At 36.7% G+C, this 1,142,717-nt stretch overlaps 1 protein-coding gene across 14 annotated transcripts; it reads left to right on the top strand.

The window, feature by feature from the left end:
- The first annotated feature begins 196,521 nt into the window (after positions 1-196,521).
- Positions 196,522-1,126,307, top strand: SOX5 (SRY-box transcription factor 5). Of its 14 annotated transcripts, XM_053661996.1 has the most exons (21): positions 196,522-196,877; positions 259,290-259,416; positions 306,779-306,857; positions 341,672-341,753; positions 372,701-372,777; positions 456,665-456,761; positions 511,242-511,308; positions 799,290-799,521; positions 843,040-843,250; positions 918,490-918,576; positions 926,930-927,102; positions 931,124-931,192; positions 998,338-998,461; positions 1,021,225-1,021,310; positions 1,048,326-1,048,472; positions 1,080,666-1,080,843; positions 1,092,094-1,092,239; positions 1,110,688-1,110,796; positions 1,113,507-1,113,680; positions 1,119,529-1,119,745; positions 1,121,362-1,126,307. In XM_053661996.1, exons 8-21 carry the CDS (start codon positions 799,291-799,293, stop codon positions 1,121,663-1,121,665), a joined length of 2,256 nt encoding a protein of 751 aa, XP_053517971.1. In that variant the 5' UTR covers positions 196,522-196,877; positions 259,290-259,416; positions 306,779-306,857; positions 341,672-341,753; positions 372,701-372,777; positions 456,665-456,761; positions 511,242-511,308; position 799,290; the 3' UTR covers positions 1,121,666-1,126,307. The 14 variants fall into 14 exon arrangements, with proteins under 14 accessions (XP_053517971.1, XP_053517972.1, XP_037000709.2 ...); XM_053661997.1 differs by lacking the exon at positions 259,290-259,416 and having other exon boundaries at positions 196,522-196,872; XM_037144814.2 differs by lacking the exon at positions 259,290-259,416.
- Positions 1,126,308-1,142,717: the final 16,410 nt, after the last annotated feature.

Here is a 1,142,717-nt window from a genome sequence, read left to right as displayed (position 1 = left end):
CCTCGTTAGCCTCTCCGAGCTCTCTGCTTCGCTCACCCTTCACACTCTGGGCCTGGACAATGAGATTTAGCAACATTCTGGTCCATGGAGAGGACATAGCCTTTTTAAGTGGTATTTCTTTTGTACTTCCTGATATGATGCTCACCTTCTGATTGACACCTTCTGATTGATCAATCACAGTGATTTCTTCAGTGCCTTTTTCTTTTCAGCCATGGTGGCTGTCCCCACTTCCCCTTGCCATCCCTAGTTAATGTACTTTCTCTGGTTTGCCGACAAATAATCATCCTGAGGTTTCCTTCTAACTCTGGGTGTTCCTTTTGTCACCCAAATGAAATGTGGTGTGACCAGTGACTAAACAAAAAGGAAGCTCAAGAAAGCTGTGCTGTAATGCTGAGTGACAGGCTGAAGTCAGGAGCTCTGGATTTGTGACTCTGAGTCCTACCTCCTCCCCCAGCTCTGCCACTCACTGCACGACCTTGAACAGAGTGCTTCCTCGGAAAAGAAGGGCTTCACTTGGTGGAGTCCCGAGGTCCCTTCTCATTCTAGGCTTCCTCAATTCTGAGGAATCAGTCATTAAGGGACTCAGGGTTTCCCATGATCCTTTCCATCTCACCTGTTTGGGATGGAAATTTTCCTGTTTTCGGAGTTAATTTGCTTAAAAATTACTCAGGAGAGAATCTGAAAGCAATACTCTACTTTAAAAAAGACACTATTAAGAAATTTATATAATCTAAAACATTATAAAGATCAATATACCTTCAGCATCTATGCATCCACCTCACAAGTTTAATCAAGTATTAACATAAAGTTTAATCCTCTGACTGTTCTCTCATTAGCTGCAATTTCCTCCATATCCTTAGGAGTTAAACTCTCCAGAATAGTCACTTAATTTTGATACAAATTGATGTCATAGTGTTGTTACCCCTGCAAGGGATATCGTAGTCAAGCCTAATCGCTAATAAGAAAACACATTGCATGAGTCTTTAAGAGAATGTTTGACAAATGGAAAAGATATGGAGAGCAAAGTGGTGAGAGCTGTGTCTGAGAGTTGTAATATACTTATATTTGTCCCAAGCATATTAACAAACCAATTTTCCCTGTCACGGGTGCTTTAATTTACATAGTAGGGTTCTAGCCACTTATAATTCTCACTTTTCCATTTTGTTTTTGTATTTGCTTAACTTCTTTTCATTATTAGCTTTCTCTTTGGGAATGAGATATTAAAGACTATGGGAACAATAATGATATATACAGCAGAGAGACGAAGGATAGCAACTTTAGTTTCCATTGGGTTAACAATGAATTTCTTTACTTTAAGACAAACATCAGTACTCAGGTCAGTCCTAGCTGACACTGACCTATAACAACAGTTGGAATTCCGAGGCTGGGGCTCTGCCCACGGTGTTTTCAATATCTTCTTTTGCCCCTTCCTTGTTGACCAGCTGTCAGCCACGCTGGCCAACTGCCAGGTTCTCGGATACTGCAGCTCTACCTCCCTCCAAGTCCTTTAGCACATGCTGTTCCTTCTGCTTGGAATACTCCTCTCCTTCTCTTTACGACACAAGCCATTTCTTCTCGTTCTCCTCCAGCAACCACTTTGTCTAGAGTGGCTCTCCACTGCCATAATTCTCATCAAAGCACTCTCAGTTTCCTCAGAGCAGGTATCGCTATTGCAGTTATACTGCCTCTTCCATTAAAATATAAGCACTTAGTGGGCAGACACTTCTCCAGTGTTATTTACCAATTACCTACTATAGTCCTTCGCAAGGACTAGAGGAGGGATTTAATAGTATCTTTTAAAAGAAAATAAGGAAGGAAGGAAGGAAGGGAGATATTGACTGTGGAATCACATTGACTAGGTTCCAAGTCTGTACCAAAATGATTTCTATTGCATGGTGAATTGGACATTTCTTCATTGAATTACTGGTTTGAAAGGGAATTCGGCATTTTCAAGTGTTATTTATCAAGTCTTTTAAAAAGACTTGAAGCGCTAGCAGTCAACACTCTTTAGGGGCTAGTGTAGGTTTTTTAAATTTAAATTGTAGGTGAAACAATTTTTTTTTTTTACTTTGGGATAATTACAGATTTACATGCACTTGTAAGAAACAATTCACAGAAATCCCGTACATCCTAAACTCAGTTTCTCGCAGTGGTAACATTTTGCGTTACTCTAGTACATCGTAACCAGGAAAACTATTGTTTTTAACAAAATGACAGGTTTGTCTTTCAACTCAAATTCTTCATTCATTCTCTATCTCTTTCACAAAAGGCTTGAAGTAGTTTATAAAAAGGATAAATAGAATATTATTTTAAACTTAATTACAAAGTAGAAAATGAGGTTAAAATCATATAAGAAAATATATTAATTCTTGGGGCTATTTCAAAGTTTATAACCTGGTTCTCATTGTTTGTAAGGGAAAACAACCAGCCCTTCAGAGGGAGACAAAGCCTCTTAGTACCTAAAACAATCAAAAGTTCTTATAAGGGACAACTAATTATGCTTGTAAGAGATACAGTTTTTATCACCTTTCTTAAATTACAATAAATGTGGAAACAAGTAAAAAACCACAAAACTCACTCATTAGCTAAACAGTTACCTCCCACCTGACATTAGACTTGATCGTAGACTTTCCTGGTCACTCACATGTAGCTGAAATACTCAGTGCTAAATTCTCAAACTTCACCAAACTGCCCTGAATTATTAATCTCCTGTGGGTCAATCACAGGGAATAGGCAGTATGGTAATAATTAGACCTATTCACAAATATTCTGGTTTTCTTCTTGTGGAGGCCCTGCTAAGGTTGCAATTTCCTGACCCCTTGAAGTTAAACTTGGCCAATGACTTGCTTCGGCCAATAAAATGTGAGTGGAAGTGACATGTGTCACTTCCTTGTGGAAGCATTTAATTGGTGGTGGTCACTGCAAACTTCCTTTTTCCTGCTTCAGTGATCATGGAATCATAAGTTAGCATGAGCCCTCTGTCATCCTGGGTCCCTGAGAGACTATATTAAGCCAAGGCCCCTGCTGACCCGTGGTGGACATGTTGCATGACTGAGAAATAAACCTGAATGGAGTCATTGAGATTTGAGGGTTAATTTATTACCATATGTTTATTTATAACCTAGCTCATCTTGGTTGTTATATATTTTTAAAAACCCTGTATTTGTTTTATTGTTCCATCAAGTTAAGTTCTACTTCTTGAGCGGAGATATGCCCATTCCCTTCCATTCCTGAGTGTGGTAAAAGCTGGTAAATATCTGTAAATCTCACCACCAATTTAGCCATGTTTGATTTACCCCTTGTTTTGCTGTAAAAATGATTCACCCATGAGACTCTCCATGAAAATGACTCTAACAACACACTATAACTTTGGAAAGATCCCATAACTGGCGCCATGAGAACTAGTTAACTGGTTGAAGGGGAATAACAATCATGAAACCCAACTCTAGTGAATTTAAAGATGGAAGGAGGTTGGCTGTGTTTGCCTTTGACATGCTCGGCATCCGTCAACGATGTGGACTGCTTTTTGCACTTGTTCCTTACAGGCATTGCTCACTCTTTGGTGATAAAAGGAAGGGGGAAAAGATACTCATACGGAGCATTTTTAATTATCTGTTAATTGGATGAGATGGCAATTAAAGTGCCTAAAGGCCATATGCATATTCATAGATTGTCTTCAAAGGGTACAATTACGAAAGTCAATGAAAAAGATTATGAGTTAATATTGGATTGTGATTTGGGGCAGAGGAGGGTGAGGCATGCTCAGTTATCTTCCTCTGAATAGCCGTTGAGAGTGATTTGTCTTTCTGGTGTTGTGTGGTGATGTGTGGTGTTGTGTGGTGATGTGTGGTGTTGTGTGGTGATGTGTGGTGGGACAACGTGCCTGGGAGCACAGCATGTTTGTCAAAGGACAAGTTCCGCAGCGAGCGGTCATTGGCAATTTTTCTAGGTGTGCAATACACTTTAGGTGCAGGGTGAAATTCTTAAGCAGTATGAAAGTTTAGATAATATTTTCCATGATATTCATGTCTAATAGCATTTCCATTAGAAATAAGTATTTCTGCTTGTGGTAATGGTTAAATATAATATTCCCACTGTGAATTTCCACAAGAACGTGAAAACAGTATTTTTGAAGCAGTAGCAGAATTTTCTTTCAGAGCTTCCAAAAAGTATGGAAAAGAGATTTTCAGATATCATGTTGATGCTTCTGCCTTGAAGAATATTTTGACATTGAAGATTTAGCGTGCAAGTGACAATGCAGCAAGATTAAGTTCAAATTCCACAGGGCCCAGGAATGGATGGGAATCACAGACTCTTCGCTCTGTTTGCCCTCATTCTGCTCAGCTGCTGAGGTCAGTGTGAGGGAAGCTGTGGAAGGGAAAAAGCCACATACATTCCCCAGGGCACCCTCTAAGTGCCTGAGTTTTTGTCACTATTTTCTTGCCACTTCAGATAATGCAAGGCAGCTGGTGAAGTACAAATGCTCGGTGACCACAGTTGGGAGATTTCCAAAGATTCAAATCTTTTCAGTTACTTTGTTAGCTGGGTCCATCTGAAAGACTCATTGACTTAAATTTTTTTATATCGATATACTTTATTTTTTAGAGCTGTTTTACATTCCTTCTCCCATCCCTCAATTATCAACATATTGCAGTGATGTGGTACATTTGTTATAATCGATGAGCCAATACTGATACACTATTATTAACTAATACCCATATTTAGGGTTCACTTTCTGTGTTGTACAGTTATATGGATTTTCACAAATGTATAATGTCATGTACCTATGATGATAGTATCATACAGGATAATTTCACTGTCCTAAAAATCCTGTACAGGAGACAAGGACTTTGTAGGTCTGTTAGGAATGTGGTCCCAGCTTCACCCGCCTCAGGACACAGCCTGGCTCTGGCTTCACAAGGCTGTGTGTTACATGCCGAGAGGTACTCTGAAATAATGAGAGACAAGTGACATGGCAGTTAAGTGAACTGGCCTTGCTTTGCCATTGCCAAGTCATTTAACCTCTCTCATCTGTAAAATGGGGGAAGAATAGCACTTAACACAGGTATTAAATGACATAATACATGTAAAAAACTTCATGCCAGGCAGATAGTAGATATTCCATATATTTTAGCTGAAATTATTACTAAAAATTAGCATAGAAATAGAACTAAATGCACACATATACATGTAAGTACAAGTTAATCTAGGAAAATCAGTGGATCATATCACTGTCAAAATCCTGGTTGTGACAGAATCCTGCGATGTGGTACATTATTACTCGTATCTGGGGAAACTGGGTAAAGTGCACCCAGGATCTCTCTGTAATCTTTCTTCCACGAAGCCTGTGGATCTACAATCATCTTAATAATACTTTCAATTTAAAATAATGAAAGCAAAGGTGGGGATAATGTTACAGGGGTTGCTTGGATTTATAAGGCCGTTGCAGACGGAGCAAAGCAGCAATGTGGGATCATAGATCACGCCCTGGCTTGGAACCCAAATTGGTTGTCAAGGCCTTTGGGAAAAATTGAAAACAAAATTGGATATGGAATGAGAATTAAATGTTCTTAGAGAACTTTCTTTCTCTAGTTTATTTAGGAGTGATCCAGATATTGTGGTTATATAAAAAAAAACATAAATAAATGTGCTGCCTCAACTCTTCATGGTTTAAAGCTTCAAGTCTGTGACAAGCTGATTATTAGGAAACCTACTTACATAATTCTTCACTTTAGGGTTATAACCACCATTATATTCTCCATGTCTGCTCAAAATTTCTAGAAGAGAGATTTCAATAAGCCACAGCAGGCCATTATTTTGCCCGAGTCCTAAGCCTTCAGATACAGCAAACAAAGAAGTCTTTTTATAAGGGGGTCGCCAGCTCTACAGGACACATTCTCAACAAGGGGTTGTTAATCATACCTATGTGCAGTCTCTCTCCCCAAAATGAACTACCCAGATATAAAATGGAGCAACAGGCTCTACTGAGGATTTGGCCTCCTTGAATTTTAATGCCACAGATGTATTTCCAGCAAGAAAATTGAGTAATGATTGCTTCACACAGTGATGACCTGTATGTTTTAAACTGCTTCCTTTTGAGTTGACTTCTGCGGAGGCATTGCAGGGCCTGTTTGTAAAACACTTTGTTCACATAAACAGCTGCATCTTGGGAATTTCCTGGTTGTCCAGCTTTCTAGTTCTCACAAGTGATGAGTGCATTTCCAAACCTGAAAGGTTGGGGAATGCCTTTTCACCTATTGAAGATATTCACATTGCTTAGAAGTTTGAGCTTCAAAGGATTGAAATAACATATGCATTTTTTTTCCTTCTAAAGGGCTTTTGTTAACCAGGCTCCTCTCTCCTTGATCATTTCTGACAGAAAGTTACCAGCACCAACATGCTTGTGGTATTCCTGGAACAGTTATGTTAAACCAAAATTCTGAAAGTATTTTGAATTCAAATGTGAGAATAAGCTCCTATGGGGAATTTTTACTGAGTTCAAATACATACACACACACATACATACATACATACATACATATATATGTATATACATATTTTAGCTGAAAATAAAATTATAAATTGTGTTTTTATTTAAATTATTTTTTATATTTTATTTAATTTTAGAGAGGGTAAGGGAGGGAGAAAGAGAGGGAGAGGTATATCAATGTGTAGTTGCCTCTCATAAGCCCCCTGCTGGGGACCTGGCTCACAACCCAGGCATGTGCCCCAACTGGGAACCAAACCAGCCACCCTTTGGTTCGCAGGCCCGTGCACTCAATCCACTGAGCCACACCAGCCAGGGCAAATTGTGTTTATAAATGTATGCTTTACTGATTAGGTATTTATGATAGGTACTATCTGTACTTTCCCATGGTAGTAGCTCTGAACATTTGTCGAGTATTTTTAATAAACTAATTAGGACATTAAATCATATGCAAGTAACCCAAGCCATTGAATTTAGTTTTTCTCCTGGTCAGTATTGTTTCTTTCAGCAGCCTTAGCCATATATTCTGGATTATAACTCATTCGTTCTCAGTGAAAATATTGTCTCTTGCTTTGCAGTTTTTCTGGTGTCTGGTTTTTAGTTGTTTTTTTTTTTTTCCTGAGAATTGTCCCAAATTCCCCTCTTGGGGAAAAAAAAAGGAGGCTTTAACAAGTAATCTGTGGGTCCTCATCATGTTCCATATTCTATGAATCAACTCACATTAGCCCAGAAGAATACTCAGAAAACTGTTGGCCTCTGATATCTCTTTAAATAAGATCATTTCTATCCTCCAAACTACCCTTCAACTTGAAATGTCCCAGTCGGTTTAGTTTTTCTTCTGGCACATATTTAAAGCTATTTTGGTAAATTTTAGTTTACTTTGCCTTAAAACCCACTGAAGCTTAAAGGAAGTTATTTTCAGATAAGTAAAATGACCATTTTTCTTATGAGTAAATGGACTTAAAACTTTACTCTGAGAGAGGAAAGAGGTGAAATGTATAACTATATTAGGTCCAAAACATTTCTGATAAATTGTCAAGCAATAGTACCAGCATTAGTTAGGCTAAGAAAAATGAGGTCCTTTTAAGTAAATCTCCTATTTTTAGAAGTTGAAAGTTAGGGGTAATTATTCTATAGTTTTCTCTTAGATCTTCTCATTTAGGGCATTACATCTGAATGCCTTCCCTTCGCATAGATACACCTACATACACACCTTCTTTAGTATTATGTATTAATTAAATAAGTACTTTTATTAAAATGCAGAGATAGACAATGATAGATGATAGATAGATAGATAGATAGATAGATAGATAGATAGATAGATAGAGATAGAACTTAGTATAGTGTCATTTCTAGTTCTAACAATATGGACCAATTTTCCTCTTTGGGTTTAATACTGACCCTCTTATGGCTTTAGTTGAATGACTTGCTCTCATTCACCCTTTGTTACAGCTCTATAACACTTATACCTGTGGATTATTAGGTGGTGTTTTTTTCCATTGTCATTCTTAACAGATTAGTTTGGTTTGGTTTTGGATGTTACATTCCTATGGTACTAAAAAGTACTATGTTTAGAATACTTGAGCTTATCTCACAGTTTGATATTTTAGGCTCTTTAAAGGTAAAAGGGTAATTTTATTCTCTTCAAAGAGCAAAATCTGTACTCATAAAAATCAATCTTCTTGTAGGGGAATCTTCAATCTTTAATGTGCGGAAGATGATGAACACTTTTATAGATTATAGTTTCTGTACCTTACTCCTTAAAAGTTTAAATTAATGTTTTATTCTGCAGCCTTTCCAGGCAACCCATTACTTTCACTTTCATCTTCTCGTTATTTTGGCCTTCTAAAATAATCTAATTTTCATTGCTTGAGTGACTTGAGCATACATTTCCTGATAAAATGCACTTTTCAACTCTTACTCATTTCACTTAACGTTTTAAACTTGTCTCCAGTGATTAGAGAGGTCCTCATTGATTCTGGCTGCCAGAAACACTCGGTGTTATTCTTTACATCAGACTCCGCATAGGTTTTGTTTTGTTGAGATAAACGCGATTAATTTTTCACTTTCAAAAAGCCAGGTAGGCCTCCTCTTCCTGTCTTAAATTAGGTTTGAGGTCTGATTTGTTTCTACTCAACACAAAGAAATACTGCTCCTCTTGTCTCTTTTCACTCCTGCTAATCAGTGGCCTGTTTGTATCTTTACATTCTAGTTTTTGACAGTAAGTGCCTGAGAATTCTTACGGTCTAGTAAACAGAAAATTATGTCCTTTTCTCAAGACACTTATGAATGTATATGAGGGAGAATGGTAGGGGAAAGTCAAATATTACCTGCGCTTGTTAAGAATGGGTAGAATTAGCCCTGGCTGGCATAGCTCAGTGGATTGAGCACTGGCCTACAAAACAAAGAATCGTGGTTTGATTCCCAGTCAGGGCACATGCCTGGGTTGCAGGCCAGTTCCCAGCAGGGGACGTACAAGAGACAACCATACATTGATATTTCTTTGCCTTTCTCCTTCCCTTCCGCTCTAAAGATAAATAAATAAAATCTTAAAAAAAAAAAGGATGGGTCAGATTAATTTGGGAATGCTTCTTGGACTATACGAATTTACAGATAGAGTTTAGAAGTAAAGCTGGATAGATAAGTTCCTAGAGATTCTTCACTTCCTCAGAATATTAGAAGACTTGTTCAGCCTATTTCTTATATGTATCAATATTGACTTTGCAACCTTAATAGAAAACTGAAGGTAAACTGATATGAGTATAGTTTTGTAGGTTAGATATAGGGATCTTCTGGTTACATGTATATGCATGTATACTTTTTTGTCCTTTGGTAAATACAGAAGAGCTTGGAAGATCTAGTTTTATTAATGTGCTTTTATGTTAGATGAATCATCTTGTCTAACTCCCTTCATTCTAGAGTTGAGTGAGAAGTGATTAAGACAAACAAGAACTGACCATCTGAGCAGCAGATGGTTCTCATGAAGTTGCCAGCAGCAGACCAAGGAACACATGAAGGTGCCACACACAACACACGTGGGTGATGTGAAAGAAGAAAAGGATGGCAGAGCAGGCAGAGGAGAGGTGAAGCGGGGGCAGTGACGAGGTAGAGCCAAGTGTGGGAAAAGGGTGTTTCAAAAAGGGGTTTGATACATTTTGAAGAGAAGGTACTGTTCTTTTTTCTTAGTTTAGGCATTAACCTAATTACTATTTACTTCCATGCAAAATGAGTGGGTAAGTTCTTGAACAGAATGTTTGGCTAATGTCCATTAATAACAAGTTTTATGGATAAATATTTTCAAAAGTATTAGCTCTAATGGGTTGAGAGAGTGGTTGAGATATTAAGAGTCAACTTATAGAAAATAAAATATTCTCTCCTCAACATTCTTCTTTCTATGCAACTCTCTTTTCTTGACTCACTTTTGTGTACCTTTTGCAAAGCAGATATTGAACTAGTCTGAAGCTTATTAATGTACGACCTCTGTCCTCAGACTGTCTTAATTTTACCTTAAACTTTTTAAATTGAGTAGTTGACTTACAAAAGAATTTTAGAACTATTTCAACTAAAAGCCAGGAGCATTGATTCATTTCTGGAAGTGGATAAACAGGACCCATTTGACTATTGTTGAGGAATGATTAAGGATTTCTTTTAGTCTCCCCCAGAAATGTTCATTTTGTTCATTGTAGTCTAATAGCCATCCTCCCAATTGACATAGAAAAAAGCAGGAATTACATAAAATTGAAATATTATGTTATATAAGTAATTTTACTTACAAGACTCAATAGTTGATTTTTTTAGCTCAAGTTTAATTATATATATATATATACACTAATTTGTGTAATATCACTACACATGTAGAAAAAGAAGGAAAAATGCAGATTTAGAAGAATGTGATTTACTTCTCAAGTGTTTTAATAATGTTAATCTTTGGGATGGAAACAAAGACAACTTAACCAAAGAAAATGTCATCACTAATTTTTCTGAAGCAAACAGTGATTAAATGCAAGGGAACAGTATTTCTTGAGTTTGACTAAAGAATACTGCCATTTTTCTTGTTCTAAGAATTTAAACATTTAAAAGTTAACATATACTTTCTATTATTCACAAATAAGAATGATATCTTCTGAATCCTCCCCTCACTAACCAGTTTTTAAGATGGGTGTGACCCCGGCCAGTGTGGCTCAGTGGGTTGGAGTATGGTTCAGTGACCAAAGGGTTGTGGGTCTGATTCCTAGGCAGAGCATATACCTAGGTTGTAGGTTCGATTCCCAGTTCAGGTGTGTATATTCCCTGGTCATGTTCAGGAGGCAATAAATTAATGTTTCTATCTCACATCCATGTTTCTCTCTCCGCCTTCTTCTTTCTCTAAAAGCCATGAGAAAATTGTTCTCAGGTGAGAGTTCAAAAAAAGATAGGTGCATTCTCTTTTATTATTTCTTTATGCAGTATTTAAGTCATTTAAAAAAGTAATTATTAAATGTTCTTAATTAGATGTAGCAATTTAAAAAATCTCATGATATTAAACATTTTTGGTAGTTTTAGTGCCCAGGCTTTGTGTGTATATATGTCTCTAGAAATGCCTTCTATTTTTTTAATATTTAGCAAAAAAAATTAGAAAAAATATATCTCGGAAGTTTTTTATATAAACTTATATAAAATGTTATATAAACATTTTGTGCATTTAGGTTCCTAGTTATATTTTATTCTGTTTCTAATACTGACGTGTTCTGGTTAATCCTTTCTTATGGTTTATTTTTAGTCTATACTCTAATCTTCAGGGAATTTTTTATTTCCTCAGAGGACTTAATTGCCAACTAACTACCTAAGTAGGAATTTAACATGGGTTTGTGAGTTCCTGGATACAGTCTAAAATATAGTACTGTATGTCAGTAAGTGCATCAATCTTCTTTCAAAAGGGATGGGATGTCAACTTAATTCTATTGTAGAATATGGCCCTAGGGACACATAAGTGTCAGGGGGGCTGCGCCCAAGGCCCACCCCCTACCTCCAGCCACCAGGAATGCGGATAAGTCTACCAAGATAGGATCTGCTTAGGGAGGAAAGGTGGCCAATCTCTCAAAAGAGAAGGCCTAAGAACCTTTTCCTCAATGGGCTTTTATTGGGTTCATTTAGCACAGGAATACAGGTAAAGCTCATTAATCATTGTCAGGCAGTAAGGATCAAACAATAGATAGCATACAAAGAACTCTGAGGGCTTATTCTGAGTCAGGGTCTGTTAGCTAAAGGGCTACAAAACTTTGGTAAACAAACTCATTTCCTGCTTGGGTCCTTATCATTTAATTGAGAGCATTATTAGCAAAGCAGGTTTCACAGGATTTTATATATTTTTTCTTAGGCCTGATCATCCGGAGAACTTGTCCCTTGTGGCTGCACCGCCCTCTGTCATTATTTCAGGTTTAAGTCGGGCAGGGGACATAAGATAGCTAAGAGATTAGGAGACTTCTTGCAGACAGAATGAGGTCTCAGGATATGTCAAAGCCAAGGGGCAAGGGTCCATCACCCTCTTTTGCTATAGCCCCACAGGGAAGGGGCTTCCCCGTGATCGTGCCTGTCTTAGGTCATTCCTCCCTTGAGGAATCTTACCCATCATTGGCTAACCAATCATGCATTGGGGGCCAGACAGCGTAGAGTAAAAGGGGCAGAGGCAGCATCTCTGCCAGAGAGATAAGCTTTGTCTCCTTAGTGGCTTATAGTCCCAAGGTCACTCACTCAGCCTTAGCCATGGGGGGGTTACAGCTTCTGAAATCAGGCAGGGAAGTTCCCAACAGATAAGGATCTGGACTTTCTTTTAAAAATCTTATGGCATAATAATTCTCTCATTTCCAAACATGACCATTTCAGTGTGTATTTGCACAATGCTGGGGCAGAGAGGGAAGGACATAGAGTAGTAAGTTAAGTAGTACCAATTACACATGGTCAAGGAACCATCAACTAATACTTCAAGTGGCCTAAGGCAGTGTTGCTGTAACAATTTCTTAAAAAGGACTTCTCTTTGCCTGAGAAGGGTAGAAGTAAATAATGTCAGTCAGCTGAGGAAATTACTATTGTGCCCATGAACCCTGAGAGAAATCAAGTTATCCTCACAGAAGTCACATAGTAAGCCCTTATAAAAGTTAATATGGTATTTCTTGCTTTTCAATTCTTGCCAGACTTCTGAGGCATTCATATTTGTGGTAGGCTGTGGCCAACATCTGGCTGTGGCAAATTCTGGACTCTTAACAGCCTGGCTAGTTTCAGGAGCAGGGAAGAACATAGTGGGAGAGTGAGCAGAGTCAGAAGGCACTGAAACATGGGAGACAGACATGGAGATACCACAATGTCTGTTAGCACTGTAGGTGCTTCATCCACGTTGCCTTCTACATTCTTCTTTTGCAAAGGGGAACTCCAGAAATATAATTCTCAGAATCCCTTTCCAATATGTTTCCAGGTTAAATTCTGCTAAATGGCAGACATTTATATAAGGTTTTGAAAGTACAGAAAGGGAGAGCCATTCTTCTCTCGAGGTAGCTGAGATCATCCAGGGGGGTTTTCTTTACTTCTGGGGTCTTCCTGGGAGTTGGCCACTGTCTGCTGCAGGTGGATGAAGATCACCAGTGGAAGCTTTCTGTGATCCCTGAACTTGCCTGTGTCCTGATTAAATAACTCGGTTGAGGTCAAAGAGCTAAGTGGAAAGAGCAAAATTCTTGCTCAAAAATCGAATGCCGAAGTCCATGCAGTTTAGCCACTTGTAACAACTGCTGTATAGCAGAGAAGAGCTGGTACTTGGTTCTCTTTGGGTGCACTTGTATTTTCTTTTCATTTTTTGCCAAATCCTCAGGCCAAGCTTTGGTTATCCTTTAAATATATAACTTTAATGATTTCCATTGTCTTCATTGCTTGGTTGAGGCTAAATATAGAGCATCAAATCTATTTTTTTGTCAGCCACGTTATCTTACAACATGGCTTTACTTTGTGAAATACCTGAATAGATACATTGTTTGTAGGATTTATTCAATGGCCTCAGCTACAAGAACTTTATCAGCACTTCCCAAACTTCATCGTACATCACAATCACTAGTAGGGTATTTCAGTAATAAATATTCCCGCATCAGACTTACTGAATCAGAATTTCCAGGTTTGGGACCTGGACATTTGCATCTTTAACAAGCATCCCCAGGTGATTATCGTGTGTTCAGGTAGGTACTCATCTCCAAACTGTAATGTCAAGAGACACGGGTTACAACAGAGGAAAGATTTATTAGAAGATGCTCTAAATATCCTGCTTCAATAGAGCAACTCCATTTGAGCTTGTTTGTACATTGGGGTTCCACTGGATTTTATTTGCTGAGTGTTCCATTGCTTTTATTTGTTCACCACTACTGCTCTCTAATCAAATAATTCCCCTCAGCTTCACATAACTTCCTCTCCAATTCCTCAGCAGCCGCACAAAGTCTCAAACGATTTTCTTCTGCAGCTCACCAGGACACTTCTTTCCCTTTGGCATTCCATCTCTTCCTGATTCTCCCGGACAACTGGAGTTGAGCTGTAAATAACCCCAGTTAGACAGGCACTCCTTAACTTTTCTCTCAATGCTGAAATCATTGCATGCATATAAGTACAACACAGAAACACTCAAGGAAAACTCCTCAGTTTTTCTTTGAACAGATTAACATAAATCTATGAGACCTTCTTTATATTTGTCATTTATATGGATACGTTCTGAAACCAAAAGGAGTGTTTAATTTTTTTGATATCATATTCAGAACCTGAGTCAAGCATACTTGAAAGCTGAAATTACTATCCTAAATAATGATTTCTGCCATTTAATGAAACTATTAGGTTTGCCCCCCTCAGTGTTTAGTAATTACAAACCGTATCCCTAAAATTCTAGGTTGTTACTTTAAGAAATTAACTGAGGAATGTATAGGAAAAAAGAGTGGTCAATACCAAACACAAATTCTGATGATGCGGAGAGGTATATTTCAAAAAGAACAAGCAATAACATCATGTATGGACATGATGTTATACAAAGCACAGGGTATCTCAGAATTTCTGCCTTGTGAGAATGACTTGAAGTAAAGTACATGCAACTTTAAAACTATATTATGCATTTATATCAGTTTCATATCTATTGATATGTCTCTGAGAAAATGGCAGACACCCTGAAGTGTTTTCATTTCTTGACTGATACAACTATTGCCATCCTCCTCCTCCTCTTTGTGCAGCAAACTCCACTCTCTGGTAAACATGGTATGAGGAACTTTGTGGGCATTATCTCCATCCACCCCCAGTAGAACTACAGGTTGTGCTATCATACACTTTCCCATTGTACGGATAAGGAGTCTGAGGCCTCAGGATGTCAGGGAACTTCCCCAAGGTGACCCTGCTAGGAAGCAGAAGTTGTATGTAAATCCCAGTGGTCTCACTCTAGAAGCTACGTGCCTACTGGGAAGCTATTTTTTTCTAGTCCTCCAGGGAAACAAATGTCAAACGTAATCTCACCAATCATTAACCAAAACTTTTTTTATCCTCTGCCACTTCCTATTTTCTTCTTCTAAGGTTCAGGAGGGGTAAGCACTGCATCTATCACTTTGACAGATATGTAAACTTGGCAGATATGTGAATTATTTCAACTTGAGAAGTTTTGGGTCTTCTGAACAATGGGCACACCAACCCTACAGGGTTGTTGCGAAGACTAAGTGAAATAATATGTACAGAAGGCTTACTATTCCCAGGACCTGGTCAATAGAACATTCAATAAATGCTAGCTTATCTTCTTGCCTGTGTTCATCTTTTTATCTTTGCTATTGGCTCTGCAAAAACAGACACAGAAACACTAAGCTGCTTTGTTTTTATGTTCAATGAGTACCCATAATTGGAGGTGTTCAAGGAAAAGAATGTTGTGGCTGGAATTCAAATTATCTGAGTCATTGGCTTAACCAACCCTTAATTCATCCTAATTTTCCAGTTACATGATTCTGTGGCAAATCACTGGTCAGAATGTGTCATATAATTTTTAAAGGCTTTAGTTACAGGTGACTTTTGAAGCGGGGGTGTGGAGGTGGACTACCTCTTACTGTGTCAAAAACAACCCCAACTCAGCCACACAAAGATGATTGTGGTCAAGTGAATAGTAGTGCATTAATTTAATTGCCTCGTATTAGAATTGATCATAATAAAACAGAATGGAAGTGCATGCTTTTATATATATTCTGGTTTGGCTACTGCCCAGACTGCAATCAATAAGCCATCCACAGAAAGCCTATGTTGCAAGAAATTCACTTAAGCTTCTTTGACTAATATCTCTATTCCCAAATACCTAAAGTTTGTATTAGGGTCAACTTTAACTGCTATACCCTAAAATCTCAGTGTCTTCATCCAGTAAAAGTTTCTCACTTCCTCACATTATGTGTACATAGTCTGCATGTTCCTGGTCAGGGATGTTCTCCACATGGTTGTTCCAGGAAGGACCCAGGTTCCTTCCCCTAGTAGTTTTATCCTCATTTAGAGCTTTGAGTTTCATCACTGAATTTTTGTATCTCACCAACATCAGGACATGAGAGAATGGATGACCCCTCAGGAGGTATCATGGACTAAAACTTAAAGCTTTTTGTGTCACTTCTGCTCACATTCCATCACCCAGAATGCAGTCTTATAATCATCTCCACCAGCAGAAGATGCTGGGAAATGTAATACAGCTGTGTGTCCAGGAGGCGGGCGGGGTTGGGGGAGGAACAGCTTCTGCAATCTAGCAGTTTCTGCCATAGGTTATTTCCAATTTATTGCTATCATAAACAACTTGGAGATGCGCGACACTTTATTTTGATCTTTATTCCCATTCTTAAGCTTTTCCCTAGAATACATAATTCGTAGTGGATGTTTTGGGTCAAAGACTTTAACACACATTTTAACATTTTGATGTAGTCAACTGCCCTTCTGAAAAGTTGGATCCATTTGCTGCATATCAGAATTGCCTAGGGAGCTTTTTAAAAATTCTGATGCCCGGGTTACACTGTGGGACAATCAAATAAGAATTTCTGGGGTGGGAGTTGGAAACCACTGCCTGGGGGATTCCAGAGCAGAACATGGAAGGAGCCCATGTCGCTGCCAGCCCAGCAGTCCAGGACTGCCTACAACAGCACCATCACTTGTCAGAGAAATACAATCTAGCTTGTATAGTAAGTCTACTATTTGGAGTTTTTTGTTATACCCACTAAATGTAACTAAGAAAAGTGGGTCACTGTCATCAAAACTGACTGATTATATTTCATAGAGGGAAAATAAGAGTCTTCTCCCAAAACTATTATATAATAGTGATCCTTTCTTCATATCCTTGTGAACAAGTATGCCTTTTTAGAATTCTAGTCAATTAGGCATGAGCATTAGTTTCTTTGACTGTAAAACGATTTCTGTCTTAAAGGGCTGGTGTCGTTACCTAGTTAGATGGTTGTGAATATGGTGTATAGATCATAATCTCTCTCTACATTCTAGTTATTTTGTGAATGATATTCTGATAGACCTTGAGAACTTACATTAATTTTTAAGTTCTTTCAAAAGTTCAGTGCCTTTATTTTATTACCAAATTTGAGAAATCTTAAAAAGATACTATTTTCTACATCATCCATGGTTCCCATCCTGAAGTGAGAAGCATCAGTCAGACACATCTCAATGTGATCATGGCCAGAGCAAACTCTTTGTCAGGTAGTCCCTCCACCAGAGACCTTGGAGTGGTGGGTACCAGTTCTGAATTGGTGAGGACTCTGAACAATGTTGTCGGCCCAAAGCTGCCTTCTCTTTCCAGGTGCCACCAGTGCCTCCTGATCAGAGAAGGAATGCACAAGTATGTGGAACATCCCTCTAGCACTGCCCTTTGCCTGTTCTTCTAGATTAGTGATGAAATGCCAGCAGTATCCCGAAAGTCCAGTAGCTGACACGTCTGCTCTACTGTTAAAAATACAATAACACTGAATGCCGAGTACTGACTATCAAGGCTGTCTATCACTAACATATCAATAACATTACTATGGGAAATGAATAGGAAGAATCACAAGTGGCATTTCAGTGTTGGAAGGTGGGTGGAAAAGTCGTCTATACAGTAGTCACCCCTTACCTGCGGTTTCCCTTTCTGTGGTTTCAGTAACACGTAGTAAAAAATAGTCTGAAAATATTAACTAGAAAATTCCAGAAAGGGACAATTCACAAGTTTGAAATCGCACACCATTCTGACTAGCATGATGAAGTCCCATGATATCCACTCCTTGCTGGACGTGTCCACACTGCACACACTCCATGCCCTTTGGTTACTCAGTAGCCATCACATCGGTTATCACATTGACTGTCTCGGTACTGCAGTGCTCGTGTGCAAGTCACCCGTATTTTACTTCATAATGGCCCCAACACACAACAGTGGTGATGCTGGCCATTTGGATATGCCATGGAGAAGCTGGAAATGATTTCCTATAAGAAAAGGTGAGTAGAATGAAATACAGTATTTGAGAGAGAGAGGGGGAGACCACCCTCACATAACTTTTATTACATTACATTGTTATGAATGTTTTTCATTTTATTATTAGTTTTACATGATTTACAAATGAAACTTTATCATAGGTATGTGTGTAAAGGAAAAAACAGTGAATGGTTTCAGGGTCTTGGATCATATCATCCTTGGACAAGGAGGGCTCACTGTATGTTACAGAAAAGACATTCAAAGCACAGCCTGTTAGTAGAATAGAAATTAAACATTAGAAAGTGACATTTGTTGAATATGTTAATATTTGTAGATGTGTCTACACCTCTACAAGATGTAGCATTCACATTGGTGACCAGGTTGAAGGGTAGGATGGCGCAAAGGAAATAGTTTGGGTGTTGAAAGATAAGAAATAAGGACGGACACTTCCTCTAAGGAATATTAAATTTAGAAGGGTCTTAAGAGATGGCAATTTTAAGAAACACTTACCTACTCTGTATTAGTAAGAGACAGTGAACAATTGTAGCCTGAACTCATAAGACCTAAAATGATAAAAATGACAAATGTTGCAGCCTTCCTCTTCGGTGCCTCCAGCTTAAATGACAATATACCAGTGATTCCATAAAAAAATCAAGGACTTAGAGTTTGGGTATTTGCACAAGATTTTTAATTAATGCTTTGACTCTCAGACCCTGTGGTAGGTAGAATAATGACTCCACAAAGATGTGTGGGTTCTAATCCTCGGAACCTGTGACGTGGTTACTTTACCTGGGGAAAGGGAATTTGCAGATGTCATTAATTATCTTGAGATGAGAAGATTATTTAGCTTAGGTGGATGAGTCCTTAAGAGCAGAGAGCCCTTTGCTATTGAGGTCAGAATCAGAGGGAGATGAGGCTGTGAAGGAGTGGTTGTACCAATGCAGTGTGGCTGGCTTTGTGGGTGGCGGAAGGGGGCCACAAGCCAAGGAAAGTGGATGGCCTCGGAAAGCTGTGTCCTCTCCAAGCTATTAAAAAAGGTAAGGAAACAGCTTCTCCTCTAGGAAGGAATGCTGTCCCACTGACACCTTGCTGTGAGCCCGGTGAGACTTGTTCCTGACTTCTAATTTACAGAACTTAAAGATAAGTGTGTGTGTTGTTTTGACCCGATTAAGTTTGTGGTAGGTAGTTATACTGTCAGTAGAAAGCTGATACAAACTCTCTCTTTAAACGTGCTACTTCAAAAGTGACTTTCCCCTTTATTTACAGTTGTTTTGTTCTTGAACAATAGATGGTGCTAAGCATCCATGTTTCTAGTGTTGTCAGCCAGATCCTCCCATTTAAAATAACTAGGGTCATACAACAGTTGAAGCAGTTACTTCTGAAAGTCTACAGATCGCATTGTTCCAGATTCAGAAAACCTGCATCAGAGTTGTGGTGAACGCCAGGATGTTGGAGATTGGGTTGTTATAATTCAAGAGTAACTGCTTATAAAAAGCCAAACAATAATGGAACATATCTTCTATTTGCTATGTTGAATTGCCTACATCCCCTTATAAATATTAAAACATGAACTCCAACCCCTCTTCAAAAACACTGAATACCCTCAGGCCACGCTATATATGAAAGTGAATTGGAGATCAGAAACACAGGGAAAAGATGCCTGTGAAGTAAGTTACACCACAGTTGTGTGTTTTTTCACATGTGCAGTAGTGCAACAATTAAGGGGAGGCAGTGACAGATGCCATTCGTGATTTTTCTTGCAAATTGTTCCACCCTGTATGTCTTATTAGTGCTGACTTTGAACAAATGCAACATTACTTATATTTAGCTCCTAGAGGACATTTTATTTGTTCAACTATTTTAATAGTATAAAGTATGTGTATATGTGGATTTCTGATATTTGATATTTGATTATTCTAATTTTAAAGAACGTGATCTATGCTATGATGCTAATATTTCTACAATAGTTTTATACTCAGTTCTCTTCACTTTAATTTAATAAAATGGGTGGTTGACACCTTGGATTTGATGACTAGTGATGTATAATGTAGCATTTTGGTACTTAATTAAACTCATTATGATAAGAGGGAAAGGCGGTGGATTTGGAGGTGTTCAAGGAGCTGTGTGTTTGGAAAGATTTAGGCGACTCAACGATCTCAGCATCAATACAATGATTGCTTGCACTCCTTTCCTTTTGTAAACAGTAAATTAAATATACTCATCTTCTGAGTGAAAGCAAACATGGCCCTGAAGGATGAATGACTGTCTTTCAACTGAGAGTGAAGGCAGCCAATACACATCCACTCAGAAAAGCCATAAACTCATGGGAAATGAACGTGGAATGCTCTGAAATTCTGAGACCGTTGACTAGAAACATAGATAATGACACAAAAGTCAAGGGCACAACATCTAATGTCAAGGAGACATCTCATTTCTGTTTAGGTAAATAACTTCTTAATTTCTTCTAAGGAAAATTCAAGACTTTATCTGCTTGAAAACCTCCTCATTGCTCAAGGGCCAGTCCCAGGGAGACTTCACTCCTATGTAGGTGAAAATAAGGAGCCAAGGGAAAGACAGTACGTTTGCACAGTGTTTACCCCAAGTCACTGCTTATTCTGAGTGAAATTGTTCTCTGCTTGGGATCTTGAATTAGTGAAATGAACGTTTAGAAGAAATCCATCAGGTGGCTGAAAAGAAATGCAAGTCATGTAGGGCCATGCACATGAAGAAAGATCTTCTTTAAACATTCAAATTAGTTTCTACATTATATTTAAGTAAGGAAAAAGCCAGAGCTGTGATTTCTAATTGAGGAACCAGGGACCTGGAAATAGCTTCAACTTTTAGCAGTGTCGTAAAATGTGAGAGTATTTTATTGCGAATCCAATGTCATGGGCAAAATGTTCTCACAACCCAGCGTTAGGAATTTGTAGAAAATATGTGCATTGTATTTATCTATAATTTCATAGGAACAAGGTAAGGAATTGTGTGTGGCAAGGAGGAGGGGTGGCATAGGCTGGCTGGAGGTGGGGGTACAGAGATAACAGGGCAGATGGAAAGGCTGGTAGGTAAGAGAGATTATGAGAAATGTCTCACTTAAAACTGATTAACTGACCCCCAGAGGGACTCCAAAATTCACTCACTGATACAGTACTTCAGGCAAGAAATGTTTTAGAAGGCTTAGATTTATCCATACCCCATGCTAACTAGGTAAAATACTGATAAAATACAGCAAGAGGTATTAGCCAGAGGAAAAAACTCAGATGCTTAGAACTGAGAGCTTTCGAGTCCATCAGGGAGGATAGAAAAAGAACCTAATAACTGATAGGAGAGATTTGTTCAATAGCTGAGTTTCCCCGTTGTTCCCTGCTAATGATTTAAGACACTATTAGGCAGGCACTGTTTTATTTCACTAGATTTTCAGTGTCTCTCTCTGTTCTGCCAGAAGGTGTTGCTATAATATTGCTGGGCTTGGAAGACAAAGTCATGTGGCATGAAATGTGGTCAGACTGGATAAAAATGTAAACCATATAAGTATATAGAATTCAGGCACAAAGCTATCCATTATATGGGGAAAAGAGGGCTTTACAGTAGTGAGAGTCACCACTATAAATAGTTCAGCAAAATCTAAACATGAAATATTTCCCCAGTGATATTTGTAGCCATATAAACAGTAGCCCTACTTTTCATTAACTCTCATTTCTTAATAAAGGGATTTCTGTGGGGTGAAATTTGGACAAAAATAGCAATGATCTGTAATTTTTTTATAACAGGGTATACATGGAATAAAAACTGGAATTTAAAACCAGAAGATTTTTTTTTACAAACACAGCTTTGCTTTCATGTATAAAGTCCCATATGTTATAGAAACAAGCACTGTGGGTACATGAAGGAACTCAAACTCACAAAGGACTGAAGAAACTGTAATGCAGTCCTTTTTTAAAAAAATAGGATTTCTTACAATATTGGTAAACAAAACTCAAACTGAATACTTCTTTTAAAAATTTCTACAGTCAGTCAAAATTTTAAAGCAGATTATTAAAGTGAATGACTTTTTTACTGAGTTAGAGATGTATTTTTCCTCAGACTTAATCCAGAATATATTAATTTTACTCTCAAAATGCAGATGAAGGCAACTAATTTTTTATGAAAAAAACGTATACAAGGGGAAGAAAAACAAATCAAGCATTTTCAACAAGGTCCTACTTTTAACTCCAAGTGGGTCCAACGAAGGTGAATGATCCAAAAATAAAGTAAAACAGAAATCCAAGCCTCCTTTAAAATACTAGATTTTAACCTTCTTCCTGTCTAAATTAGGAAAAATGGATCAATGGAGTTTGTAAGCACCCTTTCCACCTGGTTTTGCCCAGTTTCCATTTCACTTGTATTGAAAATTTGGTCCCTGCGTGATTTTGTCCAGAGAGTGTTCTTGAATCCCAGAGCTAGGTGAGCACACCTCGTTTGTATCACCGAGCTCCCTACAGCCATTTCCACATGGAAATGTACTTACTGTTTCTGAAAGTAGGGTCGTGCGTTATTGGTCTAATGGTTAGCACTGGGCCGGCATGCCAGATACACGTCTGACTGTAGCACCGAACTGAGCTGAGCTGAGTTAAATTAAGACGAGGTAATCCAAAATCCTCCCTTGGCAATCAGTTTTGGGTTTCCTTCAGTCCTCAATGGTAATGACCTCTTCAGACCTTTGTTGGAAAATGAGAATCTTGTTTCTTAAAACAAAGCAAAGCAAACCCTGCAGGATCAGGCCCGGCAGAGGAGGTCTGAAACCGGAAGTGCTTGAGCACTGTGCTGTGCATCGAACCCTACAGAAAAGCTCCTGATGACGTCAGTAGGATGTGCCTAGGGTTTGACATTTCCTTACTGATTTCTTCTTTGAGAGAATGAAAACGGTGTGGGGAAGTATCAAGACTTCAAATAACCAGATTTCAAAGTTCTGAGAACCCCAAGAAGAACTTTGGAAGAGTATAAAATACATTCTCAGAATAAATTTATTTGTTTTTAATTTTAGATATGTGAGTGACAGGAGATATAGGGAAGCACTCATATTATGAACTAGATTCAAGAATGTTAAGCAGAAAAAAACACCTTATAAAATTGCTGTTACAGTTTCTGGTTTTAGAGTTAAAAAAGTAATTATGAGGCTTCAGTATAATAATTTTTTCAAATTAAGCCAGAGATGTAACTGATCGTTTTAAATGTTTTACTTTACCCATTTTTTAATCTACATTATGTATCCTGTCATATGTTTATATACTTTGTTTTAAACTAAGGTAGCAGCCAATAGAACAGCTTTTTCATAATTGGGTACTCTGGCTATATTTGAGCACATTTGTTTTTTAAAACAAATTGAGATGTAATTGATATGTAACATTATATTAGTTTCAGATGTAAAGCATAATGATTCTAGTTATGTATATACTGTGAAATAATCACCACAACAATTTGAACACCCTCATTTTTATCATCATCTCTGATGTGCATGGAAAGATTCTTGATTAATCCTGAGAAAGTTCTAGTTCAATTACTAAATCACAAATTGTTTTAAAGGGAAATATTTGTTTTGTTTCTCTTTCATAAGTAACCATTTTCAATTTTCTATGCACAACTTAAAAGCTATTATATATTCTCACAGCAACTTTCACTGATCCCAGAAGAAACTCAATAGTAGATCTGATTCTGTTTGGGAAGAAAAAAATTGCTTATTTTAAGGTTATTTTCTATCTTTTTCTAGGCCCTTAAGTAGTCATGAACCAATAATCTGAACAATAAGAAGCAATATTTCCCTTAATGTGGAGATCAGATCCTGGAACTGAGGCAGCAGCCAATGAAACAGCTTTTTGATATATGAAAGATATTAATAAATGGCTAACTTTGTGTAAAATGTAGTGAGCTGGAGTTTTATACCTTGTAGTTTTATTTCTTTAAGAGAGAACTGTATTCAGTAACTAACATTGTGGCATGATTTGACAGAATTCTAGATACCAATTAGATTAATGGAAAACTGGGCAAATCTACACCTAACTTTATGATAGGTAGGCATGGACTATTTATTCAACAGATATATGTTAACTATAGACTATGTGGCAGGCACTGTTCCTGGCCCTTGGGATGCATGAGTGAACAACATAGAAAAAGATCCCTGACTCTGTGGAGCTCATATGCTGGCAGAGGGGTCAGGGGATACAAGTCCATGTGGCAAGAGCTAGGTGAGCCGCCAAGAGGAGGAAAGTAGGAAGTAAGGTCAAAGGGGTTTGGCAGCCAGACCATGCGGGCCTCACAGGTCATTGTAAGGACTTAGATTTAACTCTTAGCAAGATGAGAGACACTGGGCAGTTGTGAGCCAAGGAGTGGTATGATTTGACTTCATTTTGAAAAGGATCCTTTTGGCTGCTGCACTAGGCATAGACTGTAGCAGCAGGCCTGTGAGGAGACTGTCAGTAATCCAGGTGAGAGATGATGATGGGTTGGACCCGGCTTAGAATGGTGGACATGGTAAAAAGTGGTTAGATTCTGGATAGATGTTGAAGGTAGAAACAATAGAATTTGCTCTCAGATTAGCTAAGGACTGTGGGAGAGTTAAGGTTTTCATTCTGATCAGCTAGACTATGGAGAATATGGCAAATAGGAAGAAAAGGGTCGGTAACAATAAATATGAAGAAAGTTTGGGGGCCAGTATATGTAAAGAGAGGAGACAAGAAATGGTATACTAATCTCAAGAGAAATGGAGTAAGGAGAACATTGTTTTAGGGGGGAGAAATAATCACCTATTAATAGGCTGATGGGGATGGTCTAGTAGAGAAAGAAAGTTTAATGATGCAAGAGAGAGGGGAGGGTTTCTGCAGTGATGGCTAGGGCATCTTAGTGGGCTAGGGCATCTAGGATCCAGGCTACAAGTGAGGGTTTGGCTTTAACAGACAAGTTGATGGTCCATCTCCGGTGACTGGCAGGAAGGTGGCATATGTAACTGAGGCCACTGAAACTCAAATGAAGTTCTATTGGACTCAGAATTTAAGCATTATCCATTTCCCACATGAAAGGAAGAAAAAAATGGAGCTAATCTTAGCATTAAACCACCTGCTCAGATGATTTATGTAATCTTTATAATCACTGAAACACAGGAAATATCATGATATGTTAGGAAGCAAAGGCATCATAAGACCTCACCTGATTCTTTGGGTGTGTGACTTGTGCTTTGAAGGTGAGAATAATATTACCTACACTCTGAAATAAGTAGGACCAAATGAAACAATATAGGTAAAAGTGTTCCAAGATCCTTTGCACTTCTTGTACCCTCTGCCTGGAATACTTCTGCCCTAGCTCTCTGCACATGTCCTTACATTTGGTCATTCTTGTCTCAGCTCCAAGAGGTCTTGTGTGACCACACGAAAATGGCTCCATACTTTACACTGAGTCAGTCGTTCTCTGTCCCATCTTTAGACTTTATTATCTTCCTAGCACTTACATGTATTTGAAATCATCTTCTATAATTATTTGTCTATACATTGAGTCTCTTCTCTGCTGAAATATAGACTCCATATAGGAGAGCAATTTTCTTAATTCACTGGGGAAACATTGCTTAATAACATATAATTTTCACGTGTACAACCTTACAATTCAACATCTGTATACTCATGTGCTCACCACCTGAAGTCTAATTTCTTTCTGTTACCTGGTTTCTCCCTCCCTGCTCACCTCTTCCCTTTGGATGACTACAGTTAGGTTGCCTGTACCTATGAACTTATTTTTGTTTGTTTTCTTGTTTCTGTTTGTTACTTTTTCTTTTGTATTCCATGTATGAATGAGTGGAAGACAGTCTTGTTCACCATTTTCTCCCCAGAGTCTAGAATAGTGACTTGTACATAGTGGGTCTTCGATGATAAATATCTATTGAATAAATAATTCAATGTCATTAATACCCTAACTAGAGAGAACTTTTCAAATAAAATACCAATTTAAAAAAGATGCTGAAAAGTTGTTACCATTTGAAGTGTTATTACTTAACTGCACAGAGATATTTAGTTTAAACTTCCAAAGTTGTTTCCTGACAATTCTCCTCTTCTGTTAAGTGAATAATCTTAACAGATCTTCACTTCCTTCCAAATGAATAATCTTATCTGATATGATTAATGACGGTATTAATTTATCATGATGACAAACATGAAAGAGTTGTAGCAAATTGCATGTCTTAGGAATCATTCAATAAATATCAAGCAAAGGAAGGAGGCCTGCGTCTGATTTTAAGAGTGAGAATCTCCCTTCTTAGAGTGGTCAGTGCCTATTTATTTATTTATTTATGGCTTGATTACAATAAGAAATGCTATGAGCCAAAAGAATGTCTAAGGAGGGAGTTTGGGCCCAAGACGCAAAGTGCTGTTTTCCCTTCTAAAAGGGATTTCAGAGATAATCTTTGAACCTCCTTAATCCTTACCAAGTGTTTATGTGATTGTGTATTATTTCAATTACATGCTGTGGTCATTAGACATTTGCTTCCAAAGACCCGGTTATTTTCCAGTTGGGGCCAGTGTGCTCCATACAACAAAACTGGTCACAGAAAAATTAACACACAGATTTTGCTAATGGGTAGACAGCAGGGAAGGTGAGAACTGATCCAGCACATTTAATAATAGATGACTCCCAGCCCAGTAATAAAGTTGATATCCAGAAGGACTGTAGGATAGCTTGTATTTCCCAACATTTCTTTAGTCCCTGTGTTAATTGATGTTGTGTGACTTATGGTTATATTTTTTTGTAGCAGAAGAAAACATTTCTCTTAATCCAAATACTATAGCTGTGTTGCGTGTTTGTATTCCTTCCTGTCTCTACCCTTTCTTTTTCCTCCCTTTCTTTATTCCCTTCCCTTTTTTCCTCCCTTCGAGTCTTTCTCCAATGCTTTTCCTGCATAATGAGGTCTTTTCAAGAAACCTATAATCCATCCTTCTTAGAACTTGCCAAAAAAAAAAAAAAAGGAGAATAAATCTAAAGTAATAGCAAGCTCATCTCACCTACATTTCTGGTAGAAAGAGATTTCCATCATCTGTTTGCTGCCCCGAGTGAGCATTCAGAGGCCTGTGTGCAGCTGCTGAGATAAGAACTGTGAGTTATGCTTCAGAGTTGACTCTGACCATGATGATGGCCCATCAAGCAGCAATGTGAGCAAAAATCAATCACTTACCTCTCCTTCTCTACACTAGGGTATTGGAGTCTCAAAAGGTTGAAATTTTTATTGAATTCTCTTAATTTACCAAGAAGACATTTCCAAGGAAGGCCATGTGGATTTGAAGCAATGAAAATCAAGTTCATTTTTTCATGGAGCTGTAAAATACAACTGCCTCTTCATCTTTCATCCATCTTTCTAGCCTTCTGTACAACCTATGTTATACCTTGTGTCTCTGATTGTAACTGTTTACTCACCCCCCTCCCTAGACTATTTTAGTTACCTTTGAAGTCCCAGGGAATGCATAGTGTGGATCATATAATAGGTGCCAAGTAAATATTTGAGTAACACATGAGTTACATTAGAACATACTTATTATTGAAATCTGTGCTAAATTCTCTGTTTTTAATCATGTAATCTGTCACTATGCCCCAGGACTGCATACCCCAACTGCTCCCTCAGTGGCTTGACCTAGAAAACAGTGCTTTTTTTTTTTAACAAAGATGGTAATATATACATGGTACAAGCTACAGACTAATTCACATCAAGTAGGCTTGCAAAAAAACTTTAATGTGTAACCACCAACAGGCAGTGAAAAGTTCCAGACACAAAATTACAAGGACATTTACATGGAACATTACCATTTTCAAACCACCTTCACTCACAAAGAAAAGGCTTTATATTCAGGTGTATATCAATGTGAATGACATCTTGCATAAACACAAAAGCTTCTGATATCTTCTCTTTCATTTTAAAGAAAACAAGTAAAGTCAAAGTGACATGTAATTCTTTCTGCACCAGTGAGTTATAGTTGATGCCATGGACACATGGTTTCTGGTGTTGGAATCAAACTAGTAGAACACTGTGTAAGTGTGATTTGATACTGTTTTACCATGTCACCAATTCTATTCCATCGTCTAGGTTTTGGAAGGGTCACTACTTACACAGTGCATGAAATCAGGGCATGCTGGAAGAAAATGATGAGTGGAAGTGAGTGGAAGTTAGTATGGCTGTGCTTTTATTATCATCAAAAGCAAGATTTGGGTCCCTGTATTTTAAAAGATGAGAGGGCAAAAACACTCCTGTACTAGTATACAACAAACTCACAGAACACATACAATAGGTTCATAACTGGACCATTAATTTGTTGCCTGATCCTGGTAACTATTGGCCAATTTGATTTTACTATTAAGTCTTCCACATTCAAAGAATGCAGGGGTGGACACGTCACTGGCCACATAAGGAATTAAAGTAATTATGTTAAAATTTTAAAAGGGAATATAATTGTAAACTGTGATTTCCTCATTGCTTTTGATAGAGAGTTTTGTTTATTTGTCACCCCTCTTCAAAGAAAACAAAATCCAAGCCAGTGAGGATGAGGATGGAAATCTTGTACAAACAGTACAGCTTTGCTTGAACTTTAATGGGGCAGAAGCAAGCTAGGTCTCTCTGCCAAAGTTAGTACTTACATGTCTCTCGTAAAACTTTGAGAAGACCCTTACTTATGCAATGCAGATTATAATGTCAATAGAAAAATGCTTAATCAGAGACTCAGGAATAGGGCCTCCTGAATATTAGCTTAATGAGTATAACTTAAAATTCAATCTCATACTAAAACTTAAAAATCAGCCACTGATTTCCTTCCATTCACCTCCTTTCTTACCATTCCCAAAGACAAATGATCAGTAAGGGAGAAAGTGTCTAAGATAAATAAGATATATTTATCCAGTTGGAATGCGGTGAATATTCTTTTATGTTTAAGAAGAGCCTTGATCATCCTGGTAGTTTTCAAAGCAATGGTTTCTGAAATTCTTCAGAGCACAGCAACATACCAAGTATATATATTGTAGCTTTTTGACCAGATTTGCAGGGAAGTAAATTCTATGTTCACGTGACCCCTGTAGCCACATTTATCCAGCCTTCCACTTTCTTTTGCCTGAGAAGTAGGGCAGACTCTTCTTATAACATGGCTCCCCTTGAGTCTCGTAGTGAGTAAGGTAACTAAGTGAACTAAACACTTGAACATCCCAAGTCCCACCTGCCGAACAGCAGTTTTGTAGACGTTGGCAGTGGCATTCAGTCATACTCAACTCTTGAGCGTAAAAACTCTTGATGAGTAAAAAATATTGATGATTAAGATTGGAATTATTATTCCGTTTTCCACTCAAGATCCCCAGTTGGAGAAAAGAATAGGTTCAAGTTTAGAGCATGGTCTATAGTAGCTACTATTAGAGAGAATTTTTTTGACATCTTTGCTTTTCTTAGTACATGAGAATTATGCTTTTGAGTCTATGTCAAATATCTGTTGGCAATTCAATGTTTTTAAACAGACTATTGGATTGCTTTAGTTTAATTTAGTTTAGTTTAAGGGCTGAGCAAATGCAGCTCATGTCCATTCTTCCAATGAAATGTCTTCCCTTAAGCCCCAAAACAGCCTGAGACAAGGACTTGGATACATGTAGTTTGTTGGGAAGGTGAGAGTAGGCAGATGAGAAAGGCAGGAAGGAGAAAAGCCAGTACAGGATGCATCACTGAGCTGCTGACTTCTTGCAGGCATCTGGAGCTCAACCCTCTGTGGAACCATGTGTACATCTCCTTGGAACTGTTCTTCTGAAGGATGGGAACTGGGGCACTTATTCCTCATTAGTTGTGGATCTTTCCTAGAGGTGTTAACCATGCCACATTTGTGGGTCTTCCCTACTTGCAGCTTGATCAAGTTTCTGGAGCTTGGGGAAAGGGCTTGAGACAGAAAATTGAGAGGCCCATTGGGCACTCAGGCTGCAATGCTGTTAGTTTGCATGAGAACTGCCCTTTTCTGCTGCAGGAGACATCTGAGGTGAGTGAGGAGGACACACTGCCAACCACTGGAAGCATGTACTTCATCTTCCTGCATAGAACTATTGAGCCACAGCTGAATAAATTTTATTGTAACATAATTTCTCAATGAACAGCCTAGTAACATTAATGCATGTCTATCCTTGGGTGTTGAGTAGTGCTGGCACACCCATCTAGAAGCCCAAATGAATGCTAATTGGAAATTATGGAGGGAGATATGCAGCTTGCCTAGGAGTTCTTCAGCATGGTGGGGACAGGCAGCACTCAGTGGTGCTAAAAGGCAGCTTCAAACTTGTTTTGCATCTTTTCCCTTAGCTTTTCCAAATTGTATCAATTTCTCTCCTTTAACTCCTACTGTAGAACAGTCATTCCATTTTCTTTTATGTAGTTATTGATGAGAATATCCAGGTGCTTGGGACATGAATATGGATCACACATCTCATCGAAGACCAAAAACTTGGTTCAGGATCTCTCTAATTCGAAGCCCAGTGGGCTTTCTGTGAACAAGGACAACCTCAAGTAAACAAAAATCAGGCAAAAGGTGGAAAACCTGTGTCCAGATGAATTTGGTCAAACAAGTGTGACACACATGGCAATGTGCTCACAGTCTGGGGGGCTGTGTCAAGGAGGAAGAACCCAGGGATGAGTCTGAAGAAGGGGGTTTGGGTCTGATCTCTAACGCTTAACAGCAGAGAGGAAAGTACTTGTTAAGTACTCATTCTAAGGAAGGAATGTGCCAAAGCCTCTTATATACACTTGATCCCTGTTATTTGTGGTGGTTGCATTTTATAAAGTTGCCATTAACACTGAATTAGTAAATACTAAACAATTGCTCCTATGACAAATACCAGGTTAGGTTCCTACAAGCCCCTGGTCACAACATTTTTGCAAACTTATCAATACATAACCTTGTTTAATGTGTTTCTATATAAAAACATTTCATCTATATAGTATTGATTTGTTAACATTGAATTCATGGTCAATAATACTATAATTCACACCTGAACAAACATTATCTAATACATACATTTTCTCTGAAAGGTGCATTATATCCTTCTTGTGCTTGGGAACACTACACAGCACTTCAGCCATGTGCTTGGGGGGGCATATAAATAGTGAAATCATCAACAAAAACACAAAAATATAAAAACATGGCATTTGATATGCCATGAAAAAGACACTGGTTTACAGTATGCGTGCTGACAAAAGAAGGCAGAGTGTCACCTTGTTGGATCTCAGCTGGGAAACACACGTCAGGTGACTCAACTGTTTGGCTGCTCTGTGATTGTCTGTAAATGATCACAAGAACCCCGAAGGATGGATTTTTGGGTTACAAATAAATTTTAGCAAGGATGAAATTCACAAATAATGAGGATTGATTGTACATATGTATCTTATTTAATCTTCTCCAAAATTATGGGCAATATATTGTATTCCTCTAAATTTATAGAAGAAAGTGAGATAAATGGCCCTAAAACACAAAACTAATACATAAACAATGGGAATCTTGTATCTATTGTGTTTTTTTTCCAATTCAGTTACAAATAATTCAGCATGTGTCTTAAAGGTAATGTCTCTTTTTAAAAAAAAAGCATAAACACAATACCACTGTCATACCTATGGTAATTATCAGTTCCTTAATATACAAAAAAGTCACTGTTAAAATTTATCCATTTATTTCATAAATCCTTTTTTTTCTTTTTACAATGGGTTTGTTTGGGCCAGAATTCAAATGTTGTGTTTGGATATCTCCTAATTCTGTTTTAACCTATGAAAGGTTCTTCCTCTTTCTTTGTTCCCTCCCTTGGAATTTATTCACTAAAAAACCATCGTTTTTCTCCTATGTTTCCATTTTTTCTCCTAATAGCCACAAAGCTTATAAAAGATTGAGGCTCAACTTCAGTATTTATGGAAGACTTTTGTTAACATCATTAGCATACATACCTGTGTTCTATTTGCTGTTCTCATCTTTCCGTTCTATTACAGTTTTCCTTTCATAAGTGTTTTTCAATCCATTTATATTTTTCATCTTATTGTACTGAATATTTTATTTCAAATTACCTTAAATTTTTTTGTATGTACAAAGATATTTCTATAGACATACATATATGGAAACAAACCTTCGCAGGCTTGTTTCAAAAGCCTAAGTTTTCCTTCAAAAGCCTAAGAAGGAAGACTTAGGCTTTTGAAACAAGCCTGCGAAGGTTTGTTCCCATATATGCTTCCACATGCTTCCACTTCTGAGCTTTATTTTTCCCTACAAACTCATCTGGTAAACAAGTATGTTAATAACATTTACTCTTTTCTCAGAGTTGCACTGGGGAGAAAGAAGGTAAAATATGGGTGCGACACACATCATTAAATAATAAATGCTTGCTGAATGAATGACTAAACAAATGATTCAATGGAAAAGCTTTTTAAACCATAAAAACATTATATAAATGTTGCTAAAAGTGTAAGTGACTGGATGAAACAGTCTAAGTGGAGACAAAAGAATTCTCTGTCAAGCTAAGATTTTTATTGCTCACTTGGAAAGCTAACTTTATTAATGAAGTGGATTATTTAAGGCTTTGGGTTCCTCCCTTTCTACTAGCTCTCTGGCCGTTTCCTTGCCCATAATACCAACAGAAGAAGATGGGCAGAGAAAGGAGGTAAAAGGTCAGCTTGCCTTTCCATTTGAGGATAAGGAAGGAAGTTTTGTCAGGGTAAAAGTACACATTTACTGAGATTGTTATTATTCTCTTTGAATTTCAATTTATTTTTCTGTTCTTCACATAAAAATGTAAACACTACGAGGGCAGGAGTATTTACCATTTTGCTTACTGCTCTATTTTCTTGCCTAAAATAGTGCCTAATTAATAGGTGCTATTCAATAGCACCTGAAATCAAGAAGTGTTTATTGAATGAATTTCTACATATCACTGATACATTGATTAGAGTTAGATTTTGTTCATGAATGCTGTCTTAGTCAGTTTGTGCTGTTATAACAGATTACCATAGACTGGGGGGCTTAAACAACACGCCGTATTTCTAACAGTTCTGGAGTCAATGAAGTACAAGATCAAGGTGCCAGCAGGTGCAGTGTCTAGGGAGGTATTACTTTCTTTTTTTTTTTTTTTTTTTTTACATTTCACAGTTAATTTTTTTTAATTTATTTTTTTAATTGATTATGCTGTTACAGTTGTTCTATTCCCCCCTTCATTCCCCTCCACCCTGCCCCCCCATCCCCACCATTACCCCCCTTTAGTTTATGTCCATGTGTCTCAAGTCCTTTAGGTTCTATATTTCCCATGCTATTCTTGCCCCCCCCATCTATTTTCTATCTACTGTCTATGCTACTTATTTTCTGTACCTTCTCCCCCCATCTCCTCCTCCCAGTCCCCTGTTGCTAACCCTCCTTGAGATCTTCATTTCTATGTTTCCACTCCTTATCTAACTGTTCTTTTAGTTTGCTTTCGTTTTAGGTATGGTTGTTAATAACTGTGAGCTTGTTGTTCTTTCACTGTTCATGTTTCTTTAACTTCTTTTTCTTAGATAAGTCCCTTTAACATTTCATATAATAAGGGCTTGGTGATGATGAACTCCTTGAATTTGGTCTTATCTGAGAAGCACCTTATCTGTCCTTCCATTCTAAATGAAAGTTTTGCTGGATAGGGCAATCTTGGTTGTAGGTCTTTAGATTTCATGACTTGGAATACCTCTTTCCAGCCCCTTCTTGCCTGTAAGGTCTCTTTTGAGAAATCTGCTGACAGTCTGATGGGGACTCCTTTGTAGGTGATTGTCCCCTTAGCTCTTGCTGCTTCTAGGATTCTCTCCTTCATTTTAATTTTGGCTAATGTAATTATGATATGCCTTGGTGTGTTTCTTCTTGAGTCCAACTTTTTTGGTACTCTCTGAGCTTCCTGGATTTCTTGGAAGTCTATTTCCTTTGCCAGATTGGGGAAATTTTCTTTTATTATTTGTTCAAATAATTTTTCCACTGGTGGTTGTGTCTTTCCCCCTTCTGGTACCCCTATAATTCGGATATTGGAGCGTTTAAAGATGTCCTGGAGGTTCCTAAGACTCTCCTCATTTCTTTGAATTCTTGCTCCTTGACTCTTTCTGTTTGGCCATTATTTGGTTTCTTCTGGTCCACTCCATTGATTTGAGTCCCAGTTTCCTTTTCATCGCTATGGGTTTCCTGTGGAATTCCATTAATTTCCCTTAGTTTAGCCTTCATATGTTTCTCTAATTTGTGGCTATAATCAACCAGATCTGTTAGGATCCTGATGACCAGTGTTTTAAACTGTGCGTCTGAGAGTTTTGCTATTTCTTCGTCGCTTAGATTTATCTCTGGGGCTTTGAGGTCTTCCTGCGACATTTTTGGTCTGTTCTGGCCCTTTAAATGTGAGAAGCGGTGCCTTGGACTCCCAGGTCGCTGGGTTGTGATGCTGTATGTGGGGGCGTGGTCAGAGCGGGGAAATGGCGGCACCCTCTAGTGCCGCAAGCCACGGGGACCGCCGACCCCGGTCCAACCGCCCACTCCCTCGCCTGTCCGCTCGCCCGCAGATAGGCAACCGCAGTCAACACGCAGCACCGCCTCCCCACTGTCTCCTCAGCAGTCGCTCACCCGGTGGGTTGCTCGGTTGCTCACTAGGTCCAATCCTGGGTTTGGAACCCCTGCGTCTGGATTCCGCGCCTGGGTCCGTCAGACCGGAGCCCTCCTGTGCAACCCCTCACGAGACGCTGGTTTCGCCCCTTACCGGTCGGGCTGAAGCATTTGTTGTTAACGGACTTCCGAAAAGTTCAATTTTCCGTGTTCTGGTTGTGTTTTCTGATGCTAATATTTAGTTGTCCCTAAACTTGGTTGTGTGAGAAGGTACGGCACATCCACCTATACCTCCATCTTGGCGGAAGTCCTTCACAGTTAATTTTTAGATAGCTGTGCCTTGATCCACATCATACTCTGCAATTCTGAGGCAAAGCTTGAAGACTTCCCTATATTTCTTCCACTACTCGAAGTGGCAGCAGACATTGGGCTGGCTGCAGTATTATTCATCTCTGCTTTAAGAACACGTGTAGGCACTGCTGCGCGTCCCGCGTGGAGAATGTGGGGGTAGAGATGGTGCGGTTTCTGCTGCTGCGGCCCGGGACATGCTTGGATAGGGGCGGGGTGGGAGTGGGCTGAGAGTGTAGAGAGAGAAAAAGTGTTTCGGCTGGAGCGGGGTTCGCGGGGGTGGGGGAAAGATGGCGTGAGCCCGACTCTCACTGTGGAGCGTGGGTTACGAAGACCAGGGAAGCAGCGCTACCGACGCCCCCCGAGGTATTACTTTCTAGTTTGCAGATAGTTGTCCTCTCATTGTATCCTTTCAAGGCAGAGAGCAAAGAGAGGAGCGAGCTCTCACGTCTCCTTTCCTAAGGACACTAGTCCCATTCGTGACAGTTCCACACTCACAACCTAATTACCACCTCCAAGGGCCTCATCTTCTGATACCATCACATTGGGGATTGCTATTGTAATATATGAATTTCAGGGGGGGACACAAACATCGAGTCCATAACAAATACAGTGCACAGGCTAGTCACATTGACAGCCAAGTCCATGTTCCCCTCCAAGAAAAATCATCACACCCATAGTTCTCTCTACTAAGAAAGATGTTTTGAGCTTTTTCTTAAGCAGGGTAGCCATAGTTTATACCTTAGATCTCCTCCATCTAAAGAGATTAGACAGACCAAAGTCAGGCATCTGATCCAAAGTTAACCAAATCCATAGTATTGCCTGGGGTATATGACATGATGGTCTGGCAAAAAAAAAATTGCCTAAAGAAGACCAATGGGGGTGTACCATGCAGGACCAAGAGAAAACTAATATGATGAGTAAACCAAAGCTATGTGTGTACAGAAGCTATCAAAAATAGGAGCCATGAGATAGAAAAGAAATGACATTTGTTCTAGGGTGACACTTTTGGCTGGTAATGGCAAGAAGAAAGGAAGCAAAAACAAAGAAGGGTTGAGTCACTTACTGGAAGGCTTTGATAAACTTCTGTGCCTTAGGACCAGTCTTACTTAGGTCAGGTTCCCTCAAAACAGACTTTGAGATGGAGATTTGTGTGTAGGAGGTTTAGTGGGGACTGTTTTCTGGGAAATTGGGTGTGGGGAGGAATAAAAGCATTGGTATGCAGAGGGAGAGACTGAACTCAGATGCAGTGGCAACAGGGTCTCATCTGATCCAATGGGAACTCTGGAACTGAGGGGGCCCATCAAAGTTGTGCCTCAGTGACGCAAGAGGCAGAGCCCTTGAACCCTAACATAGACCAGCCTTTGTTTGAAGTCTGTTTCCTGGCAGGGTGTATAACTCCGAGCAAGATGGCTCCCTTTTACCAAGCGCACTTCCTGCAGAGAGACTCAACTGTGCATTGTCAGCAGTCAACCCATGGGAGTGAGGTGAAGTGGGAGGGTGGGGTTGAGAGACTCAGCCCTATAGGGAGAGTTTGGACAGTGAACACTTGTATCCACAATACAGAGTGACAAAGTAACTCAATTTCTAGAACTGTCTTTGATTCTTCTTGTTTTGTAAATTATGCTTTCATTTCTGCGAAGCTCAGTTACATGACTGTTCTTGGATCCCCTCAAGATGCAGCTGTTTTGGGTTTTTTTGGTAGGTATCCATATAAGGGCCTTTAATCCCATTTCTTGAGGCACCTTGTGTCTCGGTACCTAACAGGAGGAGAGAATGCCTTCTATTGAGCACTAAGGGGAAGAGCATGAACATGGAAGGATCAGTGCTGAAAGAAGACAATCATTTTTAATATTAATAAGCCCAAGAACACGAAATCAATATTAAGCCTTTCTATTTATGAATGAATTCACTGAAATCTATTAATTATGTGCCTGCATAATGGGTACTGGATCTTTCTTTATGAGAATTTCAGAGTGTGGAAATATCCATGAGGGCAAGGTTTAAATTAACTTTGATGACTAAAAGAGATTATTTTAAGAAAGTTGCCAAATCTCTGAAGATATTTAGACTGAATCAGTCAAATAATTTTAAGGGAAGTCGGTCAGCATGGCCTATTAGCACAAAGATGACCTTTGGATTTAGGAGGGCCCGGATGTGACTTCTGGCTCTGTCACCGTGTTACCTTGAGCAAGCCCCTAAAGCCCTCTGCGTCTCCAGTCTTGGTTTCTAAAACCAAATCACAATGCATTGCTCGAAGAGCTATGATGAGAACAAAATGAAATAATAGATGTCTTCTCTGATAGTATTTGCTATACAGAAACTAGTCTGTATATGGTAGCCATCCCTTTATGTTTCTATTGTCAGTCCTTACTTAGCCCACAATCCTGATTCATCTTGTTAGCAATTGCATGTAATTAATACTTGTGGAATTGATTTTTCTTCATCCTGCTGCCAAATTCCAGGGGCTGTAGAGCTCTTTGGGGAGTATGTAGTGTTGGGGGGCGGGTGGGGGAGAGACTAGAATTCTTACTTTAGCTGTAGCCTTCCTATAAATCAAACCCAGCTGAGGAATTTCTTTGGCACAATCTCCTGAAAGTGGATCCATGTGAAGGCCTCTGCCAATGGCTCAACTCTAGAAGGATTTGGTTAATTAAGCCTCACTTATGGCTTACTGTAGGTGCTCAGTACATACTGAGTCTCCTTTCCCTCCTTTGGTCCAGCATATCTCTTGAACTCTTCAGAACCCCAGGAAGATTCCTGGGATCTTACTAATCTCACAGGGAATTCCTGAAAGCAATATTCCGATGATGGATGCAAATTCCATAAATTGTCAGTGTCTAGTTTCCCTGCCGGGCTCTCCAGGTGCTAAATTATTATGTCTCATGGTCAGAGTTGGGTCTCAAGGAGTGGAAACTTCTGTCACAAGTGCTGCTCCAGGGAATAATATATCTGGGTTTTGGTCAGTCCTATAACAAAAACTATAAACCCCCCAGCAGAGTGTGAGGCAAACACCAGCACCCCGGGGGGCCATTCTGAGAGCCTGCATTCAAGTCTGTAGTCTCCAAGCACAGAAAATAATCCTGAATTAGATGTGTTCTTATAATCTAGGGAAGGCCTTTTAAAAATGTTGGAACAAATAGTGTCCCAAATTGGTTCCGTAATTAAGGTATGCAGAGCTCGGCTGCAAAGATCCCTTACGTCTGTTTTAAGGGATGCTGTTAGTGAGCAGATAATTGTATAGAGTAGCTGTAGAGCCATTAGAAGAGCTTAATCTGTACAGAAAGCTTTGGATATTAGCTGCTTCTGGGACATTGCTTCTACAGTAATGTCTCATCTGCAGATATTACCTCAAATGTGTACTTTTCTCCATTATATTATATTTTTTAAAGCCAGAGAGTTTGCATTTGGGTACAGTTTTGTAACAGGATGAATAGGTACCCAAAAGATATTTTGATTGCTATGAAAGGTAAAAACATAATGAGAAAACTAATAAAGATTGTGAGGATACAATTCTCATGACCTGTTAAACTTGTGTAGGGGGTGGAGAAGCAGTCCCACTGTGGTCCTAGAGAGAGAAAGTTATATTTTGTTTAGAGTCAACCATGTGCCAGACACGTTTTAGGCACTTTATCTTATCCTCAGGAAGTTGGGACAACAAGGAGGTATGAAATTCAAAATGAGTCTGGGAGTTTGGTTTTTCCTCAGGGTTTTGGCAGAGAAAAGATTAAACATGGGAGTATGGCTGAGAGAAAAATATTGAGGACAAATATTCCTTCTGGACAGTCAGCTTCCAGCTTGTTTCACCCCCCCCCCAATTCTCCCTGATTTATAATAAATGTGTAATAATTCTCAAACAACTAAAGAATAAAAGCAACACACCTCTAGCAGTGACAGGGCTAATGAGAAAAAAGAATTCAAATTCTTCACTCAGTCCCTTAAGTAGTGTAGGAACTATCATTTTTATTAATTTTTTAATGTCTAACTCATGTTCATGACCTCCAGCACACCAGCTCCACCCCGCACACACCCTACACACACACACACACACACACACACACACACACACACACACACACACACTTTTAACCTTTATGGTCTAATCTCTTGCAGAATGGACTACATACAAAGATTTGGTTAAAAAAAAAAACCCACAAAACTCCTCCCTGCTTATTGCAATATTTATAAAGCCCTTGCTTTTTAATACACTGTGAGAAGGGCTTAGTAAAACAAAGGGCAGCATAATTTATTGTTTTAGGATTATTGATTCAATAAATTAACAATAATTTCCATGAAGGTTTGGAACCCAGGTACCATAAATGTTTATTTATTTCCCCTTTAACTAGCATTGATTAGAGTATTCAAATTGTCCCAGTGCCTCTGTAATCACTCTTTATAGGTGAAATGCCCTCCGCTGTGCAGGAGACAGTAAAATAAACATTCAACTAGAAGTGACAATGGCTCCTTTAAAAACCAGAAACACTAGATTTCTTTTTCAGGAGGGAAGGAGTAGTTCAGATAGTGCTTTTAATATGTGCTGTGTGTATGTTGGACCCTGCTCTCTGATATATTGCAAGAACATGGTTTTAAGAGGCTCTTGGAATTGTTAGCAAACAGGTAGGCTCTATATGGTGATATTTATATGCCATACCTTAGATAAAGAGATTTTGTTGTTGTTGCTTGGGTTTAAAGTACCATTGTATATTGTGTTCAAGAATGAGGTGGGTTTTTTCCTTTTAACGCGACTATTGTTTCAGTGCTTTTTGTGCCTCAAGTGCTTACTAAACCTTCAAGGTGACTAGGTGAGGGCATTGTAAAACTGTTAATAACTGAGAACAAACAGGTACTGCTTTTTATTCCATAGCCACAGGGCGGAAGAGATGAGAACAATGGGTAAGCTAGCTCATTAGGCAGCATGGGCCTGCGCTTGGGTCTCTCTGGTCCTCTGGGTCAGTTCTCCTTTATAGCATAGCAATACGATAGTGTAATGTTTCGCTTTCCTGTATTCACCCATTCTGTCTCCTCCTCTTTGACATCTGGATAACATGTCTTATTTCTGAGCCTTAATGCTATATTTTGCAATGTGATTTCTTCTCTTTTTCACCAGCAAGAAATCTCCCTGCTGAAATATGATTTAGATCCAGGCATTTGCAGTAATTAATAAAAATGAAATGAAATAAAATACAATAAACCTCTTAGTAACCAAAGGCTTATGATTTACATAGGCTTTAAATGATTGTTGGTGTTAAATTGTTTCTCAGAATGCAACTCAGGAATTTGAAGTTGTCAGATTAACTGCTGTATTTATTGGTCTGTTTGATTAGGTGAGCATAGTTTATATTCCCTCTTGGAGACCTAAATAGCAACCATTTCCTACCAAAACAGCACTGAGAACAAAAGCCCCATTCACAGGGCAGCGGGCACTGCTCTGTGGGCCTTTGTGTCTGAAACAACATGGTTACTAAGCACCTCGAAAGGAAAAGGTGCAACTAATTTTTTAAATGTACACGTAACAGGCAGAAAGGAATCACATAGCATACCAAACAAATATATTCTATCAAAAAATGAATAGAGCATTTTTTGTGCTGCTGGCCTTTTTTCCAAGGCTGTAGTAAAAGTTACTGTAGTCGTTTTTGAAGGACATCAGACAACAGAAGGAACATTGACACTGATAATCTGCTCTCATCATTTTAGCCACTCACAAACACCCTCAGGATTGATTAATATTCTTTTAGTCAATAACCCTGTTTTTGAGAACCTTCCATAGGCCAGGCTCAGTACTAAGCACTGGAGGCATAAATGCTAATAAGCTGCTAGGTCCTACAGCTTGGACCTCCTAGAGCTTGGACAATATTGTGACACTGATTATTTCAGTGACTAAGATGAAATACTTAGGAGGCGTGGCTTCTTGGAGACAATGACCCCTAAGCTAAGTCCTAAAAGCAAGTCTGGGGCGGCATCTCCAGGCAGAGGTGATTGCACCAGCAAAGGTTAGAAAACACCAGGATCTGTACAGGAAGCTTTAAGAGGTTCCTGATGCTTGATCATCAAGTATCACTTAGGACTGAAAAGAAAAACATGAGAAAGGATAAAGCTGGATCCACAGAGCACTCCCTGTGCCACGCTACATAGTTTGGACGTGATCCTGTAGGAAGGAGACTTGTGAGCCTTTTAAGGATGTTGAAGGTCTGAAGGGTAGGGAGGCAGATAAAGCCGGCTAGTCTGCAGTTCCAGCTCCAAAGTGATTAATTGGCTAGTTACACATTTAGGGTCCCAAAGCAAATCTCATCTCACTAGTAATATATGTTTTCTTAACCTGCCTTTCCTCACTTTATTGGCTACACTGTTTGAATTCACCAGCTAGCCACTCAGTATATCACTTTTCTGGGAAAGTTAATGCATTATTTATTGAGAGAAATCATTTGTCACCCACAAAGACACACACCAATCATTTTATGGAAAGACTTTTGAATGGATGACTATGTGATAACCCAGCTTAACATCTGCAGAGTGGTAGCCTTGAAGAGTTTAAAGGAAACTCAGAAGCGCCCCCCAGTGTCATGGCAGGTAGTATAAATTGCATCATGAAATTTTTCAATGAGTGGATAAGCACAGCCTGGTCTTCCCCAGCTCGACTGCCATATTCTAGAGTTCTTTTCCCTTTAAAATTCTTTCAGATGAAGGAGGTATCTCAGTGAAGCACATACTCTTAAATATCTTGAAAAAAAGTGCATATTTTAAAATATATCTGCTATACCATTCAGATATAAAGTATTTAACATTCGATTCTCAAACTGATCACTTCAGCTAGTCCAGAGACTTGGTGAAGGTGCTGCGTGCATTCGCCCAGACTTACTCTCGAGCTGGACCATCATTCAACAATCGGAGAAATACATACATGGGGCAGAATGGGAAATCAGGATTTTAATCAAGGATGGACTCTATGTACCTCTATTTTATACTTATCACCTCTTATCTGAGGATAAGAATTATCCTGGGTGCTTTCTTACGTTTGCAGATGATTCGATGCGCCCTCTGTGAATGTTGGTTCAGTGGGTGGAGCCTGGGAATGTGTTTTTGTCAAGTGCTCCAGGTGTTCCTGATCTTCAGGGAACTTTGGGGAACATGGCAAAAATGATTAAGTAAATTGAGTAAAACAGCATTTTTCAACTCACCATATATTATTAAGCTTTAAGAGGAACACTGTAATACAGGGCCTTACCAAACATCAAAATAATGAGGAAATAGTTGGGGTTGCACATTCTATAATTTTCAAGCCACTTTAGTAGAAGGAATGACGGCAGTATAAAAAGCACTGTGCCAAATTTTTTATTGGGTCTCCAGATTACTAAAGTAAGTACTGCCAATTAGGTTGGGATAAAAAAAACTGTGGGTCGGACTATATTTTCCTTTCATTACAACGTGAAATAAATTTGCTACTAGTGCTATAGTTAAGAAAAATAAATCCTTTGTTTCTTTCAAATACACTTTATTACATGCTTGTGACAATGAAGGTTGTCTTTTGGGTCTCCAGTACCTGCCATGTAATCCTCTGCATCTATTCCATTTTTCCATACAAGCCATCAAAAATGAAACTCACTTAAGGCAGAGAAAGACATGTTTTTGAGCAATGGTTTTCAAACTGTTTTTCTAGCACTGCAGTTCCCGCCCCCCAAGCTCCAGTATATAAGTGAGTAAAAGCAGCTTTACTTTCAGTAGGGGCTACAGTAGTGGGAGGGGTGGGCAGGAAGGTATCTACAGGGCCTTCTCAGCTCTAAACCAACACCTTCAGAATGGACCAGCCGCCTTGTGATAGGAGAGGGGTATTCAAGGCATTAGGATACTGATAAGTTGATGTTATATGAAAAATGTTGTTTTAGTAACTCCTAAAACACCCCACAGACAGTGCAGGGCAGAGTTTGAAAAACTTGGCTAGAGTTTCTCCCCAAGGATAATACCTTTGGTTCATTCAGTGCCTACCCCATGCCAGGTCCTACAGAAAGTTTTATTACAGGGCATTTTTATGATATGCTATGATAGAAACTTTCAGTTTATATCCTTTCACAAAGAATGATTATGATTTTATTAAGGCACATAGGATCTGTGACTAGAATGGCAGAGAATGATTGATAAAGTATGCAAGCACTTTCAGAATAAGGCCCCACCAGTGGTGGTGATACCCTAACTTTTTGTGTGGGCAGCCTCTGGTGTGCAGCAAGGTGGACTGAAATTCCAAGGCATGACTGTTGCTGTAGCTGGCTTTGCACCGTACTGCGTATAGGTGGGCATGCAAGAAAATGGCTAGTGTAGCATCCAATTTACTGCTATGATGACTGGTTGTGATCAGTCATCATATCAGTAAATTGTTCACCTTATACAAAGTGAACACAACTTCAACATTGGCTTCTCCTGATAGATGTACAATTCATATAAATTATTGGAACTATATTCAGTACGCACTGTCATTTCATTTGCAATGCCACTCATAGTGGAAAAAATATGCCACACTTTTTTAAGCAAACAGGCTTCTTTTCACAGTGGACAGAGAATACTGTTAAACAGAGGAAATACAATATCCCTTTTCATAGCAAGAGATCAAATTTCTGAAGAAGAGTTTAATTTATACTTCCCCAAGTGCTGGAGCTCAGACTGAGACATAGCAGCATTTCAGTCCTTTCAATCAGGTCACAGTTTCCACCCTGGATGACTTCATCCCTTTTAAAATAGAATAAATGGAATTCCACATTATACTATGGGTAGGGATTATAGGAAATTAAAAGACGTATAGTGCTCAACACACTAAATAATTATGACATTGAGCTGGGGAAATAACACTTATGCAACAAGTTCTTCTCGGGTGTCATTTGTTAAAGAGATTTTGCTCTAGCTTTCCAGGAGAGCAGAAGAGAAGTGTTGCATTGTGGGCCAGGAAGTAAATTCTATGCTGTGCTTACTCAGTTTTCCCTTGTAAAAGTATATGTAAGCATTAGGTTAGATCAGAAATCTGACTTGATTTCATTGTTCACCAGCCCTGCATCCTGACTCTCTTTGGATTTAGTTCTCTGGCTTTAGTGTGTTGGCGATGGGGCATACACTGAGTGAAGTCCAGCAGCTTGCAGCTCGGGTTGGATGCAATTAGAGAAGTTGGGAGGAATCCCATTCAGCCAAAAGAAGGCTCTCAAGTTAAAATATGATCATGCACACTATAAAAGCCCTGAAATGTCATCATCCTATATGAGCTGTGCTGTTATTATAGAAACTAAAGTTTGCTTGTTCATATAAAAATTACCTAGAAGAGAAAGTATGAGGGCTGAAAGTAAGAGGGAGGCAGATTCCGCCCTGGAGGACCTTCTCTTCACAACATATATTTTGGCTGACTTTTGACCTTATTTATCATGGTTTTGTAAGTGAAGTAATTTGATATGTTTCCCGAACAAATGAATATACACACTAGACCTGCCTGCAGCGGGGATATTACACATAAGCCCTCTGTTGATAAGTGACAAAAATACAATATTTTCATTCTGTTGTGCTCTTTAGAATCACATTTGTGGCATTAAATGGTTGCAGTGTTGAGATCTGCCTGCCTTTTAAAAAGAGCCCAATGAGCAGGCCTTTCCTTTGGGAAGATTACTGCAGGAAAAATGAGGGTTCTGAGAGGGAGTGAGTACAAATCCATTGCAGGTGAGCCAGCACAATTTAATCACATAATATATTTATAATATATCCCAAGAAATTCATGTTTGCTTTGAATCTGCCTACCAGATAGGCCACAAGGAGATAGAAATGACTTGCAGTGGTTTCTAGTGCCTAGAGCTGAGTGTACGCTGTGTTTCTGTTCACACATAATCAACAAACAAAGCAGGAGGCGGCAGCTGCTCCAAAGAGTTCTGGGGAGGGAGATGTACAGGTGGGAGTTTTTAAATCTTGACATACTGATAAGATTTCAGCGTGGCTTCAAAGCCTGTTAAAAAAAATGACCTACATTGCCAGTATTTCTTTGAAATCCTAATCTGTTGCTAAAATAGAGCAAACCAAGTTCTCTTTTGTGAACTTGAGTAAACACATTCTTCATCACCATCAAAGATTGTGGCAAGAAGAGGGAAGGACCTGCCTTTATGATTCAAGAGTCCTCATCAAGTATTCTGTGCATATTTGTGGGTACAGTCATATCGTTGAAAGCACAACCCAAGTCAAATACTTCTGGCAATCTCCAGGCTTTCAGTGTGTGACAAAGCAGGGTGATGGGTTCAGGCATGTAATTTGGAGCCTTTCTGTGAGTGGAGTACCAGATCAATAACCACACTTGCTCTTCTGGGGCACCTGCTTATGGAAGGAGTTCAGAATATTGAAGAAATAAGCATTACACAAGCAGATGGGGAAACTAAAGCAATGAAAAGCTCTTGACCTGACCGAAGTCCGATATGATTGGTCAATAGAGGAGCGGAGGGCAGAGAACTTGCATTGTTGAGCTCTCTGTTATGATATCATTTACAGAATCTGATGCCTTTGAGTTCATGAAAAGGGGGATCAGGGTGAGTCTTGAGGCCATAGAGACTAACGTGCTTTGCCTCAGAAAACAGTTTTTCTCCATTTGCCTAAATTACAGTTATTGTTCCTCTTTGTAAAAGTTCAAAAACAGAAAAAATGAGCCCGAGTCTCATTAGTAGCTTCTGTGGTATTCTTAAAAATGGGACGCAAATTGAAAATGGCTTGGTGATAAAGATGGTGTTAGGGTTCTCCCAAGAAGCAGAACCAATGGTGTGTGCATATGTGTGTATAGAGACAGAAAGGGAGAGAAGAGAGAGATTTTAGAAATTGGTTCATGTGACCGTGGAGGCCAGCAAGTCCAAAATCTGCAGTGTGGGCCAGCAAGCTGGTGTCCAGGGTAGAGAGGATGTTGTAGTTTGAGTTCACAGGGAATGTGCTGTCAGAATTTCCTCTTCTTTGGGGAAGGTCAGGCCTTTTCTATTAAGGCCTTCTATTTAACTCATTGTTTGAGGCCCATCCACATTATGATTGTATGGCTAATCTTCTTTACTCAAAGTCTACTGATTTAAATGCTATTTCATCTTCAAAAACTTCTAAAGAAACATCTAGAATAATGTGCAACCACATACCTGGGTGCCATGACCCAGCCAAATTGACTTATAACATTAACAATCTCAGAAACCAAGCAGGATAATTATTCAAATGGGAGACTCCCAGGAATGCTGTGAACTAGAGGCCTTGCCGCAGTTACGGCATCCTGATCTGGTCACAGAGGTCATAGGCAAATACATTCTTAGGTGGACACTTTTCTTTTTTATTGATTATGAGATGGAAGTCTTCTGAAGTCATTTAGAGTAAATTTTATACTTCAAAGAAAGCAATGTCTTGGGGAGAAGGAATGTTGAAAAATTATCATCTTAGAATCATTATACACTCTCACATAGCATGCAAACACATGTATAACCCCAACAAAAATTGGCCCTAAATTTGAAGTAAGTAAGCCATATCCAAAGGAAACCAGACAAGTGAAAAAATAAAATTCAAATAAATATTCAAAATGTAAAAATCCACAAACAAATATATAATTGAGCTCCTACTATATCATGTGACTTGTTATCCTGGTCAATCATTCCCTTTGGTGAACACTTAAACACATTTTTTGTACTCTACCTAGAAAGATGAACTTCAGATATTACCATTTTAACAAATCCTGTAGGTAGTTAAGTGAGAATTTTACTACCTATGGTGTGTCTATATTACCTTTACATCAAAAGGTACGTAGGTCATAGGCACCATCTCTTTGACTATGGGTATGTATGCTTCCACAGATATGTACTCTTTGCTTTCTCCCCTACACACACACACACATACACACACACACACACACACACACACACACACACACACATGAGTATGCCTTGATTTCTATTGTGATAGTACTAATCAATCAACAGATATTTTCTGAGTACCCTGTGCTAATCTCCAAGAATATAATAAGGAACTTAATGGTCATATTTTATCTTATGTACAAAGTGGAGATTATATTCTGGTGAAGGAGACAGATAAAAAAAGTAAACAGACAGATATGTAAAATAGTTACAATTAGTGTTTAAGTTGAAGAAAATGAGGGAAAAGGGTTTAAGATGGAAGTTGAGACCTACATTAAATAGAGAGGTCAAATCTCTGAGAAGGTGATTTTTAGCTTGAAGTCTACAATGAGAGCATTCCAGGCAGAGAAAACAGTTATTTGAGGCATTTCAGGATGAAGGAATTGGTACATTAACAAGGAAGCCCAAACCTGGGATATTAGTGATGGAAGCATGCTGAGGAACAATAGGGACAGTATGAGTTGAGACTGAGGAGGTAAATCGAACTGCGTAGGCCATGAGAAGGGTTTTAAAATTTATAGCAAGAACTATAGGAGATAGGAAAGCAGTGGATTGACATCAGACCAAATTTATATTTTCAGAAAATGATTATTGCTGCTGTATTGAGCATGGCTTGGTGATGGGTTAGAATGAAAGAGGTGAGATCAATTGAACTTAAAATGGTCCATGCAATGAGATGATGCTGAATTTTCTGGGGTCAGGGGCAGAAGAGGTGTAGAAAAACAAATTGATTAAGATGTGTTTTGGGAATGGGTTTCACAAAACATGCAAATGCATGGATGTGGGGTATAAAGAAAAGGAAAAATCAATGATGACCCTTATATTTCCCACTTGAGCAACTGAGTGATTAGTGGTGCTGTCTACTGAGAAGAAGATTGGAGCTTATGATGGGAAAAGGGGTCTTGAGGAGGAAATCAAGAGTTCCATTTTGGATTTGTTAACTTTGAAATGTGTGTAAGATATCCTATGTTAAAAAACAATGTTCAATGTGACTATGGAGCTCAGAAGTGAGGCAATATTTTGGAGTCATCGGAATGAAAATGGTACTTAAAGCCATGGGAAAAGTAAGATTTCTAAGTAGATTATTTAGAGAAGGTAAAAGGCTTCCTATCTGATCCTAGATTTCCATTTAGAGACTAGTTATAGGAGAATAATCCAGCAAAAGAGAAAGGGAAGGAATAGCCATGAAAGCAAAAGGAAAATTATAAAACATTGTATTTCAAATGCCAAGGAAAGAGATCATTTCAAGACAGGAGCAGCATTTACTTGCAAAAATACTGCTGCAAAATTGCATAAATTAGGAATAGCAAAGAGTCCATTGAATTGGGATTCGAGGGGTCATGCCGCTCCTTTGAAAGTGCCTGGAGCAGATATCAGGTTTTAGAAAATTAAAGTATAAACAGAGGTGAGGAAGTAGAGAGCAATGTGCATAGATCATCCCTTTGAGAGATTCATATATGAAGGTGGGCAGAGAAATGGGGTAATTTCAGGAAAGAGATGTGATTTTATTCATGGTAGGAGCCAGGTATATGTGTTTTCTGATAGCATTGACTTGTGATGAGTAAGGAAGTACAGCTGCAGGAAGCAAGAAGTAACACTTGGAACTGAAGAAGAGAAAGAACCAGGGGTGCACATGGATGAATTCAATGGCAGTTTGTAATAGGACTTATCTGGAAAGAACCTATAATAAACATTCTAATGTACTTTTCCCTTTCTAACTCAAAGCCACCCTTAAACAGGTTGTTCAAGGTTTAAGAGAATAACTCAACCAATGAAATGGTTTGATGTCACTGTAGTGTAACCTTCCAGGAAAACAGAGATCATCATAGAGAAAGTAATTCCACTATAGTATTTCTTAGAAAATGTAAACATATCTTCAATTTCCTGATTCTTCCCTTCTGACTCTGGAATGCCCAATTGATCTGCCTCAAGAAGCATATGGTAGAAAAATCTCTCTCCACTCTCTATAAAAACCAGCCCACTGTAACTGTGACATTCAGGTTTCCAAGCTCTCATGATTTCATGTGCTGATTTTAAAGTAACCCTTTATCCAAAAAGATTTTTGGAGACAAAATTTTCATCTCCAAATTTAGTACTCAATTAATGTAACTTTCTTTACTGGTTTAAAACTTGCCGTCATTTGGACACAGGGTGAGAAACTTACTCTCAGTCAAATCAGGTCTCCTCCATTTGCCTTGGGATTGTTTTATAAGATCTGGAGGGACTGTGCAGTGCCAAGATGTGGGAACAGAAGTGGAAAAGTGCTCCTCTTCTTTGCAATTCATCCATGTTATCGTCCGCCAAGGTGCAGTTATTGCTGTCTGGTATGTGGCCATTAGTCCACACAGACTACTGCTATGAACTCCTTGTCCCTTGCAGTCCCCAGTGTTTTTTTCAATGTCTGAGCCTCTCTAGGACACTGGGGGACATTCCACTGACACAGAGCTCTGCACTGCAGCAAACTCAGTGAAGCTGTCTCATTGCCAAGTGTCTGGACACCTCTACAGGTCTCTCTGCTCTAAAATCTTGGGCTACAAAGAAAGCAAAAAGTGGATTTCTCTCTGTTCTCATGTTCTTCAGATCTGTCTGGGAATTTCTACTGACTTCCTCCTCAGAGTTGACCTGTGGCTAGGGAGGTGGATAACCCAGGAGGCCCCTTTCTCTAGCAGTACACATTATAAATTCTGTACTTGGACTTGTCTCTCTCCCTTGCTCTCTCCTGAGTCAGAAAATATTTATTTAGTTCAATTGCATGGTAGCCTGGTTCATTGTCTTTTTCCAAATCTATGGTTTATGGCCTAATCTAAACTTTATAACTTTTTACAAAATAACTTTATTGAGATATATTTTTGAGAACATACAACTCATTCCTTTTCAGTGTACAATTTAACTATGTTTAGTATATTTGTAGGGTTATACAACCACCACCACCACAATTTCCAACAGAAACTTTTGAAAGCCAAGGGTTTGATTTTCTTTTCTTTTTCTCGCATTGCATTTCGTGAGGCATTGGAAGAGTACTTCAAGAAAAAAATAAGAAAATGTGCCTGGGGAAATCTTAATTAATACATCAAAACATTAGCCTACCACAATGCATGGGTCTCAGTTTTCCATAGCCAGACCTTGTATGGTTCATCAGAGTGGTAGGACTGCCTTACCATTGGGTACAACAGGGATGCAGGATGCAGCATTAAGCACAGTTTGGCGTGTGTGCAAAAGACCTTCATCTTTCTTTACTTTTGCTCATTCCATCTTAAAGTTTATATATTTTTTTGACATGGATTATCTCAATTCAGAGAATGAATTTGCATGATGACACTATCTCTTAGGTCATTTATTCCCTCCACATGTCTGTCTAATATCAACCTCAGTTTCATCTCATATAGCCTTTGGTCCAAATTAAAATTCTAACTGCATTTTCTGGTACATTCAGGTGTAGAACCATCTTAAGAGAAAAGTTTGTCTTGGGGCAAGTTTCACCTCTGTGACAAGGACTTGTGGGGTCACCACTGGTTTGAAGCACAGTATGATTTCAGGAGCCCACAAGCCATGAACTCACCCCATGTGTTGAAGGTTATGCTGGGAAATGCAGGATGGTGTATTTCAGCTAAGCAATTTCATGCCGTGGTCCAGTCAAGGAACCCAAACAGGAAATTTGAATTCTACCTCTACAACTTGTTAATTTGCATAGATACAGGAAAATCTGCATATTGATTATAATTATCTAGGTTTATTGATATAAAACTAAAGAACCTCAACCTTGTCACAACATCTTGCTTACCAGGTTTCCCACAAATACGCAGCTAAAAAAGAAGAAAGGAGAAAACAACTTTCCCTTTATGGAAATCTGGCACTTATACTTCTTCAATTACTTGAGAATGGGAGATGGAGAAAGAAGTGAAAAAAAATATTGGAAAAACTGCCAGACTAGCCATTAGCATTTTCTTGGATCCTAAGAAGACGTCTGGCCACATTCAGCTTTTTGTTTTTGTTTTGCTTTTGTCAGAGGTGAAGGCCAGCAGTGCAGGTAAAACATTTTACTCTTTGTCTTGCCAATATTTATTCCTTATGCCTGTTGAGCCTCTCCGTCATATCACAGGATGGAAATTCCCTTATGAACAGCATGATTAGAAATGCAATGAGGACTATTAAATGCATTTGAATACAGACAGCGAAATTACTATGCAGCCCGTCTCAGGAGACCGTCTAAAAGTATTGTGTGTGCACACGAATGAATCCTGCTGATACACAGTCCCTTCATCTGGTCCCCTATTTTGTCCTTCCTTTCATAACAGATACCTTCACTGTAAGTTTAGCCTCTTAGTCCTCCAGGAACCTGACTTGTAAACTTTCTCCACCATCAGGAACAAGCCCAGATGAGGAAATAGAAGGGGTGAGAGCGAGGAATAGAGAAGACCAAAGGAACAAAATGAGCAATGAAGGGAAAGCTGAGGTTTGGAAAGCGCCTTTCCTGTGGTCTTTTTGGAGACAGGCCTCCGACACACAGAACTACTCTGTCCCAGTGGCTCTGAAACTGAGGGTTCAACTTTCACCAATGAAAAGAATATCCAGCGTACCTGTGGTTATTTGAAGATTATATGTGATATTTGGCGACTTTCTAACATGGCCAGCCAGGGTTCCATTTTTTATAAGCCCCACGCAATGGAAAAATCCAGATTTTAAGCTGCAAACTTCTCAAGAGCAGTAATCTAATAGTAACAACAGCTCATATCATTAAGTGCTTACTGTGCTGTGCCCCAGAAATAATGACGTGCTGATTTTAGTATTGTTTTATTCAGTTCTTACAACAATCATATGAGGAATTCTCTATTATTATCCTCGTTTCACAGCTAAGAAGCTCAGGCTCCTGGAATTTCTTTAAAAAGCTCTGAGTGGGGGAAGCATTCCTCTCTATTAAAGCCTGACAGAATGAGCAGTACAAAGTTTTGGAATGAAATCTTTTTAAAAGTTCCCAATTAATTTTCCATGTACCAGACACTTGAGTGCCTGATGCATGGAAACCCAATAGCATGACCAATGCCAGTCTCGCGTTGGGAGAGCCAGGGGAGGCGTCGTCCCACCTCTACCTGCCTGCCAGTCCCTCAGAGCACAGCACGGATCCCATGGCAGCCTGCAGGAAGCCAAGGACAGCCCTTCTGAAATCAGAGCACTCTTCCCTGCCTATATATGAGCATATTAGCTGTTAACACATCATAGCTTCATTAGTTATTTAAAAAAGTCCCAGACTTCAGTGGATTTTGGGCAGCAGAACAACTGAGTCTGTGTCTCTAAAGATATCATAAAAATGTGGGTGATTGGGCTGGAAGTGTGCATGCGTGCACGCCCATACTTGGCCTTATGAAAGTAATCTCTTATGAGTGTCTAATGGTTGCTGTCCAAGAGAAACAAAAATGAGGGGGTATCCAGAACAGATAAAACTGAGCTGATTAAAATGGAAACGTTTACATAAATTTATTGAAAAATGCTCGGACCACCTCAGTTACATTTTTTTCTTTTTATTAAAGTATGATGTAAATGCAAAAAACTGCATAGGTCATGAACATACAGCCTGGCACATTTTCACGAAGGGAACACACCAATGTAACCAGTGCCCAGGTTAAGAAAGAAAACTACTGGGGCTCCAGAAACCTCTGTTTCCCTCTCCCAGTCACTGGCGACTCCAAGGTAATCACTGTCTTATCTTCTAACCCATAGATGAGTTGTGTCCATTTCTTAACTACATTCATAGAATTAAACAGTGTGTACTTTTTGTGTGACTGCCTTTTGTGGCCCAAGTGTACATATTTCATTTTGTCCACATGCTTCACCTTATTCATCTCTTCTGCTGTTGGTAGACCCTTTGATAGTTTCCAGTTTTAGGTTATTATGAATAGGGCTGCTATAAATGTTCTCATACCTGTCTTTCGGTAAACATATGTTTCTACTTCTGCTGGGATAGCTATAAATGTTAAAAACAGACTTTTACCTGTTTTATACTATCTTCTAGAAGATACTTATCCCATGCATTTCTGACTCTCTTATTAAAACAATACGGTTGTATTTTTTTCTTTTTAATTTTGCCTCCTTCTGGACTTTGCTTTCCTTCTTCCTGAACTTTCTTTCTCCCTAAAACAAAACTGACCTCAGGCACTGGGAAAATCTAAAATCCATAGCTCCAAGCTCATCATCTGAGGCTGTAATAATGAGTGTGTTGTTTTAAATTACTTTTCATCGTGGTCCATGCTGCTCTCAAAGGTCAGGTCTTCATCCCTTGTGTGTTCCGTGGGAGTACGATGCATGTGACCGAAAGTGGAGAAGTTTCAACACACTTCCAAAACGATTTCTGGTCTTTTCAAAAAAGTTTCTGGGTTTTTTTGTTGTTGTTGTTGAGGTAAAAGAATCTACATTTGAGTCTCTGAATCTAGCTCATTTTAATATGAGCCATTTTTGTATGCAAAAGACTGCTGACACCAGCAAGTTTTATAGTCCCGATTACTATGGAAACATTTATCTATAAATATAAAATCCTTTAAAGCTTAGCCTTTTATCTTTATAGAAAAAGGCCTGTTTATGTCACTTCGAAGACTCCAGCTTTAATGTAGACATGAGCTATTCTAATGCCAAACAAGATAACCTCAGTGTTGGAACTGGCAAGCTTTGAAAAGTGGAATTTGTACTAAAACTATTTTGTGATAAAATATTAATAATAAAATAAAAATATTTAATGATGCTCACTTAAGTCTATAGCTCTGGTTGAATCCCTTTTATTGAATTTATTGTTGTGACTATGTCTCACATATTTTTCTCTTCCAATTCACTGTTCTACTCCATTCTTTGAGCAAGTATACATGGGTTTGTGTGTGTGTTTGTTGAGATGGCCAGCTTTGTTCTTTGGCACACTTTTGGATTTTTTTTCTCCTTGGAGTTCATGTAAAATCAGATGTGATGTTGTAATATCTGTGTTTCATCACATCTTTTCTTTTTCCTCTTTTAATGAAACAACAAAATACATGATTGTAAAGCTTTCAAACAGTGCCTTATCAATGCAATTTCATAGAACCCTAGACATGACAGACATAAAGAGGGGAGAGAAGCCAAGGTACAAGAGAAAGGCGTGTTCTGCAATTTCGTGTGCCCACTGGTTACCACTGAAGAGTTAAGTAGTGCATGGCACACTCTAGGGGAGCTCTTCTCATCATGGCTGCATGGATGGGAATGAGATGGCGAAACAAGTGTGCCTGTCACGACCGACCGACTTAACTTTTGAATTGCCAAATTCATACTTACTTGTCTTGGTGGTAAACAAGTAGAGGTTGAAAAAAGGATCTTTAGACATCATCAGTTTAGGCATTTGGGATGTTGTCCCGACCCACTTCAGTTGCTAGGTCACTCATTAGTCTGAAGGAAGTAAGGAGCCCATTGACAGAACATAGAATTGTAGAATCACAGGGCTAGAATTCTGACCACCCATGTCTTAACCAGAATTTTTTTAAACACAGAAAGAAAAAACATTTAATCGATGGTAAACAATAAGGGTCACAGAGTCAAGTCTCTTTTTAGCATTCTCCTTTGATCTGCTATTTTCTCATCCCTTGGAGCACCAGGGAATGGGATTCAACTCTGGGATATTTGTCTAATGCTGCAGAGAGTGGCAACACATGTGGGCTCTGCAGTGCTATTGAGTGGCAGAGACAGGGCTGACTCTGAGGGGACTATTCCATAAGAAATGCTCATTGGCACACTCCTACTTGCACTATATCTTTTTGACATTTTTCTCCACACTCCTTGCCTTCCCCCCTTTCCTACTCTACACCAAGATGTCCCTTACCCCTAAGATTAATTCAGCCTTGGTTTTTTAACCTATAACACAGAAATAAAAATTTTATGCATTTCACAGGATTGAGAATATTACCAGAAATAATGTCTATGATGTCTTTAGTCCCATAACCAGCGCAGGTTAAGGCCTCAGCAATTGATAGCTTTTATTATTTCTGCTAACTGCTAAAGATGCAACCCATGTAAGGGCATTTAGAATGTAAAATAGGATTTAAAGATGGGAAAGACAATTAATGGATGGGATAGACATTTGCAAACAGAGTGTCCTATCCAACAATCATTTGGGAGGCATCTTCTATGGGCCAAACCCTCTGCTTCAGGATAGAAATAAAAGAATAAAATAAATTCATTTTTTCTTAACTTTCAGGAGCAAACAGTCTAATGAAGGAAGCCAACAATAAGCAATAACTACACAAATATTTGTATAATTACACTTGTAATAAAGGCAATGAAGGAACAAAATAAAGGAAAACATGAGCACACATAATATGGGGATCTAATTTCAAAAGTGTAGATCAGGGAAATCTGTCTAAGAAATGTCATTTAAGTTGAGTTAGGAAACAAAAAGGTAGTAAGATGGGAGAAGATTTTATGGAAGCAGAAATAGGTATGTTTCTTGGTAGACTGGCCTTGGACAAAGTGGGAGAAATTGTCAAGAGAAGAAATTGAGGTTCTGGCCACAGGGAAGACATAGGCAGAAATGCTTCAATTCCTCACAAAACCAAAAGAAGAATAACAACCAATTTAAAAACAAAGAACAACCAGAACTGCCAGAAAATCTTTTGCGTGGAAGTCCAACAACCAAGTAGTTAAAGAAATATTCATCCAGACTGTTAGGAGGGGCAGAGATGGGCAGCCAGGATTGAGAGGATACATGGCAAGACAGCACCAAAACGCAGCAAAGAGACTTTTCCCATCCTGGCCATGCAAGGCTCTGCCCCTCCCATAACAGGTAGACCAAGACAAAGGAATATGGCCCAAATAAAAGAACAGACCAAAACTCCAGAAAAAGAATGAAGCAAGGAGGAGATCAACAACCTATCTGATGCAGAGTTCAAAACACTGGTAATCAGGATGCTCACAGAATTGATTGAGCTCTGTTGCAAAATGAAGGAAGAAATGAAGGCTACACGAAGTGAAATAAAGAAAAATGTACAGGGAACCAACAGTGACAGAAAGGAAACTGGGACTCAGATCAAGGATTTGGAACAAAAGGAAGAAATAAACATCCAACTTAAAAAGAATGAAGAAACAAGAATTCAAAAAAAAAATGAGGAGAGGCTTAGGAACCTTCAAATGCTCCAATATCCAAATCATAACAGTGCCAGACAAAGAGGAAGAGCTTTCAAAATTGAAGAGTTTCCAAAATTGAAAACTTATTTAAACAAATAATGAAGAAAAATATCCCCAACCTGGTAAAGAAAATAGACTTCCAGGAAGTTCAGGAAGCCCAGAGAGTCCCCCAAAAATTGGATCCAAGGAGGAACGCACTGTTACTCAAGATTACAGATAAGGATAAAATCTTAAAAGCAGCAAGAGGAAAGGAGAGTTACCTAAAAAGGAGTTCCCATAAGCCTATCAGCTGATTTCTCAAAAGAAACCTTACAGGCAAGAAGGGGCTGGAAAGAAGTATTCCAAGTCAGGAAAGGCAAGGACCTATATCCAAGATTGCTCTATCCAGCAAAGCTGTCATTTAGAATGGAAGGGCAGATAAAGTGCTTCTCAGATAACAATAAGTTATAGGAATTCACCATCAACAAACCCTTATTATAAGAAATATTAAAGGGAATTATCTAAGAAATAGAAGACCAAAAACTATGAACAGTAAAATGACAACAAACTTACACTATCAACAACTGAACCTAAAAACCAAAAACTAAGCAAACAATAGAACAAGAACAGAATCACAGACGTGGAAATCACATGGGGGGTTCTCAATGAGGAGGGAGGGAGAAGAATGAGAGAAAAGGTACAGGGAATAAGAAGCATAATAGGTAGGTACAAAATAGACAGGGGGGTGGTTAAGAATGGTATGAGAAATGGAGAAGCTAGAGAATTTTTATGTACAACCCATGGACATGAATTAAGGGGGGGGGAATTCTGGAGGGTTGGGGGGTGCAAGGAGGAGGGGGATAAAAGGGAGAAAAAATTTGGACAAGTGTAATAACATAATCAATAAGCTATACTTTAAAAAAAGACAGAGAAGAAATTGGCCTATGTGGGGACACTCACCATCTTTCCTCCCTTCCTCTACCCAACCCCCACCAGCTACTGGTTCACCTTGCAGAAGCTCAATTTTACACTACAGTGACTTCTGAGGTTGAAATGAAGAGGGCTGGGGAGCTTTTTCCTTCTCACAAAGCAGATCACCACTCCCCTTTTCACCCCTTGCTTAAGAGCCACCGCATAACACTCAGCTTGCTGTCTCTTAGCATGTGCCCACCCTGATGAGACTTCCAGGCCCCTGGGGTCAAGATTTGACCTTAATACACCTTTCAATCCCACACCACAAGAAACTGCAAAATTTGTTAAACCTGATAGGAAACTGGCTTTATTGTTATTTTTTAACTGAACTGTGACCTGAGCTTAATCCATTTCAAAGAAAACCGAGGGAACTTGTTTGAATCAGGCCTAAGCTCATGTTTTGTTTTAAACTCATAAATTAGAACTAACTCAGAACATTTTAATATTTTACTACCTGAACTTAAACAATTTGTCACTTAATTTGATCACCCATCCTGAAGAAAGACTGTTAATTATGGGGCAGCTGAACCATTTTTATGTTTGAGTTAGTTGCCATCAGAATCATGCTACTAGATATTTGATAAATTTCAGTATTAGTTTTCATTTTTTGTGAGGAAATTTTTGGCAAGAAATATATATTTCTTGTCAGTCTAGGAATTCCATGTCTCCCACTGGAATCTTCAAGTAGTAACTCCAATCTCTGCAAGAACCCCTAAATCAAGATTTATGTGAAAGTTAAGTAAAAATTAAAAGTTTAATTTCTTCTTGGAGCTCCCTCATCCCATAACAATTGTGTTTCAACTTAGATCTGGTGAGGATTTGGGGGTGTTTTCTTTCTAGTCAAAAGATTTTTTATGTGAGGAGACTTGGAGAAACCAAATGAGATGGGGCGGCATAGTGATATGCAAAAGAGTTTTTTTTAATTGTAACTGGAAACATGAATCTATTTGAGACAGTGGTGACTGACAGTGACAGGCATTCTGGGTCTAGCTACTACACTGAGTAGCATCTTCTCCCTTCAGTGACAGCAAAAGCTAGCTCTCGGGGTCAGTGATTTCTGCTTAATGCTTCATTGCTTGAGAGGTGTTTCATAACTTGGCTTTGGGTTTTAGAGATGAGTCCTGACTAAAAGCGCACAATTCCTCCTTCATTTGAGCTCCAGCTGAACTGAGGCGTACTGTTTAATGATAACCTCTCAATCAGTAATGCTAACAAAGAAAACTTCAAGTTGAGGTAGTTTGTATTTCTAATGATCTAAACTAGTTTTTGAGTTTCGAACTAAGCAGAGTTATGTGTGGGGTATTTCACAGATAAATTTGGATTTAATTGCAAACAAAAAACCAGTTATATACACACAGCCCTTCCAAACACCCACTTACCCCCACGCTATACCTGCTACTGCCCCCATAGAAACATGTCTTATTTTTAAGGGAAAAGAACATTTTTGAGTTCATAAAGTCCCCAAACTGTTGTATTTTACCATTTTATTCTCATAATAATACTGGGACATGTGCTTTATTATCCTAATTTTTCAGATAAGGAAACTGAACTTGGAATATAATAACTCCATATCATAAGGCTAATAGGGAACAGAACCAAAATTTGGCTTTTTTTTTTTTACTTCACGGTATATTTTACATGATGCCATGCACACAAATAACAGTGGTCCCAAACAGAAAGCATTCAAAGCCTTTTGTCAGGGGTACACCACCACCATGACCGGGTCCTGCATCGGTACAATGTGGCAGCCCCATGGCACATTGTGTCACATTGGTAGGGGGTGCCCGGAGGTTGCCCGTAGATTTCCTCTCTCCTTGTCTTTTGTGCTAGAAAAGACCAGATTGGTGAGAAATTGTTGCAAAAGAAAAATTCCGGGGACTTCCGCCAAGATGGAGGTTTAGCTGGATGTGCCTGCCTCCTCACACAACCAAGTTTAGGGACAACTAAATATTAGCATCACAAAACACAACCAGAACACGGAAAACTGAACTTTTCGGAAGTCCGCTAACAACAAATTCTTCAGCCTGACCGGTAAGGGGCGAAACCAGCGTCGGGTGAGGAGTTACAAAGGAGGGCTCGGTCGGACCGGGCGCGGAATCCAGGAGCGCGAATCCAGTCGCGCGGGTTCCAAACCCATGATTGGACCTGGTGAGCCGCCGAGCAGCCCACCGGGGGAGCGACACAGTGGGGAGGCGGTGGCAACGAGTTGACTGTGGTTGCCTGGTTGCGTGCGAGTGAGGGAGTGAGCGGTTGGACCGGCCCAGCGGCGGCGCGCCATTTCCCGCTCTGACCACGGCGCCGCTTGTCCCACTTAAAGGGCCAGAACAGACCAAAAATGTCGCAGGCAGAACTCAAAGCCCCAGAGATAAATCTAAATGACGAAGAAATAGCAAAACTCTCAGACGCACAGTTTAAAACACTGGTCATCACCTTCCTCACAGATTTGGTGGATTACAGCCACAAATTAGAGAAACATATGGAGGCTAAATCAAGGGAAATGAATGGAATTCCACAGGAATCCCATAGAGATGAAAAGGAAACTGGGACTCAAATCAATGCAGTGGACCAGAAGAAAGCAAATAATCGACAAACAGAAAAGAGTCAAGGAGCAAGAATTCAAAGAAATGAGGAGAGTCTTAGGAACCTCCAGGACATCTTTAAACGCTCCAATATCCGAATTATAGGGGTACCAGAAGGGGGAAAAGACACAACCACCAGTGGAAAAACTATTTGAACAAATAATAAAAGAAAATGTCCCCAATCTGGCAAAGGAAATAGACTTCCAAGAAATCCAAGAAGCCCAGAGAGTACCAAAAAAAGTTGGACTCAAGAAGAAACACACCAAGGCATATTATAATTACATTAGCCAAAATTAAAATGAAGGAAAGAATCCTGGAAGCAGCAAGAGCTAAGGGGACAATCACCTACAAAGGAGTCCCCATCAGGCTGTCAGCAGATTTCTCAAAAGAGACCTTACAGGCAAGAAGGGGCTGGAAAGAAATATTCCAAGTCATGAAATCTAAAGACCTACAACCAAGATTGCTCTACCCAGCAAAACTTTCATTTAGAACGGAAGGACAGATAAGGTGCTTCTCAGATAAGACCAAATTCAAGGAGTTCATCATCACCAAGCCCTTATTATATGAAATGTTAAAGGGACTTATCTAAGAAAAAGAAGATAAAGAAACATGAACAGTGAAAGGACAACAAACTCACAGTTATTAACAACCACACCTAAAACGAAAGCAAACTAAAAGGACAGCTAGAACAGGAGTGGAAACATAGAAATGAAGATCTCAAGGAGGGTTAGCAACAGGGGAATGGGAGGAGGAGATGGGGGGAGAAGGTACAGAAAACAGGTAGCATAGACAGTAGATAGAAAATAGATGGGGGGGGGCGAGAATAGTTTGGGAAATATAGAACCTAAAGGACTTGAGACACATGGACATAAACTAAAAGGGGGTAATGGTGGGGTTGGGGGGGCAGGGTGGAGGGGAATGGAGGGGGGAATAGAACAACTATAACAGCATAATCAATTCAAAAAAATAAATAAATTTAATTTTTAAAAAAAAGGGGAAAAAAAAAAAAAGAAAAATTCCTCCTTTCCACCTGACTCCAGTTTGAACCCTTGAGCTTGCGGCAATTACACAAGGGGTAAACACCTGGATGGGGATAGCAGTGTCCTGGACAGTGAGCTCTGAGGCTTCTCTCTCTTTGTTCTCAAGCATCTCTGAACTCCACTTGTTGTTGGACCTGATGAGCCACCACTTTCTGGTTCTCTTTTTCTCCGTCTCTTAAATGAGGGCCATACTTTCTAGGTCTTCTTATATGTCTGTGGTATGGTAAGCTTTAATTAGCCATATCTACACAGTCTTTGTACATCTTTGAGGAGACAGAGTGCTGAACAATTCTAACACTTGATTTAAAAAGACAATATTTCTTTAGGGAGTTAACTAGTTAAATGCAAAATTCTAATGCAATATCCTCCTGGCAATCTTTGCTCACCTGCATTAATGAGTCAAACATTTATATAGATGATTAACATCAATTTTGCAAATTCTGAACTAAAAGACATTTGATATTTGCATAGTTGGTCTTTGTTGTTTATGTTTATAAACCCTAAGTTATACTGATTGGAATGGAAAGTTATCAGCTTTAGTAATGTTTTGGTTAAAACTTTCTTCACACACTTTAAAGTTACCACCTCTTTAAGATGAGTTGAAGTTGGAAGATAACATATACTTTTGCTAGTATAAAGGTGGGGATATTTACATAATCCAGTTTGAAGGATTGTCCTGCATCCATTAATGTGAAGTGATTGTTATTTCTCTCTTTAAATCATTTAGATGTAGATTTTGAACCATAGAGCTGAGGAAATCAAAAGAATGGGCCACCCCACTGCCACCAGCTGCACACCCGTACACACATATTAATCCCAAGGGAATATTGAAGAGATAAGGGCTTATTAACTCAGAAAAATGTAATGTAATATAAGTAATAGCATTGCCTTTCACTTGGTGTTGCCAGATACTTTTCCAACATCATATCCCCATTAGGAACTAGTCAGTCAAGAAGGTACAAGGAGCCCTGGCTGGTGTAGCTCAGTGTTCAGTGGATTGAGCATGCGGGCTGGAAAAAAAAAGAGTGGTCAGTTCAATTCCAAATCAGGACACGTGTGTGGGTTGCAAGTCAGGTCCCCAGCAGGGGGCATGCAAGAGGCAATCACACATTGATATTTCTCTCCCCCTCTTCTTATTCCCTTCCCCTCTCTCTAAAAATAAATAAATAAATAAAATTTTTGTAAAAAGTACAAAGAATTTAGTTTTTAAGGGACAAATACAATCCTGAACTCTAATTTACACAATCTGTCACCTCCCATTCAACTAACTTTTAAACTTCAGAGATACATGGTAATGAGATAGAAAAATAAAAATGATAGTGCCTTATATGTATCACATACTCAATAAAAGTTTGTTGAGTTAAATTAAATTGAATTAAACAGGGACCAAACTAATCCAGATTAAGACATTCCATCCTTTAGCAGTTTCATTTTTGTTGTTGATTTTGGACTCACTTCAGAGAAAAAGAACAAAGTATCCCTGTAGGAGCTTATTTTTTACGGTCCACTTTGGTTTATTTTAAATCAAGTGTGGAACCTAGAGGAGTTTGAAATTATATTTCTAGTGCCTTCAGCTCAACAAATGATAAATCACCTGATGAGAAATTTATCAAAATCTCCAAAAAAAATGCACTATCTTTGTCAGATTTTCTCTTTCTACATCTTTCTCTCCCACTGCAAAATTTCATTTCCAGTCTTTATGGAAAAGGCTTCTTTCTTTTGAAGTAGGTTTGGTAGTTTTGGCTACTGTCTTAAGTAGTAGAAACATAAAGCTCTTCATGTTTTCTAAGACAATTATCTTAAAAGACAAAAATGTAGAGGCCAGCATCACCAGAACTGGTGCTGGCACCTTGAGTCTCAGTTTCCTCATCTGTAAAATGAAGGAGTTCAGCCAAAGTCTGTACACGCCTTAACATTTAGTCAAATTAACTCAAGATTGTGAAATCCCATGAGGCTGAAGTTCAAAGGCCTCCCCAGGGGAAAAGTATCCAGAGGAAATGCCTCTTGGTGTTCACAGCGGCTGCATTCTAAGAGGGCATTTGTTGAGGTATTGTTCGTTATTGAAAAGAAGATTGTGGGACTTGAGAGCTCTCAGAAAGTTCTTACATCATATCTACACATAGTTTTTTTTTTAAGTGCAGAATCAGGTTTTTTGTTAGTAGTGTTTTTTGCAGTGCCATTGATTTATTGTGCCTGCCTAATTAAGATTTACTTTACACAAACAACTTCTCATTTACCCTTCTCTATCATGGGAGACTTTTAGACTATAGAAGTTGGAATGTGCCTTAGGGTTTTAGTCCACTCCCACCATTTTCTAGTTGAGGAAACTGTCAAGAAAAAAAAGCAGAACTTAGACTTTCTTTTAGATCAGATATATACTTGACGTTGTAGGTGACGACAGCAACATGTCTTAGGTTCATGTGACTGTAATAGTGAGAATTCTTATATCCACAAAACCATCATGTTAGAAAAAAAAGGTCTTTGCCTTTGAAAATTAAATTCTCCATAGTGAGATGTTTTGATTGAAACTTTCTGATATTATCACTGGTGGGTTTTTATGCACTAGAACTAGAAAAACTTTAAATTTAACTCTTAAGAGAGAGCTGCATTTTACTGTCACTTTCCCCTCGCCATTTTACTAATCTTCATGAGATCTTTCCTCTCTTGTTTTTTCTAAACAACAGAAGAAAAATAAAGCACGCATCTATGCAAATTCCCAAATCCTCACAGAAGGTCGTAAAGTTGTCAGGTGTTAAGACTGTGAAGCATCTATGGGTTTACTTTCCAATGAGGCTAACAAATTACCCCTCTATTGTCCAGGGGTGTTGGTCAAAGACACAAAGCTCCTGGGTCAGTGACACAAGACAGTTAATACTCATGGAAACAACAGAAGCCAGAGCATCAGCAATCTTTTTTTTTTAATTTAATTTTATTTTTTTAAATTTATTTAGTTATTTTTCAAGTACAGTTTTTTTTGTCAATTTCTCCCATCCCAGCCCCCCCTCTGCCCCGTCTCCCCACCTCCCTCCCATTCCCCCCACACACACAGTCCTCATCCCTGTGTCTTTCATACTTGTTCTTCAAAATCCCTCCCCGTTTTTCCCCTTAAATTCCCTCCCCTCTCCCCTCTGGTCACTGCCCATTTGTTCTCTATTTTAGTGTCTTTGTTTTTATTCTATTTGCTTGTTTATTTTGTTATTTAGCTTCCTGTTAAAGGTGAGATCATATGGTATTTGTCCTTCAATGCCTGGCTTATTTCACTCAGCATAATGCCTTCCAGTTCCATCCATGCTGTTGCAAAGGGTAGGAGCTCCTTCTTTCTCTCTGCTGCATAGAATTCCATGGTGTATATGTACCACAATTTTTTGATCCACTCATTTACTGACGGGCACCTAGGTTGCTTCCAGCTCTTGGCTATTGTGAATTGTGCTGCTATCAACATTGTGGTGCATAGGTTCTTTGAAATTGATGTTTTGGGGTTCTTAGGATATAATCCTAGCAGTGGAATTGCTGGATCAAAAGGCAGGTTAATTTTTATTTTTCTGAGAAAATTCCATACTGTTTTCCATAATGGTTGTACCAGTCTGCAATCCCACCAACAGTGAACTAAGGACCCCTTTTCCCCATAACCTCTCCAACATTTGTTGTTTGTTGCTTTGTTTATGATAGCCATCCTGACTGGTGTAAAGTGGTATCTCATTGTGGTTTTAATCTGCATCTCTCTGATAGCTAACGATATTGAGCAGGTCCCTGAATCCCAGTTCCCACCCAGGAAGTCAGAGGGGGTCGGATAATACCTTCGTGTCTGCATGTTGTGTTATAGGAGAGGAGCTTGCACATAAAGAACTTGGTTCTTTTATAATAAAATAAGAAGTAAATATTTATACTCTTTTTTTTCTGGAGGAAGGCATTATCTTTATTATACTGAATTCACAACTCCACCAAACAAATTTGTCATATTGGCTGATACACTAAAAGCCCCATGTCAAGTGGTAAGGCTATTATTACTAGTACCTTCTATTTCAAATTTGAGGACCTCTTGGCCCTGCAACCACAGACATACTGCTCTCCAGCTGGGGCTCCAGGGTTTGTGTACTGTGGGTGATTTAGGATTGGCTTGCACAGCATCAACCTTCCTTAAGGATTCATTTTACTCTGGAGAAACTACTGGCTGTTACCAAGAAAACATCTTAAATTCTTGTCTAGGTTCACGTAAGAGCTAGGGGAATTTCCCTGGGCAACAATACTGACTACGAGAGAATTTACGTAGATTTCTCTGAGTCAGTTTTTCACTTTCCCTTGTTCAACTTCAAAAGCATTGTAAAGCCAACCAGGGAAAGAAAGAACAAAACTCTCCTGGGAGTCTGCCTTGGGGGAGATCTTCCTGAAAAAGTCAGAGGCCCCTTTTATCAGCCAGGAACTATCACAAAAAAACTCTGAGAACTTTACTTTTTTCTCCAAATGTGTTTAAGGTTGGCATGATAACAGCGTTAGTCATCAGATGGGCCAATTGCTGCCATTCTTCTTTGACGAGTATTATGTCTCCTGTCCCCTTGTATTCTAAGCTACCAGGCCAAGTTTTAATGGTGTGCCTGGTTTCTACCTATACAGTCAGAAATTTCCTCCTTTGATACTCAATGTGGGCGTGTGCCTCAGTGGGTCTTGTTTGAAAGGCAGGTACACTGGGGTGCATCTCACTGCTATTTGTATGATGTGGGGGGCCTGAGAATGATTGCCAGATTGAACAGGAAGTTGTCTGCCCACCCCCAACCCTACCTACCTAGAGTAGAATCAGCAACAGCCAGAGTAGTGTGTTGGCAGCTGTCTTTGAACTATTTCCTATATTCGACCTTCAGTTATTTTCCAAATGCCTCCTCATTAACAGGCCATACAAAGGAGGAACACTTATTGCCTGGTACACAATGCACTTTGGCCAACATTGTCACTGCTGACTGCACAGCCTGTGAGACCTCCCACCCTGCCCTGAAGCCACATCTCAGTCAGCATCCATCCTCAGCTCTAAAACTGCCAAACACGGTGAAGGAACTGAGAATTTATCCCCCTTGCAAATGAACAAGTTATCCTGCCACAGTATCATAGATGCTGGTAGGAGACACAAGCCTCCTGGATTAGAGACAAAGAACAGTTTGTAACTCACAGCAACAGAAGTAGTCAGAGTATTAGCATTTTTTGTGCAACTTCCTTTAACTCCAACTTGCACAGGTTGGTGCACAGAAGGCCCAGTGACACCTGCACGCACAGTGGGTTATGTTACAGGAGAGGGATGCTGAGCTTAGGAAGCTGAAATCTTACATAATGGTCCGGAGTCATACCTGCTTTTTGTCTCAGAGGGAGACACTATTTCCACCTTCCAAAGCTGTTAAGCAAACCTGCCCTTTGCTCTGAAGAGAGACACTGTCTCTATATTCAAAGCCTGTTTGTGATACAAACTTCCTTGAAAAGATAGTCTGGAACAAAGGTCAGTCAATACTTCTCTTTCAAGAGGAGCAGAAATACAATAGACCCATAGAGAATTGTTCCCCTGCACTCGGAAGGAAGGGGAAACAGTACAATTACAAGAAGCCCTTGTTTCAAGATTATAAAGACTCACTCAAAACCATAGCAGAGGAAAACAAGCTTTGGAAATATTAATGATTGTTTTGTTAGCTGAAAAGCGCATTTCAATGAACAATATATTTAGTAGTTTACCAAGTGTTATATTAATATTACAGGATTGTAAAAGATATGCATTGAGCTTTCTTCTGAAAGTTCTCATATGATACATTCTCATGAACTACTATTCTCCCTAATGAGGGAGACAAAATAACAGCATTTTAGTAAATAGGCCTGGATGCAACTTATTTCAGTGAATTCCTTAGATTGCAAAGAGCCATTAAACCTCACAACCAAAGTGAAACCTACAGATGTTTTGCATTGGAAATATTGAGTTGGGCAGTTATAGCAATTTGTTCTATTTTCTTCTTAAGAAACATGATAGGTCACATTTCTTTTGTCAAGTACACGTTAATCAAGCTAAAGAAAAAATAAATAGGATAGGATTTTGTCTTACTAATAAAAAGGAGCAATACCTTTTTCCTCACGCTGAGACCTCCAACATATACGTGTTTCTGTTCAGAGGGGTCTTTTCAATAGCTGAAAATGTTGCTCAAGATATGGATAATGGCTAAGTGTGGAGCAATCATTTGTTTGCTGTGTAGGTAGATTTTTATGCTCACCTTACTTGCTTTGAGTATAGGGAATTTCCATTGCTGGGTTAAATTGAGTTAGTCTTATAATAATAACTGGATTTAGGGCTTTCAAATTTTGACACTGCTAGTTACTGTATAAACTTGAGCAGGTTAGGTAATCCCTGAGACTTTGAGAGGTTTTTTTGCTTGTTTTGTTTTGTTTTGTTTTCCCCTCTGTGAAAACAGAAGATAGAAAACTCACTTATGAGAAAGCTTACGAGGTCTCCTGAGACAAAATTAGATAAAGTATCTAAAAAAAGAAAAAAAAACCCTTGTACAGTGCATGGAATATAATCAGTGATCAATAAAAGTCTGTCCCCCCTTTTCCTATGTGATTTGACTACAAAGGGATAGAAAAAAGTCCTCATTCTTCACTGTCATTTTATTAATTGATTTACAGATTCCTCATTCATCCAAGAATGGAAATTAATCTTTCCTGAGATATTGCCTTCTCCTACCAGAGAACAAACTTACTCTCTGCTCACTTACTTGATATTCTACTGTTAACCATGACCTCCAGGATTGCATCCACTTTGAATAATAAAGATTCACTATATAGACATCAGATAGGTCCTTGGACTGATTCCATGTGAGAGTCCCTAGCAGAGGGGAGTATGTTAAAAAGCTCAAGAACAGATTTGAAAAGCTTAAAATCCTTAGAATCTCAGCTTCAGATCCTGGCAGGATTGAATTAGCTTTTTTTCCTCTGGAGTAGTTAAACTTAGTTTCATGTGTTTTGTCTGAGTACTGCATGTGGGAGTGGGAATCCATATCATTCAGATGGAAGCTTTCATCTGTTTCAAGCCTGTATGTATATTAAAACAGCCATGAAATTTTATATGTGCTCAAAGCCTAAAAATATCAGCACAGACCTTAAGAGAACTAGACAGTGGGCTGAAGAAAGATTTAATATTCAGTACTTCTCCTTTCTATTTCTTTTTTACATTATGTTTTATAAAAAGTCGGCTTGACAGGAGCTCTAAAAATGTACTGTGAAAACTGAGAAATTGTCCACTTAATGCATTCTATTAAGGTGACAATTATGAATACTTTAAAATGAAACAAAACCACAACCTTTTCCTCAATAGCTGAGTTTTAGGGCTCAATTTGTCCAGATGAGAGCTTATGTCTCTTTCTTATTTAACTTCTAAGTGTTGCCAATGTACTCTTGAGTTCCTTTAGCCTATACGCACAAGTAACAAAAGGAGGAAGTAAGGATGCCTCAGAGGGACAAATGCTATCCATGGGTGGTAGTCTAGCCTGAAGATGGGTGCTTTGGGGTCTTCCCTTGAGGTCTCATCGCTTGGAAGCATTGGAACACTGAAGAGCCACTTTTCTTCCCACCCAAGTCCTCCTGGAACCATCTGAATATGAGTTTTGGTCTCCTAGGCCCATGCCTCAATGGCCAAGGAACTGTAGATAGGTCATGGAACTCATTCATTCCTTGCTTCACGACCTTGACAAAAACATGCCTTTGCTGCATTCAACCCCGCAACCCCCACATCTCCCCTTTTATCAACTCCACATGAAAGTAAGAGCTACAGCATACGAATACCTATTTTTGGTAAATGTCATGGTTTTTCACATCACTGAGTAAGCATGAAAATTTCTCTCTAAATATTTGAATCACTTCATTTATAGTCAAGGACACTTTCTCAAAATGAACATTTTGAAGCCAACAATTTGACTATTACATCTGGGTTTAAGCTCAAGAGAGTCAGAAACACTATAGTTAATCAAACTAATTTGTATTGCTATTCTTATCTAGTGGTCTCACTTTGAGGAAACCACAAAGATGTCATTTTGGGAAGTGGCAGTGTTAGGGGTGGGGCTGAGTTGGAGGTGTTGGATCTTTTGGTGGTCACTGATTGTATAAGACAACATAAAATTGTGGAAAAGGTTTTCAGTGCTCTTTTTTCTTAACATCTTGTTTTCAGAACAGTAGTTTTGAATGATGACAATCTGGAAAGAATGTACGCAGTGTCATATCATGCAAAGAACAAATCTCTGAATTTAGGCATTAGGATAAGCTGAGACCTGGTCCTGTCTGCCATTTTTTTTTATTTTTGTTGTGTTGGGAAAAATCACATATCAATATGATATCAACTTCTCTATAAAATAAGGAATTGGCTCAGATCACAGTTCTCAAAATTTGTACTTTAGACTTGTGAAATTGTTTGCAAGAATAAAATTGTAAAATACACTAAAATAAGTTGGGAAATGCTGCATACCATGTTCTCCAAATTTACATTAGGATATTATGAGCTGTGATAGGTTCTATAGTTAAAGACCCTAGCTTAGCTTTAGTACAGTCTTTTCCAAAAAAATTTTTTAGTGATGCATCTTGATATCTTTTGGAGTATAGGCATGTGTCAGGGATAGTGTTGGATTGGTTCCAGACCACCGCACTTGAAATAGCAACATAAAACAAATTACACAAGTTTTTTAGTTTAGTGGTGCATATAAACATTATATTTGCACTATACTGTAGTTTATTAAGTGTGCAATAACATTATGTTGAAAAATCAGTGTATGTGCTTTAATTAAAAATAATTTATTGCCAAAAAAAAGCTAAACATCATCTGAATCTTCATCAAGTCAGTCTTTTGAGGGTCTTGCCTCAATGCTGATACTGATCAGGGTGGCAGTTGCTGCAGGTTGGGGTAGATATGGTAATTTCTTAAAATGAAACAAGAATAAAGTCTTCTTACAGTGATTGACTATTTCTTTTGCAAACAATTTCTCTATAGCATGAGATGCTCTTTGACGGAATTACCCAAAGTAGAACTTCTTTCAAAATTGGAGTAATTTCTCTCAAACCTTGCTGCTGCTTCATCAACTGAGTTTATGTAATATTCTGAATCTTTTTTTTCTTTTTTAAGTTGTTTTTCAAGTGCAGCTGTCTTCATTTTCTTCACACCACTCCCTCCCTCCCCACTCATCTCCACCACCCATCCTCGATTCTTGTTGTCATTTCAATAATCTTTCACCAGGAGTAGACTCTACCCCAAGTAACCACTTTCTTTGCTCATCTGTAAAAAGTGACTCCTCATTAATTAAAGTTTTATCATGAAATTGCAGCAATTTAGTCACATGTTCAGGGACGACTCTAATTTTAATTCTTATTCTTTTGTTATTTCTACCACGTCTACAGTTACTTCCTCTACTGAAATCCTGAATTTCTCAAAGTCATTCATGAGGTTTAGAATTAACTTTTTTCAAACTCTTGTTAATGTTGATATTTTGACCTCTTCCCATGAATTATGAATACTCTTTTTAAAAAATATTTTATTGTTGTTCAAGTACAGTTGTCTGCATTTACTTCCCACTCCCCCTCCCATGAATGTTCTTAATACCATGTAGAATTGTGAATTCTTTCTAGAAGGTTTACAGTTTACTTTGCTCAGATCCAACAGAAGAATTACCATTTAAGGCAGCTATAGACTTGCAAAATGTATTTCATAAATAATAAGACTTGAAAGTCAAAGTTACTTCTTGATCCATTGTCTGGGGAATGAATATTGTGTTAGCAAGCAGGGAAACAAACATGAATCTTATTATATATCTCCATCAGAAGTCTTGGGTAACCAGGTGTATTGTCAACAAGTAGTAATATTTTGAAAAGAATCTTTTTTTTCTGAACAGTAGGTCTCAAAAGTAGACTTAAAATATTCAATAAGTCATATTGTTAAACAGATATACTTTTATTCAGGTTTTGCTGTTCCATTTATAGAGCATAGATAGAGTACTTTTAGCATAGTTCTTAAGAGTTCTAGAATTTCTGGAATGTTAAATGAGCATTGACTTCAACTTAAAATCACCAGCTGCATTAGCCCCTACCAAGTGAGTCAGCCTATCCATTGAAGCTTTGAAGCCAGGTTTTGACTTCTCCTCCCTAGCTATAATAGTCCTAGGTGGCATCTTCTTCCAATATAAGGCTGTTTCATCTATACTGACAATCTGTTTTTTAGTGTAACCACCTTAAATAATTAGATTTGGATAACTTGCTGCAGCTTCTACATCAGTACTCACTGCTTCACCTTGCACTGCTAATGTTATGAAGATGATTCCCTTTCTTAAACTTCATGAAGCAACCTCTGCCAGCATCTGACTTTTCTTCTGTAGCTTCCTCACCTTTCTCACCTACCATAGAATTAATGAGAGTTAGGGCCTTGCTCTACATTAGGCTTTAACTTAAGGGAATGTTTTGGGTGGTTTGATCTTTCTCCAGACAACTAAAATTTTTTCCATGTAAGCAATAAGGCTGTTTGGCTTCCTTATCATTGTGTGTTCACTGAAGTAGCACTTTTAACTTCCTTCAAGAAATTTCTCTTTAATTCAAAACTTGGGTAACTAGTGCAAAACACCTAGTTTTCGACCTATCTCATCTTTCAACATGACTTCCTTGCTAAGCTTAATCATTCTAGCTTTTGATTTAAAGTGAGAGACGTACTACTCTCTCTTTCACTTGAATGCTTTGAGGCCTTTATAAGGTTATTAATTAGCCCAATTTCAATATGTTGTATCTCAGGAAATAGAAAGGCCCCAAGGACAGAGAGAGAGAGAGATAAAGAAACAGTCAGTCAGTGAAGAAGTGAGAACATGCACAACATTTATTGATCAAGTTCACCGTCTTATATGGGCACAGTTTCTAGTGCCTCAAAGCATTAAAATGGTGACTTTCAAGGTCACTGATCACATATCACCATTAAAATGTAACAATAAAAAGCTTAAAATATTGTAATGCTTACCAAAATGTGACACAGAAACGCAAAGGGAGCAAAAGTTGTTGGAAAAATAGCACTGATAAACTTGCTCGACACAGCGTTGCCAAATATCTTCAAATAGTAAAAATAAAATAAAATAAAATATGCAATATCTGTGAAGTGTGATAAAGTGAAAAGCAATAAAATGAGGTATGCCTGTATAACAAATATCTTTTGGAAGCTCTGGATTCAATCATCTCTAAGACCCTTTCCAGCTAGCATTCAATGATACTATTTACTCTGCTGTAGTTTTTATATTTCACCAATAAGAGAGTTTTCCTTTGTGGATTTATGGTATTTCTAAGGTAAAGATTCATTAGATGTGAGATAGGATTCATTAGAGTGAGTCACTGGTCCATCTACCAAATCATTACCTATCTCTTTGCTGAATTTCTCACTGAAATCATTGAGCCTCTTTAACTAGTGTTTTAAACTCTGCATCTGGCAGATTGCTCATTTCCATTTTGTTTAGCTCTTTTTACAGAGTTTTGTTCTGTTCTTTTATTTGGGCCATGTTCCTTTGTCTCTTCATTTTGGCTGCTTCCCTGTGTTTGTTTCTATGTATTAGGTACAGCTGTTATATTCCTGATCTAGATAGAGTAAATTATTGTAGTGGGTGCCCTGTGGGTCTCAGTGGTATAGTATCCCTGGTCACCTGAGCCAGGTGCTCCAGATGTGTCTCGTGTGAGTTTTGTGTGCCCTTCTGTTATATTTGATTGCTGTTGGCACAAGCACATGAAGGACTGACCCTCAAGCTGATTGGTTGTGAGGACTGGCCATGACTACAGTGGAGAAGCTTTTGTGCAGGGGCTGGCACTGTGGAGCCAGATTCACTCTTACAGGACTCTAGTGCTTACAGAGTCTTTGAGTGTGTCATTTGTGCAGTTGGTTGGGTGGTGCTCTGGCATGGTCTGAAGTTAGACAACCAGTGTGTTAGTTTTGGGATCTCTTGGGAAGTGCTGGCCAAGGTCAGCCAGTGCTTGTGTTCTGTCCAGAGCCATCTGTTGTAAGCTACAACATGATCTTCAGATAGTTGCCACTAGTGCTGGCCTTGGAAGTGTCTAGGCGAGGCTACTCTGTGAACTAAGGCTGGCTGCCACTAGTGCCAGTGCCAGACTAGTCTAAGCAGATTTTGGTCCATTGAGCAAAAGGAAGGGACATGCCCAAGCCACATGGTGTTCACTTGGGGCTTGCGAACCTTTGAGAGATTTTAGAAAAGTTCATAAACTAAGGTCATTTGTCAGAATAGCCCCTGGAAGCTTCTTGGGTGGGCCTGAAAGTTGGGTGGGGCAGGGTCTGGGGGAATCTCCAGGGTGAAGTAAACAGTGTTAGCTAGGTTGATGGAGACTCAGATACAATGTCTTTCTGGGCCTTCAAGGGAAGGGCTCAGCAAAGAAACAATGACTGTTGCCAACACTTGTGTCTGGGAGAAAGCTGTCCCTCCAGTCCTTTCCCTAAAGCCAGACAATTCAGAGCTTCTCCATATGTCCCTCGTGCCTTTTGGGCTGCCTCTCCAGTACTGGAGCTCAGAGTAAGTGAGTCTATCAGAGTGTAAATTCTTGTGTGGGCCCTGTAAGAGGAATGCCTAGGACTCCAAAAGACCTTTGCTCACTCAGCCACAATCCCCCCTGGTTTTTACAGCCAGAAGTTTTGAGGACTTCTCTTCTTGGCACTGGGGAACCTGGTGTGAAGCTGGGACTGCTCATTCCTCAGGCAGAACTTCTGCTGCCAAGATATCCTTCTCAATTTTTAACCACCACAAACCGGTATGGGACCAGCCCCTTCCACGTCTCCATCCCTTCTACCGGTCTTGATGTAGCTTTTTCTGTATAGCCTTAGTTATAGGAGTTCAGGCAGTTCTAAATGATGGTTATTCTGTAGTTCAATTGAATTTTTGAGGTGGTTGTGGGAGGAGGCGAGGTTAGCATTTACCTATGCTGCCGTCTTGACTAGAACTTCTGCATCTTTAAATAGATGTTCAAGTTCATTTGTAAAGAAGATAATCTTTCCTTCAAAATGTTATATTCTCATCACCTACAGTTTATTTCTTTCATCAAAACGATTTAAGATGCATTGTATTTTGGTAGAAAAATACTTCAAAAGTTTTAGCATCAAATAGTAAATACCATGTGTTTTATTTAACATAAACGATTGTTGAAATTTTTTTCAGTTACTCCCCCTGTAATTGGTCACTCTCCATTTAGACATCTAGGCTGGTAAAATACTCCCAGTACCCACAAGGTGGCATGGCCTTCATGTGTAATTCAGTCACATTTGGTTTATTTCTGCTTTAGCTGCTGCTCTATTCTTTTTATTAAAGTTTTGAATTTCACTTTATGATTTAATTTTTCTTCACTTGCGGCTATGTACAATGCTTGAATTTTAGAGTGAGACTTTTTTTAACAAACAGGTATTCAAGTAAAATTCTTCAAGCTTTTCTGTTGTTTCAGTCTACTGTGAAGCTGAAAAAAGTATCTAAATACTCAGTATTATCAGAATAAATTTATGGAAATTTTTTTATCATTCTGCTTGCTGGTTTAAGAAAGTCTCCACTATCCAGGGAATACTGTTATTTTATGGTATTACAAAATGTGTTATAAATTAGAGTAAAATTTTCATTTTATGTAAATTGTAAGAAGGGCATGGTTAATTCAGTTTATCCATTTACTATTTTCTAAAAAAAATTATGCATGCTCTAGCTATACCCAGCACTATAGTTCAGGGTTAAAGAATATGCAGGAATGAGTAGAAAAGTAGAAAAGCGGGTAGGTATTTAATGGCAGTGGTGTAATATTCACACATTCATTCATTTGTCAAATATTTCTTGAGGGTTTACTGTATGCCAGAGGTTGTGGATGGTGAATAGAGAATAAAATGGTAAGAATCTCACCATTAGAGTGAGGGAAACACTTGATAAACTGCATAAATAAACAAGATGTATGAAATACATGGTACGTTCCATAATGACATATACTGAAGAGGAAAAATAAAGTGGAGAAAAGGCCAGCAGTGGGACTGAGAGTAGTTATACTTCTGAGTAGTTAAAGACCTCTCTAAGCAGGTAGGCTTTGCAAAAATACTTGAAGAAGGTACAGAGTGAGCTATATGGTTGTCTAGGGAAGAATATTTTGGGCAGCAAACATTTCAGGACAGACACTACAAAGTCTGTAAAGTAGGAATGAGTCACTACTATAGTCTGTCCTACTACAGTCTTATGTAAAATGAGATGAGAGCAAAGGGGAGAAAGGGGCTCCTAGGGGGGAAGCTAAAAAGGATTTGACAGCAGAAGGCAAGTTTGCCCAGGACCAAGTGAAGAGAACGGCACTCCTGGTATAAAGAGCAGGAGCAAGGCCATAGACATATGAAAGATAAAATGTGTTTACGTGCGAAGCAAGAAAACGAGACTGTAAATGGGACCAAGATGCAATAGTCTTGTATGCACAACTCTATTTTATATCTACTTCTGAGGAAAAACAGTAATTTTACCAGGCTAATTTTGAGAAAAAAAATCTGAGTTTTAGTAGAGGCAAATCTTGAAAAAGAAATTAACTATCTGTGCAAGGTAATCTTAACTGATACTTTGGATCTGTTTTTCTTTCCTGAGAAATATGTTTCCTGTCATTGGGATTAGGAAGCTTTGAGTTCAGAAGGCCTAACAGGACAGAGAACAGAAGTTTTGAGTACCTTATATTTTATAAATGTCGGTTCTGCTTTTGAGATAAGGCCTCCGGTATGCAGTATCTACCTTGGAATGCACTAAATTTTAGATACCTGTGACCTCTACAATGACTAGTCTCTTTTATGAGAGTTTTCACCAGAGGGAGAGCTCAAGTGATTATATCTGGCTTTTTCTAGGTTTTAAACCTTCAGGAGGGGTCAGATAAGGAGATGGAAAAATATCTTTGATTGTTTTGGAGAGTCAGAGCCTGACACATTCAACTGGAATACCACAGCTTAAGTGAATGTATACATCTGCCACTGCAGTTGTGTTTCCTTACTTGATGTTTAAAAACAGATAAAATAGTCTTTTTAAATCTCAGGTGTACAAGCTACCATTTATGTCTCTAAAATTCAGCTAACTTCTACTTTCAAACAACATTCAAACAGAAAAGTTTTTCTGCCATGCCTTTGGGACTTCTGCTGGGAACTTTCCTGGCTGAAGTTCTGGTATAAGTCTTTGAAGGCCATGATGAAGTTCAGGGCGCTTTGTGGGGTGGGATCTGCTTCACACAGACTGCAACAGAGGCACTACCAACCGCCTGTTTATATGGCACCTCCACGCCTGTGGATAGCCTGCTAGCTCTATGACACCTTTTGAAGCTAGAACTTGCTGCCAGCTCCCTGGCATGGTAAGGCCATGAGAATCCTTGCTAAGCCATCCCTTGTACCCCATGTCTGAATTCTAGCTTCCTGCCCAGGTTCGTGTTATTATTTCTCCTGGGCTCTGCCCTAGGTGTTCTCAGCCAATATCCTCTTAGGACTAACTTGTCTCATTTGCCTTGTCTCCTCACAATCTAGCAGAAACTGTTTTAAAGTCTAGAAGGAAAATCTTTATGCCTTTGTGTTTTCTTCAGTAGTTGGCCTATACCTCAAATTATCAACATTCTCTTAAGAGTTGGGCTCTTGGAAACCAGGCATATAAAGAGCAGAGTATTGAGTTGGCCAAAGAGTCTGTTTAGTTTTTTTTTCTGTAAAATAAAAGATATATTTTTCATTTTCATCAATAACTTTATTGATGTGGGTATTTTGAGTATGTCAGCTATCTCCTGCTCTTGGCTTCTAGTGGGTAGAGACTGGGAGTTCTGCTAAACATATTCCAATGCATAAGACAGCCCCACAGCAAAGAATTATTTGATCAAAATGTCACTAGTACTAAGAAACTTCAGAAATCACTTTTGACACTTTCAATCTGTCACACACCTTCTCCATACAATGCACAAATCTTTTTTTTGAGTTTCACTTGTGTTTTTACCTTTTCTTAAATTAATAAAGTCTAATATGCCAAAAATGTTGCGTGTTTTCTTCCATCTTCAATATTGAAATGGCTGCCCCAAACTCACCAATTTTGATAATTTTTTTTGAAGCGCATGCTGATAGGACAGCTGTCACAATACAATTTAATAACACTGTTTCAAATGAAGTTAAAGACAACTAAGCACTACTAGAGTTTTTGTACAGAAAAAAAACGAAATATTTTGGCCAACCCAGTATGGGCTCTTCTGACCCAGTAGCTGAAGAGAAATGCAGAGGAGGAAAGAAGTTATTATTTCAAAAAGATTTACATAATTTCACATATGTAAAAGCTGTATTCATAGTCAGATTGTTTATTCATATGCATGTATGTGTGTTCTGGGTGAGAAGACAGGGTGACTCTTCTCTACCGGGAGTTTCTCCTCTCCACTGGGCAGTTTGGGGCAACTTTGCTAACATCTTAGAGCACGAGGTTCCTAAGAGAGAAACAGGGGCCACTGAGCCTGCAGTTTCTTCCTGGAATATTGCTGGGGGCATTAAATGAGGCAATCGTATGGATGTGGTTCATCATTATACATGTATACACATAAATGTAGCACCAAAAAGACATTTCTGTTTTTAGTTCAAAATTCTGTGTTTTGCACTTCAAGTGACCTATGTTCTCAAAAGTAGTAAACTAGTGATGAGACAAAATTATAAGACTTATTAGATAAAATAATAGTTTTGCCCTGGCTGGTGTGGCTCAGTGGATTGGGTACTGGCCTGTGAACCAAAGTGTCACTGGTTCGATTCTCGGTCAGGGCACATGCCTGGGCTGCAGGCCGCGTCCCCAGTGGGCGGCATGCAAGAGGCAACCACACACTGATGTTTCTCTCCCTCTCTCTCTTTCCTTTCCCCTCTCTCTAAAAATAAATAAATAAAAATTTAAAATAGTAGTTTTTATTCTCTTTCCTAGGAAAGGTGGGAAATCTCATTGTTATAGATCCTCTTTTTGCCCACAGCATAAATAGCTTCCATTCTGCCCATTTTCTTCTTAACATAAGTAGCAGCTTCAGACAGGCGTTATTTTGTCCATGTCTCTGAGAATGTTGTAGCATATTCAATGCCGCAGGATGGGCTGATATGTGAAGGTGTTTGTGCCAACCTCGGTTGAGCAGAGAAGATGCAGCTGGAAGCTTGCACCTGCCTTGGGATTTAGCACAGCCCTGAGCACAGGCCAGCTTCCACATTACCGTTCCTCAAATGACAGGACTCTGGAAGGTGAGGTCCAGGACATCTGAGCAATTGCCCACAGAAAGGGGCAGCAGGAGGTGGACAGCAATAGAGGGTCTGGCATCCCAGGCATGCCAGCTGTTGCTCTCTTTTCTGGCCCTTTCCCTGTCTCTTCTTCACCTGCCCACAACAGATACACATACACACACATAAGGAATCCTATGACCTAGGACAAAGAGATGGGCATTTTTAGACACTCTTAACCCCCACGCTTATGAGGGTGGTACATTTCAATTCTGGTCCCGCTTTGTTTTCTTCTGATGCTACTTATTTCTCCCTTACATCATTTCTCTGAGACAGATGTCAGGTTGAGGGTTTTTTTTTTTATTGTACCTAAAAAAATAACAACAGCTATCATAAATCAAGCACTTATTATTTGCCCAGCATTGTGCTAAGCTCTTTATATTTATTATGTCAATTGATTCCTACAACAAACCTTTGGGGTAAAAATTATTTCCTTACTTGCTTACAGATGAGGAAACTGAAACTTAGTGAAATTAGGTGGATTGACCTGAGGTCACGCAGTGTGCGGCAAAATTAGCACTTTGAACCCAGGTGGTTGGACTCTAGAGCTCAAATACCAGATCCCATTGCCCTGGTCTCTCTGCAAGATTTCCCTGATCAAGGGCCTCTGCTCTTCCTGCTTACTGTCTGGGAGGGGTGGCTCCACAAGACTTGACATTTGGGGGGGACACTTTTTAAAATACACAATTATAAATGCAAAGTTGGAAATATTTACTTATTTAGAAAGATGTCCAGCCACAACCCAGCCTTACCTTTGTCATATCTGAGAAACACCCGCGGTCACACCAGCACCATCTGAATGGAGAAAAGTGGGGTGGAATATCGGAGTGGAATGGGACAGCTACCTTAACCAAAATGTCTTTGGTTCATATCTATTTTTTCAAATTTTATAGAAACTCATGACCAGGTGAGCACAGTTCCAGCGCCTCTCCAAGAGCCTTGGTTGTTAGCTGTGTGAGAGAAGGGGCCTGATGCTGACATCTCATTAGCCTTGTTGGGCAAAGGAAAGCTTCCCATCCATCATGATGTCTCTCTCTCTTTTTTTTTTTTTTTGCATGTGTAAAACACTTGAAGGTACTTTCCTTTTGTTTTGTATTTAATTATCAATGTGTCAAACTCCTCTGCAACAAAAGCTTTGACTGCTCAAGATTTATTTACACTTAGTGTAGCATTATCCTAGAGGTCTCTTTTACATGTCTTGAGGTTATGAACATAGATAGCTTCATGAGATTATGGATCACAAGACATTTAAGATTCTCAATTTATTTCTCTGACCCTAGGTTTTTAAGTAAAGCAAAGGCAGAGTTAGAACTTGGCAAGCAGACAACCACAGTTACGATTATAATGCAATTTAATTATGACATAAAAATTCAATGAGTCACAGTGGGACACCAACCTAACTTATTAAAAAGTGTAAAAAATTTTAACCAGTTGTTTTGTTTTCCCATACAAACAACTGGTTTAATTTTCACATTGGATAAATCCATAACTTTTCTCATCTGTAAATGAACATAATTCTATTTCCTCCTAGATTGTAAACTTAATGGAACAGAAACCGTGTCTATTTAGCTTACTCTTATATTCTAACTTTTCAGAGTGTGAGCAAACATGTAGTAAACACAGAAATATTTGGTAAATGACTGAAATTAAAGGATATTAATTATTCCACTTCTGCTTTGGCACATACTAATACAATGTCCTATTGCTATGGTAACAAATTACCACAAAGTCAGTGGCTTAAAACAACACAAATTTATAATTTTACAATTCTGAAAGTTTGGTTTGAGATGAGTCTTATGAGGGCAAAATCAAGGTGTCAGTAAGGTTGCATTTCTTCTGGAGGCTCCAGAGGAGAATCATTACCTTTTCCAGCTTTCAGAGGCTTCCGGCTTGCCTTGGTTCGTGGTCCCTTCCTCCTCACCAAAGCACATTGCTCCAGCCTCTAATTCTCTTGTCCCATCTCCTTTTTCTGATACTGATTCTGTTGCCTCACTATCATAAGGATTCCTGTGAAGTCATTCAGCCAACTGAGATACTTTAAGATGATCTTCCCATCTCAAGATTCTTAATCCCATCTGCAAAATTCCTTTTGCCATTTATGGTAAAATGTTTACAGGTTTTGGTGTTAGGGTGTAAATATGGGGGCCATTATTCTATCACAAAAAATAAAAAACAATCATTCCCAGAATAATTGTTTTCGGAGCTGTTACTGAAATTCATAGAGCGTTGACCTTCTGATTTATGGGCTACTGTTTTTGTTTTCTTTTTGTTTTCACTAAAACAATACTTGTACTAGAGAATAAATTTTTAAAAAAGCATTTTATGATTCAGAAACATTTACTGGACACAATGACCATAAAAAAAAAGGTCTATATTCATATTAAGAAGTAATACAGATGTTGAGAAAATTAGCTCTGAGGGATGGCTCTCTTTGTTTTAGCAACTTATAATCTGGATGAGTAGATGTATCTTAAGTATTTGATTCTTATCGCCCCATTCTATCAATTCTTTATTGCTTATTAAATTCTAGGAAACATTCAATATGCTCTATTTGTAAAGACTTACTCCCTTTTCTCCATTGTTTCTCTTCTTCTCTCTATGAGTTACACAGAAAAACCTGACTCAGGTGACAAGATTAAGATATTTCTTTAATGATGCTTTTCAGAGAGCTAATAACAACTTAATTAAAAAGGACATATGGTAATAACGGAAACATTTCAGAAGAATATAGGTTGCAGAGTGCCTTAATATGAACTAATAATCAGAAGAAATTCTGACATATTCTAGGTGCTCAATAAATATCTTTGAATTAATTACACATTTATAGATAAGACTAGTAGGGGGATCACTTCAATTCCATAGAGTAGCTAACTTTATATAGATATCCTGGCTGGGACTTAACAATGATTCTGAAGACACAAATTCCATGGTTAAATAATGAAAAGGTAAAAGCAAGAAGGAGGTGGTACCAGGATCTGGTGAGCATCTTGTGGACAATGGGCATAGAAAAACTTTTTTGAAACTGGGTCCACATTGAAACATCACAGTATCAGTTCTCAAGTCTGACTCAACAAAGTGCCACTATTGAGTCATCTGACCACTTCCTGGGTTTTCCCCGTCAAAGTCTTCACACCCAGGGTCTGCTTGTACCCCACCCTGGCGGGTAATGATCTCAACAGGGTTCAGTAACCAAAGCCTTGACAGAGCCAGCTTATGTAATTGTCCCTGTGGAGACCAGGATCCCATCTCTGGAGACTGACATTGAAGAGGGTTTAAACAACAGCAATTAGTTGGAAATATTCTCTCACATGTCCTCTGTGAGAACCATCTGACCTCACAAGCAGGACTCTCTGTGGTAAGAGGGTGGTATATGCCTTACAGAAAATGCAGAAATGACTTCAGGGCGTTACATACATAATTACCCGGAAGGTAATGTGTAGTACTGGAGTCTTGCTTCATGTCTGGAGCATAGAAAGATAACTGGGGAGAGGGACAGAACAGAAGTCACTGGTGAAGGCCGGGGTTGATGGCACAGTCTAAGGCAAACGGAGCTCTTGGCCTTGCAGGGTGTTCGTCAGACACACACTGAGAACTTGTGGCGGGCCGGGCCTCTGCTCTGCTCTTTCCTCCTCCTCACCCCTATGTTCTCCTGTTGCCAGTTCTCTTTTTGTTGTTCCCAATTTGAATATTTTTCATACTCGGAGCTGTATAAACTCTTCATCACCAGGTTCTTTGATCTATGAACAATAGCAGCTCTTTGAATAATAGAATAGAAATATTTGTTTTATAATTTTACTTTTTCTAGAGACTTTGAATATAACCATGTTGGGAAAATTTAAAGTTAAAGGGTTCCTATGATTGGGCCACACCCTGACCTCTTTTTGGTTCTCTTATTTCCTTTTCATAGTGTTTTTATTTTTTACCCAGTTTGGTCACACTCTTTTGAGGCTAATTATATACTGGCCTTACAATCTTCACAAGATTTGCACATGACAAGTTCTGATTTGCTTGTTAGTTGGTGAAGGCAATCTTCAAAATGAAGCTTCATAAATAACCAAAAGGAAGATTTTATGCTCAACAGTAAAGCTAATTTATACTTACAAGGATTTTTTTCCATGATGCATTATACAGTGTTAGGCATAATATTTTAATCTCCTACACTTTAACACACATTTCAGCCATCCTGACTTTGATTGACCTATGGCATCTGGATGCTTCATAATGTACCACGAGACATATAGCACTCCACCATATTATTATGGGCTGTAATGTGTTATTATGCAATTGCTCTGGACCCTCCCTCTCTTTCTTGCATACATACATGTGGAAATACACATGTGTGCACAGATACACTTTGATGCTTATAGTCAATGGTCCACAAAGTTAAGTGATATTTCTTCCTATTCTACCATCTATTAGTTATTCTGTTAGTGGGACAAAAGCAATTCAGTTCATTTCTGAGAGAATCTAAAGATGTGTTTATATAGATAAGCAACATATGCCAGCAACCTAAATATAGAATAATTTTTCCTAGGGCACTCATCATCAAGTACCACAAGTGACCTGACCAATAAATAACCTATTAGGAATAAGATGTGCTGTGGCAAACCACATGCAGAGAGACTTGGGTTCTAGAAATAGTTCAACCACTAATTAGTATTGTGACTTTCATAAAACCGTTTAATCTTTCTAAACCTCTTAGACTAGTACCTAACCTACCAACTTCCTGGATTATGAGGACACAGTAGAGTAAGGTGTGTGAAAGCCGGTTGAACAATTTAATCTTTTAGAGGCAGCCTTTCAAGTCAACTATATGTAAGTTTGTAGAGTTGTAGAATGAAAACTGCTTCTTTAGTGTTTATCAGTTGTGAAACCGTTTTAAAAATGGGGATGGACTGACTTTTGAGCCAATCAACCTCACTTATTAAAAGAAACTATAGGAGCCACTACAAAATCCTTTTGTTTACATTCCAAGATTGAGATCGAGGCCCCTTGTACAACACTCAGAACTGCTCGTCTTTACACCTAATCAGACTTGACCATTTAACAAAATACTGACAACTGGAGACAACGGTAAGTATAGCCACCTTCAAAACTCCAGGTGGGCCCAGACTTAGCGTTTTATCTGATTTCCTGCATACACCACCAATTAAGAGATTAAAAGGACATACCAGTTATAAAATGAGTTATTTACTGACACTGCAAGTGTGTTGGCACTGTGTTTTGACTACACCGACAGGAACATATTTATAGGGAAGAATTCTACCTTGATTCTTTTGTTCAGCTCATTACAATTGATTTGTTACTGGTATAAACTCAGGGTTATTATAATAATTAGCACAGACATTAATGTAACAAAACAGTGTTTTCCAGTTAAAGTCATGTCCAAACACAAGCCTGGTTTGCCTCAACAGTTAAGTGAAGGCCTTTTAACACTCATACCAAGGAGATTCTTCATGCTTCTTACTTAGCTGAGGTTCCTTTATTTTTTATTGTTTGATTTTCTTGTTGAACCTTTCCAGGTCACAATTACACCTAACTGGTATCATTCAATGCCAATGAAGTGACAAACACTTTCACGTAAGTCAAAGGCAGGATTTGAAGAGTGCAGGTGTTCAGAAGATTACACACCACACAATGTTTGACTGTGGGGTTCATTATGGCTTCGGGGAAGACAGCAGCACTTGAAGGACTCAGATGACAGAAACACATTTGCAGCTTGCTGCCAAGTCATACAGATGCGTAGGGAATGTTTAAATTCACCTAACAGAGACAGGTTCAAGACCACCCGAGCCCCCTCTGTGGCTCTTATCCCTGGTTTGTTAGAGCCACAGGCTTACACACCTGCCAAGAAGTGTGAACACCCCTCTAGGTCTTTGTAAAATGCATCTGTGTGCAACTTGGATAGCTTTTACAAAACATGCAATTACTGTTCAGAGTAAGTTCCCTTCAACTGCTTCCTAGTCAAGAGAAGTAGGGGTAAACATTTCTCAGTGGGCTGCAGTTAGAAATGCCACTTGGATCCTGGGCTTCAGGCCTTTTGATATTGTATGTGCGTGTATTCCAGGCATGTTCCTGCTGAGAAATATAGGGTGTGAAGGACATGGAGCCTGGGAAAAAAACACAGGCTCGTGTTAAAAATTCACCTTTGAAATAATTTTGTGAAGGTTGATTGGAAGTAAGCAATAACAAGTCATTTGGTGGTGGCAAACAAAATGTGGCAATATGCTTTGATATTCTTATTTAGCAATATCAATTGCCTTCTTATGCATAAAACTCATGAATATGGAGATTTGGGGGGAACTGGAAGGATATGCTGAATTGCAAACTCATGAAGACTTGCCTTTTGAAATGGAAGAAAATGGTGTTGAAGAGGTTGCAGCAGTCTTCGGGATGGAGAGAATGCACAAGGCTTAACACAGACTCTTTCTCCTCTTGCCTGAGACCTAAGGCCCTGCAGGGCCAATACCGTTATCCAGGGCAGTGTCCTGCCTGGCTGATGCCGGAGCCGAGGGACTCCAAGGCTTCCAAAGCACCAGAGGCTTTGGAGCCGCAAATCAAATCCTTCACATTTACCCATATCAGAAACATCCATCATCTTTGCAAAGTGGAACAAGAATGGTGGTGACTATTTTACATGAATTTATTTTGGTCTGTGGCTAATCAATTCTCTGCCAGCCTTCCTTAACATTGGAGTCTTTTGGTGCCATATCTTCTTCTCCTGTTGCATAAACCCTCTTTTCCCTCCACCTTCCAGCTTTGGCAATACCTTGTGGGCCCTCTCCTCCTACAGGAACTGCCCTGTGGTGGCACTAGGATTCTATTTGCACTCAGGCTAGAGGACGAGAAGTTCTTTCTTAAGAATATGGCTTTGCTTTTTCTCCTCTCTCACTCCTCCTGGGAAGTCAGAACTTGCGATCCCTCTCAGTGTAGTTTTCACAAACACAACTACTAGAGATGGTAAAGAATAATGAAAGGACGAATTAGACGTAGTAAGTGGTCACAAATAAAAAAGTGCTTAGAGAATCCAGCTCAGGCAATAACTTGACTTAGAGATGCTATTTTCCCCTTCCTTCTTTCGAAAATGTCTATTAAGTTACTTCTATGTTCTGATATGCCAGAAGAAAAATAATACATTTAATTGAAGTGATTTGCATCAAGTTCAATAAAGGGCAAATTTGCAAAGTTGTGGGCTGGGGTAAGGACACTAACAAGGTGTAGTGCAAAACTGGGTCACAGTAACAGTGGGGAGACTTTACCACCCCCTAAGCCCAAATGGGCAATTGTCCAAAGAGGTTACTACAACCCAGAAGGGAAAGCTGCGTGGAGAGGGCCTCCTGAGAGGAACTCTGGTTTTAAAGAGAGAGACACAGCCAATTCACAGCAACTTGGTTTATTTTCAGACCTTATTCTCTTTTTACCTTTCAGTTTTTAGCAGGGGCCTCCCACAGGCCTACCAACTGATAGCCAAATACCAAAGAGCCTGCAATTCGGCCTTCCAAGACACTCAAGTGGGAGATGGGTAAAAAGTGAATGTGAGGGGACAAGCCGAGGACATGCAGCCCAGCTGGTCACTGAGGTGCACCTGGTGATATCAACAGGACAAAAGTAAAGCTTGCTGCTCACTGTGAGGGAATTTTACAGCCTTGGGGGGGGGCGGGCAATAGAAAACATAATGAAGGATTATAATGTGGGTACATATAAGAGGAGGACATTTAATCCTAATTGAAAACTGCTGAGACAGGGACAGAGATGAAAAGGTTGGGGAGCATTGTCATCAGAAGCTTCTCAGAGGAGGCATGGCCTTGGCTGAGTCTTTAATAGGATGTAGATAGATGGATGGCAGAGCATTAAGGAAGATGGAGCAGTATGTGTGAATGCCAAAAAGTGACAGATGGATTGTATGTTGCAAATACTGGACCATATAATGGAAGAATCCAAATAGCAGCACCTGGCAAACCTGAGGGGCACAGTAGTAGAAGGATGTATCACAAAGAGAGAATTGCTAGGAGGGTAAAGGAAAATTACAACAGTTATACGGGGCATGCATTTTGGAATGTGATGGCTTATCTAATCTATGGTTATGCTTATGCTAATCCTGTAGGGTTGATGGGGTAAGTGTAATTTTTATTCCCATTTTATAGGTAGGTTCACTGATGTTCAAAGCAGTTTTTCATTCAACAGACATTTACTCGTTTTTACTAGATGCCAAGGACTATGCTAGTTCAGCACCTTTTCCAATGCCACTCAGCAGAGCTGGATTCTGACCCCTCATCTATCTGGAGTCAAAAGACTGATCTTGTCACTACAAAATTTTTCTTTTTTCTAATTCACTTGGTTGTAGCTTTGGAATAACATTTCTTTCATTTTATTATATTAGCATAACAGTAACTTTTCAGAACACTGTGTTGCTACAGTATTTTCAGACATATAGGGTTCAGGTAGCATTTAATCTAAACCTCCCAGCATTTTAATGCCTCCCCCCACACACACATACTAAAGCTATACACAATCTATTCCATCCTTGTGTGCAGTTCTCTATGTGGGCCAAACGCATATGTGAAGACTTTCAGTGGGAGAGATTTAATCCTCAACACTTCTCGTTACATTAATAGTGGGATGTTAATATGTCTTCAGTTTTGATAGGGAGGTTATAAAATGCATTTTATTTTTTAGTCTTTGCAATCTGCTAATATTTTATTTTTATTATATTCTACATTTTTAAAAGTATATTTTATTGATTATGTTATTACATTTGTACCAGTTTTTCCTCCTTGTCCTCTGTCTGTCTGGTACTCCCATTCCCTTGAGAAAATACCCCCTTGGTTCATGTCCATGGGTTGTGTAAGTAAGTTCTTGGGCTTCTGCATTTCCTATACTATTCTTAAAATATCCCTGTTCGTTTTGTACCTACTAATTATGCTTCTTAAGCCCTACACCTTTTCTCCCATTCTACCCCTTCCCCCTCCCAGCTGATAATCCTCAAAATGATCTCCATTATCTATTATTTTGTTTCTGTTCTTTTATTTGCTTAGCTTTTTGTTTTTCAATTCAATTGTTGATAGCTGTGAATATGTTGCCTTTTTAATGTTTATGGTTTTGTTCTTCTTCTGTTTCTTAAATAAGTCCCTTTAACATTTCATGTAATGACTTAGTGATGATGAACTCCTTCAGCTTTACCTTGTCTGGGAAGCACTTTACATGCCCTTCCATTCTAAATGATAGCTTTGCTGGACAAAGTAATCTTGGTTGTAGGTTCTTGGTTTTCATCACTTTGAATACTTCTTGCCAGTCCCTTCTTGCCTGCAAAGTTTCTTTTGAGAAATCAGCTGATAGTCTTACGGGCATTCCTTTGTACGTAACTCTCTATTTTTCACTTATTGCTTTTAAGTTTCTCTCTTTATCTTTAACCTTTGGCATTTTAATTATGATGTATGTTGGTGTGGTCCTCTTTGGGTTCAACTTGTTTGGGACTCTCTGTGCTTCCTGGACTTGTCTATTTCCTTTGCCAGATTAAAAACGTTTACCTTAATTACTTTTTTCAAATAAGTTTTCAATTTCTTGCTTTTCTTTTTCTGTCACCCTATGATTTGGATGTTGGTACATTGTCCTAGACATTCTTAAGCCTATTCTTGTTTTTTTTGGGGGGGAGGGGATTCTTTTTCTTCTTTCTGTTCTGGTTGAATAATTATTTCTTCCTTATGTTCCAAATTACTGATTTTAATTCCAGATTCATTCCCTTCACTTATGGTTCCCTATAGATTTTCTTTATTTCACTTAGTGTAACCTTCATTTTTTCCTTCATGTTGTTGCCATACTCAGTGAGTTATCTGAGCGTCCTGATCACCAGTGTTTTGAACTGTGCATCTGGCAGGTTGGCTATCTTTGTTTCATTTAGTTCTTTTTCTGGGGTTTTGTTCTGCTCTTTCATTTTGACCATATTTCTTTGCCTTCTCAATTTGGCAGCCTCCCTGTGTTTGTTTTTGTGTATTAGGTAGAGCATCTTTGGCTCCCTGTCTTAGTAGGATGGCATATGTAGAAAAGGCACCTGTAAATTGTGTGAGATGGAGTCTTAGGTTATTGCCAGGGTCAGGTTAGGGCACCTTTCTTCACCACTTTGTGGCTCTGTGTAGGGGAAGGACTTGGATAGGGGATTGTGCCACTGCCTGGATTCTGGGGATGTGCCTAGCATTAACACCATTTCCAGTCACTTTACCCACTTTCTGTATGCAACTGGTGGTTTTCCAGCTGCTGCCCTGGGGTTTACATATGTTCTAAGTCCATGTGGGCCCTTTAAGTGGTGAAAATCTGGCAGTTTCTTCTGCTGTCTCAACACCCACTGCTTTTTACAGCTAGAGGTAATGGGGGTTTATCTTCTCAGTGCTTGGACCCTGGGTTGTGAAGTCTGGACTGGGGCTGGGATTGCTTGCTCCCAAGGTATCCCTCCCATTTTCTTATCTATCACAAATGGGACCACCTGTTCCATCACTGCTGCCACCACCGCCACCTCTCCATGCCATACCACCTCTCTGCCCTGTCTCTACAACTCTACCCTTCTTACCTGTCTGGATAAATGTGGCTTCTTTAAATCCTTGGTTTTCTGAATTCTATATAGCTCAATTTTCTGATGGTTTTAGGTGTTAATTGCTTTTGAGATCTGGTTGTAATTCTTTCTATGGTTGTGCAAGGAGGCAAAGCATGTCTACCTATAGGCTTCCATTTTGACTGTAAGACTATAGTTTCATTAGTCATTGCTGTGAAACAGCCACTTGTAAAAGGGAAGGTTGGCATTAGTTCAGTTTGAAGGAGAGCAAGGTTTTGCTTCTTTTTCCCTTACTTTCCAACATGATATTTTATCTTAGTCAGAATGTTACTTATTCTGAAACATATCTTTAAATTTGCACATTTTCAATGGAGATAACTTGACAACAAATCTAATTATAAAAATAAGAGCTTCTTTATTTTTGAGTACTTACTATGTGGTAGACAGTATGCTAAGCAATTGGCATGCATCATCACATGTAGTCCAACGACAATCTTTATACTACACTAAATCCAGCCATTCATTCATTTACTCAACGAGTTATTCAAACAATATTACCTGAGTGTCTAGTCTCTGGGAGGTAGTAGTCTAGGTCCTGAGAATATGGTGTTTAATAGGACAGTGGTCTGATTGAGTTTAAGGTCCAGACAAAGAAGTAGGTAACAAATAAGAGGATAAGTTGATTTTAGATAGTAATAAGTAACATAAGGAAAATAAAATAGAATGGTGTATTAAAGATGTATATTAAATAGATTAATGAGGGAAGACTTCTTTCAGGCAGCAATTTTTTTATTCCCACTGGAGGATATGTTTATTGATTTTAAGGTGCAGGAGAGAAAGAGAGACATTGATTGGATGGCTCTCATACACACCCTAACCAGGGATCAAACCCACAATCTAGGTATGTGCCATGACTGGGAATTGAACTCACAACATTTCGATGCACAGGATGTGCTCCAACAAGCTGAGTCACCTGGCCAGGGTTAGGCAGTGATCTTAAGTTTAAATCTAAAGGATGAAAAAGTTATAATGTTTTCTTAGAACATTCTAGAAAAAAGGAACAGCATGTGTATATGCTCTGGAAATGTAACTAAACTAAGAGAAATAGGAAAAAGGCTAATATGAGCAAAGGGGAGAGCATTGGATCAGGGAGTGAGATCATAACTGGGTGCCAGCACCTATAAAGCTCTACAGGCGATGGGATGAAGTTTAGATTATATAAATAAGGTCAGAATAGGAGTATGTCATGGTCTGATTTATAATTTAAAAGATCACCATATAGAATAGATCATAGAGTTCCAAAATTATAAACAGAGACTTGTTACAGGCCTATTTAATAGTCCAGAAGAAAGATGATCGTGGCTTAAATGCCAGTTAGATAAATGCCACTGAGATAAATGACTCAGTATCCAGGGCAAATGCAAGAGAACTTTGGGAGGTAAAGGTATTAAGTAATAGGATGAATGTGGGTGAGGGTTATGGGAAGAGAGATAAAGAATGACTCACAGTTTTTAGCTTGAGCAGTTAGATTGCATCATAACTAAGATAGGGATGAGTTGGGAGAAGAGTGGGTTTTTGTGGGGTTTTTTCCTTGCTGGGGATTGAAATGAGGGAAATCCCAAGTTTTGCTTGGCATGTCTTTTAGGCATCCTCTAAAGAAGCCAAGTTGGATATGAGTCTAACACCCAAGAGAGATGTCAGAGTTGGACATATAAATTTAGGACTTATTAGTGTTTTAAAGATGGCTTCTAAATTCTTGGGACTGAATGAGATATCCTTCAATGCAGGAAAAGAGAGAGAGAGAGTTCAAACCTGATTTCTAAGTCAGTCCAAAATTTAAAGATTAGGTAGAAAGAGAGAATCCAACAAAGGAAATTGCAAGGGAGAGGCCAGTGAAGTAGGTAGGAAATTAGGTGTGAGTGGAGTCACAGGAAGCCAGCAAGAGGAAGTGTTTCAAGAAGGCCAGTGTGATCTCCTCTGTTTGTTGGTGCTGAAGGGTTAATAAGATAACAACAGAGCATGACCATAGAGTGACATGGAAGCTGAAGAGACTAAAGCTTGATGAGAGACAAATGGGAAGTGAGGAAGTGGAAATAGCCAGAAAATCAATGCTTAGATAGAGTAACTTGTTCAGGGTTTTAACTTCAAACTTTGAACCTCCCAAGGAACTTGACTTCAAAGCTAGACTCAGAGCTTAGCTCTGTGTCAAGGAAAAGGGTAAAGGCAATACTTAGTCATCCATTCCTCTTCTTTTCTGAGTAACCAGTGCTCAGTGACCTTAGGAAGTCAATGATGTGTGGGTGTTTTCTGATCCAGAGAAGGGCTGCAACACTGGCCATGTGGACAGTGTGGAGAGAAAGCATGCCAGGAAAGGCAGTGTGAGGGGAAATACTTTAAGAGAGCATAGGCATAGTTTTTTACATTTCACAAAGCATTATATTATACAGTCTCTCATTTGATTTCCACAGCAACTCAATAAATTAGAAATAGTTCTAATGTGTCGAGAAGATCTATCTGAATGGCAATTCATGAGGCAGGCAGGGCAAGGATTATAATCACAAGTCATTTGAGAGATTAAATAATTTATTTTGTTTTCAGTTAGCATAGCTATTTGACCTCTCTCCATATGAATGATTGAAATTCCTGTGTTACATCATGCATTAGTATATTCATTCTTCCATGTATTCATCCATCCACTATTCATCAAAATGGTACCACACACTTGGCTTTAGGATTGTTACAGGATCTTCATCACCAAATTAGGGGACTTATTCTTAAGAAGCTTATGTTGGGATGGAAAAGTCATGAAATGCACAAGGGCAAGATTTGCTATGATGAACATGCACAAGTCCAGGGGCAGGTAAAAGCACATTTGCAGTTGTTCATACAGAAAATAATACAATGTTCAATCAATAATAATACAAGAATAAACTCTGTGTTTTGTGTACTCACGGTCGTAAGTCTGCTCTTGCCCAACCCTGTATATTATGTCTTGCAGTACTAGGGTCAATACCTATTGGAATTCTCTTCTCAGAAGAAGTGTCATAGACCAAAAGAAGGGATTGGTTAATTTTCTCTGGATGAGGTAAAATGGCTTCACTGAAGTCTTGTCAGATTGACTTGGTGGATTCTAAAGTGCAAGGGTAGGAAAAGAGGTGGGGGAGGCTGCGAGACATTTAGGACAGGGTTTCCAGACAGAAAGAGTGATATGAGTAAGGGCATGGAGGGGTGAAGCAACACTGGTATGCTCATGAAACTGCAATTAGCTTAGCGTGGCTGAGCACAGTTTGGAAATAGAGGGGGTAAAGTGAGAAATTAGGTGAGCCAGGTATTAGTAACAGCTAATTATTATATACAAACATTATTTATTTGAAGTTTCAGGTTGGTATACATACCATTATTATCACAGCTGGCAGATGTTAACATTGAAGCCTTGAGCTTTTAAAAATTCGCTCTAGATCACAAAGCTGGTAGGTGGCTGAATTCAGATAGAATCTGGGCAATCTGGCTCTGAGTTCTACTCCTTCAATGCCACATTGAGGGTCCAAACTTCTAGGAAGTTTGGCTTTTAATCTATAGAAAACCTGGTGAAACTTCTTATGCCACCATTTCCATGGAATTTCATGGTTCCTGGGGGAGAAGTCAGACATTTCCTGATTAGAAATCAGGGGATCTATGCATTTGCATGGAAAAACATTACATCTTTATTTACACAATAAAGATGTCTAGCTGTACTGTAACATTTCCTAAAATTATAAATTTAGGTAACAAACCCCAGTAGTACCTGCGGCTGGGATATTTTCACATCATATCACATTTGTTGCAGATATCTTGAAAAATCATTTACACTCACTGCTATTCAAAATTCCAATAGTTGTTAGACCTGCTGCTAGATCTTATATTTAGCACATTAATAAAGATACACATTTGTTACAGTGCACATTTATTTTTAAAATATTGATAGCTGTCTCTCAATATCATTGGTCTCCTTTGTAGTCCTATACATTTAAAATCATTTTTAGGAGAAGGCTGCCACAGGCCTCTTCAGACTGCCAAAGGAGTCAAGGTGTGAGCATGAACAACAGCAAAGCAGAGACTCTCACCTCTCCCACCTTCCCATGTAACAGAAAAACCCCTTGGTTTCATTACTCAGAGGCAATTGTGTAGAATTTGTCTAATATTAAAGATGGGAGAGTTTAATATTCTATAAATAAATACTTTTTGTTTCTTAAAGCTCAAAAATTTCAAAAAATATCTTTTTTTATATTGAAAGTAATAACTACATAGACTTTCTCCTCTCTCTTTTTACAACTAGTTTTTCCTCTTGAGCAATAGTCCTTTAAAAATATGAATAATTTCTGTCTGGTTTTGTTGAATTCTGTTTTCCTGAAGGCCAGGGTACCCTTTCAACTCTTCCCAGATTTCCCACCCCTCACTCTTACAAATGTCCAAAACATGGGGGGAGGGATGGTAATTGTCTCACAGGTTTCCTGTCACTGATACATCACCATCTAGGCCTTCCCTGAAATTCATAATTCAGTTGAGTTGCAGTTCTCTTTATTGCTTCCTCAACCATGTGAGACATGAAACTATTAGTAACACAAGTGAGGAATCTATCAGATACATGCTTTTAGCAAAATGAGGCTGAGCAGCTGTCTAGATGAAGCCCCCACCTTACCCCCATGACTTCTGGGTCTTGTTTCCTTGTCAGGGTTACTGGCTGCATCCAGAAAACACCATGCATCTCCTGTCTCTGGCAATTTAGTGTAAAATTTACTTCACAACAATACCAATTCTGTTTCTCTCTCCTTTTATCATCTTTGGCCTCCACCGTTCTTACACACTTTGCTTCATGAATTTTCACACAGGTGCATGCCTTCCTGACAAGTTAGATCTATGTCTTTTGTAACTGCGTATCTTTCCACTGCCATCTTCCAGTTGGCAATCATCTCCTTCCTTCCATCAAGTGACAATAATTTCTGTTTTCCTTGGCGGCCACTGTAAATTTGCAGAAAGGAAAGAATGTTCAGTTCCTAGGGACAATCTATGCTGAGCTGGGTGGAACCACAGAGTTAGAAAAGACTGCTACAGGCGCCACGCAAAGGAAACTTGGCAAAAAAAATCCACTTCCCATCCTCTTACCACAGCTGTGAATGCCATTGTCAAGCAATTTATATTGAACTTTAAAAAAGTGTTTAAAGACAGAAAACTGTAGTGGGAATTGGTACAGGCAGTGCTGTTTTTACACTTCTCATTTGTTCTTTGGTGTCTGAGATATAAGTTCACTTAAGAAAAAAATTTTAAGAACCAGTTTCACTCCAAATGCCAAAAGAACAGCACTCGGCTATTTTCTGACTATGAAGGACAAGAATATGAAATGAAAGGAATTTACCAATTCTACTTTTTTCTCTTCCCCAAATGTTTTGTTTTTATTTTTAAGTCTAGGATAAAAATCTTCCAGGAAAAATATAAGAAAAGTGAAGGGTAAAAAATGCAAAGTACTCAGGTTTGGAGACTTGGACCCTCAGTATATATGCTTTTTTTCACAATATTAATAGTATTTCATAATAATTTTGAAGTTATACTTCTAGAGAACAAGTCCACTCATAACATAATACCTTTGGGTCATCCTTTTTTGTAGAAACTGGGATAAAACCAATATAGTTTTAAGAAGGTAGGAGCCCGAAACAAGAAGAGACCCTATGGCTGAGAACTTCTACATGGCTGGACGTTGAGGAGAGAAGGTGAGTAGACATGCTGCAATGCTTACTGTTACTACTGGGTAACATTTTGTTGTAACCTATTTGAAAGATATATGGAGTAGAAGCCCAGTAATAACCATAGAGTAAATGTTGAGTAAGCTATTTACTCTGGTATAGTGAAAGGCATACACATTTAAGTTCAAAGATTTAGGGATCTTAGAAATCTTCTCCAACATGTGCCAAGGATTAATGCTATCAGGCTATAGAACCAGACAGTTATGAAGTGAGAGAAGTTAGGGCACAAGGCTCCTAAGGGCCAGTCTCTTGCTCAACCTACTTCCTTGAAGGAAATGCTAAATTCACAGTGTTAATTGTTCTCCTGTTCTTTAGCTTCTATAGCACCTTTGTTTCTTTGGTTTCCTCTTTTCTCCCCTGTAAATCTCAGTCATTATTTCTTCAACCAGATGCTCCTGCTCCTTAAATGTTCAAATTGCCCAGGTTTCCACCTCTGTGTTCCTTCTTTTCTAAACTGACATGCTCCTAGTGGGCACACTTGTCTACTGCCAACGCTTCAATTACTAAGAGAGATAGGGAAAGTGAGCAAGTGTCAAATGCAGCAGAGAGATTCACTAAAAATGGGAAATACCCAAAGAGCTTGTAGAAAAGGAGTCATGACCAAATTTCAGTATGAAAATGTTTTTTTATAGATGTGTCCATAGTTGCTCATAATGGGAAAGTATATTTGGTCTCAGGACCAGCAAAAGAAGTCACAGTTCATGACATTTTTGAAGAAGCTATTTTGACATAGGTCTTTGAACATGATAAAATAGTAAATCAACAAAATTATAGATTGTTGTCATTACTTAAAAATTACCAACAGCATGGGCCTGTGAACCAGAGGATCACAGTTTGATTCCCAGTCAGGGCACATGCCTGGGCTGCAGGCCAGTTCCCAGTAGGGGACGCATGAGAGGCAACCATACATTGATATCTCTCTCCCTCTCTCCTTCCCTTCCCCTCTAAAGATAAATAAATAAAATCTTTAAAAATAAATAAATAAATAAATATTAAAAAATTACCAACAGGAAGAAACAGATATCTTCTCCTCACCCTGATCACCTTCCTATTATATCCCTTAATGCTGAAAAGAAATATACCAATGACTGAAAAATTGGGGTGAGGATCAGAGAGAGTGTGAACAGTGGAGTAGAGTTGAAGCAACACCTCTTTGATGAACCAAATTTAACCAAAAGTTATATCTTTGCCAGTTTTGCTCATTTAAGAAAGGGTCATCAATCTCTCTAAGCTTTTTTTTAAAAATTGAAATATAATGAACATATCATAAAATTTACCTTTGTGAAGAGCACAATTCAGTGGTTTTTAGTGTGTGCACAAAGTTGTCCTACCATCACTACTGTACAGCTACAGAGCATGTCATCACTGACAAAGAAAACCTCATAGCCATTAGTAGCTGTACTCCACTCCCCCCTGCTCTCAGCTCCTGGAAACTTCCAATCTACTTTGTATCTCTATGAATTTGTCTTTTCTGAGCTCTACAGACAAACGGAATTATACAATATGTGGGTTTTTGTGTATAAATTATTTTATTTTATCATGTCTTCCATGATGAGTTCCATCTATGTTGTAGCAGGTATCGGCATCTGAAAAAATATTGCACTATATGGTTATACCCAGTTTTTATTCATTAATTACCATTTGAATTGTTTTCACTTTTAAAATTTATTTTGAATACTGTTTCTATAAACCTCAATGTACAATTTTCTGTGTAGACAGATGTTCTAACTTTTCTTAAGAGTGAAGTTATTAAGTTATATGGTAACTCTTTGTTTAACTATTTGAAGAACCACACTGTCTCATTTCCACAAGCACTTGCTGGTGTCTGTGTTACTAGTTATAGCCATCCTAGTGTGTAGAAAGTGGCATCTCAGTGAAACTCTGATTCACAGTTCACTAATGACTAACAATGTTGGACATCTTTTCATTTCTATATCTTCTTTGGGGAAACATACACTTAAATTTATTTTTAATGAGGTAATTTCTCTTTTTATTAGTGAGTGGTTAGAATATTTTATATATTCTATATGCTAGTTACTTATCACATGGAGAATTTGGAAATAGTTTCACATATTCCATGTGTTGTCATTTCATTTTCTTGGCGGTGTCCTTTCAAGACCAAAAGGTTTAAAATTTGAAGTTCAGTTTTTTTCTTTGTTGCTCATGTGTTTGTGTCATATTTAAGAATCCATTGCCCAGTCCAAGGTAATGGAGAATTATGCCTATGTTTTCTTGTAAGAATTTTACACTTTTAGCTACATTTTGGTCTTTGATCAATGTTGAGTTACATTTTATATATGATGTGGGATATTCTGAACTTGAATGTTCTATACTGCTGTAAGTATTTTGAATGGTCTACCTCTTAAATACACTGATTTATCTCATAAAGTTAGAGATATGATATTGCCTTACTTTTAGTTAATATATCTGTGAAATAAATTTTATTATACTCTCTCTTTTTAAATATAAATAACAGATAACTATATTTTTAAGCATTCTCTTTTAGGCATTTTTTGGATACATACTAAATAGTAGATATGGCCATATATATTTCTTAGTCTTAGTTATAGAAATTCCTTAGTCAAATTTTAAATAGCTCTTCTAGTATTCTATTGGAAGACAGACATGATAATAGTTTTAGAACCTTGCTCTAGAAGACTGTCACACATATTTTTTTTTCTGGATATAAAGGTTATTTTTATACCTATAGGAGCCAAATAACTAAAGTGGAAACTCCAAACCTGCTAATCAGGATAGATGTTAAGGAAGAACAGGGTCATTGGTGTCTGTTTTAAGCATTACTTGGAGATTTTTAAAAGCGAATTATTTTAAATTTGCTGCTTTACATCAAAAGGGCTTTTGGGAAATATCCTTCACTAGCAATAAGACTTTCCTCAAATATTTTTTATGAAGAGCATTTTAAATGATTTTAGTATATATTTCATCAAATGGATACTTCATCCTATTGTTAATTTCCTTTTTATTTTAAAATTCTTTGCTTTAGGTGAGTTGTAAGCTGATCTGTTTTATCCTGTATTTGGGTTGGTTCTCGCCCAGTTCATTGGCTAGAGAATTATAATAGTGTGTTCTCTCTCTCATCCTCTCTCTATTTCATCTCCATCTCTATCTCTATTTCTATCTCTCTCTCTTCATCACCATCTCTCTCTCTCTCTCTTCATCACCATCTTTATCTATCTCCATCTCTCTTGGTGAGTTTGTAATGCTCTTTGTAATAAGTAACTATTTTGTACACAGAGGATTTTTGGATGTATTAAAAGAGACATTTATAAAACTTGTTATTTTTCTAAATGTGAATCTCTATAAGGTTTTATTTAATACTTTGTAATTTTACTTTCCAAAATGAGTGAACCAAATAAAAAATTTATAAAAAATGGAACTTTTAGCCCCAAAAGAAAAACAAAAAATTTATTTGTGTACTTGGCAAAGGGACATAGAGATACTGTTTCAGAGATATCTGGATGAGGAAGCAACCAGTGGATGTAAAATAATGATTTTTTAAAAAACTTCACCAACATGTCATTTATCATTGTCCTATGCTTTCTGGCAGCCTCTCCTGTGACATTGACCTTCATAGTGGTCTTTGGTCCACAGTGCAAATCATAGGCCCTGGGACAGACCACACTGTGAAACAATTCCAATAGAATGAAAGCAATGTAAATGCCTAATACATGGAAAGGAAAGAGTGAAGAAATGCTTAAGTGCTAAATTTAAAACGTGCAGAACATTTGCTTATTCGCTTTGTCAACATAAGAGAATTTCACAGGATATTAGCTGAGGTCGAGAGGCTGTAAAAGGCCCAAGTGAGATATTAAAATCAGTTAACATTTAAGACTCATTAAGAGTCCTTTTCTCTATTTTTCAAGGCATATGCTAATCATCAGCTAGAATCAAATATTTCCTCTCATGGAGCATTATTCCATAGTTAAGTAAAAGATAGGATTTCCTTTGAAGTATATGATCACTGCTCATTATAGGGGAACTGACAAGACAGGGCGTTAATCTTTTTTTTTTTTTTTACTGTATAGAAACTTGATTTAATGGTTCACAAGGATGACATTTATTTTAAGCTATTGTATTGAATGTAATATTTCCCTAGGACTGTATTTGCACTGACTCTTGGTATATTATCCATTATTCAACTCTTTTATTTAACTGAAATTCTCTCATTCACTCAATAAATTTGCTCAGTTAGCATTTATTGAGTAGTAAGTAGCACCAGACACTGGGGTCCCTATTACTTTCTGAGACAGAGGCCCTTGAGTTATTTGGGGGCTTAACAAGAGATTTAATAAAGGTATAATCAGCCACTGTATCAAAACAGAATTGTGTGAATTCCTTGAGGCAGGGACTGTACTGCATCTGTGTCTCTCCAGTTATATTGAAGGCACTCAATTACATTTTTGTAAAATTGAATCAAATAGAATCCTAAAGTGTTAGACTTGGAAATGTAATGTCTAAGAGGCTCACAGAGGTGCCCAGAGAATGCCAGAAGGTAAGGTGATGAGGCAGACCTCTGGGAGTTCCTTACTTGTATTTCAACTAGAGTAGCCTCCCTTTTATCTATTGGGCTTTTAGATAAGCTTTCATTTTTGTAAAAATGTGTTTATTGCTAAGAAAACATTTGAAAGTCATTGATAATCCAATTGCCTCAATTACAAATGAGGTAAATCTTTTTTTTTTTTAGCAATCTGCACCAGTTACAATCTATTTAATCTTTCTAAATAACAAGAGTTTATATCAAGTCCCTTGCTTTTCTTTTGTTCTATCTCACCTCCATTTTTATCTCTAGTTCTATCTATCTCTATTTCTCTCTCTTCATCAGTTGTTTTAATAAGAATGAGGTGGAGTGGGGGGTGGGGCAGTGGCACAACAGCCTAAAAATAATTTTCTCAGGAAATGATGAAGCAATAAAGTACAAAAGCCTTTGAAGATCTCTCGCAAGTTATACCAGTGTCTGTAATGTGAAACCGCTTGAGGTCTCTTCAATGCTGTGTGCCCTCACACTGTGAATGAATTCATTAAAACAATGCAGAATTCATCTGGGGCACGGAAATAAGGAAACTAATTTTTAAATGGCTAAGAACTGAGGAAAAGATTTGCTCTTAATTTCCCCGGCCTAATGGAGAGCACACATATGCCGTCAGCTCATCTCTATCATTAAAAATAAGTTAGAACTGAGAACATGCACAATCACATCAAGGCTTGTCAATGAAGAACAAACCCAGGAAAGACGTTTTGGAGGTTATCATGACTGAGTAATCTGTTTTGAGATTACTGTCCCCTACAAAAATGAGAGGGGATTGGGAGAAAAACATTGGTTAATGTCGAGATCTTCGTTACAAAGCAAAGCAGAACTGCCTCCTTGAGATAATTTGGCATAATCTGCCTTAAGAAAACACTTCCAGATGATCAATCTGATTATGCGTCCTGCACTTGAACTTGGGTACTCTAGGGTAGGTCACAGGACTGGTTCAGAAATATGAGGGCTAAATGTCATGAGAGGTGGGTCTCTCCCTTCTGAAGCATGAAATTATGAAAAACACTCCAATAATCATTTTCCTACAACTGAGATTGTGGATTTTTTTTTAAGTTCGAAGGATGGAATGCAACTCTCTGATGAACTTCCGTCTTCAAATTTCAAAACTTTTCTATAAACTGCAAATTTCAAAGGCCTGGTTGAAAAATAAATATTATTTATAAATTCTAGAAGCCTGTTAACCCTCTTTTATTAAAAAATGATCATATTGAAGCCAACTGAACATTTTGAGCTCTTGTGTCTATCAAAAAATGGAGATAAAATAAATTTCTACGAAGCCAACAGAGGCCACATGATTGATTGTTTAGAAACACAACACGAGGGTAATGAAGGCAGTTGTGATGATAATTTGTGAAAAGACAGGCCACTCCTGTCATTTTAGTATTAAAATGTCAGGATGATAAGGGAAAAATGTTGGGTGTCTTATCTGAACAGAAGAGGTAGCGGCCAAGAACAAATTATCATCAGTCTTGTATAGACATAAAGAGGATTGCTCCAATAGTGGCAAGGAAGGGGTAAAACAGACAGTGCAGGCAGGAACAGCTTGTTGCAGAAGCAGAGCTAGAGAGTTGTTGAGGCAGGGAGGAGAGAGATGGGAAGTGTGAAGAAGGGGTGCCTGGCCAGGGAAGTTCCATTGTGAAATAAGGGATCAGAATATATGAAACAAAGCGTTTATTTAGATGGAATTGAGTAACTCAACAGGTAATGGAGAAAGGAGATGAGCTGGCATAGACTCTCTCCCTTTATTGCATTCTATGAAATAATTGTTTTTTTTTACAATGAAAAAGAACAACCCCTTATGCAAAGAATTTGTTTGCTATGGGTCTAAAATGTATGCTGCACATGTCTTGGTGAGAGAGAATAACTTGTCCTTGTCTCTTAAATCCATTATCTTTCTAATTGTATTTACTGCATAACTATCCCCTAAAGGGCAATGCACGTTTGGTTACAGAACCATAACCTTTGAATTTCTTGTTAAGATTTGTCTGTTTTATTTTGTATCCTCCTTTATAGTGATCATTTTACAAAAAATATATTTTAATAATTTAAAAAGTCTCATAGACTTATAACAAAGTTTAAAACAAAATAAAACAAAACAATGTGTACTATACTTTTTCAAACTCTACTTTTTACAGAAGCAACCTCTTTCAACAGAATATAGCCCTGCATTTCCAAATACTGTACCATGCTATGCACTTCTGTTAAACACATGTGTGTGCACACACACACACCCTTGCCTGGAATAGAATAGACAGTTTTCCTCATACAGACTATAGATGGGCCCTTAGAGATTTCTCTAGGTGATGTTCTGCTGAACAGCCTGAAAGAACACGTCCGCATTTCTTTATGAGTTCTCATGGTATCTGGCTCTGGCCCAAATGGATCCAAAAGTCAGTTTGAGAATACAATGTTCAGAAACCTGAACCTTAGACACAGTCTCCAGCTTTTCTGAGAGAAATTTTAGATACTACTTGCTAATTTGGATGGTGTTATTGTTATTCAGAGTTCATCCTCCTAATTTGAGTCACATCTGTGACTGCTTAGCTGAACTGGGAGCCTCAGCATTAAGCTCTATCTTCATTTGCTCAGGGGACACATGGTGTGTGTAGGAGCCATCATGCTTTGTTTTTACAAATCAAACTCTTAATTAATTACTGAACATACTGCAATTCACTAATCAAGCCGTATTTTTTGAGACATTTCTGACTGATAAATATCTAGTCATCTGTCTTTGCAATATATCCTCTTGTCTTCGCTTTAGACAAAAATGGTGGGAGTCACTGGAAATTTTTTAATTTGTGACTTGTTCTTCATCAGGCATGAACTTGGAAGAAGATAGTTTCCCATAGAATATTGTCTGCATTTTTCTGGCCTACAGTGAAAGGCAACGTTTGCATGTCAGAGGGGTTACGAAATGCAAAATCATAAGTCTTGGGTTAAAAATCTGGCGGATTGAAATAGAAATCTCAGTTTCTTATTTGTAAATTTTTTTGAAAATTAAATGAGAAAAGCCACATAAAGCACCTGCTGCTGTGCTTGGCATGTAGTGAGCAAGGAAGTTTCTGATCACCCGCTCATTGACTCCCACAAATGGAGTGTATATAGTTTCCTGGGCTCTTTGGCATGGAGGGAATAGTGGTGAGTAAGACAGATGTAGCACCACTTCCTAGGAAGCTTACACTCTGGGGAGGAGGGTTCATAATAAACCAGACACAAGTGAAGTGGTTGCACATGTGTTATAATAGTTCTCTATTTGCTTTTTTGATATCTGCATACGTATCTCATTTTCCATTGGATAGAAAGCTTTGTAAGAAGAGTACCTTATACCCTTTTCTGGTTCAAGATCACTATTACACATATTAGAGAACGTATTTGTTGAATAAAGAAATGAGCAAATGTAAGAAAATCTCTGACATGTCTATATTTAGAATGGCTTATTGTTTTATAGTATTATTTTAGTAAGCATATTGGTTACAAAATTAAAATTATTCCCGAGGTTCTTAAAGAGGCAATATAGTGCAAAGGCCAAGAACAATAAATGTTCTGCACCCAGACTTTCTGGGTTCAAATCATAGTGCCAGTTAGGGGCTGTGTGACTGAACCTCTTTGTGCCTCAGTTTCCCCATAGGAAAAGATGGATAACAAATACCTATATAATATAGCTGTCATGCATATTCAAAGGGTTAATTCATGCAGAGCATTTGGGAGCAATGCTGCATGGACTTTTGTGGGAGTGGTGTGGCTCTGTGAGAAAAGGCAGAAGCACCTAAATCTGGAGGTGTTGGGTTGATGAGGGATCACAATGTTATTGCTCCTTCACTGAACGGGAAGCCTAAGAAGGAGGCCAAGAAGCAGTAGAAAGGAGACCCGAGGAGCTACCTGGGTGGGTGGGGGCAGCCCTCTTGGGACTCAACATCTTATTCCCCAGCTCTATCCCAGGCTCAGGGTCTGAGTTGGCTGGGACAACCTATGATCAGAGAGATCAGGACAATCATGAAATTCCCAAGCCCCAGAGGGGCAGACTACTACTTCCTCTTCCTTCTGCTACTGTGATGCTTTAGACACAAGAGGACTGAAACACCTTGTGACCAGAGACTGTCTTAGGAGATTTATCCAGAAGTTGGGTCAGCTCACAGTTACATTTACTTACTTAGTCACCCTGTCCAGCCTTTAGTCACCTGCCTTGGAGATTTACATGACATTTTAAAGTCATTATCTAATGCTGAGAAATACTGCCTTCTCCCATTATTTGTGCACCACAGACCTCCTTCTAATCAGCCACCTTTGTCTCTGCTTGTGTAGATGGAGCCTAGCCAGGCCTCACCTGTTTGTTTAGGTCAAAATGCCATGGCCTGTGCAACGTTAGTGGTCCTAGTAGTACAACAGCCAGATCTGAAAGATGCCTGGCAAGAGACCCAGCAGAAGACTCAGGCCAAGGTAATTCCTGGTTCTCCTCCAGCAGATAGAAGGAATTTGGTTGAAAGAGGGACTATTTCTTGGGCTGAAACTTTCTGAGCCTCCGAAATGAGGGGCTTGTCAATCCTTGACCTACCTCTTTTCACTCCATTATAGTACATTCAAGGTATGCCTTTTGGCTTCTACCTAGACAATTACATGGCCTCCCAAACCCTGCTGCCAATTCTTTCACCCTCTGACCAGGGAGGAAGAGTTTTGAGGGGAAGTAAATTTCTCCACATGCTAGGTTAAAAAATAGTAATGACAATGGCACATAGCATGCAGTCAATAAATGTTATCTATTTTTCTTTAACTAGAGAGCTATCTGTCAAACCAGTTTCTGTAAACACATGGGAGTTCTTGGAAATATACTCAGGAGTCTTTCTATTTTGTATAAGAATTTTAGATTTTTGTATTTTCACTTTGTGAAAAATTTCAAAATATTAAAGTCAGCCTATTTTAGAATATCTACCAAACAACTTCAGCACCCATATTTGTACGTACTCTTAAAGTTGCTTTGAGTGATCACCTGACATGATGATGTTTAACTTTTAGTTTCTCAAACTGAGATTCTGTATATTCTTGGGTGTTTAAAATTTTTCAAGATAAAAAAATACTATTTTAAAGCATCAAGCATACTTGTGCCATAGACCATAATATAAATGTCCATGATGCAAAAAATCATCTATCATTCAACACATATATATTTTAGCCATCACTCATGATGTCTCCCAGTTCCTTGGGGTTCTCTGTGTTCAGGGTACATAATAGAAACTTAGTTCTTGGCCTTGTTTGTATTTGCATGGTAAGGGGATCTATGGCTAGTTTTGGCCAATGAGTGGTGAGCATAATTGACATGCATTCCTTCTGCACCAGAGTGTTTAATTGCTGGTGCAAGACTGTCCAGAACCCACTTTTCAAGTTTTAGCTGTTCATTGGCTGCAATTCTGAGCTTCCCTGCCAACTTATGTTGGGCATGTTCGCATGCATGGAAAATAACATATTTGTTGATTTAAGCTATTAAGATTTGTGTGTGGCTTTACACCATTGCATCCTAACTAGCACGTACTCTTGATGCATCTATTGTGTGTAGGACATCATGATAGTTGTCAATGTCCTACTGCAGCCTTTTCCTCTAAGTTTATACTGATATATCCTGAGGTAATATAAGTCTTCTATTATCTTAGACTTGAACTCAACTTGTAATTTCATCAAGTTCATATTCTTTCCTTTTATCAATGGGGAAATAATAAGAAAACTACAATCTCCAAGCTTCTCACCAAGTGCTAAATAAACAGTAAGGATTTACATTTTATTCCCCCAAGAGAAATGAAAAGCTGACACCAAAAAAAATATTACTTGGCAAGATGGTCTTTCTCAGCCTGATGTGCACTACTCCTGGCCTGGATCTGTGCAGTTGGCTAGTAGTGGTTCTTATGGGCAGCTTGAGGCAGGTCCAGAGACCTGTATTTTCTGTTAATAGTGGTTTCTTAATGCTCCATTTTCTGTCATGGTTCTCAGCAAAGGCTTAGAGATCTTTCAGAAGTCACATTTACCTATGTTATTCTTAGTCACAAGACCCACTGAGTCCATTGGAGTTAATTGGATGTTTTTTAAAATAACAGATCTTTTAAAGAATTGCTTATAGCATTGCTCTGGCTGCAGGCTTAAGTCTAGTGATCTAGTGGGAAAAGCAAATGGTCTTCTTGCTTTTATTACTATGCAGCCTAATAACATCTCTGCTTTGTCACAAAATTAAACGTGGGCCCAATGTCCTACAGGCTCTTCCTTATGTCCAAGCTCATTTTCCAAATTCTTCAGAGATGTTTTTCTAAGAAGTTGGATTTTATATTCCAGTATTTTCTTGTAAAAGGACCTGAACTCAAAGAAAGAGACTTGATCACAAGAAGAAAAATCTATTTCATGGACTACCCCTCCCATATGTTTAGTCCAAAACTTCTTCCCAAGACATAAAAAAGTTCTAGCTTATATTTAAAAGTCTAAACCATAAACTTTGATGTGAGATACTCTTTTTAGCAACATTTAGACCTTATGCCACATTGAATAATACATTCAAGAATTTTTTTCTGAAACACCAGTATATGCATGTAAGACACCATATTGCATAAAAGGTGGGGTGGGGAACATGTTTTATGGAAACATGATCATGAAGGATTTGTAAGACATGTCAAAAAGTATCAGCAAACAGATATGCCAGGAGACTGTGGTAACACAGAGTCTCAGGAAGAGATGTATCAAAAACTAAGGTTGTTAAAAGCTTACATATATTAGGGGCCAGAAACTCTTTAATGAACTTAGTAACTAGAAGGTTTCTGTTGGAGCAAGCAGCATCAACAAACCATGGTAGAAAAAATTAATTTTTGAAAGGTCGATGAGTAAATGAAAAGAAGCGAAGAGAATAAATATTTATAGCTCTTTCAAGAAACATGGTTTTGAAAGAAAGGGAAGAGGAGACTCAAGGAAAATTTCTTTTGTTTTACTGCATAGATGGAGAAATTTAGACATTAGGGACAATATTTCTTCCATTGTAACTGGCGACAAACAGAAAGAATGGCTGTGGAAACAGGTAAATTTCTAGATTTGGTATCATGCAGTTAAGGAGGGCTCACCTCTTGGCTATCTTCATTTTGGAGCTGGAGGTGAGAACATCTATTGAGATTGAGTGGGGAGGCTGAGGCTGGAAGTTTGGGCAGTGCATGGAGATTCTTTGAAATGACTGTGGTAAAGAATTGAGAGAGATGATTATGGAAATAGGAAAGATTTCCTGTTCAATATGAGAACGATTAAACCTTGCTTACAATGGAAGGTGAAATGATATAAGGAAAGTTGTATGTGATTGGTAAGAAATAACTTAATAAATAGTAGCTATTATTATTATCAACACCATTGTTTTTCTTCTTTTTTTTGTACAAACAACACTAATTCTAGCTTTTATTTGTAGCTCTACCTCTTCCTTTAAGTTCGATCTGTTTGATTTCTCTTAGTTTGCTCCTTCACCCCACTTCCAGGCTCTTGCTTTCATTTCCTCACTTTCATCTCTTTCAACTCTTTCCACTTAGTGATTTTACCAATGCCTTCTTATTATGGTCACTTCTAAGATGTGTGGCCCCCAGTATATTTCCTTCTGATTCTTTCCTTCCAGGTCAATTCCTCTTTCTTGAGCTCCTCAAGGAAAGCCAAACAATGCCATGTCCAGAAAAATCCATGAGCATTCTGTAGTTTGCCATAGCTTATTTGCAAGTGGCATCCTAATAATGATCCTGAGTTCCAACAGTATGCTTTTATGAAAATAATCAAATGGATTAAAGGATCAGACTTAACATTTATAATGCAATAAAGCTGGAAGTCTTAGAGATGTTTATGGTCCAAGCATGCAAAATGAAGTTGTTATTTTGTCTTCTATATATTTGCAATGGCTAAACCATATGTTAGGTCAATCTGTTTTTAGAAACTTATGTGTAACAAAACACAACTGGTATTCTCAGTTCTCTCTCTTTCACTGTTAAGCTCTTATCGCAGAAACTTCTGCCTATTTGTCTAGTGCTTTTGTCTTGAACAGAGCTCTTAACAGTAGCTCATGACCTTCTCTCCATGTTCCATATCTGGAATTCTGGGTTCTTGCCTCTATATATAGTGTGTAATTTGAGTACATGGAGCAACCATCCTGCCTGTCTCAACTGCTTCTCAATTTTATCATGGCTAAGCTCTTCCCATTTTCTATCTCCAGGGCCTGGTTCTTCACCTATTGACATAACCAAGTGAAGAACATGAAACTGAACACTTTATAAGTGAGTGAGTGTACAAATGGCTACAACAGATGGCTACTGAACACAATGGAGAAACTAATCTCCCCCTTCAAGAAAAGATCAGCTCTTTTACTGACTAGTGGTCATCCAAAACAATATTTTTGAGGTTGTGCATATGTCAAACTCTAAAACTCTTGCTTTGACTGCAATTTCAGGGGTATCCAGTATCTATTTCAATTTGATTATTAAGGTAGTGCAGCTTCATTGCTGCTCATTGCACAGAAAATCCTATGGAAAGTCTGCTATAACTTTATAAGTATGCAAGGCATGCACTTTTGAGGCCTGGCTGAGGGCATGTGTAGACACACCAGAACATCATCAGCTTCTTTTCCCAGTGAAGTTTGTTTGAAAGAAACTGATGATGCAGGTACCAAATGGCAGAGTAATTTTTTTTTCTGACCAACAGAGCTGCTCATTAGCAACTTGAAAGGACGCCTAGATCCAAAATAGTATTAAACAAGTGTTTCTTCAATATGAGATCATTATGTTTCTCTTCTAAATCCAAATACTAATTGCAACCTTGCTGTGAGCATACAATATTAAGGCCATCATAGCCATGGCAACAGAATGCAACATGAAGTGGAATCCTATCATCTGCACAGCATTGCTAGTGGTTTGGGTGGCAGACAAGCACTTTCTCCCAGTATCTCTAATGTTCAGCTCTAAAGAGGGGATTGCATTGCATACCTTTAGGCAGTTTTGCCCTACAGATTCTGTTATCTTTGAGTGTTTTGTATATCTCTGTAATTAATTTCAATACAGGATGGCTTGTTAATCCATAGACAAAAATAAAAGCACAAATTAAAATTTCAACAAGCACTGTACAATGGCCATTTACATTTCAAAATTAAACCCATAATAAAAACTTTTGTGTACTTATAATTGGACTGATTTTTAACACCCAATGATAAACATCTATGTAAATAGCCTCCCAAAGATTTTACACTTAAGAAAAAAGCACTTTAAATGAGCTGCTTAAAGTCACCTTCTCTGCTTTGCATGATAATTGTAATGCAAAATAATAAACAGCACAGAGCAGGAGTATAACACTTCTAAGATGATAGGGTGCCATTTATATGAAGATAATTAGGCATTTAAAACCTACCAATACCAATTGTAAAATCTACCAATTAAAAAAAAACCAGTGTGCTTACAGTAAATTCATTGAAATAAATTTTCATTTCCCTTTGCTGTGCTTTCATTATGAAAATGTCCACAGCTTGTGCAGCCCCAAGACTCTGTTTTTGTGTGTAGGAACTGAGGTGCAGATTAAGAGTTCATAGCCCAGCCTATCTTTCTTGAAAAACAGAAGAAATATTTCGTAGAGACTTGCTGGAAACACATGCACCATATGCCATTGTTAAAAAGAAAGGAAACAAGTAGTGTTGGTGGAAAAATTTGTTTCTATTAGGAAGAATGAAGGAAGCACAGGACTCCATACACATTTTCTCCTAATGATGCTGGGAAGAGCAAGGGAGACGATGGGATCTGCCATCAACAGTTGGAGGCAAATGTATTGGTCTTGACTTTCATAGTTAATGAAACAAAATCACCTTCTCAAAAATGTACCTAGAAATGAACCATTAAGTTCATGTGAAAGCCACATAGAAGTCATGTAGTTTTTCCAAATATGTAAACCATGGCATGTCATCTAGACTGCAAGAAGATTTTAACACTTGAATAATGTTCAAGCGTTAAAAGATAAAGCACGTGTTTATTGGAGAATGAAGAGAATGAAATAGGCAGAGAAATCTGGGAGGGGCTTTAGAAACTGGAGACACTGACCCATTGGATTTTGGATCCTGCAGGTAGTTATGTCTGGAATGTAGGGGTTCATCTATTTACATTTTTATTTTGTCTTATTTCTTCAATCTGGTCTACAAAGACTTTCATACTAGTTTATGGGGTAAAAGATTTGATTTAATAAATTTAAAACTCAGGAGAATTATTTCAGGCATGGCTGGATTTAAGTGATTAGAATAATCTATCTCTATCTCTTGAATTTGCTTTCCTCAGGGTTGATTCCATTCTCAAAGTTACACTCCATGTACAAGCTTAGCAAACCCACCAGAAATGTAAATTTTTATAGGGATGGTTTTTTCCAAAGAAAAAACTAGGACATTGTCTCTGAAGTGTTCATGAATTTCCTAGAACCATTTATTGAATAATCAAAGTTGTTTTATATGTACCAAAACTTGAAACAGGCATTGTTCTTAACTATGATATTTGGTTGAATTCATGAACTAATTAATTCAATTATCATCTATTAGATGCTTACTGTGTGTCAGGCACTGTTTAAGTAATTTGTGTATACATACTTGACACATCATTATTTTAAAAAAATATTTGCAATTTATTTTATTGTCTGTTGAGTCAGTATTTCACAAGATGTAGATAGAGCATATATTTCTGAGGATACTGAGGTTATTTTAGACCCAGAAAAGAAAGGTGTTGAATCAAGCAGTGTGAAATTTTTCCCCTTTCAGTTCTCTTTTGATCCTTCTAATTATATCAGCAGAAAGTCTGTCTAGTACCTGGAACACCCTTCTTAACAAAGAGGTTCTGGTAGGCTCGATGCTAGCCAAAATTTAGTGACAGTGTTTTATTTAATTCAAAAAGCTTTTAACCAAACTTTTGTGTACTTTTAAAATGTAATTAGTTTATAAACATTTTTATATAAAAATAACTTATTTTTATTTATATAACTTTATTCTACTTAAGACAAGGTGGCTGACTTTATATTTTATCACTGGGATGAAGTTCCTTCTTAAGTTAAGTTAACGAAGTAACACATGCAAACTGTATACAAATATTTGAAATAATTAATTTTATCAGTGATGCATAAATAGGGTAAAAACTGTGAGGGCAATGTGTAAGCAACGGAAATTTGGGCTATTCTGTCATGGGGAAGGATGCCCCTGTCATTGGAAAATTTTTCTTATATTTGTATGAGTATGTGTTCATTTGTTCATATGATCTTTATAATAACTTTGTCGAATTCTGAGAAACCTCACTGACATCTTTGTACTTAACTTATAGCTATAAATTAATATATAAATGAAAAGTTCCTTTGTTATATTCATTCTTCTTTTCTAGGAACATGGCAAAGTCCTTTATGTAAAAATTATTCATGCATCTTGCTAAGATTCTATCCTTTTCTTCATGAAGTTGCACATATTTCCTTTTAAACTTATATTCAGGTATTTTTATAATTTTGTTGTTGTTAAAGACAGTTTTTAAAATACATTTTTAATCTAATTATTCTTACCTATGATATAGCTCTTGCTTTTGCAAACATTTGTTACCAGCCATCCTTCTAAATTATTCTGTTAGTTGGAACAGTGTTTTGTTTTATTTTCACTTTGTTTCTGGGCAGGCAATCTTATAATTTACAAATAACGATTGCTTTTTTTCTTTCTAATAGTCACAAAACTTTTTTTCTTTTTCATGTAATATTATCTAGACTTCTCAAATAAGTTTACATTTGGCAATAGTGATAACAGGTTCTTATTTATGCTTAATTTTAATGGAAATGCATCTTCTCTTTCACCATTGGTTCCACATTGCATATAGGTTTCTGGGTGTTTGTTTGTTGCCATTCAAGAAAATATCCTTCCATTTCTAGCTAGCTGAGAATTATGGAAGCACAATTTTCTATTTTTATAATACAACTATAAGTTTAGTCTTTAAAATGTAAAGTATTGTGTTTGCACTTAACACTGGACAGGACCGAACCTCTGTATTTATTTATTTTTTCATTTTTTAATTTATATTTTCAATTATAGTTCACATTCAATTTTATTTTGCACTGGTTTCAGGTGCACAACACAGTGGTTAGACAATCCTATGCTGTACCAAGTGTTCACCCCCCACTGTTACCAGTCCCCTCCTGGCACCGTACAGTTATTACAATATTACTGACCACATTCCCTATGCTGTACTATACAACCCCACGACTATTTTGTAGCTGCCAATTTGTACTTATTAATGTCTTCACCTCTTCTACCCTGTTTCTAGTCCCCTCTCTGGGTCCATGAATCGAAGGCTCTGAAGTTAAATTGTTGGTAGAAAGTTTGTTTTCAAAATAGCCAATTTGATTACATTTAATTGTCTCCTTCACACTAAACTAGACTTGATTTGTGGCAAAACCAAACTTAACAAATGTTTCATTTTGTTTCCTCCCAATATTTTATTGTGAAAGTGCTTACAAACTGACAAGTACAATAATTATCATCTAGATTTAATTATAGTTAACATTTCACCATTCATATGTGTATATATACATATATATTCTTTTTTTAATTGACAAATATTAATGAAATAAAATTTTTGCAAAACAGCCACTCTGAAAGACTATATACAAGAAGGTAAAAGTTCTTCATTTCTGAAAAAATCAGAATTTTCAAAACTAGATGAGAATTTACAGATTATTGAACTAAAACACTTATATTTTACAGATAATCAGTAGAATTCTATAGAGTTTAAGTGACTTTGAGCAATGTTGTGGACTGTGACTTATGTTTAATAGCCATTTGTATGTCATTATTTATTTATTTGTATTAGTCTATTAGTATTTGTTAAAGAAGGGCAAAATTCTTATTCTTTATTATTTTCAAATTAGCTTATTAAGTTCAATTAGTCTATATGCTTCCTAATTTTTCTTTTACTGTACAGTTATTAATAGTTGATGAAATAAACCAAATAGGTTTCTTTGTTATACTGGCTCTGAGGTGTTTGTAGACTATTGGGTTAGAGATAACATGAGTTTTTCAGAAGCTCATGCACTTTAAGGAGAGAATTTGGAGTTTGGAAGAATCTGTGGGAAACAGAAGGAATAAAAAAGAGGAAAAATTCTCTTAAAATGAAGGGAAGATGGAAAACAGCCTCAATGTATCTATCGGCATCAAATTAATGGTTAAATTTAACCTAAAAATTAAAAAATTTTAAAGCATAGGAAAACGAAAAGTTCATTACAAAGAGAAAAATTATAATTTATTTTCTTCCTTTTAAAGAATATACGAAGATGTAGACCTTTAATTTACAGTGTAAAATGAAACCACTGGCAGGCATGAAGGTGAGAGAAATTGACTTTTCTTTCACTGTGCATCTCGGTGCCACATGATTTCCTTGGCCTTTTTTGTTGTTGTTATCTTCAAAACTAATGCTCACTGAATAATAAATAATAGATCAGATAAACAGAGAAATAAATCTTGACATACCAAAAACACCCCCAAACTATTTCTGCTCACCAATACATTGGATATTAATAATGCTTTAAATATTAAATTAGCAGGTGATAATAGATTGATTCTATCGCGATTTACTTAAATTAATTTTATATATCTTCATAATTTTACTCTAAAAGAGGCAAATATAGGATAAATGAAAAGCAGTAGGTTTTATTAAGTGTAAATAATAGTTCATATTTAATTGAGATCACATCTTTTATCTTTTTCCTACCAATGGCTCATTTTTATTCTTATTATCTTGTTTTCAGTACAGCATTATCACCCACTGTTTTCAATTACAGAGATGCCCATATTGATTCCACTCTTGATTTTAACTCACAACTGAAAAATTACTCATTTAGTCCTGTAAAGCTGTATTCTGTAGCTAGTTTAAGCTCTTTTTAAAAATTATGTGGATTCAAAATACAGAAAGATAAAACTCATAAACAGAACTGTTCAGTTATATGAAGCTATTGGGAAACAGACTTTAAATTATTTTAACTCAAATCACTATTAAAATGTAAGAAGACAAATAGTAATCAAAAATGTCATCACCATATGGAGAAAAACTTGATGTCAGTCACAGCATTTATAAAGAACAGGTGGCGCTTAAGCAATCAAAAGCCCCTTATGGGATTATACAAATGTAACCTAAATTCCATAGATCTGTAGTAAAGTGATGTACATAAATTAGACAAAAGATCTTTCATTAACACATACATTTTAAGTTGTTTGACTATAATTTCCAAAGTTTCCAAGGGAATGAAAATATTCTCTTGAATATCACATTGTTTACTGCTACAATTTCTAAAGAAGTAATTGCATCTTTTGTTTCCTGTCAAAGCCTGTGTGTTATTTTTTTTTAGTAGGGATCCATGTCTCTGAAACCACCCTGGGTGTTTTACTGCCCTCTGTCTCCAGGGTCTGGCACAGGGACGGAGGAAGAGGCAGGTAACCAGGGTCAGACTGATCATGGAGGCTATCAGTCGGGCCATTTAGAGCCTGGCTAGTCGACAAGGTTACCCAGCCACAGGGTCTGCTGTCCAGAGAAACTATTCTGAATCCCCTCAGTCTGAGACAGTGCTGAGCGTGTCAGTCTTAAACCAGAACCAATTTTTCTGAACTCAAATATTGCACGATTTATAGGAAGTATTCGGGGGATAAAGAAAGCTATTTGGCGCAAGTGCAAATGTTGAAACTAAACAAAACTTCAAAATGTTTTTTTTTTTAAGTCAAACACTGAATTTATTATGGAATGTTTTGAGGAAGAGCAGACTGGTATTTTGACCTGTGCTTTTGTAGTATTCTCATAAGAAACCCTTTATATTTTGGCATTTCCAAATAATATTGATGGTTATGCCCATTGATAATTGAAATAAAACCCTCATTTTGAAAAAAAAAAACACCCTGGGGCTATATTTCATTTGAGGTCACTTATCTGACTTGAGGAGAGCAATTAGTTGCTGCAGATTTTCTACTGTTAATAGGTGAGCCTTGTAATTACCTACGAAAGGAAATTCCCCTTTCTGAGTTCTTCAACATTAATCTAATTTCTGGAATCAACTGAGTAGTGCGAAATCCCAGATGGCGGACTAGAGTGCTACTGACTCAGTTTGTTTCACATTTTTATTCAGAATTCACATAAATGTCAACTTTCCACTGATTTTTTTAACATGAAAAGAAAACTCAAGGTTAAGTCTTTTGAAAAATATAAATTGAAAAAAAATTTTTTTTCTGCCCAGATATACTAAGAACTCAGGTATAAAGATCAGAACTGAGCTGCTTCCATTTTTTATGCTTTTTATTGCTTTTATGCCCACTTTGTTTAGACTATGTTAAAAATATACCAGTTGCATTTGGATTACCTAATTTTTTGTTACCTTCTCTCTGATTAAATTGTTATAGCCAACCATATAGATTCATGAGATGGTTGATACAAGTAAAAGATGCAGATTCAAAGTCATTTCTCACATACAAAATTACTATTCATATGGAATAATTATTATTAACATTTCCACATACTGATTTTTGTAGCACTTCTTCTTTACTTCTCCTTGGGTGCTTGCCACTTTCTATCTGGCTCAGTGTACATTGTAAGAGCTCCAACTGAACCTCTGCGAGTCCCATGAGGAAAGGATCAGGACCTAGCTTATGTCTCTATTTGTATGCTGTCTCACAGCACCTGGCATGAAATAAACCCAGTAAATATCTATTGAATAAATACAAGAAAGAATGAAAGGAAGTCTGTTACATTAGCCTCCTAATATTTAAAAATTTATCAAGTCAGATACAACTATTTCTTCAGCAGTGAATGGATTTGTTATTCTGCTTCTGATTTGGGGATAACATTGGGTATCAGTGTTTAGGATATAAATTCCTACATCAGAAATTTATTTATTCATGTTTCTAGATTTGTTTAGGTAGATTCAGCTCTAACATAATTTTTTAATCTGTACTGAGTATGCTACTTCCCACCTAATATATTCATACTAAGTGGAGGAGATCAGGGCTCTTCATAAATTATATCAAGCATCTTTTAAAACCATTTATGGTGAAGGAAAGAATTGTTTTCCTTTTTTTTTTCCTGTTTCAAAATTTCTAGGGCACACTGAGTTGCTAAAATATAAGTAAACAAATACAAAAAAGTTAGTATAAATTATATAAAACTAAAACAGGGAAGATTGAGGACAATACTATGAATTCTCCCTTTGAAATATAAAATCACAAAAACAATAATTGTTGCTATTTATCTAGAGTTTACAATGATTTAGAATGCACTGTGCTAAGTGCTTTATATGTCATTTCCAACTTAATCCCAACAATCATCCTATGCTATGAGTACTATTATTATCCCTTTTTTCCAGATAAAAACCCTGAAGTTTACAGAGATGAAATAATAAGTTCAAGGGTGACAGGTAATAAGCAGCAGGGGTAAAGCTTCAAACCCAGATATATCTGCCCCCACGCCCTCATTCTTTACTTTGCTATACGGTCCCTATATTGGTGTGTGAGGTTGCTGAAAACACAGTAGCCTGACCAATGGGGGAGTGTCATGTCCAATTAAAGATACCAATATTTATTTCCCATGTTAAATCTTCTCCTTGGTTCACCCCAAAACATAAGGGAGTCAATGCCATTTGATTGCCAGTCAAATTTCAGATAAAATCTCTTTCTGGAAATGTACATTGAGGTAAGGGATTTGAATGTCCCCCTTCACCCAGAGGGTATAGATCTGGTACTCTTGTCTAAGAAGAAGAAATTTTTTTTCTTAATTTTTTTATTGACTGATTTGAGAGAGAAAAGGAGAAGAGAGAGAAAGTTGACCCTTGTATGTGCTCTGACTGGAGATCGAACCCACAACCTTGGTATATCTGGATGAAGATCTAACCAACTGAGCTTCCCAACCAGGGCAGAAAAAGTAAGAATTTAAATCTGTCTGCAAAATAAACTTTTTCTGGTAATCAGGGATCTTCCCCTACTGGGTACAAAGGGCTTCCCTCTCCTTTGTTGTGCTATTTCTAAAGCATTGTGCAATACATAAAGAAAAGACCAAGAACATATCATTGCCTTGGAAACTGCTATGGAATTTGACAGACTGTAGGTTGTTCAGAGCAAATGTTCTGTTGCTGCACAGAGTCCATGCAGTAGCAGTGACTGGCAAAGTGGCTGAATGCTCATCTGCTAATCTTGATGTCAACTTAACTTGTCATCCCTGCCCTAAGGATAGGGTGGGAAGTTTGTCTTGTTTTGCTTTCTTTAAATAAAGACATTTGAATTATTTCTTTCCCAACTGTCAGTGATGAAGTGCAAAGATAAAGGCTAAAGGGTGGACATCAAGTTTCTGGGGTAATTATCCATTTGGAGATGAGAATTTGCAACCTCTATTTTTAATAAATGAATGATAACAATACAGTCTTGGGAAACTATATTGCTTTTTTTTACAACATAATTGTGCCTCTTATGCTGCATTTATAATAATGAAAGGTAAGGGGGAAAAACCTTCTGGATTCAGAGAATGTCACTCATTGTGGTCCTTTAATGAATGTCTGGGAAAATAAATAAAACTCTATGTAAAATAGAAAAAAAATTAAGTAAGAGATGAAAGTAAGGAGTCAGTCCTTTGGAGCTGTTTCCCAAAAAGCAAATGCTACACTCTGGCTAGTTATAGCCTTTTATTTATTTGTTTGTTAGTGAGGCTACTGGGAATAAAAATAAAAATGATCCCTTTGTGATCCTGTTTGGCCGTGACAGATTCCTTCAGCATTGCCATAGTAACTGAAAGAATTGCATTTATGAATAGACTTAGATTTCTAAGGCTTGAGTTTCCTGTCAAGAAGCAAACAGGGGGTGGAGAAAACAGGGGAAAGTCAAGGCAAAGGGAAAGAAAACAGATTGAGGTGTTGATTTCCCAGCTCTCTCATTTGGAGAGTGCAGGCAAAACGTTATTTTCACCTTCTTGCGCCTCCTGTTATTTTCAGGTGTGGAAATTAGTCTTCTTTCAGCAGAATAAGTTTAAGCAACTTCTTCCACACCTTTTGAGGTCAAGAAGGGGAAAACAATACTCTGGATCATCAAAATGTATGCATAAAAGGAAGGAGGTAACCTCAGATATGGTTAGGTAAAACATGGAATGGAGATGACAATTGCAATAGCTTAAATGCTTGTCAGCAAGTAACTCTTAGAAGTGAAATGATCCTGATTAAAGAAAAGTCACCAAGCCACTTTGTCCCACTTCAGGTGTCCTCAGAAATACGTTTAATCTAATAACAATAAAACAAAGGCTAACAGAGAGGTCATAAATAGTGATCGACATGAGTTCTGTCAGAGAGAACGAAGTGGTGGGGACAACTTGGAGAGCACAGGCCGAGGAGAAGCAGCCACCATGTGATTCCAGCTAGTTTCTGGCAAGAAGGAATGTGAGCTCAGGGTTTCCAGGTCTTCCTATTGTTCAAGAGAACCTGGAAGTCGGGAATTTACATGAAACCTTCTGATATTTTAGTTATGCTAAAAAAATTTAAATTAAACCACACAAATTATGCCTAGAAATTACATTTAGCTCATAGATGAACAGTTTGTAACTCCCAGAGTCTGAGACCAAACTGTTAGTCATGTCCCTAGAGCATGAGCCAGTGGTAACAAGGAAGTGGCCAGAGATGAGAGAGATTCAGAAGATGGAAATAGGCAGAGGGGATGATGTCATAAGGAGCCCAGAACAACCAGATTGAAAGACAGATACTACTAATCTCTAGGGCTTGGGATAGAGAGCATATGCTTTGGGTTTCACATTTTAATACTCAGTATTTGTGGAGTGCTTGCTCAGTGTCAGAGAGGGTGCTAACCAGGAAACATCCCATGCTGCTTGGTTTGCCAGTTTGATTTTTTTATTTGTGATATAATTTTTAGAAGAAATAATAAACACATATAGGATTAGACATATTCACACATACAGGACTATATGAAGCATATACATAATTTTTTTCATTTTTTAAAATATATTTTATTGATTATGTCATTACAGTTGTCCCATTTCCGCCCTTCATTCCCCTCTACCCTGCACACCCCCTCCTCCACCATTCCCCCCCTTTAGTTTATGCCCACGTGTCTCAAATTCTTTAGATTCTATATTTCCCATACTATTCTTGCCCTCCTGCCTATTTTCTATGTACCATCTATGCTACTTATTTTCTGTACCTTCTTCCCCCTTCTCCTCCCACTCCCCTGTTGCTAACCCTCCATGTGATCTTCATTTCTATGGTTCTGCTCCTGATCTAGCTGTCCTCATAGTTTGCTTTTGTTTTAGGTGTGGTTCTTAGTAACTGTGAGTTTGCTGTCCTTTCATTGTTCATCTTTTTTATCTTCTTTTTCTTAGGTAAGTCCCTTTAACATTTCATATAATAAGGGCTTGGTGATGATGAACTCCTTGAGTTTGGTCTTATCTGAGAAGCACTTTATCTGCCCTTCCATTCTAAATGAAAGCTTTGCTGGATAGATCAGTCTTGGATGTAGTAGGTCTTTGGATTTCATGACTTGGAATACTTCTTTCCAGCCCCTTCTTGCCTGTAACGTCTCTTTTGAGAAATCTGCTGACAGTCTGATGGGAACTCCTTTGTAAGTGACTGTCCCCTTATCTCTTGCTGCTTCTAGAATTCTCTCCTTCATTTTAATCTTGGTTAATGTAATTATGATGTGCTTTGGTGTGTTCCTTCTTGGGTCCAACTTCTTTGGGACTCTCTGAACTTCCTGGATTTCCTGGAAATCTGTTGCCTTTGCCAGATTGGGGAAGTTCTTCTTTTATTATTTGTTCAAATAAGTGTTCCACTAGTGGCTGTTCCTCTTCCCCTTCTGGTACCCCTATAATTCGAATGTTGGAATGTTTAAAGATGTCCTGAAGGTTCCTAAGCCTCTCCTCATTTTTTTGAATTCTTGTTTCTTCATCCTTTTCTGTTTGGTCATTTTTTTTCCTCTTTCTGGTCCACTCCTTTGATTTGAGTCCCAGTTTCCTTTCCATTACTATTGGTTTCCTGTGCATTTCCATTCATTTCAATTAGTTTAGCCTTCATATGCTCCTCTAATTTGTGACTAAAATCAACCAGTTCTGTGAGCATCCTGATCACCAGTGTTTTGAACTATGCATCTGAAAGTTTGGCTATTTCTTCATCACTTAGATTTATCAGCTCTGGGGCTCTGAGTTGTTCTTGAGCCATGTTTTGATCTGTTTGTGCCTGTTACATTTGAGGAGCGGAGCCTTAGGTGTTCACCAGGGTGGGGCCACCCAGATTGCTGGTTTGTGATGCTGTATGTGGGGGCGGGATCAGAGAGGGACAATGGCAGTCCCTTCTGCCACTTCCCGCCCCTGGGGCCTGCATGGTCTGTCTCACTGCTCACTCCTTCACCGGTTTACCTGCGCAAGAATGTGTGACCGCTGTCAGCCCTCAGTGGGTCCACCAGCTACTCCACACCTGGGGTCTGCCCACAGCTGCCAACACCTGGGTCGTGCCCGGTTGTGCCCAGGTCGCGCCCAGGTTGGTCAGGTGGATCTTTTCTGCCTCACCATGTTCTTCTGCTGGCTCTGCCCCTCTTACTGGTTTGGATGAAGAGTTTGTTGTTGTCAGACTTCCGTATAGTTCAATTTTCTGTGATTTGGCTATGTTTTTGTTGCTAAAACTTTATTGTTTTTAAACTTGGTTGTGCGAGAAGGTACAGTGCTTCCACCTACACCTCCATCTTGGTGGAAGTCCTCCAAAGCATATACATAAAATTTAAGGAGTAATAAAATTAGCATCTATCTATCCACTTCCCAGTTTATGAAAGAAGTCATTATAAGAATTTTTGAGGATCTTTGTATGCTAATCCCCAATCTTTGTCCTACCCAGATATAATAGCTATCTTAAATTTTGTAAAAATAGCTCCTGGGTACTTTTTACTTTTAGCTTTCATAGTCTTGTGTGGATGTTTATACTTGTTTCTATATGGTTACTTCAACTTTGTTGTTTATAGCATAAGGTACTTATATGTCATATCATATACCACATGTCACACATTATATATTATATATTATATGCAAATATCATATACTAAACTATATGAAGATGGTATATTTGTTTATGGTTGTTTTTAATAAGCATTTGGTTTTTCCCATATATGAATTCTATATAGAGTCATATTCTGTACATTTTTCTAACTTGCTTTTTAAAAAATTAAAGTACAGTTGACATACAATAGCATATCAGTTTCAGGTGTATAACATAGTGATTTTACATTTATATTATTTATAATGTGACCATCACACTAAGTCTAGTTACCATCTGTCATCATGCCAAGTTCTTATAATATTATTGACTATATTTCCTGTGCTGTACACCTCCTCTCCATGGCTTATTTATCTTACAACTGAAAGTCTGTGCCTCTTATTTCCCTTCATCTTTTCACCCATCTCCCCACCTTTTCTGACAACCATTGGTTTTTATTCTGTTTCTATGAATCTCTTTTAATTTTTTGTTTGTTCATTTATTTTGTCTTTTAGATTCCACATATAAGTGAAATCATATGGTAGTTAACTTTGTCTGTCTGACTTATTTCACTTAGCATAATGCCCTCTAGGTCCATCCACATTGCAAATGATAAGATTTCATTCTTTTTTATTGCTGAGTAATATCCATTCTATGTATATACTATATCTTCTTTAGTCATTCATCTATTGATGGACACTTAAGTAGCTTCCATATTTTAGCTATTGTAAACAGTGCTGCAAACAACATAGAGGTACATGTATATTTTCAAATAAGTGTTTTTTATTTTTATTTTTTAATAAATACCTAGAAGTGTATGTCATACACTGTTTTTCACAGTATGGAAAACTGCTCTAATTTTCAATCCCACAAGGGCCCCAAAGTTCCCTTTTCTTGTTATTTGTTGACTTTTTAATGATAGCCATTTGACAGGTACAAGTTCATATCTCATTGTGCTTTTGATTCGCATTACTCTGATGATTAGTGATGTTGATCATTTTTTCACATGTTTGTTGGCCATCTGCATATCTTCTTTGGAGGAATGTCTATTCATGTCCTCTGCCCATTTTTAATTGGATTTTTTTGATGTTGAGTTGTATGAGTTCCTTATATATTTTACATATTAACCCTTTACTGAATACATCATTTGTAAATATCTTCTTTTTGTTTTACTAATGGTTTCCTTTACAGTGAAGATTTTTAGTTTAATGTAGTCATACTTGTATACTTTTGCTTTCATTTCTCCTGCCTGAGGAGACATGTCCAAAAAGATATTGCCAAGACCAATGTCAAAGAGATTACTACCTATGTTTTCTTCTAAGAGTTTTACAGTTTTAGGTCTTACATTTAAGTCTTTAATCCACTTTGTGTTTGTTTGTACATGCTATAAGAGAGTGGTCTGGATTTATTTTTTCCCAACACCACTTATTGAAGAGATGGTCATTTTTCTATTGTTCATTCTTGCCTCCTTTGTCATAAGATTTAATTGACCAGATAAATGAGTGTTTATTTCTGGGCTCTCTACTTTGTTCTATTGATCTATGTTTCTGTTTTTATGCCAGTACCATAGTGTTTTGATTGTTATAGCTTTTGTAGTACAGTTTGAAATCAGAGGGCATGATACCCTCAACTTTGTTCTTTTCAAGATTGCTGTAGTTATTTAAAATCTTTTGTAGTTCTACATAAATTTTCGAATGATCTGTTCTCGTCCTAGGAAGAATGCCCTTGGTATTTTGATAGAAATTGCATTGCATCTATAGATTGCTTTGGACGGTACAGAAATTTTGACAATATTAATTTTTCCAGTTCATGAGCACAGCATATACTTTCATTGATTTGTCCTCTTCAGTTTTTTTTCTTTAATGTCTTACAGTTTTCATAGTACAGGCCTTTGACGTCCTTGGTCAAATTTATTTTTAAGCATTTTTTATTCTTGTTTTTTTCTATTAAGTTGCCCCAATTTTTCCTCCTTTGCTTTCCTCCATCCCACTCTATCCCCTGCTTCCACATTCTTGCTGCAGTTGTAAATGGGGCTGTTTTCTTAATCTTCCCTTCTGATCATTTGTTACTAGTGTATAGAAATGCAATGAATTTTTATACACTAGTTTCGTAGCCTACAAATTTCCTGACTCTATTTATTAGTTCTAATAATTTTTTTGGTAGCGTCTTTAGGGTTTTATATTTACAGTATTATATCACCTGCAAATAATGAGAGTTTTATTTCTTTCTTTCCAATTTGGATGCCTATTATTTCTTTTTTTTCGCCTGAACTGTGGCTAGGACTTCTAATACTATAAAGAGTGAGCATCCTTGTCTTGTTTTTCCATATTTGCATTCTATATAAATTGAATAATAGTCTATATTTTTCTACCTTGATCTTCTTTGGTTCAACAGTATTCCCAAATTAACTTACACTGATGTTTACAGTTATATTTATTATTTCTCATCACCATTTCTTTATTCCATTGTACCATATTTTGGAATGTGTGTGTCTTTTCTACTGTTAAGAGAGATTTGCGGCATTTCTGGTTTTTTGCTGTCATAAACTATGTTGTAATGAACATTTTCACCTGTTTCCTGTATTAGAGTTCTCCAGAGCAACAGAACCAACAGGAGAGAGAGAGAGGGAGAATAAAGAGACTATAAGAAATTGACTCATGCAAATATGGAGGGTTACAAGTTCCAAGAGCTGCAGACAGCAAGTGGGAAACCCAAGGCTGTAGATACGCAGTTTTAGTCTGAAACCTGACACTCATAAGACCCAAGAAGAGCTGCTGATGTTTCAGTTCATCTCTAAAGGCCTGCAATAACCAATGTCTTTTGGATTGGTGTTTCAGGGTTCTTAGGATATAATCCTAGCAATTAAAATAAAAAAGAATTAAAAAGACCAATGTCTTAGCTCCAGCAGTCTTGCAGGAGGAGTAGTACCCTTCTACTTGTGAGAGGGCCAGCCACTTTGTTCTGTTCGGGCCTCTGACTGATTGGATGAGGCTTACTCACATTGCGGGGAGCAATCAGCTCCGCTCAGTTTACCAATTCAGATGCTATTTTCATTCAAAAACACCCTCATAGAGATACCTAGACTAATGTTTGACCAAATATTGGGCACCCTGTGGCCCAGTCAAATTGACACCTAGAATTAACCATTATACTTTCTAATCTACTTGTGCAAAAATATTCTAGAAAATATATACAGGAATACAATTTTGGAATTACTGAGTATGCGCGTATTAAACTTCAATTTGTTTCTCAAAATGGTTGTATCAAGGTACATCTACAAGAAATCTCTGAGAGTTGCCATTGTGACCACAAGCTTGCCAATTTTTTATCAGCCTTTTTTGACAATGTGGTGGATGTGAAGTGGAATCTGACTGTGGTTTTGATAAGTGTAAGCTAAGCATCCCACAAAAAAGTAGAATAACAAAAGCAGCATACGCCCAAAGAAAATAAAATTAAGGAAATAGTAAAACAGGTGCAGAAATCAATGCAGTACTTAAAAAGGAAAACAATAGAAAGGAAATAAAGCCAAAAGTTGATTCTTTGTAAAGCTGTTCAAAACATCTTCTAGCCAACATCATACCAGAGTTCCTGACCAGCAGCTAAGGCAAGAAAAAAAACCCCTCATATTATCAAGGAAAATAACTGATATTATTTACAGTTGATTTGAATGTCTGTATAGAAAACCTAAAAGACTCCATGGAGAGTTTATTACAATAAATAAGAGAGTTTGGAAAATTTTCTAGGTGTGAAATTAACATATAAAAGGCAACTGTCTATAAATTATATAAAAGTACTTAGAAAATATAATAGAATATGAAACTACTTAAAATAATAATAAAATTGCATACTATAAAGGAATAAATATAACAAAAATGTTCAAGAATTTTAAGTAATCAAAGTTTAAAGTTTCTTTAAAGACAATAAAGAAGATATGAATAATGCAGAGACACATCTTGCTCTTGGCTAGAAAGACTTAATATTCATTATATAGATTAAATAGTATTTTAATCAGTATCTTAACAGTTTTTACAATTTAGTAAACTGATTCTAATATATATGAACAAAGAGTCAAGAATAGATAAACATGTTTAAAATGATGTTATCCAGAAATCAAAACTTATTTCTATGGAATGACTAGCATATTCTCTACTCTGGCTGGTCAAAATTTGAATGTCTCCTAGATGTATTTAAGCTCCAGCAATACTTAGGTTGAAACTCCCCAGTATTTATTCTTTTGCTGGCTTCTTAGAATCTCACCCAATGCATATGCAGTTTAATATTCAATCATAAACTCAAAGAGACCTCTAAGCGTATTTCTGGAGTTCTTTGTCTACTTAGCTGCTGTCTGGTACTGTATTCATCAAATTCCAGCATTTTCTCATCTACCTAAGCTTCAATCTCTGTCTTTTAAACTCAGAGAGACTACTGTGCTCTTCTTAGTCTCTTTTTGTGGTGCTTCTAGATCGAAAGTTTAAGAGGCTCACCTTGCTTGTATCTCTCCTCTCAAGGATTCAGTCCTGTGTTGCCTGCTGTCCGGCGTCTGAAAAAAACTATATTGCAATGTTTTCAGCTATTTATAGAGGAGTTTTAGTATGGGATAAGTTAGTCCATCACAACCACACTTTCATGACTCCTTCTGAAGACTTTTTTTTTCTAGCTGGTATGACAAGATGTCACAGATAAATCTTACACAAAACTGTGGCAGCAGACCTGACGTCAGGGTTTTTTTTTTTTTCTCTAAGAAGACCTCATTTCTTTTATGGGCAATGGTATTTGAAGACCACAGTGCAGATGCTAGAGGAATTCATGCTGCTGAATTAATTATGTTTCTAGATCCTTTAAGTTGACAGAGCAAGGATTTATCTAGATCTGTATCTGCATCAATAGCTGCATCCAGATACACAATAAATTTGTACAATTCTTTCTTGAACGACTCCACCAGACTTTTACTTATCTCTACACCAACACTTCTATTATTTGAATCACCAGTGGCCTTCCATTGAGTAAATCTCATAGACATCCCTCAGTCTTTTATCATTGTCAACATATCAGCAGCTTTTGACACAGGTGATCCTTCCCCCTCCTGTTTGAAATACATTATCCTTATCTTCCAGGACACATCATTTTCTCCTCTTGGATAGCCTCATATTTAACATGTCCAAACTGAGACTCATGATTTCCCTTCTGAAATTTGCTCCTTTTGTAATCCTCTTTATCTCAGTGAATAAGAACTCTACTCTTCCAGTTTCTCAGGTCAAGAATCATTCCAATGAGTCTATTCCAATGTTCTATTTTGTTGGCTCCATCTTCAAAATATATCTAGGCTCTGACCACCTCTCATCATTTCCATCACCACAATCCTGGTACAAGTCACCATTAATTCTCAACTGGTTTATTGCTATAGTCTTCCAATTTGTCTTCCTGAATCCACACTTACCCACTAGAACCTAAGTAAGAATAGACCATTAAAATGTAACTCACTTTACATGGTATAACTCTAAGCTCTTCAACATCTTTATATCTTTGCAGACTAAAAGGGCAAAGTTATTAAAATGGCCTTCAAAATTCTGCATCTATCACCTATTCTGATTTTTACTTACTGTCCCCTCACTCACTCTGCACCAGCCACACTGTCACTCTTGCTATTTCTTAAGCAGGCCAAGGATGCTCCTTTATTAGAAGTCTGTACTTGCTGTTCCCACCATCTGGAGTATGCTTGTCCCAGGCATTTCATAGCTTATGTCCCTCCTCCATCACATTTGTCACTTTCTATGATCACATATATTTTACTTATTTATTGGTTTGTTTTGTATTAGTGTCACTAGAATTTAAGTTTTATGAGGGCAAGAAGATCGAATAGACTACTGCAAGAATTTAACAAACATTTTTAAGGAATGAATAAGCACTTATTTACTGAGCAGCAGTTATATGTCAGGGGCTGTGCCATTTGCTAGTACATGTATGTAACATATAATCCCTTCCCTCAAGAGAAGTGGTAGGCAAATGGTCAATTTCCTTATAAAGCCTCTGACACTAGTCTTATACCTCCATGAATATGGTCTATAGTTGTTCCCACACATTTTCCAAAGTTTTATATGTAAGTACCTTTGATACATTATAGCCCTTTGACCTTTGAGAAAAACATGCTGTAAAAATAGTCCAGAGGACCAGCTCTGAGGAAGCCAAATTGGAAACTGATGCCACCTTTTTTGTGGCTTTGGGCAATTCCAAGAACCTTTCCGCTTCTGTTTCCCCAGCTGTAAAATAGGATTAATAGTTCCTGCTTCACGGGAGCCTTTTGAGGATTCTTTCATTCATGTAGTAATATTTATTGAAAATGGTAAGTGCTAAGTAGTATTATGCCTAATTAATTAGGTCCTCATCTCCCTGGTGTGGGTTATGGTGTCTGGCTGGTCATTAATAAAATATGCTGGAAGCTTTGCAGATTTTCCTTGCAGAGCTCTCCTGATAGCTGCATAAGCAGTGCACGCATTGGGCATCCAACCTTGTAGTTAAATACATACAGCTGTTTGAGTTCTACTGTGCTCACATTTATTTAGTTCTCAGACAATACAAAATTGGAAGGTGCTGAAAACACCAATTAAGAGAAAGAAATACTACAAAGGATCCTAGAGTGGTTAGTAATAAAGCCAGGAAGTAAAACTAAGACTCAGTGTGGATCTGCCAGATAATGCCAATGGGAATCCCAAGACCTCCTCTGAAAAATTTGAGTAGTAGTGAGATGATAGTGAAATAATAAACAATATTGTAACTAGGTGCCACGGATGGCATTATAGAGGAAATTATATAAGGATGTAAGATGATATCACTAATGGATGATATTTAATATATAATTGTTATATCACATAACAAAAGCATATTTTTGAGAATATACTTATAATAAAACTGTTATCATCTGAGTTCCCCAGAAAGCAGAGTCTAAGTGCTCTTAATTTAAAATCAAATATAATCCCAGAAGGCAGAAGTGAGACATGAGCAAAGTGAAGCACAGGAGGAGAGAAAAGCAATTCCAGAATATGTTACTGACCTGACCATTGCTACATGCAGTTGATGGCACAGTGCATGGAATGACCCCCTTCTGGACCTTCTAAGGAAACATAGTATGGGTATGGTCTCAGAACTTACCAGGTATATGTATTCAAATATTCCCTCCCCTCCTTGAGCTTTCTAACCTTTCCTTTCATACTATGCCAAGGAAGAACTGTTGTCTTGACTTCATTCATTCTTGGTCATCACTGCAGCCAAGTGTCAAGGGACCATTCTAACAGACTGTTAGGACTGATTCTAGAAATCATTACAGAATATTGAGTTCTGAGTGTCTCTCATCAATAGAATTTCTCCTGTCCAGCCTGATACCCAGCCTCTTCTCATCCCTTGCTCTCCTCCTGCATCAGAACATACTATCTGAGAGTTGGAAGGATGGACTGAAAAGATAGTTTAATGCAATCTCTTGCCTAATAGAAGAATTTTTCTCAAAATACTGTTTAATGGCAGTCACTGAGTCACTGTTCACATAATTCAGAAACAAGGTGTTCATCTCATAAGAAAACCTGTTTCCCTTTGTACTGACCCTGTTAGACAATCCTTTATATTGAGCAAAAAATCAATCCAACTGTATTCTCACTTTTATCTTTTCAATTCTTAGTTTATTTGACCTCCCTTCAGCTTTAGGCATATGTCTGAAACTTTTCTTAGAAGTCAATCTACCCTCAGCCTCTCTGATACCCATTTGTTCTTTTATATCTATGTCTCCTCTTACCAAATCTACTTTCTCAGTTCCCCTCCTTCAACTCATCACTTGAGTGACCATATTTCCCAGGCTCCTTCTTTGGTTCTCTAATTTTACCCTTCTATACATAAGTATTGTGTATCCTCATATAAATCTTTGACTTCAACTACCAGCTTCCCATCCTCCATCTCTAACCCAAAACACCAACGGAGCTCCAGCTCTGTAATTTCAATTCTCTGCTAAGTATCTCTAGTGGCACTTGTCCCAAACAGAACTCATCTTCTTTTCCTTCCCAATTCCCTCTTCCTGCTGTTCCCTTATCTTGGTACGTGGGACTATCAAGCAGCCATTTCTCCAAACCAGAGATCTAGAAACATAACCTAGATGCTTTCTTTTTTCATTAGTCTCCCCTCTATGAAAACCCCCAAGGGGTTCTAAATGCTTCAAAATCTTTGTACTCAATTAAGTCAGTGCCTGCCCTTCACAAACAGATATTTTAGGAATAAATTCATTATGCTTCAAAACCTTTATTTCAAGTCCATGCCCAACATGTAGGTATCCCTGGCCATTGGTCACCTGTCTTATCATCACCCCCACATTGCTTTATACTTTGGTGAGCTAACCTGGACCTCCACTTACTCCTGTCTTCTAAATTGTCCACAATGTCCTCTGGGACCAAGTGCCACAAAGAGCCCATTTCAAGATATCACCAAGCTCTCCTGGAAGTATCTTCCACACATTCATTGCCATACCTGATATCTACCTCTTACTAAAGAATACACTTTTTTTCTGCCATTCTTCACCTGCCCTTAAATTCTCCATCCTCCCCTATATTTCTCAAGGTTGAGAGAATCCACCATGTTCTTGGCTCTTAGCACTAAACTTTGTACCTAGTAAAAACAAAGTAAATATTTGGAATAAATGGACCTACCCCTTCACTTATTTCTACTGTTGCTGCCTTAATTTGGGTGTTCACCAGTTATAACTTAGATAACTAAGAGCCGTTGATCCTCATAATTTATAGATTCTACATCTGAAAATTCTCCTACTTGCTAAAGTTTATTTACCCACCCCAGTCAGTATTTTCAGGCTTTCACTGTCAGACATGCTCAGAGTGACAAAAATTTTGAGTCACCCAGTGAGCATGTTCAGAGCTGAAGAAGGGGATGCTCTGCTTTCTTGTTTCAGCTCTCATACTATTAAAAAAAAGTATCCTTTTGGTGATTTGTATAGGGCTACTTCTTTAAAGATTTTTGTGCTCTTTTCGGTGATTCTGTTGTTTAAAATGACCACCAAGTGTGTTTCTGAAGTGCTGTATAGTGTTCCGAAGTGCAAGAAGGCTATTAAGTACCTAATGGAGAAAATGTGTGTTAGATAAGCATTGTTCAATCATGAGTTACAATGCTGTTTTCACGTCAATGAATCAGCAGCAGGGTAGATCAGAAAAAGGAAGATGAAATTTGTTGATCTGTACATGCAGTGCTCAGAAAGTGGCAGAGTAGCACCCATTGTGCATGATGAAACTGTGGACAAGATAGAAGGTGGCTAAATTTTGGATTCATGAGATGCTAACCCTGAACTTTCCCCAGAGGCAATGACTCAGTATTTGCTAATTTATTGTTTGCCATAACTTTATAGAGCATAACTACTGCAAATAATGAGTTCAACTAAACCTCCTAACTAGTCCTAATGCCTTCAGCCCCACCCCATTCTTGCTTGAAGGATCTTTCAAAAACTACAATCTAGTCATATCACTGCCCAGTTTTCAGTGCTTCAAGGCTCCACATGGCTTCCAGGATGAGCCTCAAATTCCTTAGTTTAGAGTACAAGTCAGGCCTTATTTCCTACCAATGGCCCCCACACAGGTCCTTTCTTCCAATGACCAGAAATGGTGTTTTCACCAATTCCTTTATATTCTTTTGATTTTTCCCATATATTCACACATGCTCTTCTGTCCGCTTGCAATGTCCTTATTTCCTCCCCCTGTTTGGTCCAGTCAGTGCCTATTTATCTTTCTAATTTTATCTCAAGTACACTTTTCTCTGACCCCTTCACTAACCCCACAGTCTGATCGGATACCTTTTCTCTGTGCCCTGGGAATACCTCGAGTTTAGCACATACTGCGATGCTTGACTCCTTTGTCTTTCTCACTAGACTAAAAAGTCTTTCACAGCAGGAATCAAGTCTTTTATTTTTAATTAATTTATTTATCTTTTAAAGATTCTATTTATTTATTTTTAGAGAAAGGGAAAGGAATAGAGAAAGAGAAGGAGAGAAACATTGACGTGAAAGAGAAATATTGATGAGTTGTCTCTTGTACGCACCCTGACTGGGAACTGAACCTGCAACCAGGCATGTAGGTTTAGAAGAAATCTGCATTCTTAGCCATCTCTACCTCTATTACCTGACAACTCTGGCAAATTACTTAACCTCTCTGAGCCTAATCTGTGACTTGTAAATATTGTACCAATGCTGGGTTTTTGTAAGTTTCAGAGGTAATGAACATGAAATACCTACCACAATGTGTAGTATATAGTTTATAAATGGCTGAAATGAGAGAATTGTTGAATGTCTTTCTGAAATCTAGATATCTACACCATCATATTGAACTTCAATTGATAAGTTTATCAAAAAATAGGAAGGAAGGAAGGAAGGAAGGAAGGAAGGAAGGAAGGAAGGAAGGAAGGAAGGAAGGAAACCTAAAAGAGTTTAGCATTCAACCTGTGTGACCTTAACAGAAACTTGGCTACTGATAACTTCTTGCTACCTCAAGGAGTGCGAAGAATCCTTTTAGCATAAAAATGGTAGGTTGTGATAATTTACTGCTCTGGTCCAAATGATTATTGTTTAATTTTGCCCAAAAGTGGTCCAGAGAAAAATGTAAACTTTGTCCTACATTATTAACACATGATAATAAAGGATGGTGTACATATACTAATCTATTTTTCTGAATTACTGATCAATACTTATACCCACTCTGCTTCCAGTAGAACATTAGCATATGTTTGCTCATTTTAACATTTCCTACTAGCACTCCCCCAGTCTTTTTCCTTTCTAATACTCCAGCTGGCTGCTTTCTTTGCAGTTTTTTTCCAGCTCATCCCAATTTTACCATTAGCAGAGATATATACAACCTAGAGGCAAGTACTGATTTCATCTTGTTTCTTTGCCCCCCTTCACCTCTTTTTCTATTTCTTTTTTTACTTTGCTTTTTAGATCATTTTTAATTCAACTCTCTTCTTTCATCTTGTTTCTAACAAGATCCAAGAGGTACCGGGGTGTGTTCTGGTCTTAGACAATCTGTACTGATTCCAAAAGGTTGCCACATTCTTCTCAACATACTTTTAAAACAGCTTTTTAAATGAAATTCCGTGACACTTTCCCAGGGATTATTGATGATCGCAGCATCCCCTTGTGTTTGGAGTATACCATCTTCTACTTGTAGGACATCAGGGCCTTTACTGATATCCAGTGTCCAGCCATCACAACCCTTCTCCGGAAAGACTCAATGGCTGCCACTGCCGGTGTCTCTGAAATCACACCTGCAAATTCCTCTACTTCCTTAGGAATAATTTTCCTGAATCTGAGGACTTGAATTTATTCAAAACAGTGAGGAGCTCTCTCATCATCTCTTCACTTAATTTGGCCATTATTTTCCTCTTAACCATGTTTGTCCTTTTTTTAACTTGAAGATCATTTTTCCTGATAGAAAAAATAGAAGTAAATTAGGAAATGAGTTGTTTTTTTCTTGCTGTAATCTGTTAGCATAATAAGATGAAAATCAAATGCTGAGCCATTTTTACCTTGTTCCTTTTTCACTCTAACATAGCTTTGAAAATATTTTCCCCCCAGTCGTGGGCTATTTTACATACTCAAACTTATTTTGTTGTTTGGTTTTCTTGGTAGAATTCTCTTCCTTGTTTTTTGTTTTTATTTTTAGTTATGTGTTCTCTAACTCTTTTTATGTATTCCTTTAAAACATGAACCAATAGCTTAAGTAGTGTTCAATCTCTACCTTCTTTTCATTATGTTTATATAATTTAAAATTAAAGTTGATATTTTTATATACAAGTGTGTTCCTACCCCACCAGCCTGAGCCATAGAAGCAGACTGGTCTGCGGTGGAGCCCCCATGCCGAGCGTAAGCTGCCACTAGAACAAGTCTTGTAAACCAGTGCAGCAAGCCTGCCAGACGTCTACGGAGTGAGAGACTCAGGAGTTTTGAGGCAGAGAAATCCTGTGAGGAGACAGAGACAGACATGTCAGCTTGGCCCAGGAACAAAGCCTCTGATAAAATAGACGCTGTTCAAGAAAGAAAGAGTGATTTTTATATGATGTAGGGTGGTGGCTGCCACTTAAATTCACCCTTGTCTTTAGTTCTCAGGGAGAGAGAGTTCTTAGCTCATGCCATCAGATACATAAACTCGGCTCACACTCCCAATTCCAAGACATTGGAAAATCCAAATCCCTTTTTTGATTTCTGCAAATTCCTAGAATCAGGTCATTTTCTGAATACTCCAAGAAGTGTGTATAAGTGTGTGTGTGCGTGTGTGTGTGTGTGTGTGTTGGGGGAAAGTTGTAGGGTTTGAAATCTGCCAGCAGCTTAGAAGCGAGACTTAAGGAAATATGAGTTGTCATTAATGTGATACCTTTGAATTCACAGCATAGTGAAGCTGGGGCAGGGGAGGGAAGTTCTGTTTCTTTCCTTGACTTTTTGGAGAGTCTTCAAGGACAAAGATTCTCTCTACACACACATATATGCACACACACACACATATGCTGGTGAATAAGCAAATATAGCACATAGTAGGTACTTGGTCAGTATTTCTGATTTAATACAATCACTTCAATCCAGGACATAAATGTAAATATGGGTAGTATTACTTTATTTGGGTGTTATGAGAATGAAAATGACATAGTTCTTTTCTCTCAAATTCCATATGATGCCCTCTTGAACAAATACTCTCTTCGTACTCACAATTAATTTTTTTGAACCCACAGAGATACAGTTCCTTCTGTTACTACCTCTTCTTACTGTGAAATGACACAGCCAGCAGGCAAGTCGAGAAATTACCAGACATTCCACTTTGAGCAGAATGATTTTCCTAGCAGCTCCCTTGATAATTGACGTCTCTCGATACCACTACATTTGATCTCCTTGCCGGTTATATCAAGTGGGTTAGAATTACATTCAGAATCACATAAATGAATATGGCATGTTGAAATTAGATACATTTTTATTCATCCCTGATTTTGTTACTCCTATTATGTTCAAAATATCTTTGCATCATCATTTTTTTTGTATGTAACCCTGTAACAATTTAGCTGTTCCAAAGAAAACATCCAGTTCTCTATCCTCTATATTTCTGATACATTCTTAACCAGGGAGTCAGCTTTGTATTGGAAGAAATGCATTATCTTCAAGGGCTTTTATTGGCCTTTCTAATTTACTCAAGACCAAAGATATATAAATGAAAGTTTGTGCTTCATCACTATCCTGTCTCACCTGCCTGACAAACTTAAGACCCTTCAGACCGTAAGTGGCAATATGTCCTTGTCAAATTCTTCCTTTTATGTTCTCTGAACTAGTACTCATACTTGTATATATACGTATTTCTATTATAAGACCTTCATATTACTTCATGATGACTTTGTGTTAGGCAAAAAATAGCATGTGAATGAATCTGGCCTTTCTTCCATTCCTGGCAGCTAGAGATCATTGGCCCAGCCAGACCCAGACCTATTTCTTCCCTTACTCCTAAGATTCTCTCGGGGAAGTTTAAAACAGAATCAATAGATGAAAATATTTCGAACAAAATTTCATGGGAGTTATGAAATTGGGGAGAGGGAGATAAGGAAATAGTCTGGGAAGTTGGGAAAAAAGCAGAAGTAGCTGCAACAAGGATCAGATGGATTAGAACGGGATTTTTAAAAGATAGGTTATACTGCACTTTTTAGAGTTGGAGATTCACAAGTTGACTTATTTCAAAAGCCCTTTTTGGTTGTCTGACTGCTTCTATTACTGCTCCGAGACTGTACCACATGAGATCATGATTTCCATAAGGTTACATTTTGAATAGTCATCTTTCCGATCTTTTCTGTAAGTTCCTTTCAGACAAAGGCTCATTAATTTCTATATCCCCAGCTGTCAGTCCTTAATAGGTATTTAGTAAATATTTGCTGATGGAAAACTAGAAATGTTTTATTTAACAAAAAGAGAAGTCAGGAGGTCCCCTAAATCTGTACGGCAAGCCTGAAGTGTTTTAATACTATCAACACTTAATTTAAAATTTCTCCTTAACTAATGCCACTTTGTTGCTGCTAATTTTAGCAGAAAATAAATCAGGAGATCATCTAATGAGATCAAACATTATGCCACAATGAGCAATTATAATAAGAAATTTAGGGGAAGATATATGTGACCTGATCCTAGGGCTAGTTAAATATAACTGTGAAACATTTCTGTCCTGTGGCACACTGCTCCCTCTGTCCAAAAAGTAGCTTGTTGTCTAAATAGTGTTTGTGGTCCATGCATTTGAAGTCTTATGCCCTAAAATGTTTGAGGTACCTCTCTGTCCAGAAATAGAATCAATGATTCTTAAAAACACTACACTAGATAATGAAAGGGATAATAACCAAGTTCTGATTTTTCCTGTGGTATATATTTGAATTTTTTAAAACTATCATTTATAGAAATCTTTCATGATTTTTTTTCTTATCTTTTTGAACCAGCTCTGCTAGGACTCTCTCTATGGATGCACGTTTTTTTTTCAAAACTCAAGATAACAAAGTGTTTGTCAAATACCTAACTTTCTGATATCCTCTTACTATTAAAGGAATGGTGAACATCTGAAGTGTTGGGAAACATATACATTTGAGTTTTGGGGACTTAAACAACTTTTCAGGCAAGGAATTTGAAGTCCATAGAGCCCAAGACAAGCTTTTGTCAAATGTCATTGATTATGTGTTCAGAAAAACAATACAGACGTTTTGACTCCCATTCTAGTATTCTTGCAGCCATGCCTGATATTCTAATACAATTCAAATTTTTCCAGAGCAAAAATGTAATAAAAAGCCTTCTTATGCTTTTTTGATGTTTCCCCTTATATATAGTGTAAAGAGAAAACATTATTCATTCAAGTGTTTATTGACTTTATGACTCTATATTGAGAATCATACGGGGTCATGAAATATGCAAAAAAGAAAAAGTAAAGTTTCATCCTCATCAGCTCTGAATTTAATGCACTGTTGCTATTGATTATAGAAAAAACTGTGCTTGCTTAGAGGGTATAAGTGATAATTATGCTACTGATAATTAATTTTAATAATCATAAACCAAACTCTCATTTGTATCCTACTTTAGAGTTTACAAAAATATAATCTCAAATCATCTCAAGGTGGCAGAATCTGAGTGACAACGGGAAACAGACTAATCTATTCTTATTGTACTATAAAGCCAGTGTGAGGAAAATTGTTTAAAAAATGAGTATTATTGTAGGAAGTTAGACATGGAAAATCTTATAGTAACTTAATATTGAAAGGTTGTAATGGACAATAAAGTTGAATGTGAGTAGATATGCAGTATTAAAATGATAGAGTATGCATCTAAAAGATGAAACCCTCATTGCATTTTTAAGCAACTTTTTTGTAGTGATGAGATACAATAAATTATATGTATTTAACATGATGAGAAATGCTAACTAGGGTTATAATGTATTATTTTACAATATATACAAGTATTGAATTATGTTGTACATCCGAAATTCACATATGTCAATTATACCTCAATGAAAAAATAAAATGTATGATTTGATAGTTTTGACACATATTATATGTGTGTGTGCGTGTGTGTGTGTATAATCTGTAAAACTATCACTGCAATCAAGAGAATGAATACATCCATCATCCCCCCAAGGTTTCTTCCTGCTCCTTCCTGGTCTTTTCCTTCTGCCTCTTCCCATCCCATCCCTCTTTTCCTAGGCAACCACTGATTGGTGTTCTGTTTTATAGATTATTTTGCTTTTTTATAATTTCATATCAGTACATAATTATGCACTATGTGTTCTTTCTCTAGCTCATTTTACTCAGCATAATGAACTTGAGACTTACCCATGTTGTGGCATGCATCATGTTCATGCTTTTTTATTGTTGAGTAGTGTTTTGTAGGATGGATATAAGTTTGTTTATCCACTCACTTGTTGATGAACGTTTGGGCAGTTTTCAGATTTCGGTGCTGTTTGAGCATTTGCATTTGTCTTAAAAGGGACATATGCTTTCGTTTCTCTTGGGTAAACATCTAGGGATGAAATGGTTGGACTAACTTTGTAAGACAGTGCCGATATGTTTTCCAAAGGGATAGTACCATATCACATTTCACCACCATTACATGAGAGTATCAGTTCCTTAATATCCTCACCACCTTGGTATGGTCAGTTGTTTTCATTTTAGCCATTGTGATAAGTATATAATAGTATCTCACTGGGATTTTAATTTGTGTTTCTCTAAGAGCTAATTTCATGAGTGTTTTTTTCTTTTGTTTATTTGCCACCTGTGGATCTTTGGTGAAGTGTATGTTCATTTTTTGGTCTAATTTTATTGTTTTTTCTTATCATTGATATCAGTTCTTTACATATCTTGATACAAGTTTTTTATTAGATAAAATATTTGAAAATACTTTCTACCCGTCCCTCCTTCATATTTTTATTCTTTATACAATATCTTTCAAAGAACAAATATTTTAAATTTTGATATAGTACAATTTATCAATTTTTTCTTTTATTGATTGTGCTTTCAGTGTCATATCCAAGAAATATGTGCCTAACCCACGAATGCAAAGGTTTTCTTCTATGTTTCCTTCTAGGTGTCTAATACTTGTAGATTTTACAGTTATGTACATAATCCATTGAGTTAATTATTGTATATTGTACAGAAAGTCTCACTTTAATATCAGATAACTTTTCCAATTCAGGATAGTCTGCCAAGAAGAGTTGTGGAAACTGTTCTGTTGGAGTAATTTTCAATAAAATTGTGGAAGGCATTAAGAAATTTGACTGAAGAAACAGCACCACGTGCTCAGAAAATGGTACCAACTGGTATGCTTTCTATTATGCCATTTGCCTACTTTCTGATTCTTTGCTTGCTTTTCTGAGATAGTTTTGATCTATCAAAGGAAACTGAAGTCCCTAAAATTCACAAGTTGATTACTTTCACATAATTTGAGGCTGCTAGATATTGTTTTCACACATGTTCCAACTGCTGCTCATTTTATTCCTTTGAAAATACAAGAAGCAAGGTTTCTCCCCAATCCTCTAAAAAATTCCCAGCATTTCCTTTGAGTAGCCTATCTCTTCTATTTTTGTGACAGTCTAATTGATATCTGGGGTGATATATAAGAGACTTCTTTGAATTCATTTACTTCATTTCACAAGGAGATGATTCTCTTGAGTACTAGCCTTTATATTGGGTTTTAGCTGGGAGATGGTATCTTTTCAAAAAATGATAACTTACTGTCGTATCCATTGTTCCACATAGATTTCTTCTTTGTGGTTTAATCTTTATAATTAAAAATTTAACTAGGTGAAAGATAAGCTACCAAAGTTCGATTTAGAATAATGACTAATGTCGCCTTATTCAAAATTGGGGTCCTAACCCCTAGGAAGTTCTAGAGAGATTTTGGGAGATATGGAAATTTCCAGAAACATAAGTTCTGTGGAGCGTTTGGCTACCTTGCATGTAACCACAGAGTTGTGCGCACTCAGGACAAAGACAGTCCTCCCATCCCCAGAGTCTTTCCCTGCCCTTTACCACTCTCCACCTTGGACATATCTAGAAATACAGGTATTCATCTTGGACTTGAGGCATTCAGTTTTATTCTCATTAATACTTATACTTGCAAAATGAATTGTTTGATTTTTTTGTGTAAGAAAGATGACATAATATGAAATTTGAGTTAGAGGAGATTTTAGGGCAGAAAAGGCAAATATTTATGTGTAAAAATTATTTACGTACACTCAGGATTAACTAATGAGCATCAAGTAATTATTCATTCAATCAAATAAATTTGCCAAATTAAAATTTGCTTAATTTTGGTAGAGGTTCTGCAGACAAACCCAGTGTACCTCCTGTTCATTACAACTTTTTGTTCCATCACTTCAGGGATAATACAAAGACAGAAAGTTCACCTTGGCTGCTATTTCTTCATAACTTTTTCAGAGCGGCCAATATATACTTTTGGCCAGTATATACTTCAATATATACTTTGAAGGGTTTTCCGGATTCACTGTCCCCAGGGTAATGTAGCAGAATGGTAAGTTGGTAGTAATTAGAGTCTAACTACAACAGTCTTCATGTCTATATCGAGGGGTGAAAGGAGTTTTTCCTAATTAATTAAGTCTTCATACTAAAATTTAGAGAAAACAATGACACTAATTATTCACAACCTAAGAGACTTACTGAGGTTAATTCATATTTCATGGAAAATGAAGCCAAATTGGATGGAGATTTTCCTATCCAATATGATATATCTTTTTTTAATATGCTATTCTGACTTCCAGTCAAGGTGGAGGTATAGTTAAACATGGCTTGCCTCCTTGAACAAGCACAGAAAAAATTATAACTAAATCACAAAACAAATATCATCCAGAATCAACAGAAAATTGAGCTGTATGGTAGTCTGACAGCCAAGGAATTAAGGAAGCCTCATTCGCCCAGATGGGTAGGAGGAGCAGGGATGTGGAGATGTGTAGAGAGGCTCAGAGACCCAGAGACACAGAATGGGCAGTTTCACACTCACATGTGGTAGATAAAAATTGGGAGGAATACCTCAGGAGTGAGATAGCCCAGCCTCATCCTAGGCCACACAGCACCAGAAAGATAAGTTCCCATAACTTTTGGCTATAAAAAACAGTGGGTTTGAGATTAACAGAATAAACTGCAGGATTCCCAGGAATCTCCTCTTAAAGGGCCCACAGTGAACTTAGGACTCACACAGATTCACTCCCCCTGGGCTACAGCATTAGGGCAACAGTTGGAAGGGCATCAGTGGCATACAGGGAAAATTGAAGTGTCTGGCATCAGGGCCTGTGCCAGGAGACAGCTTACTCCCAGACACAACTCCGGAGGCCAGGCAGTGGCATTGTCCTCTCTCTGAGTGCTTCCCAACGCAGAGCCTCAGAGCAGTGACATGGGTTTCCCATTCTCGGTGATTAGCTAAAGCTCTGTCCCATCCAAATTACTGGTGCACTTTTCTATAATAGGCCACAGTCCTAAGACAGAACTTCAAAGCAGCTCTACCTAATACAAAGAAACAGACACAGAAAGGCTGCCAAAATGAGAAGACAAAAAATATGGCCCAAATGAAAGAACAGAGCAAAACTCCAGAAAAAGAAAAAAATGAAATGGAGATAACCAATCTATCAGATACAGAGTTCAAAAACACTGGTTGTTAGAATGCTAAAGGAACTCATTGGGTACTTCAACAGCATAAAAAAGACCCAGGCAGGAATGAAGGTTACACTAAGTGAAATAAAGAAAAATCAGCACAGCAGGAAGAAAAAAGAATCCAAAAAAATGAGGATAGGCTAAGAAGCCTTTTGTACATCTTCAATCATACCAACATTCAAATTATAGGGGTACCAGAAGAAGAGAAAGAGCAACAAATTGAAAACTTATATGAAGAAATAAAGAAAACTTCCCTAATTTGGGGGAGGAAATAGACAAACAGGTCCAGGAAGCACAGAGAATCCCGAGAAGATAGACCTAGGGAGGACCACACCGAGACCCATCATAATTAAAATGCCAAAGGCTAAATATATAGAGAGAATCTTTGTTAAAAGATTTTGTTTATCTTTAGAGGAGAAGGGAAGGAGAAAAGGAGAGAAGGAGAGAAATATTAATGTATGGTTGTCTCTCATGGGTCCCCTGCTGGGAACTGGCCTGCAACCCAGGCATGTGCCCTGACTGGGAATCAAACCACAATCCTTTGGTTTGCAGACCTGCGCTCAATCCACTGAGCTACACCAGCCAAGGCTAAAGAGAAAATCTTAAAAGAAGCAAGAGAAAAGCAGAGAGTTACCTCCAAAGAGTTCCCATAAGACTGTCAGCTGATTTCTCAAAAGAAACCTTACAGTCAAAAAGGGACTGGCAAGAACTATTCAAAATGATGAAAAGCAAGGTCCTACAACCTAGACTGGTCTATCCAACAAAGCTATCATTTAGAATCAGGGGGCTGATAAAGTGCTTCCCAGACAAGGTAAAGCTAAAGGAGTTCATCACAACAAATCATTATTATATGAAATGTTAAAGGAACTTATTTAAGAAAAAGATTAAAACTATGAATGTTAAAATGGCAATAAATTCACAGCTATCAACAATCGAATCTAAAAAACAAACTAAGCGAACAAGCAGAACAGAAACAGAATCATAGGCATGGAGATCATTGGAGGGTTATCAGTTGGGACGGGGAAGGGGAAGAATGGGGGGAAGAGTGCAGGGACTAAGAAGTACAAATTGGTAGGTACAAAATAGAGAGGGAGATGTTAACAGCAGTATAAACAATGGAGTAGCCAAAGAACTTATATGTATGACCCATGGACATGAGCTAAGGGTAAGGATTGTGGTAAGTAATGAGGGGTGCCAGATAGAAGGAGACAAAAGGGGAGAAACTGGGACAACTGTTATAGCATCATCAATAAAATATATTTAAACATGTGCTGCTCTTCTGGAAAGAAGGTTTTCATAGATTTTAGCAACAGTTAAGACAGAAGGAATGGCTCTTGTGTAGTTACCAGCATGTGAAGCATAGCATGACATACTGTTTTTCTCACCAAATATTGGGTTGACCCAAAAGTTCATTTCATTTTTTTTTGTAAGATGACTTTAGTAGTGCTTAGTTGTCTTTAATTTCACTCAAAACATTTTTGTCAGGTTATATTGTGACAGCTTTCATATCAGTGTGCATTTAAAAAAACATCAAAATTGCTGAAATTTTGTATAGCCATTTTAGTATTGAAAATGGAAGTAAATACACAACACTTTCAGCAATATTATGCTTTATTATTTCAAGAAAAGTAAAAATGCAACAGAAATGCAAACAAAGATTTCTGAAGTGTATGGAGAAGGTGTTATGATTGATCAAACATGTCAAAAGTGTTTTTTCAAGTTTCATGTTGGAGATTTCTTCCTGGATGATGCTCCACATTTGGGTAGACCAGTTGAAGTTGATAGTAATCAAAGCAAGACATAAACTGAGAACAATCAACATTATATCATACGGGAGATGACCAACATATCCAAAATATCCAAATCAATAAAGTTATTGATGAAAATGAAAAATGTGTCTTTTATTTTATGCAAAAAACATACAGATTTTGCCCAACCTAATATCTCATACTTTATTAATTCTACTACTTTTTCCTTAAAGCTTTTATTTTTCAACTACTTGCTCATTATTTTTCAATAAAAGCATCAAACTGGGAGTTTTGTTTTCTGATTTTTCTATTGCTCTTATATGATTCTCAAGAAGTAAGTTAAATTCCCAGTGCCTCATTTTACATTTATCTAGTGTGTACATAGGAAGAACTACTTTATGATTGTAATACAACTGACTATTATGATCTACAATAACAAACTTTTAAACTCTTAGTGAAATGCACAATAAACTGCAAAACATACTTGATCGGAACAGCTTCAAAATCACAAACTTTAATTTGTTTCAGGAATAGCAAGCGAGGCTTCTATATTGTACATTAAAGTCTATTATTTAAGAGACATATGAAGTAGCTCTTGTGTGAGGTGAGTCGATTTTTGTCTTACCACACAAAAAGGCAGCTGGATAAAGACGATGACCTTTGTTAAAAGGAAAAAAATCTTCAATACCTTCAATACCTGGTGTTCCCTGCCAGTGGGAGTTCTGGTATTGCTTCTTAAAAAGAAGCAGGAATCTTATTGTCATTTCTTCTAGCTTTAATGATGAAATTTACTTTCAAGTTTATGTTTAGTCTCAGGCTATAAAAGTTCAGTACCTCCCCAGCACTTGATTCTGGGTCATTTCTTGGACACCCTTACTATACTCTGAGACAAAATAAGGGGCTGTGGATTAAAAAAATAAGTAGCTATAGATAAAGAAAAAAATCCTCCAAGCTTCAGCACTGAGTTGCTCAGTGCTCTAACTGGTGCCAGGGCAAGGCTGTTAATAGCGACTAATAGCAACCAAATTGAATTTGAACTTCAGGAGATTTGCCTCCACCCTGACTCTCAAGGCTTTGCCGTGACTTAGTTTAAAGCTCTTTCTGTTTAAATACACAGAAGGTATACTGTTTGTTATAGAGGAGGAGAGAGCAATAAATTATGAATTACGAAAGCACAAATAGGCATGCAAAAGCAATCAGGGACTTTGATGGAATAGTGTAATTTATAAACCATCCTGAGATGTTAAGTCTACATTATTCTTAAAAATTTTAGTAAGAGATTACAGTTGGGTTGACCCAGTTTATTAGTACTTAAAGGCAAATAAATATCCTTAGTCTGACAAAACATTCATGACTCTGGATGACTCTATTTCAGAAAAGAGAATAGATTGTTTACTTTGCAAAATTTTGTCCATGAAAGACATAAATGTTCTGGAACTGTCAGAATAAATAGCTATGAGATTTTTCATAAGACCTTTAGGAAATCACATATGCCTTACCAGGAAAGCATTGGCAAACACGGTTTGGTGTGCTGTGCCTTTTCTCTTAGGCCCTCTTCGGTCCCTTTGGAAAATTGTGGAATAAAATAGCAACAATTGACTCAACTACTTTGTGAGAGTCCAGGATGTATTGCTTTATTCATGTGTTCATTCATTCATTTAAATGGATTATTTCTTATTCATGTAATTAAAGCAATACACATGGCAGGAGATAAATATTAAAGTAAAATCTCTTCCCTAAAGGGGCCTCCAGTCTGTTGAATATAGGCCAAGTTTTCTAACTCGCCTATTCCAGAAGTCCCCCAAAAGGTTAGTGATGCTTCTAGTTTATCTTTCAACTATGCAGATCTGGAATTAATACTCAGACTGCTTCCTGTACTGTGGGGAGTAGCTTTTGGCTAACTTCACTCATCTCACTTTGAAGGCAGTCTAGCTGAGAGGAAAGAGGCCCTTCTCTTTCCTTTATCTCCACCCTCATCCCTAATGCCACTACCTTTAACACATGGAGTTTGGATACTTGTGCTAGTTCTCATAAGGATTTAGAAAATGAAAAATGGCTTTTCTTCAGGATAGGATGAGACTCCCTGTTATAGATACTACTTTCTCTTACCCCTCCTCACTCTTTTCTTTTTTAAATGAATGTTGGCAAATGAACTATATATAGTAGGGAGAAATTACAATGATTAAATCTCAAACAATAAAGACAATTTAAAGTTATTAAGTGAAGGCAGGTAAAGAGAGCTCATTAAAATCCTAACTATTGTATTTGTTATAAGAAGTGAAAGACAGTTTTGAGTCAATCAATGTAATAATTCTTAATATTTATGACATAATACTACATCTCGTCTAAAGCTAGAAAATAACTTTAGGCATCGTTTCTTTTTAAAAATATTTTTCCATTGTTCAAGTATAGTTGTTTCCATTTTCCCCCCACCACAACCCCCTAGCCCAGCAATCGCCACCTCCCACTCGATCCTACCCCACTTTGGCTTTGACCATGTGTCCTTTATACATGTCCCTGACAACCCTTCCTCCTTCCCCCCCATTATCCCCTCCCGCCTCCCCTCTAGTTACTCTCAGTTTGTTCTTAATTTTAATGTTTCTGATTATGTTTTGCTTACTCGTTTGTTTTGTCAATTAGGTTCTACTTATAGGCGAAGTCATATGGTATTTGTCTTTCACTGCCTGGCATATTTCACTTAGCATAATGCTCTCCAGATCTATCCATGCTGTTGCAAAGGGCAGAAGCTCCTTCTTTCTTTCTGCTGCATAGTATTCCATTGTGTAAATGTACCATAGCTTTTTTCAAATATTTTAATTGTTGTTCAAGTACAATTGTCTCCATTTCCCTCTTCACTCCCCCTAACCCCAGTCACCCCCACTTCCCTTGATCCTACCCCCCTTTGGTTTTTGTTCATGTGTCCTTTATACATGTTCCCCAAAACCCTTCCCCCTTTCCCTCCATTATTCCCTCCCACACCCCCTCTGGTTACTGTCAGTTCTTAATTTTAATGTGTTTTGCTTACGTTTTTCGATCCACTCATTTACTTAAGTTGCTTTCAGCATTTGGCTATTGTAAATTGTGCTGCTTATGAACATTGGGATACATAGTTTCTTATGGATTGGTGTTTCAGGATTCTTAGGGTATAATCCCAGCAGTGGAGTTGCTGGGTCAAAAGGCAGTTCCATTTTTAGTTTTCTGAGGAAATTCCATACTGTTTTCCCCAGTGGCTACACCAGTCTGCATTCCCACTAACAGTGCACTAGGGTGCCCTTTTCTCTACTTTTTCACCAGCACTTGTCTGTTAATTTTGGCCGTTCTGACTAGTGTGATATGGTTTCTCACTGTGGTTTTAATTTGCATCTCTCTGATGCCTAGTGATGCTGAGCATCTTTTCCTATGTCTTTGGGTCCTCAATATGTCCTCCTTGGAGAAGTGTCTGCTCAGGTCCTTTGCCCACTTTCTAATTGAGTTGTTTGTCTTACTAGAGTAGAGTCTTGTGAGTTACTTTATATATTTTGGAGATCAAACCCTTGTCCAAAGTATTATTTGCAAATATATTTTCCTGTACTGTTGGTACTCTTTTCATTTTGTGGATTACATTGTTTCCATTGTAATTTCAAGATTTGGTCATGATAACAAAGTAAGACTTTAAGTGCTCTAGAAGTTGTATGCCTAAATGACAACTTGGGAAATCTTTGGGGTATTTAGTTAAACTTCAATGTAAGCATTACTGTCCTAGTAAAGGTTGGAACATAAGTAATTGGTAAAACATGACAATGATAAGACTGTTAAACAGATTTTAGATTTTGGCCAAAAAATATATTATTTTACATTTAAATAACTAATGAAAAACACATACATGTTACAAAAAATTAAAATACACAGAAGTATTGGGATTAAAAATCAAAGACCTCCATGACTCCCATTCCATATTATCCCATTCTCCACCCTCCTGGCCATTTCTCAGTTCCTTTCCCAAGAGGGAATTGCTAGGGAATATAATTTTTATAGCATTTATATAAATATATAAGTAAGTAATGATTGCTTTTCTCATAAATGAGATTATATCATTCTACAGTTTAATTTTTTCACTTATTAATATGTCTATCAGATTGCAAATGACAGAACACATACTGAGGTCTGTCTGAAAAAAGTTCAGCCATTGTTAATATAATGAGAGTAGTTTGCTGGACACCGATGTAACCTGGCAGCCAAGGAGAGTGGATTGGAATGCACATGTGTGAACAATGACAATTTCATTGTACTAGTTACTGGGGGTGGTAGATGCCAATGAGTGAGCATGTGTACTGTGTGGCCATCACATTCAAAATGACTGAGCAAGTAGAGCAACAAATCTGCTTCAAATTTTGCGTTAAGCTTCAACATTCCTCTAAGGAAACTAGTGGGATGATTCAGAAGGCCGCAGCTATGGACAACTGCTGACTGGTAGCTTCATCACAACAACGCATCCACTCATGCTTTGCATCTTATGCAGAATTTGTTTGTGAAACATCAAATCACCCTGGTGACTCAGCACCCCTATTGTCCAGATTTGGCATCCTGTAACTTCTGGCTTTTCCCAAAACTAAAATCACCTTTGAAAGGGAAGTGATTTCAGATCTTCAGTGAGATTCAGGAAAATACAACAGGGCAACTGATAGAGAGTGGGAGAACTGTGTGAGGTCCCAAAATGTCTACTTTAAAGGGACTGAGGTATCACTGTCCTATGCATCATGTTTCTTATATCTTGTACTTTCTTCAATTAATGTGTCTCTTTTTCATAGTACCTGGCTGGATACCTTCTGGACATATTTCAGACATTGTCATTATTGCTAAGAAATGCATTTTATTCAGCACTGTAAATACACCACAATCTACTTAATCATTCTTATTAATGTAAATTTTGTGTGGTTTGCTGTTTTTCACTATTATCAGCAAATGCTGAAATAAACACCTTTGCACATTCATATCTGAGGGCATATTAATGTAGTTTTATAAGGTAAATTTTAAAATAGAATACTTAGATTAATTTCACTAAAAATCTACCCAAAATTCCATGCCAATTTACCTATAATGTATATATGTTATTGTTCAATTGTATTTTTATCAAAGCTAGTTAGTAAAATCTTAAATCTAACACTACATATTATATATATATATTTGTTCTAATTGAATCTTTATAATTGCTAATTATGGTTTATTTTTATATTATACAAATATGTGTTTTTATCTTTATATACATACATATGTTGTGATTTGTTTACATGTGTTCCATTCCCATCTTTCTACTACACTGTCTTTTTAACTGGTTGTGGATTTTAACCCTTTGTGAGTTATATAATTTGATCATGTTTTCTTACTCTGTCACATCTCTGTTTTCTTGAATTATGGTATTAGGGAAAAAGAAAATTTTAACAATTTTACATAACTAAATGTGTGATTATTTTATGGCCTCTGAAATTGGGCTTTGTCTTATGAAGCTTTCTGTACAATAAGATGATAAAACATTTTCTCCTCCACCTTCTTCTAATAATCTCATTAATTACTATTTTCTTTGTTAAATTTTCTTGTAATTTATTTTTAGATGTTTTGTTATGCAGAATTCTAACTTAATTCTTTACTTAAATTTTTAATTTCTACATACTATCAATGCTAGGATAACTCTTTCTCATCCCTAATGCAGCCATTTCTGAATGTCTGTATATGTGCATCTCTTTCTGACCTCTCTATTCCATCAAATAGATAAGTGTTCATCTCTCTGCCCAAACCACAATACTTAAATTTCTATATTTTATAACTTGGTGTGGTATATAATAGGTAAAATTCCCAGTATTGATTCTTTTTCTTTCTTTAAAAGATCTTTGGCAATTCTTGGACATTGCCTCTTCTTTGTGAATTTTAGAGTCAGTTTGTCAAGCACTATAACAAATTCTGTTATGCTTTTTGTATTCTTTATTAATCGATGTTAGTAATGATCACAGAAATGTCAATTGCAATATTAAAATATTTTTTAAAAATAATTTATACCTTAAAATGTTGATGGAGAAACTAATGATTTCTATGAACTCTTAATGAACAGTTTTCTAATAAGGTCAAGAAAAACATATGTTAGTTTCTCAAGATCACTTAAAACACTAGAAATATTTTCAGTGGTTAAGCAGAAGTCACTTTTAAAAGCATAGCATAATCATCTTTAAATATTTCCTCCACTTGGGGATTTTTAAATACCCTGAGAAATGGTATCACCAATATATTGTTTCAAATATTATAGTGTCTCAAGTCAGTGGGAATGTCTAAATTTAATCCTAAGTGATTTAAATTCATTTAGATAACAATAAAACAATAAATCATTTAACAATAAGTCAGTTGTGTGTTTGACCGATGTATTTTTCTTGAAGTTGAATAGGAGGTTATATACTCCTACATGAAGCCATTAAACGATATATAGTCTTCTTTTTAACTATAAGCAATACGATAACTTAATAAGGTAGCACAGGGAAGGTAGTACATAGAAGTGTCTACCAAATCGTAATGGAATGTTTAAATAAATTATGGTACATCCATATAGTATGACTTTATTATGCTTTAAAAAAATGAGGATACTCTATATCCGGACATGGTAATATTTCTAAGATGTATCATTAAATTTAAAAAGCAAGTTGCAGGACAAAGTATACAGGGTGCCTTCTTTGTGTAATGGAGCATATTTTGATTAATGGAGCATGAATGAGCATATTTGTGTAAGGGAACTCAAATACTCACAAGAAACTATGAAGTTTTTGCCTTTGGACAGGAAGAGTAGGGAGGCTGGCAGTAGAGAGTGGACAGTGTGGGAGCAAAGCTTTTCACGGAACGCATTACTGAAAACACATTGAGTTTTCAGTCACATGAATTTAATACCTATTTAAAAGGCTTGCCTGAGGTATCATTGGCAAATATGTTTTCCCATACAGTTGGTTGTCTTGCTAACTTAATACTGTTTTCTTTAGCCACGCAGAAGCTTTTTATTTTGATGAGATCCCATTTGTTTATTCTTTCCTTTATATTCCTTGCTCTAGGGGACATATCAGTAAAAAAGTTGCTGTGTGGAATATCTGAGATTTTCTTGCCGATGTTCTTCTCTAGGACTTTAATGGTGACATGGCTTATATTTACGTCTTTTATCCATCTTGAATTTATTTTGGTATATGGTGTAAGTTGGTGCTCAAGTTTCATTTTTTTGCACGTAGCTGTCTGCTGAGTAAAATAGGCCAGGTGTTGAAAGACAAATACCATATGATCTCACCTTTAACAGGAAGCTAAACAACAAAACAAACAAGCAAGCAGAAAAAAAAAAACAAAGACACTGAAATAGAGAACAAGGGGACAGTGACCAGAGGGGAGAGGGAAGGGAAGTTAAGGGGAAAAGGGGGGAGGGATTTGGAGGAACAAATAGGAAGGACACAGGGATGAGAATTAAGGGGGGTGGAAATGGGAGGGAGGTGGGGAGCATGGGGGGGGGCTGGGATGGGAGAAATAGGCAAAAAACTGTACTCGAAAAGTAACCAAATAATATTTTAAAAAAAAGAAAAGGTTTGCAACAGATACAAAATTAAAAAAAAAAAAAACCAGACAAACCCCAGGCATGAGAGCAAGTCCAGTGTGGCAACTGGGGACTGAGGCTTGACATTGGGCAGACCTGTGTTTAATTCCATGCCTCCCCTTACCAGTTTTTGGAGTTTAGGAAAATCATGGATTCCCTGAGTCACAATTTCCTCCTTTATAATCTGGAAGTGACAATCCTCAAAATAACCTTTTGAGTGAATATTAAGTGTAATAATGTTTGTAATGTGATTAACACAGTGCTTTATATAAAATTAGCATTTGGTATTATATATATTTATATATAAACACATATAAATCCATACATATAAATTGATGTGTATCATTAACACATACACCTGTGTACATATCTATAATGTATATGATTAATGTAGCATACTAATACTATCAAATGATCTGTTTGCGTCTTTATCTCTCTGCCATCCAGTCTCACTACCCCCTTCCCCAGACCATAGGTAGCTATAATTTATTCATATTTATTCATATTCATTTTATTCTAGTTAACAACTAGAGTTGTTAACTCTAGTACAACACATTGTAGTTGCTCAACAAATATTAGTTAATGTGATGAACTAAACACAGCCAGGTCTTAAGACCCTCTGAACAGAGGGGGAAAACCAGCAGGAACATCCTGAAAATATATGGTTTTAATGCTTGCACATTCTGCCAACACTTGGCACCCCAATGCTTCTTTACACTGTGCTTTAAAAGGCAATGGAGAGGGAGAAAATTCCAAGATGACTTGTTCCATCTTATCATTTTAAATTACACTTATGGGTTAAGGTAATAATTACAATGCTTTTGGCCCCATGTGTCCCTACATAGCCTAATAACTACACACTCTATCCCCACTGCAATCCGCACACACATACATATTTTTAAATAGACAAAACTTTGCAGATGGACATATACATATATGCATATATCAACACACAAATATATGCTTTGCCACATGCACGCACATACATTGGGAAGAGTAGAGCCAACAAACAAAATAAACAAGGAACAATAAAATTAAAAGATGAAGATACATACAGAAAGCATTGAGAAAGAGACCATGGGTTCAGAGTGGAGGAGAACACGGAGGAGGATGGATGCTCACGGGAAAGGTGGGGAGTGGTGGCAAGGAAACAGCAGCAGTGGAACCACTGAATGCAAAATGCAGCCGCATCGGCAAGTGTGGCGTCTGGCCTCGGTTGCCTTAACCTTCTCACCTTCCAAAGTGAAATGCCGAGAGAGGCTTCGAGAAGGTCCTTGTAGTTTTCTAAAACTGCATCTGGAATGAGCTTAATGGGGTTATGAGAATTTCCTCATTTGGCTAAGAATGGATTCACATGTTTGTTCTAAGTATGTATACGTACCAAAGAAGAAATAGAGTTGTTTTAGAACATCATTCCATGTATATGTGCCAGCAGAGAAACAATAATACATCTCCTGGGAAGGGAGCATAATGTACTGCATCTAATGTCAGAAAATCATATCTAAATTTTCTCACTTCCAAATGATTTTTCTTAGAGAAAAAGTGGCTTTTATTAAATTTGTATATAATGTGCCCTGGTTGGTGTGGCTCAGTGGGTTGAGTGCTGGCCTGTGAACCAAAGGGTTGCTGGCTCTATTGCCAGTAAGGGCACGTGCCTGGGTTGCGGGCCAGGGCCCCAGTAAGGGGCATGTGAGAGACAATCACACGTTGATGTTTTCCTCTACTTCTCCCTCTCTTTCCCTCTATCCAAAAATAAATAAATAAAATCTTTAAAAAAAAATGTGAGCCCTGGCTGGTGTAGCTCAGTGGATTGAGCGTGGGCCTGCAAACCAGACAATTGTGGTTCGATTCCCAGTCAGGGCACATACCAGGGTTGCAGGCCGGTTCCCTGCAGGCCAGTTCCCAGCAGGGGACGCACAAAAGGCAACCATACATTGATGTTTCTCTCCCTCTCTCCTTCCATTCCCCTCTAAAGATAAATAAATAAAATTTTAAAAAAAATGTGTATAACATGAAAAGGGAAATACTGACATTACTTGCATAATATCATGTTTAGCTCACTTTGATCTATATCCTAGAACCTCATTTTGGATACCTATGAATAGAGTATTTTTCTGAGTGAATGAAGTCAGATCTGTACAGTCATTCTGGAGGGTACTGTGATTCCGGGATAACATGCTCTGGTTAATGAGCCTCCTGATATATTGATTGCAGGTTAAGCATCACACAGATGAGCCATCCTATTCAAGTGGCAGCCTTTGGCTGAACACCAACTTTTATCTCCCTAAAAAGAATTTTTATTCATATGGAAACTTGCATGAGAACTTAATGAAGTGATGAATGGTAATCATAAGGCTGTCCTTTCATAACTAGTGTAGATGTGGTGAAAATATATATTTCTGACAGATGTGATCAATAGAACCAAGAACATAAAGCTCAGCAACAGCTCCTGGAGGGTGAAAGGATACATGATGTTCTCAGGCACAGTTGTCCATCCCACAGGGAAACAGTGCCATTGGTGGCCATTGGTGAATGTTGACTGCCTTATGGTAAAATACAATCTAGTCTAGGTCATTCTGTTGAGAGCAAAGGTGATATGACCAAATATGTGGTCATCGGTTGCTAATATTAAACTCAGAAACTCTTAGAATTACTAAATTTTGGGAGTGACTTGAGACATTGTTCCTCAAACAAATATTCCTAAAACAATTTCTCCCACCAAGGTTTTTGACAGGCACTGGGTATAACTGTTATTCTCTATATCAAGAAACTGAAATACTGGTACCCTAATTGCTTTGGGACAGCAAATAAGCAGGTAATAAAATCATATTCTGTTATTAAAGTCAGAAAGTATAACAAGATTTATTCTTGCCTAAGTAAAAAATACCTCACTCAAACATGTAGCTAATAAAATGATTTTCTTTGGGAATTATTCACCAGAGACCATGGTGCTCCATTTGGGAACACACGGCCAGCATTACTGAGCTCGAGAAATGTTGAGCATGTAAGTGGTCCCAGGTATCCTGTCTCCCTAAGCCATATGATATCCTCAGTAACCCTTGAAAGAGTTCTATGTAACATGGGTCCCAGCTATGTCATCAGACAATAATTGTAGACAGTAAGCCTACATCACTAAATAAATTAATCTGGTGCATGGAGTCTTGTATATTTACTTTCAGTGGGTTGGAGACTTACTGCCAACAAGGTGTTTCTCAGGTACTTGTTATAACCCTTCCTCTTGATAATAAGTACATATTAGACTTATTTATTTCTCTTTCAGTAACATTTCTGGTTCATTCTCCACCTAAAAATGGACATTCATGCTATGTACTATGGCAAGTATCCAGTTCAAATAAAACCCATTAATACAGAAAGAAAAATAAAGGAGGTTAAAGTGCATTTTTGGAGACTTCACACTTTGATTCATATACTCCTCCAACTTCTTGTTTCTTGCCCTCCGTGGCATCTCACATCACTCTGCTCTTCGGCTCTCCTGCCTGGCTTTTCTACCTGTGCTCTGGAATCGAAGTGGCTCTGGTTCCTCATGTACCCGCAACATTTCATTTCCACACTACGGATGGCATCAGTTAGTTCTAACAGATTAGGTCTTTAAATTCAAGTTAAGTTAAAACGTCTGATAGAACTAACTCTCCAGAGGGATACTTGCACTTAAAAAGAGGTATTTATTAAGTCAAATTGGTCACTAATTACAAAGTGCTTGGGGAATGCACTATTTTGAGCAGTCAAGCATGAAATCAGAAGGATATCTAGAAACATACTTTTGAAAGGTTGGCATCACACATGGAGAAGGTACAGTTAACTGTGGTCTTCCTCATGCCAGTGAGTCACAGCCAATACAAAACGTGTTCCATTCATGCACTGCACCGTGAATTGAGAAAGTATATCTGCGAGTGTTTCAAGCTAACAGTTTAAGATAATCTGTTTAGTCACCTATGGTAAAATAATCATGTTCACAATGACGTGAAGGTAAAAAGGGAAAGTACAATTTCATTTAGACATTTGGGTAAGGTTAAAAACCCAAATCCATAATTTTGAAAGGTTTTATCTAGGAAATTAGAACTGTCCTGCCAAAATACATACAATTCATGAGTAGGTTAAGTTTAAACAAGCATTTATAGCCCTGGCTTGTGTGGCTCAGTGGATTGAGTGTCAGCCTGTGAACCCAAGCGTCTTGAGTTTGAGTCCCAGTCAGGGCATATGCCTGGGCTGTGGGCCAGGTCTCTGGTGCGGGGCATGCAAGAGGCAACCATACACTGATGTTTCTCTCCCTCTCTCTCTTCCCCCCTTCCCATCTGTCTAAAAATAGATAAATAAAATCTTAAAAAGTAAAATTAAAAATAAAACAAAAGCATTTATATAGCATTCAGGCTGCTTTACAAGTGTTAAATAATAACCTCAATTGAAAAACCAGATTGAAAGCAAGATTCCTAAAGATAACATGGTTTATTTTGAGATGGTTTTATATCATTAGTTTTCGCCTTTTCCCCGCAAGACCTAGACTTATTTTTACAACTGTGTGCTAAATCTCTTATGTATTCTCACCTCTTTCTTGACTCTCATATCCACCCGTTTCAAACCCTTATAAATTTCTGATTACATAAGATTATTTGAATCACCTGTTTCTTTTGATGACATCTTATTCAGACCACTTTTATGTTTCTCTGAGGCTGTTCTAAGAGCTTTCAAACTAGGCACTTCCAGCCCCAGTCTGGACCATTCTTCACACAGTAAATAATGGCTCTCCACACAATTGCTCAAAATGGAGGCTCCAGATGACCTACCAAGTTAAGACAAATTCCATGGATTGAGCTTCAAAGACAGATTTGGCCCCATACTATTTTTACAAATTTTTGTACATTTTCCTCCATTTTTTATCATTCTATAATTTGATTGCACTCTACTCTTGTTCTTTTCCTACCCATACCCCCTCTGTTAGCTTTGCAAGTTGAAAATATGCATTCTTTAAATTAATTCTCAGTTCCGAAAGCGTTTTTGATATCCCAATATTCTATCCTTTTATTCTTAAATACTTTGTATCTATTCCTGTAAAGTTAATATTGGTATTTTTAGCAATTGTGTACTTCTAGGGACATTGTAAGCTCTATTACAATGAATAGAATTATGTTTTGCATGCCTTTTTACTAATAATACTTTCTATGAAGTAAAACCTCAGTAAATATTATAATTGAAGTGAATTAAAGTTGACAATTTTTTTATTTGGCTTTCATTTAGACTTAACCTTGTTGAGTTCCATGGGATATCCTGAGAAATAGCATTTCCATCATACAAATTTAAACACAAATATAAATTTTGACATTTCCCTCCTTTCTCTCTCCCAGTGATTATATATTTTCAAAGATTTGTATTACTGTGAGGGCAAAACTTTGATGGTGTCTTAGAAGCCCAAGTTTTTTAAAAGATGTTCCAAACACACAATTCTTTCTTTGCTATTGGAAGTGTATTTGAGGCTCAGGAGGATAGTGTCTCTACTTTAAAAAAAATGATATATTTGAAATAAAATATTTGTTAGAATAGTTGAATGCAAAAATACTTATTTTTTTCTTTCTGCACAGCCATCATGTATGACATTCTTCTTTTTTTTTTTAATATTTTATTTATTTATCTTTAGAGGGGAAGGGAAGGAGAGAGGGAGAGGGGGGGCGATTCTTCTATTTTTTGATAAATTACGAAGTTTCTGCTTTTGAATTTAAAGAATATGTCCTAATATACATCATTTCTTTCTCTTGGAGCAAGAGATTGTATTTGACTAATGTTTTAAGCAAGAGTTCTGTGTATTTGGCCTTATTGTGGAGTAAGTTGAAAACTGCTACTTACATACACTGCTATTATCTTTAAAAAGAAAAGAAACAAACCTTTGTTTTAAAATTTGCTTAGACTGGAGTGCATTTCCTGAAGTGTTAGAGTGATAGAGACCGCTACATAAATAATAAAAGGTTCTATAAAACTTGCGTCCATTAATACTCCCTTGATATTAAACAAGGGAAGTTTTGTCTTTAAAATACTAACCCGTTTATTCTTATAACATTCGATCTCTTCTAGGAATTTCAACTGCTTTTGAACTTATAGATTGTTTCGGATTATTCACAGTGAGTGGCCTATTTCTCCCCGAGTTTCTTTGAATTGAGAAGTCCCCAGGGAGGCCAGAGGAGAAGAGAAAGGAAACAAACCTGCCTCACCGTCGTCCAGTTAGTCTACAGTTGAAAGTGAGTAATGGAGCTACATGACCAGCTGTGTGACCTTCCACCAGTAAGAGCTCCTCATGGACTTGCAACTCAGAGCCTTTTAATTCAGGCTCTAGTCCTGTCCAGTATAAGGCTTAATTAATCCTTCTATCGTTTTTGCAGCCTAACTTGTAACAATAATACTAACAACTGGAGGTGGTATGTCGAATTAATTAATCTATGGTCTGCTAAAATTTATACATTAATGTTAACTGATTGCCCTGTTTTGGGGGTGGTAAGTGTACACACACACACACACACACACACACACGGTATTATTGCTCATCTATTGTGGTATTATTGTCCATCTATCATGACATTATCACTGAAATGGTTTTAGTCTTAATTTTAAAAGACAAAGTGCTGAAGAGTTTAGAATAATGTTATTTCCCCCATGTTCATAATAAAAGTAATGTGAAAGAAGGGATATAATCTTACTTTAAATAATTATATTGGCTAAGGGCCAGTTAGCTAAAAAATATTAAATCCCAATCACTCAAATGGCAAGAATTTCCCCTTCACTCTGCTGCAGAGGCTGATATGCACTTGTGCTAGAAGGGCTGTTGTATTAGGATCATGTTTTAGGGGCATCCCCTAATTTTACACAGAACTACCTGTATGTAAGCAATTCTGCTAGAAAGATAGAATTATAATACTGTATGAATATCAAAGCTTTGGGAATAGTTATTCTCCATTTTTCCCCAAACCGAGTCACAATCTATGTTTTTGACCTGGATACTGCAAGGGAGAGAGATTAGGTGGGTAATATTTATTGAACACGTTCAAAATGCGTGGAAATGTCAGTCAGGGGAGAAAATAAGAGAACGTGATCCCTGTGTTCAAGTGTCTCTATTAAAAAGAGACGTACGTGATCTCTGAGGCTGCTCCAGGCACCTCTACTGAATATGATACTGTTCCCAGAGAGAGATACGTTAATTTACAGTTCTGCACACTGAATCAGGTTTCCTTATTTGTCAAATGTAATATTCATACCTGCTTTACCTAGGATTCTGTCCGTCTGTCTAAGTAGATTCTCTAAAGTTTGATAATCCAGTGATTAAAAAAATCATTTCAAGGTATGCAGAACAACTACTTCCATCAAGGTTCTCCCAGTTCTTCGAGGTGTAATGAGCTGGAGAGGAAACCATGGGAGTCACCCGTCTCACATTCCTCAAAACTAGTGTTTGCTCAGTTTGCTCTCATGACATTAGACACGGGGCCCCTCCATGGGTATGCTGTTGGTAAGCCCTGGATGAGTTATTCCCTGCCGACTTTTATATGGTTGCTTCTTCTTTCATGCTCCAAGAGAAACTGCTCAGGCTATAGGAACCAAAGCTGGAACAAAAGTGAAGTTATAACCACTTTCTCCATGATGAGTTCATGGATTCCTCCTTAAGTTAGAAAACATATTATAAACTATAAGAAGACGAGTGTATGTGGAAGGATGTGGCACTATCCCCTTCTCACCATCTCAGTGAAGTGCCAGCTCTCTCTTCCTACTTGTGGTAAGAAAGATACAGCTGCATACTGCAAAATACCTGGGTCTCACTTAGTGCTTCTCCCACTTCTTCTGGTTTAGTTCCTCACTAAGCAGCTATATCCGTAACTGATGCTGAATAACATCAAGGAGACAAGGACTCACGTGATTCCCCAGAGATTCACCTGTCGTGAATGAGGCTTAAGTCAGAGCATCTCTGAGAGTGTCTTCTATTTGAGATAACAGCATTTCCCCTGAGTGGAAGAAGAACACATTTTAAAATACTCTTTGGGCTCCAGCCAACTTTACTAAAAAGACCATCATCCTATGAGATTTTTTAAAACTGGAGTCTTGCTGGATGGATTTTCACATAATGGAATTGGCTTGGTACCTTCACTAAGCTCTGTCACAGGCAGGAGTTGGTCAGAAAACAAACATTTAAATGTGAAGAGGAGTTTTGAAAGAAAGACAAACTTTTTGAAGGGGCGATATTTTGATGATTTGCAGAAACCACCTAGTGCAGACTTCAGAAATTTGGATGTAAAATATATGGGACTTGGAAGTGGCATAACCAGAGAAAGAGACTGACCCGAGAAGTAGAGGAAGCAGGTGACAAAACTGGCAAAGTCTTCGGAGTTGAAGACTGAAGACGAAGTCAAACTCACATATAGAAGTTAACTCAAAGTGAAGTACAGGCATAAATGTAAAACCTAAGACTACAAAAACCCTAGAAAAATACGTAGGAGAATGATTTCGTGACCTCGAGTTTAGGCAAATATTTTTTTAGGTAGGGCACAAAAATCACAAATGTTAAAAGAAAATTTGATTAAAAGGATTTCATAAAAATTAAGATATTTTGTCCTTTGAAAGACATTGTTAAGAAAATGAGCCCTGGCTGGTGTAGCTCAGTGGATTGAGTACAGGCCTGCGAACCAAAGGATTGCAGTTCGATTCCCAGTCAGGGCACATGCCTGGGTTGCAGGCCAGTTCCTGGCAGGGGACACATGAGAGGCAACCATACATTGATATTTCTCTCCCTCTCTCCTTCCCTTCCCCTCTAAAGATAAATAAATAAAATCTAAACAAAAAGGCAAGCTGGGAGACAATTATGAAACATCATATATTAGATAAAAATATAAATCCAGAATACACAAAGAATTCTTAAATCTTGATGATAAAAAGGCAAACAACACAAGTTTTTTAGTGGGCAAAAAATTTGAATGAACATTTCCCCAAAGAAAATATGCAGATGGAAAAGAACACATAAAAAGATGCTCAGAATTTTTATTCATTGGGGAAATTAAAAACACAGTTGGATACTACTACGTACCAATTAGAATGACAAAATTGATAATGACTGACCACACCAAGGTGTTGGCAAGAGTGCAGAACATGTAGAACTCTCAGACACAGCTGATGGGAATGTGAAATGGTACAAGCAGCTGGAAAAGTAACGAGGTAGATTGATTTAAAGGTAAGTATACACTTAATATAAAATCCAGTTTCTATTTTATAAGCTTTTACTGAAGAGCATTAAAAGCATATGACCACACGTGGCCTTGTACATGAACATTTACAGCAGCTTTATTTCTAATGGCCAGAAACTGGGAACAACCACACTCATCAACTGGTGACTAGAGAAGCAAATTATGGTGTATTTATAAAATAAGCTCTTAATAATAAAAAGAACAAACTGTGGATGTATACAACATGTGTGAAAAAAGCCAGACATATAAAACTACATGCTCTAAGATACATGCTAATGAAATTTGAGAAAAGACAAAACTATAGTGAGATAGAAAATTGAGTACTAGAGTCAGGGGACAGAGAAAAGGGCATTGGGGGGGACTTTTTGGAGTGATTTCAGTTACGGTGGTGGTTACACTGTTGTATCCATTGGTCAGAACTTATGAAAGTTTACAACTGGTGAATTTTGTAGCACGAAAATTATACTTAAATAAACCTAATTTTTTAAATGGATTCGAAGTGACTGATTTTGGAAATGGAACCAGTGAGGGAAGGGATTGAAGAGAACAGTAGAGACATTGTCACGCTCTAAGTTGAGAGAGAGAGAGAACAAGCAGGAGAGAAAATGCCATCTCACTCACTCAATGGCACTCCTGCACAAATGCCCTAACCTCTCTGATCCTGCTTCCTCAGACTGAAACCGAGGAGTGTGAAAAAAATGCCCTTTCTTTACCGCTCTGAAATTGACAAAAGGTTGATGTGTTTTTGTGTCAAAGACAGCCAATTTTGAGGAACGTTTAATCAAGAATTTGGGTTCCATTTTATCAGACTATATTGATAAAATTGGAAAAAGGAACGCAGATGTATGTAGTTTGACAGTATTTCAAAACAAGTTGAAAAGGAAAGGTTGAATAAGCAAATACAGGAAAGAAAGTGGCTCCCTAAATAAAGCTTTCATTAAAAAAATTCCTCAGATGTACCTCTCTTTGTACAGAAGGCTTTAACAGTTCTGAGGATTAGTTACTATCAACACAGAGCAGTGGAGTTCGGGGTATCAAAAACACATGGGTTATTAAGTGGTAGACTTGAAAATATCCATTGGTGCTTGTCATTAAGAAAAAAAAGAAACAATAGATGAAGTGTTAAAATGGTGGAAATGTAACAGGGAAACCTTGTGTTTTAAGAGCCACAATACTGAAATAACTTCAAGGGATTGGCTTACACTCAAACAGGAAATTGACCAAATCAGCATTTGGCTTGAGATAATGAAGTGATAAAAGGAGCAGTGGGGGGAGCACAACTGTGAGTGAGAAGGAGGCAATGGATGTTCTGTGTTAACCTATGTGGCTGTTTCTGAAAAGTGTTTTTAATTAAACCTCTCCATCCAGTGCTCGTGAAACCTAAATACAATACTGAATTAGTGCCTTTGGGAACAGGTATAATATAAAGAAAAAAAACTTCAGAAACAAATTGGACCAGCAAAAGCATTTCCATCTTGTCCAGTCCAAATGCTACACCATTTTTCTTTATGGATGGTCCTATTTCAGTTACAAACAAGGCAATTAAGAAAACAAACCCATTGTGAAAGCAGATGAAGAAGGGACTAGATTGCACAGAAATGCCTAAAAATGAGTGCTGTGTCCCTGAGTTCCCCCCTCCTTGTCTCTGACTGGGACTGGAGCCCCGTTCAGCTTCAGGATCTGGTAGTGGGAACTGGGTTAGGACGCAAGGCCTGGCAGCAGGACCCAGGACCAAACTTGACCTGAAAAAGTAGACCAATGTTAAACCAACTGCCTCAGAGTCCAAAACAGAGTTAGTAAGTGGGCACAAAGGGCCTGGGATTGAACTATTAGGGACTTTAGAAGTTGCAGCAATATACTTAAAAAGATCTCTCCCTCTCCCATTCTCTCTTTCTCACTCCCCGCTCTCGAACCTTCCCCCCCTCCCTTCCACTCCCTGCAATTGTCTATTTTCTTATCCAACTCTGAAACTAGATTGCTACAAATCAGAGTTGTCACAGGACTCTAAATGGCATAGGGTATTTTAGTTTGTACGCTGGGAAGTCTTTGAAGTGATAAATAATGATAATGGCTAACTTCCATAGAATACTTTCTATATGCTGGGCACTGTCAGCATTTTACAGAACAAGACACAACAAAAATTTTATGAGATATGTACTGGTATCACCACCATTTTACAATGATCTATAATGTTTAAGTGACTTGCCAAAGGTTACAGAGCTTGAGAATAACAGAGCAGGAATTAAAGCCCAAGAAAACTATTTAACTGAGAGCCAGTGGGACAGCCTGGAAAGGACCCAGATCAAGAAAACCCAGATTAGGCTGGAGCTAATCTCTGGAAGAACAGACTGAAATGCAGGTGCAGGGAGGAACTCTGGTCCTGTGGGCAGAGCATGGTGTCCAAAGGGTGTGGCAAATTTTAGCAGGTGGTGGTACAGTCCAGCAGTCAGACCCAACGAGGTTCAACCTGGGGTCAGAGAGCTCCAACAGGTCAAGCAAGAGCATTGAGAGGAGATTCAGGCAGGCAGTCATCAGGAGAGCCCTGGGCAACCCATTCAGGGTGGCCCCTATTCTAGAACTAGAAATACTAGAAATGACACTCAAATAGAACTTAAGCAAAGAAAATGAGAATGGAATCTAGTTACCTCTATTGTTGAGATTGAGGTCATCGCCTTAAGTCTCAATGCCCCACCCCATCCACCCCCCGCCCCACCCCAACTATTTCCAGCTAATGACTGATTTTGGTGGGGATATCAAGGCAGATCACGTCCTGGGAGGTGCAGCACCCCTTGGACAGGAAGCTTCGGCTCAAAAAGCCTTGTCAAATGTTTCTTAAGTGGCATAGTAAGCTTCCACAGAACACTCCTTTCCCCTCTCCTTCACTCAGCATCTATGGCCATCTGACAGCTCTCCCAGCACCCCCAGACGTGCTCCCCATTCTTCCGCCTTTCCTCTGACATCCCCTAAAAAGCATCCTTCTGCCTTTAATTTTATCTGGGCTTCTGCTACTTGGAATACCGAGATTTTTAAAGCATCTTATATTTGCTTGTGTTTTACAGTTTATAAAGCACTTTTACATATAGTTACTATTTTGAGCTTATGAGCTCTGAGACATAAACCCAATTTACAGGTTTAGAAATGGGAGCTCCAAGAGTTCAAGTGCCAAGTCTATGATAGGCAACCTTGAAGGTGACTTGACAATCTCTGCCTCCTGGTCCTCAATCCTTGTTTATTCTTTATCCACAACCCCTTTGAGTGTGGGCTGCACTTATTGAATAAGTTCTAATGAATAGAATATGACAGAACTAATGAATTGTCACCTTAGAGATTAGATTATAAAAGACTGCAGCTTCATCTTGAGTACTCTGTCTTCTCTCTCTTGGGTCATTTACCCTGAGAGAAAACACCTGCCATGTTGTAAGGCAGCCCCGTGGAGAAATCCATGCATCAAGAGACCACGGTCTGCCAACAACATGCGAGTGAGTTTGGGAACGAGTCTCCCCCTTCCCTCTGCATTAAGCCTACAGAGGAGACCTCAGCTCTGGCTGACAGCAGTCTCATGAGCTGAGCCACACTGAGCCAGAGACACCCAGCCAAGCCACACCAGGATTCCTGATCCACAGGAACTGTGACATAATGAGTGTTTATCATTTTAAATTATTTTAAGTGGGGGGATTAATTTTTTAAAAGCAATAGGAAACTAATACAGTACCCAATGTTCAGAGTGAGTAAGTGGCATAAGACACCTTTGAAACTTACCCCGAAGCTTTGTCTACCTGCAGTTTATTCTCATTTCTGCCCCAATTTTCAGTACTACCTTTCTCTATTTCTTTTACAAATAAACTTGAACCACTTGTTTTTTTTATGGTTAGCCTATTAAACATTTTTGCTGTGACAACAAACATCCCCCAAATCTCAGTGGCCTTCAGCACTGAACATTTAGTTTTGGTTCACAGGTCTGTCAGTTGGCTACGGCTCTGCTAGGCTCCTCTCAGGTCTGTTCAGTTTTGCTCTATATAAGATCTAGAGCAAATACAGAAGGAATATTCCTTCTATACAGAAGGAATCTAGCCATGTAACAGGAAAAATAGAGACATTTACTGAGGACGATATGAGAAAGATTGCACAAAGGATAATGACATTATAGTCACCTACAAAGCAGGCACCATGGGACCTCACACAGTGCTCCCAATTGCCATCAGCTGCCCTGTCATATTTTCCAGAATCTCATTGAAAATTTGAAATTTTTTCCTTTTCAAAGGTGAGTTTAATTTTGGGAAAAGTCAGAAGTTTCAGGGAGCCAAATCTGGGCTATAGAGGGGCCGAGTCACCTGGGTAATTTGATATTTCACAAAAAAGCTCTGCACATGACATGATGCATGAGCGGGAGCATTGTCATGATGAAGCTGCTAATCACCAGTGGCCCATAGCTGTGGCCTTCTGAATGATCTGAATATTTTCTGTGGAGGAATTTTTAAGCTTAATACAAAATGTGATGCAGATTTGTTGCTCTACTGGCTCAGTCATTTTGAATGTGACGGCCACACAGGACACATGCTCACTCAGTGGCATCTACTGCCCCCACTGACTAGTACAGTGAAGTCGTCGCTGTTCACACATGCGCATTTCAGTTCACTCTCCTTGGCTGCCAGGTTATATTGATGTCTCTCAAACAGTTTTCATTATATTAATAATGGCTGGACTCTTTCTGGACAGACTTCATATATCCTCATATACTAGGCTAAAGGACTTGGGCTAAAGGACCTGTCTTTTTCTAGAAATGCTGTTCTCATGGCAGAGGCAGGAATGCAGATCAAACCGAACCATCCAAATACTCAGAAGTTGCATACATCATGTATATTAACATTCCATTGGCCAAAGCCAATCATTTAGCCAACCCAGCAATGTGACAGAATAGTATATGCTGCTTGGAAAAGCATTACAAGGCAAAGTGCATGGATTTATAATACATGGAAACTATAGTAAGAAAGAACAATATAACCTACCACATTTAATACTGAGAGGTTATGAATTTAGATCATATCAATAATAGAAAAATTAATTCTTAGATATTTAAAAATTAAAGCATGAAGTGTAACAAATTAGTCTCTTTAGAGTACATTATGAAAGTACCGATGCTCACTGAAACCACTGAGCAGAAAGGTAGAAAATACAAGACTGTCATTTGGAAGAGGAATTGGCAGAACAGCCATATCCAAAGTGAGTTACCATGGTTTAGTCATGATATCATTGCAGTCATAACTTTTAGAGATAGAAAATTGGTTCCTTTCAATGCCACACTCATTTAAGAGGTATTTTTCTACTCTGTTTTTGAAATGAGCATGAAGTCCCATGGAAAAAGAAACTGTTAGATCCCTTGCTTAACCTATGAAATGGTGACCACAGCCTGGCAACTCTGAATTGGCCTTGGCCAGGAACATTATTAGAATTTCTGAAAAGTTGTTAGCACTATCCCTTAAAGGAAAAAAGAAAAAAAAAGATGCAAATTTTTTTTTTAAACAACCAAATGTTCCGGTAATGATTTTCCACTCTTTGCCTATCTTGATGCTTTAAATAGATTCTATGCTAAAAATATCTGCTACAATAAAATAAGAAATGGTCAGCTAACAAATTAGGAAGTAGTCAAAGATAAATCAAAATTCTGAAGACTATTAAAGGTACAGTCCTACTCTATTTTTTTTTAAATAGAAATGTCAGTGTGTCAGCCTTTTCTAGACAGTATTTCACAGCTGATTTTGAGGTTAACTTCAGTGGCACCATCACACTTTTAAACAAAAATATCACAGCCGCTATATGTGTTGATGTTTGGCAGTCCTGCTTGAGCTATAACTGCATTTTAGGCACATCCCCTGTACTTGCTGACAGCCCTATAAAGAATGTACTCTTGTAAGTTGAGTGACCACAGAGGAGAAGTTTGGGGTTTGAGGAACCAATGGTACACCTACACTTACTGTACAACACAAAATTACTCAGCTTCAGAGGGACAGCAATGGGAAAGAAGATGCACACACACACAGATATGGTCAAGCTTCCTCTCCTTTCACTACCTGAAGCTGAGAGAGACCAACATTTTGAGGTTTGTAGGAGCTTAATTTTTAACTTCCATGTCGAAGGTCAGACCATTCTTCTTTTTTTGTTTTTAGTGGTAAGAGAAATAGGGAACTTCAGTTCTGTGAGCTACTTCTACTACCCTCCAGTTCGTTCAGAGCTAGTTCATCTTGAATGAAAAAAAAAAAGATTACTCAGGTGTAACTTACCTGTTTATACCCAAAGGTGTAAAATCAAAACATAGTCTTTGAGTCCTATAACAACATCCTAAAACATGACAGTGACTATTATTCCCTGAAAGTGTGAGTTGTTCACTCCCCCTTCTCTTCTCTCGGTCCCCGCCCCAGTCACTCACTGGATCTCTGGCTTCTCTTCCATCCCCCCATTTTTACTTTCCAAATACATTTATTTTTGTATGTCTCTCACACTTAACTAACCATAAAACTAAAAAGCATTTTTATGTGTTATGAAGCACTTCGGGCTCTCTTTTTTAGTAATTTTGTAATACAGATCCCCAAATTTTCTCTTCAAATACACTCTTTTTCCTCATGCGCCTTATTTTTCTATTGTCATAAGAGACCTGATTAGTAAATGTCAACATAAAAAAAACCCTCTACTATTTCTGTAACACAATGGGACTGAACACTGGAATGCTGACTTTAGGACCTCTAGCAGATGTCACTATGAATAGCACTTAAACATTGAACTTCTTAGTAGGTGAGTCTCATGTAGAGTGAGATTAATATGTTCTGCTGAGTATTTGATTCCATAAGGAGCTACGTAGCTTGCTAATGCTTTAAAAATAATTGATACATAAATAAAAAATTAAAACTAGTTCTAAATAGATAAATCCACATGGTGGTTTTGAGTCTCTTAATATATTTAAATTGGGATCCACAAACTGTAGGCCTTAGTTTCCTTGTAAGACAAGATGAGTGACTTAAACAAATTTCGAGTTCTATTAATTTATTTTATTTATATATTTTCTGAAAGTCATCAGGCCATCTTTGCAAGTCACATAAACTTCAGTCACTCCTTCAAGATTTTTCAGAGGGAAGATTATAAGTCCTCCCTTTGATCTTAAAAACACTCATATATTAAGTAAAACAGCGTACATTTTTTAAAAGGAATCTGAAGTGCATTGAAAATTGTAATCTAATATTCATGGTTGTAATTGTATGAATTAATGTTTTGTCATACTTGAAAATACAAAAGTATAATTTACCCAGTTATATTAAACATACTTAAATACAAATAAATATAAATAAATGTGGTGCTGCTGTACAGTTCTGTGAAGGATGAGGCCCACATGTTTATGTTCGTACTTTTACATGTACTTGTTTTAGACTAGAAAATATAAACTCATACATCTTTGAATGCTAATATTACATGTATAGACTTTGAAAAATACACAAACTTGTTATTTTAACCAAGAATATTAGTAATAACCAGAAAGTCACCCAGGGAATGCATTACAATCTAGCATAACTACTAGCAACATTTCATTCAAATTCTTCAGTGACTCAGAACACTTGGTGAGAGCTCTTTCTGTCCCCTGACAGCGCTTCCTGTTCTTGGCCAGATGCTGAGCCATGTGCCGAAGCACCGGCCACTCTCAGAAAAGCCATTGTTGAAAAGGGCTGGAGCCATTCTCCCAAGACTTCTGGTTACAAATTCAGAATTAGAGGGATTCAGAGACACCAAAGTCCCTGGCTATGCATTAGAACTGTGCTTCCAAATATTTAATATGCCATTATCCATACTGATTATAAAAATCATTACTAAAATGTTCATATGAAAGCAATAAAAATCAGTGACCATAAACATTATAATTTGTTACTGTGTAGCACTTTGTTACTACCAGCACTTTGGCTCCATTTGTAGTCAAGGCCCTCTCCTCAGTGACTAATTGAAGCAGCTAAAGCCCAAATAAATGGTCATATTGACCATCCCTGGCTATGTAACTTGACAACTCTGATGAGGGTAGCCTCCTGGCATACTGTATAAAGACAAAACCGGCATTCACCTTCAACCTGATCCTCAAGCTGCCTGTTGTACAATAAAAGCTTTTGGGAGTAAGGCTATAGCTTAGGCCCAGACAGTGATGCTGAATGAATGCTGCTCATTATACAGAATTTTCTTTTCATGTAATATAAATTTGTTTCACCAACAGTTGCCAAATAGTGGGTAACAACCAAAATGAGGACTACTGTCAAGAGGAGCCAATCTTGTGTGCGGATGACTGCCCTTATCATATGATTTCAAGTTGTAACCGGAGACCCTTGCTCTCAAATTTCAGTCTCTGCTGTTTTCTTCAATCTATCTGTGATAATTCCTTCACTGGAGTACAGTGGATTATACTTCTCCAGATGCCTGTCTCTCAATGTGGATAATTTGGGGAAGGATGTCCAAGTTAAATACCCAAAACCTAGAGCGAACAGATTTTTCAGATATTTTATTCATTCACTTTCTCATTCATTCACTCATTTTATTGAGTCCTAGAGCTGAAATGTATACAGTGACTTTTATAAGCTTAGCCCTCTTCTAGGTAACAAAAACCTTGAGGAGAGCCCTTGAGTAGCTCACTGCCCATTGGCAGCAGGACACTGAGCTAATGAGAATACCCAAAGGAGGGAAAGAGGCACAGAAAAGGGAAAAGAGTTTGGCCGAATCCGATTTGCTACTTCACAGTTTTGCCTAAAGCCGGCACTGGTGGTGCCCACAGGTGTCCGGCCTCAGCCACAACTGGCGAAGCATGCAAAAACTGCCTTGAAAAGAGGAAGTTGACTTCGGAAATACAGGATTCCCTAGAGTCCATGATTTCATTGATTAAGAATAAGTTTTCCTCAGCATTAAAAAAAATGCTACAATAAATGCTTTAGTGTCAGAATGTAATTAGTCTCTCAAAGAAGCTGCTCTACCTGTTAAGATGCATATGTTCAGCAAATGTAAAATTGAAAGTTTTACGTTCCCGATTGAGCCAAATGCACTATTTTTGCATAGGGTATGAGAGCACAAGACTTGAAATGACAAAATCACCTTTGACTATACGTTTTAATTCTTTGTCACCTCATTTGCACTTTTGAACATGTTCTATTCATTGTTTTTTGCATTCTCCCTTCTTTTGCACGTTCCACCTCAATCTAACCTAATGTGTCAACAGCTTCTCATTTCCCTGACTGCAGTAGTTCCTTCCCTCTATCCATCCTGAAAGCTGCCACAGTAACATTATTTTGACTATGTTGTTTATTATTTATTATTGCCTTCAGTGTCATCAATATGAAGTCTCCTAAAATTTAGCTTCAGGACTTCATTGTACCTCAATCACAATTTGTGCTACAAAAGAGCTTTAACCCACTGAGCTTCAGATAAAATCTGAACTCCTTAGCTTGGTATAAAATTTGTACCCAACTGGTCTTTACCATCTTATGTATAAGTATTCATTTTAAGGCTCCTACTTCAGTACAAATGGTTTACTCACCACTCCTTAACCACTCTTCATTTTCCCATCATTTCCAATGATTTACTTACAATGGTTTTACAGAAAGAGGGGGAGAGACAGAGAGAGAGGCAGAGAGAGAGAGAAACTATGGTTTTAAGCTTTGTGCTGCTTCTAACCATTAATGGAACTTCTCTGAGTTTGATTTTCAACTGTAAAATCAAGTTTTGCAATGTTTTTCCTCTCCTGTGGTCTTCAGGAGGACCAAAGGAATTAATATTTATTGACCCCTTATTACGTGCCAAACAGACTTTGCTACTTTTTGCAAGGCAACATGTAATCTTATTAAAATCTTCAGATGATTCCGTGATATTAGTAGTGTGGGGGCAACTTTGCCTGCAAGTGCCCCCAGCTGCCACAGGTGAAAATGAAACTACCAAGACATGAACTGCTTGGGGAGGAGAGGTGGTCAGTCTCTCACAGGAGAAGGACCAAGAGCCCGTTCTTCAAGGACTTTTATTAGGTTAGGTTCATAATACACAGGAATACAGGTAAAGCTCATCAATCAATGTCAGGTGGCAAGGATCAAACAGTAGATAACATTTCAAAGAATTCTGAGGGCTTAGTCTGAGTCAGTGTCTGTCAGGCAGGGGGATCGCAAAACCTTTGGGAGACATACTAATTTTCTGCTCGGACCCTTATCATATGAATAAAAGCACTCTTAGCAAAGCAGGCTTCACCGGACTTTGTGAATTCTTTCTTATGCCCTATTACCCCAGAACCCGCTCTAGCTGGCAAAGGGCTGCACTGCCCTCCCAGTCATAGGTTTTTAGGCTTAAGTGGATCAGAGCCAGGAAGCACTTCTCCCAGATGGAAATGGGGACTCAGGCTATGTCAGAATAGTCGGGGGCGTGGTTCCATCACCCCCTCTTTGCTGAAGCCCCCCACCAAGTGATTGTGTCTGGCTTAGGTTGCCCCCCCTCTGAGGGGTAGTACCCATCGTTGACTAACGGACCAAGTGTTGGGGGCCAGAGATGGATGAAGCAGAAGCAGTGCTCCTGCCAGGGAGATAAGCTTTGACTCCTTAGTGGCTCACAGTCCAAAGGTCGCTCACTCAGCCTTATCCCTGGGGGGAGGTTACAATTCCTGAAACCAGGCAGAGCGCTTCCCAACAAGGTAGGTCTTCTTTTCATTTTGCAGATAAGAAAACTGAGGCAATAACTTGTGTGCAAATATTTTGTGAACTGAGAAAAAAACTATAAAAATGTGTAGTTTTATCTGTTTTTCATCTCCTATTAAATCTTCTATTTTATGCAATATTGGTGTTTTCTCCAGTTAAATTTTAAGTTATCTTAAGGTGTAAATAATTTTATGTATTTCTTTATATATACCCTCTCATAATAATTGCTATAGTTATTCATTGCTTTGAAAATATTTTCAAATTCATTTTGATACACAGCTTCTGTGATAGTCTATTGACGATTTCACTTTTCCATCAGAGCAGCTTAAAATTGTCTTTCCTCTAGTTTGTCTCTTAGGTGGCAGCCATATTCCTGATAATAAAGAGGCTATGGAAGAGTTACCATAAAAAAGATATGAGTCTCACTTACGTGGCCATTCTCAGGGTATATGTACATAAGTATAAATAAGAGTTGTTCTGTTTGCAAATATCTCATTATGTATTTAAATAAGTCACTCAAACTTGACCTAATGGAGGTGAAAATATTAAGAGTAATTCAAATGGTTTGAAGCAGTTTTTAAAAAATCTCTTAGTGATGAGGCAGATGAGGATAAATTCACTTCACTAGTGAATAATGCAATAGACGAGATAATGACAGACACCACACACTAACTTTGAGATTGGCTTTGATGTTTACGTAGAGAAAGTAAAGCTAGTTTATATTTTAGTGGGTATTTGTTTATTCTATTTATCTGAAGTTAAAGCCAACCATCTTACTAGGTTGAATGCCCATAAGTCCCCATATTTGAGCAGAACTTAATGGACCATTATGGTAGTAGATGAATTCCAGAAAATAAACCAGCTCCCAAATTTGCATGTGTGTACACTGTGTATTATGCTACTCCACTCCAAAAACAAATGTTCCTCTTATAGAAAAATTTTAATGATCAGTTCTAAACAACTCTCTTTTTAAATTAAGAACCTATGCCTTTGCTGGTGTGGCTTGGTGGATTGAGTGCTGGCCTGCAAACCAAAGAGGTGCTTGTTCAATTCCCAGTTAGGGCATATGCCTGGGTTGCAGGTCAGGTCCCCAGTAGGGGGCACATGAGAGACAACCACACATTGATGTTTCTCTCTTTCTCTTTTTCCTTCCCATCTCCTCGCTCTAAAAATAAATAAAATCTTTTAAAAGAAAAGAAAGAAAGAAAGAAGCTAACGTAAAAAAGCTGACTCATTTAATTTTTAAAAATATACTTAGATATACCTAATGATTAAAAGTTCCTGGTTAAAAAAAGTATGTTAGATTTCTGCTATTTTTTCTCTGATTATAAAGAACTTGTTTTTATGGTGCTTTGCTCACTAGAAGTAAACATTTTAGGATGACATCCTCTAAGTCCATTCTTTTCAATATGAAACAGGATGCCTGGCATGAACTTAATTTCCTTTATTGCACTGTGTTAAGTTCCAAACACTGGTATACATCTTAATATAAAAAATATATGTGACAAAGTACCTTTCACAAGACAATATGCTTGAAGTAAAGTATGAATTAGGGAAATTAATTCAGCAACCTATTAGATGATGACAAGTTAAGGGAACCAAATATATCTTTTCCAACCATTAAGGCCATGTGTTTTGCCTTTATCCACTAGAGGGGGTAATGTTCTTCCATCTAAAAGAACATGGAGTTATCCCAACAAAATTTAAACGTACAAGTGACCTTATTTCTTTTGAAACCAGGTTAATTAAATGTTGTTATATGATAGATGCCAAAATTGTCAATGAAAGTTTGCTTCAAAAGCATTTGTGATACAAAGATTAGAAATAGTTATTGTTCTTGTCCATCCTAAAATTTTGCAAAATCCATGGGTAAATTTGTAAACATGGGTAAATTTGTTTTAGCTGAGAGAAAATTTACATAAACTAATGCTTTCTATCACCATTTCAAAAATACTGTGCATATTTCATGCAATAATTTCAACATATTAGAGTTGATAATCAAATTGTTTTGTTCAGCATGGAGGCAAATCACCTATTTATTTTTTAAGGATCTATTTAATAAAGAATGGGGGAATTAAATAGATTTATAAAAGTTCATTATAAATATAAATACACAAATTAGACATGGTTTAACATGGTTAAATAATGACTCAAGGTTTGGAAACTTACAGTTCGGTAACACATATACAGAACTTTTTTTTTTTTTAAAGATTCAGGTATGATTGTCACTGTTTATCACAGTAACAATTTTCCTTGAATAAATTTCAAGTCAGTAAGACAAGAATGTTATTTTCCTTTAAGTCTACAGTTTGAATCTCAGTACGGCCAATCGTATTTGGTCGTTAAAATATAATCAAAATAATTGGTTGGAAATAACCAGTTGCCAAATTGATGAGATGTCATAATTATAATTAACTGTGCTATTAGGTCAGTTGTTTAGTTATTTCTATGAATAAGAAAAAAGCCTAATCAAAATGCAGACTAATTAATTCAGTTGAAGAGATATAATTTGTGAAAAGCAAGTATGTTACATCAACCATACTTTGTGTAATTCTAATCATTTTCTAAAATAAAACATATTTCTAGTTCCTGAAGATTATTCCCCTTGAGTAATAGCTGTCATAGTGGTTTCAAACGGTGGGTGAATACCAGACGCACCATTCAGATTTTTGAAAATATCCTGCCGAGAGCCCCTCTGCGGAAATGCTGATTCTGCATCTGGGGTGGGATCTCCACAAGGGGACTTTTAAAAACTCTCCGTATACTAACGTCGTCCTAGTTGAGCATCGCTGAACTGCACAAGGAGCTCATGATACCTGGCCTTTTTGACTCTTAATAGGTATAGTATTAGAAAGTCTTTAAAGGCAAAAGAAGAAAATCGTAGTGAATTATTATAATGTTTTACAGGAAAATCTCCTATTGTTTGAGTGAGAGTAAAGGCCTCAAAATACCTACGTGTGACAGTGAATTCCCCACAATCGTGCAAATAAACATGCTTTTGAAGTCCTGCATTGTTTCTCAGTAATTTGTACTGCCTGGAGATCTTCCAAACACAGCGAACAAAGGCTTGTAGAAAGGACTTACGGCATCATGGAAAAATTTTTGCTCTAGATGAGAAAAAATATTTACAAACAAAAATTCCAAACAGACCAGAAACCCATTAATAACTACTGTGTTCTTGTAAATACATTACCATAAAAACACAGTGATTTAAAAAAGTGAACAATATGTTTATCTACTATATACATTAAAACAAATTATAGTGAGGTCGCTGGGAAGTTAAATTACATGCATCTCAAACAAAGTGGCCTGGCCCTGACCACTGTGGCTCCGTGGGTTGGATGTCCTCCTGCGAACCAGAGGGTGGCTGGTTCACTTCCCAGTCAGGACACATGTCTGGGTTGCGGGCCAGGTACCCAGTTGGGAGCCTGTGAGAGGAACCGATTGATGTTTCTTGTACCAATGTCTCTCTCCCTCTCCATATCCCTCCCTTCCCCTCTCTCTAAAAATAAAATAAGAATCTTTAAAACAAATTGGCCTGTTTCATGATGAAATGTGTCATTTGTAACTTCTTTTACTATAAATAGGGTTTTCTACATGTATTTTCAGTAGCTGTTACTAACTTATAGTGCATGATTTACTTTAATCAATACAGGAGTTAACTTACTGTAAAACAGAAAAAGATCCCTTTTTTTCCTCTTAGAGAGTCTTTTCCACCCATTTTCGAATACACTGAGAAAGCACTGTGGCCACAAAGAGCAAAAGGGCGTAAGTCAGAGCCCATTGGGAGGAATTAATTCGTATTCAAATAATTGTAATGTAGTAGCTCATTTTGCATGTATTATAGATACTGGGAGTGATGGGTACCCGGAAGAAGTGTCCAGCTCTTCCTGTAAGAAGTCCAGAGGTAGTGATGGTGGTAACTGTGGATAATCACTAAAGAGTCAGAAATGGTCCCGGAATTCATAATTCATTCATTTTATCAAAGTTTGTAGAGTATTTACTCTGCACAGTCACCACATTTTTATTCAAAAAGCAAATAATACCTAAGAGATACCCCAAAAGTAGTTAGAACAACAATGCAGAGTATAACAAATTCCATGTGGAAAATCCTATAGACTCTTTAACAAAGGCTTCTCCAAGAGGTATGTGGGATTGAAAGCGCCCTGAAGTCCGGGTAGGACTGTGTCTGGAGAAAGGAGTGGAATCCGATGGCACAGGCAGAAAAGCCTGCGGGAGACCGGGAACGCTTGTCTCTCCAGTTTGCCAGGAGGGTGTATTTCATCCCTCTAACCCAGATCGCATCCTCCACACTCAGAATAATTCCTGAGCTGGTCCCCTCGGATCAGCACCTGAATGTGTGCTAGCTTATAACTGGAACCAGTTAAACATTTAGTCATATGCTATTTTACACTGTTTATAAATTGTTTATTATATTTTTAACTTCTTTTTTAAAAAACCATTTTATTTATTTATTTTTAGAGAGAGAGGAAGGGCAGGAGAAAGAGAGGGAGAGAAACATCAACGTGTGGTTGCTTCTCACTGGGGACCTGGTACACAACCCCAGCATGTGCCCTGACTGGGAATCGAACCAGTGATCCTTTGGTTTGCAGCCCGCGCTCAATTCACTGATCCACACCAACCAGGGCTATTTTTAACTTCTTAACCCTTTACACTGAACTCTTTGATGGCAAGGGTTGATTTTGTATGCCTGTAATGTGTTTCATATCATCTACTCTGCTAGTCAGACACAGTTTAGATTTAGTATGTGTTTATGAACTAACAATACGACAATGTAACCATAGTGATACAGGGTGCAGACAGGGGGGCCCCCCAAAAAGATTTAGAAAAGTGTCCAGAATTCAAAGTGTATAGAAATATTGGAGAGACATATAAGATGTCCTCACCGCCCCCCCCCCAGGGGGAAGGGATGAATGGAGCCAGGCCATTGAGAGCTGTTTTGCATAGCAACAGTTTTGCAGCTAACCTCTGGAGGAATGGTTATTTAACATATCTATAACCTTTAACTGGTTTCATAGATATGTTAAATAGCAGTGGCCAAGTTTGGAGCCAGGGACTGAGGATGGAAGGAGGAGGACTCAAGATGGAAACTAGGGGCTGCGCTCCTGAGTGAGGAGTAGCTGGGACTCAAGATGGAAACTAAGAGCTGCACTCCTGAGTGAGAAGGGCTTGGACTCGGAATGAAACTAGGGTCTGGGCTCCGGAGTGAGAAGGCCTGTGTGAGAGCTTGGAAAAGACTGGCTCCGAGACATGAAGGGTCCCCGCTTGGCCAGATGAAGGGAGAGCCACGCGGTTTCAGCAGAGTGAGGACCCCCTCTTGGTGAGGTGAAAGAGGGAGCAGTGGTTTGGCAGGGTGCGGACCCCCCTCTTTCCCAGGTGAAAGGGAAAAACCACGCAGCTTTGCCAGAATGGAGATCCCTGCAGCCAGGTGAAGAAGACAGCCACATGCTTTTGGTGGAGTGCGGACTCCTGCAGCTTTGGTAGAAGAGGCCCACGCGGCTTTGGGGTGCCCCCTTTGGCTGCGTGGCCTGAAAAAGCAAGAGAGACTTTGACTGGAACTGGGTACAAAGGACTCTTACCAGTGGGCCATGAGAGGGTACCACGGTACTTTGGATTAACTCGAGATCCTGCTGCACGGTGACACAGCTGATGGCACCAGCGGCCTGCAACACAGACGTGTGCTCTTTTCCTGATTTACGGTACCCAGAGTTGGGACAGTGGGAGAAGGGAGCGCTGTGTGGGTGTAGGTGTATACCCTAAAGGACTTTGATATTTTAGTGGTGGCATTAGGCTTGAATAGCATTAAATAAACATTTTGTTTCCTTTTCACAAATCTCTGGCATTAAGAGATGTCTTTCCAATTGGCGGCGGACAGAAGGGGCCCAGTAGATTTTAGTATTTTGTTTTTGGGAGGGGCCCCTGTTGTACAGCAGTTTTGGGCATCCCTAGGTGGGCCAAATATTGTATTGCCCCTCCCTCGGACCTCTTCTTGTTCGGTAACAATAGTGGGATTGCCAGGTGAAATATAGAAAACACGTTTACATTTTAATTACAGATAGACAACAAAAAAGTCTTCCATAAAAATATTGATGGGACTTACAGATACTTAAAAAAAAAGAAAAATTCCCCCTAAGTCTGGCAGCTCCAGGTAGTGGTGTATTTTTTATGGCATTGTCAAAAGTTCCAATGTATTGACTATCAACTTCTGACCTTTCATTCCAGAAGAAACTCACTTATTTTGTTGTTTGGAGACTAGCTCTTCCCTGAGCAAATGAACTGCATAAAACAAGACCGAAAGAAAATAAAAAGACACTGTTGAACCAAAGACCAGTGCCTGAAGAGGAATGAATGAACAAAATGGAGTCATTGAATCAGAACGGGTGAACACGAGGGCCCAGACTGCACAGAAGACAGGGTGTGATACAGATTAAAGGAGAAACTTGTCTGAAGATACAGACAGGCAAGTAAGATGGGAATTAAGAAAGAAAAAACAGGAAGAGATTGGAGGGGCAAGGTTTCTTTTAAAAAAATCAAATGAAAGGAAGAGAATGAAAAGAGAAAAAGGGTGAGAATGAAAAGTTGATAAAAACAGAATAGAAAAACAGCAGGAGATAAAGAGCGAGAGCAAGAATTGAGGAAGTGTAAGGAGCTACAGAGACCTTTCTCCTCCCACCTCTCTCATCTGTGATCCAGGAGAGTGACCCGTTGCTGCTACTGGTGCTGGTATTGTCGGCGCTCATCCGGGGACACAGCGAGAAGTTTTCACGTCACTCCTCTCAGTGTGGACCAGGTGGAGAAGCTGTCCATCAGGTCCATAGAAAGGGGAGTCAGGTGGAGTGAGAAGCAGACAGGGATGCAGAGGGGACAGCAGGGACACACACACACACACACACACACACACACGAGGGAAAAATGCCATTATTGGGATGGTGTGACAAAGATAAGTTCTTGGGCAGGAACATGGGCTAGGAATATAAGCCCTTAAATACCTTAATATTTTATACAATGGATTATTATTCAACCCTAAAGAAAAGAAAATTCAGCAACATGTGAAAACGTGGATGAAACTTGAAGACGTTATGCTACGTGAAATAGCCAGTCAAATACTGCAGGATTCTGCTAATATGAGGTATCTGAAGTAACCAAATTCATAGGCCTGGAGGCTGGGGGCAGGCAGAAGAGGGGGTGACTAATCAACCGGCAGGAGGTTTTAGCCAAGCAAGGTAAGTTGTAGAGCTCTGCTGACCAGCCTGGTGCCTGCAGGTAATGACACTGCACTGTGCACGTCCATATGGTAGATTCCTTCCCATGACAAAACAAAATAATAAAGTGAAATATCATGTGTTATGAAAATGGTAGGCTGGGAGGACACTTTTTCAAGCTGGTGACCAATCATGTGTATTTGTGTGGTAGCTCTTTCCAGATGACAGCTTCTTTCTTTCCCAACCACGGTACATAGGCAAGGATCTAGAATTCCAAATGCCATGTTACTGGCTTTTTGTGGATCAGGAGACTTGTTTTTCTTTCGCACTGGAAGCATTGAGGCATTAGCCAGACATGAAACAGGCATAGATAAGCTAACACTTTTAAAAACTGTATTCAATTACAGCTTACTTTCAATATTATTTTGCATTAGTTCCAGGTGTGCAGCACAGTGGTTAGAAAGTCATCTGCTTTACAGAGTAGTCCCTCTGATATTTCAAGTGCCCACCTGGCACCGTACATAGTTATTACAGTATTATTGACTGTATTCCCTGTGCTGTGTTTTACATTCCCGGGACTATTTTCTGACTATCCATCTGTACTTCTCAATCCCCCCACCTTTTGCATCCTGTCCCCCACCTCTGTTGCAGCCATCCGCCGGATTTGTGTGTGTGTGTGTGTGTGTGTGTTGGTTTCTACTTTGTTTGTTTACGTTGCTCTTCCGATTCCACATATAAGTGAAAGCATAGATATTGGTCTCTGCCTGACAATAAGTAACACTTTTAGTTCACCTACTTCAAACTCCTGTAACTTGTACCTAGAATCTGACATGACAGCTGGACATGAAGTTTTATAAGCCGAGTAGTCTCTTCTCCCCCTAGGACTCTGCTGAGCTCAAGGCTTCTTGGTCACACCACACTGATAAATAAGATGACATTTTTAAAAATCAGAAGATAATGAAAAGAATTTATACTTGTAACTCTAATCCTTAACATGTACTCTGTGCGTGTGTGGGAGGGATGAGGGAAAGAGGTCACTGAAAAATTGTATTGTTTTGTTGCCAAGACTAATGAACAACAAAGCAAATCTTCCCTGATGGCCCAAGTTTGTTTTCAGTTCAACTTTAAAGAGAGAAAACCTGCTTTTCTAGGGAACTGCAGGAGGGCCGCTCAACTGTCCTGCTTTGAAAACCTGTCTCCCACATAAATCAGCCGTCTTGACAGACAGTACTTCCCTGTAAGAAACCACCATTTCTTCCTGTGTCTCCTGCTTATCTTTCCTGCGTGGCACTTATCAAACCTAGCTAGGATGAAGAATTATGGGCTACATGCTCTTGTGATGTCACACATTATTGCTTGTATGCCCCAAACTAAAACTAAAGTTTTTATGCCAATTTAGAGGGTGGTCTCTAGAGGTAAGCCTGAGCTCTCTAGCTTGTCCAGTTCACCTTTTTTTTTTTTTGGTCAGAGACTTAGATGAAAATATGTAAGAATGCTTATCAAATATGCATTGAAGTGTCATTTTGGGAGTTGAGAGAATTTCATGTATGATGGAGTTAAGATACACACAAAAATAGAAACACAAACACATGCAAAGAGGGGTCAAATCTAAGGACATGAAATGTAATATGAGTGAATTTGGAGCTTAACACTTGGGACTTTTTCTTTCTCTCTCTCTCTCTCACACACACAGAGCTGCATTCTTATAGGCTGAAGGGAGCACAGCTTATTGGCCTTTGTATAACAAAGATGCGTAAATTTATATAAATAAAAGCCAGCCCTGCCACGCGGCTGCTAGAAGGCTAATGCACCTTTTGAGTGTGGTCAAAGACCTATGAGGTTTGAATGGGGGCAGCGATGGTCCTGCTGCAGGAGCTGGTCGGAATAGTCCTGGTGTGTGTCATTCAGGTCTGAGGATCTAGGCAACGTGGACAGATTAGATGATATTCAAAGGGGAATAATCCTTGGGTGAGAAAGTCAGGAATTTTCTGCGAGTTTCATCTGAAGGACCTGGAAAGATTAGCCTAGAGGAGTGAAGATTCTTGAGCAGTGATAGTTAACTTCAAATTAATCTTCAGAGATCTGAAAGGGTTTTTAATGGAAAAGAAATCAGACATGTTCTCACAAATGGCAGAGCTAAAGCTACCGTAATAAGTTGTTGCTGCAAGGAGATAGATATTGGCACAATATTAAAGAAAGCCTGGCTGTCTGAACTCAGGGCGGGTTGTCTCAGAGGAGTTCCCCAGTTGGGGAAATTCAAGAATAGTGTGGAATCCACTGGTGGGGATGTCAGATAATTCAACATCAGAAAGATAAGCATATTCAATAATATTTAAGGCCTGGGAGACAGAATATGATAGCCAGTAAAGTTACTTCTTCAAAGTCACACAGATGAGACCCAACATTTCTAGTCTATGTGACACTGACAAAATATATAACTTCTTTGTTGCCCAGTTTCTTCATCTATAAAATAAAACCAATAGAAATTAACTCAGATGTTGAGAAGGTTTCAGAATGCATGTACTGGGATAAGTACAGAGTAATTACTTAATAAACGATGTTTTATTTTAAGATTTAGGTCTATTCCAACTCTGTCAGGTGGAAAGAGTGTGCAAAAAAAATTATGTTTGATCTGGACAATCTTAGAACTGAGTTTTCTCTCAGTATTCTCTATGGCTACCATAATTACCTACCTTTTATCTATCTACCCATCATCTATCTATCTTACTACTACTACATCTATGCTACTTAGCATGATACAGAAACTCTGAAGAAAGCCTAGGACTCCTTCACGTTCTGATGGCTGGGACTGTAGTGTAGTCATAGCCTATTAAGTGCCTAGAAAGTTTTTATTTCCTGTGAGTAGCAGTGTTACCTTGGGAAAATGCAGGTCTTGATTTCAACCTTGTGATAAACTGCTCACATGTAATTTGCACCCCATTAATTAACCTAGAGTGATTTTATCATTGCTTCTGAAGTGGCCTATTAAAACATGAAGAGAACTATATGGATGATCTTGAACTCTCAAAAGTTGAGGTGAAGGCAATGGAAAGAAGTGTTCTGATGAGAAGAGCAGGACAGGTGATGTACCCAGGCTACCGGGCACACTGCTCATTCGTTCTTGCTGTGTCCTGGGTTGTGATTTGCCTGAATTCTTTTGTGCCATGTGATTGGATTGTCTTAGCATTCAAGTACGGAAACACGTGTTTGTAGTGTCAGCTTTACTTTTCCCCCTAAAGATATAATCCTTGCATTCAAGAAAAAATAAGATATGTACACATGTGTGTGTATACTGCAGGGGTGTCAAACTTATTTTCACCGGGGGCCACAATGGCCTCACCTTTGCCATCAAAGGGTCATATGTAACTACAGGATTGTAGCAATGTAACTACTCCTTAACAGTCAAGTGAGAGCTCAGCGCTGCCGTTGGGTAGAAACAAGGTGCTGGGCTGGATAAAACAAGTTGGAGGCCGAATTCAGCCTGGGAGACTTGTGTTTGCCACCTGTGGCCATATTGTGTGCCTGTGTGTACGTGTATAGAACCAGCATCAGGAATACGCTACCTGTATGCTTGTATATAAGCCCTAAGTATGTAAGGGCACCATACTCAGAAGAATTCTGCACTTGGTTTAATGTTCTGTGGTTGAATATTCAAATTCATAATAGTTTTTGAACTGGAGCACACATTTTTATTCTGGGTTCCACCAGTTGCGTATATACGTGTGCGTGTGTAATCTTAGAAGTAAAGCACCTTACCATTTGTCTAATTGAACACGTCTTCCCATCCCCATTTCTTCCACTCCATGGTTCTCTGTAACATGTGTTTCTCCTTATTTACTGTTTTTGCTTTTATTTTTCATCTTAAAAATAACACTAGCAGTGAATACTTGAAGAACATCTTTCTGGTTATTTTTCATTAAATATCCATGAACACGTATTATTACTTTTTTACATATGTGAGGTCATACAATACATATTCAGCCTTGTTTCTCTCGAGGACATGCATTAGAGATCTTTTAAAAAACTTTGTTGTTGACACTATTATAGATGTCCCTCATTTTACTCTCGTCCTTCCCCTTCCACTATGCTCTGCCCTCACCCCAGCCTTCACCACGTTGTCGTCTGTGTCTATGGAAGAGACCTTAACACATATGCACATATCAGGTGTCACGGTTTCTGAAGATCACTAGTAGTAGTTCAGCAAGCTGTTCCTTACTTCTTGCAGTGCCTTGGTCTGTGATTTATCTGGACTGTAAGATCTGTATTCTTGCAATGCAATAGGCACTGTCTTGTTATTTCTGCATATTTGGGACTTTGGCTGTTTTTTGGGCTATATTTACCATATTGTTTCTTGTTTGAAGAATACTTTTTTAAAATAAAAAGTTGGAAACAATAGAGAAATGACGCCATTCCTCCCCCACCCTCTCATCTATTGAACTATATTATCTTGAGCAAAAGATGTAATTCTTCCTTTATTATTTTTCTCTTAAGTAGCTAAAAATACTATTTGGTTGGCTTCAAGATTTGTTCCTTTTTCAATAATCTCAGTTTATTCAGGGCTTTCAATTTTTCTGACACTTTTAAAAAATTTATGTCATTCTTTTGTATTTCTTGTTATCTCACCTCCTTTGTAATTTATGCTTATCTTCCTCAAATCTGAGCTCATCAGCCAGTTTCCTAGGTTACATTATATACTTCCTCTGATTTATCCTTATTGAAATAATTAATACTAATTAAGGTACTACTTTTAGAGAATCCTCTTCCCCAAGCAATCCCAAATATTTTGTTTGTTAGCCTCTTTGATAATTAAGTACAACTTTATTTCCTTTGATCGTTAAGAGATGTGTTTGGATTCTTCACTCACATACCCCAAATAAGCATAAATGAGATTTTGAGATGTTTGTAGTCCAGGCCTGTGTTAAAGGACTGCACATGTCTAGCTCATAGCAGGTCATAAGTGGTCTTGTATTGGAAATAGTATTAGTGCAACGAATGAATACATGAATTTAAGACCAGGGCCATATAATATTTGCTCCTTTAGGAAAATATGTAATTAGCTGAACTTTGTAGTTTTTACTGTAGATTTGCTTTTTTATATTGTTTCCCCTCTGACATTTCAACCTTGGTCAATTTATGGAGTAAAATACTAACTTAAATGTGAAATTCTTACACTTATTGAAAGGATATCATTCTTTTAGTACATCGTTGAATTCAGTCTCCCAATAGTTGGCTGAGGATTTTTGCAGCCATGTTCATGAGATGTGTGGTCTGGTTTCTTTTCCTGTAATGTCTTTATTTGGTTTTAGAATTAGATTAAGGCTGGCTTCAAAGACTAACTTGGAAAGTATCCCTCTACTCCTTGTTAGTTTGTTTGTTCATTTATTTGCTTTTGCAATTGTAGAGAATTGTTCTTATATTTTTCTTTAACATTTAGTAGAGGTCACCAATGAAACCATTTGGACCAGGTGTTTTTTTTTAGGAAGGTAATTACTGACCAATTTCTTTGGTAGATATAGAATGATTCTGGTTATCTGTTTTCCTTTGTGTGTGTTTTGATAATTTGTGTCTTTCATGGAATGGTTTGTTTCATCTAAGTTACATGATTTATAAGCATGTAGTTGTTTAAAGTATTTCATTATTATACTTTCACTGTCCATGAGACCAGTAGTGATTATCCCTCTTTCATTTTTTATACTGATAACTTGTATCTTCTTTCTTTAATTCTTGGTTAGGTGGGGCAGGTCAATAATATTAATCATTTAAAAGAATCAGCTTTTGGCTTTTGCTGAATTTTTATATTGTTCTCTGTTTTCAATTTCATTTATTTCTGCTCTAATCTTTATTATTTCTTTTTTCTCTTTAGGCTTAGCTTTTCTCTTTCTAATTTTCTAAGGCTATAAATTTCCCTCCAAGAACTTTGTTTGCTACATCCCACAAATTTTGGTAAGTTGTAATTTCAGTTTCATTTAGTTCAAAATGTTAAAAAATTTCTCTTGAAACTTCCTCTTTAACTTATGGGTTATTTAGAAGTGCACTAATATTTCCAAATACTTAGGGATTTTCCACCTATCTTTCTTCTTACTGATAATTTACTTTAAAATGTGGTCTGAGAACATACTTTATCTAATTTGTATACTTTTAAATTTGTTGATGTGTGTTTTATGGTCAAAATGTGGTTCATTTTGGTAAATGTTCTATATAGAATGTATATTCACAGGGTTGTCAGATGGAGCACTTTATTAATATTAATTAGATCACATTGATTGATAGTGCTGTTCAGTCATCTATAGCCTTGCTGAATTCCTGCCTGCTGGAATAATTCAGTACTGACAGGGAGGTGGTGAAGTCTGCAGTCGTAACAGTAGATTTTCCTAGTTCTTTCAGTTGCATTGGTTTTTGCCTCAGGTGTTATGACACTCAGTTGTGAGGTGCTTACACATTTAAGATAGTTATTATTTTTTGGATATTGATCTCATTATCATTATGTGGTACCCTTCTTTATTCCTGGTATCTTGCTTGGTTTGATGTTGGCTTTGCTTGAAATTAATACAGGTGCTCTAGTTTTCTCTGGATTAGTTTAGCCTGGTGTATCTTTCTCTTAGCCCGGGTCATTATATTTAAACTGATTTCTTGCAGATAACATGTAGTTGTGTCTTCTTGTTCACTCACTCCGACAATATATGTCTATCTTGTCATTGACATATTTCAACCATTCACATTTAAGGGATTATTGATACAATTAGATTAATAGCTATCATATCTGTCACTGTTTTCTTTTTGTTAGATTTGCCTTTTGATTCTTTTCCTCCCCTTCTCCCCTGAATGCTTTGGTTTAATTGAACGTTGTATATAGTTGCATTTTGTCTTTTCTTTTAGCATATCAATTACACTGCTTTTTTAATTTAATGATTTTCCCCGAGTTTAAGATATATGTTTTAAACTAGTCTAAGACCACATTCAGATAACACCATGCTGCTCCCCGTATAGTACAAAGTTAGACCAGAAGATTTCCAGTTCCCTCCTGTCCTTTGTGACATTGCTCGTTTCATTCATCCATTTGTTCTACTCACCCAATACATTGTTACTATTATTACTTTATACTAATATTTTTAGATAATTTAAGAATAAGAAAAATAAAAGACTTTATTTTACTTTCACTTACTTACTTTAAAGTCAGCAATGAATGCTGTTTCCACTAGACCCCTTGATATACTTATCATAGTTATATTACTTTTTGTCTGATAATGCCAAATGAATTTCTCTAATATCCAAGTCTGATTATGATGATTGTTTTCTCCCTTCAGACTGCGTTGTTTCTTGCCTTTTGGCAAGATTTGTATTTTTTTGTTGTTGTTGAAAGCTGGGCATGTTATATCACATATTAGAAACTGGGGTAAATAGGGCTTTATGGTGAGAATTTCTACTAATATAGCTAGGAGTCATGTTGTGTTTATGTTTGCTGTCGTAGTAGGTACCAGATGATTCAAAGATGATTCATATTCTTCTAGTGTCCCAGTTTGAGCTCCATTTCTGGCTTTGGGCTTCCCTGAGAACTCCTCCTTGGAGAAAGTCTGTCTGACAGTTCTTTCAGCTGGGATCACTGTTATATTGAAGCGCTGCCATGGTGATGGTATGGTGTGGGGAGGGGACACATTCTGTCATCTGACTCAATCTCTGTTTTTTAGGGAGCCTGTGTCTTGGGGCTGAGCTGTGATCTTCACAAGTGTTTCTCTTCTGGCTGTAGGGATGCCCTTGAAGTCCTCTTGACTCTGTTTTCTTCCTCTTGGGTGAGGCCAGTGAGACAGGAAGACTGGAGGGGCTGAGTGGGGAAAAGGCCCTTCCTCCAGCTAAAATAAAGCTCTGGCAAAGTCTTCTCCCCTAGAGAGTAGACTTCTGCTGTGGAGAAAGCTCTGGGTGTGTCATTTCATTATTACCTATCTCCTCCCTTTGCCAGAGTCATGTGGCAATGCATCTTCCTAATGAGAACCTGTTGGGGTTCCTGGAAGGAAATTGCACCAAAGCAGGGAGGAGGCTACTGATGGGAGTTTCTCACTTTCTCGCCACTTTAGAGCCACCAGAAATTCATCAAAATCACCGCATACGTGTTTCTAGAAGTCTGTGGCTCCAGCATCTTCTGATCCAGGTAAACAGACTTTGACTGTGAGTTTTAGAATGTGCCTGTCCCTCCGATTTTGGACAGTTTTCCCTGTGATCTCAGTTCTCTGATGGGTCCGAGGAGAATCACTGAATTTTAGTTTTTCCACCATGTCCTTTTCTTAAGGATACAAGGTTGGTCAAAAGTACATTTACAGTTGTGAGTACATGAAGTAGTTTATTCTGATGTTATTTATTAATTATTATACTATTTTCATACAAACACCTAATTTTGCCCCACCCTGCATTTGAAGTGAAAAATCCCAAGCTCCTTACACATCAGAGCTAAAAGCAGAGACCGTTTGGAATATATTTAGTAATTTTTCCTAGTCTAAATATTTTTGCTTATTTATAATAGTACATTTAAATATCTTTAAAATATAAAGTGAGAATTAAAAAGTTTCTCACATATTTGATTCCATTTGCCATCAATTCATACCACAGCGGGTTGTTGTTTTTGCATTTCTATTAGGCAGATATTAGCTGGGTGACCTCGGGAAAGTGCCTATCGTCTTGGTGCCCCAGTTCCCTCATTTAAGATACAATGTGAATAGCACTTGTCTTGTAGATTATTATGGAGGCTAAATGAGATCACGTATATATGAAGGCTTAACACAGTAAATATCTGGCATAAAACATGTTCTCAATACTGTTAACTTCCTATTAATCCTTTTGTTGTCAACGCCATTCTCCAGATAGAGAAAATGAAGCTTCAAAAAAAAAAATCAACCACAATTCTCACTTCTGGATTTTTTTGTTTTGTTTTGTTTTGTTTTAGAATTTTCTGCACTTTGACCTGCAGCTGGTGGGGGAGATGTGGGAGCTACGGACTTGACCACACTGGACCTGGGCCAGATGAAGCGCCGTCCTCCCGATGGTGTGCTAGGGCCGCAGTTCCCTGAATTGGTTCCTTGAACCCCCCGGCCCTTCCTCATGCTGACAGCATAATGCAGCACAAACAATAGCTTCATGTCAATCCAACAGGAAAATGGCGCTGGAGAAAGGCATGAAGTAGTCTTCCTGGCTAGTCTCTTATAAAATTTTGAAGTTACAAAGGAAGGTTTTTAGTTTTCAATGACAGAAATACTATATTTTAAGAGATTCCAACTGGTGTAATTCTATTTTTCTAGGAAGTCATCCTCTCTCGATTTTGCTAGTATTGTATTGTATGTACTGAGGGATTGGTGATGGAGGGAAGATGGGGTTAGCAATTTCAAAGACGGTCTTACATGATTCAGAGCTGCATAATCGTAAGCTCTTTTCTAAAACTCCATTTACAGCAGGGGCCAAGGCTGGGAGAGCTGACAATGCCCGAGGGGGGCGTTCTCCTGGAAAACTGTGGCGTTGAATGATGATGAACACCAGTGCAAATGAGGGCACATTTAAAGAAATTCAACTTTAAAGGATGCCTGAATCTTGAAAAGGCTTTATGTAAACTTTTAATAGGCAGATTTTCTTCATTGATATGTAGAAGGCAGAAGAAATCTAGATTTTATGTCTGAATTTCTTTCATTTTTTGTTACATTCAATTCTTAGAGTCTGTTCCACTTTTTGAATACAGCTATCATATCCTGTCTCCTGAAATTAAGGTTTATGTTTACACACAGAGAAATGTTTTAATGTTTAATGCTTTCTGTGATTAGTGGGGCACTGGATGAGGCAGGAAAAACTTGTCTAGTCCAGCTCTGAGTGTGCTCCAATCTAAGAGTTTATCAAAGACTGAAGGTTTTCTAGGCTTTCCTTTAAAATGAACAGGAATGGAAATGTATAACCTCTTCATTGTTTTTGATGAGTGTGTATATAGCCTGTTTAATTTTGACAGATCATTATGCAACAGCACTTGATATAGTCATCTCTGAAGGTCACAAAATGCATTTGTTGCCATCATCTTATTTGATTTTTATATTACACAGGACCACGGAGGACAAGCAGCTGTTGCCAGAATTCTGATATAACCAAATGTGCTTGCTTGTCCAGAATTGTGGGATATCAGAGAGGCGTCTAGGAATACTTTTTACATAAGGATCTGACATTTTCTGGTGAGATGCACAGAGGATTTTGCATTCTATGTCTCAAGGATTCTCTTGCCCAACAAAGAAAAAATTTGCCCCTAATCTCCAGTATTCAGCATGAATAAGGATGGCTGGATGTAGAATCTTCTGGAAAGCAAAGAACTCACCCCAACGAAGAGAAAAATAACGTTAATCACAGTTTTAGGGAGGTCTTTCTTAATTTGAAGTTATTCCTTGTCCAACATAGTTCCCTCAGGCAATCACTATCATTGTGTATCCTTTTATTTTTCTTTAAAGCACCCACTGTTCTGTGATATTTTTAGTTGTTACTTACTTCCTTAGCATTTGTCTTGCTCTTATAGAGTGTGTGATTTTGTAGAGCAAGGACCTGATCTTTTTGGTTATCAGTGAATACACGGGACCTAGAATAACCCCCGATAAACAGCAGGAGCTCCATAAATACCTCTCCCTGTGATATTAGTCCCAGGGCCGATAGGAATATGCTTAAGGGTAGTGTCTCTTAAATGAGCCCATGCTGGTTATTTGAGTGTCTAAGCCATTTGGGCTGCTATAATGAAAATACTGAGGGCTGAGTGCCTAAAACAATGAACGTTTATTTATCACAGTTCTGGGGGTTTGGAAGTCCATGATGAAGGTGCCAGCAGATTTCATATCTAGTGAAGAACTGTTTCATGGTTCATAGACAGTGGTCTTATTGTATTCTCACATGGTGGAAACAGTGAGAGAGATCCCTGGGGTTGCGTTTATAAGGAGCTGAATCTTATTCATGAGGGCTTTATTCTCATGACCTAATCGCCTCCCCAAAACCCACATCCTAATATTGTCACATTGGAGGTTAGGGTTTCAACATATGAATTTCGAGAGGACACAAGCATTCAGCCTATTACAGGGAGTTTGCTTTAATTCCTGTATCCGTTGCTATGCTTTTGAAGATGACAGAAACTGATCTTGAACCCATTAAAGCAAAATAAAACTTATGAAATCTATTGGAATGATACTAGAGTAGATCAAAATTAGAACTATAAATGCGAGTAGAAACTAGGGTGGCTTGGATGGCATTTCCCTGTGGAATAATAGCCTCATTTGCCCTCAGAACCTCCTCCCATCTCTTTCTGTGTGTCTGACTTATTTTCTCAGGTTGGCTGCCATTGAAAACTTGGATCCACAGCTGAAAGCAGCTCCTGGGCTTAAAGTCTCACAGATGAGGCCTGAGTTAAAAAAAAAAAAGGGCCATTCCTCCTAGCTACCCCTGTCTCCAAGGGGGTGGAACGTGAAAGAACAGGACACTCTAATGAAAGTAGTGGGAAGACCTCACACAGAGGATGGAGAGCAGTTTCCAGAGGAAGAGAAGGATGCTGGACGCTCCCAAAAAGGTTTCTCTCATAACTGTACTCAGTTTCAAGGAACAGGAAACAGCAAAATTATGGCTTACAAATGACAGTAATATTTGCCTCCCATAATGAAAACCCAGAGGCAGGCAGTTGAATAGTCTTGGGAAATTTCCCCATCACTTCTAGAGCCTAAATCACTTCCTTATTCCTTCTCAACCATCCTTAATACTTTTACTTGTCAGTCTTGGTCAGACGACTTTAATGTCATGCCAGTGTTCCAAGTCATTCAGCATGGCTGTGCTATGACACTTGATTTGGGTCACCAGTACATTATTTTGTTTCGGCCACATGCAGGGTCACCAAATAGTTGTGCCTTGATGGTATGCGTGACATGCCCCAGGGAAGTGAGGGCATCAGGAGGAGAATATGGATTTGTGTCAGTCAGAATGCAATAAGGCTGTGTCACTGTTTACGTGTGTACATATTTGAGAGGAGAGGTGTCACATTTGACACCGCTTTTGATGGCATCGGGTAGAGAAGAGTTTGGGGACAGCCCAGGTCCACGTGAGTTTTTCTGTTTTCATGGCCTATGGATGGGGGTGATGCACCAGCGGCAGGTCAAACTGCTGGCTGACATTGCTGCTTCTTGCCAGACTGCGTTGCTGGATCTCGGTGGTAGGAGTCGTATCCTACGTTGCCCTTAGCACCTCTCCAGATCTGAGGTGTTCCCTCCGCGAGTGCTGCAATTGTTATCCTTCTGTAGCTATGACATTAGTGTGTCCACCCACATAGCTATGACTCCACCTTTCTTCAGTCAGCTCTGACTTGGACCTAGACAGTTTGTCTAAAAGTTGCATGTGAGACAAGACATTTTTACAAAACTTACGGAGACCCATTATGCCCTCCATTTTGGCTTATGTGGGCTGGATAGAGGATCTCACTAAGCCACGTACTAAACCAAGACTCATCAACATTATAATCTAGGAGTTTGTAACTCCCAAGAGACATCCTGGGTGGCCAAACCAGAATTAAGTTTGAATTCCCCACCCCCACTTTTGTCTGGGCTGCCATCCAAGGAGACGGCCAAGCAGAACAGCCCAGGGTTGCTGTTAGAAAAAGAAAGACCTAACGTGCCTAGGAATGGTCAGGGTTACGTGCTCTTCACGCAGTGGTTTTACATGGCAGATGAGGAGCACTGAGCTTGGAGAATCCACTGCTTTTATAACAATCAGTAAAATCCTACTTTTTGTTTTGGATGGAAACATTATCTCATCTCTCAAAGTCAGCTCATTGCCAACATTACCTTGAGAAATGGCCGGTTTAAAGGTCAGGGAATTGCATTCTTGGTCTGCAGTGCATGGCTTGGAGGAACGTGAGAGACCATATAAGTGTGTGTCTCCCAACAGAACTGTGAGAAACCATCCTATGAAATTCACTGCTGTCTTGGTCAATAAAAAGTATGCCTTAACATGACTCAATGTTTTTGAGAAGGAGATCCCCACCCCAGGAAAATTTTCTATTGGTCTTGATGTCAGGAAATACTGGGCTTCTCCCTATCAATTGCAAATATGAAAATGGACCCTTTTTCTTCTTTCTTGAATGCCTCAAAGGTTGGAATTAAATATGCACAGTCTCTGGCAAACGGAAGTCTTCAGTAAATAATGTCAATGATGGACACAGAACTGTGAAGTGGGATGCGCATTTGGTAGTAAACTTGTGGCTGCACTTCATTTTCTTATTCCTTGCTCTTTTATACCTGCACCTCCTTTTTCTTTCATTTAAAACTGTATCAAAGATCCGTACCTTTTATTTTTAATAAGCTGGAATTCAAATCCAGGCCTTCTGATGCCAGCACTCTGCATTATGTCTAGTTCTATTCTCTTTGAAGTTGGAGAACAGCTGGTCCATATTTTTATCTTTAAAAATTTGTGAGGAAAGTTATTCAATCAGCCGTCATCTGTCTCCTCCTCTGTCACTATGCTGTTGGTTCTGTTTTCAATGGGTTAGTCAGTTTTGTCATTTCTCTCTGTACTCTGGGCTCTCTTATGTTTCCTGCACTCAGACCCAGACCCTCTGATGTTAATTTGAAGATTTTCTTCTCATCTTTTTTTTTGTCCTCAAGCCAATTCAACACTCTCAGACCTTTTAGCTATGTATGTTACTGGGTAACCATCTCAAAACTATTTTTTTTCCTACAAACAATACCACACTCAGTTATGTCCATTGACCTTCATTCTGTTTTGGGCAAATCATCTCACTATTTCTTTCATTTCTTTCTGGACTGAAAAATCTATGAGACTTTATAGTTGTAATTTTCTGCTGTAGGAAGGCAGAAGAAGCACAGTGTGAGCCCCAGCTATGTCCAGATAAACATTCAACATTTGGTAACTACCTCCATGAATAAAAATTTTTATTGTATACATTTATTGTCAGGTTCTTGTTTATGCAACCAAAATTAAGAGTGGCTGAAAAATTAATGGGTGTATTGCACCATCAAAGGAATAGTTAAGCTAATTGTATAGGTATGACCAAATATGACCAGTGGCGTAGTGATCCAATTAGTTACTCTGTCCTGGAGCAAAGTTACCTGAGAAGCAACAATTCCGAGCATGCAGCACAGTTTTATTTAGGATGTAATAACGTAGTATATTCTTCTTTAAAATCAACCTCTTTTTAAAGATTAAATTCTAAATTTGTTTAAGGCTGTCAGCCCCAATGAGAAGATGAGGATGGGGGAAAAGTCCCAGATATCTCAAGACTGTAATTTTACTTACTCTCTTCGAATAATTTACTGGGATTCAAATATGTACCTTTTTCAGTGACTTTTTATACTCACGGTCTTCATGCTATTTTTGACCTTTCATTCATCCGTTTTTTCACTGACCCACCATATTTCACATATTATGTGATGCAATTGGTAATTCAGTACCAAAAATCTGAACAAAGCAACAGAAACAGGAGTTATCGTGAACTCTTAGACCCAAATACCTCCACTTCACTGGTACCCAAGCTCAAAATAGTATTGCTTTGCTTGGCAATTAGTTCTGACACCAATTCTAAATCATCGAAATATATAAGGGAAATTTTTCCTTACAAATAAAATCAGTGTATTGCACTACATGCAAACCTTTATATGTATATTTATGATGCAAATTTATTACCAATAGAGGCCACAGAATATATTGTGAAAGCTAACTCCAAAAGAAATCCACATATAAAAAATGATTTTTACTGTTAACACTAAAATGAAACAAACTCACAACTATCAACAACTGTACCTAAAAAAAAACCAAGACAAAAACGAAAACAAACTATGCAAACAACTAGAACAGGAACAGAGTCACAGAAATGGAGATCCCATGGGGGGTTACACACACACACAGTGGGGAGGGGGAGGGGGAAATGAAGGAAAGGTACAGGGAATAAGAAGCATAAATGGTGGTTACAAAATAGACAGGGGGAGGTTAAGAATAGTATAGGAAATAGAGAAGCCAAAGAACTTATATGTACAACTCATAGACATGAACAAAGGTGGGGGATTGTGGGTGGGAGGGAGTGTGCAGGGCAGAGGGGAATAAAGGGGAGAAAAAAATGGTACAGCTGTAATAGCATAATCAATAAAATATACTTAAAAATGATTTTTACATGTTTAAATCCTCCCCACATTGTACATTCATTATTTAAAATTAAAGGACAGAAGTCAAGTTGAAAACTGCAAATTAAGAGACAAGATGTGGGGGCTACAAGTTGTTTCACTTGAATAGAACCAATCTTGTTCTTTCTGGGTTTTCTCCCAGGAAAGGAAAATTTAATAATCAGAATAATAAACACACGTAACTAATAAGAGCAATACACTTGTGGTTTTGGTTGTATAAAATATATACATTATTTCTTTTCAAAACTGCGGCTGAAATTTTTAAAGTTCATCCTAAATATTTAGCAAAATGAGAAAGTTTAAAAAAATTAGAATTCACTGTTAAATTAATGTGCCACTGTGCTTTTCACTCACCTTCAGCAAGAAAACCAGCCCTGGCAGTTTTACCAACTGTTGTTAACCTGTTCAGTTCGGTCTGGCTGTCAGTGGTGAATTCGGCACTGCCAGCCCTTAACTCGTCCAACCACAGGGGAATGCTTAAATAAAAGAACACTTGATTTCATAGCAGTTTTTAAATGAAAACATGTGTATCTGTAATAGGTCTCTAAACGCTTTTTTTCAGTAACAACTTAATGTGTGGCATCTGTTAGGGATAGGGTGTCTTTTTCAGTTTTTCGAAGGGGTACATTAAGCCCAGTAAAATTAATAGTGAAGAGGTCGGAATCTCAGGAGTCATCAGGACGAAGAGCACATAAGAAATGAAGATAGTTGTCAGTTTTCCATCCATCGATAATTCTGTACATTTTATTTAGAGAGAAAAAAGGAGAAAGAAAAAAAGGATCTCAAAGTAGTTTCTCAACACTGTATTTGGAGACGTTCACCCCAAAACTTGATATGCGTATTGTGTTGGGTGAGACAGGTCAAAATAGACTTGGTAAGTACCCATGCACCTGGGATTCTTAATCAAATATTTTAAGGTTCTTTTGAGCAGTAGCAGTGCTTGAGTCCACAATTATTAACCTGAAATCACCAGCTTATAATACACGCCTGTTAATGAAGGGTTGACAATTACCCTAATTTTAAAAAAACAGATAAGTCATAACCTTTCAGATGACATGACATAGTTTGTCTCTTGCGTTACCTGAATTTCCCTCCACTTCTCAGTGGCTGGCAGATTCCATTATGCATATTATTATCCCAAGCTACGGTCTTCAGAATTCTTAAGAGCCTTGTCTCTGCTATGTTTAATATATATAACCAAATAAATTCGAAATAAACTTTGTGTAAATTGGCTAGGGTCAAATATTATACACCTTTAATATTTACTAGCACATATCCAAATATTTGGGGGGGGGATTGAGGTTGCCTCAAATATTTTTAGAAGAGTCTTGAATGTTAAGCCGTCTCCTATCAACATGTCTTGTTGCGTCAGGATGCAGTTAGAACATGGGGTGGCAGACTGATACAAATCTCAGTTGATGCACCTTTCTTCTTTCCCTGTGTTTTGAGAGCTACATGTAATACGTATGTATCTGTCCCTGAATACAGATATGTATATTGCAAATACATCAGGGCATGTGTATGCATTGAAATGAAGCATAGGGATTAAGAGTTTTGAAGCTAGATAACTTTGGTTTGAGTCTGGGCTCCATCACCTGCTAATGGTATAATCTTGGACAAGTTGTATAGCCTCTCTGTGCCTCAGTTTCCTTGTGTGTAAAACATAATAAAATTATGTAGCTTGTGGGACAGTTGTGAGAATTAAATGAGTTCATACAAATAAAGCACTTAGAACAATGCCTGTTAAAGTTACAGGGATTCAAAAACTTTAGTAACTGTTACTATTATATATATAGCATTAATATATACAGGGTGAGGCAAAAGTAGGTTTGCAATAATGTAATTAATTACATAAAATAATGTAATTAATAAGTAATAATGGAAGAATAAACTGTTTTTCATAGTCACAAATATAAACCTACTTTTGCTCCATACTGTACATGTGCATATATATTATATCATTGCTTAGCCTACAAAATAAGACAATTTCATACATATTGCTAAATAGCTTTTATGCTTTATGTGTAGCATGTATGAATGCTCCATGTACAGCACATGTAAAATGTCTTGGCACTTTCAGTTATCGAATGAGCACTGTGAGTGAAAATACCCACATAGCTCGTGACTAAACTGGATGGAGCATAAATTCAGTATTTTTAATCTACCCACTTAAAAATAATATTTGTCACTGGGTAGTGGACCCAACATATAGTGTAAGCGGCATCAAGATGAAGGAAAAAAGCAGAGGCTTACAGCCAGGGCCATCTGGATTCCTGTCCGGACACTGCTACTTCGTGTGCTGTGTGACTGCTAGCTGTGTGACTTGGGGCAGGTCATTTAACCTTTCTGAGCATCTAGTTTGCACAACAAGGATGCAACTATTTCTTGCAAATTTATGGTAAGAAGTGGAGATGACATACATTTAAAAAAAAGCGCCTGACGTTACAGGCAAGAAGGGGCTGGAAAGAGGTATTCCAAGTCATGAAAACCAAAGACCTACAACCAAGATTGCTCTATCCAGCAAAGCTTTCATTTAGAATGGAAGGACAGATAAAGTGCTTCTCAGATAAGACCAAATTCAAGGAGTTCATCATCACCAAGCCCTTATTATATGAAATGTTAAAGGGACTTACCTAAGAAAGAGAAGATAAAAAGATGAACAGTGAAAGGACAGCAAACTCACAGTTATCAGCAACCACACCTAAAGTAAAAGCAAATTAAGAGGACAGCTAGATCAGGAGCAGAACCATAGAAATGAAGATCACGTGGAGGATCACAGGGGAGTGGGAGAAGGAGAAGGGGGGAGAAGGTACAGAAAATAAGTAGCATAGACAGTAGATAGAAAATAGATAGGGGGGAGGGTAAGAATAGTAGGGGAAATACAGAATCTAAAGAACTTGAGACACATGTTCATGAACTAAAGGGGGGGAATGGTGGAGGAGGGGTGTGCAGGATGGAGGGGAACGGGGGAGGGGGATAGAACAAATGTAATGGCATAATCAATTAAAAAAATGTTTAAAAAAAAAAGCGCCTGAGCCAGAGCCTGGCACATAGTGAATGCTTGATAAATAGATGGCTGATTTTCAATATGTCACCCCACTTCAAAGGTGGGTGTTTTGTTGTTTTTTTTTTAAGTCCAACACAAACAAACATCCCCCTGGAAGTTTTTGATCAGTTATGCTGTTTCTATATAATGATCATGAGTTAATCTTAAGGGCATGTGGTTTCAATAACCATAATGGCATGAAGTTTCGCTGCCTGCAGGAGCAAAAAGGAAGAGGTTGTTGGTATAATTCAATGTTTACCCGCATCTCACCAGGCAGTTTGCAGCTTTGCCTTCTCTCCCTCTGCCCGGCCTCCCCTCTCCTGCCAAGAGAAAGCCTGCTCGCCCCAAAAGCTGTTACACTGAAGAAGCAATAGATGCTGAAACCCTGAGGAGGTGGCACCTCTTTGGTGAGGTTAGGTCAAGTAGGCACCTTTGTCCCCCTTGGCCAGAGACCCAGGGGAAAAGGACTTCCTCTGTCTCCTTATCTTCATTGAATATGTCCTGAGAGAAATGGATTAAAATCTAGGGGAAATTCACTGTAAATGACTATCTCTTTTCAAATATTATATCTATTGTCACATAGTGTGTAGTGAGAGGACATTTATTTCCTTGCAGTTGGGCCTGATTTGCCTCTTTCACTTTATATAAGGATCTGGACCTGACATAGTAATTGGTAATAAGCAGCTACATATGTATTATGAGAACAAATCACTTAAGGCATGCTGGGAACTCTGTAAAATAAAAATAGCACTTAAATTCAAGCTACAGTACAATTACTGATGAACTCTTTCGTCACTGTTAAACTAGTGTCTCTGACTTGAAGCCGGGATGATATTGGAAATGTGAGAAATAACAAGCAGGAAAGGTGTTTCCTATACATACAGAGAATTTTTTTTCACACGGTTGTTGATGCCACATTGATCCAGCCATTTAAATATTATTATCCATGGTCTTGCTCATTAAATACTTAAGACAGGAGGAAAATCGTTGAAGGATACACATTTAGAATCCATATCCAGAGAGAGCTACATCCAAGCGGCAAAATGGTTACCCTGCTTGTAAATTCTGGATGGATGATAATTTAGAGTGCCCACGAAAGCCCTGAGTTTATTTGATTGCTCTCCTAATTACTGGGCTCTGTGCGATCAAATATTTGTGGAAGAGGAAGCTTTTCTTTGTGGGAGTGGATAATAACTGTGCTTACACTTTGAAATTTTTGCCTTGAGTTATTAAGATTTGCATTTCTCACTTTTGTTGGGAGGAAAGGTGTGTAGCCTGTTTTAGAAAGCAGGTACCAAATAATCAATCATCAAACACCCCAGAAAGTTTCCACTCTAGACAAGTGCAAAATCTTAGGTATTAGCAATCCACCCCCAGAGACAAACCTACAAAAGGTGGAAAAGGGGGAGAAAGGAGGTATCACTTTTCTAAGTGAATACATTGTGATTGGTAGGTGTTGCATGCATTAAGAAACTATATTTGCTTACTAGCTGCCATTTAGAAACCAGCCAGAAGTCTGAGATCGCACAGACAGGTAAGCCCCAAGCTCCCCTCCCAGGCTGCTCCAGTGCCCTGCTCCTCGGGGCGCGTGAAGAACAAACAGACTGTGGTCATTGATCCCCTGGTGGTGGTGTTGCACTCTGGGAAATGCTGGGGGTGCCCAGGGACGCGGCTCACTTAATAGATGCGCGCCTGAAAAAAAAAAAAAAAGCACCGAGAGGAGGAAAGAGAACATGCAAATCGGTGAAAAAAGGCTACAGAGGAGGAAGGGAACGGAGAGAGCGAGAAACGTGTTGCTCGTATTGTTTTAGACCCCTTCTCCATCGCCCTCCTCCAGACCCGCTGCCTCCCTCGCGACACCTCCCTCCTCGCCCCTTTCCAGACACCAGACACCGGTTCTGGGAAGATCAATCAGGACCCTCCCTCCCCCCCACCCAGGTTTGAGATTTAATTGGATACCCCCACCCCCCACCCCCCGGCAAACCGGCAGCTGTTTTAAGTCAATGAAAGTAAGACCGGCAGAGATAAGCGCCGGAGCAGCCCGGGAGCTGTCAGAGCACACTTAAATCAGTCCTCGGCTTCTGCTGGGGCATTACCCACGGAGTTTCCTCCGAGGCTGCTGAACTCGGGGTCTCCGCGCCGCCTTCCCGCGCCAACTCGGGCGGAGCGGAGGAGTCGTAGTCCGGCGCGGAGCCTTTTTCTCCCTAAATATCATTCCCTGGTTCTTGGCCATTGGGCTTTCGGCTTCACCCACTCAAAACAAAACCAGTTCGACCACCCCGGAGGCAGCGATGAGAGCGCCTTAAAACTTTTCTCCCTCCCCCCCCCACCAGGAGTAGGTGGGTGCAAAGTGCGGGCGGCGCGGACTCGCGGGCGCCGAGCCGGGCCGGGGGAGGCAGGGGTCGCTTTAAACCCGGACCTATCGCGGCTCCGGCCGCCGCGCTGGGCAGTCGCGGCTGCCTCCGAGAAGGTTCTGCGGGCATCTGCAAACCCCACGTGTGCCTTCGGGACGAGCTTTCCTGTGTGCAGCCGGGGTGGGGGCGAGAAGGGTCCCAGGTCACGGCCACAGGGCAGCGGGTGCGGTTCCAGCGCAGGGAAGAAGTTGACAAAGGGGACTTGGCTAAACGTGAACGCGTCTTTACCGACGCGAGCTCCATCGAGATCCAGAGAGAGCTCACTCTGCCTGCTCCTTCCGCCCATTCCTGCCATTTCATTTTATCGCTCCTTTAAGTGGAGGGCAGAATTATTTTTTAAAAAAAAACATTCCTGCATGGTGTGGGTAATCACCGCGTTATTTACAATCTAGTTACTCTGCAGCAGACCGGGAAGCAAACTCTGGGGCTCGTTCCTTTCGGATGGACAGAGAGGGCGGCCGGGAGGCGAGCCGCAGGGAGGAGGTCAGGGTGGGTTTGCGGGAGCTCGGGGGCGACCTGGAGGGAGCGCGAGCCCCCGGCGCCGCCCCCGCCCCCGCCCCCGCCGCCGCCGCCGCACCTCCCGGGGCCGGCGCCCGGCCGTGGTGACCGCCGGCTGGTGCGCTGCCCTCGCCTCTCCCCATTGTTCCTACTGTCTTTTTGCCTTTTGTTATTTGCACTCGCATTGTGTTGTTTGTCTCTGAAGCCGCCTCATGACCAGCAAAGGGATTTCACCTCGTCCTTGAGAGCTACACGGGGATCGCGAGCGAGCGAGAGACCGGGGAGAGGGACGCGCGCGCGCACACACTCACACACACTCACACACACAGACACACACACACACAGAGTGAGAAAGGCGAGCCACCAAACCCATCTCCACTCTCCTCCCGGGGGCCCCCAGCCTGCCACTGTGCCACTTTGCATCCCACGCCAGAGGAGACATTGAGGAGACCCGGTAAGGTGCGTGAATCGCAGCGTTTTAACTTTGTTGTTCGTCCCGATGTTGTGGGCAGACCTCCAAGGCGCAGAGCGCCCCTCTGCCGCTCGCCGTGCCCGCCACTCAGCACTCGTTCCCGGCTCCAGCTGGAGAGCCGGCTGGGGAGGGAGGGGGCCGCCACCGGAGTTTCCTCAAGTACCGAGGGAGGGGGGCTGGAACGGGGGCGCGGGGAGGCGGGGGGCGGCTCGAGACTGGAAGTGGCCCTGTCATCCTCGGGGGGCGCCTGTTCGGGGGTGAGGGAAACCCTGGGGTGTGCGCTCGAACCCAGACCAGGAAATGGGAAACTTTGTGTTTTTGGTGGGGAGCCTGCGTGCTGTCGCCGGTATTGTTTTCTAAGCGGTGACGGTGGAGGTGGTGATGAGCGCGGAGGGCAGGAGCGCAGGGAAAATCCTAGGCTAGACTGTGCACCTCCGTTAACGCCGAACGACAGACCCTAAAAGTTGGACAGAGCTCCTTCCCCTTCCTAGAATACACGCTCGACCCCCAGCCCACCCTACGACCTGAATGTTCCCCCTTTTCGTCTTTTTGTTTCGCTTTCTGCAATCCCTCTCCCACTACTCCCCCTCCCTCCCGCCCGGAATTTCGGAAACAAGTCCCATCCTTCAGGATTCTAGGGATTTCAGAGGCCGGAAGCTTTATTAATTGCAACTACTTACCCCCCCCCCCCCCCCCCCACTCTGCAAACGAAGTGGAGACCTCTCACGTGTTGTCACTTTAAGCGCGGGTTTGGGAAATCTCGCTTGCACTTTGGGGCTACAGTAATAAGCAAGGAAAAGAGGTTATACAAGTTGAAATCAAATTGGATTTGGAAATGTTTCCATTTGATAGCAGTTTCTTGCATGTTGATCTGCTGGCATCGGATGCACACGAAGCATTATTTACATATTTTAACAGTAATTTTCCTCACACACTTTGCAAAACGAAGACATTAATAAGTAGTTTGACCCTGGTGAATGTCGGAAGACGTTGGCCTCTGTGCGAAAATTCAGAGCGTGGTGAATGTGAATTCATTTCACTGTCTTTCCGTCTCAACTCAGCAGGTCAAAATGAGGAATTCTGTGAATATGCAGGGTGAGATTCTCAGTGTCAGCCAACGCAGGCACTCTGGGTGGCAGTCAACTGTAACTTCTTTAGAAAAGTTTAGGAATCTCTGCTATCCCAGTTGGATCCTCACAATATCCAGATATCCAAAGCAGTTTGCCAGAAAGGCATCAGGCGATTTCCCCAGAGGCTGCCTTCAGGCCCAGCATAGTCCTTAGTCAAGGGCAAGACCAAGGGAGATCTGTGGGATTTTGGGTAATAAGTGTGGGAATCTGCAAAGGGACTAGACAGAGTGATTTGTTTCCTTGATGCTCATAAATAAAGTCTCCTAGTACCCTTTAAAAAACACACACACACAAACAAAACAGGCCAATGCTGTAGGCCCGTAGGAGATTCACAGGGAATGGACATTTCAATCAGAAAAACCAGAGCACAGTTTTTGATCAGGATTACAGGAGTCAGGCTCGATTGCCAAGAGTTATTAGGTTAAGGACCAGATGGTTTTAAAGTATACGGAAATGTTTTTTAAGTTTGACTTTTACAGAATCTAAAAGGACAGCAGTTTCTTAGGGTCTTTACAGAACTGCTGCATTTCGATCTAGTTTTGAGGGAACTCAGCTGTATCGTGAACTGCTGTTCACTGTGACAGGGAAGGGATCTGGTTTCATGGGCTACATGGGACACAGTTCCTGAGGGTGCTCCTTCCTGATTTAAATATAGCTTCGAGGCTGAAGCCTAGATAAATTCAGCCACGATGATTTAAAATCATAAGCACTTACACTGAAAGTTCTGTCAGGCATTGTGCAAAGTTCTGCTGCTAATTATGTCATTAACTGTTTACTCCTTAGAACTACGTGAGATAAAAATCATAAGCATCGCTCCAAACTGATGCAATGCAGCCTGAACCCCTTACACTGGGAGGGATCACTTTTATTTGCCTAAAAGGTAGATCTTTCATCAGATGAGTTGTTTAAAAACATTCACTTGTGGGGGTGGGAAAGGATGCGCATAATTATTTAGTTATTTGTGTTAATTATATACCAGCATACTTGCTTGAAATTCTTTCTTTTTTTTCCTTTTCTTTCCAGTGGTCTTCTAACAACCTTATACATGGAGAATTGACAGAGTGTTTTTTTTTTTATTCGCTTGTGGGTTTTAAAAAAATCTTTTTGTAGCCATTTCAAATGGGCAAGAATGAACCAATCCGATGTAGACTTGAAAGAGTAAACACTTGATATATGAAAAAAAGAGCCTCAACTCTGTACAGAAACCCTGTACTAGTTTCGTTGTTGAGCTTAAACAGTTCTGGTTGAATGGCATGTTACACACAGGATTCAACACTCTCAGAGGTATTTGGTAAATAACCAGGCATTGGAGATCCAGTGGTTATTTCAAGTTAACTTAGGCCTGCACATGTCAATGCACATCCTGTTTAGACTGACACATGGTTTAGTGAAAGGAAAAAAATGGAATATGTGCCCATAAAGATGTTATCTATGGAGTACATGGAAGTCAAGAGTAAAGAATAAAAAAAGTGACTTTTATATTCAGGTGTCATGGCTTCCTTATTTGCCCTTGTTAGGGGTGCAGCATGAGCTATAGGAGAGGTTAAATTTTCATTCTCCAGCTAAAAGAATGAACTTGAAAGTTTGGACAATTTTTTTCTTATAAAGCAAATGAAAAAGTGTGGCACAGGGATGAAAAGAATGGACTGTCTTCTTGAAACAGCTCTATGCTTTTACTGAGTGGTAGGCAGGCATTAGGGCAGTATAAAACTTGTCTTTAATAATCTAAAATACACCAGATTTCAAATAATTTAGAGTTCCAATGTTGAACACTTTAGATTTTTAGAGGGAAGACTGTTGGGTATGCCTGCTCTGCATCACCTGGGCGAATTGCCCCACGGTGGAGAATGGTATAATCTGAGTTTTGAGAGTGACCTGGAAAACTTATTGGCCTGGGCCTGAAGTCAGTGCACTCCTATACACACTCGTTACAGTGTTTTAGCCTGCAAAATGTGGATTTATTTTAAAGGTGAAAAAAAAGTGCTTGGCTGTTTGATATAAACTATATCCTGAACTTAGATTTGTAGATAGTTAAATAAAATAAAAGTCCAATTTTGTTGCAAACAGTGTTTTAAAACACCCATTTGTAAGTTGTCCACATTTGGTTTTCATATGTTAATGATCTGGGATCTGAAACTTCTTTCAGAAAGACATTTTGGTTTATCTTTAAAAACACTACACAAAACTGTCTAAACAACTCTGTAAATAAGTGGTTCCAAATGCCTCAATTTGATGAATGAATTAAAGAATTATAGTTCTTAATCCAATTATGATCAGTCTAGTCTTGTTATTACAATTCCCCTTGGGGGAGTGTGGGGAGTGGGAATGGTAAATGATTCTCAAATGTGAGTGGGGTCTTTGCTGTTTTTCTTCTGTGTGTGATGTAGCAGAAATAATTACTCACGCCTAACATTTAGGAGAAGGGTTGTAGAGGTAGATAGTTATTTAGTGATCTCCATTAAACCAAGAGTTTATTTGCATGAAAAGTTGTTCTTCATAAAAGAGTAAGATGAAAATTTTAAGACTATGAAGCCAGGGTCTAATATTTTGCCTAAAAATACTGGATTTTTCTATTTAAAGGGGAAGGAGTGGAGCACTTGGGGCTCAGGAGTAGGGCACTCAGTCACTTTCAGGCACTTCCCATTGGGCCATATGGGGGCATTGGGTGGTATATTTGATAAGCTATACTGTATTCAATCTCCTTGTCCTTAAAATTAATGGGGACTATGCTTTTGGGGTTGTTTTCTACACACCTCTCCCCAGGTAGCTGCCTACCTGGGTGCTTTTGAATGCCCTTCTGACCACTGGCCTGAATTTTAGGATGGGCCCTTGCTAACTGCCCAGTTTGCTGGAATGGACCTTTCTAAATTTCTGCCCCATTTTAACCTCTGGCTCAGACATTAATTAATTCAAAGATGTCAATAGTTTATTATGGTTTAATTCTCTAGGTGTTATTATTATTATTAGTTTTGCAGTTTATTATGACCATCTAATTACTTAGGAAAGATCGGTGGGGATTACAAGTATCAAGTGAAGCTGCCAAGAAGAAATATTTATAGACATAGGAATTTTTTTTTTAGTACCACTCAAATCATACCTGATAGGCAAGTAATTACCCTGCTTACAGGTGAGAATGTCATTCAGTAGGGGCATGTTGATGAAGCTGGAGGAAAAAATGAGTGTGTTTGAAGAGTGCATTGAATAACCTCCCTTTAAAAACTGAGCCTTAAAATGTAAAATACTGCCCCCCAAAAAAGGTGGTTTTGGGAGTGGTTGTGGTGGTGTTATTGATTTCTACAGGTATAGGTCCATTCGTTCTTTATTAAAGTTTATTGGAAGTTACAAAAATTCACCTTCGCTACCCAGTTACTCCTCACTCAATGGCTCTTCATGATTGTGTGGGATCTCATGTCCGACAGTATGGTAGGGCTCTGGTTTGACCTCTAGTTGACGTTCCCTGGAAGCTCGGGTATTGAATTGTCACTAATGCACCAATTAAGTCTTGGAGGCAGGGAATTCAGGAAAGAACCAGGATGTGGAAGAGTTGATCCCACTAGTTTTTGGAGCATTTCAGTTTAGGTCTATTTGAAATTCTTCCATGACTTGGAGTCCTGAACATTCAGCGCTCTGCCCCTTTTACCTCTAAAGCTGGGGATAATAGTGCTTTTCTTAGAGGGACATACAGGAGTGACTCTGGGTACATGTCAAATTCCAGGAATAGGGTCTGGCATGAACTAGGTACTCAGTAAGTGACAGTTGTACTCTCCTCTTTCTCCAATCAAGTTTTTATGATCATTAATAATGTTTTAAGCTTCATTTTGTACTTACTTTGAACTCATTTGAGTCCAAGGAGAAAAATATATCACTTCCTTGAGGCTGAGATCAACACTTTAAAATAGAGATTCAGTTAACATCTATACATGATCTCTGACAATGTGGTTATATTAAGATGCTGTATCTGGTGCAAGTGTGATTTCTATCTTTAATTCATATAAATCTGCCTTTAGTAATTTTATCCTCGTAATAGGTAAAGGCAAACAAAAACTTTAGGACCTAATGTAGATCTCTTGTTATTCTTTTTGATTTCCTATTATGGATATAAACTAGTGAGATCTTTTTTGTAATTTTATCCATTGATAATTATCTGCCACTTATAATACATGTAGATAGAGAGAAATCCTACTTGGAGAAGAAATAAATCTGGCTTTGCAATAGTTTGCTCTATGGAGTCAGCAGTTCCTTCAAGGAAAATCTCATAGGTTTGTTTGTTTAAATTGGTTGCAAGGAGAAAGGAACAATAAATATACCATTGCCTGTTTGAAGAGGTGACGTATAATACAAACATGGAGAAATTAGTGGTTATTTTCTCTTCCCAATGAAAGAGGAAATTTCTGTATATGTACAACTGACTCAAGATAAAGGAAAAACTTTTTTAAAAGCAAAGAAATGACTCTGTTCTTGAATTAATTTTGGTCTCTTAATAAGCAGATGCCAAGATGGAGTTAAACATGTAAGAAGCTTATTGGGGGAGGGAGCAGGAGAAGCCTGGGACGGCCTTTTGCCAGTGACCCAGGTTTGGCATTTATGTCAGGAGAGATGGAAGGAGGGACAGAGGGCTGAGGAGGAAGAAGCTGAGATTAGGCTAGGCAGGGGACAGACAGCCACTGGAAGAGAGTCCACGGTTCCCAAGGAAGGGCCTGCATTCGCACCCCCGCTGTGCTCAGTCATTGGCTAGGAGTAGTCCCCTGAAGCATGGCCTTGGTGCACAAACGATGCTAGAGACATAGGGGCAGCTGGTGCGGACACCGAGTCCATTATATTCTTGCAACAGGAGACCTCAGTGGTACGGTTATGATTTGGCTGTATTGCCCAGGGGTTAATAGCAGTCACTCTGGTCAGGTGGACCTGCCACTAAAAAAGACATGGCATTTGTTTTTAGCTCTTTTATGCTTTACTGGCCTTCACTGTAAATGAGTATAATGATAGTGTCACCTCACAGAGTCCTAGATTAAATGAGGTTATGTGGGATTATATGTAAATCTGTAGTACTGTGCATGGCATAGAGGAAATACTCAACATGTACTGCACTCTTTTTAATGTACTCATAAAATGCAACCGAGAGGTATAGCTGAATTGTATCATGGGGTCATAAATTTATTTAAGCAATTTCTATGTCATGTCATTAGAAGGCATTGTTTATGTAAGCAAACATCCCTAATGTTTGCCGTTTAAAAACAGTACAGTTCATTTCTCATGCTTTAATCCTTAGTTTTACCATCTTATAAACTGTACAACACATAGACCAACTGACCTTGACCATCTTCAGGTAAATTGCCTTAAAGTAATAGGTAGACAGAACGTTCCCTTAATTTCCTTAGCCCTCCAGGCTTCCTTTCAGTGGAGAAGGAACTTGCACTGTGTAAGTCTGCATTTCATCTCAAGCCTCAAACACCTTGCCAGTCTTTGCTTCCCTGTGTTACTGTTCCTACACCAACTTGCTGCAGCACAAAGCACTGAACTCAAGTGGCCCTCAGCGCGAGCGCCTGCTGTGATGAGTCACAGAGCCACCAGCACTTTGTGGCGTTGGATTTGATCACTGCCATGAGCAGTCCTCCGCTTGTCAGCTAAGAGACCCTTCAGGGAGTTGTCCCTTAATAGAAAGTCTCTTTTCTTCCCTCCTGTTGTAACTTTAAATTAAAAGAAACCGTAGAGGAGCTGGTGGCATAGCGGCAGTTCATTCTTCTACCCACTGGGAGAACAACATCTGAGAAAAGACGTTATTGGACTGAGAATTGAGTTGCTGCTATTTTTGGGGGGCCGGCATGGGGGGTTACCGTGCAGGAAGAAGACTATGCCTTTTAGACTCTGTCGGGCCGATTCTCAGTAATGTAACGGAGAGCAATTCTGGTGTGTCGGCAAGGGAGCATTTTATTTTGGATGTAATACATTGCCTTAGCATGTCAGTTTCAAGGGGGATGCATGAGACCATTGGTATTTTGCCTCCATTTTTTAGGTGGCTCTGTGTATTGTCCTGTGTGGGAAACTGGCTCTGGGACAACTTCAGAATCCAAGGAGGATGAGAGGCAGGAAAAGGGAGCTAATTTTTGACACATTCCTCAGACAAGTGACCCCTCTGGGGACTCTGTGCCCAGGATAAAGACAGCTGACTGTGAGGCTTCTGGCACAGTTTTCCCCAAACAGTGAGTGCTGGTTATTTCAATGTCTCTGGTTCAAAAGGCTGATGAACTTCATACTTGTGAAAAAAAAAATTAGAACATTTGATGGCATGTTTCCTAGATGCTCTTTCTCCCCAAACGTCTGATTTAATTCTTTGCTGACCTAGGCTTTATATCCTCTGGACAGTAGTTGCTGATCCATTCCAATTCTGGGTAGGGCCTGCCCTCAAATCTGATGTCCGCTAAGATTTTCTGGTGTAATTTGTGGCTACTGAAAGCTGAAGTTTGATGTGTGGTACCAGCAGCCGACTGAGGGCTGCATGTACGTTCTTGTGATGCCTGGTGTTACTATGCAGTATTGGCAGTCTCTCATCTGCGTCTGGCATAATGGGTCTCATTTACTCTTGCACTGGGCACTGCTTTTGAACAAGTGCATGCCACTTCTTAGAATTTGGTCCTGACTTTTCTCACCCCCTCTCTCAGCCTCATCTCCATCGTACCTTCACGGCTCGGAGAATAGTAGTGTCCTTTCTGCATTAAATCAGGAAATAAAGTGATCATTTTAATGCACACTAAACAAACAACTAACTAAATCTGTCAGTATATTAAGACACTTAATGGGCCCATTATTTATTTCTAGGGACTTTCTCAGCCCCCCCAAATGCCCTTCTCTCCCTTCTTCCTTTTCCCTGTCACTGCTTGTTGTGCCTTATGAAACCTTCCTCTCACCATGAGGTCTTATTCTCATGGCACCACTGACCGCTTTGCACTGCGCTGTCTCACTGGATGAAGTGAGAACTGGAAGGTTTGCTAAATGCGTTGCTGCGTATTTGAAAGGGGTAACTGCAGCATGACGAGACATGTAGAAGGTAAGCTCGCTGAGGACACTGTGTTGTATCACAGCACAATCATGACGTCTGGAACAGGGCGGCAACAGAATAATTGATCGCTGAGCCAACGTATCTTGCAAATCAAGCTTCATTTTGGTTCAGAGCAGCCCTGCATGATGGGAAAGTGGTCCTACTAACAGCAGTTGAGCCTTTGACTATATTCCAGTGTAAACTTCATAGCCCACCAACTAGGTAGGTATTTTCCCCTTTTCACAGATGGGTCAGGTGCTTGCTCATTTTCCTTAGCTAATGAGCAGGGGAATCAATGCCTGGATTTCCATCCTCTTTGACTCCACCATTTGTAATTTTTCACTGTGCTGCGGCCAAGATACTGGTGTGGATTCCTACCACAAGATGGGAGCACTAACTGTACCTGCCTTTCTACCACAGGGGACAGGAACAGGTGTGTGAGAAGACATCTGCCACTGAAAATGATGCCTGAGCAGCACAGTGATTTCTAAATGTTATTATCAAGTGCCCTCTCTCCATTTATTAACCAAAAAGTATTCATAGAACCCACAGAGGCATGTTGCTTACACTTTACTTAAAGAAGTCCCTTTTCACTTGAAGTGGAGATTCTGGATACATACCAAGTGACATCACAGGAAGTTAAAGAACAGGGTTTCTCAAAAGGGATTAACGAACACCTAGTTGAAAAACACTGGGGATAGTTTTTTAAAAATCTACCTCTCTGACCCCTGTGCAAAGGGAACCTGAATCTTTGTGGTGGAAGCCCCATAGCCTGCATTTTTAACAAGCACAACAGGCGATTCTTTTGCACACAACAGTTTGAGAACCAGTACAGTAATAAAAAATTGTATTGATTTACTTTGGTAGTAAGTTACATATGGGGTGTATGGAATGAAAAGTAAGGTCCTCAAAGAAGCACAGCAGTGCCAAAACTAAAGCACAACATGAGTTGTGGGTTGGGTTCCAGGGAAGGGTGGCCAAGCCTTTTAGGCTTGGACAGGACTTTCTAACAGGACACACCTAAGGTGGCTGAGTACACTGAAGACCAGAAGTTGATTTATGTCTTCAGTTCTGTATCCCAAATACTTAGAGCAGTACCTGGAACATAGTAGGTGCTTAAAAATCTTTGTTTAATGAATGAGTAAAAACAGAGGAAGTATAATATGTGGGACATAATTAGCATAGTTTGCTTATGATTATTGTGGAAAAAGAAATCAAGGTGGGATATACCGAGAAGGAATCCCAGTGAGAAGACAAAAACAAGGTCTGAATTAGACTAATAGGGTGCCCACCGGAAAGTGCCTTCGTACACACACACAAACGATGCAAACACAAATCCAGGGCTTCTGTGGGATCAGGTCGTCAGGACTCTGTATTGTCTGGGAGCCGCCATCACTACATGAAGACAGGGACAGAGTCAGTTTCATTCCCCGTATGATCACAGGACTGGATAAATATTCGACAGGGTGTTCACCTGGACTGGAAAAGACAGGCTTCTTAAGGCACAAAAATGTCCTGTGAAAAGAGAAAAAATCTGTACCAGTGCTGACTGACTGGTGATTGTGAAAATGACAAAACTTCATAGAACTGTACTTTCTTGGTTTATTTAGAGTTTAGTGATGTTTCCATCAGACTGCTTGCCGGTCACCAAGCAGTGCTTTGCTTCTGGTGACACTTTCATTTTACTGTTTTGAAAATCCACCATGGTGCTTAGCACCGTGCCTTGCCAATACCAGCTATTTAATAAGCATTTGCTGGATAGTTCAATCGGGAATAAACAGTATTGACTTGGGCCTGTGGGTGGGGGGTAGGTGGGAAATTGGAAGCAGACCTAGAGAGTTGCACTCCTTTACTTCAGATTCCCAGAGTGACGGGCGACTCAGTGATTTTTAAGTAGGCAAACTTCCCATATTCGTTCGGGGCCTGGTTATTGGAATCGTGTGGGGAAGGATGTTTTGCTAAGGTAATGACTACAAAGGTAGGATTCAGCATTGTTAGACGAGGCAACCATTCATTGGATCTGGAAAGTCAGGCTGGAAAATGTATTGGAGGAAAAAGGTAAAAAGTAATTCTAAACTTAACAGGAGTTTCAGTAGAAAAATGGCTCTAATTCAAGCAGTGTAATGTTAACATCAATGCGAGTCTCATGGCTCAAGCCCCGCATACCGCTTTGGAAATAAAAGGAGATTGTGTAAAGAATTAGCAATACAAGGCATTTTTAAGTGCTTTATTGCAGAGGCCCGTGATACTCTGTGAAATCTATGCTGCCTCTTTCTTCCTGCTGTGCTTAATTTCAGAATCTGATGCTATTACCTATCCTTGGAGAGAAAAAAAAAATCACTCTCTGTTAACTCTTAAACACCGAGTTTAACATTGCATTTGCTTTCAACATAATCTTTCTGACATTTCTTGGAAAGACAGGGGTGGTGTATTTAGCCACAGAGGGTTTGTCTCCAAGTTTAGTATGTGGGAGAGCTTCAGGAGGGGGGGCGGTTTTACAGGAAGGGGGGGCGACTGGTAATAAATTTCAAAAGCGTAAGTTTAAAAATGGTTTCAGCAGCTTGAAGAATAAGGTCTCTGAAAGAGTTAGAAGTGATTGTGTTTGGCATGAATCCAGATCAGAAGCCAGAACAGGAGTTAACCCTTTACAACAGGTGACCAAAAATGTTTCCTGGCATGCTTTCTCTCTGTTCTTCTCCTGTCTAGCTTGAAAGAACAGTCGGTGTTAACTGATAGTTTACTCTTGCCGGGGACTGTGCAGTATATTTTTAATGCTTCTTTCTAGCAACTCCCTGAGGTAGATACAAATGTTGCCCTGTTATATAGCTATGGAAACTGAACTTGCCCAAAGTAGCACACTCGTGCCAAGTGCGCTTGGTAAGTGGTCGAACTGAGACTTGAACCCAGATGCGTATGATTTTGAAGACTGGGTGGGCTCTTAACCATTGTAATGTAGGAAGTATGTTTGAGTCCTATTGAGTCAGTCCTCACAAGGACACTGTATTTTCCCTTCTCTTTATATACGCACTTCTATCCCTCTGGAACAGTCTCTTCTCAGCTTATTTCTGAGCTGTTGAAAAGTTCCCCACTCTAGGATCTCTCTTTACAGTCTGCTGCATTCACCACTGTCAGGTCAATCTTCCTGACATGCTGTTTAGATCATGCTGGCCCTTTCTCAAAAATCCCAAGTGCCTGAGTACTGCACATGGAGGGGACTGAGACCCTTAAGCCTATTTTAAGGGCCTTACAATTTACCTCCAAATCCATCTCTTTAGGTTCATATTTGAAGCTTCCCCTTAGAGAACAATTTGCTTCTGATCCGGGTTTGAGCTGAACACAGTTTTCCAGATAACTCTCCAGTGACAGTAACACACCAACCTTATCATCTGTTCTCAGAATGTTCAAGCCAGAGACCATGGACGTTGCACCTACAACCCCCTGCTCACACCTGAACCCTCTATCACTCAGGCAGTTCTGCTAGACTGGCTTCTCCCCTCTACTGCAAACCTCCTCACCCACTGGTTTATCTTGGTTCCCATTCCTTCTGACTCCGTATTTTGGCTTTTTGTTTTATCTCTTCGTTCATTTAATAATTGACAGACATTCATGGGCACCTACTATGAACCGGGTACCATGGTGCCCACTGAAGACTCAGTGATGTGTGGAGCAGGCACACGCCTTGTACACAAGGATTTAAAGTTTATTGGGGAAGATAAACTGTAATCAGGTAATCAGCAGCCTGCATGATTGCAGAATCAGGAACTTCCACAGAAGTGCATACAACATACAGGAAACGCCTAAGATATATTGGGGAGGGCAGTCAGAGGAGGCTGCCTGGAAAAAGTCACATTTGAAGGGCAGTTAATGAGGTAAACAAAGACAAGAGGAAAAAAAACCTTTTGAGACCTAGGGAGTAGCATGTGCAATGGTTCCACAGAGAGGGGAGGAGGGTATCTTTTTGAAATCAGAAGGCCAGCAGGGCTGGAGCAGAGTGACTGGGAGACGGGTTAGACTGTAGAGGTAGGTGGGAATCACAGCATTAAGCCACCTTAGAGAGCTGAGTCTTCCTAACAAGGGTGAAAAGAAACTGGTTGAATAATTCGTGGCTATAGCATGTAGATCAAACTTAAGAGAGGCAGGCATGAATTTGGGCAAGCTAATAAGGAAGCTATTGCAGTGACCGGGTGAGAGACAGATGGCGGTTTGGACTTTGGACCGTGGCGGTAGCGTTGGAGATGCACACGAGAGGATTTCAGAAGCAAACACGGCGGGGAAATCCTCCGGTTTCAGGTGATTGGTAGCAATACTCCTCCCCCCATATTCTAACTCCACCAACCTAATGGGATAACCCCTCTGGTAATTACCCATTGTTTCCACATTCCATTGGTTCAGAGAAGAGATGCCTAAATCCTCGCGTCTCCCAGGGACGCTGCTGCCAGCTCTGTACCTGCTCGAGCCCTTGCTCATTCCGGCAGGTAGGTGTGCCACAGAAAGTGTCGTGCCTCCTGTTTACATGTATATGTTAGCCTTCGCATTTTTATGTCTGGCTTTATATATTATCCCTTCATATAGATTTCCCGAAACACTACCCATCCTTTAATTTCCAAATTAAATTTTAGTTTTTCACAGCATCCTCACAAAATACACTGACCAAAGATTTCTTCTAATTTTATATTTACATCTATAGCAGCTTTTATGGCTTTAACTCTATATTGTAAGCATGTTGCAGACATATTTCTTGAGAGATGTGAGTTTGTGCCTAGGAACGTGGAGTTGTAGTTCAATGTTATACTGTTCTCTGGGGCCATTATTTCCCTTTCTCGCTGGGCAATTTATGTAACCTTGTCAGTCTGTGATTCCCTGTCTGCAGAATGAGGATGATTATGTTTACCTCATACAGCAGTTGTAAGGAATCAAGAGAGAATGAATACAAACTATTTTTAAAATCCTTTGATATAATAAACTCTGATGTGATGATATTTTATGGTCATAACTCAGGAACCTGTATCTTATTCTTACTTTTGTCTATTTGAAGCTCAGTAAGTATTTATTGAATTCAGACTTGAATTTAAGTATCTTTTCTTCCAGAGGATACGAATATAAACAAGTCATAGTTGTTGTCTGTATGAACCAGGATTTGATAGAGAAGCTAGTAACACACACTGGTAATTATAGTATATCAGTGTGATGGGTAGAGTATTTTGAGATCACAGAAGAAAGGTTGGGGAAGGTTTTCTAAATGAATTGTATGAGCTGAGTATTTTATTAACCTGTTAAATGCATATTAAAATAAAGAGTGTGCATGTCACATAAAACTCAAAGCTATATAGTAAAGTATCACTCAATCTTCTGATCATGTCTACCTCATTCCTACTACTTTCAGCTCTGTATTTCTAAATAAAATATTTACCCCTTATGTTTCTTATTTTTATTTTTTAATCCTTACCCAAGGATATGTTTATTGATTTTCAACCAAAAGGGGGAGAGGGAAGAGAGAGAGAGAGAGAAAGGGAAAGAGAAACATCAATTGGTTGCCTCTGGTATGCACTCTGACTGGGGATTGAACCCACAGCCTAGGTATATGCCCTGAATAAGGATCAACCCCACAACCTTTCTGTGTACAGGGCGACCCTCCAACCAACTGCACCACCCAGGCAGTGCATGATTTTTATTTTTTTAAAAATGTGTGTTTTCGATCAACTTCCTAGTGCCTGGCTTTGTTATATAATACATTTCCTGACCCCTACTTCCTAATACCACACATATTCCTTTTCCTAGTGTCCTAATATAATTTCATCCTTTTTGGGGGAGAGTTAAATAACTTCATTTACTTGGACTATGTGAATGTTGTTTATTGCTGAGATTATTATATATTGATTATTTTACTTTGTGTACAACTTGTTTGGTTTTCCTGGAGTTAATAATAGCCTTTGTTCAAACCCACAAGTTTTATTAGAAGTGCTCAATGTTCTGGAATTTCTGAGTTAAGAGTTAAAATGGGTGAATGGCGTATTCAGGGAGGCCAGGGCGGTGAGTCAGACCTAATGGGAGGACTGTTGTATTACAGTGTAATTTAGAATTGTTGGAGCCAGATGATAGTCAGAAGCCCGTTGACTTCTAGTCAGTTACCTTATGCTTGTTAAGATTTCTGCTACATTGTGGCCCTTTATTGCCTCATGTGGGCACACTGCTGCCATGGCCCTGCCCTTGGTAAGGCTCTGAGTTAAGCTAAGTAGGGCCGCGGGTGGTGCTCTGAGAACGCAGACAGGACAACATGAGTTAAGAGGCATGGAGATGAGAAATAGCATCAGTATTTTCAAAATTATAGAGAGTTTGGTGTCTGTAGAAGATAAAGCACACGATAGGGAGCAGTAGAGATGTGGCTGTAATGTCTGGTAGGGGTCAGATCAAGGTGATCTCTTTATCTCAGACTCATACTCCAGATTCTGTCTTCTAGGACATGGGGAACCTTATAGTGGTAAGTAACATGGTCTGCTTTGTTTGTGAATGAAGTAATGACACATTAGTCAAAAAAGAAAGAAAGAAAACTGACTTCATAAATATGCAGCTAAAATGCTATCTTTGCACGTTTGGTGACATATTAATACTTTAGGGATCCCTGTCAGTGAAATTTTTAGATTCCACAGTCCTCCAGAACATGTGTGTGCATGTACATGCATAGACACCTATGAGGTCTATCTGGAAGAAGTCTAGCCATTTTTAATGTAGTAAGAATGGGGTGTATGACATTGATGTAACCAGGCACCAAGGAGAGTAGACTGAAATGCGCATGTGTGAACAATGATGACTTCACTGTACTACTAGTCAGTGGGGGTGGTAGACGCCATTGAGTGAGCTTGTGTACTGTGTAGCCATTGCATTCAAAATGACTGAGCCATAGAGCAATCAATCTCCATCAAATTTTGTGTTAAGCTTGAACATTCCTCCACAGAAACAATTTGGATGATTCAGAAGGCTGCAGTTCTGGGCAACTAGTGATTGGCAGCTTCATCGCGACAATGTGCCCACTCATGCATCATGTCTTGTGCAGAGAGTTTTGCAAAACATCAGGTCACCCAAGTGATTTAGCCTCCCTGCTATGGCCCAGATTTGGTGCCCTGTGACTTCTGACTTTTCCCAAAACTAAAATCACCTTTGAAAGGGAAGAGATTTCAGACTGTCGATGAGATTCAAGAAAGTATCATGGGGTAGCTGATGGTGATTGGGAGAACAGTGTGAGGTCACAAGGTGCCTACTTTGAAGGTGACTGAGGTGTCATTGTCCTGTGTACAATGTTTCTTATACCTTGTATCTTCTATAAATGTCTCTATTTTTCATAATACATGGCTGGATACCTTCTGGACGGATTTCAAATGTTAATTCATATACGTGTGTTGCACTGTAGTTATTATCCAGGGCACAATAAGACTTAGAGCATGGTTTATGCTAAATGATAGTTGAAGTAATATCACAGTTCCCTGGAGACCAACTCTGACAGCCGGATTTGCATGCAGTGGGTCTGGTTGATCGGAGGGCCCTTGGAAACAACACTGCCAAGGGCTGAGAGATGCAGGTTGGGCTGAAGGTGAAGGTGACTGTGGTGCAGCTGAGGCCTCAGCTCACCTATGGGGAGCCCGGAACTGCATGGCTCCTCCGAGCCTTCCTGAACTGAGGCAAGGGCAGCAGACGTTTGTAACCCACACTGGTGTTGGATGTTTGCCACCTCTGTCTTGGGGTACAGCTTTGGATGAGGCCGACCCTTGGGAAGGGCCTTCGGTGTGAGTGTTCGTTCAGCAGTTCTCCTGGCAACTGAGATGTGAGTGCCCTAGGTAGCACACCACTGCATCCACTAAACACGAACTTCCTGAGACTTTCCCCTTATATATTTTTGAATTTTCATAGACTTTTTTTGAAATATGTCTGACAAAGAGCAGTAGATCTAAAAGATACAGTTCTGTCATTTTCCCGTGTTCACTTACATTTGCATTGTAATAACTTGAAAACCTGTAGATTTTTTTGTTTTCTTTTCAAGGAAAAATTTTAAGACCACCTGTTAACTTTATAAGGGTTAAGTTAGCTAAAAACTACACGATATAATCCATGACCACTTCCTTAAGCATATGAAAACTATAATGGGAGACAAGATGAGGAAAGAGAAGAGCAGAGCAGAGCAGTACCCATAGATTTCTTCCTGTTGTGATATGAGGACCCTGTGCCCCTTGGGACAGCCTTTCAGTAGATTAGAAAAGAAAACCATGTGGATCATCTTGAACTTCCAGCTTTGTAGAAATTGTTTTTGCAATTGAGTGAGACCATGGGAACACTGTAATTGGAGGTAGGACAGCAGATGGATGCAGACGTGTGGGGGTTTTTCAGGGTCCCGGATGGGCACCTAAGTCAGTGCCCATCCGGTTGTTTTTGGATCCTGTATGTACACCTTGACTAAAACAGCATGACTTTCCTAAGGGTAAACACAAAGGTAGAGATTAAAAAGGGGATAAAGAATATCTATAGGTAAGAAATGTAAATAGAAGTTGGGGCGTTTTCTTCTGCGTTGCAGGGGATCCTCGTTTTCCCCGTCCATCTCGAGGACTTCAGAGCTAAATCTCTAGAACTGGAGTTATGTTCTAAATTGGGGGGAAGTGTACTAATGACAGATTTTGGCACTTTTATGAATTTGACTTCTGCCACTATTTAAAGGAGATAGTATGAACTCCAAGTATAAAAAATAAATAAGGTTCTAGATTATAGTTTTGAGGTTTTAAAATATTTTACAAATCACGGAGGGAGCCTGCGGGCCTGTGTGTGCAGCTGTCTGTCCTCTGTGAGCACGTGTGCTGGCCTGGGTCGTCCGGCTATGGCCCTTCCTCCTGGTTAGCAAGTCCTCGCTGTTCCCCAGAAGGCCGGGGCCCCCCTCTGTGTGCCGGGCTTCGGTTGAAGAGCCTTCAATTCCAGAACACTTTTGAATGTTTCCTTGATGCTTTTTTTCCATCTGACTCACAACTTTATAAATCAGTTACATGCAGTAATTAAAGGATATCTTTATTTGTGTTGTCTCAGCAATAGAGAACTTGAAAAGACAAAAACCTTTCATAAATGTGGTAAGTTCCTTCATGTCCTATTGGGATTCTTAAATATTTATAAGGATTTTTCTGGGAAAACTCATCCTGGCTTAAAAGAATTATCCCAGATTTCATCTTGTGCCTGAACTTCAGATAGCTTAGCTTACTTGTTAATATCTTTTAGTTTGCTAATAAAAGTTCATTTTAGCTGTGTTCTCATTTTTATATTTAACAGGGCCTGCTCAAAAATGTTTATTGCTTTGAATACTGGAAGGAAGGGGATAAGACGTTTCAAGTAGCATCATTATTACTTTTCATTACAGATAAAATGAAAAGGTAGTGGGTTTGGAACCAGCATATAGAAATCTTAATAAGGATATGGTTTTCAATGTTGGGTTCTTAAGAAAACCTAGTCACACAGTCTTAAATATGGCTCCTAAGTTAAAAGGTAGAAACCTTATTATGCTACAGTGCTTTTAACAATAATGAAAACTTAACATTCCTTTTATACATGTATAAATGATCTTTCCATTACTGAGTAAAAGATGTATATTGTCTAAAAAAACCCAAACAAACCTGTGCCTTGATAGCTTCAGGTGATTCCATCCATACTTGTACTCAATCTTTTTGTAATTATCTGCGTATTGATCTTCATAGTAATTTAAAATAAACACTGTTGTTTTTGACAAATCTCAGCTATTATTCACTTATTTAAAATATTTCTTACTGTGAGTCAGTTCTTTGTCACATATGACCAATATTGAGTAACAGGGCTACAGTGGTAAGCAAAAGAGATTTGGGCCCTGCCCATATAGAGCTTTCAATCAATGAGAAAGATGGGGATTGATCAGCTTATTGTTCCAACAAGTAGAGAGCACAGAGAAATATTCTTTTCTCCAGTGTGACAGGTAGCAGGACTGCTATTTTTTACTTGCTAAAACATAGAATCTTAACGAAATGATATGTACCTTAAATATTTTATGATTTTAAACATAATGTATTTTATCAACGTTTCATTGTTTATCACTGTTTTGCAATTAGCCAACTAACTAATGAACAGTCAAGGCTGTTGCTTATGGGTCTGCTGCGTGGTGATCCTGGTCATCTGCTTTTGGAAGTCAAACCCATAATAATATATTTTACTGTTTTTACTTTTATTTACTAAAAATGTCGGGAGAGCTTAAAGGCACTTGGCAAGCAATCTAAATGCAGAATTTGTCAAGGTTTTAAAAACTGTATTTCCCCGTTTTATTGAACTGTTTGACACCAAGCATTCAATCTCATATCACTAAAAATATTCTTCTTTGCCCCCATATTTCATTTTAAAAAGATTTATTTATTTATTTTTAGAGAGAAGGGAAAGGAGGGAGAAAGAGAGAGAGAGAAATACGGATGCATGAGAGAAACATCTATCCGTTGCCTTTCTCACACCCCCAGCTGGGGACCAGGCATGTGTCCTGATAGGGAATTGAAGTGGCAGCCTTTCAGTTTGCAGGCCGGTGCTCAATCCACTGAGCCACACCATATTTCATTAGTTACCTAATATTTCATGAACTTGCCCAAATATGATAACAAATACAAAGGACACAAACAGACTTGGGATCAGGCAGACAAAGTGGTCAGAGTAGAAGTGTGCGGATGTGCTAGAGTAGCCTGTTTGCTGTGTGGGTGCTGTTGCCGATAGTATATTTGACAGAGGCAATGCAGCATAGCTGTTTCTCTGGTGCCTGCAGGCTAATTAGGAAAGTTAGATAGTGCTGGTGATAAGCGCTGTGGAGGAAGAATTCAGGGATCTTTGAATTTGTAAGGTAGCCTGATTTAGTCTGGAAGTCACAGGAGGCTTCCAAGAAGGGACCTTTGGGTTGGGATAATGAGGAAAAATAAGGACTAACGGGTGAAGAAAGTGTGGGTGAGTACGGAGTAGAGAACGGCGTAAGCAAAGCTCTGAAGTGTTAAAGCTTAGAATACTGAGAAAATAAAAGGGACCGGAGGGGTTGGGGCACAGAAAAGAAGGGCAAAACTTGTGAAGAATGAGGCTGGAGGAGGAAGCGGGAGTCATCTCATGCAAGGGGTTGGAGGCGATGCTAAGGTTTTCAGTTTTTACCATAAAAGCAATGGCAAGTCACGAAAGGGTTCAGATTTGCATTTTACACAGATCTTTCTGGATGTTTGGAAAGTGGGATGGTGGGCTGTCCGTTATGAAGTTATTAGAGTAGTCTAAATAAGAAAGGTGATTGTTCGGAAAACTATATGTTCTACAATTTTCCAGGGCCTCATTCTGCTCCATGACCAAATGGGTCCTCAAAATACCCGAGTAAAAGCAGAACCTAAATGTATTTCAAGTGTAGATCTTTTCTGTACCTAGGAAGACCTGGAAAGGTGTTTTTAGAGTGCACTTTTGATTACCATTTTCTCCTTTTATTTTTGTATTCCTATTCATGATTTCAGCACCACGTGCGTTTAAGACAGTAGAAAAAAAACAAGTCATTCTTTGAAGCTTGAACATGCTATTGACTTTTTTGAAAGGACAGCAAGTGTGTTTATTTTATTACTGTGGGTCTAAAAATTAACCATGAAGCATCATTCCCTACTTCTAAATGATGTGTAGCAAAGACATGCTTTATCGCAACTTCATCAATAATTCAAATTGAACTTAAAAGAAAGTAGAGCATCGTAAGGGAAAAAAGCACACTTGTTTCAAAATTGAGTCGATTAAATAGTATTGAGTCCTATTGTCATATTCACATTGATTAAACAACTTCTATAACTACGAAGAGCTTAATAAGAAATAGACCCCACGGAACTGTGAGGCAATGCCATAGACATTTTCATTTTTTTGTATTGTAAAATACAAATAGTGAAATCAACCTTGTGCTAGTGTGCAATAATGAAGGAACAGCTTTTGAAAGGTGCTCTTACTGGGCTTTAGTGCTTTTCAAGGATGTGCAGTAATAGCCCAGGCTATTTTGGAACTGTGCATACATTAGTGTTCTGGTGCAGCATGATACAATAATGTGTGAAAAAGTATACGATCGCACCTTGTTTAAATTTGCAGTCTTGTGCATAATCCCACAGCAAGCTCTTGTCAGGTTTTTTACTTTACATAGGAGAAAAAAGTTTATAAAAGCCTATAGGGGCTGGATGTAGATATCTGACTATGAAAATAAGGCTTTTTATTGTACTTTTTGAAAGATCATAACAATTAAGTTTATATTACATATAATATTTTGCAAACTGACCTATGGTTAGTCTCATGCAGTGGGAACTGCAGAATGCACATCTATAAATACTGAAATGAAAATGTATGTCTGCTGTATTTCATATTTTAAGAGTATAAATGAAAAGTACAGAGTTTGAGTTTTAAAAACAGTGTTTGCACTATAATTTATGCCTTCATGTGAATGTTTTTTTCCAAATTGTCACCCAGAAAAGCAATGATTCCAACGATGCCCTTGTTCAAAACATTTTGGAAAACTTCCTCTTAGAATTGTCTTTTGAATCATTTGAAAGCCTCACTAAAACATCCATCTCATTACTTTCCATTCGCATTTTATACCAAGATTCATCATCCTTTTTTGTTCACCAGAGTTGGCTATAAATGTCTCTCTGAAATGATGAAAATGGCTAAAATTGACTTTCAAATTATGAAATTTGTCACCATTGAGGATATTTAGAAGCACACATGCATGTGTGTGTGTTGCAGACTTAGAAAGCAGTTTCTAAACGAGGTGGAATCAGTAAGGCTGATGTTTGGAGTGTGTGGTTGTTCTTAGGTGGCTACTGTTTGGATGACATGGTATGTTTGTTTAAAAACCAGTCACATTACTTTTTAATGACACTGTATATTAGTTTTTACAATGTATACTAAGAAAAATGCAAATACGTCTTTTGGAATGCAAGGCTGAAGTACTTCACACAATTAGTAGCATATTTTATTATTAAGACAATTAGAGCATTGAGCAACTATAATGCTAATCCTATGTTGGCAGATTCTTCAGATAATGTTCCTCCTGTGGGAATGTCTCTGTAAAATTTTATCTTATTTGAATACTGCCACTTACTGTGTGATTTATAAGTATGTGTATTTCAATTAGAACCTTACATAATTCGTATTATTTTTCATGTTATTTGAAGGTACTCTTTGGTAGCATTTGAGATTTTCATTTCAGTTGACCTCTTTATATAAGTTATTGACCTAGTTTTCAAAACTATTACTGCTTGTTTTCTTAATCATCAATTAAGAACCCTAACAGTTACATGTGCCTGAAATGTACAATAATCTGTGACCATTTAGTACAACTCATACAATGTGTTGAATGATTTATGAGTAAAATAAAAATGAAGTCATAATGTACATATCCAGAACATTTGCCATTTACTGCCACTTCGAACGTCTTTTTTAGTGTGTTCTTTTTTTGGTGGGTGGGAAATGAAAGAAATGATTGCCAGAGAGACTCAGTTGAGTAGTTTTTATTTCCTGAGTATTAGGATTGGAGTTAGTGCTGTCTGATACGAGGGAGCAAGCAATTCACATGTATTTTTTGCTGTGATCAGTTTTTGTGACCCTGTGCCCTGTAGCTCCTGATTTCCAGCTGAGGGCATGAACAGTAGGGATCAAACGCTCTTGGAAAATTGATAGACTGATGTGTGAGCCAGTGTTTATCTACTTTTACCCCACTTTTCAGTGTGGCCAACTTGCCCTTTTGAGACAATCAAGATGTTTTGTTTAACATGCCAGTGCGATTTGTGTGGACGGGTTTGTGTCCTACTGAAACTTTTATAGTGGTTAACTAGCTGTGTTCACATTCTTTTCTTTCAGGTCTCATAGAACTAAATGCTGTTTCTTTTTGTGAGTGCCTTTGTCCTTGACTATTCTAAAAATTTTAAAGCACAGAGTTTATGCAGGATTCATTCTAGATTAATGGTTACTTCCTTATTATTAAACACCTTAGTTTGTATTAATGATATTGGGTGCTGTTTCATTTTTGCCAAAAATTTGTTTACCTAAAAGCGGAAAGAGTTTTGAAGCTAAACAGGTACTACACCCTTAGTTCTCAGGTGACTTTATTTTTCCTATTAACTGTCATGGATTTTTGACAACAGATGTTATGCTTGAAATTCCATTGAAGAAAAGTGTAACATTGGGATAATGTTCATTTGCAATATAATTATTCATTGGCAATTTCTAAAATCTGTAATACATTAGAAAATAAAACCCCCACAGTGTTTTTGTTCCCCATTAGGAAAAGGAGGTTCAGAAAGCATTTGTAATGCAAGCTTTCTGTAGTATAGTACTTACCAAATGTTGGGAGTTTTATTCTTGTAGCAGTTAGGCTACTAAGTAATGTTTATATAATCTTGATAAACATTTCTCCATGACTGAATTTTGAGTGGAAAACTTTGTTTCTTAAAAGGCTCTAAGTGGAAAAACAAGCGTGTCCTTTTATTGTGTGCAGTGTGCATGTGAGCGTGTGCATGTGTGTACACAGGTGCATGTGTGAGTGTGCACACACACATGTGAATGTGTACATGTGAGTTTGTGCACATGCACACATGTGAGGGCACATACACACATACATTCGCACATGAACAGATGTGGGGATGCACACGCACGTGCACATGCGCGCACACATGTCTGTAAACACGAATGTGCCTGTGCACACATGCACACATGGTGGTGACCGCACACATGTGCCCGTGAGCATGCACACATGTGTGAGCACGCACACACGTGTGCATGTGGGTGTGTGCACATGTGCATGTGTGTCTATGTGTTTAGGTTCAGCTTAATACCAACTAGTGCCAACATCTGGCAAAGAGATGGAGATCTGGGAATTTGTTGCTTGAAACCCCGGGACAAAGTGTTCTGATCCAACTAGCAAACATAGCTGTGGACTTGAACTGGAATCTTCAGGGGCAGAAACATCTTAAGTGTCTGGAAAATTGGCCTGTTGAGTCACCATGAAGGCACTAAAACAAAACTAATTTTAAGCAGGTCAAAGTTCAGTGATTCCCTCTGGAATTCAAACTTTTTTTAAGAGTCTCATGTTTAAGTGAAAAGGGTCAAAGTTGATGCACTGTTACAATGTTTTGAATGCTTTCCCTTAAGAACAGCCACCCAGGCTGGGATTAGCATGAGGAACTGCAAGGCTGGCACTTCAGCGTCTGGGTTAAAAATATTTTAAAGCAGTAAAGCCAGTCAGTACAGAGTGATCCCTGGGAGCCTTTCTATTCAAAAATGTGTGAGCTCAGGGCAGTGACTGCAATGTCATTTAGGGTAGTCTGCTTCATGGCTTTGGAGAGTATAGCTTCCTGCAAATGGTCCATCAGAGGATGGTGGGAAGGTAATAATTTTAGAGGGTGGTGTTCCTGGTTGCCTTACATTGAAAACTTCTAAGTAAATAAAAGGACATATCAACTGTGCAGGAAATGTAACTATGGAAAAGTGCTAATGAATCTAAATTTGAACCTAACAGATACAAAATCAGCATGGATGTAGGAATATTTTTGAGGTGGGGGCTCTGGTAAAAGCAACTCCCCAGGGAATGGACCTGTGCAGGTATGTGCAGTACAGGACAGGTAGTCTGCAGAAACTCAAGGAAGTACGTTGTCAACAGCCAGGTGCCTTAACTATGACCAGATGTGATGCTGTTCAATATTTTTGAACTGAAGAATGATTTTAGAAAGAAGATACATAGGAGGTTTAATTTCAGTAGCGGACATTCAGGGGATAGCTAGATGTCATGAGCACACCAAGTACTTAGCTCGTCAGAATTCCTTGAGTGGTATTGTACTGGGGTCGTGCATTTGTCTCTCCCTGAAGTGTGTGATTCCAGTGCTTTTGATGTTTAAATATTATATACCGCAGCTTAATGCCATTGACTAGGTATTTTCTCAGTCTGAAGATCTTGTTGCTGACCAGAATGAGACCTAAACAACATTCTTAGACATTAAAAAAGAGCCTGTCATTTTATGGGTTGTACCTAGGAGAGGGGAGAGGGGTGTTCATCCTGTCTTCAAATTTAAAGATGAAGCTAAAAAGTCCATATAGTTTTGAAATTTGGCTGATATCCATAGTCTGCTCAACTCCCTGTAAAACTTTGGTTGTTCTTATGAGCAGTTTTATTTTCTATGATACCAGTTGCAGACTAATCCTGTTGCTCTTCATCATCATCAACCTATGATCCTCACTTTGAAGAAGCTTTAATTATGTAGTTATTTATTCAATAGATATGTTATCCCAATTTCAGAAAATACATTTTGCATTGTGTTTACTGTGTCTCAAGAGAAATGAACTTAGTCATGTCTGTTAATAATATTTTAACGAGGTAAGCCAGACACACATGATAATTTTTTTTACCAAAACAGAATAAAAATGCATAAGGAAGAAGGAAAAGCCAAATTATTGTTATATGAGATATTCTTATAGGCCAATATATTGTATAATGACTCTTTCTTGTACAACTTTTAATCCAAAAATGACCTGATTTGAGCTGAAAGGTGAGAAGATGTCATACATACTCAATGTGTTTTCTTTGCTAATATTGGTTATTAGAAAGTGGTCTTTTATTTGGATTCTTCGATTCAGTTATGTTAATAATTGTTAGTATTATGAATGCTGCTTATTTTAAGGTAGTGATGAAGGAGAAGAGTAAGAGAGAATCAAATAGGTTAAATTTTACAAGGTAACAAATGTTTTTAAGAACTGGTGCTAGAATTATAATACAGAAGTTGTTTTAGGGTAAATTTTTAGATTTCACTGACTCTTAATTATGGGCCAGAAGTTTACATTTTTGAGCAGGAAATTTCAAAAACACAGTTTATTTACCATTTGAATGATATGAACAAATGTTTAGAAACACCAATATATTCTATATTCTACTAATTTATGAGTTCAGCACGACTAGTTAATGGTTTTATCCACAAGTGACCTTGAAAAAAATAGTTGTTGCTCTGAATTTCAGCTCCTCTCCGTCTCTTTGCAGAAAGAGCGTTTGAAGAGCACAGTCCAATGTGTGTGATAGTCAAATGCCCTGATCCGTTTTCATTTCCCCACATCTCTGTCAGCGGTGAAGTGTGTGCTGGCTGACTGCCGGCTCCGCACGCTGTGCTGGTCCTTTTGTTTAACTGGCAGCGCCCTTAGCTCCCCCACTTAAACTAGCTCTCAGAACCCTGTAGGTCAGCCGGGCGGTGCGCCTCATCACAAACTCCCCCGAAACACCTTTGGAGGTAGGACCTATGATTTCGCGACAAATCGTCACCTCAGTGGGGAGCTGCAGAGCTCACCTCTATCTTCCAAGGGTTAACAGTAACCTGTAATAATAATTTGGTGACACAGAAATGCTTCTTTTTATGCATTACCTATTTTCAGAGGCCTAATTTAGGTTTGTATCGGAATGGATATCACAAACAGTGCAGTTTCCTGCTGAGAAGCAAAGTGCTGCTGAGAGACTTTCTGTGATTCTTTCCGTGGCATCTGGGAGGGGTGACAGAACATGGGGGGGCGGGGGAAAGCAATTGCCAGTCGCTTATCATGTGGCTGGGACAAGCTGTGGTGGAGAATGATTGTCAGAGGGAGAATAGCTTTACGGAATTGTCGTATCAAGAACCAAACTTTGTTCTCTTGTACTTGGTACGAGGCAAATTTTAGAATAAGGGAAACAGCAGAAGTGGTTTCAGGAGATGCCTTATTTTCTTCCATGCGATTTTCATACTTCATGCTCCAGCGGCAGCGGCAGCACCTACCTGGGTGTAAATACAAACATAATGGTACAGTGCCGAGAAAACCTTGAACTTTAAGAGTCTGTTGAAAGTCTCAATTTCTCATCACAGAATCCCCGGCTGTGCCAGAATCAGTGCAATCAGAAAAGCCCCCAGAGTTAATCTGCCGGTGTGCCCCATCTTTAACCTTTCCCCCCTAGTTTTGAATTGCCAGCACCTACCCTGAGTGTGCCAGGCTCCTGTATTGTCCCAGTTCTTTTCGCAAAAGAAAGCACATGCAAATTATCATAACTTTTCTTACTTAACTGTACCCAAGAGTATTTGTGCTTTAAATAGAAGTGTATCAAGGGTTGTTTTTCATAAATGTTTAGAGTTAGAATTTCTGGCTATGATGGTGGTGAGGGATGGGAAAATAAGGCAGTGTGATTTCACAGAAGGGGTCTTCCAGTTCCCACTGTATGGGCTAAATTACCATTAACAATGAAGCCTGCAGTTGATTTTAGCACAAATATGGGACGGTGAATGACCTTCATTTTAGAATTCAGTGATGGAGGTATTTATGCATTTCGATGGTTTAAACTCTATGGCAGCTTCCAGCTCCGGCCTTTGCCTAGACCGTGTCAGGTGGTTACACCTGGTAAAGGGACAAGAAAACCTCAGGACCTGGGCAAATTGTCAAGAACTCCATCCCAGAACTTTTTAACTCTGGCTCCCACTTCAACATTTCGCTCTTGCATGTTTTCTGAGAGAGCAGCGTTTTTCTTGGCCTGCTGCTTCCCCAAGTGGCCAGCCCTCGCCTCTCATGCCTCTTGGCCGCGGTACTCTAGGGATGTGTTCTCAGAATGCCCATTTCCCACTGCCCCCAGGAGCACCGCGAAGGAGCCGCTGGCCTGGCTTTCCCAGCCCCGTTCCAAGGGCAAGCTCGGTTGCACAGACTTCTGTCACATACTTACCGTGTGCATCTCAAGCACGGCTTGCTCAGTTCTGCACTCTTGGCTCAGTGACCATGTTGAACATACTCATATAGGGGCTCATTTTGGGGTTATACTCACCAAGGGGTAATAGATATGGTTTCTTATTTCAAGGACCCAGTTTTTTTTTAATTTTTAAAAATTCTCATCAGGGGATATGTTTTAGGGAGAGACAAAAGGGAGGGAGGGGTAGAGAGAGAGAGAAATATTGATGTGAGGGACTCATTGATCAGTTTCCTCACTTATGTGTCCCGACTGGGCAACCCGGCTGGGGATCAACCCACAACATAGGTATGGGCCCTGACCGAGACTTGAGCCTGCAACCTTTTGGTGTATGGTATGTTGCTCCAACCACCTGAGCCACGTGGCCAGGGCTCAAGGACTCAGTTTTTAATGACTATTAGAAACATATTGATTTTTTAAAAAGTGGGCTACGAGTAGCATGCTCATGGCGTTCCTTTTGATTCTGCAAAAGGCTGTGTAGAAACTAGAATTTTAAGGCGTTTCTACCACAAAGACTGCTTTCAGACGTTACATCTATTTCCTTTTTTAATTGACTACAGTTCTTTTTGTAATTGTTACCATTCGAAAGCAGAAAGACTTTCTACCTCCATGGTCTAAGAGTGTGGTCACTTTTTGTAGGGATTGCTCAGATCTTCCTTGTAATAGCAGCTCCCTGAAGAAAACCAGAGAAAAGGAATAACATCAAACCTTCAACTGCAGCTTTTGTCCCATTTAAATTGCAAGGGATAGTTTTGAAAAACTGTACATGGAGTGATGATGTAAGATAGACTTTTAGCTCTCTTTTCAAAGTTCCTTGCAATTTTTGTGCTTATTTCAAAACCTTTACCTAGAATGAGAGTGCATTTGTCATTTAATGTCCTTTGTTTACATGGCCTTGCTTTCCGTAATGATTGGTGGGTAGAAATGTACCGGGGCCATGCTTTGGGATCTGAGCCTCCTTTGGACCCCATAGGATGTCAATGGACTCATTAGGATTTAGCCAAGTTTTATGCATTATTCATAATATACATTCACAGCATGCACACTAACGACCGTCTCCTGTGTCTGCTTAGTCAGAACCATTTGCATGCTGTATTATGGAACCATAATACAGAATGCATTTTCTGTATTATCCTTAATACATATTGTCATCATATTCCATTATGGGGTATGTGGTGAATGTGTTTAAACAATAGCATGCACTTGTGCATTATGATTTCATAAAAAGAAATGTATAATAAAACTCTTGATGGAAGTAATTATTGCATATGTGCAATAATAGTTTCTAAAAAAGGCTTCATATTATTTCTAGTTTGCTTTTATTGTTTGATTATCCAGTTATTTGTTTTATGTTGTTTTATGCCTGCTGGACTGATGTCCTGAAAATGTTAATTTTGAAAACAACATACCTTCTTTATCCCTCTCATATCTCACCTCATTAGTTTCCCTAAATGAGTAGTTAAAAATGTAATATTTAAGAGACCCAATGATTGGAAAAAGCATGTTTCCTAACTACCAATTAAAGATCTGTAGGGTATTTGTTATAAAGAGCCTGTGTTCCATGCAGCAACAAGAACTGTGTTGTATATATGAGAAATTAACATCAAATCATAACCATCAAATTATCTTCCAAATCTAAGAGAGGTTGTGAGTTCTAAAGTCAACAGCGACTTTGATTCAGTTAAGGACTTAGCACTTTTTTAAAAAAAATCTGGGACACTTGCTTGCAAAATGGAAATGGCCACTATTTAATTGCAATAGGATATCAGATTCATTTTCTTTTTCGTTTTTTTTAAATACTAATTTGGAAGAGAACGAAAAAATAGAAATGCGCCTCTGTGTCACGGCTGTGAAGAAAACAAAGAATTTATTAAAACTTCACATGATAATTTGTTGAAAAGTTATGCTACAATGAAAATCTTAGTAATATCATACAGAATACAGTAAAAGTAGTCATTGAAATGATAAGTCTTCTTTTCAAAGGATTGCTGGTGGATTTTCCATAGTTTGAAGTCATGTGGCTTTTGGTTAGCTACCAGTACACTCATTTTAGAAAGTTCACTTTGAAAACTCTACAAAGTATGTAGTGTCCTCAAAATCTAGTGCTTTTCCACGTAACCACTTTTTATTTCATTATGAAAGCTTTTAGGAACAGATTTTGAGTTAGGAGCATATAAAAATTGGTAGTCTCAGTTTGAAGGACCATTTAGTCTTTTTATTGATGATGCTACTTTAAAAACTTTATTAGGGTGACGTTGGTTCATATAATTATGTAGGGTTCAGGTGTACAATTCTATGACACATCATCTATATATTGTAGTATATGTTCACATCCCAAGTAAAGTCTCCTTCCATCACTGTTTATCCCCCTTTATGCTCTTCTGCTTCTCCCTCCCCCTCCCCTTGTGATAATCACCACATTATTGTCTGTGTCTGTCAATTTATTTGTTGCTTAATCCCTTCACCTTTTTCACCCAGTCCTCCAGTCTCCCTCCCCTCTAACAACTGTCAGTGTGTTCTCTATGAGTCTCTTTCTATTTTGCTTGTTAATTTATTTTGATCATTAGATTCTGTGTACAAGTGAAATCATATGGTATTTCTCTTTCTCTGAGTGGTCTACTTCACTTAACATAAGGCTCTCCACGTCTACCCATGCTTTTGGCAGGGGTAAGATTTTCTTCTTTTTATGGCCGAGTAGTATTTTATCATGTAAATGTACCACAGCTTTTTACCCACTCATCTACTAATGGTACTGGGTTGTCTCCAAGTCTTGGCTGTTGTAAATGACGCTGCAATGAACATAGGGGTGCGTATATTGTTTTGAATTAGTCTTTTGTGTTTTTTTTAGATATATTCCCAGAAATGGAATTACTTGGTTATAAGGCAGTTCCATTTTTAATTCTGGACAATTTTTAAAAATTTAATCTTCAGGCCCTGGCTGGCGTAGCTCAGTGGATTGAGCGCAGGCCTGTGAACCACATGATCTCAATTCGATTCCCAGTCAGGGCACATGCCTGGGTTGCAGGCCAGTCCCCAACAGGGGACACACGAGAGGCAACCATACATCGATATTTCTCTCCCTCTCTCCTTCCCTTCCCCTCTAAAGACAAATAAATAAAAATCTTTAAAAATAAAATAAATAAAATTTAATCTTCATTGTATTTTTCCCTTTACCCTTTAGTCCCCTTATATCCCCCTACCCCAGCAGTTCCCACACTGTTGTCCATGTCCATGAGTCCTTTTTCCTTTTTGCTCAGTCCCTCTACCCCCAACCTCCCCCACTCCCACTAGCTGTCATCTGTCTCTGTTTTGCTTGTTAGTGCAGTTTGTTCATTAGATTCCATGTATGAGTGAAGTTATATGGCATTTTTTTTCTCTGTACATTTCTTGTAGCAATGTTGTTTTCTGATATATGTGCTTGGGCAAGGGAAACAAAAGAAGAAATAAATTGGACTACATCAAAATAAAAAGTTTTGTACAGCAAAGGAAATCATCAACAAAATGAAAAGACAACTCCTGAATGTGAGAATGTATTCACCAATGATACATTTGATAAGGGTTTAATATCCAAAATTTATCAAGGACTTATAAAACTCAACACCCCCCCCCAAAAACCCCACCCAAACAATTCAATTAAAAATGGGCAGAGGACCTGAATAGATACTTCTCTAAAAAGGACATACAGATGGCCAATAGATGTATGAAAAGATGCTCAATGTCCCTAATCATAGAGAGATGCAAATTAAAACCACAGTGAGATGCTATCACCTCACACCTGTGTGAATGGCATCATCAATGAATCAACAAACAGCAAGTGCTGGTGAGGATGTGGAGAGAGGGGAACCCTCCTACCGCTGGTGGGAATGCAGACTGGGGCAGCCACCGTGGAAAACAGCATAGGAAGGGTCAAAAGACAATGATGCTTTCACCAGTAACCTGTTTTACTTGCAACCAGTCTTATGAAATTTATGTTTTTTGGAGATTATTAGTGAATTTGATTCAGATAAATATTACTGAAAATTTGAGTTGTACCCTCTTGGTAATACTGTAAATGATCTTTTATCATCTCTTTTCAGCAAGTTTGATAATATGCATCTGGATAAAATGGCACTGTTACTAGTATCCATATTCTTTGGGACATGGGGGAAATATCAGTCCAATGCAGGATCTGACTGTTATTTTTTTCTGTCTACCTCAGTGTGTTATTGTCTCTTTCCCCACTGACTTTCATGTTGTTGTGGGGGTCATGTCTGTGTATGGGGAAGGCAGGACATTAAAATCTTTCTGGTCCTACATATAGTTCCAAATGGGGTGGATTGAATTCCAGGTAGCCAGACCCCAAAATAGGGCAGGTTAAGGATATGGAAGTCAGCAAAACCTAGATATTTTAGTTGTCTGGAGCAATATGAGTTTGTTAGAGAAAGAGAGATAAATTGGGTATCAGCAAAGTAGATAAAAGGGTCCAACCGCTTAAATGGATGCTTTTCTGAAACACAGGGAGGAAAAGTATCTCGTTGGCTTCTGTGTAACAAGTTTTCTTCCTTCTACTTTCATTTGATAATTCTGCCCAGTAGGCAAACTTCACAAAGTTCATCACTTTGCCTAACTTTTACTATCAATTTAAGTAGCTTCTCTGCACAAAAACATCCTCATGTTAATTTTTTTTCAGTTTAATAAAAAGGCCATGATTCTCAATGTATTTGTCTGAGTGAAATGAAATGCCTAAAAATATTTCATTTATATTGTTACTTACTAAGATGTATTTGTAAGTCAGATGACCAGAAACTAAAAAATAAACTTTTAAAAAAATAAAGAGTTTTTTTTTAAAGATTTTATTTATTTATCTTTAGAGGGGAAGGGAAGGAGAGAGGGAGAGAAACATCAATGTATGGTTGCCTTTCGTGTGTCCCCTGCTGGGAACTGGCCTGCAGGGAACCTGCCTGCAACCCTGGCATGTGCCCTGACTGGGAATCGAACCGCAATTGTCTGGTTCGCAGGCCCGTGCTCAATCCACTGAGCTACACCAGCCAGGGCAAAATAAAGAGTTTTTAGTGTACTTTAGTATAATCGCTTTCAAGGTCTTTCAGATATTTCCGGACTGCCTCTTTTGGAGCTGCCGCGTGGGGCCCGAGGCTTAATCTTTTGATAACCTCAGTGGCCGCAGGTTCTAATTTTGAAGAAAGGCTTTATATTCGAAGAGTCAGAGATACACCTGAACCACATCTGTTGAATAAAACAGGCAGGTAGTCAGAAAGACAGTGTGAGTCGATCGAGGACAGCATGGATTGTCAAACCTTGGGTCATAGATTGGAGGGTTTCGAAGCTGGGGCTCCAGAAGTGTTTCAAGCAACAGTAGCAACAGGGAGATAAGTTATAGTTTCTTAAGTTGGTTTCTTTAAAGGAGCACTTATTCATATGGGAAGGTTTAAAATATGGTTACAAGCAGATTTAAAATCTGTTACATTACTTTACAGTCATACCTTATATAATTGCAATAGATTTCATCTTTTTGTGTTCATGTGTTATAACTGAAATGCAAAAAATGTGTCCATTTTTAGATCGGTGTACATGCTTTTTTTGAATATTATGAAAAAAATGCATAGGTTTTTCAAAACCATTAATTCTGAGCTAAGATAAGTTGTTTAAATGGAGACATAATGTTTTTTGTTTTTCAGATAATTAAGTACTTTCAGAGTCTAACCGTCTTAAATGTAGATTTTTTTCTGTGTAAGATTGGTCAGAGGTTGCTCCAATTTTCATAATAATAAACTTTATTTTCAGGCAGTTTCTTCATCCGAGTTTATTTGTTGGCTCAGGACCAGCACCGTCACTTGGAGGCTGCTGCGGTTGCCTGCAGATAGATCATTTCCATAGATAAACAGTAAGAGACACACACAGTTGTATACACACAGAGATTCATGACTAATGTCGATAGTAATGAATTTTAAAAGACCAAAATTTTGCAGATTTATTTAAAACTGAAGCATATATTCACAAGGTCATATGATTTTCATTCTGTTGTGGATCTCAGATATGACCATGTTCAAATCCTCCAGTTCGATAGTCCCCAAAGTGGAGACAATTGTGCTTGAACAACAATAAAAAAATAAACAATATACAATAAATTAAAGGAAAGATTCAACAAGGAAGTTGGGTTATGAGAAAAGAGTTGATTATATTTAATTTTATTGAAGATAATTTGAAAACTCAAATTACTTAGGGAATTGCCACTTTTTGAGGAGGGTTGTGAAATGGAGCACTTTTCCTAGTGAGTTGATTCAGGGGAAAATTCAAATGAATACTAAAAATAAGGCTTGGATTTATTTGGATGAGTTTTTTTTTTTTTAATTTAAGTGAAGGTAGATTAGGCATTGTGAATTTTTGTTACATCCATACTAATGCAGTGAATTACCGTAGTAGATAAACTAGTATCACAGAATTCTGGCAGTTTTAATAGACTTTAAACAGTTTTATCTTAATAGTTCTATCTCAATTTCAATGACATATTTTTTGTTTGACTTAAAACCTCACCCTTTACTCTGTTCAATTGCCTGTTGCTGTCACGCTGTCCAGTCCAGGGAAGAGAGTGTACTCACTCAGCTAAGTTAGGAAATTTCTCCTCCATTTCTCTTTCCCTGTGTCCTTCCTCTGTCCCTCTCTGTTTTTCTCTAAATCCCTATGTGAGCTCTTACTGCATATTGAATAAATACTGGCTTTAATAAATATAGGCTTTCTAGGAAATTTCTAAATATTTTCATTAGAAGACTTTTCCTAGTTCTTAGTGGCTTAACTATACATGTACCCACTGGTTCCGTAATAACCCCCACCCACCCAGTTCTGTGTTGTTACATCGGAAACCGTACGGTGGGGTTAGGATCTGAAGCCATGACCTGGGTTTCTGAACTTAGGCCACTGAACTTCTCTGACTTCCCGAACCTTTCTTCACCTGGAAGATTGGGCGTAACCGATAGGATTTTTGTGAGAATGGAAAACCTCGGTGCTAGGAGCATGTTTTGTAAACTGCAACAATCCGAGAGATGTTGGGTGTTCATTCCTTGATTTGGTGAAAAAGTGCTCCAGCTGGAGTTGCAGTTTTTGGTTAATGGTTTTTATGATGCTCTTTATCACATACATTTTGGTGAAGCTCAGCCTTGATCACTTTGCAGTGGAATGACACTGGGCCTGCAAGTTATAATCCCTGAAAAAACACAAGGTCTGCTTTTGGGTGATGTTCATGGCCGTCCTTCCAGAGATTGGAATGAGATTTCTGATGGCACCGCTGAGTGCTGACAGCGTCCACCCTGACCTTTCTCCTCGAACTCTCCTAAGACTCTCCTTCTTGTTTTCTTTTCCTTTTTCTTGAGTAATGGGGACATACATTTTAGTTTAGATCTGGGGGATGATGTATATATTTTCTCTTTGTTACTAGGTATGTGTTGTAAAAATTGAGTATTTATATCTCATTATTTTGATAACATGCTGCAAAGATCCCAGTAGCTCTGTTTAATATTTGTTTTAGGAAATTTGCCACTGCTGACAAATTTACTTTAGTTTGACTTCTCTGAAGAATGGTGAATTAAATGGTTGGGGGAACCCCCCCCCAATGTGGTAATATGATATATTATTTGAGTTTGTGGGAAACATTTGTAATCTTGTCTCAGAGGTTTTTTTCTTCCTCTCCATATTAACTGCTTGTTTCTATTTTCTGTGTAGCAATCGACCTCTAGATGTGGGCTTGTGCTGATAAGTTATGGTTCCAAGTGCAGTGATAGAGGCAGATAATTCTGGGTGTTGGTTGTGACACCTTCATTCTGACGTTAGGCAAATCACTTCATCTTTTTTCTTCTTTCTTCTTCTTTCTTTCTTAGCTTGTCCAAGAAATAGTTGTAACATAGTTCCCAAGACTGCTTGGAAGAATGAAGGAGAAAAATAAAAGCTCAAATATTCTACAATTGAAAAGTGGCATATTAGTTATCAAAATACTGAGCATTTGCCTGTTAAAAAAGACAGACTATAATGAGCTGGCATTTAGGTGCATTTTGCAAAATTTTCTTTAAGATTTTTAATTGGCTAGTGGAAATCGAATTTTAGAACTGGGACACGTTCTATAGTCTATTAGCCTTCCTCCAAAGCCTCTGAGGGGGACTGAGGTCCAAGGGGTGCTAGATGAGACTTTTAAAGTCACACAGGTATGAAGGAGAGTTGATCGTGGAACCAGGTCTCCTGGCTCCAGTGCCGGGCTGTATTCTGCACTCTCGAACGTGACCTGGTCTACCATTTGGCCTCCTTTGGCATTAAGAAGTCTTTCAAGTGAAAGTGATGTAATGTCAATAGCATTTACCCTTCTCTCAGAAATGAAGGACTCCAGAGAGGAATTTTCCTTTTGCTTTCTTTTTCCCCTGGTGGTTATTGACAAAGCTCCGGGTCATGTCGAAACTTGTTGCAACCACCAGGAAACTCTTTCAACTTTTAATAGTTATCACCCTGCTACTAATTAACAAGTAGCAAGCATGATTATATAAGTAGTAAGTTGGAAAGACTTGTCAGACTTTAATATTTAGATGAGGAAAAGACCTCCAGCCATGAAAAAAAAAATCCCTGTTGCTATTTTCCATAAAAGGGGATGTTCAGTTCAAAACCAGCAGAGCCGACTCTGCCACTCTGTGTAAATGAGATCCTGAGAAATGGCTATGAAGAGAGCATTTAGTCACGGCTTACATTAACACACAGAGTCCCTAGAATTTGTTGGCTTTCTTCTCATGAAAATGCTGCATAATAAGCCATGAAGAGGTTATTCTTTCCCTGTGTTTTGCACTGAAATAAAACAAAAATAATGAAAAATTATTAAACTTGCCTCTGTGGAAGTAAGTGATAACGATAGCTTTTTGTAAATGAATGTTTTGCTAGTTTAAATCAAATAAGTAATATGCCTCAAAGGAAAAGTAACTTTTAAAAATCATGTAAACTTAATTAACCATTTGTAAATTATTGGATGTTTACATGTATTACAACTCGTGGTTTGTTATTCTCTCTCAAGGGATAAAATAGGTGTTTTTTTTTTTTCATAAGAAATCGGTAAGACATTCGGTTTCTCTGAGAAACTAGTTGGTTAAGTGCTCATGTCTGTATGTACCCCCCAGCTGCTCCAAGGTGAAGCATGGGACCTAGGTCACTGATTTCCAACTCCTGTGCTGCAAGAATTTTTAAAACATGCAGAACCTGACTATTGGGTCGTCACACTGACCTCTGTTCCCTTAGATCGTCAAATAAAAACGGTGACAACAGTCAACCTGAAAATAGACGTCCCATATGAATAAATCAAAATTATACCTATTTTTTTGTCAGATTGGCAAAAAATATAGTGTATCTTTTGGTGCGCTGCAGATTTTAGTAATTAGTTTAGGCGTGCCGTGAGGTGAAACGGTTGAAAATCGTTGACCTAGATAGTCGAACGTGATGCTGGGAAAGGTGACTCGAGCTTCTTGTGGAATGTCAAAAACCTCCCTTCATTTTCTGTAGATTATATTTGGCAACGTTTAAAGAGATAAACAAAGTCCACAACAGAGGAAATGAAAAGGAATGTAGAAGCAGAGTCCCCACTACCAATCATGTGTTTTCATCGGACTTTGAAAAGGGAATTGTTGTGTTGGTGTTTTATCTCGAGGGGAGTCCCGGCCATGTCGCAGACCAGGTCGTAACTCGATTTCTTGGTCTTGTCGCTAGTCTCGGCAAGGACGTGGGTGCAGCCTGTTCTAACTTCAAGGGTTCAAGTGATAATAGTAACAAAAATACAACTAGATTTACTTTCTCACCTCTCTCTTTTTCAGATTCTCTATTATGTGGATTCCATGCATGTGGAATCCCAACAGGGGAGAAAGTTCTCTAAGCAGGTGTCCCATGTAGGCAGCGTGTCTCTGGGGAAGTGAAAGCCACCCCGGCTGTAGCTCAGGGGGAGGCGAATTGAGTACCTACTGTGTGCCATGTGTTCTTTTTGGCATTGGGGATAAAGCAGTGGACAAAATAGTCCTTACCCTCATGGAGATTAAAATCTAGTGAGCATGATGAAAAAGAAACTACACGTAAAGAAATAGTTCTTTGTTGCTTCCCATGAAGAAGAATAAATGTCATCATAGGAGAGGGAGTGTTCTCAGGATCTGCATTGTTTGGGGGGTTTGGGAAGAAGAGGGCATGACAGAGGGGAACTAAAGGATGACAAGGAAGGGTCTGTGTGACTGTCCAGGATGACAGATTTCCCAGGAAAGGTAGTAACATGCCGATGCCCAGTGATGGGGGAAAGCATGGCTTGTTCTGGGGCAGAGAACCCACTTGTCTCCTCTCTTCTCACACTTGTTACATGTGTCACCTCTCCGCTCCCATCCGCACTCTCAGTTCATGATCTTGCTTCCTGTGTCTTCTAGAAAATTAAAAATAGGAAGAGGACCTCTTGACAGTGGTCACCATAGCCACTCACCTCCCTGCGTGTGCTCTGTCTTCTCCTGTTCCCCTGTCCAAACCGTTGGCGGCCCAGGAGAGGCTGACCGCCACTGGTGCACGAGGTCCTGCTGTTCGTTGCCCCTGGCGGGCTCACATGATACTCTGCCCATCTTCCTCTCTCCTGCATCATCAGATTTTCCCTCTCTACCAGATCTTTCCCATCAAACCATCCACTTGTTATTCCCTCCATTTTAAGAGGAAAAACACTTTTTGGGTGCCACCCCTCTTCAGCTACTCCACATTTGTCTCCATCTGTTTAAAGAATTCCTTGAAAAATTTTATGAATGTTCTCCAGTTTTTCGTTTGAAACCACTCCAGAGAGATACTTGCTTTTATTGTGCCACCGGAACTGCTCCTTATTTAATCAACAGTGGCCCCCATGGTGCTCTGTCGGGATCACTGGACAGATCTCGTCTTGCTCTGCGTCAGCGGCCTTGCAGACTGTCATTTACTCTCGATGCCTCGCAACACGCTTTTCATTGCTTTCCACTTTTGATTTCCCTTCCGCCAGCTGGCTGCTGTTGTTCTTTTTTAGGGCCCTGTTTGTCACTGTAATCTCTGAAACACTGGTGTGTCCCAGGGCTGAGTTCTTGAATTGCATCTCTTCTCTATCAAAACAAGTCTTCATCTAGTCGGATGGCTCTAAATGCCACACATATATGTTGATGCCTTCCAAATATGTAGCTAGAGCCCAGAGCTCCTTCCCGAACTTCAAACTCATATATCCACTGCCTGTTTGACATCTCTCCCTGAGTGTCTCATTGTCAATGCAATATAATAGCTACAAAAATGAGCTCCTGGTCTCCTTCCACCTTATACCCCTGACCCCGCTACAGTCTTCCTCACCTTCGTTTTCGCAGCTCCTTTCTTTTAGTGACACAGGCCAAATCCTCAGTCATCCTTAAGCAACTCTTTAGTATTCTAGTCTCCTATCTTCTATACCTTCGAAGTATACCTAAATTCTGATTGCTTCTTATCACTTTCTTAGCCGCTATCGTAGTTCAAGCTGTTGTCTCTCATTTGGGTTGCTTCAGTCGCCTCCTAACTGGCATGTCTGCTGCCGCCATGGCCCATCTCTAGCCAATTTTTAGCACACAGTCAAAATGCCAAGGTTAAAATGTAGGCAGATCACATTACTCTTACATTCAAAGCCTCCAAAGGTTTCAGTGCTCTTGTGGATCAATAGCCATGTTATTACAATGGCCTACAAGGCTTAACAATTTGTAATTGCCTTATGTCTCTGTCCTTGTAGCCAAATACTGTCCCTTTTGCTAATGGCCCCGTCTACACTTCCTGTTCCTGAAACCCTCTTGGTACCCTCCCAGAGAGCGTTGGCGCTAGTTGCTCTTTCTGCAGGTATCTGCATGCTCGCTGTCTCTCCTTTATGTGTTTGTTCAGATGTATTGCTTAGTGAGTTCTTTCCTAGCCACCCCATCACTGTCCTTTCTACCCCTCTCCACGAACATGCATTCGCACCCTCTTCCCCTTTGCTGCTTCTTGCTTTGTTTTTCTCCTGAGCTCTTACTGCCTTTTTGAGTTTACTATATATTTTCTGACTTCTCTTGCCTCCTTCAACCAGCATGTAGGCTTCTCCAAGGAGAGAAGTGTGTATTTGTATGTTCTGTTTGTTGCTGTATACTCAGACCTTAGAAGACTTCTCAGTAAATATTTTTAAATGAATGAATGAATGATTGAGTATGAAAACATTCTCTGAACCAGCAAAAAATTAAAGTTAGCAAACATTGTACAATGATTTAATGAGATTGAATTTCATTTCTAGCGTTCCAGGATGCTATGCCATGTTCAATATTCCAGCTCAGCCGTGTTTCCTGGGCATAAAACCAGTTTAACTTTAAAAGAATAAATATTTTCTTTAAAAAAGAATAAAGATTTTTACATTGTCTCTTGGAAGTATCATCATGGAAATCCTACATCCTTATACCTTATTTTAAGAAGTTAGACATACATAAAGGAACTGTAGAAGATTGCTTATAAGCTGCAGAAACTTTGTTTCCTAAATATTAATACAAATGTCATGTTAAGGAAGTAAAACAATTTAATGTTGCTGTTTTTTTTTAAACTTTCAGGTGTAAAAGAGAAGCATATGGTTGAAAGGGGATTGCTAATGAAATTGAAGATGATTAACATTCATTAAAACTTTAATTAACACCTTGGAAAATTCCATAAAATGATACTCCATGTAAATGACTATGTGTGATATCTTGTAGCATTCTTTTACCTGTTTTCCAGAGGGAAGAAAAGTGGATCACAAAACTGCTTGTGATAATGATGTTCCCTGGCTCTGGGTTTGTTCCTGGTGTGACTTACCAGTGTCAATCAATGGCAGTTTGAGATGCCAATATTCTAAGTATATTTGGCTGAGATATGAGTGATTCTCTGTATTTTCTGGAGAAAGGAAAAACTTCCTTTTAGTTTCTTCTTTCTTTTTTTCTACATTTTCTTGCTTTAGTAACTATGGGAGAAGTTGAGCTTTAATGTGAAGTATTTCTAAGCAGATTTAAAATCAGTTTTGTTCAAAAGCTGATTAATAATAGTTGTGATCCATAAGTCAGGTGTAAAATAAAATAACACTGGAAGTTGTGAGAAACTCATTTTGTGACAGGTTCAAAACACTGGCTTGCACTTTCTTCTGTATGTGGTGACTCCGTTTTCTGTTTATTGAGGTGAATTCAGTGGTTTTCTACTTGAAAATATGGTAGTTGGTATAAATAAAATTTCAGTACTTTCGTAGAGGTACCATTACTATACAATTCTTATTATTAATTTTTGAGTCCTGATAAAAGACAGCTGTTTAATGTTTGGCTAAGAGAGGTGTGGTACAAATATAAGTTTACCTCCCTGTTGCTGATTTCTAAACCTGGGCTTGAGAATGGTAAAAGACATAGAAATATGCTTTCTTTGATGCAAATGCAGTTTAGTTGTTATTAGATAACATGTTTGGTCAGGGTTAGACATCCATTTGTGGTCCAGGGTCATCAGTAAGGGCATGGATTATTTCCCCAAGTTTAAAATCCTCAGGGACTACTGCAAAAAGTATATGATCCCTTTTTCCTCCTATCTGCTTACAGTTATTGCATTTAACTTCCGCTGCTTCTCTCTTTTGCTACATCCTCCCCCTCCCACCTCTTCTATCTCATCTCCCCTCTGCCTTTTCTCCAGTGAGTTCTCCACGCTTCTGGGCTTCGTGCCTATGCGCTGGGTCACAGCCACACCCAGTGAGTGACAGCCCTCCTCTCGCTGGGCTGTGTGGTTAGTTGAGTTATGAATGATTTAAGGTATTCTTGGAGATTTCCATCTTGAAAATCTGTTCAGATTTATTAAGTTGCTGCTCTCAAGGTGTTTCCTCTGTGGTGAAATGGCAGCAGGACAGGAGGGAATGGAACTGGATGTTGCTGCTGTTGCAGATGACTGAGGTTTGCTGAACACGCACTACATAAAGGAAGTATTATTATTGAAATTACTAAAGTATTATTTTAAAGGATCAGTTCTAATATGCCTGCTTTTGAAAACTAATGTGCATTTTAGGTACAGTATTTAAGGTCCTCGGAATACTTTTTTATTCTCTTGTTTATTGCTTAGTAAGTATTACGATTTTAAATTATTCTACAGATTAATTTAAGGAGTTAAAGCATTGGAACAAAAATATAAAAGCTTTAAAGACACAAAAAAGAACAAATTTATATTATTATTTTTATCTTTTCTGGTGTTAGGAGCCTGAGTGTTTTGAAGCTGAAGAATAAAGCATTGGAGGAAGAAACAAAAAATTACACTGAAAATACCAATTATGCATGAATGTTGCCTGATTTATAATTCCATGTACAGAGATTATAAAGAAGAAATATAGCTCATGAAGGATGAGATGCTCTAAAATTATAATTCTGACTATATAATTGAGAATTATCCTACTGTGAAGGAAAAGGAGTTAAATAAAAGTGTAACTATATCAGGAGCTCTCTGATAAGTTCAGCGTTTAAAGGAGTAAGTATCCAAGATAGAAAAAGGGGTCCAAAGCTAGGGCTTGTGGAGAAAGGCAGGGACTTTAGGAGAGTTCATGATCACGGACATTTATTCACACGTTCGCACTCAACACGCATTTGTGGGGAGCTTCTTCTGTGCCAGGTTTTCTTGTTTTCACTGTGGGTCCTAAATGGTAAGAGGTTTTTGCTCTCAAAAATTTCCTATGATAACACTGGACTAGGATATTAACAGTTGACATAGCAAAGGAAGGACTTCCCCACCCCTGTTTTGTTTAAAAAATAGAAAGTGGAGCTGTAGTATACCTAGGTGGAAGTGTGAGCCTAGGCTGGGATAAAGAATGGCATGAGAACTTCTTAAAATGAATTCAAGCTTCCAATCTCAGGCAGAAGTATATTTGAACTTACAAAAGAACTTGCCTATTTTTTTTTGTGAGAAAAAATGTGAGGTAAATAATAGCATGAGTTGTTTAGGTAGATTGTTGGCAGGTAGAACAACTGAACTCATAGGTAATTGATTCATGGATCAGTGTTAATGGAATGTGGACTCTGACTTTGCCCTTGTCTTTGAGTATTCATCAACAACCTCAGTAAAAGGGAGCTTACTAGATCTTTCTTTTTTAAAATTACATTTTATTGATTAAGCTATTACAGTTGTCCCAGTTTTCCCCCTCTTACCTCCCACCCCTTCCAGCACCCACAGCTCCCAGAGGCATCCCTCAGACCATTGTTCATGTCCATGGGTCATGCGTATAAGTTCTTGGCTACTATATTCCTGTGCTGCCCTTTACATCCCTGTGGCTATTCTGTGACTACCTATTTCTATTTCTTAATACCCCCACCTCTTCACCCATTCTCCCACAACCCCTCCCATCTGGTAGCCATCAAAACGTTCTTGTTCTCCATATCCATGATTCTGTCTCTGTTCTTGTTGGCTTAGTTTGTTTTTTAGATTCAGTTGTTGATTGGTATGTGCTTATTGCCATTTTACTGTTCATAGTTTTGGTCTTCTTTTTCTAAAATAAGTCCCTTTAACACTTCATATACTAACTGACTGCTGTTGTCTGGTCAATGGGAGAGATTTAGCCACACCAGTCAGCAGTAGGGACTGGCCATGACCACTGACCACCAGCCTCTGCCCTCCACGAGGATGAGCTGTGCAGGGACAGGGTAGTGATGTTCCAATGGCATCTCTAGCTGTCCACTGAATGTGCGGGCTCTGGGGTTTCCTGGGTGGCGCAGGCCAAGGTCAGCCACCACCTGTGTTCTGCCCAGGACCACCCTGCAGGAGCTACAAAGCAATCTGCAGGTGGCTGCTACTTGTGCTGGGCTTGGAGATTCCCAGGTGAAGCCAAACTGTGATTCAAAGCTGGCTGCTACTAGTGCCCAGCCTGGGGCTGCTTAGCTAGAGGTATGGGGGCTGGGGCTCACTGAGGTTGCTTGTTGCTTATTTGAGAGGATTTCGACACATGTGAAGCCTGAGCTGAAACCAGCCTTTCCTGTGGAAAAGCCCCTGTTAACAGCTTGGGTGGACCGTAAGTTGGGTGGGACAGTGCCTCAGGGAATCTCCAGGGTGGGGCAAATAGTGTTAGCTAGGTTGATACAGCCTCAGATATGGCTCTTGTTTGCTGTTTCTGTGGTTCTGTGTGGGAGGGTTCAGAAAAGAAACAGTGGCTGCTGCCCACCTTTCTGTCTGGGAGAAAGCTGTCTCCCAGCTCTTACCCTGTTGCCAGACACTTCAGGTCCTCCCTGTGTGCCATGGGCACCTTTGTAGCTGCTACCCTGGTGTTGGAGCTCAGTGGGTGAGTCTGAGTAAGTCTGTGGGTGGCACCTTTAAGAATTACTTATCCAGTAGTTCCTTTTACCAATACATACCTCGCTGGTTTTGTAACCAAAAGTTATGGGGACTTTGCTTCTGGAACCCTGGGCTGGGAGGCCTTGTGTGGGGCCAGGAGACAAGCTGTGCTTACCTACACCTCCATCTTCACCAGCAGTCACCCAAGACTTCCAGCTTACTAGATCTGTAGAGAGCAAATCTCTTGGATGGATAGCTTATATATCCAATCAAAATGATCAGGATTATATTTAGATAAATGTAAAATAGTATATAAGACTAATATAGTAGAGGGTCTCCTGAGGTAGTTCCTTGGGGGGAAAAAAGGAATGTGAAGTTTAAGTGGTTAATGAGCCAGTGGTCTGATGGTGTTATTAAAAAAAGAAACAATGGGTTAATTGCTGCAAGGCCCAGCTGAAAAATTTGAGTTGGTCCAAAGGCCCAACTTAGGGACATCACAACTGTCTTCAAATGTTTAAAGATCTTGCATGTGGAAGAGACAGTACACTTATGCTGCTTTCAAAGAACTGCCGGAAAGATAGATGAAGGTCATCTTAGTGCTGTGAAATGGAAAACCTCCCCCAAATGGAGCTGCCCAATAAGGTGAGGGCCCCAGGGTAAAGCTGTGAACATTTTGTTACAGAGGAAAGGGTGGGTCGTTTACGTTAGGACAGGAATCGTCTTAGAAAATCGTTAAGGTTTCCTTAAGGTTTCACGTCTTTCCACATCTTTGAAATTGTATAGTTCTGTCATTCATTTCACAAACTTGTCATGACAATTTGAGAAGATAAGAGGAATTAGTTTCAGGGGAAATAATATGCACATGAGCAGGGCATTAAAAAAAAACAAAACTGATCAAACTCCCTGGCAATACAGAAGACTGTAACTGAAGTCCGAATGGGGTATGGCTACAGCCTTTCTCCTGTGAACACTCTTGTTTTCTCCCCAGATGAACACAGAAGTGCGGAATGATACACAGTGGGCCCAGTCTGAGCCCTAGTATGTTGGAGAGGTAAAATGCAGACATTTATTGGAGGTCCTTTGAATTATCCCCTAGTTTTTTGCTGCTTCTTTGATTAGAAGAAATACTTGTCAGGCTATAAACAACAGGTTTCATTTGGGAAACCAACAATTCTCGCCTTTGTATTGAGGTAAATATGGACGTTTCATTTGTAAAAAGAAACCATGTCGGGTTTCTAAATACCTTAAACCACATCAACCGTTGCTCAAATTAACCTCATTAGGCTTACCTGATACGTATATATTTCTGTCAAGAAAGCACAAAAGACTCTGGGTGGGTATAGTCTTTGGTTGAACAGATCCTACTTGAATATAGAGATGACTCTATACATTGGGGTGCAGAATTTGGGAAAGACCTGAAAGATAAATTAAAATGAAATTCTTATTTTTCAGGTGCACAATTGAGTTTTAGAGTTACTGAATGACTTATGGAAGGCAACTTTGCCAAGTTACGTGGTAACACCATTTCTAGTTAGAAACAACGTTAAGATTAGAACCCAGCTCTTATGACTTCTTCCAGAGAATCCGTATCACTTTCTATTGCACCACACTGTATACTGTTTTGAACTATGCTGGAGGTATGTATTGTGTCAAAACACAGAAGGAAAAAAGAAGCATATATGAACAATGTTTCCACTTAATTAAAGGTGTTATATTTGTCTTAAGTTGTTCAGTTTTAGTAAACTTTGATCTCTGGAAATTAAATGAGTCAGTTGTTCAACTTCTGGTGGAAACAAACAGGATGGAGGTAGGATCCTGTGGTTAATTTCCAAAAGAATTTAGAGTCTATGACAGTTTAGCAACTTTCCTAAACTATGAGATTACTACTCCGGTAGGAGGTAGATCAAGTATTCATGTTTTAGGATAGCTTTCAAGCTGGGCAAGTGTAAGACATCTGAACAGAACGTCACTTTGCCTAGGTTGATTTAAGCTTCTGAACTTCCAGCGGAGAGGAAGGTCAGCATGCTTGAATATTTTGCTGCAAAGTCTTTGAGTTAATTTTTTTCCTTATGATTGTTTTGTTTATTCTGCCCTGTTATTGGAATGTAAATTTAAATAGTGGTTCTCATTGTTTCCACAATAATTGACTCATATTGGATTTAATCACAATAATGAATTGTCAGTTAAAATGTATTGCAGTGATAATTTGAATGTGTTTTTTATTGAGCAAACTTCAAAATGAGTATCTAACTCACTAAAATTTATGATGAAAACCAGAGGTGCTCAGATTGGTATCTACACAGACCACTGTGTGTTGTTTATCAGGGGGTAAGTGAAATGGGGCGTGGAGGTGGGCATAGGTGAGATAAAGGGTGATGGGCGGAGACTTGACATAGGGTGATGAACATACAACACAATATACAAATGCTGTGTTATAGAATTGTACCCCTGAAACTTACATAATTTTGTTAACCAGTGTCACCCCGATACATTCAGTGAAAAGGAAAGAATGCCAAATTTTTAGTTGCAACATAGTCACCGGAAGTAAGGACAGCATAGAAAACATAGTCAATAATGCTGTGATAACTGTGTGTGGTTCTGGTTGGGGCACTGGGAGTACAGAGGGGACACTGTGTAAAAGTATGGCACTGTCTAACCAGTAAGCCATACACCCGAAACCAATACAAGGCAAAATTGAAAAATAAAGAAGATATTTTCCTAAGGATCTATTTTTAATTTTTTTGTAGAAATAACCCCAAATACCACACACATCTGTTCTATCAACTATAATTTATGTATACTTCAAAGTGTAGACCTCTTTAAAGAGTATCTGTACACCAGTTTCATGGGAATCAATTACAGTACAATGGTATTGCATATGAAAAAAATCAGAGCTGCTCAGTAAATATTATTTCCGTTAAGATTTTGAAAAGTGAACTTACTCCTAAAATTATCTTTAGAAATAATCAAATGGATGCAATTTAATATTTTTGGACTATTTCTGATCAGTAGTAATTGCTATGTTCATGCCATGTAAAAATTAAGAGATTTAACATAATCACAGGACCTTGGGTATTATGGGGAAAGAGGTGTGAATAAGTTAAATGAAACATGAATAGATTATCAAATTAATGTTAATTTAGAAAATTAAAAATCATGAATTTAAAAAGAAATGAGGGTTATTGAAACCGAAAGTCAAAGGAGAAAAAAATTTTCTGGTTCATGTGACTTAGGGGAGGAGGACGGCAAAGGCAGGAGGAGTGGCTTGCAGGTTTGCTTGGAACCAAGTGGGTACAGTAATTCATTGCATGTCTTCTGTGTGCCCAGCCCATTCTTGAGAAGTGTAAGTCACATTCCCCAGTCCTGTGAAATGTGCTTTCTTTGGGAGTGGAGACAGAGGGAGATGCTCATACCTGAAGCAGCTGGTTATAACTGCCTACGATTTGTGTGATTGTGAAAAAGTGGAATGCCCCCTAAAGATGGTCCCTCATTCTTCCTTGCAGCTGGACACACCTGTTGTTCACTACGAATGCCCATGTCCTGGAACCAGCTCTTGATTGGGATTCATGATACAGGAAATGTTTGTTGGGGCCAGGTCATCACCTCAGTGTTCTGGTAGTGACTTCTGTGTGTCCCTTCTCTTTGGATCTTCTGCCTTGGGCCTGAGACCCCTTGACTTTAGTCCTGGCTGGTTATCAGAATTATCTGTGGAGTTTTAGAATTCAGACACTATCAGAATTTCTGGGGCTGTGGCCCTGACAAGGGTATTTTCTAAAAAAAGACATGTGCAGTGTTTTGGATACCTTTGTCCAATTTCTGGTACCAGTGCTCTGCATCCCACTTGCTTATCTTCCTGGTCCTTGCTTTCTGCCTGGTTATTCTCTTCATGCCACTATAATGAGCCTTCCTTTAGGTGTTTAATTTGATTTGTCTTAATCAACATTTGGGGGCACATTCTTTTAGGATCATTGAACATCTAAAAGTTGGAACCAGTTGATTGAGTTATAGAGAAGTAGAACTCAGTCAAATTCCCTGCCATGTGTAAAGCATCCATTCAGGTCAGTGGACATGTGTTTATTCCCTCCACTGTCACTGTGTGGAATATCCACCTTTTTGTATCTTTAGTCTGTGTTCGGTAATTGCTTCCAGAACACCCGTGCTTGCCAGTGGGTTGATTATAGACAGTAAGATGAACACATGTCTATTTTGAATATGAAATGCACTTGTTTCTTTCAGATTGTGAGGTTAATTTGGAAAAAGTGATTTGAGTCTTTTTAGATAATTTTTTGGATGTAGTAAAGATAAAACTTCTTAATCAGATGAGTTTCTTATTTATTCTTAAAATGGTTTGTGAAGCCATTAATACCAATTAAGTGAAAGGAAATCAGGAAATTTTTAAACTGAACTTTGTGTTTGATATTCTCAATGTTTGTCAGTGAAAGTGAGATTGGGAATGTCAAATGCATTGTCTGGTCTTTCTGACCGTAAATGGATTTCTGGTTCTAACATTAAAGTACTGCCATTCTGACATGATTTACATACATAGTGTAGATAAGACCTACGTTAACAGATTTCCTGGAGCAACATGAACTAATTTTTTTAGTTATTTGCATTTAGTTATTTGCAAGAGCATGACAACATACTTAAGTGCAGAGCAAATCCAAGTGAGGGCCTTTTTATGGATTGCTGACGAGGTCAGCTCATTGTACGTCGTACATCTCTCTGACCTCCCATAGCTCAGGAGAGTTGGTACTCGACACTTTCATGATTACTTGCTGGCTTCATGGCATTTTGGCTAACATTATTAATTACTCTTTATTCCCAAAGAATATTTTAGGACTTTATTTATTACTCTTTCTTGCATTGGTGAACTACTGGCATAAGTAAATGCTGGGCCTGACATATTCCTTCACCTGTCATCTTTTGTTCGTTGGCATAAATGTCCTGGTTATCTTTCTCTTCATGAGGTCCATCACTTTCACCCTGAAGCAAGTTAGAGACAACTTATAGAAAAAAAAATAAAGGTGGGAGAGAAAATGGGGATGAAGCAAAGGAGAGAGAGTGAGTAGAGCAGACATCTGGTATAACATGTAATGGATCTCAAAGTGGGCACTTGGCTCTTACTATCTTCAGGCCATTTTAAGCCCAAGGATTTGCTCTTATAGATTTTTAGAATTGGATGTAACCTTAGAGATGCTATAGATACAGGCTTTATTCCAAAAGGGTAAACGACATGCTCACGGTCACACAGGTAGTGGCATTGTGTGTCTGCTGACTGGTCATCGTGCTGCTACTCATCTTTATTTTCAGGGTGACCAGAGTAGCTCATTTGCCTCAGAGATTCAGAAAGTCTAGGATGTTCAGATACCTCGGTTTTTCCCAGCGAATGGGGCCTTTTCCAAACCTGGTACATCCTTTCTGGAAATTCTTTATTCTTTCTGTCTCTGTGGCTGTGTTGTGTCTGTCTTTCCTCTAGTCTGAACTTCATTGTTTACTGCCTTCAAGGGACCTCCTTATGCTTTCACACCTTAACATTTGTGCCTCCAGAGTTCTGCCCATAGTCCATTGTTCTTTGCCCTTTTTGAGTTCTCTTTGGGCAATCTCATTTATCATTTATTTAGTTCTTAGCATAGAGAGCGCCCTACCATGCTATATACCATGCTGGATATCAGAGAATGGCAGATACAACCGTTGGGCCATTTAGTGAGTGATCTTTGCCCCTCCTGGGGCTTCAGCTGCTGCCCAGGTTCTCAGCAGTCTTGAATTCATAGGTCTGGTTGTGATTGATGCCCTGAGGTGTATGTGTATAACTAGCTCAGAGGATCCACCGAAACATCAAATTTAATGTGCTTATCATGGACTTTATCCCTTCCCTTTTCTTCTCACCCCCTTTTCCCCAAAATACACTTTTCCTTTTGAGTTGCATGTCTCAGTGTCAAAGTCACTTGTCCATTCCTTCAGAAAATTGAAAGTCAGCCTTGATTCTTATTTTCTTTCCCTTCCAATGGCTATTTCCTGGTCCCTCTGTTATACTCCTACTGTGTTTTACTCCTTTGTTGTCCATTGCTTTCAGTTTTGTAGTAGGCTCCTAACTGGACTTCATTTTTCCTGGCTTGATCCTCTTTCTACCACCTTCATGAAGTCCACTCTGCACAGGGTGCTGGAGTGATGGTCTAGACTAGACTATAATCTAACCATGTAATTCTCTGCTTAAAACCCTTGCTAGGTCTCCCATACTCTCCAGTAGAAAGCCCAGGCTCCTTAGCTCGGCACTCAAGGTTGTTGTGACCTGGCCTTCCTGTGCTCCTTACCCTTTATACCCAATTGCTTTCGGCTCTCTGATGATGTCATGCTCTCTCTTGAGTCAGAGTTCCTGCTTATGCCATATTCTCCACCCAGCACATGAGACCCTAGCTCATGTCTCCCTACTCTGTATCATTTGACTGAACTTAAAAAATTATGATGAAAATTTTCAAATAATTGCAAAAGGAAAAATACAAAGAATTCCCGCATTCAACATTAAGATTTTGATACCCTGGTTTTTTTATCCCCCCTCTTTTTGTACAAGTATTTCAAAGCAAATCTAAGATATCACAAAATAGCACCCCTACTTAAATATGCATCTGCACAAATGTGGACAATTTCATATATAACAACAGAGTCATTATCAAACTTACCAAAGTTGACAATAATCCCTTGGGATTATTGAATTCCCCAAACATACTGAAAATTTCCGTTGTTGCAAAAGAATCTTTTAATTGTTTGAATCATGATTCAAATAATTATCACATATAAATTTGGTTAAGTTTCTAATTTTCTCATAAGAAAACCAGTTCCACAACCCTTTTTTATTAATGCTGCTTTCTTGTTGCAAAAACAAGGTCATTCATCCCGTAGAATGTTCCATACTCTGTATTTATTTATGTCTTCTTGTGTGTTACTTAACTTGTTTCTATATATACTGTACTTCTATGAATACCAGTTAGCTCTAAGAATTTTATTAGATTAAGTTTCCATTCCCTCTCTCCCTCCTTCTTTCCTTCCTTCCTTCCTTCCTTCCTTCCTTCCTTCCTTCCTTCCTTCCTTCCTTCCTTCCTTCCTTCCTCTCTTTTAGGGTGTTAAGAGTGACCAGTGGGTTTAAGTGCAGACAGCCTCATCCCTCCCTTATAAAATTCACCATCAATCATTGTGCAACTAATGGCTTAATCCTTTGGTGATTACTGATTAAATCAATTATTTTATTAAGGGTTGCAAAACACTAATTGTATAATTTTATAATTTCTTTCATATTTACCAGATGGAACTTTTCTATAAAGCAGAATTTTTACCTCATCAACTAAGAAAATTTGGTTACTCTGAAATACAGATTGGAAATACAAGACAGGACAGAAAAAAAAAAAAGCTTGTCTTTTTTTTTTTTTTTGATTACCTAGCTAAATCTTAGCCATCCTTCACTCTGCCCAGGGGATTTCTCTTGTAGGAAGACATTGTTAATCCTGCAGCCAAAAGAAGTGTTACTTTCTCTTTTCATGAAATGCCATACTTATGTCTGCCATTAGCTATTTCACGATATATGGAAAGTATCATATTTGTTAAGTGGAAATTCATTTCACTGTAGATGATTTGGTCTAATACAATGCTACTGAAAGAAACTTGGTAGAATACAAACTACCCAGATAATTTGTTCAAAATTATCATTGCATCTCCTTTTCCTGTGGGGTACTTTTATAAATTTGTATATATCTTGGAACATTTTTGGCTATTTTCAGATTCAATTAAAAAATTTAATTAGTTGTCAGCCAGCTATGCTTACTTAGTATTTCTGTAATATTTGAAGCTTGAAAACAATATAAATGTTTCAAAATGGGACATTGCTTAAGAAAATGATAGTATACCAAGTAGTGGAATAATATACAGCTATTGAAAATAATATTATAAAAATATAACTATTGTTAAGTAAAGATTTCTGTTCTAATATGAAGTGATAGAAGATTACAAAAAATACACTATGGTCCCATTAATCTTTATATCACATATAGAAATGTTGCCTTATTGTTATTGGTATTACTCTTAATACCATGAGGAATAGTTTAAAATTTGATTTACAAAGCAAAAAAGTATGGCATCAAATTATTCTCAACATTCCCATAAATAAATATGAAAATGCAGGATGATCACACTTGGAGGAGCCCTCAGGAAGCGGCACTGATTGGTGAAGGGCTAAGCTCATATCTTCCTATGGCCACCATAGCTCAGGTTCAGGAGTCCTGTGGTTGGGTAGCAGGGGGAGGAGGTGCAGCATCCTGCTGCTGCTCTTTCGCTTGTGTGTAAAAGATCTGAAGGACACATACTAGCGTGCTAAGTGTTTCCCTAAGCGGGCTGGACTCTTGGCCCTAAATGGAAGGCAGCGTAAGTTGTCTATATGACAAGTTATAAATGGTTGTGGTCTAAAAGGTATTAAAAGACTAGATTTGAGGATTTATCTTGATGAAATTATTATTAATGACAATTATATCTGTGAAGAATTGTGGTCCATGTTAAATTGAAAAACTGGGATATACAAATGAACTTTGTAAATGCTATTCTTTCAGGATGTATGGTTTTCCTGCTATTTATGCCTCAAACAGGGGTTCTTAAACTAGAGTCCAGGGTTGGCTTCCAGGGTCTATGGCTTCCATGAAATTGTGTGTAAAATTTTCAGTATATGTCCTGTGTGTGTGTGTGTGTGTGTGTGTGTGTAGACACCATGACCTTTATCAGATTATCAAAGGTGTCCATTTTTTATAATAAGTTTCTTAGTTTTCATGCCTAGAACTAAAATACAACAGGTTTCTGTCCATATGGAATTTTGGAAACATCTGCCTGACCTGAAATTTGGTCAGTAAGTCAGCCTCATACACATAATGAGATAAATTCTGATTTTTCATAACTTCCATTTCTGGTGTGAGTCCGAAGTGTTTACTGTGAGAATCTTACCCCAGCAAACCCCCATTTTACCTTCTTTCATTTGCACATGCAATGTGACCTACACATTTAAAAAATATATTTTATGTGTTTGCTCCTTGAAGTAATTGCACTATTTCAATTAATATTCTGACTTTTTTTTTACTAGTTCTGAGCTTTTCTTTTTTTATTGTTGTTCAAGCACAGTTGTCTCCATTTTCCCACCACTTTCCCCCATGCCCCCACCCCCATCCTCAATCCTTCCTCTGTTTAAACTAGCTCCTTATTTTCTTATGTAAGTTATATTACTTTAATCATCCATAGATACTAAACAGATGGGGTAAGAAAAATACCACACTAGCTCAGGGATCTAAGGAGTTACAAATGGGGAATTCTGTCCTCCGGAAGTGGAGCAGAAGAGGCAGGGACTCGGCTGACCAGAAGCGGCAGTGAGTCAAAGGCTCAGATCTCAGAGGTGTAGGCACTGCAGTGGATTTTTGTTTTATTTTATAATGAAGAAATGGGAAGGGCTGTTAGCGCTTTAAAGGCGTGTTAAGTTAAATGAGTCATGTGTTGGTACCATTCATTTACTCCAAAAGATAACATTTAGAAATTCCCCATACTACTAAAGAGATTGTAGAGACTTAATATCAGATATGACACCGAAATCCCCACATTCAATCCCAGCTTGATGATTTACCTTGGATGGCTTGCTTAACTCTTCTATATCTCAATTTCCTCATTTGTAGTCATTTAACTTACTTCATAATGTTCTTCTGAGAATTAAAATTAGTAAATATATATGAAGTGCTAGAACAAAATGCCAGAGCTGTGTGCTTCAGCTGCCCTGGAAAGAGCTGTGGGAAGAGGTCCAGAAACATGGAGGGCAGAAAATGCCTGCGGAAATAATGGTGTATGTTTGTGGGAGAAAGTACCCACCCTCTGCTTGCTGACCCTTACCACCATATGCAACACACTGAGACCCGCAGCCCTGTATCTTCCAGGTATGGGAGTGGTAAGATCTTAATCTTCATGACATAGGCTATTACAACAGTGTTTGACATTAAAACTGATGTACTCTTTGAGAAGTTGTATAATAGTTGCCTGTAAAATAAAGAAAAAAAATGCTTTTTGATTCACTTGGCTGGTTGGTTGCCTCAGGTGTGGAGGAACTTAGCTCTGTAGCAGTGGTATGATGCTGTGAATAGGTTTTTGTTATTGGAGCACCTGTTTTTCTCTGGGTGTTTACAAAGATCTTATGGTTAGGTCTTATTTACCTTATAGCTAAATATTGACATATTCAAAAGAAGCTCCATGCTAAAAGCATGACACATACTGACTCTTCTTAATTTTTTTCATTTGTTACATAATTCAATAACAGCTCAAGAAACCACCACCTTTTTCTTATTTTTAATTTTCATAACATCTGTTTGTGTATATTGATCGTATTCCTTGGACGACTTTTTACTTCACTGTCTCTCTTGTTTCTGTGGCTTCTTTCTTTATTCCAGATATAACTCAAGGATTTCTACATTGCAAGCTGTCATTTCAAAGCCCAGTACTGATATTAACAGGTATTGATCTAATTTAGCAGTTTGAGTCATTGTTTCTGAAGCTTATAAAATAAATCAACAGCAAACAGGGCACAATGGGGCTTTCTCATCTTTTCCATATTTAGGTATCAGGTTACGATGTGGTCAGATCTCAAATATTTTACTAGTGCTACAATTAAATCTTAAAGTCGCCTGCAAAGATTCTGCTTTTTAGTCTCTCCTTATTGGTATTTCTTTCTCTGCAGAAGTTGCCAGCCCTAGGATTGAGAGGCAATACTTGAAATAGTTTTGATTTTTTTCTCTCATCTACACCTCATCTTATCTTAGATGCAGCATGAAAAAAAAGTGACAGCAGTCAGAGTGGCTGGAAATATTGTAATTGCACCTTTTTGGATTAGCTCTAGGCTCAGCTTGCAAGGCTTTTTAATCCACTCACTCATCAAGGTAGATATGAACTCAAAGCAGATCAGGTTTTGTGTAAAGAAGGAAAAAAAAACTAGAGTTAGAGTTCATATCATTACCCATTGTGAGCAAAAAGAAATGAGTAGATTCTACTTGAATGTTTATGTATACAATTTATTTATATAGTTCTCCACTATTTTTGCACTTGTCATTAGTTTTGAAAACATGGTGGATATTTTGAAAATAATGTACACGTGCTTTAAATTTTAGGTGTGTGATGAAAGAGGTTGTGGCATGCTTGTATTTTTGTGTAATATTGTTAGTTCTTAAAATAGCTCTATTGACATATTTTGTTGATAACTATTTTTACTCTTAAAAATATATCTATGACAGGTATAGTTTTAAGCAAAAAGGCTTTTAGTGACCTGTAATTTTATATATTTTTAAAAATTTTATATTTTATAGTATGTTTAGGACCCTAAAGTTTGTTCTGGGCTCATGTTTAGAAGAGTGATCATCTGGTCCTGTAAGAATAAGCACAGTGCAACCGTTGAGAGTCTGGTGTTCAGTTTAAAGATGTAATTGTTGAACATCTTATGTGCAGTAACGATTGAACTAGTTCTGTGTAAGAAATTAGATTATAAGTTAGCCAATTTATCTCAACTAGCTATTAATTATATTTTAAAAGACTGCTGTGAAGCAAAGCCACAGGAAAATCGCTCTAGAGTTAAAGAAAGTAAAACATTTCTTGTATGTTCTCCTATAATTTGGCTGGAAAAAGCTTTGAATTTTTAATCTGAGAAACAAAAAAATGTAAAGCATTCACTCTGGGTTTTGACTGTTTGTTTCGATTGGTGATTCTACAATGAGTTTTAGCAGCTTCATTGTAGAATTTCTGATGCTATCTTCTCTTCCTTTGGACCTATGGTTTAAAAAAATGATTTAATTTTAAAATAATTTTAGACTTACAGAAAAGTTACAAAATAATATAGAGTTTACTTATAGCCTTCATTCAGCCTCTGCTAATGTTAACAATTAATATAACCATAGTACAGTAATCAAAGACTGGAAATTAACATTTATACAATATATTTTCTAAATACATACCTTATTCTAATTTCACTTAGTTGTCTCCTAATGTTATTTTTCTGATTTAAGTCCTAATCTTGAATCATGCATTGCATTTAGTTGTTGTATCTTCTTAGTCTCCTTTTGTCTGTGACATTTCTTTAGCCATGACCTTGTCTTTCATGATCTTGACAACTTTAATAATTACTGGTCAGTTATTTTGTTGACGATCTCTCAGTTTAGGTTTGATTTTTCCATGATCAGATTGAGGGCATGCATTTTTTATCAGAATACTCCAAAAGTTATGTGTTTTTCTCAGGGTATCATGTAAGGGGGCATACTATACTTTATGATACTAGTTTATGTTAATCTTGATAACTTGGTTGATACCTGCTGCATTTCTTCATTTTAAATTTACTAGTTTTCCCCATTGAATTAATAAATGTCTTTGGAGGAGGAAATACAAGAGATTATGCAAATATCTTGTTTGTTTTGAACTTTTGCCCACTGAACGTAGCACCTGTCAGTAAATCCTGCTTGCAACAATTATTATAGTAGTGTTCTAATGGTAATGTTGCATTTCTTTCATTTATTTGGAATTTTTCTGTAAGGAAGAGCTGTTCCTTTTCCCCAATGTATTTGTTTATATATTCAATGATTAATTTGCATCATCTATAAATCACATAAATCCTACAGTGTAGACTAGTGGATATTTACTTTTATTTTGTGGTTTGCAGTCTACTAATACCTGTATTATTTTGTTGCTCAACTTCTTTATTTTTTTGGCGTTTGGGAAACTGTTCAGGTTGATTTCCTGTCTTCTTTTAAGAGGTTCCTGTGTTATTTATTTATTTATTGCTCTAGCACTTTCTTATTTTCTGGTACCAAAAGATGTTACAGGCTTATCTTGTACTTTCCCTGACTTATCAACGGAATCAGCTACTTCCAAGAGTCCCCTTCTATCTAGCTACATAACTCTGAAGAATGGTGTTTAGAGACTAAGATCTTGTCCTATGAATTTTTAAAAAACATCTGTGTCTTTAAGAGCATGTTAAAAAGAAAGAAATATTAAATACATAAATCAGAATATTTAGAGGTGTGTGGCCTCAGTCAGGAAGGTGCTTTCCAAGTAGTAGGTCTAGGCAGCCAGTACAAGGTGGAGTGTTCTCTTCAGGCTGTGAAGACATTGGAGAGCGTTGCAAGTGGGTCTTTTCCCAAGATGACCTAGAAACACTTGTAAGGATCTCTACTTTTTACACACAATCCATTTTCATTTTTTCCTGCTTAGGATGTCAGCTAAGAATTATACTGTACTAGTGAGGAAATGTATTTGGTTTTGCTACTACTTGAAAGTTTGGGACCTGTAACAAAAGCAAAAGCATAATGTGACCCATTAATATAAACCGTTAGGTTAAAAATTTTGTATGTGCCTGTTTGGGTTGTTGGAGTATAGAACATGTCTGTTATTTTTCCCTGCATTAGGTCCTCTCAGTTGCCATCGTACACAAAGGCATATATATCTACATATATGTATATATCTACATATACTTATATATGTAGATATATATGTAGATACACACACACATTGCCCCTATCTTGGCCTCTCATCCCTGACAACAAAGTGGGCATCTTCATGGAAAATAATGCAGACTCAACAAGATCACAACCTTAGTGCTAAAACTGCTCTTAATGAGGTGCTGTGTATGAATTAATTAAATTAGCTTGCCACTCATGTGGCAAGCTGTGTTTAGTGTTTGTCTGGTTGACTAATTTATGAGGATAAAATTGTGGTAGTCTCTGCCTTGCTTGTTTTCATCAAAGCGATGGGCTAATTTGTAATGAAACTTTATCAATCAGAGCATGCAGTGGGTTCACCCTCCCAGCTCTGACTAATGAAGTCAAGCTGTTTTTCTTTCATACACTGCATATCCTGTTGCCCCTGACGAGGGGCGGGGTAAAGGTGCATTGGCTGTTGGTCAGTTCTAACATGGATTGCTTCTTGTCTAGCAAAGTGATAACCACCTTTCCTGTTTTCTGTTTCTTGGTATGTTTATGGATTTATGGTTATCTTTTTTATGCAGGGTATGAATTTAAAGTGGAAAGTATATAAAAATGCTGGTTTCTATTTGTCAGGAGAGACCAACGATTGTAAAGCGGCAGCTAAGAACTCTCAACAATGGGGAAAGGAATAACAGTACAACCGGCACAGAAATGGAGAGTTTTGAAAGGCAGTGTTCTTTAACGTTGGGAAAGTGATGGAAGGTCAAAATGAAGCTCAATAGAAAAGCCATTATAAAAGGAAGGGGGAGAATTGGCTTTTATGTTGCTGTCAGGATTTTGGATTTGTTTTCTTTTTATTCTGACAGAATGCTTTTGGGGTGTGTTTTTTTCTCTTCAATTTCAAACAGTTTATACAAGTGTTATTTTAAACTTCCTTGTGTTTACATCATCATGTCTTTTAAAAAGACACTTTTTTCAATTTCGTTATCTGGGAAATTTTAAGGGCCGAGCCACTGCTTGTGGGGCACACATACACAGACGTGTGTTAATGTGCGTATTTCTACTTTCACTGCCTGATACAGGAAAAAACTGCAGTACAGGACAGTGTCAGAATACTTCGTAAGAGACTTCATTGAAAGGCTTTCCACACATTTTGGTGTATTAGGGTGATTACCAGCCACTGCTCAGTTAATATAGGAAACATTCGCCACATAAAGATTTTACAGATAGAAAAATGACGCGAAACTCCTCGTCAGACAGCAAGTCGGTGGCAGAAGCGGATTTAGGATTTTGAGTTCCAACTTCTGTCTCGTCATCAGGCTACTAATCTGCTAGACTTTCCAGAGGAATTTGAGGCCTGAGGGAAGAAGATGCCAGAGACGTACTTCCAAAGAGATGAGTCACTTTGGGTGGTTTGATATAATAAATCTGTGTTTATTTTGCAAAAGGCTTTTGAACAGATATTAGAGAAACAAATTTCATCATTATGTTCAACTTTATACTTCATAACATTGTACTTTCTGTTCCAGTAGTTAACAGTTTAAGCACATAGTTCTTTTCTTCCTGTTTAGAGAGTTTTCTATTTTAAAAAAGGCAGAGATTTCTAGTTTTTTATCACAATGATTTAAAATGTCACTGGTGTCTTTTGCCTGGACTATTAATTCAGCCTCTAACGTTTCTAATGCTATGCTATGCTTTGCCTGTGCTACTTCCTTGCGGTGAAACATTCTGTGGATCCCTATTACCCGCCGAATTCTTCCTCTTGACCCTGGAGACTCTCACTGTTGTTAACTCAGTCCGCTTCTGCTATGTTCGGATGTACACCTCCCAAAGTAAACTACCCTATCCTTCCTGAACATGCTCCAGACATCTCTCCCCTGCTCACCTTATTCTCTTTCCTTGCAGGGCCCGTAGCACTCAGCTTTGCCACGTCTCTTTGAAACCACATTTCTTATACAGTTAACTTAGTGCACATTTTCTCGTCCAGGAGGTGCAAGAGCAAGGCTCCTCGTCTTATGGGCCTTGCCCTCTGGTGGAGGATGGGGTTGCAGACCATGAACAAGTAAATACAGTGTAAAAATTCTCAATTTCTCATAGTAATACATACTATGACTACATTAGATAATTATGATGGAATTATACTTGGGGTTGTGGGGAAGAGAGTGTAGGCCAGATTAGATTGAGTTGTTCAGGGCAGGTCATTTCAAGAAGGTGGTATTAGGCTGTGACTTGAATGCAAAGGAGGAGACAGCCCTGAGAAGATCTAGGAGAAGAGGGAGAAGGCACAAAGGTCTTGAGACAGGAGAAATCTTGGTGAGTTCCAAGAATAAGAGGAAGGTCAAGTGTCTGCAGCACACTGAGCCAAGGGGTTAGTAGTAAGATTCCCCAAGACAGCTGGGGAGAGGCTGGTTCATGTAGGGATTTGGGAACCAGCACAAAGGGTGTCGATTTTAAGATCTTGGTAAAGAGTTAGGCACAAGGGCTTAATGATCTGGTCTTTGCATGCCATCTCATTTGTTTTAATTATTTGTATAGTCCTTTTAAAGTAATGGATTATGAGCTTTTTGGGGGTAGGAATGATACATTTAGTCAGTTTTGTTCATAGATAAGAGGCAATCAGTAAATATTTGTGGAATTGCTGAGGGATTAAATCAGGCAATTCTGAGAAATTATTGTCATAGGGGTTTGAAATTAATATTTAAGAGGAGCAGAAAGACTCACGATCATACTTGGCTCTTTACCGGTGGCCATGGTCATGATCCTCTGAGGCAGAAAGATGTGGAAGAGCATAAGCTCATATGATAGGTGCAGTCCAGCAAAGTGATGAAGTGTGGATTTGAGAGTCAGGCTGTCAGAGTAGAAACCACAGTCTGTCTCTGATCTGCTGGGTCTTTGCACAGTTGCTTAATCTCTCTTAGCCTTTATTTCTACACCAGTCAGATGGTGGCAATGATATTATTTACCTTATTAGCCTGTCATGAGTCTTCACTGAGATCAGCCATGTTAGACACAGAATGATGCCTGGCACATGACAAAGACCCAATAAGTAAATCCCCAAAACATTAGAACAAAGGCCCTCCACAGGGTCACTGTTGTGAGGCCCTTGTTGAAGTTCTTTCAGGCTCTCAGACCAATCCTTGACCTCCTTGCCCCTTTTATCTGGGATTTTAGGATGATTCTATTGTCATTTGAAATGGAGTGACTTAGTCTTTAAAAAATAAACAGACTCAAACAAAAACTTCTCCTTTTTATTTCTTGTGTGGCATCGGAGAAATTTATCTTTCGCAAATTATATATTTGGAGAGAGGGATACAGCCATTTGGTAGAAGTCATAATCTAAATACATCTTATTAATTTTCTTTCATAATTGATTCAACTATAAAATTATATGAGAAACTACAACCTGGCTTTAGCCCAGATGATACCAAGTTCTAGAACTTCTGTCATGATATATATTAGCACTGTCTGTAGCGTGTTTGTCGAAGGACTGTGTTTGTTATGGGTGTAATGATTTTCCAACAGCCTCCTGTGTATGAAGTCCCAGGCAGCTCTGGGTTGGAATAAATTTCATGCTTTATGGCACTTGTAGAAACCACACGTGGGGGAGAGATGAGCATTTTCACCTTGGGAAGAAGCCAGTAGAACTTGTATCTGCATAAGGAACAAGGTGTTAAGTGATGAATTCAGTGTATGTTCTTTGATTAAATTATGTTTTAGAAGTTTTATTTCAGGCCAGCTCATATGACATCAGCACCAGTTTGGGGGTGCTCTTTCCTTTTCATCTCATTAATAGACTGAAATTTTAGATTGGAAAACATGGTGTAAACTAATGGTGGAATTCAGACTGGAGCTCTTAGAGGGTGTGGTTTATCATTCCCTTTCCAACTCTTAAATAATTCTGAAACATTTTAACCAGCCAAAAAGAAAAATCCCTCAAGGCTTTTTGTACAGTTGTTTTGTTTGTCTTCTGCTACTCCCAGTAATATTACATAAGTTACCTGGAAATTGTGAAGCTTGGGGATACGGAGCCAGAGGGTCAAAATTTCTGGAATTCTTACTTCCTTAAATATAAGAGTGGAGTTAGATAATTTTTGGGAGAAATGTTCAAAGTGAATGATACTTTCTGCAATTATTGTTCTTTTCCATATAGGCAAAGCCAAAAAAGGACAGGGACAAACTATGTCTGCAGGGATTTGTAGCTCAATTTGACTTTTTCAATACGTTTGGGTAAAATTTAAATAACTTCTCAATATTTAGGCATTACTCTTCTTTATAGGTATTTTTTGCTGGTGTAGGAGTTGCTTGAAAATGAGCAGAATTTGAAGTTGTTAAGTTCAAAAACCCATACTTTCTGGATCAAAGAGTAGGGATATTACTGTTCCTCAGTTTTAAATCTCTTTGGTTATGAGATTAGGTTATTTTAAGTTTGTTCTCCTTTCAACAATTTAGAGCATTTTGGCATATTCAACTGAATTGATTGCCATGGAATAAAGTTATGGGATTTGCTTCGTGTTTATTCTCAAACATAGTTTAAAAACCTAGAGTCATTTACTCTATTAATTTATAATACAAATTATCCAGGGTCAGATCCCAGTTCTGTCTTTGACTTTGCTGGAAAAGGAATCTCTTGCAGCCCTACTATAGTTGTGGGTCTGGAGACTTTGCCCTACTACACCCTCCCCAGTGCTATGGTTCTTTTGACTTATTCTAAATCTACACCTTTTCCATTCATAAATGAATCCAATCTCAGGTGTTAGTGTTTGATGGGATACACTTCACAACCTAAAATGCATTCCTTAATCAGACCCTTGAACCTAACCCAGAAATGACTTGTACCTTTTTGATGCTGTTATTCTGGAAGTGGACCTCAGAGTAGCCATTGTTCTCAAATGTGCACTCAAACTGAAAAGAAACCAACACCCAGACTCATGATTGGTTCATGTTCTTTAATGAAGCCAGGTTAAATGATCTGGAGTGACATCCATGAGGAGCATTTTGCACATTATCTTTCCCAACGTACTTTCCTAGTATTTTACTTTTTGCGCTTATTTGGAGTTCTAAGCAGAGGAAGGAAAAAGAACATGAGGAATATTAGAATATTATTCCCTTCAAGTCTTCTGGTTCTGACCTAATTATACTGGCTTCCCTTGGGAAGACTGAAGTTTCCAGTACACGGGGGCTGTACTTTGTTCACATTAGGTCCATATTGTGGTGCATTGTGCATGGAGGACATCCAGCAGATAGTCAGCGAATGACTGAGTCATGTTGATACTTTTTTCAGTTATAGCTGAATTGAAGAACTACATTTTAGTTTCTTGAGTAAGTGCCAGGTTATAACTACATATTCTTAATTTGATAATGGTTCATTGGAAACAAGATGGACTTTAAATCTTCTGTCAGCATCTCTGTAACAAAAGTGGCTCTCAGTGGCAAATCAGCAAGTGAATGTGCTGAGTGGCCAGGCTATCGTGGTATCAGGTAAAACTGCTTTTTTAAGGTAAAGATGATACAGCACGCACTAGTCAGATCCAGCATTCATGCCACTCTAGTCATAATATTTAGGGATGAATCTGTGGAATTCTGTGACCAATTCTGAGCTTAATTTTGTAGCAACACTCTTTTTCAGTATTTCTTTCTGGTACACTGATATTGAGGGAAAGAACGATCAACTTTTTGTCTTACACTATCCTGGCCTTTTCACTCTGTTTATCATTAATGTTTTACAGGAAATTGTGGTACATTGGAACCGCCTCACCATAGACTTCTGTTATGCTTAGAATGGTGTGTGCACCGGACTATGAAACACAATGTTAAGATAAGAAAATTCTTTTCATGAAAGCACATTATTCCCAGGTATGAGTTAAGGTGGGAGGTGGAGGTTTAGAGTTAGATTCTTACTTGAACTTACTTGTGATACGACTTTAGGTCCATTTTATAACCTTTTCATATCTTTGTTTTCTCCACCAATTATGATAATAACCATGATCATCTATGCTGTCTGTTTCATACATCTGCAAGGATAAAATGAAATAATAAATGTGAAGCACCTTAACACTTCCAAAGGTATTATTATTAACTATCATTTTCATTGGAAGGCCTGGCTTAGAAGACATTTCTTGCCTTGGCAACTGATCTTCAGGTAGCAATAAACCCATCAGGCCTCATGGTGATCTTGCCTGTGTATCCTGTACAAGTGCAAGCAGAGCTATGCAGTGACTTTCATTTTCCTGCGAAGTTCTATGTGCTGTAGGGGTCAGAGAAAGGGGCGGAGTTCTCCACGTGTATGTTCCACAAGTTGGTATGATTTACTCAGATATTTGCCTTCTTTTTAAAGCATGAAATCCTTGATGTCATTTTCACGGTGGGCAGGAAATCTCCATAGATATTGTTCATAAAGAGCCTGGGTCAATTTTTTCAATTCTTTCACATCACCCAATACATTCTACAATTGACAAAGTTATCAAATAATATGAGTACTTCTAAAGAGAGTTGCATTATTACTGGCACAGACGTTTTAAAATATACTTTTTATAGTAGAGGAGTGTTAGATTTATGGAAAAGCAGCACTACAAATAGTTTCCATATAACCCCTATGCTGTTTTACCTATTATTAATATCTTACATTAGGATGACACATTAACTTTATAATTAAGGCACCAGTATTGATGCATTATTATTAACTATAGTCTATACTTTGTTACTTAATATCCTTTTTTATTCTGTTCTAGGACTGTACTAGGGTAGCACATTACATTTAATAATAAGTCTTCTTAGGCTTCTCTTGACTGTGACTGTTTCTTAGATTTTTCCTGTTTTTAATGATCTTGACAAGTCTGAGTACTGCTGACACTGACTTTTAACCAGGGATTTCAAGCCTTCTCATTAAAAGAAAGTGATAATAGACCTCCCCCACCACTATACACAAGTAAAACTCGTAGTGTGAAGAAGGGTGTCATTTATTAGAAGCTGTAGACTAGGCAAGGCTCAGAGTGTCCAAGCAAGGAACTCTCACAAGAGATGGGATTCCTTTAGGACACCATGCCTGTCTGGAAAATCAATTTGTAAAGTGGAAAAGGGATTAACAATGGGAAAGACCACGTTATTTTATCAGTTTTGCTCATGACAGTAAAAATATTTTACTTAGTGAAGTAGAAAGAGGGAAAGAAGTCATCAAAATGCTGGAATAGTACTCATATATATTTGAATTTATTTCAGTGTATTCTTTCTTAAAACAATTTTTAAAATGCATGTGAAACTTCATATCTTAAACCTAACTTCTGAGACCTTCTGTAGGGCAACACATGTAAACTATTTTATAGCCTATTCTTTCATAAAAGACCAATTCTTATCAGAAGTATCAAGAACGAAATCTGTAAGTGTTCCTTGTAGACTCCGGAAAGCAGTCAGTTATGGTGACATTGTTTAGCATCACTTGCCAGTGACAAGATGGCCTTAAGTGTTTATTATAACTCTGACTCCCATTTCTACTCATACTTGAGGGGACTGAATCACTGACTTTTCAAAGCAACTTCACCGAAGACTGTAAAATGATGACTTTTCCTCATTTCAGGAATGTTACTGATCTTGTACCCTGTGGCCTACAACCTGTGCTTCACGTTTTTGCAGGTGTTCAGTTTTACTGAAACTTCCTGAGATAGATGTACCGTGGTATACATGTTATTTTACTTTAGGCAAGGTATTTCCTTTTGGGGGAAATGTTATCTTTGCTTCACACCAAAGGAGGCGGAACTTTTCAGGGACTTTTAAATCGGGAGGATGAGGCTAAGCAATCAATCAGAAGGCATTTATTTCCTTTATTACCTGACGTTCAGCTCCCAGCATTCAGAGCTCCCTCGGTGGCTAAGTTTCATTGACACCTCACATGCAGGTTGCACTGTGGAGCCCCTTACCCAGCCTGATGCTGTGAAGCTCACACACTAACATGAAGGGGAGACAGATGGCAGTTCTTGTTTTCCTCTTTCGATTAGTTTGAGTGTAAGGATTTCATGATGACTCCAAATTAAGTAACTGTGTGTATCTGCTTGTAGTCCTTGCTTTAACCAAGGTTGTCTATACTTTATCACCTCAAAGGAACTAATTGGAGTGAAGATGTTGGGTTCCTAATTTGGCAAATGTATTCTGAACGTGTAGTGACTTGCTAGCTCATAGTTTACCTTAAAAAATTTCTACATGGAGTGTGAAAGAGCAAATCCCTAAAATGGTGTAAGGCAAAGCATTTCCTCATGCCACAAGGAAAAACAGTGCAAGGAAGGTAGACGGAGTTCTGCTGCATACATTTAGAGTGAGTGCTAATTGCAGTGGACAGCTTTGGATTTGAAATGTGATTCCAGTGTTCATGAGAGATCCATGTACCCATTCCTTTGTCTCTTCACTATTCCTTCACCCCTTTGTTCTTCTTTGTGGTTACTGTATTGGTCAATTTAATGTGCTTTGGTTACTACTTTGCTTCAAAAGCCTTCTGCACATCTTCACTTTTTGATTCAGATATTATTTCTGCCATTCAGAACCAAACCCTCATCAATTTGCATTGCCTGAAAATCCTTTTGAACCATACACTAGCATGTGACTGTAGTGAGCATTGCCTTGGGGATGGGTGTGGGAGGGCTGTTCAGGACAATTATGAGTAGTGCAATAAAGTCCTCTGGCAAAGGCTATGGTATGAAGAGTAGGTTCTTGCGCCCTTCCCAGAAAGCCTGTTTAGGTGCTGCCACAGGCTGGAAAAATTTCCATGTAAGGGCTCGATTCAAGTCAGGGTTACAGATCAGTTGCCTTGGGTTTTACCACAAATGTAAACATGAAACCCACCATACAGAGTCATCTGTAATTTCCCCATTAACTAGCCTCTTTACTCCAAGTGAAGGCAAGCCAGAATGAATGGCTACCACCCAGGTAGCACCCTTGGCACAAAGAGAGAAAGAGAGAGAGAGAAAGTGAGAGAGAGAAAAAGAGAGAGAGAGAGAGCAAGATGTTAGGTTTATTGCTTGCTGGTTTGTTTATCTACGTTGGTTGGCTTTGGGTTGAAAAGAATAGGGGTAAGCTCATCTTACCTCTTATTTTAAATGTAGCAGCTCTTTTGGTGTTTTGTTGTTTTTAAATACTTGTTTGAGGGGGATGATAGCATTTTCAGCCATGAATTTTAGAAACCTGGTGCCAATAATGGTTAAGTTAAAATGTGCATAAAGGAATATTAGAGTATTAAGCTACCAGTATGTTAGTCAATGAGCAATAGACAATGAAAAAGGAAATGAGTGAGTTTCTCTGTGCCCATTTTGGATATTTATATGGATGTTGGAGCTGTTCATGTGCCTCCAACCCACCCACACGACACCATTAAAAAATATGGTGTGTGTATCAAATGCAGCCTGAATTTCCATGAAAGCATTCCAAAAGAAACTGTGAGTTGCCCATGTAACCAATTTTTCCCTGAATTTTCCTGTGTAAGTGGAAAAAAATAGCTGTTCTGGTTTGAGCCATACTGGGACATACTGGCTTCATACCTGTTTCAAAATTTTGCTTGTGTAGTACTACCAATCCTCTTTAAAGAAAGTGCCTCGTAAAAAAGTTCAACAGGGTAATTTACTTTGTAGTAAGTAAAGGGAAAATGATATTACAAGTGCTATAAAAGCAATCTATCTTTTCTTTTTTTTTTTTTTCCTCCTCGTTGTTGATCGCCCATATTGAGAACAGTCTTGGGAAACCACAGGGCAAAATTCCAGGGGAACAAATTGGGACAACTGTAATAGCGTAAACAATAACATATTTTTTAAAAAGGACTCCACACAAGTGCAACCCCAAATCTGAATCTCTCCTAGGTGCCCTGGGTGCTTTTCTTGTCCTGAATGTTGATAGAATAGGTAAGCTGAAGAAAACCCTGCTATAGAGAAAATGGGCCCTGCTGTTCGTGGTGGTGTTTGTGCCATGGTTTTGCCCCCGAATGTGACCAGGCAGCTTGCTGAATGTGTGAGGTCTGCCAGAACCTGCAGGAGGGCCTCGACCCCAGGGAGGTTTGCTGTAAGGCCTTCCACATCAATTTTGCCTTTGTCTCTGTGAGCAGTATGGAGTGAACTCGAATTTAGGGGTCTTTATGGATCACATTGAAAGTTAAAAAAGGTTTTAGGTGCAGGAGTGGGTTTTTCTGCTTCCCCATAGGCAGAAACCCTGATGTGTGGTTAGTAAAGCCTGAGGGGAAAAAAATAAGCCCAGCTGATCTGGAAGAGCAAATGAAAACACACATCCCTCTCTCTCCACGAGGGCCTTGTTTGCTGTTAAGAGATGTCCTGGTGCCCCTCTTTGGGACAGCAAGGAATGTGGCCAAGTTGTCCCCTGAATATGGGTAAATGTTAATTGGACAGATTTTTTTTTTTTTACCACTTGACGATTCTGAGTTTTACTGAAAGATTTGGAAGCAAGAATGCCTTAGAGCCCCCAGGTAATTTGGGAGCCTGAAGGTTTTTTTTTTGTGAAGTAGCCTGCAACCATAATTGTAGGCCTCATCTCCTTTTCTCTTTATTCGTCTTCCCTTAGTCTCTGAGGAGACTTGGTTGAGTTTCTGCCAGGCCTTGTGTTGGGTGACTGCACGGCCTCCCCGAAGCCCACTCAGGCCTCTGGGGAGTGAAGCACCCCCTGCTCACAAACACATTTTACCACATGCCTCTCTGTGCAGCAATTTCCCTCTCATTTGACAGGTACAGGTTGGGAACGTGCCCCTCTTCAGTCCGACATTCCACTTTGATGCCTGGGTGTGATAGTTCTTCAAATACACTGAGATCTACAAGCAGGAAAAGATTCTAATTTCTCCATCAGAGACATTTAGAAGAAGGGAGTTAAGTAACCGGAAATCAGAGTGCAAACATCACTGCTCTGCTCTTTAAGAGATTTGGACATCTGTGTTGGCGTACAAAGGTCATTTTAGGCCTCAGGAGTTTCACATTGTTCCTTTAAGTCAGACCTTCAATGTAAACTATTTTCAACACTTGCCATGGAGAACAAATGACCTTTAGTTACTTGCCCAGAAGACAAATGGTACATAAACACAATAAATTGAGTTTGCTGGGATCTTATCCCATCTTGGCTTTAACTTTCTATTCGAATATTTTAAAACTACAGGATCCTTGAAATCCTTCATGGATTAAAATTAATTTGTGATATTTTCCTTTTGGAATTCTGGAGAGATTTTATGATGATGCCTGTAAGTGGAAATGACCTTGTGTCAACTCGGTGCTTCAGAGCACGTTCTGGACTCCGGATGATTTAGAGTAGATGCACTTAACAGGGGTCTGGATAAGAACTGGGCTGGGGATGCAGGAGGATTTTTAAGTATTAACTATCCTTACTTAGGGTAAAATAACAGTGAACATCTTTAAAATGAAGTGCAACATTCTCCGGTCAGATTTAACTGCAGATGGGCTGATATCGTAGATCTTTTTGAAACACATTGAGCAGGAATGTGTAGTATCTGGGACCTCGGCAACTCCTAACAGATAAAGAATAGGACATGACCTATATAGTAAGTGGCTGAGGAATTTTTTTAACCTTAAGTAAAAGCAAACATTTTAAGTCACCATTGAATGGATCTATGATGAATTATGCAATTATCTGCATTTTTTCCTCTTTGTAAGATCTGCTCCTTTGACAGTTTGACAATCTAAATATTTTAGTTTTGCTGTAGGGAGGTAATACTCATTTAGTTTTCCTCTGCTGGGTTGTGAGTGGGAGAGAAATGTGTTCCCTGATCCTGCTATGGGAGATGGACAAGAGCCAAACTCCTGGTATCCTCTCTGCTCCAGATATGGAGTGTGCCTAGTATCACCCAGACTCTAAAACTCTATTGAATGTCTATTGAAAGACACTGGCTGCTATGACCCTGACTGATAGAGGTGTGTGTTCATCTCCTGGCCACTGCTTCTTTAGCAAAGCACACATTAGAATTTGTGATGATGACAACCTATTTGAATGGGATCCTGAACTAAATATTTATTGTCTTTCCTTGGGAGAAATATCTCTAAAAGTAAAATGTTGGTAATTACAGAGATAAGTTTTGCTGCTCTGGAGTAACTTCCTGTCTTAAGTGGAATGTTAAAGAAGATTGCCTTTTTTTTTTTTTAAATGAAGAAATAGGGCCCTGACTAGTGTGTTTTAGTGGATTAAGCCCTGGCCTGCAAACCAAAAGGTCACTGGTTGGATTCCCAGTCACAGCATGTGCCTGGGTTGTGGACCAGTTCCCCGGTAGGGGGTGGATGGAAAGGCAACCACACCTTGATGTTTCTCCCCCTCTCTTTCTCCCTCCCTTCCTCTTTTTACAAATGAATAAATAAGACTTTTTTTAAGTCTATGTAAAATATGCAAAGAAATAGTAGGGAAATGTTTGGCTTTTTCTTGTAAATACAGTCTTTTCATGTACCTGTTTTGTGTCCCTTTTTTGGTATATTTTATTGATTATGCTATTATAGTTGTTCCATTTTTTCCTCTTTTTTATCCCCCTCTGCTCTGCACCTCCCCTCACTCTAGCATCCCCCTTAGTTCATGTCTGTGGGTCGTGCATATAAGTTCTTTGGGTTCTTCACTTCCCATACTATTCTCAACTCCCCCTGTCTATTTTGTGCTTACTAATTATGCTTCTTATCCTCCGTACCTTTTCTTCCATTCACTCCCCTCCCTCTCCTCACTGATAACTCTCCATGTGATTTCCAGTTCTGTGATTCTGTTCCTGTTCTAGTTTTTTGTTTAGTTTTCTTTTGTTTTTGATTTGGTTTTCTTAAGTTCAGTTGTTGAGAATTGTGAGTTTATTGTCATTTTACTGTTCATAGTTTTGATCTTCTTTTTATTAGGTAAGTCCCTTTAACATTTTATATAATAAGGGTTTGGTGATGATGAACTGCTTTAACTTGACCTTATCTGGGAAGCACTTTATCTGCCCTCCCATTCTAAGTGACAGCTTTGCTGGATAGAGTAATCTTGTATGTAGGTCCTTGCCTTTCTTGACTTTGAATACTTCTTTCTAGGCCTGTTTTGCCTGTAATGTTTCTTTTGAGAAATCAGCTGATAGTCTTATGGAAACTCCTTTGTAAGTAACTGTCTCCTTTTCTCTTGCTGCTTTTAAGACTTTGTCCTTATCTTTAATCTTGAGTAATTTAATTATGATATGTCTTGGTGTGTTCCTCCTTGGGTCCAAATTCTTTGGGACTCTTTGAGCTTCCTGGGCTTGCATGTCTATTCCTTCACGAGATTGGGGAAGATTGCCCTTCATTATTTTTTCAAATAAGTTTTTGATTTCTTGCTCTTTCTTTTCTCTTTCTGGCATCCCTATGATTCGGATGTTGGAACATTTAAAGTTGTCCCAGAGGTTCCTAAGTCTCTCCTCATTTTTATTTTTTTTTAATTTTTAAAAAGATTTTATTTATTTATCTTTAGAGGGGAAGGAAAGGAGAGAGGGAGAGAAATATCAATGTATGGTTGCCTCTCGTGAGTCCCCTGCTGGGAACTGGCCTGCAACCGAGGCATGTGCCCTGACTGGGAATCGAACCACGATCATCTGGTTCGAAGGCCCGCGCTCAATCCACTGAGCTACACCAACCAGGGCCTCTCCTCATTTTTAAAAAAATTCTTGTTTCTTCATTTTGTTGTGGTCGAATGTTTCTTTCTTCTGTTTCATATCATTGAATTGAGTCACGGTTTCCATTTCTTCACTGTTGGTTCCCTGTATATTTGTCTTTATTTAACTTTGTATAGCCTTCACTTCTTCCATTATTTTGCAATTGTACACAATAACTTCTGTGAACATCCTGACTAGCAGTAGTTTGAACTCTGCATCTGATAGGTTGTCTATCTCATGGTGGCTCAGTTCTTTTTCTGGAGTTTTGATCTGTTCTTTCATTTGGTCTGTATTCTTTGTTGTGGCACATCAGTCTGGATGAATGTTTCTTATTCAACTCCTTGGTTGTCAGACTTCCATACAGTTTGATTTTCTAGCAGGTTTTTTTTTTTTTTGCTTTTAAATTGGTTTTTGTTCTTCTTTTGGTTGTGTGAGGATGCAAAACATATCTACCTACACTGTCATCTTGGCTGGAAGTGGAGACACAGTCAGTATTTCTTACTCATAGTTTTTTCACCAGAATTAGTGTCAAATTGGTGTGAACGAGGGAATCTGTGGATACAGAGATGAGGGTCGTCACCTTGGATGGATGGTGAGCTGCATGAATGAGGTGTTCAGGAGGTAGAGAAGCAGGGACATTTCAGGGGAAGAAGAAGAATCAGGTTTCAGCCTTTCGGGAGTGGGGAAGAATTCCCCCTCAACTTCCTTGTAACTAGACAGTGGAACAGGGCAGAGCCCCTCCACTCAGATCTCTCGTCTGTTTTTTGTCCCTTTAATGAAGAGTTGAAAAATGCTCTGGGTTGTTCAGACTTACAGTCCATAGTATTACCCCTTAGATTTTTGTAAAAGAAACATTGATTATGTTTAGAGAATGCAGCTTGGCTTTTAAAAATTTAAAAAGCGTTTAAATAAGCATTCATATAAAATATATAAAACTATAAAGTATATAAATATAAAGAAAGATTTTTTTCTAAAAATATTTTACATTTAAATTTTGGTTTCAGATCAATGAAGCAAAGCATAAATCATCTTTTGGTTCTAATTCTAGATTTGTTGGAATAATTTATGGTTTCTCTTACTGGTGGAGAATGGGGAGCTGGGCTGGTCAATGATAAAATTTGATCAACTTTTTTTGATCAACTTCTAATTTTAACAAATGCCTGTGGCACAATAGTTTGTTTTTTGTTTTTTTTTTTTCCTAGGTGGCATCCAGGCAGCTATAACCATTTTTTAAAATTTACTTTCTATGGAAACCAAAGCATCATAGAAGATGCTTTATGTTTCTTTTCTTAATTAAAAAAAAAAAGACATGGTTGTTGAAGGGAATACAGTGACTATAGTGTATTTAGATATAAGCAAGGAATTTGTTAATGACATTGAAAACTATAGCATTGGAGCTAAAGAATTGCGATTACGTTAATCCATATAATAGTGAAAACTTCTAGTGTCTTGCCAGAGAGCTGTGTCTCTCGTCATGGTGTATAATTCACTCTGTCCATGAGTGCCCTGCTGGCTGGCTCATCAAATTTGAGAGTTGTCAGGACTGAAATAAATGAGCAGTATGTTGGTTGATAGTATCAGGGTTCAAAGTCATCTCAGCAGGATGGAATAGGTCTACTGGGATCAACATAAAGTCCCTACACTCAAGGAGATAGTAAAGAAGTGATTTCCTTGTATTGCAAGGGAAAAGGTTAATGGCTTTAGGGGGACTCAGTATGGGTTAACATTGTGATATTATTAACGTTGTTTGGGCTGCTCCCCAAAGTGGTGTGATGTTCGGTTGCAGTAACAGAAGTTGAGCTTCTGTTCAAGAGCTGTAATACTGATATGGAACTGAAACTACTCTGTAACATTGCAGGAGTCTTGTTTTTTAAAGTAATTTTAAGTCATATGTTAAAAAACAATTATAGAAGAGTGGGCATCCTTGTCTTGTTCCTGATCTTATTGGGAAAGCTCTAAGTTTTTGTCCATTGAGTATGATGTTGGCTCTAGGTCTCTCATATATGGCCTTTATTATGTTGAGGAATGTTCCTTCTAGTCCCACTTTGCTGAGTGTTTTTATCATAAATGGGTGCTGTACCTTATCAAATGCTTTTTCTGCCTCTATTGATATGATCATGTGATTTTTTTCTTTTGTTTTGTTTATGTGGCGTATTACATTTATTGATTTGCAAATATTGTACCATCCTTGTATCCCTGGGATGAATCCCACTGGGTCATGGTGTATGATCTTTTTAACATATTGCTGGATGTGGTTTGCCAGTATTTTGTTGACAATTTTAGTGTCTATGTTCATCAGCAATATTCACCTGAAGTTTTCTTTCTTTGTCATGTCTTTATCTGGTTTTGGTATTAGGAGATAGCAACCAGAATGAGGGGACTTGGGGAAGAGACAGGGAAGGGAGGCTCTCAGATCCAAAAGGCCTGTGGACAGGAGTGTACTAGCCAGGTGTGGGCTCAGTCAAAAGAAAAGCCTTTTGCAAAACTGCTTCAGATTGGAATGGGCTTTCTTTAGATGTAGTGGATGTCCTGGACATATTCCGCAAAAGTTGTATTAATTTTGTTAGGATGTTAGAGATGAAACTCATACATTTGGTGATGGTTGGGCCAGGTCACTTGCAAGTCTCCTGTAGGTCCTGAAATTCTTGAGTTTCACATTATTGATTTAAAGGGATATGGTTAATTAGTTAATCAAACTATTGTATTTGTTGCATCTCAAAACATAGTTACAAAAATTGAAAGGGCTTTTAGGGAAAAATGATCAGGAGGCATGTGGTGGATGTGTATAAAATGTGGTGGATTATGTATGAACGTAATATAGGTCTGTTTGAAAGACTCGTGTTTTTGAGAGGCAGAGGGGGGAGGACTGGCATTTCAGGGTTGAGGGCAGGGGTGATAACATTTAACCATGTCATACAAAGAAGCCTTAGTGTGGGACAGTATTTAATATTAATAGTTACCGATTATTTATATCTGTTATATGTGAGACATTTTTAATAGGTGCTTTGAGACACATTTTTTTCTAGTACTAACCAGAAGTGGGAGGGGCACTTGTTATCTACATTTTACAGATGAAAAAACCAAGTGTGGAATGGTAGGCACACAGAGAGCCAGTGGCAGAGTCACAGTGAAGTCTTTCGGCGGGTCGGTTATTTCTGCTACACCACTGTAAGTCCTGCTAACAGTTTGTTCTGACAATTCTGTGCTTTTAATGCCAGTTCTGAACTACTTATATCCCAATCTGAACTACTGGGGAAGTTATTTTTAATAACGTCCAAGATTGGAGTTTTGATTATGAGGGCTGGAAAAACCTTGGAAACTGTGGATACAATTCGAAGCCAAGAACCGCACAAATGTTACTTATTTATTGGGTCTATGTTCTCATTATTATTTGTTGGGATTTGGTGTATACATTTTGCCGTTTTCATTCTGTGGTGATATATTATTGGTATTTTGTTAAATAACATGTTTCTACTTCCTTCTACTATTTTACTTAAACCTGACTCTATTTTTCTTTTTAGGCCATTTCCCCGATACCTAGACACTCTTATTCCTTCCTCCATCTGTCAGAATCTTGTGAATCCTCCTTTGAATCCCAATTTCTGAATCTGCTTTAATTTCTTTTTATCCCTCAGAGTTTTCCACCCTTCTGAATACAAAAGAATTTTTTTCCTCCATGGGGTTTTTAAGTTATTTTCAGTAAAGGGCTTATATTTAATTTTAGCATTTGCTTATTTTTTCTACCTCCTGATTTAATTTTTTTAATTCAATCTTATACAAAGCAATGGGTCAAAAAGAATACATGTTAATTATGCTGATAGTTACTGCATGGACAGAATGCCATCCAATAATATATATCTACTTGGAAAAAAGATCCGGAATCTTCATTAGAAATGAAATTCAGAAATCCTGTGACACAAATAATGTTTTAAAGCAGAACAAGGATTGCTTGTTATGATGAATGTACAATGTTAATTGCTGCTGGGACAGTGTAGTTCGATTCCTTTAAGAGGATTATTGTGTCACAAGTCATTCAGTGGTGGTAGTAAGCCAACACACACACACACACACACACACACACACACACACCCTGCACTTGTGTGCACAAGTGCACACACAACTCCTCTATAGTCTGAAGATGCCCTGCTGTGATTCATTCTTTCCTAGAAGGAAGTAAGAAATGGAGTGCTGCTAATTAATATGATTTAAAACCTTGTCAGCTAGAAAAAGGCAAGGTGATGCAACTATCTCCTAGGAGGCATCTTATTTCTGTAACTAATTTTTAAGTCCAGAAAACATAGTTCTTGTTCTTTATAATTCTTTGACTTGAAATTAAGAAGAGGGGGAAGCTTTTTTTGTAAAATGCTACTATCTTAGTAAAGCAAATGGACACAGCCACAATCAAGGAGCAAGAAAGATTAATGAGTTCAAGAGATTGACTTATGAGAAAAGATTAGAAGAACTAAATATGTATAGCTTGACTAAGTGAGTATTATGGTAGGAGACATGATAAACAGCGAAATTCACTCCTGTGTAAGGCTGTTGAGACCAAAGACTCTTCATACAGGCAAGATGATGTTTATCAACACTGTGAAAGTCATACATTTCTTGCAGCTCTTTTATGTCAGCAGCATATACAAACTTGACATGTAATGGACAATACAAATAGAATTAATCTCTGCTTTTGTGACATGCATATCTGATTCAGCATACTTTTCTTACATAAAAATGAATTTTTTTTAAATGTAGGCAAAGCACTTTAAGGATTTCATGTGTTATGTTGAGACAGAACATTAATGAAGAAAATGCAAAAGATTGATTGTAAAATGAGTTTTGTGTGAGTTTAAAAATGAGTAAAATGAGTTTAAAATGTGAAAAAGACTTAGAAAATCAATTTGTCACCAAGTTCGGCTCATTGTGGTCAGTATTTTCAATCACTCGGTAGCTAAATGAGCATGTGGATGATTTGGATGTTGATCCATGAGGCTCCTACATGGTAGGAAAGTGTCCTGTGTGGGCAGATGTCTTCGTTACAAGAGGCTGAGAGACTGTAGATGATCATTCATGCATCCTTGAAACAAAGGTCCCTTTACCTCAGCAAGCTTCAATGATGGTAAAATATACAAGTACTCATCTTCTTTTCAGTTTTGACTCAGAAGAGTGCTCTCATGATTAGCACTGCATCTGTGAGGAAAACTTATTGTGCATTTAAAGTAACTAAATTAAAGTGACAAAGAATGGGGATGCCCAAAACAAGGTTTGGTTTCTGTGGTGAGTGAGTCAGAACTTTCACTGAAAGAGAAAAATTGCTGTAGAGCTAAGTTAATTCACCTGATGTTTTCATGGCCCACGAAAATTCTACATGTTGTTATTCTCCTTTGTTTTGTTTTACTTTGTATAAAAGAAAAAGAAGCATCATCTTCTAGAAGCAGTTTTATTTTTGAAGCTTAGAAAAGCCTGATGTTTTTTTAAAGGAAAAATGAGGAATCTATCTAAAATGTCTCTCATTGGTCTATAAACTGAGGAAATAAGTATCATTGTAACTGAATCTGAGTTGCCCTAAACAATGTTTTAACTGCATTTTCACTGTGGTTCTCTGCCGTTTCATCCAGCTACAACACTGGTGTGGAGATGGTGGGTAAATATATTTATTTATATGTTTATTTATATATATATGTCTGTATATTTATATATTTACATACGTACACATTAAGTAACAAGGAAATCAAAATTGGTTTTCCACTAAAGAACAATATGGACAGAAGTAACATTGTATCAATGTGATCATTTAGACCAACCTTTTATTTATGGTATTCTTACTGTAAATTTTCAAGTGTGCATACATAATGTATCAGTAACCTGCATTCCCTTGGTTCCTCTCTTCTCTGTGGTCTTTTAAAGATACATTTTGCACACATTTATAAGTAGTATCATAAAATGAAATCATAGGAATGAAAAATTATTCTGAAACATGAACAGAAGGAAAACATTAGAATGTCTACTTCTTGGATAAACTTGTTCATAAATATACTATTTGTAGAAGGGTAATACATGCTGAAATTGAATTTCAGTGAAAAAAGTGTGAAGATTTTTATTTCTTAGGCGATGTGTCATTCCGCATGGGTAGAGGATTACTTCACATCTTTACTCTGGTGTATATTGATATGTATAATAGTAATAGTGGGGAGAATGTCATTTCTGGTAAACATTTCAAAGACTGAAAAATCTATGCGTAAAATTGTTCTTAATATGCTACCATTGCCAAACGAAAGCTGTCCTGATTTCCCCATTCTCTCCTCTGGGGAGTTATACTTATCTTTCATTCTGTGTCAGGAGAAACTGTCACTTAAGGACAATTTCTGTTCCTGCGCTGGCATATTTCTTTTGTTTATGTTCTTTCTTTTCCCATATGGGAATCTTTCTCAGCGTGTGAGCGTGCAGTTTATCCATGCATAAACTGCCGTGCTCGCTGCTGCTTCTTGTCTTAGGAGTTGTTGCTGTGGAGAAGCGCTGGGTAGGATGGATACTGAGGGGAATGGCAATTTTCTTCTAATGTCTGAAGTTAAAGATAGTTCTTCTGTTCACGTACTTTGTGATTTTACTTAAAATCTCTCAACCTATAAGGCTTTTGATAACTATATTAACTACCATGATTACAAATAATTTAGAGTTCTCCTAGTTTGCATTAGACAGGTTTACCAAAAGGTATTTTAAAGAATTCATTGAAAAATATTTCTGAATTTAGGTAAATCATCTCATACTAGCAAATAATCCAGAAGGTACTGAGGTCCTTCCAGGCAGATGGAAGCCCAGTGTTGAGACGGCAGTGGCGCAGCACTGTGGCTTAGCATGCGGTGTCTGGGGCCAGACCGCCTCAGTCCGGATTCTTCCTCTGATCCCAGCTAGCTGTGGGAACTTGGGAAAATTAGCTAGTTTGTTTTGTCTTTGTACCTCAATCATATGCTTCTAAAAATAGAAATGGGCCCTGGCTGGTGTAGCTCACTGGATTGAGTGTGGGCCTGTGAACCACAATATCGCGGTTCAATTCCCAGTCAGGGCACATGCCTGGGTTGCAGGCCGGTTCCCAGCAGGGGACTCATGAGAGGCAACCATACATTGATATTTCTCTCCTTCCCTTCCTCTCTAAAGATAAATAAATAAATTAAAAAAAAAAGAGTTTAAATACCCATGAGAATAAATAAAGATGGTATTACAACCCTGTGATAAGGGGCAAAAAAATAAAAATAAAAATAGAAATGGTTTCTCTCTCAGAATTAAGAGTTAATATTGGTTGAGTTCTTAGAATTCTGCCTATGGTAGGTATTCAGTAAGTTATTAGTTATTATATTTCTTCACAAATTCTTTAACACCTATCTCATATTAGGTAATCTCATGAAAAGCAAATATACACAATATTGAATAAATATCTGGATATTCCTTAGATACTTTCCAATGTAAAATTTTTATAGAGTTTTCTTTTCATTTAATATATCTTTAATTTTCCTTACTCTCATGTGAGACTTTTTTTTTATTGCTTTCAAAGAGCAAGGGAGGAAAGGGTGAGAGAGCAAGAGAGAGAGACAGAGAGGGAGATTGTGAGAGAGAGAGGAAGATACATTGATGCGAGAGATAAACAATGATTGATTGCCTTCTTCTATGCACCCCAAATGAGGATGGAACCCGCAGCCAAGCTATGTGCCCTGATGGGAAATTGAACACATGACCCTTTGGTCTCTGGGGCAGTGTTCCCACCAACTGAGCCGCACCGGTCAGGGTGTCATTTAATATATCTTTAATTGAAATCACAATATGTGCAAATACTGTCATAAGCACTTCAGAGTTGGAGATATATTACATAGTAGCTCATTTTTCTCAACTGTAAAAGGGTGATTACAAAGAGTAAATGATTATATATTTCTGGGCAGGGGAATATATATATATATATGCAAAGTACTTAGCTAGTGAGTGGCATAGTAAACACTTATTAGATGTTAGCATATATTCTAGCCTGGGAGCTAAAAATGTATGAAACAAATATGTAGGGTAGAAAGTGATACAATTTAAAGAGATTAATGTGTGGTGCATATTTCCAAGGGGCAGCAGTGGGCGATGGGGAAGATGATCAAGGAAAGTTAGGAGGAGTTGGCATTTGGCTTGCACATTGAAGAATGCACAGAATTTAGATGGTCTCTGTGCAGAGAAATGGCATTGCAGGTACAGGGAGTAGCAGAAATGAAGGCTCAGAGTTAAAACATCAGGTGCTTAATGGAAACAGTGAGAAGTGCAGCTTGGATAGATTAAAGGAGACATCCATTTATACCGTCAGTGGGGAAAATAGTCAGAAACAGAGTTGGAAAGGTAGATTGGAACTAGATAATAAAAGTTCTTGAATAAGCTGGGTGTTATTTCCCAGACATTTGAAAGATTTTTAAGATTTCTGGCAGGGGAGTGACATGATTGGGACTTTCCCGAAGAATTTAGGAAAATTTCATTTGGCATTTATAAGTAGGGTGTTGTAGAGATGAAAAACTTGGAAACAAAGGCATTGAACAGTAAGATGGAATAGAGAAGGAGTTGGGTACTGGTTCAAGTAAGAGATAATAAAGTCCTGAGCCAGTAGAGTATGTGAGAATGTAGTGAAAGGAACTGACTGAGAAAGATTTCAGTGGAAGAATTGTCATGACTTGGCACCTGGATGTGAAAAAAAAAAAGCAAGACAATGGACAGATTATACTCTAAAACTTTTAGTTTCAGGTAACTAAGAAGATGATGCTGTGACTAACAAGAAGAAGGGAACACAGGACAGGAAGCAGGCGGAACAGGAATAGAAACAATAATGAACTGCATTTAGAGTTAATTGAGCTTGAGATATTGACCTCCATCTGGGTCATTTGGGTGGAGAGGTCTTTCTTTAAGTAGGTGGGAAGGAATACAGTTCCTCTTATAAACTATGAAACTTGTGGACAGAAGATGGATATTGCAGTGTTCTGATAAAGCTATTGAGTTATAGTGTAATAGAAGAGCACCTTTGTTTCTTTCAAGAAAATAAAATGAGAAAAGTACAAAGAGGAAGATGTAGATATGTTCTTCCATTATCTTGATGGGCAGATGGAAATCTGATCCTTTATGAACTTGGGACTTTAATATCAAATACAATAAACTATGTTTAAATAGTGGTAAGGTTTTATGATAAGACAGGTAAAAAAGGAAAAAAATTGAGATTATTTTTAGCATTTCAGTAGTAATTTTAAAAGCTCTTTTAACATATTACCAGGCACATTATTTGGGGTATAACAAAAGAAATTGTACTTAATTCTGGATTTCCTAGGTATTGGACAAATTTAAAAAAAATGTTTGATCATATTTACTTTCAGAATTTTGTGTTTCTCTTTGGGAAGTTCTGCTGTTTACTTTTTTATCTACGAATAAATCAATTTAAGTTAATAAAGTAAGTGATCCTTAGGCAAGGTATTTTATTAACTTGTGGCTTCCATTAAAGGTAACTTTATTTAGCTTTTTTGGTTTGTTTATATTATAGGCTTCAAGAAAAAGACAACTGTACTGACCAATTAGAATTTAAATTATTAATATTTACATATAAATATAAGTAGTGTAAATAAAAATATATAATAATAAATAATATTTAGCAAGCTCTTTAATTTACAGTAGTATTGATACAAATTATGACAATATTTTTTATTACTCCAAAGAGAATCTGAAACCCAGAGAACTGAAGGAATTTGTCTATTTCTTTTAAAGTAGTTCCTTATAATTAAACTGAGACTGTCATTCACATACAGTGGTGAAGAATTTATCTTTTCAATGTGTCCTTCATACCCAGTATATTAAAACTTCTAAAAACTGATGGACAGTGGTTATTTTCAACATTAAATTGGTGAAATTTTGATTGTATGTGATGTATAAAATTCTTTCACTAAATCTAATATGTAGCAATATGTAAAAATGTTTAAATTTTCACCCTAGAACTTAAGTATGAATATGTAAATAGAAATGCTATGGGAGGCTGTTAACTATTTAATTTTGAAATAGTTACCTTTATTTTTGTAATGTGTCAGGAAATTTCCTTCAGATTAGAATTCTAATTCTTATCAATCCCAGAATCCCAGAATCCCAGAGTAGGTAGACGCCAATATCATTGTATTTGATTTGATGTCAGTAAACTTTTATTTATTTTTTTCAGTAAACTTTCTGAGCCTCCATTGTTTTTAGAGACCAAAGATGAATAAAACATGTCCCTGCCCTCAAGGTGGTCCCAGACTGATGGGGGAGGCTAGTCCCCAGAGAGGCCTGTGTCCCAGTCTGATGGGGGAGGCTAGTCCCCAGAGAGGCCTGTGTCCCAGTCTGAGGGGGGAGGCTAGTCCCCAGAGAGGCCTGTGTCCCAGTCTGAGGGGGGAGGCTAGTCCCCAGAGAGGCCTGTGTCCCAGTCTGAGGGGGGAGGCTAGTCCCCAGAGAGGCCTGTGTCCCAGTCTGATGGGCGAGGCTAGTCCGCAGAGAGGCCTGTAGTGCAGTGTGATAACTGAGAAAGGGCAGCAGAGACTATACCAGCCCATGATGGAGGAGGGGCCACTTCCTCTTTCATTTTTCCACCTTCCTCTTGATCTATTACAACAATGGTCAGTTCAGTACTTTCTAGGTCAGCCATGTCTAACTATTGGTTAGTTTTCATTGTTAAAAATATCTTTTGTTTCATGTTGTCCAGCTTTGATGGTTGACCCCAAATTGACCACCTTAAGGATATGTATGTATGGGTGCCACTTGAATTCTTCAGAATTGCACTGCCATCCATATTGGTGCCTTGCAAACTACTTGTAATGAGGACCAGCTTTTTATTTTATTTTATTTTTAAATTTCTAATCTGTCTTGAACAGATGCTATTAAAGAAAAACACAGTAAGAATGGATTTGAAAAATGGGGAAAAGAAAACCAAAGATATACAAAATCTAAACTGTGGTTTTTCACTGCTAGATTCAACAGACATAACAGGGCTCTGTCAGATTGTGGTTTCTGCTGTACTTTTGCATGCTGTACCCCTCTCTGCACACCACAACAAGCAGTTCGTGAAGGGACTGTGGGCTTCAGCCTACACAGGTAGTGCTGCTCGGCACACATTAGGCTGCCTTTCCAGGGAGGGAGCTGTAAAATTCTCCCTTCTGCTTCCACTTAGTGCTTAGAATTAACCTGTTGACTCTAATAAAGATCCATTCTTTTTGTCCTTTCTGAAATGTAGCGTGTCTCCTGCCAGGTACTCATTGTTCCAGTGCACTGATAACACACAGGGTGGCCAGAGCCAAGAAAGCAAGGAGAGGTGACAGCACCGGTCCTCTGATCCCTTCCCAGTCTCTCATTCCTTCCCAGGTCACACTCATCACTCCCACCTTCAGCTCTGCTCACATTCGGGTCTGCTCACTTCCTGCAACATGACTGCAGCCTGCGGGGATGGGAAGACAGGCAGCGCCCAGGCCCTACCCTCATAGCAGCCCTTTCATTCCTATGGGAGGCTCTGACCAAAATTCTGTTTTCCTGTACCTTTAAAAATATACTACATTTTAATATACTATCACATGAATGATCTGAACATTATTAACTTACTAATTTTTTGAATTTTACTATTTTGTATTTCAAATTAATTGTAGAATTTTTTTTAAAAAGTGTAGCTATAAAGCACATGGAAATATAAGTAGTCCATACAGAATTATTATTGCCCTGGCTGGTATAGCTCAGTGGATTGAGTGTGGGCCTGTGAACCAAACAACCGCAATGCGATTCCCAGTCAGGGCACATGTCTGGGTTGCAGGCCAGTTCCCAGCAAGGGACACACGAGAGGCAACCATACATTGATATTTTTCTCTCTCTCTCCTTCCCTTCCCCTCTAAAGATAAATAAATAAAATCTTTAAAAAAAGAATTATTATTAATTTCCATAATTAACTTATCTATAATTACTTAAATTATGATATAGTCGTCCTCTAAATTTTCTTAAGATCAAATTTCCCCATGATAGACATCAAGACTTAAAATGCCATTACAATAGGTGTGTCATCCAGATAGAGTTATTCAAATATGATTTTAAGGCACCAAATATAGGCAACAGATTTTCTTGGTTTGTAAGTCAAGTTATTTTTGTTGGAGAAACCATTTTAGAAGGGTCCTGTTTAATCAATCTCATTAAATCAAACATTTATCTAAGCCAAAATTAAATATATTTATGTAGTATTATTTATGTTATAAAATACATATAAAATGTATAAAACCTCATTGTTTTATTTCAAGTAAAAATGATTCTTCAGATCTGATCACTTCTTACATCTGCTGATGTCTTCTAGTCATTTCGTCCCTTAGATGACAATAATTTATAGCATTCTTTATACAAATAAGACATGTCTGTGTGTTTCTTCAGAAGTTTAGTATGCTGTAAAGTGGCCACTTTTATAAGACACATTATTAACCAAGATTTTTATCACACGAATAATTTTCTAGTTTTCTGAGCATTGTTTGCTTTTCATATTTTATATATCCACCAACAGCAGCGAGATATGCAAAATAACTTGATCAACTAACACCATAATCACTGAATTTCCTTTTAGGTTACAAATCTGCCCTTAAATCTCAGATACGGGGAAATACATTGGGATAGTCAGGAAGGACCGGAGGGTTAGCCTTTTGCAGATCCTTTTTGACTGAGGCCAACTCTAACCGTTCCTGGGAGGCTGTCTCACATCTATACTCACTCCCTACCCAGGTTTTGTGCCATCTGAAGACAACAGATGTAAATATTTTAAATTGAAATCGTGGAGTTTCACAGACATAGATCATGGGAAATACCAGAGTCAGCTTCAGCCCTCTTTGGGGGCCTTGCTGCTGTATTTCCAAAGGGTTTCTAGACCAACTAGTGGTGTGACCACGCTGGCCCCCACAGGCCGGCCTGTGGGAGCCCCAGTCGTGTCCTTCCCAGCTCTCTGTGCACTGACTCTGTGGTGGTGGTGGTGGGGGGGTGCTTGAGATTGGCCATCAGGGGTATTTCACCATGAAATTCAGAAACGCTACCAGTCAGGGCTTTTTTTGTTTCTCTTTTTATTTCCCCTTCTGGAGAGTCTATTGTTAAACATCAGCACAGCATTGGTTTAGCTTTAATCATATTATGAATGCAGGCAATAGTGTGTGCTGATTATATTTACTTAGTTTTAAAAGTGGTTCTCCAGACACTTTAGAAAGATCCCCCTCTGTATGGTGGTACTATTCTAGAATAGGAAATGTAAAGATAAATAGGAAGATGACTATTTTTTGAGTTGTCAATATTCTGTGAGTAACCAAAGGGGAAATAGTCTTTGCAGAGGTTAAAATCATATATAAAGACTTACAAATTATTTTTATATACTCATTGGTATTACATACTGCAGGATGAATGATAAACCTATTGTACTGGTTATGCATTAAAATGGCTCACTACAAGTGACACAGTCGGCATTGTTTTAAAATTATGTTTATTTTGTTCATGGCATATATCACATATGGCATTATATACGTGTGCATATAATAATACTTAATTAGCATATTGTTTCTTAATTAAAGTAAGGCAGTGTATCTGATAATGTTCCTGTTGTTGGCTCTGGCACCTGAAGCCCTCTGAATGTCTCTAGGAATTACTTTTCTAGGCCAGGGAGGTGAAAATTCAACACGCACACAAACCTATGTGTTGGTGTGCAAATCAAAATATATTCCAAGTACAATCTTTACATTAATGACCATTTGGAGGCCACAGAAAACACAGGCCACTCACTGAGGATCTCATTTGTTTGAACATAACATTTAATGAAAACATCTGGAATTTCCTGAACCAGTCCACAACTGATCTTTGAACTTGTTTCATTTTTTTAGAAAGATTTTAAATTTTATTTTCAGAAAGACAGGAAGAGAGGGAGGAAAACATCAATGTGTGCTCCCCAACCAGGTACCTGGCCCGCAACCCAGGCAAGTTGCCCTGACTAGGAATGAACCTGGACATCTGCAGAGCGATGCCCAGCTCACTGAGCCACACCAGTCAGGGCTGGTCTTTGAACTTGAAGTCGCAACCAGGTCCTCTTCTGGCAGCATGCGCTAGGGTAGAAGGAATCATTTGTCCGTAATCAGAGGTTCTCTCCTAATTAGGATTATCAGGCTTGTTACAGCTTACCGCATTCTAAACTAAGGTGCAGTCTTTTGTGAGCGGAAAGATGAAACGATGGGTAGTTTCGGGTCCTGCGCCTCTCAAGTCCCTTTGACCTTTGAGAGACTAATTCTCTTTGCTCCACTGCGCTGTCAATCCAAAGAACAGCCCCGACTTCCTCTGGGTTCCTTTCACACACACTTTGCTGATCTGTCTGAGTGGTGTTTGTCTGATCTTTTCTTTTGCATGTTTTTACTTTTAAGATCTTCTCTTTCTTATGTAAAAAAGGCAATTAGACTCGTATCTGTTTATTTTAAACAAAATGGCTGTTAATTAGTGTGATCAAAAACCTTGCCATTGTAGACTATGGGTTCCACTTTGTAGTTGCACTAAATTGAGTATGGTTTGGTGCCGGTTGACATGATAACAACTCAAAGTCTGGCTTTTTAAAAATTAATGAACAAACACATTTATGAGGCTTTGTTTTGTCTGGTTTAGATCTATAGGCTCTGAATGCATCAGAGTCCTTGTTTTTCACTGATTAATGCTGTTGCTTATTAAAAGTGCATAAACTTATTGAAAAACTTTTTTTGATAACTTAATATAACTGATGTGTGAAAGTTGGAACGCTACACCATTTTAATCTAATTGGTTTGTTTATGATTTTATAAGCAGGAGTACAAAGTATGCTTATTTATGCCATTAGTAACACATACTAACATGCCTTTTTATTAAGTTACAACTTATCAGAACTCTAGAAACATCTTAAATTGGCAGCCTCCTGTGTACCACACCCCCAACCCCATTTAACATTTAGAAGAAACAAGCAGATTCCAGGTTTTTGTTTATTATAAAACAATTTCAGGAACATGGGTTGATAGGAAATAGCTCAATCTCATCTTTAACATCCTCAGCACTTTACCTTGATAATTAACATTCAGAATAATGATGATGGGTGTATTGTAAGAGTCTCTCTTAAAGATGAAAATATGTTCATGATATACTACTTCTAAGGCAGAAAGCCATAATGATGTGCGCTAATATAATTTTTTATATTGAGGATTTCTAGTTAGGTAGTCAGAAACAGCAAATAAAAGTAAAAGGTAATTGACCAGAATAACCCAGCTCTCTTTTACATTTTGGTTAGCTGAAGTTTAAAATTCATAATTTATTTTTCACATTAAAGAGCAAAGAAGAGTCTGACAAGGGTGTCAGGGAACAAAAGACCCAGCTCTCTGGGTGTGTGCAGACTCTGTGAATTGCATTAAAATAGGAGCACCTACTTCATTTAACCTGACTTCGATGGATGTCTCAGAAGTCAGGGTTTAAAACACATGCCCCAGGTCATTTGTAAAACAGCTATGAAACTTGAATTTTGATTGACTGCTTTGAAGAAAAAAATACACACATTTGTACATGATCATGGATCAAAATGCCTCATTAATGTTATTTAGATTAGAGTTAAAAATCTAATAATAACACTTACCATTTATTTAATGTTAACAGCATTCCAGGCAGTATTCTGAACTCAGTAAGTAATTAACACTTAGATTCGTTTATATATTACCATGTTTAAACTGCAGTCACTCTGTAAACTAGGCTGTGTTACATTCCTTTGCAGTTGTGGAAACGGAGGCTTGGTACGTTCCAATGTCTTGCTGGAGTTTATCCACTCAGTCAGTGACAGGTGAGATTTGACTTCGGATCACTGTGACTTCGGGTGCTTTCCACGACACGGTTTCCTAATTCTTGTCACAGTAATTTATTTTGAAAAAGCACATTTTCCTATTTTTTTTTGAGGAAACCACATCATCAACCTATTTCTTTATGTTTAATTTTTCCAAGAGAATAAGTGTTTTCCCATTTCTAGCCCTCTCGCTGTTGGAACTCTTTTATCAAGCACGCCTTTGAGTGAAAAGCTGTTCTAAATGGACGTGAGCGTGCCCGTGAACTTCATCACTCATCTTGGAAGGTTCCTGCTGAATCCGTCCTCACTGTTGAACATTCTTTCTTGGTATTTAGCCTAAATTTACTTCTCGTGATTATACTCATTACTCCTAGTCACCTCCCTTATTGTGGATGTGTCAGTAATAATCTATCTTTAGCCAACTGGCCTTTGTTTACCGTCCTTCCCACAAGATTGAGGCTGATGTTTTAATGATGCTTAGAGATGATATAATATAGATGTGGGTAATTGGGCAATCAAATTCAAAGAAGAGCCTAAACCTAGAATTAGTAGGAAAGTAATAAATGGCGCTCGGTGCTGGTCTCTACATCCTCTGTACTTTGGTTTACATTTAAAGACATCTGTATTCGATGCTTTAAGCTTATTTACATACAGTTATTTTGCAAGGCTTATAATATTAGTGTATAGCAGCCTAATTAATAGTTGAAATGTTTATTGTATCTATGATTTGATATGACACCGATCTTTTATTTTTTTTATTATTTTGCACTAAATCAACATCTCATACAAAATAACCTTTCATCATATTTGCTTACAGCTTCCTGCCCTCAAGTCCTTGATTTCCATTTCCTTTTCAGTAGTAATGAGACAAATTATCAAACAAGCTCATTTGAGGAAACTCCAATTGTAATCAGTTAGCTTGATGGAGAAAAAAGATTTTAGGTATGCATCATTCATCTCCCCTGTGGATACCCAGGACTGTAATTTAAAGCTCAGTATAGTGGGTTGAGCCTCCATAAAGCGAGCTTTACAAAGTAAAACCAGATTTCTTCATCCCACTGAGAATAGATATCTATTCATAAGCTGCTTGGGCCTGGGGATTTTTGTTTTGTTTTAGTTTGTTTGTTTAACATTTTCATAATGCGCTAACTTGGGGCGTCAGGGAAAGTGGTTCTTTCTGTGTTTTTGTACACAACCGAAGCTCTAAAGGCATGAGTTAAATAAAAAGCATCACAAAGTTGTGAACCCAGAACTTGAGTGCCCAAAGAGGAGAAGCTGAACCTGGAAATAACAAGCCACAAGAAGGGAGAAGCCAAGGGGAGAACCCTGACATGTGCATCAGGAACCAAAGCAGAAATAAAGGGAAAAAGTTGAGGTTACAAAATTTAGGGCAGCAGTCTGTCTGGCTTCAAGGCCAGGTACTTGAAGCTCAATAGAGACACAATTCATCTTTTTTGAAAACATCCTTAAAATCCCCGAAGACCAAGAAAATGGAAGTATATAGAGAGAGATACAGATATTTAAAGATAAAACAGCTAAAGCTACAGATGATAGACAAGAAAAACATAAAGACTTTAAGCATTGAGAGGCTGGGCATATAAAAGTAATAAAAAAAACTGTAACAGTGGCAATAGGAGTGAACATGCATTTACTTTCTGTGTGTGGAAAAACCAGCACTGTGGCTCTATCACACTGCACATCAGATTACCCAGGGGAGCTTTAAAAATCCTACATTTCTTGGCCTTCATCCTCAAAGGTTTAATCAGTTTTGTGTGGGGGCCTTCACATTGAATTTTTTTAGAAGCATCATGGGTAATTTTGATGCCCAGTTAGGACTGGGAGCGTGTCTTTGAGTTGGGGGCAGGGAGTGAAGCATTTGCTGTTTGGTACAACAGGAAGCACCTAGAATATAATGTCGGGTGTTGGAAGCCTTTGGCCATATGGGACCATGGAGACCACTAGTCCGTGCCCTTTGATCAGCAGGCTAGTCGGTGGCTCTCTGTACCTCTGGTAGAAACCAACCAATGTCTGATCTGCAGAGTTGTGCCTATGCCAAGATCCTTGGAGGACCAAGAGCACTTCCTAATAAATGAAAATTTCAAGAAGGAAGGGTAATTCCAAAAGGCTTATTTAAAAGATTTTGGAGTAAGAAGTCTACTCCAAGATCTCTTATTTACTGACTGGATCCTCCTGCCTCTCCTCCCTCTCAGTGTATAGAAAATGTACAGAAAAAATATCCAAAACTTAAAAAACAAACAAACAAACAAACAAACACATTCTTTGCCTGGACTATGGTATGATTACAATAGTCTTATTAGAGTAAATGCTATTATGGTATCACAATAATATTGGTATACAGAAGTGGTAGGATGCAACGTAAGGGGACATTGTCCATCTATAGGGCAGTGCTATGACACATCCTCTCTGTCCCCAGTACCTTTTTTTTTTGTTTTGGAGACTCTCCTGGAAGGCCTCTAAAGTTTCTGTGGGGTTGGGATGATGGACCAGGAATGATTTACAGTCAACAATTATCTGTTTCACTAGAATTTTAGGTGCTGTTTGCCAAATGGGTCTGTATCTTAAATTTATTTTATCCCTATCTGATATTTCATTTTGCAGTTGAATTGTTTGCCTGTCTTTTCCTGCCCTTGTGTGGGTATGATAACAGCTGTGTAGAAAAGACACAAGATCAGCAGTCTGTCTGGCTTCACATCTGAGATGTACCAGTTACCTGTTTTGTGACTTGTGCAAATTATCTGTGTTCTCTGGCCTCAGTTTTCCATTGGACTGTGCACATAAGAAGGCCAGAAACAAGTGCATTTTTTCTCATTATTGTATTTTTAGCAATCAAAATAGAATGTGGACTGCTTGATGTGCTCAATAAAATTGGTTGATTGACTGAATAAACAAACACCTAAAATTGGAAAATAATTGCTGTGGCTGGTAGCTCAGTTGGTTGGAGCATCGATAAACCAAAGGTTGTGGGTTCGATCCCTGGTCAGGGCACATGCAAGAGTCAACCAGTAAATGAGTGAATGGGTGAAGCAACAAATTGATGTTTCTCCTCTCTCTCTAAAATCAATCAAAAATTTAAAAAATAGGAATATAATTTAACTTAGAAAGTAAAATAACATGTAAAGGTACTGAGAACAGTGTCCAGTGCCTAAGTGCCTAGTATATGTTAGCAATTATTATTCATTTGAAGGCAAGACACTGTAACCATTAGGAGTAAGGGTGCCAGAGGTAGAGAGTTCTTGTTTAGTTCTGGCTCTATCATTTATTAGTTGAGTGACTTTCGGTCAGTTACTTATCCTATCTTAGCTTCAGTTTTCCCATCAAGGAGAGAAGGATGAAGATATTATCTACCTCGCAGAGTTTCTGAGCATTAAATAAGACATAAAACACAATTAAAGCAGCACAGGGTCCTCATTCAGTAGTGGATAGATACCTTTTGTACATGACTGTTAAGTAGCTACTCCCTATTTGTCAACACACTTCTAAACTTATGAAATTTGAGATTAGTTTTTAAAATTTTATTTTTCTTTAGAAGTCAATGAAGCTAATTTAAAGAGAACTACTCAATTTCTGTGGAGTGAATGAGGAGAGAAAGGTTTGTGTTTCTAGTCATGTAAGAAAAAAATAGCTGAAGAGTATAGTGTTCTTTCACTGTTCCAAAAAAAAAGATGCCTGACCAAGATTGGAAGCTTCAGATCAAAAGGGCAATTTTAGAAAATTGTGGTGAGTGAATGAGAGCACTAGTTTATTGAAGAAATCAATTTGCCATCTTAACCAATGGCACCAATGCCATCCCTATAATCTCTGAAAATAGACACTTTGCAGTTTACCAATTCGATTGCATCTGCTTCCTTACACCTGGCAAGCTCACACACCCTTTTCAAATAAGATAGTATCACAGGAGCTTTGTGGGTTTATAAAGCCACAAGTTTATTAGTTAGATAAAATCTCTAAGCGTTGAGAAGTTAAAACTGTGCTGTCAAACCATATTTCAGTTATAATGGCAATTTTCAAAGTAAATATGACATGGTAACTTTTAAATCTTGTCATTCTGTTTCCTTAAGAGTGTGTGATTTGCGATAATCTATGGCAGGGCTTCCTGTCTTTGTTTTCAAATTCAGTGGTACATAGAGCATAGCCATCGACATACTGGAAACTTAGAATCCATAATTGATGAAATGTCTCCAATTGCCCCAGATGCTTCTTTGGATAAAGTGGGGCAAAAAATTTAAATGGAAAAATATGGCTTTATTTTCTTAATATAGATATAGTTGACATTAGACATTTGTTTCCGGTGTATAACATATTGATTCAATATTTGTATATATTGGGAAATCATCAGTATAATAAGTCTAATTAACATCCATCACCATACATTAAAATTTGTTGTTGTTGTTGTGATGGAATCACTTAAGATCTGTTGCCTTAGTGAGTTTGAAATATGCAATGCAGTATTGTGACTGTATTCACTGTTCTATACCTTATATTCCAGGGCTTATTTATTTAAAGCTGAAAATGTGTACTTTTTAACCCTCTTCACCCGTTCCCTTACCCACCTATCATTACCCTCTGCCTCTGGCAACCACTAACCTCTTTTCTATATCCATGAGCTCAGTTTTTTGTGTGTATGTTTTTTGTTTCTTTGTTTGTTTACATTCCACATATAGTAAACTTGTATGGTAATTATCTTATTCTGTCTAATTTATTTCACTTAGCATAATGTCCTCAAGGTCCATCTTTGTTTTCACAAATGGCAAGATTTTATTGTTTACAGCTGAATACTGTTCCATTGAACATAACATGTACACCACATTTTCTTTATCCATTCACTCATTGATGGATACTTAGGTTGCTTCCATATCCTGGCTATTATGAATACTGCTGCAATGAGCATGGTGTGCATATACTTTTTAAAAAAAATTTTATTTAGTTATTTTTCAAGTACAGTTTTTTTGTCTATTTCTTCCATCCCAGCCTCCCCCACCCCATGCTCCCCACCTCCCTCCCATTTCTGCCCCCCTTAGTTCTCGTCCCTGTGTCCTTCCTATTTGTTCCTCCAAATCCCTCCCCCTTTTTCCCCTTAACTTCCTTTCCCTCTCCCCTCTGGTTGCTGTCCCCTTGTTCTCTATTTCAGTGTCTTTGTTTTTTTTTTCTGCTTGCTTGTTTGTTTTGTTGTTTAGCTTCCTGTTAAAGGTGAGATCATATGGTATTTGTCTTTCAACACCTGGCCTATTTCACTCAGCATAATGCTTTCCAGTTCCATTCATGTTGTTGCAAAGGGTAGTAGCTCCTTCTTTCTCTCTGCTGCATAGAATTCCATTGCATATGCTTTTTTGAGTTAGTGTTTTTGTTTTCTTCAGGTAAATACCCAGTGATGGGATTGCTGGATCATACGGTAGTTCCAGTTTTGATTCGTGGAAAAACCTCTCTACTGTTTTCCTTAGTGGCTGCACCAGTTTGTATCTCTACCAACAGTCTGTGAGGGTTCCATTTTTCTCCACATTCTCACCAACACTTGTTAGTTCTTCACTTTTTGATAATAGCTGTTCTAACAGGTGTAAGATGACATGTCTTTATGGTGTTGATTTCTCTCTCCCTGATGGTTGGTGATGCTGAGCACTTTTTCATGTAGCCATCGGCCACCTCTATGTTTTCTCTGGAAAAATGCACATTTGGCTTTAAATGCATAATGCAGTGTCCAAGGAGCAAACAATCTGGGGCAGGGTGGAGTTTGTCTCCTTCAAATAATCAAAAAATTCCACAAAAGAAACTTGTTAGAACTCAGTGTTCAAAGGCCTAAATAAGCCTTTTCTTCTTTTCTTTTAACATTTGACTTTAGGAGTAGAAGCAAATCCTAAAGAAAGAAGCTGATAAGCAGGTAATGACTTTGGAAAAGCTAACTGCAGGATGTTTATTTAGGTTATGATATATTCAATCAATTCTTATATACAGAATTGCCAAATTAAAATTAATTTTCCCCAGGAATTATAGGTGTAGAGTTAGAAAAGTGAAGTTTTTCAATTGATCCCAGGCTCCTTATATTACCAAAATATAATTATGAATATTTAGCTATATTTTTATATTAGTAGACGGTCTCTGTGAAAGAGTAACAATAACATGAAGATACACATCTTGTATATTATTGGATACTCTCAAGAGCTCTGCCATATATATTATCTCATTGCATCCTCAGGTAATCCTGTGAAGGAAGAAGGGCCAGGAGAATAAACTTCATTTTGCAGTTGAGAATATTGTCAAGAGAGAGGAAAATGATGTAACCCCAAATGCTATTAATTAATAACTGAGCTGGAATTAAAGTTTCTAAGAACTGAGAATGTTCCATTAAATTAAACTCAAGTATAATACAAGGTCCTGCAAAAATAACACCCCTGTTTTACTATAGAACTTTTATTATAAAATCATAAGTACGTAATTCTGTAACATAATAATATCACACTCAAGCACACCATATGCCATTTTAGGTGAAATGTTTAAATTAAAACTATAAATTATTACACCCATATTATTATCCTACCAACTGCACTCAGGTAGGTGTTACTTCTGCTGGATCCTACATCATGGAGATGCTTGTATGAAACACAGTTGTTTTGTGGTTTATTATAAACCTTAAAACATGGGTGCCACATGGGAAAAAGGTGTCTCAGGGAACATCAGGCTTTTATGTTGCTTGGCTATCATAACTGGCAAAGTATTCAATGGAGGTTAGGTCTGTTATTATATAGATTTTGATAAATTACTAGATGTATCATCCCAGCCAAAGTAAATTAGTGCTACTTTAAAAAGATGATAATTTCTTATATATTTATGGTAAAGAACTACTATTAAGTTAGCCACGTTGTTGCTGCTTTTACCACCATTCAGAAAGCAGGAATTTCTCGCTAGGGATTCATTACTTAATGTGAATAGCTATTTCAATGGGGATATAGAATGTGATGACCCATGATTTTATGCATTTGAGCAAAAACTGTCATGTACTTCATATCAAATTGTCTTCCTCCCATTTCTCTTATCTAAGATACAAGTCTGTTGGTATCTTTCATATTGCGTACCATTATGCAATATGCTAGTTTCTAGCATCACTAGAAACTAGCATCTTTCATACTGTATAGCATTATGCAATATGTCTAGTTTCTAGCATTACTAGACACTTCAGATTCAGTGTGTTCAGAGCAAGAATCATTATGGCCACTTTGTGACTTCATTAAGTGATAGTTCAGAGCATGCCAAGCTAGTGCAATGAATCCGCCTTTATTTTATTTTTTTAAACAATTAAATATTTTATTTATTTATCTTTAAGGGGGAAGGGAAGGAGAGAGGGAGAGAAACATCAATGTATGGTTGCCTTTCGTGGGTCCCCTGCTGGGAACTGGCCTGCAGGGAACTGGTCTGCAACCCAGGCATGTGCCCTGACTGGGAATCGAACCGCAATTGTCTGGTTCACAGGCCCGCGCTCAATCCACTGAGCTACACCAGCCAGGGCCCTGAATCCGCCTTTAAAATAATGCTTCTCGTTGTGTGGCTTGGACAATGAATTCAGTATGCATCACTAGGTGGACCTGGTATACTTAGACATGTATTCTGATTCTTCCTTCTGTAAATGTATCATCATTTAGTAGAGGATATTGAAATCTAAAGCCAAACCGACATATATACTTGAGAATTCATGTTCTCAGGAGAGCAAGACTAATGGTTATTCAATTATAGGGAATATCAGTTTGGTAATATCAATTTACTTTCTCCAACAAAATAGGGTATAAGAGGAAACCAATTCCAAGTTACCCAGTTTGGATTCGCCATGTGGTACATAAAAATACCTAGGGGCACAGGAGTGAGTTGAAATCTTCTGGAAGAGTCTATGTGGAGGAAGCTACACTAAAGAAATTTTACCACTGCTGTTCTTTTGCTAGTACAACTACAGTGCTGTTTTCTCACAAACCTAAAATCCATCCTCTAAAAGAGAGGAAATGCATTTCTATGGGGAATACACAAGAAAAGGAAAATGGAATGGTCAGATGTATCCCCATTCAAATTGTTCCCCATGATGTAACGCTGCTTTTACAAGGACCAGAGAGATTTCCAGGCTGAATAAGTCCAAGTGAAAACAATTCTGGAAAACATTGTTGGAAAACATTGTTGTTTGAAGCCAATCCACTTAACTTGGTCTGTCTTGAAGTTGCTCACTTCCTTAGAAGTTCATTCTTTGCATTGCGTCTCTCTGCCATTGAGGAGTGGTCAGATTAAGTGTGCTGTCTGGTTTACTTGCTGGCTGAAGTCCTTTTTGTTACTTCTAATGTAAGCTTTTAGAAGGCTACAAAGTACAGTGACAGACACTATCATATTCAATTGGGCATGCATTTTGCAGATTTGTTAAGGATTTACTCTACACATTTGTAGCATTTAGTTGCCATGGAGATGACCTCACTGGTGAGAGGAACAGCCTTTAGGTTGGACCTCAGATTTTCCTTTTATTTCCATTTAATTTGATTTGACTGCAAAATGTCACTTCCACTGCATTGATTAAGCTTCATTCCTGCTACCAGCCCTGTGAGAAAGGTAAGGGAGCAGACCAGGGGCTGTCATTTTGCACCCCTACCCTTTTCTGGTATCAATGCAGACAGGCTTTGCAGATGAGAAACTCCTTCACTACATTGATGCAGACACACTTTCTCTTGCTCAATTCATGAAATATAGTAAAACTAAAATTATGCTCAGAAATCTTTATTCACCCAGAAGCATACTCTATGTAACCTCAGTTTTTCTCTGTTTCAGATTCATGCTCCTGTGAGATATAATATATAATGTATGGAAAATAAAAGTTACTGTGTCTTAGGTTCTCTTCAAGATTTTTGGCAAAATAACTCAGCAGTTGGCCATTTGAAAGAATTCTTTTATAGTTCAGTGAGTTATAAATACATTACAACACAAAATTATACAAATATGAAGCATTAATTCTTGCTCATATGGATTGGAAATGTCAACCTTAGGTAATCAAGGTGGGTTGGAAGCTCAGCTGCCTCCCGTACATGTCCCCTACTAGGGACCTAACCTGCAACCTAGGCATATGCCCTGACTGGGAATCGAACTTGTGACTGTTTGGTTTTGGGGGCAGTGCTCCGGATAACTGAGCCACACCAGCCACAGTGAGGAGAGGATGTTACTTAACACAAGAAACTTACTGCTAATAGAACTGCGGTTCTAAGTGTGGGAAGACAATTTGACAGGAAGTATTCCAACACTTTTCAAAACATAGCACCTAGGTTTCAGCCTTAAAGTGCATGCTTAGTTCTTCTGTGTTTAGGAGGTTAATTCATTAGCCTTCTTAAATAGTACCATTATTTGGAAAAAAAAAAAAAAGCTCTCAGTTGCTTGCTGGGAAATATATAGGAAACCTGTGAATTCATGGCTGGAAAACATCCATGTCATTGATCACTAAAGACATACCACCACTTTGGGGGCAAAGCGCTGTGACAGGGGGATAGTAACTTCATATTTCTATAAGAAAGGTAATTTTATTGACTAGGATTGATATTAGTGGGGGAAAAGAAGCAGTGATTCCTATTTAAATACCGCTTTCTTGGTCTGTAGGGTCATGGCCAGGATGAGGTATGCTGTCCTTTGGGAACTGATATTTGCATGTCAGGGTAGAATAAGAATACTTCATATGATTTCCGCTGGAAGTCTAAAGTTATGTGCATTGAGAGAATACTGAAGATTTCCTTTTTGGTCTCTGATACAGTAATTGCACTTAAATAGACAAGTTTTACTACCTTGGGATGTTCTAGAATTCCAGTTAATAGTATAGTGAAAGTCATAAGCGAGACTCCATTTAATTGTTATCTCTAAATCACATAGTGTTTGTCAAACTCTAATGTGCTTGTGAATCATCTGATATCTCGTTAAAATGCAGGGTCTGATTCAAAAGGTCTGGGGTGTGTCCTGTGATTCTGTGATTCTAACATGTTGCCAAGTGAGGCTGATGTTGCTGGTTCCCAGACTGCACTTGCTAGACCAGGGACTTAGGGCAGGTTCTCAGTCTTGGTTGCTCAGTCAAATCGCCTGGGAAGATTTAAAACATGTACACCTGGGCCCTGTCCTCGCCTCAGTGGTTAGTATTTAACTGCATAGCGTGTGGCTAGGTAACTGGAGTCTTAGAAGCTCTCTAGGTGATTTTGATGTTCAGCCAAAGTTGAACATCGCTGATTAGGTAACAACCCGTGACAGTGGTGAAGATTACCCAGAGATGATAATGGCATAAATAATGTTTTCAAAACCCGCCTCAGGGTTTTTATTTTTGCTGTTAATCTGGAGTTGTTAGAGAAGACACTGAACAAAATACATAAATGAAAACCAATTCATCATTCCATTTATTAACTGCAAACATTAGGCTACAAATAAACATTTAACATTATTATCTTTAGCAATTTCTTTTCTCTAAAAAAACGAGTTAGGATAGGCTGCCAGGGTTAGCAAACAGAAACACCGACTTCGAGGCACCATCGCAGAGCTGCTGAGTCAGAACCTGCATTTTATCAAGATCTTCAGGTGACACACATGCGTGATGCAAATATTGCATGGGACACGCTTAGAAATTTGTTTATCTGAGATTTACATTTACTTGGGCGTCTTGTATTTTTTCTCACAACTCTACTTCAGGAAGGAATCAACATCTGTTTAGTATTTAGAGTTTACAGAACATGTTTAATGTCTTACCTCTGGTTTTACTTCCTCTTCATGTGTCTGTAATACCTCCAGATTTGTAAGCCTAACATAAAATAAAACCAGCTCACGGACCTCACGGTGTCATCCTGTGTGTGTGAAACAAATAAAGACACATTATTCCTTGCATCCAAAAATAGAAGGCAGCTGTCTCACTTTTAGGGCAATAATTAGTTTACATTAAAAAATAGTTCACATTTTCAAGTTTAGTTATTTAAAAATTGTCACAGCATTTACAGTCCTTTTGTTTATGGGATTCAGAAGTCACCTTGTAGTACTACTGAGTAACAATTGGTTGTGCTTATAAAAAGTACAAATAGCTAGATCAGGAGCAGAACCATAGAAATGAAGATCACATGGAGGGTTAGCAACAGGGGAGTGGGAGGAGGAGAAGGGGGGAGAAGGTACAGAAAATAAGTAGCATAGACAGTAGATAGAAAATAGATGGGGGGAGGGGCAAGAATAGTATGGGAAATATAGAATCTAAAGAACTTAAGACACGTGGTCATAAACTAAAGGGGGATGGTGGGGGAGGGGTGTGCAGGATGGAGGGGAATGAAGGGGGAAATAGAACAACTGTAATGGCATAATTAATAAAATATATTTTTAAAAAAGAAAAAAAAGTACAAATACCAAAACTCCCCAGAAAGCATTACCCAAAGGCTTATTGTCTGACCATGAAAACATAGTCCAGCAAGGTTAAAATGTTGGGTCTGTAGGTACAAATACTAAATGCTAGTCTTTTACAAAGTCACTTAGATTCACTAACAGGTTGAAGTCTGGCATGGTGACATGTGACATTTCTTGTTGTGAACTTGCGCTTAACCTAGGCTAGTCGTCTCCTATGAGTCGCAGACACTGAAAAAACAGGCTATAAAGTTTAGTTGTAAAAACTCATGTTCAGGTTAAGGTAAAAATACATTATTGATATCATTACATTTTTCTTTTCACTGTCTGCCTGTCTGGAGTCCTTGTCACACATCTGGTTCTCTATTAAGGGAGCAGACATTTCTGTGCTGGTACTGCATGCAGTGATTTGCGCTTTAAAATGTAGTGTTGAGAACTCTATTTGGAATGTGTTGCTGTATATAACAGTGAGCTTTAATAGTGTTATGTTTCCATTTATAAATAACTTTTGCATCCTATCTGACATTTAAACAATGTATGGTATTTGGCAAAAAGTAAACTGCCAAAGGATTTCTTAAGTGCCTAGTTAAGGGATGTCTTTGTAAATTTTTGACAGTGGTGAAAAACCAGTAAAAATGTGTCTTAGCTTTACAGATCCTTCAAATTAGATGATTTACTTTTTGCCACTATAAAGTCATAGATGTTAACCAACATTCTGAAAGGTGTGACATTGATTTATATTTGTAGTGAGTTGGGTGAACAGGTGTATTAAGCAGTGAAGCTGTACTTAATTAGTGAGAATCTGGAGGACAAATGATAACTGGCACTTGCAAACACAGGAAATCAAGGTAGGATAGTGAGTGTTTCATCCAGGTGAGTCCTTGCAGTGAATAGACACATCAGTATCTTCGTAGTCAAATCTCACGTGACCAAACTGGACCTCAGTCCTTTCATCTGTAAAGAGAGAAGAGGACTGTTCCTTCCTTGAATTGTTGTGAAGATTAAGATAACTGGTAAAGCTCTTTGCTCGGTTCCAATAGATAATTCAGAAAAAAAGTTAGTTTTCACCTCAGCCATCCTGATGTCCTAAATTCCTCCAACCCACTGAGACCATTGACCATCCTCCTGCCCTGGTAGAGTTTTTAGAAGTAGACTATGGCATGTAGGATACTGAAACGGGATAAACTGTTGATTGTTATCTGGTCAGATTTAATCTGCGCACCAAAGGGTCACCAGCTCAGTTCCCTGTCAGGGCACATGCCTGGGTTGTGGGCCAGGTCCTTGGTTGGTGGGCATGTGAGATGCAGCCAGTCAATATTTCTTTCTCACATCCATGTTTCTCTCCCTCTCTTTCTCCTTCCCTTCCCCTCCACAGATAAATAAATAAAATCTCCCCCCAAATGTAATTTTGTTAGGTAAAGTCCAGTTGAAGTCCATTAAGGGAACTGATTTCAGTAAAGGAAAGAACAGTCACATAGAGGTCAAAGATAGAGGCTTTGCTCCTGGGACTAACTAGATATTTGATTCCATGCATATCATATCATTGTTCTTCGCTGAGGTTTCTTTATGTTTACAAAGAGTAGAACTGCGATGTCTCCTCTGTTGCCCTCCAGCTCCTCTCATAGTAACATGTCCTGGGCTGGGTTCACTGAGGTGCTGAGATGGGGATGCTCTTGGGATCAACACCTGTTAGGGAGTTCAGACGGTCAGGAGCTGGCCTGAGGTGCAGCTACAACTCAGGCCTCAGCTGATCCCACTGGGATCCAAACGATGCATGGCCCTCCAGAGTTTTGTCAGCAGTTGAGGCAAGAGCTCTGGGCCTCTGTCGCCCCAGACCCTTTTTAGGGGCCTAACTTCAAGCAACACGGCTCACTCCTCCTGGGGGTAGGTCCTGAGGAGGAATCGGTTGGAAGTTAGTGGCCGCCAGGCCTCCTGGCAGCTAGAATGAGTCAGGAGGAGGATCTGACCCAGCCTCCATGGTGGGAGGTAAGCTTCCCAGCGCCTCAGGGTCTTGCACTCATTCTCAGCAGGATACCAGTCTCAGTGGGAGTACAGTCTTTTTCAGAGAGGTTTTGGGGAAATGCTAAGCTTTAGAATCTCTGGGTGGACTCGGGAGTGTTATTTTGAGCACAGTCTCCACTTAGGCTTTTTCTGAAGTGAAATTAGTCAAAATATGTACTTTGATGTGAAACGTTTGCTGAATTTTGCAGGACAGACTAGTTCTAAGGGATCTCTTTCACAAAAGTCTCTCTGAAGGCACCGTGAAAAACTGTCTTGGCTTTTAGAGTCTCATTTGTAGCTATGACCAAAACAAAAAGTGTCCAAGCATAGTACCGGACTTAAAAAAAAATGATAGTAGTCATACAAGTCACAGGGAAAATCAGCCTACTTTGGAACCTTAAAATAAGATTCTGTTCTGGTTTTGAATAGGGGAATTTTTGTCTCAATACTGTTCACCCATCTTTAATTAGCTGACCATTTTTCAACTTTTGGACAGAATGTTTCATCGGTGATGTGCTGTGGACTAGCCCTCTAAACTGGACCAAGAAGTGAAGGAATTTTTATGTTAGTTGAAACAGGGGACTGAATGGATAAGAACATCAAAAAGATAAAGCTAACTTTATCTATTATCTGAAGAAGTTCAGTATTCAAATATCAGTGTATTCTTTTAGTGGTCTTATTTGGTGGAATAGTGTGTGAACTTCTATATTCTCTTAGTTGGCCTGAAAATGGAATGACAAACAGCATATAATCATCTTTCTTGTTTAAAAAAAGAAAGTGAGAGAAAGCAACTTCTATTTGTGTCAGATTTTAGATGTCTTAATATTTTTCCCATCTAATTTTGCAGAAAGTGATAATAGAGTCCCTGTCAAATTAGAGGCTGCAGACTTTTAACCTATGTCATGAGAAAAACATTAGTTATTATTACTGTAAACATATTTCAAATAAAAATTTAGTTTTAATACCATTATGCTGAAGGGTGAAATCTAAGCATATAATTTTGCTCATTAAAAACATTAAAAATTCAGAATGACAGTGTATTAGAGAACAAATTAAAAAAAACACAGAAAACTTTTTGAATTAAGTCTCCTGCTTCCAAAGATGGAAGTTCAATGTAAATTTGTAACTGGAAAAATTAGAAATAAAATGATTTCCATAAAGAACCATTCATCTGTATTACTCATGCAACTCAAAATTATTTTCTAAAATACTGTAACCTTACAGTATCTGTAAGGCAGAGGGCTGCAGTGAATAGTGCCGAGAGTGAGGGTAAATATGAGATAAGAAAGATGCAAGTGGAAAAGTCACACTATGTCCAACATCATGGAAACATCTACAAGCAGGTGGTATTTCTGATCTTCGATGGACCAATAATTGAACCTGTTCTAGTAGTCAGCTCAGAATTACTTGCTTGAGTGGGACTGCTAAATGTGAAAATGATGCTGCATCGATTTTTAGAATTCTTTCAGACCTCTCTTGAAACTCATGACAATTTTGACCTTATTTATTACATTTTTCCAAATGCCGGTAGACAGAGCATACTGTTACAGTCGTTTAAGCATATGCAGGGAATATCTAAGTAGGTGAATTTTGGGTGGGGAAGGGTATTTTCTCAGCCAAATTAAAACAAGAGAATGAATAAAAGACAAAGAGCATAAATCAAGAGAAGACGTCTGTTCGAACATTGCTTTTAGCAGTAGTATCAAAATGGGTCACAGATAATTGGATTGATTTGAGTACCCTACGGTTTTGTGTGGAGAAATGTAATGTAGCAACTCTCCTTGTCCTTGGATGTCTATAGGGTACAAGCAAATGGAAACACTTGGCTTTCAAAACTGAGAGTGCTATTATGTCATGCTTAATCAGAGAGATGTAGACACTGATAGAGTATCAGCACCTGAAGCCATTATAGTAAAGCAAGCTTCTGTGTTACATGCAAAAGTCACAGAACGTTGTCTCATATTTCACCTCCTAAGCTTGCTCCTAGTTAGTTTATCACGTTTATTTACCAGACATGGGCTCTGCTTTCTAACTGCTAAATGTCCAAGTGATTTACTTGTAGACTGTGCTCAGGATTACAGTTGTAAGAATATCGTTTCAAACTCAGTTTTCTTAGAAAAACTACTAACCAGGCGTATCTGAGTATGCATACTGCAAAAGAATTACCAAACCTAGCAGCTGAGATGCATTTCAGAGTCTGATTTTTCTTAAAGACAGTATTGGAATAGACGGGCCTTGAAAGGCTCTGGGTGGGCTCTGGTCTATAAGATATTATTAAGGACAATTTAAGTATAGAATCAAAGGAATTGAAAAATAAATAGTACAGCACAATGTATTTTACCTAATATGTGGATAGCTTTTAAACCGACTTCTTAATGCCATTCTGATTAGAATGCTTTCATGTTTAGGGCATAACCACTTAAGCATGTACTTTTGCTCAACTTATTAAGAAGTCAGTTTGGCTTTTTTTTCTTATTTGAAATCATAGTGGGTTTTTTTTTTGGAAGAAAATTCTAGCATTTAACTTTGCTTTTCTGAACTAACGAGCATTTCTGGCTATCTAATTACTTTAACCACCTATTTCCTGAATTGTGCTTGTCCACTAGTAGTTTTCACTGCAAGTACAGATGTTCGCCATTCTGCTCTTACAGGTTTTTTGAATTAGGTCCATTCCCATCCTCAAGGAGATGGTTAATGTAAATCTAGAATAAATATTTTAAAAATATAAGAAGTGGGTACTTTAAGTGTAAAGGAAAATAAATGTAACAATCTTCTGAAACAAGTCTAGTAAGGATTTTAAGTTTTTGAGACTTTCTATTTAATTACTTTGCAGTGAAGCCAGCTGGTTTGGTAACTTTCATGACCTTATATTCCCTGAATGTTCTCATGAATCAAAGGAAGAATATGCTCAATTCTAACATTAGTCCTGGGGAAAATTCCATATTTGAAAACAAAAGAAAGAAAGGTAGAATCAAGGTTGCCTTGGGAATTTTGAGGTCCTTTGTAAGGTTAATTGGGAGGGCATAAATTCCTTTATCCTCAGATTTTCCTTTTCCTTTCTCTTCTCTCCCCCCTAAGCTTGTCTGCCCTCTAACCCATTGATTTCTCTTGCAGCTTGAGCCTTCACACTTCAATATTGAACCTGGAAATATAAAAGTAGTATAACAGGCAAGGGGATGGCCTTGATGATCTAAAGTTCTTGTTAGTGCTCTATTTTAAATTCCAATGATTTCATAGAGACTCAAGGGTGAAATGGACCTCTGGAGGTCATCAGAGCACAGCTCCCTCATTGTATGAATGCCTCCCACCTTCCAGGAGTCAGCCTTACCAGGTAATCCCAAGGGGCCACTTTTTCTGCATTGCTTCAGCACTGTGCACCAAGAGGGGAAAGGAGGTACACACTGGAGAATTTTTTAAACTATAGATTTTACCTTCTTCTTAACTTAGATTTTAAATGTATAAATCCTTGCCTTAGTGAGCCAACCTTTTGAAAGAGATCGATGTTAAATGTCTAGGTATTGTTTTGAAGGGGAGTGGGGCTCTGGTGGATGACAATTTTAGGACGTCAGAATCCATTGAGAGGAAGTGATTCAATAAACAGTAATTGATGAGTCTCGTCATCAATTAGTAGACTTGAATGCCTTAGAGAACAAGACTGATAACATAAATCTATGAATTGAGTCCTACCTATATAGGAATGCAACAGGAATAGTGTGAGGCCTGAAATGTTTAAGACTTTGTGCTAGCCAATCAAAACATGTGTTTGGGCCATATTCTTCTGGAAGTGTTCAGTTTGCAAACTTTTAAGTCTCTTTGCGTGATATTTGCTAGATCTTGTGGCAGATTCATAAATGAACACCTAAGATTTGAGTTCACTCAGGGACAGCAGTAATTAAAGTTATTATTATTCTAATGCAGCTACCATTTATAGAGTAGTGGTTGCTAAGTCCCAGGCACCATGCCAATATTATTCATCGTCATACTAATCCTTTGTGGCAGTCATCCTGAATTCCATTTAAAGATGGGGATGTGGAGACTTAGAAAGGATCAGTTACTTGCTTATGATCACTCCTCTCTCTAATAACTGTTGGAGCTCAGGTTAAAATTGAAGTCCTCTCACTCGCTAACTTCTAAACCCCATGTTCTTAGCCACCTAGTCAGGAATATCTCAAGCTGTCTTCTGTGAGATGTTAATAGCTATGTTTTTTTCTTAAAGACAATGGATGATTCCATAGTTAGATAATACAACCCAAAATTTGAGTTACAGAAAGTTAAGCCCCATACATTACTTACTGTGGAACTTTTTCAGATTCTTTAGTATGATTGCATGTTATGAATCCCCCAAAGAAGTATGTATATATTTTGCAGTGTTTCCCAAGCTAATATGAATTTTACAAATTATCTCAAGTTCTACCATTCTAAGAAACTTATGTAACAATACCAGCCCCCTTACTGAGATAAGTGTTGTCATTAAGAAGCAAAGTAGTCACAGTACATGCAAAATAGACGTTAATTTTACAATCAGAGAAGGCCTCAAAGGGAAGGTAGTGTTTGGGATTAGTTCTTAAAAATGGATAATATTTTCACAGATGATAAAATTTACATAGATAATGGGGATTAGAGAACATTGCAGGAGAATTTATTTCAGTCAGAGGAACAGTATAAACATATGTTCATAAAGATAGGAAAGTGTAGGAGTGAATTTGGGTAACATAGAACAAGATTGGTAGGTAAGTGTCATTGAGTGTTTATTATTAATCTAAATGTTAATAATATTTTAAAAGATGGGTCTTATTTCTTTATATATTAGAAAAACTCACTTTAAGAATATTTTAAGCCAGATGGTAAAAGATATCATCTTTCTTTGCATGATTAAAATGATTAATTCTATGAACAAATATTTATTGACTGCTTATAATATTCTATGCCCTGTTTGGGTCTGAGACTATAGCCATAAATAAGGTGCGTGAGATTTCTATTCTCAGATGACTCACAGACAAATGCAACACAAACATAAAGAAGATAAGAAAATGTCCACTAGTGATAAGTCCAAGGCAGAGAGATAAAATAGGCTGATGTGATGAAGAATGCCTTCATGGCTATTTCAGATTAACAAGAAGGAAGCAGACATTTGAAGATCATGAGGAAAACATGTTAGGCAGATAGAGCTGCTGGTGCAGTATCCCTAAGGGAGGAACCAACTTGAGGCTACTGAGGAACAGAGGCAAGGCTGATGTAGCTGGAGCACTGGCAAGGAGGGCACTGATAAGAAGAGTTCTGGGAGATCGAAAGAAGCAGATCACAGAGTCAGGAGGTAGAATTTTTTCCTAAGTGTGATGGTTGACTATTAGACATATGTTAAAAGGGGCTTGACCAAGTATTTGTACGTGTGTGTATGTGTGCAATCTCTCTCTCTGGCTGCTTTGTGGAGAGTAACCCATAAAGGGAAAGAAAAGAAGCAGGGGCCAGTTAGGAAGTGAAGGTGATAGTCTAGGAAGGACTAGTCTGGATGAGCGGTGGTGCTCATGATGTAGAGAGTAGGCAACTGAACACAGAGGTTGTAAGGATGTGCTAATGAAATGGAGGTGGGGGTGGATGGAAGGAATTCGATGTAGGTTGGTGGTATTTGCTGATAAGGAAGACTGTCGGAATTGCAGGTTTGGTTGAAAAATCAGAAGTTTTGCTCTGAGGAAATTAAGTTGGGAATGCCTATTAGTCATTCAAGTGGAGAGGTCAACTAGGCAATTGCGCAGGTGAGTGTTAAATTAAAGCATGTAGTCTGGGCTGGAGATCCAGGAATATATTACTTCACTTTTTATTAATAGAGCCAAGAAAGTCTATCACAGTTAAAATATATTTTACAAAGAAAAATAAAAAATGAGTGCATGGAGAAATGTTAATAAATTAAAAATGAATGCAGGATACAAATTACTATAGCATAGTATGAATTTTTTTGCTCACACAGTGTTCTTATTATTTAGTAAGTGCTGATGGAGAAGCAGGAAAACATTAAACTGCAGTATCTTATGTGTGGGAAGTGTCCTGGAGTTCAAACGTCTGTCTCCTCTACCGTGCCTGGGCAATGCCTTCCAGCAGAGGTCTGCACGCTCGGTGTTGGAAGGGCACGTTGTTTCCCCTAGGGCAGGTGATGCTAGGTTTACAGTAAGTTCTTCCTTTTCTTCAGTAGCTGTTTTCTCACTCATCATCGTCCCTCCATTTTTACCAAACCCTATCACTTAAGACTTAGAAGAAGGCCAAATTCTCACTTTTTACAATAACTTCTCATATAACTGATGAGATTGTTGTGTCCTTGATGTAGTTGTTGTCTCCTTCATGTTTTCTCAATTAAGCTCACCCAGTACTTTTAGTGGCTCCCCATATGACAAAACTTTAAGCCCTCTGCCTGTTATGGTTACTCTTATTTCCAGTGTATTTTTTCTACACCCCTCTCCAAGCCTGGCACCTGGCATTTCTGCGTTTCCCACAGCACTATGGCTATGTTTCTATAAGACAGTGGAGTTGGATTCGACTTCCAATCTGTAGATGCCATGCTTCTGTTAATGGGAACCAACCCAAGGCCCAATGCCTTTTCTTCTTTCTTTCTTTTCTTTTCTTTTCTTTTCTTTTCTTTTCTTTTCTTTTCTTTTCTTTTCTTTTCTTTTCTTTTCTTTTCTTTTCTTTTCTTTCTTTCTTTCTTTCTTTCTTTCTTTCTTTCTTTCTTTCTTTCTTTCTCTCTCTTTCTTTCTTTCTTTCTTTCTTTCTTTCTTTCTTTCTTTCTTTCTTTCTTTCTTTCTTTCTTTCTTTCTTTCTTTTATAAATAAAATAAACCTTCAATTGCATAATAGTTTTAGATCATAACATTGAAGTATGGTACAGAGAGTTCTCATATACTCTCCAAGCAGTTTCCCTTATTGTTAACATTTTATAGTACTGTGATATGTTTGTCACAAATAATGAACCAACATTACTACATTGCTATTTAACTAAACTCTATACTTTATTTGAATTCCTTAGTTTTTCTGTCCCTGAATCCCATCCAAGATATACATTACTTTCAGTTGTCATGTTTCATTAGTTTCCTTTGACTGGAGCAGTGTCTCAATTTCCTTTCTATCACCTAGACACCCAGGTATTTTGTAGACTATCCCTCAATTTGTGCTTGTCGGAAGTTTTTCTCATGGTTGGACTTAGGTTATGGGTTCGGAGGAGGACGATCACAAAGGTGGAGTACCGTTCCCATCTCATCATTTCAAGAGTACTTGCTGTCAATTTGGCTTATTACTGATGACGCTAACCACGGTCAGCTGGCTGAAGCTTCCCGTTGTAAATATACTGTTTTCTCCCTTTCCACACTGTTCTCTTTGGAAGAGCAGACCATTCTCAAGAGGCAGGGAATTAAACATACATTACTTACACAAATTACTTGGAATTCTGTATGGGTGATTTCTTTCTTTCCCCTATTTATTTTTCTCTGCAGTCATTTATTGGTATCAGTATGGGACTCATGGATATTTATTTGATACTTCGGATTGCAGTCCAATAGTGCAGTCTTTATTTGTTGCTCATACTGCTCCACTCTGAGCATTGGTGGCTTTTTCAGGTTGGTTCTCATGTCCCTTTGGCATAGCCCATTATTTTGTTTACCCTGTGTTTTTAAGATGTGTGGTACTGCTAACTCCTGTCTTATACCTGGGTGTTATTTGGGGAGAAGTATGGGTATCAAAACAGGTTTTATGATGACCCTCACTAAATTTTATCTTCTTATAGTTAACCATCATGGTCATTGCTCAATGACTGCGGTAATAGCCTCCTACCTGGTCTCTGAACAACCATTCTAACCACTCCCACCTGCATTGTATTCAGTTCTTTAAATAGCAGCCAGGGTGATCGATCTCTGATCTCTGTAAACAAATCAGCGATGCCACTCTTCCCTGTATCAGTGCATAACACTTTGCATAACCCGACTCTTGCTTATTTCTCTGATCTCAACCCTTAACTTTTATATCTTTCAGTCAGTATATTTTAGCCACACAACTCTCCTTTTTGTTCTTTAGAGCTAATGCCAAGCTTCTATGCATGAGGCTTTTCTAACATTGGGTGTTTCTGCCAGGAATGTTCTTCCCACATTCCTTCAAATGGCTGTTTTCCTTGCTATTCAGATCTTAGCTCAGATGACACCGTGTCAGGGAGAACTTTTCATGCATTCAAGCTAGGGTAGCCTCACTCTGTCCCTATAATATAGCCATGTTTTATTTCCTTTATAGAAATCATCTTAATGGAATATTTTCTTAATAATTTGTTAGCCATTTATTATCATTCTGGATGTCCGACCGTTAGAATGTGACAAGGTCTTGTACCTTTTGTTCATAGCTGCATCACCAGTGCAGAAAGCAATTCTTGGAACACAGGAGGAGCTCAGTAAATAGGTATTAAATGTTGGTTATTAAAGACTCAGTTATTTCTTTTTTATGTTGTTCATGCTATTATAGTTGTCCCACATTTCCTTCCTTCCCTCCCCCAATCAACCCACTCCCAACTTCCATAATCAGTCCCTTCACTGCTGTCCATGCCCGTGGGTCCTATATCTGTGTTCTCTGACTCACCCCTTCACCTTCTTTCAATCAGTCCCCACCTCCCACTTCTCCCCTTACAGATGCCTGTGTTTCCCATGTTTCCATGCCTTTAGTTGTATTTTGCTCATGAGTTTATTTTGTTTATTAGGTTCATCTTTTAAGTGAGATCTTATGGTATTGTCTTTCACCAACTGGCTTGTTTCACTTAGCTGAATAGTCTCCAGTTCCATCTATGGTGTTGCAAAAGGTGGTAATTCTTTCTTTCTGTTGCAGAGTATTCCACTGTGTAGATGTACCACAGTTTTTTTTAAATCCATTTATCTACTGATGAGAACGTGAGCTGGTTTCAAATCTTGGCTATTGTAAATAGCACTGCTTAGAACAGGTGGCTGCATACATTCTTTTGAATTGGTGTTTCAGGGTTCTTTGGATATAGTCTCAGCAGTAGAATTGGTGGGTCAAAAGGCAGTTCCATTTTTAGTTATTTTGAGGAAATTCTGTACCGTTTTCCACAGTGGGTGCACCAGTCTGCATTCCCACCAACAGTACACTAGGGTCCCCTTTTCTCCACATCCTTGCCAGCTCTTGTTGTTTGTTGATTTATTAATGATGGCCATTTTGGCAGGTGTAAGGTTACATCTCATTGTGGTTTTAATTTGCATTTTTTGATGGCTAGTGACATTGAGCATTTTTTCATATGTCTATTGGTCATTTGAATATCCTCTTTGGAGGAGTGTTTATTCATGTTCTTTGCCTATTTTTTAATTGGATTATTTTTCTTCCTGGTGTTGAGTCATGTAAGCTCTTCACATATTTTGGAGATTAATCCCTTGTCCAATGTATCATTGGCACATATATTCTCCCATATAGTCAGTTCCCTTTTCATTCTGATGATGGTTTCTTTAGCTGTGCAGAAGCTCTTTAATTTGATGTGATCCCATTTGTTTACTTTTTCGTTTATTTTCCTTGTCCTAGGAGATACATCAGCAAAAATTTTTCTATGCAAGGTATCTGAAATTTTACTGTGTATATTTTCCTCTGGGATTTTAATGGTATCATGACTTATATTTAAATCTTTTATCCATTTTTGAGTTTATAATGGTATGTGGTGTAAATTGGTAGTCTAATTTCATTTTTTGTGTGTAGTGGTCTCCCAGCACCATTTTTTGAAGAGACTGTCTTTACTCCATTGTATGCCCTTTCCTACTCTGTCAAATATTAATTGACCATAAAGACATGGGTTTATTTCTGGGCTCTCTGTTCTGTTCCATTGATCTATGTGTTTGTTCTTAAGGCAGTACCAGACTTTTTAGATTACAGTAACCTTGTAGTATAGTTTGATATCAGGTATTGTGATCCCTCCAACTTTGTTCTTTTCTCTCAGGATTGTTGAGGCTATTCAGGGTCTTTTTGTGGGTTTCATATACATTTCTGGAATATTTCTCTTGGACTGTGAAAAATGCCATTGGTATCTTAATAGGAATTACATTGAATCTATGGATTACTTTGGGTAGTATGGACATTTTAATGGTGTTAATTTTTCCACAAGTTATTTCTTCTAGCACTTATCTCTGGGACCTCTATAATCTGTTAGCCCCTGTGTTGTGATACTTTGTTACTTCGTGTTACTATCTTTTATAGGATTGCCTTGTACAATTCGGATTAAGATTATACAATAATTTATTAGAGAACATGTTGTGCCTGTCATAGTGGATTTTCTTTTTAGAAAATAAAGCTAACCTTGTTCCCATAAACATCTGCTTCTAGCCTGACCACGCCCTCCCTATGGTTCCTTTGCAGATCACCAGGCCAAGATCAGAGAGCTAGAGGAAGACCTTGGAGCCACTGACATTTTCTCTTTTGATTCATATCAAATAAGGTAGTTCTCTCTGGATATGGTTGTTCAACATTTTATACCCTTGGTTATTTATATTATCCATCATCTATCTCTGTCTGAACCTTGACAAAATCGGCATGAGGTCAGTAACTTAACTGCAGCCAGATATGGAACACTGGATCCATTTTTTGTGTTATCACCGTAATGCACTCTGACTCCTAGGATGTCTGTTTCGTGATTTTAATGCTCAAAAGCCATCACTTTGATAATCCATTTCGGACTCTCTCTTTGGAGCTAGATGGAAATCAATAGTCCATCGCTATAAAATTTACTTTCTCCTTTTACCATTTTTTATTCTCCTTGAACTCATATGCATTTACTTAATTCTAAAAAAATTTACAAGCTTCTCAAGCTAGTGTACTCTTTTACCATGTTAAAGCGCATGCAGATAATTAGACATATCTGATACTATGCAGGTTTGACCACCGTGTAGCCTAAATGAGCTGTATAGCACTTCATAGTCAATATAAAATCACTCATCAATAATTCCTCACTCAATCCAATGATTTGTTATTGTTTCAACTAACTTAAAGATAAGCTCTTCATAACTGTGCTACTTGTGCTTTGTTTCCAGTTATAATGGGAATTTCATTAGAAACTAATGTTAGCCCATGGCAGTACCCAGTAGAATCAGTTACTACATTTTAATTTCCGTTTTTTCAAAAGGTTTGAAAATAGTATTTATTCTTGCTGTGGTGTTGTCTTCGGTCAGTTTCCTTTGGAAATACACTTTGGGCTTCTGACATGGCATTGTGCGGTTTATTGTTGTGCAGTCTTGGGAACAATACCTATGAAGGGTAAGGGATGCAAGATGGGTAGATGGAGAGACTGAATTGAGATGCATTTGCGACAGAGGGTTCAATCAATGCTATGGGAGTTCTGGAGCTGTGATAGTCCTTCAGAGCTGTCCTGAATTGAGGTAAGGGGCTAGCCTTTGTACTTCCTCATTTAGCAGTCATTAGACATTTAATGCCCCTGGAAAGGAGTGTAGCCTCTGCCTAGTCAGCTCCCTTCAGCCAGGTAATGCCAAGAGAGGGACTTAGCTGTGAGCTGTTAGCTTTGGTTTACTCTTTTCCTTTTTCTACAGCGAGTATGGTCCAAGATCTCCTTGGATTTTTCAGACATCCAAATGGATGTCTGAAACTGTGGATAGTACCCAACCCTACATATGCGATGCTTTTTCCTATATGTGCATGTGTATTATAGGATTTAATTTATAAATTGGGCTCAGTGAGAGATTAACAGCAATAACTGACATGAATAGAACAATTCTAACAATATACTGCACTAAAACTTAGATGAATGTAACTCTCTCCTTCTGAAGACATCTTATGGTACAGTACTCACCCTTCTTATATCATGTGATACAGTGCCTGTGTGATGAATGAAGTGAAGTGAATACTGCAGCCAAAGTGACAGAGCCTCAGACCACTACTGACATTCTGAGGGAGGATCTTGGGCCATGAAGATGTCATGTCTTCCACAAATTTTTCAGTGTATTTTATTGATTATGCTATTACAGTTGTCCTATTTTTTCTCCTTTATTCCCCTCTGGCCTGCACCTCACCTCCCTCCAGCATTCCCCCCTTAGTTCATGTCCATGGGTTGTACATGTAAGTTCCTTGACTTCTCCATTTCCAGTACTATTCTTAATCTCACCCTGTTTTGTACCTACAAATTATGCTTCTTATTCCCTGTACCTTTCCCCTATTTTCTCCTCTCCCTCTCCTCACTGATAGCCCTCCATGTGATCTCCATTTGTATGATTCTGTTCCTGTTCTAGTTGTTTGCTTAGTTTGCTTTTTTTTAGGTTCAGTTGTTCAGAGTTGTGAGTTTGTTGTCATTTTACTGATCATAGTTTTGATCTTCCTTCTTTTTCTTAGATAAGTCCCATTAACATTTCATATAATAAGGGCTTGGTGAGGATGAACTGCTTTAACTTGACCTTATCTGGGAAGCACTTTATCTGCCCTTTTATTCTAAATGATAGCTTTGCTGGATAGAGTAATCTTGGATGTAGGTTCTTGCCTTTCATGACTTGGAATACTTCTTTCCAGGCCCTTCTTGCCTGCAATGTTTCCTTTGAGAAATCAGCTGATAGTCTTGTTGGAACTCCTTTTTAGGTAACTCTGTCCTTTCTTCTTGCTGCTTTTAAGAGTCTCTCTTTATCTTTAATCTTGAGTAATTTAATTATGATGTGTCTTGGTGTGTTCCTCCTTGGATCCAACTTCTTTAAGACTCTCTTGAGCTTCCTGGACTTCCCAGAAGTCTATTTCCTTTGCTACGCTGGGGAAATTGTCCTTCATTATGTTTTCAAATAAATTTTCAATTTCTTGCTCTTCCTTCTCTCCTTCTGGCACCTCTATGATATGAATCTTGGAATATTTAAAGTTGTCCCAGAGGTTCCTAAGCCACTCCTCCTTTTTTAAAAATCCCTATTTCTTTATTCTTTTGTTCCAGCTGAATGTTTATTTCTTCCTTTTGTTGCATATTGTTGAATTGAGTCCCAGTTTCCTTCCCTTCACTGTTGGTTGCCTGTATATTCCTCTTTATTTAAGTTTGTATAGACTTCACTTCTTTCTTTATTTTGTGTCCATACTCAGTCATTTCTGTGAGCAACCTGACTACCAGTGTTTTGAACTCTGCATCTGATAGGTTGGCTGTCTTTTGATTGCTTAGTTCTCTTTCTGGGGTTTTGATCTGTTCTTTCATTTCTTTTTCTCAGCACACCTGTTATGTTGTAAGGAGCGGAGCCTTAGGTATTTGCCAGGGTGGGGCAACCCACTTTGCTGCATCATGGAGTTGTCTGGATGAATGTTTCTTCTTTAACTCCTTAGTTGTTGGACTTCCATACCGTTCGATTTTCAGGCTGTTCTGCTTGTTTTAATTTTCAAATTGGTTGTTGTCCTTCTTTTGTTTGTGTGGGAAAGCAAAGCATATCTTCCTATGTCTCTATCTTGGCTGGAAGTCCTACCCTCCAAGACCCATTTCGGACTGCCGTGGTAAAGAACTGGCCTTTGCCATTGGGCCAACATGAATAGGTCCTCCATAATGTAATGCCTTTTTCATCTTAACTAAGTAGTTATCATACACTGTTATTATAACTTTTGCAGTTTGAGGTGCACTAGTATAACTAGCATGAGTTTCTTTTTCCTCCATCACAATTTCACGGGTAGAAGATTCACTCTTACCATAGGTCTTAGGAGCCTCAGCATTAAAAAAATTTTTTCTTATTAAATTGAGAACTTTCACCTTTTCACTTAAGGCATGGACATTCAGTTCCTCCTTGGCATATTCAAATTGCCAATATCTTTGCTCTTGTGCTTTGGGGTCATTATAAAGTAAAATAAAGGTTACTCGAATACAAATGCAGGGATATATCCATCTAATAACTGACGACTACTGAGAGGCTAAAGGTGAAGAGTGCATACTGCATGGACACGATGGACAAAGGGATGATCCATCCCCCCCTAATATATATGGGCGGATGCAGTGGGTTGTGTGAGATTTCATCATCATGCTACTCCAAATGGTGCACCACTTGAAACTTGTAAGTCGTTTATTCCTGGAATAAATATTTTCCATTTAATATTTTTGGATGGGGTTCACTGGGGGTTACTGAAACCATGGAAAGCAAAACTACAGGTGAGGAAAAACTACTCTGCTGCCGGCAGCTGGGCAGTGAACGTGTCCATACTGAAGGGAAGATTTAGGTTGTGTGGTTAGTACAGCATCTCCTACAGGAGACTTCAAATAGAGTTCATGTCTCAGTCCTGACTTCCTACTTCTGCATTCATTCCTCAAATTAGGACACTCCTGTACTTGCTGAAGGGTCTGTATCTACCCTGAATGTCTCCTCCTTCAGTTTTCTTATGTAGAGTGGGGATAATGATACACACATGCACATAAATACAGAGGCTTAGCACATACTTGAATGCTTAATAGATGTTATTTTTTTATTTTATTAAGACCTTGGAATGCATCTTTAACTAATGGTTAAAACCCTAAGAATTAGCTTTCACAGACCCCTATTCCTCCCTTTGAAATAGAGTAGTTTCTTCATCTTGGATCCTGTGTACATTTCAAGAATGATGCAGCATTGAAATATAAAATATGTTTGGAGAACCTTAAAAATTAGTAATTCACTATCCAGAACTAGCTCGATCCCCCCCTCCTCCATTTTTAACTCTTTCTTAAACACTAGTTTAAAAACTGCAGGTTTCTGGAAGTTTCTTAAACTTCTGAGTATTGGCATTTAATGAGTAATAATCTAAGAATTTACTGACCCATCCTTTGCTCACAGCTGACAAGAAAGCAGTGCTTTTTTTTTTGCAGCTGTTATATAGCACTATACTAGAATGCATGTTGAAAAAGCTGCTCTTCCTTGTTCTTCCAAAATATTTTTCCCACAGAGGAAACTTAGTCTCAACCTGTTACATTGATAATGCACAATAACATCTGATTTGAGTCAATACTGATTATTGTGCAGCTTGGCCTGCTGGGAGATATTATCTTTCCTGCAGTGAGGCATTCTCAGTGATTCTTTCTCAAATGCGTGCATCTAAAACTGGGACAACTTATCTGGTTCTAGCATCTTACATGTGCTGAACAAAACAAACAGACATTTGACTGATGTCAACAATGCCTGGCCCTTTCTTCGTGGCAGGAATCTAGTTTATATAAAGAAGTAAATTGTCCCTTTAAGATGTGACAGAATCAAATTGGTTTGGAAAGCCGAACGGTTGCATTATTGGCTGGTACCACAAATTCAATCAGTGATTTTCAACAGGGCTTGATGGAAATTGCTGAATTCCTGTAGCATTTTAGCTGTTCAGTGAAGGAAAGTGAAGTCATAGTAACCATGGTAAATATTTCAGTCTACTTGGGCTATCTTATCATTTTAGGGTTGGAGGTCTAAAAGATCTTTTAAAAGTATTCCCTGAACTTAAAGGTTGTAAAAAGGTACGTGTCACTTTGTAGACTGCTCCTGTGGCTTCCCATCTCCCTCAGAACAGTAACTAACACTTTTACACTGCCTGTGATGCTCCGGACGCTTTGGTTCTCCGATTACTTCTGAACTCCGCAGGAGCCATCTCACCTCACGCTCAGTTCCCACCAGCCTCATGGTCTAACCCCCGGGACAGCTCCCACTCCAGGCCCTTTGACTTGCTTCCCTACCTTCTTCAACTCTGAGCAAATGTGACCAAACTTCTCATTAATATTTCCTCTCAACTTCATGTATATGTGTTTGTTTATTGTTTATCGTCTTCTCTGTTAGCTAGAATATATTGTTCAAGGGTGCAGGGAGTTTTGCATGTTCTATTCACTCATGTATCCTTATATGTAAAATAATTTCTGAAACTAAATAAATTTTTGTTGAATGAATGCAAGGATACAAGTAAAAAGACATAATATGTATTGAAATGGATAAAACAAGACACCGATTATAGACTGAACGGTGATTGATATCAGATTGCATTCTAACAATATAAACATTTTGCCTTTTATAACTCTCATTACTCAACTTGTTCTTTAGAGGTACCTTTAGAAAATTTATCTGTAACGTATTTACTTTTCTCTGTTAACTGCTTCTCTTTTACTTCTTGCTTGGCTGTTGCTGCGTGTAGTCCAGTTTTTCACACCTTGTTTGGACTTATGTGTTTACTGTAACTCCACTGTTTTAAGTTTCCTACCTCCTTAAATCCACAAAGCACTTTAAAAAAGGATTTCCATGTATTATATTTTGTTCAGAAAGCCTTATCTCAGGCAGGCATATTTGCCTATTTTCTTTTTTATTTAAAAACGTTTTATAATCATTATACATGCAGAATGCTGTTCCAACAGACTGGGTTAGTATCTTTCCATGAAACCCCATACAATAAAACAGTTTCCTCACGAAAAGTTAACAATGCATAAAATGCTGATACAGTACTTCAGAACACTTAATTATTTCTTTTCCCCTCATTGTTTATCATTGTTTTGTCAACTTTCCATATCACTACCCACAATGCTTTGGGGTCGGTTTTCTTTGAACATTCCTTTCCTCTGAACTTACCATGAACTTGGGCCTGTAGCATTCCGCCACAGAATGCCACAGCCACATTATACAGGGAAAAAAATTTCAACTTTTGTTGTAGAAGGTGCTAAAAGCAAGCTCAGATAATATAAAATAGTAGACGCACTTTGTCCAGTTGCTGTTTTAGGCTGATACATGATGCTTGCTTTCAGAGAAGGTTAGTGGACTAGTTTGAATATACTTCAGGAGGATCAGGAATGAAACTTGTGGAGGGAGGAGGAAGAGAGAAAAGAATTATGTTCATGAGATTAGGTGGACTGTAGGAGGAGAAGTGTTGCATAAATACCAAACATGATACAAGAGAGGATGGAACTCCTTATCACACATGCAGTGGAGGATGATACGGAGGATTATTTGTTTTATACAGAAGGACAGGAGGAGGATTTTTTTGCATTTCTGATTATTTCTCTGCTTACAGGGGTATGTTAGAAAATTATTATTCCTCCTGTCAAAGTGTTATAGAGGGGCTGCGTATTGGGAATTAAATCCTGGGCTGTCATCCCAGTGCTACCAGCGGATAAAAGTGAATGGGAATGGACTACAATAAGAGTTCTTGCCTGACTGACAACCTCAGGTGATTACTTTGTAAAAGGACCACTCCAGTCATAGCAAAGTCATGGTTTTCCATAACGTCCCCTATATAACAGGTTGTAGCATTTGACGTACTATGTTGTTTCGGAGCTGCAGCAGGACTCTTAAGGACCAAGAATAATGTGGGTCAAGCTACCTACTCAGGATTTGCCAGGAGACTGAGAAATCTCATTTGTTGTTTGTTTTACTATTTGCATCTCACTCACCTGAAGAGGGTGTGTGAGGGGAGGAGAAAGAAGACTATAACAAAATTGGTGAAGAATGTGGTGATAAGAATTCCTGTGGAGAGAATGAAACTGAGGTCTTTTATTCTGCTCTCATCCTTTTCCCCCACCCCACGAAAGTGCATGTGAATGGGAAGTCTGGGAACCATTCGGGGAGTTGGAGGTGTGTAGCCTGGCCTATGGGGGCACTGGTTCTGGTTTCTGATGTTAGCAAAGGTCAGAAGAGAGTGATAGCAAAGAGATGGGTATGCAGTGGGAATAAGCCCTGTGTCCACAGTTCTTTAGGAGAAGATGTGGTTTCTCAGAGGTTGTACGTGGATCCTGTAGGGGGGGAGTCCATTATGACCTCTTCCTCCACGACCTCCCTCTCTGCCCACCAGCCACACAACTGAAGATGTTCCCATAGGGAGGAAGACAGTCTCAGCAGAAAGAGGCTACAGTTTGGTGATCTGATTCTGAAGTTGAGGTGGTTCTTTAGTCAGCATTTGTGGCATGACCGGTGTCCAAGAACCACATTCTGATGACCTCAGCAAGGTGAATCTCTGAGGAACCCATAAAAACACAAACTACAAGAAATAGCCCACAATGGGACATTGGCCAATGGCAGAATATGAGTGTCCCGGACAAGGAAGACTTTCTCTATCTCTTAATTCTTCCCTTCTCCTCACCCTCTATGCAGACAGCAGTCAAAAATCAACTCAGATGTTTACAGACTAAAATTTTAAACTGTTTTCAACTAAGTTGTTCTCTTATTTAGTAAATATTTATTGGGGAAGTAGTACGTGGAAGCACCATACTAGCGTATGCATTTTATCACCTCAAAGAATACGTCTAGTGATGAGTTTTTCTTTTATCTTGTTCTTAGTGCAATTTTGGTCCTCTCCAAAAAAAAAATTGGGGTTTGCATGGATAATTTCCAGATCCATGGACATAGTTTATAATATGAACATCCCACTTCCACTTGAGTGAACAAGGGAAGAAGGCAATTGAGCTGAGAAGACTGGGCAAAAATAACCATGCCAAGGACAGTCTCTTGAGATACATGGTGAAATTGAACAGCAGACCAGATAACCTGTGTGTTTTTTCATTGTGACCTCACTGCTGAGTTGTCTGATTTTAGCTCTTGATGTTATGAGGCAAAAGAGTCTCTTTTGCTCATTTGCTTCTTTGGTAAGTATTTATTAAACAGGTACTATGCATAAGGCATTGTAGGAGACATACATCTTTCCTGCCCTCAAGAAAGATATAATCTAGTGGAGTAGAGAGATTGAATTAGTACAGGTTATTGCAGTATTCAGAAGCATACGATTAGTGATATATAAATTGTGTTAGGTATCTTTTATTAAAAATGACAATGACCCAGTTTGAAATAACAGCCAAGGGAGAGATTTATTGGCTCTAATAACTAGAGAGTGCAGGGAACGATACCTATTTCAGGCACAACTAGTATCATCGAAATAGGGCGTACTTCCCTCTTCCCATTACTGTGCTCTGCTCATTTCTGTGTTAGCTTCATGCACAGGTAGTTTTCTTCTTACAGAAGCAGCTCTGGGCTGTGCCACTCTTTTAACTAGTCCATCCAGAGAAAAGCATGCATGTTTTGTTTTTCTGATAGGCCCAGGAGGTTTCTTAAGACTGGCACCCTTTGGGTTCTCTGCCCTTTCTGAACCACTCACTATGCTCGGGGAGATGGAGTGCTCCCATTGAGCTGCCCTTGCTTAAATACCTCCCTCTTTGAGAGCAGAAGTAGGGGGTTCCAGACAAAATTACTCGGAATGTGTCCTCCAGAAGAAGAGTGTTCTTTCAACAGAAGAGAGCAGTAATAAAGAGAGCAAGCAAAAACCTATCTCTACTGGCTGATGGAGGGACAGAGCTAAGAAGGGAGATTTCTGGTGATGGCAGAAAGCATACAAGAAGTAGCGACAGTAATAGCTGAGTATTTGAGATTTCAATAGAGAGTTTGGTGGGACACACAGGAAGGCTTCCCCCTTAGGCAGAGGAGCCAATCCATGACGTTTGCAAAACTCAGAAAATTCAGACAGCGTCCTGTGGCTGTCTCTGTAGGTCCTCGTATCTTGAAGGTTATCTATTCTCTCTAATATTTTTTTATCAGTTTCTCCCTCCCCTCCCCACTGTGATCAACATTTCATTCATACTGACATTTCTACTGCCCTGAAAAAGGTCACCGATCACTTCCTAATCTGCAAATCCTGTTGCCCCTTTACATCCCTGTCTGACTTGATGTGTTCTGAGTGTTTGACACTATGATTCACATCTTCAGGAAATTTTCACCTCTCTTCTTCTGAGACATTGCTCTCTCCTGGTACTTTTCTGTTCACTTGTGTATTCTTGGTGAGTCACTGCTGCTGGCCCCTTTATTTCTCATCTCTCCTTAATGTCTCCTTTCCCCAGAGTTCAAGCTCAGTTCTCTTCCCATGTGCATGTTCTTTTCTGCTCTATCCCATTTATTCTCATGTCATCTGTGATCACCTCTATGCTCATATGTACCAGTAGCCGTGCTGGAGTTCTGATCCCTCACTGTGTATCCCAAATTCCATGACCCATAAAGATCACAAATTGAATATTTTCCTTATGATGTTTTTTATCTCTTCTGTTCTTACCATTCTCACTGCTGTCACTCTGAACTTTAGTTTATAATTTATATCTTGCCAACAGTCAAGAAGGATTTAATGTTGCTCCAACCCCTATTTAGACCTCAGTCCTCTATTCTAACTGGTATCCCTGAAAAACTTCATATAATCACTGACTTTGGATGTGGTAGACTAAGCCCTCCTTCACATTTAAAGGGTAAAAGCCAGTATTTCAGGTTTAGTTCGAGTTTTAGATAGAAAACAACACAGATTTATAATGAAAAAAGTTAAGTGTGGGGAGAAATATAGAGAGAGACCAGGCAGACAGCCTGGTCTTTTCTTCACAAAAAAGGCCTAATGCAGGCAGAACTATGGAGAGGTCACTGTGTGTCAAGAAAATGAGGACAAGTGCTAGGTTTTCAAGCCTATTTCTACTAAATGGACTTTTGTTTCCAGTGCTATGATTTCCCCCCTCAGTGTTCTCTGCATGATTCTCCTTGTAGTTAAAGCATCAGAGAATTCCATATTGGTTATCACATTGCTACCTTTAAGTAAATGTCTATCCTTGGCACTTTATAAGGAGTAAATTAAGGCAAATAAGTTTGCTTTTAGTCAAGTGGGTGTTTTTACCAAGTTCACTTCCACTGTTTTCATCTGAAAGAATATCACTGGTTGACTGCATCAAGAAGCATGTTTCACAGGTCCATATATCACAGGTCCATATATCAGACAGGTCCATAGTCTGAGAAGAATTTTAGTAATTTTTCCAATTCATTTTGTAGAAACGTCACATTTCACTGTGGTCAATGTTTTTGAATACATAATAAGTCATATTACAAGCCAAAAGTATATTTTGGTGCTAAAAGATGTTTGTAATATTACATCCATGTGAAGATTGTTGAAAATGAATGATTGTTGAGTATTAAACATTATAGATTTGTCCAGGATTTTAAAAATATTTACTGTTAGTGTTGTTTGATCATCTGTGTTGCTTTACACAAAGGCATCATTTTAACCATCTGAGACAATCACCTTGATTTTTAGCCCTCCTTTTTAGACAGTAAGTTATAACATTGTATCATGGCATCGACTTCTGGTATTTTACCACCTAATATTCTGCATTTATATAGGTGGGTTTTAATTTTATTTCAACTTTTGAAGCATGAGTATAATTCTTATTTTAAGAAAAGTAAAAAATGAAATATTTATTGCAAAATACATGGGTATTGTAGGAAATTTAGGAAACACTATTGAGCGAGAAAGAATCAAATGAAATTTTATTCACAGTGACCACTGTTAAATGCGTATAGAGCTTCTAAGCTTAAATTTTGAAATAGAACTCTTTTGTTATTTTAAGAAACAGTAGTCAGACCAGACATTTTGTGTGTGTATTTTCTCCTTTTAACGAAAATATCATGCATACCCTGGATTTTACTCAAGTGAAACTTTTACCCACCACCTCAGAAAGTGGCTGCTATGAATAGTATCCTACCATCAGGGTTTCAGTTAAAATGCAAGTTCTAATATTCTATGGCTTTTTGGTAGTAATGACAGCCATTTTTGTCTTTTTTAATTTAAATTTTATTTTTAATAACATTTTACATTCAATATTATTTTGTATTAGTTTCAGGGGTGTAACACCTAACTTTTATTGAGGGCTTCTCACGTGACAGGTATGGTGCTCGCTGTTTTACATACAGTATTTAACTCCTCACTATAGTCCCATAAGGTACCTAGCATTGTCCAACTTTCATGGACAAGAACCTGAAGCACAGAGATATTTATTATTTTGCCCAAACTTACAGCACTAGTAATTGGCAGAACCAAAATTCAAATTCAGATTTTTGGTCTCCAGTCTGTGCTGAAATCTACAGCATGATATGGTGAGGGCATTTAGAATAATTATAGTAAGATGTCACATTGAGTATGATCACTCTCTTGGTTTCCTCAATCTGCCAATTTTTAAGATTCCTAAGGTGGGGTAACACTATGACAAGGCTGTGAGGAAACCCTAAGTGAAGTGGTAAGCTTGGAGTGATTTTCCACCGGTAATTCAGAGAGTGATCCTGAAGTCCTATTACAGAAGCCCTGTAAAGAGCATTGTTCTGTCTCTTCTCTCTGCTTCAACACTGTCACCAAAGCCCATATACCTCTCTAATTTGGAAGAGGTACCATTATCATCAATAAGTGTATTATTAACTACCAAGTTACTTACCTTAATTCCTGCCTTTGTAGCCAGCCATAAACAGCTTGCATTGAATACTTGAATTTTACTTCCCTGTTAAAGATAAAAACTTTGGGGGGGGGTACCAAACAATGGATCGAACTTGCATGAGAAAAATAAAGAGTGAGGAAGACTTTACCACTGGTGGACTGTTTAATAGATTTAGCAATAGAGTTGCCTCTCCATTATCATGGTTCTTAATGAACTTATTGCTGATATAAAAAGTATATAGTCTTTAGAGTCAGAAAGGTCTGGGTTCTATCTTCAGTTTTAGCACTTACTAGCTCTCTGGTCAATTGAATATTGAATAATTTCTCTGAGCCTCTCTTATCATCTGAGATATAGATTTATAGATAGAGCCAGATAGATGTACACTGTCTGGTCTGCAGTGACCAGTGAATATGAAATCTTACTTAAAAAATACTAAGGCAGCCTTTGGATTTGGATTTGTTCTTCAATAGGATGGGGAGCACATTTTGAGCATCTCTTCTGCAGTAAAGTTGAATTTTGGTTAGATCTCTCTTTGGAAAAGTATAACTTAATTATAAAAATTTCAGACATAAGACACCTCATATTAATCCAGTTCAGCACTGCTTGTAAAGATGAGTAGATTTGAGGCTCAGAACTTGAAAATAAGCTGATTAATGGCAGACTCCATCATCTTGTCCTATATGTTGGTATGATTATTGAAGTTACTGCTGATGGCTGACAATGGAAAAGAAATAAACTTTAAGAAGCTTTATTATGTGAATCCTCCTTGAAAATAAATTATATGGAAGATTGGCTTCTGTAATCCAAATGAAAATTCAAGTCTTGGAAATGTAGTTACTAATACATCAATAAGCAGACTACAATAAAGTCAGAAATGATCACTTAATTCTCAGGACTGGGATCTTTGTAAGGAAGCACAGTTGTTGTCCTCAGCAAAATATCATGACTACCTATGTGTGTATGTGGTATTTTAATGCTTTATCTCATAGAGCAAATATTTGTTGTAATTTTATTGATAATCTTAAATGTAATGAATTTTATATATTAAATATATACATATACATATAAGCATGCATTTAGAATTTTCTTAAGTATATTTTATTGTGGTTAAATTTTTATACTACTTTTTGAAAATATACCTTCTTGTCTTCGTGGTAATAAAACTGTGGATTTACCACTTTTTATAACAGTATTTTGAAAGCTTTATAGCCCTTTAGAGAAAGACTCACTAGAAGCCTTTCCAGTCAGCAAACACCCAAGATTAATAATGTGAGTAATTTGATGACTTTGGCATATTGCAAAAATTATGCATTAGGTTTTCTTTAAACAGGCATAACATGTATTTTCCACTTTCAGTTCTCCAACTTTTAGCTCATGTTTCAAACAGACTCTTGGTGTGTACTTAAATTGCCCCTCCAAGATTTATAAAAATGATTTGATGAATGATGATAATGTAAATTCTAGAGTAAAACACATAGTAAAAAAAACCCCAAAACCTTGTGTTAGTGGGTTTGGCTTTTTGGAATAACACTGATTTTTCTTTTAGAAATTTGAATTTCATATTAGGGAATATTTTATGACTAGTAATTTCAGTTCTACTTGACCTAACTTGTAGAATAGGTTAGAATACCAATGGCAGATACTGTGTATGAGTGTCTCATTATGATACTTGTCTGCTTTTTTTGAGTTGCTTTTTTGAAACTGAAAAAAAAAATATATGTAACCTGTTGCCTGGATGTTATTCTGATGACCTTTGAGATTTTTTTGTTTGTTTAATAAAATAAAAATAATTTAGAGGTTAACTGATAAAAAATTTTGTGTATTTACTAATCTCAGACATTGTAAAGAACATGTTGGATGACCTAAAAAATTGCGTCTTTTTAATGACTTTAATTTTGAAATGGAGGGCTATATACCTGTACACATGTACTTATATGGCTATTGGGTATGGGCATGTATATGTATGTACACATGATTGTTTCAAGAAAATAGCCAGGCAAGGAAGCAGCAACTAGTGAATAAATTCTTGTAATTTTTTTCTGTCATATATTTGCTTTATTTAAAAAATGTAAGGTAGCCCTGGCTGGTGTAGCTCAGTGGATTGAGCGCGGGCCTGCGAACCACAGGATCCCGGTTCGATTCCCAGTCAGGGCACATGCCTGGGTTGCAGGCCGGTTCCCTGCAGGCCAGTTCCCAGCAGGAACGCACAAAAGGCAACCATACATTGATGTTTCTCTCCCTCTCTCCTTCCCCCCTTCCCCTCTAAAGATAAATAAATAATAAAATATTAAAAAAAAATGTAAGGTAGCAGGAAAACATCAAAGAAAATATTTTTGTGAGGTTTTAGTTAGTGAATTTTTAAAAAAATTTATTTAGTTATTTTTCAAGTACAGTTTTTTTTGTCTATTTCTCCCATCCCAGCCCCCTGCCCCGTCTCCCCACCTCCCTCCCATTCCCCCCCACAGTCCTCATCCCTGTGTCTTTCATACTTGTTCTTCAAAATCCCTCCCTGAAATTCTTGTAATTTTTTTAATAGAAATTCTTCTTTTGTGTATTTTCCCCACAAAACTCTGACCTCATTTGAAAAATACTGACACCAATGAATTTGTTTTTAGTGTTGGGCATTCAGTAAATGTTGGGTTATTCTAATAATAAAAATAAGTAGTGTCTTTCTCACTATGTGGCACATACTATTCCAACAACTTTATACTCACTGACTCAATGATTCCTCAAAGCCATATGAATAAGGTACAGAAGGTTATTTATCTTGTCTAACCTCACACACCGAGGAAATGGTAGCACTGGTATTTGAACCCAGGCAGTCTGGTTCCCCCTCCCCCCACACTATCTAACCGACCAGTTCACTGCACTGTTTGCAAGTTGCAAAATATTTTTTAGAGTGATCACTTCCTTATTTACTTGTAGGGACAATAATATAATGAGCAAATGGTATTCTTAAAGGAAGGGGTTAATTGGATTTTCAGTTTTTTCCAAGTCTAGTTGATCCTCACCAACAGAGAAAGAGCTACTCCATTGTCCTCTCATGTCTAGTTGCCACACTGATTTTGAAAATGGAGTGAAGCTTGAGTAAGACAGACAGTGTGTGTCTTTGAAGTTTTGAGTAGAAGAGCAACTAAAAGAGTGTAAACTTCCCCAGGTTGTCCAGATTGGTCAGGGTGGTCAGTACTATATATGCTTGTGTAAAATTAGGTTTTGCTTCTTCTTTGGGAGTAGGTGTCAGTGAAGTCGACAGAGGATTTGTGTTAAGATGTTTAATATGGAGAGTTAAATAAATAATCAGGGGGTAATAGCATTTTCCCCTCTCATAATAACTGAAAGATTGATTTTAACTTTGTCCACAAAATAATCAGGCATATAATATATTATTATTTGGAAGGTTTATCAAGTGTACATGTCTGCTGTTTGTTTATTAGTCTATGCTCACAATCTCTTTATTTGGCAACACAGCCCTGAAAAGTCAATATTTAGGCTCTTAGACTCCTGATAGGGGTATAGAGGCAGGGTTTTTTACCTTTTTAATTTGCCCCCTGATATTTTCTAGTTTCCTTGTCCTAGCTTTTCTTGGGATAGGAAAACGAGGAAAATTTTATCAACCCTCAGTGGGTAATTTCACCATTGTGGATTTCTGCCTGTTAGTCTTTTACTGTTACACACATTTACACCTCACATATTTTGCTCTAAAAGCAGAACATCTGAGATGATTCTGTGGTTGAAAAGATCTCAAAGAGATGGAAGATGGATTTAATGTTGCCATTTTTAGATAATGCTGTAAATAGAATGGCAGCTGTCTTCAGATGCATAGCAGATATACGGTACATATGCTGAATAGAAACAGATAAACGATTGCACTCAATTAATCCTCTTGAAAAGTAACATTTTAGCTATGGACTCAGTCATCAAGTTTTTAACTACAGTGCACTTTTTTGAAAGTGGCTTAAGAAGGGAGAATTTTACTATTATCCTCAACTAGGTTTAAAGCAATCTGTAAGGTTTTAGTTATCCCTCCCCCTTTTTGTAAATCCTGTCAGCAATTCAAATCACCAAACGTTTCTAGAACACCTGGTATGTTTAAGGCACTCTTCTTGGTGTGGTGAGGGGAACAAGAAACGAGCTGTTTCTTATACAGAAAAGGCATAAGCAGAAATTTACCATGCAAGGTAGACTGTGAAAATTACTGTAAGTGAATTCTGAGAGATACGTTTAATTCAATGGCTGTTGAACATTTGGAAACAGCGCCTCTGCTTCAGGTATATTGCAAACAGTTACTGTGGATAGCAAGATGAATTAAGCCCAGTCCTCTAGAAGCTTTCTTCAGGGGAGATAATATGTAAAGTAATAATTATATTCAATAATTGAATATGTAGTTTAAACATTCAGAAGGAACAGAGGAAGGGAGGGTGAACTCTGCCGGAAGGTGTCCGGTAGGGCAACGTTTCACAGAATAGGTAATGAGAGACCGGGATTTCTGAGGCATGAGTGAAAGTTCAGTAAGTAAAGATGGGAAATAAAGGCAGTAGAAGAATGTGAGGGCATTACAGTAAAAGAGAGTATTACGTCTAAAGGGAAGGTGGCCTGCGACTGCGTGGTTAACTGAGACTCTGAATTGCTTGTGCTCGCCCTCATCCAGTACAAGCTCCTGCACTGTGGGAGGATGCCTGGAGTGTGCAGCAAAGACAGAGGTTAGGAGAGTCAGGCCTAAATCGATGTAAATTGCATGTGAAATCTTTGTTTTTATGTCGGCAACTTGTATGCTTTCTCTTTAAGACAGACTTAGTTTTGAATCCTGACTCTGGAACTTGCTCTGTGATCTTGAGCAGTTTTCTAAAACCTCATAGAATTCAGCTTTTCAACAGTAAATGGGGGTTCTGATATTTAGTATGAAACAATACATTGATATCTAGTGTACAAATGATGACTTTAATTGTTACTCTTTTTGTTTGTTTGGTAATCTTTTGGTAATGTTCCTCACTGAGTGGTAAAAATATAACTGCACTCCATCACCGTAGTGTAATCTGGAATTCAGGTGTGTGGGAGAGGAAATAGGAAGAGTTCTGGAATGGGAGTTTAGAGGGCCCGAACTCTAGGTCTACCTTAACCACAAACTGAGACTGGTGAACTTGACTCAGTGTGTGCCCTGTGAGTTTACTCTTCATGAAGGGGGATGAGGGTTGTACTGAATGTCTGACTCACATCCTTGTTGCTAAGAGTAGTTACTGAAGAGCAGCCCAGTGACTTGAAAGAGATAAACCATGCAACTTAATTCCAGTAAAGGCTTACTAAATCAGAAATTTGCTAATACATTTTCTGGTTGGGGGAAAAACTGTCTACAGCCACTAAACGCATTTTAAAGAATGGTGGTTTCCCCATTGTTATAAAAAAGGACAAAATATGGATATTCATTAAACCTGCAGAAGGGTGATGGGCCAGCCTTGGTACTTCCCTCAAAGGTCAAGGATGGGAGTTGTGGAGGTGTAGCTAGCTTGATGTCTGGGTGACCGATAGACAGAGAGTGTGGTCAGGGGGCTGTCAAGAGCATCTGATATCTGTTGAAATTCTGTGAATCAAAAACTTGTAAAAAAATCATGTTAATGATCGATGAAGTTTACATCTTGAGAATGTGTGAATCATGTTAATGATCGATGAAGTTTACATCTTGAGAATGTGTAGTTGGTGTTGACTAAGGAACACAGTGCTTTTTTCTATAAATTGTTATCTTCACAAATACAACAAGTACAGAGAAATTAACATCCTGAAGTGTATGCAGTAGGTAGGCTGCAGTCAAGGAGTGTTAACTCCTGATTCCAAAGTACAGCCCTTTGCTATTACTTCCTCTCATGACAAAATCTAAGTGCTGTTTTCACTGTACATTAATTTTGATATTGTTCTGAAGTAATAGCCTGTATGGCTCTGTATTCTTTTAACACCCAAAGTCTGATCTCTTTTCCCTATACTTTCCTTATTTCCACTGTTAATCTGGTAACCAGCCACTGATTCTACTGATTACCTGGTCATCGTAACTCTAAAATCCATGGCAGATAAACCTATGGCAGGCAGATGGTCTTCCCTACAATTCAGCTGTCTCAGAGGTGGGATGTGGGCTTTCTTGTTGTTGTTAATACAATGAAGTGTGGGCGGAAAACAAACAAACAAACAAACAAAGCCCCGATTATGACTTGGAATTTAACAGAATGTATTTACCGACACTTTCAAAGTTGCCTGAGACCCAAATTCATCATGGAAGCATCTTTGTGGGGCATGAAGTGAGACAGAGGGAAAGGAGTGTTGGGAAGAGTCTGGAAGTTGTTACATTTCAGTAGCAGTGCTTTTGGGCTTTTGTGGACTTAATCTCAGAGCCAGAGGACGGCAGAAATGCCCTCAAGCTACTGGGTGTTTCTGCTTTTGCTCAAAGCAGCCTGAGGGGAAAAGTACTTGTTTAAATACTAATATATTCCAAAAAACCAACAATTATGGCAAGCTTTTTTAAAAAAGAAAATTACATTAAAGATGAATGAAGGTATATTGAAATAATTATGTTTAAGGTGGGTAACATTAAAAGATATTCAATAGAATATTGACTGTTTTGTGGAAATAGCAATAATGAGATTCCAGTCACCTAATCTTACAATAATTGGGTTATTACTATGCAAATGAAGGTATTACTTTTAAAAAGTAAGAAAACAAGACAGATCCTTGAGGCAGTTCTTTATCTGTTCTTAAAGCTATGCTGTCAATTCTTCTTGGGCTGAAGATCCTTTTCTAAATAATTTGGACATGCTCATTTCAATACCTGCCCTAAAGTTCCACTATAATATTTTCCTGCTGCCACAGGTAGCAGATTGGTGGCTGGTGATTTTATATATTTTTAGCTCTTTGTGGAACCCAAAGGAATAATTAAACTGTATAGTTATTGCCCACTGTCTTTTTTTAAAAAATGAAATGTTGTGGATTTCCCTGCCAAAAATGCATGCTGAAGCTCTTATCTCCACTTTCCATGCAGCTCCATCATTATTGTGTAGTGTTAGATGGTACCTGCACATCTCAAAAGCCACCAGGTCATTTTGGGTTAGCAGACCTCCTAGGACACCTTTGTGGCTGAGCGAGATATTTCATTAGTCCTCAGTCATACTCAAATCAATAGTCCATGCATTGCCATCTCCAGCATGTCTATTTAAGCTCCTATGGCACCCATCAAATGAATAGAAATATTTGGTTCAATTGCCATTTTAGTTCATGACCCAGTCAAACACCTGTGTGTTCAGCAGGCAGTGGTATTTCGGATTATTGATTGCTGAGGCTTTGGGTAAAAGGGATTATATTTCCTGGGAATACTGTGTGATTTTTTACACACTGCTCACTATATGAAATGCTCCCTGTATGAGGAAAGATACAGAGTTTCACTTTTAAAGTTTCCTTGTATTTCTACATAGAGAAGGCATCAAACAAAAGTCTAGGAATTTGTCTTATTGAAATCTCACAATGAGCTTTTTATCATTTCAGTACTCTTTGATACCACATAGTAGATTAATCAGAGCAAGTAGATTTGAAGAAGTCAGGAAAGACAAATTTCATTTGCTAAGTCTTTTTGGTTCCAAGGATTAGGAGGTCAAGAAAATATAAGCCTTATCAGCTTTTTTCAGAATCAGTTGAGACTGAAGAGATTTTATAAATGTCATCAACAACTGCCTTTTAACTTAGGTCTTTCCATAGTTCTTAAGGTAGAACTAGGCTCAGAGTGGCTATCTCACATTATATTCATACCATTCTTGTTCAGTAGAGAAATCTGAGAATGAATTTCTATTTATATGTGTACAGATTTGTTGTTTTATTATTATTAGGCATGCTTTATCAAATATAGTTGACATCTTCATATAATTCACAGTCCTGCAAATATTAATTCTAATTTCTTACATTTTTGTAATCCAAATAATTGGGTTGACCTCAGTAAATCAATATTTTGGGGTAGTTTTATTAGATCTTTCTGGAAAGTGTTTTTGAAAAAGTGCAGAACTTACGTACTTGCGCACATCACTTGGGTTAGAATAAGTTATGCTGCTGTTGTAAACAATCCAAAAATCTCATTTACGAGTTTAAGTGATTCAGTGGCTGTCTTCCATGGGCTGGTGTAACTTCCCAGACTTTGAATTCACAGTATGTCCATATAATTCTGCTTCCTACCGGGGAGAGAGAGCTGGAGAGTTGAGCACTAGCAACTAAATACTTTATTATAGGAGCAAGAAACATTCCTTCTATTTTCTTGCTAGGACTAATCACATGGTCACTCCTAATTTCCTCAGGATATAAAATAAATAGGAGAACCAGATGTTAATTGGTATTAGTAATATTGGTTTTATCCAGTATTGATTTATTTCACTTATTCAGGACATCCTTGGAATATAAAACTCCACTCATGAATATGTGGTGAAATTATAGCAAGGGTTGTAGTGAATGATTGTTATTAAAACAATAAGATTTTCTTTCTATTCATTGCTGCACCCATTTGCCTAGACATCCACGGACCTTGCCAACCTTGGGTTTTATGGAGCAGATTTTACCTTGGCTAAGGTCACCATGCAGTCATCCCTCACAAATGGGATTATAGTGAGCTTTTAAATTATAGCTGTGACCAAGTTGCATTAATGATAAACACTGCAGAAGAACATCCTTTGTCAGTTTAATAAGGGCTGGTGACATTAAGTGTAGCTAACAGTTTCTCAGGTTGGAAAGGAGGTTATTCCATTTGCAAAACATTAGAATCAGTACATTCTTTTACTTACTCTGATAGGATCTACAAAGAAAAGAGAACACACTTTTAGTGTAATGAATGCCCCATTATCTTTCTAAACAAAGAAAAATATTTGGAGCTAATAGGTGTTTATCCAGTGACAAAAGTTTGTATCTTATTTAACATTTTTGCATAGCGAGCAAGAGGAAAACAGGAACATGTTTTGACATGGAAGGGGGAGGTGGTTTTTAACACTTAGGTGCAACAGCTTCCTGTCATTTTCAGAAGCAAACCAAGTGATTTCTTTTCAATAGAATCATGAAATCATGAATTTAAATATATTTGATGGGTTTGATCTATTACAATTCTTATCCCTTTTTATCAAATTGTCTCATGTTTGACTAAGGGAACCTGTTCAGGTGGTCATCTGTGGCAGCTTTGCCGGTATCTAGTATGTTATGATGTTCCAGGTGCATTTTGTACATATCCTGCCCGCACCTGCATATCCAAGAAGCCGTGTTTTCTGAACACTAGTTATGTTCATTGATCGTGGCTGAGTCACTATTTATAGGCTTAAATAGTGTTATTTTATGTGCTTAGAAATTTCACCTCCAGTATTCAATTATTATTTTTGAAATACCAAATTTCATCTCAAAACAAAAGCATTTAAAAATGTCCTAATGATAGGAGATGTATCAGAAATTTCATCAATATTTTTAAAGAATCACATTTCAGCTATGGAAGAATGTCATCTTCTAGCTATCAACATAATGTATACAATTAAAATGTTTCTGATCTCAGTATTTTTGGGGCTAAATAATGTGGACAAAGCTTTTTTTCACAGTATAATTCACAGTTGTTTCTCTTTTGACTAGTGATAATCAAATATGTTACAAATTACTATCTCAAAAGTGTTCTACAATACTTTTATTTTTAGCATGATTGTTTTATCCTGATCACCATGTATACCCGATGTAGTGATTTCTTCAGAAGTTATCATATATATTATATTACTTATATATACTTGTAGTCAAACACTTAAAAATTAGTTTTTTTTAAATGAGGGAGTAAACACCAGCAGATTTATCATCATTTTACCTAACTAATATAGCCCATATTTTTGTTGCCTTAAATGGTCAATTGCACTCCTATAGATTATATCCCAACTCATCATTTGTCAATGAAACAGGAAGTCACAGTCAATAATATTTGCTTGTTCAGAAAACCTTTTTCAAGCTGAGCCTCATCAGTAAAGAACTCTTTAAACTAGTATGTCCCCAGAATAAAATGCCCCTACTCAGAGCAGCTAGGAAGGAGAAAAGATGTGTGGAGTTGTGGGATCCAAAGTTTTATGTTTATTAGAACCTTGGTTAAGTATAATTTTGGAGTGCTCTCATTTGACAAGAATGCCTGGACCAGTCTGTGTAACTTTGACAACTAACTACTTCATCTTTTCAGAAAAGGCTGTTTACTTCTCTGAAGTGGATCAGCTGGACTGGTGCTTTCAAATACATATGGATCACTCATTCCATGTGTTTACCTACCTTGATTCCCACTTTTTGGAGTCTTCTGGAGGCTCTAAGACTTGCCCAGAGGGCTATGAGATTAGACATATTATTGGATCACAGCCATTTGCAAATGATACAAAAATAGTGGGTCATTAGAGTATTTTAATAAGAAATTAAGGTAGTTTTTGGAAAAAAGGTCTAACCAGCCCTGGCCAGATGGCTCAGTTGGTTGGAGTGTCATCCATTACATGTGAAGGTTGAGGGTTTGCTCCCTAGTCAGGGCACATGTGCAGGGGGCAACTGATGCATATCTGTCATCTGTCTGTCTGTCCGTCTCTCCTTTCCTCTTTCTCTCTCTCTCTCTCCATATATATATATGGATATATATATATATATATATATATATATATATATATATATATGAAAATGTACCCTTGAATGAAGAAAAGAAAAATGTCCAACTGGATTTACTCATAAAGATGGTATCTCAAATAGCCAAATGTTAAAGGTAGGGTGGATTATTGGGTTGGCTTTGTCCAGTCTTTCAGCGTCTTCTCTGCAGTTCCTTAAGCTCCGCCCTTCACAACTCTGTGTGTCCGCTGTATTCTGTAGTTTAAGCAGATGGCATCTGTAGTTCCAGGTCTGATAACCATAGCATTTGAGGAAGAGATCATCTCTTTTGGAAGCTTTCTCTTAACAGTGAGAAAATGTTTTCCTAGAAGCAAACCTCGTGCATGTTTTATTGGCCCACACGGTGTCATGTTTCTGGATCCAAACTGTGCTTCCAGGGGAATGCTGTTTATAGACTGGTGTAGGCCTGGGCTCACTAATCAATCACTGGCAACGAGGAATGGATTACCTTGGTTGCCTTAAATTTAACATGCCCCTTCCTACCTCCCAGAGGTTGGGTTCACTCCCTCAAACTGCATAGCTCTTACTCGCTGAGGAGGAGATATTTAGGAGAAAACCCCAATATCTACTCCATTATGCCTTAGAGCTTATTTATACATGTATATTCAGTTGTTTGGCTTTAGAACATGAGTAAAACATGAGCAATTACAATTGGAGTAAGAAAATTGAAAAAAACAATATAATATATCCAAAGATATATAATTTGGTTACAAAAACCTTTCAAATAATTTCTCTGCTTTTTATTATTTTTAAATTTTGACTGAGTATGGATGACATGAGCAACCTAACATCATGTCTTTGTGCCTCTGGATGAGCTCAGTGAAAACCAGCTTCTGTGAAATGTGATTTAACTTGCCCTGAAAAGCTGCCGTCAGCCTTGAGCTGTTTGTGCCAGTCATTTTCCCGTGGCTTCTCCTCATGAACCCTGTTGCAGGTCAGGGAGTGTCCTCACTCCAGTGCCACCTCTCAGATTCTTCTAGACCCACTCCTGGAATACTGTCTGCTCTTCCCTCCAACTTCCCAGATCTTTCCTGTTCCTCAGCACCCAGTTCATATATTATGTCTATGAAGCCTTTTGGCGACAAACCAGGCCTTAGGCTGTTTTCTCTCTCTGCTCTGATGACTTTAAGTATTATTTTTTATTCATTTCCTTTATTAGTCAGATCATCTGCTGCCTTTTGAGACTTTTTCTATTTTATGTCTTTGAGCTATTATTAACATCTTCTACTATTAATTATGACCTTCTTGAAAATAAAAATCCTGATATCTTAATGAGTCCCATGGGAGAAAAAAATTCATGTAGTCCTCTTGGAAAGGGAAGTTTAAAGAATCTCTCATTCTGGATATAAAAACAGCTCACATTTATTAAGCACTTGCTATATGACCAAAGTGATAACAAATACTTTATGGGCAGCATCTTATTTTTCCTCACATACACAAGAAACCTCCGTGTAGTAGGTTAAACAAAAACCCTTCTCAAAAGAGTTGCAGCCAGAAAGGGAATATAGTGGTACTCTAACAGAAAATAACCTTTAAGATCACAGGGTATCGCAGGCATCTGTTTCCTACTCTGTTGTCCTGTGTCTTAGCTTTGCTTTCCTCTTAGTTGTCTTTTTTAGGTTTGAACGATCTTCAGTAACCTCAGTCACAGAGAGAGATGAAGGATGGAGGGAGGGAGGGGCAGAGAAAGAGAGAGAGAGAGAGAGACAGACACACAGAGGGAGACAGAGAGATCTTTCCAGCAATTGTTGTGGTCAGGGGGACCCCCACACGGCTTCCCAGAACTGGTCCCAGATTACTCAGGCCTAGGCAGTCATGCCTAAAGTGCAAGTGGGGGTGTGGGCCAACCCTCGCTGAACCATGAAGTCTGAGAATAGGGGCAGCATGGTTTTTTCAATAAGATGCTGAATAACAATTACTCTGCTAAGTATTATTTCTAATTTATAGATAATACTCAGGTTTCGAGATCAAGTAACTTGCCCCAATCATCCAGATAGAAAGCTTCATCCCAACATAAACTCCAGAGTTTATGCTAGTAGCCACTTTGCTATCATTGTAGTATTTTAAGTAAACTAGTTGGATGCCAGTGTTCAAAATAAAAGTAACCTGTATACTGTATGGACCTTATTTACGTATCATCAGTAGCAGTCCTCTTCAGATACTCAGTGCTTCTACTTTCTCATATAATCTCATCTTTTTAACCAAATCAGAAAGTGAATGCTTATCTGAAATTATTACTTGGTAGTTGAGTGACTGAACTTGCTTTCTTAAGGCTGTGTTTCAGTCACAATGTTACCTTATTCAGATCTTTTCATTTAAATACTTTCATAACTTTTTGTGGTCCCGAAGACGCTATACTCAAAGAGATTTCAGATTTTTTCAGTGGGGAGACATTTGTAGAGAAAAAGCAGGTTGGCTACTGACATCTTCCTTGATTGCCCGGGGAAGGGGTAGGGTGTAAGGTGGAGATTCATGAGTATTTTACATGCACTAGTCTAATCTCTCAGTAGAAATACACTTGGCCAACACTGAGGGAAAAAAAAAAAGCAGGACAGGGTGAGCTGTGGATTCTGAAGCCCCGATTCTTAGAGCTCCTGAGATGAAAGTGTATGGGACCTGTTATCTCTGGCTCCTTCTGAAATGAGCTCGCCCTGCTCTGGCTTGCGCCTGCCCGCAGGCCGTTCTTCAGGTTCTTCCTGCTTTCTCATTGCCTCCAGGAGACCACCCACTGGTCCGCCGCAACTCCAAATCTTCTTTCCCTTCCTCTCCTGACCCACCCAAGAATCCCAGATATCTAAGATGAATTTTCTGTTATTTTTGACAGTATTGTATTTTAGGTGGCATGTAATTTTTTTATATATAAATACACAAGCATATGTTGTGTGGCAACAGCCCCTTTCCTAACATTCTGGAATGCATTCCTCATTTTACTTCTTTCTCTGCTAATGACTTTTCCAACTTTGAAGTAGTTAGATCACAGCTTCTTTATTAATAAGTTTTAATGACTTTGTTTTTTCCACATCATCTAACAAAGTACTTTACAGACAGTGTTCAACAATATATTTAATTTGACTTAGTACTGAGAAATAGGTTGAAGTTTCTATGACACTAATATGAGGACCAGGAATTTCATTCTATTTGAAGAGGTGGGCTGAATACTGTTTCACTCTGCGCTTTCAGCTCAGGCTAAGAGCTGTAGGGTGAAACCCACTGATTGGTATGTAGTTCTTACCGTCTTTATCCATTCAGTCTTTAATGTGTCAGCTGAGGGGTTAATTTGGAATCAGTTTTTGTTTTTAGAATATAGAATTGGGTGTTTCCCTATGATTTTTGCTTGTAACCAGGAGTACTGGCTTTGTGTTGTAAAAAGCATTAAAATATTGTATGCTATCTTATCCAAGCTAGATGTCAGTTATCTTAGTTTATATCTAACCTATGATGGTGCTATGGCTGGTAAGGGGAATGATACTTTTTATGTCAAAAGGTGGCTATAAGTGATGAAAAATGGATTTATAGTTTATCATCCCATTCACAGCTCATGGTGTATGATGAAGGTATTTGGTCTACTCATCTACTGATTTTTAACTGATAAAGTATAATTTCAACTTTGGTACATAAACGTGAGTAAACGGGTATATCTAATTTGCTTTTCAATAAGCTAAATGACAAAGTATCTTCTAAATTAGCAATGGGCACTAACATAGCAAACTGGGGAACAATGTCATAGCATACATTAGCTGTTTTGGTTTTAGCTGTCACTTTGGAACTTTTACACTTCTTTTCCTTTCCCATCCCGTCTTCAGGAGGCAAACAAAGACATATAATTTGCATCAGCTACATGCATGCCTCTGAGATCACCGCTTTCAGTGTGCTGGGGATTTGGAGTAGAGATCCTGAGAGCAAGGAAAAGGCCAGGGTGTATGCTCTGTTGACAGGGGAGTTTCATAGCTATGTGGCGAGAACACAACATAGGGCATGTGAATACAGATTCTGCAGCCTTCTTCTCTTGTAAAAAAGAGGAAGTTAGGAGTGTGGAAATTCTGTCTGGTTAAAGAGTTGGACACAGTGACAGCTGTACAGCTCAGTTTTTCCTTTTTCAGGCAGATAGTAATTCCTGTTGGAAGGTTTAGCACCTTCCCTCCTTCTTGCCCTGCCCCTCACCACATATGGCATCACTGGTTGAGAGGCAGGTAGATGGATCTCTCTATACATGATGTTGAATGGTGTTCTGTCTTCAGGCAGCCTGCTAAGCTGGAATGGAAGGGCATTGGAATTCTCACTTTGGTGTAGAATCCCACACATTTACTCTCTTCTAGCATCAGGTCAAGGAACCCAAGTTAGCTCCTGAACCGAATTTTTTTTCTAGAGTAAACATAGTATATGGACTTGGTCAGGAGGTTAGCTGTTAAAAGATGATTTTTTTTCCAGAAAGATCAGATATTTGTTTAAATGTAGAAAGCATCCAAGTAGAGGTGATTTAGGCATATAATCAAAGCAAAATTTATGCTAAAAAGGATAGGGAGACCTCATTATAGTTTCACAAATCTGCATATTCGTGTGCTCAAGGATAATAATAATACTGGGATACATTTCAGAGAAAAGATATGAGTATAAATAAGAAAAAAAAATAATGGCTTTGAGCCCAAGTAAATGAAACTCTATTATTTAATTATAGTATCTGACTGTGAATATAAATGGGAGATATAGAGCAAGAATTTTTTCTGCAGTTTGGATCATAGAAGATGCATAACTAAAAGGAGAAGTCTGTCACTCAGGGCAACAAGCTAGAGGTTTGATCTTTTATAAAAGGAATCAGGGAGTATAAAATATATTTTGGGAACTGAGGACAGTTCCTTTTGCACACACTCAAGTGTTTTTTACATTTAAAGTAAGTAAAAATTTCATAATGTGGAAAACAAGCCAGTGTCCTTCCAACTTGCCATTCTGCGGTAACCTGAAAAGATGGGAAAACTCATAGATACATAGTGTAAAAGAACATGCTAACACTCAAAATTTCATTTTTGGAACCTCCTGTGGGTCAGTGTCTACAATCATATCCATGGTTGGGCCATTTATTTGTTATCAATTGATACTTTTGGCAAGTGGGTAAGTTTAAACCCTGGTGTCCTGGTTAGATTCCAGTGTGGATGAGTGATGATATTCCATCTGCCATGTTTTTATTTTCCCTTCTTTAAGGAAATGAAACTCTGCATTTTCATGCAGATCATTGGTACTTTAGATGAAAAATTAATATTTTTTTATTCCTCATTGTGCAGTTCAGTAACATCAGACCTTGGTTCTAGGCTCACCGCTGTTACTTACTTGCCTGGGACCTTGTATAAGTTAACTTCATCTCTCTAAAATGTATTTTCCTAAATAGTGAACAATAGCCTAGGTCATTGTTGAGCCTATTCTTAATTTTAACAGATTATGAATTGTCGATAGTACATATCCTTGATAAAATAAAGGGGACATTTTGTCCAGACTTCAAAGACTTTAAAGATTTCTACTTACTTTAATGCATTAAAAAAGACATGTTTTAGACATTATCTTTAAAGTTGTCTATCCAATATAGTGTACATTAAATGACAGAAATCTTGATGTTTCAAATCAGTCAGGTTTCCCCCCTCACTTATCTCAGTTAATTTCTCAGTTATCTTTTTAGTGGAGATATAACTGCATGCTTTAGATAGGGGAAAACAGGAGAGTTTGGGGGAAAACAGAAAGAACATCTCACATAGCTACATTTATTCTGATGTTTACACTTTTGGTTTACTCATCTCACCAATTTGCAGAAATATTCAATAGGGCATGATTCATGACAACTTCACTCAAACTAATAAACTGATGACACCAGCAGACCATGATAATTCATATATATATATATAATGTGTTTCCCAAAGCAACCACTAAAAAAGCTATTCAAAGAATCACTCAAAAACACTGTAATAAACCAAGATTGAATTACAAAAAAATATTATGTGTAGTTAGGAAACAGAAATCAGAAATGAAAAATAGAAGACACAAGCAAATTGCAGATTTAAGCCCTAAAATATCACTAATTACATTAAATGTAAGTGGTCTAAATACAACAATTAAAAGATGTTGTTAGAGTATATTAAAAAGTAGGATCCAAGTATAGTCTATCTATAAGAAACTCTCTTCAATTATAATGATGCAGATACATTGAGAGTACAAGGATAGATAAAGATGTATTGTCCAAACATTAATAAAAAGAAGGAAGGAATTGCTATATTAATATCAGGCACATTAGATTTTGAAGTAAATAAAATCACAGTGACAGAGCAGAATATTATATATGGTCAAAGAATGGCTCCATCAAAAAGGATGGAGATTCTAAGTGTCTATGCACTAAATTACTGAGCAGCAAAATACATGAGGCAAAAAAAATGACAGATGTAAAAAGAGAAATAGAGAAGTTCATAAATATAGCTGAAAATTTCAACACCCCTATTCATCAATGGATAGAAAACTAGATGCGAACTCTGCAAAGATATGGAAAATTCAACATCTGTAACCAACAGACTCTAATTGACACTTCATCTAATAGCAGCAGGATGTATATTCCTTTCATGTGGCATTGAACTTGTACTAAGACAGACTCTGTGTGGGACCAGAAAACACATATCAACAAACATGGAAGGATTAAAGCCATATGGAATGTATTTTTTGATCACCATGAAATCAAATTAGAAATCAATAACAGAAGGATAATGGGAAAATCTCTGAACACTTGGAAACTAAGCAGCACATACTATAAATAATCCATGGGTCAAAAGGAAGCCTCGAGGGATGTAAAAATGCACTGCATTGAGTGAAAATAAAAATACGACATCCAAGTTTGAGGATCACAGATAAAGAAATGCTTGAAGGGAAGTTTATAGCATTAAAAGAATACATTTTAAAAAGTCTCAAATCGATCATGTAAGCTTCCATTTCAAGAACCCAGAGAAAATACAGCTGAATATACCCAAAGGCAGCAGAAGGAAGGGAATAAGAAGAACAAAAGCCAATACCATTGAAAAGAGAAAAACAATTGATTTGTTAAATTTAATTATTTGCAAAGATTTATAAAATTGACAAATCTTTAGCAAGATGTCAAAAAAAGAGAAAAGATACAAATTACTGATATTAGGAATGAGAAAGTATTTATCACTGCAGACCCTGCAGACATGAAAAGGGTATTGTGGGAATGCTTTAAACAACTGCACATGCATGTATTCAACAGTTTAGATGAGTTGGACTAACTCCTCAAAAGGCACAAAGTACCACAACTCACTCAATATTAAATAGGTAATTTGAATAGCCTTATGACTATTAAGGAAATTGAATCTGTAATTTAAAAACTTCCAAAATATAAATACCCAATCCCGGGTGGTTTCACTAGAGAATTCCAACAAACATTTAAAGAAGTAATGCCACTTCTATACAACATAATCTAGAAAATCATCTATTTTATGAAAGTAGTATTACCTAGATATCACAACCAAAGACAGAACAAAAAAAAAACCCCAACAAAACTGAAGACTAATATCCTTCATAAATACAGACACAAAAGTCCTTAGCAAGATATTAGCAAATAGAATTCATAACATATAAAAAATTATACACCAGAACCAGTTGGGGGTCATTCCAGGGTTCAACTCATAAAAATCCTATCACTGTGAATCCCCAAGTTAACAGGCTAAAAGAGAAACAGCACATGATCCTACTCATTCATGCGGAAAAAATGACAAAGTTTAACACCCATTTATGACAAAAACCCTCAGAAAAATAGGAACAGAGAACTTCCTCAACTTGACATAGATCATCTATAAAAAACACATAAAAACTACAACTAACATTAATTTTAATGATGTAAGACTGAATTCTTTCCTCTCAGATCAGAAACAAGGTCAAGAATGTCTGCCCTCAGCACTGTTACTCAGTGTAGTCTAGCCAGTGCAAAGATAAGAAAAATTGGTTAAAAACAGAGAGATAAGAAAGGAAGCAATGAAACTTTTCCTCTTTGCAGGTTACATGATTACTTATATAGAAAATCCCAAGGAACTTAAAAAAATTGCCAAACTTATTAGTTTTTCACTTATTAGTGAATTCAGCAAGTAGTAGGATATAAGGTAAATATGCAAAAATTAATTATATTCATGTATATTAGCAATAAATAGCTGGACACCAAAATTGAAAATATAGTACCATTTATAGTCACTTAAAAAATCAAAGACTTAAGTATAAATTTAATAATATATATATATATATATGACTAGTATGATGAAAGCCACATAATACTGATGGAGACCTAAATAAATAAATATGTCATTTTCATGGATTGGAAGGTTTAGCATAGCAAAGATTGTACTTCTCCCCAAACTGATATACAGGTTTAGTACAATTGCTATCAAGATTCCAGTGAGATGTTTTTTTTTGTAGATATAGGCAAGATTATTCTAAATGTATATGGGAAGGCAGAAAGATAAAGTGGGAGAAATTAATCTACCCAGCTTCAAGATTTATTGTACAGCTACATTCATCAAGACTGTGTGACGCAGGCAGAGGCATAGACACGTATGTCAATGGGATAGAACAAAGAACCCCAAGCTGACTATGTACCTGACTGATTTTTGTCAAAGATGCAAAACTAATTCAAAGGACGAAATGTGGCCTTTTCAACACATGATATTGGAGCAATTAGACACCCATCAGCAAAAACCAGGCTTGACTACAATTTTACTTCTTATACAACAATGAACTCAAAATATGTCCTGAACCTAACTGTAAAACTTAAAGCTCTAAAACTTTTATGAATAAAATAGAAATCTTTAAGATCTTGGGGTAAGCAAAACATTTTTGTCATTGTACCAAAAACATTACCCATGAAAGGAAAAATGATTAAAAAGATTTTTTAATCTTTTTCAATGATTAAAAAATTAATTATTTTTTAATGATTAATTTACCAAAATTGAAAACTTTATCAAATTAAAAAACGTTGTAAAAATTAAACACTTTTTAGGAGGTTGAGAAGACAAGTTACAGACTGGAAGTAAATATGTGCAAACCATGTATTTGACAGAAGACTAGTATTAAGAATATAAACTGTCTTTAAATGGAACCTAATCAACAAAACAAACAAACAAACAAACAAACAAACAAACAAACTATAACCAGAGAGACTGAAATGAACAATCTGACAGTAACCGAAGGGGAGGTGGAAGGGGACAACAGGGAGAGAGGGGGGGGAAAAGATTTCAGGAACAACTATAAAGGGCGCATGGACAAAACCAAGTGGGGGTGGGATTAGGGGAGGGAGGTGAGGAGGCTGGAGTGGGGAGGAGTGGTGGGGAGTAAATGCAGACAACTGTACTTGAACAACAATAAAATAATTTAAACAATAAAAAGTGAGAAAACTGAACCGAGAAAAAAAGAATATAAACTTTAAAAAACTCTATAGTAAAACAATAAATCTAATAGAAAATAGACAAAAAGCATGAAGTAATATATCCTCAGAAAGGATACCAGAGATATGAAATAAGTACATGAGAAGAAATTTGGCATCTATTCATTATTATAGAACAGCAGAATGGCTAAAATGAGACATAGTGGTACCACCAACCTGCGGCAAGGATGTGCAGAAACTGGCTCACTTAAGCCTTGCTGGGGAGAGGGGATGTAAAATGGTACAGCCATGCTGCAAGACAGTTAGGCAGGTTTTTAAAGAAAATGTAACATACTACTACCACGCAACCCAGAAATTGTACTCCTTGGCATTTATCCCAGAGAAAGGAAAACTTATACTTTTATACAAAAAACTGTATATGAATGTCTGTAACAGTTTTGTTCATCATAACCCCAAAATGGAAATCTCGAAGTGTCCATCAGTGAGTGGCTGGTTAAACAATTCATACCGTAAAACATGACTCAGCAGTAAAAATGAGTGAACTATCAATACACTCACCAACCTGGAGGAATATCAAGATCCTTAGGTTGAATGTATTATTTCATTTATATAATCTTGAAATGACAGTTATAGAAATTGTTAATAGATTAATGGCTTCCAGGTTTTCTTAAATTTTATTGTTCAATTTCAGTTTACATTGAATATTATTTTGTGTTAGTTTTGGGTATACAGCATGGTAGTTAAACAATTATATACTTTACAAAACGTCCAGTGAATATTTCCAAGTACACGCTTGGCACCGTACATAGTTAGCACAGTATTATTGGACTATACTCACTACACTGTACTTTATATCCCCTTGACTGTTTTATAACTACCAGTTTGTACTTCTTTGTCCCTTCACCTTTTTCACCCAGTCCTCCAGTAAAGAAGAGGTGGGTAAGAGAGAATTGGGCATGGCTATAAAAAGGCAACATGAAGGATAATTATGGTGATGGAAATGTTCTGTGTCTTGACTCTATCCATGTCATTGTCTTGGTTTTGATCTGGTACTATAGCTTTGCAAGATATTACATCTTGGGGAAAGTGGATAAAGATACACAGGCTCTCTCTGTATTAATATCTCATAACTGCATATGAATCTACAGTGCTCTCAAACAAAAATGCTTAGTTGGAATAGAACCCTCTATTAGGCTTTAGATTAAAGTCCAAAGCCTTCCTGTGGCCCTTTCCAACCATGTTCATTCCCTACTCTTCCCTCACATGCATCGTGCTGTCTGCAGCCACGGGGGTCTCTTACTGTTCATGGACATTCTTGGCAAGCTCTCACTGCAGAGCCTTGACACAGCAGTTCTCCCTTATCCACAGGGGTGCATTCCAACCCCCCATGTGGAAGCCTGCAACCAAACCCTATACATGCTATGTTTTTCCATGTATAAAGTTTTATTTATTAATTAAGCACAGTAGGAGAGTAACAACAAAAATGAATGACAAAAATAGAACAGTTCTAACAGTATACTCTACCAAAAGTTATGTGACTATTCTAGCTCTCTCTCAAAACATCTTATTGTACTTTACTTGTCCTTCTGATGATGATGTGAGATGATACAGTGCCTGCATGATGAAATAAAGTGAGGTACTCAGGACAGCATGCAATTTAAAACTGATGAATTATTTCTGAAAATTTTTATTAAATATTTTTGGACTGCAGGTAACTGAGACCATGGGTAATGAAACCTCGGATAAGGGGGCACTGCTGTCCTTGCCATCCCCTCTGCCAGGAAAGCTCCTCCCTCTGACTCTGCCTAATTGCCCCGATCCTGCTTAAATGTCACCTCGAATGCGCTTTCGAGAGTAGCACCCCTTGACAGTCTATGCCCTCACCTGGATTTATTTTTCTTCTTTCACTAGAAATGGATTTAATGCTTTTTATAATTCCAAATTTCTAGGAACCTTGAATTTCCTATTGTGCCTCTTCCTTTCTATGTGTTCTGTGATTTGGAGCATTTGATTTCAAAAGCAACATGGTGTTACCTCAAAGCATGAAAAGATGGAACTGCCTTATGACCCAGTGATTCCACCTCTGGGAATATATCTGAAAAATTCCAAAACACTAATTCAGAAGAATACATGCATCCCTATGTTCATTGCAGCATTATTTGCAATAGCCAAGATTTGTGAGCAGCTGAAGTACCCATCAGTAGATGAGTGAATATGAAAGCCGTGGTACATTTACACAGTGGAAAATTACTCACTGTAAAAAAGAAGGACATCTTATTCTTGACAACAGCCTGGATAGACCTAGGGAGTATTATTGTAAGTGAAATAAGCCAGTCAGAGAAACACAAGTGCCACATGATTTCACTTATATGTGGAATCTAATGAACAAAATAAACTAACAAGCAAATAGAGACAGACTCATAGACACTGAGAACAGACTATCAGCTGTCAGAGGGGATAGGGGTTGGGGGCCTGGGTGGAAAAGGGAACGGGATTAAGCAGAAACAAAACAAAACAAAACAAAACAAAACAAAACAAAACAAAACAAAACAAAACTCTGTCATAGACACAATAGTATGGTGATTACCAGAGGAAAGGAGGGTTGGGGGAGGTAAAAGAGGGTAAAAGGGGGATAAATGGTGATGGAAGGAGACTGGACTTTGGGTGATGAACACACAATACCATATACAGATAGTGTATTATAAAATTGTACACCTTAAACCATGTCATTTTGTTAACCAATGTTGCCTCAATATATGCATTAAAAAGAAAAAAAAACAATTAAATAAAAAAGAGACCTTAAGAAAAATTCATTCTGTTTTCTTTTTTTCTACTCTTGGCTTTTTACCTGTCGAGGTAGAATTTAAGGATTTTGTAGTACTGCAGATGTGCCATATTCTACTGTGTTCAGCTTATCACCATCTACGGGTATTTCCCCAAGTAACTAAATTTTAAAAAGAGTTAGCCTGGACTCCACATGCCAGGAATCTGCCTCTAAATGACTTATCTCTCCATTCTCTTACAGGTTTTTTAATCAGTCTACAGACTAAAGACATATTTCAAGAGGATCCTTAGAAGTCCTGGACAAGCCTCCCCACATGTGGCAGGTATGTCTTTGTTTAAACATTGAGTGTGCAAGAAATGTAACTTTATTCTTCTGTAGATAAATATAAATTATATTTACATTCTCCATATTTAGATTCTCCCTTTAACCATGTGGCGACATTGTGAGATTGCTAACTTCTAATTGTATGTATGGGGTACCAAGCTTTTGAGGGATGCTATACCTGTTTCTTGGCTAAAAGAAAGAAGCACAATTCAAGGAAATGAAATAAAATACTGCAAATGTCATATTTCTTTATGGCTAAAAAATATTGCCTGTCCTCTTTTGAGTACCTACCATGTGATTTTTAATTTTTATAATAGTCCTGAATCTTTTATGTTGAGAATTTGACATATGAGGAAACCAGACGTCTTTGCTAGAACTGCCATAAACAGGGTGTCTTAAACAACAGACATTTATTGTCTTGCAGTCCTGGAGAACAGACATCTGAAATCGGGGGGTCAAAGGGCTGGTTCCTTCTGAGGGCTGTGAGAACTTGTCCCAGCCCTTCTTTTTGGCTTGTCGATGACATTTTCTCTGAGTCTTTACATCATCTTCTTCTGTGAGTGTCTGTCTCCATCTCCAAATTTCTTTTTTCTTTTTTTTTTTAAGAAGGATGCCATATTGGATTAGGTCTCGCATCGATGGTCTCTTCTTAGCTAATTGTATATGCAATGACCCTATTTTAAAATATTCATTCTGAGATATTGACACTTCAAAAATATGAATTTTGGGAGGATACCTTTCAAATGATAACACCAGGGTTGAAAGAAGCTCACTGGCTTCATTGTCACATAGACCTTGAAATACCATTGCTGGGATTCTGGAGCATAACTGGGTGACTCTTAGGGGCTTGTGTTCTTTCTGCACCACTCACTTCATCTCAGGCAACTTTTGAATGCAATGAAAGGAATGCTGTGTTTCCTTTAAACAACAAGCCAGGCTGGGTGAGGCATGGGTCAGCTTAGGAAAGGAACTCTGACTCAGTTATAGATTGTGCCATTGCATCAGCTCAGACTAACTCTCCTGACACAAAGGAGAAATAGGAACTTGTTTGGGGACAGCTCCAATCTAATACCATTGTGCACCATTAACCCCTCCGCTAGAACTAGTGGTATAGATTATACCAGGAAACACACAGGTCAGAAACTACTAAAATGGTGTCAACTTGAGTTTGGTGGTGTTATTTCTATGTCCTGTGGTTTGCATTTTTGATGCTCTTGACTTGTAGTCATATCTGCATATGCCATATGTATGTGGTCTGCTTCACGTATGGCGTATTTAAACAGTGTGTTGTAAAACAACATTTTTAAATCATGCAAAAGAAAAAGGGGAAATTCTCTGCTATAAAGTTTCTGCAAGCATTTACTGGATAATGATAATGATAGCTCTACTAAAAAAAAAGAATAATATATATTCAACTTCCATGAGGATTGTGTTTAGGAGAATTATCAGATTATTTTGGATATTTTCCCTTTTAAAACAATTTTTATTGCATCCTAGTGGGAGATCAAAATTACAAGTGATTCAGAAAAGTGGATTTGTGTACATGAACATAATTTGAGTCTTATGGTATTCATCTGTTTTATTCCAGATGGCAAAAAAATTATTATTTTTTCAGTTAGTGCCTGAAATATATACCTACAGAAATAAGTCCATTACAAGATTGTTTTTTTGCCAAAATTCTAATAGATGCACACTTACCAAGAAATATGTATACTGAGAAATATTTAAGAAAAATACACTTTAATGAAGCTGCACTAATGATATTTATTTACCTAATTGTGTACAGGGATCTAAACATAATACCAAGTACTGTAGACTGTTGGCAATGTAAATAAGCCTAGCACAGGTGTGCAGAGTTTTGAGAATTAGATACCAGATCTAATGAAAATCAGAGTAAGCCTCAAAGAAATATTTTATTGTAAATTAGATTTCCCATTATAAACAAATATAGCCACATAACAAAAAATGTTTTTAAACAAGAGTAAAAAGTTGCTAACAAAACCAACAAGTAAAAGCAGTAAAACTAACCTTTTGGTATGTTTTTCTCTCCTCCTTTTTTATTCATTTGTTCAGTTGAGGATTTCTGAGCACTTACTTATTGCAGACACTTGGGAAATAAGGAGGGCTAGGACAAGGTTTCTGCCCTGAAGGAACTTTTAAACGATCGGGGAGATAGACAGTGAATGAGTTCCTGTAATAGGTGATGAGTGCAGTACCAGAGGCCTGTGAGCCAAAGAGCTTGCTGTCAACTCTCATTAGGTCTGGGAAAGCTTTATTAGGTAAGTTGAGATAGAAATACGTGAAGAAATCTGTTAGGCAGAAAAGAGAAGAAAATACATTTTAGTTTGAGGAGAGAACATCTGCTAAGGTATGGGAGGATTGAAATAGCATCATATGGGAACTGTAAATAATGTAACATGTCTGTGAGGACAGAAAATGAGGTTGGAGTAGTAGGTGGAGGTGATATCATGGAAGGATTAGTGCCAATTATCCTACTGGCAAGAAAGTTTTCAAGTAGGGAAGGAATATGTTTAGAATTTTATTTTGGAAAAATTAATCTTAAGCAATATGATTGGCTGGATGGCTTAGAAATTAGAGACTTTAGGAACTAAGGTTTCTTTTGGTAAGGAGACAGATAGATGATTGATAGATAGATAGATAGATAGATAGATAGATATCTGGTTATCTATCTCTAATATATATGTACCAAGAAGCTATAATAAAGGTTAAATAAATGATGCTTGGCTTGCATCAGCCTCTAACAGTATTTGATAGGGACTCTAAAATGTGTTCTCATGGTCATTTGCTTTTATAAAATTTGAAAAAAGTGTAAGTCATTAACTGCAATCAGCTGTGAGTACCTTTTCTTTCTATACTACTATCTCTCTGTTATGTTTCTCTCAATGTTGGCAATGGTGACAAATTTTGGATTTGCGGTTTTATATTCTTTTTCTTTGAAAGGACCCCTAAGTTGCATTAGCTTAGGCCTCACTTTGCAGATCCATCCCCAAGATGATATTGTGACAATCCAGAAGAGAAATGACAAGTTCTTAAACCAAGATAGTAACTGTAGAGCTGAAAAAAAATGTGGAAGACTAAGGGGGAGGAATTATTGGCTGTGCTGTTGTGAGGGGAAGGATAGTTCCAAGATTTCTTGTTCCGACAGCTTGGTGAATGGAGGGCTAATAACAGAAAAAAAAGTGGCAGGGGCAGGTCACTATTGTAACTAACAGTTTATTGAACATCTTTGTGTGTATGTTTCATATTTTTGAATTTACAAAAGTGGATTTACTGTATCACAGTGTATACGTATTTTAATGGATTTTGCTATCTGTAACCAAATTGCTTTCCAGGTAGATTATGCCATAAAACACTGCTACAGGAGGGCATACAGAAGATCCAGAGACACATGAAGAGATGCTCAATATCACTAGCTATCAGAGAGATGCAAATCAAAACCATAATGAGATACCACTTTATAGCAGTCAGAATGGCTATCATAAACAAAACAGCCAACAACAAATGTTGGACAGGTTGTGGGGAAAAGGGGACCTTAGTTCACTGTTGGTGGGATTGCAGACTGGTACAACCATTATGGAAAACAGTATGGAATTTTCTCAGAAAAATAAAAATTAACCTGCCTTTTGATCCAGCAATTCCACTGCCAGGATTATATCCTAAGAACCCCAAAACATCAATTTCAAAGAACCTATGCACCACAATGTTGATAGCAGCACAGTTCACAATAGCCAAGAGCTGGAAGCAACCTAGGTGCCCGTCAGTAAATGAGTGGATCAAAAAATTGTGGTACATATACACAATGGAATTCTATGCAGCAGAGAGAAAGAAGGAGCTACTACCCTTTGCAACAGCATGGATAGAACTGGAAGGCATTATGCTGAGTGAAATAAGCCAGGTGGTGAAAGACAAATACCATATGATCTCACCTTTAACAGGAAGCCAAACAACAAAACAGACAAGCAAGCAAAATAAAAACAAAGACACTGAAACAGAGAACAAGGGGACAGCGACCAGAGGGGAGGGGGAGGGAATTTAAGGGGAAAAATGGGAGGGATTTAGAGAAACAAGTATAAAGGACACATGGACAACAACTAAGGGGGGTGGAAATGGGAGGGAGGTGGGGTGCATGGGGCAGGGTGGGCTGGGATGGGAGAAATAAACAGAAAACTGTACTTGAAAAATAACTAAATAAAAATTTAAAAAAACACTGCTACAATTAATTTATAAATGAGTTCTCTTGTCTACTTCCACTAGCATTGGGCATTATAATTTTTAAACTAAATTATTGGGCAAAACCGGTACCTCCTTTTCATTTTATTACTCTCGTGGTAATGATTGAGGAAGCATTAGAAGATAGTTGTAAATCTTTTTTGTAAGTAGTTATGTCATGCAGTCCAAATGTATGCATATATACATATATTATAAAAGCTAGAAATAGGTGGAGCTAAGACCATTTTTTAGATTAGATAGTTTTAGGCCAAGTATTAGCAATTTTGGTTCTGATAAAGACCAGATATAAATATTCAGGCTTTCAAGGCTAGGAGATAAAACTGAGGCTTTGTGTAAAATTACTTTAAGAGAGAAAATTTTTTTCCACAAAATTTTTATTGACATAGTTCAAAATGTAATACTAATAATTGAGTAAATTTGTCATTTGTCATAATAGAAGTCTAATAATGAGAAACATTGAATTCTTTTTGTGGGGGAGACATTTCACTTAATTGTAGTTCAAAGTTAATGTTCTGTGTCCTCAAAGTGATTGTAAATGTTAATTCATTAAGCCGTTCCTATTTCACAAGCCATGAGCTGGATCTGGATTACAGGACATACTGTGCCAACCTGTGTTTTTGACAATGACATTTAAAAGTCATTTTTTTCATTAGGCTTTGTTAAGTGTTTTATTGGATAATAAGTTTCAGTTCTCCTGTATACTTTATTTTAACCCCTGGTAGTTACAGCAAAATGCATGTGCCCGTGTGTGTGGTGTGTGTGGGGTTCATGGGTGGCTTTACTTTCCATTGCCAATGGTATTTTGGGATAGAGCTGGGGTAACAACACTATTGCAATAAAGCATTTTGTCTATTTGAATTAATAGACCAGAGAAGTGAAACAGGAAACTAGACTTGGCAGGTCCAAATTTGGTCTGTTGGGGTACGTATTGGAATGACTTTGAATATTCCCTGTTGTTGACTTTGAGTTGGCTATAATTGGTTCTGTTCATTAACATCTGTTTCTACAAACTTTGGGAGGTTTGTGCTTTGGTTATAGCTTTGCTGTTGCTCAGCAACACTTCAAAATGTCTTAATTCTTCCTTAACCTTCCCTCTCAAACTTACAAACTCTATTTTATAATAATTCACATTTCATTTGCAAGGCCACCCAGTTCCTATGGTTTCCAGAAAGAAGAGAAGGAGGAACAGGGAAAATAAACAAAATGGAAAGATATGGACATTTAAAAAGCTAATAAACATGGCATGTCACCTGCTTGGGAGACTGGGCCATATGTGTTGGAAGTTTCAACTGGAATTTGATTCCTAAATCCAAGACCAATTTTTTCTTTACACTCTTACTGAATGATTTGGGAAGTCTATTATAACTTGGATAAATTCAGCTACTTTCATGAGTATGCTGAATTATGGGTTAGGTTTCTTTTTTTTAATGCTTATTCCATCTTTAATATAAAATTGTAAACATCTATTCGCACAAAGCACGTGCGTATAACAACAGTCCCAGCATGCTTTTGTGTCATGGCCGGATTTCCTGAGAGCTGACAGTTCGATGGAAAGTTTTTAGTCAGTATGGCACAAAGAATTGGTGTCTTTCTAATGCATAATCAAATGCAATTCAAATGAATACACTAAATATAAAACCTTACTTCAAAAATATAAAAAATTTCTTACATTACTGGTATGTAGAATATTTGACTTAATATTTTGTTTAGTTGACAAATAGGCTATACCTATGTATACAACAAACATAGCTATATGTCATTTTTAGAGATAATGTGCTATGAGATTGTGATTTCTGGCTGAGAGATGTCACAGGAGAAAATTCCCTCAAAAATAACTTTGGAATTCCTTTCTTCTCTCATTTATTTCCGTGGGTCTTTGGAAAATGCACACTTCCATAGTTCTTCTGCCAGTGGCTAACTCAGACTGCCCTTTTCAACCATTATCTTGGCTTTATTTAGCTGCTAAAATGTATGGCAATTAAAAAAATGTTTAATTTTACCTGTTGTTTATACTTCAGATACTGAAGTTCTGTTTTTTCCTTTTTAGAAAATTAGTACTAACAGTTTTCTAATTTCAAGACCAGAGTTTGCTCCAAACATCATTCTTTTTTCTTTTTCACTGAATTCTTCAATTATTGTGAATTACCATTTGGAATCACTGTATCTTAAAAGAAATTATTTTAATAGATACTGATAAGCATGATTATTGACAAATATCTGATATTTGTTATTAAAAATTCTTCAACTAGCAAAGTAGTAAATCATTTCATCCGAGGTAAAAGGAAGTTTTAGGACCCTTCTCTCTTTCCCAGGTTTGGGGAGAAGCTGTAGGTAATATATTCAATTGATCACATACTTTGTAAAATTTGCAAAGTGAGCTATTTAAAAAAAATTAATTGCAATCATGTATGACCACTGCCTCTACCTCAACCTTTCCCCATTCCTTTTCTGTTTTGCGCTGGCTTTGGAGAAGCTATAGGTTTGTTTTGGTGTGTATGGGGGAGATATTCTACCAAAGGGGGAATCAAACTGGGGATATGGTGATTTTAAATTAAGTGGGTGATATAGTTGTGTTGCTTGCAGACACTCGTATGTATAGCAATCTATTGATGGCTTTGCACTTTGCCAGTTCACTAGAGCACTGTGACACATGGGTGGGGAACCAGAGGCCATAATGTCCTATGGACACATTCGCCAGATACCTGATACCTGTAGAGAGGTGTGATCGGAGAGCTAATTAATATGAACAGTATGCTTTTCCTCAGATTTTGTGATGTTTGTGATATATCACAGAGTTTTAAAGTAGTAATTTATTGGATTTTTTCCCTGTGAGTAAATATTTACTTTCATGTTAAATTAGAAATGTTTTTATTCTAATAGTACATAAGCTTTGGGTTTCCACAAAATCTGGACCCACAGAAGTAATACTTATTAAATATTTAGATATTTTTCAAGGTAAAAGTCATTGTTAACTTAGCATAGAGCCTCATATATAATTGTCACTTGTTATGTGTTTGGAATTGAATGCATTTCCATAACAATATTTGTATGGACATTAATAATATTTGTAAGCTGTAGCTAAGAAGAGTTACCACCTTCTCAGGGTCTTGAGGTGATGAAATCATTTATTCTACGAAGCATTTTCTTATGGGTGAAAAGCTGCTAAAAGTCCTTCATTTAACCATAGATTTGATATATGGAACTATTATTCGCTTTATCATTTACCTGAACTACCTATTCTGGTTTAACTTGTCCAAGTGGGGGGTGAAAAAGGAAGGAAGAAGGAAGAAGACAGGGAGGGGGAGGAGGAAGGGAGGGAAAGAGAAAGCCTCGTAAGTCAGAACAACTTCTGGTCAAAATGGACTCGAATGTTGCAGTGGTAGAGGACAGTCTGCGCAGGTGCCTCCAGTTCTGAAACATGGTCAGGACGCAGCGAGTCATTGGCACCCCTAGGAAGGTAATTGCAAAGTCTTGTTAAGGTTCTCTTCTCTGTACATAAGTCCTTTCAAGTGGAAATTTTCAAACAAAATTTGGTGTAACTAGTATATTTGCTTTAGTGTGTACCTACCTGTGTTTTAAATAACTCATCACAGGGCAGCACTTACAATGCTTCAAGGAATGAAGCCCAACATCTTCCTTCGGTAAATACATTTTACATTTCACATTTTAACTACCAGGACAAAAACACTCTGTTGCAAGCATCTCTGTGCTTACCTATCTTCCACTTGAACCTGGAGATTTAAACCTAATTTGCATACATGCAGACAAACCCTTTTTAAATGATCTGTTTAGGCTTACAAATGAACAGGAGTTCACAAAGATGCATTCAGGGATGACCGTTCCTACAGCGTTCACCTGATTGCTTTGAGGAGTGTGGATGGATGACTTGGAAAATGTTAGCTGGAGGAAGCCTGAGTGTAGATGTGTGACTGAGTGGGGGCTGCTGCTGGGCCGGCACCAGCAGGGTTAACCAGCCTTGCCAGCATGAACAATGGAAACAGGGCAGCTCTAAATGAAATGAGCTGAATATTTCATTCGGCCACTCAGCTGCCTGCTCCAATTGCCTCTTTTACTAAAATAAGAGCTTAATCTAAAGTGACAACAACATCAGTTTCTGTGTGCTCCAGTCACACTGAACATGATTTCCTTAACATAAACACTATTTACATGGACCGTCTGGATATAGCAGGGAATCAGGAGCGTGCCCAGCTAAGACACAGGGTACAATGAAGGACGGGGAGCAGGCAGCTGAGAATTAACATCAGCAAATGAAAGCCTGACCCTCAGAGGGCATGTTCCTGATACGTTTTAAAATGAGAGAGCATTGCACCAGTAACCTTAGCCTTTGTAAAGACTATGCCATTTAAAATAAAATAGCACCTTTTCAGTTTAGACACTTAACCAAATGCATTATGTCTGACCCATTTTCTAACTTACATGACACAAGAGGATGGATCCCTAGCTGCAATTATTAGAATCTTTCAAACGATTGCAACCAATAACCTGCCTCTCCAGACTTCTTCTCATAGCAGTCTGCACTTCTTTGAGATAAAGAGGGCATTTCGTTCAGTGTGGCAGGCCAGACAGAGACATCAGGGGAGTGGGAGAGAAGATGTGACACTTGAACTGAAGGCTTTGATGTCAGTGCTTGTGGTACCCAGGAAATCCCTGTTTGAAAGCCGTTTTCAGCTTGAGAGTTCTGGAAGATTAGAAGCAGAAGTGTGTCAAGGCATCAGCCTGTCAGAGTCCACAAAATGACAAAAGTTACTTATTTTCAGTGCCCCAGAATAGTTAATGAGGGAGATAGCAATCCTAAATATGCATGATTGATGGTTTATTTGCACAAGGAGGATGCTATAGTATTATTTTCAGTATGCTAATCACCTGCTGTGGACTTTCAGGGTCATGAAATGCAGAAATATTGAACTTAATCCTATTAGAATTATTGAAAGTTAATGGGGTTTAGTGGTTTTTTCCCCCCAGTAGCTTCATAGTTAAGGAAAGTAAGGCACAGAGAAGTTGCTCAGACATCTTGAAGTCACGCAGCAAATCAGGGAGCAATGGGAAAAGATTTTTTTGCCAATTATTTCTACTTTCTTCAAGTCACCATTAATTATCTCATTTCTGAAATGGCTCTTCTGTTAAAATTTCCCTTGATCGAGCTTTTAGAGAGTCAATACCCAGCACTGATTTGTGGCTTCTAGGCTCCGAAGGCCGGCGGCTGCTGACAAAATGGTAGCTCTTTTTAAAATTTAGCTCTGTGTTATGTGGTCTCTTCTTCCAGGCTCTGGGCCTGAGCGAATGCCCCTGCAGTTCCCCCTGCCCATCCCCCGTGTTGGTACATCTTAGATAAAGCTCTTGTTCACTGAAGGAGAAAGAGACTGAACTTTTAAAATCAGCTTCTTCTTTTAAAAAAGGTATAATGAGTGACAGGGGAAAAATGAGAGAATCATCAATATTTAGCTGCTGTTAATAGAATAATCATTAATCAACAGGCTTTTATTGAGAATCTATGAGATCATCAAGCATTATGTTAGGGAAGAGAAAATTATTTCTGACCTCTTACAGCCCACCATCTTGTGAAATGGTTTATCATAATCTAAAAAAATGTGTAGATTTCTGCAGAAAGCCAATAAGGATATTATAATTGTGAAAAATTAAAATACTTTTATTGTTTGAATTAATGTCCTTCTACTCTTTTCATGTTTATTTTTTTAAGATTTCATTTATTTATTTTCAGAGAGAGGGGAAGAAAGGGAGAAAGGGAGAGAAACATCAGTGTGTGGTTGCCTCTCGCTAGCTCCCTGCTGGGGACCTGGCCCACAACCCAGGCATGTGCCCTGCCTGGGAATCAAACTGATGACCCTTTAGTTCTCAGACCCATGCTCAATCCACTGAGCTACACCAGCCAGGGCTCATCTTCATTTTTAACTTAAGGGAAATAAATGAACAAAAGAACACCCTACTGCTCACCACTTACGAAGCATTGATCAGCTCTTTCAAGAATTATTCTAGAGATGCACCCCAAAAGAATTATACCTGTTTTCTCATAATCTAATGGGAATGCAGACAATTGTACAAATATTAATTGTACAACTTGGTGAGTGCCTTAATAAGACACGAACCAAGTGCTTGAGAGCAGAGGAGAGGTGAGAATAACCACACCTGCTCTGTGAGACCTCTTCAGAGGACAAGGACCTTGACATCTACCCCCAATAGCAGCAGGCTTTTCAGCTTGGTCTGGACAACCAACAAATGTCAGCCTGGAATGTTCCCTGGAAAGGGGACCTTACATATTAGTGTTGGGAGTCAGCCTCTGCACAGATATTGAAATAGTAAAATTTGTTGAAGGCACATGGGAGGTTAATCTGTGACTGACACTTCTCTGTCTTATGTTTTGGCTTCCCTCAGCTATGATAAGGTTCATGATTTACCTTCTCATTTTATTTGTTGGGTGAGTATAGGCTGGCCTTCTCTTGGGATGCCTCTACTGCTTTGTTGGCTCTTAGCACGAAGAGGCATGAATAGCCAGAGAGAGATGCAGGATTGATCTCGGTGGAAGTGATACAGTCCACTTTGAAGAAATTCAGGGCTCTAATGAGAAAATGCCTGACGTAGACCCAGGTAGTTTACAGTGCCTTCCATTTTCTTTCAGTCACCTTTCCCCTGATTAATTAATAGTGGTCAGATTTTCAGTTCTGAGATACTCTTGTGTATCATTAACTTAGCCGCTCACAGTTTTATGTGTCCCCAATGTAGGATGCTGTAAGAACATTTTGCCATCCTTATCTTCATGTGGGTGCACATAGGCCATTCCTGTAAAATTATTCATAAAACCCTTTCTTTCCTCCGTAAATGTTTTCATTTTAAACTTTTAAAGAAAGATGTATTTGTTATGTCATATATGTAGTATTTGGTCTTTGTCTCCGAAGCATGAAATTTCTTTTGCACTAAAATAGAAGACAGTCTATTGTGTCATATTTTTAATGAATAGAAGGGTCTTGCCATTTTTTTAATATAATTTCCACACTGAGTACTAGTTTTCATAAAAAGGACCATATTTTAAAGTATAATCCTGATATAAGATTATATGTCATTAAGTTTCTGCTTAGTAAGTTAATGTTTTATTTGAAGTTTTACATAGTTATATGTGCACAAGAATTAACGTTTCACATCTCATCATTCAAACATCTAGTTGTTGGGGGAGGAATGAGGGTGAGAGGTAGACTCGTATCGGGTGGCCCTTAAGCTGTTTATCCCCCAAGTCCTTTTATTGTCTCCCACCCTGATTGGCCTGTAACTGCATGCCATCCAAAAGCCCAAAGCCCATAAAGTCAGTGTCGTGGTTTTGTAGCAGCTATTGCTGCAGAAGGTGAATGCCTTGCCGATATTGATGAGCTTGCTAATTTGTTTAGTAGACAGAATTTAGAATGGGGAACAGGATTTGTCTGCTAGCTGTCATCATCCATCAGCCCCAGGCTACCCCAGGCACTGGGTTTGCTTTTGGCCAGATTCTAATTTTGCTTTATTTCCCTTTAGTTTCAGTCCACTTTATTCATTTATTATAATTTGGAAAATGGTGGTTGAGATAGGGAAAAAATGCCATTGCCTCACACTTGAGATTGAGGGCTCTCGTATACTTCTGTCTGGATGTCGGAGGATTCGGGCTAGACGTGTTGGTCTGTTGATTGCCGTGGTTAGTGAATGAAGACTGTGCTCTCACATACGGGGCCTAAAGCACAGTGTGACCAGAGAAGACTTGCCACAGTTGCTCCCAGTCCTACATGTTTCTCTCTGTCTCCACCAAGGTCAGAATTTATATTATTAGACCTATTCCTTTGGGGAATCACATTCAGTTCACTTAAAATTATTTTTTAAGCATTTGCTTTGTGTTATTTATCATAGATGCTGGAAATATATTGGTGAACAAGACAGAGAAAGCTGGTTCTCTGAAAATGCTTCGATTTTAAGGGTGAAGATAGAAATAAGAAAATATTCCATACTTCATGGCAGTGATAAATCAAATGAAGGAAATAAGGTAGAGTTAAGGGGTAGAGTTGGAAGTTCTATTTTGGATAAAGAGGCCAGGGAAAGTTCCCTGAGGAGATGACCTCTGAGACATGAGTGATGACAAGTCCTGTGAAAATCTATGAGGAGACTTGAGGGAGAAGAAATGGTAAAGGCAGTGGCCCAGAAGAGGCAATGAGTGTGTTAAGTTCCAGGAACATCAAAAAAGCCAGTGAAGTTAAAGCAGGTGTTGGGGGTAAGGGTGGGAAGGATCATTAAGAAGATGAAATTGGACAGGAAGGCAGGGTTGGGTCATTGGATTTTATCCTAAGGATGATGGGTAGCTGGTTGTTTTTGCATCAGATGAACATTTTTTAAATGATCAGATGAACATTTTGGAAAGCTTGCTTTGGCTACTCCGTGGAGAGTAGACTGTAGGGAAAAAAGTGGAAGCGGGGATGTCAGTGGGGAGACCATTACAGTTATTCAGTGACAGGTGATTCTGGCTTGTTCTAGAGTGACAATAGTGAAATGGAAAGAAGTAGTGAAAGTTTCATGAAATTATGAAAAGCTGTAGTTGATGGTTTGAACATGGACAGGTATGGAAAGGAGAACAATCAAGGGTGATATTTAGATGTTTTGATTTTGACTACTGATGGTCAAAATGCCCATAATTAACCTGTAAACTTGGGGAAGGATATAGGGTGGAGTACGGTGGTTCCTAACTAGATGTTTTTGAAGACTCCTTGTTGGTAAAATTGAAACAGCATGTAGAAGAAGTAAAATGCCAGAAGACTCAAGATAAGCAGAATGTTACCCTGAATTTAAAATGGGAGAAAAGCTTATATTTTAAAAATGCTATGTGTTAGGGTTTTGGTAAAATCCCAGGTTCCACTATTATATAGTTTGTTTCTGAGCACTTAGAAGGATAACAATGTTCATCAGAGGCCAGTATGAGTTCTCTGAGGTCCAGTAGAGTTACCCTTTTATCAGATATCATTTATAAAGTATAGTTTTATGTCATGAAGTTCTGAGCAGTTAAGAAGGAAATTGGTTTGTTTGACAGTGTGGTTATATAGACTAACAGCTGAAGAACCATGTCTAAAGGGTATAGATTAGTATATGGTTATCAACCTGAAAAGAGGTCTGTAGTCAGGTGCCATCTGTTCTGTTCACTGTTTTTTTTTCTCTGTATTGTTTTTATTAAGAGTTTTGATGAAGGAAGAAAGAAAGAAAGGAAATTAACACTGTTCTGGCAAGGATATAATTGGTACTTTAATCCATTTTATCCCATTTGGTGCTCAGGAAGTCAGTAATAGGTTCGATGTTGGCCAAAACTTAATGAGATGTAACTTAATATTGTTAAAGTAATTCTATCTGTCTATTACAGGTAGGGGATATCTGAATTGATAGTCCATTGTCAAGATAGTGTGGTTGATTTTATGTTTCATGTAAGCCAACAGTAGGATATAACTGCTTAAACAAAGGGTAGTTGCCTTTAATAGCATTAGTAGAAGAAATGTAGTATCTATAACCAATGGCATAATTGCCTGGTAAAATATACATTTGTCAGTTTACAATGTCACTTATGGGTAAAATAATTTGAAGGAAATTGATAATTTAGTGTTTAAGGCTATTGAACTAGAGGAGTAAACAATCTAAAAATGAACAGTTCATAAAAGAAGAATTATTTAGTCTGAAAAGAGAAATGTGGGGAGATTTTCAAAACAATCTTCAAGAATATGAATGAGTATTAGCCTTCGAGTCAGTCAGGGTCTGGTGAGAAACAGTTGATGGACTTAAGTGAAATGATGGAGAAGACTACATTGTAGGGAGTAGTTTTAAGTATATTAACAGGGCTAAAAATACCAAGACCACAGTAAGTTATCACTTTACAATCACTAGAATGCCTACAATAAAAAGGCGTAATAACAAGTGTTGGTGAGAATATGGAGAAATTAGAACCCTGGTATTCTATTACTGGGAATGGAAAATGGGCTACTGTCTGGGAAAAAGTCTGGCAGGGCCTCAGAATGTTAAACCACAAGTTACTGTGTGACCAGCAACTCCATTGCTAGCTTTATTCCAGAGAAATGAAAATATATGCCCACACAAACACTTGTGCACAGTGTTCATAGCAGAATTATCCATAATAGCCAAATAGTAGGCAAACCTAAATATCTATCATCTGATGAATAGATAAATAAAATATGGCATATACATACAATAGAATGTAATTTGGCAGTGAGAAGAAATGGAGTATTGATATACAGTGCAATGCTAATAACATAGATGGGCCTTGAAAAATTATTTAAAGTGACAAAAGCCAGTCACAAGAGTGCAGATATTGTATAATTCCATTTATATGAAATGTTTGGGTAGGTGACCCCACAAAGACAGAAAGTGGATTAGTGGCTGCCTAGTGCTGAGGGTTTGCTGATGGGATGGGGTTTCTTTTCATAGTGATGAAAATGTTCCAAAATTGAGCATAGTGATGGTTGTACAACTTTATGAATATATTGAAAACCAATTGATATTACACTTTAAATGGTTGATTGTATGGTTTGTGAATTATATCTCATTAAAGCTGTTATCAAAGAGAACCATCAAGAGTGGGTATGGTACTCTGGGGATAATAATCGTTGGGAGTTGTCATTATGCTTAAGCCTGAAGGGACTGGGAGGGAGCTGTACAGAACATTCTACTTATCTGGAGAGACACTGCCCGACTCATATTCGTCTGCAAGGAGGGGGCTGCAGAAATAGGTATCTTGACCTCACTCTTCTCTTTCTCTCCAATATTCTGCTGATGCCTCCTATTTAAAGACCCAATCATGAGCTTGGGAGCTAGGGAGTCTCTTAATCTGATTCATAGAAGTCAGCATCCTGGGGCACAGAGAGAGGCAAAAGGTGGAGCCTGCACCTGGTTGTGAAAATGCAAATGATTCTGTGCATATCCAGAACTGAGACCAGTAAAGGAAAATTAAAATGGAATGCATTGCCTCAAAGTGAAGTAAAACTTGGTCACTGGAAATAGAGTTGTACTGAATCTAAGATGATGCTAGTGAAATTATATAGAGGATTCCAGTTTGAAGTGAAATATTAAATTAATTACCTCTGAAATTTCCCTTTGTAACTCCGAGTTTTTACCTCTAAGCGTGGGCATATTGGCACCAGCAATATTATCATTTGGCCAGCTGTAATGTTGGAAGTTCAAGGTTTGGCCATTGGCTAATAGAACATAGAGTAGATACATTTTGATGAGAGTGAGAAATCAAAGGGAATAATGTAAGTATGGGGTAGTCACGTTAAGTTCAACTCCACTGAACAAATACATTGGATTCTAATGTGGCCAGAGACAGTTTGCGGAGAGAACTGGCAGAAGAAAAATAGAGAAACTTGTCATTGTAGAAGATGTAGGATTTGGAGAAGTAAAATTGCCTACTTAAGAATTTTACTGATTATGTATATTAGCCCCACTTTCCTTTTTAGATTTAAATGACAGTGATGAGATGATACTTCTATATTCCCCATAAGAAAATTATAGTTGGCTTTTTTGATGCATATAAGATGTCAAGGAAGCGTGAGTGTCTTCTCTTCTGCAGGACCCCTTCTGGATTTGTAGGGGGAGGGATAGATCCTCCGTGGAACCCACCTCTGATTCTCTGCTACACCCAGAATGGGTGCTATATGTCACTCTTCACCTCATTGTGAAGTCATTGTCTACAGGGTTGGGTTGAATGCGTGAGAAGAGAGTGGAAGGTCACTTAAGTGATCATGTTAATGGAGATGCTGTATTCAGCAACCACATCATTTGCAGGCTACTTATGTTGATGACTTTAGAGAAGTTATTTGATGCATTTTATGGTTTTCTAAAATTGGTGCTTTTACTTTGTGCCATGTTTTATATCTACTACATTAAATATATAGCAGTATAATCATTTACATGGTCCACTGCCAAAAATACAGAAATGAAGATGCTCATTTACAACTGTGGACAATATCCAAATAAACCACCGATATGCCCTGCCAACTTAAATAGATGTAGGATTTGGAAGAATTAGTCAAGATTGTGGAAGTATGTTTTTCTATTTATTTCATTTCTGGACATCCTTATATAGCTTATAGATACTTGGTTAGATATTTTTGTGTTTTTAGAAATTACATTGTTTTTTATCTCCCTACAGTATTTTATACAGTAAATTTTACTATTTACTAAAGGCCAATAGTTTTAGATTACTTTTATTTGTACAAGTACTCTTTTAACTTTTATCAAATTGCAACTCCGACTATTGTCAATTCACTGTAATGAATGGCATTTCACTTGTATAGGACATTATATTTGGTATACATTATTTGATATAGGATTATTGTCCAGATACGCATTTCCTAGTTACATGACAAGTACCCATGAGTGCCTCCCATTCTATGTGTTTACATATGTTACTCTACTCTTCACTGTTGTTTTTTGGTTTCACGACAAGAAAAAATTTCTCTATTTACAAGTGTTTTACACGAGACATCTAACTATAGTGTAAGAAATGTTTATGAATAAATTAGGGTTAATATTAGAATTAAGTGATTTAATACATATAGAATAATACACAGGGCTTGGTATGTAGTATCACAGATGTCATACAGAAGGCTTAACACACTGTAGGGCTTAATAAAAAGAGTTGTGGTGATTGTCATGATGGTTTGATGACTGTAAAGTGGTCTACAATTACCAAAGTCAATTTTATAGGATGATTTGGGGGAATGTCAGGTAATTTAGTGGAAATTTTAAAACATTTAATCTTTTAAATTTATTTTTAAAGTCCCACATAAATCTTAAAGATAAAACATGAAAATTAACATGAGGTCTCATCAATAGACTCTCGGAAGCACGAGTGGAAGTCTCCTTGCCATTCCTAGAAAGATGGGAGACATGCATATCCAGGGATGGTGCTTCATGCTTGCTCTGCTGGATTGTCTAAACTCTACTTATATATCAAGGCAGACCACAGAACCTAGGCTATTACTTTAACATGTATTACATGCATTGACAGCATGAATTTTGCTGCCTATGATTTATCAGTATATGATGAGCTTTAAGAAATTGTCTCTATTAAAACCAAATGGCTGCACATCAAGGAATGCTCAATGTCACTAATCATTAGAGAAGTGCAAATTAAACCACAATGAGATATCATCTCACACTTGTCAGATTGGCTATCTTCAATAAATCAACCAACAACAAGTGCTGGAAAGGATGTGGAGAAAGGGGAGCTCAATTTCACTGTTGGTGGGAATGCAGACTGGTGCAGCCACTGTGGAAAGCAGTATGGAGATACCTCAAAAAATTAAAAATGAAATCTGCCTTTTAATCCAGCTACACCACTTCTGGGAATGTAACTAAAGAAATCCAAAACACTAATTTGAAAGAACATAAGCATCCCTATGTTCATTGCAGCATTATTTGCAATCTCCAAGATATGGAAGCAGCCCAAGTGTCCATCAGTAGATGGGTGGATAAGATGACTATGAGACATTTATACAATGGAATACTACTTGGATGTAAAAAAGAAGAAAATTTTACCCTTTGCAACATCATGGATAACTCTTGACAGTATTATGCTAAGTGAAGTAAACCAGTTAGAGGAAGACAAATATCATATGATTTACTCATATATGGAATCTAATGAACAAATTGAACTAACAAGGGAAAGGGGGGCAGTCTCATAGATGGAGAACAGGCTGACAGCCCGGAGTGGGGGTGAGGTTAAGGGGTGGAAGGATTGAGCAAAAAGGAAGAGGGACTCATGGACAACAGTGTGGTGATTGCTAGGGGAGGGAAGTATAAGGAGACTAAATGATAATGGTAAAAAATACATTAAAGATTAAAAAAATACCAAATTGCCATATAAAGATTTATGTACTTTTTACAAGACAGTCATTGAAGACTCTGACAATTCTCTCATGTCTTTTAAATAAAAATTCATTTGAAAACAATTGCTAGTAAGAACTAGGACAAATTTTGAGAACATAAATTTCTTTTGCATTGTAACCACTCTCCTGAACTCCATACACAGAAACCTAAATGGCTATTTGGCAGCTCCACTTAGTGCATATAAGTGAGCTGTGCATGTGCCCCTCACACCTGCCCCTCTGGAAGGGGCAGCTCTTAAAGGAAACTCCATTCTTTAAACTCCCATTGCTCATACCCCAAACCTTTCATCCTAGACTTCTGCTTTCATTTTTACTCTGCAAAACTCTGTCAAGACTACCTTCAGATAATATTTCCAGGATCTAACCACCTGTCCTCATGCCCACTTTTTGTAGTCTGGTGGAAGCTGCTGTCATTTCTGCTTGTGGTGTAGGCTCCTACCTTTGTTCCTCTTCAGTCTGCTTCATATGGCAGCCAGAGAAGCCTTGAAAGTAAACTGGTCAGATTGTCTTTCTCTGTCCTGGACTCTCCATTGGCTTCCTCCCTCAAGGGAGCATTGGTACTATGACCAACAATGCCCTCTCTGACTTCACCTACTACTTCTCTTCCTGTAACTCTGCGTTAATCATACCGCCCATGGCGCTTTCTCTAACATGGTGGACGCTGCCCCTCTTAGGGCCTCTGTACTTTTGCAAGGTCCTGTCCACCTGCAGGGCTCTTGCTCAGACTCTGCTCATTCCTGCACTGCTTCAGGTCTTGACTTGAATGGTCCTTCTCAGTGAAGTCCTTTCTTCTACTCTAATTGCTTCCAGCCCTCCCACAAGCATTTCCTATCATCCTTTGCTTTATTTTTTTCTCCGTAGCACTTTCCTAAGAGAGTATGCCCATTAATTTATCTTTTTTTTCTTTCCTGGTCTCCCTGAGTAGAATATTAGCTGCATGAGGGCAAACAGCTTTGTCTGGTTTGTTTATAGCTCTCTCTCTAGAGCCATAAATAAGCCCTGGCAATAATTCAAAGTTGATTTTGGATGGTGATTTGTATTTATGGCCAAATAGGGCTTAAATAATGTGTATTCTTTTCTTCTTGAATTCCACGTAGGCAGCTTTGGGTTTAAAGTCAAATTCTTATTAAATTATTCTCTCATTCTTATTCTCTCTCAAGCATTTGTCTGCTATGATAACATCTATCACATCCCTATTAATTAATTATAAGTCTTTCGAATTTACTTTTTCAACTTTTAGTTAGACAAAACTAGCAAGTAATCTATAAAGAGGGGCTGTTTTCAAATATGAGACAGATGTTTAAATGCAGACTCTTATACCCAAATGAGATTTTTCAGAAAAATATGCTGTCATTCTATCCACTAGCTTGTAAGTTGGAGTACAAAACTTGAGTATTTAGGAAAAGATTTTGCAGGTGAATCCACACAACCACCCATTAAGAACCGTTGATTTTACAGTCATGTGTATACACACAGTACTTCCAGAAAAGCACGCCTTACACCTCATCCCCTGTCGTATACATTCTCATAGTAATTGCAAGTTCCCTAACTTACAGAAACATCCCAAATGTTTCATTATTAATGCAGGTAACAACCTGCATTAATATTAAAAATAAACATACCTGTTTAATTTTACTTGTTTCCTCTTTATGAAACAAGATGTTTTGGTTACTCGTTTGTTTTAATTTTTTTAGTTTGTTATTGAGTAAAAGTCACCACTTGGTCTCCAGCAGTGCCTGACTTTTTGGTTGTTTGATATGTGCAGACTGACCTCTTGCCATTGGTAGCTGAGTGGGTATCTGTGTACTTGACCCAACAGGTTGTCCCCCAGTGATGCATGCCTTCCATAGGATGCACTGCTCTTGTTGCTTCTGTCGGTGATTTTCTCCTCAGGTGAAAATACGCTAGTGTTAAGGCTGAAGACTGTATTCTCAATGTGTTGCATACCATCCTATAGATGCCCCCTCCCTGCCCTTAGAAGTTTTACTTGTTTCAGACTTTGAGGGAAATGGCGGGGACTTTTCTTTCTGAGTAGCTGCCTATTACTGAAAAACTTAGAAATACAAAACGCTTATCCACGTTTATCTTTACATGGGGGTAAACCATGCAGTTAGTAAACAATTTGATATCATTTTGACCTTAGTCATCAAATTCTTTGATTTTCTTTTGTTTACTCTCTTATGCATCCTGTTTTCCATTTAAAAAAATATGTCGAGAGCATGGGACAATTGAAAACACTTGCCCTTCTTGATAAAAGTTCGGTGAGTCTCAGTTTGGGAATGGGGTTCATCTCTCCCCTCTGTGAGCCAGATGCGTGATAATTTACCAGCGCTGGGATCCAGTGGGTTGAAAATCCTTGTTTTCCCACCAGATGGGTTATTTTAAAATATCACAAAACTTCTGAGGTTATTTACATTACAAATGTGCTTCTTCACACACATCAAGAATTGAGGACCGTGTTTGTGTTTTGACAGTAACTCCTTTATGAAATTATATGTTTCGCAAGCGGGGTAAAATTCGTCATTCTCAAGGGAGCAGGCTTATGAATCTGGATGAGGTCACACCTCTTTAAAGATGCAGTTTGATAATCCGACATCAAAACAAAGGAATTCTGTTAATCCTCTCACAAAAGTGCAAATTGCTAATCAGATCCCTGGGCTGGGCTGGCAGCTCCGTAAACAATGAGCTTGGCAGAAGAGCAACTTTGGGTGAGAAGCTTGGGATACCAACTTTGCCCCTGTGTTAGCCCAGTTGGGTCTGTTGTTTCGAAACAATTACGTGTGTCAAAGGAGGTGGTTCTTGCAGCTATTGTGTTCTCGTGCTTTTCTCCTTCCATGTTAATGACGATGCAAATCAATCTTCCTCTCTTTCATTTCGCTTCGCTGGTGTATAGGCTACTATGCCCCTATATTCTTTTCACTTGGATGCATGTGTCTTTTGAATTTTCATTACACATTCCCCTACAAGCCCAGAGGGTTTTCCTTCCTTCCCATAAATAGTGTGGTGATATTTGAAAAGGAAAGACTAAATCCTAACCCAAGTGAAAAAAGAAGCCTTTTCTGGAAGGTGTAATAGTTAGGATTCTTTTTTTGTAAGTGGTAGAAATCAATTTGAGGCAGTGTGAGAAAAAGCATCTGGAATTTGTTGGGTAAAGGAGTATGGGAAAGGCAAAAAAACCAAACTGGGGAGAGGCAGGAATGTGGATGGATTTCGGGAACAGTTGGACCCTGGGAGCCGTCCTTGGTCAGGGCTTCATGCCTTTCTCTTGTCTCCGTGGCACTTCGGATGTCGATTTGAGTCTTTCTTGCTGTGATAGAGATATATGTCCACGTGGGAGGAAGTAATGCCATTGATGGTAGCACTGAAATGTCACACTCCATGGCTCTTTCCATTCTGCTTAAATAAAACATCTCAGGAAGGACTCAGTGGGCTCCTCTTAGATCAGGTGCTTGTCCTGGACTAACCAATCCTGTGTACATGCATATAACTTCATTTTTGTCAGAGTGTAGAAAGTGCTTGTTTGCCTTACTCTGTCTTCTTAGGATTCAATGGAACATGTAACCAGCCTGGAAAATCCTAAAACCTCATGACTGTGTTAGTATGTAGAATCGTTTTGCATATCTCAACACAGCTCCTCTAACTCTCACTGTGTTTGGCCCTCTTGCCATTTCCAACTTGCACCCCAACATGTCTAAGAGTTCATTTAAAAGTGAAAAATACAACTGCTTTATTCTAACAGGGGTGTTCATTAAGAGAGTGCACTATTTAGAATACTCCCAGCTAGTTGCATCTTGCCTGTTAAGAAAGCACTTGTAAACTTCTTGGGTGCAGTGTGCATGTGTTGAGAAGGAGTGAAAACTGTAGTCTTGGTGGTGAGCCATCTTCCAATAGGTAGGAGCAGTGTGCTGGAGCACAGAAGAGGCTGTGGTTGGCCTATTGGTTTCAGTTAGAGGCATGATATGGAGCACTACAAATCTACATCTGAAAGAGGAGAAACCTGTCAAATGTGGAGGTCTCGGGTAGAGGCTGCCCCAGTGGGGCCGTGCTACCCACAGCCAAAGTTTTCTGAATAAGAGCACTGTCTTTTTAAAAGCAATAGGGGGTGAAGATTGAGGGAGTGCTCACAGCGGTAAGTATAACACAGCTGTGCTCTGTTTATGCTTCGGCTACAATAAAAAAGCTATAAAATGTGAGATGTCATAGCTCCACTTTGCTTTATTTATACTATTTCCTCTGAGCTCTGTCGCACTGCACATTCATCTGCTAAGTTGCAGCAAGAATGGAGATTAAAATATCACAGCTCAAAATAGGAGTCAAGCGGAAGGAGATTCATCATAGCCCTATTAAAAATATGTAAATATGGGAATGAAGTCATTTTAAAGCTATACAGCGCTTCTCCTTTATGAGTTAAGATCCCTTGAGCAAGTGGTGGGCTATGCAAGGGACAGAGCTGGAGGACTGGGTCCCCATTCATTCCACTCTTCGAAATCCTTTTAAGATTAAAGACTCTTTGAATTGCAAATTATACATGTTTTCCTATAATTATGCCTAAATTAATAGTGGCAGGAAATCTGATGCAAAACAAAAACAAAAGATTTGGTAATTAAAGGTTATACATTGTTCACTTGGTTAGCATTATTAAAATTAATATATGAAATCTCCCTTTTGACCTCAGCTATTAATGAAGTTTGAGAGCCTCCAAGGGTATCTGTACACATAGGAAAGTTCTAAGAAGGAAACTGAGATTTGGAGATGTGCTTTGGCGTTTCAAAATTTGGTGACTAATGATAAAACTAAGATCAGAAAGAAGCTAGGACTCCTCCCTAAATCCTTGCAAGTTCATTGCTTCCTTTAGCATTTCCGATCTCCATGGTCCTGACAAAAATGTTCTCTCTGCTGTCTCTGTGGTGTGCTGAGGAGGGTAAGGAACATAGTCTTAGATGGACAGTGTGGAGTATCTCAAATGGTATTAGCAAGCCTCTTATGCTCTTCTTTTGTCCACTGCTGAGTGGTTCTTCATGGTTTGGCCTCCTTATTTTCTAAATGTGCTATTGTGGTAATAGTCAAGGCTAACATTTATTAAGTAAGTACTTTTACTGGAAGCAGTTCTATGCATTTTATGTGTATTATTATTACTTTTAAAGATTTGACTTCTCGTTGTTGCCTGTTTGTCGCTGGTGGTGGTTGTCCCGGGTGGGTGAGGGCTTTTTTTTTTTTTCTTTTTAAAGATTTTATGTTTTTTTAGAGAGAGTCGAAGGGAGGGAGAAAGAAAGGGAGAAAAACATCAATGTGTGGTTCCTCTTGTGTGCCTACTACTGGGGACCTGGCCAGCCACCCAGGCATGTGCCCTGATTGGGAATTGAACCAGCATCCCTGTGGTGGGCAGGTCAGCTCTCAATCCACTGAGCCACACCAGCCAGGGCTGTATTAATTATTTTAATTTTCACAAGAAATGTATGTAGTAGGCACCATTACTTAGACTTTATGCATGTGGAAACTGAGGCATAAGATCACGTAGCTAGCGAGTGAGAATGGAAATTCAAACCGAGCGGTGCAGCTTTACAGCCTGCGCTCTCAACCACTGCTGCCTTTACCGAAGATTAGAAAAACACTGGGAAAAACACTGGGCTGAAAAAGGAGACCTGCATTCCAGGCACTGACCTGCCATTACCCTGCTCAACTAATTCTCCTCACCTGTGGAATGAAGCGAAGAAATCATTATGTCCTGTCTGATGCCGGAAGCATGTATGTACTACTACTTCATGGAAGTAAAGTCTTTGAGCAGTAAGTTTCTACTGTGTTCTCATTTAGCTTCCATTCCAGAAATGGTTGTTAAACATTTCTAAAATCCAGTGATTCTAGAACTTCTTTTAATTCTCTATTGTGTCCTTTTCACTGCATCTCAGTTGGATTCTTTTGGTTGCAATTGATAGGAGTATTGTAGTTAGCTACAGGCTTTCTAGCACTGTGATCTTGAGCACAGTGCTTAATCTCTCCTGCCAGTTTTCTCATCTGTAAAATGGGTGTAATAGAAGTGCTATCCCATAAAGTTGTTGTAAGCCAGATATCACATGCAAAGCACTTAGGATAATGCCTACTCATAGTTACTACTATAAAATACCAAAGTGTTTGATTATGATTACTATTGATCACCTCAGTCTCAGCTAACATCTTTTTCCTGCTCCTTGTGCTGCCAATTCTCCTATGATTAGCGTATGGGGTGACTTGTATTATGCCTGCGTTCATGCATTAGAAAGGCTACAGTACTCTCTGAGTTACTATCTAATTGAGGTAGACATATTAGATCAGGGCAGAATTTCAGAAATTGTGTGGGCTAGCCTTTAATGTGCTGACTACAATATGCTGAAAGGTCAGGGGACTCTTCCAAGAACCTTCAGCTAACTGAACAACACAGAGGTAAAGCCACAGATCGTAACTACGGTTTCCAGTGTAATACTCCTCCCTATGGTGTTACTAAGTAAAACGTGAAAATTGTTGAAATTTGTGAAAGGAACCACAAAGTACATCATAAGGGTTTGAATTAGGCAAATTGCTGTAGTGTCTCAGATTTATAGCAATTTAAGGTTTTAGGTCATGTGTCTTGTTGGAGGATGTCATGAGAGAACTTCACTAGGAGATGGGCTTCAGGCTGGCCAGGGAGGACAAGTGTTCCTCTGTCTTATTGAGTCTTAAGAGATTGATGTTCTTGGTTCCTTTTGTATTAGAGTGAGGTAACACAATTTTCAATAGTATGGGACAAAGTACTTAGAGAAGAAATAAAGGTATAAAGAAGAAAAGGATTTTTTTATAGAAAGTAAGTAGGGAAATAATGTGGTTAAAACCTTGTAAGAATTTTTGAGACACATCAATTGGGTCAGAATTTATCCACTTCTACTCTTATATACAAAGAAAATGGAGTTATTTCCTTAATGTGTCCCTGCTCCTGAGTTCGTACTCTATTGGCACACTGAAAGGTAATAAAAAGTTACCTGGTGAGAGACGTCTCCTTACATTTTGCTCCCCTGTAGGTACACACAAACCTCACTTTTGTGCTGGCCCTGCCTGTGTCCCCACTAACAAGTTGAAGTTTGAGGGGTTTGTGTATCACTGTAGCTGGCGGGGGCGTGTGGAACATCACATCTGTGCGTGTCCTTGAGGTTGTCCTCTGTATCCATCCTGGTTTATGCCCTATGATAGTGTCTCTTGTCCTTGGGGCCCGGATTTTGGATTTTGAGACAGAGCAGCTGCTGCTGACTTACCATTGCTTCGACCTTGAGGTCCTGCTTTCTTTTCCTGCCCCAGGGTTTCCCAGTCTTCCTCTGTGTCCTGCTGACATGCACGTGTGTGTACGTGTGTGTGTTGGGGATAAAGAGGATGGAACAGAACAAAAAAATTCTCAGATTCCTTGCACGTGCACACAACCTGTGAGGAGTAACCAATTTTAAGTCAATCTATCTGGGCATTTTACTTTACTATCTGGGCGTTTTGTTTGTTTGTTTTTTCTTTCTCACAGGTTAGATTGATCAAGACTTTTAACAGTGTTCCCTGAGAGGCCTGAGACTTCTCCCATTCCCTCCCCAATAAGTAATGTCCATGAAACAGGACTTTCAGCCCAAAGATCTCTTTTATCCACCTGGTTTAATCTTGCCCCACCTCCTTATAGGTTAAATACCAAGATATGGAAAAAGCCTGGCCCTGACCTTATACTCTACCTCTCTCTTTGCCCTGGACATCCCTCCCTTTCCCCCTTAGGGACATGAGAGTCATCATCCTGGCTCTGTTTATGATTCACTTTTTGCTTTTGCTTTTTCATGGTGAATGTTTTGGACATGTTTAATCTGCATTTTACTTTCAAAATCCATCATTCAAGTTTATTTTCTTACTAAGTAAGCTCATTAATGGCCCCTTTGTTCTGGATAGTAGCTGACCTCCAGGTCAAATACTGGAGTGTCTACTCGGGTCCAGACATTCAGGACTCAGAGTTGAAACAGAAGGTGTGAAGGTAAGGAGAAACTATCATCACAGCACACCTCAAGGCGTGTGGGTAGCAGAGGCACTTATTTCATGGGCTCTCATTCCTTTCCTCCTAGCCTAGCTCCTACTCTTAACTTGGAATACTCCCCATTCATTCTGGATCTGTCCTGTATATCCAACCCTACAGCAGGGGTTAGGTCCAGGTTCAGCTTCTCCCAAGAGAAACTACTCATTCATAACTTCTTATTTACTATAAGAATTTTGGGGTGTGCACACTTCCTGAATTTTCCTCTCCATTATATTCTGCTTATGGAAGATGCAGACCTGTAATCTCATGCAATACAATGTGATACATTTTATTACATGGTTAGGTACAGTATTTTATACAAACACAGAGAAAGGGTGTCTTGTTTTGCTTCAGAGGGTCAAAGGGAGATTCCCGGAGGAGTGAAGCCCCAGTTAGGGATTAAAGATAATCAGAGTCTTCTGATGAAGAACAAGATGAACAAGATGAAAAGTATATTTTTCAAAGAGAACATTTCAGTGAAAAGCAGGACCTTGTCTGTCATAATTGCCATTGTATCCTTATCACCTAGCACAGAACTTAGCATACTGTACTCACTTAATTATTTATTGCATCAGTGAATGAGTGATTTTATCTTGAAGGTCATCAAAATTTATCATTTTGAGTAGGAGTACAACATGATAAGATTTGTGTTTCAAAAAAGATAATATGGCAACATTGTAGTAGATGAATAAAGGGAATGAAACAGGGAGCAAATGTGGTAGCACAGTCTAGGAAGACACCTGGAAGAGATTCCTTTCACGTGACCCCTAATCTTACTCCAGAATTCTGTACTCTGCATTGAACATATGATAGTTTCCCACATGTGCCTCAAGAAGGCACAACTCCCCATGTTAAAAAGGTCCATGAAAACTTGGAGATAATTTATAGCATATTTAAGAGTTATCATTCAACATCTTCTATATAGGACATAGAGTTGAGTTTTCCAAATGATCTGTTGCATAAGTGATAAACACGTTCATGTCTTACTACATAAGGGTTGCTATAACAAAATACCATAAACTGGGTGGTTTATAAAAAACAGAAATTACTTTTCACAGTTCTAGAGGCTAGGAAGCCTGCATTCATGGCACCAGCACATTCGGTGATGGATGAGAACCTACTCCTAGATGGCCGTTGTTATGCTGTAACCCTACGTGGGAGAAGGGGCCAGGGATCTCTGTGGGGTCTCTTTTACAAGTGCACTAATCCCATTCCCGAAGGCTCCATCCCCGTGAATTAAGCACCTCCCACATGTCCTGCCTCCTAATACTATCTCATTGGACATTAGGTTTCAATATACAAATTTTGGGCAGACACAAATATTCAGTATATTACATAGGGCTTATAGCACAGTACCATTCTTTTGGTATTCTTCATTCAGAGATGGTCTGTGCATTTTCAGTTCTGGCACTGGTAATCTGAAGTCTATTTGGTTAATGAAACCTAGCATGTAAGTAAATGAAACTTGTTTTTAGAGTGAAAGACTGAAGAGAGGTCAATAAAATACGTGCAGAATCCTTAGTTCCTGTCTGTATAAGTTCTGTATTGGTACGTATAAAATTGTCAGAACCTCAGTGGCTTAAAACAATGGCCAATTATTAGCTCAAAGTTTGTGCATGTCCATCGTGGTTTGGCTGGATTCTTTGCTCAGGGAATCACAAGGCTGAAATCAAGGTTGGCCAAGTTGAGCTTTAGGCTTTGGGAAAAATCCACTTACAAATTTATCCTTGGTGACATTCAGCTCTTTGTGGTTGTAAGACTGAGGTCTTGGTTTCCTTGCTGGTTGTCAGCTGGGGGTTGCCTACACTTCCAGGAGGCTCTGTATATTCCTTACCATGTGGCTCCCTCTATCCTAAAGCCAGCAGTGGTGTGTCAGATACTTCTAATGCCTGAAATCTCAGTCTTTTTCTGTCTGTCATCTCTAGACCAAGATTTAAAGGTATATGTGATTTCTTTAGATTCACCCAGGCAATCTTTCTGTTTTAAAATCAACTATGATATATAACATACCCTGTCATGGGGGAAAACCCATCATATTCACAAGTCTGGGCATTATGAGAATATGTTTACCAATAGGGGGTATTTTGAAAGCCATCTGAAAAGTCTACCTACCAAATCATTATTTGTAAAAATTATTTTTTTCAAGCTATCAGCAGTCTTTTGCATACTGCACTCTAAGCAATTAGGCGAAGCTCATGTATCTCCCCCGCTTTCTTAAAGTTTGGGTTATGCCACTTTGCTTTTACGAAAGACTTATATTAGTAGAGTAATGGTTTGTAAAAGTAAAAATCTTCTTTGGATTTCTTTCAGTTAGCAAAACAGGTACTTTACACTGTTTCAGCTTATGAAAAGTTTCATAAGAACATTCTACTTTTGAATGGTGGGGGCAAAAAAGAAACCCTGCATAGATTAAATCAATACTTTGATTGAAAAGCAGTATATCTGTTAATGAAGTTAATTTTCTAACATCTGACCTTGACAGACCTGCTGTAACCTACCTTTAAAAAGTTTGCTTGTACATGACTCTTTACTTTGCCCAAAACAAAACATTTCTATATTTATTATGAGGGAGTGGTTCTTATTGTTTGTGCAGGGAAAAATAAAATGATGACATGCAACCTACACATAAACACCATCACTTCAAAGTGATTTTTAACATGAAAGCGTTGTTAAGGTCTCTTGACTACTAAAGTAAGATATCTTTCTTAGCTTTTGAGCTCTATAGATTTAAAGAAGGAAGGTGTGAGAGTTTCACCAACTGTAAAGTTAATGGGTTGGCCAAAAAGTTTTAGTTTTTTCTGTATGACGGCTCTAGTAGCTCTTAGTTGTCTTTAACTTCATCTGAAGCAATTTTGTTAGATTGTATTGTGACAGCTTTCATATCAGTGTGCATTAAAAAAACTTATCAAAATTGGTGAATTTTTGAATAGCCATTTTAATACTGGAGATGAAAGGAAATGCACATTTTCAGTGTCTTATGCTTTATTATTTCAAGCAAGGTAAAAACGTAACTGAAACACACATAAGAAAAGATTTGTGCAGTGTGTGGGGAGGGTGCTGTGACTGATTGAAAGTATCAAAAGTGGTTTGTGAAGTTTCTTGGTATTATTGACATTTTAGCCAAATAATCCTTTGCTGCAGGGCGTTCTTATGCATCAGAACATGTATAGCAGCACCCCTGGCCTCTACCCACCAGAAGCCAATACCAGAAGACAGCTCACAGACTAAAAATATCCTAATCAATCAAGATATTGGTGAAAATGAAAAATGTGTCTTTTATTTTACAGAAAAAACTAAACGGACTTTTTGGCCAACCTAGTACTTAAATTACAAAGTTCGAGGGAGCCAGTTCTCCACACAAGACCACCCTCAATTCTAACACTAATTGCTAGTTTGAGGGGTTTCCAAAACCACTCTCAGGTTTGACAGTTTGCTTGAAGTACTCACAGAACTCAATGAAAGCTGTTATACTCATAGTCAAAGTTTATTACAGGGAAAGGAACAGATTAAAACCAGCCAAGGGAAGAAGTGTATAAGGCTGAGCCTGAAGCTCAAGAGCAATCAACAGCAGCTTTCATTGTCCTGCCCCTGGGGAGTCAGGACATGTAATTTTACCAGCATTGATGTGTGACAATACACATGAAGCATTGCCAACCGGGAAAGCTCAACTAAGCCTTTGGTGTCCAGGATTTTTAATGGGACTTGATCATATACTACCCACATTGCTGACCTTTAGTCTCCAGCCCCTCGTCGATGTCAGTGTTGGACTGATCTCTAGCTCCTTCTGGAGGCAAAATTGATGTGCATGGCCCAAAGCCCCATGCCTCCATCATCAATCACACTGTAGACTATCCCCTGACCACAGCTTTCAGGCAAACAAAGACACTCCTATCAGGAATGACGTTTGGGAGGCCTAGAGATCATAGAGATCACCTCCAGGCAGCTGAATGCAAAAAAAGCAAGCCCTCTCCTTGGTTAAGGTTCACTCTCCACTGGGAAGACGGGAGGCAGTGCACATTGTAGTTACTTATTGAGGGTGTACTGTGTGTCAGGCAGTGTGCTATGCCCTGTTTCCTAGAATCCTTTGAACATTACTAGAAACATCCTATAATCATCTTTACTTTAAAGACAAGATGAAATTTAAGGCGATTAAGTGACCTGCAAGTAGTAAATGGTGAAAGGGGGATTTGGACCTGTGTCAGACTAATTCCAAAGTTCTTTTCTTTTTAAGATTTTATTTATTTGTTTATTTTTTACAGGGGAAGGGAAGGAGAGAGGGAGAGAAACATCATTGTATGGTTGGCTCTCGAGCATCCCCTGCTGGGAACTGGCCTGCAACCCAGGCATGTGCCCTGACTGGGAATCGAACTGCGGTTATTTGGTTTGCAGGCCCGTGCTCAATCCACTGAGCTATACCAGCCAGGGCTTAATCTCAAATACTTCACTGCATTCCTCCCAACCAAACCAAGACAATAAGAATATACAATGTAATAAGCACTTAGAAGCAGTTATTCTTGAGAATCGAGTTTTCAGTCTAAAATTGTCATTCAAATGTATAAGAATGTACACTGCTATTTCAACAATGTAGGATATATAGAGAGAGTGTTGATATATGGAATGGTTATTTCATTGAGTTTATACCCTCCAAATGGATTCCAAAACCCACTGCATTCATCTAATTAATTCAAACACATTTATTGGATGTATATTTTATCCCAGGTGCTGTGCTGGCCAGTGGTGACCCAAAGATGATGATAAATATGTTCCTGCCCACAAGGAGCTAGCAATCTACTGGGGTATGTAAACTGTTCGTTTCATTATTTTAATATTAATTTATTTTAAGCAAAAGAGAGAATTCAATATGTAAAAAATATTGGGCTGGCCAGAAAGTTCATTTGTTTTTTTTTCCTGTAAGATGCTTCTAGTGGTGCTTAGTTGTCTTTAACTTCATTCAAAGCAACTTTGTTAGCTTATATTGTGACCGCTGTCTTATCAATGTGCATTTACAAAAACTTATCAAACTTGGTGAATTTTTAAATGTATCATCTTTAAGATATTGTTTCCATTACCATTTAGTTCCCTTATACCCCTCTCCCCCCAGCAATCACTACTATAATATTGAAGTTGGAAGAAAACATTTTTGGCATATTACGCTTTATCATTTCAAAAAAAGATAGAAGTGCAGCTGAAACACACACACAAAAAGATGTGTGCAGTGTATGGAGAAGGTGCTGTGACTAAGTGTGTCAAAAAGTGATTTGCAAAGTTTCATGCTGGAGATTTCTCTCTGGATGATGCTCCACAGTCAGGTAGACTAGTTGAAGTTGATGGCGATCAAATTGAGACATTAATTGAGAACAATCAATGTCATGCCACACAGGAGATAACCAACATATCCCAAATATCCAAATTAAGTTATTGGTAAAAATAAAAAAATGTGTCTTTTATTTTATGGAAAAAACTAAACAAATTTTTTGGCCAGCCCAATGTTTTGTCTACAAATTTTGCAAGCTTTGGGACAATTTTTTTCCTCCACTAGATGAGTTTATGCTAAAGAGTTGACAACTTGGGGATTGTTGTTCATATAACCAAATCAAGTAATTAAACCCACTTTCAGTCTTCTGATAATTCTGTAATAATAGGGTAGATTTAAAAAAAGTAAGACTACTCTAGGAAAAAAACACAAAAAAACTAAAAAAACCCAAAGCTCTGAGATTTGTGTATATTTCTCATTTAAAGTGGTAAATGACCACAAGTGAAGGGAGAATAGAAATGCCAGAACACATCACGGATAGCAACAAAGTACAGTTCTTCACACTTAATAACAGTGACTATTCTGATTTTTATTGGTTACTTTAGTAGTAATTGTTATCCTTCATCTTCTACTTCACCAGCTTCTCCAATTGAGCAAAGTGTGTACTGGGATAAGTAGGACTCCTTGTTTAGTTTGACTCTGTGCTAATATGTATTTTATTTGAGTAATTTTGTTTAAATTATAGTTTATAATAGTCTATGCTTGCAATAAACCATACGGTATTCTGGGAGTAGTCCTGAAGAATTAAATACAGTAAATGCAGTAAATGTAAGGAAAATTGTATCTTAAGATTCTTTATATATTTATAGCTTAATATAGAGGAATAAAGTTAGAAAATAAAATATTAGATTTAAATGAACTTGATGTCTAGTAGTCCACACTGATGCTGTACAACCCTACCAACAATTTTTTTGAACACATTTAATAACTATATTAATATGCTATCTACATTATCTAGTATAACTGCCGAAAGTGCAGTTCTGATCAATTTAAACATGTGAGCAAACCAGGAAAGAACATGTCCTTTTTCTTGGCAATATGATTTTAATTTTTTAAAGCATTTAATTTTCTAAACCATTTCCATCATCTTTGCATAGATATATGTTGTGGCAATTTTTGAATGAACCTCTTGGTTCCCTAAAGAAATTATGGATACACTATAAATTTGCAAATGAAAGGCCATTCATCAGAGTTATAAATATAAGTGGTTGCTGTGCTGATGCCCATGTAAACTTAAAGTGGTTTAATATCTATCGGCTTTTTATGCATAGTTAGTATGGCAAAAGAATATAGATATTGTGAGACTTACATGGTGTGATAACATTGGCAAAGTGGTGAGAAAAACATGCAATATTTTTTGAATAGCTTGGCATTTCCTTGAATTACTGCTGGCAATAGAACATAAATCAACCTTTATGATGGATATTCCAAAGATGTTTATTAATCTATTCATTTAATCTAAATACTCACTCTTGTCATTTATAGAGCTAGTTCAAAGGAAGTGGCAAGTGCTTCTAAACCTCAACAGTTACTTTTAAGGGCTTCATAATTATGTCAGCTAAGGCTGGTTGTAATCAAGATAAAAATGCATAAAAATCTTTTCCTCCTAGTCCATGGTAAAGATATTTGCTTAACTGTAATGGATTCTCTGAGTCTAACCAGAATACCAATTTGTTTGACCATTGATGAAACTTACCACATGACTTTCTATTTGAATCTTCAGTTTTTAACACCTGGTCCACTCCCTCCCTTCCTCCTTTTCTCCTTTCTTCCTTCCTTCCTTACTCCCTCAACAGGACAATAATTCTGCATTGTATAAACTTTGACTGAAAAGGATTGGGAAAATGACCAGATTTCTGTGTACTAAATTAAGAAACAGCACATGGAGTATGATTTTGACAATAGGTAATGAGATTAACGACAGGTGGGATGGACTAGGCTGGACATAAGTAAAGAGTAAAGAGGTCTCATATCAGATAGGAAAGCCTGTACCAGTTAAGCTGAAGGAGTCAGCTATGCAGAACTGTGGAGTAAGATGCCAGGAATGCACATGGGAGTGAATTATTTGCTTATTAAAATATGGAAAGGCAAGGCAAAGAGCTACATTGTGGGTTAAAATAATGTGATCAAGAATCAATTTCCCTTCATCTCTCAGCTTCCACTAGTAAAGCTTCAGTCTGTGGCTTCATTTGGGAGCAAGATGGTGGCAGTAACATTTCTTCAACTGTAACATCCTCTTAGGCTTCAGGTCTAACAGGAAAAAGAGTATTTTCCCAGAGGCCCTATCCAAAGTCTTTTCACATTAATTGGATTTGATTAGATCACAGGCTCACCCAAATACACCCCTGTTGGAGCAGGGATGGAGTCAGCTTTGTAATTTTCCATGGACTAAGGATAGAATCACAGAGGTAAATGGTGGGTACCAGTGACTGAAAGAGGGCACATGGATGCTAGGTAGCAAAACAGAATGATTTGCTGCCAGAAAAATCCCAATGGGAATATACATAGGAAATTTGGCATATAATTTCAGAAACTTATAGATTTCCCAGCAATCCATGGATTCTAGTTTTAAAAAGTCTAAAAGTAACATTGAATCGATGCCTCCTGGAACAAACAGAACACAACATGGATATGTTTAGCCATCCAAAAAAAAAAGGAATTGTTATTGGCATTGTTTCTTGAATAAAAGAGTCAAAACAACTATAATCTATAACTAGTTGTTTAAATGATAGTATAAGAGTAAGAATGGAAAAGAAGTTATATTTTCTTGTTAGCTGAGGTAGAAAGTGTGGTTCAGCCTGAAGGTATTTCTTTCCTGTCCTTTTGCATAAGGAAATGAGGCAAAATCTTTTTATGATAGGTCAGAACTTAATAACACTAGAAGACTCTCGTTAAAAAAGAGAGAAGGTTTTCAGTGATGATTCCACAACATCCGTTGCCATGGGAGTCTCCACCTCTGTGCATCCTAACCCTTCCATTTAGTCAGTGCAGTTACAAAAAGTAATGAGCAGGTCCATGAAAGCAATGTGTAAAGGAAGTCTTTTTTAGTAACTGGCCTGCACTACTTGTTGATTTCCTGACTTGAAACAAATTTTGAAGTGTGCTTTATTTTGGATCATGTTGGCGAAGTCATTACCTTCTTAAAAATTATGTTTACTTTAGGAATATAGAAAGAATTGGTAGGAAGTATAGATTAATCATAGGAACATACAGATTCTTTAAAAATGTCTACATAGTGATTGTGTAGTTTTCATTAATCTTGGGGGAAAAGGAGTCTTCACAAGGTGGAGGACGGAGCAGCCGCCGCTGAGGGAGCAGTCATAATGGCACTTCATTTTTACATAGAGTTCTCAGTTTATTGGTAAGGAGAAGGCTTTTGGTCTGGGATTTGAAGTTGCCTCACTGAGCACAAAACGTTATCTTTTTAAGTGAATCAAAATGCCACTCAAAAATGGGAAAGAATTCCGTGATAACCAGATAAATTTAAAAAATAAAACGTGTTAAATGAATAAAGGTTCAGTATGTCATCTTGTCTCTCTTCACACAAACAAAAACCTTCTGAGGTTACCTCTGTTCCTTACTCTTGAATGATTTAGCTTTTTCACCAAAATCTTCTATTTATAGTGAAAGTGAGTTGTCACTGCTTCTTAAGTTTAATACTCTCAGTTGTGAAAAGTTACATCTTATTTTTCCTACCAACTAATGCAACTGAAATTCAGTGAAGCTGGAGGATGCCCAGTTTTCAGAACATTTCTCCAAAAGCCATTGTGTATCTGACTTTCCAGATTAACATGTTAGTTTTAAAAATCTTCTCTGGAAAACCTCTGCTTACCACCAGTTCTCATGTCAGTTGGTGAGTATGTGACTCTATTCTTACTCTGTTCATGAGGGTTTTTGTTTTGTTTTGCTTTCTAGATTACAACATACCTTTACACAGTGTCAATTAACTTTGACTGAGAAACAGCAGGTTGTTCATTCAGTGAAAGCTGGTTTACAGATTTTCCTGCTATACATTTATTTCTTTTTGTTTTTCAGATTCAGTTTTAATTTATATCAAGATAGGGAGTTGCTTCTCTCTGTGGTAAAACTAGTCGTCAGTAGAATTTGGAGAAGTGAGGTTTTTAAAGAAAAAATATTTTTACATATAAAAAATGGTATTTTTCCATTTCGGCTAAAAGAAATCAATGGGTATTTTTAAGGCTGTGAGTTAAGGCAGGAGAAACATTTTGCTCCTGTGTCCTTTCTAAAGACAGAAGATAGAGGGCCAAAATACTGTAAGAGAAATTCAAAATGTATTTTTCTTATATGATGTCCAATTCAGCTATGTACATATGAGTTTCAGATAAGATTAAATGCTCTTACACAAAAAATGCTCTTGTAGATGTGGACTGTCAAAACATTCCCTATTATTAATTTTAAGGGTTTTTTTAGGGAGAAGGAATGGGTTTAATTCAAGACCCCAAAGCATAGATTTCTAAAGACAGCTGCCTTGCTGAATAGGGAAGAGCTAGGGAATGAACAGAGAAAATCCACATACATACTTGAGTTTTACTTTGGAGTTTTGATAGCTGTGGTCAGTGACTGGGACTTTTCTCTCACTAGGAGTCAAAGATGCAAGCCCATAATCTGCATAATCTTTCCCAGGTTTTCTAACAGTGCCTGTACAGAAAACATGTCAGGCAACTGGTCAAATAGGGCCTTGAGGTAATTCTGTGTTTGTTTGTTTTAAATCCATTCTTTACTGAGAAGAAATGAAAGAAAGCCTGAGGTTGATGACAGGCTTGGGTTCTTGCCACATTCCCAGCTCACTCTGCGGATGGCTTTCGACTTCAGAGAAAGTTAATATTTTCCAGAGATGTTCCATAGGTGTTCTAAATCATGCCCCCGACACCTGCTCCTTTATATGGGAATGTTATCCACGTAGGATGAATCAGAGTTGATTTCTTTAGTGTGCTTTCCGCCCCCCCAAAAACCTCATTAATCTCAGTGTGCAGAATTTAGCAGGAAAGTTGTGTTTTGCCAGTTGACACTGTTTAATGTAAATGATTTATGATTATTCTTTATGTATACACAATAGGCACTTTATAAATTGGATTGTTCTAGGAGTAACATGATACATAAATGTTATTGCTATAAATTCTGAAGTTGGCTATATATTTTTGTATCACACAACCCATTGACTTACAAATGCTGGCTATTCCAACCCACACTTTCCACTCAATATTGTAAATGGTAACCTAGGTAAAGCCTAGCCGAGAGGTACACAGAGGCACTCAGACTGCTCACAAGCAGGGCACCTTGGCACTTCTCCAGTGTGGCTTATGGCTGCCTTCCAGGGGCGATGGCAGAAAAAGGAAGAGTGAGAGGGGAAAATGAAACTGTATGTAGCAAAAAAAAATGAACCTAAATTGTTATTATTATTCTTTGCCCAAAAAGTCAGGAGCCAAGAGAGAGAGAAAGGGGAGAAAAGCAGAGCAAATAGGAGTAAAGCATTAGTAAAACCACTTCAGCAAAACTTAGTTAAATGACATTTCACATGCAAATTTTTTATTATTTAAATAATTAAAAATGAAGATAATGGTAAATAACACAATAATAGCTTTGTATTTACATGCATTTTTGTATCAGTAAGTATATAATATATTCACTATGTAATAGAAATAATGATATTTAATTACTTTTTTTGTGTATTTCTGAATGAAGTGTTTGAGGAATAGAGTTTTCCAAATCACAAGGTGCATCTGGACATTTTATCCTGTGTATAATGCTCTTCCATGGATACACACCTCGTTTTCTAACATGGTATCTTAGCTTACTGTGAGTTTCTTTTTGCAATCTTAAGGAATTGGAAACAAAAAATTGAATGATTGGTTGTTTTAGATCCAAGTAATTATTAAATAAAAAAAGAATAACACCCCTCTAACTGAGCAGCCAGATTAACAGAAAGTTTTTACGGTTCCTGGTGTTTACTCTTTACCTGACCACACAGTCCTGGCTTCAGGGCTGATTTCAATTGTTCATTGCACTAATTTGTGTAAAGAAGAACTGGACTGTGACGAAATTTTATTGTGTTCTTAGAGTCTATTCTGATAGTGATTTTATTGTTCATTTCACAGGCTGCTTTAGTTGATTCTGTTCCTTCATTTCCTCTTAAGTATTAATGTCTATACAATTGATCTGGTTGCCCATGAAATCAGTCCAAATCAGCTGTTACAGTGGCTGAAAATATAAGATCAGTAATTCTAAAACCTAAAGGTTCCTGTTCTGCACAAAAGGACTAACTGTCATCAGGCAATCCCCAAATGAAAAGATGATGATATTGAAACCACTATGTGTGTGTGTGTGTGCGTGTGTGTGTGACTTGTAATAAACATTATTTATCTGGCTTTTACATTGAGGAGAATTCCCAGTGTGCTCCTTTATAACATCTGTAATGTACTTCTACTTGTCATACTTTCTGGAGCTGTCCTGTGGCACGCATGGGAAAGAATATGCATATGCACACATCTCTATATTTGTAGGCACTATAGTCAAAGCAACTTATTTGCCTAGCTGGCTTAGCTGCAAAGCTGACTTACCCACCCACCACCAAACTCCCTAGAGGAAGTAGGGCAAAAAGATCAAACAGAAGCAATAAAGCCAATGATCTTTCAACAACAAAAAAGTCACTTACAAAGTTCTCAGTGGCAGTGTTGATCTGCTGGAGGGGACATCACTCCATTTTCTGCCCATTCCTGTGTCATCAGCAGTAGCTTTGGATTCATTATAGCAGAAGAAAGCCCATTTCTACATTGCAGCTGATCACATACTCAGGTAAGCCCAGACTGAAATTCTTGAAAGACTGCTATACCAGACTAGACTCTGGGAAGATTCTGGTGCTGACAGAGGGCTTTACAATTCTCAGTTCACTTATCCTGTAGAATTTTTAACCACATTTTAAAATTCTGCTTTCTCTTACAGGAGGTTAAATTTAAATGCAAGACCTCCAGATTTAAATATATAAATATAAAATCAGAAAAAAAGCTCCAATATTTTTATGTTCACTACAGAATACTTCTATCATTTACTGAGGACTTTTTTTTTCCAGGTATTGTTCTTGCTTTGCCTGTAGTATCTAATTTAAGCTTCCTAAGTACCTCGTGAAGTAGGTACTATTATCGTACCCATTTTTTCAGCTGAGGGAATTGAGGGAGAAATTGAGTAATTGGCCATGACTCAACAACTAGAAAGAGGTGGAGCCAGGATTCAAACCCAGGCAGAGTGAGCCTTGGGCTGAAGTACACATTCTATGCTAGGTTGGTTGGTAAGCAATATGTCATACTATGTGAAAAGACTTTGGTGGAGCCATCGTTCAGTAGGAATTGGAATTTGAGCTCTTTTCCTTGTATGAATGAATGGCCACCGTATGTCTCTCTCATCCTGTTGTGACTGATGGCAAACATTCTGTTGAGACAGCCAGAAAAACTGAGTGAATAGTCTGTGGCTGTAGAAGAGAAAGGATTGCATCTGTTCATGCACGCATCTGACCCTAAGACCGCGCTCTCTCTGTTACCACAGTAAACAAGTGAGCTGATGAACCATAGATGTTAGGGTGTCATCAGGGTTTTGCAGTTTTGTCATTGGGGTAGCCACCATCAAGCAGGACACAGTGCCCTCTATGAATATGTATTTACTACAAGATACAGCAATTTATTCTCTTAAAGAGCACTTTATTATTTTGTTTTTGATAAGTGTACACGCAATAATCAGTAGTTAGTAGTTTCAGGCTAAAATGGATGCTGTTATTTAACAATTGGCGTGTGATTTAACAGTTTGGCGTGTGAATTCCTCTCGCGTCACCAAGACTGGGTCGTGCCACCCAGAGCTGTGTGTGTTGCATTTTTAGGAGAGCCTCTCTTGTGCTACAAATCCTCTAGTTCTCAGAACAATAGTAATCACGAATCTCCAAACTCTGGATATGTAAAATAAAGCCCTCACACAAAAAACCTTAGAGGCTGCATGGGTCAGAACATTTGTTTCAACTAATATAGAATTAGTTTTTTCATTTCCAGCCATTAGCCTTGCTGATAGGTTCTACTTATTCTTGTGTAGTTAGCCAGTATCATGGTCCCTTTTCTTTTTGGATTTTTTATTCTGATTTGGACAAAATTTCTAATTTGCATACTACACTTCTATAATGATAATAAAACTGAAAGACTGTTTAATAAATAAGGATTGTGATAACAATTAAACTTCACCCAAGATGGGAAAAAAATAGCATCTCACAGTGCAAAATTCTGATACATTTTGAAATTTGGTCCTGACTGATATTTTCTCTGCCTGAAACATGTGTGCTAGTTGTATTTATATAAGGGAATAGTGACATCCTGTGTGTAGCTAGACTAATTGCCTCTGTGATTAACCTATTTGAGAAGGAAGTTACATAGAAGAAAATGTCCTTGAGTACTGAAAGAGGCAACTTTGTCTTCAAGCAAACCTCTAGCTTTACAAAAGGGAGTGGACAAAATAGAAAGATTCAGCTCCTTCTCTTCTTTGTTTTTCAGCGTCTTCCTCCCTCCCTCTTTCCCTTTCACTCTTTTTTCTTCTTTTTCTTGTCTCCATGTAATTCTACTAGTCCTTTACATCCATTTTTTATCTTTACTCCCTTTGTTTTTCATATTACAAGGTAATGATCTGGTGTTATTTTATGTGGATATTCTATTTTTAAAATAGAATTGCAAAAAGACGAATTCAGTAAAAGGAGATAGTTTCAGTCCTATTGGATGTATTTTTGGGTAAAGGATAGGATTTACATACAATCATGTAGGTATATGTGTGTAGGTATATGTGTGACTTGGGTGTCTTACAAACTGAGGAAAGAATAGCATTTTTCCTCTCCCTTGATTAAATGCATGTTAATTACATTTAGAGAAAGGTCCAGGAGCATGGCTGAAGCAGAGTTTCTCTTGACTTCTTAAATCCAGAAGAAACTACTTGGAGGCAATATATCATGGTAGAAAAAGTGCAGTTTGGGGTATCAGAATTATTCTTATCTCACCCCAAATATAAGGCTGGGGGAAACTAGAAGAGCATTTCCCCCCAAAGTGCCTTTTCAACATTTTTAAAGGCACCATGTTGGCAAGACATTTGAGAACACATTGGGAGAAAGCAAGAGCAAGAGGCATCGAGGCGACATTAGTCAAAAGTATCCTGCTGTTTATGTCCTGATTTACCCACCAATCCCCAGCAAGAGCAACTTGTAGGCCTTCCTCCCCCAGCCCTGGCCTTGGTCGTAATCCTCTACCCCACCATCAAAATGGTGTTTTCACTCAGATCACTTGTTTAAGAATTTTTTCATGAGATAAGAAATGTCATGTTGTAATTGACATATTTTTTTAAGTCAGGACATAAGTTTGTATTTTGCATGCTACACTGACTTTATTTTATTATTATTTTTAAAAATTTTATTTAGTTATTTTTCAAGTACAGTTTTTTGTCTATTTCTCCCATCCCAGTCCCGCCCCCCACCCCGGCCCCGGGCTCCCCACCTCCCTCCCATTTCCACCCCCCTTAGTTCTCCTCCCTGTGTCCTTCCTGTTTGTTCCTCCAAATCCCTCCCCTTTTTTCCCCTTAAATTCCCTTCCCTCTCCCCTCTGGTCACTGTCCCCTTGTTCTCTATTTCAGTGTCTTTGTTTTTATTCTACTTGCTTGTTTGTTTTGTTGTTTAGCTTCCTGTTAAAGGTGAGATCATATGGTATTTGTCTTTCAACCCCTGGCCTATTTCACTCAGCATAATGCTTTCCAGTTCCATCCATGTTGTTGCAAATGGTAGTAGCTCCTTCTTTCTCTCTGCAGCATAGAATTCCATTGTGTATATGTACCACAATTTTTTGATCCATTCATTTACTGACAGGCACCTAGGTTGCTTCTAGCTCTTGGCTATTGTGAATTGTGCTGCTATCAACATTGTGGTGCATAGGTTCTTTGAAATTGATGTTTTGGGGTTCTTAGGATATAATCCTAGCAGTGGAATTGCTGGGTCAAAAGGCAGGTTGATTTTTATTTTTCTGAGAAAATTCCATACTGTTTTCCATAATGGTTGTACCAATCTGCAATCCCACCAACAGTGAACTAAGGACCCCTTTTCCCTACAACCTCTCCTACATGGTTGCTTTGTTTATGATAGCCATCCTGACTGGTGTAAAGTGGTATCTCATTGTGGTTTTAATTTGCATCTCTCTGATAGCTAACAATATTGAGCATTTCTTCATGTGTCTCTGGATGTTCTGTATGTCCTCCTTGGAGAAGTGTCTGTTCAAGTTCCTTTCCCATTTTTTAATTGGGTTGGTTGTCTTCTTAGAGTGGAGTCGTGTAAATTCTTTGTATATTTTGGAGATTAAACCTTTGTTCGAGGTCTCATTGGCATATATGTTTTCCCATACAGTTGGTTGTCTTTTTAATTTAATACTGTTTTCTTTAGCCACACAGAAGCTTTTTATTTAAGAGCTTAGTTTAAAAGTTATGACCATTACTAAGGAGAATTTCCTTGTGAAATATTTGAGAATTATAAGCCAAAGTAAATGTAATCAGTGAACTATCTATTCTAGTGATTGCTGAATGTCAAATAGTTGGAAAGGAAATGGTTTGGGGCATCAGAATGCAGTGAACTCGGATTCCTTACCTTCTGGGGTAATCTTTCCCTGCCTCAGTTTCTTTATCTGTGATGTGGGGCTAAACATTCCTTTTTTTGTAAAGGAATCATGGGACTTTAGTGAAGAAACATTCTTGTAACAGGATGCCTAGTGCCTGCAGGTAAATGCTTAATAAATAGCAGCTTTATTATTTCAGATAATATTTGATAAAGCCAAATGATTTGGATATAAATAGCTTATTGTAAAAGTATTTAATCTTATCTGGGTGAGCTGTTCTTCAAATGGATTTCATTAATGACCTATCTTTGCATTTATTGTTTTATAATCTTTTCTGTAGCAACCTTTCACATCTATTGATAATTTATATTGGCAATAACTAGATTATCATTCTTGGAAGATGGTAGAAGGACATTTTTAGAAGGTATTAATCTTTGGAGAAAATCTGAAGCACAGGAGGAGCAGGCCACACAGCAGAGAGCCTTCCTGCATGTCACCTTTGTGATTCATCTTGGAGTCGTTAATGGTTATCAGGTTGCAAAAGAGCCTCCTTATGAGTAAAGACAATCCTCAGCTTTACGAAAACAGTCATTTGGTTATGGCTAGGTTTTAGCAATTGTGCTAATTAAATATAGTATCTCAGATCATCGAAGTATCCAGAAGTTTTACAGAAGTCTCTCATCTCTTTTATTGGTGGTCTTCCATGAGACAGGGAATTGCATGAATAAAAACTCAGAAAACTATCCTCAGGAGATTTAGATTCAGTCACTGTTTTTCATGATAAGATAATTCACTCATCTGTTGGACAAATATTCATTGGGTGCACACTGCATGCCACCCCTGTGTCGGTCTTGAAAATGTTGTCCTGAACAAAGTGGACAAAGCAAAGGGCCTCACAGATTCCATGGCTTAATAGAAAAGTTACATAATGTAAAACAAGTAATGATAATAAAACATGTAAGTCTTATCAGAGAGGAAATTTTTTGATCTTTCAATCAAACCGAGATGTGAATTCCTACTTGTAGGCAGGGGTAGGGGTATTCCTTACTCCTTTGAATTCCCATTGCATTTTATCTGTATCCGCATTTAGAAATGCATTCAACCTTGCCTTCTAGTTCCTTATGGTTGCAGCATCTCCCCCAGACTGAAAGTGCCTGAGGAGCCAGGCAGGATACACGTGGGATTCACCTTAGCATCTTTCAGAGAACATAGAGTTTTGCATTATATATAGTAGACTCTAAATAAATGCTTCTGAGAGACTGAGTAGACTCAAAGAAAAGGTCTTAGAGCTTTACTTCCATTGTCTTTTGTCTTAAATTCTTAAATATTTCACTTTCAAATGTTTCTTTCTTCATGTTAATAGTGGTCAGAAGGAGGTAACCATTTGAAAGTCATTTTCCCTTCCTCTCACCTGCTATTTTCTCAAAATTTAATCCACATCAATCTCCTCTGGAAAAAGTTAAATATTACTTGTAAGAAAAATCTTGTACAAGATTTTCTGTACAGAAGTTTGACTTCCGTTGCCACGTGAAAATAATAATGGGAGAAACATCTATCATTTGTGGTCTGGCACATTTTTTGGATGTCACGATCAACCGATTTTCTTTCTATCCCTGGACCTGTTAGGAGAATCAGTGTTAGATTAATTAGTACCAGCTTTTAAAAAGTCAAACTCTTCATTGGTTATGAGAAAAATAAAACATTTAACCAGCCCTTTGGTTTTTCATTTGTCATTGTTCGAGTAAATCACGCTACCATAGAAACTCTAGAAAGTTAAACTGAATTCTGACAGTCTTTAAAAGGTGGAAAAATAATCAGCTTTTATACAGAAATCCAGTCCATAACTTCAGAAAATTTAGTATTAAAAAAAGATAAAGGAAGGCTGTCTGCAAGTGGAACGAAGCCCTTGCGTATTCGGGAAGGACCGGAGCTGTGCCGAGATTGAGAGACCTGCGTTGTGTAGCCTGGGAGTGGGGGTGTAATTTAGTGAGCTGACAGCAGGAGTGAAGTATCTCCTCAATATCTGTGTTTGGCAGAGGAGATGAATGCATACATCAGGAAACAATGTTTAAGTGTTTTATTTCCTTATTTCAGCCTGTCAAACTGTCAGTATAGTTAATGGCCACCAAGAGAGAAAGAGGGAGAGAAGGAGGAGGAGGAACTGAGAGAAACAAAGGTGCTATGGAATCTGCAAAGAAAGGAACCAGGAAAGCATTTGCATGTTTCTGTGACATAATGGTCAGTCAGACAAAAATAACTCACTGTATTCATCTCCGCACTAAAGCCAGATGTGCCTGTTCCCTACCTGGAATCCCTGCACCCCTTTCGTGCCTCCTCCGTTCATGTGCTTGGGAACTGCTTCGCTTAACTTTGATCTCTGCCACTCTGACTGACGTCTAGATCGATTATCAATCCTGAAGGTATCATTTTGTGTTATATTGGTTATAACTCAATTTTCTTGGTTTTCACGTTTACATTTTTGTTTGCGTTGTTTGTAAAAATTGGCATTTATGCTGTTTATACAAAAATGTTCAGTTTTGTATATAAAACTCCTTTTTATCATTTTGAGTGTTTTGTAGTCTGAATAGAGTAAATTGAGTTGGGTTTTGACTTATAATATCTTTCTTTTTTTAAGAAAAGTATTTAAAGTCAAATGCCTAAATTAAACATTTACTCTTAAGACTACAAAGCTACTTTAAATTTCCAGAAGAATCTTACCCCAACCAAGGGACTTTTATTTTATTAAAGGGAAGCATTTAAATTGCATTATTTTTTTTGTACTAGAAATAACTTGTTTTTCACAGAAATGGAAACACCTTTTCTCATTTACATCTATGTCAAACTTAATTTTAAACTTTTGAATTCACTGTAGTGATGAATACTTTTCATAATGAAAAATTTTAGTTGCCTTATACACTGAAAGCATTCAATTAGGAAAAATGACTTTTAAATATAATACAAATTTTAATTGTGTAAAATGATCTAAGGAAAGTTACCATGGGGTATTCAATGCAGTGGATTCTAAATCTGGCCAATCATCAAATCATCTGGAAGGCATTTAAAAGCATACTCTCAGCCCCACTGCAGACTGCCCGGAAGAGCATCTCAGGGATGCCGGCCCAGCATGTGGACAAGGGCCATGCCCCAGTCCTTAACCCCACCTCCAGTTGATGGGGGCTATCAGCCAGCCTAGGAATCACACTGTTCATGTCATGGAAACAGCACTCCTCTGCTTATCAGTAGAATTCTGGCTGATTTCTAACCTCATCCTTCACTCACTGAGTAACCTTGGGGCTAATCACAAGCTCTGGGGGAGCACATTTGTTAAAACTTACTATAATTTGTATGATTTTTTTCCAGCTTGAGAATCTTGTGAATTGGTTGTATTAATGAGGTTTAAAATGTTTTAAACTTAAAAACTGAGTTAAAATAAGCATGTACGGTTTCTTATTAGTTTTTTTTTTAGTTTGAGTTAATAGAGGTAAGGAAACCATGATAAAAAGTGAGAGAATCTTCCCTCTCATCCTCAGTTTGGTTTAAGAGTGCTTGATTGGAACTCTCTTTTCATGAAAATTGGCCACTACTGTCTTTTAGACCTTCAGATGCACAACTGAAGTTGTCTCCACCCACCCAAATATGACTTCATCAATGCTCCTATCTTAACAAATGACACCACCAAGAGTCTTGTTGTGTTAGCCAGAAACCAAGGATCACCTTCCCTCTTACTTATCTTGATATTCTAGGCTGATTTTACCCCCTAAAGGACTGTTCATCTGTCAACTTCTTTTTGTCTCTACCACCATCCACCCTGGGCCAAGGTGCCATCATTCCTGGATTCTGCCATAAACTCCTAGTTGAGAGATTTTTCTAATACCATTCTTGCCACCCTGTGCTTTAGCAGATGCTCAGTAATGCAAAGGGATTCTTTAAAATGCAGATCTGCTCATAGGTCTTCTCTAAAGCAAACTTATCAATGGCTTTCCATGGTGCTTAGAATAAAGACCAAAATCTATGTGATGGCATTCAAGGCTCTGCATGATCTCCTTGTCCCCCTCACTTTCTGCACTCCAGGTACACTGGCCATCGTTCAGTTTCTGGTGCATTCCTCCCCCATCTTAGGGCCATTCGGTTCCTTTTCCTTCTGTTTAGAAAACTCTTTACCTACAACTCGTAATTTTCAGATTAGCTGAAATGACATTTCCTCATTGAACCTTTTCTGAAGCCCCAGGTATGATTGAATAAACCCATTCTCTGCTTTTATAGGATGCCTTGCATTTTCCTACTGAATATTTTTCACAGTTTGTCATTTTATATTAGTATTGATATAATGGTTTGGTTAACTTTAATGTAGTCTATACGATTATAAGCTTGGTAAGAGTAGGGACCTTGACTATTTTGTTCACCACTGATTTCTTAATTCTTTAGTATATAGTGTATAGAAGGTTATTAAAAAATATTTGTCGAGTAAGAAAATAAATGAATCAATTGGAGAAAAATTCTCACACATGCAGGAGACTCTTCCTGATTCTCACATACACTCTTTACAGTCCTATTGCAGTACGCAAAGCATCATCATTTCTTTTTACTCTGTTCCTTTTTACAGCAAGGAATAGTTGTCTGTCAACCTGCCTGCCCCCTACTTTGCACTCTCTGTCCTGGCAGCTTCTGAACACCTGGCTTCAATCCTTTTCTGTTCTTCTCTGAGATGCAGAAGTGTAAAAGCAGTTGCTCTGGGCTTGTTGCTGTACTCTTGAGATGAGATAAAAAAATTGTGCATTGGTCCATACAAGAAAGGGAGATAGGGTAGAAGGCCCTCCAAAGTTTCCTTACAGGAAACAAAGCCTTCCATTTTCTGAACTTCCCCATTTGCTCATAGAAGATACACAAATCTCAGATTTGACCTGGCGAATCAGTGTCAGATTCCTGCCTTAACACAACACATTGACACAGGTTATTGGCAAGAAGGACGCTTTTGGAGATGGAGAAGATTTGAGATATGGAGTTAGTTAAGGTACTTTATTGATGTCTGCTTTTCAAGGAGATTATATTATTCATAACATATAATGATCAGGGAACTGGAAGCCCTGCCCTGCACCTCATATATTGGCAAGTCCTCACCCTCGCTGTCTTCTAGTTATGCCCCTCAACCCAGGGTGGGTGAGAAATCCCCTAGGCCCTATTCTAGACATGCTCCAGAGGTTGTATACCTTGTAATTGCCTGTCCAAAGACCTCTTACCTGTCCGTGAGGGCTGTGTAAGCTTCTACGACACTCAGTCCTTTGAAGGTCATACTCCGCCACTGGAGTGGTGTTCCCATAATTAAGAGAAAGAATTAACAATATAAGTAGAAAGTTAACAGCATAGTTAGAATTAACTGTCATGAAAACACCTGCTCATTCATTGCTGTCCTAAGTGAACAAAATCTCAGTGAAATTGAGAAGGAAAAAAGTGTGGGACTTCTTAGCTTTAAGATGATTAAATAGTTTCATTCAATAGGCAACTCTTTTCCCTTAAGCCATCAGCTTTCTCTTGTATTGAACCTTCAGAATATTTTTGCAAAGTTGGAAGAGCTGTAATTTTAATCTAACTATTATATTTAAGACATTAATGACCTAGATCACCGAAAATAACCATGGTAACAGGTGAGAAATCAAAGATAGTTAATTTAATTGCCACAGAAAGAAAATAAGTGCAAATAATCTATAATTCTTCATTCCAAATATGTACACGTTATTTTCTTCCTGCATTAATTATCCAGTAGTTAGACAGAAATTATCTAGTTCTTGCTTTGTGACTCCCTGTTGCATTCATGTAATGGTTTTCACTCTAATAACTAACCATTATAATTTCTTACCTCAGCAGTTTAGGTGGATGGGAACTGGGTAACATGTACATTGAGTTGACATTAACAATTTTTAATAACAATAAAAATGATATTTTAAGTATAATAGAAAGGAATTAAGAAATTCTTTCAACCTAGTTACCTAAAGGCCACTCTGATTCACTGCCTCTCTACAAACTACTGGTGATCTGGGACTGCTTCTTAGAACAATATCAAAATTCTTCTCAATTCCTTCACTTTTTGGGGGGAGTATGGCTGAAATATTCCCACAGAACCCTGCTCAGAGTGAGGAGCAAGTTGCAGAATCCAATAACTAGGGACTGATTTAGAGTCATTGCCAGGACTAGTAAACACTTTGTGTGTCAGGTGGTTTGCTAGGCCTGGGGATGCAAGGGCGAATGGCCAGGGGTAAAGGTACAGATGATGAAATAGGAAATCATGATTAATGAGGAAGTTCATATATCTTTAAATTTCATTTCATTAAATACACTATAAAAGACATTAAATAGGTGGTATTTAAATTTCATGATTGTGCAAGAATCTTGTCTATAACAACATAGGGGATAATTAGTTGTATAATGAATATATCTACCACTTATTGAGAGCTTCCTGTGTCCAAGATATGGTCATTTAATTCTCTTACAGACATACATCCCACCCTTGTAAATGAAGTAATTTACTCCATTTTCACATCAGGAAACTAAGGTTAAATAGCTGACGAAAGGCCATCTGAGGAAATAAGTTGGAGATCCTAGTTCAAGCTGAGCTCTACTAGGTTCCAAAGTTTTCATAGAAAGAATAGTCAAGAGCCTTTTCAGCTGTGGCACTCACAGCCGGTGCTATGGAGTGAGAGATTTAATTGTAACTGATTCTGTTTTCCACATTATTTCCAGGCTACACCAAAACCATTTCAGAAAGTGTCTATCGCATCTTTTAGATTAGTCTCAATATCCTTTGGCAATCCTATTTCAAAAACTGTATCAGTAAGAAACTTTTAAAAAGTGAATAAATGAATGAAGGTAGACGCCTAAAAAGGCAATATAGAACCACTTCACAATTATTAGGAAAACTGTGATCAAAGACAAGTACCATATGATTTTACTCATATATGGAATCTAATGAACAAATCTAACTAACAAACAAAAAAGAGACAGACTCATAGAGAGCAAACTGACAGTTCTGGGGGTGAGGAATGTTAGGTGGTAGAGGGATCAGATGAAAAATAAAAATAACTCATACTGTGTTCATGGATAGGAAGAATTAGCATCATTAAAATATCCATGCTACCCAAAGCAATCTACAGAGTCATCAGCATTCCTATCAAGATTCCAATGATATATTTCCTGAAACTAGAACAAATATTTAAAAAATTTATCTGAAACCACAAAAGGCCCCGCATGGCAACAATGCTCCTGAGAAAGAAGAACAAAGTTGGAGGTATCACAGTACCTAATATCAAACCATACTATAAGGCCATAGTAATCAAATCAGTATGATATTGACATAAAAATAGACATATAGATCATGACAACATGATGGAGAACTCATAATTAAACACAAACCTTTATAGTCAGTCCAATTAAAAAAATAGTCAAGGGACCTGAACAGATACTTCTCCAAAGAAGATATACAAATGACTGATAGACATATGAAAAAATGCTCAATCATCACTAATCATCAGAGAATTACAAATTTAAATACAAATTAAAATGACAATGAGATATCATCTCAAACCTGTCAGAGTGGCTATCATTGATCAAGCAACAAACAAGTGCTGGCAAGGATCTGGAAAAAGGGGAGCCCTTTTGCGCTGTTGGAGGGAATGCAGATTGGTGCAGCCACTGTGGAAAGCAGTGTGGGGACACCTCAGAAAACTAAAAACGGATCTGCCTTTTGACCCAGCTATCCCACTTCTGGGAATATATCTAAATAAATCCAAAGCACTAATTTGAAAGAGCACAAGCACTCCTATGTTCACTGCAGTGTTATTTACAATTGCCAAGATATGGAAGCAGCTCAAGTGTCCATCAATACACCAGTGAATAAAACAACTATGGGACATTTACACAATGGAATGCCCTCAGCCATAAAATAGAAAAAAAAATCCTTTGCAACAGCATAGATGGACCTGGAGAACATCATGGTAAATAGGCCAGGCAGAGAAAGACAAATACCATATGATTTCACTTATATATAGAATCTAGTGACGAACTGAACTAACAAGAAAAATAAAGACAGACTCACAGATGGAGAGCAGGGTGACAGCTGTGGTGGGGGGAGTTTAGGAGATGGAGGCATTAAGCAAAAAAAAGGAAGAAGAACTCATGGACATAGACAGCGTGGTCATTGTGGAGGGGGAGAATGGGAGTATAATAGGTCTAAATGGCAATGAAAATGTACAATACAATATAATATGATACAATAAAAAAATAACTCATGGACACAGACAACAGTGTAGTGATTGCAGGGGGGGGAGGGTGATGGGTGGAGGTAGAAGCAGGTGAAAGGGGGATAAATGGTAATGGAAAAAACACAATAAGTAATAAACTATTTTTAAAAACTCAGAAAATAACAAGTGTCTATGAGGATATGGAGAAATTGGAACCTTTCTGATTATTGGTAGAAATATTAAATGGTGTAGGTACTTTGGGAAACAGTATGGCAGTTCCTAAAAAATGAATGTGATTTACCATTTCACTTTGTGTTTATCTCTGAAAGAATTCAAAATAGAGTCTCAAAAGATATTTGTACACTCATGTTTGTAACTGCATTATTCCCAATAGGCAATGATGGGAGCAACCCAAGTGCCCATCACTGAATGAATGGATAAAAAATATTATATGTGTGTGTGTGTATGTGTACTTGTGTGCATGTGCTCTTTGCACCTTAGGAGATCCAAAATTTTAGAGTACCCATTTTGTTTCAAAAAGCATCTTTTATTACACAATTTTAAAAAGATTTGGAAGCAGTATGTTAACTTGGTAGGGTTTTATTTTTATTTATTCACTATATTATTTCTTAAGTGAGTACAACCTGAAAAAAATTTCCCTTTATATCTGCCTTGGTAAAGTACCTGTGAAACATGACCTAAAACACTGCATTCATTTTGTAGTGCAAAGTGCTTCAGCGCATCTCTGGAAGTTTTCTGGGGCCTGCTCAGTTCATCAATTCTCACTACCGTGATTTCAGAGCCACTGCAGGCCCTAATTTAAGCAATTAGTATTGCTGACTTTGCTGAAAACTGTCTAGGGCTGCATTTAATGGTGCCCATGCATTGCAGATGGTTTAATACTGTACCACATCCTAGAGTTGTTAACATACAGAATTTAAAAGTTTATCAAAATGGGAACTTTCTTCATTAAAATACATTTTTTAAAGTATATTACTATTGTTAAATACCCTACTATATATTGATTTTCTTTGATGGAAAAGCCATTACTTAAAGTATTAATAATCTTGAAAAACACGCCCACGTAGAATAATACTTTGGTGCTATATTCTGCATATATTTTTTTCTACTTCAAATGTGTTGAATACTTTGATCCAACTTTGCGATATTTTTGTACTATTCAAGGTTTAAAATAGCACAGTAGTTCTAAAAATTTTCATTGGACCTTTCTCACCTAGCATTTGTCTCAGTTTATCAGTAACCTGGAAAGATTCCGGGAAAAATTTCCCTTAATGTATCGGTGCTGTTCATTCCCCCACATTTCAGTAGAAGGTCCTGAATCTGGAAGATTTGAAGTCTGGCTTTGAAGAAAAGCAGAAATATGTTAATAATGAGTTGACACATCAGTGAAAATTTAAAGCTGCTGAATGGTGTGTTTGGATCAGTCAGCCTCCGTACAGGGCAGTATGAGTAATTTATGGAATGGGATGAGAAGGCCATCTTATGGGCTGTCTTGTTTATACCAACCACAGTGGCAGAGCAGAAGGAATAGGCATGCTTCCAGAACAGGACAAGCATTCAGCTAGTGTGAACAAGCCCATGTAAAGCCAGCACATTCTTCTTTGTGACAATTCTATTAATGCCATCTGTGAAGTAAGGATAACTTTGTAGTTTATCTATGTGCAATTTAAAAATTTAAGTGTTTCAAAAAATAATGGGGATGAGAATACTTCATATTTAAAAAAAGATTATTTATTTATTTATTTTTAGAGAGAGGGGAAGGAAGGTGTAAGAGAGGGAGAAAAATATCTATGTGTGTTTGCCTCTGGCATGCCCCCAACCGGGGACCTGGCCTGCAACCTAGGCATGTACCCTGACTGGGAATTGAACTAGCAATCTTTCGGTTCACAGGACAGCGCTCAACCACTGAGCCATATCAAACAGGGGAAAACTATCTCATATTTTTAAAATACTTTTAGATCCTGGGACAAAGGTTAAGTGCAATATCCATGTCATCATTCTTTTAGAATTATCAATATTAATTGTGTACTTTTTATTTGGGGTATTAATATTTATAGTCTTACTATTAAAATGATTTCTGGCAATAATTCATATAGTCAATAACAAGTATAGGGATATAAAGATCATGACCCTGTTTTTTATGAGATTCCTAATGGTTGGGAAGATCCAACTGCAACATGAAATAGTAGAGCGAGAAAGTGGTTTTTGGGTATCTGAGCAGTGAAAAAGTAGCCAAGAAAAAGGGCATGGGCCGGAGCCCCTGGAGAGGGTTCAGAGACTTCTGAACCCTGTCCCACAACATAGCTGTGTTCATGCTAAAATAATGTTTCCATTACACTTAATGACTTAATTTGGTTTTCTATGCCCGATATACCGGGAGGTGGCGGCTCTTTTCACCCCAGCACACCACGCACATCCTCAGGAGTTGGTCTGGAATCCCAGTTCCAGAAGCACAGGCACGCAGGATCGCAGTGCACTTAAACACAAGAGCATTTCTCACCATTAACATGTCATCGGACTGACTAAATAACAGCTTCTTTAGTCATTAGAAAGCTCTTATGCCACATGGTACATGTACATGTACTTTTGCACAAATTTGATGAGCTTTATGAGAAGCCCAGGTTTTTTCTTATATGTATAACTAGGGCACAAATGGTTCCATTCTCTGATAAAAGTATATTTTCAATAATATGCTGTATGATTGGGTAGAAAATCAATATTGTGCAAGTTTTGCTTTTAAAGGACAAGCCTTTGTTTTGTATTTCCACCTGAAGCCTTTTGACCTCCACCAAAAATATTTTTCAGTTTTTCAGAGCACATTGGTACGCTCTAAAAAAGGCTACCCGGGCATGTCCCTTTCAATTGGTAAATTCTGCTTAGAATGAGAAGTACAGAAGAGTTCTGTAAGTGATGAGAACTGCAGTTTCACTTGAATGTTTGAAGAAGGTCAAGACTCTTGTCACCTCACAGAGGTGGCGGTCTCTCTGGCTCTGTGTCATCAGGCTAAGTGGCATGACACTGGTCTTCTGCATTCATCTCAAGTTTGGAAACTTGGCCCAGAGGTACTCAAAGGGAGCAGCGGCCCTTTCTGCTGTCTGAACCACTCCCCGCATTGTTTCTGTCGGTATCAAAGACCAAATCCCCTGTGACCAAATAGCAGTGAGAGTGCACTGTGGACAGGATAAGCAACATAAAAGGGATTTTTAAGGCATCATTGGTGTGGTATGTGATTTCTGTTCCTCTGATGAATGAGCATGACAACTTACTCTCAGGTACCTGAGTCCTTAAATCCTCCAAAGTCACACAGTATTACTAAAACCCTTATGCCAACAACCCCCAAGTTAACAATTTATACAACTTACAGTTGGATTTCTGGCCACACTGTTGCTTCTCCCGTCCCCACCAAACGCCCCCCTTCTGCCTTGCATCCTTCCCCTCAAAGAAGCATCTCCAACTTCTTACCTGTCACTCAACCAGAGTAGCTCATTTTTTGTCAGGAATGTTCATTGAATTATTTTTGAGTATTTGTTAAGTATTTTTTTCTTTCATTTATTTATTTTTAGAGAGAGGAGAAGGGAGGGAAAAGACAGGGAGAGAAACATCAATGTGTGAGAGAAACACTGACTGGCTGTCTCTTGCACAAGACCCAACCAGGGACCTGGCTCACAACCCAGGCATGTGCCCTGACTGGGAATAGAACTAACAACCTCTCAGTTTGCAGGACGATGCCCAACCAACTGAGCTGTGCAAGCCAGGGTAGTGAAGTATTTATGTGTCTATACTGTTCTTAGAATTGGCAGTAGAACCACAAATAAGACAAAATCTACTAAATGTGAAGCTGAGAACAATTAAAAACATAGACTAAGTATTATACTGTATCTCAGCTCTAAATATGGATATATATCTTTTCTATTATCTGTATCTATCTATCTATCATCTATCTATCTATCTATCTATCTATCTATCTATCTATCTATCTATCTATTTATCATATGTATCAGTATAATACCATTTGTGTCCTCATTTTATCTTTTGCTAATAGAAAAGGTAATGCGTTGGGGCTGGGGGGAAGTAAAGAGGAGCAAGCTGATTTATCCTAAATGTCTTTTCTTTATGTTACCATGACTTTCATTCAAAGACTTTATGACAGAGGGGAGAAATTGTAAAGGGAAGAACAAGTAGAAAAATGATGTCGGCAGACCTAACGCAGACAGTAGAATAAGATGAGAAGGTGAGGAAAAGCCAGTTTGGGTCTCCAGGAGACTACATAAGCTATTGGCCTGGCACTTATTTCAGATGATGCTTTAGATCCACAATGTGAATCCCTCACTTTCCTACATTTTCTTTGGGACATGAAAGGAGACGGCTAAACTTGCTTCCCAGAATAAGTGAGTTACTAGTTTTAAAAGGTGGGTGTGGGCATTCCCAGCCGCAGGCGCAAATGATGTTAATCAGGTATGAAGGGAACACAGGGTGAGACAAGTTCCCTGTGGCCAGAGGGAAGTGTCAGTGTGGGGAAGTGATTAGGAAGGAGTCACACTGAGAAGGCTTTTATTTATCACACAGTACTGTATGTTCTAGGCAAAAAGGATTTAAAAACAAATCTCAGGGCAATGGGCGACAGTAGATCAGGACCTGTTTTTAAAGTCATTTTGTATTGTCTATGTGTCAGTTTGTGGCAAGATAGGAAAACAGGGCTTGTGTTCAATTATTCTATAGGAGAAATTTAAATGACCACAGGGAATGAGTTGAGATGAGATTATCAATAACGGGAAGTAACCACTACCTTTGCAGTTGGAGGAACCAAGCTGGGAGGCAGCGTTTACCAGAAATTAGGAGCCACGGCTGCCCAGCCAGAGCTGGACCCAGAGGGCCTGCTTCCCTCAGAGGGAGCGGCTGTCTGTCTCCTGGGAGCTAGACCTCCCAGTCAAATACAGCTGTTGGTAGAGATGCTTCCGGAAGCAGAGAAAGGTGGCTTCTCTTTCTCCCCACTCACTTCTACTAATTCCTCTCATTGCAAGAATCTGACTTATTGCTTGTTAGCAGCAGATCCTGGAGAAAGGTGTGGGCGATTTCCCCTCCCGTGGTGTAGGGCAGGGTGCAGGTTAGTCTGGTCTGAGAACAAACAGTGGGCAGCCATCTCTCCAAACAGACTTGAAAAAATAAAGTTATGGTTATAAAAGTAGAATCAATTAGACATGACATTTGATTTTATATTATCATTAGGTGCTTCTGCTCCCACTGACCTCATCGAACTGAAACTCTATTACAAGTAGATTACTAACCATCTTTTAAAACGACCTCACAATGTGAGGACTTTTATACTGTGACATTTCTATAAGACTGCTTTTCCCTAGCTTAGTAGGGCTTAAGAACCAAAAAATGCAAAAAAAAGTTATTTGGTTGCCCACATGGCTATTAGAGCTAGAACCACTGAATACTCTAAATTTATACATTGGATCAGTGTTCTTGCTGAGTCTCCTCCCCAGATTCAGCTGCCTCAGTGGGGATGTGCACTTCCTAAAAATGAACTAATAAAAGATCCTTCTGACAATTAGACTTCCCATGCTGGGCTTAAAATAAGGGAGCGTGTAGCTCTGTATTAAAAGGTGTGCTCTTGATATAGTCTATTTTTGAGGTTCTCAATCAAAAGGCTCTGCTTTTTAGTGAGACCTTTAAACAGCATCAGCCTTTCCCTCAAAAGAGAAAGGCTAAAAAGAGTGCCAGACTCAATTGAACTTAACAGAAAATCTATTGGTGACCAATGAAGCAGAAAGGCTGTGCTCAAATCACGGGGTTGAACGCTCTGTTGTATAGATCAGACAAACCCATTTAGTGTCTACTGGTTCACACCAGAGTCAGATACTTGTTCGCCAGCTTTAGCTCCCAGATGTTTTAATGGAAGTGTTTACAAGTTTTAGTGGGAAACCAATGAACAAAAAATCTGTAGGTGGATTAACTGGGTCAAGCTAGTCTCTTGCTTGGATTTTAATTTCCTGGGTAGTGAATTGGGTGCCAAAGCTTTGCTGTAATATTGTCATGTTGAGTAGCAATTTATTTTGTTCAGTCTAATACCAGATCTATGATAATCTCTAAGTATACATTCTTAAGTACCATATACTATCTTTCAGAGGAGCATATTAATGAGTGAGTGTGAAATAATATATATGATGATTTAAAAACAGGTAAGCAAGCAGAGAACACTCTGCTGTCTCAGGCTGGACTCCCTAGGAAAAGACAGTGGGAGAGTATGTATAGGCAGTTTATGGAAGAAGGCTCTCAGGGCCGTCTGTCTATAAGGGCGGAGGCAAGCAAGACTAGAGAGAGGCCAGTGGTGATCTAAAAGGTGTGTCGTTGGTGGTTATCCCTAATGCAGGCCAGTGGGCTAAGCCACTGCTCCACCCGCCCTCCCCCTCACATGTAGACACTGGGCATAGGCTACTGCCGTGGAGGATGTTTCCTTGGAGAAAGCGATTCCTTTAGCTGAGGGGAATTTTCATTTTCCAGAAGTAACTCAGTTGTGAGCTCTCTGCAGCTACTATTCTGCTGAGCTGGGGAAATGACTGTCTGGATCCTGAAGGGGGACCTTTGTGCCACACCCCAGGTCCCCTGCATCTGACTACTACCTTGTCCCAAGTGTCCACTCGTCATACCCCCCACTGTAATTCCAGTGTGAGTTACTAGCATCTTTTGGCCACATTGACAGAGTTGCCACATGATGGTGTCTTTCTTGCAATCATTTTTTGTGTTCTATTTTCCTCATTTAATCCAGTGATCGGAAAATGCAAATCTGATTCTATCACTCCACTAAAGTACCCATTCAGTACTTCTCAGTGCACTTAGCATAAAGACCCAACTCCCTGACAAGACTTACAGTTGTCTACTCTGGCTGTGTCTGTGGCTTTATTTCTTTCCATTTCCATTTTTTTACCCTTTGCGTTATAACCACCCTGCCCTTCTCACCGAAGGTCTTTGTAAACATTGTACCCTCTGCTGGGAATGTTCCAGAACCCTCTGCCACTCCCTGGCACACTCACCCCCCATTATCTCCTTTTCTCTTAGCCCGAAGGTCCCTGCCATGGATCCTATCCTGACTTTCCAGAGGTGGTCCAGATCTTGTCACATATTCTACACATTTCACTGTACTGTATTCTGTAATTTCCCTCAGTAACTCTGTGTGTGTGTGTGTGTGTGTGTGTGTGCGAGCACCACACCCTGCGTACTGCCAGTCACATTGTGTGTGATCAGTTAATATTTGTGACATAAATAAGGTTGAATAATCAACCCAAAAACAAGGTTTAGAAATGACTCTTGTCTCCCTAAGAAGTACAATATGATAAACAACTGCAATTTTAAGCATTAAACACCAGCTTTTATTTTCTAATTATAGGTCCAAAAATAATATGTTTCTTTCACTTTTCTATATTTCACTATATTTCTGGTCTTCCTTGTTATCTTTAGACATATACATACATACATACACACAAGCACATATATATCCCATATGCATAACATGGGGTGAGTTTTATGTGAAGACCAGAGCACACACTCATCTGGGATGGTCGTGTTTTATAGGTATCTCACCTTTTAGCATTTTAACACATCCTAACATATATACCCATTAAGGATTTCAAATAACTTATTTGAGGTATAGAAAATAATTGAAATATTTAAGTAAGTCACCAATAAAGTAGTCAATAAAACATTTATAAGAGCTATAAAATAAAATATCTTATAAGTGTGAAAGATCTTTGACATTCCCTAAGTGAATGATTTCAGTGTTTTACTCCTTTAATTATACATTTAAAAACAAGGAGTGTGCCCTGGCTGGTGTAGCTCAGTGGATTGAGCATGGACCTGCAAACCAGAGGATCGTGGTTCCATTCCCAGTCAGGGCACATGCCTGGGTTGCAGGCCAGTTCCCCAGTAGGGGACACACGAAAGGCAACCATACATTGATATTTATCTCCTTCTCTCCTTCTTCTTCCCCTCTAAAGATAAATAAATAAAATCTTAAAAAAAACAAGGAATGCACCTCAATCTGGGTAAAACAACTAGTTTTTATCCACATTTTTCATTGAGTCACCTTTTGATTACATATGATTCAAAAAAGTTCTTGCCTTGTTTCTTCATACCAAACAAATCTACATAGAGTTTATATATCATGACTATTGTGACCTCTTTACCTTTCATCTGATAAAAATCATATTGAGCCCTGCCTGGTGTGGCTCAGTAGATTGAGCACTGGTCTGCAAACCAAGACTTGCTGGTTCTATTCCCCGTCAGGGTGCACGTCTGGGTCGCAGACCAGGTCCCTAGTCAGGGCACATGCCTGGGGTACGCAAGAGGCAACTAGAAACATCGATGTTTCTCTCCTCTTCTCTCTCTCTTTCCCTCTCCCAATAAGTAAATAAATAAAATCTTGAAAATAATATTGAAAATGTTTCAGTGCTTTAAAAGTTTACCCATTAGCAAAAATTTCTTTTCCTGCCTTAGTGGCAGTGTCACTTTTAAGGCTCACTATTTTTTACAGTGTCATTTCTAAGAACACACGTAATACATATCTACCAAACAAAAAAGAGACACTATAGGAATCTCATCTTTCAACAGCTTGATGCAAAAATATAAAGCCCTGGTGTTAATACAGTTGAAATATGAGGTTTGTCAGGAAAAAGTCTGACCATTGTTAACATAAAGAGAACGGTTTGTGTGACATGGATGTACCCTGGCAGCCAAGGAGATTGGACTGGAATGCGCATGTGTTAACAAGGATGACTTCACTGTACTAGTCAGTGGGGGCTGTAGTTGCTGTTGAGTGAGCATGCGTACTGTGTGGCTGTCACATTCAAAATGACTGAGGGAATAGAGCAACAAATCTGCATTGAATTTTGTGTTAAGCTTGAATATTGCTCTTCAGAAGCTATTCAGATGATTCACAAGGCCCCAGCTATTGGCAACTGGTGATTGGCAGCTTCATCATGACAATACACCTGCTCATGCATCACGTCTCTTGCAGAGTTTTTTGGTGAAACATCAGATCACCCAGGTGACTCAGTCCCTCTACAGGCCAGATTTGGTGCCCTGTGACTTCTGGCTTTTCCCAAAACTAAAATCATCTTTGAAAGGGAACAGATTTCAGACCTTCAATGAGATTCAGGAAAATACAATGGGGCAGCTGATGGCAATTGGGAGAAGTGTGTGAGGTCCCAGGGTGCCTACTTTGAAGGGGACTGAGGCATCACTGTCCTTTGTACAATGTTTCTTGTATCTTGTATCTTCTTCAATAAATGTCTCTATTGTTCATATTACATGGCTGGATGCTTTCTGGACAGACCTTGTACATCTGAGAATTGTGAACTTGAAGCAATGTCTGATTAAAGGACCTGTAGGAAGTAAAGGGAATGTTGTTCATGTGTTCAGGTGGTGACAGCCATGTAGACAAAAGAAACTCAGCTAATATGCTCTCTGGAGACATTACTCCCTTTGATTCTGCACCCCCCCCAAACACTAAGTGGTGATTGTTGTGTGGGCTCTGGTTAAGCTTTGTTAAGGGGATGATGCCCATGTCATTGAAATCATTAACTGCATCAGAGAGTTCTAAGATCTCCGAAGCATACAAGAGTGGCTTAACTGAACCTTATATTGCTTGAGTTTGGTGGGCATGTCCGCAAAAGTTTTATTTTGGCTCATACAGATCCTGTTACAAAGTGTATTTGCTTGAAAAATGCCCGTAGGATTACATTTGACTGTGAAATGTCTGGACCATATCCTCATTCTGTGCTCAACTTGGTTTCTTGTTAATAAAAGAGGATTGTATTCAATGCTCTGTAGTAAGGCACATGCCTTCATGTGTCCTCTCTCCTCCTCGCCTGCACTTATATTTTAGTTTTATTCTTATGACTTATGCCTCTAAGAGAGAGGGGGGATTTTCTTCCTTCCTTCCTTCCTTCCTTCCTTCCTTCCTTCCTTCCTTCCTTCCTTCCTTCCTTCCTTCCTTCCTTCCTTCCTTCCTTCCTTCCACAAACTTTATTTAGGTAGTAAAGCAAAATGGTTTATATAATACAAGCAGGAATGATTACTGTATGAGAATTTCTAAAGTGTTTTATATTATATTCGGTTGCACCTGAATGATGTGTTTGAATTGTTATGCAAAAAAATTTCTCATTGATTTTCTTGCCTCTCAATGGATGCTGTAAATTGGAGTTCTTCAGTGGCTAGGATCATGTCTTATTGCCCCCTACTACCCCATTGCAACAATCCCTCTACAGCTTTGAATGGTTGTCTGAATGTTATTCTGAACTTTGACATAAACAACATATTTCCATACTTTATTTTAGTTTGAATTTAAAATATTTGTAGTCAATTGCACATTTGTGCCACAAAAACTTTAATTTTGTGAATGCATAACAGGTAATATTCCTAGCCTAGTCTGAAACCAGCAACTCTTGAAAATATTCTTCATAACATATTTTGATTCCTAAAGCTTGAAATATATTGGAAATTTGGCTAATGAAAGCAGAGAGTTGTAAATAGAATCTACAGAGGATGTGCCTAGGTTGAACTGATTTTGTATGTGGTGTTAAAGACAGTGATAAAACAATGAGATTTATATTCAATATTACCAATTAAGTATTCTGTACATTTTTCAGTGTTACTTGCCTGTCCTTCAAAATGCCAGCCTTTCCTTCCCAGCCAGAATCTGCCCCTAAAAGGGATAAGCCTCTCATAGCTTAATGCGAAATTGGGTAAATTTTTCAATTCTTCCCAGGAGATATTTATAACCGCATAGTAGTTAGAAGGGTGGGCCATGGGACCAGGCTGCCTGGGTTTGACTCACACTGTCTTACTCCCTCTCTGAGTGACCTCAAACAAGTGACTGACCCTTTTCTATCTTGTTAGCTCAGCTTTAAAATGGGAATAATAATTGTTGGGAGGGTCAAATAAGTTAATATATGTAATGCATTTATAACAGTGCCTAGTGCATGCAAAATACTCAGTAAAGGCTATTATTGTGACATAATCAAATGAAAATGAAAAAAACAATGCCCTCTCTTAGGGAGATTTCTGAAATCTGTGGTGGATGGAGACTCATTTATGAAGGAGGAAGGATTTCTTTTTTTCCCTAGTTGCTTGACAACTTATAATCTTCCTCTCTTATTCTTTACTGTTTGGGTTTGTAACTTTTTAAAAATGTTTTATTCATTTCAGTGGAAGTTTGAGAAAGAGATGGATCAATTGAAATGACTGTGCGTAGTAGGTCTCTTAACATGATGTATAGACACATACATTTATTTAATTTATTTATTTCTATATTTGGAGAGAGGGGAAGGGAGGGAGAAAGAGAGGGAGAGAAACACCAATTTGTGAGAGAAGCATCTATCAGTTGCCTTTCACATGCCCCCAACTGGGATCCCAGCCCGCAACCCAGGCATGCGCCCTGGGCTGGAATGGAACCGGGAACCCTTGGTTTGCAGGCTGGTACTCACTCCACTGAGCTACACTAGCCAGGGCTCATTTATTTTTTAATTCACTCATTCAAAACATATGCTTGTCATGCCTGCCATGTGACAAGGTGTTCCAAAGACAGAGCCTCCAATTGAACTTACACTTATCCCTGCCGTCATGAAGCTTGTAGAGAATGAGGACACTTGCTGTATAGTGAAGCTGAGACAAAATGTACATAGTGGCCTCACCATTATTAATTCCAGGCAAGACGGATCCCAGGGAAGTCAAGGTCCTGACCATGCTCCAATACGCAGCTTGAACAGACTCAGACTCACTCTCTCCCTGTCGCCGTCTGAAATGGCAGCCTCCTTCCCGCCCCCAGGCCCTGATCATCCCCCTCCACCGGCATGTTCTGACCCTTTTACTTTTCATCTGGAACATTCTTTTAGGTCTACTTCTTATGGAAACATAGTGTGAAATTCATTTCTTAAGCCAATATGATTTTTTTCCCAGAGGTAATTTAATGTTTTTATTTGCTGTTACGATTGATATGTTAATCTTAGTTTGTCAGAACTTCTTTCAGAACTACATTTTCAATTTTTAATGCTACGTTTTTGTCATTTGTGCCATAGAGTATGGTTTCCCTGTTTTGTTCAGAGATTTAGGAGTTATACGTTCTATTTAAAATTCTACTAGTGGTTGTTAAATATGTATTTGAAATACTCTATTCTCATGTTAAAAATTAAGAACACACCACCGATGTTTGAATTCTACCTTTGTAAAATTAGTAATTTACATTTTTTATCTCCCCATGACCTATTTCTAAACCTTTGTCACTTTAGACTTAGATGCTATATTTATTTTTAATTTATTAATTTAAACCATGCTAAATAACTAGATTAGAATGAGTGGGAAAATTCCTGTTTTATTATAGTGAAGTAATGTGATTTCCTTTGCAGTATGTAATTCTTGGTAGAATATATAAGGATATGGCAATATCCGGGTTTATTGCTCTGTTAAAAGTGAAAGAAACCTTAAGAGTTAAGTACAAATTTTTGGAAATAAAATGTATTATCAATAGAATTATATTTGTGTAATTTCTAAACATGCTTCTATATTAATGCTGAGTCAAATATTATTAGCATTTACAGAAAAACATTCCAAAAAGAAAATTAACTTGAAAATTTGGTTTTTAAACCAAGTGAAGGGGGCTTTAAAGACAAATCGTTATATTAAAGCAACAGATAAATCATAGTTAAATAGCTTTAGACAAAATGAATTTGTAATAATAAAGGTAGTTTGCATCTCCCTCACTTTGGAAACTTCTTTTGCTCACTGCTACTGTTTCTTTAAAATTAGTTTTAATTAAGCCTTTTCCGTATTCTGACAAAGGTGAAAGAGTTAAATAATTTTCCTTGCTACCCACTTTTTTGTGTGTTTATCTGAATAGCAGCTCCACTACGGGGAGATGTGTGGAGGTAGAGAAATATCAAACTAAGCTTTTGCTCTCTGTGGATAATAAAAATTACCCACTTTCTCACAGATGTCAAATCTGGCAGATTTCCATAGAAAATTTGGATTGAATGTCAACTACCCAAATTATTTTAGTGTCTGCTGAAGTGTGCGCTTGGCAGAGATTTCAGCAGGAAAATAGGAAGTGGGTTTGAAAACATTAATAATATCTGAATACAACTTTTTAAGCTGATTGTTCCATAGATAAACCAAAGCATACATTGTCCAGGCAAAGCAGAGCCCTCCAAGAAGTCCAGGTGGACACATTGTTAATGTTTCAAATATGGAAGTTGAGACAAGAGCTTATTTAGGAAACAGGATTTGCTGTCATGATAGATCTTTGCCATCTCCTTGAATAGTTTAGATTGGATAATTAACAACTAAACTTAGTCTAAGTGACACAGTACCATGTAGGCAATGAAGATACAGTGTTACTAGCTATAAATCATTTGTAGAAAGAGAGAGTTGTTCAAAATTGTACTGAGGTTTGGTTAGAAGAGCTGAGTTCCAATTCTGACACTAACATCGGTTGTCTTCATCTTTCTAGACCTCAATTCTCTCATCTGTAAGTCAAAGGAGATCCATTGTATCATCTTTAGGGATGCTTTCAGCATGTCTTTCATCTGTGCTGATAAGGAATAATTGAGATAACTCAATACTGGATAAATCTAGTTAGTTTGTTTCTCAGGAGAAGAAACACGCTTTCTTGCTTGAGGAAGAAATTGAAACTGTAGTAGTAGATCAAGTAACAAAATGAATTCTGAGCAGATATACATTATCAAGAGGTTAGCTTAATCATCATATACATTTGAATTACTGTAAATGTTAACCGTCATTATTTATCAAAAATACTCACCCTTTCCTCTAACAAATGCTACGTCATTGTGAAATTCATTCATTTAACATAGATTGAGTGCCTACTATGCCCCAGGCATTGTGTTAAGTGATAGGTAGTGAAGAAAAAAAAAGACAAAAACTCCACCCTGCCTTTGTGAAGTTTACACTCTAATGGGGGAAGGCAGATGACCAACAAGTACGAATGGTGTGCACTATGTCAGAGAGCCGTCAGTGGTGGGAAAGGGCATGCATCATGTATGTGAGCACACATACATTTTAAACAGGGTGGTTGGAGCCCTGGCTGGCATAGCTCAGTGGATTGAGCATGGGCTGCAAATCAAAAGGTCGTCAGTTTGATTCTCAGTCAGGGCACAGGCCTGGGACATGGACCAGGTCCCCAGTATTGGGCGTGGGCGAGGCAGCTGAGGCAACTGCACATTGATATTTCTCTCCTTTTCATCCCCTCTCTCTAAAAATGAATAAATAAAATTATTTTAAAAATTATAATTATCAATAGGGTGGCTGGAGAAGGCTGCATTGAGCAACTGAAATTTGAGAAGCTACTTTTGAGAAGATACTTAAGTAGGTGAGGGAGGGAGTCAAGCCAATGTCTGATCTGATAGAGGAGCTTTCCAGGCAGAGGACACAGCACACACAAAACCCCGAGGTGAGACCGTGCTGGTGGAAATGGTGCCGCACTGATTCTCTGCCTCCTTCAAAAACATTGTGCACCAAGTTCCTGCCAAGGTGGAGACCCTTCGCTTCCTTGCACAACCAAAAGGAGGATAACGACCAATCTAAAACCAATAAATGACCAGAAGCACCAGAAAAATCAAACTGCATGGAACTCCGACAACCAAGGAATTAAAGAAAAAAATCAACCGGAACAACCAGACCCATAAGGCGTGAAGGCAGGGGGGAGGGGGATGCTGAGAGGCGGGGCTGACTGTGAAGCTCGGCAGAGCTATGCGGGAGGGACTTAAGGGGAAACTGAGACTCAGAGCTGATTGTGGGCTAAGGCAGGGTTTGCCCTGGTGAGAGATACATCCAGTCTCACACAAGAGTCTGTTAGAAAGTGCACTAGAGACAAGCATTGCTCCTTCTCTGGCCCCTCCCCCACGGGCAGCGCAGCTTAGAGGGTTGCCCCATCCTGGTGAATACCTAAGGCCCCGCCCCCTTACAACCTATCAGCTGCGCCAAAACAAAGAAGTATGGCCCAAATGAAAGAACACAGCAGAACCTCAGAAAGAGAACTAAGTGATGAGGAGACTGCCAACTTAACTGATGGAGAATTTAAAGCCCTGGTAATCAAATTGCTCACAGAACTGACTGAGCTTGGTTGAAAAATGAAAGAACAAGTGAAAGATACCCAAAATGAAATAAAGCAGAACGTTCAGGGAACCAACAGTGACAGGAAGGAAACCAGGACTCAAAGCAACGATTTGGAATAAAAGGAAGAAATAAACATCCAACTGGATCAGAATGAAGGAACAAGAATCCAAAAACATGAAGAGAGGCTGAGGACTCTCTGGGACAACCTGAAACGTTCCAATATCCGAATTATAGGGGTGTCAGAAGGAGAAGAACAACAGCAAGAAATTAAAAACTTATTTGAACAAATGATGAATAAAAACTTCCTCAATCTGGCTAAGGAAATAGATTTCCAGGAAGCCCAGAGAGTCCCAAAGAAGTTGGAGCCAAAGAGGAACACACCAAGGCACATCATCATTAAGTTGCCCAGCATTAAATATAAAGAGAGAATCCTAAAAGCAGAAAGAAAAAGAGACAACTACCTACACAGGTGTTCCCATAAGGCTATCAGCTGTTTTCTCAAAAGGAACCTTATAGGCAAGAAGGGGCTGGAAAGAATATTTGAAGTCATGAAAGGCAAGGACCTACATCCAAGATTACTCTGTCCAGCAAAGCTTTCATTTAGAATGGAAAGGCAGATAAAGAGCTTCCCAGATAAGGTCAAAATAAAGGAATTCATCATCACTAAGCCCTTATTATATGAAACATTAAAGGGACTTATCTAAGAAAAAGAAGACAAAAATATGAACAGTAAAATGACAACGAGCACACAACTATTAACAAATGAACCTAAAAGAAAAGAAAAACAATGAAAACAAAAACTAAGCAAACAGCTAGAACAGGACCAAAATCAGAGAAATGGACATCACTCAGAGAGAGTTCAGTAGGGAGGGGGAAGGGAGGAATGAGGGGGTGTAAAGGTACAGGGAATAAGCAGAATAATTAGTAGATGTTAAATAGATGGGGAAAGATGAAAAGTAGTATAGGAAACAGAGGACTCAAAGAACTTATATGTACAATCCATGCACATGAACTAATGGGGCGGGGAAAGTTAGAGGGTTGGGGGGACATGGCGGAAGGTGATAAAGGGGGAAAATTGGGAAAACTCTAATAGCATAATCAATAAAAATACCTAAAATATCATGCAGCAACTGTATGCCATGTGTTCTTTATTTCCTCATGAAGTTTACCACCATCTGGTAGAGAAGGAAAACATATAAATAAGAATAATGGGATAAAAATGTGTAGGAGCCCTGAGAGTTTGTTGAGGGTACAGCGAGCCCTCAAGGAGGAAGTAGTCAGTTCTCCATGGGAGGTCAAGAGAGAGTTCATACCAAGTCTGTTCCTGATTTAAATTGCATCCGAGATTCCTCCTAATTCTTTTTATTTTTGCAGATGCTCAGGTTAAGGAGAACTAGAGTATGGCTGTAAATACAGGGGTGGACAGAAGTGTGCACAGAAGTAAGTTTACAGTTGCTTGTATGGAAAAAGGCGTGCAGGTTATGATTATTACAACAGCTCTATTAACTCAGTGTTTCAGGTACTCACAAGTGTAAACCTACTTTCGCCCATGCCTGTATATAAGGAATAGTATGAATGTAGTAGAGGATTATACTTTAGGTTCGGTGGAGGGAAGTAAGTAAAGGAAGCTTTACTAGGTGCCAGGCGCTGTTCTACGCACTGTGTATGTGTGGTCTTACTTTGTTCTCACCAGAGTGCACCTGAGTCTCCTGGTCCTTGTTTTAGAGATGGTGAAACTTCTGCTCTAAGAAAGGAGCTTGTCCTCAACTACAGAGCGAATCAATTGTTGAGCCAAGATTCAAAGTGAGGTCTTCTTCCTACCTCTCATTGTGTAAATCCATATCTTCACACATCCATGGTTACATCGTTGAGTGGGATATTGTAGGATAAAGGTAAAGGTGGAGGTAACACATACAATTAGAGACTATATTGGGACTGGCATTGCCCATGATAAGGTTTCCACCTAAACGTGGGAGGCTTGACTTTGAATTTTTGGCAAGTCTTAATGATAACAAATAGCTAATGCCAAGTACAGAGCACCACACGGAACATACACACACACTCCTTCTGCAGTGGATGCTGTTATTCTCTTTCTACAATAAAATGTTCTCCTATGTATTCTCATGACAAATCTGTGAGGACTTTATTGTATTCAGTTGGGAAACAGTTTACCCATCTCATTCTGTCCTTTTTAATATCATATCTAAAACACTTCTCCGCTGTCATGAAAATACACGGTCTTCTTTCTCTGCAGATATAGGGTAGGTTTATTCTTTACCATTCTTTATATATTAGTATATGCATCTAGGTGGCTAGATTCTTCACTGAGGGAGAGGCACTGAGATTTTATTGGCATTGTCCTATCTTTCTCTAAGTCAGGACTCATTACATGTCCTCCTATCTTGGTCTTCCTGTTGCCTTTCTCAGTGAACCTTCCCTTTCTGATTTCTTTGTATGATTATCTAAGATGTCTCTGAAACAGCACATCTGAGCTATGATAAATATTAATTTCCTTAAAAATGTAGGCATTTAAATCTATCACAAATAAATAATAAAATATTGTAATTATATTGAATGTCTTTGGATATATAACTCTAAAGTCTTTCATAGTGTAAGCCCAGCAGAAAGCCCACCTTTTTATCTTCACAGTCAATAATTTCCATGTGTATAAAGTTTATTACGTTTGATTAATATGCTCGTTTTTAAGGGTTTATTTTGTTCAACTTCACTTTTACGAATAATTATTTAAACTGATGAAATTAAATAACTTTTCTAAGGTGATACAATTACATGACCGCTAGAACTGGGATTATCTTGACTTTCAATCAGGAAAAGTATATCTACAGTTAACTATTTGCCCTGTCAGTATCTCAGATGTTTCTTAATTTGTGGTTTGTATTTTAAGTAGGAAGGAAGAAATGAATATTTGCATTGTCATGTGTAAGAAACATTAAGCTTTAAAAAGATTAAATAACTTTTCCCCATATAAAAAATACTAATGGAAGCCATAAGTAGCCTTTATTGAATATTTCTCAGGAGCTGGGAATTGTATTAAATGTCTTTGATGTATTAATTCATTGAATTTTTACAATAGCTTTATAAGCTAGGTTTTATTAATATTTTCATTTTACACCAATGAAACTGAGGCACAGAGAAGTTTAGGTAACATGCCCAAAGACAGATAAGTACTAAAGGTAGAAAAAGATTATCTAGGTAATCTGGCTTTGCCATCTGGGCTTCTAACTGCTAATGCTGTATGCTGCTATTTGTCACAATAAGAGAGTTTTTAAATAATAATTTTAAAAAGAGGTACAATTGAAGAATAGCTAATATGTAATACAGAATCACAAAAACTTTTCTTTTTTAAAAAATGAATAAATAGCCCTGACCAGGTGTCTGTGTCAGCTGTAGCATCCTTCCATGTGCCAAGAAATTGTGGGTTTGAATCCCGGTCAGGACACATACCTAGGTTGCTGGTTTGATCCCCTGCATATAGGAGTGCACATATGGTATGTATAGGAAGCAACCAAATGATGTTTATCTCTCACATCAATGTTTCTCTCTCCCCCCTTTTCTTCTCTTTCTAAAATCAATAAACATATCCTCAGGTGAGGATTAAAAAATGAATAAATGTCACAACTACCTATTGAGCTGCCCGTGCAAAATAGTCCCTCCTTGTACTTAGTTATGAATAGGAAAACTATTCATAGGGCATACATCGTTATTAAAAAAGAATTTAAGGATCAAATAAGAGATAGAGATAGTCTGACAGAACTCTAATAACAGAAGATAGCTTATCTTGGAATCAATTTGTTTATCCATCTTCTCAACCAAAGTCAGTTTATGGAAATGTTTGAACCTTGATTTTCGCATCCAGAAAAATAGAAAACTGTGAATATGACTAGTATTTTTTCAAACAAAATATTTAGTACATTAATACTATAAATAATACTTAATTACTGATTGTTACATTTTTTAAAAATATATTTTATTTATTTTTAGAGAGAGGGGATGGAAGAAGAGTGGGAGGGAAACATCAGTGTGTGGTTGCCTCTCATGTCTCTCCTACTGGGGACCTGGCCTGCAACCCAGGCATGTGCCCTGACTGAGAATCGAACCAGTGACCCTTTGCTTCACAGGCTCATGCTCAATCCACTGAGCCACACCAGCCAGGGCTTAATTGTTACATTTTTGAGGCCAACTTCAAGCGAAATGTCCCTTGGAGGAAATGCTGAAGAACTGTAAGACACAAGAACAGATGTATTGCTTCCGTTCCATCTAAAGTGTGGAATTTGAGCAACTGACAGCCAAGGACTCTCCAGTCTGTTTCTCTTTCACCTGAGTCCCCCTAGTCTAAGGGTCTTCATCCTTCTTTGTAAAGGTAAAGATCTGTAATGCACTTAATTCATGGTAGCTGTTTTTATACCTAGCAATTTATTATGTTTATTTAATAACTAAGGCATGTTTCTCCATTAATTGAATATTTCCTCATGGTCATTTTACCATCTTTATAAAAAAATATCAAGTTATTCTCCAGGAACTTAGCTAAGGAAAGAAAGTGAAACTCACTGTCCTTTTAATTTTTTACTTTTCCTCTCGTCTGAAGTAGAAATATACTAACTTCCCCCTCTTCCCAAACAACCCCTTTACTATCACTTCCCAATACTGGGAAGCAGCTGTATCTGAATGTTAAAGAGCGAGTATACCTTTTAGCTACTCTTTAATATTTCAAGAACCCATTTACATTTTTTCCAGTATTTAAAACTATAATAAAGTACCTCAAACCTGATAGCAATTAGAAGGAACATTGTTTTCTTAGGAACATTTAAAATATAGCAGTGAGTTTTAATTATTAACATTTAAAACTTATTTAAAAAGAAATAAATTAATATTATGAAAATATATTAACATTTAAAACATGTTAGAAATTAATATTATGAAAAATCTACTGCATTATCTTAATTATGTTTCACCTTAAAGAAAGGGTATGTTTTAATGTGTATGCATCAGAAAGCTGGTATGATTTGTATCCAGAGTTTTGAACTTCACTTCTGTCACTACTCAGTCATTAAGTAATTTAATAATGTATGTGTCTCCATCCTAAAATTATATATCCTTAACTGTTTGTTTTATTCTACAACCTCACTAAACTGTTTTGAGAATGAATAATTCATATTATAAAAATCATTACTTATTATAATGGTGCATAATTATTGGAGGGCTTATTAAAACAGATTGGTGGGCCGACCCCTGCTGATTCAGATCGGTAGGTTTGTGTGGAGCCTGTGAATGTGCATATCCCACAGGTCCTCAGATGATACTGAGGCTATTGGGCCCAAGATCACGCTTTGAGAAGCGCTACCTTATAAAACTGCATGAGATTCAGGAGAAAAGCCAAACAACCCTGACTGGTGTGGCTCAGTTGGTTGGAGGGTTGTCCCGTAAACTGAAACATCAGGGGTTTGATTCCTGGTCAGGGCACATGCCTAACTTGTGGGTTTGGTTCCCAGTCACAGCACATACAATAGAGACCACCATGTTTCTCTCTCTCCTTGATGTTTCCCTCCCTCTCTCACTCCCTCCATCTCTCTAAAAGCAATAAGCATGTTCTCAGGTGAAAATTAAGAAAAAAAAGAAAAGAAAGAAGGAAGGAAGGAAGGAAGGAAGGAAGGAAGGAAGGAAGGAAGGAAGGAAGGAAGGAAAAGAAAGAATAAAAGAAAGAAAGAAAGAAAGAAAGAAGAGAAAGAAAGAAAGAGAAAGAAGGAAAGAAAAAAGAAAGAAGGAAAGAAAGAAAAAAAATACACACAACTTAGCAACACAGGAGCAACCATGCTTTGTTTGCATGGGGGAGTAAATTTGATTTTGAATTTACTTGAATTTTTGGAGGTAATAATGACTATGAAGTATGACAGAAACAACGTTTGGAGATTGGGGCACACACCATTGCTCTACACGGCCACTTCGTCTGTTTCCAAGAACAGTCATGGTTCCTCCCCCAGGCAGCACGTTGCCTGTGCAGTGCAGGATTCCATTTGCTGGGGTTTCTTGCTTTTAGGTAGTGTTTTCTTCTTCTTCCACTTCTAACTTGTTATCAAGGTGTAACTGAGAGAAAATGTGAGACAATTAAGTATAATCACTGTGAAAAATGCCAGCTCACTGAGACACCAACAGAACAGTTTCAGATTTTTGAGAGGATAAAAAATTTAGGTCAGCCTTAAAAATGAATCCATACAAGAATGGATAATCGGACACACACACACACATGTGCAAGCATACCCATCCTTTATCTTTCAGAAATGCCGTTATTTCCATTACCTCCATTCATGATATCAATACCTCTCATTATTGTAAACATTGTTCATTGACAATAGTAGTTAGCACAGACTCTGCTACCTTGTTTAGTTCTTATGCTTCCTACTCTCCCTATCTGGGGAAGGTGATGTTTTTAACTTGTCATAAGTCACATCCAAAAACAGTGCCTTAAGCAAGTTCTTAAATACATGTTACTTGCTAGTAATGATGACATGTGACAGCTAACGAGAAACAAACTGATGTACACCTAGTTTAAGTTTACCACAACTGTGACAGAGGCTACTGTCTTGATTTTTTCATCTTATGAATGGGATTCCTAAAAGGCCATGATCAAGTGTATAACTAATAAACAGCCTTCGAAATTGAATGATAAATTTGATCTCACTGCTGTTCAGTTGACAGATGGGAATCAAACTGACATAAACTCTGTACTTCCAATTTATTGCTGGGAAGGGAAATTGTGTGCCTAAAATGCCATAAGACAGGTTGTTCTTCCAGCATTTATAGTCTGGTAGGAAGGAGAAAATAAAGGTTCTGTAATCTTTCAAAAAAAGACAGTTTTAAGCCATTTTCAACATAATATTTCAGACTTACAGTTGGATAAGTATGTGAGTATATCAGGGCCAACTTCTGAACCTTTTGAGGTTCATTCACATAATAAAACTTTTTTTTTCAATTTCTGTTTTCATTCAAGGTTAAATTAAATGAAAAATTCTTACCCAATCTACTGCAGATGTGCAGTAAATATTCTACTTACAGTAACCCTAAAGGCGCTTCCTTGAAATGTTAGGATTTGTTTTATTACAATAGTATATATTTTGGTTTTTCTTGTATTTTAGGTAGATGGTCCAAGTGATTAATTGTTCAGATATGTTGAGTCAACACTCTAATGCCAAGATAGTCTCTAGTATGGTATGAATATGAAATAAGCATGTGATATTCATGGACCTAAAATTAAAAAAAATACATGTAGAGGCTCATTATCCACATTGACTGTATTGTATTCTTTAGCTCTAATGCGGTAGGCCTTTCAACACTTTAATGTGAAAAAATTGGGATGTTCACCTTTTACAAAGTTCCCAATACTATATTTCATATATCTCTTTAATTGAAATTATCTAATGTTTTAATCTTCAAATTTCATGCATATATAGTTAGAATCCCATCAGTATGATTACCCACTTGCAATTTTTCCTGCTCAAACATGAATTAGAGCAGCAGAATCTTAAGCACATGGAATTTTATTAATTAATGAAGAAATTTATTGATTCACAAATAGCAGTTCCTCACCTATCATGAATGAATATTAGAACTGGGTTTTTAGATGTTTTAAATCCTTAGATCAATCCTAGCTTTACAAGAAGCGAAGCTGTCTGACATTCTGGCTCTGGTATCAACTCTGGCCAATATGCTCACACAAGCAGGCCTGCTAACGAGGGGGCAGAGGAAGGGAGTATGGATGACTTAGTTCAACATCGATAGGAAGAAAGTAAAAAGGCAAAGCTCACATCCTGTAGATGGTGAACTGAGTGGGAGTGTGAAGAATGTTTTTGTATTAGATTAGTCCTAGAAAAAAGTTTCATGACTTTATAATGAATTGGTTCCATTGTTCAGTTAAATTATGCCAAAGTTTGTGCAAGAGGAGAAAATAGGTATTTCACAAATATAGGTAGGGTATGAAGAAGGCTTAAACAAAGAAAACAGCATCAGGGCAGAGCAAGAAGGAAAACTTTTTAAGATTTTTAAGGGGTAAAATGAACATACAATGATTAATTGGTTGTGGGGCATAAAGGAGAAAATGACTCTTGGCTTTTTGGCTTGGGGAAATAGGTGATTGGTTGTTAATGAGAAACACAGGAATGGATTTAGAAACAAAAATAATTTATAACTTTATTAATCAGGGTTTAGAATGCAGAAGGATTGGCAAGATGTGGGGATGGGACAGGCTTGTGGGGTATTCATGAATAATTATGCTTATTATTAGTAGAATCTGGAGCATATTTATTGACAAGGGGGAAATGAGTTGATAGAAAAGCAAAAGTTGAATCTACAAGGAAGAGTTGAAATAAGAAAGGAGGAGCATGGGCACTAAGAGCCAGCCAGAAAGATTATCCCTGAACAGAGGAACACCCTAGGAAAGGTAGAAGACAGACAGGCAGCATGAGTGAGAAGACAGAGGTGGCTAGAGGCAAGTCACTCTATGTGGAGGGAGTGGATACTTGTTGGCCTCGGTTTTGTAGTATAGGTGTCATCTGGCAAGATGAAGCCTGGCTAATAGGGGAAAACCCTTGAGGAGGGTGCTCGTGTGCAGAATAATAGCTGAAGGAAATGGGTTAGGGAATTACTAAAGGGAAGGAGAGAATGTCATTACCACTGACGGGTCAATAGTAGTACCATTGCTTGTAGCTTTGCAGATTTCCCCAGCAACAGAGTTGTACCTGGATAGTGCTAATTATTATACCCAGCATTTTTGAATGTTTATTTTGTATCAGGCATGATTAAATTCTTACTATTTAGAACAAGTTCATGAGTTAGGATCATTCTTACTCTCATTTTACACAAGAGGAAAACTGAGGCATTGAGAAGTTTAAACGTGGAGAAGGCAGATTGTTGGCTTAATTAGTTCAGCTTGGGTTTGTCTTCCAGTAGGAGGACAAGCCAAAGTAGCAGAGCAAAACAAATCAAAGTTTCTTTTTTCGTAAAAGTGTCTTCAGTCCAGAGCTAGTATGATCCTCTATGGTCTCAGGTACAGGAGCTGTTCTCCATCACTGCTGTGACGTTTCCAAGCAACCTCATGATACAATAGGGTTGCCAGTGCCCCAGTCATACTTTACACATTGAGAAAAAAAGAAGATAAGAAAGTCATGTGTCTTCACTTTCATTTATTGTCTAATCCCAGAAATTACACACCCTGCCTTCACTTACATTCGTAGAAGTTTCCTTGCATGGCTACATCTAACTACAAAAAAGGCTGTAAAATATTTTTATGTAGAATACATAAAATTTAAAATAAAGGAAGAACCAAATAGTCAGTAGGACTCCTACCTTTGTTTGATTGATCTAGGTTTAGATCATTTCAAGGTATATTGGATGAAAAGGGAAAAGAATAAAGAATTGAGAGTACAAAGAAAGAGTCTACTTAAATGATGAATTACAATGAAGAAATGAAGTCAAGAAGGAAAAAAAGAAGGGAATAACCTGTAAAGGTCAAAGAGGTATTCTCAGCATTACTTCATGGGGAGTTCCTTGAGAGATTTTGTGAGGAGCAGAGTGTGAGAGTTGAAGATTTTGGAGATGGGGACATCATCCCGCAGCAATGGAATGAATGCTCTTTGTATTTTGCTGGTATCGTGTGAAGGTACTTAGCGGCCAGGTGGTTAGAGAATGGAAACGAATATCTTAAATGACTGGTCCAAGAATGCTTCGATGATTATCCTTCAACATATATCAAAATAGTATTGATAAGGATTTAGAACACTTTTTTTTATTACTGGGATAATGTTTATACTGTTTCATTTTTGATAAATACTTAATCAAAATTCAAGTTGGCTTTATATAGATGACACTTATATTCAAAATCACTCATCTTTAAAATCAATGATGTTTCAGATAACTGAAGCTTTTCATTCAATGCAAACCATTTAGATGGAAAAGTTTCTAACGTGTTACACATTGCTTTCTTAAAATAAGACCCAGAATATATTTTATGGTTGACATATATGTTAAATCCAGTTGTGAGTTATTGTCCTGGAGTGCGAGGAAAGACTCTCGGCTCTTCTCCATCTCTTCTTTCATCATGGGAGTTCCTCCCTGATGCGCCGAAGTCCTATGACTTTAGAAAGTCAGCTTCCTCATGGTCATTTTAATAGTTCGATTGCTCCCTGACAGCACAGAATTAGAGATTGTGAGATGCCGACCCCGGGGTTAAGGTTGCTATATATTTTTTAAAGTTAAATTTATTTTTTAAAAACTTTTCCATTTAAAAAATGTTTTAAGATCAAATTATTTCATGCTACCACCAGTTTCTTGCTTTGACACTAGAAGGTATTTGTATAAATAGAAAACTATTTTGCTTTCAGAAAAATAAAATTTAAATAAAGATTATCCTACCTAATAAAGAATACTTTTTTAGAGCAAGCCTTTATGTTTAACTTAAAATTTTTAAATTTCTCCCTAAATATATTCTGAAATGACATGTGGCATTTCAGTATAGTTGATTGGGTTCTATTATATTATTCCTATATAAATGTTAAGAGACATTGAAGCTTGTGCACCAGTTTGTATTTCTGCAGATTTTCTGCTTCCTTCCTCCTTCCACACCCAGAGTAAGAAGACCAGAATAGGGAAATGCAGTCACTCAGGGCGAGTGTATAGAGGGTGCAGAAAATTTTGCCTTTTGTATGGGAAATTAGCAATCCGAAAAAAATGCTGTCTTGGCAGATCAGTAAGATAGATTATGCAATGTCAAATCTGTTGTTAATGTTCAGAAAGAGGTGATTGAATGGATGCTTTTCCTCTGGGTGGGAGAGGTGGTGATTTCTCCGGACCTGTGATTGGTAGATATGAATGGGTGCCCAGATGGACACCCCACCCCTCCCACTACATCCCACCCCTACACCGCTTACACCAAAGATGTAGCAAAAGATTCAATTAGTCATTTTAAAGCTATCTTGAGAGAATTCGGCTTCCTGGCGCATCCTTCACTTGTTAGGGCTCTGCTGATGTTCCTTCCCTAATGACGACCTAGAGAAACCGCACGTTACCCAGGTGACTGTGCCTGGCAGGGCCACGCCTGCAGCGGCTGCAAAGGTTTTTGAGGCCACACAGGCAGCTTTGTGGTTGTCTGATCACCAGTGGGCCCCAAGTCATGGGAAAGGGAAGCCTGTGGCTGAAGACCTTTAGCTTTGAAGGCAGGTTCAGAAAGAGTCACATGCCTCCCTTTCTGAGGGCTGAGTTAGATGAACAGGTATTTGGCACTTTCGAGGTTTCTTTGTGGGGCTTCAAGTTGTAACTTTCATTTGCTCTCAAGGCTTTCAGAGTAAAGTAGACCACATGCTGGAAAGGTGCGGGGAGGATGGTTCTTATGTGACTGGTTTCCCCTTTGTATTTGAAACTAGAGGGGATTAGCAAAGCTTTCTCAATGATTTACTGAATGAGAATTGTTTGAGAAAGAGACGTCTATATTTTATTTTGATTTTTCTACTCTCCATCCTGGTAACGAAAGTCATAATGAAGCCAGTAAGGGATGGAAAGAAATCAAGTTGGTCATAACCTATATATGTGTTCATTTGAAATTAGAAGAAGATGTTTCTTTATACATACACTTTTACACAATAATGGAAATTGTTATTAAGTGCAAACACTTTCTAAGTATGGTAAACTCATGGTTTCTTAAACTACTAATACTCAAAAAATTGAAGTGAGGATTCTGTAACTTTTTTGCCTTATAATGTCTTAATCTTTTAAAATTACATTATTCTGACTAACTAGCAAGTAATATATTTTAATTGCAAAGAGTTTAAAATTTAATAAATGTGTGTAAACAAGGAGAGAAAATAGGAAAAAACAGTCTTACTTGAATTCTGCTATTTTTGTAGCTGTTTCTCTATAAACAGCTAGAGATGGAACTATAACGTAACTAGATCTACTTAGAATATTAATTAAAATAAAATGAAGATTGAAGAAACCTTTGTGGAAATGAGGAGAGAAGACATATACCAAGTGGCAGAGGAGGGAGGGTCAGTGGGTAACCCGTTTGATTTCAAGGTGGTTGCATTATGTTAAACCTTTGTTTTTTGCTAAAGTGTTTTATTATTTCACTAACTCCACTAATTTGTTGATTAGCTACTGTTTATTGAATGTTAATTATGGACCAGGGACTGTTCTTGACACTAAGAATATATTAATAACCAAGACAAAGAGCTTACATAGAAGGATGCAGTCATGTTAGCATCCAACAATAAATACTGCATACCTACTATGTTCCAGGCACAGTTCTAGCTACTGAAGATATAGTAATGAGCAAAGCAACTAAAAAAAATTCCCTGACTTCATGGGGAAATTGTGAACATAATAAAACAAAACTGCAAATGGGAATATATTGGTAGTGCTTAAGGAAGAGCAAGCCAACGTGTCCGCATTGGCTGGAGCAGAGTGCATGAAGAAGTGACGAGCAGGACACTAGGTCAGGAAACAATCGGGGGTTATTTAGACATCATAGGACTTTGCCAAGACTTTGGCTTTGACTCTGAATGACGTGAGAAGTCTTGATAGTGTTTTGTGCAGAGAAAATTGAACCCTAATTTCAGAGGGTTATTCTAGCTGTGGGGAGAGACACAGGTTTTGGTAATGGTTAGAAACAGAGAGGCCTGCGGGGAGGCTCTCCCAGTTAGAAGTGCTCAGAACCTCGCTTTAGGATAGTTTAAAGATTTAGTCAACAAGATTGGTTGACTCCCGTGACCATGGGGTATGCGGAAAAGAGAAAGCACAGGTAACTTGAGGATTTGGGCTTGAGTACCAGGGAAGTGGCCATTTTTCCTTCCGAGATTTAGGGAAGAGAAGAACAGATCTGAGGGTAAAGAATAGATAGATCAGTTTGCTGAGTGAAATAAGCCAGGTGGTGAAAGACAAATACCATGTGATCTCACCTTTAACAGGAACCTAAACAACAAAACAAACAAGCAAGCAAAATATAACCAAAGACACTGAAATACAGAACAGGCAGACAGGGACCAGGGAGGAGAGGGGAGGGAATTTCAGGGGAAAAGGGGAAGGATTCACAGGAACTAGTATAAAGGACACATGGACAAAACTAACAGGGGGGAAATGGGGAGTGGATGGGCTGGGATGGGAGTAAAAGACAGAAAACTGTACTTGAACAATAATTAAATAAATGGAAAAAATAAAATAAAAATATACAAAAAAATCGATCATTTTGTACATAAGTGTTGCAGTTCCTATTAAATATCTAAGTAGTGATATTGAACAGAATTGCGGGGTGGAAATATTAATGTAAGAATCACAAGTAGCAACACTGAACAGAATTGTGGAGTAGAAATATAAATGTGAGAATCATTAGCAAGAAATCTTCAAATCCCCTACTCTCATCACACAATCTCCATCTCAAGGAACTATCGATGACATTCTCACATTCAGTAACGCTGACAATGCCCCTTTGAAATCACCAAGTCATTCAGGCTTTTCCAGCCTCCTTTTTCTTCTTGACTTCACTTGTTCGTTGCAATTCATCACCAGACTTACTCTTTCTAAGCATCCTCAACACTTTATTTTTTCATTTTCATCCAATATAAGCTGACATTGTCCAAACTGGACAAAATGGAAAGAGAAAGAGAGAACGTGAGCATAGATACAAAGACTAAATCCTGATGCCCAAATAAATGTAATAAACTGTCATATAATGGAAATCCATGCAGAGTAGAGGTCCTCCAGGATATGCCAACCTGGGGAATGAGCGTTAGACTTTATTGCAAGTATTATGGGAAACTCTTGAGACACGTTGGAGAGTGAGGGATGTGTGATCATAAAGCCTTAAAGAAGGAAAAGTTGAGATAAAAAATTTAGCAATTAGTTATATCCTTTACTTTGTGATTTCAGTCCAATTCCCATATATCCAGAATCAGTGGGATTTGAAAAAGAATTAGTTATGATCTCAAAAGTCAAAAAGAAGTCATTTTTATTGTCTTTATTAAATAAACCAAGGTCCTTCATTTCTTTTCTTTAGCACAAATCTCTTTGAGCAGTTAAGCTCAATTCCACAGATTTTTAATTAATTGTTTTAAAGACAACTTCATAAAATTCTTTAAGTTCTGTGTACTTCTGGGAGGTATAGTTTTTTTATCTTCAGACCCTGTGAAATACTTACCTGGGACCAAACGTATTTATGTTGTCATTGTTTTATATACTGCAAAAAAGTCCTCTCAGGTATCACACTCCTAACTACAGCTTTAATCATTATAAAACAGAAGGAAGGCACAGAGTTGTGGATTTCCTAAGAGGCCAGTGTCTAACAGGTACCTCCTCAGCATTTAGACAGAATTGAATGATATCAAGAATTAAAACTGTGGTCTCCCATCTTCAAAATTTACACTGACAGCGTGGCCTAAAAATAATTCCAACCAATTTACATAAAGTGGCTTAAATTATTCCCTGGTGATAATTGACTTAATTATATTTATTTTGCCCAGAGATATCATATTTGAGCTAAAACAGGAAATTTGTGTAATATTATGTTCAGTCCTACTCCTAAAATATCCCACATGCAAACTCTGATTATTTTTTAAATTAGTTCAACAAACTTGGCACATAGTAGTTGATAAAAAGTTCAAGAAATTTAATAGTGGATGTCTGCTGTTCCAGAATGATTTTAAACTTTGCAGTATGTTCTTTTAAAGTGAAAATGGGGGGGGGGAACCAAAAGAAAACAAAAACGCTGAATATCCTTTGTAGCTCAGATGTTTAATTTGAACTATTAATGAATGTTGTATGTTTCCCAGACATAATTATCAGGATTGAGTTATTTGCACATAGAATTAACCCCTTGCTTTGGTAAAACTCACCTCTTCATTACTCCACTAATTCTCTGTATCCAGTGACTTCTCCTCTGGTTACCATGGTATCATTTTTCTCTGATTCCCCCCAAATGGATGTAGTCTGACCAGTATCACACATTGTCAATAAAAGAAATGTGTAACAGTAGTAGGATGCATTAAAAAAATGGGTTCATGTACAATGTGTGTGTGTGTGAGAGAGAGACACACACACAAATCCAAGGATGTAGGCCGAATTGAGGAAGTTGATTCACAGGTTAAAGAACAACTTGGGTCTTAATACTTTAAAAAAAGCTTTTAAATATAATGTAAAAGTATATCACTAAGCGGATGTTTTTTTGGAGCGATGACATGGATGTTTAGAAGTGAGGACACGAGAAGCCATTTTTAAAGCAGTGTAAATGGCCTTTAAACATTCTCATTTGTATCTAACAGGAGGCAATCACTTATCTTTTTAAATACCACATAATATTTGATTTAGTATTTTATATCTAGCCATCAGAGAGGGAAAATGTTGTGGATTAAAAATACCTGCTTTGACAAGCATATCAAAAAGATCCTATCATTCTGCCTCAAGTACTGGATCTGGTACTGATAAGGGCATGTTAAAAACGTCTAGTAGTCCAGGTTACTGCTTGTAAACATAAGTGTAAGGAATAATATTTATCTGATTTGTATCACTTTTCTTAACGTTTTCTTTTCTTTTTTTACAACTTGTGTATGTCCATGTTTTCTGTTACTTTGTAAAATGGACATTGGTTTCTAGTTCTTATATTTTTTATGCTGTATATGGGCCAGAAGAAAGGAAAGGAATATTTTCAAATCATCTTATTCAAGGTAGAATTCAAAAGTCTCCTTGTGAAATTTTGCCTTAATTGATTTGTAATTTTGTCATGACTATCAACAAGTATTCTTTTAAAACAACATTTTGTCTAGAAGTGTTTTTTTTCTAAAGAAAAAGCAGTTTCAATAACCGCTTAACTAGTTTTTATAAAATCAACTTTATAATCTAAGGTGTAGTCAAGTAGAGGAAAATAGAGAATAATAACATACTTTTTAGCAAACCACATTTCTCTGGAAAGTTTTTATAACATTTATTAACATACAGAATTAGTCTTAACCTGCTGAAAAGAAGAGAAAATGCAACACCTTTCAAAGATGCAAATTGACAATTAACAAAACAATAGAATTCTAGGCCTTCCTTTGCCAGAGGTGCAAATTGATAATCAGGCTCTGCTGAAAAGCTGGTTGTTTCTATTTAAAGGTTATTTTGAGATGAAGCCCCCCCCAGGAAGAAGAAAATGTGAATTTGACCATCTTTGTTAAGTAGAACATACAATTGACAGTGATATTATTATTCTACGGCTCTCTGCAATTTATAAAAATCACAGCCAGAAGGGAGGGGAATGTGTGAACTCAGTTGCTCTATGTATTTAACAGCACTGCTTTTCTCATTGGTTGCTGATTTCATTATCTTTTTTAACCTTTTCTTTTGGGTATTAAAGGTATGAGGCCTACATGTGAAGAAATGGTATTCCATGAAGCCATTTATCTGTATCTCTGTAGGGCTATACAGGGGTGGGTCAACGTAGATTCATACCACTTGTAAACCGACTTTTGCCCACCCTAGTATTGTGCTAGGTGTGAGTTGTTGTCACGGTAGTTTGTCTGTACACTCAATATTCAGTTTTCCACTGGTAGAAACTTTAGTTTCCCTGATTTTCTGTTTAACTTGATCTTTATCAGCTTCTCTGTGGTCTTAAACCTGAGCATTGACTTGGGTTTACTTTGCCATTGGAAGTGTCTGGCTGTATTGAAAATTTTTTTTAATTTGGTATTTCAGTAGTTAATCCCACAGTTAATCTTCAGTTACTGAGTGCTGTTACTGTTACCGAACAAGAGGAGGTCCAAGGGAGGGGCAATATAATATTTGGCCCACCTAGGGATGCCCAAAACTGCTATACAACAGGGGCCCCTCCCAAAAACCAAAATACTAAAATCTACTGGGCCCTTCTGTCCGCCGCCAATTGGAAAGACATCTCTTAATGCCAGAGATTTGTGAAAAGGAAACAAAATGTTTATTTAATGCTATTCAGGCCTAATGCCACCACTAAAATATCAAAGTCCTTTAGGGTATACACCTACACCCACACAGCGCTCCCTTCTCCCACTGTCCCAACTCCGGGTACCGTAAATCAGGAAAAGAGCACACGTCTGTGTTGCAGGCCGCTGGCACCGTCAGCTCTGTCACTGTGTAGGATCTCGAGTTAATCCAAAGTACTATGGTACCCTCTCATGGTCCACTGGCAAGAGTCCTTTGTACCCAGTTCCAGTCAAAGTCTCTGTTGCTTTTCAGGCCCCGCAGCCAAAGGGGGCACCCCAAAGCCGAGTGGGCCTCTTCTACCAAAGCTGCAGGAGTCAGCACTCCACCAAAAGCATGTGGCTGTCTTCTTCACCTGGCTGCAGGGATCTCCATTCTGGCCAAACTGCGTGGTTTTTCCCTTTCACCTGGGAAAGAGGGGGTCCACACTCCGCCAAAACCACGTGGCTCCCTCTTTCACCTCACCAAGAGGGGGTCCTCACTCTGCTGAAACCACGTGGCTCCCCCTCAATGGCTGCCATGCCTGGCTCTTAAATCCCAGCACCCATCTTCCTCTGTACCCCTATTTCCGACTCCTCCCAAGATCAGTTACACCTGCCAGTATTCTGTATTAATACAAGTTTACTGGGCTGCCATCGTTAGTCTGGGCAGTAATCATCCCATGTCCTTGAGCCAATCTTCTCCAAGCCCCTACGCAGGCGCTGTAACTTGGGGGACCTGCCCCCAGTTACATCTTGGGGGGAAGTGACTTCATCCCCCTAGCTCCAAGCCTGGCCACAGCCATTTAACATATCCAAGTGACCGCCAGAGGCTATAGATATGTTAAAAGACAATGCCATGGATTAGCTGCAAGGCTGTGGCTGTACAAAACTGTCCCTTCCCCCCAACTCACACCTGTGGGGGGGGGGATGAGGACATCTTATATGTCTCTCCATTATTCCCATACACTTTGAATTCTGGACACCATTCCAAATCTTTTTTTGGGGGGCCCCCCTTGGCTGCACCCTGTATCATTACTAGGTGTCATGTATTGTGCTAGATGTTGCAAATACAAAGATGATAAGAGTTGGTCTAGCAGAGCTCTAGCTCAAAAGAGAGAGGCTTGAAGAGAACTCCTTCTTTACTCCTTTCTCCCTTCCTTCCAACATTTATTGAACATCTAGCTATACCGTGGTAAACAAGAAAGACCTCTTTCCTGCCAGTGCCTACTTCCTGTATTTGGTTTATTTATTTATTATTCAACATTGGCTAAGGCACTTGTTATATAAGTATAAAAATACATGGAAATATATAAATGAAAAAAAAAACATGGTCTGTATGTTTAAGGAGTATGATCTTTTGGCTAAATACCTGAATGTTTTTTAGCTTCATTTTTCTCACTGGTAAATAAGAAAAGTGATACCACACCTGAGGACCCTGAGGGATAATGGTGGAGGTGACATATGTGAAAGTTCTTACACAGTTTGTACCTAAGAAGTTAATTGAATTCTGTTTCAGTTGAGTTGTGTACCATGAATACTATAATTTTAGAAAGAGGGTAGCTTGTCAAGGAAGAGATTAGTTATATCATACAATAGATATTCTATTTTATTAACATTCATATTTTTACTTTTCCCATAGCTTCTGGAGCTCTGTGATGTAGTAATTTGTAATTTTACTGAGGCAGATATTTGAAATGTGCATTGACGGTCTTAGAGGAAGTAACTCCTGGGGAAGTGACATAGCATGGTGGGCATAGATCTGGGCTTTGGAATTAGAAAGTCCTGCGATTTGAGTTTTTTACTACACAGTTAGGCAGTCTCTTTTAACTCCAGCTTTTTAAAAAAGATTGTATTCATTTATTTTTAGACAGAGTGGGAGGGGGAAAAAGAGGGGGAGAAACATCAATGTGTGGTTGCTTCTTGTGCACCCCCTACTGGGAACTTGGCCTGCAACCCAGGCATGTGCCCTGATTGGGAATCAAACTAGCAACCCTTTGGTTTGCAGGCCAGTGCTCAATCCACTGAGCCATACTAGCCAAAGTGAAGCTACAGCTTTTTAATGTGAAATGGGGATGGTAAAATCTATGTCAGAAAGTTGGTTGTCACAATTGCTGTAACATAAATAGAAAAGACATAAAGATAATTTGTAAAGTGTCTGGAACATGGTGAGCTGAGGGCTCTAATTTAATACTAATCTACAATTAGTATTAATTTAATTACTAGCCAGAGAAGGTTCCTGACTTCCCAGCATTTGCATCCCGTCAAGCAAGGCCTTATTATTCTGCCATCACTGTCCGTCTGTGTGGCCATCAAGTGAGAAATCAAACGTCAGTGAAAGCTGGATTGTGAACTTGTGGTGTGAAATGAAACTCAGGCAATACAAGCTTCTCAATAGAATTGTGATTCATGAACAATTAGCTCTTGCACACATATATCTATATTTGCACATTTGCAACTTGTAGAAGAACTCAGGACCTCATCCCATAGGCTTATTAAAGGTCCACTATATATTTGCAAAGTGAAGCTGGGAGCAAAGAAATGAAATTCAGGTTTGTGGTTGGAGACAGGCAATGAGAAAGCAGCTGTTTAGCTCTTTGTTATTTGTTTGTTTATTCATTTACTCATTTGAGTTACTGTGGATCTTCAGAAAAATCACAGTTGCTTATATGAGTATATAAATACACTATTATGCTTCAAAATTACTTTAAATTGTTTTGGCGATTGTCTTCTCATTGACAAATATATGACTATATTTATGTTTGTCTTTGAAGACAAACATCACAAGTCTCGTGTTTCCTCTGTAAATAGATAGAGCAGGTACTTGGTGAACAGAACATACATTTTAATAAATATTGATTGACAGTCAAAATTCTTTTGCATGGAGTGCTGCAGGATGCTTGCTACCCTGTGGCGTCTATACTCAGAAGAGGAGTTCTTGCTAACCAAGAATTTCTGAGTGTGGCAATTCCCCTAGCAGTGGTCTTACCACAGCTGATTCATAAGGACATTTGACACCCCCTTTTGCCCATTGTTGTCGTTTTTAACCAATCCTAAAATCTTTAAAAGGTGAACCCTGGCCTTTGGCAGAAGATGGAAGGCGTAATTTGGTGGTGGTAACACAGGCTTCCCAGTATATGCAGTTCTGTTCACTTCCATCTCAGAGTCTTTGTCTTTCCCTAAGTCTGGGCACTGAGCTGAAAAATGGGTAGTTTTCTGACATTGCTCACATTGCAAGGTCAGAGAGGAAGGTTAGCTGTCATTCCCAGCCCACCTTCCCATCCAGGATCTGTCTCCAAAAGGATATTCCCCCCTTTCTCTTCCATCCTTTGATTTCTGCTATCCAGATAGTGAGGGGAAAATGGCCTGCTCGCTGACCCCCTGAAGTTTCCAAAGTATTGCCCCTTCAAGCATTATCTAGTTTTCCCAATGCTGGCCAGGGGTTATCTTCATGGGCTCTGTCTAGGTGCGACAGACATCTGTCTTCTTCACAAGCAAAGCCAGAAGAGTGATTGCACTTTCTTCTGGTTACAAGGCAGTCTGGAAATTTTCCTTCTCCGAGGCTCACTAGGACTCTCTCTGCTCTCCTTGTGGGGTATGATCTTATACTCCAAATAGCATTCTTTGGATAATCCCAGGCCACAACTTCAGTGGAAGAATTGTAGGTTAAGGACCAATGGCTCCTTGTCCTTTGGCAGTCACTTTGCTGCTACTGGCATTCTAAAATTACCACCAGAAGCTTAGAATTGCTGTGCCAAGCCTCATCTTCTTATCTCCAGGATCTGAGGTGGGGGTGCGGCCATCGCGCAGGCTGCGCCTGGCTCCCTGGCTCCTCCGTGGTGAGTAGCAAATGCCAACTTTCCCCACCCTCCCCATTTTTTGCCAGCCCTGAATTCCAGGTACAGGAGAATTCTGATGGGTGTGGGACTCTGTCTGACAGTGCCTTAAGCAGATCATGGTACTCAGTTTACACCTGCCAAAACCTGTTCTAAATAGGTCAGATCTATACTTTCTGATTCTTAAGTTACTTGGGGAAAACCCACCCATTTCCAGGAAGAGTTCCAGATTTTGTTTTTATTTCTGCAATTCCTAAGGGAATTGCAGAAAGGATTAATCTCTTTAGCCAGATCTAACAAGGCTGCCTCACTGCTTCACTTCTACCAGTCACCCTGTATCTGCTTATGGAATTTTCAGCAGAACTCATTTTCATCACAAGTCACTGATATTTCAGAAATGATATGTGATCCCCTCATTTCTGTACCCTGTGTACAGAATGATAATCAGTGTCACGAAGCATATTGGGTTCAGTTCTAAGGATTGACATCTCTTTTTATTACAGTTATGCCGACTCCAGGATTTTAAGCAGTCCCTGGAGAGGGCACCATATAGACTGTGGATAAACATCAGAACACAATCTCATGTTTTTGAGCAATATCATTTCCTTTATTCTATATTATTCAACATAATTACTGACATGATTATCTTATGATAACATAGTTAGTCATAATTACATAATTGTTCATTCTCACGCCACCATTTTACTAGAGTGGTGAAAAATCTAACATCAGTTATTCTTAAGGCTTCTGAACTCATCCCCTTGATTTGATTGTCACAATTCTTCCAGTGTCTTCCTCAGGACTAAGTCAGTGGTTAGGGTAGAAGGTGCCCCCAGGTTTTTCATTTAGCTTTATGTTGTGGTAGCAAGACTTCTGAGGGACATAGGCGGGGAGGTTGGCAATGGACGAGGCAGACCAGCAGTCAGGGATGGTGCTGGGCAGAGGAAGAGTGAGGGTCTAAATGGCCCCGTCTCTTGTCTTGGGATGCAATCAGCAATAGTACTGATTGATGACAAATAGAAGGTGCATGAGAGGAGAGCAGAGCTGAGAGGAAAGGTGGTAAGTAAATTGGGAGACATGCCAAGTTTGCTGTGCTTATTAACATTTGAATGGACATATTGGAAATGTGGACCAGGAGAGAAATTTGAGCTAAAAATAGAGAGCAAGTAGAGAACCTGGCCAAACGGAGAAGTCTGCAAACACCAATGCTGTAGAATGAGCTCTCCTTTCTATCCCCAGCAGCTACAAACCTCTTTCAGACCATGTTCCTGCCAAACTGCTTACTCTTCCTCTGGGAGTCTGGAACCAAGGTCATCTTATGGCTGCCAAACATTTACACGTAACCTTTGAATAACATGCAGGTCAGGGGTGCTGACCCTGTGCAGTCAAAAATCTGCTTATAACTTTTGACTCTCCAAAAAATGTACCTACTGTGGGCCTTTTGCACCTATGGATTCAACCAACTGTGGATTGAAAACACGATTTTGATCCCTGGATCTGTGGTTGGGAAACTGTGTTTGTTAATGTAAAAATACTGTTTTTTGATCTGACCTGTGATTGGTTGAATCTGTGGCTATTGAAGCCTACAGATGTGGAACCTGATGCTCCATACAAAGAGCCAATTGAATTTAATGGAAAAAAGTCTGCACAGTTCAAACTTGTGCTGTTCAAGGGTCAACTGTAGTTCTGAATAGGACCTCTCCAGGTACTCTTCCTTTACTTAGAAATCTTCTGTGGCTCCTCTTTGTTTAACCCAATCTCTTTGGTTTGGATTTCATGCTCCTCTCTAACCCAGTTTTCCATTTCCGCTCCATTTTCCATTCTTCTTCTACCGGACATATCCTTAGCCTGAAACAAAGACCATTTTCATTTTCTTGAACAAGACCATGTACTTCCTCACCTCTACACTTTCCATCTCTGTTCATGTTGTCCCTTTCACATGGAATTCTCTTTACTCCAAAATATACCTGACAAAAACCTTATTCCTTTACTTTTTCTTGTATATGTTACTTTTCTCTTTTGAGGTCCTGCCCTTAATGACTTTTTAAAGTCATGTATTAACTTCTGACATTTTCTTTTGGTCTGGAATAAGCCATAGATTTATACATTCTCTGTACATTAGGATTGGAAAGAACTTCAAAGCTCCATTGATTCATAATCTCCACATTATATTTTAACAGAATGTGCATATGACTTTTCCCAATTAAAAAAAAATGAATCAATAGAATTTTCTGAGTGTTCGTTTTACCTCTTGGGGTAGGCAGCCTTTAAGATGGCTCCTTCTATGATCCCCACTTCTGGGCATTCAAACCTTTGTGTAATCCCCTGCCCTTGATTGTGGGCTGGACTGATTGACTTGCTTATATCACCTATAATAGAGCAGAAGAGATAGGATGTCCCTCATTTACTTACAAAGGATGTTAGCAGCACTGAAAACACCATTTATTATTTAAATATTTAGAGAAATGTTTCAAACTTTCTTACACTATTGGAATGATATATTGAATATTTGTGGTGTAATACTTCTGCATAGAAAATTTGCAGCATTTAAAGGAAAGCTAGCCTAACTATGACCTTCTATTTTTTTAGACACTATGATATATAAATAAAATCCCTAACCCCAGTGATTAAGAAGACTTTTGCTCATATAAGCGACAGAATATGTTTTACTTGACATTCTTCAAGAGTTAACAGATATATGCTTTTTGACTCTCCATGAGCATTACATCTAAGTATCCCTATGCTCTATATTATTAGAGTATGAGGTATGTCTACAAGGTATCCAGCCATATAATATGAAAATAGAGACATTTATTGAAGAAGATACAAGAAACAAGAAACATTGTACATAGGACAATGATGCCTCAGTACCCTTCAAAGTAGACACATTGGAACCTCACACATTTCTCCCAGTCACCATCAGCTACCCTATTGTATTTTCCTGAATCTCATTGATAATCTGGAATCTTCCCCTTTTCAAAGGTGAATTTAGTTTTGGGAAAAGCCAGAAGTCACAGGGCGCCAAATCTAGGCTGTAGGGGGACTGAGTCACCAGGGTGATTTCATGTTTCTCCAAATATGAGATGTGATTTCATGAGTAGGTGTGTTGTGGTGATGAAGCTATCAATCACCAGTTGACCGTAGCTACGGACTTCTGAATTGTCCAAATAGTTTAAGTGGAAGAATGTTGAAGGTTAATGTAAAATTTGATGCATTTTTGTTGCTCTTCTTAGTCATTTTCAATGCAACAGCCACATAGCACACATGCTCACTCAATGGCATCTACTGCCCCCACTGACTAGTACAGTGAAGTCATCATTGTTCACATGTGCATTCCAGCCCACTCTTCTTGGCTGCAGCATTACACTGATGTTGTGCAAACTATTCTTGTTATTTTAACAATGGCTGGACTTTCTCTGGACATACTTGCATACTACAGTAGATATTATTATTAACTTTCAGGTAAGACAAATGAGTCACTTCAAAGAAAATCTGAATTACACAGGGGTAGACAAAAGTAGATTTGTATGGAAAATACAATGAATAAATAATAATAGAAATTAATAAATGATAATGCAAGTATAAACTCTGTGTTTCATGTACTCACAACTATAATCCTGCTCCTGCCCACCCCTGTATTGGATGTGTATAGATTCCATCTTTTAGTGATCAAAAAAAATTGTGTGTGGCTACAAGTTCACCTGGAAATTATACTTTAAACCCTTCCTTTCCTTCAGTACATATTTCTGTTGTGATCAGTGCTTTTTTGGTGGCCTTTCTCTAATAACATTAGGTATAAAACTGCCTTTGTAAGTTTTGACTTATTATTACATGTGTTTTTTCATTGGGCCCCTCTGGGTCACAATGAATCTTGGTGTACTTTTCAGTCTGGTACAATTTATTGAGTGTGTATTGTTTTTAGAAAATCAGGTTTTTGTTGTTATTACTGTTGTAGTTTTCCCCCCATAACTAATGTGAAGTCGGCAATTTCATTTTCCTCACTCTGAGCACTGTTGTCATCAGCCGTCCCTGTATAATGGCTTTTGATATGTCCCATTGTGGCACATTGGACCCTGTCCCTCATTAATCACTCATTTCAGGAGACTGATTCTGGGTAACAATGCCTATATTCTCTCTTCGCGTTCAGTGTTAAAATCCTTGGCAGTTCATTTTTCTCCACCATTTTCTCTGGGCTGCAACTTCTACACCCAGCCGCATTACAATTCTCAACAGAATTATCAAGGCCTCTTTTCTGATTGCCCAAAGAGAATTGTCTTAACTACTGCAGGGGCCTGGGACCTTGTGATGCTTAGAGGAATTTTCAGGTTCCACTTGACCCATCCCTATGCAAACTAGTTTAGAAACTGCTTGTCCCATGTTTTGTAAGAAAAGAAGCAGCATCTTGAAGCTCTTTGAAAACATGCTTGAAGTCCTTACTTGCAAAGTGCTTCTAGTGTACATTGTAGTGAAAACTTCTTCTATAAAACTATTCCCTCTGGGCCTTTGCAGGTATATTCGGTGATCTAAGGAATCAAGATATTCATGAATCTAAATGATCCTAAAGTTACATAAGCATAGACATTATTATTTTGTTATATCTTCTTTTAATCAAAGAATGCCTTATAGAGATACATTTATAACAGTATGTGCATGAGAGAGAAAGAAAGAGCTGGGGGAGAGAGAAAGAGAGGGAGGGGAGGAAGAGATAGAGGTGGGAGAGATGAGAAAGGTACACACACACACAGCCCATAAAGACCTTAGGGGCTACCTGTTGATATCTCTGAATCCTCTTGCATCTGGATGAAACTATGTTGAAAAGATAAGAACTTTCTACCAGTTGGATTTTAATGTTTTAGTTTTGGGCTGAAATATCAAAGGAAAACTACAGGAAAAAACTATTTTGCTAGTCATTAAGATTTTATAAAGACCATATAATGAATATTTATATATGTGAGTATAAATAATTGTAAGTATACAATTTGTAGCAAAACTTACTCTTGCTTCTTATTTTACCAAAAGTGATCCAATTGGTATATATTGCCCAAAGAATAGAACTGAGGAAAAACATTTTTGCTGTGTTAAAATAAGCTTTGATCACAGTAATTTTATCCTTGATATCTGTTTTGCTTATTGACTTCTGTAGCCAGAGACAGGAAAAATGCATTTTTCTCCATCCTTTACCCAGTACAGCGAAAGTGTACGTGTGGTCACTCACACTGGTTTAAAAAATAACAGAAATAACAAACTGACAGTAACCAGAGGGGAAGTGGGAGGGGGTAATAGAGGCAAAGGGGGGAGGGTCATCAAGAATATGTATAAAGGACACATGGACAAAGCCAAAGGCAGGTAGGATGGAGGGTGGGAGGTGGGGATGGCTGGGGTGGGGGGAGTGGTGAGGGGAAAATAGAGACAACTCTGCTTAAACAACAATAAAAAGAGGGAAAAAAACAGAAAAAGAATAAGTTCAGAAATAAATGTGTTTTGGTCAGAACCATAAATTGTTAGAAACTCTAATCAGGGACTGAAGAATTTGGAATATTTATCTTGTTTCATAACAATATTTTATTAACTAACTAATTGTACTTTTGCTGGAAACTGTCTACAAAGTTACATTTTGGCCCCTGCTTTTTTACTTAATCATGGAGATGGGGAATGTACATAATTCATGGTTATCATAATATATCATTAGATATATTCACACAATTTATCATATGTGTATAGTTATCATAAGATATATTCACTGAGATGGGTACTTTCCATGAATAATCTAGACACATAAGACAAGGCTTTTGGGGTGACATTTTGAGACAGCTGTCATGGCACTTCGGTTCAAAGTGGAATAGGTCTCAGAGCATTAAATTGCCAGGAGAAGTGGAATACTTTTTTTCTCAATAGCTAGTATTGACATTCCATGTCAGGATAAACAGTGACTTCCCGTATTCAGTTGGGGCAAATAGGGAAGCAGAGCTTGCGGTTTTCTTGTGCCTGGGTCTTCCCTGTGGCAGAGGATGAGGGCAGCTGTTGGCTGTCGGCTGGACGTTCTGAGACAACCATAGGTGAGGGCACAGGGTCTGGAGACCCTGCAGTTTCCTTACACTTGTAGTGGTGGAAGAGGAACATTCTTTGCAAATTTCACTTCCTTTATACATATATAAAATATACACAGAGACAAGATGGTATGACAAAGAGAAAATTTAAAAATGTGCCTGATTTCCCCAGCATTAAAATTCTAAAGTTGGGTTCTTACAGCTTGTGACCTGTAGACTATCAGTTACCCAGGGATGGAGGGTTCTCTGAATAGGCAGTAGATTGCCTGTTTTTTAAGATGCAAAGTATGAAAGCTGAATAGAGGTTATAATTTTGGAAGAACAATTACTGGATGTCTTCCTGGAAGAAAGAAGTTGTGAGGAGAGATTAACAGAAGGAGTAAGAAGACTCTTGGTCCACAGACTGAAAGCCATTATGATACAGGCTCTTTACCACAATTTCAGTGGTCTGTTTCACTGCTCAGTGGATACGTTGCTTACTTTTGTTGCAAGGGTAATGTCCTATTTGAGTCCAAAATAGCTCACACATCTCTCTTGTGTTTAGTAATAAATTGCCACTAACCATCAGGTAAAAGTTCATTTTACAAGATTCCAGATGGTGCATTTAACACCATTTTTAAGGCTTCCTGTAGCTAACATGTATAGTTAATGCAGATATATCTGCATTGCAGTATACTTTAATTTGTGTTTGTAGAGTTGTCCTTTCATCTTTCTTCAGGTTTTTTCCCTTGTTCTGGCATGGTTTTCTAATTTTCTGAACCCAGAAATTACCACTGGCAGGATTTCAGTCTCAGTTTTTTGTTAATCTTTAAAGATACAGTATTATGGCTTTCGAAAAGTTATTTTAAAATAAGTTTTAAATGGAAGACAGCAGTGGTTTATTTGGTTTTGGGATATTCTCTAAATTCCAGTGTTGTTTCTTCTTCATTTAAAGTTTGTCAGGAAAAGTTTGTATGCGCTTATTCCTTTAGGAAAATGCCTCCAGAATTTTATCTACTTTTGAGATGGTCTTGGGAAAATGAAGGGTTGTTATGTCCTCTTCAGCCTTAGCAAATTAAATTCCATGTGGCACTCAGGATAAGGGTTCCTAATATCAGGGATAGACAATATTGCTAACTATAAAATCAGAGGACATAAATCGTTGTCACTGAAAATAAACTTTTGATTGATATAGTACTTTGGGAGCGCTTAGTTGACATGGTAGGAAACAGTGAGATTCACTAGGGATAATTTAGGGGTTTTTTTCCTTTCCAAAATTTACTTATTAAGTGAATTCATGTCTGCAATCCAGAGGGAAAGCATATCAGGACAATTGAAAGTGCTACCACATAAACTGTCTAATATTCGTTTATTCTGTATTTGTGTGGACTCTTTTCTCTGGAGATTGGAAGATGCTCTGCAGAAAATTTTAAATCTTGTAAACAATAGACAATAAGTTGTAAAATGTAAACTCCTATACTCTTGGAGACTATAATCTTTATAATAGCCCCAGATATAAGCACTAGCAGTTAAAAAGGAAAAATACTTAATGTATGAGATCCTCACCTGTCTGCACACCAAGAACTTTGTATAAACTTTTCTCCTTTCAGACTTAGGTCTATTTTTTCCACTTATACTGCTTCTGAAGTTAGGGGTTTAACCTCAAATACGAAACATTTTGTAAGTTACTAAATACTCCGTCATATCATAGAGGAGTTGAAAACTACATAGAGGAATATCAAAACTGCACAGGACAATCATTGAAAGGTGATTTAGTCCAGGACCAGTGGGAAGAAAATATTGCAAGTAGCGCAAGAGGCTAAGACTCCCCAGAAACACAGTCGTTGACATCGTAGCTCTTTGAGTGGGGTGATAAAGTGTGGGTGAATCAAAGTACTTCCCTCATAGGATTTTTCCGAGCTTTATATGAAAAAAGTATATGTTGAATACTTGCAATAGTGTGTAACATATGGTGACTGCTCTCCTAATATTGTCAACATTACTACTGTGAGTGCAACTATAGAGCATTTGAATACAAAATTTCTACATGTCGATTTTTTACTTCTCACTTGCATGGAGTAAAGATATCACTTTCTTCACTATCGGGAGAGCATACACATTTTAATAGAGTTAAAATGGGACAGACCTTTGATAGTATTTTGCAAGATCTTTGCAAATCCATTTCTTTTAACTTAATAATTGCACTGTAGAAAAAGTATTTTGCAAGTAGCAGTACTGTTTGTTGAGGGGGGGTTTAATGACTTTTCATTGACAGTCAACAGGCACGTACATTCAAATCTGTCATCCAAAGTCCCTGTGGAGGTGAGAAGTGGAAGCAAGTAGAGCAGACAGGGGAGGGGGCAGTAGAGGCTGGCTGTGGAGCGCCTCTGTGCTGCTCCCAGAAGCAGTGCTGTTCCCCCACCCAGCAGACTGCCGGTAATGAGCGAGCAGCTGGAACACACTGCTTACGCCCTGGTGCGGTTCTTCACTTGGGAAAACGTTCTGAGCAGTCGGTCACGCACAGTTCCAGCCCCACAGGCACGATGTTTCCTCAGTGCGCAGTTTCTGAAGTTCTTCCCTGACCTGAAGCACTGGGGATGCAGTGAGCATATAAAAGAAAGGTCTTAAAAGGGATTAATACCTTCTTGGCTTGTTGAGTCATTTGCCTGCTATGATGGATCTGTTCATTATTTAAAGCAATTCTGTAGCTTTAGCAATATTTAAGGGAGAGTGTAGTGATTTTACCTGTTTTGGCTAATGGATTTAGCCTGTGGGTCACTTGTAATAGTTAATGAAATCCCTTTTTCAGATACCCATGCGGCAGTCTTGGGCTGCTTTTTAGCTGGTGATAAGTGGATAAAGGAGAGAACAGCTTGTTTTATTGGAAAGAAAGCAAAAAGCCTTTTGAGAACAGGGAAGCTGCGACAGAGCAAGCTCAGCACTGATTATTTTGCCCAGAAAGACCCAGTCATTGCAAAACCATAAATGCTGTCCTCTGAAATGGACATCATGTTAGATTAGCCTCCTTGTAATAAGCCACTGGTCGCCACCATTCAAAACTTTGGCCGAATTATAGGTTGGAGCTACAATTGTAATTACAAGGAAGAGACTTGAGCATATGAATAAGAAAGAATCTATATTTTAGTTTCATTTAAGTTAAAACTATAAACTACTTTGTATAACCACCTTTGTGGCTGTGATTGTGAAATATTTTTAAAACTCATTAATTCAGGTAACTGCCCGGCAGTTCACGTGATGAGTTGGTTAGCACAAAGAGCCGGCCATGTCATGTGTGTGTCCCCGTCTGTCTCTGTAGGCCTGTGTGCAGGTGTGGGTGTCCAGGTGGGAGAAATTAGACTGTCTAAGAAATAAACAGGTTTAGTGGTTTTTTTTTCAAAGTACTCTTTCTGGTCACAGCATCTGATTTGTACAGATTTACCTTTTAGAACTGGGAAGTGGTAATGCCTTAGGGAAGAAATCTAGAGAACATGGGGGTTGCCTTGGTGATAGAGTTCCTATTGCTCTTACTGTCCCCCCATTTTCACATGGTTCCTACCGTCAGAAAGCTGCATATCAAAAATCACAATGAGGATGCCACAGTGGTTGCTTTTCTGCTCTTCAGAAGATATTTTCCTTACTTATTCATAAGTTTGACATTATACTTACATCTCCAGGTCATGCTTATAGCAGACAATTGTGTCAAAGGTGAAGGGAGAAATTCGCATCAAAAGTCCAGGTCTAGGACCTCATCGCTGTAAACAGCAGTGATGTCTATTCAGAATTCCCTTGTCCTGACCGAGGACACAAAGCTTTGAAGAGGGGCCCTGGCAAAAGGGCATCGTGGATTCACTGTAAAAGAGTCTTCAATGTTTGTGGCTTCCCTTACATGTCAGTGAGGCAGCCTCACAATAATGTGATAACAGAATTACTTTTCACATGAACTTATTATTGCTGCTGAAAAATTCATGGGGAAAAATGAGGCAGGTGAGTTTTGGTGATTATGTCTTAAAAAATAAAGTCAGCTTATAAAAAGATACTTCTGCTAATTCAGAAGCGAAACGTCGTGTGAGAGAGTCTCAGATGAATTTTTGCTTGGTGTTCTAGTAAAAGATATTATGAAGTTTTCCAGCACCATCTTAGGATATGTTATTCCTCAGGTTTAATTTTCCTTTATTCTTTTTACGAGTGGCTCAGATTTCAAAGAAGCGAAGTATCCCACAATTATACACTGGGTAAAAGGAGGTTTGTAGTTAATGTTCATTAACAAAATGAGTCTGCTTGATATCATCACATGCAAGCGCAAGTCCTGATTCACATAGTCTAAAGGCAGCATATTAAATGCACCAAATGAAAAGTAGCATGTACAAACAGTGTGAGTTTCATGGAGCAAAACATCCAGTAGTGAGCACAAATGATGCAGAGCAAGGATTTGTGTGTTCACGCAATTCCCTTCAAATTCCCCAGGCTTGATATACCATGCATGCAGTTTTGAATTTCAGGATTAAAGTATTTTTATCTGTCTGTGTCTGAAACAGCCAGTATACGCATTGTTCCCCCGCTCAATTTTCTATGTTGCAATAAAGATTTTTGAACTGATAGGTGTGCTGAAGCAAGAGGGAATTGGAGGGAAAGTGTTAGCTTGTTGTAGAAGAGAGTAATAATGTCCTCCAGCAATAAAGAGAGTAATTAGCTAAGGACAATATTTGCTGCCAATAAAAGAAACTTCAAACGTGTATGTGAAATATAATTCCTACCATTTATAATTCCATGCATCCATATGTATAAATGCATATGCATATGTGATTAGATCTATTTGTGCTAAAAGTTTGGAGGAGATTTATCATTACTAACTGTAAAATCCTGCAAACTTGGAATTCCATATCTTATACCTGATGAGTTTTTTGAACAGGAAAGAACATAGAAAATGCAGTCATGGGCCAGTTGCAAGCCCAACAGCAATGGACCCCTCAGTGTGTATGGATTAGATTTCCCAAACTTGACCTTCACCTGCTTCATCTCTCTGTTGGGTCAGAGCTACTTTGTGTGCAGCAAGTTCACTTTATTTTCATGGGAACTTGGTTGCCTTCAGTGAGAGGCAGTCACTGAAAACATCTGCAGATACGGCTTAAACAAGTGTAGTGTTGTTTTCCTCTTGGAGATGTTTTTAGAGGTGACAACAATGTACACTGTTTAAAATTCTTGGATTCTGTGCATTTGGGTGACTACATTTCGTGGGCCACCTGTGAGAGGTGGAGAGTGTGAGAGGAACTCTGCTTCTTGGAGTGTGAGCACGGGCTAGACGGTGTTCACTTTGGCTAATGAAATAGTCCCCTTGGGGTCAAGAGGCAGAAATGAGGAACCAAAGGGCTTTCTTGAAGCATTTCTATGTTTCCAGGAAGAGTGAACTACACTGGATGTTAATAGTAGTTACTGAGGCAGAAATCAAGTAGAAGGAGGAGAAATAGAGAAATGGCTTTTTTCCTAGTGCTTTTTCCTCAGGATGCTCTTTCTGAGTGTTTAGGAAGAAAATCCCATGAGTTACCGATGAGGCAGCTGTAAGCAGAGGAAATAGCCGATGTAACAAAAGTGTCTGGGCCTGTCCTAGAAGAGGTCCCAGCACTGGTTGAATAAGCATTATTTACACAAAGGTTAACAGATGGATACATGGGATCAAATTCTATGGGGCCCTTATATCGGACTTCTGTTTAGCATTTTGAATCTATAGTTACAAACGCATGTCTTTCTGATGCTTTTACATAAGCCAGTGCTAAACCTTAGTTTTTGCAGGATCTAAGGTTGTCAGTATAATATTAAAAATGGCATTTTACTCTTTAATGCAGCTGTTCTAGTATTTTACTATTTATGTTTGTGTCATGGTGATTTATTTCACTAGACACAGTATAGGATGATCAAGAGAGATAAACTAGATTTGATAATTTACTCCATTTGGGGAGGAGACATGCTTAAACACCCCGGTTTTAATAGTAAAGTAGAAATGTGTGATTTAATTTTCAGTCTTCTGTGTCAGCAGGGTCATGGGAATACTCCCCTGGCTTAAAAAATATAGGACGAAAGTGGAAAATCAGTCAAGCATCATAGTTCATCATGCTGATGTTGGTATCCAAATGTGCACCTTCTGGAATATTCATGTATGTCTCTAAATGACATAATCCATGACTCCCTCTCCCCTAATTTTCTTGTTCTTAATTGTTTTTATTTTGTTTTTGCCACTTAGAAGTCCTTGGTATGACCATACCCTTCTTCTATCTCTGAGGTTGTGGAAAGAGGTATTCGTACATCATGCTGAGTATTCCTTTTGTAGGTGCAGCCATAGCCTTGTAAGTTCTAAAAGGATTATTATAATAGATTCATAGGATGTAATATTTATAGTGAGTGATTTAACTGATGGCCAGTGCAACCACCTAAAGGTTAAGGTCATCAAAACTAAAAATCTTTGAGTAGTTCCAGAGGGTGGTTTACCTTGAAGTGAGTGAAGCTGAAGTCCATTCCATGGCCCCGGTGGAATCCTAGTAATGTGATAACGTAGTCATATGTCTTAGTCGAAGCGGATGAGGATATAGCTGTGCAGCTCCAGTTGGATGGGAAAGGCCTCAGTCCTAGTGGTTGAAATAGGAGGGCAGGAGCTGCCCTGTACCGGCCGGCTCAGATGGCAGAAACCCAGTGCAGGCAGGCAGCTCGGTGTGGAGGCAGGTGGCCCAGTGCAGGCCCTCAGAAGGGCAGTTTTTGTGGGAGGTCCCTGTGTAGACATGACTATTATGTCTTGTGAACCTGTTTTCTAAATTTGAGCCCAGTAGCCATCAGGAGCCCTTCTTAGTAGGTGTCTTCTTTCTCAGGGTCTACAAGTCAGAAGCTAGTCTGTGGTTAAGGTTTTCAAGTCTTATGAGACATAAGAAACTTGATTAAGATTTTCTCAAATTTGATACAGTCTGAAAATTGTACATGACCTTACCAAAAAATAAGTCGTAATGAAAGAATCTTTTTTACAACTATCAGTAACACCAAGGATAACAACAAAATTCTATCAGCTATACCTTTGGAAAGATTAAATCATCTTTCTCTTGTATCTCTAAGTGTGTCTATGAAACCCTCTCTGTGAATTTCCATTCTATACATAAAATTTCCTCGGTGAAATTATGGTTGATATGAAAAGGTCATACTTTTATATCCCTTTAAAGACCAGACTCCAAAGTATGTAGGCTTCAGGTCTCACAACACTGGTATCCTCCTCTGATAAGGACATGCTCTGCGACAGTTGCAAAATGCCTCATGTCTAATGACCCTTTTGTTGGTTTAACACTGTGGTAATGGACAATATCTGCAGATCTTCTTTAAATACTGAAAAACATTTGCCACATAACTATGGATTGGTTTAAGTTGACAGACTGTCCTAAGTTTGATTCTAAGCTTTTGTGTGTGTGTGTTTTTTTAAAAGATTTTACTGATTTATTTTTAGACAGAGGGGAAGGGAGGGAGAAAGAGGGAGAGAAGCATCAGTGTGTGGTTGTCTTTCACACGCCCCCTACTGGTGACCTGGCTCCCCAACCCAGGCATGTGCCCTGACTGGGAATCTAACCAGTGACTCTTTGGTTCACAGGCAGGCGCTCAATCCACTGAGCTGCACCAGCCAGGGTTGATTCTAAGTATTTTTTTTTAATCCCAGTCAAAATTTTATTATACAACTTTGTTTATACTTGAGTAGTTAAACCTCAAGTATTCTTTCCTTTTTAGTCAAATTCTGCTGAACAATATTCAATGTTTTTTTAACCCCTAAATAATCCCTCAATTTGATTTGATTGAATATTGTTGATGATATTAATGTGGTTCTGATCTTAGGCTGTCGTTGATCTTGGTATCCTGTCCCCATTGCTCACTTCTGGCTCAGGTAAGAACTGTAAATCATTGAACTTGAAAGGCCAGAAGCCTTTAGCACCTTTTCCTACCCATAGCTCCAGTCTTCACTTACACCTCACTTAGATTTCTTTAGTTGTCAGCCTACCATTGTGAATTGCTCAGACAGGTCCTCACCAAATATTTGTTGGGTGAATTACGGCAGCTATTTTATTTAGCTCTGTATTACTGTGACCTATTCCTCCACTGGCAACTATAGGACATATGCATAGCATATTCATCTCCATTTTTCCTGGCAACCATTGAAGTGTCTTTTATGTAGCGACACTAAATACAACATGTGGTAGTGACGATACTTTTGTCCTAAAAAAAATCAGTCTGGCCACCTAGGAGTATTGCGATAATATTTTGCTGCTTGATAAATATACTCTTTGGTACCTCACTTCCCAAATTTGCGTACTGCCTACCAAACCATACTGACTCTCTGTGAAACCGGTATGAACGTACTCATGCATTCAGAAGTGTTGCAGCTGGACTCGAGTCTTTTTACTAGGCATGATTTCCTTGGATGTTTTTGCTTTTGTTTTCTGTTCCTTTATGAGCACTTTATGTGAATAAGATGCACATTAGCAGATTTATCTACATCTCTTCATTTCTATTCTACAGCAATATCTCCTTAGAGTAATATATGAAGTTATAGTAATTTTCTTCATATCAGAGAGTTTCTAACTATGTTAATGGAAGTTAGACTGTTGCAGAAACATTCGTGAGAGCCACCTATGCTGTAACATTTAAACAATTTACTTGATCTCTCTTTAGCTTACCTGCTCATGCCTTTGAAACATTGATGTTGACCTTGTTGGAACTTTGTCTATAATCATGATAAGTCCTTCAATAAAATCTAACAGAAAATGACATTTAAATTTCCAGTGATTTGTTAACTCTTTGCATACTGTGTGCTATGCCCATCTTAGCAGAGAGATACTCTTATGACATTGTATCCTCCTGTATTATTTCCTTGAATGTCTAATAGCTAATCATTTAAAAAACAATATAAGAGAAATACCGACTATATAAACACTAGAAAATTCTGAGCATTGCCTATTGCCTGATAAAAATGAGGAATCATTTTTGAGGGCAGCAAGGAATAGGAGAAGTTGAGCAACCAAAACTACAACCTTTTTTTGTTTAAAGCAGCTATGTAGCCTTGTGTCTCTGAGCCTTCGTTTCTTCATGTGTAAAATCAGAAAATGCACCACCCTTACTTCTTTACCTAGTCTACTCCTAATCATCCTTCAAGATTCATCTCAGCCATCCTTCAGTTTGGGAAGCCATTGCTTCCCGAAGGGGATGCTGTGTCCATTTTTGTGCCTACTGCATCGAAGCCCTCATAGCGTGCCGCTGAAGTTGTCTAGCAGTGTCTTCCTCTCTCTTTAGAGCACGAGCCTCTCAGGGACAGGGGCCACACCATCGTTGCACCAGTGTGTCGCTCACAGGGGGCAGCAGAAAAGAAAGGTGATAAGAACATACGCTGAGTCACATCCCAACTCTGAACTTGGGTCTTGGCTCCAACATTGACAATTATGTAGCATTGACTAAGTTACTTAATTCACATAGGTCTCTGTTTTCCCCTGTGGAATCATGATAATAAGGGCTGCTTCATTAGTGCTATTGTCAGAATAAACTGAAATAATACCTGTTCAGCTTCCAATAGAGTGCCTGGCATATAGAAAGCACTCAATCAATGCTATTACTATAACTATTATTATTATTATTATTAGCTAAATGAATTTTTGTTGAAATAAACTTAACATAGTATTTTTTGTTCAGATATTCAAGTCTATGGTCATTCCACTCTATTCACTAAGAAATAAATATTAATACCTTTAACCTTCTGAATTTGTGTATGGGGACAAAAATGGCCATCTGTTAAAATGTTAATGTTAGTGTTGTTTGTATGCATTCATCAGCCTGTCACTATTCCATGGATGCTGGTAGAAGTCCCTAGAATCCTGGATCAAAGACAAATGAGAATTTATCACTCACAGCAATAGTAGTAGCCAGAGTAATAGCATTCGTACCATTCCCTCAGCCCCAGTTCCCACATGGTGCATTGAAGAGAGCCTGGCGATGCCTACACTTCAGGGAGAGAAAACGGTCTTAGGGAACCCAACTCTTCTATACTAAGCAATAAAGCATGACTAACCTTTTTTACTAAGTGAGACGTTATCCTTGTTATGCTGGATGGTAAACAAACCTGCCTTTTGCTCTGGGGGGAGACACTATCTCTGTCTTCTTTGGCTTTCTCTACCCAAATGTGCTAGAAAGAGTGGTCCTAAAGAGAGGCAGTTGGTGCCTTCACTCACAGGAATTACAGAAACATGAAACCCACACAAAAGGGTCTGTCAACATGGGAACTTTCTTTTCTGTAGAGTGGGTTTGGAGCGTTCCTCAGATTCTTAAAGGGATATGTGAACTAAAAGTTTGTCTCTAAATCTCTAATGTATTACTCAGGTGCCAACATATCTGAGGACACCAAAGGGCAAACGACAAGGAAGCAAAAAATCCATGAGGCATCTTTATGACGGAGGCAACTTGCTGTCCCAGAATCAGGGCTTTTATGTGGCTCATAATAAAACTGGAACTCAGTTCAGGGATGGCTCCCTGGTCCCCGTGCATGGGAGACAGAGCCGAGAGCCCTGGCTTCAGTGAAAATTGTTAACAGGGTGAGGGCAGAGAGGGAGGGCTTTCTCTTTGAAAAGGATATTGCTAATTATTATAATGCTTACTGAAATGATTTAGTGCATAAAAATATAAAATCATTTTTAAGATTGGATGTACATTGTTATGCAGTTCTGATGTAAGCCATATATAACACTGAAGTCCGAGGTTATTTCCTTAACTCACGTTTTTATTTTTCTTTTCTTATTATCAAAAGGTATACTTCTGACTTTCCCCACTTGCGTTGCCTTATTTTCAACATTCTTATAAGCAAAGTGTTATACACACCCTGGTAAATTGTTTTATGATCCATTTGTCTGAGCAGTGGTGACCTCTGTCACTGGAACCACTGTTCAATGTATTGTCAAGCAGTCAAGATTAAAGCATAGGTCATTTGTGGAATTAGCGACTACCCAAAAGCTGATAACCTTATGCCAAACCAGTCATTAGCACCCAGCAAATGTTACATTCTGAAAGCATTATTGTGATTATGTAACAAAAATAAAAGAAAAACAGATGGCTTAAATAAAAATACTGCTAATCCAGGGTTTTCAACCTCCGCACTATTTCCATTTTGGACCGGATAATTCTTTGTTGTGGGGATGTTTAGAAACATCCTTGGCCTCTGCCCTCTAGATGCCAGTATTGTTATCCTCCCCTTTCCCAAACCCCAGTCACAATACAAAGTGTCTGTCGATATCGCCAAATGTCCCATGGGGGCAAAGTCGCCCTCCCTTGAGAACCACTCTGCTCTTCCTGTTTTTAAAAGTGGGAACGTTTGGAACATGCTATCCATGAATGAGAAAGTAAATAGAGAGTGCAGCATAATCCTGATAAACATTCCTAATTCCCTCAGTGAATGAATGCTTTTATAGTTTGAGGGACTTGAAAATGACCTCGCTGTCAGTTTGTAGTGTAGTGTGTGTGATCGGCGTCAGAGCATGTGGGCAGGAAAGAAGACTGGACTTGGGTCTTGCCTTTTTTCTACTGCTTTGTGGTCTTGCCATTTGGGGTCAAGTCATAATTTTCCAGAGTTCTTTTTTTTTTTTTAATTTGCAGGAACGGGTTCATTCCCTGTCATACCTGCCTTTGAGAACTGCTGTGTAAATCAAATCAGAGAGTTGCTAAGTGAAAATACTTTGAAAACTCTAAAGAGCTTTATAATTGTTAAAATGAGAAAAAGTAAAATGGTTTTGTTGTAAGAAGTCCTTGAAAACTTTAGAGTATTCCTCAAAGTCACCAGGGGAACCTCCAGGGCATCACAAAAGGACTTGAGAGTCACTTCTTCAGAAGATGCTCTGTAGCCCTGCTTAGCACACTCTCCCCGGCTCCCGCTGCCACGTGCTGTGTGGCTGGGGCAGAGGTGCTACTGGGGCGGGGGGGGGGGGGGGCTTGGCTCACAGCACAAGGAAGCAGCATCAGTGTTCAAAAAGCAGAAGGATTTAGTTCATGTTTCCTTGGTATCCAAGGGTATCTATTGATTGTGTAACTAGAGACTTCAAAAAGGACAAAAAATAAAGTTGATATTGTAAATTTAAAAAAATTGATGGCTATGGCCAGGTAGCTCAGTTGTTTAAAGCATTGTCCCAATATGCAAAGGTTGTGAGTTCAATCCCTGATTAGAGCACATACAAGAATCAACCAATGAATGCCTAAATAAGTGGAATAATAGATCAGTGTTTCTCTCTTTCTGTCTCTCTCTCCTTTCTCTCTCTAAAATCAATTGAAAAAAGTGGATATTGCTGATTTAAGTAATTACATATCTGGCTTTATGATGTTATGTATCTTTTATTAACAAAAAACACTTTGCGTTTTACTTAATAGCTTTGTTCTAAAAAATAAATATCTTTTCCCTATGTGATGCTAAAATGATTTTAATAATGCAGAACTGCTGCAAATTTTTCTCCTTTTTAAATATTTAGTGCTAGCTCTCCTTGCCTTAAATTATATGAAAATATATGCCTCAACTTTAAGAAATAGAATAATTTAGTCTCAGATTAGAATGGATCTGAACAGCTAGATGATCCAATATACCATTCAATTCAGAAATCCTGCCCTCAGACCTCCAACAGGTCACCCTGCGGTTTCTGTTTGATCTCCTACCTTTCCTCCATAGAGACTGCATTTGGGAGATTTTGCAGATGAGAAAACGGAGGCATAGACTGGTTATGTGAGTGTATACAATGTCCCTTGGTAGCAGGTAGTGAGGCCAGAAAATGGTCCAGTATGTCTGAATTCAGAGGCCTTGCTTAAACTTTAAATCCTTTGGTTTGCTCCAAACAATCCTATTGCTGGATAATCCATGTATGAAGGACCCATGGACAACAATGTGCGAGGGGGGGGGCATTGAAGGTGGAAGGTGGGGAGTGGGTAGGAAGAGGGAAAGTAATGGACAGAAATGGGGACCGCTATAACTGAACAACAATAAAAGACAAGAAAAGAAAGTTATTTTCACAGTGCACTGAAATCTCCCTTTTGATAACCCTGCCATCAAAACACGAGCAAAAATAAAACAAAACCTTGTTCTTTCATGTGGAGCAAGACACAATATATCTAGTCTACACTTTTGTAAATTGCAACTCTTAAAATATCTGAGTCTACTCAATGATCGCCCCCTCCCCTACTCCTAAGTTTGACCTTTTATCAGACGAACGTATCTTAGCTTCTTCACTGGACTTGATTTAGCACAGTTGTGCTTGGCCTTTTCTGGGTGTTGATACTTACCCAATTTCCCACCTGTAAGAAACCAGTTCAGGAAAGTGTTTGAAATGGTGTCTTAACACTGGGCATAGGTTTCATCTGACTTTGATTTGAACACTCTGCAATTGTGAACTATATTTTCTTTTATCACTGCCATCACTGGTTCCTTTAAAATATATATTATATATGAAGATTTTATTTAGTTAGTCAATTAGTTATTTTTTAGAGAGAGGGGAATGAAGGGAGAATGGGAGGGAGAGAAATATCAATGTGAGAGAGAAATACCAATTGGTTGCCTCTTGCATGTGCTCCAACCATGGCCCAGGCCCACAATTCCGGCATGTGCCCTGACTGGGAATTGAACCAACAACCCTTTGCCTTACAAGGTGGTGCTCAACCAACTGAGCCATGTTGTCCGGGGCTCTGGTTCTTTTCTTTTTTTTCCTTTTAAAAAAATTATGTTACTGTTGTTCAACTACAGTTGTCTGCATATACGCCCCCCTACCATTCCCCCCTTCAAACCCCAGCTGTCCCCACCTCTCTCTGGTTCTTTTCTTGCATTATGATTGTTGACATTAAAGATTACAAAATCTTGTGAACTTCCCTTAAAGCAAATGTTTTCATTTAGATATATTTGCAAAAAGACTTCATATTAAAGTAACTTAAAGTTTCAGCTCCATCATTTCAATTTTAAGACCTTTTCATATTTTAGAATTCCTCACAGATTACAGTTCAAATTTGATAAGTCTGTATTCATTTAGCATGATGATTGCTGCATAATTATTCAAGTGTTTTAGATAAGATAAAATCATAAATACTATTTGTATCCTTTCCCATTAATTATTAAGCACATGTCTCTTTCGGGAAATTTAATCTATATGGCTGATTCATAGTCCCATAATTTTTCAAAATGTAATTTTGTAAGAGCTATCGAACATAAGTCATTTTTATGGTGTGTTTGTATGTGTTTGTGAGTGTTCATTTCTGACATCAAAAGGTCATGTTTTTTAATGAAAAACAAATGCTTACATGTTAAACATGTCTTATCTAGGACATAAACTTGGTTAACTAGTCCCTGTCATTTAGCACTGGGAAAACATATTTTCACTACAGATTGAGCTCCTTGGAGCAGACACGCAGATTCCCGTGACACCAGGCACTGGGGTGTGATTTCTTGAAGTGGTAGGTAGGTCTCTGTGCTCCTTCAACAGCCCATAGATTAAGAAAAGTAAATAAAATAACAGGGCATCAATCAACAACCAACAAGAGAGACAGAATAAGAATAGATCATCTAGTCCATGAATATATTATGAATACTATATATAAAGGGACATAACATGGCAAATATTAGACCAACGTGCTTGAATTCATAGTAATGAAAGGATCCTATACTTTAGGTTACCTTGGCTTTTGTCAAGGAAGCTATGAATAGAGGATAAAGGTTCTGCAATAGTTGATAAAAAGTAAAATAAAAATATGCACTCTATATGGTGCTCACATACTTATATTCAGGGACAGGCAGGAAGAGAGAAGCCATTGAGATTATTTGAAAAGGGGGCGTGTACTGTTGTAAAATTTTTAGACATTGACAATAACAAATTTTAAAGCAGCAACCTAGAATTCTGGAACATCGGCAAGTTACTACCACCCATATGCTGAGAGCCAAAGGGAGGAGGCAAGGTTTTTAGGGTCACTGGGTGGAAGCTAGAACAATGGCGACCTGTCTGGCAGGAGAGGGAGCCAGGTAGAGATGGAACTGCTACCAGAGACACCCAGAAAAGTAGAGAAAGAGGAGCAGAAGGTTGGCAGATGTTGATGCTTTTGGAGAGTCTTGATGGGGTTTGTTTTTCCTGGTGTCTCTTTTGTTTCAAAAAGTATATGAGAGAGAGAGAGAGACAGACAGAGAGAGAGAGAGAGAGAGTGCCTGGGTGTACAAGCACGCTCTCAGGCAGGCACACATGCATTCATGTGTGCACATGAGTGCACCTTGAATCCTCCCTGCCCCTGCACCCCATTGAAATCACCTGGAAGCCAAATGCCAGAGAAGCCCGGGAAACTTGATCTGCAGGGGCCAGAGAGTCTGGCTGACCCTCTGCCAGGACAAATGAGGCAGTGACTCCTCTCCTGCCATCTGTACACACAAAGTGCTAGCCAGACATTTCTGTTGCTCTCTATATATAACTTTCCGAACCCCTCAGTGGTACCGTGTATCTAAACCCTGTTGTGTTGCTATGAAAAAGGGGTTGAGCATATACAACGTGATCACTTGACTATTACATGCATTCTACACAGTAGACTATACAAGTACTTACACATTCTGGACAAACTCCAGATCAGTTGGAATATTCATAGTTTCAGTTTGAAATTCCTACTTTGCATAGGCAGTGAGGAGTTGAGCAAGGAATGATGATAATTAAAACTTTGGCTTCTTACATAGTATTGGTGTTTGGCATACACTTATTGCATTTAGTTGATCATAAGAAAACACTATACTTAGGTTTTTACATGTTCAGCCATGAGTAGCGAGAATTAAAACAAAACATAGCAAAATGGGAGTATGCTAGCTATGTAATTATTTGAATTAACATATAAGGTATTACTATCATATTTGGAATTCATCTATACTAATAAGTGGTCATTTGGACCTCAAAAATCTTTAGCTCTAAAGAAGGTAAAGCTTAGTACTAGAAATAACCCTCTCCTAAATAAGAAAACGATAACGTCTCTTTCAGCACCATCCTGCATGTTGGTGCAGGTAACACATTTTCTGAATGACCCACCTAAGGGCGCATCTTTCGCTTATTCACACAAAGCTGATTTTTGTGCTGGCAACAGCCCCAATTTCCCAACACTGATATTATTGGGGAAATATTGCCAAGAGAAGTTTCTTGGCCTTCTTGAAAGGAGTTTGACCTTTCGTACCCACATCAGGGTTCTCAGAGGTCCCCTCGCAGACCATCTCGGCTCTCAGAAGGGCTCTGAGCTACACTCAGGTTTTAGATATTCAGGTTTGCCTACTAACGTTTAAAGCCAAGCATACTTTATTTATCCTTAGTACTTTCTTGCTAATCCTTTGTGGAATAGTAAAACTTTTAATTATAGTAAGATCAAGATGGGGATCAAAAATGTGTTTTTTGTTCTCAAATGATTGCACTAAGACAATGCATGTTCTCAGTGCACATGCACGAATGCCTGTTTGGGCTGACATGCAAATTCATATTGGTGTATTTTTACAGAAACTAAAGTATTGTAACAACTTGGTTAAAGAAACTGGCATAGGGCCTGATGATTTAAATTTTTAGAGTAGATGTGACTTCTTTTTTTTAAATTTAATTATTTTTCAACTACAGTATTCGGTCTTTTACTTCCATCCCAGCCCCCCCCCCCCCGTGCCCCCCACCTCCCTCCCATTTCCACCACCCTTAGTTGTTGTCCATGTGTCCTTTATACTCGTTCCTGTAAATCCTTCCTCTTTTTCCCCCTGAAATTTCCTCCCCTCTCCCCTCTGGTCACTGTCCCCTTGTTCTCTATTTCAGTGTCTTTGTTTTTATTCTGCTTGCTTGTTTATTTTGTTGTTTAGCTTCCTGTTAAAGGTGAGATCATATGGTATTTGTCTTTCACCACCTGGCTTATTTCACTCAGCACAATGCTTTCCAGTTCCATCCAAGAAGGGTGGGAGCTCCTTCTTTCTTTCTGCTGCATAGAATTCCATTGTGTAAATATACCATAATTTTTTGATCCATTCATTTACTGATGGGCACCTAGGTTGCTTCCAGCTCTTGGCTATTGTAACTTGTGCTGCTATGAACATTGGGGTGCATAGGTTCTTTTGGATTGGTGTTTTAGAGTTCTTAGGAAATGCAAAAAGACTAGAGCTGGACCCAAAGAAGAGGCTTCCCAGTAGAGTCAGAGAGACAATGTGACTTCTTTATCCAAAGACAAAGAAAGAGATATTTTCATTTGGGTCGAAATGGTTCGATTGTAAGGACTTGGATGGCAGTGTTCGGTTGCAGCGAAGCTTGCAGCTGAGGCCTCAGACTGGGTCAAGGCCCAGATCCGGCACAGCCTTAAGGAATTGATCGAGTTCCCCAACCTCCCTGTGCCTGTGTGTGATGACATAGATCAAGTGTCATAGATCTAAGTGTAAAGCCTTTAGAAAGGTATATTGTAGATGGCACTAAAAAATCTCTCATCAAAGTTTATTTTTGATTAAAAACAGCAACTTTCCTTGAATTATTTTTGTTTTCATGTTCAAATTAAGCAACACTTTTTTCCCCAGGTTTTCTTAACTCCCCTGACTCTTTCCTTATTAGCCTCTTATCTCTCTGTGATTCTGCCCTCTTACCATTCATGACTTGCTCTGAGATAATGGGTTTTTGATCCCAAACATCTGGGTGTGGAGATGTTTCCCTGAGATGCTTTTTATTTTTTATTGTCTACTCCTTATTTACTCCTTTTCCCCACGTTCCTAAAAATACTGCACTTATTGATCATGTATGTTCCTTTTGTCTGAGGAAGATGATATTGAAAAATAACATAGCAAAGTTCAGCGCAGTTCAGATTTGGTTGTGTGTCTCTGTAGCTCCTCCCAATTTCAAAATTATTTGAATCTCTGAAATTGCAAGGTCTCTAATTTGGTAGGTGATATGATTGGAATTACAAAGGAACACCGTTTTTCCCATACCCTCTTTGTGTGTGTGTGTGTTTACTCAACATGTGTATATTTTCTACTTTCCCATCTGGCATCTGCTTGAGCACCAGCCTCACTAGCTGTTCTATGTCAAGAGTACTTTAGCCTTTTCATTATGAAAGAGAAAGCAGTGAAACAATATTAAAAAAAAATACCTCCACTGTCCTCCCCAACCTCACTTTTTTCTTTGCTGTTTCTAAGCAAGTTTCTGGCTATTTACCTTTGCATTTGCATTGCTTATTGATTGGCAATTTTAAAATTGTTTATTGTGCTCTTTTGTTTCCCTGTTGAAGAGCTAAAACAAAAGCTACCAGGCCCTTCGAGGTAGGCATTTGCATGCGGTAAGCGTTGCCCGAGGAAAAAGTAATTGCTAATGCATATTTATGTGGCACAAATTTGCCATTTGTTTATGCATAAAATTATCAATAGTGCAGGGCAGCCCAGCCATAGAAAATGGTGACCTTTTTAGCTTAATAAATAGAAATCAGCTGTTATTGTGAAGAGATCAGCCATTTATTCTGTGTTGAGGGACATTGCCGGGAAAATGCAGATTGGGGATGGCGATATCATTAAATGGAAGGCCAGCGACCCTTTCGGTAGAGTCTATTATACTTTATCTAATAGGGGATAAATGACTCTGGTTGGCAAATGGAATGAAGAATAACAGTTTTTTTCTTTTTTCTTTTGAAAATGGACAACTCTATGAATTTTCAGCCAGTAAAACTAAATAAGAAATCTCATGCTGACCTGTTGCTAAAATTCTCTCAAAGAGTATATTTTAAAGTTGCTTTTTCTACTCACTATTCCTGACTATTTTGATTTGTACTTGTTGAGACAAAGTAAGTCAAATGATATTTTTTCCGGGGAAGTAGGTCTTCTTTTAATTTTTAGCTTTCTTTGGATTTTTTAAGCATGCTTTTTCTTTTTCTTTTTTGATCCTCACCCAAGGACATTTTTTATTCCTTTTAGAGAGAGAGGAAGTGGGGAGGGGAAAGAGAGGGAGAGACAATTTCTCAGTGTGACTGAGAAACTTTGATTGGTTGCCTTCTGTGCACCATGACCAGGGATTGAACCTGCAGCCTGGGCATGTGACCTGACCAGGAATCAAACCCACAACCTTTTAGTGTATGGGATGACCCTCCAACAAACTGAGCCACACCGGCCGGGGCCCATACTTTTTTTCCTTTGCCTTGCAAGTATCTTTGCATTTTACAGGGTGGCTCCATATTTGATATCTGACAAATATTAAAGGTAGAGGAAGAGTTAATCTATAAAATAAAGTTCCCAATCGATTGTAAACTGAAGTTGCTGTTGTTGGTGGTGGTGATCCTGGTGATGTTGTTGGACAAAGCATAATACTTCCTAAGTGATAAAAGTGGCTTTTGAAGTAAGTATGTGTGTCCTTTGGATTAAATAATATTCTGTAAATTAAAACCCTTATCAGCATATTTTCTTAATATGTGAAAAACTAACAGATCATCACTGTATCTTTTTGGGTTGTTTCACTCATGGCTCTGATAGGTGAAATGCCCTCAGTCTCCCCAGAGTTCACCTGTGTCTGTGGTTTAATGTGTGATCTCACCTTACGCTTCTGTGGCTAATATCTCTTTGGTATCTTAGTGAACATTTCTACCTTTAAGGATTTTTAAGTCTTTTCACTTGTTATAGAATTTACTGTTAAATGGAAGTCCTGTGTGTTTCTTTTTATTCAATGTTATCGGGCAATGTTTGATGCACTCAAAATTTTAAGTAAGATGTGAAAAAAGATAAGGGAGCAGATGCAAATGCAACTTAGAACATGGCAAAGCTGTTTGAAGTTCCCTGCGTGGCCCTCTGACTAACACAGTGCAAGGCACTGGCCTCAAACTCTCCCTGGTGGAGTTCTCTCCCTGGGGCTGCTCTTGAGCCCCGCAGTGCGTCCTGCAGCAGGTCCCTGGAGTGACCGAATGACCTCTTACTGCAGAAAGGGGTCTGTCGTCCCTTTTCAAAGAAGAGGGTGTAAATAGGGTTCAGACACTAGGATACATTAGTCCGTCAAATGAATATATTTTTAATGTCATTTATAAGGTATTGGTTTTAGAACTATTAGATGCACATTCCCTAGTGGGAAAAAACAAGCAATGATTTCAAGAGTAGGTTGGAATTCCAGAGGAAGAGTAGCCGTGATTAACCCCTTTTTCCTCAACTCCCTGCCTCCGTGATGTGAGGTCTTCAAGGAGCTGAGAAGAGGACTCCCAGCTAAAGGGGCAGTTTATTGCCTGTTTTCCCTGCACTTGATGAGGGAGCACAAAACAAATTTCAGCTGGATTACTACTGTGTCTCTAAATGTGATAGAACAGGTTCTTCTGGGTTGGTAAGAGCTGCCAGAATGATTTTTAAGGTGGTTTTTAAGTTAGCCAATACATTTTATTTTTAGAAAACCAGAGTGTATTTATTTAGTTTTATTAATTTAAGGGGTTGTTTATGGAGATTATTTAATGTGAATGAATCAAGTTTAGATTTCGTTATAAAGAACAAAGATCTTTTTCCCAACTTGCAGGAAGCCCATCCTGGTGTGGGGACAACTCTGTCCTTTCTGAGGCAAGTTTTCTCTGATGGTGTGAGAATGGCCGTCACCATAAGTTTTAAAATAGGCTGTTTCCTGCTCCATAAACACATAAAAATCATTGTTTTAGCCTCTTCTGTGATAAGAGGATGATAGAAATATCATTTTACTTCTGTGTCATTAAACTCAGGTTCAGAGAACTCATAATAATTCTAGTCAATTTTACCCAATTAATGTTGCTGCCACCTACAATGAATTTTCTCTTAGGCTGCTATGGCTGTTATGTCTTTCTTCTTATATATCTGGAAAGAAAACTAATTATAATATAGGTAGGAAATTTTTTAAAACTCTAATTATGTATTTCATCTTCTGATACGCTGATATGTTATAGTTGAGGAAAAATATGCCAACTGAAATCTGACTGTCTGGAAACTTGACCTGACATAAAGATTATGGTGTCAGACATGTTTTTTTTAGAATTTTATATTTTAACTCAAGTTTTTTGAGTTCCATGACTAAGATATAAAAATACAGGCTTCCTCTTGTGGGTACAATCACCCCCTTTGTTATTTCTGTTGCCTGCATATAGGCTATGGCACAGTGTCTTGGTTTCACTTTTGAGAAAAGTCTTCTGTGATAGTCAGATGTGACATTTCACTTGCCTGAAAAAAAAGTAAAGTTTGGGATGCATTTTTGAAGCAATATTTTTGATGAAAATAAGTACTTTTTTAAATTGGCAGACAACTTCTATTGCAGCAGCATAAGTTCTGATGCTCAAAATTTTTAATAACTTTTGTCATTTTGGATATTCTGTAATGGAGTCATTAGTGAACAGATGAAATAATGTGCTGTCTTTGCCTTGTCTACGTAGGGACCTTTGGATTTCTGTGCGTGTTGTCAAGAGTTCTGATGTTGGAATGAAGTACAATTCCTTCCTACCAGTTGTTCTCCAGAGGGATACTCTATGGCAGTGGTTTGCAAACGATGTGCCGCAAGAATTTTTAAAATTCGCAGTACCTGACTGTTCAGTCAGGGACACTGATCTCTCTTCCTTGAGACTGTCAAATTAAAAAAATGACAACAGCCGACAAACAATAGCTGTCTGGTGTGCATGAGCCAAAATTATTACACCTATTTTTTGTCAGATTGGCAAGAATATATTTCTTGATGTGCCACATAATTTTAGTAATCCGTTTGTGCCATGAGATGAAAAAGATCAAAAATCACAGCTCTATGGTAATCAAGCATCTCAACTACCATAAACCTGGTGATCAAAAACGAATAGTTGGTGGCGTAATAGAATGAGCACTGAAGCGTTACTCAGTTCTCCATGAACTGAGCTGATAGCAAAGAGACCGAGCTGGAGCCGGTGCTGTGGCTGCCGCCAAACCGGGTTTCCTGCTTTCAGGAGTCTGAGGCTTGGGAATTTCAGCTGATTAGCGGATGCCATTTCCGTCCACCTGGGGAAACTGGTAATAAAGCCAGAGTTTTAGTTACCTGTGAAAGTGTCAAAAGCAGTGTTTCTCGGGATGAGCCAGGCAATCACAGAGATACCTAGAGGAAGGAATGGGAATGTGGAGGTCGCTCGCTAGGGGACTCCCGCTATACAATTACGAGTTGACCATTGCTGTCATATAGTTGAATGGAATCTAGTAAGGGACCTATGATGACACCTGAAGATCTCTCATAAATCATTTCCAGAAATAAAAATCTTTCCATCCTGAAGTATCTGTGGATGTTTACATGGACATTAGACAAAATGAACAACTTCAAAGGGGATTAATATATCTGTATACTTTCATAAAACTAATTTACATGCCTATGCATTTTTAGATGAACTCTGGTGGCATTACAATATCAAAGTAATGCCTTTTTTCCCATAAATGATGACTTTATTATATTTATTTATATATAAATTTATTTTGAAAAGCTTAGATATCTTCTGCTTCTAAAAGTTGTATGCTGATATACTAAGACAGAAATATGCACCATTCATGGTCTAACTTTCTTTTTTCTAGCATTCCTTTTGCTGATGACACGATTCCTGTTTGCATCTGTTTACAAGATTCTGAAAGCTAAACAGAGAATTTGGGCGCTGCACTGGACAGGGAAAAGGTATATTCACAAAAACATAATACACACCTTTGAAAAATTGATTACTACATTTGCTCCTTCCTCCAATGGAAGTTTATATGCCTTCTCTTATTTTTAATTTATAAGTAAAATTTATGACTTATGCATATAAGACTATAGCACATAGATTTTTATATTCAGATGACAACTGGATACGCAAATACAATTCTGAATCTCCTTATAAAGGTAATGTCTGTGAACTGAAAGGGGATGGCAACATTATTTTCATTTTCTTAATGAGAGACACTGTTTCCTGAAGTTGCAAAAAGCTTTTTATTTCTGTTGAAAACTACATTTTAGAACCTTTGTTGCTGCTTTTTTGTTGTTGCTGCAAAAGAAACATTTTGGGTCACAACAGGTAGGTCACTTATTTTACAACGATTTCCATAGGCTATTAAGTATTCCAGGGTACGCTTTTATACACACACACACAAAAGCGCAATTTTGCAGAGGCCAGATACATTCCAATTCCCTTGACAGAAAAATGTATGGGTATCTATCTGTGTATGAAATGCTTGTTTGTTTTTTCAAAGAAGTTATACTCTTGGGAACAGGAACTGAAAGTTTGACCACGGACTCAAGTTGAAAATCCTTTTATAATCCCATGACTGACTAATGGTCACGCGGGGCAGCAGGAACGTTTGGAGGTGAGGGATCCTGTTGTTTGGAGTCGTTTGTCCCTAGGAACATGGGAAAGGCATGCTCTTTCAATGCCTGAAGAGAATAATGGAGCAGTGGTCTTTCTGCAAAGTGAACTAAAACTCGTTTGTTCACTAATCTACTCTTAAAGTCTTATGACTGCTTCTAGAACTTCAAGATACACATTTATTTGTGAAAACATTTAGGACAACAGTGGTTTTTTAACTTAAAAAATTAGATTCATAAATTGTTATCAATCTACATAATGTTAAAATGTCTTATTTGTAAATAAGACTTCATGTAGTCACAGACAAATGAAATATAATCTGCAGGAAGGCATAGTGAGTAATGAAATTTATGCTAATAGAAGTGGAATTGAGTCACAAATAAATATAGCAAATATGAAACTTCTGTAATTTTACAAGTAAAACCACCAGTGTAAGTAAAAGGCAAAGAACAAACTGGGCCACTTATAATAAATGGAACAAACATTACATGTAAAAAGCTGTCATTATAAGGAAGACTCTCACATTTAATTTAAAACATAAGACAAGAACAGATTATTAATGAGGAATGTAATTCTGATACAAAAAGCAGACAGAATGCAGTTACTATCTATCTAGTTAAAAGTTACTATCACTCACTGTATAACTAGTAGAAGGCATTTTGGAATGACAGGATTGTAGCCAGAATGTGGGGAGATGGGTGCTTTCAGTAATGTTGGAAAAAGAATAACACTGTACTTGTTCAGCTTTCCGGGAGGTGATTTGGCTATCTCTGTTAAGAGCCTTCAATGTTTCCAAAGCATTCTCTGCAGTATTTCTACTCTATTCTTTTGGGGAACATTTGATTGCAAGTAATCCAAATACTTGTAAAAGATTGAACTTTATGTGTCTTTGATGTGAAGTCTGTACTGGCCACCCAGAGCTGGTTGGTTGGTTCCACAGGCATCAGGGACTCAGATCCTTCATCTTTTGCCGTGTTACTCTGAACACATGACTTTTACCGTGGCATGTCTAATATTGGCATGCCAGCAAACATGTTCATATTCCAATAACAGAGAGAAAATATTTCCAGAAGATCACCTTTTCTCCCTTTAAGGACATCTTCTGAAAGGTGTCCATACCCCTTCCATTTACATTCCCTTGGCTAGAACACAGTCACATGAACATGCCACAGGGCAAAAGAGTCTGGAAAATGTAGCTTTTATTTTGGAATATAAATGTGGGCGAATTATTACAGTGGAATAACAAGAGAACAGATATTAAGGCCCATTAACAACATCTGGCAATTTCATTTCTAAGAAACCAACTTAATGAAATAATTAAAGAAGATGAAAACTTATTAATGGAAATATGTTAATTTCATATATTTATAATGGGAAGAATTTGAGATTGAACTAAACTGTCCAACAACAGAGTAGTGGTTAGATAAATTTGAGTACTTTTATGTGATATAATAGCGAATTTTTGGATTAAGAATTTTATAAAAGTATTTTTAGAGTCTTCTGTTACTTTAGAATATCACAGTTAGGTCGAAACCTGTGAGAAATTCTTTGCAGATTTTATACTAAAATCTGCAAAGCATTCCTCTCTACCCTGCCCCGAACCTAAGCTGACTTTAAGTCTTTGGAACGTGTAAAGAAAGTGTAATGTCAGGGAGCACAGGTGTCGGAGACACTGTTTCAGCTCTTAACTGGGTCCCTTATGCCTGTCTGTTGTTGGGTTCACTCCTTGACCACTGGCTCCCCATGTATAAAACTGAAATTATAATAGAATCCACTATTATGCCAACCATACCTCATGCCAGTACTTCCCATGGGAACACTGGTGTAGCGACTCAAATGTCAAACAAAATTGACTTTAAAGCCCAAATCATTTACTGAAGATACTTACTTTTTAAACTATTAAAATTTCAGTTCAGTGGGAAGATCAAGTTATTTTAGACTTAAATGCCCCTACTAGCAAAATTTAAAAATTATTAAGGAAACATTGACATAATAGTGAGGTGAAATAAAGAAATCCACAATAGCAGTGGTTATTATTTCATCTCTCTCAGCAATGGGGAGAGTAAAATAGACAGAAAACATCAGTAAGTCAGTAGAATTAAAAGACAAGATTGAGAAATGACCTGATAGACATATACAGAACCTTGCATACTTTTACAAAAGTCCCGTTATTTGGAGGAATACATGGACTGGTTACAAAACTGAGTAGTGCACTAAGTCATAAATTAGTTCTCAACCATTTCAAAGTTTTGGAATCATAATGAAACTAAGCTGCAAGTGAATAACAAAAATATAGGTAGAAAAGTTTCAAGGTTAAAAGATCATCATAGAAATTGTAAATACGTTAATATGTTACACTAAACAAAAGTGAACATTCTACAGATAAGATATAATGTCTGTAAGACGTATTTCCTGGGAAAATTATGTCTTAAATCAATGTATTAGAAAAAAGAAAGGAAAATTAGTAGGCCAAGAATTAATTTCAAAAAGACCAACAAAGTAAACTTATAACAGAAGGAAGACATTAATTAAAGTAAATGCAAAATTAATGAAGTGAAAAAGGAGACAAAGAAAGTGAAAGATTGATTGTTGCAAATAATGAATGAGTTTTCCATACCTGTGATGAGACTGAGCAAGAGAGCAAGTGACAAAGGGGCACATAACTATTATCAGGAACGACAAAGGTGACATCGCAACAGCCAGTGGAGTAAAACGAGATAAATAAATAAAGTTATTAGGATTGAAAAAGAAACTGTTATCACTATTAGCAGATGATATGAGCCAATAAGAGCATTTAGTAGGGTTGATGCATACAATACAATGCACTGAAATCAAGTGTTTTTCAGTATATTGGTATCTATTTTTATCTAATATACAGTGATAATAGATGTGCAGTGCTTCTGTGCAGAAAATTATGAAACTGTTCAGAAATATTTTGAAGGCTGAAATAAATGATGAGCTAAATCATGTTTATGATGGAAAGATCCAATACTTATACCCAAATTGATTAAGTATAATGTAATCACTATCAAAATGCCAACTGGTTGTTTTGTGTTTGTTTCTTTGTTATTTGTTTAGCTAGTAGTGTGTGTGTGTGTGTGTGTGTGTGTGTGTGTGTGATGTGACAAATTCTGAAATGCAAAAAGCAAAGAACAGTCAAGATACTCTTGGAAAAAAAAAGAAAGTATGGGTAGAAGTGCTTGCCCTTCTGCATTATAAAGCTCCCAGAAAGTGGCATTACTGTGGGTGTAGACAAGTAGACAAATAACAGACAACATAGAGCTCAGTGACCTCGTGGATATGTGTACATTTTATTTATAATAAGAATGACACTTAAAAGCAGTGTAGAAATAACAGTCTTTTAAATACATGGTACTGGGAAATTTGATTATTAATTGAAAAAACAAATTGAGTCTCGAGCTCATACCACACAAAAATATCAACTTCAGTTGGTCAAAAACTAGGTGTAAGAGGCAAAATGATAAGGAAATCTCCTATCAGAGGGTCATCCATATTCTCATATGAGAGAATCTAAGAACATTTTATGACTTGGGAGTAGAGAAGGATTTCTTGAAACAAAAACACATATATTCTACATTATTTTTTTGTAGACAATTATTCAGATCCACTTTTGGTTCATAGCACCACTAGCAAAACGTAGAGATTTCCCATATACTACCCACCTGCTCTCCACACACACGCCCTCCCCTAGTATTACCTCCCACCCTAGTGATACATTTTTTGAGTTCAGGATTGATGCATCATTATCACCCAGAGTTCATCATTTACACTAGAGGCCACATTAATTTCTTTTACTTTGTTTATAAGAAGCACCATAACAAGAGAGAAAAGATAAGACATGGAGTAATAGAAAAAAATCACAAAATATCATTGACACAAGTGGTATCAATATCAAGAATAGATTTTGTAAACCTACAAATCCATATAAAAATCAACTCAATCCAATAAAAAACAAGAAATCAAAATGTCCATTATTATACCAAAATGCCCAAATATAACATATTGAAAAAGAGCTTAGCCTCAGTATTAGTTAAGGAAATACAAGTTAACTCTTAATAAAAGCCCACCGCGAATGCTTCAGAATTGGAAAACAAAATGGTGAGCAGGTCAAAGCACTGACAAGCATGAGAGCAGCAGTGACATTCAGAGTGTTCATTGGGATACTAATTGGAACAACCACTTTCCAACATAGTACCTAGTGAAGCTAAAATTCATGGCCCTGCTCAAGCATCTCAGTGCTAGATAATACTTCTGATAGAAATATGTGCCTATGTGTATCAGGAGACGTGGACAAGAATGTTCACAGGAGAAATATTTGTATCTGTCCAAATTTGGAGACCATGCAGTTGCCATCAACCAGATGGAAAATGTAGGATAGTCGTTCAATAAAATATGAAGTGATGAAAATGGACACATTGTAGTGATCTAATTGGAAAAGTGGAAAAAAGCAAAGACATAAGAATATATACAGGATGATCTCAGGCAAATAATTATATTGTTCAGAGATGCACTATAGACAGTAAAACAGTAAAAAAATAACCCAATAAAACACCACCGAAAGAGCCAGGAAGTGCTGGTCCCCGGGAGTGAAGACGGGCTGAGCTGGGGAGGGAGATTTGGTTCTGAGCCTTTCACACTCACGGGTGGGCGAGTGGCGATGTACCCTGTGTGGTGGGTACCTGGTACAGTGCGTGCTTTCCTTCCGCTTGTTAAGTTGTATGTAATATAAATATGGAGTTCTTAATAAATAAGTGTTACAATAAAACAGCAAGTAGTTATGACAAATTTTATTTCTTTAGTAATGTGTTATGTTTTATGAGGGAGAAACATGGTTATAAATAGTATATATAAAATCGATACCTTTCATAATTAGGTAAAATAATTTGAGATGTTTGTAAAGAGTTTCCCACACTAGAAATTAAGAATAATAAGATATTAAAATAAACATTTATTTTTTTTCACTCTTCTTTTTCTAAGAAGTCTAACAGGCTATCAAGTGTTGCCAACATGTTTTCAGAACTGTAACATTATCAATATTTTGTTTGTGTACATAGTGAAGTTGATCACTGTGTTAAAACACCCTTTGCATATATGAAGAAGATGCTACAAAAGGAATTGGTTGAATATCAGATTTTATACTGCCTTGAAGTAAAACAACACAACAAAAATAGTGCTTCACATAGGTGTTATAAATCTAAGATTTTGCCGAGGGAAATTGAGGATATTGGTTACTTATAACATTGGTGGCAGTTATTTTTGTTTTGCTTATCTCTTTTTGTGATAACATTCTTTTAAAACGTCACTGCATTTATAGCCAGCTAGCCAGTTAATAATTTGTGATCCTAAGTGGTTTTTTAATACATACCTATTGGTCGCCTTTCTCTTTTACTTGTAAAAAAGCAAGCTCTTTGCTTTAACCGTTTATCAAACCAAATCACTTTTTTTTCCTCTATCACCTTAAACCTAGAAAGCAAAACTCTTTTATTGCTTGAAAAAGAAAAAAATAATCCCAATGTGTTGAAAATTGTCGAGTGAATTCTTTATAATTAAAGATTACTCTGTAATATACAATTTTTAAGGCATTTATCTCGACAGGGTTCACTGGCCTTTGAGAATGAGCCACTTTGTGGACAAATCTATCATCTAAATTGTGCAACATTAATGAGAACTCCGAGTAGCACACGCTCACATTTTAATGTGGGTGGCAGTTGAAGGGGGCAAAATACCACCAAAACAAAATACTGAATATGATGGAAGCTGATTTTAAAAAAGGTCTGCCACCTGTAGATAAAAGGCCATGGAAAATCCAATGGCCCTCTGAAATGAAAATCTTGGTTATTAAAAAACAAAAACAAAACAAATGAATAAAAGCAGAAAAAAAGAAGGTACCAATTTACACAGTTATACAGATATATATAAAGATACAGGGATTGTGATGCTTTATATCTGGGAACTAACCATGCGTGCTCTATCCCTTAATCCACAGTTCTTTAGAACAGATGGTAGAACTGATACGTGAAAGTACAGTCTTTGATTTGAATACCTTGTTTCTTCATTACTAACTCATTATGTGATCATATGTTTCCTTATAAACCATTGGAAATCATCTCTTATTGCTACACTCAATCTTTTGAATAGACACCTTTTTCTGATATACCTTCAGCTTAGTTTCCTCAAGTTAATGAAATATTATAAGCAAAAGAGCACTGTGAAAAGCATGCTAAAGAAATGTTTAAATCTAATGGCATTATACTGTTATTTTTTTTAACTCAAAACTATTTATTTAAATGCCTCGTCATGCTTGCTTTCAGGCTCGACCTACAAATATCGAATATCCATCTGAATAGTTTAGCACAAAGTGAGAAGCTTATTTTCCTGGGTGTTTCAATGTGTGTACATATTCACTGGGGGAATTTTATTAGCATGATTTGAATTGCAGAGTTCATTTCCAAATGTAACTTAAGTAATATAATGCAATTAAGTAGAGATGCTTCATTGTACTGGTCTTGGAACGAGATTTTCTTACTTGAGTAGCCAATGCTAATCCACTTGATTCGGCCCTAAAACACAAGCCTGGCAGAAAATAATGGTCTAGGCAGAATTCCTTTGACTTTCAGCTTCTTGATTGATAAGGAATAATGAGTGAGAATCATTCAAAAGCTATAGGAAAATTAGACTTGTATTATTTTGTAAAAGTCAGATAATAATGTCTTAATAATTTAATCACAACTGCTTGAGTATTGTTTTTCTTATTCATCAATTATAATTAAGAGGAGTTTTTCTTCTAAATAAAATTATGCATGAGCCGCTGACCACAAGTCTTTAGAATAATGTATGTGAACAAACAATTGTTTAATTTTGCATCTTTATTTAGAATACTAAGCAACAAAAAACGGTTCTAACAATAATAATTTAATTTGAGAAAAAACCTTGAATGCAAAGTGTCTCCATAAAACTTTTTGCATAATTAGGTTATACGTATTCTCAATGGAATAAGTCTCGCCTGTGGTCACATTCTGTAAATGAAAATACATTTTGTGTAAATTAGTAAAGTTGAACTGCTGAGATTCATCATAAAAATTACACATAAAGTGTAATAAATATTTACTAATTTTTAAAGCAGCGATTTTCAACCAGCGTGCTGCAAGAATTTTTAAAACATGCAGTACTTGCCTATTCAGGGCCACTGACTTCTTTTCTCTTAGATTGTCAAATAAAAAAATAAATGACAACACCAAGACAATAGTACCTTAGAGATGAAAAATGTTGAAAATCACTGCTTTAAAGTTATTATGAACTATGATACTTTTATGTTTTTTAAGATTATATGTATATGTATGTATGCATCTTTTAGTAGAGAAGTTTTCAAAAATCTTGTATGTAATATACTATAAACATGATATTAGGCCTGTAATTAGACAATTTTTTTAAGTACACCCTAGGGGATTTTTAAAAACATTTTATTTATTTATCTTTAGAGGGAAAGGGAAGGAGAGAGGGAGAGAAATATCAATGTATGGTTGCCTTTCGTGTGTCCCCTGCTGGGACCTGGCCTGCAACCTGGGCATGTGCCCTGATTCGAACCTCGATCCTCTGGTTCACAGGCCCATGCTCAATCCACTGAGCTACACCAGCCAGGGCTTAGAGAATTTGATTCCCTCTTAATGTGAGAAAGCTATTTTATACAAGTGTAATTTCAGAAATTTCAAATCTGTGTGAAAGAAGTGGTTGTAGGACAATTTTCTGAGTGTTTTGAAACAAGTTAAGTTTCTATACTATTGTCAGTATAAATTCTAGGAGAATTAAGATTTAACTTCTTAAAAAATTATAAAGATATTGAGATATAGGGTTGGTATATATTAATATAAGTTGGGGAGGGTTGGAAATTATTTTTAAGCATTATATCAGAGGCAAATCACAAAAGAAAAATTTATGCTAGATTTGATCACATAAATGTAAAAGCTTTTTTGTATCTTAAATGATGACAAACAAATGAAGAATAGAGACATAATTTGTAATATATTAGATTTAACTATATACATTTCCACTTTGGTGAAAATGTCAGATGATTAGCTATTTCATATGTTCAAGTTATGAAACTGAAATACAATTTAAACTGCTTACAAAATAACAGAGAAGAGAGAAATAATTTGAATATTCAGTTAATAGGAAGAAATCAAATGAGGAATAAACAAAATATTTGATTTATAAGAATTCAAGAAATGTAATTCAATTGTGAGATCTTAGTTCGCTTAGCAAGTGGACAAAGATTTAAAATGCCACAGGAACTAACACTGATGAGATCACGTTGGGGTGAGGCCTCTGATTCACTGTGACCAGTGCTATCAGTTGTGTTACTGCATCAGAGTAAACTTTATTTCACACAATGCACATTAATACCTGTTAATGTTGACCTTGGGCCTTTTGGAAATTACCTAGTATTTTACATATGTGTTTGTAGTAATACAAAATTGAAAACAACTTATATACTAAAAAAATGGGCTCTGAGTTAAAACATTGTTGCTTCTATGTATTATGAAATATTAATTTAATTTTAAAATGATGTTTGAATGACACAGAAAGCAGAACTGGGGCCATCGTAAGCATGCGAGGAATACATATACATGTGCATGTGCACACATGAGCACATAAGTGTGTATAATGCATAGAACAAAAGTACTGGGGAAATACATAAAAGTGCTAAAAGACTATATACCTAGACTGCAGGGTTATGGTTGATTAAAATTTGGTTTTGCCTTTTTGGCGTATGTATTAGTTACCTTTCTTAATGAGCATATATTACCATATTTTGACATGTATAATGTACACTTTTTGGCCCCAGTGTTTTTTAGGGAAAAATAAGGATGTGCATTATACATGGGTAGTACTAATTCCATATCTATATAAATGTTTTTAATTTTTTCATTTATGCTTATGTGTTAGAAGTGTAACTCTAGAAAGCAATAATGATATTCATATGCAAAATAATACTCTTCGGAATATAAAAAAACAAGTATCTAAATATAAATAAAATTTAAAAATTGAATTAAAACAAAATATTTTCTTTCCTGTAAGTTTGGGCCAAAAATATGGGTGTGCATTGTACACAGCAAAATATGGTACTTTAATTTTAAGAAAAAGTGCACGTTAATTTTTAACTCTAACCATATAGTGATTCATACATTTAGGAGCTTCCCCTCTATCTTTTCTTCTAGAGATTATGCTTCCACTCTTATGCTTATCTCTAGTTTACTTTGAGTTAATTTCTGTGGCTGGTATAAAATAGGGGTCCAATTTAATTCTTCCACATGTAGTTATTCACTTTTCACAGCACTGTTTGGTGAAGAGATCCAACTTTAGGCGTTGAGTATAGTTTACTCCTTTGTCAAGTTTTATTTGACCATATTATGTAAGTATTTTTCTGGATTCTCAACTCTGTTCCATTGGTCTATGTGTCTGTTTTTTATGCCAGAACCTTACTGTTTTAATTATTATAGTTTTGTAGTATTTTTGAAACCAGGAAGTATGATGTCTTCTACTTTGTTCTTTTTTCCTCAGGATTGTCCTGGTATTTGGAATCTTTTGTGGTTCCATGCAGGTTTTAGAATCATTTTTTTCTTTTTCTGTAAGAAATGCCATTGGAATTTTGGTAAAGATTGCATTAGTAATCCATACATTTTTTCTAATGTTAGCATTTTCTATATACATAGATTGCTATATAAGCATAACTAAATTCTTGGTTCTGATTTTTAATTAGAAAAAAATTAAGTAAAACGAAATATTTGGAGGTACTTTCAACACATTAAACTGAAGTCTACATGGCTAGATAATATGCTGTGACACTGGCAACAAGTTTATCCAGCATATACTCAGAAAATTCCTGTGGTAGAGTTGGGGTCCTACAGCTTCGGAGCTGATCACACTCAGGAAATCCACGTGTTAGGCTGACTTTGCCTTCATTGGAATTCCAGTCAGTCCCACTGTCACTGAGCATAATGCTCCAGAAATAGGATTTTTAGAATACTTTGAAAATAAATTCTGGATCCTGTCTAATGGGCAATAGATAATCATTCCTCATTAGTATACTCACCCTTTGACAACCCTCATTAAATTCTTCTGTTCTAGTGTTCCTTTAGTCACTTTTAAAAAGATAAAATTATCTCCCTGTTGTAAGCATGATCACATCCATAAATTTACAGAAGTAGGTATGGTTGGATTTTTAAAAAGTTCTACTGCATTTTGTCCTTTTTTATCCTTTTTATAATAACCAAACACCTCAATAAATAGTGATTATTCCAATAAAATGATCCGGGGGTGAAACACTTTATTAAAGTTAAATATGTTTCATAGATTTGTTCAAATAAATTTATCTTTTTAGATTTAAAGAAACTCTTACAAAATGAATAGTATATTCTTTATTAACCAGGATATTTCATATGGTCACTTAGATGAGTGGATTCAGGTACATGATCATTTAATCTATTTTTAAACTTTATCTGTAGTGGTACTAGAAAGCATAAACAAATATTTTAATTTTAGGAATAAGAATGATTCTTCAACAGTAAACAATATGTTTTTAAAAGGAAATTTATACATTAAGACTAGAGATTTCAGAAAGAAGTGACACAGAGACTTAATAGAACTCAAGATCTTGATAGATCCTTAAGTAGCAAATATGAAAGTATCTAATGCCACTGAAATACAGAAGAGTAGCATGAACTGAAGAGAAAAGGAAGGTCAAGGAAACTTTAACCTCTGTATTTATTGACAAACCATTGCATTTATTACCTTTATGTATCCTTTCCTCCCTTTTGTTTTGAGAGTATTGTTGCTTAGAAGCAAAAGCTACTCATGGCAGTATACCCACATTACATTAGAAATTAGACCCCAATATTATCTGTGAGTCAGAAGAAATCCAACAATTATTTCTGCTATAAAACATTTTTTTTGAATAGCATCATTTCCCCAGAAGCTTTTTTCCAACCTAATAACTCTTGGAATTATGATCTAAAATTTCAAGAGGATTAAGGCTGCGTAACTCCTGAAAGTACAAGTATGCAAGGATATGACCAGCAGTGAAATCTGATTAAACGTTTCTTTCTGGAAGCTCTAGTTTGAAACAGTACTCCTGAGCAAGCAGAAACACTACTTAGGTAATATGTCTCAGCAAGCTTGTCTTAGTTCAACATATACTAGGTACTTGCATAGCAACCTGTAAGACATTCATTAAGTAGGATTTTAATCTGTTTTCTTGATTTTAACCTTTTGCTTCAGTACTCCTTGGACAAAATAACTCAAAACAGAAAAAAAACAAGGTTCAACAGTTTCTATATTTGTCTTCTTTTTAGCAATTTCTTCACGAGATATTTTGGAGGCCATATGTGATGCACACCCAGTCTTTGACAGCAACCCCATTTTGGGTGTGCCCACCACCTATCTGCTCCAAGTATTTAGTTAGAGTTGTATTGATTTTGATGGAAAAAAGGAAGCAGGAGCATCTCTGTGTAACACAGTTATACTGTTAACATGCCGAGCACAATGCTGGTTGTTGGAGAAAAAACAACAATAAGTAAAATGGGATCCTTGGCCTCAAAATTGTTAGAAAGTCCTGGGGTCTAAGTGGGGACAAGGGTGGCAAAAGTACACCAGTCCTCTGGTGACAGGCAGAATGCAAATGTTAATAGCTCGTCTCTGGGTCATTTGCATCCAGCGGCTCAATTGCCTAGGCATGCCAGTGTTCTCAAGATGGGGTCAGTTGGCTACTGGTTTAATCGTGTGCATTTTATGTAATGTTGAACTCCATAGAATACATGAACTCCACTTCTTTTAGAGACAAAAACTTCATATTTGTTACCACACAACTTCTAGGAGATACCCAATGATGACAAACAATATTAAGGGAACATCATTTGAAGGATATGTAGTTCTTTTGAGATGGTCTGAAACCCATTTCTGAACTAATCCAGAGATGCCTCGAGGTGTGTCCCTGAAAGCCTTCTTTTTTTAAAATTATATTTTCCATTGGCATTTATTCCCTTTATACTCTCCTCCCCCTGCAATCACTGAACTGTTGGCCATGTCCGTGAGTCTTTTTTCTTTTTTGCACGACCCATCCACTTCCTAACCCTCTCCCTGATAGCTGTCATCCTGCTCTCTATCTAGGAACCTGTCTCTGTTTTGCTTGTTAGTTCAGTTTGTTCATTAGATTCCACATATGAGTGAGATCATATGGTATTTGTCTTTCTCTGACTGGCTTATTTCATTTAGCATAATGTTCTCCAGGTCCATCCATGCCGTCACAAAGGGCAATCTTCTTTTTTTTTTATTACAGCTGAGTAGTATTCCATTGTGTAAATGTTCTGTAGTTGTTTTATCCACTCATCTACTGATGGATGCTTGGACTGCCTCCATGTCTTGGTGGTATAAATAACACTGCAATGAACATAGGGATACTTATGTTCTTTTGAATTAGTGGTTTGGGTTCCTTCAGATATATTCTCAGAAGTGGGATTGCTGGGTCAAAGGGCAGTTCCATTTTTATTTTTTGAGGTCTGTCCATATTGCTTTCCACAATGGCTAAACCAATTTGCATTCCCATCAACAGTGCAAAAGGGCTCCACTTTCTCTATATCCTCACCATCAGTGTTATTTGTTGATTTATTGATAGCCATTCTAACCAGTGTGAGGTGATGTTTCAGTGCGTTTTACTTTGCATTTCTCTGATGATTAGTGATGTTGAACATCTTTACATATGTCTATTGGCCATCTGTGTGTCCTCTTTGGAGAAGTATCTACTCAAATCCCTTGCCCATGTTTTAATTGCATTGTGGTTTGTTTGTTTATTTTTGGTATTGATTTTTATAAGTTCTTTATAAATTTTGGATGTTAACACTTTATCAGATGTATCCATGAATATGTTCTCCCATTTCATGGGTTGACTTTTTATTTTCTTGATGGCTTCCTTTGCTGGTTCCATAGAAATATGTGTTCTAGTTCTGTGAGATATGTTATTAGAGCCTTGATAGGAATTGCACTGAATCTACAGATTGCTTTGGGTAGCCTGGACATTTTAATGATGTTAATTCTTTCTATCTGTGAACACGGTAGGTGCTCCTACAAATTACCCCAAGTAAGTGGCTTTTATGATCTGTGCTTAAGTGTGGTATCATTGGCCCTGACCAAGGACTTCTGTAAAGAAAAGCCCCATAAAACAAAATTTTCCCACCAAGACTTGTGTTCCAGACCCATTGCCCTGCGACCCACAGTTTACACTCTAGGGTTCTACGTGGCGACATTACCGACTCCTCTTGTATGCTGCTTCCGATGAGTGGGTCTGCTGATGCCTGCCTGTCAGTCGTGTGGCTGACCATCACCCCTTTGTCATTCACTATGGAAAAGCTGAGGGCCACGTTTAGTCTTCGTAGCCAAAGGAATAACATTTACAGGATATACTTACCATAATTATGCCCCACCTTTTGCTTTCATTTCCACTATCTCATATACTTTTAATCGATGTTCTCTGTACAGTTCATGTATCAGAGAAGGAAGACATTTCACAGCAGGGGATGGAAGCAGGGACATCTTCCATGGGGAGTCTGTGGTGTAGAAGTGGAAATTCAAAATGGGATAGCTAAGACAATGTATTCTGATCGGCCTTGAAGGTGGAAAGGAAGAGAGTGTTGAAGAGACTTGGGCAAAGGTGCAAGACTGAAAAACTGGGTGGTTCAGTTTGGCTCAGAAATATTAAGGCCCAAGTAGTAGCATATCGGTCTGTCAATTTCAGGTCCTTAAATTCAACCTAAAAAGCCATGCGTAGTCCTGTATAATTTGATAGTTGGATGGTATAGGTATATTATTTTTCCCATAGAGAAAATGTCGATATTTAGCCTGCTGTTATCCACCGCCACAAAGATTCCTCTGTTTTGTAGTGCAGTATGTAGTTTGTGTGTGTGTGGGGGGTGCTGATATTGAAATTCAGGAGACCTAAAGTAAAATGTAATATAACTTTCCCAAAAGAAACTGTAAAAAGGCATTTAATAGAGTGAGTGTTGGTAGCCGTGGTAAATCCAAGTGATACAAACTCAGTTAGTTGATATTTTACTACAGAGCCCTTTATGGCTTAGATACTCCTTAAGTGTTCAGCTGAGTCCGTCAGTTCACTTTTCTGCTATAAATTTTAGTCACATTGATTTAAGGATTAAAAGGGGTGAATGGAAAAATAGAAAAGAAAGTTAAAAAGTGTATCCTCACCTTGATATACAACAGCTAATTATTTGCCTAAAATTTAGAATTTCCTAGTTTTTCACATTCCACATTTTAAATCTCAGTGGCAAGGATATAAGTAACATAGATTGAATGCTCATAAATATGTACTTCATAAGCACTTTACATTTTAAAAGTCACTCAGCCCTTAGAAAAACCCTATGAGATTGGGTGAATTGTCTTGGTTCTACATTTGGAGAAACTGAGGCATGGGGCAATTAAAAAGTCTTGCCCAAGCTTACACAGAGAAATTAAATGACTGTGCTTGGATTTGTGATGTAGTCTTGCTCTAGAATTTATACTCTTAATAGTGTACTACTGCAAAACCCAAAGGTGAAGAAAATACTTACCTAAATTTTATTTTTCTCCAAAGACTAAAAAATATGAATTCCTTAATAATGCTAAATTTACTGTTAATCAGAACTTCAGCATTTTAGAATAAAAAAGGGGCTAAGAGACATGGGTTCCAATTTCCCATTTATTGCAGAAAACTTCACAAGATTATGATAGATAATATTCCCTTCTTATCATAAATAGTTTAATAAAAATAAAAATTTACTTCTTCCCAAGGTGGTCCATTTCACTTTGGGGAGCTTCTTGTTAGAAAAGTATACCAACTAAATCATCTCTCCTCACATTCACCATAAATTTCATACCAACTAGACATACATTATAATGCACTAGTTAGCAATAATACGACAATATTAATAACAGCTAACATTTATTGAGTGTTCATTATGTGCTGGCACTTTGTCTAGATGATATGCATGGATTCACTCTTTTACCCTCATTCACAATCTAGTAAGATGAGGTAGAAGGAGTTCAAGTACTTTGCCTAAGGTCACAGTTAGCAGTGAGAAATCAGATTTGTAGCCCCAAAGAACTCAGAACCAAACTTCAGCTCTCTCCTGATTCACTTTTTCTCCATTATGCCCTTTGTCCTCCATCAACCCATCTCTTCCAACTGAATCAATGAGAAACCCTCCCGATCCTGCTTTCGGGGAGTTTGCCTCTTTTTTTTTTTTTTGCTGAGACAGCTTTTTTATTGTTACTTTCAAACCACTCACCCTCACACCATCCTTAGCAACCCTGCTGCCCCAAGTTCAAGTTAGTCTTTGTGTCAGGTCTTTTTAACATGATCTTTCTTTCTCTATTTCTACCTTTTTATCTTTGCATTTGTAATTCTTTTTGGATTTTTTTTACTCACCACATTTTAATCTCCAATTAATCTTTCAAAGTCAAATTTAATATCACATTTCTTCAAGATGATTTATTTGTAAAGAACAAGCAAAGTATGAGTTCCCTGCCTTGAGAATAATGTATTTCATGGGACTGTGGAATCTAGGATGCAAGATGACACTCGGCCGTCCGGTTCCACCTCAGAGGCACTGCAGAAGTTCCTGTGTATCATTCTTTACAGAGGGCCACCCAACTTGAATGACTTCAGTGATGGGTATTTATTACTTATCAAACCAGCCAGGTTCATTGTTAGCTACCTCTGATACTTAGAATGTTCTTTCTTTTAATAAGTCACATTTTCCCTCCCTGTAATGGCTTGCCATTGATCTTAGCACTTTCGTTTAATCTGCAATACATTTCATTGATTGTATTCCATTTAGCACTTTGTAGTGTGTTAATTGTATGTTTCTCAAAATTCTTTCTCTTCGGTAAGTCTGAAAAGCCCTTTTAGTTGGGAATTACACTTTGTACTTCTCAAGGATAGCTGGTGTAATCGTCAACATTTGCGAGACCTTTTTTCTCTCTCTCTGCACACACACACAATTTCACTTTAAATGTACAGATTAAATGTATTAAATGCCAAGTTCCAAAGATGCCCAGCACATATGATAAGTTTTTCAGTTATGCTAATCTATTTTGCTCTTTTGGAAACACTCCTAGAAATCTAGGTCCATTGCCTATCGAATGGAAACTTCATTAGGGTAGTAGCTAGTCCCTGGAGAGGTGGTCTAGGAGCGTGGTTAAGAGCAGAAATTTGGGACTCACCAGTCCTTGGCTGCCATTGACTAGCTGTGCAGCTCCAGACGACTGTCTTACCTACTTGTTGCCAGTTTGTCCACCTCTGAAATTGAGATAATTGTACCTGTTTTATAGAGATTTGAGCATTCAATAAATTGATGGATATAAAATACATAAAGCACATATAAAGACTTAGATAAATGTTATTATTGCTAAAAGCACTCATCTCATATCTGAAAAAAATTGTAGCTCAGGAAGAGTTGGAAATATCTCTAATGATCTCTAGTGACCCAACTCACTTCGATTTATTTTCCATAACTTCATAGACCTTATTATTTTTCAAGACAAATTCCTATGATTTTTCTTCTCAGTGGAACAGCTCTTTTGAGAAGCTTTACAGTATGACTCTTTTAAAGGAATCATAGATAGTTATGATAATATTATTACTAAGCATTATTATTAGAAAATGGCTAAATTCTTCTTATTCTTTTTAATTTTTTTGCACTGATTGTACCTTTATTAGTTGACCTCTTTCAGTAATGGTTCCCGCGATGTGAGGTTACCACAGACAGAGAATGTCCGTGTTGTAGGCCTAAGGCGATGCTGTAGAGGAGTCAGAAATAGTACAAATACAAGAACTGTGTTTGTATTCTGTATACCCAATCTCCAAACATCAGATAATAGTTACATAGTTAAACATGAAAATGAAGATCTGAAGTTAATAATGTACATCGTTGCTAATGAGCTCAACTCTTCTAATGTATTTCTAATTGCTGAAGAATTTAAATCTGCAAATAAATATGACAGTATCAGAGAAATTAGTTTTATATGCCAATAGTGATAAAAATACTAATATGACATCGTATAGCACTTTACAGTTTTAAAGTGCTTTCTTATGTGTTATGTTACTTTAAATGAGAACATAGTAATTCTCATTTAGAGTTACTACTGATACATAGATCACATGGCCCATTTTTCCTTTCACCAGCTGAGACTGGCTAAGTTCAAGGAACTTTTAAGAGCCCCTGGGCTAAATGCCAATTATGTCTTAGTTGTCAGGGTAGGAGTTTTAAATTAAAATTCAAAAATGTATTCAGAGCCACCAGTTCTACAAGCCAAAGTATTGTCAACTGATTCCTTACGTGGGAGTCTGGTGGAAGGACTAAGGAAAAACTGGAGCTTCCATCTGTCAATCTAAAATTCAGACTCTAAGTTGTGATTTAGGGAAGTCAGCAGTCTCCTGGAAAAACTGCACATAATTAATATATACACACAAATGTGTACATGCATATAATAAGTGTGTGGAAATATTACTTCTGGAAAATGTGGCTTCTCCAATACACAGAGCATAAGATCACATGAAAAAAATTGGTCAAAAAAATCAGTGATGCTAACTTGGAAATTTTGTTTTTCTTAAGGACTTTCTCTGACTTTTCAATTAAGTTCAACAGCCCTTCTCTGCAGGAAAGAAACATTTGAAATATGGTCCCATGTGTAAGGTAGCTGACCATGACTTTAAGTGCCCGCCAAGCAAAGCAGGCCACACAGACCTGTGAAAGCACTTTCCTTTTTATTCACACTTCCAAAGGGTTAACTGAGAAGTGCTCTATTGTATTCCTGATGGTTTTCTCAGCAGAAAGCCCAGTGGGCTCTTTCAAGGGACTCTAAACAATGAGCTCAGTGAGGCTGTTCTGTCTAATTACTCAAAGACAGGGATGCTAAAGAGGAATTAATGACAGTTGACAAGTGCAATTAATAATGATAGCAAAGCCGGGAGTCATGCGGCAGGCAGATGACGATAAGGGGTTAGCTGTCCATGGCAGCTTTGGTTGGTGTGCACTCTGCGTGTCTGTTTAAAGTGAGAGGCTTTGTGTGGGACGGGCCACATGTCCTGCTGATGGAGTGGAAGGTGAGATGCAGCAACTCCACTGGGTAGAGTCCGTCATGTGCTTTTTCACTTTCTCTCTCTCTGTCTTTTTGCTTTTACTCCCCCTCTCCTGCGTTCCCACTCGCTCCTTGCTTTTCGCAGTTCCGATTTGGTGAAAGAAACATAGTGTAACTTAAAACAAAACTTAGCAGGAGAGAGCTACACTTAGCTTTCGCTATCAGCTGGTGACAAAGCTACTTAAAATTCCTGTTGGGCAACTGGAAGAAGGGGCCGGGAAAAGGCGGTCGCAGAAGTGGGATTTCCATATCAAAGGGCAAGCCTTTGGCTCTGAATGGTAATTAAAGTACCCTGATTTCATCTTCGTGGTCTAGTCATGAAAGGGGGAGGAAATTAGAGAGAAGAATTTTTCACTCCTTTTAAACTTACAAGGAGGGGAGCTGTAAATTAAATGAAAGTTGAGCTAAAAGGTATCTAACACTTCCATCTTTATATCTGCTAGACGTTATGATATTTCTCAAGCACTTATTTAGTTCACATCTTCATTCTGCCCTGATTATGAAGGATATGATGCCTGCTTACGTTTATTGGGTACACATCTCCGGCTTCCCCGGTTTGCAAAGATGTCCGTTTTCATTACACTGCCCTGGCAGCCCCATCATTGGGGAAGGGTTTGTACACTTTGAGCAAAAGCAACCTGTTTTAAGAGTTACTTCTTTAGGTAATCAAGAAAGAAAAGAACAAACAAGGAAAACAGACTTGTTCAATTTTAGATAAAAGTTGATGTAACTTAACAAGAGCTTATATTTCAAAATGCTGCAGATTTGACTCTTATTTGCTATAAATTGTGCCTCTTCTTTCATTGATTGCTGGAACTATTTTTCTGTCTCTTCTCCAACACTCCCATTTCCAAGATCATTGATTTATGAAATAATTATTTCCAATAAAAATATGAGACTTATAAGCAGTTTCTAATTTGTTAAAGAAGAATGCCACTTAGGTTCCGGGAAAGAAGAACTTAGAAATCTTCTTCTTTTTTTTTTTTTTTGGATGAGATGTTAAACTTGGACCTACCTCTCTATTCATTAAAGATCACAGAGCATTTGTTTTTTCCAAAAGAGCCCAGAAGCCTGGCCACACTCCAATGTAGATAATTACATTCCACCTACCTAATTCCCTAGCTGTTTTAATTGGAAACAATTCCATTTTACTGTCCATCCCCTTTTTCTTGTCCATAAACTGCCTTGTAGCTTCTTGGGCATGTTTCACAAGCTACCATGTATCTCCCATCTGCAAACTTACTGTTCTAGATTTGGGGTAAGATAAATTATACTGCCATGAACTGATTCTTAGAAATTTACTCAAAACAAAACACAAACACACAACTATTGCTGAATTTCGACTGACCTTTTGGAGATATGGTGGGTCCAATGTGCTGAGCAGAAAACTGTTTTCCTAACAAGAATTAGTTCCTGTGCCCTCAAAAACTGAGCTTGCTATTTACTTAAAGGGGCAAAAGTGGGTTCTTAGGCAACAAAGGGTTTACCTTTTTTAATGCAAAAAGCACAGATCCAAATTGAGTATATACAATATATCTGTTGTGTTAAAATCTCATGGGGGGGTATTAGGGAAGATTTTATAAAGAGGTTCATTGGGGATGATGGTAGTGAAGAAAATATCCAGATACTTCGATTCAGGCTTATGTCTACCCTTTTTTATCGATGGTACAAGAGAGAAACCATGGCACAGTTCAGGAGGACTCCACACCATTCTTTTTGCCTTGATTCCTTTTCCTGTCCGTCTTCATGTATTATCGATGCCCGTGGTCCAGATGAAGAACCAGCGTGATCCACTCTATTTCTTACTCACCCTTTAGAAGTAAAATGGATGGACCAATGGGATGCCATAGCGATTGACTCAGGAGTTATAAGTATACATTAATCCAAGCACTTAAAAGAATGAAGAGTAATCAAATTAAAGCCTAAAGAGAAAGATCATAAATGACATTAAGACTATATTGAACAATGACTTAGAATTATCATTGGAGAGAGAGTAGGGGATATTTATTTAATATATATTTATAGAGGAAAAAAGGGCACACACTGTCTTCTAGACTTTAGTAGTTAAATAAAAAAATTTAAAAAATACTAATGGGTTGGATAAAGGGATGCATTTCCCAACCCGCTTTACTAAAAGAGTATACTGAAGAGTATACTGAATTTGGGATATCATAAAACAGTTGAGAACATTTAAAAATTTTGTCGGGTATCATGCAGTGACTGGAACATGATGTTATGAATGTGTTATGAATACAGTGTTACCTTATGTTGTTATGAGTGTATTATTATCAATACATTGTTACCCCATAGGCCAGTTAGAATATGTTAACACCCAAACAAGTAAATGTGTGCTGAAAAGCAATGGACGATGATGATAGCGATGATGTTGATGATATTGATGGTGGTGATGACGATGATAATGCTGACACTTATGTGACACTAACTCTGGGTTAGAAACTGTTCTAAGCACTTTTTTTTTAATACAAATTTAATTCTCTCAGCAGCCCTGAGTTAGTTACTATTACCATCACCCCTATTTTTATAGATTAGGAAATGAAGGCATAGATAGTTGAGTAACTTGCCCAAGAATTTATTTGGAGTGTAAAGATTACAATAGCACATCATCTGGAAAGCCTTATTAAGACTTTACAATTCTTTCATTTTTATTTCCATTACCTTAAGAGGAGTTAAACGCCATGGCAAACAACAGAAAATGTAATACTATCCCTTCAAGGGAAATTTGGGATTTCAAGGTTTTATGAAGTAGTCTATTCTCTTTTCCCTTCAAAAGACAACATGTCTTAAAAATTTCACTCAAAAAACATATGTTACATTCCTTTGAGGCGATAACCTATTCATTTATTTTGGGACTTATAAAATCAACCTTAAATAATACTTGCATGGGAGTTTCCCATTCCTCTTATACATAGCCACTGTGCTCTTAGTTCCCCTTTGTTTTGCCCTTTCCATCTTTGCCTGAAAGGCAACAAAAAATGTAAATGACATGAAGGGACTTCAGGAGATGAATGAAGACTGACGGTGTCTCTTCGGTCATTTCTAGTTCTGGATTTGTATTCCTGGATGTATTTTCATGTGTGAACCTATGTTGATATAAATAATCAATCAAAGGGAAGTAAGATCTTAGATCCTTTTCAAATTATCTGCAACCTTACGGAGTAAAGAAGTAAACAAGGACGTACATATGTCTCTCTCGTCATATCTTTGAGAAGCTAGGTAGGAATACAAATAGTCATCTAACCCTCAAACAAAAGTTTGCGACTGAACTTCATGGTAGGGACACTCTTGCCTCCTGTCTCTTGGCTCTTTGTTCCTTTTCCCTTCCTTTTTTCTTTTTCTTTTTTGTCTTTCTTTTCTTACCTTAAAGTCTCTATGTATCTTTCTTGTTTCCTAGCTCAAGTGCATCATTTTCTGCTATTGTGCTTAAAAAACTTGGCTACAGGGGCTCCGAAATGAATAAAAATGCAATCCTCACTGTGCCTATTGTGTGCTCTCATTTGTTTTTGCTGTATCGATTTATCAGCAGAGGGAAATTACTTGCTGGAAGAGAGGATGCCAGTCAGAATGACATTTATTTCATAGTACAAGGAGGCTCTCCAGCGTGTTTCCATGTAACCCAGATATTGGAGCTGTAAAAGGGCTTGTAACAAGGTTTAGTGCTATGATTAGATCGTGTGGAGCACCTTGCTTTCATAACAACAGGCTCTCTGCAGGAGCTAGGGCCTCAGGTTATGGTCAACCTCTTTTATTTTTTTTAAACATAGATACAGAATTCAACAATTCCCTCCCCATCTAAACTCTCTCTATTCCAAAAGCCAAATCTTGCAGACTTAGAAGAATAAAAGAGATATATTTTTAGATGCCTAAAGCTTTTATAACATCAAATTAAATGCAAAAAAAAAGTAGATGAAATGCTTACCTATTAATCCCCTTAACTTTTTTTTGCCCTTTCCCCTTTATTTTGGAGAAATCGTTCCATTTTAATTCACCAAAGCAAATCTTTTCATTCAGTGATTGTAAGTTACATGTGCTCAAGGCTACCAATTACCTGTGAAACCAAACACATTCTCTATGTAAAAACTAAGGCCAGTGTAGCAAATTGTAACAGCAACTGTGTTTGGCTTAGATACTAGAGGTAAATTTTCATAGGTCTTTGCTATTATTCTTATAAGACTAGTATTTAGGACATTAACTTGTTTTATTTTCTTCCTAATTTTCCATAGGGGTGATACATTTGGAATGTTTGTCAAAGGCCTTTTTTTCATCTATGGAATGTGAGAAATGAGTGTATTTCATTTCTAGGGACTGTGTTCATTTTTATGAGTACATAGATATTGTCTTTTCTTTCCCCCCTTTCCTCATGGCTGGGCCGGCATTTGTTCATTTTGTAAGGCTGGTCATGCAAAAATGATTGAGATCTGTAGAACAAAACACACATACTAAACCTACGTTGAAAAATAAAACAAATTCTGCACTTCTTTTTAGCAGTCCTTCTTTGAATAACTGGGTTTGCGATATTGAAGTCTATTGGGCTATGATAGAATCTTATAGTTCCATAAGGACTGGAATGTTCCTTAAAGAAGACTGAAACTTTCAATCAAATGTAGATTTATGGTGTAACATAGACCAGAAGAGACAAGGAGATAAGTGGTCATTATTTTACTATATTTTATTCAATACAGAAAATATTTGTATGTTGGAATTCAAGAATGTCGTCTAAATACTAAGCAAGGCACTAGAACTTCCTGCCATGCTAAATTCCTGACATATATATTAAGACCACCATTCAACTTAGCATGCTTTTGGCAGTTAATTAATTAGATAAACATTAAAGTTTCATCAGTTCTATTAAAAAATTGGGATAAGAATGAACCAAGTGAATTTCCTAAATATCAGGTTTATAAGAATAACAGCTAAGACTTGCTTTTTATTTTGAAGAAATACACACAGTATGTTTTCATTGTATAAATCTAGTTGAAGTTTTTGTGTTAGTCTCAGCGGACTCACTCAACCTGTTGCTGGTACTAGACACTGTGCAGTTCTCCCTTGAGTATTTCAGTGCAGAATAATACAGCAGCCAACTGCAGGAACTTTAGTCCTGGGTGTTGGTCTTTACTGTAATGTTTAGAGGGTAAGTTTAGCTAGAAAAAAGACTGTAGGAAGTATAAAGGACAAGTGATTGAGGATCTGATTTTTCATATTCTGAATGGGAAAGATCTTCAGTACAGGAGCCAGTATATAATACTCAAAATTGTGGACCTGTGTCTGTTAAGTGCCTTTCAACTTATTGGCACTTTGAAATTATTGGAAACGCCCAGGGGAGAGGTAGGGTGTTTACATTAAACTTATTATACCCTGGCATATATCCTCTGGACTGGAAATCTCTTTGAGTAGTTTTAGTGAAAATTCTTTTAAAAATATTTTATTTGTTCTTTCATTTTTCTTTTTAATTTTATTTTTCAATTAAAGTTTATAATCAATATTATTTTATATTACTTTCAGATGAATAGCGTAGTGCTTAGACAACCATATACTTTACAAAGTGGACCCCCCTGATATTTCCAGTACCTACCTGGCATCACATGTAGTTATTACAGTATTATTCACTGGATTCCCTATTCTGTACTTGACATACCCATGACTATTTTGTGACTACCAATTTATAGTTCTTAATACCAATTTTTAATGATCTTACTTTGTACTTTTCAGTGAATTGACACCCTAAATATCTTGACATAATATTTTAAAAGCTAAACTAAAATGGAGTTTTGAAAAACCCAATTATCCACATTATCCACATTATTCTTTGTTGAGCTTTTTGAATTCCAAGATGTTTCAGAACTTCAAAGAGACACGTTGCAGCCTTTAGTGTTTTAACAAAACCCTACGGTGGCTGAACCTTTCGGCAAATCTGTCAGCTTCTCTGTTCCAAGGAGAACTGCTGTTTCCTTTATGGCTCTTGCTGGTATTAATGGGAAACCAACCTTCTGACATGTTCAGGCTGTGTCTCAAGAGTTCTCTGCCTCTTGCTGGGGTAGTACAGGTAAGAAATCACTGGCTGCAGTTGGTTGGCATATTGGCTGGGATCCTTTCCATCAGACCTGATTGGAATTGTTATGCATAAATACTGCAGTGATGATGTAACATGTGCTAAGCAAGCAAATTGTATTGAGGAAGATGCTTCTCATAAATTTTCTCTTATTTGCTATATGTGTATGCCATATACTGTCTGTATAACAAAACTTAGCATCACAGACTTTCCACTTTCCATTAGTGGTGATAGTCCCAAGTTTATTCTGCCATACTTCAAACTAGAGGTGGTTTTGAAAATCACGTGTATTTTCAAATAGAGTCAAATAGTTCAGATAGATTTCTGAAGTCTTATATCTTTGTGATTTAACATTTGTTTAACTCCTATGATACTTCATTTACTGCACTTAAAAACAATGTTTGGTTATGCTCAAAGTGGAGATATGCCTACTTCTCTGTCTTAAGGAGAAGGGTTTCCTTATGGTCTAGATATCACAATACCATTTCCTTTTCATGTGTAGGAAATCAACTTGAATGGAAAGGGGAGAAAAGCACGAGTATCAGAAGTGCGTGCCAGAACAAAAGTGCTCTCAGAGTATTGAGTGAAATAAAAGACCATTTAATTAGAATGTGGTAGTAGCTTTGTAATGGCGAGATGCTGTGGTTAAATGCACGAGTGTGGGATCTGTTCTATTTCAGTGAGGTGGCTTCCAGCTGCAGTGGTTCCTTCCAGGCTGATCAAGGGCGTGTTGGCCTCATATCTCACCCCAGCCTTTGCGATGCCATGTGATTGTGAAGCAACGTATGTGAACTTGCCTGGTTGACAGCTGTCAACTGTAAATGGCCATATGTAATGATGAGTAAAGTTGTTGTCAACTGTCAATAGGCCATATGTAATGATGAGTAAAGTTACAGGCTGTTGTCTGATTAGTCGTAAGATCAGTAAAAAGAAAATGCACTGAAACCTGTCCCTGAAAGGTCTAAAACAGGTATTTTTGAAAAGGGTCTTGGGTTATGTACCATTTTATGTACCCATGTTTCTGTCTTTACCCTATTTCTCTGTAGATATATAAAATGAATCCAGATTCATCAATACTTACCCAGTGGAATGGGAAAAGTCATCAGCCGTACAAAACAAAGGCTAGAACCTGTTCCCCCTTATTGCCCAGGGGGATGTTCAAATGGGAGAGAATTTGTTTTGTAGGGCAACACAAGCCTGGGAAAGACCTCTTTACATTCACTCTCTCCTCCCCAGTACACAGAAAACATTTCATGTAAGACTAAGCATTTACTAAGCGGTATTCTACGCAGGGTAACACGATGGGCAAGTGTCAAATTATTCCTTTAGGATAAATATTATTGTCAATTCAGAGAGCTGATCAATGGCATAGGCACAATAGGTCGATACAACCAAGCAGTCATTCTCTGGCATCTTGGCCACTCTCAGCACGTGTTTTCAACCACCAGTTCCCAGAATGATCATTACTGTGTGATTTCCAAGCCTATTTCTAGGCACCACAATTCTTTCATCCTTTTTAATGAAAAGATCCTCTTCATTATTTTCTTTGTTACTGTCCTGCATCCACCTAGAATGAAACATTCTGAAAAACACGAGTAACCTAAACCAAGTTAGAAAGAAAGGCACCGTGCAGAGAAAGAGCGTGCAACAAAGACAGCGCGCAGTCAAAAGAAGACAATGAAGGAGAGAGGCTGAGAAAATGGGCCTAAAAAGGCTAAACAAAAGAAAATAGAAGAAAGGAAAGGAACTTCCCGTCTCTTCCTTCTTATGGAACAAAAATTGGGTTCCCACTTTCTGCATCAAACCTCCCTGAAGGCTACAACCCACCTCAGAAAGACTGGCTCTCTGAGCCTGGGGTTTAAAAAATCCACTCCAAAAGCAAATCACCACATGCCAAATTCAAGCTCTTTCATAGGCCTCCCATTCAAGTCCCTCAAAATGTGCTTCCAGGAAATTGTTTTCATTGTTTCTCCTGCTCTGAAAAGGGAGGCTCAACACAATTCTTTCTTTATTATGTATTTTGTGACAAGTTCAGTAAAACTTCATCTCGAACGAAAAACCCCAGAGAGATTCTCCTAGACTCTCTAAAAGTCTGTATGAGAAATGATCTTATAGAAAATGTTTCACCCTGACGGTGCAGCTCCGTTGGTTGCATGTGGTCCAACAAAGTGAAAAGTTGCTGGTTCGATTCTCAGTCAGGGGAACCTGCATGGGTTGCAGGTTCTGTCTCTAGCTGAGCACGCTTGAGAGGCAACCAATGGATGCTTCTCCTTTGCACTGATGTTTCTCACCCTCTCTTTCTCCTGCCCTTCCCCTCTCTCTAAAAATAAACAAATCGAATATTTGAAAAATCATTAAAAAATAAATATCTCTGGCTTCTTTGTTAGTTTTTTAAATTGCCATCAACAGCTCTGCATTGCTTTAGGGTAAAAACTTAATATGCCCACAAGGCTCTGCTTCTCTGGCCCCTGTAGAACTTCCTCGGCCTTATCTTACTGTGCTCTCTGCTTCAACCACTCTGGTCTTTCCTTCTTGTCCTCAAAACCCCCAGTTCTCCCCTGCCTCTACCTTGGCACAAACGTTTCCCTTTCCCTCTAGAATGTTTTCTAACCAACCTCATCCTTTTCTGAGTGAACTCTTAATCACTGAGTAGATTGCATTTCCAGCCTGACTTTTTCCTGCAATCTCCCCTCAATCTGTAGTCTAGGTGTGGATCCTTATTGTCCACCCTTTTATTACATTCCTTTCCACCGTAACTATCTCTGCCAGAAATTACATACTAATGTTTGTGTGATTGGTTGATGGTTGCCCATGTCCCTTTCTAAACCACGAGCTCTAAGCAGACACCAGCCTTTCTATCTTCCCTGGGTGTCCTTACCTCCCAGAACAGTATCTAGCACCTAAGAGACAGTAAATATACAGGGTCTGGCACAAATAACATCCCATTTTTATTACAAAATCTTTTATTACAAAAATTACAAGCTTGTAATTCTGTAACATAACAAAATCACTCTCAAGTACACCATATAGCATTTCAGGTGAAATGTTCAAATTAGAACTATAAATTATTACATCAATTTTATTAGTCTACCAGCCACACTCAGGCAGGCTTTACTTCTGCTGGACCCTGTATATATGTATGAATGTACGAATGCCCCCCTGTGACATCTCCAAAAATGAATCACTCATGTAGTTGAGGGCCGCTACATTTCTCTTTTCTTGAGGAACAAGTATGCTTTTGTTTATTAGTTTTTAATGTAATCTTTATATGCCATCACATTTTTCCTTTGAATATGGTTTTTAAAAACCACATAGAAAGTCTGTCTGGAAAAAGTCCAACCATTGTTAATATATTAAGAATGGTTTGAGCAACATCGGTATAACCTGGTAGCCAAGGAGCATGGACTGGTATGCTCATGCGTGAACAATGACGACTTCACTGTACTACTGGTCAGTGGAGACAGGAGACACCAGTGAGTGAGCATGTGTACTGTGTGGCTGTCACATTCAAATGACTGAGTGAGTAGAGCACAATTGGAATATGTATCAAATTTTGCATAAAGCTTGAATACTCCCCCCAAAGAAACTATTTGGATGACTCGGTAGGCCACAGCTATGGTCAACTACTGATTGACAACTTTATTATGGCAACATGGCAACTTCATTATGGCATCACATCTCATGTAGTGTTTTTTGACAAAACATTAAATTACCCAGGTGATTCAGTATGTCTGCAGCCCAGATTTGGCACTCTGTGACTTCAGGCTTTTCCCCAAAACTAAAATTACCTTTGAAAAGGAAGAGATTTCAGACCATCAGTGAGATTTAGGAAAATATGACAGGGCAGCTGATGGCAATTGGGAGAACTATGTGTGGTCCCAAGGTGCCTGCTCTGAAGGGGACTGAGGTGTCATTGTCCTACATACAATGTTTCTTGTATTTTGTATCTTCTTTGATAAATGTCTCTATTTTTCATATTATATGGCTGGATACCTCTGGACAGACCATATATTTATAAACATGTGTTTTATATATAAAATATAAAATTAAAATATAAAATATATTTTATTACTAAATAAATAAATATGTGCGTGTGTATCCCGGCTAGAGCATCTCTTAGTTCTCTATATGACTATTGAATAAATCCTATTTTCTTTATCATCTAACTCTGGTCTTTTTACTTTATATTTTATTATAAGCTGTCTTAGAGCTTTCTGGAAGTATTGGGGAAGGTATACAGTAATAAATGAGATAAATCAACCCCAGCTGAGCCCATTTCCATTATAACGATGTTGGAATAATTTATCCTTGTATAAACATGGCTAAAGAAGGATTTAGTGATTTTCCCCCTCAATTTGGGGGAACATTTAAAAAATTTCTCTTACTTTGCACCTGTACACCACTTCTCTTCCAAGAATATTTAAGCTTGAAGCACTTTCCAATCATTACTTGATTAGCTGCCAACATGTCAGTGTTTAGAGTAGGGAGGAACTGAGGCAAAAAGAGCCAACATTTCAGAATTATAAAAAAAAGAAAGTTGATAGCATGAGAATGTATTCCTGGCTCTTAGTCTCCTGCAGTTTCACTCAGGTGGTGCAGTGCTAGGTCGGTAGTCCTGGTAGACAGTGCGTGGGGTTATTATTTGGAACTTTTTTTTAAGCGTTGAGTTTTCTATGACTGACAGTAACTGTCATAAAATATTTCAAACACCCTTTTAAAAATTAGTTTGATAAATTATATAAATCTATTATCTGTATAAAACCAAATAACCAGAAAATCAACAGGAAAAACAATATCAAAAAATTGAAATAAGCAATTTTTTAAATAGTCGATGGGATGTCACACCTATATAGGCATTTTATGAAAAAATATTAAAATATAAGGCTCAACAGGACTAAAACTAAAAGTTTAAATACATGCACACCAGTTGTGTAATGTCGAAGGTGTTGATTTATTTCATGGCCAAAGACCGAACTTGGCTGAAATCTGATATGGTCACTTGACATGAGCCATTGGTATTAGCACTTAACAGGTGAGATAATAAACACAAAGTAGTTGGTGCTTATTCAATTCTACATTGAAACCATTTTTTCTTTCAGGTAAGTAGAATGTAGAATTTTCCACAGGTTAAGACAAAAATATGTAAAATGGGTACTTTCTTTTCTCTTTCACTGAGGAGTTTTTTACCTCCTCATTTATTAAATTTGAATTGTATATTCCCATATATCTTTTTTAGACTCTCTGTATTATATCTGTGTGATAGCTTTCGTTTATGTAACGACTTAGTAAAGTTTTATTGTTGTTGTTATTGTTTGGATTTTAATTCTTGTTAAACATTAGCCAAGTATCATATCTATCAGTGCTAGATGTGCACCAAAAGAATGCATACACACACGTGCAGACACGCACAGTCCTTCCTCCAAACCCCAACTAGTTTAAGGCCCCAACTCAAGTCGTAATGAATGAAACGAGCTGCCCTATCTGCCCACCTGTGTTAAGGTGTCCAGGATAGAGAGCAAAATCTAAGATCAAGTTATGGGCCGATCGAATTAGCTTTTCCAGCTCAATTGCAGGTACTGTGTTTTTCAGACTATAAGACGCACCTCCCATATTTGGGAGGAAAAGGAGGGTGCATCTTATAATCCGAATGTAGCTTACCTGGCTCCCTGTAAGGGGGGGGCAGCGGTGGAGCAGGGTCATAGGTTATTAAATATTTTACCACATGTTTTGCTTCAAAATTTTTTTTCTATTTTTCTCCCCTGAAACCTAGGTGTGTCTTATGGTCCAGTGTGTCTTATAGTCCTAAAAATATAGTACATTGTTTTGTTTGCAAATTTCTTAAGTGCGCTGCCTATGTTTCTTTCTTTAAAAAAGTTGCTTCTTCTTTCCTATTTTCTGTATTCATTAACTAATACATGAACTCGTTCACTAATATTTATTGGAATCCTGTATTTGAGGATCTGTTTTCTCCCAGATGTAAGCACTCGGGATGATCTTTTAAAACTGTATGCATTGGATAGAAATGTGATATCTCATTGCACTTTTAATTTGCCTTACTTCGATTATTACTGTATATTTATGTTTGGAAAACATATCGCATAAGAAGAAGAAACGAACCATCTTTGTATTGCTCAGTGAAATGAAGATCAGTTTGGCATATGTACAATGGAAGGTTGAAAATGGGTCTCGCACATGAGCCTAATGCATATCTTCCAGTGTTTTCAAAATGCCCTCATTTTTGTAAAAACAGTTTGCACGTCTTGACACATAGAACCGTCCACTTCAGTGGAGGAATGAGCAGAACTGTAGCAAAACCTTATTTCTCACAAAATTATTTTAATACCTTTCAGGCAAGAAATTAGTTTCATCAAGAAAATTGATTTAATTTGGAGAAGGTGCAGTATTGATAGCCATAACCAGGTTAAACAGTTTTTTCCACTCCTGTATCAGAAAATAGCTTCTAACCAGTATATAGCTCCAAATCAATTAGTTCAGTTTAAGGTTTTCAATTTTTATTACTATTCCTCCCATCTTTAGGACATTTGTTTTTCTGTGCAAATCTCTGAAGTTCTTTACAGAACTTTACAAAACAGACAAAATAACTTTATATGGCCAGCTGGCTGTCCCAAAGAAAAAAGTGCCATAGATGATGTTGAATTATTTTGGTTTGTAGAGTGGATAGTGACAAATGATTTTAATGAACTCTTCTGGACTACTTAATATTAATTTTTTTCTGTTTTCCATTGCCTGAATTCACTGAAAAATTAAAACTATATACAGTAAGAAAACTTACTTTCTCCCCAATGGCTTTGAAAACAGAAAATTTAGTAGTGGATTAATTTTTTTGAAACATCCAAAACTTACTGCATTTTAGAAACATAAATGGAAGAGAAATCCAGAATATTGATAATCCTACAAATACCAACTTTGCTGTTTGTCAGATCTGCACACTGTAGATTAGCGGCACGGTCTCTGACTGGCAGCCTAATGAGCTAGGCTGTTCCACTGAGACCGAAAGAGCAGTGGGTGCTTCTCATTGTCTTCCCCAGAGGTGCCTGTGGACATCTCACGCTGCAGCCTAGGAGGAAACCGTGAAGGCAGAGGATGGCTTTGATTTTTCAGTGAATGTCATTTTAGATGGTCTCCCGATGTGCCCCTTAGTTCTGATGTAAGAGCTCATCCTGCCGTAATCACGACCAGTCACAGAGAGATGGATTGCTTTTAATTGTCCTGTTTTTTTCCCCTGTTTTAAAAAAGTATTCTGTGCTTTAAATGTTCTTTGAAAGAAATTTTAAATCATAAGATAGGAACAAAGAAGCTTTTGGAATCAAAGCAGGGGAAAGCTGCTTGTGTATTTAAAATCTGTCTACGGTGAAATTATTTAAAGTTGTTCTCAGATCCGCATTCCTTTAACTAGTAGGAAATATCTTGCTTTAGATGTATTGATATATCCTCGTATTGCATTATACTTGTAAAATAATACAGCTTAGTTATAAATAAGGGAAACTTTGACAATGAACCTTAAATTCTTCCAGTAACGTCCAGGTGTGCTTAGGTATTCTCTACTGTTACAGATTTTAAAAAAACCAAGGGAGGGAATTCAGAGTACATCTAATCGATCTTTCCCTTTCATGGCACCGCACATAACCCATTACACTGAAGCAAAACTCTAGCCATAGAAAAGAGATTTAGCAACCTATTCTCAGTGAATACGGTACTTGAGTTACACATTTTTTAAAAATCATGTCATTAAGAAAAATCTGTGTAGTGATGAGTATCTCAACTTAAAAATTTATATTACAGTTAATTTTAATGAAAAAATAGAAAACTATGAAAAACAGTATCATCACCATGAATGTTGTTTAACAGTAAAAACCACTTGGTGGAATCACCTCATTTCACATATAAATTTCCTCTACTCGCCCACCCAGGGGAGGGTTTTCTGAAGTGAAATTCAGCTGCCAGTCTCGACGATCTTGTGATTTCAGAGTTATATATTAGTTTGGGATAAAAGTTAATTTTTTCCCTAATTTTATTGGAAGGAAGAAAAGGCAGATGACTTATTGCCTAAACAGGAATTTGGCCAATAAATCAGTAAAGCGTAAGATATGGAATTTGAATATTTGCACACTTAAGGATTTAATTTTATCATCTGGAAATCTTTGCTTTTGACTTCAAGACACAGCATAGCCAAATCACCATACATTGCATCTTTGTGCAGAAAACTTTTGTTCTTTTGGAAAATGTGGGTTTATAGAATATGTTACAAGCTGATAAAAATGAACTTTCAGCATCAAAATTTACAAATGAAGAACAGGAAGCATCCCAGCAAGAGCGGTACTATAGCAGACATAGTGGTGAGACCCCACTTTGGAGCCTGCCATCAGCTTCTTTGATTTGCCATGAAATAAACTGTACTGAAATCAGAATTTTAAGATTAGGATTATGATTTGCCTATTCTTTCAAGTTAAAAAAAAGAAAACCTTTAGATAAACTAAAATGAATTTTCGAGACAATTTAATATGAATACAACTGCTCTGTGGAATTTTTATTTTTAAAAATGGGTAGTCAGGCAGTAAATAGGATTTCAGTATGTCACATTTAAGGAGCTCTTTATATAGTGCCATAATTTTATGTATATAAAAAGATACATACATTTTGCTAAAATTAGCATAAGACCTCATATCTGGAGCTGTGTATTCCCTCTGTGGCAGTGTGGTTTTATTCTTTTCGTCTTCTATACCCTCATCCAACATATATGCTAGAGACATTTGCTTGAAAGGCAATGGTCAGGTTAAATCGCCTTTTTAAGTACAAGTTTAAAAATGGCATAAGATAAATTGCAGAAATGTCTTTAGTCGTTTAGAACCATATACTCTAAGATGAGACTTTTCCTGATAGAAAACTTTGTGTTCTTCTCTTTAACCACTGAACCCCACTTTCTCTTCTCAGTGTAAATGGGCAGATTAGACATTTCCAAAGTCTCGTTCAGTGTGAAGTTTTTCAGGTGATTTCAGTTTAATGTAGCCAGATAATTGTAGCTTCAGGGCTTAGTGAGGTTGTAAAGCTGCTAATCCAGACAACATTACCCAGTCACATGGCGTGCTAGGAGACACTTCTGCCTTTAATGGTCTCTCCCCATGCTGGCGATTCCTAGTTTCAGAAGTCCTATAAAAATGAGGCACACCAGGCCAAGATTACATCTGGAAAAAAGTCAGAATTTGCACTTTGGGGCAAACTCTGTGAAACATGATATCTTCTGCCAAAGGTACAATTTGATATTTTTGTGGCATTAGGTTCTATATTATTCCTTATCATCTCTAAGAAAAGTTACCATTGAATTGGAAAACTGTGTCTTTTGTTGTTGTCGTCGTCTAATGAGCGGCTGCCAAAGCAGCCATACTCTAAGCATTTATGAATAGTTTAACCAATTAGCGCAGTTATTATTTGGTAGGACTCTCTCTTTTAGTGGAGTGCAGTAATTCACTTTACATATTCAGTCCACTCAGAACCTCTTCTGAACGGCAATTGTAATGAGATATTGAATAATGATAGTGTTGGGGTTTTGAAGGTTGTTGCCTTTTTCTCTTACCCTGACCAAAATCTGATATTTCTATTGTAGTTAATATATAAACAGAGGCTTATAAATAAAAGGCAGATCTCTTCATTTGTCAAACCTTTGTTAGTGCCCGTGGCTCACACACTCATGAACAATTGGGAAATAAAACAGCACTGGGGAGAGGTAGCTCCCATGTGTTTAAGTTGCTTTGTTCGGCATTGAATGTCGGAGGTGGGCGGAAGTCTTCCCTGATGGTACACTTAAATGTGGCACGAACCGATGAGAATTCGGGTTCGAGTGTGTCTACGGGTAGGTTCAGGATTTGGACAGTGTGAAATGTGCGGGCTCTAAGAGTACAGAAGTGAAGGTGGGAATTGAGAGTTCAGGCATTGGGGGCCGTGGAGCCCAACAAGTCACCTTATGGCAGTAAGACTACTCCTTTAAGTGCCTAACAGAGCATAGTTCCCTATAGAGGCACCCTTTATTTCTGCCTTGCTCGTCCTTTTCTTTCTCCCTTCTCTTTCTTGCTGTGCCTCTCTACTATCAACCATGAGGGAAGGCGGTATATTTTACCCTTAGGAGGTCATCATCTATTATCCTTTCTTTCAGTAACTTTATGTTGTCCAAAATTTAATGTGTTGGGATCGTGATTATAAATTATACTCATTTCACTTTGTTATCCTAGAAGGAGTCTAACAATAAGAAAATGGAGCGTTTCCACTTGTATTTTTTCTTGGTCCCTTGGGTTACAGGGAGAGTGGTTCCTCTCTGGCTAAGGTTGTCGACTCCGGGAGTGTTGTTTTGCTTCTTAGTTATTATGGCCCAACAAGGGCCTCTCTGGGCTGTGAAGAGGAAGGACCAGGGATGCCTAAGGGCTGGCCTGGGAATGTTGACCTCTCCCCTACCCTGGTCACGCTCCTTCACAGTCTGAAAAGCCACACCGTTCTCAGCAGTGCAAATGTAGAAGGACCTATGCACCTGTGTGCACCTGTGGCAGCACTGTGCTGAAAGAGGCAGGCCTAGGGGGCACAGTGATGGGCAGGGGAGGTTCAGGGGGAAAGGAAGGAACGAAGAGGGAATCCTTCCTTCATTACAAACATGGGGGGATATTCCATGTTTCATTTAAAAATATGTAACTGTATCAGTTTTGTCATTCTAAATGACAATTAGGATGGAGTTATTTTGAATATAGTCTGGTAGCCATTAGATTCTTTTCATAAAAATGCCAAAAAAATTTAAACTTGCTTAAAACAACATCACTTTGATCTAATTGTATGTTAGAGTTGACCATCACTCATGCTTGATGCTCCGGAGAACTGAAAATAGCAGGCATGCCCCGAATGACGTATGTGAGCTAGCTGTGTAAGCAGGATTTTTACATAGGAAATGATAATTAAATGAGATAGTAAATGAATTGTAAATGCATTATTCGTGTGTCAAAAAGTGCAACCTGATTATTTCAAATACTTAGTGATTATTACTTTTTTCTTAATGGTTTATTTGCTTATTTCAAAAAAAAATGTCTAAGAGAGATTTCCAGGTTTAGAATTTAGATTATTCAACTTTTAAGTTAATTTGAAGGAAATGGCAATATAAACTTGGACTTCTAATTGTTAGAATGTTTTATTTTTAGTATTCAGTACCACATACTCACTTTATTGATGATTTTGGTATTTACTACTTGGAGTTCAATTAATCATTTAAGGTTCATTTGTTTCCACATCTCAGTGACTTAGCTAGCTTTTTTAGAATTGTAGAACATTGGAGTATCATAGTGCCCCAAATCTCAGATAGGAAGGATCTAGGGCAGCTCTGGCGACTCTGTCTCTGGAAGCTGAACACCCTTCTACCCCCCGCTACCCCCCACTTCCCTGGGGCTGCTACTGAAGGGATTCAGCTACTGTGACTTCCAGGGGAGGCCTGATATTGAAACATTTATTTGGACCAAATAACATGCTACATTCAGAATATCCATAAGCAGCCAGCACTTATACTCTATAGTCATGGCACCAATTTCTACAGAAAAGCAACAATTTGCACCTGTAATGATCAGGAGACTTTGGCACGGCTCCTTGCTCTTTTTCCCAAGTGGTGCCTTGTTTTGAGTTTCTAGAGGATGCACTGAGCAAACCAGATCCACATTGTATTTCTGAGTTGTAGATCCCAACCTGTTTTGGGGGGGCAGAGTACGACCTTTCACTGAACTCCCCAATGTGTTTATTACTTTCACCTGCTTTAATGCCCTCGTGACATGCTACCTGAATAACTACAAAAACACAGGCTATGTACGGCCATCATGGCTAAAGGCTGAACACTTCCACACAAGAAATAGTATCTGGTAAATGCCTCTTATTGCCAATCAACTGCTTTGCAAACTTCCTCCACTCTGCCGCTTGCTCCCGTTCATCCCCTAGTTTCCACTACTGAATTCCAGATCCTTCTAATTAGAAGATAATAAAACTATAACCAATAGCCCGGTGCTCGTCAGTCAGGCAAAGACTCACTGAAGTAGTCGCAGCTGCAGTGAATCAGAATTGAGGTCTTTGTGCTCCTGGCCCCATTTCTTCCCTGCTAGCCTGCAACAATCTGGAATTTTAAATAGTTTCCTACAGATATTCTAAATTTCATCTTCATTTCTGAAATTTCCAGATGGTAACACTTTTATCATTAAGTTAATGAATTTTATGTGTTCTCTGATTGATTAATGTATTGAGTTATATCACCAAGCATTGCTCCTTAGCACTGGATATACAGATTAACAGAGTATGAGAAGAAAAGAACAAGCCCTATCATCTGATTAGAGTTACTTCTTTATTACTTCCAGAATGACTATTACAGTTTCATAATTTTTCACTAAACAAAGTCTGATATATAAGTAACCTTATTTTAAATTCAGTTGTGTTACTCTCGAATACCTTAAATAGCTAACTTTGTGCCATTACCGTATAAAATTAGGAGCCTAAATCTCAAGTTATAATTAAGTATATAAAAAATTTAACACATATAATAAAGGGTACTTTCTTAAAAAGATAAACATTCTACCCTTCCTCTTCCAAGGGTTGTTTATCAGATTCATTTTGCTACAATAGTTCTATTACTCAGAGCAGAAGGCACATTTTAGCTCAGTATTTTGAAGATATTAATGTGTTATTAGTAGATTAATATACAGTGTTTGTTCTTGTTCTTTGGTTTCGTGTGTTTTTCAGTTAGTTGTTGGTTCTTTAGTTTTGAATAAACCACAGCAATACTTCACATATTTGAAGTCCGATGATCTCTAGCAATAAGAACATGAATCAAAATAAGCTTAGAAAATTTAAAATTATTTCATTAATCTGTGCCTCAAAACTACCCAGATTTACCGCTAAGGTAGATTTAAAGCCTTCTTTCATAATGTATATGGTTGTCCAGTAATAAGCTTAAGAGAATGTTTCCTAAACCCACAGCAGAATAATGTAGCAAATCGGAATGATGAAGGGCCAGTCTGAAGGCCTCACAGAGCGAGGCAGTGCAGGGAAGGAACAAAAATAACACAAAACAAAACAAAACAAAACATAAAAATCAGTGCAAGTAGTGCAGTTGTAATGGGTTGCTCCCCCATAGGGTTTCTTGTCTGCAGTGCTGTTGACATTTTGGGCAGGATAATTCTTTCTGCAGGGAGGATGTGGGTGGAAAGAGCAGTAGTTCTGTGCGTTTTAGGACTTTTAGCAGCAATCTTGGCTTCCATCCACTAGATGCCAGTAGTACCTCCCCCACTTCACTCAGTGTCCACACAAACAAAACTGTCTCCAGACTTTGACAAAGGTCCCTTGGGGGACAAAATCAGCCCCTGCTGAGGACCACTGATGTAGCATTTAACCTTGATAATCCTTCAAAATATAATTGTGCTGTTTCTTATACTAAGTCTTGCCATCAAAATGTTTATCTTCAGCTCTCTGTCTTTAAGATGACAGGTGAATACATGGTATATGTTAGAAATCTCTATATTCTAGTAATTAGAATTTTTAAAAAACTGGTGTCGCTTATACAATAAATGTCAGTGCTTCAGGAATCCAGGTACAATCCTCCATATTCCTGTGACACTGGAAAAATAAATTAGTGAATATCATTTTTTTGCAAAATTTTGCTCCCACAGTTACGCAGTCAAATATTATAGGCCCTCTGGAGGGGCCCCTTAAGCTGATACTAAAATTACCCTCAGTTTCCTGTGCACACAGTATAGGCAGTGGGTGGAAACAGCTGTGGCACAATGGGAAGTATGAGGGAGTTGGCCTTGGGCTCCATGTTTAGATCTGGACAGCCAAAACTGGATGTGAGTCAAAAGCTCACGAAACAAAGAAAGTTTCCCTAAAGATTGTTCTTGATAGTTTGGAAAGGAAGTTGTACCTTTCCTTTATTCTTTTGAGCACATTTTCCTGCATAAAAATCAGGACACATGCTCCTGTCTTTGATCTGTTCATAATTGAGCATGTTGGAAAAGACTGCTTGTATCCCCCCGCTTGTTCTTTCTATGGCTCTATGTTAAAAATCTCTCTGGTTATTTAATCCCAAATATGCATACGGGCCTTGCTTGTGCTGGCTACTACTCCTATATCCAACTGGGGTCAAGTGGCGCAGTTGAAAGTTCCATCTATTACATTCTTCTTTTTAACACCTTAAATTCAGAGAGTTCTCAAACCTTACCCACTAGGTAATCCCTTCAAGAAATCCCTTCAAGAAAAGGTGTAGAAGGAAACCTCTGTGGGAGATTGGCTGCCTGTCCGCAGCTACCTTACGTTAAAATTATCTGATGAAATGGGGGGGAAACTCCAAAAAAACAAAGCTTTGGATTTTGCATTGCCAACTTAAATTCAACTTTTTTCTTTAACATATTTTCAATATTATTTTTTGATCCCCAGTTTTGTAACTTGTACCTATATCCTCTTACCATAATTTTAATTTATGATCCTAATGTATTGTTTTTGTGCTATACTTTTTTGTGTATTAATGTTTTATCATTTCTTGTGTCTTCATAATGGTATATACTCATCATTTTTATTCCTGGTTACATTTTTGCTGTTTTATGCATTTCCATTGTAATTCATATATAGTTTAGAATGTTCTATAATTTTGTATACTCATCCCATTTCCTTTGCATTGATGAGTGTTAGAAGAGTTGTTCATTTACTGATTTCTTTTGTATGACTTGTATTATCTTGTATTTTTCTATTGATTTTCATATTTGTGTCTTTTATAAAAAGGTGATGTGTAAGAGGAACAACTATAATATCTATGTTCTGAAAAAAGTCTCTGAATATTTCATCCCTCCAACCCCCTAAAACCTACTCTAAAATCTCAAGTGTCAGAAAGTCAACCTGCTGTGGGAGCCCCACAGAGCTAGTGAGGACTGTGACGAACCCAAGAATGTGCATCTGTCACACGGGCAGCTTCCGCTTGGTGTCGGTCGATTGCTGGCATGTGCAGGGGTGGACGTGGCATTGCCAGATCTTCCAAGTTTTCCAAAGGTGTTAGAAATACGGATTTTCTCAATTTTTAAAAAACTGATTTTGATTTTTTTTTAGATTTTATTTATTTACCGTTAGAGGGGAAGGGAAGGAGAGAGGGAGAGAAATATCAATGTACGGTTGCCTCTCACGTGTCCCCTGCTGGGAACTGGCCTGCAACCCAGGCATGTACCCTGACTGGGAATTGAACCACAATCTTTTGATTTGCAGACCTGTGCTCAATCCACTGAGCTACACCAGCCAAGGCTTTCAATTTTTAGATATTGGAAAATGCTTTTTAAAAGTGTTGGTACTATACAGGTCGAACAGAACACAAGACAGTGGTATTCAATTACTTCTCAAAGCTGTTGGAGGGGCCATTAGGCTTGGGTGTATTGGCTGGCTGAATAATAATTAATTAAACTAGAAGATCACTCTTATCAATTAGTAATGTTTGATAATAGGGTCATGGATTAGTAATATTTGCCCTATTTTTTTCTGTCCTTGGACTTTTCTCTAACAATTATAATCTTAATGGTCAGGGTCTTTTCCTTTTTTAGAAATAGATTTATTTTTCTAGTATTTGGATCTTAAACATATTAAATATCAGTTGATTTCTCTTTGTGTTATTGCTCTTATATCTTTATAGTTAGCATGTAAAGTCCTGTCCTATTATTGTTATTTTGATTTTAATACTACCTATAGAACTCTTATTAAATATAATGGGATATGTCTCAAGTTTTCCTCAAATTATTATAAGGACAGAAATGTTAGAAAAATATAGTAAGAATTTTAGAGACTTACATAAATAGGATATTGCATGAATGAAGAAATAAAAACTGTTGAGTGGAGCGAAACTTAGAGTAACCATTGCTATTTTTGAAGAAATAATGTAATCTTGCTTGTAAGATATCATGGTGAACAGATGAAAAAAATACAAGCAGAATAAAAGGCAAGATGAAGTTAACTGGGATGGATTAGAGAAAGTGATTATTCGTAGACTGATTTCTTTCTTTTTTCTTTTTTAAAAGATTTTATATTTATTTATTTATTTATTTATTTATTTTTAGAGAGAGTGGGAGGGAGAAAGAGAGAGAGGAGCATCAACATGTGAGGGAGACATCAATGGGTTACCCCTTGGCCCGCAGCCCAGGCCTGTGCCCTGACTGGGAATCAACCAGCAACCCTTTGGTTCCCAGGCTGGTGCTCAATCTACTGAGCCACATCAGCCAGGGCCCTAGACTGATTTGTAAACCTGTTCAGAAAGTTTGAAGAGTTATGAAATTCCAAAGGAATGAATAAACCTATTGTAGTTTTTTAGATCCTAAATACCTTGTAGTCTGGACCCAGTGCAGTTCTAGGAACCTAGAGGACCATCAAACTGAAAGTAAATTGATGGTTTTTTGAAAACTTTGACATATATAACATCATTTGACACTTAAAACAACCCTGTGGAATAATCAGGGTATTGAGGAGAATAAATCTTTCCTAAAACACACAGTTCTTAGATGAAATATAACTTCAGGCTCCTTCTTTCCTAGTCTATCATTCTGTTGTGCCATCCTGCCATATGGTCACTGGTAAATGGTACAGCCATATCAATCACGAAATGTAGCTGGGAATCCTTACTCATTGTGGGTTTATGTGTGGAGACACTAGGTAAGGTTCTAAATAATTTATGATGTTTCTTTCACTTCAAGGTGGAGTTTTTGTTTGTTTGTTTATTTTTATACTGGTTTGAATGTACAAGCAGCTAATGGGTAAACCTCTAACAATCACTCCCTTTTGATTATGTAGTATTTTCATTTGGTTGAACTATACGCTTAAGCATTTTCTCCCTGTAGTTGAGTTTATGGTTGAGCCTGTTAATTCCAAACCCTTCCTACTGAAGAAGCGAGAAGTGAGGGAAGTAGTCCCAAAACAGTTCTAGGGGATTTTCTTGTTTCATCCATAGGCAGAGTTTACACTGATCATTCTAAACATGAATTTGAAAACACAGGGATAAATAAGGCTTGTCACTGAGCTTTACAGATAAAATGATTCTAGTGTGGCCACATCAACTAACATTTAAGAGAGGAAGCAGAACCATCGGGCCCTCTAAGTGATGGCTCTCGTCCTCCTACTGATCCATCTCAAAGTAAGAGCTTCAACATGAAGAAGAGAGAGCCAAGCCTTCCTTTCTATGAGCCTTATTGGTGTTCTTATTTGTTCTCTTAGTCTTGTTGAAGCCTGGCACTTTAGATATATGGAAAAGCTCCTGATTTGAATTCTGCAAAAATGCAGAATGCAGAATGAGATGAGGGCCTTCAGTAGTCAGGTTTTGTAACTCAACAGTTTGCTCAGTTTTCAGTATACTGTTTCATATTTGTGTCTTGTCAAGAAACAGGAAAGCATAAGCCAATATAACTGTGTGCTTCTGACACTGAATTTTACTCTATATGGAAGGTATTAGAAAACTTCTGACAATTGCACAAGTTGAGCTTGTGTCAAGGCACAGTGGCTGGTTTTTACTGTGATAAAAAACCTGATCTAAATTGATTTATTACTCGCAGGACAGTGTTGCTTTTTTTTGTTTTGTTTTCATCATCTGCCAGTTTGAACCTTGATCCTAAGAGTGAAAATTCACTCCAACAATAGGTCCTTTTTCATTGATTTCATCCTGTTCTCTCTCTCCTTCCTCAGGACCCCCCTCCCCCTCCTGGTGCACTTTTCCTGGGAGTAAACAGTAGATGGCACAGATATTAACACTGTGCTCCGGTACAGTGTGTTTGGGTGAGCTCTGTGCAATTTCCTGGCAGTCATAAATTAATTAAAAGTAGACAGGAACCACAGAAAAGGAAAGTTCTCCCTTTTTCTCCCCCTCCCCTGCTTTCTTTCTTTTTTCTGCGGGTAAATAGCTAGTTCCTTTGTCCCTGGCTGCACTATTTCATTTCTGCCATCATTGTCCTCATTGTTCTCTGAAACAGGAGGGGTCTGGGCCAGGAGCAGCAAGGTCTCAGCTAATGACGGGAAGTCTTTAAAGTTTGCGCTGCATTTCATCTTCTCTGTGGGAGTTTTAGGACGTATCCAGTGTTTGATCCCCACCGCGCAACTTTGCTTCTAGTTAATTAACAGATCCCCCATTACACACTCTCATCTAGAAGCACATGGGACGCCTATTGGGAGGTAATTCAAGGCCAATCTGAGTGATGGCAGGAATTAGAGAAATCAGTTGTTTTAGGGCTAATGTTGAAGAAATAAAGATGTCCCATTTTACTGATCTCATTTGAAATTTTTTTTTATTTTTATTCTATTGAAAAAAGAAGATAAGGGTGTTATTTCATCCATGTAACTTTACCCTGACTATTCAGGGTAGTTTGAACTTAGAACTCTTTATAACTGCCTGAAAGAAAAATAAAAAAGGAATAAAAATAAAGACAGACAATGTGATGAGATGTAGCAATGCTACCCAGAATCTTGGTCTCCTTCTGATTGCTAGCAGTCTCTCTCCTGCCCAGCCTGTTAGCCAGGTCACAACTGTCCATGGCAACTTCGCCAGGGCACACGAGGCAGAGTAGCTGGTGGGGGTATCTCAGGACTCGTTTATATTATCCAAGGCGAAATCATACGCTCTTCTAAGGTTGTTGCTTTTGTTCCAAGCGTGTCAAAGTGATTTACCCCCCCCAAAATAATAGCTGCAGTATTAGGATCACTTCTTCGTCTAGCCTCTTTCCGGGCGAATGTGGCAAGATAAAGCAAACCTGCCCAAAGTTAGACATTTGCATGTGAGTGCCAGGCAGAGAGCCCTTGTGTCTAGGGACTCTGCTGTCCCAGATCACAGAGAGCCCAGCTTTTCATGGCGTTTGAAAGGTCAATGCCCTGTACAATTTCTTACCCTGCTACAATTTCTCCAGCCCTATGAGCAATGACCCCCTTTATCTAATGAATTAGGAGCCACTCCTGCCTTGCAATTCTCAGTTCGACACTTGGCAATGAGAATCAAACCGGGGCTATTTAGTGCAGCAGTAAATGGCCCGCCACATTAGCCCCCTGGCATGCTAAGCTATTAGGTTGTTTTACTGTTGTTAAAGTTACATTTGTTAGGTGGAGTTGCTGCCCCTCCACACAAACTCAGCAGTGTCTAATACCAGAGGAGGCAGCACGCGTACTAAACGTGTGCCATCCAGGACCCAGACGGTCAGGCCGTGTGGCTGTGCCGCAGATCAGAAGCATTCTTCTGTCTGAAAAAGCGGGGCATGTGTTATTATGGCTGGAAAAAAAAAGGAAGCAAGGAAAGCAGATCAGTGGACAATCCTGGCTTTTGCACTTTGCTGTGACTAAACTAATTACATGGGCTTGATTAACCATTTATTTATAAGGGTTCTTTAGCATACGGCTAATTGTCATAGTGCCGTACAGAAGGAAGGCCAGGGGTGAGAGGCCCTGAGTCAGCTGGGGTGGCACATCACAAACCAGCAGCCTGGGCTGCAGACACATGGGAACTGGGTGGAATCCTGCAGAATCAAAAGATAAGCATGGAAATGAAGGAGAAATATTCAGAATGTTTCAATGGGGTTGTGTGTGCATACGTGTGTGTGTGTGTGTGTGTGTGTGTGAGGGAGAGAGAGAGAAAGAGAGAGAGGGAGAATGAGACTATTTCTGCAAAGAAAGGAAAATGCCAGGACTATATAGCTCCATGCAGCCAGCTTGCAGGGTTGAGTTGGCATTTGGTAACTTGGTAGCGGCTGCCAGTGTGTGTGTGGTGGGAGAAGAGGGAATAGACAACAAGAAAAACACATAGAGCTTAAAAAAAGATGTAAAATGATTCACTTCATGCCATATGGACTAAAATGTTGTCACAAAAATAAGGCCAAAAAATAGTGCCAGGTTAGACTTTTAGTTCAAAAATATATGTATAATCATCCCCATGAACATGAATTTTAATTAGTATTTTGATAGAGAGAAACCAGATATTTTTTTAACCTGCTCTGTTCTTGTTTTCTGTTCCTCTCCCAGTTTTAGCCTCCATTAAACATTCATATACTGTATGTTTTGTGTCTGTATGAGGAAAATGCCTTATCCCTGGATCGGTGGGAATGCAAACATCTTGGTTTTCTGTGGCATACAAAATATCTTCCCAGGGAAGCTTGCACGCAGAAGCGAGTCACTGGGAAATCTAGAGCTCTCTCTGAGCCCCAGGAAGGAAGGAGGCCATATGCCTTTTTCCTTTGTCAGTGGGGCATCTGCACCCGTTTGGTTCCCCAGATCCACTCGTCACACCCATCCACATCTCATCCCTCTGGGATGCCTTTTACAAGTGAAATACGTTTAGTTAGTTATACATACATAATGCTCTGTGACAGGGCAGTTTTAGAGATAACTTAATAAGACTGTGACCACAGAAACTTAAAAAAAATAGACCCTGTAACTTCTGGGTAAATAAACTTAAAGGCCCACATTTTACTTATTAGTTACACTCTACCTACTTCTAAAAAGGATTCGAGATGACATGGCACATCGGAAGGTGCGGCGCTGAACGATCGTCCCTTCACAAAGCTCTTTCCCACTTTAAATGAGGTGCTTCGATTAATGCCCTGAATGTGATAATGAAATGGTGATACAGTGAAATGCTTATATTAGCAGTGATTTTGTTGCTTAGGCAGCCGTCCACACCCCATTTTCCTCTCTGAAGCAATTCAGATGAATTCAATATTTGAATTAAAAATGATACAAGTGAATGAAAACCTGGTATTAAAAATCAATCGAATCTTGGTGGGAAAGCATTAACCTGTGTTATATTCTCTCTTAAAATCCCTGAGCTTCCTCAGAGCATTAGCTGTACTTCATTCAGTCTGCTCCAAGGGCAAAGGTAGAATCAACACTAGTCTTAGGTAAGGTACATTTTACCTCCCTTTGGAGGGTTCTCAAGGATTTCCCAGTCTTTTTCTTATATTTCGGCAAGCTCTAACACAACCATTCTTTTTTTTCCTCTTACCTTTCTCCCCTGAGGAACCCTGCTCCATTAAGCAAGAGAGAGATGCCTCACAGGAACGTGTTGAGTAAAACCCACTTGGTCCTGGCAGTTTTCTCTTTGCTTGTTGTCTAACCTCTACTTTCCCCCCAAACCATTAGTCATGCTTCCTCTAACAGTTATGGCAATACAAAGGAATGTGTTACTGGACACACAATGACCTTAAGCCATGAAATGAGATCCATGTCCATCCATTACACTGGGACTGCAGTAGAGATTGTCTTGGCGTTATGTTTGGCTGCCTCATTTTTGGAAGAGTGGAAAAAAGTTAATCGCATCTTCCTGCCTTCAGAGTTCTAACTCGGACAGATTTCCTGGAAGTTATTGCCATGCTTTTGCATCGGATTTCTATTGGATCCAGCAGATCCATTCATCCATTCACTCAATCTGTCACTATTATCAAGCCCTAAATACATGAGTTCTCCACTTAAGGAAATTTAAGGGTTGTTCCTTGCTACAAAGATGTTTACACATAGGAGAATATTTCCTGTCTCATGCTTTTAGGACTTCTTGTGAGTTTAGATTAGTTTAGGGTCTCAAAGTCCTGTGAAATGAAGAAAAATTTAGAAAAGTTCTAAAATGTGTTTCTTGCTCTTAATACCAACCAAGACTATTTCATATTTACTCACAGAGATCTATATTCAAGAGTAGGAGTAAAATTGAACTCTACTGAAAGCATCAAAAGTGATTTGGGATGACCAAATTTACTCTTCTCTCACAGGAGAAATGGGGAGGCAGCTGATGCCAGCTCAAGTAGATAGAGTAAGGCAACTTTCTTTTCTGAGTATCTTACGAAGATTTGAAAGAATGCTGAACAGTTATTAATTGTAACAGTATTTGCAATTGTCAGGTATTGGAAATAATGTAAATTTCCATCCATAAAAGAGCTTTTGAAAAAATGGACGTATGCCCAGTTGTGAAAAATAATGAGGAAGGTCTCTGTGTACTAGTGTGGAGATATTTTCAGGATACATTGTTAGTTGAAAATTTTTAAAAACTTAAAAGAGTATAGACAGTATGCTATCTTTTGCATAAGAAAGAATAACAAATAAGCAATAAGTATGTGCTTATTTTTACAAAAAGAAATACAAAAGGATAAGCCAGAATTAATGAAAATAATTACATATAATGTGTGGATGGGATTGAATAAAAGGGAGATGAGTGGAAGTAAGCCTCCTCAGAATTATCTTTTTATATACCTTTTTTTTTAAACTTTTGAACCATGTGAATATCATATGCATATGTTCAAAATTAAAGTTTAATCGACTGGGATGGAAAAATATCTGTGATGTTAGATGCTAACATTAGTAGAAAGCTGAATGGTATAATCATTGTCGAGGGTACTTCTGACCAATACTTTACTAGAGAACAAAGAGGAAGTGAGGGAAGAGCATTTAAGAGATGTATATCTATCAAAATGTATGTACAACTACATATTACTAGAACTTGCCCATTAAACTCAATTCTGAAATTTTAATTTTTAAAAAATCCTACAACTAAGAAACCCCCCTTTTTCTTGTCTCATGTACCCCTTTAAGAAGAGAAGAGAATAAGTGAAACTATTAGCAGTTTTCTGTACTTTGGCAATAATTTGAGTCAGTGATGTGATTTCACATCATATACTCCGGGGCACAGGGGACAGAATCAGTGCATTTGCTATGCCAGATCCTAAAGTCATTATGATCATGAAAAATATTATACATTACAGGGAGTATTACTTGCTTCCTGAGGCTTATTTTTTTTCTATTTAATTTTTACTTACCATACAAACAATGGCAATAATGTACCATTTTCTGCTAATGTGTACCAGCTCCCTGAGAGTGTTATATGCTTTTGGAGTTCACTCTTTTGGAACTAAGAAAGTAATTATTAAAACTATGTTAAGAAAACAAAATATTATATTGGAAAAAATTAGAAAAAAAGGCCTGAGAATTGTTAATGTATTCACCTAATGGGTTTCCAGCAGCCCAGAGTGTTCAAGTTGTAAATGTTGTCCTAGCTTCTGCCATACACAACTCTGACTCACCATGTTCACATAGTTCTTTCATGAAACAGAGTTGTGAAGATGTGTATTATTTAAAAGTTGACTTGTCTTGGGACTACTTTTTAACAAAAATAACAAAGAAAACCTGACTTTGATGATGGTAAAGGACAGCTCCACTTTTAGTCATGATGTTGCCGTTCACCTGAGAGAAGCAAAGGAAGCTGGTGGATGTAACCATGAAGTTCCCCTTCTTTATAGGTGTAGAATTTGTGTTCAATCTCACAAAAATTTATTGGCAGCTCCTGTGTGTCTTACACTTTAGTAATAATTCCTTTTACCCATTGACCTTCTAATTAAATAAGCAAAATTTTATAGAATGTCACGCAGTGCAAGGCAGTCTTAGAATTAAACCCACTGCGTTGAGAGAAAGCAAGATGACCCGCGTAAGATACAGGGTGAGAACATGGTATGCTTCTAAGGAGAACGGAGGGAATTCAATCGCCTCTGCTAGGGCAAGGTTTTATTTACCACGTGGGTCAGTGATCACAATCTTAAAGAAAATTGTATCATTGTCCATATCAGTGCTTTTCATCATGCAGTGACATAAGAAAAATTAATGAAGTAGAAACGTCAGTTCTCCATATGAAAAGCTGTGAAATATATGTCCTTCCAGCCAAAGGAGGCAAGATCTGGACTTTTTTTTTGAAACGTGGATGTATAGAATAAATATGCAACCCTCCTGATAATGTTGGCTGATGACATGAGATTCACCAACTGTAATTCTGGCACAGAGAGGCCCACACAGAGAGGCACACACGGAGCCTGCAGACAAGTGCACGCGCACAGACCCCCGGCACGTCCTTCATCATTTGCTATCTTATTTACATTTCATTTGCTACAGTGTATTCTATCATTTGAACTTTTAAAAATATATTTCAGTGTTACTTAGGGAGAAATAGGAAATAATGTGATTGGCTTTCAAATAGCTTATTACCATTCAAATACTCTCAAGATAAATTATATTAGGGAAAAAACACACACACACCCTGTTTTAGCTTCTGAAGCATTTTAAATGGAGACTTAGCTCTAAGTAATCAGAATGGCTTTAGTTGTGCGGAGCAGCATTAAAAGCCATGTCCACTAATTGAGTGAAGTGGCATTACTGCAGCAGCCCCGTCCCCTCATTAGATGATCGTGCAGACACTGTTTCCTCCTCCTGGTTCCCGGGTTCAATCTAGCAGTACGGCTGGCTCGGATGAATAGCAATTCATTATGACACACGATGTCCTTCCAGTGAGACAACAGTGTGGAGCCCATGGGGCATCTGTCTGTCACTGGTACTTCTTGATCACATTTCTTCTACTTTAGCTCAGGCACCACCTTTGCATGAACCTTCTCACGCCTTTAGCTAAGTGGTGATTTCAGGTACACCTTGAAGAATGGCATTTGCTTGCCTTCCGTTAATTTTTATAGAGAGGAAGAACGTACCTAACAGTAGACCAGATCAGTCTGAATGAAGCCTGATGCCATGTTCTAATCGAAAGGAAGTACAGTGCGTTCTAGTGTACATGCGTGCAAGGACTTCTTTTGAAATGCAAATTACCTCACCTGTGTCTATTCATAGAGAATATTCATAGAAAACATAGAAATAGAATTTCCATAAGGTTACTCAATGTATTTTGGGGGATGTCAGGTGCGTATGATGAGCATGGCTTTCCTACTCTAAGGAGCAGGCAGAATGCTGCCAAAGGGGGGAAGAGTCCAGCAGGCGTGCAAGTGGATACTTCCTCCTAGCAACTCTAAATTGTATGTTTGTATCGATCAGTGCATTGTGCTGATTCAGATAATTTCTTTTGTGTATGGATGAGTGACTGAAGACTATCCATAAAGGGTGTCTAAGTAATATCTGGAAGTAGCACTTTCTCTGCAATCCTTAAATTGATCATGAATGTAGAAAAGGTTGTGTCTATTGACCAATTGACTCCATGATGTTGGAAGTGGTGGTGTTTAGTCAGTATGAGGTACAGACCAGTTGGGGCACCCACTGTTTTCCCAGGACTGAGTTTAATCTCACTGTGGGAAGTCTGCTCCAAGTGATGTGGGCCTGGTGGGACTTTAACAGCTTTAAAAGCCTGCCTACCCACATAGCATTTAGTGCTTGAAATTCCACTATTGTACTTATTTTTGCAGTTCTTTTAAGACAAAACAACAAAAAAAACTTTTTATGACATAATCTAATTGCTTAAAATAGCTAATAGAGTACCATTAGTTATGAGTAATCATTTATTCACTTATTCACGTAATATTTCTTTCTGTTAACCCTATTGTTCCATGAAATGCACTCTAACAAATTCATCAGTTCAGAACTGGTGCCCGTTACCTCATTTTACAGAATTCTTGGATGACATAGGCACGTCTACTTTTACATAGTAGTTTTCAATGTGTCTTGACTGAGTGCCTGCTTTCTTTACTGAATCTGCTCCATCCAAATTCAGTCTTCACAACTGCAGTGAAGAGCAACAGCATCCTTTCAGTTGCTCATTCCAAATACCTGAGTCATCCTTGATTTCTAGCCTTCACTCATACACTCATTTTGACTGGAAAGTCCTATCTGAATTCATTGCTGCCACTCTGGCTCAAGACAGCAGCAAACTATATTGCTCTGGCTGGTGTGGATCAGTGCATTGAGTGTGGACCTGCGAACCAAAAGGTCAGCAGTTCAATTCCCAGTCAGGGCACATGCCTGGGTCGTGGGCCAGGTCCCCGGTAAGGGGTGTGTGAGAGGCAACCACACATTGATGTTTCTCTTCCTGTCTTTCTCTCTCCCTTCTCCTCTCTCTAAAAACAAATAAATAAAATCTTTTAAAGACAGATAACAAACTATAACCTGGAATGTTAACATAGACTGTACCTTTATATCCAACCTCAGTCTATTCTTCACATGCATCTGGAAATAAAAGGGGGGCGCTGTGGTTGTTAGAGGCCTGGAACTGCTGCTGTTACTCAGTGGGCTCGATTCAGAGCTGCTGAGTGACCTGCCATGTGCTCAATGGTCGAGGCAGAGAGGAGTTGCCAACCCGACAAGCCAACAGCACCCCTGCTGAGAGAGAAAGACCTACGAGTCCCATCGTATACCACTTCTGCTTAAACCCTTCCAGTGGCTCCTTATTTTTCTGTGAACAAAAGCCATATTCCATAGCGGTTACAAGAGAAGAGCCTCCAGCATCTCACCCAATCTGCCTTTGCCCCCTCCCTCACTTACCTGATTTCGGTTTCTGTTACTCTCTTTTCCTCACCTCCATCCAGCCACTCTGAAAATATAGTCACATTAGCTTGTAATTCTCACTGTGAGTAGTTCTTTATATCCAACATGCATGTGTCTCAATCTCTCAGCTCCTTTCTCAGATGTCCCTTTTCCCATTACCTGCCTTAAAATTATAGACACTCCTTTTTGATTCCTACTTGCAAGCTATTTGGTCTCCAAAATAGTTGTGACCATCTAACTTATTGTCACTCTATATTCTTATCTTTCTTCATTCATCAGATTATAAACGTAGTAAGATTTTATGTTTTGTTCCCTGTGTAATGACATTGCTTAGAACAATATCTGGCACATAATAGGTGCTTAATAAATAGTATTTGAGTGAATTAGGTTAAAGTCATTCGTCACCATTGCATTAAGGAAATGGAGATATAAAAACTGAAAAGGCAGTCAATTTGTGGACACACAACTAGTAAAGAGAAGAATTTACACATGTCCTCATGAATATATTTATTCATTCACCTACCAAGTGTGTATTAAAATACCAAGTGTGTATTAAAATTCAATTTAAGTCAGGCACTGTTCTAGGTGCTAGAGATAAAGCAATGAATACAACAGGCAAGTTCATGCAACAAACAGGTTTTAAGCAGCATGCATGAAATAAAAGGAAAAAAAGGAACAGTGACAGGTAGTGGGAGGAGCCTTCCAGTTCTTGTATTTTTCCTCACTGTAGCCTGACTAGCTCATTTCCATATTAGTATCACTTACCACAATAGCTACAAATGCCTTGAACCAGGTCCTCTGGCCAGCCCGGATCTGCTTTTCTACCTGCATGGTCTTCAAAACCTCATCCTTGAGGGATGCCCTCTGGAAAAAGACAATGATCTCAGACTTCTTGATGCGTAGGCAGAAGAGATAGATCTCCTTCAAGGAGCTGATCTTCATGTGCTTGACCAGGCAGCCCAGCTTGGTGACAGCGGTCCACTCCTTGTCCTGGGCCTTGCCTCCTTGACCACTACAGCCTCCCACCTGCCTGATGCAGCCGTGACCTTGGTCCTGAATGCTGCTGCTGAATTCTCTGTGGAAGCTCTGGCCTCTCATTCTCAAGCTCCATGGCCTCTGTAGCACCTACATCATCTGCCATTTGCTGGTTTTTTTGAAGGAGAAGCTAGTTTTTTAATGTTGTTCCTGTTTTCAATGTACTAGCAGTTTTCTACATCTATTATTAAATTTATACTTAAATACTTTATTCTTTTTCATGGTGTTGTAAATTAAATTGTCTTTTTAATGTTACAAGTACTTGTAGAATATCAATTGGTAGAAATTCCATTGATTTTTGTATATTGGATAAGTATTCTGCAACTTTATTTAACTTGTTTTAAGTTTTAATATTTTTTAGTGAATTCCTTAGCATTTTAAAAATAACGTTATATACAAGTAGAGATAGTTTTATTTATTTCTTCTCTTGTGATATGGCGATGTTTTATTTCTTTTTCTTTCCTGATGACCCTGGCTCTAACCTCCAGGACAGTGTCAAAGAGGAGTGGACATCCTTGTCTTATTCCTGATCTTAGGAGAAGAGCACTCGGTCTTCCGCCCTTCAGTGTAGTAATTGTGGATGTTTTTTATAAATGCTTTTTATCAGGTTGAGGAAGTTTCCACCTGTTAGTAGTTCGTCAGTGTTTTTGTCATGAAAGGGTATTGGATTTTTCTCAAGTGATTTTCAGCATCTGTTGAGGTGATTATATGGTTTTGGCTTTTATTTTATTAGTATGGTATGTTACATTATTTGATATTTAGATGTTAAACCAACTTTGCATTCCTAGGGTAAATCCCACTTGGTCTTGGTATATGATTCCTTTTACTATTTTATATACTTTAAAAGAATTTAGGCACTTCAGAGATCACCCAAAATTAACTGAGGCCTTTAAAAATGAAGATAAAAAGTCTTATGTAAACTTGTAATCAAAAGCTATACAAGTGACCTTGTCCTAGGTTGCCTGTAAATCACTGTCTCCAGTATGTTAGACCAGTGTCCCAGAAGTGGGACATTAGCCTGAAAGAGTCATTCTGAAGTCATGCTTGAAATACTGATCACACAAACAGCTTGGTGATACCAGCAACTCTACCATCCCAGAGCAGAAGATTTATAAAATTTATATTTTTCCAATTTTCATAATTCTGTTGTAAACAAGACCACAGAAATCATTAATAAATGTTTAAACATTATAAAACCATAGAACTTAATCATTTTGGAAGCCAGAGCTTAAAAAGCTGAGAATAGCTGATGAGCTTTCCCTTACAAAAACTATTCTGTATTCACAAATGAATAATAAAATCAGGATATTGAATAAAATAGTTTATGTATTATACTTCTTTCATTTTTAAGTTCATGTCAGGACTATGAAATCATTTGTGGATCGGTAAAATAAGCTTTCTAGAGGTTACATTTCCAAAGACCTATAGCTCTTCTGTCGTGGGACCAATGAGTCAATCCCAGTCTCAGTGACCCGAGGGTCAGTCTCTGGTAAAGTGACTGAGTGTAAATAGGGTGCTTCTGTTTTTATTCTACTGTCTTTGTTGTTGTTTTAACCTAGAAAGTATCCAGTGAGTTTGTAAACCTCATATTTTTGTACAACTTAGTGTCCTAGTATAATGTAGCACTGTGCTTTGATAAGTGCTAGTCTGTATTTAATAACTTTTAGTGCCCATTAGCATGTTTTCCATAAAGTACTGTAGCTGTAAGTAATGTTGTATTACAGGTATATTTCAGGTTAACCATCTTGGACTATAAAGAGGGTTAAAATTGTTTCTCTCAATAAAACTGGGCCTAGAGCTACCTGCACACATATGTGCTTATGTGATGAAGAATAATATAAAGATTTATAAGAAGTGAGTTAATTGGTATAGCTCCAAAATAAGTGGTGTGGTATGTGTATAATTATGTGTGTATGTATATATATGGCTCATATTTTTATATTCAAACTGTCATTTTATCTTGACCATCATTTATAAAAATTTGTTTTTCAACTGTTTATTATTCATTCATCAACCATTAACTGGCATAGTCCATGAGTCTGACTATGAAACTGGTCTTTCAAAAGTTATTACAAGGAAAATTACACAGTACTTCTTACGCAGTTTAGTTGTAGGAATCTTGTTTAACTCTATGCTGTTTATTTTTTTCACCTGAGTGTATTGAAATTACTTTGACTTCTTGCTAAATACTTCTCTTTTTTATATTTTTTAGCATTGCAAGCTATAGATACTATCGAGGACATCGGGAGTAGGAGAGATTGGACTGGGAGACTCAACAGGTCAGGACAGTTCATTATCATTTGCTGATCATTCTTTTGCCATCAGTTCTAGAGCTCTCATGCCTCTTGCCACTTGTTCTTGTATGTACTTGGTATGTTCTTAGTTTTGCAAATCAAGACTAACACCTTTATATAGAAATGTATATAAACATTTGGGTGTCCTCTTTTTTAGGATTTAAAGATGAAAAAATAATTTAAAGAAATTTTCAAGATGAGAAGTACATATCTGAGCTAATAAGATATATAGATAGCTACCCTGGTTTCTATTATTGTTTATGGTATATAAATTGTATTGAAGTGAAGGTTTCCTGATAACATTTCTGGATTCAAAACCTTAGGACATATAAAAAATGTGATTAGTTATGTCACTGTAATAGGAGAGTGCTTGGCTCAGAAACCAAGTTTCCTTTTTTCTCTGCTCTGCTCCTGGGTTGGGGCATACCTCTACAAGCTCTTGACACTCTTCAGAACAACCCATTTGCTAACATTAATTTTATGTGCTGCATGTTGACTACCATGTGTAAAATAAAGGTTAATCAGAACAGACAATTTCTATGTAAATAGGAAGATTGAGACAGTCAGAGGGTCTACTCTGAGCATTTGTCAGCCATTATGGAAGGTTTGGTGGCGGGCACACTCCTCAGTGAGCTGGAACCATGCTGACTGACACTTGCAGTCCCATTGCCCTGGGTGTCCCTGTGAGTGACTGATGGCTTTATGTTCACCAGCTTCAGAGACGCCTCCCACTTGCTTTAAACAGTGATTACAACTCTCACTACTATTGCTTAGTTGTTGATAGAACGTGGGGATCCTTTGCCTCTCTGTTACCCTTCCGGCGTTACTGTGTCCACAGCTCCTGTGGAGTTTGACTCAGCTCCTCCACATCCAGGTCTCCTGTTGATCAGCTGCCAGTGGGTTTTTAGCTTTCATCACACAGAGGCAATTGCCTTGGTCCTTCATTCTGAGCACATCTCTTTAAGTAAAAACAGCTTATTCAGAAAGGAGCTGAGCTTAAAGTTCTCCCTGAATGTTTCAAAGATTCAGTGATATCCTAGCATTAGTATTAGGGGACTATACAGATTACCATTGTTATATATCTTGAGAGAACGCTACCCTCCATCTTAAAGGAAAATAATTTCAAGTAGATCTTACTGTGGTGCAAATGCTAATGTCTCTGCTTTTAGCTAAATATGGAGAATCTTGAAAAAAAAAAGATGTATTTAGAATGGTATGCCTAACTACTTGTGTTGAAAGTATGTCTGTATGGATTCTTGTGGAGTTGAGAACCACTTTAGGGTGATACTTATTAAGAGCTTTCTGCTAGTCAATACCCCAAATTTTAAGTTTATGAATATCCTTGAACTAAACATTAAAAAATAACTTGAAGCCCAAAGTGGTTTTTTTTCTTGGCACCCAGCTATTATTGTAAATATTAACATTCAATTGAATCTAGTACTTATTTTGGTTTTGTGTGCTTGGCAGAAAAATCAAGAAGGTAGAGACAAATACCCAGGCTATCCCTAGTCTTGAGAGACATAAAGAACTTCAGTGCAGTCTGCCTATTGTACAAACCTAAGTTGCCACCCAGTGGCACATGAACTATCACTAACAGAGTTCAATCTGTGTTTCTTGACATGATGCAGGCCTGCTGCATTATCCTGCCTTCCAGCTTGTGGAATACAAGTAATTCTGCACACAGTATTGTGCACACATCCAGAAAAACCACCAGCATATGCTAGCTGTACTAATTTATAATTTGATACAGAATACAATTGGTATGGATACTTTGGGTATTTGGAGAAATCAAGTAAGATTCTTGTGTTCTCTTGCTTGTTTGTTTTACTATTCTTTCTCTGGAGAAGTTTCCTGTTCCACTATGTAGAATGAAAAGATACTTATTCATCCATTTACTCATTCATTCATACAACAAAAGTTCTTTAGTCTCCTGGAGATTCAATCTAGTGGAGGAAAACATGAACTGAAGAGTATGCGGTTTGTGGGGATAAGTACTATGAAGACAACAAGATGGAGTAAAAAACAGAGGGAGGCTGTATCAGATAATGTGTCTAAGAAAGGCCCTTCTAATAAGGAGAGAAGGGAGCATAGGCCTGAATGGAGTGAGAGTGGGAACCATTTGGATATATGGGTGATGAGAGAAACATTCAGTGGTGAGAACAGGTGTAAGGGGTGTGCTTGGTGTGTTGAAGAAGTTTAAAGAAGGGCAGCATGGCAGGAGGAGAGGAAGAAGTGGACAAGAGAGGGGAATGGGGAGGGTGCTGGGGATGGAGTCCATCATAGAGGGCCTTGGCTATTATTCTCTCCCATGTTTTAAGCATCACTCAGACTTACAGGTTGTCTAAAGCATTTTAAAAATTACACTTAATCCACAGAATATAAATTATGAATGAAAATAAACTTAAATTTACAATGATCCAGGCAATTTTGTCTGATCAAGATATTATCTGATGATTGTGTTCAAGGAAGTAATGATAAGTAGTACAGCTATTATTTTTCTTTCATATTTCTAAATTGCAAAATTCACTTGAATTTAATTCTGTTCTTTGACTTTGTGTAACAACTCATTGTTTTATGATTGAGACTAATGACAATGACATGCAATCATTAGAAATGATGTGCATTCCGTTAGTTCCTTGGCATAGTTGAATTTCCCAATTGTTTAGCATTTAAAATTTAACCCAGACTACATAGCTTTGTACAAATACACAAAGAAGTGATGAATTTCATCTTCTATTTGCCAAGGAAGATATTCGAAAATTTTGTTACGGCTTTATTTTACTTATGACGTTACTGAAAATAATATTTTTAGGAGAAATATAGAGTAGTTTTAAAAAACTAGGAATTAAAAGGTATGATTTTTAGAACCAACTCTGAAACTTACCAGCCTGATGACTTGGAGTCTTTAACCAGTGTCTGCCTCTAAATGACCAGCACTGTGCTCCCTGAAAAAATCACACTGTTGTCATCTTTGCAGTTCCTTTACATTTGTGAAGCCTGTGTACCCATAACAGGTGGTAAATAAAAACTACTCAAATTAAGAGTCACCTCTACTAGAAGTGATCATTTATAATATAAATGACAAAGTAAGGTGTATTATTTCATATAAGTAACAGATAAATGTCCATATTTATTTTTAGAAAAATTATCAGGTAAGGAATATATAACTGATACTTAGCAGAAAGGGTTATTTCTAAAGTTATTATTACTATTATTTCAAAGAATAGAGTGACTATTAAAGATGAAAATTTGAAAGGTGGAGGTACCTTCTATTAATGGTCTTATTAGCAGCAGTTACTAATGTCCAAATAACTTTATTTTATTAAAAATACTTTAAACTTAAACCAATACATTAAAAATGATTTTAAACAATAATTAGGTGTCTAAAGCTTAGATTCCCATGATGGGGCCACCAGAATATTCATACAACAAATAGATGAAACCTGTTTTTTTATGCATATTTAATATAATTTTCTTGAAGATTCTTGTTTGTTCTAAAGTGTTTTAAATCGTAAGAAAAGTATCAGTTTTATGATTAAGCAGAGAAAGAAGGAAATTATTCTTTTATGTTATTGTTTGAAGGAGAATGCACGCCTGCCTACCTCACCTTTACATACACACTACAACTGTTGTTGAATCTGGGCTGACTCACATCCCTTTGCGGGTGAAGGAGGTTCTCTTTTCCCGCTGAGCGTCTGGGGTTTTCACCTGTACTGACACCCCATCTCCTCTGGCAGTTTCAGAAATGTTGATTTCTCACTCTAGTGCCTTGAACTTCTTTACTGAAACCTTTAATATTTAAACATGCTCAGGTTTCCCATCTTAACATAGATAAACAAACAAAAATTTCCCTTTGATCCTTCTTCTTTTTCCAGCTACCTCTCCTTTCATTTTCTTTCTTGCCTTTTTATCTATGTAATTGGTTCATCTTTTTCATATATGGAATCACGTCTTCCACATCTCAGACTGAGTTTCCTGATCTGCAAGTTGGTCGGGGTAGCTGTAAAAGGAAGCGATGGAACCCTGACCAGCATGGCTCAGTGGGTTGGGCATGGTTCTGCAGAGTGCAGGGTCACTGGTTTGATTCCTGGTCAGGGCACATGCCTGGGTTGTGGGTGAGGTCCCTGGTTCTGAGAGGCAACGGACTGGTGTTTCTCTCCCTCTCTCTAAAAATAAATAAATAAAATCCTTAAAAAAGAAAGTGGTAGAGAATGTTGTTTTTACTTTCATAATAATGAGATACATTCATTTTGCTGATTGCCTTTAGACATAGGAAAATATTTAACTCAAGTTAGTTGAGTCATCCTCTTTAAAGGTAGTTAGACATGCTGATGTTATAGAGATCTCACACACATAACTACTATCATATGACTAGTGAAAAGTTTTTGGGCAGAAGTGCCAGCTAGTTGAAGGGAGCCCCATCTCTGAATGCCGAATGAGCACTTGCCTGGGGTGTCCCCAGGAACAGGAGCTGACACAGGTGTTCAGCACAGTTGCTTACTATTTCCCATCAAGAAGGATAGGGGTTCTCAGCGCTGCTGGTTCGTGGCACTCAGCATTTTTGGCAGGCAGTCAGCCCTGGCTGTGGATTTCCCTGGGGAAAATAAAAGCCACAGGGAAGTCATCAGTGTGACCTTCTGCTGGGTAGCTGGCACACGGTGGCTCCACAGGAAGGCTTTCAGTTGTCATTTTCTGAGCGGGTAAGATATCAGGTGTTGATGGAGGCTCCCCCTTCAAGGTGGGAAAAGGAGAAGGAAAATAACTGTATCGAACAGAATCTTACCAGATAACTCCCAGTCAGGAAACTTACCACCAGCCAATCTTCTGATAAAGGGATATTTTTTTTGGGGGGTAGGGGAAAGAGTTTGTTTGGTTTTGTAAGCACAATTATAAGCTTTCCTATTTAAGTCTGACCCATCATACCGAAATGCTGTCACTAGTATCATTAGCAAGGAAAGTGTTGATAACATAGTCAAATGCACAGCAGAGTTCTGGCTCTTAAGTGTCTGGACTAACTCCCAATATTAGGAATAGGAGTCAAACTGCCATCACTTTCCTGTGCTAACAGACGCCCTGCCATTAGCAGTCTGAAGGCAATTTTAATAAAAGTACACAGCCCTGCTGAGTTGGTCTCAGAAGATAAATAAGCAACGCAGAAAAGAAGCTTTTGTTTAAAAGTAATTATTTAAACTGTGCGTTATAGGTAATTTTATTTTACCAGTAAGGCAAATGCTATCAGAATTTCAACCATGATTTAGTGGCGCTCGTCTAAGTAATGTGATTTTGTCATTTGTGAGAGTTAAAGCATCGCTTTATTTTCACTTATATACAAAATGAGGGGGAATTGGATCCAGGTATCATGTGCATGTGTTTTACAGTTTATATTACATTTTTTGGGGGGTGAACAGTGTTGTATTCTTGGACAGAATTATGAAAATGTAACAAGCTGGTGATAGAGTTCTGGGAATTGCTGACTTGACTTCTAAACACAGATTAGAACAGGAGGGCAAAGAACACCTTTTTATTTTCCTTTGCTGTCAGAAAGGAAATCGCATTTCAGCTTTTAAAAAACTTTAATAGGATGCTTGTACGCAAACCGAGTTGCAGGGGGTGAGAAACGTGAGTACGCATCAGAGGAGCCAGCGCTCTGCTTGCCAAAAGGTGAAAATCTCAAGCAGCTTTTTAAAGAGTCTATTTGGAAACCATTAAAACCCCCACCTTTCCTTCTGTCCTTAAGAGCGACACAATGGCCTGATGTCCCTTACCTAGAATTAGCTCTGGCATCACAGTAGGAAGAGAAGGAACCTGCCTACACAGTTACCAGGTGAGTGGTGTCAGGAATCAGGAAGTGAAGCAGCATGAGCTTGGGAATGAGACAGACCTCAGTGCAAATTCCCTGTCAAATCCCAACTCTATTTTCTTCACAGTATATCACTTCAAGCGAGTTATTTGTCCTCCCTGAGCCTTTGTTTTCTCACTTATAAAATGGGGGTAATAATAAAACCAGCCTCTGTGTGATTGTTATGGGAATGAAATGGGACAATGCATGTAAAGCATTTAGGATGGTGTGTGGAGCAGAGTAAGCACCCAGGAAATGTTTGTTTTTATTTTAAAATTTGTATCAGGAAAATACTGTCATTAAAATTTTAATGCAAAAATTTGTATGTCGAGCATAGCGTTAGGAGTTGAGATACATATGTTGATCAATGCATGCTCTTGACTTTAAAACTAAGAGTGTAATGCTAGACAGGCATTTAAGTTGATAACTCAAGTACTGTGTGCAGCTTGCTGTAACATTGGTATGGGTCATGGAGACATAAAGGAGAGAGGGCGTCATCTTGACCATGGGAAGAGTTACCGTAGAGTCTCGGTTTTTAAGCTTTTAAAGAGAAGACTCTAAGCTCTACCCTCATCTGTTGTGATTAAAGCCAACTATTTTTTTCCAAAGAAGGATATTTCCCAGCTCTTATTCTTTCTGTTCCTCTTCTTTTACTGTTATATAAATCTTTGCTTTGATTGTTAGCATTATGGTTAGATGATATCTGTAGTCAGAGAGAAGAGGTAAGTATAAATAAATCAACCACTCAAATGCTGCTGAGAACCCCTGCTAAAATGATTTGGGGGAAATATAGGCTTTATTATCATAGGTTACTGATGGTTAGGGAAATTAGTACAAGCCTTTTACATAGAAATTAGGCAATATCTAACAAATCTACATATATGCGCCATTTGACCCCACAATCTCATTTCTAGGAATTTGTCCCGAAGACATGCCTTCGACAATATGAAAATCACATGCATGAGATTATTCATTGTGGCATTGTTTATAATTGTAAAATATTAAAAACTACCTAAGTGATCATTCATAGGAGAGTAGTTGAATTTACAGAGGCAACACTACACAGTGGGGTGCCATTCAACTATGAAGTAATGAATGGCTATAGAGTGATTTCCAGGCTATACTGCCAAGTAAAAATAGTTCAGGGAGGGCCAACAAGCAATAATACTTCAAAAGTGATGAGCACACCAACTACCTAGAGCTTAGTTTCTGAATACCATTATTTAATAAAAGAAAACAAAAATTCGCGTAGAAATGATTGATTCTAGGGCTAGAACAAGAAAAGTATGTGTATAAGGAGATAACAGAAAATCTTGTGTGGTGCAAGAAAGGAAGAAAGAACTAAAAACAGGATTAAAACATGTCGAAAGGACATGTGGGGCCATCCTGAAGTAGCTCCCAGTGGTCACATCTGGAACATCTGAGCAAGAACATAATGGTAGCAATAGATTATACTCATATAGTTCATGATGTTATAAAATGTATTGAATAAATGGGGGGTAAGCTCTTTTACAGCAGTAATTACCAGTAATAACTGGAGAAGTCATTGGGAAAGTATAAGATCACCATTTGGTAAACACCACAGCAATAAGTTTTTCAGGCAATAATAAACTCTGGATGTTAATTACTGGTGAAAGACGATCGTAAGTAAGGTACTTATGCAGCATCAAAATATCTTCTCTCAAAATGTTTATTAATTATAAAAAGGGAAAGCAGTAACTTTATAGCGGAAAAACCTGGCAGGCACCACCTAAAACAAGCGATCGAAGTCAACATCACCAGTAATGAGACATATCGGCATCATGTACCACTCCAATTCACTGAGAAAGGCCCCCCAAAATCGTGTCCGCAGTGTACTTGCCAAAATGCACAATATGACTTTTATTATGAAGAAGTATCAGACAACTCGAATTGAGGGACGTACTACAGAAATGACCAGGCAGTGCTCTTAAAACGTGTCAAGGTCATGAAAAACCAAAAGAGACTGATGACTTCCCCACATGGGAAAATATTAAGAGAACAACACTACTAAATATTGGCTCCTGGTCCCAGAAAAGGACATTAGTGGGGCAGTTGTTGAAATTTGAATAAGCTCTGTAGTTCTGCCAGCTGTATGAATACTATCAATGTTAATTACCGGGTTTTGGTCATTATACTGTGGTTTTATTAGATGTTAATATGCAAGGAAACCAGGAACTCTGTACTATTTTTGTCATTTTTGTAGGTTTGAAATAATTTCAATATGAAATGTTAATGAAAGAATATAGAGTTAAAATGCACGCTTCAAATCAAATGTATGTATGTACTATCTATCTTTTTTATTATAAAGGAAAGAATTTGTGATATAAAAGGTTAATATCACTAGGAAGAAAGGGACAACTGTAATAGAGTGATAAGTGCGTAGCATTGTAAATTGGGTTTGATTCTCGTCACTGGCTCTGTCATACACTGTGTAAGCCTTCAGGGTTCTCAAGGCTCTGCATTTTCTAGTCTGTTTGCCAATAGAATAAGGATAATGATCTTAGCAATATGGTTTCTAATTATTCACACCAATGGAGGAGAGCAGAGATGTCGAGTATGGAGCCCGGCAACAATAACTTTAAGAAGCACTCACGTGAAGATTAAGATTTAATGCCAGTGAAGGAGCAACTGTATTTTGGTAGGTGTCAAACTCCAGGTTATAAAGACATTTCAAGAGAGAAAAAGACAGAGCAAGCATAGTTCAACAGATGTGCATACAAAGATCAATAGTCACACAAATGCTAGATAGTACAGGTACAATGCACAGTGAGCCAGCCAGTCAGTCTCTGAGGGTTCAGAGGCTTAAGAAACAGGGTCTGGTGACTCACACCACCCCAAGGTTGGTGGTGCCAGTGGGGCGGGGGTAGGACTCAAGCTTTGTGACAACATTGAAGGACTAGGGTCCTAATTTGATAGCAACTTAGAATAGTAGCAACTTAGAGTTGCACAGAGTTCTGTGTACCTCCATCTGGTTTCCACATACACTCCTATTAGACACATTCCATGATCAACATGGTTATAAGATGTAGGCAGAGAGATTGATTTCATTACTGATGTTTTTGTAGGTGAGGAGACTCAGAGGCAGCATGTTCAAAGTCATGTAGCTAATAAGTACAGAAAGGATTTGAATTCTAGACCAGGATGTTCACTTGAGTTTATGATCCTCCTTCCAGTATCAGAGAACCCCTTAAGTTTGCATGAAAATTTGTGTATAAGATTATTCGGGTGACTTTTTTTCTGAGGAAAGGATGCAGGTCAGTTGATTCTATCAGATTTCTCAAATGGGTCTGTAATGTTATAGAGGGTAAAATACAGATTTTTCTTTCCACATCAGTGCACAATATGGAGTGGAGATATTTTTGCCAAACGGGAATATGGAAGTCTCAGAGTGCACATACTAAAGAAGCATCATTATCAATAGTATTTCACAGAAAAATTGTAGGACTTGGCCCAGAATCCCAAGAGTTAATGCCAGAAATAAAACCAGAACTCAAGGTGTTGGCAGTCAGGGCAGCGATTATCCTATTGACCACGTTGTGAATTGTTTTCAGTGCAGATAGTTCGCTGATGCTCTAGTGTCAACCAGCGAGAATGGAAGTCTGCTTTCCTGGCCAGATATTGCATTAGTCCCTGGAGAAGGCTAGGCCCAAAGGAGCCTTGAACAACAGCCCGAGTTCATGGTCTATGGAGACATTAATTAGCATTTTGAGCATTAGGATGATTTGAATAAAATTCTGTAGATGGCTTGTGAATTCTAGGAGGAGAGTTATGGGCAATAATACAATTACACAATTGTCTTGCCTATGTAGAGTGAAAATCAGTTTAAATCTGACAGAGCCCTTGGGGTGAGTATTCTGAGTGTATTGTCTCATTTAGCACCTGAAATTCTCCCTAGAGGTAGCTTCCTGAATGACTCTGGGGCACTGGAGAAGTTCTTTCTGTCTAGTGGCCTTATCCTCTCTTCTTTGAAGGCATCTTTGATGTTAGTTACTTTGTACAGCTTTGACATTTGCCAAAAAGGTTAAAGTATCTACCAAGAGACACAAATATTGTCCCTATCTATAAATGTGTGTATTGCCATGTCAGAGTATATAAAATAAAAAAAACACTAATTCTTTATCACTAGAATTAGAGTCCCCTGTCTGTTATACATATTTGATTTCTAAATCCAGGATTAATGAAAGACATAATATCAAGATGTGTTATAAAGACCTTACAATATTTAAAATGTAATCTGATCACTAATGACTTCTATATAATGCTTAACTAAATCACTGATTCAGTGGACAAGAAAATGAGGCTCAGAGAGGTTAAATTTTGCATCATTTTACACAGTTAGTGAGTGACAGAGCCAGAAAAAGAACCCAGATTTCCTGATTCCTGGCCCAGTTTCCACTCTGACATGGTGCCTCGTGACACGTATGAGATTAGAGAGTAATTACGATTGTTGAAATGCGTGAACAGTGTTGTGGGTCTTTTGATAATGTTTTGTGGAGGCAATGAGGTCGTTCTCTCCTTGATTTTTTTTTTAGTTTTATGCTAAAATTAATAAATGGATACCCTTTATCCACCTGAAATTATTAAGGTTCTACTAATTTTTTCTTTTCACAACCTATCGTTTTGAAAAATACCTTCTTGTTTTGGAATAAATGCATGCATACCTCTGAACTGCTAGCACTTGAGTTGCTAGCCCATTAAATTACTAATCTAAGAAATCACCTCCCTCATTAGGTGCACTGGATTGCAAATGTCTTTTGATAGTACTGCAGTGGTAGTGTAGGGATTTGCAACTGGCAGGCAGGAATTGAATTGCCATCATTTGGCTTTAGCAGGAGTTAGAGTCTTGTCTCCAACATAAGCATGAGCCAAGGTACTGTCTCCTTTTTTCTAATTTTAGTTGGAACCATTGGCACTGATCTTACCTAGACAGACTAGTGTTATTTCTACCCAGCACAATCTGCTGGCATGGGCCCTATTCCAAGCCATGCAGTTGAACTTCTCCCCCTGGTTTACCAAACAGAGATACGATGGGATGTAAAGGATAAGATCTTTCACCTTTTTTTTTATCAGAAGGCATCCTTTCAGGCACAGAGATTCTTAGTTTAATTGGTTCAATGAATGACTCAGAGAGAATTGCTGTTAGGACTGGAAACTGCGCTCTGTTCTTATTGTGGGTCAGGAAAGAATTGCTCTGATGTTTTGGTTCCGGGACTTGCCTATTGATACGTTTAACTGCTCGAGAGTGAGCTGGAAGGTGAGAAGTGATGTCTGCTTTCAGGCCCTCACCAAATTTTTACTGGTGCGGGTGAGGTTGTGCCACTGTCCTGTCACAGTCTCTGGTCACGGACATTCATCCCTGCTGGCATCTTTCACAACCCCAGTCGTGCGGGCCGTGCTGTGGCTCCCATCCGCATCCCTTTATCACAACCCTCAGTGAGACCCCTTCAGACTGTCGTTGCTCTCTCTCAGCCAACTCCCATACCATGGAGAGTCGGGAGGGGACATCAGGGCCTCTCGACCCTTGACCTTCTCTGCAGCCATACCTGTGTCCTCCTTTGGTTTGTCCTGGGTACCTGCAAGGCTGCTGCCTCACAAACAGCCATTGCCGAAGTTGGTCGCAGCCCTTTTTTTTGCTGAGAGCCTAAACATTAAAGGTTTTCGACTGTTCCCATCTCATCCCAACCTCTATGTTGGACTTGCCCTGCAGGAGTAGGGCTGCCCAGCCCTCCCCTTAGCAGCCGAAGTCTCTTTTCCCTGGTAACTCTTTTTTTTTTCTCTGTGAGTGAAAAGTTCCCACGACACTCTAAATCTTTTGCTATTATCCATATACAGTGATCTTTCCATATGGAAGAACAGAGGATTTTTTTCCTGATTCCTTGTGACCCAAATGAGGAAGACTGTACATGGAAAGGGGGGCGTTGGCACATCAGGGTGCTATTCCCTGCAGGGGACTCGGTAGTAAATAGAAAAGACAGACCCTGTCCTTATGGGGGTCACAGTGAGTTCACATGGACTTTGTTTTTGTTGTTCTTCAAAACAATAGATATAAACACATCCACAAATAGAAAGATTTTGATAAACAACAAGAGATTTTGTTTAAATTTTATAAAAAGGAGGCCTTTGAAGTAGACATCACATCCTGAGGACATGGTTGAAAAACAGCAAATCATCGTCCAAGTGGAAAAGAACACCACAAATTTAAACCACTCCTCTCACTCCTTTCCTTGCTCTCTTCCTCCTTCCCTCCTCTTACATTTTCCTGTCCCCCTTGTTTTGCATAATGGTTCTGGTAGAAGGTCCGCGTTCCCTGCTTGCTACATTCTGGTGATAATTTTTGCCTAGTCTTGAGCCAGGATAAGCTCCTCTCATAGTGGCCCAAAAAGATCAGTGATAATGAATAATAATCAATAAACACTTAGACCTTAGTTTATGTGTGTTAGATGGATTATGCCATTTAATGATCTGAGTAGACCTTTGGGGAAAAGTATCACTGTTATCCTTATTTTACAGATGAGCAAACTGATGCCAAGAGAGAGCAGTAAATCTAAGAGTACATGATAAGTTAGCAGACCACGATTTTATCTGACACCAAATTCTGAGTCGCTTTCACTTAGAAATTGCATTCGCATTCAAATAACAGAACCCAAGTGACAGTGGTTTGAATACGGTAGGAGTGTTTTTCTTCCATAGTACAAGATGATCACGTGCAGTCCAAGCCGGCTGTTCCAGCATGCTACGTGGAATCCAGGTTCCTTCCAGCATTCTCTTCCCCCGCACTTAGGGTGCATCCTTGTTTTAATGCTTACAAGAGGGCTGGTCGGGTTTCAGCAGTCTAGCTCTAGCTCATGGTAAGGCAGGAAGTAGGAGAAGCACCAGGAAAAAAAAAAGCAAAAGAACCAAAGCAGTCAGAGCTATTCCCTTCTGAAGGAATTGCACCAAATCTCCCACCAAGTTCCATTTATATTCCAGTGGTATTAGCAGGGTTCTATTTACAAAGGACTGTCCAGATGGTATCCAGCCATGTAATACAAAAAATAGAGACATTTATCGAAGAAGGTACAAGATGCAAGAAACATTGTATGTAGGACAATGATGCCTCAGTCCACTTCAAAGTAGTTACCTTGTGGCCTTACACAGTTTTCTCAAAACTGCAAAAATAGCGAAAAACTGCCTCATCATAGTTTCCTGAATTTCATCAATGTTCTGAAATCTCTTCCATTTTCAAAGGTGATTTTAGTTTTGGGAGAAGCCAGAGGTTGCAGGACACCAAATATGGGCTGTAGAGGGGCAGAGTAACCTGGGTGATTTGATGTTTTGCCAAAAAACTCTTCAGGAAATGTGATGCATGAGCTGGTGTGTTGTGATGAAGCTGCCAATGACCAGCTGCCCAAAGCTGTAGCCTTGTGTATCATCCAAACAGTTTCTGTAGAGGAATGTTCAAACTTAATGCAAAATTTGGTGCAGATTCAAATTTTGCTCTACTTGCTTAGTCATTTGAGTGAGACAGCCACACAGTACACATGCTCATTCCAGTCACCTCTTCTTGGCTGCCAGGTTATATCCATGTCGCTCAAACCATTCTCATTATATTAACAATGGTTGTACTTTTTTCGGCCAGACCTCATGTATGTTTAATTGCTTTATTTTAGTGAGAGGGTATTAGGTAGCCTGTTATTACTCTCTGAAACAGCTTTTAATGCTCTGTCATACCATCTTTTCTTGTCCTGCTATAAGAATAGCAGATTTATAAAAGTTAGTTAAAATTAGCCATACATTTTCCTTTGTCTAGGATTTCCTTCAGTTATACTTATTAAAATACACACACACACACAAATAAATGCACATAAATGTATCTCTCTTGAATGAAAAGATATCCATGTTCTGCTGGAATATTTTCTATAGAATCTTCCACAAATATTTAGAGCAAAGTTACTTATCAGGGGTTATTAAGTTAATCTGGAAATAAGGAACTGAGGCATTACCCAAATCTAGAGAAACTGTCAACAGATTAAACCCCACGTCCAAGTCCCAGAATGCTAATTGACAAATAGTTATTGGAAAAAAATGTTTTCTTATAGGTTAGGCCATTTTTTGTTTGTTTTTTGTTTTGTTTGTTTGTTTTTTGTGTTCTGTTTTCCTTATAGCCATTTTGAATTGTATGTTTTTCTCCTCCAGCCTGGTGAAACAAAAATTACTAATCAGAAAATTATCTGTAGGCAGCAGAATGTTTTCAACTGCAAGAGACCAAAATTCCATGAATTTATTTATTCCTTTGTATCCCACTATTTGAACAAAAACAAGAGATTTACACTTCAGCAGTGAGAGTGTATTGGTTGAAGATCGCTGTAAATTATAGTATGTAGAGATCCTTTAACCGATCACCTTTGTTTGACAAAAAAATTTTTTGGCTCTCTGTTACCTCAGTTTCTCCATTTGGAAACATTTGCAAAAGTACAGAGCTTGTTCATGGAGTTGATTTCAGAAAAATGTATTACAGTAAAATGACAATTCACAAGAATTCTGAGTAGTTTAATGCTAACTCAGTGCTCTTCTTTTTATCCATGTCTATAGCACATGTTGTTTTACCATGTCATTGTGAGTGGGTTTGGTATGTAATACTGTTTTGATAACAAGTTGACCGTTAATTGCTTCATATATAGGAACCATGTGCTTAATGCAGAGAGTACAAAGCTGGACCAAACCAAATATATATATTTTAATGACTTTATAGATGAAACATATATAAACAGTTATGTAGACTGTACCCACTTCAGGATATTTTAAGTTTATTCTTAACAAATCCCTAATATCAGTGTATTTTCTAATTGATTAAAAATGTTGGCTAGTTGAATATTTTGTAAGCAAGAATATATAGACCCTTAACATTGAAATCAGTTCTATACATTCTTGTCAATTTTGACTGACCTCCATAAGGGGAAATTAGGGCAACTGGAGAATATAGGCTAGAGAGATAAGCAGTTTTGATCATTTAGGTTCATAACTTTCTCTCTTATTCAGTAACTGTTTTGAATTTTAGTTAGGTATATTGAGTTCTCCTTCCCCTTTTAATAGTAAAGTTGCCAAAGTTTGTTATATGCTCAAAGTACATATGTATAAAAAGATAATTATATACATTTTTTTGTTCTAGTCATTTGACTATTTATGTGAATGTATTAAATAGACTCAGATTAGTTGAATAATTGTCTCAGTTCCCTCTTGGTTGGTATGTTGAAATCATGGTCTTTGAGCATTACCAAGAATTTTTCAGCCACAGGAAATGACTAGATTTAAGTCGGTGATTATGAACAACTTGGCGACTTCTAGAAATCTGAATTTACTTGTTTCAAAAGATGACTAATTTTGTATAAAATTTTATGGGATAATGTTTTTCATCAATATTTTCATCATGTTATGATCATATAAAACTTTTTCTGCTGTCGTTTACCATCAACAATTTATTTTAGATTGCAACCAGTAGATAATTGATTTGAATTTTAAAGATAAGCATCACCTAACATTTATAATCCCCCAAAACATAAATATAAAGACTACACCGTACCCCTTTCTGATGCTAGCCCTTCAGTACAACTGAATCTTGCCATCAAGCCTATATCTAAGGAAACTCAATCTTCCTTTCTATTCCACGAACTACTTAGTTGACAAAGGGATTTCTAAAAAGATAATTGTATTGATTAACTCAATTTCTGGGTAGAACATAGAGTTGTAAATTGGAGATCACTTATAGAAATTGAATATAAGGGAAAATCTTTTTTGAGTCTTTGTGTGTGTGTGTGTATTGAATGATTTATGCTGAACTCCTAAAAGCTTTCCAACCTCACAGAGCTTCAATAAACTTCTAATGGAGTCCTGAATGCCAGCTCTATTTTTGTTGCTTGTACAGTAGGTGGTTGCTTTAACTAATAGGGTGAGTCTTTGTTTTCATTCGTATTGAAAAACCCAGGGACTAACATGTAGGGACTACTAAAATTTTAGTAAAACATATTCTGGTGTAACCTAATGTACATATACTTATACAAATGTAAATATATATTGATACACTGTTACTGACATATGAGCATAGTTTTGTATGAATATATTTAACCAAACCCAGTTTTTATGCATATATATATACAAATATCTCCACATGTGCATTTGTAATGTCTATATTTATTGTATGTTAGCTCATTGAGTGTTTCATCAGATAATAATGTTATCTAATACAGAAACGATTTTATCCACATTCCATCACACCCAACAGAGTATAATACAGTGTCTTTTACACAGTGGATGCTCAAGTAATGGTCGTAGTGAATGGTAACCCAAAGAATACACATTTATTCAGAGAAAAATATGCCATTTGCTTTTGATACAGGTACATGGGAAAGATGTCATTTAAAGCAAGTCCCCTTCATTGTCAATTAGAACTGTTTTATTCTTATCTACTTAGATGGGAGCTAAGCTCTGCCACTTTTATATAGTTTTATTTATAATTGTAAACATGTAGAACCACATGAGGCCATCAATCAGTAGAAGCAATGAGGGCCCAACAGAATTATTTCTGTAGGTGGCCAATTTTTTTCAATCAAGGACAGCTGAAAGGTCATGATTAAAACAGTGATTTTCCTGAAATTGTAAGTAACTGTTAGTGACTGTTTTGCACAAAAATGTCAAAGCTACTTTTTTCTCTAAAAAAGAAAATTATAAGCTCTAAAAGGTTGGCAGTTTTCCAAATTTCACTTTCACTACTATAATGTATTTTAATTACTGCACTTGAGTCAGTTTCTTAAAAAAAATGAGGCAGAAATAAGTTAGTGTGATAGTAAGCATATAAAGATTAAATAATAGGCATCTTAATGCCTCACTGATAGGTGCATCCTCATTATTCAATATTAGCCAAGGAACAGAATTTAACAATTTTTACTCAAGGAGTATGCATATCATTAATTCATAATTCTATATAGAGATAAGAAATCATACCACTATGTACTTCTATTAAGATGTGGGAGTGATTATTTAAGTAACTTGCTTCATGTAGACCAGTTAGCAAAGGCATTCAAGGATAGCAACTATTGCCAGTGAATTCTGTAGGTGGCCCTTTATTTTCCAAGTTAGAATTGACTTCAACCCCTGGTTAGGGGCATGGAGGAGTAACTGCTGGTTGTCATGATCTTTCAGATGAGGTGTAGACAGGAAGTCCTGACCATTTGTAGTCATTAAAGACTCCTCAGAATGCTTGCAGCAAGGAGGGTCTAACCATAGTGTCCTGGTCAGTTTCCAAATCGGGTAATTACATTCTGCCTTCTAATGTCTTCCTGCAGCTTCTCTTTTTATTTGTTTTTTTTGGAGGTTTATTGTTGTCATTGCTTGGCTATATGGAAGTGGTAGCTTTGGTGGTACATCTCTCCTTGGTTATAAGCTGTTGTGTGCTGTAGGCTGTATTAGACTTCTCTTTAGGCTGTATTAGAAGAGAACTGAAGAGTTTTGTCAGGTGCATGTGTTTTAGCAGGTGTTCCATTCTTTACACTCTCCTTTGGTTTATTTTTTTAAGAGGTGCATATAAAAGAACAAATGAACATAAATCATGGCAGGAGGAGCAGAGATTTGGTGACAGACATGAGACGTGGTCCAAGTACAACTGCTCCCCTTTACCTTGGAGGAAGACACTGGAAAGCACAGAACATAAGTAACACTGGGGGAGAGATCACAAGAGAATGTGCAATGGGAGTTCCCTTAGAATTAAAAACAGGTTAAGTTCCATTTGAGCCCCAGTCTGACGTCTCCATGTTATGTCATTCTTTTTTCCCATTGATGAGCATGTGAAATGTGGATCTGTAAGGCAGAAGGATATGTATCTGATTTTAAGAGCAATATTTTGATCTGTCATAATTTTGATGGCCGTGTTTTGAATTAGATATTTCATTCATGATTATTTTTTGTAATCTACAAGATGATAATTTTCTATCAAATTAACATTTACTGGATGCCAACCATGTTAAAAACTGCATTTGCTGTATTACTCTTGAAGATACCTTATTTGGTCAAAAAAACACACTATACCAACTATTTGTCCTATTATATTTCTACTGGAGTGAAAGTGACTTTTTTTTTAGTTTTGCTGTTATTTTATTTATTCAATAAGAAAGATGGCAAAGCAAAATTAAAAGTAATTTAGACCTAACCCAACCATAAATGTCATCCGTTAATTTTAAAACCTAACCTGCCAACAGCACCATGTAGTAGGAGAAGCATAAGCCCATGTGTCAAAAGAGCTGTTTCTTAAATGCTGGCTCTTACAAACTCATTCATTTCCAAATGGGAAGATGCTTAGCCTCCCTCTCCTAGTTATTTCATTATGAACAGAAGTGATTCTAATATTTTTACCTACCCACATGATAGAAAATAACTTCCCTCAAAAGTAAACTCTAAACTATAGTATTTTTCTCACTAATACTTTATCTTTTATTCTACTAGTTTACATATAATCCTAAATTAGAAATTACTCTTCATAGATTTTCTGAAATTTTAACTTGAGACTAACCCTGTTCTGGGTTCTGTGTGATGGAGCTTTTCTCTTCCCCAATGTCACAGCCTCTGAAATGTTTCCTTCCCAATATCAAAGAATTCTGCCTTTCTCTAATTTATCTTTCTCCACATCTAGAATCCATGAGATAAAACTAAAAGCCTTTAATCTTCCTCTGCCATGCCTAGTTAATCTGAAAATATCCACACCTGACAGAATCAGGGCTCAGTTGTCATGAGGACTACAGAGGGCTGAAAACTGAGTATTGGAGGAAATAACCAATAAGGAATAGCTATTGGAGCAGATCTTAGCAATATGAGGAAGTTCATACATTCCAAGCAGCAGTTGATCTCGTAATAGGAAATCATCTTGTAAGACAGGTGTTGAATGTGTGTCTGTGGGCAGTGGGGTGTATTCCAGGGAATAAGGGTGGAGTGCCATGACTGGAAACTTCACCAACAGATAGCAAGAAGCAGTCAAAAAGATGAAATGGCCTTGAGCAACAGGGCAGGTTGGCAGAGGCAGCAGAGACTAACTTTTCATCCAAGATTTAAAAACCTGATGGCAGAATACCTGAGGTTAAACAAACAAACAAACATATATGAATGGAAAGTAAATGTAGACTCAGTAATGGAGCAAAACACAAAAATAAGTTACTGAAATTGCTGAAAAGCAGGATCCAGGCTGCTAGAACGATTAGGTCTGTCTGGCTTTGGGGGGCAATACTGAAGCAACATGTCAATATTAATCTCCTTGGCTGTTTTGCTTTAAGTTCTAATGGCTACCTACTTTCTCACTCCCAATTCACACAAGTCAGGAGAAGGGGTAAAATTTATATACCTTCAGAGAACATGATCCTCATTATTTTCTCTCTTCTCGTCACTTTTATGTCAACCAAAGGAAGGTTATTTCTTACCTTATTTGATTATGTTTTCTCTCAAACATCATTAGCTTGCTCTGCTTTGGGGTTTCTGTAATCTGGCTACCAAATGACACCAAAATTCATTATTTTAAGACACATATTAGCACATTTTAACATATGAGATTGAGATACAACATAAATCAAAGTTGTGCCATAATTTAATTGCCAGAGTATTTTTTTCTTGGTGATGCATAAAATAAGGGGTTGCCCTCAAATAAGTGGCATATTGAATGAAATACAGAGCTTATCTAAAAGTTTATTGCTGCCAACAATGGTTTCATACAGATCTGATTTATAAAGACCCAAAAGTATTTTTAGTGTCACATGATGTCACTGACATTGACCGTCAGTAGGATTTCATAGAGCCCTGGTAGTTTGTAAACTCCCCAAGTATCTAAAATACCTCTTCCCCAACTTGACACATTCTCATTATAGAGGAAAAGAGCAACCATAGAGGGCTGTTGAAAAGAGGAGACTCCTGTACAGGTTTTTAAGAACTATTTTGTGTCTTTATACAAAAGACACAAAATAGTTCTTATTATTATAAGAACTATTATTATAAGAACTTATTATTATAATGCACTTATTGCATCACACATCTCCTTTCTCCTAATAGAATTTTTTTGAATCAGAGTTCAGACAGCTCCATCTCCATTTATATGCATTTATGCATATGTCCAAAAGTGGCATCCACACATTTGGGAATGAATGCAGGTTCCCCTTACTTTAGTGGAGCCCATCCCAGTCAGGAACCTGGTACATATACTCTTGAGTTCCCACAACATTCTCAGTTTTTTGAAACTGAGGTTTAACTTTATGTTTCAGTATTGACTTCTTTGGTAACAATATTTCCCCAAAAGTCTTATCTTTGTCTAAAAGGAGCACAAATTTGTGACTGGAACATTTGAATAACACATGGAACTTATATATTTTTTCTAATTGCTTATCTGAAAGGAAATAGATATTTACAAGATAACTTACATCATTGTTTAAATTTCTTTTGAGTTACTGTATATTTTGCTCCATCATAAATGGAAGCCCTTCTCCTTTTTCTTCTACTTTAAGAGCTACAGATATCACCCATTGGTAAGCTTGGTATTTGGAATGCATCCCAATATTGGACCTTAACATTTGGGTGATGCCTTGATTCCACGATTGTATCAAGCATATATACATTAAAATTTTCACATAAAGTTTTCATAGGAAGAAATAGTGTATAGGGCCAATGAGAAAGAATGGGCAATACAACAGTATTTGAAAAAAATGATATGAAAGGATTGTGGGTAAGAAGTAGAATCTATAGACTAAGAGAGAACAACTATTTATAATAAGGAATTGTATACTGCTTTCCTTAGAGACGAGGACCTCCTTTGAAGATGATATTCAGTTCCCATTGAGATGTTTGTAAGAGACCGCCTAGGTGAGAAGTGAGAACACTCTTACTTACCTGGGATCCTTGCTTGGAAATTACACACTCATTTAGCACTGCATTCATAGTCCATGAAGTGTTTCAGATGCTATTGAAGTCACCCGTCAACAGCACCAGGAGGTAGAAGGAAGAGTAATGAGTCCTGAATATCTCTGATTTTAGGGATGTGAGAACTGCTTTCTTCAAGTTTCAAACTTACAAATTGAAAAGACTAATCAGAGGGTTTTTTAAAAATGTGGATGCATCATTGGCTTTTAGGCCTTTAAAGTATTAGAGAACAGGAAGGTTCCTGTTTCTTATGCTGTCCTGATACCCTTCACCAGTTAGATGTCCCAGGGAGAGACTTTGGTGGCTGAATGTCTGTGCTATAATGAAAGTTCAAGTTCTAACAGTTTTGACTATCTCAAAGCTTTGACTACTGAAAAAGTTTCCAATAATTGCTGGTGAGTAAGTAGAAGCTTTGAGATACATGTAGGGAAAAGTTATCATAGCAAAAATGAAAGTAATATGGAAGTTGACTTGGGTAAGCATTTGGTTTAGGATTTTTATTCTTGTAGGTAATGTTTTCTGATGGAATATATCTCAAACAACATTATTAAAATAAAGCAATATCACTTTCAAAAAATCATTTTTTGGAAATTGATTTTCTATAACTACACATCTCCTTCTTTGTAAGAAAATATGTGAGTCATTGCCACTTCCTACTTGCACCATTTTGTTAAACTCTTGGCTGGTTTCTCCACCTCCAAGCTCTTTCTATGATAATCTGTTGTGCACACTACAAATGATTAGTCTTCCTCAGTCACAACTCTGGTCCTGTTACTCTTCTGCTAAGACATGGTAATGACTTCCTAAATGACCAGCTGAATGACATCTCACTTTATTAGCCTGGTGATATTCAAGACCCTATGTGCTTGGTCCCTGTCCTTGATGCTATAGCTAACTATGGGCCACTCTTTGATGCCTAGTTCGAATACCTTCCTCTTTGTAAAATCTTCACACATTGTTTTGGAAACAGTATATTTTTCACTTTTAAGTCAAATCCTCATGTGTCTCCATGCAGTCTGTACATAATAGATGCATTTGCTACAAAGAAGGAAATACATTGGATAAGTTAACGAAGTTTCAGTATAAATATCTCAAAGTACTAATTATCAGAGAGCTCTTTGTGACTCGTGAATTTTCCCAAACTTTTTGCCTTATCTTCATGCTACCTAACTCAAGCTTTTGCCTTATACATTTAAATTCTAACTTAGGAATTACACAGGTAGAAAAGAAGCATTCAAATCACTTGAAAAGAAAAGGGATGCATTCAGCTTTTGTTCTCTCCTGGCTTTTGATCATAACTATAATTCTCTGTAAACTATGCAATAAAAACTTGTTATTGAGTTGCAGTAGTGTTTCCTTTGAGCTCAAATTTACAGGCTACCATCAGCAGATGAAAAATCCTTTAAAATCTATAAGAACAGCAGAAGCTACATATTCCTTTTCCTGTAGTAAAGATTTTCTAAAAGATTTTACATTAAAACTCTGCTGCTAAATAGTGATATTAATAGGGCATTTTACAGTCAAACTTCACTTGTCCTTAAGGCATGGAAGACTGCACAGGAGTAGTTTCCCATATTCCATGAGATTGCATTTTGGACAGATGATTGAGATGCAGTGAATTTTTTTTTAATGTCAGAAAGACAATGCTAGATTCCATTAACAAACAGCAGACAACCTCAAGGATAAGTGGTAATAAGGAGGATAGTTGGCAAGGAACATGCTAGGAAGGGGTGATAATAGATTCAGAAAAAAATAGTTGTCCTGTAAATAGCAAGAAAAATAAAACTGAAGAAAAGGTGAGAGGTCAAGGATAGTAATATAAATTTAAACTAATACATAGGTTAACAGTAACCAAAAAATTTCACAATGCCCAATTTTGTGAAAAACACTCAAGCACAGAACAGATATAATGAAAATGTATTTGCATCTTTTCAAATTGATGCCTTCCTTTGAATGTAATGCTGTATACTCTTTGCTATAAATTAACATGCTCATAGTATCTTAGTGTCTGTTCATATATTTAAGAATGATATAATTTTAATGTTGAGATGTCACATTTATAGTTTAGAAGGCAGCATGACTTCAGTGGGTGAGAATACTGTGTTTCTCTGTTTTCCCAGTTGATTTGCCATCACACGGTTTTAGATCAATCAATTACACTAAGAATACATCATTAAGTATTTCCTCTAGAGTTGTCTCTGTACTGGATGTGATGCCTGAACTCTCAGCCACTCAAAGTAGAAGTTCTGCATATAATATGCTTGGGTGGAATTTCTTATTTATTTATTTTACATTTTTAAGCCAGAATTTACTCCTATTCAAAATCTTTAAAATGTCCAAGGCCCCAAGGATATGTGAGTTTAATATGAGATTATAGTCAGGTTGAGACCGTCGGTTCCTCATTGCTAAAGACTGAGGATACAGGACAATTTTATAACTTGAAATTTTTTCTTGTGTAAAAACTGATGTCTGGTTTGCTTCGTAAAAATATATCAATCCAGCGATGAAGAAACAAACAGTGCTGGTAATGGTCATTGTCTTTGCAAGGGAGAAAGGTGTACAATTAGAGAACAAAGCCATTAAACACTGCTGAGTAGTAGTACTGTTCTTGCGGAATAGGACAGACTAATGATGCTCCTGTGTTTTTCCCATCTCAGTGACATTTAGATCAAATTACAATCGTCATTCTTCCTCTTCTTCTCCCCGATGTTCTCATTTAATTGTTTCAAAGTTTGATGATTCTATTTCCCAGAGCTTCTGTTGGAATTTTCCCCTACTTTTACTTTTTTTTTCATTATGTTATATTATGTTGTTCTTTTCTATAAAGCATTCCATGTTTGTTGGAGAAACACTAGGTGGGAAAAGATAAAATAATAAAAAATATTTAAACTACTACCATAATTCTGCTGCTAAAAGAAGATGACTTGTAAGATTTTTGGCAAACAGTCTTCAATTTAAAAATGTGAATTTGTATAATAGATAAAATAAGTTTATATTAACAGCATTTATGTTTTTATACAAACTGATTCATGTTGTAATGTTTTTGGAGCCTACTTTTTAATTTAATGATATGAACATACTTTCATGTAGTTAAATTTTATGTCTCATTTTAATGACTGCATAGTATTTTATATTCTTCTATATGAATATACCAAGGTTAATGCATCAAACTGTTTTGGGTCAATTAGTTTTGATTTCTCTTGTTTTGGGGTCAATTTGCTTTCTCCTTCCTACTTTGTATTCCCATTGCCACTCCTGGGGTCAAAGAACTTTTTATACCTTGCTTGGACAATATTAGTATCAGTTCAAATGATTGCTTGTGTTCAGTGAACTATGTAATCCTTGCAAAATAAGTTAAACAAACAAATAAACAACTCAAAAGATCATGGTTTGAAAAAAGGCTCTGATGACTTTCAATTTTATTCTTGATGACTTTCAAGAACAAAGTTTGCATTTCTTAGCGTTTATGTGGGTTCTTCTCTAATTTAATTACGACCTATGTTTTTGAGTTGACCTACATTCACTCACCTCATACTACATATGACTCCCTAAATACTTTACTACGATAATACCTTTGCCCGTGTTCTTTTTTCCCCAAGAATGCCTTTTCCTTTTCTTTGTACTCTGTGATGCCCCACCCTTCTCTAAAGGTAAGCTCAAATGCTAGGCCCCTAAAGCATTTTGTTGTTGCCTCTGCTCTGTAATCTAGTGAGAGGACATGATATGATTTCCCCACATCAGTTTCATCTTTCATTCATTCAACACATGTTATTAAATATCTCCTGGGTGCCCAGCCTAATGTAGAACTCTGGGATACAACAAGAAAGTACTATTAATAATGGGCAGTATTTTTTGTGGAATGCCTGTGTGTGAACTCATTTGATCTTCATAGCAAGTTCTGTTACTAGCTCCTTTTTATGAATGAAGTAATTCTGGCATCAGCCAGATAAATGCTGGTGAAGGTCACATAGCCCGTAAGTAGCAAAACAGGGTGATGTGATTCCAGAATCTGTTGTTATAGTCAATAAGTTTTATTGCTTCCTAAAACAAAGAAAATTAGACACAGACTGCCTTTGTGGAACTTCCAAGTTAGTTACATACATCAAATAAATAGCAGGCAAACAAATACAAAATTACAGTATGGCAAGAGCTATGAAGAGGACATGCATAGTGTTATGAGAAACAATATTATATTTTACATATTTATTGAAGTTATGTTTCTTCCTTTTTCCCTAACATTGTGGCATTTGAGCCTAGATATGAAGGAAAAGTAGAAGTGGGCCAGGTAAGGAAAAGAGGGAAGTGTGCCGCATGTGCAGGAAGGAGTGTGTGCAGGAGGAGCTGTGTGGCTGGAGTGCAAATACCCAAGAACCAGCAGTGTGACTAGAGAGAGACTGAGACTGCAGACAGTTAGGGCCCAGAATCCTCTGGGCAGCATTAAGCCTTATCTCTTCAAGGGGCAATGGCAAGTGGTTAAATGTTTTTAAGGAGGCTACTTCATGAGCATATTTTTATTTTGTAAAGATCCCTGTGACTGCCATATAGAGGATTTTTTAGGACAGATGATAATACCTGTTAAGGGAAGTGAGATGATGTATTTGAAGGTATCTATCACAGTGTTAAGCTTGCATGAACACTTACCAAATGCCAGTGTCCTTCATTTGTTATTTTACTTACCATATCTAGTAAACGGCGCTGCAAAAAGTAGCAAAAAATAAATGCCTGTTGACTGACAATAATCCTTCTAGTGATTTTCCTTGAAGATTTTCAGAAACAGGGACTTTGTGATTCACCAGGCAGTCCATTAAACCGGGGGTCCCCAACCTCCGGGCCATGGACCAGTACCGCAGGAGGTGAGCTTGAATGTAATGCGCTTGAATCTTCCTGAAACCATCCTCCCCTCCCTGGTCTGTGGAAAAATTGTCTTCCTCGAAACCAGTCTCTGTTACCAAAAATATTGGGGACAGACGGCAGATTAAACAACTTTGTATGAGTGTGTATTTTCTTACTTTGACCCAAAAAGATGATTTCCTATAATTCTATTTAATTTGCCTTTGAACCTATGTAGCATATGTATAAATCCTCCTCTAGGATAATCCCCCAAATAATCAGTTGTTTGAAACATTTCCATTCCAGATCCTTTAGTCACAGGACGTACCAAACAGACCCTGCTCCCCCCGAGAGCCTTTCTTCCTTCAGCTGTAGAGTCCGTAACCAAACAGTCCATGCACTCTGTCTGGTACAGAAACAGTGAGCTATTAGCATCTTTACTGGGGGTGACCATTCTAACTCATACAGCTGAGAATGACAGTAACTACTTTGAAAGGAATGAGACATGTTAACTCACGTTGAATGCCAGACTACCGAATGCCTTCCTGCGGAAACCATTTCTTTTATCCCATACTTGTGCCATGGATCCTGTGAGCTTATCTTGGCAGCTTTACATTTCTCAGTATTGAATGCAAATGTAATCATTTTGGTTGAAATCTTTTTGACTAGTGACTCCATCCTCTAGTGTAATAGTTATTTCTCTAATATTTTGTTTTGTACATATTTGCATAAACTTTTTTAAAAACTTACCTTTGTTGTTGGTTATCCTGTTGAATACGAGCAAGTCCTGCTAAAAATCAGAATCGAATTATTTTGCTGATGGCTTGCTTTTGAACAGCGTCAGTACAGACAGTATGAAATTATGTATCGTCAGTGAGTAGTACCAACAGGCACCTACTCTTCTGAGTACTATCATACATTAACTCAATGAATGTTCACACCAAAAAACAATGACATGAGTACCATTGATAGGCACATTTGACAGATGACTCAAACCATGTCGATTCAGGGATTATCACTTTTTAAGTGCTATAGGAAACCAAAATCAAAACAGTGAAACTGTGTGGCACTTTCAGTAAGAATTATTTGGAAACTTTGGTAATTTTGGAATTTTTTCTAATATTTCATATACTTAGGACTTCACACTGTGTTGCTTTAATTCTAAAATATTTCATACACTATTTGTTGGAACTGACTTACTAGGTATCCACTGTCTAGTGAGAACATAGGTGAGGAAACCCTGACTCAGGTAAATGACCCACAGAGATAGCTTCATTCTGTTCCTTACGGTGCACTGGCAGCATAATAGCGAATGCAGAATGCACTTAGCTGTGGGGAAACACAGGGAGACCTTTGCAGTCATTCACTGCGTGCAAGAGAACACATACATACGGTTTTCAGTATGTTTTTTAAATTGTGGCAATATCAGCTGTTTGCGAAATGGAAAGAAAATGAGGATTCAAAATACTTTTCCGGTAATAGAGTAGTATACAGTTTTATTGGAACTTAAAAAAATAGCCTAATATGGTCCAAAAGGAATACATTGTCTATTAGAAAATGAATACTAATGGCAAATATGTATATGCTTTTATTGTATTTTGGTGGCTGACTATGGTTCTTAGTTCTTTGTGGGAGAAATCTCACAATTGATACAAATTATAGTGCTGGTAAATGTGGCACTATCTCAATAAAATTTAACCATACAAAATTCCATGTTTTTTTTTCAGTCATATGGTTAGGAGTTTTCCATTGAATTATAGCTATATCAATATTCTTTCATTAAGATGTATTGAATACAGTTTTACTTTCACAAAAAGTATCTTGTAGGTAAAAAGAAGAAAATCTTAATAACACATTTTTCTTTTTGGCTCCATCAACAACAACAAAATCCTAATTTGGACAACTAATATGCTTAAGTAGGCTCTGAAAAGAGCTGTAATATATTCCAACTGTTTAGTTGCTCCCACATATCATGTTGCTTTACAGCTTTGATATTGAAATATGTAGACTGATGTCTGATTTATGCTCTTGGTCCTTCTTGTAGATAGTTAGGTGTTCTTGCATAATATTATTAAATAAGCTCAGAGCTGCAAATGGCTCTCCTTGACTCAGGGCATTTGAAAAAGACCTTTCCCTTGGACTATATACCTTGTCCTTTCGGTTGCTGTACTTTTGCTGGGGTCCATTAATGCCTTTTTGTCCTTTAGGAGAGTAGTTGTTCACTGTAATTTTCGCTTGTCATCTCCAGAAATCCCTTTATCTTGATTTATAGCTATTATCTCTAAAAATTTGGGGGGAAATATTCAAAGAAGGTTATTTGACTGCAAAATCTATTGTGCTTTGTAACCTATTGTCTTGTAACTTAATTCTACATAGAAGGTATTGCACAGAAAATAAATCTGGCACCACAAAAAAATCGAAAGTTGGATTTGTTTACATTGTATATACATGGAGCTGAAAGCTGAGAAGGTTGCAATGGTACCTGCTTGAAAACTCTAGGCCACATTTTAAGAAGGCATATGTAGAAAGCTATTTTTTAATTATGATTTTTTATTTTATTTTTCCCCACTGAACTTTCAGCTGCCCAAAGGTAAGATCTTATCCATTTTTTTGGCTCCAGAACCTAGAACAGTATTCAGTATATTTTAAAAGTAGAATAACAAGAATAATAATATCTGATGTATTTTATTGTTTGCTGTGTGCCAGGCACTAGCCTAGGTTCTTCCCATAAGTTATTTCATTCAGTTGTCACCGTAGCTCTGCCAGGCAGGCCATGTTATGACCCTCATTTGCATAAGAGGAAACCGAGGTATGGGGAGTTTAAGTATGTCGTTTTATGACCACATAGTAAGTAGAGATGTACATGCTAAAGTGATGTAAATAGGTAAAAAGAACAGGATCCGCGTATGTTATTGCTGCATTTACTAGTTAGCTATATTTTACTACTCAGTTATTAATTTAGATATGTTCGTTTCCCTCTGGTTTTCACCAAGACAGGACTGGTTGTCAGCAACTGGCAAAGATGGTCAAACCTGCAAGAGTAGAGATGAGAGTGGAACTCTGTTCAACTTGGCACTATCTAATTTGCATTTTGGTGGAGTCGACCCCAAATAGGGTAGTCAGGTCAAGAGTCCACGTGTCAGATGAATGTCTGGTATTATGAACTCTTGAAAAACTCTAGTAATTCCTCAGTAAGGAGAAATACAGTGAGTTTTTACTACAGCATTGAAACATTCTGCCACCTCTTCGGGTGAGAGGCAAGGGGAAGTAGACAGCTTGTGCTGAGAGCCACGTGATATGAAAAATACTTCTCTTTACACATTATATTCATCCTAATGGTGATATGCTCACACCATGATGGACACAGGAGACCTGAGACCCCAAAAATGCAGACTCACCTCTCCTGCTTCTTGCTTACTCTGAGCAGGACTGTGGTAGAATTATATCACTTACGTTACTAACTAAACTTTTCCCTGTTTCTGTTTGATGACAGTAGTTGAAATTCTCATAAGAAAATACATGTATACATTCTATTGAAGTATAATGTATAATCATGCAGGAATTTTATACTTTATAACATAAGCAGTGCTTTAACTTCTCTACAGTGTAAATTTATTCTCCACAACATTTTGGATGGGGGGGCAAGGATGAAGAAGAAAACTGACAGAATGTTGACTGAGAGAACAGATGAGAGAGCAGCAGGGTAATGGTGGCGATGAAAGGGCCTTCCGTGCATGTCCCGTTATTGTTAAGTGATCACAACATCCCAGACAGGGCCAAATGGGACATCGAATGTTTCCTACAGTCACTGCAGGTCCTTAGACTTACAATTTAGAAACCTCTTTGCAGTAGCTCTTCTAGGAGTAATCAGATCCCTGGAATCAATTTGTGTTAACCAACATGGCTTTGAACTGCGCAAGTCCACTTAGGCATGGATTTTCTTTTTCCAAGGGATACGTGCAGTACTATAGATGTATTTTCTCTTTCTCATGATTTTCTTTAATAAAGTTTTCTCTAGCTAACTTTAAGAATAGAGCATGTAATAAATATAACATAGAAAATGTATGTTAGTTGGCTATTAATATTACTGGAAAAGCTTGCAGTCAACAGTAGACTATTACTAAAGTTTTGTAGAGTCAAAAGTAACTAGTGGATTTTCTATTGAGTGGGAGGTTGGTGCCCCTAACCCTGTATTGTTCAAGGGTCTACTGTATAACTTAAGACATTTAATTACCAACATAACTAGAAATCTTATTGGTAGAGAAGTGTCCCCGAGTCACTTGTTAATATATTTCTGAAGACTGTTTGTTCAACATCGAGGGAGGATGGGGCAGTAAGATGGTTTCAACCGAAGTCGCTGGTCCCTGAGGCCTCAGATACCCTCTGCAAACTCGTTCCCTTCCTGGGCCGACCAGAACACTCAGCCAGCCAGTGAGGTAACTTATCAGAGCACCTTCTCCATGGAAGTGTCAAAAAATAAACAGCTTTCCCTGTGCTTTCATTGCTTGTGGGTTTTCTAGATACCATTCACTTAGATAAAGAGAACTGTATAATGTTAAATAATTATTTAACTCATCATTTGAATACCTTCCATTAGTTATATTTTAGCTTTCTTGATAACATTTGAGATATTTAATTAGATTTAAGAAACACTCTGATATCATTTATATGTTGACAAACCATTTTATCCAGCCATTTTTTTTCAGATGGTAAAGCTTGTCCATTTTACATTGATTTTTCCTAAATATCATTGCAGAGGGTTATATGCTCTGAGATTGTCCTCCAATTCTGTTCCTCCTGGAGCCTGTCAAAGATAGGATTGGTGGGAAAAGCACGGGCTTTGAAGTGAGGCGGATCCAGATGACGGCACTGGATGAGTGATCTTAGGAATATTACTTGATCTCATAGTTTGCCCACTTGTAAAATAGAAATAATTAAACCTGTTTTAAAGGGTGGCATGGAGTACCTTAACTGTTACTTAGTAGGTTCTAAATAACTTAGCTTTACTTTCTATATTAAAAATTTTTAGAAGGAAAACAAGATGAAATAAAATCCCATAGGTATTATTCACAAGTTTTTTTGTTGCATTGTTTTGTTTTGTTTTTACCAAAGAACAATATCTGGCCTACACAGTTTTTTAAGATTTACTTTTGAAATAACAGCCAACTCTAAACATCGGTAACTGGGATATAAGAATCTGCATTTCTAACTTCTTTTTTAAAAAGTGTCTCCTGGGCCACAGTGCCCCTGTTTCTGTGCAGAACAGCAGGCGCAAGCTGAGCGCCAGCAGACCCTTTGCACGGGGTGTTTGCTGAACAGCTCACAGCAGAGCCCCTGCCCACTTGTCATTCAGATGACCCACTAGGCCTTTGCACTTGGGACTCCTTCACTGCGTTACCCTGTTCCTAATAGCCCTTCATTTCGTGATATTTTGACCAAAGAAGAACAGACATATGTGAGTAGATATAGGGGTTTGCAGTGCTTAAATGAAAAAAAAAATCAAGCTCTTGTTCTGGAGCAGTCTAAGGGGATCATACTGTCCAAACTGAAAACTGGCCTAACTTATGATCTGCAGTTGATACTGAGTATTTGAAACGCTGCCATAAGTAAGTAAACTGTGTCCCTGTGCTCTGAACCACGTGGACACCTAATTAATGACACTGAGTGATTACTGTGTATTTTCTAGGTAGTATTCATGGTTTTATTGCCGTCGTCTGGACTTCCCTAGTCTGTTGGCAACAACATGCCATTTATAAAATTAAACTGCTATGTTCATCTTTGAAACAAATGGCATAGCTACTTAGGGCTGGTTTTAATCTGATATTCTGGAAAAGATCCCATTGGGACACACAAATTAAAACATCGCCCTGGTTTGGTTACAGCAGTGAATCTTTTGAATGGGAAAGACTCAGTGACTGGTGATCCCATTGAATGTTATTAATTTTATTGTCCCGAGAGAATGGCGAAAATAAACCTATTGTGTTTGCCCTCAGGCTAAAATTGTACACCATTACCTATATAAACGATATCTGAAATATCTCCCCAGAATATACTAAGGGAGTTGGAGGTGAGCACAAATATTCCTTTAATATAGAAATGACCATTAGATATGGAATATCATGACTGTAAATCTAAAGTGTAGAATATATAGAAGAGAAAATTCTGGAGATAAATCTTGGGCTCAATTTCTGGATTATTCTGACACTAATTGTCCCCATGTAGGCAATGATCTTCTATGTAGGCAATAATCATAAAGTATCACAGTGAATTTGACAAAATAATACACTTGCATTGTTCTAAGATCCTTATCATGATTTTTCTGAGTGTATCCTCTTGATGAGACACAACAGTGCAATGGTTAGAAGAGGTCTTTGGAATTAAGTTGCCCATATTTGATGTTGGGTGCCAACATTTATTAACCAGTATGGGAGCTTAACCAGGTTGTCCCACCTCAAGACTGCCTCAGTTTTCTCAGCGAAAAAGTGGGGTAATAACAGCACTTTCCTAATAATGTTAGTGAGAAGAATTAATGATAAAAGCTCTTAGCCCACAGAAAGGCCTGAGAAATGCTAGTTTTTATTGTTGCTTACCTTGGTTTAAGATGCACTTTAAACACAACCCCATTTTTGATAAAGAAGTATTTTCTGATTATTTTATGTAGTCACCAACTCTAAACCAAATTGACGAAAACAAGCCTCTGCTGGGCTGATCCAAATGTAGTGTGAAATACTGTAAATTACTATTTCCTGAAGCAACGCTTGGTCTGTTAGTGGACAAGTAATCATCAGAAATTAGCTATTTGTCTGTAGCCTGAAGATGCCAGTCTAGGTACCAGGGAAAAGATACTTTTCAGAATGTTTGGAGGAGTTGAAAATATGAGAAACCTAGGATATTTAAGTCCACTCTTACCTTGGACTTCTGCTTTTATAATCAATCCCTGGCCCGGTTCAGTATTTATAGTAATGCAAGGGAACAGGAAGAAACCTCTCACTGCCGTGATGATCTTGAATTTAGCAGTGGGCCTTTATTTAAACTCCAACCCTCGGTAGTCTGGGCTGTACACCATTGACTCACAGGTACTAGGTCTCCAATTCCCTTGGTGGGAAACGTGCTTATTTCAGCCGGCCCCTCAAACCACAGCAGGCAGTGTGTGGCATGGATACCTGGCCAGAGATTTAGCTCACAGTGAACCACTATATGTTTAAATAATATTTAAAACATATTGTTAATGATTTTTCTCCACTCATCTTTAAAGATTTAATCATGTGTGCTTTGCACAGTCAATTTACTCCTTCTGCTTTTCTTAGCTTTTTTTTTAAGCCCAATTTCTGACTAAGGAGTCTCTATGGGATTGTTTATCGTGAGACCTGGCAGGCCTTGTTTTTGCAAGAGATGCCAGCTAGCTTTCTGATAGAGGGGCCATTGCCTAAGACAGGTTGCCCATGATGAGAAGCCAGAGGTGCGTAGTAACAAGGTCTGTGACATCAGGGAAGCTCTTCTAGTAAAAATCCTTTTTTTTTTTCTTTCTGTATAGTTGGTAGATAATGTTAGTGCCCACCCCCATTTCTGATTTATTTGATATTGCTTACCATTCATTCACATTATGATTGAAGGTCAGTGCTCCTTCTCACATTGGCTCCAGGGACTTGTGCCATCTCACAGGACCCACTAGGAATGAACAGAGAGGGAATGTGACGACTCTGTGTGCACGTATAGTCTATACCTGCAAAAAACTGTGCACCTCTGCTTCTGGCGAGCATATGTCGTGCTTCCTGCACTGTGCTTTCAGTGCAGGAAACTGATAGTCTACCCACCACTTCGGAAGCAAAGCTGCTCAGAGTGGAGTACTGCTTTTAAAGAAATGCTGTCACCCCAAATCACCTCTGTACTTTTTTGGTATGTCCTAGTTTTAATTTGGTTTGAGATTGTATTACCCCTTTGAGGGGTTCCCCATTTAGACATCACCCAATCACTCAAATTTAACTGAAAATATGACTTGGAAAACTGCTGTAAAAGTGTTACTATTATAGGAAAAAATGCTAGAGAACTGAACAAAGCGATGCCAAGACGACAAACTATGAGATAAAAGGGAGGAGTGTTTAAGTGCCATGTAAAACATAAAGTGTGATTCTAAATATAATCAGCAAAAGTTGAGGATATTTGCATCCTTCCTTTAGTTTTAGGACAACTGTGGACTACGTCAGGGGCTTTAGGTAGGGTCTGCCAAGGAATGCTTCACAAAGAAGCAGCTCTTAGTCCCTGCACCAGCACTTCCCAAGTATGACTAGTCAAAAAAAGAGCTGGCTGCAATGGCTTCCTGTAGCATTTCTGTACTTTTCTTTCTGCAAGTCTATAATCATTCACAGGTTGCTGAGTGATTGTTTTCTCCACTAAGTTGTCCTCTTTTAAGGTAGGAAACTTATTTCTTCCTTGTATTTGTTTTGAGTGCCTCCCGCCCCCATTCTTCCTCTCGCTGATATCTGGAATAGTAATTTGGCAAGGCCCTAAGGGGTGTCCCGCAGGCCTCTTCCAACTCCCCAAGTGGTGTGGTGTCTGCTAAGATGGACATAGAAAACAAAGCAGCTAATTGTTGTCCTTGCAGAACGGTTTTCAAAAGTTTAGAGAATCTACAATTTATCTAAGAAGCCTGTCAAAAGTCAGGCATTTGGCTCCCACTTTGCAAGATTCTGATTTAACAGGCCTTGGCAGTTTCTGAGGATCTGTAGTTCAGCATGCTTCCCTAGTGGAACGTTGCTTGTAGATCAGTCATTCCTGGTGTAAATTGGGAGTACGTTCCTGATACCTTCTTAATCTTAACTATGACTGAACATTGCAATTTATAGTGGCTGTTGAGAAAAGCACCTGGGCCTCACACCCAGAAATTCTGATTTATCGGGGTTGGTTTACAGCCCAATCATTTATATTAAAATACCACCCGCTCCCTGCCCCTTTCCCCAACAAAACTCCACAGGTGACTTTTTTTGGTGCAGCCAAGATTGATAACCACTGCCTTAGCCCTTAACCTCACCATGTCCTTATTTGAATACTCCTCAATGATTACCAGGTAGAAAGCTGGAAAAGGTTGCTTTCCTTGTGAATAACTAATGCAGGGCAGAAAAGGCCAGGTGATCAGCTGTCCCTCATTTATACATTGATTAGGTCTCAAAATATGACAAGCTAGACTTAATTGTTAGGGGGAAAGTAAAGGAGACCAGTAGATAGCTGGAAAATAGAGACCTCTTAGTCTGCTCCCTAAGTGTCACATCAATCTGCTCAGTTAAGTGATTAAAGCAGAGGCTCGAAGCTGCGCAGGGAACCAGTCCCTGATTTGTTCAGGGTCATGAGCAATGGCTCGAAACCATCTTGTTTGCAGATACTCCTTTCATGTTATTAGGCTGTCAGTTGACAGACTTTGCAAGATTTATGGCTCAAAACTCAAGTGTCCACATGTGTGTCAGAGGGTGGGATGGTGGGATGGGTTAGATGAGGTGAAAGGAGAGGAAAGACAGACAGCCTCTGAGCATTTCTGAGAATACTGTGCACCAGTCCTGGGGATTCAACCTCGCAATCCCTCGCTTTGTGTCTCTCTCTCCCTGTCTCCCCTTTGCTTTCTCTTTTTGTTCCTCCCGTCCCTGTAAACCTTATTTTTAGTTTCTGGAGTTTCTGCTATAGCAAATTAAAAAATAGAAAGAGAGACTTCAAAGGAATGCACCTAATTTTTATGAAAAGATTCCTAGGGTGCTTTTAAGCACATCCTATTGAAGATATCATAATGAAGATGTAGGATCTTGTGCCCAGCAATTGATGGCATTTCTCATTCTCTGGAGAAAACTTTTTTCCATAGCAAAACAAACTATATTTTATTGGACCTGTTTGCTTCTTTCTGACTAATTTGAATGGAAATTTCTGATATTTAAAATCTCACATTCTCTTCATAGTAGGGACAGTAAACTCCTGCCTCTTTCTCCTTTTCCCTCAGATATTTTTCTCTTTCCTGTAAAAAGGAGACCTGCTGTTCATTTCTGTGAACTACAGTTTTTACTGCTTCCCTCTTTCAGGCCCCCCATTCTAACCTGGAACTTTCTAAAGGAAATATCCGCATGTCACTCACCTGTGTGAAATCCTTTGGTGACTCTCCAGGGTGTTTTAAATCCAATCTAAGGGCAGCACGCAGGGCACATTTGGAGCCTAGAATTTGTTCATAGCCTTGACCTCCAAGCCACACACAACATACCCTGCAAAGTTCCTCCAATGAATGATTGCCATTCCCCAGAATGTCATATTCCCGTATACTCTCATCTCTATCCACATTCTCTCAATTTCGCTTAGATTTATCCTTCTCTCTAGAAGACCTTAAACACTCTCACCCTAACTTCAAGATGTAACTTAAATTCCTCTTTCTGTATAAAAGTGGAGACTTTTCTCTTCACTCAGTGTCCGGGGTCTCCTCTTTATATGTTTCTATAACGCAGTGTGCACTCCACCCTGATCAAACTCTGTTATCATTGTATTCTATGGTTTGTGTCCCTCAGAGACAGTATTCAAAAGTAGGTTCTGTGTCTCACTTAATTTTTTTCCATTGCCTCATAAAGTGCTGAGCAACTAATAATAAAACCTTAGAAAATATCTATTAGCTGATAAAATAAAAGGAAAAGAAAGAATTAAAATCAGTCCTCGGTATTTCCCAATAAATATGTTTGGGGTAAAGAGGAAAGGGCTTACAGGTAAAATGTATGGGGAATAAATCATCAAGTTTCAATTTTTACTATTTCTAGGGCACACGAATTCAGCAACCGAACTTACCAAGGTCCTCTGTGTTCTGGAACCCCACTGGACCAAGCAGAGCTGGAAGTAGTGGTCCAGCAGAACAGCTATTTGCCAAGCCACATTTCTTCCTTATGGTGGTTTAACGGGAGGGGTGGTTATTCCCAAACCCTGTGAATCCATAACGACGCTGTAGATGAAGTAGTGTAGGTGCCGTGACTTGGCAGACGCTTGTCATTAGTGGCTTCCCAATATGCTGTGTCCTCTGAATCCAGAGCATCACTTTGGCTAATAGATTAGCTCTGTGATTGAAAGCCAAATTTATCTTTTTTTGATAATTGGAAGAGTATTTTGTGCATATTTATTACTAATGTACTTGGTAATTTATTTATTAAAAAACCCATGCAGCTATTTTGTTTAAATGCAAATTAACTAATATAAGTCTTCATCGATTTTCAAGTTCCCTCTCTCATATTCAGATATGTACATGTGTAGGGAAATGGGCTTTGCAGTGGGTGGAAAAACGACTCCAGAAAACCTTCACCTGACAGAGGTCCCAAGGGCACATTGTAAGTCTACATCTCTCATTGCTGTGGATGTCTGAAGGTGCAATCAGGTTTTTCTTACTCAGGAAAAGCACAGTAACTCTCGCCCTCTCACCTGGCTTCTTCCCACCTGAGACGGCCTCACGGGTGCTTGCAGCACCGTGTCCGGACTGTCATCTGGTGTTTATTGTGCTTTGTCTCTCTTGTTCTAATGAATGCAGAGATGTCACCTGCTGCCTTACGGTCCCTTTGCAATGCAGCACCAGTTCCCTGCCATCACACTGCTGCTGCTGCTATTTCATGGGCTGCACAGGAGAGCTAGTGGCCTTGTGTTTTTAGTGCTTCCCATGAATTTTGTGAAATACCTCTTTTATTTCATTGTTGCCTTTTTCGTTCCCCAGGATTCTGACACAAGCCCCTGAGAGAAATTGTGGGGTCAGGAACCAATCTTAAACCATAAAACCTGCTGTACTTAAAAGCGCCACTCTCCTCTGAAGCTAACTCATTGTCCATAGACTCCATTTATGAGCCTCTGTTATTGTTTTCGCCCGGGATACCCTCTGGGTCAGGCAAATACACACCCTAAGGGCATATTCCTCCAGCCCTCTGGAGAGCTGGATATATGTGACGTTGGGCAGCTTTGGCACTGTGGGGATGAGGCTGGCATATCGCAGCCTAGGTCAGCTAGATTTATCGCTCCTATATATCTGTATGGACTGAGGGCTAGAACATCCCCAAAATCCTTGAGGGAAATAATTTGCCCAAGGCTACAGTTATGCTATGTCTCATTTAACACTACAGTCTAGGTCTAACTCAAGACTTCTACAGTTTTAATACTTCTCATTTCTGGTCTAACTTTCTATCATCAGCCTGGTGCACAACATGCGGCAGGTGTAACATAAATGGTGAATGAACAAATGAATGCTCTGTTTATATCAGCATCAGACGCGTTCTTTGGCTAGTTGCTACTGCTGTGGAATTTATTTCAACACTGTGAAATAAGTCTATTGTGTATAATGTGTTTTTAAAAAATATCCCTTGTTAGGAACTACTTCTGAGGAACTGATTTAGAACAGGAATTTATGTAAGAACTTCACTTTTAAGACATAACCCGAAGTTTTTATGGTCCATTGTGGAGTTGATAGAGAAGACTGACGGTAATTATTTGATGTGAATTTTTTCCTAGACCTTAAACAAACTCCTTATGAAGTTTTCTATAAGATGTCTTTTTTAAGAGTCTAGACGTTTAAATAATACATTTTATAAGTCCAGTACCTTAATTTTTAAAGAGAGAATATAACAAAGGGTAGTTGCCTTTGTTATATCACAATAAAAGTGACTTTATTAGCTTGAGAAGGCCTTTTCAATCCTGTGGGATTCTTAATCTTTATTTGGTTATTACTATTCATTACAAGAATCCTTTCATTCTCCTTTAAAATTCAGCTTTATTTTTTTGAAAGCAGTTTTTGTCAACACGGCAAATGTTACATTCAAGAGAATGTCTTTCTCTCCTTCATGGTCACTTGGGTTGTCATAATAATGTTTATTTTTTGTTATTCACAATGGCGATGGCATACTTTGCTCTACATAGAATAACATACATGGGCACATCTGCATCCATGTACATAAATGGACACGCAGGTATGAGTCCCCAGTACCTGCAGGCAAATGCCTGCCTGCCCATCTTTTCATAGATGTATAAGGTATGCCTCCTACCCTGGGAGCTGGATTTACATGATGATGGGACTTGTTTTATACCTGCTAATTCTGTTCTCCATTATATTCCAAAAGCCATCACATCATCTGCCTTGTCCGATTTACTTCTGTGTCTCATTAGAGTGGCCTGCTGTAAAGCTGATTTTTCTTGCTCATTTTACTGATATTTTGGGGAGAGTAAGATATTTTCCAAGCCATTCCTGCTTTGGGATAGGATTGCAGTAGTTGTCAAAAGAAGACTTTAAAAACCTATAAAGTATATTAAAATAAAGCAGCTTAATTTAGTATCTCTATTGAAATATAAATTACAGATCATTGACATTTTCCCCTTACTTCCTTGCAATTATTTTAACTGAAAAAATTTTTAAGTGAGACAATATATTTTTTTAAAAAGTAACCAAACATCAATGATAAGAATAATGCCCGATGTGTTTGTAAATGGCCAAACCAGACATTTAATAGAAGAAAAAAATGAGAAAAGAAATCCTAGCTTCGTTGTTACTTATGACAAGAGAAAACTAAGTGTGACAGTGAGGGAGCTCAGTTCCAAGTTCATTCAGTCTCACTCTGCAGGGACATTTTCATTATAAAAGTTTAGACTCAGTTATTCTTGTCAGGTCAGCTACTTTAGTTACATCTATATTTACTTACATGCCTCTTTATATATATAAATATAGGAATAATGTCTAATATATATGCATTGCATATACATGGGTAATGCATATGTATAATAAAATATAAATACAGACATATAAAGTATATATGTGTGCACATTGGAATGCTTATTTTTATAGAATGTATATGTGCATAATAATATAATATATATTTTCAGTCATGTGTTACAAAACCAAAAAAACAGGTAGAGATGATGGCAATGCAAACAATGCCCTTTTCTCCTAAGAGATGGCAGGCATGTGCTTTGCCTATGGGAGGTGGATGGCAGGTGAGAACATGAACGGGAAATGCCTGCCCTTTAACCCTGGCTCGGCTGCTTCCCTTCATCTCTCTGAGCCTCAACTTGGCCTTCTACAAACTAGGGATACTTGGAGTACCTCTTTTTATAGAGTCTTTTGAGGGCTTCATTGAATTTATATTGGTAAAGCACTTCGAAAATAGTACCTGACACATCGTAAGTGTTATATTATGTTTGTTAAATAAAGATCTTGGTAGCTGGAGCAGATCAGAAACAAAATAAGTATTGTTTAGAATAAGAAGTTGCTGTTTTTAGTGAACAGAGAAAAAGGTGTATGTTCTACGTTTCCACCAAGGATTTAGCATTTTAAGACAGAAGAAATTGTCTTCCTTTGCAGTAGTAAATCTTTGACTAGAAGTCCCAGAGTGGCAGAGGGGCGAGGAAATTGTGGGAGGGAAAGTCAACATCCTATTATGAGGAGCAAGTTCAGAGGGCCTGCAGAAATCCCAGTGCTGTGTGTGGCTTTATCAGCTCACCAGTGAGCACTGAGTTAAGCTTATCTCTTCTGACTTGCCCCACGGGCCACTAGTTTTATAAATCGTTAATAGATGTGAACTTCTTCAGGTTCCTAAGTGAAATAAGTTTGCCGAACACTGAGTTAAACAAGCTTGAATAACAAGCTTTAGAGTTTTTAGAAGATTTAATACACATTTCAATACTACAAGAAATGTATACAATGCACAGGATTCCAAATTTATTTCACCACAATTTCTTTTTTTAAAAAAATCATACTATTATGGCTATCTTCTACAGCTAGAAGATAGGACATCATTAGGAAATAAGTTATTTTTTATCCATTTTATATGATTATACAGAGAACTGAACAAAATGAAGCTAGCTTTGAAAAGAGAAACAAATGTTAATAGCTAGCAACTGAATAACATTTTATAGCCTAAATGTATATATATATTATTTTCTTTAGTAACATGCATTCCTCATTTTTACTCACTAACCCTCTTTCTTGTTTCCCATCTCCTGAAATGGTAAGGATGGGCACCTATTCAATTATGTTTTAGGAGAAAACCCCAGAGATGGTAGTATTGAGCTACTATATAGCTCAAATACTGGGCTAAAATATTGGGCTAAAATATAGTCATATTTTAGTGATATATATCAATAAATTTTAGTTTTCTTATGGGGAAAAGGGGGATGTGAGCACATTCCACTTCCAACTAAATATCTCTTTATAAAACTCACTGCTTATCTCAGTTAAAGGACATTGATTGCATTGCTGTTTTTTAGGATCAAAAAAGTGGAAATCATGTAGTGTTTACCAGAGGTGGAATGGATAAACAAAGTTCATGCAGACAATACACGTTAGTTAAAATGGAGGAACTAGCTCTATGTATAACAGTATGGATAATTATTAAAGCATAGTTTCAGGTGAAAATAAAATATTTCAGGAGCAAAGATACGGGTGAATGTTTTAAATCATTGACAAGTAATAACTAGAAAGAAGAATTAATAAAGGTAATGGTGACCCGAGTATAGTGAGCTAACTGCTCATCAAAATGTAGGTAATCTGATCATTGAAGTATGAGGCTTAAGAAACTAGGAGAGTGCAGTTGCATGAATGCTCTCTCCTTCACTGTTTCTTTTGTTGCTCTGTATTTACTGTGACTCGCATTCATCTTCAAGATTTCATATATTAACCTGTATGGTAATGCATGGCATGGGAATTTGTCTTTCTGCTTCCCACTTCTGCCCTGAACAGTAGGCCTGTGTGTCTGTGGGCCTGCTGGACATCTCCACTTGGCCATCTCACGGATGGCTCAAATGTGAAAAGTCCCAAACAGTTCAGTATTACACACCCCCTTTTCCTCTTCCACAAAGAAATAACAATGCCTCCACTTTTTGTAGTTTCCTCTTACTTACAAATGATACCCAACCTAAAACCTGGCCGACATGGCCAGCTCATCACCCTTCCCTGAGTCCTGTCATTTCTTCCTCCTAAATTCACATTCAGGCCAGCCAGTCCTCTTCATCTCTTTCCTCACTGCCTCGGTCCATTTACTCTAGAGATTCCTTCGGGGTTATTATAATATCTCCTTAAACATTTCTCTGCCTCTAGTCTTCCTGTTTTCTAAAAACATCCTCTACATGTTTGTCAGATCTTCCCAAACTCCAAGGAAGACACCTCTGCTTTCCATAAAACCCTATGATGGCTTTCTTTAACTTGTACATGGACTCTAAACTTCTTAGTGTGGCTTCAAAGTCTTCCTTAAACACTGCTTACCCCTTTAACTCTTCTAAGTACCCCGCTCTTCTCTTTTTTCTCTTCCTCATCCTGCCTTCTCCCAGACTTTAGTCCAATCAACCTACACATCTTTTCCTGTGGGTCTCCATCTTCCTGGAATGCCCTTCCCAACCCTGGGTGTTGCTCTATTTCCTTTGTTATTAAGAAATACAACTACCTTATATTTCTTCATAAATCAAAACCTATGAAAAGGAGTGACATATACATTTCTACATACAGCTGTTTTGGTCCATTAGAACAAAAGCAGTGAAAATGAGTGCACTGGGTCTTTAAGAACAATGTAAGAGTCCATTGCTCTAATAAATCTAAACAGAGTAGTATATGATTGGATGATAATTTCAGAGAAAATGAGGAATTTTTATGACATGAGATATTTGTGGGATTTTTAAATTCAAATAAGTTATCCTTTCTGCTTTAAGCTGTTTGAAGACAGAAACTGTGTTTATTGTGTGACTTTCATAACCCATAATTCCACATGTTATATATACTAAGCACTGAACACGTGTTTGCTATATTGAGGGGAAAAGGTGAAGTGTGAGAACATGTGATAACATAGCATTTTATAATACGTAGTATTTTGTCTCACAGAAATAATGCAAATGTTAACTGAGTATACCCAAAAGGTCTTTAAAATATCATATGAAAGTGTGAACGTTGTTATACTTACATACTTGTAAATAAATGGTGACAGAAAGTGGTATTTGCAAAATATCTGGAAATACTGTATTCAGTTTCCTCTAGACTAAAAGGTGGTCTATTAAAAACACTTCATTTTCTACAGCTTAGTTATACTCTGGATTTAAATACATATGATTTTCAAAAATGCCCTTATACTTGTAAAATAATTAGAACAAATTGCCGTCAGTGCCTTTCAATATTAACAATAAAATTACATCATAGAAAATGATTTTTTTGAAGCCAGTTGGCCAAATGTTATAGGAACTGGCTTTTACTAATGATTTCTACCATCTTAAAGCAGAAAATAGGGAAATGAAGAAGTAATATTTTGAGGTAGGAAGCATTCTGGTAACACAGGTGAAAAGTTACCTTTAAATGTTCTCCCATCTATTTCCCCAGTTTTCAATTTCTTTCATATTTACTTAGAGACCCACAAAGGAAAGGGTAGCCTGCAAGTCAGCACACTGATGGTAATTCAGTGTAAACTGACTACTTGTTTTCATTCATAGACACCCGGAATAATTAACATGTGGGAGAGGTGAATTTAATTTCCATTTTACATTTTAACAGAGTTTCATAGGGCATGTACTTAAATACTAGACAGCATTATTATTTTTTCTTGGTAAATAAGTTAAACGATCATTTTGGTTTCAAAAGCAAATATTATACGCTCAAGAGTGAGAAATTAAATGAAAATATATATGTATATAGGAGCTTTTTTAATTAAAAAGGAAAGCATACATTATTGTAATGTTTAGGTTTGACAGTAATTTAAGAAAGTTTTAAGTTTATACACTCTGAAGGGTGTATGTTCAAACAATAAAGTACCTTATACCATTGCTACCGGTGGGTATTACAACTATCTCATAACAGCTAGTGTGTTTGTGGCATACAATGCGATATTATTGCATGCCAAGGGACTCGTGAAAGAAAAGAGAATGAAAGGTACAAACTTGTGGAGTATTTCCTCATTAGAGATTATTCTCCAAGACCTTTCATAGAGGAAGGATTTGTTGCTCCATATGCAAAGATGCAGGTTTATTTTTCTAATAAACCACTCAAAATAGTCTGTAACATATACTATACAATTTAATTTCTACCACATTATTTTTCTTCTATTGAAACAATTTTATCTCCAGGAACACTTCGAATCATGTCTGCCGTTTGTACTGTTTTACAATTTCCGACCCAGGGCATCGGCAGCTTTTCCCTGACCTCAGGAAGAGCCAGTGTTGGGGCAGGTGGAGATATGGATAAATGATAAGAGATAGGCAGATAGACAGATAGATAGCTATCCATCCATTTTAAAAATCAGGGCAAATTATAGAAGAAAGCATTTTTCTGGACAAAAGTTCAAGATAATTACTTCCACCTTTTCTTTGACTGTCACTAACTTTTCCGAAGAGATTCATCATCATTATCAGAAAAACATTTTGAAGACCCGTGCTGCTGTTCTGAAGACATTGTTTAGAGCTCTTTATACCGACGGAATCCTTGTATTCTGGTTGTTCGTAACCCTAATCAGATATAACTGGCAGGAATATGCGAGGCATAGATTGTAAAATAAAACACAGTGTACATACAGAAAAAGGGAATTAATTTAGAGAATGCCCAGATGCAGAAGTGTGATGATCACCAGACAAAAAGAACGTTGCAGAAGCTTGATCTCCTCTTCCTTAATGTGTTTCTGCAAATAGCTCTGCCACCAAGATTATTGTCATATGGTTACCTCCCAGAGCCTGAACCAGGAGTCTACTCTTTATTAAAATAAATGCAGGTATGTCTCCAAAGGAGCACTTTCAAATAACAGACTTTCTTAATGCTGTGTGACTAGTTTGGGATTTTTAAAAAAAATTACTTGCTTTAGGTCACTTCTGAAAGCCCTATTGTATTGCTAACTAGATTTGAGCTTATTTCTTCATATCTGAAAAGCTTTCCAGGGCTACCCTTCTCTGCTTTGCACTTAAGTGAAATTAAAAGTCTGACTGTTAGGTATCACCTTTAAGACAGGCTGAAATAGCTCCTCCAGCTTACATCCTTGGGGCCTCATTAGGAAGAGGCTCACAGCATGCCTGCCGCAGGTTAATATTTGCAGAGCTCGTTTACCTACATTGGAAACAAACCAAAAAAAAAAAAAGGCCAGACAAATCCTACTAAAGTGAAGAAGGCTGAGGGCATCGGTGCCCATCATCTGGGTCACCCCTCTCTGCTGGAGATGATTGACCCAACAGCCAGTGACTCCTTATCTCTTGTAGGCTGAAAGAGACCTGTTGAAAATGTGTCTTCAAGTACCTTTGCTTGTAAAGATTCCGCAGGACAAACTAGGTGACCCATAACCCTGAGAGAAAAAGGGAGGAAGGGAAGGATCCCTTTCCCAAACATGATATGTTCTTTACATAAACCTAGTTAACCAGGTACTTCATTTTCCAAGAAGATAAGGAATAATTTGCCCATGTTGTGTCTTGTCCTGACAGCATTCTAAGCTGATTATTTTTCCCTATTCTGAAACACAGGGCATGGTGATTCAGAGTTTCTCTGAGAAAACTAGTGAACACATTCTTCATTCCTATTTTTCTTTTTGCTATTTTAAAACTCCACTTTGTGGTATTGTGTGATATATGGCATTTGGATTAATGCATCTATATGGGGGGAATCTGGTGTCAGTAATTATTGGTGAAAGTCTGCAACAATTGGACTTTGTCTTCACATTATACCAAACTTGTTTGTGTGCACTTATGAAGATGTTTGTGTGCACTTATGAAGATGCTCGTAGCTAAATCTAGATAAGTGTGCTTAAATTATAGGCACTAGCTTGTTAATCTAGAAGTATCCTCAACTTTTGTATATCTCTGGGATACCTAGAGATTATGGATTACCCAGTCTGTGTGCTAAGGGTGGACTGGCCTATTGCACTTTTTTTCAATAAAAGCATACAATAAAAGAGAAAATGTTTCGAAAGCTCTTGAACCATGGTAGCACTTTTATTAATTTAATTATTGTCTGAAAATTGTAGTAATGAACCCTAGGTTCAGGATTTTTTAATGGTTCCTCTACTTATCCTTTTCTTTCTTTTTACCGCTAATATTGTTAAAAGCATGAAGTGTCTTTAAGCATAGCCCAGCAGTTTTCTCACCAATGAGTTCTATGAAATTTCTATGTAAACCACACGCTTTTCTTCAAAACTACACTTTTATTCTTAGTTTGTTGATGTAATTCTGATTCTTTTAAGTGGGAAAAGTTCTCAAATTTAGAATTGTTGGGAAATAGTATACACACATATTGGGACTCTGGTTACTTAATACTGTGCATGGCTCCAGTTGATGTTCTACGGAGCAAAGTGTGACTTTCTCTTTTCCCTGGTCTGTGTTTAATTATTTTGCAAAGTTCATGGATGGCCATTTTATTATTATGAACAATGACTTTTTAAATTATCAAATTCAATGAAATGTTATTAGTATTCACTCCCCTCCTCTGTTTGCAATATTTGATACTATTTGGGTATATGCAACTACTTAAAACTCTCATCTCCTTACATTTTATATTTCTACTCTTACTTGGTTTGTATGCTACTATTGTTATTTGGCCTTCTTAGCTAATGTTCATTAATAGTGTACATACAGGCCTTGGCACTGACCCTCTAATATTTATGCTCTCTGCTCTACAAAATAAATTTTATGGATTCCCTCTATATATATGCATTAATCCAAATGTCATTGAATTATATTCAGAGTTTACCTCTGCATACTTTAAACCTGACATGTAAAATGGAGCCCATTTCTGTTTGATATAGTAGCTATCCTCAAATATTTGAAAAAAAAAACCAAAAAACAAACATGGGGTTAAGGGAGTGCTGGGCAATACCAAAGGCACTTTAAATACATTATTTTATTTTATTGTCACAAAAGTGGAGGCTGGGGGAGAAGTAACTTGCTTAGCCAAGATTATATGGTTAAGTGGAATAAGTAGTAGATGTGCAGGATTTAAGGCTTTCTAGAAAAGGTCCTTTGGAGGTAGGTTGTCTAGAAGAACACTGCTTTCAGGCAGAAATATAACTTGGTGTTAGGGTAACAACATCTCAAAGTGGGAAGGTTTGGAGTTAAGCCCACCGCAGGTTCACAATTGAATGCCCTTGTAGGAACACCACCATCGTTGCGTTTCAGTGTGCTCCACTACAAAGCGGGGGTGGTGGGACTTGTTACAACAAGGTCCTTGAGATCGTGAAGGAAAGTCTATGGAAACACTTTGTTAACTGTAAAGCTCTGTTGGTCAGGGGTCTGTACACTTGTGTGTGTGTGTGTGTTGTTAATGTTTTGTGTCTGGGATTTTATACATGAATTACCTCCTGAAAAATAATTTTTATGGCTTTTCTTTAAAACACATCATGTCTTCATTGTCTAGAATTTTGTGTATTAAGCTACTTTCTCTCCGGTGTTACTCTTCTCAATTTGGTCTAGGCCATGAAAATATAGAGAAGGAAACCCTTCAGTGGAGTTCGACCTGAATGCATTAGCCTAACGTGTCTCTTGTGTCTATCCCTTCTTCTCCTCTCAATGTAACCCTGATTTCCTTTCATGCTGACTTCAGTTTTTCATCTCATAGTCTTTAGTGAATAATTTTCACCCATTTCCCCTCTTGCATCAAATTCCACACTGCCAGTGAAGTGATTTTTCTACTATAGATATTTGACCATATTATTTTATTATTGTAAACAGTCAACAGTTGAACACTGCTTATAGGATGCAGTGCCAATGCCATAGCAGCTTAGAAAGCTCACCTCCCATCTTCCTCGTCGCCTGTCATTCAGCTCCTTTACCACATGTATCATGATCAGAGTTTAAGACATACGAAGACTTATGGTGATATTCTTTCCCTTACATTTTTTTTCTGTCTCAGGATATCATGGTCAGCAAAGTCCCAGGAATGTTACAAAATTTAATATGTCTAAGTCTAAGTCATTCTTGCATGCTCATTTTTCATCACTGTAACTTACTGATCACTTTCTGGACTGAAATCAACTTTGACATCTTTATCATTTCACCATCTTTATATTAGAGAAAATAGTATCACATAAAGCTGAAAGCTAGGTGTTTAATTTTTTTCTCTTGACAGAGGGAGCAATGTTTATGACAATAATCAGTAGATTTTTACTTGTACTTTTATAAATGTTAATGGTTATCTATACTAAAACTTTGATTATTAAAAATATTGATTATTAGATACCTAGGGATAGAAGCTTTGCCTAAAAGCATATTCCGTTTAAAAATATTTTATCAAATAAAATTATAAAAATGTATAAAATTACAAAAATGTAAAATATTTAATTTGCAAATTATTTGTTGTTGAAAACATTGGAGAGAATATAATTTTTCATCCAAGTACAACAGTACCCTGAGTAATGTTATATCCATAAGGATTACAGATCGTTGCAGTCTGTCGGCATCATGTTTCTGCATAATTATTCACCTTGTCAATTACTCAGATATGAGTGTTGAATGAGTGGAGTGTGAGTTTGAACGATACTGATCCCAGAATCTTCCCTGGAATCTGTTCCTTCAAATAAACTGGTAACATGAATTTGTTTTATTATCATATGGTATCTTCTAAAATTAGTGTTAGAGAATAAGAATAATATATGGTTAAGAGTTCAGCTAATGAGGTAGGCGATTAAGTCGTTTCTATGCCTGGTTGCTGTATAGTGAATTCATCCAGGAAAATTTACTGAGTTTTAAAACCAAGTGACAGGTTACTCTAGTTGTTAATGGGAATGGGAAAACACACGAATCTCAATGTCAGTAAATTGAGTATGTCACTAAAATGAATATTGTCTCTTAAAATAGACTTTTGTTACAAAATAAATGTTTCCCTTATGATTCCAAGTATTTTAAGCAATTTTTCAATTTAGGAGGAGATCATTTAATTTGCAGTATTTGTGGGAAAATTCTAAGGACACAAGAAAGAACTAGGGACTTACATCTTACTCATCTCATGCCTTTGGATTTAGCCTGGCACATTGTAATAGTTTATTAAATGATTGATTAATAAATAAATAAAATGGCTAAATGGATGGATGGGTGAATGGTTAAATGAATGAATGAAATAAAGGTCCAGAAGTTAGGCAATCAGATATAAGTGTTAATAATAGTTAACAAATCTCTATCTACATGTTATGCCTAAGAATAATTTCATACCTAAATACATATCCCTTCAAATGAATGTCATTTTTCACGGTTGTTACTTTGGTCTCTGAAGACTGTTGTTCACAGCATTTTGAACATCTTATTTTATATTTAATTTGAGAATAATTTTGAAGTTATGTAAAAAAAACAGCCTCAATACTTAATTATTTTATAGGAGCATATCAAGGATTTAATAAAATGTATTACCTAAGTGTTCTCACCCAATTCAGTAAACAAAAACAAGCTTAAAATGACCTTTGAGGCACAAAACCATATATGTCATCAGAGGAGTTTGGTTATTGAGCTGTATCCCAAAGAATATATTGCAATTCCTAAAAAACAATTCAAAACCAGCAGAGCAATAGCATTGCTAGACTAAGTTGTTTTGTTTTTATTTGTTTGTTTCCAAGAAAACTACTTTGAAGGTCAAAAACTCATTTTTGTTTAAAGTATGTTTTTAAAAGTTTCACTAAAGTATTGCCCACACCTCAAATCTACATTTAATAACATAAAGATTAATGTGATTTTACCCATTAAGGAAGCTAGAAACATATATTAATGCAATTCTATGAAATCAGACCTTTTTCAAATACATATTTATACTGGGTAAATGTGAATTTTTTCTTTGTCTTCCTGGGCAATGATAATTCCGCATGATTTATTCTATAAAATATTTCCCTGGATAGAAAGAAATTCTGAAATTTTAAAATGTAGTGCTAATGGTGTGTCAATTCTAAGAGGATCAAGGATTTTTGTTTCCTTAAATAAACATTTTTATTGTGTTAGCTGTCGTGGTATAAAGCAGCGACCTAGGCTGTCACTTTGCCCCCTTTTGTGGGAGTGTGATTGTGACCTACATGCTAATTAACTCAGTAAAATCATTTGAAAGGTTTTGCTATTTAAATGTGTTGGATTTTTCTTTTGAAAAACTGACCTTGATACAACTGCCTTTGCTTTAATAACTAGCTCACCTTTAACCTGAGTCTTAAAAACTCCCATTTTTAAGGAGCAAAAGTAAAATACAATAAGAACGGTGTTCTGAATTCATAAACACTAAAAAAATTACATATACCATTTTATTTTGGAACATTTAGGATTATTAAATAGAATACAGACAAATGAAATATAAAAGAAGAAGAGGTGAAATCGATTGATGGATGCGGGACATTGTGTATTGCCATATTATTACTCTCTGTGTTTATTGCTCCTATGTTACATTTTTAAGGCAATAAATATTGGTACTGCACTTAATGTGATAGATGAGTTCAGGAGAATGACTTAGTTGACTAATTTATTCATCTAAAAATATAAAAAAATAGTGTTTATTAGGTTTCTATTAGGACAGGTCATCTAACAAGAAAGAATTCATTTGCAAATCAATTGTCGAAGATCAGAGAATGTTTGCCCACAGGATTACTGCTGTGAACTGGACCTGCAATCTACCCAACCAAATCCTATCTTGGTGTCTATTTAAAGTATTTAATAATGTTACCCTAGACCTTTTAAGTTAATCAGCAAGTGGACAAGTAAGCATTTAGAGATTAAATGAAAAAAATGCTGGCTGTTATACCTGTTGACATTAAAATATGAAAGTTGTGACTGTAAGAGTTGCTTTTGCTTCTGTGCATTTAATTGTTTTAATTAACCTTACAATTTCTACAGCATGTAATGTTCAGTATATTTCACCTATTTTGAACTTAGTGACATAGTTAAATGTGTTATAATAATTGCATATGATTCTAAGTATTAATTTAACTGAATGAAGAACTTTTTAAATATTTTGGATTCATATTTACTTAATCAAATATTTACACATTTTAAGAAGTTTGAAAGAGTTTAACTATGCATAAAAATGCTAAAATTCCATAGAAATGCTAATGAAATGGAAGTAGAGATCAAATAGATTGTGAAGCTGAAATAAAACTCCACTCTGATAAAAATGGAAAGAGAACACTAAAGATGAAAAAATGGAAATGAGTAAGAAAGTGAAGAGTCACTAGATTAATCAAAGAGAAGTACTGAATGTTAGAAAAATGTTGTAATCATCATGGAAAAGCACAGGATAGAAAATGTCTTAGGACTTGGAACACCACGGAGAATTTGGATATTGTTTTCGTACCATGCACACCTCTCATTTCATGTAATCAAACACTATTATTTACAAACACACATTTTCCCACAAATTTCACCTTAATTAACTAGTCTCTGGGTAGATTTTTAAGTGCATGGAGGAAGTATTATAGTATCTTCATAATCCTTTATTTTCTTTGTTATGGACAATTTATGTGGTTTTGAGAATTTAGTCATTGAACTCATTTACTACTATATCTAAGATATGAATTCATAAATTAATCAAATAATATTTTATTAAGTGCTATATTCTGCTAAAATTATACTGGATCCAGCTGGTTTTATTTATCTCTATCTCTATCTCTATCTCTATCTCTATCTCTATCTCTATCTCTATCTCTATCTCTATATCATCTATCTATATCTATATCTATATCATCTATCTGTATGACAAATATTAGAAATAATGGCCAAGTACAAGTTCTGGGCACTGGTGTCAGGGAGGAACGGATGCAGGAGGGCAGAAGAAGAAGAAGAAAAAGAGGAAGAAGGAAAAGTGACCATGTGTACTGATTTTTGTGGTAATATTATAGTTCTTCAGAGGCTGAACCAGAGACAAGGATTCATGTGCAAGTTATTTAATAAGGGGTGCTCCCAGGAGAAATCAGTAAGCGGGTGGGGGATGCAGGACAGGGAAGGCTGAAAGCCAAGCCTGGTGTGATTTCAGAAGTCCTGACCTTGCCTTGTGAGGGTACTTGGAATGTAAATTTCACCATGGAGTTATCTCCTAAAGGCAAATGAGTTGGACTTCCACAGGGACCAGGCCATCAAGCCTACAAGGCAGGGTATAACGGGATAAGATATGTGTTGCCAGGGACTTCCAGCTCCCTGCTCCTACAGTGCAAGATGCCACTGTAGCCTAAGGGCAGGTCTTCAGAAGAAAACTTGTGGGTTCCCAGCAGGACAAAAAACACCTGCTGGTGTTGGAGTCTCAGAACCACAAAAGAGGGGGTCTGGTCTGAGTACCTATAATAAACTGAAATTCATAAATAGAATTTCAAAATAGAAGCCATTGTCTTTGCTGTGTTTTCCTCCCTCTTTCTGCATTGACTTTCACCTCCTGCTGTGGCTTTTTCCAAATATTTTCAAATACCTGATACCCTATAGCTGCCATCCAGGTGTCTGTTTCCAGGCCCACCTTCCTTTCTCAGGCTTTACCACCTAATTTTCTTTCTAAACAAAATTCTCATAGTCTCATATTCTTAGTGGAGCACAGCTCAACTAAGCACTGAGAAGAGATGGGTTCAAATCCATTCATAACTTTATATTTTGTTTTTAACAGCTGTTTGTTGACCTAAGTGAGCACGTTACTCATAACCTTTCATACCCTTTAGTGAAGGAACACTGACATGGTAGGTGCGAGGGAAGACATTCTGCAGCGTGGGGGCCACCACACTAGCAGAAAGTGGGCCTCGATGACTAGTCTCACTTTTTTGCATCTCTGCAGCCAAACGTACTTTCACGCCTGCAGCTTGTGGAGGGTTGTTTTCAAAATAATTGTATGTCATGATAGTACATCAGGGAAGCAATGTCCAAAAAATGGGGAGTTGGATAATAAATAATTTTGGAACCTCTTTCAAAATAACCAAAATACTCTAACAAACAAATGATAAGTAAAAAAAAAACCATTAATGGAAACATTTTTTATTTATCTTAGACATTATAAATAGAATTTTTTCTATTCATCCACCACCAGTGCCTATGACTGACTAAGTCCTCCTATCTTATTTATGTGGGGTTGACTTATAGCTAATGCGTCTGTAAGAAACTCTTGGAAACAATGTGTATCTGGACCATTCATTATATTTATTCTTCAAAGATTTATAGAGGGACTGCAGTTTGAGGAGGCCCATCTGAGCAGGGCTGAGGGCACAGCAATGCCTGTTCTCAAGGAAGATACACTCATTTATTTTCAATTTCTTAGTGGTGAACAGAGTCAAACAAATTTTTAAAGTGAAATCAGAAAAAGACGGAAAATATTCTCAAAATGTTTATTCAATAACATAAATTTTCTGCTATTTATAAGGCATAGGACTTACTTCTACAACTAACTTTTGATAGTTTTACAGATTATTCTATTTTAAAAATAAAATTTATATTCATTTTTGATATGAAATAATATTGTTACTTATAATAATGCAATGTACTAGTTTTAATTATATTATTGTGTTAGTATGAAAAATCAGGGCTGAGAAAAAGAAGATACAAAAAAATGCACTTTACCTTACCATTATAATATCATAACTGGTTGCTTTCCCATCCAGATATTTTATTCTTAAATGTACAATTCTGAATCTTTTTTTCAATTAACATTAAAGCATATTCATTTTTCTGTTGTTAATATGTCTTTATATATCTCTTTTAATGCCTCCTAAGCATCCCATGAAATACGTTGTTAAGCTAATGATTCTCTGATAGTTGGACATCTAAGTTGTTGACAAAATTTTCTCTGTTGCCCTTTTGAAGGGGTGCCAGCCAGACAGTTTGTGGCCAGACCTCTCTGTAGTAGCTGTGCAACTCCCAGAAGGGGCATCACCACCTCCAAATCCTTGCCATTTAGTGAGCCTCTGCAGTCCCCTCCCTTGTCTTCCTCTCTTGCCAAAGATAGCGGTCTATTTGGAATGAAGCTTCATTTGTCAGTAATAGGCCCCAGGCAGGGCTGACTAGGCATGGGGCTTCTCACAACCATCAAAAGTCTAGCCACCTAAATCTGGATAGCCCTTAAGGGGCTTACCCTTTAGAGAAGTTTCCACAGGCCAACTTCAGGTAGAAACAAAAAGACACCTGTTCCTTTTGAGATCAGACGAAACCTTGGGAGTTGCTCTCATGTGGGGTCGAAGTTACTACCCTTCTCCTGGTTTACTTGGGAAATCTAGAAGACCCTAATGAGTTGCTTGCCTAAAGGAAAGCATGTTAAATTGGTGGTGGGGTGTTTTGGGCATGTGCTGAGGATTAGTTGAGAGGATGAAAATTTTGTCCCAATCTCCTGATTTACTTCTAGTGACTGAGGGTGTCGGGCTAGGGAGACAAAACTACTTGGAACATAAATACACATTTAGGGGTGTGTGTGTGTGTGTGTGTGTGTGTGTGTGTGTGTGTGTTTGTGGATGACAATGTTTTATTTGTTAAGGGCCTAACTACTGCTCGGAAAGCAACACAATCCCTTGCACTTTCATAGACCAGGATAATCTCTCTGGTAAGAATTTTGGGCAGCAATGAGTCTTTCACTGATTTCCAAACCAGAACATTTATGTATGTTTAATGTCTTAGAATCATTTCAGTTTGGTTGTAAAGTCACTTCTTGCCATTATTTCAGCAAGGTATGCAAGGAAAAAGGTAAGGTCACAAGGATTAGGGAAGAAGACGATGTCAACCTGTGTATGTGTGAGAAAATGTTCATAGATATCCTGGTCATGGCAAGAGTAAGTGTAGTTATTCCAATAGCCTGATATTTTCTAGAAACCTATTTTAGAAAGCATCTATTACTTGGAAACAGCAGTAGGCAAAGTAAGACCAAATTGTGATGCAATCATCAGGAAAACCATATTTGTAATAAGCTTAATTAAATTTGCTGCAGTCTTGAGACAAGCATCCTGTAAGTGTGCCAGTAAATCTGGTTCTGCTTTATCAAACTGAAGGACACCCCTCCTCCTCCCAGAACAAGTAGTTCATTGCCAGGGGATGCACATGGCTGGCAACAATAACTAACATGTTAGGAGAGGTTAGACAAGTTTAAATAGAATTCATCTCTGAACTGAGGGGCAAATTGTAAGAAATTGCTTTGTCTTCTTGTGATGCTGTAAAATTGAAAGCTCCATGGGAGGTTTGGTAGAAGCAACAAAGGTTGAAGGGAAGGCCTGTTGTTCGGAGCAATCATCCCAGCTCCACTGATGGTCCAGACATCTGCTAACGACAGCCATGCCTTGTCGGACTCTGCCCCACACAGGGCGTGAGAACACTTTGCACCATGTAACTCATCAGAGTCTTTGAGCTCTACAGTGTGCTCTACATCAAGAATGTTTATGTAATAAAACAGAGCTAATTTAATTAAAACGTTCAAAGGGAAACATTATTTTAACACTAATTAGATATGAGTACAGCTTTTTTCTCTATGCGAAGGCTGAGCTGCACTGAGCCCCTTCATTTGGCTTTTCTTTGCTTAATTTTGTAACCAAGTCTTACCAAATAATGCGATCCTGTCTCATGGTATTTGTTCTAGCATGTTGACATGTTCAAAAGCCTCTACCAAATTTAGAGTGATCTGGACAATGGAACAAAACAGTAACAACAGAGATCAATTGGATGTGTTGGTCTTGGTAGAAAAACACGTTAACAAATACACCGATGACATTTTGGGGGCACTTTAAAGCTGATGTTCTGTAATTTTTTATTTCAAAACAGTTTGGTGCAAGAAAAAAGTGTCTCCATTTCCTGGGTGAGGAACCCAGGTGGGATAAGATTTGTTGCAAAGGAAGGATTGTGAGATGTACAGCTTGGAGGTTGCTTTTTGGGGGCATCCCTAGACAAGAGCTATGGAGGTACTTTTGCTCAAGGTAGTTAAAATCCACCAGATTAAAACTCATAAAATATGCATGAAAGTCATGCTGGATTGGTAATAAATTGAATAAAGACCTCTTTAATCAATGTCATATGAAATGTTTAACATACTTTTGACTAATCAATGACCCCAAAAATCTTTGCGCTCTCAGAAAAACAACTTTTACTCAAGACTTGTGCCAACTTACATTTTTACTAATGTATGTAGTATATTAATGGGAGCTTAAAGAAATTCATAAAGATTTAAGGTTTCTACAGAAGAAAAAAAAGCCTGTTTGTTGGAAAACAGATCAGTTGAAAACATTTCACTGATAGAGGGAAATTAAAGGTTTTAAGTGTTTCTTCATGATTTCAGTGAGATGAGACATTTTCCTAGCTTAATCATATCTCTTTATAATTAAGAATAAAGTATAGAGAAATATACATCAAATGGTATTATATTTTAATATATTGCATGTGGTCTTGAGAAACAGTATCCTTATTTTTTACCTCTTACCTCAAATTCATATGAAAAAATCATACTTTTTTTTTAAAAAAAGAGAGAAATTGGTTTTCTGCAGTCCTAATTAAAAAGAACTTCAATGAGATTCTCCCTCCTCCCCACTCAACTTCCAACCCAAGCTCGAGGGCATAGCAGTAGCTGGAGAGTATATTGTGTTCATTTTGCTGTTTGAGTAGTTCAGGAAGAAGTTGTCTTTCAAATGCCAAGCCACTAATCTGATGCCCTCAGGCCACTTCTGTCACATCAAAGTTCCTTTAAAACACACATCATCCTCATGTCACCATCATCATCATATCATCCTCAGCCAAGTAGCTAAAGCTTTAACATATATATCAGAGAAAACTTTTCCTTAATTATCATTGTGCAGCTGAAACTATGGCTGTGATTTTACCAATAACACTCAAATAAATGCTAGACGATGCACCATCTCATTAAGTCAGCATACCTAACTTTTATAAAAATTCTAGTGACTGTGTGGGATTTCTTTGTCATGAATTATAGATTCATTATGTATACCTTTGCAGTTACTCTAAAACTTGGACTAAGAAATGAAAGAACAAAAATACTTAGTAAAATTAGAATGTCCCTCTCTTCTTCTTCAACCAGGTCTCATACCCAACCAATTAATATCCCCATTTTTATTCTGCCATGATTTTAAACATGGAATCTCCTTTTAGTTCTCAATCTCTTTGGACTTTTATATCTAATACATTAATAAGTCGATAACATTTTCTCTGTGATGTTGTATAGTGTTTTTCCTTGCGATTCCATTGACAGCATTTGTACACAGACTTTGTACCTCACTGTAATACATTGCTTTACAAATGATCTTTCCTAATTCTTTTTAAATTCATGTCTCATGCAATTACCATGATATCTCCTAAAACAAGGCCTTTGCTGTGTTGATTCTTTATTCAAAAACTCCCTTCTCACTGAGATCTTGCCTGGACCACCAAATTCACCACAACTCTATTCTCCCCAAGACCCCGTTTTCTCTGTTACCATGCTCAGGAGCTGTGGTTTGGCCTTTATTTTACTTAGTGCCTCATCTTCATGTGAGTTGTTGACTATTTCTTCTTTTCAAAACTGTTCATGTTAGTGGATTTTGAGACAATGGTAAACTGTCTTTTTCTCCATTATTCTAGCTACCCTATCTTAATCTCCTTTATAGTCTCTTCTTCCCCAGCCCATCCCTTAAATGACAGTTCTCTTGTAGGTTCTGTTTGACCTTTATCTTTGTACTTAGTCAACTATCTTTGAGTAATTTCACTGAAATCAATGTCTTTGACTACTACCTACCTGCTGGTAGTCACCTAATTTTTAATCTTTAGCCTATAAACTCATTTATTTCAACTGCTTACTAAATTTCTACATTTGGAGGTACCACAAACACCTCAAGTTCACATTTCCTAATTGATATTATTTTTCCCACTTTAACTAAAACATTTTCTTAATTCTGTTTTTACATCTCTCTGAATGAACCCACTGCTTCTGCAGTTGGATGAGTCAGAGCCTAAGAACCTTCCTACACTGCTTATCACACAAATATTTATTTAGCACCTACTGTCTGCCAAGCATTTCTTTAGGCATTGGGTATATAACAGTAAACAGACAAAAATCTATGCTTGAATAAAGCATATATTCTAGTAGAAGAAAATATAACATATATATATATATATACAGTAGAATAATAGTTTCTATTTTATTGAGGTATAATTGATATGTTATAATCTGTACATATTTCAAGTGTAAAATTTGATAAGTATTCATATAAATATAGATCCTCCACAATAGTCACTATAATTAGATAGTGAACATATCCATCACCCTAAAGGTTTTCTTATATTCCTATATTCTTTCTGTCATGATAGATTAGTTTTTATTTCTTAAATTTAATACGAATTGGGTCATATATTATGGACATATTTTCCCTTTGGTCTGTTTTTTCACTCATCATACTTATTTAGATTTATTCATGTTATGTGTATTGACATTTGATTTCTTATTATTGTTATATCACATTTTATCTTATATATATATAAATAATTTATTTCTTTATCTGTTGATACATGTCTGGGTTATTTCCAGTTTGATTATTAAAAATAAAGCTGCTAGTAGCATTCATATCCACAATATTATTATCTATATATTTAATATTTCTAGAGTAAATACCTAGAAGTGAAATGATTGGATCAAAGGGTAGGTGTATGTTTATTTTTTTAAGAACCTGCCACTGTTTTCTCATTAGTAGTAAATGGGGTTCTATAATAGTTCCTCCACATCCTCACCACCATTTGGTATGGTCGCTCTTTTCAATTGTAGTCATTCTAATAAATGTGGAGTTATATGTCACGGTGATTTTAATTTACATTTATTTAATGACTAACAATGTTGAGAATATTTTCATTTATTTATTTGATACATGTATATTTTCTTGGTGAAGTGTTTGTTTATATCTCTTGCCCATTTTAAAATTGGGCTATGTATTTGTTTTCTTATTGAGCTTTGTGAATCCTTTATACATTCTGAATACAAATGTTTCATCAAAACATGTTTTGAAAATATTTTCCTATTGCCTATAAGTTGAATTTTGAGGAATTGTTTTATGAAGTCAACTTATTTTTTATTTCCATGATTTATGTTTGATGTTATATCTAAGAAATATTTGCTGAACCCAAAGTCACAAAAATTTTCTTCTGTGTCTTCTTCTAGAAATTCTATAGACTTAGGGTTTGTAATGAAGTCTATGGTCCATTTTGAGTTAACATTAGTATATAGTGCAAAGTGTGGATCAATATTTTTACTTTCTCATGTGGATAGCCAATTGTTTCAGCATCAATTTTTGAAAGGAGTATACTTTCTCTACTGAAATTCCACTTTTCACCTTTGTCAAAAATCAGTTTTTCATATACCTGCAGGTCAATTTCTAGATGCTTTCTTATGTTCCATTGATTTGTTTGTCCCTCTTTGTGTCAAAACCACACTTTTTAAAATTACTATAGATTCATAATAAGACTTGAAATCAAGTCAGGTTAGTACTCCACTTTTGTATCCCCCCCCCCCAGTTATGTGCTATTTCAGGGACTTTACATTTCATATGCATATTAGAATTAATTTGTTTGTTTCATAGAAATATCTTCTAGGATTTTAGGTGAGATTATGTTGGAATTGCTGTCTGTAACATATAAAATGAGAAGAGAATTGACCTGAATGATATCGAGTCTTCTAACCAATGGAAAAAGTATGAGTCATATATCTCTCCATTTATTTAGGTTTTCTTCATTTTCTCTCAGCAAAGACATATAATACTTAATGAACAGGCCTGGCATACTTTTTTTCATACTCAATGACTTTTAAATCTATGACTGTAATTGTTGCTTTGTCTATGTTTTGAAGTTTCATAATTTTAACTTCATGTATTTTACATATCTGGTGTTTGATAAATATTAAGTTTGCTATGTCCTCTTGATAAACTTACCTCTTTATTATTATGAAATAATTTTATCCACTCCTGGTTATAATATTTCTTCTGGAACTACTTTATATAATATTAATACAGTTTTCAAAATTTTGTTGTCTTGCATCCCTGACTGGTGTGGCTTAGTTAGTTGGGCATTGTCCTGCAAAATGAAAAGTCACCAGTTTGATTCCCATTCAGGGCATGCATGTACCTGGGTTGTGGGTTCTGTCTCTGGGTTGTGTGCATGCATAAAGCAACCAATTGATGTTTCTCTTTCACTTTGATGTTTCTCTTTCTCTCTTTCTCCCTCCCTTCCCCCTCTCTAAAAATAAATAAACTCAATCTTCAAAAGAACTTTTGTTATTTTGCAATATCTTTTGTGTTCATTTCCTTTTAACATTTTTATGTCTATATATGTAAAGTGGGGTGTTTTTAGTAGCATGTGGTTAAATATTTTTTTTTTAATTTACTCTAATAATCTCTTTTAATTAGGCAATTCATACCATTTATATTTAATGTTATCATTGACAGGTTTAGATGTAAATCTGCCTTGTCGCTATTTGTTATGTATTTGCTCATTTGTTTTTTACCCCTTTTTTATTTTGTTTTTTTGAAATTAATTTTAATACTTTTATAATGCTATTTTATTTCCCCTTTTAAATGTAGGCTATATATGTCTTGTTACAGGATTGCTATAGGATATAGAATCCAAACATCTTCTACTTATCATACTTCACGGTTATTTGCTATTATGCCATTTACCATTTGATATGAGAACCTTGAAATATTACATTTCCATTTTTTCCCTCTTAGCCTAGCGTTTGTGCTATTTGTGCCATATAATTTTTTCCTACATTTATTGTAAAGTCAATGCTATATAATTATTATTTTTGCTTCAACTATATTTTAAAGTGAAACAAAGAGATAACAGTTGTAATTTACCCAAAAAGTTTCTGTTTCTAGTGTTCTCCATTCCAATTTGTAGATCTGTGTTTCCGTCTGGTATCATTCGTCACCGTCTGCTTCAAGGATTTCCTTTAAAATTTCTGTGTGGTGGATATACTTGTAACAAAGTATTTTGACTTTTGTATTTTAGTTTTCTCATTTGGTTTTTACAAGATATTTTTGCTGGGTATAGAATTCAAGGTTGTCAGTTGTTTTCATTCTTCTTTTATCTGAGTTTATGCTTTTCATCAACTTGGAAATTTTTCTGCCATTGTACTTCATACACTGTTTATTTCTCCTCACCTTCCGTTATTCCATCTGCACATATGTCAGAATTCAGAATGTACAGTTCCTTGAGTTTTCCCATAACTCATTGATTCTCTGCTCTTTTTTTGTGTCTTTTTTTCTCTATATTTTCTATTTAGGATATTACTCACTTCTATGTCTTCAAGTTCACCAACATTTATTTCTTTAGTCTTATCTGTCAGGAATCCCATCCAATATATTTTTAATTATATGTATTATGATTAAAACTTTTTGCCATGGAAACATGGCAAAAACATTCTAGATTTTATATCTAAAATACTTTATATTTTAAAATATTTTCATGTCTTTTCTTATTGTTTTCCTTCTTTCCCTCAGGTTTTCGAACATGTGAAATGCAGTTAAATAACTGTTAAAATTATTTTTAACATTTTTACTAATTCTAATCTGTATGTTAGTTTGTGGTCTATTTTTGATTTCTTCTGACTTTAGGTCATATTTTCCTACTTCTTTTCATGCCTAGTATTTTTTTAATAGATACCAAATTTTGTGAAGTTTACCTCATTGGATCCTGGATATTTTTTATTTCTGCATACTTGAGCATTCTTTTGGGACTTGGTGGAAACAGATCAATCCTTTTGGGGGTCTTAATTTTATGTTAGTTGGGATCAAACAAGCATTTTTTTTCTAGAACTCATTGTTCTCTACTACTAAGGCAAGATGCTTTTGAGTAATCTAACTGAATTGTAAGTTTTTCCAGCGTGGCTGGTAGAAATGGGCTCTATTTTTAGCCTGTGTGAACACTAGTTACTTTCCTCTAATTCTTATCCATGGTTCTTTCTCCATCCTCAGGCAGTTTTCTCTAACATGCACTTATCAGCACTCTGCTAAACACCTGAGGAGGAACTCTCTAGCACCTTCTAAATCTTCTGGGTAGTCCTCTCTTCTCTGATAGTTTATCCTGTGAACCCTAGCTGCCTTTGTCTCCTGGATTTAACTATGTCTCCTAAACTCAGGGACTCTACCAATTCTTCCTGCGCTCTTTTTTACTAAACTATAGCTGGAAACTATTTCAAGTGAGTAACCTGGGTCAATCATAGGACTGATTATTTCTTGGTCCTCAAGGATCAATGTCTCCTGGGACATGATGTGTAATATTTTAAAAAGCATTGTTTTACATATATGTCTATTTATTTTAGTTTTTGCAGGCAGAAAGGTAAATCCAGTGCCTCTTATCCCATCTTGTCCCAATAGCATGTGTTAGAAATATAGAAAAGGAGATAGAATATGTAAATGCAGTTGGGAATCAACATAGGCTTACCAGAGATGAGGAGGTTATCTTTATTAAACACCGATTCCACAAATTTCCCGTATAGAAAGGAAAAAGGAAATTAAAAAGATATCTGTATACCACTATTAATACTACTAGCCACAAACATTCTTTGGAGAGAGTCTAGAACAGAACTACCACAATCCAGATTTTTTACCTCATTAGAGGCATTACACATTAGTTCAAGTATATAGATGACAATACATTAAATATCCCTTTTGTATTTGGGGTCTCAATGTTATAGGGATTTACAATTTAAATGCAATCTCAAGAGATGGAATAAAGAGAAAAGTTGGAGATAGCCCCCTCCTCCTGGTTCCTTCTCTCCTTGCCTTCACACCAGTGCCTATCTGTGACTTCAATTTTCTCCTGTTTCCCAGGGAAGAATTCCCTTTGTGGATGATGACAGTTCCTTTCTTAAAGTAGGAAAAAATAGGGAAAGGAGACATATTATACATTTTTCTAAATTTGATTCAAGGGGATGCATATGAAAGAGAAAATATACATACTGTATAATTTGAGCCCTTATATTTTATTATAAAGAAACCTCTAGTAGGCTTTTAATGCTTACCTCATTTTATAATTAAGAACTTCTTTCCATTCACAAAGTTTACTACATCTAAATATAAACATGATTCAACCACTGATTAATTCGACAGTTTGGGTAATTACATTTCCCAGCCTCCCGATAACTATACCAACTTGCCTTTTATCAGATTTCAGACCTTAATAACCCACATTGTTATTACCACCTGTTTACATTTTTTACTAGGATATTGGGCATACGGCACATTGATGTAACACTGTGAATAATAAACAATCAAACAGAGCAGTTGATAGTATTTGAGAAATATTGAGTTATTCAAATAGATGTTATAAAATGCATTTCATCTGTTTATTAGGATTAACTAGTGTCAAAGAAGGTATCTGTCCTTTGGGGCAACCAGTGTCTTTTCTGAAATGGGCAGGGTGGTAATTTGGCTCCTGAAGGATTTTCTAACCATTTATATTGTAATAGGCCCTCTTGAGAAAAAGAGATCACTTAAATAACACTACTGTCATTGCTAGTCAAAATCTTTCCTCATACCACAGGTGACATTATTAATGTAGTTGTGTTCTCTTTGTCAGCCTATATGCATATGTAGCTGTGAAAACCTTCTAATGTGTGTTCAGCATCCTCCACCCCTAAGTATAGTCCATAACCATTTGTTCGTTAAAACTTCTTGCTGACAGATTTTACTTTGTTTAATAATAATACTTTGCAACACTTTGGATATAAATATATTTCACCTGGTAAACTACTTTAATAGCTATCTGGATTAAATCATGGTAGAGAAGAAATACTTGAAAGGAGATTTAAAAACACTTCATATATATCTTTGTTTTTAGCAGAAAAGAGAAATGTTTGCAGAAAGGCTTCAGAGTCATAAAGTTTGGGGAAGGTGTGTCTTTTTTCTTAATGTTCTAATAGTTTTCTATGTTTTCTTCTGTTTCCGATCTAGAAATACCGAATGTACATGTTTTGTCCTTTTCTCTGAAGCTTTTGAGAATTAGTGATCTTTTAGTATGTGTGGTTTGATAGAAATATAGTTATATGCTACTTGGAATATTAAGTCATTTAGTTCATTTTTATAAATTTAATTGAAAATCTGAAGCTGACTTCAGTTGGCATTAAGCAACCTCAGTGTTCTTTTTTTCTTTTAAGAAATTTGGGTGGCATCTATGAATGCTTTGGAACAGTAGAGCAGTTATTCTGATTTTCTATTAAATGACAACAATGCATTGGAGTACTTGTTGAAAAATTCTAAGATTTGTTAAGGTGAGAGTTGGATAACTATCTTTGCAGTGTACATTACTAGGTTTAGTCTTTTGTCCCAGAGAGCTCTCAAATCTTTGACTTCTTTATTAATCTGAACATGTATAAAGCACCTCATGATTTAAAACTGAGCCATAAAACTAAAATATGTTTAGATGACATTAATTTCTCAGTTGAAACAGATCATAGGGATTATCATTACCTATGCAAGTATAGTTTTATATCTATAAGGCAAGTCAAATCAAATCCACATGTCATTTTTCCAAAAATGATTGTTTTTCTCATTTACAGCCTTAATTCATATCACTTCTCTAGGCATGCATGACTCATTACGCCTTTATGGAGGAAGCCTTGGTCCATTCACATTTTCTTCCTAGCAAAACTTTTTTAGTCCAGAACATCACTCCCTCTCTGATTCTCCACTGACACGCCCACCTCGCCTCACCCTCACAGTTTCCATCAGTGACAGCATCTGTACAATCAGTGTCAGAAATGCCACTGGCAAGCATTGACCTATATTCTAAGACCGTTCACTTGTTTGGAGTCTTTATTCTTGATAGACCCTTAAATAATTGAGAAATATGGTATAGGCTTTCCTGTATTTTCTTTATAATCAGGGTGAATTAGCTCATAGAAGGTAAGAAGTAAGCTGTTTATTCAGAAAACAAACCCTCATAAATGGAATCTCCATCATACCTACAATTGTCTAAAGGCAGTGATTTTTTCTTTTCCATCTGAATTCTAATTATGGAACATGTGTTCATTAAAATCTCCAAAAGAAAGCATTCTCTGATCCAGGCCCAGGGCAGGCAGGTGTTGCACTTGTGTGTCCCTCTAGGCTTGCCTTAGAGATCCCTTCTGAGTGCCCCAAGCAGTTTCCCTAAGGCAAGATTCCATTGGATAGAAAGAATCACCCTTTGAGCCCAGTTTGAAATGCTCTGATTTCAAATATGGGCACACAGAGAGCAAATGTGCTCTAACAGATTAAATATTACGGTGTGTATCTTTAAAAATCAAATTGTTCAAAACGGCAAGATAGGTCTGTTTTTTGAAAAAACAACCAACATAACACTGTTTTGTGGGCTAAGCACAGAAACAGGTTCTAAATACATTAAAATATTTTATCCCATTATTGGTTTTGACCAATTGACCACAATATTAAAAATTCAATCATGGAGCAGCTGACAAGTGCAGTTGCCTAATTTTATTTAAGAGTTTTTTCCCTTTTTCCATTTTTCCATCCTGTTAACGCTGCTGCCTGTGCCCAGACAGTAATGGGCTTCTTGTATGCCCACGACTGTTATGATCATGTAAATTTATTGGTGCTTAGAAGAAGCGAGCTATTAAAACATTACAACAGCCATTACAGCCGGGCTCGTGTTGGCTTTCGCTCCCAATGAACATATGCTTCCGAGTGAATGCCTAAACTCTTATTTATGGATTTAATTTAATATGCGGAAAGAATTCAAAATTAAATTTTGTGTCTGCCTCCAGAGAGTGTCAGTGTATAATAACATGGTAATTTTTACACATCTTTATGAGAAATGGGAAAATTAATTCTTTCTGACAAGTTGTAATTATTCGACTTGGAACAGTTGCAGCTGAGCAGTTTGCATGCCTGTTGTCTGGTGTTTCGCAGTGTAAGGGGAAAACTCAGGGATGGAGATATATTGTGCATCTGAGAGTTTCTAATAGCTTCTGACATTTTAGCCTTGCATATTATCAGGGTGCTCTTTAAGGAGTCGAGGTATAATCTGTTATGTTGCCCGGGACACACACAGTTGCGATCGCTGGAACATCCTATGGCAATTTTTTAAATGGGGAGAATGTCTCCAGGATTATGCTATAGAGGTATGTGGTTGAAATTGATGTGACAAATTTTTATGTCTCTTAAGTGTACCTATTAGGATCTGCTCTTTGACCTGCCTATACTGAGAACATAAGGTCATTTTGTTCTAGTAGAATTTTAGGCCTGTATTTTTAAGACTAAATATGTTTAAAATGAAAATGTGTGTTTTCTTACCTGACCTACCAATGCATTTTCCCACTCCTACCCTGCAAACCCACAAATGCTTCTGTTACAGAATACCCACTATCCCCCTAAATCTTTCGATTTGATGTTGAAGTGTTCATGAAAATGTAGGATTAACTTAATGCACAACTGAACCAAAACACCACTGGCTATGTTAGCAAAGAAAATATGGAACATGTTGTATGGGAAGAGATGGTATGTTGATTGACAGGCCAGCCTGGAGGGGAGTGGTGTCATCTCTGTGTGTAGGATCAATATAGTCTTTGCAAAATAAATGCAAACTACAGTGTAAGAAAGTGTTAGCAGATGAACATGAGAAAAATTCAATTGTCAAAAGCAAGCACATTTCCTTTTTTTTTCTTGCTTTGGTATTTCTGCTACAAGTGGGTATGCCTCTGTTCTCTCAGTTGGTGCACTGAAACTTACTCTGACATTTTTTTTAAGTGGCAAGATTTTGCTAAAAGTTTATATTTAAGATGAGATGTAAAGCAGAGTTCTACCCACCAGTGGCCTCCAAAATAGCACAATTCCTTCTGCATGTTAAGGCTAGTACACTGCTGAGTTCTCACCACGTAATTGCATTGCACCATGCATACCTTCCTTGCAGGTTCTCTGTTAGCTATCAGGTTCTTTTCTTTCCATTGCAAACTGCCCAACAGCAGGGCACTCTAATCCTAGAGATGCTACATCTCAGCCATTGGTGGGAGAATTTAATCTCCTCTAGTTGAAAGGAACAAATAGCATTGTTATCCTGGATGAGGACAACTTTGGACTTGACACATTTTCTTTTCACTGATCCCCACAAATAAGCGCTCGTGTATTCTCTCATTGTGGTGTAAGATGTTTGTAAATTATAAACTCAGAATATTCTAGAAGAGAGTTTCACAACTCAGTAAAAGGAGGTTGATATCTGAATCCCCCAAGTCACTCCACTGTTACTGCACCTCCTCACCACAGGGTGCAGGAGAAGCTCAGGAGGGAAGGAGCCTGAGATTCAAATGTTGCATTGATTTCTCAGACCACACATGCCACCCCAAACTGTCAATAATGACTGTACTTATTTTGGTGTTTATTTAACAAATTAATTACCTTTTTTTCTGTGCACTACAACTGATTTTTTTAAAAAGCTGAGTTTTTGGAAACTGGAAGATCACTTTCAAATAGAAATAGTAACTTCGTTCTTGTCTGTTCTTCTAAGACCCAGGCACTTATACTTCCAGACCTTCATTAGCCTGGTTCAGGAGTGAGTGATGTTTCTGAAGTACAACACAAGATTTCAAGTGAGAACAGATCTAATAAGCATAATACACTTATTAAAATTCTATTTTTTGAGGTAAAGTAAGAAATTAAAGGCTTTCAATTTGGTCCGAACACATCAGATAACATCCATATTTAAAAACAACCCTAAACAAACAGAAACAACTTTAGAAGAGAAAACAAAGGCCCTTTTCAGAACAGGAGTTTGACGCTTTTACTACTTTTTAAAGAGGTACTGAAAGTCATGCTATTCAGGTGCGCTTGTAGGGGGACAGAAAAAGCTTCTGGTCAGTCCAAACTCTCCCCACTCCCCCCACCACTCCCCAAAGTCTGAATCCCATTTAAGCCCCAGGCAGCTCCAGGCAAACACTCCACATCCCTCACTCATTGAATTCAGTTCACACACCTCTGAATTCAGTATATCACCTCAGAGTTATAGTCCCTGTTATAGTCCCTTTTTCACAGGAAGAGACTTCGAGGGTTAGAGAAGTTCATAATCGCCAAGTTGTCATGCCTGGTACTGACGGAGAGCGAAACTTAAACTCACATTTCACCATCAGATATTCACTTCCTTTAGTTGAAAGTGTTGCTCACTCTCTCCCGGGTATGGCTATTAAGATAAAGCAGAGACCTTATGGGAAGGGGACTGCTGTGGACTGGATGTAAACCCAGGTGTGGGGATGTAAACCCAGGACTCCGCTCCACTGTGTAATCTCCCCTCCAGATTTTCCTACGCCTTTTCAGGGCTCTGTAGGTCTCATGGTCGGCTGTGGTTTCCACATGCAGTCCTCCCTGACTCCTCTCTCTTCTTCTCTTGTTCTATCTGTCACCATTGTCTGATACTTGGCCTTTCCAGTCTCTTAGATGCTTCTTTCCTTTCCATTTCTGTTTTTGCCATCTACTTTAAACTGGGGTTAACACCTATTGGGATTGCTTTAAAAAGCTTTCCATCTTCTGACAGTCTCTCCTGGATAGGACTTTCACTCAGGCTACTCTGAACTCTTTTGTGGCCAGGCATTGACTTCTGTGCTTCCCGGTTCACCTCGACATTGTCCATTTGGAACAAGAATCTTGCTGAGTCAGTTTAGCTAGAATGCCCTTCCTCAATATCTTACTAGGTTCTTCATCTTTTACTTCTCCCAGGTGATGTCTGCTCACTGGGACCTGCCTTCGGCAAGAGTCCTGTTAGGTTTCTTTAGCCACAAATCTCTCCTCACCCCTGATGTTTCCTCTTAGTAATTTTCCATCCTCTGACCAGTCCCCACCCTTGCCATTCTGTTCCTTTGCTATAAATTTCCACTATTTCTTTTTGTATTTGAGTTCAGCCCAATCTCTTTCCACTTCTACAATACCCCATTGGAGCCCTGTAGTCCCTATTTCTACTGAGATAGTCCCCTTAATAAAGTCCACCTCACTGCTTTAACAAATGTCTAGAATGAAAATTTTTCTTTAACACTTTCAAATTTCTTATAACTTTATAGGGTAAACGATCCTAAAGTATACCTCTGATGGAGCCGTTTCTTTGTTCAGGAACCTTTAATAATTTCATATCATCTACCGAGTAAAATATAGTGACTTTAGCCTCAGATTTCAGGCTGACTTCCCAGGAATTTCCAGTGTATACTTTGTGTTCCAACTAAGGTAGGTTGCCATTCTCCTACCTTATCAGGAGGTAGGAGAATGGTCTTTCCAGCCTTCACATCTGAGCTCCAGCTCTGCGTTCCCTTGGGCAGCCTGCCTCCAGGCCTCAGGAAATCTGTTTTAAGGTCCAGGCCATATGCTACTTTCTCTCCAAGCATCCACAGGTCCATCCTGACAACCATCCTACTGTCCTCTGAACATTCAGCATACTTTATTTACACCTGTCTCATTTTAATTATTGTATGTGGCATTTATTTGCACTATTTATATTCCTGTCTTATCTCTCCAAGACAGTGGAACCTCAGGAAAACAAGCAATGCTCCATACTTTCAGTTATCATTCCGAGAACACCAGTGCATTCCATATAGTAAAGACCCAACAGTTGATTCCTGAACGTCTAAAACCTGATCAGTTGGAGGCACCTAGAACAAGCCTGCAGTTGGCCCAAATCAGAAGTGTGGTGAGGGAGGGAATGCCAAAGAACTAAGAGACTCTCTTTCCAAGAGCCAAGAGGGAGTAAGTTTTGAGGCTGGGTTCCTACGGAAGACTCTAAGGAGGGTCTAAGGGAAGGAGGGCTCAGTTTCTGACTGGTCGCTGTTTCTGAGGTGGGATTAGAAGTGGGCATTCACTAAGCTTTGTGTGCTTTCATAATTTGGACTGGGGCAGTTTAACAGCAATTGGCTACTCCTGATTAGAAATGGAAATATTCAAGTGGGCTGGGGATGACATTGGTAATAATGAAGGGGTCTTATGTCATTTTACAACTGCTTTCATGACCTTGGAAGAAACAGTGCTCATTCGTTTTACTGTTTACCTCTTCCTGTCTGCCCTCTCAGTCTGACTCAAGGGGACGGCTGCTTCCTCTTTTTTCCGGTCTGAGCTAACATTCATTCTTTTGGTCTAGGATAGATTTTGATTCTTTCAAATAAGTGAATGCATTTTTTAAAAAATACAGAGAAAAGATGCTTTTATTTTTCTGGATTATTATTTAAATGGCTATAATCTGAAACTAATAATTTTGAATGGTAAGTAGAATAGTGTTCTCCTTGTGCTCAGTAGTTTAAGAATGCATATTCATGCACATTTAAGTCTCCACTAAATTGTCTACACTTATTTTTACTATTCCTTTGAATGACTTTCTTTTCTTTGTGCCACCAGATCATTCTGTTTTTATTCAACTCTCCTGTCTTTGGCTCATTGTTTATTCTTAATGTAGCTCTATAGCTATAGAGATATGCTAAGAACCTTTTCACAATTTCTTCACTGTTTTTTTTCATATCCATGTCCTTCAAATGCCTTTGGTTTAATGGATCAGAAGCCTGGGTGTTTGTGTATATGTAGTGTAAATAAATACACATTTACTACCTCTCGGCCACACACACGAAAGAAGGGGTCTGCCTGTTTTTTGCTAAAGGGTTCCCTAGAGAAGTAACAAGCATAATCAATGCTAGAAATTGATAATCCATTTTCTTCAAAAACTGCAATCTTTAAAATTAGGTTAAAACTTTTTATGGCACACTTTTCATGATGTCTTTAGACACTGTGGTCTCTGTTACAGAATTCCTCATGGCAGCGGTTTTTAAAAGGTACTAGATTCTACCCATGCCAGGTTTCTTTCCCTCATTCTTTCTGAATGAAGCCACTAATAAAACCCTAAAAATTTATTATTTTTTCTTTAAATGGATACCACAGCTGAAATCATATATTATTTGGCTCAATTTAAACGTTAATGTTTCTTCACCTGCATTTATCAACCTGTCTACAACCAGAATGTTTAGAAGCAACAATTTTTTAAAGAAATGACCTCACCATTTTAGAATTCACAAGGAGAGGTGTTCCATTAGCAAACTGCTCAATTTTTGATTCAATAAAACAAGGTAATTTGTCCTAAATGGAAGGCCCTTTCCTAATTTTGTTGAATGTTACCTGGGCGGCCCTGGTCACACGACAGAGAGAGCATGTCAATATTTTTGGTATGTGCTCTATGTCAGAATGTGATTATAATCATTATACCCCTATTTGCATTTCTCTGGCTCTCTGTTTTCTTTTTAATTGGGTTATAAAACAATTAGTTAACACCATGTCTTTTTAGAACTCCCCAAGTGGGCCTGGAGCTGTTTGTTCTCCCCAGATCTATGGGGGAAGGGACCCTCAGGAATCTCATTTTATTTACAGCAGGGTGAAGGTCAGAGAGAAACAGTTTTTGTTCTCTTGCTGTTGCTTCTGTTGTGACCTCTCTTGCATTGTTTGGCTTCCCTACCCCCCCCTGGTGCTTTGAAGAGCCGAACACCAGGTGTTCCTGTTCTGAATTACACATGAAAGAACTTCATCCCTGGACTAATTAACTAGTAAACTGTACCCCTCTCCCCTGGGCTTAATTGATGCTGCTCTTAAAAGAAGAAGGCAGTCCCTCACCCTCCCACCCCCTCCTCCCCATTTCGCACCACACTCATCTCTTGTTTATCTTCTTTCTTAAGTATAGAAGATGCTCCAAATGATTCTGATATCTAGGTGAGGTGCTAGGGCCTGTAGCACAGCTCATAAACTGGTTACCCTGGATGAAAAAAAAACGACACTGGACTTTCCTTCACAACTTTTTAAAGCCATGCCTGTGCCTCTTTCTCCAGGGAGTGACACGTCCTGAGTGATCTACTTGTTCACAGTAGCAAGACCCAGAATCTCATCAGTAACTTTCTACATTTGAGTTTCCTTCTTATTGAAGCAGAACAGGGAGCTAGTAAGCCAACCACAGTTTTCTATGTTTTAATTGCGGGATTGAAAACATTAGAGAAATATTAAAATCTGCAGAATCAGAGAGTGTGCCATCTTGCCTTTCAGGATCACAGTGCTAGGCTGATATTATATTTGACCTACCAGGGCTCTTGATCTTCTGATGTAGTGGACTTAGGATACTGTGGGCTGTCTTGTCTGTGTGTTGACGTGGGTTCCAGGGCAATGCAGTAGGAGCTTCGTGCCCTAATACATGCCTTTCCTTTCTTCTGTATCCTTCCTCTCCTTTAACGTATCTTTAAGAATGTCAGGTTTTAAAATTTAGCTTATGAATTCTGTATTTTTTCTACCATGATTTGGTTGTGATTTATTATATTGTCATTATGGATTTTACTGGATTTTAAAACTAGAATTAAAATAGTCAGTTTTTAGTATGAGGGCATTTGAAGATTCTCTAAGAATAATTTCTTAGGTAACTTCTTACATATGTTCTTATAATTGATTTTCAACAGTTGCTAAGAATGTAAATCTTAAAAGTTCTCATCATGAGGAAAAGAATACAACTATGTATGGTGATGGAAGTTTGCTAAACTTACTGTGGTCATCATTTCACAGTTTGTATTGAAATTAAGACAGTAATTTCTATGTAAATGTGGCTTTCCGGGGCTGGTTCTTAAGATTCCAGCTCAGGACTTAGGTGCTCCCATGCAGTTTTGTCCTCAGTAAGCTAAGACCCCCCTCTATCTTTCCCTGGCTTTCCACTTCACAGGAGCACAGATGGGCAGATGGGCATTTATTACTCTGGTACCAGCTTTTAGAACAGGACATGGAAGACAACATTTTTTTTTAATACTAATACAATTATTTATGTAAAGTATCTGTAAGACAGACTTTGTTTTTGTAAAATGTATTAAACATTCAAAAAATCAGTCACCCTTTTGGAAAACTTTGCTCTGTGCTTGAAGGATTTACTTAGTGGATTGTGGGTACATGTGATAAGATTTACAAATTGTATCCTGAACGTTTAGTTTTCCTTAATTGAAAGCTGCTTGAGAATGGGTGTTGTCTCTATCATCTCTGTATCCTGGTCCATAGCAAAATGCTTTGGTTCATGTGTGATCAGTGCATGTTTGTTGAATGTAGCTGAATTGAACTTCTTTCTAACTTTTTTTCCTTAGCATTGGGTGTTGAAAAGAGCCAGGAATGGGAACTTACCAGAGTGATAAAGGAAACAATGCTCCTTAAATTATTAACAAAGATGTGGTCATGTTTCCTGAGTTCTTTGAGACTTGAAGTCAGGCTGAATCAGCCTCTGACATGAAAGGGGGAAAAAATGAAGAAAAAATGCTTAGAATCAAGTTCAGTGTAGACATAATGTGGCAGGAGTGCATTTGTACCCAATGATCCTGTGAAGTCTGAAAAATACTTGTTTTAAACATAGACACCGTTATAATAACACAGATGTGCATCACTTCCCTCCTTCTCTTTTCTCACATATCCTGCACATGGCAATCACATGAATTTATACTGTATGTCATTACTAACAGAGTTCATAATTCTTCAGGTATAAATAATAGCATCTGCAGATCTAAAGTCGTCTACCTGATATGTACTTCTGTTGTACCTTGTCATCTTTTCTATGTTCTTACAGTGGGATTATAAATATATGTAAAGTTAATGCTGCAAATGTAAAATGTTAGCTTGGTAATGCATTTTAATATAAAATGGACTACTCTTACTTTGTGAAAGGACATCAGATGGTTTGGGAAAATAAATTTTAATGAACAATAATTGGGCTTTTACTTATATGATTCTAGATTTTGAAAAATGCATTAGATATGTATCGCTAACCCTCTAGAAACTCCCACTCTAATGTCAAAGATGCCATGCAAATAAAACTATGTAATACAGTGTTATACATGCTATATTAAAAAACACTTAAAAAATACTGCAGACGTGCCCAGAATAGTTGTAAGTATGAGGAGGTTAATTAAAGTTTTCAGAGGCCATATCATTGGAATTGAATCTTGAGTGATGAATTGTTGAAGGCAATTCTGATGTATCTATAGATGGTTTTTATACCACAGCTTTCACATTTGGTATTTCAGATCTGCCTTCCCTGCTCCTTGGTTACATTTTGCACATTTTGCACTCTCTTCCACACCTATTCCTTTTGTTTTCTTTCCTCTCCCAGAGATAAGCACCGTTAACTGTTTCTTGAATGTTCTTTCAGATATAGCTATACTTATGCAATCAGGAACACACACACACACACACACACAAATGCAAAACCAGGTTTGTTACAGTTTTTACCATCAGCATTTTAGAATTCTGCTCTAAAACAAATGAACAAAACCCCAAAACTATGGTTGGCTCTTCAACCTTTTAACCTTTGACACTTCACCTGATATCTTTTCGGTTTTCTTTATTAAATTTACCTACTCTTATATAGGACTTTTCCAGTTGTAGCGAAATAAACTCAACTCAGACTAACTGAAACTACTTTGATTTTAGAACATTTTTTTGAGCCTACTTTTCTATTGTATTCTGAAATACAGTATTTCTGTTGCATCTTCTAGTTGATGCTGCCCTGAGCTTAGGCATCCTCTGCACTGACAGTTCCGGGTCTCCCTCAGGAGGGGAGAGGCACACTTGCTGTGCAATTCAAAGACATGCAGAGCAGTCCTGACTATGTACCCATCCCAGTGCAATTATTTTGCAGTCACTACTACGATTAGGTACCGCGCCAGGCAGGGGCCATGCCCATACCCAAACTGCAAGTGTAGAAGAGGAATACCCTGAAAGAAATGAGGATGTTTTTATGAAATGAGGAATAAAGATCATGCTGGGCCAATGAAATGTATAGCTAACACAGTCCACAGAATCTTGAAAAAGATTAGTAAAAGGTACATTAGTCATGACAAAAATGATATTTCTATTGTACTGAACTTGTTTTTAACAGACTTAAGCTCTTAATATGTTGCTAATGACTATAAAGGGCTTATTCAACTGAAAAGGTGTTTAACATTCCTTCAAAGAAACCTTCATTATGGATGTATTTTCAATATTTTCTCTAAATTATTCTTTGCTTTAAATTAGTATCATCCATCCAACTGATTATACCCATTATAATCACAATTTAAAGTTAAGCCTTGATTGAATGTTTATATAGATTAATAGTAGTCAGATGTTCTTGTAAATGTGCATAATTGTGTTTAAATCCATCAACTAGTCCCGATGTTTCTATTTGAAAATTGTATCTTGTAGCTCTCCACTTCTGTTCTTTCATCCTTGATGATTTCCTATTCCAAAAGTTTTCCTCTGGACTCAGCTATATGTTCCTAACTGCTTACCCTCACACCCCATTTTACAAATATGATCTTCACAAAATCCAAGGGGTCTCTTTCAAACATAAATCAGATTATATTGTAACTATACCATCCCTTTCCCTGTTTAAAGACCTCCAGTACGTCCTCATTGCAATTGGAATTAAATCCAAATTCTTTGTCTTGGTCAGTAAGGCCCTGCAGTATGCGGCTTCTGCTTGCTATTGTGATTTCAACTTGAGCCTCTCACCTTCTGTTTATGAAGCTAAAATCACACTACCATTCAGTGTGGGGAAGGTAGTGAAAGCGGTCCCCAAGTCAGGGCCCTTGCACATGTTGTTTCTGCTGCCCCTGCTCCACATCCATCCACCATGTCTGGCTTTGTGTCATCCTTCAGACCTCCACTAATATATCGAATACAGAGAATTCTTAACCTTATCTAAGTAGTAACCTGCCCCTTTTTTTCCTCTAGCTTTTTTACCGTGTTGTTTCCTTTGAGTGCTAGCAATAATAAAATTTTGTGACATTGTGCTTACTTTTATATTATTTTTTTTGTATTTTTCCCATTACCATTTAGTCCCCTTATACACCACCCCCTACAATTACCACTCTATTGTCCATGCCCATGAGTCCTTTTCCCTTTTTGCTCAATCCCTCTACCTGATAACCCGATCACCCCTTAGCTGTCAATCCGCCCTCTATCTATGAGTCTGTCTCCATTTTGCTTGTTAGTTCAGTTTGTTCATTAGACACCACAGGTGAGTGAAATCGTATCGTATTTGTCATTCTCTGACTGGCTTATTTCACTTAGCAAAATGTTCTCCAGGTACATGCATAGTGCCTCAGAAGGTAAAATTTTCTTCTTTTCAATGACTGAGTAGTATTCCATTGTGTAAATGTTCTATAGTTGTTTTATCCACTCATCTCCTGATAGACACTTGGGTTTATCTTGACAATTGTAGATAACACTACAATGAATGTAGGGATGCTTATGTTATTTTGAATTACTATTTTGGGTTCATTCAGATATATTTCCAGACATGGGATCACTAGGTTAAAAGGCAGATCCATTTTTAATTTTTGAGGTGTCTCCACCAGTCTGTCTTCCCTCCAACAGGGGGCAAAAATGTTCCCTTTTCTCCACATCTTTGCCAGCACTTCCTGTTTGTTGATTTATTAATGATAGCCATTCTGACCTGTGTGAGATAATATCTCTTGCTTTTTAATTTGTATTTATCCTATGATTAGTGACATTGAGCATTTTTTCATATGTCTATGGGCCATCTGTACTTCCTCTTTGGAAAAGTGTCTATTCAGGTCCTTTTCCCATTTTTAATTGGATTGTTTGGGGATTTTGGTGTTTTGAGTTTTATAAGTTCTTTATAAATTTTGGATATTAACCCTTTATCAGATGTATTGGCGAATATATTCTCCCATTCTGTCAGTTGTCTTTTTATTTTGTTGATGCTTTCTTTTGCTGTGCTAAATCTTTTAGTTTTATATAGTCTCATTTGTTTATTTATTTTTTCTTCTGTTTCCCTTGCTTGGGAGATCTAGCTGATAAAATATTGCTAAAAGGTATGTCTGAGATTTGGCTGCTTATATTTTCTTCTATGATTTTTATGTTTTCAGATCTAACATGTAAGTCTTTAAAATCCATTTTGAATGTATTCTTGTGTATGGTATAAGAAGGTGGCCAGATCCCCAATGAACATAGATACTAAAGTCCTCACCAAAATATTAACAAAAGGAATGCATCATGTATAAAAAGATCATCCACCATGATAAAATGGGATTTATTATGGGAATTCAGGGTTGGTACAACATTCACAAATCAATAAATACAAGTTACCACTTAAACAAAATGATGGACAAAAACTACATGGTCATATCAATAGATGCAGAAAAAAACATTTGATATAAGATCCAGCACCCATTTATGATAAAAAAAACCCTCAGCAAAGTGGGAAGAGGAAACATACCTAAACAGAATAAAGGCCATATATGACAAACCTACTGCCGCCATCATACTCAATGGGTAAAACTACAAGTGTTCCCCTTAAGATCAGGAATAAGACAGGATGTCTGCTTTCCCCTCTCTTATTCAAGATAGTGCTGGAAATTCTAGCCACAGCAATCAGACAAGAAGAAGAAATAAGTGACATCAAAATTGGAAAAGAGGAAGTAAAACTGTATTTATTTGCAGGTGATGTGACACTGTACATAAAGAACCCCAAAGATTACACAGAGAAACTACTAAACTGATAATTGAATTCAGTAAAGTAGCAGGATACAAAATAATATCCAGAAATCAGTTGCATTTTTGTATGCCGATAATGAACTAACAGAAAGGGAAATTAAGAAAACAATTCCATTCACAACTGCTTCAAAAAGAATAAAATACCTAGTAATAAACTTAACCAAGGCTGTAAAAGACCTATACTTGGAAAATTATAAGACACTGAAGAAATATATTGCAAAAGATACAAATAAGTGGAAGCTCATACCATGTTCATGGATAGAAAGAATTAGCATCATTAAATATCTGTACTACACAAAGCAATCTATAGATTCAACACAATTTCTATCAAGATCCCAATGACATATTTCATGGAACTAGTACAAATATTTCAAAAATTTATGTGGAATCACAGAAGGCTCTGCATAGCAACAATGACCCAGATTCAAAACACAGTTGGAGAAATCATGTTACCTAATATGAAACTATACTGTAAGGCCACAGTAATCAAAACAACATGGTACTGGTGTAAAAACAGACACATGGATAATGGAACAGAATAGAGGAAACAGAAATAAACCCACGCCTTTATAGTCAATCAATGGAAGCAAGTATGTGCAGGAAGCAAGCACATACTATGAGCTAAAGATACTTTACTCAATAAATGGTGTTGGAAAAATTGGACAGATGCATGCCGAAAAATGTGCTTACTTGTTTATTGCCTATTTCCCCTACCAGTCCGGCAGCTTCATGAAGGAAGAGTAAAGGTCGACCCTGTTTCTTCACCATGTACTGTTAATATTTAGCGTAGTGGTTGGCACAGATTTTTTGTTTGGGAAATCCTTATTAAATGACTAACAGAATAAATTTAGTAACCTCATTTTAAAAATTCATCCACTTGAGAATTAATTAAAAAATATACCTCTATTTGTTGATAACAATGGGGGATGGGTGCGGAGGGATCCCTGAACAACGACAGCAGCAAACACTGCTAAAAAGAGAAAGGAAGTTCATCAAGTGGAGGGACAATACCAAACCAAACCAAAAACCCCTACAGATAAACTGACCTGGCTGGATAATTACAGAAAGAAAAAATAATAATTCAAAGGATAAAAATATTGTTAATAAAGATTTTTCAGTGAATTCCAGAAAATTGTATCTGCCATAATGGGTCTTATTTCTTTAAGGCAGGGCTCCCCAACCCTTGGGCTGCGGACTGGGTCTGTGGCCTATGAGGAACTAGGCCAGGAATTCACCTGAACTCAGCCTCCTGCTGATCCTTCCCAACCCAATTCTTCTAAGAAACCAGTCCCTGGTGCCAAAAAGCTTGGGGACTGCTGCTCTAAGGGAAATGGTAGGCTGCCATGGGGACTATGGGTTAATCTCAGTGCTACACGGAGCAGCTGATATTAAAATTAGATGAAACGAGACAGTGTTACTTGTTACTTGTAATGCACTCACTTCTCTGTCTGTTTGGCTTGGGGCTCCAGCTTCCTAAGTTAGAGTCTAGTGGGGTTGGAGGTGGGGTTGCAGGCATGCAGAAGGCAGTGGTGATTTGTTGTCTCATTGGGGAAGGGCCCTGAGGGCACTCAAGAATTTAAATGCCATGCCAAGGCCATGGCATTTCATTTCTACACAGTGGCATCAGGAGTGATAGCAGAAGTATGGAGGGGAAGCTTAGGAAATTCCTTGACCTCTGACCCTAAGTTGCTTATAATTGAATCTAAAAATAAATATTTAGAAGTGTCATAGCAGTGTCCTGATGGTACAAATAGGGCAGAGCAAAACTAGGTAACCAACATATTATATGTGGTCTTAACTTGAAAATTTTGTGATATTTGTTTATAATGTGCATCTCATGTTAAATCATATAATATTTAATATAGACACATGACCATAATACTAGCTTGTTGAACTTCAAGGAAGGCATCCCTGAGAAGCATTCTATGAATAGACCTGAAGCAGAATGTGGTTAAAGTAAAGGGTTCAAGGAAAGAATAGAATTTCATACAAGGAGCAGTTTCTGCGAAGGTGGGAGCAGAGATGAGTTAACCCCTCTCGGGCAATGACCCCAGAGGGAGCAGTATGCTGCAGTCCAGAGAGCAAGGGGCACAGAATGACAAGCTGGAGGGTCACATACAGCTGGATTATGAAAGATTCTGTACACAGATGCAAGATTTTGTGAGAGGGAAGACAAGCAACTTATTTTAGGTAGGGAATCCCAGGGCCAAATTTGCATTATAAAGCAAGGTTTCTATAGGTCTTTCATCAGCCCAAAGGAAAGTTGCTAGTAGGCTGAATGGGGCAATGGTTGTAGAGAGACAGAAGTGTCAGATTAGAAATCTATTAAGTCACAGGTATTTATTAGTTAGGTGGCCGATAGGGTGGGCTGGGGAAAGGAGTAAGAATGATTTTCTAGCTTTTTCCTGAGCAGCAGGGTGCTTTGTGCTATCTTTATGAAAATGTGGAGTGCCAGCTGGGTTGCACAAATAGAGGGGTCCATTTCTGGGCATGTTGATTTTGTATTTTCTGAACTGCCTCCATTGGGAATCTTGAGTAGATATTTGAGTGAGTGGGTTTTGGAGAATGCCGTAAGAGTCAAGGAAAAAGATACAGACTTTGAAGGCATTGACTTATGGGCGTAAATTTAACATATGGGAGTAGATGTAATTTTATGGTGAATCAAAAGAGAACCAAGAAGGCAGGTCTGGAGAACTCACACATTCAGGGTTCGGGCTGAGGAGGAGAAAGACTTGAGAGAGAAGGTTGAGAGGAAGAGAGCCAGTAAAGTGGAGTGTCCTGAAAGCCCAGGGAAGAGAGTGCTTAAGGGAAGAAGTGGCTGTGGTGGTTAAAATCTACTGAGACATCAAGCAAAGTTTGCACGGAAAGTGCCCTTGGATGCAGTGATGTGCTGGTCCAGCAGCCTTGGAAGGATGTGGAAACCAGAATGGTGTGAGTGGAGGAGAGAGTAACAAGTTAGAGAATGTTCAGAAAAAAACTTCCCAACCCTTTCTTTCTTTGGAAGTAAAGTTTAAGGGAAGTTTAATGTCTAAGGAAAGTTGATTTTTTCATTTTTGATTTTATATATTTAAGATGAAAGAGACTTTGGTTTGTTTAATGCTGATGGAAGGAAAGGGAGAGGTTAGAGTCCATGTACTGAAAATGTGGATTAACTTCACTACATCTATTAGACCAACACAGAGAGAATTTACAAATATTACCTGGTGAGTTTTCTTTTTATAGCTACTCAGAAGTCATGGTCAAAGAGAGTTAGGAAAATAGAGGGACAAAGAGGGACCCTGCAATGAGTGGAAAGCATGATGTTAGATCATGCTGAAAGTAGTTATGTTGCTACAGAGTTTGTAGGTACTGGTAGCTGTTTGCTGAATGACTGATTGAATAAGTGTTTTGTACCTCAAACTATTTCTGGAGAGAAGAAAAAAGGGGAGAAAGGAAATGATTCCTGAAATTGGGAGTGATTGTGACTTAGGGTGGGAGAAAAGGGAAATGAGAAGAAGACAGGTACGAGGAGTAAGTCTGCAACTGATATTTCCTAATTGAGTCTGTGTTTATATCTTCAAGGTCTTTATATCCCTTATTAAATTGCTCTGAAATTCATCTTTTAGGAAATTTTGACCTGTATAGTAAATCTGTAAAAAGAAATTTTACAATGGAGAATTGTGTTTGCATTAAAAATAAGGGTTTTAAAAAATATTTTTGACCCAGGATTAAAAGTCAATCTAATTTTAATTTCATTCATTATTCTCTTTTTTAGAAGAAAATAGTTATATTTATAATCACTAGGAAATTTCTCTCATCTTACTTTCACAGAGGTTCTCTTTGTACTCAGAACTTGAGGAAGTCTATGATGTCACTGCATTATTCAGAGTGGAATTTGGGGGAAAACAAAATCCTGTTTTATACATATGAGTATATCTGATTATGTGTCAAAAATACTATCATGTATTTATAGTTATTCTTCATTTATTATATTCTGAATGTCTAAATTATAATAAAGGCGGAATAACCAGTTTTAGATTTAGATATGATAGTGGCTATCTTTGAGAAATACTTTATTCTAATAAGTGCGTTCGTCTCTGATGGAGACCAGCAGGGAATGTAGCTTTGTGGACCCTAATTCTTCTTTTTCTAAGTAAAAGATTCTTAGCCAAATATGTATCAGGTTTTGGTCCTGGGGAATCCATCCAAAATGAAATCCATTTTCCCTTTATTTTTTCCGAGAATTCCATAATATTCCACAAGTGATTTATGTAAGAACATTTGCATAATGAAGGTGAGTCAATGCATGCCCTGTTCAATAAGGCCTGCAGTTTCAGATTGTTCTGCGTGCTGGAGGAATTACTGATGTGTCCCAGGAGTTTGACTTCACATTCTTCTGTAGACTCCTCAGTGAATGGTTTTGTCAGGAGAAGCCATACTCGAATGTCCTAAGGCTATTGTTAGAACTGACCTGTTGTATGCATTTAATGATTCTGTTTTCCAAGGAGTTTGTGTGCAGGAGATCACAAAGCAAAAGTTTTCTACTTTTACATTAGCCAATAAGAATGGTTTGCTGCTGAGCAGACACATTATGAAAGATTATAATGTGGGAGAAAAAGTAAGTGCACAAAGTGAATCAGGACAGCAGGGAGGATCAAGAGAGTATGCATATAGTTTTTTTTAATTAAAAAAAGGAAAAATGGCATGCAATATTTAAGATGAGTCTATTATTATTCTATGTTTTTTTAGACAAAAGCTCTACCCAAGTATGTCACCAGCCATTGATTAAATTTTTGACATAGCTTCATAAATTTTGTGTCACAAGAAGGGTGATACTATTCTTTTGGGAAAAGGTGAGACTGTGGAATTTAGTGTGTGACTTCTGGAAAGAGATAATAAGAATGAGAGGGGATGGGATCACTTACTTAGTTTAAATGGAGTACCAGCTGGTCAACTCTGGTCCTCAGTGGAGTGAGAATATTTTAGAAAGAACATCTTCACAGTCTACATCTCAGAAATGATATACAATTTGTTTGGTCTGCACAATTATTATGGTTTCTCTGTTTTGGAGTAGGCCTGATATTTATGCCAAAATGATTTATTGTGAGCTCCTTATTAAATCTGAAGGGTGGTAGAAGGAATAAAAAGAAAGAGGTACATGTTACTGTAATTTATATTGCCTTTGAGATATGTTATATGACTTAACTGCAGCACACACAACTTCCTTATAATGTTCGTAGCTAAAAATTTCTAGTCGACTCTTGGCTTTTGTTGGTGAGCTTTATACCTAACCTCTTGCCTTGGTTGACATTGAACTTGCCTCTAATGGCTTCACAACAGCACCCCAACAGCAATTTCTCAGCTCCTTCAGCAAACATCACATTACTTCAAGTAAACATCACATTGTGTCCTTCACCCACTTTTCTTGTAGAGTTATGTTCTGCTGACCTCCACTTACAGAAATTGCTTTTAAAAAACTTTATTTTTTATATTTTCAGGAAAGAAATATAAACAAGATAGCAGGAAAACAAAGAGATAATAGTTTACCCCACTGAGCTATTCCAGGGATTATTAGGCGATATAATATAAACGAAATATTCATAGCGCTACATTAATTTTGCTGAAGAGCTTAATCTCTTATTTTCCTACTCTATAAATATTCTGACCTTGTGATTCACTGTTGTCTTGTTGACCAAATGTCAAAAGGACATGAAACAGTCCATGAAGGGACCACTGTGCTTGGGATGATAATGTGCTTTCATCTGTGATGGCAGTTTGTCTTGAATCATAACCCTCCTCTCCTTAATGAACCAGACTTTGAATTTGTACTGCTATTTCTGATGCCACTGTGGAGCAGTTTAGAATTTTATAATTCTCAAAATTGAAGGAGTCCCCTCTATGTGAGGGGAGGTGCCAAGACCCCCAGCTCCAATGTCCTACCTGGCCTGTAGGTCAGGTCATTCCCTATGTTATAGTATATTTATGGATCTGTAGTCATTGTCAGTTGTCATGCTTTTTTTTCCCCTAGAATTCTCTAAGTCCTTGATAGCTTGTTATAAAATATTGATGCCACAAATTAAAAGTCTGTTTTGTAAGCATTTAGTCCCCTGAGTTTAGAAGGTAATGCAACTTGTGAATTGGCTCAGTGTAAGAATGCAGCTGTGCCCCAAATTTTGACTATAGGTGCTTGGTTCTGCCCTGGGCCCAGGTTTCATGTTTGGGTTAACTGGGGGTCCTGGGGACCCTGGGAAATGGGATAGCACCTGCCTCCATAGAAGTAGCCTGTTAATTTTTCTTATGTGTTATATTTGTTTTTACCAGTCTTTTTTTCAAGAAAAGTCAGAAGTCTAGATATTTATGAAAAATGTTCTGATTTTTAGATGTTTCTCAGAAAAGAGGGACAAAATCACAATGGAACTAAATAAAACACATCTCTCGAGTCAGGTCAGGTCCTTGGATCATCCATTTGAGTCCTTTGCCTTAAGGAAAGGTTACAGGTATATTGTGTCTCCTTATATTGTTCATATAGCTCACATATTGTTCCTGGTATTGTTCTTAGAGTTCATGTAGTGTTTTTAATGAAATACATTGTCACTTTATTTAGTCTTAAATGACTGATAGGTCAGATAAGAAATGTTGAACCCTCTACTTTTGAAGGTCATGTCATAGTTTCTAATAATATATTTTTTACTCTGTCTCAAGTAAAATTATTTTGCTTTTTGTTGTTTAGCTGACAGAGAGATAGTTCTGAAATAATAGTTTTAAAATGTCTTGTGGATAATGAAGGCATCTTTGCTTTCTAGGTCTTTATCACTTGTGATAATTAGAAAATTAATCAATTTAAAGTGGTTAACACTTAGTAAGTGCTCCATGAATATTTACTAAATTAAAAATAGAATGTCTTTTAAATAGAAAATATTTAGTGTTGGTAAGGATATAGAGAAACTGTAGTTTTAATACATTGCTGGTTAGAATGGAAATTGGCATAACCAGCTAAGAAAGTGATCAGCAGTGTCTACTCAAGTTGAACTTATGAATGAATAACTATCACTCCAATTCCACTTCTAAGTGTATATCCAATAGATATACATACACACACACACACACACACACATACACACACACATATTCACTGAAAGATACGTACTAAAATCAGAGTATCACTGTTCATAATAGCCAAAACAAGAAACTACCCAGATGCCTAAAAAGTACAGAACACATAAATAAATTTTTGTTTATTTTCAAAATGGAAAACTATAGAGTAATGAAAACATATGATCTATAACTGCACACAACTATATATAATTTTACAAGCATAATGTTGAGCACATGAGCCAAACACAAAATAGAATATACTGTATGATTCCACTTATATAAAGTACAGAAATTGGCAAAGCCGATCTATCCTGCTCATAAAGCAGGAACACTTGTTGCCCTGGGGAGATCAGGAACTGGAAAGAGATACAAGAGGAGGGTCTTTTGTGGCCCTGCTCATGTTTTAGTTCTTAATCTGGATGCAGCGTTATAGCGATGTGTTCAGTTGTTGGTTATCAAGCTGGACACTACAGCTTGTGTGGTTTTTTTTTGATGTGTATATTCCTTAATGATACATTCAAGTGAAAAAAAATAGATCTTTTAAATTCAATGAAATAATTATTTGTGATTGAAGGAAATATATTTATTTTTAATATTCTCTATTATTGTACCTTTTAGTGTAAAATTAGGATAAATCGAGTAGAGTAGATTGTCAAATGGAAATACTCTTTAAATTATAGTTTTACAAATTATATTTAAGGTATGACTCTTGCCAAGTTCAGAGGTGTTTTTAAGACTCTGTATTCCTTTCAAAAAATTTGTAAAGTAAAATGTAACCTCAAGAGTAAATCACCTAGTATGCATACAGCATACCCAATATAATACCTTTTATTTTTAATGATTTCTTATATCACTTAATGATGACTCATTCCAATGATGCAAAACTTTTTTTATAAAATGGGAAACTGCTTTTTAATTTTTGTTCCCTATGAAAGTTAAGGAATTTTAGATATCTTATACAGAATACTATACCCAAAGCAAGTTTCCTCAAATTGTACTTACTCTCCCTACCGTTCTTGAAGAAATATTCCTTTCAGGCCCTGGCTGGTGTGGCTCACTGGGTTGAGTGTTGGCCTGTGAACCAAAGGGTTGCTGGTTTGATTCCCAATCAGGGTACATGCCTGGATTACAGGTCAGGTCTCCACTGGGGGGTGAGTGAGTGGCAACCACACATTAATGTTTCTCTCCCTCTCTTTCTGCTTCTCTTCCCCCTCTCTAAAAATAAATAAATAGAATCCTTAAAAAATATATTCCTTACAAACAACCAAATACTCATTTAGTTTCTACTGCTAGTAAGGGGCCACTCTATTAGAAGAATAGCAATTAAAATGATTTCATAAAAAAATACCAACTTAAATTTAAGTCATAGTCTGAACACTGAATTTTTAGAATTGTGTGATCACAGACTAATTTCCCTCTGCCCTTTTTTATCATGAGGAAACAGACCAGAAAGGTTAAGGAATATGACTAAAGATACCTCATTAATGCTTTCCATTACTGAGACCAAAACTCTTCAATATTTTTCAATATCTGTCTTTTTAGTTGACTGAATATGTTCACAAGAATAATCTCAGTAATTGCTAGTATTAATAGAAACACATTTGTGTAATTTAAGGTCATTCTCATATTATCTGCCAAATGCCTGTTTACAATAACCCTACAGTGGTATTGGTGTATTTTTATGTTATGGTAGTCTCCTTAATACTGTAAGTGCCTTGATTAAGAAATAACGTAAGTCCTGTAGATTCTATTTTATTTAAAGCTTTTTCAGGTTTGACCAAGCCTGATGTCTTCTTTCATCTGAAGATGAATTTTCCTGCCCACGATTAAATAAATACAATTACAGATAAAGGATTCCCTAGTGTTTTTAAAAGGGATCTGTGGCCATGTAATCTCATGTAATAGTTTTGATATTATCAAAATGTTGAATGACCTTTGGTAGTTTGTTGTCTTTTATTGGGACATTGAAAGCTGTCTATGTTAATGATTTCAAGATATGTAAGGACCTAAGAATTTTTCTTTTTTAAGTAATTAAACCAAGTTTGAGAAATCTAATGCCCAACATATCATATCATATCATATCATATCATATCATATCATATCATATCAATCATATCATATCATATATCATATATCATGTCATATTAATCACAATATAATAAATATATACATATATACAAACATACTGCTTTATGTATGCATAACTTAAATTTTGAATAAAGTGTTTTAAATTTTATTATCAAAGTAATATATACATATGATTTTAAAAAGTCAAATAGTACATAGCAGTAGTTTTGTCCCTTGCCAGTCACAAACCCTATGAAATTTTCCAGGGGCAAATGTTTTCATTTTATTTTGATTTCTCCCCCATAATTCTAAATCAAGAATTTTTAACTTGTAGTTGACAAATAGGATTCAAGAGATCTGTGTACTTGGATTTGAGGGGAAGGAATTACATGTAAATTGAAATTTAGCATAGCCAACAATCCACAGTAGTTTTAGTGGTACAATGACCTTATCAGATAGAGAATTCAGAAATATTTTGTATTACAGTAAGTTGCTGCAAAAATCTATCTTGAAATATTGTTTATACTCATCTCCACTTCCAAATTTGATCTCGTTATTTAATGAAGAGGTATATCTATTGTTATATCACCCATTTACTTAGTATTTTTGAATTTCAATATAATTAATTTCTTTGCAATTCTACATATTTTGTTTTATGCAGTCAAAAAGTATTTTGAGAGTAGTGCCATAGGCTTCACCAGACTGACAGTGGGGTCCATTCCAAGTGTGTGTTAAATATCTTTGCTGTAAATATTATGTGTATCCCACTCTTTCTTGATTTATCAAATTAAGGCATTTGAGTCACCCTCTGCTATGATAATCCAGGAGGTTCAGCTCACTATTTCTTTTATTCTTTGATATGGTTATATGATTCCACTTTGCTTTTTTATTGATTATCTTTTAACCTTAGGAATCTACCTATACTTTTAATTACTGTTACTATTGACCATATATCTCTTGAAGTCCATTTTACTAAAGGAAGGCATTAGCATTCCTATCTTTTTCTTTGGCTTTCATTTACTCCTTCCTCTTAACCATTCCTGTCATTTTTTACCTCTCTATTAACAGTGTTAAATGCAATAACACTTGTAATCTATTCCCAAAAACATCATGATGCCCTGGCTGGTGTAGCTTGGTGGATTGAGCACGGGCCTGTGAAGCAAAGGGTTGCCAGTTCGATTCCCAGTCAGGACACATGGCTGGGTTGCAGGCTAGGTCCCCAGTAGGGGACACATAAGAGGCAACCACACATTGATGTTTTTCTCCCTCTCTTTCTCCCTCACTTTCCTTCTCTCTAAAAATAAATAAATAAAATCTTTAAAAAAATAAAATAAATAAAAACATGACATTCTGAAAACATACTGTATTTTTCCGACTTTAAGACACCCCCCCCCAAATTTAGGTGGAAAATGGGGGTACATCTTACAGTCTGAACATAGCTTACCTGGCTCACTGTGGTGGGGGGCAGTGGTGGAGCGGGGTCACAGGTTATTAAATGTTTTACCACCTTTTTTGCTTCACAATTATTGTTCCCATTTTCCTCCTCTAAAACCTAGGTACATCCCGTAGTCCTAAAAATACAGTAATTAAATTCCTAATTTTTTAATCTGTGTTGATTCTAGAAGTTTAAAATCTGTAAACAGCATTTACCTTGTTATGACTATGCAAATTTTTACTGTACATCTAACAGGCGAACTGTGGTTACATCCTTGTTGTTCACGTTGAGGTTTCTGATTGCCTGCCTTTAGTCTTATTTGTTTATTTATCTGCAGTATTTGCCTGTGTAACAGCATCAATTTATTCAAAATCTCTGGCGTATTACTGATTTTAGGAAGTACCTTACTCCTGCTTAGGGTTTTGGTGTTTTTTTTCCCTTTATTTCCCGGTAATTACCATTTTTGAACTCTTCTTCTGACTGTCCTATTCACACTATTCACGTTGTTTTTTAGACTTACTGCAGAGCTTATCAGGATACATCTGCATAGGAACAAAGGAACTTTGCATAGCAAGTAAAATTTCTGAGACTTTACAGGTCTAAAAATGATTTTACTCTGCTCCAACACTTGATTTATATAATTTGGCAGAATATAGAATTCTAAGTCAATAACCATTTCAGTTTTCCCAAATTTCATAAAGATGTGTTAAGATGCGTTGTTTACTTAATTGGTATTTTGCTTTATAAGCAATAATTTACTTACTCTGGAATACTCATACCAGGTCATGTATGTGTCCGTTTATCAAGAACAGTAGTGTCTTTTGGATTGAATTCTTCTTCTCTAACGTTTCCCACTTTGCCTTCCCCTTTCCTCTTTGTGTATTAAACTTTTTGTATTGATCCTTCATAGCTTTTTTCTGATACATTTCATTTGTGATTTTTTTCAGTTTAGTCTCTAAACCTATCTTGGAATTGGAAAAAATCTTTAGCCCACTCCTTTTTAATTTTTAAATATGTATTTTTATGATATTTCATTGTTCATAGAATCTTGTCACTTTATAAATTCAGTATCTTTTCAAGTTTCTTTGAAGATTTTAATTTTATATTTATTTTTTAAGTTTTCTTCCCTGAATTATCCGTTTCTACTCAGATACTTTTCTTTTAATTTAGTCTCTCCTTTCATGCTGCAGACATACTTCCAGTGTTTGCTGACTCTGGATTTGCCTATCTGAAGTTGTAAAAAGAAGTTGACTCAGGCCTGTACATCTGGACAGAGCTTGTCCATAGGCAGGCTTTACTTAGGGGGAGGGTCAGAGGGCCAGCCATAAATCTAAAGTCTCCTCAGTCCTTCAAACAGGAGAGATCTGGGTTTTGGAGGATCGTCAGTCTCCTTAGCAAAAACCCTCATGGGAATTTGGTGTATTGCTCAATCCCAGGCAGTGTGCACACAGGGATAAAGCAGCTGAGTCAGGATCTGAGCCCATTACTTGTCAAGTTACCCATTGCCCATTTCCTTCCTGTCCTCCATGTTGGCTAGAGTTGCTAAGTCCTGAACCTTCCCAAAGTGAAGAGGGTAGGTACCCTGTTACACTTTCATTTGTAGCCTCTCTGTGATTCTTCCAGCTTACAGTTTTCTCTGTTTGGTTTTATGTTATTCTTCCTCCCACACCTTTTCATTGTCCAGAAATGTTTTGCAAAGTCTTAATCCAGTGATCATTCCATCCAATATTCTTTATGGTGTCATATCTCTTTGTAATTCATTATTACACCCCCAAGTTGTCTCTGAGAGATTGGAGAAGTCTGTTTGTAATCTTCCTCCAGAAGCCCTGGATGTATCAGAGCATAACAATAAAAATTTTATATGTTTACAATTGACCAAATGGCCTAACTTTGTATTACATATCAAAACGAAGTATTTTTGTATAGTTTAATTTATATTACTCTTTCACAAATGCAACCAAAAGTGGTAAAACAAAGAAAGATTATATTTCATTTTGTTCTGAACTTTATTAATGGTGTTCATCATTGAAAATATCACTTCACCTTATGATATTTAAGTCACTAAGTAACAACCCAATTGTGTCAATATGTACTTTTGCCTCTGAATTACCTTTGGATTTTTAGTGATTCTACATACAGTTGCAAAGATTGGACTTGGTCATTTTTTTTCCCAGTGCAGATTTATTGAGTATTTACATATTTGAATACATATCATTATATTATAAATTACCCCTTTTTATATTATTGTTTATATTATATCTAGAAGATTATATTGATTTTGTTGAAATCAATATCTAAATAATTTACATTATTTATGACTTTCATTTCAGAACAGTAATGGATGATAAAAATCTTTGTTTAAGAATTTGTCTTGGATCTGATAAGGCTGAGAAAGTCATTTAAATCACAGAAGTAATTTTTTTTCTTTCAGCCTTTATACTGAACATGGGAATATACTTCCAAATATTGAGAGAAAAAAATAAAGAAACTCTTTCATTGATGCTTTTTAATATCAGTGAATTAGAAATAAGTACCAGGAAGTGTTCCACATTTCTGAACATGATTATAAATCAGCAACATGCCATCTACCTGTTCTCTACTTGATGTCTTACTTGGATGTTCTCCAACAGAAACCAACAAACCTTCTCTCTAAAGGACCAGACAGTAGACATTTTAGGCTTCAAGAGCTCGACCATCTCTATCGCGACTACTTAACACTGGTAGTATAGCACAAAAGCAGCCACAGACAAGTTACAAACAAGTGAGTATGGCTGTGTTCCAACAAAACTTTATTTACAAAAAAGATAAACACCAAGCTGAATTTGGCACCCAAGCCATAGTTTTCCAAACCCTTGATCTTCATGATTATTAAACCTTTCAGTTTTAATGGACTGTCCTTAGTGATGACATTATTATCCCATTTACACATCTTGAAATATTTGCGTACATGTTAGTTGTTGATCCACGATAACATGGCTTTGGAAGTTGTTCTTGTTTCTTTTTCCTAAAGGTTTCTTGTTCTCTATTTGGTTGTTTGTTGTGATGATTGATAAGCTTAGTTACTTTATGCATAGAAAGAAAAACACTACTGTTCAATCTCTCTCCATATTTGGTGATGGCAAGATCCTTTACAAAATCTGAACCAAGTAGAAATCATTCCATTAAGAAGGAATGTAGAGAGAGTAGAAAATATCTTCAGTGGATTAACCTAAAATAATTAAAGGTCAAGAAAAATAATTTATGAGTAATGATTGAAGCTGTGATTAGTAAAGAAAAAGAAAAGCTTTTGAGGGCCTCCTATGAGTCATCACATATTTGAATAATTACCATGAAGGATTCTTAGGTTTAATGGTTGCTAGTTTTTTTTTTTTCAGCCTTGACAATGTAACAAGAAAAGCTTTCAAACACGTGTGTGCATGTGCACACACACACACTTGATTATAGGTTTATGAATAAGGACTGTCATGGTTGTAAGCATCAGTAGCCCTCACAGATCAGCTGACAAAATGAATTATTGGAATTTTCCCTTGTTTAGCATGCCTTTTTATTTCAATTGGCAATGCCTTGTGTGTGTCCTTCTAGGTCAACATAAACAGCTCTCATTTATTCTCTTTCATGTCTGCATGATATTAAATCTTATGTATGTATCAATCTCCCATTGGTTAGCAATTAGGTTATTTTAGGTTAGAGATCACTACAAATAATACTGCAGTGAGCATCCTTGGGCATATCTACTTATGTGTTTTTTACTTATTTATTTATTTTCATTTAAATGATTCTTTCTGTTGAATTTATTGGGGTAATATTAGTTAATAAAGTTATATAGGTATCAGGTATTCAGCTCTATAATACATCTGTATATTGGTTAATAAAGCTATATGGGTATTGGGTATACAATTCTATGATACATCTCATCTGTATATTGTACTGTGTGTTCACCATCCTGAGTCAAGTTTGCTTTCATCCCCATTTATCCCTGCTTTACCCTCAACTTTAACATATTAAGATATGATAAACATTGGTTTTTGAACTAAACTGGGGAGATAACAGATTTGTTTTTCAGTGATACACCCAAGTTTCTTAAGCATTAAAACAACTGCTAGAGTGATGCCTTTCAATGCTATTAATAATGACAGTAGAGTATGACCTTTATTTCTGGTCATTGTTTCAGTTAGGTGCCGTAGGGCTCGAGATCTGCCAGGCTGACTGGTCAAATCCGTCCTTATAGTCTGCGTTGTGCCCCCTCTCCTTTCTTTGCCATGCAGGCATAGGTGGTGACTGTCAACTTTGCCCCTTGGGTAGATGTTAACTAATGTTTAAAATCTTCCACGAAGCCTTTCCCAGACTTTTCTGGGTTATTTCAACTTTAGAAATGTGATTTGCTCAGTGTAATGCTTCCAACTGGCAGTGATTTTAACCCCCTGGGGGCAGTCAGCCATGTCTGGAGACATTTTGCTTGTCACAACCAGAAGATGCTAAGGACATCTAGAAAGTAAAGTCCTAGGATGCTGCCAAATGTCCTATAATGCCCAGCCAGTCTCCCTCAATAAAGCCTTACCTGACCCAAACTGTCGATGATGCTGAGGTTGAGAAACTCTGACTTAGTTGAAAAGTTAGGAAGCACCCCTTCAGAATTCTTCAAATTGATACCATATAAATGCTTGTCAATGAGGTCGATACTTTAGGTCTTTGTTATGGAGACATGAAAAATGCAGCATCTCTCTCTGTATCTGAATTATGGGGAAATAAATCAGTGACTGTCCATACTTCTTCCCAGGTCAGTCATTCATTTGTTCATCAAATAATTAGTGGACACTTGATGTAGGGCCTAGGCTTACTATACAAAAAGTACGTAAGAGAAGGTCTTAATCTAGATTACTGCTAGACGGTGAAGGTGCCGCTGTGATGGCTGTTCTCCATGACTTTTGTATTCTTTTGGTACTTGATAGCAGCTCCCTGGGCTTCATTCAAAGCAAGGACAGGCTTATGATGAAGATTTGGATGCTGTATTTGCACTGGCAGTAGAATAGGTCCAGCTAGTTGATTTAGAATCCTTACTTCTTGTTTTTGCATAAGTAACCCCATAGACCAACATTGTTGAGGGACCACTAGTGAGGGGCAGCTCCTATGAGCAGAGCGATGCAGTCAGTGGCTCTTTTTCTTTCAAAAATGTGAGCAGCGCTATTCCACTAATACATCATTGCACAAAAATTCCAATGAGATTAACGTTAAAGTAAGTTTGTGAACATGTGGATGTAGGTTTCTCAAGGACTCTGCTTCTGTCTTTATATTTTAGAAACTAGGACATGGACTGTAGGCTTAGTTTCCAAATGTGGACTTTAAAATAATATCTTTTAAAACAAACAAATACATTAAAAATTTTATGTTAAAGGATTTTATCATTTATTCTGTTGGACTGATTTTTTCATTGTTGTTATTTAAAACAAAACCGTTGGTACTATTAAGTGAGAAAGAAACAAAACACGTGTGAAGAGACCAATCTATTTTTACTGTGTAATGATCCCCCTAGTGGACAGAAGCAGCAGCTAGCTTCAGGATTTGCATAAAGAAGCAGGTGACAGTGGGTGAGACTTGCCACTTGTTTCTCACTTTCAGAAGTCCTTTACAACATCAGGACTGTCTCACTCTTCTTTACAGAGGAACTCCTAGTGATTAAATGCCTTTTCAGAAACCCTTAATGAGGCAGAAAGTGACAGAAGTGCATAATCCTTTAAAGTTAGAAAAATATGAATATCTTAAGCAAAAGTTGGAGGGATGCATTTGCAATTTTTCAGAAACACTTCTGAAGTGAAAGGGTTTCCCTAATTATTTTGTGTTCCTTTATTTAAACTGACTAACTTTTTAAAAGTAGTCATAATGCAATCTGGTGCTGTTGCCCATCTAACCAGTAGCTAGAAGTTTACTTTGAAGCACAAATAAATGTGAAGGGAAATTGATGGTATGAAAATCAATTACTTATAAGAAAATTGCTTTTTAAAACCATGTTATTGAAATAAGATGTTTAAGGCATCTACTTGTATTGCTATTCAATAAAACTTCCAAAATAAAGATCATTTTGACTGAGTAAAATATAATGTTAAGTCCACAAGTTGCAAATATGCTACTCTTCAGAACACTGGAAACAGGACCAAGAGAGCAGAGGTGAAGGCTCACTGAGGTGGAGAAGACTTATATTGCTACTTTGAAAACCTTTATGATATTCAAATAAAATTAATGTTAAGGATGACCATGTAATGAACACAGCATTGATAGACGATTGCATTGTCTAAGCAAACAGTGTTATTATTTGAAAAGTACTTTGCTGATTCATGAATTTGTTACATGTTAAATTCATAACATTTAAGTAGGAAAATACCCTTTGCAAAGGATTTAAACTCTGATAGAGGATAGTACCCTGTTAAATAAGATGCATTTTGCAAATGTAGCATACCAAACAGTCATGTTTGGTAATAATCATTTTCTGATTTAAAATCTGTATAAAATATAAAACAAATGCATGTGCTCTTTATGTAAATATGATTGTTTTATTTTGTAATAACTGTAGTTAATATCTTTTCAACCTTTTGCCTTTTTTATGTTGGAAAATACCTATAGAAGAAATAACTAAATGCCTAACTTGTTGGCAGAAGTCACTGATACAAGGTGTGGGATGCGGAACAATAAGTGATGCATAATATCAGTCAGATAATGAGAAGTTCTACATATTTTGCTTGATTTATTGAAAAAAATCCCCATTTTTCAGTGATTAACATTCACTGATGACAGTAATGATGATGCATGAATTGGATGAGGAGGCAGGAAACCAGAAGATAAAAGGATGGAAACTCTATAATTAACAAAAACTGTACACAAACAATAATTAGTGTAAGTGAAATATATTTACGCGGAATAAAAATGAAACTAAGTGAACAAGGAAAATCAGAGACAATCGGGGTAGATGTGGCGTGGATGACAGACGTGAAAGGCGACAGAGAGTGTAATACAACTTGTACGTAGCAGCCATGCAAATCCGTTCAAAAGCTCTATTAAAAGGCTTCCTCCTCACACAGCATATCTTACTCTGCCTTTTCCTTAGAATGGTTCCTTTAAACTTTCTAATTTACTAAAGGCCTGAGGAAAATAAACATGTGGCTTGGCTTTAAGAACTTTATTTGTATCTCTGCCACATCGTATTTGGAGTAAGCCATCAGATGACATGGATTTACTTAAACATTCACTTTGCTTTGCTTTTGACTCGCCTGTTAGTCCAAATTGCCTGATATTTAAATGTTACCATAGTGATGAGTAGTGGACACTGTCATCTTTCTCTTTTTAATTAAGGAACAGATGCAGGTAAGGCTGATCTCTCAGTGACCCTCTTTAAGCTGGCATCAACACATTGATTGTTTCCATTTTTTTCCCTCCCCGGCAATCTTAGCTTTGTCCTTTCTCCACATCAAGGTCTCTGTCCTCTTAGGTTAAAGATTCAGATCCTCCTTTTAAACCCTCCTTTCGGGGACTTAATCTTGGAAGGAATAAAACACACTTCAGTAAACACCACTGAAACACTAATGCTTTTTTTTTTCCAAGAAGATGCCCTGGCTTTCTTTATTTAAAATTCAGTGATGTTTGAGTATTAGTTTGTTAAAATTCTGTTCAGTCTATAAAGTTCATAAGTAATTCTACTTCCATACCTTTTTTGAAGTAAACAAAATGCCCCTTCACCTTTAGTGCATTTACCCAAATGGCATATTTGGAAAACACAAATGGTGTTTGTTTGGTACCATCCTTCTTCCTTGGGCTACCATCTCCTGAACCACACTATAATGGTAAGAAGTATTTGTTGAGTAACTAACATGTTTGACATTGTTTAGATTTTTTTTTCAAATAAGAAGAGTTTGTGCTCAGAGAGGCTTACGGTTTGTTTGTAGATGAGGTAGACAGTGATGAGTATTTTAACCCATTACATGCTCTGTACGGAAGAAACAACATCTTCCTGGAGGGATTAGGGTGGGGATGAATGGGTCCCCAGTCGTCAGAGATACAGGCCAGAGGAATAGCATATACAATGCAATGCTTGTCATAATGAGTTTTCTTTCATTTTACTTAGGATTGTTCATATTAACTCAGTATTTTTAGGGTTCTTTATCTCATCTCAAATTCTGTGGCAATTTTGCCCCATTTGATTTTTGTGTTAGATTTTATTGGTATTTGAGACTTAGCTAATCAAATTTATTATTTCTTTTAGGGTATTTCTAGTTTCTTTTATTAGATTCTAATGCATTTTTCTTGTTATTTTCAACCCTTTTGACTTCAATATCTTTGTAATCTTCTGCAGACATATTGTACATAGAATATTGCACATTTCACAGCGCCTTGTCCATCCAGAGACTGTATGTACATTTGGGTGTTTTTTTTCCAGTGGAATACATAGTTTTAAAACCATGACTTGTGAAGGTACTTTTAAAAATTACCTTTATCGCTTTAATTTATGTGCAGTTGACTGTACCCATTACTGTGCTCGATTCATTGAGCTTGGACAGATGCCTCCCTCTCACAGTCAGGTCAGAGTGCTTCCGTCCCCAAAGTTTTCTCCTGCCTCTTTCCAGTCAGTCACCTCCCTACCGCTGGCCCCAGACACCCATGGGTCTGCTTTCTTTCGATTGATTTGCCTTTTCTACAGTTGCCAATTAATGAAATCATACAGCAAGCATTCTTTTATGTTTGACTTCTTTCACTCAGCATAATACTTTTGAGATTCATCACTTTGTGGGAATCAGCGGTTCTTTCATTTTTATTGTGAATTTCACGGTATGGATATATCATATTCTGTTTATTCACCTGATGATGAACATTATGTTATTTTTACTTTTTGATTATTCTGAATAAAGATGTTAAGGGTGTTTGTATGCAAGTTTTTGGATATATACATATAGATCTTATTTCTTTTAGGCAATATATATATATATATAAATCTTAATAAAAACCTGGCAAATAGTGTTCCAAGGTAGATGTGACATTTCTGTATTTCCATTGTCAGTGTATGAGTGTTTCAGTTGCTCCATATCCTCACCAATACTCATCATTGTCAGTCTTTAAAATTTTAGTCATATAAATAGTTATCAACTAGTATCTCAATGTGCTTGTATTTGATTTCCAATGCCCAATGAAGCCGATTGTCTTTTTCTGTGCTGTTTTACCATTCATATGTCTTTTTTTTGACAAAAAGTCTATTCAAATATTTTGCTCATTTTTAATTGAATTATTTAATTATTGAGTTATGTTTTTCTTTTCCTTTGTCATATACATATCTTGCAAATATATTCTTCCATTCTTTAGCTTGCCTCTTTTTGGTCAACATTGCCTTTGAAGCGCAAATATAGGTAATTTTTAAAAACAAAATCCAGCTTACCAATGCTTTTCTTTTATAGTTTGTGTTTGTTATGTCTCATTTCAGAAATTTTTGCCTGGCCTAAGGGCAAAGGTTTGCTCCTTTTTTCCTTTAGCATTTTAAGATTAGGGAAGTATTAGTACAGTAGACTAATCTATTTTCTTATGATGCAAGATGTACTCGGGTATTAGGTAAAACAATGAAACATTTCCTGAATTGTGAAAAAGAGAAGGATGCTTGGATTATTTATGATTATACAGAAGCTTCTTTCCATCCTTTTTGTCTCTGATGCTTTCCCTGCCAGAAAATTCTCTGTAACTCACATGCTCTGAATTTAGTAGCATGAAATGACCAGCTCAGTGGCAAGAAAAACTTATTGTCTTAACAGTGAGGAAATATTTTATATTTATTTGCAAATTGAAGCATAGCAAATATATATCTTAAGATATTGTAGTATGTTTCACCGAACCTTCAGTTAGTTTGGTTACCGATTTGTCATGGTCCTGTCTGAACGTTTTATAAAGCAATATGGCTTTAAATCACATTTTTTCAACATAAGGACTTGGATAAAAAATTAATAGCATAAACTCTGAATAAGTGTGCTTTAGGGGTCACTTCATCTTTGATAAGGCAAATAAGTTAAGATAGAGGCATTGAAATTAATTTATCTGCTACCAATGATGTAACTGACATTATCAGAAGGACCAAACTAATGGCTGCCTTCAGTCTGTGGTGAATTGATATACTGTGTCTCTTTTCCTTAGTAGTTTCTTTCCATGCAGAGACTTATAGACCATTCTAAAGTGTGGATCTGAACAACTCAATAAGTCAAATCTGACAGGATGGTATGTGGCTTGAGTAAAACAATAGCAGTCTGGGACTTTATTGACTGATGATAAAGGCCCCCGGTTGTATGGCTGTCCTGGAATAAAGCAATTGAATATAAAATCCAACTCCTGTGTTGGGTCATAATATTGCATTCACATAGGCCAGGGCTCTGCCCTTATCTGAGCTCATCTGCAAAGAGCTCCTTCGGTAGAGACATTTTTGAAAGGGCTACTCCTGGTGCTGCTCATTGGCTGAGGTTGATAGGACATTGGAGTGGTAGATATGATGTCACATGAGCTGTGAATTAGTAATTGTTTGCAGTGACATTATATCAACAGTAATGATGGTGATGTCAATAAGCATTTTTGGGGGTGTTTTAGATACTATGAACTTTTTAAACTTTTCTTTAAAATCCTTAAAGAAAAGTGTGAGAGGTTGCTTCAGTCCATGAAGTCTCCAGATTGCGTGATCCCCTAAGGATGTACATTTGGTTTCCCAGAAGTGATTTCTAGATTATAAAAAATATATATCCTTTACAGTGAGTGAATAATTTTTGAATTTTAAATAAATGAAATCTGTAAATGATATAAATAAATAAGAAACTGAAACAGTCATTTCAGTAGAGAATTTATGAACTCATTTTATTGTGATCATCTTTTCTAATTTCTGTATTTCTCAACACATAATTTTTCAATATCAGTACCAATGTGCTTTTAATAAACTTCCCTGCCTGTATGTTCACAATGAGCCAAGCGATAACAGGTAAAGTTTTTATCCACTATTTACATCAGGGCATACAAAAGTTACAACATTTAAAAAACAAAGATATTCAAACTTGTTTGCAGAATAGAGCCTCAAAACTTTGAGTTCCCAACAACAAAGAAGACTAAGTAATTTATAAAATGTAGAGAAAAGAGTTTAGTGTTTCTTAAAACAAACACACACATACACACAAAACAACTTAAATAACATCAACAATTTAATCAGTTTTTCTTAATTTATTCCTTGTATGTGGACCTCTTGTGCAGCTTATAACAATCACAGGCATACTTTAATTTGCTTTGCAATTTGAACTTTGCAATAATAGCATGTACCCCTCAGGATCCTTGGAGAAGCCTCTTGGGCTGCACTGGAGATTGTCCTCCCTTCTTATGTCCTCACCATCCCTGTGTTAGCTAGGCCTATTAGTCAGGGATTTCATTTCGCCACCTCAAAACTGCAAAGGCAACCTTGTCATTGTAATTTTCACGCCCTTTCTTTTTCTTTGTTCTATATGTCAGTGAAATCTTATCTCTACAGTCTCTTGTCATAGCTTAATAGCTTGGAACAAAGTTCAATTAGAGTCTCTAACATAATAAAACAAAATGCACAGATGAAAAAAATTAGTAGTCATTGCCCATCCCTGTACTTTATTCAAGCACTGTTTGTTGAATTCTGCCCATGGGTGAAACTGAATTACTGGGTAGGATGTGACATTGTCGAATGTGTGCATACACACCAATTGGAGAGACCTTAATACAGCTGTGGTGTTCTAGATGTTACAATGACATGGTAGTACCCTGCAAAAGTTCTTAGCATAAATTGAATTATCTTGAAGGTGCAAGGTTTAACCATATTGTTAAATCTAAAACTCTGAATAATGCATGATAATTTAATATCTGACCACTATCTTAACATTTCAAATATGTTTGTAAAAGAGTATTGGTTCATTTTTATATACTGCATTTATTCAATTAAAATTGCCTTTGCTAACAGGTAAAGTCATGGGCCGCTGTCTGCACTTATTCTACTTATGCTGCTGTCTGTTCAAGGTTATTTGGAAATCATGTCACAGCAAAATTTTCTAAAGAAATGAATAGTATTATTGCAAATTTACTAGCTGGATTATTTGAGAAGAGATATATTGACATCCCTGAACATTATCAACAATCCCACTGCCATCACTTCCTCCTCCTCTACTCAATGAGCTGTTAAAAGACACAATTTGTTGTACTATGTAGCTAACAAGAAATAAATAACATGCAGCAGGTGCTACACAGGAAGGCACTGAGTGTTATTGTACTAACTGTGCCTGACTAATTCTAGCCAAAACAACAATTCTGTATTCAGGAAAGGAGAAGAACAGATAATTTAATGGAGATTTGAAGCCTATTTATTTGTAATGTCTGGGTTATACGACACTTGAAAAATAGAACCAAATGAGTGACATGGCTGGAGGAACTCCTCTGCTGCAGAGATTTATACTCAACTCCTGAGAATCCAATTGAATGGAAGATAATGGCATGCAGATGATAGAAGCCATCAGATAGTCCAAAGTTGTTTTCTCTCTATATTTTTTAAAGGACTCTGTGAATGTTTTAGAATGAGTCTATGCTCTACATCATATTTTTAGCTCAATGCTGAAGGTAACTTGAATTTCCTGAGTGTACCAATTTATGCTAAAGGAAGGTGGGAAGCGCAGGAAGGCAACAGGGAAGAAACTGGCACAGCTGACTCAGTTGACTCTTAACTTCTGCCACTTTCTTTTCTCCTGTCTTCCTTCCGAGTCACTGGGTGCTTCTTTCTCAGTTCCTTGCACAGTCTCTAAAAGTTGAGTACTTCAGTCTGGGTTTGGGGACCTCTTTATCTACACCCTCTTTAGGTGACCTCACTAAAGCTGGTGACATTCGATGCTGCTGACTCTGGGAAACAGTGGTAATATTCACCTTGGAAGAGAGCCATTTCAGTGCACTGGTGGGAACAGAAGCAGAGTGGAAGGAGTGGAGGTCAGGATGAGTTGGGTGATGTGGAAGTGGAATATGGGAGTTTTGAAATGCTGTTCCAGAATGTTAGCTGTGGCTAAGGAGGCTGAAACCAGAATAGTAGTGGGAGATACAGAGTTTGAGGGGAATTGTGTTTCTTTATTTGATTTAAGGTGGAAAATACCAGACCATGTATTGATAGAGTATTGATACTCTAATACCCACAATCCACTGAAAAGGGAGGAATTGTAAATGCTGGAAGTGGGAGCAAGAACTGAAGTAGAGAAGTATTTTAAGAGGAGTACTGTCCATATAAGATTCTAAATTCATGATCTGTACTTGTGTATCTGCATTACATTTCATCAGGCATAATGGGATTGTCATCGTAGAATAGTAGAGTTGGAATGCACACCACATCCAGATTTCATATTTACAACTGATCAGAACAAAGCTATAGGTATGAGGTGAGACTTGTATCTTTGTCTTACAGCTCTATTAATAAATTGGGGAGTGTACAGTGAGCACTATTTGTTGATAAAGGGGGGATGTAGGAAGTAGAAAAATATGACATTTTCCTATTTAATGTCATAACCAGTGCATTTGCATTCATAATCAAAGTTAGTACCTCTTCAGCAAGCCAGTAGGCAGGACAGTGGCTCAGATTGAAGTGTAGTGACTCTAGTGCATGTCATGTTGTGTCACTCTTCAAGACTGAAGCCCTCATTGCCCAGCTGCTGGAACTATCGACATCTGATCACTCTCTGCCAGGTCGCTTTCTGAGACTTGTCTCATCTGAGGAGTGCTACTTTAGCTCATGCAAAACTCTCTTCCTGTGGGCACACTGCCTCTGATGATTGGCTGATGAAATAAAATGGTTCAACTCTTTCATCCCAATTCAGGGCACTTCAGAATGGCCACCAAAGATTTCTGAAGGATCTGCTGAGGTTTTTGTTTGGACTGCATCACAGTTTAGCTTGTCTCTCAGCCAATCCCATTTCCTCCCAAGTTGTTGATCCCAAGTATATACCAAATAATCTTCTTGCTTGCAAGTTTTCATCTCAGAATCTGCTTTCTTGAGGACCCTGACCTACAAAACCCACAAAGGATATGAATGATAATTAAAACTTAAATGCAGCAATGTAGCTTGGATCGTTTTAATAAAAAAGTCACAACTGGTAGGTAGATTATGTTAAGCAGAAGGAAAGATTGAAGTCATACTCCATCTCAGGGTTACAATGGTGGAGAATCGACTCAATTCAGAATAAGACTTTAGCTAGAGGTTGGGAGTTGTGGTTACCAGGTTTTGGCCTACTGGAGAAGTAGCATACAAAAACTTTGGAATCATCAGAGCCTCAGGTCAAATATCTAGGCTCAGAAGTGATGTCAGGACTAACAAATAGCCTTTTGATTAAGCATAAACCATGTTGAAACCCAGTGAATGAGAAAGCTGTACTCCTGGGAAGGGACATAGTACCCAGGGCTAACATGAGTCTGAGAATACTAAGACAGGGCTAATTCTAGACCTTTCCTTCTGGTGGGGATATGGTTTCTGGGCACTACTAACCTTGGCCAGTGTGAGCTCAGGAGCTAGACTAGCTGCTTCTTCAGGAAGTGGGGAGTAACAGAGAGAAGCTAGAGAAGGTGAGGGCTGAGAGTTTAAGACAAAGTAACGATACACATTTCTGGAAAGAAAAGCTGCCTTCCTAAAGGAAATTTTGCTCTCATTGTCACATTTCTAGATTCATTCTGAAATCCAAGAGCACATAGTTTATCAAGGTAGTGGTAGCATTCAAATTCATTTTTGTAAGCTCTGTGGCTGCTTTCAAAACTTCACCCTATTAATAAGTTTTGTAATCTACAGGAAGAGCCCATGATGTGGATGGAGGGCCAAAGAATTCAGTAAAAGGGTCCAGTTGATACCAATGTCCCAACCAATCGAAAACTCTGTGTGTGTGTGTGTGTGTGTGTGTGTGTGTGTGTGTGTGATTTGCCCTTTCCCTTCCCTTAGTGTTTTGCTTTTGCATTTTTTGAAACATAAATAAAATCTAATTTTAATTTTCCTGACAGGAGATTCCTGATGCCTTTTTCTTTTCTTCTGCATTGAGATCCCTTTGATTGCACCGTCAAAAAATAACTTTTTAAATAGCAACTTATTTCTTTAGATTCATCTCCCTTTTTAGAACCTAACATTGTATTCCAGCATTGCACAAAGTGTGAAAGGAAGAGATCAACTACTTGAGGGTGATGATGTTGTACTAATAGAGTTAAGAATGAAAACAAACTATTCAAAATCTATTTTATTTAATTGTAAAATCTAGTGATCTGTAGGTAATGTTAGAAGGTTATTTTTCTAGAATAATGAAATCTCTCTCTCTTCCCACTCTCTCCCTCTCTTTGTCTCGTGTGTGTGTCTCTGTGTCTGTGCATGTGTTCTTGTGGTTGAGCATGATGAGGAATTAAAGAGGATTTATAATGCTTAGTCTTTACATTGAAGAACATTATCAGTCATTCCTGGTAGAGAGACTGTTCTTGTAAATTATTTACCTGGGGAAACATAAGAAAGGAGGAGGTAGCCGTGACAATTTTGAAGAAGTCCAGATTTGGGGATGAATGTCTTTAAAATTTCTTTACTTATTACAAAGCCAAAACCCTAGACTGTGGAATTAGCATTAAGTCTCTTACATGGGCCAGGGAGGGGAAGACGTGACAGTCCAGAAACAATGACATTCATCTATGAAAGCAGGATGCTTGACATGGGTAGCATTAAAAGCTGGTTGGGAAAGTGCTTGGTGCTTTTCAGTGCTTGGTGCTAGGACAATTAGTTATCCATATGGAAAAAAGTAAAATTAGGTTCTAGAGACAGAATAAATTCCAGGTGGCTTAAAAAATCTGAAAGTGAACAGAAACACTTTAACAGTTCTACAGTCAAAAATAGGAGTATTCTTATGGCATCAGGTTAAGGAAGGATTTCATAAATTGCATTTTCTATACATTAAAAGAACCTACAAGAAATTTTTTTAAAAAAGAAGAAGCCTCTGACAGAAGAGAAGAAGGGAAATACCGAAAAACCTATAGTCACCAAAGGATAAGCATTTAGAACCGTAGCGGCAGGAAAAAGACAAACAACCTAGTAGTAAAATGGGCAAAGGGAATAAACAGGCATTGCACAGAAAAAGCAACATAAATGTTCAATGACATTATATACAACTTTACTAGTTATGATAGAAATTCAGATTAATATTCTATTTCGTACCCTGTAGATTGCCCCCAAATGAGTGACTGTAGCGATGCTGGTGAGGGTGCAGAGCCGCAGGAACTCACCTACAGTTTTAGTGGCGGTGGAAATTGGTGCAGTCACATTGGAGAGCCACTTGGCAACATTCAGTTGGATAAAAATGAAAATCTAAACTATTTTCAACAGACAAAATAATTATAGAATTTATTCATACAGTGGCTAAATGAATGAACTAGAATGGCAAGTATCAATATGGATAAATACGAAAATACTAAATTTTTGATATAATTAATTATTTTTAGTGAACATGGAGAGAAGGTGTTGATCACAGGACACACAATTTAATGACATTTTAACTGGTTGGATAGTCCTAACCACAAAGTATTGATTAGTGGATTGGGTAAGATGTTGTACCATTAGCATTTTATTATCATTAACAAAGCATCCTAAAACAGTGGCTTAAAACAGCAAATGTTTTATTTAGCTCATGATTTTGTTGGTTGGCTGGGATGCCTGAGACTTTGGATGGTGGGGGCCTCTCATGGTGTGTGGTGTCACATCTTTCAGAAGATTAGCCTTGGCTTCAGAAGGCAATCTCTGAGTTCTAAAACACAGTAAAGTACACATTCCCAAAGCACAAGGAGTTTCTTAAACTATTACCAAGGTTGAGTGGTCCAAAGCAGGTCACATGGCTTAGCCGAGATTTAGGGGTGGATAAATAGACCTCACTCTTAATGGGATGCACCACAAAGTTACATTGCAAAAAGGTATCTGTATGGGAAAAATATGTGTATGTTTTTGCAATCAATTACAGGTGTTTTTTTACACAGGTGTCTGCACTTGGTTTATGAAACTTTTGTATAAGTTGCTCAGGTAAGGATCCTTTAACTTAGGACCAGGTTAAGATGCAGCTTTTCCTAGAATGGCTTTACCCCCATTTTCATACCCAGGGCCATGCATTTAACCAGTTTTTTGTCAGGCTGTAGGCTTCCAGGGCCAGACTCTCTCCAGTGGAGTGGGATCTACTGATGAAACAGCATACTCCAGGGGCTTCTAAAGGTTAGGGCAGACATCACTTGCTAAGGCTGGATAAGAAACAAGAGATTCTGCTTCCCCAGTAATGTAAAGGCCCTGTTGTGAAGAGAGAGTTCCCCTTACTGGGGTATTTAAAGTAAATCCAAAAAGATAATTAAAAAAAAAAGCAACATTTGGCCTTGGCATGAGAAGTAACTCCTTTAGAGATTTATTTTTCCCAAGAGTATCAGAGAAAGAAGGCCATGAATCAGAGAAATTCAGCCACATCCACTTCTCTGTAACCTGAGAAATTTTCTCAGGAATGGGGGTGGAATGAAAACCCAAAGGGCTTCCCTTCCTTGGCACTGACATTCTGGTTGAAAGCCTGCAGCAGTAGCCTGTTGAGGAGTAGCCAGTTAAGCAGTAACTCTGATAAAAGATACTGGGCTGAGGGGCACAGGGTAGAGAGAAAACCAGGAAGAAATGGGCCAAACATTAACCGTTACTGTCCTTTTGATAGCTGAGGTATGGGTTATTAATGTTTTCTTCTTTATGGCTTCTGAAGTTCATAATAGCTCTAATGAGCACATATTATGTTAAAAATCATGGGAAAATAAGCTTCCCAGAGCCGGGATTTAAATCTAGCCTAGAGATGCTATATTATTTACATTTATACCTCAAACCCTTTTAATCCTTCGTAGGTGCCAATGTTTAAATGTTATGGCACGCATGCACAAATTATGGGGAGTTCACATTGGCTTACTGTGAAAAATAATTTTCTAGGACGAAATGTCATTAAAATATGCAGTGCCCTGTGAAGTAGTAAACACCATCTCTTTTAAGCCTCCAGACAGAGCTGGATGAAACAAGCAATGTCTTGGAAAGAGTTAATAAATCTGACTGTAAATTTCAGACAAGGCATCATGGGGGGGTTTAAATGGATGAGTAGAAGCCCAGTAGATAAAAAAGGATGGGGTAGGTAGAAATGAAGGAACGATTAGAAAAAAAGTAAATGACTAGATGGCTGCCATAAGCCCACACAGAACTACGAGTTTCATATATCACAGCTTGAAGGATTGGAATCTTTTAAAGAAAAGTAGTATATTTTCAATCTTAGCTTGGATTCCCTCTTTTCTAGTATATCATTTTTTTATTTGCATCTACCTCACCCCATTATTGGACTGGTCCATTAAAATCTATTATAAAATAGTATCCTCAATTCATTTTATACCTCTGGGTGAATACCTAATTTATATTTTCTACTTCTGGGAACTTTTCAAATTTCAAATTTTGCCATTAACTTTAACCAGTAAAATACCATTGGTGCTCTATATGATAATAATATATCATGATTTTGTTATGATATGGAGTTATATTTTATTTATATTCTATGTCTCATTCTATAAAATACTTATTAAGAAAGCTTAAATAAAAAACGTGTACAGTTTTTAAAAGATCCATAGTTGCTGTATATTCCTCTGAGGAGTCAAACATTTCTGAAATCCTGTGATCTCTTGTCAGGCAATGTCACAAAGCAAGTGTGTTTTCTGAGTCTGTGAACAAAGAATCAAACTTAAGAATCCACTTGGGCTTTGTTCTTCAAAGTTGTTCTGAATGACAATTAAAAGAGAGAAAGTAAAGAAAATAGAGCAGCAGAACTCTTGCTCACTGGAATGTTTTTCAGGCTTTTCCATAAGGTGTTGACAGTTCTCTGTCAACTTGTGGGCTGGAAACACAAAAAGCAGTTGTGCCTGTCAGGTGTTCTGCGGTGCCCCCAACCCCCGAACCCTCCAGCATGCTCAGAGCTCCTGTTCAGATGTGTCCGTGCTGTGTGATTCATTCTGTCTCTGAATGCCAGTGCCTCTCCATCTCACAGTTGGCTTTCAGACTGGATGCCCACAGCATACCACCCATTACCCCGAAAGTGCCTGTGACACAGACTTTGGTCTATCTTACGTTGATAGTGTACATTACAGTGTTAATCAAATATAATCCTTAACAAAAACAGTGGAAGTTTTATAGTAAAGTAAGTGTGCATTTGGGATATATTTTAATGCAAATATTTCAACTTATGCAAATATGTATTGAATATGTTCATATGCTTTTTTATTGAGGGGACTCCTTGACCACACAGTTATTTTGTATTTTCTATATAGAGAGCCATACTACTACTATATAATTCTTTTGCCTCACCTACTGACATTGTATGTATCTTTTTGGATTCTTGGGGTAATTCAATAAGAGGTCTTTGACCAAACAGTAAGAGAGAACATTTTATAATTCCATGAGTGTTCTTTGTGGTCACATAGAAATATAAATGAATGTGAGTTTACACTCCCCTTTCATTAGCCAACTATCATTTCAGTGAGGTAAATGATTACTTTCGCTGAGTTTGAAGTTAAAAATTTGAAAAGGTTACTTGTATACTACGTATTTGCTATTTTCTTTAAAATCAAAATTTAAGTAAATAAAAACTTGTAGAAATATGTTACAAAGGTTTTTAATTAAAATACATTTTAAGAGATTGGGTAATAATTTTTTGGATATTATAAGATATTTTTAAATCAAATATATAATTTGTTAATTATCTAAAATATTTAGTCAAAATGTCTTTTAGGGCATACTGATTTGCTATCTTTAAATTGTTCTACCTGGTCTTATGTATCATTTCTTTTCATTAAAGTAATATACATCTGTATGCTTTCCATTTTTTATATAATAGAGGTGTGATAACTGCAGAAAACAATTAGAATCACCTTTATACCTATAACTCTCTTATTATACAAAACACTGGTCAAGGGCCAACTAACCTTCTGGAAATGAAAAAAGAAATGCAGTAGCCGAGAATTCCCCTATTCAGAATATATCTTACATTTAATTTAACTATTCAGGTCTCATCTTAAAGAATTCCTTATAGGAATCTCTATGGCAATCTGGTGTTTAGACCGGAGAGGAAAGCACATAAGGCCTGGGCATTTTACCAGTCTTTCTGCTCTTGGTCATATGCTGTTTGGTTCTCACCTAGAGGATACTTCTGTGCCTCAATTTCCCACATTTATCAAAGATGACAATATAGGTCTGGAGTATATACACTAAAGAGCTTAACCAAAATTAAATTTTCTATTTGGTTAATTTTTTTCTGTGTGTGAATATATAAAGGCATATGTATGTATAGTCCTATATAAATTTCTAACATTCTTATATAAATATAAAACCTAAAGCTTATTCTTTAGAATGGCAGAACATTAAAATATTCATGCCAGCTTTTCCAATATATCAATTTTGGGGACTAGATCTGGCAAAATTAGTATTTGTAATGACAACTGGAATGCAGATGGCTTTTAGTGACTGTACGTAAGAACCTTGGGGGAAGGGAGTAGCAATCTTTGTTTTTTTTAGAATGAAGTGGAAAAATATGCTGTCCTCTATATATGGAGGAATTTTCTAGAAGAAGGACAAAATCAAGGAATTAATGATCAGCTAGAAATTACACTTCTTTTATCTCTCCACTTTACTAATATTTTTACCCTCTGAAAAATGTATAGATATTTTTATGCAGATATATTACTAACTTTTGGATGAATACCAATATTTTTCATTTGCAACCAGGAGTATATTACTGGTGTTATCTAAATAGTCTTTAACGAGTCATCAGCGATTTCATTATAGGCATCTCAGGCAGAAAACTGGTAATTAAACATTTTGTTCCATTCCTAAGTAAGTAGGTGAAGACACTCCATCACAGTTTACCTTTCTGTGGGGTGTGATTCAGCAGACTGGATGAGGAGGGCACTTTTAAAAATAATACTTCTCTTTTAAATATATATTCCTAATTAAGATTTACTTCCATAATGGGCCACTGTCACTAGTAGGATCATATAATGTCCCTCAAGAGTGTTGTGATAGAAAAGTTTTGCAAATGACTGATTTAGGAGATTTATACATAAGAATCTATAGCTTTATTCAAGTAGAAACACCAGATCATTGGATTAGTAATTGGAAGGAAGACTAAAACTACCCCTCGATGTTAAATAAGTCACTCAAAATATCTTTATTAATATAGATCCTGAAATCACTCACTTACATGCAAATCAAATCCACACACGTCTTTCCTCTTAATGCTTTGCCAGTCCACCAACCGGTGTTTTACCAGCTTTTCCTGATTCAGCAGGTATGCCTGGGAGGGTCCGGTAGTTGGCTGCCGCACCAACCTCACTAAAGCAGCTTCAGTAGCAGAAATTGGGATACTAAACTGTTCTTAAACACAAACACTTACTATATTATATAACTGACAACAATAAATAGTTGTTAAGACAGCTTATTCAGAGCTTATAATTACAGGGAACAGGAGGATGTCTGTCTTCAAGATGAGCCCCTCTCCCCTAAAATCTACATTCGCCATTAGATAGAAGTGGAAATATTTAAGATGAGTGTGTTTTAGATTCAGAAGTCCTGTGTTGATACATACATCCTTGATTTATTTTTGAAGATGAGACTTATGGAAAGGGGTGTCTGTACTCTTAGTACTTTTAAAATATAAGGGCAGAGATTTTTACTCATTGCTCCCAATTTTCCTGGGAGATGTAAGTGCCTTCTCTTGTTCCCATATCTGAGACACCAGTAGATCCTCACTGTTTGGAAGACCGTGAGGAATAAAGAGCCCTGTTTCTTTCTTCATCATGCTGAGACCCTGCTGGTTCTGTTAGCAGAGGAGGGAAACAAGACTTGCTTTTAGTTTTGCCTGTTGTTGGAATAAATGAAGGCTGTGAATATTTAGAAAAGTCTATTTTTAAATACTAACTTCTTTCAGTATTTTAAAATACCATAGAAAAAATATTTTTAAGAATTAGCTCCTAGAAAAAAGAATATGATTTCCCCACATATTCTAAACATATTTTCCCTAGTAGTAAATTAAATGATCTCAGAATTTATCATTGGGAGTTACACCTTAACTTGAAGTTCATTGATCACCAATAAATATCACCTTCATAATTCCTTTTCAGAGTAGTTACTGTCAGCTGAAATAAAATGCACATTATCTGCCATTTAAATTAATTTAGCAAAGATAAAAAAATTAATGAACTCCACATAAACCTGGTAACCAAGTAAATCTGCCTAGCACACCCCATAAGCACCAGATTGCTTTTATTTTATACACTTAAATAAACACGTAAGTTAAAATAGAAACTATTGGTTTGGCTAAAGCTCATTTAGTTTTTTTGGTATGATCATTCTAGTAGTGCTTAGTTGTCTTTAACTTTATTTGAAATGATTTTGTTAGATTGTATTGAGACAGCAGTCATATCAGCATGCATTTAAAAAAACATTGAAATTGGTGAATTTTTATGCAGCCATTTTCATACTGACATGGAAGAAAATATGCAACATTTTTGGTGTATTGTGCTTTATCATTCAAGAAAGGTAAAAACATAACTGAAACCCACCCCCCCCCAAAAAAAAAAAGATTTGTGTATTGTGTAGAGAAGATGCTGTGACTGATCAAATGTGTCAAAAGTGGTTTGTGAAGTTTCTTGGTACTATTGACATTTTGGCCTAATAACTCTTTGCTGAGGGGCTGTCTTGTGCATCGGGAGATGTTTAGCAGCCCCCCCGGCCTCTACCCACTAGAAGGTAATAGCAGGAGATAGCTGATGTATCCCAAATATCCAAATCAATAAAGTTATTGGGGAAAATGTCTCATATTTTACAGAAAAAAACTAAATAATTTTGGCTTTTGGCCCAGCTAAGATGAATAATAAAGTAAGGGATATGTACCACTTCATATTACTCTATATTACTCTTTTAAATATATGTGCAGGGGAGGTTCTGCAATGAAAGCATAGCACCTCTCTTTGGAAATTTGTCAATATACACTTTGGTTTTATCAATACCTTGCTCATAAATAATGATAACATTTTAGTACTTTATGATAATCATGGAACAATAATCATGATTCATTATTAGTAGTATTGCTTATATAATAAAAAGATTTTTAAAATTTTACATATATGGATTTATATGTATAAATATATATGATGAATATATATAAATATATATGGAGCAAGAGAGAATGAGAACCTATGGTTGGCAGCCCTTTCAGTCCTGTGGTTGTGGGCAGTGTCCACCATGGAGACACATACGCAGAAGTTTTTGGTACTAAGTTAATTACATGTATGTTTAAACAATCAAGAAAACAGGTCACTCTAAATTTTGTGAAACCAGGATGTTTACATGTCATTTATGTTTAATGACTTTGGAATTCTTTCTTTGATACTTTCAGAAATATTTGCAAAATGTCACTGTAACAAATGTAATTATTGAATGAATTAATATAACATTCTAAACCTTGGCCATTTGATGGTGTTTTCATATTTGACAGTTAAATGTTGACTGAGTTTGGATAGTCTCACCAACCTTAGCAGATTTGTATCTAGCAACTAATTTAAAGAAGAAAAAATATATATAACTATCTCCCTGAATAATATAACTTTCCTGGGCCTATCAGATTCCACAGAGAGAACTCTAGTCACTAGAAGTGAAACAATTAACATTCCTTTTAAAGTTTGGTTTTGAGGTTGAAGCATAGTACGTAGGAAGTCATTTCTGAAATTTTCTCCTTCCAACTAGCTCCAATGATGCATTTTGAAACTTCTCATCCTAAGGCATGGCTCTCTCTCCTTTTCCTCTTCTACTTCTTTTTCCATGCTAAATTCTATAATCCAAAAATCTCTAAGTTCAAGGTCACCCTAAAAACAAGCAAATCAATGTTCTATTCTTGTGGCATATGTACAAGTTCTATAGGGATTTAGCACTGTACCCTGGTTGTTTCCTGAATCATCTCTCAAGGAAAAAGGAAAAACACATTCTATGAGTCAGTGTAGCCTTATTTTACCCAGTACTCCAGAGGTTTTAAATGATTTCCAACCAGGAGTTTCTTAAATAAAGGTTTATTTTGACAATAATAGATGGCACAGTGGTTTTTTTTTTTTTTTTGGTCCCTTAACAGCCAAATTGTGTTTGCCAACCCTTCCCTTGGAAACAAATGGTAATAGGTAAAATGGTTTTGAAATCATTTTGAATACTCTTGGCTTATTTAACCACCCAGAAGTAAACTTTTGATTTGGTCGAAGTAGTTTGAGTTGAGAAATACTTTAAGTAGTATTTTACTACGAAGTAAAATATTTTTAGTGTAATTTAAATACGTTTTTTGAGCATATGCTTGCTTGTCTGCATGGACAACTGACCTTTGGGGTTTATCTTCACTAATTTAAGTGCACTGACTAAGCTTTTCTTTTGAATAAGGTGTCAGATGATGTATTTTCAGAGTTAATCTTACTACCCTTTGCAAATTAATAGTAGTGTTTCTTTTCTGTTAATGACAAATGAAGAACTGTTTTTTCCAAATGAAGAATTCATTCTTTAAATATGACAGATTTGAAACCATTGGGGAAATACCTTTCTACGTGCTTTGCTTCCCATTTATTAGGAAGTACTTGCATAAAGGAAGAGTAGGTTACAGTGTGCATTGGGGATTTATTCAGCCCAGGACCAGGAACACGGACGTATATTATAGCCAAATAATTAACAATACACAACTATGAAAAAGTGTGAAAAAACTAGGTTTAACATAATGATACTTACAGTGATTTATTCTAAGAATGAGGGTTCTGATATCAGAATGCCCATCTGACAATTCTGACACTTCCACTGACCAGCTGTGACCTCAAGCAAGGTAGTTTACCTCTGTGAAATGGGTGCAATAATCGCGCCTAATTCAGAGAGCTGTTGTGGGTATTAATGGAATTAGTGTATATGGAAGACATAGAACAGAGTTGCTGGCCTGTGGGAAGCCAGAGCCCCACACTCACTGTGGAGTTTTTACTTGGCCCGTCGGTGCCCAGTGGAGGATATGGGTAGGGGTAAGTGGGGTCCAAATTCACCCCCTGCACTATTTTTGCTGGAGCTGCTCTTGCTTGCTGGACAAGGTCACTCAGAAGGAGGGGTCCTTTCATTACAAAGATGCCAGGTAGGGTAGTGGTGGCTCTATTACATCAGCTGGCTACATTATCATCACGTACTCTCCTTGTCCAGTTGTTCTGAGATTTTGAAGGGAACCCCCATTTCACATAATCATTATGAAAGTGGGGTGTTAACAATACTTCCTCCACAAGGCAGTTAGAAAGTGTATAAGGCAAATATCCAAGTGATTATATTTAAGCTCCATTTAGCACTATTGATATTATATAAGACTTATTACTTAGGAGAAAGATAGCCATAGTTAAGATTTAGCATTTAAAATAATTTAGGTAACCTGCTTAGGGCAATGTGTAGTGGGACAGCTATTAAAAGACAACATGTATAAAAGACACAGGGATGAGGACTCGGAGCGAAGAAATGGGAGGGAGGTGGGGAGCACGGGGCGGGGGGGGTGGGATGGGAGAAATAGACAAAAAACTGTACTTGAAAAATAACTAAATAAAATTAAAAAAAGACAACATGTACTTTTTGAAATTCTGCTGGATATATAGAATAGAATGGGAGGAGGAACATGATCACAAACTACATGAGGAGGAGGATTCTTGAAATTAATAAGGAGAACTGATCAGGAGTACAAAGTTATTGTAACTGGTAGGAAATGTGGGTGTTTGAACTGGCGAAGTTCTCCACATTCATTTTTTTTATTTTCAATATTTTCCTAACATGTATTCTGAGGTAAAATGTATAGGGGACTATTTTTTAACTGAAATTTTATTTTAAAAGCGGTCACCCAGGAGCTTTCATTAAAGGACACTGAAGAAGCAAAATAATAAATCAGGTTCCTTAGGTCTCCGAGACATACACAAAGCGTGAACCCTGTTGTGTTCTGAAGCTAATACCAGAGCAGGAAACCAGGAGCGCTCCTCTGTGCGAGGGTTCCTGAAGAAATGCAGTGTGACTCCTGGCTCTAGGAGGGATTGTTTCGTGTCACCGTCATGCTGGCTGCTTCACCCTTCTGCTTCCTGCGTCTAAACACAGACCACATTTCTCTCGTTGGGTTTTTCTTCTCTCTCTACCAAATATTCCAGTAATGCTCGGACGTGTTAGGTCGGCAGTTTCACGTAGTTCTATTTAGTAGATGCCGCCAACCTGGTGTGAAACCTTTGAGATCATGTTGACTCCCTTCCCAGCCGCCATGTCTGGCTTCCAGAGCAGGCGGCTTTTTTCCCTCATTTTAATACATCTGCCCCTTTCCTTTGGCACAGCAGAAACACCATGCACTCATCCCTTCTCAGCTGAAATCCCGAAGTTGCCTTGGAATTCCTTTTCTGGCTTTCTGTCACTTTGCACACCATGCAGCTATCCCAAAGGCCAGCATTTAGACACCAGTGACTGTGCTGCCGCCCCAGTCTAGACTCCGGGCCTCTCTAACTCCGTACAACAGCCTCGCTGTAGACATTGGGGGCCACTACATCGTGCTGGTTATGATCCATATCTTTCTAATTCCTTTCTGTTTTGTTTCTTCTTGCTCCTCTGTCCCCTCCTCAAGGTAAACACGGTTCTGCTTTTCACTCTCAACCCTAATACACTTACCATGATACTTTTCAAGTGGGTATTCAGTAAATGTCATAAACTACACTCAGCCTGCGTGAATGGTTCTGGTGAGTTTGTGTTTGAATTGTAAAATGAAAGAAATCCTTTACCTATTTGTTTATCTACAAATCTTCACACAGTAGGAGTGGTTACTCAGGTTTAGTGTATGTTGTCCCTTTTAATGTAAACTGCATTAGGACACCTTCCAGGGTCCTATACTGTATGATTGTTTGGTGCGTTGCCTGGCAGATAGAACATGCCTAGTAAATATAGTAGAGCAAATGTTGCAGCACTTTGGAGCTCAGTACATGTTTTAAGCTACATATATGTCAGAATATATATTTGGTCTTTATAATTCAGAGCATGATATCTGATGATATATTTAAAGATATTTTCTATCTGCTATAGAGGAGTCCCTAAATTTACTGTGTAATGTTTAATCTTTAGTGTATAGAAAGGAAAAATGAAAAATATGCTATAAAATTAATTGAATAATTATTTGAGAAATCATCAGGCATTCTACTAGGAAATTCATTTTTAGGTTTCATAACACATGAAAACTTATACACCACAAAGGAAATGGTTATTCCAACATTTAAGAATTATACAAATCCTATGCTGTAGTAGAGAAAAAGCCCTCTCTTTAATGTTAGGGTAGCTAAGCATATCCAAAGTGAAGTTTGTTGCCATTATTACTGTTAAATATATATTATATGTTTGTAAACTCATCAAATGAGATAAGGTATGCTCCCAGGAATTAGTAGTTTAAAATAACTGTGAAGAAAATAACTTACATGTATATTAATGATAAGCAGATTGCCTGGTTGAAGTCTCAGTGGCATAGATACCTATGGGTTGTAAAAAGAAAAAAATAAGGGGGGGTGGAAAGTGCAAACTGTATTTGTACTCCTGCATTTCAGGTGAGGTATCTGCATTTTCCTTGTCTTTTTCTTTCTCATTAACCGTGTAAACCCATAGAAATGTCTCTGTGCAGCTCCAAATGCCCCCATTTCATTTTAGATAGTATTTCCAATAAGGGCCCTGTTTCTTCCAAAGAATATTACATCTCGCTAATTGTCCTACAAATCCCATTCTTAATTAAAATCAAAGTCTTCATGATAACAACTTTATTATATAGCTGGCAAATACATGTTCTTCTTGTTTGTTTGGAGGATGATGCTCTGGATACGTCTTTTTTTTTTCCAAGAAGCAGCCCTGGTGGGAAAAAATTTACAGCAATTGATTGTGTTTGTTTGTGGCTACAGCCATAAAAATTCCCAAGCAAAACTATAAACAGTACTTGTGGGGCACAGACATGGAAGTCCATTGGCAAACAGCAAATTTTATACTATTGTTCATGATAGACAGTAAGACAAGGTATGATAATTCCAACTTCATCATTTGACTCTCTTTCATACTAAATTGTATATATACTCCATCATGCATATGCTGGCTGTAATGTGACAAATTTGATTCTGCATGTATTTGCTGCTTTGTTACTCACACACGAAAATAGCAAGTCAGCTTCTCAGAGGCCACGAACCAGCCCTCAAACAACAACAACAACAACAACAGATTAAATGTGAACTAAGGTTGAATAACAGTAATGGTGGGAAAATCTATCCCAGGATTCATTCTTTTTAGAGGGAGTGGGCAAACCAGGAAGAATAGACTTTGTCATGTGCAAATATGGTGACCGTAAATGGTGCTGAAGGCTTTTCCATTGTCCTCTGAGCTGGCCATGAGAGAAAGCAGGCTCGGGAGAAAGAAAGACACGTTTGATAGAGTTGTGAAGAATGCTTGAATGGCTATTGGGTGTTGAGCATTGTCTTGCAGTGACCTCAATTCGGTACAGTAGAGACCCTTGAAAGCACTGTCTGAAGTCACAATACCACTATTCTCCTCCATTTACTAAAAGGGATTAGTTAAAAGGGTGACGTTCCGTGCAGAGAGTTCCAAGTATTCCATGAAACAAAAGGCTCTGAAATGTTTTTGAAGTTATTTTTAATTGAGTTGAACTAATTTAATAAAGGTCCTAAGGAGGGAAAAAAAATAAAGGAATGTGATTGTTTTATGATTCCTCACAGATGGAATGGACATTTATAGCATACTTCTCCTTTAGTGTTCCAGAGAACAGTAGCTCCATTTACAGCTACTGTTAGCAATTTAAAACTGCTCCAAAATGAAGTCTTTCAAGAAGTTGACAGCTTATAAATAAATCTGTCTGATAAAATTGAACATAAACTGCATCTGTGGTTAGTTTGCCAAAATTAATTCTACATTTAATTAGAGATAGCAGTCAAACATATTTAATAAAAAACAGTCTTGGAGAGTAAATCAAATGAAGTCAGATTTTAGCAGACGTTTTGCATTTTTTTGCAAGGAGTGATGAAATGACCTCACCTCTTCGATTCCCAGTTATATGGCAGCGTGAGCTCCGTAGACTTAGGCAGAAGCCAATGAGTTCACACTGTTTGGAAAGGTTCCTTGCTCAGCTTAGAGTAAAGAGAGAAAACGATCATTTTGTGATTTTGCCTGTTTCCATCATTGGATTTTACTTTGATGCCATATGTATTAAAGTAACAAGTTAATAAGCATATTACTGCTAATGACTATAGAGCCTAAACTAAAGTAATCCTAATTTGTATATGTACAAAAACATACAATTGTCCTTAAATTTTTTTTTTTGTTTTGACTTCCTTGGCAGTCTTTTCCCCCTTAAATTAAACCATCACAGTAAGATGGATTAAAATGCCACTTCTAACCCCCTACAAAGATTTACAAAAATCAACTTTGCTTATCAAATATTTGTGCTTACTCTGCATGGTTTAAGCAATGTGGCATAGCTCTGGAATCCTGGGGAAGAAGCAAAAACACAGAGATCAATCAAAATGTAGTAAACAATATTTTGGAACAAAAGTGACTTACAGTTCAAAGGGCAAAAAAGCAGATCTTCAAACATTGAAGTTTCAACACACAGTCCATAGTCCTAGGGAGAGGATACAGGCAGACAATGGAAACTAGTATTAGCAATATTAATTTCAAATATGTATAAAAATTGCATGTGCCTGCACAAATGCATGCAATAATTAAATTTAAGCCAAATATTGTTTTCATTTTTTAAGTGTGTGTTGTTACTTTATAGCAATATGGAAGAATAATGAAAAATGCGGGAGATAACATTGTGTACTTTGTTAAAATCAAATTTGGATTAGACATTAAATGTTTATTTATGGAGCTCCTCTATTTTCTCAGCATTGCAATCAGAGAGGTAGTTAATCTATACTAAATATTTTCCCAAAGTATCTTCATGGTTTGGAGTCAATTTCTGACAGAAATACGCAAAGGCGATTTTTCAATTTTACAAGTTGCATTTAGATGTTTTTCTTTTCAGAAGAGTATTTGTATGTGAATCCCTCCTCAAGTAACTTTTTCAAAATATTGCTACATTTCATTTAGAATGATAAGAAGTAAAAGTAGAGTGCTCTTTTCCTGACTTTAAACAATGTGTCATTGTTTGGGCCTGCGCACCTTGCCCCTCCATCGATTGTCCTCTGAGGAAACAGAGTGGTAGTGAGTGTTAACAACACAAACATTCCCTCTGTCCGTAACTTTTAGTTCTGTGTGGAACAGTTATTCTGTTGTAAAACTCACTGGTGAGCTCAGACACTAATATTTTAAGTCCCTTTCTTATTTATGAAAATATAAGCTGCCTAAAGGCCATAATCAGAAAAAAATGTTTTGAAATATCAGATCTCAAAGAGAAGAGTTGACTGGTTCATTCAGTCATGTTGTAACATCTAAGTCATCAATGACATCTCCCAAAGGAGTGGCTGATCTCAATTTATACATTGACTCTGAGGAAACAATCATTTTAATTAATATTTTCAGATCAGGTGTGTGTGTGTTTTAGTGCCATTGCTGAATGAGGACGTCTTTAACAAAACTCTGTGACCAGTTATTAAATGATTGTCCCTCTCATTTAATAAAAGTATAAATAAAGTAAACATCTTCCTTAATTTAGGAAATATAAAAACATGTTTATTATTTTCATGTCATGCTTTCTGTAGGTGCTTAGAAAATAAGTTTTTTTAAAATTTCATTAACACCTTATAATTTATAAAATAAACAGCTTCCACATATGAATTAACATATTAACTCATATTACTACGGTCCGGTTAGGAAATCCCTGGCGGCAGCTGATTTTCTTTGAGGCAGATTACTTAATCTCATTGGGTCAAGTTTTCTCCACTTTAAAATGAAAATACAAAATGAATTCTAAAACAACTTCTTGGCCTTTCCTTCCACGACTAGAGCATTTCTTCCCATTCTACTTTGTCTCTAATGTCAAACACACTCCATGTCTCTCCCTCATGTTGGCCGGCTTCACGAGGTCACATTAAGCGGAACAAAGCCAATGGGGAGAGAGACCCCCATCTGCAAGGGTCCACAGTTGGCTTCCTGTAGCATCAGCAGGTGTGCAGGGTGATGACAAACAGCGCAGTGGGTCACCTGATGCTCCAAGTTACTGCTGCAGGGGCACTAAGTCATTGTAACGATAACTTAACTTATAAAAAGTACACTAAGAGTAAAAATTTTCAACCTTTTATTGCTAAGGAGGTTGAGAGGTTTGGTTAAAAAATGCCTAAAAATATCCTCTAAAATTATATTATATACCCGAAGCTAATATTATGTTTATATAAAGGATACCTCAATTTAAAACAAATTAACATGACATTTTTGGATATTCTCAAAATTGGAAAAAAATGGTGTCCTGCAAAGATATATATTCTAGAAATACTAAATAAAGTTTTAGAAAGTACTGTGGTGTTGCATGTAGTTCCTTTAAGTCAGTACATTGTGTGTATAGGGTTAGGGCCTTATCTCGAGCAGAAAATGACTCTCTAGCATCACTGCGTCCGCCTTCCTGGGGGTTCTCATTGTCCCACAGATCCTCAGGAGTGAACTCCTGGCCTCCCTGGTTCTTGTTACAGATCCATGTATCTCAAGGGTGATGCCACTTATCTTTCAAAAATGCAAATCCGGTTTTGTCATCTTCCTGGCTAAAAACCTCTGATGACTTTCAGTGGCCTTGTAGATGAAGTCTGAACACCTAAGTAAGTCAAATAAGGCCCTTACCTATCTCATCTCAGCACAGCTTCCAGCCGCCTCTCCCCACAGGTGTGCATCCTTGTCCAAGATGGACTTTGACAGCCTTTGAAAACTATTGCTTATTTTCCAAAGACAAAACAAACCTCATCTCTTCTGCCAAGCCTTCCTTTTCTAAGGTACCTTCCTTCTCTCTCTCTCTCTCTCTCTTTCCCTCCTTTCTCTCTCCCTTCCTCCTCTTTCTCCCTTCCATACCTACTGTGCTTGTTAGTCACCTTTTATTAAATGAGATCGGGTGCGTTCAGGGTGGTATGGCCGTAGACTAGTCACGGCCATTGGTTTTATTAAACCAATTTTTAAATATTTACCATGAAGCACAGTATATATATTTAAGAATAAATAATAGCTAACTCTGCAGAACAGTAAAATGCAACTGATAGGTGAGATTTATTTTTGTTGCCAAATGTGTTTTTGGGGGGTCATTTCATATGTGTTTTGCAATTTCTAATACTTTGTCTATGAATTGAGCTTCAATAAAAAGTAGGATGTAGTTCTCTATAGTTTTTGATATTATTCAAATATTTTCAAATTGTTCTTAAGGCTTTTCAGAGTTTATGTATTTAGTGTAACATTCATAATCACTGTGGGTATGTTGTTAAGATTTTAAATTGCTGTTTTGAAGCCAAAACTAAGTTACTGAGATTTTAGTTTATTTATTTACATGTATATATGAAAATACCTTTCAAAGAGAATTACCACCTTATATAAATTAGTAATTTCTTTTAATTGCCTCAAATGCTTCAGTCGCATGTGGATTTTTGAAGTTGTATGCAGCTTTGATGTTTTATTAATTATTTTCAAGGTGGCTTGCTTTTCAGAGTGAAGCATCCATACTGATTTTGTGTATGATGAGGATGGAAATTTCTATCTTGGCACCGGTACTTCTTGCAATCAGCTCTAGAAAGGGTTTGATCGTTTTTAAGCAACTCTCTAACAGTTAACTGTTGGCTGCCAAAGTTCAATTTAGATAAGTGGAGGGGAAGAGTTTAGAAATTTCACACATTAAATGTGTGATGGGAAAAACCCAATATAATGTATTAAAGATGCAGCCTTTGGAAGGAAAACATGGAGCATCGTAAGAATGGTGTGCCAGTCTCCAAAGGTTTTCAGTCAGGTTTGGTTCAGAAAAGCCCTCGCATGTGTTGGAAGCACATCTTGGAAGGGGCCGTGTGGCGTGTCGGGGAAAGCACCGGAGTAAGTCTTGGTTGCACAGAGTCTGTAAAGTCGGCTGCGGTAGCATGACAAAAATTGGTCTGTGTGGTTTGCCACTGCCAATCCTCGTGATTGATACAGATTGTCGGAGCCATAGCTATCATATGGTGCTCCATATTGATTGTTAAAATCTGCAAAACTGAGTTATTTGGAGTGTATTTTTCCATGTCATTGGCTAATTTTTCCTGTGCCAAAGAGTTTAAAAGCATTTGACCTTTGCTCCGAATTCTTAGCTGTTACCATGACTAGAAGGAAACTATATCACCATTTCTTTATTCATGATATTTGAACAATAATCTTGTACTCCAGTTCCTAAAGAATAAAGGATAGATGCACATTTGAAAATTCATTGCATAAAGGTTCTCAGTAAGTCAGTAGTTTCTCTAGAGATGGCTTAGATATTTTATTCTTAAAATTTTCATCTAGATTTGAAGAGAATTAGAAGTCTCATGTCAAATAAATTCTTTTAGAAGAGAATTTTGTTCTTACCAACCATTAAAAAAAAAAGAAGGAAATCGTTTGGATCTTTTTAAATATTGGGATTGGTCTTATTTTTCTGTAGAATTCAAATGTAATCAATACATAGATAAAACTACTCCAGAGTGTTTGACACTGAAAAGGTTCTGCATGTTTGCAAGAAGCAGGTGACATAGGAGTTTCCTTTAAAACACCTGTAATGTCAGGATCGTTATAAAGTGAGCGAGCAGATTTGTGCAGCTGGGGAGTGAGCAAGCAATGCTGAATTGTACAGCTGGAAAGAACCCACACAAGAATGAAAACAGATGGTATTATCATTCTCTCCCAAGCGCTGTGTGGATTTTTTGGTCAGGGTCTGATTAAGGTTTCTGAAATTATTAAGTGGATAGATAATAGAGAATAAGAAAATGAGAGCACAGAGGTCTTGCCAAGTCTTTCATGCTCACTTAAACAAAACTGCCTGCAGATTCGACAACCCCATGCCTGGAGTTTGTGGGTTTGCAAGGTCTCTCTGCAGAAACGTTGTTTTTGATGATGGTCACCATTTTAATTAATGGAATATCAAACTATATGTTTAGAACGATAATAATAAGCCGTCCAAACCCAGATGCTAGATGCCACACATGTGGGCATGTTGGGGAAGGGCTCTAAGGAAAGAAACCCAAACACTCCCTCATTCTGCAAGTTGGATTTAAATTAAACCAATGAGGGAAAAGTTACAACCATTTTTATTTTCCATCTCCGAAAGTCTCCTCCACACCTTCCTTTCTCCATTACTCCACATCTAATTATTAGCTATCTCCATTTCATCATCTGCAATTGCTAACTTCACTTATTTGCTTGTTTACATTATACATATGTGTGTATATATACATATATATGCATGTCTATATCATGCTAAGTATGTGTGTTATCATGCTAAGTATGTGTGTTAGTATGCTAGGTCTCAAGCCATGTAATATAAAAAATAGAGACATTTACTTATCAAGATACAAGAAACATTGTACACAGGATAATGATGCCTTAGTCTCCTTCAAAGTAGGCACCTCAGGACCTCACACACTTCTCCCAGTCGCCATCAGCTGCCCCATTGTATTTTCCTGAATCTCATAAAAGGTCTGAAATCTCTTCTCTTTCAAAGGTGATTTTAATTTGGGGAAAAGCCAGAAGTTGCACGCACCAAATCTGGGTTGTAATGGGGCTGTGTCACCTGAGTGATTTGATATTTTGCTAAAATCTGCACCAGACCTGATGCCGGGGTGTTGTCATGATGAAGCTGTTAATCACCAGTTGCCCGTAGCTACCTTGGAATCATCCAAATAGTTTCCACAGAGGAGTATTCAAGCTTAACGCAAAATTTTATGCAGATTTGTTGTTCTGCTCACTCTGTCATTTTGAATTTGATGACCACACAGTACATGTGCTCACTCAATGGTATCTACCTCCCCCACTGACTAGTACAGTGAAGTTGTCACTGTTCGCTCTTATGCACTCCAGTCCACTTTCCTTGCCTTCCAGGTTACCTTGATGTCATGCAAACCATTCTTGTTATGTTAACAATGGCTGGACTTTTTCTGGACAGGCCTCGTATGTACATGAAGTAAGGGGAAAAGCATCATGTCTTTATGCAGGGACTTGTGCATTCTGAGTGTTTCCTTTGTATCACATTGCACATTAGTATAATTTTACTTTGTACTCCCTAACTCCTTTAACACATGTTCAGGAATTAAACAATTTAGCAAAAGTCAAAGAAACAAACAAACAAACTCAAGCCATGAGATTCTCTGATTACTTTCAGTATGATTGCAGCTGAGAAACATTTAAACTTTGAGTTTATTTCAACCGTGTTTTTTTTTAACTGTGATTCAGCCATGTCTTTTAAGGTATGATTTATTTACATACTACAACAGTAAATTTGTCAAATTTGGGTTGGCAGTTTTGGATTATGGCTGTATTCCGTAATATTTGTCTGCAGTGTTACAGTGAATACTGTTAAGCGGAATACATATTTTTCATCCCTTCTAGCTTACAGTTGACTTAGGTCATTGCATTCTGATGTGAAAGTATCAGATTTTTACTGACACTCTTGTCTCTTGAAAGAAGAGTTTGATAAATACATACTTGCTGTTTTTATTTAAGTCTCACGCAGTATAAAACCAGAAAAACCTGCAGCCTTTGTTTCTAAATGCCAATGACTATTAATGAAGTAAACGATCTGTCATCAGGAAGGTAGCAAATTTATGTCTGGAGGGTAAAAAGGCAAAGCAAACCAAATTTTTCTAGGTCATGCAGTAGTCAGCATTCAGATGTCTGAGTAGGGCACAGAACTTTTGAGAAAGTTGTGATAAATGCTTCAGGTTTGAAAGGCTTTTATCACATGTATAAATTTTGTTTGTGTGAAAAAGTAAGACATATTAAATGGAATATTGAGCTTTTTTTGGTAATTTATGGAAATAAACATTGAGCCTGACACCAGGTTTGTGTGGGAGTAAGGTAAATTTGGGCTAAATGACTGATGTACTGTTGGTGTAAACATTAGATTCCATATTGCTACTGTCTGCCACTACTCTTCTCATTAATCAAGTAGATAGTAAAATGCACAGCAATGTTTAACTGTATTTAATGCCGTTAGTTTTTATAATCATTGCTGGTAGCTATCCAGGTGCAGGTGGTAGCTTTTTTTTTCCTTCCTGCTTTAAGATTGTGAGATCATTCACTGTCTTTCTATAGAAACAGATCTGAGTGTACAGGTTTGATTTGATCTGTTGAAATTGGTATCATTTGAGATCTAGTGGCAATGAAAGATTTAAATATCATGAACATTACTTAGGTGTTGGGGGAGAGGAAATAAATTTATTTGATTTTTTATGTGTGCCCTCATTAGAAGTCAAGCACATCTATATTCCTATTTGGAAATATCTATGAATTTGAAAGTAAAAAGTGAATTTGAAAGAAATGGAAGCAGTGTGGTTACATTGAACTTGTTCTATACTTTGTCTGCATTGAACTTTTATAGAAACACAGGTAAACATATCCTGAGCATGACTTAACAGATATTCAGCATCTTTATATTAACTAGTTTAATTTCCAGTGAAAAGTTAAGATTTAATGTAGCTTTTAGAGAGGAGATATCTCTAATTTTTCATGCTAATATCATTTCAATTCACTCACTCTTTAAAAATCATGGTAAAAGGGACATCTCCAATTAATAAAAGCAACGAAAATTTCTAGATTATCTGAAAAGGTTATTTATACCACTAAGATTTTATTAGGAATCTATCAAGGAGTCATCTGATGTGTTTTACCCTTTTTCTAAACTCAAGTTTATTCTTTTATATATTGCCTCTCCAATAACCAAAAGTTGGGAGCAAGAGTAAAGAAGCAATAGATAAATAAAAATTGTCTATTCATTCAGCATGGTTAAGTGTAATTACTTCAATTCATTTTATATTATTCCTTTTTTTTCCTTTTAGAAGATATCAGAAGTATGTAATTGGAGTACTTGCTAGGTAAAAGGTTAAATTTGAATCACTATTGAAAAATTCTGGTTTCTAATACAGATGTTCATTTGAAAGTGATAGATGGTCCTTCAGGGACTCTGAAGTGTTTTCATGGATTCTCATGCCTGGTTGGCAGTTTTATTGAAAATGGCTGTAAATCAGGAAAGAGAGCTGAAAATACATTTTCTTTCATTTCTAAAGCAACTGTAAATTATCATTCCAAAAAATGGAGAGGCCATTTTTACAAAAGACATCATGAGAAGGTGTTGAAATAAATAGAAAAAAAATGGTCCTAGATCATTTTCCCCAGCCAGTTACTCATTAATCACCGTATATATGGGAGGGGTATGGAAGATAAAGATTAAAATCAAGGTTGTTGGTGGAAGCTGCAGTTTAAATTTGCAGAACTTGGTGGGGGTTTTTTGTGGGGAGGGGTTGGTAGTTGTTCATTTACATGATGTTTATTGGATAGCAAATTGAACTTGAACTCATAGGCTATAGGGAACAGGTGAACTCACATTCTCCAAATGCATCTGTTGTGTGCTTCTTCCAGAATAAATATGACAATTCTTGATGAACAACAGCTGGAAGGCTTGCATGTGGTCACAGTTCTCAAGGGTTCCCATAATGAAATCACTTGTACACCATCGATAATTTTAAATGGAGAAGAAAAGTATATTCCATCATAAGATGTCAGCAAAAATTCTTTTTGAAAAAAATATAGTTTTCATGTTTACTCTCCTTTGAGCTATCTATTTTAGTATGATGAATGAGATAGAAGATATATGTGGTATCCCAACATTCTCTGTGACTTATCTAGGTTTGTGTTTTTTTTAATAATCTGAAAGAAATTAATGTGCAGTAAGTGCCAAAGTCCAGTTGTACTATGCTTTCAAAATAACAGTGACTCGATCATTATTCTGCTAAGTGGTACTTTTATGGGTCTTGTTTAAGGCATGTGAACCGCTTTCTTAATGTTTTAATTTATTTTACCATTTTGGGTGAAGAGTAGGTTTTCTCTGTCAATATCTCATGGAGAGGTTGATGAAATAGTGCTAATGGGCAGAACCCTGGACTGGAAGAGAGTGGCCGTGACCACACTGTTTCCCAAGGAGTTTGTGGGCGAAAGCTGCCATCTTCCCATGCACGCTTCTTCTGTGTAAAGCCAGGGGTTAGCACTGATCATTCCTCCGATCTGTGAACCTACGACAACTTCTAAACAGGTCTCAAGTGTCTGGATAGTTGCTGCCAACCCCAATCTCATTCCTTCTTCCTTTCATTGAGGGTATTATCTCTTCCATAAATTGTGGTGCCTGATTTAGTTAATGATATACTTCATCATACCATCTTTTATGTGGCAACCTGTTTTCTTCTTTCAGGAGCACACATTTTAATAACTTACTGTCTCATAAGGTTAATTCTTATCTTGACAATGAGGTATCTAAACATCTCAAGGAAAATAACCTTGCACTATATTACTTTTTTCCCCTTTCTCATCTTAACATATTACAAAATTGTTGTCATGGCTAAGTGTCCGTAAACTTATCAAATGCAATTGCAAAGTCATTTAGACCCCATGCAGTATACTTGATTTGGAAGCATAAAAATAGCACATTGCTAACAGTTGAATGGGAATTAGGAAACCAGAACTCCAGTCCAAGGTTCAACATTATCAGAGTATATGCCCTTGAACCGTCAGTCTGGGTTTCAGTTTGCTCATCTCTAAAATTCAGGGAAGGGCCAAATAATATCTAAGATTCCATCTAACTTTCAATTTCTGTAGTTTTTTTCCTGTAAATTCTATCATGGGAGTGATGAACAACTTTGATTATGATTTTCATAACATAGCCATTCTTCCTCAAACATTTTTATTCACCCTTTAATGGAATGATTCAACACATATTTTTTGAGTGCTTATGAGCCAAGCACTATGAGTCAAAAAGTCCAAGATTTGAATCCACTTATTAATTAAATGTGGGGAAATATTTTCACCTTCTTGATCCATCTGTAAAATAGAGACAGCAAGGCTGCCATAGGGGGTTGGCGTGAGGGTCAAATGAGGCAACGGCACCCAGCGTTCAGTCCAGCGCCTGCCAGATAGAATGGGACTAATGTTGTTATTCACACTGTGATTATGTGATGAATTTCATTTGTAAACTATTAATTGGGGATCACAGTTAATAGTATATACAGCATAAATAAGGCATTACTGATTTTTTAATGTAATAGATTAAAAATGTCAAGTATGGTTTTAGGTTGAGCAAGTTACTTATCCTCTCTCTTAGAAACTTGAGGCAGAAATACTGGTCTCCCCTTATACTAAGACTTCAATGAGTTTAAAATGAGATAATGTATTAAAAATGTTTCAGGATAATGTTTGGCATAGATGGTTTAAATATGTTTGTTTCAGGCAAAATTAACCCATGGTGATTAGGCACAACCAGCCTGGTTTTCTTCTGGACAAACTAACCTGTGGGGTTATATCTGGTGGAGAACTGGCTGAGAAAGGGCATAAATAAACCATCAGCGGTGACAGAAACACACTGTATCTTAATCTGAGAGTTATTACATTGATGAATCCATAGGTAGAAATTGATTTTTTTATTTTATTGAATGTAAATTTTGCCTAAAAAATTGTTTTTCTTTTCTAAACATAAAAAAACATATATTTTATGACTAGGAAAAAACCTCAATAAATAATGTTTTTGAATTCCATAACCAAAATACGATTCCCATTCAGTATTGTTTCAACAGTACGTAAAAATGAAAAGCGCACCGTGATTCCTTGCATCATCCCCTGGTGTCTGAAAGCGGTTGGAGGCTCCATGTGTTTCGGCATCCATTAGCTTCAATTTGGCACATCATATTTTAGGATATTTATTGCTTGGCTAGTTCTTGGTTCTACTCTTTTCCCTGGTGTAGACTAACTGTATATTACCCAGTATAATTCTTACAAGGGCCTGGTTCAAAAGACGTGATCAGTCCTATTGCCTCTTTCTTCAAGTACTTTTCTAGGATGAGGAATAGCTTATGATTTATTCCAATCAAGCTGTATCTAGGATTGGGTCTGTAGGCAGGAGTGCAAATGGCGGGGGAGGAAGGGGAAGGGACAGCATAAATATATACAGACAGTGTGTGAAAAGAAAGAAAGGCGTTTTTGTTACCGCTGGGTATAGAAGTTTCTGCTGGGGTTGTTGAAGATGGTATGAGATTAGTGGAGTCGTGGCAAAGCCAGGACAAAGACAGGCTGTGTGAGAGGGTGCAGTGTGTTTGCTCTGTGGAGGTTTCTCCTCAGTTGTTGACAGATTTAACTGGTGTGATGTTAGGCCTGGCTGGCTCCTCCCCACGATTGTCAAGAGGCAATGGCTGCCGTAGTAAATGGCCATGTGGAGTATACCATGAATTCCCTATTTGTGTAGTAGCTGTAAGTTTAGGGTGGGTATTTGATATTGAATGAACTCCAGATTGTCTAAATTGCAATCACAGTGTTTATTTAAATAGTCTATGGGGACCATTAAAGCATTTTAACTTTTGCTCCTATATTTCTCATGTTATGAAATCTCGCAGCACATGGGGGAGAAAAGAAAAATCCAGCCTTGTAAAAGCATTAGGATGCTGAAAGTTCTCCCTGCTGCCAAAAATGCTTCAAGAGTTTTAGTTCTATGAACTAACATGTGATATGATGGATGGGATCCTGCTGTGGTCCCTAACTAAGGATTTCCCTTGTGCAGATATACTAATCCGTCACAGCGTAACCACTGCTATCTCCGCAAGGGAGTCTTACTGATATTGGAGCGCCACTTGTAATGCTGAGTCTGCTCTGCTCACAATAAGCTGTATAACACTGTAGGTTTAAAATGACATATAACTGTTTTAATCACTTGGTTGTTATGAAATTATTAAACTTTTAACTTTACATACAGAAACGCTGTTTATCTTACTCTGCTGGCAGAGCCAGGGTGGTACTCAAGATTCAGTCTGGTGTGTGAAGACAGGAACTTCAGTACATGTATTTCTAAGGCAGGGCATCTGAATAGAAAATATGACTTCGGTTTCCATGCTCTGATTTAGAACAATTAAATTGAAGGCACTTTACAAATCATTGTCCCTTAGAGCGCTAACAGAAGCTTCTATCATTGGTTCCCTTCTCTAGGAAGACTTGCCTATATTTTTCAATACCCTTAACACTGCAGTACCATTTGGCAACCCTACACATGACGTCTGATTGCAGAAGCAGCCTGGTGCCAGAGAACTCTCTGAATCACTGAGCTCAACTTTCAATTTCTATTATTAATGTTAATTCCTGCTAAGTTTCTGTGACAGTGCTCATTTGCTTGGTTCTATGTGGAAATGAGTCCCCATTTTTTAGGCTTCCGTGCTGGGGGAGAGATGGAGGAGTGCCTTGTTAGACCAATTCAGGGCTCCCCCAGTGCCCAGGAGGCCAGAACTCTTCTCTCTGTGTGCCCTGTGTTTATACCGGTGGTGACATAACCTATCTATCTCAGCAATAAACGGGGGGCTCATATGCTAATGTATATGAAAGGCTTTGGCCTTTCTTTAAATAAAGATATTATGAGAGTTGTTTTGCTAAGGCCACAAGAAAATCAGCAGTAGCAGATCTTAAAGATAAATATCCTTCATTCTGCAGCAGGGCAGTGCCATTCAACTTGACCGAGGCTGTGTGCAAGTAAAGGCTCTTTTCCATCACAGTTTCCAAAACATCATTTTATTTATCATCCTGATATATACTAAGGCTAATTACTTCCAAACACATCATGATCTAGGAGTAGATGTTTTTATTTACTTTTCTCTTCATTCCATAATATAATTTTAAATTTTCAGATTGCTTTTGATTTGATGTTCCAAATTCTTGAAATATCATCAAAACTTCCCACCGTCCTGTTGCATACTAGCCTCTCATTTCTAATTCTTTTTCTTAGGATACAATGTTTATGTTCCTAGGACATAAATTAAGCAGAAACCCCGTTTAATCTGCTAATTTCCCTTTTCTTATCACTATTTCAGTTGTTTTTAAAGGAACTGATCCATTGTTTATTTAGTTTCACTCTTAGTTTCATCTTCCTTTTCAAATACCTCCCCCCACCTCTCCCTCCCCTCCCTCCCCTCCCCTCCCCTCCCCTCCCCCCTCCCCTCCCCTCCCCTCCCCTCCCCTCCCCTCCCCTCCCCCTCCCCCTCCCCTCCCCTCCCCTCCTCTCTTCTTTCTGAGTGAGTAAGCATGGTGCACTATCCAAAGAAAATGCAAACTGTAGAGAGGGAAGCGAAGAATACATGTAATACATAAAACTGGTGATCATTGTCAGAATAACAAGAAATTCACCATATGTCTCCTACAGTTTAATAGGCAGTGATAAAGTATGTAGAGTTAATTGGAAGAATCTCTGCTTGTTTTAAGAGTCATACTATATAATAACATCTATGTTTTATATAAAATCCTTCTAACTTCTAGAAATACTCTTTCTAGGACTACCACCGTCCAAAAATGATATTTTAACTCAATATAATATTAAAGGCACTAGAGTTTGCGGCTACAGGGGAATCCGTATGGCGATTATTTTATTTTTCTGGGACAAACCCTTGGTATTAATGCTGTTCATGGGTGTTTTGACTATATTACATTTTGCTGAGCCTCAGGACTGCTTTTGGAAGATTTAGAAGTATCCAGGGAGGCGCCTGCCACTCTGATTATTCATACCCAGCTCTTTATTTTTATTTGAGACATAAAATAAAAACACACCCTGGCTTCTGCTCAGCCTCAACTGGCGTTCATTTTAAAAACAAACTCAAAACTGACCAAATGGCAGCAACGCAAGGTTTTTTTTTTGTGGGGGGAGTGAGTCATCTTTCATGTCAATCAGAGTTCATTTATGGAAGCATTAAATTCTGGTGCTGGCCAGGCCACCTTTAGACAAATTAAAATGGGTAGGGTTTTGGTAGGCTTGGAACGAAGGACCAACAGGAAAACCAGGGTGATATTATGAGTCAGAAAGTGACTCTTTTCCTTCTGAATCAGAATTAAGCCACTGGTAGAATTAGTTCTTTCAGGAAGATGGCAATTTTTAGGTGAAAGGTTAAATGGAATATCTGACCACCTGTGTTCATCTTGCTGGGGTTGAACTCTGTGCCATTTGGGCTAGTTCTTACTCTTCTTTCTTACTTTCCCCCCATTGCTTGGTTACAAGCACCAGTAATATTTTCCTTCCTGTTTTCTTAAAACATTTTTAAGGATAACTGTGAACTTTTAACCACGGTTGCCTTTTATATGCCAGAGGTGACTTTGTTTTAGTAATGTATTAACTAATATCTGTAGAAACATAACACATTATTTTTCTACTCTGACCTTCTGATGAACATTGGAAAATATCTCTCTAGATATTTACACTCTGGAATTTGCTGCTTATTCTGTTTATGTACAAAAACCTTCAATTCCAGTTTTCATCCTTTTTGTTTATTCTGTTTCTTTGTATTTCTACCTATATACTTCTAAAAAGGGTCTTTCCAAGGATTCATTCAACAAATACTTGTTGAGTACTTATTATGTGTAGCTATTTCATCTTTTTTACTCTATCTTTAACAGAAACTATTTTAGAGTATTTTTATTTCCATAATTGATTGATTTCTACTTCATACCATCTGAAAAGTCAGTATTTTATTAAACTTTACAAATACCTACATGGGTTAGATTGTGGGGGGAATTTGTTTTGTTTTTCTGTTTGTTTTTGAGACTTGTTAGTTTAGCAGCAACAGCAAATTTTAAGACCTTTGTGTCTTTATCCATCTTCCATATCAATTGATAATCAAGAAAAAGGTTTCTATCTCTTTGGAAACTTTGTGTGGTTGGTTCATTGCAGAATTATAACTAGTTTAATCCTAGAATACTTGTTCATTTTGTATATATTCATTTAATACATAATTATTGATCCTATCAAGTATCATTAAACTGTAAGTTTCTAGAGGCATTCTAATATTTTTTGAATGAAAGAATATAGAAATGCGTGGATGGGTAAGCATGCTCCCTTCTCAAGGACAAAACTCCTTCATAGTGCGGTTGACTATGCCCTCACCTACTCTGCCTTAATTAAGGATTCAGGTGGTTTTGTAATTATGGGTGTTGAACCTTTGTATTATTTGAAAAGCAGAGTCAGATAGATAAGGGTAACATGTCACGGAGACCATGAAGGGAGGAGATGGACATGTTGACAATGGTCATTGTGGGAACTTGGCAATTAAAAAGTGTGGACTTTGGCACTGAACCCATTTAGTGATTATTCATTTTGGAGGTGCTGTGCCCCAACCTGTACCTTATTAACCTACCTATTCCCAGATCCACCTTCATGTACTCGTAAGTGTAGTTAGAGCCAAATGTCACCCCTGTGGAAATTGAACTTATTACACTCTTTGTTTAGCAAGACCACCACTGCTAAGTGACATCATATGGTTCTCTTGTGTTCTTATCACTGGTCCCGATGCCTACAACTAGTTAGCCTTCCCCCAACTTTGAGGGATTGGAGGGCACACAGTGAGCTTGCCAGCAGTGGAGTCCTGGGGACAACAGCCAGTCAAGGTTCGGCTTATAAACTTAGTATCTCTGCCAGCCCACAGTCATTCTTAACTACAGGAGACTCTGACCACTGCTTGCACTCCTATCACAAAACTATTACGCCCTGTTGCCGCTCTTGCAAAGTGTCATTATTCAGAAGGCTTTTCTGTGCAACTGGGTTTAACTTTGGAGTAAAAGCTGTGTAAATTGGAGAAATGACTTTCCAGTTTGCATTTTCAACCCCAGTTTAAAAGTTAGGGTCTCAGAGGAATATTTAAAATCTCTTTGACTGATAGCCTATTTCTGTATTCTGTGCACCTACATTCTTCTGATAAGCAGACCCTGGGCTATCCATTCTTTCATATGAACCGATTGTTATGTATGAAGGAACAGGCATATTTTGAGGCAACAACTTTTGTAAGACGTGCATATTCATATATATATATATATTCATTGTTCTATTCAACAAGTATTTATTGAGCAACTGCTATGTGTCAGGCCATTTTAAAGCCAGGATACAGCAGGGAACCAAGTGAGGTTTCAGAATCAAATAAAGCACACTTTCATAGGGAGACACAGACAATAACTCCATAAATGTGTTAAGAAAAACCAATAATATTTCAATTCATTGTGGACGTGACTTTATTTTAATGTTGTATTGTCTCACATTTCTGCACTACTATACAGTTTTAAAAACCATTCCTCATTGTTTTTAATGTTCTGTTTTATGTACTTGAGAGCAGTTTGTAAACTGTAAAAAAGATGTATACATAAAATATGTAAGTTAACAGCACATCCCCTCTCTGACCTTGTGCCATGGGTACTGGATGTTCAAAAGTACATTTATTTATTTATTTATTTATTTTTAATGTTTAATTTAGTTATTTTTCAAGTACAGTTTTCTGTTTATTTCTCCCATCCCAGCCCACCCCTCCCCCATGCACCCCACCTCCCTCCTATTTCTACCCCCTTTAGTTATTGTCCCTGTGTCCTTTATACTTGTTCCTCTAAATCCCTCCCATTTTTTTAAAACCTACTACACTAGTGCACATATCAGTCATCTTGGGCACTTGATATATTGCATTAAAATCTTCTTGGATGAGTTTTGGGAGCCTGAACTTTTACAAGCAAACCAGCCATTTCTAATGCTGGCTTTCGGAGGACCGCACTTGAAAGAGCACTGTATCAGAGAATCTTTCAGAAGGGAGCGTGGAAGAGCCACTCTGAGAATTGAACACACATACCTTGTTGGTGCCTTCAGTTCAGCCACTGAGACTGGTGGTCCATTTGATTTTTTTTAAGGCCGTGTGCTAGGTACAGCAACTATTGAGATAAATAAGTCATGAACCCTGAGCTGAAGGATCTCACAGTTTATTCACATAATGGACTCCTCTGCCACTTCATAACTAGCTGCCATGCTATAACGTGGCATTTCGATTTATATGTTACTTTTACCTACAGTATTTGGCTTATTAAATTACCTCATTGACCCTGCATGGGTGAATTGTTTCATTACACATAGTTGTGATTACAGATTAAAATAGAAGCTTGGGCAAAACTAGTTAAGTAGCCCAAAGTCATAGAGCGAGTATGTGGCAGGGCTAGATTCTGACTCCAAGTCCAAATTCTTCCCCAATTCATTGCCATTTGTGTGCCTTAGGGTTATTAGGGTGAATTTTAGAGTATTTCCTCACCTACCACAGTTATATTATAATATTCAGAGATTCTTCAATCTTTGTGAAGGATGTAATGTACCATGTTCCCAACCATTAAAAAATGAAATCATTCAACATTCTTAAGTAGAGCCAGATGCCTCCATGGAGAATGGCAAGGATCTTTTGTAATAGGATTACTTATACATTCCAGAAAGTTATGACAAGTGACAAATGAACTAATACTAGGAAATAACATATAGACTCCCTGGGAATGAGCCAATCTTTGACCACCTCCATTCTAAATGTCTCTTACATTAGAGACTCTTCTCAGTCTAGGTAGTGCTGTAACTAAGGTTTATCCTTTGATTTACGATGTCTGACTGTTATCTGTTTGCTTGTTCACTCATTCATTCAATAAACATTTATTGAACACTAATTATATATGAGAACAGGGCAAGTCACTAGTTATAAAATTATGAATAAGACATGTTCCCTACCCAAATATGAAGCAAGCTATATGTAATTACCACAGAAATGTGAATAAGGGTCTGTTCTATGATTTCTCAACTCTGACAGTTACCAGTGGAAATATGGGTTGGAGAATTGAGTGTGTGGGTGAATTCGCTGAAAGGGTTGAAATTTGTTATAGCTACGCATCTGGCAGTACTTAAGAACTATGAATGATTTCATGTTTCCATGGGCACACGGTACATTAGAACACATTATGTAATACGCTGGTTGATAAAGCACTTTGTAAGAGTATAACATTGTACCTTTCTTCCCTCATTCTTAAATCACTAGTTACACATTAATTCTCACAATAATGTTAATAGGAATTGTTGGGATTTTTTTATCATCAGTAATCACAGTGGTAGCACCAGCCTGTAGCTGCGGAGAGTGGGACCAAACAACTTGCCCAGGGCCACTCCACAAAAGATTGGCCTGGTACCATCCCATCATTCTCTGTCCAGTCTCTGAGGCTCCGAACTTATTTGCAAGACTTGCTAGACTGGCTATTTTGTTCACTTATGTTCTTATAACTTAATGTGATGGTTCATATAAGCAGTAGAATTTTCCGTGGGTGGCCCATTGGCAAGCTCTAACTCTTCGGGGCCATGCCTTTAGAAAGCTGTCAGAAGGCTCCACCCTTCTACTGCCTACTACTTTTTCCTACAGAGAAGCCCTAGTCGGAGAGCTCTGGTCTGTAATAATGATATGAGTCTTTGTTGGCTTGAATTTCAGGCACTGTAATATGTTCCTTCATCAGTTCCTGTCACATAGGAACATTTAGAGCTCCTGCTATTTGACCACTAGCCGAGTCCATTTCTTTTTAGCAAATATCCGCATTATTCTTATATCACATATTCTCTAACACAAACCAAAAACTGACAGGGTTAGAAATCAACTTTGCTGAGACCAGATGGAGAAGTCAGAGCTAAAGGTGAAAATCTTTCAGCCTTGATTCCACTGGTGCTTATTAACTCTGTAGTAGAGAGGCCTGGAAGAAACAGTAGTGTTTTAAAGTCGAAGGAGAATTTTTTTTGCATGGGTAGGTCAGGTCAGATTCTTGTCCCTTTCTTGCTATTGTTACACCTCAGTTTTCCAACTATACTGTCAAGATGTGAGCGCCTGCCTTTTGGGTCTAGAAACATACAATGTATGACTTCTGTGCAAATAGGATGATACCCTTTGATGACAATTACTTGACTTAACTATTTTAATATTGGTCTGTTTCTTGAATATATCTTTTTTTCGCTCTCTCATATTGCTATAGGAAAAAAAGAACAACACTCCAGTTTGAACACAATTATTTGAAACTGTTTTCAACAGAGCAAGAGAATACTTTATGTTGCAATGACTAGCAAGCCATGTTTTAATATTCTTGTGATGGATGCAGTGGCTCAGAGCAGTTCCCCTGGAACCGTTCTTGCTCCTTGCATTATTAGGCCTGTTTAAGGAAGGGAGCTGAAGAGGGAAAGTTTGTTTTGTTTTGTTTTGTTTTTCCCCTGTCATATTGATGCGGAGGGTATATGGCAACCATGTAAACTTTAAGTGATTCAGTTATTACTGTGCTCCAATTACTGACCTTAGACTCTTGGGTGACATAGAAGAAACTTCCCAGAACCAGATTTCTTAGCTGTTTGGAAGACTGTGTTTTGAGCTTTGTGAAAAAAGTTATCATTGACACTGCAAAATAGCAGCAAAATCAAGTGGCGCCTTGGTTTTTATAAAATTCTATTTCCTTCTTGAGGAAGAAAGAATCACTTTCTTTCTCGAGAAAGAAAGAATCACACAATCAGTTAGCTGTGTGACCCTAACCTGTGGCTTCAAAGTGGGTGTGTGGCGATAGTTGGTTCTGGCCTCTTCGGAGACACAGTGAGGCCAGTTTGGAATGCTGACGTTGGCTGGGAAGAAAGGGAAAGTCTCCTTTGGTGTCCCTTAGTACTTCATATTAGACTTTTTAAAACTTATCCCTTTGTTCTTTCATGATATCTGGCATAGGGAAACTGAACTATAGTCATTTCTTTTGTCTCCATTCCTGGTTTTTGTCTTAGGACGCTAATGCTGGTATGAAAACCTGACAACTGTAATAACTAAAATAACAAGGAAAACAGCCAGCATTCACTGAGTATGTATTAACACCAGGTACCTTGAGTTCTTCACATGCATTGTCTTTGTTAGGTGATTTATTAGCTTGGGATATTTTGTCCATAAGTGACAGAAACTCAATTCAAATAGCCTTCAATGCAAAAGAGGAGGGACTGTTGTTGTTTAAATAAGGGACAACACCAAGAGCTGCCTTACTTCTGGCATGGCCGTCTTGGGACTCATTCCCTCTCTCCATCTCTTGTTTGTCCTTGCCTTCCTCTGGGCTGGCTTCATTTTAAAGCAGGCTTCGTGCATATGGTTTCTGCCTGAGGCGGTCTGGTCCTTTATCCTAAAAATTTTAAGTTAGGGCTTCTTTCTTCATAGTTCTATCACAATTCCTATACAGCCCATCTACTAGTTTAGCTTGTCTATTGGGTCCAAAACTAAACCCATCCTTGTGGCTAAGAGAATAAAGTATGGTTTTTTTGTTTGTTTGTGTGTGTGTGTGTGTTTGTCTAGGGCGTGGTCATATACTTATCACTTGTTTGAGAATGGGGGACTGACTTTTTTCCCACATAAGAAGATGGATTGTTTTGTTTTGTTCTATTTTGTTTTGTTTTAAAGAGAAGATACCAGGCAGGCCAAAACAATCGATCTCTGTGACAAAGGTGCGGTTCTGTTTTTCCTAGTTTATAAATAGGACTTTGCCTTAATTCACATAGTAAATATATTGGAGAAGTGGCCTATTGCCCCATCTGTTTGATTCCAAAGCCCATGTACCCAGAAAGGAGGTATCCGGGCTGAGAGTGGAAGGCTAGAGTTAGGACGGGTGGGTGTGATTCCTGGTCCAGCATTTACACCGGCTCTGTGGCCTTGACGGAGCACTGATCTCTTCACACCTCAGTTTTATTGAACGTAAAATGGGGGCCATAGTTGCATCTACTTTGTAATGTAACTGTGAAGATTAGGTGACATGAACTGATGGACTGCTTTGTATCATCCTGAAACCTAAGTGCTCAATAAATGCTGGTATGGTTGTAGTGTTTCGTTCTGTTTTTTAGTTAACTACATAACTATAACTGAAACACCCATTGTTCTTTCACTTTATTTGCTGATTTACCCCAAGTGCAGACTGGATTTATAGACCCAAACCATCACCCAAGTGAAACCCCTCATTTCCCCCATTGTTCAACACAGCCAATTCCATATATTTAATTTTTTACATTTATTTTATTTATTTTTTATACTTTAATATTATTTTTAGAGTCTGATTTTACTGTTTAACTTTATTATCACTTAATGAAGGGGTAAGTTTGTATGGAAAACGGAAATACACATTTTTCTGACTCTATCCTTGATAGTACTTAGAATCCTGCATAGATTATATACTCAGTAAATATTTGTTGATTTCATTTGATTTTTACACTTTGAATTTTAAGTTGTGTCTTGAAAGACCATCCATAGGGGATTAGCAGGGAAGCCATGGTTCCCCTTTCCCCAGCTTCCTGGGTAACTGCAGGTTTGAGGCGGACAATGGGATCACATCTGATTTCTGGGAGGGGAGCACAGGAGCCCCTCCATCCTGCCCCCCACACACACCCAGGTGCAGGGGCCAACAGAGAAGATTCCTTCCTGAGGACCATTCATCTTCCTTTTCTCATCTGTGCCATTTTCTGATAAAGTTATGGCAGCATGGTGAGAATACAATTTTTTTTAGCAAATTAAACAAAACAAAACTTTGGACTAGGCAAGTGGGTTCTCTAAATTGTTTCAGTGCTTTGCATTGCCCAAGTGCCAACTGTGGGCTTTATTTATCTGAGATGAAGAAAATTAGCTTTATTTATCTGACATGAAGAAAAGTAGCTATTTAGCAAGTATCACTTTACTAACTACCCATTTAGCCCATTTCCTTTGCAGATAATTAAAGTTTTGGGTATAATGGGAGTTTTTTTGAATATGGATTTACTATCAATAAAACACAGGAGAACTGTTTTCAGAGTAAGGTGAAATTTAATGCCAGAATTTTAATATTTAAATGCCTTAGAGATTAAGAGTAATGATAATATAAAATATGATATGCATATAAGGTATCTGTATATATCTGGATAAAACTCTGTATATAATTACATAGAAGGAACATCTCTGGCAAGTGATAATTTTAAACCCCTTAAATGTTACAGAAAAGTAAAACAGCATAGTTAGATTAAGGCAGTGTTTCTTGAGTCTTGGCTATAGACTATTCATAAAGGAAGCACATATTGGAAGGTGTGCATACAAGAATCGTGGAAGGCCTGTTGACATTTGTCTTCACCTAATTTGATTCTCCCATCAGAAGAGGCTTTAGTAGAGCCTTATAGTTAACTATTTACCCTGGCTTTATCTATTTTTTAAGAAACTTATTACAGCAACCTGGTCAAAGTTCAAGGTCACTGACTCTTTTCCTGTTATAAAGCCATTTGGCCACGTTCTAAATTGGTACTATTGGGACTACCAGCCTAAAGGTTAGAATGTCTATATCTTTTATCCAACCTAAGATAATAACTGTTCCTTCTATAGTTACAGCTTATTTTCTTTGCAAAAGTAATAACACTCAGTAAACAAGAAAGTACAACGAGCATTTTGGAGTTTTCAACTAATTCCTCAGCAAAAAAAATGTACTGTGTCCTGGTTGTATTTAATATAAAAATAGGAGGAACATCTTAGAGACAGAAGTGATTTTTCTAGTTGGTTACCTACATGGAGATGTATTGATTTCTATTCATAATACTTGTTTCTGCCTACAGTTGTACATTGTGTCCAGGGATTTAGAAAACAGAGCTTTTAATTCTTTGTAAATAGTAGCATTGTATGAAAGGTTTTCTTTCTTTTTTTTTAAACTGCAACTACAAAAAATATTGTGCACATCAGTTTAAAATGAATTGACCTTTGTTTCGATGAGGCCGGTGTGCCACTTGTTATGGAGCGACTCCATTTGCCCATGCAAATAAGCACAAAGCCAGGATATTATCAAGCAATGGCAAAATTAAGAGGTAGGTCAGATTTAATGGAAACATCTGTCATTAACCCTTTTACAGAAAGTGCCTCGGGGAATCCTTGCAGATAAAAGCTATGCTAAGCTATCTTCTTACCTTGCTTTACTGAGCTGCAAAGGGTTGGCAGTCATCATGTACAAATTATGCTCAGAGGATTTACTTGAAAGAATGGTCCATGTTAGAATATATGGAAGAAAAAAAAACAGGCTTATTTTGTGTATTTTTTCTTTTTACAAAAAAAAAGTGGAAGACTACTACTAGTTTTTAGATTTTCCAGCAGCAAACAGATTCCCTGCTGTTGGCTGCTCTGTGTCATTCCAGGGAGTGCCGTCTTTTTATGAATACCTGAACTCACCAATAAGACATTTACATGCTGTCATCTGGAAACACAGGAAACACAATGTTACAAAACATCCACGTCCGTGGCTGCACCAGGCAGTACGTTTTTGCCTGTATTGCGCCGTGGTGATAGGAAAAAGTTCATTTTGTTCACTAAACAGCTATTGTAAGTAAGTCGAGTTATGAAAGTTTAACAATCATTTGGATGCCATATATTTTTGTTGTTTTAAATTATGAGTCACTAATAACACAAATATATATGAGTCAGTTTGCATTTGCAGTGAAATTTAAAACCTGGCTTTCAAAGATTACAAGTCAGGCGATACAATGCACTTGAAAGTAGCTCTTTTAAAAAAATATGTAAGCAAACACAAAATGTTAATAATAATTTGTTAGTAGATAAAGAGGATGGAGGTGGGGATCCCTGATTGTTTCCATGGAAAAAATAAATCTAAAAGAATGTGTCTGATGCTTTAGTTATATTTATCTGTATTATAACTGCCCTAAAATTACTTTGTCCTCCTTTCTCTTTTCACATTTACTTTGATTGTAATATTTTATTAATTCTTCTTTACATGATCGTTTCTATCTTTTCCTCCTTAATTTTTTTGTCTTGCACACCATTCTGAGGTCAATTTAGCCTGGCCTTGTTTTTCTCTTTTCTCCTTCCTCTTTAAAAAAATTTTTTTTGACAGTATGATGTACAGAGTAAAATGTACCACTCTTTTTGACTATGTTTTCTTCTAAATTTAAGCTCGTCTAACTAAAAAAGCATTGTAAAATGAACAAAGTGTCCATTTACTTTCTCTTTTTCAGGGCTTTTCTTTCCTTACCATGTCTGACCCCTTTCCTTTGAGTAGGAGGAGCCTACAAAGTTTGCGAAAGCGGCTGAGTGATGAATCACATTAGTATGCATCTAAGTCCTTTAACGCCATGGGATGGGAGAGAGCTGAATTGTCCAGGATACTCCTACTTTGAACAGATTAAGGGCGGTTCGGAATGAAAGAGAAGTAGTGTGATCATGTATATTGATCTACTTTTTAAAATCCAGTATTCATTTTGTGATATTAAGCATTAATAAGTTTGAAAACTATTGTTGGCTTAAAGAAAAATAAGGAATCTTAAACTCGAAACATAGGATGAAATGAACTTGGCATTATTTCATGCTGTGTTACAGAATTCACCTGTACTTATTTAAACATCAAGAATTAGCATTTTATTTAAATATATAAATTACCTCTGCTGCAATCTTATAAGTGTGTCTGTCTGTCTTTGACTGAGAGCTCCTCAGAAGTGGGGTTGAATCTATCTGCCTGACCAATGGGAAGCACTCATGTCAACAATGTACGCAGTTAGGCATCTAATTAGTGCAGTTTTGAAATGAAAAATTGTTCCATACACTAATAAGACTCCCATTCAGCATACAACTCTTCTATGTCATGGAAAGTATGGCATTAGAACATTAAAAATGTTGCTGTATGACTCTAGAACTAATTAAAGATCGAGAACGTTTCATGCCATTCCTTTCTCTCAAATCACAGTGCTGTAGGCTCTTGGTCCCAGAGGTAAGTCTGACCCGTTTAGCTAATTGGAAAGTAATGCAAACTTCTTGGTGGAATGTCAGCCACCTTCAATCAGCTCACAGGAATGTGGCGTCTACCAATAAAACGTTGACTTTTCACCCAGTTAAGTAAACCATGGTGCCTCAAAGGTGTCATTGTATTTTGTACTTGCTTCCTCATTTATAATATTCTTTCTATCTAATGGTTTGTCAATATGTTTTGAGATACTAAAATCTGGCTAACATGTCTAGTTTGAATGAAATCTTATTTTTTTCATTTTTCTTAGGATTTAATTATTCTCTTCTAAAAAACCCTTTTGGTGATTAACTGCTCAGAGCAAGATCTGTCAGTCAACAAGCATCATGTTCCCGGTTTACAGACAGGAAACACTGTGTATTGAAGAACATATGCCATTCAGGGTGGGAAATTGAGGATTTACCTTTGATCTTTGCAACTTTTGTGTTACAAAGGGAGATCTGTGCAATTCTCTCTCTGATTTTTAATTTGAGGCAAGACACTGACTTTTCTTTTCCAAATGCCATTGACCTGGCATGTGGAGGCTCCTATCAGTTAGCTGGGCTGCTGAGAACCTTTGCCACTTTTTCTTTCTCTTTGATAATTGGGACATGAGTCCTTGGTGTCAATCAATAACTGCCTCTTTCTTGCCTCTATCTAAAGGAGAAGAACCAGTACACCTGACTGATGAGGCTGTTTGGCCTAAATGTAGATTCTTAGAATGAAACATTTTCCTGTTGCAGATTTTACCCCCAAACCAAAACAGTTCATTGTTATGCTGACAGTTATTCAGAATGATCTATTGGTTATCTTTTTATCCTCACTTTTTGAAAAATTCAAATTATTAAATTGCTTTCTAGAATATAGTCACTCGGTTTGTAATTCAAAAAGTATTCAAATACGTACAACAGAAAATATTTCTCCCATTGCCACTCAGCATTTACCTACCCAGTTTCCATTCCCCTTGGGCTCTAGCAATTGAACTGGTAACCGGATGTTCTTCTAGACGGTCTTTTCTTGCTTGATCCTCTTTGAAGGGTTGTACCTATTCTCCTTTTGACAACTGATACACATCCATGTTCATTTGATGTTCATAACGTGTCTTACTATGACATGACATTTAACAATGTGCATGTTGAATCTGGGTACTTTTCGCTTGGCTTTGCATTCATCTTTCCACTTATGTTTTGAAGAGAAATTTCATATTTTCTTTGCTCTAATTCTGGTTGCCAGGATGGCTGAATGCCATTCCTGGAAGGGGTGTGTGTTAGAGTTGGCACCGGCAGAGCAACTGGCACGGGAAAGGGAAACCATTGCTATGTCAAGGAGATTTATCTATTCATTATTTTAAAAATTATTATTTTTACCACTGTTGGCCATTTCTTGTGTGCTGAGTACCCTTTTAAACAAAGAACAGGCATGCCCAAGGACCTCCCAAATGGCTATGTTGGGACTCTGTAGTCAGAATGTGATTTTGGTAGCCAGATATTTAGTGGTAAGTAGAACACAGTCTAGGACAATAGTTTTCAATCTGAGGAGGCTGTTGGTTTTCTGTAGGGGACCCTGTGGTCAGTTAGTGAAGGGAAGGAGAAGGAACATAACCCTACCACTTTTATTTCTTTTGTGAATTGTGTCCTTGTAAGATTTCTAGTGAAGAACTATTTCAATGGCTTAAAGAAAGTTTGAAATCCACTATTTTTGAAGAATAACTACCTTAGCTGGTGTCAAGAAACCATGTTGTTTAGTCCGACTGTGCCTCATTTTCAATTCCATATAGCATGGGGTGCAACAATTGAATGAGGACAAATTGTAGCTTACTATGCAAAACTGATACAATTTTGGAAAAGTTGAATATAAATGCACGTTATTTAATTGACTTGCACTTTTCATGCATTAAAGAAAATTACTATTCAGTGGGATTCCATAGGCAATTTTTTGAAAAGATAAGGATATCTTTGTAAAGTGAATACACCCTATTTTACTTTGTTTGTGGTTTCATCATTATTATTTATACTTTCTTTAAGGGAGTAACATGTATTGAATAAGAGATAGCACAGTAGCACTGATTGCTTAAGTTACCTGAAAAATGCAGCAAATATCAGAGGAAAGAAGTAAAGGATTGAAAGAAGTTTTATTTACAAGTGATGTGTTTTACAGAGGTGAGGGAGGAGACCATAGCAGCAGAAAATGACCTGGCCATATTCTGGAGATGAGAGAGTGGAGGAAGCTGACTTAGTGTAGTGAAGAGCTTTTATTGACAATTTGGTGACTGTTTAATGAGGAATTTGGGGACACCTATGTAGTTGTCTTTCTGATATTTTTGCTTACATTTACTATTTGGTTACAAATTAGAGAAAGTTATTTCAGAACTATAATGATTAAAACATCAGCACTTTCTTAAAATTGTTACTTTATATTCTGAAATCAGTTCAATGTATGTACATATACTTGAAATTTAAATATTAAGGATGATTATAAAACTGTTTCAAGTGTCACTGTTATGCAATAAATGGTTACTGAATTCTAAATTGCAGATGCATCCTAATGATTCTAGTAGCACTAGCTGACTTCAAATTCAATAGTGAAAGGGTTAAGAAACAAGATTATAAAAAATTAGAAAACTGGTATTTTGAATTTAAATTAGAGGTCTGTCCGGAAAAGTTGACTTTTCAACTTTAAAAGTTGTACATCATGTATAAGTTATTTTGTTGGATGCAATTTTAGGTATAGTTGTAGTAATAGTTCAGTAATAGTTTCCTGGTTTGCTAATTCCTTTAAAACTTTGATCTCCATCCTCGTAGATAAGGCACAATTTAATTGGGTGGATGGTAGACTTCTGGAGATCCTCCGTGTTGAGGAGTGGGCAGAACAAGCTGAGGCAGTGGAAGGCTGGGCAAGGCCAAAGACGCAGAAGAATCAAGCACGAGGCACTGTTAAAGCTGAGGGAGGCAAACAACTGAGGGTTTTGTGGACTGGTTTAAATGCTAAAGAGAGGTTAAAGAGATTGGGGCCAGAGAACAGGCCACTGCACTTGAAATGAAGTGGATATTGGTACCTTGAAGAAATGAACTGCAAAAAAAGATAGGAGCAGAAGCATTTGCAATGTGTTGGAAATGCCCAAGAGATGAGTGAGAAGTTGTGACCAGGACCTAGCTCGCAGGCAATGTGGTTGTTGGTAAATGAAGAAGGAAGCCAGAAATAAGGAAAGCTGGGTCATTTTTGAAAGTTTGACTCTTTTACCATTATCTATGTGTTTTAGTGCTGTTTATGACAAACTCCCATAGAAGGCAGGTTTCTTCCCTTGGTAACTTATATCAGACAAGTCTGGAATGGCTGACACATTTTCCCCCCAAAGACTTCTAAACAATTGCTAGTGGGATTTTTCCCTTTTGGCTACTGTTTTAAGTGTTAAAAATTACTTAAATATATATCTTCATATTTAACCTGCCTTTCATTCTGCAATGAATGATGTATGGTTATGGTGCCTCATTCTTTAGCTTACTTTTGGGGTCTGCTTGCTAGAATATTGCCTCTTCCTTTTGGAGTGAGTTTGGTCTGTCCTGGCACACGTGTGTGTGTGCTTGTACACGCTGTGTTGGCCATGCCTTGTTATCAGAGTTGTACTGACCTTGTAAAAGAACTATGAGTCTTTTACTCATTTCAATGGTTTTGGACTGTTTAAACAAGAAAAAAGTGTTACTTTGAACTTAGTTTCATTGGTACCAATATAAAAGTATCAATTACATGGATCAGAAAAAGTCCACTGGTGTCTGAAAGTTTTTAGAGACAGATCTTTAACAATTTTTAATTTCTTCTATGGTCTATGGCCTATTAGGCTTTATATCTCTTAGTCATTTGGTAGTTTATCTTTATGACAATTATTGTTGGGATATTTTAGTATATTTTCAGCTAAGGAAGAGGAATGAGTAAAGAAGGAATTTCTGATAAAAATGGACAGAGGAACTGTGTAATTAAAAAGAAAAGTTATTCTGGTGGAAGGAGAGATGGAATTAATATAATTGGAAGGTCCAGAAATAAGCAGAGGCACCTTTTTTTTTTAATTGAGAGAAGGAGTTAAGGATGGGCAAAAATAAATTCAATGAAGAGGTGGAGGGCAATTATTAATTAAAGGGGAGGGGGAAGGAAACATGTATTTATTCATTTATTCTCTGCCAAGCATTGTGCAATGGGTTATGTAGAAATAATGACACTTAATCTTCATTCAGCCTCATGAAGCAGGTTTTATTCTGTCCATTCTATAGCTAAGGGCTCAGCGAGGTTCAGTCATTTGCCTAAAAATCGCTTCTGAAAACTGTGAAGCTCTTATTAGTATTTTACTCAGTATGATTACAGAGCTTTAAGCCAAAATATTAATTTTCGTTTCCTGTGATTGGGCAAAATGTATCTACTTTTATGCATGCATATCTTTATTTGTGTTTGCCTTTAAGCACACAGCTGTATGTAAACCTTACATGTGTCTAAATATACCAATACAGTTTATAAGATTAAGTGTATATTTATATAATTTTATGAGTAACTTCTTCATCTAGGGGTTTAACATAGAAGTAGTCCTCTCTAAATTATGTTCATATCAATAATAATGGTAATAGCTTCATTTATCAAGCAACTACAGTGGTCCCTCCTTATTTATAGAGGATCCATTCCAAGACCCCCAGGAGAAGTTTGAAACTGCAGATACTATTGACCTCTACATACACACCTGTGATGCAATTTAATTTATAAATAAGGTACAGTAACAGGTTAACAATAACAAATGATAAAATAGAACAATTATAACAATGTACTATAATACAAATGAATGTGGTCTCTCTCGCTGTCTCAAAACTGCTTACTGTACTGGACTCATCTTTTCCTTTAAAGGCAGCACTTTGCAGCCTCTCTTTGACGTATCTAGATTGCTGGCATCATTACTCTTGCACTCTGGGACATTATTAAGTTATGTAAGGGTTACTGGAACACAAGCCCTGCCGTATTATAGTGACGGTCACTGTGATGACTGAGATGGTGGCTAAGTGACTATACCAGGTGGATAGGCTGTGCAGCATGAATATGCTGGACAAGGAAGTGCTCCCTGTCCTGGGTGGGATAAAGTGGGCTGGTTCGAGACATCATCACTGTAGTCATGATGGCGTGCAATGTAAAACGTATGAAGTGTTTATTTCTGAGATTTTCCATTTAATATGTTTGGGCTCCAGTTGGCCACAGGTGACTAAAACTGTGAAGTGAAACCACAGATAAGAGGGGGACTCTTGTTTAGTCTTCCTGGCAATTCACATTATTTATATTTCTAATCTCACAACTACAATAAGATGTAGAATTGTTATCAGTATTTTTATGGTAGAACTTCCTGAAGCTTGCCGAATTCCAGAAACTTGCCTTAGGTCCCATTGCTGGAATATTGCTGAGTGGGCATTCAAACCCAGCTTCAAAGAACTGCACCACTCTGTGTAAACAGATACTATCTCTTTTGTGATATTTATTTATTACCTGTCAAAATTGTTTAGGATTCCCTTTTCTTTTCATAGAAGCTACTCTAACGATGACTGCTTACTTCCAAGATTCAGCCATGTGAATCTTCGATTGTTAGAGGGTTTTTTATGATGACTCTACTTGGTAGATATCCTTTCCCTTTGCTAGTCTATTTAAATAATCAGAATAAAACAAAAAAAGACCCTCACTTCTATTTTGCTGAAATGGCTAGCCGAGGACCATGCACAGGGTATACGCTCACCAAATGTTTGTTGACGATGCTCATGATCCTCCGAGTAACACGTGCCTACTCACCAGGACTGAAGAAACCTTACACCTGTTTATTTGTATGAAAATGAAAAATGCAGCATTTAAAAAAATCCTGGGACCATATGACTGGTGATTTTTCTACTGGGTAGAAAATAATTCAATGTAGACTTTGGAAAATTCACCTTTCAAGACACTTCCAAGGCATGGGTACGACCGTGCACAGCCACTCACCTCCCCACTCACTTGTTCTTGTTCCCCTTCACTTCTCTGCCTCTGCGCCCACAGCGTGTGAAAGCACTAAAAGAAAACGAGAATCTTAAACTCGTAAACATACCTGCTTACCATCTGGCAGGCATCCCAGCAGTCTGGTGATCTCCTTAGTTATCCAGCAGATAGTAGAAAAACAAGAGTCCTGTGAAGATTTCACATGTTGCCATATTCCTGCCAGATGGTGGTTTGTAAAACATGGACAAATTGCACTGGCTCCACTTCCCTCCGACAATCACAACAGAAACACTGTAGCGATGATGTTTAATTTGAAAGCAATTTCAACTGAGTAACTTTTAAGGTGTAAACATCTAAAAATTAGCAAGATAAAATGTGTCATAATCTCCAGAGAGCTGGTCCTTCATAAACTTGCTCTTCTGGGCACTAGCACCTTTGAGATTCTCTCTGGGGAAAAAAATTCTGTGGAAGCTTGGGGAAGGTCAGCCTCATAGGACATTTGATTACTGCTTACTGATTCTTTGCCCAAGGCGATGATGTTTTCCCATTATCTAATGATGGACCACAGGACTAAAACTTATACTGACAAATATACCAATTGGAGAACTTCATTCACATTGGAACATGAGGCAGTCCCTCATCTGAGTAGAAGCAGTGAACTTATGCTTTTATTAACACTCCCTAAGTGTTAATAAAAGCATAAGTACTTTTAAAATAGGACTTTCCTACTTGTTCAGTTGTTCTTTGTGGTTGTCTACACAATGCTCAAATCACTAGTCAGTTTAGATGAAAAATGTCAAACAAGCTGTTTAACGTTAAGTAAATAAGCTACCAGATTGTGGTTCTGACTTTTTCAACAAACTTTGGCCTCAGAGCATACTTGGCCAGAGTGGGATAGCTTTCTGATTCTCTCAGTGAAGCCGAGTACCATCTGAACCTAGCCAACTAACAATATTTGCTGACATTTAGGAAAAATGATAAAAGATAACAGTGTCTCCCTGCCCCCCTCTATTGCACTAGCTAGATTTCCTTAGTGGTTTCTCTTTTCCATAGTGGATGACCTGCCTATTCCTTCTTGATGACATAGATGCAAGCTTTTTACACAACTAAATTTTTTTAGTAAGAGCTTTATTGCCTTGGATGGGTAGCTCATTTGCTCATAGTTTGGTCCTCATACAATAAGGTCATGAGTTAGATCCCTGGTCAATGTTGATTCTTGTGAATCAACTAATGAAAACATAAATCAATGGAACAACAAATTGATGTCTCTCTCTCAAAAAAATCAATAACAATTTTTAAAAACAGGTTAAGATATAATGTATTTGTGTATAGAGATAATCTACAGTTCACTCATTTAAATATATAATTAAATTAGTGTTAGTATATTCACAGAGTTACGCAAATATCACTACAATCAATTTTAGGACATTTTCATCACCCAGAAAGAAATCCTATATTCATTAATAGATAGATGCTCATCATTTCTCCCCCAATCTCACAGCCACAGGCAACAACTAACCTATTTTCTGCCTCTGTAGATTTTTCTATTCTTGACATTTAAATTAATGGAAATCGTGTAATATGTGGTTTTTTGTGAGCGGCTTCTTTCACTTAGCATTAATGTTCTTAAGGTCCATCCATGCCATGTGTCAAAACTCCACATTTTTCCTTGCTTAGTAATATTCCATTGTATGAATATAGCATATTTTTATCCATTTGTTAGCTGATGGGCACCTTTCCACCTTTTATAGGAAGGTGGCTACGTATATTTAGGTACGAGGTTTTGCGTGCATATATATTTTTTATCTTTTGGGAGCACATCTATGGGACTAGAATTGCTGGGTCAGCTGGTAGCTCCATGCTTCACCTGTCAAGGAGCACAAGGACTGTATTAGCTGTAACTCCTTATTTTGCACAGGTGAGGGACATCGCTGGGCTGTGAGCACACTGAATTTTTGTAATTCGACATTTTAATTCCTATTCTAGAATTGAGAATGGGCACTGGTTTTAGAATTAGATTTACCTAAATTTGAATCCCGATTTCACCACCTTTGAACTCCGACCTTAGGTATATTGCTTAATGCATCTTCATTTCACTCTGACATCTATGAAGTGGAGATGACACTGATTTTGTCTGAAGTTTGTGTGCATTGAGCATGGTGATGTATCTGCAAGGAGCTAGCAGTTAACACGCTGATAATTACACAGTAACTTTCCAATAATTGCTATTTTCTTTTGATTCTTTGCCTTTGCTTCTGAGTAGTCAAGGTGTAGGGATGGACTTAAGGAAAAGCTTGTAGGGATGAGGTAGGTACTCATGTGAGGGGCTTCTTGGCTGATTTGAGGCTCCCTGGAGAAAGGAATCACAATTTTGTTTACTCTGTAGGACTATGTTGAGAATTTAATATTCAGAAAACAAAATACTATATAGAAAGTATTGCTATAACTTAGTGTTAAAATGAGAATTTATTGAAATTCTTATATAGTTGTGTCTACCACATCTTCGAATTTGGGTGTTACTCCACGTGTAGATCATCTGTCTCATAAAGAACTGACATGGCCCTGGCTTGTGTGGCTCAATGGTTGAGTGATGGGCTATGATTCAAAGTGTCACCAGTTCCATTCCCAGTCAGGGTGCAAGCCCGGGTTGCCTGCTAGGTCCCCAGTAGGAGGCACACGAGCGACAACCACATGTTGTTTCTCTCCTTTTCTTTCTCCCTCCCTTCCCTTCCATATAAAAATAAAATATTTTTAAAAAAGAACTGACATGAGAAGGAAGTATGATTCTGAAGAATATATTTTTCTTTTAATTAAGATATATTTGACATATACCATGTGAGTTTAATGGATACTGAGGAATAATTTCCAATTGGAGTTTCCAGGTGAGGTATTGACATGAAGAAACAAAGAATCTATGATTGGTAGAATTTGGACCCTTGCCCAGCACAGAAGGGTGGTGTCTACATAGTTCTACGGAAAAGATCAGGGCTCTCTGAAGGAGGTGTCATAAGTCACAAACATACCCAGTCTTTAAGATGACATTGGGGATGTCCTCATCCCCAATGTCATCTGCAGCATAAATCAGACTTACTGTATATAATGAAATGCGTGTAGAAAGATCATTAGCAAAGAGGATTTCATCACCCCTTCCCCCCAAATGGAATACCCATGTGAAATGATTTTATGCATGCAAAATCTGGCCTTACCTGTAACCTAAATCCTTTTGGCTTCATTTAAAGTTCATTTTCATTACATTCACTTTCCTGAGGCAAAACTATTATTAAATGGCATGAAAATCTGTTAAAAGAACAGGAAAAAATATGTGTCTAGATTAGCCAGTTTGTTCCCTGTCCTGCAATCTTTTAAAGTGTCCCAGGGAGGTTCACATCAGCCTGTGGTGTGACCAGTGAAACTGAGATGTTTTCTTTTGCCATGTTGTTGGGTGGTCATCCTGCTGACCCTTTGAAATTCTAGAGGGAGTTGAAGAAACCAAGAAAGTTTTATTCACACCCTGAAAGGGGAAAAATGAGGGCAAGAAAAAACATGAATAGGTCAGGAGATACGGTTCAGACGAACTCTTGTTTATGCTTAAATTCAGACAAAATCTTAAATAATTTGTATGACCTTAAGTTCCAAGTTCGAGTATCATTTATTAAGTTTAACTTTTGAAAATAGTTAACTTGCCTTTATTAATTGTATGCACTGTCCCAATTCCATGTTTTTGAGTCAAGCCAAAGAGGGACATTTGAATTCCAATAATTGTTTTAACTTAAATTGTTAAAAACACACTACAATTATGATATCATAGATATCAATACACTTTGTAAACCCTCCTTCCAGACAACTCATGCTTTCTTTTAAAACTAAACTTGAATTCCAGCCCTAGATCCCTTCATAGTGTCACTGTAAATTGATAACATCTGGAAGGGGGGGGATTTTCCTTTCAGCTCTTGAGAACAGATTCCATTTCAAGCCCGCCAGAAAATTTAGACCTGCTGCAAGTTTAACTTTTGCATCAGTACTTTTTTTTTATTCTTGCCCACTCCTCCACTCTGGTTAGACTCTCATTCTCCTCCCCTGCTCTTAAATGTGTCTATTACCCTCAGGCTTTGACCTTGGGCAGACTGTGAGCACAAAGTCATGTTATTTAGAGTGAAGTAACACCAGTAGTCAGGAAGGAACAATGTAGTTCAAGCCAGATAAAATAAATCTCTCATTTCCTGTCAAGGGACTGAGCCAAAAGCAATGATGAGAGACAGAGGGGGCAAACCGCACAACTCGAAACACAGACGCTGGGGATAGACACAACCACAGGCCTCCTTTGAATACAGACAACAAAACCAAAACAGCCAGAGTGACAGCAGTCTCATAATAGCTGTGGAATAAACCAAAACATATAAAACAGAGGGGAATCTGTGCAACAAGTTGGCCACAAAAAAACACACTCAGATTGTATGAGTAGGGAATCCTAAGAATAAGACTGAAACTGGGGGAGGGATTCCCCCGTCCAGACCAGAGTTTCACAAAAGCTGAAGCACACCTGTGCGGCTGCCACTTTTGACCAAGTCAGCTTCAGAACGAAAATCGTACACACTGATTTCCGAGTATCTCTGGGCTGCACACTGAAATTTGAAAAGAGCCACAGGAAGGAACTGCCAAATTTAATTCAACGGATGTACATAGCGGTTATCATTGTCCCCATCTGTAAGAAAGTTGACTTCTAAATGACTGCTGATTTAGTAAACAAATTCCAATAGTGCCTGCTAGCTACAGGTGCTGTTTAAAGTTATTTCAGATATTTAATCCCACTAATCCTTAAAACAACCCTAAGAGGGAGGCATTGTTGTACTCCCTTTTTATAGTTGAAAAGCTTGAGGCATTGAGAGGTGGAGGAACTTAACAGTCAGTGGCAAGTTCGGGCTGTGGTCTCCAATGCATCCCAAGCAGCGGGGGTTCAGGGTCCTCTCTCTTAATTACTGTGGTTTGCTGAACACATGGCCATACAATGCTAGCATGACATTTTGCAAATCTTAGTCGTTTGCAAGTCCCGCTCAGATTCTTTTGAAATCTATTGTTTGTTTCAGAACCACAATGAGACTTCTGAATGTGTATGCCAGACCCGGAAATACATAAAAAATAGTGAAAGCGTGCTACATTCATTAACAATGCTGAGTATTTTACTTTTGTCCAGAGCTCTCCCAAGGTGGTTAGGGACTGAGAGTTCATTCATTTATTTGTTCCTTCAACAAATACTCATTATTGAGCGCATACTACACGTTAGGCACTGTGATGGGTGATGGGATGGTCTCTTGGCTGACACATAGTCAATCAAGGATGCATTTTAGTTCTAATTAGGTGCAGGAGTAGCAAGTCAAGGAGATAGCAAAATTCTTAATGGTGAATACTAGTCATATTTAGATAGAATCAGAAAAATTTTTGACTCAGAATTAAATGTTGTTTTGAGCTTTTGAGTCAAACATTTTGAAGTTTTCACAGAGATGGAAATACCCTTTGCCCACTTCCTTCCATAGTGACAGTGGACATACATACTTCAGACAAAGAGCTTGCCTCATTGAGAGAATGTCTCTAAGCATTCAAGTCAATTTAAAAGACTTTATTTATTTCTAGAGAGAGGAGAGGAGAGGGAGATAGAGAGGAAGAGAAATATCAATGTGTGGTTGCCTCCTGTGCACCCCCAACAGCTCTGACCTGGCCTGCAACCCAGGCATATTCCCTGACTGGAAATCAAACCTGCTACCATTTGGTTCACAGGCCAGCTCTCAATCCAATGAGACATACCTGCCAGGGTGAAGTGTTAAAGTCTTAATCTGTAGTCTTCTGTGATCCTCCTTGCCCTTTTTAGTCTAGAAAAGGTAGAAGTATTTTGGCTTTAAAAAATATATATATTGTGCATAATTCTATTGTTGCACATAACATATTATACTACACTTATCTATTAGGTGTAACAGAATTATGCTATAGTTACCTGCTAAACTATAAGCTTCCTGAGTAAGGGTATTATGTTCTTCATCTTTGTTTTCTAGTACTTGTCATAGTATCCAGCATGTAGAAAGTACTCAGTATCTGATTATTAAATGAATCAATGAATATATTTTGTGCACACATATAAATAAGAGGCATATCCATGTACTTTGATATGTGTAATATGAAAGTTGTTGATTGTCCAAGGCAAATTGTGCTATTAAAGACAACAATTATTCCTTTTATAAAATAACAACAATACTATAATAGATAATTTATTTGAATGTTTACTATAGAAGGCCTAGTAACACTTGCTTGCATATTTCTAGGATGGATTATTTAATTTAACCTTTAACCTTAATCCAAGAAGCATGTATGCCTTGTTATAAGATAAAATTGAAAGCAATGAAAGCAATATATGTGATGGATCTCTTTACTTAAAATGTTATATAATTAACTTTATTGTTACTTGTACTAATGGAAAAGACATAAGACAATAAAAGTATTCTCCTCCCATTTCTAAAAAGTAATAAAGTAATCCAAAGTTTGAGGTAACTATAACTTACACTTATATCTTTATTTCTAATTCTATAAACATGTTCATATTCAGAAAGAAGAAAACTCACGTAGATCAGGAAAGATTTGCTTCGGGCGATGTATAATTGTCTGAGGACCCCCCATGCATTGGTAGATTATGGAAAACAAAGAAACGCACAGTGGACTCTGGGGACCTTTGCCGTAACCCCTGGAGAACATCAGTAGGAAAATTCTGCTAGACCAATCGAACGTTTTTGGGTGGAGCAGAAGATTGCTTCAGTCGCGCCATGCTTTCTTTTGAATCAGAAAGTTAGTTTATAGACTTTGAGATTTGTTTTAAAAGGTAGGTATTGACATTTATTACATAGTCAGTAATCTGTTTATATATTATGCCTATACTGAATGCAGAGTATTGGACCAAAGTGAGACAATTAACTCAGACATTCTGAAATTTTTTCTTGATGCCCTCAACACTTGCACACTAGGTGCCTGATAGATACGGGCTAGTCTTTTGATTTATTGACCTTTTAACCTCGCTCCTTTGTCTTCTGTTGACAGAAAATGGGACTTCTGCTCAGTCTAAGCCAGGATGTTTCCTTTAAACAAAAACAATTACTTCCTTTCCACAGGAAATGTATGACCAGAAAATCTGTGGAGACAATTCCTCTCTTCTTTAGGTGGTTTGCAATGGTGTGATCCTAAGGTCAGCTCTGCCTCTGGTGGAGAGCAATCACCACTGTTTGTAGGTGATCCAGTGTTGGGTTATCTGTTCCTATATCTCCTGTATTAATACTGTATTTAGGATATGACGATTAAACTTTGATAAATATTATTACATAACACATTCTTTGAGAAACACATTTGCTGAGGATTCTGCGTGCTTCCCAAAAGTGGAAAGTGAAATTATTGACAAATAAGGAGTTACAAATGCCAGCACTATGCTGTTTCCATGAGTAAAAGTTCAAATTCTAATTTAAAGTATTCTCTGTATGGGCCAATGATGACAACGAAAAGTACATTTAACTTGTGTAATTTTTTACCTTTCTTCGTGATGAAATGCCCAATGAAGTCAAATATCATGATCAAAACAGTTAAGAGGAAGCAGTTTTTTACACAACATGCAACTTAACTGTAGAATTCACTGGGGCAGACTATCATTGAGCAACTGGTACTAGGTATACTTTTTTAAAAGGGTAAATAATTTTTATGGATATGGAGAACATTTTAATTACATCATCTATAGAAATGGTAAAAAGTCCAGTCAGACAACTTCAGAACAGAACAAGTTTGGTCAAAAAATATTCCAAATTTTTTTTTAGCATAGCACACTTGATGTATTATGAACTCTAGATTCTACTGTGAATATTAGGAAATATTCAATAAGTACTAAATTAAAATAAATATTGTATAATATGTTTTATCAATTTTAATTGCTTTATAAGTACCTTGTATGTATAATATCATAAATGTACATACTGATATTATTATGCTAAAATTAAAGAATATTTATTAAAACTAACAATAATACTAAGTCTTCCTAAAATTTGCTTTCTTTGTTTATATGCCTTATGTGTGTTTATGTTTTGTCCCTTATTTTTGTAATAAATGTTATTTGTCTCCAATTCTACACTAACTTGATTTCATGGTATTTGAAGACATACTTAAAAGGGTTAAATGCAGTGTTGGTCAATCACTTTAAAACGCAGGTGAAGTGCTCAGGACTGTATGTTGTGCATGGTAGATGCTAAACAAAAACTTTAGTTATTCATTCAAGGCTGTGGTGCTATTTGTAGTGCACTTGATGTTCATGTTGAAATGCAGCTCTAAGCAACAGTGATAACTTATTATTAACCACTATATGGAATAAAGCAAGTCTTACCCAAATTCATTACTTTCTCGTTTATCACAAGACTCTCTGAAATTTAGGGGTAGTATTTTTAAAGATTTACTGACTATTTTTTTTATAGCCAACTACAGACATTTTTATCTAAGCATGTTATCTAATTTTCACTTCAACCTCTTGCTCTATCTTGAGCCTGGGCAGCATTGTTTGTTTTATGTGTGTTTTAATTTTTATAAGGATCTTTCAACATTTTGTTCACTATTATGCTCCTGTCAGTGTGAACAGTTTGGGAAGTGATTTACTTTTTCTTTCAGTTATTCATTCATAAGAATGGTTTAAGGACTTTAACATATGTAGTTATGGTAATATGTCTATGTATAAATAGAGATAGAGATGATAGACAAAGAAAGAAATGATAGAGACACGGTCTTTAATCAAAGGAACTTCAAATACTGCAACAGCATTTCTTCAGCCCCAAATTGATTTCTCCCTCTGCCTTCTGAATCCAGGAATTTGACAGTTTTCTTGATATCTCTAGAAAGCAGTTCTCTGGAGTTTTTCATTTCAGTATTCTCATCTTGACAAATACTTTCCTTGTTTACGATAGAGAACTGAAAATGCACACATACCTAAGATAGGTGTCGCTCAGTTAACAAGTACTCAGGGATCTTCTGATACAAAGCTCTTCAGGATTCAGAAGCTAGGAAAACCCGCCTTATATAGGCCCCCAGGAGAATTAAAATTAATATTCAGTATTCTGCAGCTCTGGTTCCTTTATAGATACAAAATTTTTCCTAGATGCCCAGGTTTTCCAATTTGAGAAATATTGGTATACTTTCATGACTGATAATCATAAAATATTCTTTAGAATTATACTTAATTTATTAAATGTTTGGTATCATTTACAAATATTTTTTCTCAATGATGAGTATTCCAAACAGTTAAATTAGTTTTAAATAAGTATTGCAAACTTAAAGTTCAGTTAAATATTTACTACATGTGGGAAAACATCAAAAACATGTGTGTTTTTTTTTAGTTATCAATACATCTTCATGTAGATTATGAGCAACCGAGGGACATAATGTCTTATGACAATATAATAATCTTGCTACAATTATGTCCTTGCTGACATGCGCAAGTATTTACAAGAAATTTATGTTTGATAAATTTGCTATCTTTTTCTCTTGATGAAGTTTCATCACAGGCCATTTTATAGTATAGAAATTCAAGACTGTTAAGTAATTTGTCTAAGGTCATGCAGTGAGAATGTTAGGACTGTGGGCATTTTCGACTTTAATTTCTGTTTATTTTTCTAACTCCAACTCGTAAAGAAGTAATATTTAGAACTAAATTTTTCCCACATGCTTGTCTGTTGGATTTGTCTCATAATATATCCATAGTTATGTACTAAACACCCACCATACAGTTATCACAGCGGTACGTTTCAAACATACAGAAACCATTTTATCTTCCTGGAAAAATATCCCTAACATAATTGAACCAGGGTGATGCTAGACACTTGCCTGTGTGATCCCATTTGCCTGAATTAAATTTTTATTGAAAAAAAATGGTATACCTACCTAGTTCCCATAAGATTAAGATGAGCAAGGTTAGGAAACAAGTGTTTGCTTCCACTGTAGTTTAGCTTCCTACCGGGCTACTTCGGATTGGACAAAAGAGACAATTGATAAAAGTTTTTTGATTACATAGATGGTTTTTCTTCTGGTGTTTTAATTAAGTATATTTCATACATTACCCTCCTTGTGTTTTTGTCTGTAGAAGAAACATAAAAGATTTAAAAGGAGTAGGGGAAATTAATATGTATGTATTGTGGGATTTAGATAAAATTTTCGTTGACCTGAAAGTGGTGAGATTACTCTGGCATCATTGTTATAGCTAGAAAAATATTCTACCGTTTTTGCAATCATTTGACCATTAGCTAACTTAAGTGTATATATCTTTTCTCTTTTTTATTAAATATAGACCATATCATGTGTGTTAATATATAAATAAGAATATTTTATTTTTCATTGGCATTTTTAGTTGCAGCAGTTTTGCCAAGTTTCTTTTCCCCCTATAATCAATGAATCCAAGACTAGCCTTCTGCTTCAAACTCATCTCAGTGTTACCTATCCAGTGTTGACTTCAATGACACTTTGAACAGTCACCACCACACAATATACTTTAGTTTTAAAAGCTATTTGTTTTGGCTTGTCTCAGTCTAGCAATTGAGAAATTATTTAGTCATAGCCAATCATACTTAGACACAGGAAAAAACCATCAAATTATCGGGTTTTTTTAAATGTCTATGATTTTTCGGGAGACTTCATTACTTCTGGGGATATAAGTGACTCACACGCGTTGTGAAAACTCACAGTTTCCATGATTGCTCACTTTTTTGACTTCAGTATTTACCATTAAAAGTGGTATTTTATCCCGCCAGGGATGTGAGGAGGGGGAAGAGCTCCTAAAATCTATTTCCTGATAAAACTTAGATTGGATAGGCTATGCAATCGATGTAGGTAATTTTTCTTATTTTGAAGCCAGGAATAAGAAGAAAATATAATAAATAAAATAGCTTTTAAAGGCCGGTTTAATTGTGAGAACAAAAATTTATAACTTTTAATTAGTATATCCACATAAAAATCATAGGAAGTTCTGCAGCTTGGTGGAAGCTCATGTTATTGATACACATCTATAAACAGGACTGGGGGGTTTATAAATATTGATGAAAAGATTATAGCTCAGATGACTCAGAAATAGTGGATAAACCAATTTTCCTTCATTCTCTAGCACAAACCACACAAGAGTGAATGGTACAAATTTGAATTATTTTTACTTGGGCTTCAAAACTAAAATACGTAATTTCCCACCATGGGTACTGCATCAAAACATTTTTTGCCTTTTTTCTTGCTTTACTTGAGTTATACTGGGCTCTACCTGAATCTTTTACTCTTTTGAACAAACACAAAACAAAGTGGAGGTTGAAGTCCCAAGTATGTCAACAGGCCCTGTGAATGTGGCAATCTTTGGTTGCTTAATTCATTTGTTTCACAAAGGGAAGCGCCTCTGTTAGGATTTTTGGATGTGACAGTGGAACTCCCCAAGTCACGCGTCTCAGGACTGGTGAAATGCTACCCTGTGGGTCACCGAAAATTGCAGCTGCGCAATTCCCTCTTGAATTGGTTTCTAGAGTTGATATTGTCACTGCTTCGGAAGGTAACAGGGAAGCCTGGGTGGGCTGAATGTGCAGGACCACTGACTCCCAAGTTCTTGCCACTGACAGAACTTTCTGGGAACTCAAGGCACATGTTTTGCTGTGAAGAAACCTTCGCATCCCCATGGCTTCTGGCTGAAAGAAAGGTTTACTCAGTGACTCATTTATATCTATCTTCCTCTGTTAATTTTGGTAGAGTTTTGTTTGTGTTTCTACCAACTGTATGAGTAAAGCTCTCTAAACGTTAAGAAAATTTACAGAGTAGGTTTTTCCTGTTTTAAATCTTCATTTCTGTTCTTTTCTCCTTGTGCATCTTTTTTTGAGGGAAAGAGAGAAATGACTGGCTTTAGACAGCATCCTAAAGTATTTACGACATGCGTGATTCTTTATGCATTTACCAGTCAAGTTTGTGTTACTGCTTTTATCAGGGTTCTGTGTAAAAAGATTTGCAGAAGATCCAATAAGACTATCATTAAGCATACATCTAAAACTATAGCATGTAGTACCCTGAAAGTGGAGAGATAGTGTTAGAAATGGCTAGACAGACACCAATTAGTCTCTATTTTGAGGAAATATTTTAGTAGAGATGAATAAATAATTCTTGTAGCTATAGATATGTACAAGTACACATTTATGAGATGTAACATCTTTTCATAAAATTTTATATTTAGCTGTTGGAATAGAAATAAGTTTAAGATGAATATTTTGAAAATTTTAAACTAAATATCACTTAAATGATATATTTCGTTATATACTTCGCACTGCATTTTATATTTGCCAGCCTCCTTGACACTCCCCCCGGTATAATGATGATCGTGAATTACATTTTTTAAGTTATTATGGGAACAAGGTAGCTCCCTCTTTTTCTTAACTCAGGGAGCTCTTTTAGCTGTAGTGGATTCACGGTAAGTTGTTATGCCCTGATTCACAGAGTTATTGATGAAATTCATGACATGGTGTTACTTTCTATAAATGGGAATTTCACTTGTGCTGTCAATGGCGGTGCCGAGAAACCGCTAAGATGGTTCATCTGTGGAGAGCAGCCTACCTACTTCATCGGGGTTCATTCACTTTTTGCTATCTCTATGTCTGCTCTGTGCACGTGTATTCAAGTTATTTATTTGAATTGTCTTGAGTGCTTACTTGAATAGCTTGCGAGGGTCAAACAGAGTTCAAATGATAGAAAAATGGTTTGTTTTCTCCCTGCCCCTCCCCCCTCTCGCTGAGGCTAACCGATGAAGAGTGAAGGCAGTGGCCTACAATTTAAACAGGCAACCTTGTTCATTTGGAACGTGTGAGTGCCATTCTTGTGAAATACTGTATATAGTAATTCACAAGAAGGTGACTTTTTTATTGCTTTTACATTGATAACATGCCTTGTAAAGACTTACAGTTATTCTGCTGAATTTAAGAGAGATAAGAATGGAATGTGTGTGCTAATTTAAACATCTGTACCTAGAATAAAAGAATCCTTTATTATCAAGTAATCAGATCCTTTTATGTTTACCAGTTTTAAGTAACTTTTAAAGTTGTTATCCAATAGGTGACTATTACTTTCCTGAGTTTTCCTCTGGCTCTCCCCCTGAAATATTAAGAGAAGGGCTCTCTCTGATCATAATATATATCACCCCGACTCCATGGTTTATGAAAATGAATCTGAATCACCTTTTGAAGCAGTTCGATTCACCGCAGCAGCAGCAGCAGCAGCAGCAGCAGCGGGTTGCAGGGCAAAGCTTAGCAGCATGAGGACTTGAGAGGAGTTGTCAACCAAAACAGGGGAGCGGCTGACTGGGCACTGAATTTTTATACAGCTTATATAATTCACGTTGATAAAAACATAATGCCCACACATAAAGTGATTGGTGAATGTGAATATACAGATGGACCCAGTGCTCCAGAGATAGGCCTGAGCCATCCCAGTCAGTTCCCTAGCAGATTAACCCGGTCAGTGTGCCTTTGCGGCATTTAATTATTTGGTGAGGTACACTGGAAGCATTTGAGAGTTTGAGTGCCCAAAGCTGTTAAGTAAGTGTAGTGTTGGAATGTTTAGTGGCATTAATGATCATTTAGACATGGAACTACCCTCCTTAAGACCCAGGAGGCAATGACTCACTGGGTTGTCATTAACTGTAGTTGTTGCTAGTAAAGTCAACTTCCTATTTGCAAAAATAAAGAAAAATAATGGTGGAAAGTATGTCATTCTATAACACAGCGTTTGTGTTTCTAACTAACTTATTCTGTACTTTAGAATTCTACTGACGTTTGGAAATGTTGATACATGTCAAGATTTTCATCACTGCAGTTAAAGCAATTTAAAAAAAACTGTGTGTTGTGTGTGTTTGTGTGTGTGTACATTTTCCTTTCACTAAGGTTATATCCTGGCATGTTAAAAAAACGTTCAAGAGATCGGCAGAGGGTTTTGGTTTTTGTTTTAATTTAATGTTACTGAGAGGAACAGGCATCGGTTTGGGGCGTAGGGGTGGAAGCAAAGAGCGGGACAGCCCAGAAGAGCAAAGCGCCCTCCAGTCTGGGGGGTGGGGCCCTTCGGTGAAACAGCCTCACGTTTGGGACGATGAGGGGAGGCAGTGACAGAAGTAGCTGTAGAAACTGCACTTCTGTAAAGTTAAAATATTCTCATTTATAGGTAATGAGGGGAGGTTTTTCTCTCTTTTATCAATAACTTACTTACATATAATGCCATATGAGTTGAAGGACTGCACGTCATGTTTCTAACCTAATATGCTTATTGCCTTTCATTTGCAGTCACTCCTCCTGAATGTGTACTTGTAGTTCTGATTTCTGTTAAAAGAAGAAAAACTATTTCCATAGCTTTCTTCTATGCTTTTTTTTTTTATTGCTATGTTTCTTTGGTTTAGAGATGCTTACACATTGTAATACCTTCAAAGGATCGTATAGGAAAGCAGTTTCTTTGTCATTTAAATTTTTTATTTGTAAATGTTTTTTTTAACTGTTCATAGGCATAGGGGTTTGTGTGCTGATTGTGCGTGCATGAGCTTATAGGATAGGCTGAAATGGAAACTGGTTGTTATCATTTGTTGGCTAAATGCAAATAAAAAGACCCAAGTTGGTAAAATTTTAAAAACCAGATGTCACTAAGATGAGGTTTACGTACAAGTGGCCAAAAATAATTCTATTAAGTTTTCTACTCTGAGAGTCATTTAGAATCCTCTCGCAAAGACTGTTGCTGCCATTATTTAGTATTTATTGAGAGCTCATAATTTTCTAGGTACAGAAAAAAAGCATTGGAAAGAAATGACTGTGATTTGAGACAGAAATGTAAAACAGGATTTGGGAGACTGTGTGTACTTACATGGTCAGGAGATGCTGGGCTTTAGTGTTCTGTTTCATGTGGAGACCCACAGTTAATATGGTCCTTGTTGAAACTTAAAACAGCTCTATTAGTACCTTGATTGAGAAGGGGGAAGAGGCCTAGGGTAAACAAAAGTCTGTGTTTTCAAGCAGCTTAATTGTGTGCAGTACATCTGCTTCCGCAGTTCCCTCTAATCCATCAAATAGGTAAACACCCAAATTTATTTTATTAAAGTAGATAAAATTGTTAGTTGAGTATGACAGTGGACCAAAAGGGGAAATGGCATCTGTTTAACAATCCTCTATTGTTCAAAGGATCAGTTCTGTTGCTGGCCTGTCGCATTCAATCATGCTGGGTAAACTGCTGCTTGGAGACAAGGAAGGAGGGAACTCTGAAAGGATTTGCCTATGCCTTTTTTTCCAAAAATTCCTTTGGAGTGATGGTGGTAAGAGTCTCAGGGCAGAGGAGAGTTCTGTTTTGTGATGTGAAAGAGTTCTTGGTTCTCCTTCACCCCCATTCCGGTCTTTGACTTTGGTACTGCCCAGGAAAGCACGTGGCCGTCGGAACTAATTGTAACTCACTCAGGAAGGTCTTCATTAGCACTAGCACACATGGTTGCCAGATGTGCTGAGAGGCAAGGGCGAGGTGGGCGAAGCGGGTGAGGCATCCAGAGAGGGGAGAGAAACCAGTAGCGTCATTTCAGATTTAATAATCTGCCTTTTGTTTCTCATTGTATCATGTTAGAGAAACAAGAAGGGTGTTTGGAAAAATGAAATACCTTCTCATTCATTCTCTCGAAGCTCAACAGAATTCTTTGCTTGCTTTAAAATAATCATAACTATGTGACTATCAGCATGTTGGAAACGCTTCACTTTCTCCATCAGAGTAAATGAAAATTACCTGGATTTTCAAACAGTTATGTTTTTCTAATGGCTGAGATTGATGATCCTAAATTTAGGGTCTCTGAATAGAGACTGGACTTTAAAATTTGTATATGAGTTGTAGAAACATTTATTTGCAAATTGCAAATCCCAACTAAGCATCCTTGAAAACAGGAGGACGAGGTTCTCATCTACTCCTAATTCCAATCCAAGCAAGGTGTAGGGTGAGGTGGCACTGTATCTGTCTTTCATGCAACTATGCTACATTTGGTAGAAAAAAAGGTACTGATTGCAGACCCTTAAGATTACATATTTTATTTGTATGACTTACAAGTAAATTCCCTGGGAATTTGGATTGATTCCTACTCACCATGCTCCACAAGATATTAAATAAAGTCCTAAGAAATTCTATTATTTCTGAAAATGTTAATCACCACCTTCTCATTTACTGTGTACTTATGTCTATAGACATAGATTATTTTGGAAAGTCAATGAGAACTATTCTGTCTAGATGAAACCTCTGGTTTTCTAAATGGAACATTTTGACACTGCAGAAAATTGTGGCTTAAAATGATTTCATAATTTGGATTCTCATAAAAGCATAGAGACTTTAACTATTATTTATTTAGTGCCTAGATTGATAATTTTTAAAATAATTTCAGTTTGTATTGATCCTAGAGTTTCAAAGTACTTTTTAAAGTCAGACATCAAAAATCCTGAATAAATAATTTATATAAATCTTGAATTTTACAACTGAAAATTTCAAGACTGGCTAGGTATTTTATGAGCAATTTTATGGCAGTGCTTTTTGGGTGATCTTTTATTATTTCCAATCCTGCAGTAAAATCATAAAGACATTTGGGAAAAAAATTAGAAACATTACTTCAACTGGCTTTGGAAAAATGTGGCTTAGATTCATTTCCTATTTAGATAAAAGACCCAGTGATTTTTAAGCTGTTGGGTATCATGGAATCATTTGAAATTTTGGTAAAACCTATAGACCTTCTTTTCACAAATGTAATTTAGGACCTTCCCAAATTCAGCATCCAGTTTGAGAATTCACATTTTAGAGCTTTTCATACTTCCCCTGCCAAGAAGACCCTCGCAAAATTCAAGTGTAACAAATTGTGATATATATGACCTGTTTGCTGTATTTAGTCCTAGTAAGTGGTAGAAGAGGATATAGTCTGAAAATTTAAATGAAATGTTTTGTTTAAAAAATGTTCAGTTGTTGCTGTTAGAAAGAGGTGTACCTGTGTTTAGTTTCCTTAAATTTTAAATTTCTTTCAGACAGGAATCATGCTTTCTCTTTCACTTAGACTGTCCAAAGAGTTCAGTACAGCTTTACCCAATCAGTACTCATCTAGCACGGTCTTATTGAATGAATGAATGAATGAGTTAATTTTAAAAGTCATTTGTTAGTAGCTGCTACAGTTAACAGCAGGAAGTGCTATCACACTGATCTAATTCTTTATACAAAATTTACTATTAAAAATGTTACCTATATTCGTATTTAAAAAATTGAACAAGGAAAATATATTCAATCTTAAATTTCTAATGTATTATATTGAAGTTTTGCTATAACAATATTTTATTGGTTATGCTAGATGACTTTTTATAGGTAAACTTTTTTTAAGTACTAGTACTTTCAGGAACTAAATTATTTTAAATGCTATACAAAAATGCAGATTTTAATGGATTTTCAATGTCATAATGACATTGACATATGAAGAAAACTAATATTTATAATGTTATCTCTTTTTTCACCACTGTGGCTTATTCTTGTGCTGAATATGGTTGTTTTTTAGAAAACCAAATGTCAAAACATTGATGTTTATATAATTTTAGCTGTTACTGTAATTTTTCCCATAATTTATTACCTCACTAGTAGCCCCAGTATTATAAGTGGCTAAATCAAAACTATCTACTATATTTGTTGATTTTTGTCCAGTTCCCCTCTTTTCCACTCTAAATACTTCAACTTAGGCCTCCTTATATCTTAGTTAGCAACAGCACTTAAATAATATCTTTGCCCCCAGCTTAGATTCAATATTTCCCTTGTTAGAATCCTTCAGAAATATGGATTTGACTCTGTCATGCCTATATTTAAAAACACTTTTGGTTGCTCATTACCTCTGAATAAAATCAAGAAGGCATAGCGGCACCATAGTTCTTCACAATGTGGTCCCTGCCTCAGTTCTTGGGACTCTCCAGCCGTAGTGACTTACACTGAGGCTTTTTCTCTTCTGGTGTGTTGGGTGTCAGTTATTCTGATTTCTCAAGATGCATAGAAACGGAGCACTATATAGAATTTTATGGGTTAGTGCAGTCATTGTACTAAGATAATAATTTATAAATGACTTTTAAGAAGACTAGTAATTTGGAAGTTAGAAACTAGCATACATCAGAACATCATACTCGGAAGAGCATATTTTTGTTCATGAACTAGGCAAAAATTACCACTATTTGTGTTCTACAGAGTTGGCACAGCACAGCCATGGAGAGCATGGACTCCAGAGTGGGACTGACTCAATTTACACCCGAGCCCCTTCCTCTACCTGCCCTGTAAGGAGACATATAACTTCACCCTCCTGGGCTTCCGTGTTCCATCTGTAACACAAAGGTGAAAACACCTACTTCACATGTGTTAACGCATATAGAGAAGTTAGAACAAAACCTGGCACATGTGAAGCACAGCATAGATGTGATAAGTTTGAACCATAGATGTCTCTTAACTTTTTAATTTAATAGAGCTACCCAACAATACCTCACAAAACACAGTGTTCAAAGTTGATTATCTATTTAAATAAAACAAATTTATATTCAAGTACTATAGTTTGAAATCTTACAGGGCTTGTTTTTTTATTTGTTCTCCATTCAGGACCTTAAAAAAGGCATAGAAGCTTAAAAGAAAAATAATATTTGAAGTTAATGGTCAACGTTTTGAAAAAATATAAATGCAATTAAGAGCTCATGCCAATTAATGACGGATTCATTGGTCAGGCAAAGCTGGGAAAATGGAGCTTTATATATACAAATAAAATATTGGGAAACTTTTAGATATTAGTAAATACCCCATTAAGCTACATTTAACTGTTCTATAAAACTGATGAAGAGACATCTCAATTTTAAATTATGAAAAATTGCTAAGAAGTATATAATGTAAAACAGTGTAAATTTGTTATTACAAATGTTATTTGGGGAGAAAAACTGTATTTTAAATTTTCTTGCTGTGTCTCTATATATGAATATATTCCCACCATCATTATTTCTTATTAAAATAAAATATGTGTATTTATTTATATAATATGGTTGGTTTTGCTCCTAAGTAGCATGAACTCATTTGTTGATTTAGGTTCTTAACATTCTTTTTTTTGGATAAAGTGCCCCTTCTATTATTTGTTTTCAGAAATTATATATATATATATATATATATATATATATATATATATATATCAAACTGACTAAATAGTAAGTAGGTGTTTACTGCCAATTAGTGTATGGCTTGAATTATAATTATGTCACCCAAAGGGACTTACAAATACAGTCCAGTTAAAATGTGATTCAATCCTCAATCATTCACAGATGCATACATTCATTATTATTCATTTAGTGCTCTCTGGTTTGAGCTCTAAATGTAATCCAAGAAAAGATGGAGGGATTTTACTTTTATTGTCATGATTTAATATAGCAGATCCTTTAGTTATCATGCTGTACTAATCCAGGGATTGTTGCAACTTCTTAGAGTCTGTTATTTGATTTTTAAATTAGTCTGTTTATCGTTCCAACATAGCAGCACGTAAATACAAGAGGTTAGAGGAACATGCCACATCTCATTTTGAGACACTCAGCATATATTTTTCTAACTGTCCACCTTTTAGTTTAACTTTAGACAAAGCTTCATTTCAGCTATTTGATATATTAATACTTTAAAACTGTTCTTCATGACTCCTACTAATTTATATTATAAAGAAACTACCAACTTCATTCATCCAACTAAATTGATTCAGTAAGTCCCTGCTGTGTGACTGGCATTGTGCTAAGTGCTAGGATTTTCCTACTGAATAGGACAGTTATGATCTCCTGCCTCCAGGGATCTTATGGTCAATTTTTAAATGCTATCATTAAGAAAGTGTTGACTGCTGCAGTAGTTTTGGCTGCACAGTTTGCCTAAGAAGAAAGTGTCATAACTTAGGCAACCAGGGAAGCTCCTCCCATCCACAAAGGACAAAAATCATAGGTGCATTTTTAAAGGTCCAGAGTGAGAGAGAGCATGATGAAATCAAGGAACTACAAGGTTAGAACCATGGGTTAGCAAAGAGAATAGGCAAGATACAGTTAGCAGGAACCATACTGGGGAAGGCCCTGGAAGCCTGTTAAAAATATGGACTTTCCTTAGAATTGTGGGGGTAGTGGAAAATATTTGATGTGATTGGGTTTGCATTTTCAAATTTGAGTTAAGAGTGGAACAAGACCGGAAGCAGGGAAATGTGTGAGTAGCGCACATTAGTGGTGCAGGGAAGAGTTCATGGTAACTTAAAAAGGCACAGCTAAGTTCTTTGTTGTTTTTTTTTATTGTTATTCTATTACAGCTGTCCCAATTTCCCCTGTTGTTCTCCCCTCCCACAGTCAATGCCCACCTTGTCCATGTCCATGGATCATTTTTACCTGTTCATTGACTAGACCCTTTCCCCCCTCCAAGTTCTAACATTAGGTGACTTGCGGGCAGAAAGATGATTTTGATTGATGGAAGATTGGGCACATGGTGAAGGGCGTTCTCTGTGAGTGCCTCTGTATGTGTCTCTGTCTTGCTTCCATAATGCCCTCCTTAGGACTTTTCATCTTGGTTTTAAAAAATATCATGCTATATTACCTTCAGATAGCAACTTGAATAACCTTTCCACAGAAAGAAGACTGCCTTTAGCAAGCATGTTGAGGGGGTATCCTCATTCCTGATGACCATTTTATCTCACTGTGTTTCCACCCCAAGTAGAGTGCTCTAGGAAAGGCATGCAAGTTGAGAGATGTACAGGAGGGTATATTAATAGGGTCTAATCTTTTCCCAGATGTTTGGGATTATTCCTAAATTTCTAGCTGTGGAGTTTCAAGCCAATGGTGGTTTTATTTAGTAAATGTGTTAAGAAGGGTCAGGGGGAGTTAATGAATTTAATTTTAAACATTCTGAATTTTAGGTGCCTGCAAAGCATCCAAGTGATGTTGTGGAAGGTGGCAGAATATTGTAGTCTGGAGTTGAATAAGCAGTGTTCTTTTTTGTGTGTATGGTGCTTGAAGTCATGGGCCTGATAACACATAAAGTACACAAAGAAGAAGGATCATGAGGAATTGCAAAAGTGAAGGGTCTTGTCCAGTAGGCTGGAATGTCTGAACCAAGGGAGAAGATGTGTTTTGAGGAAATAGGAGCATTTGGTAGTAACAGACTTGCTCTGGAATTAAACAAGAGAAGGGATATATGAATGGGTGTCTGCTAGTTTTATCTATGTGAATGAAGAGTTTTAGTGAGTTAACATGTACTAAATTGTGAATCAAAGGCCATTTTGAAAGTTTTTTTTTTTTTTTGCTATGAAGGACCCATATTAAGCAATAAGACAATAACTATACCAATATAATATAAAGCTTTATGGGTTCACCTGGCTTTCAGATTAACTTTTAAAGTTTACCTGTGTATAAATCTTACTTAATGCTTCATTGCTGCTGTGGCCTAGGGTTTTATATTCACAATCACTGCAAAGTCTTTGGAGCCTGGTGTGAGTTTGCAATGATGATACCTCATTCCCTTGGTGGTTTCCTCTTCTCAGAGTGGATGAGATTACATTAACTCTGTTGCAGATGTGCAGTGGAGAACTTTCATGAAATCTTTGCACAAAATGTAACACCCATTGCAAGAATCAACAGCTTTTCCAGAGTCAGGCTTTGTCAATTCTATCCACAATATGGGAACTTCCCAGCCATCTAATTATAATCAAAGATTTTTGTGGAGGGAGAGTAAGATTTTTTTTTAGGCTTCTTTCTTTTGAGATAAGAAATTTTTTATACTAAAAACATCTAAGGTAGAGTTGGAGCAATTCTTTGCATGTTAGGATCATGTTGTCTCCTATAGTCCAGGAAGTATCACTGAAGCACCCCTCCCATGGCCAACCTAACTCATTCATTCGGGAAAGTAAAGAGCCATACTGCCAACACAAAGTTTAGTTTTCCTTTGCTTCCCCTTCTATTATGCTCATCCTATATATCATGGGATATCTTGCTTGCTTCTTACTGCTTTTTAAGAGTGTAGCTATGTTGAATGTAACTGATGTGGATCCCAATTCCTGTGGTCTGAGGCATTATGGATGAGATGAGACAAATTCTCACAGAGTACTGAGTCTTGTAGAGGAAATAGGACAGCTGGGCCAGTCTCTGAAGGGGAGAGCACCTTGACCCTTGCCTTGACAAGCTTTTATTGGGTTCAATTTGCACAGAAATATAGGATGTATATGTAAAGCTCATCAGTTATTGTCAGGAAGAAATGATTAAACAATTGATAACATTCAAAGAACTTTGAGTGCTTATTCTGACTCAGGGTCAGATAGTTAAAGGGCCATAAAACTTTGGGGAACAAATCCACTTCCTGCTTGGACCCTTATCATTTAAATTGAGGGTATTAGCTAAGTAGGCTTCATAGGATTTTATGCATTCTTTCTTAGTCCTGATAACCCTAGGGAACCTTTCCAGCACAGGGCCCTACCCACCTCCAGCATTGGTTCAGGCTTAAGGCATTGTTTCAGGCTTGAGTCAGGCAGGGGAAGTAAGGCAGGTGAGATTAGGAGACTTCCTGCAGACAGAATGAGGACTCAGGCTATGTCAAAGCCAAAGGGCAAGGGTCCATCACTCCCTTTTTCTGTAGCCCCCCAAGTCCTTCCATGAGGGCCCCTTCCTGACCAGGCCTGTCTTAGGTCGTCCTTCTTTTGAGGAATCTTACCCATCATTGGCTAACCAGTCATCTGCCCCGGTGCCAGGCAGGGTGAAGTGAAAGGGGGCAGAGGTGGTGCCCCTACAAGGAAGATAAGCTTTGTCTCCTTAGTGGCTTATGGTCCCAAGGTCCTTTACTCAGCCTTAGCCATAGGGGATTATAGCTTCTGAAACCAGGCAGGGCAGTTCCCAACATGTAACCATTGAAAAAGAAGTTGTCCTGGCTGGCGTAGCTCAGTGGATTGAGCATGGGCCTGCAAAACAAAGGATCATGGCTGATTCCCAATCAGGACACATGCCTGGATTGCAAGCCAGTTCCCGGCAGGGGACACAGGAGAGGCAACCATACATTAATATTTCTCTCCCTCTCTCCTTCCCTTCCCCTCTAAAGATAAATAAATAATAATAATAAAATCTTTTTAAAAAGTTAAGCTGTGTTGGGTTATGTTCAGATGCTAAAATTTTATTTAAATATAGTAATCTAATAGGCACGTAGATTAGAAAGCAAATCTGGCCTCCAGGACCTAATTGTTAAGTACACAGAGGTTCTATGTTTATTATTTCCTTCCTGCCAATCTTAATATTCACCTTAGTGAGAGCCAGCTTACTTTTCTGATTTATTTGAGGAGAAATTTAGGTGTCCACATATGAGTATGGTCATCCCTGGGTCTCTGAAAAAAGTTGCCTACAAGACCCCTGAGGATGCAAAAAGGTAAGGATGCTTAAGTCCTTGACATAAAGTGTGTCAGTGTTTGCATATAACCTGAGCACCTCCTTCTATATAGTTTAAATCATCTCTGGATTACTTGTAATACCTAATACCATATAAATGGTATGTAAATAGTTGTTACACTATATCACATAGGGAATGATGACAAGAATAAAGTCTGTACCTGTTCAATACAGACACAGCCATTGTAGGCTTTACTACATAGTATCATCAGTAACAATGTAAAATTCTTTTTTTTTTTTAATGTGCAGTCTGAGGGTAGTTGAATCTTCAGATGCAGAAACTGCAGATATGGAGACCAACTGTATTGTTATTTATTCCATGAAATGTTTATTTTCAGTGATTGTTGTAGTTATTGGTATTGTTTTAACTGTGCTAGTTTATTTTCTGAATAACTGGAAGTTTTATCAGTATTGTGTCATTGCCCATTTGTTTATTGATTACGGACTAATTTTACAGTGTGAGAGTGTTTTACTCTTCCCTATAATAAGCAGTAGGCACCACTAGGCAGGAGTAGACAGTCTGCAGCCAAAGAAGGACTCATCTCTGTGAATACTGGGACCATACAGAGCATCACTGTTCCCTATATCTAAAGTAATATCTTTGGGAAAACTTCCAGGAAATATATTGTCTTAAAAAGTAGAAATGAAGATATTTGAGCAAGAGAACTAGAGTTGACATAGTAACTTTCAGTTTTTTTCTCTAGACTGGATTCTTTTCATTGTTTTGTAACCTTGAGACCCCTTTTTGGAGTTTGGAAAATAGGTTTCTTTCCTTAAGACACACACTGAGTTTATTGTCATCCCAGATTCCTGGCAGCCATACTGTTTGAATTCACATCCATGGATTTCTATCTTTTCATTTCTTACTCCATTGCTAACTTTTAAGTGTAAGGCCCTCCTCCACTTTCACTCAGATACCCTCTATTCTGGAGTTTTCTCTTTTGTTTTTGTTTCATTTTCCCTTTATTTTATTTTTAATCCTCATCCAATGATATCTTTATTGATTAGAGAGACTCTGAGAGAGGGAGAGAAAGGAATATCGATTTCATTGCCTCCTATACATTCCCCAAAGAGGGATCACGCCCACTACATGGGTATGTGCTGTTACTGGGAATCAAATCTACTCACAACCTTTTGGTGAACACGATGATGTTCCAACCAACTAAACCACCTGGCCAGGGCCATTTTTCTTTTGTTTTTATATTTCTTATACTTTAGACACCAAAAGGGGGATAGATGACATCTTAAAAATATTTTCCACAGATTTCTTTATATTATTATTAAATAATATTTAAAAATTAACTGCACATTTAAAATTTTGTAAAAGGAAGGATTTAAAATAAATGTTCAACTACAGAATGCAGGTTACAGTTTATTTTACTTATCAGTAATCCAATTTTAATATACATACAGGTTATTATGTTCTAGAGAAACTATTTCTGAAATTCCCCACAGGACAGAGAAACTCAGTGTGGGTCTCACTCTGCTTTGCACAGTGAAAATCTAAGTGCTCACATTTCGGCCTCGTAACTCTCATAACTAGGTCAAATAAAATTCTGAATGCTCAGAGTGACAGGTTGGGTATGTTAAGGAGATTAAAGATTGTAGTTTTCTTTGTTTTGTTTTGAATTTTACATATTCTGTCCAACCCTAACACATTATGGAACCCCTTCCACTTGTTACTTTGGCAGTATCTGTGACCATAATAATTTGGACATAATGGTTGAAAAATGATGCATCTATTTTAAAAATCTCTGAAATGTGGTCAGATTTAGTTAACTGAACTTGTTTTAAATTAAAATGTTTGTTTTGAGCACATGCCTGTGAATTCCCATATTTTCAGAATTTGGGTGGTTATTTTAAGCTATACTACTTACTTAGCTGTCATATAGTAGTTATTTAGCAGTTAAATCTAAATTGATTTGTATCGCTGTAAAATTTGGTTTGGTTTTAGTTGATGTAATACAGTGCAATGAAGATGAAATAGACTCTACAATTTCATTGTCTTGATATAAAATTAATTTGATATTTTGATTGGGTAATGCTCTATAATATATTGAAAGAAATTGTTTTGAATTTAAAACAAAGTATCTTACAGTGTATAAACTAGAACTTTGCCATCTTAGAAAGCATAATTAACATCTAATTATTAAACTTAATTTCTATTGTATTTCAAAATACAAAAGTAATAATGAATATACTTCTTTGTATCCTAATAACTTGAGAATATTCTCAAGGAACTTATCTTAGTCTAAATTAACTTCTGGCATGAAGGAATCTAACTAAATGCTTACCAAAGCGCATCTTACTATTTTAAGAAAAGCATAGAAGAATAGTTACAACCTAACACTGAATTTCAGAAGCATGGATCTACCACTTACCTAGTATATGATAGAGAGCAATTTCCATATTTCTGTAAGTCACATTTTCCTCACATGTCACAAAGATAACTAAAAGAATTATGTTTGTTTTTTTCACTGCTCAGGTACTTAGTAAATATTGAATTAATTGATGATAGATACCTGCACCTTGTGACTCTTAATAATTTAGTTAAAACTAAATTAGTTAATAAATACATACATACACATATATATATAGCTGAGTCTATGATACATTTAATTGCTCAACTAATAATGGGAGTTATTTTTGTGATTCTTCCATGTCAACTCTAAGGATAAACATTTAAACTAACCCCTAATTTAGTGCTGTATATGCCAATGTCAAAATTCAGTCAAAGCAATAGTCAAGTTTAGCAGTTAATTTGGTTGTTCATTTGGTTGACTGTAATTTGAAGTAGTGTTCACAAACTACCTCAAGATAGTCAACAAGTTCTGTACCGAGATGCATTTTTGTTCTCCAAATCACACACCATAAGACTTAAAATGTCTACAAGATAATTGTGTACTTTATATCTGGTATTTGGAAAGCTTTCCTGGGTTTCAGACTAACATGGAGAATTTAGCATTTATCTAATTCCCAAAGTTTGTATTAACTATGCAGATCAAGTAATCGTGCTTTTTAGAAAGGAAATGAAGTGGCTCTGAGAGAAACTTGAAGAGTGGTCCTCCAAAAGCTCTCAATGCAGCTGTTCTATCGTGTGTAACAAACATCTGAATCTGTTTCCTGAATGTGCTCATTACGTGATAGTTGCGTGTCCCATAAGAAACAGAGCTTGGGTGAATGCTCTCTGGGAATTGTGACTCATAGATACATTTATAACTTCTGGATACCCATCAAAATGAAATCTAAAACTTTAGGTTTCAGATACGGGGGTTAATTTGCAAGAAGGCATGCCATTACACCTTTGGATGTCTCTGACAAGGAAACCATTGTTTTCCGGAGAGAAGTCATCCAACCCATAGAAGAGCCATAAATGTCAGGGAGGAAAGCACCCAAGTTCTTTACTCATGGTCAGAAGTTTGGGTGAGGGTGCTGGCTGCCATCTTGCAGCGGTGCAGCTAAGGTAAAAGCCACTCATTCATTAAATGGTATTGAACAAACAGCATAGTAAAATGCTTTTCAATTTAATTTACTTGAAATTACTTTGCTTCAAAAAATGGTTTTCCTCCTCCTGAGAAGATAGTCTTTTTGAACAAGGTTCGTGGCTCAGGCATGGGGTATACCTATGGAGTAGTTGGTACTGAATTAGCCCTGCCGACATCCTTGAGAGGGAGATGCCACTTTACAAAGCATCGTGGTAGGCGCTGGGAAAGGACAATATTGAATTGCTTTTAACCACTAGAGATCTTGTAAGATGATCGGCATATTATAATGGCTACACATTCTGATTGTATCTTGATGCTTCCTATTAGAGAATTTCATATTTTCTCCTGTCTTTGGGATGACGCTGGCCTAGAAGACTTCTTTTTATTTTCTAGGGTCCAGCTGCCTCCCCTGAGTCAGCTCACACTGCTCTCTGCCTTGCCACCTATGTTCTAAGCACAGGCCCCTTGCAGACCAATCTACTTGTTGTGCTCACTCAGACAATAGAATCTCTGCCTCTGTCTTCTTGCTTTCTACCGAGTTGAACTCTCTCATCTTGCTTCACTTCAGAGACAAAAGTGTCAGTTTCTTAGGGAAACCACCCACACCCTCCCTTAATAGGTTAAAACCTCATGTTACAATGTCCTTCTCCTTTGTGATACAGAACACAATTTAATTTTACATCTATTTATGCATTCATTTGATTATCTTCCTCATTGACTGAACTGTAAAGACCACGAGAGCAAGAATGTTGTCTGCTTTTAGTCATCCTTTTACCTCCAGTGAGTAGCACAGTGCCTGGCACATGACAGGTACTCAATCAATATTTGCTCAATGAATAAAGGGCTAAATAAATGAAAGAATAATATGATATACATGAGAATATGTTACATTCAATAAAAGAAGTCCTAACAAAACACCATGGGAGTTCAGAGGAATAAATTAATTTTCTAAATGACTCAATCTAGAATAGATGAAAGTGACAACTGTTATTTCAGCCTCTGAAGAAGGCAGAGGCTGAAAATCCTGCCGCATCTGATTGTACGTTACAAGTCTTAACAGTCCCCAGTGACTGAGGGTCTGTCCTTTTGTAGGGGACTTTATAAAGTGCCCCAATGAGTCACCCAGATAATAATTCTATTTACCAACATTGCCATAAGACACTGATGCTGACCTCATTATGCCAAAAGCCTGCCTTGAAATTCTCCTTGTGATCCTCCAAAGATTATATATGTCCTTTGGGAAAATTATCTAATTTTCTAGAATTTTTCTGAGGAGCACTGGGTCTTGATCCCACAGGACAATGTTGTAATGGTCCTGAGAAGTTCCCACTAGTGGCACCCTGGTGTTGACAGGGTGAAAAGGGCTCCAGCTGCAGTGTAAGTCATCCCATCTTCAAACCACTGAAACCTGTCTTGCTAATGAGAGTCTGCCACTGTTAGCCTACAGCAGTCCTCAGCCTCCAGGGGAGAAAACCCCGAAGTTCACGCAGATGAACTTGAGAATGGCGGGGGTAGGAGTGGCTGTGCCTGGCAGGTCTCCTGAGGCACTCGGACCTCTGTGCCCATCTCAGGGAGAGCTGCTAAGCTAGCCACAGTAGAGCGCTCTGTCTTCTGACACCTGAAATATCACAGACTGTGTGTTTCATTCACTTTCCTTTCATTTAACAGGCAGAAGCTTTTGTATCTCATCTTCTCTTGGTATTGTAGTACCATAGCCCTCCCAGTGCTCTGCCCAGTGACATCACCCTGGGGTGGTGGGGCCTGGGTCGCTGCTGGAGAAGACCTTTTTGGGGAAAGGGAGCGAGCTGTGTAGGCTTGGTGCCAGCAGTGTCCAGCTTCCTCTATAAACTGGCAGTTGTTGGGATGTTTTCTTCAGGGCAGATCTCTCCTTCTTTAATCCCTGGTAATAATGAAGTTTTTGTCATATTAAAGGGGAAAGAAGAAGCGATTGAGAATAGTGTGAGAGGATGACTGTGTCGTCCCTCAGGTCCCACGACAAGAGGACTACAATGAGTGGCTTTCAGAACCACACATGGTCTTCCTTCTGAGGGAGTTGATTAAGCGACTCCGGATGAAATTGAAATCCTGTGATTTGACCTTTGTCTGGCCTGGGAGGGCTGCAATTCGCATAACAATTTCCTTTTGTTCTTTGTTTGGAGTTATTAATCCAACATGAGCCTCGAATTAATCAGGGGTAGTGCGTAGCTACATTTCTAATTCACAGCTCTGCTGCTTGTGTCTTTTTAAATTAAGGCCGAATGATAGCAGGCCTTAGCCCTGATTGCCACACTTGCTCACCACACATTGAGGGATAAAGAGGCTAAACGGGCAGGATGAGATTACTTCAAGGTTTCATTTAATTGTTTTCTTCCTTTAAGTAAAGAGCACCGGCTGAACGTTGTTAATTCCGGGCTGAAGGAGCTTCTTTCATGTGTGTTGCTTGTCTCCACTTTGGCATGGAGTGGAGAGAAATCCGGGATCTTGTTTTTATCTTCAGGTGTACTGACTGGAGGGATCACCCAAATCACAGTTTGAGTAACTGATTTAAACCACACGGCTCATCTTCATGTAGAATAGGAGCTTGGTTGATGGTGCGGGCCAAGTTGAAGAACTGTGACCCTTGGTTATTGTGTAGAGTCTGGTGCTGTTGATACTTTCAGGACAGCTCAGCATTGCTTAGTCCAAACTGAGTAAATAAATTGAAATTTAATGTGACTTACATTATTCTGGAATTCAGTGTCACATGGTTCTGTCTCCTCCTTTTTCCAAAGGGTTTTAATTACTGGATGGACCTAATTATAGTTCAGCTCCACCAAACAGGCTTTGCCACACAGTGCGGAACCCAGTGTGCATAATGTAAGATTTTAGTAATAATTATTTTCCCTTTGGTAAAAGTTATTAATTGCCTCCATTTCCTCACCTGCTTCTCACATTTTGGAAGGGAATATGTAACATACAGATATAGACTGAATGATGTTAGATAAAACTGAATGCAAATGCCAATTTAGAGTTACTATGTCCCTCCCGGGAAGAAAATGCTTCCTTGTCATGGTAAATCACCTCTGAGACAGTGGTTTATTAACCACTATTGCAGTGAACTTGTTAGGATCTTTATACAAAGCCATGGGTAACTTGTCCAAGGTCTGACTACCCCAGAAGACACTGACTCTTCACTGCCATATAGTTCAGTTTGGACAGAGGTGCAGAGTGAAATAAAGAGAGGCGCTCACTTGGTGTATGACCTTTTTCTTTCTGAGACTCAGCTTTCCAAATAAACAAATAAACATCAAACAAAGAAATAACAGGAAGTTGGGCCAGACAATCTAGGTGGTTCCTTTCATCTTTAAAACTGTAATTCTATATTTACATATTCCATTCCAAATCCCAGATTTGGTCATTTATTTCTCTAATCTCTGTTTTGTCTCTGCCTATGAAAATTAGTAGGCTTTCATTGAGTAGAGATGCCTATTTTCCATAGAATTAAAGGCTGGAAAGCATTTTGGTTTAAATGCATTATTATTGTATATTTTAAATTGGCCTCCTCTTATGGTTGCTCTCAATGTCACATTGTGTTGCTTTGTATGTGAATAAATAGTCTATGTGAAGAGAAATATTTTAGAGGATAGAATTCAATTTGTAAAGGAAAGAGCCATAAACTGGGAGCCAGGGATGTTTAGGTCAGGTTATAGCTCTTCTCTTAACTTGCTGTATCATTTCCCACTTAAGCAAAATTAGCAAGAATAAAGCATAAGTTTCTTTCAGTTATGACTTTCCATGATTCTGATGGTTTCATCATTATGAGGATTTTGAGCTAATTCATTAAATGTGTTGAATATTGTGTTTTTTATTCCAGAATATTTCAGGTAGAATTATCTCACTGTATTGATAGATAAAAATATTGGTAACCTGTCTTAGCAAATGATAAAAATAACATCAAACATTAAGGGAAAATGTATTTTCATCTATATTTTAAAATATAAGCTTTACTTTTAGAATAACAGGCTGCAAGAGTGACCAATGAGGTTAGGCTGAAAAAAAAAATCTAGGGGAGAGGTGATAGGGCAGTACTAAAATGGATAAGAGGGTGTGAAGGAAAAATGTAACAGAATGAAGATGATTTGAGCATGTGTGTAGGCTGATGAGACTGAGTTGATAGAACAGAAGCTATGCCAAGGAATGGTGAGAACTGATGAAGGAGGTCCTAAGGTGATGTGAGCAGAGTGGATCCCAACCATCAGGCAGGGGGGTGGTTAACGCCTAACAGAAGGAAAGATGCTTTATCCTATGACCCCGCAGAGAAGTTGATTAGGTGGGTTGCAGAGACTGATGTGTGTGTGGAGGGGTAAGGTAGTGCACACTTATGGAAAGTGAGGTCGTCTGAAAATGCAGTGAGGGGTGTATTAAAGACAGTGATGAAATGTTAGGAAAGCTAACTAAAGAGAGTGAGAGGAAGAGAGAAAGTACAACTAAGCAGATTCATGTGTGGGGTTAGAGCATAGGTGTGGGTAGGCTGGTGGCATGGTTCTGAGCTGCTGTGCAATCTCCATTTTTGTTCAGGGTGGATGAGCTTCAGAAGTGGATTGTAACATTGATTCAGGATGGGAGCTCCTGGGGGAGGCGTGTGCAGGGAAAAAGACAAGTGGATATGCCTCGATGCATTGATTTATTAATTCCTCAAACAATCATGGAAGGTAAACACGCTTATTGACAGTTTAAAGAGATGGAAACAGAGGTTTCAGGAAAGTAGATAATGCAGGGAAATCAACATTTTTTTCCCTGCACCTTATACTGTCATTTGATAGCATAACAATTCCTCTTCCTTATTTCCTTCAAAATTATTATATTGAGCCATTCAGTGAATGTTATGGGTGAGAACATTTCCTCTAAGGACTACATGAAACTCAAAGTAAACCGTGTTTGGAAAATGGCAAATCCATAAAAAATCTAGAAGCAGAAACTCAGGTCTTCATGACCACAAACGCTTGGCTTTCATGGCTGTGTCACTGCCTTTTGCTCTCTTTCTCTCTTGGCTGAAATTTTTAAAAAATTAAACTTTTGGAAAAGGTTGATATCCCTATGCAAGTCAAGATATTATTGTGACATTTCCAAAATGTGGATGCCAAACTCTTTGGGGTTGTGATACACCCAGATGGTCTTTTCTCTCTCTCTCTCTCTTTTTTTTCATTTCTGCAAATGTTATTACCAAATACAACAAATTTTCCTCCAAAGTCATTAGAGCCCATTTGGCACCTTCTCTAATCTGTCCTACTTGTTACCTTTTAATTACTTTGTGAGGGGATCTAGTCCTCTTGTTGCTGAGGGCCAAATGACCAAGGGGTTAATGCCTTTTCTGTCCTGGCCAATTGGTTTTTAGTCAGTAGTTATTTATGGGTCCAGGGCCATTAGTTCGCAAGTATGTGCAGCTGTACTCTTCCCAATTACCAGCCCATAAGCAAATGTGGACTTACTTTTTGTGTACAGTTGTTTTTTTTCCCCTGATTGGTTAGACAATCTGTTGCCATTTATGAGTGATTCTTGTTGATGCAAAACATGGCATTGAATTCTAGTTTATTATTTGGATTCCATGTTCCATTGGATGCTGTAATCTTGATTCAGACAAGGCACAAGGGAATACACCTCCTGTCACTGGTGACAAATTGCTCCTGTGTAGCAAAATGTCATACCTCACCCGTGGCATGTTAACTGTACTATTCTCTCTTAAGTCAGCGTAGGTGCTGATGAGCTCCATTGTGCAATCAGTGACTGGTTGGCCTTGGCCGTTTTCGCTCATGCTCTGTTCTTTTGGACATAAGGTAGAGATTACTATTAATGGTTCTTTCAGTTCCTAGGAGCTCCTCCCTCTGTGCTGTCTCACTGTGATTTTTTTTTCCCTGCCCTCATTGAATGGTAGTCTTTGATGTCACTCAAGAGAATACTGTTGGCTAACAGTCTGGAGGCTGCTTCATTTGAGCTAACCACCACATGAAAACAAATGTGATCCATCATATTTCATTAACTAGCTGTCCTCCTTTTGGGTGCCCTTTTTTGATGTCAGAGTGCATCCTGACAGGAATCAGAAAGATATGTGTGATTAAGAACAGTAATAATGCTTATTACATTGTATTGTAAATTACCTTCCTGGGCCCTGCTACTTTATCAGCCCCACTTTGACTACTCAGTATATACAGTGTATTAGCGCAATGGAGATCATTATGTGGCCTGTATTTGAGTCATTTTTATTTAAGATGCCAAACAATAAGCTGTTGATTGGGGGAACAAGAGGCGAACAATAATGTTCTGTGTCACATAATACACCACCATTTTCCAGCTTTGCTTTAGAAGGGCCCTCTTTATTGTTTTTGTATAAAAATGGTTCTTAGGAGGAGGAATATTTTGCTGAGGTATGTCATTATTTTGCAAATTTCTATTATCTCATCATGTTGTCTTCATTGTAAATTGCAGCTAATTAGGAACCTAGTTAGAGCCCCAGCTTTGAGGCTGGCTTTTTTGTGAAAAGAGCCCACCGATTACCGCACTACAAGAGAGGAAGGGAGAGAAAAAGGAGATTAATCTGGTTACCTAGGCGACACTCGCTTCCATCTGCGAGGAACAATACATTTTTGTTTCCTTGGCTCAGTTCAGTTCTGTTTTGTTTAGAGGAGGGAAAAAAAGAGAGAGGGAAAGAGAGAGAGAAAGAAAGAGAGAAAGAGAGAGAGGGAGAGAACCCAGCTCCACAACAATGCTGAGTCCTGTCTAGCCCTGGCTTACGGGCTTGATTCCTCTGCAAGTTAGGGGTCTCAGGGGAATGAGAAGATGAAAGAGATATAAACTCCAAAGTTGTCAAAGGTCATGACCTTGCCACACAAAGCCAGCAGTTTTACCTCTAAATCCCCTTCTCCCAAAAAGCACTTAATGAAATAATATACTGTGCTTCTCAACACCCTGTAGTCTATATTAAGGAACAAGGCCCTCAAATTGGGGGTTTAAGAAGTCATTCTTCATTTTATACTAAATAACCAGTGACTCTAAGAAACTACTTATGGCTCCAGTTTTTGTCAAGGCAAGTTAACTTTAACTTTTCTACTTTTTTTCCCTCCCAATTGGCTTTCCCCAAACCTACCATTCTATTGAGGTGACATACAATGTTTAATGATTTTACTTCAACTAAAACAAACCTATTGAAGCAACCCAATATTGAGGCTTATTAGTCACTTCCAGTTGCTTGTGTTGTACATCAAACTTTTAAGTCTTTAAAATGGGACAGCTATTTAGTTCGCTCAGGTGCAGTGAGTGAGTGTTGCCAGGCTGCTTGCCGCCTCTTGCACAGTCACCAGAGAAAGGGCTGAATATGGCGCAGAAGCTGAAAGGGCTCAGCTGAAAGGCTCAGAAGTCTCAGGGCTTCTTTCTGAGAATTGGCTAAACCCACAGCCTCTGATGAGCATAATGCTTTCGGCATCATGTTCTCCCTGGTTGGTGTGCCATCGTGCATAATGAATAGTTATCCAGGAAGGTTATGTGGGATGACATACAGTTAAAGGAGGCTCCGACAGGGAAATCTTGGCTTATATGGGCTTTCTAGTCATCAAATATATTGATTAAATTAGAGTGAGTAGCTTATTTTAAAAATGCCCTGCACAATCCACGTTCCACACCTGTGGATGTCTCCTCCTCAGTCCTCTTTCAAAATACATTCTTAATAAAAGGAAAATAAATCTTCTCATAACAACTACAACAGACTATCCATTCCCGGTACGATATATATGTTAATACACACTTCTCTTCAAAGACTATTACCCATTTCTCTTGTTTATTTGCAAACAGGAAAAAGATACCTACCCAAGTTGATTCCCTGCTTATCAGTCATCCAGTCCTCGAGAGCACTGGTACTATTTCTTAATCCCACTATAGCATTTGGGCAGCTACCAGTGATGCATCTCGTAGGGTTTAAAGCAGTCTAAGAAATCTATGAAAATGTTTCAATCATGCGATTCTAATTTGCTCTAAAGTTTATTAGATGTTATGCATAAAAACAAAAACAAAATCTTGCTTCTTGTGCCAAACTTAAGCCCTTAGAATGGTACTCTGTGTGTCTGAGCCTTTGCAGGAAATCAGATAAGCTTTCTAATGTACTCTCGAGCACCTCAAATAAGACAAGAGACGAATTAGTTTACGATGGCAAACCCTCAGCAAGAGTCTTCTCCCAGTAACCACTTACTATATAAGGACAAATTACCAAATACTACATTGTTATAAAAAGCTGGAACATCTTTCTGAAGTTTGTGAGACCAAGGCTACTTTTGGCAACCACAGACACTAAATGTGCAGATGTATTTAAAAGCAAACTTTCAAACAGACACATGAACTGGTCTCCTCTTATTTGGGAATGAGCTTTTTTCATTAAATTTATAAAGCTATTTGAAGCTTTGAGGGCATGTGCCCTCATATCTTTCCTTTTTTAATGAAGAACTTTAGTAAGTTATACACTTAGGCAGAGAAATGATTGTAGCCGGTAAGTCAACCCTGCTCAGAATTGCTTTCTTTTCAGAGAGTATCAGAGCTTCAAAAAGCACTCTCTAGACACACTCCAGCGCCTCTTTTCTCACAGACTGACTGCAGAGTCCGTCCATCCAGTTCCTGTTCTCGGCTTACTGGAGTACCACGCAGAACGTAATCTCTTTATAAAGGCTTGGATTGATTCTATGCTGAGAAGGTGGAAAACCAAAAATGACAAAACTGCTTAGTATATGCAGAAACCTATTTTGTCCATGTTGGATAAGAAAATTCTTCACCCACAACATGTGTTTTAATCTAATATGGGGGTGCAGTTATCACCAGATGATTGCCGTGGCTACTTACCAGTATGACTGGAAGTAATCGTGAATAAGAGTGTGTCTATCTGATAAATTTAGGAAGGATTTGGTAGTTCTCTAATGCATAAGTGGCCCTTGTATTCAACATTGACTTATTATTATAGCTCACTCAAGACCATGGGTTTTCCCCACTGAGGAACTAACTTCTAATATTCTACCCTGAAAAAGTGGTTCAAATGGATGCAGAGGAAAGACTGCCACCTGCTGATTTCTCATCCTAAAGCAATTCTCAGTTCCTTGGAGGTTTCTCAGACAAGATCTGGCAGTGCCTGCCATTGTTCATTGTCATAAACTACAAGCAAAAAGCCTGGAGTTGTGGGCTGTAGTTTTGTGGTCATGGAGTTAGTTCTTGGGTTGATTCAGAGGGACTCCAGGATTGATTACAAAATGTTTTCATTCAGTTTTGAAATTCTCTCCTTTGTGTTGTAGCTTTCAAAAAATTCCAGCCCCTCATTTCCTCAATTATTAAATATTTTTCTTATTATTAGAGGGAAATTGTGGACAATAGGAAAATGACTTTCTTGTCACGTGAAATTTCATTGTCCTGAATTTCTTCTGGATTCTTCTAGTGCGGAAAAGCACCTAGAGTGAAAGCTATATTTTTCACATTGACTTGGAAGTTGCTCTCATGAGCATGACTTTCCTTCATTCATTCTGCCTTGCAAGGGAGCATATTTTTCTAGTTACTTATGTCACTATGGAAGAAAATTACTTAAATTAAAAGTAAACCCTGGCTGGTACAGCTCAGTGGATTGAGCACAGGTCTTTAAACAAAAAAGGTCGCTGGTTAGATTCCCAGTCAGGGCATATGCCTGGATTTTGGGCCAGGCTCCCAGTAGGGGGCGCTAGAGGAGCCACACACTGATGTTTCTTTCCTTCTCTTTCTCCCTCCATTCCCCTCTGTCTATAAATATAAATAAAATAGTTTTTTTTTAAAAGTAAAGATTAACTTTCCCATGAAAGGCCCAGTTGCAAGTTCATATTGTAGAAAATTATCATTTCTGTTTTTCCTGCTAAATTTTGCAGTTGGAAAAATTTTGTAAGTTTTAAAATAATGATTAGTAATTGCAAAGTATTGGAAAGTTAGGAAAAGCAATGTGTGCTTAAGAAAGACCTGAGCCTGTAGTTGATGAATAAAAATAGATGAAATCCCTAGGAATAATTTTCAAATGAGTATGATTCTGACAACAGAAATATGTGGAACTTTTTTTTGGTCACACTTATACCACCAATTAATAGGAGAAAACACTCTTTATTAGTTAAATGGCAGAGGAAATGGTCCATGCTAGCACCCATTCTTTAAAAAATACTTTCAACTTAAATATAAAAGTTGACATATAAGTATAAAAATTTAAAAAGTTGACCAAGGTAATGGGTGGGTTGATGCATGCTTATCCAAAGTGAATCTCATCATCTAGTGCAGTTTGTTTATTCTTAATTGTTCCTTTAGAACAGTTTCCATTAACCTGTGCCTCCAGTGTTAAGGTGATTCTTATCTCCAGTCAACTCAGGCATGAATCAGGTTGCAGGCACAGCAAGAAGCATGAGCAACAGAGTGGATGTTTCCATAAAGGAGCAGCTCTGAAAATGGGCTGAAGTTGTCAATGTCTCTTCCTATTCTACTAGATTAAACTAGTTAACAAAACAAGATGGAATCTCTTCTTTTGTACAAAAAAAAAAAAAAAAAGAGAGAGAGAGAGAATAAATGGAAAGGAAAAATAAGGAAATTTAGTTGCAAAGGGTTCTTGAATGATTTTAGTAAAATAAAATGTATTTTCCAATCTTTAGAAACTAGTAAACCATTAATGCAAGTCATGGTGTCTGTTTTTACTTAGGCGAAGTGAATTTGAGTGTGTGTGTGTACGTATGTATGTACCCATGTGCATTATAGGGAACACTGTTTCCTAGTTTTAAATTTTGGTTAATTTCAAGATAATAGGTGGCCTGATACATATTTATCCAGAGTGGAGCTCATCACCTATTGTAGTTTATTTATTTTTAATCGTTACTTTAGAACAGTTATTTTATTTCTATAGTCATTCTGCAAATAAACAATCCTGTCTATGCATAAGTAACACTCCCATAGTATAAACAATTTTCAAAATAGCATACTTCACTTTATTGCTACATTATTGCTATATTATTGCTATATTATTGATAAATTGTTGATTTTCCCCTGATGTATCTGATATTAACTTTTTATTTTTTTATTTTAAAAATATTTTATTTACTTATTTTTAGACAGGGGCAAGGGAAGGAGAAAGAGAGGGATAGAAACATCAGTGTGTGGTTGCCTCTTGTGTGCTCTGCACTTGGGACCCAGCCGGAAACCCAGGCATGTGTCCTGACTGGGAATCAAACCAATGACCCTTTGGTTCACAGGCTGGTGCTTAATCCACTAAGCTACACCAGCCAGGGCTCATATTAATTCTTCAAACCAAGGAAAAATGATTAGTATATCACTTGTATAAAAAATTATTGTATATCATTTGAAATTTAGTCCTTTTATATCTTTGTCATCAAAATGCTATTAATATTTTAAAACTATTCTAATTTCTAAAGAAAGATTTACAAGAAATACATTTTTCAAAAAATACACAGCAACTGGTAGAAATGACTGTGTTTATATAAGTTGCAAAGTCTTTTCTTTCCATTGTCCTGAATGTTGGTTGTTAGGCCATTAGTTTAACTTCTTGTATTACCTACTTAGTCTACCTCCTATTTTTGTTTCTATAACATTTCTTCTTCTAGGGATCATTCTTCTCACGATGCAGAGCAATATGTCACTCCTAGTGACTTTCTTTCAGTGCAATTCCCGACTCACATACTTAGTCATTTGTTTTGCACATACTTACTGAGTTCCTGTATGTTCCAGGAATTGTTTTGGGAGTACATCTTGGGATACATCAGTAAACAAAACTGGCAAAGATCACTGCCCATGATGACTTACATTCAAGTAGGGAGATAGGCAAAAAGAAAAAAAGCTTATCTTGACTCTGAAACTGCTGAGAAATGCATTGAGTAATAAGAAGTAAAAAGTTCCTGGTACATAGTAGTTATTCAGTAATTTTTGTTGTTTTAATTGAGAAGTTGGTTTGTTGTGAGGAAATGTATGGAACATAGTTATTTTTCTACAATGATAAACTGAATCTGAAGCTTATGCTACATTTAGACAGTTGAGTGAAGGAAGAAAATACCAGGTACTGAGGACCAGGTTAGAGGTTGGAAGATATCTGCTTTGGAAGAACAGAAGGGCCACAAAATAATTCCTTAAAAAATCTCTACTTTGCTCATTGTTCTTTCTTTAACCCTCTAAAACTTGTATCTTAGTTTAGGAGATTTTCTAGTAAAATATTAAAGGAGGGTATCAGGGATGGGTAGAAACAATATCATTTTTGGTATTGTTGGAGCTGCTCTAAATTTTTGGTAACATGTAGATGCTATGAATCCATTCAGTGGCCTTTTAGATTTGACCTACATCTAGTCTAGTCTGTTCATTTTATATTTAAAAATATAGAGATACAGGTGCATTATGATTTATTTAAGAATGCACAAATAGTGGTGTTGACCAGAAAATGAAGAAATGTCCTGATTTGTACCTAGTCTAACTTCTTTTCACTCTACTTCTTTCTATTCTGGTTTTGTGTAGCTGCATTACAGTCCACCCCAAAACCTAGAGTCTCAAGCCTACAACTGTCCATTATGGCCCTGAAGTTTGATAGGGTTTAGCTGGATGACTTTCACTTAGGGTCTTTTATGCAGTTGTAGTCAGAGCGCTGCTGGAGCTGGAGTCATCTGATGGCCTGAGTGGCTGGATATCCTAGGTAATTTTTTCATTTGCATGTCTGGTATCACAGCCGAGATAGCCAGAATAGCGTCCATGTAGCCTCTGCACATACCAACTCATAGAAAGCACAGCAGTCTCTTAGATGGCATCTGCATTCCTCCCGAGCAAACATTCAGAAGACCCAAATGGAGGCTTCAAGATTTATTATGATCTGCCCTTGGAAGTCAGGCAGCATCATTTCTGCTGCATTTTGCTGGCCAAAAATCAGATCACAGGGTCAGCCCAGAGAAAGAGCACAGATACAAATTTGGGAAAGCAGGGTCCCTTGGTGGGGGGGCTATCTTTGGAGACTAGCTACATCCTCCCTGTCAAGTGTTAGCTATATCTGACTTTCAAGGAGGAACTTCTTTAAAAACATAAACGTTTACCAGCAAGTTTTTCAAAATTTGAATACTTAAATTATCCTCTTAAAATAATCTATTTTCTAATACTGATTTTTCTAATTAATATTTAAATGGGAGGTTGTAATCCTTTAAAAAATAAACTCTCAGGGAATTGAGATCTTGAATATCTTTTCTATTTGGAACTAAATCTTTATATGTACAGATTTAATCGGACCTCTGATCAAGGATGTCCATCTATTCCTCCTGGTAATTGAATTCCACTGACTGACATAATTAGGCCTTATCTTTTAAACCTGTTGTGTCAAAATCTTTTTGAAGTGTCTTCATTTACATATTTCAAATGTTGCAGAAACAATCATAATAGTCGGTTCTGTCAAGTCCCATTGTAGAATGCTTTCATTCTCTGATTGACAGTGATAATAATTGATACTATGGGTCCTTTATATTAGAATAGTTGTTTATTTGCCATAATATTCTAGAAAATATGCAGAGAAAAATCTTTTAAAAAGTATTTTGGTAAAAGAAGCTTCGTATTTTTTCAACCATTTTTTTACTCTTATCTTCTCAAATGGTTTCAGCCAAAGTGTCCCTCAGTTAGTAGACTGGGAAGAGAGCTATGTTAGTTTCTTACTGCATACATTTACCATTTTTTATAGTCATTCCTGTCTATAATCATGTACAGTTTACTGAGTGGCAACTATGCATAAAAATACCTATGGTGTTTAAGCTGAAGTAAAGATATTCTTTCTCTGTTGGCCCATTCCTTAAATTTAATTAGGAAGACTTTTGAACACCACTTAATAACTAAGGAAGCTGACACATTATAAAATAAGTTTAAAATGTTAAAACATTAGAGACTTAAATTCTCCTTAATTTTTACTGCCTACTTCCTAATTCTCACTGCTTTTAATTTGAATTTTTGTTGTTATTGTTTTTGGTCTTTGGTTTCAGTTAATATATTAACACTGGTCAGTTAAAGACCTATCACAAGTCGTTTGAGGAAGCCTAATAAAAAGATCTTCTCTGACTGATTTTTCTTTTTGACAACCAACAGTTGTAAGAAAATAATAAGATAGATGAGGGCTAAAAGGTTGCCTTAATCACTGACAAATGTGATATCAGAGAAAGTGGGTAGGCGGTCTTGCTAATACTGAATGCCGGGATGAAGCAGGTTTGCCCACCCAGTTGTATGAGTGAATAGGGGCAGATCTCCGCCCACAGGGATATAACCAAGCAGAAGTTGGGATTCCTGTGCAGCCAGGTTCCAAGAAGAAGAGGAAGGAACTGAACAATGTTTCTTTAGTTTCTCTTACTACTCCTGGACATACCCCAAAATTACTGCCCCTCCCATAAAAAGCAGTGATAGGAGAGTGAGTAACCAGGAGGGTATGATAATGGAACCGACTCCACAAGTAAGAACAACAATAGGTAAAGCATTTTGACACTACTTTCCCCCAGTTTTATTTTTTTTAATCATCTTGGGTTTAATCATTCATTAAACCATTAACAAGCTGCCGTATGAAAATAATTCTCTTGCCTTCTTTTTCAAGAGGCTCTCATATTTTAATACTCTTTCTCTTCTGCCATTTTAATGAAAAGATGGGGATTCTCTTTATATGTGTAAGAGTGACCACGGCATACTTGGACAAAAGCTGTCCTATTCATTGACTCAGTCAAGAGAATAATTCTTTTCCATCCATGATTACTATAAAGGCTTTTGGCATCAAGAGCTCATCTAAATAAACCCATGTTAAACCTAGCCAAAGGGATGAATCCAGAATGGATGTGAATATAAAACTATTCCAGATGTAAATAGAGACTCAAGCTTGATTCAGGTTTCTTTTTCCCTTTATATTTTGTTCTATTGGAAAATTTTATTAAATGAATATATAGTAATTTTTTCAAGCTTTGATAATTTATATAATAGCTAGTGAAACAAATGTATATTTTTATTATTTTAATTGCTCTGTATTTTATAAGTGTTTTTTAAACATAGTTTTACATTATGTTACTCATGGTAATAGCTATATCTTTCATAGTTTGCTTCTGTATTTAATAATAGACTTAAAGGAAATGTAATGAGGGAAATTTATGCAAAGTAATGGGGATGAGAGAAGATAGAAAGCCTGATTTAGAGAGAGAAGTTTTCTTCAAAGAGCTGACAACCAGTTGGAAGTGAAGGAATGAGCCATGAGGATGCTAACTCTGAAAATGAACACCATAGAGGAACTTCCAGATGCGAAGGCTCTGCAACAGGAACATGCTCAACATACAATTTGTATTAGAGTGTGGCCAGATGTGACAAAGAAGTAGATTTCGTCTTCAAAATGAATTTGATATTTAGTAATGAGGAAAAAACCTGAATATTTTACTGAAAAAATGACTTCCTCCAACTTTGTTCTTCTTTTGCAGAGTTGTTTTTTCTACTGTGTCCTCTGCATAATTATATACATTATAAAATCAGTTTATAAATTTCTGCAAAAGAAAGCCTGATGGCATTTTATATGGATTGGGTTTAATGTGTAGATAATTTGAGTGGGAAATTCCATGTTAATATATTTAAACTTCCAATTTGTAAACATGGAATGTCTCCTTTTATTTAGTTCTCTAACTTCTGTTAGTGAAATTTGATAGTTTTCAGTATATAATTCTGGTATTTCTTTTGTTAGTTATTCCTTAAGAGTCTTTTATTTTTGATGTTGTTAGGAATGAAACTATTTTCCTAATTTTATCTTTTGGTTATTCATTGCTTATATGTACAAATAATTTTGTACATCAATCTTTTATTCATCAATTTTGTTAAACTTGTTTATTATTTTTGCAGTTTTTACAAGTCCTTTAGCTTTTCTATATGTATGGGTCAAACAATCTCTAGGTATAGGTCTTTTACATCTTACTTTTTATTATGGATGATTTTATTTATTTGCCTTAACTTATTGCACTGCTAGAACCTTCCATACTATGTTAACTAGAAGTCATGAGAACAGACATTATTAATTAGTTCCATATCTTAGAGAGAAACCATTTAAAATTTCATAGTTAAATATATCATAGTTTTTTTCACACTGTAGACTTTATTTTTAAGTTGTATTTTATTGATTATGCTATTACAGTTGTCCTAATTTTTCCCTCTTTGCCTCCTTCCACCCAGTAACCTACCATTGTTCATGTCCATGGGCCATACATCTAAATTCTTTGGCTACTTCATTTCCTATATCGTACTTTACATCCCCTTGGCTATTCTGTGACTATCTATTTGCAATTCTTAATCCTTTCACCTCTTCATCCATTTGCCCATACCCACTTCCCATCTGGCAACCATCAAAACCCTCTTTGTATCCAAGTTCCTGTCTCTGTTCTGTTTGCTTAGTTTGTTTTTTACATTTGTTGATATGCATTTATTGCCATTTTATTGTTCCTAGCTTTGATCTTCTTTTTTTAAAATAAGTCCCTTTAGTATTTCATATAGTAACAGTTTGATGATGATGAAGTCCTTTAGTTTTTTTCTTATCTGGGAAGCTCTTTGTCTGCCTCACCCTTTGACCTGCCAACAGCAATTAAGGCTCAACTATATGAGGAAGGTGTGCTCAGCCCACACTGAGGGTGCACTTTGAGTACCCAGTGTGAGTGATAGGGGAGGCTGTATTACTAGACCATACAGGACACTTACTACATTAGGTCACACTACCAAGACAGGGAGTCTTGGTAGACGCTCTGCCTAATACACATAAACAAACACAAGGAGGCAGCCACAATGAGGAGGCAAAGAAACGTGGCTCAAGTGAAAGAACAAATCAAAATTCCAGAAAAAGAACTGAACAAAATGGAAATAAACAATCTATCACATGCACAATTCAAAACACTGGTTATAAGGATGCTCAAGAAACTTATACAGGACCTCAACAGCATTAAAAAGATCTAGTCAGAAATGAAGGCTACACTAATTGAGATTTTAAAAAAATTACAAGGAAATAAAGAGTAGAGTGGATGAAGCTGAGAATCAAATCAATGATTTAAAAAAATAAGGAAGTAAAAAACAACCAGTCAGAACAATGAGAAGAATGAAAGAATCCAGAAAATGAGGATAGTGTAAAGAGCCTGTGGGACAAATTCAAGCTTTCAACCATTCATATCATAGAGATGCCAGAAGGACAAGAGAAAGCAAGAAATTGGAAATCTACTTGAAAAAATAAATCCAGAAACATTCCCTAATTTGGTGAAGGAAATAGACATATAGGTCCAGGAAGCACGGAGAGTCCTAAAGAGGATGGATGCAAAGAGATCCAGTCTAAGACACATCATAATTAAAATGCCAAAAGTTAAAGATAAAGAGAATATCTTAAAAGCAGCAACAGAAAAACAGTTAGTTACCTACAGGGAAGTTCCCATAAGACTATAAGCTGATTTCTCAGAAAAAACTTTTCAGGCTAGAAGAGATTGGCAAGAAATATTCAAAGTCATGAAAAGCAGGGACCTACAGCCAAGATTGCTCCACCCAGCAAAGCTATCATTTAGAATTATTTAATACATCTTTCATGGTGCTTTGCCAAATTTTCATTACATTGTTTGAATGTATACCAGCACACCCTTATATTCCTTTTATTTTAATTTTTAAAAATATTTCCATTACCATTTATCCCCCTATACCTTCTTCCACCTCCACCCACTTGCCCTCCTCCACACAATTTGCAGATGTAATTTTTAGTGTTGAGGAAGTTTTCTTCTTTTCCTTATTAGATGGGAATTTTTAACACGAACAAGTATTGGATTTAGTTATTTTTTTCCTGCATCATTGTGATGGTCATGTATTTTTTTCCTTTTAATCTACTACTATGGTGTGTTACAGTAAATTATGTTCAGTTAGTATACCAGCTTTGCATCAATGACATAAATTCCACTTGGTTAGAACATACAGTTGTTTCTCTTTATTGTTGCATCAGTTTGCTAATATATTGTTGAGCATTTCTGCACCCATATATATGATGAATGTCAGTATGCATTTTTCTTTTCTTGAAATATATTTGTCTGGCTATGGTGCCAGGGTGACATTGTCTTCAAAATGTATTGCTAATCAATTCCCCATTTTTGGAAGTGTTTGGGAAGTATTGGTATCATTTTCTCTCTAAATGATAGAATTTTCCTATGATGCTATTAAGTGATAAGCTTTTCTTTGTGGGGAGATTTTTAATTACTTATATAAATTTTAAAAAGTATTGGTATATTCATATTTTTGCTTCTTTTTAGTTATTGTTAATGTTGTGTGTCTTTTCAGGAAGTTGTACATTTTGTCTAACTGATTTGTCAACATTAAATTTTTGATTGAAGGTGTTTATAATACTGAATTTCTAAAAAGTCAATAGTAGTATTTCTTCTTTCATTTCTGATTTTGGTAATATGTGATTTCTCACTTTTTTTTCTTGGTCAGTGTAGTTAGAGATTTGTCAATTTTATTGATCTTTTTAAAAAATCAACATAGCTTTTATTGATTTTTCTCTCTTGTATTTCTATTCTCTATTTTGCTGACTTCTGCTCTTACTTGTTTTTGTCTTGTCTTCTGCTTGCTTGGAGTAGTTTGTACTCTTTTTCTACTTTGTAAAGATGGAAAGTAAAGCTTTAAAATTTTGTTAAGCCCTATTATGGTGACGTCCCAAAAATTTATTTTATTTTATTTTATTTTTTTTTGTTCTGCTCACACCATTTTCTCATTTCTTCTGTTATTTGTTCTTTGGTCTATGGTTTAATTAGAAATGTGTTTTTAATGTTCAAATATTTCTTGACCTTCTAAATTCTTTTCTGTTCTTGATTTCTAATTTAAATCCATTTTGGTCAGAGCACATGTATAATTTGTGTAATTTCAAATCTTTTAAAATTATTAAGACTTTTTAATAGCTTTATATATGCTTTTTTAAGGAGAATGTTCCATGTGCACTTGAAAAGAATGTGGGAGAAGATATCTGTAGATCTTAGGTCAATTATTTTACATTATTATTCAAGTCTTTTATATCCTTGCTAATTTCTGTCTGTCTTTCTTGTGATTTCTGTTTGCATTTCTGTCATTTTCATCTTTTTAGTTTCAACCTATTTGTGTCTTTGCCTCTAACATGAGTTACTTATAATCTGTATATAATTATATGTTATTTAAAACACTGCCTTATAGTCTCTACCTTTTGATTTTAGTATTAACATATTTATATTTAATGCAGTTGGATTTCACCCTACATTTGGTTTCTATATATGTCTTTTAGCTCTTTTATTCTTCACTTATTCTCTTCTACATGAAAAATACATATTTTCTAATGTATTTTTTTCTGCATTTTATATGCATAAGATATATATGACATATTATTTGTTTTATTGCTGGTTGTTGCAGAGGTTACATTATGCATTTCAAATTATCACCATCTAGTTTAGATTGTTACTAACCTAATTCTTATATACAGATTCTACTCCAGTGTTGCCCCATTGCTTTCCCTTCCTTGCACTATTATCACATTATGTTATCTATGTCAGGTACTTAATAATACAATGCTATAACTACTGATTCACATAGCCTTAAAGAAGTCTAAGAGAGAAAAAGGACAAATATATTTTAAATTATTCATATCAACTCACATATTTACTATTTTTGGTGATCTTCATTCTTTTCTGTGGATGTTACCATATGCTTATCTGCTTTAGTTCTATTGCTTTATTACAGCTTAATTCTTCCACCTTAATAGAATTTCCATATACTATAAGTCTGACAATACATTTTTTCCAGTGATTTTATAATTAGTCTTATGAAGTATATTTAATAAAATATCTTAAAGGATTTAACAATAAGAAAAAATCATGTTTTTACATTCTCACCAGCAATATATATGTTCCAATTTTTTCACCTCTTCACCAGCACTTATTTTCCATATTAAAAAATTAACTATAGTCTTGCTAGTGGATAGAAAGCAGTACTTCATTGTGGGCTTGATTTAAATTTCCCTAATGACTAGTAACATTGAACATCTTTTCATTCTTCTTAAAATTTTAAACTAAAATCATGGAACAATCCATGGATTAGATTTCAGGTATCTGGAATTTCAGCTCTGTGGTCTTTTCTCAGTATAGCAATGTGTTCTACTACATGTTACATGATGTCATTTAATGTCTTGAATTAGTCTTGCCCTTATTTATTTTACCCAGTGAATAATGCAAGTCTGTCTTTATTGAATGAAATAGACTTATTCCAGTTATAAAGGTGAATTAAATCAATGTATCTTACATTTGTATTTATATTTTTCTCTTATTTCTCATATATGTGAGGTGCCATGTATCCTATGATAAAACATATTAAAGACCTTTCATGCTTGCACCCCTCACACTGGTCTTTGTTCCATGCTGAGGTTTAATCTGCTATTGAAATACTCAATTATATTTTTGTTTCAACTATACAAGGTGAACAAATCCTAGAGATCTACTATACAGCACAGTACCTAGAGTTAATATTGTACTATATACTTTATATTTTTTTAAAAATATAAATCTTATGTTAGGTGTTTTTATTACAAAGATTATAATAATACTAATAAATAAGGGTAAGGGAGCAAACTTTTGGAGGTGTTACATAGGTTTATGGTGTAAGTTGTAATGATGGTTTCACAGGTGTATCCTTATCTCCAAAGACATCAAATTGTGTATATTAATTAAACTGCTTTTGTATGTTAAAAACAGTAATAAGAATATAAAAAATTTAATTAAAGATATGGGTAAAATATTTTAAAGAAATACTTGATCAGGTAAGATAGTTGTCAGATAACCACATGAAAATATAGTTAACATCATTGTCCATTAGGCTATAGAGATTAAAAACCACATTGGAATATCACTACATATTTATTAAAATATCTAAAATTAATTGTATGTACTACTAATATACATACATCATATACATATTCATACATATATATGTGTGTTTATATATTATTATCTTTCATAGATTTGTATGTATCATTTGTTGGTTTGGGGGTATGTATTGTTAACAAAGGAAAAACAAAAGCAAGACAGAGAAAGTTTTGTTTAGTATGCCACCATGTAACCAAGAGAAATGGAAAAGCATATCTAGATATATAAAGAGAGCTTGATCTGAATGTCTCCTACACTTAAAAATCAAAGGAAAACCTTATGTTGTGAGTTCCCATAGATGAGCGTCATTGAGGGGTAGAGGTTACACTTTTTTAATGCAACTAATTTTGTAGGTTTGCTTTCAATATCAGTAAACATATATATTTTTGAAATAACATTACATCAAAACTTAAAAATTACTTATTAAAAGCAAACAACTGAATATAAAGGAAATATCCACTTTAATATTGACATGTGGAAAAGTTTACTAGGTGAATAATGTTTAACTTTTATGAGCAGAGCATTAGCTTTTGATGTACTTGCCACTATCCTCATATGTGGAAATCTCGAATAAGATCTGATCTCATCTAAGATTTGAACTTATCTACATTGCTATTTTTCTTTCAAACTTCAAGATGCAGTTTTCTTTTTTCTGTCATTATAGTTGTAGCACTTTGACACCACACAAATACTAATAATTCTAAATTATTATTTAATGTAAATATGCTTGTTTGTCAACATATTTTTGTCTGTTTGAAGAGCAAGAGTTTAGATTGTTTCCAGTTAACTTCCAATACCTTCAGTTCATTAAAAGCCACAAAGAACAGTAGTTTTTAAAGGACTGATAACTGATCTTGAATGCAATTACTCTGATTATTTATGATGAAAAGCTTATGTTACCAAATAATGAAGATGAGGAAGATATTGAGTGTATCATCTGACCCATTTCATTCATTTTTTAGATTTATTCAATCATTCAGTGATATTTCTTGTGTACCTAATATGTATGCCAAGTGCCCTCCTGGCTCTGGAAACAGTTACGAGAAAGAAGTGTTATCTTTCCTCCATTCATGGACCTTTCAGTCTAATGGGAGGTATATGTATCAATCATATAATCATAAAGCTAACAAAATGCACCTGTAAACAGTGTGCTCTGAAGCAGAGCTCTGGAGAAGAGCCACGGGGAGGCTTCTCTGAGGAATGATATTTAAAACCTACCAGGACTTAATTAGGCAATGAGAGGACTTGAAGATCTTTCCGGATAGGAGAGACAATATTTGAAAAAATTCCATTGCAAGAGGAGTTTGGCAAATTTAAGGGCCTAAAAAGACTCCTGTGACCGTTGCTTGCGTCAGGTAAGAGAGCATGGTGCAAGATTAGACTGGAGAGGTGAAGGGGACCCTGCCTCACCTTGTAAACTCTCATTTGATGATACAGTACGTGTGGTTCTGAATGACATGGTCAGATTCACTTAAAAAAGTAATTCTGCTGTTTTGTGGATAATCAAGGGAGTTATGGCATTGTGGAAAAGAATAGATGAAATAACAGACTATTATAATGTCCCAAACAAGTTGTCATGGTTCCCAGAGCTAAGCAAAGACAGACAGGCCTGTTTGGAATAGAGGTTTTTAATGTCTAGCTTTGGATTTCTTAGAATATATATTTATACTATAGATTCATTCTGTGTTGGTTCAGGTGGACAAATAATGCCAAGTTATTTCTTTCTCTCTCCCCATCTTCTTTTTCCTCTCCTCCTCCCAAGCATTTATTTTTTTCTAGCAGTATTTATATACATATTTCTTGCTAAATGTCAAATGTATATCTTTAAATATCATGTCCTCTGTTTCATTTACTGTGTAGCTAATAAAAACCTAATAGACACTAATTGTTGTCAAATTTGCCAAGAAAAGACTCTTACAAATCTTGTTAGTTTTTAACATTCTGTTCATTTTGGAGCCTACAATGCATCCCCAGCAGGGACTGCACTTGGAAGCACCAGGGACTCCTTGGAAGAAAATATACTTGACAGATCTTGGGTCAAACTGTAATCATCCTTTGCAAAGACTGATTCTGGACATACTGTAGGTAATTGATATATTTTTATCCTACTGGGATTTTTCACTTTGTTTTCCAATTGTTTTAGATGTATTGTCCATCAAATTGTGAACATCTACAGAGGTGTATGCAACCACAGTTTGTTTTCTTATATTAGACCACCAGCACAAAAAAGTTCATTCTGACTTCTTCCTGTCTGTCTATGGAGATTTGGACACAGTTCTACTGCACCTCATCTAGTGACCATGAATTTAGATATTAGCTTATCAGGGGAAAATATCATTATTACTTTAATTTGAATATCTCCTTTCTCCCTCTGCCAGCAACCCCCCTTCCAGCCTTTAAAAATCTATTTCATTATTGCTATTCTTCCTTTATTTTGCTTTAAAATTACCTTTCCTTACTATGTCACTTCATTATTCCCATGTGTCTTCACTCATTCACCGCACATTCCCTCCTTATGATAAATATTTTCAGAAATGGTCTTGTGTATATTGCCTTTTAATTTTTCTCACTCTCTTTACTTCAAGTAATGACTAAAGTGAGTCTTTTACCAAAGATTCCTGAACATGCCTTTCCTGTTTTCGATCCTTTGTTGCTTTGAGGCAATGAAGCAATAAGTTGGGGGTTACAAAGGCACAGGCTACCAAGTCTAGACCATAGAGTGACTGGGAGAATGGTTTGCCATGCCGAAAGGCCGAGATGAAGTTGTGATGGCAATTTGTGGTTTTGTCTGACTTGACGGCATTGACTTACTTTGCTGCTCCAACTGAAAAAATAAAATATTGTGTCTGGGGACTTAACCCACTTGTATATTCTTAAACTAGATTAAAGAATATACAACACTTGTTGTTTGTTGCTTTGCTTATGATGGCCATTATAATAGTTTCTTAACCCCCTTCTTTACATCCTCTTCTGCAAAGTGGTTCAGTAGAATTGTTACCGGCACAGATTTGTCCCTCTTGTTATACATACTTTTATGGTTGTCATATGGAGCTAGCTAACCAGATCTGCAGTGTCAATAAAGAAAGTTCACATTAGCTTTGTGAAACTTTTCATATAATGAAGAGAGAGTTCCCTTATGGGGGGAGCTTAAGTGTTATTGCTATATAATATGGACCTCAAAGAAAAACTTATGGAAAAATGTATATCCACATCTGGATTCTTAAGAATTCTATAGATAATTTCTTTTTTCTTGCCAGCTACAAAATGGTTATTGGACAGTGAGTGAGAACTCATGGAAATGTTTTTCGAAAAATTAGATGATTTTATGGAATAGATAAAATATTAAACTTCTGATTGACTATTATTTTAATAATTCATATTATAAAATCAGTTTTTATAAATGATATATTAAATATTATGTTTTAATAGTTTATTTACACAATTTAAAGCAATCTTAATAAATATATTCAAATTAACAAATTGATTAAAAAAGGATCTTTTTATAGCACATCAATTTTAATGGAAATTTTCTTTTTTTAAATATATTTTATTGATTAAGCTATTACAGTTGTCCCATTTTCTCCCCTTCATTCCCCTCCCACCCACATTCCCCCTTTTAGTTCATGTCCATGTGTCATAAGTTCTTTAGCTTCTACATTTCCTATACTATTCTTACCTTCCCCCTATTTTCTACCTACCATTTATGCTACTTATTCTCTGTATTTTTCCCTTCTCTCCTTCTCCCACTCCCCTGTTGTTAACTCTCCGTGTGATCTCCATTTCTGTGGTTCTGTTCCTGTTCTAGTTGTTTGCTTAGTTTGTTTTTGTTTTAGGTGTGGTTGTTAATAATTGTGAGTTTGCTGTCATTTTACTATACATGTTTTTTATCTTATTTTTCTTAGATAAGTCCCTTTAACATTTCATATAATAAGGGCTTGGTGATGATGAACTCCTTTAACTTGATCTCATCTGAGAAGCACTTTATCTGCCCTTTCATTCTAAATGAAAGCTTTGCTGGATAGAGCAATCTTGGATGAGGTTCTTACCTTTCATGACTTGGAATACTTCTTTCCAGCCCCTTCTTGCCTGCAAGGTCTCTTTTGAGAAATCACCTAACAGTCTGATGGGAAGTCCTTTGTAGGTAACTGTCTCCTTATCTCTTGCTGCTACTAGGATTCTCTCTTTCTCAGATAACTTAATGATGATGTGCCCTGGTGTGTTCCTTCTTGGGTCCAACTTCTTTGGGACTCCCTGAGCTTCCTGGACTTCCTGGAAGTCTATTTCCTTTGCCAGATTAAGGAAGTTCTCCGTTATTATTTGTTCAAATATTTTTTTCAGTTGTTGCTCTTCCTCTTCCCCTTCTGGTACCCCTATAATTCAGATGTTGGAACGTTTAAAGATGTCCTAGAGGTTCCTAAGCCTCTTCTCATTTGTTTGAATTATTGTTTCTTCATTCTTTTCTGTTTGGTTGTTTCTTTCTTCCTTCTGGTCTACTCCATTGATTTGAGTCCCAGTGTTCTTCCTACTGGGAACCATTATTGGTTCCCTGTGCATTTTTTCATCTAATTTGCAACCAGATTCAACCAGTTCTGTGAGTATCCTGATCACCATTGCTTTGAACTGCACAAAATAATTTTCTCTCAGTTCTGGTTGTTATTTTCTTTCTAAATTGTTGTTGTGCTTATTTTGGTTGTGTGAGGAGGTACAGTATGTCTACCTACACCTCCATCTTGGCTAGAAGTCCTGGAAATTTTCTAAGGAAATATTCTAACTGAGGATAACAAAGGGAGATTTGTAGCTTTTAAAATGTCGCACTGTTAATTAACAGTGTTATTAACTAACAGTGTCACCAGACCAAGTATCAAAGCTCCTCAGAAAATATTTAGAAGCTGTTGAGGTACAGATTTTAAGGAAACAGTAAGGAAGGTGATTTCTTCCTTCCATAAGCTCCAGCCAACACTGATTGTTTTTCTAGGACTAAAAATTTACTATTTTGCTTTTGCTATTGATAATGATTAAGGCTCATGATATAATATGAATGCAAGACTTATAATTTGTGGAAAGCTTCATAGTAGAAAACAAGTCTTATATTGCTTCTCTCTTTAAAGTCTTTCAAAAAAGTGATACCTGAACATTATTGACAAGGTGTTTTTAAACTAGGCAAAATGTTACCAGATGGCTATGGATCAGCCCAAGCCATCATTTCTTAGACTGAGATGATTAGTTCTATATTATTTGTGTGTTCTTTTTATTAGTTATTCTTTTAAGGACTCAATCTGCATAATTATACAAAGAGTTTTTTTTAAAGGAAAGGAACCAAAAACCTATATTTGTCTACCTGATTACTGCATTTGATTCATTTTGTTATAAACTATTTTATTAACAACAGAAGAGAATTGAAGTAGTTGCAGTTGTTACTTCCTATGGCAATAGTGACTATGAATTTAATATCATTTCAAACAGATGTAAACTTACTTATGGCACTTCTGAAGTTTTTGTAAATCATTTTGTAAGTAGAAAACTGGAAATACAAAATTTTTAGTAATTAATTTAATGGAAAACCTAAATGGACCTGGCAAAAGGCTATTTATTTAGTGTGAATATTCATGTATTTTATGAAAGAAATAAATACCCACATATTAGATCATGGGATAGTGTCCCAGACCTCACTGGCAGTGCTATATAATATGTGGTATGCATACCATGTTACATTTCTGTAACCCAGTTTTTTCAAAGTTCTGAAGCCCATTTGGCCTCTGGGGTCTTGGATAAGACTGTTTACCCATACTATTACCAGTTAAATTTAAGTCTACCGATTATCTTAGAAAAACATAAAAATGTTCTAGTGTGGTCTGATTACTTTCAAACATTCTACCTTATGCTATGCTTATATGGCATCTTCATTAATTCTTTATTATGCCTTCCACCTTATATGAAAAAAAACATCTATTCAGCAAACACTACTGAGCAGCAGCTATTTTCTAGGTCCTAAAGAAACACAATGTCTGTGCTCTCAAAAAGCTTAGCATCATTGCTAACAAATAATACAGCAGAAAATACGGCATCATAGAAGCATACAGAAGATACAGAGTGTAGTATAGAATAGGAAGTGATAGGGTGATGGTTCTTTCTTGGCATAGAGATGTCAAGAGATGGATGAATGCAACAGGTAGAGAATTAGGGAAGGCTTTACAGAGAATGTGATGTAGCTTTCAAATTACAGCACAGTTCAAGGAAATAGCCAGAGCATAAAACAGATGTTGAGAAGTGACATAGTGTTTGCATAGATGGACAAGTAATTGTATTGCAAGGCAACTATGGGGAACATGGTGGGCAATGGATGAGATCATCCAGGTCCTTGATTGCCACACTTGGACATTAGTCTATGGGTAATGGGAGGCTATTGAAGGGTTTATGGAGGTGAGTGCTGTGATCCATTTGGTATTTTAAAAAGCTCTCTTGTGAAGCCTTGTGAAAATGTACCAGATGGGAACAAGACAGAGACTATTTAAAAGAATAATGCAATTAAGGGGACAGATGCCATAATCTGTAGCATAGTCTTTTGATTCTAATTTGTCAAAACATACCTTCCTGCCTTTACATTTATTCCCTTTTTCTTCTCTCCCTCCATTTCTCTCTCCCTCATTCCTTTCTCCTCTTCTATTTCCCCCTAGAATTATGTTATTTGTGGTCAATAATGACACTATCTTTTTGTACACTTCTACCTCAATGTCTTCTCTTTCTAGAGTTGACCATTTTTGGACATCTTGCAACAGTTTTTGTGTCTCTTTTAAGGATGACCAGTGTTCATGAACTGTCCATTCAGTGTCCTCTACCAGTTTGTCTATTCAGTCACTTATTTGCATGCATGACCAGACCCCATTCCTTAAGATCCGACATCTGAAAACATAACTTCTCATTTAACCTAACTGTGATTTTCTGTACCTCCAACTTCTTTCCAACAATGCCACATACAATGACTCTAGGAAAAACTACTCACTTTGTGTTCTCTATGAGCACAACTCTATGAATTTAATGCGAATGATGTTCCCTGGAGTAGTGCAAAGGAAGCTCTCTGTTGATTCCAGACCCATTTGAGCATCACCTCCCTCAGTCTTATGAGAGCTTTCAAACTCTTAGCTCTTTAAATACCACTTTTACTACCACAAGGAGGTTGGTTTAAATAACCTTCTCAGTTTCTATACCTGACTGTTAAACATTTCTGCAGGAAACCACACAATCACATTATTAGTGCTTGTTAACTTATGGTCTTCTTCCTTTATTGAGTCCTTCCTATACCAAACTCCCACATCACTCTCAAGTCCTTTTGATAGGAGATACATGCATGTCTCATAAGATAGAACTCTTCCTTTTCTCTACCAACTCACTTTTCTACTTTTCTTCTCCATCTGTATAAATAGCACAATCTTTCGATTGCTTTCTCAATTAAAAAACATTTTATCTTGATTCTTATTTTTTTCTCTTTCACATCGGCAGTCAGCAAAGTTTTTGTGCTACCCCTGAAAAATAACACAATACTAGCCAGTATTCTTCATTTCTGTTACATTATTTTAGCCAAATCACCATCTTCACTCATTTGGATTAATGTAATATAGTCTCTACTTTGTTTTTTCTTCTACTACCAGTTTCCCCCCCTCACTATTGCTTATCTTTTCACACAGTAGTCAGAGGCATCATTATATTTTATAACATATATCAAATAAAATTCTCTTCTTACTTTAAAGTCTCAATGAATTCCCATCACCTATTTTACCATGGCTTTCAGAATCCTCTAAATGTGGTGTGGCTGCCTCTCTAAGGCCATTTTGTATCACTGTCTTTTCACCTTGCTAGCCTGTTAGCCTACTATGTGCACTGGCTTCAGTTGTCCTCTGCAGCTCAAACACACCGAGCTTGCATTAGTGCTTATTTCCATTAGTGGTCCCACAGGACCAGTGAAGTGTACTTCTACCAATGTATGCATGGTTGGCTTCTCCTTGTTATTAAGATCCCAGCCTAAATGCTATCCTTTGTGAGGTCACCTGTGGGTGACCACACAGTCAGGAACACCCAGTCACTCTAAATCACACCATTCACTTTAATTGTCTGCATGACAGACTCCACTGTTTGATCCTTTTGTTCTGGCTTATGTATGGATTTTATTCTCCCCATGACTGTCTTATTTTCTACTATACACATACCTTCTAGAACAGTACTACACTTAGTAGTAGGCACTCAATAGCATGTTAAAGCAGTCATTAAAGTTAGCTCTATTAACTGCAATAGCAAGTAAAATCTTAATTAAACTCTACTACATTTTGTAGTTGAGAAAAGAAAGTAAACAACTTTTCCTAACAAAAACCTAAGAGTAATTTTTTAAAGTGAATTTTTGATTAACACAAAAAGAAGAGGAACTCAAAGTAGAAATTTTTTTTCTGGAAAATCATGAAATATAAAGGAAAAGTTTGGCTAACTTGATAAACTCTATAATACAGATCTCTAAAGGATGATAAATGGTTATTATAATCCCCAGAGTATTTTTTTTGTTCCTAAAACTGACACCACCCCTACCTGTTAGTACAATGATCTGTCACTTCAGTGCAAAAAAAAAAAAACATTAATGTTGATGAAATATAAGATCATTCAAATCAGTTATTTAACACCATGTCACTTAGTTGGTTGAATGACTAAATGTTTTTGCTTTCTCTATGGGGACTGTTGAATCACTCAACTGATGAAAGGCATATTTTATCCTTCTTCTAATAGTATATTATGATTTATGTAATAAAATTCTTACTATTGATACATTATCACCTTAATTTGATTGATGTTGATAATAACAGTGATTATTTTTGTACTTAATAAGTACTTAGAGTGGTGCAAGGTTGTTGTCCCCAAAAGATTTCTACTTTGGATGTGTGTATATGTGTGTGTGCATGTATACACATATACACATATATGTGTATATATATGTAGATCAATAGATATTGTTTTTTCTTCTTGCAAACTTCATGAAGACAGGGATTTTGTCTTGTGTCTTCTTTGAAATTTAATGAAAGCTTAACATCATTTTCCCACTGGATCTTATTGGGCAAAAATAAAATATAGTTTATATACAGTGTAGCTTCAAAACAGATTCAGTTTCTTACTCTGTTTCCTTGGCAGGGAGAATAATAGCTTCCCCAAGATATCCACATTCTAATTCCTACAACCTGTAAATATGTTCTATTACATAGCAAGGGGGAATTAAAGTTGTAGGTGAAATTGAGAAAGCCAATTGGCTCAAACATGGAGATCATCCTGGATTATCCAGATGGGCCCAATGTAATCACGAGCCTCCTTAAATAGGGAAGAAGGAGGCAGAGAGATGGCATTCTCAGAAAGGCTCAACATTGCTGACTTTGGACATGGAAGTGGATCATGAGACAAGTAATGAATGCAGCCTCAAGCAGCTAGATAAAGCAAGTGAAATCCCCCCAAGAGCCTCCAGGAAGGAGTGCAGTCCTGCCAATACCTTGGTTTTATGCCAGTGAGACCTGTTTTGGACTTCTGACCCCCAAGTTGCAAAATAATACATTTTTGTTCTTTTAAGCCACTAAGTTTGTGATAATTCAGTAAAGCAGCAATAAAAAACTAATACAGATTCCCTCTTGGTTTTCTTCTCACCAACCAAATATAAAAGAGCACATTAAGGCAGGGAAGTGGGCAGTTTGGATGTGTGCCTATGAGGGTTTTTCGCTTAGCAATGGCATTACAATTCTTTCAAGTTCTTTTTGTTAACTGCAAACTCTTTAGGTTATGTATGAGGGGAACCCCCCAAAATGGAATTTATTTATAAAAATTGTGTATTTATTCTTTTTGAAAAGATTTCATTTATTTATCTTTAGAGGGGAAGGGAAGGAGAGAGGGAGAGAAATAGCAAGGTATGGTTGCCTCTCATGTGTCCCCTGCTGGGAAGTGGCCTGCAACCCATGCATGTACCCTGACTGGGAATTGAACTGCAATTGTCTGGTTTGCAGGCCTGTGCTCAATCCACTGAGCTAGTCCAGCCAGGGCAAATTGTGTACTTATTCTTATATGTTTAAACTTCAGTCACCCCCAAAGTGCTTTACATTTGATGCAATACACCTAATGAGACATTTTTCCACTGCTCAAAACAGTGTTTGAACTTGTCAGTTTTGATGCCTTTTAGTATTTCTGCCATTTTTTATTTCACCTCTTCCACATCGTTTCCCTTTAAGGACTGTTGTTTGTTTTTTTTTTTTTAATCAGGGAAATAAAAAAAAGTTGCTCAAGATGAGATCAGGTGAATATGGAAGGTGAGGCACAGGGGCCATGCCAATTTTTTGTTAAAAACTTCTGAACACTCAGCATGGTGTGGGCAGGTTCACTTGTAAATCACCCATCATGAAATGGACAAACACACTGAGTCTTCAAAAAGTTTCACTGAAGTAAAATGCAGCCTCTCACAACAACACCAGCTGGTGCACTGATACAGATGGGCTCCTAGAACAATCACCTAGCAGGGGAAGCCTGTACTACAAGGGGCCTGTCCTCCAAAAGGTAATTCTGTTTTTGGGGGGTCTCCCCTCATATTGTAAGAACACAAATACAAATTTGTACAATGTAATTTAATTACAAACTTTAAGTTATCTCTTTATAGATGCACATGTACTTACTATCAGTTAGAAAATGTATAAAAACAAATACAACAAAAAACTGATCATATTAATTTTGCCCAGTTAGAATATGTAGTCATTTTACAAATGCTGGGTAGCAGTTTCTCTTTTTAACAAAATAAAAATTATATAAATGAAGTGTGTATTTGAGCTCATGGGGGCCACTTAAAATACTTCAGAGAACAAATGATTTTAAATCATTTTCAAATACTTTAAAAGCACATTTTCAAAGAAACAATAGCTAATTGCAGTTATTCTTATTTTTCCATTATATCAAATGCCTACTCAATATTTACCAAGCAACATTTTCCAACTTTGATTCCTAGATCTACAGCATGTCTGATTTAAGCATGGAGTGTCAATTTAATGGAAGTGATAGGTTTACAGAATAAAAATGTAGATAGTTTGAAATCTACCCTCATTTTGGCATTATTATCTGCTTATTCAGATAGTCTTTATTGATCTTCTCATGTACCAGAAACTGATGTTAAGAACCCAGATTATATGTTTAGGGTTACAAGAACCCAGATTACATGTATCATTCTGTCTGTCATCACTACTTCACTGTAATTGGTGATATAATCATACTAGACACCCTACTATTCCCCAAAATGGGTTGCATTCTCTCTTACTTCTGGAACTGTAAGCACACCGTTCATTATTGGGAAGCGTGCAGAAGCCCAGCCAGCCCCTGCTTCCACCCATTGGTGGACTTCTAAATCACTTCAGTTTAGAAGTCTTTTCTGTAAAATGCTTTCCATGACTAATCCAAGACTGAGCTAAATGCTTCTCCTACATTACTCTGTGCATTTCATAGGCCCTTATAATCCAAATTTACTACTTTTGTAGCACTTAACGCAGCATGTTAAAATTACCTTTTTGCTTGTTTTCTCCCCTCAATATCCATAAGTTTCTCTAAGGCAAGGATCATGCCTTGCACATTATTACTTCTCTGATGCTTCTGAGCACAGTACTGGCACATAATAGGTTTTTAGCAAATAGTTACTAAATAAATGGACCAATGGCTACATAAAAGACATATAGAGAGATTAGGTATTTAGAGAAATCAAAGGAGGAGAGGTTATTCTTTTAATATTTTTTTCTCTGAGCCTGTAGCTTCAAAGCTGGGAAATAATTTGGAAATCATGCTGTTGCTGGTGTTGCCTCAGATCACTCTTGAGGATTTGATTTCCAAGGCTACACATTAAACCTTACTTTGTTCTTAAATTTTGCTTAAATTTTTGTTTTAATTCACTTTGACCTAAAATTATGTTTAAAGAACACTCTTGAAAGCTATTATTTTTAAAAAAGACTTCCCTTTCTTCACCTTAAATAATTTGACAAATAGTAAGTTAAGACAAAATGTAAGAGAAATCTAGTTTGTAAGATCTTGGTGACATAGAAATGATATTTCTCCCAGATTAAGGGTGAAAATGGTGAGGTAAAGGGATGCATTGTTTGTAAGTCATAAAATGGACTTTTATGAAAAGCAGGGTTTTATGATTATATTCATTCAAAAGATCCTTTTGAAATACATTTACCACAGCTTAGAATTAAAGTTTGACTTCAAAATCTTCTTTAGTACTTCCTTCCTTCCCAAGGAGATCATACATGTACACAGTTCTTCAATCATACATCATTCATTGACTTCTGGATGCTGATCACATATAGAAAACAATATGATCTCTGCCCTCCAGGTAGTATACTGTAGCACTTGTTAAATTATTAAATCAATATTATATATTACAATACAATGTTGTCATAAATATTTCAGGAACATAGGCAACATTTTCTCATATCAGGAATGTGAGTAAATTTTCCTAGTCATCATTGAGTACATTAGTAGAAAACAAGGATTTATATTTATGAATTGACAAAAATAACTATCGTATATTAAGCAAGAATTTGGAAAAATGAACCTCAGTTTGATAACATTTCTGAGCCTCTGTAGGGAATATACCTAAGAATTTCCTTCTTGGAAAATAAGCAAAACAAAAATAGACAAACAAATGTCATCCTATATTTTCAGAATTCTTCACTCAGAAATAATTTTTTAAAGGCCACATTCAATGATTTAAAAAAAAGAGTGAGTTAAGTAAATCAGAATCTAAAACCCAAGCTTCTTATAAATGTGTATGTGTGCAAAATGTCCGGAAAAAATTATATACTGTGGTGGTGATAGTTGAAGAGTAGTAAGTAGTTCATCACTGTTGTCAGGGAATGTCCTGCTTAGCACCAGCCATATGTTGAATAGAATGTTAGCCATGAAAGATTAGGAAATGCAACTGAAAAAAACTAATCTGATAGATAATACCCCGATGTATTTAAATCATTTTTCCTAATGCATCTTGAAGAGTTTATGATATATATATTTTTTTAATTCTGGAATTTCAGTTAAAGAAATTCCTTCTTTATATATCACATTTTTTCATTTCATTGAAACTTTGAGTTTCCCAGAATGGGAAGATTTAGCAATCCTCTAAACTAGTGCTAATGAAATGGGAAGGAGTATTAATAAAAATCCCTAAAGGAAGAACTACTAACTTCAATTTTGGTATACCCCCTGGAAAGGCATGTAGGTATTGGAACTAGAATTGGCTGTCTGTTAGTAGATCTTGGCTACTGGTTCAGGACTTCTACCATAGAGACTCAATTTAGACACCTCTTAAAATAGACTGTACAAGCTTTAGACTAACTTCAGATGTAGTGTAGCAGGGTATTTGGAGGGAAGTTTGATATCACATCTACAGTCTCATGTTTTAGTTTTTATGTATAATTAATACTATTTACACTTTCCATTATTAAGTCCAAAGTTTTGCTTCCTATATAAACCATAAATCAAAAGCCATGATTTTAAATTTTGATATTCTTGATCGAATTGCTTTTGTTATTGGCTGCATTTATATTTCATTTTTATGTAAGATTGAATACATGTTGAAATGTGCAACATGTTATTCTTTATTACTGAAAGACAAATTTTTGGACATCAAAAATATTGTGAGTCAATCTGTTCTTGGAAATCTACCAGCCAAATTTTGCAGATGTTTAAATTAAGTTAGCACACCTTTGGGTACTTACTCCAGATGAATTTATTGAAGATTAATAACAGCAATACAAATCACATGTCCTAATACATTTTTATCAAGTAAGGTGTTATTTAACTTCTTAAACACAAAATACTCAGTATGCAAGCTGTCCCAAACTTGTGAACAGGTTGTTTCAAATAGTTTGTTTGGGATTTGGAATTCACAACACATTTTTCTACAGAAATAGAGTCATGAATTGTGTTTGAATAACTGGGCCAGCCCATAAAAACCTATTTAATCTACAAATTAGTATCTGGGATACAGTGTTAACAGGTATAGAGCAGTAATCGGTGGGGGTTGGTGTGCTTGTGGTTCAAGGGGGATAGGAAAATCATTTGTTTCTTTTTTGTTTTTTATGCACAGGGTGGCCTGGATAAAATAATGAGATAAATTTTGCCTTCAACATTTTCATCCTCTCCTTATGCATATTTTTAAAATTTTTATCGATGTTTAGAGAGGGAGAGAAACCTTGATCCATTACTCCAACATTTTTGTGTTCATTGGTTATTTCTTATATATATCCTGACTGGAAGTGGAACCCACAACCTTGGTTCATGGGGATGATGTTCTAACCAAGTGAGCTACCTGGCCAGTGCCTAAATTTTAACGGTTTTCATTGTAACAATTTTCTGTTGACTCAAATTTTAGTCTCATTGACTCTCTTTTTTTTGGATTTGGGACCTGGAGATAGAGTAATAAAGTATCATTTTATAGTATCTTCCACATTTCTAAATTATTGCTTGCTACCTCCCCTTTGAGCCACCTCCGTATTGCGAAAATGACCTCAATAAAATGTTGGAAGAAATTTATGTTGATTAAATTAATTCATATTAAGTTATAGATGATAATCTCTTATAACAGATCTTATCTCCTTGCTATTGTCCTTTTTTATCAGTCTCCCATTGTTTTAATCCAAGTATGAATTCACTGATATATCAGGGAAGCTAATGAGGTTAAAAGCCAAGTTCAGTTACAATAAAGCAAGGTATTTTTACTAGATTTAGGAGAAAGGCCGTTTTACAGAATCTGAATCTCTTCTAATTTCTTTCCTCCTTTTTTATTTTAGCAACTTATTCTTGCCTTCTACAGAATATTTTTTCTTCTATGTCTAAGGTAAAAGATTTTAAAAATAAAGTTGGTATTTTTCTGCTTGTTTATTAAACAAATAATGAGTTTACAGTGAATACAGGGTCTTGGAAAGAGAAGTTATCAGGGTTTTGACCGTCTCTGTATAACCCAGGCATGTAAAAGAGATTTCATATGCTATTATAGTGAGAGATGTAGTTCCCTGACGTCTGTGACAGCCATAAATACACCTTCAAAGGAATGTTTAATGGCGTTCTATGTCATTTCCTAAGTAATATTCCTTCAGTTTTCCAATCTTATAATCTTGCGATTTCGAATCCTAACAAATCTTATTTCATCTAATCTTCAATAACATAACTAAAATTAAGCCAATCCCTGAATTTGTTTCTTGGGTTCTAGTAACTCTTAGGTCTCTCTGATTCTTCTCTTCTTGTTTACAGTCCTTATCTTCCACTTAGTTTTTTAATAGTGTTGACTTCATAGAAGCAATTGAAGACATGGTCTATAAGAGGCTAAAATTCTTTGGAAAAACTGTTTACCTATTTCCCTAAAATTTTATCAAATTGCCCAGTGTCAATTTCTTAGCAATTTTGACAAAACAGATTTTAGGTTTACTTAATTCCATACAGAACTTTTTTCCTTTTATTGGTTCAGACAATATCTTACAAATATTCAAGGATTCCATTAATTTTATGCTCTGAAAGAATTTAAATTACTATGATTTTATATTAAGATCAGCTGTTTCATGAGAGTGAAATAAAATATTGGTTTGTTCTTAAATTTATATATTTACATGATATATAGAACATATTTTTTACTCATTGCTGTATTTAATAGTTAAAATGGGTCATATGAACTATATTTGAGGCCAATGTCTATATCTAGAAAAAGCATGCTAATTCTAATTTCTACCCCTTGTCATTTTGCTTACAAGTAAGTTGAGAAAGATAACTCTGTATTAGGGTAAGTAACATGGCAAATTAAATACAAGTCTCAGGGTATAAAAATGTTGACTTCCTTTCTGGTCTTAATAGCAAAACTTAAAGAATGTATGTTTTGTGCAAGGCACTTAAGCATATTTATTGAATTTATCCTTACCATAACCCCATCAAGTAAGGATTATTATTATCATCCTCACTTAACACACGGAAAGACTGAAGCACAGAGAGTAGCTAATGAACGGCAGAGATACAATGTGAACCCTGTCTAAAACCCACAGTTTTAGTCATGACACCACACTGCCACACTAGAAGGAAATATATATTCCAAATTGTTCCAGAATTGTTTGAGTTACGTATTTTTACCTCAAACAAATGAGACACAGCAGGGCACTAATGGACATAAAAAAGACAAAATAAACCACACTTCAAAACAACCGACCAAGCAACATGAAGTGCTTTTTGAATACATGAGGAATAAATAGGATGAAAATGAAGGAACATGGCATTTGATCTTTCATGTTTTATAATTAATCCTTCTTCATTTTTATTTTTTGTATAAATTCATCAAATTATCTTAAGAATTAGGGTCTGCTTTAGCTGTCTATTATTGTTTTCCTGAGTTGTCAATAAAAGAAGGAGTCAATAAAAAAGAAATCCATAATGAAGATTTAGATGTTTTTCACTGGCTAGCTGTGATAATATTTTAAGATTTTTGAAAACCTATTTAAAATTAAATTTAGTACTTGGTCAGCACAGGAGTTTTGACCTGCCTCATTTCTTATCTGGGCCGGTTCTCCTCTCCTTAGGCAAGCTGGTGGCCCTCTGGTCCCCGGAGTCACCATATTGATGCCGACCTTAGCACAGAAACCCAATCAGCGTAGCACGCTACAACCTAGAACTCCTGGGCTCAGTAAGTCTTCCTGCCTCAGCCTCCAGAATAGCTGGGAGTATAGGAATGCACCACAGTGGTTTGGACCAGAAGGAAGAAATAAACATTCGAACAGGACAGAATGAAGAAACAAGAATTTTAAAAAGTGAGGACAGGCTTAGGAACCTCCAAGACAACTTTAAATATTGCAACATCCTAATCATAGAAATGCCAGAAGGAGAAGAGAAAGAGCAAGAGATTGAAAACTTATTTGAAAAAATCATGAAGGAGAAATTCTCAAATCTGGCAAGGGAAATAGACTTCTGGGAAGTCCAGGAAGCTCAGAGAGTCCCAAAGAATTTGGACCCAAGGAAGCACACACCAAGGCAAATTATAATTACATCACCCAAGATTAAAGATAAGGAGAGAATCTTAAAAGCACCAAGAGAAAAGGGGACAGTTATCTACAAAGGAGTTCCCATCAGACTACCAGCTGATTTCTCAAAAGAGACCTTGCAGGCAAGAAAGGGCTGAAAAGAATTATTCAAAGTCATGAAAGGCAAGAACCTACATCCAAGATTACTCTATTCAGCAAAGCTATCATTTAGAGTGGAAGGGCAGATAAAGTACTTCCCAGACAAGGACAAATTAAAAAAGTTCATCATCATCAAGCCCTTATTATATGAAATGTTAAAGGGACTTATCTAAGAAAAAGAATATGATCAAAATTATGAACAGTAAAATGACAACAAACTCACAACTATCAACAACCGAACCTAAAAAAAAACAATAGTAAAAACTAAAACAAACTATGCAAACAACTTGAACTGGAACAGAACCATAGAAATGGACATCACCTGGAGTGTTATCAGCAGGGAAGGGGAGGAAGGGAATGGGAGAAAAGGTAGAGAATAAGTAGCATAAATGGTAGGTAGAAAATAGACAGGGGGAGGTTAAGAATAGTATAGGAAATGAAGAAGCCAAAGAACTTATATGTATAACCCATGGTCATGAATTAAGCAGGAGGTGATGTGAGTGGGAGAGGGTATACAGGGCAGAGGGGGATAAAGGGGGAAAAATGGGACAACTCTAATAGCATATTCAATAAAATATATTTTAAACAAAAAGAAAAAATAAACATAGCAATTGAACATTTTCCATTGCTCTATGCCTATTGATTTAGGATTTTAGTATGCTTATATATAAGCTAAAAAAAAGACTGACAAATTAAGTTATATTGTTCTTTTAACTGACAAATTAATATGATGCAGATTTATAGTGAAATAAAAGTGATTTGCTTTTAGACTGATATTTAAGCTTATTTTTGTCAACATGATTTTATTTATTTTTCCAAAGATATCAAGATTATTTCTGTCTTAACTTTTCTTCTTTTCTGTAACACATGTCAAAACTTTCTTCTGTAAATTTTTCCTAATTCTCCTAAGTTATTTTGTACAAGAATATTCCTTATTTTTTGTAAGACTGAAGCTTTATCTTTAATCACGCGTTTTGCCTTTTATGCATCCATCCGTTTTTAAGATTATGATTCCACAAGTTACTTTTCTTTTTCATTTGCTTACAAAGTGGTCCATTCTCTTTTCCATACTATTTTCCTGTCATTCCTGTCCAGAAGACTAGCTATCTTAGAGAACTAAGGCATGGGCCTAATATTTTTGCAGGAAAATCATATTCTGGTTTTCAAAAGAAAGATCATAGGCTGGTTATGAGTTTATTGAACAACAATGAGTATACTCCCCGTAATCTCATCTAGTTTTACTACTGAACTTATTGGGGTGACATTGGTTAGTAAGATATATAGATTTCAGAGATACAATTTTATAATACCTCTGTTGTATACTGTATTGTGTATTCAACACCCCAAGTCTCTTTCCATCACAATTTATTCCACCTTTATCCTCTTCTACCTCCCCCAAACCCCTTTCTTTCTGTTATCACCATATTGTTTGTCTGTGAGGTTTTTTATTTCTGTTTTCTTCTTAATCCCTTCACCTTTTTCACCACCCCTAGTCCCTTCCCCTCAGCTGTCAGTCTGTTCTCTGTCCCTGTGTTTCTGTTTTGTTCATTTGTTTTGTTCATTAGATTCTACGTATTAGTGAAATCATATAGTATTTGACTTTCTCTGACTTGCTTATTTTACATAGCATTATGCTCTGCAGATCTATTTATGCAGTTGCAAAGGATGATTTCCTTCTTTTCTACAGCCATGTAGTTTTCTATTGTGTCAATGTACCACCACTTTTTTATCCACTCATCTCCTGATGAGCACATGGGCTGCTTACAATAGCCAAGATTTGGGATCCCATCTTTTTATACTAGATTATGTGTAGGTGATATTTTATGTTTTCTTTTAACTTGGAATGAAAGTGTAAAATTTTGAGTCACTAAGATAATGTTAGTGTCAACAACATAAAACAAAATGATAAAAAGAAAAAAAAAAGAAAGAATTTGTCCAGGATATGTTTAGAGTCTTAGCTTTTTAGTTTTGTAATCTACGTTATCCCAAAGTATTTATGCTTCATTTTTAATCCTATATGGAAATACTCAACTGGCATTATAGATTAAGGAACAGTAGTACCCTCTCCTCTTTTTTATGTCAAACTGCAGACCTCTGACAAGCCTTGGAGAACAAGGGCTCATGATGCATATCCTGACCTTCTCCCAGCCTTTCACCAAAGCTGTATAATTTTAACCTGTTTTATAATTGGAAATGCTGTATAAGATGTTAGTGAGTGCTTAATACATACTTATTAAACATAGAGATGAAAAACTAGTAAAAAATCTGCCCCGGCCAGTGTGGCCAAGTTGGTAGAAGCATCATCCCCTACACCAAAATGTCAAGAGTTCATTTCCTGGTCAGGATATATACCTGGATTGCGGGTTCAATCTCTGATCAGGGTGCATATGGGAGGCAACTGATCAATGTTTGTTTCTCACACCGATGTCTCTCTTTCTTTCTCTCTCTCTCTCCTTCCTTTTCTTGCTCTCTAAAGTTGTTAAACATATCCACAAGTGAGGATTAAAAAAAGTGAAACATTAGTAAAAATTTCAATGCCATAAATTTATTCTAATTCTGCTACTTTTATAAATATAATTCTTTTATACTCTCACTTTGTCATCTATATAATAGTAAATAATAAATACCAATTATTATCTAATTTTGAGGAATATATAATATACTGCATATAAGAGTGCTTGCCTTGTATTCAGCACTTACTCTCAATCTGTGTTGATTTCCCGCTCTCCAAATCTGTTAGTTGGCAAAATAATTAACAGTCTTGTGAAAGGTAAAAGATTTAACAGAGATTGTAGTTCTCTCTTAAAATATTAGAGTTATTGAAGGACACTTAAAATTTATTCTATTTTTTGTTTCCTAGACATTATCAAATGCAAAAAAATCTACACAGCTTTATCACTTGTTAATCAATTATATAGTTATTGTATTGAATTTAATTTACAATTATTTAAATCTAAATCTTTCCACTGTGGAAGAGGTTTAGTAGTAATCGTCCTGGGTGAATTTGTATTAGTTCTACAAAAATGAGTCAGCCGACATACCTACTAGGATGTCAGTAATAAAAAACCAAACACATCAGTGAAAAATGCAAAATAACAAGTGTTGACAAAGTTGTGGATAAATTGGAACCATCTTGCTTTGCTAGCTGAAATGCCATGGAAAAGATTGACTCAAAAAGTTAAACAGAATGGCCGTATGATCCAGCAATTTTATTCAGTGATATGTACCCCCAAAACTGAAAACAGGGACTTGAACACTTACTTATACGGCAGTGTTCATTGTAGCCCTATTCTCAATAGGCAAAATGTGCAAACAACTTCATTTCCCATTAGTGGATAAACATATGTGGTATTTTCATTCAATAGAATATTTTTCAGCCATAAGAAGGAATGTTACATGCTACAACACAGATACACCTTGAAAACATTATGGTAAGTGAAATAAGCCAGGCACAAATAGACAATACTGTACAATTTCACTTGTACTAAATACTATAATAGGCAAATTGATAGAGACGAAAAGCAGATTAGAGTTTTTAGATGTCGAAGGGAAAGGGAGGATGGGAAGTTACTTAACAATTACAAAGTTTTGTTTGCTGGGATAAAAACATTTTGAAAACAGTGGTACTGGTTAGAAAAGATCATGAGTGCAGTCAATGCTCTGAATTGTACATGTAAAATACTAAATTTTATTATGAAAATCTACAATTAAAAAAAGTAATAATGTAATAAACTACAGACCGTTGAAGTACACACTTCAACTGGGTGAACCACGTGTATATGAATCACATCTCCTGAAGTTGCTGAACAGCTGGAAGTCTGCGAAGGGCTCTTTTGTTAGAAAGAAGGGGGTCTGTACTTTTCTTTCCCAGTAATAGGCCGTGGGGTGGGTCACATCGATTCACATATTACTGTAAAATAGAGTGCTACTGTGACTGTTACCCAGCAGTAGTGTGTTGTATGTTAATAGGGAGAATTTGTGCATGTTGACACACTATTTTGCTAGGAAATGTTTCTGGGCTACTCCAGTTCAGTGAATTGTTCAGTTAGTCAGCGCTGGATGACTGCAGAACTTGGATATTTTTTACATTAGAGAGTCATTTGGAGCTTTGTCCTCACACTTGTACACTTGAGTAGTACATGTCACATATTTGCACCATTGTGCTGGTTTGGTAGTAAACCTAAAGAATGCTGTCCAGAATCATACCATCTTTGAAATGGTGCCTGTCTCTAAGCTCCAGTATTGTTTAATACATGATGGACTATTTTTAACCACATTTTACCATGAAAATAAATGGGATAACCAACAATGGATGCTCCAAAACTGAAAATGAGGTTGAGCGAGCTTAGTCTGGAGGTAGAGAAAAGTAGAATTTAAACTGAAATGAAGTGTAAGTGGAAATTAGCCAAATAAAAATTAGATAAACATTATTACAAACAGAGAAAATAACAGAGGAGAGGAGCCTCAGTTCAGAAATGATCCTGTATATTTTGTTAATAGAGATGAAACTGCTGTGACTGGAGCTGGTAGCAATAAAGAAGTGTTGTGTAGGCCACAGTAAGGTTTATGGATTTTATTCCAAGGGAAAATGTGAAGATGGGTGAATTTTAATCAGAGGAAATAATATTGTGATCAGATTTTTGTTCAAAGCACAGCAATCTGGGTATTGTGTGGGGTAAAAAGTAGATTGAAGGGAATAAGAGTAAGTAGAGGCAGGCTGATTAACAGCAACTTGTAGTACATCAGCAGGAGATGATAATGCTTTGGATTGCTCTGGTGACAATGACACTGGAGACAATGAAATGATTCAAGATGTATTTAGGAAATAGAACTGGAAAGACTTGGAGACAAAGTTAATTTGGGAGCCTAAAGGAGTGTGTCAAGAATAACTGAATCCTACCCTGGCTGGTGTAGCTCAGTAGGTTGAGCACTGGCCTGCAAACCAAATGGCCACTGGTTTGATTCCCAGTCAGGGCACATGCCTGGGTTATGGGCCAGGTCTCCTGTAGTGGGTATTCGAGAGTCAACCACACATCGATATTTCTCTCTCTCTCCCTCCCTTCCTCTCTCTCTAAAATTAAATAAATAAAATCTGAAAAAAAAAACAAATAACTAAATCCTAGGTTTGGGGCCAAAATAGTTGGGTAGATGTTGCATCATGATGGAAAAATTGGGATGGAGAGTGGAGAGGTGAAGAGTTTACTTTTGGGACATGTTGAGTTTGAGATGCTTATAAGACATCCAAGTGGAGTTATAACATTAGAAGAGGAGTCTGGGATAAAAATTTTATTTGGGAGTCTTAACATATAGACATTGTTAAAATAGAAGATTTTTAAAATAGAAGAGATTAAATGAAATTGCTCACCCACTATGAGACAGGATCATGAGAATTTCTATTATAGGGATCTCCTCAGCTGTAAAACCAAAACATCATAGTTTTCAAAAAATGTCTATTTAGGATCACCAAAGCCGGGGAAATCAGAGGATAGAGACAGATAGGAGACATTAAGTTCTCCTATGGTGATTTTAATTAATCATTCTTGGTTCAAAAGTCTTTCCAATTTCCCATTTCTATATCCACATATTTTTTACATTTTCTACTCTCCTACAATGTTTTATTAATGAAATAAAATACAATATTTTTGTTTCATCCATTAGCTAAAAATTATTGTGAAATTATAAGGGTATTTTTAAATTATTGTTTTTAATAAAAAATACATTTATCTGGGGAACTATTATTCTAGATAACTTACATACTTTATATTATCTCCCTATTTCTACTATATGTTGCATATTTTCTGTATAATTATATGGAAAGAAAGTGTTTTGGCAGATGCTAAATCTCTAAATTAAAATAATTTAGAATATTTTGCATATTTAGTTACTTTTTATATTTTCTATTTATGTATATTTTACATGCCTTTTAAAAATACCAAGTGAGCTTTTCTTTCTCTTCATTTCATTGGTTTATGATTTTCTTTTTAGCTGTAATGAATCTTTTTAAACAGGGATATTTCTCACATTTCAAATGTTGGAAATTGAACATTTTAACATTTCAGTTTAAATTGAACTGAACAATGTAAAATGTTCAGTTCATTACTATGGACCCACCTAGTGTTGAGTTTTCAAATTCATTCCCTCGTGTGTGCATATGCTTATGCTAAACATCATATAAATCATATAATAAATGAAATGCTTAAACAATATGAACATTTAAAAGCTCATTTCAGAAACTTAATGTTGTTATTTCCTTTCTTATGGCGTGCATCATATGCAACGTAAACAATCTGAAAATAATTGATGGTGGGTTAAATATGCAGCTGCTAGAAAGCAGCCTGTTGCTCTTTTCAGCATCATTCACTGAAGAGGAAAATACAATCACTGGTATAAAAAGTAGCATTACTGAAAGAGGTCATTTTATATAAGAATTTGTGTGATTTATCTTATGCAGTGGAGTTACTTTTTTTAGTTTATAAACAATGCCTTATTGACTAATAATTGCTAACACGTATTGCATTTCACATTTTACAAAGCCTTTTCCATGTATAGTAAATGTTAAAGGTTTATACCATCTGCGAGATAGTTATTGTTATCATTCCCAGTTTGCAAATGAGTCAACTAAGGATCAGAGAAGTATTAGAGAAGAATTATGACTTGAACCTGGGTTTTCTGGCTTTACATAATAAATGTTTGTATTTATTCACTATATTATGGTATATTGCTTCTGAGATTTTGGTATATAATTCAATAAAAAATAGCTATTGTAGCCAATTATGTACTCAGTATGCATAGTGCATAAAATTTGGACTGGCTATCATGATATGACATGTCGATGTCTAAAATCTGTCCTATTTGCTAATTAAATTAATAAGATTTAATTAACTTTACTGGGAAAGCCCAATATAGCTTTCTTCATTGCATTTCTGTAATCTTATTTCTGGTCAACTAAAATATTTTATTTTGATCAACTTAATTTTAATATGTTTATTTTCAATATATACAATACATTGAAATGAAAACTTAGTACTTAAATGTTTATGACAATCACTGCCCAAAATTTCCTGCCCTTCAGTTTCTAACTAAATAGAAGCAAACTTGTTCCTGACCCTTTTTGGGAGAAAAAAAGTCTAGTACAGGCAATTTACCCAGGCAAACCCTTTAATGCAGTCAGCTGCTTTTGCTTTTCTCTTTCTCTTTTTTCTTTTGTTCTTTTGTTCTTTTCTTTTCCTTTCCTTTTCTTTTTTCTTTTCTTCTATTTTCTCTCCTTTTTTCTTTCTTTTCTTTTCTTTCCTTTTCTTTCCTTCCTTTTTTCTGGTGATACTGGGCTTCCCTCTGTAATGGAGAAGAAATGGAGGGTAGAGGGAGAGGAAAAAAGGTGTTGGATTCCCATCCCTTCTTTCCCAATACCACTACCTCTCAATTTGGAAAACTGAATGTGCAAACAGACATTTCTGCTGCTTTTCTAAAATCTTGAATAATGAAATAATCTGCATCAAGTAGTAAACAACACAAAATTTCTAAAGCTGATTATCACAGTGGTCTGACAGTCAGTCTCAAGGTGCTACAAAGCCAGTTGTAAGGATGATAACAGGCAGATTAAATATGTGCATCCGTCTATTGATTCTTGTTACACTTAAGAGCAGCATCATTAGGGGACCATAAGCCCCTATGCGGGGGGTCTCTCCCCAAGATGTACAGGAGATTGTGCACTGCTGGCACACCTTATTTCTGGTCCTTTTTGCCATAGGTCACCACCACCACCTAGCTGTGGTGGATTGTGTTTTCCAGGCAGAATCTGCCAGTTTTCTAATGTACTCTGGCCACCAGCATTGAACCTTAAGTCCTTAGTAAAATGAAATGACAAGTTGGTAGGCTTTTTGCTCAAACATGGCAGAACAGGATATCTGAGACTGATTGGAGACTGGCTACTCTTAGTGTGCAGGCCACCACACATGACACTGACCACCTGTTCTGGATACTGTGTGTGGATAAGTTGTGTAGACTCCATGAGAAGGGCAGTTGACAGCACCACAGAGACAGTCCTGTCCTGTGGTATATGATGTGTGCATAGGGCACATTGTGAATATCAACGTGCACACCAGGTGTGTTCTTTTCCCGCCCTGCCTGCACTGAGTCTGTGCCCACCAGCCACCCTCGCCCTGGCTCTGGCCTACACCCTACCTAGGGTCTGCACCCCTGGTGGCTGCCTCTTCAAGTTTAGTTATTCACAAGTGCAGCCTGCCAGCTTTGTATTATGAGTCACCGTGAAAGATTTGTTTTTCAGTGGAGGCAAAACTTGGTGGAAATATGTAAATACATTTTTAATTTTTGATTAGGCAGATGTCCATATATGTGCATTTACATGTACAAACCTATTGTTCATATTTAAAATAACCAAGTAAAGCCTTTTTTGCCCTATTTGAGGTGATCAAAGTATTTAAAAAATACTAAGGTAAATACTGAGGTAAATGATAGCATTTACCTCATATATATATGTGTGTGTGTGTGTGTGTGTGTGTGTGTGTGTGTGTGTGTGTGTGTGTGTGTATGGTCTGTCAAGAAGGTATATGGCCATGTAATGTAAAAATGGAGACATTTATTGAAGAAGATACAAGAAACATTGTATATAGGACAATGATGCCTTAGTCCCCTTCAAAGTGGGCACCTGAGGACCTCACACAGTTCTTCCAGTCTCTATCAGCTGCCCAGTCATATTTTTCTGAATTTCATTGATAGTCTAAAATTTCTTCCTTTTCAAAGGTGATTTTAATTTTGGGAAAACCAGAAGTCACAGGGTGCCATATCTGGGCTGTAGGGGGGCTGAGTTACCTGAGTGATTTGATGTTTCACCAAAAAATTCTGCACGAGATGCGATGCATGAGCAGGTGCATTGTGGTGATGAAGATGCAAATCACCAGTTGCCCACAGCTGCATTGGAACCATTCAAATAGTTTCTGCAGAGGAAAGTTTAAGCTTAACACAGAGTCTGATGCAGATGTGTTGCTCTTCTCTCTCAGTCATTTTAAATGTGATGGTCACACAATACACGTGCTCACTCAGTGGTATCTACTGCTCCCACTGACTAATACAGTGAAGTTGTCATTGTTCACACATGCTCATTCCTGTCCACTCTCCTTGGCTGCCAGGTTACATCAATGTTGTACAAGCTGTTCTTGTTATATTAACAATGGCTAGACTTTTTATGGAGCAAATACACGAACACTTATTGAAGCATTGTTACAGTGGACTTTACACAACAAAACAATTAACAATCTTCTCTAGGAATATATTATGTTAGGTTCTCTTTCAAGATTGGCCTAGAAGGAAATGTAAACATGTTATATTTTCCTGGCTATCTTTTGTTGAAACCCCTGTGCTAACAGGAGAGCTAGGTGTTTTCAAAGAAATAATAAAATGCTTAGTAACTTAGATATGATTTTCCTTGCCCAGGATCAGTAGTAATGTAAATAGAAGGGATAGTAAATGGTTGTTTCTGAGGAATACATGTGAATAATGGGGCATATAACAATTATATTTGTTTTGTACAGTACTTACAATAGTGACAAAATCATATAAGAAAAAAGGGCAAACATGATAAAATAGGATATTTTATGATATAAGTTATAAAATACCTATAAGAATCTAGTTTAAATCCTTTTAATATTCCAATAGGTATCTCCCAAGATATTCCTTAATTTGCTTCTGTAGACATTAAGAATTATTTTGGTGTAATGAAGGGAGAGATTTAGTGAAATACTCTGCCACCAACTATGCTCCAAACACCACCAAACAAACTCACACCTATTCTTTAATTTCATGTTTCTATTCTCCTCAAGTTTTGTTGTTTCATTTTTGAGAAAGTGTTCCAAGGCTAATAAGTTTGGAGAGGACTGCTTTAGATTTTTATTAACCAATTATAGCTAGTTTATTAGTAGCCCGTTTTTACTTACAGAATGCTTATTTAAATAGTGTGCACTTCAAATGCAAAAACCATTCACTGAATACAATTTAGAGTCTTCCAACTTCTTGTACCTCATTCATTCATGCGTGTATGCATGCTAGACTCATATATAGTCAGTTCTAATCCTGTTGAACATATCTCTGCAAGCTTTCTAAAGTCAGGCCTTTCAGTTAACCAGCATGCTTCTCCCTGGTGCTCAGTTTGGCTTTTATATGGTTATGCCATATTCAGGATGGAGGACAGTTCCTTAAGTCTGCTTTTATAATTTCTTTAACTGAGGGTATGAAAAGAAAAATGCATGTATATTACTGGGAGGCATGATTATGTGTATTTGACAAGAATTATAGAAATTTAAATAAATTTATTATTTTTGAACTAATCCAACATAAGTAATGTCTCATTTGTGCTTTTCAGAACTACTCTTATGCTCAGGCAGCCTTCGTATTTTCTCTGCACTTCCTCATCATGTTAATAGGAAAGCTTCCTACTTGTCTAATTGGCTTAAGAATTTATTTAAATATGTTTTAATTTAGAGGAGGTTATTTGCCCCTTTTTGTACTTAGATACATCCATTAGAGTGCCCTTTATGTAATAGTGCAGTTTCCTTTTAAAAGATTCTGCTTGCTTTCCTTAAACTACAATAGAGGGGGCATCTTTCACATGTGTTGGTATTTATTGTTCCCCTGCCATGCTTCTAGAATATCAGGATGATAAGGGAAAATCATTAGATTCTCTCCATTTAATTTAAGCATTTTAATTGGACAGGTCATTATTACATTTTCTTTTAGTGAATTGTGGGTTGGGTTTTCAGTGAATCAAACTGTTCAGGTTGCTTATGAGGTTCAGCCCTTGGCATAATGTCACTAATGATTTCTACAGGACCTTGAAGTAAAGCAACAGGAAAATCTATCAACAAAGAGATATAAATGGAATATTTTTAGATCAAAAATAAGGTTCAAATCTTTGAACTGGAAGAAAAAGACAACAGTGGGCAATTGCATACTTGATCACTTTAAATGCAGTAAAAAATGGCATTGACTGCCTAATTGCCAAAACAGCATCTGGACACATAACAATGAAATGGCAGTCGTGTTTGATAGAAATTATTGCCATTATGAAATGAATGAAGAAGTCCATTATCTATGAAAGTCATGGCTAGTGCACTACTTTTTCCTCAGAAACTTTAGATGTTTTAATTTTAACATTTTCACTGGTTTGTTTTTCCTTGAATATGCCTTCAGGTGATACTTTCTCTTTGAGATGCAGTTCCTAATATGGAAGCCCTATGTTCCTTCTGGAGACCTTGTTGTGAAAGGGAATAAAATGTATGTGTGCATGCTTCCATGTAGTGTGTGTGCGCATGTTGTGTGTGTGCCAGGGGGTGGGGGACCTCTATAGAATTTATGATTTCATTTGCCAGAGATGGACTCTGTTCTCCTGGTATTGTAAGAGCATCTCTCACCAGGGACTGCCTAATTCCTCAGATCTGTAGCTTTTGAATAGGCCTCTTTTTAAAGAAAAAGTCATTATGTTATTTATCCTTTCTTAGAGCTTTTAACTTTGTTAGTTTAGTATATTTCTTTGTAAAAGAACCGTTCATACTTATAACTAAAATTTACTTTTTCTATGATATTTTTACCTAATTGAGTGGACTATTTCCATCTCTAAGTTGGAAACCTCTACTTATATGTTCTGCTATTATGTCATATTCAATGTAACATCACTTTTCCCACAAGCAATGCCAACTTCCAAACTTCTGTTAACATTACTACTTTTGTCCATGAACTTGAACACTTCAGGACATGTTTCTTATACTTCAATCTTTGTCCAGGGAAAGCTTGCTTAAGGAAGTATGATTTAAACCTAGAGGTCAAGGTGATGAAGTGAGTAGGGAGCATGTCATAATCTTGGGAAACAGATTGTGCTTGAAAACAGTGAAGTAAATGATTGTGTTGGTTAACCACAATCATTTGTGGTTGGTTGATTATAAAATAATAATATTGATAATGATAATGGTCATAATCATAATATATATGTATGTTTGTGTATACACACACACATATATACACACACACACACACACACACATGTACCAGTACACAGAAACAAAGGGTTCTGAGCCACTGGATTTTTTTTTTCTTTAGTTAGAGAATGCCATGGGTATTACAGAACTTGAAATGGTTGGTCTAGCAGGGGTGTCCAACCTTCTGGTGTCTTTGGGCCACATTGGAAGAAGAGTTGTCTTGGGCCACACATTAAGTACATCATGACATGTAACTACACACACAACTCAGAATGTTTTAAGTAAATCTACGATTTTATGTTGGGTTGCATTCACAGCCATCTGGGGCTGCATGTGGCTCAGGGGCTGCAGGTTGGACACCTCTGGACAAAAATGAACAAATCAAAACCATCTATTTTTACAAAGCTTGCAGCCAAGTAGTAGAAACTTACATTCTACCTGTATTATGGAAATCCCAAGAAAGTTAACCAGGTGAGAGATGAAGATAGGATTCCTATAAGGTCTGATACTTCAACAGATCTTAAAGGATGAGTAGAAATTAGCATGCCAAATAGTGGTAAGGGAGATTGGAGATATTCCAGGAAGAATATACAGTTCAACAAAATCATCAACAGGCTATTTCCCATCAATTAGAGCTGTCTAGTGGAGCAGGAGCATGTAGTTCATGGCAGGTTGGGAGAGAGGAGGCTGGGTACGGAGGCAATGGCAGAGTGAGAGTCAGATATTTGATTTATAATAAGGCTGTCACCTCTCAAACTTGAATTATACACAAGCCTCTTTTGAAGAAAAGTAAAGAAAGAAAAACAATTACATACTCCAAAAATATATTCACTGCAGTCTTTGAATTTTTTAAAGGAATGTTTATTCCAGAAAAGAAAATTATATTCTGTGAAAATATCTTTAAATTGAAGATTATTGTAAAAATTAGAATTTTTCCATACAGGTAAAATATTTTTAATAATAGAAATTACACATTAATTATAAGCCTCCAAAAATATATGTTGGGGTCTGCTTATCTGAATTTGGGAAATATTGTATATAGTTGATGGACAGTGATTAGAGAGATTATAGTTTAATTAGATGTACATTTAAATCATTTAATTTATGTATACTTACATATATTTTTTCAAAAAACAGTGGCTTCACATGGGAAATTTTTGCCATGTTTCTTCTCATTGGAGGACGCAGGCTGATGGAACAGACTCTGTCTAGGATACGTTTTTTTCATGGTAGAAGGCAGAAACAAGGTCAGGTGGCTGAGCTAAATCAAACACTAGTTATATGACTAAGATAAAGTCCATGGAATAGGAAATAAATTCTATCAGCAGGACAGTATAGCAAGGGAGATAAGAAATTATTTATGAATAAATAGTACAATTTAATATAAAATGTTAATCCAAGTTTTGATTTTTTGCCAAGCTGCTAGGTTGAAAAGTGGTTATCACATTCTAGTTGTGAATTGCATTTCGCTAAAGGATGCTGAGCATCATTCCTTTGTTTAAGAAACATTCTTATTTTCTTTGAACAACTTATTTTTCTGCTCTACTCTTAGATTATATTTTCTTATTGACTTCAAAAAGCTCTTTATATATCATGGAGACATATTTCTTACAACTTGTCTTATGTCTTCTGATTTGTTTATAGTGCCTTTTGTCACTTAGAATTTTTGGCGTTTATACGATTGTATTTATTAAGAGTAAATGGGCCACAAACCAGGAAGGACATAGACATACACATATTTTTAAAGATGTGCTTAGGATGCCGTCGTATCTTACAAATGGTTGTCATAGTTGGGTTTATGCTTTGACTTGAAACAAAATTGAAAAATAACTGTTTCTAATTATGGACCTATAATTTGTTTAGAGTTAATTAATATTTAAGTGTCTTTAAATACTAATGTATCATTTGATACCATTAATATTTGTAAATTAGCACTAACTTATCTTTTTTCCATTTTATGAAAGTATGCAGTATACACAGTAAAATCTTGATATATCAATGGTTTACAGTACAAGTGTAGATTAAAGTTTCTAAATGTGTTTGTGGAGTAATGGAATGAGTGCATTCTTTTGGTAAAGTCTGTTTTCTTGCATTTTTTATCCTGTGGCTAGTCTTAATAAATTGATCTATATTATGGCAGTAAGTAATTTTTTAAAACAATAACATAAAAAAGATGTTATTTGGCAGGAGCTCTACAGAGTGTTCACAAAGTTCATTTTAAAAACTAGGTTTTCTTGAATACAATTTGTCTGTCAGGATTTCTAACATTTCAACTTTTTAGTCTGTCTTTGAGTTTCTCATTTGTGTTTCGAAATTCTGGGTAACAGCAGACTTTGCATTTATTTCTCCCCACACGCCAGTCACTGTCATCACACACATGTGAGATGTTCACTATAGCAATGAACTGCTTTAATTCTCTTATGAATTAGGTAATGCTAAGAAGTGTCATTGTAGTTAGAGAAAATGAGAGTTGTGACTTGAAAATTTAAGCACACGAATTTTTCAGATTTACAAATAGATAACATCAGTTATAAAATTAGTACTTTTGAAAACATGGCCTATTTTGTGACCAAGTTCTCCTGATCATTTCAATTTAGTAGAACTTAGCTGAATTAACTTAAATTAATAAAAGTTTTATTTTCCTGATCATCTTATATGTGTGCGAATGTAGTTATGACATACTTTAAAGGGTTTAAAAATTATAAGGACAAGTCTGAAAAGTTTTTAAAAGCCTATGTAACAGATTTAAAGTGAAAAGGGTAAGAAATTTTATTTTGCAAATTATAAATTGACTCATTGAAGAAGCAGTATTGAATCAGAATTTGAGAGTGAAAAGGGACCTTAAAACTCATCTTTCCTGAGATGTTAGACTTAGGCGAGACCACTTGAGTAGTTAGGAAGGAATACAGCCTCTATTTAGAGCAGGGTCCCCAACCTTTTTGGCACCAGGGACTGGTTTTTCCACAGACAAGAAGGAGAGGGTAGGAGGCGGGGCTAAGCCCAGCCTCATTTCCTTGCTGACCCTCACCTGCCACTCACCTCCTGCTGTGGACCAGGTGAGGGACTAGGAGGGCAGAGACTGCAGGTGGAGCTCAGAGGAGCTTCCCTCCAAGCCCGGTTCCTAACAGGCCACACAGACCTGTACTGGTCCTGGCCTTGAGGGGTGGGGACTCCTAGTTTAGAGCACAGGCCTCCTAACTTCCTTAGCCATAATTCTTTCTGTGCTATTCTAGATAGAAGCACACTGAACATTGTCAAGGGGTGACATTTTCATTTACTATGAATAAGATTTATTTGTTGCTTAGTAAGCTATCACAGGAGAATAGAATAGAGAAAGAAGTATAATCAACTTAAAAATGAAGCTAAGTGTCCAAATTGTTTCATACTTTACCCAGTTTTCAGTCTTATTTCTGCTCTAATTAATTAGTTTCAAGAAATGCATACATCTACAGTGGGAAAAGTTTGCTGAAAGATGTGTCCTAAAATATTTTGCAGAAATAACATAATAAGTAAGAATCCAAGCTGTGTTTTAGCAAGGTCATGGTGCTACTACTCACTGTGCTGTTGTCTCATTAACAATAAAATGTCAGTGTAGTGTGCGTGTGGATTTATATCCAGGTGGAGAAATTATTGTTTGGTAGCCAAAACCACTTTTTTTCCCAAAAGTGTTTTTAATCACTATTTTAATTTTAATTTTGTTGTATTTTTTCTATTACCAGTTACTTACCTTATATCCTCCTCTCCCCAACAATCACCACACTCTTGCCCATGTTCATGCGTTTTTTTCCTTTTTGCTCAATCCCTCCATCTCCTAACCTTCTTCCTCTTAGCTGTCATTCTTGCTCTCTCTGAGTCTGTCTCTATTTTGCTTGTTAGTTCATTTTGTTCATTAGATTCCACTTATGAGTGAAATCATATGATATTTGTCTTTCTGACAGACTTAGCATAATGCTTTCCAGATCCATTCATACTGTCACAAAGGGTAAAATATTCTTTTTCACAACCAAGTAGTATTCCATTGTGTAAATATCCCATAGCTGTTTTATTCATTCATCTACTGGGGGGCCCTTGGGCTGCTTTCATATCTTGGTGATTGTAAATAATGCTGTAATGTACATAGAGATGCTTAAGTTCTTTCAAAGTAGTGTTTTGGTTTCTTTTGGATGTATCCCCAGATGGGGGATTGCTGGGTTAAAAGGCAGATCCGTTTTTAATTTTTTGAGAAAATTCTGTATTGCTTCCACAGTGGCTGTGCCAGTCTGCATTTCTTCCAACAGTATAAAGGGGTCCCCCATTCTCTACATCCTCACTAGCATTTGTTTGTTGATTTATTGATGATAGCTATTCTGACCGGTGTAAGATGTTATCTCATTGTGGTTTTAATTTGCGTTTCTCTGATGATTAGTGTCATTGAGCATTCTTTTCATGAATCTATTGGCCATCTGTATGTCCTCCTTGGAGAAACAAAAGAAAAAATAAACAAATAGTACTACACCAAACTACCAAGTTTTTGCACAGCAAAGAAAAACATCAACAAAATAATAAGGTAACCCACAGAATGGGAGAACATATTTGCTGATACATCTGATAAGGGGTTAATATCCAAAATTTGTAAAGACATAAAACTCAATGCCAAAAAAAACCCCCAAACGACCTAATTTAAAAATGGGCCAAGGGCTGAATAGTCAAGGACATTTTAAAAGATATGGTCCCATTTGAATGGCTTCTCTTCTCTTGGATTATATGGATATATTACTCACTAGGTGTCTTCTGAGCTTTACCCACCTGAATGATTGGCTCATGACTTTCTCATCCCCATGAGCTGACAGCAAATAAACATCACTACTTATCACAAGGGAAGATGATTGTGTAATTAGTAAAAATAAGAAACGTATAAGTGCAGTTGGTCTTATCTTCCTAATAGATACTTATTGCCTGAAATGATTATTTTCTGTAAGATAGATATCCCAATGCAAAGTAGTAACATGGGAACTAGAAAACAGGTATTTTACCTCAGATTCCAAAAATGTAATCATAATAAGGAAGAAAATATTTAAAAATTATTTTAATAGAGACCAAAATTATATTATTTCTGTTAAGTTTGTATTTATGATCACCAAAAATGCAACAGTACTTTCTTAAACTTTCCAATGCTGTGTAAAAATCAACTTCCTTCTAGCACTTGGCTATTGTAAATTGTGCTGCTATGAACACTGGGGTGCGTAGGTTCTTTTGAATTGGCGTTTCAGTGTTCATCAGGATGGGGCAATCAAACCAACTTTGTCCAAAGTTTGGTCATTCACTTAGCATTAAAGCATAATTATTAAGCACATTCCTTGTACTAGATATTTCATTGCTATTAAGCTACTTTTGAAATAAATTAGCATTCAGTGCCTTTTGAGAGAGAGCTTTGGAGGGAAGATTTCATATCTTTGGTTTCCCCATCTGCACTTACTAGTTTTGGGACCTCAGACAAATCAATTAACTTTTCTTTATAAGCCTTACTTTCCTCATTTTTACTTGGGATAATCCAACTCATATCTCCTACTGTAGTTTTGAATATGAGATAAATGAGATAATTTTATTTTATATGCATCACAGTGACTGGTAGAAAGTCCTAAAAAGTAAAACCCTTTTTAAAAAATTTCTTTAAGTTATTCTGAAGGTAATAAAGACTAAGATATTAATCAGTGGGAGGTATCATTGGGAATGACATTATCTCTTCCAGAAATTTATGAGACTAGAGTTTCTAAAGTGAACACATTTTTAGTTTGTTCTTGAGCAGCACTAGTTGGTCAAAAATGTGATTTGAGGACAATTCATATTTATACTCTAATTAACTAATTGACAATACCCTAGGTAGGCTTATGTGCCAATTGTCTGGTGTAAATGATGTAGAGAATTGTAGGTATTTCAAAAAGAAAATAGGAGTCAGAGGGGATGGGGAAGGAAGGGAGTGGATGAAAGAAGGTTAAAGCTGGAGAGAAGGGGGTGGGAGCTTGGTGTGGTTGGGCAAAGTGGAGGCCATGGAGACACATGTAATAGCGTCAACGATAAAGTTAAAACTAAATAAATAAAAAATAAAATTAAAAAGATAGGCTATTGACTTTCAATTATAAGACTAAAAGTTTTAAGCTACACATATTAGGTCAATGATCTCTCTTTTTTTAAGCGGAAGGTTCTTTTTTAATGTTTTTGTGGCAAAGTAAGGAGAATAAAACAGTGAGGAGAAAAAAAATAGGTGAAAATTTTCTTAATGCCTCTGTGTCAGGTTAATTTAATACAATTTTGTACCGTCTGACACCAATTTGCTTTAAACTCATTGTGATTGTAACACTAAAAGTTTCATTTTTCAAAAATAGCCTTTCAAATTTCATAAAATGAAAAAACTAAAGATTGATGGTAGGAACATATATCAAATATTAAAGTATATTCTGAACCTGTGACCACATATTTCAATTTCAGTTATTAAAATGGAAAACATTTACAATTGTCTTAAAACAACCAACCTAATGGGAACAGAAAATAGTTCCTTTTAAATGAGAGAGATATTAGAAATGCTCACTTGAAACAATACCTGTAAGAGGTGAAATTTGGAAATAGTTTGTTCATGATCTTAAAAGTTCCTGTATTCTCTCTGAGAATTTTCCAGCCGCATTCAGTACCACATCTTACATTTCCTTAGCCTGTGTGAGACTCCTGTTTATATTTGCAATGGAAACAACATGAGTTCAAAAGCACACGTTTCCAAGTTCATCCCGTTTTCTGCAATACTAATGCAGCAGTGTCAGAGAGACTCATTAAATGAAAAGCAGTTTTAATAGGTGTATGTTGTAGTTTGTGCTCTGGTCTTCTCAGAAGATGTATTTATATTTTTATATTTGCATTTGTAGGTCATTTTCATATTTCCCACTCATTTTATTATGATTCAATTAAGTTCTCATCATTGTTTTTTATTTATTTGTTTATTTATTTTGGTTGTAACTTTTCTTAACATTTATTTGCTTTAGAGGGTTTAGGCATGAAACAATCTGGATTGTGATTATACATAGGAGATTTGTTACAAATTTTTCCTGGATTGTTTTTTAAAGTCTTAGTACTTAACACATTAGTAAGCATTTAATAGATGTTCAGTGAATGCTGAAGTGTATTTTACTCTACAGATATTATGAAACCTACTGAAGATCTACTTATAATAGTATACCAAAATCATATTCAAATGTTAATAATTCCTATGTAGAGAATATCAAATACATAACCAACTGATTATGTTAAAATTTTTAGGTAATGGGTAAAGAATATGATTTTATTTAACACGTATTATATGGTAGTCATTAACATGTTTAATATTTAAACATTTTAACATTTAATGTAAAATAAGTTTATAATAGCACTTTAGCGTTCGTCACTGGATCAATTAGATCAATTCAATCCTTTAATGAAATTGCCAATGATGAGATTTGATGAGAACATTTTGGAACTACCTTATCTTTGGCTGACATTCTAAATCTTATAGAAATTCTAATTTGTAATATAGAATTCAAATGAAAAAAAACTTTTATGGCCAAGAGAGCTACATTTAAAAATATTTATTCCATTCAACCATCAAATACTGTACTAACTTCATGCCAATGAGATTATATCAAATTTAATTTCATTAGCAATTATTTGAAAGCCTTTTATGTCACTGAAAAAGTGAGTACCTTCTTGGGATTTTCATTCAGCTCTAAAGCCTGAAGTGTTATTTTATTCTGTGTTATGGTATCACAAGCTAAATAAGACCCAGCTTCAAGTAACAAATGGACCACTAACCAGTTGTATGACTTTAAATTCCTTTTTCCCAAGTTTAAACACTGGGGAACTTAGGGGTACACATAACTTCTTTTTTCTGTGCTGCCTATGATCCATGAGCTAATCTACGTGAAAAAATTCCTTATTAGCTGGAGAGTTCTACTACTTCAGAGTACCATTATTAAAATGATCATTATTATATTTGGCAAATTTTCTGTCTAGTTCCTACTTCATTTCAAATCATTCAGTGGGGATGATTGTGCAAGAAATAATTTGTTTTTGAATGACTACAGTAATGTTTATATGTTGAGGTCTTAACCTGACTTCCAAACCATTTACTATTTTCCTGTATATGCTTTGTGTTTATTTGGCATATGTGTACTTCCACATACATATATTAAGTACCTATAAAAACAGAACCAAAGACAAGGAAGATTCTGATATGAGCATCTTTTTATTATATTATAGTTGGCCTCAAGCACTCATACTCTCTTTCCTACCTGCTCCGCTGACCTTCTGGATTAGAGTTTCAGAGAAACAACCAGAGGTACTAGCTGTAGCAAGACAGCAGCTGGGACCATACGGATCTCAGCATCCTGCCTTATGGCCATTATCTTTGTTTCTATCTTTATGCTGCCACTATGTCTCCTTGTGCTCTCCCTGCAGCCTCTCCTCAGTGCTTCCTCCTTTTCCTGACTCCAGCTCCCATTGCCCCTGTAACTCACCTCTCTCCTTCTTCATTTTTCTCTATTTATATAAGAGGAAACAAGATTCTCTAATTAGAATTTTTTTTTACAAAAACTATTTTTAAGGGGTATATAACAGCCATGCAGCTACCATTCCCTAATTCCCATAAACAATATTAACAATAGAAAACATTTGTTTTTTGTATACTTTATTAATTAGAGCGTATCAAATTGCGGGTCTCAGAAGGGCTGAAAAAAACAGATATTTGAATAAAGACAACAATTTTCTCAGTTTTCTATGTAGGAGTGGATTGTTGCTGTAATAAAAAATAATTCGAGGCTAACGACAAGAAAGAATAGTGAGTAATATCCTTCCCCCTTCCCCAACTGCTGAAAATGAAACTCATGTCAGCATCCAGTCATTTTTGCCACATCCCTTCTTAACAGCTTTTTCAGGGTGGGTCATAATTCTGTGTTTTGTTAGTGTCTTAACTCCATAGTGACATGCTTAAATCTTATTCCACATTGATTTCGTAGTAGACATACATTTATTTTTAGGATACCCGGTGAATGATGACTCTCATTATTAAGTTATTATCAACTTTGTCAAAAAATTTATAAGCCTTGCTAGAAGAATAAATTCATTAATATTAGAAGGTTAATCATTGATCTTGATATTTGGAATATGTGCATGGTGCCACATTGTGTATGTCTAAGAAAGTAAACTTACTGTCTGCCTGTCGCCAGGGAAAAAAAGTGGGACCTAATCAAACTGCTGTGGGGTCAAGCCTTGTGGTTTTAAAGGCCCTTAATGTTGTCCAGCTGCAAAATAAAAGGAATTGGGAGGGGAAGTTGGAAGGAGTGGAGGGGGTTGGGGGGGAATGTGTGGAAAAGAACAGGGAGTCTGGCTTTTATTTTTTTTTTAAAGTGAGTTCAGTGCCAGCCTGGACATTGGCTGTGCAGACTATTGAGCCATTGTCTGCTCCATTTCCAGAATAGCCCCCAGTTAATCACTTCGGCTTTGAAGGGAATTTCCTCGTGGAATTCTCCACAGAAAATCTAATCAACTGACCTGCCCTCTCAACAATGGAAGGCTTTTTTTTCTCTCTTTCCCTTATTGGGGCGGGCTCTGTAATGTAGCCTTTTGTGCAGAATGAACCCTCCCAGTAGGAGTGGAGAGCGTGTGTGACTGAGTGTGTGTGTGTGTGTGTGTGTGTGTGAAGAATGCACACTATCTCGTGTTGGTGAGTGTGTGCTCACTCCCTGACCAGATGCTGCAGTGCACGGGGCAGCCACCATCTCTGCATGCGTGTCTGTGTAAGTGTCTCTGTGTGCATGTGCCTCTGTCATTTCATGTCAAAGGTACATTACCTGATTACCTTCCTCGCCTGCCAGATTTTTATCTAGATAATTGGAACTGCTATGGAGGCTGTGCCTTGCCAGCCAGCTTAGGCTCTGTAAAGCCATAGTTTGTCCACCTTGTTATCTGTGGCTGCTTGGGCAGAGGAAATTAAAGCGACCCACAGCCAGGGGAGCGCTTCCTACCCCTGACCTCCTCAGCGAGCCCAAGCAGGACAGTTTCCCAGCCCCATCTTTTCGTTTTCATTTTTTGGGTGTTTGGCTTGTGCTTCTTGTCCCCTCGTGGGTGTGTGTGTTTGTGTGCGCGTATTCTTTTGGCATGTGGATACCTATTCCCTTCCACATCGCACGTCGTGTTTTATGGAGTTTGGAGCTCAGGAAACTTTGGTTGGGTTGCCAGGACGTTCGCACCACTTTGTGGAAAGCAGGAGCTAACAGTGAGACCGACAGAGTGAGTGACAAGTTGTTTACAGGTTTCCTTGAAGGGGCCTCTGCTATATTTCAATCTGTCAAAGTTGCTTTTCTTCCCTCAGAACAATGCCTGATTGTTGTGTGTGAGTGTGTGCGTGTATGTGTGTGTGTTTCCGTGTGTGCTCTAGAAAGCCTAGAAAGGGGTGAAAAGGAATAACAATTCTTTGTGTAAAATGCGATTACTATCATTTCTTTGCTTAATAAGTTAATAACGCAGTTTAATCAATTCTGCTAGTATACAGGTTTCTCTTTTAAACAGCAGCAAATGCATTTTTAAAAAAAATCTACTGGTGTGTGTATATGGGGGAGAGAGAGAGAGAGGACTTATGTTATTTAGAGGAGAGTATGGGAGATGTGTTACATCAGTTGACTCCTCACATTCGGTGATGTCTGGAAGAGGGAATTCAAAGGAAAGGACAGGCATCCTGAGGTTGTCTAGTGCTCTGCAGCCTGAGCGAGCGTGCGGCTCCGTGCAGGGGGAGCAGCCAGACCCCGCGCTGGAAGTGCGCTACCCCTTTAAGAGACTGGTCAAGGAGTCCTAGGGAAGGGAGGGGGACGAGGGGGGAGAGAGGGAGAGAGAGAGATTGAGAGAGAGAGGGGGAGAGAGAGAGAGAGAGAGAGAAAATCAATTGGTTCAGAAGGTTTGGACTCACTTGACAGGTTCAGTTGGAGACGATCATAGGTGGCTGCTGTGACAAAGGGAAATTGTGCTTTTCCAGCATGCTTACTGACCCTGATTTACCTCAGGAGTTTGAAAGGTGAGTACAGTTTTTACCCCTAATATATTGAAGTACAACTCTCCCCTTTTACAGTCGGCTCTGAATCAGTTGGAAGATGCTCCCCTGTTTGTTAGAAAAGCCTTTAGCCAGGGTTTCTGCAATCTTCTTAGCTGATTTTTGTGGTGATTGCCCGGACCCAATTGAACTGATTTGTAAAGTCTCTGAGATTTCAATGTTTTTAGGTTGCGTCCTATAACAGGAAATGAAATGAACATTAAGCATCTCTCTTTCCCCCTACTCGCAGCTTTTCTCTTCTTCATTCACTCTCTTACTTTCTTCTTTCATTGATGTTTTCCTTCCCTTCTACACCTTTGAAAATGCTTTTGTGCAGAGTGTTAACCATTTTCAACATCTCTGTCTGGCAATTCCTGGGGTGACAGAAGATTTTAGTGGTGGTTAAACGGAGACTGTAAGTTCCTATTTGATCCTTCCGTAAAACTTTGGAAGCTACTCAGTAAAGCACATGACCTTTTGTTGATATAAGAGAGCAGATTATTTTAAAAGAATATTTAACATCACAACACTCCATTAGTGAATTACTTTTGAAATGTCAAAAAAGGGGGAAATAGTGATGATCTCTTTCTAAGTTTTCACGGCCACTTTTTGCATTAGCTGTCTTAAAGTAAATTGTGATTTACTCCCTGTTCTCCTTTTGCTATGATGGGAATAAGTGTATTTGTAATTAAGTAGCTCCTATTTGGAGAAATATGTGCAACATCTTTTCATTGGATGTTATTGCAAGGAAAGCAGGGCTTTGAAAGAATTTTAGCCCTCTTAGTGTTCCTGTAAGTACACATTGCAATTTTTAAATTTGAGTTCTTATCCCAGCATAAGTTCATTTTTAGAACTATAAATAGAATTTTGTTTGCCATTAAAAAGAATTCAAACTTTGTATTCTGTATGGTGAATTAAAAAAATAGCTAAAAAAAGCCAGGATGCATGATACCCTAGCTTTTTTTTTCAATTTCATGAAAGCTACCTTCTGTATAAACATTTGTTGTATCTGACTATGCAATGCAAGCTAGGTGCTAGACCAGCTGGTTAAAAATATGCTAAGTCAAGCTGTTCATCGCTCAAACAACTGAATTTGATATGAAAAGATGAAAAAAGAAAGGACAAAGATTAAAACATTCTAGAATAAAGCAATAGAAGAGAAGGATATTGGGAATAAAATAATACTTGAATGTGACCAAATATTAGAGAAGCCATTATCAGATCAGGGAAGAAAGTAAAATAGCTAACATATATACTTTAATACTGTCTTCTTTCTTTCATTTCCTCTTCATCTTTTTTAAAAAAAATTAAGGTGAATCCTCACTAGATAATTCCAGTGAATGATTGAGCTTCATTAATAGTTCGAATTTATCTATTCAAAGTTCTCTATATTAACTCTTTAAAAAGATTTTGTTTGCAAATACAGCTGATTTCATATGTAGGTGTTGAAGTTATTAATATTGGAACATACTACTGCTTCATGTAGCAGTTTGTTAATATACCACAGTAAGTTTTCCAGCGTGTACGCAGAGTAGCACTTAAATAACAGTATTCTTCAACTCTATACTTTTTGGAAATAAAACTCTGAGTCTGATTCTTAAGCGTGTTAACAGACTGTTCTTATAAAAAAGGTAGTTACACATTAACAGGCTGTAGCCTATTTCTCTATATAGGCAAGCTTTCCTGCTGTGAACTTTATTTGTATTTTTCCAGTTATCTCTTTTTAAACTAAACTTTCCCTTTCCTATTCTGATGGTCAAATCTCTTAACGATTTTTCCCCCTAGTGAGATTTTCTTTTTTTCCTTTTTCTTTTCTTTTTTTTGGGGGGCGGGGGGTCACCCAGAGGCATACTTTTCTAACTGGCTAATTAAATAAGCAAGTGATAATCAATAGAGTTGTTAGTATAGACAGCATATTTGTAAATATTAGCAGTTAAAATAATTTTGGAAACTGTCATATAATACAAAAATTTTTAATAATTTCCCCTGTGGTTATACTTGGTAAAATATACAAAAATCTCAGTAAATCGTTACTAGTTTACATTCAATTTGTGTGGGTGAGTGTGTGTGTGTGTGTGTGTGTGTGTGTGTGTGTGTGTAGTCATGCACATAGGATATATATCTTGCAGTTTCAGTATTAAATTTTTATATTCTCCAAAAGAGAGATATATTTTATAACTATACTATCACAATCAGTTATTTTTCCCTTTTCAAATATTTGCAATCTTCTTTGAATAAGCAGGTTATTTCAAGCAAGTGCTAATTTTTATTCTATTTATTCACCTGCTATAGGTAAGTTGTTCACTCAAACTTAGTCAGAAATCTGAAAAAAAAAACTTCAAAATTTCTTTATGAAATAGAGAACTTTGTTCTAGAGGATATAAACAAGTTGCTAGGGGTTGATGTATTTTTGGAAGTTTTATGTGATTTTTTCTAATATCATTGGTATAGTTGTATCCATCTTCTGTTATTCTGTGCAACCTGTAGACTAGTTGCAACTTTAAGGAATATTCAAAACTTAAGTATTAGGATCAAAATTTGGATTTAAATTTGTTATGCTTGTGTTTGTAGAAATGTGCATGGTCAATACTGTCAGTCTAATAAGCAGTTAAGTGATTCAGCTCTAGTAACAGTTTCATTGTCTGTTAAAAAAACATTCAGGAGGTAGAGCAAATTAAACAGTGATTCTGCAAAGTAAAGGAATCAAAATATTTTATTTTTATTTTCAAGCATTATTGTCATAACTGGTTATGACTAATGAAAAACACAATTCTCAGGTGGGACATGAATAGGCAAAGTATGTTCTAAGGAATTGTTTGTAAGCAAAGTCTTTCAGGTCATACAGTTTAGAGGAGACACAATTGGCAACATGGTCTAAATGCTAGTAATAGCATCATTAGAATGAATGCATGAACTCTCCTAACAAATTTTAAAAGAAGAGAGTGAAATTATGCATTTATTTGAAAATAAATAATAAAACACTGAGAGTTAAGATTTGTCCTTTAAGAATTCCATCTATTTATTCATATTTCTAAAATAAAAATATTTAAAATCTGCCTTACATATCAGTATTTGTTTCTGATGAATTTAAAAAGTAATTTTGGTACTGTCAGGGTGCTGTTCATTTCTTTTATATTTATTCCATTTGATAATGTTGGTAGTGTTATGACTAAGCTACTTGTCACTTTCTAATTGCCCTATATTAGAGGCTTAAGTAAAAAGCAAGTGGAAGATGACTGTTTAAGAAAGAGTTTGATAATAAATAGAAAAATTGGGATTGAATACACTAGGATGCGGCCAATTAAGTTCATAGTATCACCTATTTGCTGCTTCTCTCAAAACGGGTGCAGCCACAGGCTGCGTGTGTTCTGCGTGTCGGAGACAACACTGCAAGAGCAAAACCTCCTCTAATGGAAATGTAACGCATTTAACTTATATGCCTGTCATAGTTATTTGTGGTCATATTGACTAAAGATAATTTTTTCACATTAAGAAACTTTTCATTGTTTTTTTCTGAAGAAACAAATATATGGCAGGTATTGAGACAAACTAATTTGTTCAGCTACCATGGCAAATTACTATTAGCGGTCTACAAGAATATCTCTGACACTCACATTACTTTAATTACCTAAGGTTTGGCAATATTGATAAAATATTTGTAACCTAGACAGATTTATTTGACCTAATTAGAAACTTTAAAAAACATCATCGTTCTCATGTGATAAGCACATTCAAGTTAGCAGGTAATCTCTCACTGTGAATCAAAGGGAACTTACCTGTTCACATTCTGTCACCTAATGGCAACTGTAAACCTGTAACTTTGACATTAAGTTGTCAGGGTGTTCTGATATTTGCCTTTGTCCACTTTGTTATTTTTATGTACTTATACTTTGTAGCATAAGTACATAAAAGGAAAATGTGCCCATCATTGATTATAAATTTTAATCACCATCTCAATAAGCTGCAAGTTAACTGAGCTGAAATATTAGCTTGGCATGCAGCTTGCACGAAGCAGTGGGTGAATTACACACTTCTATCACGCCCACATGGGAGTCTGTCCTGAGGACTTAGCAGGAGACCTGCCTGATCTCCAAGGACAATGAAGGGTTAAATCAGGTGGCACTGTATACTGCTCAGTGTTTAGCAGGTTAATAGATATAGACATGTGTGAATGTTATGATGACTTCACATATCGGTGTGTTCTTTCTTTATATTTCTGAATTATAATAAACATACAATAAAGTATTTACCTGTTCTTAGGGAGCTTTTAACTAAAGTGCACGCATCATACCTGAGAGGCAAATAATAAGTCCTGTTCTAATACTTTAGCACATTACTCCTCCACAGGGCTGGAAGCTATTTCAAATGAATTACATTTATAATGCATTTAAAAAACAAAATTGCATTCATGGAGAAGTCTGATTCTTATTGTCTATTGTCTCCACTGTCAATTCTCCAGCCTCCTAATGAGTATATATGCATAATGCAGATAGGTATTGTGTAGGTCCAGCCCATCTCTTTTCAAAGATTAGTTGAGTAAGTATAACTGATGGATTTTTGTTTTCTTCTATCATTCGTTATTCACTTCTAATTTCAATGAGGTGAACTAACAGGCTGGGAAATAAACCAATATGTGTCTCTTGTACTAATTCACGTATAGTTTAATAGGTCATGTCTCTGACTCAGGTGATGGCGATCAGATAAAAAGATGTCCATAGATTTCACCATAACCTGAAATACCATCCTTCTAATGGAAATATTTTGTTAAACCAGAAATGAATTAAACGTAGTGAGTTCTTCCTTGCTTCATTCATTCTGTCCTTCTTTCCATCAATTGATATCATCATCATTTCTATTAAATACAAAATTGGAATGTTTATACATGTTGTGGTATTGTTAACATAATGTTTGTTACATAGATGATTAAGCCATTTTGCTGGAGAAGGAAAAATTTTAAAGACTGATATTCTTTTGCTTAAGTGAGCAGTGTTTATTCGGACATCCTTTAGGAGAATGCCATATATTTCCTCATTAATCAGGAACTGATAACGGCTTAGGAGAAGATCTTTTTCTATCTTTTTTTTACCCTGTGTGTTTTCTCCTGCAGTTTGAAAACTGCGCTCGCTTCCCCTTAGTATTATCTCTTCTTCTCTTCGCTTACTAGTTGAGAGTTTATACATCTCCTCTGGAGATACAGTGGCATATGGTTCTGCTTGTCCAATAGGGGAGTGTTGCATTTCTACACGTTCAGTATCCTTTACCGTTGGAGTCTGAGTAAAACCTCAGCAGTACTCCCTGCCTTTGCCAGTCTGAGGAGTCAGAGACTCAAAGTTGCTCCCAGCTCTTGCGCCTTCATTGTAGAACTGCATTCTGCTCAGTGGGCTGCCGAGAAGGACCAGACCGAAACAAGATTTAGAAGAATTCTGGTGAGAACTGTTTATAGGGATATGGTATTTTAAAAGAATGTAGTAAACAAACAGAATTGTGGCATAAACAAAGATAATTAGCATAAACAATGTCGTTTTAGGACAGGTGGTTTAAAAAAACAAACAAAACAAAAAACCCAAATATGAACCCAACTTGAATGCTGCCAGTTTGGAACCACTGAACCTTAATCTGTACTTGATGAGAATTACCCAGGTTTGTTGATAAACTTGTTAACATGCTTTTTCTGTTTCTTTTGTATTATTTTTCCGGTCATTATGCCCTTTTGTCACCCAGCTTGAAAGCAATTAATCTATTACAAGGTAGTTTAAGGACTTTTTACCCATAAAACATGACAGAACGAAAATTAAAAACAAAAGCTTGTGGATGTTCATAGACATTTGAAATCAGTGTCTAACCTTTAATTCATTCAAACCTGAACTTGGCTTATTGTATTTCAGATCTCTCTATCTTTTATCTAAGTAACATTTTAGGCACTTGGCTCTTTAGTTTTGTCATGGCCTTAAAATTCAGAGATATTTTTTTCTTTTGCTATGGCTGAATCATCACTTGTGTTGTATGTTTATTTCTGAGTGTTGCTTATTTCATCTTCCTGTTGTGTCTCTATAACTTAGTGAGGGTGGTACAGCAGTATATAAATGTAGCTGGTGATCGTTCAGTCTGAAGATGCGAGTTATTGTGAACCACATTATCTAAAACTACTATGCCGTTGTGATGCATTTTGACATGGAGACATTTAGGTTTATTACTAAAATGTAGTGGTTTTTTCTTACTTCTTTATGCTGAAATATTTTGACTTAATTGAAATGTGGAGTATGGCAAATAGAAAGCTGTTTATTTTTCTTTCATTAAAGACCAAAGTTCTCTATTGAAGTTAATAAGGTTTTTTTTTCTCTTCGTTTTCTTCTGGAGAATGGGGACCGGGAATTCAAAGTAGATGTCTCTGATATTCTGTAACCCTTCTCTTTGCTGAAATGAAAGCGTTTGTGAATGAGTTTTTGGTTTCTTGGAGTTATAAAAAATGTGTGTAAACTAGTAAACCATGTCTCATTCATGTGCTGTGGAGATCTCTCGTGCTTCAGGGACAAAAATAATTTGGCTACTAACGAATTAGGGCTACCTGCCAGTGCCAACGTACACTGTAGGTAAGAGAACACTATAAAGAAAAGCTTCTGGAAGCAAATCTGTTGAAACTTTCATATGTAACAGCATTTCTATTTCTGCTTTTCACATCTCTGAAAGAATGCTTTTTTTTAGAAAAGAAAATGTTAAACATGAGATACGATATTTCTTAAAAATGTATTAGTAGCTTCATTTTTAATGTTTCTCGTTGTAGAGATGCATATTTATTATATTCTATGCATTTGTGCCTGCTCTGCCCATTCCAATCATTTCTGTCACATTGAAACCTAAGAATCAGATGCACTGAGAAAAGGTGTATTTTGAAGAAATGAAGTACACATCATAGGGCCCCCCCCAAAAGATACCCTCAAAACCTTGTGAGATTTGTACTGACAATTTAAGAGAGTTGGGTCATTTGGGACACTGATCAGCAATTTCATAAAAGATGTGTTTTCTCCTTTAGGGCCTTAGGAACATTATTGAGAAAAGAAAGGGAAGGGTTAACCTACTTTGCATGTTGATAATTTTTAAATCTAGTAGCAAAAGAAAGACATAGATTCAAAGAATGTTTTCCTGCTACATTTTAATTAAAATTTATTTTGAAATATAGTCAATCGTTTACTGGAGAACTGATTTGGGTTTGGTTTTCTGTTTTTATGTTAATTAGGGTGAAGATACCAAGGTGGTAGATTGTTTGAGAAATGGTTGTAGAACTTTTACATATTAGCCATTGACTTTGCATTTTAAACAATCTCATACTTATCTAGTAAAAGGGCCTCCAGTGAAGAAGAAACACAAACACTGAACATGGGAAACACGCACTTACATAAGAACACAAAATAAAGAGGGATGCTTTATATATGCTATTAATTTTTTATACACAGTTAATAGAGGTTGCATGACACGATTTCAAAACATTTTAATTCTGATTCTTAAGTTAAGGTTATTACTTGTTTGCCTACAACTCTTCCTTTTGGTTATTTACCTGGGCCAGAGTTTGTTGGGCAATACTTTACTAAAGTTCAAAGACTTTTTTCACTCCTTTCCTGCTATCCCTGTTTCCTTTGTTTCAACACCTCCCCCTTTTTTTATTTGCTATTGAGTTTCATAATATGTTTGAAAAGAGTTTGCAGGATGATGTCACATTAATCATGTTAATAGATTTTTTTCTTCTTCTTTATCTGTTTTACAATAGATATGTTGAAGATTTGTTAAATAATGTATAGTGTTCTTACTCTTTAGAACAGAAAGAAATGACCTGGTGATCAAACTAGTTTTGATTCATTCACTAATTCCCCTTCGAGTTCGAATGAGTGATAGCTGAATATACAATATCAGATTCAGATTATCATTTTTACCATAGTGTCATCTAGATGTGGAGAAAAATTTATGCAATATTCCAAGTACCATTAATCAAATAGAAAACCTTGGAATGGACAAAGATTATGAATGCTATTTCTGAGGTAAGAACTTCTTTTTCCTGTAGTCCTAAACATAGCCAGAATTTAGGAAAGCAAAAAAAAAAAGATATTGTTTTTAGAGCCCTAAGGATTATGGGATATAAATATGGCAGTGTAATTGTTTCTTAAAAATTTAGCATTACTGGAAAAATAAAGTGGATCTAATTTGACCTAAAAACAATTTAGGGATGTTTAATTCTTTAAAAGCATTTTCTTAGAAAAAGAAAATCGTATCTAGGAGATCCTTATTACAATTTAAAGATTTAGAGTGAAAGAGCAGAATATATAGACTTTTATAAGTAAATTAAAGGATAATTGGGAGTCAGTAACAGTTATATGAAGATTTGGGGGAATGTAATAGCTATACACACACATATAAACAAAGTTTGGAATTCAGGAGAAACTTTTTCACTTGTAGGGTAATTGAATTTTAAATAAATTCTCCTAAACACTGATGAAGCTGAAATTTTGGGAAGGAAATCTTGAAAGAAAGAAATATTGCATGTAAATACAAACAAGATCCATTCCCACTTTCTCACTTGTAACACAAAATCCTTTTGCAACAGCTATAAGGACCTACAACAGTTTTCCAGCTTTAAAAATCTGAATGTGGCATTGTGGTGATGCATATTTAGTGAAAAATTTGAATTCAAGAAGTTGGATATGTTAAAATTTGCTTTTGTAAAATCTGATATTTCAGATTGAGATGAGAAAGTTCAGTGTTAGAGGCCTAAGGCATACATAAAAATTGGACAGTTTTTGTGGATTTTGAGTGTTTACTCCTGAAGCATAGAAAAATGTCCTCCTTTTTGGTAAAAATATACATTTGCCAGTAATAGCACTGTTTTTGGGGGGGGAATGTACCATAATAGTAAGTGTTATTAGCTGAGTGTAAGATCTTGAGTTCTAGTTCTTTCTTATAGATTGAGAAGAGGTTTGGGGTTTTAGTTTATGCATCTCTGCAATGCAAAGATGGGCTGAATCATTTCTAAATTCTCTCAAAATCTCAAAATTTCATCACTTTGAACTACATTTGGAAGATCCCTAGCTCTTTACTATTGTGGTCAGAATTCTTGAATTTATGTAGCTTGTTGTAGACAGAATATCTCATATAACAAAGTTTAACATGTGGAACCACTTCTCAATTCACCTTACCTGTCACCTGAGTGGTGGCATGCAGAAACACGTACCCACAGCATATTTTTGGAATTTCAAATATAAATAGTGTGTATAATTCTTATGTAGGATTAAGTGCTCAAATTTGCTATGAACTACTTTGAAGCTACGTGTTTCAAAGATAAGACTCATATTTTCATGTATTTGAAACTCTCAGGTGTATCAGATCACCATCCTGAACTATTACAAATATTGTGGAAAATAAATTACATATGGATTATTGGACAAGACACTCTGGGATAACATGAAAAGCATGAGGATGGCATTTTAGGCCAAAGTGCTGAAAATCTCTTCATAAGGATAAAAGATAAAAAAAGAGAGTAGAACATTAGGACAACAAGGGGTCTGTAAGCAGTATATGTTTTTATATAAAAAAATAAAACAGGGCTTGAAAATGTCATGATCAACTAAGATTACAAGTAGGTAGTCTAAAGAAAGATTTTTAGGTGATTTTTAAAATAAAGTAGACCGTTTATTAGAATTAACATCTGGCCAGCCAACCTAATGTACATTAATTGATGGTTGGCAAGTTCAAGAAAAGAAATGCTGAATCCTATGAAGCAAGGCGTACAGGAACAACCAGTGAAAAATGCATTTACAAAGTTATATTATCTTAGAGGAGAAGGTCCAGATATCAGCAGTATACTGCATTCGGCATATTGAACGGTTTTTGTAACCCAGTGTTTAAAAAATGTTGTAGTTATACTATCAATAACATAATCTTTGACTATGTGTATGCAAGGCCCTTCTTTATTATGTATACCTTGAAACTATAACTATGGTATCATGAAGTATAAATTAGTTATAAGCTTTAAATATAGGTTCATATATTCAGGCTAACAATAGAATTGGCAATATATTACAATTAATTATTTGATTAATAATTATAATATCCATTTTATTATATTCCTGTCACTTTGATTTTGGGAATAAAGAATTGTTGTTATTTTATTCCCTTAGTACAGGTATAAAGGTTGTAAAAAACAACACAGAAAAGTGCCTATTGAACAAGAACTACATGTAAAACAAGGAGCAAAAGGAAATGTGCAAATATTCTACTCTTAAAAAAATAAGAAAATCTGGAAATCATTCCGTTGGACAACTTATTGCTAATATATTATATCATCCAGCATTTACTGATATACAAAGTTGGCATATGTTCCTGCAGTTTCTAAACCAAGAATTAATGGTGCGTAGGTCACTCAAATGCTTTCAGTTTTAGCCATACATCTATAAAATGGACTTTAAAATGAGTATAACATTATTTATCCCTCAATGTTAACGAGTCATCTTAAACTTAGAAAATTTAGAAAAAAATATTTGTATATTTCTGAATGCAAGCCACTGAATTCAAACTTTGAAAACTAGTGTGATATTTTGGAAAATATAAAATGACCAGCACTTCAATAAAATTTATATATTTTTGTTAGATAACATTCTAGCCTGATAGTTGAAAATTATCATATAAAATAATACCTGTAAAAATGTATTTATTTATCACTTTGTAGCTAATACAAGTATAATTATTTTAAATGCACTTATGATTACTAATATCAGGTAACTTGTACCTAAATAGCAGCCATATAGTTATAGTTTCTTCTGACAGCTGACTGTTAATAATAAAACATCTTAAGAAAGATCTCTTCCCACACTGTATATAGGAAAACTGCTGTTTTTGGAAGTATCAGTATATCTAGTATTTAAATAATGAATTTGCTAACATTCCTATGCTTTAAAACCTATGCAAATTAAAATTCATTTGTTTGTGTATAATCATGATACTGAATAATTTTATGGAACAAATTTTTAGATAACAAAAAAAGAGTGGTTTTCTGTTAAGATTTTTTTAAAAAGGTCACATGCCATTTATTGCTTTTTAAAGTATTTTACAAATATTTTGAAAACTAGAACATTTTAAATAACTATAAGAAACTTATTGATACAAATATAGTATACCCCAGAAATTTATAGTAGAAGTGACACAAGAGGTGTTGCCTTAGCAAGCTACTTATTCCTTAGACCGTAGGTCTAAGCTTGGGAGAATTAATATATTTCTTTTCCTGAGCAGTTGTATTACATGCAAACAGAAGCATCTGAGAAAAAGAACCCTTATTTTTGATATAAAATTGTTTTCCACTAAAATAATCTGTTGAAATCCAGAAGCCATCCAAAGTGCTGATACCAATTTAAGAAGATGATCTTTTGCCTTAATTATACATCTGGGAAATATTAGCTGAACATTTTGTGGAGAACAGTGAATACCTTAGTTGCCAGTTGTCTAAAATGCTGCTAATGATCGACATAGTGCCAGTGTTTTGATGGCTAAAACCTAGGCTGAATATGAATACAAAGAACACAGTTGGGGGAAAAAAGCGCACATTTTATACAAAACAGATTTCAACCATCTGCTTGGCACTTAAGTTTGCGACTATAGGCGATATATGAAAGAGACCACTGTCCATGTTATGAATGGTATCACTTTTATTGGTACCCTAGAAAAACCATAGGGTTTGAAAAAGTATATAACCCACAATTTTCTTCAGCTAAATAATGAAAACAAGGGCCTTATCCCAAATTTTGTTCCCTCTATAATCTCTTCTGTGTCAGTCTTCTTTTCCTGGCAAAATGAGTTTCACTAATAAAGTAAGTCTTAGTGCTGTATCTCTCAAGATATTAAAATATACCAGACAAGAGTACGCAGTGGCCCTAAGGATGTGAACCCCAGATGGTTATGAGATAAAGTACTGTTTGCTTTAGGAATAGGTTTTATTCCTGAGCCTGTTGCCTGAGTACGATGGTGCATGTCAAATCAGCATGGAAGTTAATGGTCCAGAAGCACTTCTGAATTTAACGCTTTCCCATTTGTTCTGAATTTATAGTATTAAATCAGACCAGTGCTGTTTCATCACTAGTTCAGTAAGAGAAAATCATGCCATAGATAGTAAATTATGGGCAAAATCTAATTATTTCACCCATTTCATCTACCTTAAAGGTATGGAAGTAATCCTCAATAAAAGAATGTTGGCAGGTATTATATACTGGAAGCTTTTAAATTTATAGAGTCATTGGTAAGAGCTATTATACACCATTACTTAGCACATAATAAGCAAAAAAACCTTTTTTGACTAAGTAATTTTATCTATTTTATTTTAACTAAAATATATTTTGTATTTTTGAATGTTGGGGAAAATAAGCTATTAGAATGTATTTTAAGATTTATCTAGATTTATCTAGATTGTATGAATTACCATAGCTATCTTGAGCCCATTTTACCTCTTAAGGGAGAGGTGTATGATTCAGCAAAAAGGGTAAACAGATACCCTCAGAATCCTTTATTATCTGTGCTTTCCTGTATTGTAGTCACCCGCCACACACCACTGTTGGAGCACTTGAAGTGCAGTTAGTCTGAATTGAGATTTGTTGTAACCACAAATACACACTGGAATTTGAGGACCTACTTTGAAAGAAAGAATGCAAAATATCTTATGTTTTTTTAATATTGATTATGTGCTGAAATGATAATATTTGGATATGTTGGCTTAAATAAAGTATGTTATTAAGGTTATTTGCACCTCTTTCTTTTTACTTTTTTAATGTGGCCACTTGAAACTTTCAGATTACATGTGAGGTTCATATTTGTGGCTCACATTACATTTCTACAGGATGGTGCTGTTTTATCCCTTTCTGTGAAGGGAGGAGAATCAAAGCTTTTATCTATGTCTGGATTCCACTAGTTCACAGCTCAGGAGGACAGCAATGAGTCAGAAAGACTTAAGATTTTATTAACTGTCTTCTTTCTTAGCTTTGTTTTACAAGAAGGTGAAATTTCATCACATTTTACAAAAATCTTAGTAGTAACACTGACTTGTACCAATGTTTACATCATTTACCTGATGAATACAGTATGTTTCTCCAAACCTCCCATGGAGTTACATTGGAAAGGAAGGTTTTTGATGAAAGATTGTATGGATTATTTTAGAGATTATAGGTTTGAAAGAGACAATTATATTTACTGTTTGAAATGCCACCTTGTTTAGCTGTAATTTCTCTACTGGGTTTAAAGAAGTTCATGGTTGGGTAGGATATACGCTTCCCGTTTGTATCACAGCTGAAACTACATACAATTTTAAAAATTGATCTACAGGTTGTGATCTGAGTTCTTTCTCTATTCACACAGAGATTTATTTACTCATGGTGTATATACAGAGGTAGCACTGACACTTAATATGGACTCACTGTGTGCCAAATGAGGATTGCAAGAGTTCTGTTTGTTATCCCGATTTCACCAATGAAGAAAAGCAAAGAGTGGCCCAATTTCTCACAGGGAGTCAGTGGCAGATCCGGAATATAAACCCATACAGTCCAGCTCCAAAGGCTCAGGAAGTGGATCTGATTAGTTTTTGCTGTCTTAATGGGCAGGAAGTCATTTTTAAGTATTTAGGGTCACCATCTTATGTGGTGATATTAATATGGAAAACTTCATGATGAATTGGTAAATAATGATATAATTAATAGCACATTAAATTCTTTGATTTAACTTGTAGCCATGACATGCTGATTTTATTGGGTAGGAGGCAGGAAAGTTGGTAAATTTTTGAGTAGCAAACTCAATCAGGTATAACAAAATAATGTTAGACTGATAAAAAGATTGCAGGTTCCTGGGAACAATAAGGCATTTGGGAATAGGGATAAACCTCATGGCGTAATTCAATGAATTTTTCAATTTGACTGTTAAATTCATATATTTTAATACAGTTTTGAATTGTTTCATGAGTCTCTATTAAATCTTAATATTTTAAGGGTTTTTTTCACATGTGGATATTGCTGGTTTCTGGTGCTTTCCTCAATTTCTTGATACTTTACCAAGGAGAGAAAATATAACTATAGTTACCAGTGGGCTTTGGAGTCAGAAGGCTTATACTTATTTTACAACTTCACCACTTACTAACTACATGATTTTTGCAAGTTAAATAAATTCTCCATGCCTTAATTTCTTCATCTGTGAAATGGGGATTTTAATTCCCATAATTTAGGTCACTTTATTACTTAAGTAAGAAATGTAACTTGGCATGCTCCAGAAATATATATTACTATTCCCTTGAACAGATTTTAATCTTTCAGGTTAAATCTTTTTATTAAAGTATATATTATACATATTGTCTGAGCACCATATATATTATGTAAGATAGGTAGATAGCAAAGGAAGATAATTATTTCTTAAACTATGGCTGAGAATTAACTCTATGTTACCTGACAGTCATAATAAGGTTAATGGTTATCATTTTCTGATTAAAAAGAAACTTAATATTTTATCAGTAATTATGACTTTTGGGGGAGCCCTGTTTGAGTGAGTAATTTATTATATGACTCTTTAAATTATCTTCAATTAAGTTATCTTTCTTCAATAGTATTATAAAAGATTCTTAAGACATTCTTCACATTGCCATTTTTAATAGAGACCCTATAAAAGAAAGAATATTGGTGAAAACTTAGTGTAGGAAGGCATTTTTAAAAGTAGATAAAGTACTGTTTGCCAGGTATGTGGATTTCCTGATGAAAAGAGACTGTAGGATTCTAAGAAAATGTTCATGTGTCCCTTAAACTATCACCTTTAAATAACAGTAGTTACACTAAGACTGTTGCCAAGAGATGAGGAAGAAAAAGTTCTTGACTGAGTTGTGTTCTTGCCTTAGATTTAGGAGCACGCCCACCTCTGTCCTTAGGAGTACATACAGACAAAGCCAGACTTTTCCTCAGCAAACAGTTTTGGTTCTGCTTGAGTACCCAAAGAGCATCCCACTGAGGCCCTAGAGTTTGGAGGAGTATAGTAAAGCAGGGGTTGTCTTCATCTGAAGGATGTTAAAATTGTCAGTAATTGTCTGCTCTGATAGATGTGTTGTTTCTGCCGATGGTGGACAACACAGCATCTCACTGGGTCCTCTGAGTTGACTTGACTTGAAAAGTCATTCCAAGTTAATGAAAATAAGTTAAATTAGCACATACTTTTAGAAGCTTTCATATGATGTGGTACTACATGGACATTTAGAGTGATATATACAGAAACATTATTCCCATATTAATTTACTCATTTAATAATATTTAGTGAATACTTACTATGCAGATAATTTGGCAAGATAAAGGTACACATCAATGTGAATAAAGAAATAGGAGGGAGTGACAAGGCAGGAAAGAGAATAAAAGATGTATTTACAATTTATCACGTCATCAATGTGAGAACATTGTTTAAAAGTACCTCTTTGTCCATTTGCAAACTGAAGTATCACCAAAGCCAATGGTTTGGGTTTAGGCATAATTGTTTTAGAACCTGCTCTTTATGACAACATTCAGGCACTTACAGATCATAGTGGCAAATATAACTCATAAGACCAGAAGGGTTTTGATTTTACATTTGTTACAACTAAAAACATCCCAGTCATCTAAAATATATTATAGTGATTTGGATATACAGCTTTCCTTAGTGTTTCCATGTCTTTATTTTAAAAGTTTCAGATTTGCAGGAAAGTTTAAAAAGTAGTACAATGAACATCCATATACTTTTCAGCTTGTCTTGCTAATTATTAAATTTTGGTCCCTTTGCGTTCTCTATTTATTTTTATTTTTCTAAATCATTTGTAAGTTGCAGATTAACAGTCTGAAGAACTGGGATATTCTCCCACATAAACCACAATAATATTAGCACATCCTAGAAATTAACATTAATACAGGCCAGCTCTCAATCCATTGAGCCACACGAGCCAGGGCTTATTTGATGAAGCCCATATTCACATTTTTCCATTGTTCCAATAATCCCTTTTATACTTTTTTAAAATTTAAATCCAGGTTGAAATTAAGCATCAGGTATTGCATTTACTTTTCATATCTCTCTAGGTCTACTTTAATTATAAATAGTTTCCTGCCATACTTTTATCTTGACATTCCCATCAACATATTTGAAAAGTCCAAGCCATTTTCTTCATATGGTATCTCACAATCTGTATTGCCAGATTGTGTCCTCATAGATTCAGGTCAGATACAAACTTTTCAAACAAGTATTAGACCATTGTCCTTTCAAAAATCACTTATGATTATAATCAGGTCTGTCAGAAGTAGATACATACCAAGTTGAAATGTTGGCATACCAAGTTCATGGAGACATTTTTTCTCTATTTTAGATTTTAAGAGAACTATGGTAATCTGTGATCAGACAGCTATTTAATTTACTGATATCTCCCGCAAAGAACTATTTGATAACTGTTTGAGAAAACAGTGCTTCCTTAATCCAAGAAATTATCAAAGTTTATCCATAAAGTCTACTTTGAAAATGGCCATAAATATAAAACTTTATGCAAGTAATAATCTCAAAATATTGCTTACAAGGTCTATAAATAGTAAAGCGCTATAAATGTGTATTTTGTTGGATTGGAATTCTTACTTAGAACTACAGTGTTCATTGTTTATGAAAAAATGTTAAAAGTCAGCTACCTCAGCAAAACTAATTAAATTATTTTTCTTATTCTTCATTCCCCATTCTCATATTTTGAAAATCAGAAATAATATTTTTAAAGTTCCTAAAATATTTTGTAATTTTGAAAAAATTAAGGACAAGTACAGGCTATTCATTTCTGTTTTATCTCCACCACTCTACTATTTACTAAATATATGTTAAGATTAAGGAATGGAGATCTTTCCCAACATTTTCCAATTCTTAACTGCTTTACAGCACAAAGCAGTCGTTCGATCAGAGAATTTGGCCCTTTGAAAACTGCTCCTGTTTAGAGCAGTGCACAGCTGAGGCTCCCGAGTCAGAGGCTTGTGTTCCGGTCCTGGTTGTGTATTTCACCTGCTGTGTGGTGTGTATGGAGCTAGTTAGTTCACCTCTTGACATTTCATTTCCCCTTTATATGAAAAAAATTCTGACTGTTAAGTAATCGAATATAAATTAAGTGCTTAGAATTGGACATACGATAGTAAGTGCTGAATACACATTAGCTGTTATTGATGGGAAATTATCATTCTTGGCGTTGCTAACAGAAATTTTTCAATGGCTCTTGAGAGAACAGGTTTTTTAAACAATAGTAAAATGTTTGTACATTCCTTTGTGAAATATTCGTGAGCACTTTGTATATACTGGACAATGCTAGCTTCTGGAGATTTAATAATGAACAAGAGACGTAAGGCTGTACAGCTCTTGTCTTCATCAAGCTTATAGTCTGAAAAGGGAGACAAACATTGAGCAAGCAATCGCAGTGTGTGGGGGTGGGTGGGCAAAAGTACATTTACAGTTGTGAGTATGCAAAACAGCTTACTCTTGTGTTATTATTTATTAGTTATTGTATTTCCATATAAACAACTGCAAACCTGCTTTTGCCTCACCCTGTGTAAAGGCAAATACTATGAGTGGGGAAGTATAAGTATGTGGTGTTATGGATGAACACAAGGAGATCTATTCCCGGTCTGTGTGTTAGAGCCCTTTGGAGGAGGGTTGAGGATAGAAGATGAAGAATGCTAGAACTTTCCATTCCTAGGCGGTGGTATGGGTCGCAGGTGTGGGCTCTAGAGTGAGGTTGTCTGCTGGTTTACAAACCCGGTTCAACTGTACGCAGCGTGGTTTCCCTTGGGTGAGTTCTAACCTGCCAGTGCCTGCCTGTTTGTTCATTTTCGAAGTGGTGATAGTAATATTACCTACCCCGTAGGGGTGTTCCAAGAATTGAAAGAAGCAATTCATGGACAACTCAGAACTGTCATTTTGCATTTTAAGTACCCAATAAAATGTTGGCTGTATTATCAGAGAATTCAGCTTATTCAAAGTCCTGGTAATACCAGTATAATCGACTGAAGGACCTAAAGTGCCTTCATTTATTTCTTAGATGTGACTGTGCCATGATCCTTTGTTGCAAATTTCCTTGGGCTTTCATTCTCCTTCCCCTATAAATGGTTACAGAGCTTTCTTTTGTAGGTTTACGTGAGTCTGATCTTCAAAACATAAGTCAAAATATCAAGCTGAACACATTTATTTTTTTTCTTGGGTGTGTTAATAGAACTGGCATTTTGTGAGGGCAAGAAATAACCTAGTCAAATTGCTGTAGTCAGGTAAATTTTAAATGGGTTTGAATGAATTAAAAATGAAGCATTCTATCAATGTTCTTGGAAAGTTTATGGAACAAAGTCTGCTTTACCAGTGTGAACAACTTGGCCATTTTCTCCGCATGTTGCCTTCCTCCCCACATGACTCAGTAACATAGTTACATTTATTGGTTGTTTACTTACTTTTAATGCCCTCATTCCACTAAGGTTTGTGAGGGGTGAGAAAGGGAGCTTCAGAATGCATGGTTGGAATTGAAAAGAGTCGTTGTGTGGTCAGAATGAGGATGAGTAGAGAAATTGTTGGGAAGTTTTAGTTTTGAACAGCCTGTTGATTGTCCCATTTTATTGAATGGAAATGCTAAAGAATGATTTAATTTGATGAAACTGTGAGGTTGTTTTTATCCTATTGATTGATAGAGTCTGATAAACTTCAATGCTTTTTATCTAACTGCAGAATTTCTAAATATAACATTTTATTGATTCAATACAAGCTGTCATGTTAGGGATCAAAAAAATCAGAGTTTTAAAAATTGGTTTCTAAAGGCATTAGATATCCCCAGGTGAAAACATGTATGTTCATAAAAATTAAAAATTGTTATACAAGTATAGCTTATACTTATCCTGACACATACCTTTTAATTATGTTCTCTGGTGTGACCTTATAATCAGTTGAATTTCCTGTGTTTAGAAAGGTTGGGTTCTTTTGATTATTTATTTTCTTTCACAGTGGTCTTCATTTCACTTTTTATTTTTCTGTATTGGATTTGTTCAATGGTCAGATAAAGGCCAGCACCAGGATGTTTGAACTTTGACTTTTATTTTGAAGACTCCTTAATAGAATTGCTGTTCAGTATTGTTCAACTCAAAAAATACAAAATTTAAATATATTTTTTAATTTAAAAAAGGGGTAAGAAATAAAGAGCAGTATTACCTTTTTAACAGGTTTTCAAATGATTTTTTTCTTTTCATTTCTTTCTTTTTCATTTATACCATGGTCTAATATATAATTTTGCTTTTCCTACATAGTTTCATAATACTTTTAATAGGGTTTTATATTAATTTGTTGATTTTTACAAATTTCAATATGGGCATTCCACATTTGAGGAGAAATGGGCCATTGTTATTTAAGGAGATGCTATCTGTAGGATAATATCAAACTCTCTGCTGATTATTCACTTTGAATTTCTATATCTGTTTGAAATACTACTACATTTTTAGTGTTGAGCTTATGTCTCAACTATTTTAGAAGGCAGATTTAAAATAATATTACCAGAGAAGGTCATAACTTACAATTTATATTTGGATATTATATTTATAATTATATTTATTTGCATAAATTAGTAGTGCAGCTAATTGAATAGGAATAGGCAATTTTAACGTAGTACTGGGTGATAGAAATTAAGACACCTATATGATAGACAATTTTCTTTTGTATTCCTGATTTTTAAGAGTTCAAATTTCTACTCATTAGCTATTGCTTGCCTCTTTTATTAGCTGTAAGAGCTAAGATGCTCAAATATCATTGCCAGAAGGACAAGTACTTTTTTTTATTGAAAAGTCAAGCAGGTGAAAATGCTATCTGTTCTACTGTACCTAAGGGCAGCCAAAATTAATTTCCTTACTTATAAATGACTATTTTTATTTTGAATGGGTGTTTAAAAGTCAAGGAGTGTTTAAATTATTTTATAATAAATACATTTATATTTTCTATTTTCCTATACTTTACCTATTTTGACTTAGAGATGATTCGAACACTTAAAAGTATTTTTTTTAAAGGTTTATAAATTTAAATGTCTAATAAGGATTAGAGGTGAAAAAGTTCATGCATTTTTCCAAAGTCTGTTTGTTGAGCTTTAATACTAAAGAGTTCTGTTTTGGTTAAAGTGTGACTGTCAATTACTATAAAATTCCTTGGCCACATACAAGTAGGGAGCTCCATTAAAGCCAGAAAGGAAATCCACAGTTCTGCCTCCAAAGGGCCTTCTGCTCATAGAATTGAATCTCAGGTAGCTCAGTTTTCGTGTGTGCTTGGACTCAAAGCAAGACTTGTGTTTTCCCTTGTACCTTGCCCTATTCTCACTTCTTGGTTTATACTCTGTATTTTGGGTGACTGATCTGGCCTCCCTTCATGTCTGTTGCCTGTTGCTCCTGTGAGTCATGCTACAGTGCAGTGTTCTTTTTCATTTGCCCAGTGGATTTTCACTGGGGAGCTCCAGAATTGTAAGATGCCCTGCCTCTGTCCTCTCCCTGTGACTCATCCCATCTGGATGACCCTTTTACTTTGGAGGGTGTTTTAGAGCCATGACATGGACTATAAATCTTCTGGATTCTGGGAGATATAACACCCATTTAGAGACTAATGAATTTCAAGGTGAACTTCCTTGCAAGCTCGTGAGGACCTCTATGTTTTGTAGGATATATGATATTGCACACCTTTAAATTATAAGCCACTTGTAGCAGACTACCTATAGCTCTCAAAGACCTAGTAAATCCAAACAGAAGCACTATTTTATTTGTCTAAGGTGCATTTTTTACATCATAATTTGTTCTTTGGAACAAAATGTTTATATAACTTGTCACTGAACAATGATGGACTGTGATTTGTAGGCATTAGAGAGCCTGTGAAAACAATGGGAAAATTAGAATAACTATTTGTTATCATGGTCATTTTTAATAAGGTGGAGTATTTTCCACTAATTATGGAAAGTATACTATCTTTGATCTCGTGTCTTGGAACCCTACTTGTATGTGTGAGTGGGTGTATATCTTCATATTAAGTGAGAATGAAAGACAGTGAAAGCAGAAGTGAGAGTCAGAGAGAGAGAGAAGGGGAGAGAGAGAGGGATGCCAACTTAGAGGCAAGCAGAGGAAGTGATGAAAAGTGAGAGGGAGTGCCCTCAGTACAATGCCAGGCATTCTTCACAGGAGTGACATGCTTCCAGTAGGAAGGGTAAGCCTACTTTCCCTCACAGGTAGACGTTATTATAGACTCAAGAGCCTGCCCTAAAGAGGTTATGGAGCTTATTTCAGGTAAATTTGAACAGTTGCAGTGATAGTGAGGGTCAGTGAGAAGGGATGTTGCTAATATATATGGATTTTGATAATGGTGATGCAGGCTAACATTTTGGTGTGGAGGCGGGTGCAGGACAAAGAAAGGAATGTTCATTTTTAAATCGAGCTTTCAAATTAATTGTAATTGTCCTTATTTTATTTATGTTTGTATTAGGTAGATCCTTTCTTTTTCATTTTTTAGATTTAATATAATAGATAAGTTCTCTATCTTTTTAATCATTGTGAATCTGTTTAAGTCCTCTTTGAAAGAAGCTTCTTGACATCTTCCTCTCTTCTGAGGTTGGTCAATCCAAGTTTTTTAAGAATTGTGCTTCTGATAAAGAAGTACAAATAGGTGGTTACAGAGTAGCCATGGGAATGTAAAGTACAGTGTAGGAAATGGAGTAGCCAAAGGACTTATATGCATGACCCATGGACATGAACAAGGTTTGGGGATTGCCTGTGGGAGTGGTGCGCGCTGGGGGCAAAGAAGGAACAATTGGGACAACTGTAATAGCATAATCAATAAAATATAATTTATAATAAAAAAGAACGCATGGGCAACCATACCCAAATATAGGTACTCTTTGACGCTTTTTTTTAAATCATTCAAATCTATTATCAAAGCGATGCTATTTTGGTAGGACAAAAATGGCTGTAGTGGTGTTTTAAGTCAAAGGAACAAAGGGCTATAGAAAAAAAGGAAAGAGTTTTGAGTATACTAAGCATCATTCATAAATTCAGTTGTGTTCAGTGGAACGTTGACCAAAAGTAGATTTAACCTGCGATTGAAAAGATTTTATATCTTCAGATTTCCTTTTCCCATGTGAATGATTCCTTGGTTGAAAACGATAGTTTACTTTTTTCTCCTCCCTTCTTAGCATATGTATTAGAGGCTCTGACAAGTCCTTCATGAAAAAACAAACACACACAAAAACTTGTTTAACATAAGCTTTCTCCTAATTGTTTTGATGAAACTTATTTTTTACAACTTTCCTTCTTTGGAGACGTACCACTGAAGACAATAATGCAAATGCCTATCTATGTGAAGAGAATGTAAAAGTGAGGGATATCACTCCTGATTCAAGCAAATCCAATTACATAAAAATTCCATAGTAAACAATTGAGTTATTGATTACAATGTCAAGTCATCTTGGGGTTTGGATATGGAAAACTCTGGCATCTTACCCTGACTGCGCCAGTATCTTCTCCTGGACTCTGCAGGCTGATGTGCAGCAGATGCGACCAGTGTGGCTGTGTTGGTGGTGACGGCCAGGATACATTCTCACTGGTCTGTGCCATGCTGTACTCCCTAGTAAGATACTTTAATTGTCATCTTTAACCACAGGTTGTTGTGAGGATTGAATGAAATAAAATATTATGTTTCATAGTGTCAGAGCAACATATTCAGGTATAACATTTCCCACGTCGTTTTCAAAATGTATTTATAGGAAATTAGAGTAAACAAATAAGTTTTATATCACTTTTTAAAAAATGCTATTGGCCCTGGCTGGTGTAGCTCAGTGGATTGAGTGCAGGCCTGTGAACCAAAGGATTAAGGTTTGATTCCCAGTCGGGGCACATGCCTGGGTTGCAGGCTAGTTCCCAACAGGGGCCAGTTCCCAGCAGGGGATGCACCAGAGGCAACCATACATTGATGTTTCTATCCCTCTCTCCTTCCCTTCCCCTCTGAAGATAAATAAATAAAATCTTCTAAAAAGTGCTATTGGATTTAGGACAGATTTATTTTGGTAAGATCATTTATGGTACTGAATATTCACCTTGAAACAATATAGTGTGGTTATAAATCTTTCAAATTTAAAAACAGCGCTATAATTATTTTCTTTTTTTAAAAATATTTATTTATTTTTAGACAGGAGGAAGGGGAGAGAAAAAGAGATGGAGAGAAACATCAATGTGTGGTTGCCTCTCACACAACCCCACTGGGGACCTGGCCTGCAACCCAAAAATGTGCCCTGATGGGGAATTGAACCAGTCACCCTTTGGTTCACAGTCCCAAGCTAAATCCACTGACCTACACGAGCCAGGGCTATAATTGTTTTCTGATGTACAGATTACTATTCACCTTTTATATTTACTATTCATCTTCATATTTAACTGGACCTTGGGATAGAGTTTTCAAAGGAAAATACTCCCTCTGGCACCTATCGCTAAGTTACCAATGATATTATGAAATTGCAGGTAACATTTTATGTAAACATAAATATAGGAGTCATAAAGAAGATGATGTAAGGGACCCACTAAGGAGATGTTAAAAATTATACTGATGTGCCACTTGCTTTCCACTGATATTAAATGTACTCAGTAAAATAATTCAGATATAATGGAGTTATCAGATCACCTTATGTAGATTTCTTGTGCAAGAGAAATGCCACTTAATTTTACCTATAATAGAGAGCCAAAATATCATGCCAATATATGGGGTTATAATTGTGGTTTGTGCCTATATCATGAAAGCAGCATACAGCTATGGTGATTGCAAAAATTCAAATTCAGTAACATATTTGTGATGATTTATTGGCGTGATACATGGGAAATACACCATGGCTTGGATTTTATATAAATGTATTTCATGTGACAAGAATAAAAGAAATTTAAAATGAAAATATATGGAGTTAAGTCCCTTTAACATTTCATATAATAAGGGCTTGGTGATGATGAACTTCTTGAATTTGATCTTATCTGAGAAGCACTTTATCTATCCTTCCATTCTAAATGAAAGCTTTGCTGGATAGAGCAATCTTGGTTGTAGGTCTTTGGGTTTTATGACTTGGAATACCTCTTTCCAGCCCCTTCTTGCCTGTAAGGTCTCTTTTGAGAAATCAGCTGACAGTCTGATGGGAACTCAAGGAAAAGAAAATAAAAAAGATGAACAGTGAAAGGACAGCAAACTCACAGTTATTAAGAACCACACCTAAAACAAAAGCAAACTAAGAGGACAGCTAGATCAGGAGCAGAACCATAGAAATGAAGATCACATGGAGGGTTAGCAACAGGGGAGTGGGAGGAGAAGAGGGGAGAAGGTACAGAAAATAAGTAGCATAGATGGTAGGTAGAAAATAGATGGGGGAAGGGCAAGAATAGTATGGGAAATATAGAATCTAAAGAACTTGAGACACGTGGTCAAAAACTAAAGGGGAGGAATGGTGGGGGAGAGGGTGTGCAGGGTGCAGGGGAATGGAGGGGGGAAATAGAACAACTGTAACGGCATAATTAATAAAATATATTTAAAAAATCAAAAAAAATATGGAGTTAACTATATGAGCTTCACTAAGATTTTGTTAGGCTGGAAATGTTGATAGTGTCGACGCATCAATTACTTGATGTCCTGAAGTCAATAGTAATAATTTAAATATCTAAAATATCTTTTTTGTTAATTCTGTGAATTCCTTGATATATATAGATATATATATCTATATATATTAAAACGTTCCCTCGTATTTAAAATTTTAGCAAACATTCACTTATTCTCTAAGGATTATAATGAGTGGAAGGTTAAGCTATTAGTAATCTACAAGTTGTGCACTTTAAAAATGTTGTAATATTTTCCCATTGCACCTGATTTAAATGTGTAGCATTTTTACTCATGATGGAGGAACATCTGATAGAAAAAGAAAAATATATTACCTCACCATTTTTGGTGTTTTCACTAAAAATGTCACTTTAATTTGTAAAATTATATAAGATTTGTAAATTTACCTTCAAATACCATATATCAGCTTCTATAACTTCAAAATCCAGTTTTTGGATGTAACATTGGTAATGGGTTCTTATAGGTTTCATTTGTACACTTCTATGACACCTGATCTGTATGTAGCATTGTGTCCACCACCCAAAGTCAGATAATCTTCCATCACCCTATTTCTGCCCCCCTTTACTCTTTACTACCCCTCTGCCCACTTTCCTCTGCTAGTCACCATACTGGCATCTGTGTCTATGAGTTTCAGTGTTATATCCCACATAGGAGTGAAATCATATATTCTTTACTTTTTCTGACTGACTTACTTTCCTTAGCATAATATTCTCAAGGTTCATCCATGTTGTTGCAAATGGTATTTCGTCTTTTCTTATGGCTGAGTAGTATTCCATTGTATACATGTACCAGATCTTTTTTAACCTAATCCTCTGTTAAAGGACATTTTGGTTGTCTGCATGTCTTGGCCACCATGACTAATGCTGCAATGAACATAGGGGTATATATATTTCTGTGAATAAATGTTTTTGAGGTTCTTGGGTAGACACCCAACAAAGGGTTTGCTTTGTCAGTGGTAACTGTTCTTAATTTTTTGAGGAACCTACATACTGCTTTCCATAGGGGCTGTACCACTTTACATTCCCACCAGCAGTGAAAGAAGGTTCCTTTTCCTCCACAACATCTCTAACTCTTGTTATTACCTGTCTTGTTGATAATAGCCATCTTAACAAGTGCAAGGTGATATCTCATTGTAGTTTTGATTTGCTTCTTGGCCTTTGGCTAAGATCAAGCATAGGCATATCCTTATCAGTATAAAACTTTTTGATGTTAAAAATCTGCTTCTGGTTAAATAAAATTGGGAAGGCGCACCCCAACATTTGCACAGACTGAGGAAGTAGTGGCATGCTTCATGCTGCTTCACTTCTGATGTTAAATTACAGATGATTTTTCATTTTTTAAGATCACCTTTTAAAAACTAAACAAATCTACCTAAATCTTTTGTCTTAGTACAATTCAGTTAATATTCATTGAACATATAATAATGCAAAAGCTTTTTAGGTAATATTTGGGGGAACGAATTCTCCCTCATACTTCCTTTGCATAGCAGAAAACTCCATGTAAATCTCCAGAATGCCACAGGAGTTCAAAGACAAGAAAAATACATTCAAACAATGAAGACAGAAGAAGGTTATATGAAGATGCTCCCTTTCGAACTGGCTTCTGAAGGTTGTATAGGCTGTTAGATCCCCTGGCATAGGGTTGAAAGACTGTGCATTGGCATGAACTAAGCAGTACCACCATGCTCAGCTTGGAACATGGCAAGAATCTTGTGGGACTAGGACACAAGGTATAAACATGTAAGTTAGTGACAGGCTGTCGGGGGTGCTGAACCTCAGGATTGGCTTTTAGCCTGCAGGTAATGGAAAAGTATTGATTTTTGAACTTAGATGCAATGATTGCATGTTAAAGCAATTTTATGTTAATGTGTTATTTGGTCATGACACTGCTTAATCTAGTCACACCTGATAACTCAGCAGCATCCTCAGCTCCAGTGTCATGGATAACGTTGGTGTTTAAGACTCTATGGCTGTTTATTTCACCATATATCTAGGTTTTTGCTTAACCTATCAATTCCCATTCTTTCTGGCTCTTTATTTTACCATTTATATAGTTATTTACCTATAAATTCTCATCTGCACGCCATTCTCTAACTGATCTATATCACTCCATATTTCTTTCAATTCTGTGCTTCTTTCTCTCTCTCTCTTTCAGTATAACCGCATTTTTAATGGAATAACCATCTTTTGGGTGCATATTCACTCAATAACTATCCACCTGCTCCCTGAAGCCCCCTATGACTGAGGAAGTCATGTAATCCCTCCATGACTTTCAAAGGATCCTTTCTACCTCTATTTACAGTATTTCTCACAGTTGTGTCTCCTCCCTAGATTGGGATGTCCCTAGATTGTGAGTGCGTCAGCTAAGATTTATTCATCTTTATTTCCTCACACCAAAAACAATATCGACATTTGAGAAATGCTTATTCATTTGGATTGACTTTTTCAAAATACAGATTTAATGGCAGTTGAACTTACATATTTTTAACAGGGTATATCTGATAGATTTTACATATGAAGATTGTGGAAACTGTCATTTATTGATAGGGTCTCATTTTCTCTGTAATATTTTCATCTAAAAGCCCATTTGAACTTCAATTACACATGTGAAGCTAAGTGTACTAAATCACAGAGAGAAATATTTGTAAGGCACAAGTGACCCATGAGTGCAGGCGGATTTCCTGTTCTCTTTGTATGGGTACAAATAGAGATACTTTTCTTGACACAAAACCCTGGTTTCATTTTGTGGGTTGTTGATTGTAAATTTAAAGGGGAAAAATATAAGCACTGTGTGTTGGTAGAATTTCAAAACCAGTATCTTTCGAAGAGTTGTGTCTTAGTATTATTCTTGTATTCTAAATGATATATTGATAATCAATGGCAACATAGCATCTAACATTTTGTTCTTTTCTATTATTTACTTTCTTTCTTTCCTTTTAAAAAAAATCAAGCCTGAACAACAGGAAGCTGTGTTGGCAATGACCATATTGGGTGGAATTCAGGAGTAGGTATAGTAGAAATGAGTGAAAAAAAAAGATTGCTTTGGTCCTTTTTTTAAAGGAGGAACATACTAGCTAGTTTATAGTATTATTCCTTTTTTGAAAAAACTGGGAGCCAAAGGGAAAATTGTCTGGTGTGTCAACTAGTCTTTTTTTTTCCCCTGCAGACGGTAATCATTTCTGTATTCCTTGCTCCTAATGAAATAATTGTTATATGCTGGAAGTTAGTGATTGCTGTTTTGGATAGAATGGAGTTTTACTTTGGAAAAAATAAATTAGTAATGGAGTGGCGGGGAAGAAAAGACAGAACAGCTTTTCAGTTTTCCGGTTTGGATTCTGCTAGTGGCTTTGCTGCCTTGCCTGCAGTGATGGGTATTGCCAGAACTTGGGGGAAAAACAAAGCTAAAATGGCAACATCTCTTAGGAAAATCTGTAAGATTGTAAGAAGCCTGGGTGCTTGTGGGGAGTGTGAGTTGGAGAGCAGATGCCTTTGGTCTGAGTTTCAGTCCTCACAGTCTGTTTGCTTTCTTGCTTTGAAATATTTTTTGTTTCTACCTCCTTGGTTTACAGGGAGCTGGGGAGGCTCGTTTTTGTTGTTGTTTTGAAATGTAAGTTTGCCAACAAGTGAAACAGAAAATAACTGCTGTGACAGACATGTCCCCTAAGACCTTTGCTTTTTAGGGAAACACCTCTTCTTCATGTTTAAAAACAGAGGCCCTGCCATTGGAATACTAGATTCTTTTTTTGTCTGCTGTGCAATATGAAAAGGCAAAATTGTTCCTTTGGATTTCTAATTTTTTTAAAGGTCATATCAACTTTGAGGTCTTAGAGCAATAATTTCTCTGCTGCCATGATTTGCTTTATATATTTTTTCTTTTTTAATTCTTAGGGCAGACTTTGTGCTAGTGCTGAACAGCTGCTTTAAATTCTACTTATGAACGGAAATTTGAGGTTTTTTAAATGCTCTTACCTAATCATGATCAGACCTCCTCTGATTGATGCACTGCTCCTGTTGATTATTTTTGTACTTTTTTATTAGGTTTTCTTGGCAGTCAGAGCCTGTTCTAACTCATATATTCCCTTTGAATGAGTGTATTAGGTGACTTATGTACCAGTAATTGTTTAAACAATATAGATGGAAGAATTATTTTATATATTTGGACAATCACTCAACAAAAACACACTGTCAGACACTGTGTTAGCCTGAGATAGATAGAAATGAAAAAAAAATATATATATATAGTCTCTGTCTTCATAAAGTTCCCTGTCTAAATAGTAGCTCACCTTGCTATCTATTAAACATTTTTATATAGTCTTTCACAGCATGTTATTAGCTTTTATCAGCATTGTTTATAAAGCTTATCTTAATGAACAACAACTTTTTATTTGAATTATGCAATTGTGCTTATATTTTAAAACTACTTATTTTGAGGCTCTCAAAGTTACTACAAAAATGTAGGTCTAGGCAAGATATGTTTTAGATTCTGTCCACTAATATATTGTTTTCTCTCCCATTCATAGACAATTTTTGGCAGGCATATTTCATAAGGGCAGGTCCATGGATCAGGCCAGTGACAATCTGGTTTCTTTTGGCTCTTCATGAGAAGATTCATGGAAACAGTGTCAATGAGTTCCCACCTCCAGCTCACATGTAATCTGTGTGAAAGTTATGACTCTTTTAGGCATTTGAGACTGAAATCAAAACCGAAAATTAAATGACATAAACAAGAAATGTCATTGTTCTATGCTGGAAATTTTGTCTTGGTTTGTTACTAATCTTAAATAATTAACTGCCTAGATTATCAGATTCCCTCAAAGACTATACTAAGCACTCTTAAAGTTTTTCTCATACTTGAAGTTCATCAAGGGTCATCTGCAAGTAAAATAGAAGCAATCTAGGAATTAGGAAATTATATTTTAGGTAAATTCAAATTAAACAAATTAAAACTCATGATAAATATGGATTCTTTATTGCTTTGGCATAATGATATTTTATATCAGAAAATTTCAATTTAGAAGCTAATCCTTTTAAATCATTTTTTCTTTTGACAGCAGAGGTGAAAAACTATTTTAGAAAAGATAATACACCGTAAGTAAATAGGCATTTAGGCAAAAAGAGTGCTGGTTAAATAGTCCTGACAGTTGGCAACAGGGCTACAGACAATGTATTAGATTTAAAACAGAGTCTACTAATCATGTGTCCAGAATTTTCTGGGATAATTTTAGTGTCAAATATTATAATACACCATCCAAATCATCCAAATGCTTCAGCATTTTGGAATCTAAATTATATTTTGCAGACTGTCTCACTCATTAATAAATGGTAAAAATATATTTACCAGAAGATATGTCAGCTTTTTGGTAGGGTTTTTTTTTTGGGGGGGGTGGTAAAAGTTTGTAATGTTTTGTGCACCTCATAGACATTTGCAATAGAAACAATGTAGTGGTTGAAAACAGGGACTCTCAGGGTTGAATTTCGCCCTGCTTCCTACTAACTGGGTGACTTTGGGCAGGTCACTTTACCTCAGTCCCTTAGTCTCCTTAGCCACGTATAAGAACAGTAATAGTGACTATTTACAGGGTTATAAAGAATAGATAGGTAAGTAGATAGATAATAGATACACATTCCATTTAGTGTTTTATGTTCAGTGCTGTGTAAATATTAGCCACATTTTGTCATTACTACATTTAAGTGAAGAATCTAAACCTAAAGTGGCAAGAAATCCTAACATATTAAGAAATAGTTCTGCCCTAGCTGGTGTAGCTCAGTGGACTTAGCATGGGCCTGTGAAGCAAAGGGTCACTGGTTCAATTCCCAGTCAGGGCACATGCCTGGGTTTCAGGCCAAGTCCCCAGTAGGGGACACATGAGAGGCAAGCACACATTGATGTTTCTCTCCCACTCTTTCTCCTTCCCTTCCCCTCTCTCTAAAAAATAAATAAGTAAAATATTTTTGAAAAGAAAAAAAAGAAAGAATTCTAATACCAAATGCTTTCTGTTCACAGTTAGATTCCCATTAAACTGAAGGTCACAAACTGATGAACTGGCTATGGTTGCTTGTTGTTGTTCTTGTTTTACTAACATTAAATTTTTGGAGATTTCTCATAAAATTCCAGATATTTGGTTTTTCTTCATAATTGGATGTTTTGATCACACTGAACCAGCAGTCCACCGCCCTCCCCCCCCCAACACCATGAACCTGAGCGAGGTCACAGCAAACACTTTAAGTCTGGTCGTGTACTCTGCAAATTCCTACGCTCTGCCTGTCACTGACACCCCAGGACAATGCGGGCATTCGCACGTTACACTCGGTCCTGTATTCGTGATGTCATCTGTCGAGTGCCTTTCAGTCTCCGGATTTTTGTGACTTTCTGAAATGCATTCTGATTTCTAGTTGATTTTTTATTAACAATATTGACTATTTTAGGCAAAATGTTAAAATGGATGAATTAGGAGCATTGTTATCTTTATATATAAGTTTTTGAAATATAAGGGGGAGAACATCTGATGGGAATGATCAAATATAGCAGAACTTTATCACAGAAAATTCTTACATTTGTTGTGTTGGTCAAAAAGTTTGTTTGGTTTTTTCTAAGATAGCTCTAGTAGTGCTTAGTTGCCTTTAATGTCATTCAAAACAATTCTATTAGATTGTGTTGTGACAGCTGTCATATCAGCCTACATTTAAAAACATCACAATTGGTGATTTATTTGTGTAGCCATTTTAGTATTGAAGATAGAAGAAAATAAGCAAAATGTCTCTATTATTTTTAAGAAAGATAAAAACACAATTGAAATAAAAAACCAAAGATTTGTGCAGTGTGTGGAGAAGGCGGTGTGACCAATTGAACATGTGAAAAGTGGTTTGCGAAGTTGCAGGCTGGAGATTTCTCATTAGATGATGCTCTATGGTTGGGTAGACCAGTTGAATTTGATAGTGATCAAATGGAGACATTAACTGAGAAGAGTCAATGTTATTCTATATGGGAGATAGCCAATACACTCAAAATATCCAAGTCAGTAAAGTTATCAGTCAAAATGAAAAAAAAAAGTGTCTTCTATTTGTCAGAAAACAAGTAAACAGACTTTTTGACCAACCCAATATAAATATACTCAGCAAACAAAGAACCAGATTCATTATCCAAAATGAGTCATATGGTAAAGTTTTCATTCTGATACTTTTGGTCGATCCCAAGATGTTGATGATTACCAGCTTCAGGTATTTTAACTGCCAGTATAGAAGGTGGTAACAGCCCTCTCTTTGTGGTGGAAGATCGCATGACACTTAGATGGAGGAAAAAGAAGGTGTAAAACTGCATGCCCATGCTACCTCAAAATAGAAATCCCTAGGAACCATATGCTTTGAAATTTAAAATGAAATACTTTGAGTAAAGAAAAAATTCCATATAAAGTCCCTAAAATTCATTAGGAAATGGAAAAACATAAATTCAAAGAAAATTTTGAATTTAGAGCTGTATTGTTAGTAAGCATAAAACATGCATATAACATATTGGTATGTCTCCCTGTGTTTATAACAAATATAAATGCATGCTAATGGCTTGAAAGAAGAATGAGGGAAGAGCAATCATGTTAAATTTACCACCAATCTTAAGACATAACTCATATAACCTATTTTCAGTTTTTGTATTACTTTAAAACTGAAGGAAAATACACTGTGTAATGTATAAAGTAGTCACATTAGCAGTTACCATATTATAAAGAATTACCCAGAAGTATTAGTATGCAGGGTGGGACAAAAGTAGGTTTACAGTTGTAAGTTCATGAGACACAGTTTATTCTGGTGTTATTATTTATCAATTATATTACTTTCTGTATGAACAACTCCAAACTACTTTAGTCCCACTCTGTATGTCCAGTTGATTGGTTCTAATGAAAATTCCTAAATGTGCTCTTATAATTTTCATTTTCCAACATTTTTTACTATCATCTTAGACACAATGAATTTTTATTATTATAGTGTATAGCATAATAGAAATATTAGAAAATCATACATCAACTTTCAAGATGAGTAAAATGCTGAGGCATTGGAAGGAACCACAAAAGTTGACTAGTTCAGCTTCTTAAAGATACACATGAGGCCTCTCAGTAGCATTTCTGATGTGTGATCCGTCTTCCCTTTGGGCACTTAAAGTGTTGTGGTACTCATCGTCCCACTAGACAAGCGATCTCATTGTTGGTTGACTCTGACAGTTAGTAGGTTCTTTTTAACACAGAGCCTAAATGCACCTTCTCTGAACTTCTGCTTTTAACTCTTCTTTTATCCTCTCATCACTATTTGTATGTCTTTTGTATGTTATATAGCATTGTAATTTTCTTTTTATATGCTGGCTTCTGCAAGGTAGGACACCTAACACCGGCAGACCTTCAACAAATATTATCAATAAATGAATGAATGAATAGCCCTGGTAATGTCCTCTAAAACCACACAAAAAATACAAAATAACCTCTGCCAAGGCAGAATTTTATGTTTCAACAACTTTTCGATTATATATGTATATACACATATATACATATATATATGTGTGTGTGTGTATATAGAGATGTATATGCTGTATATAGCACAAAAATTCATGTATAATATTTTAGAAGTTAACACATTTTATATACTCAAAAATCCCTGAAAGAAATTCCTCCATAGGCAGGAATTGCTGCACAAGTCAGTAAAAACGTCTAAGACCTGAACTTTAGTAGTGGCTCCTGGACTGATGCCCATTTAACACTGAAGTGTGGATTCTGACAATACACTCCTTGATAATGCTCTGTGGGTCTCAAGAATCAGGAAGGCTACACTGATTATTTATTATAAAACATTTCATCCAGTGTTTACCTTTAAAATAATATAAAAAATATTGGTAACATTGACATTCAACAGAAAATATAATTTCATTGTATTAATTTCCATTAGATTATAGTTCTGTACTGTTTCTTGTATGTGTCTGCAGTACCTCCAAAATATGAATGAGGGTTTACATTTATTTTTCTTAAAGACTTTTATTTATTCGTCTTTAGAGGGGAAAGGGAAGATGAGAGGGAGAGAAACATCAATGTATGGTTGCCTTTCATGCATCCCCTGCTGGGAACTGGCTGCAACCCAGGCATGTGCCCTGACTGGGAATCGAGCTGTGATCCCTTGGTTTGCAGGCCCATGCCCAATCCACTGAGCTACACCAGCCAGGGCTACATTTCTTGAGAGTATTGTGACAGTGGTGGTTATTAATTCTGATTAGTTTCTAAATACTTCATGAGCTGAGAGGATATAGCCCATATGAAAAATGATTGGCGATATTTAAACTCTCTTGACATCACTCAGTTTTGAAGTAGCTATTATTTCAGTCTGCTTTTTGGTGATAGCCAGGAGATACCTGCCTGCCACTTTACATTTTAGATTGATTTTCTTTTGCCAAATGATGATGGAGCATTCTAACTCAACTGTTTTTCTCTTGGAGTATTTATGGCTATCTTTCTTTGTTTTAAAATATTTTATTAAAAGTGCAAAATGTTTTTAGCTGAACTACAGGGTCATTTTGGGAATGGTGATGGCTAAAATTATTGATTGATAATATATGGGGAAAGAAGAGAGTTCATCAATTGTTTCAGTAACTAAATAGTTATAGAGGTTGAAAATGAAATTCTGACTAGTTTACTAGTTATTTTTTCCCATTCTGTTGTAATAGCTTGATTTCTTCTGGTCAAAACTATCATTTTTGGGTTCAGCCTCATGGTCCTCAGAGGGTCGTGCAAAGTGTTAGGTGTCAATCAAACCCAAACCATGAGTTTCTTTCTGTACCAGTGCAGCAAATCCAGTGACCCAATGTGTCTGTCCACCACATGGATGCTTCACAATTGAAACCACTTCTTTGTCTGGAAGCATTAAGTCCTGTACATACAATGGGGAAGTTGTTTATGTGAATAGCAATTTCTAATGAAACCTTTATAATGACTGAATCTTATAATACCATGTACTACTTTTCCTTATGCTAAGGGGATTTACCTCACTCTCTGAAAGCGGGTGGAAGGAACCTGTTTTATATAAGTTGTTTGGACATATCATACAGCAAAGTCCATATTCTGAACTCCTAGCAATGGAGTAACATCAGGGTACTTCGGTAGTCCAAAGACTGCTAGCATACTTCTCAGTGTCCCTCAAGAGTAATTTCTTTTCACTAATCTTGCAACTAAAATTATTTGAAGGCCAAACGCAATTCACTGCCAGATAGTAGAACTGATTAGTCACTTTTCCAGCAAGATTCAGAAATCTTAGCCTAGTGCAGCTAATTCTAAATCTTATATTTTTAATTCAAAAATAAAAATGTCTGTAGAAAAGTATTAAAATAACTCTTGGCTCTTTTTCATAGGTCAAAATATATTAAACACAGATGGCTTCTTATAGCTAATTAGATTGGGCAGTACCCTAACCTTAACTATGCTGTACAACTGAGTTGTTTAAGTTAGATTCAACTCAATTCAATTCCAAATGATAACAGTAGATAGCACTTGGTCAATACATAGAGTGTGTTTCATAACGTGCTACTTGCTTACATATGTACTTATTTACTTTTTTTGAAATGCAGCTGACATTTTGTACAGTAAGAAAACAGAGACCCAGAGAGGTTAAGTAATATGGTCAAGGTCACTGAGCTGGGAAATAGTATCACTAAGACTCAGCCCAGGTTTGTTCAATCAAAGCTCATGCTCTTCAGTACTACCCACATTCCTCCACTTTGGTTCATTATGCTCTGTGCAAAATCCCGCTGTAGATCAAAAAATGAGTAATACCACTGGTTTTACTCAAAGAGTTTGTAATTCAGCATGAGTACCTCACAAAGTAACTCGTGAAGTTCAATATCTAAAGTGGGTAAACTCACTGTGATTTTGGTGCAAAAAGTTTCTTACGGATTAAAAAGTTTGATAGTTTAGTTTCAGTATTAAAGACCAGAATGGGAAGTTTTGTATTTTAATCTAGAATTTTCAAGTAGATTACTTACAACAGTACAAAAGTTATGTAAAGATTGAATAAAGACAAAAATAAATAAATATCAACTACTAGCACAGATTGGAAAAACAACTCTTAAATTATTAAGATAACAGTAGTTGACTTGGACAGTACCTGGTCCCTTGGGAATCAGTAAGCTCCTGTGCTTTACTGCACTTAGATACATAATTTTAAGTTATTATTATAATTACACAAATGTCTGTGCCTCTTCCTCCTAATTAATTTCTCCACCATGAGAAAGTATAAGTTATTTTTAAAGAAATAACATTGAAACACTTGCTACTATATTTACTTAAATGTTTATTTAATAAGCCTATGTTGATTTGACCTAAATCCTTTCAAACTATTAAAGCATCTTAGAATATATTATAGAATGTTAATAAACAAGGACGATGTCCTACTTTTATTATGGTGGATATGTATTTGTAAACAAACTACTAAGAAAAATTAAAACACAGTCAGATTATACATTCTGTTTCCCTATTATAATTTTTAAGGCTTGATTACACAGCTAGCACCAACAGTAGTCGATCTGATAGGAAATGAATTAATTTCAGGCTCAAGGTAATTATTTTGGAGATGATTCCACCAATTATTTACAAAGGTTGTGATTCCTTCAGAGATTTCCTCAGAGACATTGGAGATTATGATACCTTCCCAAAGTCTTCCCTGTATTAACAAAATTAAAATGCTGGATCAAACTGCTCCAGACTTAACTATTTTGGAAGTATGATAACACATTATATCTTTTATAAGCATTTAAATGGAGAAATTAGTAGAAGCCAAAGTAAAAATTGATAGCCTACCACTGTGAAGATATCCAAGAACAGGATATTATCTGTCTGATGTGGGCATGAGGAATGATTCTGTATGTTGTTTTTTCACAGTCATTAAATATTTGTATATCATGGTTCTACAAAAAGAGGATGTGGCAAAGAGGGTGCTAAAAGAAAAAAAAGAAGCTAATAAAAAATTTAGAGGCAAAAGAACATTTACTTAGTCTAGATCTAACAACAATGTTCAGTAAAAGCTCACATTTAAATAAAAGTGACAGAAATTATAAATATATTTCAATTTTTGGAGAAAATTATTTAAAACATATATTACAGTAATTTGTTTTACATAAAATAATCATTTAAATTATCACAAATTTGCTTAAGATGTCATACAGTTGTGCTGTTTTTAGTGGGTTTTACTTGTAAGATTATATTTATTTAATTTTAGAGAGAGGGGATGGAAGGGAGAAAGAGGGGTAGAGAACCTCCGATGTATGAGAGATACAGTTGTTTCTCTTGCACTTGTCCCTACTAGAGACGGTCCAAAACCCAGGCATGCGCCCTGACCGGGAGAGAACCAGGGGCCTCTCCACCAACTAAGCTACACTGATCAGGACTGGCTTTCTTTTTTTTATAGTATTATTTTGGTGGATTTTGTGACTGTTCCATAGATTATGCACAATTATTTTTGGAGAGTTGACTAAACATATGAAGGAAAGGCAAGGTTAGAAGTTCATTATTGTAAAGAATTGAGTGTTTAACTATTGCTCTCTTTTGCAATGGAGTGTTTAATTATTTTCTCTGTATTTTACTTGATTTGAATACAACATTGGCAGGTATTGTTTTTGATACACTTGGGTAGGCTCAGCTTCTTTCATCAGGACCAAGTATTTATTACAAGGGGACTATTTAATTACTTCTGAAAGCAGAATACCACATGAAGCAAGTAGAAATATGAGTGCCTGTTGCTCTAGGGCCTACGCCAGCTGTGGATATGGAAAGAGATCATCTCTGAAAGCAACACAGTTCATTCTAAACAAAACCATGCCTCATATTGTAAATATACATTTTATAGAAGAGTATACAGATTGGCAAAGGAATCACCTTTATCCCATCTCAGAAAGGGTAATTCCTTTAGGTCATTGACTAGACAGTGTGAAGAAGTCTTACATTGCAGCTGCAGCAATCTGTGGATAAATAGAGGCTTTAATAACACCCAAATATTTGTCCCAACCTCAAAGGACATCCTGAAATAGAACTTCACAGATGATACAACCCTCTCCATATACGTTCTGGTGGCTCTTGCCCAGAGACTTCCTTGGACATTTAATATGGTCGCCTGACTCTTTAAATGCAGTTATGGTAGTTCTCTTTATGTGCAACTTGGCTTCAGTCCTTTATAAATAATGTCAGTGTAGTATGTAAGAATCACAAACATGAAAATAGGAAATGCATATTTAAGTCTCTGGAAAATCCTCTCTATGGTTTGATGTTCTTGGACATACAAGAAGAAGGTTTTGAAAGGACTAATTAGCTCAGTCTAAATGTTTCTTTGAACTTCAGAAACATATCTCACATAGGTTATATTGAGTGTGCACCTAGCCAAGTCTCTTGAAATGTATGTTCTACGGGAAACATTCTTTAGAATGTCCAGCACTCATTCTACTTCAATTATATATGCTTTATTATCTTTTAAAGGAATGTATATTCTCCTGGAATCTTGGCAGAAGTAACTATCTTGCAATCCAAAGCTGTTGATAATATTTAGTTATATTAATGGCCAATAAGGGTATATAGCCATTAAAAATATTTTCAGGGAACTGTGTATAGATGGTTTAATGGCGAGAAAACCAGTATTTTCAGAAGTCTTTAAATGAGCATGCCTTCAGTAGAATAACAAAAGAGAGAGAGTGGCAGAGAGAAAGGTAGAGTGAGAGAGATAGAGAGAGAGACAGAGAAAGAAGGAAGGAGAGGGAAGAGGGGAGAACTCTGTCCCCTTTGGAACACAAAGGTCTTTCAGTTGTGGGGGATCGGAATGGGGGTGTTTGGGCAGTGGAAAAAATGTTCTAGCATGTGGTAATGAGGTTTAAAAAAAACGGCAATGGATGATTACTTTTCTCCATCAAGGCTCCTTTATCCTCATAAGCTCAGACAGTGGTCAGCATGTTAGACACCCCTCCCTGTTTTATCCATCCCTTAACTATGTTTTTTGACAGGACTGGTTTATACAGCTGGGCCTTTGTTAAGCTTCGGGGAAAATACTACAGAACAGGAGAAAATAAGTCAGAGGATCCATGAAACAGTAAATGGTAAACACTGTATTGAGTGCAAGATTTCACCTTTAAAGTTTTGCTTTTGGTTGATTAGTTTTTCTTTTATATATTTGTAAAATGAACAGCTTTAACATTCTTAGGTTTTCTACTGACAGATTTCATGGTGATATGGGTAGATTGATTGTGTTAACCAGTAAAATTTCTTATCAGCTATATTTTAATGAACAAAACAGGAAAGAACTCAGTTATATCACTGACTAAATTACAATAAATTAGACCTTTCTATGGTAGTGATATAGTATTTTAAGGAACATCTACATTGTGTGTGTTTAGCCATCGAACCATTTGAAAAGAGAATGCAAATAGGAAAAGTGTTTGTTTAAAGAAAGTTTATTTATGTGTCATACTTAAAAACATTTTTAATGGAAATTTGAGAGTGACATTATTGTTAGCACTGTTCAAACTCCAATGTGAACCTTCCACTGAGATCATTTTGTGCTTTTATATGGGTCATACCTTCATAAGAGTTTGATGATTTTTTTCTTTCCAGAATATGCCATATCATTGAATTTTTATTTTATAGGCAGGAAACTGATGGCCTTTAAGTCAGTACTGAATAGTTTGTACCCATTTATAGAAAAGAGCTAGCATTCCTAACTTGGCCACAGTGGCAGTATGAACCATGCTTTTAAAGGCTTTTTTTCTCCCTTAAAAACAACAGGGAATGTGCTAAAACCAGAAAGATTAATGGGGGAAAAAGATAAACAGTTAAGACGTAAAATGAGTTTAGAGGTCAAGCTAGAAAAATAAGAAAGCTTATGGATTTAATTCATATTCATCCAAGCAAAGACGCTTTGGCATGAAAGGAACCAATGAAGAGGCTCAGCATTCTCATAACATCCACCCGGGCTGCATCCCGCTGTTTTGGAGTTTGGTTGATAGATGCTCATCGTCTTTGGCACTGCACCCTTACTCTTGGACTTTTCATAATTATAACGGCAAATTCTCCATTTTGCCGGGAAGTTCAGAAATGTGTCTTTGCCTCGTATGCCTAACTCGCACATCAGAAGCTGTTGTCCTAGGAAAGATTTGTGCACAGTATATATGTTCTTTGCAGTCTATTTTGAATATAACATAAGTACTTTTTACTGTGTCCATATTTCAACAGCTGTTGTAGAAGCAGACTGCACCCAAGTGTGTATGGGACTGAAAAGGAAGAGTGAGTCCCCTAACTCTGGCCTGAATTTAGCCAAGTGTAAACTTTTCCTTGCCAGGGTTCCTTTGATTCCAGAAAGGGTAGGGGTCATAATATTTTTCTTCATTGAACTACTTAGTCATTCTCCACAAATCTGACATTGATGTTCAGTATTTCTTTTTAGTTGTGAGCCTCCTTTCTTATTTCTGCTGGGGGAAAAAAAAACAGCACACCGTTCCCCAGAGGTTTGCTTTTGAAGGCTTAACTTGCTTGATTTCACAATGACCTTTGAAAACAAAAGAAATTAAAACGAGACTGGTTACTTAATTATTTTTGTCATCGTTATTAGATCCTAAGTAAATTAAACATGCCACAGATTTTATTTCAAGGCATACTCCATGCTACGAATAAGTCACTTTTGATTATGGAACAATTTGCTATTTATTTAGACTTAGCCAGTAATGTGAGAAGGGAGAGCCGGCGGGTGGGGGTGGGCTTTTTGGAGGATGCGCAGATAGGGAGATGGGGACGGAGCCTCGAAATAAGTACTTAAAGGTGATTTGGAAAGTAAAATTTTCCGAAGAACCCTGTTTGCGGTTCTGCCAAAGGGAGAATTTCCTGGGAGACTCAAAATGACAAAGTCATTATATCAGTGAAATTATATTTCTACAAAGGGGTCAATATCATTAAACCTAACTAGATATTCTTTCCTGGTTAAAAACTGTTTATTTTCTTGCATATGCACCTCACTTGACCAGTGATGTTTGAGTGAAAATACATATTCTTTCATTATAAATATGAAGAAACTGGTGAACTGTTTTTATAGGTTATTGCATGTGTGTGAACATATGAACACATGTAGCTATGCACATATTATCATGAAGATAACATGGAAAATAACTGATATTATTTTAGAAAGAAAAAGTTACAGGTTTATATTATTCACTATGATAGTAATAGTTACATGTTACATTTCCCTTGGGTCGTTTTTCTTTTATGTTATGTATGGGTTAAAAAATTGAAAAGGTGTTCATTTCTACTTCTTTAGTTTTTCCTTTAAAATGCTGAAAACTTCCAACCAAAGGGTTTAAATTTGATTATAAATAAAAAATGTTAGTATATGATTAGGACTAAATTAAAATGGTGATGTCCAAATCTTAATAACAAGGTTGTACAAAAAGAGAGTATTAATTCCCATTAACATATCATTATGCTGTAAGCATCTTCTCTACCTGCCTCCTTATGTGCCTGCTCACTCTCCTCCTTCCCCTTCTCTCTCTCTCACACACCCACACACAAACATACACGCACATAGGATTGCACATATACACAAGACATGGATACTCTCAAATTTCCATGTAAGATTCATTCAAGGATAGAACAACAGAAATTGAATCCCTGATTTGCTAGCAATTGTTCTGATAGACAGCAGTAAAGATTATTCCTTTGCGGGGATTCTGCAGACAGTTCTTAAAATCACCTTTGCAGAGATCTTGAGAATTGATACGCATCTCATACAATATTCTTTCACTCTTCTATCCAGTTGTCTTTAACCTGAAATTTATACATGTGGCAACCACATGTCTGAGACACATCCAAAAGGCTTCTGATTTTTTCACTTTATTTCTTTAACTCAGAAGCATACAATTACTTGTTAACAAATCTGTCCCAACTTTCTGTCTAGATAAATGGCACTCCTATTAAATGTATGGGTTTTTGTTGTTGTTGTTGTTTATTCTTACTGTTATTAAAAGAGTTGGACAGCATGCATTGGAAGACACAGTTTTGACTAATCTCTAGATTCCCCCTCCGATTCCCTATCTGTCCCAGGACTGGAGTAGGTGGCTACTCAGTGCTCAGCTTTCAGACTTCCAAGGAGCCGAGCATCTGGGGAAACTCAGGAGGTGAGCACTTTCACGCTGACTCAGAGACCAGCCGTATGACTCCAGTCTGGCGCTGTCATGCCTGGTTACGGAAAGGCAAGAACAATGCCTCCCTTGAGAAGGCAGAAAAAAAGTCCAGTGCAGTCACAATTTTGATGTAAAATTTAAATCATCCCTCCACATCCTGTGGACTTAAAGCTGTCAGAAAGGCAAACCCATGCTCAGATGGAAAAGGCTTTTTATTTTCTTAAAAAGTATACCTTCTCTAACTATAATTACAAGTTTTTAGAACCACAAATCATAATGCTAGAGGATTCAAAGTAATTTATAAATAATCAGAACAAAAGGCCTTTGACATTTTTTACCTTGTAGATGGCTCAGGCTTAAATATTATTTTGTTTGTTTCTGATTAGTGACAAATCTATAACAATACATGGATTAAATAATTTGCAGCAAATTGGTATTTTATAATTTTTATTTTTTCTTCTAAATATATGTATTTTGTCATTTGTTTATAACTTAAAAGAAATTTCTCTTCAATATTTAAAAGTCTTTATTTATATTGTTTTCTATAGATTTGATTGAAGTTAGTGTATTTGGTGATTAAAAAGATTGTGTAATCAAATATTCAATAATTCACATATAAGTGTTTGAGATAAGGAAATAAAATTATAACAATTATTGAGTCAAATAAAAGTGGATTATTTTTTAAGTAGAGACTGCTAATTGCCATTGCCTTACATTGTAAATCATGAGAAAATTTTTGATAATTAATTTTTGATTAACTTTTTCAAAATAATCTAGAATTCTGTAAAAATGCTTAATAGCTCTTCTTTTTATAAAAGTGACTTTGTATTCACCAGTTATGGAAGTTCCCCTGACTAGTTCTGCTTCAGCTTGTCAGACTCATAATTAATTCTATATTTTCTAAGTAGAACACTATGGGACTAGTTTAATTAAATTTAATAATCTCTATATCTTTATATATATTGAGCATATTATTGTCTTAAGCCTTTAGCAAGTGTGGATTAATTTTTCAATAATACAATATAACATAAACATCAGAATTTTTAGCTGGCAGACACATTTATTTAGGTAAGTTTGGGCTTTAGAGCTTAGCTATGAGGTTACTTATATAAAACAATATTGTTATTTATACGAGTTTTGTGGGTCTTCATCCACTAACATATGTTTTAACATTGGAATAAGTTATAACAACTTACAATTATTACTAAAACAGTAAGAAAAGAAAGTATAAAAGGAATAAAACTTTGAATTCTGAATCATTATAAGATGGAATTTTACTATCATAAACTTCGTAAATGCTTACCTTTGGTATTTATCTCCCTTCATTAGAAAACAAAAACAGATGGACACTATAAAGTTAATTTCATTGCATACTTCAGTTATGTTATTCAAGCACTGCTGGAATATCCTGCGTCCAACTAATAAAGAAGCACTTATTTCTTTCAAGCACTAACAAGAGTTAAATTTTCTTTTTGATTCATTCCTTAGCACTCTTTAACTTCTGCTTCTTTTCTTTTAATTTCTACACATTCTGTGAAGAATCCTGTACCTCTTTATTTTTTCTTCTTCTTAATTCTTCCCTCAATTTTCTGACTCATTGGTTGTTTGAACTAGTTTGGGGAAAGCTATTTGGTAAGAGCAGAGATGCCAGAAAATAGAAGGGCAAACAGGTGGTATACAAGTTAAAAGTGATGCTGTTCTCAGAGAAAAAGAAAAGTGATGAACTGCGTGACTTCATTGCAGAGAACATCCCAAAGTCTAAAAACATATGATCAACACAAAGTAGCACACAAGGAACAGCCTTGGCAAAATTCTTGGTGACTATGTTTTTAATAAACATAGTTTTAAATACAGTTTAAACCTTTTAAATATTTATTACATTTTTAATTTAAATTCATGTTGTATTTGAGGACAAGGGAACAGATTTCTTCCTAAGTAGCTATAGCTCAAAAATTACTTCTATTTTTAGTCTTCAGTGTGTATGGTAAGTTTTGTTTATAAATACTCACTGAAATAAGGGTCTACTGTGGTGAAAATATAGTGAGTTTTAAAAGGGAGTCTAGTCTTATTTAGTATTCTCTGTTACCTGTTTTTGTATTTATATGAAATCTGTGTTTCTACTTCCATATGTAGTATATGCCAGGATCTGATGAACTTGTTGATGCCTCTAAATAACAGTATAATGAATGAAGTCATTGTATGTGGGAAGCAACAGGGAGAGAAGTATAGAGATTGGCATATTCTATATCAGAAATTGATGGCAAAGAAGATTTAGAGAAAAGAGGAGAAAAATGTTAAGACCACAAATCAATTTTCTATTTAAATAGCTTCTGAACATTATATATGACAGAGTTGGTTATAAAATATACATGGAGTGTTCGCAGGGTAAACACAAAGCTGTCTCCGAACTTGTAGGAAAATGAAGATAGTCAAAACATGTTCTAAAGAAAAGTACCAAACTATAAGATATGAACAACAGTTGAAATTCATAGTTAAAGGTAATGAAGTTGATTTTTTCTTACATAAAATGATATGCTAAGTTTGTGTAAATCACATAGAAGTATTGGTTGTTTCATTCATTTGAATCAAAACCTGTTCATTTATGCTAAATGTCTACTTTGATGTTCCATATTGGACAGATAACAGTCTATTGTGAAAATATCTTTGATAAAAAGTAGTATTTCATTCCTCGTCTTGATTAACCTTCTCCTGTCAACATTAACCAGACAAGTAAATGTAAATGTCCTGATGAAATGGTCCCACTGCTAGAAAAACCTGAGACACATAAGTTCTAGAAAAACAGTATACTCTTTTCATATGAAAGATTGCCAGTTTTTTATTTATTTTGTAATATCCCATATTGATTTTTAAAGTTTTCCATTATGCTTTAAAATTTAAAATGAGAAAGTAACCATTAAAAACAGGTATTTAGTAGAGCAAACAGTGAGTTATAAATTATAAATGCCATGATCCAGCATTATAAAAGTTCATACTTAGAATATTTAGTTTTCTAGAATTGTTTAGAGAATAATTAAGCTGCTTCGCTTACCACTTTGATTTCTCTTTCTACATCTTGTTTGCTCAATCCTTTCTATACACTGGTCTCCCAAAGGATGGGATGAACTGCAAGATTCAGATTATTCTCTCCTCTGCTTTATTTTCTACTTATTTTTCCCTGGGAGAGACAATTCTGCTCTTAACTGCTAACTTTGATAATGCTAAGACCAAGTGCTGTAAGGATGAAAGGTATTTAACCACTTTATGACTCAGTTTTCTCTTTTAAGAATAAAAACACTGACTCGAAGCATTATAGAACAAGTCAATGACTAATCATTTCAGTTATGGGTTAGCTCTGTACTTATGCATGAAAGACTTCATAGCCTTGGTTCCTTCCATGGAAGTCCTGCATTTTCTGATCATGTGCAATTTTTTTTAATCCTGCATTCAACAAAGATTTACTTCTAAACTGAATTTCTTATTCCCCTACAAATTAGTCTTTCTTTCTAATTGATATGTTTATCTACATAGCAGTGTTCTCTAAATTATACATTCAGGTCATCTCTTTATCTTTGAAATATCTCACCACATTGTTCTCCATCTATGCTTCCCACCCTAAACTTTCTATCGTCTACTAATTTCTGAGAAATATTCTTTCTAAAATACAAGTTTGATTATATTATTATGTGACTCACAAGCCATCACCAGCTCCCTACTACCTTTAGGACTCATTTCTAATTTTTGTTTAGACATTTAAACCTGATAGGATTTAACAAAAACCATGATCATATGCTCACTACCTTTTGCTCTTAGTTGCATTTACTTAGTTGCATCTGAGCATCTACTATTTTAACCAAACTATCCTGCTCACTAACCCATAGCTTTCTATACATTTTTACTTGCCATTGTCATTTCTCCTCTCTGTAATTTTCTCCTCTTCTCTCTCTATTGACATCTAATCCATCTTTTATCACCCTGTTGAATTCTCGTAATTTGTAGTATTCTCTTATTATTTTAGCAAGATGGTATCTCTCCATTATAGTACTAATGTTTATAAAAACTAATTTACCTTAAATACTCTATATTGATTTCATAATTATGTTCCTATTTAAAGGCACAAGGTGGTTTTTCCATAAATTTTCTTTCATTATTTATTTTCCATTAATGAATGAACAGATGAGTGGGTATATTTATCTATTTTCATCTAAACTGTCCTGCTGTAAGGGTAAAGCAGAAGGGTCTTCATATCTAAATTGTCTGTTTCCTCATGACACAAAGATCATTTGCCTAGCACAAAGTAAATGCTCATTCAATTCATTCATTTATTTATAGAAAAGTACAGCCAGTGGCCAACCATGTGCTAGGGATTGTGCTGCCATATAATTAACTGTATCTCATTCAGCATAAGGGATTAGACTACTTAGGGAAAAAATACAGAGCAGTGGGAAAGACCTTTATCATGTAGTCAGTTATAAACTTAGCATTAATCTCAGAAAGACCAGGTGAAGTGGTAAAAAAATAGACCTGTACTTACTAAAATCTTATTAAATGAAAGACATTTTAAGTGTCACAGTAAATTTAAGACATTAAAATATAACATTTTTGCTTTCCAAGTACTCGTATTTAATTTTAGATACTGTATATACTAATAAGTAGAGAAGGAAAAACAAAATATTGAATAAATGCCACAGGTTACACTCAGGTTCAGTGTTTTTGTTGGGCGACAAGAAGAGTTGGTGTAGCTTGAGGTGGGGTGAAGTCACTTCAACTGCGGTGACTTCAGTCTCTACACTCACTTTGTAGAACAGTGAGAATATGAGTTTGTTCCTTATAATTTTGCCAATTTTTTAATACAAAGCTGCAAACCTTAAAAGAAATATTAATATGCCAAAAGAATAGCCAGTAGAAGGCACTGCTTGCTAGTACTTTATCTCTGAATTAACCAAAGTTTTTTAAAAACTAGAGAAAGTAAAAAGCTTTAAAAATAAACTTATAAAAAAGAAAAGCAATTATTATTCTGAGTCCTCCATTTTATGTCTCTTTCATATACCAATTCTTAGACTTTGTGCCTGTCACTTTCCAAGATAATTAGAGCAAAGAACATATCCTAAACAGATAAAGTTTAAAGTAATAGTAGAGGATTCCTCAATAATCAGTTTATTAATAATTTATTATGCTGCATTTTTACAGTTACTTCACTTTATAGGCTTTTACCACTTTAGAAAGAACTATAAGGTTTTTACAATACCTTAAAATATTATTCAGTACAGTTTACCAATTCACTTCCATGGAAACTATTTTTTACAAAGGTTATGGAATCACTGAGCTACATTTTCTTTTTTTCTGACAATCTAAAAGCACTATCTATACTGGTCCTGTAAGACTGGATCTTACCCCTAGTCGTGGAGAATAGTGAGGGAGTTGCTGGTTTTATTTAGTAACTGTCATGTAACAGATATTTATTGAAGCCTTGCTCTTTTCAGAAATGATTCTAAGTACTGGGGAAGTAGCTATGAGCAAAAACAAAATCTACCCTGTTTTATCTTATAGTGGTAGAGACAGATAATAAACAAAGAAATAAATATGAAAACTTTCAGGTGATGATAAGTGCTGTGAACAAAGTAGAGAGTATAGAGCAATAGAGGGAGAAGGTGCTGGTTCAGGGGGAATAATCATGGGAGGCCTTACTGGGAAGTGATGTTGGTGAGAAAGCTAAATACAGTGAGGAACAGGCAAGTTCATGTTTGAGGTAGGAGGATTTCAGATTGGAAAAAAATACCAACCTTGAAAGAGATACATTTGAGTGAGTGGTGTATTTGTTTCCTGGTGCTGTTTTAACAAGCTATCACAAGTTCATACAAATAGTTCAGGATCTCAGAAGTCTTACAATCAAGGTGTTGTCGGGCCCATTCCCAGAGGCTCTATGAAAGACTCTGTTTCATTGCCTTTTCTAGCTTCTGGAGGCCACCTGCAGCCTTTGGTGAATGGCCCCACCATCTATTTTCACAGCAAGCCTCTCAGTATCTTTCAATGTCTCTGACTATGACCCTCCTGCTTTGCCCTCTTGTAAAGACCTCTGTGGTTGCTGTGGGCCCACCCAGAATATCCAGAATAATCTCCTCATAGTAAGATCCTTAAACTGATCACATCTGCAAAAAGCCTCTTTTTGCCTTATAAAGTAACATCTTCACAGGCTTCAGGGATTAGGATTCCAGCATCTTGGGTGAGGGGCATTATTTCAACTAAGGCAAATGATTTGCAAACTTGACTGTGCATTAGAAAGACTGAAGGCTTTAAAAAATTCTGATAACCCTGCGTGCACTCGAAGACCAATAATAACAGAATGTCAAGGAGTATGACCCAAACAATGGTTGTTTAAACATCTCCATGTAAGTCCAATGTGCAGCCAGGTTGAAAAACACTGGTTTGGTTTTTCTGTTGCAGCCCCACACCCTTCACCCTACCCCTCATTTTGCTACCCATGTCTAAATACAGTTGAGCACATCCTGGTTAGAGAGCGATTATTGTGCACCCAGACAACCTGTAGCCAACAGCAGAGGACTCCAGTAGTTTTAAAATTATTTTCACATATGGATTAGAGTAGCCTGATTATGAAGATTACTACAGGGGCAAGTAAAGGGAAAAAGCTCCTTGTAAAAGCAAGCTACCCCTTATAAGGGAGGCCATTTCTTATCTATTCCATTTAGGTAACTTAGCAACTATAGGAATGTTGCAGACTAGAGATGGGATTTTGTCCATATTCCTCAATTTCCCCCTTTTTAAAGTAAACTTGAAACAAATTCATATTGTGCTTTCTCAAATGCTCTTTGCATCTTTGCTTTTTCTATTACTTCCTACATGAAATTCCTTCTTTGTTTATCTCAAAGTTTCCAATTTGTGCTCTCTTCCCTCAAACCCCAGACTGGTCAACCATTCCCTGAAGCATTCTAGGATGCTTGAGCCTTCAGGAAGCCCTCGGGTTGTTGGCTGTAATGTCATCTTACCCTTAACTAGAACTGCCTTTCATAATTTTTCTCCTTTTATTTAAAATCTTGTCAATGGGTTTATAAACTTGTTAAAGTAGAGGGCCTGAATTACATGTTTTAATTGTCAGTAGATAAACGTCTCATTCATAGGCAGTGATCAGTCAGTTGTTAATGATTTGAAATTCCCTTTTGCCCTGGAATTAAACAAGTATTCTAAGTTTTGTCCACACACAAAACTTAGTTAAAGATTACTGTTGTCATCTTAGCTCCACTAGTTCATTTCACACTGGATTATATTTTTCTGCCTAATGTCAATTTCTCTGAAGTCTGAGTTTTGTTCATTGATAAGTCTAGCACCTACTACGGTTGTAACAATAACTACCTCTGAATTAATACATAAGAGTATTCCAGGTACCCATTCACTGCATCACATCCCTGTAGCTTAAGCTGCAGGAATTGGATCCCTACACATCCCAGATAGAAAATATATGGAAATTTGCAGTGCTTTCTTAGTGTTTTTAGAAATGAATGAGGCTTTTCTCTGTCCAAAATGAAACCCATTAATAGATGAACAAAAATTTAAGAATCTAAAGTTATTGGTAATTTTGTTATCAATATATTGAGAAGCAGAGCAGATTGATATCTCTGTACATAATTTGCTAAGTATTTTATTTTTTTAATTAGTAGCCTATTATTTAACTATAACTATGGTCATTTTATTGTATTAATTAAAAAAATCTTTAAGAAATCTTTTACCTGAATTGTATAAAAATACTCTTAAGTTCAACACATTAAGAAATTTTATGTCTCTGAAAATAGAATTAAAACAAATGTGAAATACGCCACATTTCAGGATCAGTTGTTTTCTAGTACCATAATTTCTTCATTTTCAGTGTTTTAGACTTTGCAATTTTTGCTTCATAGAAATATTTACTTATATAAAACTTTATATGTATTTATATAGATATAAATATTTATATAGAATGTTTATCCAGTTGTACATAAAGATAATTTAGATATTGAAGTGACTACAAGTTTTGAGAAGAGTAGTGATATTTGTCTGCCTAATGGCTACTTTTAGTCTTTACTTTTCATAATTATATTATGGATAATTGTATTTATTATGAATAATTTATTATATTTATAATGTAAAAGCCAGCAAAATGGCCATGCCTTCTGAAAGTCGTAGAATTGTGTATTAACTTAGAAAAGGCCGGATAACCCAGCTTTCTGCTTTGATCACCTGGAGACTGGCTCTTGCCAACAGCCTGGAGTTTTCAGGAATTTTCAGTATGAGACTGTGCATAAGACTGAGGCAGACACCAGAATACCAACTTAGTAATTCCAGCAAGAATGATAACGCTTGCACACCGTGAGAAGTCTCCTTGAAGTCATGCTGCATCTGAAACCAGGAAATAACTAAAAGTTCTTTTATTGATTTATTCCTATAAATCGCAAATACCTTAATGTATTTTAAATCTATTCTGTCAGCCCATTTTTTTTCAATATGGGAATCAAAAGTTTGCTTGGAGAGCATGGGAGCAGGCCAGTGGAAGTTAAATATCCCCAGTGTTCAGAGTTAGTGTGTATAATTTAATGTATTGATTTGATGTTGCCAATGAGACTAAGATTATTCTAATTCTGTTAACTCCAGCCCCTGATTTCTTTTCTCCATCCTTGAATGTACTTGAAGTAAACCTTTATGATAAGATTAGAAATAGTTAAGGATATCTGAAATGTGTTGGGTCAGTCTACTTCTTTAGGCAGTGCTTAACATGGTAGCCACCAGTATTTTCTTTTCTTTCTCTGTTCTTCAGTGGTTCAAGATCCCTACTGTTAACATATCTTTTTCACATTTGCCCATACCTTTGGTCAGTTTATTATCCAGTCAGACTGGCCATGGACCATTTCTTTATTAGGAGCCTTTGTATTTAATGTTGACTTTATAGTTTAAGTCCTAGAAAGCAATCCGATTTCCTAATTTTGGAGTTCTGTGGTTTTGTTTTTGGATAAGGCTGTGTGTCATACTGTAGTTTTAGAATGTGTGTTAAAGTAGACAACAGCTATGGTTTATTGAGCATCTACTCTGTGATAAATGGTCTACAAGTTGTTTTCAGATGGTGCACAGTTCATTCTCAAAAAGCTTTATAAGTAGGTATCACATCCCACTTTAACGGTGAGCAAATTGAGATAGTCTGACTGTTTCTAAGTAGTGGAGTTTTTTAATCCATGTTTGTCTGCCTCCAGAGCTCTTATTTTTTTCTACAGTCTTATTATTTCTTAATAGAATGTCTTCAGTACACCGATACTTTTCTTTCGAAACTTCTAGTGCTAAGAATAGCATTATTCAAGCAAGATTAGAGACATCTCTTTTTTGTATTATATTTAAAATGTAAAAACCAGTGAAATATATATGAAGTGGTATTGTAGTCAGTTAATACCCGGCCTCCTACCCCACTCTCCTGGATAAGGATAGATGATTCTGTTAACACTCTGTTTGTTGAACAAAACATAGATTTTTCAAGGTCAGATCAAATTGTGAATAGAAGAGTTTATTTTTTATTAAAAATTTTAACTATATACACATCTGTCAAACTTTTAATGAAAGAAAAGGGAAATCTATTTAAAATATTGCCACATATTTTTACTTCTGATTATATTCTCAATCAGATGTAATTACAAAAATATTTAATTTTGTTCAGTTATCTAACTGTATTGTCATATAGATAGTAGCTTACCCAAACAAAACATGCTTATTTGATTTTTTTTTACTTGGGTATCTGAGGAGTAAATAATTGTGGTGTCATATCTAAATCTGTCATAGAATTATGAAAATAATATTGAAATATTTTTATTTTCTCACCTTTTAATACTATTCTGCAAATTTGATATTAGAACTAAATGTCTCAATTGGGTGACTTAGAATTTTAGGGAAGAAAAATTCTCAAATGTTTCAAGATTTACAGTAATTATAAAATTTATTCAATTCTTAAGCTTTAAACAAATATCAGACTTCTTTGTCTATCGTGTGTTCTGAGGTTTACATATAACGAGTACCTGTATTTCACAATAATCTTACCTTAAATTAAATGCAAATTTTTATAATGACAATCATTTATTTATTTTGTCTAGTTTTGGTGAAACACATTTTAGTTATTTCCTTTCTTTTAACTCCCAACTGTATTTGCTATTCATAGATGTTCTGTTTTCAATAAAGTCTATCAAAGTGTAAAACTAGATGGGTATTTTTCTTTTCTTTAAAATGGAATGGTCTTTCATTATGCAGTATTCTTAGGTGAATTCTCTTGTTTAAGGAGCCAGAATACAAGAGAGTGCTATATTAGTGTATTATTCTCCCAACAAACAAGCACTGTTCTGTTGCTACCTGCTTGGCCATTGTTTCTGACTGTGTGTGCTTTGCAGTGGTATTTGGATGGTTTCCTGCTCTCTGCCAGCCCAGAAAGGCATTTCTGTTACAATGGCCCCTAACCACACAATGACGGCATTAAGGATTTATGTGGAGGTTTCATTATTTTCTCCTCTTTTGTTCCTTCCAGGATGTCTTCCAAGCGACCAGCCTCTCCGTATGGGGAAGCAGATGGAGAGGTAGCCATGGTGACAAGCAGACAGAAAGTGGAAGAAGAGGAGAGTGACGGGCTCCCAGCCTTTCACCTTCCCTTGCATGTGAGTTTTTCCAACAAGCCTCACTCTGAGGAATTTCAGCCAGTTTCTCTGCTGACGCAAGAGACTTGTGGCCATAGGACTCCCACTTCTCAGCACAATCCAATGGTAGGTTTCTCGTGGACTATTGCGCCTACACTCACTTTTTGACCAGTCTAGCCTTCTAATAATAGTTTAGCTTCAGCCCTTTGCTTTGCAATGATCATCTGTTTAATAGCCATACACAAGATTCACTCCTACCATCTTAGAATTCTTTAGAAGTAAATTGATTTCAGTAGGTAGTGAAAGATATGCTATCTTTTGTGTCTCAAGAATTCTGCTTTTGAGATACTTATGATTTAATTTGAGGGAAAATGAAAACATGGAAATATAAGAATGATTTTAGGGTAACACATTTAAAATTAGCAGAAAAGTTAGACGTCGTACCATTTCTAACAAAAGCCTCTTCCGGATAGAAGTACAGCATACTTTGAAGATGTGCACCGTAATAAATCTTTTTACATTTTTTTCTTTGCCATTTCTATTCCAGTAAGGAATCCTGGAGTTTGGGCTCCAGTATTCCTTAAAGTACTGGCAATATTGTAGAAGTATCTGTTTCATAGAGACTGTAGTTTTTAATGTGACTACACTATCATTTCTAATTCAGCCCCATTCATGCTGTTGTTTTGGTAATTCAGCAATTCCCTGGTGTATCCTATTCCAGAATTTGAAACTCAGAATAATTCATCTGGCTTCTCATCCTGGGATCTGGATCACTGGGAAACTGTGGTTTCACAGATGAGAAGAGAGAAGGCAGCATTGCCTCTTTGGCTGAAGCTTAGACAGCAGACACACAAATGAGGCATTTGGGCCTGTCAGAGGAACACAAATACATGGAATCCACTTGTTGGCCAGGTGGCAGGGCACTTAGCTGCCAGCAGAGCCACCCTTGCCTTTCCACATGGCTGCCAACGTGGATGTCACATTTTTGTAGCCTCTCCTCCTCTTCACCTTCGGGAATGACAATGCCATTGATGTGAACCAGATTCCAACAAACAAAAATGTTTCATCACACATCCCCATATCTTTAAAGACAGCTCTGATTCTATTAAGTACTTTTTTTTGCTTTCTCTGAGGAAATCATTATGCATCATAAATGTGCATAGTACTGAGATATGCCCACTTGTTGATGTTATTGCCTAAATACACGTGGGGTTAAATCAACAAGGAGAATCAGATGTCTTCTAATAGTTGTGAAAGAGACACTAATCTTTGGTAGTCATATTTGATTTAAATACTCTCATTCAACATTTAAAGCCTTATAGATAAAAATTTCTATGGGCATTTAACTGTGTGCAAGCTTTTTCTACCAAGAATAATGTTTTAGATAACACTTATATAGCACTTATATAGATTTTAAGCATATTACACATATTAACTCCTTTAATCATCACAGTATTTCATTGAGGTGTTATTAGTAATCCCATTTTACACGGGAAGGAGCTGAGGCACAAGGAGGTTAAATAACTTGTTCCAGGTCATAGTTCATAAGTGGGAGAACCAAGGTTTTACCCAGGCCAGTCTAGTTTTAGAGCCCATGCTTACATACATTATAAGCTCTTCCCAAGAGCACAGGTGTATTTTATTTGGCAAGTTAAGTCATACTGCCCATAATCTCCCCCTTCTCCCTCCACTTCGAGTTTATGGTAGTTGTGTGCAATGAATGACATGACCTTTTGCCTCCTCTCACGGAGCAGAAACTGGGAAAAGAAAGTGGAAAGCTGGTGGTGCACAGTTCACCAGGGAGGAGATGTCAGGCTCTTCATTTGGCATTGCCTCACTGCTTATGCCTTTTTTCTCTCCATGTGTTCACTCTTGCTTTTCCTCAGGGAATGCCCTATTGACAATGCTTCTTGGTCTGGTTTCCTTGAGATACTTCTGTAAACATAAAGGCGAGTTTGAAGGAGTGGATGTAAATAGTTATGATTAGAAGAAAACCACAAAGATAAAGGCAAGATTATTTTAAGTATACTCAAGGATGGGTATAAGAAAGAAATATTAAATTACATACTGTAGTTGGTAGGAGGGAATTCAGTGATGCAGGATGCAGTGAAAATGAAACCATTCAGTGTGTGATGGAAAATTCAGTTTAACTAAATAAAACTATAAACTGCCTGCTTTGTACCAAGTTTTTTGTTGAGTACTATGGAAATGGATTCAAATCAGACACAACTCCTTTCCTCAAACAACTTTGTCTAGAGGAGAAGTTTTTAACTGGGGTGCATGGATCTGAAAATGAATGGAGAATTCTGTATGTGCACATGTTTGAGTAGGAATATGGTGTTCATCAGATTTTCAAGTAGATCTGTAACCCAAATAGGTTAAGATCTGCTGTTCTAGAAGTTAAAACAGTTTGAATACAAATGATTTCACTTCATTTTACTGACATCACAACTGACAGTTTTCTCTTACTGTATGTCTAATTGGTTTCTAAATTTGTTTCTCCCTCAAATGTTTCTTGATTCCACCAGCTTTTCGCCTCTTGAGTAGGCAGTTGGAAGAGTCTCCTATGTCATCTCAAGTTTTCAGCTTCTTTTCTTTCCAGTCTTTCCTTCAACTTCCAGAAGATTTGTTTCCCTGAGAAATGAGTTAGCTTATTTACCCTACTTTGGAATCTGCTGTGTCCTTGGTGCTTATGGGATTTAGTGTAAAAGTCTTTATCTTAGCATAAACTACTATACAGACCAGCATCAAATTACAGCTTTCCTGTCCTCTCCTGCCACATCCTGCCGTGGGACCCATGCTCCAATCATGCCAGACATTTGAAAAGTGTTCATAGACATACCAAGTGACCTCAGATGACATAGCTTTATTCGTTCTACCTGGAAAACCTCTCTTTTCATGTTTTATGGTCCCCATGTGTTGTGTATCTCACAGAGGACTGGGCTCAGTGATTGCTTCTTCTTAGATGTTTTCATTGACCTCCCGAGGTGGGGTGGTTGCTTTGTAATTCTTTTATCTATGGCACTTGTTTATAACTTTTCCAATGGCCTATATTATAATTTGTGTGTTTACATGCCTACTTTTTCATGCATTTCTTGAAGGCATAGCCATATATATTTGTATTTTTGTTGTGCATCATATAATAGATAATTAATTTATGATTGCTGACTAAATGGCAGAGTTTATATGGATGATTAAATATATGTTTTGGGCAAAGTTGTTAAGACCATTTTCATGGTGAATATGCTGATTTTCTAGGACATTTAAAACTCAGAAAGAATCTACTAATGTAGTATATTCACCAAGCAGAAAGTATGTTATAATAGCTATGATATATTCAACTGTTAAGCTTATTAAGACATTTCACCCATTTATCAAAATGATTGAATTATCTTTATAGAATTGTTACTTAACACAAACACTTTATATTTCTGCCTAGATACTAGATAATTGTCATATTCACACAACACGTCCTTTTATTTCAGTAGAAAAATGCATTTTATATACTTCTATTCAATATCTTTGAAAACAATAGAATGCTTCACGGTCTTTGTATCATAGAGTTCAATTAGGGGAAAACCAGCTCTCTAGATTTCATTGCCAACTTATATGTGACATTCATGCTATATTCTTAAATAAAAAAGAAAGATATTGAGAGGACTACATTTTTATCTCTCACATAGTTTAGAGGCAACGTAAAACTGATGAGTAATCTTTGTAATGATGGCTTATAGAGGCATACTTTCAACATAAAGTTTAGGTTGGAAAATATTTCCTGAGATATAAGTTCTATATGCTTCATAACTGTTGTCGTATAAAAAGTTTTGAGGAATTAGCGTCCAGATCCTTTATTCATATTCAGGATATGCAATCACTGGCATTTGGAAGTGGGTCACTAAGGATTCAATTTTTTTCTTTCAAAATTTGTGTTTGTTACCTTAGTATTTTCGAGAAATAAACTAAGGTCCTCACCAACAGCCACTCCAAAACAGTTGTAACTGATATGAGTGCTCTGGCTCCTTCTATTCTTGGAAGGTTTTGCTACTATTCAGAGTACACTATGGATGAACTGTATGAAGCAGATTATACACATGTATTTATAAAGTACTGTCAGATTTTTAATCAATACAAGATTGAGATGCAGATAGGTGTAAGAATGAAAAAGAGCGTTGGTTCCTTCTGTGAAGTACTTACAGTCTTGCCAAGCAATTAACAGCAAATCTTATTCTCACATTATCTTCAAAAAGGTAAAAGGCAGGGTTGGCAAGTCTGATTCTGACATGAATGGAAAAGCAGCCCTCAGTTTTATTTTTACTGAAGGCCTGACCATCTTGCTCCACTTCTGTTTTTTAACATGCGGTTGGAGGCTGTCACTTCCAAGTTACAGAGACAAGCAAGACTCACTAACTTCTGGCTTATTTTTAATAGTGGATATGATGTAGATGGATTCATTTCATGATGTGAAGAACTATTCTGGATATGTCCCCGTGTCATTTACATGATTATTTATGAGTACCAGAGAGAGTAAGTTGGAAGAAAAATCAAGTAGGGCATTAGAGACAGCCCAGGGGCTAGAGGGTGTCCATTTGGGGGCATATCTTCTATCGCTCTACTTCTGTTGGCGAGATTGTTGTTCTCGTGTCAAATGTAATGTGAAATGAAAGTCTTGACCACCTGTGGTTACTGAATTATCAGTTGCTTTTTTTCCCTCCCACAAAAATCTTGTCTCAGCCAAACTCCCTTTTTGATCCTTAAGTCTCTCTTGAGTTGATTGAATGGCTTTGTATTAAGTGTAGAGTGGCTGCTTCCCAAGATTGATTTTTAAAATATGGGCATTTATTTTAACAATATAATGTTTTATTAAAAATAATTTGAGTTCCCCATTCTACTGATAGCAGAATTACATGTGAAATAAATGCTATGTTTGCGTGTATTTTTTAAAATTTTAAAGATCTATTGGATTTGGAAAAATGTTGTTATGTTTTAATGTCTTATTTATTATTTATATTGACAACATTTTTCTGGAATTATTAAAGAAATCTGGGTCTATATTAGGTTCAATAAAAAACTTGTATCTTAATGTGTTTGAACATTTCAGGGTCACATCATGAAGCAACATTCAATGAGAATCAGTTTCTCTCTTAAGTTCATCAGAAAATAAAAGAAAAAAATCCACTCAAGCTGATATTCTATAGAAGTTGGCCATATAGTTGAGAATCAAGTATACTAATTGCAAGTGTACAACATATGAAATTCAAACTCAAACCCTGAAATAATTCATTCAGAGCACACATGCTAGAGAAAGGCTTTTACTTGCTCAGGCTCACTTTTAACTCCTGGGATTCTTTATTTCCCTAAAATATTTTTAATGCTCTATGATAGCTGTGTCTTGAGATACCCTTTATGTAAACTTTGCTTATAATCTAATGGTCATTAGTAATATATTTAAATTTTTTCTTTATTGGTTTTAGAGAGAGAGAGGAAGGAAGAGAGAAACAGAGAGAAATTGTTTAAATAAAATAAATAAAATTGTTTAAAATTAAGAAAGAAAGAAAGAGAGAGAGGGAGGGAAGGAGGGAGGAAGAAAGAAAGAGAGAGAAAGAGAGGCTGTTACACTTATTTATGCATGTATTGTTTTGATGCTTACATGTGTGCCTTGACCAAAATTGAACCTGCAACCAAGGTTGCAGGTGTCCTATACACATTAGAATATTTGTTATATCCTATAACACATTAGGATACAATAAGTTTTTTATTAAACCTAACGTGGATCCAGATTTCTTTAACAAGTACACACCAAGCTACCTGACCAGGGCATATAATGTATTTTTGATGTGTGACTGGTATAATGTTATGTGTGAAGTACTGTTCAAAAAACTTAAAGAAGAAAGAAGAAAAAATGCATGTGTTATTTGAAAATAAGCCACAGAATAAGACCTTAATTATGGTGTGGTAAAGATTCCTATTTTATATGGTGGTTTTTATAAGCTTTTAAATTTCTGGTTACCTTTGTACAGTAAACTTAGCAGAAGTTATTGTGATAGTATAATACACACTGTTGTTAACACCAGTGTGGTTATTGTGCCAGTTCTAATAATGAGAATTTCATTGTTTAGGGAGACCATTCTCTTACACTCTAGACAAAAGTGTAATTACTTTTGAACGATGTAGAATGTGCTCAGTTTAATAGCATGGAGAATAGATTCAGAAAGATTCAGATAAAGTAAGCTTGCAAGCCATATGTTCAGTGTGGCAGTATAAAATTATGATAGTAGGCAGTATAATTCTACGCATACATACTGGATTTCACACAGTTTATCTATAAACTGTTGTTTCTGTAAGAGATAGTCTTGCTTATCTGAACGGGGCCAATTCAATTGAAACAAGGTGAAAATGGTGACAAGTTTGCATTTGTTTGTATGGCAAATTGATGTTTATCATACAATGAAATTACATTGTTACAAACATTATTCTGTAAATGCCAGAAAATACCACATGAAGTTATTTAGATAAAGACCCAGGCCTTTGTTTGGATGTAAGTGGTTCAATCTTTATAATGTATTGTTTCTGAAAATTACCCGTGGAGATAGCAGGAATGAAGACATAAGAAAAACAATCAGTTGGAGTCCAACAAAGCCATTGGATAAGTTGTGCAATAGATCAGTTTGTCCGATTGCTGTACGGTTCCACTGTATGTGGTTGGGGGAGGGTCTAAGAGAGAGTTAAGAAACCCTTGGTTCATATGACGTCCACAGTACTGGCTGTTGAGTTGAAAGTTAACTGATCCTGGAGAAATTAATGAATGTACTCTCACATAAAAAATAGCTTCATATGGGAGTTTCGAGGTAGTTAAGGACACTTAATGAAGGTCCACTGTAAGCATTCCCATGTAGTGCTATGCCATGACAGGGGAATAAGAAAGAACTTCTAATGCTGTGGTAATGGGGGAACATGTGTTTGCAAAGGAAACTTTGGCCTAATGGAATTTAATGACTTATTTAATAGAGAGTGTTGTAGAAAAGTTCAACTCAATACAATGAATTGTATTTCTGCTCAATACCCATGATCAGAGACACAGAAATAAATAATAACTAGCCTCTTCCCTCTTATAGCGTCTTGTAAAATGTGGACATCAGAGAAACACAGAAGTCACTATAATGTTATATAAAATGTTAGAAGCCTGATACAGGCTAACAAGTGCTAAGGAGATTCACAGTTAAAAGATATCCACTTACGGCAAACAAAAAGAAATTTGGGGGGATTGTTTCCACAAAAAAACATACTAAGTTCCATAATATTTTTTAAAATATATATTCACATTGGATCAATTATAAGTAATGCAAGATCTTTAGTTTATAGTATAGTTTTGCTTTTCACCTATTTTTCCCAGAATAAATATGAAAGAGAAAAGAACAAGTCAAAACAACACTGAAGACAAAGTGTACTGTAACTGTTGTGAAATAAAAGGTGGAGGAAGTATTAAAATATGTGCCTCATATTTTAATAAAGACGTGAAGAAATAAAAACAACTATTTTAGTTATTGATGTTTTAAATATCTCCTTTCTTTATCTGGATGACCACCTTAAATGAAATGGAGCAATGATCTGCTTGGCTAAGTACTGGGAATAGCAGGGACACTAAGAAGTTTTGCTGGAAACTTGAATGGCATTTCTTCAGATTTTGTTGAATGGATAGGTAGGTGTTCATTTTCTCATTTTGTTTGTTATTCTGGGACCTGTATAATAGGATCATTTGAACTTGGATGTTAAAAGTAGTGACAAGTTTGGGAACAAAGCTTCATTCTGTATCTTCGATGCTGTGTTTTCAGTTCTTCATTAGTTTGTTCCTTTGATTCTATTCCTCCTTTGCTCTTCTCTTTTTCTCTTTCCTTTAATTTGCTTCTACCAGAAAACATTCTTAATGGGTCCTCTTGTGGATCTCAATGGGGCCATTATCAGGAAGGGAGACGGGGTAGGAGAATCAGCACCATTGTGCACTGATACATACTTCCTTCTGATTTGCATATATTGCCTCTTGGGGCTTTGCCAGACCTTCCTGCAGTAAGCCTAAGTTTCTCTTACTGTACATGATTAATGGATCAATTGGTTCTGTGATGAAGTTTTCATTGATTTTTAGTCAACAGGCACAGTATAGTGAGTTCTTCACAAAACTATATTTCTTCAATTTATTCAGATTGCATTCTTTTACTTTTATGATCCAATGTTAATAGTACTGATAAGTTTATTTGTAATGTCTTTGCTTGGGAAAAAACACTTAGAATTCTGTGTTGGTTCCCAAATTATTTTTTTTAATTTGTACTTACCAGCAAATCTAAATGTCTTTGATATAGTAACTTTAGTGGATTCCTGTGCCCTTTGTGTGTCTGGACTAGCTTCCATTTTAAATTTTTCGACAGCCTCTGTCAGTATTTTCAATCAGTTATTGTTTTTTTTTAACTTAGTTGATTTTTGTCTTTATTGTTTTCTAAGGGAATCCAAAACTAGGAATTTTGCAGCATTGGTGCCGGAATTCTAGGAATTAGAATGAAGTCTACAAGACCCTGTAAATCAATTGCCAATGGAACCTCAAAATGTTTCAGATAATACTTTACACTGTCTTTCCTCTTGGCTGTAACCACTGGCACAGCTCTCCACTGTACCCCAAAAGGGAACGGGAATCTTCGTGTAGCAGTCTCTTTAAAAAGAACAACCATTTAGCAGTTCATTTGGATCTAAAGGGAACTCACAATGTAAGGATGTATTAGATTATAATTTTAATTTACTATTCTCACTTATTTTGGCAATTAGACTCATATAGTTTTCTATTTTTTTGAATTTGTAGGAGCAGGAGATAAGTTGACATTTAAAAGGAATTCTAGCTCTGGCTGGTATAGCTCAGTGGACTGAGCACGGGCCTCCGAACCACATGATCGTGGTTTGATTCCCAGTTAGGGCGCATGCCTGGGTTGCAGGCCAGTTCCCAGCAGGGGACTCATGAGAGGCAACCATACATTGATATTTCTTGCCTTCTCTCCTTCCCTTCCCCTCTAAAAATAAATAAATAAAATCTTTAAAAAAAGGAATTCTATAGGATAGGAAAAATCTAGTAAGATGTGGGGGCAGGTATTTTCAAGAGAAATGATCTCTAAGAAATGAATTCAAAATGCTTAGAATACTATTAGTGCCACACTAGATACATATAAAGTATTACATGTATTTAAATTCTTTACTTTCTCCACAACATCTGAGCTGTCCATAACCTGTACCAGCATTCAAGCTAACGTTAGCTTTATGACAGTATTTCAGTACAGTACCAGTTTTGATCATCTTGTGCCATTTCCCTCCATTTCTTGTTTCAGAAAGTAAATTTTATCTCTTTCTGTGTTCTACTAGATATGAGGGTCTTTGGTATTTGAAATAGGAAATAAATGTAAAGTTAAGTTGACAATTGTAATATGTCCCTTTATTTACATATCTTCTTTGTGCAAAGGCAAGATGGTTTTTTGTTAAAGCTCCCATAGGCCGTTTTGAGGAGTGATGTATATGAGCAGATGAGGTGTGAATGTAGGGAGAACAGCCTTGGCCGGCTCTGTGACACTGACATTGTGTCGTAAAGTAAATGAACACAAGTGACTGGATTTTGTGTCTTATTTAGTCAAGGCGGCTGCTGTGGCAGCAGAGCAAACAGTCTTATCATTACATAGAGAAGCAGTGTTTACTTCAGTGTCTCCTCTTAGCTCTTAAAAATCTAGCCTGTCTCAAGATAAAACAGTTCATCTTGTTGGTCGATATCCCTAAATGTGAAAATAATGTTCTAAGGGTTAATAAACAATTTAAAGTGAAGATAGGATATGAAAAAGGGTATAATGACAAAGGTACTGTTAAATAGCTTTGCATGTATTTAGAAATACAAAATATATACTGTGCTAAAAAGTCAAAACCTTTATTAATGGGTAACAAAACATAAAGTACAATAACTTATAGTATTACAGTTAATAACATACTTCAGTCTCATGATCACCTCTCCTGCCATCCTGGACCTATATAAACATATATCGCAGAGAGAGCTGATGGCTGGGCTGTTATACTGTCCATCTTTAGGCTTTGTGGCTGTGGCTGGAATGCTTTGCACACTGGGGACGCATAGTCGGAGAATATGCTGCTTCTCTGTTCGACATTCTGATTTCCCCAGGGTCACTAGTAGAACATACGAAGAAACTTTGAAAGTCTTGTGTGAATGTATCTAACAGACTATCTGATCGTTGCAACTCAAATAGGGGAGATTTCAAAGAATCAGTACTCTTTAGAATGCAGTATTTAATAATTGTAAATAATACAAACGTGTGATGCTTCGTTTGTTCCGTGTACCAGCCATTGTACCTATATTAGCCAATTTTTATGTCAACCCAGTAAGTTCAGCAACTGTGATTACCCCTGATTTACTGACGGAAAACAGTCTTGGTAGAAGTCATTTGTCTAATAGGTCAGTGGTAAAGTTTGGATTCATGACCTCACAATCCAAGCACTTAATTACGGTGCTCAGTGACTCTCCACTCATACAAACATTAAAATCACCTTTATGGTTTATCAGAATAAATACTTTCCAAAGCCTTTACAAAGACTTATAGGTAATTGTTGCTTGATTATGCAATCTTAACTCAGAGACAACTTGAATGGACCAAGAGATTTAACTATTTCAGAAGGTGTACTACAAGTTTTACATAGGATGTTAGGCAATATATGGTATTCCAAAGGATTATTTTGCTAAACCTTTTATATACAGATTAGTATTAATTTGAGCTCTGGCTATAAATGTTGTGTTCTGGCTGCAGATGTTGACATAGCATGGCTTAGCACGTGGCTGTTGGTGAAACAAATCCCTGAGTTTATTCCAAGTTCTGCTGTTCGATACCTGCATGGCAATTGGCAAGCTTTTCTAATTTTCTCTATCTTATTCTTTGTCATCTATGAAATGAGAACAATCAATAAAATCTAACGTACAGAGTGCTCATAATGTTTAAAGTTATACACACACACACACACACACACACACACACACATATGGATGGTACTCTGGTGCCTGGAATATATCAGGAATTTAGTCAGTGTTATTTATTGGTTAAACAAATGTATAAAGAGATGTGTCCATTCCTTGATTTACCTAAGCCAACTCAGAACTGCATTTTGATGTTATTATGGAATGCAGTGGTAAAGAGCCTAAACTTGCCCTTACAGGGCATGAGTTCTGGCCATAATTCCACATCACAGGATGTGTGTGATGTTGACTGTGTTTCGTGGCATCTCTTTGTGCCTTTGTTTCTCATCTGAAAACGAGGATCATAACAGAACCTCCCAACATACGGAGGTGGTGTGAGGATTGAATAGAACTCTCAGGAGTGGTTTTGCATCATGCCTGGCACATAGCATGAATCATGGCTGGCACATAATAGATGTTACAGTTTTTGTATAATTTATACCCTGTTGGCTAATCGCTATTAATTACCAGAACAAAACCTGGCTTCCTTTTGGGCTCCCAATACTCATGTTTTCTTTTTAATCACCTGGAGGAATACCACCCATGTTCCTGCCCTATTCTACGTGGCCCAGTAGCCTCGCCAGTAAGTTCTGCCAGTATTTTTAGATATAATTCATCATGAACATGAGATGCAAACTCATTTAAAGGAGAAATCTCCACAGTCATATGTCTTGTTCCACACTGTATTTCTAGAGTCTGGCACTGCGGCTGATGCACTTTACAAGTTTCTCAAATAGAGTTGGATGGCTGAATGAGGTCTCCAACACCCGTGCTCATAGAAGACACTGAATGCACCTTTTCTTGCCTATACATTGAAATGACGGCATTTAACTCATACATAGTTGATTGAGTGAATGCAATAATTAGCTAGCACAGGGCTTGTCAGGTTGCGAATATTCAGTTAATGTGAATTCCCTTCCCTTTCTAACTCTCTCAGACCAATTACTCTCCCAATTACTCACCAAAAATCACAGTATTCTCCTGTGGCTTCACATATTTTACTTCTGCAAGTCATGTACTGGAGAAAAAGAACCCCAACACAAACAACACAGCAAAGATATCTCGGAACAGAATATCTTTAAACATTGCTTAAGGTTTCTTGCATGACTATCCCAGAGGCCACATAATGATTTTCCTTTAGGATGTGGCTAGTGAGGTTCCTGTTTATTACTATGGTTTATTAGCATATCCACTTTTTGTTTTGTTTTTGTGTTTCCATACATTTAAAAATTTTTGCGTGATCTGAGAAATTTTTGAGGCACTGTGGGGAATTCAGTCCTTTGTTAGTATCGTGTTTATTCGTCCTTTAACTCTTATTCTGTTTACCCATAAGGGCAGCTTGAGATGATGAAGAGAGGATTTGATATGGGTACAAGGAGTAATACAAATGGATCTAAATAACAGCTCGACCTGTCAGAAATCTGACATGATGTGTCTAAAACTGTCACACCTAACCAAAACATGTTCATCTCTAGCTGTTAATTCTTGATGATTAAATGTATTTCTCTGCCTTTGTTTTAATGGTTAAAACTTTGACTTGTCACTTCCCTAATGGGCTTCAGGGGATCTTTTTTATTTCCTGTCATATAAACTCTTCCCCTTTCAGTTATGTCCTCTTTAGTGATTCTATAATTATTTTTGTTTTACGTAGATAGAAACATGTTTTTCCTTCTTTTTTTACATATGGTGTTTTGCTTCATGCAGAGAGAACTACACAGATGACATTTTTTTTAAAATCCAAATTTTGTTCAGTTTTACATTTTTATGTTTATAACCCTGCATATCTTCAAAATGTCCTTACCTAAAACACTTCATCATTTCATTACTAGATTTATGCCCGTAAAGATGCATCAGCTTTCTTAAGGATAATCTTTAAGCAGAACTTAGAGAGACAAGCTTTGAAAACTATCACTGCTAGGAAAGTAAATCTCCAATCACAGAACATCAGTTTAATCTCTCCCCTTGACAATTTAACATGACAGATTGAAATATAAAAGCCGACGCAAGTGGGATCAATGGATTATCTAAGTCCCTGAGCATCTTCTCTCAAATTGGGGGACTTGACAGAGTGGTTGTGAGAGGGATGTGTTGTGTGTCCCTTGTCATGTGCAGAGCATTGAGTTTCAGAGCTTAGTGCTGAGTGGATGTCCTCTACATGGACGTGAAGCAGGGAGAAAGAAATTGGGAGGAAATGAAAGAGAAAACAGGGGGGCGGCAGAAGAGAGGGATGGATAGGTTTACATGTGAGGACCCACGGGGCTTTGTCATGGCAATTGTATAACGTGATGTACAGCGCAAATCGACTTGAGCATGTCCCCGGATAGCAGGGGTTTTGCAGCCTCCAGGAGCAGAGATTGCTGCTTTATCTTGTCATCCTAAATTAGCATGGTTGCACATTGTTAAACACTGGTGACCTCTGCATCTGGGGAAGTTGCTGCTGCCTAGAGGAGGGGTGGTATTTAAGTCTCTCTCTCTCTCTCCCTCCCCCCATATGTGTATATACATTCTCTCTATATATATCTCTATATCTATCTATCTATCTATCTATCTATCTATCCTTAAAGCATTTTGGGGTTAGACTATTGCCATTTTTCAAATTGGTATAGAAAACTATGATTTTTATATTAAGGCGACAACAGATAGGTGCAATTAGATAAGATGAACACTTTGGGTGGAATGATAAGATTTTACTTATTCAATGTTGTAAACACGGCATGACATCTTTATATATCCATACATTGGAATTAAGAATAGATTCGCTGCTATTTAATTGCTTTTATTCTACAAATAGTCTAGTAATTTGTGTAAGCATTAATTTCTATACTCTTTATAAGAACTAAGTGGTAGTAAAGAAATAGGGGAAGTAAGGCTTAGGCACTGGTTTTCCTACCAGTCGGGTAGAGGGATAACCCAGGAAAACTAACAGTGGTATTCTGCCTTAGCTGGAAGTTATGCCATCTTCTCGAGTTTCCCAGGTACAGCTTCGTTCCTTGGATTCTTCATATTTCTTTATTTAACTCTAGAGCTAGTGTTTTCAACATGGGTGTTAAGTCACTTTAAGAATTGTAGGGAGAGCTTTATGGAATCTGTGAACCTCCTGAAACTGTGTGATAATATTCACTTAGAATTTTTTCTTGAGAGAGTATCCATAGCTTTCATTAGATTCTCTCAGGGGCATGAGCCACAAAATAGATGGTTACTTCTCTAGAATTTAAGTCTGTCTTAAGGTATTATTGCAGTCCTCATACTGCAATCCATTGCTGTATGTCTGGCAATGAAGATACTGACTTACAGACACAGTTCTGGCCCCACTTCTTTGGTAGTCAGGAATTGTATGTGCTGAGCCTGCATTGGAGTGTTTTCACAGGGCTGCCATGTGGGAATTGGTCCTCTGTCTACTTACTGCTCCTGCTACTTAACACTTTTCTTTCAGTGTCCTTTTCTTGGGCCCACTTTTGGAGCAAAGTAGCTCAAGAGCCTGGCTGTAATTCTAGTATAAGGAAGGCCTCCAATTCTTCAGTATCCTGGATTCAGATTCCAGATCCTGGAAACACAAAAAGACCATTTAGCTTACAAGGGATGCAGAACAAGGGCAGTGCATTTTTTTCCTGATAATTTCCTTTCTTCTGCCCATTGTCCTCCATCCCCTCTTTTCTTAAGTTAGCATGTGAGAAGTATGAAAAAGAAAACACATTAATTTAGGAGTGACCTGATTAAATCCTTCCTCAGATACCCTGGTACAATACTGTTAGACTAACACAGCCTTTTTAAGGTCAAAGCAATTTGTTTATGTTCAGCATGGTTACAGGCATAGTGTTTTTCTTCAAATAAAATGACCAAAATTTTTCACCAAGCTTCCTTTGTATGCGAAGATTAAATTGACTACTGAATTCAGTCCTTCTTCTCTGTTGCCAATTTTTTCTTCCCTAGTATTTTTCATCTGTTTCAATCAGTGATTTTCCATTGGTGTGCTGTAAGAACTTTTAAAACAAGCAGTACCCGACTATTTAGTCTTGGACACTGCTTCTTTTCCCTTAGACAGTCAAATTTAAAAAATGACAATAACTGCAGAATTTTAGTAATTAGTTTATGTTTGCCATCAGATAAAAAAGTTTGAAAATCACTGGTTTAAGTGCTTTAGCAACTCTTAGTTAAAAGAGAAAAATCACTGAGTAGCCACTCTCTTCTGTGCTGAACTATTTCCAGCCTTGAGAAATAATTATCTTTGGACTTTCATACGGTAATTAAAAATACGTTGCTTTCTGCTTTCCCTCACTTTCTTTTCCATTTTATTTATTTAATAAATATGTTTAATGAGTACTCTACACACTCATATATTCAAACTTTGAAGATAAATTGGAAATTTGATACAGGAAGTCATGGAAGATGGATGCAGTTTTAAGTCTTACAAAATGGCAACAAAATGAGAAACAGGATAGGGCCCTGGAAAAATGTACTATTACCTCCTAGCTCAGGGCCAGTCTTGCGGGAGCGGTGCAGTCTGAGGAGCAGGCAGCCATGACCACCAGGAATACAGGATGACAGAGAGCTTTATTCTGGGTCTAGTTGCCTGCAATAAGCAGGCTACTTGAATACTAGAGATTCTTTTTGAGATATTTATTATGCAGAAAGTCAATGGGATATAGGACTTTCCACAAAAAGCAGAAAAACTGAAGGAAAGAGAGAAATATATATAAACAGACCAAAAGAGAAAGCCTGTAAAGGTGAACATAGTTGAAAGTTATCACACTAAGTATAAATGGGTAAACTTTTCATTTAAAAGATGAACATTTTCTAAATGTTTAAATATAGTTTTATACTTCTTAAAAATGCCAGATATCTAAAAATAACATTGAATGTTAAACACACAAAGAAAGATAAAAATACAGTGGATATCCACAGACAGGAACCAGAGTCAGTATTATTATTATTATTATTATTATTATTATTAGGACAAGTTAAAGCAAATGCCAGAGATAGAAGCCTTTTATGTTGTTATATAGAGATGAAATGTCATGAATATTTATACATTACATGAACTACATAAAGGAAAACATTACTTCAATACATTAACCAATAGAAAGGGAAAATATACTTTATTGACAGAAACAAAGTATCCTGAGAGGTAGTAAAGTGTTCTTTTCTCTTTCAAAGATGGGTTAGACTAAACACAACAAATAAATACATAGATGATTGGTTAAGTATAGTTAGTAAGGTTGGCTTATTATGGATCTATATATAAATCATTTGAATAAATTTAGGGCAGTACACTACTAAAATTATTTTGTTAAAATTAAAAAAATTAACTTCAAACTATTTAAAAAATAATAGCACAACTATCTGTCCTCTCTCCCTTCTCATTTCTCTATTTTTTCTTCCTTCCTATTACTATTTAGAAAATATATTGGAGCATTCAAGAAAAAAACAGTGAGGATTTTTTCCAGAATTATAGAACTTAAAATGATCTTCTGATGTCTGTCCTTAGTTATCCTATTGAGAACCTTTCAACAAAAAACTTTCTTAATGACATAGAACAAATGATTTTTTATACTTGTTAATTTCCTCAGAAAAAATTAAAGATTCTCTTGATAATGATTTTATGTATTACTGTTTCGAGTCAGAATATTATAGTTTGTGATTGTTGAAGAGAAACTTTCTGCATTGTTTTAATTTCTCACTTCCAGAGACCAGTAAACCATTTGTTACTAACACCAGGTAAACTTCACATTTTGATCTTGAAACTTGCCAAGGAAACTCACTATTCTATGGTTGTAGCCTTAAACTGGGACCATGATGCAGAATGGAGATTGATGGCTTACTCTAAAACTCTTTCCTGTTCCTAGAGAATGTCTGTTCAAAGCACACATAGCCTGAGGCTTTTTTAAGCTATAAATGAGGAGACACTCACCAATTCCTATTTCCTTTCCCCCCCCTCTTTTTTTTTTTTGTGCACCCTGTGGTTTGAGTTGAAAAATAGCACTGATACAAGATTTCAGGGAGTTTGTTTTATGTACAATCTGTCTTTTCAAAGCATTTTCTCATCATTTGTAGAATTAATCCTTTCCCTTAGGTTCAGTTTCATATTGGATCCCCGGAGAGTATAGTTAGATTCAGCAGAGTCCTTGGACTCACCTTGTGCCTCTTTGGGTTCATCTTGCATCTGGATATGTTGGGATCACCTCTTCATTGCATGTCCCTTTCTATAACTCCAGCTTTTGATTCAGTTCTCTTCTACATTGCTATGTGTAATATTCCTAACTTCTCTTCTATACACCAGGATTGCACCTACTGATAAACCCTGTTATGTCTTTTCCAGATGTCCAATCCCATTCTTTTTCATTTTAGGGCACTTTAAAAAATATACTCATAGCCCTAGCTAGTATGGTTCAGTGGATTGAGCGCTGGCCTATGAAGCAAAGAGTCACTGGTTCTATTCCCAGTCAGGGCACATGCCTAGTTTGCAGGCCAGGTCCCCAGTAGGAGACACATGAGAGGCAACCACACATTGATGTTTCTCTCTCACTCTTCTTTTCTTCCCCTCTCTCTAAAAATAAATAAAATATTTTTAAAATGACAGTAATTTCAAGGGGCCCATCTCAATGATCCTAGAGGTTTCTCGAAGCAAGTAGGTTACAGTGTTCTCTGTCATAGTATCTCACTGAACCTGATCGCCTTGGTTGCTACCAGGACTTCACAACCAGCCATGAGCACCCAAGGACAAATGGAAGCATTGAGATTGATTTCCTCTTTGAATAGCTATGGTGTCAATTTATTAAACATAAATAAACAAATGCTAAAATGCTGTTTTCATGAGACTGTTCACCTAAGAACTCAGATAAGTAGGTATCATTTTGAATCTTACTGGAAGTGAATTATTTTTAGGTTTCTAGGCCAGAGAAAAGGTATCTTCATCTTCTCCTTTTCTTTCTGATAGGATTCAGGTTTATATACTTTCTTATGCTTGTTTCTCATTCCTTGATATTTCACACAACAGAATGTGGTATCATGAATCACCATCTTCAAAGAACCTACTAGTCAATGTTTTTCTTCTTCAGACAACTCATTAAAAAAAGTCTCACAATTAACCATACTTTTGCCAATGAACTCTTAGCATAGTAAAGTCTATCTGATGAAAGTCTTAGATAATCAAATTATCAGAAAGGTTTTTTTAATTTAATAAGTTATGTACTGCTAGCACATTGACCAGTTAATGACATGTAGCTTTTCAAGCTTGCTTCATGAATCTTTTAAATAAAATTCATCCCTGTGTGCTTTATACAGCCCTTCCACAGTGTAGTAATCCTTTCTCAGTGGGCTCCTGTATGTCCTTCAGACCAAAGAAGATGCAGTGATCTTACCTAAATCAGAAATAAGAGATTGTTTTATTTATATGGGAATTACAGTATACATAAATAATTGATCATTGACATGTGGATAAAAATGAGTCCCTTAGCTAGCAGACATACAAATTGGTACTTTATAATAAAGGTTCATTAACACGTGAACAAGTGGTTTATTTTTGGTGTCAGCAATGACATTGGAGTTAATTCTTGGCTGGAATCAAATGCTCATATTTGAGTTCATACATGATTTAATAAGAAACACAAATATCAAACTTGAGTTACAATGAAAAAAATTTTTCTATTAGCTTAAAATAATGTAACTTTTTAAGGATGATTCCTTTGCATTTGTTAAAGCTGTGTCATGTAGGAAAAGTAAGATATGAAACTAAAGTTTGCTAATATTTTACAGGTTTAGAGAATTTGAGCGCAAAGGTCATTTTGATTGTCTTTGCATTTGGTGGAAACATTTATTCCACTAGCTTAGCTTTAATTGCCACTGAACATAAAGACAGTCTCCCAAGGATATTCATTACCCCTTTGATTTTCAGGGTACATTTGGTTAATGTGAGTGGCTAGATTTGTGCCTCTTTTTCTTGCAGTTCTATCCAGCCTCCAGCATTCTTTCGAAGACAACCATCTTTCCAGTGGTTCTATAATTGAAGTTATCTTAATAACTTTGTGATAGGACTCCCATGCTGTATAGCAACTAGTCACCAGTAGTAGAGTGAAATAGTAATATGATCATATAAGTGTATATTAAGTGCCTGTGATTTCATAATCCAAGGAATTTATGGGAAAATACTTTAAATATAAGTTAGTAAGCTTTTTTTTATAGCTCTTCCAGTCTGTACTGAGAACAAATACACAGGTTTGAATTTTTCAAATGCCTTTTCTCATACCAAACCATTAAAGACATTACATTTTCAGGTATTTTTTATGGTAAATAGTATAATTTCTAGAAGAGAATCGGTCTGGTGATATATATGCTTGTGCTTATATTTTTGACTATTCATGATAAAAGCCCATAGAATTGTTAGTCAGCAAGTTGAAGGTATAGAAGTAGATAAATATAACATGTACAAAAGATTCAGCGAGAATAAATGCAATAATGCTTGTGTTAAATCAAGCTTTGCAAAAACGTTATGCTGCCAAATGTTCTTAGAATAATCAGGAGAAAGTAAAGATAGGCAGAAAATCTATTGTAGGCAGGGCCATCTAGTCCATTAGGCACTGCTGACAGAGTGCCAGGAATGCACAGTCCTTTCAAGGTTCCATTGAGAATGTTTTGGTGTGCTTTAAAATCAGAATAGAAAATGTGAACTTTTAGGTTGAAGAAAATACTTTAATTTATAGTTCACATGTGTTTGTGCTTATGCCAGTGGAGTCAGAAAATGTATTTTAAAGATTTGATTGTATGTATGTATGTATGCATGTGTTTGTTCATTTTTCTATTTATGTTCATGGAGGGAAGAGGATTCTGAAGGCAAATAAGCTTAGGAACCAGGAAAGTTATGATGTGGCCCTGGTCGTGGGTAAAACACCTAAAACAATTTTGAAAACATGTTCAAAGGTGCTCTTTATATGGAGCCCCTACCACTCTCTTGCTTTCTCATTGTCAACCCTCATACCCACTCATTTACATTCCATGGTTAATCATTCTGTGTCTGAATTGGAATGTCATTTTTATTTAGGTCATTTTGTTATCATAATCCTTTAGTAGCTTAAATTGTGATACTGACCAATTGATCTCAATGTTCATCTACTGTCTAGTCCAAAACAAAAATCCAGTTATTTATCAGGTTAGACCCATGTTAATTAATTTGCATGTTATGTAAAGTGTAGCCATTATACAAACAGGTAGCTATGTAATATAATCAGCAATAAGACAAATAAAACAAATTTAATAGAAAACTAAAACAAAAAAGATGCTTAGTTCTATTTTTCTTTCCATATCCTTTCATTTCTTTTTCACTTGCTGGATAGTTTATGCAGACATAATGAAATAATCAAAAACTAATATCAATAAGACAATGTTTGATTTTTTGTAATTGAGGTGTTTTTAGTTTAATGTATGTGCTATGTATGCATAGGCATTTAGTTTCTTTAAATATTTCTCTTAAAGATATTTTTTATTATTTTTGAGGAAAATATATGCCTTCAAATTTTTTATTTTGTGATTTAGAAAAGAAACAATAGTCCTTTCATCTAATATTGAATAGTTAAGTATTTTTGTTACATTCAAATAGCTGCAGATTTTCATGGTGGATAAAAGGATTCTTACATGATACCTGTAATTATGAAGAGATTTCCTTGGTGAGTGAAGTGCCTCATTTATGCACCTCTACCACAAAAAATACATCATATTTAATCTTACATAAATAGCAGTGGTGAAAAAATTGGAAGACTAGTGAAACTGGAAGCCATCCCTAAGCAGTAAGAATACAGTAAAACCAGTGGAAATGGCACAAATCCAATTTAGCGTAAAATTTAGCACCAACTCATGTTTTTATGTCCAAACATTGCTACAGGGGAAAAGTCAGTTGAATAGTTATTGTGGGTTTGTGATAAGAATCTCAGTCCTTATTGGTTAGCTAAAAATGGGCTTAACTGTCGTGTTGGACTTTGCAAGTACATCTACATCAGTTTTCTGGTGTAGCCTAAGTGGTTTGAAATACTGCATTTTTTTTATTTTAAAAGCTTCACGTAATGTTATATATGTATACATATACATATATTTGTATTCAGAATCATTTTCTTATTTTAATTACTTTTTATAATTTGCATTGTTACATGCTTTTCTATCTGGAAGAAAAATGGGTAGAGTTAGAGTTTCTATAGACTTTATATTTGTTAGGGAAATGTGTTAAACTTTGAACACCCCCCCCCACCTGACATTAGAATCTTTAGCATAGAAGAAAAGTTTGGAAATCAGGTATAATTCTCACTGTACCAAAACTATTGCACAATTACCCCTTCTCCATAATATTCTAGTTGAACAACAGATGGTTTCTTAATACTGTGTTAAATGAGAAATTGCTCAACTTTCCTTTTACTTTAGGCACATACTTCTATATACTCTTTTCTTCATTTTACTTTTAATTACTTTTTTCTTAGTCTTTGTCTCATTCTAAGCACTCTCTATATTTAGCCCCTATTTCAGTACTCTCTTTCAAACATTGTAGACACCTACATGCATTATGAGTACCGGTATAATGGGAGCAAATTATCCTAAAGGAGGGGGTCAAGTTTTGCCTAAATCTTAAATGCCTCCTTCTCCAGTGTAATGACAAGGGAAAGAAGTCAATTCAATTAAGCTGAGATTTATTGAATAACTCTTATGTATAAAATATATTAGACACAAACATGAAAAAGGCACATTTTCATCCTCTGGGAATTCACAATCTGGTGGGGAAAATGGGTACACACATAAATCCTAAATAAGGCTTGATCATATGTGGTGAGCAGTACAGATGGAGGGATTTATGATATGTTGCAGAGGTTTATGGGAGAAGAACATTTTCTGACTGAAGAGGAAAGGACACTGCTGAACAAATGGTTCCTAAGCAGTGTTTCTCAAAATGTGGTCCATGCTACCTACTCCATTTGAGAATTATTGTTATGAAAAGAACATCAGCTGAATTAACAGTGTGCTTAGTGATATAATTGATTTCCATTCGAGGCAGCTACTCATCTTGTGGCCTGGTGGTGCTTGAGGGTGACTCCTCTAGAGAACCATGGGAAATATGTTCTATATCTATAGATGTTCATCATCTATATAGATCATGTCTCTAGTACTTCTCTAGACACGGACAATTCCTAATACAGCAGAAGTGAGTGGGACCAGTTTCAAAAGGGCACTAGGGTAGTACATGGATAGATTTTATTGAGAGAATATTAAGTAAGGCTTAGTTTAATGAAGGCCTTTCTTAAGTTAAGTAAGATAATTAAGCTGACTCATCTGGGATTGGTATGATTTGAAAAAGTGAGTTTGGGTGGAGAGAATTGAAGGGGAAGGAGATAGTCCAAGGAGATATTCAAGGAGAAGAGCTCACAGTAAGGAGCAGACCTTCTAGTGATGGTTGTGAAAGTTATGTAGTGTACAATCTGTACTATTATTTGTATCTTAATGGAGAATTTCTAGGTATGTGTGTAGAAACCTAGGCAACTTTGTGTTTTCAAGGAGTTCAGTAAAAAGGGAATATCACTTAGCCAAAGGTAAATACAGTATGGGCTACGAATTATGCTAAGCATTTATATGTATCATGTTATATAATCTTTTCAACCCTCTACTAAGAAAGTATTATTATTCGCATTTCCTGTCAGGGATACCAAAGTGGAGATACTAAAATAAAGTCGCACAGCCAGTCAGAATGGGCCTGACTCAGAAGATCATGTTTTTATTGGAAAAAGTTGAAAAGGTAGATTAGCCCTGGCTATTATGGCTCAGTGGATTGAGTGTTGGCTTACAAACCAGAGGGTCTCTGGTTCAATTTCAAGTCAGGGCACATGCCTGGGTTGCGGGCCAGGTCTCCAGTGGGGGCACATGGAAGAGGCAACCACACATTGATGTTTCTATCCCTCTCTTTCTTCTTTCCTTCCCCTCTCTCTAAAAAATAAATAAGTAAAATCCTTACCAAATGGAAAAAAAAGATAGATTAAGGCCCAGTGTGAAGGACCTTGAAGGCTATCAAAAGTTGGGAGTTTATATAATTTGTAATTGTTGGGGAATGATGCAATTTTGTGGAAGCACCAATGACTTTATAAAAATCCTACCTCATGAACTAAATATTAGTGTGTGGTTTAGTTTAGACTCTAAATATGCATGTTGAGGAAAAGGAGAAACAAGTTGAATCCTCATTTGATTCCAGACTTGATCTAAGAAAAACTGAACCAGGGTTTAGTCTGGGCTGGGGTAAGAGTGAGAAGAGCTCAGTGTCCTGTTTAAGAAAAGCCTTCAAATATTGGGCTAGTAATTATTTGTAGTTTAGAGAAACACATCAAGTGTCAAGTAAGTTCTGTGGAAAATAAACAACACTTTTTTTGTCCATTATGTATTTGGCAAAAAAAAAAAAAGACCCCTGCTTTATGCACCCCAGGATTGGCTTATACAGATATTGCCCAAAACAAAAGAGAGTAGGTTCTATTAGGAGTTTGATAAATGACCAGGGCTTTCTGTATTTCACTTTCTCACTCATTATGAAAAAAAAATTATTTGCTTCACAATACTTGCAATTTGTTTTCTTCTCAGTCTTAATATTATGTATTCATCCAGGCCAATCAGAATGTGACAAAATCAGATGAATAATTAAGCATTTTGGAGTGATAAGCAAAAAGAAATCTTGCCTTGTTGTTCCTAGAAATACTGAGTAGAGTCATAAAATAGAACAGTCCACTGCAAGCAGAAAAGGCAAGGTATGAAATTTGGGTTAAGCAAGCTAATATTAAAAGAAGTTGAAGTTTTAACACATTTGTTGAAAAACGCAAGGGAAAAGCAAGTAAAGAAGGAAATTAAAGTTTATATCTTGGTTTTTGTGTCATTTCATCACGTTTTCTTGAAACCGTCATTTTCATTTCAGTTGAAGTTAAAACTACCTTGTTGGCAGTTTTATTTGATATATAAACATATATACACACACAAATACATATATTTATACACATACATATGTTAGCAATATGTTAAATTTTATATTAGGTGTACAGATGTATGTAGATTTTTTGAAACTGTCTTCTTTGTTATTCACACACAGCTAGAGATTAATTTATGGATCTGCTTTCCAGAGGAAAAGACACCACTGGCCAGTGGGTCATGGCATAGTGCCCAGGGACAAAAACTTACTCCTTACCTGGGGGCAGACTGAGGCCATTTTGTCCATTTCAGTGATGGCAAATAATGCAAATTCCTAATTTATCTCACTGTAAACCCAGTAAGGGATTGTTTTTAGTGTGGACTACTTAAAGAAAGATGGAATGATAATAGTTTTAGAATGATTAAAGACTGAAGGTAAGATCTGTCGTGTTTTCTTGTATTTGTTGGGTAGCAGCTAGAAATGAGCAGCCAGAGGAGAAATAAGGCAGGGGCCCCCTGCCATTACGATCTAGTAAAGAACTTAAAATAGGAGGCTGGAAACACAAGGGAGACTGTGTCTCACCCATTGACCCATCAGTCCTGAGCCTGGTCTGGTAAGATTGCCTGGTGTTCCAAACATCACAAGCAAAACTGTAATAGTACAGGAGGAGGGAAGCCCTTGAAATTCTGTGTGTATCATCTTCACTAGCTGGGAAAGAAAGCCTCTGAATCTGTCTCAAGGTCTGCAAGGGAAAGGAGGAGGGGCATCCTAGAAACTGACAAAAGTATATAACCTTGAACCCCAATAGTTGGCCCACTCAGATGATCTGAGTGGCCACTTGCAGCCAGGTGCTGAGGTATACAGAAGAAACTAACAACTTTATTTCCTCTATACATGGGCCATTCAGACTAGCTGGGTGCCTGCGTGCAGCTTTGTGCTCATATGTGTTTCATAAATAAACGTGCTATCTCATTTTCACTATACGCGTTGTCTCTCGCCTGAATTCTTTTGCAAGCAAGGCAAACCGAGGAGAGGCAGCCCCCTGACTCAGGTCTCCCTGGTAACATATTTACCACTCACAGACTTATGGAATGTAAAGCTGGAGTTACATCTTAGGTGGCTTTTAGTTCACATACTCATCTCGAGATGGAAAAATTAAGGTTCACAGAGGTTAAGAGACTTGTTCAAGATCAAACGTGGTGAATTTTGCTTCACTGTGTGACAAGCACGATGTTGATGCCACCCGAAGGAAGAAAACAAAAGTGAGCCAAGAGCAACAGCTGGTTTGGGTGACAGAATTCTGAGTTCACATGTATATATGTTAGGTTTGAGATGCCGAGATATTTGGGTGGAAAACAGATTATTGGAAAGATGTGATTGAAATTTCCCTGCCAACAGATGGAAATGTGAAAACTACCTGCATAGAAGCAAGTCTTGAAATGGCAATTTTGAGAAGAGAGTCGTTTATTCCACAAATATTCATTGAGAATTTACAATTCCCCAAGGAAGTAAACCTAAATCACATTGTAAAATTGGAAGTTGCCTTGAAAGAGGCAGGGGAGTGAGAAAATAAGGAGCATGTGGCCGGGGAAAGCCGGAGGTACATTATGCTTGTATCACTAAGAGGGGTGGAGAGTGATGGTCAAGTTCATGTATCATCCAAAGGAGTTCTTAAGTTTTTACTGAAAGCTGCATGGAAACCACAGAAGGATCTTTAATAGATAATGTCAAGATCATATCTGAGAGAGAGAGAAGTAGAAAATTATTATGGCTGCTGAATACATTTGAGAGGATTTGAGGTCAGAACAGGCAGTGCCTGGGATAAGAATGAACAGCAGCCAGCAGGCCGTCAGAAATCCGTGAGAACTGTTTTGTAGTCGCAAACATTTTGAAGAAGTTATAAAAGATATCTGATTGAACTATTAGGAGATTATCTGTTTTTCCTCTAGGACTCAAGATGATGTTTTTTAAAAAATAGATACGTGGGTAACAATTTTGTATTCATGCCTCATTGGTGGGTGTGGGGGGACAGTTTTAAAAATACTAGTAGGAGTTTGACAAAACTGCTTAACTTTCATTTGGAAATACAAGTCAAGGAGTTTGAAATACAAAATATAGCTGTATGGTGGGGGAATGCAGGGTGGAGGGGAATAAAAAGGGGGAAATGGGAAACTGTAATAGCATAATCAATAAAATATATTTAAAAATAAAATAAAAATAGCCAGTTTAAACTAGTATAGAGCCCTGGCTGGTACAGTTCAGTTGACTGGGACATTGCGGAATCAAAAGATTGCAGGTTTGCTTCCCAGTCAAGGCAGGTACCTGGGTTATGGGTTCCATACTCTCCCCCGAGGTCCAGACCCAGACCAGCCCCAGTCTGGGTGTGTCTGCGAGGCAACCAGTTGATGCTTCTCTCCCATCAGTGCTTCTCTCTCTTCCTTCCTCTCTCCTCTTTGTCTCTCTCCAAAAATGTCTTCAGGTGAGATTAAGAAAATAGTCTAGAAAATTGCATGGGTATTAAAGTATATTATAAAAACAAACTGGAGTGTCAGAAACAGAATACAGGATTGAGAGAGGAGATACATGGAGATAAAACAAACTTTGAGTAAAATTAGATTAAGATTAGTGAAATGAGAATGATTAGGTGTTTTTAGTCCAAACAGAAGCTGTGTAACATGATTAAATTTACATGGGTTCAAATTATTTGTTGTTTAACTTGAAATACATAATTTAAACTCAGTTTCTGTATGTGTTAATTCAGTAGTAATGATATCTACTTCATAAGTGTGTTAGAAGTGATCAAAGTAATAGTAAACTAGAAACCCCATTATAGTAATAGACCCATTGGTAAGTTTAATAAATGGTACTTTTATTATTTTGCTAAGAATCTGCCTTCAGATTCTGAGAAAATCTGAGGTTAACTATGATAAAGAAATGGTAATACAAATATAGTAAATGAAATAACTATCTTCATGCATATTGCAAAAATAGTGGTATATGAGATAGCCATATAAAAATACACAACTACTCAAATTGTCAAGTTTTGGAATTGACACTCAAGTGAAAGTGTTGAAAGCTTCATCGTGCAGGTCATTTTAAACTGGGTTTTACCACACTCAAGAATCTCTGTGGTCACATTCTTATCCTGTCCACTGGTTGCATAGGTCTTCCATGCACAGACCTGCTATTGACTTCCCTTTTCCATGCACAAAGCAAGTATTCACTTCCAGGAAAATCGGTGGCTCTGTGGAATTGGATAAGAATTTGGCCTACAATGAGTGATTTGAATGAATGAATTTGGAATTGGCAAGAAAATACAAACATATGCCACATTTACTTAGTACATTCATGCTTCAAGAGAACTCAGGTAGCACTCAAATCCTGTATAAAAAGCCAGAGATTTTCAGCAGGAAGCTACTTCAAAGTCAGCTTAAATCTTCTCCATGTACTTTTGTCATATTCAAAGAGCAAGGCAAAATATTATTTTTAATTACTTCTTACTGCAGTGTAAGAGGCTGAAGAATCTCTTTTGATAAAATCCTGTGTATAACATTCTTTTTTTACTGGTTACTGTCCATTTGTAGAACCTATTCTTTACAATCCTGGTATCAGAAGATAGGACTAAGAGTAATGTTATAGGCTAATTTAACATGTGAACTTATTTACTTATTTTTTTGGATACACTGTGGTTTAAGCCAGTCTTTAGTGGCTGAATTGGTACTGGACTACTTGCAAGTTAAATGTTATCCTTTGTTTTTTGTGGGCAACATACAACCAAGGTGTAGAGATGCCAACTGGTTAGCTGGCATTAAGTCGGAGGGAGTGTAAACCTTCGTCTATTTTAAGAAGTAGACAGATTTCTTCTCTTGATATTATTGCTCATGCAATTTTCAGTACCAGAGACACTGGGCCTTTAAAAAAGGAAGAGATGTTACATTTTTGACAGCTTCTGTCTTCCACTGACTGAAACAATAAAAATAAACATGAAGCTGTTGGAATGGCCTCTGCATATAATGTCATTTGCATGTGATTTTCTTTGCTTCTGTAGATAATTGAATTTATTCAGGCAATTTATTTTTTAAATGTGTAGTCTCTGTGAATGGAAACATCTTAACTAAAGACAACCATTTTATTTCCTCTTAATGAAATATATATATATATATATATACGTATTTAAGAATGTACATACTTAAATATGTAAATATAAATATAAATATATATATATATATACACACACACATACTTAAGTTAAAATTAAGGGAGTAGAAGAAGCATAATGGAAACACCAAAATTGTACTGTAAAGAAATTAATAAGAAACGATGTGTGACTCTTGTAACAAAATATTCTGTCTTTGTGTTTACCCCCTGTCTATGTTGAAGGTCTCTAGGTGCTCAATAGGAGCTATTTAATTATTTTTCCCTGTTTGATATTGCTAAGTCTAACAAATGGATACAGCAAAAGGCCTTTGTAGGAGGACCCTGTGTATGTGTCGTTTCAGAGCTGGTGAGCCTAACAATTCCTTGTTGGACCCCATCCTGAGAAGTAGTCTTAATAAATTGCAGGTTTAAAGAGAATGACTATTTAAACTGAGCTCCATTAGTCAAACAATGTAGCTGTATAACACAAGTAAAGCTTATATTCTCTTGGTGTGGGGAATATAAAGAAAACATGCCTTTATTTTGGATTGGCATTTTTTGTGGGTTATTGAACACCAAGGCAGAATCACTTAGAGATATCAAAAATAACCAGGTATAGTCAGAAGCCAGGAATTCAAGTAGAATTGTAGAAGAAAGAGCATCTGTCCAAAATCCAAAATTATTTAGCTCCTATCTATACTGCATAGAGTTTAGTATGGCAAATACAATTTTTATTTTTTATACATATACCCTGAGTTCTTTGAACAGGATGATATTTTAATGGAGCAAATACCATCTCCTCTTATTCAAACTTGTGATCACAACTCAGTAAAGCACTCATGGCAGTAGGTTTCTGTGGAACTTCTTAGTGTTGAAAAATCTTGTTTTTGTTTTCCCCTCATTCTAACATCTATATGGCAAGAGATGCAGAGGTTAAAATACAGCATTCTGAGAGATAAATCATTGCAAAGTAGGAAAAGTGTGTTTATTTCCAATTTCTTTTATACAGTGCTATCTTTTTATCATACTTTAGTCTTACTTCCTAGAATAACAGGTATCATTTATAGTAACATTTGCATTCTAGAGTTTTCTCATTTGTCATTTTCTCTCTCTGCTCTGCATATTCTATAGGTGTCCATTGCTATTTCCATGCATGCACTTTTCTTTCCAAAACACCTTTTAGCTTTCAAAATCTAATTACAAATAATGATACACTTTCAAAAATTTACATAGTAAATCCAAGTCACTGAAGGAGGTGATGAACTCCTTTATTAGATATAAGTGAAGAAGGCTTGGCCATTGGCTCATCTCCCTGGGTGGGGAGGAAGGTAAGTTCTGAGAGCTCATGAACAGAAATGGATTTAACCATTCACTAGAAATTAATGGCTCATAAATCATAATTTTATAACTTTTATTTATTTTCCAGTATCTTATATTTTGAGGCACATCTATATTTCAGTGTTCCATATACAAATTTAAAATTTTGAGCAATATAAACTCATCATTTGAATACTGAGGGGTATTGTAGAACACCTATTATTTACATTGCTAGTCTCAGAAGTTGGGAGTAACACTCAATTATAGACTAACTTAGTTATGTGGATTTATTAATTTTTAGTTGTACTGATTCTATTTTTTTTAAAGATTTTATTTATTTATCTTTAGAGAGGAAGAGGAGGAGAGAAATATCAATGTGTGGTTGCCTCTCATGTGTCCCCAACTAGGGACCTGGCCTGCAACCCAGGCATGTGCCCTGAGTGGGAATCCAATCGGCGACCCTTTGCTTCACAGGCCTGTGCTAAATCCACTGAGCTACAACAGCCAGGGTTGTAGTGATTTTATTTTAATAATCATCTGTGTTTGCTAACCATTCTGTTTTGGTCTATACCATAATCATTGTTTCAATCTCCCAAGCAAGAAATATGTTTATCTTTGTCTCCTTCTTCCTTATTTTCAAGTTCTCTAGTTTTATCATTACTTGCTTTGAATTGTCTTTAGAATGTAATGGTGCTTTTCAGTTCTAAGAGCTACAATCTAGTGAAAAGCGTTTGATCATCACACATGTGGCCTGGTAACAGTTTCCTATTCGGTGGAGATCTTTACTTTCTCTTCTACCCAATTCATTCTCCTTATCACTACTAGGCTAATCTTCCTAACAACCTACCTCAAGAGAATCACTTAGTATTAGAAATGAGCATGGTTCTCCATGGCCTTTCAGGTCAAATGTAAACCATTTCATTTGACTTTCAAGACTTTTTATAAAATGACCTTCCTGCAATATTAATTCTTCCTATTTATTACTCTCTATTTATTTGGGTCAAGTCACTACCTTCTGTGTGTGCGTGTGTGTGCACACTATAAAATTCTCTGAATCATTTCTCTAGGGAGGAATGCTCTACACCTTTTCTTTTCTACCTATTTTTTTACGCTTAGACAAAAAGAGTATTTATACATAAATATTTAAGAAATTAAGAAATTGACTCAGTATGTATAAGTACTAATAATACAATCCAGGGTACATTGCAAATAATTAAACATGTTTCCTGCCTTCATGGTACAGAAAGAACATTAAATAAGTGATTCCAAAACAGTATGCTAAGTGCCATGATAAAAGGTTTCCACCTTCCTTTGATTTCAAGTGTTTTTTTTCTTTTTAAAGTTTCTTCTGCATGTATAATTTGCTGCTATACAATTTAGTATTTGTTATAGTTGTTATGATTACTAATATTTTCTTGTAAATGATGAGGTCTGTCCAGAAGGTATTTAGCCATATAATATGAAAAATGGAGACATTTATTGAAGAAGATAAGATACAAGAAACATTGTATATAAGACAACCACACCTCAGTCCCCTTCAATGTAGGCACCTTGGGACCTCACACGGTTCTCCAATGTACATCAGCTGCCCTGTTGTATTTTCCTGAATCTAATTCATGATCTGAAATCTCTTTTCTTTCAAAGGTGATTTTAGTTTTGGGAAAAGCCAGAAGTCACAGGGCACCAAATTAGGGCTGTAGAGGGGCTGAGTCAGCTGGATGATTTGATACTTTGGCAAAAATCTCTGCACAAGATGTGATGCACAAGCAGGTTCATTGTCATGATGAAGGCCCATAGCTGTGGCCTTCTGAATCATCCGAATAGTTTCTGCAAAGGAATGTTGAAGCTTAATGCAAAATGTGATGCTGATTCATTGCTCTACTTACTCAGTCATTTTAAATGTGATGGCCACACAGTACACATGCTCACCCACTGACTAGTACAGTCATTGTTCACACATGGGCATTCCAGTCCCCTCTCCTTGGCTGTCTGATTACATTGATGTCCTGCAAACCATTCTCATTATATTAACAATGGCTGGACTTTTTTCCAGACAGACCTCATCACATACACACGCCACTCAAATTTAATTTTAAATTCTTTGAGGAGAGAGAACCAGCCCTATTTTTAAATGTACATTTGACATCTTTTACAGCACCTGAATTATTTGAGGAAAGCAGTATAACTTAATGATGACCAGCATGGATATTAAAGTTAGATGGTGTTGTGTTCAATTCCCTAATTTACTATTTCCTACTATTACTTTGGGTAAATTACTCTTATGAACTTAATTCCCTCATCTGTTATATATGAATAATAGCCTTTAGTAATTTCTATGAGAATTATAAAAGATTATGTTCATAAAACTTTTAGAGCGGTACCTTTCGGTACTCCAGGAGTGGTAGCTATGCTTTTACTGAAACATTAGTGACTTTAAATAGATTCTGTGTATTTGGTCAGGGAAATTCCTAATAGTTTAGTAGTATTTTTCAAAGTCTTCAGACGTATAAGACTAAAATAAAATTTATTTATAACATTACTCACATAAACCATGTGAAAATAATATTTGCAGAGAACACAATGTTTCACCTGTAAGAATACCAGTGTCTCTGATTATGTGTGCTACAAAGCAGTCTTTCTATGCCTGCTGAAGTAGGCTCAGGAAATTATGATTTATACCATGAATAAATAATTTTACTAGTTGGGAAATTTTATAAGTATGTGGCTGTTTAATGTCATATCATTGCTTTTACAATGAGAGCTGACACTTGTGCTTCTTATACCTCAAATCATTGCTTAATGTCAATTCCCTTTCAGAGAAAAAGTGCTACTTTTGCTATAAACATAGTGCTCTATTGAAAGTTTTAATTAGTATAGAAAACAGGCCTTTATCATTGTTGTTGTTGTTTTTAATTGGAAAATTGGGTTAGCGTAATGACATAACAAAGTTGACTGACATTAGGCTATGAAGTCATTAGCCTGATCTAGTAAGGAGACAAAATGCTACTCGAGATTTAAAGGAGCGTAGACAATGGAACCTAACAAAAGCAGTGAGTACTTAATGTAGCCTTCCTCACATTACCTTTTCTGTTGTTTTGTATTTATAGTGTAAGGAAGCTAAGGGTTTATTTGCAAGAGAATCTGGTGGTGCTAATTTTCTCATGAATAAACAAAAATCTCGATATGTCTATCTCACAAAAGGAAGGAGAAATATGAGTTAGAAATATGGCACAGTAAGTCATTGGTGTCATGTATTTATGAAAAATAATTTATTACTCTGTTTTTTCAGACATTGACTTTAAAAAGTTTTATTTCATAATGAGGAGTAATTGAACATTCTTTCTTTGATCATTTCCATGAGTTATCACTTTGTAGAGAACCATGAAACTGTGAAATGTAAAAATTGACTATGCAACAGAGATAAAAGCGCATTAATGTCACATGGCATTTTGTGGACTATAGTATTTTCTTTAAAAAAGTTCATATTAGGTTATTTTTTAAAATGGGTCACCTTAAAATATTTAAATTATTCTTTGTGACTCTGCAGATGTAGTTTGATTTCAGCAGAAAGAACTAGGAACCTGATGGTTTATGTATTTTCTTTTTTTTTGTGGTGAGGTGGTAGGGGAGGCGTTTGCCTCTTCTCCCTTTCTAGGTAAAGGGCCTGGCTTTTTATTTTTTGTTCTATATTTTCTGTGTTTTGCTTCTCATTAATTCTTGGAGCATACTTACTTTAGTCAGTACTGTATATCTCTTGTCATTTCCCAGTTAGCATGTTATGTACGAGTTTTATAATTTGTAAAACACATACTAATATACTGTAATCTCTAACTCATATAACTCATTACTGTGTAACTCAACACACTAATAACACAGTGAAGTCGATAATAGTTTTATGCCCATTTTAGAGATGAAGAAACTGAGACAAGAAGATTAAATAACTTGCCTGGGCTCACGTGGCTAGTGAATGTGGAATCAAGATTTGAAACAAAACTATTTGGCTTTAGAGTCTCTGTGCTAAACTGAAAGTGTCATTAAGTTGCCTCTCAAGTTAGTGTTTAATGCATTTTTATTACATGCATGCAAGAGAAAATTGTGTGAATACAGTATTTTATATTCTAATAATTTTACTATTAGTATTACTATTAGCATATACTATATTAGCAGAGTAGCACATATGAGTTAATTATCACATATTATCTCATTTTATAGATGAGGAAACTGAAGTTTGGAGGGTAAAGATAACTTGCCCAAGGTTATATGGGGACACAGCCTGGATTGGAACTTAAATATCCTCACTCCAGACTCCATCTTGCTGAACACTGCTTTAAACTGCTTTGCTGACATCATATTCTACTGCATGCAGAATCACAGTTTATTTCACTTCTCACTGAACATTTAGTCAGTGCTCAATTATAAGCAGTGCCAGCAATTATCTTATTAACTTTACTAATTGTCTGCTATGTAGAAGACACTGCCCCCTGCTCTGTGGCATAAAGAGAAGTCATGACCCAAACAGATCACAATTTGAGAAATTCCTTAAGTTTCTCATGTCTTCCTTCAAACTCAGAGTGAATAAATATTTAGTCAAATGTATTCACAACCACATTATAAGACAATTCGGGAGGCTTGTTAGGAAAAGTATAGATGGATTATTCAATGTAATTAGTGACTAGTTAAAAGTTTTTTCTTTATTTCTTAAAATATTATGATGTCATTCGCACTGCTAGTGGTAAATGGAAGTGTTTTAATGTGTAGTCTAATGTTTGTTTAGAAACATCTTATGGCTGACCTTCGAGCCCTGGGGGAAGAGATCGTCCAATCTCTGAAGGCGTATTTACTAGATGTTTAAACATAAGGCAGAGCGCACAGCCTCAGCGAGGAGATAATGAGCTGGCCCAGCACAACATGTTCTTTGTTTTCACAGGTTCTATTAGTTAATGTGTTAGAATTCTCTAAATGCCACTTTGGCTTATTAAGTGGTTTTGAGAGCACAGGAAAACATACATTTTATTCTTGAATGTAGCATTTTGGAGATTCTCAGTAAATGTGATTCTGGAAAAACAACCATTTGACACTTCTGCCCATGTCGCATCCACCTAAAAATGAACGTGTTTTCTAAAACTGTATTTCCCATTGGCACAAACCATTATCACATGGGAAAATTTGTGCTTAAATTTCTGTTGCACTCACCAGAATTAAATTAGATAACAAATACAATATTGATTTTTTTATTACCATTTTTATTTAATTATTTTTCAGGAAGATAACAAATACGATATTGATTTTAAAAGAACAATGGAGACAATATCATGTTTTACATGAATATTATAAATGACATTAAACCATTAATACATTTAAACCAAATTTGAATACATTTCTGAAAACTATCTCTTTCCACAATGCAATTTTGACATAAAATTGAGATTCTCTAATCAACACAATTAGAAAGAAAATCATAAACTCATTTCAACATGTGCCAGCATGGATGTTGAAAAAATTAAGTCAATTCCCTTTTCTGCCAATATGTGTTAGTCAATTTTTCTTTATGTTTGATAACTCTTCTCCCTCTCTCCCACCCCCTACTTCTCCTTCCTGGAATATATTACCTTTTAGTTCTCCCCTCAAACCATTAATTCCCATCAGTTTTATGACACCCTTCTTTACCCCTGAAGCTTTTAGTCATCTTCCTCTTTTTAACACTTTCAATTTTTCCAATACTACTTCTCAAACTTTATCAATGTGTCAGTCTCCCCAGGAAGACTTGTATGTCACATTTCTGAAGCCCACCCTCTGACTTTCTCATTCAAGAAGTCCAGTTTGAAAATTGTATCTGTACAAATCACCTGTCCTTTATTGTTGTTTTTTAAATATTTTATTTATCTATTTTTAGAGAGAGGAGAAAGCAGGAAGAAAGAGAGAGAGAAACATCAATGACCGGTTGCCTCTCGCACACCCCTACTGGGGACCTGGCCTGTAACCCAGGCATGTGCCCTGAATGGAAATCAAACCAGCAGTGCTTTACTTGGCAGGCCCACACTCAATCCACTGAGCTACACCAGCCAGGACTCCTTTATTGTTGTTTAGTACCTGTGAATGCATTTAAACGTTTATTTAGTTTTTTGATCAATAATTAAACGTGAGCTTGAGCTAAACTTTCATCTCAGTGCTTGGCAAAAAATTGCAAAAAGCATCTTGAAAAAACAAGTTAGACTTTTGCTAAATTTTTATCCTATTGCACTGCAGTCTTTAAAAGGTTCTCTATTTTTAGGCTTTGAATAAACATTGAACAGTTTTCACGTTTTCTGTGTTCACTGTTCGAAATGCAGAAAAAATCTTTAAAATATGGACTGGGTACTGTATTTGAAATATAATAGAGCCATTTTATAAAATAATAACCTTTTATCTAATCTTGGTGAGGCCTGTAACTATTTAGCATATTAGATTTGCCTCGAGAGTAATCTGTGTTCTCATTAGAGAGGCTAATGTACCTCTAAAATTCCCGTAGTATTTTTTAAAAGTTAGAACAGAAAAGAATGTAGAATTAGACATTTCTGTAGATCATAGAGCAAAAAAAGATACAAGTACATGTTTGAGCATTTTAGAATTTTCATCCATTTTTGTATTGTGACAGTTGAATTATTTTGATGATTTATAGTACTACTTTTTAGGGAATTTCAATAATCTCATAAAATGTTGAAATATATAAAATATAAGGTTTCCTTAAAAACTGACCTTGGTTTCTTATAACCAGCTTGCATGCAACATAGGGTAGGCCAAGTACATCCTAGCCTAGCATCTGACTGTCACAAATCCCAGGGAACTTTTAAGAATACACATATCCATTAAAAAGCTTCCGTGTAGCTAAAAAACATCAGCAAAATAAAAAGGGAATGAACTATATGGGAAAATATATTTGCCAATATTACCTCAGACAAGGGTTTGATCTCCAAAATATATAAAGAACTCACACAACTCCACACCAAGAAAACAAACAGTCCAATTAAAAAATGGGAAAAGGACCTGAACAGATACTTCTCCAAGGAGGACATACAAAGGGCCCAGAGACATATGAAAGAATGCTCAGCATCACTAGCCATCAGAGACATGCAAATTAAAACCACAATGAGATACCACTTCACACCAATCAGAATGGCTATCATAAACAAATCAACAAACAAGTGCTGGCAAGGATGTAGAGAAAAGGGAACCCTGGCACACTGTTGGTGGGAATTCAGACTGGTACAGCCACTGTGAAAAACAATATGGAATTTCCTCAGAAAACTAAAAGCAGAACTGCCTTTCGACCCATCAGTTCCACTGTTGAGATTATACCCTAAGATTTCTGAAATGATAACTCAAAAGAACCTGTGCACCACAATGTTCATAGCAGCACAATTTACAATAGCCAAGTGCTGGAAGCAGCCTGGGTGCCCATCAGTAAATGAGTGGATCAGAAATCTGTGGTTTAAAAAAAACAAACCTGTGGAACATTTACACAATGGAAAACTATGCAGCAGAAAGGAAGAAGGAGCTCCTACCCTTTGTGACAGCATGGATGGAACCAGAGAGCATTATGTGAAATGAAATAAGTCAGGCTGCGAAAAAAAAAATACCATATGATCTCACCTATAAGTGGAACCTACTCAACAAAACAAAAAAGTGAGCAAAATGGAACCGGAGATGTGGAAATAAAGATCAAACTGACAGTAACCAGAGGGAAGGGAGGAGGGGAATAACCGGGGAAAGAAGGGGAAGGATTATCAAGGAACATGTAGAAAGGAGCCATGGACAAGGACAACCAAGGGTGGGGAAGAACCGAATGTGGGAGGTGTGAGCGTGTATGGTAACAGAGAATAATGGGGGGAAATGGGGACAACCGTAATTGAATAACAATAAAAATATGCATATCCATAGTTCGCTAGTGCCTTCCCTAGGTGGTCATGAAAACCACTTATCTAATATCCAGATATTAGATATCTCAGTTAGTTTACTCTGTAGTGGTTTATGCACTAAAAATTGTTGACTTTCTAAAACTCAGTAAGTTTCAAAGGTTTATCAGTGATTGCTTTTTCTAACATAGAAAAGGGACCAGTTGTGATCAGCTCTGTCTCTGTAGATGACTATGAAAATTGCCCAAATGAAAATCTGTCCATTTCCCATTTTTGAACTACTGTACTAAGCATACATTAGGCATCTTTTTTAAAGGCAAAATTTAAAAAATGATTTTAAGTTGGATAGCTTTAACACCAGCCTTAATTACAAGTATAAGAGACAACCTTCAGAGATCCATTGTAAGTGCTGATTTTGTTTTATAGGTCTTGGGAACTGACCATATCCTATTCCTAGAAAATTGAATCTGACCATATCAAGCAAAGAAAGACTCTTAATGTTCTCTGTGGAGCATTTTAAATGTTATTTTTTTTCTCCAGAATATTCTTTGTATGTTTACATCCTGTTTTCAGGAAAATTTGTATTTGAAAATTGAATTGGTATAAGTTGTCAAAATGATCACATTCATTTATAAAAGTTAGCAATTTGTTTTGCCTTCCATTTCAAATGTATATGTATTATCACACAGTTATTGGTGAGTAAGAAAACAATTGCCATTAATAAAGTAGTTTTTCTTCAATACATTTCTTATTTTTTAAGTACAATTAAAATATAGATCTCTTTCTAAATGCTTACCTTGAGAACAGTAAAAAATAAGTTATTCAAATGTATTAAGTTTATCTGAATAAAATGTCAATACTTTCAGTTGTCTGAGGGTCTTTTGCAAATAATTGGTCATTTAAAAATTGTTTGGCCTGGCTGGTGTAGCTCAGTGGATTGAGCACAGGCCTGCACAGCAAAGGGTCACGGGTTTGATTCCCAGTCAGGGCACATGCCTGGGTCGCAGGCCAGGTCCCCAGTAAGGGACACATGAGAAGCAACCACACATTGATGTTTCTCTCCCACTCTTTCTCCTTCCCTTTCCCTCTCTCTAAAAATAAAACAAATAAAATATTCTTTAAAAATGTCTAATTTGTATTCATTAGTGGGTTAATAGTACTTACCCGTGAAGAAACACATTTAGATCAGAGCTTCTTATCCTGTAATCCGTGGTTTTAAAGAATTTCTAGATTTCATGGAGGAAATTCATAGCTGAAATTATAAGAGTAGAAAATTAACTTCCTACACCTGTGAAATTGTGTGTGTTGGCTGCGTGCATGTGCATGTGAGTTTGGGAGAGCACCTGAAGCTATCACGGAGAATCTGTCACCCCAAAAAAGTAAGCATTGCTGGCTTAGGGTGTCATGCAGAACTCTTATGAAAAAATCATCTTAACCAAGAAACTCTAAAAATTGAGGTTTTTAGAGTTTTGACACAATATTTGAGCATTTACACAATAATTATGTATTTTTATCTTACTAAATGAATTTTGACAAAGGAGGTTACAAATAACACAATTTTGCTCAGAAATAAACACTTGTAATAACATATTATCCCATTTTTAAAGAGTATAAGGAATAACTAAATAATATTGCTCTTTATTTGAGATATAATTGGTATATAACATATATTAGTTTGACATATACCACATAATGAACTGCTATTTGTCTGGACTATGAAATGCTCACCATAATAAGTTCAGTTAACATTCATCACTGCACACAGTTATAATATTTTTCTTCTGATGAACACCTTTATACATTTTTATCATTTCTTTAAGAATTGGATGTATAGGAGCAAAAACCTTTCATGCTCATACTTAGATACTTCAAGGACATATAACAGAATTATTAACCATAGTCACTGTGCTGTACATTACCTCCCAGAACTTATTTATTTTATAATTGGAATTTTGTAACTTTTGACCACCTACACTCATTTCAACCAAGTCATAAAGATTTCAAATATTTTTTAGGTTTTTTTTGCCTCATCCTGGTGATATTTACAAGAGCAGCCCATTACTGGAAGATGACCATGTCAAAACTTGTTCATCATCAGAACACTTTCTCCATGTATTTGTAGTTCATTTCATGCAATTTCAAAATTAATGAACTTGTATTACTGAGAAGCTAGTTTAATATAGTCCAAATCTTCTGTACTGTTTTAATTCTAAGTTCAAAATTTATTATACTAGAAGGAATGCTAAAAATGCCCACACATTTTATAAAGATAGATTAAAAAATCATAAGCTACTGAACACCATTTCTTTGACTTGAAGATCAATACTACGTGTTTAGCTTAAATAATTATTTAACCCTTAAGCTTTATCTTTTTTAATATGCCATAAATCAGTGGGTATTTGAACCAAGGGAGCTTTATAAATCTAGAATATAGTTGGGTTAATTAATTTCAGTGCATTTATGTCATTTCTACAAAAATTGAACAGATAGGAGTTTTAAGAAGTTTTAAGTTTTAAGAAGACACTGTATCTTGTTCACTGATAGCATCAATGGATATAGACCTAGTTTTTTTTTCCTGTTTTATGAGAGAGGTGGTATTAGTACTGTGGCTGAGAGCCAGAGCTCTGAAGCCAAACAGGTTGAGATTGATTATATACTCTGTCATTAATTATACAATCACCGGAGTTTGTTCAGTCTGTGTGCCTCAGTTTCTCCAGCTATGAAGTGCAATCATAGTTAGGCTTTCTGGGAGACTTAACTAAGTAAAGGCATGTAAAACACTTTAAACAGTGCCTGACACAAAGTAAATATTTAATAAATATTGATGATTATTCTTAGCAATTATAGTCTGGTAGATTGACTATTAAATGTAATGTTTTTACTACCTTGTATGAATTTAATCTCACTTGATAGATCAAAGTCAGCATGCTAATGACTTTCTTGTGGCCAGAAGTCAAAGATGAATGTCATTTGGCCAATAAAAGGAATACATATATATGACTGAGTCACACATAACCTCTGTTTTCAAATAAGTTCATTCTTTTTAATCATCATATTATTTAAACAAATATTTGGATATTAAGGTTGATATATTATTTCTCTCAAAGTATTCATAGCAAAATGCTGTCTTTAGAATTAATTTAAAATAATGCACATTTAAAAAACTATTTTTCCCTGGCTGGTGTGGCTCAGTTGGTTGGGCATCATCCCACAAATTGATGATTGCAGTTTGGATTCCAGGTCAGGGCACATGCTTGGGTTTCAGGCTTGGTCCCCAGTCAGGGGATATACAAGAGGCAATCAATGTTTCTCTCCCTCTCTTTCCTTATCTCTGGAATCAATTTTAAAATGAAAAAAAAACATATTCCAATGATGATGGATTCATTAGGCTCATGGTTGCAAAAGTGACAGAGGGAACAAAATTAAGTAGAGCTCATTTAAGAATAACAAAAGATCATCAACCTCATTCTAAAAGTTTATAACTCTTTTTTTATCAGTAGACTTTAGAAGTCGTATATCACAGTTCTGAAACCTCTTTAGCAAAATACCAAGGCTGGTCCTTAGCATTCCTTGGAGTCAGTAAATCTGGACTAAATATGTATTTCTGGTCTGTACCACTAATGCCATTGTTAGTAGACTCTCTGGGCGGTCACCTGACAGAAAAGTGGAGAAACATGCTGTCATTATTTCAGGCAGCATAAATGCAACCCCAGGGTGGAAACTGAGAAAATGTAGGACTTCCTTGACTTTGCCAGCTCCTGAACAAGCTCTTTACCACAAAGATAAACAAGGGAGTCCCTCATCAAAACGTGTTAACTACATAGAAAGCTTAAAGGGATTAACCATGCAGGAGGCTAAAATGTAATCAGACAGGTAAAATAGCAATAAGATAAATATTCCTTCCTCAAATAGAAATAACAGTTTGTTTGTTCTTTCACTGTGTGGTAACTGAGTTTAGAGTATTTGTGAAATATAATATAGTCTTTAAAATATGCCCTTTCATCTTGCAGGGTAGAGACATGATAGAGAGTTGGAGACATACAAAATGAGAAATTACTGTGTGTTACATTAATTTGAAATATTTTCTGATATTTTCATAGACTTAATTGCATACAGTTTAGGTGCCATACTCTCTACTGGTGATGCTATAGGAAGATGTGTGTACTTTTTAATTATGGCAAGTGAAGTTCAGCTGTCAAATTCTTGTTTGTAAACCTTGTCATCAAATAATATGCAAACAGAATAATACAGCAATGTTCAAAGTGAAGCTAAAACTGGTATGTTTCTGCCTTTGTCTCTGGAATAAATGAGAATAAAGATCTGTAAAAAGTGAATATACAAGTTTTTCTATGTCTGGTATGCACATTAAACTCAGCTAATCTGTTTTATGCACCATTGATAAGAACATTCCTCAGTTTACTGAATGAATTTGCGATTGCTCTGTATGTGAGTTTATGCATTTGCTTGTATTTATGTGTAAGTTTTAAATACATAATTCCAGAAATGTACTTTCACTTAGCCTACAGGGGATTGTAATTATTACATTATGTATATTGATCTAAATCTAAATACATTATAAGCTAAGATTCATCTGTGAAAGTATTATCTATAGAATATTCATTCACAGGCATATTCTGTAATGTTTATAAGAAATGGAAATCAGCCCTGGCTGTGTGTAGCTCAGTGGATTGAGTGCGGGCCTATAAACCAAAGGGTCACTGGTTCAATTCCCAGTCAGGGCACATGCCTGGGTTGTAGGCCAGGTCCCCAGTAAGGGGGTATGCAAGAGGCAACCACACATTGATGTTTCTCTCTCTCTCTTTCTTCCCCCTTTCTCCTCACTCTAAAATTAAATAGATAAAATATTTAAAATAATGGAAATCATATTGGGGTTTAGAATCGTAATTTTAAAGATTTTGCTAGAACACACTTGTTTTTTACTTTTGCTTTCTCACCATTTTCTTGGCCCCACCCAACACACTGACGCTTGTACCATAGCTAACATTCTTGTACTCATTAATATCCAGTAACAAAAAATGGTATGAACATATTATGATTGTCTTGGTGCTGACTTTCCAACTTAAATCTACTTTTTTAAAAAAATAGGATGACAGATTTTTAAAGATATTTTTAAGCTAGTTAAAATGTTAGTGTTAGCCTTGAAACATTAGATATCAAATTGATATGATTTGTCACTTTTCTGGGGTCCATATATTCTAGTAGCATGTCTTAAATAGAAAAAAATTGTAGACAGATGCAAAGTATTATTCTGAATATTAAATATGCACACACTCAAGTATATTTTAATGGAAACTTTTGATAATGTGGAATTAAGAAATATACTTAGGGAAAAACTAACTTTCTCAAAGACCGTAAGATACAGAGTTTCTTTTAAGAACAGCTCTGCTTTGTGGGAAGACAAAGAATTACAGAAGTAAGTAAAAGATTATGAAAGTGAGGAAAAGCTTTAAATACGATTAATTATTTTTCATCATTCCAATATCTTCTTGACACCCTGAAAAATCAGTTTAGTGCCTTTTATATAGTATATACCCCAAATGTTATACAGATTCCTAGAGCTGTGCTAGAAATTGTGGGGAAAATAATGAAAAAAGGAACACCGAAAATATGTTTACATTTTAGAGGTGCAGAATAAATCACTTTTATACAAATGCACAATGATGAATAGGTAAAGGCTGCAAGAAACTTCATTTTGTCTGGCAAATGAGGCTTCAAGTACAAAATACAGAGTATTGACAGCAACCGTGCTCAAGGTAACAAATGCCATTGGAAATACCTTCAGCCTAAGCAGAAATAAACTTGCAATATTCCTGTATGATGTCAAAATAACCTGTGTGGCTGGTGCTTTCTTTAAAAAATAAGAGGGAGGCAGAGAACCAAAAGAGGGCCCTACTTTAGCAGTCCCATCAAGAAGAGGTGGCTGCTTAAAATGAAAATAAAGTGTATATGATGTTATTTGTTTAAGTTTTACAATGTCATGAAGAAGTTGAATCGACAGGTACATTTAATGTTCATAGGGAAAATCTAAGACTTGCCAACAAATGCAGAAACATAAATGAATCTGATCAATAATATAGGCTTTGTATAAAGCTCTATTGCCATTCCCATTCAGTCTAAAGGGACGGTGTCTTCACATTTTTATTACTGTGATGAATTAATCTTTGGTTCAGGTGCTAAACTGTAAAGTTAATGTATTCTTTTTGGAAATTCCTTCCTTTACCTCTTGCAGAGTGACATTTCACTTTTTAATGTTTCAAGCCACATAACCGTTAAAAAATAAACTTACTGAATTTTAAACGCAGGTTTTTTTTTTTCTTTGCTTTCTCTTTCAGGAAGTTGATGGCAATAAAGTTATGTCTTCATTTGCCCCACACAACTCATCTACCTCACCTCAGAAGGCAGAAGAAGGTGGGCGACAGAGTGGCGAGTCCGTGTCTAGTACAGCCCTGGGGACCCCCGAACGGCGCAAAGGCAGCTTAGCTGATGTCGTGGACACCCTGAAGCAGAGGAAGATGGAGGAGCTCATCAAAAACGAGCCAGAAGGTAACGGCTGGGAAAGAAAGCTGTGGGCATCTCCTTATTTTAATATTTTGATTATAATCTCTGGTTCTGTTTTTGACTTATCCTCTGAGTTACATTGGACAAAATAGAAACCTGTGGATCTGAAAAAAGGTACTATTTAAATGTGGCTATTTTATTTTTTAAATCAACAAGTTCTGCTGTGATGTCTTATTTTCACAGATGAGTGAAGTTGTGGTTGAGTGAAACAAAGAGGTTAAGAATAGTATAGGAAATGGAGAAACCAAAGAACTTATATATACGACCCGTGGACATGAACCAAGGCGGGAGGGATGCTGGAGGGGGTGGCAGTGCAAGACAGAGGGGGACAAAGTGAAGAATAAAATTGGACAACTGTCATAGCATAATCAATAAAATATACTTAAAAGCATAAAAAAATAATAGAATGTGACTTATGATGTGCCTATGACAGGTGAATGGGAAGTTTTGCCAGGAGGGACTCCCCAGCTAATAGGAAGGAAAAAGCACTTTGTGACTGGAGTGGTTTCCTCTGTGTTCTCAAGGTGCTCTTATAAATGTATCTCAGTTTGGCACAAACGTTGAGTACTTGGTCCAGCAAGGAACACAATCTGTATGCATCCATTTCCCTTTTACTCCCTGTGGTCAAGGAGTGTTGAATTGTAAAACAGAGTGGATGGTGAACTGCATGTAAGAGTATGCAGGTGATCCTAATAATTATTATTTATTAAACGTGTTGTATGGCTTCACATTTGTTAGCTGAAATACTAATCCAATATTAAATTACAGTTGCTAATAAAAATGTTTCATTGTTTTTTAAAAAGGAATAGAATGTGGCAGCAGAGCCCAAGAGGCCATTTTATAACTTTATTACATTTTATAACCTTTATATATTAAAGCATCTCATACCACCTTCATAGTTAGGACCGTTACTTGTATGGTTCACAGTTAATACAGGTAGGCCTATTGAAATTTGGAAAGTAGGGGTTTTCTAACTGTTGGCTTTCCTGAACTTTGCATTTGTTCAACTTACAGGATGCCTTTCTTTTAAGGTTCTATCCTCAAAATGTCTTTAACAGTTATGGATAGCAGCATTCAGGTGACATGCACATGGACTAATCTTAAAGCAAACAAACTAATAAAACAACTAATACAAGTTGGATAATTTATGCATAACTGACAGTCATCCTTTATGTTATAGACCTTTTCTAAATTCTATGAAACCTATGTCCATCAAAGGTATGGATACCATATTGCATGCAAGAACATGCCTCCTATTTCAGAGTCAGATGAAAGATGGAAACAAACAAAAAAACACGAATATAAAAAAGACATACTTTATACCAAAATATACCACATTTATACTGTGTAATACTCATATTTATTTTATTGGGAAGCTGGTAAATTGTGAGTATATCTGGGGCAAAATATATGTCAACCAGTATATTTGGGAGCCATATGGTAATGAAGATTTCTGGGTCCCTATCAGATGCATAGTTGGGGCATGGATTTTAGTTAAAATTTATGTAATTCGCATGATCTTATAGTTGGAAGGAATTTTAGGAATAATCTAGTCAGTTAAAAACTTTTTGGCTCTCATCTGCATGCAGATAAAAATAAGATTTTGAGTAGGCCCCAGATGACAACTTTTTTTTTAATATTTGGGACTTTTTCTGATATTATAAATTTTTATCTTACTATAAGAATTGTTTAAAAAAAAACAGAAACATTAAAAGGAAGAAAATAAAAAAATCACCCAAATTGTAGCTTTCCCATAGCAGTCTTAAGCTTATTATATACTCCTTTATCTTTTCTTTTTATGTTTTTTGTTCATTTTGAATGATTAACTTTCTATTTTTAAAATTATTTTTTCTTTTATGCTGGGATACATTATCATTAACTAAAGCCCATAGTTTTTTTTATATATTTTTATTTTGACCAAGTGTGCTTTTCTCTGCTCTAGATACCTTCAGAGATAACACATTACATTTAATGGGCATGTCTCCTTGGGCTCAGTTTTGGCTGCCACAGTTTCTGAGACTATTCTTGTTATTGATAACCTTAAAAGTTCGAGGAATACTATGTAGATATACTGTAGAATGCACCTCTATTGGAATTTGCCTGGTGATTTTTCTTTCACTTAAACTGGGGTTTTAGGTTTGGAGAGGAAGGTCATAGAAGTAAAGTACTAATAAAAAGTACGTCATAGCAAGAATAAGTACTGTCTACATGATTTGTAAATGTGGATGATGACCTCGATCAACTGACTGATAAGGTGTTTGTCAGGTTTCTGCCTGACAAAGCCTCCCTGTCCCCTTTCCGTACCACACTCTCTAGAAGGAGGGTGCTATGGGCCACCCACATGGAAGGGGCAGGGAGCTTTTCTCCCCTTCTTCAGAGTGGGGTATCTACATGATTCTTCTCCATAGGAGATTTATCTCTTCTCCACCATTCAATAATTTTATTCAATTATTTATTTATATAAGTATGGACTTGTGGAAATTTATTTTACACTTTGAGTTATAGCCCAACTCTATTTTATTTTGTTGCTCAAATTGTTCAGCTTCAGCCATTGGAACCACTTTTCATTGACTTCTATGTCACTTTGACATAGAGTTATAATTGTGGGTATTTTTTAGCTTTTTTTATTTACTTCCTGGCATATAAGGTACCATGAACTCATCGTGTGCATTCTTTGTTCTAGGTCTATAGTTTTTCATGTAATGTATTTATCTCATGTTGATATTAGGACAATATTGACTTCATAGAATGAGTGAGGGGTGTTACTCTCATATGAACACTGTTAAGTTTTGTTTGAGATATATTCCTACTCTAGGACTAAGGCCCAAGAAGAACCAGCAATGCTGTGGGGTGCATTTAGTGTATGTGCATGGGGGGAGGGTTTATCTTTAGATTATGTCCTACAAGAGATTTGGTATATGACCTTGGTATTTCCCCAGTATGTCATGTTGACTTCTAGTGGATGCACAGACTCTGAATTTGGAAGTTTAAGACATGGCAAAGCCAAATGGACTATTCATAATAGGAAAGACAGCAGGAGAAAATGCTCCCCAATTTGCTTAGTAGAAGATATTCAGAGGTACTGGGAATTAGGAGAAAAGAATAATATCTAGTAATGGCTAGTAACAGGCAAAAGAAGAGAGAGAGAGCATCCACAGAAGGAGGAGATGGCACAAAGAAACATCACTATTACATGTGGACATTACACTGTTTTCATTATTGTATTTCCCACAACTTCTTCAGTACTTTTCCCCCATCAATTATAATAAAAGCTCAGCTCAAGAGTGGCTTGTTATTGAATAATATAAAGCTATCTAGAAAATACAGAGATGTCTTTATGGAAAACTAGAATATAAATTGGACATGACAAGCATCTAAAAGCCTGCATTTCAGAAAGATAACTTTGTTATGAATACAGAACCACAAGATACATTTTATATGCACGTAAGATCCTTAGATGTACATTGAATACTAACAAATACACAGTAAGTAGCCTCACTATTATTGATAAAGACATTTACCATGGCAGGAATGTTTAATAACTGTGACAACTGGGAGATTTATCAAGGAGCAACTTGTGCATTTGTGTAAAGTGATTATCTTAATCATCAAGAAAAAGATAATTGCTGCCCCAGCCAAATAGCTCAATTGGTAAGAGCATCATCCTGATACGACAGGGCTGCATGTTCAATCCCTGATCAGGGCACGTACAAGAAGCAGACAATGAATCATAAATCAGTGGAACAACACTTTCTCTCTCTCTCTCTCTCTTCCTCCTTCCCACCCACCTTCCTTCCTTTCTCTCTAAAACCACTAAGTTAATTTTTTAAAATAATAGCAGAGCCAAAAATTGTTTTATAGAAAAGGAATAGGAAATTGAAGGGGATTTCCATTATTTCTTTTTACTTTTTTACTGCAAAGAGAGAAAAAGGAGGAACTTTATCTAGGAAAATGTGTAGAAATTTCCATAGCAAGTAGAAAGTTGCACTGGTTTTAAAAATTCTACTAGTCAAGGTGTGTGTTTGGCTACGAGAATGGGCACCTGACATTATTCAAGCATCAGAACAGTGACCCTGTGCACAGTGCAAACAAGCAATCAGTAGCTCTGTGAGGTACTGTAGCATCAAAAGGGAAAATGCATAGGAAAAAATTTAACAAAAGAACTGCAAAATGTGTATTTGAGAAACTACAAAACATTGTTACAGCTCTTGGATGAGAGCAGCAATATGGGGGCGAGGGAAGCAGAGATATAGGGTGAAGGAAAGTAAATGTTAAGCTCACAAATACATGCCACAGAAAAATCTTTTCTTCCCTCAAGCTATTTTTCCCATTGTTTTTCAAAGGCCATTAAAATGAACAGCAGGTTGTGATGAAAATTTCATTAAGTCATTAAGTCCCAGCTAAATCATTATGAGGGTGCCATATTCATGCCTCTGCTTCCTCTCATTGAGGGGGGAGAACAGATTTCAGTAGAAAGTCCATATTATTTCCAGCCATATCCCTGTGCACAGTAAACTAAGAGAAATTCAGAACTTACCGGAGAATGGTGTGTCACACAAAAGGAGGCCACTGAGATGAAGTGGTCAGAAAGAAAATTAGATGTGCAAATTAGATGGATTGAAAAAAAATGGCTCTCTTATTCCAGCCAGCTTATTGTTTCAAGCAATTAATTAAATATATTTAAAAAGTTGTAAGTAGGAGAAAAGTTGTATTTTTTCATGTCTTTTCCCCCATCAGAATTTTCGCCTGGCATGACTCAAAGTGCCAGGTCTGCTGGTGGAGCTTGTTGTTTGTGCAGTGTCAGTTCATTGACATGGAACATGTTAGAGTCCCTGGGAAATTTAAAGTTCAAAATTTCTGGCTGATAAAATACAGTTACATTGTCTTTGGTAGTCACTGTGTTATACCAGTTCACTCTTATTATTAGACCTAGAAGTTAAGAATGACACTGAGTTTTAATAATATGTGACACAGAATTTCTATGTAGAATATTGAATAAATAATTGTTTTGGGGGGAAATGGTAGCATATATTCAGTGCATATCTTGTTAAGTAATTTATATGAAACACTTTCTTTAATTTTCAAATAAACCTTAGAACCAGGGCTACTGTGTGTGGCTATTCCAATTTCAGAAAGTGCCACACATAGGAAGTAAATGATAATGATTCTTATTATCCCCATTTTCAGATGAAGAAACTAACAATTAAGTATGCCACAGGGTGACTGTCAGGGTCATTATTGAAAATGAAGTCAATCTTAAACTCAAATCCATGCCCTGAATCTCTTGTTATACTATTTTTTCCAATTAATAGTTTTGTCAGTAATAGTTTAATGTTATTCTTTAGCACCTGTGTGCCCAAATTCATTTGAAATAATGAACAATAAACTAGTATTCGATAATATTCCTCTAAAATAAATTTCTTATGCCTGAATGGTGATCAAATTTCCAGAAAGTTATAAAAATCATATCAACTTAAACAGTTTGAATTTAAAATATTTAAGAAAAAAAGGGAAGAAAAAACAAAACAAAGAAAAAAACTGAGGATATATCTCAATAAAAACTCGTTTAGAAAAATGGGAGCAAATTAGCTGTGGAATAGTAGAAATGTAGACTTGGAATGACATGTAGACACATTTTAGGCCTGTGTCCTCATTTTTAAGAGACTGAGGCAGAAGTGCACTTGAAATCACACACCAAGGTAGTGTTAAAGCCGGAATGAGAACCCGGTTCACATCCTAGAGGCCCAGGTACCATATTTTTTCCCGTTCAGTTGCATTATGCATTTTTGATATTTGCCTTTTTCAATAATTTCAGAAATAATGCCATTATCTCCTCTTAAAGTTTTTTAGTGTCATTAAATTTAAATGAATCTAAAACCACCAGATATTCTAACTGAGCTAATAAAACCAAGATAGACAGGCACCCACAAATACTATGTGTTCTGAAGTTCCAGACAGCTAAGGATGACTTCTAAAACAAATCAGCACTTCAATTTGAGGTCAGATTCAGAGTTTAAGTTGATTTTCATTCAAAACTTAGGTTCATTAACTGTGTGGGTGAAAATAATTTTACCTTGATGATAACTTTCGGTATCTCAATTAAAAGAAAATCCTTTTAGATGCAAAGATTAAAACAGGCTTCTTATTTTCATTTTTATGTTAACATTTATACTACCATTAATAACTCTTTGCGATTGCTATGTCATATTATGGACCAATTTACATCTCTTCCTCCTAGAAACACAACACCTTTTCTTAATCCCATCTTCTGTATCTGTAATCCTATTCCTCATCCATCCAAGTGCCTTAACCCAAGTGTGCTTGCTAGAAAGTTTTTTACCCTCCCTGCATTAATTTTTTTTACCTTGTAAAGAATTGTTAATTGTCTCTGTTGTTGCCCTTTCTTTACTATGTTATAATTGTCCATTTATTTGTCAGTTTATGCACACGTATCAAACTCCTTAGAGAGCAAATAGTGCACACACTATTAAAATTGTTGTTGAGAAGATGTTCAACAGTTTTCATGCTTATCCCTTGCTGTTGTGGGGAAAGGGGATGAGAGACCTTAATAAGTCCATGACCCTTCTGTCAAATGTTATGTGAGCTACCTCTTTTAATCCCCCAAAACTGGAGTTGGTTTTACTTCTTATTATAAATGAAAAACTGAGGATTAAGAACTTGCTGATGTTCTTGTTATGTGGAGGAACTACAATTAGACCAAAATTATTAGCTTCCACAAAACTACTTGGCATTGAACACAAGAGCAAACATAATTCAACCCAAGCTTTCCTCTTTTCCTTTAACCTTATTTTTCCCACCACATTTTAAGGTACATGTTCTTATGATATCATATCAAACTGCATGCAGTTCTCTCAAATCTCTGTATGTTTTAAGTATTACTCTTCCTTTTCATATGCTGTTCCCTCTGCCTTAAATGTCATTTCCTATCTGGTCTACCTGCTGGATTTGTGTGCAACACCTTCTCCGAACACCTTTGTCAGAATTTTGTTTACATGGACTCATCTCTCTTCACTCTGACTGAATTACCACCATGGTTCATTTACTTTTATTTTTCATGGTAGTATGTGAATGTTGAGATGAAGAGTTCTTGGTGCAGTTAGCTTTGCCTCCCTGCTTCCTTTGAATGGACTTGGCACATAGTAGGTGATTGTATTAATAGTGGATGAGAGTCAACCCATTAATTGACATTTTATGCCCAACACTCCTGTAAAAACTGGCTAGGTTTCATTTTTCTGCTTCTCATTTTACTGTTCACTATTCTCCATGTCCTACTCAAACTCTTCCTTCACCTCCCAATCTCTTTACTTCATCCATCCCCCTTCTCCAACCTTCATCTTATGGTATGCATACCCTTATCACTAGTGAAACTTTGAGATCATTACTTTCAATTTTTTTTTGTGACTTGGAGTTTAGTGTAGTCCTAGGTTACAAAACTAGGTATTTTAAGATCTAGGATACAAACTGAAAAATCCACATAACAAAAAGTTTACATTCACATTAATCTTTTAAATAACTCTAGTAACGAACATTTTTCTAATAAAACTTATTGGCATTGTCTGTAAATTTGTGGGCATAGAAAATAATTCTTGTGCAGTGAACTGGATTGATCTATGAACGCTTTCCAAAGTACAAAGGTATAACTGGTCTTTAATATTGTTTCAACATAATGGAGACCAGTACCCTTTTGCAGGCATAAAGAGCTGGCATGGGAGAGAAGGTTATTATTTCTTATGATGGGCTCAAGATGGGGCCAATTTATTATGGATCTTCCAGTCCACAGGTCATCTTAGGAGGGCTATCTATGATGAAAGAAAAGTAACTGATTCCTTTCAACCCATTGCTTTTTCTGCATAGTCTTCCAAGGGCTCCAACATGTTAGCTCAATGATAGTTTCCAATTCAGTATTCCTAAGTTCCTTCAGAGGACTTAGAAATACTAGAAAGTGTATGCAAAATGGTGACAATATATGTTTTTTGTGCATTTTGGGGAACATAATCCATAATTCTTGTCTGCCTGATGTTCAAATCAACCCCTGATGACCAAGAGTACCTACACTGTAAGTGTTTGGGTTTTAGTCTTGATTCTGCCACTGATTAGTGTGTGATTATGGTGTAACATCTATACAGTTTAGTCTCTGATCAATTTTGAGGCAATCACATAAGTATTTAGCAATACTTGGAAATGCCATTTTATCTATTTTGCAGCAATTTGGGAAATGCAATTTTTAATTTTAAATAGGGATCTCTTTGCACAAAACTGAGCACCAACCTTATAATTTGCATTGTAAAAAAATTATACTTACTTGCCTTTAAGTTGCTATAATAATTGTATTAATGTAATGAATATCTGCCCTCAACTGGCAATGCTAACTGCCCTACTTTCATCAAAAGACTGTTGAAGAGAACAAATGAGGTAATGCATGTTAAAGTACTTTATAAATTGTAACCAACTTGGAATTGTACCAGTTATTGTCATGATCACATCTTGACTGGTTGGAAACATTGTTATTTTGGGCCTGATGGAAACAGGGTATACTTTCCAGTGCTGCTTTCCCAGGATGCTTTTATGTACTGAAAATTTCTGATTCAGACCTTCACAATCTGGAAATTTAAGACAAAACGTCAACAACAAAAACAATAACACGCCCAACGTTCTTAAAAATCCTGGGATAGGTAGTTGCTTTGAAGTTTATTTATATAAATTTTCCTAAATCAAATATGGGCAGGCTAGTTTCCTTGGGAAGAGTTATTTTTCAAAAAGAAAGAAAATGTCATCCGAATTGATATAGATGAAATAGGAAATGGTAACCAATGTGAATCCAGGAGAGGCTTTTAACACTGGTGTGGATTTGTTATACTCTCATTTCTACAACAGTGGGAATGTGTACTGAAGACAAATATAAGTAAGGTGATTGAGGGCTCTGTTGACCAAAGCTTCATAATTTTTCTGACATTTTAGTTTTTTCTTATGTGTTCTAAGTGTCATAACTTTCCTCCCGCTTTGATTTTTTCTTCTTCTTATTCTTGTTTATACATGTGAGTGTGTTCTTCCTTTCAGATCCCCCACAAGCTTGTCTTTTATTTGGCATCCGTATCTGTCAGTATTCTTCCTTCTTAGGCTGTGAAACCCACACCTTCAAAATCATCATGCCATGATGGCTGTACTTGTGTGTGAGAAACTGCATTTATGTGTGAGATTTTGTTTCTACTCAAACTAGACTTTATCGTTATTACACAACAGGAACTTTTTTTTTCTGAACTGCAGAAAATCTTTACTCACAATTTTATATTGCAAGACCCTAAAGGCATAACTTATTTGCACATTAACCTCATGTTACTCTACATAAAACAACCCATTGCTTTTAGTACAGACTTCACAAGAAATAGTTCTCTTCTTATGAGAACTGAAAAATGGAATGAGTTGGACATGTGTGTACTGTGGTGGACCCCAAGCCATCACGACCCTCAGTGTCACCTGTAGAAGTGTCACTGAGTGAAGAAAGTACTGGGTTCTCATTCATGTGCATTCTCTCTCTCTCCTCTCACAGACACAGTAGGGAATACTGATGTTTTAGGTGGAAAACCATAAATGGGTATCACTTTAACATCACGTACTGCAATGCAAAATCTCAGTAGCAAATATTAAAAAGGTTAAAAAAACCTTCCACTTAACTCGATTTGAACCATTTATAGAAATAGATTGGACAGTGTTTAAGCTTATAACTAGTAGTTTACGAAGCAAAAATGTACTAATTGTTGCTTGTGAATTGTCCTCTCCTAAAACTTAAAAAATATCTTTTTATTGTGTAGCACATCTCTTCGATGTTTGCATTTGCCACCATCTACTGAAAATAATTCAGTTTTGTTGATTGCACCTTCTATGTTACTTTCCTTGTGCTTTTCCCCCAGATATAATTATGTGTTAATGGCCTTTCCATTTTTATTACAAATGTGTTGACATATAGAACCATTAGATCCTCTGATGGATATAAAGCTCCCCCCCCTTATTTTAAGACATATTTTAGGGGTCTTAAAAGAGATGATATAAGCAATATATTTTCATCTGTGGTGCACGGCGGCATTATCTATAATTCTTCGGTGGAAGAGACAGGCCCCTGGGGCAGGATACTTGCCCTTGTGAACATCCCTACGGGCATTTCATGTTTGGTGTTTGAGTTTACAGTGTAAATCACAATGCCTGTTCTTTTCGTTTAAATGTCTGTTGTTGAGCAGCCCTTTAAAAATTAAATTGAACCATATTACATTAACAGACAAGTTGAAAAAGACATTAAAAATGACCCCCTAATTTTACCAACTTTTTTTAATTAAGGGTTTTTTTTTTTAACAGGGAAATACGGAGATTGGCTTTCCTAAATTCAAAATCCCAGAGCATTCCATTAAATTAAGAATGTTGAAATTCACTTTGAAATTCACTCTTGTTTTAAAGTCTCATTTGATGAGGTGGGAAAAAGAAGAAGTGAATGGATCAGGGGAAAAGCCTAAAGATACTTTAATTGGGGGAGGTTGGGATTGCCTTGTTTAGTTAGTTACTCACTGTCCTTTTGACATGTTGAAGAGGCTTTGTAAGTGCTGTTCCACCGAAGGGCAAACAAGGGTACTTTTCAGTTGAGGCCTTTTAAGTTTTGTTCCTCACACTCCCTCTGCTGTTGGAGGCTCCTCCTAATGCATTGTGGCTGCGAGTTCATCTCTGCAGTCTGTCGCTGAAAAATGTCTCTCCTCTTGTTGAGCAAGCCGGAGTCTAACCCCCAGGCACCCTCCTCAAAGGCACCTCTGTATGGAAACCGAAACTCATAAAATGATGAGAAAGGAAAGAGTTTATTTTTTAAAGATCAGGACAAGAAGACACCCTCAAATGCTGTAGAGCCTATTTCCTCAGGAAGAAGTGTTTTAACTGGAGCACGCAGTACGCTGAGTTTGAAGCCCTGTGATTCTTCAACACTAAAGTGAAACTGGTTCCCTGTCGTCTCCTTTTCAAGTGGTGCCTGTCATAGCAGTTTACCCTGATATTGTTGACTTCATTAAGTGTTACAGAGAATTAATTTATATTTCTGAAAGGCCTTTTTACTTGGATTATAAAGGCTCGGGGATAGCCTTTGGGGACTTCCCCGGAGGAGGTCCTGGGGCTGAGATCTAAGGTTGTCTGTACAAGGACCTCATTTGGCCCAAGAAAGCTTCTATTTTTCTTTGTAAGTAGAACTTGTACTTTTATTAATAAAATGCAATCATATTTTAGATTATGTCCTTAATTTGTATCCTTTTGTGGACAGCATTCAAGTCAATGTTCTTTTTTAAAGATGGTTACTTGTCTGTCAATATAAGAAGAGTTCCATTTCATTCCTGCTCACACATGATTTTGTATGCTATTAACAAGACTGTATATATATATATATATATATATATATATATATATATATATATATAATTACAAATATCTCTTTACCCAAGTGTTTCTAATATTTTTAAACCTTTCAGATAAGTAAGGTACCCCTGCTTTTCTTGTTCTTAACTCAAACCGTCAGTGCTGGTCTTCTAGTTATAACAAATGGAGCACTTCGAAAAGACCCACTGACCCAGGTTGTATATTAGAAATAAACATTAGGGGAATGTGGCAGCCCTTCTTGTTCCTTATGTGCTTCAGCCTTCAGATATATCATTTATTCGAGAATGAAGAGCCAGCCACCTGTTTCCAAGGCCTCTTTTCTCCTCGTGTTAAAAGTCCATGCCCTTGCTGAATAGTAACACGCTAATCTGGGCGACACGCACAGCATTTCTCTGAAACTGATTTGTCAGACTCAACTGGCTGGAGGATTCCGTGTGTTTGCGCGTTTGTTTTTCACTCAGTTACCCTTGAGGCACTTGTCATGACCGTGCATATTAAAATTAATCAGACCTTCTAGGCCTGTGTGGCTGTGTGTTTAACATGAAGAAGTGGATATCGAGCAAATGCCCTAATTAAATAAGCCTGCTTGGTTTTGTTCTAGTGGATGCTTGGTCTTTTCTTTTTTAATAGAAGTTGTTTATGGGGAAGGCACGGATGGCACTAGAGTCATGGAGAGCTCACTCAGAGTTTCCTTTGCCACCTGCTCCCAGAGTTGGGAGACCTCAAGAACTCCCAGTGTGCCTTCCTTAACTACGCTTAATGTTGAGGAGAAATATGGCCAGGATCAGGAGAGAGCAGTGAGGCCGGGGCAAACAGAGTGAGCATATGACCTGGGCATTTGGACTGATTAAGATAGTCCATCTTACATGTTGATGAACTCTGGATACCAGACCGCTCTGTGCTCTCATTTTTTTTTCAGTTTTATTGTTGCCCAAGTACAGTTTTCTGCCTTTTCCCTCCACTGCTGTACTCTCATTTTTGGATATGATCTTTGAGGGCTGGAGGAAAGATCTTGTGTGAAATTCAGAATGAACATCCTTTCTTTTATATCTTGAATTTGAAAGCCAACTTTTACTCACCTGTCTTTTCAATGAATATTTCTTAGATCATCTACATATCATATAAAACAATTTGAGATAGTAACTCATATATATTATATATTATATAGAAAGATAAGTTATGTATTATATACATAAGTTCACTTCCACTCTCATAGTTTAGACTTAGCCTAGTTTCATTTGTGTTACACTCTCCCTGTAGCTTCAGGGAGAACTGTCACCGGGCACTTGGAAACAAACTTTAATGAAGAGAAAGCTCAAAATACCACAAATGTCTCAAGCTGACTTAACACAGTAGCATTCTTGTTTGTGTATGTAATATCATACATAAAGTAAACTTTTAACACTCATCACTGAGTTTGTAAATTTTAATCTCTATTTATGCTTATTATTTGGACTTTTTGTATTTTAGAAAATGAAAATGGAAAGATTTCTTAAGAATATTTCAAATTTGATCTCAGATGATTTACGTGTAACAAAGCATGGAGCCCTCATTGGAAACAAGCTGAAAAATAAAGTAATGAGTACTCTTTAATGCTAAACAGTTCAGAGTTATGGTTTAGTCAATTTCTAAGTAACCACAGCAAGTTATCTAAAAACAGATTACTCTGGCAGGACGTGGTTTGTAAAATTGATTTATTTCTTCCCAACTTGAAAGTGTTGGACAACCCCAAAAAACAAACTATTGTTTTCCAATTTTCTTTCTTTTCCTTCCATTGTTTGGTAATCAATGAAAGGACTGGTCCATTATTAACCCACTCGCTGTCTTTCTGTGTGGGCTTGCAACTCACGTGTAGAGGACTGTATCAGCAGTGCTGGGCAGCCGTCTCTCACCTGACAGCATCATAGAAACCCCTCCTCCGTCCACTTAGGTTGCTACTGGTTATTTATGAACACAATCCAGACTGTTCAGTGTGGGTGTATATAAAAGAAAAAGAAAAAGAAAAGTCTTGAACAAGGAAATACATCGTTCATCATTTCTTTTGTTTGGTGTATTTACTGTGTGCTATTCCTAGTCAATAGAAGTTTTTTGACAGTTCTGCAAAAGGGTGAGGAATCTTTTCTTGCACTTTATATTTTTGTTTTGTTCATAGGACAAGTTTTCTACTTGCTATTCTCTTTTATTGCCACCGGTCTATATAAAAATTTTTTGAAGATTGTTATTGCTATTCATATGACAATTGCAGGTGATTATGAAACAGGATAGTTTTACCTACTTTGAAATGGACACATAAGGGACTAGAATTCTAAGAGAGTTTTCATTTCTAAACTTTTTCATTAGAAACTGAAAATGAGATCTACGAATCATCATTTTCCCTCCTAAGAAACATACCATTTGTTCTCAAGCCTTATGTAAGCTTTACTGAAATGTTTAGCCTCGATTTAATTTGTACTTAAATTGTCTCCTCCCTGCAAATTAATATAATATGAATGTACAACTCATTGCGTGGTATAATTACCGAAGAGATCAGTAGCTGGGAAAGCAAACCATAAATGAGTATGTGTGCTTATTATAACAGGACAGTGCTCCTATGCTGGCATTTAGTTTGTTAATAGATAAGAATTGATTTGCTGTTTCAAGATGAATTAAATCTCTGTTGCCTAGGCCTTTCTTTTCTGAGAAGTTATGCTTTGTTTGTAGAAATTTGCCTGAAAGGTTTGCGCACCACCCTGTGTCATTAGTCATGTGGAAGAGTTGAGGGCAGAAAGCAGTATAAAGGAACAAAATGCACCCTCTGCCCTTTGGAGTTTTGTTTTCTTTCTGTTTTTTTTTAACCTTAATATTTATGCTTTGGTTTTGTTCAGGCATTCTAATATTTTTCATCAATATCAACATACCATGTGTAAGTGAAGAAAAGCACATAAACAAGGGAGTTTGCCGTGTCAAGAACAGTACAATGTAAATAGGAGGGGTCAGTTCTTGGCTTTCATATAGGGCTCCAAATTCCAGAAAGAAAAAACCCAATAGCAAAATATAAGGGATAAGAATTAGATGCATTTGCTCATGTTTTACTTCCTCAATGCTTAAGTTGAGCTATTTCTGTTCTGTGCTAAAGAAGGACAGCCACCTCGTTGGGTTACTTGGTGCTTTCTCCATGTGGCTCAGAGGAATCATTAAGAATGAACCAACAGAACTAAAGATAAATCAAAGTCACACATTTTTAGACATTTTTTCATTTAAGGAATATTATAATTAGGGGTTAATAAAGAGTATTAATTAAGTTTAGAAAACATAGTAACTTTTGTGTCATTTTTCATTGCCAAATTTTTCTTTGTTTTCTAAATTGAAAATAGTGAAATTAAAAATGATTGCTATTTTCAAAGTTTATTGCATTATTAGAGATGTATACAGTCTTATGCTTTAAAATGGTTTATCTAAATTACAAAAATTGTGAAACCTTCTAAAATATTGTCTAATTGTTTTCAAAGACTTAGAATTTAAAATGTATTAAATCTGTATCAGTTTTTTATTGGTATTTATGCTTATATACACAAGACAAAATCTTGCCAACTCTATTAGAGCTCTAAAATTTCTCTGAAACAAATGAATAACACACATACATGGTATACTAGTAACGGATTTGGGAGAGAATTTGTCTCACTCTTAATCTCCAAACTAAAAACTTTGACGTAGAACAATTTTTGACAAAACGTGGTCAGGATCTCAGTACAGAATAGAACTCCCCATTCTGTTCTAGATTTCGTTTTTCATTACCTTTGGGCTCCTGTTAACATCTTGTGTAAAGTCTCTCCAGATGCCCAATGTGGAGTCAATACCTCCTTTCTCCTGTAACACTGTTTTTGTTTGTTCATCTGTTCACTCATTGTATCATTCTGAGAGAAAGCATTTATTGAGGTCCTGCTGTGTGCTAGTTATTTTATAGGTTAAAGAGGAGGTAGAAATGGAAGATACAGTTTCTGTTCTTAAGTTTCTTGTGGGCTTTTGGGGGAGACAAGCCATGTGACTTCACAGTGAAATGAACTATGAGTGAGAAGGTACAGGAAGCTCTGGAAGTGGAGAAGAGGGGCCTTATACACATGTTTATAATCAGTGCACATAATTATCTTCTAAACTGAATTAATATTTTACATGTTAATACATAGTTTTGCTGTTTATGTTACCTATGAGGTCATTATGACCTCTCTAGTGAATTCTCAAGTGCTTTTGCAAAAAGATGTCACGGTATTCACTCGATCCATCTCTCTATGACATAACTTCTTTTAATGTACTTTCCATTCATCATCCCATCTTGTCTGGGTATTTTCAAGGCTATTGATTTCTGCGTATCCACAGCTTTCTAAGAAAAATTTACAGGAAGGAAGATAGAATTAGAATATCTAAGGAAGATATTCTAATTGCTTTCCCCAGGAAATCCCGCTAATAAGGGTCGACATATAGAGCATTATCTCCCCTCCAGCAGTGGTTAGTCTTTCCTTACTAAAATAGTAGAGGATATTCATTTTGAATTTTAGTTTTACTACTAGCAAAATGATGCTTGGAACATCAAGCCAAAATCATGACGATGATAAGAATAGAGAAATCGCCTCAGTTGGCACGTGCTATCCTGTGTCTTTTACTGGGCCTCCCACCGATCCTTATTAAAGTGGGTATGTAGTCAGCCAGCAGCTGCAGTGACTTCACTTCCTGTCTTACTCTCAGGCTTCGCTTCTCATTTTTTACCATTCCCTGCATCATTCGTTATGACTTTTGCTCTAGCAATGCTGAATTGCCTGTGGCTTTTCACAGCCACCATGCTTTTCTTTGCTCATGATATCAATTGCAATACCTTTTACCTTGCTTTGCACCTGGATGATATCCATTTATTATTAATATTTAGCTTAGATTTCACCTCTACCAGGAATTTTCTGCTAACTCTGTCCCATCTTCCCTCCCTTAAGAAATTTTGTGTGTGTCTCTCTCTCGTCCATCACATTTTGATCTTATATGGCTCGTAGGCCAAGCCTAGGCTGCTGCCTGATTTTGTGTGACCTATGAGCTAACTAATATTTCGTGACACTTGAACTTTATGTAAAATTCAAATATGTCTCTAAAGAAAGTTCTGTTAGACTACGCCAGTGCTCATTCATTTACATATTGAGGTAGTATCTTGAGATGTAAGCACTTTGGTGTGTTACAATGGTAAAGTTGATTAGTATACCCCACAAAGCCTCAAATATTTGCTATCTGGCCCTTTATAGAGAAGTCAGTGGATGAATGTTCTAGAGGGCAGGAACAGAGTCTCAGTCATCCCATTGTCCAGAGTCCTAATTGAATGAATTAATTAAGTGGCTCAATAAGCAATTTCTGACCTGGACCAAAGTATTCATCCCTGGGTTATAGCTCTCTTGCTAATAAAGGAAGTTTAGTAGAGGAAATATGGAATTATGAGCACCTGGGTGGTAGTTTTTCTCTATCACCTGTGTAATCTTGGACAAGGGCTTCATTTTCCATTGTTTATTTTCATTTCGTATATTGGAAAATAAAATTATTACACTAATGGGTTTTATACTTCTTTTTGGATATAAAATTCTACAGGTATATCGATATTTTTACTAAGTCAATATGTGAAAATAAGAAAAAACCAGAACTGGAGAGCTCTTTATTAAGAATCATGGGCAAAAGGAAAAGAACAGTTAACTCTGATAGACCTATTATACAATGGGTTTATTATTGTAGGTTTCGATTAGATGTACTGTGGTAATCCAAATAAATGCAACTCTAGTAGTAATACACTGAGATAGAAGATAAGCTCTTTTATTGTAAATTTTGTGACTTTTAATTTATCCATATTGTTTTCAGTGATAATTTTGTGCAAATAATGAAAGACAGATACTTTTACTGTTAGTTTTTCCAGAATCCTGAATTATCCTCCTCTCTCCCCTCCCCTCCCCTCCCCTCCCCTCCCCTCCCCTGCCCTTCTCTCTCTTTATCATGTTTGCCCCTCACATGAAGCTGCTTCCCCAGAGATACTGCAGGCTAAATGAAGGGCCATTTTGCTAACAAATCGACAAATCTTATTTTATAGATTTGAGAATTACGAAGTCATTAACATCTCTAAAGTGACTTATCTGATTCTAATAGGGGTGCCAGTTGTAACCTTGGGCAGTCATAAAGTCATCTCGAATGAAAATATCACAACATAGTCTAAAGACTGTTTGGGTGAAAACCCTTTTGAAGTTTTACCTATTTCTAACATATTTAAAAAGGCAAAAAATTGGACTTTTGTTTTAAAATTGTCTTACCTGCATTAGAATATTCTCAAGAAAAATTGATAATGATACATATTTATAAAAATAGTACAGTTAAAAGAAAAAAGGGAAGATATTTTTAAATATGATTTAAAATGGATCATTACATGTGTTACTAGTATAGTTTAGTATATACCTTTCACTATACACTACATTAAAATGCAGTATTGAATTTTTAAAAAATGTTCTGGAGTGTTTTCTAAAAAGCCTAACTGGTTATATGGAATACCCACCATAGGATTGGCTTTCAATTCACATGGAGAACTTTAAGTTGTTAAATCCACATGGAGAACTTTAAGCTGTTTTTTCCACATAGAGAACTTTAACTTGATAAATACTAGAAAGATATTTACAATAATATAAAAGCCAGTAAATGAATTGAAAAAAATTATGTATAACCAGAAGGATTTAGAAAAAAATATTTTTCTAGTAGCTCTATGTCAACTTTTATGAAATAATCTCAAGAAATAAGTTTAAACATAGATCATTTTACAGTGTCCTCACTGCTACTATTAAGGTCCTCCTGCTTTGCTGGACCATCTTTATCATTGTCTTCCACAAGAACCTCTTATATTGAAGGCCTGCAGCTCTCCCAGGTGGGTTATCTGATTGTGGAAGGGGAAAAGTTTCCTGCAAACCCACCTGCTTCAGGGTTTGCTGTGTGTTCTGTCATCAAATCAGCTACCAACAAGTATGTGAAGGGCAAGCAAGAGAATGGATTTCAGTGAGATAGGAATATGCTCTTTGTAAAACATTTCTAATTCCACAGGGATACATGTTATGGGAAATCAGTACTATTCCTACCTCTGGTTTTCTCTTTCAGTTTTTCACTCAACAGGTATTTTCTGAGCACCTCTTTCTCCAATCGGAATTATTGAACGACATTAAAAACATCACTGAACATGTCTATGAATTAATACTCTATTTTTGTTTTATCTAATTTTTATTTTGAATGTACCCATTCTGCTAAGTGCTACACTTAGATAAGATCATAAACCTTATTGGGCAAGATAAATATTATTTTAATTTAAAGAATTTAAAAATACATTTTAATACCCTTACATTCCCATTTAGATTTTTCCATATGAAAATCCATTATCGTTTGTATGTCAAGATTTGCCTTATGATGGTAAAGGAATAAGACCACCCTTATTTTCCTTCATTTGATATAATTCTAGCCTAGTTACATGTCAAAATATCAATTGCTTTATATTATTTGTTAAAATGTACACACTTATTTCAATAAGAGTAATTTAGCCAGTATCCTGACTGTTACAGTCGTCATGTATTAGGAGTTTTTAAACTAATGTTAAAAATATAGACACACACACTTCTCAGAAATCAGAAATTAACTTCCTTAAGAAAATTCAAGTATGCATGCTGTGTCTTCCATGGCAAAATGGTACATAGATGAGGAATGACAGTCAAAAAACATGTAGTTTGTGTCTAAAACAAAATAAGCATTTACTTGCTGAATATAGGTTCCAACCTGTGATGATGATTTCAGAACATGCGCATTTATTAAAATAGGTTTGAAACAACTTCTTTCTATATATTTACGATTCTGCTTTTCCTGAAAGCTTTTAATGTTCAGAAATGCAGTGATCAAACCCTGTGATTTGCATGGAGGTGAATGAGCTGGTGCATCTGCACTCTTCCTCTTCCTTATCGTCTCCGGGTCTCCCCAAGCTGAGACAGATGGTTGCTGGTTCAGTTATGTGCGTGGGAGAGAGGGACTTCCACATGTGATTTTTACCATTTGGTAGTAATTAGTTTGTTGTATAAATTAACATTAACTGAACCATTCTTCAGGCATTGTTCGTAATTATCCTCCTTGAGTCTCTGAGTCGTGTAAAGAGAGAAAATGCAGGGAAGAAACGGATCCTTATTTTATTAAAGTTGAAGAAGCTATTATTAGACAGAATAGATCAACAATTATTGTTTTATGCCCAATAGACCAAAAACTTTGCTATAACTATGAAACAGAGAAACCAAATGATTTTTCTGGAACTTAATGATTTAAAAATACAATTAGATTTCCTGAAAATGTATGATGTTTTAAAAGACACATGTAAGAGAAAAATGAAATGCAGTTTGGAGAATTTTTCTTCACATCATTTGGCAAAAATAATATAGATATGCATATATATGTATATATATAATACACACACATTTGTTAGTTTTCACAATAACTGTCACTTGAAGATCACAGTCTGTATTGTCTTCTTTATGTTACATAGTTTATTTATGCTTTCAAGTAGAAGTATTTTAGTGTACATTTTATGAGAAGCATATATTTGCTGAGGTATAGTATGTTGATATTCATCTTTTTTAAAGCATTCAAGTCTTTTATTTTTAATTTAATTTATTTATCTTCATAAGGGAAGGGAAGGAGAGAAGGAGAGAAATATCAATGTATGGTTGCTTCTCATGCATCCCCTGCTGGGAACTGGCCCCTGCTGGGAACTGGCCTGTAACCCAGGCATGTGCCCTGACTGGGAATTGAACCACAATCTTTTGGTTCGCAGGCCCATGCTCAGTCCACTGAACTACACCAGCCAGGGCTGATATTCATGTTTTTTAGGCAAAATTACTTATTGGTAAATGGGATTTTAATAATTGAGGCTTTCAACTTTGTAGAGTCACCCTTCTCTCCCACCTATAGCATATGAAGACAGTGGATATGAGAGAAACAAACAATAAGAATGCTATGCTTCTTAAATCTGCCTTGAGTTTGGTTTTGGCCTAACTCACATTATTTCTGGGTTCGAAATTTTCTTCTGTGTCTTTCTCTAAAGAGATCTAATAACTAATACCATATAACAGATTGTCCTTTAAAGCATAAATGTTGTTTTCTTAAAAAAATTCCCATCTGTGTTTTTCTTTGGAAATTGCTCTAAGAAACTACTGAGAAGAACAAATTATCACTAGATATACTCTGACCCAAAGTACTTAAAATATGTCATTGCACTTTTAATGTTCATAACACTGTCATAGCTTTGATGTTGACAAGAAAAAATGATGGTCATTATTTTATCAAGAGTTCCTTTATTACAGTCCATTAGGTAATAAAACCTCAGTCACACCAGAATTAATATTTGTGTGAACCTGTTATTAGAATATTAATAAAAACAGAAGTATATACCATAAATAGCTATTTTCTGCCATACAGCTTCAGTCGCTGACCAGATGTTAGTTGTAGAAACTGTAACTACCAGAAATAATTTATTTCTTGGCTTTTAAAAAGAGACTGTTGCAATATATTTCATGGCATGTAATTATTTAATGGGTCTCCAATATTTTAAAATATCCCAATACCATTGCAATTTATTTGGAAAAATAAGAACATGACACTCTTATTTAGAATTGCTTCAGTTACTATACTCTTTCTTTCCCCAGTGAGCGAACAAAATTGAAGCACTTTTTTTTTCTTACTATGACCAAGTAGGGAATTTATCCCTAAAATGCAAGATGGTTTGACAAATGAAAACCAATCAATGTAATATACCTCGTTGAAACATGAAGGAAAATTTAAAAGAATACAAAACATAAAAGGTATGTTCTCAGGAAACAATGAAATTAAACTAGAAAACAATAGCAGAGATATGCCTAGCTAGGAAACTCCCAAATATTTGGAAATTAAACAGCTCAATTTCTTAAAATTAGACATTTTAAAGACTAGCTTTTGCTTTGAGTTGTTGGGTAAGCCATGTTATTCTGAGCCTTTTTAATGAAAGTGTTCAAGAAGAGTTTCCGGATTACTATTAATGAAGTTTGTCTTTTTAAGTACTTCTAATGCTGAACTTGTATTTATGAAATGGGAAACTAGAAGTACTATGGACTCAGATGCTGGCCTACCCATAAAGTGTATTATCCTACATTTTCCATAATTAGCCAAGACTCTAAATAATGCTTTTGTTTTATATATAAAACATTCTTGAACATTTTAATACCTCCAAAATTTCAAAAATTTTGTCTCCTTAAAATAGCTTATGCACATATATTTTTCCACAAATGAGAAAATCATTATTGTCTTATCTCTTTATTTTGGCTGTGAATCAAATAAACATAACAACCGTATGCTCTGCATTTTTGAACATCCAGAGCTGGCTAAGAAGGATGCAGCCTTAATCCTGAAAAATATTCCCTTTTCTGCTTCACAGAATAGATGTATACTTTCTTTTAAATTGAGCAGGTACAGAGTTTGGTCAAATTTTGAAGGGCATAATTTTTATTTGCTCAAAATTTACTCCATATTCTATATGGTTTCTGCAGATTATATGAGTATAATTTTAGCAAAATATTTTAATACATGCTTTTTTAATTTGTGAATATTAGGATTCTTTATATCAGGTGAACATATCCCTCTGTGTAGATGGAAACCAGTCTTCTTGTTCCTCAGGTAAATGTAGATCCTAATTCCTGCAAGTAAAGCAAAATAAATACTTCTGCTTCCAGACTCTTTGATTTTGCTTCATTTATGTCCTTGTGTTAATAGGAATATATAAATCTAGACCTATTGAGGAAATTATAGTATCCTGTTATCCTTACCTATGCAAACCTAAATCATTTTTCATTATTCTTCCATTCAAAAAGATTCATTTTAATATTCCTTCTTTTGGAGAAATAGTTTTCTTAGATTAAAACCATCAACTATTGACAAATATCCTATACAAAATCCAACTCTGAATAATTTTTGACAACTATTTGAAATGCAAAGTCATGTATGACATGATGTATTTTAAAACCAAAGATAAGAAGGGAGAAAAAAAAAGCAAAAAAAAAAAAAAAAGCAAGCAGCTCGTCTGTGGCTGTGGCTGTGAAGCTCAAAGAGAATACATTAATTAACCCAAGAGAATTTCTAGGAAGCTGTAGTGAGAAATTGTAGCTTTGAAATCGAGTGATCTTTATCCACTGTTGAGTTTGGGTCAAAGACCTTGGACAGAGAAGGAAAAAAAGGAAGGAGGTACATTATAGGAACCAGATGTTAAAAACTGATAAGGGCTGGCCAACCCCCTGCTGCGGAAATCTAACCCCAGCTCCAAGGAAAGGTGACATTCTCCTCTGAAGCCCCTCTGTCCTTCCAAGAGAGAGAGACACACAATTTTGGCTCTGCATTTTTCCTTCGGCCTACCTTGTCGAATGGCCCTGGAAGACTAAACAGGTGTTATCTACTTTTGATTTCAGTGCATTTAAATTAATCCTGTCAGCTCAGCTGTTAAAACAACTGTCATCTCCAGCTGTTAGTAATTTTGGACTGGCGCTTTCACAGGTTGCCAAAATCCAAGCCTGCATTGTGTGTCTCTCTGAATGCAATAGAGTAACAATTTGTGGCGTTTTAAAGGGGCTTGTATTGTGATACTGCACACACAACATGATCGTTGTGATTTCAAAAGACTCTCCGGTGCCTTGTTTTGTAATAGATAAATAAACCATGTGCTGAATGCTACTTCTTTCTATATTCTGCAGTTATGTGACATAAGTTTTAGGGGTATTTAATTTAATGACCAATAAGTCAACTTAGAAAGCATGAAAGAGGGAGATATGATAAAGTTAGGAGACAGAATATAGTACTGCACCTGCTTACGATGGTTTCTATGTTTCCAGAAATAATAGTTCCTTCTGGTAGATTTATGATTTTTCTTCCACTGAAATATTGAATAAAATTTTTTAACAGTTTGAGTAACTCTGCACTTTTAAGCCAAATATAATGTTTCTGGCAAGACTTCCTACTGAACATTTTAAATCATACCAGACATTTTATGTATAATTTCAATATTTGGGATCTGTTTCAGTAAGTAGCATGGAAAGCTAATATTGTGGAAAGGAGGAAATGCTATAATAAAATTCAGTCTATTATCAACAATTGCAACCCACTGCACATGTACAGGAATCTCAACTCTTTAAAAAAGGAAAAGCCCTTTTTTCATTTGCCACTGAGATAATGGTTTGGAGCCAGTGAATTGCCCTCCTATCATTATACATTAGAAAATTGAACAATTATAGGTTTTCTTTTTCTTTTACAAAGCCTACATTGGGATGCTAAAAAGTATGTTTCAAAGGAAAAATAAAGGAAGAAGTGGCTTAAATTGATTTAAATTATTTATGTTTAGGAATAATCAACAATGAAAATGATTTTTAATCAAATATATCAGTCCAAACAATTCTGGCTAATTTACAGTATTATTTAAATTTATATAATGCAGATATTGAATAAATTTACACTGATTTAGTTATTGTGCTCTACATTTATTAATTTCTAAGGAATTTATGATTCCATATTTATATAAATTTATAAAAATGTAGCTCATTTTTAGGACAATATTACATGCACAAGGTAAACAATTAAAAATGTAATAAAATGTGTATAATGGACAGTATTTCTCCTTCTTACTCCTGTTCTTTACTGACCCAATTCTTCTTCTTAGGGCATTTAATGTTTTCTCCAGTATATCTCCAAAGATATTTCATACACACACGTATAAATATGAGCATATATGGGTGGAAGGTGTATATCAGAAGGCGATTATACTCACACACACCCTAAGATGTTATTACCCTGAATTTAATTGTATAATGTTTATTCCCTAAGAAAGCGTATGTGTTTGTGAGCACAAATGGTAAGCTTACAATGTTTATGATACATACTGATACAAATTACATAATTTATTATCACTGAAAATTATCATTGATACTGAATAAGAATATTAGTAATGCTAATAAGACTCAGCTACGGATGGCTTTTGCTTTTAGTTTCTGTACACATGATTTGCATAGCAATAAATAGTCATTAATACTCACGCAATGTATAAAATATATATGTGAGAGCACTAAGTTAGGGGTGAAAGGTGGAGAACAGGGTGATGCCAAGGATTATAAGAAAGGCATAAGAAAGTATGATGGATAGAAATATGGAGTTAGTTTTTCTCCCTTGATTTCCAAAGCCATCATAGCAGAAATATCTGCCCTTTAAAACAAATGATGGAAAAACAGGAAGAAAGCTCATCGCAATATGCTTGCTTACACTTTACAGATATCAGGGAAACTGGTATGCCTTGCTCAAAAATACATTCTGAACACATTGTAGTAGAGATTAATGTATTTGAATGAATAAGCTACTCTTTGTATTACTTTCCTAGGGCTGTTGTAATCAAGTGACACAAACTGGTCAGTGTAAAGCAATGGAAATTTGTTCTTTCATAATTCTGGACACTACAAGTCAGATGTCAACATGTTGGCAAAGCCATGCTGTTTCTGAGATCTTTGGTAGAATCCTTCCTTACCTCTTCTTAGCTTTCTGGTGGTGGTTGTCAAGCCTCGTTATTCTTCGGCTTGTACCTGAATCACTCCGATCTCTGCCTTTTTTGTCTCATGGTTGTGTGTGTGTGTGTGTGTTTACATGCATCTTCTTATAAAGACCCCAGTGATATTGAATTATCCCCCCATGACAATCTCACCTTAACTCAAGTCTGCAAAGACCCTCTTTACAAATAAGGTTCAACTCACAGGCATTAGGGATTAGGACATCAACATACCGTTTTTGTGGACACGATTCAATCCATAGCATTCTTAAAAATACACAAATGATGGGCCAATGGACCCTTCATAAATTTCTATGAATTCACAGTATGAGTTTGAATTGCTATATAAAAATAAATCCTGGCATATAAAAGAGGATAATATATTACTGAGTTTATAGAAACACTGATATAGGCCACATCCAAAAGTTGACCTAAAGACCCTGAATAGGTATCTACAAGTGGAGAAAAGGTAGTAAATTATTCTGAAAGAAAAATAAGAAGATTGAAAAGTGTAAACAAAAACTCCTGCTTATAACAGAAAATGCTTGTTTGTCCCTGGAAGCCTTCTTGTTGCCCAAAGATGCAGGCCCTGGCTTATTGTTGGCTTGAAGAAAGCTACAGTATCTTGTAGCGGGAAAGCCTGTCTACAAAGTTTATGTTTTTCTTTTCTTTCTGTTTTTTTGGAACTTGTGTTCCATTGTTACTGAGACTGTGACTATGTTGTAAAAAAACTCTTATTGTTTAAAAAACAAAGCCAGAAATTACTACAAATCCTGTCTTTTTTCCATTAATATCACTATTCTTATTATAGGAAGTTTCTTCCTTTTCTCTTTCTTTCTTTCTTTCTTTCTTTCTTTCTTTCTTTCTTTCTTTCTTTCTTTCTTTCTTTCTTTCTTTCTTTCTTTCTTTCTTTCTTTCTTTCTTTCTTTCAAACAAGAATAATTTTTCCTTTGTAATAACACCTCAGTTTTTGGTTTACATTTTACATTGATTCCAGTGTTTTGAACCAAAGATCAAAAGAAATGTTTAAGTAAAACTGACTCAAGCTAGCCTCTTTGTATTTATGTCAGAGTTAAACATGTCCCCGCCACCTAGGAAGAGCCGAGTGTTGTAGCCCAAGCCCCCGTCCAAGCTGAGTGCTCCTGACTGGGCAGGATGAGACGCAGTGTATGCTGGTTGACCTTTCCTGCGTGAGACAGAGAAGATTTCTGCCCTTCTGCCTTGTGCTTTTTCATGGCATTCTCAGGAGCTGTGCCGCAAAACATTAGGTCTAAGTGCACAGGACTGATTTTTCACTGAAGTATAGAAGGTTAATGGAAGAGGAAAAAAAAAACCGAGAGGGGAAGTGGGAGATTCTTTCTTTTCCTAAGCTCTGTAAGGCATAAGTCAAAGCAGAAAAAGAATTGAGAGGATTACCACTCTCAATCTTTAGTTTTCATTTTGCCAGGAAAAAATGAAATCACTCATAAAATTGATTATGTAAACCTTAAAACAGTCCCCGTTTCATAAATTACAGAATGTATTACAGTGATGCATTCTATTTGTATCTGCAGTACCCTCAGAAAATGCTTTCCACAGCATACATTGTCTAATCAAATATTAAAATGTAACCATACATACAGTAACTTATTCAGCCAAATGTTAAATTTCAAGGCTATTAAGAGGAAGTGACAGTGGTATATAAAAGATTTGCAGATCGTGAAAACTTTCACTTAGATGGTGATCTTAACTGAGTTCTGAATGACCTTGTTTGGTTGTGTGTATTTGCATAGATCAGTCTGATGCTTGTTTATCAGATTCCTAATACATTGTGTTCAGGTTGTATAAAATGCATGAGCATTTTTCTCTTTATCATTTAATGGTAAGAAGTAGAAACAGAAAAAAAGTATAAACTAATTTTGATTAGCTTGAAAGATTGTACTAACTTTGGTGGCGCTACCTTTTAATAATAGCAGATAACATTTACTGAACATACAGTTTTTCTCAGGCAACATACACTCTCTATATATGGAAACATGTCTAGATGGGCCAAACAAATTGAGTGAAAAGTTACTAAAACCAAGATTTGACCTCTGATATACCTCTTGCAAAATTAGTTTTTGTTACCTGTTATAGTACATTCTTTCTCACAACTTCAAATATTATGATGAGCACAGTTAATGTGAAATTTTTAGGTAACACATGAGTTAATTCATTCACCGATAGATTGCACAGATCATTTTTTTAAACACCCAAGCTTACAAAGTTCTCTGACACACAACAAAACAACTACTGCACCAACCTTTTCATATAGGTGGGGTTCTTGCATTGAAGACTTTTTTCCAAGTATAACAATAGCTGTATGCAATAATAGGTAGATAGAGAAAAAGTCAGATGCCAGAACATGATAAAATTCTATAAATAAGGCACAGATACCTTTATGGGAAAAAGTGGATTATTTCATGATGGAGTGATGTCATTGAAGATGGCAGCCTACCCATAGACAGAGATGAAAGAAGGTACTCAAAGAGCTCTCTGGGTGAAGCTGAGTCAGTGTGAAAAGTTTAATAGTTTAATTAAAAGCACAGAGATTACTGTGAGTCAGGTATGATCAGGGATAATAAATAAATAACTTAACATAGGGAAAATAAATTGAGACAAGGAAAACAAGTTAGATTCCACATGCTGTTTAGGGTCAGTTTTGAGAAGCCCTAAAAGGAGCTGGAACTTTCTATATGTTAATCATTGAAAAGCTATTGATTACTTTCCAACAGGGGGATGATCTTTTGAGACTTCTCAACACCTGTTTTTATCATTGATCATTCCGCCTTGCCCACTTGCTTGAGCTTCTTTGGCTAACAACCATAATTAAACAATAGTACCGTGGATAAGCTGATATAGATCAATGTGTACGGATTTATTTTCCATTTTAATGGGTTTTTAGGTGAGAAGTATTGCAGATACTGTGTGTTAGTTAACCCCATGTTTACATGATGCATCTACCCTTGATTTTGTTATTTCTTCATAGAACTTGTTTTTACTATAATCTTTGTTAATAGCTCATTTCCACCATGAAATTTTAAGTACCTTGGGGCCAGAAGTTTGTTTATTTACTAAGTAGCATGACTCAATAAATCATATTGGCCTAATTATTATTTATTGAATAAGGGGATTAATGAGGAAATGTTGGATTGCTAATAATATAATTATTTGCCGAGTGGATACGATTTAAAGAAGCAAAACTCAAACCACGGAACTCTTTGTCTCCCTGTACCTGCAACTGTATCTAAACAGACATTTACATCTGAAGCTTTTCGACCTGAGGCTTTTCGACCTTATTACAGCTTTTCTCACTGATAAGATACTATTAATACTGTACCATCTTTTTGAAAGCTTTGAAAAACACTAGTCCTTACTTTCTAGGGTAGTGTTTTTAAGTCCGTTCAAACTCAGCCACATAATACTTCTAAGAAGCATTTTCTAATTTCTCATCAGGCTGGTTAGAAATGCCAGCTCTGTGCTCATTTTTTATGCTTATGTAAGCTTTACTGTTTATATCTTATAGCACTTAGTCACAATATCTGACAATGTCTTTCTCCGGTAGATTATTCCTGTGTTGAGGGCAGGGACTAGTTCATTCCATTTTTGTGTTTTTACACTAAGCGGTATTTGGCAGTATTAAATATTTGATGGAAGAGTGATGGACTAAAGGTTAGAACTTTTGCCAGGAAGCTGTCAGAGGGCTCTGATAGAATTAGTTAAGACCAAAATGAGGCTTTGAACTTTAAGGATAAAGAGTAGGACAAAAATTTCAGAAGTATATCAAAGGGTAAAATTTAAGGGCACTTGGTGGCAGATTGTATATGAAGGTAAAAACGAAGAGAGTAGTGATACAAAGCTACTGGCGATAATGAAGGTGCTATTAAAGGAGGTAGATAACTCAGGAGTAGGATTGGATTTTTTAAAATTTTATTTAGTTATTTATCAAGTACAGTTTTCTGTCTATTTCTCCCATCCCAGCCTCCCCCGCCCCATGCTCCCCACCTCCCTCCCATTTCCACCCCCCTTAGTTCTTGTCCCTGTGTCCTTCATGCTTGTTTCTCCAAATCCCTCCCCTTTTTTTCCCTTAAATTCCCTTCCCTCTCCCCTCTGGTCACTGTCCCCTTGTTCTCTATTTCAGCGTCTTTGTTTTTATTCTGCTTGCTTGTTTGTTTTGTTGTTTAGCTTCCTGTTAAAGGTGAAGATCATATGGTATTTGTCTTTCAACCCCTGGCCTATTTCACTCAGCATAATGCTTTCCAGTTCCATCCATGTTGTTGCAAAGGGTAGTAGCTCCTTCTTTCTCTCTGCTGCATAGAATTCCATTGTGTATGTGTACCACAATTTTTTGATCTATTCATTTACTGACAGGCACCTAGGTTGCTTCCAACTCTTGGCTATTGTAAATTGTGCTGTTATGAACATTGTGGTGCATAGGTTCTTTGAAATTGATGTTTTTGGATTCTTAGGATATAATCCTAGCAGTGGAATTGCTGGGTCAAAAGCAAACTGCTCGAGCTAATTAATGAATTTGGCAAAACAGCAGGTTACAAAGTCAACATCCAGAAATTGAAGGCACTTTTATATACCAACAATGAATCAGCAGAAGCAGAAATCAAGGAAAAAATCCCATTCGATATAGCAAAAACAAAAATAAAATGTCTGGGAATAAACCTAACTAAGGAGGTAAAAGACCTGTATGCAGAAAACTACACAGCACTGAAGAAAGAAATCAGGGAAGACACAAACAAATGGAAACATATACCTTGTTCATGGATTGGAAGAATTGACATCATCAAAATGTCCATACTACCCAAAGCAATTTACAGATTCAGTGCAATACCTATTAAAGTACCAATGGTGTATTTCACAGACATAGAACAAACACTTCAAAAATTTATATGGAACCATAAATGACCCCGAATAGCAGCTGCAATTTTAAGAAAGAAGAATAAACTAGGAGGGATCACAATACCTGATATCAAACTGTGTTAAAAGGCCACTGTAATCAAAACAGCCTGGTACTGGCATAAAAACAGGCACATAGACCAATGGAACAGAACAGAGAGCCCAGAAATCAACCTAACTCTCTACAGTCAATTAATATTCGACAAAGGATTGGATTTTTTGTTGAGACAAATAAGTCTTCACTTTGCAGTAGTAATTTTGAGTGACCATTGGGCCATACGGAGATGTTTAATAGGTATTTCACAGAAATTAGAGCTAGAAAGAGGTCAGAAAAGGACGTTAGAATTTGTGAATCATTTATATAGTAATGCTAATTAAATGCATTAGTGGGAGAGATTTCAACAGTGAATATAGAGGAGACAGGGATGATAGAATCTTGTGGGACACCGACCTGTGGCGCCCTGAGAGGAAGAGTACCAGAGAATAAATAATGAAAGAGAAAAACAGGGAAAGAACAGTTTCAGATAAGTCTAAATAGAGGTTTTTCGTATATTATTTTCTTCCAGCTGTAGCGAGGTATAATTGTCAAATAAAATGGAAAAATATTGACAGTATACACACATTTGGATAATTTGACATAAATGTACATTGGGAAAAGATTCCTACCATCTAGTTGATCACGTAATTTTAAGAGTGTTGGAGAAGAGCGGCTGGAGTGGATGTTGTGAGCAATATAATATTTGCTGATGTGGCTTAGAAGTAGATAGTTACTGATCTGATCAGAAGTCAGCTTACAAAGGGTTAAGGATACAGAAAGGAAAGCATCAGAGTGATAAACTGTGTAGCAGAGTGAGGATAAATAATTGTTTGGGGGGCATTTCCACTTTCCACTACAATGGTGTGCAAATCCATGGGGAATGTTTTTGTGGGTAGCATTAAAATGTATTGTTGAAACACACATTTTACAAACAATTACAGTTGCCACTTATATTCTCTCTATATCTGGGAAGACATAAAGAGTAAGGTGGACTTTGGGGGAAGATTTTACATTTTAGTAGAAAGAATAATCACACTACCAGACTGTTCTGATTTTCATGACTAAATCGTGTGTTATAAATGTGGTGTATTTTGAGGTAAAGGACTCTAGAATTAGTGAGTATGTGAAGACTCTGGATGGCTAGTTGTTTGTAATCTAAGTAGCATCATATGCATCCATAGACTGGTTACTTTATATATATAACTCTTATTCAGGTCTCAAGTGTTGAAAAGAGTAAGGAGAGCATTAATTGTCCCCTAAAATGTGTTCTATTCCTAATATTTTGAATTTTACCATTGTAGGATATATTCCCTGAAAGAGGGCTTAAAAACTAGATTCTGAAGGCCACCTTTTTTCCATAGGATTCCTAAGGTAGCAAGGATGGGGAAATGAACTAAAATACTTGGGGGCCGGCTGGGCGAAAAAGGTGAAAGAATAAAGTAAAAAACAACAACCCAAACAAAACATGAAACAAAACCCAGCTCATAGACATAGGCAGCAGCATGGTGGTTACCAGAGGAAATGGGGTGAGGAGAGAGAGAGAAGATAAAGGGGGGCGAATAGTGATGGAAAGGCACTTGACTTGGAGTGTTGAACGCACAGTACAATATACAGATGATGGATTATAGAACTGTACACCTGAAACCTATATAATTTTATTAACCTATGTCACCCCAATAAATTTAATAAAAATAAATACAGTAAAACGCCTGGTTTGTTTCTCTCAACTATTAATGTTTTAAGGCAGAAAGTGAAAGCAAAAATACAGTTGACATCTGAACTCAGCATTTGGACTGGAAGACAAGTATCATTGTAATTTAATTCATGTAATAGTAACCAACTGAAGAACTATGTGTAAACAAATTTTTGTAAAATTAATAATGTTAAAACATGTAGAGAAAACAGTAGATGTAAGAATGTATATATACTTTGCTAAAAAGTAAAATATTATATATAAAATGAATGAGATTTTATGACCTAATATTTGACTAGGCCAAATGGATTTTTTGTTTCACCAACAAAAGATGTGTTTTTTAAAAGAATTACTCAAGTAGAGATTTGGGCAATTTAATGAACTAAATTAAGTGACAAGCAAAATAGTAACAGACTCACGGAGGGCAGGATGGCGGCTGTTCATTGGAGAAACTGGGTAGAGGGTGGATGGATTGAGCAAAAAAGAAAAAGACAGAAAAAATTTTAAAAAAAGATTTGGGCTCGTTCTCTTGAGCTTTAGTATGACAGATTACCCACTGAATAAGCTAAATTTTTTATTGTGATTGAATGACCATTATCCGTTGAAAACCCTTCCAAAAAAATTCTCTGGGCGATCTGGGTTTGGAAGATTGCAGGAAGACCTTATAATTGCACCCTGTTTTCTTATATCCTGTTCATCTTCTCCGTGTTCTCTTCTCCTCCTCCTTCTCTTCTTCTTGTTTTTCTTTTTCTGCCTCTCTCTTCCCTTTTCTTCTTATGGACCACCACTTTATAATTGGAACAGGTCCTCAGCTGCATAATTGCTGGTAAAGGTTATGCATTGGGTTTTGCTGATACCCTGTCACTAGGTGTGGGAGCTGTGAAATTGCCCCTCAGACCAAGAAAAAAATGGGTAGCCAGACACCCTGTTGCTGGTAAGGCTTCTCATTGCTTTTTGGAGAAATAAGCCCAAACACTAATGGGATGAAGCAAAGATGGCAATTTCCTAGTGGAGTATTTCTTAAAGTGTGGCCCCATGCCCTATTGATTGCTTTGCAATGACGCAGAGTGTTTTTTAATACATCTGCATTTTCACAAGTTCTCCAGATAACTAAAAGCTTTGCATTACTTAATTTTACAATTCTGTCAGGAAAGATCATTCCAATCAGTTTTACAGATAAGGGGATAGTCGTAAAGGCTATATAAGATACAAAGAAATTTCTAAAGAGAAGACTTGTTCATTTCATGGTGCACCTTCCTCTTTCAGGGCTGTTCCTATTGTGAATGCAGTTTGCCATCTGAGCAGCTGCAGTGTTCTTTCTCTCCCAACACAGCACTTTAGAGGAACATTTACTATGACAGGTGTAAAAGGAAAACAGTAAGAATCAAATTTTCTGCTCTCTCTTTATATTAGTGGATTAGTGCTATAGATACTTAGCCTTTTAAATATTTTTTATACAGAAAACTTTTGTTTTATAAAGAAAAGGGACAGCTAAACATTTTATAATTTATGCCCCAATTTTGAAGTATTGCCATAGCTTCCTTTTCATCGATGCGTATATTTTAAGTATTTCTTTCTCACTATGTTCATTCCTTTGGTTCATCATATGGCAATGGTTTATTCATGTACTAACAAATATTTGGTGAATCTTAGTATGTTTGGGCATGGGGTTGATGCAATTTCGTTAAAGTCTTATCAGTGTTTGATACTAGCAAAAGGACTTGGGGAGTCATGGACAACAGGGTGGGGGTTGCTGGGAAGGAGTTAAGAGGACTAAATGGTAATGGAAAAAATACAATAAAGATTAAATCAAAAAAGAGAGTATTGTGACATCTTCCATTATTCTCACTGACAGTTTAGATCTCACGGTAAGAATATTTCAGCCCTTTAGAAAAGTTTAAATAACAGTCAAGTGCACTGTTATTTTAAAAAGTTTAGATTTGCATTCAATACCTTTAGAAGATTGGGATTAAAACTGAATTATTGAAAAGTTGTGTAGTTTATGATCTGCTGTGAAATATATTTTGTACACATTTAAATCATCATAGGTAAAATAGATAGGTTGTTAAACTTTATATAGTGTCTCAAGCAAAAATGAGCACAGTTATGAAATATGAACTCCTTAATCCTGACTTTAGAACACTGACTGTAATTTTCTGTTTGATGAACTTTGTTCAGATAAATAATACTGGAAAGGTTTTCTTTATTGTACACTTTATAAAACAGACAACAAATTATTAGTCGAGAATGACTAAACTTACCTGGTGGAATAAACAGTTTAGGACTTGGCTAATGTCCACACAGAGCCAACTCTCATGTAACGTTCTCTTAGAGAAATCTTCTCTGGGCAGATTTTTACTGTAGATTATTCCTTCAATTGCTTTACCAAACTTGACCCTTAGCTGGAATTACTGAGGGTTTTGCTCTTTGCTTACATTATAACCATTGTGGGTGGGGTGCTTCTACAATATCTAGTTTGGAAATGCATCAAGCATCTTAGAAAGATTTGACTAAATCAAATGAAAGATTTCTTTATTTTCAGACTTCTCTAGAACGGTACTAGAGTTTTAGAGGTTTCAGGGGTTATCCAAGAACTTTTAATCCAAAATCGGGTAGGAACATGGGTTCTCCTCCCACTTCAAAGTTTTTATTCAAGGTTCTGTCTGGATTCACTCAGATTTGTATCTCTTGTTTTGCCTTTGTTTGTTTGTTTGTTTTTTTGTTTGGGGACTAAGCAAGTAGAATTTTCTCTTTGCACCCATTATTTTTAAAGTTATTTATAGCCAAAAACTCAAGTGGAGGATGACTCAGTAACCCCTTTTTTGTTCCATAATTTAGGAATTTGGCCAGGAGATCCACATATCCTGTATGTTCAGTAACAGCATGTTTAATAGCCAACATACAGTTGTCTATATTCTCAATACTTTAAAAGTAGATTTCCGAACAACTGCCCAAAGTATTGTTAGAGAGAATATTCTCTATTATTCTGTTCATGCCAATACATAGTCTAAAAAATAATAAGATACTTTTATTTTAAAAGAGTTTAAACAAATAAGGTACCAAAATAACAGAAGGGCATCAGGAATCCATTCCAGTAATAAGATTTAAACTCATTAAGCATCTGGCGGTGGTTAAGACCACTTTGAAGCTGTATTATTTTTCAGATTTTACATTCAAGTTAGATTCATGTTTTGCTTTTTTAAGATGCATAACATACAGTTACTAATTTCTCTTTAAAAATATCTGTTGTGAAATAGTAAGGACATAAGTTAGGAGGCACAGATTAGCTCCACCTCTCATCTGTTTATAAATGTATTTTACTTTAAAGCTCTCTGCAGTGTAGAACATGTTTCAATACGCACACATATAATATTGTATAAGAATGAGTATGCACACTAAATTGGAATGGAAATTGCTGTATTGCTGATCTCTTTAGGTAGTTTTCAGTTAGCTCTTTCATGCATTGGAATTGTAAAACCCTATCATTTTGCAATTAGGAACAATTGGTCTTCATTTAGGAGATCCACTTTAGGAGCTAAACGCAGTCTGAGAGTTTAATCCAGACTTAATCCCTCCTATTTAGTTCCTAGGAAGGCCCATTGGAATATGAAAATCCCACCACCAGTGATAACTCATATTTTTTGCCTGCCTGTTCTCCACCTTTTACTGTCATTGAACTCCTCCATGTGATTTTTTAGCATTAGCATGCAACTCCATTATAAAAATGTGCCCTTTGACTCCTGGTAACTTACGAAATTCTGACTACTCATTAACATATACTTTTCTCTTACCCTTCCCCTGAATGTTTTCCTCCAGGGATATTTAAACATCTTTAGAATAATGGTACATTTGCTTTCCCTGCTTTTCTCCATCGACCACTGCTATCTTACCGGGTTTTACAGGGTTTTGTTCAATGTTGCATTACACTCTATGCTCATAAGAAAGAAAGAATTTAGCTGCCAGGCAAGACTTTAGGCAAAATAACTTTGAATGAAATGGCAGTGTATAATTTGAGTTGCAAACACCAAGGATTCATTGTAGTGTGAAAGTATTCATCATAACCGAGTTGTCCCGAAAAGGACATTGTGGTTGATTGGGTATAGACAGGTAACAGTTAGGGGTTTGCCACACTCCCTTTTATGTGGCTGAATGAGAGCCGAGTATCAGGCAGGTTCAGACTCCAAAATTACACCCTTTCTAGACATTGTCGTCCAGACTCCAGACCATTTTTTAGATTATTAGTTAAATACTACCCAGTAACTTAAATACTAGAAAGCTCCATTTTTTTAAAGATTGTTTCCAGGAAGAGAAAATGGTGATCAATAGAGATGTTCTAAACTATTTTATATTTTGCCTGTGCACACACACACCTGCGTACAAACACACGCTCCTAGCTAGGGCTGGCCTTCTGTAAACTGTAGCTTCATTGTGTGGTAGCAGTCTTTGGAAATCCACTAACTAATAATGCTCTGTTCCATGGCTAGTCCTGCCCACAAAACTTCCATTCAGCATTTTTTCTGTTTTCCTGGATTATTTGAACAGTTAATGGGCACATACACACGAGCACACACTCACACATACATGCCGACCCCACATCACAAAAACCACCCTCCTGTTTGGCTCTCATCTGATCCTCAAGTGAGCCACAAGGCAGAACTTAACGAGCTTGTGTTAACCCTGTTAAAAAGGTATCCAGAAGTAGTCCCAAAAGGTACAATTTGAGCAACATATTTGTGGTAAGGAAAGGGGGGAATTATATTTAAAGTCATAATGTAACTTTTCTGTACTAAACAGAATACATCTCTAGAATATCTCTTGCTAGCAGTTTTTATGAACACTCTGTTCTTTGAAACTTTTATAAGTCGTTCCCCCATCAAAAAAATCAATGGTAAAAGATACCTTTGTGAATCTTTTTTTCCAACACTATTTTTAGTGCCATTTGAACCAATTCCTCCCATTTTTCAGAAAATCCAAGGCATTACTCTCTTCTGGAGGTCAGACACTAAGTACTTATCTTTAGGTAATCTTTTGACGTCAACCATCTAGGGCACTGAATCATGGACAATTCGGATTAGGTCTGCTGATACAACTTGAAACATAAGGGATGGTGGCACCTGACACTCAGTAGTGTTAGTTTCTTTTTGAGATCCTCTTATTGTATATTTGTTAGAAATAAATTATTTTATACTTGAATACATCAGCTGGATTGTTAGAAATCATCTTTGTAACAGAAGCTAAATAGTACATTAAATTTTAAAAACTATTATTAAGAAATGATGAGCATTTATGAGAATCTGCATTTTGATTAACAATTATTTTAATGCAAAAACTACAAAAATGAAATATTCTCTCATAGACCTAAATAAATTAGTCCCAAGTTAATCTGCCATATTGTCAGCTAAAGACATGAACATATATATGTAGCAGTCATATTTTGATGAAAAAGACTAAATGCATATTTTTGTATATTTTTTGGTAATATTATTGTAAATTTTTTTACAAACACAAAGTATTCTCAGTGAGAATGATGCTATGCTTTTCTCATGTTTATTAAATGACTACTATATGAAAGATATACTGTCTGTTGCAGGGAATGCTAAAACAAATAAAGCCGCATCCTGTCCACCTCCAGGGGGGAAATGAAGATTGGCCATAGCATTTTTCTTATGGCATCTCATTTAACCCATGACAGGGAGACAGTGATACACCTCATATCTGTGACTGTCAGACAACAGGATTTGTGAAAAGCATTCAGATATCAGTTGTGTGATTGTATCTTTGAATAATCTCATAGTAAGAATTTGCTTAAAGGAGTTAAGATTTTAGAGGGAACTAGAATTATAAGTCTACCTGTATAAATATATATGTAGGTAAATATGGGTATAATACTTATTTTTGTATTCCCAAAAATAAACTAGTAGAAATAGCATGCCAATTAAAGAGAATATCAGTAAATTCTTTCATATTACATATGAGTATATTAAAATAAAGGGTTATTCCTTGGTAGATAAAACTTTTTCAAGTTTTTATCTAGGAAACTACATATGCTTCCTATGTAGTTTCAATGAAATACTGGTTAATTCATTTTATGTGAATCGTTTCAATGAAGGATTATACAAAAAGTGCATACATCTTTATAGGTTTATCTTTAACAAAACAAATGACCATAGTCACCATACCCTGTAAAAGGAAGAAACCTGGAGAAGCATTTAGTCTCTTGGGATGGTTAATATAAAATGTTACTACTTCTGCCACAATCTATAAGAAAGCATTCGCTCCGTGTCTTGCAAATGAGAGTCTACAAGTGCAGGACTCTCAGAATGAGTCTTGTAAACTTTTGCTCCCTGGGCCCCTCTCAGGGTGCAACCCTGAAGGCAGATGCTTTTTGCTGTATCACGTAGTTGTAACACAAACACATTTAGTTAACATAGTACTGATTTCAGAACTTGACTGCTTACATCTTCACCATTATGCTTAATCCTCACATATTGTCTTGCTTACCCTACACGTGCCTCAATTGAGTAAATTCTTCAGAAGGTAGGAATCTTTTAGAATCCTGTATCCCCTTCCCAACCTTAGGTTAGGGATTTGGTGGCTTTCCTACATACAGAATGGCTTTCATTGTTTATACAGGCATTCTGTGTATTTCTCCTTTAGTCTAAGGTAGCTACTTCTTAAATGTTCGTGGGCTTAGAAGTTACTCTTTAGGGATGAGTATCCAAAAATGCATATTGTACCTTTGGGGCAAACACAAAATTTTTCAAGGTTAGTTTTCTGATAAGCTACTTTTGGCAAATGTGCTGATTTTAGAGTCTGTCTCTTGCCCCTCACCTAGGGGTCTAGGGGAGGAGGGCCGAGCAGGGTGCATAACTCAAACTAGGTGCTTTATAAATGCCTGTTGAATAATGGCTTATATAGTAACTACCAGGTTTTTCTGTTTGTTTTTGTTTTTACTTTTAAACTTGGAATGACTTATGATTTATAGGTATTCTATCAAGAATTCTCACAATGATGAAAAGAGTATGCAAATGGATATCTACTTATTTTCACAAAGGGATATTTGCATTTAGGGAAAGATTATAGCAGTTTTAATGGTAGTTCTAAAATCTCTAGGTGAAAGTCATACAAGAGGAAAGTTTCAAGTTTTTTTTCATGTGTTTTGCCTTTGAAATTTTTTCCTTGATAATTGGGTTTGAATTTCAAAAACCTTATTAAGTTTTTGGTGATTTTTCTCTATAATGGCCCATTTTACATATTATAATTTTCACATATAAAAATCCAAATTTATGAATATAATTTTAAAATCTTTTCTGATTAGGGGGAGGTAAAACCATAAAGAGCTGTGGAATAATTTCACCCCATTATCATCTACTAATTTTTGCTAAAATCTCTCTTGCCTCACGACATAGTTGAAACTATTTCAAACTGTGGGAGCAATGGTATTTCAGTTAATCTGTGCCACGTGTAAAGAACTAATGACTGAGCCCCAATAACACATAAACAAACTACTCTAAGTGTGGCCAGTTTTCTCTATGCAGATCATCTTGGAGATATTTTTAATTGACTAAATTTGCAGTCTAATTGATCCAGACTTTGTTTTTGATGGACATCACAAGAACTCAGATTGTGGAATTAGAAATTGCAATAAAGTTTCCACAGAATATAGCTGTCTTTTTTTACTCAAAATAGCTGTCAATATCCAGCTCATTAAACACTGCAGGTGTAATACTCTCAAAATCAGTGTCTCTCCCCAATAAAAACAACTGGTAATGTAAGCATACTTCCACAGTTACGTAAACCATGTCTTAGATCATAGACTGACACATAAAATGATGTATTCTCTGTTTCTGAATTGGACCCCAGAACATACTTTTTCTTGGGTAGCTTGAGTCCTGTCACCTTGCACACTCATGGTCAGAGCTGCTTTGTGGTAAGAGGAGCTGCCTCTGTGCAATTAGCAAGTCTTGGTTTCTGGCAGATGTATTAGAAAAAAGTAGATGTTTGCTCTGAAATTTTGATCCTCAGCAGTTGGTAGATTGGTTCATGGTTTACTGAGATAGGGAACACTAGAAGAATTAAAGAAACAAAGCTTTGCCAAGATGAAATGGAAATTTTGCTAGTTTCTGTAAGAATATAGGTAACTTTTCCTCAAGTTTAAAGGAATAGTAATTATCTGTCTAACAGAGCAGGTGTAAGTATTAAATAAGCTTATACAGTTAAAAGCCTGTTCCTGTGCTGGCCCATATTATATACTCAATAACTAAAGACTAATTTTTATTATTAAGATGCAGTCTGATATGACTATGTTAACTGACAAAGATAAAGAGACATTTAGGAGACAGTTGAAAACATGTATCACAACTTTCCTGTGTGTGCATGTGTGTTTATGTGTGTGTGTGTGAGAGAGAGAGAGAAATAGAGAGATAGAGAGGGACAGAGAAAGAAGGTAAGGGGTGGGCAGACATTGAAAGATGAGTCAGAGAAGTTCTAAGAGGAAGAGAAGAACTAAGTGTAATATAATAAATTGTTATTGAGTCATTTATTGTATTCATCATATCTAGGTCTTGATATAATCTTTAATTTTCTGGTGCTATTTTATTTTTAAAATATATTTTATCAATTATATATTACAGTTGTCCTAATTTTTCCTTTGTCCCCCTCTGCTCAGTACCCTCTTACTCTCCAGCATCCCCACTTTAGTTCATGTCCATGGATCATGCATGTAATTTCTTTGGCTTCTCCATTTCCTGTACTATTCTTGACACCCCCTCTCTATTTTATACCTATTATTTATGCTTCTTATCCCCTATACCTTTTCCACCACTCTTCCCTAACCATCCACACTGATAACCCATGTGATCTCCATATATATGATTCTCTTCCTGTTCTGGTTGTTTGCTTAGTTTGTTTTTTTTAAGATATAGTTGTTGATAGCTGTGTTGCTTTTTTAGTGTTCATAGTTTTGATTTTCTTCTTTTTCTTAAATAAGTCCCTTTAACATTTCATGTAATAATGTATGATGATGATAAACTCCTTTAGCTTTACTTTGTCTGGGAAGTACTTTATCTGTCTTTCTATTCTAAATGATAGCTTTGATGGATAGAATCATCTGGGTTGTAGGTCCTTGCTTTTCATCGCTTTGAATATTTTTTGCCTGCAAAGTTTCTCTTGAGAGATCAGCTGATATTCTTATGGGAACTCCTTTGTAAGAAACCATCTGTTTTTCTCTTGCTGCTTTTAAGATTCTACCTTTATCTTTAACCTTTGGCATTTTAATTATGATGTGTCTTGGTATGGTCCTCTTTGGGTCCAACTTGTTTGGGATTCTCTGTCCTTCCTGGACTTGTATGTCTATTTCCTTTGCCAAATTAGGGAAATTTTCTTTCATTATTTTTTCAAATAAGCTTTCACTTTCTTCTTTTCCTCTTCTTCTTCTGGCACCCCTATGATTCAGATGTTGTCACATTTGGAGATGTCCCAGAGGTTCCTAAACCTATCCTCATTTTTTTGAATTTTTTTCCTTCCTGCTTCTCTGATTGAATGTTTTTCCCTTGCTTGTATTCCAAATTGTTGATGTGATTTTAGGCTTCATCTTCTCCACTTTGGTTCTCTATAAATTTTGCTTAGAGGCTCCTGGCTGGTGTAGCTCAGTGGACTGAGCACGGGCCTGCGAACCAGCCAATCGCGGGTTCGATTCCCAGTCGGGGCACATTCCTGGGTTGCAGGCCGGTTCCCTGTAGGCCAATTCCCAGCAGGGGACACACAAAAGGCAACCCATACATTGATGTTTCTCTCCCTCTCTTCTTCCCTTCCCCTCTAAAGATAAATAAATAAAATCTTTTAAAAAATTTGCTTAGAGTATAATCATTATTTCTCCCCTTATGTTTTTGCTGTACTTAGTGAGTTCTTTGAGTATCCTGATCACCAGTATTTTGAACTCTGCATCCAATAGGTTGGTTATTGAGATTCACCACCAGGGCACAGATGGAAGGGTGCCAATTGCATACAGGAAGTGGGTGAAGTGCCGGGAAAGGGGGCAAGAGCTGGGCAAAACTCCAGAAACCAGGCAGTGGCACTGTCCTTTCTCTGAGCCCTCTCTCGACACAAATTCACAAAGCAGTGAAGGGGGTTGCTGGGTCCTGGTGATTACCTAAGGCTCTGCCCCACATAATTTACAAGTGTGTTTTCTAAGGCAGGGAGTCAAAGCAGCTCTACCTAATGCACAGAAACAAACACAGGGAAGCTGCCAAATTGAGGACACAAAGAAATATGGCCCAAATGAAAGAACAGAACAAAACCCTAGAAAAAGAACTAAACAAAACAAAGATAATATAATACTATTCTTGTCTTGAAAATGTATCCAGATTTAAGAGATGCTTATATATAATTTGAAAATCAGTACACTTAAGTTGTCATTATGAAATAATAAAACTCACAAATACAGAGAAAATTATTTAAGTGAAGAAAAATAATATCTTCTGGTGAATAAGTAGAACACATAAACTGGGAAAGTTAAAGCAAATGTTACATTACCAATTTTATAGTTATAATAATTCTCGTATTGAACCCAAACTTATAAATACATTCTATAGGAATGAATTTTTTATATTTGGTGCTCTAACACAAAAATTAAATATTATTTGTTTACATAGTTGTCTTATTAACATGTTTTTTAATTTCAATAATAGTAATACCTTACCTATTTCTAACAATATCCAAAGAACATGTGCTTTTCCCTATTCTCACTAGCATTATCCTTTAAATAACAGAAAACATTCTTTCTAGTAAATGTGGTATGAGGGAGAGGGGGAACCATTTGTTGAGTTTTACACATTCTGCCTTTGGCCTATTCTTAAAGGAGAGTACAATATTTCTTTTTTACATCATTCTCTAAATGAAAGCATCATGTGTACAGGGGCAAAGTCACAGGTTAAATACCTACATGAGCCAGAGAGATTTAAACTGTTCCTTGCCCACATGCTATTGATTACAGGAAGCCCAGAATGAGTGAATGAATCACTGTGAATATATCACTACTACTTGGAAAGCTTTCAAAACAAGCTAGCTTTTCCTATAGTTTACTCATAAGGGGATAGGAGTGTTCGTCTAACCATGCAAACAACCTTCTTACATGTTAACTTCAAAACAAATTTTTGTCTGGCTAGCTGTTTCAAAGTTAAAACTAATATAGGCAAGGTTTATAAATGTGGTATGTACTTTAGCTTTCTGGACTAACCTAAGAACTGAGTTATGCACTAAGAGAGCCTCAATTTTTAAATTATCATGTTAGGACCAATTACCTTCATAGTACTACAGAGAAATATGTTAACCTAGAACTCTGAAGGCTAATTTCCTATTGTGTTAATATAGACAACATTACCCCTAAATTCTTAGGATTATATATCTGCCAAATAAATGAAATTTCAAAAGACCTAGGAAGATAAATCATATTTACAAATATGCCAACTTCAATTTCAAGATCTACCAGGAGATCACAGAAAAAGATAATAGAACACAAAATCACTTTTTCTGTTGTTTGAATACCACAAAATCAAATCTTCTTGATCTGGGTATTACCAGGTGTATGTGGGAAGGAAAATAATCACAAAATCATACATAGAATTATATATACATATCATATTTTTAAAAAACAATAAACCTGTGCCTCAATAAAATATAACATTCCAGCTTTATCAAGCTCAAACTCATGTGTCACTCTTAGAAAGAATTATACAGTATCTATCACAGGATGTCTTCTGAAAGTATCATTAAAGACAGCACAAGACAGTGTTCATCACGTGTGCTTTGAAAATGTTACCACAATTTAGTGTGGTTTTTGTTTTGTTTCAAAACAATTAGAGTTAAATTAGAGAAATGGATAGTCCGGGGTTGCATTTTGATTCATCATTTATTCCATTCTCTCTTTGGTCATCTCTTTTTCTTTCCTTTCTTCTTTTTATAGACCCACTATGTTATGCATTATACAAGTCATCAGGTATATAGGATGCAACAACTATTGTTATTTTCTGATCTGGGTGATGGGAGACACCAAAAATTACCCTCTGTGGACACACATACAGAATATTCTGGGAGCCAAGGAGGGGCATCTGAGAAACAGGCAAGGAGTAGAGTCAAACGTAGTTTACCTATATCTTCTTATAAAACTAGATTTTTTTTAGCCATAGAGAATTGTGATTTATCTTGTAAGGTTCTGAAACATTTTTATTTAAATGTGACAGTTCTGCTATCTGAAGGAACATTTCATGGACAGGCCATACAGATAGGTTGCAACTATTCTCTGCAGCCCTTACTATATTTATTTTTACCTTACATGGGACTTCTTCAGCTATAATAAACACAGAAAACTACAATTATCGATACATAATCTTTTCCTTTGTTTAAACTCTTATTGTTCCCTTCCAACAAATGGCACCAGGCACACATTATGTGCTCAATAAACACTTATTGAATTTATCTACTAAGTAACAGATAATTTCCATATGCCACGTTCTTATTAATCTGTATAATCTGAACTGTTTTTCAGTTGTTACCAAAAGCTCAGTTGCAAAATAGAATATATCCAATTACTGTAAGTAATAGTTTCCATATGCCACGTTCTTATTAATCTATACAACATCTGAACTGTTTTTCAATTGTTATAAAGAAAATTCAGTGCAAAATAGAATATATATATCTATTACTCTAAGTCCAAACAGACTTGGAAGTTTAAAAATTTTATCCATGATTAAAGCAGAAATTTATCACTTCTCCTCTTACTCCATGTACAATAATGTACAGTGCTTTTATTAAACTATGCTTTGGCATTATATCATTAGACTGCATTGAAGACTTTAAAAGGAAATGTTCATAAAAACATGCTATTGCAAGGATATGCATAGTTCACTATATCAAATCAGGTGTTCCATTAATGAGGACCCATGGGAAGATATTCACTCAGATTTGTGTGAATCTGGACATCAGGACAAGCTGTTTTATACCTCTGCACCATATTTGTGTTTACCTGATAGACATCATAAAGCTGTAAACTCTCTTGCAGCTCTGAAGAGGAGGAAATGCCAGCAATTGTACCATAGGTTTACTGATTGTACCTTAGGTTTATCTATGCTACTCTGTGACCTGAGCGCTCAATTCATTTGATTTAAAATCCTTCTTTTCCTTTTCCATATTTTCTCACTTTTTTGTTGTTGCAGTTTAAGTCTATGTGTAACTTCAATTCTTAGATTTAATAGAATATTTAAACTTTCTCAAAACATTTTAGCACTTATTCTGCCTATCATTCAATTTTACTTACCTAGCATAATAAGTACAGGAATACCAGTATAAAATAATATGTGAGCAGTTATCCTTCTCACTGTGTTTACATGAGAATACTACTTTCCCTTTTTTTTGTTTAAGAATGTGACTCCTTCTGCTGCATCTCAGGTTCAAAGAAGAGCACTTTCTCTTTTCCCACATGTTTCCCCTGCTAATGTCGGTAATAGACTTGTTCGTTGAACCTTGAACTATAATGCCATGATTTATAACTCTCACTTTACAAAAAACAGCAGTAGTATTTCTAGATGTCATAGTACTTCTGTACTTAGCTGAAGTGTCTTTGATTAATTAGAAGACAGGCATTATGGTTTATTTCTCAAAATAATGCAGTATAACACCCAATACTGTGTTCTTGTAAGAATTATAATTATGGCAATAATTAGGTTGGTATTGATATATTTTAAATGGCAGTGTTCATCATATGTGCAAATCTTGGATCAGAGCAAATGTGAAATTCTTTTTAAACAGTTATATGGGAAAGAGACTTTAAATTGCCTTTCAGTATAATATAGAATAGAACATTTGGTGCCAGGATTCAGGAGACGTGATCTACTGCATTCCCTTCTGCTGACTCAGCATAAAAAGCTCAATATCTAATAATTCTGTCATTTCAGTTTCCCATTTGTGTCCTGTTTAAAACCTCCCTGAACAATACCTTACAATGACATTTTTAGGATGAATAAGATTTAGAATCTCATTGCCCTCTATGTAAAACTTACTGCTAATAAAGTATTTTCTTAAGAATTGAAAACCATTTTAATAAAATTCAATACCTTATGAAATCATATGACCACTGTATTGCACCCCTGTTTCCAGGAGGTAAACAAATGTACTGCAAAAGACAATGACAAAAACTTTAATTGTCAAAACCGTTTAGTTCAGCCTCTAAGTTGATCCATGTGATTTGGTACACCCAAGAAATGTGCTTTGATTGCCTACTTTGTGTTAGACACTGTCCTAAATCTTAGGGATACAAAGAAAATACGAAAATGTAGACCCTTCTCTCAAGGACTTTACTGTTTAGTTGGGAGACAGAAAAATAAAGTCTGTCCTTGATGGCACATCCTGACCAATGCTTCAGTAAGACAAAGTTGATATTCATCAGCTACAATTAGTGAATATTAAAATTATTCTTCATTATTGGTGACTAGACAGCCTTTCAAGCTCCTGAACGCCCCTTTACTACTCTGACTGGCTCAGGACTATCCCGAGGAACCTTTTGGCCTCTCTAAGATCCAAGAATTAACACATGGAGATTAACGTAAGGCCTTCATGGCCATGCCTTTCTTATTGGGCCTGCAATGCTGGTGGATAACGTGTGGGGTTTGCTAAAAGTGCATTTTGAATATAAAGCCAGGGTGCAGATATACACAGTGATATCCAAATCAGACCTCAAAGAAGGCTTTCTGGAGGAGGCTGTGCTTAATCCAACTCTAAAAAATGAGTGGGCATTTGTTAGAGGCAAAGAAAATGATGACCTTTTATGACATCATCAGTAATTACTTCATCAGTCAGTCCTTACTTGAACAACCTTGAATGAAGAAGGACCTCACAGGCAACTGAATCTGTCTTTGGAAACTCTGAATTATTTTTTTTTCTCTTAGGGGTAGAATTAACTAAAAGCATATCTTCCAAACCTTTATATTCTTACTTTACATTAACTTAAAATAATTGCCAAATTGGCATCCTATTTTGTAATTAGTAAATCTGAGTTGCTTTTTAGAAATAATCAAAAAGAGTTGATAATAAGTGAGCTAAAAGCTCTCGATACTTCTTAAAATAGCTTGTTCATACTAGAGGAAATATTGGTGCTTCAGAATTTCCTATCTCTCCTGATCCATGTATTGAAAATCGTAAGTATGTTTACCATATAATTTACTTTCACATGTGATAAATAGCAGCTCTGTCTATTCCTTGTACTAAGATTTACACTTTTTATGATGATTTAAATTTTTAAAATTATAAGGAAGATATCCAGAAATTATGTGCTTCTAGTACACTTTTTCCTCCTCCATTCCTAGCACGGGAGACCAAATTATGCAACTTTTTACATGTGATTTACCCAAATTATGCAACTTTTTCAGGGGACTCAGGGAGGAAATTGTATCCTGTTTTTCTTTTTTTTTCCTTTAAATTTAAATAGCTATAAACAATAGTTTCAATTTATTGCCTAAAACCCCTGACCAAGAATGCAGCATTTATTGTTCAGTATGCTAGACAAACACCTGGAAGAGGAAGAAAGTGGAAGGATGGCTTTCTGGTTCAATCCGAGTGGTTGTGGGGAAAACCAATGATTTCTTATAATCTGTAAACTATTATACTTCATTATCCTTGCAGAAAGACTTGAGTGAGGAACAGAAAAATAATATCCCAATGTTTTTTTTAAAAAACAAAAAGTACTGAATTGATAATGAGAAAAAAATGTTCTCTTTTTAAATTCAAAGGAACTTAGATAACATGTTTTCCCCATTATTTAAAATGTCTTCGTAATCTGCTTTCCTGTTTATAATTCTGGCCCAAAAAACAAAAGGAAATGCAAACAAAAATGGAAGAGATAAATTTTAATTTAGTACCACACACACACACAAATCTATAGTTCTATTCTTGTTTTTGGAGAGACTAAGTAGCTTCACATGAATTTATTACAGTTAAGGAATCATGTTTTCTTTATATCCAAAAAGTATTCCCAGAGCATTCTAGTAGTGAGTATGTGGTGTGTGTTTATGTGTATGTATATGTATAATTTTACTCCAGTGTTTTATAAACATTTTCCAAAAAATACATAGCAGTGATTAACATTATTATCCATGTAACTAATTTTCATGGTTTCTAATGAGTTGCATTTGAAATTGATAAATAACAAAAGAAAAATAAAACAAAATTTGCTTAGCTAAGTATTACGTTCATATAGTTTCTTCCAAGGAAAATAAATTATTAGATAAAAATTCTTTTGAAATAAACATCAAAATTTACTTAATATTTATAATGATTTAGACTTTTTATTGAAATATTTTTATTTAATTTGCAAGATTCATCTATTTGTTATTTTTTTCCACAATTAATTCAATGTTTAGTTTAAACACAAATGACACCAATTCAACATTCATACTAATCCTATAACAACAAACTGATGGAAATGGAAAAATCAAGTATTTTAGAAAGTTGATTTTGATTTACAACTTCTAAAGACTAACTTTAAACAGTGAAAGGTGGATTCTGTAACTAGCCAAATGTCCAAATTCTCAATAAATGCTCCCAATTTGGAAATCCATCACCTCATAAAGTTTACTTTATAAAAGTCATGCTTTAAATGTCTTTGAAAAATGTATATTAAAACACTTGTCAGTTGTTGTGATCTTCCCCAAAGAGGAAGTTTAAGGCCTTAATTAAATAGATGACATTTTTTAATGCCATGGAAATAGAACTGCAATAAGTAGTCCCCACTTACCCACAGGAGATAGGTTCCAAGACCCTCAGTCAGTGCCTCAAACGGTGGGTAGTACTAACCCCTACATGTGTATTATGTTGTTTCCCTGTATCTACATACCTTATCACTCAGAAACAGCACTTTATGGCTTCTCTTTGGCATATCCAAACTGCCAGCATCTCTACTCCTGGGCTTGGGGGCTATTAGTAAGTATGATAAGGGTGACTGGAACACAAGCCCTGTGTACTACAGCAGCTGATCTGATAACCTGGACAGCTACGAAGTGACTGAAGTGAGGGTATGCAGTGTGGACATGCTGGATGAAGGGCTGAACAGAGTAGAAAGGCGTGAGATTTTATCACACTACTCAGAACAGTGTGCACTTTAAAACTTATAAATTATTTATTTCTGGGATTTCCCATTGAATATTTTTGACTACAGTAACTGTGAGTAACTGAAACCCTGGAATGTGAAACTGAGATAGGAGGTGTCTACTGTACTTCACAGCTGAGTAATCAGCAGACCTTTAGAGAAGGCTGTATATTCACAAATGACCACTTTTGCTGCCTGTCCCTATTTTACCTTTGTTTATACATAAATGTGATGTGTTAAATCAAATGAATTTGAGAGCCATTCATAGGTCCAGATGGAACTTTAGAGGTTCTGTCATCCAGTCCTTCATCTCACCAGGGAAAGCCCTACAAGGACACATGTTTGCTCATAACCATCCAGTGATTGGGAGGAAAGCTAAGGCAAGAACCAGGTTTTCCCTGTTCTAGCCTGTGTTCTTCCCATTACTCCTTGTTTCCTTGTTTTGTTAGGTTATTTTAAATATGTGTTTGGAAATGTCAGATGCTAATTGTTCAGCAATTAAATTCTGGTTGGGATAAGTTGTTAGGAAGACTAAAATAACTGGGTACAGAAGTTTAGCTTATAGCTATCCTCTAGGTTATAAAGGCCATGAAAGCAGATGAGAGCGCGCAACTTGTTCATTGCTGAGTTTGCAGATGCTTGTTCAATGTCTGGTACTAGGTTCCCCATGTGAATTTGTTGAACATTGAAGGAATGAATGTTAGTCGTTTATCTGGAGCTTGTAAGTTCCAAATCAATGAAATAATAATAACATATCTATTTTTCATAAAATTTGAATAAATTTACTATGAAATTAAGACAACAGTAAAATTTATGTGTCACTTGTACTATAAATGATTTTCATTTGTTATTTCATCTGTGGATTAATGTCTTGCTTTCTGCTCCTTTGCTTGCATTGTTGTTGTTATTATTATTACTTAGTTTCTGTTTGCTAGAACAAAGACAAAAGCAGTCTTTTAGACACAAGAGTCTTTTTCAAGTTAAATTTATGTTTGGCTAGATAAAGCAAACTATTTCAACTCAGTCCCTCAGAATTAGGTCTAGTGTTCTATATTTCTAAATAGTAATAAGCTCAAAATATTTTAAAATTTTGATTAATTCTAAGTTGTCAAATAAAATCCTTTGATTTCTCCTTCTCTCCCCAAATTAATACACCTTCCAGGATTGCACAATGACACAGGTCCTATTATTCACATCAAATGATCACTTTTTAAACTTATGGAAACTGGGCACAGTTTCTCTATCTTTCCTTTATTCAACATTAAACTAACATTTCAAAGTTGTTTTTATGATTTACACATTGTTTTAGACACCAGATATATTGAGTAGCAAAATAGACTATCATGGAACATATACTCCAATAGATGGAAACAGATAAGATAATATAAGGTACGAAGAAAATAAATTAGTATAACAGACAGTGATGATGATGAGCTAATTTAGATGCTGTGGTCGGAAAAGTCTGCTAGGGAAGTGGCATTTGAACTGAGAACTAATAAGGATGGCAGTGTGTTGTTTTTCATAAGAAAAATTTTCAAGGTATCTTATAGGAGAGCACTCATTCACTCAGTGATCAATGAGCTTATAGGCTTATAAATAGGATTTTGTCAGCTAATGACAGCAGATCTATCTCTCCACAGTAGATTTACTCCATCTAAGCTCAGATGCAAAAGTATAATTTTAAAATAAAAAGTACAAAGTTTAGAATACTGAACACCCTTATGGCAAAACAACCTTTTTCTATTCCTTAGGCAGGTTCATGTGGTAAGCTAAATAATTGTCTTAAAGATGTTGGTAACCATGTTATTAGAATGAGAGAGTTACATGCTAATGTAACTACAACAATAATGGCAGTTTTGCCAACAAGACTAGCTTGGCTTATGCTGGCTGTAACTGTAGCTCTCCCTGTCCACCGCAGGGACAGCCTTGAGAACCTTTCCAGACCCTTGGTCATTTTCAATGAGTCTACTATTCTGCTCCTTTCTTATATTCATCCAACCTCAATCCTTCCCTTCAATTTTTGGATACCTAGAACCTCCTCTCTTACTTGTATTCTTTTGTAGACATGTTAATACCTTCAAACGGGTTCAGTTAAATTCTTAAACACCTGAGGAGCCATCCGGGTTTTACATGTCGGATTTCTTCTATTATGTTTTGATTCTGAGCTTTTCTGTGTATCTCTGTTAGTGAATTATATATTTTTTATTACTAAGATCTTGGAGAAAGCATGAGACACCCAAATGCTCATAAAACTTATGTCTACTTAGTCGAAGATGATACAAGATAAAACCTTATAAAGAAGAGTGTGATTCTAGCCTATTGTTGAAAAATGTATATTTATGTAATATAAATACTTATAGCTCTACACTCCTGTTGTCAATTAATGCTAAACCTTACCTTGGGAGTCAGAAATGAAGACAAAGATAGTGGTACCCATATTTTGGATAGAGGCTAAGAACCAAGGGTAAGATTTCTTATCTGAGGAGGATAAGTAGATCAACTTTTCTGTACTTCATGTCTTACATGCTTTTAATGAAGACCTCTTCTGTTACTACGGAAAGTTTTTTGTCTTTTGTGGTGGTGGTTATTGTTAATCTCTCTGCTCTGGCCAGCTAACTATAGGGCTAAAAACTGCCTCCCTTCCAATCTTTGTGTTATGATGCTGCTAACAGATAACTGCTACAAACAGGTAACTGCAGAAATCAAGAAAGTAGAAAACACCTGAAATTACACAAGGTCTGGTTGTTAAAAACAGCTGTGTTGGCCTTTTTCTGAAAGACAACATAGAAAGGAAAGCATAGATTAATTTTAATTAAAAAATTACTTTAAAATGATGAAAAGTTAAAAAAAAACAAAAAAAACAGTTTCAGGTAGACTATTGAAACAATGAATGATATTAGCCAAAGAAAATTGAACACAAAGTAAAACTTAAAACATATTTAAATGTGTTTTATTCTCTGTCTTTTTGTCTCTTTGTATGTGTAATTTTCCTCCTGTTCATTCTTTTGAACACAATCAGTCTTTCTTTATAGAGTATGTTTTCTCTGTATTCCTAAATCAACATAGTTGAAAGAATTTGGAAAACTGAAGTAATATTAAAGGCCAAATCCAGACACTACTTTTATTTAGGCTAGGTGAAACTAAATAATGAATCATGATGATTGTTAAACTAACAGAAAATAATAACTTAAAAAAATAGTGGCCATGTGACTTGCTTTGGCCAATGAAATGTTAGTAGAGTGTATAACTTTTTAGTGAAAACATTTTTTCAGTTATTTCTTTTTTATTCAATTTATTGGGGTGACATTATTTAATAAAATTATATAAGTTTCAGGTGTGCACTTCTATAATCCATCTGTGTATTGTGCTTTGTGTTCACCACCCCAAGTCAAGCCGCCTTCCATCACCATACCCTCCTCTACCTGCTCCTACTCCTCTTTTCTAACTTTTTAAGGTTAAAACTAAACGGAACTCAGGTTTAAAAGACTGGGATGTGATGGTGAAAGAGAATACTTGTGGTTTATTTTACAGAGTAGGGAATTCCACAGCATTACAACTAGCTCATTTGAGGCATCTGACAAACACAAAACGCCAAATGCATTCTAATCTCCATTAGTATGTGTGTGTATATATGTATGTGCACATATATATTTAGTATGTGTATATGCATGCATATATGTGTGCATGCATGTGTGTGCATATATAATCATATACTAAAGAAACAAGTGAAATTTGGGGGAAATTTTGCAAAGCCATATGTTTGAGATAAAAAATACTAGAAAACTGAAGTAACAAGAAGTTCCTATGCAATTAATTTAGGCTAGTATTTTTTTACTCATGTGTGCATGAATATATGATCATATACTAAAGAAACCAGTGAAACTTTGGGAAATTTCCCAAAGCCATATGTTTGAGATCAGAAATTGCTAGAAAACTGAAATAACAAGAAGTTTCTATGCAATTAATTTAGGCCAGCTTTTTTTTTACTCATAATATACTTTGTGTCAAACCCTTAAATTTTTAATTTCATCATATGGATCAAGGATAATTTTAGCAGAGAATATTACTGTATTTATAGGTATGCATATTAAATTCACAGGTATCTTCAAATTAGTCTATGAATTTAATCAAAAACTGTCAAACTAAGCACAATTGGTTATTTTTAAATTTATGTACTAATATTGATTAAAATTCCTTTCTTACTTGTTCATTTATTTTTGCCGTTTGAATGTACTTATTGGCACACTCTCAGTAACTAGTCTCAAAAGTCTTAGAGAGGTCTGAGTTAGACCATTCAGAAGAAGTAAAGTCAAGTGATTTTATTGGATTCAGATGATTTTGTAATGAGTGTAATCCCTCCTTTTAGCAATGATTACCCTTGAACTTGCTTTTGTGGCTAAAGTGTCATGAGGAAAAAATTAGTATTTCTCAAAACAACATTTATTAAGACCTTTATGAGGTGAGGTATTGTTAAATGAAGATTTATGAAAATTGCCATTTTATATTTGAGGGCACAAAGTTAAACATTAAAATTCATTATGGAAGTTTTACTGTGTGTTTTACATTATGGAAAAGGTTTGCCTTATGCTGGAAGCAATCAAAGTACACATCAGTCTCTCTTGTTACCGTGCCCTTTTTCATTTGCTTTCTTTCGTTGGGTGATACTGTCCTTTTTATTCACATGGAAAACTTCTTTTAGCTCTCAAAACTTGTCTCGGTTAACATACTCTTCTTTTTTTGGTACACCTTCTTACATTTTGACCTTCCAGCTCTGAGCTACACTACCTCATTCTGTGATCCACAGCCTTCTGAGCATGTTTCTGCCATAGCTCCTGGTCCAGTGGTAATTTATGTGTCTGACTTGTAAGCATTTCAGGTCAGGGACTATGCTCCCTTTGGTAGTAACTACAGTGCATAGCATAGTCACGGGCACACAGTGGGCACAGAACATACATGAACAATAGTCATTCACATTCTCAATTCTTAATGCATGTCAACTTTTGAAAAGATTATAAAGATTTGGGATATTATGTCCAAAATTTTAGAAAATAAAAGAAAGTAGAAACATATAACATCCTCACTTATAAACAGTTAAATAAAATTTCAATACTTAACTCATCTTCATTTACAACCAATACAATAGTGTCACATTTATTGTGTTTAGATTCTAAAATTAGTGGGAAGAATCATACTGGAGAAGAACTCCAGAACTTGCCACAGTGAGACCATCTCACCATTATCACTGCGTCATCTCAACACAGCACTGCACCATGTTGCTGTTTCTTTGGTGGAACCTCACATAAAGTTGTTGACTTGAGTTTCACAGAGAACGACAAGTATGCATCTTTATACATGAAACTCACTTCCAAGAGGGTGAGGTGCTCAAACTGGGAGGGGCAGAGAGGAACTGAGACCAGCTGAAGGAACGGCCTTTTCAAATCCTATGTGCCATGTGTCATCTTGATGCAGTTTATTAATGGCAGTGAAAAACAGAATTATCTGCCCTACTTAAATTGTTAGTTCCTTTACTTACGTTTTTTTTTCACAAATGAACTTGACCTTAGATGTAATTACAAAAGTAGCTTTAGATTTAGAATATAGGTGTTAGATTTAGATGTAATTACAAATCTAAATTTAGATTTAGAATTACAAATATAGTTGAATTTAGCTGAGTTAAATATTTGTATAATGTGACTCCACAGTAAGTGAATTAAAGGATTTTTCCTCAATTATTTTTACTGAAATAATTGTCCCAGTTTTATAGATCCTTCAGAAAACATGCACACATAGCTGTATTAAATGTATGTGCAGTAAGAAATTTTGTGTGTATTTCCATGTGTATGTACACACACAGATTTGGGAACAAACAGATGTAAAGGTTATTGGTTATGTCAGTCCAACATAATTAATGCATCTAGAAAAAATCTAAACTCACCAAAAATTAAGAAACATGTGAGTCCAGAATCATGTGTAGGACAAGGAAATTATATAGTTAATACTGTTCTGATTACATTTTCTCTTAATATATTTAATTGGAGATAACAAGTGTAGCCCTGCCTATACCCATAGTATAACTCTTTTATGTTATCAGAGATAAGGAAGTTGGATAATGCAAATGTATCATTTTATACTATAATTATGTTTATCTCAAAGAATGGTCTTCCTACACATCAGCAATGACTTCCAAATTATAATAACTTTGAATCATGTTATAGCAGAAAAATCTGAGAGTCTGGCAGAAATTCCTATAATATTCATTCACTCAGTAAATATTTTTTGTGTGTCTGATCTATGCCAGGCTTCAGCTTAGGAAATGGAAGTACATAGTCAACAAGGCAAATATGTTCTCAGTTCCCCTAAAGCTTATGTTTTAGTAGGAAGAGAGAGAAAATAAATAAATGAATGAATAAGATGATTTTTATTAGAGATCAGTGCTATAAAAAATAAAGGAAACTATCATTGACTGGAAATGATAGTAGGGCTATACTGCTTTAGAAGATATATCAGTGAAGACCTTTCTAAAAAAGGTTAAATACAAGTTAAAATATGGATAAAAGGGCTCAATCACTTGACATTTCTGGAGAACAATGTCTGAAATAAAGGAAACAGAACTCAAAGTGGGAACACACAGAAGTGTGAGTGAACTTAACTAGTTGAAGGAGTATAAAGATGGCCACAGTGGTGAGTGCATGATGGGAAGTGTAGTAGAAAATGACTGGAGAAAGTGCTTATGTAACTCTATCAGCCTTGGTAAGAAGAGGCTTGCATTTATTCTCATCCCAAACAATAGGGGATATCCTTAAGAACTCAGAAATCATCACCAGCAGGAGCTCAGATTGGTATTGTATTATATCCACTCAATTCTTTTTTCAGTATGTCACTTATTGTAAGCTTGTCAAGTAAGTACAGTTACTGGTGAAGAGAGCAAAGTCTGAAATCAGACAGATATAAGCTTGAATCCTGGCTTATTCCCTCACTAGCTATGTGTTCTAGAGAAAAATCTTCACATTTATCACCTCAACTTCCTCTGTAAAATAGAGGATAATAGTACCTACCTCTTAAGGTTGTTTTAAGCATTCGATGAGACAATGACATAAACTACAGTACTATGCATGGTACATGAGCGAAGTCAAATATTAATGACTTCATGATACTTACAGCATTTGTTTAATTGGTTTGGGATTACAAAGCTGTCTCTTTGGTCTTGTAATTTTTATTATTTGTTAAGCTACATAAGTTTTTCTTAGCCATTACAGATGCAGAATCTGTTATAAGGTAAAGTCTACTTTGCATACACACAAAAGAAGATAGGTAGCTTAAATTTGCATATTTTAAAAGAGCATCACTGGGAAAAAATCTCCCTATAAGATCTTTGATTCGGATTAAAGATGTATCCCAGAAAAAATATTTTCAATAGTTAAATATTTACCTGCATAGATTGTATAATCCTAACTTTATTCAAAGTTCTCCACTTAGTTGCTATAATTTTCCAACATTGTTTTTTTTCTTTAGAGAAAGTGACCTAAAGAAGACTCAGTGTAAGAACAGAAGGCTTCCCCATGCAGAATTGCTCTTTTGCTTAGGGTGACATATTTTTCATCTGCCTTTACTTAGTATAATTACAATAGTAGTCAAAACATCAATAATTTCTCATGGCCTTATCATTTTGGAAGAAAGAAAAAAATATTAAAATACATTTTTCAATCCTAGTCTTTTAGATTACTCCAATATTTAAATGGAACTCATTACATAAATATTTCAGCTGATTCCATTTAAAATTACAGCCAAAATATGTTTAAAATGTGGTTTATTTTTTATTGTCCTTTTCCCTACCACTGTCCAGTTATAGAGCCCAGATCAAAGCATCAATTTGCTTTAGAAAACATACATTGAAATGCAGGGTTAACTACTCGGAGTCATTTGTTCAAAAATACTGCTTAACAAGAAAATTGTTCCTGCTTACAGGGGTGCACTCATATTGGCAGTAAAAGGGTAACATGATGATGTTGGTGAAGATGACGAGGATGCCGAGATGCTGATACCATTCATCCTCTGTTATGCACTTAGTGTGTGTTAGACACCATTCCATTCTGTATCTCTGTCTTTCTCTTTCTCCCTGTAAGACAAACAAACATCATAATTTCACTTCTGAAAATGAGCAAACTGATACTGTCGAATAGCATGGCCAGGGCCACTTGTGAGTGAAGAACAGAACCGAAATTCGAATCTGATTCTGACTCTAAAGTTTTCTTCTTCCTAAGAAACTCTTCTCCCTTCTACCTTTGGTAAAGTAATGAAACTAATTTTTTTCAGGTACCTGCAAATGCCCACCTTATTCCACTTGATCCTCATTAACATTTTAATGTTTAGTATGGAAATTTAGGTTTCATAGCTGGCATCTTTATATCCCCAAACGTGATAAAATGTAAAAATTCAGCTGTTTTCGTTTTTCTTTTAAAAAAGATCAGCAACCCCTGGCTGGTGTGGCTCAGTGGATCGAGCGCTGCCTTACGAAACAAAGGGTTGTGGGTTTGATTCCCAGTCCAGGCACCTGCCTGGAATCCCGGCCAGGTTCCCAGCAGCAAGCTAATGAGAGGCAACCACACACTGCTGTTTCTCTCCCTCTCTTTCTCCCTCCCTTCCCCTCTCTCTACAAATAAGTAAATAAAGTCTTTAAGAAATAACAAAAATAAAAGGATCAGCAACAAATTCTACTTAGTGAATGTCCTGGTAACAGTGAAAGGACTACTTACAATTTATAGTTTTGGTTTTCAAAATGGATTCTACTCCTCTCACCCATTGCATTCAGTGAACAACTTATTTCCAGTGTCAGGTGAGCAACAAGAAATTGTAAGTGTTTATGCTTTTTATCTATAATAGCCAAAATAGTCATATTTAACACTTTTAGCTAGAATTAATAATGATTTAAACAAAACTATGGTAGAATTCAAATAGTTGAGTGTATCACACTCCTGAGTTGCAGAAATAAGATTAGAACTCTTTATTAAAATACCATTGCTTTGCAAACAGCTTAACGTAGTAGATGTTCAATAAATGAAGACAGTTATTATTAATAAGCCCTCCAAACATGTAACATTCATGCAGGTACTGATTTGCTTGAAGAAGCAAAGTGTACTTATAATCTCTGTTACCCACTGACATGCTTCACATTTGGCAATTTGAGCAATGTATTACTTGCAAAGGTGGAGATGATGATGAGGAAGAGAGCAAGGATGATAAATATCTGAAAATACACTTATAAGACACTTTAGTTAGAGAAAGTTATTTAATGCCTCAGTAGCCCTATATGACAGGTTTATTAGGTAGCACTAACTTTACAGATGAGGATACTACAATGTAGGAGGTTGTCGTTTCCCACGGCATCTAAGCTCATAGGTGAGGGAGGAAGACTCTGACTATAAAGTCCAGTTCTTAACAACTATGGATAAGATTTTGAGGGAATTAAAAAGAATTAGATGTAAATGACTTAAGCATCACATCAGTCAGTACTTGCAAGTATTACTCTTGCTTAGCTATTATGATTACAACATATAATTATATAAAAAGTTTTCATTATGGATTTAGAGGGAACGTTTTTTTCTAATTTTAGTTACAGATTTTTTTAAAAGCCTCCAGATATTTAAATATGTAAATGATCTTATAAAATATTGGTTATTTTTCTTTTTAGCCAGCTTTGTTATTGAATGGTGATTCACTTTTTATATACTCCAGTGGATATTACTTAGACTTCTAGAAGGAATCTGTATTAGTGACTTTAAAGATAAAAAGCCACAAGGTGAAGATAAGATTACACAGTGGAAAACACCAGTTCTTACCAAACACGAAGTAAAAATGAAAGACCAAAGTTTAAAGCATAAAAAAACCCCATCTTTAACAACTATTTGCTATTTCTACCATTTCTGTTGTCCTGTGTATTTTGTTGGAAGCTACTCATTCTGGAATTTCAGTTTTGTAGAGAGTTAGGAAAAGGACTTGCAATTTTATTTTTTTTCTTTTTCTATCACAGCCACTTTGTATAAAGGCAGGCATGCAAATATGTCAGGAAAGAACTCTAGGTCTTCTTGAACGTTAAGAGAGATGTCCATTTTAGCAAATGGGGAGGCACACATTTGGATAAATTTATATGTACCCCTGAAATCTGGGTGCTAGTCTGAACTGCCAAACTTTAGAATTTTCACATTCTTAATATACCAAAGTGGGTTAAAACAGCCTATTAGTATAAGGAGTATTTTTGAAACTGTTGACATTTGGCTACTGTTCTTTCATCCACTGTTCTGTAGTCTTGACAGAAACTTGGTTTAACTTGCAGAGAGAAAGTGAAAGACAGAGAAAGGTGTCTATATGAAATGCCCCGGAGAGAAGCAGAACTCCTGTAAGGCAACATTTAGGCATTGAGCGTGACACTGTATTAACCTCTTTAATGGATGTATGTAATAAAGTGACATGTAAATGGAGCACAAGGGGAGATATGACACTATATCTGGAAAAGGATAAAACAGTTGGTTGAATACTGGGCTATTATAGCAGTTTGCAAACCTTGGATAAACTCAGTCAGCGGTTGTATAATTGGTTATTCAATCCCGACCCTTGTTCACAGCTCAAAGCCAGGAACACTGAGACCTGTTGCCAATTTGAGTGAATATAGTGACTGTACTCGGCCGGGGCCTAACATTGGAGCCAGGCCTTTTCCTGTGGGCTGGTTTCCACCATGTCTGGGACTGGCTCAGTGACAGTGGGCCTTTTGTTGTGAGAGGCTGGCTGGTACTCCCCTCCTTTGCAAAATGTCTAACAGCTACACAAATATAAGAAAATAGGAAAAGGGCCTTACTGTAGCTTTTCTCTTAGTAAGTTAATGTGGAATTATTAGTTTTCCTTTCTTTTCTTTTTTTCTCTCCCTTTTTGGGGAAAGTCTGAGTTAAGTAAATAAACTTAAAGAGTGATATAAGAGCTGGTTTGGGGGTAAGAACTGAGTCTTGGTAGTGCCTGATTAGAATATGATATCTATGGAGAAATGTATAGCAATTTGATTCACAAAAAAATTCCTATTTTTACTTTCCCTCCTTTCTCCTATCAAAGTTCATGGTGAAGATCGTTTTTACTCTATGTCTCTTCCACGACAAAAGGTCTAGCATGTTTATAAATCTGTTATGTATTTTACTTTATGAAACAAGTACCCTACCTTCTCTGCCCAAACCTACTGGATAGAGGCCAACAGCCTAACCACTTGCTGTTTCTTCTCTAGTAAAATTTGAGAAATAAATCAGTGAAGATTTTGATTTGAGTGTGTGGTATAAAGAATGCCCAGTCTTCATACAGTGCCCGATTCATAAAGGGATCCGTAACAGGCCTGTAGTATTTGCCAGTTAGGTGCTGCTTACTGATAGGGTGACAGATCGCAGCTGCAGTCAATTATGCCTCCATTATTTCTGTTGTTTAAACATACTGAGGAACACCAGTTCAGAGGATTTCACAAAAGGCATCTAAGTTCCAAAACAAAGTAAAGAGCATGTTAGAAAAGAAAACACCGACTACATTCTGAATCAAGAGTTTTTTTTTCTGAGCATATTGTAATCCCTCTCCCTTTTCCGATTCCACCTCACACACCCAGCATTTATAAAATCACACACACAACACATAGTGTTTGATTTAATGCAGGGTTGCAATTCAATCAGGAGACTGCTGAGGTCATATAATATAAATGGCTACAGTACTTCTTGGCTCAGTTATAGCCTTGATCTCTCAGGGCTTTTGTTTTTGTTAATTGAGTAGCCTCCTGCTGGGAGGAGCTCCTAAATATTTTGGACTATATGTCACGAAAAAGAATTTGGAGTCCAGAAGGTAGTGGGGGAAGGGGGAGGAGGTAAGTCTCACCAGCAATGGATAAAGGAAAAGGAAAGAGCTTGTTCCGAAACCAGGACAGGACAAAGGAAAAAGAAGCAAATTGTTTTTGAATAGAAAATTAATCACTGAAAGGGACTGGCTATTGTGAGGCAAACATAAAAATAGAGGGAGCATTTAACTTGAAATATATGAGGAAAAGCGCTATAGAAGCTCCAACAGAGGCCTTTAATGGAAAATACACCCGGCCATCTCATTATAAGTGCATCCCTGGGAGCCAAGTGTTATGAGCATTAGTAAGAAGGTGGTATTTTTTTAAAAAATTGATTATAATCAAGCTTAATGTATTAGAGGCTTAATAAAAGTATTGTGTGGGGGCAGTGAGTATCATGGCATAATAGGGACCTCTTAGTATTGGATCGTTGATAAGTATTGTATTTCATAATGTTGATTGCTGCTGGAGGCCTTTGCTTCCTGATGAGTAAATAGGAACTTGAATTGGTAAAAAGACGATCACAGAATTATAGGCTGGCCCTGTTAACCCCAGAAAATATAATTCAATATATATCTTATCATCTTAATCTCCCAAACATTTGCCTAGATTATACGATAACACAACGTTGTATATAACAAACAGATGTCTCCCCTAGGTCACTCTTTGTAATTTAGTAAATTGTAGGTGTCCAACTGGAGAGCCTAGAGATGCTGGTGGAGAATGAATGCTTGAGATGCCTCATTAATTTAATGTAGGTAAGAGGCTGGTGGGCTTAAAGGATTTGGTGGCAGACCCATAGAGAACTATTTAAATGGAATTCAAATAGTGTGGAAGAAACTTTTTTTTTCTATTATTTTTCCCCTCCATGCTGTGAACCCTCACTGATCATTATTTTTCAGGCACTTCAAGTGTCACAACAAAACCAGAAATGCGGAGATATGTATGAAAACAAGCATTTCAATTAAACTCAAATCAAGTATCTTTTAAAGGTGTTGGTTTTTAGTTTTTATACAGCTTCGTTTGGCAGAGAAGTCCTCACATGTTTTGAGATTTGGCTTTGCTGTGTTATAATTTTGAGGGTGCCGTGCTGTAAGCTTGGAACAATTTGCTGAGCAGAAAAGAGAGAAAAATAAATAAGTTAGGTTTTACATGTAGAATTATGGCCTAAAAAGGTAAGCTGACACCTACCATGTAATAGGAAAACCTGTTAGATTACGTATCTAATGTAATTAATAAATTTGGAAATTTCCCTGTAAGTGATTTAACCACCTCATTGAACAAGTAATGTCTCTATTGTTCTTTGGTAGCTGCCTGGGAAACCTGTTATTTTCCTCTCTTTCTTTAGAAATGGAACTCTTTAATTTTTAATTTCATAAACATATGTTAAGTAGATAATGCACTTATTAAAGATCAATTTTGTCAATTACAAATTTATTGCAATGATTTACAAGTGGAGTTTACTCTCATTTTTTTTTTTTGCAATAAATTGTTCACCTTCAGCAAATAAGATTATAGGTAACTGCCATACTTGCAATGACTTCTTTTGGAGTGCTTGTAATTTAACTGAAGATTCCACTCTTTATTAGAATACTTTAATTTAAGAGAATGATGAAATATATGTTTCTAACATACCGTAGTTGTTAACAATGTCTTATCTGAATCTTTTTCCTGGGAGAAGTATACGATTTTCTGAAGTAGTTGAAGTCTGAGAAGCCTTTTTTTGAACCTTCAGCATGTATCCTGGTGTTCACTTAGGGTGGCAGACCCAACGTCCTGTGACGGAGAAGCCCTTGGGGCTTCAATATGCTCTGCACCTTTTGTGAGAAATGAGATAGTAGGTTCCTGGGGGTTCTCACGTGCCTCAGGGAGAAGTTGCAGAGGTATGAACACTTTTGAATTTTCAGCATGTAGAACGCAGAGCTTTGTGGGTTTTGAAAGACCATCATCCCCGAGTTTGTGTGTGCTTGCTCTCTGACCCCCCAGGTCAGAGAATTGGGTCCTCCGTCATTTTACTAGACACCCATTCTTTGTTATAAAAACCAATTGATATTTTAATGTTTAATTGCTAGTATTTGACTGTACTCCCTCCACATCCCAAAGCTATTTTAGATATGCTTTGTATTTTTTAGCATTTGTTTATCCTTTTAAATCAGTGAATCAAAGAAAAAGCATGGGATGCATGTCATAGTGTGGTGAATATCCCTTCCCACTGAGTCACGTTTTTTCCTCAGATGCATTTGTTATGAGTGAGTTCAAATTGCATTTAAATATCATATGAATTATACTAAGTATATGTGAATTAGAAAGATTAATGTGACATATATATATATACATATACATATACATAATTTACTACATAAATGAGAGTGAAATTGTTCAATAATTACCTCTGGAAAGCGAAGCACAAGAAAAAAAAGGAACTTTCCACAAATCTCTCTTTTTGGCTCTTCCTTCTATCCCTGAATAATTCTTTATCCTCCCTTCCAAATGTTGATATATCATGTTTTCCTTTCAGTTAATAGATGTGAGACATTATTTTATAGATATTACTAATTGATGTTTTAAGAATATAGAAAAATAAGAACCAAAAGGTTTCAATGTTATGTGTTAATTATGTTCAAGGTATAGATTATTTTATCTTCTAGCAATAATGCCCTTCCTAAGATTAGTAATTTGTTGTCCTGCCATTCCTTTAAATGAATAATGAGGGTATTATCCCATTAATTTTTCTCAGATCTACCAAATTACTTGTAACATTAATTCATCATTTTTCCACCTCACTTCTACAGCATTCAGAGAGAATGTCCTGTCATTGTCTGCATCCCAGGAGTCTCTCTTTTCTGTTTGCCCATACATCAACATATGTACCTCTTCTATGTGTGTGGCACATTATATTGAAAAATATAAATGTATATCTAGCATTACTCATGCTCCCTTATTTGAGACTTTTGAAGAAAATTTTTATTCACAATACTCCAGTAGTAATTTGTCATTTCTTCCCTTATAATAAATAAAGTATATGTGAGTTTCTGGTAGTTCATTACAGCATTTTACTGTGACTTTTTAAAATTGGGTATGCTGTAATTCACTGAGTTGTAAAATAGAAAAGTGTTGGTATGTATTTGAGATTTTTTAGTTGATATCAACTAAATTATCATTTAAGTGACACTATGATGTTAGTAAAATTCTTTTACCATTCTAAGAATTCAGTCAATTCTACTTTAGGTCTTAGTTACTTGAGAAGTGTTTTCAACTCAAATTTCTAAAGGTTTAATAGAATGTTTTTATCCACATGTTTATATCCTGAATCAGTGTTTGTTCAACAAAAAATTACCTTAGGTCTTGGAAAAGTGCAGATTCCTGGGATCTAAAGAGCCAGACTCTCCCATGGAAATTCGTGTTTTAAGAATGCTTCCCTATTACTATGAACTCTAAGTAGTTTGTCCACATTTGTTTTGCTCTTGTTCCTATACCCAATGCCAAGAAAAATATCTTTTCTTTTAACTTTATATTGTTGCATGGTTTAATTCATATTATTTTTCTAACTACAAACAAGATAATGAATTGGTCCCATTTTTGGAAATTACTGCCTAGTAGAATATTTTTATAACAGGTCTGATTGATAAACAGAAGACTATTTTAGAATTCTTTATGGTCATACTATGATAGTAGTTTTGGAAACAGTCCATCAAAATATTTATTTACTATAATAATTAAAGTAAGGCATTGTTTGTTTTTTTTTTTACTTTTACTTCGACAAAGGAAACAATAGGAGAGCAACTCAATAACACTAATAATTGGAGTTGAAGGTTTAGTGTCTGGCCACTGTTAGCCTACCCATCCTCCACAGGAGATGGTGAGTTACTTGAAGTGCATTGGCCATGTCTTCATGCCTATCATAGTTCCACAATAGCTGCTTTAATAGGTAATTGTTAGATAAATTAACAAATAAATAGAATCTGATGCCTCCCGATCTTACATGCTGCATGCATGTATATAAATGGTACAAAATAAAGTGAGAGTATATATGTGTCAGCAGAAGAAAAGATAGTACAGTAGTTTCATATGTTCATTGAATTCAGAAATTAAATGAATATACCTATAGTTTATGCATGCCTAATTTTATACCCACTGTCTTTGACCTAGAGAGTTATAAGTCTGGTGATATAGAAAAAGTATAAGGCAAACTATCCTTTTTTCTAGTTATCTAGATATTTTTTCTTTTTTGTTTGCTTCTTTTAAAAAAAATCACTTTTCTTTCTTAAATGGAAATGCATTTTAAAGGAAACTCTTACAGGTTCTTGTCTTACTGTTGTCCATTTTGGGGGTCACAGCATATTATAGCTAACACATGCTTATAGATTTCATTTTTGACTAGATTTTGTCTAAGCTTGTGAACAGTAAATGCCTCTTTGCCAAAAAAAAAAGCCTATTGTATTTCCTCATCTAAAATTACTCTTAAAATGACATGATCCAAAAATCCATGAAAGGTTACAAGAAATATAACAACTTGTTAAGGCAGATGGACTACTTTGGTTGAGAAGGATATGCACAAATTTAGATATATGATTTTAAGCAAATCATAGGATATTTGTCTTAATTTTAAAATCTGATGCTATGTACTAAACATAAATATATAATCTTATTAGTAGCTTTTCAGCTCAACTATTCAACTACCTGCATATCACGATCTCTGATTTATCATATGAATCATGTCAGTTTTTATTGTTCATATCTTTTCAGGCATCTGGCAAGCTGAGATTTCGATTTGTTTTCACATATGTTGTGATAGAGAAGATTCAGGATGTGTAGTGGGTTAGCATCAGGCTGCATGCGCTTTAATTCTCACTTCCAGTGGTAAAACATTCTGTCATATTTTTAAAGTATTGGAATTCTTATTCTAATGTATGTTAAGTGGTTTTCTATTTCTATGCTTTTTGTATTTTCTTTATCATCTCCACTACTCACTTTTACAATTTTAAACAACATAAAAACTCTACAAATGCAATCATTAATTTTTGTTTTCAGCATGATCTAGATATCTAAATTAAATGGATGATTATGTGTATACACTTTTTTAAGAAAGATAATTGCTTCATTTATAATTCAAATACATATGTAGGTAATTTTTCTTAATATAATTTGCTTAAAACTATGCATTCTCATCCTCACTAAGCTATAATATGTTCAAGCCATCTTAACCTTTTCTTATTTGTTTATATATATTTTGTTTACATATTAGAACTTTAAAAAATATGCCTGCTTTTCAAATGTCTTGCTATAATTTAGTTCTTATAGATTTTCTTGTATTTTTTCTTTCTTGCTCTATCTCACATGTGTACTATTGAGAAAATAACTATTTCAAATAAAATTATATGGAAAATAACAGATTTGTTACAATTGAAGTTACTTATTTGATGTATGAAATAGTAAAAATAGTCATGAAAATCTTTTATGAGAAATATTTTCATTTTCACTTTCATGTGTTGACTGTTACTGATACATCATGATATTCTAGCTCCAACTGTCTTTCTATCAAATTGCTTCTGCTTTTATATTCCACCCCTATTGCCTTACTCATTCCTTTGCTTCCTCCTACTCTCCATTCTCACCCTTTGCATTGTAACTAATGGCAAGAACTTAATTCACATTTCCCCACCCACCCTTAGCTAACATCATAAATTATTTGGATACAAATGGACAGTATTCATTAGCTGTGCACTTTACTGAAAGATCTTTACACAGGAGTGCTGCATGCTCCCATTTTTATTAAAAGTTAAAATGCTTTTGCTGTCATGGGGGTTAGGGTGAGTTAGTGATGATAGAGGACAGGGCTACAATGCTAATAAATAAAAATAATAACTATTACTGTTGGCTGAGTGACCCTGGGAGAAGTGCACGACAAAGCTATTTGTTGTTCCCTTTCACTTGTCAACAGCACAGACTTAAAAGCTTTAGCCATTGTCGAGGACCTAATAAAACCTTTGGAAAGTTAGAAAGACAACTGTCAAAAAAAAATCTCGCAAAGATCAGTTGAGTGTTTTTTGTATGTCTGTGATGTTTTAGAACAATTCATACATCAACCTAATAGAAGTGACAAATTTCCTTGTCCCTCATACATAGTACTATGTCTCTTTCTGTATCATCTTTATTGACCTGAACCAATTGCAAAATTCATAAGAATCACAGATAATAAATGAAATGAGGATTGCAGGTCATTATCATGAAAATGTATATAGAGAGAGCTCTCACTCTTTGAAGAGTCTTTTGATTTCTAGGTAGTTTTAGTGATGGGCAAAGTGAATCGCATATATATATTTCATTTGATTTGTGAAGTAGTTTTCTAGAGTTATTGTGTATTAAGTTGCACTTGTAATATTTATCACCATTTTTTGAGTGTTATTGTGTACCTAGCACTGTTTTAAGAACTTTACATAAATTAGCTCCTTTAATTCTTTTGACAGTTATATAAGTGCAGTCGCTATTCCCTTTACGAGTATGTTGAAGCAGAGAGGTTAAATTACTTGTGAAAGGTCACAAAAGTAGTAAGTGATGGAGACAAGTTGTATGACATCAAATTGTTATTTTTATATTTGGTAGTAAAAGATGAAAGATTTTGTATGTGAGAATAACTGTATGCAATTACTTTCTGAAATGCCGCCCTCAAATTATTTGTTATTTTTGCTGGAATCTAATATTTGAAACAAAAACAAACCTTAAGTGTTGTAGTCCATGCAAAAATGCACTTATTTTCTGACTAATGGAGTGGATAAAACTATGAAGGTTTCATAAGTCTATCTTTTCACGGGAATTTTTGTGTAGAAAGCATAGAGCCATCTTGTGAGGAGTGCTCCCAAGGTTACTCAAGGTTATTGTATGTAGCAATTATACCATATTGGTTGTGGCATATTTAGTCATGTGCTATACTCCTCAAATGTGATATAAGATTGGATACAACTGACTAGGGTCTTAATAGTTTCAGTTTTCGCAAGAAGAAAATTTAAGCCTGTGAGTAGTGATTTAGATATTACAGTATCCCAAAAATGTAGTTCATATTAAAAATTTCAAAACTTGCATCAGCAGGCCAGACAACTTTTTTTCTGGCACTACTGAATGTAAAGTATTTCTAGACTTTAATTCATTTCAGGATAAGCACATATAAAAATGAGGCTTATTGAAATCCTAATGCTTTGGAATTTCAGATGTGTTTCTGTTGTGTGTTGTGGTATGTGTTATTTTTTAACATTTCCTAGAAGAACTTGACATTTCCAGTGGCAGACTAGCTGCAGTGCTTGGCTAATGGGACTGTTCCAAGGCCTTCTGGTCTTCATTGCACAAATAACTTTCCAGATATGTAAAAGTTTTACACTGCTTCCATTGCATTGTTTAGTATTTGTCCCCAAATGTTGTCTAGACATGTAGCTATTGTCAGCTTCACCTGAACTCTTACTGATATATGAATTCCAGATTTGGCTCAGTCTTTCTCTCAGTAATAATTTTAATTATTTAATGATTAAATATCGACCTATTGAATTGTAATGATTTTTTTTTGAAGAAAAATATATTTGGCCAAGTGCACTAACTTGCAACTATTTTTCAGTTTTAGGGGGGGCTATCAAAAGAAGGCTTCTAAGGGGTGGTCTTGATCCCTAATCTCTGTTAGAATTAGGTAATGTTAACTAGATGAGTCGACATTCAAGGTAAAATTACCTAATTCTAACAGAGATTAGGAATCAAGGCCAAGTATATCGTATAACTATTGTCAAAAATGAGAGGGGATGACTAAAACTAGACTAATATTTCATGTTTTTGAAGTTTGGCTTTTTATTAAATGAACCTCTCTGTATAGCACATTGAAAAGGGCACTAAATTAGGAGTTAGGCTTCAAGTTCTGCCTTTATCATTAATTAAATTAGGGATCTTGGGCATGTTTTAACCTTAATTTAGAATTTTCAGTCTGTAAAATGAAGAATTTGATCTAAACCAGCTATTAACAAATTGTATTGGATAAAGCAGTCATCTCTTAACACTAATTTGCTTGGGCAAATATTTAAATAATACTATATAATACATTACTCAAAGATTGACAGTTAGTACATAAGATCTAAGTCCCACAGAAACAAATGTAAATATGTTTAAAGTTAATTAGATTTACATGATAATGGAATGCTTGTTTTGTATGTGTTCATTTTAAGTAACCAAACAATACATGTTCTATTTATGTCCAGTATGTCTTAGTGGATGACTTTTATGAAATGCTTATCTAAATGATATCTAAATATCTTCCCATATTTAAAATTCTGATTCTATGACATGAATAATCTACATACACTTTTTACTTGTTGACTCCAAAGCAGCTATTGGTGGATTCCAAAGTTCAGCCCTAGCATTTTTCCTTTCAAAAGAAGACCCCCAATCCTAAACATGCACGCTATCACATGTCAGAAATAACACAGCTCAGTCTAAGCTACAGAATTAAAATATAAACAGTGGTAGATTTGGTATGACCTAACTCCTGGGACTTTGTTTAAAAAGTCGAATATTACACATACATATTTTTTGCTTGTTTGATTTTTCAATGAGCTCTGCCACTGCAGCTCAAGGGAGATTAAGGGGGAAAACCTACATAAACACAAAGCAAAAACCTGAGCTTGTGTGCAAAGCTACTGCACTGGAGCGAATGTGGTTTAATTCTTGGCACTGGCAGCTTGTTGGAGAATTACAATATGTTGGCATGAGTCTCTAGGTCTCATTGTTCCAGATGAGGGAGTCAGTCTTAAGAGTGTTTGGCACTGAAGGGAAAAAGGAGTGAGAGTTATAGGGAATGAACAGGCCCTAAAGAGGCAGGATGCTGCTGTAACAATGGCTGGCACAGTTGGGGGGGGACATTCGCTGGTGGGGATTGCTATAGTATAGTCATTGATGTGAAGAAGCATATGTGAGCAAAAGAGGCAAGGCTAAGAAGGGAAAGCAAGCAAACATATCAAAAGGGTCCAGTTAGCAAAAAGGGACAAAAGTAAACCAATTAGAGTCATCTTAATATTAATATGCTGATAAGGATATCTTTCATACCTCTCCGATTTATCTCATAGTTTATTTTTTAACATTTTTTTCTTTTTTAAAGTATATACAAAATTTGCCTTTTCTTTAAAGAGACAGATCCTTGAATTAAGAGTACCTGGTTTTGTATTTCATTTATTCTTCTTTCTGCCCAGGTGATGTCAGACAAAGTAGCATTTTGAGCCTTAATTTTCTCTTTTGCAAAATGGATATAACAATAATGTATACCATTGACAATATTTGTTGCTATGCATCTGAAATCATTCTACAGATGAAATGGTATGCAAATAATAATAACTATTATAATTCCTCACATTTATTTTAATATAGGGAGCTGTAATTTTTATTTTCACATGAACTGTGATACTCTCACACTTGGGAGAAGTAAATCTCTGGAAAATCTTTAAAAGCTTTTCAGTGAACCCCTGGGCAGACAGCTTAGTGGGACCATCCTCCCATACACCTAAAAAGGCGGTGGGTTTGATTTCTGGTCATGTGTGGGCGAAACCAGTCAGTGTTTCTCTCCCTTGCTCTTTCTTTTCCCACCTTCCTCTCTCTCTTTACTTTCTTCCTCTCAACATATCCTCAGGTGAGGACTAAAAAATTTTAAAAGTTTTTCAATTAAAATTATGATATATTTTAACATGGAAATAATGGGTAATACAGAATTTGAACATTTGGAAATAATAAAGCACACATTCCTTAGTCATAGTAATTCCATAGTCATAGTAATATAAAATGGATTTTGATATGTATTTATAAAAACATATTATATTTTAGAAAATGGAATATTTAGTAGGTAATTACTATCTCTTTTACTCCATAAGCACTGAAGCAGAACTTACATATTAAATTTTTCAAATTGTTAGTTTACTTATATACATACATTCATAAACAGTGTATTATAAATATTGATCTTCTAACACTTGATAGTTTACATTTATAATTATGAATATTCATAGTCTTTACCATTTTTAGAGAAATTTCAATCATTTGTACCTGTCTGTCCATTGTGCTGATTATAGTGAGATCATTTCTTGCCACTGCTTCATGAGCTACAATGGAAACAAGTTGAAACAGTAGCTGATAGAATACCAGGTGTGGATTTGTTTAAAACACTTGTTCTACAATAATTTGGATAGAGAGGTGAAGTGAGTAAAATAATGTACTTTGGGTCCCTCCGAGCTAGCCAGGGAGCAGGTCTTGGTGAGAACCCAGATTGTTTGACTTACCGGCCAATAATCTTTCCACTATATGAATGCATTTTCACTTCATTTTATATTGCTGCCAAATGGTCACAGGTTTTCCTTAAATCACCCAAAATCTAAAGTGCAAAGTCATATTGTGGGACTGTATCCTGAACATAAACTGTACGAAAACTTGGTTTTTAATCCCACCACCATACTGCTCAGAGCTACATGGCACCAGGGAATTCAATTATTCTTTCAAGTTTTTACTTCGCCCATCCAATGGAGTTAATGATTTGGAGGCTGAGCAACTTCCCACATGCCCCTTTAGTTCTTCTGGCTGTTTGAATAATCCAAACTCCATACAGCAGATTAACAGGAGACAAATCTAATTTTAATATATATGCAGAGGAGATTCACGTAGCATGAAAATTCCAAAGACCACAAGGGAAAATGAGGCTTATGTGTCATTTGGGACTAAGGAGGGGAAGGTAGGCAATTCACAGGTAGACGAGAAAGAGCAAACATTTGGTAAAAACAAATTCTTGCAGAGCCATGTAGAAACAGTGGGACACAGAGGGGAATCCAGTGAACAGATTTTTGCTTGGACCCTCCCCATCTGCTCCACTTATTGTATGTGCTGAGGTGAATACGCTGAAGCCCCCTTCCTGAAGCAGGTTCTTCTTTTTTTTTAAATTAATTTTATTTAGTTATTTTTCAAGTACAGTTTTTTTTTGTCTATTTCTCCCATCCCAGCCTCCCCCGACCCATGCTCCCCACCTCCCTCCCATTTCCACCCCCCTTAGTTCTCATCCCTGTGTCCTTCCTATTTGTTCCTCCAAATCCCTCCCCCTTTTTCCCCTTAACTTTCCTTACCTCTCCCCTCTGGTCACTGTCCCCTTGTTCTCTATTTCAGTGTCTTTGGGTTTTGTTTTTTTTTCTGAATCCTTTTAGGCAGGTGAGGGGGAGGTTGAAAACAAAAACAAGGAACAAATAGGAAGGACACAGGGACGAGAACTAAGGGGGGTGGAAATGGGAGGGAGGTGGGGAGCAAGGGGCGGGGGAGGCTGGGATGGGAAAAATAGACAAAAAACTGTACTTGAAAAATAACTAAATAAAATTTTAAAAAATCAAAAAACAAAAACAAAAACAAATACTCTTCTTGACTTTGTTGGGCTTTAATTGTTTTCACCTGGAAGGAATCTGCCAGCCAGGGTGGCACGTTCTGGGGAGACTCCCTTGAAACCCCACAGTGACACTAGTTTCCACATACTGTCTACTCTCGTTTTACAGATGAAGACATGTGTGTGTGTGTGTGTTCTAGAAAGAACAAAGGCTTTGAGATTCAGTCATTTGAGCTAACTTGGTATTGAACTGTCACGAATAGCTCCCGAAACTTTGGTTTCCTATATGGTAAAAATGGATGTAGAAAAATCTAATTCAGAGAATTACTGTGAGAAGTTGAAGATGCCGCATGCAGAGAGCCCGGTATCCCGCGCAGCATTTAGCCCTCAAAATAGTAGCTCTCCTCAGGGTTTCATTGTTGTCAAGGGAGTTAGGAATTTGTAGGGAACAGCAAAGCAAAAACAGTTCAAGATGCAAGTCCTTCTCTTCTTTTTAGACCTGTAAAGTGGATGTAACAACATAACCTGAGTCTTCAGGTGGTGGCTGTGATTAAATGAGAAAATACAGGTGAAGGCTTCTAGCATAGGTCCTGACACAGAGGCCGCTCAATAAATGTTTACTGAATCTGAATTTAAAGCATGTACCTCATCCAAATTACAAATATTAGGGTCTTCATTCAGCCGCAGATATGACAACCTCAAGTGAGATATGTTTCTGATTTTGCATCTCCCAAATCACTTGGTCTCAAAGAAGTTATTCATTTTTCTGTAGTTTATGTTAAAAGGCAGGTCCTTGAAAAAAGCGGCTCTGTATATGAGCCTTCTATCTTTATGTAAGTTAATAAAGAGGCCGGGAATGTTCTGCAGGTTTCAGAAATCTGGTGGCTGTTTCTTTAACTCTGCAACTTAGACAGAAGACTTCTGTTTCTTTATGAGCACACTACAGTGAATATTTTGTCTAGCTGCAGGGGAAAAGCTTTGTCATGGACTTTGCAGACAATAGCCTTAAAAGTAAAATGGTCTGCTTTTGGTGCCGGGAGGTTCAGGGGCTTATTGTTAGTGCACAATGGATTTCTATTGCTGCATTCCTGCTTTGCAAAGGTTTGTTAGCTTTTAATGACTGACAGTACTCTATTGCAAATACCATATTGGCTGTGCCCTGTTTACATGCTTCTCAAGAATTTTTGTAGAGTGCTAGAAAAAAGAAACAGTGGTGTTTGTTTGACCTACTCTGATAAGGTTTAAAAAATAATTTCACTCATGAAGTGTGTACTGGGTACGTAGAGACATTGGAAATCTTTGCAGAAGTGTGTAAAGTTACCTTTAAAGCTTAAGTAAACAGAAATATCGATAACAGTAAGAATATATTTAATTCATTTTATTGCTTGTATAATTGTCATTACCATTTTTAAAACAATATGGTATAAGAAGGGATATTTTAAGAAGAAGTAAATTGTTTAGGATGTCTTCCCTAAATGTGAAAAATGGAAATACATATTTTATTACAAAGGAAAAAATACATTTCATGCATTCTGTAGGTAAACGTGCACAGTGTAGTGGTGATGTATACAATTTCCACCATCCATCCAGACGATGTAAAGCAGTAATCAGAGTTCTTTCACCCCCATTTTATTTTCCACAAGGTTTTGACATCTGAAAACAAAACATTCCATATTGTTATAGTTACTCCCGGGAAAATTTCACCTTTACTTTGTTCAGAGCTCCACACAGGCTTTGAGATTCTGGTAGCGGATGGCAGCAAGATCTCGGCCTTCAGAAGAGTAGATGGCATTAGCTAAAGATGAGGATGAAGGGGTCTTACAATGCATTTGATGTGGGGAAAATTAACCAGTTTCTAATAATCTGATGGTCTCTAGGCCAGACGGTTCCTTTGATAAGTTAACATGTACTCCCTTTATACTCCTAGTAGGGGGTAGACGAATGTCTGCACAAACACAAACACACATAAACACCAGTGGGGAGAATGGCAGTGCACGTCTCAGATCGAGATAATAAGTGTGGGCATTGTTATTTAGATGGAGCATACTGGGACACTTATCTTTTAGTACACTCCATTTTCTAACTGAATGCAGTGCTAATCGTGGGATTGAAAGCCATTGTAATTGTGTACCCATCTAAATGCTGACAAGAATATACAATTACATTGTTTGGAACCGAGTTTAATGTTTGGGGGTTTTGTTGGCATTTATATTTACTTATACATTAACATTCAGACACAAAAGGAGAGGTCAGAACTGGGTGATGTATAGAGACAAATATCAGACTACAGCCTAGCTTGGCTCTCTAAAATGTGTGTGCCTGGTCCCTGTGCAGGGTGTTTTAAAAAGAGTGTGACACAAATCTGAAATAAGCAAATAATAGGTTTCCATTATAGGCATTACTCACTTCTCTAGATTTTGCAATCTTTGTACAGCTTCTTTTGTACCAACTTTTTTTTTAATGTTCACGGCAAATCTTTCCACAGTGTGCTTACCACCACATGATGTTAAACACATATTATAAAGTGGATGTAATTGTAAACACACAGAGGGATATAATTACATGTAGCAGATTTAAGAGCTAATTCTTTGCCTTTTTTTTTACTCTGCATTTTATCAACATAATTATTTTTTGACTGCAGACTAACACCCTGAAATTGACAAGCATCCATTATAGCAGAAATTTATTCACCAAATTGAAAAACAATGAACTGCAGGCTTATATGTACCCATTGTCATAAAGAATTAGAACCGCTTTGTTCTGCGAAAGGAAAAAGCTAATGATTTTGAAACAGCAAGCAACAAAACACTCTTTTTTTTCCTCCCCTGTTATCAGTTTGTTGATGAAGTCATTATGAACTGGGGCTGGGATTGGGATGGCCTTATTTTTAGCAGATAGACTTTAAAAATTTTTTTTAAACAACTTGGATTTATTTGAGGGGAGGGATCAGAAAGAGAAAAAAAAAAGAGAGAGAAACACTGATTTGTTCTTCCACTTACTCATGCATTCCTTGGTTGATTCTTGTATGTGCCCTGACTGGGGATAGAACTCACAACGTAGGCATATCAGGACAACACTCCAACCGAGCGCCCCCTCCAGGATCTAGCAGCTAGACTTTTGATGAGCTCCATTGTCAAGACAGTCATGTTGATTGCTTACCTTTTTTCTTCTTTACTTAGAAACCCCCAGTATTGAGAAGCTACTATCAAAGGACTGGAAAGACAAGCTTCTTGCAATGGGATCAGGGAACTTTGGTGAAATAAAAGGTAATATGTTTGTAATTATTTTGATCCAAAATCTATCAAAATGAAGTTAATATTTAGGAACACGAATAGCAATGAAGTCCTTCTGCCCCCACCCTGTTCTGCCTCGTGCATTCACTATCTTTGGTGTTTGTTCTTTGTAGCTTGAAAGTGGGTATATCAGGGTTCTTATTTTTGCCCTGTTTGTACCGTATGGGATAATGGTGTGTTTTAATAGAATGATCTCACTGTACTTTTAGCAGGCTTTGAGATTCATATTTTTTTAAAAATGAGTGGTATACGTTTTAAGTAGGTATGTACCTAAAGTTTTAAAAACTGTGGGTTACAAGTTGATTTCATACATGCCACATATTAGAAGTATGGATGTATATAATCTACATTTAAAATCAGAATGATGAATGAGGAATGCTTAAAAGAAGGTTGCTTTGTATTAATAAGGGCCACGTTTCTGTCTTTCTTTTTGTTTTTTTCAGTCAGAAGTTACGTACAAATAACAGAAAAATTCTGTATAGACTTCAGACAATACTGAATATTCACATCTTAATAAACTTATCCTAAGAACAAAGGGACAAGATTAAATTTCCCATAAAAATATGGTTAAGTAATCCTTTCAAATTAATTTAAAAGTGTGTCTTAGAGTACAGTAGGCAATCTTTGGTTTTCTATTTGTTGCTAATAGGACAGTTTTGATTGAGTTCTGAAGGATATATTTTTAGAATAAAACTGATCCATATTAAAATATTGCTATGTATTCCTCTGTATATTTTGTGATAGGGACTGAATATCTATTCAATATATCACCAGATTTATAATGGTGTACATGTGCAGCTATGTGTGTAAGTAACTTCTTTGCACATGTGTGCATGCGTGTGCATGCTCCCTGTGAGAGAGGTCATTTTCTCTCTAAAGTCTCCACATAAGAGCGTTGTCCTGCAGGAAGGCGAAGCACAGAGTGGGCTTCACGAACGCCTGACTCACGTGCCACTAATATCATCACAATCTGAAACTTCCGGAAACTATTTGACTGAGTAGTTTGCTTTTCATCAATATATTTGGAATTCACGTATATTCAGGCTATGATTAGATATGAATGGGAGGTGAGAGAATGAATAGGTGCTAATCAACAAAACCTGTATTGGAATCCAATTTAAACAAATAGTAACATTCCTAAAAGGACTTGAAGACAAAGTTGAAAGAGAACGAAGAAGTTTTTACTGAGGTGGCATATATTTTATACTGTTTTGTTGGATTTTAACCCATTTGCACCTGACACAAAGGATGTATTATTCCCCGAGGTTCTGTGTTCTCCTCCGACCTGGGTAACGAGTGAATGCAGAGCCCATCCCAAACCCTGTGATCTCGTTGCACTGGAGGACACACATTTCTCCCTCCCTTGTTTTCCTCACAAGTCAGACTTAAAAGCAGCAACAGCAGAGATGATAAGCTTAGAGGAAAGAAGCTCAGCTGTCCTTTCAGGCTTGTCTGTGGGGTCAGTTCAGGAAGCTGTAGTACAGTCTCGAGAGAAGTTTCTGTCTTTAATTTGGAGTTTTTTTTTAAGCTTCGCATTCAGAGTACAAGTTTGGTTATTGTGCTCTGGTTCTGTTCAAAATGCTGTTTTCTGATGCACTTTAAAAGCAACTGTAGATCTTTCTTCTTTCGGGGGCATGGTTGTTAGGTGCTCAGATCTGGTTTGGCAGAAGACTGGGAAAATCTCGCTGGGCTGCTTTCCCTGCTGACTGCCCGTGACAGTTGCAATTACTATCCATTGTTCATAGGTGGCTAGAAAGTGGAGAGGATACAATTGTGGGTTGCCCTCTGGGGGTAAATAAATTTTACTTAATGGTTCTTGGGGGGTCAGACTCCCTATGATTATGTAGGGCCCAGGAATGTGGTTTTCATGCCACCTCAGAAGTTGGACAAGAACAATGGCTTAGCTGTTCAGCAGCTGCTTTTTTTATGAGGTAAAAAAAGGTGTAAGTCTCATGGACTCAGCCGGGGTAGGGAAGAATAAGTATGAGCTTTTTTTCGTCTGAAAATATGAATGTATTTCATTATTAGATAATTTAATAATGATACCTTAGAATATTTATTGGAATAGAATCATTGCTTAATTTGGGATGTGTATTCCCTCTATGGTATTTACCGAGTCTTCTTGTGGATTGAAACTTTTCTCCAACATTTATGCTGACCAGTTTGCACTTGACTTTTAATTAGTTCTAGGAAAAATGCAAGTGGGTGCATGAATGTGTGTGTGTGTGTCAGTGCATACACACAGCCCCACACACCTATTCTTGAGCATCTAAGGCTGCGGCCAAGCAAGACCAGAGCTCAGCTCCTAAGGGCTGGCTTCCAGTTGCTGCGGGTGAGTTACTTTCAGGGTGTGTAGACAGAGATTACAGTTACAGCTCGGTTTCAAAGATGTGTTTCTTACTGTTGAAAAAGTAAAAGTGCTAATTTTTTTAAAGGAAGAAAAAGAAATAGCATTTGGTTTGGATAGTTCAGCTATCAATAATAAATTTTTTGTCATACCTGCTTAAAGTCAATCTCACTTTTTAAGAAACAATGTGAGTCCATAAAGGTCACCAGTTTTAAAAGCATAAAATTATTTTTCAGGTTAGATTATTTCGTCTGTATGAATTTATACCATCTTATGGTCTGGTACTTTGGAAGTGTGAAGTAATTCGATTTTAAAGTTACATTAGAAACAATCCTCTAAAAAAAGCACAGAGAAAGGACACTAGATCTAGTTTTGCAGTTTGACTACAAAGTTCTGCAGACAGCAAACAGTCCATCTATCTAACAAGCTGATTAGCTGCCTGAAAAAAAAAAGTTATTTCTTCTCTTCTCAGCCATATAATGGAACTGGCCAGTTTACAGTGTTTTTTGCCTTTATCGAAAGGTCCTGTGAAATAAAGAAAGACCTTTTATAGCCTCCTAGTTACTGGAGGGGGAGGAAAAACAATGCCCACATTCCAGATGACAGCCAATTGTGTTGCGCATTGTTTCAGCAAGCGTGAAGGTCACTGCATTGGCACTTCACCTGAGAACAGTATCTGAGGATCCATGGTGGCTTTGACTAATTATAACAGATCTTTTGTTTCTCAATAACGTCACTGCAAGTTTGTATTTTTACTGACTTCAATTTAGTTGTAGAATTATAACCAAAAATGGCTGCATGTGAAGTTCTCTCACCTAGTATTTCTGTTTGGTGAGGGTATAAAAGAAGGGCATTGTTGGAGAGGTTTTCTGCCTAGGCTACTCAGAAATGCCTAGATCAGGTTCTCCGCCTGCCTTCTTGAGAGCCTGGTTTCTTTCCCATCAGTTTCCCTCCTAGACTCTTCTTACCCCGCTCAGAATGCATTAACTCAGGCAGGCAGCATGTGGTATCTGGTGTTAAGGAAAATGCCGGCTGAAGCTAAGATAGTAAAAAATTGGCTGTTTTTGATCATTTTGTTCTTTCTAGAAGTTGGGACACGAAGGCAAACACCACACAGTTCTATGATGCCAGTAATGAACGTATTCAAAAAATAATCCACGCAGCAACACTATGGCCTTTTGGAGCTCATGAATTAGAGACATCCTAGGTGGATTCAACATGTGGATTAAAGTAGATCCCCTCTTAGGCGACGTAACATTTTGAGATAAAAGAGAGATATTGATTCAGTATGTGGCTTGAAAGAGGTAATTCTGTTTAAATACATTGAACAATTTGAAAGCAAGAAGATCTGGAATAAGAATCAGGTCCCAAGTAATAAATCTGAAGGGGGTCTGCCTTTCTCTCTTGTTGGGTAAGCATGCCACTAAAAGAAGCTTTAGTCATAAATTTAGGTTAACTTAAGTTAGTCTGTTTATTCACTGTATTTTTCAGTTAATCCAACAAATACTGCTATCTGGATGGATCTGAATTTGACTGACTGACTGATTGATTATCCCTTTCATTTAAACGCAAAGTCCATGAAGCAGACTTTTTGTCAGGCCTGTGCACTTCTGCATCTCCAGCACACAGACTAGTGTGAGGCACATGGGAGGAACTCTGCACAGATGCTGAATGAGTTAAAGAAAATAACCAGTCATTTGATGAAGTCCTCAACTGGGGATGTTTTTGCTCTACAAGGGGAAATTTGGCAGTGTCTGGAGACATTTTTAAGGGGTGTTGTAGCTAGGTGGGGAGTACTACCAACATCTAGCCAGAGGCACTATTGAATACAGCTCCAGAAAAAGAATGCTGTGGCCCAAAAGGTGAGTAAGTGTCCTGATTGGGAAACCCCGATGTAGGGGCAGAAGTTCCTAGGGGAAGCAACTAGAGACAAAAGCCCTAAGGTGGGAGCATGTTTGTGTATTGGTCTTAGAGGAACTCAAAGAAGGCCACACAACTGACGCATTTCTGCAAAAGAGAAAATGGGTGAGATGATGCCACAGAAATTCAGAGCCTGACCATTCAGGGCTTTGTAAGGGTAGGGACTTTTAATTTTATTCTATAGGCGGTATAAAGCTATGACATGGTTTTATACATGTATGCGGTAGTATTTGATTTACCTCTCTGAACAGTACTCTGAACTTTTGCTTGGAGAATGGATTTAGTAGGGGAAGAAGTGGAAGCAGGTAGAATGGTTAGAAGCTGTTGTAGTCCTCAAGGCAAGCAAGCAATGATGGTGATCTGGATTAAGGAGTAGTGGTGGAAATGACAATCCTTGGGCTGATTTATAATATGGTCTTAGGTTAACTGGATTCCCAGGGCATTGGCTATAGAAAGTGAGGCAAGCAAAGGAATTCAAACATGGGTCCGGCGGTGACACCTCTTACTGAACAGGGGATGACTAAAGCTGGTTTCCTGCCCTCGTGACATCTGTACATTGTTCTATTAAGGAATATTCTGACCTGTTCTTCTTCTCTTATGGAACCTACAGAGCTATAAGGATCACTCAAATGATTAATCTGCCTGTAGCTACTAAGCAGCAGAGAAAACTGGAATGTAGAGTATTTTTGTCTTTTACTTCAGTAATCCTTCATCCTAAGGAATTGAAGCCAGACTAGAATAGATTGAAACACATAAGAGTTCAAATAACTGAGAAAATGAAAATAAACTACAATCATTCACATACACTATTTGAGTCTGATGGAGCGAGTCCATATACCTACACATGGTTGTGTCCCCATAGTGTTACAAACTTGTATGAATCCTAAAATTTTGAATCTAAGTAAAGAAAGTAGCTCCTCTTTTTGTTTAGTGGGCCTCTGGGATTTCCCAATGATCTAGTTAATTCTCTTTTAAGTTTAGGATGTTTTGTAACTATTACTAGAATTTCCAGTATTCTTAAGATCATTTATTATAACCTCCCCACACACTGGGAGATCATTATAAAGAACATGATAATTTAGAGATGAAACCATGGAACTTACTCCTTTATCTTCATTTAGTACTCATAAAAATGGGGAAATTTTCTTTTACAAAAGCTTAAGTTCCTTGGCTTAACTTTTTTGAGTCGAAACCAGGATACACACTTATGCAAGTATTTTATAAGATAAAACATCTCCCCATTTTCCTTGGCTATATGGCATTCCTAACCTTCAGAGTGGTATAAAGGGAATGGCCTTTATTATTTATGTTATTCATTAAACATGTTTAGATGATTCACTATATGCCAGGTTCTATAATAGGTAATGAAGATATAAAAAATGGTAATTTACAGCTGTGGCTGTCACAACTATCTCTGTCAGCTTTAGGAGACAAATGTGAAAATAAAATAATACAATTAATGATTAATTATCATAATAAAGATACATACTGTTTGGATTCCTAAGGAAGGGAATGACTGTTATTAGTGTAAATAAGGAAAAGAATCACAAAGAAGAACACACATGAGCTCCAGCATGAAGAAGGAATGTTTAGGTAGTTCTCACTCATGAAGGGTGTTATTTGGGAAGAATAGTGGAGAATTCAGTGTGACTAGAATTTAAGATGCACAAAGGAACGGGAAGGTTGGGTTATATTTTGAAGGGATTCATTCATTTCTTTAAGGATCAGTTGACGTTTTCTTTAGAAAATAGTGGAAGTATTTAAACATAGGAGGTGATATTACAATATTTGTTTTCTAGGAAGATAACTTTGGTGCCTACTTAAAGGATAGGCTTAGAGAGATAAAAATTAATGACAGGAAGTTCTATTGAAAGTTTGCTATAACAATGTATGAAAAAGATGATGGAGAATGACAGTGGAGACAGAGAAGGGAATTGGGAGCAAGAGCTCTCCCTAAGTACAGTAGAGCAGTATTTATGTTACATTGTCACCATGTGAAGGTAACTGTTATGGGTTGAATTTCCTGTTGTTTTCGGGTTTTTTAGATTTTATTATTTATTTATTTTTAGAGAGGGGGAGGAAGGGAGAAAGAGAGGGAGAGAAACATCAATCTGTGGTTGACTCTCACACACCCCCTGCTGGGGACCTGACCTGCAACCAAGAATGTGCCCTGACTGGGAATCAAACTGGGGACCCTTCAGTTCACAGGCCTGTGCTCAATCCACTGAGTCTCACCAGTCAGGTCTCCTGCTGTTTTCTTAGGCTAGATTTTAGAAGTGAAATTATGCCCTTGAGGATGATTTAGGATTACTTTTCCTATTGTGTATCCCAGAAATGTGGTAGAATTTACTCCTTTACTGACAGTATATGAAGATGCACATCTTACCATCATTTGGATATTTTCCTTTTTTAAAAGATTTTATTCACCTACTTTTAGAGAAAGGGGGAGGGAGGGAGAAAGAATGGGAGGTAAACATCAATGTGTGAGAGGTATATCATTCGGTTGCCTCTCACACACCCCCAACCAGGGACCTGGCCCACAGCCCAGGCATGTGCCCCAACTGGGAATCAAACCAGCAACCCTCTGGTTTGCAGGCCGTCACTCAGTCCACTGAGCCACACCAGCCAGGGCTGGATATTTTTATTTAGAAACCTTTCCCGTATTTAGATATTTCAGTGTTAGAATTCTAATTATAATAGTCACATAGTTATTCTTTGAGTAAGTGTCCTTGTTTTTGATGGATCTGAATAACTGAGGTACAATAAATTATTAGTGTCTATCTAATGAGTACCTGCAATGAATAAGGCAGGAGTATAAGGCATGATTCTTGCCTTACATTCACTCAGAATTTCTTTTATGGATGTTTCTTTTCTAGCCTATGTAAATTGCATTAGAAACTTTATTTCCATTCCCAATGGGCAAATGAAAATTTTAAGCCACTAACTATAGCTACTACTTCTTTAAAAAGCACATGCTTTTTCAACATAAATCGGTAGGGAGAAATGCAGTGGGATGGGGAAGGGTGACCGAGTTGTAACAGGTTCTGCTGTCTAAGTACTTATACAGGTGGCAAATGCATTATTAAAACAGTGCTTAGTGTCTTATGTTTCAAGTGAAAATTGTAATTAAAAAGTATGTTCTCCTCTTCCGCTATTACTTTACCATAGAGGTCTTATCTCTGGTGAGTTTCAGAACAATTAAAAGTGATAATGTTTCTGTTTAAGTGAACTGCTCACCTTTCTATGGTATCAAATAAGTATGTTAACCCCACTTAGATGATTCACTGGTGTGCTTTCAAATCTTGAGCACCCTATTTATTTTAAATGACTGCTGTGACTTCTTTAGATCTTAGATTTAACTGTAATCTTGAGTGACCATAAAGCAGTCTGTTCATTTTCAATCATATTACATTATTTCATGATAGACTATTTTTGTACCTCAAACTTGGGTATTTTCTTTGCTAGCTATATTCTATTTTTGAAAAAAGTCTGAGTGGCGTGTGAGAAACCAGGCTCAGACTTAACTGGCGAATAGTTTGTTTTCCCCTTTTAATGTAAGCTTCCTAAGTTCTGATTCCTCAAGTTTCTTTTTAAGGAATCATATCACTGATAATAATACCTTGAACTCTTAGTAATTATGGTTATTAAATTTTCATGTTTTTGTACTACCACTTTAATTTGATTTGAAAAACTACATAGGTCCAGGTGAATTGCACTTTAGATTTTTTTAATTTCCATCAGGCTCCAATGTAGGACATTAAAAATAGTAGCTAGTCAGCCTATAGCTTTTGGTTTACTTGTACAATAAAGGGGAGAAAGCTATCAGTTGTTACTTGTTATAAATAATAAAAACAATCATAATATTCATTCATTCTGATATTTTGTTATGGGTAAATAACCATCACTTTTTACTGCTGTGTTCAAATCCAAAAAAGTATCATTTGTGTGTTCAATCTTATATTTGGAACAGTTCTCTAGGCAACAGAATAATTGTTGTTGAAAAATTATTGTCATCTCATGTGTCCTCTCTTATATACTTTATTGCTGTATCATTTTCAGGGACTCCTGAAAGCCTAGCTGAGAAGGAGAGGCAGCTCATGGGTATGATCAATCAGCTGACCAGCCTGCGCGAGCAGTTGTTGGCTGCCCATGACGAGCAGAAGAAACTGGCTGCATCTCAGATCGAGAAGCAGCGCCAGCAGATGGAGCTGGCCAAGCAGCAACAAGAACAGGTGAGTAGGAACTAGAGACAAAGTCAAATTCCTTTGCTTTGTTTTGTGTGCTATTTATGTCCCTCTCCTAGGAATACAAAGAACAATTAAAGCCTCTCTCCCCTTTCCCCCACATAAATAAATAAAAAGGCAAAACACCAACACAAACTCTGATCTGAGGAAGGTCATCAACTACTTTAGCGCTATGAAACATGGAGGTAATTATAATCAAGGTCAGATGCTGGTAAGTCATATGAAAATTACCAAACAGAAACATGGTCAAGAGAACATTTCCAGTCAGGGACATTATAAAAGATTTCATTAAAGAGGTTTGTTATGAGCTTTGAAGAAAGATAGGATTCACTGAGTAAAGTAAATTTTCAGTTGTCTTTCAGTAAAGAAAAGTAAATTACGGGGCAGGAATTTGAAGTAATAAGAAAGAGTCAGAATCTAAACTAGATAGAGTAATGACTATGGGTAAAAAGAAGAAAGAAATAAACAGCTGGAAGAGTTAATAGTTAGTTGAGTTTTCTAAGTGGACAAAAGGCAGAGGGAAAGTATTGAGCCTGAGTAATTGGGAAAGTCAAGGGGAAGGCAAATTTGGAGCAGCGAAGGATGGGCTATATTGAATTAGAGTTGTTGTCAGGTTGTCCCTGTAGAGGTACATGAGAGATGGGTAGAAATGTCAATCAATGGTTTGGAAGGGAGATTTGAGCTAAATGTTTTAGATTTTCTATGTAAAGATGAGAGTTTAAAACACTAGAGTAGATCAGTTTTATTCACCTGTTCGACCAAGTGCTTCTTATATGCCAGGCACTTTCCCAGCTGCGGAGGCTACCTCAATTAATCACAAAGACAAAGCCTCAAAATTCTAGTGGAAAGAGATGATGAACAAAGAAAAAAGGAAATTAACAAAGCATTTTAAGTAGTGATAAGTAATTTGAAGAAATGTAAGAAAAGTCGGAGTAGGAAAATGAACAAATCTAGAACCAAAAAGTTACTAGATTTGTCATTTGGATTTTTATTGTTGGCTTCTCAGAGTGTGGCTTCTATGGAGCTCTAATAGCAGAAATCAGACAATAAGAATTGACATATAGAAGAATTTATATGTGGTGGGGAATGGGAAACAAAGCATCAAAACCGTTACTTAAAGGAAAGTCGGTAGTAATAAGAAGGGAAGATAGAGGGTATCGTAGGCTGAGCTTACACATAGAGATGGTTCATCTTTTGTAGGTAACTCTCTTTAATATCTCATGTTCTGGGTTCAGTCCACCTGCCATCTATAGTGGGGGGAACCATTGTTTAGTCAAGGGTAGTCAGTATAGCTTTCAAAGGGTGAGCCAGCATAGTTGAAAGAGGTAAAAAATATTTAGATTACATTTGAAGGGAATCCCCTTTCTTTCCATTTATTCTCTCTACTTGATGGTTCACAACTGCTTGGAAGATGACATTTTTATCTATAATGAAATGCCTCAGTAAAATTTCTGAATGGCATTTAGTAGTCTTGCCTTAAGGCGTAGGTTTATCTTCTTTTCTGACTCTCCTAACAGGAGAGTCAATGCCTACTTGGTATACTTAGTATAGAGTATGCCTACTCTGTACACACTAATCTTATGAAAGCTCTGGGAGATACTAATGAACCTGTGTACTGCTCAGCCTTTCCACGATACTCTGCATTCCATTTTGCCTTCATTTCTTTAATGAATATCTACTGAGTACCAATTTGATTCCGGATTGTGTTCTAGTGATTGGGATTCAGCAAAGAATGGAACAGACTAAAGTCCCTCATATATTGAATTGTAGTTGGGAAGAGATAGATGATACATTTTTTAAAAAGTAAAATGTAGTACATATTGATAAGAATTATAGTAATAGATCAGATGATTAGGGATGAGGATGTCAGTAAGAGTAGCTCTTTTAAAGCAACTGATCAGGGAAGACATTATTGACACAGTCATGTTTGAGTAGAGACTTGTAGGAGGCGAGGGAGTGAGCAAAGAGTGTTTCCAACAAGGGGAAAGCAAGAGGTCCAGAGGTAGGAGTATCATTGAGAGGTAGGAACATCCTTGGTATGTTCAAGAGACAGGAGAGCAGTGTGGCAAGCGTGGAGGGACAAGGGAAAGAGAAGGAGGAAATGAAGTCAGAGAGGTAGCAGGTGGCCAAGTCATATTGGGCTTGCGGGCATTACAAGCACACTGACCTTTACTCTGAGTGAGACAGTGTTTTGAAACAATGAATAATATGACACAACTTATATTTTCAAAGGGTCTCTCTAGATGCTAGTTTATAATAGGTTTTAGGAAGCAAGGGCAGAAGCAAAAAAAGTGAGTAGGAGGCTGTCACAATAGTCCGGGCAAGAAGAAATGGTAACTTGGAACAGGAATAAGGGTAGAAGGTATGAAGTGGTCAGTTTCTTTATTAAAGTCTTAAGATGCTAATGAGAGGATTTAAATACCAGCTGAAATATTGGTATGTGGGAAGAAAGAACTGGATAAGAAAAAAGTGATACTCCCTTTTCATATCCTTTTCTACCTTTCTTAGAAAAAAATCATTGTTACTACATTCCTAAGATAAAATAAAGTATTAAAGTAATTATAGTTGTACCAGTATCCATAAGAGAAATAAAAAGTTTATTGCATAGCCAGGCAGACCCATCCACTGCATATGGGTTCTTGCATTGATACTAAAGGACTCTGCTTGAATCATATTTATCCCGAGCTTTTAGCTTCCTGATACTGAATTTAAGGAAATACACTTTTTAATGAAAATGATTCTGATGAGTATAAGAATCAGAGCTTATTTATAAGAGAGTGATGTTAAAAATCTCTCAAGAAGATTACTTACCCTTTATGATGCAATGAAATGCCTAAAAAATTTTCTTCTCATCTATTCAAGCAAGCATTCCTGGTCAACTATTTATTCTGTACTCCTTTTGCTCCAGGCTTTTTTGCAAATGATGAACAAAATATATATGATCCATAGCACAGTATGTATAAGTAAGAGATAGTAATCAGAGTACATAAGAGAGTGATTGTGCTAGCCACTGGCTTAGAAAATAGTTTAGATGACCACATGAAAGCATTAAGTCTGAATTTAGTTTTAACCTGTTGAATTTGAAGTACCTGTGGGAATGTCATTGGATAGATGGGTCTGAAACTTGAAGCAATGGTCTGGTCTAGATAAACAAATTTATAAGCACTTGGCGTACATGTGGAAGTAGGTATTGAGGGAAAAGAATTGAGTCTAAAATTAAGCCTTATGGAATGACAACACTGGATAAAGCCTTTGAAGGTGACTGAGGAGGAACAGCTTGAGAGGCAGGAGCAAAAGCAAGAACACATGATGTCCCAGAAGCTGAGAAATAAGGTTCAGGATCATTGAAAGCACTGGAGTGTTGACTTCTGATGAAAAGTCAAAAGGTGAGGAATGAAAAATGCTTCGGGATTTTTTAAAAAATAGAAGTGACTGGTGACTTTATTGGGAATCATTGTAGTTGAGAATGGGAGCAGGCACCAGAATGGTGTGTGTGGAGGAGATGGCAGTTCAGAGGTTTGTGGGAAGCAGAAATGAGGACAGTATTTCAGCAAGAAACAAACACCAAAACTATAACATCACTAAGAAAGAAAGCATCTTACAATACTTTGTGCTACTCGGAACTCGTTGATTCCCAAACCCCATTTAATCAATACTTTCTTTCATAAAATAGAGCTGAAAATATCCAAGACAGTGGCTTCTTAACATATTTCCAGGAAGTGAGGTTTTTTGAAACTAACATTTCAAACTGGATTAGATCATTGCTGTAGTGTCTTAGGGCTTCATTTGTTCTGGGCCAAAAGAACCATACATGTTCCTAAAGACTGAATGTCTTGTTTGATCCTACTTAAGGATGAATTGCTGGGACCATAGAGACACAAGTACATCTATTTGCATCATCTTAATAATTGGTGCCAAGTCAAACTTTGAGAAGCAGAACACTGGTGATTTCCCCCAGGACCACAACACACAATGCACTTTAACACTTTCCTGTGCTGTCTCTCCACAGATTGCCAGACAGCAGCAGCAACTTCTGCAGCAGCAACACAAAATCAATTTGCTTCAGCAACAGATCCAGGTCAGAAATCATAATTTCATGCATGCTTCCAATGAAAAATATTTTGTTTCTCATTCTTACTTGGACCTACTTGAAACAACCTACAAAGAAAAATGACTTTCAGCATAATTCGTGACTCATTGCCTCCTGTGTCACGAGAATGACGCAAATGGCAGCTCTCTGTCCCAGGGACCTTCAGCCTAAGCAAGCTGACAGTACTTTTCATCTCGTGTTGAGGGGAAGTTAACTTTAGCAATGGTTTTTCTCTATGGTTTAATGTTCAAAGTATGCTTGAAAGTTTTCTTGATGGGAGAGGTGCAGGGGAACCAAAGCAGAAAGGTGTAGTGAGTTTTCATTCAGAGCAGCCATTTTCAAACCGGTGTACCATGAGAATTTTTAATACATGCAATACCTGACTATTTCTTCAGGGGCACTGGCCTCTTACCTCTTAGATCATCAAATAAAAAACTGACAACAGCCAACACACTAGCTGCCTGGTATAAATCAATCAAAAATTGATCAGCAAAAAAAAGGTTTTGCTGTATTGCTAAATTTTATTAATTAGTTTATGTGACCATGAAATGAATAAGGTTGAAAATCACTGATTAAGAGCAGCAGTGGTGAGAACTTTACTGTACACTCAAGAGCTGGGTGTGATAATGGTGGGAGTTAGGGAGCGTATGGTTTCGTGTTCTAGTAGAATCTCACCCTTACTATTGCCAGAAGAAACCAAGACTGAGGGCTCCGTAGCCTGTTATTTTTCCTGTGTGGAAGTTAGCAGTGAGGAGGAGCATCAATAAAGAAGAAATAAAGCAGCCGTATTGGTAACAAAAGGAAAAAGGAACTCACCAGGGTGTCCTGTCTCTACCACTTGCTTGCTGCACAAACTTTGACAAAATGTGTATCCTGTCCTGAAAATTCCCTTTCTGGAAGCCCTTACATCATAGTGCACTTATGAGGATTTAATGAAGTCATGGATGGATAGTTTTAGCCTGGTGTCAAGACAAATAGAAAGTGCTCAATACTCACTTGCTCTGGCCACCTAGAAAAGGAACCTAGGTCCAACCCTGTGTAACATCGTCCAACTGGAAGTAACTATTAGATGTGCAGTTAGGTTACCTGGGGAGAAATTCATCATGATTTCCAAGTTTTATCTTGATAATGCAACATATGTTATTATATTTGAATAGTATAAATGACAGAAGAAATCAGGTCAAATTATCTCATTCCTTTGTTAGTCGTGTTTAGACATCTTTGTGACAAAGTTTATTCCATTTTATCTAACTGGGTCAGGCACTTAATTCCTTTATGTAGTCTACAGTGTTTATTCAGGTTTGTTCTCCCTGAGATTTCAATGAACGGGTCACAGCTTTAGTGAGACAGAAACATCAGTGACGTGATCCAGACCAAAATCTTCACCTTCCTTAGCTGTAATTAGAAGAAGTACACTTCTAATGTGATATGATCCATCAGTTTATATGTGGAGTGTGTTTGTTCAATGGTTTAAAACTGTTCATGGGATTTCCAGGTTCAGTCTAACTATTGCTGACTTTGAATACAGTTTTAGTGGATTCGGTCTCAATTTTTTATGAGACTGAGAGAAGTTCTTTGTTTAGTAGAATTGTGAAAAATGTCTCAATCCATATTATAAATATATAGAAGGCTAAGCTTTGTTTTGATCATTTAAATTGAGCCAACACCTTTGGTTCTTTTTTTGGAATTATTTCACAATTATGAATACTACATTCGCAATGTGGGTGTTAAGCTCCGTCATAATGACCAAATGCTGAAATGGGTGGATTCTTGCTCCAGAGCGTACAGCACTCTAATTCATAAGTCATAGCATTTTGAAAAGAAAAGTACCTTAAAATGATCTGCACTAGAGAAGACATGGCTATAGAAACTATATTCCAGAGAGCTGAACTCCAAATGCATGACCCGCCCAAGATCCCACAGTCAGTTACAGGAAGAGCTAGGATCAAAGATACACTTTTCTGACCAGTAATAGAAATGTTGCTAAGTATGAGCAATTTAAAAGCTTAGAATTTGTATTTGATCAAAATGTTAAGCTGCTGGCTTCCACTAGTTCACAGAGATGGTAATTTGGGGAACATTACAAGAAATGTTGAGATGTTGTATCTGTGTAGTTGTCCTCTTTCTAGTTGTAGTACAGATAAAAGATACTGATGGAGTCGAACCCCACCCAACTATCATTTTTTTTAAATGTGGGAAGTAGGGAATGTTTGGGGTAAAAAAATAAGTACCAAGCAAGACAGCAATCTGAAAGGAATTCATTCATAACTATATTCATTAACAAAGAGCATAGTTCTAGAGATTATTTTGAACTATTAATTTGGGGCAGTTTTATAAGCACTCAATAGTTATGAAAGTCAGAATATATTTAAAATAGTTTATTGAGAGATTGTTCAAACAGTTATAGGAAGCACTAATACAGCGGTATGTGTAGAAACAAAAGATTAAAAAGATAAAATATATCATGTTTTTTTCTCACACAAATCCTTATCATATTTCTTTTTTAGAATGTTTTCTCTTTTTTTTTTTTCTTTTTTCTACTTGCTCCTTTCCCTTGGAAGCATAGGACAAAGAGGAAGAAGAGTAAAAATTAAACCTGCTGTACTAGAAGGCAAATAAAATATAAAACAAATTTGATTATAAAAATGTATTTTTTCAATGCGTATATAGTCAAATGCTCACATAAAAATTTACCAGAGATTAAAATTCCTTTGATATCTGAAAGTACTTATGTATTTTGAACTCAATTTACTTTTTTCTTTCTTAAATATGGAGCTTTAAGACCTTGTGGAAATAAACATGCCAAGTTACGTTACTCATCTTGATTTCATTTTCCTTGATGTTTTGTTCTATTGTTGCTTTGGATTTGAGAAAACAATGTGTTCCAGTTCCTTTATTGATAGAATAGTGTACCACAATGTTTCTGGTCCACAAAAAAGGGTTGCCTTTACAATTTCTGCTTCATTTAAAATACATAACACATTCATTTGATCCAAATATTGGTAAAGGCATGCAGTACCTTAAATGGGCCAGACAAATGTGCTCTGTGGATTGGACTGATCTAAGGCAAGGGAGCAAGACAAATTTCCACGCTTGGTGGATTTGTTAAATGTCAGGAGGACAATGTTCCCCAATATGCTTCTCCTTCTTTCACTCAGATCTTTAAATGAAAGATTAATCTAGACATGTCTACTTTATCTGAAGTACATCATTTAATGTTTGTACACATGTATATGCACAAACATTCATATACTTTTATGACCCGGTTATTTAAAATTTATTAGGGCCTGTTAATTCTTTTTCTCAATACCAGATAAACAGAGTGGTGGTAGGTTTTACTCTAGTTACTTGGAGAGAGAATGCCATAAGATTTACCAAATTAACCAGCTTTCGTTAATAACAGGATCAATTCTTCCAATTCTTTATGAACTGGTTTTCTCTCTTTCAGAAGCATCCTTAACTTTAAAATTGCATGATTCTAATTAGATTGAAAACACAATCTGCACTACTCCTTATAAAACCTTTATAGAGCTAAAATCATTTTCTAGGTTTACACATAATTCAAGATTAAATGAAAAATTAATAAATTTTTCTGTTATTCTTTGTAAGATTATAAATCAGCTTATTCTACAAATAAAGTCATATCATAATGCCAAGAAACACCCCATTATCCCTCTAGAACTTGTTTATTTCTTTATTAGATTCTTAATTTCAGGAACACCAAGAAGTCTGTCTTCTTTTCTATTACTTGGCAATATTTTCCTTTAATTGTCCTTAAAAAAGAACATTTTTGCATTTCTATTTACTGCATCTAGCTCACTTTTAACGCATATTAGTATATTAGATGAAATGTATGTCATAGAGAAATATCTTTCCAGATCTGTTGAGGGTAATATTTTTTACTCTATTGCTTCTGCTACATACAGTCTCCATTTTTTAGCAATTTTATTATGTGACTAATCTATTATTATATTAAATCAACTGACTCCTAGTACTGAGAGTTGGGTGGTTATGCTTCCAGCAATGATCCTAGACCATTGGTTCATCTTGACTTCATTCACTGTTATGAAAGCTTTTTAAAATAAGTGAATGTGACCTCTGCTGAGCCTCCATTATAGTGACAATTTGAATATCACTGGACACCCAATTTCCCTTTTATCGTGAAGCTTTCTATGGGTCAGGATTTCTGCAGCTTTGGGGTGGGGAAGCATGTCCTAGTTTTGCATTTTTTATTCTCTTTAAATAATACTTAATGGAATATAATGTTCTTATTTGCATCTACCATGGCCAACTCAACAACGTGCTTTACTATGAAATTCATTTAAGATATTTCTAAGAGCAAATTTAAAGATATTGTACTTCTTGTCAAGTGAGTATTTGTTGTGATTCCCACACTGTAAGTTCAGTGTTGAATTTTCATAAAGAGATTCCTTAAATTTGTTGCATTCCCCTTCTGATAATCTTTTCCAACAGTTGTTCATTGTATTTGCTTGACAGCAGAGAATTGATATTTAATAACTGTGTCTTTGTTTTTGATTCATAAACTAAGCATGTTCTGGCCCAGTAATAGTTTTTGCTGATGATTCTGTCTGGAGCTAAAGAGAGAGCAAAGTGCACACCTCTGTTCCTTTTTATTGCTAGCTGGCCAGTGTATATTCCATAGTGTGTAGAAAAGAGTCTGGCTCTTTAGGTGATATAAGAATATATCTAACTGTGTGAAATACAGTTTTAATTGTGTCAAATGATTTTTTGAACAGATAAAAGAGCAGGTTTTCTGAAATTAAACATACCTGAATTTAGTCTTTGCATCTTCACACCTTATCTGCTGTGCGATCTTGGGAAAATTGCTTAATCCCTCTGAGTTGCATTATTCCCATCTATATAATGAGAGTTATAATAGATAAATCACAACTGGTTACTCTGAGGATTCAGTGGGCTCATTCTTGGCATGTAGCAAGCACACAATGCTAACATTTTTTGCCAGTCTTTACAGCAAAAAACGTGTTCTTTCTACATTTCTGGTGATGGACAATTTAATGAATATTACCAGCAAAAGGAGAATATCTAGGAACATATGATTATAATCTACATGGCAGTAGCCCCTGAAAACTGTGCATTCAGTGTTCCAAATCCATATGATTTTAGAATTACAAGGGATTTTTAGAAGGCTTTTATTTAGGTCTATCTCTCTTTTTGACATTTGTAAACTGAAACCAAGGAAGGTTAGATTTTCCCAAAGTCAACAGAAGTTTTCACTTGTGGAACAATGGCTGGATTCCAAGTTTCTCAAATCTTGGCTCAGTTCATTTTTATTTCACTGATATTCTACCATTTAAGGCTTAATGGCCCAAAGTTTTAAAATGAGTTTTCTTTCACTGGGAACTTATCCCTAGGAAGCAAAAATACAATGTGACTCCTGTACAATTGAATGATTAAGTTGTAGTCATGGGCTCAACCAATTTGTGGCAAAGGTTTTATTTTATTGGAGCCAAACTTCTCTGAGTTTATTAAGAGTTTTGGTAATTCTTGATAAATTATTATGCAGAATGAAATCCATTAAAACATTGTATTGGAAACAAAATAACATTAAAGGTGAAATCGTAGTACCTGACCAACCAGCTGATTTATGATTTCTTTCTCTGAGTGTGGTAAGTTGGAAACATTTCACTCCCCTCTCAAGACCCCACACAGTACAGGAGCACAAAGAGACTGCAAAGTAACCTTGTCTACTTAGGAGACTGGAAATGCCAAGAATAAGTACCCTGCAATTAAGGTAGCATTTCAACCTGAGAGGGAAATGCATTAACTCCTTGAGCGCCAACGAATGTTTTGCTATATGAAATAAAATATAGCACAGCTGGAAAGAATATAGTCCTTGACATTCAGATAGATTAGTAGAGGAGAAAACTATGGTGATATGATACAAAGAAGTAGCTTTACAGATAGCTTTCCGCTCTTCCTTGTACTTTCTGAAAGAGTGAAGGGTAGGCAGCCTCTTCCAAAAGAGCAGTGGTTAGAACTGCAACTCTATCCTTGCACTCAGAGGGAGCTACTTTTAAATCCTTTCAGCATTTTTTTAAATACCTCTCCTGATGATGACTTAATGATAGTATTTCAGTCATTCATATTATTTCTGTATCCAGGCAAGTGTGTCTCTGTGGATAAAGACAGACTGATATTCGTATATTGTTTCATTTTTATTGATATAGCACATGCCACATGGCTAACAGAGCATAAGGGAGTAGTGAAAGCAACTGTCCAGAGCCCAGGCTGCTGTACTGGGCCCAGTCCTTTTACTCAGAAGGAACCACTTTAAAATCTTTAAGGTTTTTTAATAGCCTCCAATATATGCATCCAGTGCTATTTCTATCAACATTAAATACAGTTAACTTAGAAACACTGTGATGTACTTAGTTCCTGTATCGCCAACCTGACATCCCCTCCTGTTCCCTTCTTTCACCTCAAATATATGTCATTCTTTTAAGTTCTCCCAATAAATACTTCTAAACTTTCAATAGTTTACTTACACTGCTTTTCTTGCTCAATCGACTATACATGAAGTCTCTTGGTGTTTGCCTTCTCAGATGAAGACGGTATCTCTCTTCACTCACTTCCAATTGCCAGTTTCCATGACTTCTGTGCTTACTCTCAATTTATATAATATATGTGTATGTATGTATGTATTAGCTTTATCTAATAGGTATATAGTAAAAGTGGAAAATCAGTAAATGATGCTTACATTAAAATATGCCTATGGTTTTCTGAGTAGTTTTAATAGGATGCTCCTATTTTCCTTTCTGTGTACTTTGTGCTTTCTAATTATCCTTATTTTTATTTATTTGTGTTACTTGCCTTATATCTATGCATTCTCAAGAATAAATCAAGTTTTCAAAATCCCCTTCCCCGTGATACCTGCTCCTTTGTCCTCTGCCCTCCTGTGTCCATGCAGATTGGTTGTCCTGCTGCTGTTCTCAGATGTCCATTTATAACTCTCCATAGCTAGAATCACTGTTTCCAGTATTATTCTCCTTGATATCTCTCCTTGGTTTGCTCCAGAAACACATCAAAAAACTTTCTAAAAGAAAAGAAGGGGCAGGGGGGATGCACAGGGGGGATAAAGTTTCTGGGATGAAAATGTCCAAAATGTATACATATGTAATAATGTTCCATTCCCCCCCCCGCCCACTACTTGATTGGCAGTGTGGCTATAAATAAAACTAATTTAGAAATCATTTTCTTTATATTTCAAATTCATTGTCATCATCTTATAGCATCTATGAGAAATATGATGTTGATCTGATTTTTTTATCGGTGGTGGTGACTGTTATTTTTCTTTCTGAAAGCTTTTAGAAGCTCCTTTTTGTCTTAATTTTTTATTTCATGATAAATTACCACAAATAGATCAGCTTAAAAACAACATACAACTATTTTCTCACATTTTCTGGGGCCAAGAATCTGGGCAGCTTCTTGGGGCCCACTTCTCAGGGTCTCACAGGCTGCAGTCAAGGTTGCTTGCCCAGCTGTATTCTCACTGAGGGGCTCTGTCTGTCTCTTTGACTGTATGTAACATTCGCCGAGATGTGTACAGGTAGCTTTCACTTATTATTTTGTAAATGCCATGAATCTTTTAGTCTAAAGAGTTGTGTTTTTCGCTCTGGAAAATAAACTTCTTTCTTTCTCTTTTCTTTTTTGTTTGTTTGAACTTTATCCCTTCTCCCTTCCACCCCAGTTCTCTCTGGACCTCCCATGAGGCAGATACTATATTTTCTGGGTTAATAACTATGTTTCCCATTGTTCATATTTTTTGTCTGTTTCTTGATTCTTTCTAGGGGATTGCCTAAACTTTATTTTTAAACTTTTTAATTGAATCTACTTTGAGAAATTGCCTTTTTAATTTTCATGAGCTTCTTCTTGTTCCCTGATAACTCTTTTTTTAGGTTATTCTATTCTCATGTAATGGATTATTTCTCCTGGAATATCTCAGGCTATGCAAATTTGAGGATGTTTTTAAAAAATTTAACTTGCCTCTCCTTAAGTTACCTTTTCCTTTATTTTTCACTTGCTTTTGATGCTTCTCTTTCAGCTTCAAGTTCCACTTGAATTAAAACGGTTACCCATTCAGATTTAAGAGTGATATAAGAAAAACTATATTGGGAGTTCTGACTGTGCATGAGGCTTATCAACAGGTGGGCACTGCCTCAGTGAGAATAGGAAGCTGGTCGTATATTATGTGAACTCTGCATACAGATAAAGAAGTGTCTTTGTTCTGAGACACCAGTGATCACGGCAGCTATCTTGAGTTTCCTTAGGCTGTTCAGTTTCTGTTGAGGGAGTGTGGTGTCCTGGAGTGGACTGATGAGACCCCGTTTCAACTAATACCACTGTTTTCAAGCCAGGTCTCACTCCTACTTTCTCTCATATCTGAGATTTCAAGTCCCAAGACTTTTGAGGGAGGTGGGAGGCCCCGGGGGACACTGAGGGCACATATGCTCCATTTCCACTTAACCCCCTCCGTGTACACGCCAGTCTGTTCCGCCCACTCCCATTGGTTAAAACTCTACAGTTGCTCTTAATTTTCCAGAAATTGGGTCAAGTTTCTTGCCTGGGCATGATTCTTATTCTTTATTATCTTAAGTGCTAGAAGTTTATAATTTTATTTGTTTTTATCATTTATCATTTTAATGTCATTTTAAGCATGTATTGAGTACCTCGGGAAATAATGGAGGTACTCAATACATGCTTAATTTATTAACTTGGGTAGTAAATCAGGGCATCAATTTTTAAAAAATTTTAGGAGAAATTTTGTTTTTAAATAGGAGAAAATATTTAAGACAATAACCAGTGACTGGGAATGAAGGACTTTTTATAGAGTGGATGAATCATTATAGAAAAATAAAACTTGAGGACCTAAAACCAAACTTTTACAGTTCTAAGGTTTATATAATGTACAATTTATATTTTAGTTTCTTTGATGGGAAGATAATGGGGAAAAGGGACATAGATATGGAGTTTTTTGATTTTTCTCATTCTGATAAATTTAACAAGTAAAATAAGTTTTTATATAAAATTTTAAACTATGACTTTGATATTTTGAACTTTTTAATATTATTGTGAAGACCCCAGTTGGAAAAACTGTATTTGATGTGGTGTTGACAACAGCTTTTAAAACTCGTAACCCTGGTTCTGTGATTCATTTATCCTGATGTGGGCTTGTCATTGAAAACACAGAGTATATTTCATGGAAACAGATTTTCTTTCCTCATTTTTATGTGGAATCTCAAATGATCTTCCTCATGGTTTTTCTTCTTCTGCCTTCCCATATCCATGCTGCTGTTGTGTTTCTTCTTTCTCCAATCTTTGCAATATGATTTCTGAAGTGAAGCCTGTGTTCGTTTAATTTAATACAGACATTTTGGAACCACTGAGACTAGCCCACAGAGCAGACCGACAGCAGTATTTCCATGGCTTTGCAGTCTTTTCCAAAACAACATCACCTGTGGAAAAAGTTGAACACTGTTCCTCACTGATGCTCTGCAGCCCATATTTTAATGGGTTAACAAAACAGGGTCCACAGTCCTTAAACAACCGCCCTGGGAATGTAATTGTCAAAGAGGAAGAAACAAAACAAAACAGAGCAAGTTAACAACATATTTGAATAGATAGGCCAGAAGTCAATGTGTCAGTCTAAAATGAAGCTCTTTCATTTCATCTCGGTTTATGCATTAGTGTAGTAAAATAAATGCTGTAGCAAGGACTGCTCAAAAAAATCTTTAGAAAGATTTTCTGCCTCCTGTCTTTGAAGAGAGTTGATAAATAGGTAGAAAATTAGGTGCCAATGAAATTAACAGTGTTACCATGAAATGAATTATTCTATGAAGAGTAGTTACATCATGAGTCAAGATACATGTTTCAGACCTCCCTAGCACAGAGCAAATTTGCTTCTATCTTCTAATGAGAATGCTAACTTCTACTCAAAGGCTGACAAATGTTCTGTAACTACAGTCAATGAGAAACTAGTCGAACTTTTACTGTGTGTGTAGGTGCGTCTCTGTGTGACTATATCTCCAGAAAAAGAAAGGCTCAGTCTGTACAGTGGGTAAGGAAAGACAGAATGCGGTGGTGATCTTTAGGACTCCAGGATGGTCTCAAGTGCTCTCTGTAAGGAGAAGCAGAAAGAAAACTGAAATTACTTCTTCTTCTGTGAATATTCCACAAGGGGCAAATTCATAGTCTCCATTACACTTGAGCTCACAGCATCATTTAATAAAATTGATCACTCCCACTTTCCTGTGATACTCTTCAGTTGACCTTTAAAAAATTGCAATCTACTTTACATTTAAACTTTCTGTTCCTCATTCTCAGTCTCATTTGGTGGATTCTTTCCCATTCTTAAAAGGATAATTTGCTGCAGTTCTCCAACATCTGACTTCTTTATCTTCACTTACATCCTCAATGATCTCATCCATTGGCATTATATACTGTCCTAAAGATAGTACTCCAGGACTCATCTTTTCATCCTTCATCTCTCTCCTGGACCACAGAGTCCAATATCCAATTGCCTACTTAGTCTATTTAAATAGATAACTAATAGGTACTCAATATTCATATTTTCAAAACAGAACCTTTATCTTTCCCAAACTTTTTATCTGTTTATACAACAATGAATAACATACCACTTGCCTCGTTGTTGTTGCCAAAGACCTAGAAGCTATCCTTGAATCCTCTAATTCATTCTTTCACACCTCACTAACCTATCAGCATTGGTTTATACCCTCAAAATCTGCCAATTGACCAACTTCTCCCACCATCACTCTAGTCTAAGTCGACATCTTTTCTCACCCAAACTACCACAGTAGGCCCCTAACCAAGTCGGTCGTCCTATTTCCTCTACTCACCCCCTAAGTAGATCGTTGATATACTGCAGCGCTCTTTGAAATTTAATTGTGCCATAGCCATGTTCAAAATTAAGTCATTTGAAATAAATTTTATCTCCTTAGTACGTTGGGCTGTCCTTCATTTCACCACTGCCAGTCTCTAACTCTCATTCCTTCCACCCCAGCAACATGTTCCTTCTGGTTTCAAAGGCTATGCCAAGAATGTTCTAGCACAGGATATTTACATTTATCATTCTCCTGGCCAGGAATGCTTGCTTCAGGTCATCATGTAACTCAAACCCTCACTTTATTCCAGTATCTCTTCAAATGTCACCCTTCTCAGGGAGGGTGACTCTGGCCAGCCAATCCAAAATGGTCTTGCACCCCCAAGGCATCTCTGTCACTTGTACCCTTACTTCTCTTCACAGCGCTAATTATACACTTATATTTACTTGTTTTTGGCTGTACCTCTAACCACTATCACAATACACACTGGCAATAAATTCTGTGGGGTCAAAGATTTGATGTCTTCATTGCTACTATACTGGAAGTACTTGTAATAGTTCCTGGCATATAAGAACTTTAAAATATTTCTTGAATGTATGAATGAATGACTCATTAAAGTAAGATCACATCACCTACTCTGTAGTGTATATAATAAGCTAGGCAATAATTTTTTCCAGGGATTCAAATAGATGTTTAAGGAGCCATCAAACTAGATAACAAACATTCTCCATGCCGTATATGATTTGTAAAATCATTTTGTACCTTGTACTATACTGGTAAAAAGGAGCAGCCCATTGCTTCTTAAGAGCTTATCTCTTTGCAGACGTCATTTCATATAATTATCACAAGGATTCAGATAAGTTATGGCATTATCTCCATTTTCCAGGCAGTGGAACTGAGGAGTGTGTGTGTGTGTGTGTGTGTGTGTGTGTGTGTGTGTGTGTGTGTGTGAGTGCGTGCTTCTGAAACCCTGATAGTCAAGTACCATGTGAACTGAAAAGGTGCCTTCTTTCTCTTTCTCCTTAGTGGAGTAGCAATAAGTGATTCAATTCAGATAATTTCAAGGAAATAAGAATAATCGATCTTATCAAACTGAGTTAATCTTTTCAACTGGCAAATGTGGCAGATTTGTTTGTTTGTTTAAGCGATTTAGTTTTCTTTCTACAGTAAGCCAGATAAAAGAGTGATCTTTTATCAGTGAGGGAAGTTAATATATATGAGAGGAAGAAAGATATGTTTCACACAAGCAAATGTTGCACACAGCTAATCTTCACCAACATTTGCCAAAAAATGGACACCGTGTTTATAAAGAATACATATGCTTAGAAAGAATTATGTTATGTTGGCACACTTATTATACTTAAAAAGGAAATTAGCAGAGTTCTCTTTCATAGTATACACATATGTTTAACTAAAAAGGTAAAATTAGTTATAAGCCAATTTTATGTAATACATTATATTTAGCAATTTGTATTAATGTACATGTACACATACACTCAATTTCTGTGTGTAATTCTGTTTCTTTAAAACATTATTTTGCTTCATTTTTAATTTATTACCAAGCTACCTATTTGAAAAAGTTGTCTTCTACCACCCCTCCACCTCATTCTGAATACAGTTTTCACTCCTGCCTCTACAACCCTTTGCCAATACCTGCATTCATACCTGCCGCGTGCCCACCTGACGTGGCCTCTAGTCACTTCCTTCATCCTTTTTAATTTTTCTCTCCCATAGGCCTTTCTCAGACTGACTTTTCTCCTTCTTCTTTTCATTGTTCTATCAGATTTCATGTTTTCGTTGACTAGAAAGTTGCACACTCACAAACAAAGTAAGTGGGCAAACTAGTTTTAATTTTAAAAGTAAATTACTTGAATTTCTGTGGGGTGAGTCAAGAGGGAGAGAGCAAAAGGAACATAAACAGGCTGGAAGACAGGGTTCATGGAGTGGCAGTGTAATATATTATTGCAGTTTGTTTTTTTTTTTGCGATAGAGAGTGGCTTGTCATGAACACTGTGTCATGCAGTCAGAAGAAGAGGAGGGACTGTGCTGCCGTAAAGTAAATCCAGAGATAACAATAAATTTTTTCTGTTGCCTGGTCTGGAGGTGTGCAGGATGTGTTTTCTTTATATCTTCATCCGCCCCTAATTGAGGACGCTTTAAAATTGAATGACTAGCAGTCAAAATGTGTTTGCTTCAAGCTGAGAAGAAAAATGCTGGTGTCTCTGCTGCTAAACTGATTGCGCTTTGTACACAACTGACAGCTACAGTCACTTTGAGTGACTGATAAGTGGGAAGCTTTGCCACTTATCAAGGAATGTGGGATGAAAAGAAAAGGCTGGAGCCGTTTAGATGCTTCGGCATGTTCAAAATAACATCTTACATCAGTCAGAGTCAGAAGCACTAAAAGACATTTCAAAGGAAGTAATGTATATAGAGATGTGGTATATGGTCATGTGTATATGGAGGGAGAAGAAAGTTACTCAACAAGCAAATAGCTGCAAAGGGATGAAAGACAGAGTGTTGTTAGGTGTCAGTGTTTGTGAAATGAATCGATGGTTAAATGATTTACATATATTTTGATGAAATTTACACTTGGTTTGAAATATCCAAATTTAAAATTACATACTTATAATGCTCCGTCCACCACTGTTTATATAATCAGTGAGCTTGGACCAAATGCATGTCATGTAGCACCTGAATAATAAAAATGCCATGTACTTATGTAGCCATTTCACCCCAAGGAGGAATACACATTCTCTTTATCTTTTCTGTGTGTAAATATTTATCATTTAAAATATATGTGTAAAATATTCTGTTATACCTAACTTAAATGCCATGATTATATAATACAGTAGGATGAGACTTGATCTTTTAATTTTTTAAAAATATCTTATTGATTTATTTTTGAAGACGGAAGGGAAGGAGAAAGAGTGAGAGAAACATAGATATGCAACAGAAATATCAATTGGCTGTCTGTCGCACGCCCTCAACCAGGGACCCTGGCCCACAACCCAGGCAGGTGCCCTGGCCAGAAATCAAACCAGCGACCTTTCAGCTTGTGAAAGAATGCCCATCCCACTGAGCCACACCAGTCAGGGCTGTTTCTTTTAATTTTAAATATAATTTTGAGACAATGTTAATGAATGAATATACAGATTCACTGGATTATAATTTCTACAAATAGAAACTTCTGAAATGACAATTGTTGTACTCAGTTATTAGTGTATATATATATATATATACTAATATATGTTTACTTATATGTATACTGCAATATATCCTGCTGTTAATTTTCTAGGAGATTCACATTTCAAGTATTTTGTCTGTCTACTAACAAAAGGTTTTTGGTTTTTTTTTTACTCTATAGATCTCTATTAAGAGAGATGCAATATTCTTCCAATGATTTTAACCCTCCTTCCTGCATGTCTTGCTGTGTATTTAAAAAACTTGTTTTAGTTTGAAAACCTATAAAGACACTTGTTTTTGTCAGACCTGTGTCCCAATTTTAGGTTTAAAGTCACAATAACTACAGCCAGGGTTGATTCTTCAAGCTTCATTGGTTTGAGGAGGCTACACTCAGTGTATAGTCTCTCAGTAATTTAAGGAACAGCCAATTGCACACTTCAAAGATATAATGATGAAGCCTGTAAAGTATTTCACTCCTCTCAGTTGCTGTAGGATTGAAGGTACTGATGTTTACATTATTATAAAAAGTGTTCAGACAAGATGGCCCCAGAACAGTCTGTATACTGCTACAAGTCTTCCATGAGATAAGGAGCTTGTAAACTCACTTTAATTCAGCTGATGTTTTTTTAATATATTTTATTGAGTATGTTATTACAGTTGTCCCATTTCCTCCCTTCATTCCCCTCCACCCTACACACCCTCTTCCTCCCACATTCCCCTCCTTTAGTTCATGTCCATGTGTCTTAAGTTCTTTAGCTTTTACATTTCTCACACTACTCTTGTCCTCCCCCTATTTTCTGCCTGCCATCTATGCTCTTTATTCTCTCTACCCCTCCCCCCCTCCTCCCACTCCCCTAAGGTTGCTAACCCTCCATGTGATCTCCATTTCTGTGGTTCTGTTCCTGTTCTAGTTGTTTCCTTAGTTTGTATTTATTTTAGGTGTGGTTGTTAGTAATTGTAAGTTTGCTGTCATTTTACTGTACAGGTTTTTTATCTTATTTTTCTTAGATAAGTTCCTTTAACATTTCATAAAATAAGGGCTTAGTAATGATGAACTCCTTCAACTTGACCTTATCTGAGAAGCACTTTATCTGCCCTTCCATTCTAAATGAAAGCTTTGCTGGATAGAGTAATCTTGGATGTAGGTCCTTGTCTGACGCTTTTTCACTGCATAAGTTTCCAGATGAAGGAAGCAGTTTTCTGATTGACACACTAGTATAAGCTCCTCATCTCATCACAGTACTTTGAACAGTACTGAATTAAAGCTCTTCGATCAATAAAATAATTAATATAAAGACTTAGGCTGTAGTGATAACAGTCTTTTTATGTGTCATGGATGGTGAAGACATGGTCCAAAAATGGTAAGAGCTAGCCCAGTTCCCATAAGTAATTAGATGTGGGCCCTGGTCTCTTACTCCTGGAAGAACATATTAAGTAATTCTAGACCATTAGCACCCTGAACGCAAAATGAGCAGCAGTTCTTCAGAGCCCATCAAATTGAGGTTATTGCTTTATGTAGAATTTGGAACTAATATGAAGTCTTTCACTAAAGAAATTAGCAACAACATTTTAATGTTTCCATAGAAATTTTAAACGACACATCATTTAGGAGAAAACAATTAGGAAATGTTCATCAAATTCTGATTCACTAAAATTATCAGTATATCTTTTTGGAAGACATACACACAAAGATTTCTTAACATTTATTGGTTCATGATGATACTTAAGTGTTTTAAGAAAATTATCATTTTTACAGTGAACTAGTATCTCTGACCACTTTATGTCAAAATTTATAATGACATATCAGAGCCAATAAACTATAGAAAGCAAAAAAAATGATATTCTACTATGAAAATAATATTAATATGTTTTCCCAAGAAAAATGTTCTTTTGATAAACAGTAGCTGAGGCTCTTTTAAAGTAAAACTGGAGTATTTTTCAGGAACTCTTTGATTTCTAGATATGTTTATAAAAACCTCAATTAGGAAATGAATATTTAGGCAAAGGAAAATATTTCCCCATTATGCAATTGATTTTTCTTTTTCCCCCACTGTAAAATGATGCTCATTCCTCAGCTTCCCCCTTTGGGATAGTCGATATACTTTTATTCTATCCTTTATCAAAAAAAAAGCTTTACCATCCAGTTTCCTGTTGTGTTTAAAACATCTTCTTTCTGTCTTGTTCTGTAACAAGTTCTTTATTCATATTGGGAACAGAAAAGCAAGATCTTTTTCTAAAATCTTCATCCTTTAGACAGTGAGTAAAGTTTTGTTTTGTTTTGCTTTGCTTTGTTTTAATTAAAATAGGCTACTACTCTTAAATGCATTGCAAACACCATCTTGAGGTATACAAATACTTCCGTGAACATGTCATTACTTTAAACTCTCTTCTCTTTAACCTGTCTTCTGCTACTTTGTATCTTTTTTTGACACAGTTTCTTACACAATTTTATTCTCTCCAATTATTCCCATGTCTGCGGCACAAACTTTTCCTAGATGTCAACCTAGTGAGATTTTAGGAGACAGAACACAATGCAGATATCACTGTCTATTGGATGTTATTTTGTAAATACCTGCTTTAAAAATTAGGTGCCCTGATAGCATGAAAATGCCAGTAATCCTTATAATCATGAGAGAGCTATCTTGTGAATCTTCTCATGGTAGTATCATTCATTACATTTTATTTCTCTTATATAGGCTCTGTAAGAAACAAAGTTAATAATACATGGAAATATAAAACTCACTTCCCATAATGCAGCAATTAGATTTAATTCATCTAGTAAATCTATGATCATCCCAATCATGACAAATTCAGGTATCTGATTATTTTCTTTTTTGCGTGTTAATAATCCTAGAAATAACGTAACAAGGATCTATCACAGGAAAAAAATAAGTGATAGAGCAAGTCAGTGAACACTTTTTGGTTAAAGGAAATCAGGCGGGCTGCACTTATGGCACGCACTGAAGTCCTCAAATGCTTGTGGACTGTCACTTCGCCCACTTTGTGAGGGTTATTCATGGCTTCTGGTGGGAAGATATGATACTATCGTCATTGTTCTTTCATCATCTAAGTAAATCCTCAGATTTCTTCTGTCTAAAACGGGAAAGAGGTACTCTTCTCTAAGCTTTTCTGTGCCATGTTCAGAGCCACATGGAGTCAATATTCCCTTTTAGCTCCTCTCCTCTCTGTATATTTATTTAATAGCCATTTTATACTCTTTCTTTTCCTTTTCATAAAACTTTTCATTGCTTTTCTTCATTTGGAGACTAAAACATATTGGAAAATATAAAACTATGAAAAATTAACCCCGTCAAGTTAACACTGATGTTTTACGAAATCTTTGATACAGAATAATATGAAGTGACATCATACCTGGAAGACAGAGAGGCTTATGAAGTTCAAAAGTACCTGAGTTTTCACAGGGAAAAAATGAAAGGGCAAATATGGTTTGTGAAAATATTTTATTTTTCAACCAGCCCAGTTCAATTTAGCTTAACCTTCTGTGATATAATTCCATCAAGTGTCCGAAATTGTGGACCCTAAGATGTGGAACCTATTTGTCCAATCTCTTCTTCTAGATGTAAAGATTAAGAGAGAAAGTTTGGTCCTTATCTTTAAGGGGTTTATAGCCTCAGAGTGAAACTGAAAGGCTTAAATAAAGAAATAAATCTTGAGTTTTGTATTTGTTTTCTCTGAGAATATTCAAGAAACTTCAAGGACTGTGTATATCCCAGAATAATTGCCCCAGTTCATTTTTTAACTTCCTCTGATTAGGACCTGGTAATAGCATTAAAAAGTTGTAATATACTAAAATGTTCATATTCTCTTTGGAGCCTATCCCCCATAAGCCATACCATTTATGGCTTGGTTCCTCTTATTGATTCTTTTGCATAAAGATTTAAGCTATTAAGTCTCTCAAACTTGGAGCGTACCTTTGATTTTTAAATATTTTAAGGGTGCTCTTGACATGTTTAGGAAATTTTAATTTTTTTCTAAATAAAAAACATTCAGACAGTAGAGTGCGCATTATAATTTACCTATTAAAGTCATGAAGGAAAAAAACTATCAAGGAAATATCTGCAAAGTCAAGTAGACATCTTCTGCTAGTACTATCAACTATTTAAATGACTGCAGTGTAGTTAGGGGACTACTCTCCTTATGGTACTGCCTTGAAACTAAAGGAAAAACAGGAAATAACCTCAGGATGCTTTGCCCTTATTTTATGACTACTTGTCCGTTCTCTCCACCTCAACCACTGTTAAGTGCTGTTCTGCTCTGGCTGTGTTAAGCTGTACTAAATGTCAGTGGGATGTCTTGTGCACATCATCTGTTATAATGATCTATTCCTACTCATAGGGGCGCATTCACTGAAGCTCTCTTTTTACAATCCTGCAAACCCACCTGCCTGCATAGGAAATATAATTCTCCCCTTATGCAGTCCTGGGCTGGTCTTAATAAACATGGTGGTGAGAAATGCTACAGGCCTCTTTTGTGTTCACTGTTTAATAACTTGCTAAAAGGGAAAGAGCAGTAATTAAGAATACAAATGCTTGTCTTTGGTGGGTAGTTACCAAGGCAAAAGGAAAAAAATCAAGGTTGAGAACTGACTACAAAGCATGAGGTATATATTGTATTTTCTACATATTTTTAATGTATAAGTTATTATTTATTATAATGTACGTAACTAACAACACTGGGTTTCTTGGCCTTTTAAAATTACATATCATTACATATCTTTATGGAAAGTATAGAGGACCTGGAAGTACTATCAATTAGGTAGGGATCAAATATCTCAGATAACCTGCTCAGCTATAATGAGGACATTCTTGTCACTTTTTAATGGATGCTCACATATTACTAAGATTTTCAGAATCCAGTGGGAAAAAGCCAGCAATATAGTTTCATTAGAAGAGTAAACTGAGGCAGTGGTGTAGCTATTTCAAACACTGAAGGGCCGACACAAACGGGATGAAAAACATGATAAAGGATTTGGAAGGACCACACATAGAAGTGCCATGGCATTTCTGTATATGTGAATTTTGGCCATGTCATCTTTTAGGAAAGGGCCTTGAGAGGACACATGGGGACAAGAATTGAGGACAAATGATGATCTTTTCCTTGGAAGGTAATATAGATCACAGGATTTAGAAACTGGAGATTTTACTACTTTCTACTTGTATGACTTTGAACAAGTCTTTAATGTCATTGATTCGAAGTTTCTTCAACTGTAAATTGGACATTTTAGCGCCTCTCACATGATTGCTGAGATAAAATAATCAAATAACAGTGCGAGTATGTCTTAAAATCTATAGAACACTAGAGCAAATGTACATTGTTCATGGTAACCTATTATCCCCTCTTTTGCTTCATATCATTACTCTGAACCAGAAATTTGAATAATCAACATCCCAGGTTTTTGTTTGTTTCTTAGTTGTGTTTCCCCCTTGGGGGATTGGAGCAGGAGAGAAAAAGAGAATTATGAATATACTTTACAACTGATATAATTAATTTTAATTTGTAGCATCCACATTAGTATGTATATTAGTATGTGTCTAAAGGAGTTTGCTTGATTACAGCCTCATTTTACAATGTTATGCCTTACACCACATTACATTACCATACATATGAAATAACAAACATGTCTGCTTGTTGTCCAGACAAATGATCTGACAAAACCATTAACTATTCCAAGGTTCTTTTTGCTTTTATTAACAAGAGTAAATGCTAGCTTTCAGTATCATTATTGACTTACATTTCTGAATTAACTTTGTCCTTAGTCAAATTGAATTCAGGTATTAGCCTAAATTAATTCGTATGTGAGCACGCTAGTTAGTGTGATTTAACAAAATGTGATTTAGTTTCACAGTCGTTCCCAATATATTCTGTGTTATATAACTTATGGTTTCTCCATATTTTTGGATTGAAAATTTTGATAAACTTGATAAAACTAGAATCATCTGTAGGAAGCATTTAAATCAATTTTTAGTTATGCAAATTTCATCAGCTCTCTGCAAACCAGGAAATAGTTAAGCTAAGTCCATATTTCATATGATGTATTACTAGTGATAACCATGTGTGGAAGACAGACAGTGAGTTTAAAGTCATTTAATTGTTAACTGCATTGTTAATTGTTTGAGGCCAAGCATTTCTTCGGAGGAATGACTACTCCGTCCTTGTCACGCCACTCACTGGGCTCTGTGCTGAGTCGCTGCATTCTTTGCCACTGACATTTCTGTATAGAATTCATTCTTTAAAAGGACCATATGGGAGCAGTTGATTGCTTCATCACAACTGGCATCTTGCTTCCAGCTGTGTCCAATAACCTGGCATAGCTGTATTTAGTGGATAACTACTAATGTTGTTATTGGTTATAAAAATCGGTAAGGTACTTAGAGTAATAATGGGATCTCTGCCAAGTAGGAGTAAGAATATAATTTCTGTGTGACCTTTCAAAGTGTCTCTGACCTATCCTACAATATAAAATTAATATGTGTGTTACAACCATTTTATTTTATTTCAAATATTGTTTCCAAACTTGGTAGTGTTTACTGCGTCACTAACCAGGTGGTATGGAATTTAAAGACTCACACTTAATTTAAAATTGCAGAAAAAGCAACATTGCAAATGTCCTCACAAAATGCATTTTTAAAAATAGAAAACCTTATGTGTCACAGAAAGATAGTTGTAAATAATTCCATCAAATTTTACTATATATTAATTTTTTAATTAATATAGATTTCTCCTTACTGGTATACCTTACTACATAGATATTTGGTCAAAACTTTATAAATATTCTTACTAAAAAGTGAGACTTTAAAATTTGAGTGCAGCATTTAAAGAATACTTACATTGATTTATTCTTTTGAAAAGTAAACACTGCTTTTCAAATATGGGTAATTTTTCAGTATATTTTTTGCATTTGAATTTTATACATATTAAATCAAATAATCTCAAAGTCAGGCACACTGATACAGAAAATAACAAACAACTGTAGACATACTGTTTACAATTACTTTTAAGTACTATTAACTTCAATGGTGACTTACAGTATAAAAATTAGCCTATTGCTGTTGCCTTTACATTATACTATAGAGATTATTTAGAGATAAATTTATATGGTACATTCGTACTAGGGAATATTTCACAGGTACTAAAAAGACTAAGACCTGGCATATGTATCAGCCAGAAACATGACTCATTCAGGATAAGGCCTACAGTTGTGGAGATAGAAAATAGTACAGTAATTACTAAATAATAATACAAGAATAAAATCTGTGTTTCTCATATGTATAACTATAAACCTACTTTTCCCCACTTTGTATATATTGTTCAGTGACCAATGTTAGTCATAAAACAAAATATATATTATTATCCAGGTAAAATAATTTAAAAAGAGAAAGAAAGAGAGCAAGATCACATCTGTCTGTTATCCTGTTAGCGGCACGTAAAACCCAAGGGACAGTGACATAATACCACAGCATTCATGGTGCAGATAACACTAATAGAGTCAACATCCCAGAAATCCTTTAGGGCTGAAGGACTGAAGGGCTGAAGTAATGCCTTTAGGGCTGAAGTAATGATGTTAGACTCTATTTATCACCCAGGACTGCAAGAAAAATTTTACATCCTCCAGTACCACCTACTGGGGAGGTAAGATTCCTATTTAGTATTTTTAGAACCGCTAATGTGCTAGTGTCGTAGGCTTGCCTTAACAAATCCCCATGAACTTGGAGGTTTACGATAACAGAAGTTTATTCTCTCACAGTTCTGGGGGCCAGGGTCTGATAGCAAGACATTGTCAGGGTTGGTTTATTCTGCAGGCTCTGGGGGAGAATTTATATTATGCCTCTTCTCTGATTTCTGTTGGCTGTGCAGCATCCTGGGGGCTCCTTGGTTTGTAGGTACCTCACTCCAGTCTTTCCTTCCATCTTCTCATCATCTTCTCTCCTTCCTCTCTGCTTGTCTCAAATATACTTCTCCATTCTCTTATAAGAACTCTACTATTTGGGTATAGGACTCAACCTAAATTCAGGATGTTGTCAGCTCTAGATTCTTAATGACATCTACAAATGCCCTAATACCAAATAATTTTGGCTGTATTCGCAGGTACCAAGGGTTAGGACTTGGACATATCTCTTTAGGGGACACATTCCAACCTATTACACCTATTAAGTTTACTTATACCTTGCACTAGAGGTATTTTGGCTGCTAGATATCTTGTTTCTTTGAGAAAGTATTGAGTAGAGAGAATTCATACATGACTACTGAAAACACTGTCGATACTCAAAACCGCTTTCTCATGCCATATGCATGTAAATTTTAACTTTTTGGTCATTCTGCAGATTGTATTTTAGTGTGACTGTACTTGGTAACAATACAGAATTATCATTGAGTGATACAGTTGACCGCATTCTGAACTTAGCTTTAGTTTAAATCTTGGCTCTATCATTGAGTAGTTTTACAAGCTTAGAAAGATATTTAATCTTTTGTAGCACCAGTGTATTCATATGTAAATTCTAGGCAGCACTGCAAGTGTAAAGTTCATAATTAATGATGATTATTGTAATCATATGTTTCCTCCAGGTGGATTCTGGCTGTTGGGTCTCTCCTGGGGTTACATTCAATGGAGATCTCGTACAGCTTGGCTGCTGAGCATGTGGACATAGCCTAAGGGTCATTGGTACCTCATCCATACTGTTCAGCTGATGAAATCTGTACAAACTGTCTTCATCATTAAGAAATGTTAAATACCAGTTTAACATAATTTTTATTACTCTTATCATCATATACTAGACTTCTGCCCATCTGGAAAGAGAATTATGTATCACTCTTGGGCTATGTCTAATCTGACGCCAACTATTTGATGAATCCAGTCAGATTTTAAAACAAGAGAACTTGATTCCATTTTTATTGCATTAAAAACAGCGGTGGCTGGTGTGTTGGCATTGTTCTGACATGAGAGGTGTCATATGAGAAGTGTGGTGAAAAATAGCAAGGACACCTTTGTCAAATAGAACAAAGTTTAAACGGCTGCTTTACTAGCTATTAATGGTATGACATGAACCATTTACTCACTCTCCTCCTTTCTCAAATACAGGTAATATGTCTTTGTTTCAGGTTTATTATGCTCATTAGAGATAAATTAAAGCACCGAGTTAGTGACCAGCTAACAGGAGGTGCTTCATAAATGGTAGTTAAAATAAAATATTAATAGCATCTGTGATGAAGATGATGATAGAACTCTCAATGAAATGAACTGTTTTATTTCCTTTTGAAATAAGAGCCAGGATTTGTCACATTGTGACAGAACAATTACTTTTTCAATATAATACTTTAATGCCTTCCAGTTCTGTTTTCTGATTGCAATCACTTTGGGTTCCTATTAAATTTTTTCTGTTTAGTGTTGTTGACACATAGCTAACATTTCATCTTCTGTTTTATAAGCTATAGAAAGTTTATCAGCATATGTTTTCATAAAAATGCATTTGTATGCAGAAATACATATATCAGAACAGAGAAATATGCTTTTAATCTCAAATGTATTAATTAAATACTATATTTTGCTTCAAAGATCTACAGCAGATGTGTGCCAACATTGTTGATTTTTCATAAATACATATTCAAATGCATAACTATTTTCTTCGAATATAGACATACACAGACTTTGTTGCCTATATTTTAAATTTTGACAAATATCATTCCAAAACAAGATACAAGATGTGTTTGGTAATTATTAGTTGATGGTTCTAAGTTTAAAATTTTGTGAAACTACCCAAATGTATTGAGTGATACGCATCCTCTGTAATGGCTTCCTCCCTATTTAGTCCGACTCTAGTAGCTTTACTACCCAGCTTTGTTCACTGCTGTTCATGGATTCGTTTTTTGTTTTATTTTTATATCTGTAAATAAATTTATTGAGGTATAATTCACACACTGTAAAGTAACTTTTTTTAGGTGTACCAGTCTATGATTTTTGTTGTCAGATCAATCTTAAGAAACCATCTCCTAATGCCCATCCCTTGAGCAAAATCTTGAACAGCTCCCAACTATTTATACAATTAAACGCTTCATTATTAGCCTGTCCTTCATTACCCTTTACCATTCAGTGCTAGCTTACTTTTCTGACTTTATTTTCTCATATTTTCTTTTATGAACTTGGTGATCCAGCTAACTTAACTGCTTTTCTCTTTCTGACATTTTCATGCTCTCTGACCCCTGTGTTTCACTCATGTGGATTCCTTTTCCTGTAATGGTATTCTCTACTTCTTCTCCCTAGGTCAAGTACAGTCACATACACAAGACAAATTTACATCATATCCATCTATCATAGTTCTTTTATCCATCATAGTTCCCTGATCTCCCTAGAACTAAAAGTTCCTCTGAACTGCTATAGCATTTACCGTTCTGTAACTCTTTATGGTCCTACAGCTTTCTGCCTTGTGCTACACTTCAGCAATGTTTTATCTTTCTCATTGAAAGAAGAATCTTGATAGACTTTGTATTTTCATAGCATGCATTTGATTTTCTGATGAGAAGCATATTAATTGCTCAATAAAGACATTAATTAAAAATAATTAAAAGTCCCCAATGTCCTCACCTAGACAAAGCTGGTATAAATAACAAAAATTCTAAATCTCAATGGTGCCTTAATTAAATCAAGAATCTTCACAATCAGTAAGATTTTCATTTTTTTGTTGTTTTTGTTTTGGTTTGGTTTGGTTTTCCTTGTATTTTGCACGCCCACTGGCAATCACCACACTGTTGTCCATGCCCATGAGTCCTTTGTATATGTGCAAGCCCATGTTTAGTTAATTCCTTAAAAACAATGACTAGCTGCCTGTTTTGAAACTCTAGTGTCATGTAAAAAGAGAAGAAGTTTCTGTATACACTATTCTCATCTCTAGTGTAGAAGAGCCTCTGGCCCATTCACGATAGGCTGTTTCACAGCCTCTATCCTCCCCGAAGCCCAGCTAAAGCCTCAGAGCTTTAGTCTGCCTCACGCTCCTGAAACACAGACTAATTCACTCAGTGGCCAGGACCGAGGGGCTCAACAGACAGGAATTTCTGCAACTTGTTTTGATGTTTAGAAGTTACCTTCAAAGCCTAGTCCTGTGGTAGGCCTCTGTTGATACCTAGTGCTTACTAAAGACCCAATGACGTAACGCACCATCCTACAAGCAAAATAAACCCCTCAGTGGTGCCAAGAAAATGAATAGGCTTTTTTATTAGGACTGAGGAGAAGGTACATGCTGATGGCTAGGACAGTACTTTCAATAGAATAAAACTTAAATCTGGTCCTAGAACCCCACACAGGTTAATTATTTTGTTCTTTATTTCATAACTGCTCATGTATAGAGATTCTAGTTTCTATTACTGAACATTCGGACATCATGGAGAATTTTTTTAAAACTGTGAGCCAGGTTAAAATGTCTTTAAAAACATGCATTTTACCTGTGGATATATAGTTTGTAGTGTTATTTGTAACCTGTAGTGGTGGGTTGCACAGATAGTGTTTTAGGTAGAGCGTCTGTCTCATTCTGCAACTATTTCAAATATATTTATAATAACATCGGCTTAGCACTAACATATCCTATCATCCACAGATAAGTAATTTACATTGACATAAAGTGCTAATGCACTTTATTAAATATAGAATATCCAATTGTTATTGTTTTTAGTTTACAGAGTTTTTATAAATAAAAAATTCTAAATACTATTTATTTGAACTTCTTTATATTGACCTCATGCATTTTAACTTATATGTTTAGACCTATCTGAACAAATGCATTTTTCTTTGGTAAAAATATATTTAGAATAATTTGTCATTATAAATCAAATGTTCTTCACTTAACCAGAGATATCATGTGGTGGATATATGTTTTGTTCCTCTGTGGTAGAGCCTTCTTGATATTTTAAGACTAGTAGGAGTTTGGGTGTAAATGTCATGGGGCCAGGCATTGGACATGCTTTCATTTCCAGTTAGTCCATGCTACCCAATCCTATAAGAATTTATCTGCCTAACTAGATTGAATGTATCCAGCAATTGACTAAATATCTTATTTGTGGGATTTATGTGCATCTGGATGACGTTTGGTCTTTAATTTCAATAGGATATATAAGTACTAAAGATAATATTTCACACCAGGGTCAGTAATTGGGAGAGATCATCCCATGACTGTGATTTGTACTATTTTATCTACTTTTATGGCTGACATATAATGCTTTCCCACCCCCCACCCCCATCTTTGTCTTTTGTTTACTATGTTCCAAATTGTTTTTAAACTGTTACACAAGGGATTATTTCCCGTGGGAATGGTCCATTACATTTTGAATATCAGTGCCATTCCAAGTTATTTCAACCATGGCATTAATCTCACTTAAAGCAATAAAAAGCAAACAGTGGTAAGAGGCAAGATGCATAAAGCATTCCATTAAACAGTTAAAAAAAAAGATGTTAAATGTTCCCTCTGTAGGAGCTCCTGCAGCTCTTGATACATTTGTGAACAACTGAGCTAGAGAAAAGTAGCAGTGGGATTATTAGTGGAGAGAGGAGCTTACAAGGAACATGAAAAGGGGACCGCTTCCCATTCTGGCTTCTTTCTTCCTGCGTGCAGTTACAAAGAGAGAATCATTTAAAGAGCTCCTGTAGAACTCCCTTTCATTGGTTTCTTTTCTTACGTAAAGTTACCAACAGGTTCATTCATAAGGTGATCTTGAAGGTTGTTTCACTGTCACTGAGCCACAGTTAAGGTGGTTTGTAAAGGGTATCACCCAAGTATAAAGATGCCTGGTAGGAAAATAAGGCCTTTATACAAAAAGAGCAACAGCCCATCAGATCTTTGCTTTTCAAACCAGGCAGGTTTCCCCTTGGAAAGATTAATTACAGTCAGGTTGAGAAGACCGTCTTGCTGTGTGCGTGTGTGCATGTGTGTGTGTGCTTCCCCATCGAACATTAGAAAGATAAAGGCTGTGATTAGTGTGCACAAAGCCTCTGATCAAACCAGCTCGGAGGTTTGTGACAGGAGGTTCAAACACTTTATGGATCACTGGTGCTGACAGGTAGATCACACAGGCCTTAAACAGATGTTTAGTGCGAAGATGAATGTGTGAGATCTCAAACGCACAGCGTTCTTCCGCTGGGCCACTGCAGCCTGTGAAGTATTGAACGCTGCTAGAGAAAGCCCCTCCTCTAGAAAGGGTGAGAAAGTTACTAACAAGCTTCCATTAATAAAAGAAATCTCAAACTTTCTTTTATTATCCAGATTTAACACAGCTGAGGTTTGAAAGTTACCAAACTTTCTGCAGGAATTGATGAAAACTTTCTTCTGTAGTTTGTGAAGTGCTTATTAATGAGTCTGTGAGTGTTCTGCCTCAGGGGCTATATTTAAGTTTAGTTGCAAAAGGTAGAAGATTCAAGGTAAATTAAGTTTAATCTTAACCTGGAAATGTTCAAGCAGCATTGCTTTATTTTTTTCATATATAATTTTGAAATGATATGGGTTGAAAACTTCATAATCATGAAAATATACTGAACATATATTTAACTGAATTTCCATCATGAGCTGTATTATATTTAATAATTTTACATGTCTGTAACTAAGGAAAGTGATGAATGCCTTCTATTTTCTTCTTTGACAAGAAGTTAAATTTATATAGTGTATATAAATGTGTCTGCATGTATGTGTGTAAATGTGTGTATCTAGTTAGCTCTGGGAGATAGGACTATCAATTATTTTATCATTTTATCACTATTACAGGGGACTGTGGACTTGAGGTTTCTGTCTGTTGTAGTACTTTTCTTGCTGGTGGTAACAACTTTGTTAGATATCATGACAAATTGCCCTCACCTTGTTATGGTAGTAGAATCTTACATTGAAAGAAATATCCAATTAGTCTTGGTACCCTTTTAAAGATTGTATCTATTTACTTTTAGAGAGAGCGTAAGAGAGAGAGAAAGAGAGAAACATCAATGTGTGGTTGTCTTTCACACACCCCCTGCTGGGGACCTGGCCTGCAACCCAGGCATGTGCCCTGACTGGGAATCCAACTGGCGACCTTTTTGGTTCACAGGCCAGCAGTGCTCAACCCACTGAACCTCACTAGCCAGGGCTGGTCTTGGCACTTTTAATACCTTAAGCCATGGCTATATGAGAAGGTTCTTGTAAAGTCTCAGAGAAACATTTATGTATGATTGAAAATATAAGGGAAAATTATTGATTTTATATATTTTGCACCAGAAAGTACCATTGTTATTAGAAAATGTCAATTTTTCAACTTTTTCAGTATTAAATTCAGTTTAAACAAAATATGTCTGTCAATTGGATTACCACTAATAGTATGATCTGTAAATTAATGGAACTAATAGTGAACTAGAAGAAAAATGAATAAAAATGTAGGTCAGATAATTATTTTGAAATATTGTATATGAAAGCATTCTTTGAACTAACAAAGACTTTATAAGGGTGCAAAATAGCTTTAAAAGGAGGAGGAGAAGGGTGAAGGAAATAGGAGAAAAAAATAAGAAGCAGAAAGGGAAGGATAATAACAATTGTTTAGTGGAAAGAGCCACTTAGTTCTATATACTGTTTTCTCTGATGGTATTATCTAAAACTGTCTCTTAGAAATTGTATTATATAATTTCCTTCCCTGCCCACCCCCCTCTATTTTAGTTGTGTTGCCAAAATTACTGACAATCCAAAAATGTCTTCTATATTTAACCAATACTTACTGAAGATAGCACTGTGCATAAAATATTATTAACACTCACAGGCAATAATTTAATAAGATACAGTTCTTATTCCTGAGGAGTTTCAGTGGAGGGGCAAATGAGCTTAATAGTATTGGAACTTGACATTGTTTGGAAGTGTTTCTCAAGCTGTGGCATAGCGTGCGTGTAGGCACATGTATGTGCATGTGTGTGTTTCCTGTGAAAATGAGGGGGAAGCCTTTGGTGTAGAGCTCTGTCTATCTCTAATTTAACCTGTGCAAACGTATGCTGGGTCCCACTCACCTTGAATGATCCGTCCTCTTGCAGTTGCATTCCTGGTGTCTGGGATGTCAGACAAGAAACAGGTTTACCTCGTCTCATTCTCTGTCCTTCCGCTTTTTCACTCAACTGAATTTTTTTCTTTCCATAAAAAAATAAAGATGTAAGAGTTGTTTGTAAGCAACTTTCTCAATTATTTCTTACCCAGAGTGTGGGACTGCCTGTTTGAATGTTTCCAAGAAAGTATTGTTCTTATGTGACAACAGGTCAGAAAGACTCCGCATTAATTACACTAACATATGGTTATTAACAGATTCGAGCTCAGGGAGCAATACTTTACAATGTTATCTTCCACATAGTCAGATGTTAGCCATATTGTCAGTGCTGGCAGCTATTGTTTCACTCATTTACTTCACAGAGCTAATTACTCCCTAATAATAACTTTACCTTGGAGTTTTTCACTCGCCTGTGCCAGCAAACCTGTTCACACTACATATGCTAATTATTGGCACTTATTCATTATGTTAAGATAGCTTTAAGTTCAAGCTGTGCAGCCTGGCTTTCGGTATGGAGCCAGCTGGCTGCAAAGTTCCACCTTTTTTTACTAAAGTCATTAAAAGTTTTAATATGGGGCCCATCTTGTTCTCTTTACAAGATTCAGTTTTTCGGGAATTCAAATGAATGTGCAGTTACCCACGGACAATTGCAAATTATAATAAGAAACTCTTTTGTTTTTGTGAGGCCTGCACTCATTCATTGCCTTTCTGTTAGGTTAGAAAAGACTAGGGAATTATTTTACGTTTAAATTATATAGTCCCTTTTTTGGTCGCTCCATCTACACGGACAGACACACATGTACAGACACACACATGGCTCTCTCTGGTTGGTTCATGTTCCTTCAGAATAAGTTTAACTCACTGGGGATATGTAATTTGTGCATGTCTAAATGATAGAAAATCTGGAATTTTACTGTTTGGGTAACAATCTTTCTCAAGTTTATTTTTTTCCATATCATTTCAAGAGACTTAGTGTTACTACCAAGGCCAAAGACTATCCTTGAACTCTATTCAGGATTGCCATTGTTATCAGCAGGAATTGATATTTAAGTGCTGATTCAGTTGGAGTAAAATCTGGTTTCTCTAGTTTTAATAAACAAATAGCTTCATTTGGTTCACATCCAAATATAATAAATGACTATTACTATCACTCAATTTTATAACCCAACTTTGATGTGTATGAATCAAAAAAAATTTAAACATTTTAGGTGGTAAGTTTTTGGAGAAATCTTTTGAGACCTGGAAATGAATATACACTCAGACATCAACTTTGTGTAAAAAGTAGTTTTTATCTTAAAAGGTAAGTTTTAAAATATTCAACCTTCTGATCTTCACCTTAGACCTGACATGTCTCCTTAATCTTTTGTATTAAGTAATATTGTAACATAGGCACTAAATACACGAATCCTTAATAAACAGGTGCTCTGGTTAAGATATTATTATTCTATGCAAAAGAGAAAATTAGAAGATACAAACCTATTTCAACCAAAGGTGAAGACAAGAGGCTTGGGGTCTTTCAGCTTTATATTCGATAATGTAAATCTTTCTTCATTTTTTCTCCCTAATTATCCTATATTTTGTTATTAGGTAATTTGATGTTAGTAACACTACCCAATACTGATGTGTAGTGTTCATATCAGCCTATGAAAAGCTAGCTACCAAGTATTCTTAAGGACTGGTATAATTTAGTGTGTTTTGGGGAAGGGGTAGTGGAGAACAACTAGTGTTAGAAGAGAGATGGAAGAGAATATAAACATTTTTTGGTTTATAACTATGATTATGTGAGTGGTAGTAAAGGTAGGAGAGAGCTAGTATCAATTACCAAGATGTGGATACGTGGTTACATGACTATGCAGATATGCAGTAAGGACTGGAGGGTCTAAAATTGTCATTTTGTTTTATTTTGTTTTTGCTGGAATATAACCTCTATAAAAGGACTTGCTCACATTTTAAATAATCATATAGTAATATATTGGCTGATGAGGAGCAGATAGTCCATACTAAGGGTATTAATAACTGATTGCTAGTTCTAAATACTGACCAAAGCTTGGAAACAGACTGTATTTAAATTTAATGCTATGTTTATAAAGATTATTAATTCACTTGTTGGTTTAAGTTTTTAATGTGTGAATTATCCATTGCTATGTCCATGATGGAGACAGAAAAAAGAGTTTGGAAAGAGGATAAATAATATTAACCAAATTTAGCTGCAACTTAAGAAAAAGATGCTTCTCATTAAAAAATGTTTTCTCGAGACTCCAAAATTCTAGTCTGTATTTGCCACTTCTTTTTTTTGAGAAATTCTTTCTTATTTTAAACTATTGTTCAGTTGCAATTGTCCCCACTTTTCCCCGTTACTCTTCTGCCCTGCACACCTTCCACCCCCCACATTCCAGCAAATATTGTCTGTGAGTTCTGGTTGCACTCTGTCTGTGAGAGGTGAGAAAATAGGCGGTTGCTGGGCTGCATGTGTCGGCGAACATGAACATTACCACAGCTTCTATTAAGAGTGGCTGGAAAGTTTGATGGAAATCAACTACAAGTACAATAGCAGTTTGGAAGAGCTGCAACTGAGAGTTCTAAATAGCCACCTCGTGTTTCTTGAGGTGATTTAAAAGCCATTCATATACAATGAAATTACAGATAAGTAAGAATAATTCAATGAAAATAAATTTTAATTTTAAAACCACTAAATTCTCCATAAAAAGTTATGAGGCTGGGATATATGTAATATGTTTCTCTTTGAAACTTGTGAAACTTTTATTAGCTGTCAACCTAATGCAAACATTTAAAGATATATAAATATATAAATAGTCACAGTGACTAAGGAAGACCTCATTTGAACTCTTCTATGCTCCCTGGGTAATCCAGTTTTCTGATTTTTCAAATGGGCTTGAATAACTTTGTCACCTTCATTGTTCTCTACATGTTGATAGAAACTAGTAACCTGTTCTTTACTTCAGAAAGTAAAAGCATTTGATTAATTTCTACACTATCTTTTATGTTTTAGCATTGAAAATTGCAGTGGCTGTCCCCAAAGGGAGTTTTTAACCATGAGAGAATACTTAAAATTTGCTCCCTTTCATCCACTCCCCCTGAATTGTGAGCTTTTATAGATGGCTACCTGAAGGAACAAGTGCTTAAAGATGCCTCATACTAAAATAAAAACAAACAAACAAACAAAACACACACACACACACCTTATTTCTGAATATAAATCATTATATGTATATAATTTCTGCTCTTGCACAAATTAAGGAAAAATCTCAACCTTTTATATAAGAAAGAGAAATGTTTAATGTGAGTCCAGAACATGGAAGACTGCAGAATAAACTATCACAAAAACTAGGCTGCTCCTGGGCCCAAATACCAAACCAACACTACCGGATCAGAGAATAAGCTTTGGATTGAACACCCATGAGTTGTGGTGGAACTTTGCCTGAGAGTCCCTCATCAAGGCTTGGCAAACTCCTGCTACAGTGACAACACCACCACCAATGACAACAACGCCCAGATCTTAGAGGTATAAATTTCATTCACATTTATGCCCATCGTGCATTAGCAGCAGCTTTGTCCCGCCTTCTCTTCAATCCAAGACCAAGCAAGACTTAAGGAGCAGCTCTGGCCTAGGGCATGACAGTCTAATGACAGAGGAAGAGAGGTTACAGCAGAAATATGCAAGGGCACTTTAAGGTTTTGCTCAAAGTCCCACCCATCATCCTCTCTTATTTTATAGGCCAAAGCAAGTCACATGACCAAGCCTGAGATCAGTGATATGAAAAGTCAAGCTCTATTGCATGGACCTATGTAAAATAGGGCATTAACTATTTTTAAATAAATTCTACCATAGGGACTTAGATGTTCACGCTAAGTAGTGCTCCTGAAAACCAAACAGCATCAAACAAACACCATCTGGAGGAAAGTATCTCTAATTTAGTTTCTCGAGATTCCCACAAAGTATGATGAAAGAAACATAGACTCAAATTTAAAAAATTGTATAACACACAAAGAAGTGATCCATAAAGAATAAGAGTTGGGAGAAATGCTCAAGAATTTAGCCCTACACTCCAAAGACTTCAGATATTGGAAATGTCATGTAGCTGATATAAAAATAGGCATGAAATACTTAGGAAAACAAATAATGAAATCACAGAAAGAAAGCATCTAAAACTCTCAAAAAATAATAGGACTACTTGAAAATGACTCTGTAGAAATGAACACTATGATAACTGGAATTAACAACTCGATAAATGGACATATTCTGGTTTCCCGTTACAAAGACCAGATTAATTATACTAGATTAAACATTTAGAAAATCAGAAAAAAGTATGTGAAACGAAAGTATCCACACACTGGAGAGTAGGCAATTCTGTGTTCCCTGAGAGAGAGATGGTAAGTGAGGAGAGGTCTTTGAATGCCCCCAGCTCTCCGCCTGGAGGGAGCAGGAAGCCCAGGCAGAGAAAGCCTGACCATCTTTCTGAGTTTAAGAGATACACAGTGGATTTCAGGAATACTGAGGCAGATAAACAGATATATTTGCAAGACAGAGTTTTGGAGAACACTTTGCATAAGAGAGACAAAGAGAAAGACTGATTTTACTCACTGCAAATCTGCAGAGGGTTTTTCTGTCAGGTTTTGGCTGAATAGTGATTGGAGCACATGCCTGTAAACTACTGAAGCCAGGTAAAGAACCTTTGGAGAAAGAACTAGCAGAAACGCTAATCTCCAGTTCTCACTGGGGCTAGGGAAATTTGTGTTTAGAGACTCCTAACACATGGGTCATTGTGTCTAGCCTTTCAGAAGGATATTACCTTAGTAGCAGAATCAGATTAATTTTAGGCTGACAGCTATTCTAAAGCTTGGAAGGATCAAATTGTGTCTAAGTTTAAAAAATGCATTCCAGAATAAAACCAAAAATATCAAATGAAACATTTCTACAAAAAGTAAAAGCAAAATTCAAAAATTTTTTATCATTCAAAAACTAGCATGCATGTAAAGAAGCAATAAAATATAATATATAATCGGGAGAAAAGTTAATCAACAAAAACCAAGCCCAAAGTGGCACAGATGTTAGAATTAGTAGACAAAGATGGTGAAACAGCTATTACAAATACACTCCATATGTTCGAGAGCATGATGAGGAAATGAATGGAAGGTTTTTTAAAAGTTCAAGATTGAACTTTTAGAGATGAAAAGTGTAACATTGCAGGTGAAAAATATACTGAATGGGATTAGAAACTGCAGATCATAAGATTAGTGCATTTAAAGACATAACACTGGAAACTATTCAGAAATAAAACAGAGGAAAAAGACATAAATATAGAGGACCAGTGAGCCTGGGCAGGGGGTAAGAGAAGGCAGAGAAATTATTTGAAGATATAATGCCCTCAAATTTTCCAAACATTTTATAAACTATAAACTTATATATCTGACAAACTCAGTGAACCAAAGCAGAAGACACATGATCATATTGCTGAAAAGCAGTGATGAAATGGACACCGAAAAGCATCTCAAGATGAAGGACACATTCCATATAGAGAGTAAGTTTTTGAAAGTTTCTTTATACTATATATGAAGGAGTATAACACTATTCAAAGTGGACTGTGATAGGCAGGTGCACTGTGGAGCACGGAGCACTCACTGCAACAGAACAAAACAAACAGTTAACACTCAGAAGCCAATAACAGAGATCAAATGGAATCATAAAAAATTACTTGGACCAAAGGAAGGAAAGGGTTAAAAAGGAAGAACAGAACAAATGAAATAAGTAAGAAACAGATAGCAAGATTTTAGATTTATTCACAATTGTGTCACTAATCACATTAAATGTGAAATATCTAGACAAACTAAAAATCAAAGACTGTCATACTCCTTTTAATTTTTTTAATACAAGCAAGACCAACCTATATGTTGTTTTCAGGAAACAGTTTAAATATAAAGATTCAGGTGGGTTAAACCAAAGGATTAGGAAAAGACATAATAACAGTAATTTTTTAAAAAACTGGAATGGCTATGCAATATAAAGTAGATTCCAGAGCAAAACATATCAGGAATATTGAATATTATTTCATATTAATAAAGTGGGCAGTTCATCAAGAGGATATAAAATTCCTAAATATGTGTGTGCCTACTAACAGAAGTTCAAGTTCTGTGTGATAAAATGTTATAGAACTAAAAGGACAAACCACAATTATAGTTGGATATTTCAATAGCTCTCTATTGGCAACTTATTGGACAAGAAATTGGAGAGTCAAACAGTACTATTCACCACCCAGACCTCACTGACATTTACAGCGTTCTCCATTAAACAGGAGAATATAATTATTCTTTTAAAGTACACATAAAAAATTAGCATGCCAGTCTTATTCTAGACCGTGAAAAGCCTCAATAAATATAAAAGGATTGAACTAATTTAAAATACTGTATGTTCTCTGATCGTAATAGAAGTAAATTGAAAATAGTAAGGCAGGAATATCTATAAAATACCAAGATATTTGAAAATTAAAAAACAACAGTTTTAAATAATGCAATGGATTAAAAAAGAAGCTACAAGCAAAATGAGAAAATATTTTGAAGCAAATCAAAATTCATCAATCTCATATTTTAAATTTGTGACACATAGTTAAAGCAGCACTTTAGAGGAAAAAGCATAGCATTAAAAGTTTCTTTTTTTGTTTTCGTTATTCCCCTTTATTTCACCCCCATCCCCATCCCTTGTTCTTTGTCCTTATTTTTTTTCCCATTATTTTTTGCTCCTCCCCCGAACCTGGGTGGTGGTTTCCATTAAAGTTTCTTAATCAATGTTACCCCAATACATTTAATGAAGATATCAAAATGGACAAAATCTTGAAAAAAGCTTATGCTGGAAACGAGAAAGATTTTAAATCAATTAGCTAATATTCCCCTTTAGAATCTAGAAGTAGAAGAGCAAGAGAAAAATCAAATACAAATTATGCAGAAGTAGAAAAGATAAATACCAGTAATCACTGGAATGTAAAATACAAAAACAAAAGACACAAAAAAGTAAATTAAAATTTGCTTCTTGAGATTAAGAAGTTGATAAAGCTTCAGTTAAACTGCTGAGAGAAAAGGCAGGTACAAATTATGAATATCAGGAATGAGAAGAGACATCATCTATGGATTCTATAGACTATAAAAGGAGAAGGAGCTACTATGAAAAACTCTATGCCCATAAATTTCACAACTGGGAGATAAAGGACATGTTTGTTGAAAAAAAAAAACTAACAGAACTCACTCAAGAAGAAACACAGATCCTGTATACATATACAATATTAAAGAACTTGAATTTTCAGTTAAAAATCTTCCCACAAAGAAAACCCCAGGCCCATGTGGCTTCATGGGTAGATTGTACCAAATATTTAGGAATAAAAAATAATGCTAATTCTATACAAACTCTTCCATAAAATGTTATAAATTGATTATCAATGAAAAAATCATCTTAATAGTAACAGAAAAAAACATTTGACCAACTTTCAATGCCTATTTATGATAAAATTCACTCTGCAGATTAGAAATATAAGATTCTCAATTGAATGAAAACTTTTTACAAAGAACGTAACTACCCTTTAATGTTGAAAAATTGAACATTATTTTTTGAAGGTTGACTACTCTTAATTGTTTTTTATTCACTATTTTATTGGAGGTCCAATTCTTCAATGCAGTAAGTCAACAAAAATAAATAAAAGGCATGCAGTTCGGAATGGAAGACACTAAACTATATTTATTCATGAATAACGTGATTATGTGGAAAATACTAATAAATCTATTAAAAACAGACTAATGAGTTCAGCAAAAACACAAGATAGTGTCAACATACAAAGTATAGTACTAGAATTTAAAAAATCAGAAATTGAAGTATGTAAAAAGCATTTAAAATTTCATAAAAATATCAAGTATTTGGGAATAAATTTGACAATAGATATTCAAGACATGCATAATGTAAATTACAACGTTTTGCTGAGAGAAAAGAGGACCTAAAGAAATGTAGACATGTATACTACATTCATGGGTTGGAAAACAGTATTTTTAAAATATTACTACTCCATAAACTTATCAATAGATTTAAAGCCATCTGAATTAAATGTTTGGGTTTTTTTTGTTTTTGCCATAATCAACTAACTTATTTTTTAAGTTTTGATTGACATTCAAAACATTTTTTGAAAAAGGAGAACAAAGTAGAAGGATTTATACTTCCTGATTTTGGTTTACTTTTAAGCTATGCTAATCAATAAAATGTGTTGGCATAATGGCAGATGTACAGATCAGTGGAACAGAATAGGAAGAACAGAAATATACATACACATATGTATCTTCAATTGGTTTTTCATAAAAGTGTCCAGGCAATTCAATGGGAAAAAAATAACCTTTTAAACAAATGGTGCTGGGGCAACTGGATATCTGTATGCACACAAATGAAGAACAACTATTCTCTCATACCATATTCAAAATTTAATGCAAATGGATTTATAGATTAAACATAAGAGATTAACTATACAGTAGCTAGAAAACAGGATAATTATTTCAGTGACCTTGGATTAGGCCAAGATTATTAAATAGCAACCCCCAAAAACATTAACCATAGAAGACATTGTAATAAATTGGATTTCACCAATGCTAAACCTTTTGTTGTTCTTTAAACACTATAAAGAAAATTAAAAAGCAGCCCAAACTGACAGAAAAAAATTTGAAATACATATATCTGATAGAGGACTTCTTTTCAGAACATAGTCATAGCTCTGTAGACACAATAGTTGGAAATAATCCAATAAAAATGCCAAAAAGTTGAAGACCTGGGGACAGCAAACAAACATGGAAATATGCACCTCTTTGATTATTAGAGAGTGACAAATTAAAACCCGTACCCATGCAAGAATGGCTAAAATTAAAATGATCATATCACAGACAAAAAATAGTGGAGCAGCCAAAACTCTCATAAATTGCCAGTGGAAATTCAAACTGGCACAGTCCATAGAATGCTTTTAGGTCAAAGAATTAAAAATAAGACATATTAGGCAAATACCAATCTAAAGAAAGCTAAGGCATTATAACAGCATTTGACAAAATAGACTTCAAGCCAAAAAGCATTACTAGGGATAACGAGGGACTCTACATAAAAATGAAAGACATATTTCACCAAAAAGATAGCTTCATTCTAAACTTGAATCCAGCTATTAAAATTTTCTCTAATTATATAAAAAAAACCTGATAGCACTAAAAGGAGAAATTGTGAAACGAACCATCATTGTGGGAAACTTTATGGCTCTTTCAATTATTGGGAAGTTAAGATACATTATTATTAAAAATACATAATAATTGGAAACAGTGAAAGAAATGATATAATAGGAATTTTTGGAACATTACATCCAGTATTTATAGAATAAATATCCTTCTCAAACACATATACAAGATAATTTCTCAATAATTATCATAGAACTTAGTGTCATACAATGTTTACTGATAATAATGTAATTAACTTGGAAATCAGTAACAAATACAAACGAAACCCAAAATACCTAGAAATATACTAACAATCTCTTAAATAATCCATAGGCAGAGAAAGAATCTTGGGGTGTGGGGAATTTATAAAAAGAAACATATGTTCTTAGAACTTATTGCTAATAGCATTTAAAAATTTGGACAGCTGAAGTAAGTGTCTTCTGTTAATATAGGTAATGAAAGAAAAATAATAAGTTATTGTTCACTTAATTGTGAACAATAGGTATTGTAGAGATATTAGGAAATTAATAATAGACTACATGCAAAACAATGAAAAGAAATGGTAATAAATACTAGATGAATTAATAACTAAAAACAGAGAGTTATAGTACAGAAGCTCATTAAAGCCAATGGGTTTTTATTTGAGCAAACATGCAAAATAGTCAAAACTTTAGCGAGACTTATAACTAAAAAAAAAGAGAAGATAAATAAGGCCTAAGAATGTAGTATGTGACATGCAAACCATATAGTTGATAATACTATATTATGTAATTGAAATTTGCTTCGAGGGTTGAACTTAAATATTCTCAGGAAAACAAACAAAAAAAATTGCGGGTAAATATGTGAGGTGATGGGTGTGCTAATTAATTTGATGGGGCAAATCCTTTTACAGTGGATATGTATATCAAATCATTGTGTTGTATACTTTAAATAGCTTATGATCACATTTATCATTTATACTTCAATAAAGCTGAAAAGACAGAAATAAATAATACATATAATAAAACAGAAGTTGAGCTACAGCAAAGATTAAAATACAATGATAAAACACTATGAATAATTTTGCTGATAATTTTATTTAAAAATAAAAGGAATAGATGAATTCTTAGGAAAAATGGAATTTATAGAAACTTCAATCAAAAATAGAAAGCCTAAATGATTTTAATAATCATTAAATAAATTGATTTAGTAGTTTAAAATCTTCCCACAGAGAAATATACTGGATAATTTTACAGATCCATTCTGCCAACTCTTCAAAGAATAGATTTGCTAATTGCATGAGGGGGGACCCCCCAAAAACCCAGAATTATCTTCTGGAGGGAGAGCCCCTTTGTTACAGTAAAGCAGAAAATAATACTATTTGGCAGTGAGACAGAGTTTAGGAATTGTGCTGTTCTTATCACCACTGTCTTGTTTTATGCCTATCTCCTCTCTCACTTAGTCATTCTAGTACCCTCTTTGCCCTGTTGTCTTTGTCCTAGCTGCCTCTCCAGATTCCTCCTCATTGCTTTCAGTTTGCTCTTCCTAGTCTCTACCATGCTTAAAACCATTCATCAACTTGCCCTTGGTTCTACTACACTCTGAGCACTGTTCCCAATATATTAAAACCAGTTGATAAAAAAGAAAATGAGTACAGTAATTATAATTCAGTATGGTGAGCATAATAGTGTGAAAGGGTGCTCCTTTTCCTCAGTCTGTAAAGAGCTGAGTTGAGGGTCTGGGAGTGGGGAGAATGAGGAATTAGTATCTAAAGAGGGCTTACTGGAGAGCTCAGCCTGAGCTGATGGCTAAAAGATGAGGGCAAGTGAGTCGTTTAAGTGGGGAGCGGGGCATCTCAGGCAGAGTGAGCAAAATGAGACAACCATTGAGATTCTGGCAATCTGGTATATGTGGGAGATGAGTTAGGAGCAAGTTAGTTCAAGGCTATTCTGCGTCGAGGAATTAGTGCTTTATACTCTAGGGATAGAGAACTATTGAGTCATTTTGAAGTGGCAAGACTTCCATGTTAGGTACACTTGGCATATGAGTGGAAACTAGTTTTAAAGCCTATGAATACTGGGAGAAAGACATGAGGAGGATCTAAATTACAATTGGAAACTGGTAGGAACGAAGAGTAAGGATGTATTCAATGAATGATTATCAATTTGGCAATTGATCAGACCAATTCTTCCTAATATCATTGTCTTACAATGTCTGGCATATAAAAGGCAACAAAATAAATTGTTGAATGTAAAATTGAGTGGATAAATATGACTGTTTTTACATGTATTTCCTGGAAAATTGAAGGGATAGAATTTGACTGTCACTTAAGCCCAGTTCTGATATATGAGGTCTGGCTAGAAGGTATCCAGCCATGAAATATGACAAACAGAGACATTTACTGAAGAAGATACAAGATATAAGAAACATTGTACATAGGACAATGATCCTCAGTCCCTTTCAAAGTAGGCACCTTGGGACCTCATGCAGTTCTCCCAGTCATCATCAGCTGCCCTGTTATATTTTCCTGAATTTCATCAACAATTTGAAATCTCATCCTTTTCAAAGGTGATTTCAACTTTGGGAAAAGCCAGAAGTCACAGGCCACCAAATTTGGGCTGTAGGAGGGCTGAGTCAACTGGATGACTTGATGTTTTGCAAAAAAAACTCTGCAGGAGACATGATGCATGAGCAGGCATGTTGACATGATGAAGCTGCCAATCACCAGTTGTCCATGGCTGTGGCCTTCTTAGTCATCCAAATAGTTTCTGTGGAGGAATATTCAAGCTTAATGCATAATTTGGTGCAGATTTGTTGCTCTTTTCACTAAGTCATTTTGAATGTGACGGCCACACAGCACACATGCTCACTCAATGGCATCTACTGCCCCCACTAACTAGTACGGTGAAGTTGTCATTGTTCATGCATGTTAATTCCAGTGAACTTATCTTGGCTGCCAGGTTACATTGATGTCACTCAAACTCTTCTGGTTAAATTAATAATGGCTGCACTTTTTCTGGACATACCTCATATATGTTAGGCAAAAATTGTTATATTCTGCAATAGGAAATTATAATTCAATGTGATGAATAAAATAGTACAGATATGTTCCCTCCCCCAAACTGGGAAGTGAGAGGGACATTAGTAAAAATTTAGGGGCCAGGGACAGCTTCCTAGAGAAACTGAAGCTTGAACTGAATGGATGGTGAGGAGGAGGTAGACAGTGAAATCACTCAACTGATGACATGATCCAACTTGAGATAGTGACTAAATGATTTAGAGATTGTAAGTAAAGTGTTTAAACTTTACTTACAAGTTCATGATGAACTTGAGGTCCTTGTGAAATAAACAATATCCAACATGAAATTGGACACATATATTTCAATATCAGAAAGCAGTTCCTCCAAGTAGCTTTAGTTCTAACATTGTGCCGTGTCTTTTAACACTGAGCACATCTCTCAGTGTGAGAGATGATTTATTTACCTTTCTCTAAGTATACTTTCAAATACTTTTATTCCTCTTTCTCAACCCTTGTTTTTTCTGTCATGCGTCTCCTTAATAATGCCTTTTTCTCTTTTCCTTTCTTCACTTTATCGTGATAAAATCCATACGTAGGAGGTAGTATACGTAGTGCGTATTGTTGGGCTTCAGAATGAGGACTTAACAATCTGAATGACATGATGAATAGACTGTTTTATCTGACAATAAAGGCATACAGATAAATGAGAAGAAGTGTTTAGAACTCCAGAGGTTGAAATAGACTGCAAAGTGACAGGTAAATTGGAGAAGGGCAGTCAATGAAAATTAAAGTAGCATAGCAGTACATGCATGGGGCTGGGGGCAGGGTGCTGGTGATGAACAAGAAATATTTGAAGGCTAGTCTGTGAATGAGGACTACAGAGGCAGGCCTGAGCCAATGAGTCCGAGTTGGATAGCAGATAACTATCAAGTCTGCCAAGTTATTTTTCAAACTTGGTTTTGAAAGCACGTGAAACAATACAACCTAACTAAGAATATGCAACTTGGTTTATACCAGTAACTGTGTATAGCCATAGAAGGTGGACAGTCAAGAAGGCTGATCAGAAAAAAAGAATGATTTATTTGAAACGTGGTATCAGGAAGAGCGCTCTGGTTACCTTGGACCACCAGAAAGACAAGCAAGTATGTCCTCAGACAAATTAAGCCTAAAACATGCTTGCACATTGTGTAGTCATTTTTGAAAAGACTATAATGCTGGGGGAAAGTAGAAGGCACCAGGAAAAGATAAAGAACAAATATGAGATGGGTTCACTCAGTAAAATAAGCATAGGCATGAGTCAGCAGGAGCTGAGCAGGGCTGTTGAGTACAGGACATTGTGGACAAGACTCCTTCAGAGGGTCTCCAGGAGTGGGAGCTGACTCCACAGCTCATAACACACAGAGGGAACACAAACTCCTCTGTGTGTATTTAGTTACACCTGTAGGTGTAAATGCTATAGCTAGTGTAGTTGCACAGAAGAGAATGAAGACTACTCATTAAGAAGAGTTAAAGAAATTGTGTCTAAATGGCCTGAAAAAAAAGTAAAAGAATGTTGACATTGACTTATAACAAACATCAAATATAAGAAGGGCTTTTTCAGTTTACATGGAAGGGAAAGCAGAAGAAAAGGAGCTTATACCACAGCTTAGAGATTGTTTCAGGTAAAAATTTTCTGGAAGATATGCTTGTGAAATATTGCATTAGATAAGGAAGGTTATACAAAATGTCCTGGTCTTTAAGTATATATTCTTATTTGCTTAATTATTCATTTACCACACGTTTATTGAACTCCTTCTCTTTAAGGTAGTCCTTCTACCTGAATGATTTTGTCAAAATAAGATTTTTGCAATCCCTACCCCCGTGGATCTTACAGTATAGTGAATAGATAGTTATTATTTGCATGGTTGTAGGTAGATTGAGATGTGTTTTTCTAGTTAATGATGGAATTATTCACACAAAGATGGGAAATGTGGGACTCAGCTGATGGCAATTACTTAGGCAGGATTCAGCAGAAGGTTTCTGATAACTTGCTAAACTACCAGAAGATAAATAAGGGAAGAGAGGGGTATAGAATGTAAGTGAGGCATAAGAAACCACTAGTATCATAGACTGTTTAGACCATTCATGTGACTTGATAGCCACTTACATGTTGTCATTTAAGTTTTTATTTATTATTGTGTACTCACATGAATCTGATGAAATTATTATACCCTAGAACGAGTTCCTATGTTGCTCATGAAAATCGCCTAAGTAAGATATGCAGTGTTTCAAATACTGAGAGTATATCAGAATCATTTGATTAACTGGAAGTGTTACTTCCAGATTATTTAATGACACATTATAGTTGGAAGCTTGTCATTAATGTTGTCATATGTCTAAAAATAATTTTCTAAGTGCAGCTTGGTATTAGAGGTGACTAAATATCACGTTATAATTGAGATGAAAACTATATCATTGTATCGTTGAATTGGTGATGTCAGGCCATTCTACTGCAGAGCCCCAGAGGACCACATAAAAGGCATTGGAAAGCAGATGTAAGTATAGCATCAGCATAATTGTAACCAAACAGATCTACAGAAAGAGTTTGTGTGTGGGGGGGACCCAAAGGTCCAGCTGTTCTTGAAGGATTATCAGGATTTAATGGAAAGCACAGATGGAACCATTACTATTGTCTAGAGTATTCTAGGGCAGAGGCTAATATGTGAAAGGTGATCAGTGGCAGGCTGACTGTAGCACAAAACAATACCTTTTTGTTAAGATGAAAAAAAATCTGAAATGACTCTACCCGGTAACACTGATTCAGAGGAAATCGTCCCTGGTGCTTCATTTTAGCCATTGTAGAGATGGTCATATGTGGTCTGCAGCTGTAAGTGGCTCTTTCTGAATTATTGGAGACTGAGCCTATTATTCTGAGTGTTCAGGCAGTTTTTACTGGATATGGACCATTGCAATCTTATAAGCTCTCTATTGTGTGCTTACTAATTTAGAGTGCTACCATAAGCCAGCTACAAGATTCATGGCTTTTGTGAATGAATGAGTCATGCTGAAAAACAGACTCTGAACATGCAGTCCCTAATTTGTTATTGAAGAGTTTAGATACATTTAAAATCCTACGAATTTCTCGCCAAAAGTTTAGTTGGGTTAAGTCAATGAAAGCATTATTTTCCTTTAGAATTGGTTCATCCAAAAAGTGTTTTCTTAAAGTCATTTCTCTGCTCAGCTGAGGGTAACACTGGATATGTTGTTGTATTTGGGCATGCATTTCAGAAAACCCAATAATTCTGATTATAAGTTATTTTTCCTTAGCTTCACAAAATCCCACTTTGAAAACCCACTATTGTTCCTTAATGACCACACATGTAGGCCTGGACGATTTTTTTGAGGTTAATGGTGTTACCATTTATAATATATATGAAAACACTTAAATGTCATCATGCTGTTTCATGGAAACTCGATACAGTCATCTTTGCACATACCCAGCATCAGACAGTAAGGTAAATCTCCAGTAACATAATGAGTTGACAGTGGTTCGTGTGTAACTTGACACCACACTCATACCAGAAGCCCTCTTTCACAAAGGCTGCCTGTCCACAGAAATGATTGTTTTTAATGTCTGTGGAATTAGTTCTAATGGAAACGCACCTGGACATAGTGAATGATCTTTTCCTCAGTGTTACTGTCTCCTCCAATTTTCAATAATAAATGTACCTCTTTTCATTTGTTTTCTAACCTGTATCAATAAAAAGTGACTTTTTAGAGGTATAATGTAATCTGGAAGACTAAAGAAGGGAACTCCCATTTTTACTACTACCCTACTCCAAGGAACAACTAACCAGGTGATTAATGCAGTGTTACAAGATAAAGATATGTCATATGCTTCTCTTAAAAGAGAATTTGTATTTCTGTGAAAGCAATTGCTATTTGAACCATTTCCTCGTTTTCTTTTGAATAATTAAAATCAGTTCGAGAGCCCAGCATTTGTGAAGTTTGAATGGCATTAGAGAGTCGCCAATTGGCATCGCTTGGTACTTCTACTATTTGTTTCAGTTCTGAGTGGGGGAATATTTTTGTATTCTGGGAGAAGCTGTTCTAAAATATGTCATCCATTTCACATTTTCTCTTCATGAGCTGGTGTTTTTATGCAATACAAAAATAAATAAATAAAACACTGGGGCTACAGGATGGTCATAATATCGGAAGATTGGCCCTTAGACAAATTAACCAGGAAATGGCAAGGCTATAGCCAATTTTTTTATTCTGAATTTAATATCTGGCTCACTTTTAGGCATAAATTTTGCACTAAACTGAGTTATTTTCATTCAGAAGAACCTGATACTATTTTGGCATTCCCTTTTTAGAGACTGTACTCAGTTCTATGAATGTTTGCCCTCTAATTACAGCTCATTTCAATACCTGGATTAGAGAATTAGAAATTATACCAGGGACTTATACGATATTGCAAATGGATTTCATGATAAAATAAATTGAACTCTGTGACTATTGTGTAGAAGATGTTGTTCTTAATTTTCATTTAGAAGTCATGAAGGCTCTAAGTTGGAATAGGCCTGTGTTTTACTGTAAATTATCATTCCATGACACCGTATTATTTGAGTATACAATTCTGCTAATTCCGTGCAATATTGTGTACTATACTATCTATAGCATTAGACTTTGGTGCTGAGTAATCATGCAGGAAAGTGTTAAATCAGTGACGTTCAAATTATTATATTAACAGGGTCGTTTTGGTACCTGGGATGGGACCATGTATTAAGAGACAAAGGGGCCTTGGTGGGTATGGTTGAGCCTGACCATCATGCCAAACTTTCATAGTTAGGGTTAGATATTAGGTTTGTCTGCAAAAAGGATTTTCATAGCTTGAAAAATATTTGAAACCAATACACTCATGATTCTCTTTATGGACAAACATAATTCAGGGGGTGAGTAACCTAGACATAAGGAATTCTTTGTCCATATATTTTACTATTTTATTGTTATTTGCTCATTCAAACATATAGAGAGACAGAATTAAAATTTTAAGTTGCCAGAATTCTCAAATCTTTTCTTTATGTCTAAGGCCTTTTCTGATTTGGGGGGTATCTTTATCATAAGTTATGATGTCCCTAACAATGAAATCATAAGTTCTCTGCCTTTTTCACTATACACTTTTTAAAGTAAAAGTGGGAGAATAAGAAAAACCAGAGAGAGTGGGAACAAAGAGACTAGGGAGAGAACACTGGGAGAGAGAGGAAGACCTCTTTCTTTAGGGTCACCTATTTCTATTACTACTGCCCTTGACCCCTGACTATCCCAGTTCCCCATCAGCTGACTGCCTTGTTTCCCGCTGACTTCCAGGGTTAGCTGAATCCTTGTCTGTGCTTTTGCAGAGTGGTGGAGGAGGATGACAATCTCAATGTACATATGTTTTTACTCAGGTGCATAAGTTATTTAATTCTGTATCTCTAAATATTTGTATAACAATATGCTTAAGCACTCCTACTTAGCTGTCCTAATAAATTTAAATTAATATTAAACAAAATAACAATACAGGGTAAACTTTAAACAGCCATGATTATGTGAATCGCCTTTGTTTCCTTTAATCGCCTTTAAAAAAATTAAAAATATAGAATGAAGGTTGACATTAAGCCAGTTGCACTGTTAGAAAGTCGTGTAATTTAAATGATAGATGAGATCACCTGCAGTTCCGAAGCCTTTCTCATCACTTTAAGCACTCCAGGGTAGCTGTAAGAAAGAGTTTTGAACTTAGAGTTTTGAACTTTAACTTTTGATTTGCAGCTCTTTGTATTAACTATTTTTTAAAGTACATTTATCTATAGGCTTATAGTTCCAGACACAAAAAAACTCATATTCTTTAAAAATATGCAAATGTGTAATCAAAAGAACTTAACAAATATTCAGATCCATACAGGAAAACGTGACGTTTTCATGTTCATTAGGAAAGATATGTGAAAGATCCTGAAAAGAAACTGTGAATAGAGCAATACTAGAAAGTTCCAGCTGATCTAGTAGCTGCTTTTATGTAAGACAATAGATCTTGTGAATATTCCTCTTTCTCTCCAGGCAGCTAGCTAGTCTGGTTAACCGAAATTGTTGAATAATTGTTCTGTGGTTGAGAACAAAATGCTGAATTAAACTGTTCCCAGCACAATAATTGTGTGATTATAGCATTTATGTTGCTGGCCAAAGGAACAGTCATTAGGTTTGGAAGACTTACCAAAACCACAAGTACAAAAAAAAATGCAAATCACATGTAAATTGCTGTTTAATACCTATAGTGGCTTAGAAATGGAACTAAGAGTAGAGCACATTTCTAGGTAAAAGAGATGAACCTTAGTATCTTCATTATACTTTTTGAATAATACTGAAACTGGGAACATACTAAAATGTATTTTCTTTATATTTTCTTGTCTGTGCAGTGCTTATATGATATCATGCATTTATTTCTTTCACACCCTGCATTTGTCCTTCCACCACCCCCCAGTCCCATTTTTCTTAACCCCTTAACTTCAATATTTTTAACTCTGAAAGCCGGCCTGAAAAGTTTTACTTTTCTTTTTTCTCCTACTCAACATTCTCTGGTGAAAAGTACTTACAAACCAGTGGGGTGTTAAGGTTAATGTAGAGAAAGATTTAATAAGAAAATTGTCAGCAAATATGTACAAAATGTCAAGTAAAATCCAGTTGCTAATAAAATTGAAATATGATTGTTTCTTTCTATTCTGAACTATTATGCTTTCTACTACTGATAAATTCATGTACTAAAACATTCGGGTTTGTTCCTCTCTTACAGTTTTCTGCCAGGTGAACTATTCATAGACTGAAGTTCCTCTTTGATAAGAATCAGGTCTTGCTAAATACATGTGTAGTATTGAGAACCACATGTAAGCTTTAGGAGTAGTAGCTATGTAAGCAATATTAATTATGCTAAGATTAATAATTAAAAGAGTAGTTTTGAAAGATGAATGACTCAATAAAGCTGTGATAGATACACTGTCATTTTTAGATCAGTTATGAAGTGTGTTGAGCTCAGAAACCAGTTAAAAATAGGGATTTATTGAAAATGTTAAAGATTTTGGTTCTATCAAAATCAATTCTCAACTCATTAAATGGCATTTTATTTTACAATATTAAATCAATGTCCACTTTATTTACTGCTGATATCTTAACATTTTTATTTGTATGACTTCCTTTAAATTTTTGAAAAACATTTTTATACATACCCTCTGTATTTTTTCAAACATCTACAAGGATTTTAGTCCTTTTTGTCATTTAAGGGAACAAACTATTTTAAAAAGTTTAGCACACATGTTTAGAGTTTAAAAGCATTATGTGTGATGTTTGTTGACTTAAAAAAAAACATAGTGGCTTTAAATGTATTCTTCTTGATTGTTTTCCCTAATAGCGTAATCTTCAAACTGTACAAGTTTTAAATTTCTAACCACTATGTGGTATTAAATAACCTCTAATTCCTGCTAACCACCCACACATTAATTAGAACAAACACAGCAATTTTAATGATCCCACTTGTCAATGGTAAAGCACATTTAGAAAATAAGGCTAACATTTCAATAATCAAATTGTATTTTTATTGAAAATATAAACTCAGTCCCCAGGTGAATATTGCAGTCTCTTCTAAAATACACCTCATAAACCTGAAGTTAGACGCCACCGCTGATTCAAAAAGAGAAATTGTTATTTCTGGAGTCCCTTTTTAAAAACTCGCTTTTCCCTATGTCTGAAACCAAATGTTTTTGTCATAATTTTACATAGTATTATTAAAACTCTGAAATCTGTTAAATCTTGTTTTATGGCTTAGTGTATGGAAAACTTTTTTAAATGTTCTGTTTATCTTGAAAATGTTTGTATTATATAATTTTCAAGTACAGAATTCTATTCATGTCCATTAGATTAAGCTTTCTAATTGTGTTGTGCAAACTGCCTATATCTTTACTAATTTTTTGTCTACGTGAGCTGTTAACAATTTTAAAAGTTATGCTAATATGGCCCATGATAATGGAGGTATACTAATTTCTCCTTGCAGCTCTGTCAATATTTACTTTATAAATTAGGAGATTCTTTTCATAGGTGGATTAAAATTAAAATTTTAAATCTTCCCGATGTACTGCAACTTTTATCATTACCTCTAAAAACTGCATCCACAATAATCCTTTCTGTGTTAAAGCCTGATTTAACTGATGCTAAATGGGTACTTCAGCCCTTTAGTTAACCTTTCAGTTTGGTTAATATTTCCCTGATAGAGTTTCCCACCCTTTCTCAATCTTTCTTTGTCATGATGCTGTCAGTATATCTCTTTCTTATAAACTAGATGGAGATGGATTTTCTTAAAAATTTAATCCATTGTCTTTTTTTTAGCCTATGAGCATGAGCATGAGCATAGTCTACTTACATTTATCAGGATTAAATGTAATTCTGTTGTTTTATTCATTCTTTTTGTTTGTCTATATTTTGTATGCACCTTTTTTCTTTTTTCTGTATTAATTTTAACTCTGTTCTTATATCTTTTTGTCTCTTTTGGTTTGGTCATTATTTACTATATTCTATTTTTATGAGTTGTCTTTGATAATTTAACTTGTTTAAGTATGTGTAAGAAAGTCGAAATTTGACAAATAATGTATTTTTGCTCCTGAGTTTTGAAATAATCTTATAATTCTTAATTATGACTATGTTTCTCTTTCTTTAGATATCATTGGGTTTGGATTAAGTCTTGTTTTTTGTTTTTTCTTTTTTTAATCCTCATAGTGGACATTATCTTTCACATGTTCACCATTTTCTTTACTCACTATTCTTCCTAGGGGTCCTTTCTTTTCCTTTCTTTTCTTTCTTTCTTTCTTTCTTTCTTTCTTTCTTTCTTTCTTTCTTTCTTTCTTTCTTTCTTTCTCTCTCTCTCTCTTTTTATTTCTTTCTTTTTTTCTTTCAAGAAATATTGTTCAGAAATTCCTCTAGTGAAGGAATTTGAGGTCAACTCTGTCCTGGGGAAAGGGGGTTTATTTTGTATTCATTGTTCAAAGTGGGAAAACACTTCAAAGTTGAGTTTCTTTTATCTCTCCCATTACTCCTTGTATTACTATTTATAATTTGCTCATCAAACTAATTGACATGCCTTAATACTAATTGATGGCTTCTATCTGGCTGCTTTTAATATTTCTGTTCCTTTGTTTTTTGCAGTTCTATTTCAGATTTTCAAGTAGTATTTTCGCTCACTCTGATGGTATATATTTTGTTCTTTGCATCAGTAGGCCTGTACCTTTTAAATGTAGAAAGATTCACAATGACTTATTTTTAGAATATTGTCAACCCTTTTTTTTCTTATTCTGTCCTAAACATTTGTCTAGACATTTGCTATATCATCTGATTCTAGTCTTCATCACATTCAACTACTCTTGCCTGTTTTCTGCTACCTCTGGCTACCTCTGCTATCTCTGTGGTCTGAAATCTGGCTAATTTCTTTAAGTGTCTTTTCCAGTTAATGACTTCTCTCATTGTCTGTGTCTAATTTGCTCTCTAGCCTTCCATTAGTTTTACATTCCAGTTGTTTTCATTTATCAAAATTCTGTTCAATTATGTTTAAAGTCTTTCTGAATATCTTTGTTAACTTTTTATTTATCCTTAATTGCTATTCTACCTTTTACTTTAGTAAACATTGAAATTATATTCTTTTATTCTTTGTCAGATAATCCAATACTCACATGACTTTTAGTATCTAAGTCTGATGCTTCTTGATTCTGTTTTACACAAGCTGGACTATGCATGTGTTTATTAATTTCTGTTGTGAGTTTACATTTGGCTGAACTTAATGTGTGGAAAATCAGAGTATCTAAATTGTGCCGCTGGTCTACTGGACTGAATTATTCTGCCAGGTTACAGAAAGCAATACAAACCAGAGATCACTTATTTTTAATGTCATTGCTTGGCATTTCACTGAACGTACAGGAAGTGTGATTTGCATTGCAGACCCCAGTGATGCAAGGTCCGGGGTTGAAAAGTAGAAGTGTATTATCACCACTGTTAGTATTTTATAGTAGGAGAATGTAAACCCTCATATCAGGATTTTAATGTTCGTTTTTGTTTTGTTTTTTTACTCTCCTTTCCAAGGACCTGGGAAAATGCTTTGTACATTATAGGCACTCCATAAATATTTGTCAAAGAATCATCATTATCATCATCATAATCATCAGTGGTTTTTTTTTTTTACCAGAGCTGTTATAGAAACATTCCAGTATGTTTGCCTTAATTGCAATCTTTCACTAATGATATACCCCCTTTCGATTGTCCTGGGTTCGTAGAGGAGTCTGAAATTTAGCTTTTGAGGGACCCAAGGCTTCATCTTGTTTTTCAGTTGCTGTTACCTATATTTCTTACCAAGATAACCCTCACTTGCCACACCCATTTTCAGTTTACTGGCCATCCCTTTCTCCCATGTTGAACTTCCTTGGAAAATGCATCAAAAATATGTTAGTTGTTATGTACCAAGATCTACTTGTACTATAGTAGCAGGGATTTCTAGGAATCTAATATTTAATATTGTTTTATTACACTTAAAAATATTAGGTCTTGAAATAGTTATTTTCAAACTTTTACTCAAAGTTTTTGTCATTTTTAATATTTTCAAGCATGTTATAACTTTTTTCATATGGTTAAGATTTATGTGTAAGTATTATATCCTTTATTCAAGTGACTAAAGCATAGTGATTAAAAGCCTACTTTGGGGTGGGCTGGGATGGGAGTAAAAGACAGAAAACTATACTTGAGCAACAATTAAAATTAAAAAAAAGTCAAGCCTACTTTGTAGCTAAGCTGCCCAGATTTGAATTCTAGTACTTTTAGTTGCTGGCTGTCTGGTTTTAGGCGTTACTCATTTTCTGCTTTTATACATGGGGTGATGGAGGGGTTTTGTGTGTTTGGATGAGTGAAAACAGAAGTGTGCAAAAGTTAATATGAAAAAAAATGTATTATGAGAAGGGCTTAAGGAGAGTAAGTACTAACATTCATAACCATCTTCTTTTGGGAAAGGGCAGGAAGATGGAAAGAATTTATATAATCCATGTTCTCTCTTTGTATAATAAAATATCCATATATGTGGCTGGTGTAGCCCAGTGGATTGAGCATGGGCCTGTGTACCAAAGGGTCGCCAGTTCAATTACCAGTCAGGGCACATGCCTGGGTTGCAGGCCAGGCCCCCAGTGCAAGGCACTCGAGAGGGAAACACATACTGATGTTTCTCTCTCCTTCCCTCCTTCCCTTCCCCTCTCTCTAAACATAAAATAAATAAAATCTTTAAAATATATTCATACAAAACCAGAATTATCACAGTTTTGGTGACTAAAAGAAAAATTTTTAAACGAAGAAAGCTACAAGAAATTTTAAAATGAAGTAAGTACCTACAGTATTGCATAATTCATCTTTATTTAAATAATGTCACCATGTGTAGGCAAGCTACAGTGCTTTTTGCTAGAAAGTATCAAGTAAATTTGCCAAGTGGTAAAATTAACTGTACTTACATAGATTGTTGTAAGTAATGTATAATTCCCTATTATTGAATGCATTTATATTGGTATATTATGTATTAATCTTTCTTGAATAAAGATTTTAAAAACTATTATATATTATATAAATGACACTGTGTTCAATGGATTGTCCAATTACAAAAATATTTCACATTTTCAACTTAAGAAACATCCACAATGCCCTTTCTGGTAACTTCACACATCTTATTTTCAGTGACAAATGTTCTAGTGAGTGACTTACTGTCAGAATGTCCTCAGCTATCACTGAATTAGACAAACATCTGAATACCAAGTTCCAACATCGACCGTGAGGCAGCACCCATTATTATGCAAAGAGCATGAATTCTTCATATCCTAAGGGATGGGACTAGACATTAACATGTTCCTACTCAGGTTGCATTTTGGGGGAGGTGTTTGAATACTGTTTGGGGTGGGGTTTTTTTGGCAGGAGTGTTGCCTTAAGGGCTTCTTCCCACTTATCTAACATCACTGACTTGGTATACTCTGCATGCTGCAAAGAATCTCTGTACACTACATTCCCACCAATCTTGCTCCTGCTGGTTAAACATTGAAATTAAGCACTGGGAAAACTTTGGACAAAACAAACAGAAGCAGTATAATCACAATTATTTTCTCAAACAAAATGAGAACACTATTCAGAGTTTAAGGGTACAACGATTTTCTTGAATTATTTTAGTCAAGAGGTTATTTTTTAAACATATATAAAGTCATGTCCACAAATTAAGTTCTCTGTTCTTTAGGTGTTTTGATACCTTTAAGACACATTGTTTTATATATTGCTAACTGAGAGAGCCAATAGTTTATGTGTATTTAATGGCAATGTCTTACATCTGAACTTATTTTCTATGCCTTTTTTCTTTATTTTTACTGTTGACACTATTACAGATGTCCCCATTTCCACTCCACCCTCTGCCCACCTCCACCACCCCTTATCCCCTTCCTCTGGCCATTGCCACGCTGTTGTCTGTGTCTGTGAGACACATGTGTGGTCTTTGGCAAATCCCTTCACCTTCTTTTATCCACTCCCCCATCTACCCCTTTGACAGCTGTCAGCCTGTTCCATGTGTCCATGCCTCTGTTTCTATTTTGTTCATCAGTTTATTTTGTTCATTAGACTGTTCATGTAAGTGAGATCATATGGCATTTGTCTTTCTCTGACTGAATTATTTCACTTAGCATAATGATCTCCAGGTACATCCATGCTGTTAAAAAAGGTAAGATTTCCTCCCTTTTTATGGTTGTGTCGTATTTCATTGTGTAAATATGCCACATCTTTTTTATCCACTCATATACTGATGGGCACTTGGGTTATTTCCAGATCTTGGCTATTGTAAATAACACTGCTGTGAACGTCAGGATGCATATATTGTTTTGAATTGGTGTTTTGGGATTCTTAGAATATATTACCAGAAGTGGGACTGCTGGGTCAAAAGGCAGTTTCAATTTTAATTTTTTGCAGAAACTCCATACAGTTTTCCACTGTGGCTGCACCATCCTGTATTCCCACCAACAGTGTGCTAGAGTTCCCATTTGTCAACATCCTAGCCAGCACTCATTGTTTATTGATGGTAGCTATCTGGTAGATATGAGATGATATCTCACCATGGTTTCAATTTGCATCTCTCTGATGGGTAGAGGCATTGAACATTTTTGTATATTTCTACTTGCCATTTCTATATCCCCTTTGGAGAAATGTCTCTTCAGTCCTTTGCCCATTTTTAATAGTATTGTTTGCCATCCTGTGGTTGAGTTGTGTAAGTTCTTGACATATTTTGGAAATTAACCCTATCAGATGCATCATTGGCAAATGTGTTTTCCCACGCAGTAGGTTAACTTTTTCATTTGTGATGGTTTGTTTTGCTGTGAGGAAGCTTTTTAGTTGATGTAGACCCATTTGTTTATTGTTTTCTTCATTGTCCTTGCCCTAAGAGAGATATCTGAAACTTTACTGCCTGTATTAGCCATTTGTATATCCTTCTAAAAATTTTATGATTTCGATTCTTACATTTAAGCCTTTTATTCATTCGGGGTTAATTATTGTGTATAGTGGTCTAGTTTCATTTTTTTTGCATTTACCTTTCCAATTTGTCAACCCCACTTATTGAAGACAGTGTCTTTGCTCCTTTGCATGCTCTTGCCCTTTTGTCAAATATTAATTGACCATATAGGTGTGGGTTGATTTCTGGGCTCTCTGTTCTGTTCCATTGATCTACGTACCTGTTCTTATGCCAGTACCAGGCTCTTTTGATTACAGTGGCTTTGTAGTATAATTTTTTTTATCAGGTATTGTGATCCCTCCAATTTTGCTGAGGTGATTCAAGTTGTTTTTGGTTCCATGTAAATTTTTGGCATATTTGTTCTATATCTGTAAATGTGCCATTGATATTATAATAAAAATTATGTTGAATCAATAGATTTTTGGGGTAGTATGAGCACTTTAATGATGTTAATTTTTCTAATTCATGAACTCAGTATATGCTTCCACTTATTTGTATCTTTCTCAATTTCTTTATTCAATATTTTATTGTTTTCCAAGTACAGGAACTTTTAAATCCTTGGTTAAATTTATTCCTAGGTACCTTTTGTTGTTATTGTTGCAATAGCAAATGGAATTGTTTCCTTAGTTTATCTTTGAAAGAAACCTTATAACCATCAGCTGTCACTCTCATTTCAGCCCTCCCCACAAAGTGATAATTTTTTGAGGTTTAATATTTTTAAAAACTTCAAAAAATGTTGAACTGAGACTTATAATACATGAGAAAAAAACACTAATAATCTATTATAAACCCTTGATCAAAACATCGTCAATCAGGAATCAATAGAGAATTTTATTAAATTTCTAATCACGACCTCTTGAGAAATATAATTGAAAAATACATTGTATTTTTTGTTGAACACTATATTTTTGTTATCTTTAGTTTGCATGTAAATGACAATTGACATAATAATTAACACAGGATATAAAATAAGATGTTGCTACTACTTACAAAGTCTGACTTTGTTCCTAGGAACAAGAACCACCCATCCTTGTATGACCCAGACTTTTTGTTGTGGAGAACCATGATAAGTAATTCAAGTAGTCACACACATTTGAGGGGACAAATAGAATTGCATTATGTAGAAAGACTTTGGTTTTCATCAGCTAACAGCTATCATGCTAGGTAAAACATTGCCTTTAAGGAATAGATGATAGCCGTCCTAAATAGTGCATTCTTTGAGATATTTTAACCATTGTGTTCTTAAATTCTGTCTTTTGGATCAAAATTGTCCCTGGCCAATAAAACAGCTATGTTTTTTTTTGCAAACTGTCCCCCAATTGCTTTCTTAATATCATATTTTGCCACCCACCAGTTAATGATAATCAATTTTAAAAATAGAATGTTGTTTCTTGAAGTCAGCAAATATGCTTTGTTTAATCCTGTATTATCTTTCTAATAATGTCTTCATTTTGTTGACATGAGTTTCATATATATTGAAATGGTGCTTAATAAGAATGTAATGCTTAAGTTTTGAAAATAAATACAGGATACTGCTAGGAAGAAAGAATATTTACGTCAACTTGTATAGGATTAAGAATGAAATTTCACTGCTTTTATGTGACAGAGCTCTTAATTCTACAGTATTTTGGAAGTGGTTGTATCCTAGTAACAATGCCAACAATAAACACATCATGCAAAAGTAAAAGTGCAATAGTGAAATGAGCCATTGAAAGGAAGAGTCAGTGACCATACAATATTTCGGTTTCTATTATATCTAATAGCAATCTGGTTAAAAAGAAATGACAGTTGCCCTAGAGGAAATAAAGTGTAGGTATTATTGTAGTAGTAGTTCCAACAGAAAATTGCCACCATCTCTTGAGTGGATTATTTCTCTATCCTTGCAAACTGTCTCCACCTCTGATGTAGTGCTGCTTCTCGCCTTCTGTATACAAATTGAGTTCCTATCGTGTAAACTCAGAGGGCCCAGGGGCCCTTTGGTGACTGGAAGGAGGAGGAAAAGGAATTAGAAAAAGGAAATGTGATGGGCAGTTTTGAAAAGGAAAAAGCAATTTTCCTTGTGGGTCTTTTCCTAAATAGGAGTCCTCCAATGCAGTATTTTGCTTTCGCAGAGAGTCAGTCAAAATCCAGTAAGTTTGTGCTAGTGCTGTTTTGTGGGGGGTTTGGCACTGACAGGTTTTGTTTAGGAGGGGTGGGAATACCAGAGGATCAAATGTGGGGAAGTTAGTATTTTGGCTGTATCAGCCCTGGAGGCAGAGTTAGCACTTGCAGTGGGACAAAAGTATTTGTAGTCATCAGATAACTTTGCAGTCAGCTTCAATAGCATCACTCTTTTTTTTTTTCCTACTTTTTTTTATTTTGGCAGCCAAGCTCTTAGTAGAACCATCTGTCTTTCTATTAGTATTTTTGAGGCCTGTTTTGAAGCCACTTTGCTTGGCAAAGTCACTTTCATCCTTGGAAACGATTTTTTAAAAAAGTTCTGTGGCTTTTTGCCGAAGAAGAGTACTATGTAAAAAATCCACATGGCTGTTCATTTTTGTTCTAAAAGAATATGGCTACTTCGTCTTTGTCTTCAATCAAATGAAATTAGAAGTGATACAATTCCAATGTGACTGTTGGGAAGTGAGAGTTAGGGATTTCAATTTTAGCAGTGTTTTTATGTTCCCATATCTATCTCTCAATGAGACATTTTTAGTCTTCCTAGTAGATTAATTGGGAAATAAATTGACTCCTTTATTTTTTAATTTTTGCATAGCTATTTTTTTCTAAAGACCTGCATTGGGTGGGATAAACTGGCAAATCAACTTTCTGTTCCATGAAATGGAAAATCACAGACAATTACTGGCCATTGAAGATCCCATGCCTCTTCTTGTAAATGGTGGAAAGTCAACTTTGTTATCCTGGTGACTCCAGTTTGGGTAATTATATCCTCCAACCTAAACCCCTGTTGTAATCTCATTTGGATATTATATTCTTCATTTTCTCAGAACTGCTGTATAGTGTCACTATGTGCTTCTAAACAGCTGCTGTGTTCCCCACTGAAGGTGGCTGAATCTCGGTTGTAGGTGAGCTGATCCCTAAAGATGATACATGCTTGAACACTATGACAGTCATTGGAATAAACACTTGAACACTGAAAAAGTTTCCGATTGTACATTTTATTTGAAATTGCGCTGACTTAAATCACAGAGCTGCCTTTCATTTTGACATTTGTGTGTGTATTTTTAAAAAGTCTTCTACCATAATGCCTTGTTTGAGCTCTCATACAAACTGCTCCTTGATACCATGGGCATTTCTCTGGTTCTTTGGTTGCTCTATTTTCCCCTAGGTAGTAACGCCTTCCAGGATGGGCTAAAGCCAAAAGCCAATTGTTGTTCAAAAGCAACTTTGATTTCCTCCTAACCTCTGCTTGTTGGTGTGCCCCCAAGCCCTGTTTTTTCCCCAACATGAATGCTGTAATTACCTTCTCTGATCCTCATCCACAGTGGCCAGGTACTCTGTAAAAAAGCACACACACACGCACACACACACACAACAGAGAAGACTGACAAGCATCATAATTTATGTAGTCACTTCCCAGACCTTAGACTTTTTTATCGCTCTTTGTAATTTTCCATGGTTTACTTTATTTTTCACTTCTCACAATGATCATTGAATGCCTTTACCTTTGCTGAACTCCCTCATTCCCAGTCTCTCTGATTTTTAAGATACTGTAACTGAACAAAAATGGAGGTTCAGCTTCCTGTCCCCACAAAACCGAAATCATGAAGGAGATGCTGGTGCAAAAGGAAAGAGGTTTTATTCGGGTGCTGTCCAACCTGAGAGAATGGCGGGCTCCCATCTCAAAGCCCACTGCCACTTTCTGAAATGGAAAAAGTCCATGCAAGGGTCAAGCAAGGCCATGCAAGGCCAGGACAAAAGCCAGTATCCTGAGTTCTTGCTCCATTTTAAACTACAGCCATTTGGAAATTGCAAGTGTCTGCTAAGTGGTTTTAGTCCCCATCCATGTAGTTAGCTTGTCCTTGGATGCTGTCCATTTCAGGCTTCCTCCTGGACCCTGTGTGTGGAGCCCACACAGCCCCGGATCATGCAGTGGCCAGTGCCACACGGCCATGTGCTCCCGGGTGAGAGGGCGCACACACCCACGGTTAAGTGCATCACCAGGTTGGCAACAGAGAGAGGGAGGGAAGCTCTATTTTGGAGGCCGTGGGTCACTTGGCTGCTAAGGCCACATGGCCATGGAGAGAATAGACAAGTTTGCTGTGCTAGTTCAGGTCACAAGCAAGCAAGAGCTTCTTTTATCCCCAGGGATGAGATTGGGTGTGGGACAGACCAGGTGCTTTCTCAAAATGACCAATCAACTTTCCCAAGTTTTCTGTGCTTCAGTCAGTCCATTTCCCAACCGACCCCTTCTTTCCCCAGGCTAAACTGAAAGGCCTCTTTGGCCTACCATGCCCCCTCCACCAAGCCATTTTGATCCCTGTGGCAAGTTGTGCCTGCCTTCCGAGGTCCCGGCCCCCATCTGGTATTGAGAGAGGGGAAAATGACTTTTTTCCTATCCAATTATTTTGCTAGCTTTCACATGTTTGGTGTAAAAAGCTCCCCTTGCTGCCGTCTTGGCCAATGGGAGTGACTTGCTGGTGCTCCAACAGACAGTTTTACAGTGACAATATGACCTTGCCTCCATCATGAGAAAATACCTTCCACCAGCCCTGATTTTCCTTGTCTTCTCACTTCCCTAACTATATATAAAACATACCTTCTTATTTCACTTATATACCTCTCCTCCTCAGGGCTTAGAGGATGAGATGCCATTCCAATTCAAAAGTAGTATCTATTCTCCTAACTTGTTTTTCACTCTTCTCTGAAATTGTGGTTTGTTCACCACTTAGTTTTCCTCCTTCCTACATGTAAAAATTTTAATTTCTGTTGGTTCCTTTTAACCAATTAATGTACTCAAAACTCTGCAACCTAAGTAAAACCCATGTATCCCATGCAGCTTCTCTCTAATGTTTCCTGACTTCTCATCCAGTCTTCTCTGAAGAATAGTATGTGTCTGCCTTCTCTTTTTTCCTGCTTGTCATTCAGTCCTCAACCTTTCATAATGTGGTTTCTACCCTCTGTTCTAATGGACTTGATGTTATTAGAATTATCACGATCTTCTAATGAACAATTCTAGAATTGTTTTTTTGTATCTTCAGTACTCTTTCCACTACATTTTTCACTATTAGTCACTATCTCAATCTTGAAATTCTGTTGCTTTCTGGGACACTGTAATTGTGATGTTCTTTATTCTTATCTTATGAGCCATTTCTTCTCTTTCTAGATTAACTAGTTCACTGTCATCAGTGAACGAATGACTCCCCATACCGTGGCCTCTAAGAATCTGTTCTCTGATTTCAGACTGGAATATCCATCTGCCCGTAACATGAATCCAGTAGAATATTATCTAGGCATGTCAAATGCATCACATCCAAAACCACATTCATTAGCTTCCCATGAAAACTATCACTACCCTTCTACTCATTTTTTCTTTTATATGTGAATAGTTACATAAAGTCGACACCCAAGAGTTATCTTTAAGTCTTGTCCTTTTTTCACATCCAAGTTTTCAACATATTTATACATACCAGTGTGGTATACAAGTATTTATATATACCAGGGTGGGCTACAGTAGGTTTATAGTTGTGAGTACTTGAAACAGTTTATTCTTCTATTACTTAGTATTTTGTCATTTACTTATATTAAAACTATAAACCTACTTTTGTTCTCTCCTGTATATATTTACACATATGTACAGAGATTTCTTATATATCCCTTACATCTATAACCTTACCTATCATCAGCGTTCTACATATTTTCCCTAAATAATGTATTGGCTTTTTCTCATTTATAACCCTTCTCTTACTGACTAAACCCTCATAATCTGTTGCCTAATTAATTGTATTGACCTACCTCTTCTCTATGCTTGGCCTCTCAAATCTCTTCTCCATGTACTCAGCAGAACATTCTACCTAAGCTAATTTAAATCTCTCAGTGGTTCCCCAGGGCCTATGGTTGGGGTGAATCTTAAGTCTCTCACCCCAATACACACATTGATTCAGGCAGACTTTCTCACTACTGGTTCCCTCTTATATTTTTTGCTCTTCTAGACTATTGCTGGTGTTCACCTCACATGACAATTTTTTTTGCCCGTTTCTTTGCTCATGCCTCCCTCTCTCAGAACCTTGCCTCACACTCCCGTCTCTTTGCCTGGCTAACTCCTACTTAACTACCTGTCCCTACACCTGCTGTACCGATCTCCATGATGCCTGCCTTGACTTCTGTTAGGAGTCTATTGTCTGTGCTTCCATAGTGTGCTATACAAGTCTATTTTGTTGAATTAACAGCAATGTGAATGTTCATTTGCCCCACCAGAATCAGGTCCTTGCGAGCAGACATTCTATGTGAATTTATCTTTGTATCCCTAGTTATCCAAAAAGTGTATGTTCTGCTTAGTAAAAATGTTGATTAAATGAATAAAGTAAAAAACGGACCCATGCAATTGGAAAGTAAATTAGTAATATTAAATATCTATTTGATATGTTACTTTCAAGGAACCACCAAAGTGGTTTTGCAATAAAATATTTACATAAAACATAAAAATTTAACTATGAATAATTGATAAGTATTTGCTTTCTCTTTTACAGTGCGATAATATATTTGGTTTGTTTTGGATTCTTAAGATTTTAGAGGGCAAGTCTTACATGCACCGTCTATGTAGTAGAATTATAAAAAGTGTTAAAACATAGTATTTCATTTTAGAGTTAAAAAATAGGATCTTAAATTTTAATAGGTTGTTTTGAACTTGTGAATAACATGACCCCTAATAAAAAGACTAAAATTTTGTGACAAAAGTATTTTACAGAAACTTAATTATAAATGTCACACATTTTAAAACTTAATTAGGAGCTTAAAGGCAATTTTATTCATTAGGTGGAAAGAAATAAATGAAATTAATAATGACTAGGATTTGGAAATATTTAACACTGGCAAATATGCAAAAAGGAATAACTAACCCTTATAACTAAATTAGTTTTAGAATTTATCCAGAAAACATTATACTGTGATGATGTAATGTGTCCTTCTCTCCCAAAGAGTGCCTAAATTTCAGTGGCAGTGACCTGAACATTAATTAATATGTAGTAATAATATAGTGGATGCTCATTATTTGCACTGTTTGTGTTCCATGAAGTTGCCATGAACACTGATTCATGAAGACTGAGCAATTGTCCCAAGGGGGATATACAGAGAGTTAGGTTTCCAAGAGCCTCGAATCACACCATTTCCATCAACCAATCAATAACATAACCGTATTTTACATGTTTCTGTTTAAAGACACCTTCTTTTTATTATTGATTCTAAATGCATTTTAAATGGTCAAATCACCAACAAGATTTCTTTCTACTTTGCCCAAGTTTGTGGCTGCAGAAGCACTGGCATGAGTAAATTTTGTGGGGTGCAAGTAAATTTCAATGAGAAGTCAAATGTGCAAATACAAAATCTGCAGATAATGAGATTCAGTTGTATTCTGAAGTGTATTTCTAGTTGTTTATGTGCACTAACCACATATTTTGGGTTATATTTATTTTGCTTCTTAGTTTATTCTCAATATTAGTACAACGGTCTATAATCTCTTCTATGATGTTCTAAAGAAAACCCATCATTGGGACTATGAAAATCGGCTCATTTTTCTCTTCAAGTTCCTGTCTGTCCCTTGGAGGTCCTTCTGCTTCACTCCTCTCCCCTGTACACTTTCCACAGTGCGAAGGAGTGCTAAAGTCAGAGTTAGAAGATGTAGTTTCAGTGTTAACTTTGCTGTTATTTAAATGTGGAATCTTAAACAACTTACACGGCCAAGCTAAGTCTTACTTCCTTATGGGCACAATGATTGTGTTGTGCCAGGTAACCTTTAGGATCTTTCCAGCCTTAAAACTCTATAGCTCTATATGTAAAACACATGTGTATTTTATGTGTGTGGATCTTGAAAAATTTATACACTGAAGCAAATTATACTACTCAAGCAAAATTAATTTCAATAATTGTAATAAGACAGAAGTTGAGGATACACATGTTTTTTAAAACTCTGGAATTCCTTACAGTTTATTCTTTAAAATACTAAAATTTTTAGCTGGAAAATGCTATCAATTATTAGAATATAAATGAATTACCTTATAAAAATTGTCATATAAAAGTAGAAAAATGTATGTGCATACAACAACCAGTTAAACAGTATAACAAAAACATTTTTCTTTACAATAGCAATAGAAATATTTTTAAAAATCTTAAAAATAAAGTTACCTAAAAACTATAAGAATGATATAAAGCAAAATAAGATTTAATTAAATTGGAAGATATAACCTCCTATTAGCCATCAAATCATCAGGTTGATAAATTCAAATGGAAATTTTATGTCCTAAAATTAATAGGAAAAATAGATATCAAAAAAGCCAGGATGTATTTGAAAACAAAATGGTAAGAATAGAGTACTTTTATTAAAACACATTGCAAAGCTATAATAAGTAAACCATAAACAACACATGTTACTAAACATAATAGGCAGATATGCCTGTTCATTAGAAAAGCATGTAATAAATTTCTAATATTTCTGGAGTCTTTTTATTTCTTCATACATGCATAATTCCAAGAGTCATGGATATATCATAACATATAAGACTGTTTTGCTATATCTTAAGAATAGACACACAAAACAATTGGTATTTTATTCTTCTTGATAAAATCAAATTCCTTTGTGGTCATTAAATAACTTTTTAGTCCACATGACTTTTTTAGACATTTGGAGTTGGTACACCTGACTACAGTTAGAAAGATGGGACTAATATTTTATTCTTCTTTTTTTTAAGTTTTTATTTATTTATTTTTAGAGGGGAAAGGAAGGAGAGGGAGAGAACTGGCCTGCAACCCAGGCATGTGCCCTGACTGGGAATCGAACCATGGTTGCTTGGTTCCCAGGCCCGCGCTCAATCCACTGAGCTACACCAGCCAGGGCTTATTTTATTCTTCTTTATTTGTGAATTATCAATACATAGAATAGTTTCATCTATTGTTCTGAGCTCTGATGGTACAATAATAAATAAATTGCAACTTCTTTCCTTATTAAGCTCATAGGTCATAGGGAAACTCATCTTTTATAAGTAACTATTATTCAATACAATAAGTATTTCATTAGCTTTATGAGGTTAAAAGAAGTAACAGTTCTTTCTGCCTGAAAATTTGCACCATAAGAAAAAAGTGCTTCACAGGCAGAGACATTATGTATGTCTCAAAGGCCTTTGAAAAATAAATAGAGTTTTGCCAAGAAGAAAAGGAAAAGAGAAATTACTCAAAACAGAAGAGGAAATAGTCTTGAATGCATTCAAGCATGGAAAAACACCGAGTATGCAAGAACTCCTCATGGTCCATGAGGCAAGAGTACAGGATTTCTGAAGGAGGACAGCAGAACTGTCTGGAAAGAGACAGCGGACAAACTGTGAGGAAACTTGCAGGCGGAGGGACTTAGTCATTATTGCTAGGCAAAAGCAAACCATCAGAAGGTTTTGTTTTTTTTAAGAAGGGCATGTAAAAAACAGATACAAGATTCATTCCGAAGGAACTCTATGAGGAATGTAGCTTAATGTCTGATTTTATCCTGTGGGCACCAGACCCTGTAAAAGTCAGGCAGAGTCTCTCTTTCAACTACTGATGTGTGTGAAGGTGTTTTGTAACTCAAGGCAAAAGTGAAGAAGACAAAAAGATGCATTGACAGTGACTGAAAGCGTTCTCTGAGACAGTACTTCTCAAGTTCAGATGCACATTAGAATCATCAGGGGGGCTTTAAAAAATGCTGATGGCCAGGTCTCACCCCTAATTCAGATTTAATTGGTCTGGGAAGCAGTCGGAGCATTGGGAGTTCTTCAGAGCTTGCCCAGTGATTCTAATATACATTCAAGCTTGAGAACTACTTCACTAAACCTAAAACCTGTTGTGTCTGCAATTCTAGCTGTTATTTTTCCCAAATCATAAGGTATCTGAAATTTGAATGGCTCTCATAATACATGTATGTGTTTCATTTTGTTTCTTCTACCCTCCAAAATTCTCCTATTAAATTTATGATACATCTTAGAACCAATGTTGTCTTAGAAAGGAAGAGAAGTGCTATATAAAATATAACTTACTAACAATGAAATATAAAGGATATACAATAGCTGGTGTTAACCCTTATCCAGTGTGTCTGGTTTTTTGTGTGTCTCTTTGCATCCTCTTCTGACCAGCATCCTCGGCTTACACTGAACTAGTCCCTATACTGTTTTGCCTTCCAATATTTATCTCTTATTTTAGGCTACTTATTCCTATATACTTGCTCACTATGTAATCTCTAATTTTTTGAGTCTTTAACCAATTGATTTTCATTGCTTTCTGCGTAAGGTTTATGTTTTCCCCGGGATATTAAAAAATGCTGGTTGTAGTGGTATAACTTTCAGCTCTAACCTTAAGATACTTTTTGTTTTCTTGGTTGCTGTATTCCATTTTAGTTTTACTAAAACGGTATGCTAGTGGTAGGTTTAAACTCCTGTTGGCTAAAAGAAATGCTTTCCAATTTGGAGTCATTGCTGAAAGCAGATCCCTCATTCTTATGGTGCTTATTTCTCACTCTCCCTCTCTCTCACACATTCTCCCCCCCATTTTCTCCCTCCCTTCCATGCTCTCCCTCTCTCTCTCACTTCCCACCCCAAAAGGACACTCATCCATCAAAATCTCAGAAATAGATCAGAGGTTTACTGTGAAAGATGAAGGAGAAACTGAAGGTGGACTTTCAGAGTGAGAAATGATGAGAACTATAAGAATCATAAGTGCCCTAAGGATGTTCAGTGCCCTGGGAGAAAGGAAAACAAGTCTGGGAGATATCTCAGAGTTGCTGTAAGGACTAGAAAACGAATGAATTCATAATTATTTTTGTATACCCATTTTACGTTTTACTATTCTTCCCATTGTAATGTAAGCTTCATGGGTATAACATCTTGGTTTTCTTGTTCACTATTATATTCCTACTGCCTAGTTCATTTTCTTGTACATAGTAGATGTTTATCAAATATTTTCCAAATAACTGGATTAATGTTATTTGGAAACATTATCTGGATTAATGTGTATAGGAATACTTAGGAGTAATAAGTGAACATAGAGTGTTGATAGGTGATTTTCAGATTAGGTAAATTCTTATCCACATATTCAGTGACAAACACTAACCAATAATCATGTTTGCCAAGGAGGTATTGCTAAGTATTTGGAAAAAAATTATCCTGAGTATTTTAGTTAATGAAATTGTCTACATTAGTCACTAATGTGAAATAGCTACAGAAATGTCAGCATTAGGTTATACTTCTGGAAATTCTTGTTCAGTTCAAAGAAAATAGTTATTCCATTGTGCTGAATTATTCATTTGCTGGTGTGAACACTGTTTGGAGAGTTATGTCAGCTAATTAAGGTGTAGTCCAAATATAGCAACCAATGCAGGGGTTGTCATTTGAGGAGTGGTTTAAAGCTTGAAAAATGATAGACAAAGACAATAGTATAGTACAGGGCAGGATTTAAGGGATTGGATTCTACACCTAGTTTTGACTATCACATTCAATGACCATGGCCAAGTAAATTGTCTTTTAGCCCCAGTTCTATAAAAAGGGGGGGGGAGTCTTACTCTCCAAGCTTTCTTCCAGCTATTTTATTCAAGAATTATAAAATTTCAATATTATGTATAAACATAAGAATTATCTTCAAGTAATGAAGAGCTACTCACATATAAAATGACACTATTTTAGTTTGTTGTGTTTTAGAAAGTAGAATTATTCCTAACAGGTGGGATTTGCAAGAGATTTTAGTTCAACCTAAGAGGTAATTTTTTTTAACTATTCATGCAATAAGAAGGTGGCTTATTGTGTGAAATAGTGATGCTTTATCACTCTCAATGATATCATGTAGGGAAATTACTCATCAGGTTAGACAGTGAACTTGATAAAAACCTTTCAACTATACTATCTTTTGATTTTCCTAAGGTAATGCCAAAGCATGGCTTATAATGAAATTGTATGCCAGTGTATTGAATTGAATAGATGATTTTCTTTCATTATAAAATAAGGAGGGTGGGAAGCATGGAGCACCCAAACTTCTTCTCTTTGATCCACTTTATCATGTTCAGCAGGTTCAAGGTCAACTACCGCCATTAATGATTCCCGTATTCCCTCCTGATCAACGGACACTGGCTGCTGCTGCCCAGCAAGGATTCCTCCTCCCCCCAGGCTTCAGCTATAAGGCTGGATGTAGTAAGTATCCCTGACTTTTCATCTGGGAGTGGGTGGAGGAGATGGCGTTAAATTAGGCAATTTAACATTTCTGCCACACCAAGAAATGAGATCACCCATATAGCATTTTTATTTTAAAGAGGGAACACACAGAAGGTATTGAAAAGGATTTATGTTGGTATTTAAAAGAGCTTAGATTACTTCTGTGCTTCTGAAGCCAAAATTTACTTTTTAAAATTCAGTTTCATAATTTCTATTTCCAGTGTATTCTTAAAATATGAATATAATACTCAGGCTAAATTTATTTTGCATAGATAAGATAGGAATATGCTTTTCAATAACTTTCCATTGTCCCTTTAATTAGTACACCCAGTTTCCTAATGTGAATTAGTTACTCTTCCATTATCTGTCTCCACCCTATGTTTATAGCCTATTTCTCCCTGGTTTTCTTTTATTTTTTCCATTACCATGTAATCCCCTCATACCCCTCCACCTCCCAGCAATCACCACACTGTTGTCCATGTCCGTGTGTCCTTTTTTCCTTTTTGTTCAATCCCTCCACCCCCTAAGCTGTCATCTGCTCTCCATCTATGAGTCTGTCTCTGTTTTCCTTGTCTGTCTCTGTTTTCCTTGTTAGTTCAGTTTGTTCATTAGATTCCCCATATGAGTGAAATCATATGGTATTTCTCTTTCTCTGACTGGCTTATTTCACTTAGCATAATGTTCTCCAGATCCATCCATACTGTGGCAAAGGGTAAAATTTTCTTCATTTTTACAGTGAAGTTGTTTTTCATTGTGTAAATGTACCATAGTTGTTTATATGCAAGCAGCCCAAGTGCCCTTGTCTTCTTTAATTCCTAGACTAAACCTCTCTCTTAACTCTGGGCTGGAATTATCAGTGTGTTCATTCTCTTTAATATTCTGAACCTCTTTCAAGCCAGACCTGAGAGAGCTCCGTTGACCTGGTCAGATCTCTCTTCTGGTTCCTTTGGATCCTGAATAAAGAGATTTGAAAAAGTAGCTTATAATTATATTGTGTTACTAATACAATAATAAATAAATAATATTCAAAACAAGAATAAGCTTCATTTTGCATACTCACAACAATAAACTTATTTTTGCCCACCCTGTTTTTTCTCTTCACTTTAATTGCATGCTCTATGAAGGCAGGTCCTGATTCTGTCTTACTTATTGTTGTATCTAAAATTCTAGTATAGCATTAAACTATTTGTTAAATGACTGTATGAATAGTGAATGGGTACACATTACAAAGAATACAAGGGCATTTTCTACTAAGTGGTAAGTTACCAACATAACCATTAATATTGCTTATTAATTTTAGATACCTATCATTTTATGACTTCCTTTTTCACCAAAAGTGAAATTGCACATTGTTAGATATTTTAAACACTTTATTGATTTATTTGTAGAGTGAGGGGAAGGGAAGGAGAAACAAAGGGTGAGAAACATCAGAAATATCAATGTGTGAGAGAAACATCACTGGTGCCCCATCCCAGGACCTAACCCACAACCCAGGCATCTGCCCTGACTAGGAATCAAACTGGCAACCTTTCGCTTTCCAGGAAGACATCCAACCAACTAAACCACATCAGTCAGGACCATTGTCAGTTTTGAAAACAATCTAATACTTCATTTTCTAAAATTTATATAGCCAAAATGCCAACTATAATGTGTTACATAAAAATAGTAACAAATTCCAAAAGGGGTCTAAACTGATAAGCTAAATATCTTCTAAAACATTATCAGGGCTAGAAAGAATATAGGGAAACCAACTTTATTGAAACATTTTCATTGATAAAAGTAGAACACCACTGAAAACAATTAGTGAAATAATATCATTTTAGATATTTATGTAGAATATCATTTTGTAAATAACAGTAGGTTTTCATTCATTTATATGTTAATAAATTAGCATATTCCTATGCCTCAGTGTTTATTATATTTGCAGAACTCTATCCAATATTAATAAAAATCAGATCTATGTTTCTTGTCAAATGATATTTTGAATTTTCATATTTACCACTTATATCTAATCTTCAAACATTCCTCTATGTATATTGAAAAAACAGGATATATGTTTTCAAATATACAAAGTGGTTTGAGATACCTAATTGCAACTATTAAGTCCAGATAAAAACTGAACTAAACTTAACACTATAAAAATTCACACTTTTATGGTACTGTCCCCTTTGTGGGGTTTCCACTATATTTGCACATCTTTCTTTTGATAGTATTTTCCTGTGTTTTAAGATAGTATTCTCACTCTGGCTCCTTAAATTCATTTAATATTATTTGCCATATCATTCTATATTTGTAGATCAATACATCTATAAACACCAACATGTTTAATAATTAAGGGCTATATATTTTAAATATTTACATTCTAATAATAATTTAAATTCTAAAGATGGAATTCTAAATTCTATTGCCACACTAAATGTTGGGAATTTAACCATAAAAGATTTTTGTGCTTTGTTTTGTTTCCATTTTCCTGAGGAATTACTATTCACATTAAACATATGTTTCCAATGTGGTTTTGGTAACCTTGGTTACTAAAATGAAAAAAAAGACACTTTTAAAAATCATCCATTGCCTCAGACTGTACCTGCAGTATACACATATAGACTAGTTCTGTTTTCCAAAAAGAACTTTTTAAGCAACTGTAGAAATAAGTCCCATTAGCAAATATTGTGCTGAAGAGAAAACCACATTGAGTATGAACAATAGCATAACTGTAGGCTTGGAAAAGGTCAAGAACACCTCAGCCTCACTTCCAGTTGACAGAGTTGGCATACTAAATTGTTCAGTGTGAGTATAATGTGGCATGCAGACATGTTTGCTTTTGAAGATTGTTCGTGTATTAACCATTTGCTATTCGTACCTGCAGTGCTTAAAGTCATAAAACAATGCCACTTCTTTTACAACCTTGGAAATAAAATACAGTAAAGTCTCTACAGTTGCAGGCAAGCTTGAAACCAGCATCATGCCAAACTGTAAAACGAAGAAGTCAGTAGCCAAAAAAAGTGCCGACCTTCGTGGACCCCCTGGTACACACACTGAATCAGTTTGACTGAGGAGTCTGGTGGAAGTGATAAATACTTCAGACTCCTTCCTACCCAATTACACTGTGGGGAAGCAATTGGGGTAGGAAGAGAGACAAATCCTAACATCTCCTCTCTTCAATGTGCCTTAATTTTTATCCTCTCATAGATGTCAACCATATGTGACTTCTCTGGTTTTCAGTTGTTTAGACTAATATTAATAGTTGTCGATGACAGAGACTGACTCATCCATCTTGATATGAGTTTCAAGTAAATATGAAAAATATACCATTTGTTATCAGTAACTCAAATGCTTTTCATAAACTTCATAGAAAGTATTGATAAATTTTCTTGTTTAGACTATGTGTCTTGATAAAATAAATAAAATAAAAATCTCGGGAACTTTACAGAAAAGCTAACATGTTATCAACGGGAAATAATAAAATAAAATTATAGGTCAGGAGACCTAACCATACAATTAGCTAACATCTTTTCTCAAAAAAGAAGCTTTTTGTGGACCTAAAGATACTTTTTCTTTAAGAAATATCATGGCAGAATTAGAGATGTGGTGTGCAATAGACATCTACATAATATAGCTGCACATCATTAAAAAATATCAGTATAAAAATCAGTTTTAAATTATATTTATGGGAACTAGCTCATTCTAATTAGAAAACGATCATCGTAGTTCTGAAATACATTTGAAAAATCATGAAGGTTCCAAATCTGAATTATAAACTAAATGGGTGTATGAATGAAGTACACTTTGGGTGATGGAAGAATCTAGAGACACAGTCCATTGGCTCTGGTGGAAAGTCTGAGTGGAACACTAACTTCTTAACCAAAGACTTTTCAACCTGTGAACTGCAAAGCTTGTATTGCATAGATATTTTTGAAGTAAAATATACATCCCTTTGACGCCTGCAGAATAATTTTTGTTCTTAGGAAGACATCTGTTTTGTATTTGCTTATCATAGAAAAACATGTACCAAAATTCAAAATACTTTTGAATGTTGGTTTTGGCCTATCATTTTAGACTTGAGAGAGGCTTTTAGATAAGGTGGTTGAAAGTCCTAAGTTTGGTCAATACCAATTTCTCTAATACCGATTTTGTGTTCTCTTTCCCCAACACACAGCTTCCTCCGTCCCACTCTTAGATCAAGTGCTGTTCCCATTTGGGTGTTTAATTTTTAGTCATGCAATTCTAATAGATACTTTCGAAGTTTTTGACATGAAGACATTTTATGTGGATATAAAAAATCTACAGAAGCCCTGGCTGGTGTAGCTCAGTGGATTGAGCACGGGCCTGCGAACCAGACAATCGCGGTTCGATTCCCAGTCAGGGCACATGCCTGGGTTGCAGACCAGTTCCCTGCAGGCCACTTCCCAGCAGGGGACCCACAAAAGGCAACCATACATTGATGTTTCTCTCCCTCTCTCCTTCCCTTCCCCTCTAAAGATAAATAAATAAAATCTTTAAAAAAATCTACAGAAAGGCAAAATCTAATAATATAACTCATTTTCTCTATATATGATAAAACAGTGTAAAAAAATAGTCAGCTTGATAATTTAGCACAAACTGACCAGTTGAATGTGTCAGTCACATAGCTACAGATATAGAGCCTTTCCCCTTTGATGGGCATGTGTCTGGTGTTATAGTTTCCAAACTGTGTGTGCTAAGGTCCCAGGGTGCTGTGGCTAATACTCAGGGACATACAACACATTTTAAAACTTCAAGGAAAATACAGAGACACTACATAAACTACCTTAGTTGTTTGGACCTTACTGCTTAATAAAATAGAATAGTTGGACATTTCTTTTGTCCTAGGGGAGCCATGAGAAATTATTTGAGCCACACTAGTGGTGCCTGAATACAAGAAAGTGTAGGACCTTTTGGTCTAGCCTAGTATATATTCACTTTTTAAAATTATTATAACCTTTTTGGGAAGTTGTTCACCTATCATATTTCAACCACAGAACAGAATACATATTATAATAAAACTTATCTGGCATTTACAAGACCATGTACAATATTATAGAGGTAAGTAATGGACTCCTTGCTCTGTATGATTTTATACATTCCAATGTTTTGTTTGTTTGCTTTAACTAACCTAATCTCAAATAGGCAACTACCAATAAAGAGGTACTTGAGTGAGAGAGTGTGGACTTGGAGTCAAGTTTGGCCTCCTTCTGGTACTTTTATTGTCCTTGTACAAGTTACTGAACTTCAGCTCCCTCATCTACAAAGTGGATTAATAAAATCCATTCTAGTAAATTGTTAGAGATTAAATAGGATTACATATGAAAGAGTGCCCACCATTTTTTCTCTTATTAAGTTGTATATAAATGATAAATACTGAGTATAACGCCAGGAAAACACAGATCCTGTTTCAAAAAATAAAAGAAGATCCTATTCTAAAACCCCACCCAGTAATTAACTGCATTTTATATGCTATCTAGGCTCAAATTCATTCTGGCCATAACTGAATAAAGCTTCCTCTGACTAGTAAAACATTATTGTTTAGAGAAAAGTATTACAGTGCTGATGGAAACATTTATCTCATAGATATAACCTTAACCTTAACTATTTTCATTACAATCACTGACTTTTAAATGTTTTTCTATTGCCATTTTCCACTTGTCTATCAGAGTTTATGTTGGAAAAGATCATATAATTTAAAAAATGTATTTAGTCATTGTCTTGGCAGTATGAAACTAGAAATGTATTCATATACCCATTCTGCATTTTAATGCATTGATTAATTTTTCAGAAATGTGCTAAATAAAATAGCCATATAGAGTTACTGATTGAAATATTAAATTGCCTTATGAGATTAGCTTAAATAAATAGAAGTCGATGAGCCAAGCTTAATAAACTTAAAATATGTTGTATTTACTCTTCATCAGTTTTCTGAACAGTGTTTCCGCTTCCAATAAAAGAGGAAACTCTCAGTTAATTAGTTCCTCATACACCACAATAAAATTAATGTTTAGGAGTTAAATACCATAAACTTCCTCAGGCATATTTGTTGATGTGTTCCTGTTTTTAGTTAATGTCACATGTTTTATTGTTTAATGGGGTGTCATGTGGTTTCCATTATATCTCATGTGCAGAGGGTCTTCGTGTCTGGCAATTTAGGAGACTGCATGCTAATTTCTGATTTAACCGTGTCAGCTGACATACAGGTCATTGACAGTCAGTGATGAAACAATCACCAAATTATAAGCTAAAAGCCATTGACGTGTTCTGCCTTTATCAAACTGACAAAACAGGAAACGTGTTGTCAGGATCACGTACTATATAAGCAGAGAAAAGAGACTGTAATCATATCTCAGGCTGCTGTGTTTGTGTGTGCAAGAATTATTGTGACTGGCTCTTCCTTTCATCCCTTCCCCGCTCCCAAATATCTTATAAATCAAAGACTTTGGTTGAACTTGACTTCCTTGTAAATCATTCACATTTTATTTTATTTTTTGTTTTTTATTGCTTTATGATTTTTGCAGTCACAGTTTACATTCAGTATTACTTTGTATTAGCTTCAGGTGTACAGCACAGTGTTTTCCCCGATGTTTCCAGTACCCACATGGCACCACACGCTGTCATTAGAATATTATTAGCTATGTTCCCTATTCTGTACTTTACATCCCATGACTATTCTGTAACTACCAACCTGTGCTGCTCAATCCCTTCACCCTTTCCACCCGGCCTCCCAGCCCTCCACCCCTCTGGCAACCTCAGTCGGTTCTCTGTAAAAATATTTATATTTTTAAAGAATTGCTTCAGTACCTGAACAATCATTTAAATTTCCACCTGAAGGAAGTTAGATTGATGGCCTAAGAATATGAAATGATTAAAAAAGAAAAAGAACTAAGTGCAATGTTGTATATACCATTCCAGAATTACACGGTAACAGCCACCCTCCAGTTCTCGTATGTCAATAAAATATGTTTTTTGCTAAAATAGTTTAGATGGGAGGGTTTAGAATAATTTTATGTGTTTTATCACTGAGAAAAAGAAGATAGATGTATTTTTTATTGTGACAAAGTAGCATAACATGGTATAAAAATAATAGCTTATATTGCACATTATTGTTTATAAAACAGACACATAACAAATTTAAGCATATCAGTGAGGGGATAACTGATCTATGTTAGTGACTATGGTTTGATCTAGCCCATTCCCCCCACACTGCCACCACAAACACACCCACCCACACACACACACACACACACAAACAAAAAATGAAAGCCCTTTTTTTCATGAATTCCTCAAATTGTCTTAGACTATAACCATATTAATATTTAATCCACATCATTTGATTTTTAACAGTTAGGAACATAAGAATGCCATTCAATTTAAATATTAGCCCCTTTAGCTCAGTATTTTCTTTTTGGCATGATTGTCATTCTTGATAATGTAATAATATCAAATGAAAAGAGTGCTTAGCTAATGAATGACACTATGAGCTCTCAGTCAAGAGGCCTTGGAATGTGGTATCACCTTATGAAGTTGACCTAGTCCAGCCTAACTCTCAGAATTCTAACTTCATATTTTTGTTGCCACGGAAAACATGAGAAAATTCTCAGCACTTGCTAAGGACATCAAATGGCAATGTAAGCCCAGAACACCAGTATATGATTTTATGTAAATAAGTGTAACTATTAATGATAACTAGACACTGTATTCTCCAGTAAATGTGCTCTTTCATGGTTGAAAGTTCCATTAGAAAACAAACGTCAGTTATAAGGTTGGTAGGAAAAGTAGGGAAACAGAAAAAAATTTTGTTAGATTGTATTGTGACAGCTGTCATTTCAATGTGCACTTAATAAAATCAAAATTGTTGAATTTTTGTGTAGCCATTTTAATATTGAAGATGGGAGAAAATAAGCAACATTTTTGGCATATCATGCTTTATTATTTCAAGAAAAGTAAGAATGCAACTGAAACACACACGAAAAAGATCGGTGCAGAGTGTGGGGAGGGTATTGGGACTGACCGAATGGTCAAAAGTGGTTTGCGAAATTTCCTGATGGAGATGTTTCACTGGATGATGCTCTGCAGTCGGATAGACCAGTTGGAGTTGATAGTGATCAAATTGAGACATTAATTGAGAATAATCAACATTATACCACGCAGGAGATAGATGACATACTCAAAATATCCAAATCAACAAAGTTATTGGTGAAAATGAAAACTGTGTGTTTTATTTTATGGAAAAAATGGACTTTTTGGCCCGCATAATATTTAATAAAACAGGCTAAGATAGCATTTTGCTTCTAACGCTACCACAGATATGTATTATCCACAAAGGCTGAATAAGTCATGCTCTTGGAATGTCCTGTGAAATCAGATACTCTGTTAAATTTATTTACTGTAAAAGGCCAAAATAATACTAGGTTAAACATGGTAAAAAAAAGTCTTTTTCACTTACATGATATTTCAGGCATTCATTGCTGGTATAGTAGCTCCATGATATCAAGTCCCATGATCGTCCTCTCTTTACCACACTGCCAGGCACAGATTATGGCTCCCAGTTCCCTGCCAGGTGTCTTCCCTGCTACCTTCTGCACGTTGCAGCCAGCAGAAAGAGCAGAGGCAAGGAGAACTGTAGATACTAAGTAAACAGTATGGTTTCTCTCATAATTTCCTTTGGCTCTGTTTTCAAAGAATATGTTTAAACTTTTCTTAAACCTGTTAGATATTGTCAGCTCATACTGACCCTTCACATGTTTTCTAGTAGATTAAAGACAGCATGTGCACAAACCTCAAATAATGCAGAAATATAGAAAATAGAAACTAAAGTTGTCTGCCTGTGATAATATACTCTTATAATGCCACTCCCCAGAAGTAATTACTGTGAACAATTTGCTACATATTTTCCAGAACTAGATATAGATATAAATATGTAAAAATTTATGTATAAAATGTATATACATCTTTTTATATTTAGATATAGGTAGGATATTAGCATATCTGTGTATTATAATATGTATCCTATGATACCTATACATTGCATATAATGGTATATAATACCACATATAGTGTCTGTGAGGGTAAAAAGAGCATATTCTACTCACAAGTAAAAACTGCATTATGACCACCTTTCATCTTTTATACTTTAAGACCTAATTCCTACTGCACCATATTTTATTAAGCTGGATGTTCCACATTTTATTTGTGTTTCCCACTAATGTATGCTTAGGTTTGTCTGTAATGTTGAGTTTTAAACAATGTGACAATAAACATTTTTGTGTGCATATTTTTCCCCAAATGAATTTTTCATGTAACCAGTCCCATTCCCAGTTTATGATATTTTAATTTTTTTCATTTTGTTCCTTTTTGAACAATTTTCACTGAGAGATTGCCTCTAAATTCTAAGGCTGAGATGGTAAATGCAGGCTTTAAAACTTCAAATATTGACCCCTCTGAGTTAAGCTACCGATAAGCACCACGAAGATATAATAGAAACTATTGTCTGGATTTAATAAAGTCTTTCAGAAAAAAAGATTAAACAAGGTATTAGAAGACTTTGTGGTCACAACCCCATCTCATATGATTTTATGTTCTTGGGCAAGTCATTTTTCTCTTTGTGTCTTAGCTTTTTAATCTTTATGGTAGCTGCAGACCTTAGTAATGTCTTCCCAACTCACTTCCCAAGAGATTATAAAAATTAGATAGGATGAGTGTTTGCATTTCAAAAGATGTTAAATTATTGTATAAGTACAATGTGTCAAAGTTATTTATTAAATGTATTAACTGGTTTTGAAAATTTTGAATGTGACATGATGAAAAGAATTTCAGGAGTTTATTCTAGGGTCATTATATTTCTGACCATTCAAGACATTTGAATTACTTGTGTTTCATTTTTTAGGAAGAAGGGAAATTCCTTAACACTTGTTAATTTTCGGAAGTCTAAAATTCACCATTCGCCTAGAAAGCTCAAATGTATAACCCATAGGCTTATTTTTATGTGGATTAGGAAGCTTCCTGATCTCAAACTGCAGCTCACAGACTCTGGCTGCACTGCAGCAGGAAGGAATTATATCAAAAAGCCCTGATAGAAAAGTGGAAAGGTTATAAAAATGTCAAAAAAATGTCAAAAAAAGTGTCAAATAATGAAATGCTTGCTAAACCTTAATACCAAAAGTGGAAAATGAAAGAGAAATAGCATTTGATTTGCTCTTAAATGGGTCATGCAAATGCCCCTCTTACAAATCCCTACTTTCTAATTCCTGAATCACCTTGTTTGCTTTTCTCCGCAACACTTATTTCCTCAGAAGATGCAGAGGCAAAATTAGGCGTAGTAGTCTAATATAATAGATCTGGATAAAGAAGAAGTTCCTTAACTAATGTTTCTCTTTGAGCAGCTTAAAAATGAATTATATAGTGGCATAAATGATGCCTTAGTAGTAATGCTGGAATACAGAAGGACAGGAGACTTTGATTCCTTGTCACCTTTTCAGCGATATTCAAGTTTCTCAGATAATTAATCCAGGAATTTTCACTGGTATCACAATTCATTCGGTTTATGGGAATAGAGGTAAGGAAAGAACGCTATCATCTTTTATGCACAGAAATATCTTCTCATTTGGAAAGATGTTTCATAAAGGGTTTATAATCTTTTACTAAACTAGCCAACTAGGTAACTATTAAATTAAGTAGGATAAAGTTTTTATTTGTTATACTACATTAAAAAGACAAACATATTTTTATTTAAAACAATACTTTACTGAAAAAAAAGTGAGCCTGTGGCAAGTTAGGAATTAACAGCTACCTAAAATATCATCTTTTAAAATAGCAGTATAATCAGACAAGAGATGATTTATTTATTTTACCTTATCAAATAAAATCCATGTGAAATATTTATATCAATTACTTATCTTATGAGTTTACTGCAAAAATATTGACCTTTATCATAAAAATTTTAAATAGTAAAGTCATATACTATTCTAGCAAATCTATAAAGGTATTATAGATTTTATGCACTTAGAAGCCCCTTCACCTTTACTTGTGTGTAGTATATCAATCTTTCTGAATTTCTTAACTTGGTTCCATGGTTGATTTAGAGGAAGTACTGATTTAACCACCTAAAATGACAAAAAAAATAGAGAGAGAGCTGAGCTTATTACACTAAGAACGCCATGTCCAGTTTGCTTGGATTTCAGGAAGTCTAAAGTGATCTGGGACACTCACTGTGATGAAGGTCTTGTTTTTATAGAACATCTGTTTGTACATAGAACATCTTTCAGCCTAACAGATGCCTTGGCTGCGCTCAGGTGCTGCGATGCCATTGTGATAGTGGGTTTCTGTTTATGAGCACAAATCATTTTAAGATTTAGGAAATTCACATTATTTTTTATACCCAATGGGATATGAATTACTTTAAAAATCAAGTTTTTTAATACAGATGAATTATGAAATATTATAAAAGAAGCCTTCAATGTACAAAATACTTTATATTCTAGAAAATATAGAAAATACTTTAACTACCTCCTCCAGGTTCTTATTTTTCTCATATCCCCAAAACTCTAGGCCTTTCTTTCCCCTTTCATTTTCTATGCTACATTTTTGTCCTTGATAGCTGATATAAAACTCCATTATTGTTCAAAATAAATCCTGTACAAAAAAACTAATTTGTTCCTTATTATTATACCTATTTGTTTCTTCTACTAAAACTTGAGCTTTTGACATGGGCTGAATTGTCTCTTGTGTTTGTCCAGAAACACAAGGATAAAGTCCAGAAAGCAAAGGTTGAAACAGGTTATACATGGACCTACATAGAGTTTGGTTTTGAGAGTATATTCTAAGGCAAGAAATGACAAGTAAGTAGGTTAAGAACATAAGAAGAGACAACTTGGAAATATTTTTAGACTTTAGATGCAGGAGGTACCAAAAAAAATATTGAAAGGCTAAAAGCTAGAGGTGGGATGATACTGGCATTTGTTCATTCTTCCATCCATCCATCCATCCATCCATCCATCCATGACAAGACTTACTTCTCTGGTTCACTTTTGCAATTTTCAGTCCTTAACACATAGTATATCACAATCAATAAATTTTATTAAACTTTAATTACAACCAGTGAATATTTATTGTGTGTTTGTAATGAGTGCTCTTGAAAGCCGAATAGAGAATTAATTTCTTTAGCAGAGGACTGGAGCCACAAAGAGTGATTAGGAGGCTCCTCTAGTAGCAAGAAATGAAAGCCTTGGATTTATTTTAAAAAATGGCTTGTGATCAATTGGCCATGACAGGTCAAAGAGAGGGAGAAATCCAGGATTTGATCGTATTTGTAGCCTAGGTGACCAGGTGCCACCAAAAGAGATAGAAATAGCACCAATAGAAGGAGGATTTATGAGGAAGATGATGGATTATGTTTCTGCACATATGAAGAAAAAGTGTCCGATGGGACATCTGGGGAAGACAGGGAGTGATTGTCCAAAAAAATAGTGGGAAAGATCTAGTTTGGAGACACTGATTCAGAGTATATTAGTTTGTATATGGCAATTGGACCACAAGATTGGATAAGGTCACTCAGATAAAGTGAAGAGAGAGAAGTGCAACACTAAAGATTGCATCTCAAGGACCACCAATATTTAAAGAATGAACAAAGAAAAGATTCTAGGATACCCTATTGTGGAAACAGTATATTCACCATGAGCAAGGTATGAAGAGAATCAGAAGGGCATGTTCTAATATAAGAAAACTCAAATAGTTAAAAAGTAGGGCACCATTAGCAATATCAGTTGCTGCACAACTGTGTTCATTAAAATTTTGCAATTTCAAGGTCGTCAGTAAATGTATAAAGCACTTCCAAGAAAAGTTTTTGTATTGAGACTAAAGTGTTGGAAAACTAATTTTTAGCAATTTAGATGAGAAAAATGAATGGAAAGAAATAGTTTCTTACTAAGAAAGTACTTAGAGGGGTTATATAGAAAGTACTTAGAAAGGTTATATAAATCTAGATATTTCGTTGTTTTTTAGGATCAAAGGGAATTGTGCATAATGTTGAAAGACGTGACATGTATAAATTTTTACACTGATATTTGAAGTACTCAGTGGACTTCAATCAACCTTCTAAACACTGTTAGCTACTACATGAAAAAAGATACAACTGCAGGCTAGTCCATTAAGACATTTTGCTCATTTTTCTAATCTTTACTTTTAGGTTCACCCATGGATTCATTCAGCAAATATTTATATATCTGTGGGCACCAGTCACTGCAGCTCTTGGGCTCTTGTCTTTTCTAATTCTTTTCTTTCTTTTTTTTTAATTTGAGACCAACCTCTTTGCTGATACTTTCCCCAATAATTTCAGCTCAAATAACTTTTTTTCCTTCTTTGGTCATTACTGCCTTCCTTATTCATTTGATTCTAATCACATGGCTTTATTCATTTCACATTCCATATTTGTATGTCTCATTTGTATAACTATAAATATCATGAAAGCAAGGACTGTAGCTATTATTCATTTGTGTCCTCCACATAGTGTCTGATACATGTTTGGTGAATACACATTAAATGAATATATCTATAACTGTATCTATTTTGGATATATATTTTAATTAAATTATATTTTAATATTGCTCTAAAAATGATCTATAATGATTTCTTAATAAATTAGTAATGACTATATTACTTACTGTGCAATCCTGAAGATAGTTTTGTTTTTAATTTATAGAATTAAAATATCTACCTTACTGAGCTGTGAGGATTAGATGAGATGTTTATATACACACATATATAAACATCTACATGTCTATATGGATGCATATATGTATATTGATATGTACATATATAAAGTGTTTTAACAAAGAGCTAAACATTAACACATATTAATTGCTCACAGTACAAATCAGTGGAAGAATAGTCAATCATTCGGAAATGAAGTTGAACAGTTTAATACCTCTTTACATAAATAGCCTAAACTATGTTCCCCCCCTTCCCCCGTTTTTCCCCTTGAATCTCTTTTTTCCCCATCAAACTGATCAAGTCTGTCTCCTGAATCTGTTACCGCCTCTCTTTCCCTTATGATAAAGGTGAGCCATTATCATTTCTCAATAGATTAACTAAAATAGTTTTTTTTTTGTTGTTGTTTTTTTTTTAAGTATTTTATTTTATTTATTTTTGGGGGGGGGGGTGTGGTGGTCTATTTTTAACACATCTGTTTGTCTCCAGTCTCTCCCTCTTCCAATCAGTTCTAGCCCTTGTACAAAATTGATCTTTCTAAAACAGAAATAAGACGATGTCATTTCTCTGTTTAAAATCTTTCAGTGACTTAACATTGCCTTCCAAATAAAACACAATTTGCTACAAGGTATGTGTCCTACCTGCTTTTACCTGCACAGATGACCATTTCCTATCAACAGCAGAAGGCTCCTTCCAAGCAGAAAGAACCCACTAATTCCTCTATTGGTCCATGAGATGAAAGAAAGCAACTTCTTTCAAAAGTCCCATCCATGGTGTACTTTTTAACTTTCTTCTGTCTTAGACTTTTACAGATCTCCCTCTACCTGAAAGTTGGAGCGGCAAGAGCAGGGTGTTTTAAGTACCAATCTGAGAAGACAGTTAAAAAAGAGCCATCCTAGTTGCACTAAACAGTGGGGATTTACTGTGTGATTCTCCAGCAATTAAAATACATGGAAAGTAGATAGTAAAATGACCCAGGAAGATAATACGATGTTGAAGTAGACATTTAAAAAATATATAATTGCTATTCAAGTACAGTTTTCTGCCATTTACCCCCACCCCACCAGCCCTCCCCGCCTCCCTCCCATCTCTACCTCCCCTTGTTATTGTCCATGTGTCCTGAACTAGCCATTTTTAAGAGACACTTTACTTACTTCAACATTCTTTTACAAGGTAATTTTTTGAGGTGTCTAGAACACCTTCTGCACTCTTCTGCATTGCTCCTTGAATCCTTGGATTGGTTTGCATGTTTATTCCCCTCACTCAATTCAAAATTGGTCTAGGGCAGGGGTTTTGTGCATGTCCGTGTATAGGTTTAATTTTTATACTTCCCAGCACCTAGAGAAGTAATCTGGTATTTGTTGAGAAAGCAAAATAAAACTAAACAACCAACCAAAAACTATGTAAGGCTAATAACAGAACAAGTCCCCTTATTTTAATTAAAATAATTCCAGAAACTTCCCAGAGCTTTTATATTAGCTCAGTGGATGAAAGTGTGTGTGTGTGTGTGTGTGTGTGTGTGTGTGTGCCTGACCCAGGATAAGAACATAATTGCTTTTGACAGTCCCCCTCAGCCTAAATAAACTTGTTGGGAAATGTTTTTCTTACTCTGTGCTATATAGCATAGAAATGAATCCTTCAGAGTGTTGCTGGAGATAATTATTATGTAAACATTTATTAATTTAATACTAATGCAATTAATGTACTTCCTAAGGGGTCAAGTTATTTAATAGGAGCTATATCATTTGTATCAATAGATATCTATTGTAAGGTAGCTAGTATTCTGAAAACAATTGACTAATATGCCTCACTGTATTTTCAACTCTTTGAAAACCTTTAGTTTTGAGCTAGAATTTTCCATACTTGGCTCTCAAATAAGAAGCAAATTAGTTTTGGAAAGGCTTAGGGAAAAACTGTTCAAATGGTTAAAACCTAGGAAAGAGTAAAAGAAATTACTTTTAACTAGTTGAAAGTCAATTTGAATAACTTACACATGCTTGAACTTTAAAAGTCAGAATTTTCCATTATCTAATTTTTACAAAATAAGTACCTCATGCAGTATTTACAAAATAAACCTGTTGTAATATGTTTTAGTACAGTTAATTGATGGATGCCACAAATAGACGACATTATTTACGTCAATAAAAGATTCTCCCCAACAATTTCTGAAATTTTCTTTTGCCCTTAAAAACTACCCTTGACATTGTTTCTAAAGTTTTATAGATTATTGTTGTCCACTTTAGAACACTGACACATGCATGTAATGCATTTTGAATTTTATTAAGACTCAAGTAGATATTTTGGCCATTTTCACAGTTGTATTTGTGTTTACTGAGTGACTTGAGGCAAATTTCAGTGAAGCAGGATATTCTAGGATTGAGAAATTGGTTGTAAGGCAGACATGCTTCCGGTTTTGTGGGTTTGTATGTATGGTGGAGATGGTTGCCATCTGTGGTACCTTAGACACGAAACTTTCAAAATCCAGTATCTTTGGGAACTGTGTACAATTACAGGTATAATATAGACATAGTAGACTTGTTATTTTTAATTTTTTAAGCTTAAAGTTATTTATTTCTAAATATCCCAGAAGTCACTTTAAATGAAGTAAATATAGAGAAAGTTCAGGTTAAGAACAGCTTTGGCTTTGGGTAACAGATTTCAAGTCCTTAGCCATTTACTTTTCTTTCATCACTTTCATTTTCTTTTTTTTTTAAATTTTTTAATTAATTAATTAAAATTTTTTATTTAGTTATTTTTCAAGTATGCTGAGTGAAATAAGCCAGGGGTTGAAAGACAAATACCATATGATCTCACTTTTAACAGGAAGCTAAACAACAAAACAGACAAGCAAGCAAAATAAAAACAGATACACTGAAATTGAGAACAGGGGGACAGCGACCAGAGGGGAGAGGGGAGGGAATTTCAGGGGAAAGGGGGAAGAATTTACAGGAACAAGTATAAAAGACACATGCACAACAACTAAGGGGGGTGAAAATGGGAGGGAGGTGGGGGGCATGGGGGAGGGGTGGGCTGGGATGGGAGAAATAAACAGAAAACTGTACATAGTAGACTTTTTAATCCCCACTGTCAGTCTTGTTTTCTCCAATTTACTTAAACATAAAATATTGGGTTGGCCAAAAAGTCCATTTAGTTTTTTTCTGTAAAATAAAAGATATATGTTTCATTTTCACCAATAACTGTATTGATTTGGATATTTTGAGTATATCAACTACCTCCTGCTGTCAGCTTCTAGTGGGTAGAAGCCAGGGGTGCTGCTAAATGTCTTCCAATGCATAAGACAGCCCCACAGCAAAGGATTATTTGGCCAAAATATCAGTAGTGCCAAGAAACTTCACAAACCACTTTTGACATGTTCGATCAGTCACAGCACCTTCTCCATATACTGCGCAAATCTTTTTTTTAAGTTTCAATTGCATTTTTACCTTCCTTGCAATAATAAAGCAAAATACACTGAAACTGTTGTATATCTTCTTCCATCTTCAAAATTAAAATGGTTGCAAAAAATTCACCAATTTTGATTTTTTTAAATGCACACTGATATGACAGCTGTCACAATACAAACAAAATGGCGTCAAATGAAGTTAAAGACAACTAAGCACTACTAGAGCCATCCTACAGAAAGAACTAAAGCACGTTTTTGCCCAGCCCGATACATTGAAATGTGGCTGTTGATGGCAAACATTTTGTGTTAGTTTGCTAGGGCTGCCATAACAAGTATCACAAACTGTGTGGGCTTAAAAACCACAAAAGTTATTTTCTGACATTTCTAGAGCCTGAAAGTCCAAGATCAAGGTCAACAGGGTAGATTCCATTCTGAGGCCTGGTTCCTTGTTTTAAGATAATGGTCTTTCTCTTTGTTTTCACATGGTTGTCCTCTGTCTGGGTTGTTTTTGTCTGACTCCCTTCTTATAAAGAAAGCAGTCATATTGGATGGGTGCTTCACTTCACCTTAATTTTGTTTTAAAAACTCTATCCCCAATTATAGCCACATTCTGAGACACTGAGTGTTAGGACTTAAGCATATAATTTTGAGGGGTAAACAAGCCAGCCTATGATATATACATACACATATGCATACACATATACATACACATACACATATAATTACTTAGCTTGTATAAATGTTTAATGTTTCAAATATGCATGCATAAATTTGTACACACATACAATATGGCATGTATATAAATACATATGTACACACACACATTGATGGTGAGCAAAGCAGGGGTCAGGACCGCTGACCCCCTACTACTGAGAAGTTGCATATTACTTCTGACTTCCCTAAAACTCATTTTACCTTGGTATGCACAAGGGATGCGTTTCAGGACTTGTCATGGATACCAAACTGCTAATGCTCAAATTTACTATGTAAAATGGTGTAGATCAGTGCATACTGTCAGCCCTGTGCATCTGCTGACTTCCAGCCATGGTTCAAAAACAATAAGGTATTTACAGAAAAAAATACATAGATAAGTGGACCTGTGCAGTTCAAACCTGTGTAGTTCAAGGGTACTGTGTGTGTATATATATATATATATATATATATATATATATATATCCAAAGGAAAAAATATATTCATTGTATTAGTGCATATTGATGAAATCAAGGAATGAAGAAAGATAAGTTTCCAATATATGCCTTTTAATGTTATGGAATAGTCTATATTTTAACTAAAATGAGCTCCAAATATATGTATAATACTCAATTTTTCATTGACAATTGGATGCTAGTAATTTGCAAGTGCTCAGCACTCCTCTGCAGGTGTTCACTATCAATCCAAATTTATGAGTTAAGTTTTTGTCCCTGGGTTCCAGTATCATGTTTAAAACCTCCTACTACCTAACTTTGTTAAGGACACTTGTTAAAACTTCATTTCATAGTCACTGCCTTTTCATATCTAAATATCTTCAAGTCAAAAGGATGAAGCTTTCCAACTCTCTGCTATCGTTCCCTTTTCCCTCTCTCTATACTACCACCTATCGATTAACCTAGTTTTCTCTCCATTCCTTCAGCACGTCATAGCCAAACTTTGATACATTTCAGCCTGCCTAAAACATCTCTCCTCCCTTCTACCTGCAAATTTGCAAAGGCCAAGCTCAGTCTTATTTTTTGCCTTTGTTCTCTGAAGACAATAGGTTTTCCTTCAGTCCTCTGTGCTCACTGGTGGACAGTACTACTCAAACACTTAATTAGAAAATATAGATGTATTATAAAGATTAAGTTTTATTATGTTTTGTTTTGTTGTTTTTGTCTCCCAAACCACCAAGCAAATTTCTGATTGCATGGTAGATGTTATAAGTGCTTATTAATTGATTAATTCACAACGGGGAAAGTAAATTCAATAAAATGAATTATCATTGTGAAGCACCAAAGCTTCTCTATGTTTGCTATGGTTAATTCTATTATATTAATTAAATGAAGAATATAAATGAATTACATTGTTTCAAGTATTTAAATTGCCAATTCTAATAGTCATACTAGAACATTTGTTAGTTTAGTTTTCCATAAATACAAATTCAACATTTAAACATTTAAAATTCCCTTTACTTGATAAAATATGATAAGTGTTTTCTAGATTAAATATTAAAAAAAACAAATAATAACGAAGTTCTTACCGTGTAACATCAACCGTGCCCCCTCATCATTGGTCTCTTCCCCATGTACTGGGTCTTTCTCATGGGTGTACAAGCAATGTTATAATTTTAACAAGTATGTACCTTTTAAAGAAAGTTTCCTTGAGCATACATCCTTCACTAGTGACTGCAAAACACTGCAGTGCAATTGTTTATTTCAGCACTTCTTAAAGGAATACACATCATGTAGGGCTCTTGTCAAAATTTAAATTCTAATTCAGAACGTATGTGCTTGCTGTTTTATCAAATTATCTGAACACTTGGTGGCTTAAAACAACAAACGTTTATTTGGACGCAGCCTTGCTGGGTCCCTCCGGCTCAGGGTCTTTTGCATACCTGCAGTCAAGGTGTTGGCTTGGACTGTAGTCAACTTTAGGCTTCCTTGGAGAGGAATCTTCTTCCAAACTCCCTCCTTTGGCTATTGGCAGGCCTCTGTCTCTGCTTGCTGTTGGTCAGTGACATCAGTCCTTTGCTATGTGAGTCTCTTCATTGGGCAACTCACAACATAGCTGCTTGCTCCACAACAGAGAGAAAGAAGGTAGGGATGCAGCAGGGTAGGCAAGAAGGAGCCAGAGACTTTGTGCAGCCTAGTCTCAAAAGCAGCCTGTCCTCACTTGTGTCTTCTGTTCAAGAGGAGGGAGTCACAGGAAGAGGCATTACAGGAAGTAGGAGTCCTTGGAGGTTCCATCCCAAAGGCTGCCTGCCTCAGTATTTTTGGAGTGGGGTCTGAAATTCTACATTTCTGAGAAACTCCTCAGTGCTGCTCTTCAATGATGGTCTGTCAGTAAACAGGAACCTACACTTCCCACCCCAGTTTCTTAATTTCGGTCATCCTGTATTGGTCTCACTCACTCCAGTTAGGTTTTCTCTCCCTCCACTCCACTGATATCGCCCTTTTTGAAGTTACCATTCGCTTCCACATTAGTAAATTCAGCCTTTGAAAAAATTGAGCCCTCTTTCTGAATATCTTTCTTGACTTGGCTTCTGCAACACCAAATTTACACTTCTTCTCAGTTTTTTTGCTAGCTACCTATCCCTGGCTAAAAGTGTAACGTATCCTACAATTTAATCAATCCTTGGAACTCTGGTTTTTTTTATTAACTTCAAAATAATCTTATGAAAGCTTATATAGCTGAAAATTCCAGATATATGCTGACCACTCTCAAATGTAGGTCTCCTATGTGGATTTCTCCCCTAAAACCCTGACACATTTAATGTTTATCAAGTGCCTCAATGAAACTCTCTACTTGGATGTGTAATAGTAATGTCAGGCTTAAATATTCAAATCTGAACTCTTTATTCCTCCTCCCCTCTCTTGTCTTTTCCCCTATCCACCCAAACTGGCACTCTTGCTTCATATACATGTTTGAAAACCCACAACAATCAGTATCACTGTAAAATCAGCTATTCAAGTCAAAACCCTGCAAGTCACCCTTGAGTTTTCTCTGTCTCTCATTATAAACAATCATTAGATTTTGTCAGTTTTGCCTGTTAAATATCACTTGACTTTGCCATTCCCCATCCCAACATCATCACCCTGGTCCAGACCATTACTACATATTATGTAGAGTTCTGCAGCTTCCTACTGCAAGCCCAAAAGATTTTACTCAACCTCTCTTTTTTCCATGCTCACTTTTATTCTATAGGGTAAAGCTTAGATTCTTTAAAATTGTTTGTAAAACCATACATAATCTGGCCCCTGATTCCTTCTCTGGCCCCATTGATCTCTGCTTCCCCTGAACTTCAGCGATTCAGTCACTGAGCTCTAATAAAATCTTCCCATTTGACTTTGAGTCATGACAATTGTTTCCCTCTTTGGAGTGTTCTTCCTCCCCTTCTTTGCTTGAGTAGCTTTCACTTACTTCAAGTTTTAGCTTAAATATGACTTCTTAGAGGGCTTTGACCTCTTGGACTGGGCTTAGAGTACCCACAATGTAATCGATGGTATTATATATATTCTTATCTTAACAGTCATTATATTTTATACTTGTCTTTATTTTTTCTTTTAAATTATCTTTATTATTTTCTTCAATTAAGCTCTGAGATTTGGGAAAGCCAGCTCAGGAGAAATAGATTCAGGTATTGTTATTTTGAAGCCCGAAACATTTAATTTGGGGGCCTCTTTAAGAATAAAAATATGAAAAATATATACATGCATATGTAAGTGAAATTTGAATATTCACTTATAAAAAGAAATTCCAACAAAGTAAAAAAATTAAGGAAACTGAGAAATATTAAAATATATGGCCCTATGAATATTGCTTGGAGCCCTCCCCAGAATCCCAAAGATTAAGCCTTATTAAGTTCCTAATAAATATACCCATGTGTATTAGTCTTCTTTAAAGTGATATATCTGGTATCAGGACAGTGCTTACCAACACAGCAGGTACTCAATAAATATTTTTGAATTAATATGTTAACTGAGTTATTATCAGTTATATTTTATACATTTGACATTTAACAAGTTTTTCACAAATTAGATTTTTAGAATATGTTTTACATACTATATAATTCCTTTTATATTTATTATTTTTAATTATTTGCTATGATCATGTTTCAAACACTAATCATGTTCATATCTTTGGGCCCTATTCAAAAAGTCTGCTGTATCTCTTTACTGGAAAAAACTTTTTCTCTGCATCAATCTTCCTTATGTGTGTATGTGTATATATGTGTGTCTATATATTTATAGGTCACATATATTACAACTTTAAGATTAATTTTAAATTGCTAAGATTTAATTTTTAAATACCCCACCAGTAGAAATCCTTTGGGGAGAAACCATCTATTTTCTATTTTCTTTATGTTTTTATAAAAACATTTGTTTCCAGAATAATACAGGTACCAATACTTTATGTAACTTATGAAGTGCATTAAATGTTTCCTTTATTATGAATTTGTCCACAAGACATTAAGTGGTTACTTGAATCGCAGCATTTAAAAAGTACGCTACTGGCTTCAATCTTCAGAGTTTAGTTTGTTAAAATAGCATTAAGTTTGCTCTGTTCCTATTACAATGCCATTTTAAATGTGCTGAGGAGTCGGTGTGCACGTATCAAGATTGTCAGGTGTGTGTATGTGTGTGTGTTATAAAGTGCAGCCCTCTGATCAATGTGCACTTTTTCCTCCCATTTTTCTAAATACATCATGAAAAAAGGATGAGGTTTCCGCCTTAATTGCTTGTGCCTTTTATTCACATTCCTCTCTCAGCCAGAATTGTGAAAAGAGTGTTAGTAAAAGGCTGCACAATGGAGCTTTTCATTAGGCCTCAGCAAGGCACACAAAAGAAGGCTTTTGGAAAGAGTGAATGCATGAGTTTAATTTGCAGGTGGAGAGTAGATAAAAGGTGCTGACGCCTCTATTATTCTCTTACTTAGGTGACCCTTACCCTGTTCAGCTGATCCCAACTACCATGGCAGCTGCTGCCGCAGCAACACCAGGCTTAGGCCCACTCCAACTGCAGGTAAGTCGGGAAACAATACGGAGGAGACAAAGGTTAAGTAAATACTGAAAACAGCTATTATCCTGTTAAAGCAAAATAAACCCAACTACTGATAGCTGTCTCACACTTTTCTGTTTTTGAATTTATTTGTGCTGATCCTCAACCAAAAGTTGAGATGTTGATTCTTTTCATTTTTAGCCTGTTTTCTGTACTAAAGATAGCTTATTGTGTGTGTGTTTTTTTAATTGCCTGGAATGATTTAACAAAAAGAGCTGTAGTTTTGCTTTGATTACCATGTGCTGTAATTTTGTCACCGAATGATCCTCATCAAGGCTCAGAAAACAAAAAACCTACAAAAGGTGTTCAAACAGGTACTTATGGATCAAGGCAACTTAACCAAATTACTTTTCAAATTGTGGCCCAGTAGTACTGAAGCACCCTGTAGGTCTCTTTATTTCCCTGCTAACTAACGCCTGCGCAGTTGGGCAAGTGAAGGCAAGTAGACCAAATAGGCAGGTACCCAAATGAGCACTGTTTATGGAGACAACCCAATTAAGACCTTTTTATCCCTGCAGAATATATATTCTTATACATCCAAGAATGTCAGTGATTACTTTACTAAACAAGCAAGTGGTTTTTGGAAATTTCGTCTCTGTGGTTGAAAAGAATATCAATAGAATTATATTAAAGGCATTTTCACTATTTAAATCTTTGAATCAGCATTCTCCAAAATTTTCCTTAATTTCACTTATTTTAGACTATATCGTTACACAACTATAATCTTCCATTTCAAGAAGTTTCATATTTTTTGCCTGTGAAGACAGATACAGAGTTATTGTGCTTAATACAATTTATTCATATACATGAGAGTGCATTGTCATGATAGATGGTCTTCATCAATGAGGAAAGCTATAGTTGTACATGTTAATGTCAAGACGCAGACACATCTGGTCAGCAAAGGGGTTTGTCAGAAGACCTGGTGGGTTTGGAAAACCCAGCTGAACCTTGCAGGAGAAGCTCAGACATACTGAGTTCCGCAGAGGTTAATAACAGCCATTCCTCTTTTACCGTTTCTGCAAAAACCTGCCGTGTGAGTTTCTGTTTCTTTGAGCTGGAAATACCTTGGGAATTGTTGGAACCATGGGGACAATAAAAGTAACAGGACATTTCTTATGCTTTGAAATAGCACCTGTGAAATTCTATAATATAGAAAAGTGGTTGTTACAGGTAAAACTAAATAGAGTGGTAGAATGAAAGAAAAAGGGAAGAATATCCAGCAATAGATTTGAATGTGAAAAAATAAGAGCTTTAGAGATTGAGGATGTCTGTTTTCAAAGCAAGTTAGATTTTATCTTTTTCTTTCATCATTGGGTTTGTGGGAAGTGGAAGTGAAGGCAAGCTGAAGGCTTTCCCTATGTTTCATTGCAGGATTTTTTCTTTTTTAAAGATTTTATTTATTTACTTTTAGAGAGAAGGGAAGGGAGGGAGAGGGAGAGAAACATCAATGTGTGATTGCCTCTCACATAGCCCCCACTGGGGACCTGGCCCACAATCCAGGCATGTGCCCTGACTGGGCATTGAACAGGTGACCCTTTGGTTCACAGCCCACACTCAATTCACTGAGCTACACCAGCCAGGGCGTCATTGCAGGATTCCTGTAGAACGTAGCTTCCTTAGCCAACAATCCAAACTTCCTTTCCTACAAAAAACTAGAATATTTGACACAAATTGCTTTATTTCTTTTCTTATGATATAATAGCAGATTCCCTTAAAATTTAAAGGTATAAAATGTTTTTCTGTATCAGAAAACAAGAAAAAAAGACACCAAACATGCTTGATCTATAAACAGGATAAGGATCCTTTATATAAGTGGAATTGTACCCATTAAAATATACAAGATTTTTTATTGTATTTTACCGTTTATGCTATTACAGTTGTCCCTGATTTTAATATACAAGTTTTAATTAAGAGCTCAGTAAATCAACACTGTGGTATAACAAGAAGGTTAATAATCTAAAACTCCGTCATGATAAGCTATCAGCTACTATTAACACACATTTTATGCTCATAATTAAAAATGGTATTCAAATGCAAATGCAGCCCAAACTTATGATATGGCTGACCCTCTGACTTGTCTTGGAAGTTGACTGAGCCTTACCTCCCCTGGGCCGCCTGCGTCGATTCACTTTGTACTCATATCACTGGTACTGAATTCACAGATGCCTGTCCTCAACTTCAGCTTTCCCCAGAGCTACAAGAGACCTGTAACACTTCCCCTCCCCTTGCTTTAAAATAGGATCGAAATTATTTTCTTCTTCACAAACCTACCCAGATGGGTCAGAGAAAAGCTAAGTACAATGTCTAGTCAGAAGTCTTGTCTTAACTCTCATCCAACATTCACACTAAACTTGGGAAACTATTTCTAAGAAGTTTCCTCTAAGTGGAGTATAATATATGAGCCAGTTTTAATTTTCTCCAAACTCCGCTTTTAATTATATTTTGTTGAATTTTCATTTCCTATCCCTTAATATACATTTCAAGTCCCTTTCAGTTAGTAAGATTCTTTCATTTATGTAAGAAATGGAATTGCCAAAGAACTTACACCTGTGACCCATAGACATGAACAAAGAGCAGGATTGCTGGAGGGAGTGGAGGATGCTGGGTGGAGGGGGACGAGGGGGCAAAATTGGGACAACTGTAATACCAGTATAATCAATAAAAATAATGAATTAATTTTAAAAACAATTCGGTTCTAGATACTTGTGCTAGATTCTCTAGTAAGGTTTTCGCAAGAATTATTTCATTTTTATTATACTACTTTGTGTTGCATGTTAATGTCTGCATTTGACAAAGAAGATGAGTGCCAGAGTCCAAAATCTATAGTTTTTTAAACAATTACATTTGCTTCTCCCAATACGAGTGTTATTATTTGATACTTTGAGGACATTGCTCCTCTTAAGACATTTGCTAACTCAGTAATATGCTAATAGAACTATAACAATAATGCTGATCAATTGACACTTATACAAACGCTCTTTATAAATTGCAATACTGAAATGACAGCCCTCTACTTCAATTTTTGCATGTTTTATTTCATACCTCTTTGTAAATATATATATATTACATATGTACATATATGTATACATATACATATATATTCAAGCTTTTTTTAAGGATTTTATTTATTTATCTTTTTAGAGGAGAAAGGAAGGAGAGAGGGAGAGAAATATCAATGTATGGTTGCCTCTCTTGCGTCCCCTGCCGGGAACTGGCCTGCAACCCAGGCATGTGCCCTGACTGGGAATTAAACCTTGATCCTTTGGTTCGCAGGCCTGCGCTCAATCCACTGAGCTACACCAGTCATGGCTATTCAAGCTTCTTTTTAAAAAATACCTATATTTGCTCCAGCTGGTGTGGCTCAGTGCATTGAGTGCTGGCCTGCAAACCAAAGGGTTGCCAGTTTGATTCCCAGTCAGGGCACATGCCTGCGTTGCAGGCCAGGTCCCCAGTAGGGGGCGCATGAGAGGCAACCACATATTGTTGTTTCTCTCCCTCTTTCTCTCTCCTTTCCCTTCTCTCTAAAAAGAAATAAAATATTTAAAAAATTAAAAATAAAAATATCTAGATCTAAGGAGAGATGCTATAAATACATTCCTACCCATGGCTGACTTTTTTTAACCTACCATTTGTGTTTACCTTTTAAATAATTGTATGCATATAATTGTTCATTCTTGGATAGTATTATGTCAAGTAAAACCCATAAACAGTATATTTATTTTAAAAAAGAATATAAAGATAATACAATTAGTTGAAAAGTACAGTGCAATGGCATGTTTTAAATTAAACCACCTTTTATTAAATATTATTTTTTGTTCATAGATACAATAATGAAATATTTACCATGAAATAAAAATACTTTTCATTTTAACATCACCTTACTGTATACTTTTAGGTGCAGTTAAAATAATCTAAGCATTAACATGTATTTATTTTTCATAGAAAAAAATAACTGATTTAGATTAGGTCCATAAAGCATACAAATTAACATTTTTAACAAAGCACCATTGTATTTATTTCTTTTATAATGAAATATCCTTGTTTCTTCTTCCTCTTTGGTCTTTTCTGAACTTGAGATGCATATAGCCAACTATTTATCAGCCACTTGTTTGATATTCAGAGGAAATATGTAGATGTGTACAGACAATAGAAATTGAGAATAAAATAAAACTCACTGTTTTTTTCCTTGCCCCCCAACCTGCTCCTTCTCTGGTCTTTGAAAATAGCTTAATTTCATCTATCACTCAACCCGGAAACATAAAAACCATGTTTAACTGCTCTTCCTCTGTAACAATTCATTCGTGCTACCTACTATATACATCAGGAGTTCATTTATTTGTATCCTTTGTAACTGTCACTCTTCTGAGGGAACTATCCTAATTGCTTGGTTCATTTACCATGGTAGCCACTAAACTGGTCTTTCTGTCTGCATCTTGCCTCCTTCAATGTACTCACTACTTATAGATTAGTCTGATGATCTTTTGATTTTAAAAAATCTATCACATCCTCCCACACCCACATGAAGACCTCAAATGATGCCCCAGTGTTATCAAACCCTCTTTCCTTTCTGGGTCTTTATGTGTGGTGTTTCTTCTTCCTGAAGCTTTACCTACATCTTTACCAGGCCAACTCCCACTTACCCCTAATATTCCAAGTTTAAACATCACTTTTTCAGGGAAGACTTCAGTGCCCCCAAGTCTGGAGTAATGCAGTTCTTGCATGTACCCAGAGCACACGATGTTTCCCTACTCACACAGCCCTTGTAAAACATGTTTGAAATCCTACTTTCTCACCGCTACCAGATGGCAAAATCCATGAAGTCAATGACTCATTATCATTTGTCTTAAAATATTTTTAAAATATTTTATTTATTTTTAGAGAGGGGGAGGGAAAAAGAAAGGGAGAGGAAAAGCAATGAGTTGTTGCCTCTCGAATGCCCCATACTGGGGACCTGGCCCACAACCCAGGAGTATGCCCTAATTGGGAATCAAACCAGTGACCCTTTGGTTCACAGGCCAGCACTCAATCCACTGAGCCACACCTGCCAGGTGTGGCATGATTAATTTATTGAACAAGTGATACTCACTTAAAGAATATCCCAAAACTTGAAATATTTATGGACTCAATAAACATATATTAAATGAATACATGAAAAGTGTATCTTAATATTACACTTTCAATAAATTATGAATATATTATGCTCAAATAGCTACTCTGCTTTATAATATTGGAATTAAGCTGAATATTAATGATTAATTTCATATATAAATTTATTTTCGTCCTTTAAAAAGGCAATAGCAGAAATACAAATATCAAAAGTATTAGAGGTTCATGGAAGAAAAAAGTAGTAGTTTGACTTCTATTCAATAAAATATTCATTAAAATTTATAATAAAAACTATTCTCATTTAGTAAAATAAAGGAGACATAAGAAAACACTATATGCTTAGTACCATGTTTGGCACTACAGTATTTTTAAAAATTACTAGTATAGCAGCTTTAGTCCATACTAGCGTTCTCAGTCTTCTCCAGCTACACTGGGCTCTTCTCTGTCCTTGGACTTGCTGAGCAGGCTCCTCCTACCTAGAGTCTTGCACTAGCTGTACTTCTACCTGAAAGGCTCTTTCCATTGCCTCTCACCTCATTCAAGAATTTGGTCCAATGTCATCTCTCTGAGACCCAACCTCTCTAACCTATTCACCTCGTAAAATAACCCTCCCAGAAAGACCATACTTTCTATTTCCCTCTTTCTGCCTTTTTTCTATAGCACTAATAATCTTAAAACATACCATATAATTCACTTATGTTCCTTATTTATTGTCTGTTTGTCCCAAATATTCTCTAAGTTCCACCAGAGCAGCAGATGCTATATTTTTGTTGTTCTTCATGAATGTATTTTATGTGTTCAGATGAATGCCTAGCAAAAAGCTGGTGCTGAATACATATTAACAAAATCAGAGAAACCCTTATGAGCTAATGGTCATAACTTTTTTAATGAAAACAACAAAGCAATATATGATTAATTTATTGAACAAGTGATATTCATTTAAATACAAGGGAATTTTCTTTTTTCAGCCCCTGCTAGGAGTTTCTTTTGTATGTGAGAAATCTCTAACTCTATCTCTCTGCTTTTTGCTTCCTTTATATTATCATAACCATGGGCTGCTGCATAAAGAATGTGTCTTAGTATTTTTATATAATTTCTTTAAGCTCATATTTAATAAAAAAAGACCAAACATTGCAACATTGGTTATTCCTGTATCATTTGTTAATGTCTAAGAGTATATAACAAACAATGCATAAACATACATAAGAATATGAACTCTGAAGTTACTTTCAACTCAGTATGGCTCACCTCACCAATGTAACACTAAAGTAAATTATTTCTAAATAATGGAAGGATGTATTATGAAAATTATAACTAGCCAATTACAATCCCTTATACTGCATTTACCTTCTTTTTCATACTCCCCATTCTTTTCTTGATTGTCTCCTCTTCCAACTTTCTTCCAAAAGCCAAAGATAATTTTGACATTTGTGATCCTGATATTGTCCCTTTTTAAAGAAGAAGGATTAATTTATGTAGAAACCTAATCTAGCTTCACTTTAATATTAAAAACTGAGTAGAATTATTTAAGAAAAATAAAGTCACACTTTGAAACGTTTTGATCTTTGTGACTACACAGAATGAGGTATGCATATCATCTCCTTCTAATCAATAAAAGTGAACAATGGCCACAACCCATCTTACATTTATCTCTCATTGTTATTGTTATCAATTTGAACATTACTTGATGCATCATGAATTTTTTATTAGTAATGGTTGTGGTGCAGTGTACTATTTCTAATTTTTAACTAGGTTTCTAAGATTCAGAATTAGAAGAAAATATCCATTCACTCATTTATTACTTTATAAATACTGAGTTTGTATTGGCCAAAAGATGGTTGCTGCCTCTTTTATCTATAGGAAGCCCAAATGTTCACTCCAACCAAGATCAACAGTGAAAACCAAAGGGAGAAAAGATGCAGATTCTTCTTGAGTCATTATAGTTAACTCAAAATAAGCAAGTAATATTCATTCAAGAATTGTATTGAATCAGTTATCTGTTTAATAGTTTTAGCTGGATTATTTTCAAATCTAAAATAGTATTGTTTGAATCAAGATTCAACATTACAAGCTGTCATAAATGAAATCACATGGTGTACAGTTTCAGTAACCAGTAATATCAATCATATGCATTTTCTGGGATGGAGGAAACTGGAGATGACATGTGACCACGGTGGAGAATGAATGGTACACAATATCAACTGAAATCAGTCTTTCTTCATAGCTATCAAAGGTACATGGGTGTCATAGTGGAAATGGGTTAAGCTTTTATTTGGTAGAAAGTAACATCAAGGTGGATGAAAAGCCAAAGTTCACCTTGTTATCAACCTCCTGCCAGTCTCTGACCTCAGAAGGAGGTCAATAATTATGATAGGACACAGATAAATGTTCCTTAATCCCCATAGCACTGTAAGTGACTGATTTTCTCTTTACCAAGAGAAACACCCAGAAAATCAATAAGAAAAAAATAACCATATGGAGAGGCCTGGATATGAGGATTTTTAGTTCGATATTGAAGGCATTACTTACAAGGATAAATACTTGTAAAGTATTCATCTTTACCTACCTGCATATTCTACTATTCAGCCTAACATTTAGGTCATAGTTGTTTCCACACAGGGTGAAAAATGAGCCACTGCTCCTCACTTTAGTGGCAACCCTGGAGTACTGTTTGCTGTTGGACTTTTGTCTGTATGAGTGACTTTTCTTGCAGGTTAAAAGAATGAATCCCCTCTTTTCCTCTCCCTTCAACCCTGAGCCTGTAGGGCAGACAGACAGAAGCACACATATGATTAATACAGCACAGCTGCAAGTGTGAGTCATTTGCATGTGTATTAATAGAGGCAAAAAAACCAACAACAATTAAATTATATACAGAAACATTCTGCATACTAAAGAACATATGCAAATAGGCCTGAAAAAGTGCAGCCAACATTTTTCTCTGACTTTTCTAAGCCCATTTGGGGCAGAGTCAGAACCCAGCCGCGTTCAAGAATCTCCTTTAAGGGAGGACCTGGTAGGAGCTACATCCATAGCTATTACCACCCCCAGGGTTCCTGGGAGCTGTTTGACATTTGGACAATGGAGACAGTACAAGCAGTGTCTTTTTCATGCTATTTCTGTATTTGTTTGTTTCCAGCTGTTTTATAGTGTCTCAATACATGCTAATGGAAACATCAGTCCACGTGTGTTCTTTCTTCCACAGTACACATTTTTATTGTAATGACCAATCAAATAAATGGTAAATTCTAAAATTATATTCAAAGTTCTATTGTGTTGTACACTGGGGTAATGTGAGTATTTGTCAGTGCCAGGATTTCTGGTCACAAGGCCATGCCAATTCCTTGATGGCATTCTGTCTTCTCTTAAGCAAAACATGGTTAGGTTACCCTAAAATGTCTCTGGGCCAATTATAGTACATCAAAGCATTGCTAGGCTCAAGGCCAACAGTAGATGCAATACTAAGAACAATACCAATTTACTGAACTGTTAAAAGTATGCAGTTTTTTTTTAATCAGGGGAAACAGAACTAATTAATATTCTAATCTTGGCTATATGTAAAAAGAGAGAGCAACTAATATTTTTCAGATTTATAGATTGTGTTTATATGAAAATTTTCTTCAACTTAATTGAACATGTAGTTTATATTACCTATATCCTTTAATTTATTCAAGGAGTATTTTATGAAGATGAATTCAATCTTAGTATAAAAATTGTATGTAAGTAAAATTATCAGCTTAACAGGACCAATAAGAATCTTGAGCCTAGAGAGCCCAGATGAAGACAAGAGAGACAACTGCTGTGTTTGTAGGAACTAGAAGACTGTTGAATAGTGTCCATTGTTTTTATGGCTACATCTCAAAGCATGAAACTGGAACATGTAAATTGCATTACTGCAACTGGTGATCGCAGGACAGACTTCTTTGTAGTTAATTGATTATATACAGAAAAAATTTAGTCTCTCAGGAGGGGATAATTAGAGGGAAGATAACATGAAGGCTAAAGTAAAAGTTTTTATTCTACTAAGGCGTTATCTTTAGATCAATATTTCAAGGCTCACTATTAGTGAGAGTCATTATAACCTAATTGTTTAGCCTTAGATCATATAGTTCTCCTGTTTACTAGTTCTGACTTAAGGCAAGTTACCTAACCTCTCCATGCCTTGGTTTGCCTCTCTGTAAAATGTGGGTATAATTGATATTATGAGGGTTAAATGAGATAATATACAGAAAGTGCTTAGAGCAATAAAAGAGTAAATTGCCGTTTATCAAATACTATGTGATAAGTAATAATAAATGCTTAGAACTATTAGTTAGTTTATAACTGTTACTAACTGGTATTAAAACTGTTTTTTATTGCTTAAAGGAAGTCTTTCAGACTGCAATTTAGTAGATCTTTTTTCTGTGGTTTTACTTTTCAGGGCAACATCTAAAGCAAGTTAGTAAAATAGAGACGTATCATCTTATTTATGAGGAAATAATTGTATTCCCCTCTGTGGCATAATTTTAAGGCCCATCACGGGAATCTATGGGAGATAATGAGTTTACTTATCAAAAACAAAACAAAACAAAAATCCCTGAGTATGCAGTTATCTGGGGTATAGTGTTCTATATTTTGCTGTTGTTCACTCTTTATCTCAGTATATATATATATCTTAAAAATAATGCCTCCTGTTGAGTCCTATTTTCCCATGGGTATAATGTAAATAAATTGTCTCTATAAGCTGCCTGCAATTTATTCTAAATAAATACTGTATAAAATTTAAAATAAGTTATTCACATAGAAGTTTTTCATGTAATGTACATATTTTAAAATAAAGAATATAAGATTTTCTGGTATAACCCTTCAAATCTGACTCTTTTTAAAGATATGTTAATAGAATATATACTAAGGACATAGACCTTATTGTACAGTGTACAGTGAAGCTATTTCTCATATAAATCTGAGAAAATTTGTAAACTTGCATTATGAGAAGAAATTTAAAGAAGTAGTTCCTTAAAGAATTTAAAGAAGTAGTTCCTATGGTTTCAAACTTAAATGTGGAAGCAGATTATTTCTATAAACCCCATAGTATCCTGGAGTTTTTTTTACTCAGCAAATATTCTCTGTAAGCTATTAAGCTAAGCATCATAAGGAATGCAGATGGGTCAGTTAGAATACTTGTTGTAATAGAGAAGCTTGAAATGAAAGAGGATGTATTGAGCATGAATATGGGATAGAACTGGAAGAAAGTCTTACAACTTCCCGTTCTTACAAGAATATCTGAAATGCAAAGGACCCCAGAGACTGTAGAAAACAGTTGTTTCAAACTATTTAAAGAAGTTCAGGGCCTTTAAGCACCCCAAACAGTTCCATTCATTTATTTGTTTTATAGATTGATTTCTATTGGCTAAGATTGTTGGAATTAAAGATTCTGCTGGTAAAACAAAATTCAAAAATGCTTCTTCTATTCCAACTCCTTAGTTTTATTGATGAGACAATTTAGACTCTAAGTAGTGACCTAAATCAGACAGTAATAGAAATGTGCCTGGAATCCTCAGAACTGAAAACTAAATCTAGCTTTTTCCCACTCTAACATGATATCTTTAAAAATAAATGCTTATATTTATATATTATTTCTAAGTTATTTTGGGGAAAATGAAGGGAGAGAAATTGCTATTTTTGCATTTAGACTATTAAATTAAGGATGAATAAAATAATGGGTAGGATTTGCATATTGGTAACAATGGCAACCTTCTGAATTGCTTTCATTTTGCTGAGTTCGGTGATTGTGCTCTGTGAATTAATTCTTTTGTGAGAAGCTATTGAAAGATCAAGGAATTCCAAAAACAAAACAACAGAGAAGCGTGCTGTTTCATATCTATTTGTTCATAGAAGGTTCAAAGTGAGATTGTTTACATCACAAGTTTTCTTGATATTTCGTTTGCTTCTTAGAAGAAAGATAGTATTCAAAGATCATTATATAATCATGCAGATAAGATTTTGCAGTCATGAATGACTGTTCTAAGAGAAAGACCAAGGAGAAAAAAAAAACACATTACAATTTTGAGTTGTGTTTGGTTGGCAAGTGTCTTCACGAGGGTTGAAAATAGAGCCCTGTTCGATTCCTTTAGATAAAAAGCTTAAGCCAGCCCAGCATATTTCAAATTTACTGTTTCCTGTGGAAGTTTCTCAGTATTGGCTTGCCAAACCGAGGGCATAAAAATAAAGGGTAAGAGGGAAACAAACTCTTAATTATTCCATTTTCTTAATCCTGACCTTTCCCTTAAGGCCAGACTCTTTTTTCTTACCCAACTTCTTGGACAAAGAAAATAGATGGGAAGGATGGAGGAACAGAGTCAAAGTATGCTCCCCAAAGGTCTGAGGGATGAGCATTGGACTAGCATAATTAATGCCTCCAACACGCAGCAATGTCCTCTTGCTCTCCCCATTACTGTAGGACTTCTTTAACATCGAATGGAAAAAGGAATAGTGATAGTTCAAATCACAGTGACTTCCATTTGGGAATAAGGTAGAATGACTCAGAATATAGAGCCTCCATCTGTTATAGGTGTTTTAAGATGTTTCCCCCTGAAATGTGACTATACTGTGCATGCTCTGCAACGCCTACTACTTCCAGCGTGTTCCCTAAGTAGTTTTCAGAGGACTAGTTTTCCCCTGAATTTAGTTATTTGGTTTTAAAGAAATTTTTAACTATTAGAAATAGTATAGCTAAAACATTTGGTGAGCATATAGAAGATCAGCCAAGACATGTAACTAAGCAATAAAAAAATGCAAAGGCTCTTAAATGTTCTTCATTTTTATCCTCATCTTGATTCGGTTCATTTTGCAGCTGGTTTACCTCCAGAGTAATTTTAAGTTTGGTTATTTTAGTGTCACTTTAGACAGAAGATAGCATTAAATATGTTATGAAACCATCAAAAACCTAATTTTCATAGGTTATATCTTTGCCTTGTAACTAACTACTTAGTAGTATACCGGTATACTGGTACAGCAACCAGTTAGAAGATTTAGATGACAAGCTTTTCGTCCCTTGAAAGGGGCGAAAAGTTTTAAACATTTTAAAATGTTAAAATAAATCTTATAAGTAAGTACTATTTAAATGAACTTATGTATAATATAAGTACTTATGTATGTATGTATTTTATGTATAGTATAGTGTGTTATGAGTTTGAGCTTTGTGATAAGAGACCTTATTTGTGTGTGTCTGTGGTCAGGATACTGAATACCTCTTGGTCTGTTTCTTCACCTGTAAAATGTGATAATATTGTTCCTACATGATAAAGCTACTTTGAAGATCAGATGAGATAGTACATACAAAATGCTTTGTGTAGCAGAAGTATTCAGACATCATTAGCTGCTATCATCACCCTCGTCATTTGCTCCCGGACTCATGATTTCCCACTATCAGAAATGAGCCTTATTAGGCTCATTTGTATGGAAGAATTTGTTAATTCTTCCATATTTCAATTCAGCAAATAATTCTCTGAAGTATAACAATTATGTCACATAATGCAAAGGTATATGGAAAATGGAGAAACCCATCTAATTCAAGTTTGAGCTGTACATCTCAAACTTGAATTTTGGCAGCCACACCCCCACATTTAGTGCAAGTAGAAAATCTTTATGAAAATAAAATATCTTTTCATTATAAAAATCTTTGTTCTACATGTAAGATCACACAAAACAATCTATGTTTCAAGTCTTCCTAAAAGTACACAAGTTCTCAATCTTTTTTTTTCATTCCATAAGAGTTACTGGAACATCTTTGCTTTTATGACATTAAGGAATATTTATGAAAGGAGCAAACTTTTCCCTTTGCAGGGAAAGCCATGTGTTATTGGAAAGTTGTAGTGTTTTGTTACACTAAGGAGAGTTTTCCAGCAAGATGGATAGGTAGAGTGTAATAAAGGTAGCCAAAGGAGTTGGCCTAACTATCAAGATCCCTCTAACCTTCCAAATAGGTCAACAAATGCAGCTTAACAAATAAGGGTTCCAGTCCCAACCTGTCTCTGCAGTGATGCATGTGTCTGATCTCAAGTCATTTAACCTGGCAAGTACACAGGTTTTCTTGTTTTAAAAATGCATATAAGTACAGCTGCCCTACTTATATATCATGGAAGAAGGGAAAAATGAAGCAAAAGATGCACTAATAAAAGTAGCCAGGAGGAGCCTTTACAACTTACAAGTGGACTTCTCTGATTCATGAAAACATTTATTCATGTGCTGTCAAGGAAAGCAAGAAAGAAGGGTGATGAGGCAATCACTGATCTGAGGCATTCTAAAGAAATGCTTTATAGATTTAAAAATAGTCAAAAATAGTCAAGCTAGCTCTGAAGATTCAATTAGAAAGTTTTAATTATTCCCATTACATCTCCATGGGATGAAAAAGAAGATGAGCATGTCAGACAAGTGCTAGATTACCCAATAAACTACATAGCAACAAAAGAAGGAGGGCTATCTGGAAATAAATAACACTCTGATGTAGGAATACCTTTATAGCAGTAATCTGAGTGCTCTGTAACTTTGAATCACACAGCCAGCTGTTTAGAAACTATAAACTTTTTGGACCTTAAGGCTGCTAAACATTTTAAAATAGGAACCTTTTGCCAAAAAAAAAATCTCCCTTTCTATTTTTATTTCTTGAAAATATTTCCTTCTCACTTTTTTACTTTGATATCTTTTTTCTTCATTTAACTTTTGCTTTTTTTTACCTACCCTCTTATATTAATCCTTCTCTACCTCTTTTTACCATGCCTCTTTTTTAAAATTATTTTCTCCTTTCTCTTGTTTATCAAAGTTCTGGGCCTCTAGCTAATTTTTTAAATTTTCTCACAATTATGAAAATAAAGGAAGCACCTTCTTTAGAAGTACTTGCTGTTGGCTAAACATTTATACTAGTAACTAGATATGAGCAGATGAGTTGAGAGTTAGAATTGGGAGTACCAAATGGCAAAGAGTAGAAAATATATCTGGCTCCCCCTCCCCACTTTTTTTGTTCTAAATAGCATTGGTAACATCCATAATTTATCTTCTCTATTAATAAAATCAAATAATGCCATGAAAACATCAATGGTAGAGGCAGTCCTTTAGACCATAAAACCACATCAGGCCTATTTTTATCCACTGTCCAGTTAGAATCGGGATGTTCTCAAACTGTACTAAAAGAAGTGTGAGTTCTCCTGGAAAGGAAAAACAGAGAGGTGGAAGTCCAGCTCATTGTTTTTATACTAAGAAAGTACTGCACAATTGGTTTCTTAGCATCAGCTGAAATGGAAAGAATTGCTTTCACTTACTTTATTGAATAGCCTACTCTCAGTGCTTTATACTCCTATTATCTCAAATGGTGGGTGGCGATCCCCAGCTACCCGCTCTTCTGAACACTCACACCATTTGCTACTCATTCTTTAAATTCATGTGGACATGTTAGAAATATAGAAATATCAAATCTAAGTTTTATAGTGTTTTAAAAAATATTCATAGTCTACAAATGTTATCAAATTCCACTTTCCCTGACATTTTTCTTGGCAAGGAAGGTCGAAATGTTTAAGTCCAAGGTGTTGAAGTAAGATTCTTTTTGTGGATGTGTTGACTGAAAGAGGAATAAGTAAATGAAGGAATAAAGGGTAAGTACTATCTCCCATTATCATGCAGAGGTGTCCACCTTTTTGACATCTCTGAGCCACACTAGAAGAAGAAGAGTTGTCCTTGGGCCACACATTAAATACACAAACAGTGATGAAAACCGATGAGTAAAACATAGTTTTAAATAAATTTTCAATTTTGTGTTGGGCCACATTCATAGCCATCCTGGACCACACACAGCCCATGGGCCATGGGTTGGACACCCTGATCCAGAGCATTTGAGTCTCAGTAGACCACTAGATTTGCTACTGGGGTGAGGGGGCTCCGTAACTTTGCGAAGCTCCATTTTCACAACCTATAAATGGGGGTATTAATGCCTGCGCCATAAGGTTGTTATGCAGATTAAATACTGTGTAAAGTACTTTTAAAACAGTGATATATCCACATGAAATTAAAGCTTGCTAATAATATGTAGTTAATATTTATAATTATCCAATATATTTCAGTTTTATAATACTTAAAATGCTAATTACTTGTATGTTTTGCTGTTCATATGTTAGGAGTACTCTCTTAAAAATCTAAAATATTTTTGAAGTATAAACTTCATTGGAACTAGCTCAATATCTTTCAAGAAATACTCATTAACTAAGTTAATGAGTGATGAATAAATGGCTATGTGTGCATATAGGCACAACTCAAAGCTGCATTTGACCAGTATGGGTTAAAAGTTTCATTAAGTGGCTTTTCTTATTACTCACAGTAAATCCAAAGTATTGTGTTGCCTCAAACTCTATTGGATTGATATTTAAAGATATGTTGAGTCACTGGTAAAATACTGAGTTAAAGGGAAAGAGCAAAATTTGGTTTCGGGCTTTTTGTTTTGTTATAATGGCTAAAATAAACTATGGGTGATTTCATCTGAACTTTTGGTCTGGTTTTTTTTCTGATTATTTCTTTGGCATTAATAACACCATATCTCTTGTTTCCTAAATATAAAATAATAATAGCAATGTTTATTAATTAATTTGATAAAGCCATGGTGTGGCATTTATAGAAGACTTTGTGAACCTTTCATTAGTTTGTAGAAGTAGGATAGACTAGAAAAGTACATGACCAAGAGTAAGTCAACTTGGCATTGATATACTTTAATGGGTAAGTTGTCCCAATTATATGAAAGGAAACGCTACTGAAAATATGTGTACTTCCCATTAATATATCTTTACTTTAAATCAGACTGACTTGATCTTCATTTTTTTAATCATCTTTTTTATTTTCAAACTGATAAAGATCAGAACTTGGTGTTTACAAACTGATTTCAACCAAATGTTGAAGTGTAGGGTCAGGAGAGGAACAAGAGATGTTCCAAATAAAAAAAAGAGAGAGACAGAAATGTTAAGATTTTTTTTAAAGCTAATTTGTCACTTCACTCATTGAGTATGAACTGAATAGACTTCTAACCCTTAAAATACTTTTCTCTTTTTATTGCCTGGAATCTTAAGAGCTTTATCATTGCAGTCATAAAATGAAAATATACACCAAACCCTCAAAGGGCAAGTATGAAATTAAATTATATTTGGGCAGCTGTAACCTTTTAAAACGATCAGATTCCAGTTAATGTATTTCTTCCTGTTCCAAGTGCTGCCATGGTGTTTGATGGTGGGAAGCAGTCCAAAGGGCATTGGGAGATAATAAATTCACTGTAAATTTCACCCCAAGGCATGTCTCGATACACCAAGGCCTCCATTTAGCAAGGCTGACCTAAAACTCTTGTCACATCCAAAGGTCATTTAGGTTGGGGTTGGTGTGTCCCATCTATCTTTCCTTGATGTAAAGAGTGACAGTTGAAACAGGATTGAGCTCATAAACAGTCATGTGAATATGAAAAAGAAGCTAGCTTTGGTGTAGCAAGGGAAGTGAAGAGAGAACTACTTTTTACAGTAGGACCAGAAAATGCTTGCTTTTGCAAAGTCAGTGAAGGGTCAGCGCAATCTTATAGCATCTGTCAAAGCCACCTTTAATTTGAAATGGGCATTACTTTATTTGGTTGATTTAGAATCAGTTACCTTGCTTTTATTTATATGTGTTTCCAAAGCCTGGGGTGACTTTTAATCATTGTTTTTAAGACTATTTCCAACAGTACTATTTCCAAAATAACAGTACTTCTTTCTCCCTTTAAAACTGTTCTCTTGAATTAATGTACAAAATGATCCAACACATGGAAGCAAATTAGGAGAAAAAATGTGTAAAAAAATAAAATTTAATATGGTACTGAAAAACAGTGAGGTTGTTCTTTTGGGGGGAAAAGTTTATTTTTATTATGTTTTTTTCCATTACCATTTATCCTCCCCATACCGTCTTCTGCGTCCACCCGCAACCTCCCTGCCACAATCCCTACACTGTTGCTCATGTCCATGAGCTCTTTCTCTTTCTGGCTTTGTCCCACCTGCCCCAGCTTCACCCCCAACCCCAAGAGCTGTCAGCCTGCTCTCTGATGTTTTTCTATTTTCCTCTTCATCATATATATTTTTACTGTGGTAAAGTATGCATAACAATAAATTCATAATTTTAATCATTTTAAGCCTTTAACTGTCTTAAACATCATTAGATGTACAATTCAGTAGCTTTAAAATCCCTTCACAGTGTTCCCAGAACTTTGAATTCATTCTCAATGAAAAAGTCTGTACCCATAAATAATATCTCCATTCCCTATTCCCCCTTCCCTCAGAATTTCTCTTCGACTTTCTGTCTCTATGACCTTGCCAATTCTAGGCACATTGTGTAAGTGGAATCATACAATGTTTGTCTCTCTGTGTCTGACTTATTTTACTTAGCGTGGTGTTTTCAAGGTTTACCCATGCTGAAGCATGTATCTCTCACTCATGCACTTTTAAGAATGACTTTAGTTCTTTCTTAAAAGCAATATTCTAAGAAATATTCTAAGAGCAATATTGCTCTTATTGTTTTAAGAGCAATATTCACTGACAGATGTTAAAAACATAGTTATAGAAATCCCTCTCACAATAATTAAAAGTAAAATGTAGTGTCATGGAGATATTAGATAGCTACTGGAAAGATAGAATGAAAGATTAAAGTCTTGCAAGTCACTTGGGGAAATAACATTAAAATCCTTTCATTAAGGAAGAGATCTATTTTCACTAATAGGTTGTAAGTGTCTAAAACAGTGCTTGGCATATAATAGGTGCTCATAAGGAAATTTTAAGTGAATCAGTAGATTTAAAGCAGGAAAGCAAAAGTTACAATTGCTGATTATGTCTCTGGACAATTTGGACGATGTATGAGAAAGGTGTTCTGTGCAATTAAAAAAGAAGCCTGTTGTGATTGAAGGAGCTAATGAAAGTCAAAACACATTGTAAATGCAAGGTGCTACTAGAGTGTGTTTTGTTATTTTAATTTATTTAAGAGTAATGTATGACTTGGGTTGTGCAAATGGCTCCTTTTTAATATCTCTGTCTTATTTTATTTAAATGCTCTAGAAAAATCAAGTTTAGTGATTATGCTTTGTATCCAAATATAGATTTTTTAAATATATGATTAAGTTCTTAGTGTGAATTATATGGGAAAGAACAAATATTCAATTAAGAATGAGACTCAGAATGTTGAAAATTATATATCCAGATTTATTCTACAATTGATTTTGAATCAATTTTAAATTATGTAAGAAAAAGTGATTAGGTAGATGCTATTCTGGTTGAAAGCAGGTTGTAGGTGAAACAAACCCTTTCAATCTCCTTATTGTGTCCAGACTAACCTTGTGGAAATGCAGATTTAATTATGTCATCCCTCTTCTTAAGCTGTTAGAGCTTCCCATTTACCTTTCCGGCCATCCCCCTCCCCCCAAGGAACCTCAGTGGCCTCCTTCCAATGCCCTGTGCTTGTCATGTTCTCTGCCACCACAAAGATGTTCTGCCAGTGCTTTTTCCTGCCCTGTGTGTGCAGTTACTTTTACTTGAACTAATTGTATTTATGGGGAAGCCTTTCCTCATTTGCCTGAGCACATTATAGCTCTGTCTTACATCTTCTTACAACACTGTGAATTGAGAAGAAAACCAAACAAACTTTTTTTTTACTGACAACAGTCAAGGGGAAGGAGGATGAAAATGCTGAGAAGAGCATCCTCTGGAAGACTTGACACTTCCTGGCCTAAATCTGTGATAATATGGTTTTTATCAGATGTATTGTTAGAATTGCCCTCCCCAGGCTTGTACAACTCTTTGACTTGAAGTCACAAAATCATTTAGACAAATGATTTTTACTCTCTCTGTTCTTCAATGTCCTTCTCCACAAAATAAGAATAGTATGTATTTTCTAAGGTTGTTGAGAAGGCTTATACCACGTCAGGTATGGCACAGACCTGACACAGAATTAGCTTTTTCGATGTTAGCTATTATGGTTATTTTTGCTGCTGTTGTTCTTATTCTGTGTCCATATTTCTCTTGAAACTTAGAGTAACTTTTCTTAATTTATGTAATCAAATAATCTGTACTAATATTACTATGCAATGTTTTCTTAATCTTAAAAGTTTACAGTGAAAAAAATAAGGGGGAACCCATTGGAAGAAGTCGTTTTCATTTTAACCCATCATATGTGGTGTCTGTTAGTACTAGCAGTAAAACAGAACTAAGGCGGAAAGTCCTGAATGGTATGTGCTTTCTTCAGGGAGAGTAGAGTTCTGTCACCTCATTCAAGAAGTTCTTTACTCTTGCAGCCTAAACTTGGGTTTTGGAAGTTATCATCAACTCCAAGTTTAGGGACCATTTCTATTTTCACTGACCAGTGGGTAAGGGAATCCCAGTTCACATAGTAACATGGCTACCCATGTGGCAAGTTTGTATGGCACAGCCTATAAAGGAGAACTATAAGGGATACTTAGATTTCTGGAAAAAGACTAGTTGATCACCTTTGGGAAGTTATGGAACGACTGTGAGCCTTCATTTTCTCCCCTGAGCAGAGTTGTTATGGCGATCCCTGTAATGGCAAGCTGACTTCTAGATTGGCCCTGCAAATCACTGAGAAAATCATTGCTCTTATTTTCTCTCCCTTACATGTGCCTTATATTTTCAAGAATCCAGAATCATGTATTCTGGAAGTGAGTCTGATTTTTATAATATGCAAAATAATGTATTGCCTGGCCTAATATGAATTTATAATTTATTTTTATATTGAGAAAAATGCTATTATTATTACTGTGAAGACTATTACCACCACCTCCCAACAATCTATTGGGATAAACTGAACAATAATTTCACAATAGTGAACTTAGGCAAAGGTACGTATTTGCTTTAAAAATCTTCCTCATTATGCTCAGCTTTCCTGTTTTAAAAGATGAGTATTCGGTAACAAGAGAACACCCCCCAACCCCACCCAGTAAACAAGCATTTCTCTTCTTATTGTTACTTTGAGAGGAATTTCAGCAGTTTGTTATTCCCCCATAAATAACACTAATTAGAGATATGAGTATAGTAACTGATATGTAAAGATTTGAAGAGCTTTGCTGCGAGTGTCCTTCTTACCTTGCCAAATGGAGATGTATTTACTGGTTGGTGACCTCAGAGATAGATGCAGTGTTCCTCCTCCCACAGTCATGAACAGCAAGTCTGGAGCGGCATAAAAAGGGTCAATCAAATAGGTCATACATCATATGGGGAGGCAGATGTTAGAACATATTGTAATGGATTACTGTGCAGTACACGGAGATGGCTTGTGGAATAGAGAAGCAGGGAGGGAGGGAGAGAAGGAGAGATAACTATCAGTTGGTGTTTTTGTGCATGACTCTCACAAATAGATCTGGTTCTTTATGGAACTGCTTCAATTATAAAAGTCAAAATGTTTTTTTCCTAGCTTTTCAAGATTTATTGGTATGTAAAAAAATGAAGAAAGCTTTTTAATCCAGTACATTTGAAATGTTCCTTATGCATGTACTTTGGTGTCTGTAATGTAACAGAAACACCATGACAGCATCATACCTGTGAAATAGGTCTTAAGATTTAAGGTCAAATGTATTCTTTAATTTTTACCAGGGGGCCCTTTTCACTCCCTCTCAACACTCTGCTCCTAACTGATAGCCCAGTATTCCAAGTTTCACAGTGAGTGAGATGGAATTTGGAATGAAATATTAAAGTTAGCCCATGTATTATTAATATTTGATGATAGTAGCTGTACAATGATGGCATTATAGCTTTTGTGCATGCATTCACTATAGCTTTTTTAAAAAATTAGAGTTTACACGCAACATAATTTTTATTAGTTTCAGATGTGTAGCCTAGGGGTTAGACAACCATCTGCTTTACAAAGTGATCCCCCTGATATTCCCAGTAGCTACTTGGCACCCTATAGCTTTTTAAGGGCAAAACTGTACTACAGCCAGGCATAATATTTTATTTCATTCCAGCTTTTCCAAGAAATATCACCCAGGAGTGATATACATATATATGTGGAGGTGTGGGTCATGACGGTATTAGTTTCTGCCTTTGAGCCCCTACCAGCGAGCCCCTTAGTTCCTCAGACATGTTTTTCATGGAGTGCACCTGTCTTCTCTGAAGGTAGAACACTCATTTTCTGAGGTTGATAACTCTGATTTTTCCCCTGTGGCTTGTCCTCCACAGTCTTGAACTCATCGCTGGATATCAGCTGATCATCAGCCTTTTGGAGGTTTTGTCCACTCAGGTCATTTTCCTGCATTGCCTGCTTTTGAAACTCCTACATTCCGGTAGCTCCAATTTGTTCGTTTTTTAAACTGTGCCCCATTGCTGTGGCTTCCTCCATTTGGACAAATCTGAGTCTACTTCCTTTTTCAGTTTGTTGTATTTCTTGCTCTCAGGTTGCCTTAAGAGTTGTGTCCAAATATGAAAGATCCTCAATCTCCTATGTTGTATATACCTGCTTGAACTTGCCCCTCCGAGTGACTGGATAGTCCCTGGTTTGCCCAGACCTCTACTCCTTTCACTTCCTTGGGATAAACTCCTCAGGCGGAACTTTAAATTGGAGAAGTGAAAACTCTTACCAAATTCCCCAGGTGCCTTTCTGCAGTCACCTTCTCCCATGGTTTATGTTACAGCCTCCAAAGCAGCAAGAGTGGCTGTTCCACTCCAGCCCCCACCTCGCTTTTATGCGCTAGGAGAGAATTCTAACCATCTCCTCCCAGCTCTATCTCCCCTGTCGGCTCTGTCTAATCTTCATTTTTTTTTTCCAGCAGTCACCTTAGTGGTTAGCAAAAGTCATCAACTTTTTGAGCTCATGTTGGCATGCTAGGAAATTCTTTGATGGGTACAAGTGCTAGCATTCTGTCAATGGACACGGAGGTTTCTTTCACTTTTTGGCTGTTGTGACTAATGCTGTTCTGGGTGTGGGTGTACAGATATCTGTTCCTGTCCCTGCTTTCCATTATTTTGGGTATATACCCAGAAGAGGGGTTGCTGGATCATATGATAATTCTGTTTAATTTTTTGATGAATTGCCGTACTGTTTTCCATAGCAGCTGTGACATTTTACATTCCCACTGGCAATATACAAGGGTTGCAATTTCTCCATATCTTTGTCAGCTTTTGTTATTGTCTGGTGGGTTTTTCTTTTAATTTTTGTTTGTTTTTTAATAATAGCCATCCTATTGTGAAATGGCATCTTGTGGTTTTCTTTGCATGCAGGTATTTTGAAGGTATGTTTGTCAAGACAGGAGAATGAAATATACTTGATTTGTAAAATATAATTCTTTATAAATTTGGCATATGAGTTTCTGTGTGCACCTTTGCCCTGGGATCCAGTAAATGTAAGGCCTGTCTTTTTTTTTTTTACAATATACTTGAATAACATTAGAAGAATAGTGTTAGGGAGTTACTCTGATAATTTCCTTTGAAGAAATATTGTGAAAACTAATGGGCAAAGCAAATTTATTCACATTGAAACATACTGATATGTTTTGAAAGATTTTCTCCAGTACATTAGTTTCTCTTTAAACTCCGCATTTAAGTTACATTAAGTAGTTGAAATTAAGCTATAAAGATAACACTTACAGAGCCTTGAAATTGTTTTCTGAAGTTTTTCCTTACAAATGTTATTTTTTGTTCTTTCCCTTAAAAAAACAAACAAATGCTTTTCTTACACATCACATCTAACCTATATCATAAAATTAGAAGTGCATGTGTACCTATCTTAAAAATCATAATAAAGGTCAATGCACACAATTAAAATTTTTTAATCTAAGTGGTTAACATGGTAAATATATATTACTTTTATTGCCAGATTTAGTCCTTACACTTAAAAAACAAAATCACCAGCCATTTCTATGAATGTGTTTGCACTTCATGGTGATATTAATGAGGGAGATTTTAGCTCTATTTAACTCTAGTGTTATTTTTGAAAATTTAGGTCTCCATGTGTTTGCTCGCTCAAGAGATTAGAAGCCACACTAATTTCCAAGTAAGGGCTTTCTTGATCACCAAAGGTGATAAAGGACCTGAACTTCCAGGCCTATACCTAGTTAAGTTATTAAATTAAAAGAGCCTCATTGGTTTCATGGATTAAAAATTAAAAATGTGAAAAATTTGCCCTGGCTGGTGTGGCTCAGTTGGTTGGAGTGTTGTCTCACAGAACAAAATGTCCCACAATTCCCAGTCAGGACACATACCCAGGTTGCAGGTTCAATCCCCAGTCTGGGCATGTTCAAGAAGGCAATCAATCAATATTTCTCCCTCACATCAATGTCTCTCCTCCCCGCCCCCACCGCCCATCCATCTCTATCTCTATCTCTATGTCCATTTCTTTCTCTAAAAAACAATGAAAAAAATGTCTTCAGGTGAAGATAAAAATATCTAAAATTTATTTAGCATTACAATATACCTCTTTTCTCTCTGTGTTAGGTATTGGTGTTGGATATGAGATATCAGTTGGAGAAAGTGATTCTACTTTTAAAATTATTTTAATAAGCTCAGCAAAAACAATATTAAATGGTTTTCCATTCTGTCAAGCACTCTCCATTCTGACAATGGCAATGTACAAGTTCACAAATTTTCCTAAAGAATCAGTATGCTTTATCATATAGCATTTAGGAAAGACAACATTTTCACTCATATCTTTAGTGTCCTTTTTTTTTTGTTTTCTTTCATTGCTTTTTGTACCCAGCTCTCCTATCTAGTGTGAGGTTGGAGACGTGGGGAAGAGACGCGTGGGGTGTGAGGACAAAGGGGGAGTGGCGGGCCTGACTTACTGTGCACTGTTCGCTCATTAAAATACGAATGGCCCTGCCTGTCAGCATCAGGGAGAGATGGGGCCACTGGATCAAACCGTAGACTGTCATAGCTACTGAGTCCTGAGTAATTGTCAGAATGCAGTGACAGTCCTGTCACCTGGGCCTTTATTCCATTTTTTTTCACATGAAAGGAACACCTGATAGTAGATTCTAGTTCAAATGGAAAAGTAAGCTTTGACCTAAGCAATAAAAAAGGATCCCCAAAGTAGTTTACATCTACTAAATAACTTTACTCTCTAAGTAATAAATATTTAAGATTCAGTAATAATGTATATCCATTTATCAGAAATAAGGCACTTCTCATTTGTCTTCTGCAAAATATTTAAGAATATCTATATGCTTAAAGTCTTGGTTTTATCGTTTTTTCAAAATATATTTTTCTAATAATCTTACCACTTTTTCCTGTTATAGTTCCAAATTGATTTATTCACTTAAGATTATGGCTATAATGAGTATATTAAACTATCTTTTGTTTTTATGCTGATATGATTTTGAAATTAATTTTCTTTGTCCTTTTTAAGTAAATGAAATGAATGAATGAATGATGAGTTTTATCAACATCACCAGTAAGCCTTTTTTCTAATTCCTCGAATAGTAAAACAATGTCAAATTCTTTCCAAATTTTAAAATTTATATAGATACTATTATTACTAAATATTAACTATGTCCTAGAAATATAGTTTTGTTAAAAAATAAATTACAGCCCTGGCTGGTGTAGCTCAGTGGATTGAGCGCGGGCCTGCAAAGCACACGATCGCGGGTCGATTCCCAGTCAGGGCACATGTCTGGGTTGCAGGCCAGTTCCCTGCAGGGGATGCACGAAAGGCAACCATACATTGATGTTTCTCTCCCTCTCTCCTTCCCTTCCCCTCTAAAGATAAATAAATAAAATCTTTAAATAAATAAATAAATAATTTTATGCAGTTCATTTCTGCCTTTATTCATTTCTTCTTTTCTTGTTTCCAAGATGTTCTGAGAAGACATTAAATAATAAACATAATCCCTGCCTTCAAGGAGTTCACTAGTCATAAATGAATGGTTTGAGGGAATAAATAGTGATAGATATTTTTGTCACTTCTAATGCTTTGATGCCACATGCTCCAGATGGCAATTAAGCACTAGGCTAGTAGCCAGTAGGAGAACTTGTGTTTTTAGCAATTTGGGGGAAATAACTTATTAGGGAGAAGTGGCAGAAATTTACTATCTCAAGGTATCAACAAAACAATCTATCTTCGAGTTTAAATAGGATGTTTTATGAAATTTCTCCACCCCTAGCACTGAAAAGTACTAAACACTAGCTTAGAATATCTGAGTAAAATGTTACCTTTGTAAGAAGACACAGTTGTATCTTACTGGTTAAAAGTCGTGTTATCCCAATACAATTGTTCTGATTTTCCCAAATTAGCAATTGATTAACTTATACAAATTAGTTAGTACTATTATTTGTACTAACTAGTTCGAGTTAAAATAGCTGCTCTTTACCGTCCCATCAGACAGTTTCAGCACCCAGAATGCCTGCTGAGGAGCTGTCGGTCCACTGTCAGCCTAGCTGTGCTTCAGTGCGCATGTGCGTGCCACGGAGAAAGCCCTGAGTAGGTCTGGCAAAGCCGAATACAGTCCCGGCTCATGTTACAGGCTACAGACACAGTACATCATGCTTGTGATGCTTAAAGAAGTACTTCATTAGCTATATTTTAGTGGAAGCCCATGATGGAATGGTTCTAGCATTTTTACTATCACAATGTAAAATTATAAGAAAATTTCTCTGACTTCTTCCTTTTTCAAAAAGGAAAAATACATCCACATATACGCATATTTGTTTTGGCTACCTCATGAAGATAATCCAATGACTATATACGTGAATGTGAATGTATGATAGGAGAATGCTTTAATGCATTAAATCTATGAAATGAAGACTTTATATAAATTACACAATTCGCCCTGTTCTCCTTCTTTTTTCTTTTCTGCAGTTAATATAACTTGGAATTATTTTTCCCTCTTCACTGTCACAACTGTAACTTTTAAAATGCAAGTCATCACTAAAATGATCACCGGTTATTTTGATAACCTCATAACTGATAATCTTGCTTTATCTTTAGTTAAAAACAACCTGCCTATTGCTCTCAAACATTCAGGGGCTTCCTCTTGTCTGCATATTAAATCTAAAATCATTTAACTGTGTTTCAAGCTTTTCTATAAGGTGAACTAAGCCTACAAATTTGGTCCTGTTTTATTCTTCCCAGGCCATGCACTCAGGGCACCTTCCTTTCTCCCACCTCTTCTAAATCGCTCACTGCCTCCACAGTGTGCCCTGCTCCCTTTGTGACATCTAGCTCACTCCTGCTCCTGCACCTTTCTTTACATTAATCTCCCTTTGTAGAATGAAAGCGATTAAAAATCACAGGTTTAAACAGTATTTCTTAAAACCTGAATCCTCAAGATAATTTCAGGTTTGTCTGTGTTTACATATTGTGAGATAAAGTGGACTTCTGATAAATATTGCAGTTTTTAACAGCATAGGTAGACTGGCCAGATAATGTTCTTCAATACTCTCCTTCCAGTCCCTCTTAATAGCTTTGTTAACGTCTACCCAACTAACAATCGCACACACAAAAAATTGTTACAGATACTCATTTCAGCAAGTCAAAAAAAGAAGTTACCAAACTTGAAGCATGAATATAAAAGTTACTTTGTATATGAAACTGCATTCTTTTTAACATGATGAGTAAAATTTAAAATACAGCAAAAAGAGGTCTGGACCAAAGGATGATATACCTGCCTCCCAGAGACTTTGGGAATAAGTAAATATGGATGAGTGTTATTTGCTTGGACTCTCTGGACATACCAGTGCTGAAGTAAGTCATGGAAGTTTAGCTGACAGCTTTTTTTCATAAAATATTCCAAGGCGCTGAGCAAAAATACCCATAGGAAAAATACCACATTGGATAAGGTACTTTCTGAGGGGTGCATTCATTTTATTGCTGATGGTCTTTTTTATGTTTCCTGTCTCTCTTTTTCTTCTATAGCAGTTATATGCTGCCCAGCTAGCTGCAATGCAGGTGTCTCCAGGAGGGAAGCTCCCGGGCATATCCCAAGGCAACCTTGGTGCTGCTGTATCTCCTACCAGCATTCACACAGACAAGAGCACAAACAGCCCACCACCCAAAAGCAAGGTACCCTTTTCAAGAAGCTACATGGCTTAACATTTAGACTTGTATTTTTAATTCATTGTTATTTGTTGAATATTTGTTATGTGCCAGCAACTGGGTTAACTGTGGGTCTTCAAGTGGATGAGAGTCTAGTAGGATCAGTGAAGTGTGTGCATAAATTTATAGACATGCATTTAGTCATCCATTTATTCCACAAACATGCATTGATAGCTAAAGTAAGAAATGTGAGTAATACAAAGAGTTAAAAGGTAGGTGTTTTGTACCCAAGTAGCTTATAGTGTGATAAAATATAGATATCCATTCTCTAGGATAAAGTCCTATAAAGGTTACAGATAAAGTGCTTTCAGTGTTATTGGGACAGATTGTCTTCAGTGAGTCACCCTGGGGAGGGATTTCCAAAGGGAGGGCAACTGAAATAGAACTTAAAATATGATTAAAGCATACAGCAAATGTTTAATTTACATATCAGTAATTGTTATAATGTATTACCAGTACGTATATATATACATATATATATATATGTATATATATATCACTCATCCAATGGTATTATCATGTAAAGATATGAGGATAATAATAGGGTCACAAGACTGTTTAAAATTAGTTTTGTTTTAGAAGCTAAATAGGAAACATTTTCTGAGCGAACATGAAAAAAGATCAGGGGAATTTTAAATAATGTGTTTCTTTTTAAAAAATATGTTTTATGGATTATGCTATGACAGTTGTCCCAGTTTTTCCCCCTTCGCCCCCATTCACCCCACACCCCTACTCCCTTAGGCAATCGCCACAGTGTTGTCCAGGTCCGTGGGTCAAGTGTATCAGTTCTTTGGCTACTTCATTTCCTTCATTGTACTTTATACTGTCAAGGCTATTCTGTAATTAACTATTTGTACTTCTTAATCCCCTCACCTCTTCACCTATTCCTCCACACTTCTCCCATCTGGCAACCATCAAAATGTTCACTGTATCCGTGGTCCTGTCTCTGTTTCTGTTGTTTACCTAGTTTGTTTTTTAGATTCAATTTGTGGATAGATAAATATTTATTGCCACTACATTTTTCATGGTTTTGATCCTCTTTTTCTTAAATAAGTCACCTTAACATTTCCTATAATAATGGTTTGGCGATGATGAACTCCTTTGGTTTTTTTCTTGTCTGGGAAGCTCTTTATCTGCCCTTTGATTCTAAATGATAGCTTTGCAGGATAGAGCAATCTTGGCTGTAGTTCCCTGACTTTCATGACTTTGAATATTTCTTTTCGACCCCTTCTCACTTGCAAAGGTTCTTTTGAGAAATCAGCTGACAGTCTTACGAGATTTCCCCTGTAGGTAACTAATTTCTTTTTTCTTGTCGCTTTTAAGATTCTCTCTTTATCTTTAACCTGTGGCATTTTAATTATGATGCGCCTCAGCGTGGGTCTCTTCTCATCCACCTTGTTTGGGACTCTCTGTGCTTCCTGGACTTGTATGCCTATTTTCTTCACCAAATTAAGGAAATTTTCTTTCATTATTTTTTCAAATAGATTTCCAGTTTCTTGCTCTTCCTCTTCTTCTGGCACCCCCATGATAAGAATGTTGAGCCTCTTGAAGTTGTCCCAGAGGCTGCTTATAATATCCTTATGTTTGGATGATTCTTTTTTTTTCTTCTTGTTCTAATTGGTTGCTTTTTGCTTTCTGTGTTTCAAATCATTGATTTGATTCTCAGCTTCATCCACTTTACTGTTGTTTCCCTGGGGAAAAAAAAGTGCTTTATTTCAACTAGTATATCCTTCCTTCTAGATCTTTTTTATGCTGTTTAGGTCCTCACTCAGTTCCTTGAGCATCCTTGTAACCAGTGTTTTGAACTCTGTGTGTGATAGATGGCTTAGCTCCATTTTTTTTTAGTTCTTTTTCTCGAGTTTTGAACTGTCCTTTCATCTGGACCATATTTCTTTGTCTGTTTTTTTTTAGCAGCTTCTCTGTGTTTGTTCCTATATCTTAGATAGAGCTGTTATGACTCCCTGTCTTGGTATCCTGGCCTAATGTAGTAGGTGAACTATAGGTTCAAAGGCTCATCCACCTCTACCACCCAAGCTGGGTACTTGAGGTGCACCCTTTCTATGGGCTGAGTACCCCTTCCTCTTATACTTGAGCCTTGGTGGCTGTTGGCAGATCAATGGAAGGGATTTATCAAGGCCAGTCAGCTACAAGGATTGGCTGTGATCACTGACCACCAACCTCCTCCCTCCATGGAGGACCAGCTGTGCAAAGGGTGGGATGGTGGTGCTCCAACATGGTCTGTAGCTGTCCACTGGGTATGTTGGCCCTGGGATTCCCTGGGTGGTACAGGCCAAGGTCAGCCCCCACCAGTATTTTGCCTGGGTCAACCCTGCCTGAGCTATAAAGCAATCTGAGATGGTTGCTACTTGTGCTGGGTTTGAAGATTGCCAGGCGAAGCTAAACTATGAATCTAGGCTGGCTGCTGCTAGTGCTGGGTCTGGAACCACTTTTCAAGAGGTACAGCAGCATGGGACTCACTGAGGCTGGCTCTTGTTTGAGAGGATTTAGAAAGTTGTGAAAAATGAACCAAGACCAGCCATTCAGATAGAAAAGCAGCTTGGGTGGGCCCGACGTAAGTAGGGTGGGACAAAGCCTCTGAGGATCTCCAGGGTGGGGCAGTGTTAGCCAGGTTGATGGAGTCTTAGACATGGCACCAGCATGCCAGCTCTGTAGCTCTGTGGCTCTGTTAGGGGGAGGGTTCAGAAAAGGGACAATGGCCTCTGCCCATCTTTCTGTCTAAGAGAAAGGTGTACCCCTACTTTTGCCTTGATGCCAGACACTTCAGTTTCTCCCCGTAAGCCTTTGTTGCCTTTCCAGCTGCTACCTTAGTGCTAGAGCTCAGAGGGAGTGGGTCTAAGTAAGTCTGTGTAGGCACCTTAAGAAGAACTGCTCGGGACTCCAGAACTTTCCACCACTGACTCATCTCCACTAGTTTTTGCAGCCAGAAGTTATGGGGAATTATCTCCCTGGCACTGGAACCCTGGGCTAGGTGCCATGTGTGGGGCTGGGACTCCTCACTCCCTAGATATCCCTCCCAAATTTTTATCCACCACATGTGGATATGGGACCAGCCCATTGCACATCTCTGCCCTTCCTACCAGTCTGGATGGATGTGGTTTCTTTAATTTTGTAGTTTTCAGACTTCCATTCAACTCAATTTCTGACAGTTCTGAGTGATGGTCATTCTCTATTTTAGTTGTTATTTTGATGTGGTTGTACGAGGAGGTTAGCCGTGTTTATCTGTGCCACCATCTTAACCAGAAGTCAATAAATTGTTTCTTGACTTAGAAGAAGAGGCAGGCAGAAAAATGCATTTGGCTTTTTTGTGTGTTTGTGGAGACTTTATACATTAGATGATCTATGACTATATTAAACTTTCTATGGGTGAATTAAAAGAGTAACCATAAAGTAGTTTCCCTGAGAATACTCAAGGAAATAATCACAAATATTTTCTGACTGTTAGAAAATGTTAAGTAGAAAACTGACCCAGTAAAGTACCCTCAAAATAATAGTTTTGTCTTTTGTGGAATTACCTAGAAAATTGCTTCTGTTTTTCATTTCATCAAAGCCATGCTGAAATGTCTAAAGAGTAACAGTTTAAGAATATTCACAAGAGTTTAAAAATGTACAGAGTAAAAATAGAAAATATTGAAAAAGAGAAAAATTCAAAGAATTTTTTTAACCGCTTGTGTTCTAACAGATCCCTTTCACAGTTAACCAGAGACTGAATGGGGAAAGAGAAGCGATCAGTTTGGAAAGTGCACTCCAACCTCTGTCTTCTCAAAACTCCAAAGCCCTTTGCTGTACTATTAAGAGATAAATATACTTGGAAGTATAATGTAACCTGAAAAAGGACCTTAGATGTTGATTCAACAGCAGTGTGTGCAAATATTTAGTACAGATTATTGTACACACTCCTGACATTGGGAAATACACATATGCCACTTCTAAGGTCTTTTTCAGCTCTGTAATGGACCTTGCATGTTGAGTGCTTAATACATACCTAAAGCCTGGTCTGCTTTTCTTTATAATGGCAGCAGAACATATTTTTTTCAGTTACAGTTTACATTCAATATTATCCTGTGTAAGTTTCAGATGTACAAAAAGTACCCAGAAAATCCTGTACTTTTCAGAGTGACACCCCGATACTTCCAGCACCCACCCAGCCCCCCACACAGTCGTCATGACTCTGTTGTCTGTGTCCTGTGCTGTAACCCACATCTTTGTGCCTATTTTGTACCCATCAGTTTGTGCTGCTTAGTCCCTTCACCTCTTTCCCCCATTTATCTGCTCCCCTCCCTTCTGACAACCGTCTGTCTGAAACATACATTTTCTAAAACTTGGCAATAATTATAACATTCAGTCAGTAAAATTTAATTTTAAAGCACTGATACTGTGGTATCTTAGGGACCAGCAGTTTTACCATAATGCAGGTACAGGCTAACTCTGAGTGAAATAAATAGCTGTAGCAGTCTAGTCATTGTCACACACAAATAACTGTGTGAGGTATTATTAACATTTTCTACATGTAATAATATTATTCTGTATCATGCTTTATAATGGTGCTTTACATTAGGACCTTTTTAATTGTTCAATTATAGTTCGCGTTTAATATTATTTTGTATATGGCATTTTGTTTTAGTATTTATCATTTATAAAAATTTTATCATTAATGTCTTCTCCCCAAATCACTTATTCATGAAGCTTTGGATGTTAGCCTTATCCATTTATGCATCCATCCATCCATTTATTCATTCATCCATTCAGATACTTATTGAGCAATTGCTACAGTGATACTTTTTTAGGTAACCATGACAAACATAAAAGTAACTGAATATTTGCTTTGCCAAAATGAGGATGCTGCTTTATATACTATGTGGTTCTAGATACTCATAGAACTTTACAGTATAGTACTAAGTATAGAGACTGACTATTTAAATAATATCAAAATTCTGGCACATATTATGGTTTCATATACCTACACGTATTTAGTACTAGAGAAAAAATGCATTGTTTTTATAGCTATGATCATACAAATTTAACAAATATATTTATACTTTATTTTTAAAGTTCTTAATTTTGAATATTAGCCCTCATAAGTTTTCTATCATATAAAATTTAGTATAACTGTAGACATTATATATCCTTCCATCTGCAATTATTGTAAAAAACATATAAAGTTTAACCACAAATAAAGGGCCTCTTCTTAAGTAACAACTACAATTTAGTGGAAATGTATCCTTTCTTTGTTAGGTATCCTCTAGCTCGCTGTCTACAGCAATTATTGTCAGAGAAGATGTCCTAAATGTGCTTGTGTTTCAGCTCAGTAGTAAAGTTTAGTGGGTTAGAAATGCCCTAATAAATACTAACATTGTCATTTTGGTGAAGAAAGTGGCCAAAAATAAATAAAACCAACAGTAACTAAAAGAGGGCATGCAATTGATATACATAGCATAATAAATATTTTCAGTTCACAAGATATTTTATTTCTATATAATAATAATTTATATTGTATACAATTAGTTATAAATGTCCTGGGGGTATTTTCTGTATGATTTATTAGTGAATTTTCCTGTCTGTCTTATATATTGTAGAAGTATTTTGTCAAAGGACTCTCTGTTGTCTGCATACATTGCCAGCATAAGCCAAATTCATGATTTACACTGAAAGTACATTTATTGTTTGGGACAATGGACTTGTAGGCCACATCCAGGTGATGATGTAAGGAAAATGATCTTATTGGCAGCTGTCAAAAATCATGGTCTTTGGGTGTTTTTTCCCTGCCCTTCTTCCTAGGCATGCCTTTTTCCTTTGACTCATGACTGTCGAGAAGGACACAAACAAAACTTATTTGCAATTTGCAAAAAAATAGAAGGGGGGAATCAAAGGGAGGGGGCTCCAAAAGACTGTAAAATTGTACAGCATGAGTCCTCTGATGCATGCTGTTTTCAATCTGCTGTGTGCCAGTCGGAGGCTTGGGGAGTGTGTGCGTGCAGGAGAAAGGATAATGCTGAGAAATGATAGAGTGGCTGTGACCTCCAAGCTCAGCCTGGAAATCCAAGACATTGATTTCACTTAGCATTCCTGCTGAGAAATCTGGCGGAGTGCAGTTGTAATAAAAGAACAAGATTCTGTTCTAATGGTAATGGCGTATGACAGACGTATCACTTTGTCTGTCCTCGGCACGAGAGAGAGAGTTGGAGAAAGGTCACCTGACCTGCGCTTGGTGTTGTTTGAGTGCTGTACTGAGCTTTGAACTGCCGCTTAGGAACATAATTATTTATAATATTCAACAATTTAAAAAAGGCCTTTAGAGAACTCACAGTGAGCCTCTACAACCCGCACATAGGAAATGGATTCTGTGAATGGGAAAACTCAAAAAGGAATCTGGTCTCTTCCAAATGCCTGTTGGAGAACATGGACAGTGTTGCTTGTTTAGTTATATGTGTGTCCTTGAACTTACTGTTTGTACTGTTTTCACTAATGGCTGACAGAGGAGCATTGGTTTAACTTTTTTAAAAGATACTTTGATTTTATTAAGCATAGGTCAAGATTTTTTTTCATGCTCTATTTTGCCAAAGGTTCAAAATTCAGATCATCAGCAGGTTTTTTAAGTTTCTTAGGTGTACATAAAATCTTAATTTATAAATACTTGTCTTTTTGCAGTTACTTAATTTTTTCTCCTCCTAATTCTACCCCAGGACAATATTTTATTGCTCAGTGAAAGGAAATATATTTAATTCTTCAGGGATAATCTAATAGCTCATGTCCTCACAACTGTGTTTATGACTAAATATTGGTTTAAAAAAAAACAAATGAAAGTATGAAATCTTGAACTTTTCTGCACAAGAGATCCTGTTTAAAGGAAAATGTAGAAATAATTTTACTTTCCATATTAAGGAAAATAAAGTTAAGGTATTATTTAGAAGTATTGCCTCTTAAATTTCAGGTTCATTATCGCTGCTTTGACTCTGCTTGTTTTTCTTAACAAATGTTAAATTTTTGTTACAGTTTAGCCTTCTGCCACAGGATGGACACCATGTATTCAGTGCCTCTCACTTTTGTACCACATCTTTCTTTATTTAAATTACTTCTACATTATTTGTTTCAGGTTTTTAATAACCTAGATAGCCTTTTGTTTGTTATAGCAGTTGATGTCTTGATAACATTGGTTTTATAAGAATAGTCATATTTTTAATAAGAGAATTAGTATCAGACTTAAAATAGTCCTTTAGGAGAAGACTATTTTTATTCAGTTTTACACATTACTCACACAATTGTTGGCAATGTATAAACTTACAATTCCATGTTATCAAGAAATCATCATATGTCATAAATGTGCTAACAATCTGAACTTCCTGTTTCAAGTGTTTTTCCTTGGCAAAATAGCCAAATATACTCATCTATTGGGAAAATTATAAGAACAACTTATAAATACTATCAAATGTCTCTTAGTATTTGATGAAAACTTATTGCCTACAGTAACCAAGAAGAGTTAGTTTGAAAAGTCGATGACAAGAGACAATTTCTGGGTGCTTTTCTGTAACCTTGCAGTGACCCTCGTCCTCCCCCTGGTCACAGTTATGTCTCTGTCAATGACAGGATCATATAGATCATCCCAATCCATTTTTTGCCCTTGTTTTCAAATACTCCCAGCAGTGATGTTCCCATTTGCTCAGCAGTAGCACCTGGGAATTATGACAAGAAGAAGAAATATCTCTTCCAACAAGCCAGAAACAGTCCTGGCCAGCATACTAGACATAATCAGATTTTTTGAGGTGCAATATTCTTGTAAATATTGCTTCAAATTCAGAAGCCAAAAGTGGAACTCTACTCTTAGCGGATCCTATGTCTCAGGCAGAGTGATGAAGATCTTTTCTTATTTGCTGCGTGCAAACACTAGCCACGTGCTTGTGTTCCTGATGTTAAGCATGCCAATGACTCCTGTTAGGGCACCTGTTTTTGCTGGTTATGGTAGCAGTCCAGGGGTTTCATGCTGTCAAGTAAGGATATCAATACACTCTGATCTGCAGGGTGGAATTTTGTAGTTTAATACTGAGTCACAAACTGTGGCACACATATAAACGAGGATACTTAGCATTATGCATGAATATGAGAAACCAGAGGATAATCATGATTCATCTTAATTGAAAATTAGTTCTAATGGGAGATTTGGGAAATAAAGCTTTTTTGCTAACTTTGAAACTGTTCTATGATGCTGGGGGAGGAGAGCAGGCTGAATACATACAGTATATCCACAACCAAGTTCAACCATCACCAACACTTACTATAAAAATACTATTTTTACTATTTGAAAAAAAACACCCTTTCAAGATAAAGCACAAGGCATCAAAGAGAGTCTATAAGTTTGAAATAGAGAAGTGCAAAGGCCTCCACAGGAGTATTTCCATGAAGGAAAGTTCAAAAAGCACTGCTCAGTATAACTATGACTTCACTTAGTATTTTTCACATTTTATCTGGCCACGAAAAACTTTGAGTCACAGTAGTTGCTAAGATGTAATTTCCATTCTGTTAAATTTCCTTGAATACCACTGTTGGACTTAGTCTTAGAGCTTTCCAGGTCAAGATCTCAAGTAATTACTACTCACTCACTACACGGGGCTACAACTGGTCTCTGAACGTTGTATCTCCAAGTAATCCACTTAAGCAGCAGTATCCATAAAAGGAAGATGCCATCCATCTATACATGTAAGATACAATAAAATCACTGATCCATCCTGAAACTGTTGGACCTGTTCTTTTGTAGATTTCCTTTCCTCTACAACTTCAGAACAGAAAGGGAAGTGAATCTCAGCTAATCATAACAACATTCAAATTGACCGTTTTCTATTCTTATGCTTTAAACACTGTCTGACATATCAATTAAATGCTAGAATCTCCATAAAACCTTGCTCTGTACAGCTGCTTTGTGCTTTGTGGAAGAACTGTTGAGCATTCTTCCCGCCCTCATTTTTCAGTATCTGTAAAATGCCTATTTTGTGAGCCTTTGAGATGTGATATGCATGTGTCGTATGCAAGAGGTGAATTCATTTGCAGAGTTAAACTGTAAATGTGGCCCATTACCATTATCATCACTTTCTGGATGGAACGTATTTAAGGTGGCTGTAACATAGTAGCTCTGTCATTTTATATGAAATAGTTTTCTTTTTGTCATCCCATGTGGCTAAACTGAAATATGTTAAATGAAGTGTTATCAACAGAACCCCTGTGATGAGCCTCTTCCTTCCTTTTTTCATCTATCGATATATTCAGTTGACAGGAATCTCAAAAAGCCAGGTACTTGAACAGAGCATTTCTGAGGGCAATGGTATTAAATGCCCAAGGAGGTCATTTGGTGGATATATTCTTATGACTCAGGCAGAAGAGTGTTGGTCACCTGTGTGTCATAAAAACAATAAGAATAAAAAAACAGAGAGATAGACTAGTTATATTCTTGGCATTTAAAAAAGGCAAAATATACTGAGGGATTTAGTTAACGGTCTTTGAATTCGGCGGGCCTGGCCTCTGGTTCCCAAAACCATTTTATTTTGACAGGAACCTGTCTTGCATGCAGCAGTGAGCTCTAATGAGTCATGTCAAGCTCTTTAATAATGCAAACAAAGGTGTCGAAACACAGGGATATCCACAGAATCACACTTTTAAGTGAAAGTTGCCCTCTCTAATAGATCCAACCTGAAGCAGATTCACCATCCAAAAAGCTATGTATTTAAAGCATTGTAATTTGAAAAGCAGCACTTAAAACCTAAATAGTAGATGAAAGAACAACAGAACAGTATGAAAGGATGTTCCTTGCACTGAAGTCTGCAGCGCAGCCTCGATGAACATCATGGCTTAACATGTGCCGAAGAAAAAACATTCGCACCCAAAAGTTTTTCTCAAGGAAAGGATGTACTGAGCCATATGGGAGCTGAAAAGGGGACCAGACACTGGGGCATGCAGTCTGATTCACAAGCAGAAGTGCTAGATGGAGAAGACACAGTGTCTCCCATCCGGGGGTTGACAGGGCTCTTCCACACAAACACTTTGGGGGAGAAAGATGGAAGTTACTTTGAAAGGATTACACTGGCTCTCGATAAAGGGGATGGAGTGGGGATGGTTCTGGGATAGGTATATAATCTGTAAGGAAGAAGTGTTCTCTCCTTTGTATTGGTTGTGGTTAACAGTCCAGAAAAGATTGTGTCCAACTCGATAGTGGGCTCTTTGGCTATTCTCTTTCTAGGTAAAAATAGCCACCTGGAAATTAATTCAAAGTTTCCAGATACACTTAGACATGTTATCAGCCTGTGGTTGGTTGGTGGTTTCCACCTGCAATTGTTAGCTCATTAACATCTCTTGTCTCTTTCACTCTCTGGCCTTGTCAGAGACGGACAAAGCAAAAGTACACATCTGTTATCTTTCTTTTTACGGAATCATTTGTCCTTTTGACTTCCTACAACATTCTTCAAGCCAATTAAAATCTTTTGTTATCTATCCTAAATAATTGATCAGAGCCTCATTTGAGCTACTGATTACTGACCCCTTTCTCCCCTTTGGTCCTCCTCTGGATTAGAAGTGTTTGAAAAGAGAATTGAAAAGTGACACCATGAAAGATTACTCTACACCTTAGATTTCTCTCTCTGTATTGAATTAAATATATTCTGCTTAAAAATTCTTTCATATTCATAAATAAAAGGAATGTTAATGGTCTCTTTCAGAAACACCCGACTATAGATGTGTTATTAAAATTACAGCTACGAATGTTTCATTTAGCCGATGAAAATAGTATATATGCATATTTATTTTAGATTTCATCAATAGACTTTTCCTGAGAGAGAACAAAGCATTCAACTAATGCATTTAAGAGCGAACAGGAGATAGAAAACAATGTAGTAATTAAACAGATATAGATGTAAGAGTCAAAAATAAAGAGATATAACATCCTAACTTGAAGACAAAGAAGTTCAAAATCCCAAATATTCCAGAGTCTAATTTATTTAACAAAATGTATCAAATGTTTTATTTATAGAATTATAGAAGTTGAAGGAAGAAAGAAACCCAGAAAGCCTGTAGTCCAACTCATAATGGCCAGTCATGGGATCACTTTGCTTCTGTCTAAACTCCTACTAGGCAATTCATGAGGTGGCACTATTTTCTAAAGAATTATTATTAATGTCATAATATTCATATCTAATAGAACTAATCAACTTTCCAGTATTCTATCTTGGGTTTCCATTGAATGGCAATTGTATTTGTTAGTATTCTTTCAGTTGAAGTGACAGAAAACCCAGCCCAAATGGATTGAGCAAAAAGGAAGTGTATTCATTAACATTTTAAAAAAGGTGATCTGAATTCAGGTGCAGCTTAGTCAGGAACTCAAACAGTAGGACGTGGAATTGATTTCTATCTCTTAGCTCTGTTCTTTTCTCATTCTTCAAAGAACTGCCCCTCTTTAGTGTTCTCTAGCTCCCTGTGCTTATACCCACCATTCACTGGTTCAACAAATCTGAATGTCCACCTCCCCAGTGCCAAATTCAGCTCAGGGCAGTAGAATTACAGCTACTGCAGCAAAGAACATAACAGTTTGCCCTCTTAAGATTTTGCAGGTTAAGGGTAAGAGACAAACTATGAGTAATTAACAAAATAGATGATTTCATATATTGTAAGTGCTATGGAGAAAATAAAACATGGTAAAATATGGAGTGTGTGGGGACAAGTGAGGTGACCTTCTTGAGTTTCAAAGGAAGCCCTCTCTGAATCATGAAAATGAAAGAACCAAGGTCTGAGGGAAAGGTCTGCCAAATAGGAAGAACAGCAATGAATTGCAAAGACCCTACTATGTCAGTGAGGTTGACAAATTCCAGCTTTAGAAAATAAGCCGGGGCAGCTAGAAGGCAGTGAACATTAGGGGGAATGATAGAAACTGTGGCTGGGAATGAGTCAGGTAGAACTTTTTCACAATCGGGAGTTTGAAATATATTGTAAACGTATTCATTTTTAAAGAGACATTATATATTTTCCATTTGTCATACCACATTAAACTGCTGTAATTATCTACTTAATGTCTTCCTTTCTTAGCATAATATGTCTTTGAAGCAAAGACAATTTTTTTCTTCTATCTCTTGGACCCATTAATATTTTAATCATCTATACAATACTTCCACAGAAGCACTCATATATTTGAGCCCTAATAGCCTGTCTTGGACCTTGCCATTGGAGAGACAAGGCCGCTTAATTCAACAGCTATCAGTTGCCTGTAATATGGTGATATGAGTCCTTGGATATAAGGATGCTGGTGAACAGTGTCGACAGGTCTCTGTCCCCATGGAGCACAGAGTTCCCAGAGAGGAACATGTGAGGGATATACACAGAGACAGACAATCACAAGTACGGGTAGCAGGTGAGTACCAAGGGTATGGATTGAACTTCACATATTTCCTGGGGATTTTTCAGATTCACTTCATTAGGGATTTTCATTAGTAGATAAGAAAGCACATGAAATTGGTAGTACTTGTCATCACCTTTGTGAAGAAAATTAAAGATTCAGTTTTTGGAGTGATATGTTGCTACTAACACTAACATATGAGTATTGATTTAAACATAGCCACCTTAAAATTATAATTGCTGTGTATAAGTGCTCATAAGAGTTTTGGAATTTTTATTTTACTTAATGTATTTTGGACAAGTTAAACGGCCACATAAGAAAATAGACCCTAATTTGTAATTAATCTGGTTTTTGCTTATGATATTTGTTTTTTAAATTTTTTAACCCCCAAATTTATAATGCAGTATTATTTCAGCAGCTTTGCCAAGTGCAGCAGACTTGCAGCTGTCAGAGAAAAATTTACTACAATCTTAAAAGAACTGCAACAGAGTGGTTTTAAGTTATAAATAGCTTAATTTTCATCGTTGGGCTAACCTGCATTCTCCTACATAGAATTTGTGAGAGGACAACCTTCTTTCGAAACCAGTACCCTGCTTCTGTCCTCCGTTTCTTGGTCCACTTCCTCCCCTCCTTCCCTTCCCTTTCTTCTTCCAATTATAAGCTTTATTAGTCCTACCTCTTATCATAAATATTCAGTGTTGCCCACTTTAAAAAACTTTATAAGCCCTGGCTGGTGTAGCTCAGTGGATTGACCTCGGGCCTGCGATCCAGACAATCGCGGTTCGAATCCCAGTAAGGGCACATACCGGGTTGCAGGCCGGTTCCCTGCAGGCCAGTTCCCAGCAGGGGACGCACGAAAGGCAACCCTACATTGATGTTTCTCTCCCTCTCTCCTTCCCTTCCCCTCTACAGATAAATAAATAAAATCTTTAAAAAAAAACTTTATAAAGTTTCTGTACATTTTTCATAAATAATATAATTATTTTCTTGGCAAAAAATTCATTATATGATTTATTTAAAATTGTACATTTATAATGCACTTAAAATTATTTTTTTATTTAATTATTTTTCAACTACAGTTTTCTGTCTTTTACTCCCATCCCAGCCCATCCCCCCATGCCCCCCACCTCCCTCCCATTTCCACCCCCCTTAGTTGTTGTCCATGTGTCCTTTATACTAGTTCCTGTAAATCCTTCCCCTTTTCCCCCTGAAATTCCCTCCCCTCTCCCCTCTAGTCACTGTCCCCCTGTTCTCTATTTCAATGTCATTGTTTTTATTTTGCTTGCTTGTTTGTTTTGTTGTTTAGCTTCCTGTTAAAGGTGACATCATATGGTATTTGTCTTTCACCGCCTGGCTTATTTCACACAGCGTAATGCTTTCCAGTTCCATCCATGCTGTTGCAAAGGGTAGGAGCTCCTTCTTTCTTTCTGCTGCATAGAATCCCATTGTGTATATGTATCATAATTTTTTGACCCATTCATTTACTGATGGCACCTAGATTGCTTCCAGCTCTTGGCTATTGTAAATTGTGCTGCTATGAACATTCTTTTTATTTTACTGATTTTCAGTTTATATTCCAAGTTCCGATGTATCTATTGTATTGTTCTAAAAGGGGAGATACTTTTTCAGTTATACTAATTTTTACATTTTCTCAAGCATATACAATATGGAAGTGGTATTAACTGCACAGGTAACTTATGGAGGAACAAAGGCTATTTGAATCCAGTGCCTTTCCAAAGTGTTATAAGATAATGTTTTCATTACTTCAGATTGTTTCATTATTCATATTGTTTTTCATTACTTTTAATAACCCATTGAAGAACACATACTCTTAATTATGGTTCTTTTAAACAAAGAACAGTTAAAAATTGTGTAACTTGATTAGTATTAAATGTTAGAAAAAATGCCTTCCACTGATGCACAGTGAATGCCATAATTCATATTGATTGCTAATTACTGTTTAGGGTCTGCCTAATATCAGCAGATGAAATTGCAAGCACATATTTCCTATCTCATGTATGTTAAGTTTTGAGAACATAGACACAAATAGCACTGAAAATATAAGACAGCTTTTTTGGAAATAAGGAAAATTTTTATAACTTCTTTTACTTGAAAATACATTTGAATTTTTTCTATACTGAAATAAGAATTTTAGTCATTGACATTTTAATAAGTATTAAATTTGAAAATACATTCTTAGCGGTTCAGAACATTGAATATTGAGAAGAACTTATGTGTCAGGTGCTACTTGGAAAGCAGCGTACATGTGGACGCACATGTCGAAATATCATGAACAGCTCACAATTTCCCTTAACCTGAGTCCTAAGGTGTCCTAAGCATCTCATGGCAAGAATATACCCTTTTCTCATTCTGGGCACCCTTGTAGATATTGTAATTGGATGCTTCTTAGAATTACAGCCCCCTTCCTGTGAGCAGCAGGACCTACCATTGTGATATCCCATGGCTTTTATCACTTGTACTTCCGACGGTGGACTAGCTGATTCCATTGGGTGACTTTTATCAGAACCCAAGAGGTCAAATAAACCCTTTAATAGTTTGATTTTCAGGTGGATAAAGATAAGATCTCTGATTTAGAGAAAAGGAAGTCCAGAATTTTCATTTTATAGATTTATATAACCAAAGTAATGTGAAGGAAACAGATATATACTCAAATAGATAAGAATTCATTTTCTCTCAAATTTTTTGCCAATACCAGAAAAGACTATGAACCTTATATTTTTCATAAAATGACAAAATGTTTTTATTAAAGCTCTGTTTTAGTTCTTGCAAAGTACTAAATTATCAGTAATGAGATTCTATATAGACTTTCGCTTAGATTGGGTCTTTCAATAACCAAGGAATCTTATTTTTTTCAAGTTTATTATATAATTTGAGCTGTTTATGGTTTGCTGTGCAATTTTGATGACTTTTGGCAGGGTGGATATTTTATACATAGGAGAAAAAAATTAAACGAAAAATAGAAAAGATAAAATTCTGCAAAAATGTTTCTTTTGTGCTATTTCCAGTATTTCCAGTGGCACTTAAAATAACATAAGATATAAATGCAGTTGTGAGGTTTGTATAAAAGTATTAAGACAAAAATAGAAATGTCCTTAAATAGGTACAGATTTTGTTTCCTGTACTTTTCTGTGCAGCTCTTTTGATGATCAAAGTTTTATTTTAAGTCAACAGGAGCTCAATATTCAGGTCAAGCCCATATAAATTTAGGGCAAGACATGAATTTTGGGTCAAATGATAGAATTTTTAGTGCTACTTTTCATGCAAATAGTGCTGTCATTTATTTTTAAAATGATGGTTCTGAGCCAATTTTAAGAGAACCTCTGGGTAATTCTTGTTGGATTTGTTTTTGCTTATCTTTTTATATTGGCATTCATAATGTTGCGGCAAGCTACAATTTTGATCTGTTATATCTGGAACTATAATTTATGGACTTGCAACAGACTAAATGAAGGAAAGATCAATTCCGCAAGATCGATCAGTAGGTGTACCTTCATCCATTGAATTTTAAGTGTCTGGCTCATAGTATGTGCTCAGTAAGTGTTTACTAGATAACATGTTTATATTATACTGCTTGGCCTTAATAATAAGTAGTTAAATCTTAGGTGTCACTGTGATACAGTTTTCATTATATGTTTCTACAATTACATTTACTACTACAGCATGATTTAAGAGAATGCATCCGTATATAGATTCTTTTATTTTATTATTTTTATTTATTTACTAATATTTTATTGTGGGGGCGACTTCTCCTTGAGTCCCCCTGGAGCCACAGACACGCGTGAGTGAATAAATATGGCCGAGACATGCTGGATTTGTTTGGGGAAGAGGACTGGGCTGTGGCCAGTTTCTCATGGGAGACAAAGGCCAGCGGCGGCCAGTTTCTCCAAGGAGAAAAAGGTCCTGAGCACCCTCTTCCATAGCCTTTTATTGGGTTGTAATACACAGGAATACAGGGCAGCAAGGATCAAACAGTAGATAACATTACAAAGAAATATGAGGGCTTCAAAGTTTGAGTCAGTGTCTGTCAGGAAGAGAGTTGCAGAAACTTTGGGAGACATACCCATTTCCTCTCGGACCCTTATCATATGAATGAAAGCACTCTAAGCAGAGCAGATTTCACAGGTTTATCAGGAAGTCTTTGTGATGCCAGATTTTTCCCCAGGACACACTCTAGCAAGGCAAGGAGCTGCACCTCTCCCTATCAGGTATTCAGGCTTAAGAGGATTAGAGCCGGGAAGCTCTTCTCCCAGAGAATATGGGGACTCAGGCTATGTCTAAGCCAGGGGGCGAGAGTCCATTGCTCTTTGTTGCAGCACCCCCCCAGTCCTTCCATGAAGGCCTCCCAAGTGATCGAGTCTGGCTTAGGTTGTCCCCCGCTGTGAGGGGTCTTATCCATCATTGACTTCTGACCAAGCTTTGGGGGCAGGGAGAGGAACTGAGACAGCGTTTGCTACCAGAGACAGGCTTTGTCTCCTGTGGCTGGCATTCCAAAGGTCGGTCGTCTCTTGCCCTTAGCCACAAGGGGTAGAGATACAATTCCTAAAATCAGGCTGAGAGGTCTACAACAATTTATATTTTTAAGATTTTATTTATTTATTTATAGAGAGAAGGGAAGAAAGGGAGAGAAATATCAATATGTGGTTGCCTCTCACATGCCCCCTACTGAGGACCTGACCTGCAACCCAGGCATGTGCCCTGACTGGGAATTGAACTGATGACACTTTGGTTCACAGCCTGTGCTCAATCCACTGAGCTACACCAGCCAGGGCTTAGTATATGGATTCTTTTAAAATTCAGTAATATATTTCTTAAATTCTTTGCAAATGAACTCTGGAGCCTTTGATGTAACTATATTATATTATAGATTTCTGAGCATGTAAACTGAACATTGAGAATTTGATAAGACTGAAATAAATATTTAAGCTCTAATATAATCTTTCAAAATATTCTTGATTTAAAAAAATAAATAAACTGCAGTTTATTTTTTAAACTGCAGTTAATAAAATATAATTTATCCTAAATGAGATGTCTTCTACCAGGTAAAGAATGTCTTCTTTTGGAAAAAGACATGTTCCAAGCATCTGACTTTACATTTTGCTTGAAAAAAAAGCTGTATATCTCTTAACTTGTTTAGATAATTTTTCAAAATTACATGTTGACACTTACATGTTAGTCATAAATGAGGTTTCTAGAGTCACTTTTGGAAGGCATCCAACAATATTTATTGAGCACAAACAATGTGCTCAATACTGTGGTAGAATAAAAAAAGAACAGTAACTGACATCCTGTACAGTGTATTGAGGAATGCAGACAAAGAATTAAAATAATATGGGCTAAGTACTGATCAAAGAATAACACAGAGGTAAAGTAAATGGTTTCCAGCACAACCTGAAGAGAAATAGGGTAAGGAAAGACTTCCAGGAAATGTGCCATTGAGAAGGTTTTTAAAAGAAAACAAAACAGCCTGTGCAAAGACACAAGGGTATAAAAGAGCTGAGTATTGGATTTTGTCTGAATTATAAACAAGTGAGGCCGATATAATGCCTCTCTAGAACTCCAGAAGAGAACCTGAGAAGACTAAAAATATAAAGAAATATGGAAGTGTCCAAAGGATGGAGTGTAACTTTACCACGCACCGCCCACGTCACTGGCCTGATTTATTATTTCTCTGCCTTTCTCCCCATCCCAACACCACTGTGTGCTCGAGTGACATCATACTCCACCTCCCTGAACTGCCATTGCCCTCTTCGTTCCACTGTCTCTCTGCACCTGCTCATGAGAACTATCTCAACTAGCCCCTCTGTGCAGAATTGGCTATTTTATCAAGTGACCCCACCACGCAGATACTCCTTGAATAGTATCACAGCACCCCTATGACGCTTGATTGTATTTTTGATCCCTGGTATGACACAGAATCACCTGAGGGTAGGGATGACTATATCTTATTCATCCTTAGCACCAAGCATAATAATTAACTTATCATCATTGTTATAGTTCTGTTAAAAGAATAAACAAACAAACAAATCAGCAAACCATCTGTGGAAGTAAACCAAGCAAGATACCAGGTTCAAACATATGACTAATTTGGGGACCCCCCAGGTGGAAGCATCAAAGAAAGTCAATGGCTTGGATCACTGGAGGGTGATTGCCAGGCAGCTTGAGCTGTGCAAAATTTACCTGTGAATAATGAAGCAGTCAGTGCTATTGTCCTGCTTAGAAAGACCACATGTACCATAAGATTATGGAAACTGAAACTGAGGCTTGTCTTTGTTTATCCTGTTGGTCTAGGTCAGATTAGCTGGATACAGGAAAAGTGAGCATTCTGGTCATTGGAGAGATAATATCTTAGGTAAACTGTGCATGCTTACCTTTCTCCATTCTTACTATGATCTGAATGAAGCACTCGTTAGTTACTTCTTTAGGCCCTGATTCTGATTGTAAAATTTGCTTTTTCAGGAATCTTGAAAATAGAAAAAGTTTACCTTAAAAATATCTCAGCAGTATTCTAGTGACATATGAGTTAATTAACTGGCATTCTGGTTGGTACATTAGTTTTCTGAGTTTGTTTAGTATGAATTCATGTTCAAGTGAATGGCCTCCCAGACATATGCTGAAGAATTAAGTAAATGCTGAAATGAAAGGCACACAGGCTTATACTAATATTGGACAGTTTGGTTATATTGTTTAATTGGCAGTTCAAATAAAGTTTGAGGAGGAAAATTATGATTTTCCCTCTTATTTGTATAAGATTATGTTTCACTGCTTCTCATTTATAATGAACAATCTAGTTCACATATGGCAGAGAAATTATCTTATGTATATACAGTCACATATTTGCTTATTATATATTATATATAAGTATACATATATTAAATTTATTAATGTAAGAATCAAGAATGTAGATTCATTTTATTTGGTAATCTAATGACCCCAAGCAACATTCAAGCTAAAGTCAAGTCTAAGGCAAATATACTCATTCTTTTTTCTTAGTTGTATCTAAAAAATATGATCAAAACTACTATGTGGTAACACCATTACAGTTCCTATCTAAAATCTTTTATGCCAGACTGTGAAATGCTTTATTCTCTTAATTTTATGGGCTGGGAAAAATTAGTTATGAGGCATTACAGCTGAGTTTCACTACACATTAATTATTTTAATTGACTGTTTCTTGAATGAATAACTGATAAGTCAGTCTTGCAATTCCTCATGCTTCATGACATCCTTAACTCAATACAGACACTTAAGAATCATTATTCTATGAGAGCTTTAATATAAATTTGAGATTATAATTAAAATCAGGCTCTTACCTGATGCTCAGTTCTAAGCCTTTTCATCTTTATTGAATTTCTTTGGCCTGTACTTTGAATTTAGTATTATAACAATGGTAGGGAGAATATATAATCAAGCTAAGCATCCTCAATATGTTGAGAAAAAAGTATTTTGTCTCCAGGGTACACTATAAAAACTGGTCTGAACTCACATTCTCTATAAATAGTCATCACCCCTTAGAGTTCTTTAAAGACATCATCAGTTCCCTCCTGGTCACTTCAGTGAAGACAAAGAATGCCTTAATGACTCTATTGAGGTTATCATTAAAATAAAAGGAGATTTGCAGACATCAGCTATAAATCACTATAAAATGGCCTGTGGGTAACCTTTGACACAACTCATTTGAAATGAACCTGGGATGGCTTCATAGCCTTTGGTCAAACCACTAGGTGGGCTAAAGGTCTTTTCCATTCCCTTCTTCATTTCTTGCAATATTAGTTCCTCTCGAAATGACTAGACAGCACCTGGATATATATAAATTGACATGTGTTTCATGTTGAAATAAAATAGGTCCATTCAGAATATAGTGTTGAAGATGTCTATGGCACTTACTTGAAATATTTACTCTTTTGATACATACTTCATCTATATAAATGCATTTGGAATGTGCTTTTTAGTTACTTCATTAAAATCTTTCATGACTGGGCAATTATAAACCTTTTGCAAAGGTTCAGATTAATGTTACCCAAATTGTACTCTGTATACTCTCTATCACAATGGAAGTTAAAAATTTCTTTAGAATTAAGAAGAAATTACAAGATTACAGTGCTCAGTCTGATTTTTTGAAGAAATTATTGCTTAACAAAACTTTTCCCTGCCCGCATTTAGATGATAGAGAAGCATCTCTGAGAAGTTTACTAAGCATATACACCCAAGCAACTTGAGCCAAAGTCCCAGGCTTCCTACAGTTTTGACTATTGACAAGTCAAAGTGTCTGTAATCTCAGCTTCCTTATTTGGGGAGTGGATTGGTTGTATCTTATACACTTGCTCTGGGACCAAAATAAGAGAAAATATATCAGGAAACTTTGCAACTTTTAAAATAAAATTTAGATTTCAGGGAGTAAAGTGAATACTATTAGAAAGTCAGCATTGGAAATGAGCAGATGTAAAAATATATAAATTAATTTTAAAAAGTATTAGTTTTTAGGTTACTAAACTTATTAAATGTACTTTTTTATATCTTCTAATGTTTAACTGACACCCCCCAAATATGTATGTAACTCAGAGAGAACAGAGCTATAAACATTTATTTATTGATTGGAGATTAACCCTCTTAATGAGAAAATTGCATTAAAAATTAGAATTTTTCTTTGAGTAGGGAGAAGTTCCCAGGTAAACATTGCATAATTTCTGTAGGCAATTAGGTATATACTATACCTTTTGTCTTAATTCACTTTCTAATAGGTTAGTTATGAGAAAAGGAGAAAGGGAAAAACACTTTTTGTCAAAAATAATTGGATAATAATTGCTGTTTTAAATATTCTATTTATTTTTTAGAGAGGGGCAGAAAGGGAGAAAGAGAGAGAAACATCAATGTGTGGTTGCCTTTCATGTGCCCCCTACTACGGACCTGGCCCACAACTCAGGCATGTGCCCTGACTGGGAATCAAACCAGTGACCCTTTGGTTCACAGGCCAGCACTCAGTCCACTGAGCCACACAAGCCAGGGCAGAAAATAATTGTTTTTGATAACTATCTTGAGGGAGGGAAAAATGAAATGATCTGATCCTAAATAGCAAATTTCATAGAGCTTAATCTTCTAAGAGCTCATGCCCTTGGTACCTTTTGTGTTTTCAGACTCCAGAAAAAAAGTGGTATGAGGATCCACAGAATAAGGAAATTCTAACCTTATGAATAGTCCTGAAAATTGCATTTAAACATCTAAGATCTAAAATCTAAATCCCAGTCCTAGACTAGTGACCCAGTCACATTCGTGACCAAAAATTCAGTCTCAATAATCCAGATTAAATGAAATACAGTTTTTTTCAAAAGAACTTCCTTTGTGGCATTCTTTTAGATTAATCGCAATGATATTTCTTTAAATATAATTTTCTAGGACTTTAATAGCTTTAAACTGTACTGTGATTTAGCGGCTCTATACTACTTCACCAATCAGAGAACGAATTCCTCCCCTCTCATTACTACCAGTGTTGGAAATAATGCCTCAAAGATGCTTTTGTAGGAAATGAAAGAATAAAAATACCACATGAGAAAAAAGGGCGTATGGAACAACTCCATTCATTCTATATTCAGAAATGAACATCGCTAATACTGCTCTTAATCTGAAGGGTGAGAATCAGTCTGGGTGAAAGCCGGTGGGAAGAAGAGGACAGAGTTTTTCGTTTAATTTTATTTTTACTTATCTTTGGAGTTTTTACCCTTTATTTTCAGTAACTGCCTCTTTTACTCTGTCTGCAATGAATGGAGTGAAAGGAGTTGTAGTTTGCTCGTACTGACTAGTCAAGTTTCAAGTTAAATTAATAGGAAACCTGTCACTAAGAAGTTCTGACAATGGCTCTGTTAACTGACATCCCCACATAGAAAGCAGTGTGTCCCAGAGATATCAAACCTTCAACTCTAAGAGGAAAGCAAGAAGAAAAGAGAGCAAAGCTCTGAAGACTTGGAAAGAGCTATGAAATTCAAATAGTGAGAAAGAGATTTGAAGAGATTTAAATGCGGAAGGATACATTATAGTCATGCATGAGCTTCTGTTTTGTTATTCACTAGTCAAAGTGTCATTTGTATTGTATGAGGTTGTAAAGAATTTGTAAAACACCTACGAAAGATAATAGAAAGTCTTGGAATTTATCAAGAGTTAGTCACTGATTTATCTTAACTCTCCATATAATTAAAATTCAGTAGTTAATGTTTATTATTTTATTTAAGGCATATGTGAGTGATAAGAACAATTAATATAGTAATGCTTATCCTCGGGAGAATCACACTGTAAAGGGTGGGAGTCCTCAAGAACATCTGCAAAGATTCGTTTAAAGAGTAGTCTTAAACTATTTAAAACCTGATTATTTTTCATCAATTCAGGAAAACAGCCAATGCAGTAAAATGAAATGCAGTGATATGATTGTCAGTCAGTAATGAGAAGGTGCTACCTGGGTCTTCCCTGACCATCTTACTTTGTGTCCAGTTCACCTTCAAACCCATTACGGACACACAAATGCACATACACACACCCCTTCTTCCCCAAGGTTCGATGCCTTAGACAATTTGGCCCTTCCTCAAGTTTCCCAAATATACACCAATACACTAGCTAACTGTCATAACTGTCATTAATCATTAAATAGTTAGTCTCAGTTGGTTCACCAGACTGCTAGAGATTTGTACCCATTATAACCTGTATATGCATGTATGTGGATATTGGAAATGAGGTCATCTATTAATATTTAGAGTTAGCATTAAATGACTTATATATGACTCTACTTTCTATTTCTGCCCCTTTCTTCTAGGTTAACTAGGTTATCTAAAGATGGTCTATCTTCTTAAACCAGGCCAAATGTTCTCCAGGATCTAAAAAAACTTCAATTCCAAGCATAGATATCTTTTTTGCAAGGGAACTTTTTTAGTCTTCTGAAGTCTTTGAAAGTATACGATTTTGTTTGTTGTGAGATAAATTCATTTTTTCATTTAAAGTTTTCAGGAGTGTTCCCCTCCCTCCCAATAACAGGCCTCCTTGTGGTATTTACCTATCCTGTATGGCACTCCAGGGGGACAGAGAGTCTCTCCTCACGTGTGCTGGTGGTGTTTACATTGTCCTGCTGTCCTTTGGAGAGGAATCCCTTTTGTGGATGCTGGTGGAGGGGTGTGGGTGTGCTCGTTTCATTCATTCAGGAACCAGCAGAGGTGCCATCCCCAGCAAGGAGGTGGCAGTACAATGTGGACAGGGTGGCTTCTATTTTGCAAAGCTGTATTACTCTGAGAGCTCCTGCTGTCTTTATTTGTAAACCCACTCTGTCATTTGATAATCTTGCAGTTCTTCATTTTTTCATATATTTTAGTGGAACTAATAGGAAAGCAACAGTGACAAATGCTTAATTATGACATTAAGGACTGGTTAGGTGTCACCAAGAAAACATTATATTCTCCCCGGCTGGTGTAGCTCAGTGGATTGAGCTCAGGCCTGCAAACCAAAGGATCGCGGTTCAATTCCCAGTCAGGGCACATGCCTGGGTTGCAGGCCAGTTCCCAGCAAGGGATGTATGAGAGGCAACCATACATTGATGTTTCTCTCCCTCTCTCCTTCTCTTCTCCTCTGAAGATAAATAAATAAAGTATTTTTTAAAACTTCATATTCTTTTATACGTAGTGACCAAAGTTTTAATTTTTCTAGAAAAGCTTTTGTAGATTTGCATTTAGGAATAAGTAAGAGGAATTGGTATGATTATAATAGTTCCCCCTTATCTGCAGGTGCTATGTTCCAAGAGCCCCTCCCAGTGGATGCCCCAAATTCAGCTAGTACCAACTCTATACATACCATGTTTCTCCCTAGACATACATACACTAACAACTTCTCTTGGACATACGTGAGTTTCCAGCAGCACTACTTTTGTGTTTGGGGTTGTTATTGAGTAAAACAAGGGTTCGTGGAACATAAGCACTGTGATATACTGTGACAGCTGATACAATAACCCAGAGGGGTACTAGGTGATTTATGGGTGAGTAGCATATACAGTGTGGAGATGCTGGACAAAGGGATGATTCACGTCCCTGGCAGGAAGAGTAGGTCAGTGCAAGAGTTCATTGTGCTGCTCAGAATAGCATGCAACTTACAACTTCTGAATTGTTTAATTCCAAATTTTCCAATTAATATTTTTGGACTGTGGATGATTACAGATAACTGACAAGAAGAAAAGCAAAACCTCAGATAAGGTGAGGACTGCAGTATTAACATCAACTCTTAACATGCAATCATTTGAAAGCTTGATTGGTGCTGATATATCCAATTCCAAAATGACTCACTCATAGTCTCACAGACCTAACAAGTTAGCATCAGTTGTTGGCAACAGGCCTCAGTTCCTTCCAGGTAGACATCTCCAATAGGCTGTTTTGAGTATCCTCCTGACACCTAGCTTCCTCCTGGGGGTGAATTTGTCCCCCAAGAAATATTTGAAAATGCCTGGAAATACACTGAGTTTCTGAAAGTTGGGTAGGAGTACTAACAAGCACCCAGTGGTAGATGCCAGAAATACTGTAAAACTTTCTACAATACATAAGACAATCACTCACAACAAAGAATTATTTATCCTAAAATGTTGAGAAACCTTGTTCCAGAACCAAGCGATCCAAAAAAAAGGAGGGTGGATGCTTTAGTCTTTTATGACCTAGCATCAGGAGTCAAACTTTCATTTCTGCAGTATCCTATGGGTGTTTAGAGATCAGCCCTATTCTTATGGAAGAACACATGTGGACAAAAATACCTGGAAGCAAAAATTACTGTGGCCCATCTCAGAGGCTGGCTATCACAGAAGCACTTTGTCTATAAAGAGAATGGCATTACTTGGTTTAGGATTTCAAAGTAATTTTTAAATTAAAAAGTGAAATATATGATATTCCAGAAGCCAGGCTTTTTGTTCTTTGCTGTATTTATTTTTAAATAGCTATGTATGTATTTGCGGATATAATTTATAGTTTTGAGGATTAAATCAACGAAGTCAGAAAACAATGAAATACTTTATTATAAAGTATTAATGGAGAAAGCACAGGGGGCATTTTATACAACAAATTAAATGATGAATACTATTTGAATTAGTTTAAACTAAAAGGGCCAACAATTTCAGTGTAGATGCAATGATAAATTACCACAGAGAAGCAAATGTCCCCCAGTTACACTACTAGCATCTAGCTTTAAAAGAAGTAGGTGCTCATTAAGCAAAAGTATAAAATGGCAAAATGAGGAAGCCAAACGAGAGGCTAGAACATATTACACTGGGCTAATTAACTGGAGTCTTGCATTTAAATGGCAGTCAAGTCTGATGATGGCATTAACAGAGCAAAAGCATACCTACCAAAGAATTCCTGGAGCCCTGTCTGCATGGTTAATAAGGCATCTTGCAATCTCCAAGTCCAAAAGCAAGCATGTGTTTGTGAAAGAGGCTTCTGGATTCTGTGCGCTGTAAGATAAACCTAGTAATTAAGTATGGAGTTGGGGAGATCACTTGAGCAGAATTTCTAACTTCAGAGGTTAAGAAAGGAGTAAGATTGTTAAAGTTATTTTTATATTATATTTCTCTAATTGACTCCTGCACTTAAATGTAAACCTTTTCTCATCTAAGTTCTACTTGAAGGAAAGATCAGGGAGGGATATGACAAACTTTTTGAAGATCCTCACTGTATGTCCGTTGTGTTGTTTTTTTCTCTTTAGTAAACCTCTGCCGAATTGTAGAAAGGCGTGTCTTATTTGGGTGGGGAAGGTGAAAGAGGGCTCCCACAGTGAACAGTGAGGATAGCAGAAGAAGATGAATGTGACCACAAGCTAGGGAAGAGAGGGGTGGCATTTGCGCACACGAGGCAGTGCTGCCTGTCATATAACTTCCCTACTTAATTTAATATGATTATTTCATCAGAGGGGATAATAGCGACAGCGTGATTAATTTTGCAACATGTTTCATAAATGCTTTTACTCATGTCCATATGTCAGCATTGCTACTTACTTCACATGAATGTTTATGATGAATAGGAGGACAATTGCAGTTTTCAAATTGTGCACAGAAAGTAGCCTAAATTTTATATATATATATATATATACATATATATGTGTATATATATACATATATGTGTGTGTATATATATTAATCATTATACAGCTATCAAAGGAGTAAAGCATATTTTAAAATGAAATAATATATTGAATGCATAGAAAAACTATCCTCAAAAAATTCAGTTTAATACGATGCAACTCCACATACATGTACACCTAGATCTCAAATAGGAAAAATAATGCATTTCTTTGCTCCTATATTACTGAACACGCAAAACAAAAGCCTCAGAGTTGCCACATGCCTAGATGTCAGGTCATTTGTGTTTTTCTAATGCCTGACATATAACAGCCATTAATAAATAGTTGAAGTTTTATTCAATAAATAATGAATGGATGGATGAATGATTGAATAAATTTATATGGTCTTGTCCATTACCATTAGAGTGCTGTAAATTTGTTAACTACCAAATAAATGTTTGATTTTACAATAACTACTTCAGGTAAATATTTAAGGATGTTGAATTTTGAGACTATGGTGAAGTGGCATAAACTACATCACCAATTAGATAAAGAGAGTGAATAAATCAGTTTTTTTTTTTTCTGGAGAGTACAATCATTTGCACATACTTAGTGGTCCATATTGTGATCTAAGGTCTGCATGTGGGTATATTTCCATGTTGTGAAGAACAGGGATGCAAGAAGGAAGGGAGGGAGGGAGGGAGGGAGGGAGGGAGGGAGGGAGGAAAGAAGGAAGGAAGGAAGGAAGGAAGGAAGGAAGGAAGGAAGGAAGGAAGGAAGGAAGGAAGGAAGGAAGGAAGGAAGGAAGGAAGGAAGGAAGGAAGGAAAAAACAGACTTCTTTAGGGCAGTGATATTCTTATTTTCTAGTTCCCTATTAAAATTCCTTAGCAAAGAAATGAAGGAAGGCTAAAGAGTGGAAAGAACGAAATAACCCCCCAGGGTTCTGGAGAATGATTTTTCTTTTCTAAATTACCATTGATTTCTATAATCAAAATGTATTTGGTCTTTGTGCCTTATAAAATTATGAACATTATACAGTCATGTTAGAGTAACATGTTTTTCTTTAGAATAAACTTATTACTTGAAAATCATCTATATTAAATATGTTTTTCTAAATGAAACATATTTTAACTTTATATTTTACAGTGTTTACTAAGTTTACATGGAATAATCTGCATTCATGATGACAAATGATATTTCTCCAGTGCATCTAAGGCTATATATTTGTGTCAGATTATTTTCTTATCTGATTTATTATTTATATAATGAATAATATGGGGTTTCAGGGGTTGGATACGATTTCATTAGGACCTGCATGATAATTTTAGTATTGTGACCACGAGCTGATAATAAGTGAAATGTTTGCCTCCAGACAAGTTAGACTGGCTGTAAGGAAATTGAACAAGCCTGAACTATTATGGTTGTTTGGGTTGTACTTGCTCTGCATTCTGTCCCAGACAACAAAGATTAGGAGAAACTATACCATAAGTAGTTTCCTAAAGCTTGCATTTTGATGCACAAAATAGTATTTTCTTATACATTATTGTATGAATTGTTATACTTGTGGCATGTTGTATGTAAACCCTTGGTATTTTTTCTCAAAAAAATAGTCTTAAGTTAACCCTTTAATATTAAGGAAGGAAAATTTGGATGCTATATAGTGCAGGAAAGAGACAAGCATAAACAAATCTAAATAAATGAATAATTTGTGCCTCAACTTTTAAACTAATGTATAAAATAAGAAATATGTGTATTACTTTATTTTGTATGCAATTGACCATTTTGTGGTAATATAATTAAGCCTGAATTTCAGAAATTATATTCATCAACATTTTTATATTGAAGTTTAAATTTGACATGTGAATGAACAATATTGTATGTTGAAGTCAAAAACCTGGGTTCATTAGAACTTTCTGGAGCCCTGGCTGGTGTAGCTCAATGGATTGAGCATGGGCCTGTGAATGAAAGCATTGCCAGTTTGATTCCCAGTCAGGGCACATACCTGGGTTGCAGGCCATGTCCCCAGCAGAGGGTGTACAAGAGGCCACCACACATTGATGTTTCACTTCCCCTCTTTCTCCCTCCATGCCCCTCTCTCTAAAAATAAATAAATAAATATTTTAAAAATAAAGATTTACAGAAATGAAATAAGTTTTTTTAAAAAGGATCTTTCTGAACCGTTATTTCCTCTTAATTACTTCATAGTATTGGAAATTAAATAACTGACTTGAAACATTATAATTCTACCGATGTAAATAATAGTCTTCTGTCAGTTAAAACTTGTTTACCTGAACTTACACATTTACTTTAGCTTACATGCTTGTTTTATATTTATCATACACAATTTTAGACCTATTCAATGGGCACATAGGATTCTTTTTAACTATCATTTTTTATAGAAATGAAGTAAGTATGATATACTCTATCTTCAAAAGTTTGAGCTGACAACATAATTTAACAATTGAACAAGTATTTAGAGGAAATTGCTTTCCTCACTGCTTGATGGTATACTTGATAGAAATAGACTTTTACAATGCTTTCTTGACCTTAAAAATTTCTTATATTTGTTTATATCTAAATTATTTATCTTAATTTTTAAGTGTATGTTTTATATGGAAAAATAAAGTTAATCATGCTAAGCTTTTAAATTTTCCCCAAATGAAAGACTGCAAATAATAAAGTAGAAAAAGCCTTACATTTGGTGTTTATTTTGCATATTCAATAATGAGGATGCATGTCATAAATCAATAGTCCACTTCCATTTTATAGTTTGGATTTTTAAATCTTTATCTAGTCAAGTAAAAATAATTAAAGTAGGGAAACTACTGTGATTTTTATATTCTTCATGAATAATAAGCATTTGGTATAGTACCTCTGTAATAAATTATTAAAAGAGTCAAATCATGAAATAATATCATGCAATGGGTCAAAATTATTTTTATAGTTACCAGTATAAGGATCAAGCATGCAGGTTCTTATTAATACACCATTAGCCAGGTCACACAATGAAAGCGAATAAAAGGGCAATCGTGAATGACATTTCTATCAACTCTGGAACTGTCAACCTCTATTATGTCCTTGGGGCTTTGCACTTTTTGGCTTTCAGACATCTGTGCTGCCTTGAATGGAGGAGAATATTAAGAGTTCCAGTGGATCTCTTGCTCTATTACTGCCTTGAGTAGTCATTTTTTAGTATTCTTGTGCAATAGTTCTTAGTGCTTAAAACGCAGCCGGTGGCATTTCACCCCATCAACACCACATCTGCATCATCTTCATCAACACCACCATTCCTTCTCTACACGCACACACACACACACGCTAATTCCCTGTGCTCAGAAATCTCTGTTGCAAATCTGTGAATATATAACCTCCTCTCTTTTTTCTGTGCAGTCAAGTGAAACAGCCACCTTTAATTTCTTCAAGCATCCCCTCAAAACTTTTGCAAGAGTTGTGATGCTGTCAAAGGAAGTTTGTAGGCTGTCATGACAAAAGCCAGTGGTTTAACAAGGAAGGTAGCAGCAAGCAGGTGCAATGTTTGATGGGGGGAAAGTGCCTCTAATATTTATAGCTGGATAGTAAACAATGAAGCTCCTACCTGGCTAAATAACAGGGAGAAAATATGGGTTCTAATCCTTAATGGCTCACTCAGTCTCAGTAGCATTGAGTTTATTATGTATATGCATGTTTATATTTATTATTATTAGCATATATAGTATGTTGTTATAAAATGTTAAAGATTGAAAAAAATATTATGTAATTCTTAATGTTACCTCTTTATCTTGAGGAAGTTTTTAAGGTGTTTTGAAGCCAATAAATATATTTTTAATAATCTCCCTGTATATTATGTAAAGCAGTATCTCTCAAATGCTGGTGTGCATCACCTGGGAATGCTCATTAACACACAAACTGCTGGAACCCACCTCCGAAATTTCTAGGAGAGAGACTTTGCCTTTCTAATAGGTCCTGGTGGCGCTGGTGGTACTAGTTTAAGGATCACATTTTGAGTAGTCATTTATACTGGAGTAAAAAAAGGGAAATAATACCTCTGGACTTCTGCCAACCTTAGCACCTTATACACAGATTATGGCTGATCAGCTCAACTAAATGTTCAAATTGAGGAATGTAGGAGTGATTTTACCCATGAACTTTTGAAAATGCTAAAGTAAACTTTCCAAAATGATATATCAGGCCAGTCATGGAATTATCTTACTTCACTTTCTTCCAAGGTTCTATGAATCCATATAAATTTGGAATAATGGTCATTAATTTATTATACATCCAACATAATTACAGACTACCATTTGATACCTCTTGGGTTTTCAAGTAACTGCTATTTTCTGTGAAACAGAAGAGAGAATGGAAAAAAGTGTTAGTCTGTTTTCCTAGCCTGTCCATGAGTCTCATAAGTACAGCTAACTATAGAATTTAATAACATTAAACCACTTTTAAAAATACAAATTTGAAATAGATGTTATATTACACCATTTAACATTTTAATAAAAATGCCTTCAGTGTTTTTGAAAATATATACATAAAATTTTGTGCACACTAATTAACATGTTTATTAGCATGTCCCCATGTCACCAAATCATACCATTTGATTCTAAATTGTTCTACTTTCAAAAAGTCATCCTGCTACTAGTGGGAGATATTTGATGTACTTAATTCATAAAGATTGAACAGTACTACATGGAAAATATATTTTTATTCTACAATAATACCTACATAAAATTGGATTTAATGTAAACACTAAAAATAAATGATATATTTCAATTTGAGAGAACAAAAAATAATAACCTTTTATTTGTAATGAAAGAAAAATGATGTAATGTTAATATCCAATTATTATATATTGTGATTAAAATTTCAGTGATAATTGTGTCCATAAGGGCTAATATACATACATAATAAAATCTAAACAATGAAAAATGACCTATAGAATAATTGAAAACCTCTATTCCTACTGAACTGACTACATACAAATCTTTATACTATCATGTAGTACACCATAAACAAAATCTGTAAAACAAATTTGGATTTTAAAAATGTAATGTTAAGTGTTTAGAGCAGTGTTGCACCTAAATAAAGCATATATGTTTGTATAATGTTCATTATATTTATTTTCAATATAGGTTAAAACCAAAAGTACTTCTGTGAAAATAAGAAAAGGGGTTATTCTATAAGACAGTTAGAAAGCTTTCTCTTTTTTGTATTTAATTTGGAGAGCAGCTCTGATCAAAGGTATGCACCATTTAACTCCTCCATCACAGATGCTTCCGGCACTCTGCCTAAGCATCAGGGTACAAAGATGTTTGGACCCCAACCCCTGTTCTTTGGAGGCTGGAAAAAACCTATCTGCACCATAATTTTATATGAACTATGCGTTGTCTCTCAATGAACATGAAAGTAAAAATAATAGCTCTTTCAGAATATTTCTTACAGGTGATATCACGTGCTTTCTGGAGAGCCTAGTGCACGTGTACCTTATCTTATACAAAAGGTATATCATAATACATAGTTGAAAGCGATGTTTTTTTGACAGCTAGCCAAACATTTGTACTGTTCGGATTGCATGTTAAGATCACTGATTGGTAGAGTCATTTGTTGGGAAGTGACAGACGCCATACCTGTGTTTTTCTAGACATTTTAAATCAGCTTTTCCTTACCACAGCTCATGTTCTGATGATCATTGCAGGATGAAGTGGCCCAGCCACTGAACCTATCAGCCAAACCCAAGACCTCTGATGGCAAATCACCCACATCACCCACCTCTCCCCATATGCCAGCTCTGAGAATAAACAGTGGGGCAGGCCCCCTCAAAGCCTCTGTCCCAGCAGCGTTAGCTAGTCCTTCAGCCAGAGTTAGCACAATAGGTAAGTTCTGTTTCTTTTGTTCTTGCTGATTTTCTGTTTATGGCAATTGAATGGAATCATCTTTTAATGGCAAATCACGCTTACCCTATGCATGGCTTTAGTTCCATACAAGAGTTCCAATTTGATGAACCTCATAGGTCTGTTTTAAACATGCAATTGAAATCTATACCTGAACCCCAAGTGACAATGCCCCCCTGAAAATCAATTGAACTGCTTATGTGTATTGACCTACTTGATGTTCTTTAGCTTATATGAAAGAAGCCTAATGACTAATCACAGAGAGCATTGGTTCCAGAATGTTTTTGTTAGGTGACTTGCATTTTCCATCACTGAAATTTATTTCTCTTTTTCACGATGTGTACAAAGTATACATGATAATGAAATACCTTCTGCCTGTATCAGCAGTCAATCATCAGGATGTGAAGTTTGTTTAGTTCCATACTGCTTGAAATTTATCAAAGTATTATAAAAGTGGGTAGCTTTATTTTTCCACAATTTTCATTTCAGTAGAGTAAACAAACATTGGAAAATGCTTCCATGAGCTTTTAAAATTTTTCAATACTTTATATTTTAGTAACACATAAATTTAGACTATAATACTTACTTAAACTCACATTTATTGATATGTTTATTCTGCAGATAGATATGAGGAGGCTAACACAGACCAGCCCTCAAGTAGCTCAGGGTTTAGTTGTGGGGGAAGTCAGCTTTATTGTACAAGTCAGCCATAGCCAGTTACATTCAAGAGCACATAATTAATCCTTTGGTCATAGAAAGGAGAGTGTTAAATTCTATTTGGGAAGGATCAAGGGAGGCTAGGCTGGGGATAATTTAATTCAAATGGAGCCTTGAAGAAAAGATATGTTCCTAGACCTTTTAAATTGTGAGAAAAAAAGTAAAATAGTACATTTTTGAGAAATATACTGATCTGGCTACATATAGAGTGAGTGTGTAGTGGAAAGTGATCAGAGCTAAAACTGAAAGGGGCAGATGGAATCTGAGTGAATGCTACCCTAAAGAAATTTTGACTTTTTCTCCAGACAGCAATCTGATCAGAACTTTAAGAAGAGTTTTGGCAGCAGAGATAGGTTGGAAACAGGGAAATCATTGTTTTATTGTTGGAGAAGAATAAATGGCATGAAATAAAAATATCCAGTGATAAGCAGAGGGGAGAATAGATGGCAGAGATATTGTTAAAGAAGAATTGGCATAACTTAACTACAATAGAATGTACCTGGTGAGGTTCAAGTTGGAGACAGAGGCTAAGATTTTGAATGTATAAAATGAGGATAGTGCCTTAACCGTGAGAGGGGAGACCAGAATGGAAGCAGATTTGGGGAAAGCTGTAATAAATAATAAATTTGAAGCACAAGGAGCCACTAATGTAGAGTTATTTATAAAGAAATTGTAAATATAAGCCTGATATTCAAAAGGATTGCTATAATTTTTGACATGAAAATTATTTCTTATTGAGCTTGTTGAAGTCATCAAAGCAAGTAATTTCACATACAAAAAGAAGAGTGTGTATGGTAAGAAGAAAAGTGGGCTAAAGAATCATAGATAAGGACAACAAACTCACAATTAACAACCACACCTAAAACAAAAGCAAACTAAGCGGACAGCTAGATCAGGAGCAGAACCATAGGAATGGAGATCACATGGAGGATTAGCAACAGGGAAGTGGGAGAAGGGGGGAGAAGGTACAGAGAATAAGTAGCATAAATGGTAGGTAGAAAATAGATGGGGGGAGGGCAAGAATAGTATGGGAAATGTAGAAGCTAAAGAACTTGTGACGCATGGACATGAACTAAAGGGGGGAATGATGGGGGAGGGGGTGTGTAGGGTGGAGGGGAATGAAAGGGGGGAATGGGACAACTGTAATGGCATAATCAATAAAATATATTTTTTCAAAAATCATAGATATTGCCCACTGTTCTAGTTATCTCCTGCTACCTGACTAATCAAATCAAAACTCAATAGCACAAAACAACCAACACTTATTATCTCACAGATGCTAAAGGTCAGGGATCTGGGAACAGATTAGCTAGGTGCTTCTGATTTAGGGTTTCTCTTATGGTTGCAACCAAGATGTTAGCCAGGGCTGCAGACCTCACTGGGGGTGGCTGATAATTTTCCAAGAAGACTTACTCACATGACTGTTAGCTGGAGAGCTCAGTTCTCTGCGGCATGGGTCTTCCCATATTGCTGCTTCTACATGGCAGCCCCAGATTGAGTGACAGAGAGAGCACAAAGAGAAAGCCACAGTTCCTTTAATGACCTGGTCTCCAAAGTCACACACAATCAGTTCTGCTTTATTTTTTATTTATTATAAGAAAATCAAAAAGTCTAGCCCAACTCAAAAGAAGGGGAATTAGGCTTCCTATCTAAGAAAAAAATAGTCCAAGAAGGATGGGTTATTAATAGTATCACACTTGCAGAAAAGTTAAAGATGATGAAGAAGAAAAAAAGCATTAGGATTTGCTTCGAGCTCATAGATAGGCAGACTCAGACAGAGGTTTTAGTAGAAGTTTTCAGCAGAATTCCAATTACAAATATTTGAAGAATATGGGGAATAAAGTACAGTTGATATATAAACCCGTCTCTTTAAAGACTGGTGTTGAGAAGTGATTGTGAGAAAGCTGAATAGTGACAGATTTTAGAAATATCATATGATGCAGCAATGATAAGAGATGATGAAAGAGAATTAACCTTGGAAAGGAGAACAGCCCATTATATTTTCTGAGACTAAAGGAAATGAAGAAAACAAGGGTAAAGTTATAGAGAAATTATGGGTTAGATAGAGAGAAAGCCGAATGGGTCTATTTCAATTGCTTCCATCTTTGCAAAGTAGAATTCTGGGTTGTTTGCCAAGAGGAAGTCAGTCTGGGGCAGTGCTGCAGCAGTGAGAAGAGAAACAGTGAAAACTTAAGATCGGAGAAGTTCGAGAAAGGTTTGGGGTGTATGTAGGTTCCTTGTTATCATGCACCCTTCTGTCATGGTCACGCTCTCAGGGAGTCTGCTCCACATCCCAAATGGACACCAAGATAAGGTGTGCTTTTATGTCCTAAGTAGGTAAAAGAAAGAAAAAGATTTTAGTTGGCAAGAATGATTTCTTTCCACAGCAGACATGAAGGCTCATAAATATCACAGTGTTGGTATATGAGCCACTTGTGTAATGTCATCAGAACTAGAATATTAAACTAATGGACTAACTAATGCATTTGCATTTGCATCTTTATCATATGAGGATTTTGTACTTCAGCATTCCAAGCATTAAGCATGACAAAGTATTTTTGAAAGGCAAGAATATATTTAATAGTATTTATCATCTGGCTTTCTCCACTCCTGAAACTTCTCTTATTTTGTTCCCCAAAACATTCCTTCACCACATACACAACATCCCTCATATTTTTCAAGGAGTTGAAGCCACTGTAATTTACTTTTCTCTCTTCAGTAAATGCAGATGTTGAGAGCTGAAACTGTAATGAGTAATAATGTAGTTGGATAAAAGCTGTGAGCATTAATGGTGCTGCAAAGGTCACTCCTGAAAGAAGAATTAATGTGTTATGCCATTAATAAAGCATGGAAAACTGTGAAGCAAAAGATAACTTAAGATATTGTTAATGACATGGGGCTCTTTGTCACATACCTATCAGCTATAAATATGGAAAGTGAGTTTTTGAGGTTGGTGACCAGTATTACATTTTATTATATAAGAATGCCTTTGATATGGTGGGCAAATGATAGGGGGCACCAGAGAAAGGGAACCCATAAAAGCTCTGAATGGTTCAGAAGAATGATGGATAATTTTAGAATATCTGGGCCAGATGTTATATTTCCCTCATTGGACTTTTTCACTTATGTTGCATACATCTAGAACATTTTTAACTTTTTTCAATGCATTTTAATCTATTTTCTCTCTGCCACAAACTTTAAAATTTTAGACCCTTAACTAGACAGAGAAAAATATGCATATCATGTAGTCAAAACTTGTTATTTTACAGATGAGGAACAGAGACCTCATGTGGCTAAGTGCTTACCAGGTATTCTAAGTGTCTTACAGTGTAGACAACTCTCTGTGATTCTATGTTTATTACCTCTGTTTCATTTCAAAGAAACAAATGTAAATAAAGACCAATTAACTTGCCCAAACTCCCAGCCAATGAAGGTGGAGGCCTTATAGTCTGAGTTGAGATGTTTTTATTAAACTTGTTTTTAGCCCTGGCTGGTGTGGCTTAGTGGATTGAGCACTGGCCTGAGAACTGAAAGGTTGCTGGTTCAATTCGCAGTGAGGACACATGCCTGGGTTTCAGCTCAGGTCACCAGTTGGGGCCACGTAAGAGGCCACTGATTGATGTATCTCTTACACGTCAATGTTTCTCTCCCTCTCTTTCTCCCTTCCTCTCTCTCTCAAAATAAATAAGATCTTTAAATAGAAAATAAAATAATTTAATAGCTCATTTTTATTGTATTTTTATTGTTATTTATCTTCCTTATACCTTCTTCCAACTTTTCAGTTATATAAGCATGTAGTCTGTCTGTATTACATGCTTTTGTTGGTCATCTATTTAACCTTTAATTCACTCATTCAATAAATGGGTCTTAAATATCATGTCTATGCCATACATTTTGCTAAGTCTGGAGGAAAAGCGTGAAAGTGTTGGACTGGGGCTTTAGATGCCTGCAGTCTCTTCCGCCATGTCTCTGGAAGACACTGGAACGTACTATTCTTATCCTTCATTCCTCAGGGGCATTAACATATGATAAGTGAAATTTTACCTGAGCATATGTAGTATATACAGACAGATTCAATAAAAGGAAGGGAAATATATTTAGTCTATTAATCTGCTAGTTTATTTCTACAACTTGCTAAGTTAAAATATGATGACATGAAGGAGAATATCGCCTCGAATACATTTACATTTTTCATGAGCAAACCTTCTCTGAGTGTGTCATTGAACAAGAATATTGCAATGGTTGCATAGAAAGCCACTGGATTATCAGGACATTAGGGGTCTCATTCAACATCTGGCAATTAATGTTTACAAAGCGCCTTCTAATTTACAGTTTGCTTTCACATTTATTATTTAATTAATTCTTGTGAGGTTTCATAGATGAAGAAATACCAGGATGCCAAACATTTGATGATGATGTGACCTCAGAAATAGGAAACACTTAATATTTGTTGAAAATAATTTGAAACACCTGTGCCCTTACTTTTGCTTCTAGCTTAAAAGTCTTATGTAAAATAAATATGTAGTAAACAGGAATTTGTATTACCCTTATAGCATCTGTTAAGTCCATAAATTTTAATAAGTCCATGGCATATGGTACAGGCTTCCACTGATATGATGACATAGAAGATCAACGAACTTGGAATTATAAAGCTAAATACTTTTAAGTTAGAAATATGCATGTGTTCCTACAATAGTCTGCCATGGGCCAAAGGAATAAAAGACTAAAAGAGAAAAAAAATGCCCTCAAGCAGTTAGCTCAAAGACTGGTGTGAAAGACAAGTTTAGAAAAATGAAGGATAATGTGACAGAAACAGCACAGGCTTTGAAGAAGCATATAAATGGAAGTACTGATGTTGCCAAGGAGCATGTCTGGGGTATGTCAGTGAAGTCCTTACAGAAGAGGTGACATTTGAATCAATTCCCCAACATGCGGGGAAAAGAGAGTGTTTCAGTAAAAGAAAATCTTGGGAGAGAGAGGTGGGGCGGGAGGAGGAAGGCCCGTCCTTGGAACCGGAAATAGTCCTGTGCAGCTTCAGCAAGAAGTGACACGGGGCAGATAAGCAGAGTTGACATCATCAGGAGACTTTTAGGCCATGTTAGCATGTCTGGAATGTATCCCGGAATGACATTTTAGGGGGAGCATTAAAGTGTTTCTTGTTCCAGCGGGTTTTGGAAAAGCTGCATGTTTCTGTTGCTTCTGGAGATTCATGATGCACATTACCACAGTCAAGATTTTGAGAATTTGTGCAATGAAGAAACTTTTTTCACTTCGATTAGTAGTTCTCACATTTATTTGAACATGAAATTATTCTCCTTCACAGAATATTATAGATCATCTTCTTATGAAATGCTCCTTTAAAGCATTAGGGTACGAAGAGATGGGTTTTTAATTAGGTAAAGCAACATGATCCAAATCCCTTATTTTGGAACATTTAGGAAAGTTTTGTTTGGAAGCTGAGTAGGAGGTGGGTTCAAGGAGCCTAAGCCTGAAGATAGGGAAACTCGTTAGGAGGTTAAGGCCTTAGCCCAAGAGGGATGTGAGGTGGCTTTAACGAAGCAGGTAACCTGGGTGTGGAGAAGAAGCACATTTGAGATCTGAGGAGACAGCTGTCGGGGCTTGGTTGCCTTTTGTATGTCCGCTTAAAAAAGGTTTCCCAGATAACTCCCAAGGGACCGCATGGGTAACCTGAAATTCATATCCATGCATGTAGACAGAGACTGACGTGGTGGGAAGACAATAAACCCTGTCATAGACATTTCATGTACTCATTAGACATTCAAGTAGAGAAGCTTAGGAGACAGATATAATATGCATCTGGGAGTCAGGAAGGATTGGAGGCAGACAGAAGCTATTTTCCAGTGCTATGAACCACCCTTTAATTCTTAGCATTGTGTTTAAGACCAGCTGTGACATAATGGTTCTACAGCTGATGCAACAAATCATAAACTGGGTGGCTTAAAAGAAATGTATTCTGTCACTACGCTGGAACTAGAAATCCCAAGTCAAAGTGTAAGGATTAGTTCTTTCTGGAGTCTCTGAGGGGGAATCTCTTCCATGCTTCTTGCTTAGCTCCTGGTGGCTGCTGGCTTTCCTCAGTGTGTCTTGGTTTTTAGATGCATAACTCCAATCTCTGTCTCCACAATTATGTGACCTTCTTCCCCATGTCCCTGCATGTCAAATCTTTTCTTTCTCTACAAGGACACATGCCATTGGATTTCAGGCTCACCCTAAGTACAGGTGATCTCATTTCAAGGTCCTTAATTTAATTACATCTGCAAGGACTCCATTTCCAAATTGGGTCCCATTCACAGACACTGGGGGTGAGGATAAGACACAGATGTGTGTTTCTGAGAGACACAACTTACCAGACTACAAGTAGTTTCCTGTTTTTCCTTGAACCTTTCAACAGCCTGTTTCATTGTGCAGCAGCCATTACTCACTGTTTCTGTTTATGTTTTATCCTCTCTTAGATTGGACTTTGCATTTTGTACATTTTTTTCTGCCCCTGAAAATGTATAATAGGGGCCTTTTTTAATTTTGAGAATTTTGTTGGTAATGGTTAAGAAAACACACTAAGACATAAAACACTAATTCATGGTAAATTTTATGGGGTTACAGAATCTCTCAACTACGTTTATGATTCCCAACTTGCATTTCCCAGATCTCTTCTGAGATGTCAACTGGACCATGTTGGCCTTTGCCCCCTCATTTCCCTCCTAAGACTGAGGCTCACTAAACCTCTCCTAAACACACACCTGCCTTCCAATCCTGCCTTTAGGTAAAATTGTTACCTCAATGTACAAGGAAGGGAGAATAAAAGGTATCAAATGATCATTTTGGGTCTTTTTTTGGACTCAAATGGGGGACTTCCATTTAAGTGAACCTCTCCACCAACAAGTAATGGTATCTCCTCATAGACTTTATCATAATGGTTCAAACCATGTATGAAGACTGCTGAGGGTAAGCATAGGTAGGAAATGAAAAAAGAAAGAAAAGAAAGGAATTAACATTTTTCCATTGTCTCCTCAGGTACCAAGTGTTCTATATGCCTTCACATGTGTTATTTTGTTTAATTCTTCCAGACCTTACATTTATTTTACAGGTGAGGGAGGTGGAAACTCTGTGAGATTGTTATAATTTGTCAAATATCGCACTTTCCAAGCATTAGAAACCCAGATCCATCAAACCCAAATTTTACCTGTTTCACCCATGCTATTTAGCAGATAAATCAATGGTTATGAAATAACTATTGTACCAAAAAAACTACCTTAACTCATTTAATCCTCACATTTGTGTTGTCTGGTGAGTGTTATCCCCATATAACTAATGAGTCTATTGAGACTTAGAAAAGTAAAACAGCACACACAATTTTATAGCTAGTAAGTGAAAAAGCTGGAATTTTACTTCAGGCTTGTCCAACTCTAAAACATACACTTCTCCTAAGGAGTGAAACCCTGCAGCAAAATCTAAAGAACAGATGAAAAAAGGAGCCCAGGAAAGGGTATGAAGATGGGGGGTGAGAGAAGAGAGGGGATCCAGGGCTATGGCGAGAAACACGGAAGGAAGGAGTTTCAGTGAGGAGTTGCTCAGTGCTGTCATTCTGCAGAGATGGAAAATGACTCTTTTATTTGGCAATTAAAAAGACACAGGAGGCAGAAACAAGGTTGCATTAGGAATGGGAGGGTGAGGAAGGAGTGGGAGAGTATGAATCTTTGAGAAGCTTGGCTTACAAGGCAAATAGACAGGGATGGAACAAGAGGGCAACACAAAGGTGAAATTTGCTTGTTTTAGGAGGAGAACCTTATGTGCTTATAAGTTGAGATGGTTGAGATGGGCGAGAAGAGCATAGAGATGACAAACATGAAAAAGAATACCCATGGTGGAGTGTAGGAGTCTGGGACATGAGTGTAAATGAGTCGTCTTGAATAAAATTAGAGTCACTGTTTTCACAGAAGCAGGAAGAGGCATAAATGGAGATAGATCTGAAGTTAGCATGGGGTGAGAATGGGAGGGGGGAGCAGAAAGGTCCAAAACCAGAGGCCAGACCATTTGCCAAGAGAGGGAGTCACAGGTTGGGGAACTTGGTGACTGCAATAAGGACAGACTGTAAACAACCACCAAACCATCCCTGTAGTGTTAACTCTGGTGTAGAAATGGCTTTTACGATTTAATACATGAGGTACCAATGTTAGTATTTCATATAGCATGTTAACTAGTACTCAAGAGTCTCTAAAAGCAAGAATGTTTACTTTAAAATGAACACCTATTTCCACCTGCACACAAGCACACACCTCCACTTGGAAGAAGCCATTATAAAAGATACATCTGCCAGTCATTTACCCCCACAACAATTTGCATCTCTTTTGCATCAGTGTTAATCATTTTTTTCTACACAGTATTATCTTGGCAGCACCTAAAAAGCATAAAGAATTTTACATTTTATTCAATGCCATGTGTCAAACCATTTCACATATATCTGTGCTCTGGAAGAGGCAAACAGACTATAGAAGTGTGCAATGTCAGGTTGTACATAAACAGGAATTACAGGGTAGGAAAATCAAGCCTGTTCCCTTAGCATGTTACTAAATGAACATACTCCAAGACCATCACTGCCCAATAAGAGCTGTATTTCTTTCTAGAGTGGTAACATTTGTGAACAGAATAGTTCAAGAATAATATATGAAGAAGGTTGTTCAAGCCAGGATAATAGGATGTTGACATTAAAAACAACCACCTTTTAATAGTAAATCTTAACCCTAAAGGTCTGACTTGGGTCTAGAAAGTTGTTCATATGAAAAATAATACAATAATTAACAAATAATAATGCAAGAATAAACTCTTAATTCATGTACTCACAACTGTAAGCCTAGTTTTGACCCACCCTGTAGAGTAGCTCCTGGTTCTCTCTTCTACCAACTACCCTGGAACTTCTTTTTCTGCCTTCGAAGGAGATCAGAGGGCCAGGCCTGGTCTGTGCACAGTAAAGAGGGAGTGGGGGGAGAGGCAGCGCTGCCCTAATCTCCCATCGGCTTCTTCAACAGAAATGTTTAAGCAGCAAGAAAGTACCCTATGTTTTTTGGCAATCAGCAGATCAGATAGAGGAGCCTAGCTATACAACGAGGATGTGTAATCTGACGTGATTAGACAAGGCTCTTTAGTACCAGAACATTCATAATTGAGACAAAGAAATAGTATTAATAACACTTTCCTAACACGGCAGTTAGCCATTTTATATTTCCTTTCTTTAATCTTAGTGTTTTTCAACAAATCATGGGATTTAATAGTGTGTTTTGGCAGATTAGAGGATTTATGGCCCAGATGTTTTTTGTTCTAAAAATGGATTAGGGTGTAAAGTTTGCTGGAATCCATGGAACATGTTGAGGCAAGCCGGTCATTTTATGTGTGATTAGTGCCTGCCTTCTGTCTCACAGTCCCTCCATCTGTCACAATTCACCAATGGATCTGGTTAGATTTAGCCTCATGTCACAAACAAGTCCCTTTTCTGGGCAATTTCATATTATAGATTCAGTTTATGCCATTTTATGCCCTAGTTAAAAAATAAGGAGAGCAGAATATGAGATATTAGCTTTCCTTTCAATATTTGCAAAACGATCCTTTCTCATTAGTATTCTACCTTAAGATCTTGCAAGTTATCATAATAATGTATATCGAGTAAATAAAGGACCAGTGTTAAAGTTAGATTTAAATTAGTTTTGCTTCTTTTACCTGTTATTTTTAAAAACATATATTTTGGCTCTTTTATGCTAACTCTGGATTGTAGAGCAGATACAGGCTGGTCATTTGACCATCTTTTTAAGAGTGTGAATTGAGTGACTATACTTGCCAGTAGCCAATTTTTTTAATCAAACAATTACAGGTGTTTGGTTACAGTCTAAGCTTGAAATTTAGCCTCTTGACTATTGCAAGGATGTATCCACAGTAAACCACTGCCACCTGGGGTTTATTTCCCCATAAGTGGATTCAGAGGCAAAATGCTCTTCTTTGTCAGTTAAATTGATTTATTCTTTCTGTAAATAACAACATAAATATGCTATACATAAACTTTAGATTGACCTTTTTAGTGCTATGAGAGTGTCAGTAATTGTACTGATAATCATCAATATCGGCACCCTATGGTAACAGTCAAATAATCCTTACATGAAAAAATCTAAGGTAGATTTTAGTTTTGTACTACAAAATATTCACATAACTAAAAAGAGCTTATGTAAAAATAGTATTTTAAACTTTTTTCCAAATGTGTGAAAACAACTATATTTCACTTAAATACTATGTTTTTATTACAGATGTTTGACGCCATGTTCATATGTGACTATGTGAATCCATCATCATCAATTACTTATTCATTCATTCATTCATTTAGACAAATTCTACTGAGCATTATTATATGCCAGACACTAGCCATTACCCACAAAAGAAGTGATTGTTATGGTTAAAGGTTAACTTATCCATGCATTTGCACAAAATATATCCTTTGTTCTGTCACATCTTCAGGTTACTTAAATGACCATGATGCTGTCACCAAGGCAATCCAAGAGGCTCGGCAGATGAAGGAGCAACTTCGGCGGGAACAACAGGTGCTTGATGGGAAGGTGGCTGTTGTGAATAGTCTAGGTCTCAATAACTGCCGGACAGAAAAGGTTAGTTCATAAACTAACTGACTTTCCGAAAATGCTTCAATTGCCTGAATGATTTCTTTTGGGGGGTATTTCCAATCTTCTCATCATGTCGAAATAATGGTTCTCCTCCCTTTTTCCTTCTGTCATTCAGAAATCTCCATGTCTATTCTAATCAAAACCAGTCAGTAATAAATAGGCAGGGTTATAATTATCTTGTATCTGTCTTCAAACTTTATTGAAAATTAATATCTCCTTTTCTGCCATCCATTTGTATTAAAATGAAATAGCATTTGTGATAAGAGTCTGAGCAAAAGTTTGCTTTACAGAGATGCGTAACTTGTATTTGGGGATGAGCTGGATTTGGAAATGCTGAATCTTCTTTAACCAGCATAAGCTTGGATGATACCCATGATCATAATCTAAGTATCTGGGATCCTGAGCTTGTCATATGTTTCTAATGTAAAGCCCTATCAAGTTTTAGGTGACTGCACAATTGGAAAATTTAACTTTATTATAAAACAAAATGTGATTTTTTAAAAACTTGGACATTATTATTCTACCTAAGACCAGTGAAACTTCTGAATTTATCTGATGTGTAATAAATTTCAACACTTATTCAGAAAAATATAAATTATAGAAGGCTTATAGTGATATACTTCTTTTGGTAATGTTTTATGTGTTTTGAACTGAAATACTAAACTTCAATTCACAGTTACTGAATTTCTTTTAAATAACCCTCTAGTTACACATATACAGTAGGTAAAAGGGGAAAATGACCAACTTCTGAACAATAACTTGACAGTTAATCATCACAGGAAACATAAGTCAAACTGTATTGTAGAGAAGGAGCAGTCTAGTACTTTGGATAGCTTTCTGGCCACCCAGGTCTTATAATCTCTAAGAAGCTGGCAGTCTGCATAGTGAAGAAGTGTATGCATGATTCTATCACAACCATACTTTTTTTTCTGGTCCAAATGTGTGTCCAAACGTTTAATTCTGTTCTGTTTCTAAAAGGGAGAGCAGAACATGGGTCAGTATATCATCCCTTCCAGTCTCACGACATACGAAGGCATCGGTGCACCTAGAAGGGCACAAAATTTTTCTAGCTGAACATCAGAAGGGAAGGGAAAAAGCAAAGTGGCAGCTATGAGAAGAAATGATAGCAAGCATAAAGGAATTTACATTCAAATATTTAAACATTCTTGAAAGGATGCTTGAACAGAAATTCCTTTTTTTTCTGCTCCCCGTGTAGAAATGAGTTTAACACTCAGCCAGATGCTAATGCAAAGTGACTCAAGCTATTCCTCGCAAGCATAGCTAAATTGCCGTTATTTGTTAAGCGCATCGAATTCAGCTGTGGATGCAGCAGTTGGTTGCATTCAGCAAGCATCTGTACCTTTCTTTTTTTTTTTTAATCCTCCAAAGCAGAGACAACTCTACCTATCTCCCCCCCTTCTCCCCTGTGCTGGCTGGGAATTGTCAAGTGACAACCGACCAAATCCTTTCGGACAGGAAGCCTTCATGCTAAGTTCTATATACTTGCAAAACAGGCCTTGTGGTTGAATCAGGGAGCCCATTAAAAGCACTTTGATGGTATGGAAATTCATCTTCATGAAGCTCCTAGGCCCCTGAGCAGCATGCAGTTTAGCTCTGGTTACAGATCAGTCATTCACATCGGAGGGCAATAATTGTGCCGACGGCTTGTAAAGCAATGGAAGTGCACAAAATAATCCCGGGCGCTCCACCATGGCACTGCAAGTTAATCTTCTCTAATACAGATCAGCTGTTGTTCTAACACATGACTTTATCCTGGCTCCAGTGACTCTGCTCAGCCTTTTGATTAAGTAAGAGGAGTGGAACCATCTGCATTGACTTCATTCCATAGTTGTCCATTGTTAGGGAACCTCATTTCCACATCTTGTTCCACCTCCACCATTATACTTTATTTTATTTCTGTGATTAGCACCTCCTATTCGAGGAGTGCAGGAGTTAGAGTTGCCTCTGTTGAAAGCTGCAGCTTTCAGTTTTCCTCTTTTGTAGAATTGTAATCACATTTTTCAAAGACTATTTTTGAAGTAATACCTGCCAAAATCTGCTGGCCAATTAAGATGTCTTAACCATGCATGTTTGATGCAGTTGTGTAACATCTTCGATTAAAGTCTTGTATTTTTATGAGTTTTCAAGTGAAAATCTTAAAATATGAAGGTGAGCAGTTCCATTAGTATAATAATATGGCAAACTCTCATAATGTCAGTGTAAACATTTTCAGCAGGATCCAAACTATTTCACCCCTTATGTTACCCTTCATACCTGACAGTGAAATTATGATTACTGAGGCTTTCTTAGAAATGGTTATCATTGTGGTTGCCTTTTCTTGTTGAACTAACTTGGGTATCACTTCTACAGTATCAATGATCAATATATGTCTGTATAACTCATGGGAATGAGATGATGTCAAGTTTATATATTTCAATCAGTAATTATTCAACATTAGCACCTATTATGTATTAGGGATGATGCTATGTACTTGAGGTACTGCACTGAAAAAGAAAAATGTCCTCTGCCTTTATAGTGTTTATAGTTGAGGTAAAATTATTTTGATCATTAATCATGGCATATTTATGTATGTAGGTCTTCCTATGGGAATTGAATAAGACCCCGTGTTGCTTAGCATATCAGATCAGTTATATACCTGAGTTGACAAAGGTGGGTGCTTATTCTTCGACATAAAGTGACATCATTAAATATATTGTGTATTTCCCTAGTACCTACCTTTTAAATAAATTTTTATAATCATCCAATTTTAGCCATGCCAAAGCATAGGTAGATTAGTAATTGGTTTGACATTTTTCTTTGTAGTTCTTAATGAAAGACAAACAGAACATACGATAACATACTTTCATAGTTTGCACTATTATATTCTCATGTCATGAGAATCACAAAAAGGGAATTTTTTCTCTCTAAAACAATACTCTCAATTTTCATAACCCAGAAAATGTAATGACTGGGTACAATAAAGGAGAGAATAAGATAGGAAGAAGCTGGGAGAAAGGAAAGGGGGAGAGAAATTCAGCCCGGTGCTTTCCATCCGTCTAAAAGGTGACAGCAAAACCTGAGATCCAGATAATTGGAATCCTGTAGTGGAGGTCTGTTTTTTTTTTTTTTTTTTTTTTTTTTGAGTACACAAACCTTACACACATTAACTTTTCCTCACATTTCAGACGATCAGTATGGTTGTCCCAACTAGACAGTCTTAATTCTGAAAAGCTGCATTGGACAGTGAAAACAATTAGAGGTGTGAAGAGAGGGATGACTGTATTCCGGTAACATGTACTAAAGTCAGTTTTACCAAAACACATTTTAATTGAAGACTTCTAAAAGATTTTGCACTTCTTAACTTTTCTTGGAAGTGTTTCAACGTACTCAAGAACTGTGTATGTCGGGTTTCTTGGAAACTCTGGGACACAGTGTTATTTATAATTGTCATCTCTGGTTAATTATAGCCTGATTGTATATTCGAATAATGTTATCTTTTTACCACACAGCTCTGTTACAGAGTAGTGTTATGGATGGATGCGTAAGCCTCTTAGGTAGAAAGACTCAGAAAGAAGACCCTCTGATATTTGTTTTGTAAAAAACACCCGCTTTGCTTCATTAACATGTAAGTGGAAGTTTTAACCATACATTCAACTGCATACTCAGGTTCCGACCTAAAGTTTGAAGGTATCCATACCTAAAAGGCAAGTCCACCAGGCAATACAAAAATAATAGAGACCCAGTGCTCTGGACTGAAATGAAGAATAGACCAGAAGTTTCCCTGCCCTTTCCTCTCACTCCCAATATTGTTATCTTAGGAAGATGATACTTATGCTATAGTATCCGTAAGGAATGTATTTAAACCATCAGTCAAGATGGTAAACATAATCACATCAAAATTGCAACTAAACGACTGAAAAACCATCATTCAGAACCACATGAAATTGAGCTGAATGGAAATTCTAAAACTAGGGAATGAAAGAAGCCACATCAAGGCTGGTAGGAGGGACAGAGTTGTGAAAGGGGCTGGTCCCACATCTACATGTGATAGAAAAAATCAGGAGGGGTTTCTGGGCTGTGGAAGTCCTCCCTCGAGGAGCTAGGGGTCTCAGCCCCTCATCAGGCACCCCAGCCCAGGGTTCCAGTGCCAGGAAGAGAAGTTCCCATACTCTTGGCTGTAAAAATCTGCAGTGATTGAAGATAAGGAAGATGAAAGCTTCTGGAGTCCCAGACAGCTCCTCGTAAAGGGTCCAAAAATAAACATACTCAGACTCATTCCCTGTGAGCTCCAGTGTGGGGAACAGCAGGTTGAAAGACACCAAAGGCACATTGGGAGGAACTGCAACGTCCATCATCAGGACCAGAACTGGGGTACAACTTTCTCCCAGACAGAAGAACTGGGAGAATCTATTGTATCTTTGCTGAGCCGCCCACCCCCTACAGAGCTAGCAGGCAGGTGCCATATCTAAGCCTCTTTCATCCTGGCTATCACTGTTTACCCTACCCTGGTGATTCCCAGAGGTTCCACCCTACCCAACTTTCAGGCCTACCCAAGCTGCTTCCAGCGAGTGACTTTCCTATACAAATAGCCTGTTTGAGCTCATGATTTATATTTTCCTAAAATCTTTCAAACAAGCAGCATCTGGCCTCAGCAAGCCTCGTACCTCTTGCTAACTGGCCCCAGCCCTGGCTTTAGCAGCAGCCCACCCTGGTTTGCATCTTGGACTTGGTTGGGCACCTCCAAGCCCAGCACAAGCAGCAGTTATCTGCACATCATTTTGTAGTTCCTGCTGGGGGTTCTTGGACAGAACACAGGTGGAGGCTGACAATGGCCTGAACATCTCAGGAGGCTTCAGAAACAGCAAACCAAGTGGACCGGTTTAGATGATGTCAGATTATCATCATCCAACCACCCCCATAAACAAAATGCTCAAGGGGTAGACTCATTGATCAGCAGAGCTCTACTGAAGTAAGTCCTGCTCTCTGGGGTGGGCCCATGTATAGCTGATTCACCAAGGTCATAGGAGGTCAATGATTAATGGTTGCAGCCAGTGCTTATAGCTGATTGGCCTGGGGGTAAGTCCCTCTTATTAACAGGCCAAGAGCTATCAAGGCTCAATCACAAGAGGAGAGTGTATGCAGCCCAGGTGAGGGTGTACCTCAAGTAGCCAGCTTGGGTGATCGGAGAGGATATGTCACTGGATCCTGCATGACACCTGCTACATTAGGCCATTCTACCAAGCCTGGGAGATGTAGCAGCTTTACCTAATAATACATAGAGTCAAACACAGGGAGCTTACCAAAATGAGGAGACAAAGAAACATGTCCCAAATGAAAAAAAGAGAGAGAGAGAAGAAGAAGAAGATTCCAGAAAAAGAACTAAAGAAAACAAAGACAAGCATCTAGATGCAGAGTTCAAAACATTGAGTAAGAGGATGCCAATTCATTGAATGAGAACCTCAACAGTATTTAAAAAGACATGCCAGAAATGAGGGATACACTAACAGAAATGAAGAATAAGTTATGGGACTCAACAGTAGAGTAGATGAAGCCAAGAATCAAATCAGCAATTTGGAATATAAGGAAGCAAAAAACACCCAATCAGAACAACAAAAAGAAAAAGAATCTCACACACACACACACACACACAAAATGTGTGGCTCTACAGAGCCTCTGGGAAATTCTCGAGCACACTAACACTTGCATAATGTGGGTGCCTAACGGAAAGGAAACAGAACAAGAAATTGAAAACCTATTTGAGAAACTAGTAACAGAAAACTTCCCTAACTCGGTAAAGGAAATAGGCACTCAAGTCTAGAAAGAGGGGAGATCCACAAACAGGATGAACCCAAAGAGGCCCACACCAAGACACATTGTACTTTAAAAGCCGAAGGTTAAAAAGAAAGAGAATCTTAAAAGCAGCAAGAGAAAAGTAGTTAGTTACCTACAAGGAAGCTCCCATAAAACTGTCAGCTGATTTCTCAATAGCAGCTTTGTAGTCCAGATGATATATTCATATGCAAGAAATATTCAGTGAAGAAAAGCAAGGCTCTACAACCAAGATTACCCTACCCAGCAAAGTTATCATTTAGAATCAAAGGACAGATAAAGAGCTTTCTAGGCAAGAGAAAGCTAAAGGAGTTCATCGTCAACAAACCAGTGCTATATGAAATGTTAAATGGCTTTAAGAATATGAAAAAAAGATTACAAATATAAATAATAAAATGGCAATGAATACATATCTATTAATAATTGAATCTAAAAACAAAAGAAGTGAACAAGCACAACAGAAGCAGACACACAGATACAGAGAACATTTTGACAGTTGCCTGATTGCAGGGGTTGAGGGGCTGGAGAATGGGTGAAAGAAGTGAAGGAATTAAGAATTACAAATTGGTTGTTAAAGAATTATAATGGGGATCTAAAGCACAGCATAAAGAATATAGTTAATAATATTCTAATAACTAGGTATGGTGTCAGATGGGAGCGAGATATATCAGGATGATCAGTTAGTAAGTTACGTAATGTCTAGTCACTGGGGTGTACGCCTGAACCTAATATAATAATTTCTGTTAACTATAATTGAAAATAAAAAATGATAACATTTAAAAAAAGAAATGTAGTTATTATATGTATCAAGAAATCTAAATACAGTAGCTTCAACAAGGATTAAATTTTAACTTACAATGAAGTTAGGAGCAGAAGGTTGGTGATACTAGTTTATCAGCTCACTGATGTCAGGGTTAAAATCTCTGGGATTTTCTTAGTTTTCTTATAGGGTCACAACATGTTGTTGTACCTACGACTATCCCATGAAGGCAAGCAGTTCTAGGAAGGAGAATTAGTTTTCTCTTTGCTGAGTTCACTCTCCATTTCCACGGGGATGTTTTTCATTCCTCCTTCATTCACGTAGCCTTGTTTCCCATGTCATTCTCAGAAGGATGCTTTACTGCACCCCTCAGGTTGGCTTCCGCTCACCTCCCCTTTGGGTGGTGCTGGGTCACATCACATCTTTATAACAATACTAGGTAAAGGAAGAGAGATGGCTTTAAAGTGATAGTGAATTAGTTTCTGGGACTGAATGAGAGCCCTTATTCTATCCTTCCTTATATCAAGGAATATATTAAGATTAAAGATAATACTGGCAAGAAAAAAAAAAGGACCAGAATGGCTACCGGTTAGGAAAAGGCCATTGTGAACCACGGCTACATTAGAAAAGTTAGATCAAAGCTCTTGAAACTGCTTTGTTTTTTATTGTTTCATATTTGTTGCCATCCATGTAACTACTCTTGCCATTCCCCCATACATGTTTAGGACCTTCCTTATAACTTGTCCGTGGTTCATAAAGAATTACATCATATGCAATCATGTCCAAAAGAAAGCATTCTTGGTAACAGGTTAAATCAGTGGGTAGTGTTCACACACATGCTCTCTACCTGTTAAGGCCGACTCCCATACTGCTTCTCTGATATAAAACAGATGCTACTCACAGAAATAAACATGCAAATGTGCGCATACATTTCTTAAGGGAGAGAATGCATTCTCTAAATATCAATTGCCTTTAGTGTACCTGAAATTTAAACACCTGCACATGCCATGAGTGCATCTAGAACCACAAAGTAGAATAGCTGGAAAATTGTCGTATTTTTTCTCCTGAGATCCAGTGAAAATTCTTTGCAAATTTACATAGAATAAGATGAAAATTTGGTGAATAACATGTATATCGTAGATTATAATTTACCCATTAATAACATCAGTTTCTCTTTCCAGTTGTCAGTCATATTCATAAGAACCTTTACCACAGACTATACCTAGACTGATTTGTAAGTAAAGGTGACGTTTCATTACTCTGGCACTCAGGTATTCTTCCATTACAGCCTCCTCTTTGCTGCCATTGTCATCCCTTTTCCTTCTCTCTAACAGAGTGCCAAACGTGAAACGACAGTGACCAATGTTGACTTAATGTGGATGTTTAATAATGAAAAAAGTGTGTCAGTCCCAGCATTAGTTACAAATGGCAGTAAGTGTATCGGATGGCAGCCCTGTAATAATTTTACATCCATCATTCTTTCCTGATGCTTCGCTGGCCATCTGATGGATGAGGCCAGCAGCGTTAACTCTTCAGAAACTGACACAGCGCATCTAGTTCAGCATTGCTTAACACATGCCCCTTCCCTGAGACGAGGAGGAGGTATGTGAGCAACTGTGAACTACAGGTTTTTCTTTGAAAAGAGTGAATATGAAGGGACTCATGCCTCTGCATTCAATGGGAGATTCTCCAGTTATTTAATGATTAGTAAATTGCTTTTGAAGATGCTTCCTTTAGTTAAAATGCACTAGAGAAGTCAAATTAGAACTAGATATTTCAGTGGTTAGAAAGAGACTTCTTGAAGGAAAAAAAACATGTTAGATAAATCTTTCAGGAGGAAATGAGATATGGCAACAGTTGTAGCCAAGCAGGGGCTTTTACTATGTGGGGGGCGCTGGGGGCGGGTGTTAAAAGACATCCCTAATCCTTTACAGCCACTGGCTAGAATTTGCCTAGGAACAAATGAAAATAACAAAATGATTGATATTTACCTTTCTAAAAGTGAATATGTATTATTTTTAAATTTCTACATGTCATTATGTACTTGGTGACTCTAACTAAAAGATACACAAAATCTGGTGTTGAATACTTGCCTTTTATTGCTGGAGTCTTCTCCATTGCAAATGTATATAAATGGACGGGAGCTGCTTTCTAGGCAACTAACTGATGATTTAAAAATCTAGACCAGCTTCTTACATGCAAGTTGGCATTTGATTCTTAGGTTTCGTTTCTTTTGTTTTTCATTCATAAAACCTTCTTAATTCTGAGGGTCTTAGCTAGGGAACACTTCTTATGGGACAGGAAAGGAGGGGAAAGCCCCTCAGTGAATATTATCAGCACAGAGCAGCCCGTTTTGAAAGACCAGGACAAAAAGGCAAATAGGTATTATGTCATCACCATCCATCACTCTATATGTCAGCCTTTCAATAATTCCAATCGACATTCTCGACAGGCTGGTGCAAGTTAAAGGGGCTGTTTGTTTCCAGAAATTGAGTATAGGCTGTCTATAGTCTTTTGTTCCAGATGGGTTTTTTTTCCTGTGTCTTTTCATTTCTTTCTTTTCTTTTTGGGCGTATTTAATTGAAATACATGCCGAGATTGCAGACTGCAAAGATCAGAGCTGTTTTCGTCCAGCAGTGGTAACTATGCATTAAACATTTTGATTTGTTTGAGCTTGAAGTTTAGTCCTTTTTTTGCCATTTGCTTCATGGAGTTTGTGTATATTTACAGCCTCTGCATTTAATGGCCACATGCCTTATTTTCACAGATGGCCAGTGGAAGACTTTTTCTTTCTCCTAGTATAGCCCGCTTTCAGTTTTGCTACATTTGTCACAGTGCCACCACTTGCAGCTAGCAAGTGCCCACGCTTGGTGGGGAGCAATTATGGTGTGAGTTTTTAAGGAGCTTTTTAAAGGGTTTTTTTTTTTTTCAGTAAACTTTTTATGGTTTAATTTTCAAGCCTAGAAAAGCTATGCGTGTTTTCAAACAGAGAGTCTTGTGTTCTTTACATCATTCTGGTACCGGGCTGTGCAGGATGGCTCAGTAAAATGGGTCACCCGGGGCACACCAGAGGGGGCTTCCAGAGAGATACCCCCCGGCCTCCCTGATGATGGGGATTATCTCTTCACTCAAAGGTCGGAGGCTATGCTTACAATAGTATTCTTTCGTTTTGAATTTTTATTGAATTTGTTGGGGTGCCATTGCTTAATAAAATTATAGAGGTTTCAGCTGTACAGTTATATAACACATCAGCTGTATATTGTATTGTGTGTTCGCCACCCCAAGTGTCCTTCCGTCACCACTCACCCTTCTTTGCCCTCCTGTATGTCCCCCTACCCTCTTTCTGTTTGGTAGTCACTATACAAAGCCAGTTTGAAAATACTGCGTTGGGAACAATCTAGATAGTTTTAAAGTGCCTGTGTACAGTAGACAGATATAAGACTAAAAGAATAATAAAAATAATTATACAGAAATGATAGGGTTATACGTTTGCATATACGACCCCACATTTCCAATGTTTCCATATGTAAAATAAGAATCACTTTTGCTGTTGGACTGGAACTCTTCCTTTTTAAAACATGGTTTCTTAAGAATGGCCTTCCCTTCCCTTCTCTGCTCCCTTGCTCCCTTCCTCGTCCTGAACATCAGATGAGAAAGACTTGCTTGTGAGTCCTGGGAGTGATAAGGGCTATTGACATTTATTTTGTGTCCTACCATTTTCAGAGTGCTTTCCCATTAAATTTCAACCCTATATGTTCTGTCATATAAGCATACCAGTATGCTTATCTTTGATTTAAATTTTTTTAAATACCCAGAGTTTTGCAAAGGTGACAGGAATTGAAGTGGTAGATCGGTTTGTCATCCAGGGCCGTCTGGCTAGAACTTCAGTTTCTTTCCTAATGGACCAGTGGACAAGCTGGAGTTCATGCAGCTCACCCAGCACCTACTCCAGGTTTGGTCCTGTGCCTCAGTTAGTGTGTTCTTTCTGAGTCTGTGACAAAAAAATCTCATTTGAGCAATCTCCACAATTTATATAGTTTTCCCAATTCTTCATTTTTTTTGTTTCTGCTCCCTTTCTAGATCTTCCTTTTTTCACCATGCATCAGCCCCTTCGCCAGAGAATAAACTAGAAAAACAAAAAGAATACATTCAATCTTACTTCATACTTCATAGCAGCTCTAATAAAACATGAAATGTTAGGGTTTGTTAAGTGAGATTTAAATATCTATTCTAAACTACATTTTTCTCTCCCTTCCTCTAAACTGCCATGGATAATTGAGAAGCGAACTGTAACCCTGATGTGCCTGCTTCTCTTTGTCAGACCCAGCATTTCTGAACCAAACCACAATTCTTCAAAGTAGTCCAATTATATTTATTTAACGGAGGTAACTACTGGCTACTGAAGCTGCGTTTGTTAAGAATGCTGAGTTTTATAGTTTTTATTTCATGAAAAGGAAAAATAAAAGAGAATAATTCTATACATAACCCAGTCACTGAGTTACCCATTGTTTATAGAACAACTGTTATCAGACAACACCCAGTTTTGTTTCCATCTGTGTAGCCCTCTCACTGACTGGACATCCCGTGTATGCGGTGAATTGTATCATTTGTCTCTGTTAGCCTCCTGTGCTTTTTCCCCATTAACTCTTCTGATTTGACTCAGTGTGCATAGCATCTATATCCACCCTGCTCTGAAATTACATCAAAGTCACTTTTAGACTGTCATTGAATGCTGACCACATATACAGGCATTTGAAACCTTGGGTCTTATTGTTTTCCTCTCCTGCCTTCTCTTCCACATGTATCCGCCATAAGCACCATTGACAAATAAATAAGGGTCAGTGTTTTACTATGACAGTATTCTTGTCTACCTTCTTTGTGAGTGATTTGATTCCTTGAGTGGCTTTTCTCTGCATCATACAGCCCGCCTCCTGTGAAGACTTCTCTGTGATGGCACTTGTTTTCCTGTTGAAGGACCAAATTGTAATGTTGAATTGAGCACATATAACTGTGTCTTTTACAAAGTACCTGAATTTGTAAATCTGATTATTATTGGACAAACTCTTCATAAAATATATTTTAATAACCACATTTTTGTTTTTTAATAACTTGAATTATCTTTCTTTTAAAAAAATGTTTATTTTAGAGAAAAGGGGAAGGAGGGAGAAAAAGAGGGAAAGAAACATCAATGTGTGGTTGCTTCATGCGCCCCCTACTGGGGACCTAGCCCACAACCCAGGCATGTGCCCTGACTGGGAATTGAACAGGCAATCCTTTGGTTTACAGGCTTGCACTCCATCCACTAAGTCACACCAGCTAAGGCTGAATTATCATTCTTAAATTTAAGAAGATGATTATATTATCCCCAATCAGAAATAGAGTGCCTTCAAGTTTTGAAACTTAAACTTTTGAGGAATTTATCATTTATGGATAGAGAAAATATGTCAAGTAGGACATAGAATTGCAGGTTAGGTTTCTAACAAAATGAAAAGGATCTTTAATCCAATATGTCACCTGACCTTGGATGAGCTCTCCAACATCTCTAATATGCCAATACTTGAAAACTGCCAGAGAAATGAAATTTTTCACACCCCAAGGCAGTCCTTTAGATGGATAGACAGCTCTGACTCCCAGAGAACTCTTCCTTCACTGGTTCCTTGTCTTTCACCAGGTAACTTACAACTGTTGGTCAGTGTTCGATTCCTTGATGACATATGGCCAAATTCTATCTCTTTTTCACAAATAACAGGTCTTTATTGTTTTTAAACATGGGGAGTCTTAAGATATTTAAAGATAGCTACTGTTGATCTTTTTTCCCACTCCATTTAATTCTCTTTTCCTGGGTCCTGTGCAATTTCTTCATCCTGACAACAAGATATTGGTAAGAATCTATTCCAATGCTGAGTTTAAGTCCAAAACATTGTAGCCGTTGAACTTTCCTGGCCTTCATTCCAGGTCCTATAGGAAAAATTATTATACCATTGTTTTTATTAATCCTCACTAGCTTCTTGTTATTGCCACATCCTCTACTAAGTGCTCCTAAGTAATCCTCATAACAATAGGCTCTATCTTTTCTGGAACATACATTAACTGACATTGGTCCTCACATTTCTCTGAAATGAATCAGAATTAGTTATTTGTCATCAATTTTCTAATATTTCCTGTACTTTAAAAACAATTCTTTAAAAATCATAAATAGGGATTCAATTTATTCACATCATTTTACTATCTTGGAAAGTTATTCATGTGGATTAAGACTTGAATTTATAAAAAACTGTGTGTTTCCTTCAAAACCATTCCATTTACCTTCAACTTCATAATACTTCTTAGGAAAACTTGATCTGCAATACATTTCAGTGACATCAGGTTGCCCAATGAAATTATAATTCTAAGAAATTTAGCTAGAATTACACTTCAAGAAATACTTCATGAAGCTAGCTACCAAATTTCATAAAAGGAAATTGAGGGTAGAATCATATTGTGACTCCTAATTCATGCTTTCTTCACCAGGAGAATCTAGTGGAATATAAAAGGGAAAAAAATCAGGATTGGAGAAGACTGATTTTGTACATGATCAGACCAGAGGTCACTTAAGGACCTTTCCAACTACTTAGCGAATCTACCGCTATGATACTCTGATGGAGAAAATGAATAAAAAAGTATTCCTAAGGAATACAAGATTTCAGAGTATCAAAGCATCTGATAACATCTTAATGGATAAATTAATATTTGACCAGAATAAAATTAGTGAACAATTTCTTCAATTTACATCATTGTTGATATTGGAGGGAAGTATGTGTAAGAGAGAGAGCGAGTGTGTATATGTATTTGTATATAATTTATATACAATTTACAAGAAAGCCTTTTCTTCCATTTGTGTTAGATTATATGGGTGGATTATTATTTTTTAGGAAATGGTAATCTTAATAAGTGAGGGTAAAACCAAGAGCTTGAGGGGTAGACACGTGCATTGTTTCTTTGTATTTTCCTTAAGCTGATGAAAACAATTTCCAACTGATAAATTGTAATGACATTATAAATAATCTTTCATCTTCTTGGGTGGTCTGTGGGATTCACATAAATGGAGGGTTGAAAACCTTTTTTGTTTCTTTGTTCTTCCCGTGTCATTAGTATAGAAGGAGACCATAAAAAAGTGTAGCCAGAAGGATTTTAACTATTACTGAGTCAACATTTGACAGTCACACTCTGTTCTGTCATTTCATGCATGTGCTTTTTATGAGTTTTATAGCTTTGTAAGCTTTATTTCACGGATGTCCATTATGATAGCTGATCCATAACCCATTTCTCCCTTTGTGTATGTGTGTCTGGTGGGGAGCAAAGCTCATCACTTAGATGAATCCCAATTTCAAGGGGTGATAAAAGAACCATCTACTGATGAACTGTTTAATTCAGGCTTAGGTATAAGGAAATATCTATTACCTCTTCTAAAGTACAGTTTGTGTGGGGGTTTGTGTGTGTGTGTGTTGACTCTTCTATTAAATATCAACAAAGGATGTACATTTCAGACTTTACAAACTGTGACTTTTAGGTATTTTCAGTATTAGTTGAAGTAATTGGAATAGGAGCAAATTTCAATTTAAATATCTGGTAGACTTATATGATGGAGCTGTAAATAATCATGTATGAGCATCAAATGGAAAATTTTTTAAAGATTAAATATATTATTGTAGCTGGTGGACAGGAGAAAAAATAACCCTCAATAATTTTTAGGGTTGATACCATTACTCTCCTCTTCAACACATTAGTCCACTACTTGGCCACAGAGCATAGAAGATGAGATCATAACCATGTCAGAATCCTTAATACACATTGAACTGACTATTCCTATAATTCTTATATGTCAGAAAGAATCTTACTCTTTTTAATTACCCTCACTGACTTTTTTACCTAATAATAAAAGTATATCTTAAATTTTTTAACTAATGAGAATATATCATATATTTAAACCCCATTTTACAAATTAGATTCTGGGACACAGGGAAGATAATTAGTTTGTGTAAAGTAATACAGCTAATATATAAGGCAGTTATACTAAGACATGATGTCCCAGATCCCCAAATCTATTATTTTCTATATGGTTATTGCCTGCATTTACAAATATGTCGTCTTCCCATTAATCCCTCTGGCCTTTTGCCATTCAGAGTGTGCTTGATTTAGAAAATACAGATCTTTACTGCCCACTTCTAATCAACTCATTGATCACATGTCTTTAGATATTTTGCAGTTCTTCTTGTTGATTGCCACAATGGACTGGTATCATGTACAAATATACATGTGCTGTTTGCAAGTCATTGGATAAGCCACAAAACCCAAGACCAGCTGCCAAATCCCCTAAGTGAATATTAACATAGTAATAATAGTTCTTCGAATGTTGACTTTTAGTGTTATGAATTTGACCCCAAGAAACTATATGGTCTAAAACTTTCTTTTCTTCTGCAGATGAGATACCATTCATTTGGATCTTTGTACAAGTCAATATAGAATCCTAAGATTTTCAAGTAATACCAGATTTTACCTAATGTTTCCCACCTTAGTAAACCCATGCAGTTGTATAAAATGTGGCCAGATAAGAATCATCTTTCCAAAAGAAGTCTAGTAGTTACCTGATTACTAGTTTTTATTCAAAAGAGAAAGCATATAGGTCAAGACTATTTAATTTTGAGTACTTTGTAGTAATAAATCTGTTTGCGTCTTCTGCTCTCAAATTACTCAGAGCAATAATTTGGCAAGTATTTCTTTAAATGTGTTTGTCTTTCTTTGGTTTTTGGTTTATATCTAATAGAAAAAAGGTAACAAAAAAATCAGTGAATCTTGCCCGTTTCAGATCAGTGCCTGGATGGTATTAAGAGAGCAGTGAAGTGTGAGGTTTGTGTTCTAGAACACTGATCTTAAAGTGGAGGCGCAAAGTACTCCTTTTTTTTATAAATTACTGACTAATGTGGTTTTTATTGGAACCCATTGGAACTAAGAGTATAAATTTGGTAAAAATTGTCACCTCTGCCCATCGACATTTTTTTCTGTCTCCCCAAACTCAATTTTTTAGTGTTTCCTATTCACCATTTTCCTATTTATCCCCTTCCTGCCCTCATTTTGTTTTAACTGCCTATATTTACAAAGAATTAATTTGACAATAAGAGCATTCTCAGTAATATTTGCACACTTGAATAGAGGCTTCTGGAAAGGGAAATATTTAACCCAAGGGACAGAATCTCAAATGGTTGAGTTTTAGACTGGTAGTACATACGTAGCCTTGTGGGAGGGGAACAGCCTGAAACGTGTGGGGCTGGAGAAAATGAGGGTATTCCCAATGTGCTAGCATTTGTGCTTTCTAACATTTGGCTAATACTTTCTTCTCCTGCGTGCCTAAACAGATTGAATTTAAACCTTGGGAACTATTCTTAAATCGGCCTTTTTCTGTTGGTGGTTCAGTATATTATCTAGACTTCTATCCACATGTAGATTTATATCTACTTTTATACATAAGAACTAAATAAAAAAATTTACTACAGGATCAATTTTTATATGGAAATACATTAACAACTATTTAAAATATAAGCACTACATTTTGATAACCTATATTTACCATGTAACCATTTTCTTATATCCTCCATACCTCAATTTTTTTATGGCCTTCTGACTTTATTTTCCGTGAAGGCTTCTAAAGTGTGGCAGTGTTACCATTCTGATTTGCATGTGTTTTAATTAAAGGCACCCTATTCTCTAATTCCTCTAATTTTCCCTGTTCACATGTCTAAGAATTAGCTTAAATGACTACGGAAAATGTCACAAGAGAGGTACATTCTACCATGTTAACTTCTACTATCTCCCACTGACATCCTCTTAAGAAGTATTGTAAATTCCACTTTGGGGTAACTAATTGAGTCATTTTTTATAGTATGTGCTTCAGACGTAGATGATTAGTGATCACTATTGTAAGACCTAGTTATAGCTTTCCTACCCATTAGTTGCTCATTTTGCCTCTTGGTAAGATGGTGCAAGATCTTTACAGATGAACTCAAAGCCTTAGAAGTCACAACGTTTCATTATTTTTCTACTCTGATCACCTTCATTTTTCCTTCGCTTCTTGAAAGACTTTGCTTCAGAATGAAAAACTCTCTAGAATATATGTAGCATAATTTTCCTATACACTGCCAAATCAAAACCTGAGAGGTGATTATGCCCAGTATATTTCCCAAAGACAGAACCGTAGTCTTCATTGACCCGGGGACTCTCATATCATGTTGATGGAATGTGATTTTTTTATGTAACTGTCTCCTACTTCAACAGTTACATTTACTATAAAGAGAGTCTGCTGTGCTGGTATCCTTAGAGCTCCTGAGCTCAGTTAAATATATACAGCAGACTCCCAGCAAAAGAAAATCTGGAACATATACAGCAGTTGAAAATACCAACATTACACACAAAACAAATTGGGACAGGCTCTACATTTTTAAATTGATAATTTATTTCAATGTTCACACTAGACAATCTTATAGAACTAAAGTAGATAAAATTATTTTATTCCCAGTTTCCCTACTGTATTTCATAGTGATTTACAATTTTAAAATATTTTTCATAAGTCACATACAAAATTTGACATATAGAGGAGAACCGAGGCCACTAAAGTAAGGGAATTTTTTATCCAGTAAGTACTGTCATACTGTCAGAGATTGTGTAGAGGTAACACATGCACTGTATTCATTTCAATACCCTTTTGGCTATTGGTGGAAACATTACTTAGGCTCTTCACTTGTAATACAATTATCTTAAATAGTTGATTATTTCCTGTGACTATTTTATGGTGTCAATAGCTGTTCTGCAGTGTATGTGGTTAACTTGTTCTGTGTTCTCCAGAAAACAAGGTGACTAGTTATAAAGAAATATGAGTGAGTTTTACAAAATCCAATAGATGGTTTTCTTAAAACTATTTTGGAACCACATTGTCCTCAGAGCAATGATGGAGCGTGCTAGAGAAAGTTGTAGACCTTTCATTGCATGCTCTTTCTGTTCTTGAACTCACCCAGTTAATTTTGAAGTGGTTTAGTATCTCCTGTAGTTTGTATTAAGCATTATATTTTCCTTGAAAATAATTTAGTTTGCAATGTCATGTTCCCCATGAATTCAAGCCATGCACTGCATGCTTTTAAATGACTTGATTTCTTTGCAGATCTAATTTTGGTATATTTGTATTTCAAATAATTCGCCAACTCAATATTTTGGCTTAGCAATCCAAACCAAATTGTAGTCCAAGTAGCAGGCACTCACATTGAATGTACAGAGCCTTGACAAGCAATTAACAATGAATATTTAAATGTCTTCATTACCCTTTCATGAGGAATGCAGATGGCATTTAAGGAGATGGCAACCAGAGGGCAGTAGTCTTGAATTATGTTCCTATCAGGTGGTCACCTAACTATCGGAAGACTTTCTCTGGGCCCCTTGCCACTTCTATCCTTCTACTGTCTGTCTAAAAATAAAGCAGGCATTCCAAATGCTACAAAACAGGTTTATTTTGTGAAATTTCTATGTACATTTTGTGATTTGGGAAGGTTATCTCCAAGGATCCCGGCATTTATCTTTTTGGCATACCAAATCCAAATGTCAAAACTGTAAAGGGGATTCTTAGAATCAGAGTGTCTTCAAAAATCCTGTTGATCATTTGCTTTAATTACATAATGTGCTGAATGTGCAAAGGTGAATAAATCAACATCCCATCCCTTCTCGAAGCTGATGTATTATCTATGGTCCAAGAAAAATGTCTTTGAATAATTAAAATTTCCAAATTGAGCTCTCATTATAAATTCTTTTTTTTCTTTTTTTCAGGAAAAAACAACACTGGAGAGTCTGACTCAGCAGCTGGCAGTTAAACAGAATGAAGAAGGAAAGTTTAGCCATGCCATGATGGATTTCAATATGAGTGGAGATTCTGATGGTTCGTGAAAGTTGTTCATATGCATTCCAGTAGTGTGCAGAAGTGTCTATTTAGGGCCAGTTGCAACTACTAGAAAATATACAAGACAGTCACTCACACCTGATCATTAGGAGAGGAGCTCGTGTGTACTGAGCAGGCCCCATGAGCCAAGCACCGGCTGAGAGCTTTGCATCAATCATTTCATTCATCCTTAGCACAGCCTGTGAGAGAAGCAGTATTACAGATAAAGAGATTGGTCCTTCAATTTTGAATCATTTTTCCCAAGGTTACAGGGCTGTAAGTGCCAGAGGCAGATCTTGGATTCAAATGGAATGATTCCAAATATTCTCAATCACCATCTACCCTGCTTCTTGCTCTCTATTCCTTATACTTGAAACAAACTTTTCAGCAATTTGTATCTATAGGCTCATTTTCCGGTTTTCGTTTGTCAAACCCAGACCAGGACACATGGCTCAGAGGATGTGTTTAGGATGGTTTCTTGCATTTTGAAACCTTTCCCTCTTATACTATCTATCATACAGTGAGGTGTCCTGCCTACCCCTCCCTATAACCCAACTAGAACTCCAGCCACAAGTCCGTTGCCTTCCTCACATGCCTCAAGACTTCTGTTGTCTGCATCTCTGAACTTCTAACATCCACAGTGACAACTAAATAAAATTATACTGTAATTTAATAGCTCAAAAAAAGGAAAAGAAAAAAGTGCTGTTACACAAAGCCCCAGCTGGAAATGTCCTTCCAGTATCAGATGACATATATGTATTATAAGAGCACTGTCTTCCAACTTATTACTATTCCAGAGGAAGTTGCCTGCCTATGGAAAAGCCTGTGCCAGGACAAACCATTCTTTAGGACAGAGGAGTACATTTGACTCTCCCAAAACACACAATGCCAATTTGTGCCTTGGGCCAATTCTTTTATGCCCAATTCTGCACTGTACAAGGGACTAGCCAGACTTGAGCATTTAACCAGATAATTCTGTCAAAACTGAATTTTATTCAACTGGACAGCCAAGAAAAGGCTGTGTTTTTCTGGGCTATTATATCCAAACATTTCCTTCTATTTTCTACTTTGCTTGGATAAGACAGAACTGGCCTAAGTACATACAAAGAGCTTGTTTAGGTTGATGAAGCCACATAACATTCATTTTATCGCTTATGTTGCTGTAAGGTGTAAGAACAAGAAGAGGCAGATGTGCAAGTGATCATTTGTGAGTTACAAACCCATTTTAGAAAGATGTTACCATATATTAGCACTCATTTTTGTCAGTAAAAAAACAATTACTGGTATAACATATCTCATAAATTTTAAGTTGTATCAGCATGATAAAATATATGCATGATAATCAGCTTAAAACATCAAAATTTTGTTATGTTGTTTCTTAAATTCAGCCATGCTTATATGCAAAATATTTGCCAATCTTCATGAGACCAAAGAGCATATAATGAATGAAAAATAATGAGAAACTCCATCAACATAGGTGCTGTGTGTTTTGGTTTGCTTCTGTAGAGGTCTTCAAATCTGGGCCATTTTGGTTCATTCTTATTCCTTCAAATTAAGAAATGAAGAAGAATGTGAAGGAGGAAAAACAATGTTTTATTAATAATACATGCTCTAAGACTTCCAAATTATTTTTGAAATTTTATGCTATCAATATTCTCTCTTCCACCTTTTATAATGATAACCCTGGAAAACTTAGTGTCAGAGTTTCATATGCACTCTCTCTCTCTCTCTCTCTCTCTCTCTCTTTTTCTCTCTCTTTCTTTCTTCCCACTCTCTCCAGACATAAGTACCTATAGAAGCTCTTTGGTCTGCTGTAGCTATTCTACGAAATCACAGAAAACCTAGAGGAGTGACTGTAGCTCCATAAGGTTCCACTGTGACTCTTGGACTCTTGGTTGTGTTTTATTATCATGAATCTTGTTGATTGAAATGTAACTTTCAGTGGGTCTCTGGATAACTTAGACATTAGGGGAAAATTAAGGGAAATGAATATATTATTTTTATCTTAAATGTGGCTGTTGACTTTTTAAGAAACCAGAGTAATGGAACTATTTATTTGCCCATTTTCCCATTTTAAATATCTCTTGGGGTGCAGACTGTCATTCTCCATCAACATATTTGATGCACTTATTATTAGCACATAATTTCAAAGAAAATCCAGACACATTATAGACCATATTGTACTTTAACCTCCAAATTTAATCTACCAACATTTCAATTTTATAACTGCAAAGAGAAGGCATGAGTGCTTTATCTTCTGATAGTCCTTAGGTGGCCGAGACACCCACTTACCTGTACGCATCCATTCTGTAGAACACATTAGTGTTTCATAGTTTTGTGTGCTTCTCCCCCTATTTAATATATCTACAGGGCTTCCATGTCTATTGATCTCATCTAACTCTTCTCTTTCCAATTTGCATCAAAGATCACATATTCAGGTTTCTTTGGTGATCTTAAAAGTAAATGGTGAAATAACCCACCATTGTAAGAAAGGGAAATGCACTATGAATGGATTAAAAATATAACATTTGCCACCACAAGCCTTATCACAAAAACTTCATAAACAAGCATCTGTCTTAAGAACTAGAAGTACCATTATCACATGTACTGTTTATTTTCAGATATTTTAATAGACTAAAAGACAGTAATGAAAGGAGTAGAAATGTAAAAAGTTTTAACACTAATGTGAAATAATATTCCCTGGTTTTAGGAAGTGCTGGAGTCTCAGAATCAAGAATTTATAGGGAATCCAGGGGGCGTGGTAGCAATGAACCCCACATAAAGCGTCCAATGAATGCCTTCATGGTGTGGGCTAAAGATGAACGAAGAAAAATCCTTCAAGCCTTTCCTGACATGCACAACTCCAACATCAGCAAGATATTGGGTAAGAAAAGTATTAAAGGTTAAAGCAATATATGGATTAAATGTAGAGTTCTGTTTTCTACACTTGTTGAAAGATGCTAGGTTTGGAGGCCAGCCAGCTCATGTTATCTGCGTATATAAAAATAAGCACCATCATTGAAGCCTTTTCTTCTGATGGTGAAACAGTCCATGTTCATTGAGAAATGTGCCCAATTACTACAGCTAATTTATTTAGTTGTGTGTCTCTTTACTAATTGTTGTAACACAATACAATATTAGTGACTATATTCCCTATGCTGTACTTTACATCCCTGTGACTATTTTATAACTACTAATTTGTATTTTTAATCCCTTCTCCTTTTTCACCCAGTTCCCCAAACTCCTCCCCTTAGCGGATAAGAGTTTGTTTCATATGAGCTAGTCAATATTGTTATCAACCATATTTATCTTTTCCTTTTTTAACTGTGGAATTCATCTTGTGGTGTGGGTGGGGTAGGGGTGGAGATGGTGTGTGCTCTAGGACTAAAACTGAAAGTCAGTGTACAATGTCGGGACTAGGAAGATGGAGATTGCACATTTCTATACTGCCTTTGCACTTCTGAGCAGATAGTATGGTTCATAGTTACCCTACCTGCATCTGTCCTGAAACACACTGGATGGATGGGTGAGGAGAAAGGGTGCTGACTGTAGAGACCTATTATTGACTGATTTAAATCCAAGAGAAGAGGAAGGGAAGATTCCATTTCTTTTGTGCATCATCACTCTCATTATTGACATCATCAGCATGTTCATCTTCATGTAGCGTGATGGCCATGTACTGGACAACCTAAACAAATTTTGATTATTTATTCACTGCCTTCTAAGTGGTAAATGATAAAAATATAATAGGAACACATAATTCTATCAACAAATTTTAGCTTTAAGAAATAGGTAACAATATTTGTCTAAGTTATTAAAACTTTATTAAAATCCACAATACATTTGGAACTACATGTAGTTAATATAGTGTCCCTTTTGAGTATTACATTAAGCAACTGACCACCTAGAGGTAGCTACTAAACATATACATGTGTTTTTATGATCCCACAACAATGGTACTCGATGCTGAGCAGTCCACAGTGAGCGTCTGTAAAGAGATCAAACAAACAAAAAATGCTAACCACTTAAACTTGTGTCTCAGTTTTCATCTGCAATGATTCTTTTTTTTTATTAAATTTTATTTAGTTACCTTTCAAGTACATTTTTTTTTAATCTATTTCTCCCATCCCACCCCACCACCACCCCCGCCCGGTCTCCCCCCTCCCTTCCATTCCCCCCCCCAGTCCTCATCCCTGTGTCTTTCATACTTGTTCCTCAAAATCCCTCCCCCTTTTTCCCCTTAAATTCCCTTCCCTCTCCCCTCTGGTCACTGCCCACTTGTTCTCTATTTCAGTGAGCAATGATTCTGAAATTTTTAAATGAATGTTGTTTTAAAAAAGAATATGAAGCTTTAGGTGTACCTAGAAAATGTGAATACTTAAGTATAAAAGCATATATACTTATATAATCAAATAATGGAACTGATGGAGGAAAATGCACATTTTTTTGCATTTTTTATCATCTCTGATCTATTTTATTCATTTTATGACTATTTTGTACCTGACACATGGACTTATTCATTCCTTAAAAATCATCATACCTATTTCATTTGGAAAGACTCTAGAAATGAATAAAATGCTTTATGTAACCATATTTCATATTTTATCAGTCATTTTCAAATTATTGGGTTGGCCAAAAAGTCTTGTTAGTTTTTTTCATAAAATAAAAGATACTCGTTTTCATTTCCACCAATAACTTTATTGATTTGGATATTTTGAGTATGTCAGCTATCTCCTGCATGGTATAACATTGGTTGTTCTCAATTCATGTCTCAACTTGATTGCTATCAACTTCAACTGGTCTACCCAAACAAGCATCGTCTAACGAGACATCCACAGCAGGAAACTTCGCAAACCACTTTGACACATTAGATCAGTCACAGCACCTTCTCCATATACTGCACAAAACTTTTTCTTGCACTTCAGTTGCATTTTTACCTTCCTTGGAATAATAAAGCATAATATACCAAAAGTGCTGCTTATTTTCTTATACCTTCTATATTAAAATGGCTACACAAAAATTCACCAATTGTGATGAGTTTTTTAAAATGCACACTGATATGACAGTGGTCACAATACAATCTAACAAAATTGTTTTGAATGAAGTTAAAAACAACTAAGTGCTACTAGAGCCACGTTATGAAAAAACCTAATGAACTTTTTGGCCAATTCAATAGAAGTCCCAACTGTAAAAGTAAAACCAGCTAAATACTAAGATTGTTTAGATTGTCTTTATGTCCCTAAACTCATCTGTCAGAATACTAAAAAGGCAATAACCACTGGTCAACACTTCATCCTGAGTATAAGAGAAATAGCAGTTTTGATGATGTGAAGTATTATAGAAAAATTTATCAAAAGCCTCTATTGGAAAGAGATGACTAGCTAAAAGAACTCATTTCTCGTTAAAAGTTAGGAATATTACAGTAACCGTATGATTACATTATAATAATAGACTACATGAAGGAGAGTACTGTCTAATTTCAGACTTTTCTATGAAGCTGCATTAATAAAGATATAGCAGGAAAAAGAAAACACTGAGGTGTTGGGAACCTCAATATTTAGTCATAGCTTCAAATAAATAAGTGATCTTTAAATATCCATGAGATTATTCTGAATGGCCATTTCATAAAAAAGTACAAAGAAAGCTTGATGTTGTCCTTTTTACTGATTGTTTTGGATAACAGCCTCCGACTGCATGCCACTAATTCATTCTGCTGAAAACAGGCGCTTGAGCTGGGTTGACATTTTACATAGTCTCTGGGGATCCTAGTTGACATTTTAAAGGGCTTCTAAGCATTTTATAATACCCTAAAATCTGGTTTTAATAAGCCATTCTGCTGAAATTGTTAACATAAGGAATCACCTTTTACTGCTTGGCACCAGATCAGGGAGTGGGGGACATCTTTTTCTGATTAGACATACAGTAGTTGGAGTGAAGTGTGCAAATTCATTACAGACCCCATGGAGATGACAGTGTTGCTCACATCAGGCTCTTCATTTTTATTGAATCGCCAGATTTAGAAAGGAAAAAAGCACTTTCAAGACCCCTTTTTCCTATCTTGTGAACATCTGATATTTTTCACTGAATCTTCCTCTTGTCATCAGAAGGAATACCCAGATGTCCTTCTCTACGTTTAATTGTCAAAGGCCAGTCTTCTGCCAAAACAAGGACCTTAGTCCTTGTCTGTGGTCCAGGAGAAGCAACCAGCCACACCGAGTTAAGCTGATGTTTTCATACTTTTGGAAATACATGAAACGCTTTCCTATCGTTCTCATCTAGTGGCTTCCAGGGGTTTACATCTCAGTGGTTGGACCTGCAAAGACATGGAAAACAGCACCTACCTTGTCATTTGGTTAATTCTATTCAGAAATTATTATTAAAGAATAAAACTGCATTTGTGCATATGTTCCTATAGCTTCTTGTACTTTCCTCAATTATAATTAAAATAATAAATTTATACTGTTTAATATATTTCTTCATTACTGCAAGAGGAACCATAATGACTCATCACTGTATATCCAGTAATTAAAACAGCATCATCCACACAGTGGGAAAACTGAAGAGTTTTCACATACCAAGGCAGAGTACTAGGAGGCATAAACATTTTCATTCCTTAGAGAAACATTCTTTTTGAGCTAATAGAGTCTTTAAACCTAGGGAAGTATCAGAGGCCACTCCTGTTTGAAATGAGAATGCTAGTTTTTTTTTGTTTGTTTTATATGGTGATAAAGGTAACTAGTGAATTTTAACTCAACCATTCTTCATTCATTTTTCAGTGTATTCCTATAATTATTCAGTAAATTATTTTTGGTCAGCTTGCTTTTTCACTCTATGACTCAAGGTCTGAAATCCTGGTATACTATACATACATGTAAGAAACTCCACAAAAAGAATTGATTCAGTTCAATAGTATTATAGGTTTATCTGTGAAAATAGCATCATGGTTTTCAAGTCCTTTTAGAAAATAATGTTGGGCAGTAAGGAATATGAGACTCCCTACAAATGACAATGTTGGATACTGCTAATTAAGTACAAGTTTGTTAAAGGAATAGAAAAATAAATTGTATTATTTGAACTGTAACCTAGGTTCTGTTGTAAATAAAATGAAGTCATGTTGGCTATCTAGATCAAAAAATATGTTTATAAATCTTTGTAACAGCTGGGTAGATATACCCACATAGGCAACATCTGTTTCAATAAGAAACAATTCTAAGGAAAGAGATAGTGCCCCTTGCACTGTATTCCTTCAATGAATATAACAGCCCATATTGATGAATTCTCTGAAAGAACTGTGCATTGGGAGTTATTTGCATTTGAGAGATGGAGTTATGTCTGAGTGATGAACCCATTGGAAAGCTTTTAAGATCTTGCTCAGGTGACTCTGGAAGGCAGGTAAAAACTGCAGTGCCAGTATGTATTTGGTAGGGATTGCCTCATTTCAGTTATTTGGATTTTTGCATTTGGGTAGGGTTGAACTGAATTCTTACAGATAAATACACTCCATCTGCAAATAGATTTTTTCACATGCTCAATAAAAAATAAATGTTACTACTACAACTTCTTTTAGTACTACACATAGGCATACTGATAGAATCTAAGCTTCAAATCATATCTATATGGAGAATTTGCATGAGCAATTTGTAATTAAGCTTCAGTGGTTGCTTTCTGCAATCCTAGTTGAATCCCAACCAAAACGAAAGGTAAAAAGAAGGGGGAAATTATTACTGGGTTTAATTAATTAAATTAAAAAATAATGAGTTAATATTATTAATGCATACTGCATCACGGGAAGTGACATTATATATTATTGACAGTGTTTCTTTAAGAGAAGAGTCTTACATGCCTGTTATTGAAGTTCTGACCTCTGCTAGATCACGTATAGTACGTGGGTGTGGGTACACAAAGACGTACATTACGGCACCCTATCAATTGCATCACCTGGTTTAGAGTCACAAATTTTCAATTTAATAGTTGTGTGACCTTGGGTAATTTACTTCATCTGTTTGAATTTCAATTTTCTCAGCTTAGGTATAAATGGACATAGGTATAAATGCTGTCTATCTTACAGGATTGTGGTATAAGGTAAAATTTAGACTTTTTATGTGAAATTTTTACACAATTCCTAGCACAAAGTTTTAAAAGAGTGCATATTTGTTAATGTAGTATTTGATAATTAAAATTTCAATGAAATGAATTTTAAACTATAATTTTTCATGTAAATATACTTAAACATGTTGAGAGAATGAGAATTACACGTAACCTTTAGAAACCTTTGTAGTAAGTAATGTATCCCCACATAAAAATACTAAAAACTATATAATTAACCTCAGATTCAAAATATGTAATGAGATTTTGCGTAATTTTTCAGTTCACACTTGAATTATAACATGGTCTAATATTAAAATGAAAGATATATCCTTTAAATTATGTGTGAGCTTTTAAGTACATACCAGACAACTTTGCCTAAGTTATTAATCCATGCCAGAAAAAATATATATATTGCCCAGATTTTGTACCTTTGGGTACACAGTTTCTTTGAGGACAGAACCACTAACACCTCCATCCTTGTGGAATCTCACCTCTAGAGTCGACGCTCATGAATCAGAAACATGATTATGTATTTCTGGGTTTGAGCCAACCTTTTCCCTTTAGGTTTTCTTGTTCCCGGGCATATCTTTTTAGCATCCTTAGCAGCTGTGCAAATTGGAATCCTAACCTTCTTTTTCTCACAGGGTCTCGCTGGAAAGCTATGACAAACCTAGAGAAACAGCCATATTATGAGGAGCAGGCCCGTCTCAGCAAGCAGCACCTGGAGAAGTACCCTGACTACAAATACAAGCCCAGGCCCAAGCGCACCTGCCTCGTGGATGGCAAAAAGCTGCGCATAGGCGAATACAAGGCAATCATGCGGAACAGGCGGCAGGAGATGCGGCAGTACTTCAACGTTGGGTATGGACCTTTCAGTCTTGTCTTTCTAGAGAGCACTCCTGTTACCCTTGATGAGATGTGAAACATAGTTGTTTAGTTGGCAAAGCAGGATTTTGAAAAAGAACCTCAACGCAGTGCGTTTGTAGAGACTAACCTCTCCCCCACAGGACCCTTGGAAAAGAGTGCATTCTTCACTCTAAGCTCTCAGAACGATGGCTCTAATGTGCACTTTGTTTACAGCTCGTTTGAAAATCTAATATCAGAAAGTAAAAAATTTTGAAGTTTGCTATTAAAAACTTTGAAGTGTTACTGGTTCTTTTCCTCGTTGGCTTTCATTACTTCCAAGGCTTGACGGAGATAAATGCCACCCCAACTAACAATTGAGTTGAGAAATCAATATAAAAATGATTTCGAAAGCAAGAAACACTGCTTTCTGAGTAGAGAGGGGTTTCCGGGCTATCCAGGCACATGTGTGACCTTTGTAGAGTAACTCTATTTAGGGAACACGCAGGTGTGAATGGGGAAGGTCCCTTCTGCATGAGGAATGCATCTCTCTCAGGATGTTTTACCTGCTTCCTACAGCAATGCTGTTGACCACCCCATAATATGCTTCCTGCAGCCATATCACTTCTGAATTTTCTCAAGAAAACACAGAAGTACAGTGCTCATATTTAGAATAAAAGCTAGTAAGATCCCAAGTGCTTAAGAATAAATACAGTTATGAAAATGGTCAGAGGATACCTTAGAAAAAAGGTATGAAAAAACTTTTACAGTCTGCCCCATCCCTCCATTCCCTTGAAAGGCTCATCTTGCTCCGTCCAAAGGTCTGTGATTTAGATGCCAGTGCCTGGCTCTTCTCAAAGCTGAGAATGAAACCCAGTACTTATTGGGGAAATAATGAGCATATGATCATATGAATGAATAAAAAATGCATGAATGAACACCATTTATTAATCCCTTTCTGCTAGGACCAGCTACATAATTTTTGGGTCCCAGTGCACAATGAAAATATGGGGACCCTGTTTAAAAGTTATTAAGAATTTCAAGAGTGTGACAACAGACCTTCAGGACAAGTGTAGGGTCTTTCTGAGCCCTTTAGCCCATACAGTTTCAGAGACTGTCCACCCATAAGTCTGGCTCAGTTTCCTGCCACCACCTAAAACTATGTCAGGGACTAGGAAGACAGTGATATTGTCCAGTTCTGGTGAGTTCTGGGCAGTAAGGTTTTTTTTTTTTCAGAGCTCTAATACTTTAAGATTTTCCCATTAAAATTGAATTATAATTCTTTTTAAAAATGTTTCTGCATGCTGTAGTGATGGAAAAAATTAACTTGGGATAAAGGACTCAGATTCTTTAGCTCAATCTTTTTGCACCTGCATTTTTTCATAAAATAGAATAGTAACAAAATGGAATTATCTTTAGAATCCAGTGAGTGACGCCTAGGTCTTATCATTTATAAAGCACTACATGGAAGTAAAGCATTAGAATCAAAGTAGGATACAATTTTTTAAATGTTGGGCAATAGGGTGAAACTCACTGCCTCAAGAGTTGGACAGACAGCCAACTCATTATATACCAAGGCCCGACCCTAACTCTTCACTCACCGTGGTCTCTTTTGGGGAATTTCTCTCTGACAGGCAACAAGCACAGATCCCCATCGCTACTGCTGGTGTTGTGTACCCGGGAGCCATCACCATGGCCGGAATGCCCTCCCCTCACCTGCCCTCCGAGCACTCAAGCGTGTCTAGCAGCCCAGAGCCAGGGATGCCCGTCATCCAGAGCACTTACGGTGTGAAAGGAGAGGAGCCACATATCAAAGAAGAGATACAGGCTGAGGACATCAACGGAGAAATCTATGATGAGTATGATGAGGAAGAGGATGACCCAGATGTAGATTATGGGAGTGACAGTGAAAACCATATCGCAGGACAAGCCAACTGATAAGGGTCAAAAGATTGTTGTGACCTTAGGACTTAAAGAAGCCCTAGCTGGTTCATCCTTACCAGTGGCCAAGCACATTAACTTTCTCATACACTGACTGTTACTTTAACTGTTAGTCTTAAATAGTTGGGACATCAGCTGACTAATAGACCTCAGCCTCAAAAGGCTTGGAAAGGAAACAATAATAACAACAACAACAAGCAAACAACAATATCAACAACAAGAGATTGAAATAAGCTATGGGTAAAATAATGCCAGTAATTCAGCTGCTACATTCAAGCACTGAAGTCTTACCCGTCAACTTTTTTTTTTAAATAAACTTTATGGCTGTTTGTTCTACAATGTTCTAGAAATTCTCACTCAGGTACACAGTGCCAACAAGTGGCTTGTGAATGTGTTTTGTTGTTTTGTGCTACAATTTTTAAAAAGAATTAAGTTTTGCTTTGTTTTGGGAGTTTTCTGGGGGTTTTCTTTTTCTTTTTCTTTCCTTTCCTGTTTTTTCTTTTCTTTTATTTTTGTAATGCACCTGACAGAAAAAAGAAAGACGAATTTCTCTTTACTTCTCTCCACCTTCTCCATCTCTGTACTTTAAAGATGGAAGTCTGTGCGTAGGGTGGGGGAAGAGGAAAAAAGAGCCTGTTTTTAACTTCCTTGCTATCCATCACAAAATAAGCAATTATTTTCTTTAGAGGACTCTATCTATTGCACACCACACTACATCTTTGAGCAAGTGCCAAATTTGTACTGAAGTGTTGACCCAGTGCATTTCTTTCCTTTTCTTTTTCCTGTTCCTTCTTAAGTTAGGACAGTGTTATATCTTAGACAATCCCTTGAAAAACCTGAAATACCAGCAGCTGGTGAGATTTGACTCTTTTTTTTTAATGGAAACTGTAGGTGCTGTTCTCAGGTGAAAAGAGAGAGAGAGACATAAGAAATTTAGAGAAAAATATTTTCTGATCTTGGATTTGTGTGTGTGCGTATGTACGTGTGTGACTATGGTACTAATAGGAATAACGTTGGACCATTGTGAGTTAAACCCACACCTGGGGATGAAATCCCACATCCTCTTAAGTGACTGGTCTAGAAGCAACCTTGACCTTGACTTTGCACTTCAAATGACAACTTAACCAATATAGGGCTCAGAAATTATATTTTTAAATTTCTAGTACAATTATTATTGGATGAATCAGGTGGCCCTGTACAAGAAACGTGTGCATGTATAATATGGAAGCTACTAGCAAGCTGCTCCCAGATGCCCCCTCTCCCTGGTCACTTGATTTCACTAACGTTTGCTACTTAATGATTTCTGTTTGTTTTTCCTGTTGATAACTTTGAGCAAAACAATTGTTTTCCTTGACTATATTGCCCATTTTGCAGAAATAGAGAATTAGCTTATTTCTTCAACATTCCCTCCTCTCCTGATGAGGAAATGGAACTGATGATTTCATAAGGTGTTTTTCATCTCTCCATTACACGAGGTGGAGGCCATTTGCATTTCAGAATTGTAGGCCACATGCCTCTCATGCCAAAAAGCAGGATTTGATTAAAAGTCATCGCAGCCCAGCACAATGGAGCCTGGCTGAACCCCACGATCTTTGCCGTCACTCTTCCCTCACTGTAAGACGAATCCACTGGAGTCCAAGTTTAGGTTCCAGCAGAGTACGTGCATAGAGCGACAACGGATGGTGACGGGACTGCTTATTTAAATTTTGCCAGCCAAATGCTAAGGCAGTAGGGCTTGTATAAATAAATGCAAACTTGTTTAAAGTCAGTTGCCATTGTTCATGCAGAAGTATCAGACAGTAAATGCTCCCACCGCTGGTTTGATGCGCTATGGTTTCAACTCCAGTCATCGCTTTCTTATCTTGCCCCCTTGAAACCTGACTCTAAAATTTGATTTTTACATATAAATAAGGAAAAAATCCTATTTATTTTTCTCTCTCTCAAAAGATTTGCTCTGGGGTTTTGCTTGGAGGAGCTGATCATATCCTGCATGTCAGAGATTTTGTTTTGTTTGTTTTTCTGTTTGTTTTTGATGACTGTATTTTCATTTGAACTGCCTCTTTTTTGCTAGTGTTGTAATAATGATGATGATGATAAAATAATAATAATAATAGTAATAATAATAATAATGGTCAGCTGTTCCCAGATTAGTAAGTTATGTATAATTTATTTCTCCCTTTCTATTCTATTCTGCTCTGATTTGGAAGTGCAGCCAATAAGCTGTTAGATATTTAAAGTGAATTTCCACACATACACACACACACACATCTACCCAGATAATTTTACTGATCCTTCCATAAGTTTTCTCCTTTAAAAAAAATTTGGCCCCAATAATGTCAAGTTCTGGTGTTTAATACAAAGGAGTGAATTAACAGGAGGGTCATAGTCAATCTTAATTAACTTATGCTCTCATAGTCATTTTAGTTATTTAATTGCCTCAGTCATCTAGAGCCAACTTTTTTGTTTTTGTTTGTTTTATTTTGTTTTTAAGCACTCTGGATAAGAAAAAATTAGACACTTGTTTTTATATCGTTATTATGTACAATGTGAAAACAGATTTTAAAAAATTTGTTCTCCGTCTTCATTAAGAAATTCTCTCTGATTTATGTGGGTTCACCTCTCACGTTTGCTGGATACTTACTTTACTCCATGTTATAAAAATACTTGGTTTTCATTTCATGACTTTGGGCTACAAGAATACTTTGTTTTAGCTCCAGGTAGATGCCACTTGAGGGCATTCATGGCTGAAACCAATTCTGACATACACACCGGTGAATCGACAAGACACCTCTGTCCTTTTTGTTTGTTTTTCAGTTGGTTGTATTTAAAAGAGAAAAATTGTTAATGGCGACCTTTAACTGCTGAAATTCGTAAGTTAATTTTATTTAGTTACATTTATATTATAAGAGACTAAACTGTTCATGGACTGAAACAAAAAACAAGTCCACATCCCAGCATTACAGTCTCTTGCTCTGACATCTCATTGGTGTTACAATTTCTTTGCCTTAGTTTTCCCCAAAAGAAACAAAAAAGTATATTAATGTTTAAAGTGCTTTGAAGTTATTTGATAAAGGTGCTATGGATAGCAACATACTGTGTTAACACATTGCCTTTTTGGCATTTGATTGGTTTATAACTTTTGTAAAGGATCCTAAAACTTTGTATGCTTTTTCTGTGCCCCGTGGTGACCAAAAAAGGTAAGGCAGAGGGAATGAAAGTAATATCAAAGTAAAATGAACATAATTCCCCTCCTCTTCCCTTCCTTTCCCTACTTCTGCATTCACCCCTCTCTTTCCCCCCTCCCCCTCTCTCTCTCCCTCCTCCCTCCCCTCTGACACACACACACACACACACACACACACACACACACACACACACCCCCCAGAACTGAGGAATAATCTTGCTAGAATTCTGCTTTTTACGGCTGTTGTACTCAGTTCCTCTGGAAATTGTCACGTTGTAATATGAATCTAAGAGAACATTACAGGAGAAAAGGAAGTAAATTTTGCTCATTTATAAGTTACTCATAATCCAGCTAGTTACTATAATTGATTAATATACCAAAACTATCCTTCAGCACCCATATACTTAAACTAGTTCAGTGAATTTTTAACATTTATTTGGCATCTGCAGTTAAGAGTTAACCATGTATAAAATCCCAACCCCCCAAGAACATAATTATTGTTGAAACCAAAACCTCTTATAAGGAGCAAATATAAGTTTTCTTTGATGAAATCATTTCATAGCTTTGGTTTCTGGAGTAGACTTTTACCTTAATTCATTTAAAAGTAATTATCTCGAAGTATTTCATGGTCCAATTTCAGATATTTTCTTATTCCAGACGTTGTTACTGTTCCCGGAAGAAACTTCTTATATCACATTGAAAACATCACAAATAATTACATTGTCAATCATTCTAATAGGTAAATTATTGAATTGTAATAAACAACTATATATTTACAAACAGGTTTATAAAATATTTGTCTATCAAGTTAATAGTAAGATAAAAATTATGGGGTCTGCAAAGAAAAATATGAAGCCCACTTAAAGTGGTTCAGATATCTCTTTGTCTTATGGGGCCTAGGTTTTTGTTTAGACAGGCTTTTACGGTATTTAATTTTAAAATCCCCTGTAACGATCAGCTTCCCAGGTTGAAAATGATGTTGCGTTGAGTTTTCTACTGATTGATTCCTGTCCTCCCCAGTGTTTCCGTCACTGGTTCACGAAACAGTATTTATATGGCTCCACCGGCTCTAAAGCTCGTCGTCCTTCTAACATTTTGGATTTTGTGAGTGAAAATGGTAAAAAAGTAGAAAAGAGACAATCAAATGCCTGGAGCTTAAAACAAAGTATGTGCAACCTACCATCTCACTTGAAATTTAATAAAATAAATAATTATGTAAATATAACATAGAGTTATAGATTTATATTTTGTTCATAACACATAGTGTAATATAAGTTGTATATTTTCATGTTTTTGGTTTTATGTTATCATTCATGCCACAATAAAAATAAAACAGGAGTTTATGTGCTCTTAAAAAAAAAGATGTGGGTTGCCACCAACCTGTTTTTGTTTTTGTTTTTTTTGTTTTTGCATTCTCTTTTTTTCAGTATTACTGCCATGCAAGGCACCAATAAAAACAGCAAATGTGTTCTTTACATATTATATTGTGTTTCTTTTCACAGTTATTGTTATGATGGGGCAATCAGTTTTATTAAGAAAAGAGCAAAATATCAAAAAAAATTGTTTTCAATATAAATAATCCCACTTCCTGAAGTTGACTTTAAACTGAAAATGAAGGCTTTAATTCTTAAAGGTGAACATTCCGAGAAGGACAGGCAGACTGTGTTAGAGCTTCACTACAATGTCTATAGACACCCCTCTTACATATATACTTGAGTTTGAACCTGCAGCCAAGAAGCACCCTTACTGTTATTTTCTGAAACCTGACACTTCGGGATATGTTGTCAACACTTCAGAGTTGTCTTTCATCCTGTTGCTTGTTTAAAAAATCTAAATTTCAGATTGTGAAATTATTAATAATTATAATTTTCAACTTCTTTTTGTCTAATTTAGAATAACAAATATTCTAAGTTGTTTAACAGTCTGACATTAGCCTCTGGATTCTACCTCCAACTTTTCAGCAAGTGTTGCACACAAAACATCTCCTTTTTTTCCAACGGCGATTTTTTGCTTTTCTCTCGAACCATTGTTATGTTTTTCTATTTAGATAGGTCTGTGTGTCATCGCCGCCTGCAAGGCTTTTTGTTTAGTCGGTTGGTTAGTTTTTTGAGTACGTATCAAGACACTGGGTCACATAACAAAATATTCCACAAACACATTGCCCACTGTACACCTTGGATTTTACGAGCACAGAATCTCGTCCGTGGACCACCTGATTCAGAATTTACTGTTAGAAATGTAGACTCCTGGGGCCAACTGCGGATGCAGTGAATCAGAATCTTTAGGTTGAGAGACAAAGCTGTTGCTGTTTAACAACTCCAGGTAATTATTCTGCACTCTCCCGTAGTTTCGAAACAGCCAGGAGGTGGGGCTATTTTACTCTCCCGTCTACCTTTTACTTGCATTCTGCAGATCCTGTTGTCTACCATACTCGATGTTTAAGCCTTTGTGAAAACTTAAGAATTTAGGGTCAGATGGGAAAGGGCACTCAGCCTGTGTCTTCGTAGGTTGTTTTGAGGGCATTTGATCCACAGGGACCATGCTTATACGTTATCCTTGTTTCCCTGCTTCTCAAATTCATCACTGCAAAACAGTGGGCTTCAGTCTCCAGGAGAACGGAACACTGAAAATATAACTGCAACACATAAACTACACCCACTGAATGTCTGAAAGACAAATTGAGGCTCTTTGGAAAGGAAAAAAACCACTAAAGTTGAGAAACCTTCCCTGTAGTGTTCATAACAGACCACCTATGCCTATGCTGGTTCTAGTCAGATCCTGCTTCTTCAGGAAGTAGCATCGTGAGCATAGATTCTAGGGGTGGGGCAATTGTGTCCAATGAAAACTGGGCTCACCCCAGGTGCTAAGTCCCAACCACCACTCATGTTCTCCTATCAAATAAAGTTCACTTAGTTTCATTTTGTGATACATCATCCATTTAGAAACATTATTTTCTTGGCCTTTATGTTTTTCAGTTTCTTGCGGAATATTTAGGAGTACCAGGCAATAAAACATGGTTTTTTACTGCCAATGCCTTGAACAACCAAATACTGGTAGTAGTGGAAAGAAACCCATTTTTGTAAATGTATCTCAATTTTACCAATTTTAGTTATTGATGTTTGAGAAAGTTCATATTTGTGTTTTTTAAAAATCGGTATACTGTCATTCTTACCAAATTTTAAAGCTCAGAAGTCATCCCTATTTATAACTTGACATTATCATTGAAACCTCAGTTATAACAATGGAGGTGAAAGTAAGCATGAATTAATTAGTACAATGCCTAAGTTAAAAATTATTTACAAAAAATAATTATTTTTCTTAGCTTCTAAAGCAACCTAATAGCTAACTGAGAAGACCTGTTTTATAAGTAAGCATTGTAACTAGTATGTAAAGTGTATGCAATAGTATTGCTAAAAGCTGTTAAAAATAGTGTTTTTTAAACAGGCTAAACATCTGTCCTACAATTTGTTCGTTCTACCAATTTGCTTAGCAAACTCCTTATACCACCAAGAATAAACCAGTTCAGCTCTGGTCACAATCTATCATCATTTTTTAATTAGATCCACACCCATGAGATTTTACTTCCCCTATTAGACCATTTTCTAAACATGCAAGTGAATATGGAATGAAATGGCACTTAGTTGCTACTCAAAATATAACCAAGAGGATGAAAGTTGTTTTATCATTGATACTGATGTCTCTACTGATTTAGTTTTAAAAGGAAAAAAATTAGCAGAACCACTGTAGGAATTAAGTAGGCCTAAGTAAACACCATCATTTTGTATATTGCTTGTTCAATTTAGTATAAAATTTCAGAGTCTGGAAAGCAAACTGTAAAATATATTTGAAATAAAGTCTTTTGTTAATAAAAAATCACTGCTGTGATAAGTTTTAAATAAATTCATGTGGTCCTGGTAGAAAGTTGGAGAAACCATAGAACATATTTAGATGATTGCTTACACAGATGACTGACTTTATTCAACTCACTCCAACACTGGCCCCCAGCAGGCATTCGAGTTGCCTCATATTCCAAACCTACAATTGACTGCAGTACAGTTTACAAACTGTGGTCGCCTGAACTTCAGTTTGACTCAGGACTACAGTCATTACTAGTAGGCCCCAAATAATGACACAAATTGTCCTTTTTATTTCAAAATAATTCTTCAAGCAACATTGTCTTATGCACAAATGGAATTAACAGTCTTCCTTATTATGATATAGCTTTTGACATCTGAAAAATAAAGTGAAATTGCCAATAGTATAACATTTGGGCACAAACAGCTAACTATAGATATTATTTTTAAAAATTAGGTTGTCTTCATTAAAGAGTTATCAATTTCCTCCTAACCTACTGATTCCACAGATATATAAGCATTGATATTATAGCATATTATGTCCCTTATATATTAGATCCTTGCTTATAGTATTCTCTGGTAGAAATTTATCTTTGTCCTGTATTGTTAAAGTGAAAACTAAAAGGCCACTTAATATTTCAGATACTTGAAGATTCTCAAAGTTTATGATGGCAAACTTTCAGAAACTTGACTAAATCTTACTGTTCACATCAATTTTAAACACACAAAGCTTGAGGTTGCATCATGAAAAGATGTTTAGACATTTTCATAAATCAAAAACACAAGTCAGGGAAAGTGAATGATGAGAAAGAATCAGGAAGCTGTGTAGTTTGTGTTATCTTAATGATTTGACAAATACTGAATAAATGACACTCCCCTCATTGGGCTAGTCATAGAAAGCCTAGCTCTTGTCAAAGTTGGTGAACGTTTGGCCCCTACTTCACCATGCTGGCGTTATGTAAGCTCCTAGGCTCATTCACCCATTTTTAAAACTTGGTGTAGTTTACAATACATTCAGAAGTTTGAAACTGTCAACACAGCACACAGCAAATAAAGGGTCAAAAGGTAAAGAGTAAGAAACACACACACTATACAAACACACATGCACACGTATATGGATTCCTTTTTATTTCTCATCTTTATGTCTCTACCTTTTGTCTCTTTACAAGAGTATGTATATGTACGTGTATACTGACTGAGAAGGACACTTCAATAACTGAAAAAAATTTGAAAAAAAGCTCTTATTATCATAGCAGTCAGGGCAAAACAAAAAAACTACATGAATTAGAGAATTCTCAATGCTTAATTGAAGGAAACATACAAGATTATCATGAGAAATAAAGCTTTATCGCCATTCATTGTCAGATGGGTGTCATGTTTAATGGATAAGGAACAATGCAAAGAGCCACTTTTTTGTAAGCAGATTTACAAAAGCTGTAGGTTTGTTTCATACAAACTTACTCTATCAGTCCTTGAGCAGAGCTTTATAAAGACAATTTGCAGGGGGTGAGAGAGAGAGAGAGAGTACATGAGTAAATAGAGAACTGTGTGTCTGGATTAGACACGGATTTACAAGGATAAAGCTGGGAGAATGACAGTTGTGATGAATATTTATCACATCACCTTGACTAGGTTTTTCAACTATCAGATGTTTCAAATTGGCTTTTAATTATGCTATCTTCAGTATTGTGATATGTGTATGCAAGTTACACAATGTTTCTTCTCTCAACATTTGTAACTTCCAAGGGAATAAAGCTAACATACATTAAATAATAAAACAATATAAGACTGTAACTCATGAACTAGAATCTATAAGTGGTACAGGATTATCAATGAAAACAAGAATTATTTTATATTTACTGAGACTTCACCTTCTAAATAAATGGAACAGGTATTGAATGGACAACCTCCCACTCAAACAATGAGAAGAAGCTGGAAAATACAAAATTATGTTTTAAAGACATTAGAAAACTATGGAAGAAATAAGGACTAGGTGTACCACAGTTCTAGAAAAGCAAGAATCTGCTCATAATTGCTAGTCATTTTTATTTATTGAAGGCATTAGCGAATTCTGGGGTGATATAATAGACTTGACGACTTCTGGCTGAAAGAGAAAATAGCCTAGCAGTTGTGTGGATCTGAATTGATAAATTGGAAACTTGAGGGACCTCAAACGCAAGATGGTTTTACGAATGGTATATTTGATGAGTTCCGGGGCTGTGAGGGATGCTGGAGGTTTATAGGGGAAGTTTTTAGAAGAAAAGTTAAAGTCTCCTGCTGACAGTTAGGGCTCAGGAAACAAAGGCCAGCCGACGCCATGGGGCCTGCAGCAACTGTGCAGCCAGTCTTTTCAAAATACCTGCCAGCTTTTACGTTCAAGAGGCAGAGTCCTGGAGATTTGGGCTGGAAGTTTTAGAAGAGCAGACCCGACCGAGGAGGAAAATGCCCACCATGCTCACAAGTAAAGCTTGGGAGAAATTATACTCTCACATAAATGAATGTATGCTAAGTATTGGTAAATTTTCGAAGCAACCTTGGTACAGCTAAATCTCTGATACAAGTAAAATGATCAGTCCTTCACCCTCCCTAACACAAGCATGGGTGACTGCATTCTGGCAGAAGATTTAAACCACCTGAGTCTTTGCATTTCTTTTATAATACACATTTAGGAATAAAAAATTTCTAATAATATGAAAAGCCCAAAAAAGACTAATAATCAAGGAAAGACACACAGATGTTGACCTGAAAATGCTACTGATATTGAAGTTAGCAAAGACTTTAACGTAACTATAGGTAATATATTCAACAAAATAGATAAAATCTCTGAATAACAATCAAGTGGACACAGAAGAGCACAGGATAACTGTAAAGTAAAACAATTTAATAAATACATACACATTTGTCCAAGGAAGTATTTAAAATATAGAAAACCTCAGGCAATCCAAGTAGAATAAATAAAAAGAAAACTATGTATACCAACATTATAGTGAAATCATTAAAAGTAAAGGAAAAAATTAAGTCTTAAGAGAGCCTGAGGAAAAAAACACATTATAATAAAAAAGTTGCAATAAGACTTACAGCTGACTGCTCAATAAAAACAATGAAATCTAGAAACAATGAGACATATTTTTATAGTGCTACAAGAAAAATTTGCTAAACTATAATTCTATAAACTATTCTACCACAAGAATTGCAATAAAGACATTTTCAGACAAACAAAATCTTGGGGTACTTAGCAGCAGCAGATCTGACCAAGAAATGTTAGAGATTTCTTCAGAATCATTTCAAAGAAAAATGATTCTACATTTTTAGAAAAGGAATTCCATATATGAATGAAGATCATTAGAAATGACATTAAATGTGTATTAATACAAATGAGTTGGATTTGTACATGGTGGCTTGTCAAGTTTTAAATAAATAAACATTATTTATTTAGCAGTCTCAGGAAAACACTGATCTCTGCTCTGACCGCTAGAATAACAAAAATTAGAATGGTGAAAGAATATGTAACTAACTTTTTGATAGAAGAAAACAGAATGATTAAAAATAATCTAAAGGAAAACTAGAATGTCTGGCTGAATAAAATAAATGCATGCTGCTACAGGAAATACAACCCAAAACAACTGAAATAAAAGGATGGAAAAAGATACATCGTGCAAACACTATTGAAATAAAAACTACCATACCTTTACCAATAACAGAGAAAGATGATTCTCAAACAAGAAGCATTACAAAAGATCAATATATTTCAGATGATGAAAGAGTCATCCAGTTGGAATATATAAAAAAGTTTAGTTATATACCTAAAAGCATAACTTCAAGTGATATATAAAACAAAAAATGACAGAATTAAACTGAGAAATATACAAATCCTCTAGCATAACAAAGAGCTTTAATGTACTTCATTCAATGGCTATTAGAACAAACTGGAAGAAAATCAGTAAAGATACAGAAGGTCGGAATGAGACAGTGGACAAACGTGACCTAATTGACAGGTATAGCTCACTTCCCCCAACGATAATAGAGTTAACATTTCTTTCAAGTGCCTGCGGAACTTTAACCAGAATTGGCAAGGTCCAGCACAATAAAGAAATCATTCACAGTATATTTTCTGAGCCAATAAAACAGAACTACAAATAAGCAACTAACATATAACTAGAAAAATTCCATCTGCATGGAAATGAAACAATATCACAGGTCAATAAGACTACTAACTTCTCCCTTGCTTTTATTTATTGTCTTGTACCCCAGATAGCTTTTATTGCCTCACAGTATTTCTTTTCTGGGGCTTTTTCTCCATTAGAATGTCCCTCTGAACTTCTCTCGTCCTTTGAACCTCACCTCCCTCAAACAGTAGGGGCCTCCCATTGTTCTTTGACCTAGATCAGGCAATGGGAGGTCTGAGTTCACCTTAGTGCAATCTGCTAAAAACCTAGCTACAGCTATTGAACACGACAAAGAATACCCAAGTGCAGACTTCCATCCATTGTGAGGATACGCTCACTTTCATTTCTAGATAGTGCTACTGTGACACTTTCTTTCCCACTTCTTTCCAACAAGTATGTAAAAGTGGGTTTAGACCCAGGTTGGCCAGGCTATATTCAAATTGTGGCCACTCCCTATGTAACTGTGATCTAGTTGATTCAATTAAAGGTGGAGGCTCCTCAGTCACCCCAGTGTTGACCGATAGGTTGTTGTTCATTAATGACTAGTACCATTTCAGAACATTTAATTTATTTTTTTAGTTCTTGTACAGAGAAGGCTTTCATAGACAAGAATCCCAGCAACAATGTTACTGAGTCATCTCCAGTCCTACAAAGTAATCTTAAAAAACACCCCTGGCTGGTGTGCCTTGGTGGGTTGAGCGCCAGCCTGTGAACCGAAGAGCCAGGGCACGTATCTGGGTCGTGGGCCAGGTCCCCAGTAGGGGGCATGAAAGAGACAACCACACATTTGATGTTTATCTACCTCTCTTTCTCTAAAAATAAATAATTAAAATATTAAAAACATAACCCATGCCTAGCTATAATTAATGTGTTCTGTCCACCAGTTATCTTTATTTTTAATCTCATCAATTTTAATTAATTCATTAATTAATATTTTTTAGCCTTACTCAAGGATACTTTTTTTTTCATTGCTTTCAGAGAAAGAGGAAAGGAGAGAAACATCCATGCAGGAGAGAAACACTGAAAGGTTGCTGCCCATATGTGACCCAACTGGGCATTGAACCTGCAACCTAGTCATGTGCCTGAACTGGGAATCAAACCCACAAGCTTTTGGTTATGGGATGATGCTCTAACCAACTGAGCCACACTGCTCAGGACTCTCATTAATTTAATGGATTATTATTATTATTATTTTATTGTATTGTTTTTTTTCCATTATCATTTCTCTATTATACTCTCTTCCACCCTCTTTCTCCCAGCAATCACTACACTTCATAATTGCTTCAAAAAGAATAAAATATTTAGCAATAAATTTAATCAATGATGTAAAAGACCTGTACTCAGGAAATTATAAGACACTGAAGAAAGAGATTGAAGATACAAGTAAGTGGAAGTGCATATCGTGTTCATGGATAAAAAGAATTAACATTATTAAAATATCCATACTACCCAAAGTAATCTATAGATTCAACACAATTCCTATCAAGATATTAATGACATATTTCAAAAAAAAATTTATGTGCACCACAAAGAACTCCAAATAACAACAGCAATCTTGAGAAAGAAGAACAAAATTGGAGGAGTCATGCTACCTAATATCAAACTATATCCTAAAGCCATAGTAATCAAAACAGCATGGTACTGGCATGAAAACAGACACCTAGATCAATGGAACAGAATAGACAGCCCAGAAATACACCCACATCTTTATAGTCAATTAATATTTTACAGAGGAAGCAAGCACTACAATAGGCTAAAGATAGTTTATTCAATAAATAGTGTTGGGAAAATTAGAGAGATTTGGTCTTAAAAATGAAACTAGACCACCTTCTTACACCACACACATGAATAAATCAAAATGCATTAAAGATGTAAATATTAGACTTGAAATGATAAAAATCCTAGAAGAAAACATAGGCAATAAAATCTCGGACATGGTTCATAGCAATATTTTTTTCTGATATATCTCCTCAAGTAAGGGAAACAAAAGAAAAAAAAACAAATGGGATTACATCAAAATAAAAAGTTTTTGCACTTTAAAGGAGCCCATCAACAACAACAAAAAAACCAACCCACTGAATGGGAAAACATTCACCAATACATCTGGTAAGGGGTTACTATCCAAATTTTATAAAAACTTACAAAACTCAACACCAAAAAAAATCTCATCGATTTTTAATTTCAGTCTATTTACAGGGAACTTTGGAAACTACGGTTTATTTCCACAGGGAACTTTGCAATTACCTCTCCATTTCTCCATTACCTATGACTCCTGCTGGTTTCCCCATGGCCCTCTGGTTGCTCCTACAGTTGATATAGTCCAGAGCAACCCTTCCTCCAGATGCACCGCCCCACACTGGGCTCAGTGCCCCAGGTGTCCCTCCCCATTGCTGCATAGGAAAGCCATAGACTGAGTTCATCTTTGCTTTGCTCAACCAACAAAAATCCCAGTGCTTTCCGTATAAAAACACTATAGATTAATGAAATGAGCACTAAAAACACAACTTAATTTTGGCACTTATTTCACATCAGATGTTAGGAATACAGAGAAGAAAGACAAATGATGTGCCCTCCAGTTGCTTATTACCCTGAGGTGGCATGGTGGCAGACAAATACTGTTATGATAATGGAGAAAGACATCATGATGACATAATCCACAGAACTTGCACAAGAATTCTTTGCATATCTGGAGACATCGGGTAAAATTTTGGTGACTTTAAATCTCTATTTCCACAGGCCCCTTATCTGACTCCCATTTTATTTCTCAAAGAATTCTTTCTACTCCAAGTTGACAGTGTTGAATTTTACCTGATTTTTGTATTCCTGGAAAATAGAAAAGCTTAAGAAATCTTCCCCACCCTCCGTGTTCTGGGAAAGAATTTACTGCTCGGAAGTGGCCTGCCTTGTATGAGTTAAATAAAACTCATAAATTGTCCCCGCTCTGATTTACCTATAATAAAGCAGACTAAAATCCCATTCTTTAACCCATAAATGATGAGCTTAACCACTTGTGTTCCTTGATCAGTGGGAGCAAAACACTTTGGTTAAGTTTTCCTCCTCCCCCCAAACCAGGAGACCCACCCTCAGTTTGAGCAAGCACACAACTCTTTCTGAGAACAGCCTAGCTTCGGGGTCAAACATTCTGTGATCCACTATCCCAGGCCACTCTTTCATCCCACTTCTTCAGGTCTGGTTCTGTATAGACTTATTTATTCCTCCCTACAAAACAAAAATCCTTCGTGCCTAACCCCTAAGACCCTTGGGAATGTTATTGCCAGAGTTCTCCTTATGGTAAAACCACCCCCTCACTGCAAGAGTCCTTTCCATCCCACTTCCTCCTGCCATGATCCTTTTCAATACAGTCTCTCCTTATAAATCAGAATTTTTAAAAAATTGACGATATAAACCCAGAAATGTAATGTAACTCCTTTTTCTTCATTTTTGTACTCCAAAGTAGTGATGCCTATGGTAGGTGTTCCTGTAAGTTAAGAAGACAAAAGAGGATTCAACATTCATTCAGCCATACGACAAAGTTAATATGCCAATTATGCTTCTAAATATGCTCTCAAACCGACAGTTTGGAGCTCTCACTTGGATGCTTTGCTTTCTCAATCCTCCTCCTATTCTTTCACACACCAATTCCTTTGCATTTCTTAGGCTGTACAGAACTATTTCTTTTGTTTTTACCTTCTAGGCTTTTTAGCCCCCTCCCTACACACAAAGCATATATTTTGAGGGGAAAATGAAGAAAGCCAGTTCTTTCCCTAAAACAAATGAGCCATTGGAGCTAGACACTAGGTATTATGACCACCAAGAGAAAGAACAGCTTAGGCACAAGGGAAGATCCCTAAACTTGGTGATTCTGGAACTAGTCTGCAACTAACTAGCTTTGTAAACTTATTGAGGTCATTTAACCTCTGTGGCACCTTTGTTATTCATTGCTATATCAGATAGCATTGAATCAGATAGCCTCAAATATTTCTTCCAATTCTAGCATTCTACATATTGTCCCTTGAATGTAAATACAATGAGCATCCAAAAAAGGAGGAAATGCCTTGAATGGCAATGGTTTTGAGAACAAGTGAGCAGAAGGATGGAGAGAAATCATTGCAATAGGCTCACGAAAAGGGTGGCCGGAGAATGAGCAGTGTAGCACCATGGAAAGGTCATGGGCTTTGGAGACACGATGGCTTGGACTCAAAACTGACATGACTTCCAGTGACTAAGCGACATTAGACAATTAATCAATCTCTTTGAGATTTAACTTTAATAGAACATGATAAATCTTTTTGTTGTTGTTGTTAAGGATTCAAGGTAAGAGTAATTCATTTTACAATAGTTTTGCTATAGTTCTCTATTTGTGTCCTCACAAAATTGTTGCCGACTTTTTTAAAGTATGTTTTATTGATTATGCTATTAGAGTTACCCCGATTTTTTTCTCCACTTTATCATCTTCCTCGCTATACCTCCCTCCTCACCCTCCAGCACTCCACCCCCCACCCCAGTTCATGTCTATTGGTCGTACCTATAGTTCTCTGGCTTCTCCATTTCCTATACTATGCTTAACCTCCCCCTGAGTATTCTCTCCCCCTGAGTATTCTGTGCCCACCAGTTCTGCTTCTTATTTCCTGTACCTTTTCCCCACATTGTTCCCTTCTCTGTCCCCACGGATAACCCTCCATGTGATCTCCATTTCAGTGATTCTGTTCCTGTTCTAGTTGTTCACTTGGTGTTTTTTTTTTTTTAGGTTCAGTCGTTGATAGTTGTGGGTTTGTTGTCATTCTACTGTTCATAGTTTTTGATCTTCCATTACTCAGATAAGTCCTTTTAACATTTCATATAATCAGGGCTCAGTGATGATAAACTCCTTTAACTTGACTTCATCTGGGAAGCACTTTTATCTGCCCTCTCATTCTAAATGAAAGCTTTGCTGGATAGTAATCTTGGATTCAGGTCCTTGCCTTTCATGACTTCAAATACATCTTTCTAGCCCCTTCTTGCCTGTAAGGTTTCTTTTGAGAAATCAGCTGATAGGCTTAGGGGAACTCCTTTTTAGGTAACTCTCTCCTTTCTTCTTGCTGCTTTTAAGATTCTGTCTTTATCTGTAATCTTGGGTAACTTAATTATGATGTGCCTTGGTGTGCTCTTCCTTGGGCCCAATTTCTTTGGGACTCTCTGGGTTTCCTGGGCTACCAGGAAGTCCAGATTTCTTTCACCAGATTGAGGAAGTTCTCCATTATTTATTCAACTAAGTTTTCAATATCTTGCTCTTCTCCTTCTCCTTCTGGCACCACTATGATTCGGATGTTGGAACATTTAAAGTTGTCCCAGAGGCTCCTAAGTGTCTCCTCATTTTTTTGAATTCTTGTTTCTCCATTCTGTTCCAGTTGGGTGCTTAATTTTCCTTTTTGTTCCAAATCATTGATCTGAGTTCCAGTTTCCTTCCCTTCACTGCTGGTTCCCTGTAATTTTCCTTTATTTCACTTTGTATAGCCTTCATTTCTTCTTTCATTTTGCAACCAAGGTTGACCAATTCTGTGAGCATCCTGATTACCAGTGTTTTGAACTGAGCATCACATAGGTTAGCTATCTCCTCGTCACTTAGTTTTATGGAGTTTTAATCTGTTCTTTCATTTGGACCATATTTCTTTGTCTCTGCACACTTGTTACATGTAAGGGACAGACTCTTAGGTGTTCACCAGGGCGGGGGCAACCCTCTTTGCTGCTTTGTGGTGCTGTAGGGGAGGGGTCAGAGAACGAACAGTGCCACTTGCTCTGTTCTCTTCCCACTTTCCATCACTTCCCTCAGTTCCCACAAGTGGTTTGTGACCTTCTGCTGCTGATTTGTAGGTGGGTGGGTTTGTGCTCATTCTAGAACCCTATGTATCTCTCCAATGTAGTCTCCCCTGAGGCTCAGAGTTTCTCCCACCACCACAATCCCCACAGATCTTTTCCTCAAACTGTAGTTTTGAGTCCGTATCTGCTGACTCTAAAACCCAGGGTTTGGCGGTTCATCTCTCTGCCCTGCTTTCCCCCAGGCTTGTCTGCTTGCAAATGTGGGATTGCCTACAGGCTCCTCCAGCCTCTGCCCTGCTGCCTGACTCCGCCCCTCCCACCTGTGGTTCAGTGTTTCTTCAACTCCTTGGTTGTTGGACTTGTAGGCCAACATTTTTCTGGCAGCCCTGGTTGTTCTTTGCTTTTTAATCGATTATTCTCTTCTTTTGATTGTGGGAGGAAGTGAAGCATTTCTGCCTGCGCCTCCATCTTGAAACTTGTCTCCAGAAAAATCCCTGACTTAAAAAAAAAAAATCCTCACCTGAGGGCATATTCACTGATTCCAGAAAGAGGAGAATGGAAAGAGAGACAGCCATTGAGAGAGGGAGAGGCCCAACCAGGGACGAGGGATGAACTTGCAACCTAATTATGTACCCTGACCTGGAATCAGATCCATGAGCTTTCAGTGCATGGGGCAGCTCACCAACCAACTGAGCCACATCAGCCAGGTCCTGACTTTCTTTTCTTATAGTAGGATTTACCATTCCTGTTTTTGTGTCTCCCTGAAGGCCACATATACTTTATCATTACTATTGAAAATAAAATAATACATTTTTAATCTTGCAAATCTGTTTGGCTAATGAGATTGTGAACTTCCTTGAAGGAGCAAGTATACATTTTCTGGTTGTATGTCCTCAGTGCCTGGAATAGTACATCACACTTGAAAATAAACTTTGTAGGATAAATAAGATAGTAAAATGATGAATGAATGGATGAGAAACATGGAGGCTTCAATAATAGGTCTTGTGCATAATTTTACACTAACAAATCTACTCTTATGTGCAAGAGCAATTGCTTAAAATTCAAGGAGTTCATCATCACCAAGCCCTTATTATATGAAATGTTAAAGGGACTTATCTAAGAAAAAGAAGATAAAAATATGAACAGGGAAAAGATAGCAAACTCACAGTTATTAACAACCACACCTAAAACAAAAGCAAGCTAAAAGGACAGCTAGATCAGGAGCAGAACCATAGAAATGAAGATCACATGGAGGGTTAGCAGCAGGGGAGTGGGAAGAGGAGAAGGGGGGAGAAGGTACAGAAAATAAGTAGCATAGATGGTGGGGAGAAAATAGATAGGGGGAGGGCAAGAATACTAGGGGAAATGTAGAATCTAAAGAACTTGTGACACATGGTCATAAACTAAAGGGGGGAATGGTGGGGGAGGGGGAGTGCAGGGTGCAGGGGAATGAAGGGGGAAATAGAACAACTGTAATGGCATAATCAATAAAAAAAGAATGCAACTTTAAAAAATCAGCTTAAAATACAATAATTTTAGTTTTTTTAATTTTTATATTTTTGGTTAAATAATTTTAGCTTTTATTTTAAAAGAGCCTATCAGAACTTTAGTCACAGGTTGAATCAAGAGTACTAAGAGGAAAACATCATTTTATTTTGACAAAAACTAAGTGGCTCTGGTCTCCCTGGGTATATTGTCATCCTCTGCCAATGCACGGCCTTCAGGGTGGTGAGTGAAGAACACAAACCCAGCCTGGTCAGCCACATCAGTCCAATCAACCCTAGGAGGCAGCAGGATGCTGATGTCACAGCCAGGTCACACTCAGAGCCACAAAAATAATATACTCTACGGCCAAAGAAAAGATACAAATACTAGAGTATCTTTCAGATGGCAAAAGGGAATTAAACATGATGTTTCCCCTAAATTCTACTGTTTTTATTGATAGCCTGAGCGAGCTCCACATAAAAAAGAATGGGATTTAATAATATTGTAAATAAATTCCTCCCTATCAAAATTGTGAATAAATATATGTACAATTGAAAAACATAATTTTTTATGAATAGTACAGTCACCACAAATACTTCATCATTACAATTCAACCGCTGTGGTATTTTTGCTAATTTCCTAATAAGTTCAAAGAAAAAGTGATTCACAACAAATATAATCAATTTTCCCTCACTGCCACATAACCAGTATTTGGTCACTCTCATAAATTCAGTTTTTAAAAAAGCAGCACAAATTGGTAGTTACAGAACAGTCATGGGGATATAAAACATAGCATAGAGAATATATCAATAATCTTGTAATAGCTGTGCATGATGTCAGATGGATGTTAGTTTTATCAGGGACAAAATGATTTTAATAATATCAATGGGATTGCTATCTAAAGTTTAAAGAATGACACTTGATAACTTGACTGCAGTTTTACCATTAAACGGTCAGTTGGAACCTTGGGGAGTCTGCCCCATCAACCAAGATATTGGCAGGGGGACGTTCTTACACCGAGTGCATGAAAAGCTAGCAAGATAACTAGGTAGAAAAAAAGCCCTCCTCCTTCTGGTGCAAGATTGTGGGTAGAACCAGGTGAAGGCAGGCACATGTGCAACAGAAGTCAAAATGTTTGGGAAACTGATCTGTCAATTGAGAAAGCACTTGGTACATCTCACACCCAACCTAACATAATTTCAAGTGAACAAAGAAGCTTGCTCCTGCCCACGATGTACACTTAATGATACACTCATCTATTCTCTCCTTGGGGGAGGTGGCCTTAGCAGTCTTATCAGCCAGGTGGTCCATGGCCTCCAGGAGCGAGCCTTGCACTCTGTTTTCCACCTGATGATGCAATCGCCTATGTGTTCACATACTCTCTCACCTGGGAGCATGCAACTACGGCTCCGGCGGCTTCATGGCCCATAGCCAGGCGGGTTTCACACAGGGTCCGGGAGGGACCATGAAATGGACAGCAGCCGGGAACAAGCTAAGCTCCCTGGATGGGGATAAGACCTTTTCCAGCTGCCTGTGGACTCCAAAGGACAGTGCTTGAAAATGGAGCAGGAACTTGGGACACTGGCTTTCGTCTGGGCCTTGCTGAGGACATGGTTAGACTTTTTCATGGCAGAAAGAAGAAATGATCTGTGAGATGGGAGTCTGCCATTCTCTCAGATCATGCAACACCTGAATAAAACCTCTTTTCTTTTGCACCAGCATCTGCCACATGACTTTGGCTTTTGTGGCAACAGGCAGCTGAACCTATGTTTTTTGTTTGGCTACACAAAGGCTAGACAAGCTACATCTCAGCCTACAGGCACTTATCCTATTAATGTCTCAGAGGTCGTTCTTATTAAATTCAGTAACCTAAACTGAGTACATTTATTCCTTATAGTCTTTAACCTTTGCTCCTAATTTTGGGAATCATGCTTTAATTCTCAACTTTCTGAAAACTAAATTGATGAAGACAAAATTAAACTATTTTAGCCAAAACACACACACACACACACACAAATAAAACAAACAACCTTGATTTTTGACACTGCACTTTGGTGGACAAAACAAAACAAACAAACAAACAAACAAAAAACCCGGAGTACTTTGAAAAGTAATCTCACAGGTTTATCTGATCATAAATTCCTAACTGAGCAGCAGTTCATAGTGGGTAGTCAGACTCCTGGCCTATAACTTCTTTGCTAAAAGTTTTTAAGCAAGCCCTGTCCATTGTTCTTGTGTATCCTGGTTAACACACCTTTAAAATGCCAGAAGCAACATGCATCGAAGGGGGTATTAATCCTTAAGGGAGCACATAATCTTGTTAACTGTCCAGTAATCCGGCCCCCACCTTGCTTTCTCCAACCTTCGTAAATCCCCTGCTGAATTTCAAATGAGTAAAAGAAGCTACAAAGCTGTTATTCTCTGGAGCATTTGGCATCTTGCTCCCCAGTACAGGTCATGAGTCGGGCTCAAATAAACTCATAAAAATTCTCTATAGCTTTGGATGTTTCTTACATGGATACCTTTGTAACATTCCATAAAACATATATTTTCTTTTTTAAAGA

Source organism: Artibeus jamaicensis, unplaced genomic scaffold, assembly GCF_021234435.1.
Source record: "Artibeus jamaicensis isolate MK-2021 breed Jamaican fruit bat unplaced genomic scaffold, CSHL_Jam_final contig_233, whole genome shotgun sequence".
NCBI classification, from domain to species: Eukaryota; Metazoa; Chordata; class Mammalia; order Chiroptera; family Phyllostomidae; genus Artibeus; species Artibeus jamaicensis.
This window is presented reverse-complemented; position numbering and strand designations above follow the sequence as displayed.

Coding starts and splice junctions, on each gene's coding strand:
- SOX5 (XM_037144812.2), top strand. CDS start 746,859: ATGCTTACTGACCCTGATTTACCTCAGGAGTTTGAAAG. Junction 1,021,311..1,048,325: donor TAGGCCCACTCCAACTGCAG/GTAAGTCGGGAA, acceptor TTTCTTCTATAG/CAGTTATATGCTGCCCAGCT. Junction 1,110,797..1,113,506: donor TATGAGTGGAGATTCTGATG/GTTCGTGAAAGT, acceptor CCCTGGTTTTAG/GAAGTGCTGGAGTCTCAGAA.